Source organism: Falco peregrinus, chromosome 4, assembly GCF_023634155.1.
Source record: "Falco peregrinus isolate bFalPer1 chromosome 4, bFalPer1.pri, whole genome shotgun sequence".
Classification (NCBI taxonomy): domain Eukaryota; kingdom Metazoa; phylum Chordata; class Aves; order Falconiformes; family Falconidae; genus Falco; species Falco peregrinus.
This window is the reverse complement of record NC_073724.1, coordinates 13,423,283-14,576,715: the sequence shown is the minus strand read 5'-3', so window position 1 is coordinate 14,576,715 and position 1,153,433 is coordinate 13,423,283. Positions and strand designations below refer to the sequence as shown.

Sequence of the window (1,153,433 nt, the reverse complement as noted above, 5' to 3'; positions counted from 1 at the left end):
AGTAGCTTACATAGTGGATTAAAGAACCGGGGAAACAGTATTTGTTATTTTCCCTGCTCAGTCTGGAAATCTGCAGGTATTTCCACAAGGTTTCCGTACAGGTTCCTCCAGCTTTAATATTTCATAAGTATAAACTCACAAGAAGGAAGGGTAAAGTCTAAAGACCCTATGGTTCTTTTTGCTTGTCCAGAACCTTCTCTTCATGAAAAGTTAATGGAATAAACTCAAACCTTTCAAAAATACTCTGCGTGGATTGTGACGTACCAAGTGTTTCAAACCCAAACAGCTGCTGGGTAGGGATGAGGATGTGAGCACCAAAGAGCAGAGGATGAACATTCATTATCTGGGTCATAATCCAGATTTTTCCCCAGTTGTGTTCTGCCCTTTCATCAGAGCAGAATGTGAACTTCCAATTCTGTTTCCTTCAAGGATAAAACAGCCAGATGCAAGAAAAAGGAGCTCAGTAAAGCAAGGGAAAATTCAGGAAGAGGAAGATACAACTATCATGCATATAAAGCATGCATACTCCACACTGGAATTTTTGAAAAAGCCACTTAAGATTTCAAAAGGTACAGGTATCACCAAGCATGTGATCCCGTGGTACTTTCTGTGGTGCATTTGTTCTAAATATTCCTTTTGGAGGCTTCCCTGTCCTGTGTGATTTAAACTGCTCAAATTACAATGTATTGTAACTGTCCCTGAAAAGCTGCTATGCCAGGCAAGGATGGCTGGAGAGCAGTTTGTTCCAGACTAAAAGTTTCTAGATCCATCACCAGTACCTAGGGAATCCCTAGTTAATTGCTTATATTTGCAGCTGTCCAGCTCATCTGTCCTTATGCAAAAGCAGAGCACAGGTGCTATGGGACAAAATTTAGCTCAGGACATCCTTGCTCAGGCAGCGTGTCCAGTAGTCCAGTCTTGTGCCACTTGTGCCAGTGGGCTAGCTCAAGGCAAGAAGAGCACGCTGCCTCTGTTAGCAACAGTGCAAGGGTCAAGACACTACAGCACAGAAATCAAAGTAATGAAAGTGATTTTTACATACATTTAAAGTCCTTTGATGTGCAGCAGAAGGAAAATTTCAGAAAAAGCGTTGCTATATATGTGCTTGTCTGCTTTTAAGATGAACTCACAAGAATATATGAAAGAGGATTTTAAGAAAACAAAACAAAACAAGAACACTGTTTTGTTAAATCCCCTCAGATGAATCTGTTCCCTGGAACTTGTATCTATTTAAAACTTTATTACCAACACACAGAGTCTTCTTTTCCATACTAGCTGTATGTTCTATAAAACACAAATGTAAGCAAGAACAGGAACAAATTGATAGGAAAACTCTTCATAAAATAGTGATAACTTGTTCTTATGGATATTTCTTCTGAGCTGTGGAATGCAAGGTACTTTGCTTGGTCAAATCTAAGAAGAACAGATGAACTGGTGTCCTCCTTATTCTAAGCTTCCTAACCAGTATATTCATGCTTGGTAGTAGAAATTCCCTTTGGAATTTGAAGTTACAGTCATAGAACTTTCTGGGAAGTTATATAAAGGAATGATGTTGAATCATTCTTTCTAAACCGGAAAGTCTGATTTGGTAGCTTTCTGACCAGTTATGTCTCAACAAGTTGTTTTCAACGATGGACTTCTATTGGTAAAAAGGCAGTTAAAAAATATGAAAATTATAGTATTTATCACTGTCTTGCTTTGATTCAGAAGGAGGTATGCTTTTAAGCTATGAGAAGTTTGCAGGTAAAAAGCTATATTTAATGTAGAGGATCAAGAAATGCTTTCAAAGTTGCACAAATTCTTACCTAATTAAGATGTAACTTCTCTGCAGTCAGATTCTTCCTATCAAGGTCATTACAAAGTATTATGGGATGTGATATTATTTTCCATTTCATGATGACTGGTTCCATTGGTTTTGTTTGCCGTACACAAAACATTAATCTTTTTTGAGTATATATTAATCTATTCCTATGGTACCTTCTTCAAAGCTTTCTATTGATTTATGCTTTCCATCTGTCATTTACAAGTAACTGTTGCAGCTCCTGTGATTTTTTTTAAATCTATTCCCTAGATCCCTGTTGCTATTGATTTTTTTCCCACTTTTGTGTGCTGTTTTCCAGAATTAATCCTTTAATATGTATAATAAGAAAACCTGGAGCAATCACTTGTCTTTCTAATAAAAGACATAACCAATAGCTGTGGTGCTATATTTCCAACTCCCCATCTTTCAGAAACATATTAATGATTTTTTACTACACCTATTACAGAACAGAAGCAAAAGGAATTGAGGTTTCTTTGAATATACTAGCTCATTCTCTTTGTTACCTAGACAAAAATGGTTTATAAAAATAATCAAAAATCTAGTTTCCCTTTGGGGGCGGGGGGGATGTTCCACCCCCACCCCCTCCTCCAATTATATTCCCTTCCTCCTCTTAATTGTTTTTTAAAATGCCGTTTTCTACTTCTTTTTAATTCTGCAAGCAGGCTGGTGCCCTGCAGTATCTGTAATGGAATATCACACATAAAATCTGTGAATAATGGGCCAGCAAAGAATTGCAGGTCTGTAAGGGTTCAAGTGAGTTGCAGGTGTTTCGATGGTTTAAAAGCCAACAGAAGTACCTCAGAAATGCTTCATAAATTAGTTCTTTATTAAGTTAGGTAGGCTGGGAACAATAGTTACAATTTTTATTTTCCAATAAAGCTTAAACAATGTGGAGGTACAGAGCACTCTACTCATTTGTGCTTTAAAATGCAATTGGAAGCTTGTTCCTTTCATACATAGTAAACAGAAAGATTATTGTTAATTTTTTTTGGCAATCTGTTGGGCATACAAACATTAATCTCTCCTGTGCTTGTAAGGAGGTAGCTAGCATACGGGTACATGACTTACCCTGCACCAGAGGAAGAAAGTCAACTTCCCCAGCCTAACACTAAAACCAAACAACCCTCCATCTCCTAGAAATGTGGTTTCATGCGTCTGGAAGTTAAGCAGTGCATCTAATAATAGTCTGAAATAAAATAAAATAAGTCTCCTTCCTGAGTCTTTTAATTGTCCTTACATTATTGTGTGTGTGAATCTAGTCCTGACAACATTGCTGAGGTTTCAAAAGACACCTTTGAAGATAGAGAGGAGTGGAATACATATTTTTGTTGTTGTTTGTAATAAACATTTTGTTCCAGAATCCCTATCGCTATTTTGGGGGTAATTTGTTTTTCCTAATCCATTTTGAATTGGTTTTACCACATATCCAGTGATCACTGAGAGCTGCTTACTGGAAAGCATCAGAAATGGCCTGGCTTCCTTCCTTTCTCCTCGTATAGCCTCATATTTTTGGTTCGGTTGTGATGGCTAAACTCACCCCCCTCCCACTACTGTAAAGGTGTAATTATTTGCATAAACAACCCCCTTTATTAGGAGCAATTGCCAGTCTTTTCAGTTATGATTTTCCCCACCTGTCCATCTGTTCCCTGCAACATGTTTTCCCAGCACAACGTAACCTCCATGGCTGGGGGCAGCCCTGAGGTTCTCTCCCCTTGCAGCGCAGCGGCCACTGGCATTTGCCTCAGCACTGTGCCCTGTCACTCAGCCTGCTGCAGCCGCTGGTGACAGTCCTGCCCTGAAGCAGGCATGGCAGGGGTGTTCGTTTAAAAGGAACCAAAGGCTTGCTTTCTTCTCTGGTGCTCAGGTTTTTTGCCTCTGAGGCAGAAGAGGAAGTGTTTGAGGTTTGAGGGTTTTTTGTTTATTTGCTCATGTTAAAGAAAAAGTACCCAATAATTCATCTGGTCACTGTGTAGTTTTAGGGTCAGATTACTGGCTGATACAAAACCAGCACTGACCTTTGATTATATATTTTTAAAGGAATTTTGCTACCAAAGAGCTGAGAAGATGAGCAAAGGCTTTCAGTTCAGTTGGTAGAATGCCTGTTGTTTTCTGGGAATGGGAAGTGAGAAATCGAGCTTTTTTGTGAATGCCACTTACTGGTCAAAAGAGACAAAACTAAACCTTTGTTATTAGTGAATTTTTAAAGAAATCTTATGTGCTGACTCATTAGTTGAAGTCATGAACAAAGTGTTCAGAAGCAACAAAAGACAGGTAGATGCTGTGATATCCCCCCTGGAAATAGAGTCCCTCAAGCATCAAAATGCTTTTAATGCTCAGCAGCGGGGGGTTGATGTGGAGAGTGCTTTTTTTTTGGGGGGGGGGGGGAGGGGTAAGGGGTGGGGGGGTGGGGGGAAAGCCCACAGTTTCAACTTCACATTTAACAGCCTTGCTTTTGGTATGAAAGGCATACTTGACAAGTGAACCCATTACGATAATCAGGAGTGCTGCTGTAACAAGTGCTGTCAGGGGGAGAGCTCCTGTTCTTACCCCCCCCCTCCCACCCCCTCCTTTACTTAAAAGCTAAATTCAGTGAGCAGACTCAAGCTGTAAATAAATAACGTAAACTGGAACTTTGGGGCCTGGCTTTCAACTTCTACCCTTTCCTGTCCCTTCTGAAATAAAAGAAAAAAAAAATTCCTTTTAGATTTTGATTTTGCCTTACAAGAAGTAGCTCCATGAATCAAAGAGGTGTTACTGCTAAACATCAGCTTACTGTTTTAAATGCCAGGATACAGGAGGATGGGAAATGCCCATCCAATGTGACCACAGCTGTATCACCACAGATTAATCTTACATAGTAACAGAGTAGCCTGTGTGTTGCATGTGTTAGGCGTATATAAGACAAGCCATATACTGGTATAACTATTTTGGCAAGAAAACCACGCTCTTACCAAAATAGTTGTGCTGCTCTATTAAGTATGTCCAGATTCACTTACGTATTTGAACTCTGTCCATTTACAGATTGTGTGATTACTCAACATGTGGGTTTTGGTTAAGCATGGATTCCAAAATTGGTAGCTGTGAGAGTAATTAAGATCATTATCTTACCATTGAACATTTTCAAAACAATGTAATTGAGACCAAAATTTAATTTCTTTATTCCCTGCAGTTTTATTTGTGGTTTTGCCTTCCATTTGGAAGCGGAGCCAAGGTCACCGGATATTTCAATAACCTAGAGTCAATGGCTGCTAAATGTCATTCCCTTGAATACAATTACAACTTTAAAAAAAAAGTGCATTGTCCATTTGCTCTAAATGCATCTTTGATGGATGCTTCTGTATCTTTGTGATAGATTTTTTCCCTCTCCTCTATAACTCGATTGGATGAAGTCTTACACTGTTGTAATAATCAATGGTGATATAAAATCAATTAGAAGTTGGTCTGGCATTATGAAATTGAGATTCTGGGTCAGATTCTAGATACAAGGTAATCAAAGTGCATAACCTTCTACACTATAAGGATTTTAGGGGTTAATTTGCACTGAAAAACATTATTATATTTGTAATTAGGCAGTACTGTTAGTAGTGTAACTGCTTTTGACACTACTTAAATCAAATTATCATTCAAAGTCTTAATTGTTAAACTGAGTAATTGGAAAAAGGTAAATGACCTTAGTTCATCCAGGTTATGCAACACTACTTTGTGCTGATATGACTGATATCACAATGATGGGTTTGCTCTTATTTGTCCCATCAGTTTTCTGTTGGACGTGTCAGACACCCTTCAAAATGGGCACCGCCTTTCAGCAAGGAGAACGTTAATCCGGCTTTTAAGTCAAGACTAACTGGGGAGAAAGAAAGGGGTTAGTAAACACACTTTTAAAAAGATAATGCGACTCACAGCAATGATGGTAGTGATTTGCACATACTTCAGGTTTAATTAGAGGTGTTTGACATATATGGTTTATTCTCCATCCTCCTCTCATTCTGTTGACACATTCCTACCTCATGCCTACTAAAAATTGTTTAAAAATCTTCTGATTCTGCTGAAATCATTGTCAAAATACCAATTCATTTCAATGTGCCAAATGTTCATACATGAAGTTCAGGCTTCATGAAATCTATACAGATATATATCAGCTTACTGAGAGGAAAGACAGTGTCTCTAGCTGCTCTTCCTGTTTTGACTACAAGAGGTGATTTCCTGGTTTGTTTGGTTTGGTTTGGTTTTGTTGGTGTTTTGTTTTGTTTTGTTTTTTGTTATTTGTTTTTTTTCCTCTACCTATTGGTAATACTAGTATCTTACAAAAAACGAAAAAACAAAAACCAAACTGACCAACCAACCAAAAAAACCCAAACCAACCCCAAGCCCAAACCAAAAAACCAAACAACAAACAACTTTGCAACCTCTCCAGGAAGATACAGTTTACAGCAGAACTAGGATGATTCTTACAAGAACATTCTTGAGTAGACTATATGTGTTTAAAAAACCTATATGGAACACAATTGGTACATAAAGGTGAGCATTTCCTCTTTGCACAGTCAGTTGATACCTATCACATTTAGACCCTTATCCTGGGGGAAGACTTGAGCAATAAATGTGGCTGACCCTGAATGGCTGGGCCACCACGATAGTAACTTTCTAGATTTTATTTCCCTTTCTCTCTGTTTCGTGTATCTCTGGCTCTATTTTCTTTCAGCACAAATGGATGAAAACAAAAAAAAAAAACCCCAAAAAAAGAAAAAAAAAGAAAAAAAAAAAGATGCAAGACATCCCCTTAACACTGTTTAGGTGACATGATTAGAAATGTAGATCTTCTGTATACTTGGAGAGTTTTTCCTAGGTAGTAATTCAGATAACACTGGTTAGAAGGCATGAATACCCGCTTGGATGGTTATAATTTAATTAGATAGTTTGTACTCCTTTACTAAAAAGCCTAGAAAAGGAAATTCATTCTGCCCTACAGTCGCTAATCTTTTTGAGCCTGGATTGCTACTGGGAACATACAATAAAGTTAGTATTGCTTGGTGGCGTGTTTTTAGGAGGGAAGCTGATAAGTTTGTATGTGTGGACAAGTAGCTGCATTACTTTGGTCTCTTTCTCCCTCAGGCTTTTTCTTTTCTTGTTTTATTCACATTCAAATCTTTCACATCTGCTTATATCATTGCAAAACCAGTTCAAAGCCAAGATTTGATTTTGAGTTTTATTCTTGACTCTCACACCAATCTGTTTAACCATTTATTAAGTGTCTGTCACAGCAGTCTCTTTCTTACCCTGTACACATATTGGGAATCATTAGCTTTGTCACTAGAGGATAAGCATCCACATGGAAAAGCTCTGTAGCTCACACAAGGTGCAGTCTATTGACATTACATCATATGCCTTGTTATATTACCAAAACAATTAAGTTATCTGAGTATCAACACTGCATGTACACATCACATCATTTTTAAATCAAAGCACTTAGAAGCAAAGAAATGAATAATTAAGAACACATAAAACTTTTTCTGCCCACACACTAAGTACATTATTCTTATCAAGACTTTTACCGTACTGGACTATAAGCTCTTCATTGAAGGAAGATTTTTGTGGCTGCTATTCCACACTTGTCTGCTGTCTGACATAAGAGGATGCTGTCTATCTATAGCAAAAGCAGAGGAAACCAAGGAAGATCCCTTGTCTTAAAAATAATACACAATTCATCTATTTCATTTTAATTCTGATCTAAGCTGATCGTTAGCCAGTCCCTAATAATTTCTGAGTATAACTGCTTGGCCATTGTTTAACTTGGATTTTTTGCTACTTGAGCAAAAATTGTATCCTGTGGAAACTGCACTGACACCACAGATGCCAAGAACACATGCCATATTAGAGCAATCTTACCTGCACTGCCAAATATTAACCATAAGGATGTTTTTGATTGTCCTGTAAAATGAGCATACCAAACCGGTCACTACTCTCAATGAGCCTCCTGACTGGGAATTAGTGGTTAGCACAGGGAAGCAAAGAAACTCTTCTCTGCCACAGCAGGATATGTCATACATTGCTTCGTGCAGTTGGACACATTCAGTTCATGACTTCTGCCACTAGCATTTTAGCTTTCTTCTTCCATGCTTCATCTCTCAGACCATCTGTGTAGCAAGGTGACTTGTGAGTCTGAAGCCATAGCAGCCTGGATTTTGACACAATCACATCCATAGTCATGTACCAGTACTGGATGTGCTCCAAGACACTTTCACTAAAGAGGCCTGTGTCTTCACTGCACAATCTGTGATGAAACTAATTGGCACACCTGCTTTCAGGCTGTTGTTGGGAAAACTTGCATGACGTGATTTTAAGTGTGTTACTACTTTGAAAACCTTTTTTGAAGCTTATGTTCCTGTCTACCTCTCAGATCCTGAGATTTCAAAGTCTATATTTCCTCTGGTTTTGCTCCATTTTGCAAAATGTTGTAAATGCCTGGCATTACATTTTGTCATATGTGTATAAATGTGTGTGTATATATCTGTATAATTTTTTTTTTTCGCTAACAAGAAGTTCAGTAGGAAAAGAAGACATTTTACAATATACTTTAAACAGTAAAAATCTTGGGAAGACTGTGAGGAATTGCATATATAACAAAAAAAATGAAATTGCATATATAATAAAAATAAAAATGAAAAAAATCAACTCAGCATTTCAGTTCTCATAGTCCTTTTAAGGTTAGGCAGAGAATGCATGAGCTATCACAGTTTAGTAGATATTTAGAAAGTTGAGGGGTTTATTTCAGAGGATTTCCATCCATTCAGCCTTCCATACTCCCTTCCATTTCTACAGCTGTTCTCATGTTGTACATGTATTTAGAAAATGCATGCACGTAAATAGATCATATAAGTGTTGATGAACTGAAGAGTCATGCAGTATTGTTTTTAAGATTCACTTTACCTAGCTCTTGTCTGTCTTGATCATTGGTGAACTTTCCCCAAGCCTGCCTTTATTTTGAACCGATTCCTTTATCTCTGAACTATTTCCAACAATCAGCAAGAGGTGAGGTCTGTTTACTCTTTATATGAATTATTAGTAATGAAAATTTTCTTTCTCTCCATAATATATTAATATTTGTTTCCAAAGTAACTTAGCTGCACTCCTGTAGCAACGCTTATTCTGCAATGCTGAAGCAAAGTTTGTTTGTTGTCCTGGAATGCTTATTTAATATTTCATGAACTCTGAAGATAGCAAGTATTTAATTTCTTGTTTGCTGAGATTCACAGAAGGTGAATTCTCACCCTTCTGATTGAGAGACCCTAAAATGTGAATTCTTATTCTGCTTGCTTAACACTCATCTCTGTGTAGTTAAAAGGTCCACTTCAATTCTCATGCTCCTTATTGACTGTTCCACACAAAACCATGCTTTGTTTTGGAGTATTACATTCACAATAGTGACTTTTTGAATTTGGAGGACCTTGAATCATATTTCAGTGCTTGCATGAGGTCTAGAAAAGATCCAGTGTCAATGGCCAAGGTATTGCTTGCAGTGTCATTGAGGCACTAACACGCAAGGACCAAGGAAGAGGGAAAGAAATGACCTTGGGAGGAAGAGGATCGCACAGGTAGGTACACTCAGATCTGGAGTCACGCAGGGATCTGGCTCGATGTGTGTAATCTCGACCATCTCTTCATCTCTATCCCCATGTCCTTGGCTGCAGAATAGGATGGACAGTATTTACCAGCCAGCAATAGCGGATCACTAATCAGTCAGAATACGTGCAGTAAAATGTAATTTATCTGTATTGGTAGCATATTAGTGATTATCCAAGCAATCATGACCTGATTCTTATTTTCAGCGGGTGACGGCTGGCAGAAGCGCCTTGGCGGCTTGCCAGGCGGGTTAACCCCCACCCTTCAAAGGGTGATAACAATTTGCTGTTGGAATAGCTCGCCTGGAAGCACAGTCGATTTTCCATCGTTCGAGGTATTTAGCTGCAGAACGGGCGAGCTTGGGGACGCGGTGGACCAGGGCGCACCCGGCAGCCAGGGCCGCCCCCCGCCCCGCGCCCCCGCCCCCGCCCCGGGCCGGCCCGCCCGCCGCTGTCCGCGGTGCTGAGCGCTCCCGCCGCCGCCGCGCCGCAACTTTCCCGCCCCGCCGCGCCGCGCCGCGCGGCCGCTCGGGCGCATTTCCCGGGAGCGCGGCCCGTAATTACACGAACTCCTCCCTCCAGCGGCGGTAATTGCACCGCCAGAAGCCCGTCGGAACGGGTGCCCTCCTCTCGCTCTCCTTCCTCGCCCACCCACGTTTTTTCCCCCCTTTAGCAGAGCGAGTCAGCTTGCTCCGCCCGGGCTGGGCAGTGCCCCCCGGGGGCTCCCGTTCCGGCGGGTTCTGCCCGTCGCTCTGCCCCGACAAACTTCGGGCACGCCGCCCCACCTCCCGGGACCGCGCGTCGGGGCCCCCGCTGCCCCCCTCCCGCCGCCCAGGTAAGAACCGGGGGACTGGGGCGGAGGGGGAAAAAGGAGGGGGGGGGACGGGGACGGGGACAGGCGGAATCCTGCGGGTTAGTCCCCCCGAGGCGGGCCGGGGTGCCCCCCGGGGGGCGGGGCGGCCGCCTCCTTCCGGGCCGCTCCCCGCGTCCCTTCCCGGGCGCGGCGGTGCCCACTGCCCCGCACCGCACCGCCCCGCTCCGCACCGCGCTGCCCCGCACCGCACCGCCCCGCCCCGCTCCGCACCGCGCTGCCCCGCCCCGCCCCGCACCGCACCGCTCCGCCCCGCACCGCTCCGCACCGCGCTACCCCGCACCGCTCCGCACCGCGCCCCCGCGGCAGCGCCTCCCGCCAGGTAACTTCCCCAAGTTTGGCCGGGGCTGGAGCGGCGGCCGGGGGGCATCCGCCCGGGCGGGGGTCTGAGGGTGGGCGCGGAGCCCCGCGGCAGAGCACGTCCCGGGGCAGCACGGGGGCAGGAGCGCCCTTCGCCGCCAGCCGGGCTCGCTCCGGGCGCCGCTGGAAATCTCGGCGCCAGAGCTCAGGGAGGAATCGGTAAAGTGCTGGCACGGTGAAAGGGCACCGGAGTTTCGCTTGCTTGTCCTCTTTTACTTACAGTTGAATGCATAAAAATGCCAGAGCCTTTTATTTCAAATTATGGCTGACGCTGTACAAAGCAGTTGAGCTCGTAAAAGGTATTAGAGTGTAGTATGTAAATTGGAAATTGCAGGCTGCCTTTATTAATTTGAAACTGGCATAATATATTCAATTTTGTTGATGTTAATGGTAAGAAAAAGGCAATAAAAATAGTTGTAATTACCTTGGGGGAAGTAATAGAAATGCAAATGAGTCTGATGGCACTTCAGTATAGGTACGTTGCACCAAAGAAAATCCAACTGTATAAATTTAAGCTCTCTGCAACCAACACAACAGGAGGCCTTTCTTTTGCACTTTTCATAACTTTGAATAAGAGGAAATCTGTCCATTGCATACATATGTGTACAGATAAAGAATTTATGCTCAAGAAGGAACATTAATACGTGAGGTGGGTCCTTACGTAGGCCTTCGGGGTTGCAAAAATAGTTTCTAATTTTATTGTTTAAAAACTTGGGTCAAGAATAGCCAGCGTACCAGCTGTAAATCTGGGGAAATAACTATCCTGCTAGCCAAAGACAGAGCTTATTATTTAAAGTTGTTGATACTGGCTCACGTATTTCAGTTTTAACCTACTATATGTACTTAATGAATTAAAATACTTGTGCAAAACCAACCCTATTTTATTCCTAATGTTATTAATTTTGGAGTCACATGGTGCATATTAGGTTTCAGGTACTTCTTTGCAGCTGGTACACATTTCACTGTTTCTCTGGCATTTTTATAAAGCTGGAGATAGCAAGTGCAAAGGTGGTTGCTTTTGGCCGTTACCCAAAGTGTAAGCCAGAAGTACAGAGACAAAATTTATCAAAGGATTCACTCATCGCTGGGCAGCAAGAAGTAAGTGTACTCTACTGCAGTTCAAATTGGATGCAAGTAGGAGGTGTTTACCTGCGTTTGCCTGTCCAAGACTCCATCAGCAATGTGAGCTGGAGAAATGAGAATGATTAATATAGACACAGTGTTTTCATAAGGATATTGGTAGAACTAACAGTTACAATGTACATTCGCTTGTCAGTCTTGGTAATGTTAATAACCCATGTGCAGTTGAAGAAAACTCAAAACAGATGTATAGGTTTCTTTTTAGTTAATAAGTAGAAACTGGGTGTAAATGTGTGTTGTTCCTTTCTTAAATGGCCTTTACCTGTATGCAGAGGACTGCCACCTGATCTACGTGTTGCTTGAACCCCTGATACATTACTTATAGTGTGCTGTTTCTCTGAGTAGTTGTCAGTGTCAGTGGCACATTTTTCCTTGACTTAAGAATGAATGAGAAAATCTGTGCTGACGTCAGTAGAGCTCTCAAATTCAACAGAGAATGTTTGTACGGAGGATTCCTTTATTCCAAAATTCCTAAATTAAGCAGGCTGTAAATGAAGATCAGAATACATATGAAAAAAATCCCACCAATCCTATATCCAGTTATATAGAAATGATAAGGGAAAATAAATAACCTTATGGATGAAATCCATTTCTTAGTATGTTTTTACTAAAACTGAGTAGAGTTGATGTTTCTGATTTAAATTTTTGTGCAGGTTCAAGTGCTAGGTGGGCGCTATTACCTTGCTTTATCCCTATCCCTCACTGACTGCTTGTTTGTGCTAAAATTAAGTTTCCCAACTGCAAGAGGTCATCAGGCTTTTTCACAAGTTGCAAATGACTACAAAATTGGAAGCTGAGTCATCTGTTTAAAGAATGTTTTGAACTTATGTTTTTCTTTTTCAGCTATCTGAGCAGTGGAGAAACTGTTTATCTGACATCAGTTCCTTTGGAATGTGTGCATTTTTCTGTGGAATAACTGATCTTAATGAACATGGGGAATTGGCATCAGATTAAATCTTTATCTATGGTTCAGTTCACTGAAAAAACTTAGGATTGCCTTCACCTCAAGGGCTTTGTCTTTAAGTGTTGAAGGTGGAGAACCTGTTACAGGGTCAGCTAGAAACTATAAGGAACAAAACATTACTATTTATGAAGTCTCTGCTGGTGAAATATTTTGTGAGGAGGAGAAAGTTGTCTGCACCTTTTGGGAGGAGGGAGGGGGAAACCGACCAAAACCCTGGAGCCTAAATACCTGTTTATCTGAGTATCACAGCCATGATATTTAATTAATCTCTGATATCCTACTAATGCACATGTAGCTTGCTATGAGCGGAAGAAGGCTCTTTGGAGTAAATAGAATAGCAGTAGCCTGAGAGAAACAACTGGACCCGAGGCAGAAGTCACCCATACTGGACGACATGGAAAAGCATAACTTGACGTCAGGGGTTAAACAGGTGAAAGTAGAGACGTAATGGTAGTCTTTGCCCAAAAAAGCCCTCAGTTAAAGTGTCAAAATGAGATATTGCTTTTATTACTCTGTACTGACGCTCAGGCATTGATTTTTCTTTTATCTGCTGGTCTGCTTCTCAGTTAGCAGAATTTCTTCATCAGCTGTACCTGGCATCTCACAACTTCATGGGGTCTGACTGGGAATTGTGGCTGGGCCTCTGGAAGGTATCATGGGGCTGTGGGGAGAATAATGTTAAATACTATGTTGATTTTCACAGTATAATATTTTCTCCTTTTCTTACCTGTTTTAAACCATGATGTGGAAAGCAGCTTTGCTTTCTTCATTAGGACATTCTTACAAAACCCAAGGCCTCCAAGAATGCTAGATTTTCTTTTAAATATGACAAGTGCCCCACAGCAGTAAGTCCAAACAAACAGCTCTAGAAGAATTTCCTTCCCTGTTCAACCTGTAAACAAGAAATTTTTGTCACAGAAATATGCTAGCTAGAGCCTGGAATCACTGATATAAAATATTGGATGAACGATGGATTTAAGGTGACATTCTCAAGAAGCTTGTTCAGAATAAAGGCCTCTGCAGCTCACAGACGGCAAGTGCCTTCCCTCAAAGTTAGATGTATCTAACCCTGGTGGATGAGGTCTTTTAAATCACTAGATGCAATATTGTTATGCATAAGAAAGTTACGCCAAGACTTTCCTGAGGATGTTAAAATTTACTAGCTGTAGTCCTTTTTATCCTATAGAAGCCCAGGCAGCTAAACTCTGGAGAGATTCTTTAAAAAGAGATGTAAATATAATTCCAATAAATATTAAAACCTGCTAGAATACTCTCAAAACACTTCTTGGTAAATTATGCTCTCTCTGAATATATGAAGGTGTGGTTACTGATATGGGTAGAACATTAATGATCTCATTCCCCTGGGGTTTATGGCCACTTGGATTTTACATACCTAATGTAGCAGGAAAGAAAAACCTAACAAACTGTTCCAATCTCTCAATCTCTGTTGGCACTCACACTCAAAAAAATCAGATGAATTTTTGACCTTTCTCATTCTTCAGAGTTATTCTGCCCTGTATTTTTTCTTTTTCCAAGTCCACCAAGATTATATTAGGTTAGGCAGGGGGGATTTACAAGAATAACTGTACCAGTATTCCTTAGTACTGGTAGTACTGTAAAAATATGTAGTATATCAACAACACTATAGTAAGTTATTAAATTGTTATCAGATCTCTTAACTATAGTATATTATATATATATACACATATACTATATGCCTTTCTGACATGTATTAAATAGATCAACTTCCAGCTAATTCAGTTTTTCTAAACAGTCTGTAAAATATTATTACATACATTTGTAACTGTATAAAAAAAAGAAAAGCAAAAGCCAGCAGGGACTAAACTTGCTCTCAGGCACATTTGGAAATCCTGTGCATATCAGATAGCACAACTGGGACTTATTTATTCATACATTGGCAGTTAGGGAAGGTGGCAGTCTTTGATGAACCTACTCAGGCTTTACCATGCTGTTTGTGTGCACCTGAGCTTATCCGCAAATCAGGCTGCCATCTCCCATCCCTTAGCTGCTCTCCATTAAGACTTGCGAATCTATTGACTGCTGCAAGAGACTCAATAATTGATTTCTGTGACTGTGCTGCCATGTTGGGGAAGCTGTAGCATGGTTCTGCTTCTAAGCTCCCAGGAGTGCATGGGGCTGCACGGGTTCCCAAGCAAGTTCTAGCAGTGATTTAGCATTCCCGTATGTGTATGACACATCCAGCTCTTTCAAAGTGCTTTCCAGTCATTAAATATACATTACGACACTCCTGCAGATAGTTATTATGCCTGCTCTTCTGACAGGAGTCGGGATTTTTTCCCCTTAATTTTTCTTGTTGAGTCAGAGCACTCTGAAAATTCCCCTGCTAAATTCCACCTCTGAAGAGATGAAGTTATGGTTAGAGCTTGTTAGCTGAGCCATAGTAACTGCCTTCATCCTTCTAGGCAGCAGGCTAAAATGCTTGCAATGAAGCACCTTTACATTGTTTAGGTCACCTTAGGTGGCTTGGAAACCCTGCTTCCAGTCTCACCAGACCAAAAGGCACCAGTGGAGTGTCTCTGTGCTAACTAAAAGAAGTGAAGAGATGCTTTAGCCAAAATGTTTAAGGATCCAGAAGGAAACAAACATGTTACATCAGCCTCTGTGCACTTCTGATTTGTATCAGAGACAGAACAGACCACTGTAGCACGTCCAGGACGCGAGAGGTGGGCAGGTGATACACATCACCTTTTATTCCATCCTTTTACAGAAATGCAATTATCTTATCTAGTTTTTCTCTTTCTCCTTCAAAGTGTAACAAAAGGAAACACATCTTAAACCTCACCACTTTCTAATGTACATGTAGAGTGGGGAAAAGAAATCAGAGTAATGGATGCTTCAGAAAGGCACTTGTGTTTCAAGCTGTGCATTTTGTCCCTGCCCTTTTTTCTCTTGTTTGTTGTGGACCATCGTCTCAGAAATGAGTATTTTTCACAGGTTTTTTTGGTCCTAACCTTTTAGTATTTTCTCCATGTGTGCCTGAGATCAAAATTATTATCATCTGAATGTAATTTAGTACACCTTTCTCTGTGTGATGGGCTGCTATTTCAGAGGGTACAATGCCACTATTAATCATCATAAAGAAAACGCATGAAAACAGTCCAAAATATGTGTCAAGCACTTCAGTGTGATGGATGCACAATAGATGGCACCATTATTATCACTCAGCAACTTGAAAACTTTTGGTCTTCATATTTTCTCCCCTTCAAACATCATTAACTTGTTCATGGGATCCAATACTTTGTGAAAAATATGTGACTCTTCTACCCACTTTTCCTCATCCTTCATGCTGTATTGACGGAACCAGTTACCTGAAATTTCTTAATGCATTGTAAGTTTACTTCTTAGTGTATGAGATAGCAAAGAAAACCAAAACAAATGATTTTATGGAACAAAAGTCAATTATATTGATTTTGATCTGTTAATGCAAAAGCAGTTTGTATGAATGAGTGTAATTAGGAAACTTATGTTTATTGGTCACAGTTTTATTTACTCTTTGGTTTTGTTCTCTTTTATGAATCAGAAAGACTTAAAGGCTAAAATATCATAGTGTCAACTGAATGTGGATTATATTCTGCTTCATTTAAGATTGTTACAAAACAGGTTTTAACAGTTGACTTGATGATCTTAAAGGTTTTTTCCAGCCTAAATGATTCGATGTGTCTAAAAAGGATGTGCTGTCTGGGTTCAGCAAAGTTCACAATGCTTGGAATAAACTGGGGTGGGGGCATGTTACAACTGGTGAGAAATGTTTGTATAGCCGCACAAACTAGATATGCTCAGGTGTAATCTTACAGCAGTTCAAGTACCTGCTGGCAAGGGCTGTTACCTGATTATGGATGCTGTTGCCTGGTAATAGGTGATGATGGCTGTATTTCAGTTGTAGTAGAGGGGGAGCAGGGCTGGATGCAGTCCAGTGTGGAATGGGGAGGGCTGTATGGCTTTGGAGTCTTTCTCTCATGTGCCAGGCAATACAAACTGTACCAGGTGCTGCTGCTGGTGGTGGGAAGACCTGCTTGATTTGTAAACAGTTTGGTACATTTAGCCCAAGGGAAAGTTGCACCAAGTGGTATATATGTGGACAGTGTGCTAAGAAGACAGCTTACCTTATACACCAGCAGCACAGAGGCACTTGCTTTCTGCCCCTCTGGAAATCCAGGCATGAGAGTCTTGCTGGAAGACCTATGAGCTGCCCATTGCCTGTGCCTGGAGCCTTTGTAAGACTCAGTGTTTCACTGCTACAACCACGATATCACAGCTCCTTCCCGTTTGTACAACCCAATCTGTGTGTGAGCGGTGAGAGTATCCCTGGTACGCAAATCTAGTGAGATGGGCCACTGCAGACTGTGGGTTTTCCCTGGGTGAGATCATTTGTGGGATGTGTTCTAACCATAACCTGCAGGAGACTATGTAGGGATGTGTTTTGAATGTGGAAATCGAGCATTATAAATAAGGTTGCAAGCAAGACTTCTGCAAGTTTGGTGTAGCTGGCTATTTCAAACTTACCCAAAGCCTGTTGATGTTGTGTAACATGCTATATACATATGTTGGAAAGGTGGCTTTTTTTTTTTTTTTTTTTTTGGTGTGTGTGTGTGTGGGAAATCAAGGCAACCAAGTCAGATGTCTACTTTTCACCATGCTGCATTTCATTTTCCTGCAAGAAAGAACATACCTGATTTAAGAGGTTTCTTTTTGTTTCTTTATGAGCTCTTTGATACTTTGTATTTTTTTTCTAAAGCATCAGTTTAAGGCTAAGTGCCTTGCTTAGGAATCTTGGCTTTCAGCACTGAATTTTCCTGCTGTTTTGTGAAAGGATTGAAACTGTAAATCCTAAAGGCAGCAACATCAGAATACAAACAAAAAAAATGACTTTTATTTGGTCATTTGTGAAGTAAACCAATATTTTTTCAGTGGTGGGTGGCAACAGAACTGCTTTTAACCACTTGTTATAGTTTCCACAACTATTTTCTACTCTTTGTAGTGAAACAGCCAATTCCTGTATCAGATACTATCATCTGAACAACTGTAAGAAAAATCTTAAAAGCTAAAGTAATCCAATAATTAAACTTTCTATTGCAAAGGAGATTCCTACGTTTTTGGGAAAAAAAACCCCTATTCAGTCTTAATGAAATTGCCATGAACGTCTGCAGTGTTTTATAAAAGTGAAATTGGTAAGTTTCAATACACAGAAGAATGGGAAAAAGTTCTCTCTAAATGCTAAATACCTACGTTAAAACATATGCCTTTCATTCAGGTACCATTAATTCAAAGTTACAGTATGCCTGCAGGTAACTTTTATTTCTCTTAGCACTACACGTTGTTTTCTTTACAGCGTTAATCTGATGTTAAAAAAATTCAATTAAAAAAATATTACAACTCTTACATTTTTCACTTTAAATTTTAATCAGAGAGTATGGAAGAATCAATAGTTACTTAAATTTTGAAAGGTTCTGAAAGCAAACCTGATTATAAGTTAGTGAATTAATGATTTAGTATGTTACTGAATAATCAATAATTGCTAGCTGATGCTCTGAATCACTCTTACTAAATATGTTTTGGAAAGTTTGTAATTACACCATGTAAGTTTCTGGCAGGCATGCCTAACTGAAGAAGCCATCACAACACAGGGCATATGTTCTGATATCACGAGAAACTGTGTTCCAGCAATGGATGAAGGAACGCGCTCCAGTGGAGAGCTGGAGAGGAAGAGGTGTCCGTGTGAGCACCACTGTGCGCCTCAGCCTATTTTATGCTTCACTGGGGACAAGCTCACTGACCTCCTCCTGTAGCCAGGGGAAGACACAGCGTCTACACTGCAGCGAATCTCAGCTGGAGTCTAATTTTGGTGCTCTCCAGTGCCCTCCCAGGGGGTCCTCTTTTCGCTGGCTATGGAGGAGACTTAGGAAGACGCCTCCTAAATTAGGAGCCTAGTGTTGGTGGGAATGTTTTCTCCAGCCTTCCCAGCCCCTTCACAACTAAATATTCCCTCATCTTCATGAATCTGTTGTGGTTTTAGGAAGGTGGAAAAAATTCTGGCATGCCCTGCTGCCTCACGTACTCCAAGCCCACTTTCACAGAAAAGGATGAACGTGACTTTCCCCCTTGTGCTGTAGCACAGCGCAGAAGGTGTGCCTGCAAGGTAGGTGGTCTCTGAACCCTGTTGGTATCTCACTTGTTGATATCTAACAGCTGTCTGCAAACTGACAGGTGTATCAGGTTACCTGTTCTGTTTTCTCTGTACGGGGCTCTTGCAGATGTGAGGGGGAATTTCATGACTTCTCACTTTCTATTCACAAAGGCGATGGCTACCAGCTAGAAGTGAGGACCAGGAGTGCTCTGGCCCACTGATAGCAGCCCTGACAATGTCCCATGTGGTATGGATACTGTTATGCTGTTCCTGTATTGCTTCTGAGTTTAAATAGGAAAAATCTAACCATCACTGTGCATTACACTGCATAAACAATCCTGACGCTGCAGGGAGGTCCTCATCGGGTAGTATCTGGTCCCACAGATGGCCCTTTGAGGGATCTTGTATTTATAATGTCAAGGTTGGTGGCTAACAGAAATGAGGTTAAAAAATGCCATCTTTGTAACAGGCTAAGGCATCAGTGATATATTCAATTATTTTAAATGCATTAGACCAGGTTCTGATTTCAGTTACCTGGATATAAACAGGCCTACTGGTACCACAGGTTTCTGTGCATGTAGGGAATATCAGGATCTGGCTTCGGGGACATAGATTTTGTTCAGTAAAATGCATTCAGTGTAGACTTTGCAACTGTATTAGCAAAAGTTTAGTCTTTCCATGGCATTTCCTTAGACATCAGTGATTCTGAATGATTATAACATTCAAAATACTTTAAAGGATGTTTTTGTGGTTTTGGTGTGTTGTTGGGTTTTCTTTTTCCTTTTATTTCTGCCTGGCTATATAATTCCAAGCTTTTCACATACTTGCTGAAACTCTTGTATCAGATTTCCCTTTCAGAGAGATCCAGCTGGTGAGACACATGACCTATCAACCCTTTAATGACCACCACTGATAAAATAGTTAACTGTGGGGTGGGGTTTAGTTTTTTGTTTGTTTTTCATCCCCATCTATTTCAAGTCTATTTTATGAAAGCAGTTTAATGTGATAAATTCAAAAACATGCTGACTACCGCATAAGTTTTTTTTTTTTTTTTTCCTTTAGGTGTGTATTTGCTATTACTGGCCTCCTTTTATTAGGGACAATTACAAATTTCAAATGTACAGGAATTCTTGAAGGAGAGGGAAGAGTGGGATTACTTTCTAAACCAAAGCACAGGAAGCTCCAGTAGGGCAAAATAATGCTTTCAACACCAAGCATCTATGATGCTCTTCAATTTTCAGACTGCGGTGTGAGCTAGGAATTACTGTCCTACACAGTGTAGCAATCTGCCTCACTTTATCCTACATACGTTCTTTGAACAGTTGTCTTCAGAAAAATGTTATTTATAGCTGTATAAGCCATAGGCTGTAGCGGTAGCTGTGGAGTGTTAGCGAGAAGATGCAATGATTATTTCAATGTTTTCTTATAAATAAATGGATATCTTTTTAATGCATGAGTGAAAGCTATGTACAGGGAAGATGTCTGTATTAACAGTGGCCTGAGAAGCTATTTATCTGTTTCTGCTATCTATACCAGATATTTCGTTGGTGCTTTATGGAGAAAAAAACCCTATACTTTAAATATAGTGAAGTGACTAAATTGTACTTCATCTGCAACAGCAACTTTCGCTTTTATGAGGCAGCAGTGACATTCCCATGATTTAACAGAAAGCTGGCATGCTTTTTCTTGTCATTTACTAAACATTTACCAAGTCTATGCCTGCATAGACTAAATATTGTTTTAACTTAAGTTTCTTTACACAGTTTTAATTATACTAAAAAGGGTACTTAAGTCTACACAGTTGGTATTCTCAGTAAGTCGGCAAGACAAAAGCATATGAAATAAACCAAGAAGCAACAGAAGGAAAGCAAAAAAACCATAAGTTACTGCCACCCCCAAATCAAATTCAGCAAAGCCTGTGGATTGTAATGGATCATGCCACAGAGATAGCAACAAATCTCTGGTAATGCAACTGATAGCCTCCTAGCTTTTCATGCCAACACTGCTTCAGGAAAAGTCTCATCTAAAACAAACTTCAGTCCTTTATATGACAGATTTATCCAGGTTAGCTGATTCCCTGCCAACTGACTGCACCTGGTTCACTCTAAATCAGTTACAGTTAATGGTCAACAAATGGGAAAGAGGTCCTCTTGCCATTATCTCTGGGCTGTGAAGCTGGCAGGTGTAGATCTTGTAGCTATTTTTCAGGTAGAGTATTGTTATGTGGAAAGTTGGGGGTGGGGTGGGGGCCAGAGTGAAAAAGTGGTGATAATGGGTGGTTTGTTTTTTGGGTTTCCCCTCCCCCCCCCCCTCTACTTTCTGGTGCAGGAGATGTTGTGTGAACACAGCTGCATTAAGTTATGTTGAGGTCTTTGCTAATTCAGCTGAACCCTGGTTGGAGAGACTATAAAGAAGGGTGTGGGGGTTGTCTGGTTTATTTTTCCAGTAGTGAAGACAGAATAGTGATCTAGAAAAAGAAGTAGAGAGAAGGGAAACTCTATAGGTAAGTTTTTATCCCTGGTGTATTTTCTTTTGTGATACTTTTCCTCTTCTAGTAAGTTTGCGTGTGTGCATGCTGGTAGAATAAAATATAGATTTCCCCTGGAGAATTAGATAGAATGATTAGTGAGACTTTTGTTCCTTGGAGGATGTGATTTATATCTCTCTTAGCTTTCCTTCAATAAGTCTTGCAACAACAAAAATGTAAGTATGCTTTTAAAGTCTGCTTGTCTTTTTTTTTTTTTAGATTTAGTTTCTTGTTGTCTCTTTCACAAGATAACGAAAGAAAAAGAGGGGGCAAAAAGAAAACTTCATCTTCCCTTTTATGTCTTCTGACCTGTTGCACCTGCTGTTCCTGTTAATTCAGCATACTTATGACATGATTCTGTTTTTGGTTATTTTACTCCTGTTTTAGAAGGGCTGAAGCAACACTGGTGTAAGCCCAAAGGATACAAAGGTTGTTACTGACTTGGTAGTTAAGCTTTTCTACAGCAATGTAGCCTCTCAGAACGATTATGCTTTAATTAAGAAATGTGTTTGCTTGAGATAAACCTGTTTCCCGGCACCTACTGTGTGGAAAGCAAGCTTCAGGATTCAGAAGAGATTTGCATTTTCTGATCTGAGTCAGTTTTTTGCTTCTCTAACGATAGCATCCTGTTGAATTTTCCTCAAAAAATAGAAGCTCTAGTTTGAACTTTGTTACATATGTGGCAGTGGCTTTTCTTTGCTTCTTTTCCGTTACAAATTGTCTTGTAGAAGATAAGAAATGTGATAGGAATGGTATCTGGCAGGCTTAGATTCCCTCCCTATCTTTGAAGTCCTGGGTTGTTGTGAAGTGTACAGCTTCATCCCATGCCCTGCAGCCCCTTCTGCCTTGCTCTTTGTCCATCTTCTATGGATGGTTGCTGCAGTGTGAAGAAAACCTCTTGGATTAAAAATTCAAAGTTCAGTTTTTGCTTCTTTTGGTCTCGTTTTGAATTCTATGGATGTTGACCTCTAGGCTTCTTCCTAGTAAGATGGCTGTTGTCTTCCTCTCTTCACTGGTTATGAGCATCCAAAGAAGAACACCTTCTCAGAAGTCAGATGTTTCCTTGTGGGGTTCAGATAAGGCATCTTAATGCTTTCTTAGTTGTGGTATTTATATTACAACTAGTAGGGCTGTAGATACAAATGCCAGATTTTTAGGGAGGTCTAGCTTTCTGTAGACACAGCACAAACAAAAATTATCTTGGAGATTTTAATTAATAGTAGTGAAGTAGGTATATAACTAATTGAATACCATCTGTTTGCTTACGCTGAGAATCAGAAATGTATCTGTTAGTTTGGGGAAAGAATATTCATGAAACAGACTCTCTCTTTTTCAAGATACTGTTTTTACAAAACTGTTTCTTCGATCTTGCAGTGATAAAATATATGTAATTCAGGGCGTTTATTCATAGTCATTGTTTACACTTTTCCTTTGGGAATGCTGTTTTCAGTCCTTTGCTTCTCTTTTCCTCTTGGGGTTAAACAGCCTGAAAAAGGCAAGGCAAAACAAACAAACAAAGAGTAGCATCCCTTCTTCTCTTCCCTCCATATGCCTGCCTGAGAGGGGATGGGGAGGAACTGCTGAGTGCTGGCTGGGGAGGCCGCTGTTTTGCTGAAGTAACAGCTGTTCTGTTGGAGCCCAAAACAAACTCCTAATGAGGAAGACAAGGTGGTTCTAACACAAGGTGTTGCAACTTTTCTGTGCAAAAGGGCTTCCATGGCCAGTTTTGAAGCAAAAGCCAATTTTTATTCTGGACTGCTACATAGGAAGGTACTTAGTGGTCTGGGTCAGTGGTTGGAGCACTGATCAAGTTAATAAATGAAAGTCTGAGTGTCACAGCAAACAGAAAAAAATACCCCTCCCACCAAGCAAGAATCGGGTAGACAAAAATACCACAACCAAGCAAGAAAACTCTTGTAATTTCCATATCCTTACTTCTCGCCATATGTGGCGGTATGTGGGAAGGGGAGAAACTAAACAGTAGTATTCTTCTACATGACAGCCTGTGTAGTTTTGCTTACATTTTTACTGCACAATTTTTTTTTAAATACAGAAAGCAGAGATTGGTTTTTTATCAGTGATTATAGATTGAAATTGTGGACTGACGATTACTAGGTATAATTTCAGTTGAACCTTTTGCTATGGATGGCTTCTGCATCTGTGGGTTTCTAAAACTTTTTTAAATGAAACTTACTATAATAGCAATCTTTAAAGTATGCTTGATCAGCCAATATGTAAGATTCCCTTCTGTTAGTATTTTTCCTGCCATGATTTTTTTAAGTTAATTTAAAAAGATGCCTACAGTACTGCTCTCAAAAATTTCATAGATGTTTATAATGGTAAAAGCCTCCTGTGTTTTTTCAATACCATCTTTTTAAAAACTACTTAAGGCATTGTTGCAAGATTTTCCACAAGCTGGGTAAATTACCTAACTGTTCATGTAGCAATTTCTGTGATATTTGCCCGTGCTTTAGGCTAGGAATTACATCCTAATTTTTTTTCAGCCAGGGTCCAGCCAGGCCTGTGTAATTAGTACATTTCTGACAAGTTTGCATTTAATTAAACAGATCTTCTGTAGAAGCAGGTCTGAGTCAGAGTGCTAAAAAGGGGTGTGTGGAGGGGAATAATAAATAGGTAAATGTTGCATATGTCAGTGATGTGGAAACTGTAACCACTGGAAGATGCAGTTGGTCCAGGAAAGCTCATGATGAAATGCAGCTTTTACCACGACTCAGTGTAGTAAAACCCTACATTTTTTAAAATTCAAGTTAAATGCTGATGAAGGGACTTCTCCTCAGAAGAGTTTTTGTACTATACAGCAAAACTTGTAGTGATGGAGTGAAGTACTGCTTGTTCAGGACTCCTAAACCTGACTGGATTGAAACCTGTTTGTGTGTTCTTCTTTTTTGGTGAAGTTCAGGACCTATGTATGAAAAGTAAATTTGAGATTTTTTTGTTTTGTAGTAGCCTATGAGGTAGCAGTCTTGAGCAAATGTAGTCAGGGAGGTTCTGAACGAAAAAAAAACATTTTTACCAGTGAATATTTATTAAAATAGAGAAATAGGTGTGTACTAAGGAAACCTGTAAGAATTTAGTTTGGTTTTCCTCCACCCAGAGGTATATTTCCCAAGAGTTATAACTAAAACATTCAATAATATCTCTTTGTGTAGTATCCAATAATGCAATGGCTGGAAGACAAGGAAGTGGCAGAGTAACTGGGCAGAGGCACTGGATATTAGCAATAATTCTGATGCTGTGGAGTCACCAGAGCAGTGGACAAGGACAAGGTAAGTGAAGATCTTTTACTACAAATTTGTTTGTGAAATATTGTGTAGCGTTGGTTGGAGAAGCAACGGTGAGGGGTGAAGTGCTGAACTTGTGTGAACTGCTGACAAAATAAGAATATAAAAATCTGAAGTACTTCAGTTAAAAAATCAAATGCTGTCTCAATGCCTATGGGATTATCCAGATGCTTGAATCTGTTTTCTTGTGCTCTGTGATTGGCATGTGTCTTGAAATAAACCTCCTGTTGTTATCCATTGTTGGCTTTCTAGGCGTGGAGAAGTTGTTTAAGAGGTTGTAGATGTGGATGCTTTGCATTACTTGGCTGTGATATCTGCAATGAACATGCAATATTCAGAAAGGCTTTTGTTGCAGCACTATAAATACTTCCAATATTGTGTTCCTGTCTCGCTGATGGTGGTGCATAATAACAGCTGCAAGAATGCAGACAGACAAAAAAGGAAAAGTCTACCTTCTTGGGTGTTTAATTCTGAAAAATCAAGCATTCTTGCCTGTTTCTGATCAGAAGACTGTATCTGAGGCTTGATAACTAGAGGTGATAACAGGCTTTTTGGTTTTTTTTATATATTTAGTATAAAAGATGCTCCTATGTTGTGTCAAACGGGGGGAGCGGGAAATCTGTAAGTGATAATTTTGAGGCATTGGAATTAAAAGGAAGTGGATAGGTATTCCTCTTTAAGATGTGTCAGGTGGCTTTGGGAGATACATGTTACGTGTGAGCTGAGATTTCAATGTCCTTGATTTACTCTCTCAAGTGGGGAAAATGCTGTACTGTTTCCAGCTACAGGCTATCTACTCTATATTACTTTAGTCAATGGCTACCAGCATGATGCTGGCTACTGTTTGTAGCCTGTGCTATGTCCATTCCACCCCGCAGTTTGGGCAGAAATAGTGTTCTTGGCTGTTGTAAACGCCATTATCATTCCTCTTGCTTGGTGCAATTGTAGGTGTAGAAATTGGATATAAACTGTGTGCTACAGTTCTGCAGCAAACTTCTTCACAACTTAACATTGCCTCTGAAGATGCTAAAAGCCAGCCTCACAGCCCATGGAGCACTTTTGTGCGGTAAGGGTCATGTTTTGCAGTTCACCAGACATGCAGAGGAGCTTTTCTGTGATATAAGCCATATTTTTGTACAAAAAAGATGGCTTATTTTTTAAAAGCTTCCATTTTGACATTTTAGTTTCTGACTTGGAAGAATAGATATATCTGAAGACTGACTTTTTGTAGTATTGTGCAAAAATGTAACAGGTATGGGAGATTTTTGTGTTTTATGAAATACTGCTGAATGGTATTGGAGAGAAACACAGAAGTAGTAACTTGGAAACAAACTCTAAGTGTTTAACATGAGGACACTTGTCCTGTGAAACAGGCTTTCCATGATTCTAAACCTACTTTAAGTTTCTGGCTGATGAGTGGTATTGAAGATTGCAGTCCTCATCTGTGAGCTGATCTTTGGGTCATTTAGTTCTATGTATTTCTGTTTTCTAATAATTACCAGACTAAACTTAGAAAAACGAAACTATAAAACATGACAAAATATTATGTTCTCACTGAACATAAACTGTCTTCCTAAAATTATCAATAACTCTTACTGGAAAAGGGATATGAACTTCCATCATGCTATTTTGCTCTAATTTTAAATAATTTTGCTAGGTTATGAATAATGTGCAGCTTGTGAATATTCAAGTAATACATTTAAGCAGGCCCAGTGACATAAAGCTGGCTGTGTTTCAGTCTTGGTAGACTTTGTATTCTGCTGTGGTGGAAGTTTAGTGTAGACTTTTGAGCATAAATACTGCAACTGCTGATGATTGCTTAAACTGTTACTTGAGAAATGTGAATTTTTAATTGTCTGGCAATGAAGTAGTACATTAAAAGCAAGGAACAAATATTTTCTTGGTATAATTACACACATGGTATTCGGAATATGCAAGATCTCTTTAAGTTGCCAGATATATACCGAATTTTGCGGTTGATTTCTATTAACACTTTATTTTAAAGTAAGAAGCAAAGCCCTTTGGGCTTGACTTGCAGGAACCTGGAAAACATTAAGGAGAACTTAAGTAATTTGAGAAAATTATAAAGTTTGAGTGTTCGGAGTCTATCAGGACAATAAAATGGGGAAATAATTATTCTGTGTCTGGGCATCAAACCAAAAGGTTTTAAAAGCCATATGGCTGCATTTAAAGAAAACAGCTTCTGAGTCACATAACTTCAGTGTGAGTGGGTTGCTATGGAAGTTAGAAAGAATCTAACATTTGTTCCACTTCCATTTCCAATTTGAATAGTAAACTCATATTGAAAACCCTTTGTTTTTCAACAGCTATTCCTATCTACCTCTTCTTACACATTAACCGAAACCATTCTCTGTCTTTTGAGGTCTGTGGAGCTGCATCTTGCTCTATTTAAGTGTTGCTTACCATTACTTCAGTCTACCCAGTGTGTCAAGTGGAGACTGGAATATGGAAGAAACTGTGTCTTTGTTTTATTCTGAGCTTTTTCACATCGGTCAAATGTGTAATTTTTAGTTTTGTATCCATTCTGCTTTTCTTGCTTACCTGAATATTACAGGTTCACTCCTCTGTCTCCAACACAACCCTGGCCTATATTTTATAATCATAAGTAACTTTAGAAAAATATTTTGTCTAACATTAAGCCATGAGTAATCTGAAGAATGTTTTGAAACAGTTACACTAGTTTATTTTTCTTGGTGAAATTGTGTAGGTGAGAATATCACAGAACAGTAGTCAACTCACTGTTCAAGTAACTTAAGACTTCCAAACAGTGTTAATACTGGTATTTAATTTTAAGACAAGATGAATAAAGAGTCTTGGGATCTAATAATTTTCAGGGTTATAAAATGAATGCTTCATAATATGTGGAATTTCGTTTCTGTATAGAGGCGGCAGGTGCTCTCTTTGAAGCTCTGGAGATGCTGGGTACAAGAGTGTTCTCTGAAGAACACAGCAGTAATGCTGGTGTTCTTGGATGCATGCTTCCTGCAGAAGAAAATCCTTTCAAATCTATTTTTCCAGAGCTGTCAGTGTACAGCGTTGACAGGTTGCTTTCTTTAATGATCAGGCATAAAGGCTGTGCAATGTGCTAAAGCCAAGAGGCTTCAGAGCTCAAACCGAACATGCTAGGAAGCAGTGGGTGTTGCTGGCTGGCTGAGCTCTAACCCCTTGCCAGCAGGAACTTCTTTCTCTCCCAGCACAAGCCTATTTGGAGAAAATAATCTTGACTTTTGAACTGAAACAACATTGTAGGGGATGTTGTTGTTTTCTTTTTGAATTTGTTAACTTTAACCAATGATAAAGCAGGTTAAGCCAGCATTACAGCGAACTTGGAATATACAGGAGTATATATCGATGATCCTTCAGAAGCATTAAAAGGGAGCCTTTGCTGGACTTCAGAAAGTCACAAGTTTGATGTTTGTAGCTGAAAACAAGCATTCAGATTACCTCACTTCAAGCCTTTTTTTTTTTTGTCTGTTGCTGAGGAAAACCAGATGTGCTCCAAAAATGATGAATAGCAATATCTTTTTCTCACTCCTGAAATCCTGAGATTACTGTGGCTTGTTGGTGGGAAGGAAGGCAGATCAGGGATATGTGGAATTTCTTCACAAACCTAACCTTAGTAACTTGCTTTCACTTGTGGATAGCATGCTGAAATATTGTGACAATTTTTAGTTTTGCAATTTGTTAGCTTTGGTATTTATTTCTAACTACTACACGTTGCTGTGGGCCAAAGCAGCTGTGTGTAAGTAGCTTCCTTTTGTTTAGCTGTCTGGCAAGGTAAGGAAGGAAATATTCTGTATATATGGAGTGTGTATGTGTATACCTATACACTTCTATAACATTAAATTTATGAGTAACTAGTGACTCTGGTGTTTTATGTTTTTTTTAAACCAGAGAAGTAAAATTTCTATGTAGAAAGAGTCTGAGAACTGGTGCCAGTTTCAGACCTCTGCTAATCCTGATGCCATCCACTGGCATTGCATTGCTGTGGCTTGCCTCCAGCACGGCCAAATCTGCCAAGTGCACGTGTGTAACCTGGCTCCTGTCTCTCCGTATGAAGATAAGGAGCTCCATGGTGACACAGAGTAGGACCCAGGTGGCATCACTGCCCCAGGGTTAGGGAGGAGGAATACTGCCCAGACCAGCCTCCTCTTGTGCAGGGAGCTCAGATGGCTAACAAGTCACCCAGCCCCTCCAAAGCTGGTGACACAACCTACCAGTGCATGACAGTTTTGCACCCTCAGAGGAAGAAACTTGATATCTGTTCTAGGTGCCTGATGTGAGATTTGCAGGCTTTTGTTTTAATTTGAACTTCCACCTTTTGGAAATCAGTCCTCTTGCATCAGTCTTTCAAACTAGTTGTTTAAAAAAAAGTGCAAAACCACAGGTGATCTATAAATGCTTTTAGAATTGTATAATGTACATATAACACAACTCTTCAGAAAAGGTCGTGGATATCTTGGTGGGCAGAGCATCAAATATGAGTAATCTATGCAGCATGCCCTGGAGGTGATGAAAACAAACCACGTACTGTGTGGCATTAGCAGGAGTATGGCAGGCACGCTGAGGGTGATGGATGTTCTCCTGTGTTTGGGACTCATGGGACTGTATCTGGGATGCTGCATTGAGTTTTGGGCCCCTCGGTATAAGAGACTTGTTGGTAAACTGCGATGAGTGCAGCTGGGGGCTGGAGAACAGATGCGCAAGAAGGTGGAGTAAGACTTTCCTCAAAAATGCACAAGAGCAATGGTCATGAGGTGCAGCAAGGAAAATCACAATTGGAGATGAGGAGGGGGGTTATTCAGTCTGTGTGGTCAAGGACTGACCTGGTTTACCCAGAGGTTCAGGAATCGCCATCCTTGGAGAGATAATCAGGACCTGACAGGAGAAGGCCCTCTGCAGCCTGATCTGAGTTGGAAGCTAGCCCAGCTCTGAGCAGGAGGTTGGATCTGTGTGCCTTCAGAGGTCCCTTCCAACCTGATCTTCTTCCATGATTATGTGAAAATGTTTATCTAAAATATAAATCCTCTTTTATAAATTATATGCTTCCTAACAAACCAGCAATATAACGCAACTATAGAGTTGCTGATTTCAGTGAAATCTTAGCCCAGTAACTGTCTGGAAGAAGTTACTTTTTCATCTCTGTTTAAGAAGCAATGTATCAAAGAAATGTTTTGCTGTTTACAGGAAGGTCATCAGATTAGTGAATCAGAACATCAGCTGCTGGGCAAGTTTCCACTTAGCATGGCTCACCACCTTCCCTCCAAAGGGCTGTCACACCACAATTGTTTCTAGCAGACCTTTGTTCTGCATTTCCTCAGACTACACCTGTGTGTTTCATGTGAAATCCCACTTGGAATTTTCTGAGATGAATAGTTTGTTGCAGTTTCTGCTGTCAGCAGGACTGGAGTAGCAGTAGATTGTGCCTGGCACACACAAGAGCAGCAGCTTTCCCTGGAGCTGGTCTGCTGATCCCTCTGTGGTAGCACAGTAAGAAGGCAATGACCTACTGTGGGGGGCAAGGGAGGTGGGGGGGGGGGGGGGGGGAGAAATCTCTGTTGCAATTCCCCTGGAATCTCTGGATAGCCTTGCTTCCCCTCATTAGAAGTGGCAAATACAACATAAACACCTTCATATATGGAATAAACAAGGAGGAGGGGGAAAAAAAAGGATGATCAGACTTGCAGGCTTCCTGGGCTGGGTCAAGCTGAATTGCTGCTCCTAGTTTGAGTGTCTCTGTGTGCTGGTGCTCTGAAACATAAAACATCTCCTTTTGGCTGGTGATGTGAGTGGGGAAAGCTGTGGTAGCTCCTTAAAAAATTATACGTGTACTTTCAGACATATTAGAGCATGTCTTGTATGCATATGTAATGTGTATTTTGGAAATTTATTGCATTATGGAGAATACATGTGCTAGGGTGGGTTTCACGTGATTAATATGGTATTAATGGGAGTATCACAAGAAGGGAAAGTTTGTGGGGCAAGTCAGTACCCACAAAAGCCACAACAAAATGGGAGTCCTACAACAATGTTATATATTACTTCCAGAAGAGAAATTTCTCCAGCAGAAGGCAATATTTGGGATGGGAAACAGGGCAGAGCAGTATTGCCTGCTGGAACTCCTGTTTCTGAATCATGCTGCGGTCCTGGCTTGCACCCCCAACTCTACTTAAATATACTGTAAAAGGTTCATTTAAAGGGAATAATCACCTATGATTCATATGTCCTTTTAGGTAAGTAGGTACTAATTAAATATATGTACTTTTAATGTCTCTCTAAAGATTATCAGAATGTGTTGTAGAATGTATTAAATTGTTTTAAGGTAATTGGTTCCTATCCCTTAAATGAAACTGAAGCTCATTCTGGCAAAATAAAACTAATCTGTACTGCTCTGCTCTGAAGCACCCTATTGCAGAGAGTGCTTATTTGGGATTCTGCATCAAGTCTCTGATAGACCCCTCTGTGATCCAATTTAGATTAAACCCAGATGACAAGCTTTAGCAATCTTTGCTTGTTACCTGTTATATTCAGGTGGTGTAGTAAGAATGTCATATCCCTGAATGTTGTTTCTTCTCTCTTACTGCTCCCTCACTGTGGGCTTCCAGTAGATCTTTAAGTTACACAGTGATGATCGGGCTAGATCCATCTTCTGTATCCTTATCATAGGTGTGTAAAGGCATCTAGAGACATTTAAGTGATTTCTGTAGAAACAAGCCCAAAGCCTTTGTTCTTGAGACCAAGATGTGCTGTGCTGGAAAGGAGGCATGTGTGAATGGTACACCTAAAACATGTTCTTCTGCATATGCAAATTGAATGTTACTTTTTTTAAAAGCAGAAGGGAAAGGTGGTTTGTATATATCTACGTATAAAAGAAAAAATTCCTGAACTGCAAAGAAAAATCTGACTTTTGGTTCAGCAGTCTGTATTGGAGGAGTGGAGGGAACCTAACTTTAACCAGAGAAGCTTCAGACTTAATACAAAGTGTCTGCTGCATGCCTTATGGTAAAGTTCTCAAAATACACTTGAAAACACACTATACACACTATCAGCATGTACTTTTATCAAAGTATCAGTGTTGTTTTTAAAGCAATTGAACATGATTTAGTATTTTAGTACTCTCTTGTACATTATGCAGCTTTGCTAATGGATGACAACACTGTATTTTGAAGGGAGGATTTGTTTTGCTTGTTTTTAATGGAATGGTTAATCTTAGCCATTTTAAAATTGGCAAGTAGCCTTTTTTAAAAAAAAGACTGTTAATCAGTAATATGTTACACTTTTGGCAAGAGGTCTAGTTGTCTTCAGTTGTCTAGGCAACACCCTTTGCAGAAACTCTTGATGGAAGAAGAAACCAACAGTGTGTTTTGTTAAGGTACTTTCTCCTTATGTGTTCCTGCCACAGGTATTGGCTAATGGAAAAGCAAAATGTTTGCTGCCTGCTTCAATTTAGCCACAGTATTAAAAAATACAAACTCAAAAAACAAATGACCAAACATGCACAGAACATTTTGGAATGCAGCTGAAGTCCTACATAAGCTGTGGAATTTAAATTTCATCAGAAAGCATGCTTTGCTTTCAATCAATTATATTTCCATTTGTCATAAAATTTCTTGCAGGCAAAGACACTGTGCAAAGTTAATGCAATCTATAAATATTGTATTTTTCTTTAGAATTAATCTTCATTGACTTCCACAAGAAGTATAAGCATGCAGACATTCCACTTTGTGGCCAATAATCAGAAAATATTTCATGTCAAGCCTATTTCAGAGAGATTCAAGATAGATCAAACAATACACAATTAAACATAATGCATATCTTGTGGCTTTGAGCAATCAAGTCTAGTGGAAGGTGTCCCTGCCCACATCGGGAGGGTTGGAAAGAGAAGATCTTTAAGGTCCCTTCCAACCCAAACAATTCTATTTCCTCATTAAAGATTACATTCTCTTGTATTTCCAAAAATTACATTGTATGGAAGATACTTGTAGCATTAAGTACAGAAGGAGGTAACAAGCAGACTATTATTAATGAGGAAGTAGAAAAATCAGTGGTAATAGCTTATGAAACTAACAGGTGCTAAGTAGCTGGGGGCAAAAGGGTTTTTTTATTACTGAAGTGACAAAAACATGACATTCTTGATATGAGGTAATAAGGGCTTGAAAATTCTAATGAAAACTGTGTGAACTATCTAAGCCTAAGTGTACGTTTTCCTTGTGAGAAATTTGCATAAATTTGCCTAAGGTTATTTGCATGATTGTGTTTTATGACCTAAAAAGTATCTGCCTCTTCTGTGGACTGTGTTTTCTGTAGCTGTTTTCACCAGGATTGCTGGTCTACATCTTTCGGGGTGAAAAACCTCCTTTCCCTGAAAGGGTCTTATGGGGAACAAGAAATGAATTGTTCCATATTGGGCAACAATATATAGGAATCTAGACCTGATGTAGGAGAATGACACCTTTATTCTTCAGGTATTGTGTTCGTGTTCCTTACACAAAGAGTGCAGGTATTCTTTTGGTCTTCAGTTCTCCTAGCTTAGCAAAGCAAAGGTTGGTAAGAGAGACCAGAGAGGTAAAGGAATGCAGGTACAGGTGCAGTTTTACCATCTTGGTAGTATTTGTGATGCAAAAGTAAAGGTTATATTTTTACTATATGAAAAATTAAGAGAAACTGAGACAATCATGCTGCCAAACTCTTGAATTAGTGGTGTAATACAATTCACGATCTAGGAAACTTTTTTTGTTGTGAAGGATACTGAAAGCTTAGCTATGGGTCTGAAGTAGCTATGTAGGAAAAATGCTTCTGAGAGCAGGTGTGTGGTGTGTGGGGGGTGGTTGGTTGGTTTGTTCTATGCAGAAGGTTAAGTGTTTACAAGCTCTGGTAGGTTAAATCCTCGAGAATTGATTTCCAGGAAGTTTTAGTTTTGAGTAATGAGAACTTTCTAATGAATGTATGCATAATTGAGAACCTCAGGTGTCATCTCCCAGAAACAAGCTTTGATGATGCAGATAACTTGGTACTGCTGTGGCACCTGCTGCTCTAGGTGGGCCACAACTCACCCCCCATCACATACAAGAATTAAAAATGATCCTATAATCCTAGCACCAAACTCAAACCCAATAATTTGTATTCCTTTACAAAAGGCAAATTTACTTATTAGCAAACAGGATATGAATAAAACCACCACTTGATACAATAAAAGTTTCACTTGATACCATTTAAAGTAAATCTTTCATTTTGAAAATATGGTGTTCTTGATGTTTTAACAGAATGTATGAGGTTTCAAAAATGTTCTTGGCAGTCGCTATGGTAGTAAGCTTAATAAAAAATAATAAAAATTGGCAGTAAAGAGAATGATACAATGCATGTAGTATAAAACACTTAATCCTGGAACCTGTACAAGTACTAAGTGTCCTAATGTATATTTATTGAGGTATGGCTTGGAGTTTTATTTATGTTGCATTTTAATCTAATGTATTTCAGGATTCAGTTGTCTGTCTTTTGTTCTTTTTTGTATATACTTTATTTTAAAAAGTTACCATACCCATTAAACTCTCAGGTCTTGCTGAGCTGAAAAGAACATCTAAAAGGATATTCTGGCAAGAAGCTCACAGTTCAAATAATCTTGTTTAATATGTTGGGTAGCTGTAATAGATTTATTTTTAAGCAAGGCTTATTTTGTTTTTCAGCAGCTGTCTGGTGTTCACTACTTCTGCCATTTAAAAAATAAACCCAACAGCAAAGTAATTTTGGCCACTTCTAAAAAGAAAACTCCCCATAAACAAGTGCTGTGCAAGCTTTACTAGAGTGACAACACTAACCTGGGTTCCAGCACTAATAGCTGCTTCACTACAAGCTCGGTGTTTGCCCATCTTGATGCTGTCAGCTCCTGTGCTGACTGGGTGATGCTTGGGAAACAGATATATTTTTTTTAATTTTTTTTCTTCTGTGCTTGGATCTTCACTTCTCCAGGAGGAATACAGTCCCATGAAGGCTTTGGAATGGCAAAATATGACTGAAAAAAAACTAGCAAAAGTATTTCAAGAGTTGTCTTGACTATTGGTACCTGGAACACCAAAAAATATGGGGGAAATTTTCAGAATGTATCTGCCTAACTAATGGTAAATAACCAATGGCTTCTGTGAAGATACAGAAGGGGTAGGGAGAGGGAGAAGAGCTGGGAAGTCGCATCCTTGGGGTGAAGAGCGGAACGCGGTTGAAAGGTCATCAGTAGCTCTTATATCTCTGCTTTGGATAAAATTGAGAGGAACCAAAGATATTTTTTTTTTAACTGTAGGCATGTAGTAATATCAAGGCAAGGTGTCCTGTGCAGTATCTTGCATGTAAATCAGTCAATTGAAATTTGCACTGAATCCCGCTTAGGCCATTTCAGTCTCACTCTGGAGGTGAATTAGTTCTTGAAGGTCTTGAATCTTTCTGTATCTTGTCACCATTTATGGAAGCCATCCAGTGATGGCCATCTAAGATTCTTTTTTTATAAAGAAACTTATGTTATTTGGTTTTACTTAATAGGTGACATTTTATTAAAGTGGGAAGCTTCTCATTAACACTCTGTTCAGGAAAAGTGGTCTTCAAAGGATTATCTCACATGTATTAGATGAAAGTGTTCGATGATTTGCAATGTCACTACAGTCTTTCGTTCACAGTTTAAAAATTGCCAACAAATGCACAATTAATTACATAACAATTTAACTTTGACAGCTCATTTCTGGACCAGATAAAATAAGTCACAGCTTTCTCATCCTGTTAAATGATGTTTCAGTGCTTTGTGACTGTACTTCATAGTTGTAGGGTCATAGTATTAAAAATACATGGGTAAGAATGTTGTTTCCATTATTCTAATATGCAGTAGAAAATGCAGATTATTCCTTGTCTGTTATCTATTACTGTGAAAGTGAATGCTTTTAGTTTTCTCAGCCTGTGTTAAAGGTAGAGCATAAATAGCAGCTACTAGATTTTTTGTATTGCTAAAGTTCAGGCAAATAATATCAGATATGTATTTCAACTTACATAAGTTAAAAAGAAAAGCTTATCAATAAGAATTGAAGTTTTGTTTTGCTGTTAAGAAATACTGTACTGTATAGTTAGTCCAAAACATGCTATACTCTTCACATTCTGTCTGCATCCTGTTTCTTTCAAAAACTCAGGGATTGATTGCTACCAGTAATAAATCCTGTAAATTTTCTTTAGTATGGAAAAGTAGCCTAGGGGAATTCTTATCATGTATATTGTAATACTGCAGATACATATGTATGTGTATGTGCCAAGTGCTTTCTCCTTACTGCTGCTGGTTTGATTTGCTACAACCTTTTATTATTTATTAATTTGAAATGAATGAATAATCCCATTTACATGAGATGTCTGTTCCTGAAGTGCAGGTTGGAAATTTGTCTTCAGTAGTAACAGACTCTTAAATCACCAGGTATAAAATCTGCAGCTTTTTTGCATTAGAGTAGCGTAAAGCTCCCAAAGGAACTTTATGTGAAATGTGAGTTTTCAAATTTCACAATGTTTATACTTAGCACTGTCCATCTGAATTTAAAGGTTCAAGAGTATCGTGTGAAGGATATTTTGCATTTTTTTTCCTTAACATCTTGGTCAAAGCAGCAAAATGTATAAGAGCTTTAGATGTATGTAGGAAATGGTCAGGTGTTTTTAGAATGGCCAAGGTCAGAAGGGATCTCAAGGTCATGTGTGTCAATCTCCCCATTCAACGCAGGTTCAGCTAGCACAGGTTGCCCAGGACCATGTGCGAACACCTGTGCTATACAAATATTTTGCAGATGCAGAATTATTATTGGTCTCTAGACTGTCTTAAAAACATGAGGGGGAGGGCATTTGCAGTTCTAGATGTAATTTTGCATATTAATTTATGTGTGTGACAGGCAAACTCGGTCTGTGTTGATTATTTCACTGGGCTGTCCGTCAACTGGAGAATGACTTTAACAAATATGTTCGCTCTTACACAAATCGGAAAGCAGATGCTATGTTTGAAGTGCCACTGTACACAGCATGAGCTTATACATGTCTGTTAAGAAAAATAAACACAAGTATGACAGGTTTTCATGTCAAACTGCTAACTTCATCTGGCAGGTCACATTGTCATTATCTCGGACTTGAAACGCAGTGGCAGCATTGTTATCCCCCAGCTCCTCCAAATGTTCCTCTCTTATGGACCCTGCATGATGGAGTAAGATGCCTGTTGTGAGGAATCCTTTATTTTAGCTTCCAATGTACTTAATTATACTGAATTCATACCTCACAGAGCCCGCCCCTTTTCAGCAAAGCGGGGGAGTCAGGTACTTTAGTCAAATGTATGATGGCTAAGACTTTTGCAATGTATAGAAGTATAAGAATAGTTTGCTGAATTGGCACCTTATCTGATAAAGGCTTAGCTCAGTCAACAAAAGTTCTACAACCACAAGGCAAAAAATTTAAATTGTATGCAAAAGTTCTCTTGTCTTCTCTATTTATTGCATGTGGCTCTGTGCTAAGGTTTACTATTTTTCATGGCATGACCATTAAATCCAGCTTCAATAGTCACTCATGTTTATGTGCAGTTGATGCACCTATTTCTTCTATGGAAAATAATTCTATCATCTCAGCTACTTGGTTTGTCTTGTTATCTTTTTACATGAGAAATTCTGCTTTCCTTCATCCAAACCCTTTTAAAGAGAGAATTTAATGGTTCTGTGTTTTCAAGTTGAGAATTGATGACATGGGGTAAATGTGACAAGGGGCATCATGCACACAGGCCTTGTGGAACTGAGCACCTGTAAGCTTTAGCTTTGTGAGCTCTCAAATAAAATGGCCAGCTTCACATTTATTAACAAGGCAAGCAAATAAGTTAAATCTTAAAATTTAAGATTGGCTACATGTCTGATAAGAATATAATCCAATAGCAAAACACTGGACCACTTTTGGGCCCTCTGTTATTACACATGGTCTTTCTTCACATCAGAGTGAGAGTAGTGTTGTGATTTATGTTCTCCACTACAGCCATCTCATAAATCTTGCCATTCTTGAATCCTGTCTAATAGATTCTTCGATCATTTACAAGGCCAGCCACTGAGAAGGCCTGTGACCTTTCTGATGACAGATTACATATGTTTGAAATATTATTTTTTTTTTTGTCCAAAAAGGAAGAAACTCTGCATGTTCCTCAGTATTTCCTAGATCTGATATATAGAACACTTACAGTATCAACATAAAAGTAGTGGTATATAGCATGTTTCTTCAGGAATGTATATCTTCAAGTGTGTGTAACTTGGAGTGTGGGGGTTTTTTTTGCCTAACCTGGATACAAATCATCTAGATACATTAATATTGTGAAAATGTCACTAAGCAGTTGTTAGAAGAGGCAGTTCTTGCTGAAGTGGTGCTGGGAAGTAATGTGTTCTAATTAAATTCCACAGAAAAACCCAGAAAGCATTTCTGTAAGGAGGCTTTATAAGCTTGCTGAAGGCAGCAGTCTCCTTTCACTGTAAAAGCATGAAAACAAATGGTTCTAATTCTTCTTGTTTTCACAGTAATAACTGTCATAGGTTAAAATAGATATTTCCATTAGAGCACTTGTATTAGGTTAGCTTAGCTTATTGAGAGGTAATAATGACTTTCCTCCAAGGATGAGGAGGCAAAAAAAAATCAAATTAATATCAAAGGAAGCTGCAAGTACTTTGTAAGTAAACAAGGTCAGAAGTTAGTAAAGTTCATCGTGGAAATATGTCTGTTAAGGATGGTGACATTTTTTAACCTCTTTCAACTTACCAACATCTAGAAGCTTTTTTGTGGAAGTACACAAGTATTGCACCCATAAATGCCTGTGTAGCTGAGATTGTACAGTTCATATAGATCATATAAAATGTATTAAACTTCAAACCCTTTCCACTAATCCCTTGGAATTAATCTACACTTCTTTCTAGTCTGCAGTGGGTCCTTGCACTCGGAATTGAAAAACACTGACCTAGATCATCTGACAGCATCTTTATGACTTCCAGAGCTGATGATGCTTTAATTAATGTCCTGTGTTTTCCTCTTTCAAGACAGCAGTGAGAAGGTCTTGAAGAGGTCTTCGGGCTGGGGGGGGGGGGGGGAGGGAGTGGCGTGGGGCATGATATGGGTTTATAAACCTTCTGTCAATAAAAATATAACTCCAGCTTTCCTCACTGGCTTGACACCAACATATGCTAGTTTTTTTTGCTCTGGACTCTTACATTGACTTTTTATTAAATCTACTATGATATGTACTAACCTATTTATGCATATATGTGAGCAGATGGACACCATCAGCAAGTTGTATGAAAAGGCTACCATCGTTCCTATATGCTATGTAAGGAACTGCTTGGGTATTTATTTTCCTTAGAGGGCAAAAGGAGTTCTGTAGCCACGGTAACATGAAGTGTAACTCTGTTTTTTGCCTTAGGAGTAATGTTTGGATGATAAACAGAAATCAGTAGTGGCATGTGGGGTGTGGAGACTGGCTGCAGGCCCCCTCTTCGGAGCAGCTTTTCGTTGTATCATGCTGAGAAATCCCACCTATAATAAAACAGTATTTATTTTATTGCACTGCACACATCCTGTAAATGGTATTGATAGCTCCAGGCAACAGGAAGAATTTTATTATTTAAATAATCTTTATGTAAATTCTTAGCTTATGTATCTGTCTTCCTCCATCTGTGCAATGTGTAAGAATACAATGGGGGAGAGTTTACTTACCCTTCTACTGAAATAATATGCCAGTATGTGTTACTTTTACTCAGTAAAGTTAGGGTAAAAAGAGTTACTGTTCCTATTCCTGGGAAGATACTGAACTCTGTGTCGTGTCTTCCAAAGGTGCAGTGTTAGAGGCTTTAGAAATGCCATTGCCTAAGCGAGGTGGCAGGACCTGTTGCAACAACTTGCCCAAGCTGTGAACAAGGCACAGCGTTTGTATTTTCCAGGCTTTCAAACCAAATCAGTCTGAAAGTAGTGGCCTTGGGTGCCTGGGACAGTCTCCTTAAGCAGGAACACCTTCTTGTTGCCTTGTCGTGGTATCCAAGACTGGGATGTCACCGTTGCTCCCTGCACCTGGCATCTCTAGCCATTACATGTGGCTCCCCTCCTTTCTTGGCTATGTGGGCTCCTTGCTTCATTTTAGGGGAACAGAGAGATGCAAAATTCTCAAAGATTTTGTTTTTGTGGGTGGTTGGTTTTTTGTTTGTTGTTGTGTGTTGTGTGTTTGTTTTTTTTTTTTTTTAGTTTTGGGTGTTTTTGCTCAACTGTAGGAGCATCCCTCTGACAGCCTCCTCTCTCTAAGGAGACCAAAGCTGCATGGCAGCAGCTTAGATCCTGCTGCAGCTGCCAGTGCATCCACCTTCCCAACAGGACATCTGCATGCGTGTGGGTTTTTGCCTGGGACAGCACAGGGCTGCTGGCACTGTGGGGTTGATGGGTTGCCATGCTCTCCCCTGCCCCAAGCTTCCGAACCTCTTTCTCACTCACATGCACATCTTGAAAATGTGTCTTGATGTTTAATTCATAACATGAAGCTTGTGATTAGGGGGGAAGTAGCTGCCTCAGATTTGGAGCTGGAGGATCTACTATATCAATTTATATACTTAAGTTAGGCAGGGACTCACCATCAAGTGTTTTGGCAGGGGACCAGCTAAGCATTACTGTCACATCTGATTCTTTATTAGGCACTGTAAATGGATATTGGAGTTCAGAGAAAATAAGATCTAGCATAAATACTGGCTTGATTTGTGTATGTTGAATGGGTTTACACCAAGCTTTGGCTTGTTTGCTTTCAATTAGATATAGCATGGGAAAAGATTTATGTGATAATCCATACCAAAGGGCCAGTTACTAATGAAGACATTGGTAATTCTATGAGTAATTAAATTTCATCTGAGCTAATTACTGAGGTATTCTAATTCAGAAGCCTCTAGCCACAAATATTGAAAATCCATTTATTTAACTCAGCTTTTACTTAGTTTGTTGCACTAGTTGATAATACACGTTCAATTCTAAAACGTTTCCCTGGGGTCTCCTCTTCTCCTTTTCTTGCTGTGGGTGTGTGCCCACAGATACTTCCTTTCTGTTTGAAATACAGTAGGACATGGTCTTCTACACATCCAAGTCCACAGTAAAGCAAGCCAGAATCCAGTGTGGGTTTTTATCTTTGACTGGAACAAAAGCTGTTTCTGAGAATTGAATCCATGAATACATCCACACCTTGTATTATTTTATCAGTCTTTCCCTTACACACATTATCTCCTGATGTATCATGACACGTAAAGCTTGTCCTAGGAGCTATAATGTGGTCTAATGTGGCTATAGCTGACAGCAGAACCTAATGGGAAAGGAAACTAGACTAGTTTATAATAAATTCAGAATTTGGTTGGAGTGAACTTAATGAAAAAACTTAAATAGTAAAGGACCTGATTCTACTTGTATTTGAGCAAAACTTAATGAGATTTTGTTATAGTTCTTAATGACATAATTAACAGGATCATCCTCCACCCCTTCTATATTTTGCAAAATAAGGTTTTACATAGTCTTGGGAGCAAAATGAAGTTTGTGTGCTAACTTTCATTCCCAGATAAAGAGCCTTACTCAACTCTTTCATAATCTCTTTATAAAGGGTTTTATTTACACAGTAGTACCTGCAACTTTGTTTCTGATCATTCACGTTATTAGAATAGTGGTTAAACTTTGTTCTGAATATTTGACTAAAAATTGTTTGCTATGTGTTCTATAAATGGTAGCATCTTTTTACATAAAGTTCTAATTATATTTTATCAATATCACCAACAATACTCTTCAGAGAACAGCTGTTCCCAAACCAAAATGTTTGCAGTGATTTCTCCATTGCCAGATACAATGTTTAAAAAGTAATGTTTTTTTAAAAAATTTGCAAAGTTGTTGGTTTAATATTCGCTATTATTATTCCTGCTACTTCGTGAATGTTTTCTCTGATGAAATCCTGCCTTGAAATTCTCCAGTTGACTCTTGACAGAAATGAAACAGACTTTTATGATTCATCTGCAAATGTTGACCTAAGTGCATCCACTTCTAATTATGCTCTCCCTTTGTCTGGCAATTTACCTACTCTTTTTGTCTCACTACGATTTTATTTCTGTGTTCTCTGTAACAGTGTACGTATATTAGTGCTGTATATATGATCAGCATCTATCCTATCATGTTTCTGTCATTCCCGTAGCATTTTGCAGTCTCCAACAGTATTTCAGGCTTCACAATTTCATTACCTAAATATAAACAAATTTTAGTGAATCCTACTTCTGATAGATCATTACTTATTTCCTAATTAATTTAGGTTCTATCTCTGCCATCACCAGATGACAGTTTTACTTACTCTGGAATGCTTATCTTCTATCTTTTTGCCTACTTTCCCATTCAGTGGAGTATTTTTAGGGGGAGATTACCTGCTCTGTTCCTGCACCTGTCTTATCAAGGAGGTAATTTTTAAGATTGTCCTCCTTACATCCTTGACAAGTTTTCCAAGAACCTGACCATTAAGTTGAAGGAAATGTCATTTTCCCTCTTATGAATTATGACTAAATAAATTTGTATTTTTCCCTGTGCTAAACAAACTCAACAAGAAACACTTGTTTAAAACAAAATTAAGAATATCTTAAAATTTTAAACTGATAGGCTTTATTTAAGTTTTGTAGGTTTTGTTTTCATTCATTGGTTTTGCTACCACATTAGGAAACTGGATATTTGGTCAGCCTGGCAGGGTGGGGACAGACCTTTTATCATCATGACTATGGGATGAATTGCTGCTGAGGAAGTAGGATACATGTGAAGACATTTGACTATGTTTTGCTGGTACTGGGTAATCTTTTATTTTGAAGAACTATAAAAGGCTGCCAGGTATTTCAGAAGTATGTCAAGGCTCAGACACTGCAGCTGAAACATTGTTAAACCAAGTAAACAAAATGAGTACTAAACTAGTATTGGAACAATTTTATTTTTTTTTTTAAATAAATATGAAGTGCAGTGGTACACAGGACCATTACATTTTAAGCAAAGCTTGCATTTTCTTCAAACTACTAGTGGTATCTTTAGGTAATACATTGCTTGAAAATGTTTTCTGGTAAAGGTGATCTATAAGAAATAGTTACATGTGTCTGGTCTCAGTTGGAAGGAAACCAGTGTTTTCAGAAACTAGAAAACACTGCGATTTTGAAACAGGTTGAAATCATTCCTAGCATTACTGATCTACAGTTACTATCACCAGGGGAACTGGAAGCCCTGAAAACTCTGCTAGAACCTACTACACCCGACTGTAAACCCCCAAGCATCTCCAGGGCATCCATCTTCCCCAGTGCCCCTATACCCCTGGGGCCCGGCTCCTCTTGTGGCCGTGCAGTGAGGCGTCCTCTTGGACTTGGCTGTAACATGGGGATCCTCTGTCCCTGTCAAGGAACTGTACCCAGCCCTAATGCTAAATGAAAGGATATTGGTTTATGTGTGATATTTTGTTTGGCATTAGAGCTGTGAGAAGTTGCTTTGATGGGAAGGTAGGCTTAAACTTGAATTGTGGGGGGGGAAAAAAAAGTCAATTTGGCAAGTTAAAAAGAAATGCTACTCAACTTATTTGCTATCCTACTTTTCATAAATAATACAGAAATCAGAATTTCAATTTTCAGACTTCTCTGTGACATGTTTACCCATTTATTCACCTTTCATCCCCTTTTAAAAATCCAATCGGGTTAAGAGCATTTTAATGCACTCCTAATATGTGCATTATCTGGAATTTTAGATTAAAGTAGAAAATGGGTCCTTGTGACCGTTGTAAGTGATGTTCAAGGGTTACTTTAGGAATGATAAAATTTGTTCCACTTAGTGTGTGTTCTGATTGAAATACTTTCCAATTTAAAAACACATTCTCCAAAGACTGCCTTCAGTGCTGGGAAGTTTATATACCATATGCTTTGACCTGCTCTGGAGACAGTTAAGTCAAACCAAATTGTTTTACTAATAGTAATGATGACTACAGCGCGGTGCCTTTGAACAGAAGGCTGGTTCACAATAGTTCTGCAGTGAATGTGGCTGCATGATCCCTGCAGTGCTCAGTTGTTGTTGATTTATACGTGGCAGGTGCTTAGACACAAAAGTGATGGGCAGCCATTTAAAAGTCTTAAGAGAAATAGCTACATAAATCCAGCTGTACAGACTAATCTGTTGTAAAATGGCTTCTGCTAGTTTGAATTGGTCCTCCTGCTTCAAACTAATTCTACCTTTCTTCCTGACACTTTGTACTGAGGGATGAAAACAAAACTTGATTAACTGTAGCAGCAAAGTGCTCAATGGTATGGTGCACTGAAAGTTCAAAGAAGGCGGAGTTTCATGCTTCCTTTGCAGAAAGAGGGAAAGTGGCGAGGTTCAGCACTGACTGGCCAGCTAGTGGTCCGGATAATTTGGGAAATGAAACGTGATTGCAGACAGGAAAAGGTGTTGTGTTTAGTGTGTTTGGATACTAAGTTAGATATGAACTTCAAATGCTAAGTGAAAGCAGAGTTGTGATGAGGAGGGAAAAAAATTCCTCTAACTGGCAAGTGACATGTAATATTGTGGATTAATAGTTAACTATACTTCTCTTGTAGGTAGCTCTTCGTGTATCCTCTAGTTGCTAGAAGAGGCAATACTAGAACACAGCTTTGTTTCATCTTATTTTTTTGTCATAAGAATTCTACGTGTGCAAGTGCTTGGGAAGTACAAAAGATGTTATGAAAAAGGTCTATATAAAAGTAGGAAAGAACTGAAGGTAAACTTCACAAAAGCATGTTTTAATGCTAAAATCATCTGAGTTTATTATTTCAATTTTAATTTGATCATTTTTATTTGGACTATAGTTGTAAAACAAACTGAAAGTTACTTGGGTCATCTTCATTTTGAAGGCCTGTTTGCTAAGAGGAGAAATAAGAGACAACTGCTTCAATGGTAAGATCCTAATGATTCTGTCAGGCATGGAAACTGCCCATGAAATTAAGAAAAAGCCATGAAATCGCTGTAAGTCTTTTCATTGACTTCACTGGGACTCTCTTGATTAATATTAACTTAGACACTGTAAAAATTATTATACTGAAAATAAAAATGGGGTTAGCTTTGTGGCCTTGCTTTGAAAGGCTTTTGATAGATCGTCATGATGGTTTCCCTTGCATTTTATGTACGCGATTTAACATATTAAGACTTAGGATTTATCAGCATAAGGTGAATTCAAGTCACAGGTTTATAAATGAAATACACAAAGTACAGCCACCTGATCAAACCAAGTCAGTGGTCCTAAAGCCCATGCCTCATAGTAGTGTCAGCATTCCTTAGGTGTATTTTTTTAGAGGGATATTATTTTATGTATTTTGTGGAATTCAAAACCACTTAGTGGATATATTTTTCATACAGGAAAATATTATGTGAAGTATTTATACCTGGTGTTTGTACTTTTTGACCTGAGACACTGCTTTATGAATAAGGATATAATGGAGCACCTATTTTTATGCAGATGTGGGGCTCTATTGCAGTACACACTCTAGTTTAAGGTAGAAAACAGTTGTTCACTAGCTGCAGAGAAAAGACAGTTCTTCCGTGCTTCTGAGCTTGTCTCCTACATGTTTTTAATGTCTTCTTAGCAGCTAGTGACTGCAGATGTATTATTTTTTCCCCCCCTTTCCTAATGCAGAGCTCTTCTAAAGAAATTTCAGCTTTTACTTGGGTAAGTTACAATTGGGTTTGATAGAGCTCTGTAGCGACAGGTTGCATTTGGGTAATTTTTCTCATGCTACTGCTTATTTTCCTAAAATGTTTGCAGCATTTCATGAAAGCTGGAGGGTGAGGGAAGGCTTTTTTTCCTACTTCATTGGTGAGTGTCTTGGTCCACTGGATGAGCAAGGCTGGCACTTGGATTAGGTTGAGGGAAATTATCTTCCCCCTCTGCTCTGCCCTGGTGAGGCCACATCTGGATGCTGTGTCCAGTTCTGGGCTCCCTGGTTCAAGAGACAGGGGAATACTGGAGAGGGTCCAGCAGAGACTACAAAGATGATGAGGGGACCGGAGCATCTCCCTGGTGAGCAAAGGCTGAGAGAGCTGGGACTGTTCAGCCTGGAGAAAAGATGGAAAGGGGATCTTAGCAATGTCTATAGATATCTTAAGGGCGAGTGTCAAGAGGATGGGGCCAGGCTCTTCTTAGTGCCCAAGGGACAATGGGTGCAAACTGCAACACGGGCAGCTCCACCTTAATATGAGGAAGAATTTCTTTACCCTGAGGGTGACAGAGCCCTGGCACAGGCTGCCCAGAGAGACTGTGGAGTCTCCTTCTCTGGAGACATTTAAAACTCTCCTGGATGTGACTCTGTGCAACCTGCTGTAGGTGCCCCTGCTTCAGCAGGGGGTTGGACTAGATGATCTCCAGAGGTCCTTTCCAACCCTGAATGTTCTGTGATTAGAACAGGCTCAATCATGAGCAATAGTAGTACAGTTATTGCTGCAACTGAAATACAAACATAGCAAAATCACATTGCTGAATAGTAACTTTAGTTATGTTGTTTAATATAGTTAGTGTTGTTGCTAAGATAAGTTTGTGCCTTTCAGGTACATAATACAAGTATGTAAATAATTGTGTTGTGTGTGAATAAGGTAATACCTATTTGAATAACTGACGATTTTCATACTTGTGGGTGACAAATGGTGGGCAGTAGTAATACGATTACTTGAATAGAACTGTCTTCTTATCAGCATTGGCAAAATACTCCAGAAATTCCCATTTTAGGGTCCAATTTTATTTGAAAATTTAGTTATTTCTATTTTGGTTCTTTGAAATGTACAGAAAATGGAAAATTTCTTTGAAAGCAAAGTATTTTGCTTGAATTAGTATCCATAAAAATAGCAAATAGATAAGAAGTATCACACAAGTTGTAACAAGCTCTTGAGACAAAACTGAAAACAAAAGAATGCAGTATATGAACTAATACGTAAGAATTGATTTCTTTTCCATGTTTCTCCATCTTATTCTATTGAATGTGTGGTTTGCAATTTCTAAGTTGTATTAAAATTGATTTGAAAGTTCAAAGTACATACTTTGCATATCTCGAAGTAAATTAAGTTGCTGAATAAATATTTAATGTATATTTTTATTTCTCTGAGCTAAGACTTTCAGCTTCAGCCCACATTGGTGAGCAACTGGTAAGGTGTATTTCAATAGTGTTTTCTTTGAAGACTTACTTAGATAAAATCTTTCTCCACTTCCACAAGCCAATACTCTCTGGAGACTTTGCATAATGTGGTGTTATTTACTTAATGTGAAAATAAACATACCCAGCTATTAATAACTGAAACCAGAATGTGTCTACTATCTATATATCTGGACATCGCTGCTACTAAGTAGCAAAAAAGCTACAAAATGAGTCCATTTTGAGATGATGGAAAATATGCTCCTAAAATCAATGTTTTGGTTGATCTTGGAAAAAAAAATTGGTCTCATGTTTTTTTCCACTGGGATGGCTGTGGGCAGTAAGGCCTCTCACTGCCTCCCTCAACCCTCATGGTTTAAAACTTAACACTTAAGTTGTACTGAAGCTGGTATGGTACACCTTGAATGCTTGAGGTATACGCAAATGTGAAAATGCGAGGGCTATTTCATGAGCTGTTTGTCCATTTGTTCAGCAAAGATGGGGAACAGCTGGGAGAATGCACCCCATCTCAGCCACGTTATCCTCATTGGCAAGTGAAAGCCTTTGCTTTCCTTACGTAATCAGTTTGTGTAAATGTACGAAGTCACCACACTTCACAGCTCAGAAAAGGTGAAATATTTAAGGATTCAGCTGCAATTAACCTTTGAGAGCTGTCTATGTAATTCCCATTTATGTCTTAATCAAGATGTATATTTTTTTATTTGGTTTAGTTGCTTCTATTCAACATGATAAAAATGTATTTGAATATATGCCTCCCAAACTCTGTTGGACGCTTCTATTTTGCATGTGTTTTAAAACCAGCCTACAATCTTCTATAAAAGTCATGTAAATTGAGCCTTATGAACACACAAGTCAATATGCACTAGTTAGATGGTGGGAGGGTAATAATCGTTAGATGGTGGGAGGGTAATAATCATGTTAGTTAAGGCAGTCATAGAATCTTTGCTTTTTTGTTCTGCTTCTCAAGATTTTTTTGTTTGGCTTTCATCACTAAACCCCAAAGATTAGCTGTAAAAGAGGTAAACCTGTGCAAACAAAATACTTCCTCTGATGTACTGTATTATACAAAAAGGTTCACGTACTTTGCACGTATTACTAAAGAGCAGAATTTGTCACAAATCTTCAAGGCGTTTGTTTCACAAGGTGGCAAAGTACAGTGCAACCCATTTTGTAGAGGAGTGCTGAGAAACGAACATACTTGTTTTAGAAGCATGCCTTCTGTACTGTTGTACGCTGATACTGTTGGCACTGCTAAGCCTAAAACCGAGCCCGCTTGCAAGCTCCTTTAGATACAGTCTGATTTTTCTTGTGCCATAAAACCCTTTCTGTCATTATGTTAAAGTAATCTTAGAAATGATGGGACTATTTAAGATTGATGCCTGTTAATTTACTATTTAATTGCAATACATTTTCTCCTGCTGTAGAATCTGTTGCTTTATGATACTTATTTATTCAGTCTCTAAGTGCAGAACTTTTGGTCTTTGAAAATTCTGTTTACACCTAATTTACGAACAGTTCATTTGCCTCAGTTTGATCTGAACTTACACAGAATAAAGGAAAGCTGTGTTATTGTAGAAATGTTTAGGAATATACGATGAATGCCTTCAAAGGAATTACAGTATTTTTTCTACGTAAGCAGCTGCTTAGGTTGCTTGTAAAATTTCCTTTGTATGCATAACTTTGGTTCATTTCCTGCCTTCAAATCTTCTGTAAGATCTGTTGTTTACCAATGTGGACTGAAGCTGAGGTCTAAAGGTCTCCCTTACATATGTAGTCTCAAGTCAGAAAGCATGTGGGTTTTTTTATTTTTTAACTTTTTTTTTTTAAATAGATTTGTGTGACGTAGGAAGTTTGTCAACTGAAGTCAGTGAAGTCAGGTGTTAACCTTTGGATTTCTTATGCTGCCAACTACCTGATTTTGTTTTTTTTTCCCTTCCGCTTGAATGCCATCAATAGCACAAATGTCTTAAGTGTGCAATTTTGCTTTCATGCTAGGTATGATGTTGGCAGAAATATACGGATTTTTCCACCCACAGTGCGTATAAAAAATGTGCTATAGTTATTCATGTGTATTATATTCATGCTGGGGATGAATTCAGACTTGTGTAAAGAGAAGTAGTGCAGCTTTCAATGCCAGCACTTTTCAAGAAATAGATTTCTATAAAATATTATCCTAACACCTCTCCTTGTAAAGAACAGACACAAGCAACTTGAGATAGCTATATTCCTTACACTTGTTTATAGAAAACATGCAAGGTTTATTTAAAAGAAAACTGAATAATTTAATTCCCATTAAGAAATGTTTGTTACTGATACGTTACATAACATGAAATGAACTTCAAATGGGAGAAAATATCTAAAATTCTGTAACCTGCTTTTGTCCTACGTGATTTCAAATTATTTGTACATAATTGCTACTTTTTTTTGTATAAATTTCAGTGAGTTTACAAAGCATCTACAATGAATCATTCCCTTTTGAATTTCAGATGGCATCCAAGCTTGGTAACAGAAGGTACAAGGGATTAATATTTCGCTGCAAAACAACAGTTTGAGCAGGTGGTACTTGATGCTATTACACATATAGGTCACTTGGGAGAGTACTTAATCACTGAACTGAATATTAATTAGAACGGCTTTCTTGGCCAATTTTTTTAAAAAGGAATACTCCTTAAGGAGGAGGGGGGGTGGGAGGGGGAACTTCTCCAAACCTGCTGAAGTCCGGAGTTTTGAGAATTAAGCTTGTTGTTCTAAAAACTTGTATAACAAGTTAAGTTTAAATTTTTTTAATGGATTAATTTTGTGGTAAATAGGAGCCACTGAGAACTTCAAGTATAATCCTAGTGTGAACCCAGTTGTTCTTCTTAACTCCTCTTCCTGAACTTTTCTCTGCTTATCCACCAATTTTCAGACTGTCCTGTAAATGCCTGACCAAAAATGCTTGGTGACTTGAAGCTGCAGGTTTGCATAGGTACAAAACAATGCAAATGTTTTGCCTTGAAATCCTGAAAAATGAGATTAATGTATCTGGGTTGAAAAACTAAACTGTTGATGAAAGCAGAAAAGAGAATCAGCTGGCTTCATTGTATGAGTTGCAGGAAGTAAAATCCACTTGGTTTCCTGTACCAAGTCATGCTTTAAATGGGTTCTAAAATTTTCAAGTTCTTGTTTTAAGGGATGTAAGTACTTCTGCATGACACATAATATTGATGTCTTTTGACCATGATTGATGCTACGATGGGTTAAGTCCTCTGAAATTTAGAAATCCACCAGAAGAGCTGATGGAGTTTCCTGAAGATAATGCTAGCTATTGCCTGTGCAGTGCCCACACTACGGCAGCTGGCATTGATATGCCATATCAACACGTCTCTGCTGTACCACCTGAAATTCCTTCAGGAGCTTTGGTTTTTCCCAGGCTCCATTTGGGACCTGCTGGCTGTCATAGCTGCATGACAGTGATGAACAGTTGGATTTTCCCTTTGCCCCAGGCAGAGGCGTGGGGACCACACAGTAGTCTCCTGGAGTGGGAATTTGGAGGCTCTTCCACTCGGGGGGACAAATAGTTTCATTCGGAAAACAGACTAAGACATTGAGCAAGCAAGGCTGGTCCTGGGGGAGGGCAGGAGCACCTGGTGTGGGGCTTGAACTTCCCAGGAGGTAACTGCCCTGCTTCCTTTTGCATCCCTGCGTAGGGAGGAAAAATGTCTTTCTGGGTGAGGCAACTTTACTTTCCTGCCCATTGCCTTCTGAGTTCAGAGCCCTGTTCCTGTTTTCTCCCTGCCTCCCACCAGCTCTTAGCATTGTACTGCCTATCTTTTAACAAAAGCTCCTGGCACACAGTCTTGTTGCCTGTATTTTCAGACACATTCCTGCATTCAGGCCATACATGTGTGGTTTCACCTGGGGCTGGATATTCACCTTAACTGCCTTGAAATGCCTTTCAGAAGGTCAGGCATTCATTGAAAGTGATGCATGCCTGATGAGATGCTGCATAGCATTTTCCTTCCGAGGCCTGGTTTAGCATCATGAAGTGATAAGGTACTATGAATACTACTGCTTTGACGTAATTCTAACTGCATTTGGGATAAAGTATAATGTCACTTTATGGTTACTACCATGCAAACGGGTGCTTTCCTTCCCTGTGTAGCAGGCCATTTCTCTCAGCATTTGCTCATTTTTCGATGAGCTATTGGTAAAATTCAGGTTTTACATATATTGGTAATATAGTCCTGTGAGTATGAACATATTTCTATTTTGAAAGCTTATCTTAAGTTTGTTTTGTATTATATGTTTGGGAGGGGGGAAATTTCTCTTTCTTCACGTCAAAGACTAAGTTTATTAAATATTGAAGATAAAAATTAGTTAATAGGTGACTTCAGTACTTAGCTGGAAGAGGTTTTTCTTTACTGTCTGCTGCTGTAACCTCCTAGCAATGTGTGCCATATCCCAAGCTGAATGCAGACTAGGGGAAACAGATCTAGGGGAAGGAGAAGAAAAGCTGGGGTAGAAAGGAGTTTGAAGCACACTCTGAACTGGACCCTACCTTTACATAAAGAATGGGAGTCAGATGGCGTTCCGTCAAAATACCTGGGATAAGAATGTAATGCAGTGGCATAGGACTTAAGGAAAAGGGGAAATATGTCTCCAGAGATTTCAAGGCATGTGTGGATAGATGGGAACAGTTGGGAGACTGAGGCTAGGAGTACTGATTCTCAAAGTAAACACCAAAGTTAGCTGGTGCCTAGGAAAAAAGCATAGGTATGGCTGGAGGTTAAAATGATGGACACAAGGTGGCTAGCCTGAGGAATGCAGGATAGGGAACTAAAAGAACAATTAGGTGATGTGGGTCAAAAGAGTGGGATGAGGTTATATAGTCTAGAAGAGTATCCTGACTTTTTAATAAGCAGAGAATTGGAAAATTGAGTTTTGGAAAGCCGGGGGGGGGGAGGGGGGGGAACACAACATATGACCAATGTAGATTTGAGTTATGGGGTGGAAGACGAACTTTATCGGAGGGAGTTGAACAGTTTGAGAAGTCTGCTGCCAAAAGAGTGTGTCTCCTTTGAGAGCCCATAATGACACTCCATGTTCTTGACTCTTGTTGTCAGCAAATGTGTGAATATCTCCTGGCCAATTCTATCCCTCAAAACCCACAGTGTAACTACTGCTACTGTTTCTTCCCCAGGCTCAAGGAGAAGAGGTCTGTTTATTGTACATGACTTTCAAACATTATTAAGAGACGAAGTGGTCATAAACATGGGATTTGGTTTTAATTCTGAAAAAGTAAACAAGGATGTTGCATGCAATAAAAAATTATTAAAAGAAAAATGAGCTTATAGTAAAATATGGTTAATGATTCTTGCAACAGAAGTTTGCCTCCAGTTATGTGCTACATGGTAGTCCTTAATTATGTTACCCTGTGATATTTTTTCCAAAGTATTCTTGCCTTATTTGGTTTGTGAGATGGACAGGGTTTGTTTAATGAACAGATGTTCACTATTTTGTACAACGTGTGGCCTCAGGCCTTATTTCCTGCATTTTATTCAGACCCTTACTCTGAAGTCAAAATGATTCTTTTCCTCAGGGGCTTTTCATGATGCTCATCGCTGTAATATCAGAATAGCTTCTCCCAAAATAATTAATTTACCTTCACAACACCCTTGAGCTGTGCAAGTTGTATGTATCTTTTACAAGCAAGCAATAAAGGCAGAATGAGATCAAGATCAAATATCTCCTCTATTTTCAGTGTTGAATCTGAGACACCCAAGACGTTGTCAGGATGGGCACTTTTTGTCAGTTTCTCTTTTTAGGCACAGAACATTAAACTTCCAGCCTTTGCTTCCAGATTTTAGTACTTTATAATTCATGCCATGGGATGTTAAGTTTGGGAACCTGGAAAAGAGAAAATCAAATTTCCTCATTGTCTCTTATTCACTTGGCATCCTAAACATCCTCTGGCAGGATCAGAATCTGGGTGTTAAAGTAGCGGTTATCCTGACACACCTTGCTGCTTTTTCCTTTCATACTGTTAAACGTGTGCAAGAAACTAGGCAGGGATCCTACAAATGAGCGTTCATCCTTAGTCTTTCTGAAGTGGACTGGGTCTGTATCAAAGGAAGCATCTTCTAGGGGAGGAATCATAAATAACTACAAGCCTGCTTATACAGTGTGGAGAGGCTAAGCTCAGGTTAAGGTTATAGTCTTGGATCCATTATTCTTTGGGCTTATTAGCGCTAGGTTTTGAAGTTTTAATGCTCTCCCTTGTATCACAGTTTTTTGTAACATATTTTCTTCTTTAAACAAAGATGGCAATCTAGAAAATGTGCAATTATAAGGAGAGAAAAAGAGTCTTTTTCACCCCGGTCTTTTAAGTATATTATGAAGTTGTAGATATTTTTTCTATGACAATGTATTTATAATACAGTATATTGCTAGTTTCTAATAATTTGTAGGCTGTTCACTCAGGTTTTGATATGAAACAAAAAAAATGATCAGCGGAGCATGTAATTTCTCTGAAGTATTTAATTTAACAATTAAGGAATGATTGCCAATACCTTTATGAAAAAAATTAATTTTCAGCATTATAAATAGAGCAACTGTCCAGAAGAAGCCCTGATTAGAGAGGAAGCATTTGTTACGAAAATGCTTCTCCCAGTGCTTACAGGAGGATTTTATTTTAATACAAGGAAATAGAGAAATGAAATTATGATTGTTACTGAAAGGTTAACTACTCAAAACCCTGTATTCCAAGATCATCGTGGAATACCTGCTCTGTTCTTGATAGGACGGTACCTTCCTGTACTGTCTGAAGCTCATTGCCTGATAAACCTGAACCATCTTTTTGCCTTACAGTGCCAATTCATTATTACCCTGTCAATAAAAGTCATATTTGGAGGCCTTTGAGAAATAATCCCTTTATGTGTTTATCCCAACATACCAAGTTACATTTAAAATGAAAATATCAATGTTTATATATAATGTTATAAGTGGTTAAACTTCAAGCTTGGTTGACAGAAGGCTTATTGGTTATCTCCAGTCAACTGGAGGCCAAAATTCACTTTCCTCTCTTGTATTACTTGTGTGCACCAAAAAAAGATACCTTTTACAGGGTGCTGCTCAGGGAAGGCTCTTAAATTACCTCACATGTAGAGCTCTGAAAGCTGTTCTGCTGTTATATAAAGGAATTTCAAAATATTAATTGAGCTTTGAGATTAAGGACGATAAACTCTATGGCTTGCTCTTGCTTTCTTGATAGGAAATCTCGAGTTCCAGCCTGTTTCAAGGATTGTTCGTTGTTACTGTATTTCATCTAGTGCTGCTAGTATTATGTAATGTCCTCCACTCCACCTCCCCCTGCTTATGTATTTAAAGGCTTTGCACTTTTTGTTAGGCTATTGAAGTAAGTGTTTACGTTCTTAATTTCAGAGAAAGGTCCATGGTTGTAAGTAAAGGTTCACTTCTGTGAGTCAGAGTTGCAGAAACAGGTGTGGGGCTTAATATCTGAAGAGGTCAAAACCTGCTTATTACAGGTTCCTATTAGCTGTATCTGGTAGCATCCTGCTCAGGGTAGTGGTTGCTGACGTCTTTATCTCTGTTGGTTTTTGACTCTCGTTTCAGGGCTGTGTCTAGGTTACAAGGTGCCCAAATACTAACACTTGTCAATGCTGAGCATTTCAATGAATGTGCCCTTTGTGGATGTAGCTTTAATGTCTCTGTGCCCAATACTCCACTCGGTAGAGATATTTCTGTTATATGTAGCTGATAAATGGTAAGGTGCACAGGTAATAGTCTGGGGGCATGATGCGGTGAGATAAGAAATGTACAGAGCCTGTGGGGAGCCTGTGTGGTGCCTGCCTCTTGCAGAGAGAGCAGATCCCATGTCCCAGAGCCACGGGGACCCTGGGGGACTCAGAGTGAACTTGGAAACAGAGGTTTGTGCCACAGCAGCTCCTCTAACAGGGCTGTGCAACTGGGGGATAATTTAGGTCTTGAGGAAATCCTCCTTCAATTCTGAAAATCAGAATATCACCTGCCCTAACCCCCCCACCCCCCACCCCGCCTTATTGATAGGGATTTGTTGGGATAGAGGTAGTCTGAGTTTATTCAAATCCAAGTCAGGCTGGTCACGCTGGAGAAGACAACCACTGCTAATTTTTAAATGGTTTTTGTGGTACTTGTGTGTGTGTTCGGCAGTTCAGCCTGCTCGCTCCCTGCTGCTCAAGCCTGCACTGACACGCTCCTCCCAGTGGCTGAACTTGGCGAATCTTTCTCACACCAAAAAGTTGCACTGCACTTTGTTAAGCGACCTTGAGTTTTCCCCTACTTTAAACTGTTGTACCTCCTTGTGTAAAATATAGTGGCTAACCTCTGGGACATAGCGTGCAGGTAGTGGCAGGCTGTGCTGTGCATTTGGTGGTTCTTCTGAAAAAACAATACTTGCAGACTTCTTACAAGCCAAGCAGAAGCTGTCACTGCTCAGAATTGAGCTGCTGATATAAAAGTATCAGTGCTAGCGCCGTTGCACTCGTTGGGAAACTGTGATTGCTGATCTTTGAATAGGGAAATGGCTTTTAAGGTTGGTGGCAGGTTTTATAGAGAGAATGTGAAGAAAGCTTTATTCATAGCTCGTTCCTTGTGGGGGTCTTCTGGATTTGGACTCAAAATGGCACAAGAAAAGGGGAAGAGAGGGAGAAAGGATGAATGGCACCATATGGGTTGCTGGAGTAAAGAAGACCAGTCGTGGGTGGGGAGCATTATGCATATTTAATAACAAAGACAGTACGTCTGTGCCAGTACATAGGGAACATGAAAATAGCAGTTCATGTTCTGCTTTTCCCCTAACTGAAGCTGTCTTTTGAATGACTCAATTTGACAAGGTCACGATCTGTGTGTCTTGTGAATTTGACTGATCTTAATGACCTGAAACAGGGCAAGCAAAACCCGTTGCTGTCAGAAGAAGGTTATCCAGACCACCAGAAAGAGTTAACAGAATCTAATATTTATGAATCTGGTGGCAAAAGTTGCTAACATGACAAAAAAATGTGCAGTGCGCTACCTGAGCTTGTAGACGGTGGCACAGCTGCTGTGCCTGGTTGTCCACTCCTGCTCTGCATTTCAGATTTGTGGGCAATTTAGCAAAATCCATCAGTTCTTTCTGTGACCATTATCTGTATGCATGTGAGCATATGAGAAATGTTTGTTCTTTAATTTAAGATGCCAAATAGACTCTGACATGTCTGTTGCTTTTTTTCCAAATGCTGAAGGAACAGTGGGTCAGAGTGATGATAAAAAAAGGGTATTTTTTTTCCCTAGTTGTATCTGTGCTACAGAAGTTGGTGTCAGTCATCTGTGACCAATACATCTGGAGTTGACACTTTCAGCTGAAACATTTGGGAGACATAAACAATGCTGAAAGCTCCTAGGAGAGGGTTTCTTTGTCTGTACCTTTTGTGTTTTTTAGCATGGTGAGCTCTGCATTGGATCCTCTGGATGCTCCATGTTACAAAAATAGGAAAGAGGAGACAGGATTTTGTAATCGAGTTATTTGTAATCTTGCACTATGGAAGTATTAATTCTTGTACTAATGAAAAGATTAAGTAAAACTTTTATTTTGTTATGATTTCAAAATGCTACTGATAGTTAAATGTGTTTTCAGTTACAAATAGAACGATATTTTATAATTGTGACCTGATCATGCCAATACATTATCAAGCGCTTACTATGTGAATTCAGCAAGTCACTTCTGCTCTTTTCCATGTTGTACAGTCATTTGTGCTATTATTTCTTTGTTTTACTTTCTGATCTTAGGCCTGCAATGCTGGAGATGACCACTGGATGGAGCCATTACATTTTAATTTGGTGCAAAACCTTGCTGTATGTGACTGAAATATATGCTCCTAAAACAAAAGATTTTAGTAAACATTAATGGTAACCTCATTATTTGATTTAAAAAAATGTATAAAAGCCATAAATAAAGCAGATTTTAAGTAGTGCTTCTATGAATTTGGAGTGATGAAGAGGGAGTATTTTCTCTTTTGTAATCTGCAGTTATTTTATTTAGAATTGAGCTGAAAAACAAACGTAACTTAAATTACACTTTTTGAAGTTTTGAGGGCTTATAAAACAGATACTATGTACACTATACAGCAGCATTAGCCAGCAGATTATGCAGCCAGAAGTTTTTCAAGACTTAATGTTGTTTGGCAGATAACAAAAAGCTTCCACTGTGGGAGATGTTAGGCAGGAGGCTTTTAAGAAGTCATGCTTCAATTATTCTGGTTAATTAAAAAGAAAGTAAGTCTGTAATTAAGGGAGTAGTTCGTTTTTTTTTTTTTTTTCCAAATGAAGTTCAAAGTTAATTTAGAGCCAAGATTATGGGGTTTATTCTCTCTTGCCTTTCATTTTGAGTGGATGAACATGATGGTTGCTGTCAAACACTGTGTGCTACATGTGAGACCTCCAGAGATGAACATTTAAGTTGATAAGCAATTTGAATGTAAAGAACTAGCTTCTATACTTGGAAACCCTAACAGATTCATGTCATTTCAGATCCATACCAAAATATTCTTTGCATGATGATGAATATGATGGTAGGAAAAGATTACAGTAGAACACTACTTTCCTGATTTGCGAACAAGGAATTTTACTTAAATACAAAAAATTATCTTCCGTATAGTGGTGGTAGAACACTCTTTCTTGGCCTTCTTGAAGGTGAAATACAGAAATAGGGGATGATACCATGAGTTGCTATGTAATGGACAGCAGGCAACTCTCGTGACCCAAGCTCTATATACTCACGCTAGAGTCCTTAAATCTTCATTCATCTCGTGTGGGCTGGGAGGTGTTATGGGCGAGATGGCGTTCGTGGGTGATTAACAACTGGCATGGGGCAGGTTAACAACACACAGGGACTTTTCCTCCTTTTCTGCCCTCTGTTGTGATGGGATTGGAAGAAAGGAGCGTAGCCTCTGAGTGTCTGTAGTACCTTATAAATCATGTGATATTTAGCCCTTTATTTAAGGAGAGAAACAGGCACATTAGATGCAACATACGACAGGAACGTTTTACCTTTTTTTGTGTTGTTTATACCTGTTTAATAAGGCTAAACAGCACTGGCAAAACTCACTTTGAGAATGTAAGAGTGCCCATGCCCTTTCTACCAATGCAGGAAGAGGATTTAAGGAGCACAAACAGAAGAATTTCAGATAGAGTGCAGTCCTGTTTAACCTGAGAATCATTTGCAGGTGGTGGTGGGGTTGGTTAGTACAGTGGCTCTAAGGACCTGCACATGAACTACTGAAATTCTGCTTGTATTACAAATTTGTAGCTTTTTAAAGCAATACCAAAATCAGGCTAAATATTTAAACCCATTTTTTATTTTGAAAGAGAAGAAAAGAGCACCTTAAAGGCAGCCTTCCATTTGTTAGGAATTTGGAGGAAATCCGGCCCTTATGGGGAAAATAGATGTCTAAACTGCAGCATGAAGCAAAGGAATGATTAGTTAGAGCAAACTATTTGCTTTGGAGTTTTTCAGCCTTACTTTTCAGATTGCTAAAACCCAACAGAGAACAGCTGTGTTTCCCAAGCTAGATTAACTAAGCCTGCTGCTTAGTCTCCTTTGCTATGACATGAGTGTGAAATGGTGGCAGAGCTTTTCCTGCTTATCCTAGTAGTTACCTTTAAATTCATTTTAAAAAGAGAAAGATTTCACAAACTAAAAATCACCTTGTTTGAGTATTTGACAAAGATGACTATTCAAGTGATAAGTAAAACCAAAAATTTCTTATTTTTCTGACAATTTTCGTGTTTGTCACTTCCATTCATTTAGCCTTACTCTGACTTCTGGTGCAAAAATGTGTATAGCCTTAAAAGTATTGCTTTAGATACTTGTCATTTTGTGGTATCTCCAGTTAGATAACTGTACCTCCTTCTGCTTCTGGTTGTGAAGAATTTTCTTACATGGCTGTTGGCTTAGATAGCTTATTCCTTAGATGGCTGTTCATTTATTAAATACAACAAAACACAATACAGCTGGAGGACTAACCTTGGGTGGAGCTTTCCTTTAAGGAAAACGGAAATTAATTTTGTTGTATCATTATCAGTTGAAATGTTGGCATCTGCCTGTTTTTTCACAGCACCTCCCAGGTGCTGAAGTTTCCAATTTGCCCAGCTTCATAGCTCCCTACCTGCCTTGCTCCCTGCAACCACACTACCATAGTGTAACTGAGAATTTCAGGCTGCACAAGCATCAGATGATGATGAGATATGTATTTTTTTTTTTGGTTTAAGCCTAATTAACTGTTAACTTGTTAATTGGTGAAAATTCCTACATCAGAGATCAGAAGTTTGTGCTGCTAATTATCATGATCTGGTATGTGAAACTGTGCTGACGCTGGCAGTATTGGCAGACTGGAATAATTACAAGTAGAGAGAAGCAAAAACAGAGTACTTATTATCCCATTAAATCAATTGGATTTTCAGTTTCTCATTGCTCCCCCCACCTCAACAACATTAAGAGTAGTGTATGAGCTGCTGCACATACTGGAAGCTGGATTAATATCCAAGTATATAATAGTTCTGTAACCAAATACGCAATATGAGTTGGTGTAAAAGATTCATAAGAGAGTATATATATGGGTTTACACAACATTCAAAAGTGGAGCCAGAGCTGACTGTTTTTGAACTTTTGGCTGCTGGGGAGTTGCATGTCACGGCTGGATCAGTATAGCAGCACGCTGCTGCTCACATGGTAAGTGACAGCTGTGGTGGTGCCCCAGGTTGGTGACCAGAGGGGCCAGAGCATTTTGCTGGTCAGAGGGAGGTCTCTTGGGGAGAGTCAGCAGTGTACAGGAAAAGGGCAAAACCACATGACATAGAATAATGTCTGAAGACCCAGAGCTGTCATTAGCATGAGGTGCTGCAGTAGCTTGGGTAGATGTATAGTTGGTGCTGGTATGACTGAATCTTAAAATATCTAATCCAAAATGGTTTAGAACTATTCATTTCTACAAAAAAGTTTTTGCACTTTGCTTTTTCATATGGAGTTGAGGTGGTGTGGGTTTTATTGTTTTTTGTTTTGTTTTGTGGGGGATTTTCTTTTTTGCTTTAAGGTATTCTACTTGTAGGATAATGTTGCTGAGGCTGTTCTCTACTTTTCCATTTCGTTCTTTGCATTCACCATTGCATATTTTTCTTCTCTTTGCTTTCTTATGCTTTTTTCCTTGCCAACGTGGTATCTCCTTTGCATCACAAAGGCTGGTGGGGAGAAGCCTGCTCCTGCGGCTGCCTGCCTGCATAGTCAGTGTGGTGTGGCTGGGCACTTAGTGAGCACAGTGGAAATGTGGCACCAATGCTTTGTAGGACAGGGGGATGCTGGCACTGGAATGGTAGCTGTGATCTGTTCTCATCTTCTGTTGGGGATGTAAAGAATTAGATCTGAAGTTAGAGAGAAATGTTGGCTGGATGTGTGCAGTGCTAGGTAAAATCAAAGGCAATTAAACAATATAGGGGACTGTCCTGGTTTCAGCTGAGATAGTTAATTTTCCTTGTATCTGGTGCAGTGCTGTGTTTTGGTCTGAGAACAATGTTGATGGCACACTGATATTTTAGTTGTTGCTGGGTGATGTTTATAGTAAATCAAGGACTTTTTAGTTTCTTGGGCCCTGCCAGGGGGAGAGCTGGAGGGGCTTGAAGAATTGGCAGGGGACACAGCCAGGACAGGTGACCCAAGCTAGCCAAAGAGGTATTCCGTACCATATGACATCATGCTGAGGATATAAACTGGGGTAAGAAGAAGGAAGGGTGGGACACTTGGCATTATGGTGTTTGTTTCCCCAAGTAACCGTTATGCATGATGGAGCCTGCCTCCCTGGGGATTCCCTGCTGATGGGAAGCAATGAATGAATCCCTTTGCTTTGCTTTGCTTGCGTGAGTGGCTTTGGCTTTACCTATTAAATTGTTCTTATCTCAACCCTCGAGTTTTACACTCCTTTCTGATTCTCCTCCCCATCCCTCTGGGTGAGGGGGAGCGAGTGAGCGGCTGCGTGGGGCTGGGTTGCCAACTGGGGTTGAACTGTGACAAGGAGGAATGCAGAAGTGAAATGGAGGGTGTTGGAAGATGAGTTAATGGCCACCCACAGGTGGTGTATGTCATAGAGCAACACAGTGCTAGTAGAAGCAGTGGGGAAGGCCAAGGTGGATGAACAAGTAAATACAAAATGCAATTACAGGTAAGAGAAAATTGTGAGATGTAGAGATCCAAGAAGAGACTAGGAGGAATATAGAAGGAAGTAGAGGGAGTATAAAAATTGATGAGAAAAGCAAACGTGGAGTATAAAAGATTAGCCTTATTTTTAGAAGATGAGTTTGCTTTAAAATTACTACTTTTTTTTTTTTTTTAAATCCCAGTAGAAAAGGTGCTCCCTTCACCTGAGAAGTCCTGAACTACTCAGGGGTGGGGTGGGGTGAGGGTGATGGTAGTGGATTCACTTCAGATCACTTCAGAAAGAGCTTGGGGCGGTTGCTCGCCATGGCAGCTGGGGGTGCACTGCTGTGCCAGTGGGGTGCCGGCTGGGCAGGGCCAGGCCTCAGGGGCAGTGACCCCAGCCCCATAGCTGGGCCATGATGGGGCGCGGGTGCCCAGTGAGGCCAGCCCTGCCTGCCGGGGCCCTGCGTGAGGCTGGGGGCTGAAGCGGACATGTTTGGTGGTGGTAGGAGCAGCAGGCCCCGTCTCCCAGGCTCAGCTTCACCTCTCTGCTCTTCTCAGCACTGCTCCTGGGAAAACTTGCCCCCTGTCTTCAGCTGTCTGCTCCCACCCTGTGGTTAGGAGTATCTCGGCATGCTTTGGGGTTTGTTCTTCAGTGAGCTGGAGTCACTGCTTTGTCAGGAGTGATGCCAGGCTTGCAGTATTTAGCCTCCCAGGGAAATGCTCTTCAAATGTGAGCCTCTGCTTAAAGAAGATTTTCTGCTTCCTTGGTAGAAAACAGCACAGTTTTTCTCTTTTCTTCTCTGGTGCAAGTCACCCTCCTAACTGTAAGTACAGGATTTTTCCTCTGATTTAAGAACAGCTGCTGAAGTATAGAACTGAGCTGAGTCCTCTGCCTCTCCTCAAGTCTCCACACCTCCTGTGAAGTAAAAAAAACCAAAACAACAAAACCAGACCCTCCCAGCTGCTCCTAAGCCCATCCTTGCTTTAACATTCAAATAGTTTCCCGCAAATCGGAGACCCAGTTCAAATGCACATGCACCACTATCCCCTGCCCTAACCAGCTGGGAATTTAAAAATTGATAGAAAATACAGGGGTTTAGTAAGGTAAATTCTTTTGGTATGAATAAGTATTTTTAAAAAAGACTGTCTCCTCAGCAGAGTGTGTTAGGTTTGTCACAGAAAACACTTGTTGTGGGTGCGATGTACCTTACAACAGCCAATAGTTTGGCCGTTGTAGCACGTGTTGGGGCAGTGAGTGAGTCTGATGTCCCTGCTTTGAACTGAAGCCTGCAGTCATCCAGTGTGTGAGTGTTTTCTGCTTTCATGATTTTTTTTTTTAAAAAAAAAAAACCACCCCACAAAGTTTTGGGTGACCCTAGATCAGTTGTTGTACAGCTCTTGTTATACCTCAGCTTATCGTATCAAGAATCTACTTTGTATGGATTCTTATTTTAGCTGTTCCCTTTCAAAAATCTTGAGGACTATACCTGTAAATATTTGAAGACTGCATACTGATCCAACAAATAAAAAAATGCCTAAAATATAAGGAACTTGATCTAGCTTGTCAATCATCTGTCACTTGTTCAGAGTTTTTCTCTTGGAGACTGGGGAGGAGGTTATTTTTCAGTGTTCACATTGGTAGCTTTGGCTGCATGCTTTAAATGGTGTGGATCTTAGTGCCCATGTGAAGTAATGTGACCTGTAATACTCAAGCTTTAGGTCCCCAGGTAAATGACTGCCATCAATTGATGAACAAGGACATTTCAGTAACATCTTCCAAAGTTAAACTGACAGGTTAGAGTCACTTTGTGTGTTTACTGTCACATAACACCCAGAGAGCATGAGGAGGGTCAAGAAATAGCTGAAGATGAACTAATTCGGATGAACCTTTGTACAAGCTTTACCTCAACTTTTTCAAGAAAGAGACATTTTCTTTGATTGTTACTTTCTGTGATTTTTTTGTTTTATGGCTATAGTCCTGTGCTTCCAGAATTAGTTTTACACCCCCATAGTTTGTTACATAGTGTGTGTGTAGAAAAATATTGTGCTCTCCAACCCCCATTTGATTACAGCCCTGAGTATATGTAGGTGACTATGACAGCAGTATCCCAGAAGAAACATGGATTGGATTTTTAAGAGGTCTAGGAGGAGAGAGAGAGAGAGGAACTGGTTGGGATATGTGCTACTGTATTTCTGTTAAGGAGGTGTACAGCATAAAGTGTAATACTGGGTAATTCTGGAATAGCCTGCCTTAGTTTCCTAAGATTATGGGAGAAGATGGTTAATATTCTGGAATATAAACATGCATCTATAGTTTTTATCTTGGTGAGTTTGCTGGGGAATCGCTGCTGTGGTGATGATGGCTTTGTTGCAGCTTGCTCTGTCTGTGTTTCTGCACGGGTCCACTTCCTACAGTAAAAGGTCTCTGTAGTGTAATGCCTGAGATGGCCAGAAACTAAAGCAGTAAGCAGGAGACTCAAAACAGGAACATGAATGCTGTTTTCAGCTTCTTTTAAAGCTCAATTTATTTCTACCTTTAGCTGAAGGTGAGTTCTGATGATGTCATTGTTTAATCCATCAGGTACGCTGACCATGTGACAAGTACTTGATGTTTTAGTAAAGAAATTAAATCTGAGAAGCTTCTTGAAAAATCACAGGTAGGATTTTATAGTAACAATGAAATGGCAAGGTAAAACGTGTGGAATTACCTTATGTTTTAACTCAATGCATGTATGTAATAGAATAAGTAAAGCAAATTCTCAATGTTTTCGATGTTTTAAGTACTTTATAAGAAAGGTGAGAGGCTAATGTAACAGATTTTTTGAATATTTCTATATATTTTGTCTGAAAACAGTAAAAGTATTTCTAATAAATAGAAGTAATAAACCAGTTAATGCTATAAAAGTGGAATTTATTTTACACTTAGTAATGCAGGATGCAGTAGAGTAACACTAAATAAAATCTAATGCAGTGAATTTGGCAGAGTACTAACTGTACATTTAGATGATTGCACTATTAACCTCTTCCACATACCCTCTCTAGTTTGTGGGCTACCTTTTATTACAGCAATAATTGATAAGGACTACTATTAGCATTATGAGTTTAATAGTACCCCCCAATTGAATTTTCTCATCCAAACTTTTATGACAGTGACCTATATTGTCTTTAAGATGAAATTAGTTTTGGTTCAGAGGGCCAGCATATGGGTTATGAATCCAAGTCCTACACTAAATAAAACATCAAAGTAAAGCTTAAGTATCTCGTATAATAATTAAGCCCAAGCTAGAATATAGTACTGTAGTTTTTCCTGTTTTTCTGAACTGCTGTTCTTCCCTTTGAACAAATTTGTTCAAAGAATGTTGTATAATTCAGTGGTCACAAGCCAAATGATACTGCAGCTGAAGCTGCCTATTGCATAGTCCTCAACTGTGCTCCTTTCAGATCTGGGTACCAAGATTTATTCTTGATTTTAGGGTCATGCATTCTGTAATAAAACATTCTTGCAGTCTAAATAAATTTTTATCGAATATCACACAGAACACATTTCTTTATCAGTTTCATGAATGAAGCTTTTCTCTGGACTTCAGTCTGGACGGTGGTGGAATGCTCAAAGTAAAACTACAAGATTTGTGAAATACATTTTGTAGAATCAGGTTTCTCAAGTGTAAAGCTTTAGCTTAAGCTCACTTACTAAAACCCACAGAATTGACCAAGGAGGTCTTTATGAATGTACCAAATCCCAGAAAAGCTTTCAATAGAATTATATAGCAAATTGTCCATTCCTCTGTCAAGGGTTCTCGCTGCTTTGATTTTTCATAAATAACATGGGATAAGCTTGATGCTAAAGAGCACATGGATGCTGATGATTATGGAAAAAAAAAGGTGGACATAACATGAGTAATTTTATAAATACATTGAAAACTAGGCGGTCTTCTTCAATAAGCTAATGTATGAGTCTCCTAGATGCTAATATGAACTGTGAAAGTCTTTAATTCTGTATTTATTTTCAGTAAATTTCTCCCCCTCCCTCCACCTTTGATATAGTTATGCCTTCATTTTAATGCATGAATATCCTCTTTATCTTTGTTAGGTCAATTTAGATATCTAATGCATTTCACTCTTTTTCCCCAAAGATGTTTAAAGATTGCATCTGTTTCTGTGTTATGAATGCTGTAGAGATCCAGCTTTTTTTGTATCTTTTCACGTTCAGTTCTGTGGACAGTGGAGCTAATGAAGCATACTTTTCTCTGCATTCTGTAAAGGAATTGGTACCTGTGCAAAGATAAAAATCCAAAATGCAGCCATAATTCGGTTTTAATTCTTTCAAAGAAGGCAGGAGCAACATGTTTCACTGTAACATTTCATCGCTCTTTCCAAGCATGTTGAACCTTGAAAACAGGTAAACTGAAAATTCTGCGCTTTTGAAGGCAAGGGGACTGGATAATGACACAGATCAAAATCCAAATTCCAAATGCATAACTTAGTCTTAGAAATTCATTTTAGGAAAATGTGGCACAGACGCATCCTAAATTCAGTCATAGGTCACATGAGACTGTTCTGACATTTAGAATGGTCCTCAGCACGCAAGCTTTCAAGGTGACATTTAGATGGAACTTTTTAGAAATATATTACATACTCGGGAAAGTGCTGTGGAGTAGAGCAGATTTATAGAGCGGGGAGCCTATTATGCAGAACTGTAGATCACTGCTGTCTACCAATAAGGCTAGATTTTTGCTAATATTCACTAAGTGTCCTTTGCCTTTCTTTTTTCCTTGTTGAAGTAACAATTCAATTTGATAGTGTTCTTTTCTTTTAAAAAAAAAAATTTCTGGGAACCCTGAACTACCATCTTTTGTCTAATCACCTGCTCAATCCACGAGCCACTTTTTCTTTAACCGTTTCTTCCTTTTGCTTCAAGCTGTTGGTTTACTCCAAAGTTGGTCATATCATGTACATATTATACAACAGGTTTCTGGATTAGGATATCCACAATTTTCTTGTGTACTGTACATTATACAATTATAATTATAACATAAATTAATAAAAATATTTGTGGCATGTGGTGTTACTATGTGGAGTGCACTGTTACCCTGAGACAAATGTACTGTTCAGAGTGGGAAAAGACTGCAAAAAAAAAAAAGGGGGGGGGGGGAAGGAGTGGGGGGCATAAAACGATTGCAGTTACCCGGTGTCAAATTTTGTGAAATACTATTACAGAACACTTTCAGAGTTCTGTAAATTACATGGCATTTTCTGTAACATAGATAAAATTATTTCCTAGAAAACTATAACAGTGTTTCAAGGATATCTAATTTTTTTTTTTGATAAATCTATGACTACTAAGCACTTCTCCCCAGGCTCTGTGTTATGCTGCTTAATCTACTGACAACATAACTGAATTTGGATCATCTGCGTTCACAGGCCTAAATTCCCGAAGCTTTTACTCATGCGTCTTCTTCACTGTGTATCCAATTCATCCAGTTATATGGAGCAGAGACTTGGCTAGCTGTTCATTTGAATTTAGCTCCTGGCTTAGCTGACCCTGCATGATAGGTACTTTTCATTAGTGTTTTGAATGAGGTTTTCTATTATGTATCAATGGAAAAGGCTGATGAAATAGGTAGAAATAATGAATGCTTTTTAAGGATGCTATGCACTAAATGAACTCTGAAGCCACATTTGAGTTTGAGTATCAGAATGCTGTTTACTGATATTACAGAAATGAGCAACAGAAATTTTAAAGATTTAACATTGTAACAATGAGAGGTGGATTATGTGTGGGTTTTAAGTTAATAATTAAAGTTGTTTTTACTAGTCTACTGTCACATCTCCTTTTTCTGTGTCCTCATATTGCTTCTGTACTCTACTGTTATGGCAGTATATTCTAATTAACTTTTTCATGGACTAATGTAATTGAAGTTACAGCTTGGTAAAGCTGAGGGTCAGTGCACCTTCACGATGACTGGGGGATTAGGTAGATATTTAAAAACTTAGTTGATAAAAATGCATGAGAAGAGAGCCACTTATTAACCTGATTTCAGCTAAGAAGAAATCTGCTATTGCTTTCATGATGTTAAGAGTCCTTCTGATTTATAAAAAGCTTGCTGTGTTCCTCTTTCTATGCAAATTTCCTAAAATGATGTGAACTCTTGATGTTGCAAAATGTAGGGTGCTCAACTTGTCTAGCTATGTGGATGGAATTAGATATTTTTGTGTTAATGAAGAAAGGGAAGTATCTGACACTTCATTATTTCACTTAATGATCTACAGCTTCATAAAGAGGTTTACAAATTAAATATGGATGGCTATCATTCACTTAACTGTGTAGTTACTGAAGATAGAACTAGAAGAGAATATTCATGGAGAGTTTCATTCAGGCTGTAAGAATAATTCATTCTTCAGTTCAGCAGGCAGACAGAAAACTTTAAAAATTATCAGGTTGAAATAAATGTGTACAGTATGTGACTATCGGCTGTCCTTTCCACACCCCCAAAAAGCATAGTCCTAAAATGGTGATGTGTTGTTAATGAAAGATTGCAGAGAAAACCAAAGGAAAACTAAGGCATGGATGAAAGTGGCTTTTTTTTTTTTTATTCCCTTGCCAAGAAAAATCAGAGTAAAGTGTTTACAGCACTCATACAGGGATGTGCAATGTAGGCTCAGTTGTCTCCTTGTCTGAATGTCCTCCCATCCTACAGGTGAATGCCCTAATCCTTGGTCTGAAAAGTATTTTAGGGCTGCTTCGGCTTTTGTTGGGGAAACAAAATCCTCTCATGCTTTGTAGGAGTGTACTGACTATCAGGGCAATGAATACACTTTAGGAATGCTCCAAAGCAATAAAAAAACACAAAGAAAAAAATATTGAAACTGGCTTTCTACATTAAACCTTTCATGAAGATTGAGAGGGTAGACAGAATGTTGCTGTTTTGATTTACTCCTGTACCTATATAGCTATTTGAGCGAAATTTAGATGTCAGGTTTATGTGGTGGTGTGTTTCCCCACCCCCCTTCTTTTTGTTGCAATCCAGTATCTCAATGGTAAAACATGCAAAAGCAAGATAATCTGTAATAACAGTAAATAACGTTATGGGAACTAGTTTAAGAGTAAATGTTAATTGAGTGGGGTTTATTTTGTGCCTAACAAAATAACGATTAGCTACAACTCTTAAACAAATTCTTCTCCCTCAGTAGGTTTTTGCAAAACATTGTATAATTAGATGAAGTTAGAAGATGAGAGTTGTGGTTTTATTTAATTTTTGAACTATGAAAAACAAGACTGAATGTGTCAGTTCCCCTTGCATACAGAAAGGGAAAGAAGCACAAACATAGAGAATTCATGGATTTTTTTTATTTAATTTTACAGTTGAAAGAATGGAAGAAATGATATGATCAACATAGATTTGTTTTTCTTGGGAGATGGCAAGTTAAGTAAAAAACCCCCAAATTATTGATTTATTTATACCTATAAGGAGAGTTGATGACAAAACTTACACAAGTAAGGCAATGAACTTCACTGGAGGTAGTGTTCTTGTGAACAGCTTCTTGTGCTGTAGGTTCATGATGTTGCTGCAACTAAGATTATGAAATAGGATTAAGAAATAGAAGACTTGCTTGGTTGAAGTCAATGTATAAGGTTCTTACAGGACTACAGAAAATTAAACGGCTGTTCTGAAATTGTGGGATTGCCCATGCAACTTGAGACAAAGCTTTGTCTTTCAGATTCTTAAACTATAAAGGGTTTCTCTTTAAATTCTCAATGTATTTTTGCTAATATTTTTCACGGAGAAAATCTATCTTTGCCACAAATAATTACAGGGCGGCAACATTAAAAAACAAAACACCAAAGCATGAGCCCTTGTTAAGCACATGTACAGGTAAGGTGAGGGATGGGCCTTGTAGATTTTAGGTTGTGCCATGAGAAGGCGAATACAGCTGAGTGTGTGTCTGAGGATATTGCCCAACCTTAGGTTTTCGTATCAAGTTCAATAGATTAAGAGCTCATGATTACTACAAGCTTTGCTTAGGGAGGTAGGGGGAGAAATTTGATTCAAAATGAACCATTTTCAGTCTTTACTGAAGTCCAAAACATTTTATGTGGCAGAACCTGAAGCAAAGAGTTCCTGATCTGTTGAAAGCATTGAGGACAGGTCTGTCTGGCATTTGGTGTGATGCGCAAAAATATGCTGCAGTGTTACTGTGGTAAATGACTAGGATGAAGAACCAACCTCCTGCTAATATTAATACTTATCTAAAATTTTATTTAGTAAAATAATACAAGAAGCAAATTTATTTTAGGACTGTTGCATATTAAAATGCGTATATTTTATCGTCTTTCTAGTATGATCAATCTTCAAAATACTTTTTTAAAAGCATAATTTGTCTCAATACCATTTCACAAATAGCTTATGTTTTTTTCGGAATGCTTGTTTTTAATAAAGTCCTTAAGAGTTCAAAAAGCTTTATCTTGGGGTGTGTGGTTAACACGTGTTTGAGTACTGCAATATCATTGTAAATGCATGTACTACATTTAATGCTAGAAACTGGTTCACAGAAGGTATAATAATTTTCTATTGTTGTACTCTAATGAAGTGAAGAAGTAATGAGATGAATTTAAGCCTTGTTGCTTAAGCTATTAATGGATTGATACCTGTTTTTCAAAAGGAGTGTGCTTGGCAGGGATTGGGTCTCTAATTCACATAGTTTGCTTTCTGCTCCTGTATTGGATGACTTGTTTTTTGATAAGTAGGAAGAGATTCTGAATGAATGACTGTGGAACTTCTAACTCCTCCAGGAGACAATTAGGAGAACCTTTAATGATAAAAGATTTAGTACTTGGGCTGAATAATGGTAAGACCTCCTAAATCTTCTTCTCTTCCATTTATAAAATTATTTCATTAAATCTGTGAGATGCAGTCTATCTTAGTTCTTATACAAATCAGAGGAAAAAATTACCAACTGCATGTCAGGCTTGATATCAACTTCCTGTTAAGCACAGCTGCAGCAAGTAATTTTGTGTTTACTTGTATATACATCTACAAAAAGTGTTGCTAGCCCCATAAACAATTCCTACAACTGTCATCTAATATAATACCTAGGAATATAACTTCCTTTCCAGACTTGTAAATGGAGTGTCATTCTTTTCTTCATGCTTTCTATGTTTTTTCCAGTTACATGTTTTTTTTTACTTGTATGACAATATGATAACAGCAATTTGCTTTCTCATATGCTGCGTTAGGTCTATCTGGCAGAAGAAAATTAAAACAATAGTACTACAAAAATATTTTCCTCAAAAAATGGCACCCCATAAATCTGTAAATATAGGTCTACCCTATACTGCTGAATTTTTGTATATTTCTATTTAATGCTAAATGGCATCCAGGCAGGATTGTATGTATTACTAGAGGGAAAGATGAGTGTGCAGCTAGACATATACATTTAATATTTTCTTTTGCACTCTTTCTCTCTAGTAGCTGCAAGTCAAGATTTAGACCTTTGCTTTGTGCTAGGAGAATGTGCAGACATTTCCTTTTAAGGTGGTGACAGCCGCTGCAGATGTCACAATTTATCACTTGGCTTTAACACAAATGTGACATGATCTCATTAAATTTCTGCCACAAGATTTTATTGCTTTAATAATTTGTTGCAATATTTATAGAATACTGTGATGAATTGTATTGAATTTATCATATTATTCAATAAATATCATGACAGAACAATAAATCAATCACACTTCAAGAAGTGTTAAAATTGCATCGTCTAAAATTTTACATCCAAACATAATGAGGGCTCCTCTGGAAAAAAAAAAAAAAGGCAAGTTTATTAACTTGGAATCTTTCATAATAAACTGATTAGTTTGGGTCTTGATCAAAAATGCCTTAAGCTATTTTCTGGTAGTTGGCAATGTAACTTCTTAAAACAGAGTATTTTGGCAATGAGTGGTGTATGCTCCTGGAAATGGGTACATGGACTGAGTGCAGGGTCAGAGAATAAGTGATCACTTGGGGCCTTAATCTGAAATGTTTTATGTCCAATGCTGACTTGTCTTTTGAATTTGCTTGAATAGTAGTGACACCATCACTAGAATTGAGGGAGTAGGAAGGAGTACATGAACAGAGGAATCTGGTAACAAGCCCTTCTTTGTCTTAATCACATTTTGAAGGAACCAGAGTTGCTAATTCAAGATATCTATGAAGCCCTGAGGAGAGCTGGGCTGCATGAAATGCAGGTATTCCTGGGTGCCTGTAATTATACACCAATAGCTATTAAGTAGTAAGAGATTTCATGCAATATGTAGTAAAGGAGGTGAAATAAAAAGTTTAAATGAATGACAAAAGCAGTCAGAGCCTATTATTTAATCCCCCATTTTATTAATTATTTTAAGTATGCTCTGCATGTCCAGCCTCCCCCACCCTCGTACATTATGATTCATTGTAGATTGGCACTATGGTTATTTCAAGAACTGCAGTTATTGTATGAACTGTAATCCAAAGGATCCAAAACAGGGAGCAGGACACCAGTGTGATGAGAATTACATGACTACACACAGGGATGCTTCAAAAACCAGCGATGCAGGTCCTTGACCTATATTATCTGCTGTCCAAGTATGGTGAGAATAGGGAAGGATGCAGTCAGATGAGGAAGTACAAAGAAATAATTAAACAGTAATATCTATTGACTCAGCCCACCAGCAGCCTTATCAAATTAAGGTTTCTTACAGACACAGAAGTAGATTTTTAAGGATCAGAAGAATTACATTAACATTGATTTTGTGCGTATGTACAGTATGTCACCCAAGCATAATATATAGCATTGTGCTTGTTTTCTAATACAAAAAAAAATAATGCATAGAGGTGGACCAATATTGGAGTCTTTCTTAAAGAGAAGAAATTTAAGAGACCAAAGCAATAATTGGGTTTTCTACGGTAGCCTGGGTTTAAAAATCAAAGTATTATATTGAATTCTGAAAGGAAAATACATCTTCCTAATAAGGTAAATCTTCAGTGTTTTCAGATGAATCTAACTTTGCATTATCAAAATGAACCATTTCATCATTTGTGTATGGAACTGAAGAGGGAAGCATGTTGTTATTCAGTTCTACTTTTAAATGGCTCTACTTCTTGTATAGGGGTGCTGATTTTTTTCCTTTGTACTTCTGTTCTTGCATGTGTGACATGTAATCTATTATCAGTACATGCAGGCATGTGAATTCCATAAAGTGCTGCATTACGTAGTTTGAACAGACGTCATGGGAAATATGACTAAATCTAGAAGCATAGCCTAGGCAGAAGAAAGAAGGGAGGTTTAACTGTCCCTTTCTAAAAACTAATGAAATATGCTAAGTGGAATCAAAGCAATAGGGAGTTTCCGGAAAAATTACATGACTTTTAATTTAGCATGCTAATAAGAAGCTTCAGTTTAGTTTTGTCCATCTTGAAAGGAAGCATCTTATTTTTCCTTTCCTAAGGTGAAAGTGAAATATTTTTGCTTTTTTTTAGCTGTATTATTAATCTGTCATCTTAGCAGATACTTAACCATTTCCATGAAAGTTTTGTGGGAAGCAGGTTGATAGTGCTATGTCAAATAAGAGAACTTTACATCAAAATATCCCAAGGGGTGTTACTGGAGTGACTATCTGAACAATGGGAAGGTTTAGTCCCTGATCTGAATCCAGAGAAATGACCATGAAGTTTCATACCCCACATGATGGTACAGTAAGGTTGAGTTGGTCTCTCTGGTGCAGGTTCAGAATGGTTTCTCCCGCTGTGGAGTGAGGAAGCACTTTATATAAATGTCTGACTTTTGGGACAGAAAGGCATTCTTTCTTGATCTTAATATATAAAGAAAAGAGGATTGCTTACAATTAGTATTTTCATATTGCAATTATGCAGCTTTTTCTTAACTTATCACCAGACTGAACAGCTAACTCCCCAAAAAAAAAAAAAAAAAAAAAAAAAGAAAGAAAACACCCCGAGCAAACAGAGAACACTTCATACACTGTTGATTTTAATCAGTGACTGCCCTAGCGAAGGCAAACATTACTGGAAATAATCAGTGAATCCCCTTAGTTTTTTCTATATCCTGTGACTGAACACAGTATTGGTGTATTTCTGATGACTGCTTTAAAGTTTCCACAATATTTAATTCGCAAGCCATTCTCCACCCCCAACAAATGCCCAAAAGATTTCAGATGACAGCAGCTACTCTTTTTAGCATCATTGTATCATGTGTTGCCTCAAAAAATCAAATATCGTCTTGATTTAGCTCATTACTACAGTTCTAGAAATGGCCTTACTAAATATTCTTTTTCTGTAGAACCCATAGTTCCTTACCTTTTTCTTTCTTTGTTTTTAAATACTTTTTTATTTTTTAACAGCTTGGGGAAACATCAGTTGAGAATTTTGTTTCCTATGATGCATATTCTGCTTTGGTCTGACACTTATTTTAACTGTCTAGATGGGACAAAAGTTTGGGCATTTCTAATGAAAAGAGAGAGGAAAATTAAGTGATTAAAAGGGCATAGCAAGGTGTTCCATTTTAAGCCTGATTCTGAATAACAGGACTTCAGCTGTGTGAGTTCACATGCGTGCTTTCAGCTGCTGCTTTCCCTGGGTTGGCATGGCCAGGTGCTGACCCAGAGGTACAGCTCTTGAGCTGAGCTTTCCCCTGCCATCACTCTCAGTCTTTCCCTCACCGATGCTTAGGAAGCAAGGAGGAAAAGTTGGCATGACTTGAATATGGACGGCTGCTTCAAATGGATGTGACAAAGACTCAGCAGAGAAAACCAGCCTTCACCTTTGACAGTTGAAAGAATTTGATGATCTTTCCTTAAGAGTTTAGCATTGTGTTTTGAAATTGTTTGTAATTTTTTTTTGAAAATGAAATGGGACAGACACAATATTTGTGGTACTTTGATAAAAATATCTGGCAAAATGACTGCTCAATAATTTTAGCGATAGCAGCAGAGCTAAAAGTTTGCTTGGATTTTAGTTGTTTATGCTACATAGCTGTTATTGTGAGACTGTATCATGCTTCCTCAAACTATGGATACATCTTCTTCTTTAGGACATAACTGGTTTCTTTTATCTGGGCAGAGAAGGTTAGTAGGTTTTGCCCTTTTTCTTTTTTGCTGCTGCTGCTCTTTCTGAAACCATTATACACCCAGTCTTAAAGGTAGGGCTGCTTACAGGTAGTAATAATATATTTGTGTCCCGGGTTTTTCTGAATAATTTTTTCAGGTATAACTAAATTTCAATTTTGGATTTTTTCCAAATTTCAATTTCAGAATTTTTGATATCTCAATTTAAGTGTTAAATTTACAAAGGATGAAGGCAGTGAATCCCAAATGGATCTGGTCTCCCTACGGAGTTGTTGAGGGGAATAGCTGTGCCAGCTTCTATACCATACTATTGCAGGCACTAAACCTGGATTTTGTATGTGCACATCTTGCTAATTATTTGCTTGTACCTTTCAAATAGAACTTTTTAGCAGTATCAAGAATTGTAATAAGGAAGTATGTTCTCGTACTAAATTAAGATCTAATTGAAAATGTTGGAATACTTTGCAAAACTTACTATTCTTAAAAATCAAACATTTACATTATTTAAGCAACACTGATTTTTCTGTGTGATAAGGTTTTTTGTTTTTCATAGAGTGGTCATTTTAGAGACAAATGATTCTGTAAGACCTTGAAAGGAAAAGGTCACTAAATGCAGAACGTGCATCTGTACAATTTATACTCCAATTAATATCCTGAATCATGGCAGAACAACTGAGTTAAAAATCATTATGGTTTCATGCCAAAATCCATAACAAAACGTTCATTTTGCTCTTCATAATATAATTTTATTTGGAGAACATATTTGACTAGATGAAGACATCAGTGTGTCTTGGATGAGAGTCTGGCAGTAATCCCATGTATTTGCCATCGTTATGTTATACAGTTGTCACTGTGTCTAGGATTAAACCCCCCCCCCACACACACACAAAACCAAACCACCTTCCTTTGTAAGGCTTCCTTCACCTTCCCGTGTCTTCCGTGGGGAGAATTTAATGGCTCTGGAAGGATATAAATGCAGTTAGGTTAAAAAAAAAAATTAAAAAGATTATACAAGTTGGGAACTGTTATGGCAGTTCCCTTAAAGAATCAATTCTTTCCCAGACTGAGAGAGCCTGGGGCTTCAGTCAGCAGGAGCTGGGTTACAGTGGACATAGAGTATATAGCAAAGTGATACAACTCCTGCAAACATTTTTCTTAAATTGTTGCCGTACAGCAAAGCAATAATCAAGGATTTTAATTTAACACACTGACTCTTCCCTTTCCAGATTGCAGGAACATTTTCTTATAGCCTTAAAGAAAGTAAATATATATGTAATATGAAACATGAGAAGAAAAATCAATAATAGAAAAGAATGCTTTACATTATATTAAAAAGCAGCCATTTGAATTCCTTCTTCATGTTGGTTTAAACAGGTTGTGCCCCTAAATTATCAAAGGTTTTCTGAAAATCTAATCCAAACTCCACAAGTTAACAGTATTTTATAAATATTTCAATCTCTTAAAGAAAAAAAGTGCCCAGACTGATAGTAACCTAATGCATTTACCCTTGGGAATCCTAGAGTATCACTTTAAGTGATTAAGTCATGGGAAAAGAGCTTAATCTCTTGCAGCTTGTCTACAAGTAAGGAAGATCAAAGACAGAGTGATCAGGTTTGCCAGCTTTGCTGCTCTTTTGAGACTAGGAAATTAAAACAGTTCCTCGTAAACTTAGATTTGTAGTCCTGTCCTGAACAAATACGTTCATAAATACATGGGAAGTTGAAGAGAGCAATTTGTCACATCTCGAGAGAAAACTATTACCTTCTTTAAGAACTAATACATCAATTTACAAAAGGTCTGTCGGCTCTGTGAGATCAGCTCCAGGATAGCACTGGCTGGGATTTCTCATCAGGAGTTGTTCTGCTTGAGCATTTGTATCCGCTACAGACACAGCGTGCAGGCAGACTGTGTGACATGCTTCTGTGGCTCCTCACCCACATTGTAGCTTGGGTCCTCCAACTCTGGGCAGTACATTTGGAAATATCCCTCTTAGACATGTAGTGGCCACCCAAGGACCATACTCTTGTAATGCTCCGTGGTGATGAAAGTAGATCTTGTGGGATTTCTGGTTTCCCCAGCTTGCTTTAGTGGCAGTTGATCTGACACCTGAAGCAAATTTCTTTTGTTAAATGTGTAAACCAGGTCTGTCTGGTGCTGGGTGGGATTCTCACTCAAGGAGTCACTTCGTCATTCTTACGTTTCCTAACATGTTTTACACTTTGTTTTTTCTTCTATTTGGTCTGCGAGTCCTTTGCATCCAAATTTACTGTTTGTAGTGCAGTTTTAGGCATGTTAGATACTTGGGCTTAGTTTTCTTTGTTAGCCTGGAATACCAGTTCTGCACAGAAAAACTAAAACATTAGCCATAGCTAGCTGATCAGTAGAGGAATTATTGTTTATATCCAAATTGAGCAAAAACAAAGCTTCGTGCAAGTGAAGGCAAATTTAAGCAAAGCAAGCCTTGGTCAGGAGCCCTAGGGGAGTACCTTACAAAGTCTGTGGCCTGTTACTAGCAGTGGTAACAAGTACTGGGAAACTACAGAGTTTCAGGGTTACACAGCCTAAAGTACTTTACAGTTTTCTGTAATACCTGTTACACAGATGTGAAAGCCTACTTGGACACGTGCTAAAAGGAGTTGACCCTTGCGGGAGAGCTTGCAGATACTGTGTCAAGTCTCAGTGTGATTGCCGCTGCTGTTCTGTTGATACCTGAAAATCCTGTTGTGTGTTGCAGGGGAGCTTACTAAATACACGTCTGACCCGTGCTTGTTTTGGAGAGTACAGTGCTAGCTCAGGTGTTACCGTATCGCATCTTGCTGTGCTGGGCACACTGAAAGGTAGGGAGATGTACACACTGTTGGAGAAGAGCTGCCCAGGAAAATATCCTCACTTTCTCAGGAGCAGGGGTGGTGACTGCCTGGGAGCGGAGCATCCTGGTCCTAATCCCTGGTCTCTGCTCCAGTGTGCCATGCAGAGCATCAAGAGAAAAATGGACTGTTTAGCACAGCATGGATATTCACTAATGATCTGGTCCAACCAAATCATTATGTGCTTCACTGTAGCTATCATCAGGTGGTGCTGGTGTACATAGCCGTGAACACTTTAGTGCATTTTTTCTGATTCTTGGGGAGGCTAGCTACAGTGGGATTATCTTCCTATTACATTATGTTATAAAATAAGTGCTATGTTATTTTGAGGATAATAAAAGCTGGTAGGTGTTGCTGTGTGAAATGCAGGGCAGTTTCCTTCAGAGCCTAGAGCTGGCCTCTGTTTAAAACCAAGCCTCGAGGCAGAGATGCCTCTTGAAGAGTAAGCATTGGGCAGAGGTTCTTGGAAATCTTGTGGATCTCCAGAGGGTATAACTTCCACAGGAATATATATGAAACCAAGGAAAGTTGCACTTGAAATAGAATTACATTCATATTCACTGTGTTGTCCCTGCAAAGACTTGAAATGTTTTTGCTTGGAAAAGAGGAATGGCTTCAGGAAAAAGGGCAATGTGAGTGGGTGTTGGAACTTCTAGTTGGCCCAGGGCCTCTCCCCTCTTTCTGTTCATGGACATCTGTGTGCTCATATACAAATATCATCAATAGTAGAGTGTAGTTAGTCTGTTAATGTACAGGTTTGTAAACCTGTATCTTTAATTGCATACTTCAGAAATCATTTCATATGCTGATGTTTTGTAAAACACTCCGTGCTTAGTATAATAGTTTCATAATATTACCTATTTCAGTCGCTAGCAAAAATAAATGCTTTTGAAAAAATGAGAGGATATTAAAGAATTCTTGTGGATCTAAAGATGATATTTGTTTTCCCCTTAAACAGGAAAAAGGAGTGAGTACAATTTTACAATGAGCAAGAAAGAAATAGGTGTACTTGGTGAAAAATAAAAATTTTCATATCTATGTGTAATTGAACAGCTTTAACAAAAATGTATCGGATTCGAACGGTTTAATTTAATGAAGAACTTTACGGAGAGATAGCTTGCAGATGATTAAAATGCCTGAAATAAGTTTTTCACTGTAAATCTTGCACCTGTGAAATTCCATTTGATGGATAAATTATTCTGGGCAAGGGACCAAAAGGAAGTAGCCAAATGACAGCAATTTGATAAGGGAATGAAAACATATTGTAGCCAAAAGGATGTGGGTGCAGCTTTTTAAGTTCTTTGAATGAGTAACAATCTTTTTAGACTTCTTTTATTAAATATGATATTTATAAGCAATTTTTGAAAATCTATTGGTTTTAAACAATTCAATGAGATCATCTAAGATTTATATCTTACAAATAGCTAATATCTGTGCGGGCTCCTGCTACAAAGGTTGGGTTTTTGGTGTGGGTTTTTTTTTTTATTTTATTAGTTTGTAACTTAGTAAATCAGTTAGAATTTCAAAGCCATTACCACGAAGTTGTATATCTGACTTTGATTTAATTTAAACGATTGACAGAAGCCCACTAGTGGAAGAAGAGCTCAAAAAAGTGACTCTGATGTGTAAAAAAAATAAAATAAAATAAAAAAAAAGTCTGAAACAAAGTACCTGTTCCTAATAAGATAGAACACAACTATGCATTAGGTATGTCAAAGGTAAACAAGAATATGAGAGACTGAGGAAAGTTTGCTACGTTTAGATGACAGTTGAGTAATTATTTTCTAGTTTGGAGAAGAGTATAAATAGTTAAAAATGCCTTAAAGTCAGAGGAAAAGAAAACATGGGATTAGCTGGTTAAGAAATGCAAAAAGGGAAAGAACCTTATAAACACTTATGTTTATTTTCTGCTTTTTTGGGTTATTTCTATCAGATATATTTTTCTAGAACTGGATTTTTCAGATAACTGCCGTCCATATGGGTGGGTCTTAGGGGACTCTTACTTTCCTTACCGTATGCTACTACCAGTGCCTCATGGGTGCAGAGCTGAAGTGCTAAATATTTCACTGCTTTTCAACACACATACTCGGGTACCCAAACAGTAATGTATGAAAACATGTATATGGACTGTTTCTGTACTCCCTCCTCTTTCACATCTGCACCACAGACTGACAAGGCTTTGGAGGTCAGATGCCCAGGAATCTTCACATTGGACAGGCCTCTTCTCTAACTAGTTTTCAGCTGCATAAGGTTACTGTGCTTTCTCTTGCGCTATAATATCTCTCCCCCTGTAAAATGATAATGTTTTCCTTTATGCAAATAGTGCTAGAGCTAGCAAGTTCTAATGTGTTTTAACTGTGTCTGACTTTCAAAACAAGGAATCATGTTACTGGCAATAATGCAAAGATGTTATACAGTTCCTTCAGCTGCAATGAATTCACACCTCCTGGATGCTCTAAAAGAAAAATGTGCTGCTTTTTTTTGTTTGTTTGTTTTATGGCTAAAGTAAACTTAGAAAGCATAATGAGGAATACTATAGAAGATGCTTCTATCAACGTATTGTCATAGAATATTATGCATTCATTTAGTTAATCTAACAATTTATTGAGTCTGAGGCCATAAAAGGCAAGTATTTCCAAAGCTTACTTTAATGAAAACAATTCTTTTCTATATGTAAGAAGACTTTTTTTATTTTGTTGACATAATCTATTTCAGTTAAAATGAGGAGAACATAAAATGTCAAATTTAATCTGATTCTGAAATATGGAACCACATTTAAGTTAGCAAAGGAATATTGTTTTCATAAATCAATTGATTGAATAATATACATTGAGTTGTAAGCATAAAACTAAAAATATCCTAGAAAAAGTATGCACATTGAATTAACCCATAAATCTATGGTTCAAGACCCAGGACTTATCATTATGCAGTTCAATGGCATCTGACTTAAAGGTGAATTATACTTGGTTATTGGTTCAGTTCAGGAGCTGAATTAAAAAAAAAAAAAAAAAATCCTCGTTGAAACAAAATTTGCCTGAGGGGACTACCTGGTTCTCACTCAGGTGAAAAAAAGATATCCTTTCACCTGTACACAATAATGTTATAAGGACTTTAAAAAGGGACTATGCATCATTTATCAAAGTTAAGAGGACTTGAAACAATTAACAGCCATCTAAGCCATCCAAGGCTTAGAGGACCCAGGGTTATATCTCTGCTTTTGAATGGAATGGGGAATTTATTCTTCTGTTGACTCACATTTCAGAAGAACTTTCTAACTAGTGGGATAAAGTCACCCTAATGTTGCCTTTCATGTGTGAGAAGATCTGCTTCATGCTAAGTATACAAATATTACTGAGAAAACATGAGGGTTTTTTCATAGCCAAAGGTTGCTACAGTAACCTGAGAGGTGATCTGTCTGAGCTCCAACTTCTGCTGCAGTGATGATTTGATACTTATATATAATAAAATTTGCTATTTATATGAAATAGAACAGTATGTACAAATAACTGCCCAAACATTTTCTACTTTATAATGTTGCACACCAGGGTCCTCACACAGATTGTGGAGCCTCCATCTTTAAAAATACCCCTAACCCAACTGGACGTGGCCCTGAGCAACCAGGTCCATCCTCAAACCCAGTTTTCACAGATGGCGTAGCCTGGCAGTTTTCTGTCCTCTGCCTACTTTCCCTCAGCCTTGCTCAAAAGACTTATGTAGACTTTAACAGTGATGACTACTTACTGTATTACAGTATAACATATAGAAGGCATGCCGTAAAGAACTGTAAAGGCATTTCACAGTGTATGCATTCTTTTTATAGGGGAATATGCCATTTAAACGTTCAGTTGAACAAAATTTAGGTAGTAATTAAAAGTGTTTAACCCACATAAAAAATTTTATGTGGGCTATACAATTAATTTTATTACAGAAATTGCATTTAACTTAAGAACTGATGACCTTATCTTAATGCACTAATGTATTTTTCATTAAAATGAAACATCCTGTTAGCCAGGCAATAACCAGCAAGAAAGGAAGAGATGGAAAAGGTCCACAATATACCATGTACAACATCTGTCTTAAAGGAAAAAAAAAAGCCAGTAATGCAGGAATCTTCAATTTATTACTGTGTCATATTGGAAAGTTTAAAATGTAATTAAATGGATGGGAACTACTAATACACTGTCATTTTACAACTTGGATGGCTTCTGCTGCTGAGCTGTCCTACCTCCTTCAGTAAATTACAGCTGTTGCTTGGTCTTTTATGCAGGCTTTTACACGTGGGATATATTAATCATCGAGGAAGATTGAGTGCATTTCCAGACAGAGGAACAGCCAATATTTCTTCTGTCAAATCCAGTCTCCACCTGTTTGCTACAATGCTATATGTGTTTTTAGGGGGTTATTGTATTTATGTTGTATGCAAATAAGAACATGCATCTTGCAGATGAAGTTATCTAAATGACTTAAGATGGTAACTCTGGAAGAGTGAATATGTGAACAACAATGTTTTTGCTGTCATGAGATAGTTTCTCAAGTACAGAAAATATGAGTATTATGAGCAAAGTGGGGTTTTTAGGAGCAAACAATATTTTTAGCAATATTATACTATGACTGGTAGGGAAACAAGTAACTTGTTATATCTAACAAGTGAGTAATGTTCATGGATTACTTATAGAACCTTTATCAACGCTGTGTACTAGTAGGTAGTGTACAAACACAGGCTGATGGGATTAAGACTACTTTTCCTTCTATCTCAGAGAAATCAAATTGTTAAACTGTTTTTGATGGAAGGAAAAATATTTTTTGTTTTTATCACACTTAGATGCCAGGTTCCTGTAAATAGGTTGGGTTTGGTACAGCATGTTGATAAGAAAAAAATTCCTAAAGCTTGTTCATTCTCTGTCATTGTGGAGATACAGTATTTTGGATCAGCTTGTGATTCTTGTTAGCATGTTGGTGGATGAGATTGCCCTATGCCACCCCTCCTTCCTGCCTCCCCTTCCCCCCCATTTAAAAAAACGAAACCTTACAAAAACCCCACCAAGTAAAACTGAAAATATTAAGAACAGAGATTCAAAGCATGAGTAACTCCTTTTCTGGTTTTGAGTAAAGAGAACACTTACTCCTTTTGAACAAAGAAAAATTCTGTGTTGGCCAATTTTAGGTATTGGATCTGCTAGAGGTGGCCTCAATAGGTGAAGTTCCTAAGGACAGTGATGTACAGCAAGAATAGTCTTCTCCTTAGTGTTCATTCTTTCTTTAAGTGGGAAGAGAGAAATTTTCTCTAAATGTATTTTCACTTTAAGTTGGATCAAATACTGTGATTGTAACACATCTTTTTTCAGCTTTCTGCTTCTGTTCAGTGGTAGTGAAAATGCTCTGAGGTTCCATAGCTTTTCAGAACTATGAACCACAGAAGACTTTTCTGTGTAAATGGCTGCTGGACTAATAGCCTTGGTGTGGTAGTCAAGTTCTTAGAACAAAAAAGTTCATGTATCTTTCAGACAACATTTCTTGAATCTGTGGAGTTTAGCTTCATTTTAGCTAGGTGTTTCAGGGTTTTTGTGTGATATGTGTGTGTTTGCTTTACTTTAGTTGATGAGTGTTGTTCAGGATGGTAGAAAGAGTAAACTGATTTTTTTTGAAGCAGGAAGGCACCTCTTGAGGTCTAGTCCAACCTCCTGCTCAGGGCTGTGTCCAGTTGAGTTTTGACTGTCTCCAGGGGTGGAGACTCCACAGCTTCTCTGGGCAGCCCCTGACAGTGTCTGACCATTTTCACAGTAAAGTGCTTTCTTAGGTTTAGGTGGGATTTCCTGCATTTCAGGTAGTTCCCATTGCCTCTCCTTGTCCTGTCACTGGCCAGCACCGACAAGAGCCTGGCTCCATCTTCTTTACTGCCCTCATCAGCTTTTTATTATACACAGGGCTCGGATTCCTTGAGTCTTTGCTGCAGGCTGGACCGTCCCGGCTCTTTCAGCCTCTCCTTGTAAGACATGTGCTCCAATCCTTTCTCTGGACTTGCTCCAGTATTTCTCTGTCTCCTAGTGGGGAGCCCTGTACTCCCAGGTCTCTCACCAGTGCTGAGCAGAGGGGAAGGATCACCCCCACCTCAATCTGCTTGCTACCCTCTTTCTAAATGCTGCTCAGGAGGCTGTTTGCATTCTTGGAGCAAAGAAGGACATTGCTTGAGTTGATGTCCAACTTCGTGTCCATGAGGACCCCCAGAGCCTTTTCCACCTGCCTGCTTTTCAGCTGGTCGGCCCCCAGCCTGTACAATCACGTGGGGTTTTATTTCGCCTCAGGTGTGTGACTTTGCATTTCCCCTTGCTGAAATACACATTTCCTGTCAGCCCATTTCTCCAACCTGTTGAGGCCTTGCTGAATGGCAGCACCACCAGTACATCAGCCACTCCTCCCAGTTTTGCATCGTCTGCAAAGACATCAGGCTTTGTGTGTAAAGATTAAACTTTTGTCTCTGCAACAGAGATAATGAATACAGACAACCTTGAGGCTGAGACTGTTGAGTGCTGATCACCTCTTGGTTTTTAGAATGGCCGGATGCCAGTTATAACCTTTTTTTGCTGTTTTTTCCACAAGATATTTTGCCATGAAAATGGCTAAGGTCTTGTAGTCAGAGATCCTGAGTTCTTTGTGATTGTTTGTTGATATCGTATGGATAATGATAATAAAATTAAACTGATTGTATTAGTTAAGCTATTTGGCATAGATGATGATCCATTGCCTACATTAATGCTTCTAAATTTGATTTTTTCACTTTGATACTTATTAGTGTTATTGTATGTAGGTTTTTATTTCAAAATTATTTTTTAAGGTCATTGCAACATATATACATACCAAATGAGATTTACTTCTGATTTCTGTAAGAAGTTAGGATACTGCAGTAGTTAAAATCCTGCTGCTGTTAAGGAATTGATGGATTTCCTTCAAGGAGTTTGATTTTTCTTGGGCAGGAGGGGGGAATTGGAACACAGATGAACTACAGCTTTTGTTAATTCCTGCACCATCCAATAAACTCAACCAAGCTTCAGGGAACTAGGTACTCACCCCCCCACCCCCCAGTAAATACAACATAGCTACTAAAGCTTTGAACATTGTTGTTTTTATCTCATAATGGGTGACCAAATGACAGTTTTAAATTATTTTATTTGTTTTTATGTTCAGTCCTTCATTTAACAATACTGCTGAGGATCTGAAACATTTTTTTATTACGTGCTTCTCTCCCTGTGTGTGACCTGATTTTGTTAGCGGTGTTCCTGGAGTACAGAAAGATCACTTGAGAGGGTTAATCAAGGGAAGCAAAATGTCTATTTATGAACACGTACCTCAGGCAGCACCACAAACTCAAGCAGAGCCCTAAGTTAGCTTCTTGTCTTTTATAGATACGATGCTGAAGATGCTTCAACTGCAAAAGACATAAAGTAGGAAGGAGTCTTTGCAGATACCTACTGAGACAGCGTGTGAAATGGATTTACTGGTGGAGATGGCAGGTGATGAATGACGGTAATGGGTAAAAGCCTTGGTAAAGCATGGGCTTTGCACTGCAGTGACTAGGGCTCGTGAGGCTCTGCGGTGTTGCAGGGGAACACGTTATTTCTCGATGTTACCTCAGAGGCATATTACCAGCTTGGTGGGCCATGACTTAGGGTTTAACAGCCTCAGCACCCAGCACGTGGTAGATGCCTTAGCAAGAGGCACTTGGTGCTTGGGATGGGGCTGACTTTATATTGGCAGGAAATATTTGTAGGTCTCCAACACACTGCTCCTGCTGCCAACACAGGGAGAGAGGATCTGAGGCAATCTAAGTTTCTCTTTGGTACATCTCCAGTTTAGATTTTGGCTTTCACTGAGATCTAGTAATTTGGCGTGTGAGTACTTTTAAGCCCCTCTAGGGCAAAACTAAAGAAGCTATTTTAAAGGCCTAATCTCTTTGTCTTTCCTCGGGAAGAAATAATAATAATAAAAAATCTTACTAGGGCTCTCATCAGGGTGCATGCTGTTGCTCACAGGAACCAGCTGTTTCTTGAACAACATCTTGGCTGTCCCTAACTGAGCTCACGCTTCCAGTCCATCTTGGAGCAAAGGCCAACAACTGAGCTTAAGCCTGTTGGAAGAGTTTTAACTTGGCATATGTGATTTTGCATTAAAGTGGACTTAGAAGCACTCAAGCTGTAAAGGGCAGATGAGATGTGGGTGAGGAATCATTCTTTGTTATTTCTCGCAGTCTTCTGTCCCTCTGCACGTTCCTCACTGCAAGCATAGCAGACACAAATCCATCACTTTCACTTACACTCCTGGCGTGCTAGCAAGATGAACTTGAAGTGCGGAGGTCAGGAACTTAAATGTGGACAGGAAACTCATCCCTCCAGAACAGCTAGCTTAAGGCAGGTTATTCTGCACTCCGTTAAATTTCAGACTGAGCTGCTTAGCAACACAGCCACTCTAAGCAGTCAGATAGCCTGGAAGCAGAGCAAACACCTGCTGTAGTGGCCAGATGTTGGTTTTGGGGATCCTGGCCTGAGACAGACTTGGAGACTGGTGAGGTGACAGGTATCCGCATAGAGAAGATAAAATTGTTAATGGGAGATGCAAATAGTGTGTTATCTGCATTGTGAAAACACAAATGCGAAAATAAACCAGGGGAAAGAGAACAAAAGGTATGTACTGCTTGTTAATTAAGACTGATGATATTAACAGAATATTAATGAGCATATGATGAAAGAAGAGTTCATCTGAAATGTTAATGTGAAACAAGACTTGATCAAAGTTACTAAATATAATTTCTGTATTTGATTATTCACTTTTGTATATTTTTGGATTATTTTTAGCAACATTACTACTTCTGAAAAAATAATTGTGATTGGGCATCAGAGACTGGTAATAACTGGAAGGCAGGTGGTGCAACAGAGGTTATGCAGGAATGGATGTTTTTGTTTATGTTGTTTTACCATAAAGAAACAAGATTTTAAATTAAAGCTGTCATGGTCAGATCAGACAGTATTTGTTGCTGGACTTGTAACTATAGAGGGAGCCTGTACTCCATCTAGGGAAATGTGCCCTGTTGTGCACTGAATTGAGAAGAAATGTGTACTTCTACTGGCATGACAACCTGAACCCCCTGGGTGACATCCAAACTTATGTAATTGCAAGACCTAGATGACATTAATCATTCAACCACAAATTGAGTTTCAAGTTAAAGAAGTATTTGTCTTTCTTTCAGCAAATACACCATTCTTGAATACATAATCATTTCAAATGTTTGCTGGGCTTTAGGAGAAAAGGTGAGCACAATGTAGAAGCAAGCATATACTGAAAAAAAGAAAATAAAACCCAGCCTGCCTGGTTCAATGTGCTTAGTGAATAACCATTTTTGTTTTCCTGGTTTTAAAAATAACTTTATTTTTCCTTTGAGATCACTCAACCTCTTTAATGCTCCCCATGCTTATGCACTGAGAAATCCCACAATAGATCTTTATGTAGTGAAGACAGACCCTAATTTTTAAGATTTTGCTTGTAGTTGAGCATTAAAGTCCATAGCATTAATACCCAAGAAGCTGTACCCGATACGTAAGTAGAACTTCATCTGTGTGTGGTTTGGATTACATAAAAAGATGTTTCAGATATGAGCAATGACCTTCTTGTACAACCGCCTGCCTGCCTCAGTCTGGGGTCATATAACAGGAGGAAAGAGGATGTAAAAGCTTTAAATAGATGCTTATCTAGAGGACTCAGCTCCCTGAGAGGATTTGAGAAAGGGTGCTTTGATTTTGAATGTCTCCCTAATAACGTTGTGATGGAGCAGTAACTGGCATGCAAAACTGTTCTGTAGTGGTGAAAGCTTGCCTGCTCCCCCTATGAGACAGCAAGCTCTTTCAGCTGAGACGGCTTACTTTGTTCTACAGATTGTGTGTCAACATCCATTATGTTTTCTTAACTCTGCAGATAAATCCAGAAATGTGAAGATAAAACTTCTACTAGTGTCAGAGTAATTGAGAACAATTTTGGGAAGGAAACTATTTAAATTTTAAGGTTTTAAGCAGCCTCTAAATAGTTACACCATTTCCTGAAGCATCAAGGTACTGGGTATTTTCATAATTTCTCTACAATATCTATCTCTTGGATAGAAAATATGATATTCCTGTTTGCTTCAAACATGCCAAGTTTCACGTATAACAAAGTAATGAAGTAGGGACCTAAAGGTCACTGATACCTGTAGAGTAGCAGTTCTGAGCTTGCGTAGGGTTCTCTGGACTTCATTGTGTAAATGTTCAAATTGCAGTAATGTGCAGTAACTATTCAATTGTATCTTTCCAATTGGCAACACTGACTACATTTCTTAACTTTCATTTTTCCTTTAATTGGTCTATTTCTTTACATATACCAAATTGATTTTTATGTTGTAGTTTTGGATGGACATTGACATAACTTGTCTCTGATGAGTTCCTACAACCAAAGTATCTCATTTTATTCCTTTTCCAGCCAACTACCTGTCATGATGACCATCCATTATTTTCAACTTCCTGAACTAGTGGTTACTATGAAAAGTACAACACCCTGCTTTTGTTTTGAAGCTTGTTCTGCTTAATTTTTTTGCCTTATATAGGCTGCATATATTGTAGTCCTGTTTGATTCGTACAATCTTCAGTCTGTATTTAAATTTCTTTTTTCCAATTTGAATTCCACAGTTTTGCATAAATCTCTTGTAAACAGCAGTTTAGTGAGTGTGAGGTCTGTTGGTTTTTCATGTGGATCTGGACTCCTGGTGAAGTTTCATAGAATGTTGTAGAATTCTGCCGAACTTGTGACTAAACCCTGCAAAAGAGGTTAATAGAAAGTTTATGTATCAAAGGCATTTGGAGATAGGTCTTGGAGAGAGTTGTTGGCAGATATTGAGAAAGAGCAAGCTGTTTAGCTAGGTGGCAAGTATAGTAACAAATGTAACGTTTCAGTCCCTTGATAAGACATTGTTAGCCCCTAACTAAAATCTCTTCTGGTAGGTGTAGAGATCACAGAAGGGTATAGAAAAAGCTGCATCACCATAGTAAGAAGAATGCTTGGTGGAGAGGTGTTTTGAGTATAGACATTTGGAAGACAGTAGAGGATGTACTCTGAAACGTTAATTTAAATGTACTGTTTCTGCTGAAAAGGAGAGTGGGATTGAAATCAGCATGCCTATTCAACATACAAAAATTAAATTACAGGTGGTGTTCAGGTCCATACATTAAAATAATTTGGGGGAGGAACTGACTCTCAATGTTCTTTTCTAAAGGGATCCCAACTTCTTGACACTGCTATAGCTCAAATGGTAATTAGAAGAAGCCTTGAAGCAGGAAAGAGCTAAAATGTGCGGTGCACTTTTGTTCTCTTGCTGATACACATGTAAATCTCATTCGTGTTTTTCCAAGTTACTGAGGAAAATCTCTCACTAGTAAGACATAAAACAAAATGTGCTATCTTGTGATTTCTTATCAGGCCATAGCGGTCTTCCAAAAGATTTATTAGACAAACCAGTAAAACCTACAGGTGCCATGATGTTGTGGGACTTCATTTAGTAAAATCACTTTGTGCTTAAAGAGAATCAAGCACAACAGTTTTTGCTATAAAGCAGAACAAATGGCAGTTGTGTAGGGCTGCCTCACTTCGCCACACAAGTTCTTAACAGGATTCCTGCTGGAGAGGAACAAGTTTTCCACTGCCTATTATTCCTTAAAAAATAAATCTAATATTCATAATGGATTAAATGCTAGTCAATTAGAGGGATCCACCTAAGCCCATTGGTACCTTCTTACTGTCATTCACTTTGTGGCTGTCATTCTAAGTATGAAAAGAGAAGAAAGAAACCTCCTCTTGAAGGTGGTTTTTTATATATACAGTTCACTCTACAGTGAGAGTGAGTGAGGAGTGTGACAAATTAGGATCTAAAAATGTCCCTGGAAGGTGAAATTACTAAAATATCAATGCACTAGTCAACCCTTTTGTGAGATTTCACAACAGTCTAAGCAGTAGAAAGGTCCTTCTAGAGAGAAAGAAATGAAATGTTGTTGGTTGTGTGGGGTTTTTTTTGTGTGTGTGTGCCACTTTACTGGCTCTTTGTTTAGCTGGAATAAATCTGTATGAAATAGCATCATTTAAAGGACTACATAATCTGTGGGAGTTGATGATGAATTTTTAATTTGAGAAAGACTGGCTTTTTACAAAATAAGCCTCATGATCTAAGATGTAATGACTACAAATTGCTGTTTTAAATGCCAAGGCTGTGGCTTCATTATTTTTTGCACATTAAATAATGATTTTAATAAAAGTCTAGAGTTCATATTCTCTTCTGAAAGCTATTACCTCTCAGCTACTGGCATATACCTCTTTGTCTAGAGGGCAAAGTGAGCAACATCTCATATTTTTCTTAGGCACGATATGAAAGCATTAATTTCCTTCTGATGCTTTGATGGAACTCCAGTGCTGTGGGGCAAGTTAATGCAAAATGATCACATTTTCACTCATAATCAATATAGCTGTATGACAGTGGGCATCTATTTTTCATTTCAGCATTCAGTAAAGCTGAATGACGTCTGCATTTTTTGCAAAAGGATCCTTCTGAAAAGCAGGGACAGAAAGAGCATTTTTAGCAAGAGGCTGAGCCACTTGGTTATTACTGTAGTTGCCTCCAAGCAAAGAAAGATCTGTTTCACTACACACATGCTTTTTCCTTTATCACTTACCTGTTGTACCTGAATAAATCAGATGCTCACCATTTTACTTCAGAAAAGAACTAGCTAATCGCTGCTTCTTGAGTTGTTGATGGAATTATTTTTTCCATTTCAGTTGCTCTGTCTGATCTTTAGCTTCTTACACCAAGGTGATAGAAGCAAAAGCTGCTGAAGACCCACATAGGCCTTGTTTGTTATTGAGAGAAGAATGATCGAGGGAAACAAAAATATGTTTCTAAGACAGAAATTTAAGTTAAAGCATCTGTTTGTTTTTCTAAACTTTTAAAGTCATGAGATGTAGAAGCTTGAATATTTGCATACTAATATAGAAAAGAGGGGAAACTTTTACTAGAAATGTGCAATAATTTCTGCAGTTCCACAGACAAAAAAAAATAAAATATGGTTAATACTTGCATTACCAAGTGCTATACTTCTGATGAAAATAAACTAGTTTAGTTTACTGTTAGTTTAAATACTGCTCCAAAGGTTTGCAGAAGCACCAAAACAAAAAAAAACAAACCCCAAACCGACACTTTAAACAGTATAACATTCTCACAGGAGCTATTTTGAAACACCATCTAGGCAACAGGCCATTAGGGATTCAATTTTTTTAAAACATTTTTTTACTGGGTTTGCTTGGCAAGGTTTTGGTGGTGGGGGGCTAAAGGGGTGGTTTCTGTGAGAAGCTGCTAGAAGCTTCCCCCATGTCCGACAGAGCCAATGCCAGCCAGCTCCAAGAGGGACCCACAGCTAAGCAAGGCTGAGTCAGTCAGTGACAGTGGCAGCGCCTCTGGGACAACATGTTTAAGAAGGGGGGGTGGGCCGGTGGGGTGGGGTGTTTAACTGTGGAACAGCAGCCAGAAGAGAGGAGTGAAAATATGGGCCAGGTCAGTGCAGATGAGGGGGAGGAGATGCTGCTGGTGCTGGAGCAGAGGTTCCCTTGCAGCTTGTGGTGAAGCCCATGGTGAGGCAGGCTGTGCCCCTGCAGCCCATGGAGGTTAATGGTGGAGCAGATCCCGCCCCATCCCCAGCCTGAGGAGGACCCCATGACAGAGCAGGTGGATACCTGAAGGAAGCTGTGACCCCATGAGAAGTCCATGCCGGAGCAGGCTTGAGGCAAAACCTGTGGATCTGCAGAGGGAGGAGCCCAGGCTGGAGCAGGTTTGCTGGCAGGACCTGTGACCCTTCAGGGGACCCACTCTGGAGCAGCCTGTGCCTGAGGGAGTGAACCCCATGAGAGGGACCCACGCTGGAGCAGTTTGTGAGGAACTGCAGCCTGTGGGAAGGACATACATTGGAGAAGTTTGAGGAGGACTGTCTGCTGTGGGAGGGACCCTATGCTGGAGCAGGGGCAGAGTGTAAGGACCCTCCCTCTGAGGAGGAAGGAGCAGCAGAGAGAACATGTGATAGACTGACCCCAGCCCCTTACCCCGTCCCCCTGGGCTGCTGGAGGGGAGGAAGGAGAGAAAATCAGGAGTGAAGTTGAGCCCAGGAAGAAGTGAGGGGTGGAGGGAAGGCGTTTTTAAGATTTGTTGGGGTTTTTTTATTTTCTCATTAGCTTACCCTGATTTGATTGGTAATAAATTAATTTCCTCAAGATGAGTCTGTTTTGCCATGACTATAATGAGGGAATGATCTCCCTGTCCTTATCTCAACCCATGAGCCTTTAATTATATTTTCTGTCCCCTGTCCAGTTGAGGGGGAGTGATAGAGCAGCTTTTGTGGGCACCTGGCTTCCAGCCAGGGTCAATGCACCACAGGAATTTAGCATTAGGTTTGAAAAATACAAAAAAACCTAAAACTCCTCTATTTCCTGTGTCTCAGCTCAAATTACCAGCGTTTATTGGGAATGTAGTAGATTGTTCTTATTATCAAGGGCTCAAGATTCAGAATATGTTGATATATGGTATTTTAATCCCTCAGAATAAATAGAGAAAGTATCCCTTCAAGGATAAGAAAGTATTAGATCTTTGAGGGGATTGAAATTGTTTTCAGTAATAGTAAGTTAAATGCTTAAAATTTCTTTTATAGACCTTATTAGAGGTGGTCAGCAGTAAAACTTTTGTTCCTGTGCTGCTTCAAAGATCCTCCTACCAATAACTTAATATGGACAGGAGGCTGATGTCCTGAAGGTCTGCTATCAAATATGCAATAGGAGGCAAGTGAACAGAAAATTTAAGTTTAAAAATGAAAAAGGTGTTTGATTTATAAAAACTGACAATATTTTTCCATTGCTTGCCAAGGATGTAGAACTTCAACCTTAGCCTTAATTGAATTGCTCTGATACTTGGCCACCAATATCAGTTTTTAGCCTCTTTTTGACAGCAATGATACTTACTAAAGCTGCCTTTTAGGTCTGTCTGAGTAGTCACTTTTTTTAGCACAATGATAAACTCTCAAATTATTTTAGTAGAAGATATGTTTTTTGTTTGATTATTTCAGTAAAGTAAAGTAATGGAAAGTATTGACCTAAATCTTTGAAGTCAAATAACAGCAGGTGTCAGAAATCATGTAATTAAAACCCTCTGATGAGAACATTGTGAAACACATTATGGAAGATTAGCTTTACTTTAAAAGTTCTATTTCTGGCAAGAAAGAGTGCAAAATTTTTTTCTTCACAGTGTTGGTATATAAGATAACTCTGAATTAGTGTTTTGCAAAGGTATGTGGGGACAAGGAGCTGAGTGGAAAGGAAAACTATAGCTTTTTCATAGTGAGAAAACAAACTTTGGCATTCTGGGAAAACTAGCCCACCACTAGCTCACATGAAAAAGCAGGTATTGAAAAGCTGCTTTTTGACTCACAGTATGTAATTTTGGACTTCCCCTTGCAGTTGCATGGATACCTGTTGCACGGCTGCAGCTGTCTGAGGTTGCTGTTACTTCTGCTACCTGGAGTTCTGAACAGGTTTTATGGATTGTCCCAAGTACACTGCAGCTGATTAGTCTTGAATCAAAGCGTGTGGTGGTTTTGCCTTGTAGAAGTGCCATAGGATTTCTTAGTTGCGTGAATCTGTGTTGCAAGAAGGGGACCAGATGAACTGAGATGAATCTGACAGAGACAGGAATGTACATTGCTTTACGAATGGACCAGCAGATGCTTTCATGTGAAGAAGTGGCATTTGTAATTTCTGCCTCTCCTTCAGAACACTTCCATGTGCCAAAACAGTATGACCCTCCTGTTATCTGGACCGCATGTCAACCAGCTGTCTCTTCTGGCCTCTCTGCCTGCCAGAATAAGGAAATGGCTCCTTTTGAGGCCCCCCAAAAAAGAAGTCTTATAAACCTAATTCTTGTCAGAGTATTGATGGTTTTTTAGCCGGTATTATAGCATGCTCTAATTTGTCTGCTTCATTTAACTAGCAAAGAAGTGATGTGATGAGCTTTCAGCCTCATAAGAGATAACAGATTAGGCACCCTCACATTTAAAAATAAATAGATTTTAAAAAAAACACAACAAAATCTTGACAGTAAGATGTGTAATTGCTTTTTATTCTGTGGTATCTGGAGGTCTAGCACTCTTATCAAATGTGGATGACCACTGATTTGTCATCCTGAAGACAGTTATTTCTTGGGTGCAAAGTATGGCGAAACCTTTCAACGACTGTCAGACATCTAAGTCTTGCTAACTACGGTTTGAAGAATATGACATAGTTGTTAAAGGTTGATTTCCACATTCTCAATTACATTCATGTTAGTAGTTTACTAAAGTTAAGGAGTCAAAAGCTTTTTTCAGCTGGAAAGGAAGGAGCTGAAACATGGATTTTTCTGGTAACTTGCTTTTTTTGTTTCTGAAAGTAACACACCTCCAGTCTGATGTTCTCCAGAATCCAAGATATAACAAAGGAACTTGTGTTGTTTTTTTTTTTTTTTTTCCTAGAACCTGTAGATTGGTTCACAGTAATTATCACAAGCTATTGTGAGCGTTGTGGAGGGAAATCTGGGTTGGCGAGAGGCTGATATCAAAAGCACATTTTGAACAATCATATACAGGATGGGCTGAGTTTAGACACTTAGGTACACAAAAGCAATGTTACCCATAGGATATCACTGGGGAACTGTCCTCGTTCTGTGAGCTGGGTGCTGCCTTTGGGTTTTGAAGATCTGCTCCATCACTGAAAGATGTATTTTTCTTCCTGGACAGCTTTACCTTTGTTCCCCAGAACTCTCAACCATCTAACAGCCAGTGTTACAGGGAAGCATTATCTGTCCAGGGTTGGGATAGGGAAAAAACTTTGGTCAATTATGATACTGTTACTGCTCCTTCAAACATGCTTCCTAGTGCAAGTGAACAGATGCATTAAATGCTGCCAGCATTTGGTTCGTATACCTGCTGTGAGGAAGCTGCAGTTGTACCTCTGGTCCAACTGAACTGAGCTGCTAACCTTTCTATATAGGTGGAAAATAAAATAAAATTTGAGTCTGCTGACCAAGGTTTGTGCAATAATTAGGTGTAGTGTTAGATGAATTTTGTACATCCACCCACTTCTGTGTGCAGAGTCGCTTTGTACATGCTTTTGTTCTGCATGCCCAGGTTGGGCAACACCCCCCCCCCCCCCCCCCCAAGTTGGACAGAGGGCAGAACAGTGAGCCCTGTGCCGTGGCATGCTTGCTGGTATTATTCATCAGTGGCTTCAGATACTGCTAGTCAGTACCTGCACTGACCTGAGGAGATGAGCACCACTGTGACTTTGTGTTATTGGCCCTGGTCTGTTGTGGTAAGCAATATTCCACCTTACAGATGAGTAAACGTGGCAGCTGTCTGTGGTAGCAAACTGCTGAGGATAGGGAAAAAACGCCTGGCTCGTGCCAGGGCCTGGTGTCAGCTATATCTCCTGTTCTTCATTTGATTGTTGAAGAACCAGAGCACTGAGCCCAGCCCTTGTGTGCTCTGCGAGCTTCTCTGCCAGTGGAGTTGTTCTGGTCTCCTCTCTAGGCAATGCCATGATTTAACTACTTTAGCAGTACTGATGGGTTTGGCTTGCATCACTTGCAGTGATGATGACCAACCCTGCAAGGCATGCTTTGCCGGTTGTGAAGAAGGTAAATTTAATGTTATTTAATTTCCTTCTGGAACAATGGTTGTTTTTATACAACCTCTGGGGCCACATGCCTTATTGGTGGGTACCTTCAAGCCCATGGACCTGTCTTGCTGCTCTGAGTGGACATTGGAAAAGTAATTTCATTACAACAGTGGTTTAAATCCCTTTCCCATTAAATATCAATGTGTTTTGTTAGAAAATACGTAGGAGCTAGTTAGGGACACATTCTAGTTCTGTTCTGAAACACCAAGTAACTTTGAGGCACTCTGAAATAAAGTTTCTTTGACTGTTAAATGAGGATAATATTTATTTCATTTTATAGTGTAGAATGTCAATTGGAACAGATTCAAATTTATTATTAATGTGAACGTTGTCACTGTAAGAGAACACTTGCATTGCTGAATATATGGTGGCTGACAGGACTGCACTGGTGTAATGAAGAATCCTATAAAAGCACATGAAACTGTCACATTATTGTGTAGAAAAAACTTAAGTGTCCTCTCAATTCTGATACTATCGTCCCGGGCAGCAACATTCATTAATGAACTTCACCTTTAAATCCATTGTGCTCTTCTTATTTCCTAATTTTATTTCTTGTTCACACATGTTTGCACACTGGTCATGATTTGAAACAGCTTTTTGGGATTTACGTGATCTTTTTTCTTTTGGAGAGCTTACAGAGGTCCTCCTTTGTTCTCTTTTTTTTATCAGTCCCCTCCCTCTTTCTCTATCCAGATCTCTCCTGATTTCCAGTAGTGAAGTGCCTGCCACCCTTCCCCCGCCCTTCCCTGTTCCAGTTTCTTTGGACTAGTAACATCCCCATACCTGGGGCTCATATCCTATCTGTACCCTTGACCTGTGGACGTATCCTTACAGCTGTAAATCACATTTTAGAAGTTTTATCCACCACTACCCACAGATCACTCTGTTCTGCAGTGTATTATTACTGAATCTATAAATAAGGGAATAAATCATTGGTTTCTGACTTGCAAAGAATATGCCATGGCATATGAAAATATATCAATTTTTAATTCATTTCTGAAGGTGACCCAGAAGAAAATTATCATGATGCAAGTAAAATAGAAATATGCATATAATACAGTCCCTGATGAAGAATTATATTTTAAAAGCATCTGCAGGATTTATGATTTCATATTTATAATTTGCATATGTTCCATATTTGTTTTGAATTTAATATGCTGTAATTTCAGTCATGTAAATAAATTCAGTGGGTACTGCTGCCATCTCCTGGTCTGTATCTAAATTAAACACTGATCTCAAAAATTAAATCTGATGTTCAAGTGAGATTTTCAAGGTTTTCATAGCTAAAGTTGAACTTAAAATTCCTAGACACTTCAGCTTTCAGGATAGTACCCTCACTACCAGACAGACTGATGTTTGTGGTCAGATTCATTTGAATTTAATGTGAAAGCCTGGTACTACTTAATTATTTTACTTTTTTAATATGAAAAAGTTACTTAGAAATATTTAAACATGTTACCTGTGAATATATACACTTCTAGAGTTCAAAATTAGATATTTTATTGCCCCTTGTAATTGCAGAAATGAAGGCCATCTGATGTGTAGTGGAACCTTTGCCAAGCAAGTTTACGATCAATAGTAATTTCTCTTCTTTTTCCTTCTTCCCCAACCAATGAGCTTATTCCTTTTATTTTTTTCTAGCAACGTTTGTGCTTAAAAAAAAGTCAGCAGGATAAGATCTATTTAATCACTGAGATATAGTTTGGGTATGAGCTAGTTGCGGTGCCTTGTTAATCCATGTTCATTGTTTGTAATGAAATTATTTTTGGTTTCAGAGTGAATTCCACTACTCTAAATGAACGTCACAGAAAGATATTTGTTAATGTGTACTTTCAAGTGTGCTGAAAATATATTAATCTAAAAAAACTTGTATGAAGCATGTATGCTTGTGGTGGTTTCCTTAAAGCCCATAGTAGTACAAAACTAAGACACCTCCCCATCTTTCTCCTTGTCTTTTTATTAGGTGTACTTCACTTTGAATACAGAATATGAAAACACCTCAAAGTCACAGTTCTTATGTTAATTTCATTTACACATAGCTGTGTTTTCGGTTGTGCTCTAAGCTGGTGGATGTGTGCAGGGTCTCAGAACTAACATGACTATCAATTTTTAATTTCTTGTTCCTATGAACTTGAACCACTACATTTTTAAAACTTATTGTTGCAGTGGTATTTAAGGTCTTCCTTTGCAACACAGGATGACTAATTTTTAATGTTAAGTGGTTTATTGACTCATGTATGAAATAAGAGGAAAAAACTTTTAATTTTTGCCTTTGTAATATTGCTATCAAATTAAGCAGAGCCACCATGCTACATTTTAGTGGCAAGCTTATGTACAATGGTAAACTCTGCCTGGTCACTCTGAAATGCTTAAAAGAGACTGTGCAAAGGGAGGAATGACCAAAGGAAATGCAAACTCCCTTGTAATGCTTAGTTGCTTTTCTAGGTGCTAGAGCAAAGGCTTGCAATGTAATCCCTGTTTATGATTATATCTCATACAAAAGCTGTGAACTGGTCAGATAGATTCTAAGTTCACTATTTTATCTTTTGAAGTTTAGTGATATGACTGGAAAAATAGCTGATACTATATATAATAGGGAAAAAAATGTTGTGGTTTAACCCTGGCTGGTGACTAAGTCCCATGCAGCTGATCGTTCACTCCCCCCAGAGTGGGATGGGGGAGAGGACTGGAAGAGTAAAGGTTAGAGATCTTATGGGTTGAGATCAAGAAAGTTTAATAGGTAAAGCAAAAGCTGTGTGTTCAAGGACAGCAAAACAAGGAATTCATTTGCTACTTTCCATCGACAGACAGGTGTTCAGCCTCTCCAGGAAAGCAGGGCTCAGTCACATGTGTTGGTTACTTGGGAAGACAAATGCCATTGCTGTGAATGTCTGCCCCTTCGTTCTTCTTCCCTCAGCTTATATATGCAGCATGGCATCTTATGGTATGTAATATCCCTTTGGCCAGTTCAGGTCACCTGTCCTGGCTGTGTCCCCTCCCAGTTCCCTGTGCCCCCCCAGCCCTGTCCCTGGCAGGGCCTGAGAACCTGAGAAGTCCTTGACTCAGTATGAACATCACCCAGCACCAACCAACCCCATCCGTGTGCCATCAGCATTGCTCTCACACCACATCCAAAACACAGCCCTGCACCGGCTACTGAGAAGAAAATTAACTCTGTCCCAGCTGAAACCAGGATGAAAGTGTAAACTTATCTGGAGGAGTGAAGAAAAAAAAGGAGCAAGATAGTAAAAAAATATATTAGATGTTGTGAATCTGCTTTAAATGCAGCACTGAACTTAATCTCACTGGTGATTTCTTTTTTTCAATATAAAACATTGGTCTGTGGCAACAAAGAAAACACCGTTGTTCTAAAACTTACCCAACTTTGAGTAATAGGAACAACATAAAAGGTTAAAAGGTAATTGCATAAATGTAGATGGAAAACTCATCTTTCTTTTCCAGTTAGACTGTTCTGGAGGTGCTGTGGAGATTTTGTTCAAGGTCTCCATCTCTCCCTTTTTTATAATGCCAGACATATGAAAAACAAAACAAAACAAAACCCACAGAGATTTCTTCTCCTCGGAACAATTTGCTATTAGAAGTGGTAGGCAGAATGGCAGCTATTCAGTCCTGCTCTAAGAACACCCTTCAGAGTCAGGGTTGCATTGCTACAGATTGAGAGAATATGCATGTATCTCTTCAGGCAAAAAATCCCAGTATGTCTGTGTGTAAATATTCCTTATCTGACCCTCTGAACAAGCCAGATTTTTTGTTTAGCATTCCTGTGGAAAACTTTTGGTGGACCCAATAAGCTGCTATCAACAGGTCATTTTCTATTCGTTTCCAAAGAAATGAATCAGTTTGCTACTAGGAGCTCAAGATTTAAAGATTATCTTCTTTTGGTGAGACTGTGTGGTGTTGTCTGTGATGTTTTGAATACATTTGTGGAAAAAATTCACTTTCAGGTTAAGGGAATGCAGGGTATAGCAGCTAGCCTTTGGCCATTTACAAACTATTTGCAGCATGATTCTTTCTTACTGTTATTAATTGCTCTGAAATGTGGTTTTAATAGTTATTTTGATAGCCTGGAAGTCTACCCTTTGGAGAGGAGATGCTGACAGCCCAGTTCCTTGGGTGAACCAGGAAGAAAAATAATTTGTAACGAAATGATTCATCAGACCCAATTAAAATCTTTATTGAAAATTAGCATTTGTTTGCTTATTAAAGTTCATGAAGCGTGGTCCTGAAACTACTCCTTAAATAAGAAATAGAGATGGATAGATAGTCTTTGAATGGGGGAAGACTGATTTAAGATCAGAGGTTGAATGTGATGCTCTGTAGTCAAAAGCAATACTGATGGGGGGTGTGTGATGATTTGCAGTCATACTTCCTGAAGTGGTCAGGGAGATGCAAGGAATATGAATCGGGCTGCCACAGTATGCACTTCTGCGTGAGGAGGTCCCATCTGAAAGCCACCCTTTGCCTGTGATTGCATTTCTTGAGGATAACAACATACAACATGATTTAAGAGCAAGGAGAACATTTTAAGGGAGGGTGGGAGGAGGGAATAAAAATTGAAGTCTAGAGAATGAGTTAGGACAGAGTGGCTTGTTGTGTTTTGACCTTAACCTCACTGAACAACTATGGGTGAATTCTGTGAGGACAGGAGAGGATCTGAGGAATAACTGAAGGGAGGTTGTATTTAGGAGTTCTCCACAAACACAGAGGTGTTTTTCTACAGATAGGTTAAGACATACCAGTATGCTGATTAATAGATATATAATGGCTTTTACTATAAAAGTAAGTATTGATGTAATGAGCTAAATGAAAATCAAGAAGAATGAGTGTTTAGAAGAGAACTTGTTTAATTAGTTTAAACTTTCTGAACCAGTACCAACCTGACTATCTCATCTTATTCGTGTGGGTTTACTGTGTCTGGATGCAGCGTCTTTCCCATGGAGGCGATATTTGGATCACTTAAAGTCATAGAAGATTTCACTGCATTTTTGTGAGGATGAAGAGGATGGCATCAAGGCCAAATATAACAAAAAAAGTATTAACAAATCAATCGAGTCTAAATTCTGTAGTTCCATTTAGCTTCTAATCACACTTCACGCTCTTCCAACATCTCTTTTGTAGCGCTGCTGTACTGTCAAATGCAGCTTTTTTGGTTTTGTTTTTCCACAGATGTGGATGGTATTTCCTTGCTTGTGAGGTAGTTTATTCTTGCGTATAACATGTTGCTTGAAGCTCTCTACATCCTCGCCATTCATATGCTTTTAGGAGAGTGTGTCTGCCAGACTGTCTTCATGTAGGTGGTGCCAAAGTACAGGTGTTGCCCTCTGAGAAGAGGTGCTCTAGCAGGACACTTGCAATGGGGCATCCTGCCCAGGCTAGCACATATGGAACAGGATGCAGAGATAAATAATTTGGCTGTGGCTAAATTAGCTTTAGCTTCAGAAGCAGCATATCTGTATCAGCGTGAGGCTGTGCTGGAGTGAAGGGACCTTGGTTTTCCACCCTGATATAGTATTACCAAGTCATGCTGCTACTGTCCCATGCAGCCATACCAGCCTGCTGCAAACTGGATGAGCAATCTTTGCACTGCAGTTTTTTAGATCTTACCAATGCACCCCAAAATCCCCTTCTTCCTGTATGGTTTTGACAATTTGAGTTACTGACCCTAACTGGCCGATTATATGTAGTAGAATAAAACACTGCTAGTTGGTGTAACTGTACTGCAGAAATTAAAAGTATCTTTACTTGCATACATGACAACTTTCAAATTTAATGCTGTAGTGACGAAACTCCTTTGAATTATTTCCTTTAGATAAAGATTTTAATTACATCTAAACATGAGTTCTTAGCTCTACTGGGTATCTTAAAGGATCTGGTTTCTGAGACAAAAACTACTGTTCTGCAAAGAACTGCTATTGCACAGAAATGTTCAGCAGAAGGAATAATTATTTAATCAAATGTACAGCTAAGGCTTCTGTTGCCCAAACCCCCCAAACAATCTGTAGTTGAGGAGCTAATTGTGTTTACATTCTACAAACAGATCGGATCTGTAAGAAACAAAATAATTAAAAAGCTTAGAGGTAAGTGGGTAGATTTTGATTTTATTCCACTGGAGGGGGGAATCCTATAAACTTAAAGGAATTTCATATATTCGTGATAAGCATGACTTTAACCCATGGTTTTTAATGCTCTTTTCGGTAACACTTGAAGACATCTTGTGTGATTGGAGTCTTGCATTTGCACGCCCTGTGGTGGTATGCATAATTGACTAATGATGTCTGTAATTTGCCTGTGTGATTAATTCATTTGAAGCTGTAAATATTCTATATTAAATTATGCAGAAAGTCAGCAAGTTTTTAACCAATTTATTGAAATAAAAAATAATTCCTGTATTTCTCTTTTTTTTTGTTCACTAAACAAGAATTAAAAGAAATCAAATGGTACTAGAAAAAAAACTTATAGCAATTGAAAATAATATTGATACATAGTTTTCCTGTAATATGAATGAAAGAAGTAAGCTTGCTTTTATTGCTGATTTTTTAAAACCCTTATTTTATTTATCATCCCATTAGCTTATGTTGGAGTCTGTTGTGAATCCAACAGGGAAAGTGTCTTGTGGAATTTGTTTTGGGTGTTTTCATGAGTACTGTATGATACAAGTAAGATACACTTTGTCTCTTCTTTTACTCTTACATGAAATTAACTATTGTCTCTCCTCCTTAGAATGAAAAAAATCTGAAAAAGTATTAATGAAATACTGAGAATGTTATTTCATTAAACAATTTTTTTCATTATTTTAGTGGACTGATGCATTTTATTTTTGTCTAGTTGACTTGAGCTGACCAAAGCAACTTACTACCATGTAGAGGCTAAAGTTTAGTTGGATTACTTTATGTATCTTCAGTGACTATAGGGCACCTTGATGCCTGATCTAGCAAAACATATGAACATTCCAGACAAACTGGGGAGGGGGAGAAAAAATTCAAGGTTTATAAATTTCTTTGTTCTTTAAATAAATAAACAGTTGAGAAGACAAACCCTGTTGTGACAGCTTTGAAGAGATGCAGAGATTAATGAACTAGCATCAGGAAGAAAAAAGTGGCTTAGTATTTCTCAAAAATTTTTTCCCTGTCCTTCTTCACTGTGTGTGTTCTCAGGCTCAGTCATTCAGTGTATCGTCCATGAAGTGCATCAATACAGGGTCACTGATACTTGTGCTGACTTTCCTTCAGGAAATTGGAGGCTATCTTGCTACCACAGCCAAAGGGAGCAATTCCATAGGATTTTGTATTACAAGCGTAATTTCCTTGCACGGGTATATGCAGACCATTGTCAGGACTCAAGATCACACTCTTCTGTGTTTCAGTTCCTCTTAAATAACTTTTTGAATACCTCCGTGGTATTGTATGAGTGAGTTTTCAACAGCAATGAGATTTTTAGAGTCAGTAATACGTCTATTTTTTGTTAGCTTAGAATCCTATTTTAATGTTTGGTATCTATTGGTTTAATTCTCCCGAAGGACCACAAGGTGTGAACGCAGCACTGAAGTTGAGAATACAGCTTAATGTAGCAATCTGCAGGTGACGCATATGTCTGTGTAATGAGAAACTGTCACCTTGCCCATGGCCTTGGAAATGTTGCAGTGACCAAACTGTAAAGATACTGGTGCTGACTGCCAACCGGCTGTACAGCTGGAGGACTGAGGAACCGTCTTCAGATGAGGCTGGCAACAGAATCGGGAATAAGCACATGAGATATTTCTGATCAAGAGTAACAATGTAGGCGTGAGATCCCCCTTCCATCTGCTTGTAGGTTCCAGGTTTCAAAAAAACCAAAAAGTGGTGTTGAAGACTTCTTTGGATGAACTGAAACCATTCTGGAGGGAGGCAGTAGGGAGGAGAGGAGTGTTGCTAGAATTAATACAGAGCTCTGTGGGAATTGCCTGTATTATGGCTGGATATTGAAGAATAGTTCAGCTGTGGGAGACTTCTGTCCCTACATTTAAGATGCTATATTTGAACATGAAATTTATAGAAGGATTAGATAATTGTCAAGGATATGAACTGGAAAAATTATAATTTGAACTGTTTCAAAGCTTATGATGTTTGCCATAAAGCTTTCAGGTTAAGCCCATGTCCTACCTAACACGTTAAATGAATGGCACTATTAGGAGCTGCAACAGTATGACATTAGAAGAATTACAGCACTAATTGGCACTGCTTTTACAGACCTTAATGTTGCTACTTTAAGTTCTCACTGTTCGCTTAACAGTTACGTTACAAATCTCATGATGAATAGCTTTTTGTACAGAATTGTCAGATTCAGCTTTGACAATTCATTTAATTTAATGGGTTTGTAACTCAGATAGGTTAACTCCAGAATGAAAGGTCATCCTGAGAGTGTCTGCAACAGAAAACAAAGTAATTCCTTGCATCTTTGACAAAATAAGTCAGAAGATTGTTCATATCTATGTATGCTTAATCAGGAAAAAAAAGCTGCAAACTGTAGGATCCAGATTATATGTATTGCCCATTAGATAAAGGAATAACTTATTTCAGATAGATGTAGCTATGGTTACACAGTAAATTAAAAAGTAAATTGAAAGTAAACTCTATGGAGTCTTAGGACGAGTGCATTTCCAAAGAATTGAAACTCCTAGTTTAAGTCTTCTTTTAAAAATCTATTTTTAATAAAGCAGGTGCTTGATTAACTAGCATATAATTCATGTTGTATTCCTAGTACTGTATAGCCCAATAAATGGTCATGAAACTAAATCAGTAAATTAATCTGTTGTGCATTGAATACAGTAGTGTGATCCCATCATAAACTAAAGTGAGAAAAATACTCTGAATGTCAAATCAACCTGCTGGGGAAAATCTAATTAGAATTGGATTTTAATTTATTTTTTTTTAATGACAAAGTTAGCAATTTGTAAACTAAGTACAGTAACCCTACTCTCCTTCCCAAAAAGTAACTTTAAAAAGATGTTTAACATAAAATGTGGGTAGAATATAGCAGTGTATTGGGAAATGATTGGGAAGACGTTGAGGGCCGTAAGAACTGTACCTGTCATTGAAAAATGTGATAACAGGATTCTGGATCAGCCCCCCCTAGGGTGCTCCCACGTGCTTGCTGGGGAAAGCATCCCATCTTGCCATGCTCATGATCCTCCTGAGTGCAGAAATGGGTTCAACCCCCATGATATTGTCAGTACAATATATTTGATTTGTTGTCCTCTTTTAGTTTGCAGTGATGGAGCGCAAGGCTGTCATGTGTATCCCCAGGCAGCTCTGATTACAGGGACATTTGCACGCCTTATGTTTCTTCCTATTTTTTCATTCTCCTTTTAATCACTTTTATATTTCTGTCATTGCTCCAGTCTTCTCCCAGATAACTTATCCATAATTACTTTTCCTCCACTAGTACCAGTTTTACTAAATTCATACCAACCAAATCTGATATTTCTGACACAATTACCAAGGTAATCTTGGCATTTTGGTATCACTGAAGTGGTGACCTAGGTAATATTGGCCATGCAGGATACCACCTAATGCTCTGTAATGTCCCACTCTTCAATTGTCTCTGCAGTTTGTCTTGTGAGAACCCCGTAGCCATCTATGAAGGCTAGAAACCCCTCTCATTGCTTTTTGTAACTTTTGTCAAGTTCTCCACTTTTGAGCTGTCACGACTATGAATTATCTTATGCCATGTCCAGCAATTTCTCGCACCCTGTCTGTTAGGCAGGGTGTCACCAGCAGCCTAGTCATCTGCATGCAGCCCTGACATGATGTCTTGGTCAACGTGACGATACCTGCTGTGTAGTACATTTGCTTTAATAAGATCCTGAAGGTTCTAGTTAGTTTTTATTTTGTCTAAATTCACTTGGAGTTTGGGGATACCTAGTAGGTGAGGATACGATTATTATATGTAAAATTTATACATATGTACTGGAATAGGCTAGAAAGAGTTTAAGAAAAGCCATAGCGTTTGAATGGTCAAAGCCCTACACGCGCAATGGTACCAAATCTCGCAGCTGAAGCCAGTGTGCTCTGCAGCAGCAATGCTTGTGTTTTGCAGCTATTTCCTATGCCACCTTCTCCAGTCTATGCTTCCTGGATGCAATTCAGACCTGAGCTTTGACTCCCTCCCAGCCTGGCTCCATGCACTAAAGAAGTCTGCTGAAAGGGGAGAGGACCATGTATACAAAGGGCTAGTTCTACTTAGGCCAGAAGACAGAAAAGCCTGAAATGTCAGCAGTCCAGATCGCAGATTTTATTCTTGAAAGGCAGCAAGCTTTGCAACAGTGGATCTGACTGCGGTTTGAGGCAGCTCATTATTTTTATTTCATCTCCAGTGCCGGGAGATGTAGAGCTGGGTTTGTGAGAGGTTCCAGTTTTCAGAGATGTCTTTGTCTTTGGCAACTAGATATCATCTGTCAAAATCTAGAAGCTGATATTCTTGAGAAATTCTTTGTGTGAAATCAGTGCCACAGTAAGTTCTGTTTCACTGCAAGAGCTGCAGTGGACCTGATGATACTGTTGTGGTCATCTCGGAGTAAAACCATGCAGTGATGCTGCGCTGTTTCATAGTATATCTCTACCACTGTTGTCTTCCTGAATGAGATACTGTTTCTATTTGGTATTTATTTTAGTATTGCATGTCGCTTTATTTCGAGGGGTGTCCTGGAATCCTGTTTTGGGACATTGAACACTCAATATCTGTTTCTAAAGTTTACCTCAAAGGAAAAATGAATTTATACCTAATAAAAGATAAAATCTCATGCATGTGAAGATTTTAAACTTAAACGTGTGTAGTGAATGTTTATTATTAATTTCAGAACAAAACTGGAGGAGTTAAAAGGGTCATGTATTCTGCATCTCAGAAGCAGCGAACTAAATGACAGACTGATGCTTTTGGTGTCTTTTAAGTGTGTACATGCATAAGAACAGATAATGGATTTTTAGGTTACAGGAGGTTTGGGGAACGTTTGAGTTGGATGCAATTTAGATTTAAGTCAGTGATCTGCAGTTTCAACACTGTTTTCAAAAGATCTTTTATGAAGCCTGAAAAGGAACATCATTTCTGAGAAGTGCTGTCAGTTCAGAGTTCAGTAGGATTACAAAATCAGGTCATCACTAAAACTTATCATATAACGTTAAGAACAGGTTTGGGTAATGTGCCTTCAGAGATATCAAAAATTTCAGTGATTTCATCTTGCTTTTACTGAATTTTTCATTTCAGAAGGGAAAACTTGGAAGATATTTTATTTTTTAAGTGACGGCTCTTTCTGTCATGATTGAACTTTGAAGATACGTACGTATTTGTGTGTATATAAATGTGTATATAAAATTTCAACTTTGAGAATATATACGCTGGGAATACTAATAATGAAAATTAACAGGAAAATGTGCAAGAATGTGTTAATATGTGGTCAAAGCATAGGAAACAATTTTCTAGACTAAGCAGATCAGAAAATGGTATTTCATTCTTTTAAAGTGCAGAGAAGTTTCCTCAGGCTCATGCAGAGAGGTTATGGTACTGTAATTTTTGCTGTTCCCTTCTTATGCATTTGTGTTAAGATAAATTTATTAAATAGTTCAAAAAATTTGTATATCAGCATAATTTTTAAAGAATATTTTCCTGGTCATTTGTCAATTAAAATAACAACAACAAAACCCCATTTACATTAAAAAAATACAGATGCTGCAGATAAACATTAGATGTTAGAATTACTGTCAATAAAGATAATAGAAAGAAAGGCTTTTCATTCTCTGGAGCAATTTCTATCTATGCTAAAAACTAGAAATTTCTGAGGGAACTAATTTTATAAAGACGCTTGTTGTGGTGTTGCTGTTAAAAGCATGTCATCTGTGATGACAGCTTATCAGTTAAAACATCTGTATGAAACAAAGATACTGAAACCTAAATCTGAATGTCAGGGATTTCTTTGCATAAAGTCTGATCTAACAGAACCAAACAGCTATCATGATAGTCCCTTATGTTGTGTCTTTGTTAAAGCTTTTGTAAAAAGACTCCAAAAACACAACCCTATGTAATTTAAGTGTGAAAAGATGAGTGAATCCTTTGTTCTTCTATGCAATGTATGAAGACTAAGTCCGTTTATTTATAGGAAAAATAAAAATAGCGACATATCTTAAAACTTTGTTGGAGATAAGCTCTTGTTTTGTCGATAAAGCACAGTGCAATACTATATGTACATGTATATGCTTAGTTTCTTGAGTTTCAGATTTTAGATAGTCCATATTGGGAGAATTGAATATTTTTCTATTTATGATTATATCTCTTAGAAAAAGTAAACATAGATTTAAGGAAGCAAAATAAAAAATTTAAGGAAATGCATGCAGAAGAGGGACATCTTTCTTTAATCTGAGAAAAAGGTGCCAACGGAGTTAGATGAGAGAAAGGTTAGGAGTTTAAGAAAGTAACCTTAATGGTCTAAGTCCTTCTAACGTCTCATATATTGAAGAGAGAATTGAGAATTAATCCAAAGTAAATGTGGCAAAACATGGATATATAGGAATTCAGCTTTACGCTTTAGTAATGCTGTATGGTAATTGTACAGCTTGGTGTCTCTGATCTTAGATAAGACTGATTGAGAAAAGTACAACCCACTTTTTAAAAGATATCCCTCATGATCCTTTTAATACATGTGTTTTCATACTGAAATGGGCTTTAGGCATTGCAGAACAGCAAATAATTAATAATTAGCATTAATAAAATATGAGGCATAGAAAAGTCTGTCATACAGTTAATTTTCTGCAAACTATAATTACAAGATTTTAACACTGATTGTAATTACTTGAACATATGGTAAGAAATAGGTAATAGAACTGTTTCTTAATTGTGGTATAATGAGTTTCTGGATGGTATATACTGTTTCCACTGGGATACCAAAAATGTAAAAAGTAAGAATGAGAGAAAGAAGAGGGAGACAAAAAATTTCCCTAGCTTGGAGTTAGTTGTACCATTGAAATGAAAAAAAAACCAAAAAACAAAACAACAAAAAAACAAAACACAAAACAGAATTTTAGAATACTTTTTGATTTATTTTTTTTTTTAAACAATCTGCAAGTCATCTTTAGTTAGGGTAATTCTTATTGTATAGGTTGGGTATGCTTAGCTATTTGTTTGAATTTTCCTAATATAAGAAAATTTATGTAAGATAGGAGATTTCCTTTTATGTGGACAGACGTAAATACAGATAGACTTCCTTCTGTTGTGTTTGGCTATGTTGATGAATTGTGCTACAGTTAAACCTCAGATGGACCTTCCATACTTGACTCTTGCTCCACCTTTTATGCAGTTTGTGTGCTAAGTCCATAACTATTCTAGTGATTAGTCTCAAAAACCTTGGTACAGTCTTCTGCTTCAGCTACCAAGAAGAAAATTAACTGTATCCCAGCTTAAACCAGGACACCTGTCTACTGCCATAAGTCAGTAATAATTGCCCAGCATTGGTACCGAAGGGCTATGATCGTACGGGCTCACAGTTGATTGTTCTTTACAAAGGTTCAACGTACAGGACAGGAACAGGTCTTCTGCTTCAGCATAGCTTTAAGGGAAAAAAAAAAAAAAAGGGTTATTTAAAGAATACATATGCTTGATGTATGTTTTTTCCCAAACTCTGAAACTTCCTGGTAGCACTTATCTGAACTCTGAGATAGAAATAATCTTTATTTTGCCTCTTCTGTATGAAATATGCAATGAAGGCAATGGCTTTTGTAGCCTGTGTTGCCCTTAGTGCCTTGCTCTAGCCTATATTGACCTCTGTTTCCCACCCGTGCCTGTACCCTGAAGTATGGTAGCTGAAATTCTGGTCAAGGGAATGTTTTTCATTGTAGTTACTAAACAATTTTTTACTCAACTCAAACTGTGATGCTCAAATAGTTTTTCTTTAAAATGACATTTTTGCACTTCCCTCCCTCCCCACCACGAAATCAGTATTATACTCACTAAGAAAAATCATTTAATTCTAGACACATTTTTCTATGATACTCTACAAACCTATTTCATAATTTTGTCTTTTCTCCCTTACTTTCTTAAAGATGGATTTTTTTCACCAACTTAACTAGGAATAATATTTCCTTAAAAATAAATATGTATTTTTAAAACAGAAAGGAAAATGGCTTTTTCTTGTAGTGTATGTCCATAACTAGCTCTTTACATTTCAAAATGGTTTTGTCAGCATATCACTGCCATACTTGTCACAGCCTCTCTAAAGCTGTTAGTGACTCAGAGTGATTTTTCTGCCAGAGAAGCCTGGCAGTGATTACAAGCCTAGTGATACTTCTGCTGTGCAGAAAATTATTATTGATGGTGGTAAAGATAAGCCTGATGAGGGGAAAAGATGTTGGGCTGAGCCATGATAGGGGGAGGTGGGGGGTTTGGGATTTGTTATGACTGAGCCGACCCTGGCCATGTCCAGTAAAAAATAATACCTTTTTCTAGGACACCTGGTACTGGAATCAGCAGTTTCAATCCTATTCTAATTTTCCCCCTACTATTTTCAATTATTTTTCAGAACAGCCTATTAATTCTGTTAGTGTGTTGATAAAATGGTATCAAAAGAGAAATATCGAACTTGTTGTGTAGGGACATGGAGTTTCCCAAAGACCACGAATGATAGTCTTTAACGTAGTAGGACAGAAAGTAGTTAAGATTAAAAAATTCCAAACATTTTTTTATATGCATGTAGTCTACTGATGGTTTTCTTTTGTGCTGTATGTAGTGTAGTGTTCACTTTTTAATTCCCTTTCAATAACAAAGAATTCTTTGTTTCTTTTCTACAGTTATCTGTCGTGCAGCCAGATTCTCAAATGCTAGCTGTATATTGATCTTTTTTCAGCAAAGTAGGCTCTAAAATTTCCATAGATTGGATCTGTTACACACATGGGAGTATGGGTATGTCTAGTAGGAAATCAAAGCCAATGATCATTGTGAGGCTCAAGTGTGTTGTTTCAAAGCATGTACTGCAAAGTAGCCATTGGTATGCTCTTAAATGTCGGTAACGGCATTCACTCAGTGAATCTTGGTTCCCGAAATTATTGCTGAGTGCTGTAGGAGGTTACAGTGCTCTGGTGGGACGTTAGTGTTTTTTCACTCCTGTGCAATATAAAAGCCTTGATCATGCTGCATATAAAAGTACCATAGTCAGTCCTATTGTTTTGCCTTGGTTTTGTGCCAGCCTTTCCTGAACTACTTGGAATGAATTATGTAAAATATGTAGGGAGCTTAACTGGGTGCTATTTAGTTATATTTAGTTGGGATATCTGTAGCTTTTAATGTCAGGCCTTGAAGACAGCTAAAATGTGGAAAAAAAAATCTTAGATTATTTTTTTTTTAAAAAGTGGAAGAGCAGGAGGGAAAAATAGTGTGTGGTTTTGGTTTGGTGGTTTGGGGGGGGGGGGGGGGGTTTGGTTTTTTTTTTCTTTAACATTTGCCAAAATGGAGTTTGCTGTTAGCATGCAGGCACCAAGGCTATGTCTTCATTAGCAAATGAAACAGGGTTAAAGTATAATCTAAGCAGTGTCATGTGATTTGCTCATTTTGTTAAACTGTTAGGATGATCCAAGGCATGAGTTTGGTCCAGGCTTAGTTACGCTTTTTCAGAGATCACCTGAGCATGTGTTGGGGGACAACAGAGTCTGGGGCTGTCCCAGGGGCAGGGTGCCTGATGGTCCCATGCCTAGGAGAGGATCAGGGACCTTCGTGCAGTGGATGTGACAGGTGGTGTGCTGAGCTGATTGACCTTGGGGCTGGAGAGCATGAGTGTATGTATTACACAGGTGTAACCCAAAATGCATTTAGTTTTGATCCTTCAGTGAAGTGTTGCCTTTTGGGATGCTGTGCGATAACACTGGCAGTCTGTAGACCTTCCGCTGAAGTCATGGGAGACAGAAGCAGCTCACTTTTTTTAAGTTTTTAAAACAATTTTTCATGCAGAGTAGTTATTCTTTCAGTAGGGTAGATGAAGCTTGCTTTGTATGGACACATAGTAAATGTGACATCTGAATTCATTTGTAATAGCTCTTTAGGGAGATTTTTGTGTTGAGGGCAATGTCCCTAGAGTCTGTGGGGAGATGACCTCTATGCTTTTTAATAATTTTTTGTAGGTGTTTCTTCCTCCATGTCCAGAAAAATTTCAACCAATACTTAAAGCAAACAACATTTACAGTGGCAGGAACTTGGGAGGGGAAAAATAAAATATTCACTAATAATAACCTCTTTGAACATCTGCTTATACTTACATACACACTATCTCAATATTATAGAATCATTTAGGTTAGAAAAGGCCTTCGAGATCATCAAGTCCAACTGTTTACCCAGGACTGCCAAGTCCATCACTAAACCATGTACCTAAGCACCACATCTACACATTTTTTAAAGGCCCCCCAGGATGATGATTCCACCACCTCCTTGAACAGCCTGGTCTAATGCTTGACCACCCTTTCAGTGAAGACATTTTTCCTAATATCCAAGCTAAACCTCTGGTGCAACTTGAGGTAATTTCCTCTTGTCCCATCGCTTGTTATCTGGAAGAAGAGACCTAATCCCACCTGCCTACAGCCTCCTGTCAGGTAGTTGTAGAGAGTAATAAGACCCCCCTGAGTGTCCTCTTCTCCAGGCTAAACAAGCCCAGTTCCCCTAGCTACTCCTCACAAGACTTGTGCTCCAGACCCTTCACCAGCTTTATGGTGGACATGCTCCAGGACGTAAATGTCTGTCTTGTGGTAGGGGACCCAAAACTGAACACAGGATTTGAGGCGCAGCCTCATCAGTGCTGAGTGCAGGGGGACAATCGCTTCCCTAGTCCTGTTGGCCATGCTGTTTCTGATACAAGCCAGGCTGCTGTTTGCCTTCCTGGCCACCTGGGCACAGTGCTGGCTCATGTTCAGCTGGCTGTCAACCAGCATCCTCAGGTCCTTTTCCTCCAGGCAGCTTTCCAGCCACTTTTCCCCAAGTCTGTAGTGTTGTGTGGGGTTGCTGCGACCCAAGTGCAGCAGCCGGCACTGAGCCTTGTTGAACCTTGTACAATTGACCTCATCCCACCGGTGCAGCCTGTCCAGATCCCTCTGCAGAACCTCCTGCCCTTCAGCAGATCAACACTCCCGCCCAGCTTGGTGTCATCTGCAGACTTACTGAGGGTGCACTCAATCCCCTTGTTCAGATTGTTGATAAAGTTATTAAATGGAACTGGTCCCAGTACTGAGCCCTGGGGAACACCAGTTGTGACCAGCTGCCAGCTGGATGTAACTCTGTTCCCCACCACTCTTTGGGCTCAACCATGCAGCCAGCTTTTTACCCAGCACAGAGTACACCCATACAAGGCACGAGCAGCCAGTTTCTCCAGGAGATGCTGTGGGAGACAGTGACAAAGGCTTTACTAAGTTCCAGGTAACGAACATCCACAGCCTTTCCCCCATCCACTAGATGGGTCGTCTTAACATAGAAGGAGACCAGGTTTGTCAAGCAGGACCTGCCTTTCATAAACCCATGCTGGCTGGGCCTGATCCCCCCAGTTGTCCTGCACATGCTGTGTGATGGTACTGAGGATGATCTGCTCCATAACCTTTCCCAGTACCAAGGTCAGGCTGACAGGACTGTAGTTTCCTGGATCCTCCTTCTTGCAGTTGGCATCATACTGGCTAACCTCTGGTCTGCTGGTACCTCTCTGGTTTGCCAGGAGTGTTATGATGGAGAGTGGCTTGGCGAGCTCTTCTGCCAGCTCCCTCAGCTGGATCACATCCAGCCCCATAGACTTGTGCATGTCCAAGTGGAGCAGCAGGTCACTAGCTGTGGACCTGTGTCTTTTGCATCAGATTAGGAAGTCATATCCTGATGTAAGGTTAGCTGCTCTGTTACAGCACTGTGCAAGAGGTGTTTGCACGTTCGGAGTTCCAACAGGTTCTTAATCTCTAATTCCATTAATCTTAAAAGTGCTCTTTAAAGTTAGTCAGGCTGAATTTGGTATGTGTAGTATTGTCAAAGCAGCTGAAGTTTTTGCACCTTAAAATTATTCCTTTTTTTGTTTAAAAGAAAACAACATAACAAGAAACCTCAAGCCAAAGCATAACTGAAGAACAGCGATGTTGGGGTGCGTTGTGTCACAGTCACTGTGTGATGGGCTCCTCCCATCCCATTTCACCTGCAGCTGTCTATGCTAGCTCAGGGTGTTGACCCCTTACCCCACAAATGGCAGAAGCAGGAATAAATGCTGATGTTTAATGCAGCTTGTGCTCCTTTCACTCTGTCCTGTCTTTGACCTAGAATAAACCATTTCAGTTCACGAAATGGGCAGAAAGCTAATCTGAACTGGTTTTGTGTTAGCTGTTTGGTTTAGCAAATTGGAAGAGCTCATCACAGGAGATGAGAACTACTAGGAACAGACAGAAAGACAGGACTGCAGCAGTGGCTGTGAGCCTGCGTGTGTGGCTGCCAAGGAATCACAGCCTGGAAAAAGGTAGTAATGCCTTCCTTTCCCTGGCTATTAGTAAATTTAGGTCTTCACACTGTGTGTTAAATTTATTTTTTTTAGTTATTTGTGGTACATTTAGTCCCATCTCTGATGTATGTACATCAGAAGAATCCCCCTTGCCCCTGTAAAAATGAGTATCTCAGTGACCTGGTTCCTGATCTTGCAGAGCATTTGTCAGTTGGTCTCAAACTTGCTACATGAGAACAATGCTTACTTAGTTGATACATGGGTATATATGTACTTACTAGACTGTGCTTTCTCAAAAGCATCATCTGTGGGTGAGAGACAGAGATCTTTTCAAATGAGGCTCTTATGCATCTCTCTGAGACAGCAAGTGATATAAACAACATGAGTGATGTGAAACAAATAAAGTGCTACTTAGTATTGCATCCATTGAAGATAATAGATAAATCTTTGCTCTCAGCCTCATGACATTATTTCAATTCTATAGTAAACATATTTCCAATCTCAAAATGAACTTCAGGGGAACCTCTGGTAGATATAGTCTCTTTAGCTGCCTGAAGGATCCAATCAACTAGACAGTGTCTTATAAAAAACTGATCTGCAAACTTGTTCTTCCAGGAAAAGAGGGAGCACATTTATAAAGATATGAAACCCAAATATTTATGAAAAGTTATTTTATTCCCTTTTAATACATCTATGCCATGGTTGCATTTGTGACTAGTTAAGCACCATAAATAACCAGCCATCTAGCTCAGTGGTGTAGTAATTGCTCTTCTGTTGATACAGTGTGTGTGCGTGTAGGGGAGGGGCTGGGTTCCACAGGTCCTCTAGGAGGGAAGTAATTGAAAAGACCACTTGCAAAATTTGTTAAGGTACTTAATCCATTTGTTTTTTAACAGTCACTATCAAGTATATACTACAGTGTTTCTTTAATACCACATACATATCTGACAAGATATATTTTAAGCAAGTGGTCATGGAAGAGCTTCTTTTTCTGATAAATATGATCTTAGAAGTTGTTCAACTGTATATTTCATACAGCAGTTGACCTTCCTCCAGGTTTAGCAAAATCTATTGTGCAGGAAAAGTGAAAGAGGTAATTTAATTTAGGTAGTCCTCACTTTTCCCCATTGGTGCTGAAAGGAGTTTGCATTAGAAACTCACCAAGAAAGTTCAAATATATTTACAGGCGTTTCTTTTTATCAGGTACAGAAAGCCATAGTAGAGTATGCTATGTCATAGTTGTAAGTACAACATAGTATAATATAACAGAGGAAGAATATTGGGGTTTTTTTAGGATAACAGGATCTAAAGAAACTCAGATTTGATTAGCTTTGATTACATTAGGTTTAATCTGATACTAAAGAAATGCTCCATATATATGGTAACGTGTGTTAAAAAGTAATTAGCTTTAACATTCCTCTATCTTGCCTTTTTGTCAACATGACCTGTTAGGAAAATAAATGTTTATTTGAGGAGCGTTAACAGCAAAAGAAATTTCATAATTACTGCTTCATGACAAAGGTCTGCAGGTGCCTTCCTTTGCCCTGGCAAATTTTTAGCAGGAAGGTGGTCCATAGGATGGAGAAAGCTATACCATCTATGCTGACAGATACAGCTCAGCACCTCAGCCTTGGTTACAATGCCACCCCTCATCCCCCAACCTGTTAGTGGACCTGGCTGTGCACCTGCACCTCCCCTGCTGCAGTGCAGATTTGTGAGTATTAAGTTGCTCATGAGAAGGAGTTAGCTCCAGCTCCAGGTTTTGCACTGGTGCAGGCAAGGCATGAAATGTGCTGCTCTCTTCCACTGGCTTACGGTGTGGGGGCAACAACCTCTTGCAAAAAGGGAGGTGACGGCTGGCCCAGGAAGCCAACTGAAGGCGATAATGTCTTTCAGTAGCAGTGCTGAATTTGCGAGGTGTCATTGTTCAGCACCCTCACTGCCAAAGCACACCATGCATTTCATCATGCTGCCGTGAAACAGCAGATCCCTCTTGGTACGAAAAAAGGCTCCACAAATGCAACCAGACAGCAAATATGGTCTTGGGGGACGTTTGTGCTCATAATTTCATACTTTTAATAGGACAGAATAGCATTGTTACTGCTCTGTGAAATATTACCTGCAATGTAATTCTCAGTCACTGGAAGTCAATTCTAACTTGAGTTGAAGAGTATTTTGCTTATTTTGCTATAGTTTTCACACTACAGGAGGAAAAATAAATTGTGCAGAAAATGAAATCTGATTTTGATGGCTTTTAGATTTCCTTGTTTCAGGAAGAACAATTGCTTTGCATTTAAGTGCTTGGTGGCTGAGGGTGCTGAGACACACAAACATCCAAAAAGGGGATATTCTGGGGAAACTTTAAGAGTAACTTTTAAATTGGAAATTCAGTATCTAACAGGTCCTTACAAAAAACCCCATACTAACTTACGTAATGTAAAATTATATGACAGGCCTTATTCACATCTAAGTTGAAATTAACTGAATTGAAATCTTTTCATTGGCCAAGACGATCTTCGTGTTTCAGTCTTTCTAAATATAACAATACTTCTGAAGGTAATCCTTTCAAACTTGACAGATTGAGGCAGAGTAGTGCATGCTGCTCCATCAGATAGTGTTGTTTCAGCCTCGGTGAAGGAAAAATCCGTTGTCATTTGAAGTATAAGGTGACTCTCTCCTGGCTCACACCCAGGACAGTTTGCAAGATTCCTTCCTGTTGAAAAGCTGGTCGTGAAAGAGAGATATTTTTCTTTTTTTAACTTTGAGGAATTTTAGGGATTTCATGAAGGCAAACTCAAATTTAAACTTGGGGAAATTTAAATTGTTTGCAACCCATTTAGCCTTTGGAAACAGTCCAAGTAAATAGAAAGATTATTCCTGATGTTTCTAAATGTTTTAGCTTGATTTTGACATTTTCCTTTTAGTGGTTTCCCTACATCTCAAATTATACTTCCAAATGTCATCTTATAAAATGAATAATCCTTTTAAATAACATATATTCAGTGGTTGTTTTGTCTTCAGGAATGTGCAAACCCTTTTGTTTTCTTGAATAAATGTTTTCACTTCAAAATTTCATTCCTAATACTGTGTAGACTCAAAATCTAAACTGAAAATATCATATGCTGTTCTGTTTTCTGCTGCTTAACTATGGTTATTATTTGAAAATCAAAAGGAGAATAACTCTTTACACAACTGTCACAGAAACGGGTGTTGTTGTGGTTACAAAAATGTGCATTAAGAAACAACAGAAACACCACTTTCTTTGGTGGCTTATACAGGTGGATCCACATGTATGGAAGGCAACTGTTGTGCGTTTCTGGACTTGGTGAGGCCTCAGGTGAAATATCATATTCTCTTTTGTAATATGGCCAGGTTAAAAAAACAAACAAACAAAAAAAAAACCCCAAAAACCCAGAAAAACAAGAAAAAAACCCACCCCAAAACCCCAACACACCACCACCACCAAAACCAAACACACATAAAACCAAGAAAACCAAACAGCAATAACAACAACAAAACACCTTAGTACTGCAGTTTTACATATCCAAAGTATATGGAAATGCCTTTCAAAATTTAGTCAGTGACAAGTCTCGGACTTAAAATGAAGAAAAAAATCAAAATACTGATGTAGGCAAAGGAAACAAAAATAACATTGTAGACATTCCAGTGGAGTATTGGTAGAGGCAAGTGAATGCACAGGACAGAAATGCAGTCGGTGGTGGCAGTGGCTGAGAGCAGACTGGTGTGGGGAGGCGACAGGGAGGAGGGCAGCAGCAAGTAATAGAGGGGAATGCTAATACGCAGCTTGAGGTCTGCTCAAGGTGACTTTTAGGAACACGGAGAACAGTTTTGATTTACCTCCTGCAACAGACCCCAGGGAAATGGTCTGTTGGAAAGTGTTTAGAGGAATTGCTTCTTGTATAAGAGAGGAGTTTTGCACATGTACTTCTGCAGACTATGGATTCGGGTTATGAATAGTTTGGTGTAGTGAAGGTCATATATTTAACCCTGAGCACCTCTCCATTGTAGGTCTTCAAGCTAAAAAAGGAAAAAGCTTTTCTAGACAAACACAGCACAAGTGATTCAACCCAGACAGTAGTTTGTTGAGAGAAATTTTGGGGGCATAGGCTGAAAACATTGTTTAACAAACACTTTTAACAGTAAGAATAATATAAAAACGTAAGACTACTGTAAGAAACCTTGCTGTTAAATGAAGAACATAATTTGATGATTGAAGAGGTCATAACACTCCTCAAAGAACACTTTATAGCTCTGATTAATATAATTCATTTAATTAAAAACTGTAAAAGTAAAGGCTATGGAAAAATACCTTGAAAAACAAACTGGCTCTGAAGAGTTCTCCAAAACGTTAGCAGGAAGCGTGTTAAAGAACCCAGAGGTTTATAGCCTGGCAAATGAGTGTTGCCAGGAGATCTGTTCAGACTTCAGAAAAAGCTGAAAATAACAGGATGTATCCTAGTGCCATGCCTGTTTTTCAGAAAAAGCAAGGCCAGAATACCAGCCACAGCGAGTTCTGAGATAGTTTCTTCTAAAGGTTTCTTTCATTGCTGTTGGAACTTTGTTTTAAGTGTTAAGGTGGATTCAGAACTCCAGCATCCAATTCATACGTGAGGAAAACAAACGCCAAACCCCAAGAAGCCCAAACACAAAACTAAACAAAACCACCACCGCCACAAAAAAAGAACCCACAAAAACCAACCAACCCCCCTCTACATTTGTTGTTTGGTTTTATTTTAAATTAATATTTTTAGTTAAGCAAGGTTGAATAGGAAAAAAGTGTTGTTCAAACTGTAGTAAATATAAAATGTGGTCTTAAATTACTTCTTCTTGGCACGGGAGCAGTTCCAGCCTGGCACACAAGAAGAGCAGGCTAAGTTTACAAGCCTGCTGTGTCATTGCCCTTTTATGCAACAGTCTGGAAATCAACATGGTCACTGAGAATGAGAGAAAGCAAATTCCATCACCAAGCACCTTCTCTGATTCCAATCTCCTCCTCTGCTGCTGGGATCTTGCATCCTCCTCTTTCCTAAAAAGGATGCTAAAAACATCAGACTATTTGTTATTCCCTATTTGTTATATCTTGTTATATCCCCTTAGTTATATAACTATTTGTTATATCTTGTTGTATCCCTTTGCATACTAAGTGAATATTACAACAGTGGCTGAAATCCATTTTTCTGGTGACCATCCTGAAAGTACACCCTGAATTAACTAAATATTAGGGATTAGGAAATTCGTTTTGAATGTATGATACCCAAGTTTAAATGACTTTGCCTTCATTAAAAGCAGGCCTGTGAACAGAGTTTTAAAGTACTGGTAACAGCATGCTGACATGGGATATTTTTTAACACATTAGTTTAGGCTTATCCTTGAGAAAAGGGAGTTTCATATTTAAATTTTCTACATGTTAGATATAGTCCAAGACCATACTGACATCAGCTGAAGTGGAATTACACAAACCTGAACTTTATTTTCAGACAGCCTAGCACATTATTTACTCTACTTCTCCAGCACAGAACAAAATAATTACTTAGATCAGCTCCTAGTATCACTTGCATTGGGTGTATGAAAGACATCTAACTATTATTTATCTGCAATTAATGTCCTCATTAAAATAAGCTGGCAAAATTTCCCTGGCTAATGCTGGTTGTGGTTGTTACTTTTACCAAAGACCCCAATGTTGCCAGCTCCCATAACACAGCTCCCTGTGTAACTTCATGGTGCAGCTGGATCTTTAAACATATCACATTAAAAAATCAATAAATAAACAGAACGTTATACACAGCAAGAGACTAGGCCAGAAAAATTCTTTTATCTAGACTAGAAACTGAAGATCCCTCTTTGTCATTATAAGTACAGGTACAGTCAAGCCAGATCTATAGCACTTCAGCTTCTGGGTAGAAACTGGTTTATAAGATGTATTAGCTAAAGATATGCTGAAAGTAATGAATGACTTCCTGGGTCATAGTTGTAGAATTTTTTTTCAGTAGGTACGAGAATCTGAAAAATGGAGTCCCATTCCCACCTATGTAATCTCTTGGTATAATTTAGGAGCTGGCACACATCCATGTACCGGGAGGCTTGTATTATTTTCTAGTTTAGTACATACATCATTCAGTTGTACTCTGAAGCTCTCTCTGTTCAGTCCATTTACGTTGCTAGTCTTTCCACCTTCTAGTCTTCATTTAGAAGCTTTTATATATATTTTTTTTAAAGTTCCTTTGTAATTAATACTTACAAAACTTGGTGCTTTCTATAAAGTTTTTCAATTTTTAAATCCTTGACTGTAAAGATAACAGTATTTCCAATTTTATCCATATCAAAGACCTCAACAGTGCCTTAGAACTCCATAATCTAGGTTTTTGGTGCAAAGTTGCACCTGTTTACAAAAATTATACAAGTCCAGAAAAAAACTAAAGGTGTTCCTAAGGGAATCCTCTAATTGATAAATAGCACTTTTCTTGTTACGCCTGGGTAAACAGATTTACTCATTCAGCTGGAATTAGCATCATGCATGAACCATGGGACAATGTTTTGGCAAGAAATGAGGCTTGTCATCTGATTTCCAATAAAGATTTGAGATGAAACATTGTATGATCACTTAATCTTGTTAAACGTAGCACAAAACACTAAGTGTATTAGAGCATGTATTTAAATGATAACAAATCCTGCTGTTAGACCTAATAGAAAACAGTCCTTTCTCCACTCAGCTGCTGTCCTTACAGAAGGTTTCCTTTCCACTCTGGAGCTATTTACTCTGCCTTTTCATTGTTGGCTAGTGTGGTTTTTTTATACATACTTTTAATTGTTTGCTTTAAAATGTTCGCATTTATTAGTATATTTTTTAAAAATAAAAATCTATATGAAGTGGAAATATATATATTATATGATTATACTATATAATATGAAAAAATTACATAGATATATTAAATTTACATAATATAAAATATACAGTTCATATAGTTATGTATTATGTTAGGTATTACAATGAACAATATTCATAATTATGCACACAGCTCAGTAATAATATCCTTAATATAGTGTTTAAATATCTATATAGATAGAACTATCTATTCTATAGAAATATCTATAGGAAGAATCTGCATCGCTTTTGTTGTTTTCAGGGGTTGTTTGTTTTTTGTTTTTCAAAACCAGTATTTTACAAAGTAAAATATATGTAGTCGTAAACTTCAGGGAAAAGGGGTGGTAGGCAAAGCTTAAAAAAAAAAGTGCTCTACAACAATTCAGAAAGAGCAGCTAGCTACTTTAATAGGTATTAATCTGTTTAAAAAGCAGTGCAATTTTCAGGAGTTCTTTTTGAAACCCATTGCAATAACTTAAAATGAACTACGCAAAACTTTTCTACAGGGCAAATACAACATCTGCTGTCTAATGGTTGATTTTTCAGCCTTTCTTATAATATTGAGGGTCACTGTCATACATATTCTAACCCTGCAGCTGGCACACCCTGTCATTCGCCCAGCTGGCCTCTCTTACAGGTGTTGGAGCTTTGTGAAATGTGCCAAAGCAGAACTACTGAAAGTTATCAGCACTTATACTCAGTTTTTACACTCAGTGGCTCTGTCTGGTTATTGATACCCCGTGGGAAGAGAAGTTAGTGGTTATGCAGGTTGCTGTTTGACCCAGGTCTGCACTGCTGGTAGCTTTCCATGTTGTTAGCGCCAAGGTGCTTTCCTAATACTGCTCATCTACACCATTTCCCAGTACTTCAGCATGGATACACAACAAATGTAAAATGCTTTCCTTGACACAGAGAAAGAGGTAAAATTTCTTCGAGATATACAAGAGGTGTGTGTCTCTTTCCAGGACTAGAGGATAAAGAAAGCTTGTGCGCTGAAACAGTGTATTTGTCATGGTTTCAGTAGATGGACATGGTTTCCACTCGTGGCTTAAAAATTACTATTTTGTTTTGATAGAAGAATTACTACTGAGGTATGAATGAAGGTTGGTATCTTCTAACCTGTTTTTGAGAATTAAATGCTCAAATACAGGTGTAGGGGCTTGAAATAAAATTAATCTTTTATAACTCTGAATATCAAACAAATTGAAGTTTGATACTGAATTATTAATATAAAAATTTTGTTTTGTGCTCATGTTTGAGTATTTTGGTTAAATGTTGCATACATTGGCTTTTTGTGTTTACTCTTTAATGTTAAGCTGTAACTGTAAAATATACAGATTTATATTAGAGGATGTGTCTGCTTATTCTTCTAGTGAAGGTTCATAAAATACAGAATTACAAAACTATGCACATCCCAGTTGCTGCATATTCTCTGGATACTATCGGTTGTCCTTGTTCATGTCAAGTAACTGTACGTGCACACATCATCCCTGTAATTTTCATCACATTAATGTGATTCATTAGCTGTTTAGGAGGAAGAGACATGTCAGATGTTGTAGAATAGAAGTAGATTAACTTTGAGGTTTTAGTGAAAATGGAAAATTACTGTTCTGCAAACTCTCCCTGAAGGTGTGCCTAGTGAGTGTGTACACAAAGTTAAATACAAGTGATGGTGACTAATGGCAGAACTGTTATAGCTGGGCAGAAACTTATCTTTCCCAAACTGCAAAATAAAGTGTCTGGCAAATTATTTAAGTATTTGTATCTCTATCACATTTGTTAGTGTGATTGTACCCCACGAGTCAGAGCACAGTAATGACGGATGGTATTATGCCGGGCAAATTCATGTCCTGCTGTGCCTGTGGTCTGCGGGTGCAAGCCCAGAAGTGCAGGGAATGAGCTGCTGTACGTACTGCCATGCTCTGCCTGCCTACATGCCACGCAATCTGACCAACTTCTTCTTAATGCATTTCCAAATGAAACTCGTTGGAGCAGTTAGAGTCTATAAGGATAGTCAAGTGTCAAGAATGTGATAGCTATGAATAAGGAAAAATCCCCGTAAAGGAAGCGCTTACATTGGCAACTTGATCTGTGTGGTGGTGGGAGGGGAGAAAGAAAGAAAATAGGTTACAGTGTTTAATGATGTAATTACAAAAGGTGATTTGAATTTGATTGTCTGCAAGAAATGCTGATAAGGGTAAATCTCTGTGCACTTAGAGATCTGAATGCTGAGGACAGATCAAGTCTCTGCAGACTCGCATGGAAAAGTACAGCTATTTCATGACCTCCTTCTCTCTCCCATTAGACTCATGCCTTGTAAAAGCAGGACAGATTTTGGACTGCAGTTTATAAATGCAAAGATGACCAAGTACTTTTTAGGTATGGTTGAAAAAGGTTTATTTACTTTTGTTCATTCCTTGTGAGATAAGATTAAAAAAAAAAACCCAACCAACCAACCAATACTTGTTCCTCGCTGATGTTTTGTTCTCATGTAAACAGCATCCAAGATCCCATTTTGCTTCAATAACAGAAAGAAAAAAAAGTCTTAAAAAGCAAAAGAATGAGCTGTTGCCTGTAAAAGAAATTTCTTAATTTCCTAGGCAGACCAAAAGAAGCTATAAATTCTGATCTTAATTCTTTAATGTATGCTTTATTATATTTTGTCTTTAAGAGCAGTTTGTGATTAATTTTGTGACTTTGAAGAGGCTTTTCCTGCTTTTTTTTGTGTTTGTGAGTTTTGTTCTCTTTATCTTTAGTAACATTTCTGAAATGTCAGCAACAACCTAAAGTTTTATAAAACCAAACCACTGCAAGGTCTATGCAATCATAGTGCATCGGGCCTGTCTCTCGTACTTTGTGGAATGGCACTGCTAACATGCTCTACTATTTCAGCCTATGTTTATTTCAGCTTTTTTTAGGGGTTATTGCCTGATCTCAAGTATAAGGCAAGTGCCTAGAAAGCTGACTAATGGATGCTCTCCCCTCCATCCCCCTCCTCCTTTATCTACCCTATTTGCCCTTGGCACCTGTAATTCCAGTTTGTCTTAACAATAGAAATACCTGGCCTGGTGGCTAAAACTCCTCTAAACTCACATGCTCATTTTTCTTTTATTGGAAGAGAAAGAGAACAGGTTATCTTACTTTATCTGAAAGTTTCTGTGGCTCTCCAGGCTCTAAAAGGAAAACTGAAATAAAAAGCAGGTATTTGGGTTTTTGGGTTGGTTTTTTTTTTGGTCACGGAGTACATATGTAAAATAGGTGAGGGACAGTAGTAGAAGATACTGGAGAATACATAGAATCAGTTTTGGATCAGCAGTTTATATACACTCTTGCTCAAAGGCCAGGCTGATACCTGCTCAGAGCACAAACCTATGTAGAAGGAAGATAGCCTATGCTATACACGTATTTCTGATGAAGGCACTACAAAAACTTTTTGTAGCTCTTGCAGGAAAGAGCTCTCCAGTCGCTAAGTGGAGAAATGGGATGCTAATGGCTGACTTGGAATGGTTTGTTAATTCAAGCTCCAGTTTAGTCATAGCAACGCACTGATTTCATTAAGTTGCATACTTACATCATACATACATGGAAGATACAGTGCAGCCTCACCCATTTGTAACCATGTAAGTTACTAAGCTTAACTACTGAGACCACTGATATCATCCTGCCATTGTTCCTTTGGTATTTTCTTTAAGATTGTAATATTTGATTTTAACCTTTTCAGGTTTTTTTTCCCCTTGCTTTCCCTGTTTAATAATGACTTCCAATTTGCGTTATAGCATGTCTTTGGAATATCTTTCTGATTGGCTGCATGAAATACCTGTGTTTCCCGGGAGTTTTGGATAAGCAGTTAAAAAAAAAAAAACAAACCAAAATAAAACACCAACCCCCAATTCTCCTAATTGGTGGAGTAGTTTTCATGTGCAGGCAAGCTACCCTTTTCTTTTGCAATGCTGATGTTCCCTGCTTGCTTTAGGTATTATTGCTTTCTTCTTTTTAAAGGATTAAACCAGAAAAAAAATCAATTTACTTTGCTAATTGTGTTAATCTGCTTTGTATTAACGTTTGTAAATATGGTTAGGTATATCCTGTAGTAAAACTCAACATTTACTGTAAATAACTTGAGATTACAGCTTTAACTAAAGCACACAGTGACTCAGTCTCAATATTAGAGATAACCTTCTTTCAACTGTTACATTTAAATTTTACTCAGTAGCACAGCCTCTACCATGTGGTTGTTTTTGGTTTTGGTTTTTTTTTTTTTTTTATTATTCCTGGTACAGACAACAATCATAATCAATCTTCATAAGAAAGCGATTTTCAAGTTGATTTTCTTCCAGAAAAAAATGTTTTGGGCCTTAAACCATGTAGGAAAGTTGTTACCATATAGCAAAGCATGAGCAAACTTACAGGATGGAAAAATTCAACTGACACTAAAAACAGCACTCAAGGAAACATCAGTAGATATGAGATGGAATATGCACAAAGCTAAGAAAGTGTGTGTTGATCAAATCTTTCTAGTGTACAGTATACTGGGTAAAATATACATTATAGTAAAAAATCTTTCTCACAAGTACATTCTATAATGTAGAGCAGAAGTATCTATAAAATTTTAATATTTTTGAGTGGTAATAGATTGGTACTAGTGAAATCAGAAATGTAGGGAGATGTGAAAAATGAAGCAGCAACTTTAGGAACAGGGTTTTTTTGTTGTTGAACCATTAAAATGTGTATCAGTTCCATGAGTAAGTTGAGCATCATTAAAAAAGATTTTTTTGGGGGGGAAAAAAAAGTGTACTTTTGACATACTTACCAAAAATGAAGTTAAAAAATAAAATCTCAAATAGGTGTAATTTTAATTTGATTGCTAGTTTGTGTCAAAGCAAAAATATGAAAATTGATAGATGTTCTTATTTTATGGTGCCAGCCCTATGTGACATACACATAATTTAATATTACATTTTTTGAGAGAGAAGCAGGTGATCTTGGCAGATGATTCTTGATTTTTTTACTCTTTAACTAACTACTTACTATTTTGCACTTTATATTTCTTTCTACCTTTAAACCTACTGATGCCTTGAACCATGAGCAAATACTAAATATTCAGCTGAGAGGAAAGCTTAGCTGTGTACTCCATGTGGAAATATTAACAGTACATACTACACTAGTCACTGAAGTAGTGTGGCTGGTTTAAATGGGGTTATTCAGTCAGTAAGAGGATTGATGGGACGGTTGTGTTCTTTGTTTTTGGGTTGGCTTTTTTTGTATGTAAAATCTTTCAGTTTGGTGCTTTTCTGTTGTTTTCTGTGGGACAAGGTTTCATAGCTCGGATACACCCAGCACATATGTCTTACTCTGTTTTGATTTCCAATGGTCAGGTTTTCTTTCCAGGGCTAGGCTAAAAAAAAGAAATAAAAAGAAAAAAAGTAACAATGAATGTGTTCAGAAATCAAAAGGCTTATAGTTCCTTGAAAGGAGTTAAAGTTGTAACAATGTGCAGGAGACAGGGGCATATAATTTACCATTTTATGCATTTACTATGTATAGACTAAATTGAAGTTGTAAGGCTATTGATAGTCCTGCTCATAAGCGACAACATTTAGATAAAATTTAATTAGAAATAGTTATAATGTTAGAAATCATTTGAGTTTCTTCTAAAACTTGTACTATGATTATTTGCAGAAAAGTGTGACTTAGTTTAAGACCTCTCCTTAATGCATCCCCTACATTAAGATGGGTTATTTTTCAGATTCATAGGCTAATGCAACGGGGTAACCCTACAGTGAAATGCTCTGTACTTCTTATGTTCTGCAGGTAATTAGCTATTGCACTTTAGTTCATTACTTCATAGGTGATAAATTACTTTGGGGAAAAATGCTTTTAAAGAGTTTGACAAGTTTAATTAATCTATTAAAACTTTGACTCTTGGATGGATTTACAAGAAACATCTTCCTGTTTCAAGGGCAGCTCAACTACCACCCTCTACTACTACATCAAAACAGCACTGAATAAGCAGCACAAAAAAGACTAGTGAGATAAAGGAAAAAGGTAGTCATGTAGTTGGAGACACTATATGCAATTACACGTTTCACTGAACATACAGCAGAAGAAAATGCCATCTTTGTGCTGTCCATGTAAAGTGGTGGGGTAATTAGTACTCAAAGCAAAAGAAATTCATGTAGTAAGATGCCATGTCTTTTCCACTGGGAATGCATTTATTAAATCACAAAACCAGGGGAAAAAATTAATATTGCTCTCAGAATGCAAAGTTGAATGCTCAACAAGCAAAGCAAGACTTAAGGTTTTCTTAAGTGTTTGCATTCTGATACATTTTAATTCTGATACATTTTAAAATGTGTGGGGTTTTTTTCTCTTTTACCTCATTTAAGGTACAAAATAGCATTAAGAAGCAGCTATTTGTCATTCTTGGTTTTTCTTTCTAGTTCCATATGTTCATTTTTATTTCTATTCTGCTGTTCAAATACTTCTCTGAAGGTGGAATTCCAAATTTCTTCGGGATTCACTCTTTGATACTGTGTTTGGTGTTTCTAATATATGGCCACTTCAAAAAAATTAATTATTTTTTACAGCAACTGTATGTCAAAGTAGTAGAATTGTTTGTGGTTTGGTGTCAGTTATGTGAGGCAGTAAGAGTGAAAGCATATGTATATAATTAAATGGGCACCCATTCTGAATCACTGAAAATGTGAGCACATCTCAGTGTACTTTGCATTGTGAAACACCCAATACGTCAATCAGAAATGAGCTGGCATTAACATAGCTTTCTGCTGAAAACATTCAGCAGCTGGACATCAAGGTTTTGGCCATAAAGCAACTGAAGAAATAGTGGCTGGGTTTTTTCCAGATTATTTCAGTGACTTTCCTAACTTTACATAAGGATCTTTAATTAAGACAGAATTCAGTTCTTGAAAGCATCCTTCACCTGTTTTAACCATAGTATCTTTTTCTTCCTTCTTTTCAATTTTACATTTTTTCTTTGCTTGTAACCATCATTCTTAACCGGAATAGCCATCAATTTTATTAGGAAAGAAGGTTGTTGGTATATGTCTTCATTGCTACACAGCTCTGATCTATTCCAATACATTTTATTCCCATTGGAAAATGAATTAGCAGTTAAAAAATAATAATTCTGTAGTTGTATAATTAAAGACTGTAGCTTCACAAGACATGAAGCTGTAGAAAAAAACCCCTTTTTTACATATGTGACAACTGACAGAAACTTTTGTCCCACAAAGTGCCTTACTAACAGTAGGTATGAAAATAACTGAAGCTGCAGAGTGGAATGTGTCCGTTAAAGTATATGTTTTATCAAGGAGTTTTGTCTATTTACAAGTTAAATAAAACAAAAGCTCAGCCAAGAGTTAAATTCCCACCTTCTTTCACCTCCTTCCCCCTGCATGGAGTTGGTGTCAAGGTCAGGGTGAGATGTCTCTATCCATTGAACCCTGTGCATCAACCTGCATATTAATAAGAGTGTTGAGACTACCATCGAAATGGATTAACGCATATAGGACATTTCTGGCTATTGATTGGAACTGGGTACAAAATGAATAACGAACCCCACAACTGCCAAGTGGTTCCTAATGGGTGACTGACTCTGAAAACCTTTTCTAGCAGGACACAACAATATTGACCTTGTCCTATAGTATTGTGTGTGGACACAAATGTATGCGCACATAGTGGGCCTTGGCATTTGGTTTGCTGATTTGTTAGGAAGCATTTCCATCTTATAGTACCGTACTGCCGTGGATGCAGGTCATCGGCAGTGTCAGGTCTGTGGCTAACCCATGGATACTTGCTGTTCTCGCTCATGAAAGAGCAAGTAGAACAGAAGTGTACCTGTGAGGATTTCTTCTGTTTGCAGTTCATAAAGGGTCATTTCCTCCCATTTGAGGAGTAAAGGGTGTTTAACTGCAACATTAGTACTTGTATGCGCCTCAAGGCAAAATGTTTTCTTACAGCCCTGTGTGTTCACTTTTAATTCTGACTATGAAAAATATTTAGCACTTCTTTTACAATGTGCTTCTGGATTAGCTGTGTTCTGGAAGAAAGGGTAACACAGGCAACCCAACAGTCTAGCCCTTAGGCAGCCTACAGGCAGTCAGCATTTACGTAATAATAATAATAATAGTAATAACGATAAAAGACCCCTCACAGTGCTAGCAGCACACTCAACAGCATTTTTGAAAGGTGAAAGTCTGGACCTCTAAGGTAAAGCAGCGGGGAAAATGGGCAGCATGACTAAGTGCTAGTTCTGTTAGGTTCATGACAGTGCCCTCAGAGTTTTAATAAAATAATATTTCAGAAGATTTTAGAAACTGAACATGTAAGAACGGTGTCCTGAGATGAAGGGCCAGAGCAAGTACTGCAGGAGAAAGAAAATTCTGCATGCTCTGCAGCAGCAGGGTGAGTTATTTATACCTTACTCTCTGCAGCAGCAGTAGAGGGCTTGGGACAGCAGTCCCTTTCCGCTGTATGGCTATACTTAGTGATGGGGGAGGCTGACTTGGCTGTGCAGCACTTATTTGCAGTCTTCAGCTTGTTCTCACATCCCATGGAAGAGATGACTGCCTGGAGCAGGCTGTGAACTAGACGGACAGCCCTCAATAGGCTCAGGCAGCAAATCCCTCCTCAGCAGGAAACTACAAATTTTGGCATCAAGGTTTCCCTGGAAAAATTCACGCTCACGGACTGAAAGGTTTCAGCACGGTATGATGGATGGCATCTGGTTTATGTGTTTAAGTTTCTGTTACTAGTTTAAGAAACAATTTAGCTGAATCACTGGAGTGACTCCCCAGGATGGAAGAGGACTGCTCCTTGCACCACATTGTATGGTAACCGAGCTGGCTCTAGGGGAAAAGGGACAATGGGATGTCAGAGGCCAGGGGAGCAGAAGCCTAATGTGAAGGGGCAGATAAAGTGCAGAAAGGAGTGAGTAGCAGCCCCAGGCCACGGAGGAGGTGGCAAGAGATTTGTGTGGACCAGAGTAGCCTATGTAGGGTTTGCTAAAACTCAGAAACAAGGGGCTGCCCTGGTTCTGTGATTTCTCCCTCATTAAAATGATAATTATTCTAATTAACAGTCTGCTAAACCCTTGCCTATTGCTTTGTTTTTATTTTAAAACCTTCAGAACTATTTTGGCTAATTCAGTCTAGGAGACACTCTAGAGCTTGGCTAGCTGGGGACCCAGTCTTACCAGGCATCTGCACAGTGTACAGGGCCTAGAATTGCAGAAACATGTAGCTGTTAAGAAAATAATGGTTATGTCGTCATTCTGGCTGGGTGTGCTTCTTCCAGCCTTACTGTAGCATATATTGTACACAGCAAGCTTGTACAGAATTGCAGTCAGGACCCTGTGACTGTGGGAGTACCTCTGCAGAAATGCTTTATTTTTGAGACACATGAAACTTTGTGCAATCTTGTTATGTATGATCTATTGAACTTGAGTTACCGAGTGACTTTTTGGGGAGCTTTGTAAGTTGTGTTCACAGTTTGTGATTCTCACGTTGGGGAGCATCTGTCCACTTCTTCCCTTAGGTTTTCTGATGCCATTCATTATATACAGCAGGTCAACAGAAGAATAATATAAATAATTCTTGGTTGTTGGTTTTTTTAATAATTATTTAAACTGTAATCAAGTTTTTCAGTTCTTTCCTGTGTTGTGGTAAGGTGGAAAGATGTTTGCTGGGAGATCAAGATGGATCAATGTGTGTGTTAGATACCTAAATAAAGGTCATAAATTGTAACTATCCTACATCCCAAAGAGAAGAAATTAAAAAGCTTGATAAAAATTAATTTGTTAGGTTGAAGGGGCAAATTATCTTACTGGTGATATGCTGCTATACAATAATGCAATAACTTCTTCTAGGTTATTGTTGCAATGTGGGATGTATTTTACCCCTCTGTTCGGATGGAAGCCTTATCAAGATGGACCTAAATTGATTCTCATTGTTTGGGTTTCTGTAGTTGATTTTGCTTTGTTTCCCCTTTTATGGACAAGCCTTAATCTAAATTACAATAATATGCGCATATTCTTTTTTAGAATATTAGATTTTCATATACTAGGGGAGTAGAGTGAATACAGTGAAATCAAACTGAAATTCCTGGTTCTCTCTACGTATGGACATACATTCTATTTGCTGTTTGTATTAGCCTTTAATTTTTTTCTCCCTTACATATGAAAGACGTATTCATTTGTGTGTTCGTATCATCTGCATTTTCCTGCTCTTCCTACTTCTAGGGGATTAAATTAACTTTACATAGCCTTGTCTTCAAGCTGTTGTTGAAGAATGAAGGTGTTTGAGTGTGTGTGTGGGCAAGTGTGTGAACATCATGTGCATTGTATGCATGTGCAAAGGGAAAAGATGGCAAAATCGTAAGATGTAACATTTAAGTTTGTAAGGTATATTTTGAGCGTATGTGTATTTGGGTGAGGGTAATTGTTTAAGTATGCTGTAGCACATGTGCGCAAAGGACTCTGGAAGTATTTCTTAGGGAAACTTGTAAAATGAAGAGCTCTTTGGACCCCTTAGTGGGTGCATCAACTGTCTGTCCTAATCACTGAGTCTTTTATTATAATTGAAGGATATAATAGCTCAAACAAAGTTAATGAGCTGCATCAGGCACATTGTATTTTCTTCACGGTATATGTTTTTCTCTGCAAGAGATTTTGAACTTCTGCAGCTAAATGTATATCAGGTATAAATCTATCTAGCTGTAATTTAGTAGACTAACTTAGATGATTATTCTTGTGATTTTCACTGGATAAACAAAATGGATGAAACTTCTATGAATGGTTGAAATGTATGTTCAGCAGTGACAGATTTTTCCTTTGGTCTTTATGAGCTGGTATATTATTTTTTGAGAGGCTGAGGTTTTGAAGTACTTCAGATTCATGATTCAAAGAGAAGATCAAATAGTGTTAAAATAGCTATGAAATCAGAGAGAATGGTTGAGTGACATGGATTTCATCCCACCCCCTCCCTGCTTTAAATTGATCTACATGATGAACAAATGTAAATTATTAAAAATCTCTGTGTGTGTGAAATGTGGTGTGTGTGTAAAAAAAGTAATTAACTAACAGCAACCTCAGCTGCAAATTACAGCACATCACAAAAAAAAAAAAAAAATCTGCTTAGAAAAAAGGTCTTTTCACTCAGGAAATATTGCCATTATTTATTCTTTCTGTCTAAAAAGCCTTTTGGAAAATGTGATTTATTAAATAATTATTTTAGTATGATGTGATATAGAGCTGTATTTAAGCAATAGATACAGGGCATATTGATTTTACTGGTGAAGTTGGACGAGATAGACTCTTTTGCCTCCACTAGCTTGTTACTACTCTGAGCCTCTAAATTTCTTATCTGATGATCTTTTCTGGCCATATTTTGCAATTTGTTCTAGCCAAATAAGTCCTTTATGATTACTTTTTTTCCAAAGGTGAACCTAATAGTACCGTATCAAATATACCCAGAAGTGAAGGTCTGCTAGCTCAGAGTGAAGGGGTAGCGACGTCTGTGCAATAGAAACATATAAATGCAGGTAATAACATTCAGGAACTCTATAAAGTGAGAACCATAAGATACTAACGGGACTGTGAAATGTGGTAGTCAGGCAGTGATTTTGTGGACTTCAAAATTATATGAAGCAAGAATTTTCAGTGTCATTTATCTAAAGAGTGTACTACTCTAGCAGCAGAAGAGACAGTTTAATACTAGTCTTTAATAAAAATAACCCATAATAAAAATACTTTGGATGATTTTGTCTTGTCTCTTAGTTGAACTGCTGTTCCAGATAAGCACCATATGAGGGAAATTAATCAGTCTCCTCAAGAATGACAGTAATATATCCTATACCTTCCTTAAGCGTGCCACTGAATAGTTACACTGAGTGTTCAGTAACAATACTGTTTTCAGTAAATCAATCAGAATAATTTACTAAAGAATAAAACTGAACCCTGAGTATTAAATGACCCGATTCCAAATTCTTGGCCATTGTTCTTGAGGTCCTCGCAAAACTACAAAATGTCTGAGATCATGTTTTGCTTGTCTTTTTCAAGTAACCTGAGGGACCAGAATTCAAGGCAGCTGTTCCCAGGGTCTGATGGTTACAAGGAAAGCTGAACCTTTTTCTTAGTGAATACCAGTTGGCAGTTTTGTTATATCTTCATAGACCACCATTTTATATCAAATAATATGGTAGAACATAGTAATGTACTCTTGCTATTATTTCAGGCTGCTTTCAAACTGCAAAAAACCCCAACTTTTCTGTGAGCGTGCCTTTCCTTGCCACTGTGCGTGGGGGTTTTCGTTTTTGTTTTTGATTATGTACTTACTTTAGCTGTGCAGTCACCTAAGTAGGAACCATCACAGCACAACAAGGAGGTGCACAGAATCTCTTCCCAGAGCTTATGACATATTTTAGATAACAAGCTTGTGACTAAAACCACCTTTTATTTTGGACGCTTTCTACTCTTCTGTCAAATGCTGAGTGGCAGAAGTTACTAAGTGATTATTGGATTCTTATCTGGCCTCCATGTCTCTAACAACAGATATTATTTCTTAGTTTTCTTTGTTTGAGATTAACTCTGTTTGGAATAATGACATATACAGACCTGCCATAAACTGCTATACCATAAATTACAAATAATCTCAAAATAAATTATTATTAGGAACTTATTTAAACCTGATAGTTTAGAAATCTAACATATTCTTGTAGCAAAATCAAGAAGAAATACTTTTTTATAAAATTTATTGTAGACGTATATACATATGTCTTGATACCAGTGCTATGATTTTAATCACACTGTCCCCTGCATAAAGAAATTGTGGTAGAAACCCAGCCATACAGGCAGTAACTTTGTGTGTGTGCTGGCGTGCAAGGATAGGATTCTTTCTGTCAAATGCATCAATGCTAAGAGATGCCAAAAAGGAGGCAAATAGTTTTGAGGCAAATGGTTTTGAGGAGGTGACACTTGGTTATATTGAGAAGTAACAGCTGCCTTGAGTGCACCTGATAACCCCAAATTTTCTTTTGATGCTTCTATTGATTAGGCATAACTATAAGTCTGCAGCATTGTGTCTTTTGTAGGTTGCATTGATTTTACACTCACTGAGAATTTGTCTGTTCTCTGATACAAAGAAGGCCTCTGGTGCAGAGCAAGAAAAGGGGTGGACGGGTGTGTGCGCAGATCTGAAACATCTGTATAAATAGGTGCCAAATTAGCTTCTGTGGGTCAAAAAGTGCAGAGGTGAGAGATTAATAGTATATTGTTAAATATGAAATTGCTGTCAGTGTGTTTTCAGCCGACACCTAGACAAAAGCTAGATATGTGAGCCTTCCCTCAAGATAATTAAAAGAAAAATCTGCTTGGTGTACACAAATTCTGGGATATGGACTGAAGGAAACAAATAATAATTTAACCATACAAACAGTTGAAACTTTCTTTTAGTGAGGTTGCATGAAAGACATTTGATCTTGTGGATACATCAAAAATCTTGTTTCACTAAAACTCAATATGGTGATTTGAAATGATGAAAGTTCAGGCCTGATATATAGCAATGCTCTCAGATGAGTCTGAAAAAGCAGATAGTGAAGACTTTCAGAGAAAAGTCCTAATGAATAAATTAAAGAGACAAATTACCATTAGAGTTTGGCAAGGCATTTACAATGCTTTAGAATCGAAACAACAGTACAGTAACTATATGAGCCTTAGAAAGAAGGGGGTTATTAATGGAAAAGTTCTTTAGTAGGGCTTATATATAATAGGAATGCACTGAATGAAATACCTCAGGAAATGTTGTTGGTTTATATTAGAGCTGTACTGTGGACATTTTCAGATTGCTAGACTAATTGTAACACTTTCCTTCTTCAATTCTCCCATCTTCTTGCTTCCCCCTGCCCTTAATTTTGCAATAATATAGACTAATTGCCCTAATGCGAGTTAAAAAGGTTACATAATTTAAATTGCCGCAGACAGCTCCAAGCAGTTTGTAAGCATGAGGTAGGAGTCTTGAGGTGAAATGACAGGTTTGAACTGTAGTGGGTATAGGTTTTTGCTTTCTTTAAATTGAGTGCTATTGGCCACTTTTGTCCTCCGGGGGTATAGTTAGGTCCTCTTAGTTACGTGGGAATATTTCAGATGATAGCATAAAAACATGTATGACTTTCTTGTGTGGACAAATACATATCCGGAAGTGTTTACTCTAAAACCAAATCCTATCTTAAATTACTTGTCCAAACAAGATTCCTGTGTACCTTGAGTGGGTTACTGGCTTGTCCAAACATCCATTTTAGTTGTGTTTTAACTCTCCTTTTGAGTTTCTGGACCTCTCTATGCTGTTCTCTCCCCATCTCCCTTTTGCACAAAAAGAGGTGGATAGTTAACTCCATTTGTCATCCAGCAAGAAACACTTTCGTTGCCAGCAGGGACCTTGTACCTCCAAACTGGCTGCTGCCCCTCATGGAAGGGGTCTTTGTCAGTAGATATTTAAATCAAGAAATCCTGATGAATGTGCCTGTCCATGAGGAAGGCAACGTCTGCAGTTTTCTAACCAGCCTGCAGTCATTTGTAACTCCAGCTAACAGCAAATTTACAGTGAACCCAATTTAGCCAAGAGCACAGCTTAAAACATCTGCCCCTGTTTGAAGATGAGTGTGAAGCAGCAAAAAAATAAGACTTGTTACGAATGCTCTTCAGGGCATAGATACATAATGTATTGGCTTTGCAACGAGGCTGTTTGAGAAGATGCTGCCAAGTGCTCACCATGGATTCTTGTGTTTTCCTTTCAGTTTTCTGGAAATGTTAGGTTCTGAAATTAGCAGTATGAAAAAATAACTTCTTTTGATGGAGATGATGTAAGAAAGGAGAGAAGTACTTTTAATTATGACTGTGCAGTCATCTGAGGATCAGCGGCTCCATGGGCCATCAAACTGCTACAGTCAATGGAACTTTGAACTCCAGCTTGTCCTGTGGTTTGTGCTCTTCTCTGCGGTCAGCATGGCTCCTGCGAACAATCGGCTCACGCTGGAACAGTTTGTGTGCTTTTGACAACTTGGCCTTTAAACAGATGTTATGCTTTGGGGTTTAAAGGGAGAAATGCTGATCTAGGGCAAAGATCTGCTCTTGAGGTTTCTGTAAGCAGTAAATGTGTTCTTGAAGGACTTGTAAACTTCCAGCCCAAGTTCTCATAAAAATATAACCTTATTTCTGCCTGAGAGCTGAATTATCTGGGACAGTTTGGTTGCTGCTGCATTAGGATGCCCTTTGCGCCAGGTGAGAGGCTTGCTGTTTTGCTTGACTGTGAGCAAGCCCAAGCATGCAACATTGACAAGTCAATACTAGAGGATTGTATCGCCTCCGATGTTACATACATGCAAACTTATGTTGAACAGTTCATTCTACAAACATGTTAGTGACAATAAAGGACTTGCTGCCAACCATGGAGAGAAATTGTTAGGAAAATCAGTGGCTCGACTAGGTAACATTTTTCTTATTCCAGAACTTAATTGATCAGTTCAGGAGATGAAACGTGAGAAATGTTTTGTATTCCCCCTTTCTGAAAGACACAAAATAATACAGCATGTGAATATTAACACAGAAACAGGCAGATACAAGGTTTTAGTCTGCTTTCTGTGGAAAATGTCAAAATATTCTGCCTTTTGTAGAGTATCAGATTCTGTGGTGTAAGTTATATCATCTAATTTCCATAATCTTATCTTCAAGAGAAACAGGAGTTAAAACTCATGTTCAGGACAAGGGTTTTTTTGTTTTTTTTTTTGTTTTGTTTTGCTTTTTTTCTTCCCCCAGAGCCAGAATGTTGCAAAAGTTAAAAGCAAGAGAGAATGAGAAGGAATCCTAATAAAAGATTAAAATAACCTTTGCTAACCTTATCTAAATACATCTGTCTGATCTGAAGTGATTTCTGAAAGAATTTATTGAAATCCATTCTATCTGAATGCTATCTGAAGATGGAGAGTATCTTGAAAGTAATTAACAAAACCTATAAATTTTCAAAAAAGTCTGCTATGACGTATATTTAAATATGTTTCTTCAGAGTAGTTTAGACGTTATCCTTACATGTTAAATGTGAAAATAATTCCAATATCTGGACTTAGTGACTGGTAATGCAGCGTTCTCCTTTATTTCAACAGACATTGCAACTGTGTTAGATCATTCATACAGTAAGACAACTGCCCGTTACAGGAATAATGCATCTTTCTGTATCCATGTGTACTCTTATCTTTTCATTCTTTCTTCTTTGTTCTATTCTTGTGTAACACCTAAAATATTAGTCTTAATCCCTAACTGGGAATCTGAGGCCCAGTGGGAATATGAAATAGCAGCAATCTATCTTGTTATCAATTTAGTTATGTGTTTGTGACACTCATGGAAATATTTGAAATGGTAGAAGATTCTTGACAAGCATTGTCTCACCGAAGTCTGTTCCCAGAAAAATAGATTAATATAAAACTGTTTCCAGAGAATAGTTGTCAGCATTTCAATTTTAATTTGAAGGAATTACAAGTGGGATTCAGCTTGGTTCTTTCTTGGATCTGGTATTATTGAGTAGCTTTGCTAACAGCTTGGGTAGTTGAATGGGGTATATGGTTATTAAGTTGAAAAAAATGGAATAGGTGAAAAGTGGCTGCATGTGCTATGAAAGAGAAGTCTGGGATTTAAAATGATATTGGTTAAAAAAATCTGTACAAGAATAAAGTAAGATTCAGCTAATGAGGATGCACACAGTGCACTGTACTCATGCTTCCTGTATGCTTCCTCTTAATCCCGCTGCTGTTTCAGGCATCTCCTTGCAGTTCCCTGGTCACTGCTTAACCTGGTTTATGGTCATTTATCTCCTTAGGAGTATTTGTTTGGGGCAAGCGCTATTTGGGGTGTTTGATTCCTCTTTGGTATTTTTAATCACTTACCTGTCTTAATTGCTGTCGTTAACCAGGACATTTTGCCAAGGGTGAGCTGTGGGAGCACCTCCACAAACAATGTTACACGTACAAAAATGTCAGATCACTGTATAGAGAGGAACTCTACTCATGCCTCACAAGAAATAATTTCTGTCTTCTATTCAGTACTACTAAGCTGAAACAGCCTTGGGCCAGCGTTAGATTCTATACCTATGTAGACCATAGAGAAGTCTACTAAAGAAATACTGGTTTGGAAAACTGACCATATGAAATACTATAGCAGATGGGCTTATTTGATCTGGAGGAGTGACTGATGCAGAGTTGGTAACGTTCCAAACGTTGCCCCTTCCCCCACAATGGTTACAAAAGTGGAAGAAAACAATTCTTTTTTTCTACTGAGCAAGGTTTAAGAAGTAGTAGGTTTACACTGAAGTCAAAAACATCCATAGCAAACATGAGGAAATAGCCTTTTACCACAAGGGCAGCAAAAAGTATGTTGAAGAGGTTGAAATGTCTCTAGTACAGAAGAATTTTCAGAAAAAGTTATGGTAGCATCTCTCAAGAATAGGTTAGGCAGAGTTGCTCATTTCTTAAAGCAGAGAGGTCAACCAGATAATTCAACAAGTTTTCTCCCAGTAATTCACCACCCCCTTTTGTTTATGGGCTGATTTTCTGTTTTAAATTAAAGAAATTTAAAGTAATAGCTTGTTGTAGTCCTTTATACATTGTAGTTAAAGCATATAATATCACCACTTAGTCTCCATTATGGTCAATGTGATTTTCCATTGGAAACATATTTGTATATATTTTATATGTGTGGAAAAAAAAGTTGTCTATGTTTCCACCAAGAAGGACCTCAAGGAGTAGCATAAAAGGGGTAGAAACATAATTCCCCCCTTCTGTATTCACTAATGGAGGAGAAAGTGAGGTGTTTACCTAATGCCATGCTAAAGACCTTGAACTAGCTTTATAAAAATTTCAAAGCTGAGGGTTTTTTGGTGTGAAGAAAAAAAATCCTTCAAAAAATGAAGCAGCGTAACAATGAACTCCTCAAGAAGACAAAGTTTTAATTTGAGAGTATTGAAATGTATGATTTGGCAATACTAAAAGAAAGTGTTCTAAGAATGCTAAATGGAAAACATGCACACTTGTTTTGGCTTTTGATACAAAGACTGAACTTCCTGTTCAAATTTTTAAGAGCAGCTAGTTCAAGTATGATCCAAATTTTCTGTTGCCAACAGAAGTATGTTTAACTGACAACATTTTTGGTGGGGGGTTAGCTGCTTTTGCTAGGTTCTGCCAGAAACGACACTGCTTGAACACCTAATTTGCTAGTGTGACTTAATCAAAATGAATGTTTTGTGCATACCTTATGTGCATGCTTTGACAGGATTATGCTGGAAGTATCTCAGTCCTATTTGCAAATGAAATAGTAGCTGATTCTTTAACTGGCTGTTAACATACTCCTTTATCCAGCAGGTCTCCTGAAGTCTTTAGGTGTATGGCAAAATCATTGGATAATTTATCTGTCTACTTTCATCTGGGCAAAGAATTTCTATATTCCTTAGGTCCAATGCCATACTTTTATATAGGCAGATAAATTTAATCAGTGCTAGGGTTTTTTATATCTTTGATATGCAGTGCTTGTGATAACATTTTGTTTCTTGTCATTCAGTCAGTTGTTTTTATACATTTTGTTGGTTTCTAATTTTCTGCTGTCTGTTACTACTTGTCATCAATATTATTCCCTATTCCCAAACTCTTGGGTGGCTGCGGTGTACACCAATGCATGCACCTGAGTTTGGATCCTGGAATATTTGTGCATAAGTGGGTATGCCAGTTAAGCCAGAGAAGTGCAAAGGAAAGGTGTAAGTTTGGTTAAAAAGAAATAGAATTTATTTAGATTTTTATATATCGTACCTATTTTACTTCATAAATGTCATATCATTACAATCAGAAGAAGAATTGCCAAATAAGCATTAAAACTAATGACGATAAAAGATCTGCCTCGTGGCACAGAATCAGCTCCTGACAGATGCAGGGTTGTATGACGCGTGACCTTTAGACTGGCCAGATATAGCTTGCTTTGTGATTTTGTAACTACTTTGTTCCTCGATGAGTGTCAGCAAGAGACCTCATTGCATGTCTTTTGGAAAGGGAACTAGAATACGTAATTTACTTTCCTTTGTCTGTTTGTTCATTGACTCCTTCAGAGAAATAGATTTGGAAAGTATGACTTCCCTTTACAGAAGATAGTTAGGCTCTTCCTTAATTATTATATCAATCTACATTAGTTTATTTAGGGCATTCCTCATTCCTGGGTCTTCCTTGAAGCCATGAAAAATTGCTATGTTTGCCATCAAGGCAATTTAAGTGATAGGTTACTGATAGAATTAACAGTTCAAGTATTTCATCCCTGAGTTCCTTTAGAAATTAGGTAAATAATGGTAACTATTAATTAGGTAATTATTCACTATCCAAATTGTCAGTTTTTTCTACAAGTATTTGTACTGGTGTTTTAATTTCAAACAGTTCCTCCAATACATTCTTTGTTTTAAAAAGAAACGAAGAAAATAGGCAGTCTGCTTGATGAATCCAGATATAAGAAAATTCTTTAGATTTTTTTTGTGTTCTATCTTTTCTGACCATTCTTTTTTTTTTTTCCCTTTTAAATTTCGTCATCAGTTTGCCCTCTCGAGCAAGGTTGTGTTCCTGAGAAAGATGGTTGTTTACTAATTTTCATGTCATCTTCAAGTTGCTTCTCAATCCCTTTGGGCCAGTCTAGTGTTTACATTTAAGCTGTCAACATTTATAATCCTCCCTATTACTTGATTTAGACATAACTTCATCTTCTGCAAAATAGCCTTCTTCCAAAAGCTTTCTTACCTGGCTTTTCAGAGAGTATCTTATACTGTCTTTGAAAACATTTTTGGACAGGTGAAATGCACTTCCATTGGGCCTGCAGTACAGTGTCTATAAATAAACTCTGTACTGTGTCTGAATATTTACATCTTTTAGATGGCTTTTTATATTTCAAAGAGAGCTGTAATTTTTTGCGTACTTTTTTTGATTGTGTGGTTTGCGTTTTTTTGTTTTGGTTTTTTTTTATTAAGTACTGCTTCAGTTATGGCTTGCTGCTCCTGTGAGATGTGGACTCCAGGTACGTTATCATCACAGGTGCCAAGTGGCTCTTCAGGTGTGCTTTGAGCCAGGTCCTGCATGCTGCTTCAGACCAGTGCCCAGAGGTGCTTCTCCTTTCATGGTGCCCCAGACTGCTTCCTTCACGTGGTTCTCATCAACCAGCCAGAAATTCAGTCACAGTATCGCAACTGAATGTGATAATTGCACGGCCCAGTTGGGGAGTAACTGAGGTTTCCCACTGCTGTTATGTGTTCCCAGCTTTGTTAGACCACTCAGTCTCTCACAGCATGCTACAATCACAGTCGCTTTCATGCCTGGGCTGTTGGTAAAGCTGATGCTTTCTCTGCTATGGAAGGACTTAGCTAACTAGAATACATACACTGAACATGTGCACATATAGAATGTGTGTGTATATGTATATACACAATATCAGGCATAGAAATCAATCACTCACAGAATTATTAGGGTTTGCTTCATCTGCTACAGTTTAATTTCTCAGAGCAAAACTGCTTATCAGGTTAGTGCTGAGAATTATCAGCAGGTCTAAAATTACTATTGCTATCAAATTCCTTTTCCTGGATTCCTGACCTTGTGAACAGCATTCTTGCCATAATTTTAAAGTGACCTTTTCTACTTTCAAGAAGAAAAAAGACAACACCTCAAAAAGTAACTGTATTTTATCTTCCTTGAATCTTTGGTGTTTTGCTTCACATTTATTCACTATGCAAAAGAAGTATTTATTTCTCATATCAATTTCCTGACAAATTGCCTATGGTCTGTTTCTTAAGATAGGAATCTCTTCTCAGATTTAGTAGAGAGAAATTTTGTTGGGTTTTTGTTTGTTTTGTTTACATCTGGTATTTAATACATTTTTAATTCCTTTAAAAATAGTTATGTGTCTGCCTGACTTCATATTACTTTAAATGGTTGATTCATCAGCTGATTTCCATCTATTCAGTTGTTGCTACCATCGTTCTTAAAAGTTTTGCTAGGTTTGGAAAGATCTTGCACGGCAGGGAATGATCAAAACTCAAAGTCACTCCATAAGAAATAGCACAACAAAGTAGAAATGTGCCAAATTACCCAGAAACAATTTGGACGTCTGGCAAACAGGGTAGCCTGCTGGTTTGTGAACAGTGTAGGTAATTTGCCACTCAACTCTCCTCTATTTGCTTCAATAAATTGTAGGGTACTTAGTACCCTACTATCTGTTATCTATCTATGTCCCTCTGCACTGTCAGTGTCTGACAGTAGTTCTGCTTCATTTTGGCTGTGTCTGTCTTTCACTCTCAGCTTGATGGAAAACCTTTAAAAAAGATGTGTGTGGTATTTGGGAGGCTGGGATCCAACCATTTATATATCATAGTGCATCTATGTAGTCTAAGTCTAATCTAAAAAACAGAGTTGAAAAGGAATAAAAAAAAGATTAATCTAATACAGCTAAAATATAGTTCAGCAACACTACATGATAATAAATGAACAATAAGTTCTCATAATGCAACTAGGAAGGGTGCTGAAGTCATATAATTTTCAATCAACAGTCTCATTAACAAGGTGTTATGAAATGTGAACCACATCTGTGCACCACAAACTTTGTTTAACAGTGCTGGTCACCAGAACTGCAACTCCATTTAAATAGAATGGCAATAGTGGGGTTTTTGGTGTTTGAGGAAAGGAGAATAGAAATTCATAACATGGTGGGTAAGTTGGAGGAAAAAAGGAAAGAGAAATCCATAGTGGTTTTTTGTTTTTTGTTTTTTTTAATAGATATGCTTATGTTCATGCTTGTGTCATAATTTCCTCTTGCTTTCTTTTTGTATTGATGTGGTCAGAATACAGCATGGACCCCCCAGCAAAAAAAGACTTGATACCGCTGCTTACATAGGCTCCTGAAAGGGAATGACATTTCTAGCAGAATGGATTATTGAGGCCAAGGATTTTGAAGTTAAAGCCTTTGTTGTTCTGGGAAGAGTAAAACAAATCTGTTCTTATGGTATTTTAATGTACTGATTTAAAGTCTGGGCAGCGTTTTCAGTATTGGATTCTTAGAGTGTGTGAGCTATTTGTTATTTCCTGTTGTCTGTTAGGTGGCTGATATGTACATTTATGATTTTTGTTTCTGCAATGTTTTAAATATAGTAGTATGTAACTGAGGAATATTTTGGTATGAATACATTAAAACAGTATTTTTAGTTAATAGATAATACATTGATTACCTATATAAAGTAAGCTGAGTTAACATGACTGCTTATTTTACAATACATTGAGGTTGTTTGGAACATTTCTTTGCTGAGATATTTATAGACTTTGAATGAAAGTGTGTGTTACTTCATTATTTTTATTTTTATTATTTGCTTTCTTTCCAGGAAATTAATATACAAAGTATCATTTCATTCATATAAAAATAGGTAATAAATACAGACATGTGTTGGAAATGCACCAAAAAACAGCAGTACATCAGAAAAATAACTTGTTTGATGTAAACTGTTCATTCCAAGAAAGGTAGCTTAGGCTGTGACACAATCATATGTGATAGGAGATGGAAAATAGCACATCTTAAAATGAAGAGCTCTGTAGTGAAAGGGAAAGGCTGGAGGAATCAGAAAGGGGATTTAAGTTTTACCACAGTATTACTTATAGAAACTTTCATTGTTGTCATTTGGTTGTAAAAACCGTTGTTGTGACCACCTGATGTCACGACTGTGTCTCAGACAAGCAGTCAAAGGTAGAAAAATTAAATATCCCCTATCCAGGTTTATCTTGTTAAGGCAATTGTGGTATTGGGGGCCTGTTGGGGGGTTGCAGTTGCTAGTCCAAAAATAGGGATTTTCCTTTCTAAGCACAGTGCTGAGGACTTGGGAGGTAGTGTCTGGAAGTGACCGCAGGCATGCGTGCTTTCACCAGCTATGTGCCAGCTGCTGGTGGCTGTATGGCTGAGAACAGACGGTGTTTGCTCGGCAGGGCATCAGGCTGAGGGGGAGCCACGTGGGGTACTGCCACCCAGCAGCTCAATGGGCTGCTCTGGTATTTCCTGGCATCAGGTCCATTCTGAGCTTTCGGGTTTTCTCTCTCATTTATGCCAGTATCTGAACAGGATGGGATCCATCTGAAGGGCTGCCTTTCAGAGGGCTGTACACAAACGGCAGTGCTTCCTTCTCTCACCTTCTGCCTATGTTGCGTATTTCAATAAAACCATTTCCAGGACAAGAGGTGTCTGACAGCAGGGCTCACAAATACCTGTGGTGCTCGGGAGAAGGCTGGAGCTGTGGGAGCCCTGCCTGCAGGGAGGATCAGGCCTCCTGAGGAGCTCACAGAGGGGCAGGAGGCTCTTCGTGGTTGACTGGATACCAAATGAAAACGAATTCCAAATCAAATATAGGAATAAATGCAGTTTATTATATTACACTATATTAATAATAGAAGAAAAATAACATGCAATATTATAAAAGGAAATAGTACTAGATATTATGCGCAATGTGGTTAAAGAGCAATAGAAGCAAAGCATCAAATCACTACTGCAAAGTGTTACAGAGACTAAGTACATCAGCAATTACCATCTTAACATCACCCAAGCCCACACTTCAGCTGGGAAGCCTCATTGCAGCTGGTGCCAGGAGTCTCTTGGTAACTGGGAAAATTCCTATGTGGTACGTCCACCCATAGGTGAGGCTTCTGGAGCTGGCCCACCATTATACTCAGCGACAAACAAAAATAGTCTACACACCTAGTGTATGTAAACTTTTACATTTATGCTAAGTGCAGGTGTGCACTATCTCATGGTTTGTGAGGTTCACACATGCCAGGGATGTTGGCCAGACACCCGAGCGTGGTGGAGTTACTGTCATGCCACAGCTGCACACAATACTCATTGTCTGGACAGTCCTGCTTATCTTGCCTGTTCAGGGGGCTCAGCACAAACACCACTTCTCATTAAAGTTGTCTTTGAGCTCCCTGAGCTCACTCTCCCAGTTAAGCGATCCCTAATTAAAGACAAAGACTTTTGTAAGCAGTAATCAATGTAATACATGTTCACCGCAGAGGCGCAGGCCTGCGTGTCTGTGCCCAGCCCAGGGCACAGGGGCCTGGGGGAGCCGGCGGCCCAGCGGAGGTGAGGCCCAGGGGGTACAGACCCCCCACCCAGTGCCTCAGCCACCCCGCCTGTCAGAGGCCACAGCTCAGCCAGCCCCGCTCCTGAGGGAGGCTGCAGCTCTGCAGGGATGGGACAGCTGGGGAGGACGGAGGCATGCCCTTGCCTGTGGGATGTGGGTGTGGGCAGGGGTCCGCATGCCCGGGAGGAGGGCAGCAGCCTGCGCAGCACCGGGGTGGCATGGGGGAAGAGGATGGTATCTCACTTTGAGGCCAGTTTTGGTTGTTTCTGAGAGGTTGTGGTGATTGGGAGAGGTTTCAGAGGACTGGAAGATGGACTCCAAGTTGACTATGAGTCAATAACGTGGTTTTCTGGCAAAGAAGGTCCAACAGCCTCCACAGCTGCATTAGGAGGAGTGTTGACAGTTGGTCAGGGGAGGTGTGATGCTTCTCCTCTCCTCAGCCCTGGTGAAACACACTGAGAGTGCTGGGTCCAATGCTGGGCTTCCCAGCACAAGATGGGCAGGAACACAACTGGAGAGAGTCCAGGGAAGGGCCAGAAAGATGATTAAAGGACTGGAGCATCTGTCTCACAAGGACAGGCTGAGAGAGCTGGGAGTGTCCAGCCTGGAGCAGAGAAGACTCAAGGGATCTGATCCCTGTGTACAAATACCCTGATGGGGGAAGTAAAGAAGATGGAGCCAGGCTCTTGTTAGTGCTGGCCAGTGACAGGACAACACAAGGCAGTAGGCACTACATGAAATACTGGAAATCCCACCTAAACGTAAGGAAGCATTTTTCTACTATGAAGGTGGTCAGACAGTGGTAGGGGCTGCCCAGAGCAGCTGTGGAGCCTCCATCCTTGGAGATGGTCAAAACCCAACAGCCCTGAGCAACCTGCTATGACTGACCATGCTCTGAACTGGGGGTTGGACCAGTTGATCTATTGCTGCTCACAGCGTGAATCTGAAAAATGTTTCATGTGGCTACATGAGTGCTTGTACATGTACATGAGTTGGTTGTAAGTTATGAATAATAGTGGCTGTGAGATTTTGTCCACCTAATTCATTCTAGCTGACATGGTAGACACCTAGGCAAATTTAGGAGTGGGATGTCTTGAAGCTGTTATTAGGTACATCAGTAGCTTAATAGTCTTGGTCAGGAGAAGACAAAGCAGATATGGAAAAGCTATGTTGCAGTTTCAGTCTTTCTGGGACCTGGAAAGGCTTTAGTTCTTCACAACTTGCACAAAGTCTGATTACTTTAAAATTATATAGGGAGGCCTAAATTAGCAGTGCTGACATTAAGCCGAAAATGTCGTTGCAACAACGGGCATGTGAAACTGTACATCTGCACACAGGCACTAGGATATTCTTTAATGCTTTTACAGCTGGCAGACCAAAAATACTGTGTAACTTTACACTTAGCCACATTGCTTGCAAGAGTACCTGTAGACTTTGAGTTTGTAGCTGACACTTTGTGTGCCATCAAATGTACTCGCATGGGTACCAGCAATTGCAAAATCGGTGGGGCACACTGCATATGTGCAGATTGACCCTGCATTGCATATGCTGTGGCCCAAACACATCTGTGACACAATGAGTTCAGTCTGCGGACACAGAAATGTATGTGAGCCTATAATGGCTAGATTTCTGGGCACCCAGCAGCCAGCGTTTACAAAAGACTTGCAGAACGTGATTCCACGCAGGTAGGTGGCAGAGTCCAGCCAGCGGCGATATGCTCTTTCCAGGTTGAGTGGACAGGTCTGCAGGTGTGATCTCAAAGATCTTTATGCACACAAAGAATACTGGGTGATTCTGACAGTGGGAATTGGAATTTCACCCCATCAGTTAAATGTCAGTTGCTTAAAGCTGTATAATGTTCTTTTAAACCCTGTGAACCCTGCTTAGTTGCTGCTTTGCTAAATGCACTGATGTTACTATGAAATCCATATGACACACACACACAAATTCCTCCCTTTTTGACGATATATAAAAATTGAGGAGATGCTACTGTCATATTATTAGGTGTGGGGCTTTTTCTATTTGCTTTTGGATAATGGACAGGAAGTCATTAGTGAAAAGACTGTCACAGGATAATTAGAAATCATTTTCTCTTTGAAATGCTGCTTCTGCTTCCCTTCAGTATTTCTATGAGTAAGAGACCATTGCCTCATTGCAGCATCTCCTCTCATTGCTGGGGTCTCCTAATGAAACTGGAATTTCTGCAGGAATCCAGGACATGACTAACAAGAGATTCACTATGCAATAAGGTTTCCAATTTCTGAGTTCTGGACACCTCTTCAAGGACTCTCTTGACAACTGTAAACTTCTTTAAATAAATATTGACATATCGGTGTGAAAAATAATGAAGTCTCTTTTCTTCCTGCTGTATGGAGCAGTAAAAATAACAGATCCGTAGCTTTTTTCCAGTTCTTTAATGGCTGGAATTGAAGCTAAAACAATAGGTAGTTTGCTTATATGAGAATTTTAAAATGCGTTACTTGGCTATTATTGGCAATTTGGAATCTAGCTTTGCAATTATCTAGAGCTGTAAATTATTTAAAATCAATATGTAGATACTTTGAGTGATATGTGTTTAATATGGGGCTAGACATTTATCTATGATGATATCTCCTTTTTATTGGTCTGGTAAATATAGCTATTTAGAATATATTTACAGATGATCATAGTTTTAATAGCATATGTGTATTACTGAAAATTGTAGATGGCAGTAGCCCAGCATTTCATCTATTTCTTAAATCTTCTACATGTGTATATGCTGCAAAAGTCTTGAACGGATTCTACTGTAGAATCATTTGTAGGCTCCCTTTGGTATGGAAAAGTGGTTTGTGGTTGTTTTTTGTTGGGTTTTTTTTTTCAGAACTGAAGTATAAAAATGGCATGGTGTATATATTCATTTATTTACAAAATGCTGGATTGTTCTCAAAATAAAGGAATCCTCAAAAAGTTGGGTTATTGTCCTCAAAACAGTTTTGAAATTAATTTTCTCTTTAAAAAAATGTATTTCTCATCATTTTAGGTGTATTGTCTGAAATAGAGATGTCCAGATGTTTTGAACATATTATTAGTTTAACTGAAAACTTGGGTTTGTGCTGAAAGAATGGAACCGATGAGAAATTCCAGGCAAATCTCTTTCTCACTGTTCCCTGCTACAGCTTTTTATAGCGTGTTGCTACATTTAGAGTACTGGGCTTACATTTGAGTTGACAGTTATAAGAGTTGTGCTCTTGCTTTATAAGAAGAGGAAATGCTGAATGATAATGTGATCCTTTTCAACATTTTTTTTTTTTAGTAATAGACAGTAATTGACAGTGTTAGAATTTAGGAATAGCAAGACTGCTCAACATATATGACAAATGTTTTCCTTTGCAGCAGTTGCACAATTTCTGATTTCGCATCTATTCTTTGAATTGCATGAGAACAGAGGAGAGTGCTCTCCTACCAGTCTGACAGTAGTGTGCTCTGCTTCTGACAGAGAACACCTTCCCATTATTTCTTCAGATGGTTGCTTTTGTTTTTAGTAAGGCGTCTCAAATCTGTTTTTATTTTTCTTCAAGTAGAATAAACTTCAAATAAATTAAACTTCTTATTGTATTGCCTTCCTCTGTGTGGTGTGATCTTTCTTGTCCTAGTCCAGAAATGTATTTGTCTTTAAAAGTGGTGGAGAGAGAGCTGGGAATAATTAATAAATAAACAACAGGAGTAGTTTTCATTAAGTGTTTATCCAATAAATTTGATAAACCTCTTATTGGTTAGTTCTTATTTTTGCAGGAATCTTTATATCTTAAATGAAAGGCCTTAAGCATTTTATTGTAGAGTGAGTTCAAGACCTCATCCTTAAAGGTTGAATGCTCTATTTATTGTAGAAAGAAAAGCATGGCCAGGGATGTACGGGTGGGGAAAGTAGAGATTTTTCTGTCTTTTTTAATAGTAATAGAGAAATTACTTGAATATTGTATATATGGAAATACATTTCTTTTTCTGGTTTTCATTCTTGATTATGCATATGTTAAGTTGGCAAACATATGCTAGGAGGTATGGGTGGCTTTTCTTTTTTTTAAAAGAAATTAATTTTGGAAATTAAATTCTGGTATATTTCTTGGTATAGGAATTTTATGCATATAATCAACATCCCTATGGGTTTTTTTTCTGCTTAAAAAAGGCAGATTTCCCAAACTCTGTATTTCATCAAGGGATGTGTTATTTTAGAGTTAATTCTGCTGTGATTCAGTCTGATTTCTATATAGGGACCATAAAATTGTCAGAAATTGCACAAATAGGAGCAATGTGTTCTTAAACTTCTAACTATTGCATTACTCTAAGGGTAATCATAGATATGTACCATACCTAAAGTTATTAATCTGTCTATGAAAATTGAGGTAATTTTCCTTAATAATTGGTGTTGTGACCAAGTTTACTTTAGGTTGCTACTCGTAGTTCAGTCATCTAAGAGTGCTATTCTACAGAAGCACATTAACATAAAGGAGCCAAAGCTGGCTTCTAGAGGGAATGACACAATATGCAGAGAAGAGGGCCAGGGACGAGGGTAACTGGGTTGGAAGATTTGTGTCTCAAGAGACTGTCAGTGCTTCTTTCAATTTTACAGGCATATACTGCATCTCTTCTATTCCACTGTATCAAAACTGCTTAATGGCAGAAGTGGGAAGTGCAGTGGCAGCACTAATTTCCCCTAAAGACTGTAAAGGATGAGAAGAAAGCTTCTTTCCCCCCCCAAAAAGGTGGAAAAGACAGAAACAGAACTTTAATGGAGGTTTGCTAATTCCCATCAACTAGTCAAAACTCAGAGAACAGCAGCAAATGTCCAGCTATGTAGTATTAAAAAAAATATATATTTTCTGTTCACATGGTAGCTCTACTTTTTCAGTTAGTTTTGCTGTTGAAGTACTCCTTGTAGTGGCAGAGGCCCAGTCATGGACTCCAGCAGTGGGCACTGACTCAGCTGGAGACCCCACCACCGTTCTTCCCAACAGTAAGTGGAACAACCTGCTGATGTTTACAGACTTTCAAATACTGAAAAAAGGAAGAAAAGAAACAAAACCAACCAAGATTAGGCATATTTCTAGTTCAAACTGTTCACTTCCTGAAATCTGTTCAGAGGTGAGCACACTCTAAATTCCTACAAGATCACTGAAAAGCAGATGGGCAAGTTTATTGCTAGATTGAAACTGAGCTCTTGCTCTGAACAATCACCCCAAATCTGCCTTGTAATTCTTCTGAAGTTTCAAAATAGGACCACATCAATATTCAGTTCATAACTCTCCTAAGTACATAGCTTTTTTCCATTAAACTGAATTTTTCTACTGAGGTACAGTAAAGTCCATTTCACCTTAGCTTTCCTCCAAGTAGAGCATACAGAAAATAGCATGGGATGGTTTTATGAGCAGCACATTGAGAGCAATTAACATTGGAATTGAATCTACATCAGGGTAACAACAGGCGATTATACTATTTAACAACTGTTAAATGGTGTTAATGGCTAAGTGTAGACCACAAACCCAACAGATTAGGACACAGTGAAATTCATCAGGCATGTAAATCTTCGAAAATGAAATGCATAATTTAGAAATATTTTTGCTACTGAAAAGCTGCAAATTATTTTAGAATGCACTGTTTACCTACATTTTTTGTGATTGAAAACACTGGTGAGGTAAAGAAGGTCATTTTGCTGGAGGTTTTTTAAATTGAAAAAAATCAATTTGAATAAAGTGTACTTGGGAGTGGTGTTTAGATGCTTCATGTTCTTACTCTTTTTTCTATGGTCCACTTTTCTTGCTTGATAACTGCTATTTGATGTGTTACACAGAACTTAGAGGCTTCACTGATGAAGGAACCTAGAGGACAACAGTAAGCAGTCAAGTACCCAAATGACAATTTAGTCCTGGAGTAGAAACAGTCTGCAGTATTTTAGAAAGAAATTTATTTGTTTCAGTTCAGTAAATTAGAAATATGTTTAAGTCAGCCTAGCTTAATGGAGGAAGTTGTATTTCCGTTCTCCTGATTAAAAAAAATATTAAAATATATCTAAGAATTTGAAATTTTCCCTGTAGAATCTATTTCACTGCTCTAATGACCACTGTGACCACAATTCTAGGACAGTGTTCAACTTTGCCATGATTTCTACCTATTCCGTCATCTGCTCCAATTTATTTAACCTTTATGGAGGCATTCAGAAAGGCAAATCAATATTTTCCCAAATTTCTTTCTAAAAACAACTTTTCTGAAGCTACTGTAATTCATTCTGTGGGAACAGGAAAAAATGAACTGGTTGTTTGGACTTCAGCTGTGTGAATGCGAGGACACGATCCCGGTCTCTCAACTGTCACACTAGAGGAAAAGATCCTGAGTAGGTCTGGTGGGACTGGCCAGATGCCTCTTGCCACTGACCTATAATGTGTATAGGCTACTCCTGTCATATTGGTCTTGGGCTTCTTGTGTGCCCAGCACACACAGCTCCAGTCCTGATAATTAAAACTCTTATAGCATTGAAGACTTTGTGCCATGGAAGCAGTGATAGATACAGAAGAAAACACTGAAGCCTTTTGTATGATTTCTGTTTTTATTACAGTAAAGATGTCTGCCTGTAGATTTTCTTACAATGCTGACAGATTTGAAGATGTTTCTTTCAGATATATAGTTGCAACATACTGATATTCTAGGCTATTTAACTAATTTTTTCTTTGATTTCCCCTTCTCCTAGTTTTGAGCTTCTGCTAAAATCGTTGCATAATCAGTTTTAAAACTCAGCCACAGGGAATTAGCTGGAATTGCCTACTTTAGGCAGCATTCTTGATAGTTAAGTATCCATTTTGTATGGGCCAAATCCTAGAAGATCTTCAATTGTCTTTGAATTGGCAAGCTGGGTAAAGAGCAAATGAACTCTGATGGGTTTTCAGTGCAGATAGATGGGAATAGAATAATGGAGAATGTGAATAATTCATTAAAAATATCACTTTTTATGTTAACTCAATGTATGCAGTAACCTGTTTGGTCTAGGCCTCACTTTCCATCTGTTAATTCCATGTTATTAATGCTTTGATTTCTCAAGAAAACAGGTGGCTATCAACTTAAACAGGTGTTCGCGTTGCACTTTTAAAGTGTAAATGCTGAAAAGGTATAACTTGAAGTTTGCTTTGGTACAGGGGGAATTAGTGCTTTGAATGATGTGTAAGTAGAGAATAATTTGGAGGGAGGAGGGTCAAGTAATTAACTGGAAATACACCTACATACGCATACCTATGGACCTTTAGCATTATGGAATGCAAGGAGAGATGACAGCAGAAAGATTTAAAGGAACATTATCTCTTGCTGAGAATATACACCACAAAAACGTGACCTAAATGCATGGCAGCAAGTGAAAGAGGAGGATGTAGGGAAGCATTTGCTGTTTAGTGATTTGTCCAGATTTTTTGGTGGCTGAACATGTTGCCACCTGGTTAGAATGCAAGCATGCAGGGCTAGACTTCCTCTGGCTGAAATGAAATCTCATTCAGATTTGGTAATTTGTTGCTCCAGTAGGCAACTGTAAAAATCCTATAATTCTGAATAAAGTTTGCTACAGTAAGGTGGATGATGTCTAATATAATTTGATTATAAAAGTCATAGTGTTTCCTTTGATACTGAAGGCTTGCTCTGTTTTCCAGTATAGCTTCTGTATAACCTCACTGTTCTGACAGTTTTTGCATTGACCGTAATATAAAAAAGTATCAGTAAATAATGCAGCAGGGTTAGGCTGTTCTCAGACACATAAAATTTTCTCTCTCCACTTCTCGTCCAAGGTTCAAGAAGCCCCTGCTGTAGTAAGATCTCATTGTGAAGACCCTTTTATTTTTATGATACATATTTCAGCATATATACTAGTACTCAGTGAATGGGTAAATAATTTAAATTTACACTGATTGAATGAACAATGTGGATTTCTACGAGGCAAAAATCTTTGCATGTTTGTTCATTTAGTAATTATCAGAGATCTGCATCTGTATGCAAGTTCTAAAATACAAGGCATAAGAGCACCCTGATTTACTCTCTTTTCTGAGCTCTGCCACCTTGTGGCAATCAGCAAGGGAGGAGGATCAGTAAATTACAAAATCTCGGGCAGCCTCTTTCTTTCCACAGTACTATGATTGAGAGGAGGGAGTAATTGTACAAAACCTAGACATTCCTTTTGGAAGTACTTCCAGAGTGCAGGGTGACATTGCTTTCTAACTTTTGTGACCATCTGTATTTTTCCTCAAGAGCAGTGTGAAACAGAATTGCTGACAGGGACATTATTTATCCATAAATACATGAGGCAGAGACATTCAGTGAGGTACTAAGGGTTGTTTCTTTCTGATCTAAGTTTCCAGTTTGTAACCATGGGATGCTATTGAGCTTTTTGAGATGTGTCTCAACTGTGATTGGAGTTGCAGCTCTGGCTGGTAGCCTGAACACGGTTATGTTTATCAACCTACTGTGCAAAGAATAACAGCTGGTTAACTAAGGTAACAGTAAACACGAAACAGTGAAAAGTTACTTATAATATACTTCTTGACATAAAAAATCCTTATGTTTGAATGTGTATAGCTAAGAGTAAAGAAATATTATCTTATTATTACCTAATAAGCTCTTGAATATTTGTAGAATTGATCTACTATTAAAACTTCTAGGCTTTTTAGCATCATAAAATATTAGACTTTAACCTGTTCACTGGTGCATGAAGAGTATGTCTACCTTAGCAGTTTGATTTTCTTAAAGGGTGCAGATTTCTTTGTATCTGACCTTGGACCCTTGCAGCCTTCAGCTGAGCACACTCTGAGTGCACTTGAGGTGTGTTTCCTTCAGGTGGAAAAGGGTGAAACTATGAGAATGTAGGGTCATCCAGCAGCTAGCACTCTGTGCATGCTGATGGATACCAATGGTGGTTTGCAGCTGATGCAGGGTTAATTTACAGTAAAGCTAAAAAACTGGGCCTGTGGTCTTGAACCACTGTACTGTAGATGTGCTGACACACTCACTCTGTGGTCTTGGCTTAGTTCTGAGGGGAGGGTTCCAAAATTTTGTGTAGGAAAGAAATACTATATGGCACATTTTTGTTACATTAAATCCAAAAAGCTCCTCCTCACTCAAAAGGCTCCTGTAGTCTGTTGATGAGACTATAGAGAAACATATTAGAGGTGAGGAACTGGAAAAGACTGCCAAGGAGGTCCTTAGAAAATTCTGTTTATAACTATGGATTTCACGGTTTGCATATGGATTTCATTACAGTAAATATAGTTTCTGGGGATATGCTTGCTTGTTTTCTTTTGCTTTAAGAAGTGGGGTAAATATGAATTTAATATTGTAGATATTGCTATGTAGTGGAAAGACAGAGCTAAAAGAAAACAGAATTTTGGAATTATTGTGCTCTATTTATTTTCCAATTGAATTGTTTTCTTGTGAGCTACCATAATGGCTAGATACTGGGGGACAGAAACATAAAAAATCTATTACTCCTCTAGTCAACTGAACAATAGGATTATGTACACAGGAGCAAATGCCTTTCAATTGTTGAGTGATGCAGTTGATGCTTCCTATTAAGAACAAGAAGATTTTGTCTAAGAGGCCAATGCACTTTTTTATGGGTCAAAGGAAATTTCCCATAGCAGAATCAAAGCAAAATGTATTTTAAAAGGACTTACGGAGTCATGCTAAGAAAAGCATTCATTGATCTGAAACAAAAAATACTGTCTTAGTTGACCAGTGACAGGGAGCAGGTTGGCTAATTCTGTACATGCTGAGTCAAATCTCCAGCTGGTATAAATCAGGGCATCTCTACTGACATAGTACTTCCCTACTGACCTTCAGTGCTTGAGGGATATGGTCTGCTGTGTGGAAGGGCCCTCCTCCCCTCTGACGTCAGGTGTCTGCTGCGTTAGTGTAGCTTCAAATGAACTTCAGACATGCTTTTAATCTGCCAGGATACTGAAGGATGTGAAAGAAGATGCAGTTTTCTACTCTATAATTTTTAGTGATAGAGCCAAACATGTATTTATGTAGATTGCTTAGTTTTTGATACAGTACTTTTTATTGTTGCACTAATGAGCACAACAGGGTGGGTGTTAGTCAGCTACTAACAGATGTTTCAGGGTTGATTGTTTCTTTAATATAAAATTATAATAGACAATATATAAGATTATATTTACCTCTCATGCTGTTCCACAAGCATCATGCTTATGGCAGCTGCCATTACAGGTAATGCTGGGCACGGCACAGGACTACCTAAAACATGAGTATTTGCAGTGTCTGCCACCCGCCACACTTGCTGCCCACCTTGGTGGATCAGGGGTGAGGAGGAGGAGGAGGAGGAACAGCCCAAGTGGGACATGGAGCTGGCTGAGCAGGCTGTCCTGGCAGGCAGCTGGATCCTTTGGCACCACAGGCCTGTGCAGCATGACCTCTGCGGCTGCTGGCCTCGCTGCTCTGTGCTTGCTTTCTCTCTTTTCAGGAATTAAAGTATTTATTTGCATTTTTTTAAATAATTAATATATTCTCTCTGTCACTTCAGAACTTGCTGTTAATTGCATAACAAATGAGCCAGAGATAGGTATTGATTCACTTTTTAGGTATTTGGGGGACTTATTAGGGATAGTCCTGAAGCTAACCCTAGCTAAAAATTGGAAGGAGCTAAATCCAGTCCTTGGTGTACTGTTGTCACTCTGCATGCAAACTGAAGTGCATTTGGGATGACTCAAGGCCACAGTTCTGCAATGCAGTGACAGGAAAGTGAGCAGGAGAAGAGGAGGTTAGAGGAGAGAAGAAACAGAGAGCAACCCTAAAGCCAGTTCAGTGCCCTGAACCACCCCTGTGCTTCACTCAAGCTAATAGAAATACAGTTGAATTTCACACCATTTCCTGATTTTACTCTCATCTGAAATATTTTTTACAGCTTAGCTCTGTGATTACTCTTTGATGTTAGTGAGCAAAGTGTATATATAAGAAGTATGTACAAGAAATATCTGCTCTAAAAATTAGAGATGGTCTGTAATTAACATAATTCATTTGACAGCTTCACAGTATGCCTGTCTTAAAATATATTGATGATTTTTATTTTTTTGATGTTTAATTTTCATTCTGTTCCACTTAGCTTACATGCTAAATTGACAGAAATGAAGATGCCTTTACATTAGACATTTTCATATTTGTCATATATGGGGGTAAATCCCTTGCGCTATCAATCCAAAATTGGTTCAGGCATTTTGGGGGGAGGGGGCCACTTATGTTTCCCTGTTTCCTCAGAAACAAGGATTAAAATAAGGTGGCCGACACAAAGAAAATTGCATATAGGAATGTGGAATCAAACAGTGTAAACACAAAAATGTTCTTGTTAATTTATGTGAGTTGTTTCACTGGAATAAATGAAATTCACTTGTTTTTTAACATTTGTAGCATCAGGACATTGGAATAATGCCATATATATTATCAAATGTATTGTTTCTACAGCGAAGTGGTCTTATGAGTCATTGACTAATGTTTTGCTTTTTTTTTTATTAAATAAAATAAAACAGGGATTTAGTTTAGATGGTAAAGATAATGAATTGCCTTAAATAAATTGCCTTTATGCTAGGGGAAGTAGTGGGTTGGGGCTCCAACTATAAAAATGTAATATAGGTCAATTAATATGAGATTTTTTTTTCCCCCTACTGGACTTATGTTTCATTCTTAAAGTAGAGTTTAGGAAGAAAAGAGTGTAATTTTTATTTCATATGTTCTGCTTCCAGTTAGTGTAACAAGCCAGTTCAGTTTGGGGTTTTTTTTCTCTATCTTTAGGAAACTAAAGATTTGCATTCCCACATCCTTATATTTAATTAACTTGCTACAACATTCTGTGATAACTGCATAATAAAATAGTTAGAAATATGTATTGATTTATTTTGTGTCATTTCAAGTTTTAGTACCTCTCTAGATTATGTTAAAGAGAAGGAAATGGAAATGATACCTAAGGTTCATAATAATGAGTCAAAGACTAAGGATAATAAGAAAATGATAAAAGTCTTGCTTTCAGAGATGCAGCATCTTCAGTGTATATTGGAAGATTTATAAGGATAAAAGATCTTCAATCTTAAGAAAGGTTTTTAAATATAATTACAATTTTTAAATAGTAATTTTTGTCTATAGCTTATTATACAGCATTTAAAGATTAGTAATTTAAATACATTTAAATTACTTTAATATTAAAATTACATTAAATACATTTTAAATTCATGTGTATTTCTAAACTTTTTCAGTACGCTTAGGAAAGCTAGATAAATTCAAAGATGACCTAAACCTAAATATGTAGGTAATTTTTTCCATCTCTGTATTTGAATCTGGAAGTGATTCTGATACGCAGTGCTTGACAAGAGAATCACATTTTTGGAAAAACAGTTTGAAGATAGCCCTTATAAATATTAAAGATGGGCATTCTTAAAAGGTGGATGGGGGAGGTACCCTCCAATTTTTACAAGTAATAGAAACAGCATATCTTGGATTCTCCAGGCAGATCTATATTATACGCATATGGCAGGTTACAACTTTCTTGTTAGTGACTCTGATTATCTTCGAAGCTATAGGGTGGGATAATAAAAGCTTTTGCAAAGACATGGATGGGTATTTAATTTCAGACATTGTGACTAGTCCCCAGAAAGCCACTGAGGCTGTTCTATACTTAAATGTAAGTAATGATGGAAGTATATAGATATTAAGAGGCCTAGCATTGCAAAGTAAATAACACGATAAATAATCTCCAGATGTTGTGTAGGATTCATCAATTTTTTACACTTGTGTTCTCTTTAAATAATTGATTGAGTTCTGGGTGAAATCACAGAACGGTCAGGGTTGGAGATCATCTAGTCCAACCCCCTGCTAAAGCAGGTTCACCTAGGGCAGGATGTACAGACTCATGTCCAGGTGGGTTTTGAATGTGTCCAGAGAAGGAGAGCCCACAGCCTCTCTGGGCAGCCTGTGCCAGGGCTCTGTCACCCTCAGAGTAAAGAGATTCTTCCTCATATTTAGACAGAACTTGAGAAGAGCCTGGCCCCATCCTCTTGACACTTGCCCTTAAGATATTTGTACACATTGATAAGATCCCCTCCCAGTCTTGTCTTCTCCAGGCTGAACAGTCCCAGCTCTCTCAGCTTTTGCTTACCAGGGAGATGCTCCACCCCCCTCGTCATCTTTGTAGCCCTCCACTGGACCCTTTCCAGTATTCCCCTGTCTCTCTTGAACCGGGGAGCCCAGAACTGGACACAGCATCCAGATGTGGCCTCACCAGGGCAGAGCAGAGGGGGAAGATAATTTCTCTTTATCCGCTGGCCATGCTTTCGTAATGTACACCTGGATCCCATTGGCCTTCTTGGCCACCGGGGCACATGGCTAGCTCATTTTCAACTTGCTGTCCACCAGAACTCCCAGGTCCTTTTCCATAGAGCTACCTTCCAGCAGGTCACCCCATAGTCTGTGCTGGTGCATGGAGTTGTTCCTTCCTAGGTGCAGGACCCTACACTTGTCTTTGTTGAACTTCATTAGGTTCCTTTCTGCCCAACTCCCAAGTCAGGTCTTGCTGAATGGCAACACAGTCTTCTAATGTATCAGCCACTCCTCCCATGGAGAGGGTATCATCAGCAAACTTGCTGAGGGTACACTCCATTCCTTTATCTAGGTCATTAATGAGTAATCTGAACAAGACTGGACCTAGTACTGACGCCTGGGGAACACCACAAGCTACAGCCCTCCAGCTAGACTGTGCCGCTGATCACAACCCTCTGAGCTCTGCCATTCAGCCAGTTCTTAATCTTCCTCACTGTCCACTTATCTAGTCCATGCTTTCTGACTTTACCTAGGAGGATATTATGGAGTCAAATTTTGTCTAAGTCTATCAAGATGTGGTGCAGGATGCCTGATTATTCCTTAATCTATTCTGTAGTGGAAAATAATGCAAAATGGAAAAGTGATGCATTAAATCCGGCAGTTGACAGATACTCTTATTTTGCAAGTACTGTATGTTTATAGATCTATCAATAAAAATAAAATTGTGTTTGGTAACTCATGACATGGAAGACAAGCAAGTGTTATGATGATGTAACTGTTAAAGCAAAATTTGAAACTTTCTGAAAGTACAGATCTTGGAAATACTTGCAATGAAGTTGGAAAAGGTGAGATATGTCAAATTCCATGATCTGTTAAAAAGCCCTGACTACTATGTTGGATAAATAAAACACATTCACTGTGTTAGAAATACAAGTTAATTCAATAATTAAGTTTCTCCATATCAAGTTTATGTACACAAAATCAGTCTCTTCTGTAGTAAAACTGCTTTTGGAAGAGATGTTCACAAGTTATAGACCCCAACTGTTGTCTGAGGCCCAAGGCATTAGCTAGTGACACTACAGAATTGAATTAGCATTGTCTCATCTTAAACCAATACCATACCCCAAGAAACCTGTCAGTAAAGCTTATGTGACACGTGAAACTGTTATTTGTTCACATGCCATGATGGACTCCAAAAGGTATTGGTAGGAAATTGTGACGTTTTGTGGAAAAGAGAGAAGGAAAAGAGCTTTCAAGAAAAATAGTAAAGCTATACCAGTAGTACATAACTGGGAGCTTGTAGTAGAAGTAGTAAATATTTAAAGAAATTTAGGTTATGATGTGTTTAAAAAACACCCAAACTTTCCCATCTTTTTGCATTATTTACACAAATTGTTCCTTGATTTAATCATAATCAGTTAATAAAACAACAAAAAAATAAATAGACATCTGACTAAACCCAAAAAGTCAGTCACACTTCTCACTAATTTCCTGAAAGAATGAAATAGCTTGCTTAATCCTTTCTGTTACTAAACGCATATTTTCTGAAGATAAAAATATCCAAGGATATTCCCTATCTATACTGTAGTACTTTAACAAAGTAAGTGACAAAACCATGACAACACAAGATCTGATACCTATCCTTCATAATTCTTCTTTAGCAAACCAGCAACAAATGAAGAAATGATGATGTTTGTATATTTTTCATTATTTAGACGTTATAGTGAATATAAGACAAACTTGCATTGAAATCTTTCATGTTGAGATACTTAATGTACCTGTGAGAGCATACATGAATGCCTATTTTGACCAGATGTGTAGAACCAGAATGTCACATAACTTTAATCACTGGATAATGTGGCACTGTTTTTGGTGAGATAGATTTTTATTCTTATAATTTGCTCCCTAAGGGAGTATATTAAAAAAAGTAACATACATATTCTGAAGAGCAGTGCTTAAAAAAAAGCCTACCACAAGGACAAATATGCAATCAAAGTCCCAACCAATTTGAAAGTATTAAAAATAAATAAATAATTATTATATATATATATGTATCTCCCATGAAACTTTTTGGTAAAGTAGGGGAAAAAGCCTGGTTTCATATAATGCTTACAGATGAACCTTCACTAGATTTGCCATATGAAAAAAAATCCTTTTAATTACTCATTTCATTTTATGCTTTATGCTTTTCTAGCAGTTATAATCTAAAGCATCTCTATTTCCAAAGTAGTGATTGTATGCTTAAAAAAAAAATCATTCATAATTTCCTTTTTTCTTCACCTTTATTCAAAATAAAGTGATAGTTACCTGTAGTATATTAAAGTTTAAAATTATGGTTACCTATTAAGATAAAATGTATTCGTAATTTAATTATAATAATGAACTGCTGACCATCATCATCTTTCTTTTTCTTTCCTCATAAAAATCGCAAGTAAGGAAAAATGAAAGAACTGATGTGGAAGGAACTCTGATTCATTGCCCTGGCTTCATGCAACTTTTACGCTACACTGATTAAAAAGAAGTAACGTTTGTTCTGTTACATCGTGTTTAACTCTCCAGTTTTAACAATCTACATTCAAATTTCCACTTTAATTAATCCAGATTATGAATGTCAGGAACATCATAAATTAAAAAAAAAAAATGGTTTTGCCTATTTTTTTTATTACACACAGAAAGATAGAAAATCAGAACAGAAATAGTACAGATACAGCAATGAATTACCCACCATTACAAGAGTTTACCACTTAGATGAGCAATGCTTGTAATGAAATAAATTCACTCCTCTACCTTACGTATGAAGTCATACAACAGAAACTCCTTTAAGTATATCATTCTATAAATACGAATAAAATCAATGGTTGGTTTTATAAATATAATATTGTTACTTGTGGTAGGTTAACTGGAAATTAATTAGAGAAACATTCTCAAAATCATGATAAAATTGCATGGGTTTCTGTTTTGGAACTGCCACACTGGTAATAATGGAAACTATCAAAAGTTAGTCCTTGAAGGTGAATGTGAGGTCTCATCACTGTATCAGCTAACCAACTCTATCCTTGGTGGAATCATACATTTGGAATACTCAGTTATTTGACTTAGTCTTAAGAATTATTCCTATGACGCATGTATGTGTTGATTAGCATAGCAATAATACAAAACCCAGGAAAGCTGGAGAATTTGAAGACAACTGGAATAACTGCTACAAATATTTGGTGTCTGGGAAAAAGTGTCTCAGGATGCAGCAAGAGTGTGAAACGTTTTTATCTTTCCAACATGGCCACTTTGTATTTCTCCTTTTTTAAAAGGCAGTGAAAAATATTGGCACCTACTAGCATAACCTTTGTGCAGCAACTTCCCTTGCAGTCTGCAGCCTTTCTCGCAGCCCTTATGCCAGACTTCCCTTCTGCCAGGAATGGTGTTTTATGGTGTTTCACAGCTGCCCCAAAGGCCCCTTGGAACCGTTGGCAGTGAGGTGACCTAAGTTTCCACTATCCATTGGTCAGACATAGTTTGATATACAGTGAACTCAACATATTTAATGCCTACATGCATCCTCTTCAGCTACAAAAAGAATAGGAGAGCAAAAATCATGCTAAAACTCTGAAAAACAAAATATTGGGATTTTTTGTAAGTGGAAATGCAGTCAAGAGGCCTAATGAAGTTCAGCAAGAAGGGATGCTTCACAAAAGAGATTGCCAAATATTTAGAAAATATTGTTTGTGGGTAATTGCTTGGCATTTTGTAATTTAAAGGTCAAGTCATGATTTGCTTTCAAAATAATGTACTTCTGTATGTGAAACTAAATTACAGGAACTAAAACATGTATTATATGGGAATACTTAAAAACAAAAAAAATCCCATCTCTTAATTGCTGCTAGAAAGAGTTAACTTAAATATCTTGCTGCTTTAATATCTTCTCAAATGAACTGTATTTATCCTGTTAACAACTGTGTAGCCTCATTAATATAGTTGATGAATTGATCTTACTGTTAAGATGCTCAATGCAACCTACAAATAACATTGTAAATATTTAATCAACCATTGGTCTCAGTCAGCAGATGTAAACATCAGTCGGTCATATCAGATCAATCTTCAAAGTTTCTTTGGATGCTATCCAAAAATGAATTATAGACATTTTGCCATTTCAAGAAATCATGGAGACTTCTTTTCTGTAGAGGAAGAGGTCCTAGCTCCCCTCTTTGTCACTACTTCCATCCACATCTGCCTGTTCTTGTTTTAGTTCCTTTCAATCTACTTTTCTCCTCTGAAGAGGAAGGAGCTAGGAGCTCAGTTTTATCGATTTCCATATTTCTCTGGCACAATGTTACTAGTCCAGCTGCCCCTGTAGTACAGCGTCCATTAGAGGCTTGACTTCAGAATTACTCTTTCCAGTAGTTCAACAGTTCTGCCTATGGCAAAGCAAATGAATTCTGACATTCACTCCATCAGACTACTACACATTTTTATCTTCCAGTCCAGAACACATACATTATACTCTGCAAGACATGAGCTTTTTCACAGAATACGTTATCTGCTTGCTGCCTGATAGCAATGTTAATGACCCTGCTGATTCTTTGAATTTGGAGAACTGGAAAGCCAGAATCCCTTCAGATCCAGGTATTTCAACGCAGCTGTTCTGTTCTCTCAAGGACCCATCTTATGTCCCACAATTATACCTATTTCAGAAGGGAAAAAACCTATTTCATACCATATTTTTCAAATATTTAGTAGTAAGGTAATAGAGAAAAACAGCATCTCACCGTATTCATGACCAGAGAAAGTCAGACTTTCCATTTAAATGAGATAGTCTTGCCCTGTCCTGAAAAGTAACATAATGTCACAAAATTTTTATCAGAACAACAGAAAACAAAATTCTGTACATGACAATATTCCTTGGAAGCATCTTTAAAATATTGAAAGGAGAAGTATTTGCTGAGGTGCATTCTTCAGCTCCTGGTGATTGTAACTTACATACTGGACAGAAGGAGAGAAAGACACATTTAGTCTAGTTGTTAAACTCACTGAATATGAAGTCTGATATGAAACTTTCCGATAAAATGCAACAGGAGTACTTAGGTACTTGTCATTGCACCATAGTGTTATATGACTGAACACCACAGAGAGTGGTCATTAGTACCACTGCACTTATGAGACACAAGCAATTTTGGTTTAAGCTGTTACTCTGAAATAGGCAGAAACAGAATGTGATTAGCTCCTCATATGTTTTAGTGAGCACCGAACCACAGTGTTACAGGGCCTTGGTGGCCTTTTTGTGAATAGCCCTCCAGAGCCCTTGTGCCTGTTGAGTTAACTCATCCTTGAAATTCTTGAATGTTGTTGATACTTATCCTCTGTTTCAGTTCATCTGAATCACTTAGTAAATTGAGTTGAATTGCACTTTTTCAGGAAATCAAATAATTTTAAAGGTGTGGTGAGGAATTGGTAAAAGGTGTTTTCTCACTATGAAAATATCATTGACTTCCAGCTTAGCAGCACCCTGTTAAGCTCAGAAATTTGACTCTGACGTTTAAATGAAGTTACTTTACTGTTGGGTTCACAACTACTCAAGCACTATCATCCAACAATGTCTCAAGTCATGAATATTAAAAACAAGTGAAACTTAAAAGGGTGGTATCCAAGATTTTGACAGAAATAGTTTTGCTGACTAGTGCTTAATAGTGCTATGCTGATAAACATGTAAATTCTATTGTATTTTTAGCTCCCTTTACGGCTTAACAATTTTTACAGTATAGATTTAATAGAGATACTGCTTTCTTAGACTTTATAAATTTAGAGAATACACTCTGCTCTAAAAAAAGAATGCAGAAACTTCATTTGCCTAATGAAGATATTTCTTTAATGGTAGTTGTTGGGGTTTTGTTTTGTTTTGTTTTGTTTCTTTATTTCCCTGGAATTGAATGGGATATACCCAAAAAAATGAGGAGCTTTTCCACTGAAGGTATGTATATGCTTTTGTCTCAGAAGGTCGTTAAACACCATCAAACCACTGGATTTCTGAAAGCTGATCGACTGCAAATAGATAATGAAACTATATTGGTAACAATACTCTCTGCAAGGTGACTGAGAAACTTGGCTCTAAATGATGACAGAGATTTGCTCTGTAATACTTTCAGTGTGTTCCACTGAATAAGAAGTCAAACAGAAAGACTTACACAATTGGCTTTTCAATATTGAGAAGCCAGTCTCTGTTTAGAAAGAAATATTGTCTGTCTTCTGCTTTTATTTATGGAAAAATCTGCAGCTAGAGTCTATTATTTTTTGGTGAAATGAAAATGTCTGGGTTTAGTTTAAAATTTTAAACTAAGCCTTTTAAAAATGCTTTAGCGAAACAGATATCCCTTCCTTCAAGTTCTTCACATACTAGTGTAACAAGCAAGTATCCAACTCATTTTCTTCACTAGTTGACAGTTCTGACAAAGCCATTAAAAATTTGTAAAACTCCCCCAATAAATAATCTGTTATTGGTCCTCTTCAATGACATAGAGATTGAGCATAAAATCAGCATAAATATTTTATATAGATGCAAAGACAAAAATGAAACCAAGCAATTTAATATTTAGTTTATTTTCAATAATATTGAACTAGCCCTAAAAATTAAAGTAGGAAAAGACTTAATTGTCCTTAAAGTAACTGGGCTTTTTAAAATTTTATTAATCTCAAATATGTTAATTATATGTCAAATGTCAAATATATTAACCTCAAAATATAATGGTGAAATAGACATAGTTTTGAGATTTGGGGCTATAAATTCTTTTGGACTTTGTTTTGTCGTTTACCTTGAATATAGCTTTTGTATTTTGCCTCACTTTTCAGACCAAAATCAGTGCTAAATAACCAGAATGGACATTGGATGATCATACAAGAAAATGACACTATTTTTCAAACTATTTCAACAAAATGATAGGATAAATATTTTCACAGTTGTCCTCTTGCTGTAGTTCTAAACAGTATTTTGATTTATATTTCTGAGTATTTTCTTCAGGAAGGTTGTAGAATTCTACTTTTCTTGCAAAATACAAGACTGCAATTTGTCTGACCTTCTTTCTGTTTTCCATCTGCATACATTAAATGAATGACTCTCCATTTTGCAGCTGAGGGAAGCACAACTTTGAATGAAAAATGTTGCCATTAAAAAAGAGGGAACAAATTGCATAAATTATAAATGACCCGCAGAAGCTGAAACGTGCTACCACATTACCCTGATTATACATGCATGGGTTTTTTTGTCATTAATCCAACAAAATAGCATGGCAACCTATGGAACTCATGCAGATACAGATCTTTTGGTAAAGAAACAAAACTTGAAATGGTATTAAATTTATAGCATTGCATTGTGCTTTACAAGGAGGAAAATGAAAAAGGCTGACTCGATTCCTGAGCGTGTATTGTTAATTTTACACATCCATACAGTTGTCTTTTGCTTTATACTTTCAAAAAGTTTTCATTTTATTGAAATATATAAACAAAGAAAAGTAATTGATGGTTCTGTTAATCTGCAAGCTAGCATTTCATATTGCACTAGATTATAAAGATTCCCATAGCAAAAAATCTGCTTGTGTCAGCCTCACTGTGTCAAATAATTTTTTTATATATATCATTTAGTCTTAAACTTATAAGTTTTTCAATGCTTCCTTGCGTTTTTAGGCATTTCACTATTTCAGACCACTGAATATTTATGCAACAATAAATCTTATGAATAAATTAATGCATAGTTATTATTAAGTACATTTCATTTTTAGTATTCTTAGGATTATTATAAGAACACAGAGAATACTAGCTCAGGCCACAAATTCATATGGCACATTATCCTGTATCTAGTATTCTCTGGTAAGAGCAGATATAAAAATAACTTTCCAGAATTTTCTCTCAATCTCTATCAATTTACAGCTCAGGAATTTAAACATCTATATTTTGTTGTATTCTTCTTCAAGAAAGTCTTCAGTTACTTTTTAAAATTATGTAAAAAATGCATTAATACTGGTTAGCTAGCTAGGGAACAGCTGAGTTCTCTAGAATGCTAAGAATGCTACCTTTGGGTTTCAACTTGTGTTTTGGTAGTTTCATCTAATGCCCTTGATTCTTGTATTGAAGGAAGGACTCAATGAACAGTTGCTGTCTTCCTCCTTGCCACTCATGATTTAAGATGGGTGCTATCAATTCTATAGGTCATTATCTATTTTCCAGGATAAAGATTCCCATTATTTTTTTTTCATTCTTCACACTGTTCTTGTTCAATCCATAAGGATTGGCTTTCATAATCTATATTGCCTTTTATATACATTTTCTGTATGTGCATCCTCTTAAGATGGATAGAAATGTGCCCTGTATCCAGGATGTGACTGTGGTTCTGACTGATGTACAGTGGAACAGCAGGTCTTCTTTTGATCTCAGTGCTTGCCTAATAAATCCTAACATAGGAAATTATTTCTTTCATCACACTGATTAACTAAATGAACAAACTCAGGCTCCTCCACTGCTGAATATTTTTCCCAAATGCCTAACTGAAGTTAAGCATTCATCTACAGTGATTATAAACTGCTACATTACTGCTGAGTCATCTGGAAACTTGGGAGCTTCCTATTACGATTTGCAAATATCCCTTAGCTGTACTGACACTAAATATATTTAAGTAGCTGTAGATGACTTTGGAATCTCACTTTTGTCCCCTCTTCCAGGTAATTTTTTAGTATTTTCAACAACATCTCAGCAGGCTCATATGTACAGTTCAGGGAATATTATTGAACAGTATTTTCATACAAAAGGAGATTTTTTTTTTTTTGTCTTTTCACACTATATTTTAACAGATGAGGCATCTCATATTGCAAAAGTGACAGACCCTTAGTGCTATTTCTGGTCTAATTCTCAATAATCATAGAACCATAGAATTAATTAGGTTGGGAAAGATCTTTGACACCATCAATTCCAACTGTTAACCCAGGACTGCCAAGTCCATCACTAGACCACGTCCCTAAGCACCACATCTACGTGGTTTTAAACACCTCCAGGGATGGTGATTACACCACCTCCCTGGGCAGCCTGGTCCAATGCCTGACCACCCTTTCAGCGAAGATATTTTTTTCCTAATACCCAGTCTAAACCTCCTCTGGTGCAACTTGAGGCCGTTTCCTCTTGTCTTGTTGCTTGTTATCTGGAAGAAGAGACCTAATTCCATGTGCCTACAGCCTCCTTTCAGGTAGTTATAGAAAACAATAAGATTCCCTCTGAGCCTCTTTTTCTCTAGACTAAATAACCCCAGTTTCCTCAGCTGCTCCTCATAAGACTTTTTCTCTAGACCTTTCACAAGCTTCATTGCCCTTCTCTGTACAGGTTCCAGCAACCCAATGTCCTTCTTGTAGTGAGGGGCCTAAAACTGAACCCAGTATTTCAGGTATGGCTTCACCAGTGCTGAGCACAGGGGGACGATCACTGCTCTAGTCCTGCTGGCCACACTGTTTCAGATACAAGCCAGGCTGCTGTTTGCCTTCCTGGCCACCTGGGCACAGTGCTGGCTCATGTTCAGCTGGCTGTCAACCAGCATCCTCAGGTCCTTTTCCTCCAGGCAGCTTTCCAGCCACTTTTCCCCAAGTCTGTAGTGTTGTGTGGGGTTGCTGCGACCCAAGTGCAGCAGCCGGCACTGAGCCTTGTTGGACCTTGTACAATTGACCTCATCCCACCGGTGCAGCCTGTCCAGATCCCTCTGCAGAACCTCCTGCCCTTCAGCAGATCAACACTCCCGCCCAGCTTGGTGTCATCTGCAGACTTACTGAGGGTGCACTCAATCCCCTTGTTCAGATTGTTGATAAAGTTATTAAATGGAACTGGTCCCAGTACTGAGCCCTGGGGAACACCAGTTGTGACCAGCTGCCAGCTGGATGTAACTCTGTTCCCCACCACTCTTTGGGCTCAACCATGCAGCCAGCTTTTTACCCAGCACAGAGTACACCCATACAAGGCATGAGCAGCCAGTTTCTCCAGGAGATGCTGTGGGAGACAGTGTCAAGGGCTTTACTAAGTTCCAGGTAACGAACATCCACAGCCTTTCCCCCATCCACTAGATGGGTCGTCTTAACATAGAAGGAGACCAGGTTTGTCAAGCAGGACCTGCCTTTCACAAACCCATGCTGGCTGGGCCTGATCCCCCCAATTGTCCTGTACATGCTGTGTGATGGTACTGAGGATGATCTGCTCCATAACCTTTCCCGGCACCAAGGTCAGGCCTGTAGTTTCCCAGATTCTCCTTCCTGCCCTTCCTGTGGGTGTCACATTGGCTAATAATTTATTCCATCAGGGTGCTCATAACCAGTTACATTTTTTACATACTTCTGAACATATTTCATTTTGGAATGTCTCTATGAATACTTGAAAGTTAGACAAAAAAACCCTCTTTGCTTTCTAAAATAGTATTACTGAGACTATTAAACTCAGATGTTTTTTGCACCACCCCAAGACTCTTCGTCAGACCAGGATTCAAAAGTGATTGAAAATGATGTTTGTGTATTCATGTTCTTGAAGTGTTAGCCGTCTCACTGTCCTAAAGGGTAGATTACTAGAGCTACTAGTCTAGTACACCACTAGCGCTTCTCCAGTTTTAGTCATTCCTTCACTATTTTCAAGCTTCAGTATAAAAACATTTCTCTTTCTCATTAACAGAGCAGTAGCTGTGCGGTTCAACTGTAACTGGAAGATACCAGGATTTCTCACAGTACTTAGGTGGGCAAGATTGTTGTGTTTATAGACCTGAGAAAGGCTCACAGTTTAAAGCCTTTAAGCTTCTGTTATAACTTAAACTGCTTACATTTACACAACTTCAGTAGAACCGATGCTGCGTCCTACTCCGACATGTCAGTAAATCAGCGAATGGTGATCTCATGGTAGCTGATGTAAAGCTAACTCCAGGTTTTTAACATGCCTACATAACAGGGATCCTCTTTTGCTTTTTTTTTTTTTTTTTTATTTTAGTCTCTTTGTCATGTTAGAAGAAAATAGAAGTATCTGGGAAAGGGAAAAGGCAAATTATGGAGCATGAAATCTGAATTTCTAATGAAAATTGAAGGATTTGAAATTTACTCCTGTGCTCATAAACAATTTTAATGTGTTCATTAAAAGTGAAGTCAAGTTTATTCAAGTGAACTTGCTTAATTTTTAGATGGTATATGTATGCAAATGAGTTTTAACAGCCCCCACTTTACTTCCTGCCCTTTCCTGCATATGAAAAAGAACCTTTGGAAAAAAGTTAAACAGAACATGCCCAAACTCATGACTGGTAAATAGTTCCTGCTTTTAATTAATGGTATTAATCTTGGATGCATTGAGTCCAGATATCTCTTGGGAAATGTAAGAGGAGAGCTAAAATACTGTGTTCATCACATTAAAAAAAAATCCTGAAATTACTTCTCTGTCATGTTAAACTTAATACTCTGTCATTTTTCTTCAGCTTTATTAAGGTAACATTTATAAAATAACATTATAACATTTTAAACTTCAAAGAGTTTCAAAGATAATGGTGGGTTTTAATGAATTTTCTTAATTAAAGGAATAGTTGTGCCTGTTTTCAGTAAATTAATTAAACTTTTAGTCATTAAGCAAAAAGTTAATTCATTATTGAAGGATATAGGAAGTCTAAAAAATCTGGCATTTGAGCTGGATACCATACCCTAATCTATCACTGATATTATGGAATTACATGCCTTAAAATGTTCATGATAGTATAAAATATTACAGAAACTTCCTCGTGACTCACTAGGGGTATTTAAAGCAGTTTAGTTTGAATCATCATCTCTGATACAAGTATCTTATAAATAATTTTAGAATAAATTATTTCCTATATGAAACGTTACTGGACAACATCTCAGAAGGAAAAGCTAGTGAAAATCATGTTCTTGTTTAACGTTCACTGATTCAGGATACCAACATTATTTTCCTATGAAGAAGAAAACATCAGAGTAGTAGCACTACATATATGCCTTTTTTTTGAACTGCATAAATGAGTAACTTGGTATTTTTTCTCTGCTGGACTTTCTCTGCCACAGATCCTCTTTTGTCATAAAGTTGTTCTGTTTTTCTTAGTGTAACTTAGTGTAAAATACCTTTGTCCAGACTTATAAAAATGTAGCACAGGGTGACTGCAGAAGAGTTCTCTAACCAATGTCCTACTCTATTAGATGCAAGTTAATCTCCTATACTCTGCATATTAATCTTAATAATCAGTAGAGCAGATCTTAATCAATGTTCTCATTGCACCAAAGTTATTACAGTGTCATATAAAACCCTAGAATTATTAGAGATATGTCTGTGTGATCATTGGCATGCTGTGCCTTATTTTCCTGCATTAGAGATAAATATATATAGAGGCAAGCACTGCAGTTTTATGACACATAGGGTAAAAATCTCCTTATTATGTGGAGTATTGCCATGCCTTGCCTGGTCGATACTGCATGCAGCTGGTGCCCTTTCACTTGCTCCTGGTCCTTGTTGCTGCAGGTGTTTGACTGTCTGGAGGGGGCATGAGGAAAGAGGGCTTCAGCCCTCTCTGCTGATTGCTGGCTGTGCTGCTGGAGTGCCACAGCTTGGCCATCGCAGTTTGAGAGTATGTGTCAGGAGAGGAAATCCAGTTAACAGCTTTGTGAGACTTATATTAGGAATACCATTATTTGTTTTTTTCTGATGGACAATTTGCTGTAGAAAGCTGATGGAAATCAGCTTTTACTTACTGCATAGAATTAAAATTCCTTTTTTTCCTGAAAATTTAAGTGTGTATTGTTTTCTGTATTTGCCTAGCACAAGGAGAAAAAAGTGTTTCCTTCTTAGCTGCAGGAAAGTGGAATGTGACAATGTGACAGTATAAACCCTGCCCCTGCTATCAGTGTTGTAACATCAGCAAATACTAATGTGAAAGAATGCATATGCAAGTATAACTGTGCACATGCACAGTTATCTTTGTTCATGTAACCTTTTTTCCTATTTCTTATCAATCGTGTTCATGCAACACTTCTTATGGGCTTTGATCAGGATATGAAAGTTGTTATCAAAGCCTTCTAATCCAATTTATTGCTGTATTTTGCTTAAAGTGGCTGCATTGGTCAAAATACCACTTTTAATGAGAGGAAATTAGGTTTGAAATAAAAACGGAGACTTCTGTAGCCATTGCTTTCTGTATGTTTTGGAATTAAGATAAGTACTGTGGGAACCTCATCAAAAAGAAACTGAAGAAAGTGGATTCTATCCTAAAATGCAGCACAACGAACAGACTAGATTCTAAATTACCTGTTAACATGTTTTTAGTGACACTAGATTCCCATAAGATTGGATATTTACATGATCAGCTACAATTTTAACCTCTGCATTTTTGTTAACTGTATGGTGTTACATGATGTGGCTGCTTTCTGCTCAATGTCAGATAGCTGTATGAGTTAAAAATAATGATTAAATATCTCAGAGGAAAAAAAAAATGATTGCCTGAATATCCATCTTGTAAAATTTAATGGTTTTTCCTTTTACAATATTATATTATTAGCTGTAGTAGATTAGGACAACTTTGATAGAAGAATTGCACATAATTAAATTTTCATGTGTGATTCAAAGTGCAAAAAGATTAGAAGGCTATTTAAGAGGTGTTGGAACTGTCACACCGTATCAGTAAAGTCTGTAAGATAGAGCACAAAAGTCCTGATTTAGTGCAACATGTCACATTATTATAGCAATAACTACAAGGAAGATTCCATGGCTGGGTGGGTGCCGATGCCTATGAATACTTGTAAAGATATTGTAGAATGGATAAGGAAGACAGAACCAGAAGGGGCATTCAAAAGTTGCAATTTAATCATCTGTTAATTCAAAGAGGATACTAAGGAACTTTTGCAATGCTTTTCTTTTCTCTAGGCTTATTAATACTTCTATGTCATGAACATTTATGAAATTATTAATACACTTTGGGAAATTTTACATTTTAGTGAATTCTGATGTGTAGGTTTGGGGCAATATTTGCTGATTCAGTGATGAAGAGGAGGAGTCTGTGCAGCTCCAGAAATGCAGGGTCATTCCTGTTAGTTCCAGCCTAGGATTACCTGGCAATGGTTCAGCTCACAGGAGCAAAGGCAGGCCCACATTATGGCCACTTTTTTCCTAGTATCTAGGGTTTGTATTTCCCTTGCAGAGATAAGCTGATATTTTAAGATGGAACATTGGTATGAACCTATGGAAAATTGCTTTGTATTTTATTTTCAGGAAAAAAAAAAAAAAAAGTATTGTGATTCAACTAAAGTGTGTTGACCCTTCAAAAATGATTTAATTGCACTTAGATAATCTTTTTGTGAATGTATGTAGTACTGGGAATTTGTCCATCTTGGCATCTAAGAGAATCGGTGTGGAAAAAAAATCTTTGAAAATTGTTACCATTTCCTTTTTTTGAAAGGTTGGATTAGATCCAAATGATAGGATTCAAGGAAGGCAGAACATCAAAATACATTTTAGTAATAACCCACGTATGTTGGAATAATCTGAAGCCATCATGACTGGCAGGTAGGCTCTTTCCAAAGGGCACTAGTGAGATTTGGCTGTCTCTTGTGTTCAAGATCGGAGGCACACCTCCTAACAGCTGCAAAGCAGCAAATGAAACATTGACCATGTTATTGTGTCATTTAATTTGTAATGATCTTGAATACTTTTGAAACGCTGGACAAGACGTGGCAAAATCCAATTGTGTCACTCCTTGTAATCTTAGGAAATAAGACAAATCACAATATAATGAGAATATAAAAGGTTAATGCAGTTTTCCAAAACTAATGAACAAGCACATACTGTGCCGTAAGACTCCTGTTTCACAGCCTAGTATTCTTCTTTTCTGTAGCTGGAACTGATATATATGTGTCCAGCATTAAATGATTTATGAGAACTTTATTACATTTTGCCTCTGTAGGATGGGTTAAACTTCATTTCAGAAACACATATCAAGTTATAAAAGTTATTAAAAAAATCCAAAACAACTTACTAGTTGATTTGGACCAGGGTGTTTCTCCAATATGTAAAAAAAATGTGGGTTCAAGGTCATGCTTGCAATTTCATTTCCTTGGTCAGAAATACAAGTAGAAAAAGTAATCTTGTTGCACCGTTCAGCTCCCACCAAAACCAGACAGAATTTTGCTATGCGACTTCAAGACAATGGAAACAAGACTTTGAAAAGTTTTTGAATCAGAGAAGCATAAATAACAGAGGGACTCACTGATGCACATACCGAGCTCCTTTTGAAGGAAGGTTTTACATTTTGCATGAAAGAAAGAATTTGCTTGTTTCACTTCAGAACAGAAATAATAATAATAATAATAATAATAAAATAATAATAAAAAAACAACAACAAAAAAACCCCGAACCAAAACAAAAGAGGGTGAAATACCTTTTGCTGTCTCCTCACCTAAAAGAACAGACATCCTGCTGGACTAGCCAGTTCTTTTTTTCTCTTTACTTTTTTTTCTTCTCTTCTTCTTTTTTGCGTTTATGCTAGGAAAACAACAAAAGGTAATTCTGACTCAGCAACTGTAGTACCAGCAGTAGAACCAAAATATTGAAGAGAAATATGGAAGTTAAAATTGCAGGTTTGAAATTTAAGAGATTTTTTTGAAGTTTCTTTCTTGCCTGTGTCCTAGAAATCAACTAAAAGCTTGTAATGATTTCATATATCACCTAGAAATGGCCCTGAAGTAATTCTTGAAAAGGGAAAAGCAATAGAGCTTTATAACATTAGTAATAAGTTACAGGTCTATTTAAGTATATTGTTTGGAAATGGGTTTTTGATGCAGGACTTCCTAGCAAGGAGTATAAAATTTTGAGGAAAATCTCATTAATGTAGAGCTAGATGGTAGTTTAGAATAGATGAGTACAAAAGTTTTTAAATGATACTAAAATACAAGCAGAGAGTCATAGTATTTGAGTTTGATTTCTACCTCAGCTATAGACTGCCTATTGCATAGAAACAACTGAACAACTCACACTTACTTTTTGGCCTGCATTTTTCACACAAAAGTTCTGAGAAGATGGCCACTATGGATTTGTAGCATAGCAATGTCCAGAAGCAGTCTAGTCCACTCTAATGTTGGGTCTTATCCTTTTATGTGCTGTATCAGCAGGTAAGATGATGTAAGCATTAATGAATTAGGTCAGTAACGGAGCTCGCAATCCTGAGGCATTTTGTCATGGAGTACTTATTCTGTACAGACAGTTTATGTTGTTTCACAGGGTTGCAGAGACCCTGGCAGTAGTATTCATCTCACTCAACTGCAGATGCCTACAGTGCAGATATCTGCGCTTGCATTAGGCCATGGGAAGAGGTAAGTGCATGTGCAGCAGCTGGGAGGCAGTTTTTCTAACTGGATGTTGATGTTCCTGTAGGTCTGGGCTCAGTTACATTATCTCCAACTCCTCTTCCCCTCCCATTACCCCAAATGATGGAGAGGTCATTATTTAACATGACTATTGCATATGAGGTCACCTCCACGAACACACACACATGCAGTCACTCTTGTCGCCACAGGAATCTTACCTGACCCTCTCCAAGGATCTTCAGTGAGTCTAGTTTGTCATGCTCACTTAGTGAAATCCAGAGCAATAAAAGGTTACTATTACTCTTTTATTGGTTCATAATCTGGTAATTTAGGTTACAAGGTCATAGTTCATATCATTTAGGTTCTCTTTGCTATTTGAAAATATAGCCTGTGCATTTTTGTATCAAAAATTAGGACAAAAGGCACTCCTGTCCATAATTTCAGACACACCTGTAATAAATTGCAAATCAATTAAAGCTTGGCAGCAAACCAGAAGCTGAACAAATGCTGGTTCCAGATGTCCTTTTCTTGATCACAAACCAAAAAAATAAATGTATGTATTACCAATTTGAAAACCTACAGAAGGAGTGCTCACCTTTCTTCTTGTTCATCTGTACTCCCTGAGCTAAATGGCTTCACTTGCTGCTCTTCCTTCCCCTGAAAGGAAAAGCTTTTAACAGATCTTTTCATGGGGCAGATACCTTTTTGCTGCACCCTAATCTCCCACTCTGGTTATCAAGTAGGGGACAGTATGTGGAGCCAGGACTTACCTGCTCCCTCGCTCACTACAGAGAATATTTTTGTTGGGTTTTTTTGACCTGCAACCCCACTGAAACCAGGAATCACAGTTACCTTTCTGCCACCTGAATGATGGCCTGTAGGGCAGGTGTGGCTTTCCTTCCCTCCCTTACCACTATTGTTTAATCAAAACCTTTTCATCAAGGAGACTGATGTTGGTTTGCTTGTTGTAAATGTGGTCCTTTTCTTCACTTTGAACTATGCTGTTCATCAAGGAGCATGTTGGACAAACATCCTTTTTCTCTTACAGCTACTATCAACTTTCAATACTAACAGTGAAAGTGAACAACTCAGTACTAAAAATTGCTGGAACTCAATGTAATATTTTACTCTCCTACTATCTTTTCAAATACTTCGCATTCCTTGATGCAGTAACTGCTGATGCATCCAGCCGAGCCATTGATACTGATGACTTTTGGGTAACGATACCACCTTACTCCAACCTAAGCTTTGGCCTAAGGCTAACATTTAAAGTTTTTGTGTTGTTGGTTTTGTTCTTCTTTTAAAAATAGTGAGACAGTTTCTTAATTTACCCCAGTTTGAACCTTTAATACAAGAGTAGGGTAAGACTGAAGCAGCAGGTGATTCCCTTATTCCTTGGCAATATGTCCCTGGAACACTGCATTTCCACAGGGAAAAGCTGTGAGCCTTTTTTACTGCTTTTTGCAATGGTTGGGTACTACGGTAAACAGTCTACCGAGTCTAATGATCCCTCTACATCTGTTACATTGTAGGCATGCTTCTGGATCACTTTGGGGTATTTATGTGATGTGACAAGAAATCTTTAACCTCATTCATTCACGTTCATCAAGAAATTACATTTAGCTCAGTTGCGTTGTTTGGATAATCAAGGGTATACCCGTGTTAAACAGCTCCATTGTATTGTTAGAAATCCAAAATAAGTCTGAGATTTGTATTCTTTTTCCATCCTAGAGCACTTTGGGTCACTTCTTACTGTATGTATGAATGTGTTCATTCAGTGCATTATTGCTGTTGCTACTGCTGTCATATTGGCTCCCAGGCTATTTTTGTATACCTGCAGGCTGGCAGGCAGGCAGCCTGCTACTGCTCTGGGGCTGGAGGTGTAATCTGTGTGAAAGGAAGAGCAACCGCCCAGTGAGGAGAGCACGTGGCCAGCAGCAGCCAGCCAGTAGAGAGGTCCATAATCCCTGAGTAGAGAAAAATAAGGGTAATTTGCCGAGACCACAGCTAGCATGCTCTGTGGAGGAAAGAAGCCATAAGATAACAAGGCAGTAGGCCAAAAGCAGCAGGTTGAAAGCAGGCTACAGAGGGATGATTGATTAGGAGCAAGCTGCCAAAAGGTGGTCATGCACACCTCATTGCTGATGCTGCTACAGCAGTAGCAGTAAAATGAAGCACATGTAAAGCAATGATGTGTGGTCGACACCATTACCTGTTGGGGGCAGAGCTGGGGCTCGGCTGTGGGAATGGGCACTCTGCCTTGGCTAATACCAAGTGGTAGCAAAATGACAGGGCTTTTTTTAGGAGAAGTGTGTGTGCATGAGGGTGTGTGGAGTTACAAGGACATAGCAAGGGCAGGGACCACAGAGTGCCTCTAGCATCAGCTGTGTTCCCTTCTAAACTTCTGTGACAGGGCTAAGAAATGGCAGCAAGCGTGCCATAACAGACATTACTTCTAATCTCCTCTAACCTGGTCCAGCTTCTCTTAACTCAAACAGCTGAAGTTTTGGCTTTTAGAAATTGAGTGCTGATCTTTTTCCAAAAAATTAATTTTGAAATTGGGGATGCAATATGTATGCTGCTGACCTGAACATATGTTATAACCTGATAATAACAGGATCATCACTCAGCATCACTTCGCAAATGAGTGTACTGCTTAATCTTTCTGTGCCAAATCATGACTTCTTTAGGACTGCCTTATCACTCTGAGGCATTGCCTCTTCCCCTGTTACCATTAACTGTCCTGGATGATTATGTTCAGAGAAAAACAGCTATAGATTTACCTAGGTGAGAGGCTGAAGCTTGGTGTGCGGGAGATTTGAACAGTCACATGTGTTGCCACTTTTCCACCATAAGTTTTAAGTAAATTTCTCTCTCTCTGAGAGTCCTTTCCTCTATGGCTTACCAGTAAGAAAGTAAAACAATAAAATAAAATCAACCATAATTGCTTCTCCTGTGGATGAGAGTTGAGAGACAGGGAGATTATTAGTATTATTTCAACTGCAAATGCCCATCAGGTACCTGGATATCAGTCAGTCACATAAGAGTACAAGTAAAGCATAATTCGGGTAATTTCAGCTGCATGAAAGGAGAGTCATATCATTCTGATTTTGTGGCTTTTTAAGGTTACGTTGATGACATTTATAAAAACTACATGGTAGCTGAACTTTTGAATTTGTTTCTGATGCAAAGGCATTAAATTTTAAGTTAAAATAACATTGCTCAGATACAAATTGAGGTCGGCAAAACCTGCACAGCTCTGTGCACAGGCACAGCACTTCATTAGCAGGACAGGATAATTCCCTTTGTGTTGTGGGGATAGGCCACCAGCCAGACGCACAAACCCTTCCTAGCTGCTGCCTCAGTATGTCTATTGGGATGATGACTAAAGCCTAATGTGAAGCTCATCTCATTTAGTTGGACCCTTTCCCTTGTGCAGAAACATCAAGTGCCTTGCACAGAAATACCTGGCAGCAGAGTTTAATTCATGTAGGTCTAATGGAATCTACCCTGGTTGTTTTTTTCAGCAAAGCTCCACTGCCAATAAATAGGGGGAGTGAACGTAGCTTCTTACAGAGTCTAAGTTGCAGTCATGGCTGTGATGGCAGCGTACTTTAGATATCCAAAGCTAGCTTTATATTAGCTAGCTCAGGTATAAATAGAAGTCTGTGGCAATGCGACACTCAGGGCAGAAAAATGTTCCTAGTTCTTGGGCAGAAACAAATGTATTTTTCTGGAATGGTGATTATTATCATACTGAATATGGTTTTTACCCCTAACAAAAGTGGTTCTTTTTCATTTCCTATGAACCTGCACGCAGCTTTGTACTCTGGCTATGTATCAACAATTTTCCTGGATGATTCGTAATTTATAATGTAGGACACTGTTCCAAGTTAATTTTAGATGTATATTTGAGGCTTTGATTTAAAAATATGCTAATTTACAAGTGTGGATTTTTATGAGAGAAAAATCCTGGATGTCAACTGATCTGTTGGTGACTTAAATCTCTCAAACCACTAAGCCCCACATAATCGTAACAGCAATAGCTTGGCATTCACTTTGCCACTTCTCAAGTAAGCATCTTCTCTGAGTATTTGAGGAGGAATTATTTTAATGTCAGCTAACATGGGGTTGCTGTATGTGTAATCCCAAATCAGTAAAACCCATGCATTTACACATACATGCACAGTATACATTCATTAGTGACAGATCACAGTGGATATGAAGTTCACAAGGTTTTTCAGCAGTATTCTAACAGGTTGTTGTCATCCTTGGATCATCCCATTCTCACAATATCTATTAGATTGCCTAGTGCTCACCTTGTGATGCTCTATTAGTCAAAACATCTCTTTGCCCATATATTCAAATGAACTGTAGAGGTTATTAACTTGCCCTTGGCAAAAAGATTTAGTTTTCTAGGGCAAATGCTTTTATAAATTCTGTGCATGACAGTTTTATTACATATTGTAAATAGAATACCCTGCCAGATTTTTATGACAGCCATCACTAAGTCATTCAGACCTTATTACTTTTCAACCCTTCACATACCTTGATTTTTTTTTTTTCTAATCTTTAACAGGCCTTGCTTTGGTCAGTGCCCTTTTCTTACTTCCCTAACCAATTTTATTTACTAACATGACTATTTAAAACGTTTTGCATTAAGCCAAATATTGTATCTTGCAGAAAATCAAGGCTGTATTTTAATTTGGCTCAGACACACATTAATTTGCACATTCTGCATTTATAGTGATAGACTCATTTAAGCCTGTACAGCCTCTGCTAGCAGTTAATATAATAGTTTCTGTGCTCAGCTGCATACCTATCTTGGGTCCCACTGTCTGTAACTGAATGAGTGTTCTGCTAAAGGACTGCCGTTACTGACTTAATTTTACGTTTTGTATTTCAAAACAGTATATGTGTTGGAAAGGAAAAGAAAAAGCATATTAGCCATGCTGGTGTTAAGACCTTCAGACACATCTATTTGTGCCATATTTTATCAACTCATTTCTCTCATCCAAAGGATGGTTTCAAAGAATGAAAAGGAGTTGTTGAAGAGATTTTATTTAGATATGTAGTTTATTAGCAATGGAAATCTCACATGTGTTAGGCTTTGTGAACACAGGCAATAAAAACAACAGTTCCTATTTTAGATTTGTTTCCAGTCGAGATGACAAATATAACAGGAGAAGGAATGAGACCAGCTTTGGTAGAGATACAGTAAAAGTGAAGAGTAATGATTTTCAAAAGTATAAAGGACTGATTTCCTAACATGTATAATCCTTTTGATATTCTGACACTTTTGAAATGTTGCCCTCAATAGTAATTTAAAATACAGCAAAGCTCAGTCACTGGAGAGCCCACTGGCGAGGGGGCCGAGCTGCCCGGTGAGCAATGTTTTGCTGCTGGAAGAAGCAGCTGGAGCCATCAGTGCCGAGGCTGAGGAGTGTGGGAGCCCTTTGCCTCCCTCCCTGCTCCTCTCCAGCTGTAGACCTTGGGACAGCCCTTCCCTCTTGCGTGTTGATAAACCAAGCCTTAACCCTTCCCTGAGGATGTCGTATGAGGACAGATCAGAGGTGTGGTTCATACGGTCATTAATTAGGCAAAAACGAATGTGTTGATGGAGCTTCCATTTCCTGACGGTGGTAGGAAGGTGGCGTGGTGGGCTGTGAAAGCGGGAAAGATTCAAGTCCTTCCTGGTTTGCTGCTGCTGCCAGATAGGGCATGTCTTATAACCTGAAGTTCTGATGAATCAGAAAAATATTCCTTTTAATAGAGAATTTTGAATTGGCTGTAATGAGGCCTCATTTGTAAATTCATTACATGTTGCTCCTTTCTCTTTATGTTTCTGCAAGTATCTGAACTCAGATTCTTAAAAAGGAAAGAATCAGGTGATTTGCAGTTTTGAAGTTGTATGTTTTGCTGTCTAGGCAACTTACAGTAGTTAGGTCACGTTATGGTAATTAGCCTATTTTTATAAGTTAGCTAACGGAGTTCTTTGTTTTAAGCGCTATAAAATTCTAAAATTAGTGAATAAAACTAGAAGCCCATTTCCCGATCCATTTAGATGAAAGGTGCTATATAATTTTAAAGCTATTATAGATGATTGAAAGATGTTTTCACAACTGCTGCTAGATTGCATGGGAATGTGGAATAGCATTTCAAAGGATTTCAAAATTAATGTGGCTGTGGGTGCGCTCTAGAGAACTGCTGAACCTTCGGTACAGCTTCCTTTCTGCCTGCTGCTGACTATCGCAGTGTTGCAGTAATCAGTTATTCATTTTCATGCTAACTTTAATTTCAGTCCTGAGGCTCCCAGCCCCTCTAAAAAGGCACTGCATTCTTTTTTATTTCCTAAATATATATATACTTTCCCCTCCCCCATTTGGAAATAGATTCTAAGTCATCTTTATGGTTAGGGATGGAGGTCCAGGTGGATCTTTTCCTCCATCAAGTGCAAGGTCCCCCAAATAATAGTAGTATAAAGCTGCGCTTGAAAACAAACCCAAACTTCTGTATTATTACAGGTTAGGATATGCTAGTTATATTGTCATGGTAAAGATTATGTTGTCCATTGCATTAAAAGCAGTGATTCAGGGTCCATATTTATATATGAACTATACAGCAAGTTCTTCCGATAATGGTGATATTTGATTAAAAAATAGAATTACTAAGGATGCATTTGCTGCTGAATCTCTTAATTATATTGACCTAACATTTACTTTTAAATAAGCGCTTTAAGAGATTTTGCCATCTGTCAGACTTTTTTTTTTTAGTTGTTTTGAAATGTTCTCACTAGTCCTCAGTCAAAGCAAATGGAAATCTTACATTTGTGTTTAATGCAAAGTACTGGCTTTAAGTAATTAACTCTCTTTGGACACTGTGTAGGTGATTGATATCAGTCTCTTCTACCTAGAAAGTTGCTTCAAAGCTGCTATAAAAGGAAAAGAAACTTTTGAAAGATGTTCTAAGACTAGGGAACAGATTTCAGCATGAATTCTCCCTATAACAAACAGGAGTCTTGTCTGTCAAAGAAATTTTATTTTTTAAAAAGGACTCTTTAACACAGTAATTAGCAGCGAACACTTAGATTTTCAAAAAGTATCTTGCACTTAGTCCTCATTGGCTTTTCTTTGTGGTGTGTCTTTCCTTCTCTTGGGCTTCTCTGCATCATTCTTATACTGATGAAAGAATGGGAGAATGAGATCAAAAACAAGCACCAAGAAACTAAATTAATTACGTAGCCTACACTTTGAAAGCTGGTTAACCAGAAGATGTTTTGGTTTTTTAAGTTTTATTTCATTAACTCTTCCACTGAGTATATTTTTCTTTCCTTTACATTTCTAGCTTTGTCATACCTCAGGGTTAACTCAAGAGAATTGTTACGTCATTTAATATAATAGGATGTGACATGATGCAACTTGATATAGTGCCTGAAATAATAAGGTACAATGCATTGCAGAAGGATTTGAAAATTCTGAGCACTGCAGGTAGAAAATAGCCAATTTGAAATCTGGCACATGCATATCTTCATTTTTACACTCTAATTATGCTATAAACAAATGTAATTCGCTATAACACTTTGAAGTAGTTGGCAATTATTCTTTTCAGACTAAAGCATTACCTTAGGCTGCAAGAACTTCACTTCTTCATACATCAACATGCTATTGTGTTAATGTGCCCATTATTGTACCATTTTGATTGACAATGCTAATTACAATTGTTCTTGAACTTAATGTGATTTTCTGGCTGACAGTGACCATTTAATAAATGGGAACAACTTCACAACAAGAGCTATAAGTATTTAAATGTGATCTGCACTTCTTTTTCACAAAATCAAAATGTTATTTCTCTGGAACAAAAGTCTTACCTCATTGTACCTTTAATAGCATTCTAGGGAGTGTGATTATCTTCAAATAATCACTCCAATGGGGATTTCACAGCAATCATTTAAAGAAAAAAAAACTACAAAAGAAAAAAAGAGGAAAAGTTCATAAATAACAAGTCATGGGACACAGTTAAACTCTTTCTTTGGAATCTCTTAATTTGAATGTTTAAAAAAACCCCACAGTTGTAGTTGTAGTTTACTTGGAGTAAGTGATACGTCTGGAAGTTGGGATAATTCATGCATAGCTGAATCTTTTTATTCTGCTGAATAAAACTGTTCACCATTTCAAAGAAAAGACTGAAGTTGATAATCCAACTTACCTGGGAGCAAAACTAAGGAACATCTGTGTAAAATCACTGCAGACAAGTAATATTTTGTAAAAGAAGAATTCAGCTGTGTGAACTGATTTGTTGCTGCTATTTATAAAGTTGAATTCGTGCTTAGCCCATTTTTGAGAATGTCATCATTAATGTTTATATTAATTATTTTACTATGGCAGATTAAATTATGGCATTTGACCTTTGTAAGTGTAGAAAGGGTCCTCTGGAGTTATGTTCTGCTGTTTGAAATCAGAGAGATACTGCCCTAATTAAACTCACAGGAAGTATCTTTCCAATCTCATTTAACATTATTATTTCAGTGTCCCCCTTAACCCATAGGATAATTAATTAGCATTAGGAGCCATATGCTCGTATTGTTTGTTCAGCCTTCTGAAAAACGCCTGTGCTTTTTTTGTAGGGCTCAGCAACATTGTATCATAGCCAGGTATCCACAGAAACCTTGCTGGTCTCCTGTGGAGAGCCATGGAGGGAGGTGGTGGGGATGTCTGCCAGAGGGGCGCAGCTTTCTGCTGGGGTAAATTAAAAAAATTGCAAAGAGAAATGCAGTTCTGGTCCTGTGTAGGTAAGAAAAGAAAAGGTTAGCAGTGTAGAGGAAGGAGAAAAGGGAAAAATAACAATTTAAAGCTTTTATGGGGGGGCAAGACAGACTGGTGTGGGTCTGGCATTGGAAAGACAGTGCTGAGCAAGGAGCTTTGTGTCAGAGAACAGGGCCGGAAGGGTAGCGGGAGTTCAAGGATGGAAGCGAATGGTCCAAGCGTAGAGAAGGCAAAAAGCATGCTGTCCTGCTAATAAACAGTGTAGGAGCTGCTGCCTCATGATCACGGAGACTTGCACAGAGTTCAGCCTACTGGAGTTCCGAGTAGTGCCCCAGCAGGGTCCTCCTCTCTCTGTTGATTACAAAAGGAAATTTGGGCTACCAGGGGCCTAATTGAGACCTCTCATGCACCTCTCATGCAATTATTTAAAACTGCCAGGGTTTTTGGGGTGGCGTGTTGCTGCTTCTGGTTTGCTCTTTCTGCTGCTTTGCACATTATAGCACCGGTCTGGGTTGCTAAACTGTGATTACTATTGTTGTTATTATTATCATTATTTTTATTAATAAAATTTAAAACCAATAATAATAATAACAACATTTCATGATGTTATTTAAAATACATTGCAAACAAAGGGCTCCAGATTCTTCTTGATAAGAAAAAATGTGCATTAAAGTGATTCCCTGCATAGGAATAGAAAAGCAAGCATATTTTTTTAAAATACTTTCATCTGTGTTTAAAGTGAACTATGCTGTAGCCAGCAAATTTTGGATAACTTCAGAAGCGAGATACATGGACACTTGTGGGATATTTTTTAATTTTCTTTTATTAGAAATTTTTAGTTTAATAATGGGTATCAGTGCTGAATAAATGCAGTGTCATTAGGTCTTGGTTATATTCATTATTAGCTGTATTTATCACTACTGTTCTTTTCAGATTTGATTGTGATTGGGTACCTCCTGGGACAGACAGCTTGGTATCAGCTAGTGCTGACTCTAGAGGACTTAAGGATTTCCAAAGCTAACCTGGTAAAAGCCTTTGCTTCTCTTTGGCTTGCTTAAATTCCCTGCTCATATTTTTGCCTGGGATTCTTGTCATGAGCAAGTGCTTAGATCAGCAGCCAGATCTTGCCCTCAGCACCTTCTTCCGTGGCTCCCGCGCTGTCACATTCTGTCGTTCTCTGCTGCTGCTGCCCGTGAGCACAGCCCTGGTCAGGTCAACTGGGAGCACATCCAAGCCTGGAACGGCTCATTGCCCTCGTTGCTCGGCTGGAAGGGAAGGGATGGAGCGGGACAGCTGTTAGCTTCCTGGTGTTGCAGTATTCCCCTGAACTATCAAAGCTCACAAACCCCTCTTTCTTTTCTTACCTTTTAACACAGAACATTAGCATAAAATTCAGGAGCTAAGGCCTGGTATTCTTGTGGGCTTTTAAGGAATATTCACTTATATATGCACTCATTTTCAGGTGTATAGTGAAGCTGAGTATTAGTGTGTATCACTATATGTTAGTACACTATGTTTGTCAGTCATCAAAATGCTTGCATTTTAGAATATTTGAACCACTTTTACACTAATGTAACTTAATTTTTCTCCTTCAGAAAAGGAAAAAAGGGAAAGAAAATAAAAATATATAGCCTAGGTGAAGATATGTAGGATTATTCTGTGTGTGGATTTTGCTATTATTTGTAAAAAAGTAAATTTAATCTTTGATAGGTGAGAAAAATCTTAATACCTCTAAAGTTGTAATTACCCAACAAGAAAACATGATTTTATATGTAATAAATACATGAAGTAGTATTTGATCAGTTTTAATTAAAATACAGACATCTTTTGAAATTCCTCTACTTTTAATATGAATAAGAAAAGCTCCTGACTGGTTAAAACAGTTGACGCGTGACAACAGGTTACATGATCTCTCATATCTGTCTGCTCCAATTTACATCTTATATTTTATCGGTGGACTGTTATTTCAAGGTGAAGGAGTCCATGCCCTGTGTTGTAATTTCCTTCTGTGTTTTTCTAGGGGCCCATCAACAGCCACGTTCTTTTCCTCCCTGCTATTTTGGAGAAGGTGATGGAAAATGTTGATTTACTTGGGAGGGGACATGTAGGGAAACCCACATGTGCCCACAGTAATCTATGCCACAGCTGTCTCAGGGATGAGATTACTCTGCTATCCTTGTAATTTGCTTCTGACTATAAATTGCTATCACATCTAATTTTAAACAATAAAATGCTGCTGTTCACATGGTCAGCTAGTGCCAAAGTTAACCTTGTGGCTGAAATACAGAAATAATACCTACAATATGGTTTTCTACAATCACGCTCTGCTACTCACCAGTGTATGTTGACATAGCTGTTTTAGACACAGTATGTACTGTCCTGTACGCACATCTGCATTGACTGTGTGTACTGTCATATCAAAAGGGAAAAAAAAAAAATAAAAAAAAAAATAAAAGAGAGAACCAAAAAGAGAAAGAGCCTTAATAAACTTTCACATTGCAGTTTTCCTTTTCTAGGTGCTTCGCTCCAAGATCCCAGTTTTGCCAGCCCAGTTGAGTGCTTTTTAATATAAAGAATATTTTCACAGTGCTCCTTGTTAAGAGAGATAGATCTAGACCAAGGGAAACTCAGGTCTTTGTCTGATAGCAGCTGTAAAAGTAGAACAATTCTGAAACTAATAAATGTGATTAAATATTTAAGAGTAATACTCGGCATTAGTCAAGAATGTCTATGACATTTTAAAAATTTACTTTTTAATTTACACTGGAGTATTTCCTTGCTTAGATATTGTCTCATGCTCTTTGCTAGAATAATTATTATGGAACAAAATAGGAAGTGAGATAGCACAATTTTACAAATGGAGATCTGACGTCTTAGATTACTTTGTTTTCCATAAGAAAAGTTTAATTCATGGTTGGAGGGATAGGAGGTTTGGTCCAGCGTGAAAGGAACAATGTGCTGCCACATATCATCATAATCTTCACCAGTTAAATCTTAACCCACTATTTACGTAAAGGAGGGCTCGCTGAAGTTTCTAAAAAGCAGGTCTTTTCTGCTTTCCGGGTTGTGATGAACCATAAGGTATTAAATTCAAAGGTGACCATCTAAGCAGGGCAGGGCAAGCACAGCTCTGCCATCCCTGGGAAGAAGAGCTGCCCCCTCCCAGCAGCTGCAACATGGATGGATGTGGTGGTTGCATCCCCCACCCCCCCACCCCCCCCACCCCCCCCCACCCCCCCGCCTCCTGCTGCTCCTTTTTGCAAGTTTGGAGAGTTTCTGTAGAGAAGCCCCAGTGCTGCACAGCTAACTGCAATAGCTGTCTGTGAGTGTTTGTGTGAGAGGATACAAGGGCAGAAAATAAGGCTTTACTTGCTTTGTGCTCCTGGTTTATCTGTAAGCATGGGAGATTTTTTCCTGGTAAACCTATCCTCCTGTATTGTTATTTTAAATTTTTGACTTTACACAAAATCAAACCCTCAAATGGAAAAAATTATGAATTACAACTTAAAATTAGCATTTGTATGTTAATTTATTGGAAACAGTTGAGCCAAGCACCAGTTATATCCTTTCTCGTGTGGCTGGTTTTTCAAAGAGCATCTACTCACAAATAACCGTAACTGCTATGAGGGATGATTCTTAAAGCCCTTTCTTGCCTTACAATCTATTCATTGGAATAATCGGTATCTGTAGGATTGTTGCAGCAATTCGCATATTTAAAAAATGTTGATGATGTGTACTGTAGTATGAAGATACCAAAGACATGGATTAACCATTTTAAAAGGTTTTGTATTGTTTGAACACTGCAAGCTTCTCTAAGTATTCCTGAAATTAGGGCACTCTGCTGCATAGGATAAGGTGGCAACATCATTATATCTCAGGCTCTGTGCTAAACTGAAGCAAGTATCCTAAAACAGGTCACCTCCAACAGTGAATATAAACTAACTCTTAAATTGTTCATTACAGCCCTGACAGTCTGATTTGCGTTTATCATGTACTTGTTAATCTGTGTCCTTAAATGAAAGCCGTGTATGTCTTTGAACAAAATGTGTGGCAGCTAATGAGGGGGATTGATTTCTAAAAATCCTCCTCTCTATCATGGGCTCATCTACAAATTGCCCAAGCCTTAAGCTCTGTTTGTGCCTCAGCTACTTGTTCATAAACTGCCCATTCTTCTTTCACATGTTGTGAGAATGAAGCTTTAAGGGATTAGAAATTGTATATAGATACCTTGGTGATTAAAGCCATATAAGTATGTAGATATCTTAGCATATACAGTAAAATTATTTCTTCTCTGACAGCGATAGGAGTTAAGAAACAAAATCTGCCAGGGTTTTTTTTTTGCTTATTAAAATATTTCTACCATTATCTTTATGCAAGCCTATACTAAACATCTGCTTACAGTCTATGTTTTATTCAGTCTACATAATTCTTTGTTTTCTGAAGCTGCCACGTGGTAGTGTTATTTGATTTACATATTAGTTATCCAGACTTTGCGTCTGGAAGTCTTGTAGATACAGCGTAAGAGTTTGTTCATTATTGTCTCGGACTAGTATGCAGTCTGCTCTGCAATACGATGTGTGGGTTTGTTGTTTGGTTTTTTTTTCCCCCATGGAAAGTGGAATCATCATTTTAAAAATTCAGTCATGTCATTTTACAGTGCTTTCCATACTTTGATGTATAGTAATAATGTCTTGTAAAGGATTTTTGCTAATGCTGAGAAATTAGCAGAATGCCACATTGTAACCATAAATTCTAGTCAGCACAGATATTGATCAAGGCTTCTGCTAATTTCATTTGTGCTTGCTTTGAAAAGGAGAAGCTCAGGGTCTTACCTAGAATTGCCTACTTGTCACCTCATCCTTGATCAGCGAAATTCTCTTCCTCACAGAAAACAGAAATTTTAATTGTTTTTTATGCATCATAAGAAGCACTGATACAGACATTAAAATCTCAAGTATAGTATGTAGGTCTCACAGTTCAAGTAGATACTTCGCAGGTCCCACCCATGGACATGTCTGAAACTGTGCCAAGCCATGGGTCTGACTGCTGGTGCAAGGAAACATGTTTCTTTCACCTCCTTAGTCTAAGACCAACACCTGAATTTGCCTCCCACATACAACCATGATTTAGAAGTCCTTCCCTGCTCCTCTATTCAACAAACAGGTGCCATGGCAGTAGGAGCTCTCTCACCACATCTGGACTCCAGACTCTGTGAGGACCCATTGGAGAAGTTTAAGATGATAAAAATACTGCATCAAGAAAGCCAGTGGAGCTGTGATCTGCTCATGGATAGTCTATTGACTGGATAAAGCACAGTTACCCATTGCAGTTCATTTGCTGAACTCTATTAATCATAAACTTAATTTTGGTTTATAATTTAACAATCTGATTTGCGCTAGATTATTAGGGTTTGAAGGTCAAGGCAGATGTCATTTGAAAGTAGTTTTCCCTTGATTTGCAATCAGGTTTCTAAATTGACCTGCAACCTTTCTGACATATAATGTTAATGAACTACACATGGCATGCATATAGAGCGATGCAAATATAGAGGTTTTTATAATTTTGCTAGAATCAGTATTTTATCTTTAATTCTTTTTGACATTTAACTTTGGCAAGTCTTACGTGCCTATACCTGTGGGGGAAATTAGATCTCTTAAAGTCTAAATATCTCTAATCACTGAAAATCTCTCATTTGAGAAACTGGTAAAATAACAGAGGAACAAGTAAGCACCTGAACCAATCCAGGAGTGAGAAATGCATTACCTGTATTTTCCTAGTCCCGTGCCAACTGCTTGAGGTAGACAGCATTGGGTCTCTGTCATTTGATGTCATTATAGTGACGAAAGATATTTTAGTGAAGAAACGCAGTGCAAGATTAAAAATATTTAAGTACTCTGCCTACTTATGGAAATGCATTCAGTAAATAGTTCCTTTAAAAAAACAATGAGTGTCACTTATTGATTTCACAGGATCAGTTATGAAATGATACAGTCATTCAATGAGCTGTAAAAGGAACAGAGGTTATCAAGGAATATTATTATAATTCAAACTGCTTGCAATCACAATGTATGTGTGAATTCTCCAAGTCTGTAAGTATATAAGGAATTATTAGCAAAGCTAATAATTGTTTCCTATAGTTCTTAAACTCTATTTTTCTAGTTTTTAAAATTACTTAAAGTTTCAGAAGAGGTATTTAAAAAACCCCCACCCTCTGCCAGCTGCACAAAGAGGTCAGAAATAGTATATAATTATTGCTGAGCTAATTGCTGGGTGCTAACATACATCCAGACATACAATATTCAGCTCAGACATTATCACAATAGTGGACAATTAGGGCAAATTCAGTGACAGATAAAATGCAAATAGAATTTTTGAGCATGGTACTCTACTGGCTTTTTCATTTTTTAATAATCTTAGAAAAATTGTTTCTTCTATCTTTAGCCTTGCAGATGTATTCTAAAAGGATGGCTAAGTCACAATAACAGTTGCAAATTCCTTTTGAAAGACTATGCTTAAACTCAAAACTACTTTATTATAAAATTAAAGAATGCATTTTCCTTTCAGCATTTCTGAAGTTATAAAATGAAAAATACATCCATAACAAATATACATTATATAAATAAAATATCCTATACTGTAGAGGTAATGTATTTTTCAATATCAACCTTGTTTACTCCCTACTGAATTTTATTAAAACAATCTGCTTTCATATATTTCTAAGTGTTTTTAGGACAATATTTTTTTCCTGATGTTTGGGGTTTTTTGTGAAACACAAAGATGAACTTAGAAAGCAGAAGTTTGCTTTGGAGAATGTGTTCTGCTATTTAGTTCCTGACTTCAAACTGTCCTCCTGAAATACCAATTTTGGTAAAATATGCGATCCTTTAATAAAAATGGTGTTGTTTTCTATTTTGGGGAAAGAAGATTAATTTCAGAATTATTTATTTATATGCTCAAATATTTTAAAAGATGTAGGAGGATATGTAAGAAGATAACAGATTTAGAAGAAAACTATAGCAACAGTCTGTGCATTTCATGAAGCGTAATGGTATGATGTCTCTTCTCAAACTTTAAAAAATTTCTGTAGCAACACAGCAATGGTATGAAACTCCAATAGTCTGTACTTTTTATTTATGAATGTTGTTAAAGAAATGTCAGGATGACAGAAAATCATTCTCTCTGTGCGTATTTAGATACGGGTTTCTGATGGTCTCATGTTCCAAAGGAGCAAGAACTTGGAGTCACAGCTTCAGGGTTTTGATGCAGGAGGAGCGCTGGCCAGTTATATACTTAAGTTTAAAAGACTTTTCTGCTTTACAGGTATATTCCATTTTGGGGATTGAACATGCATATTGGGTTTACTCAGTGCTTTAAAGTTAAACTGCTGACAGGCAGCTAAAATCAGTAAAACTATTTCCACAGTGTGTGTACATTAAGGAGTAAGAAATCCTTTTGATTTTCATTTGTAGAGAAGAAATAGAAGAAAAGTCAGAAAAATAAAAATTGAGGTTATATTTAAAAATGAAAGATAGATAAGGACAGACTTTGCTTCCTCAGTATGCATCTATATGTGCATTGAAGCCCAAGAACCTTACTGGGACCTATTTAAGGAGCCATTTGATGACATACGCAGAAGCAACCCCTTCCCGACATTTGATGTTCCCTTACTTCACAAATTGAAGACAATACCTCTTAAAAGTCTTTTACAAACTTCTGGTTGTTTTTCTAAGTTTATGATTTATTTTTCACTCAATACCATGGATGTGATTTATTGCCTGTTTCACAGAGGGAATGAGACTTAAATTGCTAAAGGCAGATGTGGGGAAAGCCAGGAGCAAGCATATGACGATTGATTTCAGGGATATAGGGAAGCTTTATGGGGGCTGTATCTGATAAGGCTAACTCTGCTTGGACAAGAAAAAACTCTTTTTTTCTAAATATGAGCTTAGATGGATGGACTTTGAATTGTTCAATTAATATTGAAAATGACACTGAGTTTTAAGCTGAAGGTTGTGAGATTGATCTAAATTTCATGGAAGCCAGTGAGCGTATGCCACTTGCTTTCATAAATTTCATGTGGTTTTCAAGGCTGTCAGCCAGGACAAAAATTTGGGGCTCCTGGCAGAGCCAGAGGGGAAGGATGAAGAAACAGAATAAATAGGTGAAATTTTCCCAGCCTCTCAGAGGAAGAACAGGGCCTGCCTCTGCCTAGATCTGAGATCAGATCCCCTGTACGGCTGTTCCCATTGAACGCTCACACAGTTATGACCTGATGATTTTGACTAACCGGAAACTTGAGAAGAGTTTCAGTTCAGCGTTTCTGCCTTTGTACCACTGTTCATAATACAGCGTAAAAGGGGAGAGGCATGCTGGCATGGTATTGTAAGGTCTGTACCAAATGAGAGAATCCTTTGCATCCTGTTGCACAAAGGAGAGGTCGTATGTGTGTCAGGATTCAGCTCACAGCATAAAATTGCTCCAGTTCACCTCGAAGCATGTATAGTGAAAGGTCTGCTTGTTTTAGCATCCGTGCATCTGTGTGGGTTTTGGTTGGTGGCTGTCAGACCTGGCATGTACCACAGAAGGCACAGGCTTTGGGTTATAACTTTGGCATTGTAGCTTTGAGAGTCCTCTGGTGCAAAAGCTCAGTTCTCGGGTACAAGAATGGTGCTTGCACTAGTCACTTGCACTGTATGTGTTGGGGCACTGCGTCCCTCACCTTAAGGGATTTTCTTCATGTTAGGTATATCTGTAGTGTGTTGTTTGAAGTCTGAGTGACCACCTCTGCACAGGGCAGAATTTTCCATGCTGAGGGAAAGAACAGAATTATTAGCTGTTAAACATATAGGCAATGACCTTATAAAAATCACTGTACCAGGAAAGGGAACTGAAGTGCACTGCATTATTCTCTTAATTTAGGTGACTTAACAAAGTATTTACACGCATGCGAATTCCCAGTTGTTTCCTTCAACCTCCGAGCAAGGCGCATAGAATTGACACACACTGGGCCTTAGACACCAGCTTGTTCTGCTTCCTTGGGTGGTGATCTGCTGCTGAAACAGCTTGTCTTACGAAGCTGCTATGCATTACGGTGCCGTGATAAGTTATAGCCTTTGCTGATTATCCACTGTCATCTGGCCTCTGGTCACTGGAGTGAAACCAATGAAAGATCGCATTTCTTCCTACTGTGTTGCTATAATGCAACCTTACAATGCTGTAGGCAAAAACCTTATTATAAATTGTTTTATTCAGCCATGCTTATAATGCCACCTCTACTGAGTCTGCAGCACAGGACATCCAGGTAGAGAGGAATAACCCAAATTTAATTTTGCTCCATGCCTTCGACCCTCTAATGTCAACAACAGTGTTTTGCCTCCTTGTTTGATGTTTTTTTGTTTAACGGGCGTGGGTTTTGTACAACTCATCTGAAAGTCACTTTCAGTCAAATATTTTATGTAGTTGTTTAGTAATGCTAATTGTTTAAAGGGAAAATCATTCTTCCATGCTGAACAAGAGTGGAAGGCAGTTGACGACAATGACAAAAGCTATCATAAGATAGGATTATGCTTTTGTTACAAAACCAAGCTTGAAGTGTGGCCTCGGTCCAAAGTGAGATACTCTGACAATGGTGTGGAAGGGTGGGGCTGGGCATAAGCTTATCTTGGAAGGACTTACATATAATTTTTTCTTAATTTGAGAATAATAGGTTATATTTTCTAAAATAAGACAGAACAGACTGAGGCTAGGATTATAGCCTTGCTAAGTTCTTTTGCTTTGTGAATCAACACCATTAATAAAGATTTCTGTAGGTCAGCTGGTGCCTTCATTTTTACCAATGCAACATCAGTGTGTGTACTTTCTAGCCTTGGTTATAGTCCGGTGCGCTGGGACCTGGCATTGGAATGTAATTATCAAATAGCGCCTGATGTGTGAGCTATATTTAAATGCAGTCCAGTTTGTTTCGCTAGTGTGGGCTCTGCAGTGCTAATAGGAGTAAAGAAAAACAAATAAAATCATTGAATGAATGAATTCAGAATTGCCAGTGATGCCTGTGGCAGATGAGGTGTCTTGTGGTAGCTGTGTCTACGTTTCATCTCTGAACATGGGATCCTGTTATGCTGCCTGGTGCAGAAGTTCCCTGTCTGATGAGCTGTCTCCCAACAAAAGCAAGACTGAACCCAAGATGCGTAGGTACTATGGATTGTCAGACAGTTTGTGTTTATATCCTACTGTAACACAGCTGGGCAGATGCATCCCATCATTAGTGAAGTATAAATATTTTACAAAACCAGAACACTCGAAAAAAAATGTTTTTTGACCTTATTTTAAAGAACAAATACAGAAATATTTCTCAGTATCTGTATCTGTAATAAAAAAGGAAAAGGAAAGAAAGAATGCAGAACTTGAACATATCCTTAGTCAGCAATTGGTTTGCACTGTTGAAACAAAAATAATTTGGATCATACATGGCAATTAAACCCAAATACAGAAGATACTTGCTTAGCAGGAGTCTCTGTAGTGTTTGTCCCAATATCTCAGACAAATGCTGATTATACAGTGCTTGCTGTCTCTGAAAGACACTCATTGATACTTAGAGTTAGAGAAATCCTCTGTTTTGGCTTTATGTTCAGAAAATTTAACAAAGGGTGGAAGCAGGTGTGTCACAGTTGCTATTTTCTGCCATGTAGGCATTTGTTCTGAACTTGAACGTAGTGAGCAAACAACCCAACCAAGCCAGACAAACCTTCTTCCTTCTTTTGCAAAAGGATTGCAAATCTGGGGCTCTGCAGAAAAATTACTCCAGTATGTAAAGCTGCAGGTGTGTGAGCAATGTGGCATGTTGGCACAGCTTTCGTACTGACAAATTATACCCTTGTCTGGTAATTGTTGGTACTTTTGATTTGTATCTGGAATCTCAGCTGACAAATGAGATTCTTCACTTGAGCACTTCAGAAGTCGAGGGCAGAAGTGTGGAGTCACTGCTACATCTTTTGTCTTGAATGTGTCCTCAGGGAAACTTCAATACTGCATAAAAGGAAAAACAAGCTAATATCTTTAATAACTGCAATTAGTCAGGGTTTCATTGTTTCAAGTCACCTGAAATGTGACACCTTCAGCAGCACTGGAGGCATCCCAAGCATAAAACCGACTGGATCAATATTTGTTCAGCAAAAGCAGATGTATCTCTTGTCACCAGCAGTACTTCCTGAACTATCTCTGCTACCTCTCAGTCCTCCTTTCTTTCTGATCTCAAGTTTTAGATCCTGTCTAATTCCATTTCCCAATAAAACTGGTCTTCTCTCAACATCTTTACTATATGGAGATGCCACATAGTCTTCGATTCAGCTTGTCTTCTATATGTTTAATGTCCATAAATTACATCTGGAGATACCTGAATGGCTTTAGTCTGTTCTTCCTGATGGAGCTACTGGGCATTGCAGTTCCAAAGTGCTTCAAAAAATAGTTGGAAGCAGGAGGAGAGGATGAGCTCAGTACTTCATGGCTTTGAAGTTGTGTATAGTAAAATTTAAAGTGAATGGGTCTAAAATAATCCCCAAGACAGCAGAAAACTGGGGAATATACAAAATGCTTTGAGGCTTTCAGATTTAAAGATCTTTTGTTAAAATGAAATCTTGAGCCTGCCTTATTTTTTCCTGTGAGCACTAACCAGAATTTGTTTATTGATAAATCAAAGCCTTTAAGTTGTGGTAGGCAGGTTATGATTCCCATATGAATGAACTGGTACTTTTCAGCTTTGCTATCAGGAGATAGCCATTAGAGATAGGCTCACAGGAAGAAAAAAAAAAAAGTTTATTTTGGTATGATAATTCAAGTATTTTCAAAGTTTATAACTATTGTTCTACTTACACTTTGTGAAAATATATCCTGGTATGTTTTCTGGCTGCAAGTTGCTTTGCCCTCCGTTGTTCTGTTTTCTTTTTTCCCTTCCTGTTGGATACGTGTGTGCCAATTTTTGTTCCAGATAATTTCATAGTTGTGTTTTGGATAAATGTGCTATTTCTGAATAGGAAACAGAACAAAATAGGATACAGTAAGATAACAAATATATTAAGATTTTACCATAATAGAAAAGAGGGGAATAAGACCAGAACTGATTGCTTATTTTTCTTTCCCTCTTGTCAAAGACAAAGAAATGTATTTTCACTGCGTAGTACAAACCACAGTGAAATGTCTCATTAGTGTTTTTACCTCTTCTCATGATGTATGACTTCATACAGTACTTTTCTTACCGAAGCAGCTTCTTGGGAAACAGCACATGTATTTTGTTTAACAATTCATATTATTGTTAAATACATAATATTTATTACATATTTTACATAAAATTCTATATTTTAATGCATTGTTGTTAAACTGTGTGTATAATTTATATTACATATAGACAGCAATAAAATTAGATGCAGTTTAGAAATTACATTTCAAAGTAACAGTATAGCATATTATCAGTGCTGAAAAAATTGAGCATATTTTTGTATAATGTAGTAGATAAGTTTATTCAAGTTAATTATTTTATTAGAAATGTTGAAAAAAAAGAGGTTGGTTTTCTCACATTACTTACCAAATATTTACGCATTTCATGGTTATCTATGAACTCCATCAAGCAAATGTATGTTTTGATCTGAAACAATGAATAAAGACTGGAATAAATGGTAAATTCTAAGTGAAATATTAACAATCTTAGTATACTTAATGTAATCCTCAGATAAATGCTGACTGATGAGTACAAAATAATATGAAACAACTTTTGTGCACTTCTTCATTCTACGTAATATAATCTGCAGAGTATCAGAAAGACCTTAGACCTCTAAACAAAAACAAGAAAAAACCCTCTGTGTAGAAAGTTGTCTTGGACTTATTGTGCTGATTTTATTGATGTCTTTCTTCTACTGTATTAAAACTGGTATATTGCTATACATCAAGCTTTCATGTTGTCTTATACAAAAAACAGAGCTACTAATTAGCTACGATGAAAAGAGAGACCCTTTTGTGGGTCTCTATTATCAGTGAAAGCTAACATAAACGTAGTATTTGGGGACTGGCACGCAGTGATTGTCGGAACTTCATCTTATTTGGCTATATTCCTGAAAGGGCAATATAAACTGTTTTTCAGAATACCTGAATGGATGTGCAGATTGGACACTGGACAAGCACTGATTTCTTAGTCCTTGGAAATCACATGAACTGGAATGAATTTCAAATAGATTTTTGATTTAAGAAGGCTATGTATTTATTTGGCAATATATTGTATTACAAGTATCCAAAAATGTTGTTCCCAGGAGGTTTCCACAGATATTTAGAATGCCTGAAGCTGAAAGTATTTAAAATCAAAACAATTTTCATGCCTAAAAAGAACTGAATTAATTATGGCTTACGGCAACTTGGGCCTCTGTATATGGTGAGCTAGACAGTGGAAAAATAAACTTCATGCCCACAATGTGGGATGTGATATATCCACCTTGTAGTGTTTAGTGTTGATGATATTTCTTTTGCAAAGTTCATTTAGTCATGGCCATTTTCACGCTGCCACATGCTGGCTGTATGGGATCTTTGGGCGAATTGAAAAGGAAAGAGGTAGGATAGCATAAAATGTTTGTAACTTCTTGAGGGAGCGGGTGGGCATTTCAGCTTCTGTTTCCATTCCTCCTCATCCTTGTCTTGACTCTGTAAATAGTAATTTCTATCTTTTTCTGCAATTGCTTTGCTTTTTATTTTCATTGTCCAGTGTTCTGAAATGGGAAGAGTGAAGGCTGCAATTTTTTCTGAGCTTCTCCAAATGTTAAGACAACACCACAATTAAAAAGTGCCAGCAAATACAAGCACGAAAAATGCCTGTACTACTGAGTGCTGTGTTTGTTCAAAATGTTGCTTCTTGCAGTTACAGAAGAATCTTGTGAAAGTCTGTAACCTTCACCACAGCAAAATGGGATCTGGACGGCAAATACAAACGGCCAGAGAACATGCCAACAAGCAAGCAGTCAAGGCTCCTATCCCTCTTATAGCCTGCGAGCAGCAGACCTCTCCAAGATAGCGCCTTTAAAAGAGAGTGTTGCTCAGGGGCTCTGATATTTAAGCTTCTGTGAATTATTGTTGCTATTTATTCAAGCTTGAGGCTTTTAACCAAGTATTTATACCAGTAGTCCTTTGTGTCAGATAGTGATTAGTAAAAAGAAGGAAAATATGGAAAAACAGGAGTGACCAAATAAGTGGGTACAACAACTGCAGATTAAACTAACTTGGACATATTTTTTTTCTAAGTATCTCATTGGTAGTTTGTTATTTAGGTTGCTGATGTATGCTTCCACTGAGTAAACATCTTAAAATTCTGTTAATGAAAATGAACCTCTGCATCCATTAATGTTGTAGGCATTTATAAACATAGTTCCAACTTAACGTTAGCTGCTGCCCTTTGGCTTCATGAGCAGAATCAGGGAGAGAATATGCAACTGGTAATTCATCTTGAATATTGCAGCTTTTCTTTTGACTTGATCTCATAAACACTATATTAGGGCTGGATATATTTAAGATGAAAGCAGCAGGGACAATTGTGGGTATGGAACATCTTTAGTCTGAGAAAAGACTAGGGCTGGACTTTTCTTACTGGAATAAGTTATATGAAGGGAGGGTATGTTGGAAAACCACGTTATGAGAAAAGGCAAATAGGAAATTATTTTTTTTTTCACCATGGAAAACCAAAATTATCTCAATAAAATTATCAAGTATACTATTCAATGAAATAAGAGGAAGTATGCTTTTCAGGCCGCAGGTGATTAAATCTGTGGAACTCATTGCCAAGGACTATGATGTGGGTGGAGAAAAGTATAAATGTATCAAAAAATAAACTAGACAAAGTCAAGAAGTATAGGTCTGTCACTCTTTAATCAAACTTAATATTGATAGAATCTCTAATTAAGAAGTCTCAAAGCCTTTCACAAGCAGAGGCTGGCAGACTAGGCAAATGGTAAAGGCTAGGCTTTCTTTACCATTCTTTTCTTTTTCCATAAGTATCTGAGATTGATGGCTACTGAAGGTGTGATGTTAGACAAGATAGGCCTTTGGTTTGTCTTAATAGATGAGTTCTTCTGTGCTTAGAAAATATTAAATAGTCTCATGACTGCTGTAAGCTGTCAAGAAGGACCTGGGAGGGTGTAAGAGATCCTGGCAAGAACTGGTTGGATGTCAGGGACATTTAGCTGTAATGGGATCAGTTTACCTCTTGTAGCTCTCATAGGAGTTTTTATTTTAATATTAACACACATAAATGTAGAAAAGACTGCTTACTTTTCTCTCAGTTTCCAGTATAGCATATTCATAGCATGAAATAGAATTACAAATCAGTTCTTCTACATCTCTAAAACATGATGTTGACTTAAAAATCATGGTACTTGAAGGAAAAAATAAGTGTTTGGTTTCTTTTATTTGTCTTTGTGATGTTCCAACATATAAAGTTTGTATAATCGTTCTTGAAACTGTATCTTTTCTCTGGAGGCATTTCCACTCTGGGAAACTGAAAATCTTATGAGCCTGGAAATGAGGACATTAAAATACTCACTAAATTTCATAAGAAGTGACAACAGTTTCTGTGTTTCCCTGAAGGTCTGCTCATTCACTCTTGATATATACAAAGTGGATTTAATAACTTACTTTTTGCAAAATAACCCGGAATACCATCAGCAGAGTGGAAGTCTGGGCTTTTTAGGCATTAGACTGAACCAAATATGCCCATGACCAGCAGCTGTGATCGTTTCCTTTTTGCTCTTGTATTGGGTGGTCTTTCCCCTCTGCTGCCACATTGCTTGAGCTGCTACTCGAGTGGTACCTGATCCTGCTGAGGCTGCTGGAGGTACATGTCAGAGCTGGCAGAAAACTGACAGAAACTTATAATACCTTCCAATAGCCACTGCTTTCATTAATACTGAAAAGATGAGGTGTCCAAGTTGAAGAAGTTGAATCCTTCTGCATTGTAGAAAACAAGGAGCTATTTTTAGGAATGCCTGCCACCGTTGGAAACAGGTTTCTCCACAGCAGCTGGTTTGCACGTAGGTAGAGGTAGGAACAGGGTGGCAAACTTTCAGGGACTGTAAAATTTGAAAGCAAGACAGAGACTGAAGAAAGGATGCTGGAGGCAGAAATGACATAAGACTGCAGAGATGGCCAAGAGAATGATCCCACCAGGATTTCTGAAGTATGACTGCTATTGTCACACATGTGTTGGACAATGGAGGTGTTTGCTTTCTGATTCAAAACTCTTAAGTTTTTGAATTTGCATAGTGGTATCTGAGGGTGGTGATGGTTGGTGTTGGTTTAATTTAAGGTCATTTTATTATCTGGACATAAAAAGTTGGAAACCTAGCAATGTGAACTTGTAATTTTTTTGGTGCTTCAGCATGGCAGTATGGTGCTAGTTTCAGAAGCAATCAAAATGAATACAAGTGTCTGCCTCATTTCAGTAACAGTTGGGAGAGAAATAGAAGAAATGGTGTTTTAATTATTAGCAGTGAGACTGGTGATTAAGAATGGCTTGATGGAGAAATTACACATAAGAAGCTGCAGCTTAGTGACTCTACATGATACATACTGACCTAATTTTTGGCAAACTATGAGCCATAAACATGAGCCTTGATATATCAGACCCAGCATCTGGTAAGATGTCTTATAACTTTTAAAAATTAATGCACAGAGGGATGAAAAACTACATCAGTGTACGTTTGTTTTCCGTCTAAATGCAAATGTTACATCCTGTAACCAGGTCATAAATATATTTTAGAACTTCAAAACAAAACAAAAGATCTTTCATGGTTGATGCAGTGGTGGCCGAGTCCCAGTATTTCCTTGTTTGTGATGTTACATGCCGTTTGTTTAAAAAAAATCACTGTACATATATTAGATGTTCATGATTGTCTCCACCAATCCAAATATTATTCTTTATTCAGACAAATAAGCAAGGCTTCAGATTTATTAATATCATCTTTTTAATGTTGCACTGAAAAGGGCATCATGTCCATAGTTGAAAATGTGATAACTTCAGGGAATTTGTGACCATGGTTGCTTTGTCATTCTAAACACATTGATTTTTTTATTTATATAAATCTACAGCATGAGGTTTGTGGCTCATTAGTTTGAGTACCGAATGCTTATATGGAAACAACTAAATGCTGAACCGTAGATCAATTTAAGCTACTGGGCATACTTAAGTAAGCATTGGGCATCTCAAGACTGTTGGAGCGCTCTGAATGTCATGAATCTTTCCCTGAACACCCTTTGTGAAAACCCAAAATTTTGTACAGAAAGTCTTGTGCTTACTAATCCAGCTTCGACATTCTTAAATACAGACATTGGGAGATGTAGGTAGCTATATTATTTCTGTGTCAGTAACAACTATTAACAGAAAAATTGTGACTGCAATCTATTATTTTGAAAATGTCTGTACTTCTGAACAGTGCCTTTCTCTTTCCCTCTCTCTCCACTCCCTACTCCCACCTCCTGGATTTAGGAGATCCTAAGGATAGACAGTGTGAAAATATAAAATGCATAGCTGCTCTGTGCAGTGAAAAGATTACTGCTACTGCTAAGGATTTGTTCTTCCTGTTTGCTACTTAAAAAAAAAAAAACCACACAAAACCACCAAAACGTTTCCCCATGCAATAATTGCTTCAGAAATGCTATAAGTAATTAGTGTGTTAAAGCTTGCATTTTAGTTTAAAGTATGAACTAAAGCTTTAATAAAATGCAAGCAAAAGTCCTGAGCAGTTGCACACTGTAAAGCAGGAAATCTCTTCCACACAATAGAGATTAAATGCTCCCTGTGCATACTGTATTCTGCTCAGCCCTCTGCGTTCGGAGCTGGGACCGTGGCAGTCGTTGTCTCTAGCAGGTTCCTTGGTGATTTTCGAGCCCTGCACTACCTACCCAAGTGGCAGTGACACCAGCTTTCACTGAAGCCTTATTACTCTTAAAAGAGCAATTTGGTTGGTTGCACAGCTATTAGGATCAGACAGTCAGGCTTAAAGCTGTCAGTACAACTGCTTCTCATCTTTTTTCACAATCCTGACATCTTTTCTCTTTTCTGCTGGACACAAGCATTACTGTTTTTATCATTTTCAATCAAGCTCACGCTGCAAGCTGAGGAATATATTCCCACAGAAACCAAAGTGAGGAGCAGAAATTATTTTATAGCTGCTGTAGTAGCAGCGGTGCTGGCTGCATGTTGTGTGGGAGAAACCGGATCAGTGAGAAATGTGGCTTTCCTCAGGGCTACATCATTGAGATATTACTTCAACATCTAAGGAGAGCGAAGCTGCTCCTTGCTCTGATTTTTCAGTGATTAATCATTCCTCCTTAAGCAAACAGAAAGTGGGGGAGAGGATGTAAGATTTTTTTATTTTTTTTTAAATAACTTGTGGAAATGTTGTTATCAGTGAAACGGTGGAAAATCACTATGTTTGAACTTCTTTTCATTTTGATGTTGCTCTTCTCTGGACCAACCCTGAGCAAGCTTAGCAGGACCAAAGGCAAACACTGGAAGGGGGGTAAGTGGAAAGAAAAAGTTTTGTAATGGATGTTTGGGTAAGATTCTAAAAAGCAGCATTAAAGGTGATCTCAGGGGAATATCTGTGCTGGTTTGAGTGACTCAGATTTCACATTGCCATGTGGGCTTGCAATAGGATTCTGAAAGGAGAGCATGGAGTTTAATTTGTTTTCTTGTTAGTTTGCTTGACTGACTCTGTAACGTATATATTCCTTGCAGGAATTTTACTTTGCACTGTATCATTGACAGAATGACATTTAAGGCCTTTATATAAAAAAAAGCATGCTATTTAGAAACCGGTGGGGTTTTGGACTGTGAGAATTCAGATGGTTCTTTTCATTATGGGGACTCTGGGACAGATGCTTGTGGCTTTCTTGCAAGAGATGTTACCCCCATCCTACCGGGTTGTGGTGTTGGAAAAGAAGAGGAAGGAAGAGAGAAAAGAAAGCAGCCTATTTTGAGTGCAGAATTGTTAGTGTATGTGGTAAAAAGGACTAGACAAACATTTTTTTTACTGAATATGAACGTTGTGAAATGTACTGCCAGCAGCACTAATTGGCTGATTGGCTATGTCAGTGTTGTTGCGTTAATAAAGATAAATTGCATTAACTTTATCAAAAAAGATGCTGTGCTGAGAAAACACTTATGATTTTTGAAGGCAGCAAACCATTTTCCTCTTCTCTTAAAAACTGCTAAGTAGATTTACCCTATATGTGCTGCGAACAGTTCATTAAATGTGCCTTTTCATAAAGTTCACTTTGTTTTGCTTCCTTGCATGGCATTTGTTTATGGAAAACACAGGTTATTGAGGTCTCATAATCAAATAGCTCAGAAAGCAGAAATGGTATCTCATAAATGTTTGGACTGAGGGACTGTGGATTGTAGATAGCTTGATATTTTCTCCCTGGTTGTTTCTTGATGTTACTGATTGGAGGCACCCCAGGATCTTTTTCTTTTTTTTTTTTTCTTTTTTTTTTTTCCTTACAAGTGTTGCCACAACATGGTGTGTTTATCACAGCTTTAATAGCACTTTCAGTTTTCTTCTGCTGTCAGTATTGTGATCTGAGGTTAAGGAGTAACATCAACATTAGAAAGAAGTTTTAATAATTTATCACAACATCTCAGCAGGAGACTCCTCCCTCCCCCTTCTATATTTCCTTTTGTTGCATTTAAAGATATCACGAATCTTCCACCTACTGTACCTTCAAGGGGAAAGTTGCAGCACACACTTAACCTGAACTGTTAATGCAGCACAGTATATCTGAAAATTATTTCCTGGTCCTGTAAATCACATTATCGCATGTATCTCAGTGCTGCTGCTGGGCATCCTTGTTGCAAATTGGAAGCTGTTATTTACTCTGGGCAGCATGACCTCTTCTCAGAGGCTTGTGAGTTAAGAATATGTGTCACTGCCAAATTTGTGGGATTTAAAAATACTGTAAACTTTTTTCCCTTTCTCCCAAGTACAATTAAATACGTTAAATGACTGGTGTATTGCTTTAGTCTCTTACCTGCTCTCTGACAGAGGCAAAGAGCTCTACTGAGATTTTTTTATCATGGGTAGAAAATGATTCCTGCATCTGACTGCAGAAAATAATACCTTAATATGGGATTTTGCTTTTCTTAAAGTATTCTTTGCAGCTGTAACAAAATGTAAGTAAGGTACCTGTTTCAATGAGACTAAGCAGCAGTTTGGCTTGTTTACTCACAGCTCTTGAATCAGCCAAAACCTAAGCATACCTGCTGTACAGTGTTTTTTTTCATACATAGATGTTATTATGAGAGTTGTGTGACTTGAAGATGGTACATGCTTTCCAGTGAAAGTTTGAAGTTCAGGATCTGTCATAATCTATGTGTTGTAGTGTCATGTAGTTGGAGTGTTTCTGACCTCCGAGCATATTATATGCACCTCTCTTTGCATTAAACATTAAGGATCAGCTTTTGCTTATATATGTATGATGTGACTTTGGTGGGATGGTTGGGGTTTTTTTGGGGTGTTCATATGGAATTTGTGGTGTTGCCTGGTGAAATTTCAGCATGCAAACTTCTCCACTGGAGCAGACTGTAAAGCCCATCCCAAAATGGAAACAGAGTTTTGGTTTGTTTGTTTGGTGGTGGTTTTTTTTTTTTTCCTTTTTCTTTTTTTGTTTGTTTGGCGTTTTTTTAGAGGTTCATGAGTACCAGACAGCTGCATACCAGCTTCCAGCTGCATTGTTCAGAGGGGGACAGGTGATGCTGGATGCATGAATCATAGTATAACTATACTGAAGTCAGTTCCCATGGTGAACAGCAACAGCTAATTTAGACCATCCTCAAAAGTTTTTCTGTACCACGTTTTGTTTCAAGAGTGCTGTGAATTGTAGTTGTCTTTGGAAAGCACTGGTATCCTGTGTCTGCGGAGGTCCTGATCATGAGCAGTCCAAGTACAGGCTAATAAATATGGACATTTTTCTGGTATAATTAAGGAAAAAAAAAAAAAAAAAAGCTTCATTGCTGAAGCTGAAAGCTCTGAGAAAATATTTTCTGTGGTCTTGGTGTGTAGTTCTCTATATTATTTATGAGGAAAACAACTCTATTCACCTCTACTTTTCTCCTTGGAATTTACTCTAAAAAAAATGGGCACTCATGTACAACTAAAATGAATGGAATTACGGACAGAGATCATGTGATTTAGTTGCAATGTCAGGTGTCAGGGAGTGAAACGAGTCCTTTATGCAGGCCTGGAGAAATGTAAAGATACTATTTTATTTTCTAGCTGTTTTTAAGTATGTACTCTAGAAAACCTTTCAGAATAATTCATTGGAATGCAGTCTTTAAATGTGCCTTAAACCAGGATTTGTAAACTAATGATCATGGTAAACTGGAGTCTAAAAGCAGAACCTGAAAGTACAAATCAACTGGATTTTCTTTTTCCTTTTGAGCCAAAATAACACACCATGGTTGGAGATTTTAAGAAGGATTTATAATATGGAGAACAAAAAACTGAGAAAAGAAGATTAAGTACTCTTTTGAGTTTACCTTAAATCGGAAAGCAGATTTCAAGCGTTGCTAATGCCTATCCCCTCCTGAATTTGTTTCTACGGTGTTTTTGCTCTGTCATATATCATAAGCGGGGGCGGGGGGGGAATTAAATTTTGAGTGTATCCATTCATATACACGTGGATGTGCTGTGTTTTGTGTCTGTCCAGCAGCATCTGGGAGAATTTGGAGATGGGGAAGTAAGTTGTCCTTTTGTGTCATGCTTGGGAACCTTCCCAAGATTTCACTCATAGCATAGTAATAGTAAATCCTGACCAAGGAAAATTGGGTCAGTAATCCCCATTCACAGATCTCCTGGCAACATCAGCTGTCCCCTGCACCCATGTGTAGTGGGTCACACTGCAAAAGCACCATGGGCCAGTGTGAGTGGGACCGAGGAGCGTGGTCGTCTAGGCTATTGCCAAAGGGCCTGTTGCTGGTGGCACCTCAGCCTTGTTGAGCAGCTGGAAAAGGCAAGTCAGTGCCTGCACGCAGAAACTGCCACGTGTAGTTCCTGGGGTTTACCTCAGCTAGCAAATGGCAAGAAGTGGAGGGAGAAGAAAATCACACACAATGTTGGTCTTCTGGTAGATATCAGTGTATTTTACAGCTCCATGTGAAGGCTGTAGGACAGAAAGGGTTCAGAGGAAATGAGCAAGACCATTAGGACAATCACCACTCAGTGGACATTAACTCTTTGCTCATATTGGAAACAGCTCATGTTTGGTCTGGGGGATAGCTGTGCCCTCCCGGCTTGTCAGGCACCTCTGAAGCGCCTGACCCTTTACATGGTGGCCTCTGTAACACGACCTGGTCCATCTGACGGGCCAGCACCCACCCTGGCTTTTGAAAGGCTGCAGGCTGAGCTGCTGCAGGATGGTCCTCAGGGCTGAGGTGAACCTTGATGGAGGAGCACAGAGGGAGCCTGCATGTGCCCCAGGGTGCCAGCAACACCTCCAAAGGGAAGAAAAAGCCTTTGTGGTTGGGGAGAAGAATTTAAGGTGAAACTCGGAGAGAAGGGACCAGACCTGGGGCTGGAAATGCAAATTAAGCATGCCTTTTCCCCAGAGGGTTGATCTTTCGTGTCTCCTTTGTGGTCCACGGGAAGAATTTCCATTTTCAGAACTAAAAGTGTGATTGGATTTACTTATGATCAAATTGGAGAAATAAAAATAAAATGTAGCCACAGTTCAACACCCCATCCAACTAGATAAGGGTGGTGCCTGTCCTTTCTGTCTACATTGAAGTGAAGCAATAATCTCTTTAATGAATAAATCAAAGTTTATTATGCAAGTGATCCAGCCTTATATTTCAGTTCTAATTTCAGCTCTATGGCAGTTTAATCATTTTTATAGCAAAAGGTACCAGTGTGAGAAATCTTAAGTGTTACTGGCTGGGTATTACTGGTAAAGGCGATACAGAATTGTGTGTGTGAGATGCAGTCTCTCTACAGATTGATCAGCACACATATTATTTAGGATGCATGTAATGCATCAACACCAGTTTTTTTGGTTTTTTTTTTTTAAGTGTAATTTGAAGGTTAGCTCAGAAATTTCTATAAACTTCTTTCTATACAGAAAGCAGCTACCCCTCAGACCTTGCAAATTTGGAGCTAAAGTATTAGATTATTAGAGTAATGGCTGGAGTATTAGAGTTGGAGGTATGTTACTGGACTTCTGCTAGGTGCCTGGTAACTCTGGACACTCAGACATCTCAGGTACATGGACGTTTGCATGCAGAACTGCTTTGCAATGCATATGTACTGTTGGGTGAAAATAGGGCCTTGAGATCTTCTGCACTTGTAATGAAACGTCTCTGCACGGTCACAAAGTCCACACATCAGGAGCAGCATGAATTGTTATAGATGTTTAGATGTCTTCTTGACAGCTGCTCAACAATACTATTCACTTCCCCCCGTGGGGAAACTCACAAAGCTTCTTTTTCACCAGGAAGAACTTGTTCTCATTTGCCTTACACCTGTGAGGTGGTGACGATAAAGGGGGGGAAGCTGGGACCTTTGAAGAAGGAAAAGTAGACAGGAGGCATTTACGTGGGCACCTTCAGTGTGAATCATTGTGAGGCATGAGGCGTCTGGTCAGACATGATGAGGTGGAGCTTTTGAAATGGTGGCTGAGTTGCGACACTTGGAAGGCACAGCCAGGTGTGTTGGTTATGATTCACTGTGTAGTTTGTGTGATTTTGGTGGTAACACTTTATACAGTTTGCCATTTATATAATTTAAGTAATTTATTTTATGTAAATTCAAGGGTAAACTGCATGCACTGGTTTTGAACACATTGTCAGGTATAATTAACATAATTTCTTAAATCATGAGATATTCAATATACTGCTATGGACTTGTGCATTGGAAAAGCTTATGAAATGCAGACCAAAAGTTTCAGACTCTGGGTCCTAAAATTATTTCCCTGCGTGTCATAGAAGCAACCTGATTATGAGTAGTAAAAAATTCAGAATTTTTTATAACTTCAGAGGAAGCTCAATATATTTGAGGAGGTGGGTTGTGCATAGATAAGGATCTAAAACCATAATTTTAGAAACCGAAGACTGTAAGTGTGGATCTGCAGTTTTAGCTTGACTGTAAGTATATAAAGTGTGTGACTACACACAGTATGTGACTTGATGTACTGAAGATGTTCTAATAGTTCTGCTTTGAATATACTTAAAATGGAAGAGAGTATTTATTTAGACACTGAGTGACTGTGAAGTTAACTGGTTTTTAGTCAGTCTTCTGTTTTCTTTAATGTCTAGATTTAGCCCCTATCCTATGATAACAAGCACATTTTTGCACTTTCTTTTACACCACCTTCTTCAGAATGAAATCTGAATTCAAAAGGATTTTGCTGATGTGTGAAGCTTCCCGTACGTGTTTTGTTGGAGCATATGGCCTTTGCTTGTCTATTTTTCATTGCTTTTTTAGACATCTGAAATACTGTATAGAAGTTTGGTAACCTGTATTCAAACTCATACAGGCAGAGGTGACAAAGAGAAGGGCAATGGAAAACCAAGTCTGGATGAGTTTTCCTCCCAGCTGGAAGGGGGAGAAAATGATGGAGTTATTCCAGTCATGAGGGAGCAAACGTGGGGAAGATGTAACATCTACTTAAGAGCAGACCAGTGTTGGCAACCAAACAGTGAAGAATAAATGTAGGCTTGAAGCTAGAAGAGTGTTTCCAACCATCATCGAGAAGGGGCTGCCATCCTTTGGCAGATGAAGTCAGCCTGAGCCAGGTTTCCACAGTCTCCTTCAGCCTCCACCCGTCCCAGCTGCAGGGTCTCTCCTGGTTGTGCACGTCTGCTGGCACCCCTATTCAGGGAGCTGATCCACCTAGCAATTAGCCATATAAAAGAAAGGACAGAATTCATCTAGCCGATAGAATCCCTTCAGCTGCACACTCTCAGGTCATGGGGAGAACCTAGTATGTGAGAGGGCTATGGCCACAAGGAGAGAGAAGAGTTTGCAGTCATGGCTCGATTTAGACTAGTTCAAGCTGATACATAACTTCAGCCTGCAGCTCTGGATTATCCAGAAGAAAAAGCAAAAAAAAGGGAAAAAAAATATTTAATAAGTTGACACCTACCTTTGAATCCTATGTCCACATCCTGTACTTGGAGCCTTGCTTGAAATGTTTGCTATCATATTAAAAAATATGTTGATCAAATAGTTATAAAACAGAAGGAATATTTAAATACTCTTCACCCCCCGCACACATACACATCCCTCTCCTTTGGTTATTTGCTTTTATTATTTTTATTATTTTTTTTTTTTGTAAAACAGATTTTGGAACCACCATAAAGCATCATTGACATCAGAAAACTAGGAAGCACAAGCAAGCCCTCTTACTTTGGTCCACAAATAAAATGAACTTGTGTAAATTGCCTGTTAGGTGTTGAAAGAGCACAGATCAGATGTGCTCTTTCAAAATGATGAACAGGCTTAAACACATATCAGAGCATAAGAAAAAGTTGTTTTGGCTTTCCCTTTCTAGCAATTTTCAAAGACAATGATGTTCATCAGTTAAACACTATTGATTTTTTACTTCAAAGCATGATCTAAAGAGTACTTAGAGTACATTACTTCTTTCAAGAGCCATTACTAAATACGTCCATGAAAAGTTCTTGGTTTAGTACATTCAAAATTGGAGGCAGGGGAGGCAAATATATGATGTTTTTAAAGATCATTTAGTTTTGGTGAATGATACTTGAACTGCCAGCAATGGAAAGCTTTTGGTGTTTTAGAGCTGCTGTTTAATAATGACAACACTTCCAATAGAAATGACTTTGTCAGTCATTTATATCTGAATCATAAAATCCTGTTCTCAGCTAAATTGTGTCATGTTAGCTCTCATCCTAACACAGATTTTTTTCCCACTAGTTTTGAAGCTTCATCCTCTTATGCTAGGTGAATAGTAAAACATTCGCAGTTACGTATGTGTATTGCACAGAGAAGTGAATCACAGTAACTCAGAAACATCAAAAAGTTTTTCTCTTCTCTAAGGTTTTCCCTCAAAACCAGTGTTTTTCATTACTCTCTCTCCTTGCATAAGGAAACTTCAATCAAATAATGGAAAAATCAAGAGAGGCAAAATCCAGTTTTGTTTTCAGAGATGCTGATCACTCAGCAGAAGCTGCCAGAGATAAGGATTCTCGGTCTTCGCAAAAATCAAGGTTTTGCTATGACTAAGTGTATAGCTCCTCTGAATACCAACTGTCTTCGCAGCCTCATGGTTTCTGTTCAGGCATGGGCATGCATGTGGTTTCTGTGCTCATGTAATTTGACATGAGATTTCACCAGTACAATTCCTGCTACATTTCCAAGCACGGGCATGGCTACAGTGGTGCAGAGGAGCAGCAAACTCTCATTCTTCACTCTTTCCCATGGAGGATGCTGGATAAGGACAGATGACATTAACACCACCTGTTGCTTTAGTAAACAATTAAGTTTCCTCCAGCTGGATTTTGTGTGTTCTTTAAAAGTTATTTGACCATCGTTTAAAGTTCAAAGAGAGAGAACCACAGGTTTACCACACACTCCGAGATTGCTGCCTCTGGCTTGGTAATTTAACCTAGCTATAGGTCCATTGTACTGACAGTGGAGAAACAGACAAAAGGGATCCTGAGTAAAGGAGCAAATGGCTTGTTTCCTGCATACTGCCTAATGGAGAGAAGAAATGGAAGAATGTGTAATATTTGATATAGAAAAATCGGAGAAAATGAGGAAAAAGCGCAAAATTATTCTGAAGACTAGATAAAGTGTTTTTTTGAGAGAGATTGAAGGAATTTAACCTGTTGAATTATGGAAAATTTGAGAGAGGGCTTTCAAGCAATTTAAATGTGTCACTAAATTTCTTCTGCCGTGAAGGTAAAGGGTCTTTAAAACAATTAGAGAAAGGTATTGCAGGAATGGATGAGTGAAAGCCTGTTTAAGACACATCCAAATAAAGGCAATGCACAAGTCTTAGACTGAGTATTTCAGAAGCATTCTTCAATTACATTTTAAAATCTTACTGATATGTTGGAAATTTGCATTCCATTGTCATACTTAATTAGTGCTTTGAGAAACCGCAGATACTGTTCTGAATTCCTTTTGTATCCTGAAATAATCTAAGGTTGCAGGGAGAGTCTGTTCTTCACTCATAGCATTCAGCATGCCTTCTAGAAAGCAACTGGGGTATCAAATCTGCTGTTTCTGGATTAAAAATTATCATGTTATGTAGAATATAGCCTCTGGGGAACGGCCCTGCTAAGAGTGTTCTGCAAATATGAGATTATGTGTTATTTCTTGTACTTGCTTGAGAAGAACTGCTGCATTGTGCTCTATATTGGCGTGTAGTAACTGTACATACAGTAGTAACTGGAGCATACTCAGCATCTTTCTTATACTTGTTATAGGCAAGAGTAATTCTGCTGAAGTTTATGGAATTACTCCACTTTCAGTGAGAGTCTACTTTTGAGTCTTAGCTGTAATATCATCTATTTGATAATCAATCGTGGTGGTTCTCACCAGGTAATGCTTGTTTAACAGACCTAGGCAGCTGGGGAGGACTAATCTGACTATGAAAGCATGGAAAACTCCTGAGGCTGATGAAGACAGAGGAAAAATTTTGACACTGATGCAGTTCCCACTGTTGCAGAGTATTTCCCAGTAGTTAAGTTGGTTTCATACTGCTAGTGATTCTGGTAAAGCTTGAGAATTTGTGTGCAGTCCTTATTTGTCATCCGTTACTCTGTGATGGCTCTAAATGAGCTATTGTTATCCATCCCCTTGATTATTCATGGATTTGAAATGGATTCATACGCTAGGAAAGAACATGTTTTAAAGAATTACTGTCTGTTCTGGTGTCAAGAATCACTTAATTCAATAGTTTTTAATTTATGTGTGATTCCAGAGAAATCATAAAACTTAGATTAGTAATACATGTTTAATAAAAAAAGAACGAATGCATACTTAAAATAATTGAAGGTTACAGAGCATGCTGAAGGGTAAGGAGTTCATTAAAAAATCTGGACAATGGTCAGTTTTCACATTTTCAATTTTTATTTTCTTCAATGACAGACTGTTTGGCATCTGCTTTAAAAAAGTGGCAGTCTTGAAATTTGAGTAATGTGTTTGCTGTTGGTAGACACTGTGGGAAAAAATGAAGACTGTGCTTTGCAGAAAATTTTTTTCCTTTTTTTTGATTGGAAACTTCTTCAACTTTTGAATGTTGAAAAGCAGCAGAAGGGAAATAGGAGGATAAATAAAGAAACCAACCTCACTTAATTAATTCCTTCATGCTGTTGAATTGTGTGTTTTGAACGAAAAATATCTTTGAAAGGGGAGGGTTGTGGGAGTTGAAGAATGGAGTTGAAGTAGATTTAAGGAAGCAACTTCTCTAAAGTTGCTGGTGGAGTCTCCTGGTACAGTGTGTGCAGAGAGAGACACCACAGTATATCAGAGTTTTCTTGTACTCTGAGAAAAAAGCCTTTCAAATAATATTTACATAGAACTTAATTTCAGCCTCTCTGTGTTTTAGGAGGAACATCTACCGGCTCTACTTCCAAACTTTTTAAAATTAATTTGTTAATGCAGAGGTTTTATTATTGCAAGGAGGAGAAATTCTCTACTTGACATGGGCTTTCTTTACTCTTTCTACAGCAGGCTGACACAGGTTATATTTCAAAATCCAGATTAATGGCATCTCACTCCTTGATCTGTCTTAAGAGCCTGTTCTGCATTACAGCTCCTGGGCACCAGTGACCGACATTTTTATATCTGCATGTTGGTTATGCTGTCTCTCATCTCCTTTGATCTTTGTGTTCAGTGTGCAGTTTCTTCTGTCTTCTCATTTTTGAAAGATCTTTTAGAAATGGTTGTCTACAGAGGTTATATATCAGAGAGTTCTTAATTTATTTCACTCAGCTTTAATAGCTTTTCACTGTATTTAAATAGAAATATATTACTATTAAGAAATTTTACCTTGAAATTTTCCCACAGAGATAGGCAGGTACAATACTGCAGACCATGAGGAATTTGTAGACACATTTTTGTTCCTGGCAACACGCTTTCCTTAATTTATATTCTTTGGAAAATATGGCTCAGCATCTTGACTAATTTCCTCTCTGCTGCCCTTTGATGGTATATTATTGCTTTTTAATCTGAAAGGAACACAGTAATTGGTAAGAGTTTTTGTACTCTTCAAATTACAAAAGATGCATTGTCTTTTATGTATTCTCTGGTGTTTATAGCGACTTCATAAACTTCCTTAAAACCTATTTTAAACAAAAGCTATGCTACAATAGCTTGCATGTGCTCTAAAAAAGTACAGCTCGGACAGAGAAAGTGACGTGTTGAGAACGCAGGATAATATAATGTATTATGCATGCAAATTTACTTGATCTGTATTGGTCTTTTCAATTCCCTTTCCAAACAATGAACATGGTAATATCATTTTACAGATAATGTAGTTTGAGGCCCTAAATCAGTTTAGCAATACACATTTTTGATTCATGGCAAGGGCAATTGCTAGCTCTAAATGTATCTGTTCATAATCTCTTCAGCAGAAACACAGCAGTGACTGATATGTTTCGTGGCACTTACATTGTCTTTGCGTATTGGGAAAGATCACAGGATGATCTATCTATATGATTCATCGATCACCAGAAAAGCTGTAGACAGTCACCACAGGGTGAAATCTCACTGTGCATTTAGAAAGAAAAATAATTTGAAGAATTCTTTACTGACATTCTGTGATCACCATCTTCCACAGATGTTGTAATTTGGAGTTATGTTGCTTGATTATCTTTATATTATTTTTTCTGTGGGCACGGGCACACTTATCATGTTATGTTGGATTCTAATTTTGCATTATGGAATAAACAATGGCTGGAAGCAAAAGACTTGCTATGAACATTCCTGAATTAATTCCTCTATTCAGCTCCACATGTAGGTTGTGCGTAGACTACTGACCAACCTGAAGATTGGTCTGCAGGATGAATTTGCACCAATCCACACAACTTCTAATAAGCAGCTTGTCATCCTTTAGTAAACTATCCTGTTTGTTTTCAAAAACCCTGTAGATATAGGCTTTTAAGACAGTGCTAAATGTGCAGCAAGAGCTGTCAGTTAACTTGCTCAAAATGCAAAAGAGATGCCATTTGTATTGATTGCTATAGATTTTTTTCTTGTCTAATGAGATTTATATTTTTTCTATGAACTTGTATTGAAAAAAGTGAAAACAAATAATGGCTAGACAGAGCTAAGACATTCTAAGTTCAAAAAGAACTCCAAAATTTAGATTTCTCATGCATGCCATTGCATCCCTGGCTTCTAAGGCATCCAGCCGTCTCTGTCTGTTTGCCAAGACAGCCACGCTAAAAGGAGGTGAAAACGGCATCCTTTCACTTTGCATTAAAGCACACAGACCAGCACTCAGCTTTGTGCATTTTGAACTCACTGCAATAAAAGTTTTAAGAGATAAGAAGCTTTTTCTATTTCAGGGTTGCCATTAGCCTGAATAATACATAAACATGGGAAAAGGTCTGAAGTCCTTTTGAGGATCACAGTATAGCTTCAATTAAATTATACATCATTATCACAGCTGCCATGCCTGGTGTGGGATTTTAGCCCCCTATCTCACTAAATGTTCTATGTAGCTGTCTTGTCCAATTCTTTCTTCCTTTTCTTTTTCTTTTTTTTTTTTTTTTTTTTTTTTCTAAGCAACAATAGCGCTCTTTGAAAAACCTAGTTTGAGGAATAAAGTGGAGGATGAGGTTTGGTTAATCAAGAAAGAACATTGAGATGTCAACAGTCAAGTACCAAGGGAGGAAGGAGGTCAACTCTCTAGCTTTAAAAAACACTAGGGAGAAATCAAACACTATTAAGTCATGACACACTATGTTCCTTTTGAACCAGGACTGAGTGCATTCCCTCTGTCTGTGGAGCGGTTTGCTGTGCAGCTCCGAGTTGACCACGAAACCCATTGTTAAAGCAGAATTGCTAGGGCTACCCACTGGGCGTGCTTTCAGTAAATGTCCACATAGCTGGCAATGAGCTTGAAATGCTATCTAGACAGACAGATTCTTTGCCTGTTTGTCCATCTATGGTTCTTTCAGGCCTTATAACCCCAAATTTCACGATGGCTTGTCATATTGCACAGAAGTGTTTTATTGGATCTTAATATGATACAGAATTATTCAGTCGTCATAATAGTTGTCAGCTAGTTATTACTTCTATGGTGGCTTTGGCATAAATCTAGGATATACAGAACTATTACCACATACTTAGGAAAATCATAATAGCTTGTCTTTTTTATTTATTCCTACAATAATCTCTAAAAGTGTTAGAAGTGTTTTGATTAATTGATTACACTATTCACCACCAATGCCACTGCACTTGCCATTAATTTTATCAGTTTGCTTGTCTTCTTTGTACTAGTATTATATTAATAAATATTCTGTCTTGAGTAGCCACATATGAAAGACTGAAATCAAGAAGACGTTGCAGAGTTTTGTGTGTAGAATACTTATTTAGGATTATACCCTACTATTGATTTTTACATTGAACAGGCCATCAATTTCAATGGACACTTAACATGCAGATCAATGACACATTATAGTGTTTAAATGGTAACATTTGATATTTAAAACTGAATTGGCTAGGAGTATCACTAAGTTTCAAGCAGGACTGAAAAAATCTGATAAAACCCCAAACTTCCTTAAAATTTCAGATAGTTCCAAGACTGTTCATGAGAAACAACTGGTAAGGAATGTGTGAAGAATTGTGTTTAAAGTGCAAAAGGAGAATTTGTAGGAAAACATCTGAGTAGAATGTTATTTGTAATATGTATTTGTTGCACAATAGCACTAGTACCGACTTAGCAAACTTTTGCATGTCGTTTCGTAGCCTACAGCAGCCTGTGCCAGTGCCTTACCTGAATTCAGCACAGATACCTGCCGACACCTTCTCTTACAGTTGTCTTGGCTTCGATGTGTTCTGTGTCAGTGTTCTTTCCTGGTACAGTAGCAGTCTGAAGAGTGGCAAAAGAGTATTTAGTGTATACGGGGGAGAAATCAGGCCATATAGCTCACTATCGTAGTGTCCTGAAGTTATGGAACGCAGCTGGAAATCCCCTTAAGACTCTTTACATTACACGTCATGTGAACCGTATACTTTGCAGTCCTTTTTGAGGGACAAGAAGAGATGTTTGACTAGGAAATGTATTATAGATTTTTTTCATGTCTGTTTAACAATGATACTCTAATTTCTTTATCCCTCTCTTGGCCAAAATTTGTCCTGATGCAGGTTTCTTAACTACTGGTTGAAATCCATGAACGTTCTGAACTTAGTTGTATCTGCAGCTTTCAGACATTTTTCTTATAGTTATTCTGTGATTTCTGCATCATTTGTACCTCTAGAAGGGCATTGAGCTGGAGAGTGAAGCGTTCATGCAAACCACCAAAAATCATGTTTGATTAACCCTCAGACTGGAAAAGGAACTTTTTTGGGGTATAAGCTATGCTTTAGTACAGACCTTAGAAAGAAATGCAGAAATTTTAAGCCTGTGCAGGCTGTCAGACCAAATACGTAAAGAGTTAATTTTTTGCTGTTCTGTTGCAGAACTATTTTATAAGCATTTCTGCTGATATTGAAAGAGAAGAGGTTGAAGCACCTTCCTCAATCACTTCTTCAAAATTACTTGAAAAATCTGTTCTCCAGCATGTAACATATGCCCTTTAAAACTGCTACTGTTCTGCTGCCTTCCCTTATCAGTATGGGCCATAAATTTTGAATGGGTATAGAGGGAACTGCAGCTTGAGTACTTGAAATAGTTAGCAAGATGCTGCTAAAGTATACAAAGTACATTGGAAAACGGGTCTTTGTAGATAGGCATCATTACCACGATCCATGTGTACGCCTAAGGAGCACTAAAAGAAGGCCAGCACTCACAGGAACCTAATCCTGGGTGAATAGAGTCCTTAGATTCATTGTGATATCACACACAAATGAAAATACCAAGTGTCATTGACTTGTCAGTGAAAAAGTAGCCTAGGCTTTGTAACAAATGGATCAGTGATGTATATTTGGAAGCTCCGTGACATATTAAAGTAGCTTATGAGGCACAATTTGTTTTGGTGGTCTGCTCTGATTGATGGCGTGCTATCTGCCACCGCTTCAGCTGTTGTGGTATGTTTGTAATAAATGTTCGTTGCGAGACAGTGCTAAATGTGTTCCATCTAAATCATTCATTACTTATAACAAGTTTCAGTGTATATGAATCAAAGGTTGTTTTTGCTTGCCTTCGAAAGAATTTATCATGTTGAAGCAGCTCTATCACCTCTGATGGGGCAACTGCAATGCCTATGTGCACTGACCTTTTCAGCACTGCTTACTGGAAGCAGTACAGAAACATAAGCAAGCAAGCAGTGTTACGTTAAATATTACTTTTTAAAGTATGATGTCTTTTCCAATCTAGTGCTTCTGTTTGGTTTTGTCCCTCTTTTTTTGGTTTTGCAAACAATATCAGAAATAGGCACTAATGGACAAGGAGGCAACATTTGTGTGACAACTGCAACATGTCAGTGGGTGGGAATTTTTGCTGATGTTTTATACCAGAGTATCACTAGTTCATCAGAAAACTATAAAAAATGTATGTACTACCCACAGGGGATTTTCCTTCCTGAAAGTGCAGAATGTACCACCCTTAAACAAACAGCAAACTTTGTTTCTTTTTGATTGGAAGAAGACCGGCTGCTTTTTCCCCCATGGTCTTGTCTGTGTCCTTCCTCCAAAATTCAAGTGAAAGAGGAGAAAGCATAAGGAACTAGTATTTCTGAGTGATCAGTGTAGAAGTACTACTTTTTATTGCATAAACACTGATTTTCATATCTATGTGGCAGCTGAAAGGAGGAGAGTTTATTTATTATCTTTCAAAAGCCACTAGCAAGCAAGAAGTATAGAAAGATGTAAGCAAAGTAAACCAGAGATGTTTAAAGTACTTTTGAATTCTTAACAGAACAAAAATCTGAGTACCTATTAATTTAAAATTTGTGTGCTGTTGGATTTTGACTATTCTTTAAAGGCAAATTTTTTTTTCATTTAATATAACAATGTACACTAGAATGTAGACTGAGAAAACAGGATATGATTTTTTAAATTATTTTGGCTATTAACAATTATATTTGAATCATAACAAATATGTGGAACTCTAGGTGAGATAATTTCTCCAGTGTCCTTGGTCACTGATTAACATTAAAAGAAGCAGACTTTGGTATCAAACAGTTTGTAAAATAGAGAAATAAGTTTGGCAAAGAATGGAAAGGGAAACAAAGTAAAATGACTTGCCTAGGCAGTCCAGTTTTGATGCCAGGAAAATATCATTAGCTTCTGATCGTCAATGCATTATTTATTTTTTTTTTATATATATTTTGTATGCAATACAGCAATAAACACACAAATCATATGCTGCATTTGGAAAGAAGCATGTGGATGCTTTTTCATAATTTTCAGAAAGAACAAAAAAACCACAGTCTCACAGAGTTAAAAGTTGCTGTATTGATGGGTTGAGGCTGTACAGCTGCAGCAACATCAGACAGCAGAAGGCAACTGCGTGGCATAAGGTTGTCTCATCATTCCCCCAGTGGTGCATATCCATGCGTGTCTAAAGTTCATCAAGCTTTTTTTTTATTTTATCTTTTTAACATATATCCATTTTTAGCTGTGGATCAATCCTATTTATTTGTATATATGTGCACTGTGAATGCTGTCTTTCCAGAAGTTCTTAGCATGTTAGTAACATCTTGTAAGCAGTATATTCAGAAGTGTTTATCAAAACGTGAAAAGTTTTATAACTAGTCCCTGAGGAAAAAAACAAGATCAAATATAGAAATTTGTAGCAACAGCAATTCGTAAGACTAATCAGTTCAACATTTGCTGCTTACTAAGGCTGATGAACAAATATTATGTGGCGATAGATGGAAAATAAATCTTCACTTTAAGATCTATCTTATCTACCTCTAACCTTCTGCCATTTTAATTGTAAATTTTGCCTCTGCATATTCACATTTCTTTCTCCTCTGTGGATATCTTTTCTTTATCACCTCATAAGCTACTGGTTGTTGAATTCTCTAAAGTTTCTTATATATGGTTGGTGGAAGATGCGGCCTTGCTGGCTATGTTTCTTTATAAAACTGATTAACCCATGAGTTCATAGAAACTCTACACATCCATGAGTAAAACATGGATTTTACAGATTACGTACTTGTTTCTTGCTTTGGTATATGGAAAGATAATGTATGCTTATGTCTGACATATATGTGGCATGTATGATATATATATACAAGATCTAAGGTTCTAAATGATTTTATGTGTATGTTTTGTAACTCAAGGAATGACAAGTGCTCACCTCTACGAAAAAAAAAACACCCAACAAATAAACAAACCACCAGACAGGGAGGCATTTGTATCATGTGATGAAATCATTGCTCAGAATTCAGCAATGTTAGCTGTAGCTGCTATTCCTGGCTCCAGATGCCAGCAGCTGTGAAATCTGGTGGTAAGAGGTTTCCATTCCTGTTTTCTTCCTTTCAGAAAGTAGTAATGGTCTAAAAGGAAGGCAGGATGCAGACCCCAAGTTGTCTTCATGAGTTTTGGTTTTGCTCTTTACTTTGTGCTTAGAATGAGAAGAGAGAAAGGAAAAGAAGGAAAGTGGAGGCACACGGTTTGGCTGTGAGCATTGCAGCTGTCAGATCAGGAGCAAGCATGGCAGGCTCAAGACTCCTGCCTTCACTGGTAGCTGTATGAGTAAGCGGTGCCTTAGTTATTGCACCTTGTCACCCTGCTTCTTCCTTACCTACTGTTTCCACTATTTCTCAGTTACAGTAAGTATCACAGAGTGCAGCTGCTACCCCCATTGGCAAGCCCGTCTGATTTTCAAGGTTGCTGGCAATAGCTGGTGTTGCTGCGTAACCGACAATCTTTCTTTTAGATCGTAACTTTCCACACAAGTTTTGCACTGAAGAATGTCATGAGACCGGTACAGACACGGGGGATTTATACTACCGAGACAAGGTCTTTTATTCAGGCTTTTTGACAATGATGCATAATACTCACTATGGCTGGGAGGAAGCAACACATTTGTCTTTTTATCCAGTTCAATAACCTCTGCTGCTTGTGCTTACCTACTACAGAGGAAACGCTAAACTGGGGATCAGGGCTTTAATTTTTAACTCCCACTTGCTGTTTGACCATGCCTTTTATAAATTTAGCTTTGTTGAAAGGCAACAAAAAATACTGATCTGCAAACTTTACTGCCAGCTTGGATGGAACTTACTTTTCAGACTCATATGTGGTATTTTTCACTTGTCCTACTCATGGGGCAGGGTGGGGTGGGTCTGCCCTTCCCAGCAGCTATCAATACAATCCTTCCCCCCTCCCCCCACTCCTCTACAAAAGTAAATTTAACCTCACAGCCTTCTCGCCAGGGGAGATTTTTATCTAGTAACCACATAGAGATCTGAGAAATGCAGATATTAGATGATCTGCCAAATTGTACTGCTTTCATCTCTTACAGCACAATAATAAAAAGATTTCTCCTATAATGGCTCTTCATTGCCAATTCCCTAGTTGTTCTTCACCAAAGTACAATTAATTACTAAAGGGGCTTCCCATACAGAAAACTGTTGATGGAGATATAAAAAAACAAAGCAGTAGAACGTAAACCCTTGGAAACACACTACAAGGGGGAAAACACATATTTCCCACCCCAGGCTACGCCCTTTGTTCCTCTGATTTGCATTCCGAGATTTTTGGTGTTTGGGTTGTTGGGTGCCATCCCCACCCTCCCCACTACTTAGCTTGTCTCTGTCTTCCTTGACACTTCGACTACTGTTGTTATCTGTTCTTCATTTGTGAGCAGGTTAAAAATGGTGAAGGAGATGCCTGCACGTTGTACTATGTGGGTCTGAAGTGTTACCCCATGCTCCCGCCGGCCTCTTTTAAAATGACAGGTCTCCCTTCTCAGCTTACTCCAAAGGGCTGAATTTGCTTGCTAATATAGATTTTTATTATTATTGTGCTTTAATTCAGAGATTAAGGATAAAATAAAGAGCTGAGCTTCTGAATGCTTAGGGACTGCTGAAAATAGGACTGAAAAGCTACTGTCCCCAGCGGTTTATTAGGGAAAAGACATGGTTTGCCAGTATTTTCTTTAAATGTACGCGAACTCAATCTTGCAGAAGTTGTAAAAATCAATTTCACTAGTAATTAGAATTATAGAATTTTCTGCCAGTAAATATGCTAAATATGGAGACATTGGACTCTGCAAGGTCAATACGTTTGTCTTCAAAATATATTCTAATATCTGTTAATGTAATCCACCAATTAAAAAGTCTATAAATAAGTATTTACTCAATAGATTATAATGTCTCTGAAGGGAGCAATTAGGCTTTTAAGGAGACCTCTTAAACATTCCCATGAAGGTTTTAATATTTTCCTTAATGCTTTGTCTTACACAAGTACACGTTTCAGAAAACATGTTTGAAAAACTAGTAATTGATGGTAAACTTGTACTTTGCACCCCGGTGACAAATGGTCCTAAAATGAGTGTTCATAATGTATGTATGAAAATATTTTTTTCACTATGTAAATGATAAAAATAAGGAGATCGGGTTTTTTTTTCCTGATATAGTGTTGTATACTGTGCTCCATACTGCAACCTTTGGTATAATTAGCAATCATCTAAGACCAGGTTATGTCCCACAAAGCCCCCTTTATGTATTTTATATGCTGGAGATAAAGAGATTTAAAATACTGAGGCAGACTCTTGACTTGATGTAAATATCAGTGAGCTGGGTTGATTTAAATTAGCTGAGCATCTGGCCCATTCTCTTTGAAAACAGATAATCAGCTTCAGTAATTGACTGAGATTTGTGGGTTTCATTTCTTTCATTTTATATTTAATTGTATAAAATAGTGGCATGCGAATGAAGCCAAGATTATTAAAATTATTGATCACCTATGCTATCCTATCAGCTACAAACTATGCGCAGTTATAAACCATTAGGTTTAGGTTATATTAGGAATTCATCCAATTAGAAAAAATAATAATAATTAAAAGGATCAGGGACGTGTGTCAAAATATAATTGCACATTCCAGAGCTAGAAAATTGTAATAGTAGGACTGGCAGTCATTCTTATAAAAGAGGGCAAGGGCAAATGGTGAAAAATTCAAATATGAGTGAAATGCCAGTAAATGTCATACTAATAACAGTATACATTACAACCTGCTGTGATTTTTCTCTCCCATGGGTCATATCTTTTTCCTCTTTTCTTCCAAGGTACCATGATCATGGAAGAAAGCTCTTTCTCAAATCTCTGGACCCTTTTCTCAATTTTTTTTTTTTTCCTTTTCACTTAATTGATCAAATTAGTGGCTTCTATAATTAATCTACAACCTTCTGTAATATGAGAGTTATGAATCAGAGACATGCAAAAATAAAATAAATCCACTTACTTTGAAATCACATTGTTTGTTTTACATAATTCCCTTTAGAAAATACATTTTACCCATAGCAGAACAAGATTCACCACGTTTTCTCTGCAAACTTTGAAAATAAAACCTGTTGTACAGTTATCAGTATAGCAGACTGTAAATCACGTTAAATCATATAGCAAGCCATGGAAAAGTGACAAAAAGTGGCTTGCATCAGTGATTACAAATAAAAACCCAAGCTGATTAACAAACTGATTTCCTCTCAAACCATATCTGAAAGAAAGGCAATATCACCCTTGAGATGCCACTGAAAATGGCAACTTCTAGCAGTCACGCTTGTTTTTCTATCAGGAATCTTCTCATTCCCACAACAGGATTTTTTTCTTATCCGTGGGAAATGTCAGCATTTTGGCTGTTTTTAGGAACGCCTCAGATCCTCAGCAGTGTACAAAGTCCTCTCCATGCCTACGCAGTGCGTCACCCTCACCTGCCACAAAGTCAGTCTCTGCCTAAAAAGTAGCAGTGTTGCGTGGTAGACACTGAGAAGTACCTAAATAGTTTAGTAATGGTAGAAAATAAGCTGCTACATCAGAGCTATTAAATAAATAAAAATAAAGATATTTTTGGTGGCTGTTTTAAATATACAAGTAAAAATAGGTTGGAAGATTACCTTCCTAAGGTACCCGAGCTGCAGCCTCCCTGATTCTTCTCCGGGCAAGGACTACATTCACAACCAAAACCATTAGCAGGGCATTTGGAAGAATTATAACAGTCAAAGAATGCCTTTTAATGCTGAGTACTCTCAATGACTGAAATTACTGGAAAGTGTCCATTTCCCTTAAGTTATTTAAGTGCCCAAAGTGGCAAATGGGTGCAATTTTCAAAAGTATATAGATGAATAATTCTCATTGATCTGAATCACAGAGAAATGAGCAGGTTCACCTAAGAAATCCCACTTTGCACTCATCTGCATCTTTAGGTGTCTGTATATTGCAAATATTTCCTTTGGGCACCAAATCAAGAAACCATCTTTGTTTATTTAAACTCCTGTCGAACTGTAAGCACGTGTTTAAAAATAAGCATATGCCTGTGTGCTTTTCTCAATAAACGTAACTTAAGTATGTGAGGGTCCTCCTCATGCTAAGTATGTGGCAGGGGTAGGCATCATTGCTAGCTAGCGGTTGCATTGCTTCCTCCTGACTTCCAGTTTTAAAACTTTGACATTGTGAATTGAGATGTAGCATCTTTTTGTCTTGAACCCAGAGGGAAATTGAAATATAATCTGTTAATGTGAAATGGAAAATAGATGGGGTAGAGGCTGAGGGTGCTCACTGAAAGAAGAAAATCAAGACTTAAAAATATAATCCTCATTTAAATCCCTTAGGCAGCGTTTTGAAAATCTCTGCCTCGAGTATCAACTGTGCTAGGGATTGATACCAAACAATGGGGGGAAAAAAGTACTTTGGATAGACAGAGAGTATTTAGTTCTCAAATAAATAAAAAGGGCCATAGACTGTTGCTTTAGTAACTGTGCATAGCTCTTTATTTTTGAAAAGATTTATTCATAGAATAACAAAGATAAAAGATGCCTGACCCTCAAAAGGTTTTCAGTGACAATGTATGTTACTGAAGTCTTAATGCATGTAATTAGAGAAGAATAAGAAATTTATAATTCATAGCCTTTCAAAAGAATTCAAGAAAAATGAGTGGACTGAGGATTTCCCCCAGTCTATCATTTATAACAGGGCTCTTGTGTCTCAGAAAAATTGTGATCTATAAAATATAGAAGCACATAAGAGGGTTGAATTAGTTACTAAATGAAGTGCTTGTTTGAGAGACATGTTTTTCTTCTGGAGAGGGGAATGCTATTTTCACACCATCCCATTTGGTTTGGAATTTTAAATTTCCTAGCGTGTTTTGGCCACAGGAGAAACAGAGAACTGAGTTACAGGCTGTGGGGGTTGAAGGAAGCACGAGTGGCCCCCAGGCACCATCTTGTTTCATTTCTGCTCCTCCCTCCCCAGCTGGGAAACATCAAGCTGAGTCGCAAAGGTGCTGCCTGGTGGATTAGTTGTCAGGTCGTCTTGTGTGGTCCAAATCAGGAGTATTTCACCAAAACATTTGTGAGGGTGGGAAGGTGATACAGACTGGGGTTTCAGTGTGTTTCAGGATTTTGGAGGAGGGAAGGAGCAGGAAGCTGAGGGAGATGGGTGAGGGAGCAGAGCTGCTCTTGGGCAGGTGTTGTCAGACAAACTAGAGAGGAGCTGTGATTTCTCATCATCAGTTCTACTGATGTGGTCCAATCTGCTTCTAAAGTAGCCCTGGATCCAGAGGGTTTTCTATCTTTTTTGAAGTCTTGCCCATGTGTGAGAGAAAGAAAGAAAGAGTAGAAAGAAGCTGTGGAGGGCAGGTTCTCCGCTGGTGAATAGGTGGAGGAGGACGCAGACCTGGGGTCCTTGAAGGCTGAGGTGCCCTGTGACCCTCTTCCCCATGGCAGGGAGCATCAGTCATATTCAGAAATGAGCCCTGCAGTTAGACCAAACACTATTTAATTTGAAATATTCCTTGTGAACTAGGAGGTTACTAGCCTGGGTCCAATTGGATGTCTGCTAACTGGACGAGCTAGACCCACTCTGGGTTTTAAATCCCTTTCCACGTCTTCCCTTGGCCTGTGTGTCCTGACCCCACAGCCTTTTGCTTTTTTAGTAGTAATTATCGAACAACACTTTAAACTATTTTTGGCATAGCATCAAAACTTCTAGAGTCCAGAGACTCATATTTTGGCATGGTTCCTGAAGAGATAATAGGTCTTAATATACTTTTACACTGTAAAGGAATGTTTATACATAGCAGTTACCTCTTTCAGCAAGTAAGGAAACATAATTATTGGAAATTCAAGCTGTAGGATAAGCTGAATGTATTTCTAATGAAAGAAGAAATGGGACTGTCCTTTTATTATAGAGTGGATGACCTTAAAGTGAAGTAAAATGCTTCTGTGTTCACTTACTTAAGCGAAAGATTTCCTGCCTGCAAGCCAGCTATAATATCAGTTCGGTATTTCTTTGTTACTTTAGATAAAAATTAAATGGTATAAAACCATGCTACCATTTCAGCATAATTTTTTTGCAAATATTTACCAGTGCTTACAAATTGCATGTAATTATTTTATGAAATGCCAGGTACTTCAGTCTGTGTTTACAGATATGATAGGATTTGGTAATCAAATTTTTAAATCTCTTTCTATATTAATGCTACTAGATTCATTTATATGTGAATATTTCCTATAGCTTAGTGAAGGCTTGTGTCATTTCTTAACTTTCCAAAGTGCAACTATGCTCCTGAAGTTAATGGGACAGTAAAAAATTCAGTATATTCAATGTATTATTTGGAATTGGTCCAACTTACCTAACTTCTCGTGCTAAGGCTTATTGATCTAAATTAGCTATTCATGTTGCAGTTTCTGCAAAGCATATGCTATATTTTTTGTGTATATGCCATCTATATTAAAAAGCTCGATCCTAACAGCTTTGTATTTTGAAACTTTTCTCAGGCTAGTTAAACACAGTGAGTCTACTGATGATGCTTATTTTAAACTGAGGTTTGAATAATGTAAGAATGCTCAATAAAAATAAAATAACATCATGTACATGTGTTATACTTTAAACAATAATAAAAATCTTTCTTGCCCTCCATTTAGTCCTCTAAAAACAGGTGGCAGTCTGACTTCTATTTTACTGTACGACCTATACATCACTGAACTGGAGAGGTTATGTCAACTTAAGCATGAGGTTTCAAAGCAAACCCAACCTTTAATTAATCAGTCTGAAAAACTGGAGTACAATTTGTTTTCTCCAAGTAGCATAGCTTGCATTTACATTGTTTTCCTATGGGATAACATATTCCTTCATTAAATGTCTTATGTATATATATTATATACCTTACTTGTTTCCACCATACACAATACAGTCAAGGACATTACCCAGATCTGGAACAAGCCCCAGAGGATTTTCATGCCTTAAATAACAAGATTTTGTCAGTGTGCTCCGTACATAGATCTTACTTCCTTAATTTAAGAAATATTCAACAGGAAACTTTCTAGGTTTCTACACGATTCTGGGCTTTAAAAGAGGACACATTGGTCCAAGTAAGTATGCAAATTTGAGATACCTTTTCATATTAATAGTCTAGTGTACAATTTGCAATCTGCCTGATTATTTTAGATCTATATATTTTTGTGGTTAATATAAGGTATATTTGTTTTCACAGTTGATGTTTGTGTTTCAGTAATGGAAAAGCAATCCATCTGAGCATTTTTCTTAAAAGTCCTCTCACTAAATAAATGGCAAAGCTATTATAGGTTCCATCATTTTAAACAAGGTTGTAAATTTATGGTATCTCTGGGTATCTCTGTGTAAGTTTTTCCTGCAGGGGGATTGACTTAGTCCCTAGTAGCAGGATTTTTTAGTAGTAAATCGATGCAGTTATTCTACAGCTCTGTAAATGGATGTTGCTTACTGTGTTTTGTCTTGTTGCTGCAAGAGTAGAAGGCTGGCATCAAAGACGATGATGAAGTTAAAGCTTTATTGGTTTCAGCTTCAGTTTTGCAAAACACAGTAATAATGGGAAGTGTAAGATGTTAATAAAAAACGGTGGGGCTACAAATAATACGAAACTTGATGGGAATAAAAGGCAAATATTATTCTATGAAAAAAAAACAGAATAAGAAAAGGCTACAGTTCTCTCTGTTACCAGCACTTTTCAAGTATGTATTTCTGAGGTAAGAGCATTAGATGGCAAAATTGTAAAGTCAGTGGTATTGTGTATCGGTATTGCCTCCTCTGAAGCTCCAGGACAAGGCTGGAATTAAGAGATGTTGTGTGCATGGAATGCAGCCAGCCTTTGCTCAGAAGGGCGGCTAAGTAGTGTAGGTGCTGGCACCTGCGATTCCGTCTGCCTTTCAGTATGCATGTGTATGGGGCAGAGGCAACACTTCCTCCTGCAAGAGTGCAGAAGTTGGGCAGGTTTAAAACGTATTTTTTTTCCTTTCTGCACTTTGCAATTTAAATAATATATATCTCAATTACGTTTGGTTCGAGATGGAAGCTCCTCAAGTGAAAAGTTAAAATATCAACACCCTTACAACCTTTACGATCTGTGCCTGCTACTTGTAACTTAATAATAAAGAAGCCTGTAGCATCCCTACCTCCAAAAGGTTGAGTGACAGCAAAAGCAAATATACTTTCCAAAAAGCTTACTGGGAACTGCTCTTGGGTCATTCATTCCCAATTTTAGTGTGGCATCACCCCAGAACTTTTGCTTGAGCTCGTTCTCTTATCCTAAGTTTCCCACTCATCAGAGTCCTTCAGTTCCTCCCCCCCCCCCGCCCCCACCCGAAAAAGGATGGCTTGATTATTGCATTTCACAGTTAGAAGGTATTCATGACAGTAAGAGTCTCTCCTGTGGGTTAAACTCCCAAGGAGAAGAATAGACTGTCACCTTGACAGAGCAGAAAAAGTGAGATGTTGGCACACTCACCACAGGTCATGTCTTGTGTTCTTTCAGTTGTGTGCAGTAGTAGTCTGTATAATATGGAAACCAATTTCTTCTGAATAACATGAAATAATAAAACAAACTATTGCCTGTTCGGTCTCTCTCATGTACGCAGAAAATGATTTAGTAGATCTAGCTCTGCATGATTTATGATGTGCTTTAAATTTCTGGTTCTATTATTAAGTTTGTGGCTTGTGTAAAATCTGATTAACTCCTTCAACATGCAGTATCAATAACAAGTTAAAGAACAAGGTGGATTTTTCTATCCACAGCATCTTGAAAAATTCAACTACACACAGTTTAAATCTTTAATAAATACACTTTTTTACAGGATCAACATTTTATTACTTTGTACAAATCATAACTTATATAGAAATAAAGTCTTCTAGAGACATAGATAGCAATTATTTACTACATAAAGGGAGTTTATGTTTTGGTTTATGTTGATTTACTTTTAGAAAATTGTTGTATATACAAGACTGAATAGATTTATATGCACACATGCCTTAAATTTCCCATGGAATGATTTGCATTTTAGGTAGGTTGATAGTGGGATAACTAATACTGGTAGAAAATACATATGCATTCGTAAAAAATAATTGTAACTTGTTACCTAAACAGTAGTGTTTCAGGTTTCTTGTGCTAGTGTTCATATAGGTAAAAACAAGTCCAAAAAGCTGAAAAAGTTAATCTTATAGCATCTTTCTGCAGATTTTAGAAAGCTGTTCATGTGATTTCAGTTCGGCTGTCTGTGATTGATGTATCTGAGGTGGTTTCTGTAGAGCTAGCCTGGGTTTTCAGGTGGGTAAGCGATGCACTCCTGAATTTCTGCTACTTTTTTTTTATCTCAGCTGGCTCATCTAAAGCCCAATTGCATGGTGCTGCAGAGAAAACTGCACAAATAGCACATAGCTGAAGCTATGAGCACAGAAAATCGAGAAGAGGGATTATCTGTTGTAATTACCTGTGTAAAACTCCAAGGTTTTCTACTGGCAGACTGAAAGCAGTATTGTAACTGGTGTTCAGCCTGCGCAAAACCCCACTGAACTGAGAGCAGGGAGTTGAGCATTGTCTCAGCCTTTGGCCATTTGCATCCAGAGCAACGGTCAGCCTTGCAGGTCATGCAGCTCAGCCATGTCCCATTGAATGCTCAGATATTTCTATGCTGTCTTTAAGGTCCAGGTCTCTCGATACCATGTTAGTCACTGGACCAGATTCAAATTCCCTTCTGCACCTTAAACACAGCTGTGAATCCCACTGGGATCAATAGGAGTATTTCCTTCGTGAAGGTGCTACTCAACATAAAAGGAGATAATGGAATCTCATCCTTCATGAGCTAAAGTGTTCCAGCTTGATATTGCAACAACATTTTCTGTTGGAAATGCACTGAGGTGTGCTCTGCAGTTGAATTACTGTTGAATTTACAAAGCTCTGTAGTACAATTTTGGTAATCAGTTCTATTTACTTTTAATCAAGACTGGCCAGAAGGAAAGCTTACATACTGGAAAAAGCATGGAACAACTTGAGAAGTGTGTTTCACTGTAAATAAAAAACCCCATATGTTTATGCAATTGGAAGTCTATAGAAGGTGTTTCTGTGAATAACAATGCCAGGTATTCTCATGTGAGAAACAGAACACAAAGGTAAACACTTTTTTTAAAAAAAATTATAACTTCATCTCTCCTTTCTTGCTCTTCATCTCTCCTTTCTTGCTTTTTTTTTTTTTTTTTACATTTCCTATTTTCTAAGGTGCTTTAGAGTTCATTCTTTGTAACAGCTACACTTTTTTTTTTCAAATCTATGTCCTTTTCAGCATTTTTTTTGCTCTTTTTTTTGGGGTTTTTTTTGGGTTTTTTGTATCTTTTTACATTTTCTGTCACCATAACTTTTCCCCCCTTTAATACTTTTAGGATTGCATTTATAACCATCATTTACAGTGACCTTTCCTCTTCAGTTTAATCCTCCACATAATTGTTTAGTATGGTGTTCATTCTAATACAGGTTGTTAAAATGTCTTGCAGTAGAGATGGTACAGCAGAGACTGAGAAAAGAAGTTGAAGAAAATCAGTGTTATTTAGAAAGAAATAACACACCAAGACTTGGAGAACCTTTAAACTTGCATAGCTATTTGTGGGTATTTGGGCTTGCTCCTATGTTTTGTGATACGAGTTCTGAACATGGAATTCTGATTCTTCTTATCCACCTCACATCACCTAATCCTTCCCCAAAAGAAAAAACTCATTTATTATTAAAAAAGAAAAAGAAAAGTTGCTTGGGAGAAACTGAAGTCAATATGTATCTCATAAACCATATAGTTTCAAATTTTGAAGGATTTTCATATTAATAGGGCATGCTTTTATAGAGGGTTTCAGGAAATGACTAGGCAGGTCACTGGTCTAGTTTTTTTTCAAGTTTTCACTGGAACATTTCATACTTCATACAGAAATCTAGGCTTAGGTTGTGACTGATGGATCAGTTTGCTCTGAGCAGCTGGCCTCGTTTTTCAGGTATAAAGGTATCTAGTTTGCAGGCAGTTTTATAACTTGCTATAAGTTGCAAGTAGTTTGCTTTTATGAGTGTTATCTGCAAGAGCAATTCCAGAGATGGGTACTTACAAGTTTATGGGTCAAATTAAATCTCTAATTCCAATGAGGAGACAGGTTGTTTGTTAAGGATAAACTTAAGGCAATAACTTTATGACTCATTTCTACAATGTACTTCTCCAAGAAATACAGATTTCCAAACAAGGTCATTTCAAATGACATTTCAAGATGAATATATAGAGAGTTTTTGCTAGCTTCAGAATTTGGCAAAGATTAGACTTTCCATTATTGTCTGTGGTTATCTCTTAAATTTCTGCTATTACTTTCTAGTTTGAGGACTGCTAATGTCCTTATTCTAAACCATGTGTAGACTGTGTTTGTATAAAATTCCTTAAAATTGTAATATCTGTATAAACAGTTTTCGCAATACCATTACATAGGCATATCTAATACTTGACTCGGCTAGCCACTGCAAGATGCTGCATAGCCTGAAAGATTTCTAAAAGCTTTGAGAATGGTTTCCTGCCAGGTTTAATAATTTAATAATCCTCATTCTGTCACCAAACATATTGGTTGTTTCAGTCTGCATAGATTTTTCAGCTGCATTGTTTTCTGGTGTATGTAGTATCAAATATATTAGGTGCAAGTGTTGGTGAAATAGAAGAGTGCGTTTCAGTTCATATTTACTCAGAAGATCGCAATTGCTAAATGCAATTTAGAAATGCTAATAAAAGGCATTGTCTCTTCATTGTTTCTTCTCTAAGAGAGAAAAATGCTACAGCTGTTACTAAAAGGCACATCACTTAACCTGTTTCATACTGCTATCCATCCTCTTTATTCTATTTGTAAATACAAATTCAAACACCTAACTTCAGACATGTGGCGTAGGATTTATCCTTTCTGCTTCTAGTACCTACAGCAGAGGTGCCTACAGCTGAACTCATGGCCCTGGATTCCCTTCTGAGTCAGTGGGAAGCACAGGGCATTTTTAACACATTTGACAAAACAGGTGGATTAGTTGCACCCTAGAAATGCCTGTTCCCCTCTGATGAATGTAGTTTATAGCTAAGTAAAATAAATCTCCACTGCCATTTTAAAAATCCTTAATACACTCATTAGTATGGACAAGTATTACTATTATTTGAAATCAACCTGAATATTCAGGTTGAGCATGAGACTTGGGATAAGAATTTGCAGATTTGGACATTGGACTTTAGGAAGTTCAGGAACAATGTGATGGCAATCTCATGAGGTGGAAGATAGAGAATAAATCCTTCTTCAGTTTTGTTTCCCCAGGATTTTGTAAATGTCAGTTTGTTCCTTCATGTCTTGGGTCTGGGGCCACATCACAGCGCTCAAAAACCTTTGTAATAAGAGTTGCTAACACAGAAACATAGAATCAACATTGTTTTGTTACCTTTCTAATACTATCAAGACCTTTTATTTTACGTGAAAACATTTTCCTTTATTTTCCTTGTAGTGCTGTTTACGTAAATGTTTGGAATACAGAAAATAATGGTTAGAAAGATAAACTGGCACAGTATCTTGTAATTCTTTATTGCACCTGCTCTTACTTCCTAATCCACTGTCATCTCAACCTTTTGTGCGAAGACGAGTCCAGCATTGATAATGAAGGCTTTCTCTTAAATTTGATGGAATCTTGTGTGTAAGCAGATGCTCGTAGCACAGGCCTCCCTTCAGCTGAGTGACATTTCATCTGATCTCAGAACAGGTGAACTTTACTGAGTCTGGCTGTGTTTTGCGCTCACCAGACTGATGGCCTTCTGTGGCCCTGCCAGCCGCTTTCCACAAGGTGCAGGTGACAGGAAAAAAAAGTAAAACAAGGCAGCGTGAGGGGATGTGTTTTAGGTCCTCCTGCTGCTCTGGGGAGTGGGCAGACACCGCCCCCCGCCCCCCCAAGGAAAACACCTAGCCAGTGCCCACCCATGTGCCTGACTCCCTCTCAAGTGCAGAAACCGATATATACCTTAACAAGCTATGCACGCATCTGAACCCCAGTATCAGTGCAGTACCTGCACACTACTTGGCTGATGCAGCAGATGAAGTTATTACCAGAAGGCCTTACAATTTTTCTCATCCTTGAAATGCATGTACTGTATGAAGTATCACTAAGTAGCAGGGAAATTATCTACACCCCCACCACCACCCGCACACACCCCCCCACACACACTCCCTTCTTTCTCTTTTGGTATGCAATCTTCTCCCTATGGGGGTTTGAAAAGGAAATCCTGAATCTGTTCTTTAACATATAATTTGGGTATCTAAAAACAGCACTCAGGATTAGCAGCCTTGTCAGAAAAACAAGAATTTAGATGTTCAAAAAAACCCAACAATCCACCCCCAGCTTTTCAACTGTGTCAGGCATTATTTGGCTGTACACAGCTGCTGTAAGATGAAGAGAGAGGAAATGCAATGAAAGGAAAAGGTGTTATTTTAAGGACATGATCAGAAAATAATGGAATCGCCCAAACAGCTTCATATGAAGTGGTTTGCATGCTTTGCAAAGAGATGACAATGCACACTGATCTTACATTCGGGCAAGTGTTAATTATAGACCCACTGACAACAAGATCAAATCTCAGAACTTGCTTCTTTCTTTTGGGTTTCTCCAAAAACCCCTGTGACTTGTATCCATCCTCTTCTTCCTCTCCTTTCTGCACAAAGCTACTAGTCTGCTTTGTAAATTAGGAATGAAATGAGATACAGCCAGTTGACACTAATAAATGAATTTATGGAGGCATGGAGACTGCTATCATTATTCCTGACAAGAGATAAAAAGTTCTCTTCTCCCTCATTCAATTCTTACAAAAGTATTTCTGTCTGCCCATATTTACTAGTCCTGTCAGATGTAGCTCTTCAGTCAGATAATTTTTGCTGTTCTCTTGCTCTGTTTGCTGTTCCAACCTCTTGCAACATTTTGATCATATGAAGCTACAAAAGAAAGACAAAGGTTTTACATTTTAAAATGTTTCCCCACCATGAAGTATAGATTTTCTTCAAGTGCTTTGGTTGTGAGGGTCTAATAATGTCCTTTAGTAATGCTGGCAGGTTTTTTAATACCTGCTGCACATGAAAGCTTCATTTTAAAATATCTTAAGAATAACAAGTTTAATAACAAATCACAAAATTGACCTCTAGGTTTGACAAAGTTTGAAGTATTACTTAAGTTTTCCAAAGTAAATTTGCTCTTTGCTCTGCTTCTCCTCCTAGTTCTCTACTCACTCTTTCAGCGTTACCAGTGGAAGCTTTTCCTCGTCTTCTGTTGAGATTTCATTGTGGTTTCCACAGGAGAGCATCACTGGTATTCCTCAACCACAGTCATCTTGGATACACTGTAGCTCAGCTTCCACCACCAGCTGTAGGTTATCTCCCTCGTCCAGGGCATCTCCTGGAATCTCTTCAATGTCAAATTATCTTCATGTATCTGTAGCCATCAATCCAGACTCTGGAAAGACAAATGACTCTTTTATACCTCCTAAACTCCTTTCTCACTTTGTCTGCAGGAACTTCCTTTACAACCTCCTACCCTATCTGTAATTCTGACGTACAACGCTATTATACTGTTGTTCCCTTCTCTAGATGTACAGCTAAACTTGATATGCATGCATGTAAATACACACAAACTTTAATTGGAGTCTTAGGGAGAATTATGGGAATAGAAACAAAGAGAACATTATCCTCTCTCCCCAGAGAAATAAGACTATAAACGTGGTCAGAAACGAAACTAAGCTTTCTATGATCGCTCAACTCAAAACTTTCTGACGCTTCATTTGTAAAAGCAAAATATTGTATTAGAATAGCATCAGGGTTTCAGGTATGCCTGCTTTATGCCTGCTTGCTGAGCACCTAAAGGATCTGGCACTCCCTCTTGTAAACATGCTTTGATACAACCTCCAGCTGACCCATCACTATATTCTTAACCAGAGGCCACTGCATTCAGTGAACGGTTCAGTTAGCGAATGATAGATTGCAGGAAGGGTAAAGCACTGGAATAACCAAGAAGAGGGAGATTCCTACTGCAGGCATATGCTGGGCGAGGTAATCCTAACACGAACAAATGAATTATCTATGGGCCACACTAATTATATCATCGCCATGTTTCCTCTGGAAGCCCGCTGTTTCGGTTGCTACGTGCATCAAGTGGGAATTCACAAGGACATCTCCTGGCTTTGTGAGGTACCATGCTGTGCAGTAGGGAAGCAGCAGTGCCTTTCATCTCTCTTTGTTAGCACATGCCACAAGGCTGTAGAAAAAAGGTATGGGAAAATGTGGCTTACTGAGGAGGACATTTGTAGTCATCCAAGGAAAAATGTCCTCATGAAATGTGCTCCTTGTGCTGTGGTGGAGACTGGGGAGATGCTAAGGAGGAGGCAGGAGGCTCCCAAGCCATGTACCACACACTTCAGCCTTCTAGGTAGTCCCCAACAGTGTCACTGTGGAGTACATTTTTAATCTTTATTTTGTCATGTTGAATAGTACAATCCAATCTTTAAGTGGCTGAAATGAAATGCGTCAATAATAACTTCACATCTTTTTTCTGAATGAGCCCATAGTTCTTGGCATAATATCTAAATTAGATATTTTCACAGGGTCTCCACATGTGATATAAAACCATTGTTTATATGAATGAAGCAAGAAGAGTACAAATACAGTAGCAAAATCTGATATTTGAATCTCAGCTCCCAAAATCTAAATTTGTCAATGAAACAATAGGTTAAAATTTGAAGGAAAGGCTTACATTTATCACTTAGTATTTTACATATAAATATCCTTTTCATGGCAGCAATCCTTCTCCTGGGATATTTTGCTACTTATATTTCTGTGAGTTTCACATGCTGTAACAACTCTATGGCACTGAAAGCGTTCACATACTGCAGAAGCAGTAACAGACCAGACATACCTGCTTCTACAAGAGAACTGGTGTATCAGTATTTAAAAAAACAAATAATTCACTCCAAAATAGAAAATTCCTTCCACTTCCTTTTTGAATAACACAAACAAATAGATGTTTGTAGTGTTTTGTTTATGAAAGTCAGAAATATGCAAAATATGGAAGCAACAAAATGAAATAATGTGGTTTGATGTATTTGCATTTCAGTTTTCTGTGTGAAAATGAAAAATGCCTACTACATCTGCCTTAATTGCTTATAGATTCTTTCATTTGTTGCATAAGCTGTCGGACACAAAAGAGAAATACCCAATTTTCTGATGATGTTTGCTTTCTGATTAGTTTTTGACCTTTTAGAATTCATGTATGTCTAATCTTTCTAGACTGTTGTAGTGGTGCTAAACGCTACCTCGCAACCTTACGTATTTCAGAACTACGTTTATATAGGAAGTAATAGCTGCTAAATTACAGGCCTTTCTACTGCTTGGAAACATCATGGGGTTTGCTCCCCTGAATTTTAAAGCCTTTCCTTGTATCTGCAATGTTGTTGACCTGTGTGTGCCATAAGAACACCACGTGGTAGATTGCTGAAGTGTATTTATATAAGCTGCAGCAACACAGATACACATATAAATTGCAGCAACGCAGATGCGCATACACATCTACAGAACATGGAGGAGGCAGAGAGAAATCTCATAAAATTTGTAGTTTAAAAATGTGAGTTGATATTGCAGCTTTGGAGACTATCAAATACTGTGTTCCTAAATTTCTGGAAAGGGAAAAATTGAATCCAATTACTAACTTCATATTTCAACTTCAAAGTATAGAATTAAATTTGCAGGGGGACTAAGTAAAGGCATAGACTAACATGAAAAATGCCAGACAGACCTACAAAGTAAGTCATGATAAATGAGGCTTTTAAAAAACAGAAGGACCTAGAAAATAAGTAATGATAAAGGAAATTTATATATATAAAAAAAGAAGCCTATGGACTTGGGTATTGAAAGAGTCTATATATTCTTATTTCTCTCATCAGAGAAACCGCGTGCTTTATTATGCTTTAACGTGTGAACATATGATGGGTATGTTGTAGCTGTAGTCTGACAGGTTTGTTCATCATTGTTTTTCATCATCGTTCATTTCACAGCTTGTGAGCGCCATTTGGTTTTTTTTCTATCCTTAGATGGAGTCGCTGACATACAGTGCAGGTATTATTTAAAGACAACAGCAGATGAAGCCATTCCAAGCATTATTTGTTGCAAAAAACCTAATGCTAAAGCATGTTTGTGACCTGCTTACTATTTTACATGGTTTTAGTTTATCTGAAAGCTGCCAGTTCTGGTTCAGAGAAAGCAGAAGTATCAAAGACACTTACAAAAGTGTTATGGGATGGCATCACTGCAGTGGGTTAGTGTAGGCAAGGCAGCAGTGGAGGGGGCTGCCCCGTGTTCACCCTCCGTCACGGACCAGCCTTCACCTGTGGAGTGTGTGTGCTGTAGGGAGATCTCATTTCCAGTGTATTTTATTTATTTTTTTGTATTGTAGACCTTACTGGAGCTCAGTAGTATGGAAAAGACTGTCTCTAGCCAAAGGCTTGCTCTAACTCTGGAAATGTTGGTTGCAGCTTGGAAATACAGTATCTTATGCTTGTTCTGAAAATTTTTGAAACGTAAGCTATTCCAAGTCCTATCAGATCTGAAAGCAGTAGTTATATGTGTTCCTTCTATTTTCATCCATCTCTTTTTTTTTTCTTTGCAAATTTCAGTCTGCTGTCTACGATGTGTGCAACAATAAGAAAGGTGCTTGGTTATCTCTATGAATATATAAATCCCAAATGCGGGCAAGGCTGCAAAAGAAGGGAAATGCAAGTGATAAAATTTAAACAATCTGAAGAAAAATGTGTTCATATTTGGGTGATTAGAGATAATGTGCTGCCTGGCAGAAAAAAGAAGGGAATATGTAACAGTTGTTTGTGAAATTGTTGAAATTTAATTTAAATTCAGCTGTACTTCTGCCCTCAGAACAGTTGTATTTCCTAAAAATCAGTATCTCTAATGTATAATTGTGGGTGCAGCACTGCAGATAAAGGAATCTGCTCTTGAATAAGAAGTGTTGTAGGGATATTTGGAGTGTTTACATGTGTCTATGTTTTCAAATCGGGAGTTACCGTGGAAAGTCTTTGTGAGCTCTCTAGAGCTGTTTCCAGAGGTACGTGTTTGCTGGAGCAAGTCTGGCACAGTGTTCCATTAAATGGAGAACTCAACGCAGGGGTACAGCAATTTCTAGCGGGGTTTTGGACATTAGGTAAACGATGCAGTTGTGAACACCAAATCGCTGTCTTTCCATTTCTTGCAAGACAACAGGCAAACGCTTATCGTTGTTCTAAAGCTGCTCTATAAAAGAGAAAAATCTTTAAGGCTTGTTGCTATGCATTTCTTTATTCCAGCGAATGCTCCTTGAAACAGATAAGGAACGTACGGAAGGGAATCTGTTCACAGCGATCCTCAGTAACTTCCTGTTGTTAATCAAACAGCCACACGAGTGGTTTCAAGTGCGTAAGTTTCCTTCCTTGAAGCATTTTTTTTCCTTTTACTGTTAATACTGGTGCTGTGACAACTGAGGCTTTTTTCAGACAAGTATCACTCTCAGAGCTGGAGTGCTGCAGACATAAGGAAAGTGTGAAGCATCAAATGTAGCCAATAATTATTGAATGCTACCTTGGGAAATTTGGCACAATCCAAGAGGGATAATGAACTGAAGCGATGTTAACGCATGTTATTTTTGTTCGTAATCCCCTTTCTTCTCATCTTGTTTCTTCCCTAGCATTTTTTTGAAGTTCTTTTTGTTTTATTTTTGGACTAGAGTTTGTTCTACTGGACCATAGCAGTGAACAGTTGAACAAAGTCAAAACTGTCTGTTGATTTTAGCGGGATTTGAGTCAGGATCAATGTTAATTGTTATTAAAGACTCCCACCAACCAGGATGCACAAGCATCTATCAAAGCTTAAATGATGATACTCAGCATGTCTGTAATTTACTAATATATCAGCTTTGAGGATGGTTATGCATGTGCACACATTTCTGAAGATGTCAAAATGTACTGATACACCACTGGTAATTGTTACCTGCACATGTTTCAGGATCCACCTGCTAATAGGTTTCTGGAAGTCTCCATGTCTGAATTGAGTAGATATTAATTACAAGCTGCTTTTGATTTTATTTATGTTAGAGCTAGAAAAAAGGCAGAGTTGGAACAATAAGCCTGGCACAAATGACACCAGACAAGTGACAGAGCAACCAAAGTCATTCGTGGAAGATGGAGGGAACATGCACTAGAGAGAGATACGTAAACTAAATTCTGTACATGAATAGTTTAATATATCTACTTTATTTCTTATTGACATGAATACAGAGTCTCAGCTATAAAAAATAAAATCATATTACCATGTTAAGAAATTTCCCTTCATTTTTCATACAAACTTTTATATAATCTTAATCTAAAGATAGTTGAGTCCCCATGTTTAGTGGTAGTATATAGCTGATCATGTGACCTACTCAGTCACCACTGTATGGCACTTTGTGAGCACTGGGCTGTGATGTGGCTTCTAGAGGATGGTCCATAGTGTAGTTTAGGACGTGCATCCTTTTTTTTTGTCTTTCTATGTTGCGTTTTGCAAGTGAGCTGCATATTAAAAATTAATGGACCGTTAAATGGCTTTCTAATGCAATCTTGTGAAAATTCCAAACAGAAAGTATTTATTTGATTATAAAATCAAATGGGTGAAATGTTACATGTAAGAGTACACATTAGGCACATGTAATTCACAACAGCCTTCCAAACAAAAGAAAAAACATTAGACTGATATTTATGTCTGCAGCAGAAAACTGAGGGTGTAAATGAAATTATCTTGTAATTACTATCTTCATTTTTAGAAACCTTTTTTTTTTTAATGCTTCAGGATTTTGAAAACTGTGGAGATTTTGGGTTAATAGTTCACCTCATATGTAAAGTTTGTTTTTTTTTTCAATTATGCCAATAACTCAGAAACATAGAAACGTAGATAACTCTAAAATTTAGGTATGTAATGCTAAGTAAGAGTTATGTCCTATGAAACCTGCTCTAAAATCACTCAAGTAAAAAAAGAACATCACAAAATGTTTTTAGAAAAAAATGTCATTGTGACATTTTGACATTATGAAAAATGTCGTTATATGAAGATTTTTTCTTCAATGTTGACAATTACTTTAGCTCTAACAAGTCAGAAAGTTCCAGTTTTAATGAAAATCCTTAAAGCTTTTCATGGAAAATGAAGTAGATATGATTAAGTTCCCCGCAACTGATGACTTAATGAAATCAGGATTTAGGGGAAATCTTGATTTTTCACTGAACAAATCTCATCATTACTTTTGAAAACCTGTTCTACACATCAGTGACAGACATATCTTTTCTTTCTTTACTGTGATTGTAGAAGATTTTAGGAGATGAAAATATGACTATTTATAACTCTGTAGTATATGTTGCACCACACCAAAAGTTCCCAAGCTAAATTATTCCACCTTAGTCCGTCATTGTGTTTTTTACAGTAGCACAGATTAGTGGTTACTGCTCCTTGAAAGACCAGTTGTTTCAAGCTGGGAAGAGTTCTTGAGGAGTCTTGGTCATTAGTGACTCTGAAGAGTCATGTGCAAAAGCTCTGTTTATATAAGAAGTTTACTCATGTTTGCCATTTTTCATTAAAGATGAATAACAAGTATTCTTGTATATCTTCAGTAATCCTACATTAATAGTTCCGTGGAGAGTTGAATAACATTTCTGCCCATATTTGATTCATGCTAATTCTTGAAGGCTTATCAGCGTAGCACAGCATCATATAAATTCAAATCTCAATATATTTTCTTTTTAGCTGTTAAACATAAGATATTATCTTTTACCTCAGTTCAATCTAGTGTTCCCAGAAGAAAAGTCTACTACTGATTTTAATTTTATAAACTTATCAGCTTGCCGAGTGCCTTCTGTCATTATTCAGTTGTTCTGTACACAGTAAAGTTAAAGCAAAGCATTGGCACAGAATAGTTCATAGGGTGAGGCCTTAAAATACCTGTGCTCGACCAATATTTCTGTTTGGAGCTCTGCTTTGATCAGTAAATGAGTCTTCTAGGTAAGATGTGAGTGCTTTCTTATCTACATATGTCTACATCTTTGCTTATGTTATTTTGCGTTTATTTCCTTTCAAGCTTTAAGTGAACATTTTAAATTTTGAGGTGCTTGAAGTTAGGCACTTAAATCCTTGTTCAGGCATATGTGGGTGGATTATATTTCTGAACACCTAAGCAATTGCAGCTGCTGTTGTCTGCGGTTGAAATTGATTTTTCTGTCTGAAAATCAGCTTACTTGTATTTTGATGGCTAAAAATATGTATCTAGCTACCTAACTTTAGGTAGTTGACTTTGTGTATAGAGATATTTTGACTGAGAAAAATCTCCTTATGATGTTTATAAAGCCCCAAAACTCAAGTAATTTATATATATATATCTTATGCACATAAATGATACTGATCATTTATCCTTGTGATAAAAGCCGTGCATATTGTTTCTTGCTGAACCTACCTGAGTTCCCAAGTTCTGGTCCTGCACCTTCAGAATTCAAATCTTCCCACCTTACTGCATGAGCAGATCATGCCATCACCAACCTCTCATAAGAGTGTTCTGGGCATTTGTTCTAAGAAACCACTACAGCGCCAGATGTAAGTCTAGCAGTGAGTAACAGCAATGGTGTGAAGTGTTTAGCATTGGGATTCACTGTCTTGAAGTACCTTGGCTCAACAACTTTTCATATCAAGGTCTATATAGGGGTGTGTGTGTGTGTATATATTTGTATACCTTTCTGTTTTTTTAAAAAAAACACTTATGTGTAATAAGGTTTTTCCTCTTTGTCAACCAGACAAAGATATTAGGATGGCTCTGTGGCATTACTTTACTTGGAACTGGGAATATGTTCTTGCACCCTCAGGTGCAAGATCCTTCAGCAGCTAGTGGTCAACATGTGCATACTGTGCAGCTCAGCCATCAGTGCAGACTTCACCACAGGTTGAGGCACGATGTAGATATGTATCCCTGCACCAGGCAGTAAAACTGAACCCAGGCAAATAGTATAAATTCACTTGAACTGGATACCTTTTTAATAAAACTAAACAAGAATGCATATTACGGGAGCATAGGTGATCTTCTTCTCTAGGCTTCTAGTAAACTAGAGCTACTCTGGGTAAAAAAAAAACAAATGGGTATACTGTGGACATAGAAGCCTTAACATGGATGACATTGATCTGCAGGTCAGCTCCTACTGTCTGCAATTTACCGACACAGATGTAACCTGTGCTGCTTTACAGATGAGGATCTGAGGGATGGGAGCTGAAGGTCCAATGTTGACAGCCCTCTGATCCCCTAGCAAGCAAAAAACTAGTTTTGATAATTTGCCCCTAAGTGATTTGGTCAAAGCTACATAGGAATTCTCTGTGCGGTCTCCCAGATCCGTGCTGGATGCATTTTCTTTCTCTCAATAGTGCAATAAATAAATCAGAACTACCCCTTCCTTCCCACCCACCAACCCCTGAAAGCATGGGTTCAACTCCAATTAACCACCACAAATAATTTCTTTGGGTCTACCCCTCTTTCTGTGAGTACATTCACAGCATAAATTGTCCCACAGTTTTAAAGTCCAGTACTTTTAGTAATTATTTTATTTACCTGAACAGAGATGGTTTATGTAGCCTTGGCCACTGTCTTGCAGCAGAAGCAGCTGATGCACATACTAAAGGGCTGTTCCCAGTGTCTTTATTGAACTCCATATAGCAGAAGGTGACCACCAGTAACCCCGTGGCTATGGGCGAGTCCACAGGCTCTTGTGGACCTGTTGTTGGAACCATGCAACGGGAACTGTTGTTGCTGCATCTTTCCTCCTGGGAGAGAAATACAGTCCACGTCAAGTGCAGGAGACTGTTAAATCCTGCAGCAACTTTATGTGATTTTTAACCTTTGATGGTTAAAATGTTTTTTCCAACTTCAAAACCCATCCTCATTTAAAAAAAGGTAAAATTGCATTTCCCTTAAAAACATTGAAAAGGTAAACATTTTGCTTTGGAAGTGAATTAAACTCCAATGCCTAATATAAGAGATACTGAAAACAGAATTTTGAGAACCAGTTTTCTCCAAGGCCTTTTCATCTTGGTCATTCTCGTTTCTTTTTAAACATACCAAGTAATTATGTATTGCTGACATTTTGTGCATCATTGCTTAACTTTCTGATACTCATTTTAGTAGCCCTACACCATTCCTTTCTTCGGTTTTGACAAAGAAAATCCTTTTTTAGCAATGCAAAAGTCACTCTATAAGCTCTCCTTCCTCTGTGCTGTGGTTTTCAGACCCTCACACTCTGCAACTTACCACGGCTAAGGGAGCACTTTTATGGAGACATTATACAAAGCCACTTGTAGCATATTGCTTTTCTGATTTTGTACGTCTCATAGCACCTAAAGTAGATAATATCATTGAAAATACAAATCACCACGTGTAAATTATTTTGGCACATGCACTAAGTGGGATTTAAATTGAACCATGATGTCACAAAATTAGTTTTGTAGTTTTGTTTATAGTTTTGTGTATGTCTGTGAGTCCAGGTAGCTGCTGAGTGAAAGATGTTTAGGTCATTTGCTAGTATGTTCACTCCTGAAAAGCACAGTTATTAAAATCTGGGCTGTTGGTGGAGGAAATTAAGGGTGGAACTTAACTGAGTGCCATTGTTACAACCTGAGTTAGCTGTGTTTACTGAAAGCATCCTTCAGGACAGTCATCACCAGGAAGCCAAGTTACCCAGCTTATAGAAACATTACTAAATTAAGAGAGAAACTTATGCCATAAAAGAGAATAATTTACCCCCAAACTATGCTTTGTGTACTTTCTTTGTGTACTTTGTAAACTTTTTCTGTTTACATTTTTACTGGAGAATATGAGTTCTCAGAGCATGAAGGAATTTCTTCTGGGCTATTCCCAGAAAAGACAGGGATTTAAACTCAGGCTTCGTGTTGGTATTGATCCAGCAGATCTGGCAGATCCAAAGACTTGATGAGCCAGGCCAGGCTGAAAGGCAGGTGAGCATCAGCTGTAAGACACAGAACAGTAGCAATTTGTCTGTCTTAGAACCGAATCTTTCATTAATCTAATCCGTGCACAGATTTTCTCTATTTAGTGCATGCTGCCTTGCATTCAGCTGCACTCAAGAGAAATGCATTCAAAGTAAAAAAGGCTTTCAGTTTTCCTGATCAAGGCTGTTAATACCTAGCAAAATACAGTACAGGGTTAAAAAAAATAAATAATAAAAAAAAAAGGACAAAATAAAGACCCTCCATGGTTCAGCAGATACCTCTTTATTTTGCTTTCTGGAAAGCTGCCTGATCTGTGCACAGTGCTTTGTTTGCTACTCAGAAAAATCGTATCTGCTCACTGGTTTACAGGGAGCACGTTAGACCTTGTGCAGCCCAGGGAAACTGCATGTGCAAATCCTCAGGGAGCATCACGATGGCAGAACATGCTTCCAGATGGAAAACACTGAAAAGGCAAGCAAATATGAAGTGTATGATGTATAATTGATGAAGAAGAAATCTCTAAATGTAACAGTTTCATTCAATCATAATAAAGTAGTCAAGGGTGCGCACACATCGGAATTAAAGATACATGCACTCCACTCAGCAGACCAATATTTGTTCTTCAGTCTAAGGCAGTAAGCATAAATTATTATTTTTATTTTTTTTCCCTAAAATCAAGAAATTGATTTGAATGTTAGAATTTTTTAATTATTTTTTTTTAAAAAAGAGCAGACCAGGTTTCTGGCTTGGTTATCTTTATTCCCTTTGAAAAATAAACAAGCTCCTAAAAGATTAGGAACAATTATCCCATTTTTAAATTACTTGGAAAATCTTAAAAGAAAGGAAGGTTACAAGATGCAGAACAGAGAAGGATGTTAGCTGCAGAATATGTGCAAAATTTGTAAACTTTCACAGTGCAATGCAAGATAAGTTTTTTTCCCCTTGAGGTGTTTTGGAATTTGTTGGGAGTAGCTTGTGATGAAAATTGCAATGTACCATCATCCTTCTTGAATTCAGTTTACAGAAGAGTTATGCATTTGCAGACTTTCCTGTGGGACCAGAGCTGAAAGGTCAGAGAGTGCTTTTTTAAAGAATGTGCTGCTGTAAATGAGTGTGGGATTGCACAGGTGCAACGTGCAAGATGTCCAAATGGCTCTGGATGCCTATGTTTAGCCGACTCAATCTACCCTTGGATTTTTAGCTCATATCTAGTACAAAGAAGTGTGGGATTTTTTTAAATTTTGCCTGTACATAACAACATTTGAAATGATGTGTTCAGTGGTGCTCTTGCAGGCTGGCAGCTCACCCTCCGCAGGATCCCTGGGTTTCGGTGGCTCAGCTCGGTGGGGAGGAGGAGGGAGGCATCAAGTGAGCTGGAAAAACAGAACAGTCAGGTTTTGTATTTCTTACTCTGATACAGAGTCTGCTGCAGTTTGGGAGGTGGTTGGAAGGCTGGAACATTTCTCGTAAAGTGTGATCTTTCCAGAGAGACTGCATTTATTTAGTTACTTTCTGCATAGGTTTCATTATGCACGTGGCGTGACTGCCAGTGGCATATGGCCAGCAAAACCCTCTTTTTATATCGTGTTGTGTTTATTCGTGACATTGAAGTCATTCTGCCCAAGAGGAAACTATTCCTTCATTGGGTGTCCTCACTAAATAAAAGTCTTTAGACTGATTTCTGGTGGAGAAGGTGCTTACCACTCCTTCCAACAGTAAAAGCAGCGGTATCTGAGCCTGTTTTGTAATATAAACTCCTCATGTATTTGGAGCATGTTGCTGGATGTAGATGAGTTGCATAATGGAACTCAGTAATGTGCGATTTTTGCAATGAACATGGGGATTGAGTTAACTCATGTCAATGCAGTGCTTTTCCAAAGACAATTTAGTGAAAGTGGTGGTTACTGAATTTTGGGGGGAAACAGTGGGGAATTTGAAGCCTTGACCCTGGAAAGGAAGTGTGTGATGTCTGTATCTCAGCACTGCCTGGGTCTGGGGCAGAGTTCCTTACCATTTCTTCTTTATTTTACCTTGTGATACTAGTGGCATATTGCAGGGCTAACTTGGTACCCACACCTGTCCCCGTGATCTGGCAAAAGCAGTGGTTAATTGACGTGCTAAGCATGCCTCTCTGTCAAATTGATTACCAAAACAATTATTCCTAATGAGTATTTAGCTTCAAGTTTGCTGTATTTGTTTCTCGTTGGAAGAAGGTCTATGTAAACACGAAAGCTTCTCTGTTTTTTCTCATTGTATCATGAAACCTATTATTTCATCACATATATTTTATATACTGAAACACATTATTTTTTTCTATAGACTGCTTAACTTTAATTTTTAATCATCAAAGTGAAAAGGTCTTTGCTTCTGCAAAAACAGCACTGAAGTATGTGGGGTGAAGTTAGTTAATGCAACCTGAGTATTACGATGGATAAAAAGTACACAAGTGGCCACAATGACTTTGTTCATTACTGTTGCGGGGCAATAGCACAATATCCGTGCACAGTAGCTAAGACTGGAATTTCCAAATTAAAGGATCATGATCCTTTGGGGCTTCAACTAGTCATGTCGGTGAGAAGGAAGCTTTGCTGTCTTCTGTAGAAAGTGGCAGTACTGTGACCTGATAAAGGCTTTATAATAAAGTATGTAAATGCTTACTAGCTTTAAGTTAAAGATGTTTGTTCTGGTGGAGAGGAAAAGTTTGTTTTTTCAAGCAAGGTATTTCCAGTGTGTTTTTCCAGGGTTCGTTCAGCTAGCAAACACAATGATTAACTTGGGCACGTATCAAATAGTGCTGCTTTCCAATGACATTTTCTTCCAACAGTGATAAAATGGGATATATTTTTGTGCTTAGATGTGGATATTAATATAACTGCAGAAAGATTGTATCACAGGCAATACTTACTCATTTATTAAGATTTTTTTACCATGATGTTTCTTACTATCTACGCCATATATCCAGTGTAGTTGCTTTTGCTGCTTCATTTTATGTTACTGTAGATAAAATATAAGCCAATATCACTTTGTTTTTCTTTGTATTCATCTTATTTACCAAAATAATATATTATTTTTTAAGTCAGGGGTACTTTCTGGTTTGAAGGCTCTGAAGACATGTACAAATAGACACGTTAGAGCATTCTTTCAGAGAGAAGCCTGGTCATTAATCTCTTTTTCCTTTCATCTCTGTCACTACATATTTGTATTAAAATAGATGTACTTGGACTGTATCAGGAGAGTAAGAAACTGCATGCAAGATCTACTTTCATTTCGCATAGGTTTAAAGGTTAAAGGAAAATGTCCACTATGCTTCAAAACGTACTTTGTCTAAATGATGCCTGGTGAGGCTGGAGTTTTTGTGGTGCTTCTCTTAGTTTATAGAAAAAATATTTCATTGCACAAAAGGCTGCTTCCTGCAAATGCCACCTGCTTCTTTTGGATCCTTCTGTCACAGGGAAGAGCTTGCCTCTCTGGAGGAAGGACTGGCCAGTAGCCCTCGCTATAGTGTGCCAGACCAGTATGCAAAACAATCATACTCTGTCTCTCCTTGTGGCCCAAGTTAACTTGCATATTATGCTCTATTGTGGCACAATTTTAGAAAGGGTGGACAGTGAATTTTCAGTGCTGCCCAGCACCTGGGAGGTAGAGCAGTGCCTTACCAGGCTGGAGACGATTCTCTGAGCCTGCTGAGAAGGGAGGAGAGTATGAACCCAACTCTTATCTTCTGCTCTAGCCTCTAATGATGAGCATGAAGGTACCGAAGGGCTAAGTACTGTGACTTTCTGGATGCCCACTTTGATTGCTTTGTGCTTCAGTCGAGGAAGTGGCTAAAATGGGCTGTCATATTTGGTTTGATTAACAAAAAACTGAACTACCCATCCACATCTCTGCATACACAGATACTGTGTATCTATCTATCTATCTATCTATACATCTATCTATACATCTATACATCTGGCCATGTAATTTGCCTTGTGATTTCTGTCTCAAACTCCAGAACTGGTTAAACCAGGCCTGATTTAGACAGGCAAAAAATTCTATGAATATTTCTGTCTATGTTTTTTTAAGTAGGCTTTCCAGGGCATTTATTCTATCAATTGGATACAAAAATGTGCATAAATTTTAAAATCTTGTGTATACTGAAATAGTTACTCACAACCTTGCCCTTCTTTGTTCACTTTTTTCTTACTCAGTTTTGAAGGATAGAGCATATAGGGGGTTTTGTTGAGGTGCTGCTCATTTAGGCTGCTTTCATTTAACCTTCTAGTGGGCAGCAAACCGACTGCTCCCTGCCTACGTGCCTGTGCACATCCTTTGAAAGATTTCATGAGAAGCATGAGAAATTGCTGGGGGCGGGGGCAAGGAATCTACAATTTCCAAGTGTGTAAAAGCTTTCCTTTTACCAAAAACAAGGTTAAAGTTTCTTACAGTTCAACCCCTTTCAGTACTACGGAAACAGTGGTGTTACTGGTAGATTTAAAAGCTTGTGTTTAAACTCAGCAAGCTGGTGTTTAGCTGAAGTAGCTCAAAGTGGGTAAATGCTAGACTGAGTCAAAGGTAGGTAAACTCTGCTTGCATTGTCTTGACTGAGAAGACATGAACCATTCCTAATTTGCTTATATCAGTAACATGGTGAAGTAGGTTATGTTCTAGAAGAGATTTGGGTTTTTTAATGGACTAGATTTTACTTCATTTGAAAGATACTTAGTATCAACCATAGGGTGGAAATTAATTTTCCCAGCTCTACATAACAGTCTGCAGCTGCATCCAGGAATCTGGTCAGTTTCAAAGTTCTAACAGTTAAAATTTACTGAGCTGGTCAACTCAGCATTGCTCTTATCTATAGTTTTATTAGAAAGACTTTAAAATTACAGCCTTGTCATTAAATGTTATTGTGTTTTTTTAAAAACTTGCATATAATTAAACGAAATTTGCAAGAATATTCATTGCATTAATAATGCAAATCTTAATTACTTGTTAGAAAATTGATGTTACCCCTCCAAGCTACATTAAGGCACAGGCTTTCTCCAGAGTAAGATTATTTGGATAACAGTCCCTGAGGATCTCAAGTTTTGTGTTGTGTCAAATTTTTTGCAGCCATGCGGCTTACAAACTCATTTTTTTGCACAGCAAGGGTGAATAATAATCTTGACTGGTTTATTAGTAATCCTGTTTAGACAACCTGTACAAATCTTATTGTTTGGAAGAGTGATTGGGCTTATGTGTATTAATAAGGCTGGAAATATATTTCTTAACTATTGTACTTTGACGATCATTTCAGTCTCACTCTTCTCATTAGAAGTATAAGAAACATGTCTTGTGTATGAATTAACTGAGCATAAGAATCATGAGAACCTTGCTGGTATGTTTAGGATTTTTTTTTTCTCTGAATTTTCTTATGTCATTCTCTACTCAAAATTATAAAAATATGTAAGAAGTATTAGAAATAAACTATAATCTGACATTATTAATGGCTATTTTTAAGGTGTCTAACATTGTGGTATCTTGGAGCTTCTGTTATTAGTCTAAAAATACTTTATAGTGAAAGTGGAAGGATAAAACTTTCTGAAAATAAAGCTTATACTTGGTTTTGAGTCACTGGGCCTACCAGCCTTCAATCTTTTTGTTCTTAGAAGCTGATGTATTCTCCTAATTTCATTATTCCTAAGTGAATATGACACTATAAAGTGATTTTAAATGTTTTTATTTCTATTTGGAATATCATTACAATCCATGCCCATTAGCAGGATTTCACCCAGTTTGTGGTTTAAAAAGTGGCATTTAGTGATGTTGTGAGTATACAGTTGGAAATATTACAATGCAGACTGAAAATGGACCTCTTTGGGTTGTGGATGTATGTGAGCTTTTTGAAAAATTTCTGATTGACTTGGGAAAATACTTGCTGTCAGAAAATACCCCATAGTATCCCCAAAGGCTGGAATGAAAGCAAATCTGAACTTCTTGCAGAACACACAGACCATGTTTCTACCAGCTCTATGGATTTATTCTTGCACAGTTGATTGCATAGTTCACTTCGTGTTCACTCCAGTCCTTTCTGCTTGCAGAAAACCAAGAAACAGCTTATCATTTATCTCATTCATGATTCAAAATGTCATGTCAAACCTAATTGTAAATAAAAAATGTTGTAGTGCATTTTTGCAGCCCAATTATTCATGATTTTGAGATTTACATTTCAGAATATAATTAATTTCTGATGGAATGTAGGGTATTCATTATGTCCTGATTATATGTAAATAATTCTAAGAATGTTGGTTTCTCCATGGAGACAAATTTGTTGACGTTTACAGTTCATTTTCTTTTAACATCTACAAATTCATGTAATGTTAATTTTCATGTGAATACTCTCACCATATACATTTTCTAATAATAATTACTCAGTCTTTCTTTCACAACTACCTCCAAAGGAATACATAGATGTTATCTGTTCATTATGAGAATCCAGAAGAATACAGTAATTTGCTACACTTTTCAAAGGGACGTGCAGTGTGGTGTTCAAGAATCTATTTTTCTTACTTATCTTCTCTGCACATGCTCAGAGGAACTGCAGCTAGCTTTGTCTAAATTTATTATGCCTTGTACACTCTCACTATATTTATCCTCACAACAGCTCTTCCAAGTTGTCAGTGGTTGTAATGTTTTAACATGCTGGGGCGGGGAGGCAGAATATTGGCTTGGGGTCATACTGGAAGGACACCTGCTTTAGTCTTCCCCCTCCTCAGCTTCCATCCCCACTACTGCAGCTGCTCTTGGGATTAGCACAGGAGGAACTTGCTTGGAGGAAAGCAGGAGTCTTGGTAGCAACACCTCCCTGTGCATACAAATGTTGAGGCTCAAAGACAAGGTGGTTGGCCGTACACTGCCCTGTGTCTCTAATAGCAAAACCAAGGGGAAGGTGATGAGCTTTAGGTGACAGAATAAGCTTTTGCTAACAATTTAAATGGGGCTTTTGAAAAGAGGTTTCTGTGCTGACCTTCAAAGTTCACTTTACTGGCAACAGAGTATTAATACAATACTGAGCCAGGTCAAAAACTCTGTGCAAATGTAAAAATTATGGTAATGATCTACTAGTGAAGGAAAAGAAAGTAGAAATAAACAATCTGTGTTTGAGAAATTCCTTTTTAAAGAAGCCATAAATATCTGCAGTTGACATTTGGTGTGGTGCAAACTTTTCTCCCGTTTGTCTGTCTCATCTTTTAAAGCACCAGACACATTATATCACTGCAGTGAGGTAACATGAGATAATTATGTTTTTTCTACTAGTGATTTAATGAAACTTTTGCTGGCAAAATGTCAGATCTCCATTTAACATGAACTACTGAAATATGTAAAGCTTAGAAATTTAAAACTACAAAGAATTCTTATTAGGAGAATATTGATTTAACCTAATTCAGTTTAATTCCTTTGTAATATTTTAAAACATAAAAAGTTTAGAAGAGTGCAAAGTATTGCTCAGCAGTAAAAATTCTAATTTTTTTAAGGTAGACCTACGAATGTCATTCACTATTAATGACCTTAAGCTTCTGCTTCGCTGTGCTGTGTTTATAGGGCTTTTATTTTTTCTTATAATGCTATAGATTTTCAGAGCGCAAGAGTATATTATGGCAGACTTTATTTTTGTCAAGGTAATAAAAGAAAATTATGTGGTAAAAAGCTGTTTAACGCTGTTATAGTCAGGGAACTAATAGCAAGAAGTGATGTGACTGGATGACTAAACTGCTCTAAATAAAATTATGTCCCAACTTCCTAGAAGACAATGTAGAAAGATACAGCTTTTGAAAGCTTGAATGTGGACTTACACAGGCATAGTTTGTTTCAATGTCCTTGGCTGAGTTTTTCTGAGTTTTAGTCATATCACGATCAGGCCTCAGAACTTTTTCTTTGGCTTAACATATGGGAAAGACACTAACTTAAAATGGCCAGAAGTTAATACATTAATAAATAAATGCTGACAAATATGCATAGTTCCTTCAATAGCTGATTAGAAATGGTGGGAGGAAAGTCTGATGTATGTTTAGTTTGCACATCTTAACCTGTGTTGTGTGTCTGTTATTAATGATGGAAATGCACGTTTAGACGAGTAGATGGGTACCACTGGATAGGCAGAAGTATCCTCACAAAGCAACGGGAAACGCTCTTTCCTGGAGTATCTGTTCTGTTTGCTGATCAAACCCGTATCATTCAGATTTAAAGATTTTTAAATTTTTGAATTTGCTACTTTAGAAAACAAACAGATTAGGTTAAAAGATTTGATGGTAAACTGGAAATCACTATACACTGGGGAGATCCAATAGTTTCGGAGCTTGGAAATATCTTAAACCTTCAATTTTTAATATATTAGGTATATTGTGCATAGATTGATGAGATTTTGTCATTCACTTCCCATTTATGGAAATTTGCATCCAGCTCTAGTAGATGACTTTGGAAAATGTGGACTATCAAATGAGAAAGTATGACATGAAATGTGGCTTTATGGAAGTGCGAAGTACTTTGGTGAAATTCCTTCCATTTCTGTTTGAGCCAAGCCCCATAGCTGGCTCTACCCAGGCTGCCAGCCGTGGAGCAAACCCATTTGTCCCAGCCCACTGCTTTCATCCCCCTCTGGAAATCAGCGGACTCTCCTTTTCATGCCCTGCAGGAACTGCAGAACGAGCAGCCAGCCTCTCCCAAACGTGGTACCCGAATAAGCTCAGCAACCTGCAGTGCTGAGCAAGAGTCAAAAAAGTGCTTAAGCAAATTCTATTGAGAGTTTTGGCTTTGTGGAGGGATGTCTGTAACAGATGTGTCAGGGCCTCAGCAGCTCAGAACTGCCATTTGCAGTTTGACACAGTACATTTTCAGCTGAGATTCTCTTGAGGAAGGACTTTGGTTTTAAATCCATGCCTTTAGATCATCTGGAAGAAAATGGTAATTTTCTACTTTTTTTTGTCCTCCTTCTTTTAGGAAAATAGATTTCATCCAAACACTATAATTCAACTTTTATATAGATTAATATCTCTCTCTGGAGAAGACCTGAAGGCAGACAGTTACCTACAGAAATCACTTTAAGGTCAAAGTCCTGGAACTACGGTTACCTTTTCTATAATAAGTGAAAATATATAATGTCCCAATGGGCATCCTGATAGCCTGAGGAGGTACAGATAAATTAATTGCTCAATACCAATATGCACAGAGCTTCACTCCTTGCATTATGCCTCTGGTAGTTGTATGTACCTACATTTGCAATTTGAGAGAACTGGGAAGAGCTGGTTTGAGGGTTTTTTAATGTCTTCCAGATGGCCATGCTAGCAATAGCTTTTTCGTGTTTTTTTCTCAACAGCTACCCTTGCCACCCAGCTCTGCACCAGACCTTATTCTTTTACTTAGGTATAGATAGATGAAATAGTGTGTAATAGTTCCCCTAGAGCTCCTTCTGCTTTTTAGGATAATCTCTGCTAAACCAGAATAGCTTGGCCTTGGTTTAGAGGCAATATGTAATATGAAACAATACCCGTACATCAAATCTTACACATCTCTGCCTGGCTAAAACTGCATCAGCCAGTTCATGCCACCAGTAGTCTTAAATGATCACATCATTTGTACATAAAACTTTGTCGGTGTGTGTGCAAGTTTGTAGATAAAAAGTCATTAAAAATGGACACACCCTGAAAATTATTAGTCTTACAGTTGTCTCCATAAAATGTTTTCCTACTGAAAACTGCGAAGACACCCTTCAAAAAAACCCCAAAACAAACCCAAACCCAAGCTTATTGCATCAGGCTAAACCTTAAATATTAAAACAATTGCAATGTTGTCTTCAAGTAGAATGTACTGTGGTCAATAAAAAATTCTGTATATAGCCCTCACTTGGAAGTGATAAGCTCTCTGTAATAAATTAAGAATCCTGTGGTTAATGTGTTACATTTTCTTCTCCACAGGCTTAAAATATGGATAGCCCAGTGATTTCAATTAGGTTTGTACCCGGTTCTTGCAAAGCTAAATTTGGCCAGAGTCTGGCTTGCCATTTATTTTTCTTTCATCTTACAGTAAATAACTATGTTCAAAGATTGAAAAAGTAATTCTACCACATTTTATCTTTGCTGCTGGGAAGGACTGAGGTAGCTGACAGAAATCATAGCGCTGTTGTGATAGAGGGCTTCCAGCTTCAAGGTTTCTGGACTCTGTTCTGAATGATGTGAAGTAGGGGAGATCAGAAAAAAAACTGATGTAGTGTCTTGGAGAAAATCAAACCAACCCCCTTTCTTACTCAGCTTAGCATGTCTCAGGTGATTGTCTTGAGCTGATGAGTTTTAGGTAAAGATTTTAGGTTGTAATACCTAGGGTTTAGGTAAAGGAATAACCCACCAATGCTGTGCTCCACTTGATGCTGCCTAGTATGCCTGATGTAAACATTTCCCTACGTGTTCAGCTGTGGAGTCTATTTGGGAGACACTTGAAGGGATCCTCTTCCTTATCCCCAGCGATTATCTTCCAAAATGCACCATTTTTTTTCTTCTCTGCCTCAGATAGTTTTAAGCTGGTTCCATTACAGAGGGTATCTTTCTTCCCTTAAATTCTTTTTGTAAAAGCTATTTATGCCTGAGAAAGAAGTTTAGTTTGATATAAAAAATGTTCAGTCTTCCCCAACAGTTATTTTAGCAATTCACAGCTTATCAAGGGGTGGCTGCCCAGAAGAGGGTCTGTTTTCCTTCTCCATCTTGGGGAGGCCTGCATCACACTCCTGTTGTGTTGTAAGGTAATAGAGGTAGTTTGTGTTCCTCTGTGCAGGAAAACAAAATAAAATACCGTGATGGGAAGATGGGAGGAAACATGGTAATGCAAATGTCTGTATGAAATAATAGCATCTCCTCTCCCACTTTGATTTCAAATAGAACCACCTGCTGATAGCTCAGATTGTGTTCTAAATCACTTTGCTTTAGGTACATAAAAATGGCAAGAATAAATGTATTCATTCTTGTATGTTCTTAAAAAGTTTGATTAGTGAGAATGGTGAATTTCTCAGAATTTGAAAAATATTTTCTTATAACTGTGATAATGTCTAAGGATGCCTAATCTAAGTCATCTGACTTTCAAGACTAGATGATGGTTGATACCAGCCTAAGATTAACACTGTGTTATTGCTTTTTTATATATATTTTTGAAACATGCTAGTGAGATTATTTTTTAAGATGCTTCATCACTTTCTGAGAATCCTGTACAGCTGAAAGCCTGTGAATCAGTATGCTTTTTTTTTTTTTTAAGTAAGTTGAAGAATAAAAAATATAGCTCTATGTGCTATGCATAGTTGACAATGATAGATGATAGTGCGGCACATAGGAAGAATATCTTATTGGGAGCTTTTAAGAGTCACTCTGACTGCATCTCTGGTGAGTGACTGGCACCAGGTAGATTCCCCAGGAGAGGAGAGGGCTTGGGGTACTTTCAGCATTCACCTTGTATTTGGACAGTTTGCAGCTAGTAATATAATAACATAGCCAGAGCTATTGTAAATTTGTGGGGTATATTAGATCTGCAGATCACCATTTGGATTTCTTTCATGTTATATTAAGAATTACATAAAAGTGCAACAGCACTGTTCAGTGAGGTGTATGACACGTGTCATACCCCCATATGTTATGTGATATGTGTAGATTTCCCATCTGGGTGGTGGAGGGGAAGGGTGATCTTTAAAAAAAAAAAAAAAACCTCCACTTTCACATTTGCCTGCTAAAAGTGGAAACATGGAAAACAATGCAGGTAATAATGGTGCTCAGAATGTAGTAGGAAAAATAACTTCTATACCTGGCACAAAGCCTCTTTGTAGAGAAACAAAACAACTCTTATTTAGGAAACCTGATGCAAATGTTGGGGTACTGAGACTGCAGTAGGCAAGTCTTGCATGGCACATGCTATGAAATGCATTTAACACCAAGCCCCTGTCAGCTAATAGACTTGTCTTCATTCTCTCCATCCCTCCTACCTATTAAGACCATTTTTTTCTATGGTTCACATATTTTTAGTTTTTCCTGGACTAAAGATGGGAATATGTATTGAGAAATTATTTGGGGACCATACGAGATAGTGTACAGTAGCTGTGACGGTAGGTGTTGATGACGGTAGTGTCCCTTCCTTCCTTCCTGAGAGCATTAGCTGTTGCATCAGCTGTCCCTGCATTGTCCTGGTGAAGCCTCGGAGGACTGTAGTTGAGCGAGGGTGCTCTGGAGGGTATTAATGGCTGTGGTCTTTTCTTGTGGGCATTTATTACAGGCTGCTTTCCCAACAGAAGATGCTAGGCTGCAGAGGTCTTTGTCTTGAGCCACTACAGCCTATTTTTATATTCTATTTTTATGGTAGAGTGTAGGAGCAGTTCTTGATGAGAAGGAGGTAAAAAAGGTTGAATCCTTTACTGGGATGGCATAACATTGGAAATTTATGCATTTTTGTGGTTTTAGGTAAAGGAATAACACATCACAACTCTTACTGCTTGAAGTTCCTAACTGAGGAGCAAGAATGGCAAGCTCTGGCTCAGTTCTGACATGCATGTTTGCTAAATACCTAAGGACTTCCAAAACTGTCCAACCTGTCCTGTATCTCAAGTCTCTGGGTCATGACCAGGGTACACTATGAACAGTGCTGCAGGCCTTGGAGACATTTCTATATACCAAAGGAAGAGGAGGTGAGGCAGCAGAAGGGGTCAAGATCTGTGTGGGAATTACTTCTCAGAGCAATGCTTCATTTGTTTCCTGCTCTGCGTTGCTGTCCTGCAGTGTTTTAGACAGTGACAGTTAAGGTAGAGCATCCTTTCAAAGCAGTGTAAGTTCAACAGAGGCTTCTTTCAGACTGGAACATTCCACCAAGAGCTGGACAGTTTTGTCTTCAAAAGGGAAATATTTAACAGAATTGTAAAAATTTCTGTTTTGGGTAGTGCCTTCAACTCTGGCAGTGTTGTGGGGTTTTTTTGTCTTGTGATCTCAGAACCCCCACTAAATAGTGGCTATGCTGTGGTATTGCTGAAAATAAATCCCATCCTGTTGTGTTAGCACAATTTTTTTGATGTAGAAACTTGCAAGGTCATCTATGGATAGTCATGAACAGCAAGCATTCCCCAGTGTGCATGTCTACTAGCAAATGAACTACAGAAAGAAATTATGCTTATTTCACAACATACTGAAGTAAGAATATAAAATGGATACAATGATATAATCTTACTGTTTCCTGGCAATTATAAGGGGATGATTTGTTTTCTCCTCTCACAATTAAATTTAGGATTTTTTTTGGAGGAAGGGATGCTTAATTTCTCTGAAAAGGTATATATCTGTGTTCGTGTTGTTACTGTGTATTGTGGTAGGAATTACAGCAGTATAATTGAAATGCTGCAGTGGTTTTTTGCATAATTTGGCAATGTGTAAGTTATGGGAACCCTGGGCAGCAGAGGCTTAATATGCATCATTATACATCATCATTATTCTTGGTAGAAAGGATTTTGTAGTATTTTCATAATAGGTAACATTTGCTTACTGTTACAAGAAGCAACTTTTAAATCATATATATATTGTGTTGTATGTTACATTGTTATCAACAGGGCAGATATACTGGTGGGAGTCTATTACAGACCACCCAACCAGAATGAAAAGGCAGACCGAACATTCTACAGGCAGCTGGGAGAAGTCTCATGGTTGCTAGCCCTTGTTCTCATGGGAGACTTCAACTTAGCAGATGTCCTCTGGAAAAACAACACAGTGGAGAGGAAAAAGTCTAGGAGGTTCCTGGAGTGTGTGGAAGATAGCTTCCCAACATAGCTGGTCAGTGAGCCAGTCAGGGGAGATGCCCCTCTGGACCTCTTTACAAAGAGAGAAGGACTGGTGAGTGATGTGGTGGTCAGAGGCCATCTTGGGCGTAGTGATCATGAGATGATAGGATTTGATTCTTGGAGTAGTAAGGATAGGGGTCAGCAGATACCTTGGGGCTTCCAGGGGGTAGACTTTACCTGTTTAGGAGACTGGTTGACAGAGTCCCTTGGGAGGCAGTCCTGATGGGCAAAGGGGTCAAGAAAAGATGGACATTCTTCAAAAAGGAAGTCTTAAAGGCATAGGAGCAGGCCATCCCCATGTGCTGAAAGATGAACCAGTGACGAAGACCAGCCTGGCTGAACACAGAACTTTAGCTGGAACTCAGGGGCAAAAAGGAGAGTTCATCACCTTTGGAAGAAGAGGCAGTCAACCCAGGAGAACTATAAGGGTGTTGCAAGTTTATGCAGAAGGAAAATCAGAAAAACGAAAACCCAGCTAAAACTCAAGCTGGCCACTGCCATAAAAGATAACAAAAAATGTTTTTATAAATACTTTAGAAACAAAGAAATGGCCAGGGATGATCTCCATCCTTTATTGGATGCAAGTGGGGGATACATTGCCACAAAGGATGAGATACTTAATAGTTTCTTTGCCTCAGTCTTTAATAGCAAGACCAGTTACACTGAGGGCACTCAGCCCCCTGAGCTGAAAGACAGGGATGAGGAGCAGTATGAAGTACCCACAATGGGGGAAAGTCCAGGAGGAAATGGTCCATGACATGCTGCTCTACTTAGAAATGCACAAGTCTGTGGGGCCAGATGGGATCCACCCGAGGGTACTGAGGGAGCTGGTAGAGTAGCTCACCAAAACATTCTCCATCATTTATAAACAGTCCTGGAAAAGTGGGGAGATCCCAGCAGACTGGAGGTTAGCCAATGTGATGCCCATCTACAAGAAAGGCCAAAACGGGGATCCAGGGAACTATAGGCCTGTCAGCCTGACCTTGGTACTGGGAAAGGTTATGGAGCAGATCATCCTGAGTGCCATCACACAGCATGTGCAGGACAATCGGGGGATCAGGCCCAGCCAGCATGGGTTTGTGAAAGGCAGGTCCTGCTTGACAGACCTGGTTCCTTCTATGACAAGATGACCTGCCTAGTGGATGAGGGAAAGGCTGTGGATGTTGTCTGCCTGGACCTTAGTAAAGTCTTTGTCACCGTCTCCTGGACAGACTGGCTGCTCATGGCTTGGCAGAGCACACTCTTTGCTAGGTGAAAAGCTGGGTGGATGGCTGAGCCCAAAGAGTGGTGGGGAATGGAGTTACATCCAGCTAGCACACAGTCACAAGTGGTGTTACCCAAGGCTCAATACTGGGTCCAGTCCTGTCATTCTGTTTAATATCTCTATTGATGGTCTGGATGAGGGGGTTGAGTGCACCCTCAGTAAGTCTGCAAATGACACCAAGTTGTTGGGGAGTGTTGATCTGCTGGAGGGCAGGAGGCTCTGCAGAGGGATCTGGACAGGCTGCACTGATGGGCTGAGGCCAGTTGTATGAGGTTCATCAAGGCTCAGTGCCGGGTCCTGCACTGGGGTCACAACCACCCCACGCAGCGCTACAGGCTGGGGCAGAGTGGCTGGGAAGCTGCCTGGTGGGAAAGGGCCTGGGGGTGCTGGTTGACAGCCGGCTGGGCATGAGCCAGCAGTGTGCCCAGGGGGCCAAGGAGGCCAACAGCAGCCTGGCTGGTATCCAAAACAATGTGGCCAGCAGGACTAGGGAAGTGACCGTCCCCCTGTACTCAGCTCTGGTGAGGCTGCACCTCAAATCCTGTGTTCAGTTTTGGGCCCCTCACTGCAGGAAAGACCCTGAGGTGCTGGAGCGTGTCCAGAGAAGGGCAATGAAGCTGGGGAAGGGTCTGGAGCAAAATTCTTATGAGGAGCAGCTGAGGGAACTGGGGTGGTTTAGTCTGGAGAGGAACAGACTCAGGGGAGACCTTATTGCTCTCTACAGCCACCTGAAAGGAGGCTGTAGGCAGGTGGGTGTCAGTCTCCTTCCAGATAACAAACAATGGACCAGAAGAAATGGCTTCAGATTGTATCAGGGGAGGTTTGGATTGGACATTAAGAAAAGTTTCTTCATTGAAAAGGTGGTCAAGCATTGGACCAGGCTGCCCAGGGAGGTGGTGGAATCACCATCCCTGGAAGTTTTTAAAAATCATGTAGAAGTGGTGCTTGGTGACATGGTTTAGTGATGGACTTGGCAGTCCTGGGTTAACGATTGGACTTGATCTCAAAGGTCTTTTCCAACCTAAATGATTCCCTAATTGTATGACAACATAAGAAGAGACAGAAAGTAGGTTATTGCGATAGATTTGAATATTGTGACTTGAAGCAACACAAGTTTCAATTACATCTAATCTAGGGAAGTGATGTATCTTTGCAAAGAACTCCAGCGTATGTCACGTAATACTTTTCCAGAGATGGGCTTGTATACCTAAGGTGCTTGTGGAAATAATTTGACACTGAGATCTCTGTATTTTAACAGCAGGATTTATTTTAAAATGATTTACTGCTACCAAAGGTGAACAAGCATGTACAAGAAGATTCAAAACAGGCAATGAGATTTAGCCTCCCTTACATCAAGCTGCCATTCAACCAATTTCTTTTCATCAGAGGATACAGTGCTATGAACGTACACATCATGGAAAGCATATTTGTTTTGTATTTTATTTTATAACCACAATTCTTTGATGTTTCACTGTAAGGCTAATGCCTGCTATTTTCATTAAAGCACTACACTGGTGTGTTTTGTGTCTTTGTGAGCATGTGAGAATGATGATCATCCCTTGTGGAGTCTGAGGTCCCACCGTGCGTGGAAATAGAGACAAAACTTAGGACCATCCCCTGGGAATAATCAGGGTGTGCTGATATTTTGCTTTGACAAGTCACTTAGCCTACTGCCGTTTTCCCATCTATAGCACATACTTTATATCCATATGTTCTTCTTCTTTTAATACAAGCAGCTAGTGAAAGCTTGAGGTCTGTAGTTATTTCTGTTATGAGGGAAGATGTGACAAGTCGGGTGTCTTTGATGCCAGCATGTTTATTTTTAAGAAGGTACAAATTCACGAGGAATCAGTCTTTGAATGGAGGAGGGACTGCCTTGAAGGGCAGCTTTCTGGCTCGTAGCCCTCCTGGGTTTCAGACAAAATTTCCTCAAAGTCATTTTCCCCTCCCTGATCACTTACCAGCGCTTTTCGCTCATCCTGAAGCCGGCCCAGCCACCAGGCTGTGGCGCTGGCTCTGGTGGCAGGGCTTCTGGCCAGCACAGGCACACCTCTCCCTGCAGCCTGTCAGCATTGCTCAGTAGCCTTGCAGATGCTTCTTTCTGAAATACTTTACCAATTTCATTCATGTAGTTATTTTAGTTAACTGTTTTTTGATGAAATTTGTCCCAGCCTATTTGTATAAATATTTTAACACTGTGCACTGTTTGATCTTGCCTGAGTTACTTCCAGAGGCAGAGGGATGTGTTATACCATTCATCTACAAATTACATAGGTTAATTTAAGGGTTTTGTTGTCTTGTATATCCAATGTTAAAATTTCCTATAAAAAGAAAAAAATTAAGTGCCACAAATTCATGATGCCAGCAATCCATGTTCTTTCTTCACCATTTATAATTTAATCTCTTTTTATTGTGCCTCTGCACATCAAATAGAACTCTTTTCTAAGCAAAACTATCCCGCTTTGTCATCTGTTCCTTGTAGGAGAGTTCATACATGCCCTGGACTATTTGTATTGCCTCCTCTCAGCCTTTCTCCGAGTCAGGTGTGGTGGGGGTCATGCTTTGCTCCAGTGGGACTTCACTGGCTTATAGCATCTTTGCATTATTATCTTTGGTATTCACCACAGGGACTTTTATGCAAGGTTTTCCAGCTTCATATTTAGCAGACCTTGTCCAGTTCGCTGATCCAGCGAACTTCCTTTCCCTTCCCAGCTAAGTTAAATTCTTTTAAGATGAATGAGGGTTTTAGGCTTCTACCTCCAAATAGAGACTGCTTTCCCTGTATGACTTGTTTTACATCTGAGGTTTGCCTGATTGCAATAATCTTTCATCCTGGTAAAACTGCACAGCTTTGTAGTCTCTAATATTTCCACTGTTCATCAGCAGTTCTTGATTATTAGCTTATATTTTAATGATTTACATTTGTGGCCAGATGACATAATTACCATGTCTGACATAGTAAACAGAGACTTCGGTAACCAGACTTTTCACAAAATACTGAGGAAGAAGCCTGAGTCATGAGAGTTTCCACATCACTCAAATCTCCCTTTTCAATTTGCATTAAAATGGAGAGAAATGACCATGAAGCCATAGTGAATGAAGACATTCTTTTACTCCTTGATAAAGAAATACTAAATCAGAATAGTAGTTCCTGTTTTCCAACTGATTTTTTGCTGATTATTTTATTGTGAATTATTAGTAAACATAAACTGAAAGATTAGCTGAAATTTTGTGAAATGTATTAATATGTATATCTTTATATAGTAAAAATACATCTTTATATAGTAAAAATAAAAATATCTTTAAATAGGAAAAGTTAAAAAGTTTTTGCTTTAAACAGTAAAAGTAAAATATCTTTATATAGTATAAAATAATATATTTTAAAATTTTGTTTTCATTTCCATGTCCTAAGCAGCTTTTGATAGTTTCAAATAATTTGCTCTATTCTATAGCTACTTACATTTTCAATTATTTTCTGTGTGAAGCTTTGTCAAAAGGATTTGGAAGGCCAAATACATTATACCCACTGATTTTCTTTTATCTATTTTACCCATTACCATGTGTATGCAGTATGTATGACCCACTTTGAGAAGTTTATCAGATGGGAAAGAGTTACATAAAGTGCTATAATACAGACCAAACCACTGTTTAAATGTATCTTCAAGCACCATAACTGAAAGTGGGACTTTTCAGATCACTGTAAATTAAATTGATTAATAATACATCATGTTAAAATGAATTTTTCATGGTTTGGGAGCTAATGTTCTCAATTATTCAGCAATGCAAAATGTAGGAAACTTGCATATAAACAGCATGCAAGAGTTGATCCATGAAATCTTTTTTAGGAAACAAAATATTTTTATTTTAATATGCTGGAACATTTTTTCCTAAAAATATATTTTACTTTTGGTGGCAAAAACAATGTCTGGAATTAAATTGCCATATACATATAGCATAACTATCTTGTGTATTAGGGCAACAGCACACATTTTAAATTAATCATTGTATATTCACAGTTTTCCCATATTTCACTTCTTCAATGCTATGAAAAAAACCCACTTGTTCCATAGCTAATGTCATAATTTCTGGAAGGCATTTACAGTGCTGAAATAGAAGTTCTAATGTCTTTTGAAAAGCTTAAGAATTTTTTTGGAGCATTTCATTTATAAATATTTATGTTAAACCTTGGAACTTTAGAGTGTTTTAGTTGAACAGAATTTCAAAAATTCAGAATTTTTATGTCTGTAAAAATATGTCCAAAAAGGTTACTTTGTGTTTAGGAGGGTTGTTTGGTTGGTTGTTTCTAACACCTAGCTACAATTAGGATTAAAGATTTTTCACAGATGTTCCAAATATGGTCAGTTTTATTGAAAGATAAATTGATGCTAGTCCAGGTACTAACCTCAGTAAAATCTGTATGACTTTGGAGTATCCCACCATGAAGTACTCTCAGTGTAGTCCTCTGCATTGTCCTTTTCGACATGATTTATTTTCAGTTTTTGTAGATGAATGCAGGTAAGGGCACTAGCAATGCCAACCACCCATAATATCTAAGTGCTCCAAAGCATTCAGTATTTCTCAGGATTTGGCCTGTAGAAATGAGATGGGAAGCACCTGTGAGGTTGCCTAAATGATCTTTATATTACTCCTGGCCAGTTCTGTAAGGTGTCTTTTTTAAAAACAGATGCCATGATCACCTCCTGTGTACAGAACCCTTTAAACTGGCTGGGGAATTAAAATGTAGAGTGATTGTTAAGGTTCAACCTGTACTGTGTGTGTAGATTCATGTTAAGCAACTCAAGATTAGGGCCTACACGTATGGTAGTAGTTGTTCCTAATTTTTCTAAATGATTCTCACTTTATACCTTGTATGAAGTAGGGGCCTTAATTCTCCTTTTCTACACTGCTCTATAATTGTGTAGCTGAGATTCTAGGTGTAGTAAGCTATCGCTCCATATCCTTGGAGACATCTTTGCACCAGTAGAAAATTCAGATAAGGTCTGTCAAGCTACCCACAGACAGAGGGGTGTGCTCACATGCCATACATTATAAGAGGTGAAAACAATGAAGGAATTGAAGCAAAGGTACTCTCTACTTAAGTACTTCTCAACATAAACAAAATTCCAATAATTCCCCATTTTTTTCCCTTCTCCTTTAAAACCGCTGCTCTTGACCTCATTAAGGTATTTGCTTTGCACCAGTGAGATATTTTGTCAACCAGGAGCTATGATGTTGCCAGACACACATCACTATACTTACCTAGAGTTTTGTTAGGTGGTTGATTGGTTTCCTCCCCTCTGAGAATCATAATTTTTTTTAGAGCAGCTGGAGAAAAATCTACTTGAATTCTAGGAATCATGCTTACGTTTTTCGACATACAAATGTAGAGATAGATGATACGGGTTTGAGAAAAAGGTGTTTTTCTTGGGAAGGAGTAGGAAGACAGGTAGGGAACTTATCCTGCATGATCCTTACTCAGCATCAAAGGTTGACAGAGAAATTATTACTAATGGCATCATCTCTACTTTAGTAAATTAATTAATTGCATCAAAAGAGCTGTATTGCATGTAACTAACCATCACCGTGTGTCTGAGCACATGATCATTCCAGGCTGCATTACTGGGTTTGCCATATGCTTTCTGCATGGTTGGATGGAATCATAATAACTTTCCATGTTGATGTTTTCCTCTTTACAAGAATGATCACCAAGGTCGAGGGGAAAAAGACATTTTTTCAATAATCATGAGTGACTTGTTTCCTGTAGAAACAAAGGTGCATCACGATTTTTAATGGTAGTTTCCTGTAAGCCAGTGTCTGAGGGGGAGAACTAGTACCTTCCCTTGCCCAACTTGTTGCGATCTCTCTTAGTGGATATTCTGAATTGCAAAATAATTTTAGGGTGTAATGAGATATAAACCAATATGACTTTGAGATGTGGGATTTTTGTGTTTATCAATCCACCAAATCTATTAATAGTGAAACAAAACCATTTCCCTTTTTTGATGTACCTATTTCACAGGTGCATTTCAGATGCATGGATAGATAGAGACCCGGGGGTCTGGGCTACAGTAGCCTGCCCCATTCTGCACAGGGCAATCTGTTCAGGAACAGCATTTAACCCATAGCACTTAGGATTCAAATCCAGACACAGGGTTGTTCTCAACTTTGCTATCATCAGGTCTTCTACCATGCTTCACCATCAAATCCCTCTTCCCTCAATATATTCTACTGCTGTGCTGTTACTAGAGCTGACTCTCCAGCACAGATTTAAAATTGAGATTGCATGAGTGAGAACTAGCCACAGTATCCACTGATACCTATTTATCTTGGGCAAGATCTGTTAGCTCTGTAACATTTGTCAGAGCTCTGTTGGCAATATAATCTAGAGCAATCATTTCTCTTCTGTCACTGCAAAATTCTGCCTGGGAAACTGTAAACCTAAAGCAGACTTCTTGCAGAGTGGTGCACAGTGAAAACTGAAAGACTGGGAACTGCTGAACGTCAGCAAAGGTTACACAGTCATTTTTCATGTTGCTTTGACAGGCTTGCCACTCGCGTGAGAGCCAGGAGCGAGGGAGAAGTGCAGAATGGGGCTCCAAGGGTGAGTGGGCAGAGCAGGGAAATGCAGCATGAATCAAGGGCATGCGGGCAGCATTGTAGGAAAGCTCCAGGTTTCAAAGTGGGGTGACCTTTAGGAAATACCTAGTTAAGCAACGTGAATTAATGTTCTATGCACATTGGTTAATCAGTTGCATTATTTATTGCAAAAGTGGTTGCAAATAAATAAAAGCAGAGTTAAAAGGATCAGGTTTATAAAGGCGACAGTGGAGTGGTTCTGTTCAGTTGCTAGTTCTGTTTGTTGGCTTTAGGGCAATTAATATCTGCCTCACAGATCTTCAGAGCACACTCGTGGTGCTGATAGGCCCTGTGTACACAGCAAGATTATATTAAATCACTCAAAGAGAGTGATACACACTATTGCCCTATTGATTCATGAGATGTTTTATAGTATAAACTGTAAAATCACTGAACCTCAGGTTAAATATTCAACGTGATTTGGGGTGTTTTAGTCATAGAAATCCTATTAAGAGAGAAAGTCATCATACAGCTAAACCCCTGTAAATGGCACCGAGCAGTTACCTCTAGTGTCCTGTAATGATCTTAATAATGGAGAAGTTATTTGATATTCATTGTTGAGCCACTGATCATAATGGATTCATTCATTATTAATGTGGCTATGGCACAGTGTTGAAAGACCTGTTGCAAAGCAAGCAGGAAGATTCCTTTTGCAGAGGAAATGTTGAGGTATCTTGAGATCAAATCTTACCAGCCGTGCAGGCAGTATTACTAGAGAAGAGGTTAAAGGATATCAGTGGTTAACTTTTCAATAAGCCTAAAGAGAAAAACAATTTGAAATTGCTAGGAGAAGATACTGAAGATGTATCAGGAGCCTAAATTCTCCAGGGCCAAATATTACCATCATAAATCGACACAGATTGCTCCCCATCATCATTACCAGTTTAAAGATCAAGCAAGAGCTTTGGTTACATGAAAGCCCACCAGCTGGAGGCAACTAGACTAGGAGACCTAAAAGGGCCTTTGAGGACAGAAAGTGATCCTTGCAAAGTAACTTTCTGTTTAACCCAAAAGGCCATTGCTAACTGAAAGCTCTACCTATGTATTCCAGATTATTTTCTTGTATCCCAATCACTAATTTAATCTGGTTTTCAAGTATCTTCACTCTACTTAGCTTTATGATTATTCTTGCCTTTCCGTATCACCTTCAAGATGCATGAAGAAGTATTCAACCATGTTACCTCCTGGTATAACTGTTAAAGTACTTCCAAAAGACTTGCAGAATGCAGTAAGTCAATACCTGCTTTCTAGACCTCTCCCTTTAGGCTCCCCAGGTGTATGATGGCTCCTTCCTTTGCCAGAGGGCAGAAAGGCAGATTTGGGTATTCAGGTGAGTGGCTAAAAGGTCACAGTTTTACCCCTCATGTTTTTCTCTGATGTAGCAAGAACTCTAAAAAGGGTTTAACAACAATTTCCGTGGTGTTGGTTAACTATCTAAAACTGTAATTTGCTTATTAATAGCTCACCTCCACATTTTTTTTTCTTTCTAGATGATTATTTATTTATTTATTAATTGTATTGGAAGCAACCAGAACTTGTTAAAAATACATGATTTTTTTCCTGCCCTTTAGGAGTCAAGTGAGAAGTTCCTATTTGATGTGCTTTTTTTAGCAGTCCTTTTAGACATACAGTTACTATTGCCTTCTTTAGTCATTGTGGTGGGTTGTTGGAATGTTACTTAAAGATTTTTGTGCTACATCTAGCTAGGAGCTGAGTATCTGACTTATTTTCCTCTTTCACTGAAACTGTATACACCAGGGATTGTACTGACATTTTGTGTTTGTTTCTTCCATAAATACTTTTATTTTTTTTCCTCCATGTGTGTACTTACTTCTCAAGCAGGAGAAATTAGAATTGAGTTTGGAACTGGCATGTGGGTGGCATTTTACTACGTAATCCTTAGAGGGAAAATGTTACTTTATTTCATTTTTCTATCAGAAGAAAGCAGTGTTCCTTTCTACAGTATTCTTTCTCTTGTGTTCTCCCTAAAACATTAATCAGTCAGGACTTATTAGTCACCTCCAATTATTGAGACAACTGAACTCCATTTTCTCTACACTGAAGCTCCAAAGTTCATATTTCTGCCTGTGGAGTTGTATGATCACCTTGTCTTCACATACATACTGTTCATCCTAATGTTAAGGCATATCTTCAGCTTTTGTAATTTGTGTCATTTAAGAATGTAGAATATTGTTAAAACAAGAATGTTGATCTTCATGTGCAGTGGATCTTCAGTAAGTTAAGCAAAGTTCACAAGAAAGTGTGCCTGATTAGTTGAACTCAAACACACCCCGCAGCTGAGATGCTGAAAGGGTTCTTCAAGGAAACATGCACAGGTATCTTTATAATTCTTTCTTCTCTGAATACGCTTCTGATTCTTCAGCCCTCAGATCTTGTGTTGCAGCAAGTATTCTTCCTTTTAGCGAATTCTCCTTTTCTGACCAAAGATAATGAGTAATTAAACCAGTTTTGATATGGTCAAAAATCATATTCTCAGTCCATTTCAGAGACACTTAGGTGTTTTCTTTTCTCCCTCTTTGAGCAGAAATACTTTAATATCAGAGCAATAAAGCATTCCTCTAGCAGGGTTTTAAGGCTGCAGAACAGCAAAGCAGTGGGCTGAAGAAGATTGCCAAAGGCAATTCATACCTTAAATACTAAAACAAAGTATAATTTTCTTTATACTGTGGTAAAAAGTGATCTGATGAAGTGGCTACCTTAATGCAGGTGTGCTGGGTGAGAGACAGTAAAGTCATGTCTTGGTTTGTCCCTTATGTGTTCCAGGAGTATACAGCAACATTTTTTAACCCAGCAAATATGGTGTTTTTTAAATAATTCTCATCTCTTAAATGCCATAGAAATGAGTTCAAATTAATTGATTCACATGTAAAACAGTCCTGTATACAGGTAGAAACCTAATGAATGGAGTTTAATCATAAATACCTTAAAATCATAAATAAATAATATAATAGTAATATACAAAGTACAACTTCTCTTACATTCAAATAAATAGTAGAATGTGAAATCTAAGTGGCTATCAAAATAGCTAAAAATGAAAATGTCTTTCAAGAAGTAAAATCCATACCCATTTTAAGCAAACTTGAAGCTGGGTTGGTAATGCCATAGTTCTGTAAATGCAGGAGTTGAAATAATTCTCCAAAAGCTGCTGTTTCAACATTCCTGGACAGAAAACATGCCCATGCATCAATTCATAAACTTGTTCTTTTGCATGCCTGCACTTGTGCCATCTGTTAGAGTGGCATTTTGCCCACTCTAGGAAATATTGTTTCATTTTCTGCCATGTACAAATATCAAATTGCTTTCTAAAGGAATCCTGAAAAAATACAGCTATTTTTTCTTGTTTTGTTTTGGGTTTTTTTTTTTCCTTTTTCCCTTCCCACACATTTCCTCTTCTAAAACACCATTGCTATGTGCTTTCAATGGGAGTATAATGGATAGTTCAGTCTTAGCCTTTCTCCCATTTCCCAAAATCTTTTCTGAGCATCCACTTTCCAGACACCTTTGGATAACCAAGAATTTCATGTGTTCGATGGTACTGACCATTCAGCTGGTGTTTTCAGAGTTTAAACATAAAGCTTGGCTCATCTTTTACCTGGCCACAATAGGATGAGTCCCAGGTACTGTGCCCATCAAATGTATCTGAAAAAAAAATGGTGGGTGAACTTTTTCTTGTAGAAGTTCCCACATTTCTTAATCTTGGGGATGACAATCATGAATATGCATGCTATTTTGCTGAGCCCCCAAGCATTGCTTGTAGCCTCCTAATTCAAATTCCTGATGTTGTAATGCCTGTGAAAGCTGAATGACCTGTTTTGTTCTCTATTCAAAACACGTTCCTACATTCTCCAAGTCACTGGCTCCACATTTGGTAGTAAACTGCATGATTTCACGTGAAACAATTTCCGAAGCTCTCATATCAAATTAAGAAAGGTGACAGCTGAGCAGGTAACTTGCATATGGCTCACATGAGGTCTCTTCGTCACAGTGCTGAACTTGCACTTGAATAAAGAAGTGCCGAGAGGGACAGTAATGCCCTCTACAGAAAAGTAACATATACAGGAATAATTGCGGGATGTGTGCTGTGCATGTCAAGTGTGGGCAGTAACCTGGATGTTCCACAAGTGCCTGAGTGCTCTGCAAGGACAAGGAGAGCTGAACAGCCCAAGCAGGAATGGACTGACAGGGAGATGACACTCAGCCAAAGAGCAGGTTTTCTCATGAATTCAAGTCTTAGTGGCATAATTTGCTTGTTTATTCCAGAGGATCAAATTTGACTGATGACTTATGGAGCCTTCCTTGAGATCACTAACAGATATTTTTAATTAGAGGCAAAGATGCCTTGGAAGCTGAGGGAGGAGCTGCAAATCCCTTTGTGTCAGTGGAATTCTCTTTACACTGGTTGCATGTCACAAAGGGACTGTCAGAGGAATTGGTTAGGACAAACTCCTGGCTGTGTTGCAAGTTGCAGCCTTTTCGTTTTCATGTCCACTCTCAAGTAAATGTTACCAAGAATAGTGTCAAACAACAGGGACTGAAAGGATGGACTTAACTTTAAAATATTTCATGGGAGTGGCTGCAGACCAAGGAGTGGCTGGTGCACATGCTGGACTAGTAAGGAGATGGGTCTATTTTTGGGACTGGCTAGAGTAAAAGTTTATGCATGAGATAAGAAAGCTGCTAACTGGAGAAGCTAAGAGAAGTGTCCTGGGACTGTGACTTCCTTGTAGAGTCTTCTGTCCCCTGCAGATCCTAGTGCTTTGTTCCCATGTTAAAGCTGCATGTCCATTCCACCTGCCATCAGTCTTCCCGCTACTCATGCTTGCTCTTGCTTTTTTCCAGCTCCAAACTCATTCTTTCTATCTGCCATTCCCATACCAATTTGCCAGAGGTATAGCATTTGCACACAGGGATTCTCATTTGCAGTTATTAATAACAACGCAACGATAAGTCAGTTCAATAGTATATAATGGAAAGGCCCTTTAAAGCTGGCTGGTTGCTGTAGCTATTTGCAGAAGACTGCACAAACTGTGGCAAAGCTCAATATTTAATTTATACCTGGTAAGAACCTTGGCAGACACGTGCAGATACTATATATTTATTATAGATGTAACTGATAAATGTTTACCAGCATCACAGTATTGTGTATATTTATGTTTTATATAGATTTATATATATAAAATATAATACATGTTTATATATATTTTTATGCACATATATACTCTGTATGTAAACACACACATAAAAATGGCTTTCTGTTTCCTAAAGATACATAAACAATGTACAGAGCATATAAATCAGCTGATGCTGTACTGTGGCTTTTTAAAATAGCTGTAGCTGTGCTTGGAGCAGCTTTTGGAAATATATTTCACATAAACTACAAACTATACAATTTATGTTCCTTAAATAGAAATACTTGGTATATGTATATATTTATAAGTGAATCATTAATTATGCCCACCCTTCAAAAGAGGTTTCCCAGAACAAGGTTCTGAAATCCCTGTTAGCTCCCTTTTGCCATTTTGCAGGAGCGTGTATTCATCCATGACCATTGTATATATGAAGGCAGTAAATAATGCTTATGGTAATGGCAAGAAATAATTCTCCTCGAGAGCACAGGGAGAGTTTTTCTTTTGGGAAATGAGTACTGCAGGTAAATTTTCAAAGGTCATTTTTGTGGAGGTGACTCAGGTAGACATTCCAAACTGCCAACCTCCAGATTTCACTTAATGCACAGCTGGAATGGGAACTTGCCTGAGCCATGAACAGGTCTTTTCAAATACATCTGGTGGTCCAAAGACAACTTGGTATTTTTCATATGCTTGCACAGCATGCAGTTGCAGGCATAAAGTAATGTCAGCAATTTGTTCCTCCCCTTCCAACTACATTTATAGAAAAAAAAAAATAATCCTGCAAAAGAATACTGAGATTAGAGAAAATAGCTTCTTGAGATTCACTGTTCTCTTGTTTTGGTTTATATTCTGTCCACTGGGATTGTCAGTATTTAAAATGAAAACCATATTTACTCGTCAATAGAATGTCACACTAGTGACTGTTATGCAAGTAACTGTAATCATAATAAAGTGATAAAGTTCATGGACTGAGAAGACCGTGAATTGAAAAATGACAACTTGAGATGCAACTAGATAAAAGAGAAACATGAGATGTACTGTGATCTGACGATTGGTCTGCCATTAGTGTAACTAATGAAGAAGAAGGACCAGATTTAGGAAGCAGGTAGAAAGCTGTAGATGTGGGTGAATGAGTACTTCAGATACCTGCTGTGTGAAAAAAGATGTCCTAAATGGACTGTAGTACAGCTAGAAAATAATTTTCAGTTTGTAAAACAATAACTCTCAGTCCAGTTTATTTTAATGGTTCGGGGATGGTCACAAGAGAGAATTTTTTCAAATAAGTTTTTATTATTTTGAGGTACAGAGCAAATAGAAGTTGTCTTCATCCAAATGACTGTGAGTATATATATGTTTTGCTGTCTTGGCAACAGTGAAAGTTACTAACCTACACTCCAAGTAAGAGGTATCTTTCTGTTTCTGCTGCAAGAAGTTCTCATAGAACTATGCAAGATAGAAAATAAATTAACTGTAGCAATAATAAATTGTTTTTGTAAATGTTGGCTCTTTCTGGAATAAGCAAAACAATAATTTAATGATTGCTATAGAACATAAATATGCCATGTAAGCTGTTAGAGAATAATTTCACATTAGATTTTCCTATGTTTTTAATGACATGGCCCTCCATATTCTGCTTTCACTTGCAATATTGCTATTATAGTGATATAACTCTGATAACCAAGAGAAAACTATAAGCAGCAATATTTAGCAAACTATTAACAACTTTGAGTTTTTCTGACACAATTTTAAAAAATAAATTCAAATAATGTCAAAGTGCGTGGCTTTCTCTAAGAAATAGTTTGTCAGATTGCAATGACATTTTCAATCTATGGGTAGAATATGGAGTTATGAAAATCAGTGGATTATGACATATGTTTACATAGAATTTCTTTTGTAATTCTGTATTGCTGGCACTTGCTAAAACTGGTTTTGCAAAATCAAGACAGATCATTACTGAATATCTTTCAGAATGGTCCTTTTGAAGTAAATAGTTACATAATGATTTTACATCATTTGAGTATGTGGTCTTTGTAATGTCCAAAGGAATAGTAAAAAAGAGTGTGTTACTGGTGTGCATTGTACGTTGTGCATTGATAGGCTTTAGAAAGTGAGCACAAAAGTTTCCATATTGGAATACGCAGGCACCCTGCCCAAACTGCTCATTAAAATTTCTAAATTAGACCATTTATCTAAAGTACATTGTATACTCCAGCAGAGACATTCCCTCTTTCATTAACATAACAGTAATGATTTCATGAAGTCCAGAATGTTGAAATATGTCACAGACAACTAACAGAAAAAATACATTTACTAAAGAATTATTTGGAAAGAAAATCTCAAGATCTGTCCCAAGAAGAGTTGTTAACTATTGCTAGAAAAATAATTGGTCATTTTGTATGGAATCTCATTACAGATAAAAATATTACAGTCACTATTTCAGTGACAAAAATTTAATCAATTTCATTTCATATACTGTAAATATCTTAGGGATTGTGCATCCAGGAAGGATTTGCCAAATTTATGAGTGGAGAGGGATATCTCTTAAGGTTATATAAAGTGTCTTCAGATTGATCCGAAGAAAACTCAGGGCCACTTAGAAGCTCTTTCCACTGTGGCCAGCATGTGGTTAAGCATTTTTTCATCAGCAGCCTTCCCTGTTGAAGGGCAGCTGCCTTCTCTTCCAAGACTGGGCAGAAAGATGCGATAGGAAGGGTGTACATCCTTCTCAGTTTCTTCTGAGTAGTTCAGGGTCCTCTTTAAATCAAGATTTTGTTTAGATAACATAAACTATTTTTCTAAATATATTAGATTATGAATTGATCAATATGTTTTAAACACAAGTATTTCCAGGGTTGATATTGACAATGTCCTTGCTGGAGTCAAGGGTGCTTAAGCAGTTACTTTTAAAAAACCATCTGAACCTGTATATGCTAAGCTAATATATATGTAGAATAACCATTTTAAAATATTACCACCCTATTTTGGTAAACCAGATTGAACCTCAGAGGATTTATCTGTACAATGCTGCTAAATATTTTTAGTTGAGGGAGTAGGACCATAAGAATAAAACAAAACAAAAGAAGATTGGCTGGCTTTCAGCAGCAGCAATTTCTCTTGTATGAACAGGAAATATTTTGAAAGTTCTACCATTCCATGTTTCAGTCACCAAGTAGCATAAAGAGGTTTAACTTTGACCTCGAATGTTGCAAATCTTTTGCCATTAGGATTTCATGGGCTCAAACCTAGATGTCAGTGGGTATTAAAGAGTCTGTCAAGGTTTAGATAACTATCTGAACATTTTAAAGGTTACTGTATCCATACAGAATTCCAATGCATTTTTTTTTTCCTGTACAGTATTAACGGACCATTATTACATATGAAGCTTCATATAGAATATTTTTTTAAAAAAACTCTATATGGCATATTTAACATTGCAAACATTTTTTGTGGTTTTTACTCAACCTTACTCATCACAATTGCATGGGAATTAACCTACAAGTAAAAGTGTAGATGAAGACTGCAAGCATTTTGACTTTAGTGTACTTTATCACCAATGTAATGGAATAAACCAAAGTCTCACGCTGTTGTATGGTAATTGCTAGAAAATTACTAAGCCCTTGCAACATTATAAAATAGCTTTTGTTTACATTTTTACTGTAGGGTTTTCTTTGTCATTTCGTAAGGCAATATATATGTTAAATTGACAGTATCTGCGTGGCAGTAGTTTGCATGCCTTGATATCCTTTAAGACATGAGCGTGAGTGTTCCCTGGGGCTTAGCAGGGGGCAGGATTATCCTTTTACTTGTTATTTGTTGGCCTTATCTTTAGAAGTACTGCACAATCTTTATTGTTCATTTTTCATTTTGTTTTCAATCTTATCTGAAAGGTAGTATTTCAAGATGCCAGATGTCAGTGTACCCAGTGGCAATTAACTAGAAAAACAGGCTGTTTTCCTAGTTTTTCTAGTTCCTCTGTTTAGGCCTTCACATAAATGAACTGGATGACTCAGAAAAAAGTTGGTTATAGATTGAATTATACCGACATTTATTTTAGTCAGAATTCTGAAACCACAATTTTTCCAGAAAATCAGTACTGATTAAATTGATATTAATTTAAATTTAATAATATTAAGAATTTATACCATTAAAAATCATAGTCAAACTAATAATGTGTAATCAATCTCTCAATAACAGCATGCTGAAAATTTACATGAGATAATTCAGACACTGGATAACTGTGATCTTATAAAGTTCATAAGCGTTAGATTTTAAACACTCATTGTTTACCATAACTTGAATGTTTTAATTATTTGTATGTACTGAGACAGTCACTGTAGGTTTTTTCCCCATCTTCTTTATTTCCTTAAAGACATGTTACTTCTGTTTCAGTGGAGATATTGAGGTTTAATGCCATTGTATATTACTATAAATAAATCACTACCCTTGGAAAGGAAAGGAGTACTACTTTGATGAGGAGTAATCTTTGTAGAATAAAAAGGCAGGCTGAAAGCAGTATAAAGGGAATGGCTGGTAGAAGTCAGCACACTGCAAGCACAGGCTGGAGCTCTGTAGAATGTGGATTGTGACAGCCAAGTTGGATCCAAACACTGCAAAACTCATACCCTGGATCTGACTCTCAAAGCTCTCAGTCAAGGCAATGTTTTAAGTAATTTTAATATTCACTATAAAGTACAAATGTAGGCCCTGTCCTACAAACATCCACAGAGGATGCACTTGAAATAAGCTAGCTTCTGGATGTACTTTGGTTGTAGATCTATTTGTAATGCTTAGTGATGCTACTGAAGCTTAGTAATCCAGATGCTGTAATGACACATCTTTTTTTTTTTTTTTTTTTTCCCCAAAACACTCCCCTGAGTTAGTTAAGAGACTGCCCTGCCCTGAAAGATAATAGCTTATATCCATGTGCATACTTTCATTACAGAGATCAGCTGAACTATGGCAGTGTCCAGCTGCATAGAAAACTTATCATTAAAACTTGGGAAAATTGTACACTCCAAATGAATGTTATTTAAGTACCATGAGAACTTCATATGCAGATTCTCCCACATAGACTTCACACTGAATATCAAATCAGGGCAGCATACTCAATGTGCTGGGGCCACATTAAATGTCTTCTGAAGCTCCAGGGTAAACACCAACCCACGTTTCTGTTGTGCCAGACATTGTCCATGATAAGAATAAAATAATGTGGGCACAGAGTCTGTATTCTTTAGTGTGGCAGATAAACTGAAAACATGTAAGCTGCCCGTGTCCAACAGATATGTAAACAATGAAAAAATATTTTCTTCTACGTGGAGAGGGTAAAAAAATCTACAACTATTCAAAACGGTTGTTTACAAGTGTTGCTTTAATTGCCATCATAAGGTTTTTGGGTACTATAGTAAGGAGCATAAACACATTTATCCAAAACAGTTAGTAATTCCCTGTAATTTCTGAGACACTTCAGGCAAATGAGTTGTAAGTACTGGTTTCTGTAGCACACACAAATGGAAGTGTACCTAAACCCACTAATTTTCCTAGTCATCTTAGTTACACTTTGTATTTTTAATGTGTATTGGTATTTGTGGTATTGCATTCACAATTTGAATAAAACTGTTTTATTTGCATAGTGCTTTAAGTGCTGTAAAGTGGTTTATTAGTACTGTTTTTCAAACATATTCCAGAATCCCATCATCAAACTAAAGAACATTCAAGGTTTATAGATAAACACAAAGCTTAGGTAACCTATTCTGTTTCTAATGAGGCTGCCAAAACTCTCCTGAGCTTATGTAAACTCTAAAAGGACCTTGTGACTAATCTTAAGGACGAACATACAGATTTGTTAATGCTTTCAAATCACAGATTCTACTTTTACATTATTTTGTAACTGCAATTAAATATGACAATCTTAGAGGAAACAGAGCTATCTGAATTATTAATTCCCCAGGTATTTTACTTAAGAATTTCTATCACTGAATTGTGGAAGAAAGGACCTATTCAGAGCATAAACTGTAATACATATGTTTAATAAAACTTTTTATTTGAAGGGCATACAAAGCAGCCTTTCAAACTTAGGCACTGTTGAGTGCTAAGATATCAGCTTATGTTACAATAGACTGTAAGCAAACTGAAAATTTAAAAATCTGGCTTAAAAAAGGCCTTCAGAACAAGAGGAGGTCTCAGATGTTTTTTATGAAGGAGCAAATAATTCATTTGGAGAGTTGCAGAAAACCTTAGGAACACTGGTAAAACTGTTACTATCCTTCAAATCCACTGATCAGGCATATTTTCCCAGGAGATAGAGTAAAATCCTGGAAAATGTATACGAATTGTATTTTCATTTTTCATGCACTGTCCCCCACAATTCTGTAATTTTGAAATTCCCTTTTCTGATTTGATTTCAGGCTCTTCTGTTCTTTCCTTGTCTGACTTTCCCTTCCATCCTGCCACCCTAACCTTTGCCTGCTGCCTCCTCTTTTATTCTCATCTCCTGTTCAGAGATTAAATTAGCTTCTGTTTACACACTCCTCATTTCATTTTCCAACTATTCCTCTCCAGAAGTGACCCATTCTTCACTATCTCCCCATTTACAAATCCTCAGAGTGCCAACAAAGTCAAACTTTCTTCTGAGGATGATAATCATTCATTGCATACACTGAAAGAGACCAAGCAATCCAGGTTACCACAGCTAAGATTAACCATGACTCACTGTCATTAAGAGAAGTTTCTATATATCTTGAGCTGCCCTGATCTTTACTGCAAGAGCTGCTCTTGATGCAGCTACTCTTTACTGACTGCTTGGTAACTCCAGTAGGACCCCCAAGTTTAGGGGGAACACCTGGCTGAAGGACCACCATCACTCTGACCTCCCTTCTGCATTCCCCAGTTAAATTCAATAGTCCAGCCTGGTTGAAGGGTTAAAAAGAAACCCTAAAACTGGTTAGCAAATACCTAAAACAACCCACCCCCCCCAAAAAAAAAAACCAAACCCATTTTTTTCAAATGAAGCTTCTGCAGCTTAAATCAACGGTGTGCATATATGTCTAGGAGTGACCTTTCTATAGAAGTTATTCCATGCTTCAAAGGCATTGCTTCATTGATGTGAATCTGGGGTGTGTAAGCAACTTTAATGTCTTAAAGCAAGTTCAACTAAACTGTAGTTTATATGTATGGTTTTCAGAATTTTAGAATTTGCATCTATGATTTTTCTATAGCCTTTCTGTGCTGTGGTCATTCTTTGCAATCCTACTGGGATGAACTTGAGAGACCACGGACACTTACCAAGTTGCTGTGGCAGCTTGCTTCTGGCCTGTGTGGGGTGGGTCTTCGCTGGAAGACACAGGGAACTTTCTCCTTTTACAAATTATCAGTGGATAGAGACCACTACTAGCCATAGTTCTTAGGAAACATTTCTAAAGAGCATTTTAACATGTTAATTTTATCACTGATATTTTAATGGCATGACATATAAACCAAAGCAGTGCTCAATTTCTACTATGATTAAGATTGGGGTTCCAGATAGTGTAGAATATGCACAAAATATAAAGAATCTTTCTGAATATTAACACTGGTTCATGCTGTACCATAAATAAGAATTTACAGTTATGAGGAAAAGAAATTAAACCATCACATGGATTGGAAACAGGAGTAGAAATCAAATAAAGTACCATGTCTTTCCTGCTGTTTGATAAATGAGAAGTTAACATTTCCACACATGAATGTAATCTTCCTAGTAAAATTACTTTAACTGCTGTCAGATATTTCTCTTGTCTGTAAATACTGGGGTTTTCTATATATAACCTGTTAAATCTGGATTCTTTCAAGCTATTGCATATGTTTATTTTAGGCCAGTGCTTGCAGCAGAAACACATAATCTAGCTCAACTCAAACCTTGTCAACTACTTTCTGAACAAACTGTAAAGTAAACCATAATATAGTAGCTCATGTTGATTGTAAACAACTCTAAAATGTACTTAAACCTTTTTTCTTAAGGAAGTAATTTTACCTAGAGCAAAGTTTTCCGATATTGTTTCATTTTATGGATTTTTTAAAAGTTGATTTCTTGGTAGCTCATTTGTTCTCATGGTAATAGACACTTTTCTTAATTATTTCTGCAGATCCCTAAACCCAAAGTTCCCCAGGAATGAAAAACACAGAGGAGAGTCCCATTAAGCCACCTACCTATCACTAATATGTTGGGGTTTTTAATCACCTTCCTTCAGAGGTCAGGGTGTTAGATGAGACGGCTGCCAAAGGTTTGGATAAGTGCATTTATCTTTTTCCAAACTGGCAGATTTCCTTCCTCGTTTCTGAGGATGAGAGACCAAGTGCATTGCAAGTGAAATCCTTCTTAAAGAACAAAAATACCTTGTTCAGGGAACATTTTTTTTAGAATATGCAATAGCTGAATTACTTGTAAATGAAACTTTATCTCTTGTGGAACTTCTTTCTTTGGTTTTTCAGAAGAGCACTACTTAGTTTTCCTGGTCACTGTTTCCTGGCTTACTGTTTTATATAGTCTGAGGATATATCCCAAGCTTGTGGTGCACTGGTGTAATATCCCATGTTTGAATAAGCCAAAAGAAGGATGCCTAGCTGAGCATTACTTTGAAATGCCTTTTTCAGGGCTCATTTTAAAAATATTCTGTAGTGAACATTCTGATTTTCATGCAGTGTGTGTTGGTTTGGGTGTGCATGTAAAGTCTACTTGCAGTTTCATATCAGTATCTGTGCCCATAACTGTGGGAACCTAAGCTCTAGGAACTTGCTAAACAAATAGGAAATAACATACACTATATATGCTTTTTACAAAGGTACTTTTGCCTATAGCCTCTCTTATGCACATGGATATTACTTCTTCAGATCAAAAAAATTATCACTTCAATTTATTTAGCAGCTTAGGTGTAACTCCAAATTACACATGCAGCATTTCAGTCTCTGTATTAATATTAATATGTGTATATTTGGGACCTATTTGCTTTAGATCAAACTTTAAAAAAATAAATATTTTAGATCAAATATATTAAAGTTTATTTTTTAATAAAAAACTGATATATGCCTCAGTGAAAACCTTCTGGACAGCTACAGAGTTTGACTAATCCTGAATAGTAACATACATCTCCTCTTTCATTATGAACTTTTACATTTTGATGTCATCATGTAAATGACTGTATGCAATCTCTCGTTACACATACAGTTATTATTGAATATTATTGAGTTTGGTTGGCACTCATATGAAATAACTTAACTGGCAAGGCCACAGGTTACAGCTGTGCCATTTCCCTTTTGGGCATGTCCAGTTTCCTTTCTTTTCAGATTTTCCTCCAGCAAATCATTTTTTTAGCTTCTAAAAACCTTTGGGACACAGTGTGAAACCACTTAAGGGGTGAAAGGATTTTTTAATGGACAGAAAAGCTCACGGTATGAGCATGGTGCTGGTCTACCTCTGGAATCATAAAAAGCAAGAAATTGTAAATGATGCATAACTTTTTAATCAGTAAATCCTAAGAACAAACTTCTAATATTTGACAAGGAAGGACAAATTTAACTTTAAATCATTTATTCCCTTTATTTTATAGCAGTTGTTTTCAATATAACAAATATATTTCAAAATTGCAAAATGCAATTATTTTATTAGTTGTGCACATAGACCGCTCTAATGTTGTGAAAAATAAAACACTGAACAACATCTCTCCTCAAAAAGTTTTGTGTGTGTGAAGGATGTTTATTGTAGCAGTATTTCCAATGATGTGTAACAGAACAAGCTAGCAAGGCTGAGATGAGATCACAGGCACCATTCAAGTGGTTTTCCCTACTTAATGCTATGTGTAGTGTTTTCTCTTAAGGCACCATATTAAACACAGCCAACTCCACCAAAGAAAATTGGAGACCCTTAAGTCAGATGCTATGTCTAAGAAGGATATGTTTTGAGTTTATAAAAAATATTTCTCTCATCTAAAAAGTTAGTCTGCAGTCTTCCAGACCATTTTTAATACAGAAGAGAAATAGTATAAAAAGAACTTTGATAAATCATATATCTGATAATTATACTATTGACCAGTAATAATTGTTGAAAGTGTGGTTTAATTTTTTTTTTTTCTTTTTTTTTAAGAAGCTCATATGTGGCACTTACTAGGAGTATTAATTAGCCAACATGATATGTCCACATACATTTAGGTAAAAGCATGGTACTAGGATATTTAACTTTTGTGTTTCAAATAAAGTTCAGGAAAAAAGTAAGAGTATTGAACATAAACCTGTTTTGTGTACTTGCTACACTATCTTAAAAGGATGTTATTCCATGTAACTTTTGAAATGTTGTAACAAAGATGACAAAAGTGATGTTTTTTAATGAATGGGATGTGTTTAACTCAATGTGCTTATTAATATGCTTTTGGAAAGCTGTAAAATAATGGGTTTTTCTCTGTCTTAGTGATGGGTGCACCTGGAATATTGCTAGAAAAGATAAACACAACATGAAACACAAGATAGTGAGCATGTCTTGGACTTGAGAATATGGGTTAATGGATGACTGCTATAGAGAAGGTGGGGTGGAGGTAGGGATTGCATCCATAGCAATAGCCATTCCATTTGGAAATAAAGACAGTATTTGTCACTGTTTTGGAGATTCTTTCCTTAATTTCACCATCATTTGGTATTCAAGAGACTGAAGTCCAAAGCTTCTTTTCCAGAAATGTGCTGGGAAATGTTACTTCAAGTGTGCTGTGCTTCATGCTGGGTGACTTTTGCAGCTCATGCATCATCCTTTGTAAAGGAAACACAAATATATCTGTATCAATTAACCAAGTGGACTCCTTGGCCCATCATTAATTCCTCACGTTCGGGGGAGGGCAGGGAATTGTCAAAGGCTTGCACTGAGTTTCTGAAGCCATGCATATGCCTTAGATTTTGCTGCATGGATAGAGTAGATCTACCTCTCTGGCAGGTTAAGTTGTATCCACTTTGAAATAAAATAAATTATTCTAATGAATGAACAATGATCAGTTTCCATTTAGGGAGAAAAAAGAGGTTGCTAATGATTAACAAACAATTCCTTCAGATGAAACATCTCTTACGTAATAAAACCCCAGAAAGGTAACCGGTTGGAATAAAAACATTTAAATGTATTCACAGATTCCAAAATTTTATGTCTACTTTAAGTGGGAATTTGTTAAATAATAGGGATTTTAAAATAATTATTTAGAAATAATTGATTTAAAAATAATTATTCTGACTGGTTTTTCATTAATTATCTTAAGTGGTTCTAGCAATCCAAGGAAGATTTACAATGTGTGTAGTAGATGACACCTGTTTTCTGTGTTTGTGTGCAGGGTATGGTGGTTTTGTTTCATTAAGGGTGGCTGGCTGCACAGCCAGGAGGAAAGCAGGTTGCTTCCCTGGTCCTGGCTGCTCTGTGCTACATCAGGTGAATCATATGCAGGGAAAGGGACTTTCCCCCAGTCCTTGGAGCCCCAAGGCACAGGAGAGTGTTCCAGAGCGCAGGGCAGCAAAGGCTGAGGCTGTGACAACTCACAAAGTAGTGCCCAGACCCACACCCCTCAGAGGCAACAGGGCAAAGAAATCTAGATGAGCAGTTGCAAAGTAGGCATTTGTTGACTTGCTGGACTAAGAAGTCGTCTAGCTGAAATAATCTGTCCTGCATGATTGTGATGGGTATGGAACATACGTATTTCTTAAAGAAATAAATTTCTGAATTCTCCCTATTTTAGAAAGCTCCCTGTTGCAGTTTATGTTCAAGTAAATCCTTGCATGTGCTCTTATAGCCTTTGAGTGTGTTTAGCTGAAAAACAGACACCTCTCAAAGCCCTGGTCAACTTGTGTCCCATTCTCAGTGGCCTCTCAGAGAACCTGGTCCATTCATAGCTCAAATGGGAGATGAGGTTCTTAGGAGGATGAGGGGGAAGAGGGATGCAAATTTCAAAGAGCATGTAAGAAATATCTGTCATACTACTTAAGTAATCTATATTTCTGCTATCATGTTACGCCTTTTCCAAACAGCTGTGCTTGAGTTGTGTGTCTGAGAAACAAAATATTTCCAAAATACAGTGAGCAGGTACCTACAGACCAACAGCAATTCAGAGCTTTTTGTTGTGGGAGTGAGAAGCTGATAAATTGCAGAAAACAATCACCCAAATGTACTGGGACATGCCATTCAGGCCAGATGGGCAGGTCTGCCACTGTCTGCTTTCTGATTAGCACAAGTTTAGGCAACCCCTCTCTATGCTGGCATTCAGAGCTGCTGGTTTCCAAACTAACCCTTATACCTGACCGGAAAAAAGTTACTGTGCCTTAGAATTCCCTAGCCTGGTATTGGCTTTCCAGCATCCAGAGTCTTCGTCTTCATCATTTTTCTTAAAGATTTATTACCTCTGTGGAAGAAATAAGTCACAGTGAAAAATTTTTTTCTGTTGCAAAACTGAAATCATAATTACAAATGAAAGAAAAAAATACAAAAGGGATTTCAGATGATATTACGTTGCTTCAATATGTAGATAGGTTGTTAAATTTGCCTTATTAAAATATCAAATAAATTGAAAAGAAAGTAGGAACATTCCAGCAATGCTTTTAGTGAATTTAAAAATACAAGAATATGCGACATTATAGTAACATATGCTGTTATGTCCTGCAGTTTGACTTGAGAAAGAAACCTTAGACTAGGTCCCCTTTTGGAAATAACTTCCAAATGGCTCTGAAATATTGGCTTTTTCTTATGCAAAGACTTCCTAATCCCTGAAGTGTCTTTCTTGTTCTCTTTCACCTATTGGTTAAATAAATATCCCGGCAGCCTTCCCCTCTAATGAACGATGTTAGCTGCTTGGACGGTAAGAAGCAATCCTGCTGCATCCTGCAGGCTTTTTCCTGTATCGAAAAGGTTTTGTGCAGCATCCAAGTTCAAATGTCTTATCAACTAAAGCTTGTTATCAAAAAGATATTGACAAACTGAAAGATCACAGCAGTGTGACTGATGACAGAGCCAATGGGATTCCTTTTAAAGACAAAGGTTCAAAGAGCCTAAAGACACGTTTTGGCCAAGGCTTGATAACAGTGTGCAGCCGCCTGAAGAGTGCAAACACAAGAAAAGAGAGAAATTTCATTTTATAGAGACGAGTTAATAGTAATAAAGTCATGAAATCTAGAAATTATACCTACCACCTGAATCTTGATAAATACCTTTAGATAATTAGGTTTAGTGATGTGTGGCGCTCCCTCTGAATGGGAGTGCAGATGGTGCTGCAAGCTTGGCATCTGAAATCAGGCGGTGCCAGAGTCCGGTGGCTGTAGGAACCCTTTTGCTGGCCGGGAGGTGATCAGGATGACCTACTTTCTGCCCTCCGACTCCAGCACCAGGGAGCCTGTGCTTCTGTGATGTTTCTCACAGATACACAAGGAACAACTTTAGCCTATGTAATTTCTTAAACAAATGCATTAAAAATACCATGGGTGTTGTATATGAGGAGGAAGAACAGGGAGGCAATTTCAAAGTTCAGCTGCGTGCCTTTGTAAATTGTAAATTGAGGTGTATTTGTCTTTCTGTGCTTTAATATAGCAGGCATGTGAAGTACATTGCACACCATGGCAACGGTTATATGGGCTGATGGGTGACTGATGTTATTGTTTGTTATGCACATTATGGACGAGCTTGCTAGGCAGACTTTATTCATACAACAAATTTTACAAAGCCTTGTTTGGAACGATCACTACAAGTTTTGTAGATCTGTTTATGGTACAAAGCACTAGAGTTGTAGAGTTGTAGCTAGGACTACAAAACCTCAGATTACTGGTATCTGACATTTCCCCATTAGATTTCACAGGTTTTTGTGGGAGTGTGATCCAGTATTATCTTTCTGAATTCCACAGTTGCAGAGTGTTTACCCTCACGTCTATTGGGTTTTTCTAGGTTGGTGGTGAACTTGGATTCAATAGCTCAATTAAACAGCCCTGTCCATACAGCATATATAGTTTTACTGGGAGATGTTGTACCCCAGTGGATTTATGGATGAAAGTGGCTGATGAGGAGTTACAGCAGTCTCCGGTCTGCTATTCAGTGTTAGAGTGTATTATTATTTACTTAGCTTCAAGTAAAATCAGACCCTTACATAAGTCACTTGCACAAGCTCAGAAGAGCAGTTACTCCTCCACGCTCCAGGATGTTGTCCGGGGGGAGAGCACAGACAATGGAAAGGGGACCAGAGAGGGGACAGAGGTTCATGGGCTTCAAGTTTTGCAGCCGTCAGGATTAGGGTGCATGTGGACTCACAGCATTCTGATTTCATTCAGAGGTTCAAATTTCTTATCTTTTCTGGCTTCACCAGCAGCTACTCTTGATGGTGCCCAGTTGTGGATTGAGTGGTTGGGGCTTTTTTGTGGAAGCTTTCAACTGCATTTCATTTTTTATGTCAGCAGTGAAGTGCTCACCCATGAGAAGATAACAACAGCGAACAAAATTTAATTTTGCTCTCAGATGTTAAAGGTAGTTGTTGAATTTTGCAATTAAAGGTTGGGTTTAAACTCATCTTTCTAATGAAGAGATATTGTGTATCCACATATTAAAATGCATTTTCATACACTAGAAACCTTCTCTGAGCAGAACAAAACCATGTTCTTCCGTGATCTTTGCCCACATACTGAAGAGGAAAAATCCCTCTCACTATGTACATCATGCCAATTTTAAATTATTTGGGAACAGATGCATAAACTTTGAGGTAAGCTTTTCTCAAAAATGAGTGTAAACTAGATATTTGTTTCAGTTTAAACTAGGAAAGCTGAATGTTTCTTGTTGGAAGTACAGTTTATTATAATAAATTAGTCAGTTTACAAAAAACAAAAGAAATTACTGTAGCAGAGGATGCACAATTAACCACATTTTTTGGTCAATCAAAGATCAGGTCAAAGATAAGTAATTGAAATAAAATCAATATAGAAAACTTCCAAAATACAAAATAGTGACATATAGCTTAATATTTTGGTAGACACAGTATGTAGTTTTAGATAAGTTGGAGGTCTGAAATAAGGTATGTGCTTCAGAGCTCCGAGATGTCTTGTTTCTGCAGGATCTCAAGTACAATGTTACTACCACTACAGTGTTAGTGTAAGAGCAAAATTAATCTGAATCAGTTACTTGACCTTGAGTGTGACAGTACCAGTGGGGAGCTACAGATCCCTTAGTGGGTTTAAAAAAGGCACACTAAACCACAAATGTGACTTCTTGTCAGTTCAAATGTATCCTCAGTAACTGCTAGAATTTTCTTTTGTTTTGGGTTGTTTGGTGGTTGGTTTTTTTTAATTTTATTATTTTTATTTTTTTATTCTGCTATGGTAAAGATGTGTAGGACTGCATTCCAGGCCGCAACAGTCAGAATAAACTGAGCATGCACGATAGCTGCTGCTTCTCCATGACCATTACATAGCTGATGAACAGTGTTTTAAACTTCAATAGCACAAAATGAAGTTAAATTATAACTTCTGGCAAGCCAAAATATTTCATGGGTAAACTCAAAACTGGTTAACTTGTCTCCAATATAGATACACAATCTATTGCACAGATTACATTAAACACAATTACGTAAAAGTAAGTTTCAAAATAGAAGCAATTGCTTCTATTGATGCAACTCAACCACTATCTTTCCAATGAAAATATTTAAAATTTAAGGTCTTCAGGTAGTACTAACTGAACCAAAGAGAGAGCAGAGAAGTCAGAACTGAGTCAGAACTGAAGGATTTCTGATGTTGTGCTATAACTTACATACCGCGTTTTATTTACTGTTCCAGCTCATGCAAGGTCATGTGAAACCATGTGAACGGAGAACAAAAAGAAGCCTAGTGCTGATTCCTTTCAAGCTGTACAGGAAAATGCAGGTCCCAGTTTTGTGATGCCATACGTTGGCATAAAGTTACATTACTTGGGGAAAATACAATGTTCAGAGAAGAGCTTTCAATAATCACAGAAATAGGTGTAGTGCGTTGTGATTCGAGCTTTCTTTTAATGGCAAATTTCTATATAAGGGACTGTAAGTTAGTTAACAAGTCTCTGATACTTGGCTTGCTGTAATATTATCTCCTTACAAACTGAATTGACTTTAATCTGTATTAGGACTGCTCCTAGTTGTGGGCTGTGTGTGGTTTGCTAGATGTTGGAAGGCACGATGTTCCTTTGCCTCTCTGGTCTGTCTCCTCAGATCAGAGGAAAGCTAATGTGCTTCAAGGTTTGTGTCTTTTTTACACCAGACAAGGAATACTCAGAGGTCAGCCATTTATCTAGCTAATCAGTCCAACTTTATCTAGCATTTCATTGGTAATCTCAGCTGCTGTATCCCATAAACTACCTTCCCATTTTACAAGCATTGCGTAGTAAATAAAACAAGTTTGACTCTCCTAAGGTTTTAATTTACTCTGTAACCTGTTTGCATTCAATGTGAGACTTCTCAGGGAGTATTGCAGGGCGGGGAGTTAAAAGTGCTTTTTTTCTGTGGCAGATTTGAGGGCTAGTACAACTGTTGAAACTCTGTGATGCACTAAATGAAGCATGGCAAGAAACTGGTTTAGTTTGTCACTTCACCTCATTTTGAGGGCTGAAAATGAACTGTTTAAGCAATGAGACAGGACAGACTTTGCAGCAGTGCTGATTAACGACCATTCTGGATATTTGCCTTGTTTTTCCATCACATGTGAACGGTGCATTAATTAGCACTAATGCACAAACTAATGTTTCTAATTAAGGTTTCACATTGTTCTTTCTCTTGATAAAAATAGGATTTAGGGGTTCCATCTGCTAATAGGTATTGGTGAGGGAAATGTTAACTTTCTTATTTCCAAGATGTGCAATGATAAAAGTGCATTCAAAACCAAATGTTATTTAGTGGGGGTATTTTTAGGAATTTCCTTTATTATCTTAGTAACTACAAATCTAAAGCAATTTGATGGAATTCATAGTTGCAGTTGGAATTTTCTTTTTTTTTTTTTTTTCATTGACAGATTTATACATCCTTGCATTGAGGCATAGCTAATGTTAATTTCTTCCTGGGACATCAGCTCCTGCTGCAGCACAGCAGAAACTCCTGCTAAAAGAGTTCTAGATTGCATTGATGCATGCAGCTACATTAGCATCTCTGTTTGAACCACGAGTTTGCTTTTGAATCAGTTTTTTTCTGATCTCTCACTTGACAGTTTTTGCTTTGTATTGTGTAGTTGTGTTTAGGGCAGGTAAACTAGATTCCTTTTGGATGAAAATGAACTTGACACTGCACTCCTGGAGCACCTAGGGGGCACTCAGTTTGTGTGACCTGGCTAGAGCTGGTCTTACCATGCCCAGTTGTCAGCACTGCTCTGCAAATCTGCTCCTGTTGCCTTGCGTCGCTTGCTAATGTTGACATAGCCTGTGCTGCTCTGACAAGTCTGTAAGGTTCATACACCCACACATTTTTCCTAACAGAAGCATTCCAAAAACATTAAAAGGGCTTTTGAACATTATGTTAAAATTTTACTTCAACACAAAATAAACCTGTGAATTAATTTTTCAGAGAAATCCATATCTGGGTGAAACAGGATAAATTAAAATCAGAACTTTTAGCAAACAGATCTCTTCCTGCTTGCTGTTTCCTTTCAGGGAAAATCTTTTCCTTCAGCTTTACTTTTAGTCCTGTAACTTTTAGTGCAAAAGTTGGGGGGGGGGGGGGGGGGGGATTGCAACCCAAAAAGCCTATGTGCTCTCTTCTAAATCCCTCAAAAGTCTTCCTTGTCTCTGAACATGTCTAGTTTCCATTCCCATGGACACAGATGGTCAGTAACTTCTCAGAAGGAACAATTTTCCTAGGCAGCGTGTAAAGGGAATTACATGGTCCAATATGCTAGAGCAGGAAAAGAAAAAGATGACCAGTTGCCCGTCTCTCAGTAAGACAATGCACATGCAACGAAATGTAGATATACATACTGGTAAGGTATGTGAATTGTCACAGCTTGGGGGGGGGGAAAGAGGATTTATAAAATATATTTAATTTCATACATTAGAAAAGAAATGTATAGGAAATAACTATACGTGTCAGTCTGTAGCAGCTCAGAATGGCTTTGTTTTTACTGCTTCTCATTTTACTCCCAGTGGTGGTCAGAAATGAAGAAGGGAAATGGTAATCCGAACTGGTTCAGAGCTGAGGGTACAGCACACACTTACTCTGTGTCACTCGCGTTGTGCTGTTTTGCAGTATGAAGTCTTGTTCTTTGTAAACACCCCAAGCACGTTCAGTACTTTGGGAACATCAGATCTTTTATGTAATGACCCTTGGTCTTACTTAATGCAGTGCTTTAGAAAGGCTTTCTGTTATCACCATCAGATGGGGGCTAAAGCACACTAAAAGTTAGGATTCACTCGGGGAGAGCAAGAGAAACAAATCATAATATGCATCAGCCTAGGATCACTGTCATCTGTGAGTGATCCAGCCCTCAGGTGGGCTCAAAAGATCAATTCCCTTTCTTTTCCTTCTGGTCTCTGAAAATTAGCCATGGATACTTCATGGCTCTTTCTTACACTGGAAGATGTACAATTTTAAAGTAAAAATTTGTCCTTTCTGGGTGCAAAATTACTAATGAACTAAAGCTAAGCAGTCTTATGACTGTTATTCGCTAGGAGCCTCAGCTAAGAACTAAGAAGGTTTTTTGCTTGCTTTATCACAGACTCCTGTCATTTCTCCTCTTTCGTCCACAAATACCCTTATTCTTTTATATCTCTGCTGCTAAAATCTCAGCATTTTTTACAGTAGATTTTAATTTCATCTTCACCACTTCAAATGTTGTCCCTTCCTACACATCAAAAATGTTGACATAATTTTCAACTACATTGCTCTGACCACAGTTTCCTCCTCCTTAAATTATTGAGCAAGTTTTCCTCTTTCACATACAGTTCAAGTTTCTTCTTACACTTTATACATTTTTTCTAAACTGCTGCCTGGCTAATCCTCTCTGCACTGCTCGCTTCTCTCCCCTCCTCCTTTCCCCTTAGTGCTTGAAATCTTCTTGTCTCTGTTAGCCTTGCTAAGCACATCCGTCCTCTTTGGAAGCACTTTTAACAATCTGTATGTTTGGCAAAGCCTGCAAGTATAGGCACCCCTTGGAGAACCCATTTACAACGTAAGATGGAGATTTTACTCTGGTTCCCTATAGCACCTGATGACAAAAGCACTTCTGTCATCTCTCCATGGTAGGTGCCTTCAGGGGAATGCAGCTGATGGGACTGTGAGCTCTGTGCCTTGTGTTTGTATTCCTTTGAACTTTTAATGTTACAGTCTGCTTCAATTTCAGCTGGTGGCCCAGAAGGGAAAAAAAAAAAAAAAAAAAAAAAAAAGCAAGCTGCTTCTACCTAGTTGTTAATACTGTTTTTACAACATATGGGATATCTTCCTTTGGGAAACACCATGTAAAGTTTTTACATTTGTGTTACAGCTTTGTATAGGTGATTATTTTTCTTAATTGCATTTCATTTTAAAATCTAATATTCATCTGAATGTTTCCTCAGATGATTTCTTAGTCAACATTATCACTGAACTCTCCTTTGGGCCACTTCCAGACAATTAATAATGTGAATGTCTTGGGCGACATTCAGCTAGAATTGTAGCACCCTGCCACAAATGTCTGGTTGGAACTCACTCCTGCTATTGTATTCGGCAGCAGCAATGTTTTTCTTTCCAGCTGCCCAGAAATATCGATGTTTAAAAATGTTTACCTCTGCAGTGGAATATTTTAGAGAGCTATTTTGAATAACATGGATTTCTTTTCTCCTAAGACCACCAGCTAATGCACTTCTTTGTAAATAACAATAATAGTTTGTCTTGGCATTAAGTTGATAGCCAAATCTTGATTTTCGTAGTAAAAAAATTTAAATCTTGTTTGATTTATACATTCAACTTTGGACTTTCACCTCTATTTCCATAATATGATGAGCAAGAGTCTTCAGAGCATGCATTGGAGTAAACAAAATCACAAGTAAAGTTTTCTCTCAACAACAGAACACTAAGGCTCCTTGAAGCTCCTCAAAAATACTTGGGCTTTTTTAAAAGTACAAAATATTATTCTTAGGGGAGCAAAAGATAATTCTTATAATTGCTAGTTGATCTTAAAATATTTCTGATTCCATTAAATACAGAAAGACTATGCAGAGGTTGGTATCTCAATTAAGACTATCTTGCAGCAATATTTTACCATTTAAGTATTGAAAGTTTCATTTGCTAATAGTATTTTTACTGAGAATGACAATCTTACAGGCCACCTTATTTAACATAGGCTTTCTGGTTTACAAGCTGCACCTGAATAACTGCAGCATTCTTGATGCAAGAATTCAATATTTTCTTATTATGAGTTCTTATCTAGGCAGATCCTATAAGTAAGCTATAGTCAAGTTTGCAAACAGAATAATATAAATGTAAGCGTGTGTGCAGACGTGTATAGTGGTTATCGAGACAATGTATGGATAGATGTTTCTAATTTTAATGGTGCCTTTGAGCAAGTAACATTTCCACTGTTCATCAGATTGAAGGGCCATCATTTTAATATAGTCTTCTGTATGCTATCACATTCTTTCCAATCCATTTCACAGGGAAATTGTCCATTGTTAGAAAGATATTGTTTGCATGGTTGGGCACATCACTGTCACACTATTAACCTTCAAATATTATGCACACAATTGACATACACTAAAAGAAGCAAATCAAGATGTTTGCACTTATTTTTGCTGTCTAGAGGACACACGTTAAATAATGTGCTCTTAATTTGACTGACAACAGACCACAAACATGATACTGGTATATTACAGAAACAGACTGTAAGAAGTATTTTGAAGATGTCATTGTTAGAAGTGTAGGGGTTTTTCCTCTTTAAGTACCATAATAAATGAATGCCCAGACTTGAGCACTGACCTGTATGCCAGCCAGTCTTCCAGCAGGAGGAAAAGTATGTTCAGGTCACTGCAGTACATCCATATCCAAGAAGATTGTTTGCCTTGATAAACTCTACAAGCTAGCTAGGCTTTGTTATTTCCCTCTCGTACTTTTTATAATCTAAATTAAATAAAAATTAAAGCACTAAATACATAATCAGCACTGGAAAAATTTTCAATATATTGAAAATAGCTAATGTTACCAAGCTCATCAAACTATTAAAGTATATGTAGGTATTCTTTGTCTTAAGATAGAGGTCATATAAATCCCCTTCTGTTGAAAGATTTGAGTGAATTGTTTTGTGTGAATTAAGATCTCTGCAGTTGTTAAAGAAAGTCTGCATTATTGAAAATAAAACACATGTAAGAACTAAATACTTTTTTCCTGGGTGACTTACAAGAATTTAATCTCATATCGAAGTGAAGGATTACTTTTTCTCTTAGTTCTCCAGATATTTCACACATTACCTACCTGTTAGAAGGCTAAATCTGCCACACAGTCTTTATGGTCCTATAGGAGAATTACTCCTTATTCTCCTGCACCGATATTGTGAACAAGGTATTATCTTTTAAACTAATTTTCTGTCTTTCCATCCCCAACAAAATAGCCTTCCTACAAATACTCATCTCCCGTGGATTTCTGCAAGTGCTCTGAGGTCTTCTTTCACTAAGGGAGGGGTTCTTCTGTTCTTCAAAATTTGTGTGGGGAAAACACTTCTTTTTCTCTGCCCCTTTCCTCCTGCCAGTGAACGGTGTTGCCTTCCTGCTTTAACCCAGGTTGTTTCATGCTGTGCTGCCTTTGAATGGAGCTTAGGGGGCAGGGAAGTAGGAGATGGGAAGAAGCCAGATCTGAAATGAAGCACTCTCACCAGGAGCAGGTACAGAGTATTCATTCTAACCATTTACCTCCACTCCATAAATCACCTTCTCAAGCCATTCTCAACAGAGCGATTTCTTGAGGACTACCAAACACTAGTATTTATTTTCCAAATGGTTGAAGACAAGTGGTTTTCTTTTCACAAAGTCAGTATAATTTCTAACTGGAAAGTCACATTGCATAGTATATAAAACAGTTTACTGGGCATGTCTGATACTGAATGACAATTTATTGTTTGGTAAGAAAAATACCTGAATGTGTTTTGTGCTTATATAACATTTCACAGCAAGTCCTAGAGCAATTGGTTTCTTTAAAATGTTTGCATTTTTGCATGCATTGGTGGTCAGTGGGTGAAGCGCTAAGGCTGAAAATGATCTTACAGCAAAGTAATTTTAATGATTTTCATTGTTTAAATAAAACATAAGGATATGCTTTAAATTAGGTTTCTGTTCTTCTAAAGTACCAAACTTTTACCGTAATTTAAGATCACTGCCTCTGAGCTAATGGCAGCACCTTATTCCAATTAGTCTCGTAGAGAAAATGGCTGGGTTTGCTTTCTAGATTTTGTTTTAAAGTCTAGCAGTGAGGGAGGTCTTTCTTTTCTTTCAGAAATCCCTAACAGCTGTTTGTCAATATTTTGAAATAGGAACAGAGAAAGACATGAAATATTAAAGATGTGCCAAATCTCATCCTTTCTGCAAGCATGCATCTGATTTCTGTAGTTCTGTTTAGTTTGGGTTATTTATACTTTTCCAACAAGAACTGTTTTAAACATTCATATTCCTAGATCTTGGTTAAATATTTATCTAAGTTGATAAAGCTGCTTCTGCTGATTAGTGAGCTACCTGTTATAGGAGAACAAAGAACCTGAAAAGGCAGCAAATTAAGGTCACAGGTCAGTGTTCAGGCAAAATAGAACCCAGCTACCAAATGATTTCCCGTTATTAAGCCAATAAATCAGGCAGATGTTGATAGATGCAAGCACTGGGGCAGTGTGTCAGCCTCATGAAAAAATTGTTTAACAGATTCAGGTGATCAATGCTGTCAGAATCTTGCATGTGAAAAATAAGATGACAAATTAAACTGTAAGGCTGTGACACCAGAGATTATTATGTGCCACTTCCCCCCACCCCCCACCACAGCCACCATCGTTTTACATCTAGCCTAAAAGCAAAGGCACAACAAATAAATAAATAAAATTACATATCTATCCATTTGTGTCCCTTGGAAAGCCCACAAGTGAGGCGGAAGGCTAATGGATTTTCAAAGCAAGTGCAACCTGCTGCATAAGCCCTGATTGAAGAGCTCTGAAGGGGAAGAAAATAGATAAAGGGCTTATTGAATTATTAATGGACTCTACGATAGTGGTCTAATTAGAGCTAAAGAGGTATCACTTTTTACTAATGGTGTAATGAAAACAAAAATAACCCATCAAAAGTCACCATGATAGAAATTATGTTAAAATTGAATACCTTTTAATGGCAAAAAAGCTCTATACTCTATTTACTTTTAGGAATTTCTGGGGTTTGAATATTACAAAACCTGTGGCAGAAAAATCTGCCATTCATTTTTTTTGAATGACACCAGCAGAATAATCCAGTAACTGCTGTCGAAGGCTTGAGCCTTCTTGTTTCCTCAATTTGAAGACACTTAAAAATGATGAAAATATTAGTCTCTATAAAAAGGAACATCTCTACCGTCAATGTATCTGCAATCATGAGCCACGGAAAGCCAAGCGCTGCATTTTTTTCCCAGATGTTTTTTTTGGTAAAGACAAAGGTGTTTAATAAATAATATATGCTTTTTGGAAACTTGAAAACTAGGGTCCAAGACAACCTTAATGTGATATTCCTGGGAAGGTGGCTTATGAGAGGCAGTGCCCCCCAGCTGACCACAAGCTCTGGGCTCTCCACTCCCCTGCCTGCCCTCCCCCTTCCCAATGTCCAGGCATTACTAAGTACCACAGATCAAAACTCTTGGCTGTGGTCAAAGTGTAAGGGACTATATGAGTGAGGAATTTAGCCATCTTCCTCCTGGGCAAAGCACGAGCTCTTTCCTGATTTCCCTGATGTGATGTGTGTGATAGGCCATTGCTTTTACAAGTGCTGAAAAAGCACATGTGCAACTTGAAATACAAATTCTCAAGCACTGAGCTAATTTGCAAGCTGTTAAATATCATAAGGCTCCAAGAGTGACGACTTTATGCGGAAAGTTAGCTGAAGAAGAAAACAAAGATCATTCATGCCTACCTTAGGAGATACCTGAAGGCCAGCATGAACTGTCATCAGGTCATTTAAGATCTTTTTCAATAGTTACTCTGTCAGAGATATCGCATTTCTGCTGTTACCTGTCTCACAGATGGACAGGAAAGTACTATGCATGTAATTTTTTTGCCAACCAGCTCACCGAGAGAAAAAGAAATTGTTCTTTGCATTGAACAATTTTGTTTATCTGTCTCTGATTTCTATTTTTAATGGTATGTCCTATGCCCTGGCCTCAGCACACTCCGATGGTGGCTGGAGTCTCTCTTTGGAAGCCTGGAGACAACAATCTTTTTCAAAGTGAAATGAGGTTGTTGCATGGAAAATATATATTTGCCAAAAGATATTTTTTTATAAATTCTCCCTCAGGTCTTTGGTTCATTTCATAATGATAAGGTCATAGTAGATGATAATTAGTAATGATTTGAAGGAAGGGAGTAGAAAGCTTGAAGTTCAACTCAGATATTTTAACAGAAAAAATAAACAAGCAAAGTAAACTGATAGGATTGATGGGGGTTGATGAATTTGATTGATTCTGCCCATTTGAGAGACACGCAGCTGAAGCCTTGCGTAACCATAGCTGATACTGGGTTTTGGTGTCAGGCCTTAATGGTGCAGATAGGTTCAGAAGCTGCTTTGGGAGGTGTCGCCATCTGGGTGAATAAACTCCCTGAGCTGGTGGGATCCACAGGGAGTCTGTGTTCATCGGTAGGAGGCTGTGGGTGCGTGCTGCTCTGGGCGGTACCTATGACAGATGCTGAGGCAGTCTCTTCTCCCTGCTACCAAATGCATCCTGCCATCCTGGCACAGGGGTTTAGGTGCTTGACTATTTAATCTAGTTTAATACAAAGTGAAGAGAATTATTTGCATTCAGAAGTTTTAACTATTCGTAATAGGCGAGCCAGCCAGGATCACTTTAACTGACCCGGACTAGAAGGAAACTGCACAAGTTGGCATCCTGCTGCTGTGAAGGGTCATCACCTCCGTGGTAGTGGGAAGGAGATTTTATCATTTCCAGTTGCAATTAGATCAGGACAGGCAAATGCAGCCCAGCTGTGTTAAATACACATGAAACTGTTGAACACTACTCAGTGGTCCCTTTTTTTTCTCTTCCATATTTAACCAGCCATGCTTTTGAGAAGTCTAAGCAATCATGGCTGAATTTGGCTTGGCAGTGCATACCTTACTGAATGGTGTTGGGGATGAGAAAAAAGAGATTATTGACAAACAGAAATACAAATGGTTGTCTCTGCTCATCATACATGTGCACAATCACACAGAACATTTGGCTGTCACTAAAATATCACTGCTATACGTGAGTGTCTGGATGATGCAGCTGTTTTGGGGGACATTATTTGCCACAGCTTATTAAAAATGTGCTGTCCCCAAAGACCACATTTTTATTCCTCACATAGGCCACAAATGGGATATCTGCAAACATTACTCACACAAGTACCGTTGCGGAGGTGCTGGCACTGTCAACAACACACTTCTGGCCCGATGATGTACAAGCCGCTTCATCACACAGCTGTCACAAAACTGTCTTTTATATCTCCTGGATGATGCTTTTAGGCTATTTCAGGCAGTTCTGTTTCTTCTTGTTTTGTATAGAAAAAAAGCAGTAAGAAGGGATAGAAAGAAAAAATTTATTAGTACCATACTGACTCATAAAATATTGCTTCCTTTGCGATCCTGCAATAATGTATGAGCAACATAGATCAGTTTGTGAAGTTAATTTCTTTCTAGAAATCCTGTGTGTTGCAGGAAACTGCATAAATACTCCATAACAGTGCCATTTGCTACACTGAAGCAATAACCATTTATTTTTTTGAGTTCCAGAGTTATAATATGAGGGTCTTCTATTATTAATCATAGTGTTCTCTGCATAGGTTCCTTTCATCTTTGTGGAAATGTGCAAACCTTCTTTTATCAACTTTTAATTTTCATACATCGAGGGAATTGAAATGAGCCAACTGGGTACCCTAGGGACCAAGACATTGCATGCGATGGATATTGTCATTTTAATGGAGACACGTTAACAGTTTCTGAATACACAGTGTACTTAACAGTGGGCCATTAAAAATTGCCTTGAAATTTGGGTTTAAAAAAGAAAAATGTAAGTCTTCGGTTTATCATGTGTGTAACAAACTGTCAGAAGACTACATGTGGTTATATAATTAAAGGCCGCTGTTCTTCACTCTATGACAGTGCTGTTAATGAGTTGACTCTGTCGAGGGTCTCTTCTCAGGTATAACTTAGGGTGCTATACACTATAATTTTAAAACAGCATGAGTACAATGGCAATTTATTAAAATACTGTTAACTATCTCAATACGACCATGAGGCTAATTAAATATAACAAGTTCGCTTCTGGGATTGGCTCCACAGTCTGCAGGCTGTTCTTTCACCAGATCCTTTGGGGTTTCCCGTCTGTGTGGGAGACCAAGAGCAGCCCCATGTGATATGGTTTTCTGCACCTGGAGAGATTTGTAATTCCCTGCCAGAGAGGTGAAAATTACATTTAGGTATTGATTGCCTACAAGGTTTAGGGACAAAATTTTTGATCTAACAGTCTGTCTTAATGCTGTGAAAGTTTCTCTCTCTAAAAAGTGGGGCTGTGTTTATATTGGTAAGTTAAACATGGCTGCAAACATGATGGCCCAGTTCCTGAGGTCAACTGATGAGGAACAGTCCATATCCCATATCCTTCCCTGGTTTAAGTCTCTATAGCTTCCACAGGAGACCGGCTGCATGCAGACTGTGTATTGAGCTGTACCTGACCCCTCTTAACTCCTGACTTGTACACAAGAACAGTTGGGAGACTATTCCATGGTTTAATCCCAGCTAGCAACTAAACACCACCCATCCGCTTGCTCACTCCACCCACATCGGGATGGGGTAGAGAATTGGAAAAGTGAGAAAACTCATGGGTTGAGTAAAGACAGTTTATTAGGTAAAGCAAAAGCTGCACATGCAAGAAAAGAAAAACAAGGAATTAAGTCACTAATACCCATCAGTAGGCAGGTGTTCAGCCATACCCAGGAAAGCAGGTCTCCACCACGCGTAACGGTTACTTGTGAAGGCAAATGCCATCACTCCAAATGGCACAATGTGAATTAACACTTACAGATTTCTAGGTGCCCCTTGTATAGCTAATCCCCAAAAGCTGTCATCACACCCACACCAAGTTACAGGCTCCCCTCGCTGCACACACGTGGAGCAGCTGTAAGCGTTTCAACTCCGTTCATAGTTGTGCTGCTTCTTGCAACCCAGTGATGCACAGGCTGGTGAGAAAGCACCCCTGAGGTTTGCATGTGCACACCTGAGGTGTGGATCCTGCCGGTGTCCCCTAGATGATCAGTCCCCCAGCTGCAGTGCAGTGGCTGTATTCAGGGCCCAATGAAGAGCGAATGAAGTCTGGCCAAGTCAGAGGTCCCCAAGGTCATGGAGGAGGTCAGGGGGTGACTTCCGGCAGTACCAAGCTCAGGCTTGACTCTGCTGTCTCCACTCCCAGATCTGTCCTCAGCAAATTTTCACGCCTCCTTTGTCCTTCTTTTCAAGCTGTTGGTACTACTTTTCCTCTGTTTCAAGAGACTGTTTTTAATATCCCAGTTACTGCTTATTCCAGCTGATATTGGCTTTCCTTTCAGCATTGTCTACAGACATCCTTTTAGGTGGTTCTGGGTATGCAGTTCACTCATTCTGCATACTGTGTCATGCCTTTCTTAGCAACTGTTGTCCAAGCCGTTTTGCCAAGGGTGAGCAATGGGAGTCAGCCTGACAGAGTACCTTCTGTGTTCTGTAGACAGATGAATGTGTGTTCAACTGGACAATATAGCATGAAATGAACACAGATCTAACGTTTGTTAAAAAAAAAAAAAAAAAAGTATCAGTAATAATAACTCCACTATGATGGACGTGCATTTTAAATATTTTTATAGCTAAGTAACAATAAAACTCAGCACTTTAAAAGGCTCTATAATAAACAACCCTTTAGCAAGAAGCTTGATAGCTTTTCCTTCAACTTTGTTGTGTAAAATTGAAGTACATCATCAAAAGGAGAGAATATAGGCCATACTTATAGGATTTGATTTACACAAATGAGACTATGGTCAGATAAAACCCTATTGTTTTTATTTGCATATGTATATTCTGTATACTCCACTGACTGCTTAAAATTAGCACATTGTTTTCAGCAAAGCCGTTGGAGTTTCTGCTTTTTGCTTTCCCCCCCCCCCCCAGTTCCTTATCTCATATTTTCAAAGGCCGGGGAAATAATTGTTTTTCCTACAATCTGTTTTGTTAATGTAAGAGACATTTCTTAGAGACATAATATAGGCTAATCCTTCAAGATGGGCTTGACTGATGCTCCTTTTTTTATGACTCATATTTAAGTATTCATATAGATATTCTTTTGTAGGCTAAATCTCTGTGCGCTTTCTAGTGATTCTTCTTCTGTGATCTTTCTGCTCCAGCCCTTAAACATCTGTCTTCTATCTGTAGTATCAGCTCTGGAAGCCCTGTTGAACATTTCAGGTACGTGCCACCTACGAATCCACAGCTTGATTTCCACAGTACATTCTGCTTTGTGTTCTTCTTGTGTGAGTTGAGATGGTAGACCACGTTACAAAGCACATGCATCCACGCTCTAGAGACAGTGGTGGGTGCACTTCCTAAACCTGGAAGTTTTAGAAAGCCAGCTGTGAGTCAGCAATTTTTTTCTATATACATTGTCAGGAACATTTTTACAGTAAGGGTGGCATAATTAATCTAACACTATTATAGAAAGAAAAAAAGATTAGGATCTGAGAGTTCTCTCAGATCATGTTATCTCGTGGATTATATTTCTTTATCTTTATTTCTAAGTAGTAATAAAGGTGTGCCACACTGTTATGAATATTTTTCAAGGCATATGTATAACAAATAGCCAGTAAGTAGAGGGCTCTAGAATAAATAGCATGGCTTCCTTTCAGATTATCCCATAATCTCCAGGCAGCGTTTCTCACTCTGAGTACTATTTATCCTGCAACTTAATTGAGCCACGAATTACCCATAATTATCTATTTTCCATGGTAAAACAAAACGATGTAATTATGCTCTCTTCAACACCTTAATTTTATACATGGTATGAACAGAATTTAGGCCAATATGTACTGGGCAAATGGGAAGAGTGGGCTTTATTCTTTTTAGGCCAGAACTTCTTCATAGCAATATAATTTAATTTCAGGAGAGCTAGAGATGTCACCTAGAAAAGAGATGATCTACTTTGGGGGATGTGAATAGTGAAGGTGTAATTTAAAGTGTGTCTTTAATTGTCCTGATCTCTGCTGCTTAACCTGGGATTGGGTTAAGGTGTGTGGAGATGCAGGGTCATAGTGCACTACAGTACTGCTCCCCACATACTGCGGCTTTCGGAGATGTGAAAGGCTTTTGCACTGCATTTGTTTACAGCTGGTAGATAGGGCCTTGAACAGCTCCAAGATGAAGTGACCTTTGAAGGTGCTTGAAGTTATCCATCTCTGTCTGAAGCGCAGCAATTGGGACTTAAACCCAGCTTTGCCTGAATTAAATCATTAGGTAATTAAAACAAACCTAAGAGATTATTCCCTGGAGTAGAATAGATACAAATCTTTAGCATAGATACAAATCTTTAGGATAATGCAGTCCTAAACCTTATTTCTTGAGATTTGGCATCTCGTTTTACAAAGGCCAATAGATGACATGATCTAAAACACATATAATGCAGAAAAGTCAAAAACCAGGTAAAAGGTTTTGAATCATGTCAGTCTCTGGTGTGTATCCCTGTTACGTGTCCCATGATGGAGTACCTGCACCAAGGCTTTCTAGAAATGACATATCACAAAAAGGTCAGATATCATGCAATTCCTCTGCTGAGGCATCTGTCAAGTCATGTTTGCTGTCAAAACAAGGTAATGTCCTGAAAGAAAGCAGTATGTTTTGCAACAGTCTTGTAGCATATGGCACTGAAAATGCATGTCACTAAAGTAAAAGTCGTGCCACGTACCTGCTTTTCCACTTTAACATATTGTTTGTCATAAAAACTGCAATTTTTTAATTTTTCATAAACAGTTTTCATGTTTTCACATACTGATTCACATACTGGATTAAAAGCAGAGAAGGAAGCCTCTTTGTTCAGTATAGAAGTCTAAAATACCAGAATATAATGTGTAATAAATCATCATTATACAAAATACAATGCTGATTCTCATTTACACAGAAGCCCACTTAAGCTGCTTCAGCAGCACAAAGCAGTGTTAGTTTAAATCATCCACCTGAAGTGAAATTGAGAATCAGGCCTGAATACTTGAGTTTAATTCTAATTAACTAGGAGTCTTCTTTTGGAAATCATTTGTGAAAATCTCAAATAAACAGTTACAGTTGCTTCTAAGGAGAAGGAAGTATTGTAAGTAAGGTTATATCTAGAACTAAATCATTCAGGCATTGTTTCAAAGCCATGCAATGTCCTTCAGTGTTAATATTTGCTGTGGGGAATGTACATGATGAAATGTATTTTAAAATCTGCATAGATACCACAGTGATAATAGCACTAAAAATACACATATTGGATAAAAGATGAAAGGTTCAAATTCTTCTTTATTTGCTCCACACACAAAGAAAAGTTGCTGTATTCCAGTTAAATAAAGGCTGAAGGACCTTCTTTCTTTACCAGTTTTAAATAGTTGCCATCCAGAAGGAATTGAACTTAACTTCTCTGTTATGGGTAGATAAAATAAGAAATTATTTAAATTGTTTTATAGGTCAGTGCAAGCAAAACTTGGCTTTAGGTATGACTGTTCACTGAGGGCACCTCTCTCATGCTCCCCAACCTAGCTGCTGAGAGACAAAGACTTAAGTCAAGGTCGAAGCTTATGTATGAGAAAGGTAAACCTCTAGGTACCCCTCACTGGGCTAAGAAACCCACACTTGGTTAGGTCTTAGCGTGGGTCTTAAAGGTAATATGAAGGTGCAATTTCTAGTGATCATGTCCTTTAAACACTAACTGCTTTGATTTGTACAGATATCAACTTGAAATTGCCCCATATCACGTATATTTTTCTTTAACGACTTGGGTGGCTGTTGCTTTAGAAAAGAAGTTACACTAGGTGGACCATTGGTTCCTGTCATTTCTTTAAAAAGTATTTAAAAATTTTCATGCCTATTTTCCTTTTGAGAAACTAATAATTTGATTGTTGTATAGAAATAAAGGTATAAAGTGCCAGTGTCTGCAAACTTCCCTTCTTGCCTTTTACCATTTCATTGCTATTAGGATTATATCTTATTACTGCAGTGTATTATAGCCTGTGAAGGAAGAGCTCTGTGCCTGGTAGAAATCAGAACAGCCTGGCTTCTGTGTTACGCTCATGTTTTTAATCAATATACATTTACATGCAGTATTGTGAATATATACATCAGAAAATATACAGAGAGATAAAGATTACTCAGCACTTTATGACAGCAGAAACCAGAGGTACTGTGTCCCCATCTAGGTCTAAGGCTAGTGTGACTCCTGGAAATATTTAGGGCTAAAAGTTGAACCTACAAAGTCTGTGAAATGTGCAGCCTTGTCATGTGTATCTATCAGAAATAGCATCAATTCTTTTGCAAAGAACAGCAGTATGTCAAATCTGTGAACTTGGAAAATCTTTCCTATACTTAAGACCTGCTTAAAAATTAGAAAATTTCCCAACCCCAAAGTCCTAGAGTAAATTGAGGAAAGTTGTTATGTTATAGCTAATTCAGGAAGAAAAGATAGTTTCACTTAGCAGTTTTAGAAACTATATTAAACAGCAGCTGTCTTCTTATTTGAGAGGATTTTCTTTGGCTGGTCCTTCAAAGAAGGCAAAAGCATTTAAAATGAACTGCTGAAAATGCTAAAATCCCAATGAATTATGAATGTAGTGAGAAATCCATAAACCTATTTACTTGGATAAATCTAGACAGAACATTTACTTTTGAGTCCTCAGTTCTGTAGCATTTATGCTGAAAATTGATGCACTCCAAACTTTACTTTCACTCAAGTTCCCTTTGGAGTACAGAAACAGGCTTGCTGTCGCACAACTGCCTGGCTTTCTGCTTTGGACATATAAGCACACCTCTCCTTTCAGTTGATTTCTTTAAAGTTTATGTTCTCAAGCCATGAATTCTTCATCATTTGGATTGATTTTTCTATAATTTCCCAGGTTTCATAGTCTTTTAAGCTTTTAAGACTTTTCTATCTGTAAAATGCTTGATTTGAGGCTATTTTAAACATACTTAATCATAGGAAATAGAAGGCAATGGAAAATCAGCTATGCTTTTCAAAAGATATAGTGTATTACACTGAGAGACATATTTCCAAGACTTTCCATGTGGCAGGGTGAAAAAAATGGATCAATACACAGAACAATCATGTCTGATATATTTCACTTGTATATGCTATTGGTTCAGATCCAGCACGGCAAAACTTTGGCAGCAAAGACATGTCTATCTTTGAAGAATTCACCTCAGGATCGGTTAAAGGATTTGAACAATTTTTGCTCAAACCGGTGTCTGTGTGAGAGTTGCTCTCCTGACCTCACTTCGCTCTGTGTCTGCCTGCTGCTGGCACCTGCTGTGGTCTCAGCGCCAGGTCTCTCTCCTCTTGTGTGATCAATTCCCCAGTGGCAGATGCCAGCGCTACCTAAGGCCTGTCCACCATCAATCAGTGTCTGGCATGAAGACCCATGGACTCAGGCACCGTCAGGCTGCGCAGTGCTTCAGCCAGAATGTGCTTCATCCAGGGTTTCTCATTCAGGGGAACACAGCTGGAAAAAGCAACTCCAGGTGCAGAAACACAGCCATCCTTTGTGCACGAGGGGTGCAGGTACCACGGCACACCATGGCAGAGACCTGCTTCCATCGGATGACACAATTCCTGAAGTCTTGCGTATTAAGCACCAGGTAGTAAGAGGTCTGTAAGAAACTTTCGTGTTAGCCATTAGTGTAACTACATCACAGAAAACTAGACTAGGTTGCATGTTTCTCATCAGTGTTACTTATGGAATTGGTGAAAGGCTCTAGGTTTAGTCCTTATTTGTCAACTTTAAAAAGAATTAAGCAAGCAGAAACCCTGTGTTTCTCCTAAGACTGTCTGCACTTCCACTGTGGAGGAAATGGATGGGAAATGGCCCTCCTCTGATCTCGGTGTTCTGTGTGCTGTTCCTCTCTGTCCAATGTTTTCTGCCCCCCCTCACATACATTTTCCCACAGCCATGGCGGCCATGGCGGCTGCGGGGCCCGGCCGTGCCCTGTGCTGGGGCCATTGGAGCTGGCTGGAACCGGCTGGAACTGGCTGTGCCCAGCACGGGGCAGCCCTGGCCGCTCCCCACAGGGGCTGCCCCTGGTCCATGACAGACCCTCCACCCCTGCCCTGTACAGCTGCGCAGTGATGCAGTTAGAAAATCAAGATATCTCCCGCTTCCCACTCAGTTTTCTACCAGGTAATCTGCAGCCATCCACCCCACTGCAATGCCTTGATTCTGCCACCCACGGAAATGCTGCTGTTTTTACCAAAGTCTCCTTATACTAGTTTTTCATCAGAGCTTACCGTAAATATATTTTCTTTTTTTTTCCCCTTCATAATTTCTCCATGACTGGGAGAGAGAACATATATTCTCATAATTATAGAGAAATGCAGTGATACAAAATAAACTTACCTTGTCTTTCACTGGTAACTCATATTTTGAAATACTTAATGTGAGACAGAAGATATATCCATTACATTCACAAATATTTTTTTCTCATTGAAGCTGGATCATGAGTCTAAGGGGATAAAAACTAAATTTCCTCATCAGCAAAGAACTGATAATGAGATTTTTAGAACTCCCTGAATTGTTTATAAATCTTTTCATAATTTAATACTCAAAACCTTCTGAATTACCTGGTCCATAGGGATAAAAAAAATAAATAAATAAAAATGAGCAGCTGTTTTTCTTCAGTTTGGCATCTTGAAAATGTTTATGGATGCTGAAAATAGTCCCACTGAATTGTCCAACGTTTTGAAAATCTGGTCTACGTCAGGTTAGATACAATACTAGTATGTTTTTCACTTGCATTGATTTTCTGGGGATGTTAACCTCATCTAAATGCTCAGTTACCTGAAGCTACTAGGTACATGTCAAAATCTTCATTTGACTGTGACCCTCCAGCCACAGTGAGGACGTTATGGGCAGCCCAAGGGGAATGGACTTGATGTTGGCTAGCAGGGCTCCCTGCCCTGCCCAAACAGGCAGTAGCCATCTGGCTGGCTTTTCCAGCAGCTGGAGTTTCTGACTTCTCCAGAATTACACAGCTCACTGCCAGTCTCCTAATATGGACCTAGCCTGGGAACAATACTGGAGCTGTTCATTAGCATCAGACCTCCCCCCAAAAAACACCAATTCCTCCCCCATAACATTTTTTTTTTTAAAACTTAGAAAATAAAAAACATTTTCAAAGTTAAAATCAAAGTCCTTTTTTCTGTTTTAAATTTCTGACCAAAATTTAGCATGTTCTGCTAAAGAATCTCCACAAAAGTATTTTCACCCTCATACTCATTCAAGTGTTCTGTTTGTATGACAAGGGAGTGTACTTATTTGCTTCAGTTTTTCATTACAGGCATGGTAATCTTACCTCCTCAGATTTTTTTTATTATTTTTATTTATTTATTTTTCCTGACCTATTTGTTTGCAACACAGTGGTATTGCTTCTTTCACTTTTTCAAACAGTTCTGTATGTTACTATGTCCACAGAACAGCATGATACCAGAGGATATGGATTTTGCTAGGGACAAAGTAATCTTGGCAAATTGGATAGATTGACTGTATCACCAAGAACATGCAGAACTTATTAATACTGAGGAGCTGATCACAATGACAAGGAATTTAGGACAACCTTGGAAATGGAATGGGTGGACATAGTATCTGTTCATGGGGAATCAGGAAAAGAATTCCTGAAGCTAAACATGTCAAGATACATCCTAGGTGGAACTTTAACTTTGCTATTGAGTGAATCAAATACTAAGGCCATTACTCAGTGCAATGCAAATTTGATTGAAGCTGTAGGGATCTGGGGTCTTCTGAGATATGCACAGAAAGATGAATTTAAATATACACATTTTCAAAACACAAGTGTCGTGTTTTAACCCCAGTCGGTGACTAAGTCCCACACAGCTGCTCACTCACTGCCCCCACAGAGGTATGGGGTTGACTACTGGAAGAGTAAAAGCTAGAAACTCATGGGTTGAGATTGACATCCAGACAGCTTAACAGGTGAAGCAAAAGCCATGCACACAAGCAAAGCAAACCAAGGAATTCATTTGTTACTTTCCATCAGCAGGCAGGTGTTCAGCCACCTCCTGAGAAGCAGGGCTCCATCACATGTAACGGTTATTTGGGAAGACAAACACCATCACTCTGAACATCCCCTCTTTCGTCCTTCTTTCTTCAGCTTATATACTCAGCATGATGCCATGTGATATGGAATATCCCTTTGACTGGTTCGGGTCACCTGTCCTGGCTGTGTCCCCTCCCAGTTCCCCGTGCTCCCCCCAGCCCTCTCCCTGGCAGGGCCCGAGAACCTGAGAAGTCCTTGACTCAGTATGAACATCACCCAGCACCAACCAACCCCATCCGTGTGCCATCAGCATTGCTCTCACACCACATCCAAAACACAGCCCTGCACCGGCTACTGAGAAGAAAATTAACTCTGTCCCAGCTGAAACCAGGACACAAGTTTTGAAAATATAATGTACTTTTACACTGCATTTTTTAATGTCAGTATTTTAATTAGTTTCATTCCATGTATCTGTTAAGTCTATAATTCCTTTTAACACCTTTTCATTTTTAAAGCACAGCAACATCTGAATCAGGTCATCCAGTGAAAGTAAGATCCGGCTATATGTGGGAAACCACTATTTGGTGGGATAAGCTTTGTTAACTTGTATTTTGTTATTTTCTATTATTTCTTTTCTGCATAACTACAGTAAGTTATAAGTCAAAACATTCAGCTTAACCTGTTTTAGAGTGATTGATGAAATATTTTTTTTCCTCAGCATTTCTCTAGAACTCCTTGATTTGTTCACATGGAACATAAATGTCTCTGTTAGTGAAGACCTGTAACCTAACTTGTAGTCTTCTTAGGGCATGAAGCTGATGTTAACCCATAAAATTTACTGATTTAATAAATAGTCAGTGATTCAATAATGCTAACAATTGTCTTTCAAAATTAAAAACTTCTTACAACATGTTTCAAAGGAGTCAACAGGATTTTTTGTTGAGAAAGACTAAGTTAAAAATACATCTTAAATGCGTACACACATACTATTATATTGCATTTTATTCACTGAAGGAGAAGGTGAGGATAGCATGGAAGTTCGTTGTATGTGCAGGTAGCAACCAGCTTCTCTTCTGTAGCCAATCTAAATATGATTAAACAGCCTTATATATTGTCACATATGAAAATATTAAAATGTAAACATTTTCCCAGTAAAGGGTACCTGTCCTATTATTAACTTGCTGAACCTGTACTGGACAGATACGATTTCCTGCTGTTCTCCCTAGTGTTTTACAGGTTTCTCATTAACCTGCAATGTATATGGTAGGCTAAATTCAGCCCTTAAATCTTTCCAGTGTTCACTAAACTCTCTTTTTTCTTGCTTTTTGCCAGAACAAGGGCGATTCATGTGATCTCTGGAGACTTCTCTGGTGGTCTGTGACTCTGCTTGGTGATATAATTCTCATTCTTTAATTTCCAGCTTTAAATTTGATTAAAAAGAAACTTAAAGTAGCTTAAATACCTTCCGTTATCTGTTTTCCAGATAATGAATTGCTGTGGCTGGTCCTGTAATCAGTCACTAATGAGGAGAGAGGTGATCTGTGCAGGAAAAGTACTTTGTTTCACACAGCAGTGTCTGTAAATGGCGATCCACACTCTCAAGAGTCTAATTGTTTTGGCTGGGCTAGGCAGTTGCTTTCCTGAGACCTGGGATAATAATCTTATTCTTCATTTGGCATTACTGCAGAGGCATTGAAGTGTGAACCCAGATCTGTTTAGGATTGTCTCCACAGAATATCCTGGGGCAAAGTGAAGAAGCCCAGGAAAGGTGTGTTGGTAACAGAACACTCTCAATCTCCTGGCCAGTATCCAGTGGGTGAGTTGCTCGCTGTGTAGCTGTTCTGTGTTGTTTTGCATTTCTGAGTTGCTCAGGAGCCAGTAAAACAGACTTCAATTCATGCATTTTGTAAATATTTTTCATTTGGTTGTGTAGATTATGGCATAGTCTATGATCCTTTTCTCCCGTTAAACTGGAAACCAATATTGTTTAGATCGTATATTAGGAAAAAATTCTCCGCTGAAAGCATTGTCAACCATTGGAACAGGCTGCCCAGGGAAGTGGTGGAGTCACCATCCCTGGTGGTATTTAGAAGACATGTAGCTGTGGCACTTAGGGACATGGTTTAGTGGTGGACTTGGCAGTGCTAGGTTAACAGTCGGACTCCATGGTCTTAAAGGTCTTTTCCAACCTAAATAATTCTATGATTGTGTAGTACTATTGCAGCTATTATGACACTAGACCTCATCCTCTGGATGTAATATGCAGGCATTCATCTCTAAAATGCCCACTTCACCTCTTAGTGTATTTAGAGGATCTGGGGAAAAAATTTTGTCATTATCTCTTTTTTACCTCTTTCTCCTCATTTGCTTTTGTAATCCAGCCTGCTCTGAAATACTGTTCCATGTTGGAGTGACTTTTGATGAACTTCTGGCTTATTTTCTTCATTATTGTCAAGAGCGATCAGTCTGAGAGGTATGGGCATGCCTTTCTAAGGGAGATCAAAGAACTGTGCAAAAAAATTTGAGTACGTATTCCATACAAATGCATTTTAGGGCATTATATGTTGTAGATTCTAATCCTAAGGGGCCAAGGAGATGTTATAATCATCATAAAGGCTTTTGATAGTTTAGTCAGTGGAAGAAAAATCTCTGTAAACATGCTGTGAAATTTACGGTTCATTGAAAGTGATATATATAGAGAAAAGTAGCTAGAATAATATAAGCAAATATGGAACGTTGCAAGAATGTATAGCATTTAATCTTGTATACACAAATGCATGTAACATTTCTGCACGGTTAATGGTCCAGTGCTTAAGCATGATAATGCTTCATTGCTAGGCACATCTATGAATGTAGAAGATAGTGTTGTCTAATTAGTTTTGTAGTGGCTTGATTTTTTTATGTTGATATTGGTGATGAAAATCTTTTATACCTCTTACACTTTTTTAACAATATAGTTTTCATGAAATTACATGCATCTAATTTTGTATTGCTATGGCTTTAAACATTCTGCTTATTGCTCCTTTTATCTAGTTTCATAAATATAGTGGGTATTTCTCTTCCCTTATTCCTTTTGTCTCCCTTCCCCCTAAAAAGAAAAAAAGATATGAGATGAAAGTATTGGGAAACTGACTTGAAAGTTAAAGTCTTTCACATACCTGGTCCTGTCATTGACAAGTCTTTTTCTTCCACTCTGGTGCATTTCATGGTAATTTAGAACAAGTTTCAGAAATCTTAAGATAATAAATACAGTTCCGCTAAAAGCATACATTTTACAAGCAATAATTTAAAACTCTTCATGACATCAATTATATTTTGTCATGGTGAAATATATAACACATTAGATTTTATCAGCACAATGAAAAGGTACGTTCCAGAATCATAAAGGTGGAAATCAGAATGGTTTTTCCTTTGCCTAATGGCTTTAATTGCAGGATACACTAGAACAAGGTTGCTCCTTTATTTAAAATTTCATTTTATCAACTGTCTATACCTGTCACCATATGCCCAGTGCATGACGGTTATACCATTCCATTCAGTTCCACCTCAACAGACTTATGACAATATGCCAGCTGATTGTTTTCTTCTCTTTCTTCAGAAACGTGCAGGTTCTGCATACTGCAGATTTATTAAAATGCTGTCTAAGCTTCATTACAGATGAGTATTCTCCATTATCCACTAGCTGTCCATCTATAGACTTATCATCCATCCATCCTTTACCATAACCATTTGTAATTATTTAGCAGAGTTCACAGAGTAAACAAAACTGTTGCAATGTAAGAATTACGATAGTGCTTTTTGCATGGTCTGGCAGATACAGTGTGTGTTTCTGTCTTGGTTCTGTGCCCATGTAGATAAGCTTTACAATGGTTATTTTGAAAAAAATGCCTTTGGCAAAACTTCATTCCCTGCATAGACTAAAGACAGTTTGACTGTATGAACATATGCAATTGGTGTTGTAGTTGTGTCTGATGCATATAAATAAAGTATATACAGACATCTAGCTTACTTCAATAGTGGGTAAATTTTCCAATAGCCATACTGTCCAGAGGTGACCTGCAATAGGAAGCCAAAAAAAAAAAAAAAAAAAAAAAAGTTTTTCTTCTAGCACATGCATGCAATTAACATTAAAGGGAAGTATGCATCCACTGTATGAAATGCAAGGTACCAGCGTACAAATTATAAAAAAGCTGTGGGGTTCCCATTCCCTTTACAAATGTTTCTTAATCAGTTAGAAGCAAACATCCCATTAAATTTTTAAAGTGAGTGAGCACTTGGGACCTTAAGCACTTCAACACCACTTTGGGCAACATGACCTACCTTTGGAGCTTTGGAAGGGATGTCCCAGAATGCAGACTGCTGGGGTGATCTGTACCCTCCTAGTGTTTCAGAGCCTCCACACGCTGCCCAGTGGCAATACAGCCTCCTCATTTTAACTCTCTCTGCTTTGGTGAGCCAGAGCCTGTTAAAGCTATAAAACAAGAAAAAGCCTTACTGTGTTATATAGCCTTCCTATTCCAGAAATACCTTGAATCTATTTAATTTACCAGTGTGGCTATTTCACTGTAACCTTGGAAAAAAAAACCCTTTAAAGCATTGTTTTTCATGGCAATATATTCAGATATGTTAAAACAGACAAAAAGGAGGGAAAATGTATGTTGAAATATAAAAAAGAAAAGGTACAGATGTGTTTTGATAAGGAAGAAGACATCAAAAATCCTATGCTTATTTCAGCTTTCCTAAAAGGGCTATCTGTATTTAATGGTATTTATGAACATTTAATTAGGACCAATATCATCTCTTCCAAGTGAGATAACGAAGATTCAGAGTAGCCTGGTTTTGTGATATATCCATTTCCCAACTTTAATGTTGGGGCTTTCAGTGGCTCCATCACTTTCAGCTCAGGGTATCATCAGGATTTCCAATGAGACATGCCACCATGGTACAGAATGGAAGAGAAAAAAAAGAAAAAAGCAATACCACAACAAACATATAGCAAGCAGCAAATAATTGCCTACTATGGGAAAAACAGTTCCCTTGTAAGACGTATGATGGGACTAGACAAAGGAGGAAATTAATTGGCTATATGGCTGTGAATGAGTAAACAAGATAATAGTACAAGCTTGTCATCTGTGATCTTTGTTTTAAGCTACAGGTATCAGACATTTGAGACAGTTGAAAGGGTAACTGAACAAATCTTTGGAAGCTTGTGTTGCTCTTTGGACTCAATGGTGTATCCTAACATGATGGAGAAAATGAAATGTAAACCAATGCCAACAGAGAAGAATGCAATCAGCTTAGCTGGAAAACAGATAACATATAATACAGGATGAGAGCTCTGGCAAGCATATGCATCTGTTCTTCCTCAGACACAAAGCTGTCTGCATTCCACTCCTAAAACTGAAAAAAAAAAAAAAGAAAGAAAAAAACCCCTAGTAATTTTCATTTGTATGACTAGAAGTAACAATTAATTACCAGGCCTTCTAATTGCCTTTTTGAGTGAAAAGGAGCAAGTCCAACTAGTTTGTAAAAAATAACTTTATTGCAGCTTAATTCTAGTAAACAAATTTGGTCAATCAGCCAATTCCTTGTGATCCAGAATGAAATTTCAATAGAATATCGTGTTTTCCCTGGGCATCTGGACAGGGAATAGTCTATGATCGACTTCAGTAGCACATTTGCTAGCAGAAATATATTGATTAAGCTGTGGATATTGTTTACCTGGACTTCAATAAGGCCTTTGACACTGTGTTGCATAAGATCCTCATAGACAAGCTATTGATGTATGGGATGGATGAGCAGACAGTGAGGTGGACTGAGAACTGGCTGAACAGCCTGGCCCAGAGGACAGTCATGAGTGTCACAGTGCAGCTGGAGGCCGGTAACTAGCGGTGTACCCCAGGGGCCAGTATTGGGTCCAGTCCTGTTTAACATCTTCATTAATGATCTGGATGATGGGGCAGAGTGTACCCTCAGCAGATTTGCTGATGACAAGCCTGGGAGGAGTGTCTGATATGCCGGAGGCTCGTGCTGCCATCCAGAGGGACCTCGGCAGGCTGGAGAAATGGGCAGGCAGGCACCACGTGAAGTCCAACAAAGGGAAGTGCCAATTCCTGCACCTGGGCAGGAACAACCCCGTGTGCCGGTAAATGCTGGGGGCCGACCGGCTGGAAAGCAGCTTTGCAGAAAAGGCCCTGGGGGTCCTGGCGGACACCAAGTTGAATGTGAGCCAGCCATGTGCCCTCGCCACAAAGGCGACTAATGGTGTGCCGGGCTGCATCAGGCAAAGTATGGCCAGCAAGTCAAGGGAGGTGATCCTTCCCCTCTACTCAGCACTGGTGAGGCCACACCTGGAGTGCTGTGTCCAGTTCTGGGCTCCCCGGTACAAGGGTGACATGGACATACTAGAGAGAGCCCAATGAAAGGTGGCTAAGAGGATCTGGGGACTGGAACATCTCTATGAGGAAAGGCTGAGAGAGCTGGGACTGTTCAGCCTGGAGCAGAGGAAGTTCGGGGGTGTGGGGTGTGTGTCTCTATTAATGTATATAAATACCTGAAGTGAGAGAGCAAAGAGGATGGAGCCAGGCTCTTTGCAGTGGTGCCCAATGACAGGACCAGAGGCAACGGGCACAAACTGTAACACTAACACGGGAGGTTCCCTCTGAACATCAGAAACCACTGCTTCCTTGTGAGGTTGACAGAGCAGTGGCACAGGTTGTCCAGAGAGGTTGTGGTGTCTCCATCCTTGGAGATAATCAAAAGCCATCTGGACATGGTCCTGGGCAATTTGCTGGAGGTGGCCCTGCTTGAGAATAGGGGGTTGGACAAGATGACCTCCAGAGGTCCATTCCAACATCAGCCATTCTGTGCTCCTGATTCACAGTTGCAAAAGTTGCAGTCATAAATCAATCCTCCTTTTTTCCCTCTACAACATTGAAAAGGTGGACATTTTGATTGATTTCAGATCCATGAGAACATTTCTCATTGATTTATTTTTTGGGGTGAATTTAATTTGTGGTCCCAATTCTATACTTAACAGTTTTGAAATTTTGAATGTATTATATTTCAAAGGTAAATTAATAAATCTTTTTAAAGGTTTAGTAAAAATCTGAATGTATGGTTTATAAACTATTACTCAAATATTCATGTTGTAAAGAGTTCTAGCTAATCACACTTTATTAATAATATATTGTATTAATCTGTAACACATCACTCATGTCTGTACCATTCTTATTACATGTATGAGTGATTTTTTAATGCTTTATAAATAATTTTTAAATGTGAGCATTAAGGGTTATCACATTTTGGGTCTGGGGTCCAGAATTCTGTCTTCATGTACTGTACTTACGGAGCCAAATTTAGTGACGACAAAGCAGTATCTTGATATATAGTACCTCAAAGGTGTTCAAGGTTAGGCCACAAAAGTAAGAAAATAGTGCCATTAATACTCAGAAATGCCAAAATTGCTGCACCAGTTACTTGTAAACACAAAAGATGAATCTTGTAGAGAAGCCTATTGGCTGGAAAGGTATAAAACGAAAGTCTGGACTTGACACTTTTGTCTTAGCACCATGTTCCAGAATAAGAGATTCTGAGACGTTTTTTTGATAGCTGCTAGATAAAATCTGTAATGATGAACACCAGTCTCGAATAAAAAGAAGATTTTTAAAAGATATGCTCTAGGATGACTCCTTCAGAGAAGTGTTGTTTATTAGAGAGTGAAATGGTCAGTCCAGTGGCTATTTGCCTGCCACAATTTAATTCCTTCTAGAAGTCTCATTCAATAATCATTTGAAAATCCTCAAAGTGACTTCTATAATTTTTCAGCTAGCACATACTGAACACAAGAGTGCCACTGGTGAGGAGAAGATGAGGGCTATAAGTGGTGCTCTGTCTGTTTGGGGAAGACTTTAGCCTGATGTTTGTCTGTGCAGAATTAATGCTTTAAGTTATCGTGAAATTCTTGTGTAGTGCTGGATGCCAGAAATTCCAATTGACTTGGTCAAATGAACACACTGAAAGCACATAATACCTCCCAGTTTATTATGCCCTTTTCACAGAAATTTTACCAGAGAAAAGAGGTCTAAGTCTATTATTTTTATTTTCATGAAACTATAAAGTAAATACAGTCCTTGTGAGATTGATAGCACTGACAAGTGAAGTCCTCTATTTACCCGCAGTATAGGTGGATCATATCAGCACTTCTATCCAAAGCTATAAATGTGCCAGCATTTCAACACAGAGGAATTAATGTAGAAAAGAGAGAGATGAATCTCTATGCTCTGCCTGAAATCGGCCAGAGTAATTGAACTGCTGATGTACAATTTGAAAGCCCATCTTATATATTTCAAAGGAAATGGCTTCTCCAGGAAGGGTATGTTGAAAAGATTTTAGTAGTAGGACTTTTCGTGCTACCGTGCATTGGGACCAAGTCTTACCAAGCCTGCGATGTTACAGTATAGTAAGTATATGAGCTAGGACAAAGAAAAGAGAGACGATTCCCCCCACCCCTACCCCCACACTCCCCCTACCTCAAGATGTTGACACCAAAAAACATTGCAGTGGTGTAGATCAGGTGGAGATAATTATTATATCCCTACCTGTTTCATGGAGTTCTGATTAAAAAAGCTCTTACCTGTTTATTAATTCTCAGCTGTGCTATCAAACAAAGGAAACTGAAAACAGGAGTTAAGAATATTTGGGGCACCTCTTTATTTACAAGGAATGTGCACAAATGAGACCTGTTTCTATGATCTTAGTCTAAGCAAGCAGTAGACAAAAATCTCCTTTTTCAGAAACTTCAAGTCTACCTTCTCCAGAAATTCTGGTGTTGTAAGCAGCTTTATCTCTTCTTCCTGTAAGCTGCTTCTAGCTTCTGCCTCTTACTTTCTTAGCATCCTACTATGAAGGCATTTTCTCTAGGTGGAAAGCCAACATAAACCAGCATCCTGTCTCCCTGGATGCACCTTTAGACTAGGCAGTTCACCACTCCTTTAGTTGCAGCAGTTCACAATCTGAAATGATCTATATGGAAATAATCCTCCAGAATACGTATGTGTGTACATATATATATATGTGTGTGTGTGTGTGTGTATGTGTATATATATATATGCCAGTTAAAGGATAGATATTTGTTGTTCAGTTTACTGTTCAGGAGTGCAAATGGTTAGACACAACTGAAAGGACAATGAAATATAACCCTAGACTGAGGGTAAAACAAGAAGGCTCTGAAAAACATGCACAGCAGCAGCTTCTTAAATTGGGATTGCCTTCAGAAGCAGATGGCGTACCTGTACCCTCACACATCCGCAGTGTGCCCAGTAACCTGCTGACCCTGCAGATCAGTGAGTGTACTTTAGTGTCATAGAATGGTTTGGGTTGGAAGGGATCTTCAAAGCTCATTTAGTCCAACCCCCTTCCATGGGCAGGGACATCTTCCATTAGATCAGGTTGCTCAAAGCCCGGTACAACCTGACCTTGAACACTTCCAGGGATGGGACATCCACCACTTCTCTGAGCAACCTGTTCCAGAGTCTTACAACCTTCATCATAAATAATTTCTTCCTTGTATCTAAGACTTCTGATGAAGAACCACAGTCTGGTCTGTTACCTTGATTTACCAGCATTGTTTGCATCTACCAGCACCCATATAGAAGGGGCTAAGTCCCAGAGCCCTGCAGGCAGAGTTCAGCAAGCCCAGCCTCTATCTTCTTCCCTAACCCCACTGAGGTGGTCCAGGGCTGTCAGTGGAGACTGGACCACCCCTGCTCCCTTGGTGACTTTGATTTTATCAGGATGAATTCTTTCTTCTATGAATGAAACAATTTGTATCATTTGCAATACAGATCAACTGGCACCCCAACTTGCAGGCAGCACTCTTGAGTGACATGAAAATGCAGTTACTTGGAGTGATGCCCAGGTGGGCAGGTATTATAGAAAGGTCTGTGACTCTCTGCAAATAATTTTCTGACTGGCTCATTCCTGAATCATTGTCAAATCCAAATTCTGCATCGCTACTTCTGAAATATGATGGCACAGTAATGAGTTCTAATATAAACAGAGAAGCAAAATGGCAAGAGTAGCTTTATATGCTAATTATTCTGAATTCAGTGGATTCTACAGCAGGCCCACTGAATATACTCTGCAATGAAAATTGGTGATGCTAATTCTATTTAAATATTATGGATTGTCAATGTCAATTTAGGGAATGGGCACATATTCTCCATATTTATAAGAAGAGTTACCTAACCGCGGCGAAATAAATATTGACAGTCTTGTAGAAATAGTACCAAAGGAAGTACTAGACCAGTAACAAACTATGTGTCAAAAAGGTTTTACAAAAATAGTCCTAGATGGATTACAAATTATGAGAATGATTTCTGACATCTTATCAAGGCAGTGTGGAATATCAATTTGCAATGGTCAAAACATTTGCACCTTCTTCTGTGCTGTAGCTCAAGCACAAAAAGAAAATCTGTTGCTATCTGAAGAGGAAGAAAGTATATTTGAAAAACAGATCTATAAAGATGGCAAAGGAACAACAGCAATTGCAGTTTTGCAGTTTATAAAAGACTCATTTTGAGATGATAAGGATTCTTCAAAGAACACTTGAATATGTGAATAAATCTTTCAGATGCTAAACAGATGCATTGTTACTTAGTGTTAAATCAAGGCTGATACAATACAATCTCTGCAGGATATTGGAACATTTTTTATTATTATTTAGAATAATAACATGTTTTAGCACTTTCTGTCTTCCAAAGGCTTTGTATTCAAAATGTTCTGAAAGCCTTAATTAATAATTGTAACACAACTTCTGTAAGACTTTCTGTGCTTTAGCCAAGAGACCACTATCATGATCACCAAGACGGAGAACAAAAATATGCGTCCATCTTTATTGTCTCTTTCTGCTCCTCAGAACTGCTACTTTTATGATTCTCCCCTGGTTGCATGCTGTTGCACTGTTAGGTAATGACTCTTGGGATGTGGGGGCTGCATTGGTGCCTGGCAGCCTTGAACCTGTCAGGTGTTACCTCAGCATATGACCATGGTTCTCTTAGGCTGTGATTTTCCTTACAGTGCATCATGTTGCAGACATTCACATAGCTCTGAAATGGCAAAGCGGGAGCAGTAGGATAAAAAAAAAACCCTACAAAACAGGAAACCACAACCTATTTCCACAGTAATTAGATACCATCAGTTGCAGACACATTTTGCTTTTTTTTTTTTTTTTGCCCCCATGCATGCATATCTGAAGTTTATTGCACTAGTTTTAATTTCAGCAATGATTAAATCTAAGAATTCTTCAGTAATTTACCTTCAAGAAAGTGCTGGCAGACTTGTAGATAAAACATTTAGCTGTAACCATGAAAACCTGACTGACCTAGCTTCAAGCAACATGGTTGCTTTCAGAAGATTACATTTTTCTGTCTTCCATTTTGGAACCAAAGCCTCAGTTCATCCTGACAACTGAGACGCTTGTAACTTCAGGGAACCTTCTGTAAAAGGAGGATACTAAGAGAGACTATTACCCTGAAAACAGCACTTCAAGTTTGAGAATAGACACAATAAACAAGATACAGTTGTTACCAAAAGTCTGAACAGAAATGGAGCTTACAAAAGATGTATTTGAATGATAAAGAGAGGAGTCAAGTTGGGCTTTACTAGTGATCCAGTCAGTACTTCTGCAATATGGTGGAGTCTCTTGTCATTTCCTTGCCTGGTTAATTTGCAAACTAAGAAAGTGGCTGAAGGCTCAGAGTACTTTAAGAATAGGAAATCTCTAGGTTTGTGTTCTTTCTAATGTCAACTCAGTCCTCAACAGGCTGGAAATAAGTGCCTTGAAACGGTAAGCCATCAGACTGCATCATGTAGAAGAAAAAAACCCCAATAAACTGTGCTTTCATTGAACATGTTCCTTTGCTGTGCTTTTCAATTATTTATGCTAGATGCTCATGACCTTCTGGAAGAGGATTGTTTTATAATTTTCTCCGTACAGCTATATCATTTGTTTATATATCCCTGGACGGCTATTGCAAGCAATCAGGCCAAATTAATCCCTTACCTAGTTTTAGGCATTTTATTGCGTTGCCTAAAGTGGAGTGTAGTCACTTAGGCTTCTTCCACTTTCCTGCTCAGCCTACCCTTCATCCCTCTATCCTTAAACTCTCCAGCTTGCTTTGTCAGATTAATGTCTGTGTGTTGATTCATGTTTATACAGAGCCCAGCTGGCTGTGACAGGGCACAGCTTAGCCCTGTACAGGGCTGATTACAGGGGCAGGATATACGTATACAAAGATCTGCTTCTGCACAGCAGAGCTCATGTAGTAGCTGCTTATATAAATGATGTAAATAAGGACCAAGTCCTATGCTAGAAGGTGCTTCCAGTGTTTTTCCAGCCAATTTGTCCTTCCTGACTCTGCTATTTTAAGAACTTGCTGTAAAGGAGCACTTGATTTCTCTTATCTCTTCTATACAGGCTATAATTAGGATTAGCAGAAGTGTTTTACTTAATGTTGCAGTAGTTCTTGTGTACAGCACTCATATCTCAAGTATAATTAACACTGTATAGCTCCCATTAGTGTTTTTAAGCACTTAAAATGTACCATAATGGCCAAAGCTAAAGTTGTCATTAAAGGGCCATTGCTATTTATTATGCTCATAAAGTAGACACATTGCTACAGAAAAATATATAGTTGGGTTCCATTTAGAAAGCAGTAACAGACAGCAACATTAGTGATGGCACCCTTGGGATTAAAGGACTGCTTTAAATTGATCCCATTCTTATTCCACACAGGAGTCAATAGGGAAATCTAAAAGCAGGTGACAAATCATTGCATTGCACAGCATAACTCTGATTAGCTGAGTTATGCTGGGGGGCAGGTTTGCTGGTTTCTATAAACAATCCTTTCTGTAAATGCTTGACCTCCCCCCCCCCCCCCCCCATCTGTATTTTCTTCGTAATTGCATGTATATTTCATAGTTTATTTTTATTATATTTCAGCTTACATTCTACATTGTTTTAAGCAATTACAAAAAGGAAAATGTTTTATACCATCTTCATTATATTTTGGGAAAGGGGCCAGGTCCATTATTAACGAAGATTTTGCAAAGGTTTTTTTGCCTAGCACTCTTGATCAGACACACATAGCTGTGAGGTGGTTAGGTTTCTTATTGCCACTGCTTCATTTGGTCCACTTGGTGATTGAATTACACAGATTTTTAACACACATTTTCTCATATGCAGTAATAAGACACTCCCCTACTTTCATAGTTCCTTCTTTCTGAAGAAGTTAATCTTCTTTGCCAACATTGCTCTGAGGATACATTTTAGTCACAGTCCAACTGTTGGAACAAAACATGAACCATTTATACCAGTAAACAATTATCACTGAAATGAGATAACAATTTAATGGTCCTGCATGATTAATGCCCTACATAAATTCTTTATGACATCGAATTGAAAGATGATGTTATGAATGTATAATAGAAAGTCAACAGAATGTGTCACCCTTTAGTTAGTTTCTAAGGAAACAGGCCATGCAATCAGTGTTTTCACAATAAGCAGAGGTTCATAACAAAACCACCATATATTGTCTTTACTAAATTAAATTTCCAGAGGTACAGTTGTTAGCTTTTTTTGGCCTTAATGCCAATTATGCACACAAGAGGTCAATTCAGTTAATGGCACCCCTATAGTCTTTTTCATGCTTGTAATCCAAGGCCAATATTTCCAAATGTTGGTACCTGCATTTAATTTAAATTGCCATCTATTTCTAGGCACATAAATAAGTGGTCTGTTCTTCATAAATGCTTGTTATTCCGCAGCTGATTCTGACTTTGCCTTCTGGTTCCAAGGTGAATAAATATGTTTTTAATATTTTTGAAAGTCAGGGCAACAAACTTTAGAAGTTGAAATATGATTTTGGTGCATTTTTTTCAAAATGGTAAGTCTAGTTTTATACCCTTAAGTTATATTCATGTAACTTAAAGAATACATAAAATAGGAAAAAAAGTTCAAGAATCAGTAAAAGCTGTGGGGTATCTAGCGTGTTTTAAGATAAAAACTTTTTTTTCTGTTTAATTCATTTCTGAGATTAAATTTAAATTTATATTAAAGCAAAGTCAGATATCAGTAGCATCCAAAATCATTGGCTTTACTTCACAATTTTGAATGTCTCTCTTCTTCCTCCCCTACCTATATGTATATACACACACCAAAAAAAAATAAACTGTTACTACAGTAACAAATTTACAAAAAATGTCTCTGTGTGACCATCTTGCATCTGTTGTCTACTGAGGCCATGGACAGCCCCCTGCTGACTTTACCAGAGGTTTCCCTCTGCCACACATGGGAGAAGAATGAACAGTTTGTCTTTCTTTTCACTGGAAATTCTTGCTTGGGATGCTCAGAGTTCAGAAAAATCATGTGCTTGTCCTTCTGTTGTGATGCCCTTGGAAAGAGGGAGGGAAAAGTATGATTGCCTCGCCTCATCTTTTTTGACCACGGTACCGACTAAGTATATGCAAATCCCCTCTATCAGTTTTATATATATTTATCTATAAAACATATTCCCCAACACTTGTTCCTACTGTTTAATCAGGTCTGTGGTGTCTTAAGATAGCCTAAAGATTAGTTTAACTTACTTTCTGATAATTCCTTATGCAGGTCCTTGGATAAAAGGACAAAAGGAGGCAGATCCAGAGTGGTGGTGTATTACAGAGATTCCAGGATCTGAAATGGATGTTTAAGGCCAGGGCCAGAAGGGAAACGTGGAGTTGGTACTCTGAAGTTAGGGAAGATAAAAAACATGGTATAATATTAATGAGAAAATGGTATAATCCTATTAAGGGGATAGGTAATAGACACATAGTGTTACAGAAAACAAGCAAACAAAAAAATAGAAAAATAAGGAAACAATTTGTTTCCAGACCTTGAGGGAGTCTGTCTGCTAAAATATATCCTGTAATTTTCAACTGGAGTTAGTCCAGCAAGGTATGTCCCCAGAGGTAATGTCTTTTGATAGATAAATCAAGGATCGTGTTCCCATGGCATTTACAGAGTTCAGGTCCTAAATTAACTAAACAAATCACTATGATTGGTTTGATACTTTAATACTTTTACAGTCTTAGATTTGTAATTAATATGTTACAAATCTGAAAGTAGCCATGGTACTAGTGTAGGTAGTAATTCCTTTTTGATAGTTTTGTTTAGGTATTCCCTGGTGATTTCTCAAACATAAGTTAGCAACCAGTAAACAAAAAAGCTAATTGGTCATTTCTAATCACAGCCACATGAAGTTATCCTTCCTCAAAGAAGAGGAGAAATAGGAATACCAGAAATGAGACATAATATTTTACAGTTTTATTTATTATATCATTAGTAAAGCTAATCAGAACTTCCATTTTTCTGTTGTGGATATATGATTTGGTTTTAAAATTGATACTTTGTATAGAAAATTATCCATTTTGATATTGTTTTGGTGTTTTGTGTGTGAACTGAAGTGGAAAGTTCTATCTGAGTTGGTTTCACTTGCAATTCCTACTGGTTGGAGCTGCCAGTGTCTTCAGTGAGCTGCAATTTAGGAGCCTCATGTCCATATGGATCTGCATAAGGTTTCTGGCTATGCCACATCTGTCCTCTGGCTGAGGGAAATTAATCTGCCATAAAATGAAGCAGCACAGGAGATGTCATTTGATCAAAGAACCTACCATATGAAGAAACATATGAGCACCAAACTCTTGATGTTCAGTAAGTGGTACTAAACTGATTCAGAACAAAGTATTGAGGCAAATAAGTTTTCTGAACTTTTAATTTTTTAAGAAGCTTTTCTATTGGGACTTTTTGTCCCAAATTAGGAGTGTAAGAGATAAATTCCTAACCTTGGCCAGTTCTTCTTTAAAATAAATCCATAACAGTCCCATTATTTCTGAGACAGAGCATGAAAGTGAGGCTACACAACACTGTTCAGTTAACAAATTTTTTTTGTTATTATTTTTGACATTTTGATACTGCATTACTGCATAAAAAGTTCACACAATATTGCAGTAAGCATCTATGCAACCAAACTATTTGTGCATTTAGAGTTTTCTTAAATTCATAATGGGTCATATTGTAGGTATATAACATGTAAAAAATTACTTAATCCAACTCTACCCATTTTGTTTGGGAAAGAGTATTAGGCTTCACCCAATCTGAAATGAGTTTAAGATACTAGGAGCTGCTTCTATTGATTACTTTGTACTCCAAAAAAAGTGTTCACATTTCTTATCAGTTGATTAACAGTCTGCATACTATCAAGTAATAGAGGATTTCATATACAGACTTGCCCTCATTCAGTTTCCTTCTCCTTACATCTCCATTGCAGACATGGAGTAGTAAGGGATCTACTTGATCACTACTCAGCCCTGTCTGCCAAGGAGTGAGCAGTGAGCAGAGCTGGCTTTGCTGCAGTATGAGTGCTGCCTTCCTTTGGGAACTGGTTATTTCTAGAAGATTTCATAGTTTTTTAGATCTCCCTCAAGCCCTTATAAAACGGAATTCTGCCCATTTCATAGTATGCTAGTAAAAAAACTACTATATGCAAACAATTCTCTTTTCAATCAGTGAACAGCTATTGACAGTGTGAACAAGCCCTCTGGTAAACGTGATAATCCCACCTCACACCTGTTCCTGCCCGGTGACCTCCATAGGGCTTCATTTCTGAGCTTCCTAGAGATCACCAGCCTGTGTTAGTGAAGTTGTCCATGAGTCCTGGCCTGCGGGAATCCCCCCATTCCCAGCTGCCCCGGGATACCTGCTCCTGGACAGGTGGCTCTGTCATACATGAACCTGGGTAACAGGGAAAATCAAAGGCCAACTCTCAGTGGGGCAGACCAATTTCTGTTTTCCCCCTTAAGGAGCATCTTCCCCTTGAGGAACATCTTTGAATTTTAAATGTGAGTTAGGAAGTTTTTCCCCAAGCTTGGATTTCTTTTTCCAAAAAAATTGCTTTCCAGATAGTTCCAGGTATAATCCTCCTTTTCAGCAGTGCTTCCTTCTCTGCTACTTAGCAGTTTTATCAGTCCTTTTCTGGCAGAGTGCAGCAAGAGGTTTTTTTGCAAACAGCCAGTGGTGAAATATTCCTGAAGTGGTCTTCATTATTCTTCTCATCACATCCCATGTTATGACAGTTTTATTCAGACAGCCTGAGCCTACCTGCAGTCCCTGTCTGTTGAGAGACCAGAGGTAAAACAGACTCTAAATCAGGGGTCCTCAAACTTTTTAAACAGGGGGCCGGTGCGTGGATGAAGTTGCAGGCAGTCATCTGCAGCTGCTTGGTTTCCACCCCTCCCCCTCCAGCCCCTGGAGGGGGGGTGGGGCGGGGGGGGTCTGTAAATACTGGGGGCTGGATTGAGGACCCTGGGGGGCCATATCTGCCCTGCGGGCTGTAGTCTGAGGACCCCTGCTCTAAATCAACCGTTCAAATATTTCTCCTCTTATTTTGTGTTTCTTGGGGGGGGGGGAGGGAACCAAACCCAAAAAACAACCAACAAAATATAAGTAGGAAGAAAGGTAACACTTCTGCTTTCTTAAACAATTTCAATCAGTAAAATCTCCAGTCTCCAATACTTTTTGCCCTGATATTCTCAGTCTCTTTTAAAGAAAATTATGAATAAGTAGGATGACTGGAGTTTCCTCCTATTTGTCTCATTATTTCCCTCGACGTTAAGTGGGCTATGATAGAACCCATTTTATCTCTGCTGAAGTCAGTAGCAAAGTTCCTGTAGCGTTACACAGAGCAAGGATTTCATTCCCTGTACATTGCTATGATAAAAACGGTGGTGTAAGTAGCATATTTTTCAAAGGTTTGACTTAACAATCGGCTCATAAAGTCACCTAGTTTGTTAGGCCACTGCTGAATCCTTTTGAAAGTGCTGTCCAGAGAATATATTAGTTATTTTTCATTTTTCTATTACTGTATGAAATAGAATTCTAATGAGAACTGTGTTTTCCATTATCTCAAATTTTCTTACAATGGCTGAATGTTAATATTGCTGGAAAATTAAAATCTGGTTCCTCCAATTCTAAGGCTGAATCATTTTCATTACTTCAAAGATCCTGAAGGAAAACATATTGACCCTTTGGTTTTTGCTTTTAACTCTGTATGTATATATATGTATGAATTTAGTAGGTGTTGTTTATGGGTGAGTGGAATCCATGAGGTCTTTGAGCTGTACTGTGTTTTTTCTAATAATCTCAAAAGAATGTAGGAAAGAGTTCACAGATAATTCTTCGGTTGCGCAACTCTTTAAAAAATCCACAGAGAGAACATGTGGTTATAAAAATATGTAGAAGTAAATAAATTGCCATTAAGTACTCAAAATCAAGGAAGGGATATAGGATACTGGTTTCACATGTCTTGTTTGATTATGTTTGAAAAATTATTTTCTTCTTCATTGCTAGTTTTTAATGAAAAAACTGTATTTGGTCTGGCTCAGATGGAGTTAATTTTCCCTGTAGCAGCCCTCATAGTGCTGTGCTTTTTATCTGTAGCTAGAAAGGTGTTGATAGCACACCACTGTTTTGGCTGTTGCTGAGCAGTGCTTGCACACTCAAGGGTCAAGCAATCTTTGACTTTCTCCCCCTCACCAGTAGGCTGCAGATGGGCAAGATCTTGGAAGGGGACATAGCCAGCAGAGCTGACCCAAAGTGACCAAAGGGATATTCCATAGCATATAGTGTCTGCTCAGAAATAAAAACTAAGAGAAAAGGCGGGGGGGGGGGGGGGGGGGGGGGGGGAGGAGATATGAGGGAGCATTCATTATCTATGGAAACTGCTTCTTGGGAAGTGGCTGGACATCACCTGTTCATGGTTAGTAGATAATAAAATGTTTTGGCTTCCTTTGCTTTTGCTTTATTAAACTGCCTCTGTCTTGGCCCATGAGTTTTAGGCTTTATTTCCATCTTATTTGCTCCTCCCTATCCTCCTGAGGCAGGGAGAGAGAAAGCGGCTTGGTGGGCACCTGGTGTCCAACCAGGGTCAACCTACAACAAAATCATAGAAAAGGTTTTTGACAGTTGGCTGTCAAGAAAGATAAAAAAGGATTTGACATGTAAAATAATCATTTTTTCTCAATGAATAACAGTTTAAAAGTAAAATTTTATTCTTGCCCTACAAATGGCCTGTAAATTGTTGAACCACCTCATAAGGCCTTTGTTTTGTCCACACTGGCATATCAAAGGAAAACATTCAAGCATTTTGGAGACCTAGTTATTTGTTCCTTTGATAATCTCATCATCTGCCTTCCCGATTCATTTTCTTTAAGAAAGGAAGTTAGTCTTAGAAATTGTGATTCTCTTTTGATCACCGCATCTGTAGAAAAATGAAGATAAAGAAACACATGTGTTGGGGCTCCCATTAGGGGTAAAATTAACGTTCTGGCATGTATTTAGTAACTGCTGTCATTTGTTGATAGTGGGAGAGGCTGGAGAGCATAAGGATCTTGTGCTGTGCTGTTCTTCTGACAGCTATTTTAACATCTGCAGAATGGAGTTTAATAAGAACTAGAAAAGTGGAATAAATAATAATAAAATTATACATATGGTGTGAAGGTGACACAGACAAACGTATTTCCAGCTCTAGCTGTACTATTTCTGACCCATCCTTTTGCTGACTAACTCAAGTGACAAGATACTGAGCAAGAGCATATGTGATTATCATGCATCATGTAGAGTTCAGAACAAAGCATAAATAATTGCCATGCAATATGAATTTGTTTGATCTAGGAATAAAATCTTCACCAGATTTTCTAGTGTCTGAGTGTGACTTTGAATGACTTTATTAGTACATACTAACTAAAAAAGCCTCATCTGTCCAAAAGATTAGCCTGGGGTGGTGCAAGCTGATACAGTAAAGGTTACTGCAGGAAACAGCAGCATGTAGAAGTAAGTGATTTGGCTAGTATTTGTAAAGATGGACTTAAAGTGAGATTGAGGTTATTCCTTTATATTTCATCTCTCTTACGGTAATGATCTGAAACTTCTACTCTCTCAGTATGAATTATTTCTCTTTCAGGAAAGGGTTTGTAAGATGCACTTAAATTGAAATAATTCCCTGTATATAGGAGGTTCTGCGGTTTTTCTGTTGTATGTATTTATTTAAAATTATACTAGCTGTCTTGACAAATTATCTGCTTTGGTCACTGGATACTCTTGACAGACTTTTTTACCACCCATTTCATCCGTATCAGGATCAACAATTTACCAGCCCATGTTACTTTCATGGCAGTAAGAAAAACATAAAAGGAAACCTGACTGGTTAATTTTCATCATCAGTTATATTGGTGCAAAATTGCTGTCTATGCTTTTCTGTCCTATTTTTTCACCTACATTTACTCCTGTCCTACTTTTTTACCTACATGTACTTTTCTCTCACTCTACTGCCAATAATGCATAGTGATGTTTTCTTCTAGTCACCACCTTTCGCAAAAACTAATGCTTCTTAAGTGTATGACCTGTCAGCAGTTCGCTGACAACCCAGCAAAAAACAACAGTTCCAGTATCAGACTCACTTAGAATATACACACAAGTTAGAGATAGCTTTTCCAAAATTTATTTTGCTTAATAATTTGTGCCTTGTCAGTAGCATTTTTTGGGGGGCACAGGTATGTATTCCAGGACACAGTAGTCTCAGGAAGGACTTGACAATAAAAACTCCACTGAAAGTTCTGAGTACTGCTTCATATAGCATTGACTTGAAATGCAAGAGTCTGCCTGAAGCCAAAGTAAACATACATTCACCTTCTTACAAAATTTATTTACTCTGTCAGTCATGGAAAATCTCTCATTCCTGTCAAATTAGACAGTCCCTCTGGCAGGTCACAGTAGGCATGGTGGCATTATCAATATTTTTAAAAGGTCATCTATCAAAGAATGCATGTTGTAGGTAATGAACAAGGAGGGAAAGGGCTGTTTTGTATGATCAGAGAAGTAAAAATGCTACAAAAAAAAGCTGATATACCTGAAGAACAAGAATTTGATTTATTTGCATTTTACAAAACGTATCAACATCCACACAATTCTAATCTTTCCAAATAAGATAGTTATTCTTTATCTTATTTTGATCCAGGCCCCATTCATAGTTACAGGCCATTTTGCCACTGTCTTCTGTGGGACTGGAATTTGTCCTCAAATGCAGGCAGAAGGATTTCAAATCATTGGAAGCATTTTATTAAAAAAAAAAAAACAAAAACACAAAAAAACCCCAAAAACCTTTTGGTTTTATTCAAAGGTGTATGTTTTGTCGTGAGAACATGCACTTTGTTATCTGGAAGCAATTCAGTTTCTATTACAGCTTTCATTTGTCTTAAGCTGATAGGGAAAAAAACCTAACGAAACAAAACCGTTCTTGTAAGTCCTCCAAAAGTTTCCATTGCTACTTTGGTGTTTATAGAACATGGGAAGTACGTCTGGTGCTTTAGAGATAAATGTGATCAATTCTTGGATCCAAGGAGCTTACAGTTTAAATCTTAGAGCTTGGCTTTATATATCAAATATATGATCTTTTATTTGTATGTATTAAGAATCAGAACTGAACTTCTGAAATTTTCTTTTTAAGATGATTATTCTAGTAGCTATCAAAAAAATGTTTGGGTTTTGTTTGTGGGTTTTTTTGTTTGTTTGTTTGTTTGTTTTTTTCCCTAGGAAATGGAAGATAAGGCAGATAAAGCCAAAAGTTGGGTTTTTTTTTTTTCATTTTCATTTTCATACCCAGGGAATGGAATCTAAGTTAAAGCCTGTGATTTATTATTTTTTCAGTACATGAAAACAGTGAAAACTTATCTAAATTTCAGTCCAGATATTTTAGACATTTTTAGGAAATAAACCAGGTATTGTCCTTTTAATTGAAAAATCCACATCTGCAGTTGTTATCAGCTCTATATGTGATCACTGTCAAGGCACTTGAGGTGTTCCATGCACTTGTGAAGAAAATACGGTGAAGAAAATGTGGAAGACTGGTTAATTTTTTTATGGTGGTACAAAGTCGCACCACACAACCACTTTGATGCACATAACACTCCTAGCTGAGATACATATGAATGAGAAACCCCTTATGCTTTGGTGTCACTTAGTTAATGGTGGAGAACTTGGCTTGTTGAGACTCCTTGCATGACCCAGAAAGACTGGACACAGAGAAAATGTGAAGTTTTGAATATGGCATGGCCCTGCTGTGGGGCAGCATGGGCTTCAGTTAGAAGAGTCTGTCGGCACAGCAGGAGGAAAGCACAACAGGGGCTTTGGCTGACAGTTGAAGTTTATTCAGGCAGCAGCTCCAGGCCATTGCTGCTAATTGTGTAATTTTACTACTGAAGTTTGTGGTTTAAGCTACAGAGATGGTTCGTTAACAACAAACAACTCCAACTCACAGCGTGCCCCTTGCTTTCTCAATAGCTAGACTATAACGAGACTTTGGCACTGCTTTCTTATACTGAGATTCCCTACTGACAGTCAAAATGCTGCTGTCCCCATTTTCTGTCATTGTCACTGGTGCATATTTAGGTGTTGACTAAATGTCCACTAAAGTTTATGGAGAGGCTTCACAGCGTTCGCTTGGCTTTACATCAAAGAAAAGAGAGCCAACACTGGATCTTCATGAGCTAAAAGAAAATCAATTTTAATTCCACAGGATAGAACTATTGGGGTAGAAACAGAAGTCATTAAATAACCTTGCTTGCTCCAAGGCCAGTGATATGGAAGAACTGAAAAGAAAAAAAATAACTTTGGAATGCTGTAATTGTTATACTTGCCTACCCTATATTGGATTCTGTTGTTAACCTAATAGCCAGCTGGTATTTGTAAGTATATTTTCTCATGGAAAGGAATGTAACTATTACTCTGGTAGACAAATGATGCTGCTACTTTCCTTCTCTAATTAAAACTAGTCGCTATAAAAGAAGGCAGTAGGGTACCACAGCACCATCTTTTAAAAGCTACTGTGAAATACAAGCCTGTAAACTTTATGTAGAAACAATAAATGCATATAAAATAAGCACTAAAATATAGCTAAGGCAGGGGAAAAAAACCAAAAACCAAAACACAAGGAAGGCAGCCCAGAGGCTGGGCTGGAGTTAGAGCCCAGCTCAGCCGCAGCCAGGACTTGGACCGGGCCCTAACAGCCTCCCCGAGCTGGGGTTACTCCAGCCATGGTTTTTATCAGGGATGCCTCCATGCAGGCTCCTTCCAGTGTTTTCTCCAGGAGATCTAGGGCTGGCTGAGGTCCTTCTGGTGGTCCTTTCCTCACCACCACCCTTACCAGAGAGCAGCCAGCATGCTGTGGGACCTGACAAAAAAAAAACACCCCCCCCTCAAAAACCCAAAACACTAGATCAATTTAAGGTGATTAAAGGACACATGGACAATTTGGGTTTAATTCCAGATAATCTTTTATTACCTTGTGCCTACCTGTGTACCTTGGATTTCAGTATTTGAAACCTTTCTGAATTTGGGCTCCAGGAGTCTTTCTTGTATTTTTACTATTGATACGCTTGCCATATATGCAAGCCTGCATCTTCCAGAAGACTCTTCAGATACTTCTTCCTCATGTAAAGATAGATTCACCTGTGCAAAGACTTTGCATTATACAAAAATCAGTAGAGCTCAAAAGCCTTTAACTCAAGGAGTAACAAGGCCCTTATGCAACAAAGGGTTCACACTCTGCTCTTCTAAACTGGTCACTTCTCGCCATAGAAGTTCAGCTCAAAATCTGAAGACTTCTTGTGCTGGACTGAAGTCCCACAGGGCTGTACCTTAGCACTTGCAATGCATGGATCTTACCAAAGGAAACTAGTAGACCCTTTTGGCCTTATTTTACTGTCATTTAAGAAGAGATGAACTATTAAAATATAAAGTATGTTTTTAGATATCATGTAAGCTTCCTACCTTTTAAATTGTTCAATTTGTGTACACACTTTAAATTAACCACAGTGTTATGAAAGAGCAGTAATCAATAAGACAGCTCATTATCTATGATATTTATAATTATCCTGATACTAATACTAATGTCTCGGTTTAACCAAAGCATATTAAAAAAAATGTCCTAACAGGACATCTCATTATCACCCTTATTTTTGCTGTGAAGTTTTATTAGAAAATCATGCTACTCATCTGAACTGCCACAACAACAGCATTATCCCTAGGGCATTTTTTCATATCAAGGTTAATTTAAAGTGATTAGCATAAGCGCTACAGATGTTGCTATGGGGATAGGAACCTCACATCTACTATGATGGACATCACATGATTGCTGTTACAGCTCCAGAATGATTGGATTATTTGTTTTAATGTCATGCGAAATAAGTCACATGATGAAGATCAGAATCTCCTTAATAGCATTTCATATTCTGGAAATCAATCACCTTTTCTCCATTTCTCAGTGTTAAAAATGCCCAAAGAGCACATAAAACAGATGTCTTTGGTTTACTGCTGCTGGTATCTGACTCTTGGTCTGGTAAAATTTACCACTACTGACTGAAATATACACCTATTTGAAAATGAAAAAAAGCCTTTTAATTATATTTTACCATAATTACAAGCATTTTTTTATAACTTGGAATAAAATCCTAGCATTAATAAAATTAGATCACATTTTATAATAAATCCCTATACCAAATGCGTGCAAAGTCATGTATTGATGTATGATCCCAATGCCATTAAAGTCAGTGAGAAGAACCTTACTTGCTTCAGTAGACGCCTTTGAGTTCTCCTCTTTCAATTCAGTCACAGGAGTATTTTACTATATACTATTGCAGTAGGAAGAAAGAGAAAAAGATTTTCTAGGGACTCAATAAGGACAATGATTAGCATCTACAAATGTGGCGTATTTACAATATTACTTTTTACGCATTTCTTAGTAACACCTTACTCTCGTAATTGTGGACAAAAGACTATGATTAATGGAGTCCTTAGCAATATCAATTTGGGGAAACTTGATGTCTTTGTCATCCACGGGAGGATCCTTTAGAGTCTACTGGGTGCTCTGCAATGCCTCTTGGAGGCACTTTTCTCTACTAGTGACTGCTCAGGCAACAAAAGTGCTTAAATTTGGTCTTTTAAATTACATCTAGAACATACTCCAAAGTAACTTCAGATACAGCTTATTAACCTGCTTATTAACCTTTCATCCACTTTTCTCTCTTGTGATTATTGCTGTGACTAATGTTTGGATTTTATATCTACAATTTTCTTATTTCCAATAAAGTAGAAGCAGTTAATTGGGAAACTACTCTGAATCCTGGCTTTACATTCTAGATAATTTTATGTCATTGTTATGTGATTTGGTTTTAAGCATGCTAATGGTATTCTATACAGTATGGTGTTATAATGAAAATTAATAAGAAAAAGGAACAAGAGGATTTTTGAACATAGGGAGAATAACAAAATATCTTAAGCTCATACTTCATTTGCTTGAACATTGACTTACAAAACTCTCATTTCTACTTTTAAGGTGAAATAAATTTGTGCTTTGGATAACACTTTTCATCCCCCAGAGAGCGGCAAGAAGTAATTAGAGATTGTTATTATACTCTGATGATGGGTGATAGGTAACCATGACATTGGTGGTTCTTTAAGCCCAAGTTAACAGTAGTGCTGGGTCATAGAATTGGATTTGTTTGTCATATTAGCTGAAATTCTATGGTATTACTGCTCTCTGTTCACAAGAGAGATCCTGATCTTTGATTTTCAAAGCATAGTCATCTGGGAGGGACAAGGATTTGGTTTTGTGATCACTGGAAGGGCAGAAACACCAGCAGCTCAGTACTCGGAGCCACCATCAGAAAATAGAAGGGAATAGAATATTTCAGTGGGAAGCAATGGATTTAAAAAGCTCATATCACTTCAAAAGTGTGTCTGCTGAGCGGTTCAGTTTCCTGTTGAACAAGCTACGCAATACTTGGCTACACAGAGAGTAAGTACACTATAAAAAAAAAGATAGACAAATTGATGAGTTTCTTCACAGTTCTGGCCCTTTATTCACTCACATCATGCAAGGAGACTTAACACCCAGTTCTTCACTCGTATTGACATTATTACTAGTTTTTTAAGTGTAAGTGAATACACTGTACAGTGATCTTAAGAGATAAGGAAGTTGTGACTGTAATTGTACTCAAGGAAAACAGTTGTTCTAGACTGGAATCTGAAACAACTGCTGCTCTGCTTGCGAAACAGAGGAATGATTTTGGGCCTCTATCCACTTGTCTGTATAAAATCCTGCTCCTCTGCAGACAAGTGCAAGGATGTGGATCCAGTCTTTCCAATAGTAAACATTGCTGTAGTATCTGAAGCAGCTGGAAACAATCAAGAAATGCTAGTGCATAGGAGCCATTTTATGTGGCTGAATGCTACAGTGGAGATGGAAATCCAGTTCATCTCCTTATTTCCCCTCAAAAGTTTGGCAAGTCCTTGATGTATAGCATTCTTCAGCATTGTATTCCCTACGTGGTGGTAGGTATTAGTGTGTTAGTACCACTATGTTAGAAGTAAATAAAACAGAGACGCCTTTATTTCCAAGTTGTTTATTCTAACAATAATCTTCTTATAATATAGAATATAAGGCAGTATTTTAAAGCACTATTAACAATAATCCTGATATTTATAATGGAAAACACTTTCAGAATGGTTTGCAGTGATGTTACTCTGATCATTTTCAACAGCTATGATGATCTAGTGCTGTAAAACTATGATTACTAAAATGACAGATCACACCCTAAATATTTATGATTGAAAATTCGTAATTATTTTAAAAAGATAATCTCATCCCTTTAGGCAAGGATAGACACTTAAGGTGCTGATTTTCAGTTATACCAAAGGCATTTCAGAAAATTCCTAAAGAAGAAATTTGAAGAGGTTCAAAGATGTTGTTTATTATTCAAAGGCATTAACAGTTTTATCATCAAAATGCTTAGTAAATAAAAACATGAGCCCAAATTTGTGAATTTAGAGAAATACTATTTTTTTGTCTATTTTGAATGTTTCTCTACTTCTAGCTACAGAGAGAATATATATGTTATAAAATTTAATGGTTAAGGAGACTGCTCCTGAATCATCTCACACTCTCCAGATTAAGCAGAAGAGGAAATTGCATAAGAATTCCAGCTGCTGGAGCTGGCAAAAGACGTCAGGAGATGTGTTATGATCTTTGACTAAGCTTTGAGATTTACTGTATATTCTAACTATTCAGTGAGCTGCAGTATATGTTGACAATAGCCCTTAAAATCACTCTCTCTCTTGCAGTTCAATTTGCTCCACTTTGCTGTCCTACATACATTTTGTGTCTATGAACGTGTGCTTTTTTTTTTTTTTTTTTTTTATTTTGCAGTATAGGTATGTAAGTATAGGGTTTTTTTCCCCAGACATTCTATGCAAATGCTTTGACTTTGTTTGTTTGTTTGTTTTGTGTTACAATTACATAACAACCTGCTAAACTAAGACTAGTTATACCCCCCTGTTAAAAAAATCAACGTGTTTAAAGATTAATGGTTGGTTTATAAAAAAAAAGGAACATTTTGCACTAAATATGAGGTCCCTTAAAATTGGGCGGTTTATTACTAATGATTTCTGTTGTTGTTTTTAATAGTTTAATTGCATCCTAGCTCCATTAATAAGGATCTTTGGAAAATATGATAATACTGAAATGTCATACTCTGGCACATTTTAAAGCATTTTTATAGGATTCTGAACTTGCAAATGTAAGGTCAATACTTTCCCAGAGCTCACATGTGGTCCCACTTTAATTTTAGCACTACCAGTGAGATGCAGTTGTCGTTACCAGAGATCTCCCTGTGTAACTCTTAAAACCAGAAAATGGCAGTCCCCCAGCTGTTGTGAATCAGCATAGCTCTGATGAGGTCAGAATTTTAAATATATGCCAGAAAGGACTGGGAACTGGTATTTGGCACATATTTAGCATCATTTTTCTCAAATGAGAGGGCTTACAGCTTCAGTTCATGTTAATGTAGCTAAGTTCGCGTGAGTGACATGATTGTATCCTGATAGAATACAGCTTCATGAAATTATTATGTTGAAGCATCCAGAATTAATTTGTGAATGGATTTTGTAAAAACCCTCAGTGTTGGACTGTGTTGGTATTAAAGAAATGGGAACCACAGTGTTAACGTCAGAGGGAGGAGACTTAAGGCTCTGCTCAGACTCACTCTAAACATATAATTGCCAGTCATTAAACTTAATAAAATCCAGCACCTCCTCACAGGAAGTCTGAATTTTCTTATACTTCATATGTTATTGTGATGTGCATTAACTACTCAGGAGTTTGAAGTTTAAACTGGAACAATAAAAAAATCCCAAGGGTACAAGCCTCTGATTGCTTCTACATTAAGAAGTATTGAGGGGTGGAGGTTATTGAAATTATTACGAATTTTGTCTATCACAGGATATGTAGATTTTCAAAGCTGAAGGAAGGGAAGGAAAGATTTATAGATTTTCTGCTCCAAGGATGCCTGGTCAGGCAGAATTCTTCTGTTTTACTTAGTAGCAGGTTCCTAGCTCTCTTGCTTATAGGCCTGTTTCTCAAACTAACTTCACAGTTTTCCTCTTTAAGTGTTGTCCAAGATGGTGAGAAAACAAAGAATTAATTCCTCACAGGCGCTGCAGTTTGCATGAGAAGAGATGGCAAGGTTAGGACAGGAGTTTGGACTATTCTTTTTATTCATTATCTGTAACAGCTTTTCAGCCATAATGGGAGCTTCTACATGAAAAGAGAAGTAATTTACTTCTGCAAAGGGAGGGAGAGGACAGTGGTGCAGTGGAATGGCAGAAGAGGAAAGCTGAGCACCTATACTCTACCACATGTTTCTGTGAGTGTTCAAACTTCTTCAAGACCCGTAAGAATAAGGGCGTTAGTATTTAAGGTCACAGTTCTGCTTGTTAATATTAACCTCCCAAATGAAGCTTTTAGTGGCCTATTTCATCCCACTTGTGAGAGAGATGAGAATTTATTAAGAGCGCTCTCTCTCTAAATTTCCCATTACTAAATTAAGCATGGAAGTGTGATTTTCTTTTTCCTCAGATACCATTTGTTTCCCAAAAGTAATTACAATATCAGCTTGATAAAGGCTGCTAGTAATTTTGTTAAAAAATTTTCTGAAAAAGAGCAGGAAAACTTAACAACTTAAGAGAATTGCCTGTGGAATGAGGTGGGCTCGGGAGACCCTCTCCCTACCCATTAGGAATTCTAACCACTGTAATTAGCAGCAAATTTCCCTATCTCTGTATGTTAAACAGGGAATTCATCTTCTGTGTGTTTCTGCCTGGGGCAGGGGGAGGCTGAAAGAAGGGAAATGGAGGCCAGTGCCTGCCTGGGTTAGGCAGCCTGAGCTGCTCTGGAAGGGAGTAAATCCACAGATTACACCGGCCTCTGGTTTACAACCCATGCAACCCTGACAAAGTCAAGGGGCTTACTTCTGTTATAATCCACAGAAAAAATGCAAGTGCCTAGGTAGGTAGAAAACACCCAGGTAGAGAAATTGGGGGGTTGTAGATGAGGTTGTTTAAAACCTAATGAATAAAAGATGAACATTTCTATTGTAGAATTACTGTGCTGGGAAAACCAGTAACTTTTTGTGAGCGTTTTTACTGCCTATGGAGTATCAAACTCTATGTGACTAAATATTTCCTGTAACAGAACAGTGAAAACCAGGCAAGATGATGTCACTGTGTTGCATGAAGACTATGTAATGGGTCTGACCATGTCTTATATTGTCTGTCAGCCATCCTATGGTACTCTTGATGAGCTTCTTGTTGCTGAACTGTTATTGTACAAGGAAAAGAGGGGTGAAAAAATAAAAAAACAAATACATTGGTGTAATGGATAACAAAGATAGATACTAATAAGAAATAACACGTTGTCTTGCCTTCAATTATATTTCATTGTTTGTTTATCTATCAACTTTATGAACGTTCATACAGTTGTTGGTTTAGATGCTAACTTTGAGTGTCCTCCTCAAATGGCACTTACGTAAATGGTCACTGATCTGTGCTCATAATACTCCAGAAGTGTGCACAAAAGCCAGAAGAAAGACTTCCTAATGTTCTCCTAGGGATCTCAAAGCATTTTATGTATAGTTACACAAAGGGATGACACAATACGATGTATATTTTAAACTGGGTTTGTCTCTGAATTTTATAATTTGCTTCTCTTTCTCTGGTTGTCATAAACTAATTATGAGCTCTGAGCCTTCCCTTGAACAAAAAGAACCAGTGATAAATTTTGCAGTTTAGATTCTTTTCTACTTTCCTGGTTCAACCATACTAAAGATAAAAACTGAGCTAAATTGCATTTTGAGTTATCCAAAACTATTATTCATTTCAAACTCACACTCTTTCCTCCCTATGTTAGCAGGAATGGCATAATAGAGAATGAAAAGTGACCAGTGAATTACAGAGCAAACAGTCATACGTACCACTTAGAGTACCTTTATTTTAAAACCTGGAACAAATAAGACTACTTTAGATTTGGCTTTGCACTTGTACATTAAAAAACAAGCATTTAATTACTTTTGTGTCAAAAGCTCTGCTAATACTGAACTAATTTGCATATTTTTTGTTGTTCACCTAAGGTAATTTTGTTCCATGTTAAAACACTTATCTAAAAAGACCTTGACTGTCTTTAGAGAAAAGAACAGATTAGAAAAACATAATCAGCCCTTTTTCTTGGATTCACAAAAAGAAAACTTAACTATCTGATCTTTAGTGAAGTGTTCCTTGGATGTCAGTTTCCCAGAAGACCTTTTTTTTCCTTATTATTTATGCTGCTTATATATTTTAAAACTAAACTTCAGTCCAGCCACCAAGCCACAGTTATAGCCCAGGGACAAACTGCTAATTCAGAGTGACAAAATTGCTGTTACCAAAAAAACAGCTGAAAAATACCTTGTAAAATAATGTTTTGAGAAAATAAATAATATTATACACTGAGATTATTTTTTTTTTAATCTTTCCTTACCATCTGGACATTATCATAGCTATCCTTTCAATGCAATTATCATCACAAATGCTAAATTTCTGGCTGAGGTCTATTTGTTTCATTGGTGGAAAAGGCTGAGTTCATGATGAGGCTGGATGGAGTTTTCTGCATGGGATTTTTACTTTTGCATTGCCTTGTTAGGAAGTAATGGCAATCTGACTGCTTTGGGGGAAGCTAGACCTCATCTGCAGCGCACTTTTTGTGCCATTAATAGATTGTGTTAATTACATGCCTCAGGGGCTTCTTTTGGTCACCTCTAGAAGCCAGAAAGCAATTTCTTTTACCTTATTGTATGACAGAAGGTAGAAGGGAGAATGAAATGGGGAAAAGATGAAGAGCTGAAACATGGGAGATGCACTTGGAGCTGGAGACATCAAGAATTGCTGCTAAAAATTCTCATCTGCTTTGTTTTTGTTAGACAGTTAGGGTTAAACTTAATGATGGTAAATGATATTTATCTGCTTTTAATTAAGTATTATGGTGTTTATCCTCTGCTTATGTTAACAGTTTTCAAAACTCTCTGTACATAAATACCATAGAGTTTTAAAGCCACAGCAGTCCATGCCAGATCTTCCCACAAGAGACAGGACCTCTTCCTGCTGGGAGGCAGGGCCTGCACACCACAGGAGGATCCCATTGTGGAAGTCTTCAGGGATATCCTGAGTGAATTTGACAGCAATGATGGGCCAAATACTCACCCTTGAAAAGCTAAGGAGGCTAAACACAGTGACAACACAACATACATGTTCAGGGATTTTTTTTAAACATCAGTGTAATACATTTGTCATGACATACAGGAAAGGTCAAGAAAAGTATCCATGTGACAGATGACGTAGAAAAATCTGGAGTGTACTTTTCAGCTTCATGACTTTTTGGTACTGGCAGCAGAGAAACGTCTCAGGAGATTGGTAGTGAGGAAAAGGAATCACATTCAGGAAAAAAAATATCTTCTATTTCTCCAAAAGAAACTGAAAAAACTGCTAAGTCATTATGCTCTGCTAAATCATTTGGCAAAGGGTGACTTTTTCCAATAGAATTTAAAACAAGTATGTAAGAATATGACTTTTGTATGGTTGCACACACATATCTAGAATTATTTATTTGATATAAACAAACATGTTTCTCATAAAATCATTAAATACAGAGTTTAGACTGTGCTTAGAATCATTCCATAATGTTTGCATGCCTATGTATGAATAATATTTATCACTGTCTGGTCTTGAGTATTTCATCATGATTTTGTGTTTTTAATAATTGCATCCATTACCAAGAAAAGTGACATCGACAGAAGCATGACAACTGAACTCTGGTGATGCAGTTAATTGCTGATAGACCTTGTACCTCAGACTGCATCCCAATTGATTTATAGCTTGGATTTCTAGGTAGCCATCATCCAGCTGTAAATACATTCAAGTGTCTTAGATTTGACTGTTGGAAGTGGATCCAAATACACAACAATTGATTTTGGATGCTAAGCCATGTGTGAGTAGACTTTTCCCTATTTTTTAGGAAAATTTCCATTCTAGGATTCTTCTGTCAGGCTTTTGGTTCATAGTCTCCTCTGATATTTTACATTATCTTAGATACTAAAAAAAAATCATGACAGTACTGAAGTGTTTTTCTTTCCTTCCCCCCCCCCCCCCCCCCCCTTCTTTTTCTCTGCTTGATTATAGTTCTTCATAGACTCTTGTGTTACAGATTTCAATTTTTAAATGCTGGTGGAACAGGGGTGCAGACTGCCAACATCAGTTAGCTCATCGCTAGACTATGTTGTCTGTAGATCAGCTTGAACATAAATATTATATACCTAAGCTCTCATAGTATGTTTTTCCACATGAATGGCTTTATTTTCACCACAGAAAGAACTGTAATGAGGCCATTATGTGACACAGAACATACTCCTGTTTAGTCAAAAGGAAGCATATAGTTCTCTGTGCTGACATTGTGTATTTTATTCTGGATGTACAGAAATCTGTGAACTTTAGATAAAAATATTCCAGAAGACCATACCTTTTTCTTTTTCTCTGCTTTTCTTATAATAATTTAGAAACACTTCTCTTGTGCCATCTTACAGAAGTCATTCATTTCTGTACAGAATACTTGTGGCACCATTCCTTCTCTCTCCAGGACAAACACTCACGGAAACTAATTGTTCATAGACACATGGAAGTCAAGAGGCTATGATTATTTATCCTAGATGGGTATTTGACTTCTTATATCTATTTTGTTCATAGCGCTGTTGTCATTGAAAACATTGTGTGCTCTGGGTATTTCTGAGTGGTGATTGAGCATCTGCTACATCAAGCTGGTTGACTAAAAAGCTTTAAGACCTGAATTGCTTGCTTTTCTACTCTAAGCATGTAAATTCCCATTGAAACAGGACTTAGATTTCTGTATACTTCGAGTCAGGCGTTTATTAATCTAGATGTACATAACAGTCCTATAGGTAAAAACAGCAAAACCCCTTACTAAAATAATAACGAGACATAGATATAGATATTCTGATGTGAAAAGCTTTATTTCTGAGAGAATGACTATATTCCCCAGTTGAAATTTATTTCTAAGCTCTGAACAGCTTAGAATCAAAGCAATCAAACCAACCAGGCTATACTGTTTCCTCATATTATCAAGAAATAAATCCTTAGTGTGCCAAATATGTATCTTCAGGGCAGCAATATGAGGAAAAAAATTGATTCCAGCACTTCTAAAAATACACTAAAGTACTTGGTGTCTTCCACAGCAGGTAGAAAATCATGAAACATTTAAACCCAACTATCTTAACACCAATTTATTAAAGCAGTTGTATCTTCAGACATACCAAAGGGAAAATTAAATCAACTACCTTTATAAAATGTATTAAACTAATTTATTTTACTGCACCTCAGCAGGAGGAAAAAAATAAAATGAGGACAAACCTGCCACCAGTAATGAATAAAAAACACTCCACAGCAGGAAAGAAAAGAAACAGAAGGAGAAAAAAATAAAACCTAAGACTGAAGGCAGTTCATCATAAAAAGTACCATGTGCAACATGACAGCTGTGGTCAAAATAGGTGCACTTTTGTAACTACATGCTGATGTTCATTCAGATATGGCAATCTCACCTCATTATTAGCATTGTCTTACAAAACTTTTCTTTGTGTGCATTAAAAGAAGCTAAAAAGGTGGCCTGCCAAGATAGCTTTACAGACGTTAAAAATAATTTTTAAAATCCATGCCAAATGTCTCTGTAACTTCTGTTTGGTGCAACACTGTTGATTTCCACGAAGCTGTAAGACAGGGAAAAATCAGCTATATCGGAAACACTGTTCTCCAGGACCCTGAGAGTGATATTGTTCCTTTTTGGGTGATAACCCAACTGTTTTTAGAAAGGGTTTGAGCCTCTGATGTGTCTGCTAGAGCATGCCCAAATGGTCTGGCAAGTTAGTGCCCTTCAGCAGAGGGTGGTGTACACACAGAGCAGCCCGTTAATTTCTTGTTTCTGGAAAATTTTTCTCTTTGAAAGATAAAAAAGAAAGGGAATGGCAGATATGCACCACTACTAACAGAACGTTCTTTAAAATGTTTAAAATATTTGTGAATATGTCTGTGAGCAGAGATATTTAACTGCCCTAAACAGGATATAGAAAAGTTAAATGTGAATTTCACCGATTTTTTTTTCTCTGTAAAAATACTGATTTCATCCATTTCCATTTAATTCAGATGTTCCTTTTGTGCCCAGTAGTACATACCTACTGATTTACTAACTTCATTAAAGCAATTCTTGCTAAAATGTCATCAGTTGTCAGAGGTTGATGCAAAATTAAAGGTGTAACATGGGCAAGATGCATGCACATGTACATACAGCTATGGAAGTACGTATTCCTCTTTCACAGGAAGACAACTGGCAGAGGATGCTAACAATGTTGCTGTAGGATCACTGGTGAAGAGCAAGCATCTGAATAGGCGTGGTGACATTGACTGCTGATAGCACATTTAGGCTTGTTTGGGGAAGGAGAAAACTAACATGAAAACCCAGGGGAATTGAGAGGAATAAGCCTGGACAGAAGCTTCACTGAGAAGGCCGTTTTTAATATTATTTGGGCCATATGGACTGACAGGAGGAGATGTGTGTTTGTGTGAGCACTCCCTGATGTCCAAGGAAGAGAGTTTGGGTTTTTATGTTGTGGTGCTTTAAAATGTGGAATGACCAGTCAGTTTCATGTGTGAAGATTAACTGTGGATAGTTATAAATACTCTACCTTTTCCATCTTCGATAACTTTCCCTCCTTCCTAGAATCCAGCATGGGACCTGGTCCAGCTTTCCCAGGCTCCTCTCGTCTTCAAGAGTGTTCAAATACTACTTTCACTGCTATCAGTCTAGTACACTGAAATGGATAAATCTGGGGGATACTTGTGGTCAGCAAAGAAAGTTTCAATATAAAGGTTCAGTATAAAATGTGAGAAGTCTATATCATCTTCCTTCTAAAATACTAACCTTGGAAATGTCCATTTGCCATAAGTTCAGAAAGAATGAGCTGATGGTAAAGCCTCAAGACTACCTAAGGGAGGTGCAATGATTTTTTTTTTTTTTCCTTGATATGCAATTTTGTATTAGCTATGAGCTCTGAATTGGCCATAATATATTTTTAACACACCTCTGGAAACTCTTTCATGGTACCATGTTGAAAGAGCAACATTGAACTCTCTTTTTGGAAGGTCAGCACCCATGGAGAATGGGCAAAGTTGCAGATTGTTATTAATTAATTTCCAAATAATTGTTCTCGCACACATCTGTTGTTCTTCTAAAGGAAGCCAATATAAATTGCCTCCATATGACAGAATACTTGTAGCCACATGCAGTACTGCTAACTTAAGAGGTTTTAGATACAGACATAAACATTTCAGAATTAGAGCTAAAATCTACCAGATAAATAAATAAACAAACAAACAAACAAATAAGCAAGCCCTTTTTTCTTACTGCTACAAATGCTTTCTAACATTTTTCAAGAAAGGAATTCCCTGTTAAGAGACTGAGGATGTATATAACAAACAATTAAGTAAGGATAATTTCTGGTCTTTTGGATAAGAGATGTGATGAAAAAGGAATATGTTGGCTGTTTTAATTGGGTTCAGTGTTGAAAAAAAGAAAATTATTTGCGATGGAAAAGATGTAAAAGGGGAGACTGTCAGTCTTCGCACCCAGAAAAACTATTTCTAATTTCCATCGTATTTCAGAATTTGCAGATGACAATATTTGTGTCTTTCCAAGGAATCTTCAGTGGTACTTAAGGAAGTAAAGATGCTGGTAAGCCATTTTAGGATTAAAGCAAAATAAAAGTGAAAAAGGTCCTTGGCAAAAAGGAGACAGAATGTTACAATTAATGAAACATTTTCAAATAAGAAAAAAACAGTGACTGCACCACAGGGATTAGTTTTAGGGCCACGATCATTTCTTATAAAGATAGGATAAAGAGCAGAATATAAATTTTCTTGTGTCATAAAATGAATTTAAAGATCAAACAATCCAAATGACATTGATAGAATTCAATAGGATTTGTACAGATTAGAGAGTAAGGATATAAGGCAAAGGGAGACAAAAAAATTGCTACACAATGGAAATGCAATACATGACATTGATGTATTTTATCACTTCAGGTCCAAATAGCATAGCTTATAAAGTGGTGTCATAGTCCCACACATAATCTATTTTTTTCTACTAAAATTTATATATCTTTCTAGCCCTTTAAGCTTGCAAGGCTAAACTGCATAACGGACAGTTTGTGTCCCTAATGTAGTTACTCCATAATTCAATAGTTTTAGATAATTAGAAGATGGAATTTATCAAATGCATTATGCTGGGAGAATTACAGCATCCCACCCCATGTCATTCTTAATGTGTGCAAACGGGAATCTGCTCCCCCAAAGCTGTCACCCACTAATATTTTGCTGCAGAGGGGGATAAAAGATTAAACAGCTTTCACAGGTCCAGCTTGATGCTGGCCCAATCAGCCATGGGGAGGGACATAAAAGGAATGATGGGTAGGACCAGTGGTTTTGCGTTTGAGGAGCTGGAAAGCAGGCCTGTTCCTTCTTTCCCTTTATGTAGATGTTCTTAAAATGTTCAGAAAACGTCTGCTGGCAATTGCTGAACAGATGAGGAAGAACCTAATTCTTTAAACATGATGAAAATCTTTCTTTTCTCCCTTTCCAAGGAAGCCCTTTCTGTTAGGCATGACTTTGGCAGAAGGAGCACTGCTTGGTCCCCTTGCTCTGTTTTCATGGCAGTATATTTTGCAATCATGGTGGAAGAGCTGTTCATGTTATTGTACAGAATACTTATCAACTTTGTGGTCTTCATCTTGTATTTTTTAAAAACTAGAGCAATTCTGGGTTGTACTAATTTCATGTTACATGTCAGAAAGTAACTGCAGATCATTTAAAGGCAGGACACGATAAGGACCTGATACTACAAATACTTCCAAATCAGTGCTCACTGTGTGAAGTGCATGCATAGATTTTACTAGGATAAAAACACTGAGGAGAAGTTACTAGTTAAATCTGACTTGGAAACATCCATCTTGTCTCTTCTTGCTATTGTTTAACAAATGTTGTTAGGGACTTTTATTTTTTTTTCATGTTGACCTTCTTCCTTACACTTTTAAGGGCAAGAAGGCACACATGCTTTCAAGACCTTTCTTTTACTATAAATTGCAAACTTTTTTTCTTTCTCCCACCACACCTCACTTTATTTCTCCTGTGATTTTCTCACTTGGTCTTTCCTAGGTCACTGGTATGACGGCAAGGGTGGAAGAGCTAATGATGCATAGGCAAATCTAATATGGAGCCCGTTGTATGTTTAAAATATTTGATTTATAGGCTTTCCTGAATCCATGAAAAACCACTAAAAGAGGATTATTGGATGATAGTAACCTAGCTATGGTTCTGATGGTAGGAAATTAATGTATGTGCTATTTTTCTTGATGTATGCAGATATATTTCGAAAAGATGGATTAACTCTGAGTCAATCTCTGTGGAAAACATGATTCAGCAGATAAAACCTCAGTTGTCTTTGGCTTCAAGTGCAGGAGCAGTAAGACTTCAAAGAAAGAAGTTATGTGAGATATTTGATATGAACACTTAGACTTCTGAAATTCTGCCTTTCTATCTAATACAGAGCAAGAAGCAAGCAGACAATGTGGTGCTTGCAGTTATCTCAGAGAGCTTCTCTCTATGTAAAAGGAGCTGTGAGTGTATCTTGAGACTATGTGCCAATTTATAGAGTTTATAGTACTCCCATTCCCTTTGGGCTTTCTAGGTATTTCTAGGTTGCCAAGTTTCCTACATAATCTGATATAAGGTCATCTGAGCCCTACTACTTGGATATTTTGATAGTCAGTTATTATATTCCAGTTTTGTTTCCTTGCTATTCATGTACTTTCTACTCGGTGGAGTAATTTCATGCTTGTAGCCTCTCCTGCCCCCACTTCTGTAATGATGCTCTTCATGTTAGTCTGTCTTGAGCAAAGGAGAGTCTATAGTATTCCTTTAGGGCTGCTGCAGGAGAAGAGATGAAGCCTCTAGATCTGTTGAAAATCTGTTTGCTCAGTGCCTGCAGGCTGTGTATGCAGCAGCCAAGCAGCTCACTAGCTGCAAGAAGGTGAAAAAGAAGCATGGGGCGACACTGAATGTTTTGGGCTTTTGCTGGGGGCAATGGTAAATGTCTGCACTCACAGTTTATTTAGTTCTGTAAGAACGATTCACTATTTCTAGTCTTTTTGTTTTGTTTTGTTTTGTTTTGTTTTGTTTTTTTAACTGGAGCAAAGGAGCACTTATATGAAGGAGCTGGAGCATGAGGCCAAGATAAGGACCATGGATATATACCAGATCACAGAATTGCTACTTGTCATTGTGCCTTGAGAATGAACCCAAAATGAGAACCAAATAAAACCTCTATTATCAGGAGGAATATAGATTGATCAGAGTTGTATACGAAGGGTAGGGAGATACGTGTTCATTAACTACTTTGTACTGATACTGACAACACATGATACTTGCTCTTCTCTTACAAGGCTATACAAAAAGTACAGTGATCATGTTTCACATTTAATGTACAGAAAATAGTATTTGAGTGAAAAAATAATTTATCAATGCTATACGTCTGTTAATGCAAGATAAAAGCCAAAAGATTCAAGAATGTGATCACATATAGTCCTGAAATATAATTGAAATAACAGTTTTGATCTCACTTTAGCAGTTATCTGAAGCATCTCTGCATATTGCTTCAGAAAGCATACAGTATAAATATGGGTATGTGCTGGAGTTTATTAGAATGTATTTTCATATGTAGTCGTGAAAGGAGAAGTCCAGATGAATCAGTTTTACTATGGTGCCATGTGGTGCTCTGCCATGAGTCTCATAAAATCCTGAGGCAGATTTTATGTTGTTCAGGTTTTTACTGAAGATTAGGAGAGAGGAGGTTTTATCATTAACAGCAAAGTGATGAGATGTTTCTCATTTGTGCTTGGTTTTGTTATTGAGATAGATGTTGTACAGGCTTCTCCCCTTATGAAATTCAGTTGTTGTATCTGATCTACGAAGTGAACTAGGTCCATTCTAAGTGGAAAAAAATATGTGGATTGATTTAAATCTCATAACAATACACTTATGAAATAACCAGAAGAAAGAAAAGCAATTAATACTTTTTTTTAAACTTAGAAGTAAGCCACACGATTTAGAACAACGTTCCTAATCTATTGTAGATTTATTGTGAGATTACATCTGTACTCAGTCATGAAAAGTAGCATTCGACACATTGTTTTGCCTGAGATATATGCAACTTCTATGCGTTCAAGAAAACTCTTTGTCTAGTCTGGGGCAGGGGGAGGGCAAAGAGTCCTCTCCAGACATATAGTCTCAAAATTAAGCAAGTATCACTACACCGCATGCTCTTTCTGGAGAGCAGAGCTGGCCAGGCACCAGCAGCTGAATGCTCAGCTGACAGAAGGGCCCATGGGGACAGGCCGGTAACATCTCCTTGTAATAGCCCCAACAGTGCAAACAAAAGGCTGTTTTCTAGGGTCTGGAGTGGTGCTCACTTAATTGGCTGTAAAATTCTTCAGTCTTGTCCTAAAGTGTTTGAGAACTAGCTTCTCCGTAACAGGGTCACTCTGACTGTTTTCAATGTCAGCTTTTGCTTGCAGGACTTCTATAATGAAAATTATTGATCTTCCCAGATCCACCTTTTTTTTGTTTGTTTCTCTGTAATAACACAACTATGTAAAGGGGTAAATTTGCGTTAAAACTTAACTGACAAGGGTAATGAAAAAATAATTATTTTGGAAAACCGTTTTAAATGGAGTAGGCTTAGGTAGCCAGCTCAAGTTGAAGGTTTGATAGCACCCTTTGAAACCCACTGGAAATGTGAAATCAATTCTTGATGAGGATGGAGCTCTACTCTGAGAAAAGCTACTATTCACTTGGTGTGTACAACTGAAAGTCTCCCCTTCTGATGAAAAAATTTTTAAAACCAATCTAAATCCATAATGCTTATAGTTTTGAAATGTCCCCCCATCATGTTGGGGAAAACTGGGAAACTAGTAGTGCTTTTGGAGGAGTATTATATATTATTGGAAGGTAATATTTTATTGCTGTACATTTTAGACACTGTAGTCAATAACTAGAACATTATTTTTCAGGGATCTGCACAAACACAGAATCAAAAGGTGTTTTGTATCCTTAGCAGGGTTGAAAGAAAAGGTAAGACAATAAATAAAGGAAGTAATCAAAGAGGGAACCAAGGGAAACAATTAAATAATATTAGTCAAGATGATAGGCAGTTGTATCAGTGGCCATGCTGTTTTCATGGCAAGAAGGAGTTATAAGGGGGAATTTTAATGAAGCAATCAAGAGGTTTATGGGGAGCTTCTCCCACGGACAATGAAAGAGCCCTGCAAAGTGAACTCAAAAATTATTTCCTTAATCTTTTTTTTTTGTTCCTTCCCCCCCTCCCCTCCTTTTACAGTTTCAGTTAATCTGCAGAATGTGCAATTTAACCCACTGGCTACAGCACACCATATGTTAACGCAGACACCTTGTACCTGCATTTAGCATAGTCTGTGGAGGTTTTTTTGCATCATGTTAAAAACACAAGTCAAAAAGCAATACCATCTTCCTTGTTTTTCTAGCACCACTGTGTAATACTACAATGGTCTGACCCTTATCCGTGTCTGCTCTGGAAAGCAGATGATAAATATGACTGAGGGAACAATTTTTCCTGCCAGTGCTAACACTCCCTGGAATGATAAAGTCTGGGTTGTGAGACTAAGTATGTAACTTCAGCAGAATCGCTGTTATGTTACCAGAGAGAACAATCCTGCACTGGAAAATGAGTGAGCTAAATGATCATATAAGTATTTTCCTTCTGTAATTTCATACATATTAAGCACTCTTTCCAAGCTTTTCCTTCCTTTTCCAGCTAAACTGAAAGCCTTGGTGTTCCTAAAGGAAACAGTAGCAAACCTTGTTTTCCTGAAGGTGAAAGGCTCTTTCTTGCATGGACTAAATCTAAACTCCAGTTTTTCTTGGAAGGGTTTTTTCTGAGGAGACAAAACCCCTACCTGCTGCTTGCTATGCCAGCTGGATGTATGAAAGGAAGGGAATCGGCAACATTGATTCAAGCCCTGCAGGAAAAAGTTTTCCCTTTTTCAGGATATAAACATTTATAGCAGGTTTGGTGTCATCTGGGATTACATTTCTTTTCTAAATCAAGTGAACTGTTCTACAACAGTTCAGATTAAGTCTAAAAGTATTCTCTGAGGTCAATTTTGGTCCCAATTGCAAATTTTTAACAGGTGTTTCTATTAGTCTTTCCTGTTTCTGAGGATATTTGCTTCTTAACTATCTTTTTGTGAGCTTCCCCACCCCCCACTGATCTTGAAGTGCAAACACCATTTGAGTAGTGACAGTTAAAAATCATAGGGAGAAAATGGAACTACTTTGAATTCAGTTTAAAAATAAAAAGGGCACATTTTAGTTTTTTCCCTTTCACTAGTCCATGCAAAAGATAACAGAGGGCCCAGTAAAAAGAGCTCCAAGGTGTAAATGTAAATCTGCAGAGGTCACATGAGGAATCTGTAGTAGGACCTTTCCATGGCCCTGCCACTTTCTTAAATATACTTTGCAGCTGCAATGGCAGATTCTTTTATTGCTTTTCCCAAGGCTGGAAGATAGCTGAGGTCATTGATGCTGTTATATTGCTTCTAATGTATTTTGTTTAACTGCTTTCTCGTGAGTGTGTACCAAAAACCATATTATCCTTTTATAAAGTAATTTGAGTATGCAAATATCCTAGTCAGAAGTGTTTACAAATCCCTTTGGGAACAACATTCAGAGAAATAAATAAACAAGAAAATGGTAAATCTAGCCCAGTCCATTTAGTGACAAGTGTAGTTATTCTTTCACATTTCTGTGCAGAGTAAGTAACTGTCAACAAAACAGTCTTTTGAGATAGGCTGGCTGACAAATATTATCCTGGTTGTAAAAATGAAAGAAACCAGTGCAAAAACACAACCCAGACACAGATCCATTAAGAACGTAAAACTGTCTTTCTGCTTCACACTCAAGGCTACCTCCTGCATGTGCTTGTGTATGTCTATATGTGTACCTATACATAAGCACAAGATGTGCATGATTTTTTCCCCAGAGGAAAAAGATGCATTCACTCTGCTCTTGATAAATCTGGATGTGAGACAAGATCCTGGCAATTAGATACTCTCAGCAGCTGTGGAGCCTCTGGCTATTGCAGACAGCTATAACCCCTGACTTACCTGCAGCTGCATAGGACTCATCCACTTTAAGACTGTTGAGTTGGCTTCTTGTTTTTCCCGCTAGCACGCTTTCCTTGGCGCATGAAGCATGAGTCCATGTAAAATCCTATTAAATTTTCTTCAGGGATGTGGGTCAGGTTTTATTCCATCAGGTAATTCCACAAGAAGTTGGTTTGGGTGTGTAGTTAGACAGTTTTTGTGTTTTCATATACCACTAGGGTTCCAGCCCTGTTTAGATTCCTCTTCCACTCCAGTCACTGCTTTTATTTCAAAACAGTTGTGCAAACAGATTTAACAGGGTTTGGGTTTGGGTTTGAGTTTTTTTTGTTGGTGGTTTTTTGTGTGTATCTGGGAACAAAAATGTTAAAACAGGGGCATAGTTGTTAACATACAGAAGCCTACAGCCTGTAGGAGTTATGAACAGGGGACAAAGTAAAACAAACATTGATGTGAAATCAGAGAAGAATTTATTTCAATTTGGCTATAATCTGTTGTGTCAAAATGCTAAGTAAAGTGTGGAACAGGAAAGAGCACCTTGACATCATGATGGCTGTTGTGATGATTCACTCACCTGTTCATGGCATGTTCATGCAGTGCTAGGTACTTCCATATGTTCAGGAAGATACAGATACCACCTGTTTCTCCAAGGACAAAGGAAGACTAAGTTTAGGACTCCAAGAAATGGAGCATTTTTAGAAATGTCTTTTAGATGAATGGGAAATGAGCTCAGGCAGATGGTAATACATTTGAAGTCTGTATCATAAAAGAAGGCATAGCAAGGTTGTGCAAGGAGGTAACAGGTTGATAGACCCTGTAGGGGGTAACGCTGGTAACAGAAAACAAATGTAATGGAACAAAGTGAACACAAGTTGTGAGGCAACCTGATGTGCAAGGAGTGGTGTGGCTGTTAGACTGCAACTGCTGCCTGCTGCAGAAAATTACCAATTAGCTGTGCTCTGTGTTAACCCAGGGTTAATCCTGCACTTAGGATTTGGTATAGGATAGTACCTGAATAGGTCCGGGAGGCAAGTAAAATAGAAGTAATGGAGTGGCTGTGTGTTATCAAAGAGTGGAAGATGAGAGGATTATAGAGTTGATGTCCTGCAGTAATGACTATACGTGAGCATTCGATAACTTTCTGTTTATTAAGCTAAGGCATCATTCAAGTCTTTGCTCTTAGTTTTGTAACCAGGACAGCTCGTTCAATCATTCACAGATCATTTATGACACACTATATAGGATGCTTGTTTGTGGCTGTCTGTGGAACTGGTTTGTTAGAAGCTTTCCCATGTGTTTACTGCTTCAGTTTTGATCACTCCTCTGATTTTAGATGAGATGTAATTGAACTGGATCCTAAATAAATCTCTTGGCTTAGAGCACTTCCTGTGCTGGAAGAATTCCAGTTCACATCCAGCCCTCAAAGTTAGAACAACACTTATCCAGACCCAAAGACAGCGCTTAGTCTGAAACACTTTCCAATTTATTGCAGTTCAGGTCCAATCCAAGCAGAAGTCTCAGAATGACCTCTGGTATAGACCCAGATCCAGAGCCAACCTCAAAACATGTAGGGATTCTTTCATCACTAATCTTGAATTAGTTCATGCTGTGCTAGAAAAGCATCTTGGATTTTCAGTGAGAGAAATTCCTTTTATTCCCTTCTGGGGCAATTATAATTTTAGTAGACACTTTACCAAGGCAACACATTGTATTGCTGTTTCCCTTGGGCCTAGGTTCTCTCCTTCCACTGTCCTGTGGATCCACATATAGATTGTCGATTAATTGCTAATAAGACAGGAAGCAAATCATAATTTTATTCCTCTGCCCAATTGCTCATTAGAAGACAAAATTCAAGAAACAAGGCCAAATCTAGAACTGATTTAGTTCAGAGTGGCTCTGGTGCCAGTGGGGCTCAGCTGACTTAGTTAAAAGTAGATTCTAACCCATGATTTGTAAGGAGTAGTGAAAAATTGCCACAGGAAGGAAAATACCATTTTTACTCTACTGGATTTTAATTTAGGACATAAATGAGGAAGTGATTCTCATCAATAATGTAAATTTCAATTTGCTTTCACAAATGAAGTGGAACTCGAATACCAAGTTTTCTTTAGGCCTTCATGTTCTTGAGAGCTACTAGGCAAGGGAAACCCTTTCAAGTCAAGTGAAGTATGTATGTTTTTTAATAAAGGCACCTAATCTCTATTCATTGCTTACTCAGGGTTACTGCTGACTGGCTCTCTTGGATTGGAATTGGATTCTGTCTCTTCACTTCCTATTAAATTAACCGTATTTAATACCTGCCTGAAATGACCTCCTGCAATATTTCATGTTGATTGTTAACATCACAATATCAAGTGATTTTTTATAGGTTTAAATTTGGTTTTTACTCTCTTAAAAGTTCACAGATACTTCTTTCCACATCTTTTCCCTTTCTATTTACCAAGTCATTGACTTTTTAAAGTTTCCTCTGTCTTTCTAAATGGGATTTTTCCTGCCTTTCTCTTTTTGTCCACATGCCTCCACAACTGATAACTGGGAGTAATAGTCAGGTTTGTGGTCTTTCCATACCAAATTCTTCCTGATACATACAAGAATTAAAAAGTACTCAGAAGTTAAAAACTAATTCATTTAAACATTTCTTTTCTCTGCTGGGTAGAGTTTGAGTTTAGTGGCTGTATCTGCACATACTGATTTTCATTTATTTAAAGAAATTTCATTTAGCCAAAGTTATTTGCCTTCTTTGTATACATATATATATATATATACACACGTATATGCAATAGTATTATATACATAAACATCTGGTCAAAGTGCTCTGTAAGTGTGTCAAGCACTTGACAAATAAGTGATATGCACAGGTTTCATGCTCTGTTTGAACCTCTGTGGCTGATGACACTGGAGAGGGCTTCATCCCCTGCTGCAGCGTCAGCCTGGGAACACAATGTGTGACTTTCTGCTGCCCTCCTTTGTGTCCCAATCATACCTGCCCTCCTTTGTGTCCCAGACATGCTGCTTGGGGCGCACAAGGCACAGGGGATTCATATCTCAGCTTTTGGCAATGCTAAAAGCCCATAGATAACCAATGAGTTATAAAATGGAGCAGGACTTCACCTCCCTGAAAAACTAGGAGCTCAGAGCTAGCATTATTCCCTGTCCTCCCAAACTGTTCTTTTAGGATTGTCTCTTGTGGCTTTTATCTCAAAGAGCTAAAATAGTCCAGTAGACTTCAATAGTCAATGGGGGTTTGTTCCAAAGTGCCCATTGCACAAGAGGAAGAACAAGCAACAGTGGGAATCATTGAAGACAGAAAATTTCAGAAAAACAGTCCAGAAATTTTTCATCTTGACTGGCTCCAAATGATCACAAATATTTTGGTGGGTTATTTTTGTGGAACTATTTCTAGAGTAACCTGAAAAATTGGCACTTTGTGTACGCATGCTTCAACTTTTTCTTCTAAGTTTTCAGTTTCAGAAAGGACTTTTCTAAAGAATGACAGTTACAAAACAATATAAAATAATAATCCAGAATTGCAAACCAGTGAAGAACAAACATGGAAAAAAATACTACACTGCTCTCTCTGCTTGATCTCCTGCTCTCTCTCCAAGCTGATTGTATAATACAATAAATATTTTGCAACTCTATGATGATTCTTCCTCATTTTTTTTGGCCCCAGCCTTGGCTGGCTCTGCTTTAATATAACAGTGATTATGCTTATGAGCAGGAGAATTTGCAGGCAGACACTTACACGTGGAATTATTGTACTATCTTTTCAGTAGAAAAGAGCATTTAGAAATCTTCCAGCTGTGAAGGGACAGATTGGGCAGCAAACCACAATCATGCTAGAAATCGTTCTAGGGAGGTGGGGAGCAGTCTGTCAGCTGTATGTGTTCAGCTCTTACTTCTGACTCTGTTGCTAGTGGTGAAGTTTCTGCAAAATAAATCAGGCATACAGGCAAATAGTATGATTATTATTCCTATGGAGAAGAGAAATCTTAAGGAAAGCTATGAAAACTGATAGAAAATATATTCCTGTCGTACAATCAGTGAGAAGACTGTTACTGTAATCTGATTTTACTACCAGTGACTATAGGAGTACTCAAGTAAAACCTAATTTTATACAGCTGGAAAAAAGTAGGCAAATAATAACAGTCACTGTTCTGTGGCTTTCAATAGTGGCTGGACAAGCTGCAGTCTTGACTAGTTGCTTGAATCTTTTGTGTGATTTACAGAAAGCCTGGGTGTGATTCTTCACTTCCTTGCATGTTGCCGTGGTTTGTGTCTCTCTGGTTGAGGAGCATGACCAGCCCATCAAGAACCCTTTTAGGTGGCATTTACAGCCGGTCTGTTTTCAAGTTTGGCAGTTCTAAATAATAATCTCTGTACAATAAAGCTTGTGCAGAGTTTCTGGGTTACAGCACTGCCTTTTAAAGCTTGTTAGTGGTTAATGCAGTGTTTGAAGGTATCCTCGGGCAGGATAGGGAGGGCACAGCTTTGTGAGGATGGCCGTGATGGACTGCTTCAAACTTAGTGCTTTGGCATGGGGCACAGAGAGCCTTTAGATGCAGAGGAACTTTATCTTAAATTACTTCTGTCCTTCTAAAGGAGATCTCGCAAATGGCTCTGCACGTGTAAATCATCCTGGTCAGAACACATGATGTGACACACAGGCCAAAATCCAGAAAGCAGGGCCAAATCCTGGAGCTGGTGTAATTCAGTATAGTTTTTTTGGCTGCAGGGCTTAGCTGATTTAGTTCAGCTGTGTATGGTATATGCTTGGTGCAAGGGCATGAAGGCATTTGGTCTAGTAATTATAAGTGATTGCTATCAGATGACTATTTGTGGTAACATTGGATTTGTTTTAAATCATTAACATATCCCATCTGACAGTGTAACCTAGGCAAGGAATTAATAAGGTAAAGACAAAAAAGGGAAGAGAAAACAGTGTGGGTGAGATATTGTCTGCTTAAGCAGCAGTAGAGAGGGATCAAATACAGGTAATTTGAGCAGCTCCGTGCTTTCCAGTTTCCCAATGTTCTTCCCAACTGAAGAACAATTTAGACAATTCAGCAAAGGCACTTCAGAGGACTGCTGGCAGGAAGGAAAAGGAAGTGAACTCGTTTCATCAACTACCATGCTTTCCCCTCAGGGTCATGCAAAGTACACCATTCTATCTGTTTTTCTAAAAGGGTCTTTTATAAACCAAAGGGACAAAAAGAAAGCATCCTGTGCTTCCCTGGTACTTTCCTACTGAGTGAGAGTTGCTGATAGTCTGCAAGTTATGAAAAATTTCTTCCCACTTGGTTGCTGTTTGTAACAGTGTATGTGGTGGCCACTAAGTTTTAAAACTTTACCTTCCTTTGCAGGCTATGTTTTATATTGCTTTCCATGCTGTAAAATTTCCTTCATTTTCCATGCTTAATACTTTATACTCCTTAATTTGAATTATTCTTGTTACCTACAAGTTGTCTTAAAATGGGTGAAGATGAAACTAGGGCATTTATAGCAATGGCAAAAATAAAGGCCAAAGCATGTTGATTTTGTAGTGAATAATGTAAAAAATTGTTTTGATGGAATTCTAAAGGTTATTGCAAGGCAAAATCAGAATGCTGTCTGGGTATTTCATGTAAATATGCAATTAGGATACACTGAACACTGCTCAAGCATTATGACTGCAGAGGATATATATTTTTAAACTCTGAGATTAATAACCACAATATTGCTTACATTAAATCTGTTGTGTACCATTATTTCCAGTGGTCAGGCTGATTCATTCAGAGTGAAAAATTAATCACTTAATCTCTCTGTGTTTGAGTTGTTGAGTTTCAAAATTAAAACAGTAAGTTGTTATACCTGCTGCTGCTACCACTTTTAATGCGGCCTACTGCTTTTGAAAGTAGATGTCCAGTTGTTTAGTAGCAGCATCTATCAGATATTCACCTGGAAATTCCTGACAAATGTTGAACAGCACATGCGTAGGCTGACTCTGCTTTGGTTGTACAGCATCTAAAGCCTACCAGGTAATGAGCTAACCGATGAAAAAAATGTTGGCAGATGTTTGTCCAATCCTTTGTCCAATTTAAAGTAGTTTTCCATGGCTGTCACTTACTATGTGTTTGTACATCATCTACCACACTGAGGCCTTTAGACAGCACTGAAGTAAAGCTGGTAAACAGTGATACAGTGGAGGTTTTCCTCCCTAGGTGGAAAGATCCCTTTCCAGGCATATCACTCAGAGGAGCTTTGTTAGATAAGTAGTACCTGAAATAAAGTTGCAATAAAACAGAGAACATGGCTCTCGTCTTTTTTGATGATTGTAGGATAAATGCTATGGTGCAGTATTTACTAGAAGTAATTATTTTTTCAGTTGCTACCTGCTCCTCTCTAAAAATATAGCATGGATCTGGACAGATCAGCCAACATCAAAGCTCTTCTGAATCTTCAGCATGATGTCTGGTTGCAGATTATAGATACTAGCCGTGTAGAAATGGTAGCTGGAACATCTCCAGCCACCAAACTCATGCAAAACCCTGAACCTTTTGAATCCCTGGTGGATATTATATACTGACATGCTATCCAGGTACTGAGTTTGACAGAGCTAATAATACTATTTATATGTATAATTATTGAAATTACCCATACTCTTTTGGTTTAATGGTGTTCAGTAAATTGGCATGCATAATTTATACATCGTTGCTGTCAACCATCAATCCAAATGTGAGACAGCAACATATAAACTGAATGACAGAATAAAGTGTTTATGAGTTTATTCAGGACAAGATCACCATAAGCTATGGCACTGGAAATTTTCGTATCATTTCTTCATTATTTGTGTGAAATAGGATGCTGTCTATGGGATTTCATTTGTTGCATTACTATAAAACCTCTTCAATAAACAATTCAGGAAACAACTATAATGCTCATCAAAAAGACCCTGGGGACAGGATTTATTCTGGAAGTCAATGTTCCCATTTTTGTTTCAATTTTTGCTATGGCTTAATTTCAGTCTCTTATTGAAATGTCAATCATTTAATAATGAAATGGAATCCTAAAAATTTACAAATGGATACACCTTTGAGACTCAATCAAGAGATACACTAGGCAAACCAAATTCAACTATTATCATGCTAATTCAGAATAATAATTAAGACTTTCCAACTCTATGTTTAAACAAGACATGCTTAAAATAACCCTTGTCTTCACACATCTGAATATACATCTGTGTGCATGTTTTGGAAATTACTTTAACATTCATGATATTAATCATAATGGCAGTGTACATTACAGATGTTTCAAATGCCCCAATATCATTACACAGGACTTAGTGCACAGTGATATTATTATTATGTTTTCATTTGTATTTTGAGAATGCAATAAACAACTAATAGCTCTAGATCCTCTAAGTTTCTTTTGCAAGGTGTCAAGTGCTTAAAGAAGTGCTTAACACAAAATGAGGAAAACTATGAATAGAAGTAAAAGAGAAACTGCTGAGTTATTTTTGGCACTCTCTAATGAATAAATGGATTGTTTTCAATGTTCTGTCAATGACTACAGTGAGTTAAAAGGTACTGTGAGCTGAAACATACTGCCTTAATTTCTCTTTTTGAAACAAGTCTATTAGAACAAATGACAACCACAAATCTTCTAAAGAATTAAAAAAATATAAGATTTAATACTCATATTCCCATAGATGCTAAAATTCATGCTTCTCATAGAAACCAAGGATCTAATTGTACTTACTCAGTTGTAAGTACACTGAACACTAGGTCATAGCTAGTGGTTACTTATCAAGTTAAACATTAGTAGAACTTTTTCATTACTTTAAAATAGCTCTTTGGCCGCAAGTTATGCCAGCAAAATAGCTTTCCTTTGATGACTGTTGATTTAAATCATTGAGAAATGACTCAGAATGGCTGTTAACCTGAGGAAGGACGTTCAAAAGATGTCTAAAAAGTAAAGACATGAGTCCAAATGTGAAAGCAATCATGGTACAAATGCATTTAGGAGCAATGTTCTGATAGCACATCCGGTAAAGACTGTGAGGACAATGCTTACCTACTAAGTAATCCAGATAAAGCATTGCATTTCATGTCAGTGCCAGCCTCTTGCTTTGGAGTTCGGACTACAAGATTTCCTCAAGTCCCTTCCACTCTGAGTTATCCTATGATCCTAACCTTGAAAAGCATAAATGCAGTTCACAGGTTATGAGTGACAATAGCTAATGACTAGCACATCCTGAATGTTTTTCAGATGCTTACTAAGTCTAGTTTCCTAAGTCTTGCCATTCTTACTGATAAAATTTAATTTACCGGGCCATATCAGATGTCAAAAAAAAAAAAAAAAAGAAAGAAAGGGAAGAGGATTGTACTTAAATAATGCTTAATCTTCTAGAGATGATGCTCGTCAGTACTGAAAAAAAATGCAGATATAAAATGTTAAAGAAATTAGAGAGAAGAGTATTACTCATATCTTTATACATAATCCTGAGTAAACTTTGTCATGTCCCCCAGTTATAAATTCCGGGTACAGTACTGTATATGCTTTCTGTTGAGTTTCATCCTATCTGACTTAAGAACTCAGGAATGTAGTTTTTTATACCTGAACCATCCTCTGCTGGTTTTATAGTCAGAAGAGGGGAACAGTCACTTTCATTGCATGAAGTACCTGACCACCTGCTGATGTAGTTTAACCTCTCCTGGAACAGATACTCCAGACCTGCCTGTTTCTCTCCACTGAATTAGGTTTAGATGACAATCTCAGATGTCAATGCCGTGGACCCCCCTCAGCCTGGAACACAAGGCACAAAACATCATGCACACAACCATGATGCCTCTGGGAAAAGAGACCAGTGAAGTCAAAATAACTTTTTAGCAGCAAAATCTGTGGCTTCTTGTTGTGTCTCTAAGATATTTCATATAGTTTGTATGAGTGACAGGAAAAGGGGCAGATTTGTGTGCTACTTAGCTACTAGTAAGAGAAAGGCCATGGTTTTATCTGAATCCTGTTGAAGATCATATTTAAAGTTACTCCAGTGTCCGGCTATGTCATTTATAAGTAAAACTAAAACTCTGCAACATAGGCCGTGCGATGCAGTGGCTGTCAAATCCAAAGATATCAACCAGATTCTACATGTGATGACCCTTCAGATGAACCTATTACAAAACTAGGATTGAGCGCGTGCCTGCTGTCAGCCGGAAAAAGCATAAGGAAAAAGCATCAACTTTGTGACACTTATCCATTGTATCTAAAGATACACTTAAAGTACTTCTAAGAGTAACATGAACAGGGTATAAAACTTTGTTCAAAGATACAAAAATGAGGAAGACTTTTGGTCAGAGAGTACTTCAGGTGCCAGGGTGCAGTGCACTGCCCTCCCTCCCTGAGCAGCCTTGTCCTGTAGCCCCCAGTGAGGTGAGCTGGGATGGGACACGAATGATGTCCGGGGTCGGCCACAGCCCGGCCATCCCCAGGCACTGCCACAGGCCATGGGTCTTGCTGGAAAGTCAGCCCCTGGGATGGGATGAGATGGTGATGAAGTTGGGGTCTGGGGTGGTGTCTGGTTTCTTGGGACCCAGTGCTGGGCAGAGTGTCAGTATGTCATGATCTGTCTTGTGCTGAGGGGCCCAGCGCTGGACACAGCACTCTAGGTGTAGTCTCGGTATTATAGTTCAAGCCACGCATAGCGAAGTCTCATGGTTTCACCTGAGAAAAGAAGCTACGTGGAGGCGTAAACGGAAATTTTCTTCAAAGAGGCCTGTTTTGGATAGAGTGGCTCTACTAATGGAAATTCCCTGGCATATATAAGACTGCCTGACTACATCAGCTCTTTTAAGCAAAATAATATGCAACACAAAACATGCAGAACGTGCAAGTGCAGTTCTTCACCAGCCAGGAGGAGGAGAGATCATGTTTTTAGGTTGTATTTCTAATCTTTTTGAGAGCATATTTGCTTCTCAGGACACCAGAGTATCTAATTGTCTCAGTACAGTTTTCTGCTCAGCTTTTTGGCCCTTGTTTTTGGTTGCTTTTATTTTAAATAATAAATTTGATCATGGCTGAAAAGTTATTCATAATATTTACTGCTAGTATTGGAAAGTAAAATACATAAAAGAAAAGAACACAGGTCTTCCACCAGATTAATTCCTGGCCTTTCTTCCACTTCTTATCCCACACTGTTGCCCTCCATAGCACTCTGAGCAGACTTTGGAAAATCTGTACCTCCTTACAGAAAAACAGCTGTAACTGTAGACAGTATTGATTCTCCAAGATACGCTGATACCTCTGATAGAAGCTATGCTGGCCTTGATAGGGTTTTAATGTCTGCATAAAAATGAGGCTGAACTGGAGTAGGAGTATAATACATTTCATTTTTATGACTACTTTCCTCTGCCCTTTCAGTTGTAGGTATCCTCCTCTTAGCAGCCACTGGAGTGTCAGTGTCAAAGCCATGCTGACAAGACCTCTGGTCCCTGTTGCCCTTCAAAATGTTAAGAGTTCATCCAATGTGTGGCACATGACGCATGGGTTCCCTTTCCCATGTCAGCAAAGCAAGAATTTTTCTTGTCCTTTGAAATGTCTCTTGTTACTTCTAACTTTTACCTCTTTCAGGTGATGGAAGCGTAATGTCCTTCTAGAATATCACTAAAGTAACTAAAGGGAGCACTGCCCTCTAAAGGTTGAAGGTGAGATGGAAGGCAGCTTTCATATACCTTAGCAGGGCTTCCCAGAGTTATTTTTGTAAAGGTGTTTTAGGCCATAGCCAGCACTGAGGCATGAAGTCTGAATACCTTGTATCAGCATGGTAAAGAGTACTGGTGTAGTCTGGCCAGGTTTACCATCATAATGAGTAATAATAAAAAAAAAAATAGTACACAGATTTGGTAGTGTTAGAAACCTGATATAGTTTTAAACTTCTGATCTTTAGGTACATCAAAGGTGTTTAAAACAAAAAGGAAAAGATGGGTGGTATTCTCCATAGCTGCACCCCAATGTTTTTGTTTTGGTTTGGTTTGGTTTTTTTTATGAATGCCTATATGCAGTTTTAGATCTTCAAAAATCCAACACTACGTTACAACAAGCAAATGCAGGAGGTGAAAGTCAAAATGGATTAGTAGAACAGAGGTTAGCATATGAGGTTGAAGTAAAAATATTCTGGGACCCTGAAATCTGACTGCTGCATTTTTAATGTATCAATAACGATTCACAGTGAGACAGGTAGGCCTGCAAGGCTTTCCTGCATTTCTGTAACATATTAGGCACTGCAAACTCTTATTTTATTATTTTATTTATTATAATAATATTATTATTCTCAAAGATAGATTTTTGGTATTTCAGTTTTAAAGTCAGAATAAAGTTGTTCTGAGTTCAAATCACCTGCCGGAAAGATAAACCCACATTTTCCAGGAAAATAATTTCATTCGTAAACCATGGATGTAACCTTGAATGTGAACCGAGTCATCTGAGCAGAAGAAATTGGAGACTATCTCAAATTTTTTTGGAATGCTGGGTTCTGTAAAATATAAATATAATAAAAAAAATAGTATAGCAAGACTGGAAGACAACTGGTAATACTTCCAAGTCCTGTTTACATATCTAGGATAAAATACAAAGCAGAATTCTTGTGATAAAAGTAAGAGTTATTTGGCTTGCTTGCTGGGTGAAATTCAAATTCGGTAAGACATAACCAGAGAATTTAAAAAACAAAGGTAAAAAAGATCTTGCTTGCACCGTTCTGCTGCCACTGAAATGATCTTTAGCAGTAAAGCTGCACTAATTTTCAAACTTCTCCAACACACTTCCTCCAGCATATTCCCCTGTTAGTCCTAATACAGACTAGAAAGACCTTCCAGGAGCCACCACCCTTTAGGAGATTCATATGTAAGCAAACCTCTGCTCCTGGCATCACGCTGGGAGGGAGAAGGGGCAGGGAAAGAGCAAAGCATGCCTTCTGCCATGGCCGTAACATGGCCCAAAATGTGAGGAGGGCATATTTGCTGGGGAATGAGTAGTAGGAGAGAAAGATGATTTGGTCTGTGGCTAGGCCAGGCAGAGCAGTGAACAAGACTCGTGTCACCAATGCGGGACACAATTAGCACCAGGATCCGCTGGTATTTTATCAGTTGGGATTGGTATTATTTAGAGATTTAGAAAGTAACATGATTTAGATATCATAGTATGGGCATGATGTTGGTATGCTGGACATGACTAGAAGAGTAGTTTGAAGTCGTCTGAGGATTTCTCTGAAGAGGAAGTTTTCACAGTGAGTTAAAATGGACTTAAAATAAACATGTGCTGCCAGACTATTATAAAACCACCACAATGCCAGGAAAGATCAGGTCCAAAGGGTCAGATCCTCCTCAGGTACTGCTTTGTGGAAGACTGAACAAGTGCCGCTTAGGTCAATGGATTGATAGATGAGGGAAGAATTATTTTTTTCTATGAGGAAAGTAAGCTTATAGCAGCCAAGGCCTTGTCAGAGCTAGACTTATCTGCACTGAACTTCTCTTATATCTGTCAAGCTGACCACCAGAGTAGTAGAGCTAACATTTTTCTCCCATGCTGAACGCAGTTTTTGAGGATGCCAGACGTTTTCACACCTATCTATGTACCTTCAGTATATGAAACTGTCAGGCCCCAATTTTCTGTCTGTAAAGAAAGTGTTTAAAATCATATTTGAAATGAAGCCATGTGCAGTTCATTAATGTTCTCCCAGACAGCCCTGTGCCGTACTCACTCCAAACAGCCGAGTGTCATTTTGGGCCAGTGGTTTAAAGGGCAATCTTTAGTTGCAGCTGCTATGCACGTGGAGAGGGAAAATATTATATTTGCATTTTAATTTGTTTTGAAAAAGTCTGTGTATACTGTCTGAAAGGACTCTGTAATGAGAAAAGGAGCAATTTGTAGGGAAATTACCGCAGATAAGGGATTATGTATGACTACTGTCGGGATATAAGGATATTTTTTGGGTTTCACAAATCTGCTATTAGTAAATACTTGCTGTTATTCATTATTTGCTATTTGGAAACTATTTATTATTAGTTAATATTGCTGACCCTTTTTTTTCCCTTTACTGTGGAACTATAGGCTACTTATTTCTATTACTTTTTTAACTTTAAGAAACAAATACTTATTTTGTGGTATTGTGCATAGAAAATCGATCTTCAAGTAAAATTAACTTGGGTTGAGAAAATCATCGATAAAGGTATCAAACAAAACTTCTAAATTATTAACTTTGTTCCCGGTATATTGTGGTACTAGAACTCTCCAGTATGTTTTTCAACCCCTGTGAAAAATTATCTTCCTTTTTAATAGTCTTTAAAACTTTACAGAAAAAGAAAAACAAAACAAAACAAAACAACCCAAGAACACAACATAAAATCATGCTACTATTGGTGGAAATTTTGAAATATTTTCTTTACAGAGTATTTTTTTAAAGTAATAAACCTGTGAGGTAGGATGGAAGTAATTTCTGCCCTTTTCTGTCTGCTCTTTGTGGTATATGCATTCTCATAGAGTGTACATTGTCTGCTGAACTGCCCATAGCTTTCCAAAATACGAATTCTGCTTCTATAGTAGTGTTCTGCATTGCATCAGATTTAATAAATAAGGGTAGGATGGTGGAGCACAGATTTCATGGCAGCTATATGCAAGAAAAGAGGGATTTCAGATAATCCCTGAGAAATATTTAACACAGAAATCCTGTTCTCACTTGAGGAATAGCGATAGTAAGGCAGGGCTTTCAGTCATTTTCATTTGTATAAAGAATATTCCTTTCAGTAACCTTCATCAAATTTAATTTGACTTGCATATTAATAATATATTCATAACCTCACACACTTGCTCACATGTATTCCTTGGAAAAGCAGCTCGTCATTGTGGCAAAGATGTTCAAATGGTTTAAGTTCAAATTGTTTCACTAAAATCAATAGAGATACATTGTCAATGGAGCTACCCTTTTTCAAATTTTCAAAATAGTATTTAGTTTTCCTTAGTAATCCTGGGAATACCTATTTGACTCTAGGACCTTGCTGTGCCTGAGTGATTTTCAGTGATTTTCCTATAGTATGCAATGATTTTTAGGAGCTTGCCTGCAGCTAATTTTAATGAGAACTGTGGCTAAATCAATGTGTTCTGTTTCAAATATGCATATCTATTAAGTCTTCCAATGTGTTCTGGATTTGTTTGATATGGCTTTCTATCAATATGAAATGTGTATCTTCATTAACTACTCTACGATTATGTTTAAAGCAGGATAAATGCCAGAAAATCAAAGGTTATTTCTGTTTTCAGTCTAAGAACCAATTGCTTAATCTAAAGACCAGTACAATAAACAGTCTACCAGGTAATCTTATATAGACCAGATGTTGTTCTGGAATTTGAGATACTGGACCAGAAATACTTATTATACCTCTTCTTTAGCTTGTATCCAAACAAATATACTGTCTACTACTATATCCTTTAAGCCATTTCAGAGGTTTGCAAAAATCTGCATGTGAAGAAGGGATATTTATTTGCCTTTTCAGTTAATGTGGTTGCACATAAAACAACTAAAAGCAGAAACTGAAAATACAGGTGTGCAAATACTAAAAATTTAAGCCAACACATTTTCAGTCTAGATGCAATATTGGATCACATTCTGCTAGTCAGCAGTTTGACAGCTGTCTTCAAAACAGTCACAAAATTACGGTTCCTACTGTTGAAGCTTTGTATGTTTAGCTGGCTATACTGGTGCACTACCCCGTATTGTACTTGGTCTATTACTTTGTTTTTTTAAAGAAGCATATTTATAACCCTTCTGGCAAGGGACTATTCCTTTTCCTTCTGTTGTAAAAGTCATTGCCTGTTCGTTCATACTATTATTATTTCTTTCAAACAAAAAATTGAACTTAGTGAACAAAAATCTCCCATTGCCATATAATTTTATTGAGTAAAGTAACTGTGTACTGTTTCTATAACTGATATGTCTTCAAATAAAGCAATTTTTTTCCTGGCTCAGACCCTGTAAAATTTCCCAGCATAAGTACTTTTGTTTGTTTTTAATAGTACTAGATATATTTAATAATCACAGTAACAAATGGTTTCTATGCAATAAACTCACCGTGTACATTCCTTAGCTTATGCCTGCAGTTACCCGTTTCATTTTTGTTCATTTGCTATACTTCAATTTAATATCCTTTGTAAGCTTAATGTGATATGAGAAATTCCTTCTCCTTGTCCCAGTGTGAAAATACACCCAAGATTTTGAGAACAGGTTATTAATTTTGGAGGCCCCTTTATTTTTAATGCCCATAATACCACAAAATCAGGCTTGACTTCCCTATCTGGCCACAGCTGAACCAGAAGTTCCGTTATCTTTTTCTGCAGAGTTGTCCAGCCTCAACATGAAACGTGATGGGTATCCAGACCTAGAACATCAGGTAGGCTGGTGGGTTAGGATCAAAGGCAGTAGGTGTGGAATTTAATCCCTTCAGGATGATAAAAGCAAACTGACTCGAAACTAACGTTTCCCGAGCAGCTGTGGCAGCCCCAGGGCTGTCAGACACTACAGGGTAGCACCACGCCATCAGGGAAGCAGGGGGGCTTCCATTACATTCAGTGCTCCATGCTTCGGCCTCTTCTTTTCTTTTCTTCTTTTCCCCTGCTGAATGTAAGCAGTGTTTGATCACCCTGTCTGAGATGATTAAGTCAATTTGTAGTGTTTAAAGAATTTCCATACCTAACTTTGTATTTGTAGAGTCTTCTCTGGCCACAAAAGCCAAAATAACACACATAACACAGTGCCTAGCTTGTAGGAAGATAAATTTGCTGCTATGAATATACAGTAGTTTGCCTCTCCCCTAATCCCATTTCAAAGAAGATCCTGATCTCTCTCTGAAAAGTCATGAGGTTACTGAATGTCTTCATTTCTGGCTGAATCCTGTGGGGATGAATCATTCTCAGCATTTTGCAGGTCTCTGTTCTTAATGAGCGGGCATTTACAGAGACTGAGCCTGCTCTGGCTGAAAACAGTGGCAAAATTCAAGTCAGACGGTGGTGTGGAATGAAACCAAAGAGATACTCCATTCTCCATTCACAATTTTCTGCACTCTAATTGCTGCAGAGGTCATTTTGCTTGTTACTACATTCTTCTTCCCCATTGTCAGACAGATGCCATAGTAGCTAATGTAGTCTTTGGTTTACAAGCTCCCATGAGACTTTTTTTTTTCTTTTTTTTTTTTTTTTTACATGTTACTTCTCTATCTCATTGTTTACTTGAAGAAAGGACTAGCAAGGAGGTGAGACACCGATAATTTTTCTTACATGGTTTCCCACTTTCTTTATGCAAAAGGTTTCTTAAAGATATTTATTAGCTACCTTAAATAACATTCTAATCAAGCATTTGGATCATTTCAGTAACTAATGTTTATTTTTATAAGCAATAGTTTAATTTGACAGTTTGCATAATGCACGTGCAATAAGGGTGCCATGTTTGATGGATAAATGCCTAGAAAAAATCATATTGGCTAATAAATAATGTTGGATTTAGATATCCCACTCATTTAAAGCAATGTTGTCATGCTTTATTAACTGTACTAACTAGTGGCTTGTTTGTATCTGTGCATAAATAACATGGAGAATTTTTGAAATATGCCCCTTTGAAACTACACAATATTACCCCTCTATTTTCATAGATTATTAATATCCCCTCTGTGGTGGGCAAGTTGCCAATGCTGCTTAAACATGAATTAGAACATACCTTCATACACTGAACCTTTGCCTTGTCTCTTGGGATGAAAATTACTGAGGCTGAGGTGGTTCTGTGTAGTAAGAGAATTGGTAAAGCAGCACATTTGTAAAGATGCAAATCTGAATTTATGTAGACTGTATGCTTGCTTGCAGGGTAGTAATGACTTTGAACTTGCCTGTGTCTCTGGACTGCCTCCCTCATGCCGCAGAGCACCCAGCATGGGATCACACGATCTTTTCTTCCACACAGTTTCTGGGGCTGGGTGCTAATCAGGATTGCATCAGCAAGCTTAATTTACAGTTAACACCTGCCTTACTATTCCCTCTGTGACTAGCAGTTAATACCTTGCTTTACTGCTTTACCAAAGGTTACTTGGACTCTACTACACTATTTAATTAGATGCCTTTAATAATAGGTGTTTAAGAAAGACTGTATACTTGGGATACTGGTAGTGGTGAGCCACATGTCGACTCATTTTCTTCCCATCTCTGAGAAAATGTTAATATTTAGGTGATGCAGTCTGTTCATAAAACTGTTCACCTGCTCCTATTTCAGGTAGCATAGTTGTTAAAATTCCGTTCCCCACCCCCTTCTAGTATTTCTCAGCTGCCTTCAGGCTGAACTTATCTGTAGGCTCTGCCATTACCCTTTGGTGTACAGTGGGAAACTGCTCACCTGGGTTCAGTGTGACACCTCACTGTGCTCAGTTTCAAGTGTTGCCTTTCAAATTTGGCCTTACTAGACCATTCTTAGGATGACAGATCAGTATAACCAGGCTGTGACTTATCCTCACTAATGAAAACATGTGCGTCTCAACAGAGCTCTGTTCTTAACGATGTCTTTGTTACCCAATATGTAATGGTCTCAATTTGCGTATATATGGAATCTAGCCAAAGGTTTTTAAAGTCTTCATTGTTTGGGTTTACCACTTTTGCTATGTTAAATTCAGTATGTCTCTCTTTCGGATTCTTTTGTTTCCCCTACCTACTGTTCTTCATCTGCTTCAGACATTTTGTCTCATATTTCTGTCCTGTCTTCTAATCCTCCTTTTAACTGCAAACTGACTCTCCTGTGTTTGCTCTGTAGCCTATTAACACTGCTACCTGGTTCAGGTATTCCATCCAAATGAGACCATCGTGCTACCTCCTACACCACTTCCTTCCCTGTATCTGCTTTCAACATCCACTCCTGTGCAAAGGCCAAAGGCCTTAGCATAATCATGATCACAGCAACATGGCCAGAATGGCATTTTACATAGCTCTGCTCAATGATCCACTTTAATTTGATAGCTTTTTGTTTCAGTGATTTAGTTGGAATCTGGAGGATGGGAGAAGAAGGGAACATTTATTTTAAAGAGCTCTGATTAATAGAAAGAGGGCACATCTACTCTCTATCTAGTATCTTCTAAGTGGGGAAAATATTAGTCCTTTGAGCCAAAACAGTAATTACAGATTTTGGGGACTTTGCTAGACTAGAAGACACCATGGTCTACAGCACACAGGACCACTGGGGAAAAGTTTGCTTCTCAGTCCTACCTCAGTAATTTGAACTATGGGTGCAAAAATTTAGTCATTATTGTTCACTCGCTGCCTGTAGTGGCTAGATTGCCCGCTTCCGTGCAAGCTAGCCCAAACCCACACATCCTCCTGCATTCACAGGGACAGTATATAGAAAAACAGTCAACACATGCTCCCTTTTCTTCTGGTCTAAGCCCATGGTAGGTCTCACTTGTATTGCTGCTGTTACTCTAGGTTAATTATTTTTCGTTCTGGGTAAACTCCTTCAGATTATATCTTTATGCAGCATTGTGTATTTACACCCTCGTTATGTTTTTAATAATGCATTTCATTACAGTTGGCAATTGATGGTTTTCATTACTGAACAAACTGTTAATTTACTGCTAACGCTGTTTTAATTGTTGGCTTAGTTTGATTTCCTTGGTTTAATTCTTTCCATCTGTGAGGGAAAAAGTCTTCGTCTGTGTTTGTGGAACTGCAAATTTTAGATTAAAATTTTAAATTTTTCTCAGGTGGTTTTAAAGAAAATTGTTGCTAATTTTCTTAGCAATAAGTTTCTGTCCTGCACTTTTTTAACATGTATTTGTCTGTCTAAAATCGCTTATGGCTCACCAAAGACCTCAGTCTAGGGCAGCAGTGCTGGTAACACTGTGTGACAATAAACATAGGGTTTCAAATGTTACTCCTGCTCCGTTCACAGGTGTTACCTTGAAGATACTGAATATGATGCCTATATAGTAGCTATTGCAGAGTTTATCTTTCCAAAAAGTTAAAAGTTCATAGAAATTACATTGTATTTGCCACAAAATATAGTGTCTCCATTATTATTATTATTATTATTATTATTATTATTATTATTATTATTATTATTAAATTATAGGGAACATGTGCAAATGCAGTAACTTCTCTGTAATCCTGTCTTTATTATGGTTTAGTTATCTTATTCATTATGGCTTTTATTGAGGGGAAACTGGAGGAGAGCAAGTTCATTTAGATCACCTTTCACAACTGTTCTGGCAGCCAGAGTTTTAAGATGCATGTTAGTCTTTTGTAGAGATTGCAGTAAATTGCTGTACATGTAATGTAAAGGGGCTGTAACAAAATTAATTCTAGCTCTGCCCTTCCTTAACCCTGAAAGGCTGCAATATTCGGACGTAGCTGGAAGCTGTTGATTTAGTTTGGAACCTGTTTCTAGTCTATCATATGGCAACTCTTGCCTGTTCATGGGATTTGATTTCTCAGTGCTCTATGCCAATTTTATGTTACTGTATTTGTGTTGATTTCTGGCAAGCTGCATATGTTTTATTCCTCTCTGTCAGTCACATGGTGTGAAACAAAATATCAAGAATAAAATTATAGCACATATAGCAGAGGAAAGAGGAAAAACATTTTTTTAGTCACCATGAGGCAAGGGTCAGTTCTTGTATTTGGGAGTAGGTAGTTTCTTTCCATGTTTGTGTAGTGATGTTTGATCCCAATGGAGAGTCATGTGACAGAATGTATTGTTTCCTCTCAACTTTTAATGGGATCCAATGAAACATGAGGGTAAACAAACAAAGCAAAAGCCTGTCTGGAACTAAATAATGATTTTTAGTCACTCTGAGGAGGATGGGCACTCTAAGGAGGGTGTTAATAGTGGAAGTGGGGCTGCAATACCTAACTGAGGAAGGTACATGTGGAGGTAAAAAATGCTGATGCTGCCTGAGACCTGAGAAGAAATTAACTAGGTTGGGAATATCTGTGGACCAAAACCCTGATCTGTACTATGCAAAAGTTTACCACTACTTACTTACTATCTTACCATACTGGCTAAGAGTTCTCCTAATTACAATTATTTTGTGCATTTTGAGGCTACGAATCTACAAACTGTACTAAGAACTATTGGTCCTCACTCCACACATGGCCAAAATGTTCACTAAGTGAGGGAGGAGAGAAATCAGCACAGTTCTCTTGTATCACTTTATGATTTTCCAACAAACAAAAGGTCAAGTTTCCTGTGAGGCTCATATCCATTTGCACTCTCCTCCCAGCTACAAACTCTAATGTATCGCTGTTGCAACAAAAAGTTCAGATTCCTTAACTACTTTCCTTAACTACCTTTTGAAGAACAAGCAAACATGGGGAAGAAAAGAGTTATGCTATATATATACATATGTATCATCTTCTGCAGAATATTTTCCCTATCATCTTGGAAAGCTTATGTTCTCTCACTTGAATTTTATTTTTCTGTTTGAAGGCTCTTTCTGCCTTCTGATGACTACCCGCTGACTAATGGGCTGCTAACAGAGGTCATGGACAAGAGTTGTAATGTTTTGAGTATAGCCTCCTCGGTGGGGTTGTGATATTAAAGTCATAGTCTATCTCCAAGAAGACCATTATCATTATAAAGTAACACACATCATTAAAGAGAAACTCCATGAAGACCATTATCGTTATGTGGTAACACATCATTAGACAGTATCTTTAGCTGCAGAGCCTGTTGAGGAGGGTACAGCCATAACATGACAGCTCTCTAGAGTGACATAAGTCAGTCTGACCATTTATTTCAGCAGGGGTTACGTATGTCTCAGTGTTTCCTCTTGGCATCCTTTCTTAGTTACCAGTTGTTAAATAGGAGGAGTTGCTCTAGGATAAGCCCCAGGGCTCTTTAAAAAAGAAAATTTCCACTGGAGTTGGAGTACTTCTTTCAGCAGAATCACTGCTTGGTCGCAAAGGGTTCAGACCTGTCGCCTCTGTGCCAAGGTGACCAGCTGGAAAGGGAAATACCTCAGGTGTCTGCACATAAGGACTTCACAAGGGGCATGTGCTATGATGGAAACCAGGCAGGCACTGAACATATGAATCTACAACTACAAAGCAAATTTGTTACTCAGTGCAATAGATATACTTGGCTGTCTTATTTATGTAATAATGAAAGTAGCTCAGTTATCCAGACTTACAATAGGCTGGGGAGAAAAGCGGGCCTATACTATCTGTACAAATTGTGTAGTCATGATGAAATAAGACAGTGTATAAAGGTCACACCTGTACTACAGGAATCAAATTTAGATGCTCCAAACACACTTAGTTTTCTCTTTTGACTGTATAATCCTGTCCTCCTCTCTTTAGGTATACCAAATCAAGCTAAGTTTGTTGCCCGTGTAGGTACAAGAAGCATTTCTCTTATCAATCTCTATTCATAACCATTGTCATTATGCTATATTCATGCCAATATACGTGTTAGGTATTATTTTGTGCCAATATGTTGTTCTTCTTTAAAACAATGTACTTTATATCCTTAAAATATGTTCTTGTTCTGTTTCCTTTCAAATATTCTTATAAGTAAAACATCTTTAACTACTCTTTTACAAGAAAACATATTTTTATAAGTGAAATCATTAATTTTCTGCCTTCTTTCTGGATAAGCAATTAAAAGACTTTAAGAATGAAATAAGCATATTTTCAGAGAAGAAAATTTAGAAAGGTTCCACGTTTCTGTTCTATAACATGTTTTTGAGAACCAGTAGAGGGTGCATTTTCCATAGTGTTTTCCACAGCACACTTTGATTGGAATCCTAATTAAGTATGTAAATAAAACTAGTCTGTCATAATTATATTATTTTAGAATTAGCTTTCAGGAAAGCAGAGCAAAATCTATCCATAAGATGATCAGGCCATCCCTTTTTAAACACTCCATCTTACTTCCATAATAATAAAACACCTAGCGAGATATTTTCTGATCCTCTTTTATTCTTTTTGCACTCAGTGACGTAAAATGGCTTCCACCTACAACATGGCCTGAATACTCAAGCATGACATCCATAACAGCATTACTTCAGCAACTTTGCCGTATATATAAGTAGTGAATGGCACTAAATAAATGCCTTCCCTTTTTAACAAGAATCACTTGGCAGCAGTTGGTGTGCGGATCAAAACAAATGTCTCAGTCAGTTTTACATATAAGGTGACATTTTCCCTCCCCTTTAGAGTGTCAAAATTGAGAAACAATTCACAATTGGGATGTGGTAGGTATGTTGCAACATATATTTGGATATGTAAGAGTCTCTGAAACCGTACAACCCACATGATCTTCATACCAACCTCAAATACTGCAGTGAACAGAGAACATGTGATGGCAAGCCTACTGAGAGACAAATCTCTTCACATATACAATTTATTCCTGATTACAATTTTACCTCTGGGGAGCACTGTGGTCTATGGAGCCACTGTTCATTTTTAAAATATATCAAGCAAACGTGTTTCTGCAACAAATTCCAGATATCCTTTCTATTTTTTTCCAGCATGCTTTTTACATTTTGCATAATTATAAAGAATATTTAATACTTGTCTTACTCTGTGTCTTCCAAGGCAGTAACATACTTCAAGAATTCTTACGTATTCCTCTTCCACAGCAGATTAAAATAAGGTCATATTAGCTGCACAGCATCGTGGGTCACCCTGCATTCCCTGCACAGATCCTGGGGTCTGGAAAATTAAACGTCTTTAAATGGGACATTCCTTAAACGGATTACTTTTTTCTTCCTCAAAAGATACCTAGCAGAATATATTTCTGCCATGCAGACTAGTGCTGTTGAGGAACTCCTGAGAAGGTCACTGAAAAGCTGGTGCAAGCAGTGAGGCTGTCTTTATGGAAGCCATTCCCACATCCATACAACAAATAAGAGGTCCTTGCAGCAAAGATGAGGCACATTTACTCTGCATGGGAGATCTCACGTCTGAAGCAATAAACAGGTGTGTAGTATTAGGGACTAAATATGCATCTGTCTCACTGTATGTGTAAAGTCTCTCTGTAATGGCTCCATTTTCTAGGTGACATTTACTTAACACCACTTTGAGAACCAAACGTGCTCCAGAGGTCATTCAGAAAGTACCTTTCAGAGATGGTCATTTCTAACATGTTTTCTCCTGAAGATATACTTCTAACATATTTCTGAGCTTTCTATTTCTTCTTACTCACTTGAGAGTTTTAAAAAAAACCATAGTCTTTTGGTGTAACTGTTTTTTCAGTGTAGAAATACAAAGTTTAGGACTCCCAATGTCATTTAACACAATTTGTAATATAATTAATTCTCGCTGGTAAATCCCCATGGCGCTATATCCTCTTACAAGATAGTTATCTAATCTCTGATTAAACTGATAATTTCTGATGGATGTCTAAAGATTTAGCATTACTGCCATTACTGTTGATAAGAACAGCTTTAATTTAAGGAATGAGAGGAGAAATTCAGCAGTGACTGCATAATCTCTGCATCTAGTTTAGGATGCAAGAAGAGAAAATGAGTGTAAGAGATAAAAAGAAAGTGCTAAATTCACTAGATCAGTAGCTGGATAAATAAAACAGAGAGTTGAAGCGCTCTGCCTATTTCCTCAAGAAAACTGAGTCTGAAAAACTTTCCAGAAGCGTGTTCTGATCAAAGACTGAACACCAAAAGGCCAGAACTTGAATTTAAGGTTCAGGGTTTCAGATGGGATCAGAAGGGTGAGGTCAACTTGGTGCTGAGGGACTGGTATGTCCATATTCTGAGTAACTAGCAAAAGGGACGTGCTCAGTGTGGGAGGTTGTCTTGCACATTTACCTGTGCCCTTCTGGATCCAGTACTTTTTTAGCTGGTGTCCAGTCCTCAGATAGAAGGCAGTAAGGGAAGGTGGGCAAAGTAAAAGGAAACAGTCCTTAGGTAATGGGGCTTCATGAATTCTGCTGCTCAGTGGGTGACTTTTTTATTTTGATAAAAAAAAAGGCCATGAGTTGTGGTCTAGCTGAGTTTAAGTGACCCAAGAAGAGGTTTCAGCTCTGAAGGCCAAAAGAAGTCAGATCTGCTCCAGTTGTTCTGTATGGTAGGGATATCTTTAGGGAAAAAAAAAAATGGTATACGATGTGCTGTTAAGGAAGACAGAAATAAAGAAATATCATGGAGTAAAAAAATTGCATATTACTGACTGTGGAGTAGTGGGAAGGATGAATAAAACAATTTAACGTCAAGTTTGCTTTGGGGAAGCATAGTAAGAGGAAATTTTTTGGTGTTTTTTACAGTACAGATCTGAATACAGACATGAATCGTCTGTACTGTTATTAGTAAGATAAATATTAGGAACTCTTTTATTCCAATATGTCAGAGAAATATCTTGACTTTTCTGAAATACGTTGTATCCTGCTACTACTAAATGTAATGGAAACCCAATTATTCTTGCAAGTGGCAGGAAACAGATTTCTTCACTAAATTGTCAATCAGTTCTATAGGTTTTAGTTTTTTAAATATTCTATTTTCTATGACTGTTGCCATGGTAGTATCTAATTGAGCAGTCATTAATTCATTCAGCAAAAATTACATAGAAGGATAAATATTTTCAGAGAGACAAAATTTGAAAAATTAAGGAAATTATCTTCTGCGAGCAGATGAACTGTGAAGAACCAAGACCTCAATAGGAGACACATGAAAGTAAACAGGCCTGCTGGTTGCATCTCAATATAGTTAAGGTTCTGGAACAAATACAGATTAAAAAATATGAAATACAAAACATTCAGGGGAAAAGATAATAAAAGTTATGTGAATGTATTGCATGTAATGATTTTATAAATGGAGTTCTATTGCATGCTTGCATCCTTTATTTCAATACTGAGCATTTGATATGATGTAACTAGCGAAGCATGAGAAGACAGGGATTTAGTAGAGAAGTCATAAAATAGCTAGAAACTGAATGAAAGGCAAATATTAACGGGTAAATTAGAAGAATCAAACGTTCATTATCGGAATTCTTCAGGAATTAGGATCAGCATTATTTAGTATTTTAATATTTTCAGTATTAAATGTAAGAATGTACTGCCAGAATTTTCTATTGACAAAGTTATTACATGGAAAGACCTGCATGGTCTGTGATAAGAAGGAAATAGCTGAGGAAGAGAAGTCTCTGTTCCTCTGAGCAACACCGGCATATTTGAGCTACCAACGTGATGTAGCCCTGAGAATGAGAACTGCGATCCTAGGGTGGGACTAAGTATCATATGAGTGGGGACAGGTAATTCTGCCATTGTACAGGGTACTGGTAGGCTCTCACTGGAACACGATGTACAGTCCTCTTCACCAAGTGAAAGGAAAAAGGAACCTCAGGCTAGGAGAGATGCAGAGTAAAGCTACTAGAGTTGACTAGGGATAACAAATATTATGAGAGAGTAAAATGAAGGATATTGTCTTAGGCAAAACGGAAAGAAAGTGAGGCTTTAGTATAGCGGTGTAAACTGCCACAACAGGAAAAATAAAATGGGAAAAGAGCTAAGGGAGAATAATCACTTGTTAGGTACAAAATGCCTGCAGATAAAAGTATGTTGAAAATGAAGAAGTATTTAAGTGGCAGTCATGAGATGCTGGAAGATAGAGTCTCCCACTGGGAGTCATGGGGGCAAAAAGTTAATTAGTTTTAAAATGGAGATTAATCCTATTTTTGAACAGATTCTATGATATGGCCACCTGAAATGACAGGAGATTGGGCTTTATTCCGCAAGTTTCCTTCACAAGCTAGGTTCCAGTGGTTCCGTCATGAGTCTTGCATAACCTGGTATTTTCCACAAATCTCTAAGGGCTTGCAGCAATGTGAAAATCTATTATTTCAGTAACTACCCACTTCTAATGATTCCAATGAACTTGAAGATATGAACTTCAAGGGTGCAATACCTATGAAGAAAATAAGGCCACATTTACATATATTTTAATACTTGCAAGATTTATTGCACTAATATCTAGGAGCTGGAGACAGTGAATTGCAGAATCTGAATGCTAATCCTTTATTGACTATCAAATACTGGCTATGACATCTTCTTATTGCAGTTCCTATATATACTTCAGGCTGGGTATTTCAAAGCTTGACCTTCATTAGCCCTCTCCTATTTTTAATGTGGACTCAGCTTATCCTTGATTTTTAAATCCCTGTCAAAAAGGAAATGTATCCCTCTGCACACTATCTACACCTTGATCTTCTTCCTGCAAAAAACTTACATGGGTCATGTCTAGCGTATGCCAGTGGAAAATCTGTCTATTAATAACCAAACATTTTGATAGGGTTGCTGACAGGAAAACTAGCACTTATGCATGTGTACACAGGATTATGACCCTGATTTGGGAGCTCATGTGAGCTCTAGGTGATGTGCAGTCTTGGGGAAGAAGCTTTCAGGAGGATGGAGTGATTCCAAGGAGACGGCTGTGGCTCAGATCAATGATCCTCTTTCTCCCAGCTGAAAACTGCAGTTGCATATGCAGTGAAATACTTTTCTACAGTCCGTAAGATATATTCTTGGCTTGCTAAATGGGAAATGCTGTGCTCTGGTGCATTTCAAGCCTCATAAGTGATGTGCAATGGTACCATCTTGAAATGTCTTTTAAAAATTCAATCAAAACAATTGATTTTTCATAGACAGACCTCAGTTTGTCATTGAGTTGCATTCCTCACAGACCCCTTAGAAATGGAGCATGCCAATAAAATACACAGAATGATTGAAAACCACTTTCAGTTTTGGTTATGATTTTTTTTTTTGGCATCCTCATGCTGAAATGTTTTATGTTCTTTCAAGACTGAAGTGCCAAAAAAGAATATTATTTTATTCTGTAGCTGTCCACTAAACTCCCAAAAATGCATGAGTAAATTTTCTACCTATGACTCATCTACAGTTAATAAAAAAATAGATTAAAACATCTTTCTAGGCAGGTGTATGGTTATACAAATCTTACCTTATTGTAAAATTTAATAATAGCATTTATATTTTTAAAGGCAAACAGAATTAAGGTAAAGCAATAATTGCACTTTCAGTAGTTTCACCAGGATGTCTTTGGTTTGGATTTTGTTGTGGTTTGTTTTTGTTTTAGTTTGTTTTTTTTTTAACTGTTTCAGCTTTAAAAGACAGAAATGCAGGCGAGTAACAGAGGTGTGATATGTGGTGAAATGGATACGTAGCTGATGAAAATCAGTGTATCTCCACTGAAACCAAGGGGGCTTAAACTCCAAGAATCAGACAAAACCAAAATGTGGTCTATTGTTTTTATGCCTTTTTAAAATGGGCTTTCATAGTCAGCTCAGTTTTGCCTCTCGTTTTTTCAGTAGCCCCCATCAATTCACAGATGGTTGGCAGACATGCTAGGTAATAAAAGTGTATTTTTTATTAAACAAGTGTGGCTATAATAATAGTATTCACTGTGATTTTACCACCAAATGCTGAAGTGTTACAGCCTGAACCAGCCAGCAATGAACACCCTTGCACATCACTTTGCTCAGATCCCTCCTGATTTTGGTGGTTCTGAAAACAGATACACAAGATTCTGTTGTGTTGGCCTAGTTGCAAGATTAATGCCAAATGTTAAAACAGCTTATTAAAACACTTAACTAACATTTTCTGGATCATGACCATCCACACTTGGTTGTTTACTTAATATCAAAATCTGATTTTTTAATTCATAAGAAATACACATATCTATAGAGGGTACCAGAAGTATGATCAATGTGTCTATACCCTTTGTGGTGTCAATGGACTGGCACCAATTCAACATTATAAGCATTTATAGTTCACGTAGATTTTTATACAGTTAAATAAAAAAAATGACAGCTCAGTCCCATTACAGTACATTATTTTTAGATTCAGCAGTTACTTGCCTGCCTTTTGGTACAGGACAAGTATTTTAGGAGTTTTTTTGTAATTTCTAAGTTTGAATACCTGCTTTTTGTTCTCTTTAAAAAAAACAAACAAAAAACAAACCAAAACAAACACCAACAACCAACAAAACACAAAAGAATAGTATTGAATTATTTAAGTCAATGAAACAGAGTTACTCTTAGCTGCAAAACTGATTAAAATAGATGGTGACATATATGAACTTAAGCCAGTGATCATTTTCTACCTGTTTTAAAATCATCTGAAGTTAAATAGATTACAAGCTCAGGTTTAACTCTGGATGCAGTGGGACCAACAAAGTTGCAGGCATGAGAATATGGCTATAAACAGCCAAATCTGTGAGTAAAGACAGAGTAAATATAGGGGATACAGGTCTGAATTGTTTTCCACCTTAAATGCTGGATCTGATGGGTTTTTTTATCAGAAATTGCTTTGGCACAGAGCAGAGGTTACCATTAGATTTCTAAAAGGTGATTAAAAGCCTGTGACGCTAGAGCTAAATCCCGAGTTCAGTGACGTGGTTACTCCTTGAACACTTAGGTGTGCCCTACTTTGAGCTGCGGCCCATGTGGTTACCCCACATCCTACCTTTCACCTGTTTAAGCGAGGGCGGCACTCAGCACACGGTTTGGTTTTCATTTCCTTCTGCCACAGCTGTTTTATTTTGTTCTGAAGCACTTTGAAAGCTGAGGAATTAAAGCAGGGTTTGAGTCTAAGGAGAGTACTAGGGTTTATAGGATTTTAATCAGCCATCTCACTAGCATGTGTTCCAGTAACATACAAATGGAGCTTGCTGAATAATGTCTAGGATTGGCAGCCCTTTTCCAGCAGGAATTGAGTTAAAGTGCAGAAGGACAAATTTTCAACACAAAGTTTACAATTCGACTGACAATGTCACTGGTCACTGTCATTCTACTTCATTCTTTTGTGTATCTCTATTTTTTTTCTTTTTTTTTTTTTAGTTGGTAAAAAAAAAAACAAGGAAGAGGAGGTGGAGCATTTACTGAAGAATTATAGCTACCAAAAATATAATTGAACCAAGTTACAAAAGGATTGTGTATCCCACAGTCCTCCTCCTGGTTGCCTGGTTGTATTAATTACTTTCTCCATAAGGAATGCCAAAGAATGACTATAACAACAAAACAAGTCCCTCGTTTTTGATTGGGATATAGCAATCCTAGTAGGATGTTGTCATACCTGTATTTTATTTGTAAAAGCTGCCAATCATTCCAGACATTGTCAGTATAGTACACAAACACTTGCAGGAATTACTGATAGATATTAACTGTGTGTATTGAATGCTTCATTGCATATGTTTAAGAGTCTCATGAGAAAAATCTCAGTGTATGCACAGAAATGACATGTGTTGCCACCACAGCTGCTACAGTATTTTCACACTTTAGTGTGCTGTCTCATGGCAATCAGGAAACTATTATTTTGTACAAGAAATAAAGAAAACTTGAAATGGTGGGTTCTGTTAGCCCTCTGCACTTTGTAAAAAACAAACCCCACACCCTAATCCCTGCAATCTACCTTAAAAAAAAAAATTAAAAAAACCCCACAGCCAGCTATGCATTCTCTGCCGTCTGTCTTCCAGCATATCATTTCTTCTCACTTGACAAAAACACTGCCTTTGGCTTTTCGTAAGAGTGGAGTGTAAGATGTTGTGAAATCTGGGATCCAAATGATATTGAACCAGATTTGCCAGTGCAATGCCAAGTTATCACATTTAATGTACATGCTTAGAATATGTTTTCACAAATAAACTTAAAGAAACACCCAAGCCAAAGGTGCTTTAACCGTTTCTCAATTGCAACTGGATAGCCTGATACCACAAAGGAGGACTGGCACACTGACGTTGCTAAAATTCTTTTACCTCCCTCTAAATGCATTATAGTGTATTTGCATTTTTAAATTTCGGAAGAATGGGCATCATAACTGCATATACCCAACAGTATTTTCGTAAAAAAAAAAAACAACAAACAAATCTGTGTTGCTTTAGAATCTGATAATAGGCTCATTTCAAAGCCCCAAACTCAGATCCAGTAGCCAGAATAGAAGCTAAGGCGATAACCTGGGGAACAGGATCTTCTCCATAAAGCAGCCACAATTTTTCCCCGCATTACTTCTTTTCAGTACGATGGGATCAAAGCTCTTAATCTGTACGTGGCAGCTTCCCAGGTAGGAAGCTAATTGCATCCGTGCTCCCACCCCTATTCCCAAAGCATTTCTAGGGGCTTGGTGCAGAGATCCTGGTATGTGTGTGCGGCAGCCTTCCTATCTTTCCTTTCCCTAGAGCTACTCTTGGTTGGAAGCTGATTTTCCTTCAGCCTCCAAGAGCACCCAGAAAGGGTTTGGGATTTCCCTTGCTGTTACAAGCTATGAATTCTTTTTGAGAATCTTGAAAAAGTCTGCCTAGTGTTCTGCTACACAAAGCATCAATAACCTTTGCTTAGATCACCGGAGGTCTGCAACTGCTCACATCATTAGTGATACGTGGTAGTGCACTACAGTGTGGCTACCGGTGTGGACTAGAAAAGGCCATGTAAGAGTTAAAAAGGAATGGAAAACCATCACTGCCTCTGGGTAGACAGAAGACAAGTTACAAACAACATATTTTTACCCAGAAGAAAGTAGCAGATGTTCCTGGGACAGCACAGAGTGCGTCTGGAGTGCCTGCAGTGACAGTAGTATAGGTTCTGTAGTTCTGACTTCATCTTAGGTGGTTTAGTGTAAGAAGTTAAAATCTTGGCACCACTTTCATCAATGAGAAAGACATAAAACTGCATTTTTAACAAGCCATCTTTAAACAAAAGGTTGCAAAGTTCTAGTTTTTTTTTTGTCTTGGGAGATGTTTGGAATATGCTGCTTTTCCTCTCCAAATGCTCCTATCCAAAACAACAAATGCCTCCATTACCAAAATGGAAATACCAATGCCCAGAGGGTTTATGGTTTTCAGATTTTGTGTGAAAAGATGTGTTCACAGTCAACTAATAGACTATTGGGACCATTTCTTATTTCTCTTCTTTTACTGTTTAAAGCCACAGAGCTTGATCCACCGTGGCATTGTTTCCATCCTGTGTATTGTCACTCTGCTGAAATCCAAAAGTGACACGTGGGTTTCCACCAGCATGGGTCAGCCCTGTGCACCTGACATGGGCATTACTTTGCCCTCCGATGTCAGAATTGCCTCAGCTGTGGCTGTATTTCAGTTCCCCATGACAAGTGCCAAGAGGCACAGGGAAGGATGAGTGAAAGCAGCACGAGAAGGAGGCAGCCAGTGCCCACTTCCCACCATACCAACCTCTTAACAAAGCAAGGTGCCACCGCTGGGATCCGTTGTGCCAGCAGGCGGGAACAGAAGGGTGTGCTGTGCCCAGCAGGATGCTGCTGACCTGGAGGGCAGCCCTTCAGAGACAGGTTTTCTCTACTAAATTATGGCCACTTCTTGTGAAGGGGCTCAGGCTGCCTCCTGTTCCTGCAAGGATGAGGTGCCCCATCAGCCTCAGCCAGGTGGTCTGAAGTTACGGAAGGGCAGGCACCTATGCCAGCATGCTTAATTACCCTGCAGAACCAGTAACAAAGTACGTGATTAAGAAATTTATGCTGCTCCCTGTACATATGGAAAACTCCCAACATTGTTTGTGTGGGAACAAGAGCAGTTTACTAAGAAACGAGCAAGAAGAACAGTATAGGATATTCCAGATATCCTACCAATATTGCCCAGTCCTACTCACAATTTACAGATTGGAATGATATAGTAAACAGTTTTGAGGTCTATTGTTTCAGTATTTTGACAGAATGAGGTGGTAGTCTAACTTTTTCAGTGCGATGGTTCTTACTGTAATGCAAGGAGTTAAAATTATCCAGCTATACATGCTGTGTAGACTATTAGGAAGCAGAACCACAAATGATACCATGATATTCCTCTATGTATATGAGACAAAAACACTAGAGGAGGCAAAGTCTGAATGATAGGGTGTTGTACATCTTTGTTTTGAGAGAAATTTGGATTGTCAACAGATGTTTATTCCAGGAGCTCTGAGGAAATACGGATACAAGACTTTTGCAAAGTAAATGTATACAGCTTTTGTTAACATGCACAAAACAATCCAATCCTATGATGATTTCTTGACTAATTTTCCAGCAGGTTTCTGTCTTCCATTGATCTGCTCTATCCCTGTGACAGCCTCTGTTTTTTACAATAACTTTTTACATGGATGTCTTTAATATTACAGAGAAATCACCTTCCTTCATTGAACTGGCAGTTCTTACACTAAGACAGGAAAGAAAACATAAGTCTTTTCCATCACCAGCATTCATGCATCTGGAGAGTGATCCAACAGTATTTTGTTGGTTTTCAGCCATTTCTGCTCATTCCAGGTGCTGATAAGAAGATGGAATTTTTACACAAAGTCTCAGCTATCCATGTCTGTCAAGACTCCTAGAGGATCAAACTCTTTTTCATGGCATATTCTGCAAAAGATTTGAAGGAACTTCAAGACATCACCATCAGAATTAGTGATGGTGGATGTGGGAGGCTCAGAAAAAGTGATATAGATAAGATCTGCCAGAGCTGTGTTGCAGCATCTGACTTCCCATAGCCTTATGCCAATGTCCTTTGTCTTCCTCTATCCCGTACAGCATTACTGCTGTGACGCTGTATGGTTAAACCAACAGAAACTTTAATTAAAGAATAGGCAACCCACAGATCATTTAGCCCATTACAGAGGTGCTAGATTTAGTAGGTATAAGTATCTTATTATTGTTGCTGCTGCTGCTGCCTCATAGTATTTTTCCTAAAAACTGTTATCAGAAAAAAAAAATATTTTCCACGTACATTGCACTGTGAAAGTTTTTGTTTGCTAAATTCACATCCGTAGGAGCTACCTACTGAGTACTGACAAAAAATATGTGAAATCATGTAAAATCATGGAACAATCAACAAAACTCAACCAACTGCTTTTAAGTTTTTATATTTCTACTCCACTAGCTTGTAAACATACAGTAGAATTGCTTTTGTGATTATGGCAGAGGAATCACTGATGATTTATCAAGGAGAAGCTTATTATTAGTCTTGTCAAGATGACAACTTCATTAATTATCCAGTGGTTTTGTTGATCATTTCATTTCTTCATATGAATAATTTAACACTTTGATACATACAGTAATTTTAATGAAAGGCCTTCATATTGGTCAGCTTGTCAGCTGCACATAGAAGACTTAAATCCCAAATTAAATATCTAGTGTCCTTTGCAATCTCAGTGAAGTTAATTGAAGCACTGTTGCTTTCACCATTTCTAATCCTGCCTTAACAGTCTAAAAGGAAATACAAAAATGAGATGTCTGATCATCATAAGCAAAATTTTAATTAGTTTTATATTCTATTTCACTACTACTAAATTTTTGTGACACAAATAATGTTTCCATATGCTATTTCTCATCTATTCCTTATGGCAAAGCAAGCTGAAGAATTAAGAGCAAGGCAATAAGGAATAAGTGATAGATGAGATAATAAAGCATTAACTGGTGCAAAGTAGATCTATATTCTCATTCCTTAAAAAAGAAACAGAAACAAGTTCAATACCATTTTATTACTGTGTCTATGATATGGAATTGCTGAGGACCAGTCCTAAATGAAGCATCAAACATCACCCACAGTTTTGAGTTACTACTGCCTTTGAACAGTATAAACATGTAACTGTTGTTTTTATTTTCTTGTTGGGTACTGATATGTTCGTCACTACCACAGCATCTGAGGATAGACACACCAAGACACTTAAATACAGCTCCATCTTTACAATGCTTGTCTTTAAAGCATATTCTCTCTTTTTTTTTTTTTTGACGGGGGGAGGGATAATGCACCTTAGTCCCATCTGACATACAGAACTAAGTAAAACCAACAGTTTTTGTCTTGCTAATTTTGCAGTGTATTTATGACCACAGATTGTTTTCAAAAGGTAATAAATATTAACAGAATTTTTCAAATATGCCTCTTAGCCAAACAAAGCACAATAAATATTTAACCTAGGAAATAACGAAATGCACCCAGACTGACCGTTCAGAACATAAATGTATATTCACATGCTAAGCAGACAAATTGAATGGTTTCCACAAAACTTTTTCCTGAACCAGTTATAGGTCTGATGGAGTACCTGCAATAGTTGGTCTGCAATTGATCAGCTGCTTCATGTTAAAGTTTCTGTGTAGAAGCAGGGTGCCAAGGGTTTTGGTGGTTTTAACTAGCAAAGGAAAGATTTTCAAACATCATAAATAAGAAGCAAAACATTACAATGCAAAAATCAGTTTTAAGAATGAAAATGTATATTTTATGGAAAGGAGTAAAAACTGTGGTAATGGGATTAAGTCGTCTAGAAATGCAACATCCAGAAAGAGTGGTTAAAAAGATTTGTCGTATACTACAATCACCCATGTTATCACAGGCAGAGAAAGGCATGTTCAACACTTGACAGGAATAAACTTGAGATTGGACTTGATTGCCTTCCACTGCCAGGGATACATTGACTTCTCTCGTGCTGTATACCCAGATTCTCTCTCTCAGAGAGTTGTCTCTTTTGAAAGACATCAGTGTTTTAAGGAACATCCCACAGGCACACAGGTGCTGGGGATGTTTGAAGTCAGTAGATCATTTCTGAAGTTGTTCTACATGAGGATTAGTGGTGCAGCATTCAAATACACTGGAGGGGCTTTGACATTTTATTTCTAGTTGCCATTTTAGCCAATGTGCTTTTAATACCCATCTTAATCAGACACTAATGACCTCTGGATCTGTCTGTATTTGATGTAATGCAAAATTACTTTCAGATTATTGAAATAGGAGGTAAGGGTAGGGCCTGAATCATATCCCCTATAGAGAGAGGGAAGGCAAACCTTGTTTACTTATACCCAGCTACACTGGTGGACACGTACTCAGAGAAAATCAGCAAGTCCAAGAGCCAAGCCCAGCAAAGTAAACGTTCCTGATTAGGAGCAACAGATAATCCTCATGTTACAATTCTTAAAATAGCACTTTTCTTCACAGATCATCCATCCTGTTAGGATGGGTTGTATACTACTCAAGGGAGAATTAGCCTTCACTTAACAGAGATCTGGGCACACCCTGTTGGTGAACATCACCTGTGATTTTCATAGAAATCATATTTAGACCTTTGTGCCTTAGGTCTTAATGTATGTCAGTGGGATCGGAACTTGTGCCAGTCTCAAGTCACCTCCAGAAGTAAGTACAAAGCTCCACTACCTCAGTGTGCTCAATTCAGTAAATGTTTTTGGTATTGAGAATATTGATTGACTGATGAAGCTTATGTGGTCAGATCAATTTCTTCCCTGGGAAAGAGATTTCAGAATCTGAATTTGCCTTTTCAGTTTCTGAAAGATCCATCAGTATGTTTAATGTTTCGTCCTTTTTCTTTTGTTCTTTTCCTTACAAAATCCACGCTGCCAGGGTCACTTACTAATTTATTCTCTCTGATGTGTAACGTATGTGACTAGCACTGGAGGTGCATGAAAAAACATGCCTATTGGCCTTGTCTTTTCCTTTCAGGTGATGTAGCGTTCAAAATGCTTTCACTCCCAGCCTAACAAAAAATTCTGGTGCCTTTAGTAATGCCACTCACTATTCAAACAAGTAGTTTGATGACAATCGTTATCCTCCCTCTTACTTCACCAACCACTAACACTCGGATTGCAGGAAAACCACTTCGGTCTTTCTTAAAGAATGCAGTACAGCTGTGCCGTTGTTCTAAGCTGGGTATTCATCATAGTGATCCAGATGCTAATTAATTTAGTTTTTAATGTCATAGTACATATGTGGAAGAGTGTTGGGGTGTTTGTTGCTAATTGCTTTGAGCAAGATAAGGTGCAAAAGTAAATGGCTTCTACCAATGTGAAATGTGATTAAAGCATATCCAGTTATGTACATGACATAATACACCTGTAGGGATGTTACAAATGTGTTGTGTGACTTCATACAATACTCTCCCCAAGATGAGATTCAAAATAATCCTTTCCAAAGCTACAGCAGTACAGCTAACCCATGCTTTAGTTTTTTTAAGTTTTAGACTTTCATGAACTTTAATATTTTGCTGATGTGCACAGCTTCTTACATTGTTCATAAGATTGGAGGACAAGCAGAACTATACTCATTTTGGCATACCACTCACATAGGATGATTTGCTCCTATGCCTTTTATTTTAATGGAAAAGAGATTAAAACTTTTCAATTATGGACAGCAGATAAAGTTTCAATGGCAAACTCTCGTACCGCCTTTCTCTCTGGATAATTTTTGTTTTTCTAATTAAACTATAGAGATGCAGACAGATACTAAGAACCATGCAATTTAGCTGATCAAGATTAGGTAATGAATAAACAAAGAAATAATCAAAGCAAACTGTTTACAAACAGAAGAAAAACAGTGATTATGAAAAGTCAAAAGTATACATAGTGAAGTAAATGCGTCAGTGGAGTAAATTTGCAATGATTTCTTTATGCTGTTATTTAAAACATTCTAGGTTATTAGGGAGAATTCAAGAGAAAACTGAAAACATGTATTACCCAATTAAAAATAGGCAAAAAGGCTAAACCAAAAACTGTAGTCCTGAAGATACTGAAAATATTTTAGAAAAATATATTCAGGAAATTAAAATTATATAAACCTGAAGTGTTTTGGTATTTCCAAATATAAATGTCTGAATTGAAACCACAAAAGCTGAGCAACCTAAGTATATGCAAGAAAGTGTTTACCTCTTCTATTTGTAATCACCTACAAGAAGGGAAAAAAGAACATTTTATCAGATTCTTTCATTTGAGCTTTTAAACACTGTATTGTTTTTAAAGTGACCACCACAAACTAGGGGAGAGTTATTCCATTCCATGGTATTCCACACCTCCTTTGTTGTTCCCAGCACAGGGAGGTATGGCTACAACGGGATAAAGCAGCAGTCCTGACTGGAAGCAGGCATTGCTGCAGCATTTTGGTCTGCAGTTAAACCAAACGGGCCTGCAATAAACTGCAGCCACTCAGCCAGATCAATATTCTTATCAAGGCAGCAGTAACCCCTGCTGGAATAATTCAAAATCCTCGCAGTCCTAAGTTAGCATTCCACTTGGACTACTTTTAAGGCTAATGTGATGTGCTATCCTACAAAAGGAACTTAATAATTCAAAATGCAAATATCTTTATGGATGATTTAGGATAGCAGGGAAAAGACTTATCAGGCTATACATTGGTGAGTGAGAAGAATTTTGCTTTCAAAAACAAAATTCTCTTTCCAGTTTCCAGTTTTCAGAAAAGTATTGCTAGTGACATCAAATTTGCAATTCATGCACCAAGGAATAACAAATGTTATATTTTTCTCTTCTGGTATTTAGAACTTGACTTTTTAGATATATGTGTGCATATATATATATAGATATTTATATTTATAGCATCGATAGCTTCTTAAAAAAAAAAAAAACAAAAAAAAAACCAGGGGAGGAGAGATTTGCTCCTCAGTTTGTTTTTACTTGGGCCCACACAAATTCCTGGAACTCCCATTAAAAAAACTTAACACTGAACAGCATTCTGCAATCCCAGGCAGCCAAAGCAAAGATGCAACATAATGAAAACATAATTGCATAAGTTCGCAAGGGGAGGATGAACTCCCTAGACCAAATGCCAGATAAGAAGTACATTTCCCCAGAAAAATAAAAAAGGCAACAAAATCACTGCAACAAACAGCTGTTAAAGCAATAATGCTGTCAAAATGAAACAAAAATATCAGTACATTAGCATCAAACTAGGCAGCCCTAAACTGTACGATAAATATACTTGACATAAATAGTAGACTGGACAGTTCTATGAAAATTGTAATCTTTTAAAAACGTTTGTTGAAGAAACAAATTTTCTGAAAACACCAAAGTGTGAATTGTCAGTATCCCAGTTCAAAGATGCCCTGCAAGTAGAGCTACCTAGCAGAATTGGGCCTAAATATTAAGGTCACCATTTTGCCAAATTGAATTAAGACTATTTTGCATAACCTGGAAACACTGGGGCCTTGAGTCATGGTGCATGGGCTGGAGTTGCAAAATATCAGAAATGGGATGACAAAGCAATAGATACCAATGTTAGATATATGGAAGTGTGGGCAGAATTTGAATGGCTGGGGAAGAACTCTTACACTTCACAGTCTTAATAGATTGATTATGTGAACAAAAGAAAGCAATCTCAGAAAGCTGCTAACTGCCAATCCTTCTTCACGTGCCTCATTGCTGGTTTCCTTTCACGTGCTCCCTTCACTCATTTCCACCTACTCTTCATTCCTGAATGCAGGACTTTAGACTTCACTGCACATCTACTTCTCCTATGCCGTGTGCCTGGTCTCCCATTTCTTCTCCTCCTGGCTGACTTCCTTGCTTTCTTTGGTTTTGCATGTCAAAATTTTGATATGCCACAGAGATGACTCGCCTGACAGTGCTTTTACCTTCCTCTAGGGAGGGCTGTAAATCATTACCATGGCTCTTCCCTCAAAGGGTGTTCCTTTGTCGCCTTTTATTGATTGCAATGCTGTGTCTAAACTTGAGCACTAATCCTGAAAACACTTATTTGCCTGCCTGGCTATTCGCCTCAGTGATCTCATTGACTCAAGCAGCAGTTTTGTATGATTAAGAATAGTGGAATTTGGTATTTCATCTTTGTCTGTTAAATACAAAAGATAGTCCTCCTAGTTGTACAACACTCTCAGGAAGCTATCAGAGGAAAAATATCTAGCAGCAACCATTTCTGATCTACCACTTTAAAAAAAGTAAATAAAATTTATTCCCATCGAGGCCTGATTAAACTTCAATTTGAACTTGTCCTGGCCAGAAAATAAATGGCCTGTGGAGTCTGGATTTTTGCCTACTTGAAAAAGCTTGTCTGTATGTGAATATGTGTGTAGAAATATGATTTATGAATGTATTGATTTTTTTGTTAAATAATGAATCAGATGTCCTACCACAATATTATTTATCAAACTTTTTTGTCATATAATTAAATTGTCACATAATGGATTGCAGCCATATAGATTCATTAAATATTAAAACCTACATATGACACAGTTCACTTTGGCTTAGAACACATTTCCAGTGTTCTTTTCCATTAAAGTCAACAGTAGCTGTTCTTCAACCTTATCATGGAAGTTGCAGTATGTGTTTTCTAAGGTTAGAAAATAGATGTCAAGCAAAACTATGAGGCTTGTAAATTTACTTATTTTCAGTTTGGAAGTTAATTCTTCTTGGTCATCCTAAGTCTGCTTGGTAAACTCTAATTGTAATAGCTAATGGAGCTTTTTTTTTGCCATGGAGACAGTTATTCCATCAGTTGTCTCCATGTTTGAAATGAGCAAGTCTGCTGAACTGTAATAAAGTGGTTAGAGTCAGGTCTGAGTTCTTATTTTGAAGAGAAATTTATTGAAGTCTGGGTGTGGCTAAATTCTCAGCCTGTAAGAGCAAGAAAAGAACTGAAAAGAAATCTCTCTCATAGTACAGTATTTGAATAGTACTAGGTGAAGAGGAAGACAGCAATGTTCACCATCATTCAAACAGATCTCTTAATGGAATTTAAAATATATTAAAATTGAAATGTTTTAATCCACACTGGAAGAGAAATATGTAGATAAATTGTGAAGTAACAGTAACTAGAAATTGCATTTGAGAAAGAGAAGAGGAACTTGATCAGATATCAAATGTAATTGCATCCAATGAAAAGCACTAAGACCCCTTTCAAGAATGAGTCCTTATTAAAAAAAAAAAGGCTAAAGAAGCTCTAACTGAACAGAATGTTTTGGGAATATGTTCTTTGCAGATACGAAGTATAATACATTACTGCACTTGAGTGCAGAATTATCTTCAACTAAAAGTAACCCTAGTGATCTCCCATCTGGCAGTATTGCTGACTCTCCATTAGTGCTTCTGAGTAATCATGAAAAAAAAACCCAAAACGAAGCAACACCAAAACCAGAAAAAAAAAAAGAAACCCACTCTAGACATTTTTTAATAAGAACTCCCACCCTAGATATTTTGTAATAATAAAGAAATTATCCATTGTGGGGGAGTACTGCACTGTACAGTCCAGGTGTAGTCATTATGTTGAGGCCATATTTCTGTCTGCTGCTTTTTCAGAGTAGCATGATGTAAGAATTAAAAATAGAGCTTGCTTCTCTCTTCCTCCCCAAAAAATAATCTGGGATGTTTCAATTTTTTGAACCCCTGATGCCATGCTATGGCCTGTTTTTTTTCTTTTCCATGTCATAAATTTTACAAGCAGCCTGATTATTGCATTCACAATATTGCTTAATTTTCTTCTGCCTTCAAAGTTCATTATCATTTATGAGACTGTAACGTGAACTTTAATTACTTGTAACTGGAGTCTCACTAGGGATTTAAAACAAACTAATTTTGCACTTTACCTTTAGGGAAAGGATCATGACCAAACTTTAATATATAGTGTGGAGTAGAAAATGTATATGTTAAACTCACTATATCTAAGTGTCTTGGGTGTGATTCCTCTTACCTAGTTTTACAAGTCTACAACCTGCATGTCTATGTCTGAGCTAGTTCCCTAAAATTCGCTTCTAGTCAACAGGGATAAATAGGCCATTCCAGAGGCACAAGATCAATCTACTTGCCCCATTTTAAATGGCTTCATTGATTTTAAAAGAAGTCTAGACTATTATGTACACAAAAGCATTTTGTAATAATGGATCACAGTTGCCTCTATATCATCCATATAGTCCGTTGTGGGACACAACATGCTGTGCCGACCCAGTGAGGCAGTTGTTACACCAATGTTATAGATGTACCTGTACGTTTCTTGTTAAATGCTGGACAGTGCAACATACACAAATCATTGCTTTACATACCTAGCAGAATGGTTGCATAGAGATGATCCTTCACTTGGCATACATGCAACTATGAGCATGTGCGTACTGGTACGCCCAATGAAAAATGAAATAACAGCATTGCCCTAGTGTAGGGGCCCTTTCTGAGAAAAGGCTTTGTTCACTGTCTGGGTGCCAGGTTGCAGGGTGAGTGCCTGAAAATGTAGTGAGGAAACAACTAACACTAAATCTGGCTCTCTGAGCTCACCTGCAAATCCATTCTGTGCACACCTGTCTGCAATGAGGGGCTGCCCAAAGCCTCCCACAGCTTAAGTATGGGTGGGGGAAGAAGGGACCTCCTGAGATGGGCATGGAGGGAGTAAACAGCTTGGTGGAGTGTGGACTGGCTGCAAAGGTAATTTGCTGCGCATAAACACTTTCTGGGGCAGAACTTGCATGGATAAGCAATTATATATATAGCCAGCACTTATGTATGTAATAAAGGATCTCGTTTGGGGTCTGTGCCTTCATATGCCACATCCTAGACCAAATACACATGCTCTATGGTTTCATTGTAGGTCTGCCATCTTAGCCAAAATAAACCTGATTTTAGAATAGGAGACTGAAGCAGACATGACAATGAGGGTAAGGATATAATTTGTCTCACACTACTTTGGTGAAAAATCTAACAGTTTGATAAATGACAAATATAAATTCCCAAGCTTAAAATATAAGGAATTACTAGACTATGTAAATGCTGGTGTGCGTTGTGTTTGGTGTTTGGTTGTTTTGGTTCTTTTTTTCTCTGAAAATCCAGGACAGGTTTTTCATGACTTGCATGATTCTCCCAAAAGTGTTATAAAAATAGCAATTGTCCCCAGAATAGAAATCATGTGCTTTTGTAGGGGTGTATGACTGTGGTCATGGAAAGGACAATATTTTGTCACCGAAGTTAATTTGCAAGGCTTTTCTTAGCTGTAGCAGTGAGATCTGTGTCATCTTTCTTGATCTGTTTTGCCGAGTGTGTTTTATAGTGTACTATAAGATAGTGACTGCTATATACAGGCCAGTTTCAGAGCATAACGATAATACTCATTGTACTCTTGTGATGCACAGAAACAAAACCTCAAACCCCTAAATATTCTCCTATTTATAACTGTACTTTGCTCTTACATATTCCTCAACGAAATACTTCAAGTGGCCTTATTGAGTAGCAGGACACCTGGAACAGGACATTTGTTTTCCAATTTTCTTTGTGGTTTTTTTTTTTTTTTTTTTAATGCATCAATGCTTGTATTCTACATGACCTATTCTCAGTAAGCTTCTGGAAAATCTTGAATCAAGGCTGACAGTTTTCCAGTAAATGACTATTCAGATGAGATATAGTCAGTCCTCAATATAAAGAGCTAACATTTTTCAGAAAGATTTCATAGTTCTCTTTCTTTTCAGCCAGCGATTCAGAAGATATTGCTGCTGCCCATCCTGCTGTGATTACAAAAGTCTTATGTGTATTTTGTTCATTCTCCTTTTTTTTTCTTTTTCTTCCTTTCAGTTAACATTCACAATGACACACCAAAGCAGATTCCCATATGTGAAAATGCTGGTGAATTTTTTTTAACTGCTAGAAACGAACCTTGTCACCTATATCTTTGGTGGTAGCTGGTTCTTTCCTTGGGAAACAACTGAAGAAGAATGGACAAACTGTTGGAAGAAATAAAGAAAAAAATTCTTCTCAATCATCATTCTTACTTTAAACGATCTTTTTGGATTTTTTTCCCCCATCTATTTCCATTTCTAGTCTTCAAACACTGTGATTCCTTCTCACCTCAAGTCCCTCTAGCCTCTGACCTAGTCTATGCTACTCTCAAAACACTACCGGATGTTTTTTCTAATTGTGTGGTGCCTCCCATTTTTACAAAAGGATTTCTTGCCCCTGCATCAGCTTTTCTCCTACACAATATACAGTTATGCAGAATATAAAGTGCATGCTTTATGAGATTTATATGCCAGGTGAAATTTGAATTTTCTGGGATGAGTGCCCTAGAGAATGAAGTCAGAAGAGGAGGAGGTAGAGCACAACCAGAAGCTTAATTAAGGCAGTATGGAAAAGGCTGCAGGAGGAACTTAAAAACTTACTGAGGGGTCACCTCTTCCTTGTCTCGGTGCCACAGCCTTAAGGGGAGCTGCTTGGCCTGCTGCAGACATTGGAAGGGAAGAAGGGGATGCTGAGGGCAAGGCATTGGGGCAGCCCTGCTGCCTTCAAACCCCGGTGTGGCCAGAGCACGGCTTTCCTCCAGCTGGCCCAGAATGGCAGCGTGTGCCTCAGGCTGCTCACTGAGGGGTTCCTTGCCATGCCTGTGAAAACCAGCACTCGCAGTCCCATGGCAAAGCAGCCAAGCTGTTGAACTGTGAACCATAATTAGCAAATGCTCTTCCAGAGAACCAGGATAAGAAATGGAGCTAAAGCAGCATTGTAATCTGTTGTGGGGCCTCTTAAGAGTAAATGAATTTTCCCAATTAATACACAGGGCACTGATGTATGGACAGTGTTCTCAACTTTTAATTTACTATTTGTTTCTGTTCTGTTGAAATAGCCTGCTTAAAATAAAATGCATTTTGAGTATATTTTTCATTATATTGTACTGCCAGCTGTTCCTTTGGTAAATGAATGTTAGAATTGACTTTTTGAAATATTTACTGCTACATCATTAAATATCACACCTTGACTATTAGATACCTGGCAAGCATGGTACTAGATAAATGTAAATAGACAAGATGGTTTTCCATTCCCATTAGAGTCTAAAGCCAGTCTGCATCTATTGCTGCACTGAAGTGACTGTAGTAGGTGATGGCATAGATATTTTTATCCTTTTCTTCTGTTGGATTCCTTTATCCTGTCACTTTCAGTTGATGCTAAGTAGCATGAAGTACATAACCACCAATTCTTAATACATCAGAAAGAATCCAAAGTCTACATTGCACAGGGAACAAAAAGATTAACTTTCTTGCATCTTTTGCTACAGTTCATACTTTTTTTTTAAAAAATGTTATGGTATGCTGCTAAGTATGGTTTTGGAGATTATTTTTATATGCTGCTTATTACCTAGTGATATTAAATGATGTGGAACAAACATTTGTTAGAAGATATACATGTAAGAATAACTATAGAAGGTTTCCTAGAATACAAATTTTTTGCCCTTGGCTTATTGTTTGAGAAATGATGGAAAAACATATGGACATGTATCAGTATGTGCATGGGTAATTTCAAGCGTTGCTTCACACTTGAAGTGTGAGTCAATCTATTATGCAAAAAAAAAAAAAAAATTACACTTTTGATGAGGCCAGAAATGCCAGTGGGAGAATAGCGATATTTTATTAATCATTCTTTTTTTTGTAATTATTCCTGTAATAGAGCAGTGTAAGAGAACATGAAAAAATCATCTGTGAAAGATAATATTGTCCAGAGAATCTTAGGTAAATAAGATTAGGATTAATTTATTATATGTAATTTTAAAACAGTTTCAAAAGTATCATAAGAAACCTAAATGCTTGAGTACTTAAGTACCATTTAAATAGCATCAGTGTCATGCACACATAATTTCCGCCACCCCCATCCCCATGTTAGTTCTTTCATTTAACTGAAAGTGGTAAAGCAACCTACACTGAATTCAACTAAGGATAATGAGCAAACTTCAGTTTTGGTGAGAAGAGAAAGTTTTTTGGGGGCGACACGACTACTGGATAAAGGTATTTAAACCACACTTCTGCCAGAGTTTCTGGAAGAAACTTTTGGTGCTCCAATTATTAGATGCCAAGCTTCAGTTACCACAAGCATGAATTTTAGATGTCTCAATAAGCATTAGAAACTTAAAATACAGGATTGTAGGACTATATTCTGTATACTGCAGGGTTTTTTTATTATTATTATTATTTCTCTGCTTTCCTTCCCTTTCTTATACTTTTAGTTCAATTGGAACTTTTTGGTTATATACAATTTATTAGATCCCATAATAATGTCTGACTTGATAGATAGGATAGAGAACCTGCAAAAATCCTCACACTGAGGCGGAGGTAGGTAGAAGGTACTCAGTCCATTGCTTTCTCAGTGAGGAGATTCTGATTTTGCAATGGACACATCAGGGTAGGATCTGGACTTTTGCCTTCTGAGTAGGATTTTAGTTGTTGATTTCAAAGTCTAGTGAAATAATAAATCATCAATATAATTATGGTCTGTTTTGCTTTGGGTTCTGTGTAAGAAGCAACACATTCCTGTACCACCGTCAGAGATGCAGTGTGAAAAACTGTCTTGGAGTTGGGTTTCTTCTGTTTTGTTGTTGTTGTTGGGATTTGGGTTTTTGTCCCTCATGTGCCTGGTTTGTCCCGTCTGCTGGGACGTATCCTGGCTGGCTTTTTTGAGGTGGAAGATGATGTGTCTTATCTGGTGATACTCAAAGTGGGATTTGTGTTTTTTGGGATAGATATATATTTTTTTATATAAATTAATTAACACTTATTTCATTGATATAAATTATAAATAAGACTTGTATAATCTACTTGCAGCAGCAGCAGCATTTAGACTTTGTGTTGAATTACACAACTAATTGGGGACATAAAAGAATTTAGCTTGAAAAAAAGGACAGGTTATGTGGAGTCTATTCACAAGGCATACGTTTCTTCCATCATGGGTCTTCTAATGACTGCACAGCCCATCATTATTTGAGCACAGCTACATATGCACAGGTTTCTTTGCATCACAGTAATGAGCCCCTGGATATTTTGGCAATTTTTTAATTGCTATTTTTACAGTTACTCTTATAATTTGCATTCATCTTTATTAGTTAATTTGTATAAAATTATTTTGTTTCATCTGATTTTCATCTAATTTCTCTTCCTGAACATTGTACTTGTTCACATAAACAGCGATGGTTTTTTGAATATTATAGTTTGGCTGTGTTACCAAGGTCTTGGGGGCGGGGTGGGGGGTGAGGGGAGGGGCGCAGAATGCACTGTATGGGTTTAATTAAAGCAAGTATAGTACCAATATATTGTGTATTTGGTTGGGTGGCAAGGTGTTGGTGCGGGGCTGCAGGGGCGGCCCCTGTGAGAAGCTGCCAGCAGCTGCCCCCATGTCCCACAGGGCCCGTGGCAGCGGCTCTGGGACGGACCCGCCGCTGGCCGAGGCCGAGCCCGGCAGCCGCGGGGGCAGCGCCTCGGGGGGGGGTTTAAGGGGGGGACACCCCAAAACCCAGAGCGAGAGCAGCCAGAGAGGCCTGAGAGCGTGCGAGAGCCCCAGCCCCGCAGCCCCCCAGGCCGGGGCAGGAGGAGGCCGGGGGGCTCCAGGCGCCGCAGCAGAGCCCCCCCGGCAGCCCCTGGAGAAGCCCCCGGCCAGGCGGGCTGTGCCCCCAGCCCATGGAGCCCCCGGGGGAGCAGCTCCCCCCCGCAGCCCGGGCAGGACAGGTTGCTTGCTATTTGTTCATGTCTGTTTTCAGAATAATGAGGTCAACATTGGTAACCAGAATTTTAAGAGTTCACTAACATGACTTGTTTTCTAACTTAATGAAATAAAACAGTACTACAAGTAAAAAAGTTATATTGCTGGTTTGGCGAAGTGACTAACGATATTACTCTACTGTTCCAAGGCAGCTGTAGAATGACACTTCTAATTACTAGTGGCATAGAAGAGGAAAAATACACATCTGCAACTTTCTTCCTCAGTTGTATGGATTTCCAACACGTCACACAGATGATCAGTGAAAATGCTGGTGTTCAGTGATTATATTCAGCACTTCAAGGGTTTGCACAGATATGTTAATAATCCCATTAATCTTCTTCCTTTCTATGTAAATCTGTAGCCCAGATGTTGCATCATTTGCAAATCTTGCAATTAAAACATTTTATAACTTGCAGTTATGCAAAGGGGCAGTAGACTGGAAAATGGGTAAAATTGCTTGGCTAGGACATTACCATGGCAACGCACTGACCTCCGTTCAATTAGTTACAACTGAAGATCCAGCTATTAATTATAATGGTCAGAAAAGGATATAATCTGGATCTCCTTTTACCTTTTTAATATGGACATTTCTCACTCGCCATAAATCTCTGACTTTAAGAGACAAAGCTCCAGACCTGAAGCATTAAAAGTGATAGTGCTTAAATACTGATGGAAAGTGAAGGACAGTAAAGGAATCTCATTTATCAGCTATATTCAAGGTACTACTTTAACTTTTTGTAGTCTAAGCACTCTGTCAGGCAAGCTTCAAAGTGAATATTCGTTATTGCTCATTTTAGCTATTGAAATCTACATCATGTGTGCCAGCAATTATCTCTCACTTTAGAAAGCTACTGTTAATTAGGGCCAAACTAATCACCATGGGACTTGTGGAAACAGATAGATGCCTCCCTTTGTCAGATTTTTACATTTTGCTGTAGCAAAGTTATTATTTTCTTGGCATGTTATCAAGGAGAAGTTATCTGTTAATTATAGAAGGCGCTCCACTTTCTGACACTGGAGCAGCCCCACCGCAGTCAGGCAGCAGTGCTCTGGCTGGACAGTAAATACTTTGCTGTAGGATCCTTGTTTGGGAGGTTGTACAAGGTATGCTGCCTCACCACATCCCTTCACATCTACCCCCCAAAGTGCAAATCTTCACCCTGTGACGTATGGAAATTCTCAGCATTTTGGTGTCCTCTTTAAAAACAAAAAAATAAATTCTGGTTAGCTCCACTTTATGCTTACCAGATAGTCAGCACAGTGACTTCTTCTCCCTTCCCCCCTGATATGTAATATGTTCAATATTAATGTAATCATTGCTGATATGTATTTGTATTCTGTTGCTTATTATTAGGATGTGGGGGGTTGTGGGGTTTTGGGGTGGTGGTGGTTGGTGGCATTTTGGGGGCTCGTATTTACAGAGGGTTCTGTTTTGTTTTCTTATTTTTTTTTTAAACACCTTGCCCTGATAATTACTGATGAAAGATAGGGAGTGAGCAGAATGGCCTGGGTGGAAGTAAAGCCTCAAAATCACTGGATAGGGCAAAAGTTTAGCTAAACACAAGGGCCTGGCAAAATACATGATTACTTCCGTAACTGACTTCCAGCAGTTCTGGATTAGAACCATATAGATTAAAGTGTGCATTTAAATGTGTATCTCTTATGTAATAACTGCCAAGAGATCTCACCCCAGAAGGTGTTTGTGCATTTTTTATGATAGTCATACCCTGCACAGATGGCAAGTGTATAAATTGTATTCTCATTTTTGCAGCCCTGTGCAGGACACTGATATGAAACAAGAAGCACAGGGCAGTGTGGTAGCAAATATTCATTGAAATTATTTTGAGGTGATCCCTATGCAAGATGCAATTTTACAGTACTCGGACCAAAAAAAAAAAAGTCAGTGAAATTTTCTTAGCAATCATAATTACATTACACCAAGTTATGGACAATTACGGCAAGTTCAAAACTCCTTTCAGCATATTGGTTACACAGCTGTAACTTATTGTTGTGATTCTTTCCCTCTGCCTCCAAGGCCCTTTCCTGCAAGCCTGTAAGGAATTCACCTGTGCAAGCAGTATCTTCATTGCCTCTGTCTACTTTGCAGTTATTTAAGGAAGTGTATCAAAGACGTAGCTTGAAGACAAAGCATGATAAATTACCTTGTTTATCATAGGGATTCCCCTATGTATAACACACCCTACAGTCGTTGGATAGGAGATGATTCCAAGATGCAGATCGAGCATAATTCATTTCAAAGCAGTCTTCAGATTATTTGTGGTCCAGGACTGAATACAGAAACTTTCTGCCCCACCCCTTGGGAGATTTTGCAATGTAGTTGTTGTTCTGGGGGCTTTTTTGTTTTGTTGGGTTTGGGTTTGTTGTTTTTTTGTTGTTGGGTTTTTTTTGGGGGGGCGGGGGCAGTCCTTTGTAAACCACATTTAACTCCCTCTTCTTCATCAAAAGGTGATGTATTCCTTATCAGTCAGTGTGTCTGAACAAAACTCTCTCTTTGTGCTTAGCATTACTTTGATAACATGTTCGTTCTTAATTTTTTAATGAAATTAAAGAAATAATAAATTTGAGGAAGAATTTGCAGTTACTCTGAGGGAAAGACACATACCTATTCTAAAATGTAAGTTAGCCATATATAAGAAACATTTACTTAGAAAAAGAGATTTAGACAGTCCAATGAAGTAGATGAGGCTAAAAAAAGTTGAGAACAGAGAGAACATAATTGTGAAAAACCCTTTTGAAACAAGAAAAATACCTGCTTCTCTGCCTTCCAACATATTCATCAGCTTTTCTTTGCAAAAGTTCATCTGTACAATTTTCTTTGCACTATCTAGTCGTCTTTTTGACTACACATGCAGAAGAATTTATGTTCTGAATAGGAGCACAAGATTTCAGAGGGTGGTATCTGGCAGTACGAAAATTTACTATTATTAAATTTCATAAAGTCAGCAAATTTCCCATATCATGTAAGTTATTATTACTGCCTACTTATACTTGAAATGAGTTGAATGTTTCCCACTCTTTCCAGGAGAGATATACTCTGATGAAATTTATTTTCTCTCTGTTCCCTAAAAAAGGAGTCTGGGCTATCAGAACACTTCAAAAGTATCTGGTTTACATTTAATCAATATCCTTTTGGGCATTTAAATGTCTTCATGATGTCTTTTTTAACCATCTGTTCAAAGTCAATAAACCAACTTGATTGCTTTTGTAAGCCATAAGGGTCATTTTATAAGCCTCATCTTATACAGGATAGTAGCCAAGATGTGAGGTTCAGAAACAGAGCATCAAAATGAGGTATATTTGGGATCCAGGAGCAAAATAATAGCTAGACCCTATAATTTTCTCATGTATCTGCTTCTTGTTTAGAATCATAGAATCATTTAGGTTGGAAAAGACCTTTTCAGATCATCAAGTCCAACTCATAACCCAGGACTGCCAAGTCCATCACTAAACCATGTCCCTAAGCAAAACTTCTACATGTTCTTTGAACACTTCCATGGACAATGATTTGACCACCTGACCACCCTTTCAGTGAAGACGTTCTTCCTAATATCCAAGCTAAACATCCTTGACGCAACATCAGGCTGTTTCTTCTTGTCCTGTCACTTCTTATCTGGGAGAAGAGACTGACACCCACCTGCCTACAACCTCCTTTCAGGCAGCTGTAGAGAGCAATAAGGTTCCCCTTTGAGTCTCTTCCTCTCCAGACTAAACAACCCCAGTTCCCTCAGCTGCTCCTCATAAGAATTTTGCTCCAGACCCTTCCCCAGCTTCATTGCCCTTCTCTGGACATGCTACAGCACCTCAGGGTCTTTCCTGCAGTGAGGGGCCCAAAACTGAGCACAGGATTTGAGGTGCAGCCTCACCAGAGCTGAGTACAGGGGGACGACCACTTCCCTAGTCCTGCTGGCCACGCTATTTCAGATACAGGCCAGGCTGCTGTTGGCCTCCTTGGCCCCCTGGGCACACTGCTGGCTCATGCCCAGCCGGCTGTCAACCAGCACCCCAAGGTCCTTTTCCTCCAGGCGGCTTTCCAGCCACTCCTCCCCAAGCCTGTAGCCCTGTGTGGGGTTGCTGTGACCCCAGTGTGGGACCCGGCACTGAGCCTTGTTGAACCTCATACGACTGGCCTCAGCCCTTTGATCCAGCCTGTCCAGATCCCTCTGCAGAGCCTCCTGCCCTCCAGCAGATCAACACTCCCCAACAACTTGGTGTCATCTGCAAACTTACTAAGGATGCACTCAACCCTCTCATCCAGATCATTGATAGATATCAAATGTAACTGGCCCCAGTACTGAGCCCTAAGGAACGCCAGTTGTGACCGGCTACCAACTGGATGTAATTCCATTCAGCATCACTCTTTGGGCTTGGCTGTCTAGCCAAGGTTTTACGCAGCGAAGAGTACACCCATCCAAGCCATGAGTAGCCAATTTCTCCAGGGGAATGCTATGGGAGATGGTGACAAAGGCTTTCCTAAGTTCCAGGCAGAAAACATCCACAGCCTTTCCTTCACCTGCTAGGCATCTCCTGCCTTTCATGAACGCATGCTGGTTGTGCCTGATCCCCCAGTTGTCCTGCACGTGCCACGTGATGGCACTCAGGATGATCTGCTCCATAAACTTTCCCAGCACCAAGGTCAGGCTGACAAGCCTGTAGTTTTCCAGATCCTTATTGTAGATGTAGAGCTCCGCTCTTCTGAGACCTCCCCCATTTGCCAGGTCAGTTGATAAATGAAAATTATATTGCTAAAATATGATATTGATAAAATGGTAATGATATTGACAAGTGATATTGGGAAAATGTATTTCTTTTGGTATAGTTATATAAGTATTTGCTCAACTGTTTCAAATGTTGCCTTTATAAGGAAGCAAATTGTCATAGTTCTGAATCTCCATATTCTTCATACTTTCATTGAAGTGCTTTGTCACTCGGGAAGGTAGACCTCAGAGGCTATGTCTATTACAGCAAGTAGATGGAGAAAATCCTGTCATTTCTCCCTGCAGATAAAAGGCACAGAACAGCTCTTTCTGTACAGTTAATTTCTCTCCTTTTCCTCTCTTGTCCCCATCCTCCCAGAATGGCTTAGTCTACTCTCCCTGCTGTGAGAGCAGTTCTTAACCCATGATAGTCCCCAGAATTATCCCTGAGTATTTTCTGGATGAAACTAGTTGGTACAGGCCAAACCTGTGTCAAGAGAATTGCCAGCAATGTCTGTCATTGCATTCTAGTGCTGGACTGTTTTGTTTGCTGTCATGGTTGTAGCTTTATGATGTATATCCATGTGGGGGACTGCAAGTAGACACCACCTCAGCTCTAGCCACAGATGAAGTGGCAGTACATTATAAAAGTTCTGTGGCAATCCTGGTGTAGCCAAAATTCTGAATATCCAGAAGGCTTATTATTTCAAGCTCAGAATTGCACTTATATTTTCACAGGACTTCTGGTCTGAAGTTGGCTTATGTTCTATTAGCTGAGGAGGCATAGCTCTCTTGCATCTGCCTGGAGAATACCATCTGCTGCTATCTCTTCATTAGCAGAGCTAGTAACACTAGCCATGCGTAGTTTTACACAGAGCAAAATCCTCACCCCAAAAACCTCTTTTTGGAGTGCCTGATCAATTTGATGCCAACACAGGTGAAGGAACCTCAGAGGCTGAGTTTCGTTAATCAGTGGAAATATGTCATAAAGTGATAAAATGATTTTTTTCTTTAGCTTTTATCACAAGTATATAGTAAGAAAATGCTTGCATGCAGTGTGTCTACATTTATATGCATATGCATGCACACGTGCCTACAAACACGTGTGTACAAATGTAAGATATGTCTGCTGTAGATAGTACATATTTTAGAAGTCCAGACTGTACCATTTGCAGAAAAGTCGGTTGATGAGGCGGGTGGTAAAATCAGTTTGCCCTGAAAAGAAGGTTGTGTAAGGAACAGAATTCCTTGTGGCATATGGTGGGTGGGCTTTGAAATATCTACAAGGATAATGTAGGTTGTCCCATGACTACCCATATTGCATTATTCATTGGTGTGCAGGAGTTATTCAGGGTTGACCCATTTCTCAGAAATACGCCAGAGTGATTTTTGCTTTCTCTGTCAAAGCAACTTTAGCAAGAATATGAGCTTCCATTTTAACTGGCCTTTGGTCCATCCATAAAGACGTGAGGGGATCTCCTTGCAAGCCTGTCTTATGTTGCAGTGGTGGGGTGGACTCTGTAAGTCTGGAGTTTCAAGTGGTTTCTATCCATAGTTGATCAGTACACTGAACATATTCAAACAGAATCAATGGGTGCTCTCAATGGTTTTGATTATTTTTTTTTTCCTCTCTCAAATAAATTGAACTTGTTATCTAAAACTTCTGTTATGACAAGGCTAAAATCAGATGAAAGAAGTCCAGCTTTGTTAGGAAAGGTTGACACACCATGACCCAAATGTCTGACCTGATACTGCTCTCATTGCTAACAGTCACCCTACAGGCATTATCAAAGCATTTTAAATTACTGTACATTTAATTTGCAATGACATAATTAGAACATTAGTAAACTTGGCTCTCTGGTCATTGCAAGTCATCGTTTGCATAAGTGATGAACTTATGGGAGTATGAAGGCTCTGACACTTTAAGGAGTGACAAACTAGAAGTTCTCTTTTTAGAATATTGCAACATACAAAAAACCCTTCTCTTTTTTTTTCTTAAAAAAAACCATGTGCTTCAGATATCTGTACAGTATGATCCCATGTTTGCTGAAGCTTTGACATTGAAGCATTGTAAAGTGAACCAAAAAGACAACACAGAGAAGACAGTTGTGTTTGGCATACAAAATAACCCCCTTGCCAGATGAAAGTGCTGTGCATCTTTCCCTGAACATCAGTAGACATAGCTTAGTCCCATCAATAGTTTACTGACCTGTGCTGTGATAACATTTCCATCTCTGGAGTGCACAGTATGTGTCATTTTGCAAGTACATTTAATGGGGGATGGAGGAAGGGGAGATGATGCTTGTAGGTTCATACTGGAATGGGCCGAGGTATAGATTGGGCAGAAAACTCTCCTCCACTGACTAATTGCCATCCCTCACGAGGGTGCAGTCTTTGAACTTTGTCATGTCTGGATAAATGGAACATCTTCCAGTGAGATCAGCCAGGTCTCAGCAAAACAAACATCAGCCAAACAGAACAATAAAATATAAATAATAAAAGAAGCCCTTGACATTGACTTGGTGCACTAGATAGCTGCGGACAGGCTTGATTTTGTTGCAGGCTATTTGACTGAGAATGGAGATGACGGTTTGAGACAATAAAAATTTTAAGATCTTGTCGCACACTTACTTCCAGAGCAACCCTCCTTCCTGTTAGCCTCAGGTCAGTGCTTAAAGTGGAAGGTCAGAATACCAATTAACTTATCTTCCCGACAAAAGACTGCTCAGTTCAGGGGTATTATGTAGCTCAATATTTTATTAATGTAGGATGGCTTTGATCTGCATTTACTTTATGAAGTGATACCATTTTTTAGTATTTTATTCATTATTCATATAATTTGAAATCAACCATAAGTTTGAATTAAAGATTTTTGAACTTTGTATGCATTTATTTTTGCCACATCTTCAATTTTGTGTAAAAGGTGAACAAAAATGATATGAACTGTTAGCTATTAAAGTCAGTCTGCAGCTTTTTTTGCCTTTTGATTTGGTGGCTGAAAAATGATTGTAATATTGTACACTAACATATTCTGGAAAAATGATTTTAATATTGTACGGTAACATATTCAGAGAATAACTTTCCTAAGTAATAGTAATTTACAAGTTCCTAAAAAGCTATCAGGGAGACTAAAGAGCTAGGGATGTGTAAAAACACAGTTTTGTTATGTGAAAGTAAAGAGTTTGAATTTTCTCTGTTCCTCAGCCCGATGTTTTCCAGAGGCCCCTAAAGGAACCTTGCACATAATATCAAAAATTATTCTTTTGATGGTTTTCTTACTCTGTACATTTTCCTGTATGTTCTTCTCTCCCATATGGATGCCCAAGGCCTGCTGAAGCTCCCTGCCTTAGACTATGAAATCAGTAACTTGCTTGCACTCTCAAGCCATTTACATTCTTGGACATATTCCTGATTTGGGGGACTTTTATTTTTATTGTGTGTGCTTACTGGTTAACTTCTTCAGGAATAAGAAATGCATTAACTACAATCACTTACTGTTTTACACTGAACTAGTGCTGACAGAATTTTCCTGGTTCTGCTCCTTGCACCCACCTTGCTGCAAACCCACTCCTTTGCCAGTATGGAAGTGCGATGTAGCTGGACATGCTTTACAGATGACCACCACTTCCTAATAAACATTATCCAGAACTCCATTCAGCGCGGCAGCCTTAGTTTGATTTCTGTTTTCACAAGGTTTTTTTCTGTATGGATTTTGCTGCTTTTGTGGATAAAGCAACAGCAGAGATGCAGCTGAAGCTGATGGCCCTGGGCTGCTCTACAATAACTTCTCAGACATTCAGTCATTGAGCTATGAGTAAGGCCTCAGGTACAAAACAGATCTTAACCATGGAGGAAGGAAGAAAAAGGCTAAAACTTTTGAAAGGATGTTGCTCTTTATTAATTTCATCTGGTTTTAGCCTGTCTTCTACCCTACCCCAGAAGACCCAAGTGCAAGGTGCATTCCCTGCCTTGCACAGAAGCTGTTTTGTAATGTCTCGTGGGGAGAAATGTGTAGGCAAATGCTCCACTTGGTTCCGTATGGCCACATACTCTGTGAAGCTTGTCCATGTTTTGCCATGGCAGACCTCTTTCTAGGCAGCTTGTCAACTTACAAGCTGTTTCTTGGCCCTCCAAAGACAACTTAACTGGGTGATCTTTTTTGGACCTTAAACCATTTACATGAGAACGGTAATGCTTTTGGAAAAGGGCTTTAAATAGTGTCTCAGAAATGACTCTGACACAAACAAGCTGTGTCCACATAAATGTTTGAACTAAGATACCAAGAATGAAATGGCTGAGCTGGAACTGGGAATCCAAGAATCCAGCACAAAAGAGGTAGCTCCATATCTATCATGTGAAGTAGAATTTCATTGCTCTAGTCTCTCATTTGAATGAGCTGTCCCTGATACTAAAATATTGCTACAAAGAAATGAAATTCTATTGTTCTCTACTTAGAGAACCCTCGAACTACTGAAGACATTTAACCTGATGTTTAAGAGTTTAAGATTGTGTTGGAATATCAAATCAAGTTCCACTCCATTTAGCAGAAAGATTAATGTTTAATTAAAATTCACAGATAGCTGGACACATCCAAATATTAACTGTCCACAATGGTCAAAATGTTAGGGAATTAAGGCTGGGTTTAATCCTATTTGAACCTCCGGCAGCCTTATTTCTTTGCAAAACAAGTAATGCCGTGCTTTTGTTTGTTCATTCTCTAAGAAGTATCTTTGTACATCTAGTATAAGATCATGTTTTATCAAAACTGATTTTGTAACATCATATGCCGATGTGGATAAAGTTGATTTGTGAGAGTTTGTATAATCCAAACAGGCAAGAACAAACGCATAGTATTTAGTCTTATCAGTGAAATGTAACGTCTTCTTTGCCCTTCTAGAGGAAATGGTTACTGTTGCATAACTCGCGATTTATCTCCCTTTATTTTATTTTTTAATCAGTCTGCGACATTTATTAACAAAGAATTTGGCTTCATCTCTTTGCAGCTGACTTTCCAGGGAATTCACACTATTCTTTAACCTCTGTTTTCAAGAGATATAAAATATGCATACCTTCCGTGGCAAAGCAGTGTTCAATTGCAAAAGCTATCTTAATAATCAAGTGATGGATTAGTTCTATGAAAGTACCTAATCAGATAAAAAGACAAGAACTCGTGCAATTTTTTTTAAAATAAAGGGCCTTTTTTGAAATAATAATAAAATATCTTTATCTGAAAATATAATGTGCCCTTAGGACATGATATGGGATATTGCTACATGAATTAAATTTTAGAATGACAGGATAATTAATATAATAACTTCTTCCTTATAAACAGATCCAAAGGTATGAGGAGGTGTTTCTAGGAGAAATGTATTTCTATCAGCTTTAGTCCTGTAGGGTTAAAACAGGGTTAATGTATTTAGGAAGAAAATATTTTCTTTGCTGCCACTAAATATATAGTACACTAACTATTATTGTCTTATTAATTTTAACAAGAGCTGCACCTGTTGGCACAGTCAAATAGCATTGTAAAAAAAAAATCAAAGTATGTTTTAGTGTTCTGGTTCAGTTGTGTTTAATACGTCCTAGACCTGGCGTCATCAGTGAGGACACCATACTGCTGCACTTAGTGCTCTGAAATATCTACAGCAACCTGTAGATATCTATATCAGAACCTGTTTTATGTTTGCTTGGCTAAAGCAAGCACCCTCCACCTCTGGGGTAGGGGAAGGCAATTAATTTACTAAATGGGCAATAGTTTCTGGTTTGGAAAAGTGAATGAGGCAAATATGGCTTCCAGCTCTGGCTGAATTCATTGAGTACTTTGTGTAGTCGATAGATGGTACAGGATAGAAAAAAACCCATGCAACACATTTTAATTTCACTCTTCCTTAGAAGAAACTTCTCAGGAGGGGTTGTTTATTTGCTTGTTCCAAGTCATGGTCTTGAAAATAACATACAATTTCCCTGTCTCCAAAAAGTGAGGTCAACAGAAAAGGTGCAAATTCAGACATGTTTGCCTCATTCACCTTTGAAATGAAATCTTAAGTGCTGTGCTGATAGAGGTAGCATATATTGCCAACTTCAAGCAGAAGTGAGCAGACCTGAGTTGTGGGTGTGCATTCTGGTGGGTTTTCTTTCTTTTTGAAGTTGCCTTCAGGACTTTTAAATACTTTCCCAATATAAACTTCCTAGCAAGCCCAAAACCAGCAAGGCGGAAACTTGTGTTCTCACACAGGTGTCTGCAACTGCTGCTGCTCACGTTCTGCCTGCCTGCCTGAGAGCAAACCCTGGTTTTAAGGTTTTTAAGGGCTCCTCCGCCTGCTATTGCACGATGCAGCACATGTGATGCACACCCGTGGTAGCAGAGGTGTGACTGATTCCTCCTAGGAGGGAAGGCAGAGCCTGCTGGATCGGACACTGCAGTACATCACTATTACCAGCTGCCAGCACGCTGCAGCCCAGCAGAAACTGGCAATCCAGATAGAAATTCCTCTTTCCTCTCATCAAGGCGTAGAGAAATCTACTTTTTGCTTCTAAGTGGCTGACTGCCTAGAAAACAAACTAAATCAGCGCATATGTCATGTGCTTTAGCCTGGCCTTCTCTCCGGCTGTCCCTCTAAGCTCTTGCTGGTCCAGAGTGGATATGACAGATGGTTTAGACAGTGGTACCCAACTCACTCAAGGCAAACCTTCCCTGCCAAAGGCCAGTAGGCTCCATTCTCCAGGTAGCTGCTTCCTGTCTTTGGAAACATGTAAGGAATTCATAAATTAGGAAATGGGATATAATACCTGCAGCAGGCCTGAAAAAAATTTCAGGTTTGGATTTTAATTTACAGATTATGCCAATAAGCATCAAAGAAAATACTGCAGTTCATACAAGACATTAATTCTGCTTTCTTAAGATGTTGTTTGTTCAAGAAAGATCAAATTGGATGCAGCAGCATCTGTTTTTCAGTTCTGCTTTCATCTAATTTTACAGCTGGATTGTCTGAGCCACAAGAAGGTCAAATGATTTGCCCTGACTCTGCCTATGAATTTATGGCATATGTTTGACAATCAGAGCCCATATGTTTGCCAGAAGTGTGTTACACATTTTAAATGTATGGTTTAAAATAATGCCATTTTTTACTGGGAATAAGTATTGCTACTAAAGCAAAGGGGTTTTTATTGTGCTAAATTAACAAGGATAAGCTGATAACACTAATTTGTCACTAGACTTTTACTGACAGTAAATATTTTGCTGATTTCTTTTTTTCTTTTTACTGTAATCTGAAGGAAAAAAAGTCTTTATTATACTCTATGGCAAATGGCAAATTTTACTGCACAGCACACAAAAAAAATCAATTTACTTCAAATTTAACTGTTGTATTTTGAATCTAAACTCGATATTTTTCAGCATGGAGAAAACAGCCAAGAAATATTTCCTATTTCATAGCCTTGCTTTTGGGAACCTTCTTACACACAAAAAAATGGATAATGTACCGAATGTTTAACACACTGTCTTGTTATCTCTTTTTCTTGGTTTTGGTTTTTTTTTTTTCCCCTCTTCCCTTACTGCAGAAGAAAACAAGGAAAGTGTAATAAAGTGTTTAAAGCTATCAAATTTAGTTTGATAATTGATTCATCCACAGTGGTTTTGTATTTCAGGATTACATAAACCTTATTTTTATATTATTTGTATTTTACATAAACCTTATTAACTGGGCATCTGGAGAGCCTTGCTGCTTACCCGGGGTCACTGTGATGAACAGGCAACACTGGCTCTATGGGGCCGGCAGTCGCATCCTTAGCTGGTGCTCTGAGGTGCAATGATGTGTGGACTCTCTCCAGCAGCCACTCATAGGATCACCTTGTCCACAGCAGATGATCAGGTGCAAACCATGAGTAACTTTAGACAAAAATCCTGCCATCCTGACCTTTTTTGGCTTGGGTTAGGCTAGATAACTTCTGAATAGCAACTTCTAATTGCAAAAAATTGTTGTGAGAGTTAGGACTGGTGCTAAACTTTACCTTTCCATAGATATCATTGGCTTATATTTTTATAGTTTATACTCACTTATGTGTACATAGGAATATATATATATTCTGAATTACTGGAGAATTATGCCATAGATTGCTCTTTTTTTAAGAATTCTTTTCCCCGTCTTTTTCAAAAATGTTTCTCAATTCAGTTGAACATGGTTTCATCTTTGGGACAATTTGTTTTCCAGCAAGTACAACATAACAAGTTCACCAGGATTCAGTAGATCTCTGCTCTAGTCATGTTCTCCATTTCTCTCTTTACCTGAAAGGCAGTGGATTTAGAAGGGTATTTTAAAGTTCTGACAATGTATTTGGTAACACTGAGAAGTGGTTCACTGTATCCAAACTCAGGAGACTAGCTGGGGCCAATGATGTATACTGAACCTACTTTCACTCACAAAAATACCAAAAAAAAAAAAAAGGATTATTACCATAAGAATTTGCAGGTCCTACTGCCATCGACCCTACACCTCAAACTGTACAGTGCTGTGTTGGGATTGAAGGTCTGAGGTGTCGTCACCTATGCCACTATCACGAGTGTGGTGTGTCGCAGTAATTCTTCCTCCGCTCTGTACTTTTTATCTGGCTGCAAATGGATGTGCAAGGTGGTTTGATACAAAGATCAGTTTAGCTTGTCTTATATTCATCTTTGTGGAAGTGACTGGTATTGCTGGCACATTTTGGAACTTTAGATTTATTTCAACACATAAAAGTACACGCTAAGCAACTGCCAAATACTCACTAAACTGTGACCCTAAAACTGTGAAAGATAGTGAAGCAGTGATTGCTTGGACGTATGCAGGGACTGAAGCTCTTCGTGATGGAGCTCCATAGGAAGGCCTTTGCTGTGAACAGGTTTAGCGTGCCTCAATGAAAAACCCTAAATCTGTAAAACTTCTAACTGGAAGTATTAAACCAGAATTTTATTTGTGCTGGGACCCTCATATGATTTTTTTTTTTAAATAGGATTTAAGAATTTTAATTTAAATTCAGCCCTTTTCTAGAAAAAGCAACTGTTGCTCAAAAATTAGCATATTATTTTACAGCAGATGAACATTATTCTAAAAAAAATGATAGTTCAAGTTTATATATATTTTCTTTTTTGTTTGGACAAGCAGTCACCTGGTGTATGCTTTAGAAACCCTTAAAGTTCCTTTAAGTACTGGATACTCAGTATGATATTTTGGTATTTAATGGACGTGTCATATTTCCTACTTAATAAGAACACTGTCACTCAGAATATTCAGTATTTCATCTTGTTCCATTATCATATGATTAGTTCACATTTATATGGTGATTTTTAAAATCTCACTATAGAAAATATTCTTGTTTTGCTTTCAAAGATATTAGCATGCTTGGAATTCTTAAAATTTCCTAGCAATAGCAACTCTTTTTTGTATTTTTTTTTTCACTAGAAACAATGAAGTAAAATCCTGTTATATGTTGGACTAGGCATACTCTATTGAACCCTACTAAATTTCAATCTAACTGCAAATCCTTTGAAATTAAGTGTTGTACATAGACTGGTCTTTCAAAGGAAGATGTTGAAGTTGATGAGACCATATTTTTAAAGGCTCTCCAGGAACTGCTTCTTATGGTAGTCTTACAAAAAATTCTCTTTGAAGGTGATTTGGGGTCACTTGTTGAGGCTGGAGCTATTTTCAGATATTTGCTTTTTAACCTTCTTGATGTGAAGATGTGGAGCATGGCACTGCTTTGATATAGGGTCAGAAGAATTTCTCTGTAGTACCTGCTGATCTCTCATGTTCCCCTCAGCTGTCTCTATGTATTTAGCATATAGTGTTATTCAAAGAGCAGACTTTATTTCTTAGTAAAATCTACCCTATGATTTAAAAAATACACAATAAATCTCACCGCTTTTGCTATACACCTTCATGGACTCTTGAAATTATGTACAAGACTGATTAAGTTTCAAGCAGTTCAGAAAAAAATCACTAACATGTTGTATGCTTATTTTCAGATCACATTATTACAAAAAAAAGGCTCTGTTACTATTTTTAAATTACAATTTTAAGCATTATAACTTAAGTATATTAAGCAATTTAAATGGTTTGGATTTTGAGATGAGGGGAGAGCTTATCATAGGAGCTGCAGTTCTTTAATTCCAAAAGCCAGAGCAATGGAGATACAGGCTCCATTTAATTAGAAATTATGAAATGGATAAAATGAGAAGAATGGGAGGATTTCATTTCCACTTATCCATTTCTAATAAATACATGTTTTGACAGCAATAATACTGTCTTAAATAGTTAATGTTACATGAAACTTCCATCTTATTTGTGTGGCTGTTCCCACTATGTTGAGAAGCCTCCGAAATGTTGCATAGAACAAGGATCTATGCTGGATTAAACCAAGATGGAAGTGGAAAATTTAATTTAACACTCTTGGGAGAAAATCTGTAATGGTGTTCTTCCCCATTGGCCCTCATGAGCTTTCCTTCAAACTTTTATCCTGCAAATTTGTCAAATATTTTCTCTGAAAGACCCAAAGTTCTACTCTCAAGCCAGAAATCTCTCACCTCGCTTATCTCAGCAAACCTTGCCTTTCATTTTGTTGTCTTGCAATGGGCAACACATCTGAGCAATATAAGGGAGTCCTGTAGGAAAGCTACGTACATTTCTGATGTTGGATGTTATACTTTTTTCTGGAAATGTAATTTCTGTTTTGCTCCCTAAAATATGCCCAGTGGACATAGACTGTGCCTGAGCACTGTCTAAACCTGCTGACATCTCTCCAGCAGCACTGCAGCAAATATCTCCTATAACAGCGCAATCGGCATCTGTGGGTGTGCTGTGAAAGCCTGTAATACACTTAACCCAGCAGATCATAGGCCTCCGTGATGGCATACATAACACAAAGCAAACTTGTGTGCCACAAGAAGCTCGATAAGAATCTAAGATTCACTAAAGTTCTTAGCTGCTGGTAATGTGTCTGCTAAATCATCTTTCATCTTTCATGTGTGATCCTCAAGGAAAAGCTAAAAAACTTCTTCCTTGTGAGTTTACAACACAATGCCAAAAAATCATGGATTCTGTGATACAGGGTTTGTTGTGGTGTTTTTTTTATTGTTTGGGGTTTTTTTTTGGTTTTATTTTTATTTTTTTATAATGACATATTAAAATCTTTTACTTCTTTCCTCCACAAAGGTTGTTTTACTTTTTTTTCCCCTTCCTTTGCCATGCCAGCCTCCTCCTTGCCTGTTCCTTGCCAAATCCTTTCTGTAAAGCACATTCTTTCTTCCATGGGACAACCTACCTTTTTCTTTCAAGGACGGCGTAAACAACACATATTTAGCTAAATGCTAAGCAGTTGCTGTTAGGGGACAACCCCTTCTCTTAAGGATGCTGCAACAATGAAGGCCAGAAAAATCTGGTCTTGGATGTTACTCCAGCCATGAAGTGTTTCTAGCACATGCAGGCTTGTACAGGTGGCAGAGATTTCTTTTAAAAATCCACAGATTAGCACAGACCATTTTATTTGAGAGGATGATGTGATGAACATGCATTCAGAATGATTTTACTGCAGAAATGATGAACAGTTTTATTTTTATTCATTCTGATGAGACACTGTGCAATAGTTGCATAGGTAAATGCAAGCTCCTAACAAGTAGTGTGGGAAGGGATAGCCTGGACATATGCATTGGAGGGACATCTGCCCTGCCACAGAAATCCACTGCAAAACTACTCACTTCAAGCTAAGAGAAGTTAGTTACAAATACACACACACACACAGAGACAAATATTCAAGTTGATATGACATCCCCTTTCAGCCAAATACTGAGTCACTGCCTTTGCATCACAGTGACTTGAATTTCACTGGTGCTACCACCTGACTTTTTCATATAAACTGTAATAATGTGCCTATTTTCCAAAGAAAAAGGCAGAGAAACATATTCCAGGGCTCTTTAATGAGTGTCTGTGACTTATTTTCAGAACACTTTAATACTTCTGCCTTGACAGTCTCTGAAAATGAGTGGTAATTAGCCTTCTGGGTTGGCAGGAAATTGCCATATTGATCATCTCTGGAAACATTGTATATAGAAAGGAAGAGAAATCCATAGAAATAAATGTTTATGTGCATTGTTGGGGTTTGGGTGGGATATTTTCTGTTTTTGAGCTTGAAGAATTATTGACATTGGAGCAAACACAGATGAACAAAATGTATTGCTACTGATTTAGACATTTAGAAATAGCTTTTACCACTACAAGTGCAAATTCAATAAAATTTCCTGAAAGAAGCTAAGACTACTTTTAAGTAAGACCACTTAAGGCTTGGCTGTAAAGGAAATATTGCTTTTTAAAAATGTAAAACAAATCCTCCTAACAGGACTTTTCACGTTAAGCTATCTCTAAATAAAAGATGATGAGATATTTAAAGAGTTTCTGAGTTCACATTAAATGCATAATTCAGGACTGAATGTTGAAAAGGGAGTAAAAATCTGAAAGGCTTCAGCAGTATATCTCTGCAATACTATATGGTTTGTCTGGAAGGTTTAATCAGCACAGAGGAGCTGAAATATAACCAGGGAAATAGTTTGGATTATACCGATTTTAAGGTCTTAAAAAATTGCAAACTCTTCAAAATACTTCCAGTATATAACAGCCCCTATTTCAGGATTTTCTGCCTTGTGGTGTGTAAGAAAGATTATAGTAGCATGAGCCAAAGCAGCTGATGCTTTGCAATGGCCATTCCTGGTGTTATTGCATAATTCTGGGAGCCTGACTTAAAAAATCAAATAACCCTGGAAAACATCCTGGATGTCTTCCAGGTTTATGTTGCATATATACACATACCGGTCTGTGAAATGCAAGCATATATTGAGGAATACCTTGTAAAAAACCACTGAGGCCTTGCTATGTGATTAATGGTGGGATTTATCTAGATGTTTGAGACCAGGACTGGGCCTATCAGTACTAATTTTTCAGACTGTGAGGGCATGAATGATGTACATTTTTAGCAGCTGTCAGTTGAATGCAGTACTCTTATAATGAGGAAGATGAAAACTTTCATATCTTGAGAAAGAGCAGGAAAGAGTAAAAGAAAAATTAAATTCGTATTTTTGTAATCTAAAGCTGTTTTTCTAAACACCTCTATTTTTAACAGGGTGAGCCTTCAGTCAGTATGTTCTTTTTAGGGTATGAGGTACGTAATATACAAACATCTTAAAGGAGTAAGTTTTGCTTCTACAGAACAATAAACGGTTTGCATTACACACTTTTCTTGTGGCTGTGGAAAGTCTCAGGACACTGGCCATTTGGACTGCAGTTCAGTAAATATGCTCAGATCTTACGCCTTGTTGAAGAAATACCATCTTTGTAGACAAAGTACATCGACATGGGAATCCTGCTCCATATTTCATGCTGACTAGGCTATGCTCCTACTCTTCCTCCTAAAAAGGAAGAAAAAATAAATTTGTGATTTCAGAGAATTATGCGAAGCAACCTGCTGTTAGTGGTTTTCTCTGGTGGACTGTGCTATTTTGTCTTTTCCTGGTTGCATGAAGCTATGTATGTCACTGTATCTGCTGCTGTTCTGCAGTTTTTGTGTTCTTACCAGACCTGTTGCTTCCTCAGTTGGGCCAAACTAAGCAAAACCAGAGTAAAATCTCAATAAAAGTAAACTAAAGCAATTTCCAAGTTACTGGTCATTCATGTGTTAATGTCCACTCTGTTAATGTGGACAATTGCACTGACACCAGAATATTTAGCAGATACTTTCATCTTCTATTTGAATACATATTTGAATGTATAATTTGAAAAATACTTTGATGCTTTCCAGTGTCAATAACATTTCAAATATCAATGAACAGAGGTCATTAGATAGAAATTCAGTGATTTTGGGTGTCCCTGGGGAGGACTTCCATTACAATCTAAATGGTATATAGGAGATGCTTTTTCTGGGAAATCATACTTTAATATAAATGCTCTGTTATATTGATGTATCATAAAACTCACTCTAATACAAGAGTGAGATGATAAGACTTTATCTCTTATGTATGCAGTGAAAATTGCTTGGTGATGGAAAATTAATGAGACCCCCTATAGCCAAAAAATTGGGACTTAGTATGGTTTAACCTTCCTTTCAACTTCTACAAAGATAAATTGTTCACTACATACATTGTTTGTGTAGTTCTAAATTAAGGTTACTTTTAAGCATATGCTTTATCCTTTTTCTGAGCTATTTTAAAATTTTATAATAGAACAATATAAATGCGGCGAAGCATTCAGTAATTTGTAATAAAGAGGTAATTTAGTCTGAAAAAATGGAACAAAAACTTGGGTAGGAAAGGAGAAACCATGAGATGGCATTCTTATGAGAAGAGTGAAGGATCAACTTCGCCTAAAAGGGAAAGAAATCCGACTCACTTTGGGGGGGGTGGAGGTGATGTGGGCTGTACCTTTTTAAAAAGGAGACATGAATTAATGGTTAAAGTTCTTAATGAATTCAATTGATGATAGTTTTTCTATACCTGGAACATTCCCCATCCTAGGCTTATTATAGTAAGTTTTTCCTTGGTTTTTGAGTGTGATTTGGCATTTCTTTTAGTCCTGTTGCTCTTGTCCTTGGAAGCTTTCTCTGGTCCTATGAATTTAATGTGATGAAACAGTATTTAATTGCTTGTCTAAATAAAGTATTCCTAATATCTGTTCTTATTGTTAGGCTAGACCTCACCATATATGACATTTTGCAAGACTCTCTGTTAGAAAACTGTAAACTGTCTAAGAACCCTTGTTATGTTCTGGAACAAAAATTTTGCAAAAAGCAGGAGAAGACATGTTAAACAGATTTTTTCAGAGGATGTAAAGGATTAAGAAATTGAAGTTTATGGTACATTTGTGGATGTGCATATTTTTCCATGTGTAGATTAGTGATTTTCCCCCTCTCCATCTTTGAGCTTTGCAGATAAAAACTGCCTGTATAATAGCACATTTCAAAGATTCATATGAAAGTAAGCTTCCATGGAATTCAGTGCTAAAGGCTCAGACCTAAATTTGGAAAGAATTAGCTTTTGTTGCTATGGGAACATACACTTCATTTAGTCCTGAAAGAAAAAGAATATACAAATTTATGATAAAATATAACACTATTAGTCCACTTGGTGGGGCAGGAGGCACTAGAAATAACTATGTAATCTGGGCGTATAATATCTCCCCATTGTGTACAGCATGATTACACTGAAAAAAATCTCCCTGTCAGTTTATTGCTCCATCATAATCTTTTTTTCTATAAGTTCACATTTGTTTCCATTGTAAAATCACAAACTGCACATAAATAAGTGGTTTAGTCATTATTTGCCTTTGTAAAGCATCATTGGGGACGTCTATTAATTCTCAGATGATTATCTTTATTTCTTTGCCTTTCATAAAGTTTTGTATGAAGCCTAGATCTCAGCATGTTTTCATTCAGCTATCAAAGAGTAAAGGAGAGAAATTTGATGTTGCAATTGAATTTATTCCAAGACAACATTAATATGAATACGAAAGTGAGTTCTGCTGCTGACTCCCAGATTTGCTGCTTTGCTTGAGAGACAAGTTTTGCTGACTGTGAGGGAAGTGGTGGCGAATGTCTCACAATTAGACTTTCTTTCCTTGGAGAACGATAGAACTGTGGAGAGGTTTTTCCACACTCTTTGCTGCTGTCTTTCCAAATTTTTTTGGTAAATCTCAATTATTTGATGGATAACTTCAGCTTGAAAATTTATCTGTGGAGCATTATCCAGAAAAATACTCTGTTTTAAGCCCAAAAAAGTTCTAAAATGAAATGAAATGCACTTTTTGTATCAAAGTTATGACACAATGTTTTTCCTATGATTTTGGGTGTTATGCCACCATTCTGTCCTCTGTGTGACACAGAATTCACATGAATGTACTTGTGAATACAAGTGATACAAATTCATGCTGCCTTTCATGTGCAGCTTTTGCAGTTTCATGCAGATATTTACTCTCTTGTTTCTCTAAAACTTGATTTGATTTTCAGGTTCAAATGGACATACAAATGTACAGTGAAATACAATGGAAACCACGACTATCGTGTGATCTCCCAGTGAAATCCTGCAGAGGTGCACTTTTTATAATATTTTGATATAAAAATACTATCTAACAATAACTTGGCTGCTTCAGGCGTGCTATTATTAATGCTGGGAACAGCTATGTTTTACCAAATCCCAAATAACATCTGCCGTTTCCAGGAGATGTGTATAAAAAGAGAAAGCAAGAAACAACAAAATCAATAAGAGATGCAGACCAAAACTAATATGAAAGTGGGAAAACACAGAGGCTAAATGATCTCTCACTTCATCTCTGTGATAGAGAGGAAGCATGAGCAAAATGCTTTTCATCTTCTGGGAATCCCTACCATGATCCGGCATGATCTGCACTTCCCTCACATGACTTCTGCTTTTGCTATAAGCAGTTAATGTTGCTTTTGTTGAAATGCTGCCATTTTCATTTAATCATCGACTATGTAAAGTGCTGTGCCCATTCAGCACAGAGATCATTCCTTGGCCTAGAGACAAACAGTTTAAGCCATGGTTATGTTTCATTCCTTCAAATAAAATCCCTTTCCAAGAAATGAACTAGTGAAATGTTTCAGCTAAAAACTCCCACAGTATTGTAGTTTGCTGTGGATTGTATGAAAAAATGGCCCTAAAACATCTAATGTTTTTCTAAGTGATACTAATGTGTTCTACTTCTGTTGCCTCTCCAAAAGCTCACCTACTGAACCACTGCACTCAGGTTGCACTCAACTCTTCATCAAAGGAAAAAGCGTTACTTCAGTGCTCTACGGTGTGGTAGGTGTAAATTGTATTTTGTAGGCATTATTTCAACTAAATATATGTGATTGAAATTGAAAGAATGGGGCAATGACTGTTTGAGAAACCTGTAAACTAATTCCATCATCACTGTGGAAAAGAGAAGAGCATTTGCTATTATTTCTCTTTGATGCACAACCCCCAACACAATGCTGTGCAAATGCAGGAGTGTGTTAGCTCACAGCAGAGGCTTCCATTGGAAAAAAATCTCCCCATTGCCTCGATTACTGTCTCTCAGCTTGCTTGGCAAAGCAGGCTTGGAGCACCTGGACTGGGCTCCTTTCAGGAGTCCCAAAAGGTCCACAGGACCAGACTAGAGTTCATCTTAGCAAAAATGCCCTGAAATGCCTATGGTGTCTATATTAGCAACAACTGCTGTGTGACATAAAACCTCTCTACTGGCCACCCTGCTTGCTGCTGTAGGCAAGCCTTATGTCTATCACAGTCTTCATCTCCTCAGTTGCTCCGTGTACCTTTCATACATAATTTTTAGAGGGTTTAGGTTTACCTTCTTTTTGTTAAGTTATTCTGTAGCTACTTTGTAACATCTGTGTGTACATGCATAGATGCATAAGCCCATGGACATGTGGGCAGTCTCACCAGTGGGTAAACATACATAGATGTTGTCTTTCCCAGTTCATAGGTGCAATGTACTCTTTCCGTTGGCATTTTTCAAAATCTCAATTCACATCTGCACTTCTTAAGAGGAAAGGAGGGGAAAAGACTGCAGATACCTGTCTACTTACACATTTCTAGGGAAATGGTTGCTCCGTGACAGTGCTTACCGATCTGTATCAAAGACTAAATCTCTCACCATTTTACTGCTTGTGTTTGTATTCCTTACTTTAGCTCCTGGATAGAAAAACTCTGGCGAAATATAGAGTGCAGAATATGAGAGATAGCACAGTTGGCAATGGGAGAGAATGAAGTGGTAAATACAGTTAGTTTCTGGTGCTTCTCTATGAAAGAAATTGTTATTTTAGCAAATATTAACATTGCCCTAGCAATATATAGCTGTACTTAAAGGAAACCTTTGCTCTTTTAATAAGTAAGGTGGGCTTTTTTTTGACTGAACTTAAATAGATTTTTTACTTTGAAAGTTCTTTTTTGTCTGATATGCAGTTGATTACTTTAGTAAACCAAACTATTCATCTGAACAGGAAAAAAAATCATGCTGATGTCACAATAGTGACATCAACTAACTATAGGCATTTGCAAACAGAATGCAGCCTATCATTCTGGAAAAATACTTGTATAGTTTACCTTTTATTAAAAACATATCAGGGATGGACAACTTTATAATTAAGCAGGTGAAATGGGTTTTAAGATCTGGCCTGATTCAAATGGTCAAATGACTGCTTCTTACCAAGTCAGCTTTAATAGTGTATTTTTTAATTATCTCTCATGTCCATGTATGTATAGTAAAAAAGTCCATTTATGTGGTAATGGTTTCTGTACGCTGTTCTTCACAACTTTGACATCTGAAGGCCCATGTTCATTTGCATTATTCATGGCCCACTAAGTGAACAGTGTTCCTGCCCTTGCTTCTGGGATGCTCATAAAAAGTGAAGGAAGATTCATTTTAAACTGATATAATCATTTAATGGAACCCATGCTTCATGACTTCATTCAGTTACCTGCATGGGCCAGGAAGAAATCTTTTTATCCTTAGTAAGTAACTGGCTATTTATGGAATATTTTATTTATTCATAAATATCATAAACTGTCTTTTGGTAGAAGTAGTCTTTCATCAGAATGAACAAGTAACAGCAAAAATTGTCTGTTGAAGGTACCCAAGTACCTCATACACTCCCTGATGTCCTCAGAAGCACTGCAAGTTGTGCCAAACATCCCTCCCCTCAGCAGCTGTGATTTGCCTACATCGCAAACCATTTTATAAAAGTTTTAGTCTTACTAAAGCATTTAGATACACAGCAGTATTTAGCATTTATTTGCGTCTCAGCAACTCCAAGGGATGGTGTAGGGAAGAAGGCAATGGAGAATACTGCGTTCGGTAAGTCACATTCAGGTGAAGAAACTAACTTGAAGTATGAATGTGAACCTCGTCTTCTGTATTTCAGATTGGTGGGATCTATCACCAGCAGCCTGTAGGCTACATTGTGCCTTTTCTGGTAGATGGCAAAGCGGAATAAACTTATTGACTCTAGTCCATACATATGTGATGGAGTGACATACCATGAAGAAAAAGGGAGCAGAGGAGCTTAAGCTTTGGTTTCCTATACCTGTGGCTTGTCAAGCGCATATTTTAAATTGTTTGACTTACATTATAGATCTCAGGTCTTACTGGATAATTTTGGAACTGTGGAACGGGAAGGGAAGGAGGAAGAGCAGTGGCAGTATTTTTGTTCGCTTTTATTCTAAAGGATTTCTTAGACCTGAAAATCCTACCTTCTAAACTGGAACTTCCTGAAAAAATGTTACATTCAATTAAGTGAAATAATTCTATCTAGGTGTTTCACTTAGGAGTCTCTAACTCTTTCAGAGTAACTGAAGATAAAATGTGTATCTGTATATACATATATTTATTTATACACATATCTATAATTAACTATATACAAATATAAAATATGTAACTAACTGTATAATAACTATACACGTATCTGTCTGGAAGTATCATTTCCAGCCCATTTTCCTTGTAATATAAGTGTCAACAAGTGAGTTCTAAGAAAACATTGAGTCCCATGATGCTAAAGCACTTACCCTTCACTGGCCGAGGGATGAGAGTATGTAGATAGGAATGTGTCCCCCTTTCAACCCAAACTGTGACCAAAGAATCTCAACAGAATTTTGCTTTGTGGCACATGGTTCCTCAGACTCAACAAGTTACTATGGGCATAAAGATATGGAAGTGCTGCTGTCAGGTAGCAAGGTCTTTGTTGATGTAGTCAGAACAGGGATTTTGCCAACAGTAGCTATTGCAATATTAATTTAAATCAAGACCCAGTTCAACTATCTTTATTCTTATAAAAATAATAATGTGTGGAAAAATATTTGCGTCCCTTTTCTTGTATGTATGCTACATAAAAATAAGAAGACTCACTTTTCATCTTTGTAAAATCTGTTCTTGTATCAAATGGGTAAAAGGTACCAGGATGGAACTGTATTCCTACCTCACAGAATCACAGAACAGTCAGGGTTGGAAGGGACCTTTGGAGACCATCTAGTCCAACCCCCTACTAAAGCAGGGTTACCTAAAGCAGGTTGCACAGTATCACGTCCAGGTGGGTTTTGAATGTCTCCAGAGAAGGAGACTCCACAGCCTCTCTGGGCAGCCTGTGCCAGGGCTCTGTCACCCTCAGAGTAAAGACGTTCTTCCTCATGTGCAGATGGAACTTCCTGTCTTGCAGTTAGTGCCCATTGCCCCTTGTCTTGTATCTGGGCATTGCTAAGAAGAGTCTGGCCCCATTCTCTTAACACTTACCCTTAAGGTATTTGTAGACATTGCTAAGATCCCCTCTCCATCTTTCTCCAGGCTGAACAGTCCCAGCTCTCTCAGCCTTTTCTCACCAGGGAGATGCTCCGGTCCCCTCATCATCTTTGTAGCCCTCCACTGGATCCTCTTTATTAGTTCTCTGTCTCTCCTGAACGGAGGAGCCCAGAAGTGGAAACACATGCTATTTTCCAGTACTCATTCATTTTATTCTCCTGGAAATATTTTGGGTTTGCACTTTTTGTTTTGTTTTTTTTTTTTTTAAACTTGATCTTTACCCTACAAAAAATAACGAACAACATGTACAGCTAGTCAAAGTGTTCAGAATTGTAAATGGAGTTACACCCAACTGGCAACCAGTCATAAGTGGTGTTCCTCAGGGCTCAGTACTGGGGCCAGTTACATTTAATATCTTTATCAACGATCTGGACGAGTGGATTGAGTGCACCCTTAGTAAGTTCGCAGATGACACCGAGCTGGGCAGGAGTGTTGATCTGCTGGAGGGTAGGAAGGATCTGAAGAGGGATCTGGACAGGCTGGAAAGCTGCTTGGTGGGAAAGGGCCTGGGGGTGCTGGTTGGCAGCCGGCTGAACATGAGCAGTGTGCCCAGGGGGCCAAGGAGGCCAACAGCAGCCTGGATTGTATCCAAAACAATGTGGCCAGCAGGACTAGGGAAGTGGTCGTCCCCCTGTACTCAGCTCTGGTGAGGCTGCACCTCAAATCCTGTGCTCAGTTTTGGGCCCCCTACTTCAAGAGGGACATAGAGGTGCTGTAGCGTGTCCAGAGAAGGGCAATGAAGCTGGGGAAGGGTCTGGAGCAAAATTCTTATGAGCAGCTGAGGGAACTGGGGTTGTTTAGTCTGGAGAGGAAGAGACTCAAAGGGGAACCTTATCGCTCTCTACAGCTGCCTGAAAGGAGGCTGTAGGCAGGTGGGTGTCAGTCTCTTCTCCCAGATAACAAGTGACAGGACAAGAAGAAACAGCCTGATGTTGCGTCAAGGATGTTTAGCTTGGATATTAGGAAGAACGTCTTCACTGAAAGGGTGGTCAAGCACTGGACCAGGCTGCCCAGCAAGGTGGTAGAATCACCATCCCTGGAGGTGTTTAAAAAATACATAGATGCGGTGCTCAGGGACATGGTTTCGTGATGGACTTGGCAGTCCTGGGTTAATGGTTGGACTTGATGATCTCAGACATCTCTTCCAGCCTAAACAATTCTATGATTCTACGAACCCTGTGGTGTCCTCTGCAATTGGCTACCTCCTTTTATTCTGAGCAGAGCAAATCTTTGTTTTTATTAACAATTAGAATTCCTGTTGGTTTGATTTGTTTTGATTAATTTTTTTCTTGGCTTTTCCTGTAAGTCCACTGTTACTGACTACTATTTGGAGTCCAGACAGCTGGGTAGGTTCAGAAGTCTCCAATCTATCCAAGACATTTCTAGGACTCAATGAAGATAATGATCAAGGGAATCAAAGAAATCTTAATTATGATTGCATCTGCTAATACATTAAAGAAATTGATTGAGGAAGGATTTGGCTTAGTATATAATGGAAGAGATCATGCTTGATAAGCAACAATAAGCAACAACACAAATAAAACCATGGGTGTAGAATTAAGTTATGTAAATCAATCAGCCTTTTTTCTTCAGAGGTCATAAAATCTGAGGAAATTTTTTGCCATGTCTTCAGTTTTCTTCATGTACCCAAGAACAACATTTCCAGCCAAGCCTCTAAAGATAAAATATCCTAGATTTTATGTATGCTTTGCTTGCAATAACAAATAATCTCTTCTCAGTACTGAGCCAGAATTTCAGATGGTTTAAATCAACACAGACTTCAATAAAACTGTGTTGATTTACTTTTTTTACTATTGGATGTTTATGTAAAGGAAGCCAAGAAAAATTACTGGCCTACAGAAATTTAACACATTACCAAGTTACCAATATGTCAGAGTATTTCTTTGGAGCAGATCCCTCTGATTAGCAATAGGAGCTAATTAACTTTGTGATTTAATTTTGTGGTAAATAAAGTGAGAATGTCCACTTAGTATTACACTTCTTAAAACCATTTTGCGTGACTAACACATTGAAAGGATGCAATGACAAGATTTTTATTCACATCCTGGTGTGTATACATATATGTGAGGGATATGCCAAATCCTGGTGTGTGTGTATATATGTATATATAAAGGATATGCCAATACATTCTAAGATTTTGTTTATTTATGCTGTGCATTGATAATCTCACTCTCCTAAGATCAGTCAATTTTTATTGTGCTCTACTTCTTCACATGCACGGTCTTTTGCAGTCAACATAAATGAAACTTCTTCATGGAAGTGTGGATTGTTTTTTCTGAGAAAAGGAGGAGATAATCAACATCTTAGAAGTGTATTAAACAACATCAAAATGGGTGGGACCTTAATAGTCTTAATATGTTTAACAGGAAAAGAAATAGAAGCATTTTAATTCTCTCACTGAGTTTTTAAGGTGCGTGAAATCACATGTATATGCTCTGAATGTAGCTACTAAGGGCAGTGGAACAGGTGTAGAACATTTCAAGTTGCAATAATTGTCTGACTTAATTCATGCTTTATCTGTACTTACCACTCTGCCATTTTTTAACCATTTCAATTATTATGCTTTTATTTTTGAGCTTAAAATTGTCTCTTGATTAGACATTGAAGCATTAGCAGGGCTGTTATGACTGGTACTGCTGTTTTATTCATTCTGCATGGGCGTTCAGGAGACCCGCACTATTTTCCGCCTTTGCCACAAGCATCCTGTGTAACTCTAAGGAAGTATTTTAGTCTATTTGCTTTGGTGATTAAAATGTCTGTGTTTATATCTCTGCTCCTTAGATCTTACAGTCTTACATTATATGCATGTATAACATGGCTGGAAATTAGTTTCCTAAATACTACTATAATTTGAATAAAAAATAAAAGATAAATAAATGGCAACAGCCGTTGGACATGTACCCGTGGTGATTGTGGGAAGCTAAGAAGAATGAAGAAGGTGTGCCAAAAGGGTTAAAATGGATAGGAGAAATAAAACCATACACAATGTCGACCTTATAAACCTGAAGAGCTGAATGAATTATTTCTTGTTTCATCCATTTCTTTAATGAATCAATTATTTTTGTTATATTTAATTCTGGACAGAGAAGTAATCTCTGCAAGAAAGACAGACTAAATACTAATTGGAGCTGGTATTATTTATTCATTGATATGAACATGGAGTCTTACTTTTTAAAATTTCTGCACTGTAAGTTACTTTCTCAAGTAGTTTCATAACTGGTGATGAAATCTCTGCATGTAAAATTATTTCCCAGTCTTTACACCACAAAAATGCTGTTCGGCTTCATGTAGGAATGTCCAGGTACTTAGTAAAGGAGGCTATGCTTCCCCCTGTCCCCACACCCCCCCACACCCCCCCCCACCCCCCGAAACGATTAGGTTTAGGGAAAATTAGGTACACAGAGAGACCTGTAATTACAGAAGCTGGAATCTGGCCAGGTCACTCAGATTAACATGCCTAAACAACCTCAGTGATCATATGTGGCCATTAGTTTCGTTTTTCTTCTTATCTGAAAGATAGAGCCTCCTATAGCACAGTGGCCCTCTGCTATCAGACTCCATGTTTAGTCTAAATTTTATCCTATCTCTCTTTGGTCTAAACAGAATTTTGTTTTATGAACCAGTTTTGAATTATTTATCTTAAAATGGCACTAATTACATAACTATTACTGATGTTTTCTCGTATGGAAGATGATGTTTAGTGAAGTCTATAGAAAAGAATGTTGCCAGACTTGCGGTATTTCCTGTTTAAAAAAGCTCTCTGTACAAAAGAGGTCGTTCAGTTTCCATTCTTTCTTCCCAGGATTATATTAAACAGGCAATGAACTGTTCTTTAAACTTGACTTCAAGACTAATTCAAAATAGTAATAATTGTAGATTTCACTGATCTGGATAGTGTCACCTAGATGAGATCAAATGTTTTCTGCCAAGAACTGCAAGTTGACAAATGTAGTATTTCTTTGAAATTGAGTCAGAAAGTTTTTTTCTGTTTCCTTTCATTTTCCTAATGTCTGGAATTTTGACTGAATTCATGTCACTTCATTTTTCCTATGGCTGCAACTTTGCTGTCCCAAATGGGAAACTCTACATCTTCAACTTGTATGTGGTTGTGAAGGGATTGTAAATACACTGGACTACGCTGACCTTTTCCATACACCATCCGTTGATAGGGTGACTGGCCCACCTCTCCCCCACAGGTTAATGAAGCTGTAAATAGGAAGAACTGAAATGGCAAGCCAATCAAAAAGGTCAAAATAGTATAGCACACCACTACAGCTGACAAAATATATGAGGCATTAAAATTTGGATACTTCATTCTTAGTGGCAAAGACTGTAATGAGAGCAGAAAAGAAAGCTCTGTAAATGCCTTCACATCATACAGAATGTAATGTGGATAGGGAGCAATGCAAGCCTGCCTGGTTGTAGTCCAGGATGAATGTTTTAAATCTCTTGATGTATTTCAGAGACCATATGATAGCAAAGTTAGGCTAAAACCCATGTTCATCAATGTAGGAATGCAGTATTCAGTGTTTTTGCCATTGTATCCACAAAATCTGCAAATACATTCTCCCATACTAATATCATTTTTCAAAGGAGCGTGTATAGAGTGGGAGGACTGTGAAAGAGAAAAAGGAAACAGAAAGCTGCTCAGGGTTTATTAGAAAGAATATATGAACATGAGCATGTTAAAGTAGATCAAGTCATATGAAATAGCTAAACAACCTCCTTCCTGCTCTGTTGATATGTATTATACTTCTCCAATACCATTCACGAATGCTTTAAGTGAATAAAAATCTTGTAAACCACACAAGGATACTACATGTAACTGCTGCTTAACTGAAGGGGTAGCTGAAATTAAATTTACACCATTGTTTAAAAGGTACTTTCTCAAATTTTGTCCCTGTGAGGTAACACAAAACAATGAAGTCAGCCAAGGGACTATGGTGGCTGAAAATTGTATTTCTTTTAATCACCAAACCATTTTGTGGACATTGTTCTTATTTGTTCTTATCTGATGTAGAGACACCTCATGTGGGTGCGTTACCGAGTACTGTATTCCCCATGTCTTGAAACGTTCCCCTGTAACGATGGCTCCTGGATCACTTCAGGAGCATGAGCAGTTAGGCATATCTTGCAGGTAATTTAAAGCACATCCATACAGAATTCATGCTTGGCGGTATAGAGCTAGTGTAGCTGCTGAGAGTCCTAGTTAAAAGGGTATGAGTTGCAACTCTGTCCATGGATTGTATGTAATGTAGCTTTTGGTTTGTGAAATTTCTTCTTTTCTGCAAAGAGTGATACAGTATTTGCACACAGGGGAATAACACAGTAGCTTGGCCTGGTCCTGTGACTTATTTATGTTAGATATATTGCTCTGTGCTTGCTGTATAAGCAAGTATAGTTAAACATGGCTTTGACAAATGGCCTGGTTTCTCCAGACTCAGAAGGAGCCTCCAGCCCCAGCCTGGTGGACCCCTCTCCTCCACTGGATTTCCAAGCTGGTGGGATGAGTTACAGGGACCTATGCCAAGAGGTGCCTTCTGCTGCACTTTTTCACTGACTCTAATCCAGCTGTCTGAAACAGTGCCAAGCTAATTAGCTAGTTCAGTGCCTGTTATATCAAGAGCCCAAATAAGCCCAGAGAGGTCACGTTTTGAATGGGAGAGAAGCCCTTACATTTGTCTGTCTGTTCATGCGGTCCCAAGACAACTCCCATATGGGACAAATCCCGATTAATGCCTCCTATTTAAACTTGTCCTAACATATTTTAGAATTCACCAATTAACAATAGCATTAAGTTATAAACTACTTTAGGTGAGGGTGCTAGTGCAGACAAAGAGCTCTTGGTTTTGTGAAGAACATTTATTAGCTTGACTTGGCTAATACCGGAAAACCAAAGAATAGGTCTACTGAAACTGCATCACAGCATCATTAAGCTGTCAGATTTATTATTGCCCAAACTCACTAGATATAAATACAATCTCTATCCTAAGACATCCCTAACTTTCTAATCCCAAGTGCAACCAGTGAGGCTAAGAGCAGGCAGGAAAGAAAAATGATGATAAACAAAGGAAAAAGAACATTGAAAATAAATATTATTATATGTGAATAGCTGCTTTTTCAGTTGTGAAAGCTTAACCTAAATAGCAAGGCAGCTGGCTCACACACATGAAATTGTAGGTAATGAAATTACAATGTCTGTCAAGATTTCCATAATATCTGCCTTAAATGAGTGCAAGAATGAAAACCACAGCATATTTTTAGTACTCTCATTTCATGAAGTTAGATCTTTACTTGACAATGAATGCCAAGTCCATTTCTTCAGTTGCTTCAAATTAGTTTTCTTCTGCCACTGTACTTCACGTAATTCAAATCTTTCATAAAATTACCAAGGAAGTCCAATCAGACAGATCCTAGATCTTTGTCCTATAGATGAAGCAAAGGAAACTCATAGAATAATATTTGCAGTTGTATGCATTACCAATGATCTCATTTAAAGAGTTATATTCTTTCAGGAGCATGCTACTGAAGAATGACTATAAAAGAAAGTCAGAATCATTTCAGTTTATTTTGGGTAAGGGCCTTTTAACCACACACAGCCATTGTTATCAGAAAACCATAATATTAGCTGTCTCTTAGGATGACAGTGTAAGTGGCCATTTTAACTTTTGATGTTGTCACTGTTACACCTACATAAAATCTGTGTAACAATAAACTTCAGCAATGGAGCAAAGCTTGGCGAGACATCAGACAGGTGTGGTAATCAAAGCAATTCAGAATATTGACTAAAGGAATGCGAAATGTGTATGCATTTGAGATTTTTCTTTCTTCTTGTTGAGAGTTCCATGGATCATTTAGATTAGGTAAAATTACAATTTTACCAGGGTAAGCTGGTTTTTGGTAACGTGTGCTTATTCCAGTGAAAGGAAATAGGAAATAAAATAGCAAAAACCTCTGACCCATAGATCTTTCAAAATTCTGCATTTCTGTATTTTTTTGCATAAATACTTGGATTTGTGTGAGTTTGATTATCAGCTCCCCCTTTTGAAATGCTAAAACCTTAAATGAAACCACTGTGATTTATTCCATACCAATATTCCAGTTTATGGTTATTGCAACTGCTTTTAGCATGCTCATGTTTCAGCCAAAGTGTTAGTTTGGATACGTTGCATCAATTTCTGAATACTCCTTAGGTTTTACAGCAATGCAGATGGGACAAAGCAGCCTGTTCCTGGACTCTCAGAGCACAAGTCATGACAGGAGACATTAAGAAGGCAATGTTTTCAGTTAATGAAGCTGTTTTAATGAGTGAATTACTGAATTGAGAACTAAGGTGATGAAGATGTGAATAAAGAGCATTCTCAGTTTGCCACTAGCTGTTTCCCAACAAGTCACTTGACAAGCTTGCATGACAAGCTATGCATTACTTTTCTTATATGCCATGTGGGATAATGATACCTTAAAAACTGTGTTTACCAGCTGTACATAAGAACCAAGGCAAAGGATTGGTATAATGGCTTATGCAAAATGTGTCCAAGTTAGTGGAGATATTTAAAAGGCCTGCTATAGGTTTTTTTAGAATTGTAGAATAGTTTGAATTGGAAGGGGCCTTCAAAGGTCATGTAGTGCCACCCTCCTGCAGTGAGCAGGGACATCTTCCACTAAATCAGGTTGCTCAGAGCCCCGTCCAACCTGACCTTGAATGTTTCCAAGGATGGGGCACCTCACACCTCTCTGGGCAACCTCTTCTAGTGTTTCACCACCCTCTTTGTAAGAAATTTCTTCCTTATATCTAATATAAATCTACCCTCTTTCACTTTAAAACCATTGTCCCTTTTTCAATTGCAACCAGCCCTGCTAAAAAGTTTGCTCCCATCTTTCTTATAGGCCCCCTTAAAGTACCAAAAGGCTGCAATAAGGTCTCCCCAGAGCCTTCTCTTCTCCAGGCTGAACAACCCCAACTGTCTCAGCCTTTCCACATGGAGAGATGTTCAATCCCTCTAATCAGTTTTGTGCCCCTCCTCTGGACCCACTCCAACAGGCCCATGCCTTTCCTATGCCAAGGGCTCCAGATCAGACCAAAGTAGAGGGACAGAAGCACCTCCCTTGACCTGCTGGCCACATTTCTTTTGATGCAGCCCAGGGTACAGCTGGATTTCTGGGCTGTGAGTGCGCGTTGCTGGGTCATGTACAGCTTTTCATCCACCAGTACCTTTAAGTCCTTCTTGGCAGGGCTGCTCTCAATCCCTTCATCCCCCAGCCTGTATTGATACCAGAGTTTGCCCCGACCCAGGTGCAGGACCTTGCACTTGTCCTTGAACCTCATGAGGTTCACATGGGCCCATTTCTTAGGCTTGTCCAGGTCCCTCAGGATGGCATCCCATCTCTCAGGTGTGTCAACCACACCACTGAGCTTGGTGTGGTCTGCAAACTTGCTGAGGGTGCACTCAATCTCACTGTCTATGTCATTGATGAAGATATTAAACAGTACTGGTCCCAACATGGACCCCTGAGGGACACCACTTGCCACTAATCTCTATCTGGACATTGAGCCATTGACCACTACCATCTGGATGTGACCATCCAACCATTTCCTCACACATCAAACAGTCCACCCACCAAATCAATCTCTCTCCAATTTAGAGAGAAAGATGTTGTAGGGGACTGTGTCAAAGGCCTTACAGAAGTCCAGATAGATGACTGTAGCTCTTCCCTTGTCCACTGATGTAGTCACTCCATCACAGAAGGCCACTAGATTGGTCAGACAGAACCTGCTCTTGGTGAAGCTGTGTTGGCTGTCTTGAATCACCTTCCTATACTCCATGTGCCTTAGCATAGCTTCTAGGAGGGGATCTTTTGCCTGATCTTCCCAGGCACAGAGGTGAGGCTGACAGGTCCAGAGTTCCCAGTATCCTCCTTTCTAACCTCTTTTAAACTGCATGCAATGTTTTCATTTTTCCAGTCACCAAGGACTTTGTCTGACTGTCATGACTTTTCAAATATCATGGAGAATGGCTTCACAACTACATCAGCAAATTCCCTCATGACTCTGGGATGCGTCTTGTCAGATCTCATAGACTTATGTATGCTTAAGTGCCTCAGGTGGTCACAGACCTGATCTTTTCTTACAGTAGGAAGGACTTTGCCTCTCCAGTCCCTGTTTTGTGGTCCATTCACTTGAGAGGTGTGGGAGGAGAGATTGCCAGACATTGCAAGACTGAGACAAAAAGGTTGTTGAGTACTTCAACCTTCTTCTCATCTGTTGTTACCAGTTTTCCAGTCTTGCTTATTGGGGAGGGGGTGGGGTGGGTATCTTTTTTTGACCTGCCTTTTCTGGATGACACGCTTGTAGAAGCCTTCGTTATTCTTTGCACCTGTTGCAAGTTTAGCTTCATCCATGCCTTGTCCTTCCTGACCCCATCCCTACACATCCAAGCAACATCCTTATAGTCTTCCCGGGATAGCTGTCCCTGCTTCCACTACCTGTGCATTTCCTTCTTACTCATTAGTTTAACCAGCAGGTCTTGACCTATCTATGCCGTTCTCTTGCCTCCCTTTCCCGATTTTTTACACAGGGAGATTGACAGATCTTGTGCTCTATGGAAAGCGTCTTTAAAGATCTGCCAGCTCGGTTCTGTTCCCTTGTTCCTGAGGGCAGTTCCCCAGGGGGTCCTGTTGACAAACTTCTTGAACAGCTGGGAGTTTGCTTTCCTAAAATTCAGGACCCTGACTTTATTTACTCTTCATCTGACCCATATCCCTCAGGACTGCAAACTTCATCAATTTCTTAACACACCACACACTATGGTCTGTTACTGGCATTGGATAGCTGAAACTGTTGTTCAGATGCTCTGAAAGAAAGAGGGAATTAGAAACTAGGAGTTGGTTTTGTTGTGCCCGCAGCTGCTGCCGTACTCTGCCCTTCCTACTCCTCTGTCCCTGGGCCCTCCGAGCATTAATTTCCTATCTGTGTGCACTTGACTGGCAATTAGAGTGTTTCTTCCAAGATTGGACTCACCTGCATCATTTTGCAAACCTTGAATGAGCCTAAGGTTTCTCTTTTAACTTTGGGAATAAATATTTTTCAAAAGTCTGTGTTCATAATTAATGAGTTTTATGAGGGGAGGAAAGACTTCCTGCAACTGAACACTAGCATGAGTTTGGTATCATTCCCCATGCTGGTATGCAATGATGGTTTGTTCCCAGTTCAGTAGAACTTTTGGGGGTGTCGTGGTTTCAGCTAGGCTAGACTTAATTACCTTCTTAGGAGCTAGTGCAGTGCTGTGTTTGGGCTTTGATGTGAGACCTTTCAGTTCCTCAGCCTTGCTAGCGAAAAGGCTGGAGGGGCACAAGGAATTGGGAGGGGACGCTGCCAGGGCAGCTGGCCCGAACTGGCCAAAGAGGCATTCCGTACCATGGGCCATCATGCCTGGTATGTCAGCCGGGGGGGTTGGCCAGGGCGGGCAGGTCATTGCCCGGGGACTGGCTGGGCATCGGTCGGTGGGCGGTGAGCAGCTGCATTGTGCACCGCGTGTTCCTTTCTTCCTTTCCCTCTGGATGTTCTTCTTTCCCTTCCCCTTTTCATTATAACTGATTTGTCATAATTGTTATTGTTGTTCTTTCCTTTTTATTCTGTTTCAATTATTAAATCATTCTTATCTCAACCCTTGAGTTTTACATTCCTTTGCAGCTCTCCTCCCCGTCCCTCTGGGTGAGGGGGAAGTGAGCAAGCGGCTGCGCGGTACTTTATTACCAGCCGGGGTTAAACCACAGCAGGGGGATTAAGGTAAACGTAACTGAATGGCACCAGTTTCACCTGTATGGCAAACTGGTGAAATGACTAAAAAACCTGCGAATTAACAAAATAATAAGTAGCTGCTTTAAAAGAATCAGTTGTCACACATAAGTTTGAAAATACAGCAGAAGAATTTATTAGATATCAGAACTCAGATGAAACAGTTTATTCAATCTTTGGAGAGGGTTTACTCCTTCAGTCAGGCATGGTATTACAGACGGTTATCCTCACAGCTAGTCAGACTCGGCTGAATCAGCAAGGCAGGGAAAAAATAAAAAAAAAGATAAATCAGAGTATTTTGGGCGTTGCTGAAGCCATGTAAGCACATGGTTCAAACCATGAAAAATTATGATATTGTAAAGGCTATGAGGTCAGACTGAAACTCTGCCATCAGAGAGCATGGGATGATGCAAATTACTGCAGACTTCACTGAGATCCTTTTGCAAGCTAGCTGAGGAAAATGAACATTTTCCCCAGGGCTCTAACAATGCTCCATGTAAACAATCGGAACCTGAGGTTACTTTCCCAGAGCTGCTTGTTCTGCAGGATGAGAATACAGTGAGCTCACAAAAATTTATACTATTCTATTTCTGATACATCAGCAGAACAGCCAAATACTGTTAAATTGGATGGTTCTACAACTTCTATGTTACCTGGATCTTTTGATTTTCACACTTTTACAGATTTCCCTTTTACTAAGCCCAAGCTACATCTAATGAGCTAGTTAGAGGAAATGTTTGCATTTGTCATTGCCGATATGTAAGCATTAATATGATTATCTTGCATGTGTGTTGAGATCTGTATTTTGACTATCACTGCTTCTACAGGCATCAGTATCACTCTGTTGCAGTAAACGTGCCAATCCTTAAAGGATGTACTACTTCCATACTGTCGGTGGTTAATAAAAGGCAACTGTTCACTTCTGCTGTTGCGAGAGATGCAATTTGACTCTAAAAAGGTTTGACCACAAGATTAAAATTTGACTTCATACAACAGAAATTATTCCACCCATCACTTTCACTGTGAAACACTTTAAAACTAGAGTTTAGAGAAGTACTTTATAATTACATTAGTGAAGACACTGAAGGATTTCATGGGTCTAATGCAAGTAATGACAATACTGACAAAAGTAATTTTTAACTGAAGGGAGCAGAAGAACATCGTGGCAGTTAAAACCTGTCTCCTCACATGTCTAAGTGTTTGTAGAACCTTATGGTAAAAAAAAGCTTTTGCTACTGATAATAGACACATAAATTAAAAGTGGTATTAATAAGGGACACAGTAGCCTAACAGATCTTAGTTAATGATCATGATAAATTCTTACACATTGTGCTATAGGGAGTCACACCCATTTGTTGATTTGCAAGAGCAGTGTGCATAGTTCTTCAGCAACCAGAGGTTATCCAAACAGTGCTGTTGTGTTTTAGATAGCTCACCAGGTATATTTGATATGGCCAGCAGAAAGCAGGAAGGATGTTATTTTCTCATTGTGTGAGCTTTCTAGCAGGTTTAAGGTCTGATCCATTGGGTAGATTCAATTACCAAAACTCTTTACCCAAGGTATTGTTAGGATTACGTAGGGGTTTTTTACCCATCATGGCGCAGGAAATGTTTTCCTAGCTAAGCAAGACCTGTATAACTTCTGGATTGAATGACTTCATTCATGAAGAGGCTAAAAAACCCCAGATGCTGGTAGTTTGGAAGCTGGTTGGGGGTTTCACATATACTCATGGACCCTGTGTTATCAATGATGATTATTAATAGCTCAGGCTTGAAGCCCTATCACCCCAAATCTTTGGAGAAACAATTTGCACTGTATTGTCATCAAGCACACCTACTGAAAAGAGAGAGAGAAAAAAAAAATGCTTCTGTACAAACCACAAGTGGAATGGAGAACCTTTTGGTACAGGTTTATATATGTGTCATCACTATTTGATAACACTATTATGGAAGGGCTTGGATGAGTGGGAATGCAAATGCCTAATACTATACAGAATAATATCTTTTATGTATGAAAATAAATACAAAGTGTGTCCTGGAAGCGTGGTAGTTGACAAGTCAGTATTCTCACTAGATGCCCACGTGGAAGCAGGTGGACAGGTCACAAATGCATTGCTGTACTTTAAATGCAACAAATGTGAGGCCACTTGATTCTCTCTCTTGTTTAAAACCAAATAAATAAGTAAATCACTTTGCTTCCTGACAGCCTAAAAATCCAAACACATGTTCAGTCAGCTAACAGACTTTTAGGCTAATGCCGTATATTATTAACTATACCCAGCAGTCATTACAGAGGAACCACAAATTAAAAGCAAGTGCCTGGATCACTGTAAACATCAAGGACATCATGCTGGTGGCCAAGACTGAATTTTAAAGCTGAAGGTGCTCCATATGTTTTTTATAACTTTCCAGATTTGCAGTACAGCAACGTTGTCTCATAAATTGCAATACTGTTTGTCCATTTACTGGATTCAATATGAGAAAAACTTAACATTGACAGCCTTGTCCACCTGTGATGGACTGTTATTATGCTTAGTGCTCTGATACCTTACTTCCACTATCATATGGGTAGAAAGAGTATTTAGGATTTTTTTTTTTAAATCTACAAAAGTCAGTTTCCTGATGAAGAGAAATTTTGTGTAAGTTAAGCACTATGTTCCCCACAAGCTCACATAACGAGCAGTAAAAGAAATAGCAAAAATATAAAACAAGTAAAGTTAACAAAGATCTTAGATTTGAAAGCAACTCACTTGTAAAGGAGAAAACAAAACCTGTAGTTTTTCAAAAAGGAGAATTGAAAGTCCATATTGGCTTCTGCAGTTGTACATAAAAGATCCTTTTGCTATCTTATGAACTATTTAAAAAAGCCTCCTGTTTTGAACCTGCTTACCAAGGGCAGTATGAGTTTTCTTCTAGATTAGTCAGCTGTGATAGAGTAATAATTACTTTTGGCCTCACATTCTTCAACATGTGGCTTGAGAATAGAGCATGACATTGCTGGATCCATCATACTCCTGTACTCAGCTGTTACAAAAGTGCTTTAGTATTATTTAACTGTTCTGAACCATTAGTTTACTTACTGCCTTTTTGTATAGAGTACCTACAAAACATCCTTTACTGCTGTGCCCTTGTAACACTGTGATTTGTTTGTTTGCTTGTTTCAGGGTGCGTGATAATGCTGTGTTAGTGCTGGGTGGCAGTTCTGGTGCTCCTGTTCTGAGGCAAATCGAGAAGCAGAGACCCCCTGACGAGATGCTCTGTCTTTGGTTTTGCCCTGACAGTTTCTGTGGTGCAACCACAGCTGATTTCTTATACTTAAAGAATACATTTCTTGAAGTTTATACTAGTGAAAATATAGCACTAGTCAAAGCTGGAAAGGGAAGCATGTTATTTCAGATATGCCTCTAACAGTGTCAGAGGGAAGTTTGAACTTCATTAGCCTGTAGCTGCTGAGACATTCCAATGCTCTGAGCTTCCCCACACTGATCTTCAGGAGGGTCCTGCACGTACATGATATGAAGCCAAACATCTGCTAGGAGAGGCACCAAAAAGCTACTAAAACAATACAATCAAAACAGAACTCAGGTTTCTACTGAATAATTTGTAGATTTATGAGTGTGTCTTGAGTTTTTCTTTAGGTGTGGTAGGCGACACATTGCTATATTACTTTTACTTCCCGTTGCCTCGCCTCCACAGTTTTTGGTGACATGGACAGCTGACTTGCTGTGCATGAAGGAGGTTGAGGAGAAACATGAGAGGGAGGCAGAGAGGCAAGAGTTGAGGGCAATTCAGTTTTAGGTTGGCTTAAGTTGACGATGAATCCAATCTTAACCCTTTCTGAGGAAATTTTGAGAGAAATATCTCGAAGGAAATCCCTACTATTCACTTCTGAGTTATGGATTTCAAAGAGACTCGAACATGGATACTTGCTCTGTGTGTTGTGCATGTATGTATGTGTGCCTGTTCAGTGGATTCTTTCCAGTCAGGGGAAAACAAAGATTGCTAGTCAGCATGTCTATTAAGAGATGTGAAATTGTAGCTTACATATCCTAATGCCTACACTAATGTATTAAGAGAAATACATCTCTGTAAATTACAGAACTCAAAGTGAAACATAGGTGGTTTTTGGTACCTCTGCTTTGTGTGGGTTGGGTTTCTGTTCTTTTTAGCAATATTATTTGTTTTATAGAAGCTTGACTCTGTATGGAGTCAAAAGCACACTAATTTCATTATTAGCATGTGCATCAAGCGATCTCACTCCACTCATTCAGAAAATAGGAATTAAGATGATTTGACAGCCCTCCAATTTTGCTTTCAATGTTATCGATTCCTTTCATCAAAGCTGCACTGTTCTGTGCTTGATCTTGCAAAAGGGACTGACGGCACACTTGCTCTAATCACATTTCATTGTGCATTCACTGCATGTAATAATAAATTTGGCTATCCAGATCAATTTTGGCCCAATTTCCTCTCAATTCAATGATTGCTTTTTTTTAATTTTTCTTTTAAGGACCATTGTTTGATCCATTTAGGGTTCTTTTTTTTTAATCCCAAAAACATTGACTAAAATAAGCTTCAGTAGTATTCTGTACTTTTGTTTACAATCACTTTGGGAAAAAGCCTGTGCTTGATTTTGATAGGTCTGAAGTTACTACATGGTATATAATGGGAGTGATTTTTTTAATGGCTTTCAAAGCACTTAGTATGTTCACAGAGCCTTCCTGAGTGAACTGTTTAAATACAAATACTTCCATACAGTGTACTGTTCAATATAACTTGCAAATACAAAGAGCTTATTGTATAATTTCGTAAGCTGTATTGCAATGTATCACAATATTTTCTGTAATGACCTTATAACAGGATCATTATTTGACAAAGAACATTGTAGATGAGGTTAATATACTTTTTGTATTTTTTTCCCATAGAAATTAGAGATGAGAAAGATCTCTTAGGTCAACTAGTTCATTCTCTGCTGGTGATTTTATTATGCCTATTTGTCAGTTCGAAAGGCCACATTACTGTTGCAAATATGTATTAGAGAAAAGGCAATACTGGACTTGCCTATTAGATTTTGCTGGTGAATGTGCAGCGAGCAATTAGATGTTTGCAGACTTGTGGTTAACTAAAAGGCATCTGAAGTCCCTTGGAAGTGAGGAAGGAGAATAATTAAAGGCAAAGGACGGTTAGGTCTGTAGTCAGCTCTCAGGTTGATCCTACCAGAAAGTTATGCAAATAACACCTCTGTGGAGCTGGAAGTGTTGATCTTGGATTAAAGATCTGAGGTTTACAACTAAGCTTGTTTAGTATATAATGAAATAACAGTTACATGATCCACAAATGTTTAGTAACTAAGTCCATTAATACTATTAAGTGAAATCCAATTAAGCGTATGGATTGTAAATATGTGAGTATAGGAAGGGAATCTTTTAAGGCAGCTGTTCTCAGTGTATTATATTAAAACTAAAGCTCAGTTAGCTATGATTGGAAAAACATGGTTTTAAATGTGCACAGTGGCATATGCAAAGATTCATGTGAGTAGAAGTTGTGGTCTTATTTTCCCTTGAATATAAATCATTATGATATGATCAGAGAAAAATAACACTGGAAGCAGAAAACATACTTCCTTAGTTCCAATTAGGCCTGAATAAAGTTCAGGCAAAGTAAATCTATCCAGCAGGATACAAAATCTTGCATGCAAATGTTTTGAAGCTTTGGAGGTGCTATGTTGTCTTCTGTAGAATTAGAACTGAAGGTCTTCAAGTCAGTTCTCATCACAAGTGCAATACACAGCTATGGAACTTTTCCTTTATTAATGTCAAATTTTAATAATTTGTTAAAAAGGCAAAAAAACCCCCCTGAAACCCACAATTTTAAACTGTCATGATTTCGGTTTCAATTTTTCCTCTTTCTTTGTAAGAAAGTATTTTTTAAAAAATCCTTTAAGTTTTAATATTATTTATTTCAACCAATGACTTTTTTTCTAATTATGCTATAAACTTGCATTGGTCTTCTGGCTTGACAATAGCACATACTTTAAGTAAACATATAGAAAACAAAAAATAATGCATTTTTTAAAAGTAGGTACAAAAATTTGAAATTATATTTTGAAGACAGTCTTCTGATTTTAATTTTCAGCTTTTCTTCTCAAAGAAATGTAGACACTATAATTATTTTTTCTAGGTATATAAAAATTCAAGTTGCAGAAAGACATTCCAGGTTATGTGTTCCCAGTGATGAGTATGAATTATGATTCTGTAAAGTAACATTTTCAGAACCATAGGAACTTAAAAGACCCATACTTTTCTGCCATCAAAATACATGAAAAAGATGATGCTTTATATATGACACACCTTAAGAAATAATATGGCTTTTCATGATGGTTGGACAGAAAAGGTACAACTTAAAAAAAGCCCCTAGATGTTTTAGATCAGAAAATACATTTTAAGAAGACAGACTTTTTATTATAGCACCTGTATTTTTTATGCAAAGAAACAGTAAACAAGTTCAAGTATTAGCAGTGACACCTTAGGCTTTTGCAGTGCTACTCATCTGGAAAAGTAAGTTTATTTTGACAGAATACTTAACGGCATTCACTAAGCGACAATGAAAGCTATAAGCTATAATGAAACAGGCTTGGCAAGTCTGCCTGAAGATGAGCTTCCTTCTCTGGGCTTAACTCTATTTCAGCATTCCCATTTATCTCTCTAACAACTGCAGGCACCCTTCATGGTCTGACAGATATTATGTCCTTGCCAGGTAGCTGCTGCTTTTAGGCATCAGCTGCCAAAACAATTCAGAGATTAATGGGAAAACGTTCATAAATTATTGTACAACCTCTCCACTTTCATGGAAAATGTAAGATCTTTGGTATGTTTAAATGCTGTAAGATGTCTTAATTTGTTCAGACACTTGCACAATTATTAATACAGACAGATGTGGAATATACAGACAACAAGCATCTAAATTAGCTTTGAAGGGAATTAATACAAGAAGCTAGCAAAATGTTCCCAGTGAATAAATTAGTGTGACATTTTATTATGATTTCAACACAAGATTACCAAGTGCATATCTTAAACGTTGGTCTCAAAAACCTGCAATAAGAAAGCTAATATAAAATGATACAGCAAGGGAAAGCCAAACAGAAAACTACACCTATTAGGCTCATAGACATTCCCAAGGTAAAACAACACTTGTCAGCCTGAATAAGCTATTAAAGGCATTGGTTTTTCCAAGTCTTTAATTACAGTTGGCATTCCCAAGTCAGCACTGGAGGCAGCCATCCTGTTGAAGAACAATAACCTTTGTGACACTGAAGTGGGAGAAAACAGCAGCAGAGTAGGTAACCTAGTTTCCAAAGTGCCTCTAAAACACATTAGTAGGAGAAAAAACCTTTTGAACATTACATGATTTACACATTTAGGTCCAGCCTCAGCTGAACACGATGCTCTGTGCGTTTGCAACTCCCCCAAGATCCACAGTGTCTGTGGGGCTCAGCTTGGCTCCTGTCACCATCACCTAGTAGCACAATAGAACTCTGCAAAACTGACTCTGTAGGGTTTAAATGGAAAATTCCTAATAATGTCATAACCTGTAGCTCCTTAGACAAATGGATGTTAATAACAGTTGCCCAAACAGTAACATCTGATGACTGCAGTACAGTCATACAAGCTAGTAATGCCCTGTCAGCTCCTAAGACGTGATTGCAGTCACCTGGACTTGATGTCATAGATTGCTGCTACTAAGAGGAAAAATACTGTTTTCCCCATTCTACATCTACAGCTCTTCCTTCAGCATGTGCTTGAATCTCCCTGTGTTTCTTCTGCCCCTGTACCGACAAATCCCATTACCTTTGCTACTGGCTTTTGGCGAGTACTTCAGGTACTTTATCTCCCCAAACAGAAGATGGCCAGGGTGCTGTAATACTTTTGACAGCATTGTGTGATGAAATACACTAGATCTTGTTTGAATTTTTGTGTTTAAGCCTCTTCTATGGTTAAAACTTGTCACGGTTCCCTTCAAAGACTGAATTAGTTTATGCACAAACACATTAACGCCCTAAGTGACTTGCTTACCACCTCGTCTGCACTCAGACAACAGCTGCCGTCTTTGACGCCAGCCACATGACTGTGTATCATCTGTAATTTTTATATGCTTATGTAGAAGCTTAGGGCTGTGATGTGAAAATGCCTGGTTTGGAAACGTCAGCACTGTGTCACCTCTTCAGCCGGTCCCTCAGCCTCAGAACTGGCAAGCAGGTCACAGCCTGGCCAAGCCTGGCTCAGTGTACGGTTCCTCCTTCTCTCTGGTCATCCACACTTTTCCGAAAGAGCGAGGTGAGAGAGCTCAGACCTCTTCCTGAATGTTAAAAGAGAGAGATCAGGAAACAGGGGAATAGTGGAGAGGAGAATGCAAGATTCAGACCTGAGAGGAAACCATGGGGAATCCCATGAAGGAAGGGTGCATAAAACCTGTTGTAGCAGTTTTGGTAGAAAATGTTGTCCTCTGTGAGTTCAGCTTGGGGGAAAGAGTATGCTATGAGTTTGAGTCCCAAACTATATAGGTTAAATAAGTTATATGGGCTAATGGCTGGAATATAAAGATGAAAAGGGTGACCTTCTGGGTTTTAGGCTGGAATTAAACATGGTTTTCTTTCCTTTGTCATCTCTGTCTTGATAGACACTGAAAGAGCATCATAATTGCATTGTTTCTGTGTTTTATTTTGTTTAGAAGAACGTTATAATACCTTCTTTTTGGTTTTGCCTTCAACCTAGTTGAAGTTCAGTGCAAGTGTTTTAGATTAAACAAGGTATATGGGAACTGTGACCCTTACAAAATAATTTATGGGAGCATTTGAGCAATGCCCAACATCTCAATACTTTCCTTGAGATTATCCAAAAGCAAATGGCATATTTCTATTCAGTTATATAGTCCAGTTTTAAAAGTTACAAGACAGACATGTATGTGGTACATGTGCCCCGTATCAGTAGGGTTTTTGAATTAGTACCTGCCAACATGCTTCTGGGAGTGTTGCATTCCTGCTAATAGCCTGCTGGCCCAGGCTAAGGTTACTGCATAAAGTTACAGTGTGATTTGGCATGCACTTGTAGCAGCCAGGCTCAAATCTGGTACAGCTAGCTGGTCCTTAGGGTGAAATTCTCCTTCATGCGGCCTGGAATGTGGTGTACAGACCCTTCCCCTGTACTGACAACAGCATCTCTTTTCACGGTGCTGGCTCTGAGATGCCATTTACCCATGCAGTTCTTATGAGCAAAATATTGAGAAAAATAACTGGAGCTATCAAAAAACTGGAGTGCTTCAAAACTAAAAGAGAAAAAAATCCTAGTGTATTACCTTGTTGAGTACTCCAGCATAATCTGTAGGAGAAAAAAATTTTGAGGTCACATTCATGTACAGCAGGACAAAAACCCAGTCAGTTGTGGGGGTTTTAATATTCAGACTTCCACCTCCAGTTTATTTTAAATGAGAAACGATTCACTAAAGACTGTATCTTTATTTTATCAAATAATACCTTATCAAAATTAATTGATAGAATGCATTTTAGTGTGATTCTTAAGTGCAAGAATGCCTGTTCTTGTCCCTGGCTCAATTTTGGGTTTTTTTTGTTTGGTTTTTTTTGGGGGGGTGTGTTTTTTTTATGGCATACTTAATTTTAGATCCATGACCTTTAATAGACTTTCTGACAATAATGATTACAATAGTGGATACGCAGTATCAAATTATCAATAACCTCTTTTCCTGAGATAACACTAATGAATCATCATCCAATAGGGATATTCTGCTTCAAACATTGATCATTAATTGATTCACATTTTACACAATAAAACCTGCAATTGCCTTTCTGCCATTTTTCTAGAAAATATTTTCAAATAGGTATTGTTGATTGGGGTTTTTTTGGGGTGGTGGTAGTGTGGGTGTTATTAGGGTTTTGTTTGTTTTTCTGAAAGCTACAACTGAACATCCTTTAACTTATACAGTCCTTTATTTCTTCTATACACTTTCTTGGAACCAAAATCTTCATATGAAGCAATTAAAATGTAGCTTAAATAAGCATAAATGAAACCCCTATAATGAACTCTGCCTGGAAATGCATGAGATTTGTACAATTCTCATTATATTCTGGGAACAAATGGACCTTAAGATCATATGGAAAACCTTGATTAAAAAAGTGTGACTAAGATAGGCTCCTTAAGGATTATTGACATTTAATTTGGCATTTGATATTAACTAACTAAACCCACATCAGGAGAAACCAAATAGTGCTTTACTCTAAGTAGTTTTCAGAGAAAGAGGAGATTTCCCATTTGAAACTTTTGTCATTCTGAATGTCTCAATTAGCATATTTTAACAGTCTTTTAAACCTTGAAACATAATCAAAATTGTAATAAAATATTCTGCTTTGAGTGTTGAATGAAATACTTGCAAACCTATTTTAATTTCATTGTCTTTACCACTATCACAGATTTGACAAACTCTCATTTAAAAAAAAAAATAAAATTACCAACTTTAAGCCTGCACAGGATGCATATTAGGTATACTAACTTTCTGCAAAAAAAAGACCAAGATAAGCACATTCCCTGCTGGGATTTTCTTAAACCTTTCATTTGTTGAAGCAGGATAATGTCCAGAAATTTTGTTCTTGAAGATTTAGGGAGCAAAAGCTTTGCCTGCAAGTTGTATATGAATTTACTAAACCAAATTCACTCTTCTTTGGCCAATCATTTCTTTCTGTGTGTTTTGCAGGACTCTGTGTCCACATACTTTCTTTGAAAACATCTCAATGTATCACCACTTCCTTTATGGCTATGAATTTAATGAGTACCACAAAATAATCACTGTCAGTTGCCACCCCTTTGTGCTTCCCACTGAAGTGCTGTTTCTAAAATATGTCATGTGGAAAGCCTGGAGTCAAGCAGAACAAAGGAAGAGAACGGATGCACTAGTGGCTGTTTCTGCTGCTAGTGATTCCCTGTCATTAAAACTCTTTTATAAATGCCACCAAAACTGTTGGATGGTGATTCATCAATGTTATCACAAGGAAGGAGATTGCCAATAATCTTGCTAGCCTGATGCACTTGCCCTGTCTCTCAGGAACAGAGCTGCACGGAGGGGAATTGAGCAACATGTCTTCTGGCATGAGACTGGGAGCAAATGCTGTGTAGGGTGGCTCATCTACTAAATCTTCCCCTAAAGGATGGATTTATTTCTGTTAATGGATAACTATAAAGATTCACACAGCCCTACTGGAACTCATGACCAATGCAAAACATGTGCCTTCCTTAAGGTTCAGATAAGAAACGTCTCTAGGTCTGTATCAGAAAAAGCTAACTAGATAGAAACTTAAGAAACAGATCACACCTTCTCAGGCCATGTTCAGTTTCAGTTTGATGCTATATCCTCAGCACAGCAAGGAAGGATGTTGCCCCAGAAAATGAGAGCCCTTCTATGTCAGTTTTCTTTTTAAAAACTTCTTTAGAAACTACAACTTTAAAACAAGATATTCTCAAGCAGCATATTGGGAAATTACAAGATAACAGTTTATTCTCCAAGCCATATGGAAGGGTTTTCATTCCATGTACGCAGCTGAGGATGGGAAATCATGTAGGAGACTCTGACAGGCTAAGTAAAGCAAACTAAATCCCTTGCACTTAAACACTATCAGAGAATACTTGATACTAGATCACCACTTTGAGGTGCGAAGGTGGGCTGCATGCTGACATGGGTAATAAATGGAATAAAGCATTCTGAGTGATGAAATTAATAATGTAGTAGCTGACTTCAGGATGCTCACCGGCTTTACCTGAGGGGATACTTGTCCTAGATATTGAACTAAGTCAACATTGGCAACTCCATTATTTTTATCATTATTTGTATTATTGAAAGAAGCCTTTGTTAAAACAAATCTATATTTACAGAGGAGAGATTGGTTTTAACTAGAAAGGAACTTACATTTTCTCTTAAGTTTATCCCACCATGTGAGAGGGTAAGATCTGTGGGCATGGTTGTGCACTCTGAAGGGGCAGAAGCCATCTTTAGCGTATTGGTTCTGTTTAAATAGCATTTTGCCCCATTACCCAAAACCCTAAAAGAAATAAAAATCAAAGCAGTTTTCTGCATTCCCTCTATATTGCTTACAATTAAATTGCATATGCAGTAAACCTACTCTTTCTCCATAGTTACAGTCTCAATTTTAAATAAGTAAGAAATAGCTTTCAATGTAACTAAGAAACTAAAACTGCACAGCCATTGTTAGACACATACAGTATTCCTGAGAGATGTGTATATGTGTGCACAGCTGCACAGACACAGAGACCATATGTCTGTGTATAAACAGTAGATATCTGTACATGTGTGTATGCGCATGTGAATATTTTATAACCACATTGGCAGGTATGCAGGAAAACCGGAATATAAATCAGACTTTTTCCTAGCTCTCCTTGTACTGGTTGAACAGCTCTCTGGTTTGGATTAAAAATGAAATAAGGCAGTTTGGGTCTTGTATTAGAAACAAGTGGGTTAGAGATGAGTCCTAAACTGAAGTGTGTTCAGAGTAGCTTCTTCCAAACTGCAGTCTCTGCATACAAGACAGATTGCTACTGGACATGCCAAGTTGACCTCATTCTCTACTATGCTGTTCAAAGTTAAATATTCTGACTTTATAGCAGAAGTCCTCATCTAGATGGACATCTTTCCAGGACATCAGCTTTGTATGATTCAAGCTGTTTTGATATTTTTCTCTATTAGTCTCCAAATAGTTGAAAAATCCATTCAAAATTGATGTCCTGCCCTTCTTTTTTCCCTTTGCTTTCCTTCAATTTCCTATTGCAATTCATTTCTGCTTTTTTGCTGTTTTAGAGATATGCTACTTCTTGAAAGGACATTGTTCACCAAGCAGTATTCTTTGCTATACCCATTTCTACTCCCTCAGTTTATGTTGCATAGCTAATCCATCTCATCTAAGTAAATCTTTACTAAAGCTTTTTAATTCAGTCCTCAGGGACTTCTTTCAGGAGTAAGGGAAGCTCTCACACAGGGCAGTAGCTCTTTGCTTATTTATACAGTGTGCTACAGTAGGAGATGTCTCCCAGTCTGGGGACCATGGGACATGGACAGGCAACAGGTATGTAGAGAATTTCTGGGCAAAATATTGGCTGTCTGAACCCAGGAATAAGAGCAACCATCTGAGCCACCTGAAAAGTTCAAGAAGTTGAATTATTGATTTTCGTCATTTTCATAGTGTCTGTGTTATTATTTTATCTGTATTGTAGAAGTGTAGAGAGGTCCTAGTGAAAGTCCCACTCCTACTTGGAAGAGCTCATTCAAGCAAACACATAAAAAAAGAATAATCTTTATCATTCAAAATCCTCAAATTCAAATTCTGCCCCCAGTTGTCTGTTTTCTAATGGCAATGCTCTGTTGCAAGAAAGTATGGAAAGATTTTGAACTGAACACAAAAGTTTTCCTCCCTGTGTCACCTGTGGTTCCTACTCAAGACTGTCCAGAAAGTGCCCATGCATCTTAATACCCCTCCTGGTGTAGGCAGCTGCTGCTCATGATGAGAGCATGGCTGGGAAGGAGCAAAGCAGCCTCAGCCTCTGCCTGTGCTCGGAAACTCCTGGAGAAGGCTGGAAGCACAGTGACGAGTATGGGAGGCTGGTGACATGTTAACAAGCGGTTAGTTGGCTGTGGGTTTAACAACCTGTTCAGCCAATGCAAATTGCATTTGCTGCAGCAAAGCACTCAATTAAGTTCTGAAAAGGTAGATCCAAGTATCAGATATCTTCCATTAGAAGTTCTATTTATTAGGAACTTGAAAATGTAAAATACTCCCCTCTAAATTTATATTTATCTGAATTGAACTAGAAATTTTTGTCAAACGTGTGAATGACTATCAAATTATAGTTTAATTTTATGCTTTTGAAATCTATGAATTTAACTGATTATCATACTTCAAGGAATATTTGATCATTGATTTTTAATAAGAACCTTTTATTTTATGATAATTATTTTTAAATTATTTTTTTGTTCTTCAAGTACTTATAATTTTATTGGACTGAAAAGAAAGATAACCATGTCTTTCAAAACACAACTAGGACAAATAAAGGAGAGTAGATTTCATTAAACCACCTCTAATATATGCTAAACCAAAACATCTTCGTAGGAACTCTTACAACACATGCTAGTCACTTTTAGCAAGACAAAATTAAAATTTGTTTTCCAGCTGTATCTCAAAAGATGACCTGTTTAAGTCTCTAATTTAGAGATAATTTTGGTTTCTAGGTGAGATCATGTGAATCTAAGATTATTATCTCAAATAAGTCAACCATTTGTTTTCTTCTCTCATGGATATATGAGATTTACATCTGTAATGCAACTGCATCCTGGAAATTAAACATCTGCTGATCTGTTTCTGCGCATTGGGCTAATGCGCCATTGTGGTCAAATGAGGTTCTGAGTAATTAAAAATGTTTCATCTCATGAAAATTTAGCTGTTTCCAGGTAGGATTAGTTTCTATAGCATTTATGGTAAATAGTTACTGCTCTTCTGCTTAGCTAGGAATTATCCTTATTATCTAAGCCATGGTTTTCTTGTGGTTACTAGTTTATGGATCATCCATACTAACATGCGTGTCTCAGTCTCCCTATTCATTTTGGTGATGTTTGTAAGGGGCTGTTGCCTCCTCCTTCAAACACAGCCACAGAACCTGGTTTTCTTCTTTCACTGTACCTCAAAATGCAACATCCCAGCCAGTGTAGTACCTGCTGCATGACGGGGTTGGATGCTTTCAGGAGCTTGTCACGAGGGTCACTTCATTATTCACAAAGGTGAATAGTTTAAAACAACCCCTACTCATTTGACCTGAAGCTGCAGTCATTCTTGACAACAGAAAGAATATTTTCTTTCTCTGCAATGAGGATTTTTTTATATTCCTCCAGTGCGCACCCTCTGACACCCGAATGAACCACAGGATAACTAAAATATGCAGACAAGGGCACCTGTATGCCAGATAAGCAGAACTCTGGGTGTGCAGCTGCTGGTTTGTTTCCAAAGCAAGCTGGCAGGTTGATTAAGCTAGGATGAATTAGGAGGACAATCTGTTACAGAAAGTGGACATCGCATAATTAAGAAACTTTTTTTTTTTAGTGCACACTATCTCTTCCCTTACATTTATTTCTGCATTTCAGTTTCATGCTGTATGTCTGGTTTGAATGAGAAATGTTCAGTCCACCTGGTGCTGTCAGTTGCAAGTAATGTCTGTTTACTATGTGCATTAAATTAAACAATTAACTGTTTGAATGTATTTGTACAGATAGCCAAGTAAAATTTTACTGCAATACCTGGCTGACTCTGAAAGGGCTTGATTTACTTGAATTAAGGCTGCTCTGACTCTATATAACTATCATCCTGCATCTGCTGATATGCAAGTCCCTTGGAAAAAAAAAAAAAAAAAGTGTTGTTGATTGGAGAGCTATTAGAGGAATGTTTATAGGCAATCATAAAGCAAAGCTCATAGAAACCCCCGTAAGTGCTTGCCTCTAATGCTTCTGGCTTCTGTCATTACAGATTTGAGAATCACTCAAATTAAACTACAGGCAGCTATAACAAACTGAAACCTCATGTAACTTAAGTCTGCAAGCATTTAAGAACAGGTAATAAGGCTAAAGTCAGGTTATTCTGCCTGTGTTAATAATTTCTAACTTAAAAACTGCTTGTTACACTCCGCTAGTGCCAGAGCTAGAGAGACACATGATGTGGAGGAGGGTGAAACCAAATGCAAGACTCTTCTCAAGAAACACTCTGGGCCAGATTTTCTGCTGTCACAAGTGGCAGCTTTCCCTTACTCTCAGCTCCCTTAGAAAGTGTGTGTGTGTGTGGGGGGGGGGGGGGCAGGGGGAGGCGGGGGGAGAATTCTGTTTCAAGACACTTCACAAGATTGGGTAAAACCTGCCATGACACAAGGTTCATTGACTTTATAGTGTTATAATCAAAGCTATTATATCTCCCAAATAACTTAAAATACATGCTTCTTAAAACTTTAAATTGCTTGGCAGAGCAAGATTTAAACACAGAAGCACCCTATTTCTAATTCTTCCCTGGAAGCTGGAAAAATATCTCTCTAATAAGGAAGCTGGAAAGATATCTCTCTAATAACTAAACATTTTCAGAAATTAACTAGTAATATAACTTTAATGATATGGTTAATTTTTAAATAGAGCAGATGTGTTCCGACACTTACTGGGACCATCGTACTTTTGCAGAGCATTTCGTTATTAACAGCAATTTACTTGTGATTTGTTAGTGTGCATGCCAACAACATTTTTACGTTTCTAAAGAAAGGAAATCACACCTGAATCCCAACACATGCTTCATATTTTGTTGGGTTGATTCATTTTTTTTACTTTAAGGGTTTTGATTTTTAGTTAAACATTTCCAGGAGGCTTTTAAATATTTCAGCGGTTTTAATGAATTTCCCCCAGAAAAAAATAAAAAAGAAAATCTGGAGAAGCAGGAAGGTGGTTTTGCCAGAATCAAACCCTTGTGAACAAGCCACTTCCTCATCTGAGTTCACAGCCAATTACTTAGTATTACAAGAGCTGAGTTTTGGTCAGCTTGCAGCTGTGAGCAGTAGAGTGGAATTGCTTTGCATTTGTGCTGTAACAAAGCTCAGGGCTGGACACTGAAGCAGCAGCTGCATCCTCTCCAAGCACAACGCAGCCTCAGAGGCCAGCATCCAGGTAATCTCATCATCCTTTCTACCCACTCAGCAAAAAAATTGATGAGACCAGTGGGAAAAAAAAGCAAAAACAACAACAACAAAAAAAACCCAAAAACCCCAACACCCAAACAAAAAACAAAAACCCAAACAAACAACTCCCCCCCCCCCCCCCCCAACCCATCTATCCATTACAGAATCTAAGGAAAGCAAAACTAGTTATTCAACAATCAACGATTCAGCCATCAGTTAGGCCAGTCAGTAGCAGTGCTGATGTCTCATATGTTCACATTGACACTGACTTTTGTTCCCAACCTCTTCAAAGACACCTGACACCCTTCCTTGACACACCTTTCATGGACATAATTGTCTTTTACAGCTAAGAAATTTTCTTACTTGTGCTGTAGATCAAGCCAATTGCTTCCAATACCCTGGTGAATATGGAGAAAAATCTTAGTGGATTCAAGACTGTTATATTTTCCCTCAAAATATACTGTTTCCTAGAGTAATAAAATCGAATCTTTCAGCTTCTTTGTACGTCATGTTTTTGAAACATTTTATCATTTTTATTGCTGTTCTCTGGACTACGCCCAGTTTGCCTAGGGTAACTGTGGAAACTGAACACAGTTCTCTTACTGAGGTCTCACCAATGGAATCACTACCTGTGCCTCTTCCCAAAACCATTCCTACCAATATGTCCTGACACAAGATCTGTATTTTTTTCCCCAAAAACATTACATTGTGGATTCCTAGTAGATCTGCTATTTGTCCAGACTTTTTTTCTGCAAAAATGCTCTCTGCTCCCATTCAACATCCTTTGCATTTGTGCATTTAACTTTGTCTTTCCTAAAAGTAGTATTTGGTTCATTTGCTATTACTGAATTCCACTTTATTGATTTCAGTTATCCAGAGTGCTTGTGACCTAGGGATAATCACAAATCTCTCAACAGTAAAGGAAAAGATAGAATAAAGCTGGACAGATATTTGTGGAGTCTCAGTTGAATTTCCTTTGTTTTCCAATAAAATAATGGAAAATCTTCTCAAAATATGGTTTTGGTTCTAAATTCATATATTTTTATAATTTATCCTTGAAAATGAAAAATATGGAACTTAGTAACATGATTTTTGTATATAAAATGAAGGTTTGGTGTCTCAGCTGTGTTGTTAGAATAAAATTGTGGCATTCTAAGTTAAAATTCCCTGGGTTTTTGAGTGTTGCTTCCCTGATAAGACATAATCTCTGAGCTGCTTTTAAAACTTCATATACCACTGCTGCCAGTGCCTACAGGATTTCAGGTTTAATAAAAATAGATGTGTTTAGTAATGGAGCACAAATGCAGTTTCTTGGTTTAGAAAACTTGACAGACTGTAATCTGAGCTAGTTTGATGAATATTTTCACTGCTATGTCAAACAGATTGAGCTCTTAGTCTGCAAAGCCCATGATATTAGTGTTGGGATATAGATCTTTTAACTTTTAGGTTGGACAATTCAGATCTCACCCAAACACGTAGTGACAAACACTTAACTGTGCTAAAGCTGCAAAAGAAATTTACTTCTTGGGAACTTGGACATTCTTGAACTGGTTTTAAAAGCAGCTTCCCATGCAGTCCTCCAAAATTTTAGGCATTCTTCTCCAGCAGTGTGGTGTAAATGATCTGAGCCAGCCCTGCCCTTTTTCTTTCTTTCTTGAAATTTTCATTTGATTCTGCTATGTGGCGCATAGGGGGCTGAGTGTTGAGGGATAGGTATTTGTATCTCTTTCTCAAACAAGCAAACATGGCAAATAAAAGGATTGGTTTGGTGGATGTAGTTCTGTTGGGACACTGGACCACAAACCGCTAATTTAAGTAAGAATATTGCATCACATTCCAGGCCCCTGTTGACTTTTCTCTCTTTTTTGCAGTTCCCTCTGTCAGCTCTTTTTATAGTCCTTTTTTGGTCAAAGGTACTCAGATTTCTTTTTTCTTACATAATTTGTGACCCACGAACAACCCTCACCCTCAGCAGTGAGGCTACTGACCATCAACTACACACAGAGGTATCCAGAATCCCCGAGTGCAGCACAGGACAGGAAGCCTCCACGCTTCTGGCATCTACCTGGCATTCTCCTGGTTTTCCCCATATATAGGCAGACTGTCTTCTAATCTCTCCTACTTGTGAATAACAATTTGAAATGGACAATCATAAGCTGTTTGGATCCTCATTATTTATCTTCTTTGTTCTGAACACTCTGGGGTTGGATTTGTAATTTGAAGAGGCGTCATGTATTTTCATTGAATTACTGCTGTCTGGGAACCCAGTGAAACTGACTCCATTTGATGTCAACAAACTGTGCATAATAAGATTAGTTGGTGTCCTAAGAGCAGAACTTGTGATAGAGCACCAAATAGGAAGAATGTAAAATATTATTCAAACCGCATAGGCTACAACAATATGTACTAAAATCAAAAGACTGTAAATTCAACACAGAAATTTTTCAGTGTGATTGGCGAGTTTGCTGTCTGTAACGAGGTCAGAAATTCCAGAAAACATTTAAGCAGATCATAATATTTTCCTGCATAGCTTAATCCATCAGAACGTGGCAGATATTCTCAAAACAGCTGTTTTCATTTCTCTTGTTCTCATTGAACAAAGTACTGCTTCTAAAAAATGAGTATGTTTACCCAGATTTCCACCCAGCAATACAAGAAGAAGATTTGAAGACGCTTTTTGCCAGGAGATTGACTTCCTTGGGAGTTTGTAGACTGGCAAAGAATCTGAAAGACCCATTTAGTGATACCCACCCCCAAGACTAAAATCAGTTATTGCCACTTCAATTGCTTTGTTCAGTTCACACTTTACCCATGGCTCTTTCCTTTTTACATACTCCTTTCTAAAATTTACAGACTGTCAAGCTAGGTTTGAAGTTACTGACATGTTTTTCCCCCCCATACTTGCAAGCTTTTGAAGATGACTGTGGTTTGAACAGTGCTTATTCCTTGTCTTCCTCTTTATCTCTGCTTGAATTCCACTTCGCAGTTTTGAAGTGCTGAATCTGTGGCAGTCATTTTAATGGCCAGAAACACAGGTGTTTAGCTTTTCAGCAGGATGAAACCAAATGAAATGCTTGATTGTAATGAAAAAGCCATATTATTCAAACTCACAATGACAGCAAAAGGATAAAGCAAGCTAGCTGGGATTTCTGTGTGGAGTAGTATAAGAAGATTTTTGAAAATAATGGCACTGAATTAATAGGTGACAGCAAAGACTTAATGTAACTACGTGAAAAACTCCCTTACTATTAAATACATTTCTGCTTTCTCCTCCTGTAAGGGCAAGTTGCTAGAGCAGTTAAGATGCCTTCTTACAAGAAAAATTAAGTCAGTTCAATTCAACTTACGGATGAGTCAATCAGCTGATATTTTGGCCTGCAGCACAACTACATCAGTTATTTTGGGTGTGTGGGCATGCCCCAGCTAGCAGCTAAGCACCCACACAACCAGTCCCTCCCTTCCCAGTGGGAGATGGGAAAAAATAGGAGAAATGAGAGCAAGAAAACTCATGGGTCAAAATAAAGGCTGGGAAATCATCTATGAAGTACTGCAGCAGGCAAAACTGACTTCACTTGGGGAGCTTAACTTAATTTTTTTGCCATAAGTATTTACTTACTGATTCAGGTATTGGAAAACAAAACCAACAAACACCTTTCTCCCACTTCCACAGGCTCAACTTCACTCTAAATTCCTTTCCCGTCTCCACTTCACTCCAGGCACCTCTGTCTGCTTCACCTCGTTAACACCACTGATCACTCTCAGCTGCTCCAGTGGGGTTACAAGCACTCCAGGAGATCCAGATCAGCATGCAAGGATTTCCCCTCCACCACTCCTCATTTCTCACTCTTTTCCAGTGACCTGGTATGGGCCCTTGGCAGGCTGCAGTCCCTATGGGGTATGCCTGCTCTAGCATGCTCTCATCCAAAAGTCACAGTTCCTACAGGGAACTACCTGCTTCAGTATGGCTTATTTGCCAGCCTTCAGGGATAGGGGACACCTCCTAACCCTCTACCTGGCTAGTCCCTCTGTTTCCTCCTCTACTTTTGCCACCCTTTCTTAAATAGTTTTTCCTGGAGGTGCCAGCAGCACTGCTGATGATCTCAGCTGTGTCCTGTGAGCCTGTTGCAGAGCTGGCTGGAACCATCTGTGTCTGGCACGGGGCAATCCCTCACCCCTTCCCACAGAGGTCACCCCTGCCTGCCAAAACCTCACAGCTGCACCCAACATATTTCACTTGTGAGAAGCTGCTACAGAATGTATATTCCTCATCCTTCCTAGCCTGATGCGCCTAGAGGTTCTGAACTCGTCGCTGATCTTATTCTCAACCTTCCACTGGTAACATATCGAAGTTAGTTCATACCTTTTCAGGCCAATGTTGAGAAAGGAAATTATATGATGGGATATTAACTGGTGAAAAGTCATGTATATAATTGTTTGCCTTTTGCTTTGTTTCACAGGGAACATTTCAAATACAGCACTTGTACTACTAATTTTATGTTTTGAGGTCAAAGCCCAAATGTCTGTGGTGCCGTAGCTGACACTTGAAACGCCAGATCCTAGAGACATTCCCTTACACTGCAATGCAATCATTAGTGCCTGGTGTGATATTCCTGCTGCAGTGAGCAGAAGGGACTCAAGTTGTTTGTCTTTACTTAATATGTTAAAACTGGGACTCTTTCTATTTCCAGGGCAGTTTTCTTCATCTTTCTTTTCCAGGTGTCTCATTCAATATCTTTCTTCAGCTGCCACTTTGCTGGATTCAGCAGTTTGGGGGGTGTGGAGGGTGAGTGGGTATGGAAGAATTCTGTTTCTGCATTTGAGTCAGAAACATTTTAGATTGGTACCTAATTTTTATGAAAGAGGGAGAAGGGAAACACAACATCTAAATGGGTTAGTAGAAATCTCATCCGTAGTTGCAGCCTCCTGCTTCTGGCCAAAGCAAGCTTCTCCTTCCTACATTACTTTTGTCCTCAGAAGCCATGATATGATTTTGAAGAGAAGCTTTTTCTTATATATTTGTGCTCATTTACTACTTCTGCGTAAGAGATCTCTGTGACGTGAGAGAAATGACACTAGCTCATTACCTTTTCTCTAAAGGTCTCATGACTTCCTGGGTGAGCATGTGGTAGCTTATATCTCTGTCCTTGGCCATTATCAAAGGCAACTTGTTCTCAGTCAAGTAATCCTGTGTCTCCTGCTCTCCTCTTATAAACATGGTTACATTTCAGAGTTATTAATACATGGTTTGTACGTTATTTAGGGAGACTGAGGTGTGTTCTTGAATCAGCCTGCAGCCAAATACTAAGTTTAAGAGTAGTATGACATAGTCAGAAACTACTAATAAAAGACACAGAGCTATAATAACAATTAGAAATATTATCTCCTCTCTTAAACAAGCATTTTGTTTTTCTTTGGTTTTACTTGGCATCCTATAACTTCTGAGCCTTACATTTGCTTGAGTATCCAGTGCAGCTGAGGACTTTTTTCTTTAATAAAGAAAACCATCTGGAGCTAAATTTTCTCCCAGATAACTCCTCTGACTTGCAGAACAAATCTAGTAAGGATTTGACCCTTTCAATTTTAGAACCTCTTTGTTCACTGGCAAAGACCTAGGTACTTGCCATGGCTTCACTGGCAACATCAAGAGCACTTCCTTATCTTCCATGTCTAGTCATTTTTGAGCCTAAGGAGTCTGAAAGGTAACTGGAGACTCAAGCTCAGCTTATTAAAGCATCCCACCAGGTCTTTTGAATCTTTGGCCAACTTTTCCTCATTTCTTAGAAAGGCAACCTGCCAGCCAGCTGGTACCCAGGCTTTGTTACAATTAAAGAAAAAAATAGAGAGGGGGGAGAGGAAGGGAGGAAAGCAAAGGAAGAAAGAAAAAATTTAGATCCTATTATTATCATAAAATTCAAAGGGTTGTTCACATCCAAACAGTAGGAGGTAGACAGATGAAAGTTTTAGAACTGTAACAACATTTCTCTTTATGCTGTCTAGTTCAGCAAAATGAACCTTGTAACACTTGACATCCATCACAACACTTCCTGCCGTTACCACTCTGTTACTTAGACCAAATCCCCAGTTCTGGCTTGCAGACTATAATTTGGAGACATTACATGACTATAACGTGGAAAGTATCTGATGATGTATTGTGCTTTACAATAATAAAACTACTAAAATTGCAGCTTGGAGAACTAAATCAAATATATAATTATATGTGTTTGTAGGATTTCCTCTAAGAATGTTATGTTGTTTAAGCCATGCTTTCTTTCTCTTGTGTTAATATCCCATGTTCTTAGAAAGAGAATCGTGCATTTAAAGATGTTCTTGGCACTTAGCCCTACTCCCACCTCCTTTCCTTCCTTCTTGCTGACCCATAACAAATCTTCTGGCTTTGATTTCACTTCATTTTCAAAAGCAGCAACAGAGGCCTTAATAAAAAAACTTAATCCAAGTGCTCCATTTTATTAGCTGCAGCTCTCACACTTGGAGAGCATCTTAGTGCCAACATTCTTTCCTTTTGTTTTTCCTTAGTCTTTATTTTTTGATGATTGCTATCTGGTATTGTGAATAAGCATAGTGTTTGAATGTTCAGAAGCAAGTGACTTTAGGGAGCTTGCCAATGTACAGTGTACAGGTTCTTTTGTTATTTTTTCCTTACCACCAAAAGTAGTATTTTACATGTTTGAAATCACTGTAGTTATTTTCTATTCTAAAGACATTTTATCCCTCTCTTTCATCACCCTCATCTTACTGTAATAATATATTGGAGGCTTCAGTAGCCTTCCCTAGCATTCCAAAGAGTATTTCTTCAGCATCGCAAATAATTCTCCCTTGCTCTCCCCTTACTTTTTAAGGTTGACTACCCTGCCTGTGCTCTCTCCAGGCAAGGATCCTTTGAGACCTGTGATGAAAAAATCTTGAAAGTCTGAAAGCTTGTGTATACCTAAGGTCATCAGTCAATTTCCTCAATTTACTGAATCTGTAAAATTGTCCTGGAAATCTCAGGAGGCGACATTTAGGTATGAGCATTCTGGAGCTGCTTTTCCTAGCCCCACTTAGGAAGGAAGAAGAGGAGATCCTGCATTGTATCTTCCAGACCTTGATGACTACCCTAAAATTCAAAGGAACAGTGTAGGACTAGGAGAATTTAGATTGAATCTCAACAAAAGCTATAATCATTGGCTTTCTCACATGTATAAAGTGAGAACTGATTTGAATGAGGTGAATGATCTTATTTTATCCATCCCAGCTTACATGTAGACAGGACAAAAATTGAAGCCATGTGGATAAGCTAACACAGAAAATTAATGTCTGCAGTCTGCCAAATTGGTCTAACATTAATTCATCTTTTGCCAGAAACTACTTGATGCTAAATTCTTTAAAATGTGGTTTTGTTGGTTTTTTCCTTCAGAAAAAAACCCATGTAGGTTTGTGGGTTTTGTTTTGCAATATTACATTTAGTGATCTAAAAAAAAGTATTAATTACTCAGTAAGAATGTATCTGTATCTTTATCAGTGAGTGTTAAAAAAAAAGAAAAAGCACAGCAGCTAGGTAAGGTCTATATTGCTCAACATCACAAATGAATATCTCATATTTCTGCTTACGCTGGATAGGGTCAAGGCATTACTAGCTTTTGTGTAAGTTAGTATGAGTATTCTATATCTTTTAGGTAGAGGAGAAGCAGCTAGATCAATATGCTGTGAGAGATTTTGGGAAACATCAGATAGAAACAAAATTTAGTTTGACAGGTATACCAGCAAAGCAACAAAAATCACACTGTACAGTCCAGCTTTACCAAAGAGCTAGAAGAGACTTCCTCGCACATTTTATTCACTTTTTTATCAAACATATATCTTATCATCAGATTGCTTGGACATATGTCTATTTTTATATGATACTAAATAGAAAATTTGACTTAACTCCAGAGGACTCAGCCAAACATGATCAGATTTCTGGGACATGATGAAATAACTCTGCAACCATTTGTGAAAATGTGAAAAGACAATCTACATTTGTTTATATATATTTGTTATCACAATAAGGATCAAAACACCCAGTAGTTGAAAAGGCTGACAGTCTTTATTGTCTTTTTTTATTGTTTAACGTTTTTTACATGAACTCTTACAGCAATTGTGTATGAGACAGTGATAATATTGAATTTGCCCCTTGACCATAGCCAGAATGAATTTAAGAAAAAACAAGGAAAATCTCATTCCAGGCAAAGCTTCTTATAGCCTGGGAAAGAAAAACTGAAAAGCTTAACATCATAGAGAAAACTGTGGATACCATTATGCAAATTTCACTTTTGCTCAGTGACAGGCAAATATTACAGTGATGAACAGTTGTCTGTGCTCATTTTTTTACAGTTTATGATTTTTTCCAAATACCCAGTATGAATTTTAACATAGAATCTATGACAACTATGAAAAAATGTGCATTAAAGTGCATTTAGCCATTTCCACTGCCACAAAATTATATTTTAGTGTTACATTGGTGTGTTGGAGTAGTACAGATTAAATTACCGGTGTGAGAGGAAAGTGTTGCTTTAAAATATTCCTATTGTTGCCCTTTGGCTAGTTCATCCTTTTTTCCAAGGGGGAGGAGAAGTAGTAATCATCAATTCTCTTTTGTAATTGGCATACGTTCCTGCAGCTAGAGGCAACGGTTATGCAGTTGCCTCTCAGCTTCTGAGATATGTATGCCAATACACTGTTTCAAACATTTAACAGCTTTTTTTTGTCCTACATGGAAACATATTGGTTATTGTAAGTTTGTGCCTCAAAAAACATTAAGGAGAGAAAACGGCCACTGTGATGCAATATAATTTTATTAGCCTTGTTACTCAGCTTTGCCTTTAATAATTTTTTAAAAAACAATAATTGACTTTACAGGTTTTTTTCAAGTTCAATATATTATATTTTCCTACTACTCTTCCTCATGCTGGGAGGTTTATTCTAACAAGTAGATCCTATACATTGAAGGTGCATTTCTGAAGGAGGAAAGTAACTCAGGTTCCCCAAGATTTAGCATCTGGTAGGACAGAGACCTTCTCCCTGTGGGAAAATGCCATTAAAGTATCATAGACTTTTTCTCTTTTATGTCCTTGTACAGTGGCTGATATAAAAATATCTCAGTCACACATTTCCAATTAGACTTTAATGCCAACTTGCAATGAAAAAAAAAATATATATCAATACAACAATACTATAATTTCTCTTTTATCAACTTTAAAAATAATTGTCATATTACAGTGGTTGATAATTATTCACAAGCGGTTAAGCAGGCTATTGAAGAACTGTAGAAGAACTGTAGAACATTACTGTAGAAGAAAACAACAATTTATTTATCCCCCTCTCTTCCAGCCAGTTATTATTACTTTGTGTACAGGCATTAAACCTCTCTCTTCTGTAGACCTGTGACATAAGCGCTTCAAGGTCTTGCCAATCTATGTCAGTTCAGACTGTTAGTTAGGTTCCAGGCCAAAGCCATGTATTATTTTGGATCCAAACCCATGTACCATTTTGCTGATGAGATGTAGCCTATTCAACTGAACATGTGAAGAATAGGTATTTTCAAGATTAGATGAAAACAAATGTGAAAGATCAGTTCAGCTGATGGTGTTTGATTTTGCAGCTGCTTAATGAACTACCTCTGTAACATGCTGGTAGCACAAAGAAGCTGAGGACACAGTTCTTTACTGGTAAAGGAGAGCTGGGTCCTTAACTGTTCAGGGACAGGTTATACCCCCTTGCTGGTAGTAAAATTCTTGGAAATACTTAGGTAGTAAGGGAACTCAGAGTGAATATAAAGGAATCTAGCCCTACATTTTCATCATGCATAATTGCATTCTTTCTCATTAAAATCCCACTCTGATTCTAATTAAATTCATAATTGTTCTGCATTTGATGCTATAAACTGTTGTGTAGTGTTTCTGGGTGCTTATTAACAGATGTTGTCCTCCCCCCAAGAGGCAGTGGTATTTCATTGCTGTGTGAATTGATCCTTCAATGTGAAATCTGAACAGGTCCCCAGATAGCCAAGCAGGAAGGGGGATGTCATGAACTAGCAAGAATGAATAAATGAGGTAACTGAAGAGTGTCTCTCAGAATGTACGAGATGTAATTCCTTGTACTTCAATATACTTTAAAAGAGTAATCCAATTTTGTCCTTCTATCTTCTATTCATAATAAAGTTACAAATTTAGACTCATGCCGTTCTCAAGCTCAGGCTTACAGACACAGACCAGATTTTAGATATTTGCATTAATTTTCTTTTTTTCCAGTACGGGTCTTCAGAATTAGCTGCAACCACTTTGACTCTTACACACACACGCAGAGCTGAGAAAGTTATTTGTCTTGGCTTTTTTCAGAACATCGCTTTTTCAAGTGTCCTGATCCCATTCACCACCACTTCCCCTCCATCTTTGGCAGATACACATGTGGTCCTAGCATTCTTCATCCTGTTTGTTTCCAAATAGTTGTTTGATTGTTTCTGAATTTATTCTACCAGCTTTCCCTGCCGCCATGCTCAGTGTCTACCTGGAGGCTCACCCACATTCCTCTCTGATCAGTTTCTTCCAGTACCGATTCCCAGTTTAGTAAATCCCACAGAAGCCTGCTGATCTTCAATCAGATCTGAGCAACTTATTTCCTAATTTATAAAGCTCAGACTCAGTATTACTAAGCTGAGTAGGGTCTTATATAATTTTAAGGAATAAAACACTGAAGTACACTGGATAAAGTATAATGCTACTATGAGGAAAAACAGGACTAAGAAACTGAGAGCAGGAGGATGTCCATGGGTCAACATAATTTTTTGTTCTTTTTGCATAGCAATAAGTTGAGTCTGAAGATGCTTTTAAATTGCTTTAGGATCCTCAGAGATAGATGTGTTATAAAATGCATGTTATTATTTACCATACAATCACCAGAATAATGTCTCTCTCCATTAATATGCAAATTCTGGGGAATTTGCGTATTAATGGGAGAATAAGTTGAGAATGTTCTTTTCTAAACATGGACGATGACTTAGACATGAAACATTCTCTATCCCTTGTTCACTTTAGTCAAAATCAGATATACTTAGCCACAGGCTTCTCATCATGAATGGTGAGTATTACAGGTTACTAATATTATTTAGCATTCTCACCCCATTATGAAATATAAATACTGCCCTACTGTCTATGGGCGCTGCCGTGGTTATTTTTTCAATAATATGAAATGTCTTTTTCAAAACCAAAGGAAATACACGAGGACTGAAGTCTCCTTGCCTTTGATAGTGCCTCTAACCAGCTGCTAATTTTAGTGGCTGTCTTCTGAACTTCCTATTCCTTTCTCAAATTTTGCTGAGTCAGATGGACAGGTGATTTTGAGATGCAGTGGAGATACGTGCATCTTGTTTGCTTATAGGAAACCAGACAAAAATACTTAGTAAACAATAAAAAGTTAATACTGGTTTACTTAGCCAGGTGAATACAAAAGTGTGCAGTTGCTCACTAACTCTCTTTACTGTTATTTTTCAAGTAACTAGCCATGCTCACTGCCCCATGGTCTGTTTCTGTTGGCAGCTTGGAGAGCAAGAAGTAATCACAAGGGACACTTCTGTCCCATTTCTTTACCACATGCAAAGTCAGGCTAGTGGACTCATCTGAAGTGAAGGCTTGTCCTAATGAATGGCTAGTAAAATATAAAAACATTTGCAGACTTGCGAGACAGGAATGAAGATTCCTCATGCAGCTGCCATGTCTTCCCTGTTCTTCATGGAATTGCAGAGCTCGCTGCATTTCCTCCTAACCAGGACTGGATAGATTAAATGCCACAAGTGGGTAAAATGATGAAGAGAATTCAGACACAGTAATCGTCTGTGTTGATTTGTGGCTGTATGTAGTACAGAGTTCTGCTTTTCAGGATCATTTTTAAATTTTTTGCCTTAGGGACACAGAAGTTAATATTTTATATTCAGATTTGATGACTAGGGTTCTTTGCTGTGGCATTTTAGTCAATGAGTCATTCTTGGAAATTTTCCTTAAGCGCTGAAAGAAAGTATTGTACCATTGTGAAGTTGTATGAAATAGGAGTGAGTTAGAATAAAACCAGAATATTATTTTCACAGAAATGTTTCCATGTTTTGCCTGCCCCCAGATATTTTGAGGTCCATGTAAGTGAGTAACAGAAACACATATGCCGCAATAAATTACAGAAATTGACAGTGGCACACAAGAGTGAAATAATCAATACATAAATATCCTTGCTTTGAAAAGATCTTGTAATTATACAAGACATGTATGACAGTAACATTAAAACAGCTTGTCAAAACATCAAAATACAGACAGTTCTGATTCACTGGAACAATTATCTACTTTGTGCCTGATAAACAATTTTTGAAGAGAGGCCCAGTCACACACAATGAGGAACAAAGGATAAGAGATCATGTTATCCTGTGATAAATTAGTCTAGTTAAAATTCTTTGCATGGCTGAAATGACCACCCAGGGAATCAATGTACCTTTAGGATTGTATCATCAAAAGCATTGCCATCATTACTTAAAAAAAAAAAAAAAAAAAAAAAAAAAAGAGAGAGAGATAAAAGGGTGTGTGGGTGAAAGAAAAACTAAGAAGGAAACATTAGCTAAACTAGTAGTTCATGTGGCTTTTACAGTAGTCCTCTAGAAGGAAAAAATCTGGACAGCTAGAACATTTTGACAAAAGAGTGTAATCCAAATCTTAACATGATAATCCAGAAACAGGATTATGCTTAAATGAAATATTAGAAAATAAATGTCACTTTGTTCTTGTCCACTTGTCATATTTCAGACATATGTTCTAAATTCATACTTTCTATGCTTAAAATAGATTGAGAATCACATAATAAATGAGGATGGACAGGGCCTCTGGAGGTCACCTGGTCCGAACCCTGCTTGAAGCAGGCCAAGGCCAGGTTTGCTCAAGGCCTTCTCCACTGGTTTCATAAGTAAATGTAAACGGAGACTCTGCAGCTGCTCTGGATACTGGTCCCAGCATCTTCTACTCTCATTATGAATATTTCTTATCTATAATATCTGATCAGAATGTCCTTTGATTGAACTTGAGCCCTCTGCCGCTGGCTCTGTCGCTGCGTGCAGCGGCTCCATGCGTACAGATGGCTCCCTGATGGCAGGGCACAGAGAAGACAGAGCCAGGCTCCTCCTCCTGGTGTCTGTTGGCAGGCCAAGAGGCAACAGGGGCAAACTGAAATACAGGTAATGCCATTAAAATTTAAGAAAATACTTTTTTACTGTGAGTGTTATTTAATACTGGAATATGTGGCCCACAGAGGCTGTGGAGTCTCCATTCTTGGGAACACTCGAAACCCAAGGAGACATGGCCCTGAGCAACCTGCTGTAGCTGGTCTCCAGAGGTGCCTTTAGCCTCAGCCAGGCTGTGTGAGTCTGTGATTTTAAAATCTGCCTGTTACAGTACAAAAAATGTGACAGTTACTTCAGTATGATAGTGATTCTCAGCTGGGGTACAGGGATCAATCTTTTACTTCTGTTCATCCTGTGGAATGCCACTAATGGAGACAGTCTCCCCTCATGTTTTTAATTACATTTACATAACTAAGGCTTAAATGTCCAGGCTAAGCTTTCCTAAAGTATCTGCCTTTGGCAATTTGTTTGGTAGAATTCAATCAAACATACTTCAATAATCAGAAAACTAAAATTTCACAAATGCTATGCAATGATGCAACTGTGAAACATGCTGTAACACGAGTGGCTGAAGTCTGTTACTTCAGACTAAGGGCTAGCTCTGATTGCAAATACATCACTGTTGTGTTATCCCGGCTTGTGCCATGGGGAAAATAACAGCAGCCTTTGATAAGCTAAAGCTTGAACAATGTCAATTTGATCAGCAGAGGCTCATTGAGGCTAAAGTTTAGCAGATGTGCTGAATAAAGTTACATGCAGTTAATAGATACTCTTCTGCTGAATGTCCTCTGGGCCAAAGGCTTGGGCAAGTTGTCTGGAGCACTCTTGGAAGCTGGTGCTGTAGACTGAGGTGGCACATGTGCAAATAACCTAAGGAGAATATTTCTGCTGTCCCTTCCATACCGTCATTCAGAAAATCTGGAGGAGGAGGAAGCAGCAGCCTGAGGGAGATGACCTTGATCCTTCTGCCTAGCCAAGATGACCCTTCTTGTAGTTTTCATAGTTTCTGTGTAATTTGTCATTATGTCACAATAAGGAATGTCCTCCTTGAGGTAAATATCCCTCCACATCATGTCTTCAACCCTAGCTCCTATAATTATCATATCAGTTTTGTCAATCCGGTTTTTATTTGAAATGTCATCTGAAAAACCTTTGGTTACTGTCTTTATTTCTTTGATACAAGTTTTTCTTGGTAATTTTGAAAATTGTAACTTTTCTTCTCTTCATCCTGAAGGAGTGAAACCAGAGCAGATTTCTGTCTGATCATTTTCTTTTATAAAAACTAATGCTCATACCTACTTTAGCAAAGTTATAGGTTTTCCCCTACAAACTACAAATATATCCATTTGTTTTTCATCAGAAACCTTGTGCTAGAATCCACAGTTCATATCAGAACATGACAAATACCTGGCTGTACTTCTGTGGCCTTTGGCCACTCTTCCATGTGTCTTCAAAGGAGTGCAATATTCAGAGGACTCAGGAAATGGATCTCTTTTCTGGACAAAATTTCTGATGTAAAAAATGCTCAAGCTGGCTGCTAAAAATTCTTTTATTCACCCATTCTCTTCCTTCTTCATCCATTCACTTGGACAGAGATAGAGTACTGAGGCAAGCCTGCCTTGCCAAGAGTTGCTTTCTTCTCCTTAAAATTGCGATGTTACATCCTGGTCCTCCATGCTGGGTTGCTCTGGGCATCATGGGAGGAATATAAAAAAAAAAAAGCATCACTGTCACACCAGTTTCCTTCCAAAATTTCAGCTTTATTTTTATGTAACTTTTTTTTCAAAGTATAAGGTTGCATAAATCTTACCTATTTTTTATGTTTTGAGGAAAACAAAAAAAAAGTTTACCTATGCCACTCAGATTGAGTCATCTATTTTCACAATTCCAGATGGGGAAAATTACAGGTGTTTTCCTATTCTGTACAGAAAGTTCATGTTTGTGTTTCCAACACAGACCTCATCTTCATGTATTAAGACATCTCTCAACTTTTCCAAGAGTTACTGTGTAAGACCAGCTGAGCAGTGCAACAGCTACATATTCCAAATTTATGTTCAGGGAATCCATCCTCTCCAGTGACATGAAAATATAGTACTTGATTGTAAAATAAAAGCTATGTGTATACAGACGTTGACTAAAACATTTCCTAACTTCAGAGAAGCTGTCTTTGCTTCAATGTGTATATGAATGCAGACATGAAAACATATTCTATGAAGACAAATTTAAAACTCTGAGATTGAGACCCTCAGCTCTGGAGTATGTGACTGGCTTCTTGCACCTGCATGAAGTTTTTTGATTGCATTAGGATTTTTTGTGACAACATTACTCTGCAGACTTTATGGTTTGTAAAACTCAGCGCTTATTTTCTATTTTGAAGGTTTGGCTTACTTTCCACTTCAGAATGCTGCTTATGAGACCCAGAACAAGTAGCAGACATATCTGAAACACAGCTCTAAAGTTTAATTTTCAGAATTCATTTTGTGTTTTCTCAGTACAGGATCCTGGTTCATTTCTTCATTTCTTTGTTCTTTCAGTCCCCTAATGATTAAGGTGTTTTCCTAAAAGAAAGTTTTCTTTAGATTCCGTAAGATACTTCCTCATCGTTTTCTCTTTTGACCCTTTGGCAGCGTTTTCTCATTCCTAATATTCCATAAAATACATAGACACAGAAGAAAAAAATAATCAAATATATCTCAATTTGTCTTTCATCTTGGTGCTCATTAGTAATCATAAGTGAGGCACACAGGCAAATATTGATTTCCTTGTTTTTTTATATTTCTTATATTTTACGATACATAGAGCTGTGTGTTACCAACTCAGTGGAGTTACAATAATACATTCATGTGCACTGAACTGTCTTTTAAACGTTCAACCTTTCTGCATCTGATTAAATCTCTTCTCCATTATTTATTGTTAAATACCCTTTTCATTTGATTAGCACAGTACTTGCTGTTTTGCTGACTTCTGTCTTCAGTAGTTTGAAGCAAATCTCTGAGGGTACTGTTTCATAGCGTAAGTTATAAGTTATGAATCTTGTTTTCAAAAACTTTAGTTAAAATTTAGAATGTGCAACTGTTTGGGGTTTTTTTGATTGGTTTGGGTTTTCCTTTATTCTCTGCCTGCATTTAAGAACATGATCAATGACACGAAGAGTGAAAAATGGGTGCTAATGTTCATTTCTATCTCTCAGCAACCCAGCAGGATCTGCCTTTTATCCTTCTAGGGGGATTTATTTGGAACAAGCATTTTTTGAGTATACCTTTGAAGGTGCTTTATGCAAAAAAAATGTTCGGTACTGTTTTGCCTTTTAAAAAGGCATGTGGAAGAGCTATTTCTTCAACAGACAGTCCCTAGAAACAGCAATTTTTAGTTTATGTAGAAATTTAAATTGAATACCAAAGTCATCTCCTTTGAAATTCATATTTATGCATGCAGTAAAAAGAAGATGAATTTCTTTCTGGGGCTTCTACTAGCTGAAGTAAAATGCTGCAAATTACCATTCAAGGAAGCCATGGCTTTTTTGTACTTAAGGCAAATTGAGCGGATTAAGTTTAATAATACCTACCAACAATTAAGACTTAATCAGAAATAAAATCAAAAGATTATGAAGTAAGCTAAGCAAAACCTCTCTCTTGTGAGCTTAAGGTTTATTTTTGTTACATATTTCAAGTGAGGTTGTAAGTAAGGGCTCTGGTTTATGAGCCCACTCCAGTATGGACAGCCAGTGAAGCAGCAATAAGCCAGGCAGCAGGTGCCGCACCGTTCCTGGCCACTGCTGCCCATGACCAGCCATGCTGGAGGAGATACACCCTGTCCTCACACTCCAAACAGCAACACCCCCAAAAGAGCCTGCCTGGGATCGAGAAAAGGAAATACAAGCTCCTAACAAAGATGAATGAAAGCTAGAGCAATCATAACTTCAGTAGCTCCCTTGGGAATATAAAAGCAAATACAGCTTGCTGCTTAGCCAGAGTAGTGATCACGCTGCCCTTTTCACCAGAAACTGTTTTCTCCTCCCCTCACTCATATTTGTACCCTAAAAGTCAGCTGCCTAAAAATAAAGACTATTATTAGATGTCCACATTATAGTGGCAAGTTAAGCTTTGAAGTTCCTTTTGGAAACAGTGAGCTGTCTTATGTTGGCCACAGTATTTCAATGATGGTAAAGTATTTCAGTAAAACCATTTAGCTGAGCAGGGTATCCATTGCTGCTTATCACAGCAAAATTGAAATTATAAAACATTGGGGCTCTTTGCAAAAGGATCCTTGTATTCATTATCGAGGATTCCCAATGACTTCTGAGTATCTCTGGCAGGGCTGGCACTTAATACGGAGATACATTGAACTTTATTAGAATTAAATAGTCATTGAATCAGGATATGAAGTTAAATCTGGTATTCCATAATATTTCAGGAACTCTGAGCTGCTCTGTTAACTCTATACTGCAAATAAATTCATATATATATGTATACAGTTCAATTTAGGAAGGTACAAATGCTGAACAGATATTGTCAGATAATTCATCATGCCAGACAAACCCCTAGATGCAAATTTTTATCTTATGGAACATATTCTCAGCTGATGTAAATAGATCCATTGGTTCCACAGATTATTGACCCAAATAATGTAAAATTCAGAAAGAGCAGAAACATTCAGTTTTATATCTGTCTTGAATACTCTGCAATTATTATTTGGGGTTTTTTTGTAAATTAAGAAATGTGCAGAAATATATTCAGACCATATAATCAGACCATCTAGCTGGATAATTTTCACTTTATTTATATTTTTAAATAAATTGTTTGACATATTTTCCATTATGTTCTGCTATACACACAGCTTCATTGTAGTAGTTTATTTTTCAAAAATATATTGACTGTTTGATGAGTTTCATAAATTATTTTTTACACAAGACTAGACAAATAATTTTTCTTAGTCACCCTGCTCTAATTAGCACATTAGGAAGTGATGTTGTCAGGGTTGTGAACATTGTAACACAGGAAAAATGGCTACTGACACAATGCCTAGATGCATATATTGCAAATGCTCTTGTGTTGCTGTCCTCTAATTAAATACAGTCCTCGGGTCACAATATGATTAGTTGTCAAGTGACAGTTTAAGAGGCTAGAAGTACATGTTTGTGCTGAAACTAGACCAGGAGTTCTTTAGTGTTATTTGTAGTGTATGGGCAGTGCTTTTAATGACTTCTGGACAAGACTTTTGTTGCAATTCAACAGCAGCATGGCTGCATGTAATGTTAGAAGTTTCATAATGCAGACCTACCATGTTTAAAATTTTGTTTTAGTTTATTGAAACGGAAAATCTCACATGAATGCATGCAGTGTCAAAGTCCCACAGAGAAAATGAGCAAGGATAGTAAAAGGATAAGTAAAAGTACCAGGAACGGTGGGGGTATGTAGTTTTGCCTTCCTTTTATAAGACAGAGCTTGATGAAGACAGGAAAAAAAAACAAAGCAGTTTGTTATTTGTGTTGTTGGGTTTTTTTAAACATGAAAAAGTTGTATCTTGTCTTTTCTAAAAATGTCATATCTCTTGCTTTTAGTTTGGTTTGTTTTTTCCTTAAAAAAGTGCTTTCATTAGAAAGAAGACTATGATGTTAATTTTAAAGTAAACAAGCACACCTACGTAGTCTAGTGATGTTTTCACTTAGAGGAAGCCATTGCATTACTTTTACACAATCCAGTATAACCAGGCTGAAAAATAACAGGTTATATGCTATAAATGTGTGACAGAAAAGGAGAAACTACAATTCCTTAGCACAGATCTCTGTTGATTATGTAGTGTCCAGGCATTGACAGGACTGTGAAAATGAAGTTTCACCCATAAAAAATTGTTGCTGTATTTTATTTAGTCTTGATATGGATTGTTTTACATTAAGTAAGTACATAGTATTTTTTTCTTGTGGAGTGAATATAAATATCTCACAAGGTGTTTGCATGATATTTCTTTTTCACATGATTTCCTGAGATGCTTTATGACTATTACAGAGTTAATCAGTATAAATGACTAGGTAAAGAATATGTTTCCCTCTGACCTGCAAGAATATATGCTTTATTGGTTTGTTTTCTGCACATGAGAGATTGTCCTTGCACCAAAATCTGACTCCTAAGACTTTTGAAATCCCAAGGGTTTTTTTCATTTATTGGGGAAGGGGAGGGGCAGGAGAGAACTTGATGTTTGAGAGACTTTTGTGTAACTTCATCCTGAAAGCAAAAACGTATGAGTTCCCAAATGCAAAGGAACTTGTTCCAGTATCTAGATTACAGTATTTACCAGGTAAATCTTCAATTTGCACAGACATAGCATGCAAAACCAGTAGGGCTGTTTATGTGTGTATACACAAGAATTGTCTTAGGAAGTTTATTTACATGGTCAGGACTATGAAGGCAAAAATATCTGGAGCCTTCTTAACATAATATGAAAAAGTGTATTTATTCTGGACTTTGTGGGCAAATTTGTCAGGGGTCAGTGGAGAGGCTGTGAATGGCAGTGCCTCCAGGACCTCACATCACATCTCTGCCATGCTCCTCTTGTCCAGGGTGTGAAACTTTGCCCTCAGGACAGGAGGTGTTGTGCAAAGTAGACAAGAGTTGGGGTACTCCTTCTGTCTCCCCTGCCCCTGTAGGACCCCTAAGCTCCCACAGTCATGCTCACATAGGTACAGAGAGAGAGCAGACAGGGAGGAATGGCAGGATACAGGAATGGCAGGATACAGGTCTACTTTCCAGTTCTCCTTCTGCTCGCTTTGCTCAGAGAAGCCTTACTCTTATCTGGGGCGAAGGCAAGGCATTACGTGGAGGGACATGAAGGGACTCTGCAAAGTAATGCAATAGGTTATGAAATACAGACTATACCAAAGAGGCATGAACACCCACTTCTTTTGTTGTACAGTTATAATCACGTTCATATACAGTTATAATTCTTGCTTGGTACTGGAATTCTGCTTGCTAATTAGCTACAGTAAATTTAAAATGAAACCATGAAATCTAGAATACTTCTACATTTTTCCCTTACTGTTGTATCCACAAGAAGGAAAGAAAAAAAACAAAAAAAAGCGTGGGTTTCACCAGCTTTATACTTGGACTGGTTACTCATGATAGGAGCTTTTGACAGTTCTGATAAACAGTTTAAGCTAGACATGAAAATATTTTTACACTGAGGTTGTTTTAAATTTATGCATTTTCTTAAAGTAGAAAGTCCCTGGTCTGTGAGGGAGAAAAACCAGTATGTTTGTATCCACTGATTACTGTTTAGATATGTTCATTTCTTAGTTTCAAATATGGTTAGTTTCCCCTTTTTAAAGTTGAGTTGATCTCTCTGTTATCTGTGAAATCTTTCAGACTGAATGAACTTAATGTGCTTCCATACGCCAAGAGCTGTTTAGCAGATCCAGGACTATAATAACAGCTGAATAACCTTCTCACTTTACTGGGGACAAGATGATACATGCTTGTTTTCCCCAAGGAGATTCTCTGATCTCTGGCCTGACTCCCTATCTAAAAGGTGTTTACAGCAGAAAAAAGGCACTTGGACTTTGGGCAGAGGTTGTACTGGTAATGATGCTAGTGCCTGACTGTGACTGTATTGTTACCACCACAGGGTTAGTCAGGGAGGGCAGGAGGGGGTCTTCTTCAAACTGAAGTCAAGAAGTATGGCAAGAAGGGTATTTAAGAAGCCAGTGTTGTTTTACAGGAGATAGACGTGTGTCTTATATTCATAGAATGTTAATTTGTAAAACCCAGCTGAGGTTCCAGCTTTCCCAAACCTCAGGGCTTGGGCTGTGTCTAAGAACATTTCTGACCAATCAATCATAGAAACAGTTTTCAATCTTTTTCTTTTTTTTCCTTCTTCTTCATCTTATCTGCAGAAATTAGTTGTACCAGAGGAACTATTGTGTTCATAGAACCTGAAAGTCATAGAGATATTTTTATTCATTCCATGTTATAGTGATTGCATCTTCAATTAATTTATGAATCTGAATATATTTTTATATATATATATGCAAACAGAGATGAAGTAATACCGGAAAGATTAAAGAGAGAAGGAGAGTAGAGAGATGAGATGGTGTATTATTTACCATACAGGACAAATTTGTAGAATAAGAATTCAATCCGTAGTACTTCACAGTCGCATATTATTCAACAGTGCTTCTGGACAGTAAAGGCTAATCTAAAATCTGTGAGGCAGAAACAAGCAGTAATATTTCACAGTTACAGCTCACTACATCCTTGCTTTATGTGCCTTCCTAGACCTGTATGTACCAACTTGCTGGATATGAGTGGGATTCTGAATGTTGCTGAGGAATACTAGTTCAACCATTTATCTGATAAATAGCCATATATCAAGATTTCATACAGTCCTAATTAAAACTACTATTCACATTTTATATGTGGAATATGTGTGACCAGATTTTATAAACTGAATTGGGATTATAAATACTAATGCTAAAAAATTCCATGTCAAAGGATCAGCATTTCAGTTGTTGCACAATTATTTTCTTCCTTCCTAATAACAGATATGTAGGACTGTCTCATCAGCTGAAATATAGTGTTCTAGCTTCATGGCAGGCAACTGAAGCAGTGCCATTTTTAAATCAAAGAGTATCTGGCCTAGCATACATTCTTTCTTTTCCTGTAACTTATAAAGGGAATGAAGTTCTTAATCCATCATTCAGCATGGAGAAGAGAAAAATGGAATATAACATTACCTTGACCTTTATAGCACTTTGGTAATATAATTTCCTGAGCACTCATCTTCTTTCAGGAGTTCAGCAACCTGCCTGATAGCAGAGAAGGGGGCTAGACCCTCAAGCCACAGCATGTTCAGACTACAGCATATGTAACATCGTCTACCATACTGCACTGGCACTTCTTGAATTAACGCTTGAGTTTTCATTACCCTCATAGCTGTAACAAATACAGGGTATAGCACAGTATTAATCCATTTTCATAGATCTAATAAGAATTGGAAATAGTAAAACTTAAACTCTATTGTTGGTTTTCACTGGAGCTTGACCCAAAACACAGAAAAGTTGCCCTGCTGTTTTGCAGCAGAGAAATACCTTCTTGCATACTTAGTTGAAACAGTTTACCTTTTAAGATGTAAAAATGTTAAAATGCATGCCTTCAGAGGACTTCTGTATTGTAATGTTGTTGGTGCTGTCTGCCAGATCAGGGGGGGTTGAGAAGTTTTTTAAAAGGTCACTGTAAATTATTTTCAAAATGTCACTCACATGGCAAAGTTTAGTGTGCTGGCTGTATCGGAATGGGCAAGAAGCCAGTCAAGAGTTATGATGAGCTTTGTTTGGGGCTGTACAGACACTTAAGCAAGAGTGGCTGGATAAGAAAAGCTTCAGACCTTGAACTGGGGATATTAAATGTACGCTTACAGGACACATCTGATCTTTAAACGCTTTTCCTCTTGTTTACTCCTGAACTTGGAAAGGATCCATCGCAGTATAACTGATTTGGTGACTTGAAGGTCAGAAAGACTAGGGCTTAGGTGGAACTAAGGAATAATTTTGGGATATTAATATTCTGATGTGGAAAAATAGCTGACCTGAAATATTAGCAAATAAAAGAAAGTGGGTATTGGTGTAGGGTGCTTCCTATCATCCATTCCCCACCCTGTGCATGCTGAATCTACAGACCCTATCACAGCATTTAAATGGGTTCTTACCTCTTTTACACCAGTGAAATTAAAGAAAATGTTCCACTTTTAGTACAAAACTACTTCTATAAGTTGTTTACATAAAAATAAGATACAGATTTTTTCAGTCCATTTTAGATGCTTTACAGCTTAAGAATGAAAAAAACCTAGATAGCCTTAACTAAAAATCATTAATATCTCAAAATAAAGGTCCTTGTGAAATGGCTAGTTACCATCCTTCCTGGGAGGCTGATATAAACTGCTATATATAGCTCTGGTGAAGTCAGTCAGTGCCCTGAATTTGCTACCTAACAGTGCACAGGATATGCCTTGAAGCACCTGAATGGAAGAGTGGCAAGTGACTCACACTCAAAGTTTATTTCTTTATCTCAAACATAAATTTAAAGGCTTATTTCCCCTTGGAGTTTACTGAGGAAGTATTTAATCATAGAACAACAGGGAGAGTAAAAGCCGGTTAAGATGCCTGACATCTATTTCATAAAATATTTAGACAAAGTACATTAAAGAACAGATGACTTTGAAATGAATGGGACCAGTGCACTAGTGCAGTTGACTGCCTTTAACACAGTACGTTCACTGAGAATATTCTCAGAAGAAACTGCAGTGCAATGGAGTTTGGTTGCATATAGAGCATCACACATGTTTCTGCAGATAAAGGAAGAGGATCAAATTTTAATGATAGGTCACCTAAATACTGGCAAATGGAATATATTGTATTCCATATTATATATACTGAGTTAAAACTTTCAAGTAAATAAGCAGAAAAAAACCCGAGCAGCTTTTATAAAAAGGGAGTATTGTTTAGCTTTTTAAAAAATGTATAGTGAATGGTCTGTATGGCAACATGTATACCATTTTGACAAATTAATGCACCTCAATATTTCACTTGAATTCCCAGAGCTACTAATTGAACTTGACTTTTCTGGTAGGATTAACTAAAGGAAAAGAAAATCCAGAAGCTTAGAGGAATCGCAACTAGCTAATGCTGCAGCATACATTAACAAGAATTTCAAGATTTAAAAACAAAAACAAAAGGAATTTCAGGTCCTAAGTATATCCTAGGAATGCTAAATTAATTATATGACTTTATACTTAGCTGCCTGTTGACCTCAGCTGGGGTTCTACATTGTTGTTTGCTTATCAAGATCTGAAGCGTAAGCTCAGTTTACCTTTTGGCTCTCTGGATTTATTCACTCATGTTTTAATTTTGATTTGAATCCATGACAAAAAATATTTCAATACTCAGAACCGCCTGATATTGTTACTGATGCTAATAACAAAACAGGATAGGAACAGACAAGGTTAAAAAAATCAAAAAACAAAACAAAGAAAAAACCACATGGATATGGGGAATGCCAGCATGGATATAGACAATGCCAGTAAATCTGTTTACCAAGGTGAAAAGAGAAAACCACAAAATATTTAATAAACTAAATTAGTTTGAGCCAAAACACTGTTTTTTTGACGTTTCAGCCAGACCTTGATTTGAAGAGAAATGGAAGAAAAGAAACGGTGGCACAATCCAAAAAAAGGTGTGAGAATAGGGTTAAGTACAGCATGTATTTTAAAACTCAAAGGACCTATTACTGAATAAAGCATGCAACAAAGTGGTCTTGTCCTCTTTTGGGAAACAATCTAATCTATATATCATTTTTCACTCAGTAGTATTCTATGATTCACAAGCAGAATTTAGTTCTGTTGGCTGTTTCAGGTGCAAAACTGAAGTCCTGTCCATGCTAATCTTTTTTATTTTAATTGTGATGCAGACTTGGAACATGTGATCTGCACTCTAGTTTGCCACATTTCACTATGTAGGGTTTTTTAGTTTCTTTCTTTTCTTGGTTTGAATTTGACTGCTTGTTTTCTTCAGGGATTTTTTATTCGTGTTTTTTTTCAGTGGTTTAAGTACTCAGAGGAGCTCAGTATTTCTAGCTCAAATCAGACTGCATTGAATTTCTTCTAAATGTAGGTTTTGTTTTGATTTAACCTTATTCTGATATTTTGTTACCCTAAATGAAAAGTGAGCCTTAAATATCTCAGTAAAGGGATTTCTGATACTCAGATAAAAATGGTGTATATACAACAAAGAATTATCATTTCTTTCTGACCTGTTAAAGAAAGAAAGTGCAAAATGCTAGGAATATATTTTAAGTCCAAATAACTCATGTTGAAATATTGTCAAACCTTAGATTATACTCATTTATGATTTCATCTACCATGGAGAATTCAAGGCTCTTATTTGGCTCTGGTTTGAATAGTGTTATGTCAGTGTGTTTCTAAGGGATAGAAAAGAAGCTCTAATGAAAATATGTAAGTATATTCTTTACTGACTTAAGTGTATTAAATGGAGATTTTTCACAAGCACTTCATGAACAAAACCCCTTTCTTTTTTCATGTACAAGTTTTGGTTTACCTTAAAATTTTATGCTTGACCAACTTGATAAACTTTTATGATTAAATGACTGACTGGTAGATTAGACAAGCTATTGATGGATGGGATGGATGAGCAGACAGTGAGGTGGACTGAGAACTGGCTGAACAGCCTGGCCCAGAGGACAGTCATGAGTGTCACAGTGCAGCTGGAGGCCGGTAACTAGCGGTGTACCCCAGGGGCCAGTATTGGGTCCAGTCCTGTTTAACATCTTCATTAATGATCTGGATGATGGGGCAGAGTGTACCCTCAGCAGATTTGCTGATGACAAGCCTGGGAGGAGTGTCTGATATGCCGGAGGCTCGTGCTGCCATCCAGAGGGACCTCGGCAGGCTGGAGAAATGGGCAGGCAGGCACCACGTGAAGTCCAACAAAGGGAAGTGCCAATTCCTGCACCTGGGCAGGAACAACCCCGTGTGCTGGTAAAAGCTGGGGGCCGACCAGCTGGAAAGCAGCTTTGCAGAAAAGGCCCTGGGGGTCCTGGCGGACACCAAGTTGAATGTGAGCCAGCCATGTGCCCTCGCCACAAAGGCGACTAATGGTGTGCCGGGCTGCATCAGGCAAAGTATGGCCAGCAAGTCAAGGGAGGTGATCCTTCCCCTCTACTCAGCACTGGTGAGGCCACACCTGGAGTGCTGTGTCCAGTTCTGGGCTCCCCGGTACAAGGGTGACATGGACATACTAGAGAGAGCCCAATGAAAGGTGGCTAAGAGGATCTGGGGACTGGAACATCTCTATGAGGAAAGGCTGAGAGAGCTGGGACTGTTCAGCCTGGAGCAGAGGAAGTTCGGGGGTGTGGGGTGTGTGTCTCTATTAATGTATATAAATACCTGAAGTGAGAGAGCAAAGAGGATGGAGCCAGGCTCTTTGCAGTGGTGCCCAATGACAGGACCAGAGGCAACGGGCACAAACTGTAACACTAACACGGGAGGTTCCCTCTGAACATCAGAAACCACTGCTTCCTTGTGAGGTTGACAGAGCAGTGGCACAGGTTGTCCAGAGAGGTTGTGGTGTCTCCATCCTTGGAGATAATCAAAAGCCATCTGGACATGGTCCTGGGCAACTGGCTCTGGGTGACCTTGCTTGAGCAAGGCAGTCAGACTAGATGGCAGGATACAACCCCTCTCTTTCTAGGCAGGGAATGTGCTGAAACCAAACCATTTCTCTCCTTCAGCCTTTCTCTTGTCCAAAGATGGGGAGGACACAGAACCCACATATTTTAGAGCTGTGTGTCTCCATGTAGACCTGTGTCTGCGAAGTGAAAGCCTCTTCTTATTAGTACCCAGTCTGCCTTTTTCCATGTGGAAAGAGAGTAGCTGCTTCAGCTGAGGATTGTGTCACTACTCTACCAGACAGTAACAGATGCACAGTTTTCACAAAATCTCAATGCATTTGGTTTGAGTTGCAAGAATAATGGTGTCTTACAGGATGCAAATCTGTCTGAAGAGGTAGTCAAACTCACACAAAGCTTTAATTCATAGGTAAGGTGGTTTAGGGCAACAATGCCCTAAGTGATGCTCTCTGGCTTTACGTGCAAAACAAATAAATCAGAAATGCCGAGTACCCACAGTGCTTATGACAGTCCCCATCAGACAGGGGCTTACAGCTCCTTTGAAATTCCCTGGATACCTAACAGCTAATTTGGATGTCTCCAAATGTTTTCCATAATAGACTACAAAGTTGAAAATCATGCTTGTCCTTGTTTGCTGTATATTGAGTGCAATATTTTTCCTTATGTCTTAAGTTTTTTTAAAAGCTAAACTTTTAAAGCTTGATCCCTCCTTCCCTTTCCCTCCCTTCCTTCTCTTTCCAGCCGTTCCCTCTCACCATCTTTTTATTTCCCCCCCTTTCAGCCTTAATTGACATTTATGAACTTGATGGTCAACTGACAAGGTTTTTGAAAAAGCTTAGCTACTCAGCTATCAGGAGGATCATATTTCTGCACAAATCACTGCTTAGGCATACTCCTGTCATTTTAATGAGGCACATTCTTTTGAGCTGGCAAGTCGCAATTCCACCACCCAGAGCCTCACTCTGAGGTATTTTTATAATGTCACAGTTTTTTGTTATAATCCTTGCTATTTGGCACATGCTTCCCTGCAGGCTATTTCTAATCCCATTACTGTGGAAGTGACTCAGTTTGTAGCTTTTTTAACACATTGGAGGGAACATCTGAGAGACACTTTGGTCTCCATCAGAAATGTCTGCGTTTATCTAGAGTTTCCAGCTGTGTTTAGCTGAAATCCAGTGAGAAAATGCTGTTTTAAAGGTAAAAAGTAGATAAAGCAAATTTAGCATGTTCACCTTGATAATTAGGAATGCAATGATGGATGGAAAGCTGCCAGAAGAGTTTCATAGTTTTCAAATAGAAGTATAGGTTGGAATTAATCAGTTGTTTGGCTTTTTAAGTTCCCACTTGTTCTTCAGGAAAAAAAAAAAAAAGACTGCAATTTACATCTAACATCCCCTGCTGCTACTAATTGAAGGTTTTGTTTTCTTCTTTGGAAATATATAAAGTATGCTTGTTACCGCAGATTTGTTATTATTCTTTATTGTCTTCAGTCTTCAAGCTAATTTATAATGAACTGTCTTAATGAGAACTTTGGGATGTTACAGATTTTTGAACTTTAGGGAAATGGTTCATTTCTAATTTTAAAGAATATATGAACAGCTGTACTGGCTACAGCTGAAAGTCCAGTTAGATTGGCCTTATGTTTTGCATGTGGTCATTAGGAGATGGTTAGGGAAAGAGTATAAAAAAGAGTAATATTTCCTGTGCTATAACCTTCTGACTTTTGTAGTTATAGTGTTTTTTGAAGCAGAGGTTCATATTTGAAGTGGAGGTATCCATATTTGTGCTTTGTACTATTCACAAACCTTTCTGTGAATTCCTTTAACTGCTTTTGAACACATTAGGTTTCTGACATCCCGTACATCCTGTGGTAAAAGGTTCTACAGCTTAATTATCTATCCTGTGGAAAAAGTACTGTCCTTTCTCTTTTCAAACAGCTCTGATAATTTGATGGCCCTAGTTGTTGTATTCTGAGGAGGAAAAAATTCTTCATATTCACTCACCATATACATTATATCAGTTTCTTTGAATTTATACTATTACATTCAGATATCTCTTGCTCTTTTCCCAAAAAGTCAAAAAGACTTAAATTTGTGATTCTTTTATTTAGAACTTCTTTCCATTTCTTGTACTACTTCTAAGTAATTTTGTTGGGTTTTTTTTAATTGGGTTACCAGAACAATATGCAGCATTCACAATTCATATATTAAAAAGATTTATCCATTGGTATGAACTTTTTGTTAGTTTTTTATTTGTTCTCTATTCCTTTCCTAATATTATATTCTCCTTCAGAAAACAGCTGAATATTAAACTGATAAGTATGGACAAATATCCACAAGATCTTCAAAACCTCTTTTCTGAGACAGAGACTGCGGTGGCTTTCCTGCATATTTCTATTACATTTACCATTTTATTACCTAGGCATCAGGTATCATGAGAATATTTTGTGACTTTTGATAGTCCACTTTAGTTTTGACTGACCATTAATAAGTACCAGTTTGTTCATCTTCCTATCCACTCTCCTTTCCAGATCTTTTACAGATGTTCTGAAGATTCAGATGACTTTACACATGAGCTCTGCAGGGCTCTTACAGTAGTAAACTTCTCCTCACAGTAAATACTGACTGTTTTGTTTCTTGTGTTTAAACTTCTATCAAGTCATGACCTGGGCATAGCTCATCTCTTTGGAAGCTTATTTTCTACAGAAATTTTTAGTGAGGGACTTTGTCAAAAATGATGTGGAAAGCCATGTGCTCTGTATTTCCCTCATCACACTCATCTATCCATAGTTACTTTCCCCAGAGAATTCTAGTAGATTTTCAAGATTTATTTCCTTCCATAAAAGCTGGTAGTTATTACTTCCCTAATATATTAAATTTGTCTTTTCATCTAGTAGCTCTAATCTTTTATAATGTTTTTTATTGATTTCCCTGGCATGGAAGTAGGACATGTACTTCCACAGGCATTGCTGAAGCCCTCTTCAAGATCTGCTGTCACTTCCTCATTCTTCTTGACTCAGATACAGAGGCTAAGCAGAGGTGCTGTGGAAGAAGGGCACAGGACCACAGGTGCCAGGAAGGAGATAGACTGGTTCTTAGCTCCTAAGACCACAGACAGAAGGGGAGCCTCAGTCCCCAGGTGTACCCAAGGGAGAACAGGCAGGATTTGTGCTTATGGCCTTGCAAAGTAGGGATCCCCTGACAGTGAAGGCTGGACGGCTCTGGCCTGAGAAGAATGGCTCTGGTCAGCATCAGAGCTGCAGAGGAGGTGCCAGGATCTGTGTCCAGCCAACGGCCTGAGCCACACAGCAGGGTTGGGAGAAGGGATGAAGCATCGTGGTGGGAGACTCCTTGAGGCAAAGGATGGAGGCCCCCACCTGCCAACCTAACATGGTGCCCAAGGAGGTCTGCTACTTGCTGGGAGCTCAGAGCCTGGACACCATGAAGGGAAGGCTGAGGCTTGTCCAGCTCTCGGATGGTTCCCCTGCTGCTGCTCCGTGTGGATACCAGCAATATGGCCAGAGAAGACCTGAGGTATATCAACTGTGTCTGCACGGTTTTGGGGGGGAGGGTCTGAGGCAAAGGAGCAAGTTGTTGTCTCCTCAATACTACCAGCGAGGGGGACAGGTTGAGGAGGAGTGGATGGACCCCGCAGATCAACACCTAATGGACAGCTGATCTTTACAGCAGGGACTTTGCTTTCATGACCATAGGACCCTCTTTAAGGCTTAAGGACTGGGGGCCACCAGTGTGAGTTTATGAAGGGGAAAACATGCCTCAATAATCTGATGGCTTTCTACAGTGGGGTAACTGACTTAGGGCTTTTGACAGTGTCCTGTAATATCCTTATACACAAACTGGTGAAATATGGGCTAGATAACTGGCCAGTGAGGTGGACTGAAAACTGGCTGAACTATCATGCTCAAAGGATTGTGATCAGTGGCTCAAAGTCCTTGTGGACACTGGTACCTAGTGGTGCACACCAGGGGGTTGATCTAGGCCAATACTATTTGACTTCTTCATTAATGACCTATATGATAGGATAGAGCATGGCCTCACCAAGTTTGCAGTTGATGCAACTGGGAGGAACTGTTGATAGATCAGAGGGTTGTGCTGTGATTCAAAGACACCTCAAGAGGCTGGAGAATTGGGCTGACATGGACTTCACGAAATTCAACAAGGGGAAGTACAAAATCCTGCAGCTGCGCAAAAATAACCCCAGACACCCATACAGGCCTGGAAGAGAAGGCCCTGGAAAGGGGGCAGGGTAATCCTCATGGACACCCAAGTTGAACATGAGCCAGCAAAGCTCCCTGGTAGCAAAAAATGCCAACAGCCTCCTGGGCTGCATTAGGCAGTGTTGCCAGCAGGTTGAAGGAGGTGACCTTTCCTGTCTGCTCAGCACTGATGAGACACATCTGGAGTGCTGGGAATGGTGCTGGGCTCCCCAGTACAAGGGAGAGCCTCTCAGGGAAGGGATACAAAGATGACTAAGGGACCAACCTGAGCACCTGTCATATGAGGAGAGGTTGAGAGAGTTGACAATGTTCAGCCTGGAGCAGGAACAGGTTCAGAGGGGTCTGGTTCATATGTACGAGTAACTGATGGGGGGAGTAAAGAAGATGTAACCTGGCTCTTTTTCACAGGACAAGAAGAAATGGGCACAGCTTGTAATGCAGAAAATTCCATTTAAATATAAGGAAACGCTTTCTTCCTGTGACAGTGGTTAAACACTGGAAGTGGTTGCCCAGAGCAGTTGTGTAGTCTCTATCCTGGAGATACTAAAAACCCAACTGGACATAGCCTTGAGCAACCTGCTCTGGCTGTCCCTGCTCTGAGCAAGGGGCTGGGCTAGATGATCTCCAGGGATGCCTTCCTGCCTCAGCCATTCTGTGTGAGTCTGTGATTTAAAAAGAGATGAAATACAGCACACAGTAGTTTTAAAATCATATTTTAAAGTTCCCTTAGAAATGCTTAATGAGTACTATTGAATCTATACAACTAGTTACAAGGTTTTTTTATACTTCAGCTAAAACCACTTCTATTGACACTTCCATTTAAGACCATTTCTTCATTTTTTTCCTTTATAAAGTTGCAACTTACAGGCCTTTGTATGGTTCCTGCTTCTAACACATTAGAACAGGCTTTTATAGGCATTTTTTAATAGCTTAGCAAATTATTTCTCAGAACCTTTTTGATCTGCCCATGGTTTAAAATCTAACTTGTTACATACTATATATTCTCTGTTTTCCTTACTTTTGATTTCCCTACTCTGAATTCAGAAGGATGTCTTTTTACTTTTACTAAGTATGTGTTTATTATTCTAGGTTTTCCTTAGGCTGGCTTTTGGGTTTTGATTTTTTGTGATGGGTTTTTGAGGACTGATTGTTGTGGTTAATACATGGTATACCCTGAACCTATAATGTGATGTTTCCAGGTAGACTCCATGCCCTTTACATTGGTCTCATCTAATTGTGGTTTTTTCAGTTTACTTTTAATAAGATTCCTTATTCTCATGTTCTTCCATTCTTTCAGTTTTAAAATACTATTGTGATTTTTTTGCTTGCTTGCTGGTTTGAAGACAACAGTAGCTAGGGTATTTCGGAGTATTTCTTCAATAACTTCATCTTGAACCAGAGACACTGTGCTTTGCTCAGAACTACATGAAGATTTGCTTTTTCCCTTGTGGTTTCTCTGACCAGTTACTCTTAGAAGAAATCACCTTGGACAAAATTTTAGGTTCTATATCATCACCTTATTGTGAAATTTTATGTAGGGTGATTTTCTTAATATTGCCATAAGACTGAGGCACGGTCATACACATGGTCCCACATGTGTTAGTAGAAGCAGGGTCAGAGAGTGTTATCATGTATGTCCAAACAGCTGCCCTCTTACTTAACAGCTCAGATGCTGCCTTCCTGTAAAACTAATGCAAATTTTAAAGCCTGATAAAAGATATCTTTTCACCTTAAATTTATGGAAAATGTTCTTCTTCTTAATGAGCTCTAGTTTACACCAGATTGTGGATCATCCCTTTAATTCTGCCATCACATTACTTGAGCAGAGACAAGTGCTGCTTTGAAGTGTCATTGTGCTGTGGAAAATCTGACATTCAGATCTGAATGCAAGATGTATCACTAAGAAAGTGGAAGATACAGACTCCCAGACAAGAACGTTTCTCTGAATTTTAATACACACCTGTATTTATTCCTCCAGTCCCTCTGATTCAAACATCACAGTACCTGTTTTGCATCAGAAAAATTAAGTCGTCTTTCATTTACAAGTTTCACAGGAAAAGTCAAAAGTATGTTAGAAGAGAACATAATGTGTCGGGTTTTTTCGCCAGTAAAAAGGAGTGAGAGAACCACCTTTTATGATCAATATGGTGCCACTCCCTTTTGTGCTAAAAGCTGTCTGTTGCACTCTGTCAACTCTGCAGAGAGCGTTCAGTTACTTTAAAAAAAAACAACTTTAATTACTGGATAGGGAACTTGAGAGGTTACCAAGACATGCGTTGAGACTTGTTTAAGGATGGAAGACAAAGAAATGAAAGTTGTTTTAAAGAAATTATAATGGCCCAATATGATGTGTGGGCCATGATATACTAATTCTGTATTGTATACTAATAAATAATGCAGAAATATCAAATAAATGGAGGGAGAGTGGCCTTTTATTTACACTGGCTATTAAATTACCTTAAAAGAATAATTTTAAAAAAATGCCATTGCAATGAAAAAGTTCCCACTGTGTAAGAAAATGTGTTTGTACCTAATACATACTAAAGAGGACATAGTTGAAAAACAATTAAACCTAATTGTTAAAACTCAGGAGTCTGGCAAAGTGAGGTTTATAGTGTTAGTATGATTTATAGAGCCTTTTAATTAAAGTAACTGAAGGAAGTGCACACCTTTGCAAAAGTTTTCAGGTGGAGAGAAGCAGTACAGCTTTGCAGTAGTTTTCCTGGCTTGTTCATTTGCAGCATTTTGGCATGATTCAGAATGAGAAGGTCAGAATTTTCAAACTGAGATTATTGGTCATTGCATACCTTTTTCTCATGGAGCCCTTATTAAACCCCCCTCAAGATTCAGTTTAAGCTCTAACAATCTGAAATATATTAAAGAGAAGAAAGAGGCCTTTAGAGGAAGTGTAAGATTTGTATCTTCCCTTAGAGATTATCCAATTCTGCATTTGCTGCAATTATAGCGTCTCTCTTAATTGTTCTCATGATAAATATATCATAGTTTTAAAAATATATTGTAATACAGCTATCACTTTCACTTAGAAAGACAGTAAGTATGGTAATTTAGAGCTGCAGGATCACTCCATCCTCAGTTGCCTTGCAGATTTTTTATAGACAAAATAAAAGCCATTATCATACCATACTATGTGTCAGAAATGGAGAACGTAGTATTAATTTTCATTTATTCTGAGGATTTATGTAGAGCATGGAAAGGTCTACAGACCTGGTCTTTCACTGGTATTAATTATTCCATGTATGTCATTATCATTTATGAATCTAAACTTGATATCTAATGGCACATTTCATCAGTACTTAGAGGTCTAAATTTGATATTTAATGGCAGCAAGGTCCATATTTGGGGGACTTAATTCCAGCTCCTAATTCATAAACTTGGCAGTTGTCACTATGATTTGTGGCACTTGGTGATGCCAATTATGGAGACCTAAAGCTCCCTTCTCCCTCTGGAAATCCATGCGTGACTACCCTAGCCCATATCTCTGTTGTGTTTGTAAGTAACAACTGGAACTGCTTTCACAGGAGTCCTTTATTGACTCAAGGAGCATTAGATTAATTCCTCTTTCTATTTTCTTAAATCCTTATCTGTGCTTGTGTAAATTATTTTGGGGAATATTAAATTATTGACATAAGGAGTAATGTGCATTAATGTAGTTTACCTCATGACTGGAGTTAACTGCCATTAGGTAAAAAGCCATTTACTTAATGGTACTTTATTTTTATTTTTATTTTAGTATTGTTGTCTAGAAAATAGCTTTTTTAATTATTATCCTGAAGTCTTAACATGTATAGAGACTGAAGTGCATAAGCATTCTGGCGAGAAACCTATTGGTGATTAATATACTTCATAGCTTAGAATTTTCCTTTCCAAGACACTTAGTCTAATGACTATAGGGCTCAGGAAAAAAATGTACTGTAGTTTTCCACTGTTTTCTGTTTTGTGTTTTAGGCTGTTTACCTGTGTATAGCGAGCTGTAGGTTTAGGTGACATTGTGTCCCAGGCAAATATATATGTATGGCAATGTATATTTTTTAGTGTTAACACTGTCTTTTATCAATCCCATCTGCAGGAAATAGAATAAGAGTTATCTCCAGCAAACAAAGTGTCTGGCTCCCAAATGGGAGTTTTTGTGCTAGTGATGTGGCCAAATCTCTCACCTATAAATAAAATAGAATAACCTGCTTTGTATTCTAAGGATCATGACTTCAAATACACTTCTGTCTTTCAAATACACTTGTATTCAGCAATCATGCTTTTCATATTTACTGAAGAAAAATGGAAATTTTTCCTCTTATAATTTAAAATAAAAATAACCTCTTTGAATAAGAAATCTTTTCTAAATCACACATTCACAGTTATATTTCATGCATTTGACTAGTTTAGGTTATATCAAGAATGGCAGACCTGAAACACTGCTGTACCCTGTTCATCCTCAGATAGAGCTTAAGAAACAGAAGTTAAACTGAAAAATTATCTTCAGTCCCTAAGTACGAAATGCTTCAGGAAGCCTTACTATTAGTATTGCACAGGCTTCAGTTCAGGGGTCTGTCTGTATTGGGAACAATGATGGAAATAGAAATTTTCATGCTACCTCAATTACCAAAGCTGGTTAGTGCTGGCAATTTATCTGGTCTGGTGTTATTTTTCACTACATTTATTTCAGATTTGTAAATGTAAAATCCTGTTTGCTTTAAAAATGTATTTTGTGATATTTTCAGAAAGTGAGGTGACTATGCCTGACATTAAAATTTGGGAAATATGACTGACATTTGTACATTATCAGGAAATTGTTCCTATAAGACCTTTGAAACAGAGGGTTACTGGAAAAGGTGCAAAATGAATTTCAGCTGTGAATATGCTTATGAATGTTGTTTACAGGTTTACAAGCTTATCACAAGTACATGCAGAGATAACTTGGATTTAATATGAATTGTTGAAAGCATGCATGACCTAGTGCACATTAACGTAAGCAGTAATTCAGACTTTCTGCTTGTAGGAAAATATTGCAAGAGGTGAGGACTTTACTCTTCCATTTTGGAAATAAGTATGCAAAAACTTGCCAATCAGTATTACACCCAGCTCAGACACTGATAAAACTCCTCCAAAGATTATAATTCTACTTCATAGGTTTCTACAAAATGATATTGACTTTGTTTACTCTACCCATTTAAGATTTCTAAACAAGTCCGTTTTCCTTTGCCCTCTAACTTTAGTTTCTGTGATTAATATTGCAGCAGGAAAGGATATTTAAAAAAAAAGGATATATTATTAAGGGTCACGATTTCTCTTGTTCTAGAAAAGTTCTAAAAATGAGACTGTAGAAAACAATGAGTTAAGAATCCTGAATGTGACTAATTTTTATTAAAAACATCTAGTCCCAGTGTATAAACATGTGTTATGTAGTTTACAAAAAATATAAATAAAGCTGCATGCAAACTACAGTTCACATATGTTATTCTCAAGAAAAATAATAGATGCAAAATTGGTTATTTTATACCATATGTAGGATATTAATTATTAATGTGACCTGAATATATAACATGCTAGTTTGATATAATGACAGATGATATTAGTCTTTTTGCCTAAAGTCTCATGCTATGAAAATGCAAGAAAGGTTTTCAAGATGTTTGTTGCCTAACTTTTATGCAGGGGAGCCCAAGGCTGTCATTACCACATGGTTTGTCACTGCAACAGAAAGGAAAACTCCCTGAATTAACAATCATAGCAGGTTTTTGTAACCCAGGTTCTCAGGAATTAGTAAGGAATAATTTCACCATTGCCTTAAAGAGGTATGAGGAAATATTCTGAAGCATTGCTTTGTGTAGATTATGGGAACAGATTCTGCACCACTCAGTTCATTGTCAGAGGGGAGCAAGGAAACATATTTGGAAACCTGAACTGGGGATATGACATCTGAAATGAAAATTTTGGTCCAAAAAACCTGCTCAGATGTTGAGATGAAATGTTTAGAGATGTTTAATCTTATAAGAAGTCTCTTTTAAGTTTCTTTTAAGTCCTTTTCAGTTAGGAAGTTAGTTATGTGACAAGCTTAGAACTGATCTTGTGTCTGTTTCTGCAAAACTAAGTCAGAAACAGCACAAATCCATACCTAAATACCCATCAGATACGTAAATTCTGAATATTTCTGGAAGATGTCAGGTCAAAATGGTTTCTAGGGAATGCTTATAAAATATTTATTTCAAGTACAGATTAGGTGTTTCGGTTTAAAATTATGTTTAAATGTTTTTCAAGTAAAGTCACTGTTAATAGCCCTTGAGTTCTGTATCAGTAGTTTAATGTTAGGCTGCTTTACTAGGAAGTGGAACACCAAGGTTTGCTTTTTCTTTCAGTTAAAACCCTTGTGTACAGCTTCTGAAAATAGGCTCTGTCCAGAGTAATAAGCTTTTCAAGGTAAGGTAGAAAGAAGGGTTCTCAGGAATTACATGTCCTGAAGGACACCAAGTGAAAGTGTAAGTGAATAGCTTAACAGGTATTTCATGTTCATGAGAGGTTCTGGATTTCAGTTCTAGGTCTCAAGATTACTTCTGTTTTCACCAATTTAAAATGTATAGAAGTCCAGAAAGTGAGCCTTAGAGGCAGGTCTCTTCTGTTTATTTACTGTAACCAGCAGGTAAATAATGTCTCTCCCTGTACTATGGAGCATCTTCCATCCCTGAGGCTCCAGAGGGCTAGCCTCACAAAGGCAGTTGCTTTTGTTTCCAGAAAGCCCAAATCTTTGATGTTCTGGGACAAAAAGAGGGAGGCGCTTGATAAGGTCCACACTCAGGATTACCACAGTGTTGCTCAAACTTTGGGGAATTTGTGGATTGCCAGCCTTAAACACTAGTGCTGCAGTTCTGCTGGTAGCTCTTTGTTTCTTCATCCTGAGATGACACCTCCCCACAGCATCCTTGATGGAGTACACGAAGCCAACCACAATGAAGGAGAGAAGCAAGTGCACTCAGCAGTTCAGCTATACTGTATGATAGGGGAACGTAAGCCCATGCAATGCACCAAACTTACAGCCTCCTGAGTTTTCCTGGTAAATCTGTGCCTCATATACAGTGTCTGGATCCTAACTGTAGGATTTGGCTTTACATTAAGTTGCAGGCACTTAAAATTTTGTTTGCTGCAGCTAGCTAAATCTTCATTAATTTAAAAGCAGCCATCAACATTGTGTAGAGCTAGGATTACAAGTAGTCATCTGAGACCTAGAGAGGTGTTCTGGCAAGTAGGTTACTCTACCTTATTTACTATTACTGTATTATGCTTTAGATCTGTATTTTCATTTCTGTGTGACCACATCTTGACTTTATACAGAAATTACGTGTCTTAAATTTTTCATGCAGTAGATGGAATCGTTTCCCTTTGGTTACCGTTTAAAGAACCCAGCTGTCCTAGATATGCCTTAAGTAGGAGACTGGTTCAGAGGAAATACAATGCAGCCACTGCCAATTTGAGGGCTCTTAATAGCAGGCAAGAAGGAGTTAATGTGGACTTAAATATATCTGAAAGCAAACACAGTTAATGATAATGACAAGTACTTATGCAAATTAACTGCTAATACTCATCCAGCCAGAGGTGATTAAGTCTTTTAGGCCAACTGGAGATTTCACCCAGCAGGGACTATGTGGAAGCTGGTAAAAGACAAAGGCTTAAATAACTTCAGGGGTTATTGCTCTAGTGCTGCATTTAAGCCACATTTCTCTGAATTATCCTTTCTTTCACGCCCCTTGCCTTCCCCCAAGAAGGAGGTCACAACTTCAGTTACCTTCTAAATCTTTTAACCTACACATTTTAAAGCCTGTAAAGAGCACAGTAACCTGTCCCAGAGTGATATGCTGGTATTAAATAGACTGGAATAATGAACGGACCTAAGGGATTATCTAGTCTGATACTTAATTATGTAGACTAGGATCAAGGGAGAAAATGAAGGAATTGCATCTGTCTAACTCCTATAGCATATGTTCACAGAAAACAGTTATTGATAAATTTCCATTAAAAGCCTTACTTTGATGAAAGATGGCAATATAGGAATGAGTGAAGTGTAGGTCTATGTATGGTGAAAAGAGATCTTCAAGCAAAATGAACTACCCTATCTGAAACTGAGAAAAGGAAAATTATTAGCTACTGGAATGGCATTGTAATAGATCCTTTTTAATTCCCAATACTTCACTTAGTGTATATTTTTATCATAGAATCATTTAGGTTGGAAAAGACCGTTCAGATCAAGTCCAACTGTTAACCCAGGACTGCCAAGTCCATCACTAAACCATGTTCCTAAGCAAAACTTCTACATGTTCTTTGAACACTTCCATGGACAATGACCCCATCACCTCCCTGGGCAGCCTGGTCCAATGCTTGACCACCCTTTCAGTGAAGACATTCCTCCTAATAGCCAATCTAAACCTCCTCTGGTGCAACTTGAGGCTGTTTCTTCTTGTCCTGTCACTTGTTATCTGGGAGAAGAGACAGACCCCCACCTGCCTACAGCCTCCTTTCAGGCAGCTGTAGAGAGCAATAAGGTCCCCCTTAAGCCTCCTCCTCTCCAGACTAAACCACCCCAGTTCCCTCAGCTCCTCCTCCTAAGACATTTGCTCCAGACCCTTCCCCAGCTTCATTGCCCTTCTCTGGACACACTCCAGCACCTCAATGTGCCTCCTGAAGTGAGGGGCCCAAAACTGAACATAGGATTTGAGATTCAGCCTCACCAGTGCTGAGTACAGGGGGACAATCACTTTCCCAGTCCTGCTGGCCACACTGTTTCAGATACAGGCCAGGCTGCTGTTGGCCTCCTTGGCCCCCTGGGCACACTGCTGTCTCATGCCCAGCCGGCTGTCAACCAGCACCCCCAGCTCCTTTTCCTTCAGGCAGCTTCCCAGCCACTCCTCCCCAAGACTGTAGGGTCGTGGGGGGCTTGTTGTGATCCAAGTACAGGACCCACTGTGCTGTTGTCTTATATTTGGATGCTATTGGAAGCCGGTGAGGTTTCAAATGGCTAATTTTCCTTTTGTCCTGTACATCATTGGTGAAAAAAAGCTGTCCTTCTCCTGAAAAAGAAGGCACAAAGACATCTGTAAAACAAAACAGCACATAAGTAGGTAAATAGATTAAGTTGGTCTAAGAGAAGTGGTTGTATATTTTTACAGACATGGAAAAACAGTAAGTTTGTAACAAGGATACATCCTTTTCAGATGTGTGTATATATACATATATACACACAAATATATGTATTTTAGAACAAATCATCCAAGTTCTACTCATGTTAAAGGATATTTTACTAAATGTATTTTCCAGTCAAGCAGAAATTATTTGATACATACAGCTAATTAAAAAAAAACTTTTTACTTAGAATTATTATCTGGTTGGTGCTGTTGTGTCTAGTATTTAGAAAAAAAAATAGTTGTACAGGCTTATGACTCAACAGCTTCAGGAAAAAGCCAGTAGTTAACAGGTGTTATCAATCACTCTTCAATCTGGTCTTCATAGCTGGGAGAAGGGGATCCAGCTGTCTGAAGGTTTCTGATTAAAAATTCCTTCTTAATAATCTCCCAGTCTTTTGCTTGTGCCCACACATGTTTTATACTTTTCTGTGGGCTTGGGGAAATGAATGGATTAGTAGTATCATGCCTCTGAGTCAGTAAGTTAATTAAAGGCTGCATGTATAAAATGGAACAATGAATTATTTAGTGGATAACAAACATGATCTAAAATTCCATTTACTCACTTTTCAAGTCAAGTTTTAGTTTCAGAATTCATATATCAAACCTATTATTTTTGCATATTGCTAAAGTAAATGTTTGCAAACAACATATATGCTAAAGTTTCAACTGGAACTCTCCTGGGTGCTTGGTGACTTAACATGTGGAATGTTTGCTTTCTTCCATATTCCCTGTCCTCAGTGAAATTTCAGGCAGTGATGGGAAGATAGAGAATTGTTTGTCTGGAGATCAGCACTAAATATAATGGGAAGTGTAGATCTGGACCCAAATTGCATACCTTGTCTCACTTGGAAAATCTCTGTTCAAATTTTGCTATGACTTTGTAATGAGCCATCTGAAACTTCAGAGATCAAAACCTTCCAAATCAAGATCTGAGTTTTACAACACAAAATATATATACACTCACTCACCACATCCATGTGTTTGTTTTTCATACGTCTAATTAAGGCAACCTGGAGGGTTTTTTTGTTTGCAGAACCCTGAAGCACAAATATTTCTGTTGATTTCACTGAGACTTTTGCAAGCCAATGGTAAGCTGAGACAGAATATTTTCCTACAAAACGGTGTTGTTTCTTGCCATTTAAAAAGCACTATTGACTGTCATTAATGTAACACACACTTTTCTGTACCTTCATCATCACTGTCAGTATGGAAGGCCCTGTAAACCCACAAGACTGACTGTCAGCAGTGCTTTTAACTTATGGTGTCCTAATTAGAAACAACTCCAGAATGTTTCTTTTATTTAGAGCCAAAAGAGGCCATTGATCTATTGTTCATAATGACTGACATCCATTTGGCATAGGAGGATGGATTATCTACTTTCTGAATCTGGTTTATTCAATGTAGTATTTATTTTAATAACTGAAATCAGTGGTAAATATTTATAAAGTATCTGGCTGATGTAAGCACTAAACTCCCAGATTTTCAATGAGAGCTGGGACTGAGCCCCCTTTGACTGAAAAGGGGACCACGTATTCCTGCTGCACTGCAGATGCTGTCGTTCACCCCCTGAGCCCATAGGATCCAAAACAAAGACTTTGATATCGTGTAGTCTTCTCATGAGAATCAAGACTGACCAGACCTGCTCTTTTTTTATTACTAAAAAATTAAAATTAAAAAAAAGGTAAAAGAAATTTTGGTAACATATTGAATTTTGCTGAGCTTTTGGAAAGAGGACATTGGAGGGCCTTTGTCCTCAAACGAGAGCTGTAGCTGGCAAGCACCAGTTCAGGTGCCCCCAAGCCCAGTGTTTTATACAGCCAGCATCACAGAGAGGTGTTCTGAAATCAAGTGTTTCTCTGCTCATCATGATCACATTCCCGTTCTGATCTCACTGAGGCACCAAACAATCATTTATGAAGTGTTCTCTGTAACAGTCAGACATATTCTATGTGTAATCTGGGAGTCTATCTTTACATTCTTCAGCTATTCAAAAATCTTGAATGGCCAAAGGCTGGGGAGACCACAATATTTTTTCTTATTGCCTACAAATTTTTCTAAGGATTGAGACTCAAGGTTTTGCTAGGCTTTAAGAAGCCTGTATTTCTGAATGTTTCAAGTTTCCATGTCTAAAAGCTTTACTTCAAGAAATGTTAAGTTCTGCACTCACTTCTCACTTCTGAAACTTTCCTACCCGCATTCTCACGTAAGAAGGGCAAAAGACTGAAGAGCTTTCTGGGGCCATCCCCAGGATACTTGATTTTGAGAAGAGACTGGAAAGCAGGGTTACACCTGGAAAGCAGCATTCCCCTTCCCGCCCCCCACCCCCCCGCTTTTTTTTTTTTTTTTAATTAGGAGTCCTTGAAAGATTTTGCACAACTTCTATCATCATTTTTGTTGTGATGTGAAAGGAGATCCATTAAAGTACTCCTACACTTAACAGATCTTTCATTTAATGGAAACATCTAATCCTCTTATTATTCTTAAACATTTAAATGTATGACAACTTTTTCAGTATGTGCCTTCAGACATTGCCTTCTGATCCTGATGTGCATCAACTCATGGAAAAAGCGAACAGGAAGTTAATCTCATTTTTCTGCTTGAATCTAAGAAGTTCCAGTAAATTGAGAGCATAGAAACATATGCATAAAATGCACACTCCGTAGACATTCTATCCTTTTCCTAAAGAAAACAAAGACAAAAATACTCATTTTGGAAGAGAGCAGTAAGTATTCTGTTAACCAGCAAACAATAGCATGACTATGACATTGGTACTTTCAGTGTTGCAAAATGCTTTCTTTAATGATACTTTTCAGCAGAATATAGTTGTGCACAGGTTGAGTAAAGTTCAGAATTCTTAATTAACTACCATTTTTGTGCAGAAGCAGCATTCAACTCAGAAGATACATTTGTAAGTTATTAAGGGCTTCCCCCACCACTACCCCCACCCCCGCTCCACCCCCCCTTTAGTGCTGTGAGAGTCTACGCTGTATTGGACTGGCAATAATAGCTGTATAATTTTCTATGAGTACATCTAAAATACATATGAACTGTCTTCTGTGATTAGGCATGTATATAAACCATATGTATGTGTCCAAAGCCAAAAATGAAGTTTGGTGATGACTACATCATTATTATATCTTTGCTATAAGGGAGCCAGTAAAATGTGATTCACAGTTCAATTTTTAACCCCAAATAAGAATGCCATGCAGATTAGTTTTCTGTCCTTATAATGATGTATCAATCTTGGACAGAAAATGATAGAATCCTACATCTCTCATTTTTCAATGAAACAAAAGCGAGATATGAAATACCCTTTCAAGGATAGTGGTATCTTCTTTTATTGCAATATTTCCTCTACTAAATCATTTAGAAATGGATCATTTTTCCTGAACAAATAATAACCTAGATTTTGGGTGTTTATTTTTATGATCAACACTCATTGACTCTTAATTTTCATATTATGAAAACGATTCAAACCCCTCTTAATAGTGATAGTAAGCATGAAAAGCCCTTATTCTTTTAAATTCTTTTAAATTCAGAATGTTTCTGTAAATTTATTCAAGCTCCTGTCATAACAGAGACTAGTTCATAGGTAATGAACATGTGAATATCAAGGTTTTTTTATTTGGTTTATTTTTTACAATTTATATGCCTCATCATGCAGGAAAAATGAGTGTAGGCTGAGTCAAACTTTCATAAGAAGATAGAGTTTTTGTCAGCTTTTATTCCTCCAGAGGAAGTATCTGGGGAAAATGGATAATTACAATGCCAATTTTTATTATCAAAATAATGTGCAAAATTTATGACCTGATAAATCTGTCCTTGGATGCAGATTCTCATTTTGATAATCCCCCTAAAATGAGTAATAAAGCACCTCTGATAGTAATAAACCATTTTTCTTTGACATTTCATGATAAGTGTAACAACAAATAAGGAAGGAACTTCAAAGACTGCTTACTTCAAAAGCTCTACAAAGTCCATTTGAATAAAATCCACGACTTTCATAAAAGTAGTGTTGAAAATGTCATGAATTAAATTAATGGTCTACATCTCTTTGCTTCATATTGTCTGTATTTTAATCATAATTTATTCTTCAGCACATCCTGCATGTTGTTGATTGAAGGAAATAATAAATCCAGCTGAGCTTTAAGCAATTTTAAAAGGAATGAATGAATATAATTATACATGTTAATAGTCTTGAATCTGCTTTTTTATTTGCTGCTGTCTGTCATATAACAGATCAGTAGGCTTTGCTTTTTATAACTATCATTAATCTTTCACATAGATTCAAAAAATATCCATTCTATCACTACATTGTTTTAGCTTTCTTACTACAGCTTTGTTTTAATGTTCCTACTGTGCCAGGAAAGTGAACCACTGATGATATGATCACATTCTGGAAAAAAACCAAGTAATTCAACTTTCCTATTAAAAAATCAAAGTTTTTAATGTTCCAGTTACAAAGAAAAGAAAATCTCACTTGAGAATAGGTAGAATTGACTCTGAAGTCAATGTTTTGGGAAGATATTATTGTTTATTTGATAGTTAAGAGTAATGACAATACAGACCACAGTATTCAGTTCATTAATGTTCTTTTTTGCTGAATTATTCATATATGACAGGGCTTTTTAGTAGAGTTTGCTATGCTCGGAGGAAGAATAAGGTAGCTTGAGTTACATCCTCAGTCTGACCCTAGTTACTCGTAATTCCAAAAAGACATACACCAAGATAGTTTGTATTCCTTTTATTACATTACATTTTGGCATAAAGGAGCAAATAATTCTATCACTGATGTTAAATAACAACTACAGTAACTGAAAGAGTTAATACTTCTTATGAATTGCACAACAGAAAAATACTTCTTGAATACTTCTTTAATGTTGTACAAGAAGTATGGATGTTCTCTAGAGTAATTTATATGGTTATAACGGTGTATATGGCTATAATATGGTTATATTTTCTCTGCTAAAACTGTTCTCCAATGGAATACACTCCAAAATTTTGCTGCTAACCTCCAGAAACAAGTTCATGAGCACAGCTGATCAGGTTTGCCTATTTTTTCCACTGAATAATGTGTCACATCTAAGACTATAAACAAAATAGGAAGTATCCTTTTTCTTAATATTTATCATTGCAGACATAGAATGTAGGCAACAGTCTGAAGAAGATAAGACTCTCAGATCTTCAAATCATATTTCTCTGTCCTTGATTGTTTCAAGACTGAGTAGAACTAGTCTTCTTTAAATTAAAACTGTACTTAGGAGTAAACACCTTGAGAAGCAAGAAGTTGTGTGGTATACAGAGAAGGTGTGTGTAAGCTTCCCAGCTTTTATAGCCAAGTTCTTTGTGTGTGTGTGTGTGACATTTTACTTCTTTCTGTGCTTCCCCACTGTGGAGAAATTTATTCTTTGTTAGGTTGAGCCTAGGGTGACTATAAAAGAATGGGTTGATATGAATCAGAACCATGCACCTAAGGTCCATTAGTGTAGATATCTTGATCACCAAGGGTTTGTTTCTTTGCAATCTATGAATGAGATGACTCTTACATGATGTTGCAGGAAATGCAATATTGACAATCATGGAAACAGATTTAAAGTGAGTCCCGTTGTATTATATTGCATTATGCACAGCACCAGTTGCAAAATTTGCCTTAAGAAGCAGCCTGCCATAGTGACATATTATTAACACTAGTCTGCTTACAGATGCCTAAGCTAACTTTCTAATGATAGATGATATATAAATATATAGACTTATATATGAATCAGTGGACCAGTTTCTCTCTCTTATGATTTCAGTAAAGATGAGGCTTTTTCTGTTTTCTCTACTCCATTCTGGCTGGCATTGACTTTCCACCAAGAAACCATTGCCCCTTCTGGATGCTTGTTTGTCTCAAACTCTGTGTCACCCTCCCTGTCCTTTCTATTAACACTGTCAAGCCTGTTTCCCAAGGAAAGAGTCTTACTCGACCTGTCTGTCAAATTGCACTCCCTCCTCTCTAACCCTGCCCAGGCCCTATGCATTTGGAGTTTGTCCAATTAGACAGAGAAAGAAAAATCTTTAAGATATACGTGTTTTTAAATTCATTGTGTTCTTACTTATCAGTGTGGTCAAAAATATATCTTAAAAAAATGCATTTCTGAAAGCAAGCCTCTGAGCAGAATGCAGATCCCAGCGAAGAGGGACAGTAGCGGGAGCATTAGTTCATTGGCCACCTGGGGAAAAAAGGGATCAGGAGTGCCCTGCCTGGGGGGGGGACACCCATCCTTGGAGTACTCGTTCTGTCACGCGTTTGTGAGTCTTATTACAAACCATTATTATCAGCAAATCATTCTTCTCCAGTTGTCCCACTTCAGGTTCCTCCAGTGTTTTCACCGATCATTAAATTGTTTCTACCTTTCCATGAGATCAACAGCTACAGGGCTGAAGGAGCCCAGAGGTCCCAGTGAGCTCCACTGGGACATAAGAGTGAACGATGGCAGGACAAGCAGGGAGCTGAAGTGACCACCTCAGGCTCTTGGCCAAAGTGGGTAAACCACGAGGACTGACTCACTGACTCACCAGAACTGCTGTTTTGTTGTTGCTAATGAAAAGCAGGTTTGCTAATGTTTTTGTGGCTGGTGCTACATGCCTTTCTGGAGCTATGGTGCTGCTGACTGTGTGAGCTGATAGGCAATATGAGACATGTGCATTATACTTCATTATATATCTACTGTAATAAAAAGGAAGATATTTTTTTTGTTTGTTTTGTTTGTGTAGGATAAGTAAGCCTAAGCAGAATTCAGGATCTGTTGCTGTATATATCACTATTATTGATAATCTTACTCCCTCCCAATCTGTTGTGTTGTTTTCCATTTATTTTTTTCTTGTGTGTCATTGCTGGTAGTGATGGTATTTTTTTATCCAAAATGATAAAAATTGAAAGAAAACCACAATTGCATAAGAATGCTAGTTACACTGCATCAAGACTAGTGCTGTGTTATTTTTAAATAGCAGATACATTTTCTCACCAAAACTTGCCTTGTAGTTTATCCACTGGGCAGCTAAATGCAGCACCCTTAGGTGATAATTATTGCTGAAACAATGTTGGACAGATATTTGTGAACATTTATGTTAAGTAACCTGATATTATTGACCTTTCCGAGAAGGAACTGATATTTTAAAATAGTGTTCCCAGGCTATATTTCACTTAACAATATTAAATTTACACAAATTTCTACAGAAGTTATATTCAGCAACAAAAGTTCCCTTAAGAAACCTCAACCACGTGAATATGGTAACTGAATCCTTGTGTACTTGAGCTACAGAGGAACTATACCAATGCCTAAATGTTTCTTTGAGATCACAGTGGTTTCTTCTTGGGGTAGCTGAAAAAGGTAAGCAGCATAAAGTCAGAGGGAATAACAATTGAGGAAACTGATCCCGTACGTCACTAAATAACCTGTCCTATTTATATGTGAGTCCTTTAAATTAACATGGTCAGATGTGAACATAAACATGCCCATGCTTTTCTACCAAGACTGACAACTTCTAGTAAGGTTTGTAACACTACAGTTACACTTTTTGTCTGTGAACTCAGTCAGTACTACATAGTGCTTTGTCTGCCATTGAAAAAGCCTGTCAGCCTTTTTTTGTTTAGCCTGAATTCTACTCCAGATATATTTGGGATAAGGTGCAGGGGTGGGGAATGGGGTGAAGGATGGTGATTTGCAGCATGGATACATAAACACTAAGGAAGTTTCAGGTCTTTGATGAAGTTCTTGACAAATATCTCAACCAATATCTCTCACAAAACCTTAGAAACATGATAACCTCAAGAGAACCCTTCAGTTTAGATAATATTAATGCCATACAGCTCTACATATTGTCATTTTAGGTTTGGGTTGTTTCTTTTTTTTTTAAGATAATGTCTCAGTTATGATTTCTCCTTCAATTTTTGTAATAGTTTGTCTCCATGAATTGAATTTGTTTATATTTTGCACAAAGCATGGGGGTGTAGATGTGAATCATAGACTTTTAAATAAAAAAGGGCTTGTAAAGATAATTCCTAAAATATTTTTATGTTTTTCATTTTACTTTTATATTTGTGTCATGTAGATGCAAGGAACGTTTATGTGAAAAGTGTTACGTGTTTCAAGTTAAACGTGTCACCAGTTGAAGCAACATAAGCATTTCATCCTACTTCATATTATTATGCCACCATCATTTTTTATCTTATGATCCTTTCAAAAATCACTTGAGGGAACACTGAAATCAGCTAACGAACAGTATGCTTTAAAGTGCCAAGGGTGTCTTTTTAATAGGTATCTGTGTTATATAGTGCAGAGTTTTGTACTGTACACTGAATTTTTATAAAGCGGAAAGGAATTATAGAATAGTGGATTTATTGTTGTACTTTCTTGTTTAAAATGAGTCATATTTTAAAGGACCGACATTGTTTTTCCAAGTTTGAAAATTTGGCTCTGCTACTTCTTATGGGCTCTGAATGGAGAAGAAATATGTATGCATTTACAATTTATAAAGCGATATATGCCAAGAATACAAAGATGGGGAAAAGACTGATAAGTATAAAAACAAAGAATCCAGAAAAGGAAGAATGGCACTTGAGTAAAAATTGCAAGACAAGCACATTTGTGAATCTCAGGTTATTACAGATAGGTAAATCTTGATTTTTGAAACTTCTGCTATTGTAAGGATGAGTGTTGAACTCTTAAGTGACATAGAGTTCCTTGGCATATTTAAATTAAAATAGAAAATTTTACTCTTCTCATGTAACTGAAAGGTGAAGACAAATCTCAGTCTGAATTGATGTACATTGTGTGCAAGGAAGCAAACCAAGAAGTTCTCAGATTCAAGTTTTTACAAGCTGAATAGCCTAAGCATGAGCCAGATTAATATGGTGTGTTAAGCCATTTCTGCAAAATGTACAGCAAAGCTGGAATACGTTATCATCAGACAGAACTAGTTCTATCCCCAACATGGATCTTAAAATACTATTAACCATAGTTAAATAGTATATACCATCATCTGCACAAACCTTCTGCTTATGAGTAAATGTCTATCTAAATACAGTACTTAAAAGTTCCTTAGCTTAAAGCTATGTTGTCACTATTATCTTTACTTAACTCTGAGAATTGGTATAAAAATACTGCCTTATTAGTGATGGTAAATACAATTTTGCATGCCTCTCCCAGTTTCTATATGATGACCTATCAAAATCAACAAGAATTATGAGAAAATGCTCTTTCAAGTGGTGAAAGCTTAGTTATTTTAGACAGAAATAATATTCCTATTATAACTTGTTTTGTGGTATTAACTATTCTAGACTTTTAACAATAACACTTAAAAACTAGAAAAACATCACAATAATTGAATGAAATAGTAAATCTTCTCTAGTTGGAACTGTGTTTGACAGTGGACAGAAAACAGAAATAGGTACAAAAATTAAATAGGTGGAAGGGTAGCAAGGGGAATGGTACCAAAGTGGCCTGCAGGAGCAGCAGATGTGCTCCGAAGGTCCCTGGGAAACTTCTCCATCCCTGCACTGCTGTCACCTCCCACATGTGCTTTAGAGCTCTACAGTTACGTAGCTATCTGGATCATAATTCATATCGGGAGATCTTCTCTGAAGTTTCATAGGAGATCACAGTAAATAGCTAAAGAAGAGATGCTTAACACACCTGTGATGACCAAGGATTTATAGCTTTACGTAAAAGAAAATGCTGGTTTGTGATATTCAAAGAACAGAAGAGCAGAGGGCAGGAAGGAAGCCTGGTGTGACATATTGTATACAAAGTGAGCATGATGAATGCATATGTAGCATATTCATTTAATTCTAATACAATAATATATCGTGTGTTGGAATGTTACACTTTTAAACTGAAATCATAGTGAGAAACTGAAACTTCTAAAATAAAGATCTTTGTCAGAGATTTAAGGTTTAATTTGATTTGCACAGGAGGGATAAAAATCACGCTGAATCTGTTGCTCAAGCTGATTTTTCCACCTTCTCTCTTTCCTTTTAACTGAGCTAAAATACTGCCTTTTGCTAAATACAAAATAAATTGTTTATTGCTAAAACCAAAGTAAATTGTTTATTGGTGTTTGGTTTGGTTTTGTGTGTTGTTGGTTTTTTTGGTGTTTTTTTTTAAACTAATTCCTAAATAGCAATTTATAGAAGTGAAAGCCTGGCCCCTGTGAAGTTGAGATTTTTTTTCTAAAAAAAAAAAAAAAGGACTATAGTTTTAGCTGTTATTTTTGTGTTTTAAACCTGATGCAAGGCACTGTGGCTATGTACATTGCTAAATAAGAAGACAAGGAACAAATCCGTGATCCCAGTGCTGACCATACTGGCTGGTTTGTATTCACACTGCTGAAGACTAAGTCCCTGTTAAAATGCCTTCCCCCAAAAAATATTTCATTGGGGCAGAAAAACCTTAAGTGACCCAAAAAGAGCTAAAAAGTAACTTAACAAATGTGAATATCCAGGACATCTGACCTTGACCTCACCCCCCAGACCCCTTTTATTTCACATTGTAGACAGCATGCAAAATTTCACCTGCTGTGCTCTGTGCTTTGGATGTTGTACCAACATGCACTGGAACATTTGTAATCACTTAAATGTGATGGTATTTCTGCACAATTGTTCTTTTGACTATGGGATGACTGAATTTTCCATGTGAATTTGATGCCTATTTAGGTGACTTAGATCAGGAAGAAATGTTGTAGCCTATAGTCTTGAAATAGCCTTGTATGTAGGCAAGAAGTAATATTGGTATAGGCCTAGTACATACCTTCCTTTAAAGAAAAATTATACACTTTGAGGCTTGTTTTTTTCTGGCATATGGTAACCATATCTAAAGACAAAAAAGCCATTGTGTGTTACCCAGGAGAAAAATAAGCCTGAAGATGAGTGTAAAACACAAAGTCAAAGACCATTTAAGATTTCTTTTGCTTTTAATAGTCACTGTGTTTTAAGGTTGGATTATTTTTAATATATTGTTTAACATTGGTCAGACTTTAAAGTTCCTTTTAATTTTTTTGGCAATTTCAAATCCTGGATGGACATTAGAGCTTCAGTACATTTACTCAGCTTTGCAATTTAATCTTCCACAACCCCAGGCAAACCCTCAGCATGTTAGATCAGTGACAGAGTGAGCTCTTTGTTGCCATTTAAGTAGATTTTTACCATGTAGAGTTAGGCATACAACTTAGGTCCTCGAAGTCGTGTTCTGGTGGTAGCTTTGTCTTCCCACTCTCTACATCACAATATTATATTCCTAACCGGACACTTGGAATTGCATATGTAGGAAATGTACAGCAACTAAAAATCTTTGACTATCTATACTTATGTACATTTAACTACAAGAACAGCATGTCCAGTATTCCCTCAGATATGTGTTGGTTGTTTTTTTTTTCCTCTTTACAAATGAGTTCATGTTTACTGCTGCTTACACCTAATGAGATGTGATCGTAGGTTCTCATGGGAGAAAGGAGGAAAAAGGGTTGCAGATCTCAGAAGGGACTAGCTGGCCACAAGGACTCAGTGAGGTGACCTGATATCCAGACAACCAGATTTTGTGCAAATGCAGCCCTTCAAACTGACTCTTCTTCATGATAAATGAAAAAAAAAAGTATTTATTCTCAAACCCACAGGCCTATGGCATCCCCTTTCTGTTAACAGAACAGCTATCATTTTGACTAATCCCTTTTTTCTGTGTCTTATTTGATGCAAACTTCTCCCCCAAACCCACTGTGCTCTGTTTCGCTGTTAGCAATACAATAGATCCCCTTTCTTTTACAAATGACATAACTAATCAGATTCTGAGGGGAAAAAATTGAGACAGCAACACATATTCATTACGGTGAGTGTTGTGCAGGCTGCATTTTTTTCCTCACAAGATTGATTAATTAAATATTTATGAAAGAGAAACACCTGGCATACTTCCATAAACAAATAGGTCTCCTGTGGGTTTGCAACAGCTGAGGAGAGTTCTGAGAGACCACAGGGATCTCAGGGTAAAGACTTCCTCACAGCTTGAGTTCTTACACATTGCTGTTTCTCATAAATATGCACCAACACACAAATAATTTCTATTTTGAAGACAGAAAGTGCAATATCAACAGATGAAATCCAAAAGACAGCCAAAGAGAAAGGTAAAGATTAAGCAGAACAGAAGTACTGTATGTGGGGAAAATGGCTCGGTTTTATTTATCTAAGAAAGGTCTAATGCTAAGGAGGCCCAGACAACTGGGCCCCCTTTTTCAAGGTATTTGTCTAGGGCTGCTAGTTAAATAGTGAGAGCCTTAGACTGAAGAGATCTGTTGAAATCTAAGGGCAAGGGTTAAGAAATTATGCAAGACACCTAAAAGTGGGAAAATCATTCTGTTCACTATTTCAGCTGCTCTTCCAGATGGATCTGCTTTGTAGATACTTCCCTGACTCTTCATCTTCAGTGGAATGTTTTCACTGGTATGTCACTGCTTTAAAAATAAAAATAACTGTGCCACTGACTTCAGCTACAATTTAGCTGGCATGATTGTTTTTATCGACCACTGCTTTACTATGGCCAGTTTCCTACAACTGATTGTTTTAGTCCTTGGGAGTGGAAGTAATGTAGCTGTTAGTGTCAAATTCTTGTGCAGTGTCTTTTACATGTGCTTACATGCCATGTGCTTTCTGTGTGTTGTATTATACTTCATCACACTCCAGCTATGATTTTTTTTTTTTTTTTTTTTTTGTGTTGGGAAACCTTAGAAACCGGCTGGCTGCACTGAAGCTCAAAAGTTTAAGGTTCAGTCTATATGGAAAATGATTAAGACATATTAACTGTCTTATTTTTCTGAGGTCAAACTCTAAAATTAGTTGTTCTAATGATAGTTTGGTCAATAATGATATTGGTCAAATGTTAATTTACTTTTCAAATTCAGACACAGTAAAATATATAAGTTCATAATTTTTTGAAATGCAATTTAAAAAAATATTTGGTTTTATTCTTTACTGAAGCTGAACAAATATTAGAAAAAAAACATTTTTTCATTTGGTATTTTTAAATTCTGAAACAGAAAACGTTATTTATAAAAGAAAAAGGTGTTTGTGGCAGTTCAAGTTGCTACCCATTGCATGAATATAGATCAATCTTTGTTGTTTTTTTTTTAATTATTTTGGGGTGTTTTGGTTAAGAGATTTTCTTCCAGTCAGCATATTGTGTTTGAATGGAGTATTTCTGAACTGTGAATTTCTTTAAGGATCAAAATTGAGAGGATCAATCACAAACATGTCAGTCTGTTTAGGAAAAGCAAAAGTGAAGGGGTTTCGATGGAGTTCTGCAAATGCAACTGGTTTGTAGTGATAAAGTCTGGTGTATAATAATGTGGAGATAAAGCAGCATTGTGCTTAGCATTACGAGTAGGTAGCACTTTGTCTTCTAGGTAACCACCACAAGGTGAAATGGTTTTGTTGCTAATCCTACGAAATTTGGTCATAAACTATTTTAATAAATAGAAGCTTTTTCATGAGCAGCAATATATCAGAGATGAGCTTTTACATGTTTTTAATTGTATTGTGCATACTCTTACTGCATGAGTTTTTGAGTAAGGTTTACTAATACAGAATGCAGAATAACTTTTTACATGCCACTGCTTCTTGCCATGTTAATCTCTTTTTTTTTAATTAGTTTCACATGTTTTTTCAGAAATAATAAGCATTAATATACAGTATACCTTGCTGTAATATATTTTCAAAGGGTGGTTAAAAAGACTTATTTAATCTGGAGCAGACTTCTTACATACCTGCAGTTTCCTTTGGCTTTCCCTAGGCATCTATAATAACAGTATAATACATTCCAGGTTTAACCTGTTTCTTTAATGAAGGTGTTGAGCCTATATTCTGTACAAATCTAAAATCACTATTTGAAATTAATGTGAATACCAGATGTCTGAGGATTGGAGAATTCAATCCCTAACCATCAAAAATGTATTGTAATTGTATATGGTGAAGGTCTTAAATGTCCTGACTAGAAAGAATATTAATATTGAGTAGTAGCAGATAGATCTTGATTTAATAAAATGTCTTTATTTCCTGCTAACCGAAAATGATCACAGGATTGTTTAAAAAGGATGAACCATTGAAATCACCTTGTTAGATATAAATACTTAATAGCATCCATTATAATGAGATAAAAAGTGATGGTTGTGAGGTCAAGTGTGAGAAGGAGAGAGTTCAAAGACAGTGTAGACCCTTCAACATAATATAACCTAGCTTTAAAAGGGAGAGAGGAAATGCATTCCTTGATGAGAAGAAAAGCCTCATGTAAGCTTGATAAATATTCAGGGTTTGTGTGTAATGAGAAATGGAATCTGATGAATGAAATGTCATGGTAAAATCATTTTAATCAATAATGGAATGTGACATTATTCAGACCATAGTAATATGTCTTCTCCTTTTTATTCTTTCTTTGTGGTAAGCTTTCCTTCCCTTTTTATTTTCTCTCTCTCTTTTTTTTTTTTGTTTTGTTTAAATAGTTCTGGGGTTGGGGGGTTGTTGTTTGGGTTTTTTTTTTGGGGGGGGGTGGTGGGTTGTTTTAGCTTGAGGTTGGTTTTACTAATGTAATGTTGGAACCTTTCCTCTGCAGCTTAAGTATTTAATGTTAAAAATCTAGACATAAACCTAGGAAAACATATGTACATGAGAGCACAATGTTTTCTAGGAATATTTTTGCATTCTAAAAATAATTGCCCCCCCCCCCCCAAAAAAAAAATAAAATTAGGACTGGATTAAAGTGGATGTCATATGTGTATAGGAAATGCTTGTTCAGACTCTTGGGTAATGTAATAATGACCCCAATTTAAATAATTGTGAATAAATTATGTACTATTGCATGCTAGTTGTCATTTACTTTGTTGCAATGTTTACTTTAGCATAATAAGGTGAGATCTTTACTTTTCATTATTGAGATTTTGTTTTATGACAGTAAAAATTATGATTTTGTAACACCTTGCTGAAGTTCATTTTGAATAGTAAGCAGATAGTCTGTCACTTTATAAGTTCATGGAGAAAGCAATTGAGAGACATCATTGTAACTCAAGGTTTGGTTTTGGCAAAACCAGCACAAAGTTCTCTGGACTCCTACTTTTGGTCCCAAGACCATCTTACTGTGGATCTTTGTGGGACTACCAGCTCAGATTTTGGAGTGTGCAGGAGATGCAAGGCTGCATATCACATTCCTTTCCAACCATCTGTAAGCTTTCTAAAAGTCTGGGTGATGAGTAAATGCAGCCAACCAGGAAGCACTGCAGAGTGAATAAGCCTAATGGAAAAGGTTGTTCCTTGATATTGAAAATTTACCGTATCTCTAGAACGTCTTAGACATTGGTTTTAAAGAAATAGATTGAGACAAGATCTTTCAGGAACCTTTAAATGTTGTGATATAACAGCAGTCACGTTTGTGCTGAAACTGGACTGGGAGAAGTAACGCACAAAACTTCTAAAGCAGGACAGGTGAAACCTTATCCCCCTGTTCCTATGTTGTTTTTTTTAGTTTGTTTGTGGGTTTTTTTTTTTTTCCTATTATTTTTCTTCCTACACTGTATCACCTACCTTTTTCTTAAATTTTGGGAAAAACCTCACATATTTCTTATGGTATTTCACTAAAGCAAAACAGCTGATGAAGGGCGTCATAAAAATTTCTGTCTTTTGTTTAGTTGATTGTTAGTAGCTTATTATTTGGCAATGCTTGAATTGATCTTTTTCCTTTACTATAGCAACAGCATGGACTGAATATAGTCCATATATTAATATCAAGTGTTTATTTTTGTTTGGATCAATTTGCTTTAATGTCATTCATATCATTAACATTTTGCAGAAATAATATTGATGGAAGTTATTGATCCCTTTTGCAGAAGCCATTGTATCAGTTGTGCTGAAGAATTACAAATGTTTAGTCCTACGTTAGTCACAGCAATAGTTTGCTATCATCTATGCGCTCAACACAGCCAAACCCAAATAATTGTTGATTCTGACGTCGGGCAACAAAACTCAGATCCAGGAACAAATTTTGAAGCACTGCCCTTCAGTAAGCAGGCTGCCAACCTCCTCAGGAGCTGCACCTCTTTTCTACAACAATCTTGCTGTAGAGGGCACAAAAAGGTAGTGTTAACGAGGCTCCACATTGGAAGTTGTCTTGGTAGCTAAGGTTTTTACCTTTGTACAACACCTGTCTTCCTGCGCTTTTGGAAATGGCAGCACAGGAAGCATGATTCTCCTCCCCCTTCTCTGTCCTTCCCAGCCTAAATCAATTTCCTCCACTGCAGTGTCCACTCTGCAGCATTGGCAGTGTTTCGGTGGGAGGAAGGGAGGGAGAGGTGAACAGGATCCCCCTGCCTCCCCGCTCTGAAGCAGCCCAGCCCGAGGGGTCTGGAGAAGAGGAGCACCCTTCTCCTGGCTGCCTCCCCACAGGCTGCCTGGGCTCTGGGTGCCAGACCTGAAGGATGGACATTCCACAGCTGACCTCTTTTCCAGCCTTCAGTAGTTCCTTCTGGATTGCAAAGGCTGATCCTTCCTATTCCTACCTGATAAGACAGTTCTCTTCCTGTCCTCCTTGCTGCCCGCAGGCTGGCACCGGGGAAGTTACATTTGCAAGTATGCATATATTTATATGTTTCATGAATACATAACTTTATACAAACACACAAGCTCAAAGTCAAAATCTCACTTCTAGAGGTGTGCAACACTGCACAGTGCCCCAGAGGGATACAATAATATTGTTAGGTGGGTAAACTGGAAATAGCAACATTCATGCTGTGGTAATTAGCATGTTATTCATGCCTTAAGGGTCCTGTACAGCCCACTAAATATTTGCTTTATATTTTCTGACTTTTGACAAATATCTCTGGGATCTTTATAGCTGCATATCTTTAATACTTCTATTAAAGGAATATAGTGAACGTTTTTAAGGTTACAGATTAAGAGCCATGTAGCTTTAAGATTTCTATCACAAAGCAGATAGAGCAAAAAATATTAATATAGGATTTCTGATGCAACAGGGATATTTAAAAATCTGGGAGCCTTGCTGAAGGCCTCATTTCTTCAGAAACTCAGTTATTGATAATCCTTTAGTCAAATAGAGTACATATTGTCATGATATAACAATACCTATTGCTCAATGCTGGTATTCATTTTTTACTTTCTTATAGTGGGATAGGCCAGAAAAAAATGAAATAAACTTCCATTGTTAGAAGGCAAGTGTGATTACTTCAAATTCTTTTATTTTTATTACAGGAAAGGTTGTTTGTGATGTACTAGAAGGATGAAAGCATAACTTTGAAATGTAATTTGTTAAATTTAAACATACTTTTTGTATTATGCATGAATTTCCTGTTTCATATGTGGAAGTTTTAGGAAGCATTGCAAATAAAGGAGTAATTACAGGTTAAGGCTTTTGTTTAAAGTCACTCTGTACAGAAGCTAGGAAGTATTTGAGAAGGAATGGCTGTATAGTATAAACACAGCTTCTAATCAGCTGTTTATGTAGGCATTGAGGAGTGTTGTTTTTTCAATTTATTTTTCTTAAATTTGAAGTCAAAACTCTTACAAGGGTGCCTGCATAAAAAAAAATGCATAAAGAGAAAGGAAAAGTATATTAAGTATGTGTCTGTCAGAATGCTAGGTTTATAATCTGGTACCATTAGAATTTTCTCCCCGTTACCTAACGAAAACAAATCTGTTCTTAAAACTGTGGATGAGTTTAGCTGGATAGTGTGTTCGCAACTGATAATCAGCTATTGGCTGCTAAAGTTTAAAGAACTGGTTAATTTGAAAAGTTCCTTGCCTTATTTGAAGTGTGTTAGCCCCTCAGCTTTTCTGTTGTAATTAAGCATCTTTAGTGTTACAAGAAATGCTTTAACTGGAATGATGTATTGTAATTTTTTTTTTTTTTTTTTTAAGTAAATGCAAGATAAGTTAGTGTGGCATTGGGACTTCTAATGAAAATTTATGGCAGTTTTAGCATAAGATAACAAAACTACATTGACTGAGCAATGTGAACAGAATTCTAATGTGTGTTTAACTGCTGGCTGTTAGTTTCAACGAGTATGAACTAACTCTTAATAAAGGCCATAGCTTTTACTATATGCAGAAACTGAAAACTTTCTTCAGATTCTTTATGCAACTTGCCATCTGCTATAAAAGACTGCTGGCTTCTTAGGGGATCTTACAGAATGCAATAATTGCTAACCAGGGCTATTAGAAATATTTTTGAGATAAGTAACAGCTCTAATCCCGAATCCCTGTATGAGCTGGATTAATTTTAAAATACTGATCTCCATGCAGGTACTTTCTGATGAGGTTATCAGAAGCAACAATTCGGGCTTTGAAGCTGAAAATGAACCTGAGCTTTCATGAGCTTTTTAGTATACCTTGAACAAAACTGCTATGTAAATTTCAAATACATATTTGAGTGTGGAGGAAGGTACTGTGCGTGACATCTTACTCTTAAGAGTAGGTGCTGTAAAGAAAGTCAGAGTTGAACTCTGTGACCATTAGTTTTCTTGACATTAAGGATATTCTGATAGGTATTCCCAATAGCTATAATCAGTTCCAGGAAGCTAATCTGAATTAGTCCTGGGAAGATCCTCTCGTTTTCCCAGTTGATGACAGTTACATCTTACAAATACCTCTCTGTATTTGATTCAGCCTTTAAAAAACAACATGGAGGCAGAAATGCTTGAGTTGATTTCCATTTCTTGAAGTAGATGTTCAGATAGAGAAGTGGCTCGCTTTAAGCATCTTCACATTTCTCAAGTTCTGAGGATTAACTAGAGTTGTATGATATATTTGAAGAAAGAAAGTGGTTTTTTATCAATAGCAACTTCTCTGTTAAAGTTAGGGGGTTTTATTTAAGTCTTTCAGAACACAAAAATCATGTAGAAGGTGGTGTGATAACACTGGCTGGTTGAGCTCCTGAAAGAAACCTACAGCTGCCTTCACAGGACCATGTCAGAACAGACCCTCACCTAAAGATGGCCAGCTGTTAATCAAACGTTCTTAGTGACAATGTAATAACAAAAGAGCCCATTTTGGTTTCTTTCATTTTCCAGTATGTTCACATTTAGATTAAAATATTGAAGATGGGCCAACGAGTGTCAGTGTCTAAGGTACTAAAAGCAGTGCTAAAGCATGATGGATATCTAGTAACACATTATTGCTCTCTATTATCTGCTCTTGGCTAGATGAGTGATTTGTTCTTGGCTTCAAGATAAATAATGCAGAGGATCCAAAGAGGCCATCTCACAGTGCCTGAATCTAACCTGAAACTGTGATGAACAGAGATACTACTAGCTGTTGTTGTTGTTCTTTTTTAAGTAACAAAAATAGGTCAGTAGTAGAACTCGGTGCCTCTTTTTGTTGAAAGTTGAGCAGTTTGGCAAATAAAGATTAGTTCCACCCAGTTCCTCACCATGGGTACTAAAAAAAGCAGAGCTAATCACGATATTTTTCAGATAAAATGAACCTTATGATATATTTCAAACCTCTGAATAACTCCTTTCAAAATTTGCTATGATTTTTAAAAATGAACAACAAAAACATTGCTTTGAACAGAATAGTTACTTCTCATGCGACTGCTAAAATTCAGTTATTTGAACTGTTCTACATGTTTGGGGTTTTTTCCCCCTCTTATATTCCTGAACGTTACTAGATCTTTTCTGATTTATACGCTTAGGTTACATTGGTGATATGAGACAACCAAGGTTTACTATTTTGTTTCCCAACTGACAAACTTATGAAATATGATAATGCCTGCCTCTGAGGCAGCTTTTTGATTAAGGAGCAGAATTAGCAGATAAAGTTGACTGCTAAATCAAAGACTAACCAGACTCTTTAGATAAAACCAAGTTGCTCAGTTTCTTTGTCTGGCCTGTTCTTTGATATTTTTTTACAGATGGGCCATAGGTTACGGAAAGAACATAAACCTTCCAAAATTACTATGGTACTCGCACACACCACCACCCCACGCCCTAAAAAGTTTTCCTGATGTTTTTGGCCAACTGTATTTCTGCTCAAAATATTTGTTTTTTTCTTTTCTGAAAGGGGTGTTAAAGCACAGAAAGGCAATTTGCCTTAGAAGGTAGCAAAATGCTTCGTTCACTAATTTCCATAGATGATTTCTGATGTTAAACAATTTTTAAAATTACGTCTCCCCTTTTGCTGATGAATCTGCATCTTTTAGAAGGGCCCAATATTTAGTACCTAATTGATACTCAAATTACTCTTCAGATGTTAAAAAGGAGGTCCAGCTCAGCTAAAACTACAAATTTATATATTTAACTCATATGAAATATTTACCAAGACTAAGAAGTCAATGCCTGTCAGGAGTTAAAACCAAGTGATGTAATTGTACAAAAAATGGCATCATATCTAGCACAAAGGACGCAGGCCATTCCAGTATTAGTTCATGGTAATGTGCTCTCTACAGAAGTGAACAGCCCAGTACAAGGAGACCTCTTTATATACAGGGCGTAGCATGCCAAAAGCATGCTATCTGCTTTTCTTTTTTCCTTGTAATGTGAGATTTACTCCGGTTGTTTTACATATGTAATACAGATATTGTAATTAGTACACTAAGTCTGACAAAACTAGGCTGATACGAAAGCTCCTTTGCTGTTTTTCTAAACAAAATGCTAAATTCATAAGAATTTAAGAGAATTTATAATTGAGAAAAGAGGAAAACATGGCTCAGGAGCAACCTGTATTTCAAAATAACTGTAAAAAAAAAATTGTATTGGATGCTAATCATGATTAATAGGAGAGATAAAGGGGTATCATGTCATGCAACTCTGGAATTCTTGCAACAGTCTTCAGAAAATGTTACCTCTCTTAGCAAATTTTGAGAAGTTAATGTCCTAAAACCTTTCAGCCACTTTCCATATGAACCAGACATGCTCCATTTTTCTTCACTTTGAAAAATGAATTTGAAACTGCATCCACTAAGTTTATGTGATCTTCCACACATGTGGAGCTGTTAAAATGAAACATCACTTTCTGAATGAGACTGACACATTCTAAAATAAATTAGTATTTGGAAGAGAGTCAGAAGCTGGCAATAGATTTACGGGATGTAAATAAAGGATGTAAAAATAATAATATAAAAGGCCACCAACGATTTCATTTTAGGTGATACTTGAATTCAAGTGTATAGAAGGCAGTATAGGTAAAGGTGCTTTTTTAAGCCCTCCCACCCAGCCCAACCATGGAAATTATACTTAAATGCAACCACCACCTCCCCACTGCCTTACCTGTCTTATTTATCGTAATACCTATGAGTCAAGATTCTTGATTCATGGGAAATGTCTGATCTGTTGTCAATATGTTTTTTAGACCTGATCTTTTTTCAGGAGAAACCTGAAAGCTGCTCATCTTTTAATCTCAGAAAACCATCTTACTGGTGTAATGGTTTGTAAATCCTAAATTTTCAGGGAGCATATCTATGCAAAAATCAGATAGTAAAAAGGGATTTTTATTTTTTTAAAAAAAATATTGCAAGTAGATATGCAAAATAAATAATTCCTACTACCTAATTTCTTCTCAGTGTTTCTCCCATTTGGTGGAACTTTCAAATACAGAATAATTCTTACCATGATTATTTTACAAATTCATATGGTTAACTTCAGATTTTTCAAAAAAGAAAATAGGCAGGACCATAGAACTGCTTGTCTCCCTCCGCTCTTCACGAAAGTTGGTAGATTTAATTTTCATATTTGCAATCTGTTTCCTTTCTTGACAAACTTTATAGAAGTGAATGTGAATTATGTGAATAATAGACTAAAATTATCCTGTTCAGTACAGCTCCCAAAACTCAGTATGAATTTTGCTTTAAATGGGTGGAATGCTGGATTCCCACAGATCCTTTGTCATGAGAAAGATTGAAATCCCATGAAAGGAAGAGTTGTGGGTGGCCCCGCCTTGAAACACATTGCTGCTTATATAAAGTCCTTATCCCAAAATGATGGCAGTAACAGGGATAACGTTCCCTGTGTTCAGAGGAAATAATTGTGCAATCTGTCTGTTGGCTGATTTCCTTGCTTACAGTACAACTTTCGACATGGTAATGAAAACTCTTGGGTTTGTTGTAGCAGAACTTTTAAATGGAGTATTTTACACCACAGCACTAAGTAAGAGAAAATTTGTTCCTCGTAAAACTCAGAAAAATATAAGTGACTTCACTGAATCCACTGAATTGTGGAATCATACATTTATTATTCATGTTAGAGTGAGCAATTTGATAATGTTGACAACTTCCTGCAATGCAGAGGCTATATAATTTCACAGAGGAATTTTTTTCATCAGGCCAGTAACTTCCTGTGTAGTCCAAGTATATCCATAAGAAGATAATGACTCTGGGGATTTGAGTTGCTGTCATCCCTCTAGGAAATTGTTTACTGTGATTTTAACTGTTTTAGAAACTGAGCTTATCTAATTTTTCAGCTTGCAGCCGTTGGATCTCTGCTAACTTTGTATTTCAGATTGAAAACCTTTGCGCTATCAGAAAGCCTGTAATTCTCTCTACCCACCAGTGATAACAGGGAAAGAATGAATCAGGATTTAGGGATTGAATCTGTTCCACTGGTGAGCAGCATGGGAGATCAGGAAGGACTGCTTAATAAGAATGAGTGTTTTGGTAAACTGTGGTGTGCGTTTTATTCTCTGTCAAGGCATGGATGATATGCATCTTTTTACTGGTGTGCTTATAATACTTTCATAGATTCACTGCATGGATGCTCATTGTAAAAAGTAGCATACAGAAAGGGTAGGTAGATGGTGTAAGAAGATTTGAGAGTGTGTGTTAATGACTCAAAATTCATTACCATTTTCCAATATATAGATGATGGAGAAATATCCTGCCTGAAAATTGGAATAAAACTTGTCTGGGGCTCTATTGTAGCCACTTAATACCACAGCAACCAGAGAACAGTAATGGTGCAAGAATTACTGATGTTTCTATCTTCTCTGAAGGTAAAACAAGTAGTTCCCCCAAATCAGGACACATTCATAATGAAACCGAGAACTTGCACTGCAACCACTATTCTAATAACACCCAATTTTAAAGACGTTTCTCTGTTGTTATACCATGCCTTAGCTCAGAAGTCTGCAAAAATCACTCTCTCAAAATAAGTAGTAACATTATCAGAAGATGGGAGGAGATCCCGCCATAATCCAATGCCAATGCATCTGTTAAGATGCTGTTAATTTTAGGACAACATTTATGTGAAAGCAAAGAAAATCATTTCAGCAGGTGATAGTTGTCGGGGGGTTTTTTGAGCAATTTTGTCAAAACTTTGTTACATTTTATGAGGAAGGGTTTCCTTAAAATTAGCACTCTGGTATTTTACCTCCTATATAAATATTCCTGAATAAGGAAAAATAGAATGAATGTAATTTGCAAGCAATAATCATTTCAGCAGAGGACAAAAATGCATGCATCCGTTTGTTATTTTGGAAACTTCCCTGTTTTGCACCTGTGCTCTTAGTGATATCTGTGAAGGCCAATTAACAACTTTTCAGCTGTGGACAAAGTTGATCTGCAAGGATGGCTGCAGGCAGCCACTCCTCCACTTCTCTCATGAGCTGCATTTCAGCACTGAACTGTGCAGATTTACACCAGATCTGGCTGCTTTCCCAGACTGGTGCAGTAAGTTCTTTAAAGGAAAACCTTGCCACACTATTCACAGGAGTACATATACTCAAGAGCCTGAATGTATGCATGAGCATATGGTTTTTGGAGCTTTCACAGGAAGCAAGTGCTTTGTCTCATTTTTACAGGTGAGACACTAGCGTACACCTACCTTAGAAGATGAGATGGTTAGACATTTGCCTTGCCCGTGCTACAGACTTTCATAGAAGTCTGTGTCCTTCAGTGTGGGTCTGACCCAAATACACAGAAGTTTAAACCCACTCTCAAGAGAATGCAAATAATTTGTAGCACAGCCAGGAACAGATCCAAGATCTCTTAATTTCTCTTCTGTATTATTAATGCCTTGTAGATATCTGTCATGTCAAACTTTCCAGGAAGCCCAGGAGTTGAGTTTGGTTTTTAATAGCAGCTATTACTCTGATTTCTTAGAATTAGCTTTAATCATTTTAGAAGAGCTGTACAGCAATCTGAAATGTCATCCTAATGCAATATTTTGATATAGCTCCCTCATGGTATATGTTAACTCTTAGGTGCAGGCGCAAGCAAGAACAGGTCTAAAAAAAACCAAAACAGTGAGAAAACAATAAAGAACATTTACATTCTTTCTGACGTTACTCATTTCAACTTGCTTTCTTGTGTGTTTTCAGTTAGTTTCTCTCCTATTCTCATTTTCAGGAATAAATGAGAACTCTCAGTGCATTGTTTAGTAGTGTATTTGAGTCCTGAGAACAAAGTAAATTGTCTTTTTTAGTTTCCCACAACTGTTTAACATCTCTTCAAATCATGTTTTAGAAATGGAGAATTATTAATGTAATAGGTCTAAAGGCTAAAAGCATATGCACCTTTATTTCACTGTTTTCATCTACCCTGACTCCAAACATTTAAATTGTGCATTTGAGCTTATTTCCAAATCAAAACTACCAAAAAATATTTTTAAAAATCATAATATTGAATGAACTTTCTATGTAATGTGGCAATCACACTTGTAAAGTGATAAATACAATTATTTGCCATAAGTAAACAATAAGACAATCAGATACAAATGAAAAAATAAAGTACATTCACTCTTGCATGAGGCAATACATCTAACTTAATGAGCATCTTGCATTTATTCTGAAATGCATTTGGTCACTGAATACAGTGTGTTAAAATACACTTCTCTACTAGCTTGAATGTACATTTGTATCATATTGCAAAAACTCTTATCAGAGTGACAAATATGTAAGCATGTAGAAGTAAGTGAAAGTAAAATGTATTGCAAAATGAATTTCCTTCATTTGGGAGGTATGCAGTTTGGCTAATAAAACCAGTTTTTCCAAGTAATCTAGCTCATTTCTCCAGTGAAAACTGGGAAGATATTTTTTATCTGCTATGAAAATGGATTGACTTCTACTTTTGGTTGTCTTTGCACCACAGGCTTCTGCTGGAAATTAGTTCTCACTTGTAATATTTCCAGCCCCAACTGTGGGGGGCTGAAATGTGTTTGCCCTTGAAATCAGTCTACTGTATATAAGTATTTTGGATTGAAATACACACATTTCTTCTTTCAATTTAATGAAAAAATTCAACCCTCTTGTTTATTGCTAGACCATCACGCAGGTCTCACAGCTCTGCTCATTGATAAGAACACCTACTGATAAATCTTATTAACCTCCCACTTTGAATTCTTATTAAATAATTAAAATAGATTACAAAAGGTTATAAAAAGTGTATTTTAAAGCTGTTCTCTTATTTGCTGCTGATACTGATTTTGCTGCTGCTTTTAGTGATTATTGTACGTCTACTACTTCATCTAAGTCTACTTGGACAGGCCACTGCTTGAATCCTGAACACTTAGCCTTCTGCAAATAGTCTCATACTAGCTGTTAGTTCAGTATATAATTAATTCAGGATTCAGCAATTCAGAAAAACCTAGAAAATGTTCACTACGCAATCAGCTTGACGTTGTATGAATTTCTTCTCAGCTCAGACCAAATATTTTCTCTCCGCTGCACGAGCACCAAGACAGCAGCACTGAAGTCTTGGTCACTAATAAAAATGAAACTAAGCTTGGCAAGACATTCAGTTTAGATTCTAGGTAACAACATTGGCTTATCTGGAATGTTTCTTAGTTTATATATTTCTCAGATTCGGATTACTGGTTAGGCTGCATTGCCAAGAACATTTGGCGTTTCATTGATCTCTGCTCCTCTGGAAGAGAACTGAACTCGCCCTCAGGCAGCTTTTGGGTCCAAAGGGGCTCTGAATGATAGGCCGCTGGGTCTTTACTTGGGCATATGTTGAATCTGGGCTTCAGAGTGTTCAGACATTTTACTATCAGTCAGAGAAATATGAAAAATTTACATTTATCTCCTTAGATTACAGGTGGCAAGAAATTTAAATTGCTGTTGGAAATTAATATTAAACTTTGTCATTATGGTTTGGAACAACTGCTCTACAACAGGAGAAATATGTATTAGTAACGCACCAAAAAGAGTTAATGACATTTGTTTACTACCTGATCTCTACTTACCAGATCTATAAAAATATGTACCTATTGCCAACACATATGTATTATTTGTCTTCTTTTATGTGAAATTCTAATCTCAATTGTACAATGCATGGGAGATGTTTGGCTTAATCTCAACATATTTTCTTAAAATAGATTCTTCGAAACATCCTCTGACAGTATTTCTCTGAAAGGTGAGAGAAGCAAGCTTTGAATAAATTACCACTAAAATATCATACAATATGTGAGATTAAGCTAGTGTGGAACACAAGAAGGTGGCTTCTATTATTTAGAAAACAATGACATGAATATTAAGTGCTGCATAATAACATACAAAGAACTTGGCAGTGTTGTGTATTCTCACACTTTTATTTGAAATAATCTTTTTCTTCTTTGAACAGGGTTTTGAAAGGCTTTGGTATAAAGATCTTTAATCATTAAGCTTTATATGGAGCCTGAGTGCCACAAATTTGGATAAATGGGCATGTTGGATAGAATACGTTGAGAATACTTTGTTAAAACATCTTTGATAACTCCTCTGTCTGCCTTTAGTTTATTTTTAGTTTTGAAGCTAGCTATCATAGTTTAAATTAATCTCACTTCCAGTTTGTTTTCTAAAAGCAAACCAGTCTTCTAAAGATAATAAGATGAAAAGAATCTGGGGGAAAAAAGGTCCATTTCATCTGCATATCTATATATGCATACACAAAATGGCTGGAGATGTAAAGGGGGAAATCATATTTTACTGACTTCATTTAAAATAAAATATTGCTTCTAGGCTCAGGTTTGGTTTGCTGACTTCTGACCTAGACCTCATTTTTATTTTTAGCTTATAAACCCATGAAATCAGGGACTGGGAATGAAAGTGATAAGACTACTGTAGCAGCACAACCAGACACTACTGTAATATTTTATTATGATAACCCATGAAGAGAATTCACTGTTAACTTGGGACCGTACATAATAAAATACAAACACAGATAATGGCTTTAACTCCTTTGCTTTATAGGGTGGAGATTATAGTAGCAAAGAGCGAGCAGGCTGGACTGATTGTCAGAAAAGCGTTCTTTCCAAATGACCTGGTGACCCATCAATTTAATTTTATTTTGTTTAAATTATATGTATTGAGATTCTAGCCATGAAATTGATTGCATAATGGCATTCCCCCTGAGCGTAGGGGAGTCCTACTGGAGCAGGAATGTTGGAATATGCCCAGGCTTTTGTGGGTTTGGAACCATAAATACCAGCAAAGCTCACAGCAGTCTGTGCTGCCAAGGAATTCCTGCATCTTGTTCCTACTTCTCGGGTTATTTATTGATATTTTATTTCTGGGGACATCTTAGGAAGCATGGATCTCAGTCGGAGATGAACTTTAAGGTAGAACAGGCCAGCTTCAGTGAGCCTCTATTGATTTTGTGCTTATTGGCGAGGCAATATAGCGTCCGCTGTCATCAGGTGATGAGATAGAAAGGCTGCATGCTTCTAAGTAATGAGCTGTAACAAACTCAAGCTCTTTCTAAGCCTCTTTTCATCTTCTCATGTGTGTTATAATCCAGTACTCAAGTACAGAGAGGATAAGTACATGGATTAGATTGACTGGGTCCACAGTCATTAGAGAAGTGTATATTCCCTTGGCCATTAGCAGGTGGAAGAACAATAGATAATAGGTATGCAGTATTTAGTGGTGTCCATCTTAAAAATCCTCTTAGCCCGATCTATATTTGATCACCTTTTAGGATCAAAGGGGTTCTCCACGTGTGGGTACTGCATTTCCCCATTTGCTAAGAAAGCTGAAAGATTAAAAGGAAGATGTACTGCTGGTATCTGAGCTGGGAGAGAAAAGAGAATTTCATAGATGAAGACGCTGATCTATCTCCATTGCAAGGGAGTGCTGGAGGAAGAATTTTATTTCTTGTGGTTAATTGGATTTTGTGGTTAATTTGACTTTTCTCCTCTGTGTGCTTTTGTTTCATGTGTTTTGGTTATGGAAACCTGTCAAATCTATATTACGTCTGTGGCACTCTCCAGGTGAATTAGTGAAGTCTATCTGAATAGGTAGAAAAAGGTACTTTTCCCCCATTCTTTGCATTATATCTTTTTCCACCTTATCTTTAAGAAAGTAAACATTTCTCATATGACAGGAAAGGAGACTAAGAGCAGTTTCTGGGATTTCTTCACAAAGCAAGGCTACAAAGTGTGATTCACAGCAACATTGATGTTCTTTAAATACGACTATGCAGGGCTTTTTTTATTATTTTTATTTTTTTGGAAACTTGCATATAAAGCTTGATGATTTCCATCTGTCCAGGAAGATTCTCAGACAAGACGACAAGCAGCAGCTTCTCAGTGAGACTGCTGAAACTAGGTTCCTCCAGTGTTTAGTAGGATTTATCTAGGTCTTTAGTTCAAATCTGATTCATGTTGTCCTCTGAAAGTTCTTCTTGGCTGTGTTAGATTAAATGCAGTAGTGGCCTATATGGTTCCTACTGGAAAAACAAAATATGTTTTTTTCATATGACCAAAAAACTACCTCCATTTAATTTCGTTTGCTGAGGAAAATTCAATGAGTCTTTAAACTCAGACCTCAATGTTTCCTGTCATTCCCTCTTTCTCTCAGCCTCCTCATTGCTCTTTGGGTCGTTTTTCTGGTATCCTCTCTGTCTTCCAGAACAGTACACAATAAAGCTGTTGTTTTGCAATGCTTTGTGACCATATTCTGCTTTACCTTTCAGTAACACCCAGGTAAGAATGTTAGAGAAAACTTAATAAAAAGAAAAAAAAAGATTGAAAGATTATGAAGATTCTCGGGAATTATCATACTAATTTTAAAGGTGAAATTACTGATAATCAGGGATGAAGAATATGCAGTTTGTGCTTGGTTGTTTGGGTTTGGTTTTGGGGGTGTGGGTTTGGGGTTTTTATTATTTTGGGTTTTAGAGCATATCGGTGCTATGTAATGTAGGAAACAGGCATTGCTTCCACCATCCCAAACAGTAAAGAGGCGCAGTATCTGCTTGGAATCAGTGTCACACAGCGGTTGCCTGTATCCATCAATTTCAGGGTGAGCAAAATGCTGTAGTAGAAGAATGAACTTACCTGAGATGAGTACTGAGGAAGCTATGGCCTATTGCTTTGTACCACTTTCTGTGGTGCTCAGTGACAACTCCGAGCCAGAGTCTGACAGGACCGTTTTCTTTCAGTGTCAGAGTTCGAACTGATGAGGTTTATCTGCTATGACCATTGCCCCTTCCTTTTTACTTCTGTATAATTTCCTTTGTTTTCTATTAGTCTGGTGAATCAGAACTTCTGATTCAGAGCTTCCACGCCAGTGAAGGATTTTAACAACACAGTTTTTGAGCTACTTAGTCTAGTTTTTTGGCATCCATTGAAATAAAAATAAACCTCTTCCAACCTGACACAGTACAAATGCATAGACCGCATGGCACTTGTTGAAATAACTTAATTTGGTTTAGTTTGCAAATACTGACTTGAGGATTAAATGACAGTATTTTTTCTAACACAACTGTACTTTGATGATGAGTAAAAAAAATAAATTTCACTCTGCATTATAGGTGTCCTTTTGATCCTCAATGCCCTGGAAGATTAATAAAATCTTAGCTTTGCTTAGTTTGTCCCATGATGGGGAGTATATTCTTCTAGTTTTCCCTTCCCTCTTTCCTTCAAAAGAAATTCCAGGAAATTTATGTATGTGTATATAGGGTTTTCTATTAGATTTGGACTGGCATGGATTTTAACTGATATTTTAAAAATAAGTAAGAAAAAAATCCTAAAATGATGAAATCCTGATTTTTAGGCCAGTTTGTAAGTGGTAGTTGAGTATGAAACAGTCACAGTGGGTCTTTTCATACATATGGTTGATCAGCTAATTTTTATGCAATCTTTTTTCCCCTGGTCCTGGATAACGTAAAGTATCAGATGAAGGGAGAACTGTCTTTGCCAGCCAACTACACAGTTATTGCCACAGTTATTTATGGTAATCCTGAAAAAAATAGAAAACCTACTATGTGGAGTAAATCTGTGCAGAATTATTTCAGCACCATATGACTACAAGTAATTGTACTAATTTTTCTTATCAGTAGTTCTCTTAAGGAGGTGGTGTTTCCCACTCAAAACTGTGCGGTCATAGTTTGTTGGACATTATGATACTGTTTGGTACTTAATTGATTGTAGATATTTCATCTGGCAATCCATAAAGCAAACTAGTATATTTTCTTATTATTAGCCTAGCTTTTCTTTTCTTTTGACTTTACTAATTTTTCAAAAGTATTAGCAATCACCTACATAAGAAATCTGAGGAGCCAGTTGGGATGCCCAACCTTGAAAAGCATACTGTGACCGCTGTGCTTGCATTTGCATTCAGTTAGAGTTGAAAGTTTAAAAATCCAAGATTAAATATAAATGCCAATGTAGTGTTGGTGACTGACCTCCTAACACTAGATTAGTTTGAATTTTAAAGCTCACTTTTAGGTGGCCAGGTGTTTCTATGAAAAAAATGCCAATTTTATCTTTCACATACCCATTTCAAAAGTTACTGTACTGAGCTGCTGGTGAGAATGAATAACTTCTCTTGTTCTTGATTTTTCTGTGTATCAAAATGATTATAATCTTTCAGGGCCTTTCTCAATGATAAAACTTCAAAAAGAATATCCACAGCTTCCGATTATGCATGCAAGCCCCTAAGTCCTGACCATCTTATCCCAAGTTGCCTATTTACAGTCTTGATGAAACACTGATTAGCTCTGATTAGCTAATGGATCTCTGATTAAAATGTCTAATTAAGAAAGTAAGTTATTTTATTCATGCAGTCAAATTAACTTCCTCCCACAAAACCAACATGAAATAGTTGTACATGCTGTGTCAGTACTTGATTCTGGAATGTGCACAGTCTTTCCTAAGCAGTGAGAATTTAGAGTAGCTAAGTTCATTTCATTAGATATTGCAAGTTATGCAAGCTTATACCACTTTAATGAAAAGTATTTGTGCAAATAATGTTTTCTTGAAAACACTGGTTTATGTTATAAAGCAATGAATATTTTGTTACTGCTGTTCTAATCATGAATTGATGCTGTGTATAGATTTAACCAAGTTGAATAGATGTATCGTTGGGTATTAACTGACAGAGCAGTTTTACTTCAGAAATTTTATTGCCAAAGTAGAAACTTAGTAATATTTCTCAAGTGATTATCAGTAACTTATAGAAATAATATTTTTTGAATGGTCTGCTTACCTTTGGTGACTATACAGTGTGGTGAATTGAAATGCACAAATCTCCATAATTTTTAGTAGGTTTTTATAAATTTTTTGACTGCCCAGCAATAATAGTGAATGAAATGGATTAAGCTGTCCAGTTGAAACAAATGAATCTGGTGCAAGATTTAATAAATCAGTCTGTCCACAAACTGATGTGTCTGACAACTGTTTCATAAAGCTTGCTATGCATCAGCGAGGCCAAACTAGGAGCTGCATCCAGCTATAGAAAATTTCTTTATTTGGTGCTCCATAGTAATACAGATGGAGTACAAAAGTTATAAACAATTTCCAATTCCCAGCAACTGGATATGCTTTTAAACAAGTTTCAGGAGATATATCCTCATTTCCACAAGGACGATGGGAAGTAATGGGTTCTATGGGAGATGGCAACAAATCAACTGCTTTTCTTAAGAAATGCACAGTTAATTGCACTTAAGAAATGGACTGTGCAAATTTAATGAAGGCTTTAAGGATGTGGATTTACTGTGCAAGAGTGGCAGCCAAATTATCTATCCATGGATTTAGGAGTCCCTTAATACTCATAGAGGTGATAGACCATAATGGCTCTGAGGAACTATTAAATCCATCAGGTCAAAAGCAACTTCACGTGACAACTTTTACACCTACATTAAAAACTGTCAGTCATTCCTCCAACATCCTAGCTGCTAGGAAACTTGCTTTTGTTGCTAGTCAAACTGCAACATTCATAAATTATACTCTTGCTCAATTTTTGACGTATTCTTCATTGTTTGACTTTGATTTCATTAAAAATGTTGTCTGGTAGGATGACAAAAGAATTCATCAGGAGTTCTCTAATCCACTGAAAACTTTGATTTGATATTGTGAAAGAGAAAATAAAATACAGGAGGAAAAAGTATAGGGCCGTTAGGAGTCAAGTTCCCTGAAAAGAAGTTGGAGTCTAAGGAAAAATAAACCTGATAACCATGGCACAATAAATTTCCAATGTCTAAAATTTCTTCTGGAAATGAGGAGAAAGAAATGAAAATTCCTGTTACAACACCATCCTCGCTTTTTTCTATTATGTACCTACTATATATCACTCCTTAGAGAGCCATCTACTCCTACTTCATCTGTCTTTCTAGTAACCCTTGTGCAGAGTAATGTCACAGAAAGAAATAAAGGGGCAAAGTGGAACACCACTGATAGTGCTGCCCGGGGGTAATTTAGTGGGCCATGACAATATTCTTAAAAGAAATATATGGATGCCTACTGTGGCAAGGGTATAGAGAGAAACAAATCACTTCTGCATGAGCTGTTGGTGTGGGAAGCTTCCAATTCTCCCCCATTACATATGTTATTAGAGAGCTGAGGCAGGATTATAATGATCCTGAGCCTTGTTTTGGGTGTTAGTCAAGTCATTTAACCTTGTCACCTCCCTTTAACCTTACATCTCAACGCAAGAGCATTGACAAGATCAGGGAACATAAACCACTGCATATTCTCTTGATGGTGGAAATGTGATACAACAGCAAGAGAATAGCTTTTGCTTTAACTCAGTTCTTTTGTTTCAACTGGGTACAATATAATTAGCAACTTGTAAGCTTTTTTAAAAAGTCCATAATAAATTAAGACTATGCTAAGTTTTCTGAAACAAGGAAATATGTTTATTCATGTGTGGGAATAGCTGTTATTGAAAGAATGGGAAATATCTTTGAAGCAGTGTAAAAAAAACAACAAACAACACCACCCACCCACCCCCCCAACTCTCACAATAAAAAAAAATGAACAAGCCCACAAAGGTGATAAATTGCTAAAGTACTTCTGTGAAGGAGGAGGTTACAGAGAAACAGAAGAAAATAAAGGAAAATAGCATACCAGAGTCTAAGAAAATAAAACATCAGAATAAGGAAAAGAGAATGAGAATATTTAGATTCTACCGATGATTTAAGAAGGGACCAGGTTGACAGGTATAGCCTTCCACTGGACTCAGTATGCCAAGTGCTTTATGGGCACTGTTGAGTATCCATAAGACTCTTCCAAATCACACTAGGAAAAGAAGCTGGGAATAAAAAGTCATGAAGGACATGTTCCTAGGAGTCTCTCACTGTAGTGCTGCAAATATAGCAGGTAATTGCATCAGAAAAAAAACTGCTGAGTTATCATTAACTTTGTCTGGCAGTTGGAAGTGTCTGCCTAAACAAATCACTGTGGATGATACTCATCACAAAGTAACTCTGATGTTCTTGTCTAATTTCTTATGGGAGATAAGTTTTCATCTTTTGTTTCACAAATTGATGCTAGCTGCTCGCAAAGAAAAAAAAAAGGAGAAAAGGAGGGGGATGTGAATTATGTTTCTTTGTAAGCAGAAATTCTTGCAGTGCTGAGGAATTCATGCAAATTGTACAGTATACTATTAGTACACTCTTGCAGTTCTTGCTGAGGTGTTAGAAGTAGGTCAAAATTTTTTTGTTAGGGACTGTCATTTAGAAGACAAGTTTTGATTTTTATGGGGGCTTTTTTGTTTGTTTTAATCACACTGATATTCTTCTAGGATTCATCTCCTACACAGTGTTTTGAGAAACCGAACACGTAGAACTGAAAATAAAATTAAAACACTTCAAAAAACCTAAATTGAAGTTAGCTCTTTGGCAAATGATGGGAGTTACAGTTTAGCTGATTTCTGGCACCTTTCTCCCACAGAAGTTTGGTCCCTAATACACCATAACAACTCAAAAAAGAAAAAAAAACAACCAAAAAAAAAGCAGACCATATATAAGTCAGGTTTATTAATTTTTCAGTGTTACCACTTCAACGTTTGGTTTAACACTAAAACCCCACAATTTTCTGTACAATGACACTGTTTTCTCTATATGAAAATGGATTTTCCTGAGTAGTACGCTTCACGGTGAGCCTTTATTGCAGCATGACCAGGACTGCATTCTCTCTGTTGTAGCTGCTACTGTAATGTACATGGAATACCCTCATCATGCTTCTTAGCAGCATTGTGTCTCAGAGGGCAGATACTCTGTGTCTCCACTAAAACTGGTGTTGAGAACGATGTCAGCCCCAGCAGCTGCTGTAGGAGCAGCTATTGAGGATATTTTGCTATTGAAGATAGCGTGAGGATAAGGCAACTTTCTGATCGAAAGACATGTGTGATTTTCCAGGAAGACTCGTTCACCTCCACTATCAGTTTGCCTGTTAAATAAGGAATGGAAGGAAATAATAGGTAGACTTTCTAATTATTACTATTATTATTATTATTATTACTAGTTTGAATTTCTATGTTTTCTCTCTTATATAGCTGTGTCTATTTTAGGAATGTGTATCCTTAAAAGATTAATAAAGGCTGTTTGAGTATTAGTATAGTTTGATATTGATAAGACTTCAATTAAATCAGTGAGCGTGGAAAGCAAAAGATCTACTAATATCAGCAATATCTCCTTTTTTATCTTGTCCTCCTTCATATCCAACATTATATTTTTGTCCTTTCTTGTCAAAATAACCTACTGCTCGTCTTGCAGAAGAGTTTTACAATCTGTTGAGCAAAACTAGAAGAGAAAAAATGATGCTCAATGGGTAATAAATCCTCCAGGAAAACATATTTATTAGATACTCATGTTACAGAACTGTGTCTGGGAAAGATCTGCAAGTGGTACTTTAACTGTGTTGTATTGCAAGCCAAAAAACCAATCTGCATCAGCTTTTTCCACTTTGCATTAGAGGTACAAAGAAAGTCAATATTTAAAAGCTAAATACCACCACAGGCTTCATATCTCTTTTTGTAATCACTTAACCACACAGGTAATGACCCATAAGAAAAAAAAAATCTATCATGATATTTACCAGTTCAGCTGGGTACAATTAAATTATATAAGTCAATGAGTTTTCTTAGTGACTGAGACTACAAAAATAAATATTTTTTTCTTTTGTTTTTTTTTGAAGAAGGACTATGATTACTCCCCCCTCCCACCCTCTGATGGTTCTTTGTACAATCACTGCTCTGAAAATGTCAGCTTTGATTTAAAAGGAATACAGATATAATGTCTCCTTTCCTCCATGGAAGTAGAGATATATTTCTTTTACCCCTTTGGAATCAAGGTACAGATCTCTGTTGGCTTCTGGCAGTGTTTTGTGAAGTTAATAATTCCTTCTTAAGATCCTCTACAACGGTTAGAAGATGTTCAGCCCATCTTAGAAGGGAAAAAATATGCAATGTTCACTTATGCTGAATTGAAAATAGTTCAGTCTATTGTATCTCTCACAATCTGAGGGCAATGGAAAGGCATGAAGGAGCTAGGAGCTATTAAAAATCAGCTGAGACAGCTTTAAATAAGCCCTGGTGCTGTGCTGTGTTCTGGTGTAAACTAGTCCCTTTTCTTTTTCCTTTCTGCCTGCCCCAAGCCCTTCCCTTTGACCTCACAGGGATTCCTTGGAAGCAAGATTATCCAAGGATGAACTCCAGGGCTTGGCCTGCCTGCCAACTTTACAAATTTTGAGAGACACCATCCTTTTGAAAGTGGAGTCATGCTGCAGATGGGCAATTGCCTTTTCTTTTCATGATGGTGAAATATGGACAAAGGGCTGATGTTTAATAATAAAGATATTTGGAAATAGTATTTCAGCTTTGGTATCTTTGAATCAAAATCTTCCTCAAACTGAAAGAGAAACAGGATCCTGGTACACAGCAGCTATTTAGTTAACTGAATGAATCCAGTGAGTTTGTGGGGGGAAAATTAAGTCTTTAGTAAAATCTCATCAATCTACTGTTATGTCTTGCTATCACGCGAGCAGGGAGGATGCCTTTATGCTTTGTAAGAGCTTTTCTGTGCCTGTTTTATGGGAGTCATCAGCCTGCAGGAACTCAGGGTTCTGCCTTTGCATTTCTAATTGACAAATCCTAAGTCCTGTCTATACATTCCTTCTCTTTCTCCTTTTAGGAAATGCGGAAGATAGGCTCCAATGACATGTGGTATGTTTTGCAGATATGTACTGAGGGAGCTGCTGTTTCGCTGTGTGTCACTTTTGTGTATATATGTAATCATGGAAGTTCAAAAACCTTCCGGGCAGGTAGAGAACCTCCAAAGTTTGTGGTCGTTTTTATTATTTTTGTTGTTGTTGTTGTTGTTGTTATTCTTTTTCTACCCAGTAGCTGCCTCCTCACAAAGTGAGATGGATGAGGTCAGAACAACATAAAACCTTAAGGGTGAAGGACGCTATATAACATCAGTGCAGTTTCTCAGCAAACAAAAGTAATGCACCTGGACTATATTATATTTTACCAGGTTTGTTCAGCTACATTTAAGCAGCAAGAGAAAAAAGACAAAAGTACTCTGCCTTGAAAATATATTCGGGAGAAGGCAACCTGAAGTGCCTGGAGACTGGCTTATATCAAACTGTGACTATGCCCTGGAGAGTTCCTAAGCAGTTGTTTTCTCCATAACTTTTCTCTCATGGGACTTTTGTTGAATTAAAAACTTCTTGAGGAGAGCTGCATATGAGAAATATGTCTTGTGGTCTGCTTGTTAATAGAAATGTTTCGGTAAAATACTGTAAATTATTAGCTTCAGATTTGTTGTTGGAGGTTATAAAACCACTTATAGAGGTTAATCCTGTATTCATTGTAAAGAAAAGAAGGAAGTCATAACAATGCTGTGGTATTAATGGTTAGCTTTCACAACTGGAAGGCAATGAGATCTGAGACTTTAAACTTGGCTCCGTGACTGACAAGAGCAAACCAAGTCCATCTTTCTGACACTTTCTGATGTTAAAGGATGGATAAAATAATTTCTGTGGAAATCCAGAGGTTATGGACTTGTAGCAGAAATAATTGGGTGTGTTTATAAGTTTGTAGAGACATTCAAATTTTCTATTCCACCAGCCTTCCAGTGTGTATACATGTTGCAATGCTCTCAAGGGGGTTTGTTTTGTTTCAGTATTAGTTTCAAGTGTCAGCTGAATTTTGCCTTTTGACTTTGTTTGAGGCCAGTTTCTTACCTGGTTTATTTAATTCCCTGATTTCTTCCCCAAGAAGAACCTCAGCATTACTTTTTCTTTCACTTACCTTGGACCTTCTCCAAAACTTATTAAAACCAATAGATATTTTTTTTATGACTGCTATTAAATGAATTAATTTTAGAGAGAACTCAAAGTTAAAAACTGTCAAAACATGATATCAGCATTACATATTTATGAAGGGACACTAAACTTACTATGGATGATAGCTTTTATTTAGTGGAGATCTGTATTGTAAATTAGTTCAACTATAGTTTGTTAGCACCGAACACTTACTATTGGTCTTTACTCTGTCTTTGGGAATAGCAAACCATGCTTGGTATTATTTTTCATGGTCCCCAGCTTGAGTTCTTTGCATGTAATATTATCCCTTCTGGAATGATTTAATTGGATTTTATATGATTGTGAAGCTTGAGTAGTACTGTACAAGTTAAACAAAACTAGAAGTTAGATTTCAGGACAGTAACAATTGTGTGATATCTTTTTTAACCTAGTGGGGGTTTTATTAATTAGATTTTTCTGGGCAAAATATGCTACATTTTGTAATCTTTAATGCCTTAAAACACACAACCAATTTCACAACAATAGATAATAGAAACATATGTAATAATAAGGGACTGTGAAATATGAAGCCTATTCTGGAAACTAGACACTATGAAACTAATAGGTGAAAATTATATTTGTCCATGTCTACAGAGATATTCTTCCAGTTTTTATAGGGTAGGAGCAGACTGGTAGGTGTTCATCAGCAGCCAGGAGTACTCCCTTGGGCATCCAGTATCATCTCTGGGGGGAACCAAAGAGCTTCTGCTTCAGCCTCCTCCTCTCTCTTCACCACCAACTCTCTCACATCTGTAACCCATCTTATTCAAATTACACCAACATCCAAAATATTGCACTTGACCTTGTTTGACTTCACTTGAAGTCAAGTGGGGTTACAAATCTGTGGTTTTACCTAGCAGGGATTCATGCTAATTCTTTGAGTACTTTGGGAATAAATGCATTTTTAACACCTAAATTTTCACGTGGAGTCTTGAGTCAAATGTGCACATTCAGTTCAGAACCTTCCTCTGAGCTAGAGAAATTTCTGAAGCTCAGAAACTCTCAGCAAACACTTGCTCTAAAATGTAAGGAGGCTCCCTTTGCCCATGGGCCTTCTCAGCAATAACTATTGGTTAGGTGTTTTTATTCAAAATGGAAATATCCTGAGTTTATCATGGATTTTAATGTGACTATTTATATATATCTGTTCATTCTTCTATGCTCAGACTGACTATCTACAGCACAAGATTTCAAGATAATTTAAGTAGTTAAAAAAAAATAAATCAATGTTTACTTCAAGACAGCTTTAGGCTAAAAATTTTCAGTTTTCATAATAATTGGACATGAGCAATGAGAAACAGCACATTTTTTCCCCCCATTTCTACTCCACCTTATTAATTAAATGTTTATATAATTATTTTTTCCAGGGAATTGTTACATTTGTGTCCAGAAACCCCCCATAAGATAGTGCAGTTCCTGACTTATTGCCATGCAATAAATTTAAACTTGTGTTGAAAGTCCCATCATTTAATGTTTTTTATAATCATGGCTACAGTTCTGTCTTTACTCATCTGTATTTGAATGCTTTGCATAGATCCAGGTGAGACTATATTTCTGCCCTAAGACCTTGTAAGTTTTAAAATGGTCTTAAATATGGCCTACTGCAATTACTTTTATAAGTCACTTTTGCAATTAATACAGAGATTCTGAAGTATGGATTTTGCTGGTCTATATGCTTGCTTGCTTGGCAGTGATAATTAATGACTTCACAAGATTTGCCTGCATATTTAGAATTTACATCAGTTAAAAATCTTTTAAGGGATTTAGATCATTGTTCAGGCATTTACTAACCTCAGCCGAAGGTCAGGAGGAAAATGTAGTTACATCCTCCCATGTATGCTGCTGTTCACTGTGAGACTTGCAAAGATCTGGTCCTGGCTGACACCATCTCACTGCATCTAAAATTAATTTCAACTCAATCAATCCTCTAGTTCAGAATACTTATCTGTATCTAATCCATTCTCTTCTTTTCATGCATGCACATGCATGTACAGTTTCTGTGAGCATGAGGGAGTGAAACAGATGGTTTTAACGGCAAGATTTTCCACTGACTTCTATTTAATATAATATCTTCACAGGAAAATAATCCCTTGCATTATTTATTAGGTATTTCTTGAATAGGAAACCTAGTAAGTATCCAAGTCATCTTCATTTCTTCCCCAAATACATATTATGTCATCCAAATATAACACTTAGTAATTTTCTGAGGAAATAACCTTTTTTGTAGTTCTCACCTTAATAAACATATTGCTTTTACTTTTTAATTACTTCATTGGGAGGTTACCATGGGCATGTAAAACAGAAATCGGTTTATATATTGTCACCTGAATTGCATAGAGCAGTGGTTTAGTCTAACCAGACTGTCTGCGAACAGCAGACCGTTTCAGAGGGGCAGCATTCACTGAGGATGAACCTGCTCTAATGCTAGTTTTTCTCCTTCCACCTATAGTTGTGCAGAGGTGAGGGAATGACTGAGCACACGCGATTTGTAATAGTGGTTCTATTAAGAAGCACAGAGTACGCACTGCTGACTCCTGCTAACGGCTTTATAAAGCTGCAGTTCTGGCATGTGCTTTCATTGATTTAAGACAAACTAACATCAGGGTTCTCATCTTTACTTTTATGGGTGGTGGAAGAAGCCAACATCATTAAGACCCAATCTTACACGTTAAAAGAGAGGCATCGGCCGCATGGAAACTCTTCTCCCAGAGGACTGAAGAGGCTTGGCACATGCAGTTGATGGAAGCAGGTCTAGAGATTAGCTGAAGTGTTACTCTGAAGAATCACTGTTTCTGGCATGTTTCTGTAGTCTCCCAAAGGAAATGCAGTCAAATGTTTAACCAAAGTTAATCTGTTCCTCAATTACCATTGTGCAGCTGAAGCTGCAGCGAACAGCAAATAACAGCAGAGCAGTTCCCTTCCTCCAATCTATAGAGAAAGAGGCTTGGCATCCTTTAAATGGAAGCCTCAGCAGTTCTGAAACTTCTGTATACTTTCAAAGTGCTATTATCGGTGATATGAAAACATCGTTCTCCTTTCCAACAGCAGCAGGAAGAATCACAACTTACTTGGTGGGTGTGTGATAGAGCATTTTTATGGTAAATCTAATAGAAAACACTATTTAAAGGGTGAAGTTCTGCCAGGTTAACTCACTTGACGAATCTGAGTCACACTGGTAATATTGCTGTTGAGAATAACATGCATATAAAAGTTGCACACCTAAGTTTTGGGCTGATTTTGTTAAACAGAAAAGGCATTGCTCTGGAGTTTCTGTAGGGACCGGTGATCTTTAGCATTTGTTTTGTAGTGTGGTTTTTGATGTGGGGTTTTTTTTCCCTATCTCATATGTATTGAAATAAGAACCTAGAAAAAACACTGTTTAATTTTAATGACTTAGTTAAACAAATGCATTTTATCATTTCATCAGGATTATGGATTATTTTTTTTTCTCCATCATTGAGCTGTACAACACAAATATTGGTTTTGCAGATAAGGAACTCAATTAACATTTCAAAGGGGTCAGATTCACGCCCTCTCACAGCAAGTTCTTATTAGCTTATTTGGGATGATTGGGAGCCTGGATGAAATTAGATAGCTTAACAAAATTAAGGGACACACATAAGGAAAGAGACACTAATGTTTTAATTTGATACAGTACAAAAAGCTTTCCTGAAAATCATTCCAGAAAGTTTTGAAAATTTGGGGAACAGAATATTCATTAATACATCAGTAGTGGTACCTTACTTATTGGAGGTAAGCAAATGCGTTAATATCTAGAATTTTCAGGTTTTAGGACAACTTTTAAACCTGGAAAAATATCTGCATATGCTTTAACTTTTATGCTTCTGATTGGAAATTAGAATTTCATTTCCAGTGCATTTATTTCTTGCAGGAGAGTTAAGTTTGCAAAAATGGAACTTTCTCTGTTTCAAATATGCCATGTTTAGAGATGTCTGGGAGACAAACTTTTCAGTCTTGTTTAACTGTGATTATTCCTGACCTTATTTTTTAAGACATGGGGAAAATGGCGTTGCAAGAGTTTACCTGAAGAACTGCCATGCTTTCCAGAGGTTTGGCAAGCCCTGCACAAAGGAACAGCACACTCCTGCTGTATATTCCAGCCCGAAGACCTTTGTGGCCTTTGGCCACCCTGCTAATACGGGAGTGTCAGGGTTGTAGGATGGCCAAGAGGTCAGTAAAACAGCGTGCTGCTGTAGTTAGCTGTGCCAGGAGAGAGATGCAGATGCAGTTGAATCTCACCTAGTGCATGCTGACCAGTGATGCACGACTCCCACTGCACTCATCTGCCCTCCCTCTAACTCCCAGCTGGGAATACAAGTAGTGCCAGAGCACAGTGAGGTTTGCCCTCCTCCTCCTAGCAAGACATAGGCTTGAAACCAACTGTATTGGGACTTCTACACGGCGCACTAGAACCAGCTTCCAGGTTTATGGTCTCCGTCTGAAAAATAGAGGGAATCCCAAAGTGTCATCTTAAAGTGGGCAAAGCTGCATTCCGATGACCGTGTCTGTTCTAGCAGGAAAGGCAAATTCAACTTTTTGCGATTACGATGTTCTGTTTATTTATGTTAAAGCTGCTTTTTGTAACGAGGAAAATAAGGAGGCAAGGAGAGGAGTACTGCTCTTGCAGAAGTTTCTGAAAAGCTGAATATAAATAAAAACAAGCAACAGTACTACTCAGAGTAACAGACAGTAATACAGGAGGCAGGAGGTGCAGCAGCCAGACAGCAAACTCCAGTACTTTTCACAACTTATGCCTGTCCATGTGGAGATTAGGAACCACGGCAGCGCAGGCAATTCTGCCAATGCTGCTTCCCAATTTGTCTTCTCATTTTGAAATGCATATTTTGTATGCAGTTAATAGATGCCTGACTTCTTTCCCACCCCGCTCCCAGTAGTATAAATCAACATTTTGTAAAACATGTCACACAGGTCTGATGTCCATGTCTAAGATGTCTTCCAATTGCCTCTCATTATTATCTGCTAAATGAGAACCTTCTCCTAAGGAAAAAAATAAATAACGTGTAGTGTAAAACCTTGTGATTTTTTAGTGTGGCTTTTCTGCAAATTAGTGCAAAGTAGCACAAAACACACAGAACTGCTAGCTGGCACAAAGATTTATGTAACCACTACTTATCTTAGCATGTGTGAGGTTTGGCTTTGTTTAGCTTTTGCCTTGGTAGTGACCTACCCTTCCTAGCCTTGCGTTTAGTTAGTAACAGCATGATAACCCTGTTAAAACGCAAAATATTGCAGCCTGTCTTTGATGCTGACTTCAGATTAAAATCAACTTCTGTGTGGGAAGCTACAACTCTTGCAGACTACAAAGCAAATGTAGTCCTACTGGTTCTTGACTGCTCTATAATAGGAATTGATGTCCCAAGTTTGCTTCAGAAGTTCTGCCTTGAAGACAGCAGATGTGTTGCTAAAGCCATCTGGCTCTTTTTTGAATATAATTTGTATGCCTATAAATATTCACCATGCATATGGGCTGCATTTCAACCGTGTGTTCCTCAAACTATGCAAGTTAAGATAATTTATTTCTTCTAGTCTTACAAAGAGCTTCTGCCATACATTCCTGTCCTTTTGTTAATATTCTTGCAAACCATCAGAATTAAAAAGCAACTTGTGTGTACTAAGAAGCCAGAAAAGTTGATTAGACAAGGAAAAGTAAAATACCCCTTTAGGCTTAAGCAGTCACTGACTTCTTTCAGTATTTTCCAGCATTTGAAGTAGCAATTTAGAGTCCCAGAGCTGATTCTAATCCTAAGTCTGCACATGTGTGGCGTTAAGAAGAAAAGTGGTAGAGAAGGGATGCAAACAACCTCACTCAGAGATATTATTCTTCTGAAATTATTTCTGCATAGTGTGCAAAAAAACCTGATGTGTGAACTCTTGCTCACCTTCCATTTGGGATTCTCTTACTGATCAGTTGCATAGTTATGACTCATATGCATAGAAGATTTCCTAAGCCAGCACTAAATTTGGCTTTGCTCTAAGCAGAAAAAAAAATCTCAAAAACTTATAAAATAAATACTTAAATCAATCCCCATTACTTTTCTGTCCTGTAAGAGCTAGTGTAATTTTGCTGTAGAACTTTCCAGCCTATATTCTTTAGCAAAAAATGTAATTTGAATATCATTTGCTCATACTTGGGATTACCTTTCTGAGTATCATGAATAAGGAAATAAAAATGAATGTCATTACATCTCAAGTGAAAGGAAACTCAGTTTTTGCACTTGATAGCATCAGCAGAATAAAGAATTCGTACCATCTTCTTAGAAGACAGTTTGAAAATGCCTGTTATTTACTGAAAAGCAGCAGAAGGCATTATTACATGGCTACTTCTGAATACACAAATGGTTTATAGACTGCTTAGCTACCCGTCATCCACAACTAATTGCGTTAACAAAACGAATATCTTTTTCCCCACTTTTAGGATAGTGAACGATACACCTGGCATTGCAGACCTGCTTAGGGTCTCTGTGAGGAAGGCACAGGAGGTTCTTGTTACTGTAGAGCGCAAGTGGCACTAGTGTCTTCAGTCCTGTTGTGGGGCTCCAGCTCAGCACCAATTTATGTGCAATCTTAAAATAAGTATGTAAGCAGCCTTTTCATTTCAAAACAAATGCATTTAGAAACTAAAAGCATCACTTAGAAGTAAGAATTTTGTGGTAACAGAAGTACAATACTCAGTATTTTAGAGATGGTTTAGATGTTTAGCTCAAGGACTTGAACTACATTGTTATTTTGGTTTGCTTAGGTATGGTGACTCAGAATGCCTTGTGAATCAACTTGGATTTAGAAAGTCAAATGAAATTAATATTTTTTTTTATAAGAGTGCTATGTAAATATACACTTAAAGCTCGTACATGCAATGTGAAAGAGTGTAATATTCCACTTACAATTTCAATTTCCTTATACTGGGGAAGCGTGTTTTTATCATTTAAGGCTGGTTAGGAGTCTTCAGAACAGATGCTTACAATCTGAAAAATGTTGATTTGATGGAATGAAACACTTTTGTATGTGTCTGTAAAAATTTGTTTCTCTGTGTAAGGCTTTTGAAAGGAAAAAAATCTGAAACATATGATGGCACTCCTCTTGGTAACTGTTTAAAGACTTTCCTGGTCATGAGCTTTGGTTTTCCCACAGTGGTGCTGAGACTGTTGGACTTTTGGTCACCCTAAGGTGCTTCTGATTGCAAAGGAACATTTTATTTAATGTCTTCATCTATGGTACCTTGACATTCATCACCTAAGGACTCACACATGCTGCTTTTTTTTAGTTCTCCAATCTTGCACATAATTGGGGGGGATAATAGCCTTGCTGATGTGGGACAGTCTTGTATCTTCTTAAGCTTGCACATCATTCTATTCCCAGTAGACTGAAAATCAGAAGATGCTAAATAACATTTTAATCCATTTTGAATGATAAATTGTATTTCAGTTTTTGCCAGTAACTGACAAGAATATGTATCAATTGCTGTGGAAGATATTTAAAAGAGGGTCATTTGGAGTGGAGATGAGGCAAATAAGCCAAAACCTCCAGAATTTTGAGTAAACATTAGTTTTATTGTAGCAGAAAAGTGTTATTATTCGGACATTTACTTAATCTCTGAAGTCTGATATGCAGTATGTGTTTAGCTTTGATCCAAAACAATGTGTTATCTACAGCTATGTTGTCTTTAGATCATAAGGTTCAGAAACCACTCCAAAAAATCAAACTTAATATAATTTGTAAATTTCTGGAATTCTGTCTTTAGCTTTAACTTTATGCTCAAGGGGCATTTTAAACATGTATTTTTTTAAAGTTTCTGAAATTCTATTTGTGCAGAATTAAATTCTGATAAATGATGGAGACTGTCATTTACAAGCTTGCTGTGTTACCACCTATTTCCCATGATATGTAGGTGGGCAGGGAAGCCATGGAAAACTGTCCTAGCATCCTCCACAGTTTAAATGCAGCTCTTGGAAGTCCAGTTGGGAGGTTGATCTTCTGCTCTGCAGAGATACCACTCTGCTGCGACAGTGCATGACAGAAGTGCAAATTTGCTGCAGCCAAGGCTTGGAGCATCTCAGTAAAGTGGTCTTTCCTCTTGGCCACTGTGAAGCTTTGCTCAGTCTACCTTAGGAACCGGTGCTGTAGGGAGGCAGGTCTGGGACAATGTGTATACAGGTATAGGTACATTTTTTTTAAAAGTAAAATGTTCATGAATTTTTACCTGTGATTGAAATACCAGAAAGAGTTGTGCTGTGCTGTGTGATGCAGTTAAAGGTTTCAAAGGGTGCTGAAGCTGCTTCTTTAAGGTTTTCATCTCCAGCTTGGATGTTAAATACTGTCTCTCTGTCAGGATTCATGTGTCACATATTCATTCACAATACCCATCTGGTTTTCTCTATAGCTTTTTTTTCCTGTTTTTCTTATAAATATGATGCCTGCATCCTGGGATCCATACAAAGAGTAAGGTCTCCAATGAAACTGGTATGGCTAGGCTGCTCAAAAAGATGAAGGTAAACGACATATAGCATGTGAATCTGCCCTTCTAAAAACCTGTAGCACGTGTTGATCAGTAAGTTAAAAAAAAATAGAAAAAGTAATAATGAAAGACACAAATGCATGGTAGAACCCAACATGAAATGCATGTAAACAAATCTTCACAGTAGAATCCTTCTGATCAAAGCTATGTACAGGAGCTTTTGCAACTTCTTCCTGTAATTTTTGTCATTTAATTCCAAAAAAAAAAAAAAAAAAAAAAATCAGGGTTGTCAGGAAAAAGAAAATCAAATGTAAGTGATGAAAATTATGTAAAGAAATTAAGTATAAATACTCTGTGGTGCTAAAAGCAAAGCTTCTAAAGAGGAGTGATTGGATGATGCTGTCAATGCTGCAGCTGATCATTTTGTGTATACATTTTAGCTAAGATAAAAAGAGAATAAAGTGAAACAGTTGGGGTTTTTTTTTTAGTTTTCTGTTTGAATTTTTTGTTTGTTTGTGAAGTTGGAGGGGAGGTCAGTATGAGATCCTGTAGGGTTTTTTGGAAGGTTTGACAGACCTTCAGACCTACTTTTAGGATAATATTGGAACAAATGTCAAGTAAGCATTTATTCTTGAGACCCAAAGCCTTGTGAAGCCTGATGGCCTCTGAGTGCACCACAGCCTGCTTTTGCCCAAAGGGTGGAAGGAGTGAAGGGTGGTGGTATATATATTAAACAGCACTTTCCAAATAGCCAGTGAAATTGAAAATAGCTGTTTCCTTGATACTAACCCCATGATCAAAGCTAGAATTCTCATCTCCTTCCACTTTCTTCCCATGACTATAAACTGCCTGAAAATGTTTGTTTGATTAGACTTTGTGGTTTCATTTACTAAACATCTGTACAACACTTGTGTCTAAAATCCTTTGAAACCTTCTCGCCTCCCTCTCAAATTCTTTGTGTCTTACTTGAATTGTCTCAATTTCTTTGTCTTGTTGATTTCTGTTTGGCACAAATAGAAATAAGGGTTTTGAAAACCATAAAATGGTGGATAGGTGTGTGGCCACATTTTTAACTACATCTTTCCTCCATCTCTGTCACTCAGGGTGTAAGAACAGTGCAATCAGACTGTCAATATAGTACAGTATTGCACTATAAAACATCACTAAGACAATAGCTAGTGATTCTAATTGAGAGAACGAACGTGTATCCCAGAAAACAAGGAATGACTCTTGATGAAAGCATCTGTCGAGTAGCTGCAGTATTAATTTTCTCTAGCTAGGAATGCTTTCTCCTAGTTTTCTTAGGTCCCTCTGGACTGTGACCACCAAGCTACTGCTCCAGTAAAAGGACAAAGCTGGCTTGGTGGATGATGGAAATATTCTTCAGGATGCTTATGCCTGATGTTGATACTGTTTTGTTGCCTCTTCCACTTCTGACCTCCCTATTGCTGCCTATTTGCACACATCATCTTAGGAGACTGAATTCCATTGTGTGGGCCTGTTTTTGATTAACATCACAATTGTGAGGATCTATTGTACAGTACAAAAAAAAAAAAATCTTACAGGACATACAGAATACTTGGTCCTATATTAATTAGTTTGTTAGGCATGGTTCAAGAGGTTAGTGTTTAAAACATGGCCCCAAGTTGGAGAAAGCCAGTGTATGAATGAATGGCACTTATACCGTGATGCATGGCAGTTTGACCATCTGAGTCCTGCTTTGGAGTCAGTTATCAGTAAATGTACTTAAAGAAATCAATCTTATTCCATCTTCAAGCAGCATTTCTAAGTTCTGCTCAGAAGTAACATAACTTAAGCTATGCCTTTCTGATTTTCTCTGCCCTGTTACAGTCTAAAGTATCCCAGTGCACTAATTACTAGGGAGTATGCAGCAAATTTAATAGAACCTTGTGATCCTTGTAAGGATTTAACAGCACGGAAAGTCTATATATTGGTGTTGGTGGCAACTTGAGCTACTGCAAGGTAAGTGGTAGAGACATGTCACATCACCTTGAACCTTGCGGTTGCTGCGTTAGTCCCTAGAGCTGTGCTTGTGCGCACACTTTACCTCTTATCTGTGAGATGGGATTCCTGTGATGGAGGAGTGGAGCTGTTGTTTCAGAGTGTATAAATTCACAGACCCCATTAGGACTGTGGCCAGTTTGTGTTTTACCTCCTGATGTTTTCAATCACTGGAATGGCCATGCCATAACCTCCATTTCATTCCTAGTTGAAAGTGCTCCGTTACTTTCCCATTTTTAACAGTTTTTCCATTGGTTTTGATTCAGCCCCTCTTATTCCTGTCACTTCCCGGCCCAGTGAACACTTAAAAGGCTGTTTTCCTTATTGAAGGAGACCCCACAAAGCTCTTCCCATGTGGCACAAGCTTATTTTTTCAAATTGGAATGTAGCATCTTTTGCTTGCTTAAGTTACATGACAAAGTCAAGAATAAGAAAGTTAGGGTAAAGGAATTAAAATTATGTGCCTTCATAGTGCACTGAGTTCAGTAACTGATCTTTTTGTCTTCACAATTTCAGGAACTTAGTAACACATTTTAATAATCATAAGAGATCTATAAGCCAGCTTGTGAAGTGACATTAGCACAAAGACCATATGGATGATTGTGAAATATCTTGTTGAATTTTTAGGAGTGTGAATTTGTCTAGAGTCATGTCTCCTTGAATACTAAAATAATTCCTCTTCTGTTCGCTGTGAAGTCTTAGTTTCTAACAACACAAAGCTTTGCTTTTGCTACCCTGTTTTGTAGGTTTTTAATTCTCTCAAGATCAACCTTAATTGTCACATATAGATCTTTCTGTAAAGGACCTGAATATCCGTATTAATCTACATGCTGACTTTTTATTCATGGGTGGGGAAAAAAAGCAATAAATTAATCAGAATAAAAGGTCATTGCAACAGAGCAGATATCAAAGAGCAACAGTTTCATTTGCTGTTACTAAAATAGCTTTATCTGCAGTCAACCCATCTACCTTTCAGACTTTCTTTAGAACCACACTGATTTCCACTTTTATGTACTCATGCCCTTTTCACTATGTGCCACTTTCAGCTGTTGATGAATTATTGATTTACCCTGTCACAATTCTCTTGAGTTACAGTACTCATGATGCTGAAAAAGGAACAAGATACATTGAAATATGTTCCACTCGCTTCGGATTTTCTTATTTGCCTGTAAGGTTGTATGAAAGGGGTGTTGAAATGACCACAAGGACAGGACACCGACCTGCACCCAAATGGGATGTTTCTTTGGAATTCAAATAAATGGATGAAGATAGCAACAGAGTTCGAGAGTGAATGTTTCTGTCAGAGTTTTGTTTTTGTCATGGGGGGGTGGGGTGGGGAATAAGAAACCAAATGTTTACTAAGAAGATACTTTTCCTGGTTTTACTATGGGTTTTTAGTCAGCCTTTCGAAGCATGATCATGTTTTATAAACCTGCTATGAGCTAATTAGGTGTTTACCTTTCTTTTACAGATAACATACCTTTAATTAAAGCAGAGAGAGATTAAGAAAACAAATCAACAGTTACAACTAAAAAAAATAAAATTAAGAGCCTAGTGGTTTAAACTTGCATTATTTATTATTGGTGGTTTGGTTTAGACTTCCAAGATCGAGGATTTTGGCTCGAGTAAATTTTTCCCTTTGCTCTTGTGTTTTGCTGTACTTTTATCATATACAGTCATCACCTGCTCTTGGACCAGTGGTTCCACTCAGGAACTCCGGCCAAGGGCAGAGCTGGCAGTGGCCGCATCCCTGCCAGCCGTGTGCCGGCACTGGGAGCGCTGCTCTAGGTCACTCTGCCGCCCACTCCCTCTAGCATCCTGGGTGTGTCAGAGGCCAGTAATAGACAGTTCAGAGAAACGTGTGAGATCTTCACAGCAAGCAGGTGTGAGACATGTTTGGTCTTTTTCTGTATCTGTTAGAAGCTGGCTTAAGACCTAGAGCATCTAATTTTATTTAAACTCCGCACTTGTAATGTGATACTACTATAGACTGGACACTTGGTATCCAAGCACTGTTTTTTTAAATGTTTACATCTTGCCTCAAATATTTTGCGTGATATGTCTGCAGGCTGAGAAGGAACACAAATATTCTTTTATCAGTTTTTAAATGGAGTTGAATATTCACTGGTTCCTCTGGTGAAGTTTTGGTAAAAGGGATTTAAAAAAAAAATCCATTAATTGCTTTAAGTCTATGTTGATTCATATCAATAGTAGACAAAGTAAATACACATTTCCTAACAGGAGTAACATAATGAAAAGAACTGTAATGTGTGCTGCTAAGCAAGTTGAATGATGGATACATTAAAAACCAAAGGAGTGCACTGATTATTACATGTGAATCAAATATTGATCTTCCGGCCTAGAAACCTTTTTTGTTTCCAGGTGATAGTATATGCTGTCTAATGTCTACAAGCAGAATATAATTTCTCTCTGCACTGAACTCCACAAACATCTTGTCAGCGAAGTGAATTGTTTGACAACCAAATGCAGGATGTGCAGGAGACTTTAGTCCAAGTTTATTGTTGTTTTTGCAATGTGCGGATGAAATGATTCTTGGCATAACAGAGGAAGAAACTTCAGTCAAAAACACTATTATGAGCAGATGACATATGTTTGTTAATAACCATGTATCCTCGCAGATTGTCTTCAAAAGAATGCAGTTTTCTGAGCAGAAACAGTGCAATAAAAGATAGTGGCATACTTCTTTCCCCCTTATTTGAATCAAACTACAATTTATCGTGATGTAGGAAGCATTTCCATTTCTTGTTCTTGGACCATTTCTATCACTACAATGCAAAAGCTATTTTGAAATATATATATATATTTTTTTTTAGATTGAGGATACATAGGAAATAGGACCTCAGGAGAACGGAGGTTGCTAGTACTTCCCCTGTCTGAAAACAGTCACGACTATTTGTCAAATCCATTCTTAAAAACTTATCTGGCAAATTTATTCCAGTGCTTAACTGTTCTTTCAACTAGAAAGGTTTTTTTACCTTAAATGTTTTTCTACCTTAAATTTACCCCACTTCAATTTAATTCTATTGCTTATATTGTCTGCTATAAATCTTAAAAGCAGCATAAACATCCTCCTGAATTTTAAGCCTGTTTTTTGGAAAGCTTATTAACCCCTTGCAGCCTGATGCAAATTTAAACCGGTTTTCTCTTCTATCCTCTGGTCTTCTGTGACATATCAAGCAGCACAAGTTTGGGATGGACTCCAACAAAGCCCAGCTTTCATGCAGTTTCTTTGAGTAGATCTTTGCCAGGAAGGTATTCTAGTCCCCATTTTCTGTAGGGTTTTTTACGTTATGCAACTATTTCTTAATGATTTCATCTAGACCAAGTTCTGTAGCTTGTTTATGACATGTAAGATATTGCTTTACTACAATTAAGGCATATGGCATTTACTGCTTCTTCCCCAAGGAAATCATATTATTGTGTCTTAAATGGGATTGTATTTGACAAGACTTACTCTTGACAAATACCTGTTAGCTGTTGTTCACTTGTTCTGCAAATTAAGAAATTGTTTTTTTACTAGTGCGGGCAATTTCTTTCTCTAGTTATGTGAATAGATATAAATAATATTTTATGTTATTCTTCCAAAGATGGTTTCACATTCAGCCGCGGGAACAACTTGTACAAAACAATTGCATTCCCCAAGTTTTAGGCAAACTCAGTATGCAGTTTGAAAAGGATAGTTAACGCTAACGTTGAGCCCTTTCCACTCAATGAGCCAGATGTTGTGCATTTGGACTTGCAGCTTCCATCCTGGGTATGCTGTGTTCAGGCAGGGGGTGTTTATATTGGCCATCTCCTGGAATTGTTTTAAACACCGGCTTCGTTTAATTTAAGTCCACTGGGAATCTGTCCCTCTTTAGTTATTTATTTTCTCCTCTGCACAGAGCTCTCCACAGAATCCTTGAATCTGGGCTGATTTGGGCCAATCCTCTGGTGTATTTTTCATAGCAGCTGATTCATTTTTCTTTGCTGATGTTTTCTGGAAATATTACCTACATCTGATAGGTTGCAAGCCATGAGAAGGGATGAGTGAAAAACACAAACCCATGGTTTCTGTGGGAGATAATCTTCCTTTTTTGTGGTTATTTTTGTGGATGTTTTTTGGTACTTGAATACTTATTAAATAAAAGGATATGGCCTATTTTGAGTAAGACTTTTTGATCCAAAGATCTGTTTGTCATGAATGTAACTTCTTTCCATAAATATTTCTTTTCTAGTTCTAAACAGAAGAATAGTGAGTGCCTGAGGCTCCCATCTTTCTTGGTCAACAGCTTTTATCTCTCCTTCTCATAGATTTGAAAACTGTTATGATACCAGTTAATGAATGACAGCATCATGCTGTAGAGCTTGTAACCTCCAGAAAAGTCTTTTGGTTGTTTGTGGTGGTTTTTTTGTTTGGTTTTTTTTGGTTTTGGGTTTGTTTTTGTTTTTTGTTTTTTAATCAGGAGTGTTTGGAATATTTTATTTGGATAGCCTGATTTATTGCAATACCACCTTCCATGAAGAATCTCTTTGTAATGTTTTAGATATGACTCATAAACAGGCAGGCCTCAGCCATAAGACATGGATCTGTATATAAATCAAAAAACTGTGCAAAGACAGCTGAGGTCTGAATCTATTCTGTTGTTTATGTATTGGAGAAATAGTGGCCCAGTATACTTGGGAAATTCAGCATGAGCAAGAAGAATGACACCCTAGCTCTTACATTAGTATGTGCAACTGGTGCCATCATTTCATTCTTTCACTCGCCTCCGAGAGGTAATCCATACTTCCGTGTTGTTCTGCTGATATTGTAGTTGATATTATGCAAAAAACCTTTTCGCCTTTGAGTGATCATTTTTGTTCTGGTCAAAGAAATGCTTTATTTCTGTTACTGGCATAACTGAGCATTGGGGAAATCCAGCAGCAATCTTCTCTCTCTTACGAGTAAACGGCATTACAACTGTCCACCTACTCAATTTGGTATTGACAAACCTAAACTGCTGCCTCCCCGACTTTCCCTGCAAATGTCAGTCATTTTGTTATATAAGGTCAAAATCTAGCATGCAAAAAATATTCATAAGAGTCAACAGGGACTCAAAGCTCAAACAGAACATGAAAGTGGACATGAACTTTTACTAGGCATCAGTCAGAGATAAGGAAAGCATCATTGCTGGAATCAAGTGGTGAGTCATCTTAGGCATTCACACTGGAAGTGAATTTGTGTGTGAAACTGCATGTTTTCAGATAAGATACAAACTAGCTCAAGAGTTTTATTACTGAACTGTGTAAACATATCTTAAGCCACTTGCACAAGGGAAGGAATGAAAGCAGTTAGCACTGAAAAATGAGAATGTTCCTTTTCTTTCTCCCTACTTTTCTCTTACCATACCCAATCCCAGTGCCTTCAATGTGCTACAGTGGGATATCCTCATCCACAATCATCTTAAACATTGATCTGGTTATTCTTTCTCAAATGAGAATAGCTTTTATGCTGTTCAATTGATGCTATTTTCACTTTGACTCCTCTCTGACTATGAATAATAGATGCACATAGAGTAACTGTATCAGTAACAAGCAAATTGTTCTGAGACAACACCATTTCTTCTGAACTTGCTCCCTAACCCCTCCAACTTCAACCCATGCATCCCTAAGTAGCTGTCCTTCATCCGATCTCTTGTGCCCTGAAACATCTGTCAAATCTGGAGATGAGGTTTGAGGAAACAGCTCCAACACCAGCAGGAAGGACGCAGCAGGTAGGCAGCCAGCCATGGAAACTGCTGCAGCTCCTCCTCTGCGTCCTGCTTCTCAGAGCTTCTCTGCACGACCATGTCTGATGTCCTTGCAGTCACAGCAAGTGCTAAGCGATGTGACACTCATGAGGGAATTACAGTGACAACTTTGCAAACACCATTGTAGCATGTGTTTTATTATAAACGGCGATGTAGTCTGTATTTGGTTTATTACAGGGATATTTTACCTGAGACTCACCAAGTATAAATCTGAAGCTGATACGACTGGGCTTTTCCACTCAGTTGCTTTAGGCTAAAATGCTGTACACTGAGATTTTTTACTTATATTCCTATCAGAGTTTTCTTACCACAAGATCAGTTGCAGTTACTGACTAGATCTTTTGGGCCTTTCTTTAATGTAGAAACTGCTGTGTACTATATAACAGTAGCTGTGATATATGTATTTTATTGTTGCTGTTGTTACAGGAGGAAAGAAATACACGGGGATTCACATTCTCCCCCTATTTGTTCATGTCATCGTTTATGCTCAAGAATATGTACATAGACCAGTAGCTAGTCTTCAAATTATGCCTTCAAAGCTTTTTCAAGTTTTTATCGTCTTCTAATATTTAAAGTCCACTGTTTAAGAAATAGCCTTTTGTACTGGCATAAAGTATTGCCATTTGTAAGTATTTAAAAATATATAAATTCAAATAGGCCAAAAAGAGAGGCATTTTATTGTTATTTCTAAAAGATTTTTTCCCAGAAGAATGTTAAGCTTGCTGTTAAAAATACAGCTTTTACTTACCATTTGCTTTTTAGAAAGAATGTCAAGAATTATTTATGGAAGTAACATGGGAGAGGTTTTTGTCCCTCCTTAGGCTTCTGGCCAGTCTGTGGTCATGTTCACTTGTCCCTTATGTCTGCACACCACTTTCTTTGTATTTATCTGGTGTGTCATATAAATTTTACACTGAAAACTAAAATGTTTTGTTATACAGTGAGGTTCTTTGCCTAAGAATGTCAAAGAGCCAGATTTTCTGCTGCTGAATATTACCTTAACGACAATCCCCTTCCTCCTCCTTTCTCCAGCTACGCAACTTAAATTTTCAGGCTTTGTTCACTTAATCATGAGGGAACCTTTTCCTTCCCCTTCTCTCCTTATAATTATTATTTTTGTCTGTGTTCAGGTTCCAGCCTCATTGCAACTGCATGCAGGAGTGGTGGCAGCTGTGACAGGTGCCTCTTTGAAGCCTGGGAAGCAAACACACCTAATGAAAGGGCTTGAAAGACCTCTCTAAAGGTGTTTGTGGATCGATAGTAACATCTCATATCTTTCCCATCCCTGTGCTACCCAGTATTTCTTTTAAGCTTAGTTTGACTTAGTTGCAGAACTTCCCTTCCTCAAGAGATACTGGCTCATGCAGAGGTCAAAGACATCCTTTGTAAGAGGAATGTTTCAGACCTGCAGTGCGTGATGTTTGATTTTTGACATACTCGAAATGTAACCTCTCTGGAACAACGCTCATTTTCTGGCATCAGACCTTTCCCAGATAATGGGAACAATACCAATCACAAGTTTGTTTGCCAAGCTAAATTACAATAGGTAATTTTTCTTTTTTCTTCCATCGTGATTTATGGAATTTAACTTTTAACGAGTGAGGTACCTATGTTAAGGGTCTAGAAAAAACATCAAAGGCTTGAACCCACCATTGCCTGTGACTAGTTTGCAAACAAGATTTCTTGGATATCTTTTTACACTCCCTATCATTGTATAACCAAAGTTTGTCAAAAAGCACCTTTGACCCCCCACATGTCTCGGTCTGTTTCTCTCTGTTCATTGCTCTCTGCTGCTGGGCCAGTCTGATGGCAGCTGAAGCTGCAGAAAACCTTGGACCCATTTGCAACCAGTTTTCAGTCCTTTCAAGGCCTTCATAGCTTCAATTGTCTCTTCCAGCTCACAGGGGCAGCTCAGCTCATAATTGTTTATGCATCTCATCTCTTCTTGAGGGGTGGTAATTATTATCCTCACTGGGTTAATAAGAAATTGAGGTAATATCAATTGTTTTTGTGTAAGGTAGCAAGGAAAACAGGCAAGTTGAGAGAATAGCTAAGAGAAAGTACACTTCCTAAATTATTTTTGTTTTGGACCCTGTATAGACTACTGCCACATTCTTCCTGCCATGCCTGAAGTGTGAGCTTAATCTGTGTTGTGTTTCTTTTTTTTTTTTTTTTTTCTACTATTTAGATATTCATAAGTGTAAGGAAAATAACATTTAAAATTGCATCTACTTTTCATTCTCTTGCTGTCTGTCTTGTATAATGAGGCATAAAAATCATCAAACATCTTTCTTGTTTAATAGTTAATTATCTTTATCATCACTCGTTGCAAGAATGCTATAGTTCTCCCCCTCTAGTCTCAAATTATTTATTTTGTGTGTGTTTTTACATTCTGGAGATTTCTGACATGTTTTTAAATCAGTATCCCTATCGCATCCCTGAGATTACTGCGATTATCCTCAAAATTACTGCATACTGCATTTTTTTCATGTGTAGGTTGTGTATGTGTTTGTGTGCATAATCATTAACTGAAAATATTTTCATGTTCACCTTTGCAAATTAATCGTTACCCTGAAAAGGGGGTTATATTAAGATCAGTATTGTTTGACTTTCCTTCCTGGTTTCCTAAAAAAAAAATATGATAAAAAAAAAAATCCAGCTGTGATATATATACAGCAGAGTTGTTGCAATAATTGATTTTATTGGAGTGACCACTTTCCACCTGTGGGTAGTTTCACATCATCTCCAACAGCAGCCTGCGGAGCAGCAGCTAAATCTCAGCTCAGAGTGTTTCAAGCTGAAGTGAACTTTTGTTAAGTACTTGTTACGGTTGCGTTTATCAATGTTTGTAATACACCTAGCAAATTCCAGAGCTAAATACTTTAATTTCCTTTTATCTAATTTATCATAATTGTCGGTAGCTAGACAGGGTTACTTCATTATACTCTTGTATTTATTAAGAACTTACCCACAAGTGGTAACTAGGGGTTGGGATGCAGAAGGGGAGAATAACTAAAAGTGCAGGTTGCAGTGTACCAGGAAGCACATAAAGCAATTTCCTGGGGAGTAAATGAGAGGATTTTAGAAAGTTTTAATGATGCCTAAGACTTCTTTGCCAGAATAACACACTTGACGGAACACAAGGAAATGCATTCTTACTGAAATGGATGAAGTCATCTTATGAAACTGGGAGAAACCTGCGTCAGATGAAGCAGAGACAAAGACTGTGCCTCAGCTATTCAGCTAGATAAATACAGTAAATAATTTCCTAGCAGAGTCAACTAGGCACACAACCTATGAACAAAAGATTTTCTTATTTTTCCCTGAGCTAGATTTCTTTGCTCAATGTGGTCTTCAAGCTGTAAAACCAGGTGAAAATGACTTCTGGTGAACTTGGCAAATTCTTTAATACTATGGGGATTGCTTCAGCCCTTTAAAGAACTCAGGAGGAAAATGCAACATGTCAAATTTGATCTAACATAAAGAACCCTGAAACGTCAGTGTCCTGAGCCTCAAAAACTAATGCAAACAGCAAAATAGTTTAGGATATAGTTAGTGTTCAGCTAAAACACACTTACAGTGAGCCCCTAATGATGTAGATGTACAGTCTGACGTAAAGCTGGCTTTGTGTATTTTGGCGGATTTCTATCAAAACCTTTATATGGGCTTGCAATGATTGAAGCTGAATCTGGAAGTTCAGAAAAGGATATAAATGTAATAAATCCTATTCATGCTAGTATGTGAAGACTATAATACATACGTGAAATCAAAATTGCTGAATTCATTTGTATTTAAGCAGTTTGCTGGAGCTAAGTGGAACCTGTAGGCAGCAATTAGATTACTTCTGCATAAATTGGACAAAAAACCTTTGTTCTTCTTTTGAAATGGATTTCCGTTTCATGCGTAGAACTGCAGGATAAAGAAATCATGTTCCCCAGAACACACAAATCCTTTCTATATTCTTTCTGCGGTACTTGGCATTAGCCTGGGAGGCCAGGCTACATATGCTGTGGAGAAGATAAGCTATTTTAAAAAGCTTTAAAGACTTTTAAAATATATATATTGGGCTTTTAAATATATATTTTTAGGTTCTTTTATAGTCAGATGCATGCTTGGGGCAATCAGAATACATAAGCATTAAAGTGTATGTCATGCAATAACAGATATCATGGTAGTGATATGCAAGGTGCATATCATGATAGTGTAGCCTTGGATAAAGCACACTGTAAAATGTGTTTGCGTGTTTACAGACTTAAATTCTGAAAATACACAAAAAGGGATTTTCACATCTATACCTTCTTTTCACAGATAATTGCAAATGATTATCTGGATCTGTGTAAAATGGTTGTGAAACAGGGTTAGGGTTAGTGGTAGAAAGGGAGTCCTGTCACCTCAGAATAAATGGTTTCTCAGTGGTTACACAATGCATATTGGTAATCTAGTGTTCCTTTCATCTTACTCTTATAAATGTTCTGTTCCTGTACATTAAAGACTAGCTGTATTATGAACCTTAGGAATTAGATTATTTTATTTATTAAAGACATTATCAAATACAGGTGGCATTTTTCTTCTCTGACCTGCTAATATGAAATCTATATATGTGGTAAAAAGCAGTATTGTAAGAATTACCACTCACAAAAATAGTTGGAAAAAAACATTAACTAAAGATTTTTGATCACTCCTCCCGTTGAAGGAAACTCATGCTTAAACCAGAAAAACAGCTGAGGTGTATGATTAAAACCGGTTAACACCAGTTTGATCTACTCTCTTCAGAAGAGTTGCATTTAAAATAGTATTGGTTGATTAAGGAAGTGTATAAAGCTACTACCCCTGCTCCAAAATACTGTCCAACAGGAACAAACAAGATAATGCTATCAGATCAATTCTATTTTGAGCCTAAAATATACTTTTCAGTTTCCTTTGTGATATACAAAATGTAAATCATCTGGATTTTATCCTAGAGAGAAAAATGGAAATACCGTTTAAATTGCAATAATTTGTTACATTATTTTTTTGTATGGAATACTTTTAAGGGTCTTGTACTTATAAACCATCAAACTTCAGCCACTTAATAAGATAGTATATTTCTTCTCTAGACTGAGAGTCTTGTTTCAAGACTACAAAGGAGAAAAAGGAAGTGGTGGATTATAATGATCATGTTGAAAATGCTAGCATAGTTTAAATGTAAGTGGCATCTGTTTAAATGTAAGTGGCATCTTTCAACTGTGTAAGGTTATAAAGTCCCAAGAATGTTTCTTGAATTCTCATCTATTAGTGCAAGTATTTCAGTGTTCCTAAATTCCCTCAAAAATCCTTTTTCCCTCAATTTTTTCTCTGTCAGAAGCTTTAACGATGTCTCTGAAAGATTTTTGTCCAACAGCCATTAACTGAATCTGCTGTTAAGACAATTATGCTTTTCCCATACAAGATACAGGCACCATGATTTGAGATGCTCTAATATTGGGGTTTTTTAATTTTATAAAATTATTATTTTATTGTTATGAATTGATTTAAAATTTCTATGTTTCTTTTTTATAAGATTTCAAAGTACAGTTGAGAAGTATGTACTTTACATACATGGGACACGTATCATTTGATCTGTATTGCTCCCATTCAGAAAATCGCATCTTGTCCTTCATCTGTGATATCTGGATCTCCAGGACTGTGCTTAGCTTGCTGTGCTGTGCTTAGCTTGGATTTCATAGGAACTGCCTCTAATTTTTTCATTCAACTAATCAAACTGATTACCTGCCTGAAATGAAAATGATTGCATTTGAGAATGAGATAGACAGTTCTCATGTCTTAGCATAAAACTAGAAGCATAATATAAAAACGTGAAGAAAAGTTTGTTATTACTTGAAGGTTCTATTCATGGCATAGAGACAGAATTTATGCAGATGGTATCCTATTTACACATTTCAGTCACAACAAAATATATTTGAGAAAGGGTGAATGACTGCATTGTCTATCTAAAACAAGAATTAACTATTTTTGTTTCATCCATACTCAGGTTTAAATTCCAGTGCCTAGGAGTACCTTTTCTGTTTCTAGGCAAAGCTTTTCCTTTAATCCAGATGTTATCTATTCTTATAATGTCTTGAGCTCAGAAAAAGCTGTTGCCATTGTACCAACGGAAGTACAATTTTTAAATATAACTACTATATAAGGTATGACTGACAAGTCTGTGCCCTGTATAGTTTTAAATTCAGTTCTTTCTCCCTTAAGAATAAGATCATACATGTTTTTTTAAATGTTATTAGCAATAAAGTTGTTTCTCCCATTGATAGCTACCGTTGACTTCTTGTAGGTTACATGCCATGAATTTTCACTGCATCTAACTCCTTCCCCCTTAACATTAGTGTCACTATTGTGAAGCATCTCCAGTCATTGAAAGGCAAAAAATAATGCTTAACGACTCTGATCATCTGATGATCCATGAAAGCTGAGACAAAATTTTGAAGTGGTGCTAGGTGTTTTTTTCATTCAAAACTGCACACATTTAAGACCAGCAGATAACAATGAGTTGTAGTCAATGTCCATTTCTAATAATCTTCCTTTTTGTACAAATTTAGGGTTTTTTTACTAGGTGTGAAAAGGCTTTAACAATGTAACAGTATAAAATTAATGTTCCAATCTAATCAACATATTTGTTGTGCATGTATCTTTGCATAAATGAAAAGGATGTTGGCAAAGCTGGTTCATGGAGACATCACACAGGAGGGAAAAACAAACAAAAAAAGAAAACAAAACAAAACAAAAAAAGCAATTGAGCACTTTTGACCCAGTGGTATCCTGCACAGCTCAGAGGTATACAGCTCCAACATCTGATATAAAACACAGAGGATGGGTAAGAAGATCAAAACAGGCACGACATCAAAGCACAGCCAAAGCGGAGCTGCTAATTGCTGCACGTTCCCTACACATGGCAATTAGCAGCAGCAGCAGCAATGGCAGCAGCAGTGGCTTTCCCTACCAGCCTTCAGCCTCATCACACTGAGGTGATGCGACCCATCACACAGCCAAGGTAGAGCTGGGGGAAAGAAGGCACAGAAAAAGACTCTTGTAGGAAACTGTGGTTCTCAGGGGATTGTTTGTGCTTCCTAAACAATTCTAGTTTGTTATTTTGGCACATCCACAGTAGGGTGTAAATGCTAAATGCAAATCTGTGTCCACAGCTGCTGCTTTTGTTTTGCAAGCTTCAGAGTGATATTTCCATATGATAGTTGCAGTTGAAAATGGCATTTATTCAGACGTTCCTTGCCACAGCCTTTACCTTTTGCAATGCTAAATATTGTTTTTTACCACCCAGGGAAAAGTGTGTTTTTAGAGATTGTCGTGGATATTTATTCATGCAATTTAGATTGACCCTACTGGGAGCCCTCTGGAAATGGCCAGTGTTTTCAAATTTGATTTTTCACTTTATCCACTACCAGAAGTAGGTAATGATGCCAACATTTGCCACCACAACTTGTGAAAATGGATGTCCAGAAGTATCACCTGCAGACTATTTGCGATGGTGCATCGTCACCCTGCCCAAGACCTCCTGCCAAGCTGCACCACTCAGAGGTTTGAATGGCTCATGAACAAAGTACCAGCAGCAGTGCTTAGTCTAGATGTGATGATGCAGGAGAAGTGCTGGGGCCCTGCCATGCCCAACTGGCCCGGGGGGTGAGGATTAGCCAAGAGCGAAATGTAAATTCAAGGAGCTATTTGCAGTGCAGGGAAGGTCTCATTGGGTCTGAATAGCCCTTGTCCAGCTGCGTGGAGTCCTGAGCACCATCCATTGTCCCCCTCAAGAGGCACTTTAGGTACATAAATATATTTCTTCTATAGAACACTTAAAAATATAGGGGTAGGATATAACTTTGAAAGGAACTATTCATCAGAAAAAGGCAGCCTTAGGTTTTCAAGTGGACTGCGGGTACATGCTGCCCCTATTCTCTAAGAAATTTTATTAAAAAACCCAACAGTGTTACAAGCTCCTGCCAGCTGTAGCTTCAGGTACCTCCAGCCCATGCTCTGAACAAATGAAAACAGCCCTTGCCCCTCTCCCTTACATCTTAGATTTTTATCCCTGTTGTCTGTTGTGTTTCTGCACTTACTAGTAACAGCAGTTAGGATCCAGCCTGTAGGAGGGAAATAGCCTCATGATTTTTGCTCATGTAAATTGTGCCACTAGCTCTAGGATTACTGCAGTAAATGTTAAAGACAGGATTAGACGCAAGCAAACATGATGTGTGCACGCAGGAATTTGAAGGTCTTTTCCTGATCGATACCTGCAGCCAGGTAGTTAGTCATGCTGTGGTGTCACCTGTACTACCTTAGGCATAGCTAATGCATGCCAAAAGTTGACATAACTAATATAGGCAGAACACTGTTTGACAAACCAAAATGATTTTTAGTTGAGAAATACGAAGCTGTGTATTTGGCACGCTAAGGTAACAAAGCAGCAGTTCAAATTCATCACCCTTATAGCAACATGCTCCCTTAGGCAGAAAGCTCAGTTACACTGCAAGTATTTATGTATATATTAATGTTATTCTTGGACTACAGATATCAATTCTGCTCCTGTAGGTGGATACTCTCTCGAATCCTCCAAATTAATCCTATGGCAACAGCTGAGAGAACCATAGTGCATCAAGATTGCTACCACTCCAAACAGCTTGCTTGTGTGACCCTTGACTTTTCCAAATGTGTCATCGCTATGGCTAGCCACATCCCTCTCAAACATTACAGTCTGTGCAGGATCCGTACCACTTAGAACTAGCGAGTCAAATCAGTCCCATAGCTCTTTACAGAAGCTCTCCCGTATGTCTTTGTATTAGGGTAATGGCCATTCTCTAATCTTTTGTTATTGCTATAAGAATATTATTTATCTTATTACTTCACAGTTGGAGGCAAGATATACATACATTTGAAAACGTGTAATGATTTCACATTAAAGAAAAGATGTTATTCTGAATATATGCCATTACAAAGACTTTACATGTTTTCTAAAAGTAGGCTAGTATCCTCTTTAGAAGAACTTGTTATAAAACATATTTGAGTTTATTACTTAAGAGCTGAATGGGAATGGAACAGAGATGTGTTTAAACTGTACTGTTGTGTTAAGTCATTATGACTCCATGATGATCGATTGTTGTTGGTTTTGACCTATATATTTAACAGTGAGAGAGGTCTTTAAAGTATATCTCAGTGAAATGTATTAGAATTTCAAAAGTAATGGGACTAATATTCCGCATAGATGTAAATGATGCTCTGCTAGACCTCTCCTGGATATGGGATTTCTGCAGCATTCTCCATTTCACAGAATAGAAACCATAAAATAATTAAAAAAAAAAAGTATCAAAGGCAAGAGCAGACCATGGGCCTTTTGAGTGTCAGCCAACATCCTATCCTGCTTCAATAGCAGTATGTTCATTATTCTCGTCTCTGCAAGTATTCACACCCTCTTGGTTGCTCATGATACATTATTCTTGACTGAATATACATTTTAACATTCTCCCTCGTGATCATTAATGTGTAGTGAAACATGTCTGTGTGGCACTTCTGAGTTAAAAGTCATGTGGTCATTAATTAACAGGTAAGTATTTGGACTGATTACAATCTAGAAAGAAGGTATACTGATATTGTGAAAGGGTGGCATTTGGCTACATGATTACAATTCTTTTACCTCTGACATAGAAGTTATAGGCAGTGAAGAAAGTGCGAGGGAATTAAATTTAAAAACTAATAAAAATATTTATTTTATTTCTCCCCCCTTATATAATTGAATATTCACCTGAAATAGACTAGAACTAACTATACTTTTACAATAAAAAATCCAAAACATTAATATCAGACTTATTTAGCTGCATTGTGGAGGAGACACAAGAGGACAGTTTCTTCTTGTCTTGTAGCTACCTTGGGAATTTCTAGGCATATATAGCATCATATTTGGACATTTTCACTACCCTTGGGAAGAGCATAATACTCTCCACTGTTTATATATTTATTGTTCACTGATTAGCTGCTATAGAAATAACAGTGACACTGAACATGTTCCTTTAGAACAATTTCCCTGGGGCCTTTTTCTCTATGCTTTATATTCCCCAACTTTACCTCCATCTGCAAATACTTTCCTTGATGACCAACATATCTCTGCATGCATTCTTGCCTTCACTGTAATCTTTCTTCTTTTCTGTAATGAAGTCATCATTTAGTGCAAATAATTCTTCATTTTTCCTGTCTTAATTATTTTCAAGTTGCTCTGAAATTGCAAGGAAATGTCTACTTTTCTAAACAAACTATTTAAAATGTAGATTTCTTGTGGGGAAAAGAAATCACTAGATTTTTTTTTTTTTGTATACAGTAAGGAAAAGCCTGTAAAGACAGGATGCTAAGGCACTCTTTTTGTGAATAAATGAAAATTGGGGGCAGAGGGGGGAGGAACGATAAGTTTCCTTTTGCTTTCCGAAAACATGAAGACAAATTTTCACCTACGTTTCTCATGGAAACAAAGCAAATTGGAATCAACTGCTATAGCTAGGTAGAAAGAATGTAGTCAGTCTGTTCTCATTATTCAGTGACGGTTCCACTTTACTATTTTTCTTTAACCATAATGTAGTCTGTGAGCAAGTGGTTCTTTAACATCCTTATTTTATTGAGCTAAGATACAAGCTTATTCATTTTTCATGTACTGGTGTGACATCATTTCATAATGTTAAAATCCTAAAACAGACTGGATATAAATTTGATTGTGTATGTACGGATCCATTTTATTGCTAATAAAATACATTGCAAACCTTCTGAAAGCTGTACCACCACAGGAACCTGTAAGAATTTGATGCGCTTTGACTTTTTAAAGCAAACTTGTAGAAAGTGTGGGTAGTGTTAGAGCTTTCTAGCAAGGCTTTTTCCATGAGGGCATGCCAGATATGTACTGACACATTATGTAAATTTGTCATTGTGATTTACACTCTTTAATGACCTCAAGATGCTTCAGACTTAGTTTTTGATATACATAGACAATAAATGAAGAATAGTAACATCGATGAAATTAGGCCAAAAAGTCAAGATATGTCAAAGCAATATGAGTGGCAAATATGAAATAGTCAGGCAACATCATTCTTCTGAGATGTCCAGCTATGCTGACCCAATGTAAATATTTGACGTGATAGAAAAAAAAAAACCATCCATGCCTAGCAGCAGCAATGTTTTCCTTAAGGAGGTAAAGTCCAGCTGTTTTTAAGCCCTGTCTTCCAAGCACAGTGTGCAATGGGTTGGTGCAGTCTGGATGAAAGAAAACTCAGAAGTGTCCAGAATGGAAAGGGTAAAAGGGAGAAGTTTCAGCCAACTAAAAAACCAGCTTGGTTATTTCATTTTTATACCATGTTCAGATTGACTTGTGGTTTCAGTTTTAAATAGCATACTTACTCTGTCTATAATGACTGTCACTGCAATGGTCTTAGGGTAAGAGACAACTTCTAAATCTCAGAGATATCAAATATTTGTCTGACTATTGTGCTTTTACCAATATTATGTTTCAAAATGTTTATGAATGGAGATTTGGGGATAAAAACTCTATAACAGTATTTGGGAAGGTTATCAAAAGGTTGAGAAGGGTGAGCGTCCCTAGGTTGTGTATGCAAAACAGAAAAAACACCTGGAGTACGGTATTCTTGGAATCAAGGGCTACTTTTAAGGTCAAGTCTGTTGAACTATAAGACAGTTGCCCATTAAATGGTATCTTCTTTTTGTTAAATCAGGCAGTTCAGGCAGAAATTACGGCTGTACTTTTACAGAAAGCCCTGCAACCTGGACCATCCGCATGTCCTGTTGAGGTGAACTGGAGTTGGATCATAACCTGGAGGAGGGACAGTGAGATAAAATGCCTTCGGTTCAGTTTTAATGTTCACCTGAGCAGGAATTTTCAGTTTCCAAATAGCCATTGTAAAAACAGAAGTTCAAACTAGAAGGTCAGGACTGTAAATGACTATAATAATTGATCTTTGCTTTCTCTGTAATTGTTCCTCCAGATCAGAGCTAACACATAAGCAGAGCAGCATGAGGAAGCTATCTATATAGCATCTGTTTTCTGGTTAGAAGACATCAGTTCTCACAGTCAACCATCGAGTTCCTTTTGGCAACTCTAGATTCACTTGGGATTTCTCATTAAGTCTGGCTTTAAATGCAAAGCTTCCCTCATATTCTGCGAGCCTGGGACTGTCCTTATATAAGTCAACTAAGACTCAGTTTCAAGATACGAAGCGGGAGCTGACACAGTAGCTCTGTTGTAATTTCTGTTACATGCATGTGAGCGTTAACTGAAATATAGCAACAAAAAGCTATTGCTACTTGCCTCTCCAAAGGGGCTATGGAAATACAATTACATCATTTGATTTCCCCTACAGTCCTCAAAATAAAACTTCTGAATAGTCTCAAGTTTGACCTCCCGTTTTAGAACTGATCCCCCTTGATCAGTCAAGAAAAAGATGCTTGATCTCTCCTTTGATCTCTATATCCTTATGGATATGCGTGATAGAGGAACCGATAATGCATGAGATAAAATTATTACTGTCAATAAAAGGATGAGGGCAAGTTTGTCTAGACTTTTTGTGATGGAATTGGTAAGATATTTACTTAAGAATTAATTTTTCTTTTAAGCTCCCAGTTGTCATTTGTGGTTTGAAAAAATGGCATGAAGTAAGAGAACGATAAAATATTTTTCCAACTAAATGAATAGAAAAGTGGAAAATAAATTTGTGGTTTGAAAACTTCCTAAGAGTGATATATATTTCACAGTATATATAAATAAACAGTAACTACTCAGTAGCAGGGGGTTATGGTGGCTGTAGAACCTGGTGCAGCAGCAGCTCACCTGGGTTCTGTGGGCCTCGATCCAGCAGCACTTTAAGCTCAAATCCAATACTTTTTCTGTTATCTGTGGTGAAGTTGCTACAGATTCTGTGTTCTGTTTTGTTTACAGTTTTTCCTCAGACTTAATTCAATGCAAATCATCTTGCTCATTTTCAACAGCACTTTAAACAGCTTGTGTCAATATTAATTTTCCTTTAAAAAGGCCAATTCACAATTTGATTTGTTTGCTGAAATATCTAACAAGCTTTCATCCAAACCCATTGCCTTCTCCCTGTTTGGCAATCACTTCTCCAACAATAAGTATTGAAGATTGGGTGATGTCCTTTTCATCTGTTTTCCACCGGTTTTGGTTTTGGGTTTTTGGGGGTATTTTTTTGTGTAAAGTGGCTGTATTCTTATGAAAAAAAAGAGCAGCATGCCTCCCCCTCCCTGTTTCCCCTCAGCTGCTCCAATGCAGGAACAGGGTGTAACGTACGAGTTAAGTAGGCTGAATTTTGGTGTGCACTGTGTACAGTTTATGGGTTGTGTACTCCTTACTGTGTGTTTACGTGTATGTGTGTGTAAGGCCAAAGCAGTCAGACTGACTGTTACTGGGGGCTATTTTTATCACGTATCATGACGAAAAGGAAGAGGGAACCTGAAGAAAACAATGATAGAGATCATGGCTCACTGAAGTATCAAAACAATTTCTTTTCAGAACGGCTGTAGAAAATGGTGAGAATATCATCTTTGAAATTCCTGAGTTGTTACAGTTGTCATACCAGAACAGTTCTAATAGAAATAAATATGATTTTGTTTGTTTGTAACACTGTTCATCACTAGACAGCTAACATATTTGGGAGAGGTGAGTGATTTATCATATCTTGAATCAACACCATTTCAAGCACATTAATTTACATATCCATCTATAATATAATATATCTGAAAATCATCAGGACTGTGAATGGTATGGAAAACAGACCTTTAATGAGACGCGTCAGAGCTGTTATCACATAGCTTGTTTAGAAAATGAGCACATTCAGCCTACATACAATTACACACCATATTGTTCAATAGTAATACTTTATCCACATGTCTCCGCGTGATGGTGTTTTGGCTGTGAAAAAAAGGTCCAGGAATGGTATTCTGTTTCTTTTCTGAATCTGTCAAGTGAGTGTTTGGTGTATTCTGAGTGAGGGTAGGAAAGCTTAAAGAAAAGAAGTCTTAATGAGATTTTTTTAAAATTCATTTAGCTCTATTAAACAAAAAGGCCTAAACATGCAAACTTCAACACTATGACTTAAACAGAGCGCATTTCATACTAAAAGCTATCAGCTATTTTAATAAACTCTGCTTTCTTAATAAATGTTGTACAGTGAGAGACAAATTATTCTGCAGATCATTATATGAGGTTTTTATTTAATTATTTTTATTAAAGAGCATTGTGGATAGGCTGGGATGTGTGAGAACTGAGTTTAATTTTTGACTTTTTGACAGTCTTGAATAATAATGGGAAAGATAATTAGAACAAGAACCTAAAGTCAATGAAAACATTGCCAGTGATTATAATGGGATCAGGATTAGGTCTGTTTCCCTTTCACAAAATAAAGATATAATAGTGCTTACCAGTCTCACATGGGAGTCCTAAGAATGAAAACATTACAGTAAAAATAATGTGGGTCATGTTATAGCTAAGGAAATATGTAAAAGGTACCTAGTTATGACTGAGAGATTCAGTGACCAGATTTGCTTACCAAAATTTTTTCTGTGAATGAAATGGTGGTAATCTCTGTTGTTTTCCTCAAAACATAATTTAAAAATTGTTGAAAATTCATGTGTTCATTCAGAGTCAAAACATAGTAACAAAAGAAACTCACTGACTACTGCAAAACCACAGTGTGCATGCAGTACAGACCTTTGCATTTAAATGTTGGTCATCAAAGGCAAGGAAAATTTTTTTCTTCTTTCTTCAGAGCTGATATTCCTTTAGCATCCTCAAGTAATATAAAAGATTCGTCTCTCTTTTCCATACTCACTACTTAAAATTACTGTATGTATGAAACCAAGAAAATATTAGCCCTCTACAATGTTTTCTTGAATAAAATTCCAAAGATAAAAATTGAGATCATGATCCAGATTAAATATTATCCCTCTGTCCTTCTTCAAATTAATGTGGAAGGAGATAGAAAAAATCATCATTGTTAGTCTGGAAAAACGAAATATGATCATGAATGCTTTTACCACAGCTGCTTTTTGTTGAAGTGGAAAAAAATGTCATCTGGGACAAAACGTTCTAATTTGTAGTGGATTGGAGTATACAGTCAAACTGAATTCAATAAAATGGAACACAGGTTTCACAACAGCATAAATGAGTGAAAAAGAGTAATCTCAATCTGAAAAGCATAGCATATGGCAAGGCAATAGTTAATAAACCATTTTTTTTTAAAAGTAGTCATGCAGTCTCTGAAGAATTTTTAATAATGGTATACTTCTAAGAATGTTTAGGTTTATTTTATATACCCTGAATGTTTTCTTTTCAAGTTACCATTGGGTTTCCTTACCTTTTTGGTATGAAGTAATACCTGCATTAATGTCTAACGAGAAAGAAGGCAACTGGGTTTTTATTTCTGTAACTCTTTTTAAAACCCAATGTATATGTTGCCTGCAGGAAACAAGAATGGAGAAGACGGATAAACTAGAATTCCACCACAGTGATTTGTTGTTATGCCTACAAAAAAAACCCAAACAAAGAAAAAAAACCCAAACCCCCCAAAACCAAACAAAATCCCCCCCAAAAAACCAACACCCAAAACCACAAAAAAAAAAAAAAAAAAACAAACAGAAAAAAAACACCGAACAAACACAAATAAATTTTCCTCTCCCAATTCATATCTGCTTAAGGGGATAGATTTTATGACTTGTTTGTTTTCATCTTGGTTTCCCTTTGGAATGCAAATTCAGTGACTTTCTCATAAAATTGCAGTAATAATTATTTAAATTTTTATATAAAATTAAGAAATGACAAATGAAATAAGAATTCTCATCCAGACTTCCAGTTCTTTGCCATTCTTTGACAAAGTTCGGGTATGTGTTATCCAGGTTGTTCACTATTTTCTAATTCTGAGGCTGAAAAATATAATCAGAGATATTCTTTCTGGCTTCTTTAGACTGAAAATGTAGCTTTACAAGAAAGCTTGTATTTTCTGTAGTTTACACATCTTGTAAACTACTGTATGTTACTGGACTGATGCGATGATACTAAGCCTCTCAGTGGGAAGCCACCTCAGAGTAAGGGCTCCTCCTAGCAAGCTGCTTGAAAGGGCAGTAGGGAAAAGGTACAGAATAATAAGTTGATCTTGCTCATAACATCTTGCAGCCACCTGGTTAAATTACCAAATAGCATATTCAAAAGAAAAGGACGTTCTTTTCTTACTTCTGTTACTTAAATTATGTAAATTGTTGCTGGAGGATGTTGTTGATGATGAATGCATAAAAGGAATTAGGTAAAAAACCCCTCACGGAAGATACAGCCTTAGGACGCAGCTCAAATTTCTAGTTGCCAAAAAACACAGAGTACTTTAACATCACACCGCATTTGCCTTGTGTGAACACTACTCAAGATCACACATAGTTTCCACAGTCTAGGGCAGCACATTTTGGTCCCCTTTTGGTTCCTCTGAGTACATCTTTCCAGCAAATGTCTCCTTTTTCTTTCAATGAGTAAATAGATCATTCAGGGGAAGAGGAAGTGTAGTATTTCACCATCCTTTGTCTGCTCACCATGCAGGTTAACTTGTCTGGCCTGACTGTCTTTGACGGCTTTCCCCAGCCCCTCACACCCCACCCCCTTTTTTGTCTTTTTTTTTTCTTTCTTCTTTTTTTATCTCTTTTTCTTTTTTCTTTTCTTTTTTCTTCCCGTTTCTTCTTTTTTTTTCTCCTCTTTTTTTTCTCGCAGAGCACAAAAGACAAGCAAGGTAATAAAAAAATCTTAATGAAATTAGCTTCTTCAAGATAGGTACAGTCTTTCCTTTCACCCACAGATATGGATAAATATTTGAAGCAAGAAAAAGCTTTTCTGAAATTTTTTTCAGGAAAGATAGAACCTTCCTCAGTGAATCTTGCATTCTTTTCATCCTTGCTCTGCTATTTGGTCCCTGTTTGTATGGGTCTTTTTTTTTCAAATACAATTCCTGTTAAGATACCCCTGCAAACTTCCTTCTTGCTTAAATTATTTTATTTTTTAGTATTACATTTACCTCTACTTGAGGGACAGATAAGTCTTACCACTGCAGCAAGGCTGGGTTATTCCCTGATTAGTAGCTTCCCCTTTGTTGGTTCATGAAGAACTGTTATGATCCCTTATCTCTTCTACTTTGTTTCCTTCTGATTTTATCTTTATGAAGCTATGTCAGATAGTATCACACAAATCCACTGAGGTGAATACAGTATTTATAGCTACTCTTACAAATACATGTTTAACTGCCTGCGTCAGTTTATTAAAATAATCTGAATTTTGGCATATTTCACTTATGTTTGCAACCAGCAATTGAAATGAGGGCTGTGGAGTGAAATATGCAAAATTTAGAAGAGCAATGCAAAAAATGCAGAAATAATTTTTCTGTGATACGAATGGCAAACTAAGCCCATAATTTTTTGACATACCTTTTAACAGCCTTCATATCATGATGCTTCTCCACCATAAATCATTAAAATAGTGCTTTAACTCACAGAAATTGTTTAATCCATCAATAAAATACTTAATTAGTTTATTTGCCTCTAACCTGTGTGTTATGTTTTGTTTTTAAATTGAACCAATCAGTTATCCCCTGCATTCATCAGTTTCCCCATCTATAAAGTGGGACTAATGCTTTCCTCTTAAAAATCTGGAGACTTAATACATTAAAAAGCAATTTCAGATCCTCAGGCTGAAAGCACTCTAGCAGTGCTATGCATTTTTATTATTAGAATATTTATAATCAAACCCTTTATCTGGGTGACAAAATGCTCTTCTTTTAATGGAGATTTCCTCTTTTGTTAAAACAGTTTAGGAAAGCAGCAGTCAGCATAGCAGTCAAAATCCTCAAAGAATTACCATTGCATGTGTTTCTGCCACAAGGTGGTGATTAGATAGCTGCGCACATCACTTCACATAAACTGGGAATACTGTTTGGTGAACATTGTGTGATGATAGTGAGTTAAATGCCAAGACCTTGACAATCTGCATATACAAAACAAATGTTTTCATAATATGAAAAATAAAACCATTCTTCTCGCACAAGATTGCATAATTCCAAGATCATCATCCATCTGTGTATATCCTATTTTTTTTCTTTTCACTTACTTCAATAGCTTTATTTTGCAACTTAATGTTTTTCCACCAGCAGGTGAAAGCATTCATAAATCTGTCACAAACAGTTGCCAATGAATATTCATATCTGATCTGTCTGATTGCAGTACTTTGACATTTTTATTTGATTCTAGCAGGAGAGCAAACTTAGACATGTTTCTTATTTCCTAATGTATTCTAATTGATACCTCAGCATTGTACTGTTGAGCAAGTTAATGTAATTGCTGACATCAAACTACTAATTTGGAATATAAGCATACATGAAACAGTTTAAAAATAAAATAAAATGCCTGACTACATGACAAAGGCGAGCTACAAACTTTTACTGACAAATTATTTCTAAATTTGAAAAATAGCTAGGGTCATTTGAAGCCTGAAATCTCCTACTGTTCAGTCACAATGCTTACCTAATTATTTGACTGTTTATCTGTCACATAGAAGGGGGAAGAATAGATGCAGTCAAATACTTCTGTTTCAGAGGGTTTTATTCTCTACAGAAGAAAAGTGAGGGTTTGTAGTAGCTCCTTATCAAGCACTGTTTTGGCTTTTGTGCTTCGGAAGTAGCTCTTTTGTCCTTAAAATTTATTGTGTCACTGACCTAGTATGTTGGTTTTGTTTTCTGTAGCTAATGTTCTTCTTTCTATGAGCTCAGTCACGTAAGACATGAAAAGAGTGTGCAATATTATTATTCCCTCCCTCCCCACTCCCACCCCCCCTTCGTACTTAGGACAAGGCAAGAATCAATTTTTCAGCCTTTTCTCTCTGGTTAGTTTACACATTAATGCCATTTCCACTTTTTTTCCTAATCAGACTTTAAGACAGGAGTCGAGGGAGAATCTTAGGGAAGTTGCATACACAGATCCCATGAAAATCGATCATATTTGAACACCTACCTTCTAGTAGGTGTCTTTGGAAATCTATGCTTCCATACTTTCTCTTAATTAGCAAGAAAAACAAAGTTACTGTAAAGGTAGGCAAGAAAAATATTCTAGTGCTGTTTTCCTTCAAGCAATCATGTAAAACAGACATAAAAATATGTCCTGCCATTAAGCTATGAAGAGATAAGATCAAAATGAACACTTCAACACACATCCATGAAAGATGAAGTTTGTAAGCAATTAAGTAAGTCTGTGTGTGGTTTGAGTTCCTCACAGAGAAAACATTGTGTAGTCCATCATTGATGAAAAGGAAGGGTACAAATCAGTCTTTAAATAGTCACAGTACCTTCCACAGTAGAAGTGGCTGGCCATCTAGTGAGATCTTCAGTTGTGAGTTGTTATTGCAAAACCATGAAATACGTTTGTCTCTGAAGTTGATGTAGTCCAAGTAACAATTGTATCTTTCAACGAAGTCTTCCAGCTGTGTCACAGGATGTGCTAGCCCTAGTAAAAGAGGTGTGACATGACTTACACCTTGAATATTCAAGAATCACCAGCCAAATCTCAGAATTTACCGGTCACAGGCAATTTAGATATTATGAATCGTTTGTCTTTAACTCAATATGAGTAAGATAAAAGAACATTTAGCTTTAAATAAGCTTGAAATTAATTTTTTTTTCTGGATCACTGGCAGTTCCTCATCAACTTGAAGAACGTGGCAGCTTGTGAATGAAACTAATATTATTCATTAGCTGTTTGGAAGGCTAAGTCAGTTTTAAAAACAGGATTAGAGCTGCTGGGTCACTTAGGCACCACTGAAAATTAGATTTAAAATTAGAACTGTAAAATAAAAACTATATATATGAAACAAGAAAATGGGATTTGAAATCTTCCAGTGCCAGAAAGAGGCAAATTGATTCAGTTGATGTTGCATTAACGCTTAATAGCAGTTTTGCATAACTTGACAGTGAACATGCATGTGTCTGTGTTTGCATTATATTTTGGGTTTCAATCATGAGTAACAATGTGTTTTCTAGAAACAGGTCTATGAATTAATCTAAACTATGTAGTTCTGCTCATGCATAACATGGGGAATATTTAGTTTACACAGAAACACAGGATTAGTGAAAACTATCTGACACCAGCATCTGATTTCTTTCATCTTCTTTGACCAGTCAGGTATCCAGTGCTGCTACTTACATACTAATGCCCAGAATCATAGGAAAAGTCAAGATGTTTAGGAATAGTTTATCTGAATGACATAGACTTCAGGGTTCTAAGGTACACTTACAAATAATTTTAGTTTGATCCCAACCGGGCACTGTATGCTGGTGGCAAAGTTACACTCTGCAGAATGATTTTTCTGAGGTGTGTGACTAGATTGTGGTGGAAGGTGATATTTTATGAGGGATATGATCTTTTTTTTATTTCCACAGATGAGGAACAGAATTAGAGGTATGTGTTATCTCTAGCAAAATAAGACTACTTTTTTAAAAAAAATCAGGGTTTTTTCCATCAGCAGGATGGAATTTTATTTTTAAATAGTCTTGAACAAAAGGAATGACAGTTTTGCTCAGAGAAGGGTTTGGGTCAAGGTGTGTTGGCAGTTAACTATTTTTTCAAGTAGCCTTTTAGAAACTCGGATCTGGTTCTTCACATCCTTCTCTCTAGTAGACCCAGTCAGAAGTTATCTCCTGAGACTCATGGAATACCTCCTCATTTATTAGTATTTTCTATAGAATTAATGCATGTTTTATTGACTGTCACATTAACCTTGTGAAAGCAAAACTGTACTGATAAGTCGATGAGTCATTAGCTTTTCAGGAGCAATAGACCAAATTAATACTTTCTATATCACAACATAAAAGTTATTTTGAGGCCTTTATAAAACGTTGTCCTTTATAAAATACAGTTCTTAGCATGAAAATAATATTTATGATGTTATTAAATTTCCCTGTACTATACTCATTGGTTTTTTATTTGTACTCGGGTCTAAAGGAAAGGCAGGGAATAGTCTGAGAGGAGTTAATTGCATCGCTGTAAACCTTAGAGAGGTGTCCTGACTTGTAACAACCACACGTGTTGTCCTACTGCAGAGTAGGGATGGGCTGTGCATTTAAAGAGGCACAGACCAAGAAAGACAGTGCTAACCATATTTAGTAAAGCAGGATTTCTTAGAGCTGTTCAAATTAGTTGAGTAGATCAAAAGAAAAAAGGGAAAGCAGGGGAAAATACCAGAACTTCCAGTTCAAACTTGTACAGGGTGCTAAATTCCAGTGAATTCCAAATGGAGCTCTTTTGTCGTGTTTCAAATTCTTATATGAAAAGTTGGGATGCCACTCTTGATTGGATAATTACTAGCCTTATATTAAGTCTATTTTTCTGTACGAAAATAATCAGAGCATTGCAAACACAAAGTATGAAGAGGGAGTGTTTGTATGAATAAGTTTCTAGGGATTTTCTCTTCTGTAGCTATTTGGAACTTTGCCATTGCATTGAAGAAAATGTTTGCGAATCCTAAAAGCTTATTGAGTGATTATCCATCTACAGCAGCAAAACTATAAAAAATTAGAGATGAGACAAAAATGAAATTAGAGGAGAGATATCAAAGTCATGAAAATACTTATAAGGAATACAGACACAGAAGCCAGGACTTGTTTATTAACCAAAACAAGGTATAGACTGAACATATAATTCTATTCTGAAAAACAATTTAAACAGACTTAGTCCTTTAAAAAAAAAAAAAAAACAACAACAAAAAAAAAACAAACAAACAAACAAAAATCAACCACCACCCCCCCCCAAACATTTTGAGTCAGACCCAAGGTAGTGTAATACATAATGCAAGGCTAGATCTAATCCCTAGTTTCTTAGCCAAATGTACAGATCTTCAACCTTACCAATGTTAGTAAAGAATCTATTTTTTCAGTAACAACATTTGAGTCAACGCTACAAATGTACAATAATTTCCGTTTTGTTACTTTTTTCTCTTCTATGTGGTCTGCAAAATACACAGTAACTTTTGAGCAGATCCGTTCTGTTCGACTTCACCAAGCAAATTGCACTGTAATAGCAACTATTTGATCTTTCAGTACCTAAAAACTGCCTAGAGGCTACATGTTTCACTTCATTTCATTGGATCAAAGGGAGGGAAGTCTAGGGTTTTCAAAGCACATCCAGACTCCAAGCGGTGAAAAGTGTTCTTTTGATTTCAACCATCCAGAACAAGCAGCACAGATTTAGTATGAACCCCATTAGTCACCACACTCTCTTCTGTTTTAATAGTGAATGATTTTTTCCAAAGTAGCATGGTTATAAATTTGTCACAGATAGTTCACTATTACACTTTGTAAATGTTTAACAAGGTTCATATAAATATAAGTTCAAACAGATTTGACTTTAATTACATCCTGATTTTATGCACAATTTTTTCCTAGTGAACAAAGGGACTTCAGTGTGTGGAAGATGTATTCATGATGTGCTTTCTTCCTGATGCTGTTAATTTGAGACAGTCATTTCTGATTTTCAATCCAGAAAAATCCAACTTGAACGTTTTACCATGGAACATTGTTTCCCAATAGCAGTGGAAGTAGTAGTAATTACCCTCTTTCCTCTAGTGTCTAGGCATATCTTTAGAAATCATGCTTGGGAAAGCTGTAACAACTGTGGCAACTCCAGGAACAGTCATATTTGAATTTGAATCTGAAAGAAGAGAGGCCTTTTTAACGCAATATCACTTTCTTGAATGAGAAGCACCTTAAGATAAAGAAAAATGTAAGAAAACAGAATGTAGAAAATGGGCTTCCCTCTGTTTTATTCCAACCTTCTATGAAATTTTTAACTGTAGTTGTTGAGTTTTCAGTGGTAAGGAGCTATGGTGATTTTCAAGCTATAAAAATATTTCAAACTCTAACTATCCACTGTAATGTTCAGCCCACGATATTGTTTTTAAATTCTAAAATAAAATGGATGTTCAGATACATTCCTTCATGAGTCCTTTAAATAACTGAACAAATCATGAGAAATTAAACTCCAGGAAACAACCCTGCTTTGTCAGAAAGATGACCTGGATGATCTAATATATCTCTAATTCCCCACAATTATGTCTACTGCTCTTCATCTTTCAGTACATTCAATTGGCCTTTTACAGTTACTGCATCATTCATTACTTTTTAGCTGCTTAAACTGCATAATATCCAAATTGACCAATAGCTTTTAAGAAAATAAATATTCAATATATTTTTATCAGAGAAGTCAAGGAAATATTAATACAATGTTGTAAACGTAAACAGGCTTACAATCAAATCAATTTGAAATAACTGCTGAGGTTTCTTTTCACTTTTTCTTTTTGCTTTGAATATTTGCAGAAGTGCATCTTTGATATAGTTGTTTTGAGCTGTATGCTACATTTCTGTTATAGGTTTAATGTATTTCTATTCAACAGGTATTTAGGGCATACATGCAGTATAACCCATACAAAAGTATACTTTGGAAAAAGAGTCATGCATAAGAAAAGTAACTGAATTTTGCATATGTAATTAGATTGAATTAAATAGCTGCCAGAAGAGGATAATTTCCAGAAACTGAGTAGTAGCACCTGCACATCTGAACAACTACTCTTCATTCCATGAATTTCTCAAGATCTAGTTCAGTCATTTAGCAAATGAGTTAATCACTCAGCCATTCCTACTGGTTTTACAAGAGAGGATGATTTAACTGACCTCAACTATGTAGCTAGAGCAACATCTCATTAACAGCTTGTATCTTTGTGAACTGTGTTCCCTTTGCTTCCTTTTAATTCATCACTTCAACACTCTGAATTCTCTCAAAATTAAAAACTGCTGCTGAACAACCATAAAAGAATATGTTTGAATAAAATTATGTATTTAGAAAAAGATATACCTGTGCCTCACTATCTCATACTTCATCTTAGCTGACTCTCCCTAAGGTGCAGCTATGGTGCCATGTAATGTGTAGGCACAAGGCAGTCTTTAATCCAGGCATGGAATTCAGATAAAATCTGCACTTGTTTTTCTAGTCTCATGTATGCTCAGCTCTATTCCTCTTGAGCCGGTACATATCCATTTACATACTTGAACACTGTGTTATGTATTTGTGAGACATTTATATGTGATAAGATACTCCCATAAGGTATGTAAGCAGATGTTAAAGCTCTGAGCCCAATGTTCAGGTTTAAATAGCTCATGAAGGCCCTCTTCTAAGCTTCAGACCAGGTTTGGTTTTATTATTCCTAGATGCTCGTAGTGACTTACATGTTAAAAGTCTGAGAGGTAATGAGCTTCAGTATTCATTCTTTGCAGGCTGCCTGGCTTAACCTAAAAGGCTACTGGAATCTTTTTTTGGCATAATAGACTAAGTAATTTTCTCCTCCCCCCCTACCCCTCCCAAAATACGAACACTGAAATAAATACAACATTGATTTTTTTCTGATGGTATGCAGGACACCTTTCCTGACCTCTGTTTTCCAATAGTTTCATCATCTGGATATGTGTTACAGCAGCCTGACTTTACTAAAATAACGATTTACAAAAAGATTTAAAGGTTAAAAGGAACAAAAAAAAAAAACCAAGGTAATATTGGATTTCAAAAAAATGATTGTGAAAAGCAAAAGCAATATCTATCTCTCTCTCTATCACACCTCTCATGTTAAATGAAAGCAGATATATTCTCATAGTCCAATCTAAAGATCAGTAAGGTCAGCATGGTCTTTGGTAGTTTCTGTGAACTTTTGTTCATAGATTTCCAGTAAGACTATTTCTAATAGGCTAAGTCTACAGACCTGGAAAACATTTTGGACCAGAGAATTAGCAAATATATTTTATACCACAAATTGTAAATAAACTGTGAAATCATTTAACTGTCCAGCCCTGCAGCTGTGCAGTGATTTAAGCAAGTACTCTCACCATCACCATCACTACGGGGACTCAGCCAGCAACCACTCAGGCTGTGCAGGGCTGCTGCTCCTCCCGGTCTTAGATCCCAACGTCCCATTTAAATATTCTGACCTACACTACTAATAAATTACTGCATATTCAAAAAGCTTATATTGTAATTCGAGTTAGGGTCTGCGACAGGTGGGGTGTTCCATAAGCTAATATTATAACATTATTTCATCAAACTACACAGTCTTTTATAATCATTATGCATTTGATTACCTGAAAAAATTATTTTTCAGTTTCAGCTGGTTTGTGTAACTGATTACCCAAGCCAGTGACAAGTCAGCAGCTTTTAAGTCCTCATGGTACTTTCTTTGACTACTTTGTTTTGATCTCCTGGCCAAAGGGTTCTTGTGTTCTGCAGAAACAGTGTGTGTCTATAAAGGCTTCTTTACATATTCAACTTTAAGCTTGCTACCTGTCCTCTCCTTCTCTTTTTAAGCCTATCACCCCTTTAGTCTCATAGAAGTTTCCATTAGGTATGTGTAAGAGATTATAATTTTGGATTGTTAGATCAATGCAGACAAGAACAGCAAAAAAATCTTTAGAAAACAGCAATAGAGGGATGCAGGTCCAGAGGACTGGACATAGCACATGGTCGTGAGAAACACTTGTAACTGGAGACAGGATTAGAAGAGAAGTAGTATGGGCAAAGTGTCAGCTAACAGCAAATATTTCCAGCACTGAAAACCTGAAAGAGAGACTATGTAGTAGAAGCCTGCAAGAGATTTTTTTTTTAAGGTATTGCAATGCATAATTTATAGAACAAATCTTGATAAAAGATTCACATTTTTACTAAGATCAATTTGATCTTAGTATTACCTCACAGAATACATTTAGTTTTCATTTTATTGAATTCCATTCATTATATGAGGATTATATTATTATAATTATCTATATAGACTGATCATAGTTTTCAATAAACATTTGGTTCTTAACTCTTTACTTAATTGTGTTTAGTCAGGTATATTACTTGGAATTTTGTTTGTTATACCAAGAGCGATAATCTCTTCCAGTGAAAATGTTTGTGACGTAAAGTACCTGACAGTCATTTTCCATCACAACATGTGAAAGTAGAGCTCAGCTGCATGTTTTCCACAAAACCAATTAGTAATAAAGTCTGACATGTACGTGCATTTTGACAGGAGTGCTCAATACTCCTCTGAAACACAGAGTGACTCCCAGGACTAATACATACATCATTAAAAAAAAAAAATATCTCTCTCAACAATATTTTCTTTTCATTTGACAAATAATCTGAACAAAAAGAAAACACAAGTTGATTTTACAGATGTTCCATATCTAAAGAATATAATTTGACAATAGCTTGGAGTTTGGAAACAGAGAGGAAAGAATTTTGAGACATTAAATCTTAAGTGATTAGTGTGACAAAAGGGAAGCCGGGTATTGGACTATTGGAACCTCATCCTGGGCATATTTATTAAAGAAAAATGGATACAGAGAAGACATTTGTTCTTATTACAAAGTTGGACATGAAGTTCAACTTCCTGGTGAGGTATGAGAGGTACATGGAAGGTAAATTCCAATATTACAGTATACCAGTTTTGTATTTAAGATATATTCATTGATTTTCGAAATGATCACAAGTTAAAAAGAAAATGTTTAAAATTACCTTAATTTTAAATCTAAGAACTAAATTGTTATTATCGCAATTAGAACTGTATACAAAAGATAAGCATGATGAAAATAAAAGTCCAAACCCCAGCCATATATCACACGTTTTAAAGTTAATTGTGTAATAACTGAGTTTCAATCTTTCACTCAAGATAACAGGATTGCAGCAGTAGTTTTATATTTTTATCATAGGTATTGTATCCCTATCAGCATCCCGCAAAGCAAAAAAAGCTTTATTTTTATTTTTTTTTTTCAGCAGATTGCAAGTGCAGATTAACAGGTCACTTACAAAATTAGCACCCAGGTTGTTTCATGAGTGTATAAATGACCAACGCTTCTGCTCAGAGAACCCCATGTAAATAATACTCTAGAATAACCTCATGTCATAGATCTACCCATTCATTTTATAGCTCTAATCTGGTTTTTGCTTCTATTATTCAGCATACATTTGTTGGCTACAAAAAGTTAATGACATTCAAAATTCTGAATCATGAAAGTTTCAGAAAATATTAGTTATTTTAATAGTATATTAAATTTGTCTTTCCTCATTTCTTCTGCTTACTTTCCTTTCTTGACTGTTTACCAAAGGGTACCATCTCCATACCTTACAGTAATTACATTAGATAAATGAGGTTTGGATCTTTGCAGCTTCAGGAGTGTGTTCCCTTTAATACTAATTTGAGAAGCACAATTGTGCACATCATTATGCATATTATATTAATATTATCGTGCCATTGCCATCCTTCAGTAGTATAGGCCTGATAAGCCACAGAAGCATCCCAAACATCCAGGAAATGCTTACAGGAGTACAGTATTAGACAAAGATATCCTGTGTCCACATGAAACGTTGCAAAGGCTAATTAATATCCATTGGTGATGGGTCACTTAATAAATGTTAAGCCTCTGCTGAGACTGTTTGTGTCTCCCAGGACAATGAAAAATACTTTATAAATATTTCACTTTCCTTAAAGAATTACTCCAAGCTACAACATGTTTACGTTTAAACCAAAAGGATGCAGTTGGTCTTCGAGAAATAGTTGTGTATTTACTTTACTAAACCTTCCTGTAAGAGAAAGGGTGTAATCATGTTTACTTTATAATCTGGATCCATTCTCTAGAGAACTATGATACTGGCTTATTGAGAAATTTATAGGTTATCCAACATATTTGTATAAGTTATTATTCTTGCCAATGTCAGTTCCTAGGGCTCTATAAACTTTCATTTTTAAAGCTCTAACCCCAGATACTGTTGTTAGGAATAAGTAGTCTATTCTTTCAAGTTTAAGATGTCTGGTTTATAATCCCTTTGCAGATTGCTCATTCTTGGCCAAAATAGGTTAGTGATTGATATTACTTTGTTAAATATCCAGTAATGGTAAGATCACTTTCCAAATTTGTTATTTTTGTTTGTTTGTTGAAGTTGAACTTGGTGTAGGACAGCGAAACAAAGCCATGTTAAAACACTAAGGCAGGTGTCTGTATATGCCTTGTAGAGAGTGGGAGAGCTTTGGTTTACTCTTTCTTCTATTGATGTGTATAGTACGGTAGTGAAAAATAATAGGGTAGAACCAGAGTAAAGTGGTATATGTACCATATTTAGGCAGAGATCGCATTTGCCTAGCACCTGCTGTTTAATTAAGTTTTGGCTAGTCATGTGTAGCTTTCAAAATACAGGTTTTCTCTGTTTGTGGACCACTATGTTGCCTCTTGTCTGAAAGCTCACCCAGCGTGCTTACGTCCTATTTTACCAATTGTGCAGGCAGGAGGCTTGTAAGGGAGAGGCAGATTTCTCCTAGGTTTTTATCCCCATTCACAGGGTAGGGGCTCTACACCATTTCTATTCTTTTCATTGAGAACTTTATGGTTCAGATTGAGCAACAGGTCCTGAGGACAGTGGCCTCAGAGATGTACATGTAATGCAGTGAATGCTGTTGGAAATGACAGCAAGAATTCTGGAAAAAGCAGTCATCTTTAAATTTCTCGGGTCCCATAAAATACCCCACCAGCATTCATATAATTCCCAAACTATATACTGTATGAAAAAATATTCCGTTGATAATATGAAAACAAACAAACAAAAAGAGAGAGGTCTTACGGAGCGTGAGCAATCCCCAGTCCAAGCACTTAGATGAGGAACTTCTTTGAGGTTTCCTCTGAGAAAGCATTCAGGTGCCTCTTATGTTTTTAATATTTTTGTGTTACATTTATCTCCAAATTAGAGGAAAACCTTAGCATTACATTGCTACCTTGGGGTGAGGACTAATACCCCTTTCAAATCTCACTGTGCGTGTGTGGTCCTGGACAAACCAGTTAGTCTCCACTTGTCACCTGTAACTTAACTTCTCATCAGGTTAGGATTGTAAGAGGCTTTGAAATAAAGAACAGGTACTCAAGTTTTCAGGAAAATAAACATATAAAAGCATTTGCTGGAAAACTTCACAGCTCCACCACTGCACAGAGTGATTTGTACCATGTAGCGCCTTTGTATTTTTAAACAAAGCCAAATGGTAGAGCTCAGCTCAGGGGAAAAAATCTCTGCTGAGGACCGTAATCATCCATCATCCCTGAGAGAAGTAGGAGAACAATTTGCACCCCCACGAATGTCACCACATCATTTCCTATCCCTCAATCCCTTCAGCAAGGTGGGGGGCACACGAAAGCACTTAAGCGGGCCACTGGCCTTGGTTAACTTGCCCCAACTTCACAACCCTAATACAAGTCAGATTTTTGGATTTAGGAGACCATTATTCCTACCTTCTGTGTCATATTATTCATACAGTTTTATTAGGTAGGCATAAATCTGTAGTGTTTTTTTAGTGTGACTTCCTCAGTAACATCTACATTTCAGTGAGGATTACATTTACCTGTATAAACTCTAAAAGCTTATAGACTAGGTAACAAACAAACTGTGACTTTTTCTTTTTCTTTTTTTCTTTTTTTCTTCTTTTTTTACAAAGCTATTGCTTCACTTTCTGCTAAACACCTATTAGGACGTCTTGAAGCTCTTCTGATTCTACATGATTTAGATTGTACATCATTGTAAATAAGAGTGATATTGTTTAATAATAAGCACTGTGAAGAAATTTATGGAGAAAAATTATATTGGGAAGGGGATGTTTAAGGAAGAATACAGACAGGCCTTAACTGCCATTTCTGTTACACATCTTGCATGTCTCTGTGTGAGTTCGTATGTTCTTTTTCTCTTTGTTTATAACTTAGTTTTACATGGAAAATGCTTACACTAGGGGTCATTTACATATAAATTATGCTGGTTATATTTTGGCTTTCTATAAACACAAAAATTACTCCTAGAATTGGTAGGAATACTCCTGAATAGACAATGCAGATACATTGTATACAAGAATGTTACTGATTAAATTAATTTTAAAGGCAATTATCTCTGGTATTTTTCTGAAGATTTTGGAACACAATGTAGTAAAAGCTTATCTTCTCCATTACATTCAGTGTGGTCCACTTAATCTGACAATGTAAAGAACAAAAATGAGCAAATTATATGAAAAAACCTACTTGCTTTTCTTCTCAGAGAGACCTTTCTGTCATGTCCTGAATGCATTTGAACATGTCATCATATCAGAAAGTTTTAGCTAAAATGTTCTGGAAATTTAGTTCAAGAAAGCTGGGATAGATTTGCTGTCAATTAACAGGATTAAACTGAAAGTTAGAAGCAAGTCTCCTCCCTTGTTTTCAGTATTTTAGAATGTGTTTCTAATTGGATTCATTTTAATCTTGATCAAGAAAATATACATTGAGTTGTGAGAATGCAGGCTGGTGTGGCGTATTTTGTAAAAGGCAAGAAAAACGTATATGGCTGTACATGGTGTGGCAGTTGAGGGACACATACCTGGCAGGTCTTCTTACTGCTCTGGAAAAGTGTATTCTTTGCACAGGCATCTAGTCCATGCCTTTTTTCTGACTTATTTTAGAGCTGAAGTACTACCTAGTGTGTGGGCAGGGGAGCAGGTGGGCCTGAGACTGTAGTCTTGTCACCCTAAGTCTGCACGTGGAAGGGGAAAGATGAGGTTTCCTTACCCCTTTCCATTAACAAGAGGGGGTGGAAAAAGTGCCCCAGGTGGGTAGGAGGAATCGATGACTACACTGTGTTGTGTTGTGTTTTCTTTGGGATCAGTTGTGAGGCTTCTTTTTTTTTTTTTTTAACCTTAATATGGTTCATTCATGAATTCAGACCCTCTTCAGCCCCAAATACTTTTGCACTCTGGAAAGTCTTCTGACCAGAAAATTGGAGAAGTATTAGATAACTTGGATGCCTGTTTTTAGGTGAAAATCAGCTGAGGGATGGGAATATATAAGAAGATCGAAGCAAGTTTTTTATTCATTAGAAGTAAGGAAAAGCAACAAGAATAGTTCTTAAACTGAACCATTTCAGAGCAAGTGTTGTATGTTTCCCAGGGAACCTTATGCCTATAAATAATTCATGACCTTCTATTTCTATGGTTTTTATTTCTTTCTCTGAAAATGTTTTTTTATGACCAGGTCACATGGTCAGAGTTTTCCTTTAATGTCCTTTAATGTATTTTTTCACTTTATAATTTTTCCATTTTGCTGAGGAATACATTAGCCTTTGCTACTTATCCTTGAAACATCTACTTTAACAGCAGGCTTTGGAGAGAAAATGAATAGTGAAACATTAGTTGCATCAGGCATAGATGGGGGAGGAATTTTTCCTGAGAGATTGGAAATGTCCAGGGGAAAAAAAAAGTCCCTTCTGGCTTACATGTAATTTTTTAAAATGCCAACTATGTTAACTTTATATATTAAAACTAAAGTTCAGGCTTTTTCTAAAGATTCAAATATCAGAATATGAGCTCTTCTTGGTTTGGTTTGGTTTGGTTTGGTTTGGTTTGGTTTTAAATATTAGTGTTTGTGTTCAAGCTGCAAGAAAAGGATTTACAGATTTGAGAATATACTGGGACAGCACAGCATTACAGTGGCCACCAAATAGGACCCTTCAAGCTCCTTCCTGTTCTATAAAGCTTCACCAGTGTTTAAGCTTTCCAGTAAGCAACACGTCACAGAGCCTTCATATTTCTGTGGATTCAGGCTTGTAAAACCATTCTTCAGCAGTCTCTCCCATGTCTGACTTTTGGACATATTTCTTATACTATGTAACAAGGCATAAAAATTCCTCTAAAAGTAACGTGAAGTTTCCACACAGAATCTTCAAAGTCAGGGGTCCATGATAGTACGTTCCAAAACCAAATTTCAAACCATCCCCAAATGTGATTCCAAATCAAACACTTTAACTTTTCAGACAAGTGAAGTTTTGAAAACAGATCAAAATCTTTATTCCAGCCATTTTTCTGGGACAAGACTCATATTGACATTGCAGGATGCCTCAGTGATGACTTCCCTGGTCCCTCTAGAAAGCTGGACTATTCAGAGGAATTGGAAGTATTGCCTTTTATGTATGCATACATATGCATTTTTTTTATTTATTTAAACAGTGCTGCCTTTCCAGCCTCAGGAGAATTCTCCTATATTAATTGCCTCTGTGCTTAGATGCCTCCAATTATTAACCTGCAGGTGTCTCTAATCACTGCATATTCCCATTGGGTTTAGGTTGAGGGCTATTAGCTCTGGTGGTTAAATACAACACACATTATGTGGGTTTTGCTTACTGTTCTGTCCCTGAATTTGGCTTCAAAGACTCCAGAAAACAGCCATCAGCAATCACTTCTTTTCATTAACTGCAGTGCCTTGGATCACATTTTCCTACTTCCCTTCTTTCTCAGGGAAATATTTAAAGACAGTATGTAGGCTAAAACAAGAAGACTTTTCCAAACACTGTTCCACAGAATTCAACTTGGAATGCAGTTTAGCCATCTGACGCTTCTGCTACTCAAAGCCATAAAAAATTCCACTTGGGAAACATATATACTTTTGTGAAAACTGCAGAGCTGGGATATTTGAAAATATAAGGAATCAGTGGCCTCTGTCTTTATTTGTATGGGGTTATCATGGCTTACTCAGCAGTAAAATTGTATCTAATTATGTTGGTACTAGACTGAATCTCTTTTAATTGATTAATTATAATTCACATGTAGATTAACAGCTTTTAAAGGTCAAAACCTTTCAAATTGCACTGAGTACTTGTTTATCTCTCCCTGTGCTGTGTAAACCTGGTATTCTATTGCAGTCTGAAAGCGACACCATAATTACAGATTTGGAGGACAACAGAAAATTATTAGCAACCAAGGCTGGTTAGGAACAAAGGAATGGGTCTGGTTATTCTTCTGGTTATCCTTCCTGAAAAGCAGAAGCTTTGATTGTGTTTTAGAGAATGGTATTTTGACCGCCTAAGATGTTTCAGAAGTGAGTGAGCACTGTTTAAATAAAAGCTAGCCATCATTGATAATGAAGATGGCACACTGCAATCAAATATATATTCTTTCTGTAAGTCCTGAATAGCATGAGACGCCAGTATTATTACTTTTAAACAAGAGGCATACTGATGGAAAATTGATTAAACGATGTTTAATCTAATACTTCATTACACTTTGTTCTTCCTCTTACTCAGGTGTTAACAGGGAACAAAAATTTTTGTGCATGCCACCCCAAGGGCCTCAAAGTGGTTGAATAAAACATGTTCTTTTCACCTACTGGAAATATTCCCAATGTTTTCTGTACTCTGCAAGCAGTATGTGATTATTATCACATTTTTAAAGTGCTGTAAGTGACAGGAAAAAAAAAAAACCACCAAAACTATCAAAGGTTTGAAATGAAAATACATTTTTCAAAATATGAAATTTGCCCTTACTTCTAAGAGAAGGAATACTTATTCCTTCTACCTTTGAGGTATGATATAGGAAAACAGCGGCTTGCTGTTGCTAGCTTTTTGACATGTGACAGAATTAATGTTCTGTGGTTTTGAGTGAGTGCTTTTGTGGGCCCTGATATTCTGTTGAAATAGAGAAAATTAAAAGCTGAATAATGTTAGTCTTTAAACAACATGAAAAGCCTGTTTGGAGCACTATTTCTTGTTTGCAGTTTGCCAGCAGAAACTGAGTAATATCTGTTCTTGAAATATTCTGTTTTGCATAGGGGAAGAAATTGAGGAGACAGCGGAAGTCATTTGATTTGGGGTGTGCAATTAAAAGCACGATGCAGTTTCTCAGAGAAAAGAGAAAACAGAGACCAGACTGGACGTACAGTTAAATGGAGAGGGCAGACCTGGAGAAAATAGTTGTCTTATTTCTAGGTCCGAAGCACCATTTTCTGAGTAATGTTTGAATCTGAGATGGCTGGATCCTTGCAAAGGGGACAATGCAGTGCAAATTCCCTGAGAAACCCATTCTGTCAACCCTGACTTACTCCAAAGAGTGTCCTCCTATCCTACACTAAAATAAAAACATGGTTAGTGAAAAACAGAAGTGTAAAAAAAATACAGTCAATGTTATTTATGATTACATACACATCTTGTCTGTCTGTATTCAGTCAGGTTGCTGCCGTGCTACTTTTCTTTTATAGGCTGCACACTACTGAACAGAGTTACAGAGTTTATAAGGTTGTCCTGTTCTGTTTTGAAAGTGATTATGAGTATGGCACACCTCAAATACAGATACACATAGATATGTTTTGAGAGATAGATATAGATATAGATATACACGCACACACACACACACTTGGTGAGTCAAGTAAAAAACTTAAGGAGAGGACTTGAAAGGTATGAAGATTCAACCCTGTTGAGCTGGGTTTATTAAAGACAGGTGTCCTTACCACCACTCAGATTCTAATGCTAAAAAACAGCTTTTGATGAGATCTTAGCCTCACTGATCTTGATGTCAACTTTTTTGTGAGAACTGGATTTCATCCTTTAAGAAAAAAAAAATAATCAGAAGGAGCAATATTAGTTCACAGAAAGGTAGGGCAGCAAGTGTAAATATATCTTGCAAGAGCATGGAGTAAGAGAGGCTGGGCAAGAGCACCATAGCTGTGAAGTCTACTTAGTTTTTCAGGGTAGGTTATATTGTCGAGACTCCTATCACTCAGAAATTGAGAGAAGGTAAAGTATCAAAACCAGAGGAAGTGATAAATATCTCAAAGTGAATTTTGGCATGGTTAGTAAATTTCATAGAGTCAAAAGGATGTTACTTGGAAGGTGCCTGTGAACAGTAGAAAATTATTTGTAAAAGTAAGCTGTACATGTTTGCATTCACTCCACAGCAAGAGCAAAAGATACACGTATGAACCATGATTCACTCACAAGTTTGTTCTCCATTTATTGCTGGGTGTTTAGGGTAGTCAGCAGTGCACTGTCAGCCCACATTTTGGAGGGAGAAGAGACAGCCAACTCACCAAAAATAACATCAAAAAAGCACACAAAAAAAGAGGCTGGGGTGTCTAGTGAAGGGCAAGCTCCTGCCTTTTCCATGGCCCTGCCTGCCTTGCCCATGGCTCTCCTTGCAAGCCCCATGGCTGCTCCCCAGCACTTGCATGGTGGTTTCCCAGAATCTTTCCCTCTGGGAGCAAGGCATTGAACCCACTGCTCCATAAAGACTGGATTTTTACAAACATCTCAACCCCTTCCTGTCATCCAGTGCTAAACGCTGTGTTGCTTTCTGAATGGACTGATTTAAATTCCAATCCCGGCATCAAATACCATAAACTTGAGGCATGGTACGAAGTATATACTGAGGGAGACACCCTTATTTCTGATAGTGGTGCTGATTATCTAGTAACTACATTTAATTTTCATCCATCTGACTGTTATAACAATGAAGTCAATTTAAAAGTCACGATTGTCAGCAACTTGGCAGAACAACAGTAAACATCTAAGCAAGATTGGCACGGGAACTTCGAGATATTAAGGAAATGTGCATTTAAACCACATTAATCCTCACTTGCTTCATAAGCTCTTCCCCTTCTAGGCTCCTTGGAATTTAATTTGGCTGTGGCTCAGAGGAGTTATGAATGGAAGTAATTTATAGATGGATGGATGTTAATTTAAAGATGCCGTCATTTTCTGACAGAGCCGGGTACTGAAGTGTAAGAAAATGTATAAAGAAGATAGTATGTAATGAGGAAATGCCAGTCAGGCAACAGTCTGATAAACTGACGAGAAAGAGACATGATGCTTCTAATAGCCTTTAGTCTCTACCAAATACAACACATTTGATGAGCTAATTTCTTCTATGCTACAAAAAGCAGATTTCTTAAATTGTATTACACAATTGTGTATGTTTATACCATAAATGGAGATATTTTTTTAAATAAGAGTAATATCAATATTACTTCCACTAAGCAATAATGTAAATTGTTTAATATATAAACATTAGCATGGATTGGAAAATTAATTAAAAGAACAAGTCACTATAATTATGATAAATAAAGCTTATCTTTATTGCTAGCATGCTTCTCCAAGCAATCTGTCTAAATGAGAGGAAATTACATGCCATCAACTTTCCCAAGAGCTAGTCTCATTTTAGGATCCAGGTATGCTACACTGAAATAAGAAAATATCTGCTTACTCAGTATCATGTTTTAAGGAGGATTAGAGAAAGAGGCAACTTGTTCTGCACATACAGAATGCAACTCTTGTCCCCACATCAGTTAGTGATGTTTGCCACCGAGTTTCACTCGCTGTGGTAATTTAGTCAGATTTCTATGCCAGGGAAGCTAGTCATTATACTCTAATGATAATGTACATGTAACCATTAAATATGCAACACTTTACAAATTGGGCTATTTGAATTTGTTTGCTGCTGTGGTATTTTTTAACCCTCACATTCTCAAATAAGATCTAGTATATTTTCATGTTCACCAGACTCTTGTCACCACTTTGAGAGAAAAAAAGAAGTCAACAGGATATTCTTACAACTTTGCCAAGCTATTAGAAAATACATCATCTATCTGTCTTTCTGGCTGGTCTTGTACACCTCTTCTCAATGATCTGCTCATACAGTATATTAAAAGACAATTAAATATTAAATTATTCATAATATTATTATTGAACAAAGAAACATTGTGTTGAAATACACATGCTTGTTGTGGAGTTCTTTATTGGTGCTTTAACCCAATAACTGGTAATTGCCTTTGACAACTTCCAAAACCCATTTTCTGAGTTCAGGTGTAGAGAGAAATGAAGCAGATCAGATGATGTTTGGAGGTATGTGGGATACAAAAAGAAGAAACTGAAGTGAGAAAAGCAACTCTCTGGCCTCTTTTCAGTAATGTGCAAGTCTGGTGCAGCCATGGGCAACTTCTCCTCCTCCTGAAGCTGGCAGTGGGCCAGTCCAGATATGCTTGGTCAGGATCTCAATCTGTTATGCTGTTCTGACATCATGGTACACAACTGCTGCTGCTGGGGGAATTAGGAATATATGCAAATGAGATTCAGATCATTACTTCCTATGTCATCTCAGTTGCACAATCATATAACAAATTTACATGTTAAGTTGAACGAGAACTCGTGCTTGCAGTTATTGTTGCATACCAGAACAGTTGCATTAGCTGGGATGTGGTTGACTTTTCCACATGACATCATGCTCTTTGTAGTTTATAAATTACGATCTGGACGCGCCCCCTAGAAAAATTACTTTATCTCACGTTGCTGGGAAAAAACTTGGCTCCAAGTTTTAATCAGTGCCATAAATAGAGGATGATGCTGATTTATTAGTTAATTGTCTAGTGTAGATGTTCACACATGCACATGTGTCATGTTGAAAACCTTGCCATTGCTGACTGTTGAAACCTTTCAAGCTCATTTTTTCCAATGTTCAGCTTCTGACAATGCCCCAAAAAAATCACATTAATTGGAAGATATATTCCTAACCAGCTTTAATGAGAAAAGTGTAAACTTCCTCCTAAAACCGCTTGCAGACCATACGCTATAAAATTGTGTACATTATACTTCTTGCCTTATTTCGCTATACAAATGAGATACTGAATGCATATAAAAATCTTGTAGTAGTGCCTGCAAAGATTTCTTTGACAGAGGTTGCACTACTTGTTTCAAAACAATGTCTCTTAGTCTTCTTTGCAGCAGCTCTGAAGTTGGTTAGCCAAGTTTTGCAAATTATGTGTCTAAAACGTGCTGTGCTTAAATTGATAGGGTGCCGCAGTGCTAAGGATCTCTGTATCTGAGAGAATTTGTATCACTTCCTGGTTTTATTTTGACTTATGCTAATTGAATAATTAATAACAATAATTTTAAATAATAATATATTATATTAGAACATTATATAATGTATAATATAACCATATATAATACAATAGTAATTCCCACTAAAAAATAGAAGAGAAACCACCTCTCTCTACAAAAACATTTACTATAAATAAACTCTAATTACTAAGCAAAGTTTTTATGCAGGATGCTTACTGTATTCAAAATATTTATTCACTCTCTTCCCTTTGAATTTATTTGTGATTTATTTATTTATTAAGTTCTGGAGGAGAGTTTAAAGGAGCAAAATATTTTTCATTTTCCAACAAAACTTAACCAACCTCTGTGAGATTTATATCATTTCTTTATGAATTCACATCATTGGTAAGACATGTTCAGCCTAACTGGTTCTTGCAGTGAATTCCCAGTAAAACCTTCAGGAACAAATTTTGTTTACCACCAATTTCTATTCATGAGTGTTGTGATTCACTTAAGTTAATGAAATAAAAACCAAAGGTCAAATTCCCACCTGAACTAATAAAGAAACAACCTTTTCACTGTATTTTTCCACTGGGGAACCAAATCTTTAAAGGAGAGGTGAAATCTGAGGTCGTCATAAAATTTGTGGTCGTTTAAAAATCTTGCATGTGCCAAGTTAAAGGCATTAGCCCTAGTGTCTTGGTGAAATTCCAAATTAAATATTTATGTTCTGTCTACCTGAGATCTCTTGTCTAATTTCATTTAAATATTATTTCTTTCCCTAATGGCACCCATCCAGTGTAGTTGCTGTATTTAACTGGTGCTTTCATGCTTGGTGATGGTAGTCTAAACCTTTGTAAGTATACAGAATATTTAAATACAGTTCATTTAAAGGAATTAAGAAAATTCTGTCTCCTTTGGTAGGTTCTTTGCATCCAGTTGAACTGTTACATAAAAGAACAAAAATCAGTCATAAAGAACTCTGATCGCATTTGAAGGAGTATCAGCTACCTATATGGCCTCCTGGAAGTAGTACCATCCTCATGGACAGTGGCAGCAGGACAGAACTGTTCATTAACATTTCTTCGGAAAAAAATCCTAACATTCAGGCTATGTCCCAACTAGCTGACAGGAATTAACATCATTATGAAATGTGGGATTTTTGCCACATCCCACCAGACAAGTGGGGAGGGTGCCCAGTGGCAGGGTTTGCCAGGCAGGGGTCCATACAGGTTGGGAGGTAGGGGAGAAAATGTAGTGTGCTGTGTTTCCACTGACGTGTAGGTTTTGTCATATTCCCCTGGAGAGTAACAGTCAGTTTAAGCTCCAGTGGATGAACACTTCCACCATCAGCATGTTTTTAGACTCCGAGATCAAACACGGGAAGCTGCAGCTGCACTGCAGACGTTGAGCGACAGGGCTGGGCGAGGGCGGTGTTTGGCAATGTCACTGGATGGGTTTTTTAGGTACCTACCCTTGGGTTTACCACTTTTAAAATATATGTGGTAACACTTGCCTTCGTTCATGAAAAACGCTATACAGCCTGGTACTAACTGCCCATAGCATTACTGTTATTTCTGTGTGAATTCAGTGACGCCCATTCACTGAACTAAAACTGTTTTCACCTCATTTTAAATTAGGAAATGACTCAGGTATGGAACTCTGGTATGAAACCCAGTACGTGCAAGTCTTCCTATGTCCAGGAACAATGGTTTTCAACTGTGGTTGCAGTTGGGACTTTTTGAGCCGTGACAGTAAAATACACATGCAAATATCATTTGAGAATTATTCCTTTAGGCTAAACAGGGAAAATACCAAGATGCTTTGTCTTTTCAAACCACATAGCTAGAATGCCTGGATCATTCCCTCCCAGCCTTTTGTGGAGAACCACTTCCCAAATGCTCCAGCTGGTGAACATAAATGGACTTCCAGTGCAGGGTTGAGAGATATGGGAACATGACCAGAGCAAAGATGAAGGCAATCAATATATTTTTTCTCCAAAGCTCAAAACCATTCTCAGCCTCCCCAGTTTTTCTACAGGTCCCATAGAAGCAGCCAGTAAAAAGCTGTTATAACGGGTCACCTACTCGTTTTCTTTTTGCGCTGCAGAAAATCCGCTAAACTGAAAATGAGGTCAATGTCTTAAGTTTAGACTTATGTGAGTTTATTTATGAGGAAAGTTTTAATGCTGCTCACATGATTCAGTTTTCTGAGCAGGAAGGTAAACAGTAAATATAGACATGCACTTTATAAAAATAATCTAGCTGTTTCATAATGAGGAACTCATTAGAGTGTATGTCTCCTTTCTATATAGCAACATAGTGCTGGCTTATCATGGCTCAAACCAAAACAGAGGGCAACGACACAGATAAAAACAACATTTCTTAAACTGAAAAGCCAGTTGTTAGTTATACAGTAACTGTCTGGAATATGGAGTTTTATTATTTTGAATTATGTTTAGTAATATAATTATATATGAGCCTGCCAAGATACCTGGAAATTAACCTCAATAAATTAATCACTTTGAATGGGAGGAGACTTCAAAAAAATTTTAGATGAGAATGTGCAGAAGTACAATTCATTCAGGAATTGAATTTTATCAAAATAGTACAATTTTGTATTTCTCTGTCTTTAGGTGAAATTTTTTCAAATTACCTGTCACAGAAACGGTCCCTGTAATACTCACGGGGTATTGTCTATACTGCCCTACACATATGGACACAAAAGGAGGAAAGACAAAGTCCCTAGTGTTTCCTGTCCCCTGCTCTGAATTTCTGAGCATGTTGATGTGGCTCATCTGCAATTTACAGCAATGTGGTCTCAGTGGTTTATAAGCAGCCCAAGATCAGGGATGGGAGGGAAGGAGGCATCTAGGATCTAAAAATGAAAAGCAGCTAAAATGAAAAAAAAAAATCATGGGAAAGACCCCTTTTCAGAATAAAAAAGGCTTTTGCAGTTGATTAAAAGTTTGGTTTGAAATAGTCATAATTACTTTCTTTACATGTTAGTGGTTTTTTTTCTCTGCACTGACCATTATATGCAGTGTTTGTAACGTATACAGCTGAAAGATGATGCAGGACCTATGACGCTTTAAGTAGCACAAGATTATTCGGAGACTGTTATTGCATGTAACTTGTGGATTTGTGCAAGGAACTGTGGAAACTTTAGAACAGCGCCTTTTGCTTTCATGTGTTATTTCCGCTGCCTAGAAGAACACAACTCATAGTAATTCTAAAAAGGGCAACAGGGATAATTGGGTTCCTGCTGCTACACATGTTTATCAGTGCGCTACTGCCAGATGTAGGACATATGCTACAAATGGTCTTCCTATCCCCAACAGGAAAAAATAACCCACCCAAACCAAACCCCCTTGGCTTTCTCCGCCTCCTTGCAGACATAGAAGTATAGCCCTGGGACTAAAGCTGGGACGTTTTTTTTTAGCTTTTACACCCACACCTCTTAGATTAATGCTTTTATTCAGCTGATGGTTGCAGATAAGGGATTGTTTTAATTTTGAACATGGAATAAAAACTCATAGGTTTGCATGAGAAATTTAGGCTGTGTGTGATGGTTAGATGTGTACACAACAATTTTAACAGCTCATGCTCTGCATGTGACTAGTGAAGATTGGATTGTGGCTCAAATTTCAGTATTAGATATTCTTTACATTGGGAGGTGTTACTGGATATTTTAGCTCAGCACGAAAAAAAGCAAATCTTAATTTCAACTTTGCTCAAAATGGAAACAGTTGAAAAGAGAAAAAATCATGTTTAATTCAGAATTTTATGACTAAAGAGTTCAACTGTACTCAAATGAAAAGGAAAAGGCTCTTTCATTTTTTTAAAAATGCATTTCAAGCGACTTCCAAACTACTTTGAAGTTTCAAGTTATTAAAAATGAGTTAAATGCTTTGATTCCTTTTAAAAAAATTACATTTAAGAACAATTGACTTTAAGTAAGTCACTAAGCTGGAACCCAGAATCTCTGTCTGCCAGTCCAGCTACACTTTAATATTATTGTGCAACTCTACTAAAGTCATTCAGTCTTACCGTGTGCCTTTCTTCTTCATCTGCAGAAGCAAAAATCCTGTTGTGCTGTGAGGTAGTCCAATATTATTACAAGACTTCCACAATGAATACAAAACGCATAATGGGAAATAGGAAATCGATGGCTTCATGTATGTGGAACAGCATGAGCCCTACTAGGTTTTCTCTCTGTTAACGGACTGAAGATAGCACTCAACCATTGTCTGAAAAAAACAGTGGATAATATTAATTTGTTCAGTATAGGTCTCTGAACAGCCTCGGGGTTGAAGTTAAACTTGTGTGGCAAACAAAAATTACATTCCAGGCATAGAAATACTTGCTGTCTGTGGAATAAATTGGATTGAGGAGTGATATGTAGGTAAAAGCTGAGGCAAAAGTATTCAGTGGTGATTAGCAAGTAAAGAATGAGTGTTTTGAAAAAATATGAGCAACTAAAAAGAAATATAAGTGAGAAAGCTAATGTTGTAATAAAATGGAGCAGTTCGAGGTTGGGAGATAGTGAGAGAGAGACCATGCATCGCTCCAGGGCACTGGGATAATGCAACAAGAAATGTTGCTTCATTTTTAGTTTCATTATTTCCCTCTAGATGACATTCTGGATAGATAGCCTGTGATTCAAGTGCACTGAGGTATTATTTTTGTTAACAGAAATGTTAGACAAAATAATGTTTTGAAAATGCCAAGATAGTTTAAAATGGCACATACTGTATGGAAACAATTTATCTCTCAAAACGAATGCAATTTGCAGATACGGATCTGATTCATATATACGTATCAAGAGGCCAATCAGGTTTTCTTTAAAGACCAAATGAAGCTTATTTATCCTTTTATACAATGCAGTATCTGTACAATAAGGGATTTATGTTTGCTTCACATTTAACGTTTTAGAATAACAGCTTGAAAACAATGTAAAGAATTTGTTGTCTAAGTAAAGAATAATGTGTACTTCACCACTCTGAGGTGAATGACCCTCAAGTAACAAAAATATTTCTTAGTTAAAACTGAGGAAAAAAAACGTTGAAAACACAAAAAGCATCATTTTCCCACAAAAGCCTACTTTGCTGATGATTGCATATTCGTTCTTTTTAATGTAAGAAAGAGTCTTGGGAAAGTACTTTTTAAAGCTCTGAAGTCATAGAATTAATTAGACTGCAAAGGGAAAATAATTTTAGCATCAGGAATGTTCCCCTTTAGTTTTCCTTCTGCCAAGACTCATGACCAGAGCTATACGGAGACCATGTCAACAGCTTGAAGTGTGTCCAGAAGTGACTAGGAAATGAGTGCCATTTCTGGAAAAATGTTATATCCTGCAGGTAACACCACTCACCAAGCAGAAATAGTGAGCCTGGCACAAAGTAATGGCTTCTTTTCTTTTGGGCAAATGAAGTGTTTGAATGAATATCCTTGATTTTTGTAGGGGTTTCAGCATGCGAGTTCTAGCAGTTGGTTGGCAATCAAGAGGAGCAAGGTATGCAGATACCTCCAAAACCTATTTGAGGGCCTTCTAGTTCTTCACAAACATGACATGAGGTCATATCACTGTAGTGTTACGATAAAATGTCAGAGACATGTTACAAATTTATAATTATCTCAGACAAAGTTATTGTCTGTAATTTGTCATTATTGTGCATGGGTAGTGACCTTGTGTTACGCTCAAGATTCTTCTCCTCACCCTTGGTATCTTGCTTCTGTGTTGTCAGAATTACTCACATTCAGATTATTTTGTTGTATTTGTTGGGTAGTTTCCCTGGTGCACCTCTCTGGAATATGTGTTCCTTTATAGGCAAGTCTCATTACTTCTGTAAGAAAAAAATGGAGAAAAAAATGGAGGGAAAAAAAAAAAACCAAAACCAAAAAAAGACGCTGAGCCACAGGAGCTGAGACCTGTATGTAATCTGCATCTAAACTGGAAACTACACTTCAGCCTTGGATTTCTAGTCTCTTGTTTTGAAGCCACTGAGGGCAATGAGGCTATTCTTGCTTCTCCAGAAAGATTAGGACTCCCCCAAAAGGAAAGCAAAGGAGCTCTGTGGGTCTGGTGAAGATAAGGCAAAGCAAAACGCGCCGTGTATAGGTAGCAGTTCTGTTTTGTGCTATCGAATATCATTAGTATTAAGAGAGTATATATGTTATCAGCAGTGATAAAAATTATTTGAAGAAGCAGCATATCACTTTGCACAAACACCCTGAAGTTTCAATACATAGCGGATAATTTGAGCCTTTTTATTCTGGGAAACCTGACATCAGCAAGCTTAGAAAAGAAGCTGATTAGGTAAGGAAAACAAATCCAACCATAAAGATTGGTTTGTTTTTTACCAAGTGGCGAATTGTGGATTTCACTATACACTGCTAGTTACAAGGTCTTTCTATTGGCTGGCACTAGAACTTCCAATTACTTTTTCTCATCAACATATTTAATATGACGTGAATATTTTACTATTTATTAGCTATACAAGAACTGTGACCATCTTGACACAAAGGACCAAATGGTGTTTTTGGAAGAAAAAACAATTATATTTCTTGTCATTCTGAGTAAAAGGGTTTTTTAGACATGTATAAGCAGAAAATTGTTTAAAGTTTTATTTTGAGAACAGGATGTACACTGTAAGACCAAGAAATACTGTGCAGATTTCTCATTGAAACATGTAATAATTTCCATATCCGTGCTATGAATCTTAAAAGAAATGGCTAGTAAGTACATTTGCTATTCTACCTTTGAGTTAATTCTAGAACAGGGCTTTGATTTTTGATCCCTAATACTCTATTGATGACCCCCTTTCAACCGCCCAGGAAGGACCACCCTGCCTAAAATGCAAGACAGTTGCTTGAATCCACATTAGTTACCTCCTCTTGCTCCCTCTGAGCCAGAAATTGCCAGCTGAGCAGGACTGTAATGAATTCTTATGTGTTTTGTAGTGTGAACTGTCATCAATTAGGAACTAAGCTGAGACCATCAAACTCATTTTAATTAGAACCTCTGATTGGATTTGTGCCAAGATCCCAAAGGTAAAAAACTAGTACAGAGATTTACCATCTTTTCCAAGGGAAAATTTTAATTCTAGTCAACTCTCCTTCCTCAGCATTGCATTTCCTTTCTCGGTGTGACTGTGTGCCTGTGTACGAGGTTAAACTTTATTTCCATTGCAGATAGTGGAGACATTCATACACAGACCACTGGGCTGAGAGCATCCCATTATTCCATCCCTGTCATACACCATTCCATATATACTGGCAGGTAGAAAAGCAATTTCATCTTTCATATTCTTATTCTATATATTTAATTTCTAATGAGATTCAGGGATGCTCCATTCCCAAGGCACATTATCTTCCATTATTACCACAATACAATATAATGTTTAAAATAATAATAGAGAATAATAATAATAACTAATGTGTAATCATTAAGCTCATTCTGTCTTGAATCTGTTGTTATGAAGTCTGACAATTGTATCCTACTAATAGGAATACCTAGCCTCTGGACGTTTCAGCTTGGAAAGATAATTTATTAGAGTTTATTATTATTAATATTATTATTTTAACTTTCACAATTTGTAAATTGAAATTCATGCTTAGAGTTCAGTTAGCCATAACCAGTTCTCTGAAATGCAAAATGGTTTCCCATATGGCTGGAAAAATATAGAAATATGCTTTTCCTGATGCTGAATGTGTCTGTGCATTGCATGCAATTGTATGTATAGAAAACTCCACACAATATGCTCTCCAGAAGAGCCCTCATACTGAATAGCTTTGAGATCAGTGAACCTTGCAAATAGAATGATAGCTGAGGGATAGTTTTAGAGTTCACACACAAAAAATCTATAGGGTCCTATGTAAATAGCTGGAGGCCAGAGGAATTAGACAGAGAAAAATTGTGTCTGTTCAGGGAAAAGACAATTCAGACCATGTTGTTGACCCATTAAGTCACCTATGATAGCACTGAGACAGAAGCCAGGGGACTTTAGTTCAATCCTCAATTAGGTCATCCAATCAAAACGTATTTAGGGATATATCTAGCAGACACATTGCAGGATGTCTCAACTACTGCTCTTTCTGTATCCCATGACTAAATCTCAGTCAAGTACATCATGAACAAACAAAACAGATGAGACCATTGCTACCCCAACAGATTGCAGTTGCACTAAAACCATCACTTAGGTATAAATATACATTCATATGGATGTCATGTTATAGGAGCCTTTGTTGAGATATAGATGTATTTACAACTCAATGACTATAAAGAGTAGTTGAAATAGTGCTCCATAATTCTCCATGGCTTAACTTTTTGTTGATTTTTTTTAGGCAAGGCCCCAATTTAAAAAATATTTTAGGGAAGAGCTTCCAGTGTTGGACATCATGACCTGGGCAAGCCAAATCCTGAAAAACAAGAATTAATCGTTCTCAATGACATTTCAAGGAGATTGAGAGGGGTTTGTGACATTAAAAACATTTCAGGATAACTAACTATCTTTAGGCAGTTCAGAAACACTTCTAAAATCTTAATTGAATACTGACTTGTGAAAAATCCAATATTTGAACAAGTAATTTTTTATCCATTACATGCATGAATGAGTAACCTGGCAGGTCCAGGTTTTTGGAAAAGCAAATCACTTTGCTTTTGTCAGTGCAAAAGTGAAGAAGAGAGAGCTTGGGTTTTAGGATTCTCTTTTTGTCTAGAAATAAGCTACAAAATGAGACATTTTGTTTCCTAAAGTGTTTCCAGTTACTACCATCACAATCCCTATGGATGAATTAATTTTCTAGGGAAGGGTGCCTTGTAACCTTTGTGTGTGACCACTTACCTTGAAGCACATTGTGATAGCTGCTTAGGAAAAGTAATTCACCTGCAGGTTCTATGACTTAAAATAATGCTTACAGAGGGTTTGATTTTCTTGTCTTTTCCTTTATATTTCCTTTATATTATGATCATAAATTTTGGTCAACCGGTAACAACTCGAATGGGCACTGAGTAGTCACAGATACAAAAGTTAGTAAGTTGCTTTACTAAAATAACACTGTATTCTTCCTGAATTAAATGTTCTGCACACATTCTGTTGTTTTTTAATGAGATGTGTACTTATAGCAGAGCTTTTGGTTATAGTAAAAAAGATAAAACTCTCACATGTCTGGGCATAGGCATCTGGTAGGAGGTTTAAACAAGGCAGTTGACTAGGTGGAGTGTGGTTCTCCCCCAGGATTAGCCATCCTTTATGTGCCAAATTTGCAGAGCGAAAGAACTGCTAACTGGAAGCCTCATCTTCCAACTTCTACCCATACTGATTCTTTTAGACAGAATTTTAGAACAATGCAGAGCAAAAGGCTTTCAGGCAAAGCAACACTTCTCTGAAGAGCAAATCCTCTTAATGTTGCAGCCTATATTCAGCAGAAGCATTTTTCCCCACTCCAGCTTGTGAATCTTCAGCTGAGTCAAGGAAATCATATGATGTTCAGCAGACTCCAGTCAACTAAGATTACATTCTTTGTGCCATGAGAGTAAGGGAAAAAAACACATTTGTTGAGACCCAAAGGCGCACAGAGGCAGCCCCTGAGTAATTCAAACATAAACAGGAAAGAAACTTGATAGAAAAGCCTGGCGCTGGTCCATGTCAAGGCTAATTACTGCCACTTTTTTTAAGCAATGTTCTGAATTAATAAGGTAGAAGAAATAGGGAATAGCATGCACTTCTCTTCAAGGGCACAGTTTTACCTTTAAATTCCTTTGCTTGCTCTTGAATTTAGAAGAATCTACAAGAACTGTTTCACAAAAACACGTTGGTTGGAACACACTGTCAAAAAGAAGCAAATCTGATTTTATTGACATTAGAATAAAACTGTTGTTAGGTAGGAATTCACAGTTGTTGTGGCCTTAGATTTCTTTAGTTAGAAATAGTGACAGATTTGTTTTACAGTAGGTCAATATTATTTGTGTAAGCGTTACGCAACTAAGCAGTCAATTTGTTTTCTCCTATAAATATCAGTAGTTTTGAAGTGCGTTTTATTTGTTGAGCATTAAGACACATTGAATGTAATATTAATTAAGTAAAATGACAATTGTATGGTTTAAATGGATAAGGTAAAAGGTGTTTCACTGTTGAAGATATTCATGGATATAAAACAACCTTTCTCTTCAGAAGTTTTGGCATGCCCGTAAAAATCCTGCTGCAAAGTATAAGTCCCCAACCTTGCAAACAGTCCATCTGGAGGCATTTAACTAGCTACTTAGGTGATGGATTCTAAGAGGGAAGAGAGGGAAACAGGAAAAGCTTTTTTTTAAAATACAAATTTTTAAAAAATAGTAACAAAAAAAAACCTTGCAAAAACTGTTTTAGTAAACTATAATTCCCATAGTTGAATCAGTGGAAGAATGCCACTGATTTAGCAGAAGGTGAAAGGAAGAACGACTTCCAACTGTTGCAAATTTTTCTGGTTTTTTTTTAGAAATTGAAGTCCTCCATTTCCATTTGATGTGTTAGAGGACATTGTCACTGGAGCAAAAACCAGTGAAGCTAGCTGAGCAAATGGCCAAGCTTCTTTGCCCCTGAGATTTTTCACAAAATGGAGAAATGGAGACAAAATTCATGTTCCATACCAAACGGCTTTCTCATGAGTGGAGTCCAAAATAAGCTGTTTCTAATAAGTCAGTTCCTGTAGTACTTTAGAATGGGTATGTGTGCGTCTGTGTATTTGTGCATGCACATACATTAACTCGGGGCGGGGGGGGGGTGGGGGGGTGGAATCCTGGAAACTGATAGACCATTGATAACCATTATCTGCTTAATTTTTCCTTGAACTTCATGCCAAACAAGCAAGGGTTCATGTTTTCCAAATACCGCTTTGATGTTTTATTGATTGCTTTTGTCAAAGCGAGATGTTTGAAAACCAAAAACCAGAAAGTTGTAATAACTTTATATAACATGTGTGATATCACTTTCTGCTGTTTGTAGTCAAAGACATGCATTGTTTACTAATGGTTTGAGATAGTTATAAGCTGATTTTACGTGTGCAGCCTTGTACACTCTACGTATCTGCGGTCAGTGCCACGTGTTAAGTGTTCTCAGAGTTCAAAAATATCTGTAGCTTGGATGTGTTGCTCAAGTGACATCATTCAAGAAATTTTAGCACATTTTATGGAGGCAATATGAATACCGCATTTTAAATTTGCCCAGACCTTCTTGCCATTTTTATGTCAAGAGCTGGAAAATACTTGAAATTAGATCCTTTAGTTTCAGTCCTGCTTACTCTTCTGCATGCATGGAAAAATGTGGTTACTCCACAAACTGTACTTTTTAGTGTGTGCACAAGTTTGTGTTCTCAAGGCCAAAAGCATTTGATACTTCCAGGCAGATTAAGAGCAACTCTAACAGCATAAATGCAGGACACAGTATGAAGGCAAAGACAAATCTACTGTTTCGCTGAAGGCCATTAAAAACTGTGATTTTTGGCAAACCTATCCATTACTGTGTTAAACTATAACAGAGATACGTTCAGAGGGGAAACAGTATCCCCTTTGTTGAGACAGGAAAAAAAAAAAAAACCTGTTTCCAAGCTTCCCTTATAAATTCTTACTGAACCCTTTCAAGTAGCTTGCCAAAACATTAGGCAGTTTTAGGAGAACACTGGGGTGCAGATTAATTCTTAATAAATTGATTGATATCCCTACAAGTAAGCAAGCAAGCTGTGTGCTCAAATGCCATTTAGGTCCTGTGTATCTGACAGTTTCTTCTATAAATTATGGTTTAATTCTTTAAAAGACCAGTGTGTCATCTGTATTAGAAGTCTCCAAGTGCTTACAGTTGTTTCACATTATAGCTTATTGTATTACGGTTCTGGTATATTCTTTCTATAAGTAATCTTGTGGGAGCCAAAGAAATAGGAGCTCTTCAGAGTGCAACGGCAATGACTTTTCCATGTTTCCGTTCTGTGCTGTGGTAATGCGGGAGCAATTTGAAGAAACTAATGGAAGCTTCCTAGGTATCCAGGTTTCTTAAAATTTGATTTAATTTCCAATAGGTTTTGATTTTCATTTTAAAAAGGGATCGGGGGAGGCTGGTGACTCCTCACGGGCAGTAAATATTCACTTGTGTGTTGAGTTGAAAGAGGCTGAAAAAAGTCTTTGGTAAAGTAAGTTGTCAGGGAAGAACAGTGTGTAATGTATACATTTCCTTACATAACGTGGACCAACTATAATAACTGATAATGGATATATTTTGGACAGGCACCAACAGAGCTGATTTTTTTCCACTCCCCTCCATGTTTGTTTGAACGCCAAAAAGGCCTGAGGTACTGCCCAAGCCCCTCTTCAGGTACTCAGGGACAGACAGACCAGAGAGGCTACCCGGTTTGTTCCGCACGTTGGTCATGTTCCCCGTGCATTGCTCATTACTCCCAACAGCCTGATCAGGGCTTCAGCCCTGTATTATCTCCTATGGGTGGCATTAATTTGGAGGCACAGGCAGCCTGCTGTCCCTGTCTCAATGAGAAGTTTGCTGGAGGGCCACCATTCTTCCACACTTGACACAGACCCTCCAGCGCCCTGTGCACTGTTGCTGCTACTGAACCTACCCATTTACACCCTGCACCGGTCTGGCTGGAGAGCTGCCCGTGGCAAAATGAACAGGTGTGCACTCCCAACAATTCTGGCATATAATTTCTGGAGAATGAGTTGTATACCTACCATTAAACATTAACTCCCAGAAATTTAAAACTCAGTTTCAGTTGGTCTGGTTGGGCCTGAATGGCGGTGGTGACTGTCCAGCACCCCTAATGAGACTGAAAATTATCAGACAGAGGAAAAAAAAAGGGGATAAAAAACTACTTTAGTGGTAAAATTACTGTACTGGTAAAAACATATCATCATATGTATTTCCAATGGAAAAGTGTGAGGAAACCATATGTAAATGTGAATAGCAATAATCTAATTCCTTTGAAAGTTGCCCATATATTTGTCACAGATATTTGATTAGGAACTCTAAGTAAAATGGTATGTTACTTGTTTCAACCATGCTTTTCTTAGAAATAAGCGTAGTTTTCTGCATTAAATATGACATGAGGAGTCACTGAATTTTGACTGGGGAAACAGTTGGGGTTTATAATCAATGTGATCTTTTCCTAGTTGTCAGCCTAAAATTTTTCATATACATGGAAAGATGAATGGTCAAATGAAAGCCTTGTATTTGTTTCCAAAACAGAGTCCGTGCATGTACACATTTAAAGTTATAGTTAATAAAGTTAAATGTCCTGTAGACACCTTTAGAAACCATATTAGAAACACTATTTTGTTAGAAAATTAAACTACTGTACATTAAAAATGAGATCAAAAATTACACTAAACATTTTGTGGTGGGTTGACCCTGGCTGGAGGCCTGGTGCCCACCATAGCCGCTCCGTCGCTCCCCTCCTCAGCAGGACAGCAGAGAGCAAATGTAAGGAAAGGCTCATGGGTCAAGATAAGGGCAAGGAGAGCACTTAGCAGTCACCATCACAGGCGAAACAGACTCAACTTGGGGAAAATTAATTTAATTTAGTACCAATCAGATCAGAGTAGGATAATGAGAAATAAAACCTACATCTGAAACCCCCTTCCCCCCGCCCGTCCCCCCTCCCCGGCTCAGCTCCACTCCCGGTGTCTCTACCTCCGGCCCCCCCAGCAGCGCCGGGCCGGGCCGGGGCTGGGGTCAGTCCCTCACAGCTGTCCCTGCCGCCCCTGCCCCCCATGGGGAAGCTCCTCGCCCCCTGCCCCTGCCCCAGCCCGGGGCCCTCCCACAGGTGCACTCTCCTTCAGGCACAGACTGCTCCAGCCAGTTTCCAAGGAACTGCCAATTGCTCAGGTTAACAGGTACTTCTTTAGTGAAAATGAGGTTCCTGGAAAACATTTCCCAGACATTTGGGGTATGAGAGCATATATTGTTCTACATTGGCTAAGTGTATATATCTGAGACTGTTAGACACACAGAGAATTGCTTCATTTAACTTTCTCTGCTAATTTTGCTTCTAAACCAAATCTCAAAACCTATATGCAATACAGAAATAGTAGACTGTCCAGGGAGGCCCATGATTAGCACCCACAAATATGTGACTGAATTCACACCTGAGTTTTATTTTGCCACTTATCTGGTCAATAAGGGGCTTAAATAATGGCAAAGACAAAGCAGAGGCATTACATCCCAGCTTCACCTGATTGTGCAGAAACAAGGTTCTGGAAACCTGAGACCATATCTGATATCTTAAGGTACTCTAGCGTCTCAAATAAGCTCCTTATTTCTTTGGAGAGGAGAAATGAGCTTCTGAAATGTATGATACTCAAGTCTTGTTACATGTGCGGGCAGAGCAGGACTATTACTGAACAAAAAGAGGTTAAGTGTTCCTTTTAATAAAACAAATATTTGAAAATATCTTACAAATATCAGCCTGCAGAAAAGGTATTAATGCTGATTTAATATACTAACCCTTCACTGGAGGGTTTGAATTATTTCTTATGAATCTATACTGTTAGAGTTACTAATTTTACTCTTAAATATTCTGAAATTCTCCCTTTTGCTCAGTAGATAACTCTTGCCTTGTGTATGTGTACACTTTTTGTTTCCTTTAGTTTTTTAACTTTTCTGCAGATAAAAATCTAAGAATCTACTCTGGCACCCAGATAATCATGCTTCATATATTCATATACAGTGTTCATGTACACTGTAAGAACACTGTACTAACATCTAGCCAACTCAAATCCACTAGTGTTGTAGCACCATCTTGGTATTTTCTAGTCTGTTAAAATGTACTAGCCTGTTAAAAATAGTTTATATGTGAATAATTTTTTCCCCCATTTTCTTAATAGGACCCTATAATATGGACGGGATACCACAGAGGCTATTTTATTGTCTCGTTAGAGTGCAGTACATTGAACCCAACTGCTAAATCATTTTTATGGCACATTAACAGTATCATGACATCAGGAAAAATATCTTTCAACTTGAGAGACATTTTTCCAAACCAAATGCATACCACATGAACACTGAAAACAAATCATAACAGTCTATTCTGTAGTGGACTAATACAGGCCATTTTCAATCTTTAAGTGTTTGCTCAAATCAGTCTTTGCTCAGACCTGGGATGACATTTAACGGTTTGGAAATACCTGAAGTTTCATTTGAGCTTTGTGTAGCTCCTCAGCTTAAAAATGTGTTTGGGGGTTTTGGTTTTGTTTTTTTCTGTGGTGGAATGCATTGGGTTATTTAATCAGATATTGATGAAAAGAACATCCATTCTGAAGTTAATTTGCTACCACTTGTTGCTATTTGATATCACTGTGAAGAACAGGAAGATTAAGAAAGCAATGGATGGTTTGGCTTTCCTGTATTTCAGAGCGTATCATTCTCTTAATCAGATCATATGGTGAAAAAAGTATTGCACTAGCTACATTTTGACTGTATCACAAATACTCGGTAATAAACATTTCTCAAGAATCAAAGTCGGGCATCTGATTCTGATGTCAGATTTGCCACATGCTTCACTTCATATTGGGAAAGTTTTTCTACTTAGCCTGCACACCTGTACCTGCCTTTCAAAGAATGAGCCTTGTTCTGTTTCTCTTTCTTTTCCCTTAATTCATATAATTCCTTCCACTATTTGTTAAAAGCAACAGTTTCCCTCTATTTCAGAAATCAAAACAGTAACTAATGAAACAGCAAGTATTTGCAGCCTTCATCATTGCCTCTAGCCTTCCTTTGATATGCAGTCTCCGTTTCCAAATTAGCAAGTGAACATGAAATTGGCTGAGACAGGGAAGGCTGAAGGAAATAATCTGAATGTAGTTTTAGTATGTTCTCTCATGCTGTATTAAATCAGAGGTGATACCACCTTTGTAAAAGCAAAACGAATCCTAAGAAATCTGAGCCAGGGGACCTAATCCAATTGTTTTTCTAAGGAAAAAATCAGGCATCTCCTCAGAAAGAAAACAGCAGCCACAAATACCCAAATTTATCTTGCATTGCCAACAGAGCTTGTCATCAAAAACTTACCACCTCCTTTTATCTAACAGAAATACTTGGGCACGTTCTGTAGTTGTTACTATCAAAGTTTGTACAAAACAATGCAGTTAAGTAAAGCCTCAGAATCTTGCACTTTTAACTTAAAAGGTCTCCTTAACTTTTCAAATAACTTCATTACTAGGAGGATGAATACTAATTTCTTAGCTGTTTCTTAATTTTAGGCATAACCTGGCATATGAGGAAAAGAAAGAAAGTGAAAAGGTTATGTTTCCACATGCTTTCCCAGACCCCTGGTTCTCCATAGCTCTTCTCATGTGTTTGATTGGGAAGTGTAGTGATCATCCCATTGAATTAGAGGCTCAAGGACTAACTTTTCAGTGATGATCATGATGTGATAAATGAAAACAGTCTGATCACTAGTTAATAATTCATTAAAAACAATTATTTTTGGTTTTTTCTTTCTGTTCTCTGCGGTAAAGAGAAAAGGCAGTATAAAGGTAGCACTCAAAGAAATGAAGACTATCTATGATGGCAAGTATATACAATATCTATATGACTCATTGCCTTCATATCCTACTCAGAGGTATATACAATGGCAAAACATACCTTTGCTGAGAAAAATACAAAGTATATATACTTTATATATAAAGTATATATATATAAAAGTATATACTTTTATATATATATATAAAAAGTATATACTTTATACTTTTACACAATTTGTAAAGGGATTTTGTAGTAGTGTCTGTTTTTTTTTTTTAAACTTAGTCACATTGATAGAGCATTATTAATGGCTTTCCTCAAGTATTGGTCTAGTGTGATGGTAAAACATTGAAAAAATAAAACACCTACTACTTGCCTAAAAGGGTAAGTGGTATGCTTGTCTCATCCCATGCAATACCTCCCCTCTCACATGTAAATGCATACACATACACACACATCTTTTATTTCTTTCTCTTAACAGCTTGTACATGCAAAATTAATTCTGTGCTGTCAACCTTTTGAATTTGCTGAGGTCTAGGTTTTGCTCTTTGTACCTATCTGTGGGAATGAAGTGATCAGCACTTAATCACTCCTGGAGATGTTGTCCCCAAAGAGACACTGCTCTTGTACTGGCAGGGAATGGTTTACTTTATCTTCTGTGTGCATCCTCCTCCTCGGTACCTTTGAGCATGCATAGCTCAAACAGATGGTAAGGAAAGTAAAGTTTCATTTCTCTGTTTCATGGGATAAACTTTTCATAGATAGTTCTGGTTGCTCATCTCCATATTCAGTCTGGAAGGAGGAGGGTATCTTACAAGTGAACATAAATCTGATCCGGACCAAAGGAAACTTGGGGAAAACTGTGCGTAAATTTTTCCAGAGCCCCTGAGCATAGTTTCTGAAAATAAAGGGGTTCATTTTACATTCCCATTAGACTCTGAGGCTCCCCAGAGGACTGACATTTCTGTTGTTTGTGTGTTACTTTGGCGTTGACCATCCATCTGCTGGGAAAATAACTGAGGCAGGGATTTGATTTCCTGTCAGCTACAAAATATCAATCAGATAGTGATCAAATGTTGCTGCTATCTGAGCCACCCTCTTGGTGCAGATTCACACTATGAGCCCTCTGTGCAGTGCTACTTGGTCTGCTCCAGAGCCCTCAGCCTCTTTATGGACAGTTTTTGCCAAGTACAGCCCTGAGACTTCAGATAGATCTCATGTCCTGCAAGGAATCGTTAACTTTAGAGTTTATTTCATTACCAGACCTATGTCCAGAGATGTATTGTACAGTGGGATCTTGTTGTAATAGATGCTTTCTGCGTATATAGCTACATTACTGAGTGGAATTTCCTTCCCAGGAAAAGAAGAACTGTAAGAGCCCAGCACTGGACTAATTGCAAAGAAAACTTTATGGGCAGCAATGAGCAGGAAAACTTATTATCCCCTGATTTTCAAGGTTTTTGGTTTTTTAAATGTGCATTGATATTTTTAGAATTCAGCACAAAGCCACAGTATAACTCTCATCATCCAAGGCATTACATATGGAGAAAAGTAATTGACTGCTTGTTAGTTGTGGCTGTGACTTGGATTTCGATTAGAATAATAACTTAAAAACCCTAACAGAAAGCAGCTATTCTGCACATTGCTAAAAATCACTTGTGCAAGTTTGGTGTGTTTGACTCATACATAATGTATACTCCTTAATGACCTGCATAGCCAAAGGATGGCACTTTAAATTGATGAGTGTGATATATTCATATGTAGAACAAATTAGTTTAAGGACAGATGAAGAATAGATGTGCAGTCTAGCTAGCATGAACTGTTACAATTATAGACATTATTACAACCACAGTCTAATACCTTCCAGACCAGAAATCATTAAGCGTCAGAGTTACATAGATCTACAAGCTAGTATTATCACAAAAATATTATTGTTTTACAGCAGTTCCAATTGCAGCACTATATTTGAGATTAGAATAATATTTGTACTGAAAATATTTATTTTCACAGGTTTCTAACCTAACCTTAGAAACATACTCAAGAAGCAGCATGATAGAAAATATCTCGAAGTGAAAGGGAGAGGAATACAGGGTAGTAAATTTTGGCTTGAAGCATTTTGTCTCCAATACACAATAAGAACATGTTGGTTTAAGTCAGTGGAAGTCAGGGTGAAATTGCTGATCTGAGCCTGATCCTCAGATGAGTGTAGGACTGAAAGGAGCTCATTTGCTTCAGGCCAGCTTTGAAAATAAGTAATTTGGTCATATCTGTTATAAGAATCTGTAAAATATTGTAATATCTAAAGTTACTTCAGCATGCACTTAGATTTAAAAATGAGCTTGAACCAGACCAATAAATCCTCATTTCTGCAGGTTTGCAGGTATACTTTAAGTTGAATATGGCTAACTTTCATGACTGGGACTACTCCCAAAATTTACACTGGAAAAGATAACTGGAAAGCAAAATTGATTAGATGTGAAATTTTCCTTGTTGCAAGCAAAATGAAAGGATGACATGCCTACATATTGGATTCTTCACTACTCCTAATCCTTCCATTTGCAGTTTCATTAGTGATTAAGTTCTTTACTCAAAAGGACGTTGCTTTCTACCTCCACCAGGTAAAAAAGGGCATGTGCACACGATGGTACCTGATGGTTATGGCAATGCTCAGGAAATAATTTTTTACCCAAAAAAAGGTCAATTAAGATAAGAGTCACTGGCATATTTTTTTTGTTAGTATTTTGTTGATAAAGTCATCAATTGAGCTGGTGATTGAAAATTAATATTTCGTCTTTGTAAATTGTAACTTCCTACATAACCCCAGACAAAAAAAATATATCCTTTGCTCAAATCACACTTACTCTCTTACTGGCAGGCTGAGCAAATGCTACATGCAGATTCATACAGAAGCAGCCATGGTGTGGGTTTTGATGGTTAAATTTCTGTGTTACTGTTAAGGTCTGTTATTTATATTATGAAGCCTATTGAAAAATGTAGAAATGGCATTAGCTGGATAAGGAAGTGGTAAGGCCATCCAGCTGTTAGGGCGCTCACCTACCTCGTAGAGCTGTTGTGATGATAGATACACAAAAGATGTTAAAGTCAGATGCAACAAATACTTAGCCACCTAATATTGAAGCCCTGTGCTACTCATAGGTACCTGCCCTCAGAATGCACCAAGGGTGCTGACAGAAATATGGTCTGGTTTGTCTTCAGATCTACAGAGGTGTACCTTCTGCTTACCTGATATTTAGGTACCTTAGCACTTTAAAAATAAAACTCAAAATAAACAGCTAGAAGGAGCCTTATTATCACCAAATCAGCATACTCAGAGGGAGCTGGCTTGGGGCTACATGGTGAAAGACACTGAACAAAAAGCGAGAATGCTAATGCCAGCCCATTCTGCACTCTCGCCCAAGCTGGAAGCCTCCTGCACAGGTGATGCAGAGTCTCAGACTTTCTCCCCACTACTGCATCTCTTTGCTCTTAATGTTAACCAGTGACAGACACAGAAATACTCCTGCACACAAGCAAGGAATAGAAAGGAGGTTCAGAAAATTAAACAATTTCTACCTCTCATCCTGCCCCGGTAAAATGTGAGTTATTGTCAGACTCTCATACAATAGGATACATAGCCCCCCTCCACTCTTCACCACTTACCCCCACGTGCTCTTTTATTAAGACGTGAGAACTGAAATTCTTTTCAAGAGAAAGAGATAAGTTAATGTAGGTCTTTTTCAGCAAGCCAGCGTTTCTGCATGTCACCAAGATTCTATGAATTTTCACTGTAGAAGTTTCTTGGTTATAATGAGGCTTACAGCTGATTTAGACCACGTAAGGAATGCAAGAAGTGAAACTAGAAACAAGGAGGACAGCATTTTGAGGTTAAATTGACACAAAGCAGGTATTTTTCTGGATAAATGCATTTAATTTCTATGTTTTCAAAAAACAATTGACCTAGGTGGTTAGGCAGTTAACTGCTGTTTGCAATAGACATTAGGCCTTGAAATTCCTCTGAAGATCTGACTGCTAAAATTGGGTTTTTTTTCATACTAGCCATCAAATCCTAAACAGGATGGAACCGCATAAGTATTACAAACAGAGGCATAAGAGCAAAAATGTGCTCTTGCTGACACTGATGCAATTCAAACAGATGGTAAGGTGAACAAAAGAACAAGGGAGCAGAAATCTTGTCTTTTCTAGTCCTACATACTTCCAGGCAAATCTTATACAAGGTCTGCCTATAACAGGGTACATTTTTACTCAAACCCTCACAAGTAAAACAAGGCCATGCTATTCATGAATTAATAGAGCCAAGACCAGAGGCTCTGTAATTTAGGTAAGCTGATGCCTAAAACCAAGGTGAAATCAGAGGAAAGTACGTTGTTTTCTTAAAAAAAAAAAAAAAAAAAAAAGGATTCCCACTGTAAAGAAAACATTTAGAGTGAAACCATGAGTGATCCTTAATGAATGTTGATTTTCAACTTACCTGTATAACTCCACAGTCCACTTGCATAATTGTGGGTCTATCACATAGTCTATCTTTACTTCACATGTAAATTGCTGAAATAATCATTACAAACATGAAAATTTTGGCTAAAAGAGCAAATGGCAGTTTACATCATAAAGAACCATGGTAAATTTTCAACTTTAAGAATATACGGGAATTAACTTTAATGAAATTTCTGCAGTCTATGCCACTTACTAAGGCCTTCACCTATGCCATACTTTAAAAGTATCTGTTTTTTTCTTCAGGAAGTTGTTATTTGCCTCCAGTCATATAATAATTTCAGTCCAGGGAGCAACTTGTTGATCCCAATTTTGTCATACAGCTACAAACACATAGTTTCAGGTGCAGTATATGAAAGTGTGACCCGTGCTGTACACAGGTTAAGCCCTCATGAAAAGTGTCTTTTTCCAGGTGCAAAGTAGATTCCACAGTGGTGGCTGTGGCCAGTTGTCTTGACTTCCTTGGTCCTTGATACACAAGACTTAATTTTGTGTGGCTGCTGGTCATCCATGCAGACTCTCACGATTGATTCATTGGAGTATACGAAGGAAGGAGGCCCCAGCTGTGAGTTGATGGTAGCAGGGATCTCGGCTAAGGGCCCCTTTTAGTTTATGGCCCTAGCAGAGGTCATGCTTTCCTCCCCGCTATGACTGTGCCTTACAATTACAAGAGGAGGTGGTGACTTAGTTTTGGCATATCAGGTTATGGAGCAGGACGAACATGCAGCAGTGCACCACCAAAACAGGAGCCACAGACAATATGAAAGAAGAGCATAAATTGGTTTGAAAACTAATGTGTCTTTAAGAGTGTTCAACAAAGTTCAACATACCAGCACACATGGAAGCTGAGTCACTACAAAAGTGCATGATCTTGTTCCTTGAGGGAGCTCCACAGCCCGTGCCCAATTCCATGCTGCCAAAGTTCCATTGCTTAGTTACTGCTTTAAAATAGCTATGGTTATACATACATACAACGGTGACTGAAGTCATGAAGACATGAAGATGTATCGCAGCTATGTATTGACTGGTGCACAAAAAAAAGGGTGGAAAATAGCAGTTTCTCCCATAGATTAAGTTGGTTCTGGTGCACTGATGGGATTGAAGATTTGGCAGAAACTTTTTTATTTAATTCTTCTTATTCTACAAAGACCAGAAGACAAGAGTAATAGAGTAATAAATACTTTTTCCACTGCTAGTCTACACTAAAGAGCAAATCCTGTAACCAAACTATATCCAACAGAGGTAGAAATTAACATGTAAACAGCAAGCCTGGCTTTAGGCTTTCAGGGTTGATTTTTGTTTGGGGGTTTTTATTGTTGTTTGCTTGTGGTTTGTTTGTTGGTTTTTTTGTGTTGTTTTTTTTTTTTTTAATCTGCCAATAATTTGTTCATGTGCTTCCCAGCTATCTATTAAGAAATTCCCCAGGAAGCCAGGAAGGTCTGTACTGTTAAGTGTTGTTTTGGTGCCATGGGGTCCATGTTGAGGGGATTCCTTTGCACAGTGTTGTAACCTCCTTATCTCAAGCTGACATTGCACACCACTCATCACTATCTGTGGCAGAAGCTTTATCAGCATCTCCAGCAAGAAGCACCACTTTCTAGTTGGAAAAAAACTATGTTTACAGTTAGAACCGTCAATCACTTTGTCCTGCATTCTCACTATTACTTACTGCCTTTCCTCTCAGTGAAGAGCAAGCTTCCTGGCTTTACCAAATAAATGACATACTCTGAAAAAAAGGAGCAAGGAATAATCTATAACAGTGCAGGATGTAGCTCTTTTATTTAAAAAAAAACCAAAAACTAGTTCATAAAAGGAATCTACCAAGCTGTTCATAGTTTTTTGTTAAGTCTCTTATTACTTTAGAAAATCTTAGGTAGGATACAGTTATAAACTGTGCTGGTATTTTTGAGATATTTGGCTCAACTTTTGGCTGGGGGTCGGAACACACACAGTTATAATGTACACCTTTACGAAAGTCAAATTTATTCATACCTTGCGATGCCCATCAACAGCACATGTGCATTTCTTCTGCGTGCCAAAATATCATGTAAGCCTAGTCCACTGACTAAATGCCTGGGTCATCCATATTTTCAATGTTATGTGTAGTTCTTAGTCTGTGTTTGTCTTGCACACGAATCATGGTCAAATAATTCACTCAAGGTCAAACACTGCAGGATCTGGTTTCACTGGCAGGCAAAGCCATTACAGAAAAGTTAAGGGAACCACAAAATCCTTTTGCACAGGGTGTGCTGCTCACTAACATTAGCGCAAAGCAGCCTTAACAAGGTAGAGAATCTGGTTGTGCAACTTCAGAAAACTACTTATTTTATCCTTCAGTCATTTGTAAGCTCTCAAAGAAAGCAGAAAGTCTGTACTGATATGCCTAGCTAATCCTCTATCTCTTACTCCTCTGGATTAAGGTCACCCAGTTCTGTCAGATGGGATGTAAGTTTTCGGTAAGGCATTGGCATTTGGGGGCTAGAACGTCAAATATGGGATTGCTGCTTTTTGTTGTAGTAATTTTGTTCTGTGTAAAGTATGTAATGTGACATCTTAAAGAACTCACTTGTACTGACATTTAGCCCATTTCCAAGCCTAGTTGCAAAGTTTGCCCTCACTTCCTAAGTAGTAAGGATATATATACACCATATATCACCTACCTCCTATGTACAGATGCCTTCTCTGTCAGTGATCACAGGTTCTGTTTCCCTCTTGAGCTTTTCAGCAAATAGAATGCAGTATTCCATTGGGTTGTAACTCGCTATTTTAATTTGTGTGGTGGCAGATTGTTTTCCTCCTACAGTTTTTACCAATTTTACAGGTCATTACTAGTTGACTAAAACTGGTGCAATTTGCCTCTGTCAGCTGATATTTAATAATAACTGTCATCCCTGCCAAGACCATGCATCAGTAATTTCTGACAGTACATAACACATAGCACATATGTGGATTGACAATGTTACATTCTTCTGACAAGCCATTTAATTAACTGATAAAAATCAAAGAATGAGTGGATGAACCTTGAGAGGAAGCTAATTTCTGTGTTTATTGGGAATTTGATTCTATGTTGGCCTCTTGAAATTATAAAAGTTTTGTGCTGCACACAGCTTGTTTCAAAGGTAACACTAAGAAATTTGTTAGCTTTACCCCTTGCACTAGTTCTGTAATGTCAGACCTGAAGCAGCATGCGTTGGATGTCAAGCCACAGAAAAAGTGAGATGTGGTGGGGCTTTCCTGACTGTGAAACTGAGGGCAATTGCTTTATTTGTAAACTGTTTAAATCTACTTGCACACAAACTTTAAACGAGGAACTGCCAAGATTTATGGTTCCTTATGGGACCCTAAGTGCTGCATGTAGTGAAAAAGTTGGAGGGAAAATATCTTTTACATCCCCTGGAGAAGTATTGCATGGAGGTAGGTCAGAAAGCCACGTCTGGCTCACTGCTGACTTAATATGTGACCTGGAAAAGTTATATGAGCCCATTGTTTCTGCTTTCTCCAGTGTTAAACAGGTAAACTATTTCAAGGCTACTTTTGTACTTTAATTGGCTGACTGTTTCCTATACACTGAATAAAAGGTGATTACTGCATGTTTAGGCATCACATCCCTCTTATTTTTTGTTTTAGCCATCACGACAAGGTTTTCTCATTCTTCCATTTACACACAGCTAGTTTGTATACCTGACAGTTTTTTTCTCCCCCATTTGTCTTCTCCTGGTTTTGTCTCTCTCTGCCTTTGTTCTCCCTTTCTTGCTTCTTTTATTCTACTTCTCTGTCTTTCTTCCTGCTCTGTTTCACCATATTCATGACATAAATAATTTTTATCTTAGAGTCTCACTAAATATTCAACACACTGAGGTACATTTTTGCTGCTCACTGTGTACATGCTCTGTGGAGCATCAGTCCCTGTAGGATGCGTGGGTACACACTCCTTATTCTCAAGTACTTCTGCCTCCTGTGTGCAAATGTTTCAGGATCTGTTGAAGACAAACCCACCCTGAGAAGCTCAGGGTTACAAAAAAGGACAGCTGCCACCACAGTTCTGCCTACGATTCTGGTCTGCAGTCTCCCAAGGAACTTTGTTTTACTAAAAAAAAAAAAAAAAACCAACCAAAAAAAAAAAAAAAAACCCAAAAAAAACAAACCAAAAAAAGAACAAAACAAAAAAAAAAAACTATTGCTGAGTCATAGCTACGGCTTTGAAGGGGACTGAGAAGCAAATTTGTGACCCAGCTATTGACTGGACTGTCATTTTGTCATATATAGTAAATATCTAGAGTCACTGGAAGGAAAAGAAAGGGAGTTGCCAGAGCAGAAAAGGGATGAGCAGGCTGAGGGGCTGAGTTACCTTAGAAGGGTAACTTCTTAGAAGGGTGCCAAAGGACCAAAACTTTATGGTAGTGAAGTTATTCAGTCTGAATGCTTACATCACTACTCTAGAAATTATTTTAAGGTAGTAAAGCTTTCTTGTATGATAGTGTACTTCCTCAATGCAGACAATGTAAAGTAATACATACGCATCCCAGCGTGTCTGGCTATAGCACCACAGTAGTACATTTGCATTTTCCATGATATAGCAAATAACAAAAAATTCTACAGGGAAATTAGGGTAGTCTATTTGAAAGAGTGCTTTATCCTCTGTCTTAATTGTCTAGTCTCTTTCATTTTATTCTTTGCTCTTTTAGCTGTCAGACACTCATTTCTGCTCAGAGAGCCCAAAGTGACTGCTGTCCTGGGACATCACAAAACCAAATAACGTTAACATAAAAGTTTACAAGTCCTCACTACCACTGCCCTCCACAAACCCCAGAGACTGTTTTGGGACTTTCCCCCCCTGCCCTCTGTGGGTCTATAAAAGCTATAACTGATGTATCTATGAAAGGCATACCTAATGGCCTGAATGGAATTCAAAGATGTCAATATTAAGGATTTGTCATGGAATAAAATCTGAAAATGGTGGTATGTCATTGCATTTTCACCCAAAGAACAGTACCTAAAGGAAGCATCCATTGTGTGCTGGAATATTCTAGCCATCAGGAATCACGCGTCCACTGGAAGTTTACTGGCAGGTTTTTATTCAGTTTAATTTCTTGTAATTTATCTGCTGACTTGTGTAATCTGTGAGTTTTAGTCTCTTGCTAGGCACACACATACAGGGTGTTTCACCCCTACCCTCTCAGCAGACCCAGGTGCAGAAAGAAAGGGCTGATCACTGGGTGCCGGTGCAAAGACTGTGCAAGGTATCTTCACTAGCAGCTGTTGGGGGTGAAGAGGAGAGGCATCAGAATCAGACATCTAGAGGAGCAAGGCAACTGGCTTTAAATATATATTGAGTAGGTCTGTCTTTATTCTAGTAGGGACTGCTCAAATATAAATGTTCCAGGGTGTAGCTGGGGTTTTTATAAACACTAGAATGTTTGGCCTAATATAGCCAAAACAGAATATTCTTGGGTAGTTCTTCCTCATTATAATGGAAAAAAAATAAAACTAATCTTGGCTTATATTATCAGCAGATTCTTTAGATTTCTTTAGCTTTTCCATTGAGAAAATGAAACACATTTATTAAATGACCTTTAGTTTTTGCCATCTAGTCAAGCGTTCTTTGCACTGGCACAGTAATACCATTATCTTGACCTTTGTCTCCCTCATAAAGTTTCTTTTCACGCCTGTCACTAGCACTGGCTCAGCTAGCAAGAAGGAGAAAAAAAACGATAAAAAGGAAAAACCACAATCTGATTCAAATTGTTAGGCAATGTAAGCCTCTGGAGATGTTTGTTCCAGCTATGCTTGCTTGCTTGCTGTTTATTTTTTGCCTTTTCAAATGGTGTTTTCTATTTCTTTCCTAGATTTTTTTATTCTTCCATCTAAGTCTATTTAACCAGGTGTATATCTGTGGAGAAACAAAGCTTAGGACAAGTTTGATGTGAGATTTTTCAGTCTGAGTCATAGTTGTGGTTTGCCTTGCTGTAAAACCTTCCACAATAGCATGCTGTTGCACTTCCATGTGCAAAACAGTTGTATTTCTTTGAAGTTAAACTAAAAGGGCTTCACTGTTTTGTCTGCCTTCAACATAATCAAGCAGTGAGCATCTATGTCTAAATCCTACATTTAACTTTCTATCTGACCTTGGATTAATCCCTTTACCTCACCATGCCTCTGTTTCCTTTCCTGCCGCGGATCAGCATGCAGGCAGTGCTCAGAGAGTTGGGGAGCTCAGTCTTAATTCTTTAATACAGCTGGAAAAAATCCCTCAAGACATAAGCTAACAGATTTCAAGCCGTGCTTGTTGGCTACCTTCCAGTCTGAGTGAAGTGCGAAGCTACAGGACGACTAATATGGCTTGAAAATATCACTTGAAAGCCTTTATCTCAGTAGTGTTTTAACTAATGCATAACTTGCAGAAAGACGTTCATTTCTATCTGAAAACATCAAGAGATTTACAGTGCACCAGCTCTTTCCGTAATTTCATCCTTTGTAGTGTGATTTATGTCCAAGCACATTGCACACTGTTGTAACACATAAATTTAATAAGAAACATAATCCACCCTGTTTCCTTCCTTTCCTGATATGTAGGAAAAAACTACGGAAAATATACATTTAAGGACAAGTGACAGGGCTTCGCTCTCTTTTCCAGTGGCAAGGACTCCTGGAACGGGGCTGATGTGCATACAGATAGATGATTTCCTGTTGTTTATTTCTAGTCTAATCAAGCTGATTGGGATGAATGATAATGGTGATGTCTTCAGCACATACCAGAAATTTTCTTTGCTTTCGAGCTGGAAACCCATTTGCAGTTTGCAGCAGCAGTAGTAGTTGAGTTAAGATGGGATATTTGATCATTACCCTCATAATGGGAGTCGCTGTTTTCCCACATATACGGCTGCTTACGAGCTTAGAAAATAACAGCATGCTTCATCCATCGATCTGAAAAAGCTCTTTGTAAAAAGGGTCAGCGCTGTTATTCCCATCGAACAAATGATGAAATGGATGAGCAGACAGAGAGAAAAACTAGCTCAAGGTGACGAGCAGACTGCCAGCAGAGGTGGCAGAGGACTTGGGTCCTTCTGCGGTTTGAGCCCCAAAGTCCCAGCAACTCCCCGTCTGAAAAGCCTGGGATGATTTAGCGCTGCTAGACTCGTCAGAAATCCAGAATCACGATGATCCCAAGAACAGGTTGTTCCCCAAAGAACCTGCGACTAGACTTGCATGAAGTCTATTTCTATTCTGATCCTTTAAGTTCATTAGGGCTTGATAGATCAAAACCTATAGTTAATTGTGTCTGCTTTCACAGTCAACTTCAGTCTTCAGTACCAAAACACAAAATGCAAAACGTTAACCATGCAAACACATAGGTTCTTTAAAAGGGGAATATAAATACGTGAGCAAGTCTTGGGTAGGGATGCTTTTTACATATGGGCTTTGTGGAAAAGGAAAAGCATTGTAATTTTGGACAGTACTGACACCTACCTGCCTGTAGACAGGGTGCTGCCTGTCCATAAAACTGAGGACACATTCCATGTGAAAATAAAAGGAAGCATTAATTACGGTATATCATACGGTATCCAAGATTAGTGTGTAATTTTTTGATTTACTATTACCTTTTTGTTATCTTCCCATTCATTGACTTAACGGATACAGTGCCTACCCTCTTTTGTGCCAAATACATTTGCTTTCTTTCTTCTAGGTCACAGTTTTACAATTATCACCATAGCAACATTCCAGCTATAATAAGAAGATACATCTTCTGAATGGCTGGTGATACAACATTAACTGTTAGAACATAACATTTTTCATGTTGGAAACATCTGGAGTTCACAACCAGAAAAGATCTGTAAAAATGCCTGTAGTTCTTTAATAATCACCCAAGGCTGCACTTGCAAGCTTTATTAGGATGCATTTACAAACACTCCTTAGTCACCAAGCAGGGAATGTGATAAAAATAAGCTTTATTCCAACACAAAAAACTAAAATACAAAGTTCAGTTTACAAGTCACATGGCTTAAAAGGAAAAAGAGAGAATTTGAATTGGCCTTCGTGTCAGGGCCTTTAATTTAGGGAGTTGGGCCATAGTCCATTCCTCTGCCATTCCCAGCCTATTACCTACAACACTAATATTGCTATTTACTGGCTGATTATATCCTCTGGCAAGATTCAGACTGTGTCTACTTCCCTGCTGCAAACTAATCAGTTTTCAAAATTAGTTATTGATCTCAGGCTCATTGTGGAGGACAAATTTAGTGGCTGGTTCATTGAGTATCAACAGTGCCACTCTTTGTGTGAGCTGCATAGAAGTGAAAACAAACAAGATATTCAGGGCCACATACATACATAATCATCTAATATAAGGAGATACAAGACAAGTATAAATACATTGGCAAGTGAAATAGCTTTTTTATGAGAAAGATGACCTAAAGAAATCCAAAACTATTTCTCTCTGAAGGTACAGATATAATTCTTACTATTTACTGTGGAGTGTTTGTGCAAGAGAGAACACATGTATCAGAGCTACTGCTGGAAAACGTTACTGTTACTTAACTGGAAGGGTTTTGGGTTTGTTTGATTTTGTTGTGGGGTTTTTTTTAAGTAGGAAGTGAGCTTATTTTTTAAGATAGACCATTCTTGAGGTTTTAAGTTGCAAACGTATTAGATTAAGGCAGAAAGAATTGCAAATAATAAGTACTTGATGTTGGGATTATGTTTTAGTGACTAGCTCTATCAAGCTGCATTAAATATTTTCAGTGATTACATTGTCACTCCTTTGGTTGTAATGGGAACTTATGAGATGCAAGAAATTTTATTTAGGAAAGAGTCCCTGTAAGACATCGAGAGAGAAAGATATAGTCAATAACACAACATTATCTTGGAGGTGAAAAGCCCGTGCCCAAGTTGTTTCTCTACCTGAATTAACAAGTACATTAACCCTAGGTTGCATGTTTCTACATTTCATCCCCAGGTAGACCTATAAAAGTTTGAACACCCAATTCTTTTTCTGAGAAAAGAGACGCCTACATAGGTTTAGCTGCAAGAATTCATGTCCTCATCCCTTTAGGAAAAATCTTACTCCATAGAAGCATATTTAAAATATTGAATATGTCCGAAATATTTTTAGTAAGTCTATTCCCATTCCACTGCAAAGTTTAATTATTTATGAAAGAAGTAAATGTTAGAAATGTTTTTTTCTCTTTCTCAAACATTATTCTCAGACTTTGTACTGAAAGAGTATAGAGTATACAGCATAGACTATCTGCCAAGTGTGTGTGTGTATAAGTATGTATTTGAAAATTAATTTAATATGTTCAGTAAGTCTTTTACTTTATTATGACCCCCTTGAATTTTATTTCAAGGTTAGTGTTTAAAATGTGTTCAAAGTTAGAATTTCAAAACCATCATTTGCACAGTTTTCATTAAAAACTATAATTTTCCAAAATTTTCTCAAACTTGGCTCAAATTTCCCAGAAGATTTATGAACCTGGACTCTCTTTCTGATTCATGAGAAAAACACAAACCAGGTCCTTAACTTTGCTTGAGGTTTGAGATTTTCATGGTATGGTTTATTTTTGACATACAGAAAAGCTGGAGCACTGAAGGATAGTTGGTGGTCTGTGATTATGCTCATTATTTCAATGATACACACACAAAAGTCCAAACCAAAAGTGTTTGATTTGTATTGATGCAAATTGGAAATTACTAAGACTTTTATTACAAGGTTCATTTTAAGTTGAAAGTTTGACTCTACATTCCTGTATGCTTAAAATTTCTGTAAAACTCAATAAGAGCTGGATTACACAAACAGTACGAATTCTAAGTATCATCGGGATTGAATTTTAGAAAAGAAATGATGAGACAGTAGAGTTACCTTCTTTGCTGAGTATTTCACAATTAGTTTCTGTTGCGCTGCGATGCATTTGAAATGTGCTACTTGTTTTCCACAGTTCTTGGATGAAGCCAGCGCGTTAGAACAGCCTCACCACTCCTCAGTCACCTACTTTCCTGCATTACCATATCTGAAATGTTTCAGAATTAGATCTGGATTTCGCTTTGGTCTTCTTTAGCAATAGTTAATATATTCTCTATTTTTACCTGGTATACTACTAAAGAGTAGAAACTATATATGTCAGAATGCCACTTCTTATTTCTGTAAATATAGTCCTCTTCTTTCCTCAGTTTATTAGAGTTGTAGAATTGTTTTCTCACAGAAAATAATATCTGGAGTAAGGTAGTGTATCTATTAATTTTGATGAAATTGTGCTCTGATATAATACTAAGGAATTGGACCCGTTCTTTTATTTTTTTTTAGAAATTCTGTAGAAAGAAAGGCAGTACAGAACTTGGTCTTTCATTTGATTGATATGATTTCAGTAGATCTCCTTAGTGACTGCTAATGCCATAATCAATTTTCATAAAGTTTTTCTTTAGGTCTGCTCCATGTTTTAAATCCAATTTCATCTACAAAGCAAAAAAGTATTTTAAGAGATACATATGAATTTAATATGCAATCAATTTTATTTGAAGATGGGCACCAAAGTCTAAAAAACCCAACATTTAGTTGTTTCAGTGAAATAGTCGGTGGACAAAGAACTTTGTATACAATTGATCGAAGTAAATCAATAAAATATTTCAGACCTCCATTTAATAGCCTATCCAGGTCATTGAAATGCTCTATCCTTAAGGGAATTAATGAAATTAAAAACTATATTACTTTTTTATTTGGGCATCCCCTGTCTGTCTGCAATTTCTTTGCTTTCAGAGCTAGAGTGATTGGATCCACTAGTGTCTACATTGACAGAGGTAACACAAGCATCTTTTTTCCAAAATTTTTATTAGATGAAAACTGCACTGAAGTGCAATATGCTTAAAAATGTTTTGATGCACTCAAAGATAGGACTGAACAAATAAATAAATAAATAGATAGATAGATAGATAGATAGATAGATAGATAGATAGATAGATAAATAGCAAATGTAAAGGTTTGTATGCAAGACACATTTTTCAAAGAAACAGTCATATGGAATTTAAGCTGTATTTTAAGGAGCCTTAATTAAGAAAAAGAAGATAAAGATCAAGTTCTGAAAAACTCAGAAGTCAAGGTATACTATTAGCATATTGGATGCTGGTACTGAGGTGCAATTAATGAAATTTTTGAAATGGAGATCGAAAGAGAACTACTTGTGTCACTGAGATGTTGTTACACTATACAACAGTACTCTAAAATGGAGTAAGCTTTAGATTTGTATTTACTTCGGATTCTTTTTGGAATTGATTTTCTTCCAAGATTTTTTGAGCAACTTTGTGTGGGTTTATGCTAATGGAAAATGTTTTAGTATCTTTAAAATATTTTTTTTCTTATGAAAATTATGTCAATTTTGTAGGGTTTTACGTTTTCATGGTAGAAAGTTTGTTTGCTGTTTTGGTTATCTCATATGCAAATCCTCTTGAAAAACAGTTAATATCTGTTAATGGAATAAGAGATTGCTGGTTCAGTTATTTAAGATTATTGAACCTTGAATAATGCTATGAAAATTTTTAACAGACGACTTTTTATTCCATGAATATATATGTTATCTTTGCAAAAAGTTTTATTTCAATCAAATGCCTCAAAGGCTGGAAATTATGTATCTGTGAATTATTTCTTCATATTCAGTAAGATAATTAAAAAAGAATAAGGTAGATCTTTCCTCTGTAGACGTTCATCAAAGGAATTTTAAGATGGTGTGGCTCACCTGGAATGTTATTGTTTTTCAAAGCTGTTTTCTTGATAATGTCAGCTAACCAGATACATTGAAATAGACCCGTACTTCAGCTCCCTAGATATTACCTGTGGAAGAAATAAATGGACCTTCTTTCTGTACACAAGACAAGGATCTGAGTCAGAGTTTGGAAGCATGAGGATCTTACCTTCTCAAGTCTGTTGGATATGGGGCAATTTCCAGAGCAAAAATAGAACACCACATACCAAAGTCTCCCTGGATGTCAGCCCAGCTGTGTTCCTACACTGTGTGTCCAACAGGGAGTCAGAGCAAGGGGGTGGCCAGGTCTCTGTACCTTGGCACTTTGGGCTGCAATAGATGAGGCCGAGTGTAAACCAGCAAGTTCAATACTTCATGGGGCTGCTTGTGCTCCCTCACCAGAGGAGGCAGTTGGTCAGCCATCTACATGTAGCAATTACAGATATTGCCACAGGTAAGGCCATCTCAGTAGTGCCTCCCACACATGCCAAAAACTGTGGAAGCTGCCATCGGAGGGTCAGCTTTCACGTGATGGGGCCAGGCCAGTTTTATAGGCAGCTGTAACTGAGGAGGGCAGCCAGTTGATCTGGGGACCTTTCTTCTGAGGAGGGCAGCCAGTTGATCTGGGGACCTTTCTTCTGAGGAGGGCAGCCAGTTGATCTGGGGACCTTTCTTCTGTGCCTGGGACAGGTGAGCATGCAGCTGGGGAGCGGTGGAGGGAAGTCAGGAGGGATCCCCCCTTTCGGACACCACTAACACTTAGGTAACCTTACACTAATTTGCACCAAGAACAGCATAGATATGTGTAGCCAAACACGGATCCTTTTCTAAATGAAGTAACTGCTTTCTTATTAGTTTACCCAGACAGAAAAATATTTCCCAAATTAACTAGCTATGCAGAATAGTCTAACAAAACCCACTCTGCAGCTGGATGAAGGAAAAAGAGGTCCTCCATAGTGTATGTAGCAGAAGCTGTCATACTGCTGACAGCTGATGAAAACACATTTCTGGACAGTAGAGTTCATATTATATGAGTACATAATAATAGCATTCCAGTAACGTTTGTCCTACAAAATACATACCTACCTTCTTACCAAGAGCAATGCTACTAAAAGGGATCTGCTGAGAGGCACTGAGCATTCCCAGATTAACACAATCTTAAAAGAAGCGAGCAAAGTTAGCGCATCTGCACCCCCCCTCTGAGGTGATTACTAAATAGGCCACCAGCTGTGACTACATCTCCATCTCTGGTGTTACTGGATTGGGGAGGAAAAAAAAAAAAGAAAGAGAGAGAGAGAGAAAAGCAACAGTAAATGGTTTATTATAATTTCCATCTTTCTCTCTGGTGCCACAAATTAAGATTAATTGAATATACTAATTTATATGATACCCACACCCAGAATACATTCATCATTCAATAGCAACATAAGTTACAGATATAAAATCTAAGTTAGGAGAAGAACAAGTCCCTGTGAATTTGAGTGGTTTGCATTGTTGGTGGTTTTTTTTTTCATTCTAAATCAGTAGCTGCTAATAAAGCTAAACACATTACTATAGATTCAGTATCTAATATAAATTAATTTATCACCTGTGAAATACAAGGCAACTGCATTTTGGGTCCATTTGAAGATGTTTAGCAATGCACATGCTATCCGTATGCAGGAGTGGCAATGGCATTCAGTACAAACAACAGCTTTGTATTTTAAATTTGTGATGTATCTTTTCAGTCCAGAAGGGATTTAGCCTTTCTTAAACTTGATCCAAGCATGATGGCACCAAAGCTTTTATGGCTGATCGAGGTAGAAATACTGTTACATCTTTGGCATAGTGCTGTTTTCTTTTATGTAGATTTTCTTCCAGTAGAAAGTGAAGGTCTTAAAATGTGCAACCCAGCTTAAGTCAATCTCAAGCACTACTGAAATAAAGAAATCCAAATAGTGTTAAGCAGGTTGATATCATGCAGCACGTGACTAGATTCTTCCTATTTAAAATATTCAGGTTTGCTTATACACTGCCATTGAAGTTCAAAGCACAGTATTTGGTTCATTTAACAACTGCAGACACTCCATTAGCCTTTTTCACTACCAACTTCGCATCCCATATGCCTGCCTGATCCATCTGTCACGTTTTGTCAAATGTGAGTGCTCTCAGGGAGCAGCCATGATTTTACAGTGCATTGCAAAATGGGGCTCCAACCTGAATAGCCACTGAACCACAGACTAAAATTTTAATAATAGAAGAGCAAATGGAACCTCTGTAATCAGGAGGACTATGAGCAAGGAGGAATGGTTGCATTAATGTAGATATGTGGTAAGCAATAACATATGTAAATCTTCCCTGAATGGAAAGCATAAAGACAGTAATACCAGGTTAGATTATACAGTCAGTATTCTGCCTTTTAAAGTACCCAGTGGAAGATGCTGAGAAGAAAGCTTAATAAGACATGTACCCAGAATCCTTTCCTGGTGCAAAACCAAAAAGAGCATAAGAAAAACTATGGATTTGGCTTTTTAAAGTAGAAATGGATGATACGGAATTAACTGTAATCTAAATACCTCCACAATCTGGCCACTGACATTTCCATACTTCAATTAATATGCAGTATGATTCCTGTGATGATATGATGATTAAAAAAACTACCATTCTAAACAGTAGGAGGAGGAGGAGCTGTTTTAGTACGTTATTGTCAAGACTTATGTACTTATATACCTATAAATCCCTCTTTCTGTCTCTGCACATGCACTCACACATATATGTGTAAAGAGTGTACAACTATAGCAGAAATCTGTCACACTGACTTCTTACCGTCATTCCGGCAGAAATTATAACTTATATTGAGTGTAGAAGATCTAATTTTATAGCAACAGCTGTATCTTAGTCCAAATAACTTCCTCCCTCCCTATAAGAACCATCTTCTTTTTAAATATTCTTATATGCAAATTTCAAGGTAATCTCCTTTAAAATAAGTCACAACTCTCTCCCCGTAAAATAATGAGAAAATTAATATAATTATGGTACTAAAATTTTAGCATGTAAGAGATTTTTTTTCCAGTTGAATTATTTAGACTGTATATATATCAAGCTAGTGCATAATGATAGAAAAACAGATGTACTAGTTAAGCTATATAGTCACTATCTTCCTTGGAGAGTAGTCACTAAAAGCGCTTAGGAAAAGAGTTCCATAAAGGGCTACCTACAGAACCTTTTCTTAGTATATTCTCTCATTTTCAGACAATCTGTAGCATCAAGATTTTCTCAGTCAGAGGCTGCACACACATCTTTGTGTTTAATGGCCCTTAATGGATTTTTTTTTTCCCTAATCATTTGCCTAATTATTTTCTTAACTCATTTATCCTTTTGGCCTTCACAACATCCTGTGGCCATGAGTTCCACAATTTAATTATGTGTTATGTGAATAAGTACTTCCTTTTGACCCTGGATGCATTAAGAATACTTTATCTGTATTTTTTCTTTACATCCCCCCCCCTTTTCTTTTTTTTTTTTTTTTTTTCTCTTGTCTATGCAGAGCAGGAGCTAAGAGCTTGGAAACTTTGTTCTTTAGAATTTACCTCAGAGTTCTTTGAGTCTGAAATGGCCCTTTTGATGCTGGCATAAGCAAGCATATGGACTTTAAACTGTACATAAATGCTGGCTACATCCTGACACATACAAGAAATATGTTTCTAGTTCACCTCTTTTTTCATTTACCAGAATGTTCCCTTTCCTTTAGAGTCCATGGGTCCCTGACAAACTTTTGTGGTCTTATCTTTTATGAATCCAAAACTCTAGGGGCTGTGAAGAATGCAGGAATTCGAAAAGAAAAACCCAAACCAAAACAAAAAAATCAAATCAAGTAAAAAACCATAAAAAACAAAACCCAGAAGACATTGCAAGTTTGAACTAAAAACCTGCAAAAAGACTAGATTTGGCTTAAGCCGTATTTGAGAAAAAGAACGTGAGCCTTCATGTTTCCAAAGTTAGATAAATTCTCTATGGCCACTGGCAGATCCAGCTTTATTCTGTGAACAGAGTTGTTCCTGTGTCTGTCAGTGGTGACTTTGACCCAAAGAAATGAGGCATAATTGAGTATCAAGATTTCATCATGAAAATAAGGAAGTCAACTTCTTTAATGGAAGAAGTGGAAGCAAACAGGAGTTTTGAATGGGTATAACACCATTCACAATCGAGTTATTTTTCACTAAGTAACTAAATGTAGATTTATGGCCATACCTAAGGTGTTGTGGTCTAAAAATGTCAGCTTTACAACCTTTGATTTAGTCTGACAGAGGTAGAAGAAATAAAGTGAAGAATAAATCTGATGAAATTTCCAAAGCTAAGGTTTTATTTCAGGCTACCTGAAAGAATCACTTTTGTGGAGAGTGTTCTTAAATTTAATCTGATTGCTGGCTTTTTGTGCCAGTTTTATTTTAAATTTTTGCTTCATAGGTCTCAGCCAAATGCTCTGAAGGCCTTGAGTCCAACACTGCTGACCAGAGGACAATAAATAATGATACATAATATAGATAATATCCTTCCTAGGGAGATTATCACAAATTATTTTGCACCCTGTTGAGCATGTCATGACTCCCGGTGTGATGCTTGGCAGTTCACCACCCTCCAAATGCACTGTTTGCTTGTTCCCTATACCCTGCAGTGTCTGACTTAGCTGTGCAGATTATCTCTCTTCTTATTTTGCCATCAGCATGGATACAGAACTATGTTTGTAATACTGAAGCTACTGAGTGATATTTCAGAACCTTAACTGAAAATGTACAAACAGTCTTCATGTAAGCTGTTTAATATATTTCCCTGTAAATTCTTGAATTGGCTACATCATACCTTGGCTGTTCAACTACATGTAACTTCAATATTTTTATATTACTGCAATAATAATAATGTGCTTTAATAGGAAAGATAACATGGCTTGATTATCTAATACAGATATGAGATTGTTGTGAGGCTCTTTTTCAGTTAGCTAGGCCTGGCCCTAAAACATGTTGTCTTTTTTGACTAAGGAAATACACAATAAAGCTAGGAGAGTATGTATCACATCAGATGCCTCTCGTGGTAAATGGTGATCAGTGAGATTTGTATCTTGCTGTTTCATCTCCAGCACGTTTTGAAAGGACAGATGAATCAACTGGCGAGTCTAATGACTTCAAAAGGAAAATAAATAGCATATCAATATGAAAATAGATATTGTACCTGATTTGGTATCACTAATAGGTTAACAACAATGAGGGTCTCTTTCCTGGAATGAAAGGGTCCCTGGAGTCATGCCACATAAGGCGGCAAAGGGTAGCTGGAGGCACCTGCCTTCTTGCTTCATCTTGCATGACCAGAGCTTCACAGCTCAGGCTTCTATTTTCTGGACATTTTCCTCCTTATTTTTAGCATTGTGGAGCATTGGCATGCACAAGGAATTTAGGATTAAGACCAAGGCAGCCTCAACACATATCTGACTGAAATGTTTATATGCCTCACAACATATCCTGTCGTCACAGCCAAACTTTAAGGAACAGATGATTTCTGCTTCAGAAAACTACATTATGAAAATCTGGAAGGGGCTCAGTGCTGTGAGTTGTTCAAACTTCCTAAGCTACATTATTTAGCTTAAGACACAAGGTTACTATTCATTTTATAGGAGATAACAGCTGTTTGAAACTGAAGGATGGTTCATACATGACCATACTAAAAGCAGTAACATTTTCCGTTTAAAATTCCCACTACAATGGACCTTTCAGGTTTCTGTGTGGAAAAATAAAAAGTTAAGCAATTATCGTCTTGGTTAGCTTTTAAAACTTTAGCTTGCGACTGATTTTAAATGCCTGTCAAAACCAAAATAATTATCATCTAAGTATTTTATTCAGCTAAGAAATAATTTATTTCAGGTTTCTCTTGAAGAGTTCAAAAGTTTTGTAAGGTTTGTAGAGCTGATCTCTACCTTTTCTTTGCAACCACAGTTTCTACACCTGTGCTTTGAGGGGGGCCAGGCTTTTGCCAAAGGAGACTTTTGTCTAGATGTTGCTAAAGAATGGAAATACTAATCTGTATTGTTTTGTATTACTTGAGCAAAAATGCTGATGGGGAGTATCAGAAAGATGGGGCTCTCAGGTTCCAGTGAGCTCTGCCAACACTAACTCAGTTTTAGGGAAGGCAAATTGGCAGTACCACAGTGTTTGAGTCCGAGCTTTCCCTTGGGGTAAAAACCCCATGTGTGTAAACATACACACATATACACATACATACATACATACATATACATGGGTATATATTATATATGTGTGCATACACGTACTAATCTGTGTGTGTGTGTATGGATGGGCAACTGCTACCTTGTAAGCTAAGTACAAAATAAGTCTTTCTTACCATCTGTAAATAACTTAATTTCTGGTCTCATCTTGTTCTTTCTCACAATGTCTGTTCTTCTCCCTTTTAATCTTGATGTCATAGTTCAATCTGACTGTCTCAAATCTTCATATTTTTGCCTCTGCTAATCATTTGATGTGTCTTACGCTATAAAGAGCTGACACAGAACATATGGTAGATTACTGAGCACAGAAGTATTTCTACAGAGAAGCTATCCATGCTGCCACTAAGGGTATCACTAAAACTTATATAGATCATCAATATTTAATTAAAAACAATAATAAAACCAATTGATCTCAAAAAAAACCCTCCTGAAGACTAATTCAAATATTGTTGACAGAGTTTGAATGCTTTATGGCTTCTTTTTCTTAGAAGAACTGAAAAGCAACACAATTTACTTAATCAGTACTTTCTCTTAAGAGATTTTACTGACGTTTGTTGTTTGCTATTTGAAATTAGACTCTTTAGTCTGACAAATATTTCTTGATAGATAAATAAAAGCATTTTACGCATATCTAGAAATATTCTAGCAATACTTAAGTTTCAGAAATAGTGTGGCCAGCAGGATTAGGAAAGTGATCGTCCCCTTGTACTCAGCACCTCAACTCCTGTGTTCAGCTTGGGGACCCTCAGCTGGGGGAGGGTTTAGAGAGCAAGTCCTATGAGAAGCAGCTGAGGGAACTGGGGTTGTTTACTCTGAAGAAAAGGAGGCGCAGGGGGACCTTATTGCTCTCTACAACTACCCGAAAGGAGGTTGTAGCGAGATGGGTCTCCGTCTTTTTCCCAAGTAACAAGTGATAGGATGAGAGGAAATGGCCTCAAGTTGTGCCAGGGGATGTTTACATTGGATATTAGGAAAAACATCTTCACAGAAAGGGTGGTCAAGTGTTGGAACAGGCTGCACAGGGAGGTGGTTGAGTCACCATTCCTGGAGTTATTTAAAAGACATAGATGTGGATGTGCACTTAAGGACATGGTTTAGTGGTGGATTTGGCAGTGTTAGGTTAATGCTTGGACTCAATGATCTTGAGGATCTTTTCCAACCTAAATGATTCAATGTCTCTATGATTCCATGAACTGTAAGTAAGACAGAACAAAAAAATTTCTGTGGAAATACATACTCAATCAAATCTGGGCAAATAAAGTGAATACTTTTGTTTAGTTTTTTGCATACTCTGTGCAGTGTTACCCGAGCTGCATCCTTACCTTAGAGTTAGCATTATAATTGCAGCGAATATGGGCAGTGTAAAACCACAAGTCAGGATTTGGCTCTGCCAGGTCCTAGTTCCCTGATCGCTCTGCTGGTTTCATCCAGTCCATGTATCCTGACCTTCCTGGTGTGGAAATGAGGGCCCACAGATGGGACCTCTGTATGTGCTTGCTACTTGAATGATACAGGGCTGTGATGCATAGCGCACCTTCAGACCTGGTAGCACAGAACTTTTCACTACCTTCTGAGAGCCACTAATTGTCAGACCCCCTTGTTCAAATATGCCTCCGGCACCTGGACACAATGTGCTTCCCTGGGCTGTCATCAGGTGTCTTGACCACCACAAACCCAAAAACTCCTCCTCTTCAGAAGGGTAAGAAAAGCAGGCCAGCGAGTTCTGGATATATTTGCCTATAATTGGTGCTCTTCCTACAGATTACACTTGAGTAAGCTCACAAGCATAGCTGAAGAAAACTGCGAACATATACTCAGCCATCAATCTTTAGGAAAAATTAGAATCTAGGTCTAGACTCAATCCTGTTTCACTCTGGTATGCACTTAAATAAAAATTGAATCCATCCCACACTTTTTGAACAATTCATAGTACAAACACATACTTCTTTATTTTTGAAGTGATCTCTTACTGCAGTTATGCAAAACTTTGGCCCCACCTCTCCCTTAGAACATCAGTGCCATGGGATGCCAGATCAGCTAGAATTTCAGGCACAGGAAAGGGTCAAATAGCATAACTAATTGCACTTTTATGAAAGACAACAGAACACAATTTCACCAATTTAAGCCTGAAATGTAACCACATTTAAATGTTGAATACCCATTTGAGCCACAGCCCATAATTGTCCATGCACCTTAAAAAGCCAAGCATAAAAATTCCCTAGAGATGCACAGCACAATCAGTATTTTTGCCGTTGTTTCCTCCACATTTTAAAATTAGTGCAAATAACATGTATAAGTAATTTGATGACTGTTTGGGTGTTAACATTGTGTTTCAGATTGGATTTTCTGATTTTTTAATCTGTTTATCTGTAAGTCTTCCACAAGATCATTTCTTCATTCTTCTCTGTGTTCTCAGCCAGTTCAGTGTTTATGTAACTCCTCTTTTGTAGTTCTCGCTTCTCCACAACTGGTGTTTATTGCTGGCTGGGTCTTATAATATGTAAGCAGAAAATCTGATGTTTCAGAATTGTTTAGAATAAGTATTCTACATTAAAACTTTGCCCCCTCCTTGTGCTGAAGACGATTTCACAGGGCTTCTGCTAGTCTGTATATCTGTTTAAACTGATTCAAGATGCTCTTAAAATTTCACCTTTTACATGTTAAATTTGTTCCCTTTATGACAGTCCATGGCAGCTAAGGAGATCTATGTTTTCTATCTCCATTTTTTATCACTATATTACTCTATGAAAATAGAGTTCTTAGAAAAACATCCAGATTTGACCATATCTACCCTTTGGTTTGTTAAGTAGAATTTACGTAATATAATTTCATGAGGTTATAGAAATACAAGTTTGGTTTTGGCAGTCTTGGAAATTCACCATGTTCTCTGCTATCAGTATGTGCACTAGAGTAAACAAAAAACCTTTTTGTGATTTGCATTGGTGGTATACGATGCTGGGAAAAATCGTTGCCCAGAACTCATTGCCCACCCAGAATTCCCTGATCTGACAGAAATCTTAAAAACTAGAGGAAAATCACATTAAAAGATATGGAGCTATTGATGCACTACAAATAACTGAAAGGTAGATGATAACATTTACTGAATGCAAATATGATCAGGAAAACTGCAGCCGCCACCAGCTCTTTCCTATTCTTTTACAAAATATGACAACTGTGTGGGATAGCTAAATGTTCAGTTGTCATTTTAGCTCACTTAAATCCACTTGATCAAACTAGAAGAACTAAATGCAAACTGGCAGTCACTCTTCCTCCTAGGAAGCAAGTCGATATTTCGTCCATGTGCAGCAGATGTGTAGCTAATGCAATAAATATGGTTCTTAAATTTTCTTTATATAAAAATGAAAACTGCACATATTTTTTAGCTTTTCTTTTTGCACTTTGCAAAGAAAGATTTATCCTGTACTTTTTTTTAACAAGGCAGACAATTGCTGTGATTTTGAATATTTTTGGACACCACTTTATCAGCATAAAATGTTAAAGCTTTGTGAATAAATATAAAAATTCTGCAATTCAGAAAAGCACAGCTTTCTAACTTCAGAAATCCTCTTGTGGTAGCTTCTTGAACTAATATATTTATAATCTACACATTGAAAATATTCAGCAGACTTATAATGTTTTATAAATGCCATTAAGCATATTAATCAGCAAGCTTTTGTGATTTCATTCAAATTGAGTCCACTAGGATTCCTCTCACTTTGTAAAGTCAATCTTTTTTTTTTTTTTTTTTTTTTTTCCCTAGGATGTTTTAGGGAGTGAATTTCTCCAGGGCTTTATATCACCCTCCTCCCATGCTTACAAGCAACAAAGAAAACACAAAAGAGATCAAGGAAAAACAGAATGCAAGATGGGTGCTCAAAAATACCTTAGCAGTTCCACTCAGATCTTTTGTAGCAGAATGGAGTATCTTGTTCCACATAAACTGGATTACTCAGCAGTTGTGTAAACTAACCTTATACCCTTCCTTCAAGTTAACTCAGACATTGGTCATACCTCAGTTTAATTAGGGTGAGGGTCTCTATGTAATGTGAAGCAATATAATGTGAAGTGCACACAAATATTTGGCTAGGCAAACATCTGCATTTTCACTTCTGAAATCAATCACAGTCTGAAAAATACTGGAAATGAATGAACCGATGTATATGAACAGTTTCTACAGTCATTTAAGGAACAGTGCCTGCTTTGTTAAGCAGAGACTGAACATTCACTCAGATAAATAGGAGCTTAGGGTAAAAGGATATCTAACCCTCTCACATCTTTCTGTTATTTACCACTTGGTAGGGTAACACCTTTCTCAGCAGACATTCCTTGTGAAAGAAGACAAGTTTGTCAGTTCTAGAAAATGATTAATCAGTTGAGGTCATTAGGGAAAATCTGAAGTATCAGTGAAATTTTGCCCTGTAAGTTCCAAAAGCACATGGAGAAGGCCCAGTAAGGGGGAAGCATAGTCACAACAGTTACCAAACAGCTGGGATACCTATGGCTAAATGATTTGAATTTCTCTTCCTTTCTCTCCTTTCATATGAAAAGTTTCATTTTGCAGTAGGTGTGACATGACTGCATCTATCTCAGAAGCCAGTCAGCAGCACCGATGTTCACAAGTTGCTTCCCCTATGAATGTTTTCTTGCCCGGCTGAACTGGTGCCTTTATTGGAGATGTATCGTTTAGCCAAATGCTGGCAGCTCTAATGTACTCAGGTTCTTTCATCTGTGCCCTTGTATTTGGGTTAGCTTACCACTGAATGTTCTTTATTATCCCAGGAAACTGATATTCAGAGAGGTCTTTTATCTTCTCTTGTAAGGCACCGTAGGATTTTCTCTCTCAAAAGGCTACTCTCAATTAGCTCAATGGATGTGGAATCAGACTGTTTTGCTGTTTTCTCTAAATGTTGTCACTGCAAACCCAGCTGAAGTAAAAGCACTTGTCGGCTTGGTGCATTGTATGTATTTTGAAGCTAACAGGAACAGTCTAGCTTTTTCGTCCTCTTTTGAAAATCCAAGAGACCTTCATTCTGCATATAAAAGCTCTGGCAACAAGCCCACAGATCTCTCTTCTAAGTATATGCCAAGAGACTGAGTTAAAAATTTAAACAGAAAAGATTTGGGGCAATATGGATTAAAATTCTGTCATCTCTTTTCACCAATGTTAAAACTCTTTCCCTTTATGATATCATAATCTTTAAAATATATGCAATATTCTTCAAAGCTCGCCTTTGCTTTAGCAGCTGCTCTTGGTAACAAAACAAAGATAAAAAAGCTCTTTGAAAAAGCCTTCTCTCTTAGCAAAAAATAAATGTTTCCCTGCTCCCCTTTAAAGACCATGTGTTCGATATCTAGTTCTATTTACAAGGGTCACTAATCACGACAGTTTTCTATTGTGCTCTCCAGCTCTGGCGGTAGGTCTCAAAGCAGCTGGCCACGTCAAGGAGCTGGGGTAGCCATGGCAGGGAGCTGGGGTAGCCATGGCAGGGAGCTGGGGTGCCAGCCACTAGCCACGGAAGGGAGCTGGCGTGCCAGCCGCCTGGCAGAGCTCCCCTTGGTTCCAGGAGCAGCAGCGATGTGCTTAGGCTACAGCAGCCACCCGCACCCTCCAAACCATCCCTTTGCTAACAGTTGTGACTGCCGTGCTGAGGTTTTAATTAAAGAGACAAGGGGATGGAAAATCAGCCGCAAATGCGGCCAGTGGGTAATTTGAAGGGTTACAAAGAGATGTTGCCTGTTTGAAGACGGGAGGGAAAAGGAGTTGGTATCTGGACGCCTTATAGATAAGCTTTACAGGGTGAAAGTTCAGCAAATTTTCTTCAGAAACTTCACTATGGGAAAGAAAGTCAGGTTTTCTCTGTATAATTTTCTCATTTAGAAGTCAGTTTCTTCACTCTCGCTTTTTGTTTTTACAAATGCCTTAATAATACAGGTGGGGTTATTTCTTCTCCTTGCTGTATTTGAATATATAGGCATGTTTGCAGCTGAGATCTTTTTTTCCTGGTTGTAATTACTGTATAATACTATTTCCCAGGTGGATGGTAGAGAGCTGTTCATCTACACTCAGGAAAAATAATGTGTGTAGAATCACATGAAAACACACACATTTTTTTCTGTTTTATGTAGAGGTGTGGTACTCAATATTATTAATGGGGTATTTTGGTTTAATGGACAATGCTGCTATGTTTTAACACTCCAATATGTTCAAAAGCAGATCCTGGGAAAAAAATCATTTACTTAAATAGCTTACATGGCAGGCAAGTATATGAGAGTCGATGGAAATCAATACAAAAAGAGACATTTCTACTACCAGAAATTGGTAGCTAATTGGTTGTCAATGGAATAATATTCAGCGCAGTTCATAATTATTTGGTTGTAGGTATTCTCAGTCCACCATAATTTTCCTCTAACTTACAAACTTTCCACTTTTTATAGAACATTTATAAAAGAGTAACATTAATATGCTGCTTTCTGGCAGTTCATGTTCTATAAGCTTGATTTCTCTAGTATCAAATGGTTTTGTGGTTTTAAGTGTCCTTTGAATTGCCCTAAATGTTTCCAAGAAATATGTGGCAAACAAAAGTTAAGAAATAATTGAGATTTCTATTCTTCAGCTCAAAATATTTGAATGGTCTTAATTTTTAGGCTAGTTTTCAACATGCTGACTCTGAAATTGTTGCCTGCTTCCTGTTGAAAAATCCCATGGGAATACACTCTGATATGTGCGTGTGTCTCCTTGTGCCTGTTCCTCCCCACTCAAAGTTAATTATAATTAAACACTAACTATATAAAGGAAAAGACATCTGTCCAAGGACATTGACACAATTTTCTGAAGTTTGGTCAGCATTTGCTGTACATAAAACTCACGAGCTGGATTTGGTAGTGCTTAGGCAGGGAGCTAAATTACCATGGAATATAACACACTTTGATTGTGCTACAGGGGTTATGCCTGCTTTGAACACAGTTTAAATTAAGTGGCAGAACAGTGTAGGGATGCCTAAAATATATCTGCCAACTCTAGGCATGTCAGTTCAACCTCCATTACCCTGACAACCTTGTGCATGCTATATATAACTACAGTGTGGGATAGCAAGTCCTGCAGCAGGGGAAAGATTTTCACTGGAAACAATTCTGTGAAAGCTTTTAGGAAGACAAGCTGGGAACAGCCCTAGATAGAAGCAAGGCTGAATAAAAGCCAAGTTAAAAGCCAGAAAAGATACCCAGACTTGGAAGAATGCTTCATCCCTCAAATAATGTGGTGTGAAGACCCCATAAATTTCAGATGGCAGAACAATTTTAGCCTATGAGCAATTTGGGGTACATAGACACAGGGTTTGGGTGCTACCTTGAATTACATCCAGCCCACTTACAAACACAGAAAATTCATCTTTTTAATAACAATGTACGAGGATAATAAAGTAAATAATAATTAAAATATTACTACAATATTAACTTAAAACTGTGTTTGTTCAGGTGTGGAATGTTAAAATAGGAGTGGGGCATTAGGTCCAACTAATTTTCTGAGTCAGCCTGGTGTCCTGTCTCTGGCAGTAACTGATCAGGCTACTTCCAGAAACAGTTTAAAATCAAGTCATACTTAGATCTGTTGCCAGCAAACCCCTCCAACAGTCAGCAGCATCAGAAATTCCTACTCTGGATCGTAATCTAGATGGTCATGTTTAACTGCCATCAGCATAGCAACTCTTCATTAATTTATCTAAGTGTGTTGGTGTTTTTTGCATTTCAACATCATATGGCCATCAGTTTCACATTGCTATGAAAAAAAAACAAGTTTCCTTTTATTTGCTTTTAAAACTATTATCCCGGTTCTTACCTTGGTCTCTTAATTATCATATTGTGCATAATGGGTCCTCACACCATTTATGATTTCCTTTTTCTTAATTTCAAGTACCCTTCTAGTTGCCTATTAATTGGAGACAATCTAGTCTCTTTTCTTTGTACAGCTTATTCTGTACCCCCTGCTCACACTTGTCAGCCTTCTGTTTTTATTACTTGTACTATAAAATTTTTTCACACATCATAGCCAGAACTGCATACAGTAACTACAGTTTGGGCACACCAAAGATCTACAAGCAGTTTAATAGATCTTTGTTTATACCCAGACTCCTTTCCAAATACTCCCAGTACCTCCCAACAATCCGTTTGCCATCCTGACTGCTACTGGTAGCAGCTAAATCCAATCCAGCAATTTATATGTTTTGGGGTTTTTATTAGCCTTAATTCATATTTATTGATAGTGCATTGTAATTGCTGTGTTAGCTATCACTAGCTAAATCCATTTGATCTTTTTGGATTCTTCTTCAGTTTTTCGTATATAATTTCAACTTTCACCCTGATGAATAATTTTGTGTCATCTGCATACTTTGGCATATTTCCGCTAGTTATTTTCTCATGGTACATGAATGGAATGGAATAAAGCATATGGAATGAAATGAATGAGACAGATAACCACAACAAGGAGAAGGTGATGGCTATTAAACTTGAACACTTTTTTCTGAAGCAGTCATCTTAAATTACCTCTTCCAAAGCTCATTAGCACTCTGCATTTTCTTGTCTGTGTTTAAGAAAAGTGTAATTCTGAGTTATTTATTGTGGGAATAGGGGCTTTACAGAATTAAATTTTAAGTGGGTTTTTTTCAGCTTGAAAACATGGCATGAAAGAAACCGCTACCTAGAAAACCAGAGAATCAAACCTATAATGCATGATCTTAAAACAGCAGTATATCCCACAGCTCACTGAGCAGTGCTGTTTATGATTTGCCACTCCCAAGGATTATTTCTGTTTATGATCATCCCTTTGCGACCCCATAAAGGTGTGTGATCGTACCTGAGTGTGGTCATACTTATGTGAGGCTATGGTAGAAAACATACGGTGATACATGCTTAGAGTACAGTGATAGTAACATTTGAATGTTATTTTTTACCTATATCAGAAATATTAACACCACAATTGTTTGCTAATATCTCAAGCTTAGGCTTCACCCCACTGCCTCTTTCTCACTTTTATTTGTTTACTTAAATAATTTTAAACCTATAAGAAGCAAAAATCCTTGCTGCCCAAGACTGCTGTACTTACACAGACTTCAGCAACATTCTGTTTGTTTAATTCTTGGGAAGATTCTGTGAAAAGTTTGGTATGGTGTTTCTAGATCTTTGGCTAGCAGAAATAAGAGTGTATCTTTGCTGTGCTAAGGTATAAGAAAAGAGAACCTGGAGTGGATGCATTTTATTTTCAGGTGTGCTAAATCATATTTCTTCTGTTTATCCATGCTCTTTAAAAGGAGTTTGTATTGTTCAAATAATGACCTTTACTAATGTGATCCTTATAGATCCACCCTTATAGATGGGTTTATTTACTTTTACAAATGGGGCTTCTACATCCTGTTATTATTTTAAAATCACAATATCTTTCCAGGAATTGCGTTTCTCCCCAAAATGAGTGGTTGTGTTCTTTCAGGCTGCGTGATAAGAAGCGATGACTTCACTTCTAATAGTTCTGTACGAGAGTATAGGAATAGTAATACTGGCTCAGATCCACGTTCCTTCTCTTTTGGCAATAGCCTATGTAAAATAATTTAAAGTAAGATTATAATAACCTAACAGATGGCTTGTGTAGGATAATCTGACACTGATAGCTTATACTTAAAGGTTGTTTTAAACCCAGAAGTATAATTCATTTCCATGTTTTTATTACTATTATTTACCATAAGTAAATATTATTTTCTTTATAGATGTCTCTGAATCTTGTATTACTTATGTCAGTAGCAGTAGGTCCTTCAGTCAGATAATACGTCTTTACAAAAAAAAACCACAACTATTTTCTTAATTTTTTTTATTTTATTCTCATGCTATCATGTAAGAAACTTTGTCATCTTTATTTAGTACACACTTACTGTGACAGCCATTACTCCTCTTTCTCAGCAGTAAACAATCTCACACATTTTCAGTCTTGACATGTCTTCTAGATTCACGATCAATCCGATCATTCTTTTCTATTTCATGATCTATACCTAAACTCCTAATTTCAAAAAGTTTCCAGATGTATTTTCTTTTCTATCCTCCATCTTCACATCTTTTTTGTATCCATGACAAACCTGTAAGCAATGTTAAATGAACCTGAATGAGTGTGAAAAAGAATAGCTGTTGGGAATTAGGAGGCCTGAATTTGATTACTTGTTGTTGATCAGCTCATAAACTCTTCCATATCTGTACCTGCAAAATGGGAATAATAGTTCTTCCTTGCTCAGAGGATATTGAATATATGCACAAAAAAAAACAACCAAAAAAAAAAAAAAAAAAGGCCCCCACAACCCACAAACAACACTTCGAGGTTAAAACAGGAGAAATAATTCCACTTGAGAAGAACTCGAGCATTAAGATTATGACAGGAGTATGAGCTAGAAAATAAAATACAATACTGGCCTCTTTCTTATCTCATAGGAGCTTCTTCAAAAAGGAATTAATAGATAATGAAGTTATAAACTTAAAGTTTTGTTGTGAAGAGCTTTTGGTTTAAAAAGGCAGAGATAACTTTATTCATTGTTCACATAATCCCCAGAGGATGATGTTTATTCCTCCCAAGGATTTCAAGGGTACTCCACACTTTCCCTTAAGCATATCTCTGGGCCACACAGCACTTCTGGCACTGGACTTGCAGCTGATTATTTGTTACTAGGCCATTTTTTGACCATCTCATAGTCTGTGATCTTATTATTTTTTACAAAACACAAGTTTAAGGAAAAATTAATAAAGATGAGTAGGCTACGATTTAGATGAAATAAAAATATCATGGTTTTTCTTGCAGATGTATAGCACACCTGGAAAGACAGAAGGTGGTTCCTCTGCTACAATCATAACTGATAAGTCTCACATAACTGGTTTTATATTAATCAGACAATATAGGTTTAATTATAACACCTGTTTACCACATAGAAAAAGAGTGGCTTTTGTGGTTTTTTTTGTGGTGGTGGTTTTTTTCCATGGATGGCCAGATTAGATTTTTATATTTTTTCCTTTCTTTAACATGGGATTTTAATTGTTATCCTCTGTCTTGGTCACTTTGCTTAACCTACTCTGGTTCTTTATGACTAGAACTGTCACAACTCTTCCGAGTAGTTATTGTCTTGGGCTAAAAACCAGAATCATTGTCTCAAACCTGTGTGTGGGTTTTCATTTCAGTTTCAGATGTAGTTTAAAATCACAGCAACAGTCTTCAGACTTGTGCTATCCCAATCTGAAAAGCTAATTCTCTTGGCTTGTAAGAAGCTGTGTCCATTAATAAGCAGATGTACCCGATACTATTTTTTTTTTTGAAACATCAGCAAAGTTTTCACAACACTAGTGCCTTTACCTCTCTAGTCCTTTCTCCTTGGCTGTCACCTTTATAGTAGCTGAGTTTAACTTATACTTGGTTTAAGTTGGCCAGACTGCAGCAAGAAAATGCACTTTTGACTAGATGTCGGTAGTAGGGTGACTTAGTCTGTAAACAAATGAAAGAGAAGTTTGGATGTCTTTGTGACACCCACAAATGCTGCTTAGCTTTGGGATCGGATGGGTTAGGTTTAGTATTTTACCTTTTGTTTCCCTATTAAGGTTTCACGAATGTTCCTGCAAAGAACAGCATTTTGATTAATTCTTATCTTTCTTTTCAAATTAATGGGCATAGTTATCAATAAAATTGAGTGGTATAAGGTAGTTTTTAACACTTAAACAATGCAGAGCTTCTACCAGTTATAAGTCTAAAAGACCAATGTTACAAGCAGATGGAAGAAAGGGTCTTTATATTTTAAGTACTTATGTAGGCTTAACTATAGCTTGTATTGTGTGACTCAACTATAATTCTATTAGCAGTAAGACACTGCAGGGAGTATATTTCCAAGCAATTATTATACTTGGGTGATTGAAGTAATTCTAGATATGACCTTGTCCCATATAACACCGCTAGAGGCATGTCATAATCTTACAGAAGTGTAATGCTCATCTCTTTGCTTAATTATAAAATGTACACAGTAAATATTCTGTAGGTAGAAAATGGAAGCTCATGGAACCGATACAATAAAACCCTCAAGGATTACATTATAACATAAAGTTTAAATTACAACTCTTCATTTTGCCACATCATCCTCAATTTTATAACAAAGTAAGCAAAGAAGCAATTCTAATCATAGATCTACTTATTTTTGATACAGAAGATGGAAATATCATTATAACATAAAAATACACCTTCTCTCTCTTTTTACTACTTTCTTCCTCTGTTTCTGGAAACTTTTCATATTAATGTAAAGCAGTTCAATCAATAACTTGTGGTCTTCCTCAAAGATTTTTTTTCTTCTTATAGTAAAACTTAAATCTGATTCAGACCGAGTACATTAAATTCACTTCTATTTCCTTCTAAGCTTTTTCTGACATGCACAGAACTGAAATTCAAAGTAACTTGCTTAAAGAAAAATAAAAAAGGTTTATGTACCCATAGATAGGATAGTCTTGTTTGCTGGCTTTTTTCATTCTGAGGATAAGAACATTTTGCAGCACTCTCCAAACTAGCCGGCTGCAACAAGGTCTTTTACCATCACATACCAGCGTACTCTTCATGCCAACCCCTCTGCTGCCTTCTCCTAGTCTCTCCTCATCCAGGGCACATTCTCTCTCCCTGCTTCTTCCTCCTCTCTCTTCACTGGCCGCCCAACCACCAGCCACAGCTGCACCTTGTCTACATCGACCAACCCACCACCCCTGAAGCCAGCCCACAGCTGTATGTTATCAATGATAATTAACCCAGCTTCTTTCCTCTACAAGAATATTTTCCAAATTCAGTGCTGGGGAAATAAAAGAACTGAATCCTGAAGGAAACACATGAACTGATAATCTCTTCTGCCTTTGTAGGAAATCTGTATGCAAGAAATTTCAATTTTGGCATAATAAAATGTGTAGCCATAGAAGTATTTATTGGGCCTAATCAAAAGCTGACTGGAATAATTAGAACTACCATGAGTTAGTTCAGTTCAAAATTAAAATATCATGTTTATTTAGCAATATAAAAATATAAATTGCCACTATTTTTTTTTAACATGGCACTTTATATTTTGAATCTATACTTATATTTCCTGAAAAATTGTTGAATAAGGCAAGAATTTGCCTACACAGAATTTAGACATTAATAATTGATGTACAGGGCATTTCCTAGGGATTAATAACCAGCTGGGAGAGCTGATGGCCTGAGGCAAAGCCAAGGGCCATTACCCCCTGGCTGGTTATTAAATCCCCAGGAAATTCCCAATGCCAAGGTCACAATTGCTATTACAATCCATTTTTTTCTAAGTAAAAAAATAAAAAGCTTGCTTCATTGTATTTCGTCCTTTTCAATAATTCATTTTAAAATAATGTATGTATAATTAATTCATTGCCATTGCTGTTTGGACATTTCTAAGATCTAACACAAAACCCTTCGATACCAGCAGAAAGCCTCCTATTTTTTTCTGATAGTCTGTGGATCAGGCCCTACTTGTCTGTTTACAGGCAGCAATCAAAATACTTTCTGAGTATCTAGTACATTGTCAAGGTTAATTCACACCAAAGAAACAAAATAACTTTCGTTTTACGTTAGTTAGGAAGAAAAATAGCCAACCCCAATATTGGTTGGAAAAACGGTAGATAAGTAAGAAGTGTTAAATTGTATCATTTATATTGTAAAATGATAAGCAATATGTTATAGTCAAATGTCTGTTCAGGCCATTACTGCACCTTGGGTGCAAAATGATACATTTAATTGTGACTGGATGTGATCTGCAGTATAGCAAACAGCAATGAAGTATGGCTAGAAAGAGAATGCAATCAGTACCCTATATGCAAATACTAGCATGCTATTAAGAAAATCAGCTACTTGGTAAAACAAGTCTGACATCAGAAAAGGAAGGGGGAAACGGTCATATTTTATTGTCAATAGAAGTCGTGAAAGCATGCATATTAGATTAGAACTAACCTAATTGGAGATATGGGTGGTTTGCAGTACAGTAGGGGGAACAGGCATTAATTTGTGTCATGCTACGCCATGTCACTACCACTTGAAATTCCATTGGGCAATATTAATTCAAACAGAGGTCTAGGCCGCTAATAAATGAGGTAAATTGAGTCAATTACTAATTTCATGCTTTTCTGATTTTTGGTTTGGATAGATAATATCCACAATTTAATGCACTGTCCTCTAGAGATCTTTGCCACTTATGAAGAGCATGTGTTTATAGAATTATTTATACTATTCATTTTGATAAACATTGCTCCCGTGCCCAGAGCACCAGGACAAAGGATAGGAAAGAAGCCAAGTTTTGTCTGCCTTTTCCTCTTGATTGAAATCATTCATTATTTTTGATATGGCTTTCTTGCCTTCAGGCAGATCTTTACTTTCTCCTTGCCATTCGTCTCCTTATCATTGAGTGGCACAACAAAGTCTTCATTCGTTTGACTGCATTGACACTTCCCTACCAGTATCTTATCACTGCTGAAAGGGATTGGGAAGAATATTTTGTACCAGTAAAGGCAGAGAAGAGCGGCTTTTACACCTGTCTCTTGCAGGAAGTATCCCAAAGCTGGTCCTGAATCCCATCATCAAATGTACATTTTCTTGATTGGTCCCTTTTCTTGAGACAGAGCTTTTAATAAAGTGCTGGCTGTACTACTAAGCTGTTGCTCCACTCCAACCTGTGGCTGGTAAGGTAGGAACCATACTGTCAGCTCCATCAGCTCACCTACCACACAGCTCAGGGAGCTCTCTCTGATCCACTGGCTCACTTTCAAGTATTGGATGCACTTCCAGAAAATCTATTTTTAATAGAATCTCTCCTACTATATCAGTGTAATGTAAAACCTAATAACTCTGTTCAGGAAAGACAAAACAAAAGAAACATGATGGAGGGGTTTTGATCTCTCTGGCAGAATTCTTTGCCTGCTCTGCTATATCTTCTTACTGAAATGGCATGTTATTTATTCTTGCCAACTGAACTCAGCACCTTTTAATTCAGGATGTGTACCACCTACTATAATTTCTTTCCCTTTCTCAAAAATGCATGTCACTTATGTTAAAATAAATGACAAAGACATAAATCCTCTCCACACCTCCCCCCGCCGCAGCCCCCCCCACCCTTTCCCCCACGAAAAAAAAAATATGGAAAGAGGAGACCTAACATACACTACTTTATATGGAATGGTATTGGGGAGAAATAACAGTATAGAAAATACATGCATGAAGACAATCTTGCTTCTATGGAACAAGCTCAGAATTTCTCCTTCCCTTTTACCTTTCTATTTTTTAAATTGAAATCTAGATCTAAACTTACTTAAAGAACTTTAAAAATATTATTTCACAGGTTGACCTTTACCTATGGCTACATCTTCCTCTGTGGAATATGCTTTAATGTTATTTTAGTGTGAACGGAAGTTCGTCATCTTTCAAAAACTTTGATGTCCTAAGCAGAGAATAAATTGTGAGAGATAATGAGGGTAAATTATACTGAAGAAACCTTCTATACACACAAAAATTTTGTGGTCATCAGGCTGATAGAAAAGGAAATACAGAAAAATGCAGAGGCAGCTAAATGACAGTTAAATGATCTAAAGCCACAGTCCTATCTTTCATGGTTCAGTACAGGTCATTGGGTGAATTTTATTCTTCACACTACCCTTTGTCTGGATTTGTAAAATGAGTATTCATGACTACACCCTGAGGAGAGGTTTAAGTTCCTATACCTTATGGACGTAAATATGAGTATCAAAGCTATGTATCTATTCCTTTCAACCAGAACTTAGGTCTATTTAATGTTGCCATTTCAGGACTGCAGACTTATTCTAATGGGGTTTTTCATCTTTATTTTTCAGTAAAAAAGTAATAAAGAACTGCTTCCTCAAATACTGGCTTTATTCTGAATATAATAGAGAAATGCATAGGTTATTCCATTCCTGGAGAAATGCATAGGTTATTCCATTCCTATCATTTTTTGGTATTGTGCCTCACTGTGAGTAGTGAGGCTTTTCAGTAGTAGCCTTTTCCCTCAAACTGCTTCCACAGAATTCAAACCAGCATTTCAAACCAATGCCTGTTAATTTTTTTAGAACTAGCATTTACTTTTGGACTTACTAAAACACACTGTATAAAACCTGATTTTTACATCATCGCACAGGACATTCTTTACACTATTTTATCTCAATGCATTTTTCAATGCAGCAATGTAAAGTAAGGGAATAAAAACCCAACAATTCAGTTGTGGGTGAAATATTAGTCTTCAAATCCAGATAAAAATGAACATGGCAACTTATTAATATTAATACTAAGCTATTAGTATGTATAACATGAATATCTCAACAACTACTCATTCTCTTAGTTGATAAACCAACAATGAATGTATCATTCTGTAAGCCTTTAAGTGTAGGGGAGAGACACTGGAACTGAATTATGAAGCAGCTTGGTTCTCTGCTAAATTTGTACTTTGCATGTTTGTGAGGATATTAACCTCAGGATGGGAGTTGTGTGCCCCCTAATTACACACTCAGGTTATTTTGAAAAGCTTTTAATCGGACTTTCACATAACAGTGAACATGAAAAACATACAGATAAAAAGGGGCCATGCCTTTGAATTTACATGGGCAAATAGTACTTCCAAGCCTTCAGCAGTAATTTTTTCTGTTGACATTGTAGATGTGAGGTTTATGCCATCTGGGTCAATAACCTCCTTGTTTCAAGAAAAATGGCTTCTTTTTCTGGAGTGTTTAACAGGCAGTGGAGGAGATTAAACAGAAGCTCTTACATAATCTTTTCATTTGTATGTTAAGAAGAGATGGACAGGATGTATATGGAATGGTATCTGTGGAATTTTTACTGAAGCTATCATTGCAATAGAAATCTACAAAAACATTACTTTTCCATTACCATCATTCACAATTTTTTTTTAAAGTTTAGCAGGGTAAAGTGCTGGCTTAAGCCCTTCCAATGAATTTAAAAGCAGTAAGGAGGAGATAAATACAATGAGTCCAAATCCATTTTACTGCTGAAATTATTGTCTTATTAGCTTAGTAGGAAATACTCTCCTGCCATGGCTGCAGGGCTCCTCAGAAGAAATTCTGGTTCCACTGAAATTAAGAGAAAAGCTTCCTTTAATGTCAGTGGGGACAGGACTGCATCCTGGTGTTTGCTACCATGGATGCTAATTTTAACTCTCTGGAGAAATGTATTCACCAGTGTCCTCAAAGCAGAGCTTTTCAGTATTTGTTATACGCTGTCTGCTCTCCAAGACAGCAGCACATTTTTCTGCCAATTCTGACTGCAAAGACACAAAATCTAGCTGAGAAATCCTGAAGTCTGTCATTTTTCTGTCTTCTGTACATTTAGTAGAAGACTTATTTGTTAGGTGGCCAGTTTTTTTAAGACACTGAGCATTTTTATAAGATAAGTTTCACAATAAGATATCACAACTGCTGGAATTGTAAGTAGATTTATCACCTATTCAAGAAAAAACCAAATTGGCATGACCACCAAATAACTGTCGTTTTTATTTGAGAAGTGTTACACTTATAACCAACAACACTGGTTTGAAGTACAAATGTAGCTTTAATATCACATCCTAATATGTAGGAATTTAGATGTTTAACTCTTGGCAGACTTGAATAGTGGCTGGTGCACGGCCATTTGCTGCAGCCTAAAATTAGGCTTTTCTCTCTAGAGTGAGAGATACTGAAACTCTAGCAATGGTACATTAACAACTGTTGCCATCAGGCTTCTAGTGGAGTTTTCACAAAGGAATACAGCTGCAACACTTAGTGAATAGTAACTTGAAAAGCTACCTATTTAACTGCTTTTAGTTGCAAGCCACTGTGTAAGCAAAAAATAAAAGGCTGTCATATAAATGTAACAGAAATGTGCGTAATACGTTCTGTCCATCTACAATTTTTCTTGTCTTGGAAAGTACATCTCTGCCCAGGTACTTTTAAAATATCGCAGAATCATAGAACGGTTTGGTTTGGAAGGCATCTTCAAAGATCATCTAGTCCAACCCCTCTGCCACGGACAGGGAAATCATTCACTAGATCAAGTTGCTCATGTTGGCTTGTAGTCGCTATGGAGATGTTGATGAATGTAACACATAAGTATGGGTACAGGTGCCCTTCTCTGACTAGAATAAGAATGAAAAAAAGCCTCTATAAAATAGTAGATAAATAAAATACGATTAGTGGTATTGCCTACTCCACTTGTTTTAGTCTGTACTTTGTAGTCTTAAATTTTACCAAAGCCCTTAGGGGTGAAGAGACAACTTTCCTCTTTTCTACTGATGAAAAGACAACCAGTTGTCCAGTAGATTTAGTGATATGAGTCATAACTTTAACTCAGGCAGTTTTGTGGACAGCCTGGATATGCAGATGGCCCTGGCATATGATTGTGAAAGTGATGTAAATCATTTCTCATTGAATCGTATCATTCCAAGCTGTTGGCATTTAATTGTTCAGTTTATACAAAAGTAAATGCCAGTAGAAAAATGTGAACTACTGGCAAGATTATTCTGTGAGGTGCTGCTTGTTTATCAGCTGCAGATTGTTTCAACAGTTAACTTCTGCCCCAGAAGGTCACATACTGTTTCACCACCTCATCTGACATACTTCTGTCAGCTTTGGTCATCACAGTTTTTTGGTTGGTAATATTCTCTTTTATCTCTCTGACCCAAAGCCAATAAAATGTTTAAACTTCCTGCTTCATACTGAAATAATGTTTATTTTACTTAATCTGGGCCTCTGTGGTTTCATAGAATGGCAGGTCAAAATAATTTCCAAACACTCTCTACCCAATACATTTAGGCAGGTTGTAATATTTTTATTTGTCTACAAGCTGGGAATCATACTATAAAGTAGGAGGAAAAAAGTTAGTAGTAACTTATTACTATAGCAAAGGCAATATATACAGGTTTGTTTGTCTAGACAGGTAAGACTTCATGTTTTGTACTATGAGGTATACTTTTCCAGAAAACATATGGTTGTATCTTACCTTTTATTCTTCTGGTGGTACTTTCTTAGAGTGGATTATTATTTTTAGACAGGGAAGAAGGTCATATTTTCTTGTGTGTTTGCACCATGCTTATTCTACATGTTGATATAATCATAATTCAGCTACGCTATAATCTATGTCTTTGTATTCAGTGACATAAGAGAATGCATTTGCTTGACTGTAAGTCACACAACTGGATCATAAGAAATATGCTGGCTAACATGACTTTATTGTGCAGCAAACATAAAAGTATATGATGCAACTAATTAGGAACATATTGGAAATATCTTTGTGACTGGTAGATTTAAATGGCAATGAAAAGATTAGCTCCTTGGTCAAGCATCTTAACTTAATGACAAATGTTGCAATGGGACAGTATTAAATACTCTGACAAGCATGCTTATTCAGGCTGGTAGTGCTAGAATAATCCTTGAGGTGCATTTAAAAATTACAGTGGTTGGGCTGCAGGAAATTGAGGCCTGAGAGAAACAGCACAAGGAAATACAGATAAAAACGATGTATTAGCTTTTCCATTTGACTTGTGATGCATGAAGAATAGGCGGTTCTACTGATGGTTTAGTTCAGACAGCATAGTTCAGATTTCCTTTAACTAGTTGAATTGTAAAAATGGAATTAAAGCCCATGTTACTCTGTTTATAGCAATTAAGGAAAGCATTGTAAAACAGAACACTGCAGCAGCACTGTGGTTTTGCCATTTCATAGACTCATAGAACCATTTCGTTTGGAAAAGACTTCTAAGATCATCAAGTCCAAACATTATACCCAAGACTGCCAAGTCCACCACCAAACCATGTCCCTAAGCACCACACCTATGTGTTTTTTAAACACTTCCAGAGATGGTGATTCCACCACCTCCCTGGGCAGCCTGATCCAATGCTTGACCACCCTTTCAGTGAAGAATTTTTTCCTAATATCCAATCTAAACGTACCCTGACATAACTTGAGACCATTTCCTCTTTTCATATTTCCTCATACGGTTCCGTCATCCCATGTGGTCTATTTGTAGATGTCTTTATTACCAGACTTTCATGGCCCACTAGCTGTGCTCATCACATTGATACCTAAAAGAACCATAGCTTTAACTGAGGAGATAGGAATCTGGTTATCGTGGGGTTAATGAACTTCAGGTTAAAAATGTTTATAGCTATCATGAATCTGTGAATCAAACAAGGAGAAGGGCAACATACCTTTCAGGATATATAGTCACGTTAAAAATGCTGATACAGTACAAATGAATGGGGAAAAGGACATGTCAGCAAAGGATTCAGGGTTCAGGGATGGAGACAATTGCCGAGTCAAGCTGGAAAATGTCTTGCAAATAATTTAAAAACAAACAGAAAAATTACTTCAGTCATGTAAGTAAAAGGAGAAAGTGAAAAAGTCACTGTGCACTGGTAAGTCAGTACACTTCAAAACTAAATAACCACTTTGCCTTAGTTTTTAAACAAGAAGATGACTTTTCACCATGGGATAATGGTAGGGTGGACTGTGAGGGCAAGAGAAATTTCCATAGTTGAAATGGAAAATAGTTTAGAAGTACCGATTGCTCTTTACCAAATGAGCAGGAAAGTCTTCATCTCAGAATTATGACAAACCTGAGCTGTAAGTCACATGACGAGCATCTTCAAAAAAAAAAGCATCAACTAAGATTTCACCATGTCAAATGAGAATAGCCTGGGTATTTTTTAGATTTAAAGAAAAGAATGGAAATAGTATGTAACTATAGGCCTAGCAATCTGACTGCAGCAGTATGCAAAATTTTGAACAGACATGGTAGTACAGGTAATTTAGATAAAATGTAAAGGTAAACCATGCCACACTATACAGGAAGTTTTATTTCCGGACAAATGTTCCAGACCTTAGGTAGATCATGGTAAAACATTCTAATACCACTATATGGACAAATACTACTTAAAATGGAGGTCAGACCATAGCAAAAAACATGTAGATATATGAGGAACGGGATAAACAGAAAACAGCAGTGAGAAGTATGGAGAAAGTATCAGACAAATGGGACCTTAACTATTAATTTCTGACATGATTAGTCTTGAGAATGTTAAAAATTGAACCATTTCAACAAGATTTGCCAATGATAAATGGTTTAGATTGTCTTATTAATACAGAAGAGAACTGAGATATCATATAAGAAGATCTGGATGTAACTGAAATGATATAAAATTCAGTAATGCAAAAGACAAGAGTTTATGTCTGGAACATGAAACTTGTTATCCTGAAATACCTAAAGATCAAAAGAAAAGGAGTCCAGTAACTGATCTTGGGATATAGCAGACCCTTGTCTGTCAGTGGGCTCTGTCATGAATAAAATGAAAGTGATCCAAGAATACATCCAGGAAAATATTTTTAGCAGAAATACAAAACCATTAGCACTATCATCAGGCCTCAGCAGAATAGGATGCACAGTTCTGGTTGCCCATGTCCAGGAAGGGTGCACTGGCACATGTACAGCCACGCAGGGCTTGTTCAGTCTGCCAAAGCAAAGGCTGAGAGGAACTATCATCCCTACCTATAAATACCTTTAAGGGGTAAAAGTCAAAAAGAGTAAAGAGCTGTTTAAGCTCTTTAAACATTGGCAGAACACAGGGATAAAAATGTGGAACATCTCTAAATATTAGAGCACTGAAATACTGTGGACTGTCTTGTAGTCCAACGACATCTAAAATAGAGCTTGAAAAGTTTATTAAAGGGATTATGTGATATTAAATCAGTGATGCTGAAGATACCTATATTCTGATAACTTCCTACCTTGAAAATAGTGAGAAATGTACTTTGTGATTCTCATTCAATTGCATATTTCTTTAGACACAAGACCCTAGTGTGAAGAAAAGTAAGGAATGAGAGTTAAAATTTGGAATATAACTTCTTTCTTCATAAGAAATCTACATTGGAATGTTGGACAATGCCAGTAGTAACAGAGTTCTGGCTGCAAAACAGTCAATTTATTGACTCATTAACAGTTCATAAAATTTAGCTCATTCCTCTGTTTCTTGTCACTGGTAAACATATGTTCTGAATTTACAGTGGGATCTGCAGTACCATTCCATACATATTAAAAATAGTTTTTTTGATCATTACAATGAATGTGTTTCAAACCACAGTGGAATTCTGATCTTAAAAGAATTGCAAATTTTATCAGACAAGTTCACATGATTCATGACCTATTGAACTCACTGAAAGAATTCAGCATGCAACTGACTGAAAGCCTTCAAGAACATTTTTTTCCAGAATCTAAAGGCAATTTTTGATAATAAACATAATTCAAGAGTTGTAAATTAAACATATTGTTGCTCACTATAGTGTATCAGAAATGGAACCAGTGAAAGGGTATTCCCAGAATTCAGATAAACCAACGTGATGATTATAGATCTTTTCAGTACAAAATTAAGACATAAACACCACTTTATCTAGTATTAAATAGCATCTGGTATATCTGTTCCTGCCAGATTCTTGTAATTTTACTCATCTTGAAAAGTGGTATTTACTTTAAGTAAGGGAATTAGGATTTGATGCACAAGTTTTAAAAGTCTGTCATAAGTACATATTGACAAAGGAGTTAATGGACAACTAATTTTTGTGTTATTTCTGTTCTTTATATCCATATGTAAAAATTCCAGTGCAATATATGAAAACAGCTCAACAAGTAACACAAGAAGCAGATATACTTCATAACAAGAACTTTTACCTTGCCTTTTCATAAGAAATGTGGTATGGAAATTGTTGGCCACGGAAAAAGAGAATCTCCTTTTTTTGCCCATTTCTTGTGAACATGTTTTGCTTCAACTGTGTAAGTCCCTTTTGCAGCCCTGTTTGGCTGGTAGGGTCTTCAACAATTTTAAAATAGCATCAAATGTAGCTAAAAGTAGACTCTTACATATAAAAATATGTGTTGTTTCCTCAGTTGGAAGTATTTATTTTGGCTGTCCGGTTTAAGTCTGATCTGACCTGATCAGGTTAAAAAGGCAGAAGTCATACCTTTTCTGTGCAGACATGGTACTAAATTATCAAACCAGTTGTCCTGCGGTAGTAATAAACATCTACTTTCATAGAAACTAAGCAGATTTTTCCCCCTGCAAGTCATAAAATCATTATTTTTCTGTGTAAACTTGTATTGTTCATTGGCCAATTAACTACAAATACCTGCATTTGTAGAACACAGTGCATGTGATAGGGAGAAAGAGATCCTACCTTGTTGACTGCATGTGATAAAAGGTACTACAATTTTTGCTGCCATTCAGTAAATAACTTTATACAAAATAACATATTTTTTTCTACTTTTAGAAGTCCACCTAAGACATACAAGTAGCAAAACTATCACCAAAAAGGCCACAGAAAAATAATATTTTTTTTCCAGCCTGGACTAAAGCAGGAGTTGGCTATGTAAATATGCATCTTCCATCTTGTCCTTATGCATCTCCATTCAGCTAGCTATTCTGCAGGCTTTGAGGAACTGAAAGCATATGCAAGCAATGAAAGGAGCAAGATCACGTTTACTGAGATTTGTTCCACAGCACACTTGTCACTTTTGCTCAAGAGTTTTCATGGGATACAGCATACTAAATACAAGATTACACATATTTGCAATCAAGATAAATATATTCTAAGCAGCTGATACATCTAATTAACACTTAGTGTGTAAGATGGAACAACACAGTCCAAATTCCCTTTCAACTAATAGGAAACTTTCATAAACTCAAAGAATTGAAGCCCAGATATTGTTGCCTATTCTGACCTTTCGTAATGAACAAGGTATTATGTGTCTTCCAGCAATCCCTGCAGTCAGTTTCTATGATTTTTTTCTGATCTGATGAGACATCCCATAGAAGGACATTCAATTTCAGTTCTAAATAATGGGGAATAACCTACATTGTTGGGTAATAACTGAATGTTTGATACTGACTTTTGACCAAATGTAGTAGAAGCGTACCACAACTTTTCTTCAGCTCCTCTGTTCAAAAATGTATAAATGCTTATGTTTACATTTTTGTTAAAATCTTTATATTGAAGTTTTCTAAATTATTCCCCAAAGACCTGTTACCTTAGCTTCAAAATGTCTGGCAAGTCTCCTCTGAATCCCTTCTAGTTAGGAGTGCAGTAAAACTTGACGCAGTACGATACTGTCTGACACCAGATGAAACAGTGCCCTCATCCTTGATTCTGTATCTTTACAGGCATCTGTGATCTTTATGAGTGATCTTGTGATTCTTAGACAACATATTAAAAAAAACCCCAAACCCTCTGTAATTTCCTGCCTCGACCTTTAAGGCATATATGTGAGGTATTAAGATATTAGGTGGTATATAATTAAGCTTTATATAACTAGATAATTAAAATGAGAATGGTCTAACACATAATTGGATGCGTAGGTTTTTTTTTATTTTTTTTAATTATTTAGTTCACAGTGTTTAGATCTGTTTGATTACAGTATAGTAGTACTGAGAATATGGCTTTTACTAAGACCTGAAATGATCAAAGCTACTAGCGTATCTGACGGCATCTTGATGGTGAAATAAATCTTATTAAAATCTAATAATTGGCATTGATCCCAGCAAGTTCAATTAAAGGGAGTGTTTGAAAACACAGATGCAGAGTAAGCCTTGTCAGTGCTACTGGTACTGGTCAACAATAGGCAGTCTTACACACTAGGTATGTAACAGAGCCTAACAAATTAAATCAAGGGTATTTACAACATCCTTCAAATTTATTGCCACAAATCAGTGATAGCTCCTCTTCTGAAAATGTTTTACATAGGACAGATTGTAATAATAAACAATTGCATGAATCCTTGCCTTGGCATCATACAACAAATAATAACTCAGTATACTGTTATGTTCATTCAAACATACTGCCTGAAAAGCTACTGAGCATGTAGCTGACATCTCATTCGTTTTCCTCCCACTTTACTTTCACATCTCAGCTTGCAGCTTCCAGCCTTACATAGGCACTGTCTGGTGTCAACCATATGTAGTGCTATTACTCAAAACCTACAGCTCTTTTATTTCAAAAAGCTGTACTCAGTTTTGTGATAAAACAAAAACTCTTCTAGAAACCAGAAAAAGCAATCTTATGTCTTTGCTTTGACTTTTCTTTTTTAGTACTGTAAAAAATGGAAAGGTATCCTTTATTTGTTTTAGATTATTTTAATACCATATTAATACCATTCATGGTACAACCAGGAGTATCTGAACAGTCTATACCTAGTACTGGTTTCTAAATAAATAAGTAAATATTTATTTTGCATCAGATGCAAAGAGTTTGCTCTAACTTGCCATACTACATTTACCAACTTTTTACTATAAACTACTGTAATTCATAGCAGCAATACTAAAAAGACAACCTTTAGTGAAATATATCTATAAACACATAGCTGAAAAAATAACAATAGAAAAAGTTGATGAGATCATATATTTAAAAACAAAGTACAATTGTAGTTTCTATTCTCTTGGCAGACATCTAGAACTAACTTCTTTAAAGTTCTCTTTTTCACTTCTAGTTCGATAGTTGTGCTGAGCCAATTCTGGGAATTTATTAATTCCCATTAAAGAAGCATGACTGACCCACAGATATTCTCTGTGGGGGGCAAGAGACTGTTCGGCAGCCAGCAATTGCCAGCATCCAGGGACACAGTGTCTGCTCCCATTACAGTGGGTAAACCTGGAATAGGAGGTTCTATGGCACTTCTGAAAATATGCCTGTGAAGTAATCCAAACAAATGCAAGACACAGACCATTACTATTTGCTGTTTGTACCCCACATAATTTTTCAAATGGTCAACAAATCTCTTATCTCATGTAATAGGGTACATGCATAGCCAAGAAAGACTTGCCTGTTATCTACATCTAACAAGCTTATTTTTAATTTATAGGCAGTAAAGGATTGATATTCTTGTTTAAGCAGTATAAACCCAGCCTTTATACAGGAATATGATCTCAAATTTCCTTAGTTTCTTTGGTTTTGTGTGATTTGTGCAGTGAAAAGGACTGCCTGTTCTTTCAGCTTGCAAGACTTGTAAGGAAATATATTCTATCAGTCAAGAGCTGGGAAAATGACTTGTGGGAGAGGGTCAGTTTGTTCAAAGGAAAGGGGGATAAGAAAGGGGAGACAACTAACCCGGACATATTTTATAAGTACACCTTTCGATTGGTGTCTTGTTTCTTGCAGTTCCCACCCTTAAAATAAATAAGACTAGTATTTGAAAATTTTGCTAATTCACTCACTGGTATATTTAAAGTAGTTTCTCATGTAAATACTACCTTTCAGAAATTAGTCCTTTAGGGAGGTTTAACATAAAAGTTAGATTTGTTCAGTGAAGGGGAAGAAGCAAGGCTGCGTAGCTAGAAGGAGGAAAGGGAGAAATGATGAGTTACGTAGTGGGACGGAGAAAGAAGGTTGCTAGACTTCTTTTTGTAGTAACAAGATGTTTTATCAGCTCTGTATCCTGTGGATGGTAGGTTCAAGGTGGACAAGGTGATGTGACATGAGCTAATGTAAGAGTTTCTTATCATGGAAAGGAGATAAACTCTCCCTGCTCACATAATCCCCCGCTCTCCCTTCTGTTTTGTTGTTGGCACTTACTGGACTTGTACAGAATTGGTTCCTGTCACTAAATTGGCAAAACAATAATCCAGACTAAAAATAGTGCCTTGGAGCTAGGTAAGGAAAGCCAGGAACTGCATGGTCAGGATCATGCTGACAAAAGACAAAGGAGTGGGAAAGAAGAGGGGGATCCTTCACTTGCAGTAGTGATAAGGTTGCAGATCAGCTCAATCATAACATGTAACATCACCCTCAAAGTGACAAATGAATTCCAAATAAATAGTGGCGACAGATTCTTAGTTGAATAACCCTAAGCATGTGACCATTGCATTGTGCTTTAATATATATATTCTCATATATATTTTTTGTAAAACCGGCTATTCCTATAGCATGAAAAGTTAGCTGTTCTTCAGTTTTAAAATGCAAACTGGGACACTTCAATGGAAAACCTTTTTAGACATATAACAGACATACACAAGGATTTAAAAAATAATTTATATATATATTGATGCTACTCAGCAGTTTGTAACTGAGCAAGTAAAGGACATTTTATGCATATTTCCTAAAATGCTGGATTTTTTCCCCCCAGCACTTTAGTCTTTTAAATGAGTTTATCATGAAGCACAGGATAAATGTCATTAGCATTCACTTTCAACAAAGAAGTGACTTAGTTGTTGTCTCCATTCATTTATCACTCCAAGCAGAGACTGCACCACACTGATTCCTAGTAGACACAAAGCAATTTCTACATACTAAGGAAGTGTTTTGCCCTGAAGAAATTATGTATGGCTATTTAGAAAAGGAAAAAAAAAAAAAAAAAAGTTATGGTGATCTTTAGAGCAGCCATCTTCATACAGAAGGAAAACTCATTCTAGGGTGACAGAATAACTACTTGCTGTGAAGAACATTCCTTTACAGTCTCCTAACTCCACTTAGAGAATGGGGAAAGTTGTGTGGCGTAGGCTCTGAGAACCATCCTGGAACAGGAATTAATTATCCCGCAGATATAAAATAAAATAAAATAATTTTAAAACAGTATCTGGGATGAAGACACTATTCTACTACATGATGTTACAGCAATAATCCTTTGGAACAACATCTATGAGTTTTTATGTATTTGTTATACATTACAGCTTATTTTTTAGATCATGCATGATGTTTTCTTGCAGGGTTCTCCGAAAACACTAAGAACAAGCAGTAGAAAAAATTATTAGTTGCACCTCTAATGAAATCTATCAATATCACCATAGCTTTATAAAAAACATCATTTTCACTGATAATTTCTTCACTCTGTATAAGCTAGATGTCAGACATTCTGGGGCAGCTAAAGACAGAGCGAGGACTGTTGGTAGTTCAAAATATGCCAGTAAAAAATTACTTTTGCTTTCAATGGGAATTAAGTATTTTAATTCTACTGCATTTTAAGCAGGCTATATATTTTAAAAATTGTTCATAAGAGTATACAAGCGAAAAGAATGAGTTTTTTAGGTACACCACAGAAAAAATTAGCCAAGGCATATGCTTGCTTGTTTGGTTTTTTTTTCGTTTGGGGTTTTTTTTTTCCAGTTCAGCTGAACATGAAGATTCTGAGGAAATAATTTTCAAAATAAATTAATCTGGAAATACAAAATCAATTTAAAAGGTGTGGCTATTATTTTACCGTAGCCATGTGGTGGTGTTTTTTTTTTTTTAGTTTAGCCATGGTTAATTCTATTTAGATGAGGTTTTTAAGTGTATACATACATATATACACAAAGAGTGAGGGATAGCACCACCAGTAATAGAGTGTAACTAATTTGTAATGTAGGGACTTTTGTATGTCTCAAATTTATGAGATGCACACACAGAAGACTACAGTGTATTAGAGACTATATCTCCCCATTGTCTGTGAGTGATATATTAACAGTACACTCCATTTTCATTCACAGTCTCCTTGGAACGTCTCAAAGGTTACTGTAGGATCATGCAATATTAAAGTTTTCCTTCTCTCTGTGACTCAAAGCCAGACTATGCAAATTTTGGGTTTTAGGTCTGTGTTTTTTCCCACAGTCACATGGCAATATATTTATGAAATATAAGACCTATTTTTAGCTGGATATTCCGTGTCTAGGCATTAGAGAACAAAGCACACTTACGTTAGAGGACAGTGCTCAAACCTTTGAATCCCAAGTCACAATTTCCTCATAACTTTTCCTTCTTACTAAATAGACTAAATCACAGGCTTGTCTCACATGCCAGACAAAGTTACAAATTTTCAACTAGGTTTTAATTTTTCTTCAAAAGTATGACTTGGTATCATTTCAATTCAACTTGTAGTGGGAAAAATAAAAGGATTTATATTAAAATCTTACTGCCATGATGACTGTATTTTAATTCATATTACAGGCAATGTTTGGACTTTACTACTGTTTTCAGTGAGATATATCTCAAGGCCTAATTAGCAACAGTATATCATCCTTTTATATTAAATGGGGGTTACCACAGTTTTGAGATACGCTTCAGGGCAAGTTTTCCAAGTAATGTCATGTGGCTTCTAAGGCTATGTGTGAACTATTAAATGTTTCATATTTTAAAGTATTTTTTTAATAGTCATTGAGTGCTTTGCTTTATACAGACAATCCTAGCCAAGACTTATTTTACTTCATTGTCTTGAGGCAGTTGCTTCTTGTTAGAGAACGTGAGTCATATCTGGCTGTGCTAGAGTTTATATTTGTTAAAACTAAATGGTTTACTTCTTTCAGTCACCTTATCTAATTACATAGACCTTTTCCTAAGTCAGCAATGCTCACCTTCAGCAGATCAGGGATGAAAATTAGAATGTGATCTATCAGTTAGCTGCCCCTCTTCAACAGCAAATTTGGAAATGTATCTCCTAGTATGTAAATGCCCTCCTTGGATTCTTGCTTTCTGTGGATTGTTCTTTCAAAAGATGTATAATTTTTGGAAACCAAAAAGCAAAGAGTTAAGTGAAAGCTCAGAAGACCTTGTATGAAAACAAGAGATGACTCTACTGTAGTGGAATTAATCAAACATGGTGATAAGTTAGACATATCTCATTTCAGAAGCTACAGAAAGAATATCTTATCACAGTTGTTTCAGTGACCTCACTCTTTAACTTTCAGAGGAAATGCCTTCAGTATGCAACCTTACACTGAGGGAAAAAAGCCAAAATAAGTAGACAGAACAATATTATTGAGATTTGTCAATGAATTTTTTAACATAACTTTTTTTTTTACAGTCTCTCCCTCTTTTAAAAAACAAATCTAGATCACCAGATAGAGGAATTCTATATTATTTTTATTGCAAAAAAGTTGTATGGACCCACATAAATCATGAGTCTCAGTTCAGAAACCTGTTCAAAAAGAAATGGCAGCACCATGTCCAAACCCCTATATCATTCACAAGAATGCAAACATACAATTGTGCAAGCTTGTATAAATAAAAATGGCATCGTAACCCTTTATATATGCAATATTCAAGGAAACGAGGTTTGACAAGAATAGAACAACAGTAGGATGTTTTATCTTGAAGTCCCATAGTAGTCTCAAGTAACCATATGGTCAGCCTCCAAAGCAATCAGTGATTCAGCTAAACTCTACTTAGCTGCATCTCAACAGAGACAGAAAGGGAGAAAGAGGTGGAAAAAAACCCCCAAAACAGCCCAACTGTTGGAAAAACAGCATGTTGTTGTGGCAGTGGAATTTAATATGGCAGAGAGATCTAATTACTATTTATATTACAATTTCAACTTCTGTAAAAAGTTTAGGAAAAAATAAAGGTGAAGGTGGTGATCTACAAATAGACTCTTTGAACAGACTTTAGAATGATACTTTCTCAGGAAAAAAAGGAAAACCAGGATGGTTTTAGCTGCTACTCTAACTTAAAACTAGATTTTACTGTAGAGATCCGATATTCTGATAAAATATTTACTAAAATCCCTATTCTTTTCTTGCGTTATTACAAATACAGAAGAATAACATGTGGCCAATAGTTGTAATTCATGACTTACATTTTGTGGCCTTTTTCTTTAGGGGGTGACACTGAAACAGGTTCAAGCCTTCCTGACTTCTTCGAAGATTATATGCAATTCCTTTTCTGTGAAAACAACAAAAATAACATTAGGAGTAGTTTCTTTCCTCAGATGTCTGCTAACTTTGTGTTCCTACTTTTCCCCTGGAAATGCCTTTCTGCTCCTATTTATGGCCGTTCCTATTCAGTACAATTCACTGTCTTCTGGCCTTTGTCTTGGCTTTCTCCATCAGCAATTACTTCAGCGCACATGACATAGCTTCTGACCAAGCCTAGTCATGCTGCTTGATGAATCCTGGGGTAATTCCTATTAATACCAGTTATCTTACTACTGAAAGAGTTGTAATTGCGCTTTTATTTGGTCTGAAAGGAGAGCACTTAGCAGTTTAAACTCCCTTTAAACGGTCTGTAATTTATTTTCTAAATCTCCAGGTCAAAGACTGCATGTTTGAAGTTTTCATACACTGCCAGAATAAAAATATTTAGACAGGTACCTTTTAAGAACCTTCAAAAGAAACTAATTGCTAGAAACTTAACTCGCACTGACTTGCAACACTGGTGTGGCTTCCACACAGATACTATCAGCACTGTGAAGCATCTCTCATTGTGATAAACCTGGCCTTGGAGAAACATTTTTATGCAAATTTTTTTTGCTTTTAAATTGAACAAAAAGTTGGTAGGTATTTATTGATGTATTAAAATAATATAGACCAAATGGGAGTTAGTATACAGTACCATCAGTCCAAACACCTACAGCTACAGTAGATGATTCTTTAATATTGATGCCATAAATTAAAAGAGATCATGTACTGATTAAAAAATGGGTAACCACTATACCAAGCTGTTGCACACAACATTCTACTCTTTTGCTTAGTTTAGAATGTAAGAGACAACCAAAATATCATCAGAGTTGAGATGTCAAACATATAGTAATGCCTCTCAAAGGAAAGAAATGTAGTTACAATTTTAACGATAAAGATTTCTCATTAAACATTTGGAATTTAAATTTCTACTGTAAGTGCCTGAAGTGCATATTACAGCAAGCCTACTGTTCAGCTTAATGAGCCTGTCAGTCCAGAATATTAAGCAGTTTGATTTAAGTATCTCAAATATGATGTAGATCTAAAATGTTAATGGTAAGCAAGAGTTTGGAAAATGTAATAAAGGACAATTTTCCTATATAAAAATCTTCTATCTATCATCTGCTGTTTGCCTAGATTATTTAATGTGGGTATTAATTACCATAGTATTGATTTCTGGAGACTAAAAGAATTGAAATCCAAAATTTCCACTGTATTTTAAGATGCTTCAAGATGTCCTTATAAGAATCCAGAGGTTCTTCACATTTACCTGCTGTCACTCAGCCCTCACTTCTTTCTTTTACTCATCTTGGCACTCTTTTGAGGAATACTTTCCTGAGTTGTGTGACCCACCATTGTGATATGACCCAGCATTCTTCTGATTAAGTCACTGCTTAAAATTCCAGGATTTAGCAGTTCAGATGCCCTAACCTTCCTGTGCCACCCTTGCATCCATACTCTTATTTCTGGCAGAAGAGACATCTCTGTGTCTATTAGACATTCAGCTCCAGAGTCACTGTTTCCTTCTTTTTGTCGTGTTGGTGTCAGAGAAGGCTGTATCGGTTTTTCTACATATTGCTTGTCAAAGACGTGACTCAAGCAACTGTAAGCTTATGTGCAGGGTCCAAAAAAGCACTTTTCTGAAAATGTGCTGATCACTGATACATTCAGGCATCCACAAGATTTTAGAAATATAATCCTTGGTGGTTTTATGTTAAGAAGTTTAAGTGTAGACACTGTGAATTGTTGATGTCTAAAAAACAAACTCCTTCTTGACTCAGATGTTGTTGTACATTTCATTCGAGAAATGTAGGTTTATGGCCATTTGAAAATTAACAGATTCAAATTTTTTCTATCTGAGCATATGTTGAATAACTAACAACTTCCAGGTCATGTGACAGGGAAAATTAAATGGGTTTACAGGGGAAAAAAAAATATAAAGAAGGAAAAAAAAAAGATTTGTACTCGGAATTCGGTATCAGGACTGCTATGATTAAATGATCAGCATTAACCTATGTCCCTGCAAAACCACTAAGGAACAGTGGTGGATGACAATAAAGTCCATCAGAATTTAAGCCAACTTTCTTCAAAACATAGATCATTTGAAAGGATTTCTATGACTCCCAGCCGAAAGATTTCCCAGGTGGCCTGCTGTATTATTCTTCCAAAGGATACTGGAAGAGACTTCTAGTGTCTTTTTGTTAGGTGACAATTCAAGTCCTGTAAGCACTTGTGGAAATTTCTCAAGTAAATTCCATGCAAATTGAGATAAGAATACCTCTTTTCTTCTATTCTTCAGAATGGACTGTTGTTTCTTTTTAAATATCAACAAAATCATAAATGCAGCACACAACTTCACTATTTCATGCCACTTACACATCTATAAGCATTACTACAGTATTTTGAATTTCATGCATAGGGGTATTTACCCTTTTTTATTTTAAAATTATCCTGTGGCTTTGCTCCATATATTAGCTCATGTACTTTAAATCTGACATTTTAATAGACATGCCACTTACCGATTAAAGAAGCTAGTATATATTTTTTTATTCCTAGGGAAGTGATAAAAAAAGTTATTTTTTTACATAACTTTTTGCCAGACTCATGGATGACACATTTTCTTCAGAAAATCTTTCAGCAGGTAATGTGGCAGTGGGATTTAATTATTTATATTACTGAAGTCCATAGATACACAGCCCTGGGTACAGGATCTCGTTGTGGTAGATGCTGTTGAAACCCAATTCTTTCTTCATTCTCAAGTACCTTCTGGACCATGGCAGTGCAAAACACGCTATTCTACTCAAGGCTGTCCTAGAAGGCTGAACTATTGCTGACTGGGTAAGAAAAGCCTACAATGTGTTTCTTTTGTCTGCAAAAAGCTGACTAAAATAATTTAAGCGGGGAATCAAGTGATAACTTTTGGCCACGATCAGCATGAGCAAGATTTGAACTGATGACTTAGATTGAAACATGTTAAATTTCACCATCAGCCACAGTATTGCAAGCTGTACGATGAAAAGCAAAAAACAGAGAATTTCTGTTATGTGGGTAGTGTGCTTTAAATGTGAAAGAGTCTTCCTAGCTGTGGCAGTAAGCAGCTTTGAGGTAATTGCTATTTTGTATTTCAGTTCAGAGACAGACGTTAAATTAGTCATTGGCTTCTGTTTCTGTGTTCTGAGCTGCCCCCTTTGCACATACAGTTTCATTGGTTTTAAAGGGACCGTGTACTGGCACAGCTGCTCCCTACGTAAGAGGATATGCAGCATAGAGGAAAAATGTTCTCACGTATTTTCCCGCTAAAAGTTTGGTGATTTTGTATACAATTTAAGCAATTAAATTCTATAGTAACTTTAAATGCAAACCATAAAAAAATTAATAGTTCCTCTAGTGATTATGCAAGATACTTACTGTTTACATTTGTACTTATTGGCTTTTGATTAAATGCATACTTTTTTAGGGGAAGTCCTGCGATGAGGTTTCAGTTTTCTCCTCCTTTATGTTTCTTTTCAATTTACTTTTGAAATTTATGTCAGTCTTGAACACTCTTTTAGTCTGCCGTGCATGGGAGAGGTATTAGCCCAAATTCTGCTGTGAGAATTCTCTGTGCTTCAGCTGCCTTTACTAGGATCACACTTTTAAAAAAATAAGTCATACAGTCATATAAAAATTTAGATAGAAAACTAAATTACATCAGCAGTGAAAAATCATATGACTGAAACATCAATTCTAATTTAAAAGCATTTATTGAGACAATGCAAAATGTAATTCTATTGCTGAAGTGAGGCAAGGCTGTTCTGGGACAAAACTAATATAGAAGTCTGACAAATATTGTTAATAATCCACTGATATGTATAACTGATGAGAACAGTGTTGACAGCACCATATTGCAAAAAAGAATCATAGCCTGATGGGAACATTACAGCCCACTGGTAGAAACATGCAAGAGCCTCTAATGCTGTTAGGGTTGCCACCATAGTGATGGACCAGATTCTTAGGAGCTGACATATTCATAAATCAGCAGCTCTCTGGTACCACAACAAGTTCTTCTTCTGACTAATATGTAACTACAACTGAGGACTGCGGTACAGCAGAAATCATGCTAAGAAATAACCTATCCATGCCATTGACGCTTTGGAGGCCAGAGATAACAAAGGAAGCTCAGTACATCTGTCTCTTCTACAAAACAGTAACTATAAAATCCAGTTGATAAACAATACTGTATGTGTTTATAAGAATTTTCAAGCGAATTGGCTTGTTAATGACATAATAAATCTGTTTCCTACATTATTAAATTAAACACTCCCTATTGTAAAGAATATTTGTCCACCTAAAAATGGGTTTCCATGTAATGGACATTTACATATGGATCTCTTTGTAAGAATTTCTGCCCCATTAACAACTTATGTACATTTATAGTTACATATTTCCATTTTAAAAGCTGTAATTAAAGTGTAAATATTGTTGGCTAATGTAGTTGGCTGTCAATATGCACTTGTTATGGAAAATGTGACATATGTCATTTAATAAGAGAGCATAACATGTTATTTATAATATAATTATGTAGGAATATGGTGCTCGGCTTAAGACTTATTTGTGTATCATGTACAGTTATAAATGTTCTGTTGCTGTATAGCTTGATTTTCTGATCCCTGGAATTCAGGGTGCAGTAGCCAGTTATTTTGATATGAATCAGTCTGATTGCACTATGATGAAATACACTTTTCTGGTGAGGCTTTCACCTTTGCACCCCTCATGTAAGCAAGGTAAGATTTTATCCTCTTCCAGTTCCTCATTTTGAATGCTTGTTCTTTTTTGATTGATACAATGACTATCTTATGCCCTCTGGAAACCTAAACTGCCTTTTGAAATTAAGCTTGTCACTTAAGGGATGGTTTTAATTTTTGTATGTAAATTAAGACAGAGTGCATTTTTGTTATTTTTTTAATAAAAATGAATGTTTGGACAGAGGCCTACATTACCAAAGGAATAAGCTTAATTACTCTTGGACTCTTACTTTATCTGTAGTTGACAGAGTATGTCTCCGATGTCCTTATTTATGTAGATTAGCACTTTGTCCCATGATTTGTGCCTTCATTTTATAAAGCAAATTGGTTTTTCCTTCATTAGACAAAGAAATGCATAACTTACACAGAGTCCTGGATATAAGAGATGGAATAGAAGTTCCTGATGTAGCAGACAGGAATACTCTTACAACCAGGAGATGTATGGACATAATGATATGATGAAAATGTGCGTAAGAGGAAGTTCCTGACATGGAGAAGGCTAGCCAGACTCAGTCTGTGGAAAGACTGAAAGGGATGCAGTGTGTCCTGTTGCAGATAATGAACTCATGTTACAGTGTACAATGTGGAGACAGCCATAAACTAGATGTGCTACTTACTGCACTTGGAAGAAAGGCTATTAATTTTAAATATTGCAGTTGCAAAGGAAAGCATTTCCAATCACAAGAGAGCAAGGAATGCTCTTCTATTCCTGTAACGTTCACTGCTCCCTCCACATAGGACTCACTGAACAAAGGCTCCTGATATTGTAATAGGAATGGCTTAAATTTGAGGAAAATCAAGCAGTTCTTTTATTTATAGCTTGTGTGTACAGTTTTATGCAATTTTATAACAAAGTGAGTAGTACTGAATGCTTTAGTACATCATTCTCTACTAAGAAACAGTGTCAAACAAGGCAAACGTAGGCTCAGAACTTTGCCGGTATTGCAGCCATAGAATCATGGAACTTCAGAAAAATGATGGTCAGAAGAGACCTCTGGAGATCATCTCGTCCAGCTCAAAGCAGGTTCACCTTCAATGTCTAGGATATTGTCCATCCATGTGCACCTCTGCAAAGAGTCCTGTTCTACCTGCTCTGTGCAAGCCTATACAAGTCTACACAAAGCCCAGAGATTCCGGAACAACTTTAGTGCTTACGGTTGTGACAGGCACTGTACTTTTGACGCTGCGGATTTAGAGTTACAGCCACTACTACAGTAAGTCACAGATGTATTTCTAGTATGTGCTATTCTTATCCTTTTAGTATAAAGATGCTGTTGCTTTTTACAATGCCAGCTTCAGGTAACTCAAAAGATGGTGTGCTGCCGTCTTTTATTTAGTATGAAAACACAGACCTGTGTTTCACAGAGCAGTAAACTTACCAATTCTTTTGTGAATGCTACAACTAGAAGCTTCCTTTCACCTCCCCCTTCTGCCCCAGAAATGCGAAATCTGACCCAGGTTTCATGTATAATCTATTTTCAAACTAATTTTTAATTAAGAATAATTTCTTTCTTGAATTTTTGACTAGGCTGCAAGGTGTGAAAGACACTGTATCTTTTTTTTTTTTTTATGAGGGGTAGAAGTACATCCATAGAATAAATGGAAAGTAGGTTCTACAAAATCTTTACATGGTAACATATCTATCATATAAACATTTGTGCTTATTGCCTATTTTGAACCTCACTTAAAAATAAAACCAGTGAAATTTATTTTAGGTGAGGCTGTTTTAAAAATTGTCAAGAAATTCTTCTTTCTGTTACCAGTTTTAGCACATTTAATGAGCTGTGGATGCAAAACCTAAATTGAGCATATGATGTATATCAAAAAACTTGCAATAGTTCAGTTTACCAAATATTTATCTTACCAAAAGTATAGTTAATTCTTGTATAACAGTAGCAAGCACTGTAGCTGTACTAGTAATTAAAAATAGTGCAGACATAGTAACACAATCTAGCAATGTAAGGACATTTCAAACTAGGGTTCTTTGTGTTGCTTGGCTGGTATTTTCATAGGAATACTCTGAAGTCAGATGCCAGAACTCAGAAATCTTTAATGATAAAATAGAAGGTCACTCTGTGATGCAAGTAAGAGACACCTGTGAAACAAAGAAACACATGCTTCTGGCACTCGACTTTTTTTTTTTTTTTTTTTTTAAATCCACAAGAGTGTTCTAGGAAAGAAGCTTCGTCAAAATTGATTTGCAGACAGCAGAAAAACTTATTTTCAGTGGCCTTCATGACAGATCCAGCCACGGTGCTTACCCTCTTACACTGTTTCTAGCAACGTCTTCTTTTCCTGGGCTGAGTTCCTCAGTTACCTCTCAGTGTGCAATCTTCCCTATTGATTGCAGCAGGAATAGTAATCATGCTTCAGCATTTATAAGGATTAAAACCTATAAATTGTGTTCTCTCATCATGTATTCAATAGTCAGATGACATCAGAACCCAATGACCTGGAACTGAATAGCGCAGAGGAAGACAAGAGTATGCTCCATGGGGATGTCCATGCTCACTGGAGCTTTTATTTCCATTTTCTTTTTGTGTTTCTGAAGCTGCCTGACATTACGTGCCCTGAACTATCCTCTGGATCTGCCTTTTGCTCTACTCCAGAGCCTAGAAAGACCAGCCTCCTAACTTAAATACTTAAACTAGCTGCCTACATTAAATTGTATCGCCATCACATCACGTATATATTTTTTGATATTGAAGATCTTTAGTTGCTGTCAGCAATTCCCTGGATGATTAGCTCTCGTATCCAGAATAAATTCTATATGATCCACCTCAATTCAACCTCTCCTCTTCAAGAAGACAACAGGTTTTTATGGCAATCAGGAAATATACTCTATTATATATGTTTGTAACACCATAAACGGTAATGCTGGTTTAGAAGAAAAACTTTGTGAATGGTAGAGCTCATCTGAAAAGAAGGCTACTCTTAGGACACTTGTACCTTAAACACTGGATCTGACCTGCTAGATACTAAATAGGTATTGTAAGGCAGATATAGAAGTCTAGGAATCAAAGACATGAAACGCCACACTGGGGAAGCAATGAAACCTTTACTTGTACCGCTGACATACATCTGATCTCACTGCTGTTTTACCAGATTAGTCCTGCCTCATTTGATGACTGACCTTAGTATGAGTCAGGGCAATCTTACTGTGCCGTTTCCCTGTTCTAAGTCCTGTCTCAGCAGTACCCTTTGAACTGAAGCTTTATGTGTACTGATACCGACATGTCTTTTCCTCATCCTGCTCACACACGTTATTTCCTCAGGTGGCATATTGCTCATACCCAAAGAGTTGGCACATTTGGTTCCTCTGCATAGACTTTACTGTTCAGGCAGATAACATCTGCCTTGTTGGCCATGTTCATACGATGTTACTGAAAGACTGGAGAGGCAAGCATTAATTCTTTAATTCAAGTACCTGGACTGCATCTTGTAATGGAAGCAAACACTGTTCCAGGCAAACTGTGCTCGTAGTTCAGTGACTCTGCTCTGTGACATGTCCTGCGCTTGTGAGCCGTAACACATGTGAACATCTAACTGTCATGCCCCAGCAGATCTCTAGATGACCTTCTATTATTTTTTGGGGGGTTGACCTTTTTTTTTTGCTTCTTTGTATGTTTATATACTAGCCAAACTTAGCCGACTTTTCCGAATTCGGGCAAACAGCACCAATACACAAGCCAGTTTCCCAACACTCCCAACTCTGCTAGCCATCTTGGAGGCCTGTTCAACTCTTCTCAAAGAAAAAAAAAAAAAAAATCACTGAAATACATATGGGAAAAAGTTGCACTTGAAAATGCTTGATTAAATTTGGCTGAAACTTTTCAAAGTCTTGCAAAGTGTTTATTAGTTCAAAAGCAGTATTTTGTGGAAGTGAATGAATAAAACAGTAGCAGCTATAATGAATAACCCACTGATTTCACTAAGAATGTTCATATGAGTCGTTATACCCAATTAAAGGTACCTCTATACTTAAGGGTTTTGAAGACTGTATATATCTTAAAAAGTTACGGGTCTACATCAGCAATTATTACATTTATCTTAAATTTAGTTGAGAAGTAGAAAAAGAACCGTACAGTGTATAGCTATTTCCAATTTAAAACTTTGTAATAAACAAGTCAGCATTTTCACCAGCACGGTGTCCTTGAAATGTCCACAACACAGGGAAATATTCTTTAATATTTCATGTATGTTACAAATACTGCTGTCAGTTACGTGATTTATGTTTTTCTTGTTTTGCCAATTCACAGGTACACTGACAAAGAATACCATTTTGATCACCTTACCCTAATTAGCCTTAATTATAGCCTTCTTCACAAGGTAGTCTTTAGATGTATTAATATATATTTATCTGCAGGGCATATTGTGAGTATAGCAAGACATTGTTCTCTGATTTGCATAAAGAGGCTTTGCAGTTGTCATCTGGCTTTGTATGCAACAGCAATAATCTCAGACACTTAAAAAACCTACAAACACCTCACACTGTTACGTTTGGTGATGGTAAAGCATGTGTCACTAATTACACACGAGAATCAGGCAAGAAATAACTTGCAGAACATATATGTGAGTGCCTGTGGGGAGTGTACATTGTGCAGAAATAAGGTTCAGATCCTTTATGTGAAGAACTTATTAAAGGAATAAAACTCTAGTGTATGAAAAATAAAATTTAATAATAATAATTATAATGATGACAGTAATAATAATAGTAATAATAATAATAATACAGAAACTTGATGAGAGAAAAATACTTGGGACTAGGTGGTTAACACACGGGAAGGTAAGTCCTTTCTGTTTAAATGGCCCTGCACATCCCAGTCCATCAAAACGTTTTTATACACCAGTTAATTTTTATCTCGCAGTGCTGTGTTAAAACGACCCTCGCCCTCCACGTCCCTCTAACCACCGGCAACAGGAGCTAGCTGAAATGTGCGACCAACGCGTGCAAACAGGTTTCCCCGGAAAAGTTCTGTACCACACTGCTCGTTTCGGGTTCTCTGGGGGGGAAAAGACCCGTCGTGCACGGAAACAGCCCCGGGCCCTTCGGCAGCTCCTTCACTTGGGCCGTTCCTGTCACAGCCCCGCGCGCCCGGGCCGGGCGGCCCTGCGGGAGGCTTCCCGCCACCGCGCGCCCCTCCCGCCCTCCGCCGCAACAAAAGGCAGCGCCGGGCACCAGGTGGCGGCCGCTTCCCGCCGCCGGCCAGTAGGGGGCGCTCGGGCTTCACCGTGCGGCGCTGCCGCGGGCCCGGCTGCAGCGGGCGGCCTGACTGGCACCTCGGGGCGGCCGCCGCCCGCCCCGCGCTCCGTGCGCCGCTGCCTGGGCACCCCCTGCCCTGTTCCGACACCGGGCGCTTCTACGTTCCGGCTTCGCCCGCGCGGCTCCTTCATCCGGTTTCCCGGCTCTTTTTCTCTGCGGTGTGTGGGGTTTATGCCGCCGCTTGACAGCCCCTGTCGCGCGTTCAGGGGAGAGGGGCTGCTCTCCCTCATTCCCTGCGGGCGAGGCGGCCCCTTCTCTCGTCTCCCTTCCCCGCCGCCAGCCTCCGGGGGCCGCGGCCGGTTCCGCAAAACTTTGCCGCTGAGGGGAGCGGGGCTGCGGGCGCGGAAGGGCGCGGGGCGGTGGGCTACTCGCTCCCGGGCCTCGGCCGGGCGAGCCCGCCTGGCGGACCCGGCAGGTCACGTGTGATCGATCCGTTTCATTTTATTGTATTTGCCACCTTTCCTTCCTTTGGCACGGCGCGGGTCAGCCGGGGAGATCCCTGGGGAAGCGCCTTGCGGGGGTCTGTGTATGGGCGAGAGGGGGAACGCACAGTTCCACGAAATCACTTACCGAAAAATTAGCCGCCCGTGAAACGGGAAGCGGTGTGGAGCAGTCACGCACATCCTACCTATAGCCAACTGTAGCGGGGAGGCGGGGGCCCCGCCCGCAACAAGCCCCGTTCGCAGCCCCGCGGCGGCCTTATATCGCCGTCCCCATCTCCCTACCCCGGGCGGAGAGGGACGCGTGGGTGTGGAGCGCAGTGGTTTAGTCCACACCCCGCAGCCTCCCTTCCCCAGGCAGCCGCGGGAGCCGCGCTCATTCTCCTCCCTCTCCTTCTCCCTGCCAGCCGGTGTGTCCGCGGCGGCGGGAGGCGGAGGCGGCGGGAGGGGAGAGGAGGCGAGCGGAGCGGAGCGGCGCGGCGCGGGGCGGCGGACGCCGGGGCCGCCCGGGAGAGGGGCGGCGGCGGGAGGTCCCCGCACCCCCTGTCGCACGCAGCCCGCCGCTCCCGCCCGCCGCGGCTCCGCGCCGGAGTTACTGCCCGCCGGCAGCGCCGCCCGGGTTTCCGTCGGGAGGGCGGTGCAGGGGACAGGGTTTTATTCCGAGGGGATGCCGAGAGAGCTGCTGCCCTCCTGTAGCACGTTGCCTGGGCGTTCCTATTATGGAAGTTAAGTGAGAAACTCTGCAGCTTGAACTGATTTGGTAGAGAACGAAGGGGGTAGGGGGAGGGCGAGAGGAAAGCCAGATAGCCAAACCAACCCAATGATTTGCCTGCAAAGTGCCGGGAAGTTTGTGGAGCACTTTCTAGGACTCGCGTCCTTTCTCAGAGTCTCTCCTTGTCTTCCGAAGAAAGAGTTTGGGTTGGATTGCCATGGATCCTAAAGAGAGTCTTAGGCACACTTGAATAATTCCTCTGCTTGGGCTGGATTGGTGGGAATTTAGAAAGGAGCGTGTGTGCAACACAGAAGCCTCCGGAGCTCGCTCGCTGCTCTAATCTGTATGGATCTAAAAGTGTCACATTCAAGACCTTTCCATCTGCAGCTTTTGATTTCAAGATTTCCTCTTCCACTTTAAGTAGCTGTTAGGAAACTGAAAACTTTTGGACCTACCTCTTACTGGCTTTGGATACTTTTTTTTTTTTTTTTTTTGGATCTCTGTGGAATTGGGCTCGCAAGTGATCGGGATTGCATTTAATATGTCAAAATGGGTCTGCTGACGCCACTCCTGCTCTTTGGATTTTCATTTTTTCAAGTCTATGGTAAGTTCGCTTATTTTAGATATGCCATTTCTGTGCAGAAATCCCCTTCATCTGAATCTGGTTTGGGACAGCACATGGACGGCATTATAAGCTTTAACGTTACAGAGCCTTAAGTTTTTCTGGTATATAAATGGTATTTGGGGGGCGGGGGTTGGGGGGAAGTATATATGTTTCCAATAAGCAGTCCTTCCCGTCTGCTAATTTAAGGAAAAGCAGCTTATGAATGGAAGAACGCTAGCGAGGAAAGAGTAAAAATTACCGTGCTAAATTTTTTATTGGGGGGGGGGGGGGGGGAAGGAGGAAGGCAAGGCAGAAAGCTGTTGTAGCTGATAGTACTTTGCCTCCTTCTATTGTTAAAACTTTCCACCGGGAGAGGCAGCTGATGAAATAAATCGGTTCGCTCTGCTGGGCTCCAGGTGAGGCGAGCTGGCGAATTTCCAGAGTCCCCGGACGCCTCCCTTGGCGCTGGCGGGCGGGGGGTGCGCGGCTCCAGCCCCCCCTCACCTCCGCCCCCGCCGCGGGGCCAGGCAGGTGCTGGCGGCGGGGGCTTGCTGGCACCCCCACCCCCTCATTACGGGCTTTTCGAGGGAGTGTTGTCACGAAGCTAAGCAACGTTTGGGGGAAAGGGCGGATTTCCCCCCGCGCCCCGCGTCTCCCCCGGGTCTGCTTCCCCCTCTGGGTCTGCTCCACAGCACTTCTTGCTGTTTTCAAGTTTAAGTAATGTTAAGTAATGGATGGGGAACTATAAATTAGCATCTCGGGGAAGTACGCTTTAGCAGGGCGAGAACTTCAGTGCAAGGGTAAATTGTCTTTCAAAGTAGGGGCTGGCGCTGTGCTGCAGTACAGACGCTAGATGCCTTACAGTACTTCAAGCATACAGCTAGGAAGCGGGCATCCGTGAAGCACACAGTCCTGCACAAGTGTGTGCTGGGACCAGATGCGCGGCAGTCCTCCTAGTACTGGGTATTTGGATCTCTAAACAGTCTTTTAGACTTGAGGTGAATTTAATATCTGGGACCCTGGCTGGTTTTGCTTGTCTGTTACAGCAAACTTTGCTCCAGGAAGATGCTTACTGCATTTACTGTTAGTTCTGAAGCAAGGACTCCAGGTTTATTGTTTGCAGTCACAGGCTGCTTTGAGCATTTCTTCCCCCTCCTCTCATCAGCCCCCACCCCCTAGCAAGAAAGGAAGCGAAAAAGATGAGAAGAGGGAGACATTCAAGCACAGTTTTGCATCGGTTGCATAATATCCTATGCAGTTTAATATTCTGTCTGATCTACCGATAAGAAAATTTCTGCATGATACATGTACATGATGAACAGTAAGAAGCTGAAATTGTGAAAAGATTTAATAGAACATTGGTGTCTATTGTCAGCGTGGTCATAGTTTTGCAGGGATTTTGTTTTCTGTTTGCTTTATTTTTTCCTACAGTAACACATTCTGATCCTTAACTTTCAGACCACCAGTACTGGAGATACCTTTGTATACAAACTGAAAACATCAGGCTGTAGAAATGTAATTATTAGTAAGTGTTTAAAATCGTATGTAGCTAGAAGGAATACAATTAAAGTGCTCAGTGGAAGTGACAGAGTGAATCAGAGGAGCTTGGTGTTACAGAATGTAATTAACGTACCAGGCTGTTTGAGATATATGAAACAAATGCAATTAACCAGCTTGCTGGTACGACAGAGGCAAGACATAATTTATTCTAGTTTTGTCACGAGGAGCACAAGTAGAACCTTTGTTCTGGTTTAGCTTTATAAGATGGGGGTAGGGGGTGCAGGTGAAGCATGTAGCTAATTTAGAGCTGGACCATTAGAAAAAAAATCCAAGAAACTGCCCAGAATAGATGTGATCCTCCCCTTTTGTGGGAAGATATTGCAGACTGTCAAGCTTGCCTACATTAACAACTCTCTTAAATAAATAAATAAAAGGCCTTGTGGATAGCACATCATGACGAAGTAGAGATAAGCTGTTATTGTCAAAATGACTAACAAGTAGCTTTGAAGAAATATTGGCATGCAAGCTTGGCACGGGGTACTTAAGTCTCTTTAGAAGCACAGCAATTATGATTACACCTTGAGGTGACACATACCACCAGTTGCTTTGAAAATATATATATCAACATTTGCACTATTTGTAATGCTTTAAGAAAAAAGGCAAAACTCAATAGACTACTTGTTTAATAGGTCCTTGATTTGTTTTCTTTATGAGTTACCTCTTAGTGTGTTTCTGTTCTTGAGGGGGGTTTTTTTGTTGGGTTTGGGGTGGGATTTTTTTGTTCTCGTGGCATCAGGTCCAGAGAGAGGCATTGCAACATTTGAGACATATTAGCTGTCCTTTTCCTTGTGACATTATTTTTGTTTAGTGATTTGAAAGTGGTATTACACAGTGCATAATGGTGTAGATCAAAATGATAAATTTTTCATCTAAAGTTATTTTCTCTAGTCATACTTTTATGACACCTGAGAATTGCAAAACAATTAAAATGGCAGGAAGCATGTGATACATACATATGAATATTTTATTTTTATTTTTTTATTATTGTGCTTATGATTTTCCTGTAGCTCTGTCCATATTCTTACAGTCTGTTCAGGGAACAACTGCAATACTCTTTTTCTTTAGCTATCAGTTTTGGTTACTGTTCTTGAAAAAATGAACAATCAAAAAAAAAATCAAACACCTTCCCCCTATACTCTGACAACAAAACACTACACTAGGCAGAGTCTGTACCATTAAATAAAACAGTAGCTATTGGAATTAAAACAGCTGATTATGTGTGTTGGGTTTTTTTATAGTGTTCAATTGATTTTTCTTTCATTGTTATGTGCTTTTTGTTATCTTTTTTCCAATCATTACTAAAGCTTGAAAGAACAGATACTAACAGAAAAGTTCACAGATGGTGTGGACACAGGTATGTGGATATTACCACAGATGCTAATTTTAGTGGGCCAACTCTGCCCTGGTAGAACTTGTGCTTTCAATGATAATGACAACCTTTTATGTCAGGGCTGGCTTTTAGCCATTGTCCCTTGAAAACTGCAGGTTTGATGCTCTTGAGGGTGTGATGGCATTAAAGATATATGAGAACAATTCTGTAAAAGCAGCATTTTATCTCCATATATTTCAAAGGCACTTATTTTCTTAATGAAATGCATGTATCTGAAATAGTGGGTGGCTCAAGTGTTCTTTGTTTCTTTTCCTTATTTTTTTTTAATTCATTTTATTTCTTCACACCAGTGAGCTACACGTCTGTGGCCTTGTGCAGGTCTCTGTTGCCTATCGGAGAACATGGCTTACATATAAAGCTAGAGTATATTCTTCCAGTGCGTATTTAAGCTGACAGGGTCTTGATCTCTCATGTGAGTTTTGCTGTTGATGGATAACCTTTGCTTCTGTGGAATGTGTGCATTTTAATGCATTAAGAGTAAGATCCTGAAGTGGAGAGTTTGCAGTTTTGTTTCCTTTAGCTTGTTCTTCCACAGGACCCAATTCTGCAGAGCATTTAAGTGCATGCTTCCATCTCTTATCCAGAATCTCACTGAAGTTAAGAATTTAAACATGTGTTCCAAGTTAATCGTATGCTTTAAAACTTTGCTGAGTAGGGATGAATTTATGCCCACAATGAGATGTTTTGCTGAACGAGTCTTAATATTTTGCTTTATTTCCTGTTTGGTAAGTTGTTTTGCACATAAATATATGTTGTTGCGATATGATAGGCAATGAGGAAATTCTGTTGTTCCACTTCCAGGGATGGATATGTTTGAAAAGAATACTTTGTTTTGTGCCTTTGCTTATTTGTTATGCTGCAAAAGGTCTGATACCCCACAATTTGTTCAGGAAAGTTAGGATAGGCTTTTTTAATCTTTTCTGTGAGTTACGCTTACTGTAACAGTCCTTCCATTAGGAACTTTCTGAAATTATGAGATTGATGTTGCTCAAGGAAAATAAATATAAGCAATGCGGGCTAAAGATACGTAGCCTTAAAGGTAGACAAAAGGATTTAAGTGCATCATCAAGGAGATGCGCCAAAAAATTCAGTGAGAGGAAATGGAGGCTTTGGCTAGTCTGTCCAGTCAGCTCAGTTTCCAGGATTTGCTTTTGTATAGCAATGTAGGCTCATAGCACTAAATTCAATACATGCTCTGTCCGCTGCTGAACCATTTAGTGGAAATTACTGAAGAGTATGCAATGGCTTTTTAGCCATTTGCTACCCTTGAATCGCTATTCAAATATTGATCCCGGCTAAATAGATTGCTAACAGGTTCTGTACATTCTGTTTCAGCCACCGAAGAGGAACACTGCTGTCAGGTTTTATCTGTTATCTCAGCTGGCATGGCAGAGGTTGCTCTTCCTGTGGCTGCCATCTGGCTCACAACCTCTCATACCAACCTTGTGGAGGATACTTAGTAATCAGATTGCTGCTGTTTCTTGCCAAGAGGCTAGGTTACGGGTGCTCTTTTCTACATTTCTATAGAAATCTCTTTGTGTGCAGAAGAAAGCAAGTATCCACTCTTGCCAAATAAATGTGATGGGTTTTTTTGGTTCTGACTGAACAGACAATTTTTACATGTAACTACTGAATTGTTACAGAAAACTTATGGTTATCCAAGCTTTCTCACACTGATATTTTTATAGTACGCATGCCCTGTAAATTCTAAAAAATACCTTTAAAATTTGGTATATGTAAGGGTACAGAATCTGTTCTTAAATCACTATTTCAGAGAGAAACTTGAGGATACCTTTTATGCAGAAGTAGTCATGTGGACAGGTAGTTATGAGATCTTTGAATGAAAAATAATTGAACCAAAATAAAGATTTCTGGATGTAGATTATACTTTCACTATCTTTAATGTCACACCTAGCTTGTACTATACAATGCAAACTGTGGACTCTCTGCCCTTGAAGTGGTGTGTCCAGAAATAAGATTGTCAGTGTTGTTCACACCTCAAACCCTCTCCTTAACAAAGTAACTGTTAATCACCTGTGTTTAATAGTGTATTTTTTTGCTATTTTGGATAATTAAACAAGGCCCCATTAATTTAGGAACTGCATCTGCGCCACTGAAATCTGTAACAATTTTACTACTGAGTCCTTTGTGCAAAAGACCTTGAAACCAGGTGATGGCATCTTGACTTACTGTAAGGCTTGCATCTTAATTCATGTAATGTAATCCTCTTACAAAATGAAGTTGGCTTGTTGCTACATTTTTCCATAGAGAGAGCTTCCAAGTACTAGAGGGTACAAGTGCATGCTGATGCTTCATTTCTGCTCACTCCTTACTCATCCCTACTGTGCTCTCTTTACTAGTGCAGAGTATCCTTTTGTAATCAGAAAACTACTTGTGCTGCATTGTGGATGCAATGATATACATTCTTACTACTTTTTTTTCAAGCCAAAAGTTCATGAAGTAAGAAATAGCTTTTTAATTCCATCTCTGCAGCTTCTCTTGGCATTGCTGCCATGGAAGAGATCCAAGATGTGCTCTTAATTTTATTAAAATAATAACCTTCATCAATAAATACATGAGCAACAGTAGACAGACTAACCAGTAGTAGCCATGTAATAACCTGCTGATACCTATATTGAGCCGCTGTGCTCTAGTGGCCAAGCCTAATTGAGATTCATCTTCATATTACAGACAAATGCGATGTGAAGATATTAATTTCAACAACGTTCTGGCAGAAGTAGCATGCATTGAACTTGCAGTATTTACCACTGTCCCCCAGCTACTATTTTTTTTGGCTAAGCGAATTGTTAGTAAACTCACTAAATAATGATTATTATCTGCAGATCTCTGAGGTAACACATCCATTTAACTGAGCTTTGAGCTTTCTGGATATGTTCTAGACAGATTTGCAAACATCCTTTCCTGTGTGTAATTTCTCTTTGAGCTTAGCTGCACTGTAAAACCATGTCAGTAGAAACCACACAACTTCACTTGGCTTAATTATAAAATTCCTTATTTGTCTTGATACTAGGAAACAATGCATCTTTGGCTTGCTGATAACTGAAGGCTACTGATCTTCTAGTGATTCCAGTGTGTATTTTGGAACCCATTGAGACTGTGCGTGCCCAGGTTCTATTGTGAACTTTTTACGCTGTTTGTCCTGCTTGTGGAGATACTTATTCAGCTCTACCTACCTATGTGAATAATAACTGGAAGAACATAAAGCGTTTTCAAATGCATTCCTCGTAATTTTCAGGTGCTCATATCATAAGACACCATTCTAAGTTTGATTTGGAGCAACTTTAACTTTATGTGGTATCTGCTTGCAGAACTACCCTTTCTTGTCAGCGAGTCTTCATTGTACTCCTTCAGTTCCAGCAGAATTCATCAGTCTGACTACAGTGTTGGACAGTGGCCTGCCATTGTATGATTTCATGCTTTGTTGTAATTTACTTTTATTTTCTCTCATCACGTTTTCTTAGATTAATTGGGAGAACAGTTTATTTGGTCTGATATATGGAAATGAATTGGTAGGATGAATAGGGATGCCAGGAGTTAAAGTGTGATCTTACTCATTACCATTTACCTAGATAATTATGCCACAATGTCCGTTGCAGCATATGGTCTTTTAGGTTGTATTTATGCATTGCCTACATAGTGTTGTATGCCAAAGAGAGAAGAGTGTATCTTTAATATGTTTGTCATAAATGCAGATTGGACAAAAATGTAAAGAAGAAATGGCCAGTAGCAAGCTGTAAAACACAGTAAACCGTAGTTCACTTCTATTAATCACTTGCCATTGATTGCAAGGAAACTGAGTGGAAAAAATTTAACCTTTTAAAACCAAAATGTCAGGTAACTAAAACCAGTCAGCTTGGTTTTTATCCATAGTGAATGATGGAGGAACTGTTCATGCCAGGGTACCAGGGGTACTTTTTTACTGCTGTGAAAATGTCAAGGGTTAAGAATCTGTTATGAGAAGTATTTTAATACTGCATGAGCCCTATAATTGTGGGTTCTGAAGCTGTCATTCTGTGCAGTTTTCAAAGTCCACATGTCCTGCAGCTGAGATGACTTCATCCTGACAAAAGGAGTGGTCAATTTTAACAGTTTGTTTTGTAGCCTAAAGAGAACTCTGTAACTAAAGGATGGATGATATTTCTTTTGTGTCAATATTATAAAAAATTCAAATGGCATAGCAATGCTGTTGGACTAAGAGCTAGTTGGGAAAAGCCTGGTTTTTTTCACCTGGATTTCTTTTCCCTAGTAAACTTGATGTTCTCTTTGGGATTGTCACACCATATTGAAAGCTGCAGATAAATGGGCTGTGGGCTCATCCTTCTCACTTTTCAGAGATGAAAACTTTTGCTCAATGCATTATGTGACCTTCGAGACCTGGAAATGCTTATTGGTCCTGCATGTATAGTACCACTATCCTGCTCTGACAGTTTTCTGGAGAGAGAAATGACATTGTAAGCTGGGACGAGGAGTGGGATAGTAGCCTGATTCCAGGTCTATGGCTTGATGGATTAAAGGACCTACCCCATTTTGAAGCAGAAAATGAGGGGAGAGAGACTAGCAGAGGAGCTGGGCTACAGAGCATGTGGCTGGGTTAGGCAGCACAGGGAGTGAAAAGGGGAGCAAAACACTACTGTCAAGCTTGACATGACAGTGCTGATGCCTAATAACTTCGGGGTTGTTTTATACACCATATATTTAAGCTTTTTATCATTGCTATGTCATTTGTGCATCACTTATCTATGAAGTGAATAAGCCTTTCTGTTAAATTGTTTGAGTTCAGATTTGTTTGGAGTGGCTGCAAGAAAATGCTGTTGTAATTTGATGCAGTGAACTAAGGTCTTTGCTGACTTTAACTTGATGCACTGCAGAAGTGCTGTGATAGATTGGCTGAGGTGGTTTTGTTTTTGTGTGTATATATTTTTATGATCTGTAAGGGAAATTCAGTGGCCTAACTAAAATAGTTGGTTTACGTCAAGGCAACAGCTATTAAACAAAGGACTTCCAGTGGAAAAAATTAACTATCAGAAATACCGCAGGCTGCATTTTACCCTTGATCTATTACATCTGTTCTGTTACCAAACTGGATTTTAAAATATGCTTTGATTTTAAGCCAATCAATGTGATGTATCTATTCAGATGTATGTCTGAATTATAAACTTCTGGGGTTTGTGGGGTTTTTTTGCTTTTGCATGCATTTGATTTGTTGTCTTAAACTGTGCAATGTGGTGTCTACCTAATGAGACCAGACAGTTTGTTCTGTAAGATTAAGTCCTGTGGGGTAAAATCCCAGCATTTGGGATAGAGGGATCCTGTGATAAAATTGTTTCTTAGTACTGTTGTCTTTAAACCTCTAAAAATAGTTCTCTGTGTGTCTAAATCTAGATAAAAAAAAAAAAAAAAGGTTTTATCTATGTGGATATCTAATTATATCTATACGCACTTCAAAGAAAATAACTTCAGAAAAAGTGAGGAATAGAATTTCTGTCCCTGAAGGCAAAACTGTAAACAGTAGTAGGAACTGTTAGAACACAGAAATAAAAGAAAATTAAATGTTTGACAAGTAGACAAACAGATATTTAATTAAATATGAATCAATGTAAAACAAAACTGTTTATTATTATTTACTGAATCCTTTTTGAGAACTGCTCAATTTAGGATGAAATGCAAAAGAACATATGTCTGGCTTTGTATGACCCCAAATTTCTCTGTTCTGCCTTTCAGCAGACAACATGCCTTTTTTCCCTAAGTGATTTTTGGTTGCTAGGAGAAGTGCAGTAGTCTGCCCTGCTCTCAACCAGCCGTGAAACCAAGAGCGTATTGAGGTAAAGAGAGGGGCAAAGCACGGTATAGGCCATGATTCACAAGTTGTCTCTAATACGTCCACTTTGTTCCCCTTTTTTCTTTGAAAACTTTTGTTTTTACTAATGGTGTTTCTTCTCAGCTGGTCTCTCAAAGCCATTCAGAGTGGAAAAAAAATAATTGTGCTGTTAAGAGTCTACTCAGAGGAACAAAAAAAGGAGAGGGAGACTTTAAGGCATTCGTGGGGCCACAGTGGTAGCAATGTGCAACTCGATGAATAGTTCTAGTCAGCTGCTGTTAAACTGGGTGATTGATACCTTCTGTTTTCTGCTAGGCTAGAAAGTACATGGAAAGTCTTCATAGTGGTCCTGCCAGTTTTAATGGAAGATATTGAAGTTGTTTACAAACTATCTTCAGACTTCAGTATATGCAGAATTCAAATAGTTATGTGCACACATTTGTTAAAACTGGAAAGAGTTGTTAATAATCATGGTACTTTTGCACTAGTTTGTGAAACACTTCATTCACTACCTAAATCATGCTTTTTGAATTAACTGTATACTGTGGCAGGGATGACTTGACCGTCACCTCCTATAAAGATCTAAAAGTGTGCTTGAACAAATGTAATTGGCTACTTTTAAACCTTCGCAGTTAAAACGGTTTTATGTAGTTAGGTATTATACATGTTTAAGTGATTAGACAGTATTGTCTATATTAGTAGACTATCAAAATCGTAAGAGTTATGGCAGATTTCACTTGAAATTGATTGCAGGATGAATGTATAGACAATATATTTTTTTCCTTATGTGCTTAATGAAACCTGGGCTTAAGAGCAGTCTTAAAATATGGTTACATCTCCCAAGAAAAATTGCTGAAGGGATCATGTGTATGAGTCCTATGAATGAGGACATAGCACATGTGACTGAAGAGAACTGCGATCTTTGCTGCAGAAGCAGATGACTGCCTGCGAACAGAACAGGGCTCTGTATCATTCCTTAACAGGAATAAGTGGTGAATGGTTAAGGGTCTCATTACCCATTTAGAATATCTTGTTGACTCAATTTAGCGACATGCAGATAATGGAGAAATTCAATGATGATGTACTTGGAGAAACAGTGCAACAACTTGTACCAATTTGTTATTCCCATTTGAACTAAATAGGTTTCACCCATATTTCTGAGGGTATTGGGTGACCTGGCGGTACTGGATTCAGTCCCAGTGTAATTTAATGGAATTTGTATCTGTTTAGGTCAGAGCTGAATTTGCCCCCGGGGAAAGATCAAGATGGAATTGCTGTAAGCTAAATTATAGGGAGCTGGCTCTATCTTACAGCCTGCTGATGGGGGTGGGAGTGTGTGTGTGGGTCTTTTGTGTGTGGCGCTTTTTTTTTTTTTTCTTCCCGATCCACACAGAATTCTTGAGTAATTTAAATACTATCTGAAGCACAAGCAAGTTTTCAGTTACTTCCACAGAAGTTGCAACTGCTGAGACCAAGGATTTTCCCTCATATATTACAGCAGATGTTTCCTCATTCGTTCTCCAGAGTTAGCCTAGAAGTGCTGTTGTCCTTCTTAAGGCTGAGAACTGCATGGGAAAACAGACAAGTTTTTGTCACTGCATGTGGATATTGGTTAGCAAAATCAGAAAAACAATATCTTAATATGAAAGATGTGCCCAGTACTACTCAGGAACTCCGTGGTAGAAGGGAGGATGAGATCTGGTCTCTAAGACCACAGCAGATGGTAGGAGAGGTGTGCTAGTGTTAATGGTGAAGGAAGGGCTACCTTGAACTGATTTTGCTGCTGCATCTCTTTACCTGGCATTTAAAGCAAAGTGACTTTTGATATCCAGGAGTGAGATAGGTAGAATTGTGGATTGTGAATCTGGAAAAACAGTTTTCCTTCCTGTTACTTGATAGACCCACCACACAGCATTATGAAAGAGAAAAGAGGTAGAGGGTGATTCAGCACTGCCAGATTTGGGACAGGAGCTAGCGGGGAGCAGATACTGATGCAGTGAAACACTGAGCTATGCCTGTCCGTCCTCATCTTTTCCCTCTGTCCTCAGCTATGTGTTTTTGGGAGTCTAAATAGGCTAAGGAAGGAGTCGGGAAAGAAGTGGTAGCTCTGGACCTGAACCTGTGTGAAATTGGAGGAAACATATTGTTGCATGGTGACATTCAGCTGTCCTTCCTGTTCTTGCATTTCCCCCTTCATTCAACTACACATGCAAAATGAAGCATCATGTCTTCAGAAAACTCATCTGTCCCTCGGAACCTGATTCATTTGTAGAATAGACTTCTTTAGGATTAAGTAGTATGTTAAGTAAGGACAATAAGTAATAAGTACAATATTGAGGTGGAGCGGTAAGGAATGAAGGCAGGTATATGTACACTTTTCCGGTCATGTGATACAGAACAAATCTATCACCGTTTCTTATTCTTTTTTTCTCCCCTCCTGTTAAATCTGTTTCCTGGATTTTTGCTAGAATGAAAGATATGTGTAGCTTGCTTGGCAAGTTTCAAATACGAAATCTCACTGTTGATGCTTTGCATTTGTAATTCTAGAATGTTTTCCTCTGCATAGGCCAGAAAATGAGAAATGCCTTGGCTTACCACACAGAAATCACTGGAGTTGAAGCTTCTATATTTATTCTAGGACATGGAGAAAAATATGCTCTGGTGTTTACAGGTTTTCATTCCCTGTGCTGTTTGTCTGATACTTCTGTCCATGTTTCATTCGTGTAGTTTGCCTCCTTATATTTCATAGTTGAAGACTTTCGTCTTGTTTTCTTGTCAATTGATTTAGTTTCCTTTCCAGCTTTTTCCTGTTATTCTCATTCTTCTCTGTTTGGTTTAGCTTGCTCTTTTCTAACCATGTTGCTTGAATGTGAAGAATGAAAGGACTGAAATAATAGGAAAAGTTGGTGGGGAAGGCAGTGTTGGTGATGGAGGAATGATCATATGAAATTTGGTTCCTTGGCAGGATTACTTGGTGAATTCTGTGTGCATAGTTAATGTTCTGTGGGGGCAGAAGATTCTGTCCGCCATAACAAATTTGAGTAAATTAAAAAAAAAAAAGTTTACAGGTATAAGCCAAATTTTGTGTGAAGTTGGAAAGAGGTACCTTTCTGAACACTTAACTGTGTCTCAAGACTACCTTTCAGTTTTAAAAGCACATAAGTCTTCAGTCTGTTATGGAGAATCTTCTCCTTCAGTCTAGAAAGAGCATAACTGTTTATAACTGATTTGTTAGGTTTCCTATTCTAAAAAAATCATTGAACTTTATCAGTTTATAAACTATAGGTGGGCAATTGACTTTTAATATCTAAGCTGATTTTTTTTTTTTAGTGTTCTACAAAGTTGTAAACAGTTAACATTAAAAGGCAAAAGATACTATATAGGCATAAACTGAAAGTAACATTATTCAAGGAAATTCTTGTGCTGATATTACTGTTTAAATAATTGATATTACTTAAGGACTTAATTTGTTATGTGTATTTAATTTATACATGTTATATGTATACAATATTATACATAATATGGTATACCCTATACAATATATTTTGTAAGAGAACTCTTTCTAGCTAAGCTGGCTGAAAAACTTTCTGGTGGAAGTTTAAGTTATTTTTGGTTTGGTTTTTTTCTAATTCACAGTTGATCTTTGTAGTATTGAAAAAGAAATGTTATATTTTTGTAGTGGGTATGACTTGTAATTTATATTATAAATGCTGATTCAGCAGAAGATGCTGGGAATTTTTTCATCAGTATCAATGGGGCCACAGTTGTGGTTTTGGAGTATTTGCAAAATGGGAGGCTAATGCAGAGATTTGGGATTTTAGGTAGGTAGGAAAGGTAAAGTAAAAAAAAAAAATTAAAGGTAGGAGGAAAAAATGTGGTTTTTTTCCCTCCCAATTACACAAAACTTAGAGATTGACTTAAAGCTGTAATCAAGAGGTTAACAGATGCAAGAAGCTTCACCTGTTCTCAGTTTGACAACTAGTGGGAAGCCATGATAATGAGGCACAACACATCCAGTAGTAAGCAGTATCGTCAGCAGCTTGAGAAAGAAGTCTGTAACACCATGAGAACTACGTTATTTCATCTTTAATTGAATGCTGACTGTTGACTTAGGGGTGCACCTTTGGCTGTATCAGCCCTGAGAACTAGAACTTTCACTATTAGGGAAGCCACAAATCTATTTTAAACCAATTTGTAATAAATTTGCAAAGTAGAAAAGCAGATACATTATTTGGCAACAAATTTCTTCCATACCTCTTAGCATTTGTGCCCAGGTGTCTAACTGAGCTGGTTGATATTTCCAGAGCAGTGATGAGGATGAAATAAATTCTGGCACTCTTTGGATGAAGAATGATACAAGAGTTTTGAGTCATTTGAAGGGGATGGAGAATAACTGTATGCAAGGCTTGGTCGCTGCTATCTGCAGTGGTACTTTTGGCATCTTTTGAGATGGTGTCAGCATGTACTTTAAAGGCCTAAATCTGCATTTTGCCATATATGTTATCATCAAAGTCTAGGCCAGGTTTTGTTAAAGGCTACATCATGTTAATCCCATGGTATTCCTGTTGATGCAGTATGCAGATATGTTTGTCCTATGGGAAATCACCAAGTAAGCTTCCTGAAAATGGGGCAGTGCCTCTTGGGCTTGTCTTCTATTTGTAGTGAAGGAATAATTTCTGGCCATCCGAGATGTTTTGCTATCATGCCCGGGTAAGCATATAGAGGGAAAAGGGTGGAGTATTGAGAAGCAAAGTTGGAGCCATGGCTTAGTATGCTTCTTGTGTATTAGTTGCACTGTGAAACATTTGCTACTGCAGAAACTGTAGATGGGGAATATTTTGGCAACAACTAGAATAAAGCATGTTGGTTTTTCCAGGTGTCCAGAATACTCTTATGCCAATTCAGGATTTGGGGTGTTGCGGGGAAGAATGCTAAGGTCATTTTTAGGGGAAGATGGATTCCTGAGAGTTTGAAACTTCTGAAGACAGATATCCATGCAGTCATAGATGCAAAAGATATATATTTCCCCCAGTGCCTCTGGAAATTAATTTCCTAGTGCTCCAGAATTTTGTTTAACACTTTGAGGAGACAGGCAGCATTCTCACATCTAGTAAGTGTGATATATTAAGCTGGGGAGAGAAAATGTAGAGTAGGTTAGTTTTAATATGGACTTGGCTGGAGGCATGCTACCTAATGAATCACTAATACCACATCCTGCAGTGTTATGAATGCTAGTGGTCTCCTGTCCAAATATGATTCTTGTCCAGCTTCCTTCACTTATGAGCCTCACTGGGTCATAATTCTTACACCTACTTTAGAAAGAAGATTGGTTTCGAGTTGGACTAGCCAAGATGGAGCATTTTGAACAAGTTTCTTTGGAATAGAGACTTCAGTGGAGAAATTGAAATATAGAATAGTACTATGCAAGGGTGAAAATGTTCAGCCTGTACACTGAGTGCCTGGTGAAGAAATAGACGCCTTAATATTCTGTGCTGAATGTTCAGAAGGCTTTTCAGATTGTAGTTTGCTTGCATATATTAAAGCTTTTTTATAACTTGGTATGAATTGGTTGCATATGCATGTGATACAAATAAAACCGAACTGGATGTTGTAAGCCAAAGAAATCTATCAGCCAATGATTCTATTGCATATGTTCTTGGTACAACTGTCTTGGAGAGCTATAAATAGATATTACTTTTTGCTTGCATTTACTTTTGCTTTAAATGGCAAATAAAACTATTGTTAACAGACCTTAAAATCACTTGGAGGATATTTACTTAGATTATTCTGAGGAAAAGAACGAACGTCCTTGTTAAAATAATTGTTAATAGTGTCTGAATGTTGGAACAAATAGATAACATTTAGTCATTTGTACTGACAATTTTTTCTGTCATGTCTTTAAGAAAGAAATTATGTAGGGGGTTTATAAGCACTTCTCCTTTACTGTGAGTAACCTTTTTATGGAAAAAAGATGGATCCAAGAGGGGGAAAGAGGAAAAAGAGCAAAAACAAACCCCAAACCCCAGAATAGCAGTTTTGGTAAGTATTGATTGAACTAAACCAACCTGAAGAAGTAAAAGAAACAAAGTAGAAAAATAAATCCCCGTCACACAGATATATCATTACCTTCTGTTGCTCCTTTCTAAATATGTCAAAATCAGCAAAAATATTGCTGTAGTTTCAGTAACATCTTCTTTAAAAGTAGGTCTTGCTGGCTTTGTTTTTCTTTTCCAGTAATGGAAGAGCTTTTGCTTTGTAAGGATTTTTGCAGGCTTTGCTCACTGCCAGTAAATATGGCAAAAATAGGATACGAGATCAGTTCATGGAATATATACCTAACGTAATGTAAATATCACTGGCTCCTGTTCCCCTTCCTCCTCATGGGGGAAAATCAATACATATGCTTCAGAATACTTCCTTTGACAAAATGAGATAGACAATGATGATAGATCTGGCTAACTGTCTGGCAGCATGCCTGTTTCTTTGATAAACTAAATATTTGGAACTTTTAGAGAAATATTGTTAAAACATAATATTCCTGCCATCTGGCACTTCTTGCTCACTTCAGTGGGATGCTTTGGAGGTAAGTGAGAAGAGCTTCTTAAGAAGTTCAGTATGACAGAATTCAGAATATTGAGGCTTGGTGAGATTTCTTTATTATTTAGTTAATGAAAGCAGTAAGGGGAGGGCAGAAGAGTTGCTGATTTCTTGTGCTATAGTTTTAACTTTTGGTTGCATAAGCGAAGAGACTCATAGTGTACCTTAAAATCAATATTTATTTTTAGTCTTTCAAGTGTTTGGAGCAGTTGGACTAGCCTTGCAATAGTAGCTGCAGAATACTAGCAAACTAGATAGTAGGAAGGATTAATGAAAAAATCATTCTGCTAAGTTTCATTTCAGCCTGGGTACAACTTGGTATATCAAGCTTCTACTTTCAAGCAAAGAAGCTATTTATTTCCAACACAGATTTTACAGTTTAAGGTGCAACTTCATACTTAAAATCCAAATAAGGATACAAGCAAAACAAATAAACCTCCTTAGACAGAGAAGAGATTTCAAAATCCCTTTAAAAAGATATTGTGAGCATTTGATATTTACAAGTAATGGATCTCTGATTTTGTTAAAAAACTTAGTGAATGGAATGGATTTTATGTATAATAAATCTTAACTGCAATTGAGAGCTATTACATAGCCACAAGACAAAGATTTTCGGGGGCCAAAATCAACTAGGCACTTGAACAACACAAAAATGAAAATTCCCAACCTTTTTCTTTTTTTTTAAGAGAATACTAGAGGGTGCAAGACTTGACATTTTGTAGCAAAAGTAGGCTGATGTGCCTAGGCACATGAATGTAGCCTGTTCACTTGCCGGGTGCCAATATACAATAATGTTAAAACCAAAAAAGAATCAGTGTTATATCTCAAAACCAGCACTGAAAATAATCAAATAAAAGAAGATAAACCTTGACTCTGCTTGCACTCAATTCATTGAAAGGCCTTTGAGGATAAAGGTATAGGTGACTACTAGATGACATTAATCTGTATTCTCCATAAAGTGTTAGGTTTCCAGTTGTGATGAAATACTGGTAAGTCTACTTAAGTTGGTTTGTTATGGTCCATACATTGATGACATAGCTTGAGATTTAATAGGCCAGTACTGCTCTAGACGTAACCTGTCACATTAATTTGCTTTGTACAAAGATTGATAGACAGTGAATTACACCAGCTCTTGTATCTTGAGAGGATGCCATACATGAAGGTGGCAATTGTCCACTTTGCATCAAAATAAGTTTAACTGCTGCATGACACATGATGTGTCAGACTTTGGCCCCTCTTGCATTCTTGTTAATTAGTAGCGCATGGTCAAAGTCATGAGGAATGCTCTGGGCTCTAAACAGGCATACTGGGCATGGTGTTTGCCTGAAGGCAGAATGAGGCGTTGGTGGGGTTGCGACAGCACAAATGCTGGTTTCATAAATGTAGGGAGATTTTTGAACCTTTAAGTTACAGATAAGTCTGTTGGAATATTCTTTTGAGGAATTATTGTAATTCCTTCGTTCACCGGCCTGCGTTCCTTTGTTTATTATTTTACTCTAATGTGTATGTTTCAAAATGCCTTTCAATTCAAGCAGCACTTGAGCAATTGGAAATCTGGTGTCGTTTATTAGTGTTATTTGTAAGTTAGAAGTGATCTCCTAATTTGAGGGTTTTCAGTCAATTATCATCATGCCTTCTATTGATTAGGTTTTGTTATTTTAGGACAATTGGCCATCTTTTGAAACTGTAAATAGGACTGTTGAAACATAGCCACTGATAAAATGGCACTAACCTTTTCTTATTTTTTTTTAATACACGACATGGAAGGCATACAGTTCTGGAGGTAGAAATGTACTCCAAAAGATATAATTGAACCATGAGAGGGAGGTTTATATTTATTGTAAATAAGAGGTGTGGGTGGATTGTTGGATGAAGTGGTGACCTTTCACCTCCAAGGCAACAGTTTAAATTAATCCCTAGATCCTTAGTTAATTGAGATAAATGGTTTTAGCTTTGTCCCTGGTGTAAACTAGTCTGTATTACAAAATCACCATACATCTGTTTTTGCAAACTTGGCATAATTGGCATTCTCTTAGGACTGAATTGGCATTGAAAGTGAGCTATTTCTTATTGCTTAGGAAGGTGTTCCCTCTAGGTCAGGGTAAATGTCATTGTTGGGTCTGTGAAGGAAATCTGCTCCTGCCTCTGCTAATAATCCATAGCTAAAAGATTTGCCAAAAATGTTTTAAGTGCCATAGCTGTTCTTCTAAGTAAATAAAAACAAACCCCCAAAATACCCCCCCAAAACCCCACAAACTCCAATTTCAGAGTAAAGAATGTAAATCAGTATGAGACAGGGTCCTTATTTTCTTACATCTGGTAGGAATTCAAATGCTCAGGTGTTCAAACTGCCTAACTTGTCATTTACTCATGACAGCCTAACACTTCAGTGATGGTCTTTTGAACTTTATGAAGGATGAACAAGTGGAAAGAAATTTAAGTTATTGTAGAATACGTTATTATTTACTAAGGTTGAACTTGAGTGAAGGAAAGGATGTGGCTTTCCTTCTTCACCTTCCCTGGAGGATCTCCAGGAACTGCAATTCCTTCTCTTTTATTGTGAAGGTGATGACACACAGGAACAGGTTGCCCAGAGAAGCTGTGGCTGCCCCATCCCTGAAAGTGATCAAGGCCGGGTTAGACAAGATTCTGAGCAACTTGATCTTGTGGAAACCATCTGGCCATGTTGGGGGTGGGGGGTCGGGTGGAACTAGATGATCTTTAAATTCCCTTCCAAGTCAAACTGCTCTGTAATCCTGTGACACATAGATGTCACGCTTAGGGATGTGGCTTAGTGGTAGACCGGCGTTCTTAGGTTTACAGTTAGACTCAATGATCTTAAAGGTCTTTTCCTACCTAAATGATTCTGTGATTCTACCCTTCCTTCAAGGGAACAGCAATATGTATCGTACTGCTGTTGGCTGGAGAGTTTTTGTTTGTTTGTTTGTCTTCCTGCTCTTAATGTTAGGTGTTAGGACTGAAGTTTTGGAGCTTTTTTTAGCTAGCAGAAGCTCTGGAGGAGTGAAGGACTGAATACACAGCTTTTAACCAGTGCCTCGGCTTTAGCCCCTAACATGAACTGAAGAGCTGGGGGGCCATGAAGGAAGCTCTGTCTGTATTTTGACCAACATATTCTGTTTGGTATTATTCAACGCAGTGTTCTGGGTGAGGGCTTAGTCTGCAAATGCTGTCTTAGCACAGGTGGAGGACACGCTTTCCCAAAATCTTTAGGTTTAGACAAGTATTTATGTAGAACAGAAATTGGGGAAAAATGTCCAGGAAGACAGTGCATCATAATGATTGAGTTCTGTTTGTTCTCTTCTGGTATCAGGAAGAGAAGCAACTTCAAAATGGAATACTGTCAAATAGCATATATTTATGCACATCTTTTAGCTAATTAGGGAACAATTTTCTTAAAATCAGAGGAATTACAGCATTTTTTTCATGCTGATTTGCTTATGTTCCTGTTTGAAAGCAGAACACAAATCTTACTTGTTTTGTTTATAAAAAATAATAGGTTTTGGAAAACAATCTCTAAAAAAAATCTCTAGTTTATCAGATATAGTGTTATATGAAGACATTGAACAGTACTTTACATAGCAGTGTTTAGCTCATTTTTCTAAAGTGTACAGACATGCATTTATAAAGGAATCGGATAAACTGCCTCATACCTGTCCACAGCAGAATTTTATGACATCTATGTATTAAATCTGAGTAATGACTGGGCTATATATTAGGTCAAATGTAATTATATGTTTGAAAGTGTGTACCTTTTGTTTCAATAACACATCTGGGTGAATGGGAGGGGAGGAGAGAGGAGCTGGAAGAAAAACCCCTTTTCTTCAATTATCATACTCTCCAAAACACCATGGAACAAACTATGTTATACGATTCATGCTAGCTAGTTACTGTGATGTCTAGTGATAGTAGATGGGTATGATTTTTTTGGTAAACTTTTAGATGAGTAGTTTTAATAAAATACACATCTCATGTAGTCTTTTGCTGTATTGTGAGCAGAATTTACTGGCAGGAATGTGAGATGTGAGCTGTTCTAAACCTTAAGTAGCTAAAAGGGATTAACTTTACACAGAAGATTTAGTAATGAAGACATTGCACTTAGACACACACAAGGAAAGTGAATTGTTGATCAAGAAATCATTCTATCTAGTTATCCTAAAAGTTTTCCTTTTTTTTTTATGCAACTTATAAATGTAGCATGTTTTTTAAATGTAATTAGATAGTATTCTCATATTTTATCTTCATGCTTTTATAGTAATTTCACAGTAACTGGCAGTCAGAGTAAGATACAATCTATTGACAGATAGACGTGACAGTCAAAACTGTAGGCTGTGATGGCAACCTGTGTAGTCTGATACTTCATTTTCATTTGCTTAAGGGTAGATCCTGCTACTTGAGCCAATAAGTAACTGTTTGTTGGAGGGATGATGCATATTCTCTGGGATTTGTTTAAAAAAACAAAACATAAACAAGCAAAAACAATTCTTTTCTTTTTCATTGAATACTCACCTCCTTTGGCTTCTGTTCTGTAAGCAACCAGTTAGCTTCATAGCTGAAGGCCAGGTGAGCAACAACAGGGTTTAAAAAGTGAAGAAAAACCAAAACCCAAGTAAGAAAAAGAAGTTTCTCCACTGAAACATAGGAAGACATGGTGACAGCTGGCTTCATGGTCAGTCTGTGAATGCTGACATGTAATTATTAGCTGGGAAGAGCAGGAGGAGGTGCACATGGCTGGGTAACCCGCTTTAAAATGGGGTTTCTCTCTGAAAATTTGTGATCTTGTCAGAACACATTAACTTTCTAGGCAGAGATCATACAGGTATCAAAAAGTTAAGAAACAGCCCTCTTGCCTCAGATTCCTTCCCTTGCCTTCTTATCACATCAACTGCAGGTTCCGTAGTGAGGCAGACCACCTTGATCTGTATTTCACGTGCATCTTTGCCACAAAGGGTTGAAGCAGATTTAAAGGTATTTTAGACATGCCATCCCAAGTGGAGCAGTCCAGGTTTTGGCTAACAGAGTAAGAGGTAACTTTTTGTGCTCTTTAAAATATAGAGCTGTTGATACTTGTTTTAATACATGTTTATACGTATGCACATCTACATGTATAATTGTAACTATTAAATGAGGCGTTTTAATATAGGCGTTCTATTTTACTCATATGGAACTATAAAGGTGTTTGCAACAAAGAATGCTGTTTTAACTGGATCCAACAGAAAAGTGAAGTGTCATTTAAGAAATAGTTTTCAAATAAGGAACAGTAAAGCTATTGCTCTGGCAAGAGTATGACCTTTGATACTGTGTAAGCTACTAGGAACTAGTAAGAGTGTATGTCACGAAAAAGAAAGCTTATTCTAGCTTTCCAGTATATGCACTGTATTATGTTCTTATACAACATATATAGAAAAGTATGTCACATGCATTTCTTTTATAGATTATTACTATAAAATATTTTTCTTCTATATTATTGCTATTACTTCAAATTAATGAAAGTTCTTATCCATTACTATATATAATTATTTTTTTAAAAAACTTCAAGGTGTGGCTGGGTCACACCAAGCTATCACCTTGTCTTTTGTCTCATGGTAGATAAACAATACATTTTTGGAAATGAAAAAATGGGGCAAGCACTTTGTGAATCACTCTCGGCTTCGAAGCGTTTGAGGCTTATTGACTTCTGGGGTCCTGACTTTGTGGTAAACTTCTGTGAATTTAGCCAGCTGGCTGTTTCTGTGGTGTGATTGTTTATTTTTTTAATCCAACACTTATTTTCTCTTTTTCTTTTTGAGGTCTTTCTGAGTAGACATAACAAAATCATTCCAGCAAACCATTTCCTCTAGTATTAGCTGATATCTATCCATAGATGAGTTCTCTTAGTCAGTATTGATAGAACTGAAAGAATTGTTATAGGTGGTTTTTTTTCTTGGTACAGTCAAATGATAGAATATTAAATAACAAATATAAGCTTGGCACCTGTTGAGCAGAGAACCAAAATAAGCTTTAAAATGCAGGCAATTCTGAAGTTTTCTGCACCACCGTAGTGATTTTGCCTGCAAGGTTAGTGATATAATAATTTGAAGTTGTCGCATCTGATATTGATGTTAACCTTTAGGACAGCTGATAAACTGACTTTCTTCTGGCAGGCATCATTAATACGGGGCTCTGTGCTGTCCTGAATAATTTTCCTCACAATTAGCAGCATTGATCTTGTAGGTGCAGCAGCAGCTGAAGTTCCTTGAGGCAATCAGTGAATGAAACTGGTTGAAACTCACACTTAACTGCAAGCTAATTGTTCCCACCTGACCATTATTACAACAATCGCTTTTTTCTAGTCCTTGTTTGTTGATTCTCAAAAGCAGTTTATTCCTCATGCTTAGATATATTTCTCACTTAACACTTCTGAGGCAAGAAGCCAAACCCTGGATTTACCAGGCTGTTCTCTGTAGGATCACTTCTACTTGGTAAGTCATTCTGGCTGTGAAGATAATTTGCAGATTACTTTTGTATAGAGACACTGTGTCCTGATATCTCAAATATAATGAAAGCTGTTGTGTTTTGGGATTTTTTTGTGGTTGGTGTTTGGGTTTGTGGTGGGTTTTTTTTTTGGGGGGGGGGGGGGGGAGGGGGCGGTGAGTGGGAAGGGGTTGAAATAATTTCTAGTTGAAAAGCCACCTTTATCCAATTATAAATTAATATTGATTAATACTAATGGAGTGGGGTTCAGGACAGGCTTTACATACTACTTCTGCCTACTAATGAGGTCGCATCTCAGATGCACAAAAGCTATTAAGGCAGTAGGTAATTTGTATGGAAGTTAGAAAAATCACCCTATGCTTTTGTAGTCAAGACATCTTGCCTGTTGAGCAGGCGTCAAAGAAAAGCTTGATGCTGATGTGGGGGAACAGACTGGGAGCTGTAGAACTGCTGAGGAGCACAGAAGGTCTGTGATGGGGGGGAGGGAGGGAGTGCGGGATGAGACACTAGTTTGTAATGTGTTAAATGCAGAGCTTGATATGACTGTGAGTGTGAGCCTTCTTCCATCATTGACTTTATTATCTAGTCTTAGAGTTGGTGACAGTTCATTTTTTTTCAAAAATCTAATCCTGAGTTTTGGTGAAAAATAGGTCTTACTTCCAATGCGTTTGAGCTACTATCCCAGCTTTCTGTTGTCTATAACATTCTGCCAAATGGTTATCTTCACTGTGTTATTAAGAAGGGCTTCATCAAGTAAGCAGTGCTTTCCTTAAACTTCTGTGGGGTGTAGTAGAATAATACAGAAGTTATAAGAGAAGGGCTAAAACCAGAAAAAAAGTACAGAGATGGGGAAAAATTAGTTAGTTATACTCTTGAGGGTTAGAGTTACCAAGTGCCTGGGAGACTTTGTACTAGGACTTGCACTCTGTTAGGAAGAGTGTTGGAAAAACACTGGTTGGGAAAGCAGTCTTTCAGTGCATGGTATTTGCTAGGCTTTATTTGCCTTTAAAGGGTCATTTCTGATGACAGCAGGTTCTATTTGTCTTTTTTTAATCAACTTGTTTAATGTCAAGGGGGCTTGAAATTTAGTTAGAAGACTTATATATATATATATATATATATATGAGAAATAGCATGCAGGCAGTAAAGGAACATTCAGCTTTTCATAAAAAGATGATAGGAACACAATGTGTAGTCTTCAAAGTAAATATAAATTACAGTTTCCATAAATACATCAATTATCAGTAGTGCTGTTGATCGTTCTTAGTACTTCCTACAGTCTGAAATAATGTGGTGTGGGACACTACAAGTGTGTTTACAACACACAGCGGAGGTCTTGTCTGAAGTTAAGCCTTCTCTGACAAAGTGTGGAAAGCATCTTAGATTGTGTTGTAGCTTGGTAAAAAATTACCAAAGTGAAGTAACATTGTATAGTAATGCTGTCCTACTGAAATGGGTTGTAAAACCTATAAATTGATTCAAGAACAGGGCAAGTCTGTCCAGAGTAACTGTATCGGTAAATAAAATAACTAGTGATGCTGTCAGTGTCTTGGTTATTCTAAGTAACAAAGATTGTTGGGTTATCCCTATAGACTGGGGGGGGTATGGATGTATGTTCCTGATGGAACACTAAATTGATTTGGAGTATAAACTCTGCTTTGAACATCAGGGATCTTAATTTCTGATTATCAGCCTACATGTCTTTGTTAATATTGATGCAGAAGACAATATTCTTCCAGACTTATTATGCAATAATGAATTCTTTTAAAGAAAATAAACTGTTTTTCTTTTGGCATTTTAGAAAACAGAAAATCCTGCTAATCCAGTAAGAAAATTTGTGTGGGTTTATATGTGTATATATAATACAGAAAATAAAAATAATGAATAGATATAGTTCTTATATGGACTTTTTGCATCTCCAGAGGTATAAATTGGTTAAGGTATTGTAGCAATAAAAACTACTACTCTGGGAATTTTCATGTAATGCATGGAAAATTAGTTTGAAATTATGAAAGTTTCATTTTGTGACTAACGTAACATTAGAAATGTAAAGCCTGGCAAAGCAAAATTGCCTCTTAATGACTCTAGAAACCTGGAGTTTTTAGGTGTTCCAAAAGGACAGAGGGTAAAGCTCAAACACAGCAGATCAAGAACTCGCAGGTAAGTTTTACTTATGACTCCACAGTGACATAGCAGGAGAAAAGTGGTGTCGGCCACATGTTATTGTAAGCCATCTGTGCATGCAGGCTGTATGTCAGGAAGACACCTTAGTAAGCTGACAATACTATTTGTTACATGGGTTTTTCATCAGTCAATCTCAAAACGTTTCACAAAGAAGTTGTGCCAGCATCTACGCTTTAAAAATAGAAAATTGAGGTAAAGGATGAGTGAAATAATTGCCATGTAACATACTGATAATAGAGTTTGGAGTTGAACTCGTGTGTTCAGGAGCACACATGACTGTACGTGGGTGCTGGAGTGGCATATGTACCCTGACAAAATTAATTTTGCTTGGAAAGTATTTGACTAGCATAGAATCCAAGCAAATAAACGTCATGCCATCCGCAGGGAGGACAAAGGGGTGACAGAAATGGAGAACGCTCTTTTGTAGATCCCACTGTATTTAGCTGTCCTTATATATGATACTCTGTCTCCAAGTGACAGAATTTCTTGTTTCTTTGAGCCAATGGATCACAAATCTGCATATATGGTGCTATGTAACAAACATCAACATTTGGTGCTATTCCATTTCAACGCTTTTTGTGAGGAAAGGTCAAGCTTACTTGAACAAAAATAAAATCAATGAAAACGTTATCCAATGCCACTTTAAGTCTGAAAATACTTCTGGGGAGAGCTTGAAAGCAAAATAATGTATATATGATGTTCAAGGAAGTAATACTTTCTATAACAGCTGAAAAATGAAGATCCAGTTTGTTCCTCAAACTGCTGCTGGTTGTTGTTGTTGTTGCTTTTGGGTGGTTGGTGTTTTTTTTTTTTGTTAGGGAAAGAATCACATGTGCATTTTTAGGCCATGATTTTACCTGTTCTGTTACATTTTAATGGTGCCTTTGAAAATCAGAGTTATCAGTTTTGCTTTGAAAGAGCACATTCTGCAGGCTGTGATAATACCACTTTCTTTAGATAGCAGCAGCAGGAAGAAGTAAAGACTAATGTTAGGTTTGTGTGAATTTAGTCCAGATGAAAATGTTCTTGTTAAAGATAATCTTAAATGGAGAATTTTATACTAAAATAGAGAAGAAAATAATGATTTAAGCTTTCATATCTGAAGTGAATGAAGTTGCACAGTTGTTACTACAAAGTGACCTCAAGAAGTTTTTAATATGGTTAAGAAAGAAAATGGGTTGTAATCCAGAAAAATTCAATAATGGAATCATATGCATCAAGGAATAGGATGGTTGCCAGACAGCTCTGAAAGGCATTTTCATACTCACCTTTAATACAGTGCACCCTACATCATTTTAGGATACGTATGTTAAGTAAGCCACTGCGAGACAGAATACTCACAACATGAGAGATTGGTGGTGTGGCTTCACAGAGCATTTGCAGGAATAACAAGCTATTACATCAGCTTTGCAAGGAACAGTGAAGCTGAAACTTCAGTTGAATATTAACTTCATACCAGCCTTCTGCGGATGGGGGAATTTAGCTTTCTAAAATGTGGTTCTAAGTCTCTCAATTTAAAAACATGTTGGCAACTAGAGAAAACTCAAAGGTGATGACAAGAGATTAGTGAGGACTTGGAAGAAGTTTTATGAGCAAGTGAAAGGGAATATGCCGAAGGATATAAAATATGAATTAGGTGGACTGTTACTGTTGTGAAATTGTATATGGTTCTTTCCTCATCTTTTACATGTTTCATCTTCTCAGACAAAATACTTAAGGTGAGAGTTAAAATTTAAACTATGTGTCATACAAAGAGATGATATAGTGTTGCAACTAATATAACTCAACCCTGAAATTTAAAACTGGAGTCAACATAGGCATGGAAATGCATAGTTAAATGTTAAAATGGGGAGCTATAAAGATTAGAAGTCTCAAAAGCATAACAGAATGGGGCTCAACTGGGTATAACGCACTGGTGTTATGCACATGACATTTTATTCTTGTATTTGGTGTGGAACCCTCTTTCTGGTAAGATAATGGAAAAGTACCTGCCATTTAAGTAATTTTAAAGTGGACGAAAAATCTGTAGATCACTCTATAGCTGTTGAATGAAAATGCTTAATAGATAGTAAAAGAAAACATGCTGGGGTTTGTAATCATCCTCAAATGGTTATATACAGACAAATCCACAGTATCTTAAAATATTTTATTCATGATGTTTTAGGCATTTAAATGCAGAGAACAACATCGTGGTGTACTGTAATAATTATTAGGCTGATAGACTAAGCAAGATGCAGATCATGAAAAGGGCTGCTCAAGGCATGAGAAAGAGGTTTGCAAAGCATCAGTTAGGTTGGCTCTGATTATTTTGAGAGAGAAGAGGGAAGGGAGTGGGGTTATTTTGTTTGGTTTTTTCCTCCCTTCTCTCCCCCGCAATAAGACTGGGTGATTTTCTAACCATAAAGACCAGCTGTAGCTACACAAAGAAAATGTGGAATGCTTAAAGTGTGTACTTCAAGGTGTAACCTGATCACCTGCAGCTGTTTTTGAGGGAACTTTTTTGCTCACCTTCAGCTTTGTACAACTGCAGCAGGTTTGGTTTGTTCCACTCTCTTCAAGCATGATCATAAAGTAGGTGATGTATTTAGGGTCTGATGTGGCGAGGCAAGTTTTACAGGGCTAAAAATTTGAAATTATCTGACTCCGTTAAGTGGTTCTATATGTTGTACTATTTAATGTGTCACTCATTATGGTGGAAAACAGCTTTTTTTATATTATTTGTTTTATATCTGTAATTTAAAAGGCAATGCTAGTACTTCATAATGTATGGAAGAAGAAGTTTGGAGGAGGGCACAGAAAGGGAAGAGTCAGGGTAAAATAAGGGCTTTTATAAAAAATCTGCAAATGATTCTGAAAGTGCATCAAGGCGGTAATATATTACTAGTACACAATGATTTGTATTTTTACTTTATGATAGTAATTATAAAATCTGCATATTGTAATTGTTTCTATTTTTACACCCTTTTTCTCTGTGCTTGGAAACTGGAGTGGTGATTTTTTTTTTTAACTATTAATTTGTGTAACATAAGAGCTGGATTGAAATTAACATACATGTGGCACAATTTAAGGCACTGCAACACTGTAGCTGAGGTGAAAATACTAGGTAATGCCCTTTCAATAGAGACCATTTTCCCCCAGTAGAATTGAAATCTAATTAAACAGATTTCTTTATCCCGTGTGAGTTTAAAAAAAAAAAAAAAAAAAAGAAAAGAAAAGGTTCAGAACACACATTCAGACATGGAAAGACCAAGGGAGCTGCATGATTAATCTGAGGTAAAAGTAAAGAAGTCTTTCATTATTCATCAGTTAATGACAGTTAGGAGCAAGCTGCAATGTTTCGATAAATGAGAGATATAAAATGCTAGTGTGAGGCAGCCATCTTTCTCTCAAAGTAGAACACAAGACTCAGCCAAGCTCCTCAATGAAAATGCTAATTCCACATGATTAATCCTCTCTTCTTTTCTGTCAACATGAATATTCAGTAACTTCCTTCCCAGGGTCACTGGGAACTTGTAACTGTTTTACTTCAGGCTCTCCTCTCCTGAAACATACAGTGTGACCTTAGCACTTAAAATGACCCTTATTGTTCGTTTCTGCCCCTTTGAACTATAGTTCTTACTCTTATCATTCTGGAGGAGGGAGGCAAATGGTGGAACAAGCAGTTAGTGGCAAGTGCTGATATACCAGGAACAGATTTTTGTCAACTGCTTTGCAAGTGGCAAAGAGGCTGGACTTGGGAACAGTTGCCTATGGGCAGTGTGATCCTGATCTCGCCTTCAAGTAAGACATTAGCCTCAGTGAAGTTAAGGGTGTTAATTCAGCCTTGGCTGTTTTTCTCAGTATGTTTACAAGAGTGCCTATCAATATTTCATTTCTCCTGCTTCTGTGACTTACAATAAATACTCTTGAAAACTGTCTTTAGATGCCCAATACTCTATTGTACTGCCCAGTGTGATGTAATCATGCTTTAACATGGATATTCTCTCTCCATTCCATTTCAGCTTTACGTATATGCTAATCTAGGCTTAAAGGTAGAAGACCTAGTATGTTAGTTGTCATGTATGCAGAGGCATATTACTCACTTTGATTTAAGTTGAGTTTCATTTTTATGATGTCCATGTTATTTTACCCAAAGACTTGTAACTGAAGGACTTGATGTTTGGGAGGCAGATGTTTGCCTTTTCATATGAAACAAGACTAATAAAGCACTTAATGTTCTATCTTGAAAGCCTTCAGTCTTTCCTTACCTTGTGTAAGGAAAAGACACAAGGCCTGGTTTCACAACTGTCTTTGATGTAGTTCTTGGTGTGCTGAGTAAATCTGTAACGTAAAGGTATTATTAAATCAATACAGGCATGGCTATTATAAAAACTGATTTAAAAGATGGCTGTGCCCTGTGGATGCATTCCAGATAATAATTTGACCCTCTCTTTCCTTTATGATATCCTGCAGTGACCTCTGCCACCTGCATGTACTTTTGTTGCATTCCTCTCAGCTCTTAATCGTGCATTAACACCAACTGTTTCTTTCATGTAGAGGAGCTAGCAGATGCGGCATTGGTGCTTTGTGGGTTCTTAGACTCCTGCTAATGGTTAGATATACCACCCCTCTTCTTTTTGTGAATATTTGCAATATCTCCAGATTGATCTGGGTTAGCTACTGTGTAGAGATGCCTGTTCTGGAGAGTAGAAGTCTCTTAGTGTGGCAGAGTCACTGGCATCTGGCTGTTGGTTTTTTCCCATGTTTATTGTAAAACACAAACTGCTAAAAAATATGCTAAGTTTCACTTGGTGGAAGTTATATATGCTTGTTTCAGTTTTCAAATAGATCATGTGCACTTGAGTTCTGAAAATAAGTGACAGTTTTGCATTGTTTGAGGAATCTGAAAGAATTAAAATTTCTGCTTGAACCTTACTGATTGTAGAGTGGATTCAATCCCCCTGAGACAGGCCATGTAAAATTAGGTGTCTAATCTAAGGTTGTCAGTTGGGTTCCTTCTGTAGTCATCGAAGAGGCTTTTGCTAACGATTCATCCTATTCCTGCTACCTTAAAAACTATGTTAGGATGGTATGAATCTCTGGAGCTGAATTCTTTCTCCATTTGCTATCAAACAAGCCTGTATGTGTACGGTAAAGAGCTGAACTGAGACCTTTGTTTAAGACCTCATTTCAGGAGTAAAGGGTTTTTGACAAAAAGCTGTTCAGGAGAAGAATAAAATACATATATTTTTTTTTTTTCTACCAAATCTTGAGTCAGGCAGGATACTATTAAACTCATTCTTCACTTATTGCTGATAATGCAGGTCTTGAGTGTAAATATGTGGTCTTGTGCTTTCTAAGTGGGTAAAGGAAAAAAATACTGTTTTGTTCAGCCAAGAGTTTACAGGTGCCTTTTATTATGAAATTGAACTTTGCTTTATAAAATCTAAATGGAAGTTTTACAATTATATAGAGAAGCAATGGTATTTAGTGTAGATCTATCCGTAAACAAATGGATTTGAGAATTATATTTGCATGGAGGAACTACTTTTTCCATTATTTTCCTAAGCGTTGTCAGTGCTATTTACTTTCACCTCTCCTAGGTATCTGTTTACTACTATATCACTTGAAAATGTCTTTCAAGTAAATGATGTTCCTGTTCATCTGTCTGTAAAAGCATATAGTATGATAGCATGGTATGGAGTGTTATGTTTAAGAGCTGTGAAGAAGTGGGGGGAGAGTGCCACTGGGCAGGAAGAGGTGGTTGCATACTTCTGCTTAAGAGCTGAGTTTCAGTTTTACTTCAGTGTAAATTTATAGACTTACGTTTACTTTAGTCTATGCCCTGCTTAGGCTTTTTTCACTCTGTCAGAATATGCCTTTGATTACGGGGAGAAATCTGTTGTGCTGCTTTTATGATTTCCTTCACTCGTATTGTGGCATTACCTGGGAAGATCAGGATGTCTTGCCGCGTACTACAGTGAGGTCAGAATGGGAGGTCCAGAGCTGTCCTGTTTGTTGTTTGAAACAGCCATAGGGAGGCTCTGAAGTGTTCATTAAGTTCACTGGATCTGTTTTGAGATAATTTTTTGCAACTACTCAGCAGTTTTCTAAAGAAAGGACTAGAAGAAAAATAAACACTCCATAGATAAGCTCAGAGAAAGCTTTTGCTAATGTGATATGTGTCACCACCTGTTTTAGACAGGATTTGCATTTGGCTTTGGACGTTCAAATGTTCATGTGTTTCTTATATTACGGTACTTTTGCAAAGGGAACGGGACTCAGCTTTACATTTTGAGCTACAAGTTGTATTTAGTTTATGAATAAAGAGGTGTGGGCATATATGTCTGTATTATATATAAATATATACATTTATATCTGTGTGAAAATATTGTGATAAGTTCACTAACATTTGCTCAGATTGTAAGTCTTCTCTGTATAGAGGGTTCTCTTATAGCATTCTTGTTTGTCTTTTCCCCAAACATGATATGCTTTATTGATGAAACTGCATTAATCAATTATTAATTTTAATTTATTGAATTTAATATTTTTTTAAATTTAAAGTTTAGTAAAAATAAATATTAATATAAAAATAATTTTATTTCAAAACCTAAAGATCAATACACAGGCACTGCATTGTAATTTTGCTTATTTGATGATTAAAACTACAATGCCCTTACTGAAGTTACTAATTCAGAGCATTAGTGCTCTCATTACTTTTAATGAATAAAAATTAAATGTTTTTTCCCTCCTACATATTCCTTGCCTAGTTCCCACTGCTACTAATCCCTCATTTCAAACCCAATTTATAAAACTGTTAAATACATTAAATCTATCTCAGTCTTGCTTTTTCTAATGACCTTGTTTCCCTCTGCCATATTTTTATGGACTGGTTTTAGGTTATGACGGTAGAAAGATTCACAAATGGTGTGTGTGGGGTTTTTTTTGTTTTGTTTTGTTTTTTTTTCCTGACCAGCATATAACAATGATTCTGTGTATGTTACTGATGAGAAGCAGGTGAAACAGGAGAAACAAGAGGCTAGGTATTCTAATGTGATGAAACAACACGTGCAATAGATGAGACCTAGGACTTTGGAGATGGGGACAGTCTAGTGTAATTCTACTGTATATGGTATATCACAGCCTTCTAGCTGGGGGTGGGGGGCGGGAAGCAAATTTGCTTGCATATCCATGCTGTCATGTAGATGAACCATTTGTTGACATCTGCAAAGAAAGGGTTACAACAGATAGCAATAAACTGATTTAAAGAAAGGCATCAATTGGTTTGCCACAGGGATCTTTTTTTTTTTTTATTTGGGTTGTGTCTTGTTTAACATCTTCGTTAATAATCTGAACGAGTGGGTAAACTGCTTGCTAATTAAATTCACAGATGATACTAAGCGGGGAGGTGTTGCAAACATAGGGTGGCCAGATTTTCTAAGTGAAAATCTGGACCACCTGTCATGGCAGGCACAGAGAAGAAGGTTTTTAGCAGGGATGAGGGAGGGGGTGTGCACAGAAGGCCTTGACAGCTTGTGGGAGGGGAAGAAAGAGTGCCCACTCCACCCCCTCCTTAACCAAGCACACCCTCCCTGTATTTCTCCAACATCCTCTGGCTTGGATCCATTGTATTTATACTGTTTGCGATCCTCAGGTCATGAAAAATTTACTAGGTACCTATTAGCTGAAAAGCGAAACCTCTTAATCAGGGGTAGATGTGAAAGACTGAGAGGAGGGGAGGAAGCGGTAGCAAACTCAAGGCAAATCATCCTGGTAAGCTCATCTTCCAGCTACTGAAAATTTGGATGACACGAGTATTTTTTTATTTTTATTTTTAAGTTAAGATTGGAGGCTGACCTTTCCATGTTAGTCTCATTTGTATTCTTTTGGCAAAGATGGAGCTGTGTATTTTATATAGAAGCTGTAATAGCAAAAGGTCACTATGCTTCCTTCTCATCTTAGACCGTTGTTTAATAGCTGATCTTCCGTAAGTGGTTGTGAGCCAACAAGAACGTAGCTCACGGTGCAAGGCACTGAGGGTCAAGTAGAAATTTTCTTTCCTCTTTCCTGCTTATGATAGAGAGGCTGCTCTTCTGCCTCCTCCGCTGGGCCAGCCTGTTTTTGCTTGTGCTTTCTTTAGTATTTCCTAAGTACTTGGGTTTATCATTTCTTTTCAGGTAACATTGCTTGGGAAACATAAGCGGCACATTTAATACTTCTATAGTCCTGGGAGGACAGAAATAAATAACAGGTTTGAAAAAACTTTGTCTACACCTTTGGCAGTCCATGATATGTAAACACTTGAATAATGATACATACTTTATGCTGAGCCTGCCTTCAGCTTTCTGGAGATAGTGTAGCATTGATCAGTGGGAAAGATCATCATTGTATTCTTAATGAGGCAACCAGTTTCAAAGGAGTGGCCCAACTCCTTCTGTCTTTACTTTAGGTTCAGAATTTTTAAGTGTTCTTGGCTGTGAAGGTCAGTTTCATTATTTTTTTCTTTCTTTTTCCTCATCCTGCTAATGATGTATTGGATAGCCTGTGGAGCTTACTGTCTAGGGTACCGTTTGGGGGAAACCTGGGGGATTCTAGCTTTTGGTAGTCACAGCCTGGCTCTATCTGCAGTTGTAGCTGTGTAAAAGTTAATTTACTTGAGAGAGGGTTTGTAGGTTTGGGGTCTGGCTAAACAATGTCTCAGTATTATGTACTTTTCTCGGAATTTTGTTTGGGTGGCCCCCTTGCTCTCTGCAAGCTCAGTGGCAGCAATGCGGTAACGTACATAGATGCTTGTTATGCATTTAGCTGTAATCCAGTTCTGTATTTGGTACCTCAAACAATAGATAGTTCAAAGTGTAATGGCCATGTGACAAATGATGAGCACATCGTGCTGCCTTCTTGAAGCTTTCTGCTCTTGGCTTTTGTTTCCTAGGTATCTTTCCCTGGCAGTGTTATGCAAATCAACCAATTAATGACAGACAAAATGGCCTTCCTGCATCGCCATGTTTGTAATAAGAAGGGCAATGCTGTAAGTCACGTACCCATTCAGCGTGCTCGGTAGGCCACCGCGAGGGCATGATTAGCCTGACTGTGGAAGACAATTGCAGAGGCATCTGCTTGGTTAATTTTGAGAGAAAATTTACCAGATGGAGGCTGAAGATTTAAGTGATTAGAAGGTAGTAGATTGGAATACAAATTGGATTAAAAGAAATTAGATTGATATAAATCGAATTGAGTCACAACAGTTTGTGTTGTTTGTACCAAGGGGCAATGGATTATGGGAGAAGCAGATGCTCCAATGAGATAGGAATTAATGTGGCTTTGACGTCCATCTGGGAAGGCCTGAATATCGAGTACATCCCTAATCTCTCTCTCCATTTATCAATGCCATAATGTTAATTAGTACTTCATTCATTAAGTTACTTACAGAGGAAAAAATCTCACCCCTAGCCCCTCTCTGCTTGAGGATTTGTTGCGGTGCCAAGAAATGGAAATCTCCCTTTAGCTGAGCTAGTTACAGTTGACTGTTACACAAGACCTGTGTCATTTTCCTCAAGCTTGCTGCTGCTTTTGGTGTAAATTAAATTTATTGGGCTTTGTTTTGCAATAAACTTATCTTCATAAATCCAGCAGCAGTTTTTTGAAGTCCTGTCTTGATCCCTACAGCACACCAATCCCAAGCTACCAGTAATAAGCCTCCTTCTCACAGTTTTAATAAGGTACTATATATTCCGTTTTATGTAGCTGCATAGCATTTCTTTTTATGACCAAGATATAGCTGTGATGTTAATAGTGAGAGGCAGGTCGTCTTTGGGAGAAAACAAAGAAAGTTTGCAATGTATGTGCATGTGTAAGACCTCTGCTAGAAAAAGTGTGGAAGAAAAGTGCTGTACCTGAAACACTTGATGTGGGGCTTGTCCTCAGGTCTGCAAAACTGGCTGATGACAGAACTGTTGGCTTCTAAGTGTGTTTCTTACATATGCTGTACACTAGAAGATAAATTTTTGGGGGGGTTTAAACTCTGTAAGTGACATGACATCATAATTGGAGTTTTCTCATTAGATGGGGAAAATCACAAAAGGAAAAAAAAAGTTACCATATAAACCAGACTGTGAAGGCACTGAGTTTAATTCTTTTTCTAGCCACAGTCTTCTGGAAACGAAAGTGAGATGATAAATCAGAAGCATGCTTAGTAAAAATAAAAAAAGGTAGAACTGACTTTTCTCTTTCCTCCCCCAAGTACACACATAGGCATGGTGCAGTAAGAATGTATTAAGATATTCACATGGAGTGGAAACATTGGCAAATGTCAGTCTTCATGCGAGCATTGTTGTGTTGTCAATCTTAAACTTTTCTTTATATTTTTCTATAAATATTTGTTTTGTTTTCCTAGATGGCAAGGAAGCTTTGATTCCACTTCACATCAAAAGCTAATACAGCTGCAGTCCTATAGTTATTAATCAGAAAAGTATTAGGTATAAAAGTATGTTGCTGCTTTAATGATGGAACCTAAAATGTCATAGATATCTACAAGAGTGTCTCACGTTATACCCATCTGTTCTGGAGGAAGCAGGTTCATTGCAAAATAGCTGTGCAGAAGAAAAGATTCTTTTGAAGGATTTTGAGGGATTTTTTTTATCTGTTGAAAAACAGTCATAAAAAAAACCTGCCTCCTGAAAAGAATATGATTTTTAGCTCTAAACAAAGAATGGAGTGGGCATGGGCATGCAAGAGGTTGGGAGGGAACATAGCTGGGACAGCTGACTCAGATTGATCAAAGGATATTTTGTGCCATATAACATCATGGTCAGCAATGAAAACTCATAGAAAGAAGAGAAAGGGGGGGACATTCATGGTTATGGCACTTGTGTTCTCAAGCAACAGTTAAGCATGCTGTGGTCTGCTGCTTGCCAGGAAGTGGCTGGACATTGCTTGCTTATGGGAAGTAGTGAACGAATTTTTCTTGTTTGCTTTATTTCCTCCACTTGCTCATACGTGCAGCTTTTTCTTTCCCTCTTAGCTGCATTATCTCAATCCATGAGTGTCTTGCCTTCCTTCTACTTTCTCCCCATCCCATGGGAGGGGGTGATGAATGAGCAGCTGGGTGGGTGTTTGGCTATTGACGGGGTCAACACACAACTGTTAAAAGATGGAATTTTGTTAGTTTGTCTAGATGGCATTCATTATATTTACTTAAGATAGTGATTTAAAAATTAAAGTTTACAACATGAGATGGTGTAATCTACTTCCTCTATATTATCTATTAACTTCCCCTGCTGCTATTTTCACGGATTTACTTGCTTACAGTAAACACTTTGAGAACTGCCTACAAGTTTCTTTTGTGTTTCATCTCTTGTGGTATCAGAGAGTCTTAGTTCTGTGCCTTTGCACAGTGCTGTTTGCTCTAGAACAACATGGACTAAACGAATTGTACATTAGAAAGCAGCTTTTAGAAGGTTTCGTCACAGCAGTAAGCTTGCCTTTCCACATCTCTTAGAAGTGCTTCGTTAGAGATTCATTCATCAACAGAGATCCCTATAAAGATAGGGTGGACAACAAAGATTTCTGAGTCGGTGTCTTCATCTTTTACTGTTTCAGAAAATCTCCCTCTCTTTAATATATAAAGGGTAGAATAATGCTGCAGAAAGATACTGTGAAATATGTATCCCTTGGAAAGCAAGCTTCTTCCTAGCTGGGATTGCTACTAGCAACAGCAGAATTGTCTGTGTATGGCTTGGTTAGAAATTGGTCCAAGAAAGCTTCTCACTGGACTGATGTCTTCATCTGAAGTACGAAGAGAGACTTCTTTTGCTGTGTGCCAGTTTTGGGTGTAAATACATGAGACAGAAGTGGTGAGACAAAAATCGGTGAGGGCTGCTTAAAAAAGTATCCAAGAGTTGGCAGGGTTACTGTGAACATTTGTGCTCTGTCACTGGGCCCAAGAACATCAAGTCCAGTTTTGGCTGTGGAAGTTGCAGAACTGTATTTTATAAGCTAATGGGACAGATAACTAGATGACTTATGAATTGCTTTTCCTTCTCTTATTCAGTTTATAAATAGTTGATGGACTGTTTTGAATAAAGAAAAATAATTTTATTAGCTGTAGGTATAATAGTAGCAAAGTAGAAAGGTGACCAATTAAAATGTGCACAATGAGGTATAGAAGGCATTTGTGAAACATGCACAGAGAACAAAAAGGAAAGGTCACAAGGAAATAAATGGTGGCTTGTTTCTTTGGGGGGCAGAGAACAGACATGGAAGAGGATGTTGTGGGCAGAGGAACTAATATTCTTTTAACAAAAGATACTGATAGATTGTGCTAAAATGCATCAAGAGAAACTAGAGTTAAGACAATAGATATTTGCATACAAAGATAAATGATATGTCAAGTTTCTAATTATTAGTGGTGAAAAGTTCCTTACAGCTATGAAGAACGTCGATATTACGACCTTGGATATCAGTGTACTAACCATTGAGACACTTGTACCATTTTGGTGATCAAACCATGTAATAAACAAAAAAGATGCATTATTTGCAGTAAAATATTTATTTTTAAAACTTGAAGAAAAAAAAAACCCAAAACCAAACAAAACACCCCCAAACACAAACCCTTTAAATACATATAGGGACAAATGTATGCCACAAAGCACCAGTATAAAAATTGTTGTGATCTTTTGTATTTGGAATATAAGGTGTTTTATAAACATGACTTACACTTACATAGGCAGAAATAGCATGTGGCTGAATTTTCTTTGAAAGTTGTTTGTTTTCAAAATTGGGTGCCTGAATGAGGTTTTTAAAATGCAAGCTAGCAAAAGGTGAAATGAAAGGGCATTTGCAAATGTCCCCGTAAATCTTGTATTGCTTGCACTTACTCACCTGATTGTTGTATGTATGTACTGATGCATGTAGCGGAGATACAGTTGTGAGAGTTTATACTGCTTCCAAGTCTTCTACTTTTGAGCATATGAAGGTGTATTTACTCAATATGGCATTAGAAAAAGTAGGATTAAAAGCTTTCTTCATAGAGTTTGAGCTGTGTTTTCCTTCTTGGATTTTTTTGGAAAATTTTTCTATAACTACTTGAAACATCCAAAGAGAAACTATTTGACAAATGGCCAAGGTGTAATCTACAGATTTCTAAACCAAGAGATTACAATGAGCTTTTGATTTTAGCCATATTACTTTCAACTTTATTTTGGGCTTTGCTGCTGAATTGATTGGCTAATAGTTACTTAGAACTTCAGAGGAGTTTATTTTGGGATGTTTGGGTCAAATTTTATATAAAGCATTAATATGTCTGCTTGGGATTCCCTAGACATTCACAAGTGGGGTGGTTCAGAGGAGCGGGGTGGGAGTCTGTTACCAGTGTCAGCAGTGAACACAGTGGCTGCAGGGTGTAATTTAGAACACCAAAGTTAAAAGCCTGCTGTGCTTACAGTAGGAATCCCCCACCTCCCTCAAAATATTATTTCAAGTCTGCTTCAAATGGGTGAAATTTTATTAGTTTCTGTCACTGCCTAATGTTCTTTTTGTAGTGCCAAGAATCATAGACCTGATTCCCATGGCATACAAAACGTGTAATTGCTCACACCTACTAATGACTAGAATTTTTCTAGGTTGCACTAGTCATACACTAGGGTAGTGTATGATGACATTTCAACAACACTATCCTAGTGTTGTTGAAATCTGAGCAGACCAAATTGTATTGCTTCTGATTTGCAAAACTTGTTATTACCTAAACTGCCTTGAGGTATGTCTGTATATTTGCCATGTCAATGTTTTTGTCTGCTGTGAGATATCAGACTTTGTGTTTTCAGGTTTTAGGATATTGGATTGTTAGTGACACCGGAGAGATTTTCCTGAGTGTGAAGACAAAGGAAGAGATAAGAAACTTTCCTTGGCTGAGGTAGCTGTATGTATGGTCTTCTGTAAAAGTTAGGGTGTCAGAACTGCCAAGCTTACCTCAAAATATTGTCAAGATTTATACTACAGTTATGTTGTGGTGTAAAAATTAAATTATTAATCAGAACTAAAATGTAGACAAGATTCATAATTGTTTCTAATGGCACAACACTGAATATTTTTATATCAAAACATTTATATGGAAGTTAAAGGCCAGATAATTTTAAGATTATTTGAAAAGGCTTTTTGAGTACAGGTTGAAAGTTCTTAATTGGAGAATCAGCTTCTTTGATTTTGTGGAGTTTATATAATACTTCATTTACAAAATTAGTCTGATCTCACAGATTGTGACAATTTTATGCTAATCTGATAGCTATTCGATGTGTGGTTCTTGAAGGGATCTAGACCAGATTGTCATTTGAAAGCTTTTTTTATAGCTGTTGTATCGGTTTAATACCGTTAAAATCAACGTATTTTCATGTGTAGTCATTTTTAAAGCTTTTAAATAATTTATTTTTTAACAAGGTCTTGGATGGTCATTATCATCTATCAATAGGAAGTTTTAGACTGAAGAGTCTGTGGTTTTCAACCCTTCCATGTAAAAGTATAAAATTTACTTCTAATTAGCTACTGGTTTTTACAGTGTGGTATGTGGGAAGGTGAAAAGCTACCCTTTACTGGCTGAAAAGCTGTCATTAGTTCCCCAGTGCTATGATGATAATATGCTGGTTGTATAATAAGTTATTGTCCTGCCTCTAAACAAGGTCTGTTTTTCCTTCCATCCTTGACCTGAAAAAAGGGCTGAAAGACGTTTGGTAGAGCCAGGCATACATTTACGCTTCTCTTTGCTAAATTCCAGAGTGCTTTTGAAAGGCTCCCAAGAGAAGACCTGTTGTGCTTGAGCTCTATTGGATGAAAAGAGAGAAAAAAACCTTCCTGCTCTCTCTTTGATGCTTTTGTTACATGCTGTGTATGTATCATAGAACAATTTTGATTAGAAAGGACCTCTGGAGGTCATCTGGCACATGTGTATGTGTATACATTGTATGTGTGTATGTTTTATATAAAGGATAGATGTGGTATGTGTCTACACACAGCATATAAATACAAAGGCGTATACATACATAAACCTTTTAATTTGTTCTGCTTTTCATAGCTGAAAGTGATCCTCTTCTCTCCCTATTATTTTTGTTTCTTAGGTGATTTTTATCATCTTGTTGTTTAAAGTCAATGAACATTAATGAATCCCACACTTGAATTAGAACAGCATTTTTAATGTCAAAAGCCAGAGCTTTTTTGATAAAGAAAAGCTCTGAGTAAGGGTGGCTTGCATTTTTTGGGTTTTGGTGTTTTGTGTGGGGGTGGGGTGGTGGTGTATTATTAAGTGTTGGTGTGTTATTAAGTAAATAGTTGTCTGCTACCTGCTTCCAGGGAGCATACCTATGGTAGATATTTTACTACTTGACTGAACTCTAAACCATACTGCTCTGCAACAAACAAATCAATGTAACTTTCTCACTGAAGTGACTTGTATAATACAACATCACTTTTCACCTGAGAAAAAATAATTTGCTTGTGAATCTATATACCAGTTTTCAGGGTTATCGTGCTGCTACTCACTCCTCTCAAATACATCCCTAATATGTTCTGTTCCGCCCAAAGCAGTATGCTGGAATGCAACAATTTTTGAGGAGTGGTAAGACTGCAAAAAAAAAAAAAAAAAGTGACAAAGCAAAGAGAGCACAAGCATTGAGATGTGAGGTGAAAGAATGCAGCTAACCTATTTGCAATATGGATGGTCCTAATGAACTTCTAAGAAGTGTGTTACAAAAAGGAAGGGAAGTAGATTTTGTTGTTTCATGTTATGTGAGAAATGATCCATTAGCAAACTTCTTAATCAAGATGCAATTTACACTATTAAAACCAGCACAGAACAGTGCTGCTCTGTGCTGAATAGTCTGATCTTTGGTCTGTAATGCAGTTTGGTTTTGTTTTTTTTTTTTTTTATTCTGCTCCCCACCCCTATGCCCAAACTGAAGTGTGACACTTGTATGTTGGTGTATGAGGAAAAGAGAAAATAATGAAGTGAATTACAATAAATCCCCATTAAGTCTTTATGGCAATTTTGAAATGCTTCCCCTGAAATAATGTCATACAAGGGATATGGTGTTTATGCTGTGGCACTGGATTATTGTCCACATACTAAAAGAAAAAATCAGAACTTTGCAGCGTTTATGATGAAAGTTGATTACACCTTGCTTAGCAAAGTCACAGTTTTATACAAGTGAAACTTAATAGAATCAACTTTCCAATAAGATTTGGTCAAATGTTTTTAACGACAGTTATTGATCTTTCTTGTCAGTGTTGCCCGCTATCCCTTCTTGGCAGACGTGCACTATGGGAAAGGTGGCTTATCTGCAGATACACGTCCTGGGGAAGTTAGGATGTGTTGCTTAATGGATTAATTTTGCTCAAGGAAAAGCTTTCAGAGGACCTTGTCATAGCTGATGTAGCTTTGAATAAAAACCTTACCTTGGCAACAGTTATATTACTGGAGTCTGTTCCCATCTGCCGAATCTCATGGGAGGAGGAGACAATGTAAAGTATAAATTTTTGAAATGTAATCTTTGCCATGTCACTTTGCCTAGAGGAATGCGTCTAGGATAATCAGCCTGATGCCAGTACATCAGCCTGTACTCCAGTTGAGTTTTCTCATTATCTTGAATTTTTTGTACATTATCTTTTGTTCAAACTAGGATGTGACTGACTGGATCTCTATTTGAGATCTCTGCTTGCTTTCAGTCAATTCCTTGGTTAAAAGGATAGTGAAAGCAACACACTTATTCATTATATCTAACAGATATGTGTAATAAGTGTTTCTGATAAGTACTTCCTAAGTGGAACAAGGCATATGAAGAAGCAGGAAAATGAACAGTAGCTGTGACTGTCTTTCAGTAGATTTAACTAAGTAGCTAGAGTGCCTTTTTTTTCAAGCTTAATGTTATCTCATTCAGAAGTGTTAGCGTCTACATAAGGGGGAAAAAGAACCCAAGCCTGGCCATGTGACAGATCCTACATAGCAGAAAAGATTCTGCGGAGCCTTGTGTAGCTAACCATCCTGTCCTTAAAGCACATTGTTCTTTTAGTTGTGATTTTAAAGCCTTAATTTCAGAATTGTTTTTCTTATTTTGTGCAGTGAAAATAGGCAGGATTGTAGTGTGAAAGAAGATTCTTTGGCCTTAAAATATATCTTTGGAGATGTCTTCTAAGTAAAATCAAATACATTCAGGCCTTTTCTTTCCAGCATCTATTATTTTCTGTTGGAGGATATATTTTTTTTTCCTATTACAGTTTTGCTATTTCTTTTCCTGATAAACAGGCCTTTTGAAAGAGAACATGTGTTGTTGGGAAAACTCTTACAAGGAATGCATTCAAAACCCTACCAAATGAACAGAACAAGCTAGTCTCTCAGACATGATATTGATTGCTTTCACTTGTAGCATGCATAAGCTTTGAAATGTCAGTATAAGTTTTTTAAGGTTGATGTTTCTTTATTCTACTGTTTTATAGTAAAGCTTATATTGTGAACTTTTCTTTCAAGTTTGGTTATCTTTCAGGCATTACTTTTTTCTGAACTAAATATATAACACACCTGTTAAGCATGACCTGTCAGAACTATTGAACTGAAAATGTTTCACATGTATGACACAGTGGAATACATTGCATTGTATTTTAAACTTCCCTGTTATAGCAATAAAATGAGAATAGTAGGATAGAATAGCAAGTGGCAGCTCTGTAGTAGGATTGATGTCTGGTATGCATAGTGTTAAATGGCTGTTAGCTCTTTTACTGAAAATCAAGTCCCAGTTGTGTGGGGTTTTTTTAATCCAAGTATATTAAAGCTATGTCTTTGAAATGATGAAGAAATCAAAATGTGAGCCTTTAGAAAGGATGTAGAAGGAGTTGATAGTCTCAGAGATCAATTCAGGAAGAACTTTTCTGCGTGTGGAAAAAATCTGGAGAAGAGGTAAAGAGATGCAAATAAATGGGATGTCAGACAGCTGAATCACTGGTAGCAAGTGGTGACAGGTGGATATAAGGTCAGAAGAGAGTGTTGAGGAGGTTCCTTGAAGGCAATTCCAAGGTCTGTATTATGAAATAACATATCACAGTATTGACATTTAAACTGATACAATATTGTGTTTTTTTCTTTTAAATTGCTCAGTACTTATAATAAAATCACTAATCTTTTATTAACTACCACTAGCCCCATAGCCATGAACATTTTGGTGCCTTCAGAAAAGAGTGAAATGGCTATGAATTTAGTCTGAACAGTTGCTTTTCTTGTATGAATGACCATTGACTTTGTAGCTGCTTTTATAAAGAGTAGACTTAATTGATGAAATCAACTTTTGTTCTTGATATGAAGCTAATAAAGTAAAATTAGAGGAGCATGAAGGAGGAGGAAGTCTGTTCCTTGAAATTTGGAAGATGGTGGCCTAGCAGGAGTAGAAGTGAATTGCCACATGGCTTTGTCTGTGAAGATATGTGTATATATTACACACATGTACAGAACGCATTACTGGTAGGGTAGGGATTGCGTAGTGGCTTTGTGGAAATTTAGTGAATAAGGATAGAATATTGACTCTTTGTTTTACTTCCCATTTCTTCTTGCTGCTATGTCTCTATAGCAAATCTGGTTTTTTGATCAATAAAAAAATCTTGTATCCAATTAATATTTTTAAGGGTTATTTGGCTATAGGATCAACCAGGCTAAATTGAAAATAATAGCTATTGCGTTTATGTGCTATCAGTGTAACTGTAACTATGTGGTACCTTGGATCCCTGAGGAAACTTATGAGGAAGTCTGAGCATATTACAGCAAATCCATGAGGCTTGTTGGTAATCATGAGAACAGTCTGACTTAGAACACTGATGGTCCTGGGCTGGTCCAAATGAATCATTGACGGTCATCTTTCACACTTTCCATCTTGAAGGTGATTCTCGGGGAATATCTTGTCCAACGCCTCTGATTTGAATTGTAACAGGGGAAGTGGAAGAGCAAGTGTCTTCGGACACCTGGAGTACAATATGCAGTCAAGAAGTTTTTTCTACTTCTGTCAATTTTGCTGACTTTTTACTTTCTTTCACTACTTTGATGAGGAAGTATGTAAGTACACAAATTCATGAGACAGGGCAGTATAGGAACAGGTGGCAAGTATATTTCAATGCATGTACTGCATCTGGACATCTAAATAACTGGAGCTTCCTCTTGCCTTTTTGTGGCAAAGTGTTTCCTCCAGCAGCTTCCACTTGCTTGGGTCTGGTATGAGGCTGGTCTCCACATGTTCAGTGTCCTGACATCTACAGCCACTAACAATGACTGATGCAGAAATGATTCACATAAAGGTAGATAAGAATGCAAAAGTGTTAGTTACCTGTGAAGTGACAGTTTATCACAAATCTGTGAAGTCACCTATTATTGTTACAAGAACTACAGCATTTCCCATTAGTCAACGTTTATCAAGTCGGCAATTATCAGTAGTTACCATGCTTTGGTATCTGAAAATGAAAGCTTTGTGTCTTAGAGTGACAGGGCATTGTCTTACAGTATCTTAGACAATGAAAGCTGATAATTTGATATACACTTTAAAATGATGACTTTATTCACAAGTAAACATGCAACAGAATAGCATTAACACTTAATGAACAACTTAATACAGGATTTCATGACCCACGTTTTAGTTTTCATTAACTGTAGACTGTAACTTATATTTTACCATAGGAATTTCGGATATATTCTTGATGAAATATGGAACAACTCTACATTTCAGTAGAAGTACTAGTATCTACCAGTAGAAGCAAAAATGAAATAATGTAAAAGCTAGACTTAGCTGATTCAGTGTTCTACTGTTTATTTACTCCATACAGTGACTGGAAAATTTCATGGAGCTTTTCACTGAATTAAATGTTGCTATTAGCTAAGTAGCTTTTGAATATGACTTTTTAATATTTAGTTTTCAAATCTTTTTCTCTTAACTCAGTGCTGGCTTGTGAATTTGAACAATAGAAAACAGGATGAAGGTGAACAATGGCAAACAATTAGCAGTATAGTCTTACTTTGCTGTTTACCTGGGGGAAAAAAAGTAGTGAAAACAGTTTAATCTGTTAAAATGAAAAATTAAGATGTGGGATTAAGTGGTGCATTAATACAATTCCATCAGCTGTCTCCTGCTACTTGGCAGTAGTTCTGGTTTACCCACTGAGGACTATGAAACATAGTAACTTACGTTACTAACGAAATACTGTCTGAGCACCTCACCCATGTTAGGTGTTCTAGCTCTGTTACCATCCGCTGTACTGTGACATTTACATCAGTTCACATCTGTTCCAAAGCCATATTTTCTGGAAGAGTCTGAATTATTTCTAATAGTTTTAAGTTTACTATTTCTATTACTTACTATTATTTTAATAGTCTAAGACTATTTCTAAAAGTTTTCTAATCAGTAGATATCAGATGCTGCCTTGCAGATGCTGCGTTGTTCCTTCTTTGCCTTATCCCCATTAAAAAACAAGACAAAACAAAAACAAACAACAACCTGTTTGAAGGAGAGAACACTGAGCTGTGTAGTAGGCAGATGTGGTGGTTTTGGCTATAGCATGGTCTTAGGAAAACTTTATTTGGAAATTTAACAGCATTAAGGCAGAATTACTTTTTAAGTTTTGATGTATTTGGACCTGTCCCCCCGCGCCACCCCACCCCCCATATTGAAACCCAAAGAATATAAATTTTTTTTTATATACCTCCCCCACATCGTGAAAACCATCCCCATCCATCTTTTTCTAGCTTAGATTCTCACACACAAAACTAACAATCACACGCATATGGCTGTGATCTGTGATGAGCTGTGTTCTGGGTGACACTGAGGTTATGTTGAATGCTGTACTTATTTTCTGTGCTTTTTATGCTCTGCCTGATAGCATCAAGATAGAATGTCATCATACCTAATCCTTTTATAATTTCACCTGTTTTTTTCTCCCTTGTTTTTGTATTAGTACTAATGTAGGAGTATATCATGTTGTGGCAGATATTAGAAGTGTGATAGAATCACTGCTCTCTTTTTTGATTTTGTATGACATAATCTTTTTTACTGCTGAATTATGTTCAGTAATGAATTGAAATTGTGAATTACACTGTGGCAGGAATATTTGTGAAACACAAGACAAGGTTTTAAAGATACACAAAGATAAAAATATAGAGAGGTAAGCTGATCAGTGATGGCTTATGTCTTGAATTTCGTTGGAGTAACCTAAGTAACTTTTTGTTTAATGCTGCAGTATGAACAAGGAAACATTAGTATCAAGGGTAGCATGCTATAATGGACTTGGACATTACCTCTTTTTATGTATGTTTTGGGGTATTTTTTAGTTTTGAACAGTGATTTTAATTATTCTGTGAAGTAATAAGCAAAAAGATGAGCCTAAAACTCTGTGACTTAGTTGGTGTGGTATATATGAAACTGATCTTCTAGATATAGCTATTGCAGATGACTGGTTATTACATGTGAACTTTAATGTACAGTAAGTATTAGAGTACTCCAAGTATGCATTCAGGTAAGGGTTAATGCTCTCCTTTTCATAGATGCAGCTTCATGGCAGCTTTCAGTTACTCATGATACTGCAGGGTATTTTTTCCAAAGGCGCGCTTTTGCTCGACACCATCTAACAGCTCATTTCAAGTCATTGCTGTCCATCATAGTAACGACTACTTAGGGGCTCTTAAACTCAGGGGTTACTCACATGCTCTATACATGCATGAGGTATTCCTGTAACTGGAAATCCTTGAGGGAAGAACAAAGAAGGAAGCTGCACGGGTAGTTCAGAATACAACATCAGCTGCCTGTTCCAGTGCAACTGCCTATCATCTCGAGTACATCATGGTTCCATCTCATCCTCCACTAAAAGGAAAAGTATAATCTTCTGCCCAGTTAGCTCAGGGGGTTACTAATTCTTCTGTTCTTTCTAAAGCAAGTTACATTTGCAAGGGTACTGGGAGGTCTGTGTGTTAGGGGGAAGCCACAGCGGAAGAATCAAAACTCAACTAGGAAAACACCATTTAGGGGTGTCACTTTCTGGCACATGGGCGGCGTCTGTGTCCGCAAGAGAGGCAATGGAATCAAATTTTTGGTTTTCCTCCTTTCTAAATCAGGGCATTCTTTTGGTATAGCTGTTTGTGCTCAGTTTGGTTTTGAAGGAGGGAGTCTGCTGTGCGCTCTGATTTCTTGTGTGTGTTTCTTCCCTCCTCTATAGGTGCATGTTGCAGGAAATAACTTGCAGCACTAGATAGCTGAAGGCACGACCCAGCCACCACAAGAATGCATGGTGTGACACCACCCCACCCCCCCCTCAGAGCATCACCTAAGCCTTTCTCCTGTCTGATTGGCATGGTCTCTGCTGACCAGTATCAACCCTCCCTTGTGTACAAATTGCTTAATTAGGATAGAGTGAGGTAGACATCAGTTTTGTGATTAACATCAGTACTGAAGGAAGAAGAATCAGTCCTGTTATGACCTGAGGAGGGGTTTTGCATTGAGCTGTGCGAGGTGGAAGGTTTAACTCTTTAAGGAGCAAGCGCTTTTCAAAGGATTCAGTGTGGACTGTAATTCTCTGTAGTATGCACTACTCTGAGCTTTGAACATTGTCAAGAAGCCTTTGTGTGTAAGAGAACTGATATTTTGGGTTTGCATTTAAATTGTTTGCTACTGACGTTGTTAGACCCTGCTAACTACTTATCAAAATTTAGTTGCGTCTGTTTTCTTCTCTGACGTAAGTCCCTCTAAAGTTTCAGAAACATCTCAGCTTTTTTTTTTTTTGTTCTTCCTGATACTATTAGTACAAATTACTCTACGCAACTAGTGAGCTTTTGTTTGTTTCTTTTGAGAATAAGCAACAAAGTTGGTAAACTCGTGTGGGGCATATATTTATATGTCTCTAGCTAATGTATGAAGTTTGCTTTTTAGTCCCAAGTACTGTGAAATTTTTAATCTTTTACTTTAATGGTGATTTCAGTCTTTTTCGATGTTGTGTATGGGGTCATGGTCTAGAGATACTTAACTACAAATTCTCCTGTTACCTTTTAAAAGTCTTTAGTCAACAGAAGGGAGAATAAAACACATCTTTCTTTTATAAATGTTCTCTAAGTTTATCTGTGCTTAAGTGTAAATTGTGGGGTGTTTTTTGTGTGCTGGCAGTACAGATTATGGATACCTTTGCTGTACTGGTAATAGAATCTGATAGCCACTGGAAAAGTCCATTTGTGCAGTAATGTAACACTTCATTGCTATGGAATTGTGTACAAATAACCTGAGTGTTAGTATAACAGAAGTCCGAAGGTGGATTCACTCTGTAGAATGGATCCTTATTCCTTTCCTCATACCTTTTGGAGTGAATGAAGCACTGATGGTATTTTGAAATATGTAGTGCCTGATACTGATGTTAAATCACTTTTCTATGACTCAGCAAAACTGCTGATCAGAAAATTGAGACAAATGTTTCACTAACCTACAGAAGCTGATACACCTTGTATTTAAGAAGTGCAGTGCAATTGTGCTAGCATGGCAACTCCACTCAAAGGATTTTTAGGATCCATGCTAGAGAAGATGATTTCTCTAGCAATTAGGAGAGCTGACTTTATTTTTATGAGAAGCACTGTAGAGACACGAGCTACTGTGACATTGCAGAAAAACTGTCAGGGTAATATAAATTAATTAAATATTCAGTAATGAAGAATACCTGAATGATTGATGCTGAAATTAGGAGTTCTGGGCTTTGATTTTTCTGTTGGGTGACACTGTTCTTGCATTTCATTTTGGTTCAACAAGAAGTGCTGAGTCCTGCACTTGGGTCACAACTCCCCCCACAACGCTACAGGCTGGGGCAGAGTGGCTGGGAAGCTGCCCGGAGTAAAAGGAGCTGGGGGTGCTGGTTGACAGCCGGCTGGGCATGAGCCAGCAGTGTGCCCAGGGGGCCAAGGAGGCCAACAGCAGCCTGGCTGGTATCCAAAACAGCGTGGCCAGCAGGACTGGGGAAGGGATTGTCCCCCTGTACTCAGCTCTGGTGAGGCTGCACCTCAACTACTGTGTTGAGTTTTGGGCCCCTGACTACAAGAGGGACAGTGAGGTGCTGGAGCGTGTCCAGAGAAGGGCAACGAAGCTGGGGAAGGGTCTGGAGCAAAAGTCTTATGAAGAGCAGCTGAGGGAACTGGGGTTGTACAGCCTGGAGAGGAGGAGGCTCAAGGGGGGGACCTTATTGCTCTCTACAGCTGCCTGAAAGGGGCTGTAGGCAGGTGGGGTTGGTCTCTTCTCCCGGATAACAAGTGACAGGACAAGAGGAAACAGCCTGAAGTTGTGCCAAAGGAGTTTTAGATTGGATATTAGGAAGAACATCTTCTGAAAGGGTAGTCGAGCATTGAACCAGGCTGCCCAGGGAGGTGGTAGAATCACTATCCCTGGAATTTTTTAAGAATCATATAGATGTGGTGGACATGGTTTAGTGATGGACTTGGCAGTTAACCTGGGTTAAAGGTTGAACTTGATGATCTCAAAGGTCTTTTCCAGCCTAAACGATTCTATGATTTACTCATCTCTGCAATTTGTTAATAGCAATAATGAGGAGCATAAGAATTGTGAAAGTATTATTATTTTTTTCAGAAGAAGGGTCTTGCAAAATTTGGCTAGTGTTGTGATACCATTGAATTATTTTTGACAAGAGTTCAGTGGAGATTTGGGGTGCTGTGACTTTTCTTAGTGAAATTGCACTACATGGTGAAGGCTGTAATGGAAGAGTGGCACTGGAACTTTCTCCAGGGCAGTGAACGCAGCACAAATCTCTTCTACATACCTTACTTCTATAGGGTTTCCCCTCTGCCAGCACCTCTCTTCCTTATTCCAGGCTTGAGTGACAGGGTAAGGCTCTGTTGGAGAAGGTGGAGCAAAACTTTCAAGCTCTGCTGCTACCCTGCCCCAGGCAGTGGGAAGGCAACTGAATGTAAAGGAAAAAAAGAAATACATAAAGGCAGAAGAGCAGAGGGTTGAAGTGGCTGCACAGAGAAGTACAGGGCAAGGCAGAAAGTTGATGTGGTAGAGGGCACAAAATTAGTACTGTAGTACCTTGGTAGTATCAATACCTAGTAGTCCTAATAGCTGAGAAGGCTTAATGATGGCATATTCATCATCAGTATTATAAAGGGAAAAATAGTATTCCGGTGGCCAGTTGAAAGAAGAAAGTGTTTGGGGTTGTATTACTTTCCAGTGATATAGAGATTAATTTCTTTACATAATCCTTAGTACTGAGGGAGAGGGGGGGCGGGGAAGTGGAAAAAGTATAACCATGCTTTCCAAGGTATGCTGCACTCAGACTGAGCCCCTGGAGCACACTCCAGGATAATCCAGGGTTCCAGATTCAGAAATGCTGGACGTGTTCAACTCTCAGTAACCATGTAACCAGGGTTGTGATGCAGTGTTGGTAGTAATTTAGGGATACTGCAAATGTGTTAGTACATTTGCAGATAAAAGATGATGAACACTGAAAAGCAAAGTGAAGGAAAGAATGAATGTGTAGAGAAGAAAAAGGGTAACGGACCCTTATAATCAGTATAAATTATTTCCAAGACACTGGTGTTTTCAATGCACTTAGAGGCACATGTATGTCTGTGTTACGTTTGTATGTATATGCATGCAATCCATTGAAAATTTCTAAAGTGCAGTTCACATCTGGGATTTCCAAATTATAGTAAAGCTCATGAATGTTTTGGACACTTTGCATAGATAAAGTTGCCAGTTGTTATACTAGAAGTTTATGAAGAAAGGAATTTCACTTGCGTGTTTTTGTTTGTTTGGGGAGCGTTTGTAGATTTTTCTTCTGCTTCCATACTTGGGCTGTTTGTGGAAAAGGGATACAAAACTACAAAGAACTGTTAACCAATGGGTGGTAAAACAGTGGTTTTAGTGTTTTTGGATGTCCATCTATTGACTCTGGAAGATAAGAGTGGGAGAGCAGTAGCCATCAGTGGGATCCAAAAGCACATAAGGATCTGGCAGCAAATGTAAACAGAAAAACTATCGGAACAAGAAGATCATCATGCATGTCTCTGTTAGATATTTTCCTTTAAGCCTGCATGTGGTAGGAATTTGATAATACCTTAGAGGTGTGTATCTGTAGTCCAACTCAGGTTTTTAGCTTAGAAAATGTCTGATACTGTCTCTTGATACCTGACAAAATACCAGATGTGTGCAGGCTTTTGCATTTTCTTTCTTTTTTTTTTTTTTTTTAATTTTTGTGGCATTAAAAGAGTATTTTGTGTGAAGCCTGAAGTAAAAAAAAAAATCCTTTTTTCATCTTCTCCTTTTTCTTTAGGATCCCGTCTCCGCCAGGAGGACTTTCCACCACGGATTGTTGAGCATCCTTCAGATGTGATAGTCTCTAAAGGAGAGCCAACCACTCTGAACTGTAAAGCTGAAGGACGGCCAACTCCCACTATTGAGTGGTACAAGGATGGAGAGCGAGTGGAAACGGACAAGGATGATCCGCGTTCTCACCGCATGCTGCTGCCCAGCGGATCTTTATTTTTCTTACGTATTGTGCATGGACGCAGGAGTAAACCTGATGAAGGAAGTTATGTTTGCGTAGCAAGGAACTATCTTGGAGAAGCTGTGAGTCGCAATGCATCTCTGGAAGTGGCATGTGAGTAGTTTTGTATGATTAGCACTGTGTAAAACTTTGTAGTAGTTTCTGTGCTGTCATCCAGCACTTGCACACGCTTAGCAGTCTGGGAGATAACAAATGTAGGTAAGTATGGGGCTTTGTCATTAGCTATAGCTCGTATTCAAGGCATTTTTACATGCGTTTATACAGTAGCAGTGACCGTACAGAATACATGATTTATACGGTAGCAAGGTTCTAGCCAGTGTATAATCATGATTGGCATAAACATGGACAAGGGCTAACCTTCCTCTGAAGAATAATCTGATTTTTAAATTATGACTAAAGTTGGTTCTCCTGAACTAATGTGGAAAATTACCCCTCATTTAATGTAACGCATACTGTCTGTTTCTCTCTATCTAGTCATCTGTTACCTCAACAGAAGCAGACAGCTTCTCGGTGACTCATGTTCCATAGTGCTGGAAACTTCAATATATGCTCCCTCTATCATAAGTTTGATGCAGGCCTCATTCATTATGTGAATGGCAAGTGAAATTGTTGGCCATTTCTCATATCATCCTGAGCAGTCTTATTCTTTATCGATTCTCTTTGTCTTAACAGAGCAGTCGTCATTGCTCTTTCAGAGACCACCTGGCATGCATGATCTGCTTCCAGTAGAGTAAGCAGAGACATTCATTATTCACATAGCAAACAAGCTCATCATACATAAAATACAATGCATTGCATATTACCTTTTGCTGTTTGGTTATATGGGTTGAACAAACACTAATCCTTTTATTCAGAATATCAGCCAAGGATAGCTGTGTGTCTTTACACACAGGTGCGCTCTAGCAGATTTATGAACAATCTCTCCTTGCTAGACTTCAATTTTTCCATCCCAGTGCTTCATCTGGTGGTAGTTGCACTAAAATGTGTTTGACTGAAGTAGAATTTTAGCACAAACTTGTATTGCTTAGTTGATAAAGAATGGATTTAAGTACACTTTAGAAGGTATGTTCGTTTGAAAGAGAGGGGAAAAGAGAATTTTTTGTTTCTGATGCAGTCTGCAGACTTCTGTAGCTAATGTAGGGTGATCTTGAGGCTCCAGCCTTTTCAGAAACTGCAGAAAATGCCATGTTTTAAATACGTAGGTGATGGTGTAAGCCAAGTAGCACAGGCTTGTTCACTACCTTTCACTTGTCATAACTAGATTCAGAACTGTTTTAAAAAAAAAAAAAAAAAAAAAAGAAAGAGAACAGTTTTGATAGACACTTATCCCTGCCTTGAATGTTTATTTGCCAATAAAGGCATTGCAGAATGTTATTCAGTTTTGGTAGGTATTTAGGAATTAAGAAGACCATCAGTTTAAGGAAGGCTGAAATCTGGGTGAGTATGACTAGACAAATTTACTGGATTATTTCTGTATATGTGGTTTTCATACTGTCTGTTGAGAAATCCTAAAAGAGAGGCATAAACACTTTGAAGTCTTTATTTCAATCCTGTTGAGATTCAGACATCTGCTGTGGAAGTTCAGAAGAGTGTTCAAGTTATACCTTGAGTCATCAAATTAAAGTGACTGATTATTTTGAAGTTTAAAAGGGCTCTAGATTTTGTCGGTTTTCACTGATCTCTACTTCATTGACTGTTGAGAGACTCTTGCTACAGTATCCCCATCTCTGGAGTTAACCACTGTAGCTGGTGGCAGGTCACGCATGAACCGTATGTGAGATAGTACAAGACTTTAAAAATAATAAACCTGCGTTTCATAGTCAGAGGTATTTTAGAGCATGATCATAGAATGCTAAATGGACATCTGAAACCGTAGCCATAGTTTTTGGAATAGCAACGTGCACCTGACACCAGATTATTTAACTGTTTTCATGGCTTTGAAATTTGACTGACTGAATTCCCCAGTTAAATGGTTTAGCAGCCTAAAGCAGGCACTCTTGTTCCACTTCAGCAGTGTGTTGTCTTTCTTTAAGCCATACCATGGCTGTGATTACAGGATGATCTTCATCAAAGAAAAAAAAAAAATGTATGTTGCTTGTTTATTTAATTTTGGAGATTCTACTGGGTTTATGTTTACTGGCTTTAAAAGCACATGGCAGTGCTTGGCATGTATCAAAAGGCATCCTTTGGAGGATGAGAGCAAAACTACCTGGTTTCCCTTGGCTTTGATACCTTTTAAAATAGGACTTTTGCTTCTAAATCAAGTTTTCAAGTGACTTTCAGAGAATTATTTAAAGACTTTTAACTGTTTTTCGAATGTCAGCATTTCTGGGCTGAAGGAGACTGGCAGGTCTGTAGCAGCCCACTTGCACACTGGGGAAATGAGTTGCTGCTGACAGGCTGTTGTCAGCACCACATCCTCATTCACCTGTTCTCAACTGCTGTTGAAAACGGTTGTTGCCTGATACTGCAGCCCTGTCCAGGGGCTACAAGGACCAGCTGCATGCCATCGCGTCTTACTTGTGCTCGCTGTAATGGTGTTGAAAACTGCTCTTTCCACACTAAACCAAGCTGTTTTCATCACCAGAAAGAGGACGGTTGTCCTTTGCTGACAACAGGGGTCTGGATTGTGATCTGACTGTAGGTGGCCTCAAATTGTGCCATTAGGCAGACTGCTGCTTTTTACAGGCTTAAAATGCTTGAGTCTGCTGTTTTAGTGGAAGAATCAGAAATTGTTTTGCTTTGCTTATTAAATTGTCAGTCACCAATAATATGTACTTGCAACTCTTGAATGATTTATGAAGAAATATTTATTAGTTTTATGTAGTTAAGAGTGTTCATGCTTATGCATTTGGATGATAAGCAGTGTTAATTGTGGTTCGTCCTCTTCCATTTCCTTTTTTTTTAATTTCCACTCCTCCATGGCACCTGCCACAAAAGCAGTGGGATTGAAAATCTTCTGATGTATCCACATTTATGTGTAAAAATAGAAGAAACACTCTTAAGTGAGATTCAGTTGGGGCATACAGTGACTCAGAGCATAGTGTGGCCCATCTTGAATACTATTGTTTTACCCCTTGTTTTTTTGGAGTGATTTTTTGCAAGTTGCTGAGGGCCCTAAGCTCTTTTTGATGGAGTAGCACTTGACACCTTTCCCAAACATGCTGAATTTAGGCGCCAGCCCATCCAAAGCATTTAAATACCCTTTTAAATCCATGCCTATTCAGACATGCATACAATCAAGGGCAGTTACTTCTGTGCTGATGTCTTCAGAAAAACTCTGTGCCAGTGAAACTGCAAAGAACCGTGATATGGCAAGTTACTTTAAAAACATCATTAACATAAAGAATGAGCTTTTAGAATTTTTTTTTGCCTTTAATTTAGAAAATCTTTATTCCGTAAGACTTTTAGGAAGAAATAGGAGTTTGTATTTGAAGGCACAGTTTAGGATTGATATGACCTATTCTGTTCCATCCTTTTTTAATGCATTAATCCGTGGTGTGCTTTGTCTGGCTTATTTTTTCCAGCAAGAGTTTCCTCAGAAGGAAAAAACAATGGTAATTCTAGCAGCAAAAACATTCTTCCACTGCATATGTGGCAAATTCTGATGGAGTTTTTATACATTATAAGGTTAAATCATTACAAGCAAATGTTCTAGTCATAACACAACTACAAAGAATTGTATTCAAAAGAGTGAAATGTCTTTCTTTTGATCTTGTGCATTAGAATTCTTTTATTGAAACTGAACAAGGGTTGGCATTATTAGAAATATGTTGATGCTCAGGTTTTCTTCGGAGGATTTTAGAAAGGGAAGTAGGCTCAAAATAGTTTGGTCTTTCATGAAACTCCTTTCATATTTGAAAGCCAGAAGTTTTAGAATAAAACCACGGGTTTTTTTCACAACGTATGAAATGACACGATTGAACCTATGTGGCGGAGTTTTCCCTTGGGAATATCAGGAGACACATTTGCAGTAGCGACTGTAGCTCGGATTTCAGTGGCAAGCACTGGGGTGCCACATGTAAGCAAGAGAGCGAGCATGATGGTCCCTGCACGGACTCGGGCTGCCTCTGATCTAGCTGGAGTCAGCGGCAGCCCCTGGAGATAGCAGCTGTAGCCCCAGGTGTTAAATATGTGACAGCAGCTTGATCTATCGACCACTGTAAGAGGGGGCTTTGGCCTAAATGAAAATTCATGAAAAATTGATGAAGTCTCCAGATTATTTTTTTCCCTTTTCCTTTTCCAGTGCTGTGCCAGTGCAGCGAGGAGAGATTAAATGAGGTGTTGAATGCTTTAGTGGCAAGAAGATTGTGGTTCAAAGGTCAGAGGTCAAGGGAGGGGAAAAAAAGACCAATTTTCTACCTTACTTTCCTTTAAAAGAAAACCTGAGGCTTTTTAGATTAGCTGGCATTTGCTGCCATTTTAGTATAAGAATAAAGCAGAGGAATATTCACAAATAAGATTCTTTTCTGCATGGATTGGCAAAGGGTAGGAGTATGTGGGTTGGTGCTAATAGAAAACAGTGGAAGACTGAGTCATAATTCAATTGGAGAACCAAAAATAGATTGAATTTTGTAATGGCAGTATAAATTTGGGCTTCCATCTTTCTGAGTCTGTGCTTGAACTGAAGTCATTTGGAGAAAGAAGAGGTCTTGCATTATTTATATGTCACAGATTGCTTGAATAGCAGGCTTTGGAACACTCTCCAAACATAATGATTCTGTTTATGTTAGATCCAAAACTGAATTATGTTTTTATCTGTAACAAGAGAGGTTATAGTAGTACACAGAGTTTAATGTGAAGAGTCATAGGTGTATTCCGAAGCAAGCGTAAGCCAGACTTTAAACATGGGAAACAGTAATTTGAGGAATAAAACGCGTATGTTTTAATATCCAGTGAATAAAGGCTGAGAGATATAAACTATATGCTATGCATTCATCTCTGTATCATAATACTAATGACTACTTGCTGGAGCATGTGCAAAAGGCTGCAATGTGTTCATAATAATGGAATTAACAATATCACTTGAGATATTTGGGGTTTAAGACCTCCTGTAAAATAGGATTAAAAAACCACAAAGTATGTGACTGTAAAATGGGTGGATGATTTTTTTCATCTAGTTTCAGTTCAACATATGACTTAAATATAAAAATTGTTATAAATTCTGTTTCTGGTAATTTGAAAGTCTGATTTGCTTTGGGGTTTCTTTCACATGTAGAGAGTACATCCTGTTCATTTACTTCCACCCCTCTCACCCTCATCCTTCTAAACAGAGTGTGAAAAGCTTCCTGTCTGAGCTGGCAGTCTTTTGCTTTCATCAAGACAGATGTAATTACTGTAGAAATTGAAATGCGGGAGACTGTAGTCATGTGGATGAGCCATATCAGGACATTTAAAAGCATCATACTTTTTCTTACTCTGTTTCTCTATGAAGAAATATAATGAACTGCAGCTATTATCACAACACACAATGAAAATAAAGTTCCCCTTGTAGAAGAAAATAAATAAAAATATATCTGATTATATAATTAAGGGAAAGGGAGATTTCCTAAGGTAAGGGCGAACGCTTCAAACTTTGTACTTCTGAAGCTTGCAATAAGCTATTTGTGTGGATTGGAATGAAGCCATTGGGAATACTATTGTTAAAAACAATTACCTAATATACCACGTTTCTGTATAGGACATAATTTAATTCTTACAGTCACTATTAGAAATTAGAGGCTAATAAATACCAATGAGTGAACCCGTATCAGATGAATCAAGACCTGACTGATGTCTCATTGCAAAATTTATTTTTGAGCCAAAAAAGTAGTTCTGATTATTTACTTTATTGGTTTAGCTTTTAGAGCTTTTAGCTGAGTATGTGTTTCTACTGCTTCTGGAATCACTTGGAATTTTGATATTTGAGAGGGTGTGATTTTTGTACCACTAGCCAGAATGAACTAGAATTTTTATGATTGAGATGCTCTTTATCAGGATAAACTAAACTGTATCTCCTGTCATTAATACATTTCTCACAAACTCTTTAAGACTGTGCTTCAGCATTGATGCCTTCAACATGGATAGAACCATTACTTCCCATCGTCACCCACTAGGATTTAGACAGGTGACTGCATTATCACATCTTCATTTCAATCCTTTGATCTCCACCTGGACATGCATATTTAAACATTCAGTTCAAGGCTAAAAATGCTAATGACTCCTCACATTTAAGAACTATCATACTGAGGGTAGATCCAAAGGTATTTTACATGATTTCAGTCATAATATCAAGCTGTACAGTTCCTGTAGGTTTCTCCAGACCTTGTTCTTACTCGATTTTCTTTTTCTCACTCTTTTTCATACTGTGGTAATCTTACAAGATTTCTTTTGTTTGGTTTTTGGTTTGGTAGGTGTTCACAGCGCCTCTAAACCTCTCTAAAGAGAGATAGGCAGGTTTGCACAAAACAAGCAGACTTGGGTGCCAGAAGAGCGTTGGTTGTGAGCGCTTAAGCTCAGCTGGTTATGTATGCTGAGAAGGGTACACCAGCCCAGCGAAAATTTCCTTAACAGCTGAAAGTTGGTTCTCTATGTGAATTAATGTGAATTAATTCCTTCAGAACAAGTTAGTATGTCTTTGCAATGTGCTGCATTGCAGTCTAGGATCATCAGTGTTCTGGTAGGAGAAATAGTTTCTCACATCCAGAAATGGTTTGAGAAGCTTTTTGTAGGATCTCTGATTTATTCCCTGAATTCTTCCTGCTTCTTCACCCACCTAAAAAAGAAGTTTTATTATTACATTTTTAGAAGCTATTTGCAGTGTGCTCGATCTGATTCTGCTTCTAAAAAATACTTGCATGTTTTCTCATTTGATTTTTATCAGCTTCCTTTTTTCCCCTTGCCTTTGATTTTTATTTTATATTTTTAAATTAAATCCTGCTGTTTATGTATCTTTGAATGCTTGACCTGATAAAATGTTGACAGCTAAGGAACTACTGATGACTTCACAGGAACCTTGAAAGAGATCAGCTATCGGCTGATCTGTTAGCGTGTGCATCATCGTGTACCGATTTATTTTTTTTTTTTCTGGTTGAAACTTCTCTGATTTTTAGTCCTTCTGGGAAATGAAGGAGAACAAGATAACACTACATTTTTACAACTCTGTTCCCTTTGCTCAGGAGCCTATAAGCATTATTTGAATGTTAATTGAAATATTAGCTATTGTTGGCATATGTTTCAGACATGTACTATTCAGTGATGTCAGGCTTAAAAAAAAATGTGCTCATTTGAAGTGGTACTTCAGACCATTCTTTGCAAATGTTGCATGATCTCAATTCTAATGAAGTTCATTACTGTGGTAATTAACAGTAATTATTGGGGTGATTGGTGGGTGCTTTATATATACAAACAGACAAAATCATAATAAAAAACCTATAGACATACATATATGTGTGTAAGAACCTTATCCTTCTTTTTTGGTGGGTTTTGTTGGGGTTTTTTGTGTGTTTTGTTTTTTTTTTTTAAATTCATTGTCCTTGTTCAGAGAGGTTATTCCCCCTGTTCCTGTTTTTAGAGGACTAAAATTTAATCATGGCTTTGGTGGTACTTTCATTTCAGTGCTCCCACTGTTGTTAGATTTTGAGTAAGTTTCTCCTATTTGGAAATTATGTAGGAAATTAAGTGGTGGTATGGTTCCACTCCTCTTGAATGAATTTTTTCAAGTGGCAATGATGTGAATGTATATTGATACTTTGGAAATTATTATGTTAGAAGAGGGAGGCATACACAGTCACTTTTTGCTGTCTTGTAGAACTCTCTGCCACTGTACAAAGGGGATATAGAGATGTAGAGAACTGGGAGCCCTAGCTCACAGTGTCCCCTGCATTCTGCACAGCTATATTTTGTAATTCTGTTCAGAAACACTTCAAACTGCGCTTTCAAAAGCAGTTTGATTGCTTTCCCCTTCATGCCTGAGCTCACTCCACTCCCTATTTCTGTTGAAAGCCTGTCTTGGAACGTAGGTCTTCGAATGGTAAGAAAAATAGTTCTGATGTTTCCAATGAAAACATAAACATGCTTTATTTATGATTGTTCTTGTGATCTGATTTTCCTTCAGTTCAGTTGTGTGGGTTTTTTTTTTCTTTTGTATTTATGTACCACAGTGGTATCACTCCTCCTTTCTGCTGTTGCTAAATTAAACAAGAAAAGCTCGTGTTGTCTTGGAAAATATTTGCTTGATCCTAGTAGTCATTCTTCACCTGTTCTAGTCATGGGTGGGTAGATTGCGTGTAGTATTTCAAGAGTTGCATGCTGTGCGTGATGAACTAATGTTAATAACCACCTTCACTGTTCTCTTATCTATCAGTCCTTTGATCTGTTTCGCTGTTTTTTAAGCATTTGGTAGCTCAGTCATTCTATAGTCATCTGATACAGATCTTTCTCTTCCTCTCTAATTCGTAACAGACAAGCTTCTACTTTACAGTAAAGTTCCCTGTGATCAGTTTGTAAACATATGACCTTGCACTTTCTGTTATTCCACTTCATCTAGTATCACCTACACTATTTTTCAATGTCATCCAGTTCTTCCTGTTTAATGTGATCCTCCTGTTGGGCCCTGCTGGGCTTGTTGCCTAATCTGGTATACAGAAGTAGAAGGTGGCCTTGGCTTTCAAAATTGGCAGTTTCTTAATCCACCTGCATCTTGCTGGAGGACTTTGCTTCTACTAATTGGACTTCAGCCTGCCTCTTGCCCACCCCTTATGCAATATCATTTGATGAAATGAATGGGACAGAAACAGGTTTCTGTCAGCCTATGAGCAGCATACCAGCCCAGCAAGGCTGAGCCTTGTGAAGGTTGCCTGTGGGAAGGAAACAGTTTCACTGGCTCTCACTCTGCTTCGGTTACAATCTAAACCCACCGACCCCTACAAGGGAATCTGAGGAAAAATATCCCCTATTTAGGCAGTTAAGATCAGCAGCAATCTTGCAGAAAAATTTACATTGGCTAATCCTTTGAATTATTTTTTAGATCATAATGTATGCTAAAAGTTCCCCATCTGCTGTGTATGGGCACACACTCTAGTATAATTTAGGAGAACGTAGGTGTGGAAAAACAACAAAAGAATTCATTGCAACTCTCTGACTTCAACCTTTTAAATTAATTATTCAGTGCTATATGTACTGCACTTGGTGACTGACAGTATTGTAAACTCCTAAACCTTGCAGACAATAGCATGATCACTTTGTATATTAGCAGACAGATATTAAATGGAACTTTAGGTGTGGTTAGAATGTAAGAATTCCTATGTTTTGTCCAGAAGAGCACTTTTGAGTTTATATAAACTTTTGAGATAGTTTATATAAAATTTCTTAGTTTTTATTTTATAAGGAAGAAAGAAATTGATGATGACGAAAGAAATTACTGTCCTGAAGAGAAATTCTTCATAGGTTTTACATGCACATATAGCCCTTGGAATATGCAGATTATCAGCTGTTAGTATGAGGAGACATTTTTGTTGGAATATGGTTACACAGTGATTTTGAGTGAAACACTTTTATTATTTCTTGGGTTTGAAAGCTGGGACTGTGACCTCAGTTTCCAGGATAACTTTCCTTTTTTACATGGGAGGTAGTGGCATAACGCCCTGCTAGGTTACACCAGTCGGTTCGTCAGGCACAGCGGTCTGTCTTGGCTAGTGAGAGAGACAGACAATGTTTAGGAGAACACGTCAGCTTGAACACTTTAAGTGGCTCATTTTCCTCATGGATTCTGGGGAAGTACAATTGTTTTCCTTGGTTAGAATCTGAAAAAGGCACAGGCAGTGGAAAGCCCGTAGTATTTGAAAGTTTCTGGTATGGGTGAAACACTGTCACCTTAGTCACCGAGGTATTTCTTATCTTTTGTACGGACAATCTTGCAGTAAAGATGTGTACATAAGAGGAGTTTTCTTTCTTTCTCTGCACCTTGCTTTTTTCTTGATGTATAATGGTTTTAAATTGATAACAAAGCCCGTATGAGAGCACGGTTTGGGTAAAAATTAGAAGCTACTGATGCAAACTGGAAGGTTAAATGAACTTTTCTAGAAAAGCATCTTCATTACTAAAGAGGAAATGGCAATAAAATTTAACTTTTTTTTTTTTTAATGAATTCGATTTTGTGTTCCATCTATGTTGTTTCTAACTGTCTTCTCATTTTTATGCATTTCTTTTATATTTCAAGTTTAGGACCTGCAAGTAGAAATCCTGTCTTCCTCAAGCAGTCTGATTCATGGGTTGATTAAATTATGTTCGCTCTTTGGATTGTTGGAGGGGAGATAAGTAGCCTGCAGTTTGGACATTCATCTGGGAAACATGATTTAAGCCATTCTAAGTGCTAAAGACACATATGTTGGAGCCCCTGTTCATTTAATTAGCATATATACAATTCTTATTGTACTGTAGAAGCAATTAAATTACCTGACGCAACCCTGTAAAGTCCACTCTTGGATATCATGGCTAAAAGTCAGCGGTGGCAATAGTGTACATCAGTCATGTTTTCTGTAGATTCAGAGCCATCTGTTCAAAGTCATGTGTCATGTTGATTGCAGAACCAAGAGCAGAAGCCAAAGATTTTGATTGGTAGTATATCTTAAGAATATGAAGGCTATTCTTTATTTTGTTTGCCTCTCTGTGCCTACTATAGAAACCAGGTGACTTTCTTCATGCTTTTGTTCAGATTACGTTCCCATTTGAGCAACATCTGATTCTGAAAGTATTAGTTCCTGTAAATTTGGGACTTAATAGATCTTATATGCATTATGTAAACCTTGATTCTATCTGTCTATTGAAAGATGTGGAAACACCCCAAGTCCTGGCAGCACTTAATATAAAGAAACTTTTCAGAAGGTGGGCCATAAGGAGAGAAATTGCAGAAATTAAAACAAAAAGCTTTCCTTTGTCTCTAAGAAATTGATATTTTGAAAAAAAAAAAAAAAAACAAACAAAAAAACAAAAACCAAAACCAAAACCAAACAAAAAACCCAAAGAAAATTGACCAAACAAAAGAAACCCAAACCACCACCACCACCCCCAACCCCACCTCCCCCTAGCAAAAAGCAAACCCCCCAAAAAAGCAGAAGGTGGTGGTACAATTTGATTTGCAAATTGTTTAGAATTGCTTCTTTCCCTACCAGTGTCGATAGTCTAAACAGTATCTCCGCTGAAACCTATGATTTTAAATTTGTTGTGAAATTGGAAATGGGGAGTTTGGGACAGAGCCCAGGATTTTTTAAATCTGGATTTTCTTATCAAATAACTTGGTCAGATTGTAAGGACTTGTTTTCATTTACTAGAATAAAAAGCTTGTCTTTTACTATTCTTTATGTAATTTGCTTGCTAATTTTGTCATTCATCAAAATATTTTGACTGGTTATCATAAATACACTGTGCATGTGTGCAGATCTAGATTTATATGTCACTTTTCTCATTATACACCTGCACACTGAACAAATGAGAACTTGTTTTCTGTTGTACCAAGCCCCTCTCACAGTTGTTTTATTCCAGTGCTACAGATGTGCTTAAAGATAGTTTAACAATGCTAATTTTCAGCTCTCTTGGAAATAATTTAACTTTTGCAGAATGGTTTATTATGAGGAATGGATGTAAAATGTAGAAGTTAAAAGTTATGAGAAAGGAACCATATTGTATCAGCATGTCATCAAGGTTCCTATCAGTGACATGCAGAACTGGTGAACAAACAGGATACAGTGTGCAATGTATCAATAAATATGAACTCTTAAATTATAATGAAATATTGGCAATATTCTTTAGGAACTGTACAGATACAGCTATTTAACTACCATATAATTTTATATATATTATCTATATGTGTTTGTGTGAAATACATATATATGGTAAATACTTATCTTTTAAGAAGTAGGCTCTATCATTGATGCATATTAAAATTCCTAAGTAATGGATCGTGTAGGAGTTTGTTGCTGTCTGTGCTTCAAAGAAACTTCTTTGTTAGGCGCATAGTGTGCACAATACAGCTGTGGTAGGAAACGTGTGTATTTCCGTCCACTCTCACTGTATAATAGAGCCAGTCTATGACATTGTGTACTTTTTGCTCCCTTTCCATTAGTCCAATACATATTCAAATTATTACAGAAGAAATAATTTTTTTCTGACTTTTAGCGGTCCTCTCTTTAGCCTCTGTGCTTCAGCCATGATGCCAATCAGATATTTGTAAAGAAACCCCTTCCCCCCCCCTCCTAATTAGACTGAAAACAACCCTAGGAACTCAAGGGGCAGTGTACATAAGGATCTGTTCTTGTTTCCATATGTAGCGTCAGCTGCTGGGAATATGTGTACTCTTGTGCCAGCCGTTTTTCCTTTGCCTATCTCAAACTCATCAGTTGAGGTGACCTCTGAAGTGCCTGCTACAGTGAGTGATGGAGTTATTGAGATCCAGTGACACCATGACCCTGACCCCCTCGTGGCCTTGGTTGCACTCATCCATCTTCCTAGCCCCACAGGCTGTGATGTGCTGTGTGGAGACAGGATTAAACAAGTGTGAATAAAGAAGTTCAAAGCTTTCTGTCATGGCTGCCAACACAGAACATCAGGAAAATGAGACATTAATAACCCAGTGCTGGGGAGGCATGTTGTTTTGCCATAGGAACACCTGGGGAAAGTACCACTTTCTATGTCATCAGCTTTTTACATGCCAGGAAAAGTTTGAGTTCTGTGAAGGGTGCAAGATTTGGCCTGCCATTCTTCTTAGTCATGAATCTGGCAGCAGTCAGACCAGAGCTAGAACGTATCATTGAGAAAGTGCTGAAAAACCTGCTATAAACGCAGCAACCTTTGCTTGTCTCGTGTTATTTGGGCTATGTTTCATCAGAAGTGATTGGAGGAGGGGGTTTTTGTGGTTTTAACCTAATCTGTTTACAAGGAAAAACAGTCTGAGCTGTATTACCAAAATTATTCTCTTAAAGAAAATCTTACAAGAGGAGTTTTGTACTTTGTCATAAACTCTTTTTGCTGTATAATATGGTTTCAGGTTGAATCTGTCTCTGTGGGTGAGATGCTGAGATAAGATACACTTTTCTGTTTGTGACAGTGGTTTAGGTAGTGGCTGTCTCCTCTTTGTCACTCTTTACCCTGTGGCATTTTCTGATCTGTTGACTAGTCGGTGATTAAATACATTCATTTAGTTCAATGGGTCAGAGCTGTTATGGTAGGTAGAAAATTACTGATGGATTATCAGTTTCATCACCTCTGACACCTGGCTTTAGCATAGTTCATCATCTGAGCATTCATAACGCATTTGCCTGAGCAATAACATGCACAGCTACCTGTGTGATTGTGGATCTAGGTACTGGGAATGTTGGTTTCAGAATTGGTAGGACAGATGCCACAGGAATTGGAAGGGCATAGTCTTTTCTGGTGATAAAACCACTCATTAGTACCAACTGCTTAAGTGTGTGCTAGGGTCAGTAGCAAGCTTAGTAAGTTACAAAGCTGTAATTCACCAGTATTTGTCTTTTCCTGGAGTGTTTCAGGAAATAAAGCTACTTTAAATAATTGAAGGGGCTTTGGCTTTGAGTAACTGGATGCTTATGTAATGTTTTTTGAAGTCTAAAACTAGCAAATTCACACTGAAACAAGTATCTTTTTAGAGACTTCTTCATTTTGTTCCTGTTACACAGTGAATCTTATTATTGCTGACTGGCAGCCTATCTAAGGTTAGGATTTTTTTCTAGAGTCCAATCATGAAATTATAGTCAGTAAGCCCAGTTGGAGATGGCACAGTACTGTACTTCTAGGTTATAAAAATCAGAGACGACTTACATTTAAACTTGTGACAAAACAGAAGGATGCTCAAGAGATCTAGTGAATGAGAGGAAGGACCATTTTAGACACCTGAGCATTGTCAAAGTTACCAAAGGAACAGTGGCTGTCATGGTGGGGAAGTTATTCCTCAAGAAATTCCTCTAATATTAGAGATCATCTCCTCAGTTGTTTCTGTTGTTGTTCTTGTAATTTTTATTTATCACTAAAATATAGAGATTTCCACTCCTCCTTTTATGGGACTATTACTCTGCTGGTTTGTCTACTGGATCACTGAGCAGAAGATTGCTCAAACACCATTGTCTTCAAAGAGGTTCAGGGAGCACTCATTCCTTCTGCATTCTGATCTTCAGAATATGAATTGCTATTTCTTCTACTTATTTAGCCACGCTTTCTTGTAGCATTGTCTATCCCCATAGCATCTTCCCACCATATTTCTACAAATCCTTTTCAAGCGTGGAGCATAGGGTGTTAAACATAAACATAGTTTGAGATTGCATGTATATTCAATTACCAGATAGCCAACAGTTCTTTTATCTGTTAATTCTTCCACAGCAAAATTTTGCTACAATGTGGGAATGGATAGTAAAACAGCTCCCTGCACTTCAGCCTGTGATGTTACTGAGTAATTCTTGTGTTTCTCATTTGAGTTACACACCTCACAAAGGGAGTGATTTTTCTACTAGATATGCAAATGTTGTATAAAAGTAATAAGCGAGGAGGAAGATGAGGGGAGAGAGAATGGTAAATGACTGGAATGAAAAAGAAAGGGAAAAGATTTTTCAAGAAAAATGTTTTGTCCTTCAGCAGTCAAGGCCCTATGGTAAGATTCTTCTTTTTCTAGCTTTATTGGAACATCTTATGATTGGTTGGGGTTTTTTTTTTTATATACTTTTAGAGATAAACACAACTTTAGTTATTTTCTCCTGATGGCATATCCTTGTTTTCAGTAAACACTGAAGATACAGAACAAGCTTAGAGGCCCTGCATGAAGGGGAGATACCCTCCCATTATTTTAATGGCTTAATGTGTGGAGCTATATTGGAAGATAGCATTTATAGAACATATGCTATGTTCTTCTTATTTGTTATGTATCATAGTTCACTGGAGAGGCACTTGCAATGTAGTTGCGTTTATTTACCTTAATTTAAGAATGCTGCTATCCTTTAACTCCGAGTTTACTAGCTTACCCTGATACTATATACTTCATGAACATTAAGAGATGCTTAAATGTCACTTACAGGGTTTGAATAGTTATCCCTTCCTTAAGGCACATTTTGTAATCTTGATAATGAAAGGATAAGAAATACAGCTTTTCAGAATATGTTGAGATGTGCAGTGATCTCCACGGTGGAACTGGACATAAGCTTGGGCTAAAGTTACTGCTCCTGAAGTGGAAAACAGTGACACAGCAGGTATCTAACAGCTGAACAAAGGGGTGTAATATGAGTGTGCTATCCTACTGTTGCAATCTCAAATACAGCATTTGGGGGAGATATACTTCCAAATGGCATATTTGACATGCCATAGGTGACTTGCAGAGAAACATCATTAAAACATCTGAAAAGTTCGTATTGCACCTTAAGTCCACTTATTTATAGGTTGATGAGTTGTTAGTGCTCCTAAGGCTTTTATTTTCATAAAGCTGTGTGTACCTACGAAGAATAATCTTGGTGTCAGAAAGTGACAGACAAAGCCCACTCCATCAGGCAGATGTAAAGCAGGTGAAAATGTGCAAGTGACTTCAGTCTAATTTCAGTAAAAACTTTATTAAAGGAAATAAAATAATATTTATAAATAATAGAAATAACACCTGCTTCTTAGCTCAAATATCACATGCACATCATGTACTCTAAACAAGTATAAAGGGAATAATGGACATAATTGCTTCAGAAAAAAGTCAGACAAATGTTAGTTCTAGATGGCTGGATCTTCAGGAAAACTGTGAAAATTAACAGGGGAAAAAAATAAATGACCAAAGAACAAGTGTCAAATAGTGGGGGCTTTCAGTGTGTTTGGTTTTTTTTAGGGTGTTTTCCCCCATGGCACTCCTGTTTCCTGTGTTGTAAGTAACTTCTGAAGCAAATAAACTTATCTAATACTTTTTTGACGTATTGACCTCAAAGATGGAATTGAGTGTAATGATGTGTGTAGCAGTGAAGTGAAATCTAGCATTGGTGGAGAAATTTCAAGTTTGTTTCTTGTCATTATTCTTCATCTTGCAAAGGGCTCCAGACAACACAAGCAGAATGGGGTTTCATCGTATGTGCCTTTGAGTAAATATGAGTTTTAATCTGTAACCCACTGGACTTCATAAAAGACGAGGAGGGAGTTTTTAGAGAACGATTACTTGCATCATTTAAAGTGCAATAAAGCTTCTATGTGGGCATTATACCAGCTGGTAACAAATATCTTTATAGAAGCAAAATTGTTTTACTTACTGTAGTGGGCTAATAGTCATGTTTAATGTTAGAGTTGTAATGCTTAGTTCTTCGAGCCCTTAATCTAGAGGGGTTTATTTCTGGGAGGCTTAAGAGCCTATTTATTTTCCACTTTTTCAGGTCTTTCAAGTACCTAATTCATATCTTTCTTTTAAATCAGGAGCAACTTTAGTATCCATTTAATATAGCAGTTCCACAGAGACATCTTTTAATTCCAGTTAGTTTACAAGTACGACATTTGAAACCTTTATTGTCATGTGCAGCCAAAGGGGAAAAATGCTTTGAGAGGAGGTAAAATGATTGAGTTTTCTTCTTTTCTTCACCCCCCCACCCCCACCCCCCAGAAGATTAAAGTACAGTTTTTATTACTAGTACTAAAATAAGTCGGAAGCAAACCTTACAGTCAGTGCTTGCATCAGTCAGCGAATGAATGGATCTTGTTCAAGCTCTTAAGCTCTTTCATGGGTTCAAAACGATTTTCATGGGTTCACTATGAAAGTAATGGTGGGTTAAATTTTTGTAGAAACAGATTGAAGAAAGAAAATGTCTTCCTTTTTATTCAGTTTATAATGTCCATTGTATACAGTGTTTGCTAGTATAGATTTTGATTTCCTCCTAGCTAATATTCCCTATTCCTTCTAGATTTTGATTAGAACGGATAAGAAAGCACTACGGTTTCACTTTCTTCTGCTACAGACTTTTAGGTATTACCACCTCTATTTTAAAAAATATTAATCAATACTACTTTATCTCAAGAGTGTTTGAGGCTAAGTATATTGCTGATGTGAAATGCTAAAATAATGCTTGTATGGCAGGTAGCTGTGAGACATTCTGTTCCTGTTGATACAAGAGCACTGTTTACTCAGTGGATATGATCAGGGTTTAACCACATGGGCAGCTTTGTACACAAGTTGTTCTTTTAGCCCAGAGAGACTTCACATGCATATAGGTGTTTATTATGTGTCTGCAAAGGTGCCTTTTCAGCTGCCTACTTGATTTTTCTTTTGATAAGTGTTTTGAATATATCGAGATGGGAAAAATAAGAAGGCATGAATCTGGAGGGGCTTGTCCCAAAGTGTGGAAGAATAATGCAGTACTTGAAGTGACTTTTAACCTAAGTTTGACATTTGACTTGCTTTAGAGTTGATAATATCCTTTTGAGGTCTCTGACTTATAATCAACCTCATTAATTCTTGCGACTTCTCTTGTTTCTTTTTATTGACACATAAGATGTATTATTTTAGAAAATGAATTCCGGTTCTTTGTCACAATTCCCTGTTACAAAAATGAAGTAAGGTTAAACTGCACATATGCTTATAATATGACAATAGTTCTGCTCTTTCACTGGGGGAAGCATGCAGGAATTATCAGGTTAGACCCTAGAATTTGCATCAATTGTTGTAATGTCAAAGCTGCCATATTAATATTCTTAGTTTTCCATTTCAGTGGTTAAGTATAATACAGATCAATCTAATGAGGTTTTAAGTACACTAAGTACTTCTTGCTTTTACAGCTGTATGGTCTTGAGTTAAAAATAAGCTTCTTAAAACGTATAGTCATAACTGATAAAAACTTGTAGTTTTAAATTAAAGGGGAATTTAATCAGGAAGGAAATTAAGTACAGAAGTTTTGTCTGATTTTGTTAAAACTGAACATGCTATCTTTGTATTGAGAAATAGTGTTTACATCTTTATAAATTTATAGAGTTTGTTATGACCAAGTTTTTAGGTGGCCTTAGATAGGCTTAAGAATGAAAACTGTTGTTACAAAAGAGAACCATTTTTAGCAGATGTTGGGGTAGATGATGCTTTTTGCTCTAATATCTAGATATATTAATGTATTTTGTCACCTAAATGCTGAGAGAAAAAATAAGAAAGCTTCCTAAAAATGAGTGCAGTGCTTAGATTATTAGATTCAGAGCTGCAAAAACAAAGCCTTCTCAAATTTATGCCAGGACTGTGAATTTTTTTTATATTATAGTCTAACACAAGGCTTTTTTCAGTATAGTGTGTTTTACTAATATTACAAGCATTAATGTGTATATATATATATATATATAATCTTGTGATCTCTCATCCTGACAGCACAACAATCTGGTGAATAATGTGACCAACATGTCTGATGGATTTAAAGTTTGATATGGATGGCTTGTATTTCCTTTTTTGTATTTCTTCACCATCTTACTGGTCCTCAGGCTGGTATAAGCTTGCATTGCTTGTGTTCTGTATGAGCACCACAGACAAATGTGGACCTTGTGGTCGTTGCCAGTCAGGAGCCACAGGAAACTGTACTCAAAAATAGTGTGATTTTTGTAATATAATTAAATTTGAAGGGGAATCAGCAACAGAGATTCAAACCCTGTCTCCTAAACATAAACTATGAACAGTGAATAAACTGGCCTATCTTTGCAACGTAACCGTTCTACTTCCTTATGAGTCTCTGTGAAGATGCTTTTGCACAGAAGAAATTGTAGGTTTTAGACGATACATGAGTATTAATTATATTTTCCTAATATTTCTTTCCTGTTTTCTTTAGAGCTTTAATAGGGTTCTAGTATAGAAGATAATCATATTGCTGCTTAAATTATTGCATTTTTATTTATTATGGAATAATACACTGTTGGTTTATTGTAAGCTATTTAACATTTTTAAGGACTCTTTCCTAAAACTTCATTACAGTAAGAGGCAGGTGTGTAAAGATAAACCAGAAGTTATTTTGCCTCATTTGGGGAATGTATGTTTAAAAACTAATACAGTGTGATTTCTAACAGCTGACGCTTCTTCCCATAGCATCTTCGAAATGAACTAGCCTAGGAATCTTGGACTATCTAACAAATTTACTTTCAAGTAAAAGTTCAGTTAAAGAAAACTTTAGAAGTGCATGAAAGCAGGAAGGAGGGTGATTTGTGCTTCTGATTTTCTGTTTCTGGGTGTTTCTGACTCTTAGTTAGCATGTGTGCTTGAGAGGCACTCATGGTTCCTGTCGTGCCAGACCTAGGCTGTGCATAGAAATATCAAGTCCTGACTTGTTTGCTGGGGTGCTTAAGTATGCTTGGGTGCCGAATATTAGGTTGCAAGCCACTATTCAAATGGCCTAGGTTAGCACAATTAGAAGCAGGGCAGATTTGTTATGTAACAACGTAGACCTGTTCTTTTCTGAATTCAGGTATGGCAGCGGCACGTTTGCCTGTGTAATGCATTTATTTTGGACAATACAAAGTAAAGCACAGTTATGTCGGGGTGGTGGCATGTGTTTTATATTTAACTTTACATATAAAATGAGAATTAGATGTAGATAAAAGGTGTCCTGTCAAACATTAATTCTGCTTTATTGGAGTGGTGTGTAATTACCTGACCACATACACCATTTTCTGGTGGACCGCAGTCTGAGTCAGTGCCCCAAATGGATGATGCTTAGTTATTTTTTGTACCTTTCTTGTTCAAAGTTTTGCTCATACTTCAGTTGCTGTGTATTGCTGAAGTTTTGAATGAAGCGGGGTGGTATTTTTTCCTTTTTAAAGTTTGTAGTGCTTGAGTACTAGAAGTAGCGCTAGAAATATTTTGCACACAGAGAACAAAGACAGATCTAGTTTGTGACTTCAACAGTCCTGGCCAAATAGGCCACGGCAAACGTAGAGCTTGGGTCTTTCAGACTACAGAAGTATTCGTCCTTCCCTGACTCTCATGTGACTTGTGGCTTGTCCAGGAAACAGAGGAAGTGTGGCGTGATGTTGTGATCATTTAATGTATCGATCTAAGACTGAAGAAGGGGAATAGTAGTATTTGAAGAGCTAACGAGTTCTGTCACAGCTCTGACTGTCAAATTCTCTGAGTAGTGGCCTGGACCAGAGGGACAGGTCATTAAATTTCATTCATTTGAAAGGGCCTTTGCAACAGATTCTAGAAGGCTGAAGGCCCTGTAGGAAATAAGTAGATGGTCACCACTGGGTGAGGTTGTGTTGTGGTAAAATTATATGAAGAAATAATACAAGCAGTAAAAAACCAGTTGCTTTCTATAATTTACTTAGCAAGGTTTCTTTCTCTTTTTGAGCAAAATCTTAGGTGTTTTTAAGGAAGAAACAAAAATCAAAACTAGTGACTCCATAGCTTTTTAGCAAGAAGGTTAATTTTTTTTTTTTTCTATAGCATGTAAGTATGAGGCTCAAGTACTTTGTTAGACCATGGTCTCCTTGTACATGTACTTTTCACCTGTTATGCACCTTTCACCTACCTCTTTAAGTGCAAACAGTAGTAAATTGTTATTTGTATCTCAGTTTACATTCACACACACGCCCCCAGTGATGCTGGTAAGTTATCCGTAGACCTCACCAGAGATTCTAATGTCTGTTAACAGCCTTGCAGAACTTTGGGAACTCCCATTTAATAATAAGCGAAACACAAAATGAATGCATAGATATTCCTGAGCCTTCATCTTCTGAAGGTTCCTGTTTTCACTTGAACTAAACTTTTCCAGTCTTCAGATAAGAAAGTGGCTTTAGTTTCAGCTTCTTTAAAATAGCTGCTGTTGTTGAATTTTATCTTTAACCTTTTTCCCCCATTTCACATTTTATGTTATGTTTAAAATGTTGGAAAATTTAGTTCCTTAAAACAAAAACTCCCTTGATTCTGGGGGTGTAAGTGTGTGCGCGCCAGTGTATTTAACATGAATGCATTTATGTTTGTATTCCAGTGTATTTAATTTAAAATGCTGAAGTATATTCATCTAAATCAGCTGCTCGGGTTATTTCCTTTTCTTAACCATAATGTGTGTGTTTTGAATTGTTACAATTCAGTAAAGAAAATGCACAGTACTTGTGTAATAACGAAACAAATACTTCATAGTTTTTAGGAAAATAAAGCTTTTTCCTGCCTGATGGATCAAGATACAGATGTATGAAGCCACATTTGTTAAGATCACTGAATATCACTTGATACTCATCCCCTGTGTAGAGATTTGATCCTTGGCATGCATTTCAGCTGCCCTAAAGCAAAACCAAAAAAGGACATAAAACCCTTTGAAAAACTTGCCTAATGACAAATTACTCTTTTATGAAGCTTTATCAGGGCCATAAAAGTGGCAGTATGACCCTTGTGTGTCATGAAGAAACTTGGTCACATTTAGCCAAGTGGCATACCATTATTTCAACCTCAACACAGCAAGCAATGTATTCCTTTAAAAATTTGGCTACAGTCTCTGAAGAAGAGAAATTCTGGAGACCACCATGAAGTTGGTGTAAGGCTTCCTATTGTATGTGCAGCTTCCAGCCATTGTACACATTTGACCCCCAAATGACAAAATAAATGAAAGCTGCTCTTCAAAGTAATGCAATCAGTTCAAAAAATATTGTGCTAATAAAGTTATAAATTCTAATTGAAAGATTTATGGCAATCCATTTAGTTGTTACTAGGTTATTTGTGATGGACAGATGCAGAGTAACCTGATTAGAGTCAGCATTGTGATGACTTGTAACTGCAGAGGGGAATAAAGCTTTAAACCAGTCTCATAGCCCATTCTCTGAGATGCATTTGGAAGCTGGTTTAAAAGAAAATATATGACCTTTAAATGTAGGTTTGCAGCTGCCTCAGATAGGTTGGCCCAAAGAAAGTGCTAAAATGACTGGCGGGTCTTTCTTTACCGAAGTTTTAATTTGTAGCTCAACTTTGCAGATGGATTTAGAATACATTCTATTAAAAAAAAAATTAATATAAAGTAATTTTTTCCATTCATTTTATATTTAATATCTCATGATAGGAAAAATAGTCTTAAAAGTCATTTAATAACAGAAATGCCATTAAAGAGTTTATTCCTTTGGGTTTGATGAATAAACTTTATGAAAATATCCTACCTATATGGACATACCCTTAAAAAAATTAAAAGCAGTGCTGTTATTCACATATAGCTGTATAACTGTGGTTGGAGGAGCTTAGTTTTATTGGAACCAAATAAGTTTCATGCATGCTGTAAAAAGGAAGCTAGCTGTTCTCTGGTACATGTTCCTAGTTTTAATACCTAAAAAATTGTCGTCATTCTCGTATTTTTTTAAAGCTATATATATTCTTGTAGCAACACCTTTCAAATAATTCGAAAAGTGAGAATTAATTGTTTTGTATTTGATTTGTTTGACCTGTTTATCATAAACAGGATTAATTGGTGAAATGATACAGTTTTGTACAATCGGGAAAAGAATATATCAAGTTTTAGAATAATGCTGTAGTAATATGTATTGCAAAGCAGTTCCTAGTCCTAACTTCAGTGCACTTGAATGTTTTGGCACAATAAAGCAATACAGTGATCCAAGTTCAGGTTATTGGCAAGTGCTGGTATTGGGCTTTCTGATTAATACAGGTCCTTTCCTGTAATGTGTCCATTTTTATTATATTCAAAATCATAATAAAAATAGATGTTGTAGTTAAAGCTGTCAAAGGGGACTATTTTGGTAGAGCTGCTTTTGTATTGAGAATTAAATGATGCTTATAGGTCTAACCATATAGAATAGTATATACTTGCTGGCATTTCTTTAGTAAACTCTTTCTCTAATGCTTATAGGAGGAAATACTAATTTACCAGAACATCCGAAAACAGTGTGAACTGTAAATCTGATCAATGAATGGATTATTAAATTCAGTGTTTATGTAGAGTAGGGAGATTTACTTGGCAACTTGCAGTACTGATTAATTTCCTGTTAGTATTGACTAGTAAGTGTATTAAAATAGTAGGAAATACCGAACAAGAATTGTAAAATGCTTGTCTGTATTAATATATTTCTGTAAAAATGTGTAGCTTTGTGTGGGTACATACTTATTATATTCCAGATTATTAGTGTCATCTTAAGGTTGTCTGCTGTTTTTCCCAAGGCTACTTTCTTTTGCTTATCACCTTACCGCGTTGTGGTCATTTCATTTGAAGAGGCCATATTTGACTCTGCCTTCAGGATGACCTCTTGAGAGTGCTGTGATGGGGAAAGCAAAGGAAAGGAATAGGACCCTTCCTAAACTTCAGGGTTTTATGAACCAAGATCCTCTGAATGCTTCCTGCCAATATCCTTCCTCAACTCTGGAAGGATTTTGGAACAGGTTATGGAATCCAGATACTTAAGACCAGGGACCTATATATCAGAAACTTCCCTTTCACTTTGCCATCAATATCCACTCAGGAAATCACTGTTTACAGGTGTGAATTAACAGATTCTGAGATCCTAAGCAGTTAGATTTCCTAATCCTGAAGATTTCATCAGCATTATGTGTGTTCAAACCCAGGTGAACAAGATATACCCAGCAGCTGTAATTTCTGTAACTTCTAACGGTGTGCAATTGAAGCTCAAGGGCCTGGAATGGTTGAATAATTCCCAAAGTGATGAATTAGCATGCAAAGAGCAGTTGAGGTGGTCAAAGGCGCATGATAAATGTAATTCATCACATGGATATTACTGCTGTGTCTCTGGGGTTTCTAGGGGACTAGCATAAGCATATTTTAGAAACTGACAGAATTTCTATTTTAATCTGTGAGTCCTTGTTTTTAAATACTACTTTAATTGTAAGTAGCAAAATCATCGTGATTAAAACTATGAGTACAGCTTTGTGTAAAATATTAGAACTGATTTTCTACTACCTAGCAATACCAGTGTTAACCACAAAATATTGTGGTATGGGAACAAAAGAAGACCCAGTTAACTTTTATTCAGCTTGAATATGATCCTTGCACAAAACTTAGAACTCCACATAGACTGTATTAAGAACTGTAATAATTAAATTTGATATTTTCCAAGGCTGCTTCACTTTGGAATTTGTAGTGAAGAACAGAATTATGATAATATGGAATAAATACCTAGTCTTTAAAATTCTTTGGTCTTGGTGTGTTGAGAAGGCTGTTGAAATAGTTTTAAGATTAGTGAACAAGGTCATTTAGCTGATGTGTGTGAACTCTAACATTTACTTCACTTAAATTTTGCCTGTATGCCTCCATCTCGGACGGCCCAGCCTACTGTTGCCAATAAAAGCTATGGCACAGCTTTATTGCATCTGTAGAAGTCAAGGTGGTCCTGGAACGTGCTGGTACTGAACTTCCATTAATTCCAGTGATTCTTGCTTTGAAAGGTCAAACCAAACATCTATTCTATGCATGTTTTTCTCCAGTGTGAACACACAAAAACCCCCATCTCAGGTTCCCTATTAGGGTTGGTTAAATCTTATTCTGAATCTAATGCTTAAAAGCCAGTGGTACACTCTAAATGCACGATTGCTATGTGCTGTTTTAACTGAAGAGAGAAACTCTGTTTTGCCAGTTCTCATCTTAAATGTTTTTTCCATCTCTATCTTTATTCTGCTCCCTTGCTTTCTAATCTCTTGAGTAGTGTTTGTGAAGGTTCATGTTGGAATCACTGACCCTGATTCTAAACTCTAGAAAACATTTCTTAAGTGAAGACGGGTTGTAGTCGCAGGCTGGATGTTGGGTCAGTTTTCAATTGTAGTTGCATTATGTCCCAATCCAAGCCATTCCTTGTCACCCTGCCCAGTGGCTGTGGTGCTGCTGAGCTGAAGGTGGCTGTTCTGGAAAGTCTCAGGTGTTTGTCTTGGGTACGTGCCATGGCTGTGCTGCTTCAATCAAGAATCAGAAATGCTGTGATGCACATATTGTGTGTGTTCACATCCCTGCCTGTTAACACTTCAGGAACCTTTTTGATACCCTTTTTCCTACTGGTCTCACTGATCAAAGAATGACTTGCTTACTCAGATTTTCATAAGATAGTCATTTCACAGCAACTCTGAGCCAGAAGACAAAAGGAAAAACAGTTCAAGAGCTCTTTGCTAATTTCTCTCCCTGCATAATCAAATCAGTACAGCTCTCCAGGCAGGACTTATAACCCTTAATAAGTCACTCTATTCGATTAAGAGGAATTGATTTTCTTCTTCAGTGGATCATAGTGATTATGACAAATTCGGAGCTGCTGCTCGCTTCCCTATCTTCCCTGCTAGCGTCCATTTGTTTGCGGGGTCGGCAGGTAAACGAGGCAGAGAGATGATGCGGTGTCATTAACTGCAGTTGGTGTCAGCACTCTGACAGCTGTGGAATTGAGTGGTTCCATAGATCAGAGCAGAAGCCAGTTGTGAGGGTCTCGTACAGCAATTACGTACTTGTGACACCTCTACTGACAGCCTTAAATGCAGCAAAATGATGGGACAGTAATTTGTAATTGCAACTAGGAGAGCAACTTGCAGTCGGTGGTGGTGTGGTGGCAGTACAAGGGCTACAGTTTAGAGGTTAGACAACATTAAAGCAGATGGGAGAAGGGGAAAGAAGAGCTGTCAAGCTGCCATGTTTCAAAAGTAAAGCAATGTTGACCTCTTGAATTATTTGGAAACGTTTCTTGAACAAGGTTACCTATTTGTTTGCTTTTTCTAAGCTTATTGGCACTAAAAAAAATAATTTACTTGAATTAATGTAACTTTTGGGGAGGGAGATGTAAGGGGTAGAGAGGAGAATTAGGTAAATGTCAGTGCTGTTCAAGATAGTTTTGGGAATGGTCACATAAAGGTACATAAATGTCCATTTATACATGCTTGACTGTCTGGGCTATCATGAGCACAGTCAAAGAGCAAAAAAAAAAATCTGTCTGGAAAGTTTTCTTTCTCCATCATGGGAAGATCAGCATATACCCAGACAGCTTTTCTTCTGATGCTCTGAAACTGTAGATGACATAGCAGGTACAGGTGAATTTTGGGAAGAAGTGAGACAGTTGCATGGTTCAGCTCTTCCCTGTTTATTTTTATCTGTTAATATAGCAGTAAAAATTAAGTAAAAACATGGCAGACTTTTTTCTGTTGTTTTTGGTGTTTGGTGTGTTGTGGGGTTTTTTTTGTTTTGGTTTTTTTTGTTTGTTTTGGGGTTTTTTCCCCAGAAGTATTGCTTAACCTATATCTGGGCATCTACCTAAGAAGCTTTATTTTCAAAACTACTTAATTACCTTGTTGTTGAGCAAGGATAACTAAGTGATCATTTCAGTGTTGAATTATATAATCTGAGCAAATTAGACAAAGTTTTCAAAATCGGTATGATCATGTAGTTTGACATCGGCGCATAACCCAAGCCACAACTTCTGTAGCAGGATCAATAATTTGTGGCTGGAAAGACAGATGCTCTTGTTTTAGGGGCTGAAGTTGTTCCATGTTATTCTGAATAAAAATCAAATCCCTGTGAAGAGTTAAAAGGATTTCAAGTGAGTGAAATTGTATCCCCTCTAAGCTGTTTTAATATTGACATGACTCAAAGGTAAAAGTACTACTTCATGAATTTTATTTGTTCTGTTCTGGTTAGGTTTCAGTTCATGTTTCTTTTTAAATTTATACAAAGAGAGTATTCTGCAAAGGAAAAAAGTTTGATGCCTGCACCATGCAGTATTTCAGAGACATATGTCTTTTAAATATTGCAGCTGTTTCATACAGTTGGCATTTTACTTTCCCTGTGTAGCTATGTGGAATGGTGGGAAAATGGGATTCAAATCACCAGGTGCTATCTCATCCTGCGTAAGCACAGCTTTCAAGCACTGTTAGATTGCAGTTTGATGGTTTTGGAGTGCCTGAAATCTACCGCCTGAAATCCAGAGACAGTTTTGAGGGAAGCAAGATAGATTAAATTTTTTCAGGTTTCAGAATATTTTGAGAAACTTACTTCCTTAACGTACATGGAAAAAAATAAAAGTGCCAGTTACTTCCATTTCAGTAGTTTATTCCTTGCATTAGCTTTATTTGCAATTTGAATTTTCCTAGATACAACTTCTAGCCATGAAGTACTGAAATCCTATAGTGGGAACATCACCCTAAGAAAAAGTCCTTGACAACTTGCAATTTGCTTAACTACTTACTACCTATGCCTTGTCTTATCACCTTGAAGTTTTTAAGTTTTTATCACCACATTCTAAATTGTGATCTTCAAATTATTCTTGCGTCCCTTTTGTGAAAACTGTCAGATTTCTTAGTGCACGTCAGAAGTGGACAGCAATATTGGGCAGAATATCACAGGAATAGCCTAATCATTGGCAGTTACACACTGGATGAACATCTTTGCTGCTATTTCCTTCCATCCAGAGATCATCTTAGTAAGTTTTAGCTGTGTTGTTAAATCAGCAACTTATGTTTCCTTGGTTATTTCCCTTTTCCTCTAGAATATAATCTTCCATTCTGTCGTTGTGGGGTTTTTTGTTTGATTTGAAATATGATCTTACCATAAATCTCGAACTGTGCCTGGTTTACCAAGCAATGTTTATTTGTATAGATTGCTTACCACTTCATTATCCAGTAATGTGTGCTGTCTGAAAATTGGATTAGTAGTGACCTTATATTTTCTTCTCGATTACTGACAGATATTGAATTGTTTTGAGGGTGTGAACCAATGTCAGCATGACTCCACTAGGAACTTGCTTTTTCATCAGTGATTCCCCAGTGATATCTCTTTTTCTGGATTTATCAATTACCAGTTTCAAATCCACTTAGTATGTGCCAGGTTTAATTTGTATGGTGCTAATTTCTTATGCAAATATGGTGTGGTCAGATGTTTCACTGCCTATGTAACCTCTTTTTTATGAAAGCATGTTGATCATAAAATAGTGAGATGTGATATAGTCATCAGCCTCCTGAACAGCAGGTTCAAAGTTTTTATTCTGGATTATTGGACGATTTGGTTTCTTTTTTGTAGAAGCAGTCTTGGCTGTGTAGTGCAACTTTGGCTTGAAAGGTGCTCCCTGTTGGTGTTGCTTTGGGGTGTGCGGTGCTGCTTATGCTGTGAGAGAAGCAAGGCGGTTTGCTGAAGTTTACCCATGCCGTTTGTGTTATAAGGCTGGCTTAACTGCATGGAAAACCTGGTTATTGTGGACTAGAAAGTGGGATAATCACCTATGAGGCTAAGAGATTTCCCAATTTAAAAAAAAATGAAATTATTCAGAAACTTCCTTTCTTGTGGCTTTATCAGATTGATTTGTTGTGTTACTTTAGTTGCAATAGTAGCTGGAAATAAAGATTTTATATTTCAATTACTATTTTGACCCTAAAATTACCTACTTAAACAAAACCTTCTTATGGATGGCTCCTTTCTCTGTAAGACCTATAAAATGATCTTGTTCAGGTTCTCTGTACGTTGTTTTGGCTCAGGCAATTTGGAGGTGTTAGAATGTGGTTAGGGCCCTTGGGAACCTACTCATAGAGTAACATAGAGAGGGCTCTTGTTCTGTCCTAGGTTGACTGTCTCTCTGAAGACTACTTAGAGGAAACGGAATGTCCCTGGGCCAAACTATTTTCCATCTGGGAAATCTGCCTATAACAGTGTATGACCTCAATTGTCACCTACTTTTTATATATTACAGTCTTCATGCAGTATATTTCTCGTCTTATCATCACTGGAATCTTAATGTTTTCTGATATAAAGAGAATTAGCATATGGTTTACTTGCTAGAATTTCTGAAATAATGAATGGCTAAAAGCACTTGATGGTATAGAGATGATTGCATTACCTTCCTTAAATAACACTTTTTTTTCTGAAAATGTTACCTAAAAATGTAAGCCTCATCTCAAAGTGAAAATTATAATGTGTTTTGGTAGTATTGGTCTTCAGTTTCTGTCTTAATACTTGGTTCTGGTTTTATATTGTAGGTCTTATAGTGTCTAATGGTTCACTGGTAATTCCCCCCATCCTTAGTTCAGAAATCCAGTAGCCAACTGGAATGAGCATCAACAGTTAATATTCCTCCCCCTCCTCTTGGAATTTTCACTAGGAGGACAACAGTGTCTGTAAGCATCACAGGAGACATAGCTGGGAGGCACTGATTTTGCTTTTAGCAAGAGAATGCCCTAACCCCCTAGAGCTCTAGGGTATGCTGAAGAATAGTGAATGCCTCCATTTATCGTACACATGCAAAAATTCCTTTGTTGAAAGCTGTATTTATTTTGGAAAACAATTTCACACATATGAATGCTAAAAATTATAATCAGTATAGATTACAATAAGCAGTAGCTCTAGCATATCCTTGACTCTTTGGGTTTTTCTGTGTCTGGGATTTTTTCCTGTTTTGTTATCTTCTTTTTTTCCTTGAGTCTACTGTGTATCAAGGTTGAGAATTTCTTTGCCACTTGATAGTCCTAAGCAAAACACTGTGGCTCAGTTACAAACCCTTGAACAATGAGTTCAGAGTGGTAATGTACTCTCCAGTCTACTGTAAAAAATATTACTGTTAACGTAAGTCACATGCTTAACAGAATAAAAAAGGATTTGAAGGAATGGTTGAAGAACATAACTAGATGGTGGAAATCAACAAAGATCTTTTTGGACTGCTATGTTTGCTGGCTGCTTTCTATGAGCTCATCTGATATTGTAAGTCAAGCTTAGAAGTCTCAGTGGATGTTTGATGATTGTTTTGGATACTACTACATCATTAGAATTTTGACTAGAAACAGTTGAGGACATAATTAATTAGTTTATGTCAGTAAAGTGCTCTGTAAATACTAGCTATTATAAAATAAACTGACAGTATATTCTGGAAAAATGGTTCAAGCATCCTCATTACTGTAAACCGTTATGTTTGCTAACAGAGATCTGCTTATTATTAAGGAGAATTTGTAACTGATGAAGGGTTCAAAAAGTGACCTGGAGCCTTGAGTCCTTAATTTATCACAGGAGCAGGACATTGCTGACAGAAAAAAATAAATGCTGCAGTGGTTCCAGTGCACCCTAACCTTGACCCGGAGGAGACATCTCTGGGTATGATTGGGTAATTCTTGCTCCATACCCTGTAATTCCTGACCTTTCTGTATGATTACCGATGAGGATGTCCATTACTCTCTGCTGAAAGTTTGATTTTATTAACTATAATTTAGATGATACTAAGGCCTAGAGAAATGGCTTCCCAATGTTGTAAACAATGCAAAGGCACAGCAAAAAGACCACCTCTGCCTCAGAACTTACATTTGAACTCTTGTGCTGTGGACACTGGCACTTTACAGGTGACTGTCAATCAGACTTCCTCGTTAGGCACTCAGGTTATCGTGGGTTGAATGGTTTGCTAATAACACTTGGATGCCATGGTTAGGTTTTATGATCCCCCCTCCCCCCCCTTTTTAAAGTAGGTTTTAATCGCATTTCAGTTTAAATTATTACTGCACGTCAAGTCACTAATATAATGTAAATACAAAAATCTGTAGCTGAATAGTCTCCATGTGCAACCACAGGGCAAAGCATTCTTAGGCATTCTTCTTGCTCTTGTGAGTTTAAAAAATTTTTGCGGTTTTCTTACTTCATCATGAAGTTTGATAGCAGCAGCCTTTCTCAAGTCACTTTTCTTCCCCTGCTTTTTTAGAACTATGAACATAGTTTGATTACTTTCCAGTCAAGACAGATTTGATAGCTTCTTATGTCAATGAATAAAGCTACAGTTGATATGCTTGTCAACACTGAAAAAACAAAAATAAAAATCCAGAGTACATCTTTACTTGTGACCACATGGAAGTCCAAACCAAACAGAAACAATTGGGAAGGCAGGATTGGTTCCAATACATTGCCTTTGTCAGCAACATATGTATTATGTTGTGAAATATTTCTCAGGTTAAGTTCCAGGAATGAACAGTGATATCCAGGCTATTAAACATGCACTTTCAGTACATTTTGTGTTCTAGAAGTGTGCAAGTGCCCCGGTTAAAACAAGTCCTTGTAGAGGTCTTTGCTTGAATGTTGTTAAATAAAATGTATACCTAATTCAGAAGCTAGTTTTGATTTAAAAAAAACAAAAACAAAATAAAAACCCCAAAAACCCCAAACAACAACAACAACAAAAAAAACCCTAAAACACAAACAAACCCAAACAAAAAACCCCAAACCCAACATATAAAACAATATGGAAGACATAGGGAAAAATCACTAATGGTAGTTATCTGCTTCATAGTTTTCATTGTAAGTGAGGAATAAGTACTGTTGTGTTGTTGCTGTATAAATATAATATCAGACCTCAAAACATGCAGTATTTATTTTTAAAAAAGCTAAGAGGCTACAGTTTTATTTAAGTCTGCTGTTTTGCTGTTAAATACCATGTCTATTTTTCTTTATGAGCTACTGATACACATCTTGAGCCAGCAATAAATCCACGTTGAAGAATATTGAGGTCTTTATGTGATGCACTATTGTGCAAAAATATCCATGCTATCTACTGAATGGGCTTGCTCAATAACTCTAGGCAATATATGTTCTGTAGTGAAAAAATGGGATTAATTAGGATTGCTGTGAAAAGACAGTTATGGCTGTTACTAATTTTGAAATACTGTGGTGGATGTCATATTGGAAAAGCAGCTTGTCTGGACTAAGTCTGTCAGTGTATCTCTAACCTTGCTTTGGTGGCTTTTCTCCAGATTCACTAGATTAAAACTTTGCTTTCATTGATACATTGATTTGATCATCTGGAATCCTGAATAGTTGCATAATAACTTAGAGAAAAAAACCTCAACCAAATGAAGGAGAGAAAGAATAAATTGATGAGTGGGAAAAAGAGGAAAAAGCCTAGAGTGATTGTAAGTTTAAGTTTTCACTTCTGGTTAAATGTTGAAGCTGTAATATAGATATTCTGGAAGGCAGCAAAACAGTAAGACTTTGCACTGCTTTGTGGAGACTTGAGACTTAGCTCCGTAGTCCTCTTCTTCTGCTTGGATCCCTCTCAGATGTTGACCAACGAAGCTGGCAGTGTGGTGGGAGGAGTGGTGGAGGGTTTGTACAGGAATTCTTAAACATACTCAGTCCTCTCCTCTGCTTATCCTCTCGAGAGCACTGCTTTGGTCCTGTATGTAAATCAGTGTGGTCCCTGTGCAAAACTCTCAAGGGACTTGGAATGCTTGGTGTTTCTAGGTGATTATTTAATAAGTAGAGGCTTTAGTAACAAAGATGTGCTGCTTTCCGAATCTGGAGCGGGCAATGCTGAAAATGGACTCTGTCAAAATAGGGAACTGAATGAAATCTTAGAAGCACAAACAATGTAAAGATGTGGTCTGTATTGAATGCCTTTCAGTCTTAATGTTCCTAGGCTGTATTTACTAAATCAGTTGCCTTTCAGCTGGATCATACACTATGGTATTTTTCAAGTTATCAGTGACATATGGAAAAAAAAACTTCTTTTACAGAGTTTAGTATTAGAAATGTATGGATGTGTGTATGGGTTGTACCTATGGGTTGATGCACCTGAATCAGAAGGCTGAAAACAAATTCCTCTTTCTTTCAAGTTCTGAGAATTGATAAAAGACAACATGTGTAATTCTCAGTAAGTTTCAAAGACACTGAAATAGAAGATCAGGCAGTAGATGTCGGTATATTAATGATAGCAATCCTCACAGATCATTTTGGAGATACACGTTTGGAGACTTAAGGGGAAAAAAAGCAGGGAAGCCTCTGTTTGTAGAAATGTGTATGATATCAGGTTTTGTATAAATTACAAGGTGTTATTGGATTAGATGGTCTTAGATTTCCATCATTCTTGTAATTATAAATAACCCTTTCAGTCATTCACCTGCTGTAATATATGGAGAAATACAGTTGAGCACTTGCCTGGCAATACACAGGTATTTTTTGACACTTTTTTCCTTGTGAGTTATTCATTATGGTAATGGTACTTTGTGATGTGCAGTTTCTGGATTTATGACCCATTCTCGATAAGCGTGAATCCAGCCTGCATGTGCATCTTTGATAAGGTTCTAATTGGATAGCAGTGACCTTTCTGAATGCAATTCTAGGAGGAAGATTAAAAAGCAGTCCAGAAAGTGACAGGTTTGGGACAATAACATATGAATTCAGCTCTGCTGGCAGGCATGAGATGTAAGCCGTGATAAATTAGAGGTGGCCAAGCAGGCTTGCTGAATGATTGCTCATTTCTGCTGCATCCTTGGGTAAAATCCCATGAGTAGCGCCAATGGCACCATGTTTTCCCTGTGTTCCAAATTCAGTGTTTACTGATTATGCATGCTACAAAATCATACAGCTAGGAAAGTTTCAGAAGACACTCAGGAATTCCTGCTGAGCGTTACACATCTGAATGATACCGTCCCTTCATGTGCCAGGAGAGTCACGTATTTGTTGTCTTCATTCAGCTACTTGGTAATAGCCTGCTTCTGCTTGCTCCTTCTGATGGCTTTCTGCTCTAATTGAACTACTTCTTGAAAAGTGATCAGCTTCATCCAGTGTCTGATAAAATATCTTACAAACTGAAACTAAAATTGATCAGCTTGACTCTGCATACATCCTTTTTTTTTTTTTTTTGTTTTTCCCTTTGAAAATAAGACAACTATGAAGTTGAGTTACAGACTGTTCTGTGTGCATGCTTAGAAGCCTAAGGTAATGTAGGAATGCACTAGAAATGAAAACTTCTAAAAAAAGTCGCAAATTTATATCAAAGGTTCAATAAAATATAATAAAATAAAATAAAAATTTGATAGTTTGGTTAACTTGACAATTATCCAGAAGAGTCACCAGATGCTTCCTGTATTGTAAGACACCTTTTGTTTCTGGATTAAATTTGTGGTATATTTTAGTTGTCTTTTTATATCTGTGTTATTATATATACATAATATTTGTGGACAAATTTTGACAATATAGGGCAGTGGCAGAAAGCAATGGAAACCTTTGTTTCTCAAGTTCCATGGATTTTTCAGGTTTTATACATACAGCGCTTAAGGGCTGTTTTTAATATTGTTCTTAGTAACAGTTTTTGCACTGTGATAAAAACATTTAAGAGTTTGAAGTCACTTTTTGCCTTATAAGAAATGCTTGCTTTTCTGTATGACATCTGAGATCATCAAACTGAAGGGAGAAATATTTGTCACTGTCAGTAAAGCTGACAATGAATAACCTGGTTTTTAAAACTTTGTAAGCCAAGCGCTCTGAAGCCTCCAGACTGCATGGTGGAGAATTGAAATGGTCATCACATTTATCTTTTGGAGTAAAATGGAGGTGAAGGGGGAAAGAAGTTATGGGTGTAAATAGGGTTCCAGGTAACTATGTGAGTATCATAGAGGTTACTGGAGTTGTAACAAGGATGTGTAGTTTTATTTGTTTATAAATTTAACCATATAGGATAAAAAACCTGGTTTGAAGTTTGATGCTTAATCTTGTGACAGACATGTTTAAATCAGATCCCTTAGTACTAGCAATATTTCTGAGAGGGGGATGTAATTATTTATTAATGCCTTGGTTTATTGGAGCATGCTGATAGAAATGAGCTGTCATTACCTCTGATAGTTTTTTTTTTTTGTTTTACCTTAATCTGTCTTGAAACATGTAGAAAATGGGTCATGGTAAGAAACTGTCAGAGGTTATAGTGCATAGTTGTCATTTAAATCTTAATAGTCTGCCTAATGAAGATACTTAAAAGCAGATAGAAAATGAAATATTCTTTGCTTTAATAATTTGACAAATTAAATTTGGCAGGTAAGTTTTCAAAGTGAAATGCCACATTTGGTTAATCTAGTAGAAGTGTTTTAGAGAAAGGTTCAAAAGGGAGGAGTTTTCTACTGTTTGTGTAACTTGTCAGCACAAATGTCCTTGAATCGATCAGCATTTGACTCTTTGCACTTAGGAATTCAACAGAGAGGCAAACTGCATGTGAGAGACAGGGCTAAAAATGTTCCTAGAATCAACATCAACCCCACTGGATGCACTTTTTAATCATGTTTCCTTGCTGTTTCAGGCCATACAGCAGGTAATTTAAGGTTCACGTTACAGGTGTGGTGAGAACTCTTCAACATGTGAAGAAGTGTTCTGCCTTCTAAAGGCAGAATTGTCAAATACAGTCACTTAAATAAGGTTCAGCATTTAAACATCAAGGTCTGATCTACTTGATTTTCAGAAATTCTTTGCTGCTAAAATCACTAATTCTGAGCCTTGAGCAATCTGAGTGCTTTTGCATCGTGATATGTACCAAACATTCAGGCTTTTTGTCATGTGAGGTACACATGTTTATTTTGTGTTTTAAATATTTGAATGAAGTGGTCCTGGTTTTTACAGTTTCTGAGACTGGACAGTTTGAACTCATTGAGTGTAGTGGTCACGGAATGTCCTTCTCTGCCTAGTTAGGTCAACACTGCATCTCTGCTGTTCTTTTTTAAACTGATGTTTCCAAATATAACTGGAATATGTGATATGATACCATTTAAACTTTGGTAAATATTTCAAAGTAATTCAGAACAATGAGTTAACAGTGGTGGTTACCTCCTGAACATGTGGATAAAAAAACCTCACCAACCAAACCCCAAAACCCAAACAAAACAGATTAGGTGAAAAACAAACAGATGTGCAAAATGAAACGAAACAAAGTAAAACTCCTCTCTGTTGTAAACTGATACTGTTGCACCGAAACTGGTGAGCTTGGTGCAGTTTCTGTAGAGACTTTAATTCAGGCGTTTTAGCTATTTTTCCTTGTTACCACACCAATTGTTTTGGTGGTTTTGGTTTTGGTGGTTTTTCTGAAGTCTGAAGGAAATTGCCATCTTACTACATCCCAAATCTGAAAGTGGGCGTGTGCTTTGAGATGGAGATAATGCTGGCTCACTGACCAGCAGCATCTACATGTAATCGGGGCCTCTGAGAGAGCAGAACCCCAAATGTTTGTTGACGTGTTTTGAAATGTCTTAACTACAAGTCTAGTAGGATGCGGAAAAGCAAAAATTAAAAAAATAAGCTTTTGAAAAGGAGTAACAGCATGTGGTGATAAGGGAAGATTGTAGTTAGAATCTCTTTATAAACCAGCTCTTCTCCATCAGATATTTTGTTCCTGGAGGATCTCATTTTATGTGGAAAACTAATAATACACACAGATCTATTTTTTTTTTATTACAAAGTTTTCACAGTTAATCATCTTTTTGTAAGCAACAACAAGGCTTGTGGGTGAATACGTCCTGATTTGCATTAGCAATTTTCCTGATAAGAAACAGAGTCCAGAGTCGGTGTTCCAGATGCTGGTTGGTTTTCTAGCCCCAGTGCTTTCATGTTCTGCGTGGCAAGGCAGCGCTTGTCCCCCATAGGCAAACTCCCATGCTGCTGTTCTGTAGAGAGCCAGGAAAATCAAAGAGCCACCTACTGACCCTACCTATTGTCTGGCCTTGTCGCCTTCTATCAGTAGCATGCCACAATCAGCAAGCTACATGTGTACCTCGTGCTTGCTTGGGGTTTGGCAGACCCCGGTCCCTTGCACCTGTTTGCTTATGCATGAGCTGTGCATGTTTGAATCCAAATAGCTGACGGAGAGGGAAAGCAAAGGGGGGGAGGGAGGGAGGGAAGTCTCAGTCAGGCACTTTTCATTACGCTGCTTGGAGGAGCCAAGGCACAATGATGCTGTGCAGGCAAAAGCAGCGTTGGCAGAGTCCACCAGTGTACTATAAAACTGGGAGTTTTAATAGATGTAGACAGATGATCGTGGCACGTCAGTAACTAAAATATCTGAGGCAAGGCATCTGATTTTTCTACTTGCTTTAATTCTCAGCTTTGATCTCTGACAAGAAAAGATTGTGTATTTTGTGGATGGTGGGACAATCTGTACTTTTCTCAAACAGAACCTTATAAGTTGATAAAAGTGCTATTCAGCATGAATAAGGATGACAGAATCCAGCCTGTTATCTGCTAACAGATCTAATCTATCCAGTCTGCTGGGTCTTGCTGGCATATGTTTGCAATTGTTACAGAGGAAGGTCCTCTTGTTTTTTCCCTGTTATGAGTAGGAGTCACATTTAACCTTGTTCACCACATGCTTTTTAATTTTTTTGTTACGTGTTTCTGATACAGAATCTCTTATATGAATGTGTGGGAGCAGAAGCACAAGAAAACAGATTCCACATGCTACTGTATATTTCTTGTTTCAGTGTCCTGAGAAAAGTACAGGAAAAGCTTATTCCAGTTCAGCTCAGTAAGAGTAGGTGCAGGGCTATGTTCTTGCTTTCTCATTTGTAGCTGCTCTGAGAGAACAGACTGTGCTCCCCTAAGCACAGACGTCAAATACCTTCTGTCACGTGCAACATTTTTGGTGCTTCTTCCACACATTTCTTTCCTCCTTGCTTCCAGCTGTGTTTTAAAAATCATGCTTTGTCTCAAAGCACTGTGTGTAGGTGATGTGTAATTTGGCTACTGTTGCTCATGATACAGCTTTAGTGAGGTGGGGGTGATTCTCTGCAAGTGATAGGAACGTAATCCCCATTCTAGAGTTAAATCAGTGCTGTGGAATAAGGCTCTTTAACAACTACTTATTAGCTATATTAGCTAATACATGGCCTTGTACAGTGGATATGTCAAGTAATCTTTGCTGTAATTCAGAAAATGCCTGAACAATTTTGGTTCCCAGGTGATGCATTTCCTATGCATATATAGACTTTGTTAATGCCAACTAGAATTCCTAAAGCTTGGGTCTTTCACGTGCAGTCCCTCAGAGACAGATAGACATCTAAATAGCTTTGAGAACATAGGCCCTACATGATTGTTTCCTTTGAAAGTGAGTTTTGGGATCCAGGGATACTCTTGCAATATTGCTCAAAGGACTCTTAGATACACAGAACTAGAAGAATATAGGTGAAATTGAAAGTTGCCAAATTCCTTGAACTTAAAGCTGCTATAAATCTTATTTGCCTTGTCAGTGGAATTTTCTACTAAATATGTATCTAATTTCAAGCACTACACTGATCACTCCATTCTCCCCCCCCTTCTTTTTTTAGTGCTATCTTTGTATCTTGATGAGAATGAACACAAATTTAAGATGATGGGAAGTTTTATGTTCCTATGAAATAGGAATGTTTGCTTCTTTTATATGGAGAAGGGTCCTTAAATGTGACTTCCAAAATGAACTCCTGTTAATAAACTCATATCGTTACTGCAAGTATTCCTGTAAAACCTTTTCATAAGGTAAGATTTTCATGCTATAAAATGTGATTTCAGCAAGTACTTCAGCATATTAAAGTGGATTTATCTTATGTAATTCATTATTGCACCAGAGAAGTTCCTGTGCTTTTTTCTAGTTAGAATGAGCTGGTTTTTCTAATAAACTTCTTCCAGTGTGTTTCACCTCTAGTCCTTTGCCTCGTAGCTGTATCTGACAAAAGCAGAAATAAAAAGAAAGAACAGGACACATTCCTGTGGTCTATTTTGCACATTCACATATGGTAGAAAAAAATGTGGTCAGTCCTGTAGTAAGTAGAATAGCATTTGCAATTGAATATATATATAATGAATTCCAGGAAGACTCCACCTCTTTTGTTGCCCAACAAAGTCTTAGAGCTGTTGTCTTTCTGTACCCTCCCCAGTCTGAACAAATGAACACAGTCAAATTTTGCATACAGAGTTGCAGTGCCTGGGCAGAAGGTAGTACATCTGCAGGCCCTTGCATGACTAATTTCATGTCAGCAGTGGATTTTACTGCCATTTAAATAAGAATTTATAATAATATCTGTAAAGTTGCCAGATGGTTAGGTCTGTAAGTTTTAAGGCCTTTAAGCTTAAAAATACATAGATTTTCTTATTTGCCTGTCTTCCTTCGCATGAACACATTTAGATATTTTTTTCCAATCAGTATTTACCACAGTTTTTTTTTTTTTTCGTTTCCTCATACTAACCCATTTACTGTAATAGTTGTCTTTTAGTAGGATAGTGATTTTTTGTTGAGTTTTCGTTGGGGTTTTTTTTTGGTTTTGTTGTGGTATTTTTTTTTTAACAGGTATTTTGATCAGATTGACTGTATACTTGAGGAGCAGCAATACAACAACTCAACGCAAAGGCATGGATGTAGAACTCTCTTAGAATTCAGCGGGGATATATCCCTATTATGACCCTTTCCCAGTGGAACCGCTATATACAAAACCAGTTACTTCCCTGTGGGATTTCATGAAGCATTTAAATCCTGGCAGCCTTTAAAATTTCCAGAGCTAACTTTTGCCATCTTTACAACTTTTTCAAATGTAGGCAATATGCCTCAGAGGGCCATGTGTTTGTCCTCTGTGGCACCCCTACCCTATTACAGTGCTGCACGGACTGGGGGACCTTTTGCAGACAGTTCATCTATGAAGGTATCAATGAGGCTCCACTAGTCTGAACAGAGATCAGTAAGCTTCACGTTTGGGGAAGAGTCATTATATCCCTGTCCTATCTGCTCATTTTTGTGTAGATAGTAGTATTTGTTGTAGGGTTGCTGTAGCGTCTTTGTGGATTGCCTTTCCTGTGAGCTTTTGTAGTGTCTATTAACATGTTTAGAATACACACAGATGCACTGATGATCCCCAGTGTAAGACAATGCATTTATCAAGAGTCCAGTACTGGTCACAGGGCATATACTCTCACAGGTCGCTCTTGTTTTATACACCTTTCAATGGATTTAGGTCCTCTAGTACCATTGCTCAGCCTCCAGCATCCCTCCCACTCAATTAAGTTGGAACTTCCTCATCTACCAATACATGTGCTTGCTGCCTAAACAGCAAACTGTTGGAGTGCTTTAAAAATAAATTATTGGCTTGGTTACATTCAGCTTTGTCACAGACATGAACTGTATAAGATATTTTGGTGACAGAATCATTCATTTCTAGTTTATCTCTTCCTTTTTCTTGTTTGGCCAGCCAATTAGTGTTCTCTTTTATAATTTTTTTCTTTACATTCTGCATATTTTCTTTTTGGCTTAATCACATCTAACTATGGTTATAGATAATTTGTAAAATAACAGGGTACCACATAAAAAGCAGGAAAGCAAGGGGAAAATGCTTTCCCAGGAAAATGTCAAAATTGGATAATTTCTTTTCTCTCACTCTTGTCTGCTCCCCCCCCCCCTTCACTGGGTGTATAATTACCTCATTGTTTCAGTAATGTGAAACAAAAATTAGATGCAAGAGAAAAATCTAAATAGAAGGACTCTAAATGCTTTTTCAAAATGAAGAATTTAACTAAACCACTCTAAAGTCCCCTGCTGGGCTCATGCAAGCTGAAATTAATTCAAGAAGGCAGATAAAAATTTTAACCAGCCTGAGTGGAGATGACGGATGTGACAGCTCTCAGTTAAAATGTCTTTTAGTGGCAAATGCATGCATATTAGTCAAGTGATGTGACATAACTGTCCTGGGTAAGAGAAGATGAACCAATGACCATTTGCATTGAGAACAAAAGAAAATTTAGAAATTACAATATAGAAAAGAAAAAAATAAATTAACAACCTCTATGTGTAAACCTGTATATATATATATACACATGTATGTATGAAAAAGGTAGCTTAAAAGACCTTGTGGGTGATGGGGAGTAATTTGATGAAGTTTTTTTGAGTTTTCTTTTTAAAGAAGAATTCAAAAACAACTGTAGACTTGTTTGAATTGTATCCATGAAACCTAGTGTTTCCTTTTTTTCTGTGCATAATTGACAATAAAAGCAGAGGTGTGTGTTATAAATGTACAAACACTGCATTTTAGAAGTCTTTGTCTTTTGAAAGACATTTTTGGCTTCTTTGGTGTGTTGTCAGACTGAGCAGATGTACAGATCTAATGTGAGTGGAATTTATTCGAGGATCATCCAAGGATGCAGTCCATTGTGAAACACTGCAATAGAAATAAATAGCAACAGGAATGGACCTTTAAGAAAAGAAATTACCTGCAAAGAAAATGCTTCAAGAAATCTTGGTCAGTTTACCACAGTCGGTTGTTGTTTTTTTAAAATTTATTATTTAGGAGCATACGCTACCCAGTTATAGTAGCTCCCAGTTAGAGCTGCCCAGGTAATTGTACTTCAGTATTATTCTTATTTTTCCTCACTATAATCAAATTGTATCATCATAATTTTGTTATTCGGATGCACATCTTACTGTGTATCTCAATAACGTTCAAGGCCGCATCTGGAACTTACTGTTCTTAATGCTGTGGGAGGGTAGGAGTATGGGCACTGGAATATCTTTCTGGTAACACTTGGTTGCAAAATAAGACATACTCCCAACCGCTGTTACAGAGGGAATTCTACCAAAAGGTTAATGGCTGAAATTTCATAACTAATTGGGCATCTGGGCTGGCTACTTTTGGTATCTTTCTACGTGAGAATGTGTGTAAATTAATCCTCAACATCATAATTTCAATACCCAGTCTAAAAAAAATGGGTTTTTTGTTTCCAGTTGTGACACTTTAAAATACGTCCTTGTGCAGCATGCTTCAATATAGTATTTCACTTAAAAGAAGCAGTATTCATTAAAAGAGTTTCAACTATTGAACAAAGTACTCTAAAACAGGGTCAGAGGAGTAGGGACTGCAAAATGCTGACCTGTTCAGAAATAAAACTGCAATTCAGCAAGCCTATGGCAAGCTACTCATTAACATTTTAACAAGGGTAGCTAATAGCACAAAAACCTTATTACAGTGATGTGTCTGTATATGTTTGCTCGGCAGGTTTTTTTATACCTCTTCTTAGTGTTTTCTTTGAAATTAATGTTTATAATGTTTAAAAAGTTGATCTGAGCAAGTAGAAGCTGTTTTCTAGAGAGACTTAGTAAAAAGATGATTTGCTTCATTTATTTTAATTTAAAACAAGCAAACATTTTATAGGCTATTGGGTTTTTCTTTATTGTGATATCCAGTGCAGGCATGTATCAAAGTGTACATCAACTCCTTTTCTAAAGCTAAACATTTTCACGTTTTCTCAGTGTCTTCATGAAAGTCTGTCGTGTCCCAATTTGGGTAGATACTAGTTTGCAAATGGATGTAATGTCAGTTCTGTGCTGTCAGCTGTCTCCCTGACCTTCAGCAAGGCTTCTGTAGCCTTTTTGTTCTTCAGTAACCAATCTGTAAGATGAAGACATTAACTTTTCCCAGCATCGCATAGACACTAAATATTAACTGCTTTTTTGAGTTATAATATGAATACAGTTAATGTACAGCTTTATGGACAGTACACAGCCTTTCTGGAGAAAAAAACAAAGGTGATTTCTATAGGTTTGTGTCTGAGAGCTCAGAGTTTTCTGTTTTATATCTTGAGATAACTGAGGTCTGGAATCCAGGAAAGGTATCTACAATTATCTCACAGCTTCATGTTCCTGTCTCAGTAATCGAAATAGTGAAGAAAGAGTATGAAATAAAATATATGGAGTAAATTACACCAGAATAAGTCTTGTATGCATAAAATATCTCTACTTAAAAGAGTTTGATTGCTTCGTTATGTAAAGTCATTCTTACTTACTGTGTTTATCATGTTACCTTGCTAGGGAATATATTCATATTTAAGGAGAATGGGTATTGCCCACAGAGGAGATATCTGTTTGTGTGGCTTTCCAAACTGTGTCTGGTTAAGGAGTAACTAGTATATTTCTCTCTCCCCAGGATAAGGTTATTTAAAACACTAACAATAATTTTGTATGATTATTTGATATATTTAAAATCCAAATGATGATACTTTCAAGTGAGTTAGTCTTTATCAAGATCAAAATTACCATTTAAAGACCTTTAAGACTGTCAAGGTCCACTCAGTGGACTCATGATGGTTCGTTTACTATGATCTCGAAGCACAAAAATCAAGGCGACCACGCCAAGGGGTTATGCTTCAATCAAGCAGCACAATTTTATTGTTTGCCCATAAAGCGGTGTGTGATAGGTAGAAAGACAGAAAGTGAAGAAAAGATAAAGTAAAAAGAAAAGGAAAGAGGATTATAGCTACTGCCACAGGTCCAAGGTGTCCCTATGGTCCCAGGTCCAGGCAGCATCCCGCCGGTCCTTCCGATCGTCGTGATCCTTGGTGGGGAAGATCTCCAAAGTCTGGTTGTTAAGGACCCATCTTTTATGCCAAGCAACACACCTTGCTCCTTCTCTGGTCCATGGATTGTTGCCAGTCACCGCCTTCTCAAGCCAGGTTATCACATGTGTCCAAAGAGGAGTCCCCAAGGCGTGCTTTGCCTTAGAGGCCGGTAGCTTCAGACCAGGAGGTGTGTTTTTATATTATAATGACATTATAATCAAGAAAGTTCATCTGAAGTTTATGTTTTCTGGTTCGTTGTTATGACCACAGTTGTGATCCATCTTCTGGACAGCTGTTATGCGGCCTTATCGTAGTTGTTCCTTCCAGCGCCGGGTATCAGGAGCAGCATAGTGCTTCTCGTGTCTTGCAGTTCTCCTTCCCAGGGTCTCTGCGTCTCGGTGTCCATGAGGACCACATTCCATCTCCAGGTCTCTGTTAGCAATGTTGAGACAATATCGTTCTCTTTAGACAGACTCTTACAAAGACACATATACCTGTTGAAGACAACAATGCTGCTTCAGCTGTTACATGCACTTGTACTTGGATTCCACCTCCAAAAAAAATGCAACAGGTCCTGCCATGGTATCTTCTGTAAACAAATTAAAACAAAAAATTAGACAAAAAAAAAGAGAGGCAACACAACTATTCTAAAAAGGAATACAGGGTGCTTGTCACGGCTCTGGTGGCTTCAGGAAGGCTGAGGCGTTTGCTGGAATGTAGTGAATTTGCTGGTTAGCAACAGGTGACTTCCTTTGGGATGCTGAATCTTTTCCACTTGTTCTTGTGGGACTCCTAGTTCAGGCTGACCAGCCTGTATTGTGCTTGTCTGATACGATGGAGCCTGGAAGGTATACTAACATACAGAATTAACTTCTATATAGAAGTATATAGAGGTAATAATTTCTTTGCCTGGTTCTAACAAAGTCATCATTTAAAAACCTCTAAGCTAGGATGACTTGAGGCGGGGTGGGGGAAGAGAAGTTGTTCTTAACCATTCATATGGTTTTATTCCCTGTAGACAGATCTCCTTTTATTTGTGACTGAGTACTAAAATACAACATGATTCTGAAATACAGAATTCATGTCAATCGTTTAAACTTTTATTTGGTCTAAGTAAAACCTCACCCTCCCCCAGCCGCATTCTAGGGTTTTGTAGCAAGCTCTACCTTATTACATACTTTCTGTTACTTCATTATGTATAGGTCTAACAGATTTGTAAGGTTAGGGTATTGAAAAGAAATTAAAATGCAGTGCTTTTAAGATCTCTGTAGCACGTTTGAACACATATAGGTCACCGGGCCTGCATGAAGATGACTATTTTCAGAGACAACTGCCTACATGAAAAAGAAGTCATGGCTAGTAGAAGATGAAGGTGAGCCAGCTCCTCAGGAGGTGAGTGTGGACAGTGTCAATGCTGTATCAGGCTGAATTAGGAATTTTCACAATTCTGTTTCCCCTTAGTGATTGGCTGGAGTCTAAACCAACTAAAACAATACAGGCCTTTAATCTATTTTATTTTAACTCATAGCTTAATTACCAAAGTCACTTACCTTTAGGGGCTGGATTTGGGGTGTTGTGGAGATCCTTTTACTTTCACACGTGGCTTCAAATGTACTTGTAAAATACATATCAAGATAATGTAGAAAAAATAATGTGGTTAAACTCAGTACAAGTTGTTATGTAAGGGGAGGGTGATTATTTATTTACCAAATCTCTAAGCAAGCTGTTTGTATGTACTCACACTTCAAAGCTACATACTCAAATGAACCAAGACGTGACTATTGTAGTCTGATGGTGATCACTTGTGTGTGACACATGAGACAAAGGATGCCAGTTCCTTCTGACTGACAACAACAAACTACTCTGTGGACAGATCTTTGATCTTAACATAAACATCACATTCTCCAACCTTATTCCTGGGAGCAGTGTCCTGGGAATAACGTCCTTCACTATCAATATAGGATTCTTTAAAATATTTTTTCTGCTTTTATTTTGGTGCTAACACACAAAGAATTTCATTTAACATTTCATTCATACCAGTCTTGATTTCCTCACGCACACACGCATGCACACACCCCACACCCCCCCCCAATACAAATCTGCACAATAACCTATCAGGAAGCATATATACTATTTTCTCCACAGTAACTCTATTTTTAACTTACTGGAGACCATGGGAAACATTATGATCTGTAACGTTGGCCTACATGCACATCTCAGCTAGAAATGTGTTGAAATTATGATAAGTAGAAGACAGTAAAGTGAAATGATGAAGTGCCTATAATTCAGTGTTCCTTTATCAAAGTCATTTCAGGTATGAAGAATTTCTTGGAATTTTTAACATTTAACATGAGAGTGAATTTGCTATTTGGCTTGGTGATAACAAGGAAAATATGAAACATCCTTCTGCACGTAATGCTTTTAGATCTATTTTTTGTTTGTTTCTCAGGTGACAGATTATTTTGTTACAAGTGTCATGCTGCTGCTATTTCCCTTTTCACTGGATTAATCTTGTAAAAAATCAGAAAGTTAAGGAAGAGATGGATGTTCTAGATCACTCACCTAGTCTATTTACTCTGGTTTGGAAGTTAATAAGTCTTTCTTTTCATCTCAATGACAGCAGGCTAATCTTTAATTATTTAGCAACTTTGTTTTGCAGCCCAAGGTATTTCTAAGTTACATTTTATATTACTATGGACTTACAAGGTTTTTTTAACCCAGACACTGATCCTTATCCATTCCATGTGAAGGTGTGAAATGTGAATTGAGGGTGGTGTCAAAAGATCCCATGGAAAGAAATGGATTCAGTGATGGCTGCCCTGCAAGAAAGACTTGTGCTTATCAGAAGAATGTTTATTTTGGCAAACAAAACTACCAAACAAACAACATATCAAAAGATAACTGTTCAAGATATATACTTTTTTTTTTTTAAACAAAAAAAAATCTTCACTAAATCTTCTGGTTTAAAGACACCTATAAATTTGATTCTTCTGTTTGTGGGGTACAACACCTCTGATTTCAATTTTGGTAACTGAAATGATTGTCATGTCACAGTGAGAAACCGTGGAAGCCTGGATGTAATTTTGGAAAAATCTAGAGTGACTTTTCCATTTATTTTCTTTGGCATTACATTTGCCAAAAGCATTAGTTGTGAAGGTATTTGTGAGAGACTGCAAACAAAATTCTGTGTATTATTGAATATTTATCAAGTGAGTAATCCCATGAATGAAATACTTGCAAAGTTTATTCAAGCTTTTAGTTCTGGGCAATAAAATACTTTAATTGTAGTACAGAGGCACAGATGGCTTTATAGTCATTGAATGAGTTGTCAGGTATTCATCCTTCATTATAGAAGGTTTAAAATTTTGATTATGTTTTTTGTTATATTCCAATATTTCACTTGTCCCATAAGGTGAAAAATTTGACAAAGTAAATTTTGGTCTTATGTTTCTTGGTTTTGGGGGGGTTCAAAGTAATAGATTTCAGTTGCAAAGTGTAGTGAGCCTTCAACTGCTAGCCTTATACTTCTTTACTAAAAATGGAAATAAAATATAAGGGCAAAAAGTTCTGAAGTTACATGTGACATAAACCTATAATTTTATCAAGCACCATTCACAGAACATTAATATTATGATCATAGGAGTGAATACATTATATTCACTCTCATTATTTCCTTTTTATGTGTCCTGTTGAGTTGGGACATTTGCATAAACTTATTTTATAACATTTGTTAAGTTTTCAGTTATCTGAGGGTAACTTGCAGTTGTGCTTTTTAGTTGTGCTCGATTTTATTAATAGAGAACTGAAGTACAGGGACTTAATCATCATCCAGCTGCTTACAAAACAAGAATAGAGGCAATATTAATGTGTGGCGCAGCATGAAAGGCAGAGCAGATGCTTTTAGAAATCATATTTGTTATGGCTTTTGGATTCTGACATTCAGCTCTTCAATTAACTTGGAGCAGTTCCTGGCTTGTTCCTACTGTAAACTTTGTCATGCCGTAAGCCTCACTGACAGTCTTGAACTGAATCTCAACTTCACAATTTGGGAGATAGGCAGGTTCTTCTCTGGTATTTAACTGTTACCCTCTTAACTGGGATGCAACCCACCAGTAAGCCATGTAAGCAGATGCCATTAATCTTTGCAGTTGACTGTTGGATTATTATAGATACAAATAAGAACTTCTTCTATTAGAATGTTCTGGATGTTGAAATATTGGCACTCATTAGGGAAAGTGGAGCTTGTGTTTAGTGCTGAGAGTTTTTGTGCTCTGTGACAATTTCTGCTTTTTGTTATGGAGTTCTGAATGTATTTGTTGATACCATCTCCTGACAGCTTTAAGATACTGGCTGCTTGTTTGTCAGTGTAAGGAGAATTTCATTTAAAGACAATTAAAGAAATTGAAAAGAATGAAATTTGTGTTTCCAAGGTTGTTTGACATTGATACAATGTGTGTGTTTTAATGAACTCCCGTTACCTGTAAACACCACCAAACAGTGCTTTAACACTTTACTAAAATCTTACTTGGCACAAATGTGTCTGGTGGCTACTTTTCCTTTCAAAAGGAATAGCCTTTGTGATAATTCTGGTTTATGGAGATTAAACTTCAATTGTTTAAGTGTTAAGAAGTTAAAAAAAATAAGTTATTGTTATAAAAAAAAATATTTGGGGATAAATAGCACTTGTACTAACTGTCCAGATTGTTGTTAGTACTGGCATATGCTGGAAAAGCGTTAGTGGAAGATCAATTTGATGACATAGAAGTACCAGTGTTAAACAAATATTTGACTGACCTGTCTGGCTGCGAGGGAGGATATACACAATAGCATGCTATACTTACTAATACACTGCTGGGAGAAGGCAAATTAGCAGAAACTTGATGTGTGACAGCTGTACTTTTGTAGCCTTAAATCAGTTCATTGTATTTATTCAGTTCCAAAACAGATTCTGAGCCCCTAACATCAGTATTCCAATAATCTAAATAAATTTATTCCTGTTTCTGTTAGTTTTAAGAAAAACATCATTGATAGCAGTGAGTGGGTTTTGTGTTTAATTTTTTTATGGCTTCATATTAAGTTATTGAGTAGTGTGCAGAGAGATGAGCCCAAAGTGGCTTCATGAAATGGTAAATTCTCTCCCATACTCCTCTTCATTTTCTCCTTATGATGATGGCCCATTACCACTCCGAAAAAAAGACAATATGCTTATTTATACACTCTTATATAAAAGCTGAATCTTATTCCTATAGATGTTTGCAGCAAATTTCTTCTGTTTTTCCAGAGAGTCAAATGTTTTGTCAGTCTTGAAGCAAACTGAGAAGAAAAAAACCAACAAACCTGGATTATATCACAGTGACTTTAAGGACATACAAAAATATGTATTATTAATTCAAAATCACTTAATAACATTTTTAGTTGTGGATTATTGATCAAACAGATTGTGTTCCCTTTGCAGTCATTCTGTTAGGTTCAAAAAATCTCTCCTACTGAAGCTAGCGGCCTGTGATAGTTCCTCTTGCTTCCGTAAGTTCTTTCTTTGTAATGTATAGCTGTAGAGGTAGTGGCTTAATTCATCCTATAGAAGTTCATCATCTGTGTCTTACTGCCACAGAAGGTGTATAGCAGTTATGTCATACGTTGTCATTGGTTATTTAGATCTCTGTAAAAGACCCACTGTGGTGGGTTAACCTTAGCTAAAGGGCCAGATGCCCACCCAGCCCCTCTCTCAATCTCCCTCCTCAATCCCCTCCAGGACAGGGAGAGACAAATAGTATGGAAAAACTCAAGGATCAAGACAAAGACTAGAAGACTGCTTACCAATTGATATCATGGGCAGACCAGACTCAGCCTGAGGAAAATTTAATTTATGCCAATTAAAACTGATTTAGGTACTGAGAAAAAGAGGCAAAACATTAAAATATCACCTTCCCCAACCTCCCTTTCCACGTTCAACCTTGTTCCATTCCCAGCTCCTCTACCTTCCCCCTTCTGCAGTGCAGGGGATATGGGGGATGGGGAGCTGTGGTCAGTCCACAAGCACTCCTCTCTGCTGCTGCTTCCCCCTCTGCTCCAGCGTGGGTCCTTCCCATGGGCTGCGGTCCTTCGGGATCAACCTGCTCCTGCGTGGGCTCTCCACCAGCTGCAGGTAGCTCAGGGCATAGCCACCTGCTTTACCATGAACCCCTCCATGGGCTGCAGGGGAGTCTTTGCTCCAGCTCCTGAAGCACCTTCTCCCCCTCCTCTTCCTCTTACCTCTGTGCTGGCAGGGCTGTTCCACACACTTTACTCCTCACTGCTAGGCAGCATTTTTTGCCCTTTCTTACACACACATCCCTCTCCTGCTTTGTAACCATCCTCTGTCAGGTCTATATGCAAATTAACTATATACAGTTGGTGGAACAACATGATTTTTCAAACTGGTGAAGATGTACTCTGTTACAAATACTAATAGTAATTTGCTCTTATTTTTATTAATTTTTTCAGCAGTTACTGCTTTGTCAGAAAATAAATGCTAATGCCTTGATTCTGAGTTCCATGTTTTAAAGGTCTTGGAGGAGCTGGGCATGGAGCATGTACCCCACAGATCACAGTGGAGTCCCTAATAATGTTACACTGTAGTTTGTGGAACTTGTAGCTGCTTTCATTGAACCCATCCAGGAACCTGAAATAACTCTTCCATGCATTTTTTTAATTCCACAGTCTGTTTTCCCCTCTCCTGCTGTAATTTTGGCACAACGCTATACTAGGAGGTTCCACACTGCAGAATGAGTTAAGGGAGGCCGGTTTTCCACCTCATGGGGAAAATTCTCCCAGGCCTTTGAGGTATTTTCCAGAAGGATGATGCACTTAGTGTATTATTCCTGAGCGTTTGTAGATGAGATGCCTTGAGGCCATGGGTTTGCATTTATTATTACTGGATCTGTATTCAGAGTATAAGATGAGAGCTCTGTGCTGTTTTGGGGGAGGCAGATGGTATCAATTTAATAAGTTGTTACTGGTTCAGCACTAATGTTGGGTAACTGTTATCTATGTCTTGCTTCATGATTTTGTGCCCAAATGTACTCCTATTATGGAGCTGCTACTGGAACTTGCTGTAAAAATCTCAACATACTGATTAAGATTATAATAACAAGCCAGACTGGTTCCCAAAGGGAGGATTTGTGGAAATTATGAGGAAGGTGGAAACTGAAATCTTGTAGTCACTGGGATGGGCCTCACTGGTATAACTGTGCTAATTTTGAAACTCTTATTGGTACGTAACACTTGATACCTTCCAAACTATTTTGGTGTAGAGATTTAAGCCTTATTTTTTCCAAAAAACATAAACAGCCAGAGGTGTCCCATTGTCTCCACCTCATTCCCTGTCATATCACCCGAGACCTACACTGATCCCCTCTAATGTCACAACAACTGCAGAGCAAGAGAGTTACTCCAGACTGGGGAACTCATCTAGGTTAAAGAAACCTCTTTAGCTGGTGAGTGCATATGTGTTTTTAGCCGAATTTAGAAGTTTGGCCAGATCACTTTTAAACTGGATTACTTTCCAGGTTGGTTCTGAACAGATCACAGAAGCGCTTGTGTTGGTCCAAGAGAGGGAATTATGTGGGGCAGAGAAACTCGGCTAGAACTGAGGTGAACAAGACTTGCATTTGGCCGTAAATTCAACTCGGATGTTGATAAAAACCTGCCTGTAGGCAGATATGTGCAAAGGAACTCAGAAAGGCATTTCTTAGCATAAAAAGGTGTCCAGTTTTTCCTAAGAGATGAACACACAAAGGATGTTGTAATGCTAAATACAATATTCAATATAATAAAAGAAGATAAAGTAATTAGTTTGTTATGGATGAACTGTATGTTTGGGAGGGGGAAGAATGACCTTCTGAAATACATTACAAATTATTTATATACCTTATCAAAGGTTTAGTGCTGGTTCATCACTGTTTTCCACCTGCTGCTTATTCACAGCTTACCTTTTGTCGGGTTCTATAAATGTCAAGAATTCATCAACTTCCCTGTTAAGCCTTTTAAATGCCAGAGAATGGCAGTAGGTATTACACGGGGCTTTGGTTAGGAAAGCCCTTTCTTCTTTCCTTCCCACTCATCTTTATGTTTTCTTTCATCTGTTTGAATTTCCTTCTGCTTCCTGATACTTTTGCTATTAATTGCTCTTAGTAGTCACTATTGCTATAATGACTGTATTGTGGAAGTGCTGGTCAGCCCTGTCATCACCCGGGCTGTTGGCAGATGGGGGGGGGGGCATTCTTCCAACTGCTGACACTGAAGTCTTAGCCTGTCCGTTGGTGATGAAGTCACGTATTGGTAAGCAGGAATTTATAGATGTAGTTGCTTAGATACCAAAATAAGGTATCCTGATGTCAAGTGAGATCGTACAGAATAATTATGCCAGTTTTTCTTGAGACTGCTGTTCTTAGCACTTGCAGGAATATGTTCTGCAATAATGTTTGTGTTGATATGTAATAAATCTACCTTTTAATGTTATTCTTCATCTTTGTTTTATGTTGTAGTAACAGCTATGGGTCTACAATACCTCCAAGAACATAACCTCCTGTGTACTGTTCCAACAGAGAGCACTACACAAATGTGCACTCGAGTCCCTAATATTACAGTATTCCTCATTTCTTTTGAATCTTATAATAATTATTCCCTTCAAAACATCCACACATTGGCTGTATTACAGGTGCTGTTAAAAATCGATAGCATTATAAATATAAATAATGCTGAACAAAACATAAAAAGGCTCATATGATATTTTGCAGTAAATTATTGTATTATGCAATATATAATACAATATAATTTACGATATTTATATAATTTAAAAAGTTCATTACAGAAAAGGACTGTTTTAGATATCACTGGAGAGGGCCTAATGTAGAACTAATGAAAGCAGATGATTTTAAGGGAGGATTTGAATAAGAAAAAGCAAGTGGTTGGGCAGAAATGAACTGGGGAATATAACAAGCTCCTTTTCTTTTAAGCTCTCAGAAGCAGCATTCTAAAGGATATATTGCAGGTAGTCAGCTCTGAAAATGGAAGTTCCATTTCTGTGAAAAATCATTTAGAACCCATCTGTTTATATTTCACAGAAGCGGTGAGCGAAAGACGTATAAATGATTGAAAGTTGTGTGACTTGCAAAGGGCAAAAGTGTGAATGAGACTGTCTGTTTTACTTCTCTTGGAAAGAGAGCTGCATTTTATAACCCTATGCCTAGAACTGTTTCATCTGCTGCCAAAAAATTAATTGGAATTAACACACGCGCGCACACACACACATTCCAGAAGTGGGATTTTTAGAGCAGCTTAGGGGAAATAGGGGGGATCTTCATTGCAAAATGGAAGTTGGGTGCTAAGGCTTTTGAGGTCTTAGAAATATCTAGTTTTAAACACAGAGGGCTGAAGAGTCTTGTTTTCCTCATATGGAAAGAAGGGGGATGCAGAAAGAAAAGGCGCTCTGTAATCCACCGTATTGGGACTGCATAAGGTCCACCAAAGGAGCTAGGGAAGGAACAAGAATATATCAAAACCTGCCATTTCATAATTGTTCATCAGCAGAAGAGGCCTGTATGTGACCCATTTCTTAGCCACACTAGGTTGCATTGAGAATGCTCTTGTAGGTACTAAGTGCTTGCTGTGTCTTTGCAGCAAGTGGCTACAGAAACTCAGCTACTTAAAGAACCGAATAAATGATAGGGTCAGACTGATGGTTTTTGTAAATCTGGGCAGGGACATTAACTTTATTCTGATTTATGCTTGGTCTATGATGTTCTATGATGCTTTGCACCTTGTGGTTACATACAGCGCAACATGGTACTCTGTCAAAAAAGCAAAGGATTTGCTCTGACAAATCGCGTGATGTGTGCAGCAGGTCTGACTGAGTATCGCTGTGTAAACAAGTACTTATGGAAGGTTTTGCACGTAATTTAGCAGTACTCTTACTCAATATGTCTAAGGGTCTTCCTCATGTAACAGAAACGTACCTGAAAAAGAGGCAAAAAATGCATGCAGCATTTTCTTCCTTCTAAGCTCTTGTTTTTCAATGTTGGTTTAAAACAAGTTTTGCAGTGAGCTGATTTTTACTTGGTGCAATCCAGTAAGGAGTGGATACTGACTTGTCTTTCCTACTGCGTGGGAGCCAAGGTGTGAGTGGCAGCAGGGGAGGGGGGAGATGCGAATCTGGAGACTTGGGTACCTTCTAGAGTTGATTAGTTGGGAAGTATATGTGTTTTCTGGTTCTTCTGAGTGACAAGCATCAACCTCTTGAAGTAGAGAGCCCTACTTTACCTATTCTTTTTTTTTTTTTTTTTTTTTGAGTCACATACTTATGTGTGCATGTTTCTGACAAAACCAAATGAAGTTACTTTTTCTGTATCTGAAGAATCATTTTACTACAAAAATAAACCCCAGAAGCTCCACACATACTACTAACACTAAAGTTTATCCAACTCTATTGCATCAGCTTATATTCTGATGGTTTTATAGACTTCTTTTATCTGTTTTGGTGGGAGAATAAGTTTTTTACATTCTCTTAGAAAAAACTTCACAGAACAAACCAATAAAATCATCTTTGAATTACATATAGTTAGATAAAAATGTCTATGATTTCCCATAAAACTGTCTGCTGTATTATTGTTATTAATAACAATATTCTATTTATTTATTCAGTGTCAGTGTTTAAATGCCGTGGCAGAAATATGCTTTAAAAATGACCCTTCTCATAAGGATTGATAAAGTAGGATGGTATTGCTGTAACTTATCTACACTTAGAATGTTCCACTTCATTGCCTGCAATGAAAGGGAGATTCTGGCCATGATATCAGTGTTGCCTATCTTGGCTAAGAACTAATTAAGGATCAGGAATGTTTCCTGCGTGAAAATTTAACTTTTGAAAAAGTTGATCATCGTTTAAAGGTCATGTGACTTTTTTAATGGTACGGTTTTAGAAGAGTTTATGCATAAGCCAAGAGTATTGTTAAGAGAACAGATGATGGAGACAGATGCCATACCTTTGTCTGTTTAGCAACACCTCTTCCTGAGCCGTGGTTCTCTACAGCACTGTACCATAGATAATGTGTTAGCTTGCTCTTAATCCTTTTGCTGTTTCACTGCAAGCCGTATTAGAGTCCAGTAAAATGCATCATCATACCCAAGGGCTGAGCTGGTTAAAGCGGAGAAACTTGCATATCCACTCAGAATTTCTAAAATTCTGTCATTTCATGGTACAGCTGCAAGTTTACTTCTGAAAGATTGGAGTTGGAGGGAGGAGGTGGATTATTTTTTTATTATTATTTTTATTCCTGGGTTGTCTTTACCTCAATCTATTCAAAGGGAATGTTACAGTGGTTTAATACGCAAAGTAACTTTCTTGATTGGATTTTAGCACAGCTGACTGGGTGGAAACCTGGGTGAAGTTTTTTAGGAAATCTGTGGGAGTTCCAATAGGGTAGGGATATGATTTTCAGCTTTTTATTTGTTTAATAAACAAATCTAAAGAAAAGCAGATTTTTTTGTAAAAAAAAATCTCAGTTAATTCAACTAGACAATGAGCATAAACCTTTTCAAGGATTAACTAACACTTGTAGAATATTAAACTCAAAGTGCCAGAGAAGTTGACTTTCTTAATGTTGACTCTTTTCTATTATGTCTTACCCTTTACCTCTTTTTCCTATTACAGATATTGATTTATATGCACTCATATAGGTCTTGCATATGTAGCTAAGTTTTATTGATTCAACTTAAAGCAGTTTTAAAAGTAATTTAAGCTAAAGAGATATTCCTGTTTAGATTTAAGAATTATTTTTTTTTTAATCTTGATGTCTAGTAGACTAAAAAAACCCACACTAAGCCCCTTTAACTGAAATGACAAATGTGTTCTTTCATGTGTTGAAGTAATACAAAAAGGGCACCATGTTATTTCAGGGAAAAAAGGAGTGCCACCACTTCAAATACATAAATCTTAACATTTATGCTATTCTTGATTTTGCCAAAGAGGGTTAAGTATTACACAGGAAACCGGCTTTAAACTAGGTGCTCACATGCACATACATGCAAACACATAAATACATAAGCTGAAATACAAATCCAGTTTGCAAATGATGATGTGCAGGTTTCCTTTATAAGGTGGAATTCGGTATTTATATTTGTGCTGTTATGTACATAGGTTTTTATATGAATTCAAAGTGGAAAGCTGAGTCTATAATTAGAACAGCATGCTATGGTCTTACAATTGGAGAGACTTTGGTTATGGAGTCTCTAGGCTGGAAGCACCTGCATTTGTATATGTTTTTATTTGCATCCCTGGTATATTTTACTGATGAAATGGTATTTCATATAGTGTGTGTCATGGTTTAACCCCAGCTGGTAACTAAATACCACGCAGCTGCTCACTCACATGCTTATTCCCACCCCCCTAGAGGGATGGGGAGGAGAACTGGAGAAAAGGTAACACTTGTGGGTTGAGATATTGAAAGAAAATATTACCATAATAACAATTGTAATGAAAAGGGAAGAGAGAGAAGAATAAAACCTAAGGGAAAAAAAAAAACAAACCCAACATAGTGATGCACAATAGACTTGCTCACTACCCACTGACCGATGCCCAGCCAGTCCCCGAACAGCATCGGTGGTTCCTGGCCAGCTCTCCCCTGTTTACATACTAAGCATGATGTTCTATGCTATGGAATATCCCTGTGGCTAGCTGGGGTCAACTGTCCTGGCTGTGTCCCCTCCCAGCTTCTTGTGCACCTGCTCACTGGCCAGAGCACGGGAAACTGAAAAGTTTCCTTGATTTAGGGTAAGCACTATGCAGCAATAACTAAAGCATCAGTGTGTTATCAACAGTATTCTCATACCAAATCTGAAACACAGCACTTTACCAGCTACTGAGAAGAAAATTAACTCTATCTCAGCTGAAACCAGGACACGTTATAGTTTTGATATCCCTTTACAAGATGGATGATAAATGTTATAAAAGAAGGGTTCTGGGAGATGATTAGTAAAGCTATATCTGGGTTGCTCTGAGGTAAAGGATGCTGAATTTCCTATCTTAATTGTACTTTTTACATGAATTTGTAATAATTCCCTCAAATTATGACCAAACTTACTACTCTATATTTGCTTGCTGTGTAATGGTGGTTCTCAGAGTGGAAAATAATGGGTTTTGATAACATTTTTTTTTCTTACTGCTAAGTATTACCACTCGTCAAGCTGCAATCAAGTGAAGGTCTCTCTAACCAATGCTTGAATAAACACTCCAGACCCTGGGTTTTGCTATGATCACATAGTTATTTTAATTCCCCTGGAACATGAAATTCAGGATATTTTATACTCCATCCATCTTCTACCTAAACAGTAGGTTATGGTAGCTACTCTGTAAGGCCAGCCATGGTTTGACCCTCGGTATCTGAATGCGTGTAATGTCAGTAAACCTGTTAAGTGTGCTGAATTTATTTACTATTATTAATGGGCCTTCAACACATGTTCTGACTGCTATAGATGTATAGAAAAAAAAAAATCCCTGTTTTGATATTATGGTTCCATAATGCTAAATACTAACAATTCCATAGGGAAAAGAATTGTTCTCTATAAATCTAAATACTCTGAGTTTGGGATTGAGTTTTTAAGCCAGTAGTTTTTGAAGAGTGCCTAGCATAAGGGACTCGCCTGCAGTAGAAAAGAATAAAGATTTGTCCATTAGAAGATTGGAAATTCTGCATAATGGAAGAGGGAAGCCAAGGCATACAGTAAAGTCCATAGCTGATAAGCTTTACTGATAGTTTGTATAAGAATAATCAACAGATTGTGTAGGTGTTACCTCCCAAAATGAAAGTAGAAAAGCCAATCAGGAGATAGGTAAAGATAGTGTGCAGTGCTTTCATCTTTGTGTTGCCCTATTTGCATGGAAATACTGTTAACAGCAGACATCACGTGGTCCTAATGAGAGCAGGTGTGTTCCCTCACAGATCCAAGCCAGTTGAGGGTGGTAATGAAACCAATCTGTAAATGAGATTTTAAAGGGTGTAATACTTCATCACTGGCACTGTTGTCAACATGCAGAAGGCCTTTCCCTCTATTTAGAGTGGAATGTGATTAGTTGCAGATTAAGAGTGATGACAGAATAGAGTTCAAAGCACAACCTCCATAGTGTCAACAGGCCTTAATGATAACATAGTGCCACTTCCCTTAAAGAGTTTCATGTCTTATTCAATGTAAATGGTAAAAATGTGGCATTTTAGAACCAATGATGTGTTTTTCTATTGATGCTGTCATAGTACACAGCTGCTGAAAGAGGAGCTGCTTGTCAGATCCCATTTTCCTCAGTGATTCATCAAACAGTGGCAGTTCATGCATGCAGTATCAGAATGGGAATAAATAACTTGCAGCAACGCACTGAACAGTTTTCTTAATCTCCAACCTACTCTGAAGCTACTCAAGGTGTCAGAGATTTTGGGGTATGTTCATCCAAGTATGTGTTCAGTATTTTGCAAGTCGCGTGACTGCTTTGCAGGTGCAGGACTTACAAAATAGAAATATTAATGAGTTAATGATTCAGAAAAGAGAACTATGCATTCACATTCTTCCTGCTATGGGAGTTTTCCACCACCACCCCACCCAACCCTGAAGTGCCATCGATGCAGCCTTTTCTCTTAGTTTTAAATTCTGCATTTTTAACAAATTGCATTCATTCTAAGGGGGGTGGGATGTGGTGAAGATCAGTTTAGTAAGTCTTTGATAACTCAAAGTTCAAAAGTAATTCAAATCTAATTCGCTCACATAGCACCTATCACCTATAGCATGTAAATGATATGGTAATAAAATAAATGTTTCTTGTTCCAAAGGGTATTGGCACTAACAAAACATGAGTACTCAAGAAGTTCTGTGCATTTCCAGCTGTCGTAATATGACCTGGGTGGAAATCCAGATCTTGTATGTGTTTTAGCTCCCACCTTGGGACAGTGGTCTTTGGCTGTTTTAAAATATCTGTGAAGGATTAGCTTTAAGTATTGTGTGTCTTTGACAGTTTAGGATTTGAGGTGAAATGAGTAGAAAAGGGAGGGGGGAGAGGGAAGGCAGGTATAAGAAAAGCCAAGTAAAAAGCCTGGCCCATCATAGACTTCTCTCTTGAAAAGTAGATGTTGACCAGGGTTATGGGAGTTGGGCCGATTTTCTAATGGGAAATATTGTGAAGGGTTCACACTGTCTGACTTTGGGGGCCTGAATGAATAGGCTAACACCAGGAGACTATATAATCAGTTTTAGGTTCCCCTAAAATCTGCCTAAAGAGGAAAGGGTAATATTGTAGTTTACATGCAAATTTTAAACCCTGGCTTTGTGTGTGAGTTTTTGAACAATAGAAAATATAAATTCGTAGCTCACTATTTGGGGTGAAGTTTAATTTTCCATTTAAAATTCTGTTTCGCACTGTGAGTTCAAGAGATTCTGGCAAGTTCTTCAGCATGAAATGTATTTCTCAGGGTCCAGGAAGGATAGGCAAAAAAGGAATTCCTTTTGGATCCCTTGTAGTCCACAGTAGCTAGCCCTCTCTGATGTTGTTCTAGGGAGCAGTCCTTACATGGCCTTCAAGGATAAAAAGCCTGTAAAGTACTGTTTAATAGAATTTAATTGGCATAATGATGACTGTTTTGTTCTTCATATTCCAGTCCTTCAGTCCACCTGACTAAAGATTATTTGGATGACAGTTTTCCACAACGTCCTGCTACTTTCTTCAGCCAAATCACAGGAGAAACATCAAAAAAAACCTGCTCAGTGATTGAAATCTTGTGTGACAAAGATGATAGTATTCATCAGGACTCTCTCTAGAGCTGTATAAATTAGTATGAGTATAACCAACACAAGACCATTATTAATTAGTTTTTAAAACAATTATACACACATACATGTGTGTAATCGTGATTTACATGCATATGTTACGTTTGTATGTACCAACACGTGTAGACATGCACCCCCACCCCACCCCCTGAGTATACATTACTCATACATTGTCACAGCAGGGTAATTTTTCATGTGTCTGGTTAAGTGTGGTCAGGAGTTTTTCCATTCTTTTCCACCTAAGAGCTCATTTACATATCAGTTGGAGAAATGCCGGGAATTCTGATATGCTTTTCAATGTGGCTTTAGTAACTGCTTTCATGAAAAACTTCCTGATAGTTTTCTGTTATATTTTGTCATGGTTTTATCATAATCCCCAGCAGTGTTCTGCTCTGGAGCGTCCTTCTAATAAGAGTAGTGGGCCAGAAAATGTCACTACATTTAAGATAACGATTTATCAGTTCATGAACAGAATTAATGGATGTGTCTGTGAGCATGAGAAACTAAACTCCAGTATATTTAAAGAGGGTTTACTCTTGCATTGCTGATCTCATCAGGCATCTTTATCATTGTTTTTAGTAGAAAAAGGGTCAAAGTCAATGCTTTAGTAATATTCCCAATACTGAGAGAAACAGGTAATACAGAGGAAGGTTGGGGCTGCTAGGTGGGCAATCACAGGATGCAGAGAAAGTGGCTTTCTGGTTAGAGACTAGCAGGTGTATATTGAAAATTAAACGTGGGATTCTTTGTCTTTCAAACTACAACTCTGGGTTGTAGATAGTTGCATGTTGTGCGTACTCAACATAAATTCATGAGAATTTCCATGTGAGACTTTGAAAAAACCCCATGATTTCCAGTATTCCCATTCAAGGGGAATCAAGGACAGAAATTCTAAGAAATGAATGCATAGAGAATAACACACTTTCAGAAATGTGAAATGAATACCCTTCACAGATATTTATCATGTGGTGGCACAGCAGTAACATGTTAGCAATGGCTAACTAAAATGTGCAAGTTAGACATAACCCTGGGCTGAAATCACTACAGTGCATACTTTGTTTTCTCGGAAGATGATGAAATGTATGGGTTTCTCAGTTTCTTAAAAAATGATAGCTATGAAAAATATTATTAAAAAATAGTATTAAAGCATGATTACATGAGTAAAAGAGTACTCTGGACTGGGGGAGTCTGGTAATTACAAGTCTACTTCAGGTAGCATTGTAACGTGGTCTTTGAAAGAGGTTGGCTTCAGAAGGCCAGTGAAGTATGACTGTCCAGGGCATGCAAGTCCCAGAGGCTTTGAGCTGTTTATTTAGGATCTGAGGGAGGGGAAAAAAAAAAAAAAAAAAAAAAAAAAAAAAAAAAGGCACCAAACCACAATATATGATGGTCATAATAATTATGTATTTTGAATGGGATTTTTGTACCTGTGTCACAGAGTTGTTCCTTGCATGAAAGTGGAAAGCCAGTATAATTTTGTGTTTCATTTGCTAATGGAGCAATGTAAAACTACTTAAATATAGACACACAATTGACAGGGAATGCTATTATAGTTAATTTATCAAATAAGTTAAGCTTATGAATGCAGTCTTACATAGAAAATTCATAGTTTATCTCCTCCGATCTCAACGGATATAACACAAATATCTGATCATTTTGGGATGTTTTAAGACCAGTATTTTCCTCTTTTCTCCAGAGGAAGTTGAGTGCAAGAAGATATCTGGGATCATGTCCAGTCCTGGCCCTGAACTATGTTTTAAAGCATCAAGGGGGCCAAAAAAAAAAAAAAGCCTATGTGTTTTGCCATGTAACTCCAATTGCTACTGCACACCTCAGTATATCGGGCAGTAAAATGAGGATCACACACCTTTGTTGGAACCACTTGTTGAATAGGTTACATGCTAACATGATTTTTTTTCCTTCATAATGTTTCTAACTTAACTGATAATTACTAAAGAGATTTATTGCTGAAGGCTTTGGCCTTTTCAAAAGGAACTGGGAGCAACAGTGTAAAAAGTTTATGTGTATTTCACAAAAAAGTCACAAGCAATTCAAAAGTATTGTTTCTGGTGTGGGGTAGTGTTGTGTAAAGAAAAAAATACAATACCTTCAAAACAGGGAAGTACTCCCTTATTTCTGAAATTTATCCTGAATGCATCTTCATACAATATTTTGCTCATGTTGGTTTTGTTGTAGATTATTTTTCTGATGGATTCTAGATAGAGAACACAACAAAACCCCTAGGTCAGTTCCTATAGTTTTTCTCTTGAGACTTAAATCTTTTCTGAACGTGTTGGGGGAAAAAAAAAATAAAAGAGAAAGAAAGTTTGATGCATGTTCTTTATCATGAAGGACTTTCAGTGATTTATTTTGGTCAAACAAATCCTTCATATGATGCTGTAGCTGTAAACATTTCCATTAGTAATTGTATTAATTTAGACTTTGTTTAGTGAAGGTGATAATTTTTAGTGCATCTAATGGAAAGGAGGAGGAAGCTTTGCAAAGGCAAAGTGGAAATACTACTTCCACATCTTGCTAATTATAATTTTGATGCGAGTGTGTCTCTGGTATTTTGTATTCTTCCATTTGAAAAGAAAGCCGCTCCCCTAACCAGTCCTGCTTAAATGCATATGCGTAGCTATGTATGATTAAGAGATCATTAGGTAATGTTATAGGTAAGTAACTACTCAAGCTTACAGTGAATATCCTTTTAATTCTTCACCTCCCCATTCCCTTTGTGTTATATATGTTAGCTTTACCTTAGTTGTTTTAAAGGTATCGAGCCATTTTCTCTGTCTTCAAACCTATTCTCTGGGAATGTACCTGCACAAAAGCCTGCAAATGTAACTCCCCATTAAAAATCAAGCACCCATGAATATTATATGCGTGAGAATTGACCATTCTCACTAGTCAGAAAACATAATAAAATCATCCGGGGTCTGGGGCAGAGGATTATTAGTCCACCAACTTAAAATAGACAGAAAGTATAACAGTGGAGTGGAGGGCAACATCATGCTCTATGCTCTGCATTTTATAATGCCATATATTTAAAAAAAATCTATAATCAATTAACAGAGGTCATTTAATCTTACTGAAATTCTGATTTTGAACAGTATGCAGTCCCATGCACATTAATTTCCACTGACATTTGTCTCTTCCCCTATGCCTCCATGCATCTGTGTTAAGGGAGCCAAAGTTTATTAGTCACAGTAGGAGATGATCTTAAATACCTCTTGCTTTGAATTTAAATGGGCCAGTCTAACTACTTTGAAGTTAAAATTAAATTCAAAATTAGTACCCTTGATTTTGAAAAAGAGTGTGAGAGACCAGCCAAGTGTGATTTTTCTGAACAAATTAACCTTCTTTGAAACTGCTATATGCAGTGTTTGGTAGTTACTCACACCAGACTAGGTTGTGACAGATTTTTGATGCACGTGGACATATGTGAAAAGGATCCGTTTCCTGTCAGCCCTCCGCACAGGCTGACTGAAGGTCCCAGTGTTAAACCTCAGGAGAAGACACTAGCAGATTCTCCATCGGTGTTTGGGAAAGGGGTTTTACGTAGGCTCTTTGGATGTACGAGGCACCAAGAGCAAGCGATGAGTTCAATTGTAAGAGGGTCCCTCTTACTAGTTAAAAAACTCTGGTGCCACATGACAGAACAGTGTAGCTCAAGTATAAGGTTATGCTGCTAATTTAGATTGATCCAAACATTTTTTATAGGTAAACGTGACAGCAGCAGGCATTATGCCATATTGTCAGCCTTCCCACCGCTGGCATGAAAGCTCATGGCAGGCACAGACTTCAGTTTATGGGCTGTAGTGGAGTTAGTAATCTGTCTGTGTCCGTGTTGGTCTGGAGCAAATGCGTACTGTGAGCAGAAACGTGCACCTGCTAGTAGCGGTTACAGAATTGTAGTCTCAGTGGCAGTACTGAAGGAGCTAGCAAATTACTGAGGTATTTGGGGAGGTATTGTTGCAGCTGCCATGAGTTTAACATAACTGAATGTCATCTCGTTATGGCATGGCCTTGAAGAAGTGTATGCTTACAGAAATGAGAAATGAACGCTGGAATTTAACAGCATTTTGGATTTACTGCTTCTGAAGGAAAACACAAAACGTAAGAGTTACCTCCAAGTCAAGTGGCCGGATATCACTTCTGTCATTACTTCTATTTCACTGACAAACTGAGTAAGATTTTTGTACCTGTTCTTCTTTTAGTAACTCCTAAATTCATAAAAAAGCATGGAGTTTGCCCAGTTTAATTTCTCGAATAAGTGAATTCAAGGTGAAAGATACCCAGGTTGGTTCTTAACTAAAATTTGTTAATATTTCTTAACTGAAAAATGTTAATACATTCTCAAAAGACTGTTTTAAACTTTCTTGGAAGAGGTGTACTGTGCCTTAGTGTATAACCCTATGCTTTATCTGAACTGATGAAGTTAGAAGGACCTTTTGGTAAGACACAATTCTCTTCCAAAGCTTTATTAAACTTTCCTAAGTACAATAACATAAAATTAGAGAAGTGTTTCGCTTAAACTTTAAACCTTTCTAAAAGGTTTTAATTAGCAATTTAATGATCAATGTGAAGGAGAATGGGGTTGTGTTTGCTCATTAAATGAAATTAAATAATACATTTTGGTTTTGTAGAGTGTGCTCTTGTTGTGACAAGCGTGAATATGTTTCTAAGAGGGTTGATTAGCCTTTTGGCCTCTCTGCTTAATATTTTTGTCATTCTTCTGTGGAAGTTCCTGTGTGCATCCCATCAGGATTATTGGAATTTGGAACCTTATCTATAATTGTCTACCAATGGGGGTGACATGATGTCTCTCCGCTGCATTAACTTTATCGTTCCCTGTAAAACATTAACACAGCAAAAAACTGAGCTTGTAAATGAGAGCCATGTCTTCATCTTGATCAGAGAAATGAAATTTGTAATTCAAATGAGAAAAGTTAATGAACTTAATGCACAGGCTGGAAAAAGTGTTGTAATGTGCCAATTTGGTTTGCCTATAGATGCTTCCAAACATTCCCATTAAGGTATTGATTGTGTCCATTTAGCAAAGTGAAGGGGACAGTGAACTCCCTAATGGTTTACACATTACACCAGTAGTGTCTAGACCCCCAAACAAATGAAACCTATTATGATAAGCCTTAAATTTCCTTAAGAAAAATGAATTTAAGAATGTAGCTATTAGTGCTAATCTGCTTCTTTAGAAAGCCAAAAGCTCTTGCAGACAGAATAAGCAGCCTTTTGTGTTTATCTATATTTATGCAGAATGTAACATTCCCAAGTTCAAATAATGGTGGATGGTCTCAGCAATACAAATAATAACGAAGGTCTCCCATCAGATAAATGATTGCTGTAGTTTCATAGTAACAGGTTTATCTGGAGACATAATGTTGTGATCATGATGATAATTTGGAAATTCAAATTCTGTTTCTTGTACTTTCAGAAAATGTTATTTCTGCATTGGTTAGCAACAATTGTTGTTTTATCTGCTGTCAGTAGCTAGTGATGGTGCACAAAGGATGTTCAGGAATGCTTATATGCACAAAGCTTTATTAGTGAGGTCTGTAGCTGATGACATTCATCAACTTCAAAGTTATCTTAAGGGGAAAACAAAAAAATACACACAACAAAACAAAACAAAACACAAAACCAAACCCCCCCCCCCCCAAAAAAAAAAAAAAAACAAAACCAAACCAAGGAGTAAAAAAGAGGGACAGATAGGGAGAAGGGGAGACCTGTTCCTAGTGGCTGCCTGAGAAGAGAAGTGTGTCCTTGGACAAGTGTCCTCTGCCATGCACCAGGTGGTTTCCGCAAGCACTTTTCTCACAGAAAATATGTGGGCACCTGCTCAAATTCCCCAGTGGGTATTCCCACTTCTGATACTGGTAGTGGTGGTAAGAGCATATATATCAGGGGCAGGCCTTGCACGTTGGTTGGTGGCTAAGCTTTGCATGCACTAATGTGATGGGAACCTGTGCACTGGATCTGTGACTCATCTCTGGTATGCTGTCTGTGGTGGTGTGCTAAAACTCTAAGGTAAAAGACTTGAGGGGAGTGGGGAAGGTGCCTTCTGCTGGACTTGCAGGCTAAAAACCAAGAGGCAGAGAGTGACTGAAGCATCCCTGTCAGCCACAAGAAATTATGATAGCGGTCAGAATCTGCCAGCGCAAGGCTGCGAGGAGAAAGAGTATACTTGGGATGGTAGGAAAAGCACTACCGCAGTGTCCTCGGGGTGTGTGCTGATGAAAAGACACGAGGTTACAAGTGAGAGCCGAGCTACAAAATTAGAAACGGAGGGCCTCTGGCTTTAGTGGGCAGCATAGTCACACCTCCTGCAGTCTGTGTAAGAGTTTTAGTACTGTAATAGCCCTAACTTATTTCTAGATTACTTGTGTATATACGAGATGTTTATGAATGTGACAGTAACAGCTGCTGACTTAGCACCTCATGCCAAGTAATAGAGTGAAGTACTAACCTGCAACTGCAGTTGCAGATTTGCAATTTTTTTGCAGCTTGTGAAGTGAGCCTCCTGACCAGTACTTTCTTTCTCCTGTGTTGAAGAATTTTGTCTCAGAAGATTCATGTCCCATGAGTTGTGAATAACAAGTTTTCTTATCTTGAAAAATTCTAAGTGCCAGCTTGCAAGCATTTTACTGTTTTACCAAGCTAATTGTCTACAATTTTAGGTTACTGGCTGATGTATAAATGGTTGTGGACTTTGTGTTTAACAAACTGTTCTGATCACTGGACAGCATTTTAAGTATGTAAACACATTGTAGTTTGTTTTAAATAAGGCCCATTTTAAAACAATATGCATAAATTTCCTCTAAAGCACGGTTATGTGTAAATGCAAGTCTACAAGGGATACGGAGTAAGAAAAGTAGTGATATTTTTTACATACTATGACTTAATTTCACTGTTAAAGAAAGTAACGTTTAATCAAGAAAATAAATCTGCTGAACCTCCTGTGAACCAAAATAAATATGTCAAATTGATGGAGGTAAGATATTTTTATATGAAAATAGAGGCGTTTACAGAGATCCCAAAAGCTGCTTCCTACATTTAAGTCTGAAAGACCTGGAAAGTGTTTGAAAGGTAGCGTGTGCTAAACGCAGGCCTTGAGCAGCAGGAGGCTTGAACGCAGAACAAGTCAGCGTCCTATTGATTGGAGTACAGTGGGATAAATGTGTGGCTCCTACCCTTAATGGAAGCTGATTGTTCAGGGACGTACTAGCAAGGCTGGTCGATTCTTTAGCTGTTGTTTACTGGGTAGGACGATATCAATTTTCCAGAGGGATGATTGGTGGGATGTCAAGGCTGTCACCCTTTTCTTCTCATCACTGACAGACAGCTGAGTGACAATTACAGTGATGGGACATTGTCTGCATTGGCATATACACCAGAGGATAACTGGCAAACAAAAAAAGGCAGCAACGCTTTAAAAAAGATATAATCAGCAGTTGTCAGGACTAGTTACATATATGATGTCTGAATAACAAGGCCAGGGTGTCCTGTCTCAGACACTGACATATACTGTACTGTGTATTCCTTCAACCCACATAAAAATTAACCCTGGGAAAGTCATTGACTGTTGCTAGAAGTCACTGGTAATCTAACTGGGAATTAAGCTTCAAGGGACTGTGTTTTCATGTGGCTTTCCCTTAAAATGAGAGCTTTTCTGCAGAACTTCAGAACAGTGGAGTTACATGCCAAATTTATAAGCTAAAAAGTCAGTTGAAGTGTGTGCCTATCTTCTTCAGGAGTCCTCTGTTAGAATTTCTTTTGAATGCTACCCCAACAGTTAATCAGACGGCAAACTGTGGGTGTGTACATTGTGTTTGTGTTAGGTATTTAACCTGCCAGTCCAGGCTAAACTCTACGTCTTGAAAGCCTTATTTTCCACTGCATAAATATATACTAGGTGTACATATGTATTTCTCATGAATTAGTATCTTGTAATAATTACAGGTTGTTATGCAAAAGACTTTGTCCTGCTTCTGTGAAATCACAGGTAAAACTTCTTTGATTTCAGTGGTGCTTAATGAGGACCAATGAATCCAGATGTGCATTACACTAACAGCTGTCACTTCCTCTTGCTTGTGGAAGCTGAGATGACAATGAAGATATAAGAAAAAAAAAAAAAAAAAGAGACCCAAAGAATGACTTAGACACAGACATAAGTGTTAGATTTATGGTGCAAAATACCTCTGGCTTATCTCCAATCAACTGTATTCTCCTTTTTGCTGCTTTTCTTGCCGCTCATCCCAGAAGCTCTAGATTGAGCAGAAATTTTCAAAGGGTATTTCAGATATGCCTCTCTTAAAACGTCAATTACTGTTTTGACAGTCCACTTACATTTATTTCAAACTTTTATCTGAAATATACATCCTGCTGAGACTTCTCTTGGGTTTGCTTCTCAAGATCTCCTGCAGCAAGCACAGGAGAGGGCAGAGCACTCTGCTTTCTGCATGCCGCTTACTCTGAAGCATGGAGAGATAACGGAGGCAGTGGTTTTAGGAATGATCATGTTCTTTACCACAGGCCTGTATCTTTGATCCTGCTTATAATGGATTGAGAAAAAAATGAAGTAGTGGTCAGTGGTTCAACAAAACTGTGCCTCTCCAAAGACAAATATATAAATACACTAACGGAATGTGAATGTTGCATTTCAGACCTATCATCAGTGGAAAAATGGTAGAGCGTTTGCAATGAGGAATTGATAGTCTGAATGCTTTTCAGGCTAAGTGGGACAGCTGCATGAAATCCATTGCAGTAGCATTTGGATAGCTTCCACATCTACTGAGATGCTAAGTGCTGGTTATTGTCTCTATCTTGCACAACATACTTTTATGTTGTGAGTAGTCTATGGTATGAAGGCCACACATGTTCATTTTCCTTAGTTTAGTTCCCTTTTCTCCTTGTTTTACCTTTTCGTGTAATCTCTTTTTGTGTGTTAACAAACTTGCTTTAGTATGTTAGTTCCTTTCTCTTTTCTGTTCTTCCACATCTGCATTTTCACTTTCTTCCTACATATTTTATATACCTGCATGTTCTTCCTAGTTTTCACTGTACAGTGAAAATTAGAGATTTTATGTATGCTTAAGAATCCCTTATGCAATTAAATCTCTCAAACAACAGAGTGCAAACTTTAGCAAAATGATTTTGCTTGTCCTGTCAGGCATGTTTCATCCCTTACGTTCTAGGCCCCTAATGTAAGCAGGCCAAACAGCGGTTAGGAGATGCTGGTACGGAGCATGACTGTTTCTGGTGTGCATTCTGGATCTCAGTGGAACAATTCCCAACAGAGGATTTTGTTTCTGCTGCTGACAGCTCGTGATTGAGACTGTTGAGCCATGGGGACTGTTACAGTAAGATTTTAAAGCTGCCCTCCACTGACAGCCCACAGGTATAGTGGCAACATTGTGAGGTCAAATAATCAATCCAGCACGGCTGCTCTCTGGCATATTAAAGGAGATGTAGTTTTCACCTTTCTGATACAATGAGTTTATATTAAACTTAATTTGCTTGCTACCTGAACTTTTCTTGCCTGCTGTTGTTACTTTAGTGTATCTAATGACACTCCTGTTTGTGGAAGTTCAGGTTTCTCATATTTTCTTGGTTCTTGAATATCTAGTGTTCCTCCCACCAAGATAAGGTTGTACTGGTTGGCTTAGGAGAATATTCATTAGACCTATTAGTTTGCAGGTACAAGGAAAATTTCATAACAAATTGCACTTTGGAAAGAATTGCCTGCTGCAGTAAAGAGATAATAACATTGATACTGAAAAATTGGAGACAAAACTCTAATACTTGATTTGGGAGTTTCAGAAAGCAAACATTCTTTATTTTCAGTGCCGGACGCAGGGGGCGTCGGTTCGGTCCAATGTGCCTACCGACTTTGTTCACTGTTTATTTTTATATGGCCCATCTATACATATTGATGACATTTCTGAGAAACTATTAGCATATTCATTACAGTGGCATAACTTATTCTATCTACGCTCCTACTACACGTGTGGCCTGATGGGTCGGGGTCCTCTGGTGGTCATTCGGGACATCTTCATCCTTTCTTCGTCCTCTTCTTCATCATCCTCCTCCTCTTCTCGCCCTTTTCATGACCTTTTCTTCTGGCCCTCTTTCAGCATTCTTGGCTCATGTCTTGGTTTCCGACCCGTTCTTATCTACTTAGTAGCTAAACTATACAATGCAGCATTATACTAGTAGCTAAACTACTTAATACACTGCTGTGCAACTCCACCATGTCATGGTTACACAGTTGCAACACTTACAGTTAATCATACTGGTAAAATTCCTCCAGTATCAATATGACATATGAAGTTGGCTGTCTCCCAGCTGAATGGCATTAGAGAATTACATCAGACACTTATCTTGTCTTTTTCTGTTCTTTCTGAAATTGTATTTTCCTTGAGTGCTTTTTTTTTTGGCTACGTTATAGTATTTTTCAGATTGGTGATATGAAAGACTATGATATCGCAATATAGGGATTTTTTTCTACTTTTATTTCAAAAAAAAAAAAGTGGTTCTTCAGACTGCAGAAAAATACCAATGCATGTGATTAATATGGAAGGTTATTTTTTATGTGTCTCATGAAAATGCCAAATAAATGTGATTATTAATTTCTTTTTCTAAGCCACCAGCTAATTGATTTTGCAATGTGCTCATTAAAAATATATACCTTGTTTTTCAGAGGGCTGTCTGGGAAACCTAAGGCAGGGCACAACTCCTCTGGGACACCATCAACTGACCATTCCATCAGGCAGGGGGAGAGTGGTCATGGTGCTTGTCAGAGCTGAAGTATATTTACCTCATCTCCCAGCAGATAAACATTTGCAAGGCAAATAATAAATTAGCCATTAATCAGGAGAGTAGCTGTGTTTGATGAACCCTGAATAGAGTGAAGATGTCAGGTAGAGAGACAGAGTAAACTGACATTGTGGACTGAGCCATGTGGAAATGGCTGTTAGCAGTTTTCAAAGCTTTTGTGCTGCGTTTTCAGGAGACTTTCAAGGTTAAAGTAAAACAAGACTGAAGATATGAGGCAACCAGCAGTTACTAGTTTCCAAAATTGTAGTATTATGCAGTCTTTCACCTCCGTTAGATCTGTGGCACTATTCCAGTGCATGGCAACATGTGATACAGAAAAAAGATAATTTAGAAGAAACAGTATGGAATGACCTATTATTACCAAATTATTCAAGGCATACGTTTGTTCAGATTTAATGATCTCAATACATCTTCAGGTGAAAGTTCAGATTTCTGATTGACAGTGTTTCTTAAATATTAATTTCTGTTACATTAAGTAGACTTTTTTTACAGCATTTACAGTGTAAATAAATATTTTTCCCAAAATATATTGGGAAAACAGTGGGGAAACTCCACTCTGTTTTTTTCCAGGCAATTTTATTAAACATTGGGCAGGCTTTAATGACCATACTTAAAAACAGAACTGAAAATAATGGCAGAGTTTTGTAATTGCCATTTGTGGGTGCTTAATTTGAGCATCATTCTACAATTACTAAATAGTCTAGGGAACTTCAGATGGTCAAACTACAGACAATTGGCCAACGGGTGTCTCAGACTGATTTAGTCCAAATTAGGTTTTCTTCATATGGTGTAAGCAAAGCTTATAAATAAATTTGAAAAGTAAAATATGTAGGCGTTCTGTAAGATTTCCCAAACTGAAATGAGGCTTGTAATATTTTTGTTCTTAACTGACAGGCAGAATTTCTATCCTTACAAATTGTACATCACATGTTTAGTCACATGGTATGATCTCCACATTGGACATGCTTTTAGCCTTCAGTTGTCACAAAACACAGTTCGTTTGAAACACTGATCTGCACCTTTTTTTCTTGAATGCATTTTTTTCTGAGATAGATTAAAAGTACAGTTGCAAGTTTTTAAAGTAATCAGAACATTCAAGATCTTTCATTTTCATCTCCACTCATTCAAGAACAGTATCGCTCCTAGAAACAAATTTCCAGGCTCTCAAAGGAACATCTTTGGTTTCTAAGATCAGCTGTGAATTTTTCATCTCAATGCTCGCCTTGGCTCTTGAAATTCTTAAATCATTAATTTTGAATTAACACTTGTTCAGTTAGCAGGACTCAGGTACTTTAAGAGAAATGGTAAAGCTACTGTACAAGAGTAGTTGCTTTCTCATAAAAACAATAATTTGAAAGTAAATGATTACATGATTGCTTGTTTGTTGCTTATTCATTGCCCATGCAGGTTACCTGAGGAGGCTTTGGTTAAGAAGTGTACCTTGTTTTCATTATTCCTGTTTGAGACAGCATTTCCTCTTCTTCTTTTTTTTTCCTGGCAGTCATGTAGCAGACTGCAAAAAAAATCTGCATGATTTTATTTGGTTTGAAAAGTAATGAGATACTTTAAAAAAAACAACAAAAAAACAACACAAACCTCCAACCCTGTAGAAAGGTATCTTCCTCAATTGCGTTAACAGCCCAAGATCATCTTTGTCTCTCAAAGGCTTATTTTGTAACCTGTCTAGTGTATTAGGGAGCGTCATTTTACTGCTGCTGGAAATTGTGCTGCAGGTGAATGTCTCAGCAGGAGAAAGATTTTTATTCCTACAGTTCCAATTCTCTTGAAAATTGGAAATAGAGACTTTATGAGAAAGAACTCTCTGAGCAAGAAAGGTTGCTAACCTGTGCATATACAGTAAAAGTAAATTTGAGGGGTTTAGATAGAAGAAAACCAAGGGAACAAAAATTCAATAAAAAAGTTTTTCCACCCATATCATCCGGGATAGTTATAGAAGGTGCTTTTTTATGTTATTTTTAGTTAACTGTTTTTTTAATAATGTACATGCCTTGAGTTCTCTTGTTGGTTTTTGTAGGTCACAGAAGATCTTTCTCTTTGTTTTTTGGTTGGTTTGTTTGTTTGGTGTTTTTTTCTTTTTTATCTGCCTCTATATAGAAAAAAAATCCACAGAGAAAGGGAGAGGAATTGTTCTCAAATGTAGATGTTTTCTCTTATCTCTTGTGATCACAGCAAATCTCAACAGTAATTTATAATATAATAACACCCTGTTAATTCTTTGTCAGCTGTATGATTCCAAAATCAATGGTGACCCTTCAGATTTCAATTTTCTATGGGCTGGCCATATTCATAACAAAGCTTCAGAATGTGAAGCTGAATTTTGAAATCCTTCTTAAATTAACTGCAGCAGCCTTGTGCTTAGCTTTCTGCAAACCCATATACTCAACAGAACAGTGAAGTGTATTCATACACAGATAACTTGCCATGTATTTGTGACTGACTTGGGTAGGTTTCTAAAAATGTCCTTTAGCTTTTCCATTGTTCAGTTGATAAGCAAAGTTTAATAGAGGTTTATGTCAGAGAAGTCTTGATTGCACTTAGTCTTGTCCTTTATAGAAAGATCTTTTAAGGCTTTGCAGATCACAGATTTTGTCACTAAATGGAAAAGCAAGATTTTTGGTACTATAACCGTATGACAAAAACAGTATGTACATAATGCAGTAAAATAGGTTTAGCCTTAGTTTGTGTATTTTCAATAAAAGTCTTGGAGGAAATGTTTTTCTTAGGTTCTCAAGGATACATGAGTCTTTCTTGCTTTCAAGATAACTTGCACCGGTCTTAGTGTGTCAGGATCACTAGCTTATGCATTTCAGATAATTTGAATTTCAGTTCTTTATAATTTCTTTCAGACCATTTGGTAATTCTTGGGCTTTGACTTTGCCAGGCTTATATTCTGAGTCCATAATGGTAAACAATTATAATTAAAAAAATAAATGATTATAATCTTCCCCTATCTAATGAGTAGAGGAAAGGGACTATGTTAGTATGCATGGTGCTCTGAAATAAGGTGAGAAAGAAGAAAACATCTCTCTCATTTTGTATTCTGTCAACAATTTTGCTGGTAAATAGGGGAGAAATATAATAATGAAGAATATACTTTTATTAAGTCTTGGTTATCCAAGCAGCAGGGGAACTGGGCTGACACTGATCTGATGTGATGTACTAGCTGTTAAAGTAGAAAACAATAGTATAAATGTAGGCAGGTAAATTATAGTTACTTTGCTATCAGTATCACAAAATTTTTAATACCATGGTGTAAACGGGTACTATCTTCTTTCCCATATTGATCTCTGTGTGAGACTGACAGTACCTTGTAAAGTCTGTTCAGCCTACCTGTGGATGTATTGCATTTCTGGAAGCTTAGAATCTGTACCTTCTTTTGCCATCTGTGATTTACCTTTGATTTTGTCTCTGCTCTAAACTTTTTTCTTTTTTTTTTTTTTTTTTTTCCTAAATAAATATCCTGGTGAGTTGAACGTCTGCTAAGTTTATCTTCCTTTTTTCTTATTCAAGTTGCTAGTATAGTGGCACAGAACACATCTTTTGGGGTTATTACATTTACCTAGAAAGCTGACCTGACAGCACAGTAACATTGGAGAAAGGCAGAAGTTGAGGCTACTGTGCTTTCTGTATTAATTGATCAATGTCGGTGGTGTTCTGCCTTTTTTTATTTCCGGTCAGCTTTAAGAGAAGAAAGGTCAAAGTTATGGTAGCCTGAATTTGTTGACATCATAATTCAGAAAATGAACTTCACTTCCCAGGTTTACTTATTTTATTAGGAAATCTCCACAGCCAATACTGCTTTCTTTTTTTAGTTTGTTAAAACACTGGCTTATAATATTTAGGCAGTCATTTCTACTTTGCCTTTTGATCACCTAATCTGTAAGTTTTAGTAGTGTTTAAAAATGTAGACAAAAGATAGTATAGAACTTTCCACACTAACTCAGATGGCTTTTTTAAATTTTTTTTTTTTTTTGGCTTGCTTTTTTCTTGATGAGCCAGTAACATGGTATAATGGTACGTGTTGCTAACAAGGGCTCTGTACAACTCAGTGGCATTTAAGATTCTCTGATGATTCACCGCAAATTCACTTTCCCAGCAGTGAGTTTTCATAAACCCCAGTAAGATTAGTAGAAAACATATGTATCGATTGGAAGAGATTCCTCTTTTTCTGCTTTTGTTTTATCTCTCTTGTGTCTGCTTTTTCACTCGGGTGATCCAGTATGAGCATTTTCCTTTGTACTTGTCACTATTGCATGTAGGAAAAGCTCAGTAAAGCTTGTTAGTTGCTGAATTACGTTTTAATTCTCAGTGTTGTTTGATTACACATTTCAATTAAAACTCTCCAGACATCTTTAACGCTTTTGAAATTTTTAGCCTTTTAACCACCCTTGGATTTGCTATGGAAAAATTCTTTAGCTTTATCGCTATTTTTTGGTCTTTCCCCTTTACATTAAGGACTCATCCAAAGACTGTGATGTGTTGAAGGGAAAAATAAGGAACTGGAGTGGTACTGGGTTTGGGTGGCAAGGTGCTGGTGCGGGGCTGCAGGGGCGGCCCCTGTGAGAAGCTGCCAGCAGCTGCCCCCATGTCCCACAGGGCCCGTGGCAGCGGCTCTGGGACGGACCCGCCGCTGGCCGAGGCCGAGCCCGGCAGCCGCGGGGGCAGCGCCTCGGGGGGGGTTTAAGGGGGGGGGACCCCAAAACCCAGAGCGAGAGCAGCCAGAGAGGCCTGAGAGCGTGCGAGAGCCCCAGCCCCGCAGCCCCCCAGGCCGGGGCAGGAGGAGGCCGGGGGGCTCCAGGCGCCGCAGCAGAGCCCCCCCGGCAGCCCCTGGAGAAGCCCCCGGCCAGGCGGGCTGTGCCCCCAGCCCATGGAGCCCCCGGGGGAGCAGCTCCCCCCCGCAGCCCGGGCAGGACCCCCCCGGGGCAGGGGGTGCCCGCAGGGGGCTGTGACCCGCGGGCAGCGGCGCTGGGGCAGCTCCTGGCAGGGCCCGTGGCCCCGCGGGGAGAGGAGCCCGGGCTGGGGACCCCGCGGGGACCCCCCTGGGGCCGGCTGGGCCTGGGGGGCTGCGCCCTGGCAGGGCCCCGGGCTGGGGCAGGGGCAGGGGGCGAGGAGCCTCCCCATGGGGGGCAGGGGCGGCAGGGACAGCTGTGAGGGACTGACCCCAGCCCCGGCCCGGCCCGGCGCTGCTGGGGGGGCCGGAGGTAGAGACACCGGGAGTGGAGCTGAGCCGGGGAGGGGGGACGGGCGGGGGGAAGGGGGTTTCAGATGTAGGTTTTATTTCTCATTATCCTACTCTGATCTGATAAATCTAATTAGTTTTCCCCAAGTCGAGGCTCTCTTGCCTGTGATCTCCCCCTGCCCTTATCTTGACCCAGGAGCCTTTTGTTATATCTTCTCTCCCCTGCCCAGCTGAGGAGGAGAGTAACAGAGCAGCTTTGGTGGGTACTTGGCATCCAGACAAGGTCAACCACCACAAGAATGAAGATCTATCCCCTGTGCTAGGTGAGGGTCTGACCTAGCTGGTGAGCAGTGAGGCGAGTTCTTACATTCCCACTGCAGCTCTGCTGTAGGTTTGAAATGTCTCATCAGGGGCACTGCAAACAGATTGAGTCTTGTCTCCCCTGTGAAAACTCCAGACCCAGAGCTTGCTTGGCTTAAGCTGGGTTGAGTTACTCATCTCACTTTTGTAAACATGTTTGTTTCTCTTGCTGGTTGTGTCTTGAAAGGAATTTGCAACTCCTGTTTATTTGTTGAAAGACAAGACTTGAAGTGCCTGCCTTTGTGAAGGGAGTTCAGTGTGTTGTCTCCTGAGTGGAGGGAAATAGATCCCAATAGTGGTAAAACAAAAAGAACAACAACCAAAAAAAGTTACGTGGAGAGTGGACAAAAGGTTGTTTTAAACAGCTTTGGGCTTATAGAGGCTTTCTCCCATCCATTCTGATTCTTGTTTGTCTTCACTTAGTCTGAAGGCAGACTTTCCCCTAAGCAGGGCAATAGCTTCTACCTGGAGAGGGGGATCAGTTTTTCAAACCTTAGTCAAAGGAGCGCTCAGTGCTGTGATACATCTTTCCGTCTTCTAATTTCAGCCTTATTTGAAATTGGATTTAGGCTATAGAATTTGAGACATGCTTCCTTGACTGGGAGGCAGCTAAAAATACGTCATTTTATATAAGGTAATTCTGCCTGCTGGCTTTATCCATACCGTAGAGTATTTGTAAAGTAGACCAAAATATATACCTCTCTAGTTTGCCCTATTTCAACTTCTGTAAACCAGAATGGTATCTCCTTTCCTTATAATTTGTATGGACTGCCCATATGTGGGGTGTTTCCAGAGGTTCTGAAACCATTTTTTTTCCCTTGCTGTTACTGAAGTTGTGGGCTTGAATTACTGTATATTTTGCACATAATCAGAGATTGCCAAAAGTCTAGTAGAAGGGAATTTTTAGAAGGAGCAGGCCCTGAAAGCTGCATAACAGCAGTATGTGTGGGTCACTGTGGTAAAAGTTGCAGCTGAGGCTGACCATGCTAAGGAGATGGACTTGCTCTAGCTGCAGTCCATTTGTAATTAGATAAGGAATACTGACAGGAACAGTGAGTTAGTGGCTCCCCTCCAAGGAGAGCTATTGACCGAACATTAGGTTTTGCATGAGATGGTGATGCAGTCGATAAAAGCATCAGGCCTTGTTTGGAGTAACACTGCAGATTACTCTCTAATTTGCCACCTGGAAATGAGCCACAGACATTTCAGCCTTGTGTTTAGTGTTGATGAGATCTAGAGCGAACATTTAATCTTATGTTTACTAGCAAACCACTTGTAAGGAGGATGCAGCACCACAAAAGCATAACTCTTTGATGGTTTTCCAGCAGTAAAGCTTTGTTTTAGCTGTAACCCAGTTCAAAGCTACAACTTGATAAAGATTATTCATTGTGTAAGCTGTAGTTCAAGGCAATCTCTTAAACCTTTGATGGGTCACCTTCTTTTTTGTTTTTAAAGGTATATATAACGTTTACCTTGTGACTAAAAAATGATATTACTTTTCCAAATTACAGCAACATCTCAGTTCTTCAAAGTGCTCTAGATGAACAGGGACACCTATTTGCTTGTATAGTCTCACTGCTGGAAGTCCACATGGCTACAGTTGTGTGCCGATGGCAAGTAGTTTGCAGGACCAGAGCTCTTCTGCCAGCATTCTTCTCTTTGTTTTGACAGATTTCTTATCGACGGTGCTTTATCAATGCTGTTTGGTTTTTAGATTCATTCATGCAGTGATTTAATTTGAAGAAATACTTTTTTTTTTTTTTCTCCTAGAAACTTATTGGGCGCATTCGTGTTGCTATATGATTTGCCTTATATCAGGACTACAGGCTAACAACGTTTAGCTCAAATACAGCTTCAAGTGTAAACCAGCAAATATGAAAGAAAGTTCAAGTGCCTAAAAAAGAAATCCCATCCTATTCTATGGCCAGTGGAACTAAATACATAGAAGAGATTTGTTACAAACATTAGGTTAGCTTAGAAGGTAGGGGATATAAAGTTTTATATTTATTGGCCTTTCATGCGTTCATGTAAATACTATTTTTTTTTTTTTATGTCCAGTGGTGATTTGGATCTTCTGTGCAAGGAAATATTCAAACTGTAAGTAATTACAGTAGGAAAGAGCAATACCACAGACAAAGCAAACATTTGTCCCCCAAATCATCACTAACCCTAATGTGGTTTAAATGCTTCAGAAGAGGTCATTTTCATTACAGTTCACCTGCCTCCCTTAAGTTATTTAGGTTTAGGCATATAAGGAAGTGCTTTTTCCCATACTGTAATTTCTGTTGCATACAAATGAATCATTTCTACTCTTGTTCCATGGGAAAGTTGAGGAATCTGTACAACCTGTGAATTCTGATTAACCGCACAGATTCATTAGCGCTATGTGATTTGGTCAGGCTGCTTTGTGGTTGCATATCTTGCACTGCTGACAATGGCGGGAGAGCTAGCACGCTTATCAGTTGTTTCAGTTCAAGACTGGTGTATTAGAGTGAAACCAGCTTGGGGCAGTCAATTAGATGAAGTTCGGGAGAACAATATGTGTAGGAAGAGAATTTGGTGCAATAAAAAGTTTTGAAAGACAAAGCTGTTAGAAAAGAGATTATTGGAGTTTTGTCGGGAGTCCTTGAAGTTCAAACATTCTCCGTAGGCTTGATGCATGCCAAAAGAACTGACACAAGTGATAATAAAAATAGCTCTTGCTTGCACCTTCTCCATAAATTTTACTGGAAGTCTTGGGTACACTTGAATGCAGGATTCAAATTCTGGGAACAGTCTCGAGCCTTATGGACACCTTTGTTGTGTGTTATCACTGACCTCTCCAAAAAAAGGAAAAGGAATTATTTTGTATAATCCAAATATTACTGACACTTACTGACACATGACTGGGTTTAGAGATGAGAATAATTAATATATAGTTTAGATGACTTTTGTGACAGAGATTTCTGTCACCCTTGGCAGCAAGGTGTCAGAAGGTTGGCCAAGTTTTGCGTTTGGGCTTCACCCTTAAGGAAAACCTTGTGTTTGATACTGCTTTAGCTTAAGGCAATCTGGATTTCCAAATATTTGTAACATTATATAGCCACTTTAGGGTTTCTGTTTAGGCTTAAACTACCCTATCCACTAATTGACGTTGTTCATGAGGAGATCGGTTTTCTTAGACCTCCTATAAGTCTACTGATAGCCTCTGCCTGCCTTTAAAAATGTGGCAAGCCCTTTCAGCATAGGAAAAGTTATCCTCTGTCTAGTTCACCAGGATAACTTCTTAATGACAGTTCCTGTATTTATCTAAAACTTGAAAAAAGAGAAAGCTTGTGTAATGTGAGCCTTTAGTTTGTAATTTGTGTGTATGCTGAAACCAGTCAAACACAGTGATAGTCATGTTTCGTGAAGCGTGATGTTTATGTTTTGGGTGAATTGTTACTAACATGGGCTTTCCAGAATTGCTCTGGAAGACGTGTAAACCAGGAGAGGCTCCCAGAAGCTCTGAGTGGAGCAGAATATCAAGATCAAAATGACATGATGTCAAAGGCCTGTTTAGGTTGTAAACCTAGGAACACTAATCAGAGGTGGAGAACTGGAAAGGACAGATTTTAAATCCAGAAACTTGAGAACAAAGATGTTGGATTATTCTGGAGACACTGATGTAGGAAAAAGAATGTTTCATGGGAACAAGAAAGGAAGTTAATTTAAGGAAATATATACAAGTCTTATTTTGTCGTCTTCTGGGCATATTTCCTTATGTAAAGGCAAGAACTATAGGGGGGTTTACATTATCTGTATCTCTGAGTCTGCTGTAAGGTACAACCTGGCCCTTACAAAGCCCATCCAGAGATGACTTCTGAGAAAAAGTGTGTTTAATTTCACCATTTAATGTAGAAGCTCATCTAAATTTGGATATCATCGCTACTGTTCTGGTAACTTGGTGGGTGGTTTGAATGAGATTATTTCTGTTGATGGCTAACTCTAATTAAGAGAGGGCCTATGCACAGCGATACGCCAGAGAAACCATGGACTAAAACAGCACTGCTATGCTGCTGGTGAGGTTAACAGTGATACTGTTCTCCATTTTGCTGGAGGGTAATGTTTTGCTCAAAACAGAATATCCCCAAGCTAGTGTGGGGAATATTAAAGTCATGCAGATGTATTCAAGATTTTATAGATGCTCAGTGTAATGATTTAATTAAATGAATTAAGCCAGAACAGTACTTGAGCACTGAATAATTTATCAAAGTAGGTTTAAAGGAAGAATCAAAACAGTATGTCTCCCCAGATTTTGTCTTGCATGCGGGAAATTTTGTCCTGCTGTGATCATCCTCCGTGCAAATCTGGGCACTGTACAAAAGTCCTGAAGTGGCTGAGGTGGAGTTCACTGAATTGGCTGCTGGGTGCATGTAATAGGGTACTGAATTTAGAGGCAGGCTTCTAGGCCAAGATTGCTGTAATGAATGATAATATCGGAGTGTACATGAAGACATGTGGCACCACACGGGGGGGTGGATAGCCTGCCCAGGCTGAGTTTTCTTGTGAGAAAATGATACATAAAGTTTTATCCAGAAGCCTCTGTCTGCGGTCTGAGGAAAAGTAAGGGAACATTTGCTGTAGTACACTCAGAGCTAAGGATGGCAATGTCACCTGATAAAGTGCCACTGAGGCTGGGCAGGGATGACTGGTCTTTGTTAACCTTTTCAGGCCACTGCCAGCATGAGTGATGTATGACGGACCATTGTATTTTCTTGAGACTCCAAAGTCACAGACTGAAACATCAGTTTAGATGAAGATATTTCTTCTGGCTTGCTTTACTTTGCTGGTATAAGATTTTTCATGTTATCAAATGGGTCGTTTTTGTGTACTTCACAGCAGTTGATGCTTCTAATAAGACTTCATTGAATGGCTAATCATAAATTACATGCACAGTTGATCAACTCTGTCTTGTTAGGGCCTATAGGCAAGAAAAGAGTTCAAGTACTGAAGAAAACCTTATTTTTCTCGTAATGGATTGCAGTTCAGGGTTTGCCACAAACATTTTGAACTCAGTGTCCTTATGCTGCTTCTGACACATTCTACTTTTGCTGTTTTGTGTTTCTTGATTTTTAATGATTTTCCTGGGAAGTTGGAAGAAATCGTGCATGCTTTTTGATTAAAAGTAGGTACCCTCACCATATTGCCATAGTGTGCTCTGGTTAGTATCCTGCTTTTTTCTGGAAGAAACTTCAACTGTGTTTTACATTTAAGTTGTATGCCTGCTTGTGTTTCAACGAATACTTACTTATCAAGGGATGTGCACACTAAATAAAACCTGCTAGTTCATCTGAAGGTGTGGTCGGTAAATAACGTGTATACCAGGCAAGAAATGTATAACTAGACAGCTTTGTTATTAGATCATATGCCTTTTTTTTTTTTACATTTTCCACAACATTTACTTTATGAAATACTCTTACTAGTCACTAAAATTCACTTGGCACTGACATACAGCTGTCTTCAAGGTGAAAGACAACTCTGTAATTGCACCTGTACAGGAAGTAAATATGTATACTTAATAAAATGAAGCTATAGGAGATTTTTTAGGTGGGCAGAATGTAATTAGGTAAATTGGAATTTGGTCTGGATCCTGAGAATAAATGCTACAAGGTATTAAATAACAAGAGGACTTAAAAAAAAAAAAAAATTACGTCTCCTAGAAATGCAGCGCTGCCTCAGCTTCAGCCCTGAGGTGTAGATTGAATACCACATTGTCTCCAATTCAGTCTCTATTGAAGTTCATGGGGGAAAGAAATCCCCTTGTTTAACGAGCTTTGGATCTGTCCCTGGGAGGGAATTGTCAGCTTTGAATCATCAAACCACTTCCTGGTGCACCTGTGTTTTCCTTGGAGGACTCCCATCCAAACCAAGGAGGCACGTTCTTGCTCAAACCTGTGAGATCTGAGAAGATCAAAGCCCAGGGCAGAACGGCTCCAGCAGCAGGAGCTGAACAGAACTGGCCACAATGCAATGGCTGTGCAGTGGGATTTCCTGTGGGAAAATTCATCAGTCCTCCAGAGTTGATGGCTGTGAAGAAAACCACAGACGAGGAAAGAACTTGAGCGATACTGAGTTGGGTGCAGCTGCGCTGTGGTTAGGGGAAAGGATGCACAACTGTGTTCATGCCCCTTGGGTTGCAAAACTAGAAGCTTGCAGACTGGACGCGATTGACAGTGGTACCAGAAAGTGCAACCTTTGTACTTCCCTCCCTTTACCTTCCCCTGTAAATTGATACCTGTGAAGCACTGGAGATTTTTTTTGTGCTATCTCGCGTAAATAAACATTAGTAGGATTAGTTAACTTCTACAAGTAATTGCAGGGTAAGAAACCTTGATAAATTTTCTGATTCATATAAGCCAAACTTTGAAATCTAATTACCATAAAGGTGGCTGCTGAATATCAATCTGTAGTGAAGGTGCTGTCAGTTTTCTTTTAATCTCTTATGGCTGTGGCTTTACTCATGATACAAAGATAACTGCAGTTCTACAGGGCTACTTTTTCTGACCTTTTAATCGTGATCTGTATTAAATCTTTGTAAACAACCCTGTGCCCAGAATGCCTATAGGTAATTAGGATCCTGTTTGTTAAGACTGGTGTAAAGAATAATTACTCTAGAGGCAACAATGTTGCTGGACAACACACTTGCATCTCAAGAGACAATGGCATTAATTGTAAAGTGTGTATTTCTTTCACCCTGCACAGCTTACATCGCCCTACTTTGCAAAATCTAAAATAAGCAAGCAATTTAGCTTTCTTTCAGTGGTTTGTAGGCTGGAAACTGTGAAGATTTTATTTTTACTTTCCTTAAAGATCTAACCCCTCTCCCCCTGCTCCCCCCTAAAAACAAACAAACAAACAAAAAAACCCCAAACCCAAACCCAAAAAACAAAACCACATCCCTCAGTGTGCACTCTAATGCTGCTTAAGTGTAGAATTTTGCTGGAGATACTAGTTTGTTCTTGTCCTGGATCCACCCTATAGTATTTTTTTGGTGATGACTTTGCATAGTTCATACCAGATGGCAGATTTTTTTCAATATCCATTGGAGTTTACACTGTATTAATTTGAAATGTCTTGTCAATAAATGCTGAAATGTTGTATTTTCTTCACCAGTGAAGCCTTTTGGTACAGATAGGGGTAAAGTGACTTGTGTCATTGCCATCTCCAGTATGAATATATTGTGGGAATTCTAATGTGGAAGAGGACAAAAATATCATATATACATAAATATATACATACAAATATATAAGCATCAGAAATGCTTATAATATTGGTTACAGTACTAAATCATAGTTATACAATATTTCTAAGAGTTCTCTTTTTCTTAATGCTGCCAGGGACCTGTTTTAATAAAGAAGTTTATATAATGATTTGGGGTTTTTTTGGTGCAGAAAAGTAGTATCACATATTATTATGAATACAAAATTAGGAGCACATTAACTCCTTAAAATCCATTTGAGAATACGATCTATAAATTAAGAGTTCTATAATTTTTTGCAATGTGTGTTTAGTACTGAGCTAGATGGTTCACCTGGAAAAAAGTGCACCCGAAAGTCCCTGTACAGCAGTCTCTTATTATTATGAAGTGAGCCTGCAGATGGAGTGACTTTGTATTTACAATTTTAATAGTGTTTTCTTTAATTAACAAATAAATATGTACTTCAAATAAGAAAGCCTCTGGCATGGCATTTGTTTCTAGCTGTAATGACTACACAAAGGACTAAAATTGAAATTGTATTATTTTACAGTTTACTGGGAAGACCAAAAGCCAACTGAAGATTGTCAAAATTGTACCCAATTTTCATTCCCCCCTCGAGCTCAGCTATGAGGTTACTCTTCTCATAGGTGACAAGAAGACACTGTAGATATTTTAAAGAATTTTCAGTATAAGAAGATATCAGGTTATCTGAAGTTAAAAGAATGTAAATTACTTCACTGTTGCAAAAGTTTAAAATCATAATTAATGGCTTAAGAACGCTTGCTAAAGTAATATAACATATAAATTTATCAAATTCTTTTGTGTCCGAGCCATATAACCTTGTCTGCTCACAACATTTTTCAGTGATTTTAATTCAAACTGGTGCATCTCAAATGTGGATCCTTTGGAGGCACAGTTCTCATGTGAAGATTTAGATTAATTTATGTGTAATCACTTCTGTCAAGTCCAAATAAACTTTGTTCAGAGTAATTTAAGTGTCTCCACACGAGCTTTTAACTGAGCCTAATTATCATACCTGTGGATACTTCAGTTGAAAAAGGAAAGAAAATTAAGAAGAAAAAAGAAAAGATAAAGTTTAACAGTCTGGATTTTAAACATCTCCAATTGGGTGGCAGTAATGAACGTCTCTTGCTCTGCAGTATTTGAACACTGCTGGTTGTTTTTATCTTTGACCATGAAAAATTTATTGTTAACATCTATTATTATCATCATCATCATCATTGGTTTTACTATTACTAATTTTTGTCTCTAGGCAAAATCTTGGCTCAACTGAGGTATGTAGGATTTGTTGCCAGTGATTTCAGCAGAGTTTGGGTTTCACGTTCTGTTGTTGGGCCCTTGCACCTGATGTGACAAGGTTTCTTCCTTTGGTGAAAAAGATCTTTCACCTTTCCTATTCAGGACACTTAGTCTTCTGAAAAGACAATTTAGCCACAAGTGCCCTTACTTTTGTTTTCCCCAGGCTAAAGCTGTGCAGATAGAGACAACTGACTGAAAATGATACAGCTGGCAGCACCTGCATCACCAACATTGACCTGCCAGGACACCTCTCTTGCCAGCACTGCCACCCTCGTGGGCACTGAAGCATCTGGTTGGGAGCTGCTGTCCTCACAGAGTGTGACCTTGTGCTCAAACTCCATGTGCAGTCCCTCCATGGGGGATCTTGATTGGGGTGATCAGTGTCATAATGTACTTTGGCCAGTGTCCCCATGAAAATCTAAAGCCTTCTGAACAAAGCTGTAGCAGATACGATGAGTTTTAATAGTTGGTGAGTGAGTGGTGTGGAGGAAGCTTCTTCATTTGCTTTGTCCTGGCTGTTATGCCTTTGCCTGTGTGGCAGCTTCCTAGATAAAGGGGTTATTGCTCCTTTTGCTGCAGGAGGTCTGAGGGCAGACGGGGAGAAGGATGCCGAGTGCCTGGTTGGCACTGAATGAAAGGGCAGGAGCTCACTCTGGGAGCTGGCCTAAGGCCAGAGCTCAGGAGTCACGAACAGCTAAAGGCTATCTAAAAAGGGTTTGCCCTACTGCTAGGTGTAGGCTTTGCTGGAACTGAGGCAGTCATTGAGCTGTGGATCACGCAGGGCAATGCTAAACAAAAATGACATTTTTGATAGGGGACACTGTTTGAAGCCTCATTTTATGTCTAGCCTGCTTACTTTATCATCAAGTTTCTGTTTGTTTTTTAAAATTACCTGTTGTGGTAGCAAATCCAATGAAACTTGGATTTTGGTTTTACAAGCCCACTTGGCGTTTTCATGGAATTTTCTGTCAGAAAAAAATATAAATACAGGCAGGTCTTCAGAGTCCTGGCAGGCACAGTGCCCCGTTGCAAGAGAGCTTTTCACATAATTGATCTTATTAAGAGTATATTAAAGAAATAATAAAATAATCGTGCACACACAATTCATGTTACTTTTTTTTTTTGAGGAGCTGTGAAAAGGGAGGTGTGGCTGTATTGCAAGCCTTAGGCTTTGGGTTTTGTACTTTCCATGTCTTTAGAAATCCATCTTAGCTATAGGCATTTTCCTCTCTTCCTTGTAACAAAATATTATTTTAGATCCTGTAGACCAGCAGCAAAAAGAGGTACCAATATTACTGTTGCTGCAAGTAATTCTGTGGTCTTTGCTATTAGATCAGCAAGTGACCTTATACACAGAAAAAGGTTGCTCACAGGCTGCTTCCTTCTCTTACTGCAAGGCTTCAGGGCTGCTTGTCACTATTATTTCTTCCTGGATGTGCAAATTGTTTCAGAACGCCAATAACTGTCATAAGCAAGTGCAGAATTCATCTGTGCAGTGTGAATTTTTCAGGCTTTTGCTTCTCCATTTCTTGATTGATTTACTACTTTGTAGTAAAATAGCTGAAAATAATAGTTCAAATATGTTTTCCATGTTAGCATGACATGTTTTCAAGGACCGGTGACTCCTAGTATTTTGAATGTAATAACGCAGGTTTGAAGTTATAATTGACTTGTCCAGTTTGCTGACTGTTCCTCACAATCTTTCCACAATGGTTCTGAAACAAAATCAGACCGTGTAATACAAAGCTTGCTTAAAGGAGCTCCAAGCTGTTATCTTTCATTTATATTACAGAAAACACTTTACACATTTCTAGAGAAGTAGTATAAATGCAAAAGTTTAGTAACTTAACACGGATGCACGGATAAACTTTAAATGAGATGAAGTATCCTAGAAACTGGAGAAGTATGTCGTTGTACAGCTCTGAAAGCTACTTTTATGTTTCATTTGCAGCAGGTGAAGTTCCATACTAAGGAGCGTGACTATCCAGCCATACAATGCTTCCCTTAAAGAGCTGTGATTTGTAGCTTATTCAACCAGAAATTTCTTAAGACAAGGATAATCATTCTGAAAGCAAAGTACACAAAACCTGACCTACTAGCCTCTTTTTTTCTTTAAGCTTTTATCTCACAATTCATGTGGGAGTGGACGGGGGGCGGGGGGGGGGGGGGTGGGGGGTGGTGGGGAATTCTATCTGCTTCTCAGACTGTCATATTTTCTACTCAGAGTGCAGCAGGTATACACGGCTATGCTTGCTATAGCACACAAGGCCATCCACAAAGGGCACAAATCTGAATAGAAAGAAAGAGCATTATTGTCAAACCTGCTTTGGTCTTTGACCTGCCTGAAACCTATTGGAAGGAGTCATGGAAAAGAGAGACAGGAATGGTGATGTCTGGTTTCAGCCATTATGTAGGCACTGTGCTGCAGGGGTAAGTTGAGGAGGGGTAAGACAGAACTGACAAGAAGCAAATGATTTTATTTTGCCACCGTTCCTGGAATACCTGTCCTTCTGCAAAGGATTTGAAAGCTGTAAGGTGGTCCTGCCTAGAGGGGTATGGTATTTATTATTAAAAAAAAAAAAAAAAAAAAAAAAAAAGTAACGCTTTGTTCCTCAGATATATTGATATCCTGGAAAAGATAGCTGTCCTTTTTGCCTGCTCCAGGGTAAAGTTAATTATAGAAACATTTCAGTCCCTTTTTGAAGGGCAGTAAGAGAAGAAAGAAAAAGAAAAAAAGGAATTCTGAATAAAGATTCTGTTTAAAGTTGGAATCTAAGGATATATTCTTTATAGAGGTAACTGCAGTGCTTGTCCCTTACCTCATTGGCAGGTGTGGGTGAGATGAGGAATATATTTCATTTTTGTGTTTGGAACAAGTATAGGTTAGGTGCGGAGTTACAAGCATTAGTTAACCTTCAGCGTTCCTTTCTAGGAAGCATGGTGTTCTTTTTTGTGCATGTCAGCTTGACACTGTTCATAACGTTGTAACCTTAATAATTTGAATATTTATGAAGAAAAAACAAAGGAAAAGAAAGAATTAGAACAAAAGCAATAGTGTGGGACATATCTGGATTCACGATCCCATGTACTAAACCAGATAAGATTTTTTTTTTCTTTCTAGTATCAGAGGAAACAATATCCTTCATCCTTGAAAGAGCATAGGCTTTCCTTTATTGCTCCTTTGCTCTCTCAGCATCTCCTCTTTATTTCTGTGGCCACAACTCATTTTCAAGTCCCTTGACGGAACTGACTTGTACACTCAGGTTCTGCCCCATCTGGCCATCATGCATCTTCTAGTTCGTTGAGTCCAGTCTTGTTGCAGGCTGAGGCTCTGCTGGAGTGTGCCCTGGTTTCAGCTGGGATAGAGTTAATTTTCTTCTTAGTAGTTAGTCAGTGCTGGATTGGCTCTGATGTGAGAACAATGTTGATACCCAGCAACAACTAAAACCAGTGCGTTGATATTTACACTAAATCAAGGACTTTTCGGTTTCTTGGGCCCTGCCAGCGAGAGGGCTGGGTGGTCACAGGGAATTGGGAGGGGACACAGCCAGGACAGCTGACCCCAACTGGCCAAAGGGATACTCCATACCGTGGGATGTCATGCTGAGTATATAAATTGAGGGAAGAAGAAGTGGGGGGGGGGGACATTTGGCATTATGGCGTTTGTCTTCCTGAGTGACCGTTACATGTGACAAAGCCCAGCATTCCTGGGGATGGCTGGGCACCTGCCTGCCCATGGGAAGGGGTGAATGAATCCCTTGTTCTGCTTTGTTTGCATGCACAGCTTTTGCTTTACCTATTAAATTGTTCTTATCTCAACCCTCGAGTTTTACATCCCTTTCCGATTCTCCTCCCCATCCCTCTGGGTGAGGGGGAGTGAGCCAGCTGCTGGTGGGGCTGGGTTGCCGACCGGGGTTAAACCACGACAGAGAGCTAAGAGGTCCGTTTGTGAAGAAAAACTACATAACCAAGTTGGTGCTTTCCCAGGACTCTTGCTACGTTCTTTCACCAGAGCTGGTAAATCCAAAGCCATGATACGTTTCGTTTTAGATTCAAGACTTCGCTTAACACTCTTTCTGGAGTCATAATGTTAAATAAGGGTGTCCTTTACATAGTGCTACTAATACATAGTGCTACTAACCCCTAATATACATGGAGTTTTACTGGAGAAAAAAAAGGTAATACCCGGATATATTGCCATTTGACAGAGGATGAGAATGCTGACAAAAGCATTTTTTTGCTGGGAAGAGGTAAGCAAGTTTACAGTGGAATAAACTTAATCACTGTGAATTGTAACAGCTAAGATTGAAAAACAGTTTTTTGATCAGAACCATTGTACTTTGTCATAAAGCTAAATTGTGCTTTTCAGGTGAAAATGCCCCATCTTCAGCATTGTGCATGCCACTTCATATTTTGCTATTAAAAAAAAATAATAATAAATTCTTTTTTCTTTTACTGTAAAGTGTATGCTGAATGAAGATGTAACGTTTACTAATTTCAGTAGTGCCAGAATTTTAACCAACAGTGCTTGGGAAAGAAAAAAAAAAAAAAAAAAGGCGTTCCAGAAAATGAGAGCCTTTGTAATGCAACTTTACCATGTTGATTTCTAGATAAGAAATAGAGGTGTAATACAGTTTCACACCTTTGGAAGAGGTTTTTGTTAAGGAAGCACATCGTTTACTTCTTTCCTTTACACATGCATGCAACAAGCCTAAAAAATTTACATGATGGAAGAGCACTAAACTACTGAAAAATGCCTCAGCTCATGCACCTTAACGCTGACTTGTAAACTACCACATTTCAGTCCTTCCTCTCAACTTTGGTGGAAATTGCTAATTGTGTAGTTGGTTCATGATGTGGCTAAATGTCCACTAGGGATTAAGGCAAGATCACAAATCTCTTAACTCATGACCTCAGACAGACATGAACATTGGCCTCCAGAGATGAAAGGCTAATACGCAGCCTTACTACGACCATCTCCCCGTCATGATCTTGTCCTCAGTAAAATCCAGGATTATCAGAGCTTTGTGTCTTTTAATATTAGATGTGTCTAAATACAGAGTAACAAGAAAATGTGGACCAAAAAAGCTAAAACAGGGAATAAAGAGAATTTATAAAGCTTTGTTGCAGAAACACGTGACTTTTGCATGTTTCTGACAATTCCATGTATTCAGATGAATCTCAGGAGATCCAGACAATGACCAGTTACTTTAACATTTAACAAACAAAAAGAAAACACCTGATAAAACCCCAAAAATTCCATCTATGAGGGTTTAATACTAAGTTTTGAAACAAAAAGAAAACATGGTTTTAAAGAATCCTTGTTCCTGATAATAGGAATTATAATGGATTTTGAAATGTCTTGCAGCGTGGTATCAATAAAAGTGACTGGTAAAATGTGCTAAGCAGAGACAGTAGAAGTTTCAAATGAGATTTCACTTTTTGAAAGATGATGACCTGATGATTCAAGGCAAAGGCATGGAAGCGACAGAGATCTGTGCTTAAATGGAGGTGATGCTAATGAACTTAGCAGTGAATTGAAAAAAAAAAAAAAAAAAGATAAAAAGAGGAATTTTCACAGATGACAAGATGGTTTAGCAAAGTTAGCAAACTGAATTATGTAACATTTATTTGAGACCAAATAGTACAAAATGAACACTAAACTCAATCAGAAATGGTCAGAGGAGAGAAAATTGTAAATGATCCGTTTTATTTTCCAGCAATTTTTTTTCTTTTTCCCTCTTTTAGGAAGTAATTTAAAAATATTTTAGCTTATAGGTTCCATGTGGAATTGATGGCTGCACTAATTTTGAAGATGATTATTCTTCATTTTAAAATGTGCAGTGAGCAAAACAAAAAAGGATGATTTACTAGGACCACTGGATTGGAGATGATGTAACAGTTTGTAAAGGATTATACTCTAATACATCGAATCTTACCGAAGTGTTTTCACACAGCATGTGTTTTCTGTACCACACGACCCTTCCTGTATTTGCATGTCAATGTGTGGCTGCCCGGGAAGGGGAGGCCAACAGAGAGCGATTGTTGAAAGAGCCTGATCTGATCCCAGGTCTGATCCCATTGCAGAGTGGGGGGATTTGCTCCTTGTTTGGCATGAGGTAAGGCTGCAATTTAAACCCAAACAATGGGCATGCCTCTCATTTTTGCATTTAGAATGGCTGTCATGAGAAAGACTGCTGTGAATAGTAGAGGAGGTGTAAGGTAGCTATTAAAGATTTTTATGTTGTTAGGTTGAATGAGCTCTTTTGTAATGTGATAATGTTACTAATCTTGCAGGTCACTTTTTTTTAAATAAGCACAGTTAGCGATTTGATCCTTAATTTATGATTTAGGAATTTACTGTATCTCTCATAGTAGCAGAGAAAATAATTAAATATGAAGAGATCTTCTTGAAATGTTCAAAATATAATGACTATGTATCTAGGGTCTTTAGGACATTTGCCAAACCAAAGCACTTCATCAGATCTGATTGCTATGGAAAGCAAGATTACAGACATTTCATATTTAATGTGCAGGCTTTTGTATCATTTTTAAATATACCTTTTTTATTAAAAAGTCAATTGAGATAATAATTTGTTTTCCTGTCAAGCACTGAAAACTGAATGGATGGTAAATTCCTTACAATGAAAACTTGCTTTGTTTTCCCGAGGCTGTGTGCTCCCTTAAAGTTATGAATTTTCGAAGAAACTCCTTATGGTTGTACTTAAATTTTCGTAATGGAGGATGGAGCCATTACTTCCTTCTAAAAATGAGATGAGCCCTGAGCAAGCCTGTTAGTTGTGCTAACAAGTCCATTTTGTTAAGTCTTTTCTTTTTTCTTTTTTTTTTTGTTGACAGAGTATTCTCTGAAGATTGTGAAAATATATCAATGCAGAATAGATAGAGAGGTATCAGGCCTCGACTGTAAAGCTTTTAACCATATGATTAAGTCTGTTTTTACATGCTAGAACATATCTCATCCACCTCCTGCTTTATTTCAGGTCTATGATTTAATCTTTTAAAGTTCAGCATATGGTTATTCTTCCTAATTGGGTCTCTAGCTGAAGCTTCTGATGTATATATTTTGGCAGTGTTTCATTTCCCTGTGATGCTATGTTTCTGAAAATGCACGTGTTTTGCCAGCACCTCTATGGTTTCTGCCTACTGTGCTCATAAATCTCGCCACCCTTTGTATGACAACTGAAAGGATAACTTTTGGGGCAGCATTCACCTGGTGACTGGAGCTTCAGCGCACATTTCTATTTTAATCTGAGTTAAACAGCCCTTCATAACATCAGAAATTTAGAGAAGGATATTTATAAGCTGTGATGCAGATTCTGTTGTTTTAGTGAGGCGTTACTCCTCTGGTATATAAAATTTACGTGAATATTTATGAACCAGACACAAAAATCTACTTGCCCACCTTTCATTATGTTGATGAAATTGCAACAAGTTTTCACTCACGTGTCAAAAAGTTGCTTCCTTTGGATGAATTAGCAAAGAGAAAATTTGCAGCAGTTTTGAACACAGTTTATTATCTGGGGTTTCTATCTGAATAAGAAATTTTCCACTTTCCAACTGAGACTTTATGTAGGAATACTTTGTTGTTGGGAAGATTCACCGTAGTTGCTGTACACTGTCTGCAAGATAGATGGCAAGAAGGAAAGACATTTCAGACTGCACTTAACTGCCTGATGGAAAGGTGCTCCAGCTTCATCTCTCACCCAAGGCTCACTAAGCCAGGACTGCAGCGCTAGTGCCCACTCTTTAAGGCAGGGTGGGTGTTGTCCTGATGAGTCAGGGGCAGCCCACCGCTTGGCAGACCCAGTGGGTGATAAATGTCCAAAGCCCTCCAGGCTGACTACACATTTTTCATCATTAATCCGGCCTATTGTGAGCTGGTCACTCACATTGATTCCAACTAGAGGGCATCATCTGCCGTTAAGAGGGTGATGACTCGCTAAAAATGAAGGCCTGAAACTAATCAAATACAGTTAGAGCCTTTGCTGGCAGCTTGCTTGGATTGCTCTAGGGCACTAATAGGAAAGCAGCAGACACGTGGGCAGATCCCTTCAGGCACTGCGTGGCTTTGTATAGGAATGCGATGGTTTCCTTTGACAGCATGGCATGTTATTACAGCTATTATTGAGTCAAACGCTGTTATGAGAAATTCTTGTCTCTTTTTGCAATTTTTCCCCCTGGTTGTTTTGCAATAAAAAAAGGCAAAAAGAGGGGTGAATTTGGAGCCATAATGTAACACCCATCCTGTAAAGTCAAGATCAGGCTAAATGATTGTGCTACAAGGAGAAAATAATTCCCTCTGCGGAGATCTTTGTCTGCCTATTGAAATCATCTGCCTGCCTTTCTTTTTATTTAGCTACTTATTTATCTATTTAGCGGAAGGCTTCGTTTCTTTTGTTTAAAATTAAGACATAGGCCCAGCTTGATGCCTTATTCAATCTTTGTCTTTGAATAGTTATAGTTTGTATGTACGGAATAAGTCCAGCTGAGAAGTAAAGGGTGATGATCTGTGTAAATCATAGCCTTAAGTGAAATTATAGATTTTACAGACATTATAGAAATTACAGAGTTAGTGTGTTTGTAAGCAACTTGTCCCTACTGCAAAGCACTGAGGTTTTTCCCCCCCACGGTTTTTCTTCTTCACCTCACTGAGCATATCCCTGTTCTAAAAGATCACATCACTGTAGGTTCTTGGAGGAATTTAACACTGCTGGAAAAGAGCCCTTTTCAAGACTGTATCCATTGTTGGCAGGAAGCTTTCCAAATGTCTGCACACTGCTGGGGGGGGGGGGGCGTGTGTGTGTGCCCATCCCTCCTGGGATTGTTTTCTGGGGTTCTTCTACTCAAGAGTTTGTGTTGGAGCAAGTCAGTATGTTTAATTGGCAGCTCATAAAGTGCTCTCATTGTTAAATGCCTTGCCCCCAATAAAAGGTTCGTAAATACATCAGGCAGTGTTCTACTTTGTTTTTATTACAAGATGTGCAAATGAAGCCTAGTGGCAACTTTTCAGAACATGAAGCTATTGCTCTTTTTGAGCGTTGATTTAGTCCTGTTGTAAGCAAGTTCAACTTCCAGGTCATGTTTTCTTAGAAAGCTGTTTACGCTACAGGGGTAACCACTTTCTATTGGGAAGAAGTGCTGAGAGTGCCAGTCTTGGCCATTCATTTAGGCATAATGCAATGAAGTGGTTCACTAGAAAGCACCCAAACAAAAAAAGAGCCCCCCAAAAAACCACCAACACAAAACAAAACAAAACAAAACACAAGGCTGGTTTCCTCAAAAGCTGGGACAGCTGTTGATTGGAATTGAGGGGTGAGAAGCAATTCCCTGCTGCACTTTCTTAGCCGAAAACAAGCTAACTGAGGAGCACCAAACCACCTCTGTGACCAGCATTAGTGCATGCTGGAGAGGAATCTTCAGGGAATTTGCTTCACAAGTGCCCTACTGCTCTAAGGGAAAACATGAATATAGATGCAACCTAACGGTCAGATTTTTGTAAGGATAAGATGGACTTGGATAATCAGCTTCTGCTGAACTCATTCAGGCTGCAAACTTCTTCTGCTAACCCGTAAGTTTCAGTGTGTTTACCTGTGTTGCCACTGTGGCAACTGTCTCCACAGATCTGAAGCTGTATAGGATGAAAAGCCCTCCATGAAGGCTTTACTACAATTGTGGATTTTGCCCAGGAGAACCATAATTCAGTTACATATGGGACTATTCACATTTCTAAAAGTGAAAGTACATTCTTCTGTACTTTGGATTGTTTAGCTTTGTGTCATGACCATTCAGGGAACCCTGCATTAGTATAAAGAAGGTAAGAATACTTGGCTGTTAGGTATCAACGTAAGCAACGCATTTCTGTCCTCGTTTGGGCTGGAATGGAGTTTAATTTTATTTTTAGCAGCTGGTACAATGACAATAATGTTGACAACACAGTGACATTTTTAGTCGTTGCCAAGTAATGTTTATATACTAAGCCAAGGACTTTTCAGTATCTCAGGCCCTGCCAGCGAGACGGCTGGAGGGGCAAAAGAAACAGGGAGGGGACACAGCCAGGACGGCTGACCGAACTGGCCGGAAGGATATTCCATACCATATGACATCATGCTGAGTATATAAACTGGGGGGGGGGGGGGGGGGGGGGCAGGGGGCGAGGTGCGTTGGCTGGGGCCTGCCGATCACTGCTCGGGGACTAGCAGGGCTTCGAAGGGTCAGCAGGTGGTGAGCAATTGTGTTGTGCATCGCTTGTTTGGGGTTTTTTCCTTTTGGAATTTATTCCTCTTTTCCTCTCCTTTTCATCGCAATTGTTGTTGTTACTATTATTATATTCTATTTCAATTATTACATTATTCTTATCTCAGCCTACTAGTTTTACTTTTTTACCGATGCTGCTCCCCAGTCTGGGGAGGCGGGGTGGGGAGTGAGTGGGCAGCTGCGTGGTACTTAGTTGCTGGCTGGGGTTAAACCACTACAATTTTTTTTCAGAATCCCAGAAATACCTTTTATGGAAATTATTGTTGTTTGCATAACAGGTATCCTGATAAACTATATATAGAATTTCTCATATATATAAACTATATAGAGAGTTTTTTTCCAGGATTTTATTTCATTTTCCTCTGTCAAATCCAGATATTGCTAGCTCAGATAAAAGACTATTCATGTTCTACACTGTTGGGTTTATTAAACCACTCTTTTAGGGGTTACTCCTTGTTTATATTGTTCTGGCATTGTAGATGGGTGAATACTTTTTAACATACTTTATGACATTTTGGTAATTCACTTCAGAGAATATTATGTATATTTCTTGTCTATTCAGCATCTTCAATAAAGTGAGCTGTTTTAATTTCTCCTACCCACAAGTAAATGAATGAAATACTACTTTGCTCACACATCCAGAGGCTAAGAAAAGATTTTACAAATAATATCAAAAAGGAAAGAAGTCAGCCAGCTGTGAAATTACTGATCATCTGGATTTTCCCTCTAGTTTTGACTGCATATAGTGAACTGGAATAAATGCATTTTCTGCAGTATACAGCACTTCTACCTCATAGTAGTTTACACCAATTTGCTTCTGTTGATTATGTGTCCATCTTACTAGAGCAGAAGTAGTGTACTGGTCAGTTTATAACACATTTCTTGTGAACCTTCAGAAGAGGTTGTATGGGGCAGGTAAGGGGAAAAGCCTTGTTAATGTGCATTTGTCCTGAAGAGAAGTACTCTGAGGAAAGATTTCCCTTCTAAAAGTGGAAATAGCCTTTCTTCATAGTGTTTTAATACAGATAGGGACTACAAAATAACTGATGTGTAATAATTCTTTTGCACTTACGGTACTGTGTAATGAAATGAAATGATCTTTTGTTGAGTGTTCAGAAGCAAACTGCATGTGTTAAACCTTGACTTCAGTTGCTGGTTGGGAAGGAATGAGCTCAGTCATCTAACAAATTCTGCACTCCTGCTAGTTGATCAGATAAGCAGAGCTAAGCCTATCTTAAAGGAGTTGGGCTTTAGGAAGTTATAAATAAGGGAGCCTGAAGACTGATCTGTCATCATGCTTGTGGCAGTTTTTGGCTGCCCTATATTACATATGCGAAGGGTGAATGACTATGTATATGATGAAAGGAAAGTTTATCAAAATATCTGTGACCCTGTGACAACAAATACTTCAAGGTTAATTTTAGAGTGAGAGTGGCATGTTTATAATAAAATGGGTGAGATCTTGTGCTGTGGTCTCAGTCTAGCATGGCCCTTAAGAAAAAAACCCACAATGCTTCCGTCAAGAGGAGGTTAACATTTCGTAGGCTGGAAGCTGCATTGATTGCATATAGAGACTGCACTGTTTCTTTAGTGGTAAAGCTGCTTTAAAAAGACCCTGTTGCTGATGGCTAAGAGTGTAACATGGGTCTTGGTTGATTGGCTGGTTATTACTTTTCTGCTGGATTATTTTGGCAGTTCAGAGCACTGCTTCATCGTGTCCCCAAACAGTTCCACTGGTAAAACTGGGGAAGCCAGGAAACTGCAGCGTGGGTGACAGGAGGGCATTGCTGGCAGAAGGTGAAACTGGGAACTTTGGGGTCTGGCACTGCGAGCAGAGAAAATACAAGGTCAAATTGTACTGCGATACATTTTAAATTAAGTATGTGCTGAAATATTTTGCTGGTATGGAGCCTGTATTGAGTTGCTTTGTATGTGTTGCTGCTTGAAACAGTAAAGAACTGATGACTACAGTGTTTGTTTTGGAGCATGTTAAGATCAAATTTATAAGTTAAGTTGGGTTAAATGATATTTGATTTGATGTATTATAACCTCTTTAAGCAAGCCTTAGCTTTCTGTGCCTCCTTTCCAGTTCTACAACAGACAGCGGGTTCTCCCTAGGCCCTCTGTAGTGTTCTGCACTCGTTTGTTTGGGGTTGTTTTTTTTTTTTTTTTTTTTTTTGCATGGTTAAAGAGAGGTTGTGCAAACACCTTGATACTCTTGTGTGCTTGTATAAAGCAGTTTTGTCTGGTTCTGTGACGCTGGTTGACCGTTCTTTTCTTGAGGAGTGAGGTGTGATTTTCCAGTCCCCCAGTGATGCTTAGAGGCTGAGGCAGGTTCTGGGGCTTCACCTGCACACTCCTTGCTGCTGGGGGGCGGGGGGGGGGGGGCACCACAGATTGCCCCAAGTGCTCCACGGTACCTCCTCCATTAGCTTGGATCTCCTGGTGGAACTGATTCTGTGACCATGTGCGAACCTGTTGGAGGCAAAATGAGCTGCCTTATCTTGAACAGTTTAGTCTTTGCTAGGCTGACTTGACTGAAATCTCGTATGGAACCATGACACAGTCTGTACTGCTATAATCAGAATATCGGAGCTGTATCGTGAGGTGCTAGCTCATCACAACTGTGTGTTTTGGCCGACAGAGCCGTTGTCAGGAAAGAATGCCACACAACCCCTGAAGTCATCCGTAAATGCTGTTCAGCACATTGGAAGTGCTGGACACAGAGAGAACTTTTTTTTGCATTCTTTTCTTCTAAAACAGCTATTTTGTGGTGAAAAGAATAACCTTTTTCCTATAGTATAGCAAGGATGTAGCTCTTGTTATGTGTGGGATTTTTTTTTGCCTGCTGGATCCATAACTTTCTTTCCTTTGCATAAGCAGCACTTCAGCCTAATCGTGAGTGTTGCAAAGTGCTGAGGACATCATCAGCCACAGCATTCAGTTGAAACCACCTTCCCAGAAGAGAAAATGTAACATCTAGGTAGCCTAATTACTCAGAGCAATGGGCATGAAGGTGGGGATGTGCCAGGACCTCATGCCAGCAGTTGTTGCCTCATGTGGTCTTAAACCAGCTTCATAATCTGCATGATTAGAGGAAGCACTTCTCGTGTCTGTGGGGTGTAGACAGAGAGATGCTCTGTGGCTGTATTAGAGACAGTGACACTAGAGGAATTGTCAGATTTCTTTCTGGCTGTACACATACATCATAATATATGATATTTGGAACAGATAGATTTCCTCAAAAAGTTGCCTTTCAGTGACTTAGGCAGTTTAATACCAAAGAAACAGAAGAAAATAATTATCTTTTGTCCCCTGTATCATCAACATGCTGATGTCTGGATTTTGTGGAGTCCCATTTGTGCATAACACGTTAATATGTCATGCAAATTTGTTTTTTAATCTATTCTGGTGTGTTTGCAGTAGAACAACAGAAGCTGGTAATGGAATGCAGCGATTTCTAGCACAGTGAGTGATAGGGTATAGTAATTTTCCATTGTGTCAGCAAACATTGTGTCATAACAGATGTTTTAATTATGTTTTTAGATGTTCAGTAGGTAGATATCGGTTGTGTTAAAGCCGCTATCTTTCAAGCTGTGCCTTTACATGACCATAGCACTCAGTAGCTGGATGTAGGCCCAAGGCCATGCATCTTGTAAAGTTTACGTGTGTCTTGACATGGCTGTGAAGAATGAAAGGTCAATACACACAGCTTTTCAGTACGCATACAGTGTGGCTGCTGGAACCAAATTGTCAGTGCTACAGAAGAAAATTTTTTTAAGATGGTCATGCTGAGAAAGAAAATGCGTGGGGCAGTGGTACGTTCAGGCTGTGTGACAAACAGTGCATTTTGCAGGTGTAGAACTGCGGAGTCCTGCTGCCCGCAGCATGCAAACCTGTGAGGTGGAAGGGTGGTACAGCTTCCCACCAGCTTGCTAGAAGACTTCCCTGTGCTGTCTGTTCAGTTTTGGTATTGAGCAGGAACACACCAGGACTGCAGAAAGTTGTGCGCCACACAAGCTGCCCTTTTTGAGTGATTGTTCTTACACTGTGGTTTTGATTTATGACCATGCTTACTTGGAAGGCCTAAGGAAATATAGTGCCTCAGTGTCTTGCAAGATCTACATCTTTAGTCTTTGTGTTGCCTTGCCCCTCACCTCTGGGTAGAGATTAGATTTTTCGATTTTTCTGCCTCTGCATTGTTCAGCTGGCTTAAATGTACCGTGTTCCAGGGATGAACTCGTTTCATGCACGTGAGCCTGAGGACCAACACCTGCACCTTCACCTGCACATCCTTTCTGGTCTTGACCTGTGCCAAGCGTTGATAGGTAGCTTGAAGGCAGGCAAGCCATGGTGCAGGGTGGAAGGTAGAATTTAGCTAGTTCTGTGTAGACAATAAGAAAATGTTTCCTTCACCAGCTCTGTACATACTTTAAATAAAAGGGGTTTTCCCCTCTTTTCTGTGTTACTAGCATAATGACTGTTCTGTCTCAGACCAGACAATTTGTTTTTATTTTCTTTCTTTTTTTTTTTTTTTTTTTTTTTTTTTTAAAGAGGAAGTATCCTTATTTTGCAGCTACCTTTACATTAAGTCTCCAGGCTGAATTAACACATTATGAGAGAAAAAAAAACCAACCAAAAAACCACAAACAGCTTGAAGTAAAACCATGCAGGCAAAGTTTTAAGAATTGTCTGATCTTTTAGAGGAACCTAAATTTTTGCATCTCTGGATTGAGGCATCTCTTAAGTATTTGGTTTGCAACAGGGAGATGAACAGTACTTCTGGAAAATTATCCCCCTAGAGAAAAAGGGGAGAATAGCAGGTTGGGAATCCTGAAGTAAAACCAATCAAAATCACAGGTAAATTAAAAATAAAAAAAGATTCCCAATATGAACAATACTCTTACAGATGAAATCCTGTTATTCTTGCTAACAGTTGAAGTTGATCCCTCTGTAAAAAGCCCACCCTTGGCCTTTGTTGTACTTTCCTTCCACTTGAATGCTATTTTGAGATTTCAAGTGGAACTTAAGTGGCAGGGATGCATTGAGCAGTTCTTCTCTGCAGTTTTGAGTTGAATAGTAGCAACAGGAAGAGTTTCATGACATAGCACAATAATAGATATTTAGTCCATGGAAGGAGCCTGTGTTGTCTTTTGTGAGCAATGCAAATAAGAAAAGAAATATGAATGCAGAGTGCTCTTCCAAATACTGTCATGTTCAGACATGTGCAAATGCCCAGTGATGAAAGTGATTAAATGGGAGGTTTAAATTCTCTCCACTTATGAGAATAAAGCAAAGCAGTAATAACATGATTTTTAATGCACACCAACATTATTGCAATCTTGTGTCAAGATATTTGCTTACAAATGAACTCCACACTCTTTGTATGACTGCTCTTTAAATTTACAGCAAAAAAAATACCTGTTTTCTCTTGATCAGAATGTGTCATTAAATTAGAAAAAAAAATGAACTTGATCTTTGTGCAATAACTGTTGTCCTTAATTGGAAACATGTCCACCTTCCAAGCTGTACTGCCCTAGGAACATCTAGCGTGGTAACAGACGACAGGCCAAGCAATGAATGAATCCATGGGAAGAGTGAGCTGTGAGTGTCCTTCCCCTGAGGAGGCACTAAAGCAGGGCAAGCTGGAGCGTTCTGCCTGAACGGGCTGCAGGGACCTGCAAGGTCACACCTACACTCCCCAGCTTCTCCTGCCCCAATGCACCCAGCCTGACCTTCTCACAGGCACTGAAACTCCTCTCTGGACAGCATTTGAAGCTTTTTAATTAAAACTATTTTATTTAAATAGTTATTTTGGTTTCTCACATATTATCTGAATAATATAGTCTGATCACTTTTTAGCAATCTGACTTTGAGTGAGGTGCATGGTTACTAGTGGTAGAGACATGCGCCATGTGCCTGCAAACTTCAATATACGGTGAATTGTTTACCACCTTTTCATTGCCTCTGACCTGCTAAACAGTCCACTCATGAGAGCCTATTAGTCTTGACCTAATTAATATTAATGGACTGAAGCTACTTATAATTCAGGTTTAAATGGGCAATCAATCTTACATTTGCTTGTGAATGGTGAAGGCCTCACTGCTTTGTTCCCTGCCCTATGTCAGTATCTTCAGTCATCTGGAGTTATTGTTATACTTAAAAATAATAAACACCTGCCATGTTTGCCTGCACATAATTTTAGCACTATGTAGAAGTTCATAACAGCATTGAAAAGAAATACCAGCTATACTTGTACAGCAGGGTCAAAAAGCAAATCAATTTTTCCAAATCTCACACTTCTAAAGTTTGACAACAAAGTTGTCAAGATGCAATACCTTGAGGTGGTGGGGCCATCTTGTAGCGGTTGTCTTCATCTTTTCATTTGAGAGAGTCACTTGAGACCCTCTTCAGACCTGAAGTCTTGTGGTTAGTGCCTGATACAGTGGCTTAATAATAAAATATTTAGTTTTGAATGAGAACAGGAGAACTGAGAAGCCATGCAGCAGTGAGTGAAGAAAATAAATAAATTATGCTATTTTGTCATTCTGGTCAATGTCATGACCAGAATGTCACAACCAATTCCTAACTGATAACAATTGTGTAAGCAATATCTGGTGTGCACACCATTGAGTTCTAATCATTATTTTTACATTTCATATGAAGAAGAGAAATTAGATTTCCTCAGCTTATAAATGCCAATGGAAGTGGACTCTCCACTGCCTGAAATTCCCATCATGCAGCGCTTTCGCAATCCAAGCACTAGAGAACATAAACTGTTTTTCAATCCCATGCAGTCTAATAGAAGGAAAGAATGAGGATTTTTTAGTGGCCATGAAATCCCAGATTTGTCTTAATGTAGAAGAATTCTTTTATTCTGTATTCTTTTATTACATACAAAAATAGAATTTATTGTAATAATTGTAATTCGTTGTGCTTAGGGTGTTTGATAATTTGAGTACATCTTCAAACTTCTTAAAATTCTGCAGGTTTTTTTCAGGAGGTGTTTATAATTCTGACAAAGGACTAAAATTTTCATTTCTGTTCCCTTCAGACATCACAGTAAAAGCTGAATAAGTAGAAAAAAACCATTTGAATTAGTAAACAATAATAAAATGATAGTTTAGAGATCTTTTTAACATAACCATTCTCTAAATGGGATAGTATTTTAACTTGCTATAGAGAATATTCTAATCCTATGGGGGGTTTTCTTTAAATATATTGTTTTTTAAAAGCATCTCACTCCATCATCTTGTCTTTTACATATATAATTCAGTTATTGTATAATGCATTGTATCATCAGATATTCTGCATAGTATTCTGGAGTGTATGCTATTTATATACTGCAACCACTTATTCATGTACGGGGTGCATTAGAATAATTTTTCCTGGATACGATACATGATTAAAGGATGATGTCAAAGTAATTTTTCAAATTGTTTTCCCCTTTCCCTGTTGTTTATAATAGGTTTTTGGAAGAGTTATACTTCAGGCATATTCATGTGAAATCAACTAATGTCTCAGAACATTTTTGAACTTGCCTTGGCTAATTTTGGTGAGCTAATGAAGAGAGATTAATATCTGTTTGACTATTAAGATATTAATGAATTTTAAGTCCTGGGCACCCAACTTAGCCATTCATCTTTCCGAAGAGACAAATTATTGCATAACTTTCAATAATGCTCCAGAATTTTATTATATCTATAATGAGAATACTTGTTTAAACACCAGCATTTTTATTTTAAATGGCTAAAAGGTATAATCTGGTTGAAGTATAAATAACTCTGCAGCTTGAGTGATAAGGAGGTTCTTAACATATTTCGAATGATGAGGAAGTTCTTAACATATTTTGATTAATGAATGTCTCGAGTCACATTCAGAGCAACAGACTACCTCTGCTTCTGGCTCGCCGGAAAGGGAGCAAGGACAAATACTTTTAAGTTATCCTTTGACGAGTTTCACTCACTTCTCCTGGTTTTTATCTGGTTTTGTATCTGCTGCTGCCCTGTCATAAAATGCTGAACTGCTATACCCAAAATGAAATGTGTTTGTCAAAGGCCTCTTCACTTTGGACCTTTTCCTATCTCTGGCTTCTAAATAGCACACTTTCTACCGTCATTTTGCTACCAGGGATGCTGTTAAGGGATTACACTCTTCAGAGATATTCATGTATCTTCAAGATGTCATAGCTGAGTAAATGTAAAGAGATTGGAGCCAGAGTGAGCTTTATGTTTTATGCATGTGTGTAGTCACTTGCATGAGGGATCTTGATCCTTGATGGATGCCTCCAAGCTGTTGCCACAGTAGTAGTAAGTTCTTCCTGCAGATTCTGTAGAAACATTCATTGAATTTCTCTGTGAGCTGGGGAAAGCTAGCAGGGCCTGCCTGGATCGGCTTTTCTCTTCTAATATTCTTGGTGACAAGGGATCTGGGGGGTTACACAGGGTATTGGATTAGGTGTGAAGGGATTCACATGATTTGGATTATGTAGTTGGTTGTCTGTATTTTGCCCCTTTTGCTGAGGTCCTTGGTCTCAGACTGTTCTCTTTCTGCACACCAATTTTATGTGGCTCAGGGTTTGTTCGTGTGGTTTGGAAAAGTTTTGTTAAAGAAAAAGGTAATATGGATTTTTCATCTATTTCTGTAACATAGTTCATCAGTATTATCTTTTTATTGTCAAGATTTTCTTTTTTTTTTTTTTTTTTTCCTTTTCATTCTTTATGTAGTTGGGTATTGCAGAACTCAATGTAGTACAATCAAAACTTAATCTGTTGTAGAATTGGCACTGATCTCATCGATAAGTCGTTTGGGTCCCAATTTATTTTCTTTTTCTGAATAGGAAGGTCCGTTGCACGGCAGACACCTGGCATTTTGGCCACTTGAAGCTACAGATCCCAGACAATTCTGTTATTTCTGTTTAAATATGCATGAACTGTTGTTTAGGTAATCCACCCTATCATAATAACATCAAGTGTAATATATTGCTGACCTTTTTTGCATATTGCAGATTATCAGAGAAGTCTACTTATACTTGCAACTACATTGATTGTGTTGCACTTTTTATATATTCAAGTCTTTGGAAGTGTGAAGATTATAAGGCTGTAATATTTGTATTAGGTAGCTTCATTTATTCATACATTTTATTTATTTGGCCCTAAGCAGGATATGACATTAATCTTGTATGGCACAATCTTGGGCTTAGGGATAAGAGAATGTAATGAGGTAACTTGGCAAGCCACAAGCCTTACGGTGCAGCTTGTGCAAGGCACACCATGAGGGAAGGGCCTGCACCCCTTCCTGAACCTCAGCCTGGAGGGCTGCAAGAACCTGAAGTCTCTGTAGATGTAGTTTGGCATCCATTGTTGGAGGAAGCAGGCTTAGCATCACCATGCCTTCAGAGGCACCTTGAGATCATTTTGACAGCGGTAGTCAGAGCAGCACTTCACTCACATACTTTCTCAGCCAAGAGGGCCTGCAAGTACGTGGCAAGGGGCTAGCGCTGCCAGCTGTGCCATGCTCTGAGATAATCCTCTGTCAGCCAGCTAAAGTACTTCAGTGATTGAGTTGCTGCTGGACTCTCTGGGAACAGAATAGCATTGCACACAATTTGTATTTCATGCAAAAAAGGCTCTGGGTTTCAGTCAAGCTGTGGCAGTTTACCTGCCATGTTAACATATCGCTTTCAGTGGAAATTACAGCCTGTGTCAAATAAAATTAATAATGTCTTTTGATTTGATCCATTTTGTTTCTTGCGGACAAACTAAAGTGGAAAGTGGTTTCTAAAGGGTCTTCTGAAATCAATCATTTGCCATCTCTGCAGGTATTTTGTGTTAGTAGAATTGGCCTTACCTGGTCTTGGTATGTTTATGGATTTCTCTGCCATAATTATGGGAGGGAGACCCCTTGCAGAATCCGTAAAACTAGAATTTTGTATAAGCTCTGCAGTTTGGTTTTCTAAGGCTGAAATAAGATTGACTATACTCATTGTGGTGTTTTTTTGTTTGTTCTTAACTTTACAGTGGGAAGAGTTGCTATAATGACAGGTGTGATTTAAAAGGTACAGGCTTGTCTTCCTGCTGATGAATGTATTTTTTTAATAGGCACTTAATCCTTGTGAAAGGTGCTGGATTCTGACAGCAGTTGAAGATGAATTCTTTTATTTTTCTGCAGCAGGAGACAGTGGCAGGGCATGCTTCTCTTACAAATACGTCTGAACCCTGACCTAGAGAGATCACCTTTAGAGATTCGTCTCCGTGCCCATTCAATCCTTGACCTCGCTGCCAAGACTCTTATCAGTGTTGCCAATTTATGATGCGGACCTTGGGCTGAGAGTACCAGCTCATTTCAAGTTGACTACCAAACCAGTTGTGAGTGATGGCAACTCAATAATGACCTGAGGTGGTTTCAAGCCAGTGGTCACTGGGGAAGGGCTCCCATCCTATTACAGATCTTTTGAGCTGCCTAGCTTGCAGAGCAGGTGCTCTTCATTGTTAGGAGGTACTTTCTTTCGTCCATATTCTGTGTTCATTTTCATAAGGTCTTCAAAGCAATGATTTTACATATCATTAAAAAAAAAAAAAAAGAGAGACTAAAACCTGTAGGGGTTGTGTTTACATCAGGAGTCTGCACATTTAGCATGCCTGTACAAAAATCACAGGAAGAGAACTGTATTTAGCTGTGGCAGTTGCACCAGCCTGTTTGTTTTCTTGCTGAACTGCATGCAAACAGTGAGCGTCTGTGGGTGCACTTTCCCCTGTCCTTGTGCGTGTGGCAATGGTCAGTAGCAGGTTGTGTACAAACTGAATGACACCCAAGCAGATACTCTCCATCTCCTCCAAGGAAAAGATGGCAGATCTTTATAATTTTTCCTTTTTAAACTGGGGAAAATAATATATGTATGTTGATATGCATCTGTATGTATGTGTGCGTGTATGTGTGTTCTAAATAGATACACATATTTAGACATCTTGAGTTAAAATATTCTGCAAACAGTTTATGAAATGCTCACTGTAGATTGGTAGTCCCTATTCTGAGTTTTTGCTAGGCTTTATCCTACAACTATTAGATGACAGAGAAAGTCTCATAGCATTGTTTCAGTCCCTCGTCCTTGTTAATATTTTCAGTGAGTTTCATAGGCACACAGAAAAAGAGAACTTTGGAGTGATTATTCAGCCTCTCTTGTAGTATTTTAGTAGTATTATTATCCTCCTTTACGTTAGTAGGAATAAGAGCCAACTAATGCATTTTGTGAGAGTTTTCTGTGCCTTATCTTTTCTTTAGTAATTGACTCAAACTTGGCCTTTTTTTCTTTTTCTTTTTTTTTTTTTTTTTTTTTTTTTTTAACAAACTGTAATGGTGTCAGAGGCCGTTTCCTCTTTCCCATTCTGAAACACTTGAATAACATTGCTCATTTGGAACCTGTCTTAACCTTAGCAATATACTTAGGCTATTTGAATTCTTGTTCTCTTTTTCCTCGTTGTTATTCACCGTACAATTTGTTTAATGCTGCTGTAGCCATGCATTACTAGTCAACCTTACATATAAATTCCGTAATAAATTAAATAAAGCTCTGTATGGGTCATCTTAGACTAGCCCGATTAAAAAATGATTTACTAAAGAGATAGAGGTAGCAGGATGGTAGAACGTGCTTCTAAATCAATTATGAGTCCATTCACTGTCAGCCTATTGTGTGTAACAGTGTATTAAAATGCATTCTATATTGTTAAAAAAAATTGACTCCTTCATTGAAACTGAATTAACATTTGCAAGCGCATAATAGTGTTTGGAAAGCTATAAACATTTAAATTCAATCCCTCGTTGCAGGCTAAGTGTGTACACCTAGAATTGTAATATCCAGATAAGTCTTTATGTTGTGCTCGTTTCATTATCATAGCAGGATGTTCACCATACTAAAGGTAAGATTGGGTCAGCACTTATATTTATAAGCTCATAATTACAAGAAGAAAGTAGTACCATTGGACTGTAAAAGTGAAGTTCACTTTAAACTGAAAATTAGTTTCTGTATGTACATGTATTTGTGCATGTATACACACATGCATATACAAAACATATAATATTTATTGCTAATTTTTTACAAAACCCGCTTAGAGAAAGTGTTTCAGTCTGAGTGCATTGGTTGGTCCTGTAAAACATCTGCTAGCCCTTGTGGCAGAATATCCACAGTCCTTATCCTCAGGGTCAAAACCTTCCTGCCTCCCAGCTGTACGCTGAGATTGTACTGGGGCACATCTTAAGTTCCTCCCCCACGCAAAGCCTCTTACCCCCCTTTTCCTTGAGGAGGAGGAGAGGCAGGGTGCAATTAAACCTGCTGTCTGGTTTTGCTGAGCTGGAAAGAAAGGCTGCACCCATTTTTGCAGCTTGGCACAGACCTTGTTGTCTGAGAGTGGCTTTCTTCCTTTCCCCCAGGTATTGCACAAGCTCTCAGTTCTTGCTAGGGGCTGCCTGCAAAGAATTGCCATGGTGTTAGGTGAGCTGGATGCATCAATGTACTGAATTCACAAGCAGCAGACTTGCATTCTGGTACTGCCATGGTAGCACTGAGACAAGGGATGCAGTGGAGTTCTGTTCCTCTAGAGCATTGCTCTGCTGGGACTAATACTGTCTTTAGTGGAATTTGCTTACTTCAAACTCAGCTAATTAATTTTTATGGGATAGATTGAAAAGGAACTGAAACTATAGCTTTTGTTTCAGTTTTACTTACACTTGCACTTGCTTCTGTGTTTCCAATATACCAAGATGAAATGAGAAGTTCTACAGGAAACATACCAAACAATGTAATCTGCAGAGTTTGAGAGTTTTTAAAAAGTTATATTCTGTTTTCTTTCATGGAGTATAGATATTGGGGGCTGGTGTTGAGTCCTTTTGTCATCTTTATGAACTGTATTTGCTTCCTTTGTGTATTAACTTGGTTCTTTAAATGAACACCTCTCTGCACATGTGCACGCGCACACACGTGTACTTAAGTGTATAAACCTATAACAGGCAGCTGTTTGTATCTGAAGCAGATTGGTTTAAAACAGTGCAGCTTTTCTTGTCGACACTGGTCTGTGGTCACTGCCAGTGCAAGAACTGAGCTTGTACATTTATAAAATATTAGGCGAAGATGCACAAGCAATAGATGATAATCTTTTGTGACTTGGAAAGCAGGTAGGGAGCATCTTGCGTAAAGTTTTATGGTGTCTAGTGTTCACACTAGGGTATCCAGATGTACATGAACAATTCTTTCAGCCTTTAGAGTCTGCCTGAATTTATTGTTTTGAAAGTGTGTGTGTAATTCGGGTTATGTAAGATGTTTGGAAAAACCTGTGAGAATTACCTAAGCACTTTTGTTACACCCGTGAGGGACATAGGCATGAGCTGTCATGAAGACTGATTTATTTCTCATCTCTGAAGAAACTTAGCCCTTCAGTTCTCTGAAACAGTCAGTTGAAGCATAAATTCATTAGTGTTAATTTCTAAACCAAAGAGAAACATATATGGCTTTAGATGTTCTGCTTTTAAAGAAAAATTCCGTTCTACAAGTACCATTACGGCTGATGCTCCATTTGAAATATAGATTGACACTGGATGTGCATCTAGAGGTAAATGGGTTTTGCTATATTTTCTTAGGATTGGAAGAAATTTATGTAAAGAGGAATATAAGTCTAGCAAAAGCTTCGTACTGTGGAAAAGTATGTTAATGTTTCAGGTTGGTTTTCTGCCATTTTATGATAAGTGTGACATGGTTTAATCTTTTTATAAATTTACAGGACCTTTTTAAAAAATCATTTAAGTTTTGTATGTTAGTCATTTATACATTGGGTTTTTTTCCCTATAAGAAAAGTTATGACAGATTTCAGTAGGTTTGTTACTACCCAACTACCAACTACCCAACTAAAAAAAAATGTGTGAATGTTTAACCTCGCTGCAGCCTGTAGCTTTATAGTGCAACACAGAGGCTATCCAAATGAAATAATTGCTTTGTCTGGCAAAGAGATTGTCTCATAAGAGGACTGAACTGTATTAAGTGATTTTTCCCCTGGTGATTGGAAGTATCTCTCTCCACTGATTCAGGTAATTCTAAGGTTGTGCCTTCATTCTTTCATGCTAGACTGCTTTTCCAATAAAATAAAAAATGTAGAACCTGCTACACAAATGTAATGTTAACCTAGATTTCTCTGAGGACAAAGGTGAATGCTATAGGGCTTGCCAAAGGCAGAGAGGGAAATGATATTAAAAGGATATTAGAGATAGAATTGGGTGCATGGGACTGTACAAAGCTGAAAGGTGCAGATCGGGGTGTATGAATTTTATATTAGTTTACGTTTCTCTGAGACTCCTTGAGGCAAATCCTAACAGACTTTTAAATACTTGAATACTACTTCTTTTCCCTACCTGATAGAAATTTGAGCTAATGGGTTTTTGGGTTAGAACAATAGAGTTATAGTCAGAAGAGGAAGAACTGATCATGGAAAAAGAAAAGCGTAAATGTCAACATAGAGCAGGCTTATACATTTTTATGTATTGTTTTAGGTTAATACATGAGCAGGACTGTGGCTGGCCAACTATGCATGTCCAGTGAACAAAATGGAAAGAAGCAGGAGTTTTGGTGCAATGAGAAACTCACTTTCCTGAAGTGACCTGTAGTTTTTAACATGGACCAACCAGGAATGCCCAAAGGCACAGCTGGATTTTTCTTTATTATTGTACATACATCAAAATTATGTATGTAAACGTTGAAATGCACTTCATGCCTAGAAAACCATTGTATTCAGCAGGGAAGCTGCTGCTTTCATTACAGCTAAATGGGGTGCAATCTGGATGTATATTTGCGGCTGCAGTGGAATAAATGTACACATCTGGAGGGACGTTAGGATAGAGTACTGGTGGGAAGCAGTGAGCACATCAGTATCTATTTTATGAACATCTCATTCATGTGCAATGATGCAACTTGAGCTCAGTTGCATTGCATCTTGCATCCGATCTATTAGTGGAGAATATTTGGTGCTTCATTTTACTACAGGAGCTTTGAGTGCTATAGAACTGTGGGGTTCCTGTTACATAAAGGTGCCCAAAAATCTATACCTCGTTACACTGTGCGTGAGTACCATTAAAAAAAAAAAAAGTTTCATTAAAATAATTCTGAATAGAAAATATCAATAAAAACATTTACTTTGAAACTATAATGGAAAATGTTTTGATAGCAAGAGGAACAGTTGTTTCTGCAGTATACCATATAAAATTGATACTTTCTGTAAATTTGGTATTATATTTGAGCTCAAAGATAACAGCTAGAGAATTTAATAATGAAAAATATTTAGTACTTCTGGAACCCCTGTTCATTCTCAATTTTTGGAAGAGAAGACTAATTTCATACTGCTCTAAGTAAGAAAAAAATCATGCACTGATGTGACTGCATGGGAGCCAGTGTAGCTTCTTTAGGGCTAATGATTGTAAGTCAGAGGTGAGTGAAGACAAAAGAGCCATTCAGATGATACCACTGCTTTACAGACAATAAAACCAGGCCTAGAAATGGCAGTTGAGATTAAACATTTGGGAAATAATTAGGCTTTGGGGAAATAATTTTTGCATTGATGGTTTCTGCCTCTGTGTCAGAAGAGCTGACCTGGCTCCTCTGCTGATCGGCTGGTGATGCATAAGACAAGTCCAATTTAGAGAAAAGCTGTGTCTCTCCCTATCTCCCACTACTATACGTGCATCTACCCACTGAGTGAAAGGGAGCCCAACTACTCAGAGCTCCCTCTCTCTGGTGCATTGATCCAGGCACATGGAAGAAGGCACGGCCACTTAGCACTCACGTGACACCCAACGCAGAGGTCTGTTTGCCCGAGTTACTGTTGATGTGAAGAAAATCTTGAAGTCTGTTGTGCAGGTCGAGGTAAACATCCAGAAATAATAACTTCCCAAATCTCAGTATGGACAACATTTTAAATCTTTTGGCAAGGTAAACGTTGAGGAAATTCTGGATCAATTCCCACAATGTAACAGAGTTCAGAATTTTCAGTTGTTAGCTGGTGCCACAGCCCTTGCCGCACACAGAGGAACTGAGCAGTGTTTGGTGGGAGCAGCCTGCAGCACGAAGAATAAGTAGTGAAAACGCTTTTCTTTTAATGCCATTCTCCTTTGTATTTGACTGAAGACCTTAGTGGTAGCTACTGTGTCTGGCAGAGTGGGCATCAGTATAAGAGTGTGCTAGTTACATTGTGTTTTGCCAGTTATCTGGCAAACCAGTTACTTTCAGAAACTGGATCATCCTATTAGCAACGCCGTCAATTGCTACTCTACTAGGCAGCTGTTGTCCGAGGATGATTTAAAGCAAAGCCTGTAGCTCTCAGTGGTTCCCATCATGTGGCATGTCCCCTCAGTTCCAGTGGCCAGGCGAGCAGGGTGAGCACAGCGGTTGTTGGTGCCTGGGGTTCCTGGAGAAGGTGGGGGTCTCATCTCATACAATGTTGGGTCTTCAGTCCTGCTAAGGAGGAGAATTAGTGAGCTTTGGAGAAATACTTTTCTGGGCTCTGACAGTAAGGGCTGTGATCACAGGACGGAGCGTGTAAGGAAGAAATGGAGAGGAAGATGGAAAAGGCCTGGAAAAGCGCTCTTGTTAAGGCTTATGCAAAAATGCAAACAGACTTCCTCTCTCAGCAGCTGTGTGTCCTTTTTGTGTGTGTATGAAAAGGTCATCTTAATATTTATGCTTCAGTATTTCTTCTGATGCAAATGGTGATCAGGCATTAATGTTGCAGGCCAGCTGTAACATCGTCTTTATTGCTACAAGAATGCGCAGAAGTGCTGTTTTAGCTGTGATGGTGTAGGATAGAAGAAAGTTTTGTAAAGTGACTACCTAATATGACTGGGACAAACATACAAGCTTTATAGGCATAAAATAAACATGTAATATCAGCTCTGTGAACCAGGAACAAGAGCATTCTCACTCTCTCAACAAATTTCAGTATTCTAGCGCACAGGGACTTGTTTATTGAAAGCTTCTATTTATCCACCTGCTATGGGAAGGAAGACTTCATGGCTTATAGGCTGCTGTTCAGCATCACAGATGATATTGTTGCTTAGCAGCCATTAATATAGCTTTAACTATAATTAGCGAAGGTCTTACACCTTTCTGGCCATATGGAAAATGATAAGTTAGCTCCTGTCATAACAGGAAAATAATTATTGGATAAAGTATAAATATCAAAACATGATAGATAATGGTTACCTCAGCAATCCTCAGCTGGATAAAAGTAGCATCTGCCTTCGCTTTCTGAATATCACACATGATTAATCTGGAGACAGCGCGGCACTTTCTCAGCTGTGCTGTCTCCACTGGGCAAGCCTGGCCAGGCAGCCAGTCCCATGAAGCAGTGGAGGCAAGAAGAGCCTGAAGCCGTCTCTTATCCATGAGCTCTGTCTCTGAATCAGAGCTTTCATGCAGATGTTATTTAAGTAAAAGTGGGAAATAGGGATAGGGGTGAGGTGAAAATGTAGCATTGGTTGAAAGTATTCAGCTTGCTCTTACAGTTTTGTTTGTAGAAAGTGCATCTAAACAAACTTGTTTTATTCTTCTCAGAATTTCTACTGTACATCTTAAGGCAGAGTTTCTGCTAGCCCTCTTGAATTGCAGAGCTTGCTTCCCGTTCACCGTTGGGTCACCCATACAGATACTCTGAACCTCCGGTTTCATTCAGAGATGTGACCTGACCAAACTGCCCAAATCTGACTCAAAACTCCTAAGCTGTTGGTGGGTGTTAGTCACTGTGCAATGCACGTTACGTGTTTCTGTTGAACTGAATCCCTGACAGATGATGGTGCCACCACTACCCCAGCAATACCCCAAAATATTAATCCTTATGGCTATTCATTTGTTAACAAAAAGGAGAAAATTAAGATCTGTGTGTGTTAAACGGGAGAAAAACAGGTGAACTGCCACCAAACCTGAGGGAAATTCACTGATAAAGATAGGATAAAGAACTTCAGTTCTTCTTTTACTTTTCCTGCGGATGGTTTTGAATAAAGCTATCAGGCTATCTCTGGTTTTCTTAAAACTGTGAAATAAATGTAAAATCTTTGCTCCTATTTGAAATGAATGGAAATAGCATAATACTCCAGAGTGTACTGAAATTACTCCTGTAAGCTTAGTGCTAACTGTTAATCCACCCTGATTTGAGAGACTAAAGGACTGTGTCAGTGGAGAATTAGGACTGATTTTCATATTTCTTAATTTCATATAATCTTGAATATCTGTACATGGATAGAATTGCATGGCAAAGTATCTTCCCCACACCCCCCAATAAAACCTTTGAGTTTGCTGTAGATTCTGCGTGGGTATTTGCTACTTAAAATCAGCTTATCTAGTTTGAGGTCCATTAGCTTCCCTGGAGCTCTGGGACTTCACCCTCTGCCTCTGGAAATTAAATATTTAATATTGCTTTGTCTGTGCTTACTTTGAGGAGCATTCATCCTTCATTTGGGTACCATGTCAGGATTCATTGGGAAGCAACATCTAATGTCGCCAGCTGAAATCAAACCTGACCCTCTCATTCCCTTTCTGCCCTCAGGGGCTCTGTTAGTGTTACCATCTCAGGACCCCCTGGGGTTGGTCATGATAAAATGAGGTGAAATTAGCACCCTGGTAGAAAGCAGTCTGATATCCTAAGTAGTAATGTAGAAAAGCATGCCTTATATTCGTTTGCTGGTGGTGAGATCCTTCTTGCGCAAATTACTGCAGCATAACATAATGTGTATAAGATTAAAACGCATATAGTAGGCGAGTCGGTTGGACTAAATATATAGGAAGCATTTTTCTTAAAAGCTTTGCTTGAAATGAACAATGCAAATACATAGTGTTTATCTTGCCAATTAACATTGTGTTTCTTCCTGGAAGAATATGAGGTGTTGTGACATGGGAACAGACAGGATGTGTGTGGTTTTAATATTATGTTTTAAATTAGATTTTTTGCTATCTTTTTATCTTTCTCTAACTTTTATGGTGACCTACCTGACTATTTTGCCCATAAAGTATCCTTCCTGGGATTAAATATAGTGAATTTATTTCAAAAGATGCATAGCCGGTGGACAACTTGCACATAACCTGGTTAAGATTCAATCCATGTCAACACTGAGCATACCTTGTAAACTGTAGGGCTTTAAATTGAGAACAGTTTGAACAGGCTATCCAAATGTTTAGTTGTGTAATATCAGCATTGATATAAACACCACAGTCATCCCAGTTTTTAGCTGTTTTGTCTTGTTAAAGTCTTGTTCAGTGATTTTAACGGTACAGGTTACATATCTTTGGAGACAGATGCATACATTTTATGAGATCTTGTTGTAAGTGGTTAAATAAAATACCTGGGTTTTTTACTTTTTCTTGGTTTGGTAGTTGAAAAATGCCATTGTATTCATTCAATAAGTATGTGAACATTTGTTTTGGAATTAAAGGACAAAAAAACCCAACCACCAGCAACAAAGCAAAACGCTTCTTACAGTTTTGTTCTATAAGAATGATGTTATTGATTGAACTTAATTGGTGAAACTAAGATAGGTGAAGGCATCAGCTTCTGCATTGCATAAAGCAAATATGAAAGAACACTTTTCCTGTAGCACTAAAGGAGTACGCATGGATACAATGATAGCATTTTCTCAAAGCTCATAATGAGGTTGTAACAAGTACTTTATATGATATAAGGCACTCGTAGGAAACAAGGAGATAACGTTGTGTGATTGCATGTGGACGCTGTGCGTGTCTGTGGTTTCAGATAAGTTCAGGTACCCCTGAGTTACTGTGTGATGAGTGATAATGTTGTTTAAGAGGGTGGGAATATTTTAAAGCTGTTAGGTTGTTTGGGTTTCCTGTTATATTCATGTATTATACACATCTACATTGTTAGAAACCTTCTTTTTCTGTGTTTGTTTCACTAGTTTACTGGGACGTGTTTCCTGTAAAATTATGTCAGTGTTTAATAGTGGAAGGATAATATTTCTTTTGAAGGGTTTGCCTTATTCTTTACTGGAAATAAGAGAGGAAGGGCTGTAGTGTGTCCTTATCCAGGGCTGGAAACAGTAGCTGAAAGTTGCAAGAAGATTTTCTTCCCTTTAATATTTTCAGTACAATGGAAGACTGTGGTGGTAGAGGTACCACAAGGGCCGAGTGTGGAAGTTGTGCCACAAGACTGAGTTGTGCCCTTTGGGAGTAACCAGAGTGCAGCCAAGGGCCCTGCTGGCTTCTGTGCTCACCAGCAAAAACTGGAGACTAGAAGCATAGGCTACAGCTTCTCTTAGTCTCACAGGTTCTTCAGCTTGTGTCCCCAGAGGTTTTTGACCATTTCAGGAACAAGGCTCTGTGGGCATTCACTTGTGCATCGTCCATCTACTCTTATTGCCCTACCCTTTTCGTTTCAGGACAGGTGTAATGACCTGTTTGAAGATTTAAACTTCTTAGACATCACATATTTTTCCCATGGTTGAAAATTTTATCTGTTTTGTATGATGCATCTTTAACAGCAACAAGAAAAAAGTTAATTAATTCAGAAACACCCACAGCAATTGCTCTAGAAGGTGAAATCTTTGTTTTGTCCTTCAGTGAAAATCATTTTATGGTGTACTAAAACTCAGTATTGCTAGTGCAAGCTGCTTAGGTACCTAAATCCTGCTGGTTTCAGATAACCTTTTGTAATGTCTTCAGTAACTGGTGATTAGCACTGACAGTTGACATGGAGTGATACATTCAGTGGAAACAGGCCCAAGGTCCAAAATCACCTGGCTGAAGAGCCTTTTGTAAGGGCACAACCTTTTCACAGAGACTCAGAAATCTGGGTAGATGCTAGTGGAGGGTTGGAAGGGATGTTCCCAGTGGTGTGCTGAATCTACTGCAGCAGTTTTTCTGGAGGTCAGGGCAGCTCTCACCTTCAATGCTAGAAACTCTGTGGTCACAGGACTTGGTCTTACTAGCTGTTGGACTTCTACTAAGCTATCAAACATCAGGTTGTTCAATTCAAATGCCTGGTTTTCTGGTGGTGGCTCCCCAATATACCCCTCTGCTTAATTTCTCATTACTTATTCATATTTAGTTTTGATGTGCAATTGAAATGTTGGCCTCCTTACCTTAAACAAGCTTGTGGTTAATTGCATGTAACCCTTGTCAGTTCTGAAACGGAACTGCGGTATTAACCCGTGGTGGCATTTGAGATTACAAACTGAAATAAGAGATAGGAATGCAAACTGTTGTGTTTTTTGTCTGGTGACTTACTGCAGTAAATTCCACTCAAATAGGAAATAACCAAGTATCAAAATCAGTAAGTGGACAAGAATACCTTATTTTCTTCTCAAAAAGTGTTTCAAGACAAACTTGGGGAGAATGAGATCATGACTTTAAACAGCATAATGTTTCTATTTTACTAATATGCCAAGTAACATGTCAAAACAAGAAATCAAATGCAATTTGCTACAAAAAACAAAATACAATGCTCCACACAATGTAGTAGGAATTTTAATTTGATCCTTGTCCCTCTAGACTGAAGTCAGCCATCAAGTTTCCAGGTGATTTTAATACCTTATAAATGTGATTGATTGCTGATGTGGTAATCCAGTTAGCTGCTGGAATGTTTAGTAGCCTGAGAATTTATTTAGAGAAGAAAAAGAATCTTGAAGTTAAGATACTGGGGTATTTTCAAGAGGTCTAATTTTAATTCTTAGTTTTGACATGAATTAGGGGTAAGTCCCCTTCTCTGCACCTCTGTTTATGAATAGGGGATTTCTGCCTTCTCTACCTGGTGGGCATGAACATTGGTATAAACCATATGGTCCCCATCCACGTAGACTTCAGGTTCTACAATAGGATTTTCCTTATGTTCTAGAAAGATGAAGCAAGCAAAGATTACATGCAGCTTGTCTGCTATTTTAAACTAGTTTAGCCAATTGAAGAGAGAAAGGAAATAAGAAACTTCCCAGCTTCATCTCTCAGCTCACGTATCTGTCTGTTCAGGATGGTGGTAATTGTAGTTTTGAGTCCAGTCAGAGGTTTAACAGCTTTTGGGTACTGATAGTTTCACACTTAAGTTACAGCATCTCATTAGTATTTCACTCCCTGAGTAGCAGCATATCTTTACATTTAAAATGTTCTTTGCTTGTACCCGCACATACAGGAGACTAATGATATTAGGTTTTATCGTTTTCCTCTGAAAAGGGTGAATGGCAAATGATTTCTGTGACAATTTATGTCAGATTTGTGCCTTTCTTTTTTCCCCATTAGGCAAATCCATCCTACTTATCATTATCTACATTATATAGGATTTATTTTTTTTTTTATTGTGATGTGGGTGCATAAAAGGATGCAAAGACAATGCTGGTGTGACAGCTAATTAAAAACAGGTACTTTAATACTGAGAAACAAACAAAAATCTTTAAAGTTACTGAAAACCAAAGTGTAGTGAAGGCAAAACAGAATTGCTGAAGGCTTGTTCAATGGACAGCTCAAAAGATTTATGGAATACAAAGGAATATGAATGATTTCCTGGAGGAAAGCTGTATTATTATGGTTCCCAGATGACAAGCCATTGTTGCCTTGGCGCTGGGAGATCTGCTATAGTCACAAAGCGACTATAGGTGACTTTTCAGCTTACAGTACTAGATACCAACAGAAGGGAGTATTTTAAATCAGTCAGATCCCCAAATTCCTTTGCAGATGATCTTTCAACCTAAGCAGCTGGCTATGTCCTTCAAACTACTGTTTAGCCTCATTGCATGACTGTAGTATCATTCATGTTTGCATATGGATGGCGATATCTAATTTATATTTAAAGGTTCCTTTGGCCCTAATACATATGTTGATATGATAGTCAAGCAAAAGTACTATTGGGAAGATACCGTACATTTAGATTGCTTATTTGCTTTGATGTGAATGCAGATTGTAACAATATGTTTTTAAGTATGGTTCTATTAATCTAAAGCCTTCACATACTGCTAAGCTACCTTCTTTTACTACCAGGAGATCTTATGATAAACATAGATATTTTACAAAACCCTGTCATATACTGTGGAGTAATTTGTAGAGTTGTTTTACTTAATGTTTTAAACATAAGCCTTTTCATTTAAGTTTTTTATTGATCCTTTCAACACTTTTGCTTTATGAGTGTGTGTGTGTACACATGCTGGGCTCCTTAAGTTTCAGTGAAGCTTAAGCACATGCTAGGCTTCAGAGCAAGAGTATAGTGAAAAAGCTGAGGGAGACGATTATTACCCAATCCTGATCATCCTTGAGAGCAGAAGACTAAGGGGGAATCTAATTATTGTCTTTGACTGGCTGGTGGATGGCTGCAGAGAATACAGTCCAGCTCTCCTTTGAGGTGTGCAGCAAAAGGGCTGGAGGTAATGGCCACAGGTTGCAGCAAAGAACGTTTCAACTAGATAAGGTAAAAAATCGTTCACAGTGAGAATGGTGATTTGTGGCATGGGCACTGATGCCCAGAGGGGTGGTGGAATCTCCATTCCCGGGGTAGTCAAAACCCATCTGGAAAAGGTCATGAGCAAAACGCCTCCTGCTTTGAAGTTACCCCTGCTTTGAGAAGAGGGTCTCACCAGCTCATCTCCAGAAATGTGTCTGTGATTCTAGGAGATGTATATATATGTGTGTGTATATATATTTTAGTGATGGAGCATGTATAGCATTATGGTTTGCTTTTGGCACAGCCTCTCAGGATGTTAAACATACACAGGTTAAGTAGAATTTGGAAGAAGTGGCGTTTGCTTCAGGAAAAAATAAACATCAGACAAGGGACTAAAGAAATGCTTTGAAGTGGCAGCAAGATGTCATGTATTTGGCAGTCAGAGATAACAACATTTAGGCCTTGTGGGAATAGATTCCCTTTACCCCTCCTCCTGCTCTGTTTTGCTTCTAGAGCATGCTTTTGGCAATAGAAAATGTCATTCTATGCATCATGTAACACTTCGGTTACAGTTCCTGAAATAGGATTCAGATGAGGGTACACTCAGCATTTGAAACCAACCGCTGTACATGGAAGGCAGGCATAAAAGACTTGTGCTGAAAAAGATGAACCCAATGCCGTTTCATTTGCAGAGTGTGTTGGCAAGAGTTGTGATCACTGACATTTTGAGGGCAGTTCCTGAAAAGTGCAGAACTCAGTTGTCTTGCTCTGTTATTGCCACATCAACATTGACACAGTTTGTTTGTGCAAATGTGTTGTCAAAATGAAAGCATTTGTTTTAAATCAGTCCCGTTTTATTTCAAAAGTGAAAGAAGATTTTGGCATGTATTTTGCAAAGCCATAGGAGTTAATGTCTAGGAGGCAAAGCAGCAGAGAAAGGGGGGTAAATTGTGTTGCAGACATGAGGAAGCTGTTTGTACAGTACATGCAAAGGCCTGAGAATGAATAGAGTCTTTTGTCACTAAGTTCATGACCATCTAAACCTCACTTGACTTTAAAAATCAAGTGTGGCACAAACTAGGACTGTTCACTACAGGTATCTTATTTGTACACAGTTTTGAAGAAGGAGGCAAGATGTGACATTGGTGTGAATATCGAGCCTTTTTTTGAATTTGAAGGATGTGGGATATTGAGATACAGAAAATGATGGTACGGGACGTTTAGTTAGGCATGTATGAGCTTTCTCTGGATATTTGCAGAGGAATGTGGTAACCTTTAATGAGCCCTGGGAAGGAAACAAAATCTCCCAGGTGAGGATGGCCCAGCTATATACAGCTTCAGCCTGAATCCTACCAGCATTTAAAAAATGCATGGCTTGAGCTACTTGAAAGTGTGGTAAATTTCTAGTGGAATTGTCCCACTGCTCGTGTGTTTATGATGAGCATTCAGGCAGTATACATTGTACCTGAGATGGTAGGAGCGGTCCTTATACTCTCATGTTATTTAAGAAGCATATGTAAGACTATAAGGCAAATGCTGGTTTTGTTGACCTTGGGGGCAAAATCTGATTGATTTTATGGCAACTCTGGATTCCGACTTATGTTAGGGAATTTCAGAACAACCTCTGTGATTTACAGGTCTGAATTTTAGTATGGTTCAGTGGCAGCTGCCCTAATACGCCTTGATAATCCTAACCCGTATCGGAATGTGTGTTATTATGAGTGGCAGTTAAATTTGAAAGTATTATGTTAAGTGTAGTCTTTACTGGTGAGTTCTTTAACTGTGTTTTCTCAACAGTCTTTCCATTCAATTAGGAAGATTTTTAAATGAGATTAGCTTCCTGTCCGTGTCCCCGTGTCCGTGTCCCCGCACCCACCCACCCACCCCCCTTTTGTATAGTAGGAGAACTTTGTAGGTATGGACCAGTTCCCACACTTGAACAAAAATCTTCCTGACTTAGTGATGCTCCTGTGTAACAGGATAGTTAGCTTCCGTGACTTCTGTGCAGATTGAGATCAATAATGATGCAACACAGGCACTGAACATAGAACAGTTAATAGAAACCCCAGCTTTTATTTTCATAAAAATAACAAAAAATATCTGTGCAACCCCTATAAAGACTTTTAACAACTTTGAAATATAAAGCATGACACATTGTTTTAATTTATATACAACAAACACCACATTTCTGAAGTTGCTATTTGGGTTTTTTAAAAGATGAAACTGATGATAGCTAAAATGAAATGAAGTAAGTTTTATGCATGTTGCATTTTAACAAGTCTGCTGTCTCATTGGAATGCACTGCCTTCTTGTGCTACATTTTATTTTTGGAATTTAATAAGGCGCCTGTCATATCTGCCTCAAGGCTAAAGAATATCATGAGGGAGAAATCCAAAGTACTGTCATGTTTGACTGACAGGGGGCCAATTTTAATTTTTTTATGGGAGGTGGTTGATATTAACAGGCTGTAGTGCTGAAGATGCATTGCTCTACCATCTGCTTTAAACACCCTGTGTTGATGAGCCAGTAATGACGTTGCTCAGTGACATTTATCAGGTGAATTTGGCTCTGACACTCAGTAGAGGGTTTTCATTAAAAAATTAATTCTGTGCATTTTATAGTGAAGCCCATTGTGATGATAGATTCTGGTACAGTGCCATGTATCTCCAGAAGCTGCTCTAATTACCTGAGAAACTTGGGAAAGCAATAAACTACTACTTTCCATTTCTTGTGTGTTCTCCCTTAGCATACAATTAACACACTGACTCACTTAGCTTAAATCTCTGAAGATCTATGTCTATGCGATGATTAGTAGCTCTTCCAAGTAATAAGCAAACTCATCTCAGTGGCTCGGTGGTTGGACGGCCGTGGGATCAGCAGCATTTGTGTAGTGCAGTCTGATGGTGGCATTCCCTGGATTTTCACCAGAACAGTGAGTAATATACAGTAGTAGTGGAACTGCTACAGCTTAGGCAAACATTAAAAAAAACCCCAAACCTCCCAAAGGGAGATCTAGTCAAATATTCCGTCAACCTCTTCAGTCCGATGGTAGAAAAAAGATTTCTATTCAGCAAGGCGGGATTTTGAGGTCTGGGCATTGCCTGAACTGGGGACTCTGTGGATGCCTGATATTGATATAAATTAAAAGTCTTCTTTTGCAGTATTTGTTGTAACATTCATTCATCTTGGTTAACTTTATTTCTCATTAGCTTACCATCAGGGAAAAAAAAATAATCTTGTCTAAGAAATGAATGCAAATTCCTTAAGAAGCAGCATCCCTTAATTAAGTCTGGCATTTAATCTAGTATCTTTTCATGTTCTTCAACATGTTAGATCTGCGTGTATCCTTCTCCACTCCATAACGGCTTTCAGGTGACCTGGAAGGAACAAGCAGTCTTACCGAAGCTTTTCACGCCTCTACAAGAGCACCCTGGAAGGTGGTGGCAGTTCCACTGACAGTCTTGGTAGAAAGAGTAAAGGCTTAATAAAACATAGTCAGTGGGGTTATGGTTCAGTGTTCATTGATACTCCTCTCTGTAAGCGAAATTATTTTGTGGTGCCTATTTGGTTTGAATCAAGGCTGAGTATAAATTTGACTGAATTTATTTTAGCACATGATAAGGGGTTTGTGCCAAGTTTATGCAGCTAACTAGAAAAGATGATGCTTCCTCCAGCATGAAACCTACTAAGGCCAGGTTTACTGTATCATGGAATATGACAATATCACCTCAAACAATTTGGAATATAATATCTAAACAAGGCAGCTGAAGGAACAACTGCATTTTTTTGTGGATTGAGAAAATACATTGGGCAGATTGCATAGTGCTAGCTGCTGATCATCAAAACACTTAAGAACAGCTTAACATAAACCAGGTGAATTACCCGTTAATGTCTCTGGAGATGATTTGATTAGCCACCTAGTCAGATAATTTTGGATGACAAACATTCTGTTTAAAGTATTATGACTTTTTTTTTTTTTTTTAACTCGTCTCTTGGGTTTTGTCATTGTCAGAGAGGATTATTATTTAAAAACAAACTATAAATATTCTTAGCATTTTTACAAAAAAATTAAAAGTAGTTTTCAGACAGGTTTGTTGACCTTTTGAGGGGAAAGTGGATTAATTCTCTGACATTCTGCAGTGTTTCTCCTTCCTTCTGTGACACAGGAATATTTCTTCATTGTCTGGTTTAGTAACATGAATACTTACAAGTATATTTGACTCAGCAAATGATTTGCTGTAGAACTGGTGATAGGCTACACCTGGCTTGGGAGTAATACACTAGTAAGAGATGGAAAAATGATACTCACTTAATGGGAATCATGGAAAAAGAAAGGTTGTGACCTTTTGAGAAAGGTCTGTTTAGGGAGCATTGTCATAGCAGGCAAGTACCATGAGCGTCCATCACCTTAATGTGTACCTGCCTGCTGACCTACCCTACAGAGGTCATCTGGGTCAGGTCTTCAAGCAGCTTTTCTAACTGGGGACCCCTGGTAAGCATCCGCTTGATATGCCCCTGGCTGCTGTACGATCTCCCTCTCCCGTCTGTGGCATGAGCCCCTCCCTCTAAAGTGAGTGCCAGCCTAAGGGAAAACGCAGAAAGGCGGAAGGGGCTCGCTCAGTTTCCTCCTCCAGAGGGATCTGATTTCTAAACCCTCCTTTTTCTGCCCTTCTCAAGTGGAAGTGTTTCCAGCTGACTGCCTTGTCCAGGTGTTAGTCCTCTTGTCACCTCTGACCCTCTGTAGTGTGCTGGACCTCCTGCTGGTGGTCAAGACAAAGTTAAATAACCGTATGGCTGCCTGCTGCTGAGCTCAGTTAGCTCATCACTCACAACCTGAGCAGATGGTTGTGCTGCTCAGCCTTGGGAGACAGTCTCTTTCTCTTCTAAGCACAAATTACCCTGTGGCTGGAGAGTCGTGGAAATGTTTTTGTTGCTTGCTTTTTGTTTCTTGCTTGTTTTCCCACGTAAGGAGAGATCTGTGGGGCCTAAACATGAGTCTGCCAGAAGCAGCATGAAAAACAGCAAAACAATAGATGACCATCACAGCAGGGACCTTAATTTAAATATTAGTATAAAGTCTAAGAAAACCTGAGATTTCTTTTTTTTCCCCAAACGTTTATTTTCAGCTATTGCACATCCATTTACTCGCCCACCTCTCAAGGTTCTGTCTGATTGTTTCGGGTTTGCAGCACATTGCGGTGAATGTCATCATGCTTTACAGAGAAGCAGGTTTAAAGCCATAAGGTTTTTTTAATCACCAGCTGCTGGTCATGAGTGACAAACCATGACACAGAATATGTCTTGTTTGCCTGGGTCTTTCATTTAAAGGGAAGGAAAAAAACCCCACCTCTGCTGATGGAATTATTTCTGTCCTTTTATTCTCCTTCCTTGTGAAAGAAGTAGTTGGTTCTGGACATCCTAAGCCTTTTTGACAAAATGGTAATTCATTGCTGTTCATTTCAGCCACACTTCTGTAATCATTTCGTACTTGTAGCAACAGAAAGGTAGATTAGGTGCATCCCTAGTGGTCTGCAATTGGAATCAGGGGCAAGAGGAAAATTACTTTCCTGAAGGGAAAAAGTGTAAAGGGGATGCCTTCCACTTCCTCTCCCCCCATTCCCTCTTTTTTCCTCTCCTTATTTTCTCTGTGAGTATACAGCACCAGCAGCTGGCTGAGGTCAGATGTTCAAAAGAACAGGGATTCTGAGGAGAAGAAAGGGCCAGAGAAATAAAAGTGGAAATACATTTCCCTTTGATCAGAAGAGAGCATACCTGAGGTTGCAGAAAGTCTGCTATGGACATCAGCAAGCTAATGCAAGAATTAAGGATTTTACGATTTTAATTGTTGAAGCAGTGGTGTTACAGTCATAGAATAAGCATATGAAATAAAATAAGAGGTTTTAGAGTTATTTTCATCAGGTCAGGACTATGTGTTTGTGCGTGTCTATGTTTCCAGCATTTTCAGCTGTTGAAGTGAAGAATGCTTCTTTCCCCTTCCAACCATCTTTCTCTTATGATCTTGAACTTCTAAAGAAATCTTGTGAGAACCTTAAAACTAGTGCAACACAAAATCAACAAACCATTAGCTCTGCTGCTCAGGTTTTGTATCCTCTACTTGTTAGGCCATTCTAACGATAACGTAGGGTGCAAAGCAGAAAAATGTCCTGCTTCCCTCCAAAGCTAAGTATGTCATTGTAAAGGGATTACAGGAGAAGGGGAAGAGTGCCCTGAAATGCTTGTGGAGCAGGACGTTCCAGAAGAATTGAAGCTGTCTGCTTCATAGTGGAAACAACTTGCCTGAAGTAGAGGAATTGCACAAGAATAAAGATTTTATTAGCATGGCAAGGACATGATGCAGGCTTTAAAGCTTGCCATGGTTGCTCCTACAATTTGTGGGACAAAGCATCCAGAATATATGGAGTTGGAAGCATCTATATAAATAGTTCGTGCATGGACACTGTGGAAAGAACTGTCTTGTGTGTATTACTCAAAAAGCAACAGTGTTTGACTTCAATGACTAAGTACTTTCTGATTCCCTCCTTCTTTCTCGTAGGATGCAAAAGAATAGTTGTTTACTAGCAGAAATTACTAAGCCACATAGTAAATCTATAGTAGTACTGGAAACAGTGCACTGAATAAATAAAGACTGGGTTAGATGCTAAGAAAGCTGTATAAAAAATTGTAATTTCCCTGCTGAAATGAGGCTTCTCTCTAGGTGAAGCAGGCGGACTAACCAGCTGCGCTTATCAGATGCTGCTGGCCAATAATTTGCTTGTTTTCTTTTCTCTGGGTGCTGAAAGTTCTAATTCTTGAGGGATAGCGATTCTAGTGACATGTATCCTTTTCTCCTTCCCCCCCAGTTTCATTTACTGCTGTTGCTTCTTAATTCTGGTTGTGTAACTTTATTGATCCACAAATCGAACCACATCCTTTCCCTTTCAATAAAGGGATAGGAAATAAAGGGAAAGGGTCTGAACAGGCAAATATTTGAGAAGATAACCCAATTGCGTTTTAGTATGAAAGAAGTTGTTAGGTCACAGCTGTCTCCTAACAGCATGAACAGAGAACATGTTGACATAAGTAGCATCTTCTTGGCATTGGCAGCAAAGGAGCCGAAGTTACACTGGCCCCTCAACATTCCCTTCTCTACACAGGAAATCTTCCCAGTTAGACTCTGTGGACTGAGAGACCTGAATGATATAAGGGACAGCACCTCTGATGAGTTCATGACCTTTTTTGCCATGAATGTGTGTCAATGTAACAACTTTCGGGAGTGTTTTCTACATTAGAACTAAAGTTAGGGGATAAAAAAAATCAAAGGTTTTCATAACACCTCAAATGTTAATGTCTTTTGCTGCCTTTCCAATTAAATTGGAAGAAGGAACCACCTTAGTTATGCCGGGTTTACGTTATACTCTTATAAATGCATCAGGATGAGCAACTATAAGGCACAAATGTATACAATCTTGTAAATGTTTTATTGTCTCTTTTGTACTATATGCCATATGAAAACACTGTCCTGTATAGAATTCCTGCCCCATGATTATTGATTGTTACAATCCTGAGTAGAATTAAAAAAATATTCTGCCCTTTTTAAAGTACGATTTTCTGCAACTCCTAATAAGGAGCTGTTTCCAATTGTTAAGCCAGTTTTCAACTGGCAATTTTCTGGCATGACAATGATTTACCTACATCAATTAAAAAAATTCACAAAGTTTAATATATTTAATGTGAGGGCACTTATGTAATAGCATCCTGATCTTACTAAAATTCATAAGCAACTAATAAATATACCAATCAACTAGGGAGTCTTGACTCCCATAGGAAATAAGCTTCCTAAGCTGAGTTTTTATTAAACTTAGAATTTCAGACTAAAAGGCATAATAAATTACCTAAAGTAATAAGTAAGAGGTCTTTTATTCTGTACGAGAAGGATTGCTTGCCTTTCTCATTTGCCCAGTTTCAGGATGCATACCTGCCTTGAGTGTCTTATTCTTCTTCTCCTTAAAGGTCACACTGGATTGTCAACAGATTAAATTTATCCCATAATTTCTCAGAGCAGGAGAGTAATAATGCATATATCGCCAGAAGGCGTAAATGTAGTTGACTGAGAAGATAAGATCCACTAAAGCATTCCTCCAATTTCCTGAGCATTGTATATGTGACTGTACTGGAATGGGAGGATCTGCTGGAAGCCGCAGATATTTCAGTCTGCACAACATGATTCCAGCCTTTTGAAGTCTATCAGTTGACTCCAGTTGACATGGTCTTCAAATTTTCTTTTAGTTTGATTTTTAAATGGGATGCAGTTTCAGTAGACATAGCTTCAATCACAAACAAATGTAGTATTGTAGTGAGAGTAGACTGAAATCTCCAGGAGCCTGAACTTCCCCAGAGGCAGCTGTGGCCCCTACTGAACTTTCTGTTCTGTGATTTTTTTGGGGTTTTGGGGTTTTTTTGTTTTATTTTTTGAGGCAGAATTACTCTGGAGGAACACTATAATAAAGCAAAGTGTCAAATTGAAGTTAAATTCAATTTACAGTCATTTAATCTTGCAGTACTAGTGTAATTTCAAATACTGAACATGATCTAATGAATGAATTAGCATTTTTTCTATTTTTCTGTAAACGATTTTGAAATAGCTATTTGTTATATCTATCAAATTATAAACATCTATGTATTTTCCTTCTGTTTTCTGTTACCTTTCCACTTTTCATACACAAGGACAGGTGCCAGTAAATTCTGGACTGTAACTGAGAGGAAAAGTGGAGATGTTGAGGTAAAACTGGAAATATTCTGAACTTAGAGAAAGTTGGAGATGTCCCAGTATTTCCCTTCTTTAAAAAGAAGGAACCTGATTTACAGCTTCTAAGTTTTGCAACTCTTTTGTCTGATAAACTCGCTGCTGTCCTTTATGCATAGCAAATAGAAATGTACACCTAGATATATGGATTGTGCGTGTGGTTTTACATATCAAAAACCATGAAGTTTCATGCCAAAAAGACTAAATCTTTGGTTTCCTCCTCTTTGGCTTTGCCTACCGCAGTTGTGCTGTTGAACAGCACTCTGGTGTGGCTTGTCACCTGTTCAGTCGTGTCGTGTGTGATCTTTCCCTCTTTCTGTACATTTTCCTCTGTGACTTAGATGAAAGCCACAAGACTTGGGGTAAGGTGTATTTTTCAGATCAAGAAGGAATCACTGGCCCACTTGCTCGTACATGCATGGATATTGACAGGCCAAAGCAGTAAAATACTGTAATTTCTTTAAGAAGCTAGGGGATGGGACTTTCTGCTTTGAATGCACATGCAAAACATTAAGTGTAATTTGGTTGTTGGTTTTTTGGGTTTTTTTTTTTTCTTTTTTTTTTTTTTTTTGTTGTTTTTTTTTGTAATGGTACTTACTTTGCAAAAATATGATCTTGGGTGTGTGAGCAGGTGAATTTATATATCCAATGTTAATAAATTGGACAGCACTGTCTTCAGGAAATCTGTTACTCTGCGCTTAACTTTCGCATCACTCTTTTGAGTGGCAAAGGGACTCCTGTTTGACCTCTGCCTCTGACCATTCCAGAGCCAGCACTTACAGCCACATGGGGGGTGGCAGCTGGTGGCTGCAAAATCCAGGTGCTGGTGTTGGGAATGTGTTTGTACAGCTGTGCCATCTGGGTCTTTGTACATTTTCATTTATTGTGTCTTAGCTATCTTCACTTCCGGCTTTGCTGGACAGTGAAACAGCCCGTGGGATGTTTGCTGGGTCAAACCATTTATGATAGTCCCTTGTCATCCTTGATGCCATTTGCATTGAATCGCTTTCAATTAAGAGTGATTCAAACTCCATTTATGCATCATTGGAAAGAAACAGAACAGTTGGTCTTGAAATTCGGGAAGGCCACTGGGTGTGTTAAATATTACATAAACATGATCAGCTGTAGGTTTTTTGCTCTGAAGAACATTTATAGGTCAGAAATAAAATCACTGTCCTCTTTTCTCAAAGCACTTCACATAATTGTATTATTTTATCTCTTTATGATTTGATAGTATCTCTGAAGCTTTTCCCAGAGCAGGTGGTAGTGTTTGATCAAAAAAATAAAGGTATATTGGATTGTTAATGAAAAGTAGCGTTTAAAAATGGTCTTCTAACATAATAAAAAGAAATACTCATCAGTTTGCTCATTGATATGGTTTAAAAAAAAACCCAAACAACAAAACCAAAACAAACCAAAAAAACCCCCACCAAAACCAACAGAGGTAAATAAGGTTTTTCTGTGGGTTTAATTGCTTTCTGTTTTCCCCCACTATGTTGGCGAATGTAGTTGCAATGCAAATAGATCACTTCAAAATTAAATAGGCTTCTATGACATGGAATTGTAAAATATCCAAAACCTCAGTGTTACAGTGCAAGTGTTCTCTGTCAAGACAAGACGTAATTGGGAGTGTTGGACCAAATTGACAATTAAAAGTGATTGAGAACTTTTCTCAGAGGAGAGCTCTGTTTTAAAGTACTGGAAAACTGCCTGTATAATGTAAGGTAACACAAAGTTATGTATCGGTGAGCTACCCAGATCAAGGCCCTCGTATAAACTTAATACTGCACTATAAAAAAATGCCAAAGCTGAAGTGAGTAGCAACACGGGTCTTGCTCGGACCCTGCACTGAATCCCAGGGATAGAAAGGCAGAAGCCACATTTTGCAGGGGTGGGGATGAAGGCAACTGTGCTTTGTACTGACAGAGAGAGCAGCTGAGCAAGCCTCTCCACACCCTGCTTCCACTCTGACCCGCAGGACACTTCCTTGGGGTGAAAAAGAGGTCAGTTCATTTTGCAAACTCAACAAGCCATTCAGTCCACAACTCGTGTGCTGTGACTGCTGAGGGTGCCAATTAGTGGCAGCTGTATTGGTAGGGTTTGGGATGTGAACAGCTGGCTGCTAGGAGCTGAACCCAGACAACCCTCTCCTTCCACATGGAAACAAAAAATTAAAAAGGAGGGCAGCGACTTTTTTTCTTTCTGGGTGATTAGTTTTATTTTTTTTTCCATTTTCCCTGTCACATGTTGGTACTTATTTTTCTTTACATTTCTCTGCTTATTAGCATTATATCTATGTGATGTACATCAGCATAGTGCTCAAGGTCTGCTCTAGCCAGGGCATGGTCATTATCTGATGATGTGACAATGGGCTAGATTAGGGAAGAAACTGGGAATCCTGTAAGAGCCCCAGTAAAGCATGAGGAAACACTTTAGTTAAAAACTTTTGAACATATTTTTTGAAGTGCGAGCTGAGCCTGTTAATTCAGTTCAGATCCTACTGACGGATCGAAAGTACAATTAAAATATCTGAAACTATCTTCACACTCAGAAGAGAGGGCAAAGGCTGTAAGATGAACCACTCTCCTGCCCTTAGACAAAGCCTGTCTGGCTTATGTTTAGGAGGCTGCTGTGGAGGGGCTTCTTTACTGTCTCCCTTCTCAAAGCTGGAATTACTTTATCATTTCCTGTCCGAAGAAATGGAAAGTCTGATGTATAAAAAGGTGCCCGAGTCCTGATGAGAAAGATTTTTTTTCCTGAAATCTTTGCATTTCAGATTTCAAAACATTTTGTGAAATCTTTGAAACATTCTGAAGGTGTTCTTTTTTCAAAAGGATCCTTGACAGAAGAAAGAAGTACGTCATCACAAAGCTGCCTATTTTCTCAAATAATGAGTAAAAGGAACTGGATCATCAGACTTCTTTTAGCCTCTACAGCAACGTAGATTAAGTAGAAACAGTGAAAACACAGTTTTTCTTGGAACTTGGCAACCACACAGAAAAAAAGTAATAAGTACATATTACCTCATCTATGGGAAACCCCATAAACCGTAGCAGCTCCTTTAAGTTGTTCTGATGCCAAAGAACACATTTCAGACTTCATCTTGTATATGAGTAAGATTTGCAAAGAGTTTACTGTTATTCGGTAAAATACCATTTCTCTGACTGGCTTCATCTCGGCCCCTCTGAAATGTAATGCCTTGAGGCTGCCGGTGCAGTACTTTGCACTGCTTCAGTTTCGTACGGTCTGCCTGTAGCTGGAAAAGTATGGATCTTGAAAAAGTGTTACGGTTATGTTCACTAACTTTTGTAAAGCATCCAGGACCTCTGTCATGCGAAGAAATCTTTCACTGATAAGAGTCACAGCAAACAGATTACCTTTTCATGACTGCTCCAGCCTTTCATAGTACCTGTGTTGAGGACTCAAAGGGAACATCCTGTGGAGGATGTACTAACATCCAGAAAGCATTCTCTGTTTATGTGCATGTATATGTTTCCATCTATAGATAGAGGCATTAAGATATTGGAATTTACATCCTTAATCCTAATAAAAAGAGAGTCACAAATCCAGATGCTTCAAATGGTCGGCGTGTGACTGGCTGCCGCATAATTTGCTTCCCTCTTGTATTCACTGGGATACACAAGTGTTCCCTGCACTGTGCTTCCACAAAATGCTCTTCTTCATGTCCAGGCCTGTACCATATAACTGCTCATCACCTCTCTTCTCTTGTCTTCTTCATCCTGGTGGTATTTTGAAGTCATTGGCCCCAGTTCTGTATGGGTTTATGACTGGACCTTGCAAGATGCTAGCAACTTGTATAACGTGGTGAGTCTTCCACCAAGAAAAATGAACCTGTCACCTGGAGGGGTGAAGGTAGTAATAGCTCAAAGGTCTACTTCCCAGCTCCTTGTTGTCACTTCACTGGTGGAGCTGAAGTTCATCTCTGTTTTAGAAATATTGCCTATCCCAGCAGACAAATATTTGGCAGGAAAAAAATAATACTTGAATTGATGATAGCACTTGATTGTCTTTTTTTTTTTTTCTTCACATCTGTCAGTTTTCACTCACATCTTTCAATTCACATACACATATTTGCTGTCTTAACTACAGAAGAGTAAGTGACTTCCCATTTTTTTATTATGTGGTGCACTGTCACACCTCTGCAGTTAAGATGCAAATTATAATGCTTGTTCTTTGAAGACTGTATATAGCATAGCAGCAATGTTTAAACAGTGTTCACGTGACTGTTTTAAGGAAACTAAGAAGGTGCAGTCTGTCGTCGATAGGTGTATATTTGCTAAGGAGCAGTCTGCAATGGGTCTTCCTGTTTCGGAGGGAAAAGTTAGATGACAATAAATGAATGCTGGAAACCACTGTGTTAGGATAGCACACCTACTTTTCCACTGTCTTCTGCGTTTGGGGCAGGAACTGGAGCAAAGGAAAGACAGAAAAAATGCTTGCAGCGAGAGGACCTAAAAGTGCAGCCTTTGAGTAGGCCTATTGTAAAGTATTTTAATTTCTACTTTATTTAGTAAACAGTTGAAGTAATTTCATTTTCTTTCTGATTAAGGTTTTACTATAGGGAAGTTAAGTATTTTGCTAATTCTTGGTGTTGGTTTAGTATAGTCTCAAACTGCCCCCAAGGTTATTTTGTGGGTTCGTTCATTCTTTAGTATTCTTCTTGGTATAGTGTGTAATTAATACTAGGTATCTTGGGGATACTTTTGTCCTGTAGAAAGCTGCTTACTGAGAATCTGACTTAAAATAGTGACTTACATCATATGGTTCACCAAGCAGGAGTTATTAAAAGCTTTGCTTATATAATGCAGTTAGATACAAAGATGTAAAAGTTAATACCTCTATGTTCAGTGCTGCAACCCATCTCTCTTTGTGCTAATATGAAATCAAATTATCTAAAAATATGAAATCACAAATACGTGCTACATTTTGATCCAATATGGCTCAAAAAAGCTGAAGCAAATTAGTAAATCTGAAGAGGCACAACATTTATTTTAAGCATTATCTATAGTCTGGCTTAAGAGTAACGGTTACACTATGCCTGTTAGGTACTTTTAACTGTCTTTGACCTATAGGTAGTTGAGAAAGTGGCGTAACAGCAGAAAAGGGATAATTGTGATGATTCAACATAAGATCTTCTGGACAGCTGGTGACACCGAAAAGTCTACTGATGTCAGAGTCTACAGGTGTTGTCATCTAGCATAAACAAAGTTGGGCTGTGATGTAAGTGGAAGTGTGAAAGTTAAAATTGTCAAAGTCTGCTCTTCAGCAAAACATACCTTCTGCAGACAGTAGTTGCAACATTGCTAGCTGATAATACAGGATTATGCACTGGGCATGTGTAAAAATGCAGAAATGAAAAATAAGAGTATTAAAGCCCAGTTCTGAAACTCACATGTTTTCAACTTCTGTCTTGATACATCTCATCCTTTGTACCTGGTAGGAGATTGTATTTGCTTAGGAAGGAAATAGGGCAGGCAGAACAAGCTGAGGTGTGCTTGTTAGTACGTTTGTCTGCAACAAAATCTCATTGTGGGAAGGACTGGGTCAGTGTGCGTGGAAGAAAATAATAATAATAATAATAATAATAATAATAATAATAATAATAATAATAATACAGCTGTTTCTTTGTAAGTGGGGTGGTCCCTTCAGCTCATGCATTAGGGCTTGCGCTACAGAAGACTAGTAATTTATTGATGCAGATGGCTATGTAAAGTGCATGCAATTTGTGAGGGGGCTTGACCCTTGACTGATGGGCCATATGTTGCAAAGCCCCAGAGGCATCATTTGACTGAGTTCTCTTCCTCTCTCTGTCTCTGCACCTATGGTCCTTGTTCAATCACCACATATTGAACTATAGACTTACTAACTCCCCCAATAAATCTCCAACTAATAGCTCACAAAGGCTATAACTTAACTCTTTACATACAAAAGAGCACATAATTTTGAATTGAATTTTTCACACAAATTGGAATAAATATTACATGACCTAGCAAGTTATCAAGGGCCAAGATGTCGTAAAATATGACCACCTGCAGGCTTGTCATTGTCTGCATAAACCAAATTCACTTGGAGCATTCTCAAACTTTAACGTGTATGTGGTGGTGTTGAGATCTGTGTCCTACATGCACACTTGGTTCTACGTTACTGTTCAGTTGCATTTTTGAAATAACACTAGTGAAATATAGCGGAGTACATAATGTTTGTGATTTACCGTCTTATTTTGTCTGCTACTCGTTTTATATTCTAATAGGGTTAATATTAAGTTCTTCATGACCTAGGCATACATCTTCAGTTACATAGAGATTTGACAGACAGCTATCCCAGTAGACAGTCTTCCTATAATCTATTAAACGTATCAATGTTTTTATCTCATACAGTTTCCTTAAGAATAGTTACTGTATTCATGTGCAGTAACATCACAGCTGCAATTTATTTCATGTACTGTCCTTAAACTGTACCATGCTGCAAGTTGCTCCTCAGCAAGATAGGTAAGTGGGGTTCTGCATTGCTGTCTGCAGCAGGAGCTGTAGGCTGCTATATGGCAACGCCTTCCTGTAAGAAAGTTGTTTGTTGCTGTTAAGCGATTTTTATGTAAGAAGCCGAACAAGCTACAAAAAGCAAGACACGGTAGCAGTCTATATGAGGTTAGTACTGATATAGCTCTTTTAAATATTAAGGAGTAACCCCATACACCTAGCTAACGTTGTTACAGGGATTCAACATTTAAGACGTTGACTTGAAACTAGAGAGGCTGAAATTTTTCAGGTAGTTCAAAACATGGAGGAAAAAAAATATCCAGGTAGATAATGACTATTCCTCTTCCTCCACAAAGTAGTGCGAGGTGACAGTTTAGCTGGGTGGAAGTCAGTGGGAGTTTTAGCACTGACTGCAAGGTCATGACTTTACCTAGAGAGAGCCGAGGCATTTGTAGGTAAAGGGACACTTTTTTTTACACTGGTGAAGCCTTGTGCAGTAGTTTCATGTGAGAAGCTTTTTCTAATTCTCCCAAGTTTATTCTGGGAAAACAGCAATTAATAATGGGATTTTGTATGAATAAGCACTATGGCAGTGCTCAATTAAGTTTTTATATATTTTTATGCTAAGAAAAGGTATGAAAACTTTAATTCACTTAGGTAGTCATCGTTCTGTAGTGTAAAGTCTGTGTACAGGTGATGCTTTTCTTTTGTGCATGATTCTTTGGAGGTAGAAAATAAATAAAAAAAACCCCAGCAATCTGGAGTTCTTCAGTGAATCTGAACCAGTTATTATGGTATGAAAAAAAGTGAGCTCATGGTGAGCTTGAAGCAAATTAATAAATTCATAACTTCCTCTCTTAAAACTGCTTCTTTAGCAGTTTGTGATGTAGTCAGAAAGCGAGGTTATTCCAGCACAAATCATTGGCATTAATCATGTACGTTTTATTTTCAGTCATCTGTATTAAGTCCTGTAGGTTTGGTGGTTTTATTCATATGGATCCTTCTTCTGCACACTCTGCGCCATTATTTTATCACAAGTCTTCAGGCTTGAAGTATTCCATGTAACCAGAAGCCACTGGTAAGTGTTCCCTTCTGAGGCTATTATTCCACAATTAAAGTGATGATATTGAAAACATCGATGGCAGTGGGATTTACAAGGGCAGAGGTCTTTAATGTTGTCTAGAACACCAGAAGCAGCTGAAAACATCAGTTTTCAGATTTCCTACATGCATTAGTTCCTATAGAAGCTCTGTATATGGGTTTCACTATGTGTTCTGAATGACTTGGGCTGGTTTATAATTTAATGTGCATGTTGTATATCTTTGGTCAGAATTTGACCTGCATTTCAGCTCAAGTATCCCAGGTGCAATTGCACACTGCATCTAGTTATGTTTCTGCAGTGACCACCTTTGTTCAGACCGAATAGGGTTTATTTCCTTAGCATTAGCCACTGAAATCATTGAGTACCCTTCAAAACACGCGAGCAGGGTGGAACAATATAAGGACCTTATTAAGTGTTTCCCAGCTAAAACAAACTGGAAAAAAACCAGAGGGAAGTTTTCCAGTATCATGCAGATAGATCCTCTATCGCATCACAGTGGCATTTCTGAAAAATGCCAGTGTCAACAATAAGTCTGGAACAGGCTGATGTGAAATATCAGAAGGCAGAGCTGGACATTTGTTCCCACTGATCGTAAAAGAAGTTGTAGAAATCTGCCTGGAAGAAACTGTGTGAGTGAGTGGGCACAGTGCTGAAAGTTATTACCCTCTTGGGTTCCAGGTGTCAGTATATTATCACTGCCAGGCTACATGTAGCGAAATACACTGTCCTTGATGAGTTTGGGGTTTTGAGAGGCAACTGCAGATTATCTTTTGTGTCAGCCACATTTCTATCAACTGCTGTTTGGTTTTCTGAGGTTTCTCGGGTTAGGCATTAGAAATACTGGCTGAAAATTACTGTGGGTTTACTAATTATTTTTTTCTTTTTAATTTAGAAGTTTGATTTAAGATAGCTGGTTTTATTGCATGCTTTTCCCAGGTGAGTGGAAATTAAGAGAATGAAGAAGCTGAAATGAATTCTAGTTCAAGGCAGTGCAGCTTGCGATGGCTACTGCACAGCTTTTCCAGATGAGGTGTTGTATGCAGCGTTTGATTTGATACACACCAATGGTTTGAGCCACAGTCTGAAATTGTGCCACTCACTGATCTCAGGGAGATAAATCAGGTGCTGGGAATTCTGAATTCTCTTCCTACTTGTGCCACAGTATGCTATATAATTGCGAGAATTAGCTGCTCTTGGGTATGTCTGAAATTTTTAATATCATAGTTTATTGGAGTCTGTTACCTGCCTCCCATCTCTTAACCAGATATAGAAGTGAACAGAAAGTCACCATGTAATTTCAAAACAGTAAAGTGTAAGTCTAGAAATTGAGTTTATTGCTGGGAATATCTTGAAACATCATAAATCTGATGCAGGTAATTTTTTTTTTGTTACCTGATAAAGTTTAACTTAAAAGTTTTGAGAGGTTTTGAGTTTTTTTGTCTTTGGGAAAGGTAAGGAGATTAGCTCAAACGGTTCTGTCCCACAGCCTGAACCGCTTTTACAGTCAGATCAGCTGAACAATAAAAAAAAAGAAATTAAAAAAAAAAAACCCACAAAAAAACTTTCTGCCAAATTAGAGAGGTTTCAGTTATGCCATTTTACTTTTAATTTCATTGATGCCCTTGGAGTTGTGCCTTCTAAAAGCTGAAGTAGCTATCATCAAATTTTATGAGTTTTAAGGGAAAAGGACCTTGTGAACAGACTTTGGAGCTCTAGAAAACATCATAAAATCAAAGGCTGCACCAGGCCCTTTTGTTTAATGGACTTTTTCAGTCTGAGCAGAAAATTTTTGTATGAAAATGTTTTTTAGTAAAAGTGGTACAGCCAGAATAGCAGAAAGATCTGTCTTACAGAACTATGATTTATTTTTGTTCTTCTTCATCTCCCATTATAGTTTATTCACAGCAAGCTTTTCTTCTGAAGAAACAGTAATTGAATTAGTGTTGAGGAGAAAGTTGACACACATAAATAATAAAAAGGACAGCTTATGTCTCAATATATTTCAGATGCATTTTCACTGTGACCAAAGGCTCCAAAGACACAAATAGTAAATTTCATCTACTTCCTTCCAGATTAATTTATTACACCATAATCTTTGTTTATGATACAGGCAGAATAGCTAAGTAATACCAAATAAATCAGAGTCTTTTACCATTATAACCTGAAGCACTTTATCGTATTGTATTTTCTCTTGCTCCAGGAAATTTTGGACACGCAATTTAGTTCACTGGAGATACACGTAATGAGAATAAGACTTGTGTATTGCTAATGAGAGCTAAGAAAACCAAGTACTTCATTTACTAAAGAGATGATAAGGATTGTTTGAGGTTATTCTAACTCCAGCAATGATAGTACGTGATTTCTTTCTGAAAAAGCCATCTTCACATATATAGACAAATTACCAGTGCCATCACCTGTGTGTTGTATTTGCTGACTCATGAGCTATTAAGTGCACTTAATGGGGTGGATGTCAGGGAGACGGCAACATGACCACGGTGAGGGCATTAGCTGGGGTGGGGGCAGGGCAGTTGTTAGTCCTTTTGTGTACAGGCTTTATTTTAATTCAGTACACACAGCCTGATCCTGCTTGCCGTTATTTCGAGAGGAATATGACTGAGACCCATCATCATCTCTTTCTCTGATTTCAGAGTTCCTTTTTTGTTGATTAGAGCAGAGATTTTAATCTGCAATTTTATTCACAACAGTCAGAGCAGTCTCAGTGGAATCAGGGAAGCTCAGGGGGACTGAGCAGATTCTGCAAAGTTGTTATAGCTGCATATACTTTAACCTGTGATACAGCTAGCTTTTTGGTTTAAATACTGAAAGCACATAAACCACCTACTGCTATACTCATCAGTACTGCAATGCTTGTCAGTATAAATAAGGAGAAAATTGTTTTCCTTCCTGATTAAGTCAGCTCCCAGTATATTTTTCTTGGGTGAAATATAAAAGAAGGGTCCTACGTATGTTTGTTTGTGTGCTGGTTTCAAAACAGAGCCTTATCCCTTGATAGAAATTAATGTGTCAGGCATTACCCAGAAAAGTATTTATAAGAAGCAGCTGAAGAATTAAGGGAACAGCAGAGCTGTGTAAAGCAAACAAAGGTATGCTGTATGATTAAAGCTGCTTGATGTGCTATTCTTAGACAGGTTTTTTGCCACAGAAATCTACCCATTATCTTTGTAATTTTTGTGTTAGTCTGATTTTAGTGTTCATGTGAAAATCGGACGACTTTAATAAATAGTGGAAACCAACACAACTGAAAAGCAGAATCGAGAATTCATTATCTATATGTCAAAAGCTGTTTCATGGACTTGGGCAGTTTCTATGTCAAGTAGTGGAAGCTCAGGAATACAGGATAATGTCATAGCAAAAATGTTGTTTCTCCATTACTTTCCCAGTACAATTTCTCATTGTTTCTTCATAGAATGAATATATTCATGCAATCTTCTACCCAGGTTTGGGGGGACCTTTTTTGCCTTCTGAATGCCTTTATGAGGTAACATAATGCAACATTGCAGTGTTATTTTCTATGACCTTCCTTAGTCTGTAGTTTTGTGTTTTAGTTCGGTTTGTTGGATTTTTTTTTTCTCATTTAGTAAACTCATACTTTTCCCTGCAGATAGCTCAAGGGAGTATTTAACTTTTAGCATTTATGTGGTTAATAATAACACCGATATAGGAGAAGGAAGAGGTGACTATGATTTCACTTTGAGTGAAAAATGTTCCATTTCTGCAAACTCTTCCTGCACTATCAAGTTACGCTATCATCTAAACACTTTTAAATAACTCTTTAGGCTGGGGGCAGGAAAGGAAGGACAACTGTTGATGAAAGATTATTTCTCTTTTTTTCCCCTCCTCTGCAATATTGAGAAATTTTCTTCAGAGGAATAAAGTGTTAGGATAAAGAACAGGGTGCATTGTCTCTTCTAATGTGTAGAAATGATGAAAGGAAAAGTAGGAAAACTGCTTAATGTTTCTCTTGGGTTGGTATCCAGATAATCTGTGCTTTGAGAAAAGATGTGAAGGTTTCAGTTGTGATTCTGCAATTATTTTTATTTTGCTGTGTTTTCAACACCTCAAAAGAGTGACCTGTAAAACCATTTGAAAGTCGTAGCTAGAGGCAACATACGACCTCACGATAAAATGAAAAAGAACATTCCCTTGCCAGTGCTGTTGTTTGCCTGATGGCTTGGCTGATAGAGGATGGGTCCATTCTGGATATCATGCTTTAAGTGACCTTGAGGAAGCTATGAAAGTTATGCTCTAAGGTGCTGAAGTGATGCTGAGTTTGTGTGTCTTCTCTCTCTTGAAATAACAAAGGAACACATTTCCAGATTTTAATAAATTCCCTTTCTACATATGGGTAAACCGATGCACAAAGAAATTCACCTGCTTGTTTTTCAAGGCAGGGGGTAACCCTTAAAAAATAATTAGGAATGGGGAATCTTCATCCTCTGCCTTTTCTGTGTAAGCCATTGGATAGGCCACATTGAATGAAAAATTAAAGCTTTTTCAATCTGAATATTAAGACTGACCATGCAGATTGTGTATAGTAAAGTGATTCAGAGAAGTTGTTTCATTGGTGACTGTTCACTTGCTGTACTTAAAGCAACCGTTTTTAGTTTACCAAAATGAAAAAAGTTCCAAAGTACTCATTCATCAGTTTCCAAGTCTGTTTGCTTACCTAAGCACATATGCAAAACTGTTTAGTTTTGAGATTAAGTTGGAAATCTCAGAATAATAAACTTCTCTGTGGGTATTTCTGATTTCATTTACATTCAAAATGAGCTGACTATCGTGCTGCGTAGAATCACTCTTTTCTCCCTGTCTCAACCGGATTTTATGTGGGAGTTGTTGAGACGTTAAAACAGAATTTTATAATTGCCATGTTAGTATAGCCTTAAAGCTTCTATTTTAGCTGAAGACATTTATTTCTAAATGGGCACTAAAACCAGAATTCTTTCATCTTCTGTGGAGCTGCAAAAAAATATTGTTTATATTTAGGATAAGCCATAGGGAACAGTACGTTATTTTTGTGTTGATATTAATGGAGTACAAATGGTCTTACTAACCAACAGGATTAATAGTGAAAGCAAAAAATTGGCCTTCCTCACAAAGAAAAAAAAAAAAAAGTATTTTCCAGAGTACTTGGCCAGAAAACAACCCCTGCTAAGTTGTCCCTCATAATTTCAAAACTGAGCAGCTCAGCCTCCTGTCTCCGTTGTAGCCCAGGAGGTGCTCCCTCAATTCTGTCTATGTGCCATTGATGTTGTAAGCACCTCACTGCCACTTGATGTTTAAGACTTTATACTTCATAATTAACCAAAAGTGTAAATTATCTGAATGGTTCATTCTTGCAAGTCTGTTAATTCTTGTACCTCAGCCATCTAACTAGTCTTTGGTGAACAAAGAAAAGAGTGAGACTGTGTCTGAGATTGTACTGAACCAGTGGAAATGAGCTACACTTTAGCATCTCATAAGGAAGCTAAAACAGCAACAGAGGAAAAAGATGGTGACAAACAGCTGCTTCAGATGGCAGTTCAGCTGAGAAAGCAGAATCAGAAAAGGGCGATTGATTCACTAACCATCCCAGAATCAGTCCATTCAAGAGGCTCATGAAGATTCCATTGCAGGCCTGGATCAAAGGAGCTAAATTAAAGCAGGCTTCCTGGAAAGGAGTGAGAGACGAAAGTACCATTAGGGAAAGCAGGAGGGCATCTGAGTCCAAGAAGAGCATTGATTCTGAATTTTTCATCAGTCACATGAATTGAAAATCAAATTACATGCCTATTGTGGCATTGCAATTCTGCATATTCCTTTATGACTCTTTCCAGATTACAACACTCTATTGCTGAATGTGCTGTTTAATAACAGGTTCCCAATGCTATGGACCCAATTTGTCATGTCTTCTCTGAAAATGGCAAGTAGTTCCTTACTCTAAGTAAAGCAGTTTACAGTGGTTGCTCTTCAGTAACGATACTGCCCAATTATATCAAATATATATCAAATATTTCATCCAGTATCCTAAAAAAAGAGAAATACCATGGTATCATGAATATCAATTATGTCATAACACTTTGTAAATGGCAAATTTTTAATGGAAGCCACATTATGCCTTAATGTGAGCCAATTTTACAGTGCATATAACTGTAAAATCTCTTCCCTCTTTCCAAATAAATTGTGTCTTCTATTTCATGAGTATGAGTGTGATAACAGCTCCTGCAGTGAAGATGGCAAAAGTGCAATTTCATACAGAATGAATGTATGCCTTAGGATTCTTTGAGAAGCTACATTTTAGTTATTTAGCCTGAAAATACTTTACTTTTGCCAGTAGGCTATTTTATTTTGGAGACAGTAATTAATTTCAAAGCATCTGTCTGTATTTTCCAGACTTTAGCATATGCATACTATAAAGTGTTTATAATGAAGAGATAAAAACATTTTTATGCTAAGCTAGGCAAACTATGCAAGCTATTGAACTTTAGCTACACAGCCATTTTATGAATAATGTAAACTTAGTAAGGCTACATAATTGTTTTGCTTACCTTGTTGATTTAACTGATTGAATTTTGTGTTTTAAAAGATGTTGTCAAGCCCATAGAGTAAGAATATATTTTAAACTTCCTAAAATGTAGTAAGGAATAACTGGCAAAACTTACCTGGTTAAGTTGCGAGATTTCAGGGGAGAGCGAATCAGTGAAGCTTTCATTTTGTGAATAATAACCATCAGTCAAAAGCCATGTAATAGCAGTCCACTTATTCCCTTTTCTAGACACACAGGAATATGCAACCCTCTGAATAAAAGGTAATGTGTTTTATCGCTGCCAAGTGCTCTTCACCAAGATTTTTGGGCTTAACAGATCTGGTGGTAAGTGTGACAGTTCCTGATAGGAAGCCAGGGCAATGGAGAGATCATGGGTACGGTGTGTTGAGGGTGAATCAGGCAGTGTGATTCATGGCCCCTGAAAAGATGAACTGTTAGGGTGAGCGACCTGGTGAATAAAGTCCAGTCCTGGAAGTAAATAGACCTCTTTGGGAAAGAAGATCACACAGAGTGCAGTGCCTACTTTCTGTTGCTCCTGAAAATGTTTCTGCACGTTCATGATGGAGCATGCTCTTTTATTGACTTCTAGGAAGAAATACACCTTGTTTTGCGGTCTATTTGGATTATTTTATGGGGGTGTATGTGGACTACTTAGTGCAAAGCCATCACAACTGTGGCACTTTTCATGGTTGCAGAGTTGTGTTGACCTGTAGCCTGTGAAAGTCTGACAATTCCTGCTGCAGACATATAATCAATTCCTAATCCTGAGCATACCAGCACGTAAGGGAAACAGTCGGATTACAGGACAAATGGCTAAAATGTGGAACACATTTTGTTGCATCATTTTGCAAAAAACCAAAGTCATATACATCTCATACAACCTCCTAACAGCAGTTAGCTGCAGAGTTGGTTCTTCTGACTTCCAGTGCAGGCTTCTGTTAATGAAGGTGCAGAAACACGGACAAATCAGCCAAAGCAGAAAGATGCGTCAGCTGTCTTACTATAACTATTAGAAATGTGTGTCGTGACTGATGGCTGAGATTCTTGCTTTCTTTCACTTAAGATGTTGAGCAGAGTTAATGGTAGGTAGAGCACCTAAATGAAATAGAGTTGATGTGTTCGGTGTGAAAGCGATTGTGACTGCCTTAGGAAGTCTATTGTTTGATACATAAAAACTTGAGATCTTTTTCCATTTCTAATATAACTGATCAGGTGCAAACTGCTATCAAGTTCATTTGCAAAATATTTCTTTGGAGTTAAGGCCTTGCATACGTAGTGCAAAGAGCTTAGAGTATACCAAAATATAGATAACACCGAATGAAAAAAGTTAAGTTTAGCTTTCATCCACTTTTGGCATCTTGTCAAGTATTTTGTTCTCTTAAGATAAAAGATGTAACAACATTTTTTTATTATTATTATTTTAACTTCTAGCTGGGTGGTGCCAAACAAAGTGGCCAGTTCTGCCCACGTTTAGTAAATTCTATCCTCATGTTGGACGGTTTAAAGAGTATGTATCAAACCACAGATTTTACCTGTATGTGGACGAACTTCTGAGGTATGGAATTTCAAAAGTAAAAAAAAATAAAAATAAATAAATATCTTGGAAATATTTTTCATCTTATTTTTTGAAGAAATGGAAGTTTGCTTCTCTTCTTCTTTTGAGTTTTAACATACAGATCAAATATTGTTCTAAGATTTCATAGTAATTACATGTTTTAATTTAAATTGTTTGAAAACCAAATAAATAGTACTCTGCAATGTTGGTTAAAATGTTGCAAAAAATAATTTAATTGCTTTTCCAGATATTTTGTGATTTTTTTATTTGTTTAGAGCAGCCATTTTAATGTGTACTTGTTTCTCATAGTGTGTCTTAGAATATCTTTTGCAATTGCTTAGTGAAGAAAAACATGGGTAGCTGAACAAGCTAAAACACACAATAAAGCCCTGCAATTGCAAAAAAGGAGATAAAATTGAATAGAAAAAAGGAGACCCATCCACACAGCTATATAGGCTGATAAAAATGAAGTTAGATCCTTTGAGACTGCTTGGAGAGCTACCAAGAGGCTTTAGAGAAACACTGATTTTGGTTTGGGCTCTGAGGGAAATATACAGAAATGGTATCTGTTGAGTTGTGTGGTGGGTTAACAGAAGTGGTTTCTGTGTCCGGATGTGTTATGGTGTAATTTTTTGCAGTAGTACCGATCAGCAATGTCACTCTGTATGTTATACACTGTTCCTGATTTGAAAACTCGCTTTATAGTTCTGAGCCTGCCTGAAATCAGAGGGGTAAGGATTTTGCTGTGAGAGTAACCTCAAGGATAGCTGAAGGAAATGAAAGGGAAAAAACCTGTTTTGGTAGAGTGGGATTTTATTCTGGAACTGTAAAACAAAAAGAACGAACTAGGAAGTTTAATATACAATAATACTGGGTTGGGAAAGGAGACAATGCTCAACCAGGAAGAATGACATCCACCAACTGGTCCATACTAAACATACTTAAGCTTTCCATTTTCTGAGTACACAAAAGACAGTATCTTCTTCTGTTTAAAAAACAAACAAACAAACAAAAACTTATTTGAAAGTTAATACGCAGTCCACTGCAAGACAAAACCACAAAATATTTTTGGGAAAAAAAAAAAAAAAACCTGGAAAAAAAATATTGGGTAAGTCAAATAAAGAGTGTACAAAATATTCATTGCCTGTGAAAAGAAAATATTTTATTATTGTTGGCAGTGTACAGTGCTTCTTTTCTGGTGTTTTTTGGTTTTTTTTTTCTTGTTTCCTGACCCCCCACCCCACCCCCCTTCTTGCTCTCCCTGGGATTATCATACTGGTGGCTTCCTGGGGCTTGTTTGCTTTGCTTTGCTTTCAATTTTTTCTGCATTACCATTTTTAATGACCTTTTTAAGAAAACTGGAGTCCAAACAGGATATGCATGATTAAGTGTAAGTTTATAAAACAGATAATTCATACATACAATCACTACATGTAACCAGATTTAATATTCAATACACCATATTCTTACAAGCCATATATGTATAGGAAAGGTAACACTTGGCTCTGTTCTCTGGTTGAACCACACCATGTATGCCAACAATTCTTGTAAATCAAGATGCACTATGATTAAATTACTTTACTCATTCTTAATCCAATAATTCAAACACTCTGATGCTGACAAAACTGGTATTTGGTTCTTGCGTAAGTTGTAAATCAGATTCCACAAGCATGAGGAAGAGATTGTTATGACTGTGGAAGAGATTAATACAAGGATTCAATTCTGTAAATTAAAATTTCTATTTGGATAAAAATACAGTTTTCCGAGCTGCAAAATTCTATTGTCTTTGCCTGCCACTTTCTCACTGGTTGCAGACTTTGAATCTGGTAAAAGGTGAGTGTTGTGTTATGGGAAAAGACTGTAGAATGTAAAAAGTATGTATTCAACCCAACTGCCTAAAACCTCCTTAAATGCCTGTAAATTTAACTAATCAGTATCAGTACATGGTTTAGAAGTATTGCCATGTAAACCCTGGTTTCCAGTCTTCATTGTATTCCTCATTCCCATCTTCTCCTGGCATTGATGTCCTACTTTGAACCTTTGATGATGTGGGTGGAATTTACTTACCTTCCACCCTTGAGCAAAGGGGTTGATTTTACAAAGAGATGTCCATGATCACCTTTGGCAAATGGCTTTAACCCCATGTGATATGCTATGATCCAGTGAGACTTTCCTGAGTTCCCTCTGTTTGGAAATAGTTATGTATCTTCTGGCCATATAATTCCCGATGTAAGAATAATAGGGAATCTTTGAGGGCTTTGTTATCTTATTTCCTATGGAGTCTGACTGCATCTGAGCACATTACAGAGGAGCTGTATTAATGGAGGAAAGGTTCAGTTTTTGACTGCTGTCTTCCACAAAAGAACCCCAAATTTGGTGAGGGCAGTCAGTGCCCTGGCTAGTTTCTTCACTAGGGAGTGCATGAACCAAGGAGCCTTGAGAATCCAGGAAGAGTCGAGGGTATGGATTGTGGTCGATTGCATGGTCTCCACGAGGGCAGGAGTCCTGAAGCTTGCCAGAGCTGGTGGGAATGCAGTAGCTCCAGTCTCCATCTAGACAGGAGAGTTTCCTGGCAAGGGCTTAAAGGTAGTGAGGAGCCTGCATTTGCTGAGTAAACTGCAGATATTAAGTTTGCCTGGGTTCTGGTTTAATCCAGCGTATGAAGGCAGTGAAGCAGCAGACATTGCTGGAGAACTGATCGTCTTTCAGTGTCTTACCACAGACTGGCCTGAAGGTATAGCAGTTGTATTCCCGCAGTTAACTGGGGGGGGCAAAAAACCCAGAACCACAAAATAAGCTTCCAGCGTACCTGGGCAAGTGTAAGCAGAGTAACAGGTTCTGTTGAGGGAATCTTGCACACAAGGTAGAGTGATGTGGGTGTTGAGGCATGACTGCTAGTCATCCTCTCCTGATGTAGGGAAGTTAAATCTGGGACGGGAGGAGCACGGCCACTTTCAGGTTAGCTTTAATTTCCTAGCACTTAGCAAAATGAGTAGCTGTTTCACAGTTTCATCCGTGAATGTGTAACAGAGGATGGCGGAATATTCAAAGCCCTCTCACAGAACAAATAATAACACATTTAAGAATATCTTTATTCATTTTAGTGTCCTGTATTGGTCATTTATATTATACTGGTTTGGATTAAGGGTGTGTTTAGACAGTGTACTTTTGCGCATTGAAGTTGTCTTCTATATCCAGTCATAGCTGAAAAATAGTAGAGGTTAAGGAAGACACAAGAACCAAGAGACTAAAGCAGTGAAATCATATTTTAAAACTTAAAATGTACCAGCATTACAAGGCAACTATGAACAGCAGGTTTATTCTTTGTAAATTAGAGACTTAAAGTCCATCTGTCTAGAATTTGGTTTGCACAACTGTCACACTAAAGAGCATGTTCCCATTTGCTTGCTTTCCACTAGACCACCCTGGGATTTCCAGTTATTTTTAAAGAGGAGTTGCTATGGAATTGGCAGTGAGAAGAATTCAGAGATGCTATTCTTCTCAGCCTCTTCACCCTTCCCCTCCCCACCACCAAATCAAAGACAATAGTTTCACTGTGGACTACTGATTCAGTTGTCTTAAATCTGCACAGAGCACAAATGCAGGCATTCAGAACTTTCTAAAACTTTGTCACTTATTCTTGGCCTCTCCTTTGAGTTATAAAATTTAATTTTGATTGTGGTAAGATGCCCCAGCACATATTTTACAAAAATCCTAACCTGCTGATCAAATACTGTCAGGATGAAGGTATAGAGTTACTCATGCAACGTATGTACAGTCACAAATGTTTCACACTTTTGGGGATGCCGTGTTCTAGGACCATCGCTGCATCAGACAGAGCTCTGAACCTGCTCTTCAAAAAATAACTGTTATCTGAGATGTTGGAAAATCTTGATTAGTTGCGTAAAACCTGTGAGAAAGAGTCAGGCAGGTCTAATTCCAGCTGGGAGAGGAGTCAAACACATATCCAATAGCCAGCTTATTATAGAACAGTGTGAAACATAAGGCTTATTTCAGGAACTTACTGAGTTTTGTGGTTTATCTGTTATATAGTTAGGGTCATGGGTTTTTTCTTATTTGTTTAGTCATTTTTTTTATTTCTGGAGCACAGCAGCATCTACATTTTGATCTTATATTTCTTTTGAATCGTCACCCCGATCATTCCAAGATATAGTTGGATTGCATTCAGTAGCTTTATATTAAAATCCGTAATGCATGTATTTATTGAAAGAAATATGAAAATGTATGAAAATATCTAATTGTGTATACTGTTTGGATGGAAAATTAAAGATGATAACCCCTTTTCACCATTCAGCAGAGAATGAAAGAGCAAGAGAGATTCAAAAACTTCATTAATTGCTGTAACATGACGTTACAAGCCACCTGCATTTCAAAGAATTTACAGTGAAGCAGATGGATTGATGAATATGCCATCAAAGGTTTTGAGAATGTTTGTTTTAAAAATAAACTGCTTTCTAAGTCATTGACAATCAAAGCATACAATTTACAAAAATGTCACTGCTCTTTTTTTCTTGTATCCTGCATACTTTTAAAAACATATCCTTGTCTTTGGGAGCAGGATTCAGAGATGACGTTTTCATAAGCAGTGACTGCAGTACATTTGAAACAATCTTCATGTCATCAGAAGATTTACAATGCCTTATGTTTCATGCATGTCTAATAACCGAGGGCAGGAGTGGAGTGTTAGTGTTTTTTTAATTTCACTCTGTGGGCCTGGAGCTCATGGAGGTGCTGAATTAGTCCTCTTGACTAGACTGAGTAGCGTGGCAAGATGCTGTATGAGCATAGCTAATGTAATAATAATCTACACTGACAATTTTACAAAAATCTTAATTTTATTCACTATTCAACAGAAAGGATGAAAATCTATGCTGCATTAAGTGGCTTTATGGTTAGTATGGTCTTGTTCATCGGAGGGCCCAGGAAACTGAAGTCTTGAACTAAAGTAACCTTATTGCAGAGTTATGATTGACATCCAAAGTCCAGTCATTCCAATAAAAAGTATTATTATTTTTATGGGGTGGGGGAGATGTTTTTGTTCAGAACTAAGTATCAGATATTGGGGAGGTAGCAGAGGAGAAATAGTAGCCCTCTTTTTGTCTCTGATGAATCTGATGAGTTGAACAAACAGAAATAGTTTCCCCTCTTTAGAGTGTTGACATTGCTACATGTTCTTCTAGAGCAGATTGACTCATCAAAACTTCCTTCCATGGTTGAACAGGGGTTATAGCAGAAACTTGCTATTAAGTTACTTCTGGACTGACTTTCAGTGTAAATTTCACTTTCATCATCTTCATTTCCTAAAACCATTATAAACAGAAAAACTGCTAATTTTTTAATCTATTTTAGTACCATGTTATGGTGCCTGCTAGATGAGTTCTAAGAGAAGAACTGAGATGCACATTCTTACTTTCAAAAAATAATTTCTAATTCTGCAGCTTGATTAGATGTTGATTGCTTCACAAAGTCCTTTCCTTATAGAGGGAGAGTGAATGAATATCTCAACTTCAGTTAAAAGAAAGTAGAGGTACGCTTATTTCTTCATTGTGAAATATATCAGAATGTAAAAAAACAGTGAAGATTATCTGTATCTACTAGAAAGAACAAAAAATTGAAAAGGAAATTAGGCAAGACCCTAATTCTCATCATTTTTATTTAAAACATTTTCTGTGCAAATGCTTGGAACATTTGAAAGTGGAAATCAAAAGAAAACAGTGGAGAAGGGGCATGAAAAACCCAGCTCTGAAATTTAAATCTTTTTTAATATTTAGTGTGAGATGCATTAAGAACATCAATCGGTCTTTCTTTTTTGCAATCAGGTAGTGGTATGCTCATCTAGATCTCCACTTTGGTAAAGAACATTAAGATGTGAAAGGATTGACATGTCTGTGGACAGCAGAGCAATTTAGTCTACAGACTGAGTCACTTTCTTGCTTTAGGAAAAAAGAGAAAAATGAAAGACAAAGATTCAAAGAAGATGAGGAAAATGGAAATACAGCTGTGCTGTGTCAGATTTGAGTGCTCCAAAGTTTAAAATGTATGATTTCACTGTGTCCTTCCAAGTGGTTTCATTTGACCTTCGTACGTGGAACTCTCAGTATAATAGACTAAATATTTACTGAAGTCTTCAATGATGAGTATTTGAACAATGCTGCTTTTTTTTTTCTTGCAATACCAAAGAATAGGAATACCAAAAAAGAAGAAATAGTGCACTAAATACTGACAGTGTATATGAAATACTTAACAGTGTAGGAAGTGTTACATAACATGTTCTTTGTTTTTAATTGTTTGGGGTTTTTTTTTGTTGTACATTTTATCACTGTATTTGAAAGGGGAGAGGGGGAAAATTAAATAAGGAAGAAAACTTTAATAGCTTAAAGAGATCTTTAAACACAGAAAAAAGCACACTAGTTTCATTAGGGTAACATTACCTACGCAGGGATTTCTACCTTCACTGGAAAAGAAAATGAAGGCATATACAAATCAGAAAGATCAAAACCCATTCCCTTCATTAAACACAGCGCTGTTTGTAAGACATCACTGTTCAGAGGCATCCTTGTCCTTGAGAGACTGGTGGGACGGTTACACTATGGATTTACAACACAGTGCTTGTACCTGGTGTTTAGGCACACCCTGGCTACAGCAGCCTGTGACATAACTGTACCCTCAGAAGTGATGCCTTTTTGCTTGTATGAACTACTCGTACCTTCTAGGATACTAGGTGGAGTGCTAACTGTAGTAAAAGTTTGTGTTTCTATTTTAATGGGAAATATTTGCCATTTTACAATTTAGAGCTTTCTATAAGCTACAATCTCCCATTCTGTTTTTCCTCCTTCGCCTAAGGACAAGATAAAATAATCTTTAGTGAAGTATTACTGCCTTTCCATCTTCCTTTATATGAAAAGTGATTGAGATGTAATTACTGGGTAGCTGATTGTTTTTATAATGGGTAAAATTTGTCATTTGCATTTGGCTAGGTTTCATTAGTGTTATCCAGTGTATGTCAAAGTAGATGCTAAGAGGGTGTGTGTCTTTTAAATGCCGGGCATACACAGAATTTGGTGAAATACCCATCTCTAAATAGGGTTACACTTCTGTTTTCCCCTGATTCTTAGCGTCTGAAGTAACAATACAAATTAAAAAATGCCTCTATGCAACTGGAGGAAATTTAAGATTCTAAACAACAACACAGTCCCTTTGTGAACGTAGATATGATTGGAGAGGTCAGAAGGGAAAAAATACAGGGGAAGTGTGTTATTTTCCTCTTGAGAAAGAGGGATTTGCAGTCGTTCAAATAGCAACTTGCCCAGATTTCACTATCCTGTCAGTACTTTGGAGTGTCATTCTAAAAGACAACTGCAGTTCAGATGTGGTAACTAAGTGCTTTGATGTCTCTGTTCATCCCTTGCAGATCATAATCCATTTTCCTCCTCAGATCACCTCAGACTGTGATGTTAATCAGCATAATTTATATTCACTGTTTAGAAGAGTCTGGGTGATATCATAAATGTAATGGAATCTGTTTAAGTAACGTGTGATCTTTTTATTTTGCATTTATTTCAAAGTCTTTCTTGCAAGAATGTTAGGGTTTTGGGGAAGGTATTGTCATTTCAACAGTTTATCAGAATGAGATTAAAAGTACTATTAATATTTTGGGGGTTGGTGGCTACATTTTGTGACAAACCATTACATTCTGTTGAATTCATTTATGTTTTAATGCATAAAACCCCTTTTAGTTTGTTTCTCGTGCTGATTTTTTTTCCCTTTATAATATTGAGATCAAATATGTGACTAAAAAACTGGCCAAGCACGAAATTGTTTCTCAGCATTGCAGGAGATGGTTCAAATGGCAGCAAAATTAGGAGAACTGTCAAGATTTTTTTTTTAAGTGATGCTCAGAAATGTAAGAGCATTAAACCACAAAGATAACACATCCAAATTTAGGCTATGCTTGCTTGATAAACTGATAATATTAATAAACACTGTCTAATCGGTGCCCATATTTAGCTTTGGCAATACCTGTAGCCACAGCCACAGGTGCAAGGACTGGTGTAGATCTTGCACCTTATGGCAACTGCCACTGACAAGCAATTAGAGTTCATTATGACGGTGCTTATCCTATACTAATTAACGTTTCTGTTGCGTTGTTTTCCATGTTTGACCGTGTGACAGCCACAGGCCTGATGGCCTCTGTGAATAATCAGCGGAGGAATTGCTAGCTGCGGTAGAATTTCTACAAAATGCATTCAAACAGATGTGATCCTATCTTCTTGCAGACAGTGTAAGCAAGACTGAACTTCCATAGAAGTTCCTGTGAAAGAAAAATAGTAAATACGTAGGAGGACTAGAAGAGAATGATCTTGAACTTGTTCATGCCCATAAAATTTGCTGCATTTCTGCCTACAAAGGCAAGTTATAGCGATCAGGCTGTAAACCAGAGTTGTTTATGGCTTGGTGCGCTAAGCAAGCTTGCAGAGTCACAGACTCTCCAGTTTCCTCTTCAGACCAGAAGAAAAGTGCTGTTAAATTAAATGCTTGGCCTCAAATAAACCAAAAAGCAGCTGCCCCTCCTGTTTTGGGATTTGTTGCTTCCAGTTAAGAATGGGGACCTTGAAAGTCGTAAGTGTCCCACAAGCACTGTGACTATGCTCAGACTGTGCCTCAGCTCTTCTCTAACAAACCCCTGGCAACATAACGCTTTGGCATCTTGTAAAGGTCTGGAAGAAGACAGTGTACGAGGCTTCAGAGACAAAACCGAGATGAACGAACAGAGCAGGTAGATGGACAAAGTTTGAATAGTTTATTCTCAGGTGTTACGTTTTTATACATTTAATGAAATAGGGCTGGGTTTTGGTAAAAAAAAAAAAAAAAAAAATTCAAGTTGAATTTGGGTTTTTTCCTCCAGGAGTTTGGTGGAATGCAGTGTTTACTGCGGCCAGAGACCAAGGAAGGGACAGGTGGCATGGCTCAGTCAGGATACAGTCAGATGGTGGACAATTACCTCATTGTGCTGATGGCCAGGGGCAGAAGCTCTCGGATATGTGAGGCATTTCCCAGGCAGGGTAACGCACAGCCTGTTGGTCATGACAGATCGTTTGGCAGTTTTATAGCCAGTATCAAATTGAATACATTAGGTCTTGAAAACACATTTTCATTTGTGTTCCTGCAAAGGCAAAAGGTATTGAATGGTTCTGACAGAGAACAAAAGACCCATTATATTAGGATCTTATTTGCCTCATATATTGCCTTTCTTCATTATTCATGTTTGCATTAGAGACAAATATGTTGAGGTGGAAGTTACCTATCTTTATTTTACATTTTGTTCAGTTGCTAAGTGCCAGATCTCTGCCAAAGGACGGTATTATGAATAGCGTATGAGAAACAACCTGAGTATGAGGATGTTATCCTTTGAAACAGCTTTAGTGGGAAGAGTCATGGATCATCCAGAGTGCAGTATCTTTGGCATGTGAAATCTGAAGTAGTTTATTGGGTGTGTAATTAGGGAGGAGAAGGAATTCTTTAATGCATTTGCTATCCTGGCAAAGTAATGCAGAAAGCAGGGACTATGTAAAATGTGACGACACTTTTTTCCTCTGCCACCTTCCCTCTGACTTCTTAAATTGGAAGTAGAGTTAGTTGGGAATATTCTGGCAGAAGTTTTTCTTTGATTTCAAGAAACTCTTACTTCAGTGAGAGTCTGTCCTAGTTCTGTGCCTCTTTGCCTGGGGGCTGCTGGGGTACCAAAATCACCGTGTCCGTGGCCCCGAGGTATCTGTTGCACTGCTTGCTTGCATATCAACAAGTCAGCATCTTCTATGGCTGTCACAAGGCCTGGAAGCCTTGAGGGCCTTGTGACAGGCACTATGGAGGCTCACATTTTGCAGCAGAGAGCTCACACTTTTCAAAATCCAGGCTTGAACTGGGTGCAGTCTGTGTTTCTGGAGTCTTGACCTGGTGGGCTGACGTTTGGAGGTGGAGAGAGCAATGGGAATGCGTTCCCCGAGTCTCTGGGAGCAGAAACATCACCAGCTTCCTTTTGGAAAAACAAAATATTTTGATTTAATACCAATAGTACATTAAAATGTTAAAACTTCTAGAGAAAGAAGATGACCTCTGCCTTGCATTTTATGTTTGTGCTGTGCTAGCTGTGTTACTGGATTTTGTGGTCTTCTTGTGACCCTTGAGGCACTTTGAGAAATATCCTTCATGCTTTTGGATGATCTTTCCAGATTCTTCACAATTTCTGGGGGAAATGAACGTGAGCAATGGCTGCTAACTGTTAGTTGTTTCCCTACCCTGGAAGTGGCCTTGGCATCACTGTCCAACCCCTTTTTTCTGGGACACTGGTATTAGGTGCTTTGTATGAAAAATTATCAATATTAGATAATTTGGGAATTGCATAGGGCTATCTGCAGAGGAAACGAAATATAAGAAAGTGAAAAATACCAAGTGTTTGAGAGGAAAACAACACAAGTGACAGCAGAGAGAAGATTTAAAAGAATGACATGGATGAGAAACTACAATGGTGCAGAGAATTCTGGAATAGCCTATGCTGTTCTGGCACGGGAGACAGCAGAGGAAGGAGAGAGTAAGCATAAAGGAGACTGCAAGGTAGAAGATAGAGGTTAAGGAAAGGATAAGCAGAGGAAACTCAGAGAGCAAGAAAAAAAAACCAAAGAGCAGTAGAGAGCTAAATGTAGTGTAGGAGAGAATATAAAGAAGGAGGAAATGAAACAAAAAAGCAAGGGGGGGAATATTAAGGGAAATTACAAGTGTACTAAGAAGCCTATTCCTTCTGTCTTTAATGAGTAATTAAAGCCTCTTTTTTTTTTTACTTTTTTTTTTTCTTTTGGTCTGTGACTGCAAAGAGGGGAGATTTCCACAGGCTTTGGTGAAGCAGGATGCGGAGGCAGGAAGCCTGTGACCTCTGGGAGGAGAGGGCTCACCGGGGGCCTTGGGAGGCTGCGGAGGACTTTGCTGCTGCAAGAACTGTAGGAACTGATTTGCAGTATGATTTTTATATCTTTAGAGAGCAATCCAGTGTAATCCATCTGCTGATTTCACAGGGCTTAGGATCCGGCTGGATTCCCCTCAGGTCTTTGTGCAGAGGGCATTGCTGCTTAGTAGTGGAGAAAATGCTTAAATAATAGTTTGCAATTTAGAATAATAATTTTATGATATTCATTGGCTAAAAGTGACGATGAATGTAACAGACATCATAGGAGGGATATAGGGGAGGTGTCATGGAAGGACAGAAGCTATGCAATTAGTATTACTGTAATGAGAAATATTCTTGAAGTTGAAACTTCATCAGTTTATTAGAACTGCAAGGCAGTCTCCTTTCCAGGTTTTTTGGAGACCTGGTGTGCCCAGCTCCTCCTTGCCACATGCACCTGACATAGTAGACTGGAGCAAGATCCTAGCATTGGGTAGCTGCAAACACTTTTTTAAAAACTGAAATATCCTTCTGTGTTATGAGGTAAACAATAATTTGCACTTGCTGGACATTAGGGTGTGTGGTGTTTTGAAACCGTGTGCTTTGATAACTGAATTTTATACCAGTTAAAAAGGAGGAGCTTCAGAAACATAATTTTAGCTCTTCAAATATATTAAATTTTGGGGGAAATAGTGTGGATAGTCAAAAATATTCAGGTGTGCTTTAACTCAAGCATCTGTGAAGCATAAGACTAAGCATACAGGGAATGGTCAACCAGTTCTGATAACAATTTTATATAGAAAATTGACTTTATCATTTCAGTTAGATACGTAGTAGTACATTAAAAAAAAATAATATTGATGATCAGAAAGAAATTTCTTTTAGGTATCAAAGACCAAATCTGAAAGATGTCACACAGTATCTGCAAAATATGAGACAACTGGGAGCACATGTATTTAACTCCTACCTGATAGGCTTTTGCCCCAAATGAAGGAAACCTTATTTGAATTGAATTTAAATGCTATCTCTTGATATGTAGTAATATAAACATCTAACCTTAAGTACACGACAAAGTTTACAGTAGTGTATCTTACAGCCTTCTTGTGATGTTATTCAATGTGGGAAATAGTTTGTATCTTTAGACCTCAAGCTTAAAATAGTTTGTATCTTTAGACCTCAAGCTTAAAGTTAAAAAAAAAAAAAAAAAAGCCTCCATAGTTCACTGCACAGAACAATTAATAAATGTATGAAATGGTCAGCTAGTTAAGGCAGATAGTTGGGTCACTGCCAAGAAAACATTTTGATAAATCTGCTTTAATCTCCTTATCTAAGTCAGGTATAGATGTATGTATAATACAGTTTGGTCTTCCTTACGATACAGTATTTGTCCAGCTGAGTGATTGCTGAAAGAGGGGGAAAAATATACAGTGCCTGCATTATGCACTCATACTCCTTCCTTATCCAAGTTTAAATAATGTTTCCCTAGTTAGACCTATGAATTGTGTACCTCATTAAGCATAGGAACCAACAATGCACATATGCCACTAGTGTCCACTTTCCTTCAGAGATTTAGGGTGATGAGAAGATAAAAGGTCTGCCTACCAGATGGAGCTTGTCAGATTAGCAATCGGAGCAGCGTAAAGAGCACTGTCATATTGGGTTGTTTTTCTTTTCCTTTCCCTTTTTTTTTCCTTGAGACACAAAGCAATCCCTTTATAACACATGTGCATATTTTATGGTGATTTTTTTTTTTTTTTTTTTTTAGGAAGAACGGGAGGAAAAAAGGCCTCAGCAGAAGGTTGCTGGTGGTTGTACCACTAGCAGAGTAGTCATTGCCTTCGGGCACTTTCCTGCTTTCCTGGTAATAAGGAACCTTAGCAACCAGTGGCTCAGGAAAGGCAGAGTCAAATAAGTCTCTTGGGGACAAGTAGGCCACATGAAGTGAGAGCCATTAGACAAAGCAATGAGATTACTGCTCCAGAAAGGGTTTACTACATATATTACCACATAGATTTTACAGGGCTGCCAGCTCACTCAACTTACAAATGTCAAACATGATTTAAAAGGTTATTATACTATCAACAAAGAAAGAGGATGATTTTCTATCACTGAAATTTCTATTTCATTCTGTTGCATATACTGCATCTTGCAAAGTCCAATATAGCCAAATACCTGTTTTTATTTTTAGTAAGTGTTTTAAGGTCCTCAAGATGGAAAAAAAACCAACCTTTTTCACTTTATTTATATTAGAAAATTTATCTCCTCTCATCACATAACAGTATGATAAATATTGCATGTAAGTCAGGTATTGAGAATTTGAAGACTTGTCTTTGAGATTGGTTGTATTTCTGTAATATGTCAAAAAGGGCCCATATCGATAATTACTGTGAAACCAGAGTTTCAAGTCTTGAAAGTTTTAAAAGCAACATTTGCTTTCGCAATATACTGTAAAGCAGTATGGCTCTTTAAATACAGAAACTTTAATACCTTTGTCTTTAGTTTAGTAAATTACATGAAGAATTTATTGTAACTGATCTTTAAAACAAACCTGAGAGGAAGAAATAGATTTTTTTCATTTTATACCCCTGGGTTATTTTTTTCTAGCTTAACAGAGACCTCTGTTGGGGTGTGTGTTTAATTGTATTTTATAGCAAGACATCAATTTTAAGCAGCTGCTTTTACTAGGTACCCTAGTATCATACTTTGCTACCCAATCAGAATTAAAATTGAAACTTATTAAGTACTGGCTGTTTTGTACCTAGTTATTCTATGGCTTCCAGCAGAGTTGCTAAATTACACAATGCAATGCATCCTTACTTCAATTTTTTACCCACCTAGAATCCATTGCAATATGGATCAAAAGCTGATTTGTGTCATGTAGATATCTAAAAGGAAACCGTTTTCTCCTTTCTCCTTATGAGGCATCTTATTTCAGCTTCTCTAAAATTGTAATGATTTTTCCAGACTTGCTTTCCACATGTACAAATCACCCCCATTCCATAGTGAATGGGAGTTTGTATTTATCTGTATAAATCTGTAAAATCTAATATTGCTAACTTCTAATCTTTGGCTGATTCTAAGTACAGCAGTATATTGGAGCTTGTAAAGAATGATGGCATTTGCTGGAGTTTGGGGTAGTAGGTTTTACTCTTTAATATTCAGAAAATATAGGTCGTCTTTTCCTTTTGTCGTAGTCCTAAAGCATTAAATTTAATATTCTGAATTCACAGAGGTAAGTATCTGTCAAGTTAAAATTAAAACTGTTGGAAAAAGCTTACTGTTGAATCTCAGAATTAAAAGCAGCACTAAATTGTTCCAAAATCAGTATGTCTGTTATCTTCATCTGTCACTGGAAGTTTGAGAATCTTCATGTTTCAGCAGGCAAAATGCCTAAGTTACAAAGGAAGCAATCTTGAAAGAAATAAGAAAAATCACCAAATTACCCATAGAAGTAGCTTAAGAAAAAGTAACAATTGATCTTTCCTATCACCATTTTCCTACAACAGTTATAAAAACTCTGTTTGAAATTTTTAAATTATTATTTCAGACCTCTGGAGATAAGTATGTTTTCTCTATCAACAAAATGTTTTACATTATAGTGTCAATCAGCTGGAAAAATGCATGTACTTCATTCTTGTTAGAACTTGATAAGAAAACAAAAAAAAAAACCCAACCAGCTAGATGAAAATAAATTAGGACCACAGGAATGAGCTAAGTGCTCTATTTTATCCTGCTCCATTGATATTGAATTCAAGTAGCATAAACATGGAAACCTATTTAAAAGATTGCTTGCAATATATAAATTGCCTGCTTCATTTTGCTCAGGTGTGGAGGACATAAGTAGTTGAATAATAATGATAGGTTTGCACTTGTATATCACTTTTTGTGTAAGTATTTCAAAGCACATTGTAAACATAGTCACATGAACTTTATCAGCTTGTAAGATCTCAGCTTTAGGAGCTGCGATGGCAAGACAAAGGAGGAAAGTGCCAATTGTGTTTTGTGGCAGAAACTAAGAAAGAACCCGGGAATCCTGATCCTCAGCATCCTGCTGAAACATTAGAAATTATTTAGGTTATAACTGTCTTTTAACAACATAGGGCCCCTACGTGACTCCAAGGTAGGCATTACGTCTAAGCATAAAGGAAAGCATTTTTCAGAAAAATTGACTTCTAGTATTGTTTAGGTTTGCCAACTTATAAGTGGATGTATTTCTCACACTGTTGTTAATCATCTTGTTGTTTCAAGCAAAAACACTAAATTAAACAATTTAAATATTCTCAGATGGCCAAAAGATCTCTTGCGAATTTTTCTCTGGGAAAAGAACACAGAAAAAACCACCTGGCTTATAAAATTAGTTCATACTGGTTTGAAGTGAGGAAAAATTTTAATTTTTTAACAGGGCAACTATGTTTAATGAGAACTTGCTTGTTGATAGAAAAAAATGAAATAATTTATTCAACCTGAGTCAAAAAAAAAATATATATTATATGTTAATTTGTACTTCCTTCGTATTCCCAGAGAAGCTTGGGAGAAATACCAAATCATTCTCCCAGACTAAGGGAGTGAGCACTAGGGTTGTCTTAGTGGTAGTGATGCAGACTGTGCAGCGGCTCCCCGAGCCCTCTCGGGATAACCTTTGTGTGCGATTCCTCTGAAAGGAGAAATAACAAAATTAAGAACAAGCATATGGCATGATGGAACTTGTCGCATTTCAGATGGTTTCACTGAATTGGCGGCTATCTGATAGGTTTCTACTATGTATTTGGTGTTTGGGAGGAAGAAGGAACCTTGTGAATTTTTCTATGAAGTGGTGATAATGCAAAGGAGAGTAGAGCAGTAGTGAGACAACAGTCTGGTACAAGCTCTGCGATATGGAAAAGGATCCAACAGACAGAATTAATTTGCTACATTTTTTGAAAAATGTTTGGTTTCTGTTTTCTGCAGCCTGTCCTTTTATATGAATGCTTAATGTGACTGGATTGTAGCAGTTTGTTGCATGATGCTGGAGTCTGATCCCTGTTGAAACCCTTGGGTACTGCTGTAACAGAAATGGTAACGAGGAATTTGTTTGTCAGGTTTCCCTTTGTTTTTAATTGGATCTGTCAACCCCTTTTAGCTGGAATAGACTTCAGAAATGGTGTAGTTAGGGGATTCTGTATGGTCAATAGCTTCAAGGGATAGATTCTTCAAGGAAGACTAGTAACATTCATTACTTGGCATTTTTGCTTTAGCATACACTTCGGCAAATAAAACCAAACTTTACTGTTTGTGTGTTCTGGTTCTAGCAATTTGTTTGTATAAAGTCAAAGAACAAAAATATTATGGTATCTGTATATTCTGTTTACTGCTTCCCATACATTTACAAGTCTGTTTCTCCAAATTAGTTTGTCATCAGGAATTTTCTTATGTTAGGGGGAAGGAGACTGTGAAGTCAGTGGAAGCAACTGGGAAGGTGGTAAGTTATAGCTGGGGAATGTCCTTCCTTGCAGGGCTGCTTTGAACTATTACTTATAAGACAGCAGTTACTTGCGATCAGTTAATATTCTTTTATAAATCCAGTTTCATGCTTGCTTATATTTATTGATCTGTGCTGACTCACTGGGGTTTTTGTTTATTTATTTTTACATCAGTAATGTGTCCTGTTATGAGTATTTTTAAGAAAAACCTGTGAACAGACCTTGATTCCACTGAAATAAATCACAGAACTCCCACCAGCTCCAGCTGAGCTTCGTGTTTTACTCCTCATCATGAATCTCCACCATGCCAGCTTCTGTGGTGAGGATGGTTACGGAGACTTTTTGCCCCATGAACCCAGGTCCCTGGTTTCTGTAGTACCACAGCATTTGTTTAATGGTCAGTGCAGTAAACCAGTTCATTAAAATGTTTATAAGTTGCCTTTAAAACAAAAAAGCAATAGTTGTATTTCAAGAATCCTTGTAAGCAGCAGGACAGATGAGGAGAGGTTAGACTTTTGAGAGTTTTAGATGCCTAACGTCTCTGTTATTTAAATAGGATTAGGCATCTATGTAGGAGATGACCGTGTAATGAGTTTTGTGGGTATTTCCCTAGCTTCCTACTATAGGGCTACATTATACCTTAGTGCATTTCTTCATCTCTAAAAAGACACATAGAGTGGGGTTCAGTTACCTAAATGGAGGCAACTAGACATCCCAAGATGATATTTTCCAGTTGCTGATGTAGCAGCACCGGTGTCTGTTGCAAATCCTCTTCTTTTCAGCCAGCCCTGTCATCTAGAAATGCCTCAGATAACCAGGAAACTGAGTCCCACCATTGGTTTAGGGCGAAACTCGAGGTTTTGGACCCATATGTTTTGGTGCCTGACTGCAGGTGGCAATGGGTAGCTAGGTGTCTGAGTGCCCATGTTAAACAATGAAGACCTGGTCAGCGTGGTTAATGGACTTGGAAATTACTACACCTGTCCTGTCATTCTCCTGATGAATTTTTATCAGGATTTAAAATTAATATAATTATAAATTAAATTAATTAATTTAACAGATTTTATTATCCATTTCTTCAGTGCCTTGTAATTAGAGCTTAGGCACCTATCTCACATGTTGCTGCCTGCATTTAAGCACCACGCCTATCTTTAGGTGTCCATAATGGGAAGCTGAACGCCATTAATTACTTTATTGCCATCCCTTTGGGCAGAAAGGAAATCACACAGCTGTACCAGGGAATCTCAACAGTTTTAGGACACCTTGAATGTTTGTTGTATGAGTGGTGATATAAGAAAATGAAAACTACAAGGATGACTTTCAGACCTCGACAGGAATTTGAAGAAATATTCATTAGGAGTCAATGCACTGTCTTCTGAACTGAGACTGTCAGGCAGAGAGGTAAATACTAATATGGAATTTGTGCTGGCATGTTTGTATGCAGCCTTTAGTTCAGCTTAGGTTTTAGAGTTTGTTTGGAATTGTAAACATGCTAAAAGGATTACAGAGTGTGCATATTGATGTTATAGTGGAAGCCTGATGGTTTGTACAGTTAGATATGTACAGGAAATATTTCACAATGGTCCAGAGAAAATATTTTGGCTTTGCAGCGACTATTGATGGAAAACTCCATTTAATTCCATAACATTGCCAACGTATTAGAGAGAGTTCAGCTAAGAATAGCACAGATGAGAGGGCTAAAGGGTCTAATTTGCTAAGAATGTGTTAAATATACAGAGCTTGATGAAGTGATAACTAAGAGGGATCTCATAGTTGTCTTTATTAACAGTGTATGATGCCAAAAAGGAGAGAGTAATTAGCCTGGAGGAACGGGAAGTAAAATACCTACAAGAATAGAGAATAAATGGACAAGTTAAATCATACGCTTCTTATGTCCTGATTTCTTTAATGTTCTCCTCCCCTACTTAAAGCTCATCTTTTCACATCCAGGCTGCCAGAAAAGATGACTGTCATTTTCCCATGTTCGCTTTCTTTTATAGTACATTCACTGACTTTCTGTCACCCCTAATATGAAACACTTCAATCTTCCCAGTTTTACATTCAGTACTTGTGCATCTCTAGCCTAGATCCTGACCTTGAACATCTGACCGCTTGGACTTTAGTTCGTAAAGACCTTTTAATAGGAAGGAATGGGTGCCAAAGTTACTTAGAAAATGATACCTTTAGCTTTTATACCCCTTCTTATTTATCTGTTCCTCCACTTCTATAAACTTCAATGCCTCACTTGTTGCTTTTTCCTTTTCCTGCCTCTGTACCTCTTTCCATGATGTTTTTTATGTATCAGTATCAAATTAGAGCTCACAAAAAATGCCTGAAAGGTTGGAAGAGGTCAGAGGGTAGCATGTTTTCTGTTGTGCATGTGGCGGAATGACAGGGGACACAGTTTAAAACTGTCAGCAGATCAACAGTAATTTGTTAACTTGCTGTGATTCACCTGTTACCTGCACTAAACATTTTTCCCTAAATGCTGAACTCCAGCACGCAGGGCTTTACGAAGACAATAAATTCAGAGGAATGCAGGAGTGGTAGTGCTGCATTAGGAGGCAGAGAGTGTGAAATACGCCAAAATTACCAAAATTATCAAAAATTACCAAAATCAGAATGACAAACACGGTCTGTTTGGTTCATTTAGTAATTTTTTACACCACTCAGAGTAGTATAAGATCCTAAGAATGGTTAAGTTTTTTCTGCATAGCAGTAAACTCATCTCTGGAACCAAGCAAATAACAGTAGAATCTGAGTTGCACAGCTGCTAAACCCATAAGATTTCAGTCGCCTTACATAGCTCCCCATGTGGTCTCTTTTTCTGCCCTAGATTTGCTGAACACATGCACGGGGCTTCAAATCTTTTGGCAATCTTGGCTGAGTTACGTTTGGAAAGTTCCAGCAAGCTCTCGTAATTACCTCATTTTCTGTTTGTAGTCAGTGCATTGATGTTATCACCTCATGTTTTCCAGCTAAAGAAATCAGGCCCCATGATGCAACCTAATGGCATTCATACCTATCTTAAACATATTTTAATACATCAGTACCTAAACCAGTAAATATATAAATATGCTCTAATTACAGATTATTTGTGTGTGTATTTGAAAGTTTTCAAACTGTTATGAAATATTTTGTTTTAACTCTTTTCTCAAGTCATGAGTAGGGCAAGATAGCAAAATACCAAATTTGTCCATAATGGGCCCAAGGAAACACTTTTATAAAGTACAGTACGTGCTTGAATTGACAAAGAAAATGGAAGAAAAAAAATCCAGCTTTTGGCACAGCCTAACAACAGGTTCTGTTCCTTCTGTTATTTGCAACAAGGGGGTTTTTAAATAGGCCTTACTGGCAAAGAGAAACAGCAGGGTGAAGGAAAGCTATAAAAAACCTATGGTTTCCTTTAGCTCAAAGAAGATAAAATTCATAGAGAGCTGAGCTATAATACTTGACCACCTAAACTGTGTGGAAAATGGTCATGGTTTCTCACTGTATGTGCAGGTGGTGTGTATTGTAAGGGCAGAATTAGGCAGTCTTACTGCATAAACTCTTTTAGATGAAATTTCAGCTTTGGACAAAAATTAAACAAGTGCCTTTTTATATTTTACAAGCTTCTTTTAGATGCTGAACTTTCAAAATATGCCTTTAAACTATATCCAGTGAAAGATAAAGTCAACCAAGCTTTAGCTTGTGAAACTTCATCAACCAGTTGTAAATAGTGTCAGCTGAAGGGTAAAGAGAACAGTTAGCAAGATTCTAGGTCTGCACCGCACTGCAGGCTCCTCTCTGTGTCCCCCTCCTAGCTTTTCTGCCCGCTGGATAGGAAAGCAGTAGTGAAATACTTCACTGTTTATAATGATGGAGTGCTTGCCCGTGTCTCAGCAGGTTGCCAGAAAAAAAGCAGCGGCACAGGCCGGCTTGATAGGAGAGCTCATCCAAGCCAGAATTTCGGAAGTCATAATATATGTGACATCTCTGAGGTGGTGTTGACAGATGAGTTGTAAAGGAAGAAGTGCAATTGGTCATTAAGGTGCTAAGTGGTGGGTCTAAGGCAGCTGGAGCAGGAATAGAAAGTGGAGCATTGTTTGTTAATAAATCATCATGGAGAAAGTAGAAAGACCTGCAAATTTTAATTCCACACTAGGAATCAAAGAATAATACCCAGATCTCAGTTGTACATAAAATAATTATTTCCCTTGTTAGAAAGTGTTGCACTGGCTTCCTCTTTTGAACATAACTATTCTAGCCTAGCAAGACTTATTACAAATATAGAATAAGTCATGTTTTATGTGTGGTTTTCATAGATGTTGACAAAGGAGAGCAGAGAGACAGGATTAACTGATGCCCTGATCTGTGTGTCACGGTTTGTTGTGGACAGTTGAGAACTAAGGGGACTATTGAACTAAGGAAGAATTGTAAAGATCAACATCTATGCTTGGTTTATGCATGAGCATGTCTGTGTTGGAACAGACTGATCGGGAGGGAGTCAGACTGTATGGAAATGCTTTTCCTTGATCAGAAGGTACGCAAAATACTGCCCTAAGACGGTGTTTGTTTGTGACTGGTGGTTTGACACTACCTCAGATTTGCTGTAATATTTTTTTTTTTTCACAAGCAGCACATCCTACCCTTTACTCATCAAACCAAAAGGAAAGAAAGAACATTTCTTCTGTTTAGATGATAATCCTATTTACTGAAGCAGAAGAGTGAGGTGGAAAATTTTTTAACTTGAAAAAGTGACTATTGTAGGATCATAATACCTGAAGTCCGTAACTACTTATTACTGGACAAAAGCAGATCTTTTACTCAGTCCACTGGGAAGTACTTTTTCATTTAAATAACCATCTGCAATTTCTATGTATAGAGCTTCAGTGGAAGGATATGAGGTTTCCTTAAATGGTACTGTGAATTTTATGTGTGTTAGCTGGCCAAAATGCTTGCTGAACTTCAAAAGAGAAGAATGTAGTGTTAAGGAAGCAACCACTATGTATGTTAAGCCACTTCTAAAGATAACAACAAAGTGATTTTTCCAAGTCAGGGAAGGACAGCACAATTGCCACGTGTATTATGTCTCTTGGGGACAAAGAATTTTACTTGTAAGCAATATCAGTGTTCAAATTCTTGTTATTATTAATATATTTAAACAGATCTTTATTACTGAAATAGTAGTATCAGATAATTATTATTAATAATAATAATAATCATATAATGAAATTCTAAGAAGGAGTATATTTAACAAATAAGTGATTTTAAATTTTTGGACATATGCAAGTGTATGGTAGGTGTCGTTTCTGCTGAAATACTTTTGGAACGTGGCATCGTGGTAGCGGTCTGAGATGGCCAGTTTTATTTGGGTACCAAAACGTATCGACATACCAATTGGTCTCTTTCTAAGCAAATTGCAGAGGCCAAGCATCATGAGCTGAGTCATTACAGAAATGCAAAAACAAGTGTTCATGTAAAGAAATTGCACATTTTTACAGTAGAATGGTCACATGATAGGTTAGACTGTTTGTTGAGTGTATTCCCTAGGGTGCATTCATGTTGCCAAGGAATTTTTTTGAGTGAGTTTAATGAACTTTTATTGGACAACACACAGGTCTGAATCTACTTTTATGCTTATTTTATATATCATATTTGGAACCCAACACTCTTTGAAGATATATTAGAAGGGATATAGGCACTTATGTTTATGTCTTTTATCAGGAGTTAAGGCATGAGTTTGTCTCCCACTGCCTGTATTCATTTGTAACCATGTCAGAACTTAATTCTGATTTAAACTCTACATGTTTATCTGAGGCCTCTTCAGACATACAAATCTGACAGAGGATACAGAGCATTTCATCTCACAATAGTCATTAGGGTTATGACATTGAAGCAGTTACCTTTTTTGGGGATAGAAAACTGGGACAGATAGAAGGGAGAAGCTGCTCTGTGGCTGTCCATGACCTACCCTATGTTTGTTAGGGTAAAATCTCAGTTTCTCCTTCAGGCATTAAAATTAAGTTGAAAAATGTAAAGAATAGAAATAGAGTGGTGCTTTAAGCTGACATGTTTTATGAAATGCCTATGCTCATCTAACCAAAGGAGATAGTGCAGATTACTTAGAGTAAAAGGTGATTTTTTAAAAAAAATAGTAAAATACTCTTAATCAATATATTGTGCATGGAGCCATTTTTCAGATTACAAAATTTTTCAGGTCCTTAAAGTTGTTTCAGTATCTATTATTATTCTAAATATAATAATAATAATATCAATAATAACAATAATGATGATAATAATGTGTGTGTTTAGAGGTGGTTTTATGTGTACATATACACATATATGTAAGCATGTACATATGCATACACATATATGTGATATATAGGGTATTTATAAATCTAGTTGTTTGCTGTGTGCGGTATTCACTGTTCTGCTGGTTTCCAACTAAAATTGTTGTGGGAAGCAGTGCATTACCGAAGTTACAACTTCAGTTTGCCAAGCCAACCTTTCATACATATATTCGCTCGGGGTTTTACAGACCCTGGGAAGCATGGGACGGGGGAGAGGTGGTGGCCATTGCTGTACAGCCAGCCTCCCGTCTCCTCCTGTCCCTGTCCCTGGGGCTCATACACACTGTTCCTGTGGAGTTTCTCACTTGTTCAGCTGTCAGAAGCTTGCTGACTTGTGGCATTTCTGCACGCTTTCCCCAAGACCCATGAAGCATGCGTCTTTTTTGACCCTGAGCTTATGTTTATGCTGGTCAGAACAGCATTGCTGAGCGTGAGTTGCTGGCTTGGAATAAGATAGGAGCCACTTGAGGAGGAGGAGGATTCAGGGGACGAATTCTTTACGGGAGAGACACTGCCATATACTCTAATTAGACGTTATACAGCCATATGGAACTATAAGCAAGAAAGATACAGCTCTGAAATGAAGTTGGCTTGAGCCTTCTGTCAGCATTTAAAATGTAAGCTTTCCTTTCTCCTTGCCATTTCTTTCGAATCTTTAATTTTCTGCTGACCGTCTGTTGATTTCAAACTGCGGTCCACCACGATAGTATCTTAATGACTTTTCATGTGCAGTTGATACCAGCAGAGAAGTCCTAAGCCATCTGCTTGTATCCAAAGACTTGCTCTTATTGGAATTCAGAGCTTTTCTTGGATGACACTTTGTTTTCAGGCAGCTGCAGCTTCCTTCTTAGGGCTTTGTTGGCTGCGAGTTGTGGCAGATTTTTGAGAGCCTCTCTTTGGTAGGAAGGTCTGCGTGAGGTTAATGAGTTTTCTCAGGAGTTCGCTGGACTAATTTAATCTCAATGTCATGGACAAGTACACTAGGAAAATGAGCCTGAGTTATAGTGCTTGAGATTAAAAATATCATGTTCGCTTGAAGTTCCTTTCAACCTAGGAATCCAGGATAAGGTCCATGGATGAGACAAAGTCAGTCTGGGTCTTTCTCTCACATTTAGTGAACTTTAGATCAGGTTTTCATAGTTACAGATATTCGTGATTGCAGAAAGTCATTCAGTTCTTGAAAGATAAGAGAGAGCTCTCTGGCAAGATTCCTCTTCAAGATTTACAGCTGAACTAAATCTCCCTATATTAAGATTCAAGCATCATGTTCTATTTTGATTATAATGCTAATTTTCATAACCTTTTGGTACTGGTCCTAAAATAGCATTTCATTTTTGCTCAAACAGAGCAAACCAACTGCCTCATATTTGCTGATTTTCCTCTTACAAGCAGGGACAAAAGAAATCCATAAGTTTATGTTCCGAACTTGGGAATGCTGAAATTTCTATTAAAAAAAAAAAGTAATCTTAAAATACTGATATTTTAAGTAACTAAATAAATAAGTAACTAAATAAGTATAAATAAGTAACTAAAACTAAATAAATTGATGTTGCAGGACTAAAAGTATTATATTTCTGTTGCTATGCTGTGGCTTATTTTTTTCAGTGCTACAGGGTATAACATACTTTACTCAGCAAAACCCAAAAGAAAGTGTAAAAAAAAAAAATTAAGATTAATCAAACCCCAGTATGATGGCCTTTCTTCTTAACTATATGTGCATCTCTTAAGGATTTAGTATGAGCTCCAACAAGCTACCACTGGGACCAATAGTTTTGGACCTTTGTCCTGCTGTATTGAGGGTTTATTAAGAGCTTTGCCCATTTTATTTGGCTTTTTGATGTTTATATGTAGCTTGATTCAGGATTCTACCTTTCTCCAGTGCTCATTAGTTGTAGTGGCCTTTCTAAACTAGGTCTTTTGGGAATGGCAGTGATTGTGACAGATGGTAGAGGAACAGAATTGCTCTGGGATGCTGCTTCTCGCTCTGTCTCTGTCTCTCGCTTGCCTTCTTTCCTCTTATTTCAGTGCTGATGTTGGATTCCCATGCATTTGCCCCAGGAGAGACACAAATTGCAGTAGTTACTTATGCAGCACTTCACAGAGTACTTGTAAGAATAAACTCTCATGCTTCTCTTTGTCAAATAGAAATCAATTATGTTTTTTTTTTTTTTTTTTTTACAATTGAATTTCTCTTTTTCTTCTTGTAAGGGGTAATGCATGGAGAGTTTTGGAGTCTAAAGACCAATCTTTGTACAAAAGCACATTACAGTTGAGCCCAGGCATTCTTCAGCTGCTTTTCTGGAGTTATTTGTAATTAGACGCTCTCTGATGGAGAAAAGTGGTTCTAATTCTGGCCTCTAAAGAGCCAAGATTACTTACAGCAATATTCTCCCAATTTGTATGATCAATATATTCTCCATATTGGGAGAAAGGCATGGCACTATCATCTAAGCTGCAGAAAAATAGTGTTTTGCCTTGAAGAAGAAAAGCAAAACTCAGAGAAATGTTCAGCTGGGAAAAAAGGAAGAAAGAGGAAAAAAAATGTTAAGATGGTGGCAAGCAAGTAAGAAATAGAAGAAATGTTCAGGTTTATTATTTATGTCCCTTTTCTTTCTCCTGATGGGTAAGGTAAAACTTGAGCTTTTCAGCCAGTCATGATGTGTGAGATTCTCTCAAAACATTGTAAAGAGAACAGAATCCCAAGACTTAGCATGGGAATGGCACCCGCTAATATTTATGTAAATTCAAATACATGTTGGAAAAACCACTTGGACATATCAGGAATATAGTGCAGAAAACCTTACAGTACAATGTCACAAGTGTTTGTGCCATTTATAATTTTAAACCTAAACACATGTCTGTCTTTCTAGCCTACCTAGTACGAAAGGCCAGATTTCCTTTTCTGTTTTAAAAATAAAAATGTAATGCAGAGAGTACTGTATTGTCTCCAGTCTTGTCGAGGTGACAGGCATCTTGCTCCTCTTCTCTGTGTCTTTGCAAAGATTAATTGCCTCTTCAAACCCATGTGCATTTTGCCTTCAAAGAATTCTGCCTTTGATCCTTCTCCTTAGCTGTCTGTCATCGCTGCAGTCATGCAAGGGAGAGCCTAAACTAGATTTCCCTGTGTATTTGTGAAATTCACTGTGTGAAAGGGTACAGCTTGCACATTCTCCATTGCTCACGGAATATTATTGGATTAACTGTAATCGTGAGCTGCCTGTATTCTGGAGGAGATCTTGGAAAAATGGGAATCTTTCTGTGGTTTCAGGGTCAGCACTCTGCCTGTTTTGGTGTTCTCTTTTTTTAAGTTGGGAAATAAAGCCTGCTTTTGCGGTCTCCTTCATTTTTAGGAGGCAATATCCTGAACCAAAACTATTTTGATCAGTATACACTACTATGGTGGATAATCACAAATTCATTATAGTGATTATTTCATGTAAAAAACCTATATGATAGAAGGTAAATTAATTACAAATACTAAATTGTAGGTATCTACCAGAAAATACAGTGCTCTCTGTCATCTTCTTGCTTTGTATAACCTTGGAATTTAAAGTGTTACTGAGTGTATGCAAAATAAGATTGTGATATCTATTTTCATATACTTAAATATAAAGAAAATCCTGCCTTCTGCTGCGGATATACCCCTTTATTCAAACTAAATAAAAAGAAACATCCATTGTAATTCTTAGGGTCTTAAAGTCTTGTTTTGTGTACTAGAAAGACTGGAAAACGAAATTTTGCTGTGGCATGACCAAACTCAAGTCTGTCTCCTTTTTTCTGTGATAGATTTTCTGATTTGTTTTGTGTTGCAAGATGTTTCAAAAGTTATTCAAGTGGAAGCAGGCATGTGCTGCATACACCACAGCATACAATTTTAATTTCATGGGGGGCAATGGTTTTTTTGTTCTTTGCCAGGCCTTTTATGAACATGCTGCTAGATCCCCTGCCTAATTGCACCTGCTGTGCTAGTGATGGGGATACGTATAATGGTATGTCTACCTTGGGAGACCATGGGTATGGTGAGAGCAGGGGACCAACAGGGAGGCCAATGTGTGTGTATACTTTCCAAATTCCTAACTACGCCCCTGGCTAGATTGCACTGTTAAAAGTAGCATGCTGTTAACACAGGAATACAGAAAATTTAGGATTAAAAAATAACATATCTCTGCATATTAATAGCTGTGTATTCTCTGTGCTTCCTAGCAAAAACAGCAGAAGAATCATAACCTTGCTAAGGCAGAGCTATAGAGCCTGGTTTCTCAGACTGGCAACCATTCCTTGAACTTGGAAAGCAATGTTATCCGTTCTAGCCTCTGTCACCTTAGGTTTCAGGCAATAGGATGGTAGCTTTATGAATTTCACCTTACAGGGGACTAGTTATTAGGACAGATGCAACCAGGGAGTTGACAACCTCCTACACACATTGACTGGACTGACATTTCCTTAACGGTAACAAGCTGCCATAGTATGGCGCCATGGGGGCCCTTGGGCTTGATTTAAGAGTGCTGACACCAACTGCTTGTTATTTCATATTTTCGAGCTGTCAGGGAGGCAACTGATGTCAGCATAAAATTATTTGATAGCTCTAAATCATGAGTAAAGTATGAATCTATTGACAGCAATAAGCTAGAAATCAAGTTGTTGAACCCCTCAATTGGGAGAAAATTGACAACTGAACGGTGTGCGTGCACATGCCTGTCATGGGTAGAACATGTAACCGTAGCCCACCCTGTGTTTTCGCTCTGAAACCCATGTGTATGATTCTATCTTTTAATATCCTACTATAAGTGCTGCTGTTACTGCTTAGCAGGTTTTCTAGGTGAATACTCCATTGCAATTTCCATAGTGTTCCCACTGAACTTTTATTTGGAAAATTTGGTAATGGTAACATTCTCCTCTTACATTGTACATAGAATTGCATTTACATCTGTCTTCACTAACACTCTTCTTGAAAATTTTGTCTTGAGGAAAGGATCTTGAAGGAGGAAGATAATAGTGGGCTGTTAGGCTTACTGAATATTTATGAAGCATACTGCATTCCGGCCCCAAAAGCTGTATCATTTGCTTTACCCATGTCCCCGTTCATTTTTTTCAGATTTATTCTGGTGTAACTCCATTACCATACAGTGAATCAAACTTGTAAGCTTCACTTGTGGACTATGAAGAGATTTTTTTGTTGTTGTTACTTCTGCAGTGTTTCTTTTTTTGTTTTCTATCCTGCCACCCTAAGCCCATCACATGGATTTAGGGAGCTTCTGATTCTCTAATTCTGTCCCAGTATATACCAATTGAAAGTATTTAGTTGTGATTAAAGCAGATTGAATGAGATAATCCCTCTGAGTGAGCAGCTTCAAAAAGCTCAAACACAGCTCTTTGGGGACATGAACTAACTCAACACAAGCTAATTCCTGCAGCATCTCCCATGTGATGCATTAGGCACACCGCATACATTGTTTACCAGATCTCATTAGAATTTTTTTTGTTTAAGAACTGAATTTTAAGTAAGTTTTAGCAGTCTTAAAGCATAGAATTGTACAGTGTAGAATTCTTTAAACTCTGCAATAAATTGAATATTTCTGTGTTAGAAATCAGAGCAAAGATGCTTCTGATGGAAGCAGTGATGCATCGAGTTATGACCTGCGGAGGAAGGTTGATGATATGCAAAGCACGGGCAATCCTATGCTTCACTTTCAGCAACGGAATGGTTTGGTTAGACAGTGCATGCTCTCCAAGCCCCACTGCCTGGCCTCATGTTTCATACTTCGCACTTTTTCCAAGTGACATTAGAATGGTAGCCAAGATTTTGAATCTGAGGCCTTGTAAGTGCAGCTGGAGTTAAGAATGTCGTAATGTTGACAGCTTTTTCCAGTAAAGTATTTTCAGTTGAGATTGTAGAAGTCGTTATTTATTTATATGGAAATTCCTTTCCTCAAATGTGTTTTAACCATTATATAAGGGGGCCTAAACCTTAAATTCTATAACCTCTGTGGATATTAAGCTATCTGAAATTTTTCATTTCATCTTTCGATTATTGGAAGGGTTTTGGTTGGTTGAGGTTTTTTTGCCACATCTCTCCAGGATCCACAACTGATTATGCCGGTCACGTGTTAGCCATGAGGCTGCAGTAGAAAGTGATGCCATTGCTGTCCTCTGCTGTTCGCTGTGGAGGACAGGCTCAGGGTTAAAACGTTTGGGAATATGAGATACGATGTACGTGAACCAAATTCAGTCTTTGCTGAATGCTGTGGTCAGTGGAGCACAGTCCTAAAAAGCAATGAAGTAGTTGCTTCCTTCTGGTCTTCTCAAAATTTCTTATAAGATCATGATTAATTTTTATTTTTGATTATTTGATTTCACACCTTTTTTTTTTTTTTTTTTTTTAAGACCCATGTGCACTGATTTCTCTGCTTTTACTTTCATTTGATTGCAGTCTTGCCATGTAAACACTGGTAGAAACAAGGACGCTGGTCTTTGGATATCTTACCTGGCAGGTTTTTATTCTGAGGCAGGTGCAGAAAGTCAGTCTGTCATTGGAGGTGAAAACTGAGGAGGAATGAAAGGATCCCTCTACTTCAGCGTGTCAGTGTAGATCAGGAGTGTGCTGCTCTTCAAAAGTGGATCTGGTGATTATCCCCGTTGCTGTTGTTTGGCTCCTGTTACAGAGGGATGTTGGGGCATGGGAGCTATGCTCCGTTCAGAAGGAATTAAATCAAAATGTGTGTTTTAGGAAAAACTCTAATGTGTTTCGGCAGCCTGTGGACACTTAAAGTATGGTAGCGGACTAGGTCTAGTTTAAAATGGCTCTACCAAAATCATTTACGGTGTGGATATTGCATTCTTGGTGCCAAGCCTTTTACTCTACAGATTTACTCCTGATAATACTACAGTTCTTACTAACAGGGGCATGACTTAGACTAGGGGGGCATGTAACTGTGAAAGGGGAAACAAGGTGACAATATTAACGTTTTTTCAACATACCCAGGTTTTTGACTAAAAAACAACCGTTGTGATAAATACTTTTATATATTTTACAATAATTTGCTATGGCAAAAATACTTGCAATGGATCTTGATCTCTGCATCGTGTGTAACAGGAACTACTTTGCCATGCTAAATTTGGATTGGAGAGAAATTGCAAGCTGAAGTTTGAAGAGATGCTTGGCACATGCCCAGTTGGCGCGTGTTCATACGTTGTGTTAGTTCAGCCCAGTCCCCAGCCTTACAGCAGAGAGCTGGTTGCCGACTCTGGGACAACTTGCACATGTGGGAGATTGTAAATAGCTTGGCCGAGTGCCACCCACCTCAGTCTTTATACAGAAGAAAAACTAACGCATTAGTGAAAAGGCGAATTCTGCTACAGTTTGCTGTTGCTCACCAACAGTGGAAAAATAAGGGATTAGCTTTAAAAATTGCACTAACTGAAAGTGAACAGACTTTGATGTGCCTGAGTAAAAGCAATCTGCTATACTAATTGAAGGGGTTCCAGTCATGTGTTAAGTGCACTGTTCATCTGAAGCATAACTTGCCAATTCATACCACCTGCAGTTGTAACTAAATATATCAGTGACACTCGATTTTGAACTGGGGCTGATCTACTGGATCTATTTTCCTGGAGAGTATACCCTAGAACAAAGATGGCTCCAATCTGCTGTCACTTATGGAAAATGAAATTTTGCCAAGCAGGAAGGAGATGTTGAGATGTAACCGATACCAATCTCCTTTTGCAATAGGAAACGGAAGAATCAGATCTGAGACCAAATTTTTTTTTTTTTTCTTCCAGTGACATGGGAAGCTAGAAGCAGCAGAGCAGTTGTAGCCACTTTAGCCAACTTGGCTCTTCAAGATTCAGACATAGGAAACATTTGTTATTCCTGCCAATTTTTTCTGAACTTGAAGTCAGCTCTGACTCAGTACAAATTTCTGTACTTCTTGGTTTTGCAAAAAAAAAAGTGAGAGGAAAAACTAATAAAGGAAGGAAAATGATCCTTTGAAAGGCAGAAGTACCTTTGCTGTAGCACTTATCATGTAACCACATTCCCATTAAATGGCTGAACTAGCTGTGAGAAAGGAATGAGGGGATGGCTGCTTTAAACCATTTCCATCTTTTTCACTTAAAAAGCAGTACCAATTCCCTGTCTTTGTCTTTGGTGTATTGTAGGGCCATTACAGAATGGAATTACTTTTCAGTTGGAATTAACCAGGACTTTCCAAGTTTGACTGATGATGGTCACTGTTTCAAAGGGACAGTAAATTAACACACATTGGAATTTGACAGCGAGATTATCACAGGCCAGGTGAATAGGTGCATGGAGCAGGAGAGGAGATACTGGTGGGACTGAAGGGAATGGACAGACAAAAGAGAAGGACAGCACTTGTCTCGGCATGAAACAGTAACACATGTAACTCCGTGTATGACAGTTTCATTTCTATCCTTGGGCTTTGAAAAGTGTCATACTTGTTTTAATACCAAAATACTAATGTACTTGTGCTTTTTTTTTTTTTTTTTTTTTTTGTAATCAGTCTGCCAGGCTGCCTAAAAATTTTCTATTCTTGGCCTAACCATGCTGATTTCAGAGCCTGTTTGAATGGGCAAGGAATTACTTCCATACACATGGACCATTCATCTTCAACAACCAAGAACACTTCCAAAGTCTAAGGGAAAATAAGGTTACCTTACAAAAGTTTCTTTTTCTTGCCAATATGTTCTCTCTTCATGCAAATCCAGATTGTCTAAAAAGTTAGAAAACCAAGAATACTGATTGTGGGTTTTTCTTGAGAGATGGAATCCTTCTCATTTGTCTCAGCTTGGGGACTGAAGTAATAAATTTCCTGTCCAGTTGTTTTTATCATTTTAAGACTACAGGAAGATGAGAGAGAGATGAGAAGTCACTAATTTTCACATGATGCACCTAGGAAATTTACACTGCTATCTCCAAGCTAAGAGCCCTTGACTTTGGAGGAGGAATCTGGTACTGTTCTTAGTCCCATGGGATACCTGAACAAAGTCAGTTTGATTGAGGGAGGCAGGCAGAGTGGTTGGGTTTCTTTTGTTTTTAAGAGTTCACACATCTGCTCTGTGATGAAGTACCGTAGGTTGAAATTAGCCAACTTTAGGCTTTCAACATATTTTCCCAGAATATTTTAGAACACAGGTGATGGGGAGCTGCTCTGAATCAGCCTCTCCCAGCGCCTCTCTTTTTAGACTGATTGAAATAGGGCTTCTGGAAGACAATAATTTTGTTTAGATGTCTGTACTGAGATGTGGTTATATCATCTCCTTAGTTTTCTTAGTTGGCATTTTGTTTTGATGGGCGTATTTATGAAACAGAAAGGAAGGGACCCCTCTCTTCCATCACCACAGTTTTTTTAATGTGATACATGAAAAGAGAATTACAGCTGTGAGAGTTTAATTAGTTGAATGTATTGAATACCATTAGGCAACTGCTCATTGAATTTTTGCTAATAAGTGGACTGTAATATTACATGCATTCACCTGTAATATCTACCCTTGTAAACCTGAACTTTTTGATTATAATTTTTATTGTGTCAAGTTTCTTGTCTGACAGATCTTGATAAAGGCTTTACGTGCATTGTTTAGGGAAAGGTTCTGTTCTGAGTTCCATTAATAATGGATATCATCCATCTGTCTCTCAAAAAATGAATTTTCATGATCTTATTGTTTTGTTTTGAATGTTATGGCTAAAGCTCACAGTTGTCATATGTAGGAAGAAGAATTTGCCTTAGTAGATTAGACCATTGGTCCATGAAATCAGGAATCTTGCCTTTACTGGCAGCCAGTTCATTGCTCTACATATTAAGGATAATATTCTGATCACTCAGTATACAGAAGTTTCTCTAATTTAAATGAAAAAGCAGCATGATAGGGCTCTTTCATTTCCCTCCAGGATATTAGGGTACATTCATGGAAACGTGTTGGGGACAATACCACATGCTGTGCATATCCTAAAGGGGGAAGGAGAAATCTGTAGAAGAGGAGCAGTGAACAGTACAGACTGTCATACAGTGCTGATGTTTTTCTTCACTTTTCTTTGAAATCTTTTAATAACTGCATAAGTAGCTGAAGCCCTTGGGCAGCTGTAACTTTCGTGGCAGCAGTTCAGCAACAGAACAGCCTGTGCATTAGTGACCTTGGCAGGATTACATAAACCATATTTTCACCTGCATAAAATGTTCTTCAATAATTTTTCTTTTGCTTTAGGCATAAATAGTGTTTTCTGCAATGTCACATTGGCATGCTGGATTTCAATTTCTGTAATGATGATCATGAGGAGACTTCACTGTTCTGCTCCCTGTTCGTGCTGGGCGTGCCATGCTTTGGCTTTTGTATTATTGAAGAGCTGATGTGGGATGCCTTGCACTGTTACCTCCCTTCTCTCATTTTAGATGAAATGACTTGAAAGTCGCTTGCAGGAGTCACTTCATATTCTCAAACCTCGAGTCCACTGAAGTCAACAAAATCTTTATCGTTTGCTTTTGCGGCTGGTAGGAAACGGGGAATTTTATCCCCTAAAGCAGGTTATCTCTGATGGTTTCACTTAATAATCATCCTCCAACAAAACAGGACCTGACAGATCTCTCCAGAATTTCTAAACCTAAACTTTCTCTGGAAGCTGCAGATACCTTACTGTTTCTGGCTGGTAGCCGGGATAAGAGGTGGCTCTGTGGGTGGTTTGCGAGGTGAAAGTCTTGAAAGACACTTTGCCCTTCTTCTTTTAACTTCCATGTAATGATGAAAAAAGAATAGTCACAAAATATCAATGGAAAGAAAAAAATGTTGGAAACACACATGCATGTGTATATTTGCATAGCTGTTCAAAATGGAAACATTCATATAGGAAGCCTTATGGATTTGAAACTTCTTCAAGTAGAGACCCTAAAATATACTGTGTGACTTGTATATATAAATACATACCACAAGCAGTGAATTAAAAAGGTTGAAAAAAACTGCCAGAGATATAGTCAATTTGAAAAATCTGTGGAACTTACACACATTCACACAGGCATGATCTAAACATTAATTTCAAAGAAAGGAATGTTGAGAAAGGATGATCCATCGTTAAGCTGTGAGTGTTGTGTTTCTTTTATATCTTGCCGTCCTTGTAAAATGGCAATAATCATGTTTTTTTAGATCAGAGAACTGTTTTCTAAACAAGGATTAGGCAGTTGCCCAGCCCTAGGGTTACGGTGCCTACCTACGTTCTTTGATTAATAGATAACTCACACAAATGAAATGGGACTGAATTAATTGGAAATGCTCTTCTTACTGAATATTTTACTTTGTGCTGTTGTTGTCTATCCCATTCCATTTATCTGTTTGACTTGAAGAACATTTTTAAACAAAACCAGAACTCTGTGACAATTTCTCTGGTTTTGATGGATTTATAGGTTGGTAACATTATCCCAAACCTGTGCTTGGGAACTTCTTAGAAAAAGATGTTAGAGAGAAAGAAAGGAGAAAGATACTGCTTTTGTAAAGAATCAGTTAAAGACAGTCTTCCTTTTTCTCCCCTCATTGGACTCAAGATGTAGTGTTTCTTGGATTAGGACATCAACTGATGTACATCATCAGGTTTACTTGTATTGACTGCAGGAAAGAGAATTTACAGTGGCTGATGATTTTGCTATTGAAATCTTTGCAAAGATCACCTTCCAAATGTTGATCTTGTGTCTTGTGATCTACATTTAATCTACCTTTCTGGATTTTTGGCCAAGCTATAGTGGACTAGTTAAACATATACATGAAATGGACTAGTTAAGCATGTGCATTAACAAAGAACAGCAATGAAATAAAGGTAGTATACACTAAGATGTGCTCCCTTTGGAAGCATAGAAATAATTTTCAACATTGCAGTTCACAACATGTGATAACTTGGTGATGGTGTCCAAAGGCTTCACAAAAATAAATATAGTCATATAAATGTAATATAAATATATATGTAATATATAAATCTATTATATGAATATATAAATATATAGGTAATAGATCTGTTATATATATACAATTATAAAACAACCAGTGCTTCATCAAGTAACATCAGATCTCAGATTGATGGCATTTCCAGTGGCAAGTACATCCTCCCGTGGAACATTCACGTGTGCGTTTGAAGTGTCAAAATCAGAGATATTACTTGCTTTGGATCAGAGGCTGTGGTAAGGCCTGGGACGGCACTGGCTTTTATTTATAGGGTTGTATTAGGAGGTAACAGTGCAATATGATATTCCCATACCTAGAAGGCTACCTTGTTGACTTGGTGCAGCGAATTGGCTTAACATTGACAGCTAAATCTACTCCATGATCACTTCTCAATTCACTAGGTAACCTGAAGTTTCTATTTACAGTTGCTTCTGTTTATTTTTGAGATATAAACATATTCTAAAAAAAACCCTAAAACCAATGGAACTATTAGACACTTCTAAAATGAGAATTTTTATTCAAAAAAAAACTAAAAAAGACTTGTGATGCCATTGTTTCCTTTCAAAAATTGTAATTTTTTTTTCCTTCTCAACATCTTTTTGGCAGCTTGCTGTAGCTCTGTTATTTCTGATGGCTCTTATTCTCATTTACCCCAGAGAAAGCAGGAGCAGATTTTAGGTTATTGTTTAGAAGCTGTCCTTTGTTTGCCTAGTGGTTTGTAGTTAGGTAACGATTTTGCTTTCTTAACTGTTTTGCGCAGCCTAGAGGTTCCAGTAGATAGCACGCCATCTCTTTGAAAGAAAGGAGCAATGACCATGTCAGGTATGCTCTGAGACTGGGTCACTGTCGCTCATTGTCAAACGTGAGTGGCGTGGGCCATCACAGCAGCCCTTGCTGGCAGAAGTGACAGGTGAAGGGCCCTGGGGGCTTCAGCAGGAGCAGCCCGCCAATCAGTGTGCCAAGGGTGCTCGCTCAGCACTGAGAAAACTAACTCAATGATTAAATAAACATCATTTCCCCCCGTTGTTCTCGACTGGCTAGTAATTAAATACACTTGTATGGAAATATATCTTTAATAAAGAGACTGTGAAGCTACCATACCTAGGTGGGCCAAATGTGTAAATAAGATAGTAGGCAATTTCAGTTTGTGGTCTTTTGCCTTAGGGAGTGTCTTTTAATGACTTGGTGTGATGCCTTTTACAGTTTATCGCAGATGACATTTTGAGGACACACACTGTTCGTAGAACAAAGAACAATAAAACTAGGGTATTTTTCTGGATGTGGTTTATGTGCCCTCCAAGTTGTAAGCCTGTTTCAGCAGGCTACTGTACATTATTCTCCCTGAAGGTAAGAAAACCCCTCGCTTTTCTTAAGGACAATAGCGTTAGTTATGTGACAGCAAACTGGTAGTAACCTAATGGAAGAAGTTCATTTTAATAAATAAAATAATATTTTATTATTGATAATATTGATATTAATTTTTATTTTATGATTTTATTTTATCCCTATTTATATCCCTTACTTAATTTCTTCTGATCTTTAAGACATATGAATGTTCCTAAATTACCTTTATATTATTTGTATATACACATATATATGTACTTTTACTTATGTATTAGAAAATCATAGTGTCACGTGTGCAGTGGTCCTAACGTGGAGCTCCAAGTAATCCTAAATGCACTCAACCCTCAGGTCAGTGAATGCCTGGAGAGTACAGGCAAAGCTCTTGAACTTGGCTTGTTTGCTTATTTAAGGAACAAGAATCCCAGCTGCTTTGGAGGGGTGCTCTGGTATTCTCAGCTAGTCTGGGTTTCCTCAGGACTTGGTTCTCAGTAATGTCATTTGTGTGTCTCGGTCTTTGAAAAGGAATGCTTTATCTCTGTAAAGAAGAACCAGGAATACAGCTGAAATACCTGTGCAAGTATGTGTGTGTACGCAAATCGACATAATTTTCTATACGTGAATCTTCACAGCGTAATATATTTATACTAAATTATCTGTAGATACAGTTTTAACTGAAGTACAGCAAACATTCTGACAGATAGTGCATAAATGAGCTCTGTAATCTCATTTGAGTCATATCACACCTGCTACATTGTGTGATATGTTCAAAGACTATTTGGACAGTCCTGATCATTTAAGACTTTTTTGTATTGTGTTACTTTACATACAACTTCAGAGCTGCCTCCCACTTGCGCTTCTATTACAGCAGGCTTACCAGTATCTATTCCAAAGAATATTTTTTTCTTTGTGATGGGTAGAAAAGGAGAATGAAACCTAAATTGTCCTTCTGGTCTTGGTGTGATCAAGAATTGATGGTGGCAATAGGCAACTAGTGAAGGACACTTTCCAGCTTTGTCTGACACGGTCACAGCAGTGACGCTTAATCACCAGAAATGAGATTAATGTAGAAACCATTCAATACAGTCATTGAATACTTGGCCAAAATCTATTTCCGTTGATAAAGGTTACAAATAGATATCAAAATGTACCTCTGTTAACTTTCACAGTTCCTAGGTATGTGTTGTTATTGATCAGACAGGTGTAAATATTCTGCTGCCCAAACCACGAATGTCTGGTCTGAAAAAAATAAAATAAAATAAAAATAAAATCCCCCATTAAATTATAAAGTGATTTAAAGAAAAAAAAGTGTACTCATACTAGTAACAATGGTTTCTTTCAGAAATTTGCTAATGTACCTTAGCCAAAGCCCGTGGCTGACTGAGTCAATCGCTGTACACAGGAAGCTGACTGCTGGAATGATGTTCTCTGTAACGGTTTCACAAATCCTGGTACACTTCCACCCTTGTTTTTCCAACTTAACAGATGATGAATTAGTTAGGATTGACAGGACAAACTGAGTGTTGCATTGCAAATTTTGTTTAATTAGCCCTACAGTATTTGTTAATATTTTGTCTTGTGTATTCTGCACATGTGCCTGCAACCCCCCGGTAATGTTCCGTGTCACAACAGGGTTTCAGTAGCTGGCAGCTGCCACGGGGTTTGTGCTCTTCTTCAGGAGCTGCTCTTTGCAAGACAGTGCCCTGGTGCCACTGGAAGAAAAATAGCAGCACCCAGTGCAGAGGAGGCATTACTTTCTTCTTTCAGCTTAGTGCAGTCATTAAACCAGAAAATCTTGCCAAAGTTATAGAGACTATTGGCGGATATACTGGCCCCATTTCCATTCTGAGAGTTTCTCTCTTTCATTAAGTCTGATATTTTGGAAACAGCTGTGTTGCAGATCAGCAGCCTATGGTGGTGAGGTGGGGAGCTGGGGTTTCAGTTAGATACAGAATGTAAAAGTACATCATAAATATATGATATCAGAACTGCATTAATGAGGAGCTGTTATGAGGAGGTTTAGTATAGCCTTCATATCATAACTGAATGTAGAGTAATAGGTTTAAAAGAAAGAGGTACATACTGTAATTTGCCTATGGATTCCATAAATATATAAGAAAGAAAGGAAGGAAAGAATCAAAATGTTTATATTTCTCTTTATGTTGCACTGGGATGCGATATCATTTATCTGATACTAACATATTTTGAAGGGAACCTGCCAATGAATTTTGCCAGCACCTTCACACAAATGAAGCAGCTAATAAAAACAGCAGCACTCATAAACGCCATGTATTGCATCAGCTGCATTTCCAGATCTCCGAGCTCTGTAAAAGTATGAATTTTCTGATTGGAAGATGGGGTACTTCATCAAACCCCTTTTCAGTAAGTGTTAATCAGAAGTGGTAATTTGGTGTGTTTTTTTATAGATTATTGCTCCGATTTTGTTTAAGATTGCAGGACCTCAAAATAATAATTGCAGTACGTTTTGCTGGTTCCCTCCACAAGCAGATTTGCCAGTCCCTCTGGTCTCATAGCCTCACATTCTAGAGGATCCTGCAATTTCCACACTTTTCTACCTTTTCTCCCTGCACGATAATTTTTGGTTTAGTTTTAGTTTACTTTCATTTCCTTTTCACCCAGGACCCAACTTGTTCTCTTTCTGTAATTCCTTTTGTTCCTAATAATCTTTTTAATCCCAAACCTTACTGAGTCTGGTGAGGTCAGACAGAAGCAGATAACCTTTCCTGGTGGAAATCTCAAGTGCTGATGCTGCCCTATCAATGGAATAACTTTAATCAGTATGGTACTGCATGGTAAATATATAGGTAGATATTGACCTACCTGGGAATTACAGTTGAGTGGAATAGAAATGCTGGCCAGAACTAAAAGCTTAAATTAATAAGGCACAAAAAGCGAAGCAATGGCTTTGAGATGAATCTAGTGAATTAGCTCCTTCCTTCCATATACTCCTGTACCTGGCATAGCACTTGGGGCACCACAGCTATCAGTTCCCAGTGCAGCTGTATCACTGTCATGCTCGATAATTTTGGCCCCAGTAGCAGCTCAGTTCCTGTGTGTAATACATCAGTGACAGTGTGATGCACTGATTGATAAGCTGTCATTCTCTCTAAAGATTTTAAATTTGTTTAACAAATAATATTCCTTCCACTGCAAAGTTAAGGGCAAGGGTGGAAAGAGGTAAAAGGTTTAATTTATAGCTGCCCATAACCAAAACAAGGATTTCTCCCTCTCTTGTAGCACAAATCAAGTTAAATTAGTCAAGTGGCTGTTTCCCTGCCAGCAAAGGCTGGCTGAGCCCTAGCCTTGGAGCGTACATCCCAACAAATCAAATGATTTGCATTATGCAATAAATCTGTAGGTATTTGCTGAAGTCTAATACCACTGTCCTTGGAATGCTCCACTGAACTTTTAAGATTTTGATAACTTCTCATTATTAGGAATATTGTCTCAGCTTAGATGGTGGACTGTGGAGGGTTAATTTCTACCCAGGTCAAAGATCAAGGGTTCAGTCAACTGTCATGAGAACAGCAGAGACCTCTGAATGACCCCCTTTAAAGCAGATAAACTTGCAAAGATATTAAAGACAGTAATTGTCTGTCCAAAAATTAAAAAAAGATAAGGTAATTTCTGCCTGCAAAAAAAAATGACAGCACCATTGGTTTCTCTGCGCATCTCTCCGTGCTACCTAATCCTCACTGAGTTATAATACAGGTTATCAGAGAAATGGATGTACAAATACAGTGTTCTTTGGCAGTGAATGCCCTTTATGTACTTTAAATGCGCACACAATAGCCAGCAAGCTGGCAGTTTCATATATCTTCCAGTCCTCGGTAAAGCACCCACAGTTTTATGAATATCTGGGCTGTGATAGGAAGAATAACTTCCATAAAAAACAGTTCCAGTATCAGGTACATGACTCGAGGGAGGCTGAAGCCTCACCGCTGACTTCAGCTGAGGTGTATCTTTTTACACAAATCGAGGAACTGGCCTGTGACTGCCAAGAAAATCAAAAGTGCACAAAATATGGTGGGTTTTAAGCTACTTGTGAACATTGTGGGAAGAGAGAGGAAAAAATACTGCCAAAGGATTTTAGGGAAAAGGTACATTTATTTACTTATTTAGAGTGGCACAGGACTTCATAGAAAGAATAACCAGAAATATCACTTAAACCATGGGAGATAGGGAACAATAAGTGTTAATACTTTTTGTGGGAGGTAAGGGTTTTCTTATTCTTTTTTAATATTTTTTTTTGGGGGGGGGAGGGGGGGGGGAGATTGTTATGTAATGACAGTGCTTTCCTGTTTATGTCATTGTAAATAGAGGTGGTGTTAGTAAAGGTTTTTTCTATTTTTTGGAGAAGTAGAAGGTTATGAAAGCATGTTTTGTTGGCCTGTTTATTTTCTTTTTTTAAAAAGGGAGTTTATTAAAGCTATTTTTCGAGCATCAGCATGTTAGAGTAGCAGTTCTTCACTTTTTGTAAAGGACCTGAGTATATGCATTGATGAATCATGGCATGCATAGATTAGAACGGGACAGTAAAACCCACAATTGATAAAACAAATAGAATATAGCATTTCCCCATCTCTGCTTTAGTACCATCCCTGAATTATGAGATTAGCAAAGGAAATTCTCTTTCCCTGGCCCTTCCAGATAATGTTGACCCCTCAGCTTCAAGATTGTGTGCTCATATTTAGCACATTAATAGGCATGGAAGTGCAAACCACGTTTCACTTAGTAACGCCTTCTGTTTGTATTGGCCATGTTAGTAAAGACTGAGCTGAACACAAACAGTGCAACGATATCAATACAAGTGCTCTCCCTTGATTTTCCCAATTAAAAGAATTGAAGTGGCCTATATCTGTGTGACACATCTTAAAAGATTGCCACACGTCTAGGCTTTCAAGGCCTCTGGGTAGGCCAAGTGTCTGAAATACATAAGCTGCAAAGGAGTTAAAATGCTGTCATGCAAAAAGCACCTTTGAGAAGTGAAGTAAGTTCTTATCACAGGTGCTGTTTTAAGGACCGTATTTACATGCAGAATAAACTCAGATAGTGTGTTCATCTCACTTTCCAGTATTTGAGGATTTATATATTCCCTCAGTTTTATGAATAAATTTTGACTTGTGCAAATGAATAATAAAAGTTTATTTAATGGTGATTTTGCCGTCTTTTAAAAATCACTTACTATAGGCAGAAAGACAACAAAGCAGGTGCTTTCTCTTTCGTATATAGGCTTGACATGATTCTGGCAAAGTCAGCTATTTGATAAATGCCAAAGCTGATTCAAGATTTGGGTTCTTTTTTAACAGCTCTACCACATAAAATGGCTTTTTAGCATGTTTGTTTAGGACAGAAAATCTAATTTGACAAATCTACAGAGCAGGCCACATCTTGGAACAGATCAGAATCCAGGTACGGGAACTGGTGTAGTCACTATAGCTTTCTAGCAGCCCAGCAAATGACTTGAGAAAATCTTCTGAAGAGATGCTCATTCCAAACTTGTATAATTTCCAAATTCGATGTGGAACTAAAATATTTATGTAGGCATAGAAAAGGATGATTTAGAGATGAAGTTTGTTGCTTAGGATCATTATGCCATATCTAAGAGATGGTGTTAAAGGAAAAGGTGTGCCAGTATAGGTTCTTGTTGTTTTGATTTCATCTGAGTATACATGACCTAGTGTGAGTATACATGATCACAGAGTGATCTTTTGATGTCAGTGTCACCCTTTACTTCTTCCATTAAGAAACAATTTCTTTTAGCTCATACTACTGTGGTTACACTTTATAGCAGAGAACAGCTTACCTTTTTGTAGCTGCACATCATGAATAACAGCTTTATTTGGTGCCAAATGAGATGCCCTGATTTGTGAGCTTTCCATAAACATATCTGAATTGTTCAGTTTCCTTCTCATTGCATAATTTCCATCTTGGCTTTCTGCCTGCTGATATTCAGATAAAGAGTGCATTCAAGTCATTTACAAAAATGCTGTGAAACTGTTTGAATGTAGCCCGCTATCAAACATAACAGGATTATTCGATTTTTATTTATGTGTAATGTAAACACTATTCACCATTTTCTTTTAACAGCTGCTTTAACAACCATCTCACTATAATGAATGGTAACAGGAAAAAAAGAAAAAGAGCATTAGAAGTTACCTGCTGAAACAAATATATGCCATGTTCATGGCAGAACACAACATTGATTGTTATTTATAGGTTTGTTTTAATGCTTTCTTTTTATTTGAGGAAGCAAGCAAGATGGCTTACTGTTTTCTTTTTTCTTTCTTTTCTTTCATGTCCTTTCAACGTGGTGATGGATTCCTAATGTGGGTATCTGAACTGCTGTGCAAATGTCTTGGCTTTGATATAACTTCAATAGGTAAGTGAATAATACCAAATTACTGCAGCACTTTTGCTGCAACGTATTTATTTGAAATTTAGAATGTAAAAGAAGTTTAATTAATTTGAAAAACAGCAGTGACATGTTTCATATTGTCCAGCAAACAGCAGACTGGGTTGGTGGATGTGGAATCAGCCTAATTCTTCCTTTTCCTAGGGAAAATGTATCTTGCCATATTTTTGCCTCAGTGTCAGGATAAATTTAACACCTCCTCACCTATTGCATTGTAGCATTTATTTAATCTTCATGGTTAAAGCTTAAGAAAGAGTTACAATGGAAAAGGAATTCTTTGTCTTTGAGAGTATATTCCATACTCAAGGAATGGGAAGAAAAAGGGTAAGAAAAGAAACTCTCTTCAGCCACTAAACTGATGGGGTTTTGTGCTATCAATGGTGTTTACATATATTGAGCCAGGAAGCTCTTAATACTGAAAATAATTGAGGAAGGGCAGAAAAGCAATGCTAATAACATTAGCATGAATGTTAAAAACTCTTTTCTGAAATCACTCTATCTGGTGGGTAAGCGTCTGTTGGATACCATAGGTACAATGTCTACAGAGCACTACCTTATAGTAGTAAATACACAATATAGGTAATAGAAAAATGATCTTCCTGAGGATGTAGACACTTGCTAAGATTACTCCATGTTCAGACAATTCCTGAAGTAGTCTTTCCTGCATGTATAACAGAATTATGAGAATATATATATTTAAAAAAAAAAAAATAATGCTGTACTTCATACCACAACCAACCAATGAAAGATTTTAAACTATGGTTATTTAGTGTTATATCTCCTATCAATCTGGAAAAGTTGTTTGGGGTTTTTTTGTTTGTTTTGGTTTTGTAAATACGGACTCTCTGTGTATTTGTGTAGTTTTATTTTGCCTCTTAGAGATGAAGGGAAAGAGTGCTGGGGCTATTTGTAGATTTAAGTTGGCATTTGAACCTGAATTCGCACTGACATCCTCACCCTCAGGCCCAGGCTACGTCCGAGCCTTGCCATGTAGAACCTGAGTGACCTGGCAGGAAGGATCAGGAGAGGATCCTGGCAGGCACTGGAAGGGTGACCTGCAAGAAGAGCATGTGCATGTTTAGTTACAACTGAGTTAAATGAATAGTTAAAATTGTGTTTCTTTAACACTTCTTTGCTGTTACTGCCACTTCATAGGTGAGATGAGGGATTGGAATTCAAATACAGGAGCGATAGCTCTGCAGGTTCCCTCATTTTATATTCTCCAGACATGGAGCATAGATGTGTCCCCCTGATGGCAGAGCAACACGTCTGCAGTTGCACACAATCAGCTGCAATGTAATGCTGTGTGATAAAGATATTTTAACAATCTTTTGAAATTTTTAGACTACAGCAAGGACAAAGATGGGAAAACTGAGCAATGATCTGTCTTGTTGAGACTGTGGTCTCAACAATATCAGTGTTGTTGTTACCAAGAGCAAACTCTGGCCTGCGATATTGCCAGGGTCTCTCAATTAGCACACTTAATGCGTATTTGCTTCGCCTGTTTTCACTAGGCAGCCAGTATTTGGTAGAACAGATATGTTATTATTACAGTAGACTTGTATGAGAAATGTGGGAAAGGAAAGGATATGCTTTAGAATACTGTGACAGGGAAAACCAAGAAACTGTGTAAAACCTGTTAGCTGTTAAGCAGATAGATTATTTTGCTGGTTTGTACCAGTCAGATGTGCAACTTCTTTTTTGTTTATTTGATATATGTACTCAGTAAGAAAGAAGAGTTGAGTGTATTGTACTTCCCCAGTTACAGTACAATTACTCCATGTTTTTTACTCGGAAAACTTGACACTACTCTACCTCATACTGGAGTTGCAGGGTTCACCAGGGAAAGAACATCTGGCTTCTTTATTAGATTTTATGTCGTACATAAGGAGGCCATGTTTCCCATTGTCAGAGTGTAAAAGAAAATGAAAGCTCTGGGCATCATTAAAATCTTGGAAGTGTAGTATGTGTCAGTTCCATTCCCACAATACCTGTATCAAAAACTAAGTGTGAGGCTACTTAGCAAACAAAAACAGACTGTTTTCTGCACTTCAGATTTTTTGCATGAAGTTTCTAGTATCTTTCTATTTAAACTATGTTCAGTACTATTGTCTTGGGTATTGTACTTCTGGAGGGCACTGAAAAAGGAAAGTAGGCAATTGTGGAAAAAGTCTTTTGTATGTACATCTGAATATCTTCTCTTCTATGCACTGAATTAATAGTAACAAAAAAATTGAATCAGAAAAAATATGTGCTTTGAACTAAGGAGCTAAAAGAGAGATGTGCCTGGGTTTGTTGGTTTGCATTTTTGCATTTTCACATCTTCTAGATTGCAATGCACATTACAGGTCTCAAGTTGCACAGTTCCACCATCACCACGAGGTTTGCTGGGGTAGGTGCGTTAATAAAAAGAGAGAGAGAATTGATGCGATCCTCTTTTGAGTCTAGTAGTTCTGAAAGACTACACATTACAAAGTAGAAAGCAGTCAGACTAACTGTGGGTTTTGTGCAAGATACACATATTGCTATGTCAAGATTGAAAACAGGTACATGGTAATGTGAGTATTTCAGGAGAAATCAGTGACTTCCATCAGTGTTCAAAATGTTCAGTGAGAGTATGTTAAATAAGGTAGCTTCCAAATTGTATACAGTTCCTATCAACAGAACAAATTAGGCACGCAACTACAGAAACTGTTGGCAAGAATAGGAAAGTGTTATCTATTTTAGAATCATATTTAAGATCTGGGATGCTTTTTGCAGAAAATGTGGGATTGTGAAGACTGGTTAGGCAAAGAAAATTGAGGGTTAACTTTAGAAGACTGCATAAAAAGGTGTTGAAAGAAGTAATTTGCTCAAAAGGGAATTTGCAGTGGAACAGTTACTTGCAAAAAGAACTATTATTGGTTCATTGTGGAGATCAGAGCCATCATTCTGAGAAAGTAAGAATAGGAGAGAACAGGAAAATTGGGGAAAAAATGTAGAATTCATAAATTAGTCAAGGTCTTCATAGGTTATTTATCTTTCGAATGTCACAAAAGGACCGTTTGTTTTGGAAAATTGGTTGAACAGTCAGACAGCAAGTCAGAAGTGATGTTAAGATTGATCTCATGTAGAGTTTGTGGAGGCAGTTGAAGCTTTTACTGAAGTAAGCTGGGGAAGTGTTCAAAATATTGATGTTTATTGACACAAATCTTTTCAAGCAAACATTTCTAACTTCTGTATTCTTCCTGTTTCCTTCCATTTAGTATACAACACAAATTAAACAATTTATTGTTATTATTACTACTACTAATACAAGTAAGAGCAGTCCAAGAATGTATTTCTCCTCATAGTGCATTCTAGCTAGTGTCAAGGCCCAGTAATTCAATTGCATAACAACTTTGTAGCTGGAGCAGAACTTGGTAGTCATGTGCTGCTTTTTGATTCCTGGGTCATTAAACATCAGATGAGATACCATTTCTTTCTGGTTATTCCTCAGCTTTCCTGTGGCTTGAAGTTCTACGGGATGCGGTTTTACACATTGGAATTTCTGTAATTCATTACTTGTATTTATATATGTGTATAGATGTGTGTGTGCACATATATATGTTTGCTTTAGTTGCAAAATATATTATACTTTATGTCAGAGATGTGTTGGAGAGAGACACTGAAACATTAAGAATCATGTAACATTGAATACCGAGCAATCACCTGTCGTTCTTACCCCCTCTTTCTTTTTCTTCCTGCACACATCATTTTACTTTGTCTTCCAAATAGTGTTTTAGGTAGGTTACTACCTAGCAGACTCGCTGCCTGCTGCTTGGTAGTGTAGTTTTAATAAATAATATATGAGATAAATTATAAAATAGTTAAAAGTAAGAGCATTGAAACCCATTGGCTTCCTGCAGTGGTCTCAAATACCATTTCTTTCCAGAGCCACACATGATTAACACCATGAACATTTAGTGGGGAACATGTCATAATCCACTTGAATGATAAACGTCAGGTCTGAAAAAGTTTGGGCAATGTTGTATCTTGTGAAGACTGTAAAGAACATTTCCTGCCCTCAGAGAAGTCACGATACTGACACTGTGTTCAATATGAGGGGTTTCACTTAGATCAGCAATTTATATACATCAGTTTTATCTGGAAAGTTAGAGGAACAGGAGAAATGGTAAATAATGGATTAGTCTTCAGGTTTTGATATATGTGTGCATTCTACATAAAGATACTTTCCAACCATTTCCCTCCTATCATGTCTGTAGGCACATTTCTATTGATCATAGGAAAAGCTACCACAAGTGCTGTAAAGACTTCAATTTCTAATTAAGGAGATATTGGTTTTCAATTAGCTGAACTAGCATTTCTAGCATTCCACCTAATCCACAGAAATATCTACCCGTGACCCTCAACACATGACACAAGGCCTGAGGAAGCTTACTTGTTTTCACCGGCCTGAGTGTAGCATGTGCAGCAAATGGAATCAGTGTGGAGTCGCTACTGTGTTGTAAATTCACAGACAAGCCTTCTGGGCTGTAGAGCCTTCATTTACAAATGACCTTTATCAGAAATGGAGGGCCTTTATGAATTATTTTGATCAATGTCTCCTATCAGGGTTTTCTCTGGTCTGTTTCTCATTAATGGTCTATTACAACCTATATCAGCATAGTAGATCTCTGCGAACTCTCACTATCTGCCATTATTTGTTGTGCATTTTATTGACATCTATATTTAAACACTTAATGCTCTTCATTATGCCTTCAGGATCAGTAACAGCAGGCCATCAATGTAAAGCAGCTCAGTGCCATTAAAACTAAGCTACTAACTTATGTTGGTCTAAAATAGAATTGAAGATGCAGATGATGTTGCTGTTGTTTTACCCTCTTTGTATTGCACTTAATTCTGTTTCTTTTGAACAGTGTGTATTTTTAAAAGCAAATTAATTAGAGCTCAGGGAGTTTATCAAACATAAGCTTTTACACTGGACTTAAATGTCTGGTTAAAATTGTCATATGCAAAACTGACTTTTCTGAAATACTTCCTTTAAAATTAAATGAAATTATTTTCTTAGTATTAGGTGAGGTGAAATTTAGGAAAATATTGAAGCATCTACACAGTAAAATAATAAGAAATGACAAGCAAAACTAGGGTGTCTCAAAAGTTCTTGACACAGCTGGTCGGTGAGCCAGCCAAGGAATAAGCCCTGCTGGACCTGCTGTGTACAAACAGGGAAGGACTGGTGGGTGATGTGGTGGTCGGAGGACGTATTGGGCAGAGTGATCACAAGATGATAGAGTTCTCACTTCCTGGAGGAGCAAGGAGGGGGGGAGGGGGGGGGGGTGTCAGCAGAACTGCTACCTTGGACTTCTGGAGGGCTGACTTTGACCTGTTCAAGAGCTGGCTGAGAGGGTCCCTTGGGAGGCAGTCCTGAAGGGCCAAGGGGTCCAAGCAAAGCTGGGCATTCATCAAGAAGGAAGTCTTAAAGGTGCAGGAGCAGGCCGTCCCCATGTGCTCAAAGGCAAGTCAGTGGGGGAGAAGGCTGGCCTGGCTGAACAGAGAGATTTGGCTGGAACTCAGGGAAAAAAGGAGAATTTACTGCCTTTGGAAGAAGGGGCAGGCAGCTCTGGAGGACTGTAAGGATGTTGTGAGGTTACGCAGGGTGAAGATTAGAGAGAAAAAAGCCCAGCTAGAGCTCATGCTGGCCACTGCTGTAAAAGATAACAAAAAAATGTTTTCACAAATACATAAGGAACATAAGTAGGGCCAAGGGTAATCTCCATCCCTTATTGGGGGGACAGACATTGCCACAAACGATGAGGAAAGGCTGAGGTGTACCTAATGCTTTTTTTTAACACAGTCTTTAGTAGTAAGGCCAGTTACCTTCACAGTAGTCCACCACCTGAGCTGGAAGACAGGGATGAGGAGCAGAATGAAGTCCGCACAGTCCAGGAGGAAACAGTCAGTGACCTGCTGCTCCACTTGGACACACACAAGTCTACGGGGCCAGATGGGATCCACACGAGGGTACTGAGGGAGCTGGTAGAGGAGCTCACCAAGCCACTCCCCATCATTTATCAACAGTCCTGGTTAACTGGGGAAGTCTCAGAAGATTGGACGTTAGCCAATGTGATGCCCATCTACAAGAAGGGCAGGAAGGAGGATCCAGGGAACCACAGGCCTGTCAGCCTGACCTCGGTGCTGGGAAAGGTTATGGAGCAGATCATCCTCAGTACCATCACACAGCATGTGCAGGACAATCGGGGGATCAGGCCCAGCCAGCATGGGTTTATGAAAGGCAGGTCCTGCTTGACAAACCTGGTCTCCTTCTATGACAAGATAACCCCCCTAGTGGATGAGGGAAAGGCTGTGGATGTTGTCTGCCTGGACCTTAGCAAAGCCTTTGACACAGTTTCCCACAGCATTCTCCTGGAGAAACTGGCTGCTGATGGCTTGGATGGGTGTACTCTGTGCTGGGTAAAAAGCTGGCTGGATGGTTGAGCCCAAAGAGTGGTGGGGAATGGAGTGATATCCAGCTGGTGGCTGGTCACAAGTGGTGTTCCCCAGGGCTCAGTGCTAGGGCCAGTTCTGCTAAATATCTTTTATTGACAATCTGGACAAGGGGATCAAGTGCACCCTCAGTCAGTTTGCAGATGACACCAAGTTGTTGGGGAGTGTTGATCTGCCGGAGGGCAGGAGGCTCTGCAGAGGGATCTGGACAGGCTGCACTGATGGGCTGAGGCCAGTTGTATGAGGTTCATCAAGGCTCAGTGCCGGGTCCTGCACTGGGGTCACAACCACCCCACGCAGCGCTACAGGCTGGGGGCAGAGTGGCTGGGAAGCTGCCTGGTGGGAAAGGGCCTGGGGGTGCTGGTTGACAGCCGGCTGGGCATGAGCCAGCAGTGTGCCCAGGGGGCCAAGGAGGCCAACAGCAGCCTGGCTGGTATCCAAAACAGTGTGGCCAGCAGGACTGGGGAAGGGATTGTCCCCCTGTACTTGGCACTTTTGAGGCTGCACCTGGAATCCTGTGTTCAGTCTCCTGACTACAGGAAGGATGCTGAGGTGCTGCAGCGTGTCCAGAGAAGGACAACGTAACTGGGGAAGGGTCTGGAGCAAAAGTCTTATGGGGAACTGGGGTGGTTTAGTTTGTAGAAAAGGAGGTTAAAGGGGGACCTTATTGCTCTCTACAGCTACCTGAAAGGAGGCTGTAGGCACGTGGGGTCTCTTCTCCCAGATAACAAGAGACAGCACAAGAGGAAACGGACTCAAGTTATGCCAGGGGAGGTTTAGACTGGATATTAAGAAAAAATTCACTGAAAGGGTGGTCAAGCATTGGACCAGGCTGCCCAGGGAGGTGGTAGATTCACCGTTCCTGGAGGTGTTTCAAAAGCATGTAGATGCGGTGCTTAGAGACATGGTTTAGTGATGGACTTGGCAATCCTGGGTTAAGGGTTGGACTTGATAATCTCAAAGGTCTTTTCTGACCTAAATAATTCTGTGATTCTTTTTTATGAAAATATATAAACAGAATTAATTTTAGTCATTTCTTTGTTTGAAATTTCCATTCTGTTCAAAGAAAATAATAGAGAACAACAACAACGACAACAAAATCTGGAAAGTTTTGACTGACTCAAAATGTGAATTTGAAGGAGAAATGCATCTGCATGTCACTTTTTTGAGAACTATTTTATTGTGGTCAAAGAAGGGCATAGAGAACTTTAGAGGACAAAGACTTTCATAAAGCCAAAAAACAGAAATAGCAGGAAATGAGTTTGTACTTGCATCCTAATAAAAAATGTATACTTTTCAAAGACACCATTGGAAGTGCTCTGGAAATGTACAGTATGAGACCATTGCAGCATGGACTGCATACACATTGTACTGGTGGTAAGTGCTTTAGAAGATGATCTTTGCGTTGAATTTTTTTTTTCTGTGTAGAAAATGTGCATGTACTGTTTTTATAGACACTTTGTAGACAGCTGAAGAATAAGCCATTTGATTTCTTTGGTGAAAGGGAGGTTGGTAAGGAGAGGAACCACTGGTTTCATACAGCATGCGTAAGCATACCAAGATAATACTTCTAGGCATAACAGTGCTCATCAATAGATGCTGTAGCATGGCAGAACAACAGTTCTGCCTTACTTGTGTCTGCTACGTATCATCTTGCAGCTAAATTACTTATTTTTCTTGACCTGCCCTGAACCATTTAAAATGTGGGGAAGTCTGGGCTTCTGAACTTCTTGATGTGGATACAGGGATCTGGTAGCCCTAGCACTCCGGGGGATTCTATGGAATACATTATTCCATAAAATAATATATTTTATAGTTGTTATTTTTCTGTAAGTAAAATGATTAGCTTTTAGGGGTTTTTCTCACTCTGTGGGAATTGAACACTCATATTAACATCTTCCTTCCATTTTCCCTCAATATTTTTCCTATTAATAATTTCTTTTAATATTAATAATATCTTTTGCCATCTATGGGAGTTACTAAGAATGTAATTAGTCTTTTAAGTGCATGTTTTCATCTTACTGTTTTTTTAGAAGGGGGACTTGACATTTGCATTCCATTCAATCACACCAAATTAGGTACATATATAGGCTCTCGGATTGATGGTATCCTGTGGCACAAGCCTCTTTCAGCTCCTTCTCTGAACCTTTTTTGAAAGAAAAGAGTGATGGGCTGATATATATAGCAGTGTGTAAAGCAAATAGTTGGAGAATTGAAGTGCCATATGTTAAAAGAAGTAATAAACTGGTATGGACTAATAAGTAATAACTGAGACTTTGGCACCTGTCTTAGATGAGCAATAAAAAGAACATTCAACATGAAAAATTAAAGGTGTTATGGAGATGTTGAAAGTGATTTTCTGTTTCTTACTGAGGGATTATGAGAGAGATGAAGGATTCCAGTCTTTGAGAACCAGAGATAGTAATTTCTCTAGCTCTATGGGACATACTATGCTTAGGAACGAAACTGTGTCTAATAAAATCTGAGGCTGAAATATTACCTCTGGCTTCCAGAACTTTATTCCTTTTATCCTCTCAAAGGAATGCTATGTTCCAGTTAACCATCGGAGTACCAGAGTTCACCAGTGCTTGACAGTTATTTGTGATGTATCATCTGTGTATTTCTGTGTATATATGTATCTCTGCAGGATTTTTCTGAGAGCAGGTATGGAGAGGGAGAAATGCTTCATATCTGTAAAGTTGAATGGTAAAGTAATGAAGAACTTGCAACGCAGAAAAGCCTTCTTGTATGTGTTAATCGTTCTCCTCCCCAACATTTTGTTAAAGAGACTATTAAATCATTAATGAGTAGTATACTACTTGTGTGTACACATGTTAAAGGTTCATATGAATTTCATATAATAATACTCCAGCTGTGATTCTTCTTTCTCTACCCAAACTATTTCTAATAGTAACACACAAATTTTAACCTCCCATGTTGAAAGAAAAGCAGGAACCCTGCAGGGGTGACATCAAGAACATAGAAAGGGCATTAAGGCGGTGATCTATTTACTAGGCATATCTTCTTAGTGGCTTTGCCTGCTTTGTGTGATACGTCTTGCAAAGGACATATTCCAGTAGTGACTTATCTAAAATATGAAAAAATTGTTTAATTTTGAGACAAATGTATTACATATGTCCTCAACTCATGCTACTTTGTGTCCTGCACTCTTTCCCTATTGCTTCTGTATGTTTCCTTTCCAATTCTCTTTCTTTACTGAAATGTGGTTAGAAAGAACTTGCAGTTTTTAGCATCACGCATTTTTAAGGTGAAGTTACTAGGACAATATTTTATGATTGGAGCACTTTCCTCTGTAAACATTTTAGAAGGTGTATTGGCTGTGAAATTACAGAAATGTATTATTGCCAGCTCTCAAGGATTACAAATACATCTGAATTACACTCCTTATTTTTAGAGCCTCATCCAAATCTCATTAAACTCAACTAAAATGTATGCTTGTAGGTCAGTTTCCCTGAGGCTGGTTGCTTGAGGCAATCTTACCTAAGGACACACTTGTGAGAATTGCAAAATCATGGTCTCCTCAGTTAAGTGATTCTGATTTTGTTGTTCCTTTAGTGAAGGCTTTTTACTTAAATTGGTTATGAGTAAGTTAAGAACAGAAACTGCAGCAGACATAGGGAGATAGAAAGAAAAGTAGCAGTGGAGTCTTTAAAGCAAAGACTTTAACCAGTTCCTGGTCTGGTTTACTCATTATTGTAAGGACAGTAGCAATAATTTTCCTTCCTTTGGGGTATTTGATTCCATTGTTGGAAGTACTGCTCTAAATTAATTAAATTCTTTGTTTGTGTTTGGATTCTCTTCTGCTTCAGATTCTCCTCCATGAAATGCATAAGAAAAAGACAATGTCACCCTATAACAATTTCACAGTCACTTTTCACAGTTGAAAATGCTTGTTAACATCACAATGGCAATAAAGAATTATGCCCTCCTTAACTACTGATTTTTCAACCCCAGATAGGGTATGTGACCAGCCTTTGTTACTGATCCTGCCTGCCTTGGGGTTTAGAGATGAGAAAGACAAGGCACAACATTTAGTCAATAATCCTAAATGCAGAAGAGTATTTTTTGTAGATTAATTTAAAATTTCCAAATGTAAAAGCAGTTTGTAATTTTGCTGCTTCCTTCTGTCCTGGAGTTGAGGACTTTGCTTTAAGGAGTCTTCAGCTACATTTTTCTTTTCCTGTAGCCAGCTAAGTGAATATTTTTTGTACTTTTTGTCCCATGAAGGAAAGATCCCTTCAAAAAAAAAAAAACAACAACAAAAAAACAACCCAAATAACAGAGCCCCAACCTCTTGTAGGAGTTTCTAATTTGTGGTAGTATTCTGAGAAAAGAAGGGGAAGAAATGATGGCGAGGAAGGCCTGGGTGTATTTTTCTTCAAAGATTAAAAGTAAGGCAAGGTGTCTCACTAGATTTTCCATAGTTCAACTGACAAAGAAATTTATTTCAAAAGGGGTGAAAGCTCTGTAAGTTCACTTTAGTGTCTTTAATAAATACCACATATATTTAGAAACTGACTGAATTAAGAAAGACTTTGTTACACCTCCATGATCTTTAGCTTTGATGGAGATTTTTCTGCAGTAATTCTATATATTTATTGTACATTTTCTTAACTGTAAGTCAGATGTGGCATTTCACTGCAGTAAGTGCATAATTAAATTGCAATGTGTAATAAGCCTAGAACTTTTTCAGTGGAAAAAAAAATAATCCACAGTTCTTCTTAATTATAAGAAGAAAGAACTGAACACAAACTCTTAATTAGACCTTTCCAATGGTCTTTTACCAGTTTGGGGTTTGTTTTTGTTTTTTTTTAAATTCACAAACTACTGACTTATTTTTTTAACCCTTCATTTTACACTTTTCCATTCTAGAAATTGCTTCTCTTGCAACAGAAATAATAATAGTGTGGGACATCATCATTATGGAACTTTATAATTCAGTTACAGAATTCTTGATTAGACCTATAGTTTAATAGATATTAAGCAGCAACAGTTAATTTATTGACAGCTTTAAGAGCAAAATTGCAGGGAATTACAAAGGGTATTTAGCAAATGGATTATATCTTTCCTGTTCAGCTGCACCTGGAGGAAGGGAGTAGCTGAGGGATGTGTATTTTGATGCTGTAAGCTGTGGAAATTCTAGCTTTGAGCAGTGTCACTGCAGGTAAAAACTGGCAGCCAGGGAGGAAGCCCAGGTGACCTGATTCTCCTATAGCCAGGGGAACTCATTCTTCAGGGCACCAGCGAGGCCAGTCTCCAGAAGGGGCCAGTGCGTACCAGATGGAGCCTCAGCAGCCAGGGCAGGGAGCAGCTCTAGAACAGCCACGGGTATTGCCATTGCCATTACCTTCTGCCTGTGTAATGAGAATGTCCTTATGGGTTTTACAGCGAGGAGGGAAAGTGTACATTTAATCAAGTCAAAGGCTTGGTTATGCTTTCTCATGCACTTGCATGGTCTCTGTGCAGAGAGGCAGTTGGGGGAAGCTCTGACTAAGGTGAGCCACGTATCTAAATTTCCTTTACAGTCAATAAAGCCAATGGAGCCAAGAAAACATCTTAAAGCAGACATCTTCAGGCTGGCTTACTGAATCTTTCTGGTCTGCTTTAACTATATGGACTAGATCTCAGTTAATTGTCATGGGAGCTTAGACGCTGAGCTCAGCCTTCAGCTGTCTTACATTTTGCGCTGAATCCCATCAGATGACTTTTAACAGCAGAATTCAGTTGCCTTAGCATAGGCTATTATTTATTAGTAGTTCTATTTTAGAACCTATTGCATATTCACCTCTTCCACAACTTCCACCTACCCAGGAGTGGGTTTCCATCAAATTATATCTGCCGGCCTTATGCAGATGTCTTAGATACCCACAGGCGTTTAAAATGGTGCTAGGCACCCATATTGTAGGGAATCGTACACCAGCCTTATTCTTTTACCAGTAGTTGCAAAGAAGTAGTAGCAGAGTAAAAGCTAACGTCCATACATATAAGACAGATAAGTTAAGTTGTAGTTACATGCATTTGAAGGAACACTAATGTATTGTTACTAAAGTAGTCCAGATTAATAAAGAAAATATATCGTAGGAAATATTAACTCTTTTATCTCGAGGTGCTCCAAGGCACGTTTCTTAATCTGCATGGTTAGAGAACAAGTGGCTGAGAAACCAGCGCAGCATTGGCTACCTGGATTGTCCTCCAACATTCTTAAATCAGCAATGAGAAGGTTGTAATCATATTTTCTCAAACAAAGACATCTCAAACAAAGACACCTAATCCTAGGTTAAATCATAAAATGTTACAATCAGGACAACAGGAAAAATTATAGTAGATTTCCCTCTCCAAGTGGTGGCTGTCTCAAACGGTATGCTACTCCTGCTTTTGTCTTCATGTGGATGGTTCCATATTTCAAAGTAGAGGCAATGCTGGTTCTGCCTCAAAACGGGCAATAGTCAGTATGTCACTATTACATGCAGCCCTGGCCAGTACATACGTGCAGTTCATAGCTATAAAGAAATACAAGTCATAGAATCACAGAAGCATCTAATGGTTTGGGCTGGAAGGGACCTTAAAGCTCATCTAGTTCCAACCCCCTGGCATGGGCAGGGACATCTTCCACTAGACCAGGTTGCTTAAAGCCCCATCCAGCCTGGCCTTGAACACTGCCAGGAATGAGGCATCTACAACTCATCTAGGCAACCTCTTCCAGTGTCTCACCACCCTCCCAGTAAAGAATCAGGCAAATGTTTGCACATGTATGGAAACAGTGAATTGCCCTATATGTGCAGGGACTTAATTCTGCGGGGAGGATGAAGCTTTAATCTCACACTATGTTCAAATGAGGCTACAGATGTATTTATGCACAGTGAATAGACAGGTAAAAAGGGGTCTTAAAGTCATTTCCGTCAGCTCTGTTGGAGCTAAACAAGAACAAGGAAGTATATGAGCGCTGAATGAGTGACATGAAGGCTTGTTTTCCCCCTCCTCAATGGGTAATACGAATTTGGAAATCAGATTCTGGTAGCACTCAGAAAGAAACTGCTGCCAACTCTCTGGACTCCTGTAACAACTTGACAGAGACAGGGTTAGATGTCTAGACGTTCTTCATATATTTTGCTTTCATCGAGCTAGGTTGATTAAAAAGTACAAGACAAACAAGACAAACCTTTTGTTTATTTTTCTTTTAAAACTTACTTGTAGCGCCTCTGACTTTTCACCTTTTTCTGGAGCACCACGTGAAGATTGATTTTGTGTTGATGCAACTATTAGACAAATTATCTGAACTTGCATGGGTTCTGGTATTTCTTTATACCTTCATGGTGTTTTTTAATGCAGTACAATGCATAAAGAACCTTCTGTTCTCCTGAAGATCTTTTCAAAAGCCTTCATTCAGCTTTAGTATGACTGTTTCAGAGATGGAGAGAGATTTAAATAGTCATTCTGATGCTGAATACTCATTTAACATGTTACAGCTGATCCTGGTGGAGTGCTGTGTACAATTTAAGTATCAACAGTGGGGTTTCAACAGAGCTCAGAGTTGCTGCGAATTTCAGTTCTTGGCAAGAATGTCAATTTTGTACGTGCCAAGTGTCTGTTATTTAACCAAGCAGAGGATATTGAGTTACTGTAGCAGAAGCAAGATGTATGATTCATGTTTGCATATCCTTCTTCAAAACAGAAACAAAGAGATTTCACTTTTAACACGTCATGCTTCTCTCACTAGCCTTTTCCCATTCACATTGCCATAATTTGGCAACAAAAATACAAGCATCAAGTATTTATTCAATTATTTAGTCAGACGGGTAGCAGAGCATGCTGTCAGGAACTAAACCAAACTAGGTAGGACCTAAAACTGCAGCAACATTTTTGAAGTTGTAGAGTGATACTCTCTGTTGTTCAAATTCTGCCACTATCAAATAAAAAATTATTTTGAATAAAAGATAATAAAATTGTGTTTACAAAGCAATAATGATTTTAAATAATTTTTTTTTTTATTTTAGGCAGTTATGCTTGTTTTGGTGCTGATGAATTTAGATGCGTGTAGAGTTGAGGGGTGTTTTTGGAGAATTCCTCCTATTGCTTTTGCAAAGATTTTGCCTTTTCAAAAGATGTATTTGGGACCAATTTGGATTTGAGGCTGTCCCTTTAACGCTTTATCTTAAGGCTGCAGTCACTGTCAGAACAGATCAGATCAGTGCCCTGTTTAACCCAGTTTTGTCAGTGTGCCACTGACCACCACTGACTGCAGCCGTAAACAGGGCAGCATGTGCTCCCATCTGTGTCAGCTCCCTGCGAGCTAATACTTCACCTGGCTGCTGCCACCCGCCAGCTCTGCTTGCTGCAACTGTTCGTTGCATGGTGTTAACAAGCTCCTTAGGACCTGATGAAGTTTTCTACAGAAATGCTAACCAGATATTCCCGATTCAGCCATCCTAGCTGAGAATGCTTGTTAAGGCCATTCAGATATAGTGAAGTGGGTGTATGGGTAATTAACTTTAGGATGGAGATTATTTTTTTCTCGAAGAAAACTCAGGTGAAAAGAAACTTTAGTGTATGCTTCATTTTCAGTTCCAGATTAATTTTCAGGAGTGGCAGCTGACATGAATTCAACATAAGTATCTCTGGATAAAAGGACAGACTGTAATAGCATGACATGTTCTGTCTGCTCTGTGGCCTTTCCCCGCTCACGGGGTACACGTGCAGAAATAACTGTGACCCTTGCCTTGAATCCCTTTGTGTGATCAGAGAATCATGCAGGTAGGTGCCAGTACGTCTCGTACATGAATAGGTCCTGGACGGGGATAGATAGTGACATGGCCATGGACCACAGGAGCATATTAAATTGTAACGTGTACAGTCTCTTCAGTTCATTTGTAGCTATGCTACGTTCAGTTTTACTACTTTGAATTGTGTGGTCATCTTAGGTTTGTGTGATACCATTTCCAGTACTTTGTCTAGAACACCTCCCCATCCAACCCGACCCATCCACCCCTCACAAAAAAAAAAAAAAAAAAAAAAAAGAAATCTGAATAATTTGAAACTCCTGGATAACTGTAAAGTTGACTTGACTTAATATAACAGTTCTGATGAAATAACAGCATATTTTGCATTTCGTCAAAACTTCGCAGCATTTAATGTAGGATTTTATAGTTCACCTTAGCTTCCTGGTTAGCAGGAGGCTTTGGTTCCAAAAAAATGTTGTTGCTGACCTTTGAGTCTAGAAAATATGACAGAAAGCATAACGAAAACCAGTTTGACACAGTTTTCACGTTTTATTTCAGGTGGGATTGCATGGTGACAAACTAGGGGAGGGGAATTGATGTGGAGAAGTTAGGTTGTCAGCCATACTGCACTACTCATGGGAGTCAGGTGTCCAGTTTGAGTAAAATGGGTACCATTTTGCTTTCTGTATACAAAAAAAAAAAAAAAAAAAAAAATTCAAAATAAGGATGTCATGAGTTTGCACAAGAGCCTCTTACTAATTTTTCCATACCCAAAGATTTAGGCAAAAATAATCTCTTCATTTATGTTACTCTTATAGGCTGAAGCAATGAAAGTGGTTAAATGTTTTCTGAAGCAATTGAGAGGCAGTATTTTGTATTTCAAAACTGGAAAAGCCATGTTAATAGATAGAACAACTGTGAGGTTTCATTTTTCATGAAGCTTCTCAATGATTTTTTTTGCCAATTTACTTGTAAAGTTTTGCTGAACTTTTGTGTTACTAATATGCAAAAATCAACTTTTATGTTGAACTTCTTGATATTGTTTGAAATAATAATGATATCTGTGCTTATCTTCTGGGATTGTGGACAGAAATTAAATGGATAAAAAAAAAAAAAAAGAGTTCTGGTTTATTATATACATGGATGTAAATTGAGTGGGTCACGGTAGGACAGAAGTGTATGGGAAAGTTTGCATTTTGGTAATGCCAAAGTAAATGATAGTAGGCCTTGTTGTCTAAGACAAAATACATATATTCTTTTCTTTGCATTTCCGTTATGAAAAGTTTTCTTAACAAGCTTGGACTTTTTTTCCCTTTTTTTAGGAGTCTTTTCCAGGTCTGTTATCATTTTATCATGATATTCATGCCCCTAAAAAAATTTCTGAGGTTAGTTTTCCAGTGGGCATGAACTGCCAAAGTCCTGATTTGAATCTGTGTCCTTGAAGTTTTCTTGACTGTTTCATTCTAGCAGGAAAAAAGTTAATTATGTATGTCATTGCACTGAGATGTTTGGATTTGGATTCTTTTAGAGGAGGAAGAAGTATCGTTTTGGTGATCAGAGCTGCAGAAGTAAAGAGAAAAGCAAAGGAAAATGGTTTCAGTAATGCATAAAATTGAGGAACTGAAAAATAAAGGAACACAAAGGAGACAAGAGTTGAAAGAAAAAAAATGATAAAGAAAACCAGCAGATGGGGATTTTGGGGGAACCAAAGAAGTAACAGAAATAACCGTGCTTTGTTTTCTTGTACTGCTTGGCCTTAAAGCTGTGTTAGGCTAAAGTGTCCTTTTTATCAGAGCAGTGGGTGTTGCAGAGATTATTTCAGTGGCGAGTCTGTGCAAAGATGAATGTGCTTCTGTTTCCCTCTGCTGATTAGCACAGTCCCAAATGGCAAGTGTGATAAACCCTGGTCTTTTGATGCCCCTTTTTTCTATTCGACTCAAAGAGCACAGGGTAATTTTTTTCCCTAACAAGACACCCGTGTTTTCTCCTGAATTCTTCATAAATCAGACTCTTAAAATACTTAAGACCGTGTCCTTACATTTCCTGTTTCCGTGGAATCTATAGGAGGTTTAAAGTATCCCAGGGTGCCCTGCTAGCCCTTCAAGCCATTATCAGATTTTCAGTCTCTTGTGTCTCGCTTAGATCTTCTGAGGTATATTGCATAGCTGTTTTAGGTTGAGCAACTCTGCATGAGGAGCTCTTAAATGATGCCTTCTAAACTTCCCGTATTCCTTTGATTTCACACTGGGTCTATTTATGGATCTTACTGACATTTGTCATTCCCTTGAGGCAAGTACTACAGCCTATACAACACCCACAGCTAGATAATCACAAGCTTGGACCTGTCACTACTTAAAGCAAAGTCTTTTTAAAGAAAAAAACCTGAAGAAAGTGTTCTTGTAGTTAGTGTGCTGAGATAGCATCAGAGGGAAGGCAGCTGTATAACCACTTTACATAAAGACTGTCTTTCTGAAAGTCCCATTTCCCCATTTTTGTTTTACACAGCTTCTTTTAAGCCCACCTGTCTTAACATTTTTCTCAACTGGCTGATGGGACTGCTGATGGGTGCACCTGACAGCTCTGCTCTCTTGCCATGCATGAAGGCAGAACATGGTCATTTTTAAGGCAGCACTTGGGCTATTTTCTTTGGTGGAACCAGGCTTCAGACCTGAGGGCAGACAAGTCAGAAACCATGGCTGACTAGTTTGGCGTAACAAAGCAGCACAGCTTAATAGGATAAACCTCCTGGGCCAAGAGAATATAGCGAACTTCAGACCTTTACTGTAATGCTGATGCCTTTTTTTTTTTTTTTTTTTTTTTTTTACTTGCCACCTTTGAATGTAATCACTGAAAGGTTTTAAGAATCCTTTTCTGTAGCATATATATTTCAGGCATTCCCTCATGAGCTGTAAGTTGAGCAACCAGTAAGTTGCTTGATTGTTATGCAGTGCTGAAGCATGATATAGTTTCTGTGCGCTAATGTAATTGTTCTGTTTATTTCATTTAAAATGTTTGTTTAAAATTTAAAAGAAGGATAAAACATAGCAAATAAAATAACGCAGGAAACTGCAGTGTAGTAAAGAGACGATTAGATTCTCTGGCTGTAGAACTAGAGAATGGAGATTTGACTTCTGAAAGAGGAGGCAAATTACGGTTGGGGTCAGTGGTACTAGAGAAAGAGCTATGACAAAGGCGGTTTGTCATGAAATATGGAAAAGCTATGCTAGACAGCCTGTAATTATAAGCAAGTTTCCATGTTTGGCAGCAGTACCCTCTGAAAATATTGCTGCAGCCATCGTTTCTTGCCAGGCTATGGCACACCAGCTCCCTCAGGTGTGCTGGCAGACGTGTTCATGGCCCCACACTGTGAACCATGGTTCGGTTCCAGTGAGCAGTCACTCAGCACATTTTTTAGGAAGGACACAAGAGGAGATTTGGCAGATTAGGTTGCCTGTGCTGCGTCGTGGTGTGGTCCCACAAACTGCTGCGCTGGCACAACTGTGGTAGCAAGATGAGAGCGGGAATGAGAGGGAAGCAGCAGTTGTTGCACAGGCTCTGTTGCTGTTAGACTGAAATGAGGATGTTTGGTACTTTGGTGTCAGGATGGCCTTCAGCAGTTAGAATTGCGTATTCTACAGTATGTCCAAAATCCTTGTAAGCTTCAGGTGCAGCAGATTGCCAGGCTCACTGTTCACTGCCTTTTGGCGTGAGATCTGGTTGTATGTGCAAGCACAGACCTGCAAAGAGAAAACTTCAGATTCCCACTTCTTCCATCTTCTGCTCCCACCCGCTTGCCTCTTTCCTTCTGCTGTGCCAGGGCCCGCGCCCGGGGCTGGTCCTGGTGGGCAGCAGGGTCAGGGCTGCTGCAGCTCGCAGGGGCTGGCACCTGCAGCCCTGGCCGCTGGGGTGGGGGCCGGCTGTGCCGTCAGCCCCTGACAGCTTCTTCTTGATGTGTTTTGGACACTTCTCTTGCTGCCTGTGTAGCATGCTGCGTCCATATGGTATGGAAGTGATCTGAAATCTGATCGTATCTATATATGAAGTTTTTAACTTTTTTTTTTCCCCTGCTCAGCTCCCTTTCTGAAAGTTTTTGGGACAGAAAACAGCTGTGTTGTTAAGTTCTCCCTATATTCCCTGAATTGATTCCCATTGTTTCTAAGAACTGTTAGTTAACTTCTTCATCTGAGCCTTGCTGCTAACACTTCACCGAGATAACACTGTACTTGCTGTTAAAAACAAGGCATCACGGCACTGAGTAGGACCCAATATTTGGCAGGAAACCTCTGAAGTTCATGCAACAGTTTGCTGGTGTGCTTCGGGAAATGTGCTGAGTAGCAGTCACGGATTTTGTCAGGTGAGAGGTTTTGCTGCTAAGTGATGTCCTTTTGCACTAAATACTGTTCAAGCAGTAACTGTTTTTCACATGCCTACCATTTATGAAAAAGAGTTATCCTGTTCTTCGCTAGAATCAATCCTGATTTGCACTGTAGCAAATGAAATCAAAGCCGAAGCAAAATTAAGGCCAGGGCTGGCTGTTCAGGTAAAACCATAACTTGAAAAACAGTAAGGAAGACACAGAACAGGAATAGTATAATCATAATTAAATAGTGTCAAAACACTGTTAAATATTTATGTCTTTCTGTTTAATTGTCTTACGCTACAATAGGCTTCACAGGTAGGTAGAGCCCTTTTAAACATGGAAGGTTAAAGGAATAAGAAATACTGTTCACTTAAGGTGGATTAAATCCAACTCTGCTGGAGTCAGTGGAAGTTCAGGTATGTAATTCAGTAGAGTCAGGTTTCTACTGTTTCTAATGACCTACGGTATGTTTAGACTCCCTTTCGGTACAAAAATAAGCTTCCACTACTTAAATATTTTAATACTTGTGAAGATCAAGTGTAATCATTCTGCAGCTCTTTGTATGTACTGAAGATTCATTTTATTTCCTAAATTATATTATTTTCTGGTAGCCAGCCAGTGAAGACAGCAATAGGATAAACCAATTCAAAGCAACAAGGTAACTGTCTCCCGCACAGGTTTTCCCTATGCTTTATATTTTATAAGGAAAAATTAGGGCAGTTTTGCAAAACCGCAGGAGGAAAGCTGGTTTTCTTTCAGTTTTGTGGAAGATACATGTCTAGGGATAACATTTTTCTTACTGTGCTGAGGATAAATGCTAAATACCAGTTTGAGCTGGGATGTTATCACAACTCTTCAGTTTCTGTCTTTTTACAGCCAGCCTTTTACATTATAGTGACTGTAAAACAGAAAATACCTCTCCCAGTATACCAAATGGAAACTAAAAATCTTCATGAAAAGTAATTCTTAAATGGAAGGGGGGTTTAGCAGTTTTAGGTCAGCATTAAAATGACAGAATTGCATGTTGTTGGGTACTGCCATATTTCAAAAGCTGCCGAAGTTTTGGCTATTGGCAGAATTATGCCTTGCGCTATTTAGTCCACTACCCGATGATCTTGTCTGCGTTTGTCATTAACTTGGGCTTTCTCACTGTCAAATCCCTCAGTGACTCATTTCATTTCTTTCATACTGATTTTCCAGTTTTCCTTCTTTTTGTCAAGTGAGCAGTTTTGAAGCATCTCAGATGTAATTTCTACATGTATACTGTAAATTGCCGACTTTGATTTCACTTGGCTGTCTGATAGAATTTTCCCTACAACACAATTGTTTTTATACTTCCAGATGAGTAATTATGGGCTAGATGGTAATACTTTGGGGGAGGCAGGAGAAACAGGTAATATGCATAGTGAGAAAGGATTTGGAAAATGCTGTTGGGATTGGCAGGGAAATGGAGAGAGGAAATGTGAGAGGAAGCTGCTATGCCTTTAATTTCGCTTTAATTCAAATACGTGAATCCTTATGTGTTGTTTTTTTAACGTGATATAGTACAGCTAAAAATACACCAGTGATGTGTATGAGAGGAAGAAAATAAGGAGGTCTAGCTTTTCCTGAGGGATATGAAGACTCTTAAGTCTTCCCATTTTCTTAGATTCTTGTCAGCTGTGCACTCCAAATTAAATTGGAATAATAAATAAAAAATCCACTGTATAGCAGGGCAAAGGTTTCTTCTGTAGATCTGTCTTGTTAGCAAGTGTTATACTTCTCTGTGGAGATGCTTACTGATTCCTGCTGATTCATTATGGCAGGAGTGGCTCGTTAACTCTTGCCAGAAAGACGACTGACAAGTGTGGCTTTCTGGTGAAAAAGAGCAGAAGGGCTAAGCCTGACCTCAATGTAGTGAGTATAGATTCCGTTCAGAGCAATGTGGGACGCTGACAGGGGAAGTAGATTTGGATTTTATCAAGCCAAAACCATGTTTCTAAAAACTTTTCAAGCAGCTGCTCAAACATCCTCATCTAATGAGATACAGGCAGACAAACTGCCGGTTCAGTTAGCACAGGCAGAGGGCTTGAGTGCAAAACTTGGAACAGCGCTTCCTGCTCCATGAAACGTTTGTCCTCCTTTTGGCAGCTTGCTTGATAGGATCGTTTGACTTCATATATCATGGTGAATTATATGGGCTAGATCTATGGCACAAAGCTTGACCGAATGGAAACTTTGTGAGCGAGCATCATTTGATCTTGCAGAGCAAGCGTACAATTTGTACGGTAAATTGTGTTAACACTTCCAGCTTTTGTAGTTCATAGATTTACTTACATAAATGTGTGTGTTTGTATATATATATTTGTAGTGTATATATAGATATATATATATGAAGCCCATACTTCTCACTTTCAGTCTGCTGTTCCTTCCACATGTTTTATTACAGTTGTGTGCATGATGCACAATGAAAATTTATACTGAAAGGGTACAATGAAACCTCTCAGTGCTGACTTTCTGTCTTGTTCTCATGCTTGGAGTTTGAAAGGAATTTTTCCTACAACAAAAGGCAAGTTTCTGTTTCCCCTGACAGTGTGAACATCAGCTTGCTTTCATGGGCTCGTCAAGGTACATTTCAACTAGTAAGTTTACTGGCTTTTCAAGTACCCATATACTCTATCCTTCTGCTGTCTGTCTGTAATACACACTTCAAATGCTTCAATGGCTGAAATATTTTAGGTAACATTTTTAAGTCTCTGCATATAGGAGTTTTTTTCCTTGTCCTGCAATATAAAGAAGGCCAAACTAAATGGCATAGCAGAAGTCCTTTTCATAGTCACATAAAGATGATACTGGCAAAGTATAAATGAAATAAAAATTAAATCAAACCAGGATATTTGAACTTTCAAAGTTGTAGTTCCATAGCTTTCTTATTGAGACCGCAAGTAGGGCAGCTATTTATTTCAGTGAAAAAACTGAATGGCTTTCTCAAAGTTTCGACATAGTTTTCAGATGTCATAGTGCATCCTGCTATGTTCTAATAGTGTCTGAATAGGCAAGATTCTTACCGTGCAAAAGCTTTGGCTATTGCTGCTCCTGTGCGTAGGGGGAGAAGAAGGAATACAGTAGTTACCTTAAGACTTATCCAATGGCTAACTACAATTAAAAGATTTTCGTTAGTCCAGCAAATTGTAATTTTCCTCTCCTATGCTTTCTTTGGTCTGTTTAATGATAGAAGAGGCTATTAATAGATAGGCTGTTGAGAGAATGTGATTCAACTTTCAATTACCCTGCATGTTGTAACATCACCTAGGAATTAGTTAAGGTTTCCATTAAAGTTCATGTAAAGTATTTGTTTAGCTACATGTAAATACCTAATTAGCACTATGCTAAATGGTTTATTTCTCTTCTAACTACTGCAGTATACCCTGAAAATTATTCTTTTCCTTTAGTATGTTGCTTGTTTCAGAGCACCTTTGGCACATGTGCATTTCCAGTTACAATAATTCATACATTTTGTACACAGTTTTAATCACTTGAAAGTCAGAATTAGTCTTTTAATTATTAATAAGATGCAATCCATTGATTTTCTCCAGTTGTTCAAACATGAGTCTGGCCTAATCCTGCCTCAGGCTTGAGGGGCACTGAGATGAACAGCAAATCCTTGAGCTAAACATTCATTTCATGGGATTTAAAGTGTGTGTGTGTGGAGGAGGAGGAGGCATCTCTCTTTTTTTTTTTTTTCCTGTGACCTTTTCTTTCAGATTTTTCTATTTTCTTATATGCAAACATATATTTGAATGCTACGATTTTGTGATGACAAAAATAAACGAAAACAGAGTAATTTGAAAAAAATTGTTCAAAAGTAAGGCTATTGCTTACTTAAGTCTACCTTATTTATGTGACTGTCTGCACCACTGATGAAAGTCGACCTGTGGTGCAGAAAGCTTTACTACTGAGCCTAAGTCGTATAGCTAATAAGTGAACCTGTGAGTGTTGTAGCGAATAAAAGTGCATAAGCTAATGCAGGACTTGTGTGCTGTGTTAACGCACATGTGTGTGTGAAGTTTATCCCATGATTAGTGTCAGATTTTCCCTTTTGTGTGAAGGGCTCTTTTCACTGAAGCCTCTGGCTCAGCTGTGGATCGGTGGTTTGATGCAATTTTGTCACAGTTTATTTCTTTAATTGATCTGATCCTCCTTGTTCTTTACATATGTGCTATTTTTCTCAGGGATAAAGTTAGTTTTCTTCATAGTAGCTAGTATGGTGCTGTGTTTTGGATGTGTGCTGAAAACGCTGTTGATAACACGGGGACGTTTCAGCTGTTGCGGAGCGGGGCTCGCACAGCCCCAGGGGCTCCTGCCCCTCACCCGGCCCCGCCAGCGCGGGCTGGGGGTGCACAGGAAAGGGAGGGGGACACAGCCGGGACAGCTGCCCCCAGCTGACCAAAGGGATGTCCCACACTGTATAGTGTCATGCTCAGCATACAAAGCTGGGAGGAAGGAGGAAGCAGGGACATTCAGATTCAGGGCATTTTGTCTTCCCAAGTGAGCGTTAGGCGTGCTGGAGGCCTGCTTTCCTGGCGGTGACTGAACAGCAGCCTGCCGATGGGAAGTACTGCCATGAATCCCTTGTTTTGCTTTGCTTTGCGTGGCTTTTGCTTTACTTATTAAACTGTCTTTATCTCAACCCACGAGGTTTCTCACTGGTCCAATTCGCTCCCCCATCCCACCTGGGGGGTGGGGTGGGGGTGGGTGGGTTGTGCTTATTTGCTGGCTGGGGTTAAACCATGAAAACATGTGACCCTAATTACTAAAACCTGTCATCCATCCACCCTACAGGAGTCAAATAATTTGTTTCACTCCTTTATCTTTTATCAGTTTAGTTTTGCTTCACCTCAGACTCCCTCATGTTTTATTACTATAAAAAGTCTCTTCTGACATCTGAATCCAAACTAAAGTAGCTTTAAAAGAAGGGGATGGGGGTGGATATAAAATCCAGCAAACACAGAATGTGGTTAAAAACCTGCATGATTTATTAATTTTAATATGTGTAATTTGAAGCTGTCCTTGATGCTTTTCTGGAAATCAGTGCCAAACTTCTGAGCTTCACTCCATTGTTTTCAGAATTTTTAGTTTCTGAAGAGATCCTTTTCAACTGCTCGGAGTCCCCGGTGTCCGTGACTTAATTCCCCAAATGCTATAAGCATTTCAGAAAGCATCTATGAATATAACAAGTTCAAAGTGGCAAGTATCAGTACCTCAGTTGTGCGCAGGAAGATGGTATCCATCTTCTCTGAAAAGAAATAGTGTTTTTCCCTGCTGCCACTAAAGGGAAGCCTCCTTTGGGACCTTGTTAGATGCTTTCATGTGAGGACCATTTGACCCACTTCTGAGTAGTGAGCAGGCTTAGAAGGCAGTAGTTGTTGGGGGTATGCCTTTGGCTGATTTCCTCCCCCTCTTTGCAGCGAGAGAAAACCCTCAGTGGAATATATTAGGGATAATAACAGGGTAAAAATGTCAGTTAAAGAAGGGTGACGGATGGAGGTCCTAGCCAAAAATAATAATAATAATGATAAACAAAAATCTTCAAAAGGCGTGTCTATTTATGACAAAGACAGCATCAGGATAACATCAGAATGATGTTAATGAAAAAAACAATACTTGTAGAAATAATACTTGCTTTTAATAACAAAAAGTATTAGTTACTGAATGTCACTCCTCATAGACTTTTAAATTAAGCCCAAATTTTCTTTTAACACAAGGAAATCAATTTAATGAAAATAAAATATACATTGTTTGGAAAAAAATTGACTGGTTTTCCACTGCCTGTTACCAACAAAGGAGGGAGGAGGAGGAGGAGTGCTTATGAAGAGCGTATGCTTAAGCTATCAGAGAACAAGGTGGTATAAAAAGCAGTTTTATGGTAGGGAAACCATCAGCAAAATAATTCAGAATACATACCTCTAACAGATCCTTTTTATCTGATATCTAAGACAAAAGAAAAAAACCCGAACTTTCAGCCATAATGCTGTTCCTTATCCAAAACAAAATACCTGTTATTTTTCCATCTTGATGAGTGGATTCCTGTGCCAAATACAGTACTTTCGGTGTTTTGCAATAGGGTAACTCCATTGTAAGGCAGCCAGTTTCAGTCGGGTAGTATCTGTTTTCTTTTAAGATATTAAAGATCTAGAAAGCCTTTTTTGTTGTTGGTTTTTTGTTTGTTTGTTTGTTTGTTTTTTCAATAGTACAGCAGGCCTTCATGCAGGTACCAGCATTTTCTGGATTATGAAATTACTTATATTCATGTTCCTGAGAAAGCTAGTTTTGATGTATGATTTCCTCCCCAATCACCTCTAAATATGCAAGACTGGATCTACAGCAGTGCACGTGGAAGAGATCAGAAATAAGTAACTTTTGAAAAAGTGATTTATGTTAAGCCATTTATAACTACATGAAATATGAATATTCTCCTTTCCTGCCACTGGGGTTCCTCATAAATAATCTGTCTGAGTCTGTGCAGAACAAAGTAATAACTGTATCAAGAAAGAAGCCCGAGAAACCAATTAGATTGTTGTGGCAAGTAGAAAACAAACAAGAGAGCACTCTCTAAAACAGAAAAACTCTGCTATTGCTTTGTGCTTAGAAATCCACTTAAACATTGGATCTTTAGGTCATTTTTCAAGGTTTTATTTGTAGTGTTGAAACAAAACTGGAAACCAACAGATGAGTGTCCGTAAGAAAAATTCTTCCCCAGCATCCTTTGAATGCTTGTCAGTACCTTTCAGATAAGGGTATGACTGAAAAACCAACCCAAAGGGGTAAAACCACAATGCAGAGGCAACGTTAGGCCTGAGGAATCCAACAGGACCTAAGATGAAGACATCTGTATCTGAATAAAGACGCCGCCTTTAGGAGATTATCCTGAAAATGATTGCAGCTGCCACCAGAGAGCAGAAGTGCCAGATGCTGCCGTAGCCCCGGGGGAACCGGCTGTGTGTGACGAGTTGTCAGAGACAGGAGGGTTGGGGGAACAGGCATCCTTCTCCAGATCTTACAATAAGAAATCAGGCTGTGACAGCCCTACCCTTAGCCTTTGTCGCCAGTAAGGGAAAATTCACTATAGGCCTCTTGCCATCAATTATCTTCTTTTGGCATTTGAGATGTGACTTGTGGGAAATAACTACAATGGTACTTTGGATGGATGGTAAAAACTTCCTTGCGAAGCCTTTGAACTGAAAATGTGTGTTGCTCCGTGCAGTATTAGGATTAAAAATTTGTTCATTATATATTTCATACCTTTGCAAGCAAAGGAGCAGCATTTTTATAGTAGAGTTGGTGTTAACATGGCAGGAAAATTAAATATTTTTGTTTCATTAGTTAAATATAGAGCTGTTCACTTTATATACAGGAAGCAAGTATGAACCTCTGCCTGCTCTGTGAAACGTTAGAAGTAAGATCAGGGAAAGGTGAAGAAGCTGTTCAGCAGCTGGAAAAAATGAGAAGCTAAAGATAGCTTCTACATTCAGGAGCAGTCTGCTGAGAGCAAAGTTACTGCAATTCCAGGTTTGTTCCAGCAAATTTTGTCCAAGTTTTCAAATTATATTTTTCTGCATCTGCAGATATCTCACACTCATTTTGAATGCCACAAATAGCATGGTGGCAAGTTAGCCCAGTATCTATAATCTATTTATTAACAGCATTCCAGAAACACGCTGAAATGTATTGCTATTATGAAGAGATTATTTTTTCTGATTACTTCCTCAGATCTTTGAAGAAAGGGTATTTATGATAACCTTTGCCTTTATTTGAATACCTTTTTCGTCTCTCTACTAGCTAGCTAGAAACCGTATTTTTCTGTTTGTCTATTAGGACAGCTCCTGGAGTAATGAATTTAACGCCTTTAAAGCAGTATGACCTCCTTTTATTGTTTAATGCTGAGTCTTAAAAAAAAAAAAAGAAACAAGCAAAATTCCAAACACCCATAACTGGGAAGAAAAGCTTGAAAATGTGAACTCAGAAGCTTAATAAATACAATGCTTTATTAATTCTTATCTGTTTCATGTATGCCACTTTTATATATAGCGTCTAATTTCACAGTTTACAAGCAAATTCTGTGATTTTTGGCATGAGTTTCATGATTTCGGAATGCTGACGTTGGCGGTGAAGTGCTGGTTACTAGAGAGGGCTTGCTTGCCTAGCTCAAATAACCAGAATGTTCAAAATTATTTTAGTAATAGTTCTTCAACTGAATTTTCACTGCAATAGCTGTAAATCATTCTTGGCTATGCACAATGATTTGATTAATATAAGGAATCTTTCACACAAAGTGACAAAACATATTCTGTTCCTATACATACATTTGTTTTTCCTCTCTGTGTGTTTGTAGATAATTACATGTATTTCCTCATTGCTGTGTAGTTATGCTCCCATGTTGAATGGTTCCTGAAATGATTCAACCTTCCTTAAACATTTTTAACATCACTGTACCTTTTCTCAGCGGTACATAACTGAGGAGCTTAGAAGCAACAAGTGTGAATTACTGCTTTTAGATTTATACCAGCAATTCTTTAAGTGTAGTGCAATTTAAAGGATGTTTAAGACAATGTAATTTAGAAATTCCAAAGGATGCCAAAATGTCTGTGTGTCTGTAGTGTGATTTTAATGGACTTTTTATTAAAAGGGAAGTTCACATAGACATTAAAAGTTCTGATATTTTTTTTTCCTTTTTTTATCTGTTGCCTGCTATCTATATATACTTTGATATCAAACCTTGATTCTGGTGTTACTAATTCCCTCTCTATTACTATGTTCACATCAATTATTTTACTACACAGGCATTTAATTACGCTGTAAGTAACTTTGCTCGCTTGTTCAACCCACTCAGCATGTTGAGTTCTGGATTTTAATATCTGTCTCAGAGCTCACCACATGTCATATGTCTTATAGACAGAGTGTATAGAAGATAACCCATATGTCAGATAATAACATCACTATCCCATCCTGTTGACCTCACCCTTTGACCCCACAATGGATAGATTGCTGTCTTGCACAGTCACAGTTGCTAAAGTGTTCTGTCCGCCGCCAATTAGGATGGATGTCCTGCGTTTTCCAACATATACAAAATACTTTAGCCAATCAGCAGTAAGCTATTGTGCCATTTGTCTTCATCTTGCCAACTTAATTTTATGTTGTGAGGCAACCAAGGCAAATGGAAGCACTTCTCTGGTCAAAGCCATGTTAGAATGCTGTGGGAGCTAAAGGATGTAGATTTTCTTCTCTGGTCTATGAGTGATAATTAGTTCAGCATAATGATGGCAGATCTCAGTCATCAAGCTTTAAAGTGACAAAAACAAGAAACAAGTTTGTAGGTCAATCGTTTTCACCTAAATGCATTCTAGAAATGGTAAACAGGAAAAATCATAACTCGGTGTTATTTGCATAGTTTGAGAAAGGCTCCCTGGGGTTTGTGTGTTCTACTTTTTTCATAACATTGGTGTTAATCACATAGATTGTATTTTGTTCACTGGTACGTGGATTATATCCTGTTCAGCAACATAGAGATTTGAACTTGGTCATTTCTGGGTTGGTATACTTAGCCATAGGTAGCTAAGAAAGCATTTGTGTATACTTTCTGCAGGCTGATTTTTTTAGATGTTTTGGAAAAAATATCGTGTTTAACTCTTCAGACAAAAGAGTTGTCTAGTTCCCCAGTGAAAATATCTATGGAAAAAATCTATAAATTATGCTGGCCTTAAATTGTTTTATAATTATTTTGGCATCCATCCCAGAAGCAAATGAGATGCTTGTTTGAAGACAGATTCAAAAAAAAAAGCAGCTCACCTGTGGATGCAATAGGCCCTCACCAGTTTTTAGCAGTTTTTGTCCACAGTCTTGTTCATGATCTGAAGCTTCCGAATGAAATTTAAGAGCGATTTTGAAAAGACTGCACTGCAGCAAAGAGTATTTGAGGTGACAGAAATTTGAATTTGCGTTGATTAAACTATCACGGAAGGAAAGCTAAAGTTTCTTTGCAAAGAGCAGATGAAGATAGCATTTTAAACTACAGCAAGCCTAAGTTTCCTGCTACCATTATCAAACAACATCTGTTCTCTGTTTTCTGGGCTTCAAATTTGTTCCATTCACATGTGTTTCTTAGCTAATTACTGGTAAAGTCTGCCAATACCCTCTTGAGGCAATTCTGGACTCTGGAGTTACATTTCTATGTAGCGTGAAGTCTTTGATTTGCCACTTACTATGGATTTAGAGGACTCTCTATATATCGGAGCTGCCAAAAAGGAAGGTGGACTTGTTATCTGTAAGTTTAATGTGTTGTTAATCTGCACTCTTCTCACCCTTAGCTGTCTCCTTTAAACCTGGATGGGTCTGTTGGGATGCTGTATCAAGAGGCCCTGTGAGAGGGACTAGAGTAGAGCAGAGTAGAGAGCGGAGAAGCTATTTCACGGCTGAACCTGCCCCTTCTCTCCCACGTGAGTCAGCAATAGCTCATGAGTATCTGCATCAGAAACTGATCGCTCTCATAAACTCACAGGCATCTGACCTGTATTGATCTTTAGAAAGAGATCATTGACCAAAGATAAAAATGTTGTCTCTGTGGAGAGATGTGCAAGTAAAATCTTGCCACAGATGCAAACCCCATCTAATCCCTGTGCAGGTAAGCACTTCTACATAACTGTAATCTTTCTGATATCTCCCCCTACCCTCTCCAGCATTCCTAACTAAGCAGTGATTTAGATCAATTTCTGGGGACAACACTAAGTGGTATGGAATCAATGATAGGAAGTAAGGGCAGAAGAAAAAAACCTCCGTTGGTTTGCTCCCCATCTCATTACCTGTGAAGGATTGTTCCCTATTGTATATTTTCTAGTGGTTTGTCTGTTCTGCTCTTAAAAGTTGCAGGGCCTGAGTTTCTACCAGATCCCTGGAGAGACTGGTCTAATGTATCTTCCTGTCAGGAATTTTGATCGGTCTTCTTTCTTCTTAAGACTTTTTTTTTTTTTTCCTTCCTTTTTGTTTCCCTGTTACATTTGGTTATGTTATAATAAAGGTAATTACTATTTGAACACGTTTTATAATGAACAGATGAGCTTTTCTATTTATAGCGTATCTTTAGAGTTTCATTTGTATTTGCAGCTTCTAAATCAGGATTTAAGAAATATTTTTAAAACGTTTACAGGCCCCAACCAATCTTTGTCTTAGTTACCAAGTTTATCAGTATGGTTTTTTGCTACAAATTGCTCAGAAAATAAGGTAGATTTTTTAGTGTTGCCCCAGCACGCAGCAGTATGGAGAGGATTTGTAACAATCTAGTTTTGTCATTTGGCAGGTCTTAGTGTAACATACACTGTATTAGACTTTCTGTGGACATTTCTTCAAATGTACAGCTATTTTTTCTGTATTCATGTAGTTTTGATGATTTTTCATCCCCTTATGCCTACTTATTTTAGATTATTTCCACTGCAGTATGTTGTTCAATATTAAAACCGAGTGGGTTTTTTTCTTGCATTTCTAGGAAATATTTATTGGTGGTACTATTTCTTCTATCCTAAGTGACGAAGCCAAACTTCCAAAGAGTTTATTATTTCTGTGCTTCCCTTTCTTTGCTGTTAAAGGAATTGGGAAAAATTAAGAATCTTATTGTTGAATTAAGTATTTTTTTTAATGGAAGGGCATTTAAAATCACTTATGTAATAATGCAGGCACTAGAAAGAGTGTGTTTTATAAAGCATTTCCAGCAATTGAAGTAACAGCAAAGTGGTTGTATTAATTCTTAACCCAGTCACCAAACTGAGGTTATCAGTAAGCAAGCCCTTTTATTTATCAATATGAGAGAAATCCTATTTACTCTTTTTTTGGTCCTTAAGAAAGTCACAGTGTGAGTTTAGCTGTTACTTCAAGTTTTGTGTACTGTGATTTGAAATTGAGCAACAGAACTTGATTTCCGTGATTTCTCTTGCTTCATCCATTTGAATATGTATAGTGGTAGTAATATTACCCTGTTGGTAATATTAGGGGATTTCTACTCCAGAAACTGAAGTCATACATCTTCTTTTTGCTTATCTGATGCACATAACAACAAGATTTGAATATTGGCTGGATATTGCGTGCTGCAAATCCTGTCCTATTTCCAAATATCCACTGCTGCATACACATTCAAGTTGCTGACAATCTCAGCACTGCAGGTTTTGCATCAGTTAATAGCCAGGAAAGCAAAATTTCAATAAGCATGAAGTTGTTTGTGGAGATGAGACATACTTAAATATTACATCTCCTAGCCACGCAAGCGGAAATCCAAGATTTTACTTTCCTGAGCCTAATTTCATGTCAAGAAGGAAGAACTGGCAAAAATAATTGAGGCTGGTTATATTCCTCTATGGTTAGTATTTTCCCACCATCTAAATATTTCCTTGAACCTATTTACACTTCTTCTTTAGCTAGCTATTGCTGTAGGAGAGGAGAGCCCTGTGGGCACGCGTATGGCCAATGAGGTGATGAAAACTCCGTGCTTGGATGCCTTAGACAGGAGGAAAATGTATTTTCAGTGGTGCACCATGTAAACTTAATCTGATGGAGGAACAAGCCTAATTGTGCATAGAGGACTAATTTGTGTTTTGAACTGAGATACAAATTCTGCTTTCCTTACAAGCCAAGTTACTAGCAAAGAAAAACACTTGCAAAGATTGAACAGAAAGTAACAAAATACCCAGTATCTGTCCCATCTTGCCAGTGTTTTCATGCGGGTCCTCCAGAAAACATTATTTGTACAAAACCAGCTCATTTTAGGAAAAATCTCCAATATAGCATCTGGAAGGAAACCTATGTCTTACTGCTATTTCATCCCTCTTGTTTATTTTCCCCTAGTTTTCTGTCAGTAACAGCAAAGTGGCATCACTCAAAGTGAGACCAGAATACCAAAAGCTGAAAGGCACAATAAAGGTTCCTTGTAGGGTTTTGCCGTTGACTTTAGTAGGAGTAAAAAAGACCATAAAACCTTAATTTGAATTCACTAGAGGATTATAAAAGCCTTAGATTTTAAATAGCTTGATTCAATTTTGGTAGTGCTATTTGGTTGTTTTTTGTTTTTTTTTTTTGGTTCTGACCATTTCTTCACAAGTGTACTGGTAAAAGTCAGGTGTTATTTTCTGGGGTCTACTAATGTACACATCTGTGTCACTAACTGTACAGTGTAGAGAATATAATTCATTGTGTGAAAGGCATTCTTAGTTTCACACTTAAAGGTGAATTTCTATCCTTTGGTTAATGAAAATAACTTTTTTCCTTTGTGAATTTCCTTATTTTGTTTTTTAACTCTGAGCTGATCCTTTCCAAATGTCATTGTGCTATGTGAAGATCCTGGATTCATTAAAAATGTTCCATTGAGAACTGCTAGATATTTTATAAATGTTGCACTTGTTTCCAGGTGACTGAGAAACCTAGGCAGGCTGCTTATCAGTCAGCTTTAGGTAGAACAGTCAGCAGGCACCTTTTAGTAAAGCAGCATTTTAAATATATGTGGATTGTTTTGTTTTGTTGGGGTCCTTTTCTTCCCCTTTGTTAAAATATTTTCACTTAAATAGCAAATTGGTGTGTTGGGGAAAAGAACGAAAAATAATGATACACGAACTCTGTGGTCTATCAGAAAACACAATTCTGTTTCTAAGGTGTGTCCTTTGACTTGGTATACGCATATGCTGAATTATCAAGTGTTTTATTTTATTACACATATCACCTTTTGCAAATAGTAGTTGACCCACAAAATATACAGCTCTGCTTGTCTCAGAAAAGATTAGAACTGCAGAGATTTCTGACAAAGCGGTTACCTCAAATCTCTGCAAGAACACAAAAAATGAAAGGACATTCAATGTAGGAAATACTTAATTTCTCCAAATCCACATAGTGAGATCATTAGTTTATCTTTCATTTGTACAGATGACCCTCCAGTGGCATATGGGCATCATTGTGGGGCACTGGGTCGGTATCACTGCCAAAGGAAAATATTCAGCAGCTAAAACACCGCTTTCCATAGCTGTGGTGCCCTGAGGGTGCTTTGAGAGATTTCACATTGAAGTATTTTCTTAGCCCCTCCCTGCTGAGTGTGTGAGAGCTGATGAGATCACAGCTTGATATCAGATAACTGCAGGCCAAATATTCTGTAAGAAGATAAATAACCCAGCTATATAGGTCGCTGGAAGAAAGCCTGACTTCTCTAAATCCAATGAAGGCAAGGTTTCACCTTATAGGTATGTAAGCAATCAGTTCACTGTCAAGATGTATTTACAAAAGAAGGTTGTTTTATTTGAAAACACACTTACTTTTCCCTACTAGCTGATGAAACTTTGCTTTAACATTTTCAAACAGGATTTTAATGTGTTAAAAGCATGCAGAGTTATAATTAAGCTCAATAATTAGTCTAGTAATAAATATTCAAAGAGCAGTCCATCATAAAGGCCTGATTAGGCTGTGCATAAATATATATAATAAAACTACCGCCTTTCTGCCCTTTTATACAAAATATGATACCTGCATTCAGATAAACAGAATACTTCGCATTTTTTAACATGTGAACAAACAAACCAAATAACGTAGGAAAAATGCAGTATTTTATAGAGATACGCATGAAATTTTAACATATAGATTGAAAACTCCTTGAGGTTGTCATTTGAGGAAAGCAAAATCTTCCACAGTGTTCATTTACAGTAAAAAAGTATGACTTGTTTTCCTTTCACTGCATGCCTTGCAATACTATTTTTTTGAGACTCAGACTTCATGGTTTGATTATAAAATCGATTACAGGAGCACACCCTATGTGAATAGATGCAACTTCTTTTTTTTTCTTCCACTGCTGTCTCTGACCAGCAATCACAAATATGTCCAGAGTCCTGAAAGTCCCTCAGAGCAATTACAGCTTAAATATATTTTTAAAACAACGACAGAAAAACAACCATTTGCAACCTTTATCTCAACATTAGCCTTCTGCAAATAGGAGGGGTTTGTCAAACAGCCTTTGACCAACTTCCATTATTTATTCACTTTTTTTATGTAAATGCTTTCCAAAACCTTATCAATCAACTAAGCAGTTACAAATGTTTGCTTAGAGCATAAGATGACACTACAGATGAAATAAAGCAGTGATCTGGAATAGGCACCAGTCACCAGTGAAGCTGCACTGCCCTGCCCTGAATGGCAGCTTTTTCATCCGTGCAAAAAGTGAGATTGCAGGGAAAGTTCTCACTTCTTCAGCCACCTCCGATGAGCAGCAAGTGGTCTGTGAGCCTTTTCAAAACGCAGTGTGCACTTCCTTGCCATTGTTAACCTTAAATGAAGCAGCAAATAAATAAATAAATAAATAAGTTTAAAAAAAGCGTTAAGAATTACGAAAACTCTCTGGGATGTCTCTCAAGAAGGTAGGGCAACCCTGGATGTTACTTAGGGATGCAAGTATTGTAAAATGCTGTGTAGAAAAAAGTCCATGACAAAAGCAGTTCCACAGAAACTTTATTTTTTACTATATACCCTTCCGTCCTTAAGGTTACAATAAAACTCTTACACTAACAACTTTATTTCATACATTTAATTGACACTTGCAGTACAAATAAAATCTCAGGTCTTGAACTTTAAAGCTGGGTTAAGACCTCAGTGGATGCATTTGATTTAAGATTCCAGGGTTTTGCCATAAATATTTGCTAATCCTTTGTGCTGCACTATAATTTGTTGCTAAGTTTTGTTTTCACCAGTTTATGCATTACATTAAATCAAGGTTACCTACCTAAGGAAATATATTCGTAATTTTTCAAATGTGTTTCAGGTCAGAGGAGCTTTGAAAGATCATATTTTGTTTTGCTTTTAGTAATAAAGCACAGAACAACTGAAAAGGTGTATATTTAATTGGTTTCTCTGCTAGCAGAGCAGTAGCACATGGCAAAGAACTTTTTTCATTGGTTTGACTATTATATTTTCTACAGATTCTGTAATCAGCTTGGGCTTACATTTGTACAATATCTGATGATCCGGTAATCTTCAAGGCCTGCCAAAAGCAGATGAGAACTGATAAAAGAAAAAGAAAACAGAGTCTGAATAATGAAGAGTGTATGGGCCAAGAAATAAGACAACCTTGTGATCTATTTTTAAAATATATATTATATTCTGTCTGCTTTATTGCTGCTCCCAATTTGCCTGTGGTCTGATCAGGGACACATGCAGGAGGGGATTACCTCTCACAATGGAGGAGCACAATGGTGTCTGCTAGAATAGAGTGAAGATCCTTTTTTGTATTTATCCCCCTCCATTCATGTTACCAAAGGCTGGCATTTTGGGTTGGTTGTGTTTGGGTTTTTTTTTTTTTCTTCTTCATGATTGAAGTTGCCATAACCAAAGTTAAATGTTGATCCTTTGACAACTGGCTAATGAAAAATGTGCCTCTAAAACTGTTAGACTGCATGTGTGGAGCACACATGAAAATTATATAGTATCTAGTTAGCATTGCTAATCAATATGTAATGCATATCCTTCAGCTAATCTTTTTGAGCAATTAAAGCAAATTCGAAAGAGAGATTATCGTGTGTAAACAATGATGGCTTAGATATCTTGCCTACTGGCCTAAGGTCTCGCCACAGATCCTGCAGAGTTTACCTTCTGTATCAGTAGTTAATTAAGGTGAAACATGAGGTAATTAGGGCTAATCCCAGTGCTATCCTGCTGGCCTATTGCCTCTCAGGCCATGCCCTAAACCAAAGCATTTTCACAGCTTGTGAAATGTTGCCATTTTCAGAGCAGATTTTAAAAATTGATGCCTATGTTTATTACAGACAGTGTTCCTAATCCTTTAAGGGAGCTACAGTGAATACATTCCAAGTGGAAAGAGGGAAACGATGGCTTCATTTATTTTTCTATGGGTTTGAAAACTGCACTGTTGATACAACTTTACGCTAGAACATTGCTTGTAATTGACAAGGGATTAGGGGGATTAAATTTGTACTCTGCACTTGTTTCCAACTGCTTATGTGAAGCTTTTTTTTTTTTTTTTTTAATGCTTTACATTTGTCAACATCGGAAAGGGATGTGCACTCCTAGAAGATGAGTTTGTGCACAGATGTGGCAGTGTGTTATAAAATAAAAGATGTATGATAGTACCTGGAAAAGCTGCCTCAGAACAACATAGGGGTGTTTTTTCTTAAGAACAGTTTGGCCTTCATGAAGCAGTGGAGAGGCCCTGCAGAGTTATGTCTGATCCCTGACCTTCAGGATACATATTCCATTTGCATGAGGAATATTTCAAATGCTAGAGACTATTTTATTATTGAAAGAATGGGTTTAACTCCTCATTAGGTATGTCTAACTACACAGAAAGGCTCACTCTTTTAATAGAACATACAACAGATTTATTTTAAACCAATAATAAAGTATTCATCCCAGAAGGCATTTTATTAGGCTTTTAAATTTTTAGCTTAGCTGTATGATCTTGAGTCACACATCAGACAAAATGGCGCTTTTCTAATTAGCTGCAAGTTATTATGGATATACTGTCAGTCGATGACCCTTGTTTCTTTTGAACGCCCTAAGTGCAGTAAGCTGACCCAGTGTTCCTGAGTTCCCTGGGAACAGGGAGGAGTTGAGGTCCCTGTACTCCTGTACTGGAGTCATGTTCAATAAGCTTGGTTCCATGCAAACCTCCCCCCAAACCACTCCCCCCCCCCAAAAAAAAAAACCAAACTAAACCCCCCAAAAAGGGAAGAATAGGAAAAAATTGGGGGACTTATTCAAAACATAACATTCAAAAGTTATGGACGGGTATTTTTGCTCTCAGTTGACATGTATTTGTCTACCCATTTCTAAAGCTGACATAGGCGATGATTACACTTTGGTCATTCATCCCAGTTTTGCCAAGAGTAGTATATTGCTCAGCTCTGCCATACAGTTTCAAGTGTCTGATAGTCCCTTTAATGAGTTGGAGAGCTGCCCTCTTTGACACTGTATTAACAACTTGGTTAGTTGGCTCTTTAATACTGCCTGCCTCACTTTTCAGAAGCAGTGGAAACTGAGACTGTCAGTCTTCAGTTCGGTGTCACTTCCCTGACCACTGTTTTCTCACAAGTGCCAGAGAGTGGATGGATAAGTGTCTTCAATTCCTTGTCATCCATTTTGTTTTTCTAGTTGGAATCTTTATTTTTCTGACTGTCATAATCCTTACAGTATAGAACAATAGATATTAAAATCACAGGCCTAAGAATAAAAGGTTCTTTCTTAGATTTATTGTGTTTTAGATATTTAATATGCTTTTTACTTGTTTTCAGCTTCTAAAACTGGAGGAGGGTCTTTTCCTTCTGCATAAATGCAAAGAGGATTTGCAGCATGACATTTAGAAGTATATTGTATGAGGTTTGCTATTGATCCCTCTGGTGGGGATGAGTGCTCCAAGGGAATAAATGGGCTGCTTTTATGAGGCTCCCTGTCATCATGGATTTAGCTGTTTCATTTGCAGATTCCTGTAAATGTTTGCCTGATTTATGGCCTGTAATTTTCGTTGGAGAAGGAATCGACGTATCGTCAGTAAATGACTGTGCATTGTTAATACTTTCAAGTGGCATCTGAAAATGTTCATGCACTTGCATTGATCCAGGCTGTTTCCCACTTTACAGCTCCAAATGTTTTAGTGTTTTGTTAATATTACATAAGTGAGGCTTGGGATGCATTTCATTAGTGGGGTGTGGGAAAGTGTTAGAAGAATAAATCATAATTCAGATTAATTGCATCAAGTTAAGTTTAAGCAGAAAAAGACTCAACTTCAGTACGTAGCACTTCCACCTGGTAGCCTGAAAATAATTTTGTAGTATTTCACTGACACAGTGACACACTGATGCAGCTGAAGGTACTTTCCTGGTTAAATATAAAACAGTGACCCAAGCCATAAAGACCCAGTAAAACTTTTCTAGGTTTAAACATTTTTAACTTGTGTTCTTGGTCATCTTCAAAGCCAATTGATTATATTCTAATTCTTTAAGTTGTTCTTACAACATTTTATTCTTTACATCCTGTTATTATAGTCAGTTAATCAGCTGAAGCATCCCATAAGTAAGGCTCATGCTTTGGTGCAGGAATTCACCACTACGGTAGTTGTGTTTTTAATAATAATCCATGAAAAAAAATGCTGAGTTTTAATGCTCAGGTTAAGAAAATGTGAAGCCTAAAAGTGTCTCTGTTTTTACTTTGAGTCCTCTGTGCATGTGATGTATGTGTGAATATACTGGCTTTGAGTCTTTACACTTACAGCGAGATTTGTTCATCAGGGAGGCATTCATATTAGCCTGATGGCATTAATTTTTTATTTTATTTTTTTTAACCTAAGGGTGATATCTGTTATTTTTGTTTGCTGGTAATGCCACAGTATTTTGGGACAGTTATTTATTTATTCTGTATGCCTGACACTAGTAAGCTACTGTTTGTGCTAGGCCTCTAGGTACACAAAGAACAGTGTACATTATTTTATTTTGTACAGCCTAGGCTATGTCTGCTTGGAGTAGCTATTCATTCCCGAAAAATAGGAACTCCAGAGCAAATGTACTTTACACAATGTGTTTAGAGGTGCCAACTACTTAGCTTGCTGGCATAGAGCTGTAATACTGTTTCCTATTTTGTATAATCTCTAGGTTCTCTGATACTAGAGCAAAACTCTGGGGTACTTTAATATTAAAAATTGAGATATTGAGTACAAAAAGGCTTTATAGAAGCCTGTGTAAAAGTGTGAATGGATACTCTGTAACATAACTAATAACAAAACAAAAAGGGCATCTATTTCTGTGGGAAATCCTATATTGGCCTCACCATGAGCATACATATTTAAATAGGAGGTACCTGCAGTGCTTCCAGAATAAAAGAATGAATCTAAATTCACATTCCTTTTCGTCATTATCACTGAATATGCATGGAGTAAGACAGAAATTAGTAGCCATGAGAACAAATGCTAGAGAGGGATACATAAGGTGAATCACAGTTTTTTTCTTAAGTAGAGTTGCTCCCAAGCTTGGCTGTACTATTTATAATAAAAATTATTTGGAATATCAAAAGCAAAGTAAGGAGAAAACAGGTTACTCTAGTAGTCTTTAACTTCTGTCTAAGGTTATCTGCTTAAATTCAGTTCAGCATCAAGGTCATTAGAAAACGAAGCCTTCAACAAGTAGGATCTATCTTGTTACTGGAATACAAGTACGCCCAAACTTTTTTCTGAAGACACTGATGCAGTCACCACCTTTGTGATGATCCCAGGAGGTGCTGTAGTATAAATAAGAAAAGACAGGGAGATAGACTCTTTTCTAGAATTGATTATCCAAGTCAGAGCCCCCATGTGATCCTTGGAGAGGTCACGTTATCTGAGTGACTTGTAGGTGTTAGTATTACTACTGTGGATGGTTTTTCATGAACAGGTAACGTGCTTCCTTATTGCAGGCAAACCAGCTTTTCTTTCTGCTTTTTATGGCCACTTTAGGTTGCCCTTTAGTCTCAGAAATAACAGTTTCACAAAGAACATGGGTAAAATGAAATTATGTCTGGCAACGAAGTGATAGTAAAGAGATATTTTTATTATTGTGAATTTGAAGGCAAATGTATCTTGTTCGTTCTTCTGTTAAAGTATTCCTCTTGTATAGCGAATGCTCCTGTGGAGATATCACTTAATTAGTCAGAAATTTGCAGCGTGTTGCCTTTATTATTCCACGCCGTGACTGCTCCACCTCTTTCTCACCACCAGCCTTCAGCAAAACAAACCCCCTAGTAAGATGAGCTGCGGGAAGCAGAGGAGAGGATTATTCATTATTAGCAATTGTTATACAGAGAAAATGTGATCTGTTTCGAGCCAGCCAGCTGCCTTGTACATTAGGAACTCTGTTTGAGAGTATTTTAATCTGTCTTTAAACAAGAATGTTAAATTTTCAAAATAAAAGTAACAGCTGGTTACTATGCAGATTAAATTGTGACCAAAGTCTGTGTATTTCTTTAACAAGGTATTCCTTCCATTTGTATTATGAAAGTGCTGTATGAGAATGTAATTGTTTCCAAACAGTGACACTCCAGTTTTCAAGAAGTTAGTCTCTTTTTTCTATTATAGTAATAGGAAATCTGAAGCACCGGTAAATAAATATCTCCAGTGCCCAGTATGCAGGTGAGAAACAAGCTAACGTCCACAGCTCCTCATTCACAGCCTACCCATTTCCTCCTGCTATGTACAAAAAGGTAAAATATATTAAGAATATTTTATACTTCACCAGGTATTGGAGGATCTCAAAGTTCTTTGGCATCGTTAATGCACAAATGTCTCACAGTGCTCCTGAAAAAATGCCCGTGCCAGTATGTGAGTCTGGGTGGACTCTGAAGCTGTTTTTCCAGATGCAGCCTGTTGTAGTATTTCCTTCGTGTCTATTAGTAAACTAAATGAGACAACGGTAACATCTGCTGCAGCTTATCTTCTTGTTTCTTTTTCAGTCTTTTACAATCTTGATTATCTGAAGCTTTAATTTGTAGGGCCATATATGTATCTGCACTATGACAGAGCTTTTATTAATACCTGATGAAAAAAAATGTATATAAAAAAGGAGCATAATGAAGCTGTGCTGAGTTGTGGCTAATAACAGAATCTTATGTTTATATTATCTCTAATTAAGATTTTGACTTTGCTGTCACTCATAATTTCTGGTAATGTATGGAATAAATCACCTGTTCCTTAACTTTAAAAATAGAAGAAAAAAAGAAAGTAGTTTTATTATATTTATTTTTGCTTTTTAATCCTTCGGTGAGGATGGGAATGTTAATTTGGTGAAGTGGATGTATCAGTGGTGCTTTAAAAAATAATCGGCATGATTGACTTTGAATACACCAGAGTCAAAAATTTGAGAAGTGAATGAATGCATGAATTTAGAGATTTTTAAACAGTAGTTTTCTCAGAAAACTTTAGATTTGAGCAAGCCTGTTCCATTTTATTCAAATAAAACCAAGATGCCTTAAAGAATTAGAAGTCTGAGTTGAGCTACTGTGAAAACTAGAAGGCAGAAGTTTGTGAACCGTTCAAAAAACGTAGCAGTATAGACTGTTGGTTGCCAGTGCTTAGCAATATTCCTTGGGCCTGGTTAAATTAGTAACACAGGCAGAAGCTGTCAGTGTCACTGTGCTGGAGGAAGGTTGCTTTGGGGATTATGTAGCTGAAACAAGCCCAGAGTGTTCTTGAATGCTGGAACAAAGTTCTGCTCTGACTTCAGTGCACAAACCCAAGCAAAATGTGGTAGAAGTGAAATGATTAAGCTATACTGCTAACATACGTACATGGAGGTAACTCGGCCTTTTCAAATCCTGCCTATCCTGCACGGTAACAGTCATCATGGAGTAGTACTAAAACAGGTTAATATTTCAACCAGTATGTCTCAACCATACTGCAGAACACTTAACATTTTTGCAATACCTGTAGGTACATCCTTTTTAGTAACTAAGCAGTTAAGCCTTTTGGCAGTAATTCATATTTATTAATTTCATAATAATACTTTTGGAGTATTTCTTTGGGATTGCCTCTGGTTCCAAATAGCCTTTTCCGAACATCCAGAATTCATTTTAGGGGAGAAAGCATTTTTGGAAGCACGGCACAGGTCAGCAATGTTGTCATAAAGTTCTTTTGAAGTCTAAGCCTGGAAATAACACCAAGGTATTTCAGCTTTAGCTGATACGTTAACCCAAAACTACTGAGATTACTTTCTGGTGAGAGACCCTTGGATTACTCTAAATGTTCAACTCGGGCTTCTGCTATTCTCCTTTCTGCCTGTTTGTGCCTATCTCAGCACCTCCTACAGGCTGATTAATGAAACCCCAGTGCTGACAGTCATGAAATATGTTGCATGTAGCATCCTCCCAGCTGGAGGAAATGTTGCTTGTTGACGGTTGGCTGCACGTGAGGGAAAGGAGCTACCCAAGGCTGAGACTGTGGACATTTCCTGCAGATAAAAGCTGGATGGCAAGTACTGGCAAAAAGAAGAATACACAAAAAAGCACAGCAGGTTTTTGGATCCATAAAACATTTGCTTCCCAACTGTCACACTTGTAGTCTCTGCATCTGGTGTTCTCTTGACTCATTTCACCTGAATCAACCAGCCAGCTTGTGTCTGTTTTAAGTTTTCAGTTTTAACACATAATGTGAAATCCTTTTCCCGAGTCCATGTTCTGCACCAAATCCATAGTTTTAATAGGCAAAAGAAATTACTTTGCTTTCTCTATTTAACAAACGTAAAGATGTTAAATCCAGATTTTATCTATTTGTTGGTCATCAGCGGTTTTGTCAGACGGCAGAAGGTCTTAGCACCTTTAACTCCTTTAGGTAGTTTTTTTAAATATTAAAAAAGAAAAAAAAAAGAAGTTGCTTAAGCTATTCTCTTTGCTGTTTATGCTTTATATGTCTCAAGGATGATTATTATCCATAGCTGCACTGAATAGTCTCATAACATCAGAAGATCCATATCCGTATTGTCTTCTTGTGTAACAGAGACTAAAACATAAAGGAGGAAAATAATGCAAAAGGTTTAAGAAGGAAACGTTTATCGGCTTTTTCTTTTGATATTTTTTTTTTAAATTTGTTTTTACATTTGCTTTTAATGGGCAAAGGCTTGAATCTTTTCAGAATCTGGTAATATTAGAGGTCACTCCAGGGGGAATAAACGTAATAAGAGGAGGACTAGTGAAGACAAAATTGCATGCATACATGTACTCCGTTACCCATTGCTTTTACCGAACCAAAGACAATGCCTATATGCTCATCCCTGTTGAGGACGGAGAAGGTACAGAATCTGCCCTCAAATACACCATATGGCAAACTGGACTATTGTGCTGTGCCATTTTACTGACTGTGGTTGGCCAAAATCACCTTGTGATTATTTAGGCAGCTCTGTGCCACAACTGCACCCAACTATTCAGGACTAAATGGCATTAAATACAGGGGAGGAAATGCAAAGAGAGGAGAGGGAGAGTGGAAAGAGCATGTTAGTTGCTCAGATGTGTACTGCTGTGCACACTAGCCACCGAACACTGACGTGAGGGAGGGTGTTGGTTGGAGCTGCCCTTGCCTCAGACCATGGTCCCTCCCAAGTGAGCAGGGTGACTGCTGAAGGTAGAGAAGGATGCGATCAGTATCAGGGAACAGCAGGCACTGATGGAGGCTTGTTTTTTTTATTTCCCTAAAAATACGTGATGCATTTGACTAGATTAGGGTTAAGAATGCTTCACAGGAGAACTGTGCTGTAGATGTGCATATATGTAACGTGAAGTAGCATATGCAGTTCAGATTTTCTTTCTCTGTAGCTAGAAGCTTTGGAGCTGATGTTACAGTCCTGGATGTTGATGAGTGAAGCTGAATGTTGATTAGACACAGAGAGAGGATGAGAAAAGATGGGATTATACAGGAAATAAATATTCTTACATTCGCAGAGTCATACTTTTTGAATTTAGAATGAAATGAAAGAATTGCTGTAGTGTGCTGCCTGCCTTTTGTTAAATATAGGACCTCACACATACGTGTGGGTACATGCTCCTACAGACTATCATTTTCTCAGGGGAGAATTAAAAATGAACCACTTCCAAAGGTGTCTAGTTTGGTGTCTTTCAAGTTCTCTGGCAGCATGAAAAGTAGCACCCAAGTAGGTTTAAAAGAAACCAAGAGTATTTCACATGTGGCATGTTTAAGGATCATATTTCATGTCTATTATTTCCAAATCTACATTGAAGTAAAACTGAAAATATAAAATCATCCTTTGCAGTTTCTGATAGGAAGTTATTAGTAGAAAAACAAAATATGTTTCAGATTATTGTACAAGGCGATAAGAGTGCTTCTGGACAGAGATACAAAATAAAAAATTCAGTTTATCTTTCAAGGTCCAGGTACATTTTTTTGATCCACAATTGCATACAGTTTTAGAGTCTTATCTTTTTGGGGGTTTGGTGGGTTTTTTTCCCCTCCCCCCAAAAAAACATTAGAGCTAAAATCAATGGGGTCATTTCTACTGATGCATGGAACTTTCAAAGCATAACACTGAATGATAAAAGGCAGGTTGTCTGTATTTGATCTATTGTTGCAGTGCACGGACTGTCTGTAACCAAAGGGAGAGGGAAGAATAATACTGAGAAATCTGTCATTTTGGGCTAATGCTGTGAAAACTAAGGATTTGTAAAATCCATATCATGCTGTAGAGGAGATTTTTTTAATTAATAATTTTAAAGCCGTGGAAATACATTGAAACTATAAAGGTAAACTCATTTTTATAAGTTTCCAGAGTGGAAAAGGCTTGGTAGGATACTTACATTTTTTAGATTGTTTATTACTCAACTAAAATGTGCTTTCGTTTGTTCTGCTGATCTCTCTTTTACTCTCCCTAAGTATCCTCTTGCTTTCACTGTCTCCCCCTGGAGCTTGCACAGACAAGATTACTTGAAATTACAGTAGGTGTGCATGCTCTTGTCCCCCACAAACTCTCACAGAAAAGAACAGCCTCAAACCAAAATCTTACAGAGTAATGGAGCCTGGACGTTTTCCCACCCCAATGAATGAAGTCTCCAAGGGCCTCGATGAAAGAGCATTGGGAGGTCTGGGCAAGAACCGATCTTGATAAAGAAGCATAGGTAGACTTGAACAAGCTGCTTGAAATTTCAAAACTGGCATAGCTGTGGTGGTAAGGAGTGATGTTCTGACTCCTTGGGCTGATCAGCTGCCTCCAAGGGCCAATGCAGTTGGACTGTTTCTGGTACGGGAGCTAACTTCTGCAAACGTCCAGGTGTGGACCCCGTCGTAGGCCCCGAGGCCCCATGGAGGGACGGTGATTTGCAGCTCGGCTGCTCCCGAGGCTACTGGCCCTCGCCATCTGCATGAGAGCAGCATATGCTATCCAGAGCAGCATGCAGCACAGCGGGACCTGCAGCCGTGCCGCTGCTGACTGCTCACCTCCAGACATCTGTTACTTCCTACCCAGGAGCTGGATATCCTTGTTCCACCACAGACAGCCTTGCCACACGGCTGGTTTCTCTCAAAGCTAGTAGGAATACTCATGAAGTAAGATGCCGTTCACTCGGAGTTTGTGAGATTGAATCTAGATGAAAAATCAGTGTGCAACTACCTCTCTTACACATACCCTTTAACTGATGGAAAGAGGCACTTTTCTTTTTTTAAGTCTTCCCTTCAACTTGTAATGTTTTATTAAAAGGGAAGAAAAGAAAAAAAAAAGTGGAATCACTGTTCTATCTGTGGGTGGGGTTTTTTTTCCTTTTCTCCAGGACTTTTATCTCCTCTTTATTCAGGTTGTCTTCAGACTCAAGCAGGCACTTCTTTTTAATAACATGAAGCTTATGTTTTAGTTCCTTCCTCAACAGTTATTAAAGAGTTATGCCTTTCAATGTGAGTGGAGAGTCTGATGTAATTACATGACTCACGGATTAGCATTTTAGTATATTCCCTATGCCTCTTATGCAGCCTTTCTCAGACTTGAGTAAACATTGTGGGCTTGGGACCTGAATTAATGCGATACTAAAAAAGATGAGTTCATAATGATGGGTGGTAGGAAAGGACAAAGACAATCCATTTAAGACATCTCTTGGGTCAGCTGTGCACTCATACTGAACTAGAAAATAAGTTTGCTTGTGAATTTCAATAGTGAACGGTGATGGGGTGCATTTCTTCTGGAGACCCAATGTGTGTTCGAGCTGCTGAGCCTGGCCTCTCTCCATAAACTGTCTCAAGCTGGGCTCCTCAAACCAAGAGTTTCTGGAGAGCCAGGCCACGGGCTTATGAAAAGGAACCTGGGAAAGAACAGCGTGAAGGAACGACATAGTAATGGGTAAGGAAATCAGAGGTTTCAGGTGATATTTAAGGTTTGCTCCTGGGTACATATAGGAGCAGGACACCAGGGAAGCAGTCAGCAGAACAGCTTCAACCAAGTGAGAGGGGGAAATACAAAACGAAGCAAAGCCAGGGTAGGGGGGAGGAAGAACCGGAGAATAATGCCATGCCCAAACAGAAGTCTGTCTCATTGAACTCAGAGCAGGTTTTGCCTGAATAAAAGTTTTGTAACAATAACCTGCATTAACCCACAACAGGCCTAAAGATTTTGGACATGATGCTCGTAACAGAGAGCTGTTGTGCACGATGAGTGGCGAAGGGCTTACGGTTGTGCTGATTCTCTGCTGTTTCAATGAGGAACTTGATCTGAAAAAGTAATACTCCAGAAAGAAAACATAGGTTTTGTTGCTTTTCTGCTGTTCTTTTTTAAAAATGCAAAAATACTGCTTCTCAGCAACTTCTCTGTCCATGACATAGTGATGCTGATAGGTATTAGCAGATCTACTTTGCTATAAATTACTGTATTGGTAGGTCATCTTAATTTCATTTTGACCAAGTTATAATTACCTTATTGCAATTAAAATTTTGCACTGGATGGTATTAAACATATCTGATTAAAAATAGCTAAGTGGTGATGCCTTCAGAAACTTAAGTTATTGTATGGTCTTAACCATATATGAAATCTTAGCAAGAAATAAAGTATTTCTCAAAATCATGATCTTAACCTATGTTGAAGGAGAGGAGGGGTTTAGCTGTATTCCTTGGTGACATTCAGGATTGATGATTTAATTTTATGTTTCATTTTAATCACTGTGTCTTTTCATTACCAAGACAAAGTGAAAACTTTCTACATAACCATTGGGGGCGTGAGAGTGTGTTGTCCCCTGAATTTATATAAAATAGCCACCTACTCACAGCTGAAGAAAGTTTGAAATCTTCTGTTTAACAAAAAAGTCTGCATAGTATTTTAGCAGCTTGCTAACAGGCCTGCAGACAGGTACTAATTACACCCCAATTTACAATACATCAGTTTAGTGCTATTGATCTGTTAAAAAAATGAAAGTAAACTAAGCAAAATCCAGCCTTGTTGCTGAAGGAATGATGTATTGATTCCATCTGACAGTGCTTTGTCCAGAGATCAATGTAGATGTGCGGTATAGACCAGAAGAATGAGACAGGGTCACCAAAGGTCAGTAAAAGAACAGGGTGTCCCAGATTATTAGAGACAATGAAATGAACATATCATAAAGTAGACCTGATTGGTATTTGTGAAGGAATCCACCAGTAACAGGTTTTATCATGTAAGATTGGAAGAATATATTCTATTTTACAATTAGCTTTAGCTGCTATTTGTTTAAGAGAGTTAAGGAGGATTCAATATCTGCTCAGTAACTTGCTGGCTCTGAGGAGTCTTACAAGACTGAAATAATAAACTGCTTATTTATTATTAAAAACTATGTATCTGTAAAAAGCAACACTTCTGAGAGATGTTAGTCCTTGTTCAACATAATAGAACATTTTAAAATTCAAATACTCAGAAATTCTTAATCCCTTAAAAACTTCAGCCCCTTATGTTGATGGTTATAATTGCTGGTTTTGCAGTGCACAGAGGTTCTAGTTCTATTACGTTTCAACTTTTCACATTGAAAAAGTAGATATGCGCTGGTTTAATTCAACAACAGCACTGAAGTGCACTTGTACAACAGTGTGTTATTCATTCCTGTATTTCTTGTGTCCTTGTTGTCCTCTGAGAGCAAGAGCTTTATATTTTAAATAAGGAGGAACACTACTATAATATGATTAATCCCTTACAGCTTTCATGCCTTCTAAATCCTTCCTCATTCTGGTTTACAAATTTAACTTTTATGATGAGGGGGATGTCTGCTCCACACAAGTATTATAATTTAGGTCTTAATCCCCAAAATTAATGTTTAATCTGCACTGCTGCCTTGTTTTAAGAGCGGCTGAATAGGTGTCGTTCAAAAAAATTGCTTCCAGAGCTTTCTAATCCACATTTTTACATCAATGCTATGATTTCCTTAGGTTTTACCATATTTTGTAGTTAAGTGTCTAACACTGGGTGATGAAGGGTTGGGGGTACATGTTCTTCTAACATAATCACAGAGGAACAATTCATCACACTGCCACTTTAGCCTCTCTAAGGAATCAGATTTAGCACAGTTTAGAGTTATAGATGCATAGTCACTGTATCTCTTTAAAGCATATGAGCTGGCTTGGTTCAGAGTGGCTTTGCAGCAAGCAGTCTGCATCTTTTATCTCAATCCCCCTTTTTTGTCTTCTGGGACAAGATACTTTTTTATGGAAGATGTGCTACATCAGCATTTAGTACAACTGTTTTTAAGAATAAAATCAGTTATAATATGAATTATTCACAATAGAATACCTTAGGGACTTCAGGTCTTTAAGATGGTCAGATGTGATCTGTCAAGACAATGTAAAGGGAAAATTTAAGTTTTAATGAAAAATATTTTCTGGGACAGTGCTAGATACCAACAGTGACGATATAGCTGAATTAAAAATTACTTAATAAAATACAGGCATTTATGGAAAAAATTCCAGTTCCTAAAATGTATCCTACCTCTGTCTTAAAGAAATAATACGGGAACAATAGGTGAGTTCTCCAAAAGAGCTGTTAGTTCTGTTTTGCAGTTTTCCACCTAGTCATAATGGGAAAATCAATTTGCATTCTTTCAAAATCCTGCAGATGTTTTCAAAAAAGGAGATAAAGATGCTAAAGTCCCTGCTTTGACTCTTGGTCAATTTTGAAGTTCACTGCCTACGCAAAGTCAGACATAGTGTCTATTCTTTGTTTTACTGATGTCATCTATTTGCCTTTGGAATAAACAGTGAATTTCAGTTTTTTTGTATGATTAATCCTTTGTCATTTGTATGCATGGTGTTCATCACAATTTGTCAAAGCATATAAGGTAGGCCAGAAATATCCATTCATTTGTCTCTTTTATGAATGTTACCTTATTAACCATGTTGGAAATATCCCAAATAATGCATTCATTAGAGGTACACACTGTCTGAAATGATCATTTCAAAATCTGTCTCCCCAGGGGTTTGGATTTATACATACTGAGTTAAATGATTAATGAAACTATGGCACATTAAGTGTTCAGTGTGTGAAGTTACTGGGAAGTTTTCATCACCATTAAGAAGATTTTGATTTAAAACATCACAGTCAAAATTTCTGTGTTTTCATTTGCAATTTCCTCTTTCATTTTGTTGCAGTCATAAATGACAATATTAACTAAATTCCATTTTACAAGGTGCTGACCCTCCAAAAAATCACTGCCTTTCTTAGGAGTCAGTGGTTTTACTCATTTCACAGGAAGACTTGGTAACTTCCACGTTTTAATCCACTGAAATCAAGAGCAAGTTGACTAAATAGCACAAAAATAGGATTGCATTTTTTTATATGCTTTCTGATGGAGGACTCAAGAAATCTGATCTGTGCAAAATAACAGAAATCTATTTAAAATAATATTTCTGTCTCTTCCTGTGAGGTGAAAGCAATTATTCTGCAGTTTCTCACAGCAATTTTCCAAGACTGTCAGAGTAAGGAAACAGGGGCTTGGCTTCACTGTGAATGCACAGTGGAGGTACTAACAGGTCTGCATTGTGAACATGGTCTGGTAGCTATGTTGGATGAACATAGTCTGGTGGCATAAATGTTCCTATACAGCTTTGAGCTTCATGCTGCACTGATGTTTGTGTAGGTCTCAGACTTCTGTGCCACAGAAAAGGTTTCTGAGATTTTTTTGAGGATCCAAATTCAAAATACCAAATTTCCCTAAGCATTTACTTACATATATAAAGTACAAGTGGGTTAAAGCCAACTCTTCCTGGCTTCAGGAAACAAAGCGACTTTGCAAATAATTCCATAGTCTTTACTGGAAGGGTTTTCTTATTAATAAATATTAACAATACAGATGTATTCATCTTGATACTCTTCAGGATTACTAAATGTGTCCCTTTATACCTAAAATGAGGTAATGTTCTTAATGAAGCTGGTCTCTTTTGCGTATTCAGTACCTTTTCATGACAGGCCACTGTATTCAAAAAAATAAGAAAAAATATTAGGTGAGTGTTTTGATCTTGGTTTCTGATGGAAATGAGGCTTGTGTGATCAATGTTAGTCACTCTGTGTGTCTGCCTACTGACCTTTTTGCTTTCTGATCCTCATCATTTCAGTTAAATTTGACAGAGGTAGAAAAAAATTCATAGTATTAATTTTCCTTTTTGAGTCGATGTCCAGATTGAGAAGCTACACTCCTCTAAAGACGGAGAGAAGGAGCCCAGTCTCTGCAAAGAAATCTGCAGAAGCAGACAGCGCAGGAACAGTTAATCCTAAACAGTGCCTTGCTGAAACTGGGGAAGATACTGATGAGCAAATTCCCAAGCCCTCATATTATCTTGATGAAATTTATCAGAGCATATGATACTTTTTACCAAAAAAGACCAATATTCTCAAGGCATTACTTTGGGTGTTGTCATTACTCCCTCTGAGAATGTTCTCAAGTGGTTTGGGTAGAAAAAGACATTTAGGAACATCATCCCATACAGCCATTATGTGCAAATGAAGAAGAATACCTTACACTGTTTACAGCTGGCTGTGAACCATTTACTTTAATAATGACAAATTAGGCAAATATTGCAAATCATTAACAAGCAATTAACTTTCTTTCTAGAGTTTCAGCAGACAGGACTGTTTTTGCCACTGTAACTGCCAAGGACCTTTATCTGCCTCCCAAAGCAGCTGACTCCTTTAGATGGCAACATGTGATAAAGGGCTTTCATATGTCCCAGGTGTCTTGGGAAAGGAGATGGATACACAAATTGGCTTTTTCACTTGCTACTGAGGTCCTCTAGAACTGTTGCTGCCTTCTCTCTCAAATGCAAGTCTGTTGGTACAAATAAATTTGTGCAGCTTCAGCATGAGCAATACAATCAATACGTGTTTGGCCAGTACAGTGTCCTCCCAGACAGGGTATAAAAAGCATCTGCAGCAGACAGGCTGCAAACGTAGTATGACACCTTTGCATACAGACCTGGACTATATTATATCTTGCGTAAGAGAAAACAGCATTATTCATAAAAGGTTTTCACAGCTTGTTACCTAAAAGTAAGCTCGAACATCTCCTTTAGTTGTGGTGAGTTTAAAAACTGCTAGTCAGCAATACAAGTGTCAAACATTTATTGTGTTGTGAGTGTGGATTTGCTCAGTTATGTTTAGAGTCCTGTTCTCTAAACTCCTGGCTTATGTAATTTTATGGATCAAAAATCTAAGCCTCCTTTTGCAGAAAGTTATCTTGTAAAAAAGCTACTGTTGTAAGTTAATATCTGAGTTGTGAGTGAAATGAATCCATGTGATGTAAAATTTAGATGTATATATATATGCTTATATTTAGTTATTTAAAGAAAAGATCTTTAAAAACAGCAGTAGAGGAATCTTTTCCAAATTATGGTTTCCAAGATAAATGTGAAGTCTGTTTTCTGGAAACCACGTGGCAGCTAAACTTATTTGTGCATGGAGAACTACTATATGCTGTGACTTGTATTAAAATGTTTGTTTTGTTATAACTTCTTTAATTAGGTTGCCCTTCCTGTGAGAGACTCCCACTACAGTATTAAGAAAATGTTATCAGTCTTGGCATAATTTCTAACTTCTGCCACAGTCTTGGGATTCAAAATCCCTACAATGCAAATTAAATTAGGAATGCCTCTCCCAGAGAAGAGACATAATCTTCCTGAGTGTGACTAAGACAAACATGCCACATTGTTCCCTGCTTTATCTTATTGGGGCGGTCTAATCCAGCCCAGGTCTAAGGAGTCAAGCCTCCACTGTGCCTAACAACCACCTCAGAACAATTTCTCTGAAGAAAATAAATGGGTTTCTTGTCAAGTCCATTGTAACAGAAGAGCTGGGGGCATTGATACTGAAGGGGTGATTTTTTTCCTGTTGTACACTAATTTGAGGGTGACATGTTGCAAATGTTGCAGTTTCATGAGTTGCATGAGACATCACTTTGTCTTTTCACTTGCAGATATTTTCTAAATGTGTCATCATCAGTCATGTATAAAGCATATAATTTTTTATCATCACTATGCACATTCTGACACTGCGGTGATTTAGTCTTAATACCATCCCTATTACTCTGTAAATGAAAATCCCATATTGTATTAGACACACAGTATCTTGTTTTCCTGCCTAATAATTTTCACTGTTTCTCTTCTCCATCATCTAGTATCACTTGCTTCTGTGTAGTAAGGCTTGTTGGTAAACTGTTTCAAGGAGTGATTCTGGGTGCTAATTTAACTGAAACGAGTGTTACATCAGTGAAAGTATTACAGGCAAAAAAGAGGGGTAGGCCAGTGGGTGACCCCCAGAGCAGAGCTGTGACTGGTAACTATTGTCTAAAGAAGCCATTGAGAACCAGTGGAAGAACTGGGCAGCCTTTACAAAGCCAGATGCTCAGGGTATTACTCAAGCAAAGTAACTGTTGAAAAATCAGCCCCTGAAGCTGAAGTCTTATGTATGTATGTGGCTTTATGCACTGTGAGTATTCCTATTGACTCCAGTGGGAGTACTGACAGTAAGTATAGTTAAATGTGCGTAAATCTTTGGGGCATACAGGTCTTTAGAGTTTTCCATGTTTATGACAGAATACTTCAAGGTTTATTGTGTAGAAGTTCAGGAGAAGCTCATTTATCCTCATTATCTGAGGCTTCTGGACAAATTTGTGTGTGATTGCACAGTGATTTGTGTGTCCAACTTCAACAGTTTTTTGAAAGTAGTTAAGGGAATATTTATTTTGCAAATGTAGCTGTAACAATTAACATGTGGTTTTAGCCTTCATGTGGAATATAGGCATTTCTGATGGGTTAACTGTCATATTAAGAGAAAAAAAATAATGCCATGTAATTCCTGAATTTGGGTTTAAAAATGTACAGATGCACCCAGGTATATATTCACACACAGGCATGCATGCACACACGTACAATGTTTATATAATTTCCTTGGGGAGGTGGGAGGTTTTTTTAACGTATTGATTTTTACCTTTTCCCACATTTACTAAATGGATTAAGTAAATACAAGTAAAATGTCACTTACTAATTCTTCTGTGTTCTTTTAAAACTTTGGATGAAACAAGGTCACTGTACAGCCATTTTAGGCAGAACAATTTTTTGAGAATGCAAGTGTGAATTACCATGAAAGTGGTTTTGCCTAAATACTAAAGGTGACTTTTAACTGAAAAACTATAAAGCACTTTGCTTCAATACTAAAGATAGCTTTTAATTGAAAAGTATAAGTGAACCTACAAAGCAAGGTTAACGCTTAGTGGTATAATTTTATACATGCACTTTGGCAGTCACAATGGCTTTGATTCAACCTTGACTTCCTACAAGATCATAAAAAGGCTCAGAATAATTTGTTATAAAAGAAATGAGAAGTAGACTACAAATATGAGTTGCATAACAAATTCTGAAGATGAAATGGTAGCATTCAAAGGAAATGTAGCATTTTATGCCAGTGCCATAATTTTCAGACAACGTTACAAAGAAAGAAGTATGGCCTGCAGTTTGACCTTCCTCCTCCTCCCCACCGCAGCTCCATAATGATGTTTAGAACTTTATAACTAGGTTAAAAAAGGTTTTAAGGAAACACAGCGTCCTGTACCCTTCTACAGGATACTGAATTCCTAATCACCTTAAATAACTGAATGATCATGCTTCTTGCCAAGGGATGTTGGCAAGCAATTGGTACTTTCATCCTCACATAACTTGCTTTTTGGGTAATCTTATGTGCCAAGCAGTTTAAGATGATTGCCCACACCCAGTCTTGCCCCTTTTAGTTTCTGCATGCAGCCACTGAAATCTCAGAAAGATTTGGTGAGTGCAAATAAGACCTAGTGAATACAGCAGAAGATGCTGCTCCAATTAATGGTTTGCTGAAGGCCACAGGCTGAGCTTCTCCCTCTCATTTGTGAGCTGAAGTAACTGGGCACTACTCTTTTATTCTTGCTTGATATTACACTGCCAATAAACAGATAAAATCTGCACAATCAGGACATTTTTGGAATAACAAAGAAGAGAGGATGCCATCCAAAAAGTATAACGTCTACATAGGTTATAGAATTACTGAGTACGACTTTGAGTAATCAGGTCTGTAACTCAGTTACCCCAAGGCACAATCTTTGCAGGTGTGTCTTGAGTAGTCAAGTTGGTGAGCAAAGTTTTTATTAAAGTGGTTCTAAAGGCTCTTTGCTTGAATTGAAAGATATCATAGCCTTTCTTTCTGAAGACCAAAAAATATCACTGAATTATTTGCTAATTGTGAGAAAAAAATTATATTGATTTTTTTGCTTCTGTGTGTGTCTGGCAGTAGACCACTAGCTATTTCTCAGTAGCATTTAGCGCTGAGGAATCTCTTGGGAAGACAAGAAAAAAGTGGCGGCTAAAGCCCAAAAAAGAAAGAAACATTATGTGGTGACATACAACTTGCAGACGGCATGTTTTGATGGCTTATGCTTTCTCTGGTGAAGGCTTGTCAGGGAGGAAGTATAATATATACTAGCTCACAGTAATAGCCTAAGCTGAAAACAAATTCATCTCTTCCATGCAGTCTTATGTGCTTATGTCATTTAATGTGGTATTTATTCTTATATTTAAAGAAAATTTTAGCTTATGGCCTAGAAATTTAACCAATTTTACACTTTTTTGGAAAAAATGCAAGTGACAGCCTATCAAGAATATGTGATGTCCACAAAGTATAATGTGTTTCTGTAACAGTGGGGTATGTTATTTACTAATGCAATTAATAATTTGTCCCTAAAATGCCCTATTAGTTTCAACTTTTAAAATGTCTTAACTTTTTGGTCAATTATAGTAATGACCTCCATTTGTAGCTGAGCGTTTCTTAACATCATTTCACATGGAAAGTCATACATATGTTTATACGTTTTAGTTTGGGGGTTTTGTCTGTTTTACTTCAGAAGCAGAAGTGGTTGCTGCTGACAAATGGCACGCTCTGTCCAGAGTTGTGGGGGTTGTAAGGTTGTGGCAGATTCTCTCTTGTCATCTGACTGGTATTGCAACAATTGAAGTGCTTTCAGAAAATAATACATGAGCAGCAGTGCATTAGTAAACACAGTGACTCAATAATTTTGAGGAAATTTAGGACAGAAATATAGGAAAGAATGGAGGCAGAACCTGCTGGATGACTGCTGTGGACTTTTTACACAGGGAAAAAACTATTCCCATATGTCCCCAAATACGCATTAAACTCAATGTACCTCTTCTTTGACATCTGCTAGAACAGAATGAGTCCATTTGAAATCCCCCAAACACTCACATAGTGACAAAGTGTAGTAAATGAAGCAAAATGGTTTGGGGAAATGAGGATGTGTAAACAAGCCAGTCAGATGTCATTTGCTTTCTTGGATCACTTTGGTATTTTTTTCAGGTCTGGCTGTATTAAGTCTTTGTGCACAAATCTACATTTACTGCACTGAACGTAGATTTTCCATCTTAAAGGACAAGGCTGTTTAAATCCTGTCTGTTTTGGAGCTGGTTCTCTCAGTTGTGTTTGATTAGCAATAAGCAGTGCACCCATTTAACCAACATGTATGTGAAGTTCTTCTCTGTTGTCACTAGTGACCAGGCTATTAGTGTGGGCCCCTTTATGGATGCTTTAAAAATATTTGTTGTTCTGTGTTATCATATGCCAGTTCACTGCATGGATGTCAGGAGCTCATCACTTTTTTTTTTTTTTTCTCCCCACTCCTTTAGATGCTTAGTAATGACATTTTTGTAGGTTTTATTCATATGCCATTCGACTTCTGCATAGCTGAAAGTGCCAGAAAAATTCTGAATAGGAACACACATAATATTTTTGGTAAATTCTAGCTATTTGCCTCAATTGAGGACCTACCTTTCTCTTTAGAGTATTGATTCCTTATGTGGTAGCACGCTTTTTTTTGAAGGAGATGTGAGGGAAACAGCTTTAGTCAATGGTAGATCTATTTTTCTCTCCTTACGGTACATTTGTGCCCATATTGTAGTTTTTTCGTTGGTTGTTTGTTGTTGTTTGTTGTTTTGTTGTTTTTGTTGTGTTTGTTTGTTTGTTTGGGGGGGGGGGGGGGGGAGGGGCAAGGCATTGGCCAGGAAATGAGTCAGGTATTGTGACAGTTACAAACTGCTTTGCTCCTAAAATGAATTAAACTGTCACTCAGCAGAACGTGTGACTAGCCTGTTGTTGAGTACCCCTAGCTCAGAGTGGAGTTTGGTTTGAGGGTCAATCAGTATAACGTGATTTACCTCTGACTTAAGTGAAGAAAAGAGTTGCACCGACTTTTGTGAATGTGTTTCTTTTCTAATCCCTTCACACTCACACATTTGCACATGATTTAGTGCATTAAGGGAGGAAACAGCCAGTACTTATTCACATAACTCATCCCCGAGGTTATATCTAATACTTTATGTTTTTAAGGAAAGTGTCTTCATATCAGTGATTTCACATACTCACATGTAGTTGTCATCAATGTTTTCATCATGCTTTGAACTTTGCTGAGAGCACACCATTTTTTAAATGCATAGATGCTTCTGAGAAGCTCTAGATGGGCTTTTTCATTTCTTCTGGAGAGCTTTTTTTTAACAACAGAGGATGCAAGTAACAGCATCCAAATCCAATTCTGTCTGATACCATTTTCCTCTACATTATGCACTTCAAGTAACTGCAGCTTTTGTTTCCTTATAGAGTCATTAATAATGAACTGTATGTGTGCATCCAAACTTAAAATCTTTAAAAAAAAAAAGAAAAAACCCACAAAACCACAGGCACAGAAACAGTCAGTCTTATGCTTAAAATTTATGTTATATTTCCGCTCAGCTAAATCATCTCCCATCATTCACATTTTAATTATTTTTTTTTAATCTAAACTGTGACCCAGAAGAGTTAAAAGCATAGAAGCAAAGGTTGTAACAATAAAAGGATAAAATTATCGTATGGTTGCCTCTAGTAAGGAATGTTCAAGTATATAGTTTCTTTAGCATTCTAAACTTTGATTTTAACTTAGGGCTTGATATGTTATGGTATGTTACTCATTATTTTCATTGAAATCAATGTACTGCTTGCAAGGAAAGTATTTCTGAAGATGAAAAGCAAGAATTCTGACTGCTTGGTGTATTTGAAGCATACTAGAGGAAAACATTAGAGTTGGTAGAATGAGAAGGTGGGGTTCAGGGTCTGAGGATGGATCTGCCACTCCTGTGCTGTGCAACCATCAACAAGTGAGTTAATCTTTCAGTGAGCCTACTTTTGTTACATAGAAAAGTAGTCTTAAGAGTGAACTCAGAGATGTGAAAAGGTTGAAATAGTGGGGCTTCACTGTGAAAACAATACTCATAATGATATCAACATTAATGTAACTTACTAATTTTATTAGCCAACAGCAATAGTAACCATTTTACCAATCTCTGTCCAAAAATGGACTGCATTTTGATTTAATCAGTTTACTTTGCAATATTGCTTCAGGGCAAATCTAGCAATCTAATATAAGAAGTCTCATCATCTGAGTGATTTGCACAAGCCTATACTCATTTCCATAGGAGCTGTGCGAACAGACTACTGCTAAAACAGTCTTTTAAAGTTTCAGGATGAAATATAACACTTTAATGTCCTGTTCATATTAAATGTCGTAAAAGTTGGTGACTGTGGGGTTTAAAATATTCCAAAACATAATTATTGGGTTTTAATGATTCTTTAAAAGCACAAAAACTTTGCCAAAAGGACATTTGATTCTGAAGCATGGGGCACTGGGAAACTGAGAGATCCTTATAAAATCCAACCCTTAGGAGTGTTGTAATCAATGAGAACTGAAGACAGTAACAAATTATGTCTGTAGGCTCTTACTAATATGTGTTTTAGAGACACAAGTGTGATAAGGAACATGCATATGTTATAATGGCTAAAATACGTATAATAACAAAAAGAATGTATTGACTAGGGAGTTTGACTATGTAGGCTCAGTGTATGGTCTGCAAATGGATTTATAAAAGGTATTTTTACTCCCAGCTGGGAACTGACCTTGCTACAATTCAGGTTTGGAGTGGAGAATTGGGTATTTTAGCCATCTGGCAAAGATACATTGAAAGTCATAAAATATGTATGTATTTTTTTTTAATTTCTCTTTAACGGTAGGCCTGCGTCTTTTATTAAAATTGTGGTTTAATCACGTCTATCACATGAAGTGAGAAGCCTCATAAAACCACCTTGCTAGTACCATTTAACACTAGCAGCTTTGCAAATTTTTTGTGGTTTTAAATTTCAAATGCTTATACCTTATGATTACAGTTGTTTAATTCAGCATCCATGTGCTTAGCTTGCAACGTTTCAATTTATTTATATAAAGTTATTGCTGTGAAAAAAGTGGAGAATATTTGTATACCACTGACTAGCTAGACTAAGAGCAGAAAAGTAAGATTTCTGGTAACTTAGCCATCTCTTTTAGTATTAAAAAGATGCAGTTAGGTTCTTTGTGGCAACAGTAAGTTGAACTAAAGATGTGTTATTTTGCTTTCTCTGATGGCTTCACTCTTGTATTGAAAATGATTTTAGGAAAATAGGATTGAGACCCACATTCTGGATCAATAAATCTATTCTCCAGCTGTTCTGGACATGACATTATATCATCTCTTTCACAAAGTTATTGAGCGAGACCCATCTGAAAATCTGTTTTATTCCTCCACTATGCTTGTTAGAAAGTAATTTCAGGATCTGATAGGTCTAATAGTTAGGGGCTTTCTAATCTCCAACATAAACTTATTTATGGCCAACTTAATGACTTTTTTTTTTTCCCCTCCCTAATATAGGTCCAAGTTTAAATAGCTTTTTCTACCCTATTTTTTTTTACAGTCACACATATAGATTTAGTAGTATAACAAACACATCATTCCAAATTATATCTTAAAGACCACCTCATACAATAAAGCAAGAGCTGTAGTTAATTTAAATCCCAGAGAAAGCTGTCCACAAACTTCACATCCTCATTACATTTATGAACGATTTTTAACAGCAATGTAGACTATTCCAGTTCCATTTCACTGGAAGGAAGTCCTACTGCAGAACACAGCACTGCTGCAAGGGGTTGAGCAAAACTCAGCTTGAATCTGATTCTGCTTCTGGAAAACTTCCATTAGCTTCAGTGTGGCAGTATGAAGCCTCATGTTATTAGATAAGCCCATAATGATACGAGAAGCCAATATTTTGGCTAGGTACTGTGGCTCATGCGGTGATAGGAGCAGAGGAGGCAACAAATACATGCCTCGTATGGTGACCCTGCATTTAGCACAGAAGGGACAAACTCATAGAAACAGGTGGTGATGTATACATTTTCTACATTTATAGCTGTTACAGAGGGTCAGAAAGCTGTTAGAGGAGAAAATGGAGAGAAGTACCATGAGATTGAGACATACAAAAGACTTAAGTGCCACTCAATTGCCTTAAGGCATCCCCATTAAACATAATTACCCTACTTACTAAGCACCAATCATAGCTATTAAGTATCATCGGGTTTAAATTAGTTCCCTGGGAGACATCCCGTTTAAGCGGATTTCCCAGTTAAGCACAGGAAACTTCTTTTTTTAATCAGTCCTTCCTCTCCTCCTCCTCCTCATTTTACCTGCTGTAGAGTTGGCTGTGTCAAAACTTTTCAAACGAAAGAATTCCTGATGTGTTTATGAGGTGCACTAAGGCAAGTGAAATACAGTGCTTGGCTTAGACTTCCAAAATAAAGAGAAGGATGGATTCCTTCCACGTTCAGTGAGGGCACTACTGTGTTAATGAATGAAAGTGTTTAGGCTGGCCTTGCTCTTCTACAACCATCTTTCCTACATTTGTTCTCTTCTTAAACACTCTGTGGGATGACGATGCATAATATAAGCACTCTGGGTGCTTATTCCTTTGAAGTATCTGTTGATTACTATCACATATGTTCTCCTAGAAGTCCATCATACATGGTTATTCTGATTTGTTGGTCTTCATACAAGTATTTCTTCCAACGGAGAAGCACAGCATACCTGAAGCTAGAGGGGACCTTCACAGCTCTCTAGTCCAGCCCCCTGCACAACAGGTCAGGTTGCTCAGGGACATGTGTAGCTGAACCTTGAAGTCCTCCAAGGATGGAGATCACACACACTCTGAGCAACTTCTGCTTGACCATCCTCACTGGCAGAATTTTTTCCTTAGAGCTTATATTTTCTCACGTTCTACCTTGCAACTGTTGCCTCTCGTTCTATTGCCCGTATACCTCCTAGAAGAGTCTGGCTCTGTCTTCTCTGCATCCCCTGGTTATAGACAGCAGTGAGGTCTCCCCTGAGCCTTCTCTTCTCCAGGCTGAAGAAGCCCAGCTCCCTCAGCCTCTCCTGTCTCCTGGGCTCTGTCCTCTCACTGGGTCGGTGGCCTTTGCTGGACTCATTGCAGTACATCCCTGCCTGTGCGAGCAGTGGGGGGCCCAGAACTGGACACGGTGCTCCAGTTGCAGCCTCACCAGTGCCAGAGGGGAAGGATCGGTGCCTTCCACCGGCTGGCTGCGCTCCTGCTGACACAGCGCGGGATGTGGTGGGGCAAGGAGCACTTCTGCCTCGCCTTGCCTGTGTGGGGCTGCGCTCTTTTGGCTGCCAGCCCTGAATGTGTGCATGTGTATTAACTTCATAGTTTAAATATGAAATTAATAACATGTTGTTGAATATGATGCTGATTAAATGTTTCATCTATGCCTATATATTGTGAATTTCTTCACACTTTAGAACGAAGGAGGCACATCATCACCCACTAACAATTGGCATTAACTATTACAGTAGCTGCATCTTTGCCTTCAGTGGTCAAGTTAAGGATGGCTTAGATTGTAAACTTCTAATTCTAAAAAAGCAAGGCATTTAGTACCTGCTGAAGTTAGGGGCAGCATTTCTAATAACTTAAACAGCCATATATGAAATAAATTATTGTAGTTGGAAGACTAGGAAGAGTTTTCCTTCTTGTACTTCCACTGCATATATTTTAACAAAGAAAACTGCAATTTACTTTGAAATTGCAAGTAACAGAACAACAACAACAAAAAATCTACATGCTTCCCATCCCTTATTTTCTTATATATGCAGTGATTTTCATAAAATCAGTCTTTCCCCCCCCTACTTCTTACATAAAGACTGCTATAACTGCTGTCTTCTTGTTTCCCTTCTGATCAGTGTTTTTTGAAGCCGTTAAATGTAATTTTCTTGGATGTTTTTGCTACTAGAGTTGGTGTTGTTTTTTTTTTTATTTCCAATTGAAAAAAATCACTCCTTTTTTCATTATTTTCAATACTTTGTTAAGCTTTCTGCTGCTCCTTTGGGTATATTCTTCTTTAACATCATGCTTTCCAATGATAGCTACTACAGTGTTTGCTAAATCTGTTCACGTCTTAGAGCAACACAAAATCTGGAGGGGCTTCTCTGCCGAAGTGCTATTGCCTAGCTAGCAGTTTGCTGTAATTCTCGTTTCCCCTTTGCAACTCTTCCTTGTGGGTGTGCGATAGATAGCTTAACAGCAAGTCTCAGTGGAGTTCTTATTTTAAAGAGATTATCTTCAGTGGAAAATATTTTATACGCAGATTTTTTTCCCCCTTGTAGTCATGAAAGTGAAGCAAACCCGGTTATTTTATGCTTGCCATGTTGGATATGTTACTGATTCAGATATGGATTAAACCCTTATCTGTTTCTTACCTATATTACTTAAATATTAGGTGGAAGTTGACTAGTATGACTTTCATTAAAGTTATTAGAAGATAACTTCTTTCTAATTATTATGTATTTATAATTTCTGAATGATTCACCATATGTATGTGCCAGCACATCTAGTTTACATCCAGGAATGGATTTCAGGTGCAAGCTACAAGAGGGATATTAAGATGAGAGATGAGTTAAAAAAAAGGGCTGAGCTTCAGAACTTGGAAAGCAGACCTCTCTGAAGTGCTGCCATACCCTGGGATATCTGGGGTACATTCTGTGAGGCCTCTGCAGCATTTTAGGACAACCGGTATTGTATTTATAACAAAATGGGACATGCTGTGACTGTCAGTAATACTGTTATTGGAACAATCTTGGAGATGAATGGTCCTTTATTCAGTACTAAGAAAGTAAATTAAATAGTAACTGAAAGATAATATAATGTCCAAACAAGCATGTGTAAATGACAGATAATCATGACTTCTCTTGAGGAGGGTACTGCCTCTTTAATCTACTGTTGAGTTTCAGGGCGAAATTTTTTATTTGAGTTTTGTGGTAGGTTTTTAAAATATGCATATAGTCTTGGGGTGAAAGACAAAATAATGTCCTGGAGCACAAGCTAGGAAAAAGAACCAAATCTAAGATTAGAAATAAGGAATTATTTTTCATCACAATGACAGGATTAAAAATTAATTACCTTGACTTGCATACTAGTTTCAGTGATTTTTTTTAATATATATATATTATAAAAACCAGGAAGGAGGAAGAGGCATGGAGGAAAATAATCTTGCAAAAGATTTAAGTGCCTGAAAAGTGAAAAAGACTGATGAGCTTTAGAAAAACATAACTGGATGAAAGGCAGTTCTTTACTATTGAAAGGATCTTAAAATATTTTTTTCCAGTGTTATTGGGTTTTGTGGTTTTTTTTTAGTTTCAAGTCTTTATGAATTTTCCAGAGTAGATAAAGATCTATACATGGATCTATACATGGTAAATTTAGGTCTACTGATGTATGCTAGCGAGTACACTCAAAAAGCACAAACTTAAGATTCTGTGAATAAACTGAAATCACTGTAATAGTAGGAAATGTACTACTTAGAGGAAGAAAAGAATGATGGTATAGCTTTCTTCTTAGCAAGATAGTGCCTTTAGTTACAGGTATTATAATTTTTGTGGATAAGAAGGCTGGTGTCTGGCCTAGCAGTAGTAGAGGTTCTGAGGTACATTTGATATGCTTTTTATCCCACATCAAGTAATTCACATGTAGTTTGCCCCTTCTACAAACACAGCTTTGCTATTTAAAAAGTCAAACATATAGGCCATGCACTTGCTTAGCTACTGGACTTACCTACTCTTCTTTCAGCTTTCACCTTCCTCACTCCCACTTTTGATCATTTTCTGTTCCTGCATTGTCTTGATCTTCTATTGTCTAAATCACAAGGGATTGAAATAGTTTTCAAAGTGCAGAGTGTTTCTTACCCCGATTATGTGTCCCCAGATACAACCAAATTCCAAGTTAGAAGGTGAAGTGATGAATTGAAGGGAGCACAGTAGCAGTTTGCACAATGCTTCCACCCTACCTAGGATCTGTAGGAAGAACTGAACACTGAGAAAAAGGGAGAAAGAAGTAAAGAAAATAAATGGAAAATCTATATTTATAATTTTCTCAAGTTCCTTTCAAGAGGCAGGCAGGTGTGAATACAAAATGCACATACACACACACTGCAGGCTCAGTGTATCAGGATGTGGGAGCAGGGGAGCATCTTTTATACAGATGGAGAAAACTCAAGCATCTCAAATCCCTCAGTGGGGTGGCATTTGGCAAAGAATAAATTTTTAATTTTTCTCTGGATGTGTTCGGTCAACCAGTAATGGGTTGTTTTTTTTTTCCTTTGTATTTGTTTTGTGTCTCTAATGTTCTCTTTTTGGGTGCACCGATGACTAGAGAAGACAGGTTTTCAGGTTCTCTTACACAGTGGAGATTACACATTATTTCCATGAACAACAGAACTTCATATCACATGTGGCCTAATACGCAGAATATTCCTCTCAGAATCGTATTGTAGTACAACATAACAGAACAAAGCACACATGCAAAGCTCCTGCGGCCCATTCTCCTTTGCACCTGCATCCATTTTACAAATAGTTGCTCCTCTGATTTCAGTACAATACTACTGTATTTCATTTTAGCAAGAGGAAAATTATGTCCCTTTTCCAGTAAATAAAATGTTGTCAGTCTATTTTACATCATCTTTAATAATAGGAGAGGGCTGGAGCACCTCTCCTATGAAGACAGGAGAGGTGGGGTTGTTCAGTCTGGAGAAGAAAAGGCTCCCAGGGGAGACCTTAGAGCAGCCTTCTAGTACCTAAAGGGGGCCTACAAGAAAGCTGGAGAGGGACTTTAGTATGTAAGTGCATGTAGTGATAGGACAAGGGGTAATGGCTTTAAACTGAAAGGGAGTGGATTTAGATTAGATATTAGAATGAAATTCTTTACTGGGAGGGTGGTGAGATGCTGGAACAGGATGCCCAGAGAAACTGAGAAGTTGTAGCTGCCCCACCCCTGGAAGTGTTCAAGGCCAGGTCAGATGGGGCTTTGAGCAATCTGGTCTAGTGAAAAGTGTCCCTACCCATTGGTGGGGGGGTTGGAACCATGTAATCTTTAAGGTCTCTTCCAACCCAAACCATTCTATGATTCTGTGACTCGTTAGCTGGATGGCTCCTTCCAATGATAGGCATCAACACTTTGGTTTATGTTTGGTTGGGTGAACACAGCTAGGTTTTAGCTCAACGCTTGTGTACTTTACTACAAAATGAGCACAAGAGTGAATAAATCCAATTACATTCTCATATCTGTACGTGCCAAAAAACTTTGCTATACTTACAGCAACTATTTAACAATTTTATAATTATCAGGAACAAAATAGTAATTACACCACTGTTTCCTTGGCCATGGGGAAACACCCCCAGTTAAAAAGAGTGCTTTGGAGTATAACAGATGTTTTATCTCTTGGCCTCTGACTTCAAAGGAAAACAGTTATCTAGGAAGCAGGGGGAAAAAAAGGCAGTAATCAATTGTACTGTCATATTTTGTGAACATGGCAACTGCTGACTCGGCTGCTTAATACAAAGCATCTGAGACTACCTGTTTGGGCAGGCTTAAGATCATTCAAGTAATGACAAGATGCTTAAGATGAAATGCTAAAATTAATCAGTTCGTAGTTTTATTTTATTTTTTTTTTCAACAAACTCCTTTCTACTGTTTGTGACTTCTCAAAAGTACAGACTGAATGCCTCTCACAGTGAATTTCACAATACTGGCTTATCTAAATATTGATGTAAAGAAAAGATGCGGATTTGTGCTTTTTGTTTCAAGTTTTGGTAAGTGTCAAAATACCTCTTTCCAACCCCAAAAATCTATGACAGCTTTTTATCCTTTCATTTATTTCCAAGGAGATTTCTTCAAGGGCAACATGGATACTATGATATTTAAATGTTTATACTAAATATGGATAAATTCTAAGTCTCACTTAGTACAAGAGATAGTCTGTAATCTATGGTCAAATGCCCTTGTGAAATAAGAATAAGACACAAAATGGTAAGGGTTTACTCTTGAATACTCATCATTTTTCCATGACAGATACAGGTTATTGGTCTCTAAATACTGAGTTAAAGTGTGTTACTCTTTCATAATTTTCTACTGAAAGAAAACAAACAATTCAATTCTGTGGTTCCTGAAAGTGACCAGGAATAATAAAGAATTAACAAATAATATCCACAGAGCCATTCTTTTGATTGAAGGAGTTAAATAGTAGAAAGAAAAAATATTAATTTCAAGCTCCATTGGTAACCAGAAAAACAGCATTTGCTAAATCATACAGGAAAAAATGGTATTAAAATATTTCATTACAATACTTTTAAAAACATTTATACTAAGAAGGTGATGTGTTTAGCTAAATAAAAATATTCTGTAAAAGCACACATGCTGATCCTTCATTCCTGTGTAATGGGATCACCCCAGTGCTGCAAATTCTATTCACTATATTTAGACACGAACCTAGACAAAACCAGGATTGGTTTTCTCTACTTTCACATAATGACTTGCTCATTGAGTCAGTCTTTTCAAAAAAGGTTGAACATATCCTTTTGAGGAGTCTACCTTTGTCTGCTTTGTTTCTCCTCTCACCCTTGTCTCTTTCTGTTTTCCTTTCCCTTTCTTACCTACTTCTTTGTGGTGCCTACATGAACAGTATAGCATCCACTCTGAGCCCCTGGGGATGCAGTACAAGAATCAAAGCCCAAACATGAATCTCTACCCAGTGGCTGCCTCTTCTTCGGCATGTCCACACCCCTGCATAGGCAACATGGCAGAGCAAGAGCACAGCCGGTTTAACCTCCTGCGGAAAGCCGATGAGTTTGCTACAGGCCAGCAGCTACTGGCCTAGGATGCAAGTTGATGGTAGGGTGAGACTGGGGCCCACTCGTCTGGGTTTTGGGGTGCACAGATTTTATAGATGGAAGAAGAGTTGTAGGGTTAGACTGCAGTTCAAGTTGGACTGTGGATTTATGTCATCAGGCATACTTGCAAACTGGGCAGCGGGAAGGCAGAGCATGTGTAAGCACTGTGCTACTAGAGGAACAGCAGAGGAATTCAGGGTGACGTAAATGGATAGAAAAGTGCAGAATTTTTCTTTTCATTGAAACATGTACAACTGGGTGTTTAATTTCTGGATGGGAATTTGGGAATGAATTAAAAAGAAATCATTTTTTGCATATAGCTTAAACAGAGTCTTTTTTAATAGCACTCTGTGTGAAGGAGGCAGCTGGAAGGCATTGGCAGTCTTGCTTTAGGAAGAACTCTGCTTTTTTTAGATAACATCTTTAGGCCCTTTAGGCAAGCAGTTTTCTTTCCATCTTGCATTACCATATCTGATCAGTGCACCCAACCTAGCTCTACACCCTTCTCAGTTTTCTCAAATGCTTATTTTAAGATTACTGAATGGGTAGATGTATTGTCAAGATCACTTATATGACTGTAAAGAGGTGTAGTTAAGAAATTATTCATATATTATAGTTTAAAGAATAGCAGTACCTTTTTTTTTTATTACTTGCTATTTAATTTGGAGACAATAACGTATTTTGGGAGAAGGGTAGATAAAAATCTGATCAGTTTAAGCATTGGTCATCACTCCAAGTAGCCATACAATTGAAATGTTAATCAAACAAGTTATTAACATTGCTAGCTGGATGTGTTGTGTGCGTTAGGTACTGTAACTACATTAACTGTCTACACTAATTTTTAAACAATCAGCCTCAGTCCAGATACCCTCTTTGGGTATGGAGAAACTGGCTGCTCATGGCTTGGATGGATGTACTCTATGCTGGGGTAAAAGCTGGCTGGCTGGCTGAGCCCAACAACTGGCAGTAAATGGAGTTACACCTAGCTGGTGACCGGTCACAAGTGGTGCTCCCTGGGCTTGGTATTGGGGCCAGTTCTGTTTAATACCTTTACCAAAATCTGGACAAGGGGATTGAGGGCACCCTCAGTCTGTTTGCAGACAACACCAGGTTGGGTGGGAGTGTTGATCTGCCGGAGGGCAGGAGGCTCTGCAGAGGGATCTGGACAGGCTGCACTGATGGGCTGAGGCCAGTTGTATGAGGTTCATCAAGGCTCAGTGCCGGGTCCCACACTGGGGTCACAACCACCCCACGCAGCGCTACAGGCTGGGGGCAGAGTGGCTGGGAAGCTGCCTGGTGGGAAAGGGCCTGGGGGTGCTGGTTGACAGCCGGCTGGGCATGAGCCAGCAGTGTGCCCAGGGGGCCAAGGAGGCCAACAGCAGCCTGGCTGGTATCTGAAATAGCGTGGCCAGCAGGACTGGGAAAGTGACCGTCCCCCTGTACTCAGCTCTGGTGAGGCTGCCTCTCGAATCCTGTGTTCAGTTTTGGGTCCCTCACTGCAGGAAAGACCCTGAGGTGCTGGAGCGTGTCCAGAGAAGGGCAATGAAGCTGGGGAAGGGTCCAGAGCACGAGTCTTACAAGGAGCAGCTGAGGGAACTGGGGTGGCTTAGTGTGGAAGAGACTCAGAGGGACCATCTTATCGCTCTCTACACCTACCTGACAGGGGGCTGTAGGCAGGTGGGTGTTGGTCTCTTCTCCCAGATATGTAAAGTGACAGGAAAAAAGGAAATGGCCTCAAGCTGTTACACCAGGGGAGGTTTAGACTGGATATTAGGAAAAAAAATATTCACTGAAAAGGTGGTCAAACATTGGAACTGCCCAGGGAAGTGGTGGAATCACCATCCCTGGAGGTATTTAAAAAACATGTATGTATGGTGCTTGGTGACATGGTTTAGTGATGGACTTGGCAGTCCTGGGTTAACAGTTGGACTTGATGATCTTAAATGTCTTTTCCAACCAGAATGATTCTATGATTCTATGACAAAAGCTTTAGTCTATGGTAGCAGCATGATGTAAACTCTCCCAGGATTCCTGGCAAATACTCCAGAGTTGCTACAGAGCACTAAAATGTATGCCATTCATCTTGACTGCCTAGTTGACTGGGCCAGCTAGGTTAGGCTAGGTGAGGTTAGGTAAATACATCAGGATGTGTTACCCTTAGTTCTTAATGCAACTCTGTAGCTGTGCCTTGTAATTGCAGCTGGTATATGATAGATTCTTTTTGCTGTGCTTTATTCTTTTTATATTTTAATTCAGGGCAGAAGGCAGAAGTAGATGTTTTTGGAATCAAATTTGAAAAGTACTTGTAATGGATGTTGATAATTGTATCGTACTTTTGGCATTGCTAGGGGAAGGGGTGAACACAGCTCTGGTTGAACTGTATTTAATGAAAAAAATTCTTTAAAAAGTTCTGCTTATGCACGAGTATTTGAATAGAAAAAAAAACAAATGAAAGTTTGGGTGTCAATTTTAAAATACTATTTTGGAGTTCAGAAACAACCTAAATTGACTGCAAGTCATATAGCCATATTTCTGGAACCTCATTACATTTAGCTTTCCTGACTTTTTCACCCCTTTCTCACCAGTTAGATTGTTATTCCAGAACTATTTGGAGGACAGAGATGACCTTTAATAATCCTCCCAAATGTATATACCTTCATCCTTATATGAATTTAAATGTTGTCTACTGTTTCAGTATCAGTATCCCAGTTTGAATGGATCCTTGTGGCATATCTCAGCCATATTTTTTCTTTGGAAAGCAGTTTTGTGTCGTTCACTGATTTTCCTTTACTTTCAGTGTATTTCAGCTTTGAACTCATTAATATATGTATTGAACATCTGTCCTGTTTCAGATCCCTGAGGTACGCAACTCTTAACTTCTCTCTACTTGGAGAAGCAGCCATTAATTACTACTCTTTGTTTCCTATCACTTAGCTAATTTTTAATCCACAACAAGAATTTACCTCTTACCCTATGGTTATTTATTTTCCTTAATAGTTTCTTGTCAAGGATCTTATCACAGGCTTTTGTCAAACCAAGTAAGTTATATCTACCAACTCTCCCCCCATCCTTCCCGTTTCATTAACAATGTCCAACTATTCAAATAAAGCAGAGGAAGTATTTTCCATGCTGGGAGGTCCAGCTTTATCAATGCGTATTATATAAATGCTTCATTGTTCTGATCTTAATTGTATGCTATAAGCTACTCTACAGCTAAATGGAGACATCATGCCCACAATGTCTTTAGTTTCTTTTTCTTAAAAGTTAACACAGTTTTGCTTTTTTTCTTTTGCTTTTTTTTCCCCCCTAAATGTATAGATAAATATATAGGTAACTGTGACAGCACCTGTCCTGTCTTTTTATTTTGATGCTGTCTTTAACACTCATGAATTACTACCTTCATAGTGGGGCAATCAAGTTGAAATCACAGCTGACTTTCTGTTTTTCCTAATCTTTTTTGAAAATAGTTTTCAAGTGTTTTAAAAAATACTTTCATTATTAAACATATTTTAGAAATACCTATGGGATGAAAATATGCCTGTCACTTTCCTTAGTGAAAATTAATGTAAAGACAGTTCTTTTCTCTGCTGATCCCTCTGATCAGCACTCCTGCATTGTGTGTAGACCACAAGCACTCGTCCTGCACCACTTATGCATTGTTGCTATAGGTACAGTATGGTAGGGAGGGTGGAATTTACCAGAGCAGGAAAGGAGAAGGGACATGTCGCCCAGCTGCTTTGTAGCACTAGCACTCCTCAGGGCTACTGGCAGGTTTTGTGTTGCATAACGCTGCAGCACCTTTGGGCTGCATCACTCCCACATGGCAACTGCATGGGTCTCTGCCAACTTGATCTTTATTTCCCTATGAGGCTTCAAATTATGCAGTTTTTAACACTAACCATCAAATTTCCCATTGCAACATATATTAGCATTATTGCATTTCTTATTCTAGACTATCAAGTGCTATTTCTGAGTGCCTTAAACAGAATTTGAACCATTTTGTGTTAGGGAGGGGTGAAGGAACTCTTACATATTTCCTTTTTCTTCCTGGGAATCAGTGAGGCTTGTTCAGAGTTTGTGAAGTGTTTCAGAGTCTTAAATATGAAAATATTTTAGATTTCCAAAGTTCATTTTACCATCGCTAATAAGTTGGTCAAAAATATGATGATATTCAGGTATCATACTGAAGTTACTGGATAAATGCTGAGAGTTATATATATATATATATATATGAAAAACTGCCTCTCTATATATCTCCCCTTATATAGCTATCTGTGAAGTATTCAGAGACAGATAAAAATTAGAAGCCCACATTTCTAGGTGAAAGACTTATTCCTTTCCACTCTTTGAAATATCACTCTGTTGTGCTAGAAGTCCCATAACAGCAAAGTTTGGAGACTCCATGGTTGAGTACTAGCATTATCTTCATTTTATCTTCACCTCCCTTCTATCTGGGGAAGAATACTTTCTAATTACTTGTCGTTTTCCAGATCACTCGTGGTCTTTGCTCCCATGCTGAGTGGAGATTACACTCTCCTATTAGCCTTTTAAGGTCCAAGGAATGCCAGCCATGCCATGTGTGAGCAATCTGCAGGCACCATTAGCACTGCTTGAGTAGCTCTTGATAACACTCCCTATGAAGTCAATTAAAGACGTCAGGGGGTGGGCTGGACTGCTTCTTTTTACTAACAACTCTCATTAGGGGGTGGAGGATGGGGAGCATGAACAGGTGATTTTTTAGTATTTTAAATAAGTAACGGCAAAATTACCCAGACTAGCTTTCTCCTTTGTTTGGCATTCATTCCTTTCTCTTTCCTTCCTTTCCCTGTTTTTGGAACAAATCTCCAACAGATATGCCGTTTTACTAAGTCTGAAAAAGGCAATAACTATAAATCTCAACAAAAGAAATCGGAACAGATGGTAAAGACAACAGAAATCAGATTAGTGTTTTCTAAGTGGAAGGAAGTCGTGGGCAGTAATTGCTCAGCACATACTCTGATCGTGGACAGTCCCTCTTGCCATAATTTGGGCTGAGCTGAGGACACTCTCCCTTTTATAGAAATTTTTAGTCCTGTGCAGCTTGGGAAACTTGAGAGTTTATGAATATTCAGGAATATAAAGATATTTAAAGAATTAAGTCGAATGTGATGTAATTGTCCCTGTGTTCATGTATAAGCTTCTGGCAGCTGTGAAAGAGTATATTGCTGGGGAGTGCACCAGTGAAGCTGGTGTGTGGCCTTGAGCGTGTGATTTCAGTGGTGATGCTAAATACCACCGGCAGTTAACTCCTAAGGTGTAAGTATAAGTGTTTCATAAAAGAAATGTAAAATATAGAATAAGGTTCATATAAGGTGTGATTTGAAACACAGCTCGTATTTTTGCATGTGTTTTGAAATAAAATCTGAGGGCGAGTATTGTCGCTCACCAGTGAACCCTATATTACAGCTATTGAACAGAAATATTAGGAAAACAGAAATGTAAAAATAATTCAGTTTTTCGTAGCAAGAGATCCAGTTTGTGATTCTTTCTGCTGTTTTGGTTTTTGTTTTGATCTGGGTTTGTTTTTTTCTTTCTGCTGTATGTGATTTTTTTTTTTTTTTTCATTATTATTTTACAGATTTTCCAGTGGGCTATAGGAGCATACAGTTCAGCTTGCCTCTTCCAGGGTTTTGCTTTGAGTAAAGACTGAAAGCCTGTGTCTTAAACTGAGTCAGGATATATATTTCCACTCTAGGAACTATTGTTATGGTTAAGATTAATTCCAAGCAGGCAGTGGAAGGACTTCCAATATTTTTGGACAAATGTTCTTCCCTGTCGTGGAGGTTCTAGCACTCAAGTGTCTTTAGTTTTGACATGAAATAGGAATGAAAACAAAACCTTAAAACCTCTATTCAGGTCTTCCTTTTTCCTTACATGACCCACAAGGTATTCAGGTGTCCTTTTGAGAAATAAATTCATTAAGCTAAAAGCCATCATCCGTTTGGAAACAGCAACATGTAATATAACCTCAGCAGGGAGGCACTATGTGAGAATGCATTATACAGTATTTTAACGGGAAAAGATTTGATGCATTTTGAAATGACCATCGTATCATGCTACAAGAGAGTACAAAACACCACTTGTATCTGGCAGTTATTTTCCTACAAGTTAAAAAATAATCTGAAATGGTTAGTTTAAATTCTTCAGGCATTTTCAGATCACAGCAGCACATCACTTGCATTAAAGCTCCAGTCCTATCCTGCTGGTGAGCGTATCTCGTCTCACTGTGGCTTCTCTCTCCTCATATCAGCAGGGGGATGCAGTGAACAGAATGACTTGGGCAGCGAGAAAGCACTGTTTCTCCATGTTTCTCTTTTTAAAGTTATTATATCAGTTCTGAATTAAAACGGTATCAATTTTGTTTGCTTATGTGGTCATAAAATTAACACAATAGAAGAGCTTCCTCTTTTGAGGTTTAGATATGCATAGCCATGACTTCACAAATCTGGCAATAATATTAGTCACACTTACATATTTCTGCTAAACTTTTGTTTTAATACACTGGCCATCCCTCCCATATACAGCAATTGAAAACTGAGACTTTAGTATATTGTTAAACTTTTTTTACAGACTTTGTTGCTGATTGTTCAATTTACACAGTGTTTATGTACGGCAGAACTAGTAAATATAAAAGGTAATCTTTTATAAGAAGATAGTTTATCTTTTATACATCTTTTATATATATAATTTTATATATAATCTTTTATAAGAAGATAGTGTACCATCTATCTTCTATTTCATATTTATGCTATCTCATTTAATTTTACTTAGTCAATAAATGGAAGTACAATGGAGAGGGTTTTCAACATTAATACTTATTATGGCGGTTACTTATTTTCAGAATTATTTATTTCCAGCCATCTTGCTGAGTGTTTGAGAGAAATTACTTATCTGCTAGTGTGTGCAATAAAGATAAAATGAGAGATTGTTTACTTTGCTAAAAAGGCACATTGCTTTCTTTTGAAACAGCTGAAAACATAGCATGTAAATTAGAGTTGAAACAGTAATGTGCATCTCCATCAGAAGGGTTTGGTTTATTAAAGGAATATCAAAAGAAAATTCAACAATATGACCTGACTTATTGTATTAAACAACAATTTTCAGCCTACACACTGATGTCTCACTAAGTAAGTGTCTTGGATTTATTTTTATAAATTTTGTTAAGATACGTGTTATAGAATTGTCATTTGAACTACTGTCTGAGTAACTACACAAAGTACATAGAAGAGATTGTAAAAATCTGTGAGACTAATTTATATAAATAATAAAAAAAGTGAGTAAAAAAAGTCTGATCATCCGTTTACATATGGGAACCGAGATCAGTTAATCATCCAGACTCACCCAGGAAAACAATGGTAAACCAGATAACTTGATTTTATTTGGTACCAGCCTGGTACCACAAGAATGCTATCCTATTACATATAAGTGATTTTTTTTTCCGCTTGTTTGGGAAGGCAAAGCTGCTGAAAATGCTGAATCTGTTAGTACATTTTGTTCTAGTCTGTTACTCTCTACTAATAGTACAGAAGTTGAAAGAGTGCTGACCACTTTTCTCTGTTCCCTTTACATTGACATGTCTAACCTGCTGCATCCATATTTTAAGTTGGTCTCTTCAGCAGGCTAGTCAACTTTCGCAAGCTGGAAGAATCCATACTGGGTGCATTCTGATGCATGTATGTCAAAAAAAGAGTATATTTTATAGAAGTAGAAATAATATTTGAAAGCAATAGAAAAGAGCAGTGATTGGTATTAAATTAATACTTCAAGGGCTCTTAAATGGTATTAAATTAGACAGTTCCTTGAATGACTCAAGGCTTCATAGATGTGTTTCTCCCATCTAAGATTTTAGGCTCCACACCCTGGCAAGGTATGATAGTTTTTCCAGTAACCATTCTTGGGCTCTTAAAATGAAAGTTAGCAAAATAACTTCCGCACTAATGGCATATGGCAAATACTGGACACTACACACTCTTAGTGCTGAGGTTACTGGGAAGATGTAACTTTCATCTCTAGCTTTTGACTGTTTGGTAATACATTTTCACTTTCTACTCAGAGGAGAGAGATATTGAAAACAAGCCTGGACCTTTTAACTTTTGCATTGAATTTCTCTAAACCAGCACAGCAATTTATTCCAATAGAAGTTGTTAAAGTAAATGTGATCAGGCTTGGATGTTAAGTATAATTCTATTAATCACATACCTAACCATAATAATATCCACCTTTATGGTGCAGACAAATCCTACTCCTGATGCACATATTTGGCCAGAATTTTATTATTGGTACTGTCAACCTTGTGCTGCCGGTGGAACGCAAGAAGATGGCACGCGGCTAGCAGGGCTGTGCAAGGGGAGTCCTTTTGCCCTAGAGCTAGGGCAGCCCCTGGCAAGAGGAAAAGCTGAAAGGCAGGAATAAAACTACAACACTGCTGTACAGTCAGTACCCCAGCTTGAGGGTTTCTGCCGTGCGACATGAGTTAGGGCAGATTCACAGTTACTCTGATGTCCTCTAAAGCCATGTCTAGGTCCCAGCTGACCTCTGCTCAGGTATTCTATCATGTGCTAGTGTATAGTAACAATAAATGATGAAAATTATAGTAAGGCTTTGCACTTGAAAGGCCCTTGCATAACTCCTGGTTGTCCCTGGTGTTAAAAAAGTGATTGGAGGGATATTTATGACTTTGGTAGAAAGTCTGACCTGTAAAATATGTTGGTAGCAATTTGAACTTATTATTTTGAAACAGAAATTTGCCAAGGGCTTAGACTGCTATATCTTTCATGTCAATGCAGGTATCACTGTTGCTTGACTCTGTAAACTGTATCAACATGAACACTTCTCCCAATTGAAAAAAACAACAGGGAGTAAGCAAGAACATAAAATTATTTTTAGAAAATGCATTTTTAATTACTGAACTGCTTAATTATTGAGTACTACTGAAAATATCCTGTGAACCTCATCACTATGCAAATGTATTCAGTTTTGGAAACAAATGATAATAAAGCATTCTTTTTTCTTTTACAACATATTACTGTAATGAAGCTGTTACCTCTCAGTGTGCATTTTAATGAGTTTTAAGTAACATTTTAATGAGCTGAACATTACCATAAACCCAAGGATTAGATAAAATTGAATTTACTGGGAGAAGGGAAGGGTTCATTAAGAGTTAATTATATAGTTTAAGAAGAAATATAATTCATTTTATGAATGTGCCATCAACCAAGAATCCAGCAGTAGATCTATACTTAGTAATAAGTGTAGAAATGCCGTTATTATATTGACATAAAAACATGGGTTTGCACACTACTGCTCGTGTTTCCAATGAAAGTTTCTGTACTGAAATCCCTGGGTCAACTTTGTTCTTATCCAGCTCGTTATTACATCTGAGGCGAAAAAATACCAAGCTTTGTATTACTGGTTGTAATTCCACCTACAATTTTTATAAACATCATATGAACAGTGAAAGCAAAGTTTAATGGATTTACCATCGCCAGTAGGACCTGAAGGTGAGTTATGAATAAATATATTGGATTTATTATTTTAAAAAGGACTGGTAGAGATTTGAATCCAAACTGCCAGCTCTACTTACGTCCACTGAGAGTGATCTGTTGAATGTCTGCAGCCCAGGCTCCTGGATGCCCAGAAATCCCAGGTAAATTCCCAGACAACAGCTCTGTGCTGGCTGCACTGTACATTGGGATGGATGCTGATGTTCAGGCCCTGCACAATGCAGGATTAAACTGCTCATGCTCAGCAAATTCAGTTACACACTGGATTTACTGCTTGGCATCTGCCAGTGCTGACATTTCTGTTTAATTTTTTGAAAAAGTATTGAAAAATCTTAGCTCAGTGGCCTAAGATATCTGCTTAGAAAAGAACAAGAAGAAAATTTTGAAATCTTAACAAAATATTAGTTGTGCTAAACTAGTATAGTGCTGTCTTGTTTATAGTATAGCCCTGTGACCTGCTATTAAAAAAAAAACAACCAAATAAAACACAAAAAACAAAGAACCACCAATACGTATCACAGCCTTTCAGTGGGGTGAGGGAAGCCTCAGGGGGGTTGAAAGCTTTCATGAGTTTCAGTAAAATGGAGTTGATCTCCTGTACCCTGCTGTTGTGGAGGAAAGCATTCTAGCAAACATCTGAGAAAGGAAAATCATGAGCTGTGGTCAGCAGTAAGACCTGCTGGAGGTCCATCACTCCTGCATATGCCAGACCCAAAGGTGTGCCCCAAGAGTGGCTATTCTGATTGCTGAGCCTCAAAATGCTAAGGTGAACCTGCAGAACTACACTGGAAGGATGATGCCTACATTCCTTACTGATTCCTACAACAGAAGTCAAGGGGCACTGGTGGCATTTAAAAAGGAGTTCCAGTTAGCACCTTGGATTGAATAGGTGTTCAAAGGAAGTGCAAAGAGCAGCTATTAAGCAGGTAATAAATTCTGGATATGACAGGGAGAAAGCAAAGTGCTACCGAATGTGTGATTATGAGCCACATTGTACTAAACTTCCATTTGTTCAGCAGCAGAAGTTTTTCCATCTCTTCTGAGTTGTTTCTAGCAGGTCCATCTGTTGCTAAGTAAGAAAGAAAGCCCCAATGAACAGAATAAAATTGTAAAAATCAAACATGAACCAACTGTTGGCTGAGCATTGTTTAGTGCCCCATGCTTTCTCCCCCAGAAGCTCACCTCTTTGTATGAATGTGGCAGCACAGCCAGGCATGTGGAAGTCTTCAGAGAGAAACTGAACATGTTCCTCACCTACATCTGGAATTGTTCAGAAAAGGAGGAGCAGAGCTACAGAGGTCCTCCTCAAGGGAGAGTTTAATTCAATTTGCCTTAATTGAAGCTGCACAAGCAAACTACAGAATGTTTCCAGTTCTCCTGGTCTCAGAGAAATCCCACAGCATGCACTGGTTATATGAGCTATTGTATTTTATATATTCCTTATTCTAAATATAGGGAAGTATAATGCATAGTTTAACAATACATTTTCCTTGGTGGAAAATCTGGTTTAAGTAGTACTATTCTCTCCTGGCCACTTACTTCCTCCACTTGTAATAGCTTGTCATTCTCTCAGTTGCTTGTGGATCCACGCTGTGAACTGGGTCAGTAGAGTGATATGGGTTAAAAATCCTCCAAGCAGGATAATTTTTTTTCTTTTCTTTCTTCCCCCACCCCCCTTAATTGGAATGGAAGAAAATGTTTGTACTACTTGGCCTAAAATCTATCCCAGGTGAATACTGTGGCAGGCTAAAAATTCCCTCCATCCAATCCTGTCTAGTCTAATAATCTAATCTGCCTGTTTCAATATTATACTTTGTCTATCATATGGTGCTTGAATACTTTATCTTGTCAGTACATCCCCTTGTTTTCTAATGCAATTGAAGAATGACAGTAACTATATAAATGTACAGGAATTAGATCTTTTGTGGGAGCTAGAGATACAGGTACTATGTGGTTAGTTAAACTCTGTGCTAAGGAGTGAAACAAATTACTTACGTGTGCCAGGAGGTTCCTGTTTAAAATAAAATCTATTTCAATATTTAGTTATTAAATATGCCTGAGCTGGAATGGACTCTTTTTTTTACACTAGTAGTTTATATACAAAAAACAAAAGGAAGATGAAAGATTGTAAAAATTATTTCATATTCTAACTGTGGGAATAACAAAGGTCTTTCAGACACTTAAAAGGAACGTGACCCCTTCATCCAAAAGGCTGCTCCAGCTATTAAGTAACACACTGTTAAAGGCTGTTTTACAGGCATGTCTCAGATTGTTTCTTCTCTATAGTCTGGAATAAGCAATTATTTGAGTTGTTCTGTTTGACAGTTTTCTCTTATTTTAAAGCCATCAGCAGATCCGTAGTTCACCCTGGTTTTCTCTTGTACTGAACTGCCAGAGGAATATTCAGCACCGAGGGTTTAGAAGGATGTGTGACGTGGGGGATTTATTTTATTCTAGTTTTATGGTACAGTTCATTTTTCTATTACGCAAAATTTGTTGTACATGAAATAGCACTTTGGGAAAGTGGTATTAGAAAAAATAGTTTGTTTCATCTTTACCACAATTCAAAATGTTATGCTAGTGTATTTTCAACAGTATGTCTGGGAGCTGGTGTAACCACTCAGCTGAAGGTCATTTTGAGTCTCAGGCACAGCATAGTGTGACTGGAGGGTGGAGCTGGACTTCCAGGTTCGAGTCTCCCTCTGGGTGCTGAAGCTCCTCTTTCAAAATTGTTGCTTCAGGCTGTTACGGTTGGTCTTTGCTCCTGCTTCTTTAATTTTTTTCTTTCCTCTTGCACAATGTAGTGAATAATAATGAGAGCAATGTGAATTCTTATATTATTCTTCTCTTTTGAAAATGAGTGTGAGAGTTATATTTCGTATTGTATGGAAGTAATTCCTTATGCTATTTGAGCAGATCAAAACTACAAAAGAATTCCTGCAAATTACACTAGTTTCATCTTTGTTTTGCATAAAGTCACAAATCTGTGGCTTTCTTCTCATATTTAGACTATAGAAAACTACTCTTTTATTCAGTTGTTTGTGGATTTTTTCCTAGCTGGTAGCATGTTGACGGAACACAAATGACTCTGTCCTGAAGATTTAATACAAGGTCTACATATCATGTTGTTCCTTTAGTTCTTTAAAGCTCTGGAAACTTAAATTAATTATGCACAATAATGTGATGATAAGTGACAGATAAATTATTTGTAGTGTTCAAGATAATCCAGAAAAAAATGTCATCTAGCACTTGTTAGATTGTTAATAGCTGTTAAATCTGAATGGAGCTTTTTATGTAGGAAATGTCCGATGATGAAACTTCATAAGAACCCAACACTTGAACACTGCAAGAAAAAAAAATTTCTTACTGTCCTCAGAGATGGTAAAATTGGAGTTTTAAACAGCAATGTCTTTGGACTGTCTTTGCTTTTTTGATTTATTGTAGAGTATTAACATAATATTGAATTAAGATGATATGAAATCGTAAGTGGTGGAGGAGTTGTAGAGTTGTAGGGGGTGGGGTTTTGATTTAAATTCTTGGAGAGGGGTTCCAAATATAGCTGGAATGGTGAGTACACATACCTGGTGACTTGTAGCCTTCTGCCATCCCACTACCTAGATACACAGTTCTTCTTTCACGTGGCATTTATTTTTCACTAGCTTCAAATGACTGGGCATGTCTCAGTGACAGTCACGCAAACATGTTTTATGCATTTCCAATCTCAAATTATTGGGACAAATTCTAAAAATGGAAACAGTTAAGCCCTTCAGAAGGTTAACGATTAAAGAAGGCACACTGAGGTCAGGGTCCAGGAGGATATGATGCTGCCGAGCCTGGGTGCAATGATGTGCCAGTTCATGGGACAGAGGACATGAGACCAGCCAAGCTGGTAGAGCAGGCCTGTTTAAATGGCATCTGGCAAGCACCCCAAAACGGCCTATTGACACGAGGACAGTTTGCAGGATGGGAAGTGAGGTATTCAAGAAGCAGCAGGCGGCTCCCACTGGTTCTGCATACCAGCTGTGGATGCATCTCAGGCTTCATGTCTGATGAAGTGTGGCTGCGCAGTCCCCTTGCAATAGAGTTATGAAAGCTTATCAAGAAATATGTGCCTTGCTATGCCTGCTGAAATATCTTGTTTTCAATCCTGACTTCTGAAGGCAGAAATACAAAAGCCCTGACAAAAAAAATGATCCTGCTCACAAAAACCTGAATAGATGAGTTTTATCTTATAATTAACAGATAAAGCTTGATAGAGACCAGGGTTAGGAACAGAGGGCGGGGGGGGGGGGGGGGGTGGAAGGAAGAGAATTCCTATGTTGGGCAACAGCCTATTTTGTTTGATGCTTTGCCTAATGTGGCTAAAGTATAGCAGTAATGTGGCAGTAACCCCCTGCCAAGATGGGAAAGCATCCCAGCTGTTGTGTATGTGTTGTGCATGTGTACACAAGAAGTTTATTAGAGGCTATTCACACTTCAGTGGAGCTCAGAGATTGCAGTCTGTATTATATTGATTAAATGAAGCATATAACATTCTATATTTCTCGTACAAGAAATATTCATTCATTTGTATTCGTTTTCATGATTCTCATCTGTTCTTTCTCCTTTGTTTTACTGAGGGCACATGTACATTTTAGGTGTTTTGGCTGGGCTTGACCTGGAAGCCCAGGGGACTGAAGCAGCTAAAGTGGTGGCTGGAGAACCAGCTTTAGTTTGAAAACAGAAAAAATACAATTGCTCAACACTGTGTCAGACTCTAGGTAGCATTCGTTAGGTTGAGCACAGTGCTGCAAGTACCTAGTAGCACTACTTCTGTACTCACAACAGTAAACCTGCATGCTATTATACTGTGGTTTCTGCACTTAGTAATTAAATCTGTACTTTCTGGGGAATCTCTGCTGTACTCTGCATGTGCATTGGAGTTTCTGTGTGCTCTTCCAAAGCACTCAAAAAGCTCCCACCTGAATTTCATTCATATATCTCTGACGGTAACATCTGAGTTTTTTTGGATGCCATTGCTTTTGAAAATTGGTTATATATTTCTAATTCCTTTAAGTTTGGGGTGGTTTGGTGGGGGGTTTTTTTGGCTTTTGTTTGTTTGGTTTGGGTGTTTGTTGTGGGGGGGGGGTGTGTGTGTGTGTGTGTGTGTAATTTTGCTTATTAAAACCTAAGAGTGTCTGTACTGCAGGAGAGCAAAGGTCTATCCAGCCTGGTCTATCCTTTTTCTGATAGCAGCCTTCAAGGGATTCTGTATTATTGCCTTTTTAACCAAACACAGTCCTCCGTACTGCATTGTTGGGAGAGAAACATAGTCAGTGTGATTTGAAGACTTCTCTAGTGCTTTTGGTGAAACTAGTCCCATATTCTTGCTGCAAAGAAGACACGCTGACATACAAGCAACAGTGGAAGTGCAGTAGTTCAGTTGTGATATGGTGATTTTTGAAGTCATCCTTGGTTCCATATCTGATATTCACATTAGTTGGGAAAAAAAAATAAATTACTTGCCCATGATTTTCTGAATATGTAGTCCATTAAATGTGAAGACCACGTAAAAGCTAACGTCAGACTTGAATTTAAAGGGTCATTAAATAACTGCCCTTGTAAACCGCTAAATGTCTGATCCTTGTTAAATCGTATGACTTACAACAGATCATGCATATTTTTCAAAGTTTGTTGTATGCAATTGTGGCACCAGTTCTTCTAGAAAGTCTCTGAACTTTTAAGCAAGCAATAGGGCTTTTAGTTTCAATGAAATAAAACTCTTGGTAATGTGTCTCTTGTTAGCATTAGCAATCTGTGCAGTGCATTCATCAAGAGTGATTATGTTTTAAAGTATGAGAAAAAAGAAATCTGCTCTATATCCTAGAGAAAATTTTTCAACATATTACGTTGTATAGCTTTAGATTTCTGAAATTACTTAAATGTGGTCCTAAGGATATTTGCAGTCATAAAGAATACTTGGTTATGCTTATTGCTTCCCTTTGCCTTTCTCAACTGTCAAAACACAGTGATGCTTTTGAAGATTTACAGCAGATGGGTAATGAGATTGCTGACTGTTAGCTGCAACATTCAGAATTTGTTGGTGGAAGGAGGCGGGAGTTTAAAAAAGAGAGAAGGCTATTGAGGCTTCATTGCAATGAAGACAGGTGATAGAACTTTATTTTCAATCAGGAAGCTTAAACATAAATATGTTATGTTCCAAATTAGAAAAATCTCTAATCTTCATGCTATCTAGTAGTGAAATAAAATCTTTCATAAAAAATTACAGAGATGTCAGATTGCATTCAAGTGATCACAATAAATCACAAGAAAGGAAGGACATTATAAAATTTTTCAGTAAGTGTATTCAGGCTGTAGTGTGTATGTTTAATTCAGCACAAATAGCAGCCTTTAAAAAATCAGAAACAAATCATAAGCTCATGTGTGCACTAACTTTCACTTTTGTACCTGTGTAATTGTGTAAAAGGGAAAATAGGTCAACAGTGCCCTTAATTGGGTTAACTGTCGAAGAAAGTTTTCAAGGTCTGATCTTGCAGTGTGCGCTGTAAATAAGGAAGGAGAAAGCCTATCTTCTCTCCTGACCTTAGTGGAGCCAGCTAGCTGGGGTACACCTCAGACTGAAATTTAGAGGTGTGAAAAAAATCCATCTGTCTCCAACTGACTCTTTTTGGAATCTACTTACTTGTCAGTGTCAATTCATGCACCTGATTTCTAAGACTGAAATTGTTTGTTCACCTGGTTTAATAGATTCTGTTGTTTAGAAGCAAGGGTCTCCACTTTCATGTTTAGACATTAATGCTCATCACAAAGTCCAAATTCTGTAAATGTCTATATCCTTACACATGAGCTGTTAGAAGTTTTAGAAAGTGTGTCAGAATGGAGTGGTTTTTCACATTTTGGTCTTTGCCGAGGCCTGATAATAAAGAGCAAGCTACCTTTAACTGTAAGTACTGAGTAGCTTACTGAGTTCAGAAACACATGAAATACTGAGTGAGAAAAAGGGATGAATCCAAAGAAAGTTGCTGAATCTGCAAGAAGAAGATACTCTTTCTTTTGTTTCTTGATGCAGTTATCTCCCTGCTGCTCACTTCCTCACTTTGATTTCTAGGGACCCTACTAATCAAACATTGTTGCAGCTGCTGGACTCTTTGAAAATATCCTAACGCCTCTGAAAATGCATCTTGTGGGTTTGGGGCCTTATTTTAAGGTAAAATCAGAACATTTTGAGTCATGGTAACTCAGCTAGCATTCATCTCTCCTAGGCAATATCTGTATCAGGAGATAGGTGAAGGATGGGAAAAAGAATGGGAGTAAAAAAAGTTGTAGTTCCTTATCATCTTCTTTTTAAACAAGATGGCAACTTTTCCCAGGCAATAAACATGCCAAAGGAGCTCAGAAACTGCCTGGGAGCCTTGCCTAGAACTATTGCCTAGGTTGTGGTTTAATAAAAAATTTCCTTACAGAATGTGAAAGAGGCAGTTGCTGAAACAAAGGGGTAGGGTGGCATCCTCCTCAGATAAAGTGTATTGTCATTATTATTCATGAGGAAGTTTGTCTGTGACCCCTTGTTATTTTTCAGTGACCCCGTTTCAGCAGGTAGTGCTGGCTTGCTCAGGGACCATTTCAGCAGATCATACACATTAGCCAAGTTCTAAAACACCCCCCTGCACCATACGCTGTCTAAAGTATAATAATCCTTTAATCTGCCCACTGCATGACATCTGGGCAGTTATTTGACATAATAATTCATGTTTATTGAGTGTATCAGTATGTATCAGAGGAGAGAAGCACCAAAGCAGTAGTGGAGAGATGAGGATTTAGGAAAATGCCTGTGGGGCAGTGCTTTGGACCAGGGGAGACCTACCTGCACGTGGCAGGTCACCAACCTACCACCGATGTGGCTGCATAAAATCTTTATATAATAATATTATCCTGAGATAAACACAATACAAAATAGGAGGGGGAACATAAACTACCAGGACCCAAGTTACAGAAGCACATTAATATTTACTCAATATCCCTTTATACCCTCTAGTCAGCACAACAGATGTAGCTGTGTTTTAAGACATTATCATGCATTGAAAAAGGCAAAAAAGATAGTCTTTCCCTCCCTTCCGTTCCCAGTAATCTCAGATGTTCACCGTGTGTGCTGGGGGGAGGAGGTGGAGAGCTGAGCGCTGGTGGGAGAAGAATGCAATTATCCCAAAGCCTCCTGACGGGCATCCACTTCTTCCTTCCAGCTTAGCTGCTCTGACCATAGGCTGTGGGCTCATGGGACATGGACCAGATTGAAAAAGTGGAAGCAGACAGATGGTTATTTGTAATCATCATGTAAATGTAAATCCTATAAAAATGTTTTCTTTCTAAGGGCTTGAAAGCTGTTGTAGTGGAAAGAAGGATTAAGGCATGGATATCTAGCCTAGAATAATTTTAACCCCACCACCTTCCCTCCTACCCCGTAAACATCGTGGCTTTATCTCTGCTTCCTTTAAACAAATTGCTGGAGCCTCAGTTGAGGAAATTAATTCGGTTTCCATGTAATTCCCTGAGTTTATGAGCACCAGTCTGACTGAGGCCTGGATTTGGGCCTAAGCTGGCAGGTGCTGGGAAGCGGTTGCCTTGGTAGCAGGGCTCCTTTCTTCTGCTTCCTCCCCTGCTCCAGCAGGTGCGAGGCCTGCCGGCGGTTATCTCGGCGCTGCCGGGGCTGGATGTGCTTGCTTTCCGTGATTACGCTCGCGGGTACCTGTAAATGGCCGTACAGGACTTTGCATGCCTTAAAGACCGATGTGGCAGCTCGCAGACATCTATCTTGTTTGAGCAGCATCAGCTTGTTCGAGCGACAAAGAGACCAATCAAACTTTAATTGTCCGCAGCACTGTTGTAGGCTGTGTGCAGGATTTAGCCGTCCTTTTCAGATCCTTGGTCCCCCGGTACCTACATCGACAGCAAGGTTAACCATCTGGAAGATTTTGCCCTTCCAAGGCTTTGCCTCTCGAAACATGAGGATGTTTGCTCTGCTGTTGGGCTGGCAGAGCGGAGCAGCTAAGGCAAAGTAAGAACATGGGATGAGGAAGAGGAGCCTGATGTTTCACCACTTGCGATGAATATTTTAAATTTTGCTAGTATTTGTGCCATGCCAAGAGGGGCCCTGAGGAGGGCTGGCTTCTCAAGTGGACAAAAGCCTCTTGCCAGTGTGTGGACAGAGCTATCTGCTCAGGCACACCGTTAGTTATTTGGAAATACCCAGCAATTGTGGATAATTGGCTGAGGAATATTCTGCAGCTCTCGACCATTTTTCTCTTTTCACAGATGATTGTGCCATTAGATATGGTGAATGCACTAAGCTGTGCTGCGACTTTTCCATTTACTGTGCTAATAAGTGTGAACTCAACTTCCAGTTGACATTCCTTTCTTCTGTGGCTTTCTGTGCCACTGGAGTGGGACAGACGAGCTTGCCAGCTCCTGCCCTGGTCTCCTCCACACGCGCCCTACCTCTTCCCGGCTTCTCTCTGGGGGTGATGTTTGGATGTGCTGGGGTGGCTGTACCTATCAGATTAATATCTCTGCTTTGTCATTGTTGTTATATTGCATTAAAAGTGCTGAATCACAGGAATGACATTCTCTGCTCTTAACCTTGTTTTTCTCTTTGCTTTTATTCTTACTAATTTTCTTTCCTGTACTTGGTTTTTGTTTTCTCTCTCCGTAAATTTACAGTGCTACTTCTCCCCTTCTCTGGGTTGTTTTCTGTCTTTAATTTATATTCCACACATTTTTCTCTTATCTTTGTTTTTTTGTCCACGCTTTATTTTTTCCCTATTTCATTTTTCTCCAACCATGGTTTGGTTTTTTTTTTTTCTCCAAAACAGAATGCTTTAGATGGAAATGGTTAGATATATCTATTCAAGATTCACATATGTGCTGAGGTATACAGCAAGATTAAGTAAACCCTGTAGCATCAATTTTGTCTTCCATTCAAGCCAGATTTGCAGTAAGACTTGGGTAAAGGAATGTGATAAAATCAAATCACCTCTTAGCCTCATATTCTGAGGCTGATTTGAACCTTACACAGTTGCTGGGATGATTCAAAGAAAGTTAATGTAATTTACTGCGTATCACCCCAAGAAACTGTATTTGTCAGCTTCATATAGCCTTGTGAAACGTTCAAGGAAAATGCTTTCCTTAATATTGCTGTCAGGAGTTAGGAGTCAGGAGTATAAAGTCATTATGTTGTAGAATCTGCTGATTTTCTGGGGATTTTCCACTAATGCATTTGCACTGAAGATCTGTAATTGTACAAAGGATCAAGACAATAAAAAATAATATTTATTTTATGTGTAATAATAATGGAAAAAGTTGACATTTATCCATTTGCCAGTTATATGAAAGACGGTATAACATTGCCTGAAAGTATTTTTTCTTCCTATGTATCATAGCTATCACAGAGACACATAAAGATGCTTCCCAAAATATGTAATATTGTAAGACTTTTTTTTCTGGTCTTTCCCTGAAATTGCTGTGGTATTAGCTTTCTTGGCTTTGCAAAATGTTGTAATGCCAAATAGTCAGCAGTCCATGATCTTCAGCTTACTGTTTCTATGTTGTGCTTTGCATAATTTATTTCTTCCATTTGATCTTGAAGATCTAAAAATTCCATTTCTGTCAATTTGATTATTGTGAATCAAAAGCGTATGAGAGATTTGTATTAATGAGAAATACTTCGGGGCTGAGATTTTTGTTAAGTTATTTTTTAGAAAAGAGTTGTCAATTGGGTGTGTCACTTAAGAAGACTATGGGTTCTTGCCAGGGCTGCTTTTGTTGCCAACTGTGTCCTGTCACTTTTATTTTATTCTTCAAGAGCAAGACCTAAATAATCAGTCTTTTTTTTTTCTTTTTTTTTTTTTTTTTTTTTTTTTTTTTTTTTTGTTAGAAAAGGAATTAACTTCCAATTAACTCCCTCCTTCCTCTGGGATCTACCTGTATATCCCAAACTGGGGAACACCAAAAGTTCCCTCATATGTCATTCTGAGTGCCACATATATACAGCCCACTCACCTCAGCCCATTCAGAAACCAATTCTTGTATGTATTAATCATATTTTCTTCTGGCTTATTACAGAAGAGAAAAATATTCAGTTCCAAATGTTAAAACGGGGCACATTTTATTAACATTGAAAGCAGTAAATTATCTCTGCTTATGAAATGAGACTGAGCAATTTCTGCTGAACTCTTCCTGACTTGCCCCTTCATGAGGATACAGTGTTTTCTAATTTCTCAGAGGGCCTTGGTTCCATTAAGGGCGAGAACTGTTTTAAAGCTGTAATGAAAGCCATACGTAGCTGAAATTCAAGGAGGGGAAATGCCCTAAATTCTATTTCAGTAGCTCGTCTAGAGCTATTTTCAATTTTATGTTTATAAGAATGTCAATTAACCTAGAGACTAGGACACACATAGAAGAATAATGATGAAGTGGATGTCATTTTAACACACTGAAGCCAGCTAGTTGGACTTAATCCTTCTTTACAGAAGCTTGATTTACATATGAAGCTGGCCTGTGTTGCCTAATTTAGTTCTCAGTTTGGTGATTTAAATGCTCTTTCAATGTCATGGGACAGCACTGGTCAAAGTTGCAGAAATATTAAAACTAAAAAAATAAAAGGAAGAAATAAACATGCTGGAACCACACTACAATCAGTTTGATTTCTCTGACACCTTTCATAACTGGTGATCACTTTGGCATATACTTGGTAATAACAATAATAACAGTAATAATAACAATACCCTTAATCAAGTTGCAACTGCAATTTGGTATCAGTTGTGTCACTTTACCTAGCTTATGCTGAAGTTGAAGATCCAGGCAAGCCAGATGTTCAGCATGTTGATTTTTGTTATGAACACAACATCAGACCTGCAGTGTTACTTTTGCAAGGATGGGAAGCAACCTTGTCAAGGTTAAAAAGTGTAATGGGTGCTACAGGTCTTTCTAACTTAAATGCAGAGCCATGTTCTTATTGAGAAAAAACAAGGGGAAAAAAAACATGTATGTGAAATCTGCCTCCACTGAACAAAAGGTCACGCCTTAGGCAACTTCTTTTATGAGTTCTTTCATAGTAAATATAAGAGGCAAAGTCATCACCTAATAATGGTTGAGACATTTTTGTTTGATTGTTTAATACTGTATGTATCTGCATGTAATTTTTCCCCCCGCACCTACAATGTGATCACTTCTAGTAATTTATTTCTTCTTTCCCTCATTTTTTTGCAATAGTGCTACGGGATGACTTCCGCCAAAACCCTACAGATGTTGTGGTGGCAGCTGGAGAGCCTGCCATATTGGAGTGCCAGCCACCTCGTGGACACCCTGAGCCTACCATCTACTGGAAGAAAGATAAAGTCCGTATTGATGACAAGGAAGAGCGGATCAGTGTGAGTGCAACCGAGATGGCTGCCTATAGACATAGGGCCTGCATCGAAGCTCCACAGCTGCGTGCAGCAGAACTTTACAGCTTTATAGCCTTTCCCACAGAGACTCATCATTACTCTTGGCAGTTTGCCCTTCTGACCTTTCCCAAATGAGGGGGGAAGGTTGATTATTCCTTCTGGTTTGGGTCTCCAACTTGAACTTCCTGAGGCTTGGTTTGTATAACCAGTGTAACAGAGGTCCCATTAGAGCTGTAGATTTGGTTGTGTAAGGTGGTCTGTTAGATGGGGGACTCAGTGGATGTCTTTGACCGGTTTGGCCTTACCTTTTCTAGATCTCAGTTCACAGAAATGAGATCTCAGTTCAGTGAAGGGAGAATATCAGACCTTTTATCAAAGAGGTGTTTTAAGATACAGTCATATCTATGAGGTACACAAATACTCCATGTGAAAAAAACCCAACAGCTTAGGATGATACTGTAGTGTTGTATTTAGTGTAGTAATTGGGATGTGTGTTCTACATGAAGACTGAAGTTATGTTCTAAAGAGTGGTTGTTCCTGAGTAGGAATACATTTTGAGTAAATGAGTAATGCTGGTTGAATTCTGTGACAGTTCGTTCCTTGTACTGAAGGAAAAAGGGTTCAGCAGAAATACCTAAGTTATTAGAACTATGTCATAGTATTTGCAAGTAAATGGGATAAATATGGGTGCAGACACGTATTTAATTCCTAATTTTTAAATGCCTAGCTTTTCACTATTAATATTCCTTCAATGAAGTTTTATGTTGTATGTAACGATATGTGACTCATTCAGTGCTGACATTCAGTATGGAAGTACTATCAGGAAGCTTGTTTGTGGCTTCGGATGCCTAAGGAAGTATTTCAAGCTAAACTATAAGTAGTTGCTATTTGTGGGCCAGGCTGTCTCTGCTAGGTTCTGCTTGAGTAGAAGGAAAAATGCCAGGGAACTGGTTATCATTCCCTGACTCTCAATTTTCTTTGGCTATATTCCTAGCTTAGTCTGAAGCACGCTATTGTCTAACTTTTGACACTGTCTGTAACTTCATGAGTTGCAAATTTGTTACTTTATTTCTCTCAACTGCCCTGCTCTTACACACTAATAAGCACCCTTTGTAGCCAAGAAAATGTTAAGTCTTAAGGGAGTCAGGTGAATTCTCAGTTTGGGCTAGATTCAGCCTGTTTGCATCAAGGAAAAGAGAAAATCTGTCTTAATCAGTAAACAAGGAAACTGTTCAGACACCAGTAAAATAAAATAAACTAAATAAAACTAAGTTAAATTGCCTTTTTCTTGAGAGAGATGTTAAGAGTGCTTTATATGTCATCATGCAAGAAATAGAAGCGCTCTGTGTTGCCAAAGAGGCAGAAAGAAATGTCAACTCTGAAATGTAAAGCGTTTAATGAAAACCAAAGAAAAAACTTAAATACAGTTAAAATCGGTAAGTATGATAAAATGTGTTTCTACAACAGCTTAAAGATATTTAAATATATAGGATTATAATTTTAAAGCTATACATATATTTACAAAGTTTTAAATGCCTTAGTTGTGGAACTTGCTGCCGAAGAGGGTAGCTTTTTCTGATATCGTTTTTTATCTGAAGTTAAAAATTTATTCCTTGTTTTGAAACAGATACGTGGTGGGAAGCTGATGATCTCCAACACAAGAAAAAGTGATGCGGGCATGTACACTTGTGTTGGAACAAACATGGTGGGGGAGCGAGACAGCGATCCAGCAGAGCTGACTGTTTTTGGTAAAGCAACTCAACCTTTTTTTGCTTTTCACTACAGATGTAATAGACTGAATTGACCTGGGTGACTCGTCAAAATATGAGACAAAACAAGGTTAACAAAACACCGTAGTACTGCTTAAGATGCAGTTCACAGTTTCTGAAGACGACCAGGTTTCAAAGGCTGCAATTTATAATTATGGAGCTGTGATGGCTCAACATTTTCCTTCTAAGTGCATAGTTTCAGTCTAATTGGAGGTCCTTAGTGGTATGCATACAATCATAGACAGTAATGCAAGATATAATGCTCTCCCTCACGTAAATTGCCAAACGTAATTAAGCTACTTCTAATACAGTTGACAATGACTGCCTAACAGAGATTTGGACCAGCTTTGCCTATTTAGATAATTCCTTATTCCTGTGGGGTTGTGAAATCAAACCTTTGTAGGAGAGCACGAAAGAGCTCAATTCATCAGTTAAAAGTCATTGGAAAAAATCCCAAGATCAACTTCTTAAATATATAGAGATACTTTTTTCACTTCTTTTTTAAAGGGCATGAAACAGTCTTTCATCCTGTAAGCCAGGGCATCATTTAAGTTCTTGATGCTGCTGAATGGGTCAAAAATGAATGTTTCCTGTGTGAAACAGCTTCCAGACCTGATAGGCAAGACAAGAAGTTGTTAGGAACATTTCCCCTATGGTTAGGGTCTAGAGCAAGAGTAGAGTAATACTGAACCTAGAGCTGGATCCATCCTACTAACAACTGAATAAGAAGCAAAACTGCAAAATCCTGCTGTGCTACATCCTGCAGCCATGACATTTGTATTTACCATTTAGCTATGGTTTAGTAGGGATTAGTTGAGACATCTTGAGCAAACAAAAGAAAATCAATAAGGAAAAAAACCCTCACTGCTAAAGAAAAAACATATATGCATATAAAAAGAGAGTGTTAAATGTTCCCTCCTGCTACACCTCTTTGATGTCCTTGATACAGTACCAAAATTCCGAACAAAACTGCTTGTAGTTCCAGTAAGACTTTTCATAGAAATCCTCACACCCTTTCTGAAGCAAATGCTCCTAATTTTTTCACTTTCTGTCTAATATGATGCACTGGAAAACCCAGTCACACATATTACTATCTGTATTTGCATGTATGTCCACTTGACAAAAAGCATATTATGGGATTTACAAAAGGCATAGAAAAGTTTCTGCTAGACAAGATCCATGAGTGACTAAGGATTTGCTGCTTTCCAGCATTACGAGACTGTGAAGACTTCCACTCCACTTAGTTTGTTGCAGATTCATGGAAGCATATGACCTTTAAAGACAGAACAAGTACACCTTGCAAAAAAATGGCAGAAAGGATCTCTATTAAATTATGTCCTTTGCAGCCAGTCTGTTGAAGTTGTGCCTTTATACAGATGTAAAAGAGACATGACATATCTTCTTCATCAGTTTAAGTACTGATAATCCCTGGTAATACTCCCTGTGGATAGCAAGCAGATTGCAGTTCTAAACTACAAAGCCTTGAGAAATCCTTAAGAAAATAATTTGTTAAAAAGCATTGAACTGTAGGAATAAAAACTGAAATATGCATGTAATTTCATATCCTGCAGAGCTATGAAACGTATTAGGTTTGTCTTGATATGTAAAATAATACATAGCCAATTACAATATTCTGGTTTTTTTTCCAGGATTTAATCATAACAATCAACTCATAAAATATAATCTAAGTCAATGTTGTGAATACTGAACAAAATCAGCAATAGACGAAATCAGATATTTTAATTCTTCGTAATTGTGTTAGACTAACTAAAGAAAAATGTATTTAAAATTATTTTCCTATCTGGGTATTTTGCTGTCTAAAATTCCCCTTCTATCTACATGTTCCCTTCCTATTGTCCTTTTCATGGTACAAGAATAACACGCCAGAAGCAGGTGCTCAGGTTATGGTCTGCTGTTTGACAATACGATTCAACTATCCTGTGCCCACTTCCTGGCTGCCCCCTGGCCCTGAAGCTCTGTGTTTGGTGTACTGGGCTCACTGTACAGATGTGTCCAGGTCTCTGCTCCATACAAAAGGAGATGGCTTGGCTTACCCTTTCACCGGCAGAATAGTTAGTTGTGTTCCATCCCTGAACTCCAAGCAGGAGCTCATGTGCAGGAGGGCGCAAACACACAATGCACTGGAGAGCATTATCCATGATGTTTCCAGGAAGCAATGGATCTCCTGGACAGTCCAATCAGTCTAAGCATACACAGTAAATCAAATAAGTCCAGAAACTCTGGGAAATATCACATTGGTTGTGCATGTTCAGGTTGACTTTACTGAACACAGGCAAAACCATATAAGTCCACAGCTTTCCTCTAATATGACTCACAGGTTTGAGGAACATGGGAGTACTGCAAATGTTGAGGAAAATATGCTAAATATATCAAAATATGTGTATGTTATTAATATGCCCAACTTGAACTGTTTTGAACATATTTGAAAATGGACTTTATAATTAAAATGAAGATATCTTAGCTAAGAGACTTAGAGAATTTAATAAAGTGGCTGGCAAGCCTACAGCTGATGCTGACTCTGGAGAAGACTGTGTATTAATTATCTGATTATTAATGTCTCTATTCCTTTTCCAAATAACAAACTCCCAAACCTTTTCCATAGCATGAAGGGGGCCTTAGTAAACATGCTACTCCATAGAAAAAGGAACTGTTTCATACTAGTTCTCAAACCTTTCCAGGAATCAGCCACTTGTTACTTTTGGCTTTGCAATTCTTTTTTGTAATACCTGAAGTTAATTTCAGTGTGTGACTGACTCATGACAGACCTCTGGCTCCCTGTACAGTAAATTTGGCTTGAGGCATTGCCTCTGGAAAAACTGAGTCAATGTGGTGGTAACTTGTGGCCCTAGAGGAATAGCATGGAAATCTAGCCTAAAAGATTACACCTTTCCTGAGTTCAAAAACAATAAAATAAAATAAGCAATAAGAACCTTGGGAAGAAGAGGAGAAAATTAACATTTTCCATGTGCAGAATGTATCCACTTGGCTGGGCACCTATTCAATAACCTTTGCTGAGAGATAGTTATGGATAATACATGTAGAACTTTCACAAAACAAGTAATTATTTTTTTTCAACTCTGCATCAGAAACCTAGTTTTCAACATTTAAGCACTGCTAACAGTGTACTGTTAGTGTCGGTGCAGATTGCATTTCTTTTGTTCCCAAGTCATGATTCTTCTACTAGCAGAAAATTGCCAAACTTTCACAGTAAGATATTGTAAAGCAAATAGGTCGTATAAGCAGTGCTTCCCAACATTATTCTCGTGTTTTGAGTAGTGGCAATGATGCATTACAGTTTTTTAGCCTTCTCTTCCAAGCACTACTGCTAGTTTTTGCCTTTATGAAACTCCAAGGTGTAATCTTGGAGTAAAGCAAGAAGACAAGGTCTGTTCACAGAGTCTTAAATTGGCTTTTAAAGGAAATTGATAACTAATCCATCAATCCTAACATTCTTAAAAAAAGGCAGCACGGTACTTTATTATTATGGACAGACTATTCTAAAGGCCAAAATCAGAAGTGTAAGTGGTATAAATTAGGCTTTGCTTGTGTTTGGGTTCATAGCCTTTGGATGAACAGAATTAAAGAAAGATGCAAACCAGAAAAAGTTTCATTCCAATTTGTAAGAAATCTTGGTTTGTAAATATATAATACAGAAGCAGTAATTAAATAAAGTAAGAATTAGTTTTGAAATTAACCTTTTACTATTTTGCCATACAACTGCACTGTTCTCTGATAAGTTTTCAAGTTGTTTTAACTATTTCAGACTCCTTTTATTTTTTCCTTTGGACTTAAAATGGTATGTTTGAAGAGAATGTACAAAGGTATATCTTGTATATTGATTCTGAAGCTCAGTGAAATCAATGAAAGCCTTAGTATATCAACTTCAAGAGGCTGGCATCAAGCAGTGGAAAAAGTTATATTTAGAAAAGCCTCAAAAGAGTATAAAGCATAACTAAGAAGAGTACAAAAATGTCTTAAAGGATATGTCAATTCAGACATATTAAAGATTGTTTTGGATTAATCTTTGATTTTAGCTTTGGTACCTGAACCTTTTTTCAGCTAATAAGGTCCTGTGGGAAGAAGAGGTATTTTTGTCTGATGCTTGAAGAAGTATTTGTGTTTGATGTTCTCTAGACATTGTCAGGCTGAAAGAGATACCATAGTTCCAGAAAAAGTATGCTATGATGACATGATGTTAGAGGGAAAAAATCTGAAGATCCCATAATGAAGGTGTTGTGCCTCATTTTACTTTGCTGAGCTCTGACTATGTGGAAGGCTTTGGCAGAGAGTCCTGTCCCATTGTGTCCTGGGAATTAGCCCCAGAATCTTTCCCAGCCACATGGAAGATCTACCAAAGCCAGGTATACATTCACAGTTCAAGACAGTGGGTATACATTCATAGTTCAAGGCAGAGAAGTTGTCAGGGTGTATCATAAACTTCAGAGCAAAGCTGTTCTTGTTTTTCTTCAAATCCTTGTATTCGGTGCTTGCGGTGTACTTGTTGCGGTTGTCAAACAGCCAGTTTGGCTTTGCAGTATTTGTTATCCACACATACTGACAAGTTGTGTTAGGATAATGATAATGCTGTGAAAAAGGGTCTGATGTGGTCTCCCAAGTCTTTACGTAATGCTCGGTAAAAACTGAAATTAACATGATTGTAGGTGTATATAAAAGGAAAAAAAAGCCACTAGCAACTGATAAAAATCATTCTACTTTATTTGCCTGTGCCTCTTAACAGTGCTCTGTGCCTTGACTGTGCAAGCTTATTGCATCTGGGGTACTGCTTGGGGTGTAAAAGTTTGCAATATCTACACAAGTGCTTATTTCTCAAATGAAAAATGGAAAAATGCCTAAAAAGAGGCAGTAGAAGAATGTCTTTAAAAATCAAACTATTTGCTTTCGCAGTAGTATTTTCATTTATGTGGCCCGCATAGGTAAATTTAGTGTGATCCTAATATCCTGTCTTCTTCCACATCTTCATTTTTGGCAGAGAGCTTTACTTTATCCAGATCATGTTGCAGTTAATGAAATATCTGTGTTATTGACAGCATTCTGAAGTGAAAATTCCAACCACCTAATGTTTCTTTTTTTTTTTCTTTACATCAGAATGCTAACATGAAAAAAGCTTTTAAACTTTTTGCTATTAAACCCCTCCCCAAAGCCTTTTAATTCGTGCTTTAATACTTCTTTCTAGAACATGAAAACATTAAAAAAAAATATGCCTTCTCTCCAGCAAAGACAGAGAAAACAGTTTTAAATCAGATTGAGCCTCTGCATTATGGGGACCATCAAATCCTTCACTCTAGCGGTTGCCTCAGCAGAGAAAATATATTAAGGTAGTTAGGATCATTTTAATTAGATTGAGGTCCCATGTATGGCTGTCTCAACTTTTTGAGGAACAGAGAAAGGGCAATAATACATCTCAAGGTCATCTGAGTCTCTCTAATAGACTGTGATACTCTAGACCAATTGTTAAATAGTGGAATAATTGAGTTCTGGGGTTAACTTGTGTCAGCACCCAAAGCAAGAAAAGGATTTTCCTATGTTTCTGGTTAGGATCAATCCTGCAGGTTTTCTTGCAGCACATACCTCAAGCACTGCAACAGATTGTAGGTGTGTGTTCAGACTGCATTAACAATCTCCTTTTATAACTGCAAGCAAAGTTTGTTCTGAAGTTATAAAGGTCACCCTACTAATAGCACGACTGGTTGACATGACATATAACCATGACCTATTTTATAGTTCTCTTCAAAGATTTTTAATATTCATCAGAGAAAGCCTGGGAAGTGGGTACTTTATTTACTCAGTGAAAGCTTATAAAAAAGCTATATTAAAAATTTTATATATGTCTATGATTTTAATTTATTACCCTTTCTTGTTGTTTCTCAAATATATTGTGTTCTGAATGCTGTTGACAGAGTAACAATGTTTAATTATACCACAAGGCTTTATTTATGAGCAAACCATTTCAAAAGGAAAAAAATGAAAAGATTCTTTCTCAAATTTAGCTCTGAAACTAAATTTGACCTGGCTGCCTGACGAAACCTTCTTTATTTAGCATGCTTGGGCAGGCAGCTCTCTGTCTCCTGAGAGATTAACATTGTAAGCAAGTTATGCAGGTGACTCAAATCCAGTTAATCTCACATAAAGAATGTTAATTGCATTGGCAATGGCATTCACTCTGATCACTTTATAGCTGCATAATTAGCTATTGGACATATTCAAGGGGTTGTCTGAGTGATACAAGTATAGGAAACAACATGAGACAGAACTTGTTCTTTCCTGATTCACACCGAGCAAAATGCAGGGATGATGGAAAAATGGAGATAGCAGTTACTGCTATTTGCACATCCTTGCTATGTGGAATCTGTATTTACATAGCTATTTATTTTCTAGCAACTTCTTAACTGTTTTGGAAAATACACAGTTTGAGAAGCTGATCTTAAACAAACATGTATGTGTACTCCTAAATTGACTTGATGTGGAATAAAGTGATTTACCTAATGACCTTTGGGCCATTTACTGTCTGGTCAGCTGGGTTCTCCTCAAAATGTGATAGAAATTTATTTTCTTATCTCCTGTATAGAAGTATTTAAAGCCACAAGTAGCAATTTAATAAATATGCATAAGTTCATTTCTTAACTATTTACAGGCAGCTTTTATAAACATGGTCTAAACCAATTTCTATATGCAGACCAAGCCAACATACAGGCACATGCAGAGTTATTTAAATTCAGTGTGGATGAACCAGTGTCTCTAAACCGCCTATGCAGGTGCTGACCTGGATCTACATTTCTTGGTTTAGGATCATCTGTTGAAAACCAAATACCAAAATGTAGAGCGTATTGTGCATGAGCTCAGAGCAGGGTCAGTCTGAGCTCTTCTTAGGAGAGGAGTTTTGAATAAGATAATATTGCAAACTTACAGAAAGTTTCATTAAGTTATTTCCTTCTAGATCCACGTAAGTACAGACAAACCAAGTGCATTGCTTAGCAGTAAACATAACAAGTTATGTTTTTGTTACTTTGTCCAGTTTTAATTGTTTTGTCAAACTAAAAGGCTTTATCCAAATTTTTCCATAACTGATTGGAAAACTGTTTGGTTGTTTGGTTTTTTTTTTTAAATTGCCAAAATAATTCATTCATCTCTAAGAATGTTGAATTTTGATCAGTTGCGATGTGAAAGGGGTAAGTGGAGGGAAACGGGAAAGGTTTTGAAGGAGAGGAATGGAGGAAACTTTTTGTCCTAAGAAGTGCAGGTCCCTCATACCGAATAACAGGGACTTAAAATTTGATGTGAAATAGCTGCACCATGCTGGAGATGTAATTTTTTGCTTGTCCAAAGAATTTTCATTAAATTTAGCTAATTATACACCTGTCTAAAAAAAATGAAATAAATATATGAATTCGTACACTAGAGACACCAGGTAGAATGCAGGTCTGAACAGCATTTTCCTGCTACTTCAATGCACTCCTGCTGCTGTCACTCTCCTGGAATGATGATTGGTTACTTCAACCAATTTTTCTTGTGTTAATAGCGTGGATGGGCTGTGTCTGGGTGCCTCAGAGAAAAGAAGCTCCAATTCAAGAGTAGTTCAAACACACAGCGGAGAAGGGTCAGTTTGCTGTGAGGTATGAAGAAGTGAGAGGCATGGATAGTTGGAAGGAAGATCGGACTTGTGAACTTGCTGGGTTCCAGCTGTGTAAAGCAATATCCTGGGCTAGGAGGAGACAAATTGGCTAAGGAAGCAGTCGGCGGCTGGAAAGAGCTGGCACAGTCAGGGGCTGGAACACAGAGGGAGTTGAGGCAGTGTCACAAGCTGACAAAGACACACAGGTGAGGGTAGGATCAAACCTAGCTGGGGATTGGGAAGGGTCAGGAGGCTACATGCACAGGGAAGGAAAAATCTGATTAAGCACACTCAGGACAAAGAGCTGTAGTGAATGTTATATATGGCTTGTACACAGATTTGAAATGGGGAGTAAAGACTGAGATTTCAAGCTGTGGAGAGAGACTAGAACTGAATTTACTTGCCACAACACTGCTGCAACCTGCAGGTCCTGGGTAAGACCAGGAATCGGACAAAAGCAATGGCCTGGGAAAAATGGGGAGAAGAATGTCTGCCCCTTAGACATTTTTATCTCTAGCATCTGGAAAAATGGTATAGATTCTTGAGCATGTCTATTCTTCCGCTGACAAAATAGGTTTTCCCCTGCCAATAGGTCCCCCTGCTAGTATCATGGAATTCCTATGTGATGCTATCACTCATTTACATAATTATTAACAGGTGGTTTTGTGTTCCTTATTTTCGGACTTAATATTCTGATTTGTAGAAGTGGTGAACATTTTATCAGCTACAACAATTCAATGGAAGCTGAGCTTTGAACACACAAAATTGATGCTAGTTCTCAAAAAAAAAAAATAATTGGCAGTTTTGTATCTCAGGTTGAGCATCAAAAAATGTAGCAGATTTTTTTTTTACTTTACTTTCTTAATCTCCATTACATCTCAGAGAGGAGCTATGAAAATAAGTCAATTGTTTATGAAGCATTAGTAAAGGTGTAATTGAGGTCATGGGGAAATTAATAATTCTGTCTTTGAAGAGAAGTTTGAGTAGTATATCAGGAGGCCACCCACTAAATGGTACAACTAAAGCAAAATATTAAACACCTGCTCATTAAATGAATACCAACAATCTGGAGATGTTTGGGGAAGTAAAAAAGTATGTGATCATATAATTGCAACCAGTCTCATAAGCCATAAACAGATAGGGAGTGATTAAAGGGCACACAGACAGCCTTAGTTCTGGTACTGAGGTGCTGCATGCTTGATTTTGCAACTTTATTAATGTTCTTTCAGTGGTTTTTTTATTATTATTATTATTTGTATATAATAAACATGGATAGCCAATCCATAAACTCAACTCTATAGTTATGAAGACAAACTGCCTGAGGCAGAATCTGTTATTGCTTACATCTGTGTGAATTTTGAATAATTTTTTAATGACATCATACCCTTCAACTTGCTGAGAATGAAACGTGAAACGTAGTATGTAACCAGTTTTAAATGTCTTTATATTAAATTCCTGTCTCAAGTGGAAATACTGCTTCATATAAACCCAGTCTTATAAATGGTTTGACTCTAGAATAAATAATTTATGACAATAAAAGTGTGTTATGACTAGGAGAGGACAACAAAATTTATGCAGTCCAAAGGCAACTTGGAAACTAACCCCAATGACATCCTTTCAAATGAAATTACCGGTACTTTGAGTTTGTACCAGTATAACTGAGATCAGATTGTGGCTCTGCATCTGGAGTTTAAGCAGGCCTGTACAACATTAAGATGATTAATAATATTTGTAGCTGTGCAGGCTAACATAACAAGGGTAAACAGGACTTATTATTCAGACCTTAATTTAGTTTTCTGTGGTGAAGTTAGAAATGAGGATCAGGGAAGCTCTGACCTTTGTACAATAGTCCGCAACGGCCGAGATGCAGAACAGAGTTTACATTTTCTTCTGAAGCATCAAGGTATTGATTATGGCCAGAGGCAGGCTACTTCCACTGGCAGCTCAATATAGAGCAGGCGGCATCTTTTAGATCACACTCTGTGTATGCAGCGGTGCTGAGCCAAAACGTTTGCACAGCCTTGGAGACCTCTCTCTCCGCTCGCGTGGCAGCTGGGCAGCCAGTGCTGGCACAGGCATCCTTCTGGTGGCACTCAGCTCTGGCATGAGGGCTGGATGCAACTGCCCCTGCCTCTCCAGCCTGGCAGTCGTCTTCCGGGCTTTTTATGTACACCATCAGTTCCACTTGTCTGAATTTGTGGAGCTCAGCCTCCTTTCATCATTCCATGAATCGGTAAACAAAAAGATGCTGAAAAGTCAAAAGTGTTCATTTCAACCCTATGACTCACTAAGGAATTTTAATGTCTCTTTCAAGAACGGCCCACGTTTCTCAGGCGACCGATCAACCAAGTGGTGCTGGAGGAGGAGGCGGTGGATTTCCGATGCCAGGTGCAGGGGGATCCCACACCCACAGTCCGGTGGAAGAAAGATGATGCAGACTTACCGAGAGGGAGGTGAGAGCAACATTCATGTTCCCCACACTTTCAAATTTCAATCGTTGAGTTATGCTGGAATCCCTCCCTACTACTTATAGTTTGTTATTTGACATTGTGGCCAGGGTTTATTTCCCATATTGCTGGTCTTTGGCACCACAACACCCATTCCAGGGCCAGCTGTGGGTTGAATTGTCCAGGTCATGGATTCCCATGGAAAGACGAAGAATGATGCGTAGGTGCTGTGAGCACATGAGTATTCACTGAATTTGCTGAAGAAAGTAAAGATGTATGAGTGATAGTAGCCTTGATAATAATGTGCTGATACCAGAAAGGAGAAAGCATGGCTGGAGAGTTGCCAAGCTGCTCCGTTGCAGTAGCAGGATGAATTAGAAGCAGAGCGCTGTGGTGGGTTTTGCTGGCTCCTTGGCTCATGCCTGTTAAAACCCGGAGAGAAACCTTTCTCCTGAGGAAACAAAAAAATCAAACTAGCAGAACTGGAAAACAAGGTTGAAATCTGGAACAGGCCCCTTGTGTTCAAGAGAGATTTGTTTAGACCAGATCAAACGTAGAAGATTCCAGAGTGAGCAGGGGATGAGAGCCTGTCCTATACAAGGGCATTAAATTAGCTTGGTTCCTTTCAGCTAACAAACAGAACAGAGTTTGGTCCCCACTTTCTGGAACTTTTTCTAGTTTCGATGCTGAATCATAATTAGATTAAAAGATCTTAACACAGAAATAAGTCTAGGAACAGGACTTAGAACCTAGGTCTCCACAACCCAACGAATCCTTCTGGCCCTGTGAGTCCTGATTCGTTTTTGCACAGTGCTTTTAAATTCAGCAGGAGACATGAACTTTTTTTCCATTTTTCCCCCACCACCACAGTTGATTGTTCTTTTCTATCAGTGCTGGTTATTCCTGGGATGTTGCCAATGGAATTTGTTGAAAGGGGAAAAAAATAATATATATATCTAAATGTTCTGTTCTTTAAACAAATGCTTTAAACACTGGACTTAACGTAGGCTGGCCACCAATGTTATTTCTGCTCTTCCAGTCATGATCTTAAAAAAAGAAGAGCTGCAATGATGTTTTGTGGCTAGTTTGTGTCAGCGTGCATTAAGTGCACCGTGAGCACACTACTAAACTCGGCCTAACTGAAACGAGTTAGACGTCGCTGCCGGCTTTCTTTATCACAGCCTGGTTTACATCTTCAATCCAACAAGGTGAAGAATGTGGTAAGACTGTTATCTGGCGGTCTTCATCCACTTGCTAAATATAGTGTTTAATGTCCCATACAATTTCATGGAAACCAGTGGCAAAATTCCTCAGTCATATAGCACTTAGTCATGTTTGTGTCTTAGGCTATTATCTTTTGTTTCTCAATTTCTAAATCTTTAAAGAAATCCCAAAACTCAAATTGGAGAATACCTGTTTTAGTTCCCACATCCACAACACTGTAAGATGTCTTACAATTTCTCAGTGACATATACTAATGTAATGATACATAATCTAGAAAAATATTTCTAGATAATAAGTACAGATACATATGTGTGTATATATATATAGAAATACTTATATTTTAAAATTAATTTCCTTGCAATTTAAAGCAAATTTTAAAATTACATAGCTGTTTTGCTAATTATATTGATAGATATTGTATGCATGTAATACATAAAATAGTATTTTGAAGAGCAGACTTTTGGATGGTGAGATGAATTTTTCTCTTTGCTTGCTATTTTGCATTGTAGAGTAGTCCACAGTAAATACATTGTGCTTCTGTGATTTATTCCTATTGTTGTGCTACTTCTGTTGTTTTAAATCACATCTACATTCTGTAAGCAGAAGTAATAGAAGATGAACCAACAGTCCCTTTGATTAGGTTGCACTTTTATTAGGTGTTTTTTTTAAAGAATATGTTCCTTTCATATTTTACTGTGAGAAACACAGTACTATGTGCTTGATAATTTTTTCTGTAAATTCATGATTTATTTCTAAGGAAGAAGAAATGTAACACAAAGCATAGGAAAAGTTTTCACTGGGCTTTTAAGGAAAAGAAGAGAAGGTTCATCAGATACATTCTGATCATAATCAACTTCAGGCTCAGAAACTACTCACAATGTTTTGCAGTGTTTTTACACTGCTGTTTAACATTTCATTAACTGTGTTTTAACATCTTTAAACAGAAAATGGGGGTATGTCTTCATTTATGTCTGCTTCCAAGAATGTCAGAGGGGTGGGTAAAGAAGGGGCAAGGTTGCAGAATCTCATGCTGGAGTCCACCTCAGGTAATAGAGGACTTCCGCTGCCCATGTAACGGGTTACCACCACCTGATCTAATCAAGTCCAACATCTGCACTTCAAAAGCAAACACTTCTGATGATTGGGACTCTATGTTTTCTTTTCTAAAATGTATCATTTGTATAGCAAGATATGTAAACAGTGTCTTTACTGTCCTAAAGAGGAAAATTTCAAACCATGATGCTTAATCAAGGAATATAAATATCTAACACCTAAACATCTAAAAAAAAAGCTGTTGGTTTTTTTCTGGATTTTTTTAATGCAAGGAAAGAAATTTGTCCAGGTGTAGTCTTAATGAATGGATGGATAAGAAAACAATAATATAACAATCTTATACATTAAGAAGAGAATTTCCAAGTTTTTCCTCCTTGATGAAGTGGGAGATATTTTTTTTTTCTTTCCTTTTTGAGGTAAAACCAAAATTACATTTCAGGTTCTGAGCTCCTGTATTTTAAGCATTTTAACATCTACAATGAAATATGAAACCCTCAAGGAATTCCCTTTGTTATTCTTCCTACCTGTGTAAATCCTTGTTCTGAGCAGATCTCTGCAGCTATTTGTCTTATAGCTTTCAATATCAATTTCCTGTTTCTACAGCTAACCATGTTCTTTGCACATCTGCCTGTTTTTGTTCTTTCAATAATTTCTTTTTTGGCTTCATCCCTAGATTACAAGACAATTATAATAGGTACCTGTTTCACCAATTACTGCAAATTTTTAAATGTGTCTATTGTTAATTCAGCCTTCAAAAGTGTCTAGTTCAGTGATAGCAAAGTGGGATAAACTGGATTTTTGTATCCATTGTGTTTCTGTTATTTGCTCCTGGTGAATCCCAGGATCAGTGATACTGGATCCATAGTCTTTCAGAAATCTGTTTTTCCATCTTACTTCCTTTTAGTTTTTTTAGCGACACATGTGAGAGGAAAGAGAAAAGTAATCCCAGTAATTTCTGGTGACAAATATAAACAGCATTGCTGCACCGATTAGTGTGTTCAGTAATAATTGGAAAATAATTTCAGGCTGTTACAGTTTTAATTATAAAGGTCCCTGGTGAACTGTAAGCATCTCCAGTTGCATTTGCATTGAATGAGAACAAAAAGGCAACTTCTGAAGAAATCATTATGTTTGAAAATATGAGTAAAAGAAATTTAATTTGGCCATTTTCTTGAATTGTCTATGTAATTACCCAGAACTTCATGAATAACCATGCTTCAAAACTGAGAACAGAGGGACATAAGTTTATTCTGAAGGTGTAAAGCTTTATTCCAAATTTTAGCTGTTTTGAATTGATCATCTAAACCAGCTATAATAGTCTATATTTTTATTTTAAAACTTTAAAGTGGTTCTTATAGCGGAAGTTTTCAAAATACCTAGGAAAAATAGCTCTCACTAGCAGTCAAAGGAAGTTACTTGTCCAGTGTCCTGTAGACCTGACTTGAGATAACAAGATGGTGGTATGCATCGTGGAGCTCTCCTGGGTACGGCTGGGCAGGAATTAAGAAAGCTATAAGGACCAGGCAGAAAGAATGTTGTGACTTACGTATGCTAACTGTTTTCATAGTTCTGTTACGTTGCTATAAGGATGAACTAATTAAATTCTTTAGACTTGAAAGTTCTTTTTAAAGCTGAAACCAATCCCAGCAAATTAATAACTTGCTATTAAAAAGGTTGATATTGCACCAGCAGGGAGAAACAAAGTTCAATGTGAACTCTGGCGTATGTAAAGGCGTTTTCCAGAAGTTGTCATTTTTGAATCGGTGACCCAAGACCGAAATGAATTGTGAATCAAGGGTGGAGGTGCATGGTGTACACTTTATCTTAATTGCTCTAAAAATTTAGCATCACGGTATAGCTTCCACAGTATAAAAAGGCTAGGGAATAGTTAATCAGGTGTGACTCATATCAGACTACTGCAGGTGAACAGGATATTGTGGGGTCACCAGTCCTGTGCCTTTGACTGAAATCCTAGTTTCACTATTTCAGTGGTTGAGTTTCATTTCACTATAAGTGACACAAGGAAATGGCACAAAAGTTTTACTAAAGCAACTCAGACAATTGTGACCATACATAATGATCAGGACCTATTGAAAATTGAATAAAAATTGTATTTATACATCGAAGTCTTTTTCCAGCCACATGTTCAGGTAGCCTTCCCTTTGATGTCTGCTTGGCAGAAATTAGAGATTATAATTTCCTGCTAAGGAGCTGATTATCTCCTGTGTGGTGAGAAACTCAATATGGCCTGTATCAACTTTTAATTCGTCTGCTTTTTAGACCTGGTAACAGCAAGAAAGTTATATTATTTGGGAGCCTCCAGCATAAGAGTGGCATATCCATGAGTAGCAATTTAATAAAATTTGAATAAGGTTTGTACAGTGTTTCATGTCTTCAAATTTTCAAGTGAAGCCGAAGAAAGCAGCTGCATAGCCTGTAATTACATAGCAAGTAATACAGGAGGGGGGTGTATTTTTTTTTTAGGCAGTGAAGAGATTTTCAATTACAAGTTAAAATTTATGACACACTATAATAACTGTTTAAACCTTTTACATAGAAGAAGCTACCAGTGCCAGCTCTTTGGGAGAGTGAGGTTAGCTCAGCAAATGTATTTTTCAGTTGCCTTAAAAATGACTGAGTAGCAATCACATGGGCCTTCTTTTGCATTCCAGCCCAGAACAGCTGGTTTAGCTCAGTAAATACATCTTTAATGAAATTACAACCTGCTCTTGTAAGTTGCATTTACAGGCACTGTCTGATTAGATGAATATTGTACTAGAGATGAAAAGTGGCAACTGCACCAGCAGGAAGAGGTATTTGTTTTATGCACCACCCACGCAATGGGAGTGCAGGCAGAAAAACCAAGAGTGTTGCTTCAGAACGAAAATGGTGTGTAGTTTACACAAAGAATATTGCTAAGTGTTAAGAGATTGTAGGTTATTAAATGAAGCAAAGCAGTGACACACAGCAGTGACAATCATAAACAGCAGAGTAAGCTTTCTTATTTACTAAAGGTTAGGAATATTTGTTAAAAATTATTTGGGAAAATGCATTCTTAAGTCATAGATTTAACTTATTTTAAGATATGTGTTAGCTCTAACAACAAAAGTCTGTGTAGAAGTTAGACTTGTTATGTTTTTAAAACAGGCATCTTTGTGCCTGAAAAGTGGTTGCATATGCATAGCCTGGGCAGAAACACTGTCATGTTTCTGATAGGTGTACATTCTCAGTAAGTACTATAATTTCTGTGCTTTCCTCCATGGCTTCTTGTGAGCTCAGTGCTAAGGGTAAATGATAACATTTAAAAAATGTCTTGCTTTCTGCCAGATGCAAATCTTTGAAATGGATTTAAATGCAACTGACAGCAAACCTTACCCCCATAAACTCAGAAAAGTTAGATTTTTTAAGAAGAGATCCAGAAATGAAGGGCCTGATAGAGGCAATGTTCTGCATTTGTATTTCACCACAATCTGTATTGTGGTGGGTTGACCCTGGCTGGATGCTACGTGCCCACCAAAGCCACTCTACCACTCCCCCTACTCAGATAAAATATAACGAAAAGCTCATGGGTCAAGATAAGGACAGGGAGATCACTCAGCAATTACCATCACAGGCAAAACAGACTCAGCTTGGGGGAAAAATAATTTAATTTAGTACCAATCAGATCAGAGTAGGATAATGAGAAATAAAACCTACATCTGAAACCCGCTTCCCCCCGCCCGTCCCCCCTCCCCGGCTCAGCTCCACTCCCGGTGTCTCTACCTCCGGCCTCCCCAGCAGCGCCGGGCCGGGCCGGGGCTGGGGTCAGTCCCTCACAGCTGTCCCTGCCGCCCCTGCCCGCCATGGGGAGGCTCCTCACACTCTGCCCCTACTCCAGTGTGGGGTTCCCACAGGAGACAGTCCTCTGCAAACTTCAACCCTTCCCACAGGCTGCAGTCCTTCTCACACTTCTTCAGTGAGGGCTTCCCACAGGGTCACAGCCTCCTTCAGGCATCCATCCTGGGGATGGATGGACCCTTCCCATCTGCCCCGAGGTCCTCCACAGGCTGCAGGTGAATATCTGCTCCACTGTGCGCCTCCATGGGCTGAAGGGGACAGTTTTCCTCACCATGGTATTCACCATGGGCTGCAGGGCAATCTCTGCTTGCTCAGTGCCTGAAGTACCTCCTCCCCCTCCTTATTCACTGACTTTGGTGTCTGCAGAGTTGTTTCTTTCACCTGACATCTAGCCAGGGTCAACACAACCATGAACACAGGGTAAGGCCCTGTAAGCCAGAGAGACGGTAATTTTTAAGAATAGACATGGTGCTAGATAATTCTATTTATATTCTGTGGATGGGATAGTGAGGTATTTAACTACAGCCTCCTCTGGATACAACCAAGGGGAGAATGACCTTTCAATGAAATACGAGTTAATAACACTACGGCGCTGTGTGCTTTGGTTGAGTTAATCTCTGTGCAGATTGTAACAAAATGCAGTCTAATGTGTATTGAAAATTAATTAGAGTAAAGAGTGTGTTTTAGTAGTGTAATGGATATAATCTTTGGTTACATCAGCAAATTTCTGTTGCAATTAATAACAATTAATGGTTTTAAATAAAGGGTCAGGGAAAAGGATGTTTTTCATATTAGCTGTATTGCATGTACTATTCATCACTTCTAGTTAGATCCAGTATGATTTGCATGACCATCTTTTGTTTCCTAAGCTAAAGCATCAAGGATAGATTAAGTCCCTTTATGAGGAGCATAGGGGAGAAGATTGGACGTTCTTAATAGCTTGTCAAAAGGAGACAGTGAAAGAAAGAGGTTTAATACGCTATTTGTATTCTTATGTACATCTGGACGGAGTGGAGGCAGTTTGCTGGGGACATTATCTTGGGTTTAATGCAGCACATGACTGGCACAGGGCAAACTGCAGTGTGACTTGCAGAGAGTCCGTATAACCTAACACCACAGGCAGATTTCAGCAATGTAAGTATCTTTTCAGCAGTTATGGTGAATCATTTGAGGAAACTTCTCCTGTATAAAGCCAGAGATACCACTTAGAGAGAGAGAGATGATGGGGGGTAAAAGGGAGGTAGGGAGTGCTTAATTTTCATGTGTATGTAGCGTCAGGATGGTGTACCCCAGTGCTGGTGGAGTACCCACTCCTATTGTTCTTTAGCTTGAGTATCCTTCTTCTATGGTTGATATTTTGCCTGTCAGTAATCCCTTCCTGTTTTGTAAGTGGAAAAATATTCCTTACAGTTTTATGAGGAATACATGGCCAAGCGAAAGCGTAAATTAGAGTATTTTTTGACATTTTAAATCCATCAAGGCATGGCATTGAATAAAGTCCTGTAAATGCATCATCCCATGGTTACCCCAGAGGTCTATAGTCTAACCCAGTAGTTATCTGCCATTCAGTTTGTATGAAATATTAAATGCTGTGAGCAGAAGTGTTAGTTGTGTGGCTCTTCTAGACTGATCAGCAGAGAAACAGTTAATAACATTGACATTTAAATTGGCTTCATGTTAAGTGTCAGTTCTCACCACAGAGCTGAAGAAGAGCTATTGTTTCAGGCAGTCTGTTTGCAGATGCATGAAAACAGCTTCCAGTTGCTTACATAAGGGTCAAGGTTGGGAAAATAGCTTTACAACTCCACAGACAGAAACCATAAAGGAATTGTGTCAAGTAGCAGTCCTGCCTGCATGTTTTCTCTTTATGCTATGTGAACCATTGGTGATCTATGAAGCGATCACTGGCAGTGCACTTGAGATAGGACTGTCACAAGATAATGTGTGATTTTTTATTCTCTCTTATTTAACATCCTAAAATTGTTACATTTCAGAGAATTAATGAAGTCACTAGCAGAGTTCTGAAACAAAATTTAATGCCAGTAGTAGCAGCCTCAAACATGGATATCTCTGAATTTCCCACTCACAGAAGACTACAGTAATGAAATTGTCTTGCATGAAGACGACCCAAGAAAACTTATTGTAGAATTTCACTCAAAATACTCATTCTGGTGCTTGAATCTTTCTTTAGTATCAGAAAAGCAGAGTATGCTACGTAGAAGCTTAGTAATCGCATAGTTTATGCATTGTATTTATAAGTTTCAGAATATTGAGGTAGCTTGCTTTCTTGAAAAGAGTGAGGCTATAAAACAGTTTAAGCTCACTATTATCAGTTTATTGCCTATTAAAATTATAGAGTGAAAAAGTAAAGATAGCTAACTATGCAGTTTTTCTGTAAACGCCTCAGGAGAATAGGGAGAGGGAAGCTGGTAGTTATGTTCAAATGGGAGTAAGATTCAAGATCTCTGGTCACAGCATCATTGATGCTGCTGGAATAGCTGGCCTGCAGGGATTTCTTTTGCTTTAACACATTCCATCCCTGCATGGAATTCAAAAGTTGTCATCTGAGGTAAAAACAAACAAACAAAAACTGTCAGTGAAAACACTGCAAGGTTAAAGTTTTAACCCTAAGAACTACTTTCCAGTTCCTATTGGTAAGTCCTGTGTTGAAAATTACTTAACAGTAACAAAATGTACTTTTTAATAATATGAATTCTGGCTCATCTGTAATGTTGAAGGCACTTTCATTAAAACATTAACGTGATTTCATCTGTATTTACCACTTCAAGGTTGGTGACTGATTTGAAATATAGATCAGAAGATATTTCAGTTAGTTTTCTGACAAGTTTACCATAATCATTCATCATGCTTAAGGCAAATAATAATAGACAGGCTGACACAAATTCTGTTTATTTCAAACTGCTCATAATCTGTTTGCTCATGTTAAAGAAAATGCATCAAGCCATATTTAGTGAGTGCAAGATGCCATTCTGGGCTCAGGTCTTCTTATCGTGTTCCAGTCCTTGCAGTATCATTTCAATTTTTAAATCAGAAATGGACAAAACCAGTGTTTTGCCTTTCCTTAAAATTAATTTCAGTGGCATGTGCTGAGTAGATAACCTTGAGAATCAAGAGTGCTTTTCTGGTGGATAAATTTATGACATAGGCATTAATAATACAAATCTCCCCAAGTGCCTGACAAACGTGTCTCATCTGTGAGGGAAAGGACTACTTCTGGTGATAGGAGGATAGGTCTTCATGCCAAGTCATTACATGGTCTCTTAGCTCATACTTCCACTGACATTCCAGTTTTTGAAATGTGGAGCTTTGTCTGGAACTAAAATCAAATCAGAACCCATTTTGGGTAATTATCATGTGGTAATTCCCTGTGCGTACTTCTCTGTGCAGAGATGTGGAAGTAAAAGATGAAGCCTGCATCAGTTTAGATAGAGTTTACCAAGTCACTTATTCCCAAGCATATGTTTTGTTCTTAACTTCTGTTTGTTTCCAAATTATTTCAAAGAGAATAAGAAAGCAGTCTCTTTCCTGGTTCTCTTCTGAGTGCGTGGGTACTGTTTTTGTGAGGCACTAGTTACTTGCAGTCACATATGCATGTTTGCAAGTAAGAGTAGTACAGCGTAGTGTAATACTTCCCGAGAAGTTGGAACACACGATTTCCTTGGACATAGGTAGGGTTTCACAGTGTTGGCCCAATGACTGTAACTGTTGTATACATCTTTTATGACATATAGGCCGTTTTATTGAACACCTTGGTTTAAAGGCACAGTGCCGTGTGGCTTTGTGGTTTATATTATTGCAATTGAGAGTGTCTGCTATAAGAAATTACCAACAATCTGCTGATCACAACCCATAAGAGATTTTGGACTAAAGCAGAACCTGCTGCCAGCATATTTTAAGAAAACCAGAATAGTGAATAGTAACCTGTATCACTTAGCTCTTTTCCTGATTTGTCAGAATAAGGTTAGTGAACCATTTTATATGACCACTACATATATGCCTCACAAAGAAATTCGGGGTAATGTCACATTGCCTTATACCTTTCTCTGGTGTGAGTGGTGTAGCCAAAGAATAAGGGGGAATTTGGACATGTAGATGTGCACAGCAGCCGTCCTGTCAGCACTCTGGGGATAGCTCCATGGCAGCTCAATTCATTATAGCTGTGAGCAGTGTCAGAGCCACCCAGCAACAGGCAGCCTTGATTTCAGGGGTACAACGGAGTGATTTGAGACCAGTGCACACAAATATACACATTCATGCTCTCTCTGTTGCTGATTCAGGTTTTGCTAGGAACAGTAAACCAGAGACCGTTTTATCTTGTGTTCCTTTCTTCTTCCACTTATCAATGTATGGGATGAAAGTGGGGAAAAAAGGCAACGTTTCTTGTCAGGGAGCTGGCGATAGGGGTGGCTGCATTGCCGATGTGCATGTGAGCTCTCCATTCTGCTTCTGGATCGCACTAGGCTGAGGCAGGTAATGAGCTCATGCTCGTGTCTCGCTGCAGCTTCTCTGTGTCTCCCTCCATCTGGCACAGAGAGTCTGGGAGCCAGTGAAAAGCTGTGGCACTGTGCTGGGAGCTGAAGTGCCAGCACCACAAAAGAGAAGTGGAGACAGAAGCTTAAGCCTCCTTAACTACCTCCTGTTTACTACGGTTTTGGCTAGTAGCATCTCTCTATTTGGCCTCCCTAATCATTGATGTTGTGAGTAATCTTGAAGCTTTGTGCATGTTTTGCAAAATAGCCTGGCAAAGGGGCAAAAGAAAATAGAGCAAAGTAATTTTTGTGCCATCTCCGAAAGAAGAGAAAGCCTACAAATTCTACGTACAAGATTCTATTATATTATTTCTTTTCTATTTGCGGTAATGTTTTAGAAGAAAATAGGTGCCTGGTATAAATTGATGTAAATGTTTTGAGGCCAGTGACATCAGTTTGCAACAGTTAAGATGTGACTATTTGGTTTGCAAATTCCCTCTAGCAAGAAATATGACTTTTTGATTTGAATTCAGTAATGCATTCTCACAACTTTAAAATACATTGCTGAAGCATCTGCATCCTTGTATTACCATATAGGCCTACTTGGATATCTAGGAATATAATGACTCCAGCTGCAGATACAGTTTTGCTACCTGTACATGTGAAAGACAAAGAAGTGCATATATTTTTACGCATAGCTGCATGCACATTTTTGAGTATCTGGACATACAGGGATTCTTTGAAGCACTCAGTAAAATGTATATAAAACACAAAAAAAGCATATTGCTAACTCTCTCTACATTCAGTACATTTGGTTTCTCTTTTTTATTTTAAATTTGATAACCATGAAAATGGGTGGCTGAGTATGGACAGATACATATTTGAATGTGGGGGTGAAAAAATGATAACTGTGACAAAACCAGTTCAGTTCAAGATTGCTCTTAGATGCTTAAGCCGATGCATGAATCCAACCTCAGTATATTAATTTGTGATACTTAAAAACAGTTAAAGTGTTTTGTTTCATTTCTTATTTGGTTGAGCAGATGGTAATGGTTTTGACACAATTCAGTTTTTTATTTTTCTTCTTTTCTTGGAAAAGACAAGGCTCTTTTTCCCACTTTGTCACAGCTGGTTACCAATCAATCTCAATTCACGGTACAGTGATGATAGCACATGTTGTTCAGGGGCCAAATCTGATTGGGTTGCATTTTCAGCAGTGTTTCATATTAAAAAAAAAAAAAAAAAACAACCAAAAAAAAACCCAACCCAACTGTGTCTGTATGGCAGTGACTGTCAGCACACTATTGTACAACTGTCATTAATCAAAACTAGCAACAATGAATGCATTCATATGTGCCAGAGACTGCCAGATTTCACTCAAAATCACCCAATTTCTATTAGAATTTCCTCACCAGCAGTGTTTTCTCATCTGCTTGTTGTTTCTCGGTTTCTTTCTTCCTTTCCAGTCCGCTGCCCACCCCTTGCTTCTCAGTTAATTAAAGACAGACCTGCTCTATTACTTCTAGAACAGAAATTATGTAATGTGGTGCCCAAAGTGGCTGACTAGCTGTTTAGAAGACCTCTCCCAGCTCAGTCTGATGGCTGAAGCCTAAGCTGAACCGAAAGGTTAAGCTTCTCCAAATGTTTAACAGAGAGAAGTACTTAAAATCAATTAGATGCCCATAAACATGTGAAACTGATGTCTGACGCCCTGTGTTTTTAGCTGAGTGTTGGCATTAATTGGCTAGGAGTCAGCAATATTTGGGCAATATGTCAGGAGGTGTTTCTTGACACTGCACATACATGGAAGGCATTGCCTCGGTGCACTGGCAATGTTACGGGCCAGCTTAACCAATATGCTTTGGTTTTCCACCATTCCATCATCAATCCAGGAGTCTGGTAACCTCTCTCTGTAATTGGTATTAGCAGCTGGAGAGGGCCTGATCCTAATTCCCAAGTGTTTGGTAGCACTAACCCAGATGAGAGTGAACTCCAGAAACTCAGGTGGTAACATCTTGCTATAGGAACATGATGCTTTGGGATGGAGAGGAGACAAGACGCTGTTCAAGACTGCTCAAGTAGATCCTTGACAAACGGAAAGAATATTCAGGCTTCCCTCCTTGATACTTCATGGTCCCTTTCTGACACAAGTTCCTTGTGCTGCTGTGGATCAGGCTAAAAGCCAGGGTTTTTTCCTTTCTCCTTCCTGCCCGCTTCATTTGTAAAAGCTCTTCACTGAACCATGGTGACTTCTGGGGACAATGTGGGTGGAACAGATGACTGCGGGGCAGCGTATCAATACTTCAGGACAGCAGGTGGTTACGATGTCCCATGGGTCCATCTGTTTATGAAACTAATTGCTAGATGGCACGTACTGTCAGGGTGGTCCAAAAAACCAGTATGGCCTTGTTGGAGAAGCACACTGGGAGAGCTGGACCTCTCTGTGAAGTAATTGATAACTGGACCGTGATAGTGACATGTTTACGCCACCCTCCGTTTCATGACCCAAGTGGGGGAGATGATGGCTGTACCCTACCCTGCGCCCTGGCATGCCATGCAGCTGGCTCCTTCACCCTGCAGCCTTTGCACAATTTGCATGATTGGCAGGTGCAAACATAAAGCCTCCAAGGCAGCTGGTTGGCATGCCGGCACGGGCGCATCGGTGAGATGAAGAAGAGCGACTCAGCTGCAGCCCACGGTGGACTGAAGGGCCCTGTCCCAGGCTGCCTGCATGCCAGTTCAGGCAAACACTCAATCACATGCAGTCCTGCTGCCTGTCTGGTTTTGTCTCGGCAGTGGTAAGTAAACCACAGGGACGTTTTTTGTCCTAAAAAAAAAATATGAAAAAGCAATGAAATAAATGGCTAATTGTTGTCCAGCTTTATAACTGTGATTCCGATATCCAACTCATATATATATTACAACTGATCTTAGTTTTCTCATCTTACAGGAGCTGAATACAGCTTTATATTTTTAGTTCCCTAGAGCTGGCCTCATGTCAAGAAAATAGGCATTTTCTCTCGTCTGCAACTCTGTGGTGACCAAAGACAAATAACTGCTCCATCGTTGTGGGATACTGTTGTCATATTCTTGAGTTTTTAAGGGAGACGTTTTGCCTTTTCTCTCTTATGAAAGCAGTGATTTCTATTTGCCATTGACCAGTGCAGCACAGCATGTAAAATGACATAATTTGTGAGCAGTTGAGAAGAAATGTTCCTCAGCTGCATAGGGCTCTTGAATATAGTTACAATAGGTCTGTACTGCTCCAGGACCTGCATGTTAAATTCTCTAGAATCAGTATTTTTCCTCCCTCCTCACGGTACTATGCTAGCAAAAAAAATGTCCCAAAAAGTTTCTGAAGTTTTCCATGGCATCTTATTCTTCCCCTTGGCATATCTCTCATTTGTTAGTTAAACTTGGGGTACTGTATATATATCCCATTAAGTGTAAGTCCTAACAAAAAGGGTATTATATGCTTTTATGTTTATCTCTGACAGAATAGTTAACCTCAGTTTGGTCAGAATGAAGCTGTACTTTGTTGTGCTGACTGTGAAAAGACGTCTTTACTTCTCTTTATTCTTGGAATTGCCAGTAATGCTCTAATTAATGTTGTAAGCTTTAATTAGACACAGCAGAACTTTAAATGTTTCAACATGGAGGATCCTTTGAGTTAAGATGCTTTAAAGTCTGTTAGTACAGTGTGCTCTTTACAGAAAGAAACCACTAGCAATACATATTATGTACACAGAAATGAATGTTTCAGATTCCCAAAGCATTTTAAAATGCTTATAGAGCCTCACAACATTCCTTTAATTAATTGCATTACAGTCTTATTCATCAAAACATTTAAGGGTGCTCTTCCATATGATTTCCATCTGTTTGCTGAACAAGTCTACAAAGTCTTTACTGTATAAAAAAGAGAAGGTAAATTAGTTCTTCTGAAGTTACACCATGAGTGTGTATACAGTGACAAAGAGTATTGACATCTCCTGAAGTCTCGATCTTTCTTTAATTTCATGTTCCTGTTTCACTATTTGATACATGAGAATCTGAAGCTAACTTTAGATTCAAGGTGACTTAAGGTATCATGAGCTTATTATATCTAGAAGAGATGGTACTGAAAATAATTTTTAAAAAGTGTAAAATATCCACACTGAAAACTGGGGTTTTCCTGATTTGGGAGCCAAAGAAATTACATATAAAATAAAGCCTCCTGTTGACTTTAATGAGCTTTGGATCAGAGCCTAAAGTAGTTTGTTAAGCATGACTTCTGCAGGATAATAACAATTAAACTGAAAATATTTTTCTAAGTGTGAGCACTCTAAATGCCTTGAGAATGCATGTTCACTGCATGCTGAAGTACTTTGTATTATTTCAAGTTTTATACATCCCCATAGTTTTAGAATTATCACAACTGTAGAATCAAAGAAACAAACAAAGCGTAATCAAAGTTTCTAATTTATTTTAAGAAGAGGCAATGTTATTGTCCACTGTTAATGAATCATTTTGTAGTATTTCTGTGAAATTGATAAATCTCCTTTAACGTGTCTCTTCAATAAATGTCACCTTTCAGAGCTGAAATATATTTTTTATTGTTTGTAATTGTGTCATGTCAGATCCTACCAACATGCTCACAGCTTCCCTAAAGGGTTGCTGCTGTAGAGAAAAGCTATATATAAAGGGAAATTTCCAAATCAACAAAAGGTAAAATGTGTAGCTCCCATAGTTAAGGCATGATAAACCTGAGCTGTCATGTATTCATAACTGATGTCTGATAGCTTAATTTTCTCTTATTGCTCTAGATCAAGGACAAAGTGAATGATATTATTAATAAAGCCCTAATACTGAGTGAACATAGCAATACTAATTTTATGTAAAGTTTTTAACTAATGCAGAGTGCAATAAAAATGTCATGAAGATTAATGCTTGGTGGAATTATCTAATGCTAGATAATAATTTATCTTCCAGAGTTGGCTCCAAGATAGATTCAGACTGGCACATTCCAAGTGAGAGTTTTCATTCACTTCTATTCTCCACAGAAAGAGTTCTCATTCTTCTTCTGTAATGCAGGTATGACATCAAAGATGACTACACTTTGCGCATTAAGAAAGCCATGAGCACAGATGAAGGAACCTACACATGCATTGCTGAGAATCGAGTTGGAAAAGTGGAAGCTTCTGCTACCCTCACTGTGCGAGGTGAGTGTTCCCATGGAGGGGAGGGCCTGTGTCCTATATGGATAAATTGCTTTCTGACAAAATGGGCCACATCCTTACCTGGCATTGTTTGGGTTTCACACACCCTTTGCACTTGCGGGTGCTACACTGGTTTACCACAGAAGTGAAATCCCTGTCCTGCTGATATCTCAGGCAAAATTTTAATTGACATCAATAGGATAGGATCTCCCTGCAGTTAAAGAGCTGTTCCAATGTTTTGGTATTCTTTTTTTTTTTTTTTATTGAAGAACTAATGCATATGTATACATAAGCAAGCACTACTTAGCCATGGGCACAGACTTTAATATGTGAGCCATCAGTTTAAGCTGTTTATTCACCTTCCTTTCTTTAATAAGTATGAGTATAGTAAGTGACTATGTTTGTTAATGCTAAACATAATGCAGGTAGTATTATTATGTGATTAGCTCTGCCATAATTAAACTCTCTACCATTACTCTTTATCTGAAAGATAAACCCTAGCCAAAGGAAAAAGAAAATCCTAATTAGATTTTGTAAGTATTACGAGGCAAAGACTAACATATTCTCTCCTAAAATACTCCTGGTCTCTAGCATCCACTCTGTTTATGGGCTGCTGTTTGATGTGGTAAGGAGGTTTTAAGAGCGGTAGAATAATGAGTTGCCAAAATGTCTTTTGTGACAGTAGATATAGACATACTAAAGATTATGGGGAGAGAAAAAGTTTGCAGGCTAATATTTCCATATGAGTAAATAGAATATAATAGTTATTACTTCATTCCAAAAGATAAGCAGCAATTTGGCTCAATGGATATCATGCAGACACTATTTCACAGTTTAGTGGTGCATGCTGACGGTTTTCAGTAGAGCTGTGAAAGGTTAATAAAAACATTTTTAGCTTTATCTGTTCTCCTCTTTTCATACACATTAAATCAAATGTTCAAAGTCTCAATGGATTGCTTTATTAGAACTGGGGTCAACTGACCCAAGAGGCCAGCTTCCATTTCCATCCATTTAATGCATGGACACAGTTCAGTTTAATTTGCTGAATTCAAAGGGAAAAAAAGCACCAAGTGGCTTTGTAGTGTGTGGGGGGGAGATGTTAGTATATAACAAAGAAAAGAGAGTATTGTGATAATACATCCGTTAAAATATTACCTCAGTGTTCACTTTAGACAAAAAGTGATAATGCAGGTCTTCCCATTTTAAGCTGAAGAAATAGGTTTACCTGGTACATGCTTGTGGAAGAGATTTCTCTTCTATTTTTTAACATGAGAATAGTCACTACAGTGAAGTCCCAGAAATGCGCTCACTCTGTTCCTTTGTTACAGGCAGAATCACATTATCAAATAACTGGGAGCCAATTTGATAGCCTTTAAACATTCCTAGAACTGTGTCCACTGTATACATTACGGGAGCAAGTCTTTCGGATTTGCTACCCAGACTTCTGATATAAGCAATAGCTAGAACCAAGCAAAAAATCTTTTGAAATCACTGAAGCTTGAACCTGATGAAATTAAGGTGAAAAAAACCAGAGGAAATATATAATTTAATTGATTTTTCTACAGTAAAAGCAGGTTTTCATTATCTTGGGTATTTTTTCCCCTGGGTTTGTCACTTATAGTCAAATACATAGTGTTTATTCAACACAAAGGAAGCCATGATATTATGAGCATATTAAATTTTCAAGACATGAGAGAAATTGAGAAAAGGCAAGAAATTCAATGGAGAAGGTTTTTACTCTGAATTTTCTGAATCCAAAGGAGCTGACAAACCCCCATTGACATTTAAGGGGACCATGAGCAACAATCTTTCTAATTAAAGGAAGCCTTAATGTGGAATTCTTAAACTTTTGCCAGTTTTGTCTGAAACTGGTTTTACTATTACCACTTGTCATGTAGAGAACCAAAACAAAACAGCATTTCAAAATTTACTTTGAGGATGCCTTGGTCTTTGCAGGTGTCATGTAGTTACAGCTGCAAACCTGGCAACAGCAGCACAGTCCTTAGCCCCCTCATTCATGGCTCCAGCTTCTCAAAGAAGGGGAGGAGGATGTACTGAGGAAGTTTGCATTACACTGTCAGAAGCAACAGAATTTGAATTCTGTGGCTCAGCTTTCATCCTTTTTCTTGGAAAGATGCATTTCAATCTTATTTGGCATCTGTCTGCAGATGGAATATGTCCATAACACTGCAAGTCAGAAAGTTTTCAAATAGATGGTGGGTGAGAAAGGGCAGCAGGCTTGAAATAGTTAAATGAAGTGGGTATGCCAAACTAAGATTAAAGCCATAGAAGAAGGTCCTTGCACGCTGTGTTACCTCTGAATCTGCATATCTTACGTGTGACCGTAGCCTGCACATGAACATATAGAGCTGGTTAACTTCGTAAAAAGAAAAAAAGAAAGGAAAAAAAAAAAAAAGTGCTGTTGCTCAGAAATGTGTAACTACTTCTGCTGATAAAATAAAGGAAGTTTCGCCTACACAGATGCAACCTGAAGTCAATCTTATGTCCAACTTTTCAGCTCTTCTGAAAGGAGATGTCTATATTTTATTAACAGAAGGACTGTCAGCCCTCTTTGCCAGCACAAGCATAATGAAGGACTGTTGCGATAATCAAGAAATCAGTTGCTGCAGCAGTCTTTTGGTCTTGATATCAACCTGAAACAGTGTTAACCTGTCAATCATTTACTAGCAATTTTTTTGTAGGATGTAGAAGTTATCTAAGCAGTGATTTGGGAGGTTCTGGATTGAAATCCCTGTGGCCATTTCAGCCTATTTGTTATATTTTCATCAGCACTGTCAGTGAGGAAAAAACCAGTGTGCTGTAAGCTTTCATGCCTGTTATTGAATGAGAAAAACTGTCCTGGGCTTTCTGTAGCCCATACTGCTGTATTGACTGGTCATGCTTAAAATTCAATTGGTATTTGACTCAGAAAGCAAACACCTTGCATCTACTGGCATGACATTTGGTGGTCTGTGGCTTAAATTGATGTGTTCTTTGGGATCTAAAAGTTTGTGCTAATACAATGCAATTTTTCTTTTGTCAGGCATTAACAATGATACTTGATGATGGCTTGTGAAGATAATAAAAATGTTTTTCAGAGAATGGTACCAGTCAGCTTGTCCAGATGCTATGCTCAAGTAAATGTGATAATAGTGGCACATGACTAAACAATAACCGTAAACATTTGACTTAGGCTGTCATTCGAGGGGTTAGCAATCATGGTAGTATCCATAGTGGAAGGTAACATTACACGTCATGCATTCTGACAGATATTCTTTTCTTTTTTTAATTTCTTTTTATGTTCTCACTACACCATTGTAATGTCAACAGCTCGCCCTGTTGGTAAGTAACCATCCTTCTATCCATTTTAGCATGGCTTCATGCAATGCTTCATCTTTCATTTGCAACAGTATTAACTGGCTGAAATTAGCAGCCAGTGCTTAATAGTTTTAACTGTTTAACACCAGGCAAGTGATTTTGACTGACAATGTGCTATTTCTGAACTTTGTATTTTCTGCTGTGTCATGTATAAATGCATTTGCCAAATCACCAACAAACACCAATCAGCAAAACAGGGTGGGTGTGATGATACTGAGCCAAAATCACTCATTCAGATGTTTTTAACAGTCTATTTAAGGGCCCGGTATAAAAGCCATTGAAATCAACAGAAAGGATTGCATTGACTTCGGTGAGCTTCTACCAGGCCCTAAATGATCAGCTCGTTATGCTTTTGTTGCATAGCAGTAAAAGCACAGGCTTTGCATGTCCCGTCTTTCTTGTACCTTTCAAAGAGTTTTGAAATGAAGTAGTCCTGAAATTGAAGAGGGGATGGAGTAGATTTCCGTGCTTCTTAAGAAAGTTTTCATCATGGATTTTTGCCCTTGGGTCATCATGGAGTGCGTTTTGGAATGCACTGTATAGGATGCAGACTGTTTTGAGTAACAAGTCCAGATGAACGTGACCTCTGGATTTTTAATTCCCACACTGAAAATTTGATTTTTTTTCCTATGCCTTTGAAATTACTTCTAAAAATTTATAAACAAACATATAAAAATGCATATAAAAAAAGCATAATGAAAAATTTGCAACTGTCAGCAGCTGAAATTCACTTTTGGTGTTCAGAAGTATCCTGAACATATTATTTCATTTTCTTTCACGGATGTTTACTCTGTGCCTGTATGGTTTTTCTAAATAATTTAACCAGTTGCATTGCTCCTCTGATTTTGGTAGTTTCTGTTTAGATGTATCTTTTAGAATAATAATATAGTTACTCTGATTTTTTTTTGGATTAGTGTGAAAAAGTACTGGTGTTTATGAAGATTGGTGAGGGGTTTGGTCTTTATTTAGTCAAAACTTTTCTTAGGTATGTGTTTGACTAAAGTCTGTGAGTTTAAACGTCTCAGCTCTTCACTGTTATGAGTTTGGAGGAAGAAAGGTTGGAATAATTTAAAGATAAAATCCAGGTTAGACATCTGTTTCCAGAACTAAGGTGATCCCATGCCTATTAGCTTGCTTAAACTAGCATGTGTAGAGCCAAGCCAAGTACCTCCACAGTCATGGCATGGCTTATCCTGGAGAATTCCCTGTGCAGAATGAAATTCACTGTTCTCCATTTGGGATTTTGATAGCAAGCTTTCAACCTCAGCCACTACTGTAATACTTTAGCATTAAGCTAGTACTCACAAAATTAATTCCCAGGAGTTGTAACAGTGTAAACTGGAGTAAACTTGTAAGAAATTTTTTCCTTTGCTTAGAAAATACATGATGAATTTAGTATGCTTCTAATGTAAATCTCATGTTAGAAAGAGTGGAGGTTTATGGTTACTTCTTCATTCACTAAGAAAATGCTACAAGATTAAAAGAATTTTGCTTCTAGATGTTTTTCTCACTTTGCTCACTCTTATAAGAAAAGCAAGGGAAAAAAATCACAAAGTAGAGACTGTTTGACGTTCTGTGAAAGCCACATAAAATACATGACTGGAGAATCACAGGAAAATTATAGGTTTCAGCAGTGCTGATGGTGTCTCATTTCAGAACACTTGATTCTGTTTTAAGACTTTTCAGGCCATTCAGTCATCCATAATTCTATGTCCAAGCTTCTACAGAAGCTGTTGGTCTCAAGTTACTTTTAATCCAGGTATATGATCCCCTTGTGTGACCACACTGTGGTCGAATTGGTGTATTCCTTGCCTACTGTATTTTATTTTGTTGCAAGTGAACATTTGGTGCAAAGAAAATTCTTCCTTTACATGATTTATTCAGGAAACATAAATTAGAATGGTTGACCTTAAAATAATTATTATATGGGCATAATCAAATTATTTATTTTAGTGATTATCTTTGTGAATTGTGAAAAGATTGTTAAGTAAATCTGCCCAACCCCAAAGATATTTAACATACGGAAGTCCCATACAAGTGTATATGTAGTGATTGCTGTGTAAAGCAGATTAGTTTCTTTAGATCACTTTTATCTGATCCTGTACCCGTAGAAAAGGCAATGCTGTCCTTATGGTAGTGTATACATTTATTGTTTTTTGCTTAAGGACCTGAAATGAAAGGGATTTCTACAGCTCATATCTGTTTCATTCAAGAGTAGGCAAAGCAGGCAGCTACCTCTCCTGTTCTTTGAAAATTTAAAGCCTGGTAAGGCAAAACAAAGTAACTTCATTCCCTACAATCAGTTCCTCTCCAAGAAGTCCAAGTGATCTTCTGTTAAAATTGTTATTTGACAAGAATAGTGAGTCAAATCTTGTAGCATTTATTTGTTCAGGAATTTAGCTGGAATGCAGAACAAAAATACCTCTCCTTACAGAAAGGAAGCTAAAGCAAATGCTACTTAATATTATTAAGCTCACAGCTCTCTAGGAGGGTGGCATTTTAACAGAAGAATATTTATATATTTATGTATATGTTAAACTTCAGGAAAACACTTTAAAAATTTATATTCTTTTGTGACATCTGAGAATTATCTAAATACCTCTACCTTTCGTCACTCCAATTCAAAGCAGGCGTGTTTTGTCTTTACTGTGTTTTAAACAAGACCAAACCATTTTCTTTCAATGGCTTCTCACTGAAGAATAGAGGAATGCATTTTTAATGTTCAAGGATTTCAGTTATTTTTGCAAATGGACGCATTTTCATTCCCTATTCAGTTTTTGCCTGTTTCAAATATTTATATTCTGCTAGTTGTGAAAATTTTCTTTAAATTTCAGCTTGAGTGGAAAATTCCAAAGTGGGATTACCAATGACCATGTATGGTTCAAGCAGTTATTAACGTATGTTATATACTACATAGACAAAATGAGGTATCATTCCGCCTGAGGAGGATGGCAGCTGGTGAATTTAACAGCTCTTTGCCAGATTACTCATCGTGTTTGGATTTGCTGCTAGGAATAAATGTGTTGCCCATTTCTAAATAGATGTTCTCTTATTTATAACCTTTTGAAAAGATTTCAGACAGGATTTACAATAGATGGGTTTAGGAAACAAGATGTTTATACCTATTTAGACCATTTCTATCGTTATTTCACTCATTAGATTTTCCAGATGAGCAAGTTAGTATTTTCTCTCTTTTGCATTCTGCTGTATTTCTTATGGCAGTTGGGCAGGCGAATAGCTTCTAAAATAAGCATTAAAACTGGGAGAAGCCCAAAAGTTTCATATAGTCCCACTGAAAGTAACACTGCCCCTCTTCAAAAGCAGTTGCTGTACTGCTTTGAGATGGAGGACGTAAAGTTGAAATAGAAGATCCATGAAGATTTGTCTGATGTTTCAGTTACTTTTTTACTAATAATCCAAAAAGTCATTCAGATGACAGAGTACTCAGTTTCAATTTAAGTGAAAATACAGTTCTTTGCACATCAGTTGCCTTGCAGTAAGTCAAGTTTACTTAATTTATTGTCATATGCTATGACTCATCTTCCCAGAAAGAAGTGACATGCAGCAAATAACAGATACTTTTGCCACCTGTATAGAAATTAAGTATTTGAAATTAACTAAGGAAGTAAAGGGACAACAACCAAGTTACAAAAACTTCACTTCCCTACCATGTTAGAGAAGAGAGAAACAGATAAGACATCTGCCACGAATTTTCAAAATTTCATCTTAACTAAATATTATCTATTCACATTTAAATGCAATGTGACTGTATGATGCATTTCACTCTGCTCTGGGAAGTTTTCATGACATAAATCAGCCTGGCATGACTTAATGGTCTATTAACAGTGGTGCAGCATGAAACATAAAATAGAAAGGGCTGTATTTTAAACAAAGTTGTATTAGGTGTTATGACTAGAAATTATACTGTTCAGATGGTTCAGATTGGTAAGTGAGAAAGAGCTCTTTATTTTTCTCCACTCTGACTCTTGCAAGGAAAATCTATATAGAGTGAATGCTTTTATTTTTAGTGTATTCATGACTATATCACCTTCACTTGAGACACTGAGGATTTATAAAATATCAGTAATGGCAATTGGTGTTTGACAGAAGAGATGAGGTCATGCTTGGCTCTATGGTGCCATCTTTCAGTGGCAGAAATCTCAAATCTATATCAAAATATGGTGTGTCGTCTGTGCTTGCTGCTACCACCTACAGAACTTTTCAGACGAGTGTAAGGACACTAGTGGACGTTAGGGTTTTTGGATTTGTTTCTTCCTTTGAGTGAACAAGTAATGCAAATTCTTTTTTTAAAAATAGGTAATTTCTTCAGATTAAAGAGAAAAACTTGCCATTGAATGAAGTTCAGATTTCTTTCTACACCACTAAGAGATTAAAAAATTTAGCAGACTTGCTCTGACATTTCTTAGTATTTTAAAGACCAGTCTAAAAATCCTCAGGTCCTTACCATTTCTACTTTGGCGAAAGTCCACTAGCTGAACTTAAGCTTGAATCCTACTATGACTTCAGATATCATAGGAATATAACATTTCCAACAAGAATGGCTCTGCAAGTGGCCGCAGAGCACATTAACCACCAAGCATTTAAGTGCTGGTCCACAAAACTGGGCTTCCTTTCCAGCTGCTTCAAATCTTCTTGGGTATGCCAGATAGTGATCAGAACAGAAACACAGAAGACCTGATAGGGGATTCTTTTTCAATGATAAGTGTGAAAGATGGCAGTATATGTACTTGAAGTTTTAGTATGTCATCCTGTGACATCCTGGTTCATTCCACTATGGCACCCAGTACGTGCCAGTACTCACACTGCTTCTCTTAGAGAAAACCCAGCTATAGCAAGTGCAGGAAGTGATCAAGCCTCTTTTTTTTTTAATATTTTTTTTTATTATTGCTGAACTCTAGCTTGGGAAAGTTTTAAGAAATGCAATGTATAAAACTTTTTTAATTTTGCTGAAGCATGCTCAAATCAGTGGGAACTTTTTCTTACTTGAGTGGATTCTGAGTCTCTCCATAAGTCTTTGAAAACTGCAGTATGAGAAAGGCCTTTTCTAAAAGGAGAAATCACATTTCCTTCAAGAGGAACGTGGAAATAAGTACATTATTCCATTTACTTTTCCCTTCACCTTCTTTGCACAGTTACTGCTACCCCCATTACAGTTTGGATATGATCTCAGTATTATTTAACAGCGAAACTATTGTCTGCCCCATTCCTTAAATGCTGGCATTGTCAGTCAGCATTTTTTTTTTTCTCACTCCTTTTCCTCTCTTCACTTAACAGTGGCTCAAACTGAGCACATTATCTTCTCTCAGCCTTTTTTATTCTCAAGGGTAAACAAACCAAGAACTTGTCATCTTTCTCACTGTAGATGTAGCCTATTACCCTGTCCAGGCTCTTTCCTCATCATCTCCTTAGCTCTTTTCTTCAGCATGTGAATTCATGGTTTTTTGAAGGAGATAGCCAGATTACACTTATTATTTTGATGAAATCTTACTGTATCAGCCAGGGGTATGCTTCTCTCTTTTAAACACATTACCAGCAAACCCTCCTGCTATCTCCCATGACAAAAGGAATCATGGCAAGTTACATGTCTTTTTGTTGGCATGATTTGTTTTGTTTGCTAAACTTAAAGATGGCATAGTAGCATAAGCCGTCCCCTAATGATACAGTTTATATTAGCAAGTGAGCTAAAGTGTTAAGAATTCAGGAAAGCACATCTTTTCTATCTGGCCTGAGCAAAACTTAGACCCTAAATCTCGGACACTTGAGGAAAAAGAAAAGAAAAAAACCCAACAACCTTTGTCTAGGTTAGAGAAAGTCCTGAGTAATATAAGTTATTGGGCAGACAAAATCAGTGCTACCTATTCTTAGATGCACCAAAACTACGTGAAGGACTTTCTGGAAGGGATTTTCCAAGAACATCAGTAAGGTGCAGGAGCCGCTTAAAACAGGTGAATGAACAAGATACAATAACATAGAGATGTATGATTAAACAAGAGCAGGCTACAGTCTAGTGCTGAGATGAAATTCAGACCAGATATTTAAAATTAATATTTAAATGCATTGTAAACCAAACAGGAGGAGGGGGGCAGGAAGAGTGCTGCTGCTGAACTCAGAGCACTGGAAATGGGGATGGGGGAGAGATGCCATTCTTTTCTGCTGTGTAGGATTCTTTTATAATTATTCTCACGATTTTGTTTATTGACGTTAGTCCTAGGGAAGAAGGAAGATCAAATCATTGGTAGTATTTTTTTTCTTCTGTTTGTGCTTCAACTTTTATTATAAAAATGATAAGTGCAGATTTGGCAGTTATGCTAATTGAAATTGCAAACTTTTAACATAAGTCAAACCTGCTTTTTCATTAACCTCACATCTCTTTTTTCCACATGCAGATTTATACCACATCTTTCTTTTAGGTCATCCAGGGATAAAAGAGAGATTTTTATGTGTCAAAATATAAAGGACAGTTAGTGTTTTTTATTTATTGATTCTTTAGATTTCTTTCACCTCTTGCAAGGAAAGAAAAAAAATGCTTATGCTTCCATGCTTTCAGAGATTATCTGCTTCAGTGTTTCAGAACAACTGAAGGAACAAAATGTTGTTATATGTGACATTCAGAACCTGAATTTAAATTGAAGATTAGAACAATTAGTCTAGGTACGAAGGAAGACTTAGCATTCTCAAATGGTTGCAGTGTGATCTTTACACACTGTTGTGTTTTTACATGGCTCATCTGAAAACAGCAAACAAAACAAAACAAAACAAAAGGAATGTCTCACTTTCCATGATATGGGAGCAGCGTGAAGGACATTTACAGCAGAACTGGTCTTGCTAATAAACCTGCTGAGACCTCACCTCCCCCTGCTCTCTATCTCAGCCCCATTGTAGCCTGGCTTCTCTCCCCCAGTGCTTCCTTTCATTCACCCTGCTAAAAGTTCTCCCTGCTTGCCTCCTGTGCTTCTGATTTTGTGTATTCGATTTATTGGTGCAGGACGTATAAGAATTTTGAAGCAGTGTCAATGTTAAAGATGGTATCCAAACTATGGATTACTGATATTCCCCTAGGCTATGGGAAGCTGCTTTTCAGAAGAATCCAAACCAAGTACCTACTTTGCCACCTCCACCTGTGTCATTTTCATATAACATCATGGGTCTAGTGAAGGGCTTCATAAATCACTGATCCCCACAACCTACCCTCATTTTTATTGGCGGAACCCTCCATGTAAAGAAGAAATCATGGAAGGAAGAGAACACTCTAAATGAACGAAGAAGAGAACATTGTTAAAGGAAAAACAAAATGTCCACAAAATAAGATCTATGCACTTGCTTCAAAGTCCAACTGCATTCGTACATATTAGGGAATAGTTACAGGATCCTGTGCTAACCTGATATTCATGGCAGAGTCAAAAAGGAGACTCATTTCCCAGGCAACTCTGTTGTAGCTCATGTGCTAAAAGGTTACTCCCTTCCCTGTCTGTGAATACACCTAATCACTGGACCATACCGTAAGACTGAGAAGTCTTCACTTTAAAGAAAATGACCATCTGTAACTTCCATTAGTTTATTCCTGATAAGAATTATCTGAATTAATAATAGGCCTAAGCTGTCATCCTCTCAGACGTCTCTAATGGCTCCTGTGTCAGAGGCTACACCCTTGATTTATCATTAGTCATAGTTAATAGTGCACTAATAACTTTGTGTCCTAAGAACCACACATCACTTTCACTCCCCATTAAGAAGATCTGAACTTCTGAGGAAAGAACTGTTGACTCAGCCCAGGTTTCCAGTGTATGAGCTGGACATATTTTCTGTTTTCCTCTATCTGCTCCATCAGCAATAGTAGCCTTGTAAAACATCTTTCAAAATGCCTAGACTTTTATGTCTGCACTTTTTGGCAGCTCATGCCATGCAAAGGGCAAATGTTGCTACAGCAAGGTATGTAAGTAGGGCCTTACAGGTTTTTTCTACATTTGTATCACAAAAGCATCCAAAAGTCCAGTATCTACCAGGACTTCTAGGCTGATTTAACCAGTGGCACACAAAGGTGGGGCTGAAATGGCCACATAAATATTGTCACTGCAGTAAGGGTTTGAGAGGAGCATAGAGATACCCAGTTTCAAGTCTTTGAAGTCACCCTGACTCTTGCTTCCAGGCAAAGCTACTGAGTATTGTACCAGGTGTAACTTTGATTGTTCAAAGGATTATTATGAAATTAATTTATTACTGCTAATGCACAATGCTGAAAAAGACTGTAGGAGGGAATATTAGCTTGGTTTGCTGTTTCTTCTGTGCTAGAAGCAGAACAGAGTCTTACAGAATCTTGGTGCTTTACCAGCCAGTGTGTTTCTACTTGTTCCTCAAAGCTTTTTCCCCTGTCAGTGAACATTATCGGAGTTTTCTAAGAACATTTACAAATCAGCATCTTTCCCCTTGCCCTCTTTGAACAAGTCACAAAAATATGTTCATGGATAATAAACAATTCCAGTTTAAAATGAAGCACTAATCTTTATCACTTTAGCTTGCCTAAGTAATCTACGCAATGAATTTCATTTGCAGTTCACTATCATCTGAAATTAGGTGTAATTAAAGGTTGTCAAATCTGTAATTTAAGCCCTTTAAAATTTGTTGCTGTCACTCTTTCCCTGTAATATATTATTTTGATCCAAAGACCACATAAGCCAATAGCAGAATTTCTACCAGCTTCAGTGAGCTTTAAATAAAGTCTCATATGCTATGGTATAGGAGGACATTTTATCTAAGTGCATGTAATTAAAAGATTAGTAAAATTTTCATTATCTGAAAATTGTTTTAATTATGTAAAATGAGTTTGGTCTCATAGTTGCTGCCTTAGGTAATTGAAGATGTTTAGAAAAACCTCAAGTAACACCAATAAAAATCCCACTGATATTAGTTGCTGTGCTTACAGTTCCATTTCTGCTTGTGGTAGCAATACTGAACTAAAACTTGCTACAATACCTACTTTTAATTAAAATCACAACAATATAATGTATGAACCCCAGGGCCCCTGGGCTGGGGGAGGTGCTGTGAACAAGATAATAAAATTCCCTTAGGATCATGGAATTCAATGTGAACCACAACTCACAAGATCAGCTTAGAGAACTGAGTCACTGGAAGAAAATGTTGCTAGTATTTGATACGGGATCAGTTTACTTTTTGCTATAAATCCACATTTTTCTGTGGTAATTTTCCCCTACTGAGTCTTCTGCCACATTTCTTATCAGGTGACAGAGTTCACCTAGAGGGGATGAACTCACTTTCTCAGTCAAGCTTCTCCACATCAGCATCTTTATCAGCTCCTGGTGACTCAGCGTAACCTTTAATGTTCAGTGACACTACAGGGAAAGAACTGAATGCAATCCAGCCAGATTAGAGAGTCTGTTAATTATTAAGATTGGAGAAGATTTGAGAAATCCCTTTGAAATAATTTGCGGTATCTGCTGCTGCTTTTTTTTTTTTAATAAAAAAACCAAAAGCTCTTTAGCACTTGAGCAGAGGCTACCTTCATATACATTTATTAATCGAATAGAGGATCCATTCAGTCATGCATAAAACAACATCTAGAAAGAGTGCAACAGAATGCGTTCTGTTTTTGAACAACATAACTAATGCTCACTGCTGCTTATGCTTTTCTATCTCCATTTTAATTCTTGCAGTAGAATACTGTTCTGTGCTGTAAAACCAGTTCTGAACATGATGTGATTAACCTTAGGGTCCCCCCATCCCCTCATCTTAAAGCCCCCTTGTACATGGCCTATGCTTTCTATTCATGTTCAACCATCTGATTTCCATATCATCCCGCTCAGCCTCACAAGCGGCTATTAGCATAACAGAGCTTTAGCGTGACATTGATTGAAGCCAGCGCTTGCTGAATGCAGTATCAAAGCATAATTTGCCAGAAATCAAATCTAATTTACTGTGTACTATTTAAATTTCTTAAAAAAAAAAAAAAAAAGAAAAAGAAAAAAGAAAATAAGTTTCTATAGAAGTATACTAGGCCTATGGCCTTAATTGTTCTTTTTTCATATTTTTGCCTAGTTCCCTGGAATCCAAGCAATATATTTCCTTTTAGAGCCATTGTCTTTGACTTTCAAATGTCAATTAAGCAAGAGTTTTTCCACTCTGTTTATTCCAATCCAGTTAATGTTACATCTGAAACAGTAAAGGGTAATAGTCTGATAGGCACAACACTCGGTTTGCTGCATCATAACAGCTTTTTTCAATGGATTCTTCTAATGACCTTAATGTTTAGTTTGAATTAAGCATTAAAGAACTACATAACTTTAACAGCGAAGCATATTAAGCCTTCTGTTATTCCTTTAACTGTACCTTTTCAGAATGTTTAAAAAAATTCACCTGCTTGGAGAGAAGCAATATTGGCTTATATTAGCTTTTGTCCAACATTCCACTGAAGCTGGGCTTTGAGCAAGTCATGATCTCATTTAACCTTTCTGCAAAATGGGAGTGATAATATTTATCTATCTTTATACACAGCATCTATAAATGAAGATAATGAGCTCTCTTTTTAGGAAATTTGAAAAGCCCAAGTGCTTATTTTGTCAAAGAAGCTTTGCTGTCCCTGAGCAGGGTCAGTTGCATTCTCTGGGGATAATGGCAGCCTTACTGCTCTGCTCTGGTGCTTACACTTGACCAAGAGTTACCCCTGCAATTATTAACTGTTACTTTCAGTTTTCAATTTCCATTATTCAACAAGAAGTTGACAGATAAAATGATATGGTGAAAGCATTGTTTGAATGCTGTAAACAATGTCATTTTTATCAGAGGTTGTCCATAAGCAAAGCTATAGCTGAATCTGATAACAAACTGGGAAAAAATGGGGGTTTCCTTCATTACAGAACCCTGTCTTTGAATAAATTTAAAAAAACACATGCAAGGTTTTATTTTTCAAAAGTGATTTTTTTCATGTTCTTTAAAATTATGATATTAAATAGGCTGGCTGAAGGACTTGGGTTTGTGCTTTGATTAACATAGTGACCAATAAAACCAGCTGGTTGTGAGATCAAAAGATTATATTTAAATAAAAGCTCCAATTAATTTATTTCTTTTTATAGTGAATTTCTAGTAATTATGGCTGTGGAGAAAAGCTAGAAAAGGTATCCTTGCATAACCATACATCATTTTTAACCGGAGTCTTTTGAAAGTCGAAACTAGCAACTATAAGGCCACAGATCTTCTGTTCACCTAGCGTGACAAATGCTGGAGAGGACTTGGTGTGGGGCACGGAGAGAGCAGAGCAGCAGGGTCAGTTCATGCCATTTAGATTATCCAGACTGAGCTACAGCCTTACTTCTTGCCTCTTTTCCTTGTCTCTTTTTGCAAAAGAAAGACATTAAAAAAAAAAAAAAACCAACAAACAGATCTGCATACATTTCTGTACAGTTAGCAGATTTGCGTCTCTGCTGTCAGCAGGTGTAATCGGAAGTTGGGTCTTGATTGCTCTTCATGCCTAATTAAATAGTTTGTAATTATAATGGTGAAAATGTGGTTTTCTAAAACACTTAAATTCTGTTTACCTAAAAGCTTAGTGCTCCTAAACCATCCCTCTCCACAACCACCAAACCGATAGTGGAATAGAAAAAAATGAATGTCAGGGTATATTTTTACTATTTCCCCCTTCTTCAGCCTGCCCCAAAAGTTAGCTAGTCTTTTGATGACAATATTTGGAGATACTGCTTACATTTGTAAGATATGCCAAATAGTATAAATCCAGTTCCAGTGAATTTCAATATTGAACCAAGACTGGAGGGTTTGCATGTCATGCATAGAAAAGTCATTTGCTTTATAACATCATGCTCAACATAGTTGCTGTTGTCGAGTTTTTTCTCTGAAATCTTCCAGCACTGCTTCTTCCCCACTTTCCTTCTGCACATCGACACCTTTAATCTCCCTTCTTGTTCCCACCAAGCATTGTCCATCAATACCCCCAGACAAGTCAAACTACACCTCTCTTTTAGAATTTTTTCCCATCTGACTGTGCATCCTGATCCCCTATGTCTGAACACTGTTAATGCCATCTACTTGAAAACATAGCCAGTCCTGGTTCTTTCTTGTTTAACTCAGCTTTCTTCTTTTTTCTTTTCCTTGTCTCTTCCTGATCTCCTGGAATACCTATTTCTTCTTACTCACCACTCACCGCTGCCCACTACCTCTTCAACTCTTGCTTCTTTCTTGTCTTTATACAAGCTGAAATCTGGATCTCCCAAGTTTGTGTTGTTTTACCAACCATTCTTTTTACAGCAAATTCTCCTTCCCACTCCATTCTTGACCACACTACCCCAAAGAGAAGTGCGGGAGCTCTTGAAATTCTGTCCTTCTGCCATCCAGACCTTCCTCTCCTTTCTCAATCATTTGTAAAAGTCTAGAGGGGTAGACTGAAAAAGGCAGTCTGTATACCCTAATTCACACCTTGCAATGCACGATAGCTCCAGCACAACACACAGAGCACAACAAGCTCTGTGAAGCATAAAGGGTGAGAGAGTGCTGTTATCTGCCCAGAAAGGTAGGATACATCCAGAGCCGGCATCATAAACACCTGACTGCTTCTCCTTAGCATTTATTGTCATCAGAATTTACTCTAGCATGTATAATTGTAATGTTTCTTTCCTTTGTTGTTTTTTATTATTTTTACAACTGGGGATATCACATACCGATATTGCGGCTCTTTTTGTTGCTGTTGTTGTTTTTGTTTATCTATTAGTTCTGTCTCTACTAATTAATGTTTCTGGTGTTATGTCCTCTGGCATAAAACAAACCTCCATAATGTTGTCTTTTTCCTTCAATATTCCTCATCTCCCCCTTGAAAAATATCCTAAATTTACACCATGATTTTTCTTACATTGTAGCTCCCCCACAGTTTGTGGTGAGACCACGAGACCAGATTGTAGCCCAGGGTCGAACAGTGACTTTTCCTTGTGAAACTAAAGGAAATCCCCAGCCAGCTGTTTTCTGGCAAAAAGAAGGAAGCCAGGTAAGTTGTAAGCATCCTGTAAGCCTTTCAAGCCTTTCTAAATAGTTATATTGTTAATTTTTAAAGAGAATTATTTATATTACCTTTCACAAATTCTTTTAATCTTTCACAGGAATTTGTCTTTTAAACTGTCACTATTCTCTATTGACATTTTTGTTGCTGGTTTGTGTTTTTTTTTAATATAAAATGGTGAAAAACTCAGAGGCCATTTAAGCTGGTGAAACTTGTGCTAGGTACTGTATAAATGTATAGAAAACAACAGTATATATCTTAAAGACTTTTCATTCTGAAGCCCCCAACAAACAGGTGGATGAGACAAACATAGTAGATAAAAAAGGTATGACTCAATTTTTAACTAATCAGAGTCAGTAATTACAGTTCACAACCTGTCTAGACATGATCAAGCAGATATATATCTAGCAAGCTGATTTGCATCGGCATATTCTCATAGTGCATACAGATACAGGTTTTGAACATGCAGATGCTTTCTTCAGTAAAATTGTCTCAGGAAGTTTCCAAATCTCATTTTGCAAATATTTCCCTGATCCTTACTGACATTTTTTGAAAGCAAAACTTCTGATGTAGCATCAATGTTGCCATCAGCCAATACTAAATTCTATAGGTTAATATCTGAATGTCATGCTGTAACATTTTTTTGCTGCTGTTGCTGTACTGGCATGACGTTACAGCAGAAGTCAGGCCTTCTCACTTTCCACATGCAGTTCACGTTAGCATTTTAAATTTGAACACTGTAAACTGTGTGCCATATTCTCTTTTGCACCTGAGAAAAGATTAAAAGGGGTGAATGGATGCCCAAGGACAGTGCCTTCTGCAGCTCCCTGATGAAACCTGTCATGTCTACGTCTGTTTATGTATCTGCACTGTCTACTCTTCTCCATTGGCTAAATTAGTCTTTTCAGAGACCTGTGCTACTTTCTCCCATACAGTGATCTGTCAGTTAAATCAAATATCCACACTGTGCTGTGCAGCACAGATGTGCCTTTTGTCTAATCTGGACGCATTGTATGTACCAGCTCAGTTAAAACGTGAGATAAGAAGTGAACCGCTGATCTCTCGCTCTGCCCCACCTGCTTCTGCTTCACTTTCTCATGAGGTCAGATAACTGGTCCAGAATAACAGGACCAAGGCTGACAGCATTTTCTGCTCTGCTGCATTCGTGGTTTACAAAGGCACAGCACTATTACTTTATGAGTGTAAGCTTAATCTTTGGTCTGTTTCTTCCAGTGAATTATTTGGAGAACTTTAGATCTAGCCTCCATGGATCACATCCTAGAAAAGCACAGTATTGTGAGTCTCACTAAGGTGAAAATTGTTCCACGGGGAAAGTAGAATAGCATATTGAAATTAAAGTAGGAAGTACTCATGTGCTAGCAAACATTTCAAAACCCTTCCTTGTAGAGCATTTTAATAACATGGTAATGTTTATGTAAAGTGAGCTTATAGTGTCACACTTGAATCTAATAAAGTGGACATCCATCATGCTGTAATAAAGAGAAGAGCTTCTAATTAAAGTAGGACATCATTTGCAGGATTAAAGTCATTTAGCGTAATTGAAAAGTGTTAATACTCTATTTTATCCTCTTCCATTGGTATCACTTCAAGGGTAAAAACATTTTAAGGTGAAAATGCATCTTGTGTCTTTAATTGAATGTTATTACCTACTGATTGTACCATGTTGAAGCTGTTTAATTACAAACCTGGAAAATTAATTGCCATATTGAGAACCAGATCCCTGAGGGTTAGAATGGTCTTTTTTGGCAAATAAATGCAACATAAAAATTGATACCTACATGGTTTATAATCAAACCTGGAAACATAGCTCAACATGATTCACTACACCCTCATGTTAATCTTAACTGAGCATCAGTGAAGTAGCACAGGTTAGTGTTGCTGTCTTGGTATACAACTTGCCAGGTTTTGCCATGAGATGCCATGGAATAGGTGAATTTCCACATACATACTGCATGGTATTTTGGCCAAATTACATGACTTTGCACCTTTACATGCCTGGCTATGAGTTGTTGCTTGGCTTTATAAGGCTTGCTTCTGCTTTTGCTCAAGAAACGGTTTGCAGCACCACTGTTAGTGTTCAGAGTAAGGTTATGTAGTCACGTTAGCCCACTCCAGTAATTGTAGGGCATTTTTCATTGTGAACCCATTTCTCAATCCTGTGTTTCTGAGCACAACCAGCTGGAAGGGAGAGGACCTGTTCCCTCCTGAGTCATCTTTTGTGCTAGCTTGTGCATAAACAGCTGGTCCTTTGTACTCGGTAGCCTTTTCCCCAGAGCCTAACAGCCGCCCACCAATGAAATGCACCAGGGTAGGGTGTGTGTAACCTTTAGACTCTGGATTGAATTCTTCCTTGAGAGAAATTAAGTGGTATGATATCAGGGATGACTCTGGTCCCCCTGTTTGCAACCCAGCATGCCACCACTGTACCCAGATGAGCAACCTGACAGCTAATTTAAACCAGTGAAATTGTAAAAACATTTAAAAAGGGGTTGTACGGTAATTTAGGATAAGTTATAATTCATACTTATCTGGTCTTTGAAGGGAGGAGTAATGAGACTGATGAACTCCTCCTGATGTGTGGAATATTCACTGGGATGTGGTACCTCTCCAGAACAAACAAGCCCATGCTGAAGATCAGAAGGGTAGCCTCCCCTTTCCAATGCAGTGATAAAGAGAATTCTGGATCTTTTCCCTCTTAAGAATTAGGAGCTTTATCCTTGCACTGTATTGTATGTTGTGTTTCTTTTTACACTTTGTATAATTACTGATAAATGGAGTCAAGCTCAGACATATCAGCATTCTCTTTCTCATAAAATTTAGTGGAGTCTTTGTAATACCCTGAATCAGTAGGTATCTGTGCCAGGCAGAGGTCATTCTGCAAGTTTTCAAGCAATTCAGAAAACAGGATAATTTCTTGAGACCCACTTAGCCCTGTAGCCTGAAATTGCTTCATAATTTTCACACTCCTTTTCTTACTGGATCTGACATGTTTACTGGGTGCATATTGATTTTTGAGGAAAAATATGTTGTGAAAAGTTTCTTGAACATTGACATCGAAAGGGGGTAAGGGAAAAGACTCACCCTAGGGTGACAAGTAGCCTAGTAGGTTAATACAATTATAAGGATATTTGGAGTGTCAGATCTCATTTAAAGCATATCTCTCCTTGCGTTGCCAAAACCAGAGAAAGGTGAGAGCTTCACTTCAAAGCAGAATTTTTTAAAATCCAAGTTTGTTGCTTGTCAGTTCCAAATAATTTTTTTGTAAACCATTCAGGACTACTGCTAAAGAAACAGATCTACAAAAAAATCATTTAATACCTTACTCTACTTTTAGATTTTATTTTCAGCCCATATAGACAAGCCTAAAAGTTAGTAGGGAGTTCTCATTAGAAAGAACACCAGAGTTATACAGAGCTGCAGTAATGACTGAAAGCTTATCACAGCGTGGTAACAGTGTTTTGGGATATTCCTGATGCAAACAACTGTTTTTTTTTTGTAGAGGACAGTTGAGTTGACATAAAAGCCAGATCCTATTTCCCTGGAATTACTGTTGTTTAATTATTGTTTAATCTGTTCCCCTTTCTGTCTCATTGGGCAATGCTCCTGACCTTTCTGTTCACATTGCCTCCCTTTTCCTGCTCCTTTTTTATTCAGATCAAGAGCTGTGTAAGATGGTATAAGTTTTTCCTTGAAAACACAGCCCTCACCACTAAAACCTTTTTGGTCCTTTTCTGTGTTATTGATTGATTCAGTTCTCCATCATATGCAATGACTACTACATCCATTCCAGTTATTCTTATTGACATCTCTATTTTCTCCAATCCAGCCTGAAGGCAAAAGCTAATCTCCTTGTTTTGTGCTAACTGATGTCTTATCCTACATGAAATTATTTTTTCTCTCTGATGATTTCCACATCAGATTTATACCCTTTCTTTTCACCCTCAAGGCTCCGTGCTGCTTTCCTCATTTCGTATATCTGTTTTCATTTCCTTTTCCCTCTCCTTTAAGCTCTCATGCTATGCCAGCTTCTCCTACTTTATGACCTGTTTGTATCTTCCTCCCAGCTTTCCTTCAGTGCTGCACTCTTACTTTTGCTTTTGCCCAGAACATATTCCCAGCCAAACAATAGTGCTGTGCTCCCTCAAGTCTCCAGGTTTCAATTCTTTCTGCTAGTTTCCTAATGTTTACTGTAGTAATGTGTCCTCCTGATTTAATAGGCAACTAAGTACATTATTACAATTGCATTCAGAATGAAGATGAATGTGTCACAAATATAAATTACTCAAGTGTGATTGTTGGAAAAATTTTCATCGCCTCTACCCCCAGCCAGAACACACCACTGTGTGCTGTCGAAGGGCTGTTTCTAATTTAAACTGCAAGTTGCCCAAGGCACGGAAAGCTAGCTCGATGCGTTCATAAAGTCATAACCATACTTACTTTTTCTTCTAGTTTGTAGTGCTTTTTAGGAAAAATCGTTGTGTCTCTAGCTGAGGGAAAAGCGGTGCTTTTGTGGTTTGAATTGATGTGAGATTAATTGTCTTTGCAGAATCTACTCTTCCCAAACCAGCCTCTCCAACCCAACAGCAGATATTCAGTGTCACCAACCGGAGACCTCACTATTACCAACATTCAGCGGTCCGATGCAGGCTACTACATTTGTCAAGCACTGACGGTTGCTGGAAGCATTTTAGCAAAGGCTCAGCTGGAGGTTACTGATGGTGAGCTATAGAAATTCCTATTGTCTTTTCCTGTCAAAAGTATTTTAAAAGCAGTGTAAATAAAGGCATAGGAGGTCACATAATTCATACAAGTAAGTGGACAAGTTTCTACAGAAAACACAATGAATAAGGGTCTCTGTGCAATTCTTTATAGTACCAAAAAGGCATCGAAGTCTAGTTTGCCTTTTGCTTGCTCTCTGGAGATCCTTAACAATGCAAGCAAGGGACAAGCCAGCTTAGAATAGGCTTGGTGGGAAAGGATGCTGCTTGGTTCACTAGAGCTAAGACAGGACTGCAAAAAAAAACATTGTGAAGAAAGTGTAGGTTTGTGATTAAAGCAGTGAACTGGGGTGCAGAAAAATGCGTCTTAGTTCCCACCAGTCCTCAGTATTGCCATAGGCAGCTAATTAGGAGATGTGTCCTTAGCTTAATTGAATCAAACCAGTTGCCTTGAACTTACTGGAGTACTGTTAGTTTAGAACAGCTACAACATGTAGCCTTTTACTCACTCTTGTGAATAAGGCACCTACCTCTCGCAGCTATGTTCCAAGAATTTCTCAGTATGGTTTGGTGTTAAAAGAGCCATGGAAATATGTAGGTAGAGAAGAGTTTTCAGGAAAGGAAGAGCACTACATGATCTATCTTTATGTTTTCCATTTCAAGATTTTGGGGTTGAAATTTACCCTGTCTTGAAGTTTACCTTACTCTACCTACAAACATGAATCTTTTTCATATGTCAGGAATCCTGTTGATATCCTTCTTCATCCCATTGTGGATAGAAGGCAGTTTACATCCTTTAATGTCAGTGAAGAAAACAACAGAATTCCTCTTATACTAGGAGATTGTGGCATTCCCGAGCATCATTATTCCTTATCTTAACTGACACACTAAATATCTCCTGACAGACTTTGATGAATTTTTGCCATTAAAACTGTTGTTATATGCAAAGGTCTACTTTTACTGTTCCCTTAGAGACCTGCCTGCACCATGAAAGTTTGAAAAGATGTCTAATTCTGAATAATCCAGTTTTTCACAAGAGCATATTCATCACAAGTGACAGGTAGAGAGGTTCAGGCTCATGTTATAGAGGTTTGAGCATTAATTTGATGCCTTTTCTTTGTTTTCCAAAAGCTGTCTATATTTTTATGACAAGGGGAGATAATTTCTACCTTATCCTTGCATCTTTACAAGCACATTGCTTTTCTGTAAAGTAGTTTCTGGAGACTAAAGGCTAACCTTCGCTCTGCAATATTTTTAAGTCCTTTCTCTCATGGTCTATGACAAAATGATGCATTTTCATTCAGTTCAAATTTAAATGTAGATTAAAAGGTCATTTAAAATTAATGGAAAGGCAGTATTTTTTAATATCTGTCTATAGTGCTGCCTGATTCAGTGCCATGACTGTGACTGGAATAAATAGCCCACACAAACATTGGCTAAGAGGACATTGAGCTGTTAATGGTTGCACCGGCTGATGCTGTACAGATTTACTGCAACAGGGGCTGAGTGGATCAAATCAGTTTCAAGGATAGCAGTGATGAGAATTTCTTCCTTTTGACAGACAAGGCCTGTGGTCCATCTTTAACTCTTTCTTGTGTGGGTAAAAAAAATAAAAAATCCTAGTCGACCTCTTTGGAATTTTTGTTAGTTTATTTAACAAGTCAAGTGTCCCTGCTAAAACCCAAACTCGTCTACAATTAATTCTGATTAAAGGTGGTGCGCATTCCATGTTGCTAGAGGTAGCGTTATCTGATGGCTCGGCTGCTCAAGGGATGCCAGGCCTGTGTTCTTCAAATGCTTTCCAGAACCCACTGTCAGCATGATCATTATGAAATAATACAAGGTTGCTTTATAGAAATAACATTACATCCTTAAGTCAAAGGGCAGGTGAGGTCAGAAGAAAAGTGCCAAAACAACATCGTGGAACTGAGATTATAAAAATAAATGTCTCATTAGATCACAGATATTTTTTTAATTGCTTTCAGTTAGGAAGTTAACCATAAATGTCTGAATAAGCTGTTTTGGTTGATGCTGAGCAGAAGTTACGGAAGCTAATGTTTTTTATCAGTAGGGGAATGTAATCTAATGGTTTTAAAAATATAATAAAAGATAAACACTGTGCATGCTAGCTATAGACTTAAGCATTAGTGTTCTAGTTTTTGGCTGGTGATTTCAGTTTTACTTCCTAGCCCAGAATTTTTCTGTTTGGTTAATGATTTAATAATAGTGGCGAGCCATCTTTTTCATTTTGAACACATTTTTGTTTGATCCAGAGTAATTTAGATCCAATTGAAGTTCCAATACAGAATGAAAACATATGTCATGTACAGAAAAACAAGTGCTTAATTATACCATATATAGCAGTGTTTCAGTTGTTACATTTTTGCACTTACAAGTCTTTACTGGAAATATTTTTAACTCAAGTGTTCACATGAGAAGAGATTACTAGCTGTGATGAAATGTGCTGAGTTGAGTGATAATTTTGCTGATTATGGACTGTGCTGAGAGCCTTCAGTATATTTGAAATTCAAATCTTGTATTTTCTTGAAAGGCTATCATATAATCCACTCTAATGCACATCTGGAAAAGCAAAATAATTTTTTAAATTGAGACAATCCTAGTGATCCTTTCAAACTCAAAAGTGAATATGCAGCTCACAGTCTTAAAATGACAGATAATGCAAATAAACCAAGTGCTTCCATCTAACTGTGTCTGTGCTCAAGATAAAAATAATAGTTTACAATTAGTAATTTGTTCCATAAATATATCCATCATGCACAGAATGTTATGGAGAAGATCTCAATTTCTCCTTATCTAGTCATTATTAATATTTATGAACAAAAATTTTGACCACTGCATGTTCAATGGTAGGATCAGTTTACTTTGCCCAGTTTATCCACCGGTTGCTGTTTAGGGTGAGTATTGGGATGGAGGAACAAGCTTAAACTCCTGCCATGGATTTTTCTGGCAACATAAGAATGAACTGGTTTAGGATATTAAATTAATTTAAAATACCGTGTTTCTGAGCTTTTGAATGAAAACAAAAGGCTGGACCTATAAGAATAATTTAGAAGAGATTATATTAAAAAAGAAAAAAAAGACAAGAGAGATAACAAATTGGCAGCATACCTCAGCATCTCCCTCTCCACTGATTTGGAATAGGCACTTGAGGTATTTTTCCCAAACTCCTCTGTAGCTTTGTTGCTATAGGTTTATTGAATATTCTGGGGTATGTCTCTCTCAAATCCTCCTGAAAGAAGTTAGTATCACAGTTTACTCACCTGCAAATCTGGCCACCATGATTCTTATCCCTTACCAAATATGTATTACAAGTTTTATAGCCGGTGTGGCAGTTTCAAACAGGGGATGTTCAGAACAACGTCACAGCCTCCTGTGAAGCTTTCACAAAGAAGGCAGGGGAAGGATTGGTCTCTGCTTTTCCAGCTCTCAGAAGAGTACCCTGCCCTCTCGTACTAGTGTTCATCACAAGATTTTCGTGACTTCTGTCAGATTTTCCCCATTAATTCATCAGAAATCTTCTGAAACGTTGATTTTGGAAGTGCCAAAGTAAAGGCTTCATGTTATCTTTCTCTTATTTTAATTTCCTGTTGTAAGTTGACCAAATTCCACCCAAAATTTAAACACCGTTTCAGTTGATCTAAATTGCATTTGTAGTGAATAAACTGCTCATTAACAAAAGTAATTTGTTCTTTTCTGGTACTCAGCTCAAAATTTAAGCTGCATTTTATCACAAAAGGGATCTGATAATTTTTCAGTTACCAGAATATGTGAATGTATGGTCCCTGGTAAATAGTTTAAAACCCATTTTTTTTAAGTTAAATTAATTTTTAAATCAATTTATCTTTTACTATGCAAATATATTTTAGCCACACAAAATATTTCTGTGGAATGTTTCCTTCTAGGAGAAAAGAATGTAAAATTTAAATTAAAAAATAAAAAGTTGTAAGATAAAATAACAAAACCCCCAACCTTTTTATGGATATTTTTCATTATCTCTCTGTCCTCCAAGAATGCTTATGATATCTCTTTTTAAACTTCTAGCCGAATTTTGGATCCTTAGTAATGAGGAAACCCTGTAGTAGGTATACACGTTTTAGAGAAGATTTACAAGTCATAGTTGTGAAGACAATACAGTCGTTCACAGATCAGTGGAAACCCTAAGTGTTCATTTAACCTTTAGCCTCAGTGTCATGGAAACCTGTAGTGGTCTTTCACCCATAACACCCTTGAAAATGAAGATTCCTTCTGGCCAGGAGACTTTCAATTACACTATTGATCAGAGCTATTTAAAGGATTATGAGCCTCTCATTTGGGCTGTAAAAAAACTAATTACATGCCAAAGAACAATATCTGTAATGCAGTAGGTTTTGAAAATACCTACATTGCTACACATATGAAAGGCAATTAGATGCAGCAAATAACTGCAGTGGGTCACCAACTTAAGTAATGATTTCTCCTTAGTTTTTAGCTACCTAGAAAACTGAGATTTGCTGTTTTACATTGACTCCAAAGGAAAACTTGCACAGCTAAGTTTTCATTTGACTATACTTGTGCTGCAGGTATGCAGATAGTATGTATGAGCTGAGATCAATTTTTATTTCACCAAATGGCTGAACTGTGTAGTCACAAAGAACCTTAATAAGATAAAAAATTTCATAGCAAGGTGAAAATGCATTCAATTTTCTCTTTTCATGTAATATAGTGGTTTCTGTCCAATCTCTGAGTTCAGTGGGTGATATTTCAGAATTTCCAAAACAGCTTTCACATTCTGATGTTAATAAATAATCTGTATTTGCTTTCTATTTTCAGTTTCAATTTCAATAAATGTGATGAACTCACACTCCAAGGTGCTACTAATACTAACGAGTCTATCCTTTGTGTATCTTGTTAACAAAAGAAGGTCGTTAGTATATTTGCAACATTAAAATTTCAGAAACAATTATTTTATTATTTACACCTCCCTAGTATTTTTATTTATTAGATAGCATAATGAAAGCATGTTGGATCTGTTGAAGGGTCCAGAAGTTTGCATCTTAAACAGCTCAAATATAACAGAGACCATATTGCTTTGCAATAATTTATTTTCCCTGCATTGTTAGTCAGGTGTTGTGTATGGACTATAATGAAACAGATTCTCAGCTAGAATAAATGATTCAAATTCAATTGACATCAGTGGAGGCAGGCTAATTTACACTGGTTTAGGAGCTGATCCTGCCTGTTACACTATTTAATACCAGTCATGTAATTCTTCCATTGTTCAAAGATTTAAAACAGCGGCAGCGTGGCAGGTAAGCATATAAAAAAGAACTCTCAGTTCTGTTATACTGATTTTATGCAGGAGTCATAGCTGTGTTTATATGCAAGTATTTCACATTCACTTGTATAAATGCATTCTTTAGAAACAAAGAGTTATATTTTGCTGCTTAACAGATGGCTCACAGAATAGGTTCAACAGCAGAATTATTTATAAAAAGTTGGTATTTCAAGAAAAGCAAACATGAGCATTTTACCAAATCTTTAAGATATCCCATTGGTCATGGAATGAGGTTTATATGCAGCCATGTACTTGCTCACTGGTTACTGGGTCCTTTAAGAAGTATTTCAAGCATGGAAATGTAAGTTATTAGGGGAGAATAATTAAGACAGATCATGGCTTTAAAAGACGGTGAAATTATTTGATAAGTATGCTGTTAAATAGCTTGATTGCATTTGAACTTTTCTCCACTGGAAGAAGTGGTACAGTTATTTAGATCACTCAGATTCTGAAAAAAAACCATTGTTAGATGCTTTTACTGATGAAAACTTTTAAGTTGAGCATGAATGGGGACTGTGGTTGGTACCCGCGCTAGAATAGCTACAGTGCTTCACTTTGAACTTTAAAAGATTTTCTCTTTTAGGCCCCAAATCAGGTAAGTAATTAAGCACATCTTGATTAAATGTGACATTAAACGTGCTTTCCTAAATAAGAAAAAATAAGAGATGTACCTCAATTCTATTCTGGATCAAGGTCGTAATTTCATCCTATCTTAATCATATGTGTCTGATGATCTTTGCTAAAAGAAGTTTCTATATCTAAGTGTTATATCACAGTGGTGAAATGAAATTCCTACAAAAATGCTTTTCAAATATACCAATTAATCGTTAACCTGTATCTATGGGTCTTCCAAAAATAACGTTTTTAGCCTTTTAAAGGCTAACTTAAACCAGACTTTTAAAATTGGTACTATGACAAAGAAAGGGTTAGCTGCAGCAGAGGATGGTGAGAAGTGTGGATGCCAATGTCTGTGTTGCTGTTTAGTCTTGACAGATAGGCCTCCACCCATCATCCTCCAGGGGCCCGTCAATCAGACTCTGGCAGTGGATGGGACAGCTTTGCTGAAGTGCAAGGCAACCGGTGACCCCCTTCCTGTCATCAGCTGGTTAAAAGAAGGATTCACCTTCCTGGGCAGAGACCCTCGAACATCCATACAGGATCAGGGGACACTTCAGATTAAAACTCTGCGGGTGAGTAGCAGTTAACAATACAAGTGCTACAAGTGGTACACGGCTAATCTTGGAGCTGTTGGTGTGCACCTCAGGCAGCTTTGCTGTCTTGGTGTCTGTTGTCTTCAAAATTAACTTGTCTCTTTTACTGTGAAATTCTCACCAGGTCACCTCCTATTTCATTCTTTGAGAAGAGATTGTGCAGAGAAGGGGGAAGGGGGGGGGGAATGGGTAGAGAAGAGCCAAATTAGCATCAGATATTTTTATTTGACTTTCCTAAAAAGGGAATTGATATTTAAACTCTTACGTATGTTGCAATAAAACATAAGTTGGGGATGGATAGACCTGTCAAAGGACAGGCCTTCCTTATCTCTTCAGTCAGTCTTACCATGAAGCCATTGGCCTGTTGTCTCTGTTAGAATTCAGAGCAGTTCATTTTCAACACCTGATCGTAATTTTCCAAGGAGCTATTGTGCTAGCAATTGATTCTGGAGTTCAACAGGGTTTGGCTGTGTGCTTTCTTCATCAATGAGTCTTGGCCGTCTTAAGCTGTCTGATTTATTCCACTGTTACGCTTGCCATAGATGTTCCATCAGGCTGCAGGCAGAAGACAACTAATACTGTAACATACATGCAGTTATATGCAGAGGGATTGCTATTCAAAACGAAATGCCTCTCATAATATTTACATTTTGACATGTGAGATCTGAAAAGTACAATGAACTCATAATATTCCAAACAGCATAATGTCAGATTTTGTTGATAAACATTGCATCACCAATCTTTGTTTGGCCTTTTAATTTTTCCCTGTCAAAGATAAAAATGCATAATTTTTTGTGTGTATGTGGAGTGGACAAGCATGTATAAGGAAAAATAGTAAGGCAAATGTAATTATTTGTCAAGATCTTAAAGACTACTTCAGAAACCTTCTAATTTCATTAGCAGAATTTTGTGCACTGAGCTTTGCCTTCCAAAAGAAGTCAATAAACATAGCTACCGAGGACAATACATAAAGAGCAGCTTTGTTTCCTGATACCATCTCATCAGTGATCGTAGATGAATAGTTAACTTCCTTAGAACAAAATGGAATTTATTAAAAAATTTATGCTAGCTTTCCTTGAGTAAACAATTTATCCTTCCTCCCTGGGCTGAAGGCAGGTTTAGGCCATGAAGGTTAATGCATTTTTCCTGTAGAGCTGGATTAAAGAGTGCGCTTGAATAGTCAAGATTCCCCAGTAGTTTTAGAAAGCAGCAATTAAAGGTGGAAGCTTAGTGATTTCAAACAAACTTTCAGGCATTGATGATGGGCTTCTGTGGAGTGTCCATGAGGCAGAAGCTCCTGGGATACCTGTCTGCATGCAGCTATGCAAACAATGAAATTGGTTCTGAATCGTGTCAGCGCATTAATCTCGCTGTTAGAGGCACAAGGTCTGTAAACGGAAGAAAAAAAATTGCTTGCAAGGGGAGAAGAATACAGTATTAGTAGTGAGTGTGGTTTTGAAAGACATGAAGCTTTTATTGATCCTTAAGTGGCTTATTCACTAGTAACCAATTTTCCTTAAAGGCTTAGAAAGACATTTTTTATAAACCCCTTGATTACAGTAATGTGCACTGTTTGACTCAGACTTAAGAATAAAAACCACAACCATAAAACCCAGATTTCTCCTGTACCTTGCAATTTTTATCAATCAAATAAGGATTTAAATCTGGAATGTTTAACTTTTCTCTCAAGTCTACCTGAGCAAAGACTAGCAACTGCCTAAGTAAAAAATGGCCGTGAAATATGTCCAAGTACACTTACAAACCAAAGTTCAAAGTAAAATAATATTTACCACCCACATGTCCTCATCCTTTTCTTCCCTTCACAAATAATAATCACTGTTACAATCGTTAAAGATCTCAAGATGCAGCGAAAGAGAAGCCATTACTCTTTAAACCTTTGAGACCACCCTCTTCTGCTCTGTAATTCTCTTTGTGTGTGTAAATCACATTATTCAGGAGTCTGCAGCAGTCACAGTGAACGGCAGGCCACAGTCGTAAACATGAACCTAGAGATTTTTCTGAGGAGCCAATCTTCCCAGTTGCTCTGAGGAAGGCAACTGAAAACTCGCATACATCACTTAGTACCCTTTCAGACAGGTCGACACTGACAGAAAACTGCCTTCTGCTCCATAGAATTGTACCCCACCAGATTTAGACACCTGCATTAACTAAGGAAGAAAACTGTTTCCTTTACTGAATAGCAAAGATTTTCCATTCACCTCCCCTATTGCTTTTTTCATACCACAAAAAATGTATAAATAATTGAATTATCAATACGCTATGTCTGTATCTAATCCCTCCACAGTCTGGAAGTTAGATAATTCACCATAACTTGCAAGAGGCAGCATATCTCCAGCTTGCTTTGTATGTTGAGTTTGCCTTCTGCAAGTTACTCTGTTGTGTATACCACATACTTCATTGAGTAAGCCATACACCATCTGTCACAGTAGTACGCAAATGAAGTTGAAACCATAGCCTTGAGAAATATTCTCCATTATCACATAATGAAGAATTGTATATTTTATAAAAGCTCAGAAGAAGAAAAAATAAAACACTATTTCAGAATGCTATAAAGCTCTGTCCTCTGGAAAATCTGTCTCCTTTCAGGAGTCTTTCTCATTTCATTAGCAGTACCTTGATATTTTGAGTCTCTGAGCCACTGTCAGAGAGGTTTAATTATTGCTTGTGTTTCATGGAAAAAAACATCCCCTGAAATGCAAATTATGGTCATTCAGACAATTGAAGGGGTTTTAATCAGTTGCTTCCAGCCCCTAAGAATGGTACACTGCAGTCCCAGTGTATCAGAAGAAAACACCAACAAAATTCAAACATGACAAAGTTGAAAATCAATTAAATAATATATCAACAAGTAATCTAAAGAGCATCTCACTTATTTGCCTTCATGTTCTTCTTGAAGAGTGAGGTACAAGCACATATGCTATAGTGCCGATCTGCATTTAGCAGAAAACCCATTACAATTCCTTAAAGTCCAATAAAGCTTCTTGGATGCAGTTCTATTTCCATCAAGTCATCTGATGGTGAATATAATTCTTCTCCTCTATCACTCGAGTCAGCACTCTCCCTCTTCTCCTTCCATTTCCAGATTACCTTGCTTTATACATAGTGGTAGAAGGGCTCCTCAATATACTTTGTGCTTTGTAAAGTTACCCTCTGTAGTCCTCACTAGTTCCTGTCTCAGAAATCTGTACTTTAAATTTAAGGAAGGAATACCAAAACCCTTGGCAAATTTTCCAGTAGAACAGTTTATACAGCAGTGAGATTAATATTGACAATATAATTCAAAATGGTTTCCCCAAATAAATTTGAAATATATGAACTGACAAGTGAATCACAGTAGTTTTATACCAATGCGTAATTTTTTTTGCTACCAAAGTGCCTTGCAAGCCTGAAATAAAATCCCATGTGAAACAGAAGAAAGGTAAGCATGGTGTAGGATCCAATTTAATTTTGTCCTTTGCAAATTGCTTGGAGGAATTTATGTGTGGAGAGAACCACCGTTAAAGTCTCAGCAACAATATTTGTATGTGTAGTGGCCTGTAATGAAATTAATTCATCTGCCATAAGGGTCTAAGATGTAACAGCCTTCGTGGCACTAGGACTGTATCTCTAGATCATCATGAGATAATGAATCGTGAGCTTTTATCCTCTGAGAAGTTAATGATTTCACCTGCATTTGTTGTAACCAATACAAAGATTGGCACTGTCTAAAACATCCATTCTGTAGCACTTATATGCTGTACTGGTACCAATAACAATATGAAAATTAGAATTAGAATAGTATTAGAAGCAGGTAATCTTATTATACTTCTCTAAAAGTAAGCCACCATTAAATGATTGATTGAAAACATCTGGTGCCCTCTAGTCTGGCATAAAATGTAGGCTAAGTCCTTTTTACCAAGAAACATTTAGAAAAATAAAATTAGGGTAAACTCAGTCAGTTGATTCTAAAAGGTTGTTAAAATGGCTCTTAACTGGTCTTTGGGTTTGTTTTTGTTTTGTTTTGTTTTTTTGTTTTTTTGTGTTTTTTGGTTTTGGTTTTTTTTTTATGTCTAGCTGTCTGATACTGGGACTTACACGTGCGTTGCTACAAGTTCCAGTGGGGAGACATCTTGGAGTGCTGTGCTAGAGGTGACAGGTAAGAAATGTCCAGGGACTCTGTTTCAGTTGGCACAAAATGAAAACGTAGACTATATTAGAGGAGTCTGAGTCAAATAATCTGTTCTAGGAATTCTGGGATTGAGATGGAGAAATTTTAGGTGGGAGGGTCCTTCACACACCTTGTATTTCATTGCTACTATCTTCAAATGCCCATTGATGTTGCAACAGTCTGTATTTGTCTCCAGTGACAGCGGTATGCCGTAACTCTGCTAAACAGGAATAGTAATAAACTGCAGATTCATCCAGTAACTGGTTTAGGCAAGAAAACTGTGATGCCTACACAGAGACCTATCAAAGCCCAGCGTGCTCTCTGAGTACTGCAGTTGATCTGGATATAGGAATTTTCTCAACCTTCTAGTAACTGAATTTTTAGTATTTTATGTACATTCCAGCAAAGCTGGGGTTTTCTGATGCTCTTTCTTTTCTTTTTTATTTTTTAAAATGTATTTCTATATAATCTTTTGAGTTTTTCAGTTTTTTTCTTTCAGTATGTACCTAAAGAATGACAGCTCTTCATCCCAAAATATGTGGTAATCCAATTTATTCTTTACAGATTAAGAACTTTGGTTATGCTGATTTTGCAGATTTTTGGCACTTTTATCCTTTTAATCTACTTTGCTCAAATTTATACAATCAAAAAATTACAAAAAGTAATTGTTTTGTATTTGCCTCTCGCAGAATCTGGTGGAGCAACAGTCAGTAAAAATTACGATATAAATGACCTTCCTGGGCCACCATCCAAACCTCAGGTCACTGATGTTACCAAGAACAGTGTCACCCTGTCCTGGCAACCAGGGACCCCTGGAAGCCTACCAGCTAGTGCATATATCATTGAGGCTTTTAGGTATGTGAATTATTCCAGTTCAATCTCCTTCTTTTCTAGTTTTGCTTAAACCTTGGTACCAGCTGTTCTCCTGGTGTTGCAGTGTTCTTTTGGACTCTACATGTATCATTAGAAGTTCATTAAAAGACTCAGCTGCTGTGGCAGGCATTGCTTCTTATTTTTAATATTGATTATTTTTTTTTTAATTTATCACTTTTTTCTAAGTGATTAATTAGAGAAGCATCTAACTATTTCTTCAGGTCAACAGGAATATAACAGGACAATGCAGTCATTATTTGTTACTTTTCCCTTAGCATTGGTGATCAGTGAGAGTCTCCTGTGGGAATGTTGCAGATTAAATCCTTTGGGCCAGTATTAGTTTGACTATCATAGTACAAATAATCTGAAAATAAATGGGTAATCCTGAAGCCTCTCTGCAGTTCATTTCCTGGTTTTTGTTAAAGCAGCACCTATTAAGAAGTCAAAGCACTTAGAATTTCTATTTTTTACTGGTTTAGATAGATTAGAACTTTTAACTGAAAAGGCTAGTGTTGATAATTTCAGATTTCACCTGCAACCTGAGGCTGAAGAGAAATCCAACTGCTACCTTTCGCACAGCAGCATTTAATACATGGTACAAAAGAACTCCTGGGCTCCAAATCAGCAAGGGCCATACCATTTCCGTGTATCAGTTTGGCTTAAAAATGAACAAATACTTAAATATCTTTCTTATCAAGATGCTCAACAAATGACAAATAATTTAATTAATCTTTTAATTAAAATTCGTGCAAGAATTTGTCAAAATCATATGCATGCAAATTTAAGAAGTTATAATGATAATGATTCATTCTGCTATGTTAATATGCAAAGAACATTACTGTATGTGCAGATTGTTGGTTTTGGTCTGAAACTTACGCTTTAGGCATTACATGAATTAAACAATTGAAACAACACGAAACTCATAGCTTTCCATTTTCTTTTTTCTTTTAATATTTTTAAAGATTTTTTAAATCAATGCTATACAACAAAGCACAATAAAATTTTCTCTTTAAACTTTTATGATAGTTCACCCTAGATAAGCTTTAATGGCGTACCATCAATATCTGTAACAAAAGCCAGGTATTTTCATTAAAAGCTGTTTTAACAATCACTCAATATCTCTTCATATGGTGGATTGTAATGTAATTATAATGATGTCCAGTGCAAAATTTAGTGACAGAAAAACTATTCGTATGCCTTCTGTCATTTACATGTTTTCAGAGGGATTTTTGGTAACTTTGAGTAGGAATTTAGTTCAAGGACAATACTTCCTTCCAATGACAATTTATTGACATAATTTACTTAGCAGTTTAGAAAATTATTTTTTTAACAGGATTTTCTTTTCTGAGGTTTATGTTCAGGATTGGCCTATATATAATTCAATTTTACAGCTTCCCACACTTTCCTTTTGCAGGTACTTATTTTATATAGATAACAAAAGCTTACTTCTGTTGAAAGGAGAAATACTTTTGACAGCTGTGTTGGGTTTTTTATCCTGTCTTGATGAGTTAACTGAAACAAATACTTTTATTTTTACCTTGCTTTTACTACTTTTTCCTATACTTAGACTTGACGTAAGGTTACAAGAAGAGGGTTTTTAACTTCTTTTTCTCTTGCATTGGTCTATAATCTTTAATCTTCTTCTCACTGCAGTCAATCTGTGAGCAATAGCTGGCAAACGGTGGCTAACCATGTGAAGACCACTCTCTACACTGTGAGGGGACTGCGCCCCAATACAATCTACCTGTTTATGGTGAGAGCTATCAATTCACAAGGTCTGAGTGATCCCAGCCCTATGTCAGATCCTGTCCGAACACAAGGTAATAGTAATTATTAAAGCTTACATGCTTGAGCTAAAATAGAAAGAAGAAACTGAGAGTTGACCAGTAGGTCAGTCTGGCCATTTGGCTTTAACACTCTGACTGAAGGAATCATGAATTGAGCTTAACCTATAAAGATAAAAAATAGTCCAATGTTTGCTGTATTAGTCTGGAGCTTAGGAAAGATACGTTAGCTCTGTAGTCCTTTGTATGTTGTAGAACTTTAGGTTTGCAGTTCACTTACACTTGGTGCGCTCCTTGATGCCTGGGTTCTATTGTATGTAAATGTGAGTTACCCATTTCTGCATAATTTTCTTTTTAGAAAGATCCTAAAGATTTCTAAATTTAGAAATATTTAGAAAGTTTCTGAAAAGTGCTCTGAATACCATGCTCTCATCGGTATCTTTTCTGTGTCCTTACTTCTACTCCATTGTTATAATAGTGATATACTATAATGACAAGTGCTTATGACAGACAGACAGTGTTCAGCATTAGTTTTAATCAAAAGAATTGCACAAAATATCTGTAGTGTATTGATTAATCTGGTCCAACATTTAGACCGAAAATTAATGTAAATTAAGGCATCTGCATGCTAAGACTATTTTAAAGTTATTCTGAGAAAACTATGGGTCTTCTATTTATATACCTAGATTTCTGAATTCTTTTTATTAATGCAGTACATAAACCAAGAGGGAAGGCTGAAGTGAAATCCCTCATTTGCAGTGTGGTGATATAATTGATAACTGTGATCCTCCATTGCTCTTGAATTCACTATTGGATTCTGTTGACATTACATCAAGCTCAAACCACATATAACTGCCACAAACAAATTTCTCTTCACAGCATGGATTTTTTTTGCCTTTGACAATCCATTGCTTGAATATTTCATTCAGGATTGTAGTTCTGTGTTAAACAGGTTGGAATACAGGAATTAATAATTTTTTTTAAAAAAAATAATATATTTTTCGAAGTAATAGTTCCTCTCACAGTTAATTTAGAATGAGATCCTCTGTCTATGGCAGTTATAAAAATGTGCATGGAGAGTGCATACTGTGTCAGCCTTTAACATGTGTCATTGGTTTGGGTCCTTTGCTGGTCCTAGATGGAAAGAGAGAAACAAGAGTAAGGTGATATTTCCTTATCACATAACCATCACATCCAGCCTCTCTCTCTTCCCAATCTATTCCTGAATAAATGTGTCCCTAATAATGATCCCCTCAAAATCATAATCATTGCTGTAAAAGGAGAAACAGAGCTGCTTTTTGAAAAACTGGAGTGAGTTGGGCAGGGATTTCATGGCTTGACTATCCAGAGTATCACAAGTTTTCTTCTCTTTCTTACTCTCCCATTATTATAGGGTGACTCAAGCTGTTCGTTGCACCAGCCTGTTAGTCTGCATAACTTATGACCTAGTTAAAAAAAACAACTTTGTTTGGCATTTGAGTGTCAAGTATAGACTTTGTATCTGACATACTGACAAGCAATTTGATTGCAGTAAAAACATGTCTTTTAATTAGCTGCAGCATGTGTTGCAGCTTCCATTTCCAGAAGCTGTTTAGCAGTCAAGCACACTGAGACATGTACAGGATTTATAGCTTCTTTGCAAGCCTGCAGTTTAATAGAATTAAATCATAAAATCAATTGAAAATTAACATAATGTCTTGATGTGATTTCTAATTATGCCTGAATTCAATTCAGGCTTACAGAAGCTGACACACAGTAGAAAGCCTATTCACAGTGGCCATGGAGGAAGGAAAAAGCGGCTAAACACTGGTATATAATACTAATTTGCAACAGGTGTCTGTGGTGGCTTTAATAGCCAAACATTTAATTTCCTGGTATTAAGTATAGCAAATACAAGTAGTAGGATTTTATGCATATTTTCACAAGTGGACTATAAGTAGACAACCAGGTACTTTCAAAAGATTTACCTTATGTGCCTTACATCAAATAAGGACAGAGAAATCTGTAATTACTTTAAGAAAGGAGTTGATTTCTTGTTTGGATTATTAACAGAACAAACCATATATTATAAAACACTTTAAAGAAACTGTATGTAATCCTATCCCTGGGATGTAAATTACTAGCGACTAACACTAAGTTCACTGGAAGCTTTAAAAGAGAGGTTAGAGAAAATATATAAGCAATTTAATTTTGAGACCTCTTAATTGTGATCAGAATATAGCTTCTTGAGCCAGTTTTTCTTGAGTAGTGATTTTATTATTCCAGTACTTGACAATATCCTTATACATAGATCAGCTACTTTTCCACCATGTCTCCCAGTAATGTGAAAATGACATTACAAGACACTATACTGTGAGCATCGCATATGCATATGTTTCCAACTGTACATACCAGAAAATACCATTCCACATGGACTTTGTGATACTCATTTCTTGCCATTTATTAGCCTATATTATTCCCTTACTTCTGGATATATGTCCCATTAAAACGATGACATGCAGTTCGTACAAACACACTATGAAGAAATGTCTTTTCTACTGAGTGAACACAGGTACTCTGTTGGTTGTATACCATAGGATAACTTGACTTAAAATGTCACCATTGGTAGCTGTAGGTATTGTGTACCAAGGTTCATAACTTTTTGTGGATAGCAGCATAAATTATCATCCTGTAAACCAGTCTGAGTTCCTTTTGTACAATTTCTTTTATTTTGAGTCTCTGTTTCTTGGTCACTTTGAATAGGCATAATTTTCTAGACAAGGTATTACACAATCCACATAGACAACTGACATAGTCAGGGCATCTGTAACTGTTGACCAATAATGGCTGGCGTTCTTAGATCTTTTTGAAGGATCCATTGAAGTGACCCAAACTTTACTGGCCCCTGGAAAGTAACTGCATTTCCAAGTTGGAGGGAAGGGATGTGCTATAGTGATATATTAGCTAGGTGACAGCTGTAGTCCAGCATTCTCCTTTTGGCACAATGGAACAGAAGATTATCATTTCCAGGAACTACCATGAAAAAGACACATTGCACATCTCCTTCTCCTTTTTCTGACATCTGTTTTGTATTTGCAGTTCTTGTTTAGCAAAGGTAATAGAGCTTCATTCAGTTTCACGCAATGGCATAACCCAAACGTGGTCCCTAAGGGCTGGTTACTAGATCCACATGGGCTGCTGGAGATGGAGTCATAGTTTTCCATAGATGCATATTAAATGATCAGATTCCTTCAGGTTTGACTGCAAGGAGTAATCTCCCAACACAATTTGAAGGAATCTTCAGCATAATCTTGAAGAGAAAATGTTTATGGTAGAGTGGTTTGTTGGTCTTTTATTAGATCAGAATCAGTTTGGCTTCATAAATTAACTCTTTTTTTCATATTTGCACTAGACTTTAACACCTATATTTGTAAAGGTAAAATCTGCTTTTCAGAAGAAAATGCTATTTTTAGTGTTTGGTTTCATGTGTGAATGGTATGTGGGGAGGGGAAGCTTAGTGAAAGTTTGGAAACGTATAATGACTTAATGTCATGGATGCTGTAAGAAAAAGAAAAAAAGAAAAAAAAGCAACCCACCTGTTCATTTTCTTCAATTACACTAACAATTTGGTTTCAGACATTTGGGCAACATTATTATTATCTGAGTATTTTTGAACTAGTGAATATTGCATATGTCTCATCACTTACCAGATCTGAGAAAACTTTGCTATCGAGTCTGACTACTCATTTTTACATTTTTATATTTCATTATTTCCTAAGCAGCTAAAGGTGAATGGTTTGTTTGCATTACTTGATATGCTTTGGAGCTCATATTTAAACTTTAATACTGTATTCTTTTAGAAACAGTACTATAAAGGGTATTAAACAAGGTTGTTAAGCTATTCAGTAATTCTTATTGATGCCTTATATTACTCTTCTCATTAAAATAATGCTTTTATGTGTGTGCCCGGTCTGGCAGATATCAGCCCACCAGCACAAGGTGTGGATCACAGGCAAGTCCAGAAAGAACTGGGAGATGTCATTGTACGACTACATAACCCTGTTGTGCTGACACCCACGACAGTTCAAGTCACCTGGACAGTAAGGCTTCTGTTATTATGACTTTAACAGTACTTTATTTTTGCCTATTTATCACTGCAGTTTTTTACTACCCTGAAAAGCTCCGGCCTTGACCCCCATGTGAGTGCTCTGATAAACATTATACAGACATATAAATGTGGTAATGAAATGGTCTGGTTTATTTTCTTTTTCAAGTCAGACAGGTTCAAAGTCTTCAGTGTTCAGCTCAAAGCAAGCTAGCTGTCTGACTAGAAAAATATCGTAAAAATGAATATGGTTAATACCATAATCTAAAGGATAATTTATCTATGGACTAATTATGGTGCGTGTAAAAAAAAAAAAAATCAAAGTTAAATATCAACATGACATTTCTGTATGGAAAAAGAACTTCCCACTCCAAAGCGTAGGGACCTCTGACAGTACCCTATTATTTGGTGACTCTAAAATGCAAAAATAGCTTTCCTACAGGGCACTTGTAGTGAAGTCAGAAGCATGTGGTCCTGATGCCTGATCCACTCTGTAGCATCTGGTTTTCTAGCATAAGCCTTACCCACAATCAGTGGATATCCTTTCATTATAGAAGACCAGAATCTTTTTGGCAGTACTTAACAACATTTCTATTTCAGGGCTCAAACTACTGGGTGGAATTTCTGATATAGTGTTTGGCTTACAAAATGCTATGTTGCCCTTCCTGAGGCTTGAAGGAAAGGATTTGTAACAGTAGGAGGAGAGAGTTTGGAGCATCTGCCCCAGAGGAAGGAAAGCCATGGGTGGAAGAGTGAGAGAAACAGTACTGCATTGCATATCACTGAAAGAGTTGTATTATATAGGATGAATTCTGCTAAAGGGGTAGTCACAATATTCAGGGGGGGTTCTTCTACATGTAATATTGCTAAGAGGTTAATGTGTACAGGGGATTATACAACAGGAGATAAGTGTGGTGATAAATTGTGTATTATAAGGATTACTGTTGGGTTTGCACAACTCAGCCATATTTACGGGGGCTTATGCACCATCCTTGTTCTGACAGATTTCAATGGGTGGGGGGCAGATTAGAATAAATAGGGGAACCCATAAATTTCTCTTTCGTAGAAGATTATTTAGGAAATGTGTCATTGCATTTTGCCATAGATGACTGTCTTTCTAAAATTGCCGTCTGTTTCAGCTACGTAACTCCAGGAGAGGCTGACAAACTTTTGCAGCAAACCCTTTTGCCCAAGCAGATGGGTCAGTTAGTTTAGAAACTTCAGATGTTAGCAGCCAGTAATTATAAACCTGGATCACACCTGTGTGATGCTCCTTCAAGTCCTTTCTTGGGTGTGACAGCTCTCAAAAATACAGTTTCATAGGCTTGCCCTTGCTTTAGCATATACTGCAAAAGGAAGCCCCAGTATAAAGAGAATCAGTTTTATGCAATGTAATCCATGTCATTATATCGGAAGGAAATATATATATTTGTTTATGTTTCTGTGTTTATATATACCTATCTATGGGTGTGCGCATATCTTATCTATCTGAAGGAGTCTCTTGGTGCCCCTACAGAGCAGATGAGTGAACAGAGCATGGTAAGGTAAAGGTAAATTGTTAGGGATGCTATGCACATCAGTTTATTTGGAAGATCCCTCAAAGCAGTGACCCCATGCCACCTGACAAGTATACAGGCCTCTGTAGGGACATTACAGAATTGCCCGAGGGAAGAAAGACACACAAAAAAAGACTTTTGAAACAGCTAATTAGAAACTTTCCAGCAACCAGAACAAAACCAATTAATTAACCATAGTCTCTAGGAAAAAAGCCATTCTATCCAGAGAATAAAGTCCACACTATTAATATAAAATGGTTAGATAGTATAACTATCATACAAAAGGACAGAAGTGCCATGAGAGTTCTAAGACTCTGTTGACTTTCTGCAATTCAAAGAGTGAATGCCAATGAATGTCCTTGATTACCAAGTTTCTGGCATCCTAATTCCCTGAAAATTAACACCAGTCTGCCTTCTTTCTTAGATTGTTTTAGTTTCAAATTTGAGTTTAAAATTTCAGAAATAGTTCTCCACTACTGTGTGGTGATTTTAAAATACGTGTACAATCACACACATATTTTGTCTGTTTTAAAGGAAGGTCAGGCTTACGAAGTCAGTGTTAAAAAAAAAAGAAGAGGAATGTCAAAAGTTCAGTTTCCACTGTCACCTAAACCTACTCTTCTTTTGCACAGGTGTTAAAGTGTAGCTGTAATTATCTGGTCACATATAAGATCTCTTCTTCTTAGAGATTTCTTTTAATCTTCTGTATTCACTGTGTGCTGCCAGGTCTTATTATACCATTGAAAACTTGCATTGAATAAAAAATTATTAGTTTGTCTTGTGCTTGCTTATCTGTCATGGTCTCAACCATAACATTTGGATGCTTCACAAATAATACTGAATTAAACATCACAATAATAAAAAATCTGTCATTACCCTAACTTTACAAACAAAAAGCTGAGTGCAGAGATTTTATTGCTGATGAGACTTATGGAATCAGATATACCCACTGTTATCAAATAGTTCATTTTAAACCCTGGGCCTGATTCATTTTTACTTTTATCAAAATATTTTGTATTGCAACATCATATGGTATATTCCAAGCACTTTTTTAGCTGACCTGAACTATATTTCAGCACTTCTAGCCTCACTGGGCATTAAACTGAGAGTTTCATTAGTGGTCAAACATAAAAAGTTTCCCAGCATTATAAAGGAGCCCCATGGCACAAGCAGGAATAAAAATCAGTTCTTCAATACGGCAAAACGATTGTTGCTTTGAAATCCTGGCCACTTTCTAGGAGGATACCAGGTGGAAGGATAATTTATTTACCTCTGTCTTTTAATTTGACATTGATTTCAAGTACTTCACTGGAAGTTTCAATAGCCAAGTCCTTTAGACATTCTTTCACTGTATTGTCACCCTTTGTCTTGTTCCTGTATGATAGATAAATGCTAGTGCTGTTAGAATTTCCAGAGATTACTGTTAGTCTGTACTAGTGGGATCAGCAGAGTGTGCAAGGTATTCTGCCCAGATGGAGAATTGCAGTGGGTATTGATGTGGGAGTAGAGTATTGCTGATGATATTTTGGGCTAGAAAACTACATACTACAAAAGCATATTGCAAAATGTCTTTAGGGCGCAGATTAGCCTGAAAGAAGTTTATATTTGCAACATAAGCTGCATGATGAGTTTCTTGACGACTTTTTAACAACCTAATAGCCTAACTGAATGATCTAATAGCCATTGAACCTGTCTTATGTTCAACTGTGGTATATGCAGATTTGAACATGCAGGGAAAATGAGTTTCCTGCTCTGCAGAAATGGAGAGCTGTCATCAGTGTTGCAGATACCTCCCGCATGATGTATTCATCATAAGAGAGGGTGAGAAGGAGCATGCAGGACCAATTATGCTCACAGGTAGCCTTAAAACATTAGGTCAGTGCTGAGCACAACCTACCCAGTAATTGCTCTCTTCTGTCTTTTAAAGGAACATCTGCATATTCTGCCCTCTGTCTTTTGAGAGAGAAAGAGTATCTTTAGATCAACAACTGTTGCAGCTCTGTTGAGCGGGTGTCACTGCTGCTTGTGCAAAATCAAGAGTAGTTAAGTGTCACAGGAAGACTATGAATAATCTCTGATCCCAGTGTTCAGCACAGAGAGTTCCTGCGATCTCTGTAATAATGCTAAGTACGTTGTATGAGGAAGTGGCAACCATTTAAAAAAAAAAAAAAAAAAAAAAGAGAGAGAGAGGAGAATACCTAGAAATTATTACATTCTTTAATCAATTCACAGTGCATGTTTCTGCCTGTGTGTGAACGTGTACTAGACCTACGGAGCTGTTTGATACTTAGCACAGATGAATTCAGTTCTTTAGTGCCGAGCATATTTTTAGGGGCCTGCTGTTGGCATGACACGTAATTACCACATAACAAATGGCGGAAACAGTTTCCATACCGTTTTGTAGCAACACAGTGTTACTGTTCAGCGTAGTCAGTTCTGAATTTTGAGATGTTCTCCACTAGGCAGTAGTCAGGAGAGCTTAAAAGTTACAGCAAAGACAGAATGGAAAGTTCTACCAAAGTTATGACATCTTTCAGCATAGCTTCTAACTTGGAAGTTAGACAGGAATCAAACTCAGTGATTATTAAACATCATAGCCTTATATTGTAATTTAGGTTGGGAATCTGTATTACAAAGTGCACAAAAGCATTATTCTTGCTGAATTTTGTAGTAAACATGAGGTTCATAAAGTCTTTATGTCCGTTAAACATTTAGTTAATCAAAGTCAAACATGGATAAAAACAATTTACTCTGATTTACAGACTCCCTTCATCTGGAAACAGCTGGTTAATGTTCTTCTTAAAAACACAGCTTGATTCTTTCGGTATTAACAAGCTATTATTGTGAGTTATATCCCTCTTTCAGTGCATAAATTCACTTAAAGTGAATGTAGAGAAGTTTATAAAATGCAAGCTTAATGTTGTTGTAACATATGTTGCAAGGTTTTTAACAGTGACAGTTTTGATGAAAGACATTTCTGCTTTGCTCTCATAAATAAAGCTTTCTTCTTGCTTGCCCTGCTTTTAATGTCTAAGAATCTGTGTCCCCTCTGAATGCCTCAATAAACTGTAATAAGTTTATAGGAAAAGCGTAATAGACCCTGGTTTCTGTTTTCAACCTTAAATTCATTTATTTTTAAGAGAAATCAAACAAATGTATCTCTAATTCTGAAATATCTTTGAGCTAGCAAATTATCAAGAACAGATAAGAAGTTCTACTTGTTGAATCCTAGTTTTAACACTGAGATTTACCAAACAGCTAGTTGAGTAATCTTGTTATTTGTGCTGCTCTTTCCTTGGCTCTTTATTTGATGGCTACGGAAGCAGCTGGGTTTGGTTTGGTTTTATCCATCAAATTGTTTTGATTGTTTTTCAGGCAAAATTTGTGCAAACATCATAATAGCTTGAATCATTGTTTTGTGCCTTTTTTCCCCCAAAGAGACAAAATGTATGCAAACTCTCCAAGATAAAACACATTTTAAGTTTTTCCTTCAAATAAAAATCCTATTTATAGCTATGATAAGTTAGAATCATTAAGCTTCTATGTATGGTCCAATCTTGAATTGTGCTTGCCTAGCAACATATAAACCAAAAACAACATTCCATCTCCATCTGATGGCCTGAGAGCATCATGACCCAGGATGCAATGAGACCGCTTAAACTGTGAATGCAAGAAACAGCACATCTCCTTGGAAGTTGTTTCCTCTGCATCTGTCCTATGTTTATTTTACTTTTCTGAGCATCTTATGAAAAGATGAGCTGTGAGCCAAGTAATGGACTAACTGAAAGCATGTAGGGTATCTTCAAAGACTCCTGGAAAAAAGTTGTTTTTCTTTCCTTCTTGCATTTCAGCACATCAGTAGCCAAGACGTGCTTAATAAGTTTACATGCAGTAAGCATTATGCCAAAGTTCTCTTTTCATGATCTGTTGCAGGGTGGGGCCTTGTTTTATGATTTAAGGTGGTATTTGTCATGCTAAAAAAGTAAAATAGCCTGAAATGTTCTATAACAAGTAATGTGAGAAAAATGTTACCTGTAGACAGTTAATCAACCGTGACTTACAAGAAGGTAGTTTGATTTTTACATTCATTTTAAACAGCTGTTATTTTTCTCTTTTTCATGAGGACAAAAGTATTCCAGGGAAATGTTTTGTTTTCTTTTTATACAGTTTCATTACTTTAATATGTTTATTGACATGTTATTTACTGTCATTTCTAGGTTGACCGCCAATCCCAGTTTATTCAGGGCTACCGAGTAATGTATCGCCAAACATCTGGCCTACCTTCTCCAGCTGTGTGGCAGAATTTGGAAGTCAAAGTCCCAACTGAGCGCAGTGCTGTCCTTGTCAGCTTGAAAAAGGGGGTCACTTATGAAATTAAGGTTCGCCCTTATTTCAATGAATTCCAAGGAATGGACAGTGAATCAAAGTCTGCTCGTACCACAGAGGAAGGTTAGTGAAATGGTCAGAAAAGCAACAGGCTTCCATACCAAGCACTGGAGGTGAAATCAAGAGTGACCATTTTGGTTATTATGTGTCTGTTCAGCTCTATTTCTTCTACATGATTTCTGTTTGGTAGATATAAGGTTGGCATTAGAATTCAATATCATATTCAGTTTTGTGCTGTAAGTATTCCATGAGAAAGCACTGGGCTAGTCCTATATTCTTCTGGCTGTTATGTTTTTCTAATGTACGGGTGGCTTTGGCTGTTCCAAAAAGTATGCACTCAGCGGTTCTTTTATAAGCAGTGATGCTGCAATAAAAGACTTCGGTCTGCGCTTTGAAAATAAAACCAATAAATGAAACCTTTTAAAGGTGAATGTTTGGTATTAAGCACATCTTTCTGAATGGGTACCGATGTAGATGAACGGTTTGGTTGGGAAATGGGGACTAGCGAAGAGCAGATATTTAAGTAGTGTGAAGGAATTCCAGTCTCAAGGGCATGCCGCTTTATTGCTTCTGTTAGCACACTGCTCATGAAACTGCCCTGTTTAGTCCTTGGCAGGATTCCTTAAGTAACTTTCAAGCCTCTGTGAAACTTGCACAGACAAAGTAAAAAGTTCACACCACTGAAATGCACAAGCATTTTTATCTATAGCATGTAATGCAGTATATAGTTTTGCTAAAACATATGCATTCCAGGACTGCTTTTTTATTGAAAAGTAAAGGGAGTGAGGTGAGATGTAAGTAATTTTTAATCTTCTCTTAGAAATGTACAAGAAACGTGTCTTTCTACCTATCTAATGCAACCTTTGTCTGGAGAATCTCTCCTGTAAAAGTAGAAGGATGATCATAACAATAAGGGTTTATCTTTGTTTCATTGATTTCTTTCAAAGCAGAGGAGAGAAATACTGGTGAAGTTTCAAAATGCTCGTATGATTTCCATGGGTATTGAGTGCACTCTTTCCTTCCTATTGAAGAGGCATCTTAATCATTTATCAGTGGTCTCCTGAGGTTTAATTTAGTGCTGATTGCCAAGTACTTATTAATTCTAGAACAGACTCACTTATTACTCACTTTTCTCTTTGATTTGTTATGACTATTGCCCAACAAGTAAGTAAGAAAACTTGCTTGCCATTTGTACATTATAGATGAGGAAATGTGGTGTCCTGCAGCACGCAGAGGAGCATGTAGGAAGGCATTGTTCAAATCTGATTTAGAATTCGGGACTTTATGGTACCCATTTCTTTGTTCAGACTGTAAAGCTTAAATGAGTCAGTGAAAAATATCTTTGCATCAGTCTGAAAAAAAGCTTTAAAGAAAAAAAATTGAAAAAAATCTTTCTACAGGTGAAGTTGTATTTCTAGAGTTAAAACGTAGTATTTTATCCCCTCACTAGCAGATTTCCTTCTCCAATTTTTATTGATTTTTGTTGTTTATTTAGTTCATCTAACTATCTCTTGCTAAAGGTAAATTAAGTACCACTGAAAAAGAGAAGGTTTTGTACCTCCTGTCTATTTCTATAAAATACTTGAGGAATGACATTTTCTTTTATAAACCTCATCTCCCAGAAGAGCCTGTCAGGTAATTTCCTGCTTTAAAGGCCACTTTATTCATGTGGAATAACTTTCCATATAGTGAAGATTTAAAAAAACCCTTATTTTTCCTACAGATATGTATAACTCTCAGCCTAGGATCTGCTTTGTAGGTTAATATAACCTTCAGAGAGTCTGTTTACAAGTATTTCTCAAAAAACCATCAGCCTATAACATGTAGTAGTATCAGCAGGCAAACATCAGCCCCTGTAAATAATTCTTCCTACTGCTTGGCTGATAGTTAAGTACTTCCATGAGAAAATTAAGACACTCAGTAGATGCAGTTCTAGAAATATTCCCTTGAATTCCTCACGTTATCTTTGTACTTATATTGGTGTTCATATATTTCAAAAGTAACATCAACTAAACGTCTAATGACAGTGGTTTGCTTTTCACCCAGTGAGGAAAGATGGCAGTCTGTTTAAAGGTATCCCACTTGCCTTGTCACTCGTGATTCCAATTTGAAAATTATCTTTTTTAGACTTGACTTTTAGAAAATGTCAGCTATACTATTTCTAGAAGATAATTCAGAAGAGTGATATGCACGTTGAGAGTTTTTCGTGACTTCAAAACAAATAACCCTGATAAAGGCAAACTACAACCAAAAGGCAGTGGCAGCTTTCTGCTGGATCGAATTTTACATGCAGTGTTACTGCTGAGGTCTACCTCCAAAAATCAATTTCGCTGCAGTTAGACTTTTCCTCTAGATCAGACATTTGTCACAGTTCAGTATCCATCCATCTCCTGCCTCTTTGGCCTTGTGAAGGTAACAAATGGAATTCTGTTTGGCTGTGTCTGGAAAAGATGAGCAGCGATTTGGGTTCTTTCATATCTGTAAGAAGCTGAGCATTGGAATAATTGACCTGTCAAGAAGCAGGCAAGGTGTTCTCCATAAGCCAGCAGCAAGGGAAATGAGAAAATGGTTTAAAAAATGTTATTTTTCAGTGTAGTCTATTTAATAACTGCAGCAGTGTCAGACTAGTGGCTTAATTTATATCATGGTGCCAGGTTACAGTGTGATTCTATCAGAAAGAGGAGGCAGAACTGTTATACACATGTGTGTGTATACACATACAAAAAGGAGCCAAATAAAATAGTTTATTTTATAATTTTCACTATTTCTTTCACACTTGCTCAAAAGATAGATGATCTTTTTTTCAATTACATCCACTGTTTTAAATCTTTTGTGGAGTAATATTTGTTCCTTACATTGTTTGTCACCAAAAAATACGGGTCGGTAATGGAAGTCTCGTAAGTTTTTATCAGCCCTGATCTGTCAATTGCTTCTTGCCTTAGTGCAGCTCTTAAAATGATACTTTCAGCTGCGTTCATCAGCTGCAATTTTAATTTTACTTCAGACTTACCATATATCCTCTAAACCCCTGCCCCAACACACACTGGTAGAATATTAACTAGAATATTTATGCAGTTTAAATGCAAAGACAAATGAACACAGTATGCCTTTTATTAAAATATTAGAGAATGGTATTAATTTTATGTTTCTTTAGCGTTTACTCTCCTTTCTCTCTCTCTCTTTCCCTGTTTTCAGGTATGTGTATGTAAGAAATTGTATTTCTGAATGCTCTTTGTGTTTGAGGATGAAAGTAAATAAATTTTAGCAAGTTGTTCCATTCTACGTAAAACCAAAAATTAGTTATACAGTGTTAAGCTTTGCCATTTTATGATTATTATTTTCATGTAAAATATTTTTCTAATTATTATCACACACATACTTTTATTCATGGTTTTGTTGTTATTGAATAACTTGAAGACTCTTAAAATGCATTGGTTTTTTGTTGGTTTGTTGGTTTTGGGGTTTTTTTTTGCTGTGTGGCAAATTGTTTCACTGCGATAAAATACACAATGTAGCTATTAACTTCCCCAATTTTATGCTTTGCACAATTGCAAGGAGTAGCCCAAGGCCACCTTTCCGTGCTTGACTTGAGCTGGCTAAGAGTCAAATTGTCCACAATACAGCTGCATTTCTCCCTGCCCGTGTGCTGTTTCTCTGCATCTTGCAAGGTCACAAGGACTCTACCAAGTACTGTTTGCTTTGCAGCTGAACTGAAAATGTAGTTGCAAACTGTGCAGCCTCACAGGACAGTAATACATGTGTCATTTTTCCTCTAAAATATTTTTTTCTGATGCAACCTTGTATAGTCCCTTGTTCCCACCTCTGATACCCTAGTTTTAAGTAGTTTTAAGTTGTGTGAATCCTGCAACAGGCCACTCCCACTCCTCAGGGTTATTGGGGTAAGGATTTGAGCTCAGGTCCTTGAGCCTGTGCCAGGTCAAGTGCTGAGGAGCATCTGAAGTGGGAACATAGCCAGTCTCAAAGAGGCCACGGGGAACAATAAGGGAAATCTGAATTGACTCAGGAGTTGACTACTCCTGATAGCTGTGGCTGTTTAGTTGTCTTAAACCTGCCAGATTTTAATACAAAGATGCCAGTGACTCTTCGCTTTGCAGAGAAACATCGTCCAAGGATGTTTATGCAGTCAGGAATATCTGTTAGAGATAAGTCCTTTGGCCATAGAGCTTAGCAGTGGAGTCCTTTCTGGACCAGAATGCTCCAGACCAGGGGACAGGAGTCAGAGAGCCATGACACAGGACGTGAGATGCCCAAAACCAGAGGGCTGTATAGATTTGAAGCTGGGGCAGACGTGAGTGATAAATATTTGGGTTCTGGTACAAGGTGTACTCTATGTCTTCAAAATCATCTTCCATGTTTCACATTAAATGTTTTAAGATTGCATCAAAGGTGATGACAACAGGTGGAAGAAAAATTCCATTATGAGTTATTGAACACAAAGATATCACCCTGGAACAGAAAGTGTCTAAGCAACAGGCTGATTTGGAAAATTGTCACAGAGAGGTATCACTATGTGCTCACTTTATTAGTTCACACTTTCCGAGCCTCTTTCTCTTAGCTTTGAAGACTGGATAGATGGACTGGGATAAATGAACTAGATGGATCCTAGGACCAGTTCAGTGCAGCTTGTTATCAATATTTTTTTCTTTTTTTCCCACAGGGACTGCACTTTAATATAATACACTCTACTTTGGTGACTTAGCTAGCCACTGCGGTAGAGTTTCAACACTTGCCTAGGAGTAAGGGAGCGGAGAGGGGGCTGCTGCAAGAAATTTTAAGTGACTGAGGCAGCCCTAGGCCACAGTGCTGTGCCCTGGCAGCGATAGCTATGGTGGGAGGGCCCCCGCGTGGGGATGCAGCAGATGCTCACAGAGGGGACTTCCCTGTAGTGGAGCTGCTGTGCCAGTTCCCAAACATGTCCTGAGCCAAGGAAAGCACCCTGCTGCTGGCGTAGCTGCAAGAGGGGCTTTGCCAGCATAGCTCCGATCACTAGCAGCTACAATTTTATTTTATTTTTTTCCTTCCCCACACTTCTAGCCTGCGTAGCAGGGCTGGCAAGGAGTTGGCTTAAAGATCTGGCCTTGATACGCAGTGGCCAGCCAAACAGCTGTGAATGGTTGAACTGCACAGCACTCTTCTGAAGAGAAAGCAATTTACCTCAGGAAAAAGAGGACATTAAGTATATCTCAGACCTTAACTTAGCACCTCCCCTGTTCACTGGCATTTGATGTAAAGCCCTGAACACTTTAACCCTTTTCTACCTAGGAGTTGCAAGGTTTTACATTTAAGCTTGTAAAGTTAATGTCTTCCTGGAGAACAAATAGGAAAAAACCAAAATGCTTAAATGCCTGCTTCTCACATTATTATTAGACCATGTGGGGAAAGAAGAATCAAAACACTTTTCAGGCCAGGTGAAACAGCCTGACATTATGACTTAGTCAATATATCCATGGGTATCCAAACATATTATGGAAAAGAAAAGCAAACGTGAGAATAATTCCAATACAAACTTAAGAAATGCTAAATATGAACATATGAGGAGTGATTTGTATTGATTCTCCATTGCCACAAACTCCACATTGTCATTCAGTGCTGTGCTTCTCTTGAGAAAAGCTTTCTCAAAATTGTCAGTGCCTAACCAAATGTGCACACCTGGGCCTGCAGGGAATGTGAACTTTGTACACTGTCTGCCTGCCCTCACACTGCTCCAGCAAAATCTGTGCTCTAGCAAATGGACTAACATCTTGCTTCTGCTTGTTCCCTCTCATTGGTGTAGCTCCAAGTGCTCCTCCTCAGTCCGTTACTGTCCTGACAGTTGGAAACCACAACAGCACAAGCATCAGCATCTCCTGGGATCCTCCCCCTCCAGATCACCAAAACGGAGTCATCCAGGAGTATAAGGTAGAAAGGATGTCTAATAGGAGGGTTGTGTGTTTGAGGGAAAAGTCTGCCTGAATTACAGAACAATAACACTGTTTATGCATTTAGATTCTGACCGCATTTATAGCTGCCCATATAATTATATGGAAAAAGAGCACTGACTGCTTATGGGGGGGGGGGGGGAGGGGGGCTGTGTTTGGGGTTTTTTTAAAGCAGTACTACTCATATTAAAAGCAAAAATAACATGAGCAAGATCTGGAAGAGTGCTGTAATTGCCAGCTACTTTACAGTGCTTCTCTTTCTTGCCTTTCCCTGCTGTGGAATGAGAAAAAGGGTGTGGTTTTTTTTGTTGAGGGCTTCTGCACTCTCAAGACAGGCAGTGAAGCCCCTGTCTTAGAGTGCCTTCAATTTGGCAGAAAAGATACCTCTTCTTTCCCCCGCAAAAATGCTAATCCTAGCACTTCAAGGTCAAAGTCAAGGACCGTGGCTGTGGGAGAATACAAGACTTCTTCTGAGTACTATCTCTGTCAAGATTCACGACTTAAAGTGCTAGGTTGTTTGCTGTAAGGAACAGGGTGAACACCACTGCTGTATCCAGAGTTGCATGACAGTCGCCTGCATCGATTGTATTTTCTCCTTTTTTGTTGCTATGGTGACTCAAAGTAACCACGCTTTATATATCATCTTAAATTTTGTTGTTGTCTATAATTGCCCTCTAAGCTCACTTTTGCACAAGTTATTTTCACAACATGGAAAAAGTGCAGTACGGAGGAAATGATCAGGCCAGGTTCCCCGTTGCCACGGGCTTGTGACCATGGAACACCCTGTTTGTTAAATAACTGTGCAGTGGCTGGCTTGCATACCTACCGTGAAATGTTTAATTGAAGTAGAGCACGGCAGCTTGCTTGACAGTCTCACCAAAGGTGGAAGTGGTGGATGTAGCCTATTTCACACACAAAGACGTAGTTTCTTTTCTTTTCCTTGCTGTATCTTGAGAGAACACCAAATCAAGAAGGGAGAAGGTGCCTGACTCTTAAATCAACTAATGGTTCAACCTCTTCCAGCTTATCGCTTGGTCAGAGGCATGCATAAATGCTCAAAATATTTATGCTTAGCATTGCACTTCTTGTGTTTTGCTTTTAGTCAGTATCAAGATTTATTAATCCCATATTTTATTAATCTCATTTTCATATCAATTAATAATTATCTCTTGGCTTAATTAATCTTGCTACTGACTCCAGTGTAAGTCAATATTAACCATCAAGGGCTTACAGGCAAATAAGTAAAGCACACTCCTAAACCACAAAATATGTAGATAAGAAATAAAGTGGGCTGATGGCTGATAAAAGCCATGTTCCAGGTGAGTGATCAGACCTCTAGGCTGTTTATAAAAACAGCTGGAGTCACTACCTATTTATACCCCTTCTGTGTTAGATTAGGTGGCTGGCTGAGTAGTGAGCTGGCTACAGTGAATGCAGCGTGAAGTCTAATACTTCCTTGAGTATAAAATATCTGCTGAGGTTTCACAGTACATTTTCTAACAAATTGAATGTAGATCCGTTGATTCTACTTCAAGCATCAGAGTGCCTGTAAATTCGTTTGTGAATTAAATTACTTTAATTAGGGGCATCTCATAGCTGTTGTAACATAAGACCAGGACAGACAAGGAGTGAAAGAATGAATGCAATAGTTTCTTACCCTAATGGATTCTGGCCTGCAAAGAAGATCTACTAAAGCTTAGGAGAAAAAGGGTTTCTCTTGTCTTCCCAGTCTTTCTCATTGTTTTACAGAAAAAAAGATAAGGTGTGGTAAAATATTGAGCAGGGTCAAAAATAAGAGTAAAGAGAACATTGCTGTTGCTTAGACATGTCAGTTGGCTGCTGATAGTGGTTTCACCAACAGTGCTTTCTTCTACTATTATGATTATGTAGTGTACATGTGATATCTTTACGTATTGATTTTCCTGAATGGTAGTAAATGCTTTCTTTAATAATACAGAAGCAGTATATGTAGATAACACTAACTGAAGGTCTTAAGTTTTGAAACTTCTTGGGAAAAGCCTGTGGGAGAGTACAAGCAAGAGATATAACACTCTGAAATTATAGACCATTCTCATCACAAAATGCCAACTGATATTATAGAGTGTTTTTTCTGTTTAATTAGAAAGTAAATGAGTCAGGAACTAGTATCTGGATTCCTGAACAATGTAAGTAATCATAAAAGCAGCAGTAAAGAGTGAGTTTGTACTTGTTCCATTTCAGAAATTTCACATATCCCTGTTGTGCAGTAAAAGGAAGTTGAAAATAATTTTGAAGATTGTTTCTTTTTGGCACTTTAAAGAGGTGCTTATATTATTTGGTGTCCTTTTGCTCTTCTGTGAGAAATTAAGAATGGAAAAAAGTGTCGGTTTTTTTAGGAAAGGTTTTGTGATAATCATATTACTGAACAAGATTTCAATTAATGTGTAACACCTCTTTAGCACTTGGATGATTCTGTTCTGTGCTTCTAAGAAGTGTAACCAGAGAGTTTGCACTTTGTGGAGAGGTAGGGTCCAGAGAGGTATTTGCAAGCAGTTTTTGCAGCTGCCTTGGTCCTGTGCTGATCTGGGATAGCTTGCTGAGCTAAATCATCCCAATTCCAGCTACTCCTGGAAAGTAACCTTGTTAGGAGGTCCAGAATAAGTGATTGTCATGCAATACCTTGATATGTCGTATCTATGTGCAATTGTTTATGTGTATGAAGAATTTCATATTTTTTAACACATCAACTTTTGTCCCAGATCTGGTGCCTAGGTAATGAGACTCGATTTCATATCAACAAAACAGTAGATGCAGCCATTCGGTCTGTAGTAATAGGTGGCCTATATCCAGGTATTCAGTACCGCGTGGAAGTTGCTGCAAGCACCAGTGCAGGTGTGGGAGTAAAAAGTGAGCCACAACCCATAATAATTGGTAAGTGATTGTCTGTTTTGTTGTTTTGTTTTGCCTGTTTTGACTTGCAGAAATGCTTTCATAAATCACTTCTGGAAGCATAAAAATCCATGGAGCAAAAGACAGGGTTTGAATAGAGCTCGTTAGTCAGCCTTTAACATATCACTGCCTGCTGACGACTGGTCTTCTCTTTGTGCAGACTTCTCACAGCCAATGGAGGGAAATCTGTTCCACAGACATTTGTGAAAATGCAGATTAGCTAGTGAAACTAATTTAAAAAAAAAAAATAATTTACCACTTGTGGAGGTTGATGGATTTATGGAACTAACAGCTCAAGTTCCCTTTTCCTTCTGTTCAGATTCCTGTAATATTGCCTAACTCAGACCGTTGGTGCCTAAGGCACTATTTACAGTTGGTTTTCTGAACATTAGAAGTCAGTGTTTCTCAGGTATCCCAAGCAAACGAGCTTCATCTGTCAAAGACTTAAGTCCAAATAGAGGGCAAAGGCAGTACTATCATCTCTGTCTCTGAAATGACTGTTTCTTAGTAGTGGTTTCCATGCTGAATTAATTTCCTGACCTGAGGGAAACACAGAATATGTTTCTTCTGAAATTCTTCTCAAGTATAAACTATAAAGCCTGGAACAATATGGAAAGGGTAAGAGTAGGAGAAGTAACTATATTTAGCAAAACTTAAATGAGCTGTGCAGAGCAGCAGCTCTTTTGAGTATGTAATACAGGAATTTTGTTGATTCATCTGTGTGACCTAATTTAGTTATGGCTTAAATGGGCTTTTGTTTTTTTGTGGGTCTTCTGATGTTATTAAATGTTTTCTTTCTAGAAAATGTTGTCAACACAATGACCCAAACACAGACCATTCTATTACGTGTAGACCTTTAGAAAAGGCCATCTCCTAAACATTGGTTAAATATTTAATTATATTGAGGTTCCCTATTCATCAAAACAAATTGGGGCATGTCAGCTTTGACTATATTGTCACTGGAGAAAGAAATATAAGAGTGGAGGTGAAAGTAGCACTGGTTTTTGAAAAAGGCAGCAACAGAAACCAAGGAGGGGGAAAAAAAGTTTTCTAGAACTAAAAGCAAAAAATTGATTTTTGAAGATGCAAGAAAGCTGTCATCTAATAGGCCTGAATTTTGGTCCTCTGTATAAATAACTGGTGTTGTAAGACTAGTCTGTCATTGTATTTGCTTTGAGCAGGACTTCTTTTTCTTGTTTTGCTAGGAAGTCCATCTAGCTAGGCAGTGTACCCACTGGGCTTGTTCCAGCAAAACACTTAAGTGTGTTGCATTTTAAGCACGTGAGTAGCCTTGTGTCACTTAACATGCTGTGGGTTAAACTTGCGCCAAAGTGCTTTTCTGGATGATTCCCAGACAGCTCAGCTCTGCATCTAGGTACAGCCCTTCATCCTGACTTTTGTCTTACAAAAGTGACTGGTATAATCAAGAGTTAAATGTGGCAAGATCTGTATTGTTGCAGGAAGGAGGAGAAGGATGTTAGGATGCAAATAAAGTAGGAAAGAAAGAAAAACGTTATTTGGCATTTGGAGACTTAGCTTTACATTGTTAGACTTACAGTGATATTTATTTGTTCCTTTAAATGACCCCAGGATGTCTGCTTCAACAAGTTTGTCTGGTGGCATCCTTGCACATTTAAGTCCTTTGCATGAAAAGTGAAGGAGTCTTTTCTGTTTGGATTACGTTTCTGTTCTCATTTCTGTTTTCATTTTTGGAAGCCCAAAGCTGGATGTGGTTATTACTTGTATGGTCTGAATCTCCCTTTTCTTTAGGTCCCATTTTCCTATTGCTTATGAATTGCTGGCAGTTATTTATCAGACTATAAATTTTCTTCATAAAGGCAACAGTGTTCAATTAATACCATTTCAGGAAAATTTGAGTTGGTACCACTCGATGTTTGACTGAGAATCAAGACCATAAGAAAACCAATTTTTAGGTAAATTTAAAAAAAGTACTTACATGGATTAAAATGAACTGATGAATAAACCTCAAAACATTGTCATGAATGGGAAAAAAATATTGAGTGATGTTATTATAATGGAGTCCTATATGGCCTGGTGCTTAGCTATACTATTTAACACCTTGCAAACAGAATGAACAACTGCAGAAATTGTGGATTGTGGAGAGAGCACATCAGTGATGCAGAAGAGTTAAGCCATGTTGCTAACCAGTATGACTTTCATTGTCATGAAATACAGAGTCCAGAGTATAAAAGTTGTTATTCCTAAATATAGGATGTGTTCTTCTGTTAAGAAGGGTGGGTTTTTTTCCTGAAAATAACTGATTTTCATGGTGGATAATCAACTGCTGACTTCCCACACCAATTCTAGATAGCAGACCCATGGCAATCCAGAAAGTGAACCCAGGAGAATGTAGAGCAGGAGGAAGTATATTATTTCTTCAGTTAGAAATTGTATCACTGTTACAGGAATCCTGTGCCCATACTTCAGGCAGGACACTGAAAAAAATTATGGAAGACTCAAAGAGAATTGTGAATGAAATTTTTATGATCATTATTGATATGCTAAAAAATTTCACCTGGAAAACCAGAAATAAAATTGGAGATAACAGCAATGTTGGTTAATGGTATAGCTATTATTTCTCTTCATCAGTTGGCCTGTTCACTCTTACATTCCATCATTGGCATAATAATATGAGGAACAGCTGCAAACTTTCACAGTAATAGGTACAATCGAATCTGATGTGTCTAATTAATTTTTGGTCCAACAAATTAGTTTTGTTCTTCATTACTCTCCAATGGGAGGAAGACATTATATTTCATTATGTTTTTGTCTTCAGGAACAATGGACCGTTACAGGTCGCACGCTTCCCTTGTCTATGTTCTAATTAGTTGAACTGACAGCATTGTTACAGAAACACCTGCAGTATATGAAATAGTACACTGGTACCTTGGATGACATATTTATTACTTCTGCTTAAATATTATATAAAGAAATACAAAACTAATGCTGTTTGTTTCCCCAGACCCCAATGATTATATTAATTTTATTAAATGTCAGTAGTTAACATTCATCTGTATCCAGTTTTTTTTCAATCATCGAATTCAAAAGCATATGCTATTTTGACATTTAAAGAAATTATTACTTTTGCAGTTGTAATTGTTGGGCAGTGATGAGTAAGGGCAAACATCCAGGCTGCAAACTTTAAAAGGTAATTTGGAAACAGATTGCACCTTCCCCTAGAACAGAGGGAGAGCATAAAATCCACTGAAAGCTCTCCCCAGGTGCTCTGCAATTTGCTCTCACGTCCTCCATTCTCTGGAGACTGGTTTCTGACCTCAGAGAAGAAAATACAATCTTCAGACTTTTTGGATGCTTAGCAGGAAGCAGTTGATCTTTTCTTGAGCCCAGGAGTGTCCGCTCCCGAAGCTGGTGTCTCTGAAGCACTTCCATGCCCACTTTTCTCCATGGCAGCAGTGATGTTACCTGTTTGCTCACCACACCGCTGCTTTTACCTCTCCTCCAAAGGGCACAGAAATTAACTGAAAGTTAATGGCAATTAGAGCAACATCAACTCCCATGCTGATTTCTACTGGAAAATCAATTGTGTTCCTGGAAAAGCATGCCATAGAGTGCCTTTTTCTATTAATTTTACTCTCAGCACTTCCTCTTTCAGCACTGGGATTGGTTCCGTGGGCAGAAAAAAAGGGGAAAATCCAATGAAAGAGCCACCGCTGCCTCCCTTCTTTTTCTTGTCACAGGTGCTCACTGAGTTTTATTCTCACTTACTGCATCAGGGCTGGAAACCATTGGGCTTTGGCAGTGGCAACACAAAATAGAAAAGTACAGGAAAGGATGGCTGCAGCTGCCAGGCTCCGACGTTAGTAAAGCTTACCAGCATGGCCAGTGTAGACTGGTACATGATACCGGTACTGGTGTACTGCCTTTTTATATATTAGCAGTTGTAGTCTGTCAGCTTCCTTCTGTGGGACCTATTTTGTTTGTGGGAGGCCTGTTTTGTTTCTTGCACAGAACGAATGAAAGCAAGCCAAGCTCCAGCACAGCCTCAACAAGTCTGTTTGCAAAAGCAGACAGTCATCATTACTAAATATTGACATGGTGCTGAAAGAGAGAAAGCTTAATAAAATCACCAAGATCATTAACAGTGCGATAACAATGTGATGCAGTGCATCGCATTTCTTCCTGAGTAGCTCGGTGCAGGTCGGAGCCCAGCTGAGGGCCTGAAGCTGCGTCTCGGCTGGGGCAGCACTGGGCAGCACTGGGGCAGAACTGGGGCAGAACTGGTCCCCACGCTGGTGGGGCAGGCTGGGGCAGGCAGGGCACGCTCAGCCCAGTGGGCCCTCTGGGAGGGATCCTCGCTCGCAACTCGCAACTCAACTGGTGTCAACTCTCGGTCTCCTGCAAAGAGGTGTCCGTGCAAATAGAACCGGAGGTGTCAGGCTTCTCACATCTGCTTTGGCCAACGACCTTGTTTGTTTGCTTTAGGCTGAAGCCAGTGTGCTGACACCGGGGCTGCTCTGTTGAAGGAAGCCAGTGGTAAATTTAGCTGTTGCTGAATTCTAGAAGAAGAATGTGTGCGTTTTCACAGCAAGGCATAATGCTACAATATTTTTAATAATTTCCTCTGAATGACCATTTCAGTGTTTTATTGCCATATTCTACTACCTTTATATGTGTGCGATAGACTCTCCTAATTGAGAATCAGAGTGTTTGCATCTTTTTTTGTCTCAGTAGAGTCTCACTACTCTTGCAGCTCTTCAGCATGCATACAGGCATCTGATAACACTGCATAAACATTTCCAGGATTGAGCTACATAAATGCTTTCACCAGAAATGATGGATAATTCCTTCACCAACTTCAAAACTGCAGATGTGGGCAGTTTATATCAAAAGTACATATAATCACTATTCATATTTTTTTGCAGAAAAAAAGTTTGCTAATTTTAAAACTAACCATTTTTGACAAGGGAAGGTTTGAAGTAGAAAAGTGCTGGCCCTAGAGCTATATGCTTTAGCATTTCCTGAATTTCCATTCACATTTTTTTGAATGTTCATTTTCAAGCCAGCCATCAAGCTTTCCTTTTAGAAAAGTTCCTTTTTAGAGAAAGAGTGGGAAAATCCAATGGGAGCATCTACTGAAATTTACAATTTTCTAGTGCAATATATACAATTTAAGATCCTATATAGTAATTTTTGATTCATGTCACTTTAATTGGTATTCCTCTTCATAATTATTGCTTACAGGTTGATGTTAAGAATTTTTCATGCATAGTCTAGGTGAAAAAAGCAGTATCTGTTGCTGTGATTGTTTAGAACTTACAGTTAATTACATGATTTTCTGCTTTGTGTCAAAGCTGTTGCAATGAGGATTGTTTTCCCCTTGAAATAATAGCTGGAAAATGCATCTTTGCCACATCTGAAAAGATACATATTTTAATTTTTATTTTTTACTTTAAGTTTGGAAATTCTAGCATGCTCCAAAGACAAATGAGTTAAGTAAGAATTTTTGGCATGCTGACAACAATGAGAGAAAGAACTGTCTTTTGATTTGTGGTATATTTTGTATGTGGAATTCTCATTTGGAAAAAGCTATTTATTGATTGCTTGACTTATTTATTTCTTAATTGGTTTCCTGGGATCCATTTTCTCATCACTGTGTTCTGTCTATACTTATATAAAAACAAACCAACAAACGTGTATTGTTTAAAAAAAAAGCTCTGGACTATCATCAGTTAGATTACTTGGGAGAGTGCTAAAGAGATATCTTTTCAAATATATGTTTGCAAAATCACAATGGATTATGGATTTACTTTCTAGAAGCATTTGTTTTCAGGTGTGCATTGGTACTCATTACAGCTTTCCTACTGTAGATAATTCTTTTGAGGTGTATTACCATTTGTGTTTTTTTGGGTTTTTTTTTATTTTCATTTGCAGTACTTGGTTCCTGTTTGTATTACAGAATCTGTAATAACATTCACTCAAATTTCTTTTCTGCAGGAGGTCGTAACGAAGTTGTCATCACTGAAAATAATAACAGCATAACTGAGCAAATCACTGATGTGGTCAAACAGCCTGCCTTTATAGCTGGCATTGGTGGTGCGTGTTGGGTAATTCTGATGGGTTTCAGCATCTGGCTGTACTGGCGCAGAAAGAAGAGGAAGGGACTCAGCAATTACGCTGGTAAGAGCAGGAACTATTTGTTACTATCTCATCAGTTTCTATCATGAAGAGAACAGGTCCTGTTAAACCTACTTAAAACCCATGTTGAACTTAACAGCAAAGGTGGCCTGGGTGAATTTTGTATGCTTGTTTTAAATGTATGCTGTGAAAATGCTGGTGTATGAGAAGCTTTAAATGCATTGCTCAGTACCACATTTCATCATTATCATAAGACAGTCTTTGTTTTCACATCTCCAGCACATCTAGCATTAAAAAGTGCAAAGAGGATTAACCATAACCTCTTGCTCCTTGCTCAGAAGGCACTCTGTTAGTGGTCCAGTTCCATTTATGTGCTCAAATGTGAATTAAGTCTAGACCCTTACAAGGAAGGTTAGAAAGAGTATTTGGTCATTTTCTTCATTCCCATGCATTTCCATGTCTTCAAAGCCATGTGCATGGGAAATGAACAGAGGTGCTTAATTAGTGAATCTGTATCTACAGCTGGAGAAGCCTGTGATGTATTAGAGAAGCGTGGTCAAATTTTACCTGTGGCAGAAGCCATAAAATATTCCATCTTGGAGGTAGAACACCTTGGAATTCCCTCACAGTGTGATCCCTCTTTCACTAAATGTGTTGCTCCAGTTACAAATTAGGTTTTTAAAACTACATTTGCAAAAATAAATACAGTTGCCAAATGAAAATATTTTCTTCCTCCCTCAACCTGTTTGTTCTGTGTATTATTCTGTGCTTCAAGATTCTGATGGATTTTTAGGAAGTCAGATGAATTACCATAAAATGGGGCACTCTGAAACCTAATTTTACATAGAAAAGCTTTTCTTCAAATATTGGGGCAGGTTGTCTTGTAGAGCTTATTAACATTTAAAAAGAGAAAACATTTCTTTTTTGAGTGAGATTTGCACAGTTGTGGACGCAGCATATTGAACGTAAACATTATATCACCCTAAACTTACACTTAGCACTCTTCTATTTACAAGTTATCACGTGTGAACCCAAGGACACAGGTTCCCTAGGTGGCTGAGCATCTCTAATAACTTGCCAAAACCAAATTCGTTCAACGTTCATTCCCTGCTCATAGCCAAAGAGTCCTGTGCCCCCTTCTCTTGGCATTAGCCATCATCAGACTCCTCAGTGTCCTGACTGGGCTCACCAAACCAGAAGGAAACTATTCTATGCTGTTTTTCAATCCTTCCTGGATTAGTTTTTCATTGGCTTAGTGAAACTGAGCAGCCCAAGAAGAAATCAGATGAGCAGTGGAAGCAGAGGGAGGAGAGACCCTTTCAGTGGCTCTTGGACTGACAGGTTTCTGTGGAACCTCACCTTGCATCACCACGTGGCCTGTATCATTCATAGGTTAAGCTTTTTGTAGAAGTGTTTTTTCTTTCCCTTAACAGCAATGGCTTTCTACTCTTTGAGGGGTGGGGTGGTGTTAATTGAGAAACTCATATATATCACACACACCTACACATGTGTTTATATGAAATATCAGTCTAGATCCCAAGATTTGTCATATCAAGAGACAGCTGTTTTCCTGTTATTCCTCTTAGGAAACAGTCTTATACATAAAATTTTGGACACAAGCTAAGTTTACTCTTTTTTTAAGAAGCAGAATTATTAGTCCTGTATGTGAGTTTGCATGTTGGGGGTGGGGCAGGGAGAGATTAAGAGCAAAGTCTTTTATACTTTAAAATGCGTAGCTGTAAATAATTATAATAGTCATTATAAACAGTGTGTCTCCTGCAACTCATTCCTTCTCGTGATGTTTGCTGCATCTAAGTGTGATGTGAACATTGCATCATGACACACACTTGCCATCATCAGAATTATGAAATAGTGTATGCTTTCAGCAAGGAAAGTTGATAGCAGATCATGCTTCAGATTTCATCCTGTTTACAAATCAGAGAACAGCATGTCCACACAGAAAAACTTCAAATGTGACTGTCAAAATTCACTGCTCACCTTTCCAACCATCATTTCTCATTGGCTGCTGGCTGGTTAGTGCTTTAAGCTCAACTGTTAATGTCCTGTTTATGATATTCAACCACAACTGAGTAAATTCCAGAGGAAACTCGTGCCCTGCAATCAGTGCTTATTATCAGGGTGTGTAACTCACAATGTGTTTGCTTTCTTGTTTTGCAGTTCAGTCCTTCACCTTCACCCCTGCAGGTACTGTCCATTAGTCTGTCTCTTACCTCACCAACACATCATTGCAAACATTAGCTATATAAGTGTTTGTGAACATGTGAGATATGCAGAATTAAAATATAAGGAGAAATACCTCTGTTGCCTATCTACGATAAAAATGTAGCATTCATTCTCCTAGTGATTCCATGGGAACAGAAAATGTATCTCCATTAATGTCTCTGTCATTATAATTCTGCATACTTCTTACTCATCTAACTCCTCAAAATAATGCAGTTACGAAACTAATTTGCAGGGCAAGATGCTTGAACTAACTTAACATAAACAAGCATTAGTCCCTATGTAACTGAATTCTGATTTTAAAGCTCAAAAAAAGTATCTCAAACATTTTTTAAGATATAACTGGAGAAATGCAACTTTCTTCCACTTTAGCTGTTAGTTGTATATACATTGGCCTTACCATGAGGTGTTCAGATCTTCAAGCAATTCAGTGATTAACCTATGCATGCATTGCCTTTATAGTGTTTTTGAAGTTCAAAAATTTGCTTTTTTTCTGCCTACACAATTCAAAGCTGGTATCCTAGTTTTTGTATCTTTAATAAACATAGCATACGGTAGACCATTATCGTAAGGATGATTAAAAATATGTAAAGAATAAATGAACTGTGGCTGAAACAGCAGGTTGCAAACAGCTTAGTTAACATATGGATAGCCAGAAAAAAATAGAGTATACAATTAATAGTAATAATTAATACAAATAATTAGCTTCTGCTCTCATAACTAAGCTCGAAATTCAAACCCTCAAAATTAATTATACCTCAGTGTTACAGTGTAAAAGGCTGATAAATCTCAGCATTTTCCAGCAGAGAAGTTTTCTGTGTGTAGCTTGGCCCCTCAGTTGCACTAACCAAAGCTCGCTCTTCTCGTGTCCCCTTGGCCACCCATGTGATAGAGCCAGTCTTCCTACTGCTGAACTGGTCCTCAGGCTCCGCTTGGTGCTTTCTCACTCTTGCTTGTCTTCAGCCACAGCTTGAGTGTTCAGTTTAGCCGGAAAGAGCAGATGAGCGAAGGTGGTGTCTGCCCCAGGGCCCTGTGACATTGTGAGGGAGAAGTCACCTCATGAAGAAGCTCTGGGGGCTCAGAAATTGCTCTTCTGGCTTCTGGGCAGGTTTGTTCAGTTTGTCTCAGTTGTGGCACAATACATCCTACCCTAAATGCTTTACTTGCTTTTCTTTGAGGCAAAACAGGTCTTTTTTTTTTTTTTTTTTTTTTTTTTCTAAAATGAAGTAGTGCGTCTTTGCATTTGGTTCCTATGCCTATGCCACGGTCAGCTGTCTGTAACTGTAGTGAATTTTTCCATTGCCTTTGTAGCGTACATTGGCACGACACAGGGCTGTGCTGGAGCCACGGTGACTGTGCATGATTCAGTGCAGTTGATCCACATGTGCTGGGCGACTAGGCTATGTCAGAGGCACTGCCAAAAATTTACTTTTTTAAAAATAGTTTTGACACCTCACGGACTTTATAGAACTATAACTGCTGTTTCCTGGCCTATAATAATTTCTGGAGGCACTGAGAACCTAAGGCATACAGTAGTCAAATCCAAAAAATACATAATTAGTTTTGTTTTTTTTAAAATTTGGTTCTTAAGTTCTTTTTTGTCTTTATACCCAGAGTTCCCTAAGAAATATTGTTAGTTTTCTAATATTTGAGTTTGCCATTGGTAACATCTCTTCGACAAACATACCTACGCTTTTGGAGGTTTGGTGACACTCACAACCGCATGTTCACAGAATCACAGAACATTCAGGGTTGGAAGGGACCTCTGGAGATCATCTAGTCCACCCCCTGCTGAAGCAGGGGCACCTACAGCAGGTTGCACAGAGTCACGTCCAGGCAGGTTCTGAATGTCTCCAGAGGACCCTCCACAGCCTCCCTGGGCAGCCTGTACCAGGGATTTGTCACCCTCAGAGTAAAAACATTTTTCCTCATATTCAGATGGAATTTCTTGTGTTGCAGCTTGTACCCATTGCCCCATGTACTTTCACTGGGCGCCACTGACAAGAGCGTGGCCCCATGCTCCTGACACTTGCCCTTAAGTCTGTAGAAGGCTTGTCCCTGATCAGGTGGCCTGTAGCAGACACCCACAACAGTGTCCCCCATGTTGGCCTGCCCCTTAATCTTTACCCATAAGCTCTCAACTCATTCTGCATCCACCCCCAGGGAGAGCTCAATCCGTTCCAGTTGCTCCCTTGCATAAAGAACAACTCCACCACCTCTTCTTGGTGGCCTGTCTTTCCTAAAAAGCATACAGCCATCCACGGCAGCATTCCAGTTATGTGAGTTTGTTCCCTTTAAAGTTGTGATTCATAAACAGTTTCGTTTCAGATCTAAATGTTTAGACAGTGGTATGTAGCTTTCAGAATCCCATCAGATACAGCTGTCAATAAAGTTTTACTAAAGATGAATTTTTCCTAGTATACTCAGATTTTAGAAGGTGCATACTTTTTGTTTAGATACCTGCTTTAAATTCTTCCTTCAGAAAGTTTCGGAATGTGCAGATTTGACTGTGTAGAAAGAGAATTGAATGTATTAGTGGAACATTCATATACTTAGTCTATTTCAGACACAAAACAAAACCCTATTTTTTTCAGTTATTTCTGATTAAATTTGTTTTGTTTTGGTTTTCTTCAGTTGTACTTGTATACGTGTAGAACTTAAAAAACTAAAAATAATCTAAAAGTCTGGATTCTGCAGTTATATAATTACTTGCTAAAAATGTTCTTTTTGGGTAATTTTCAGCTTATGGGTCATTCACTGGAACTATTTGTTATTTGTATTTTTTTATTAGGCACCTAAGAGGTATAATTTCTGCTGTGTGACTAAACTACTGTAGCACTCTGTGCACAAGAGCAAACAGCAAATGACACGCAATTGGTAAAGATTTGTACCAGAGAAGAATAATTGATCGAGTTAAATTCGTTAAGCTTTCTGTCTTTGTGAACATTTTCATAAGCACTGATCAATTGCTCAGATGGTCACAAATAAAGTGACGTTGAAAATCATAGCTAAATCTTTTTACTTGCTATCAGTTGAACTGATTTCAGAAGTTACTGAGCCACAATTCTGTACACCCCTGTTCCTCCATTTCCCTTTCCCCCATCATGACTCCCCAGGCACTGATTCGCAGTAATACCAGTACTACGAAATATATGATTTTCAACTATGTTAGTTAGATTACTACTGGTAAGTGGTAGTGTCATCATCTGCAGCTCTACAAGAAGTATACTTTTTCAAGACCATGACATACTATCAGCAAACGCAAATCTGGCACAGAGGCACTAAATACAAATGTTGCCCCTTTTCGGTCATCTGTTCTATGAAATAAAGGATGGACTGGTCTTACTTCTGTGAGTTTCTGTGAAAGCTAAAGTACTGCTGCATTGTTTTGGTATTTTTTTTTTATGCTTACCCTCTACTCAGATTGCCTGGATATAAACACACACTGTAAGTTTCTACATGGTATAAGAAAAGATAGATCACACAGAAGAAATATCTGACCACTTCTCATATAACAGATAAATTATTTCATTCCCATATTACAGTGACAGAACGGAATTTGTTTATTTTGGACTGGAAGTTACAATTCTCTTTTCATATATTGATATAAGGACTTATACAGCAAAGGCATGGAACCCATTTGTAGAAATAAGAGAAATTTCATTTATCTGCTTATCTTTCCTGTGCCCTCAAACTCATTGTTGTGCCAGTACCCACTCACCTGAATACTCAGGTGTTTTCAAGTGTCTAGACCATCAGTCATGCAATCAAAATAAATATGTATTTTCACTTATGAGTAGGTAAGCTTATTTAGTGATTAGTGCTCCTTGGGATTAAAGATTTCATGAAACTGAGTAAACAAAACCAAATGAAAAATAGATAGAGAATTATGGAATGCCACACATTTTATGTGCAACTCCTGAAACTGTTAAATGAGGATAAATTATTTGACAGAATCATCCAAAGGTAGACAGAAGATTTGATGGAATTTTTATATTCTGATTATCTGTTCTGTGTTAATGCTTATTAAAAGAGAATTAATCTGCATTCATATTTGAGGAACAGCTTATCAGAAAAGGAATGAGTCTTGACTGGCAACATTAAAGTTTTCATTTGCAGTAGGAAAATGTGGCCTACTAGAGATAGTCATAAAGAAAGCTTTCTAAAGCTTTCTTGCCTCAGAATGTCAACTTACTGTACATTCGTATTTTTCCAGTTCTAGCAGGCATGAAGATTAAGTTTAACCTTGTCAGACAATATTAGTAAATGGTTTGGGTACCTCCTTATATATTTAACAAAAAGCATGTGAAAAGCTCCTTAACATATGCTGTTTTTCATACAAATATATACAATGTAATTTACTTAAATATTTATGCATTTAAAATGCATTTTGGATTATATTTCTGCATTTTTATAGTCCTTGAAGTATAAGCTGGTGGGGATTCCTTCAAAGGCTTTTTATGCAGAGAATATTTTTTTCATCTCCTTTTGAAAACCAATCTCATCCCTGCAGGTCTTCAGCCTTTTTAAGAACATATATCAGATGCAAAGAGTGCTGAAAGAGCTTTTTTGCTTCCTCAGTGATAAAAAGCAAGGGAGATGGGTGGGTCAGTGGTAGGGACATCCTTCCCTTCCTCCTCTTATGTTACCCCTTGAAATTGCTCTGCTTCTTTTTGAAGTGGAGACAGGATGAATAAAGCCAGCTGTCTGTGTGTTTTATTTTTACAGTGACATCTACAAGCCTGCATTGCATTAAGTATGCTCCTATTCAGGCGTTTAGACTTGTTTTGTAATTGCAGAAATCAAACTGCTGGCAAAAATGCTGACAAAACGTACGGCAGGAATGATAAACATAGTGCTTGTGTTGGCAGCCTGACCATATCTTCTGTTGTTAGCTGTCTTTCCTTTCACAATATTGATGCTAAAAGAAAGGCACCTTCTCTATCCAGCCTCAGGTAGCCCATTTATGGGTGCCATCAGGAATATGATTTTTTTTTCTGTAACATCCTGATGACATGTCCACATTTCAAGAGTAATTTTAGCAAGCTTAGTTGTTAGACCAGAGCCTTTTCCACCAAGAACAGTAACTAAGATACTTCCTTGTTTGTTTTCTCATGAAGATGATAACCATCTGTGCACTGGTATATAGGGTGGAGGGTGAATGAAAGAACCTGTATTCCTTCCCTGTTGCGTACACATCACATAAGCCAGGCATAGTCTTCCCCAGGAAAAACAACATCACTGCAAGACAAGTTCTGAACCTTTCTTCTAAAATCGATGTTTGTATTGGGAGGGTGTAAGATTATTTAACATGGGGAAAAAAAATCAGGAAACAGTTGCTACCACCAGGATACACAGATAGAAAAGTAAATGCTGTGATACCTGTCTCTTCTCAACAAGCGTATATGCTACAGCCAATCTGCAGCAATTATGGCTCTAGTGAAGAGGGTTTGATGTCGTGTCTTGATATGTTTCTCGCAGCATGCCTGGGAGTTTCTTCCATACCTCACTGCACAGCAAGTAAAATGTGCCTGGCAAACCTTGCTGCAGTCTCATACTAGCTCCCCCATTTTAGCTTTGTTTTATAAAGGTACACAAGGGATATAAATATTTTTAAGACCACAGGTATAGATTTTTTCCCCATATGACATGCATAGTTAAAATCTCACATACCTGTATGTGCTGTACAAGTGATGACAACACTACTTTACAATAGTCTAAACAAGAGCATTAATCCCAAGAAGTTTTCAGAAAATATGTTTTACTGGAATTCCCTTAAATCTGTAAACTTTATTTATAAGGGTTGTTACTGAATGTGCCTTTGTTTCCCATTTTCCTTACTTCTTGTCACTTTGACACATGTGGAAAGTTGGAGAAATGGAGTATTAAATTTGAAGGGGGGGAGGGGAAAGGAAATAGCATCTAATGTACTTTTGACCAACAAGCTTTGAAACACAGCCAGGCAGTACCCACCTCTTTGCATATTCACACGTGATATCCACAGCACTTCAGATTATTCACTCTTAAGTAACGAGTGATACAGTCAGTTGACAGCCTGTTAGAAGCAATGTGAATGAAAGTAGCTTCAGCTCTGAAATTAATTAGCTGCAATGTTTTGCAATGTCTTGTTTCTCAAAACAGACTTTTATTTAATACTTCCCATACTTGCATTTTTATTTTCTTTTCATTAATTGTTTTGATCACATGCTTTCAAAATTCAGCTATTAACCATTTTGATTTGACATATGACTGCAGTGATTTTCTGATATTGATATTAGTCTGTTCTGCAGTGAAGGATAATTAATCACCCTACCCAAGCACTCTTCCAGCAGGGCTTCCAGAGGGGCCAGTTTTTCCCCTTTGCTGAATGCAGACTGTGAAATTACCTAGGAGTTAATAAAGTGACAAGGATACTATAAGTTGTCAGAAGTATTTTCCCAGTGAGTTTACGTCATTGCTTTTTTTTTTTTTTTTTTTTTTTTTAATGATCACAGCATTTCTATTGCTTGTAGTAATTTTGTCTCATTAGAATGGTGTATAATAGGAAGCCTAATCTTGAATTAGTGTAGTTTGGACCAATATTTGGAAAATCATGCAGATACTCTGGGAGCTATAATTTAACGATGGGAATATCTGTCTTACAAAGGTAAATACTATTTCCAAAACAAGGACTATTTTAAATTAAACTGGCCACAGACTCTTCCATTTCTCCCTGAAATCCAAACCTTCATCTTGTCAGGGACCTGTGAGGATGCAGGTGTCCAGGACATTGATACAATTTAATAGTCTGCCTTATCTATGCCTGGCAATAAATAATGAGATATTGCCACTGAGAACCAGAGTAGTCTGTTGGCCTTGATTCAAAATATTTGCCAGTGCTTAAAAAAGGAGCATCAAATGTTGTCAATTAGCATCTCACCAGTAATGTGGGTTTACCTATATTGCCCTGAAATGTAATCCTGTTATTAAGATAGATAAGAAACAGGCTGGTTTTTGTCAAACACCCATGAACAGAGCCATAAAAACAATTGTCTGCCTCTGAATATGTCCTTGGCATCCCCCATGGCAAGACTGGAAACGCTTTTTCTTCCCAGTGATACTGGCGTGTATGCATTTATGTGTGGGTGCTCGTTCTTATACTGTACTTCTAATGGAAATGGTACAGCTGTATGCTTTTTTTTTCACCCCTTCAGCTTTAATAGAGCTGCCACCTCTTTGTATTTGTCCTGGGAAATGACATATTTGTGTGGTGACATTATATTACTGCATTACGACATGATGTTATTAACTCACTGGTGCAATGTCATTATGTGCTGAAGCAAAAGCATGCCAAGAAAACAATTTCATCACATGGCTCAGGCTTGCAACGCAAAGTCATATGAAGAAGGCTGTGCTAAATTCAGGCCTTTTGCCCAGGCGGCCGGCCGGTTTGCCTTGCAAGCTACAGAGCAAATTGATGTTAATCAGTAACATGCAGTGAAATCCTCAACAAATTGTAACCCTAATGTGTTTTATCCTTTTCTTATAATTTCTGTACTTTATTATGTGATGATGCCAAGGGGCCTCCAATGTCAGACACTGAGCAGTTTGAATTTTACTTTTAATTATTACTAATGGATTTTTCCCTGTCTTATATGTGTGTGCATATATGTGTGTGTGTGTATGTTTGTTTGTTTTGTTTTTCCAACCAAAACACAGTCACTTTCCAAAGAGGAGATGGAGGACTAATGAGCAATGGAAGGTATGTTTCTTTGCATAAAGGTCTTTCCATCATATTTATTTCTAAAATTAGGGATCTGAAAAATGCACTTGGGTGATAACTGATCATTGGGAAGACTGACAACACTAGGAGGAGTTAAGTAGCTTACCACAAGGTTTAATGACCTATCTGTTGTGCACTTTGGAGGAATCAAGCCCAGATGTTTCATATCTCCCAGATGCCCTGGAAGAAATGAGTAGTAAATATCACAAGGAATGTGTTCATTTGTTACCAGGATGTTTATTGCATTAATTAGACATTAGCAAATGAAGTTGCTGTTGTTTAAGACTCCTTATTGGCTCCCCCTAAATTGCTGTGAGTGAACAATTACACTTAATCGATCACAAAATAAATGATTCATGGATGATGAATAGGCTGTAGATTGATAGGACTGGATTCCACAACTTTGGCTACTCAATTGAAATTGATAAAAGCTGATAACGGGCCCATATATCCTCATCTATTTTCTCTTTGCCAATATGGAGATTGTAATTAGGCCCTGGTAATAACTTCCAATCTCCCATTTAATCAATATTTTAGCAAAAAGAGATTAAGCCTAATGAGAGCGAGTAGATGTGGCAAGAAAGCGGCTGGGTCTTCTTATTGTCGTTTCCATAGAAACCGATGTTTCTCTTAGGGATTGTACCAGGCGGGGGTCTATAACATACAATGATTGGAGATGTTGCTCCAACTTCATGAGTACATTAATAACCTAGAAAAGCCGCAGAACGGTGGATAGGTTTTAGTTTTCGTTTGGGGGAAAAGGGTGTCTTTAGGAAATGATTTGTTTTTCCTGTTAAATACAAACACAAACAACCCACCTGCCTTGCTAAATTTCTGGCTGTGTATGCTGGGGTGAGAGAGACGCGGTGCCTTCTGGCCTGAGTGTACCTTCTTTCAACATACTCGCTGTTTAATACCGCACTCAAAGCTGGGAGTTACAGGGACGTAAAAGCCACGCAGCAGTGGCAGATAAAGATAGCTGTGGACTTTCCATTAATCCTACTCAGACCTGTTTGCCTCTAAACCATCCAAGAGCGCTCAGAGAAAGAGTTACCAGCCTGTAGATGACAGGCGTGCATTTAGGATGCAAGGCAAGGAAGAAATAGTAGCCCAAAGTCCTGGAAATGGCTGATATGGAGCAATCAGTTTGAGTGATGGCTCCCTTGAGGTGGTAATTTATCATGCAGCCCTGGTGTAGGATCCCATGATGGTGCTGCCTAACCCCTGTTTCACACAGACAACGGAGTTCATTTGGATTCTGGCAGAATCACGACGGATGCCTAGTCCCAGTTCTACTGACAAAGTTGATTTGTATATAACCTTAATTAACTGCTCAAGGTCTTTAAATCATCAAAGGCTACACAATTTTAATTTGAAATAAATTAAAGTCTCCTAAATATTTGTTACCTATGGTGTTAGGAGAACAGCGATACAGGGTCAATCACTAGTTCTCTAAGATATTTTAATTTTGTAAATATATATGTATTTGTGTGCATATCTTTTTTTCTTATTCTGCTTCAGCCGACCAGGTCTGTTGAATGCAAGTGACCCCAGTTATCCTTGGCTTGCAGACTCTTGGCCTGCCACAAGTCTGCCAGTAAACAACAGCACTAGTGGACCCAATGATCTTGGCAATTTTGGTCGTGGAGGTAGGTTTCGTTTTATTCAGTCAGTGTATAAAATATAATAGGCTTCTGTTAGTTAACATCTATGATAAACACTGTAATATTTTTATCATTATAGTTCTTTATATGTTTGACTTAAGTTTTGGTTTAAAATTGACTTTAAAATGTTCATTTTGCTTTGTCTCTTTTTACTTCTTCAAAACGTAGGTCTAGTTTGTAACGTACCCCACAGTGGTGAGACAGGATCTGCTTATCATCTCGAGAGAAATGTATTTGTTGCTCAGGCTTATTCCCTTTTGTATGACGATGAGCAATCTGCTGTGCAGGGCAATGTAGCCAGGGATAGAGGATGTCATAAGAGCAGAGGACTCCTCGGGGCATGCAGGAAGGATGTTCCTTCAGCAGGAGAAGGACGGAAGAATACTGTTGCTGTCATCTTGCCCATCCCCTTCCTGCTGAGGGACTGCTCTTGGTCTCAGCCACAATCCACGAAGAAGGCCTCGCAACTTTCATGCTTATTGGCAGAATGAATACATAAAAGGAAACTATTTAGGTTTTTTAGGGTTTTATTTCCATTTTGAGTTGAGGGGGCCCCTTTGGGGATATGAGGTAATGATTTATAATTATGGTGATGAATCTCTAGAGGGGTTATTTTCTTTCAAACATTCTACTCAAATGGGACTTTCAAGATACATGGTTGGGATTTTTAGAAGTCGTAGTAATACTGACATCTGTCTGTTACTTCTTGGTTTCTATGATTTTATAACAGTTCTGCATAGTGGTGTTCAGAACAAAACTTCCTAATATAAATGTGTATAAAAATATTTTTAAAACATAAATAAGTCAATAAAAATCAAGACAACTGTATATATTAAAAATATATGAAAATGCAAAACATCTAGAAACCCATCAAACTGATAAATGTGGAAAGAATTCAGTTGTGAACTATAGCAGAATCTGCTTCTGAAGACCATCCCCGTACACTGGTTATATGTTCCCATGCAGAACTTCTTGCCTGTAGTTTTACTACTGTGACTTAAAATTATAACAAAACGCTCTAGATTTATTTTCCATATAAAAATATTCTAAAGGTCTTTTTTTACAAAAATATTATAAAATAAGCAAAACTTTTGGTAATATTTAGAAGGCAACTGGATATATACCAGCTGCTTTGTCATTAATATCTTGAAAACAAAACCCTTCAGTACTTTTCCATCTTTTCAGAAGCTCACATGATACAGAAAAATTACCATTTGCTTTTAGCATTTGGCTCTATATGACTGAAACTGGAAGCATGTTTTAAAGCTTTTGGCTTCAATGTGGATGAGGCACAGGTTCAAATTTGTCCAAGAGATGCAACAGTTATATTTTGAAATTCAACAGCTTGGTTCCACCCATGATCTTTACAGTTGTGCTGACCGTTTTTTTCTGGCTGTTTTGGGACCACTTATCCCTTTCTGTTTCAGCAGTTGAGTTTGGATGCTTCTACATTAAAGATGGATTACAAGTCAGATGTCTTTTAACATGAATTAACTGTATAGATAGAGCTTGAGCCTCTTTTACTGGTTAAAAGGTCTGTGATAAGACCTTTGTAAAAGTTTTGAAAACAGTAAGGTGGCAATCAATCACTCTGGAAATTCAGAAGCTGAGGCAGGCAGGTCTAACATTGTCTTTAAGAGTGAAATCCACATTGTGTCCTAGATGGGCATTTGGGAGCAAGGCTATGAGTGGGAAGCACCGGTGAGGTTGTGAGTCCTGTAAGGCCACAAAGTGGTACTGCATCTCCCAAGGCAGCAAGGCAGAGCTTCCATAAGAAAGTATTTCAGCACCATTTCATTTATCTCAAGAGTTACAGAGCAATGTAGATCTTGGAGAGTTTTTGGGAAAGCATCCAGTAGGAAATGTGTGTTCATCTTTGGTCTGAAATGTACAATGTGGGTTTTTTGCTAGAACAACTTGGTGGGAAAATCGCACTTGATTTTTACTAGGTGATTATGGCACTTTGTCAAATAGCACTTTAATAGCTCTTTGAGGTAAAAAAAGTAGTCTGTGGTTGTACTGAGAATTCCCAGAATGTTTGGAGAACCACAGCTTATTAGTAAGAATGACTGAAAATTCTTGGCTAGTGGGAAGCTATGCAACTTCCCTTTCAGGCCAGTGCAAATGTGGGTTTGTATTTTAAAATGACTGTATAGCGATGATACCTCTTCAGTTACCAGAAGCGTACTCTAATAGATGCATGTCTGAGTACTTGAGAGATGAACATTTTGCTAGCTTTTACTTCTATGAGTCTGCAAATCCAATGCAGACAGGTTGAGCTGGACTTACTTCATTTTATATATTAACAACAGAATTTATTTACTAAACTCCAATCCATTATACTTTGATGAAACCAACTGTTGAAAGGAAAAATCTGCATATTGTGGATGAAACACAGGAAAGATAGGACTGCACTTGGCTCTCAAATCTCATCCTGTATTTGCACATAGATGCTTTTGTGATTGCGTATTTCCCCTAGAAAGCGCATTGGATGTGTGCAGAAAGATAGTAATAACCTGATTTTGAAATATGACCTGTAGTTTGCATTAATTGTAATTTTTTTGCACTTACCATTTATCTGCAGATATAAGTTAATACAATTAAGGCATTTTAAATACTTGATTGTGTCCATTTCCCTGTTGTTGTTGTCTGCAAAAACAGATCATGCTCTGATAGACCCAAATTTAATCAGTTTCTGCAGTCTGTCTACTGAGCACTTGTTATTGCCATACTTATTGTTAGTATTACGTTGTTACCCTGAGACTGCAGATGTTATTAGGGTCCATATTAAAATGTTCACTTTTACACACATGAATGCAGTAGAATATAGTTCTCTGGTCTTAATGTTCATCCCAGGGGGAAAAAAGCCAAACCGATCAAACAAACAAATGAGCAAACAAACAGTGGGAGGAGGCTATGGTATCATATCTCCTTGCTGGGAAAGTCTTGAGACAGTGAGAGAACAACTGTATTCCCCGAGGTTCCACAAAACCCACATCTGACATCTGAGCCTGGAACTGAGCTTAAACCATTGTCTAGGTGCACAAATCATCTTTTCTCTCTGTGGTTTAATGTACATAAAAATGTCTGATACCTAGAACGGGATCTGAACATCCTCACCATAGGAATATGTATTATCTCACGTACATCTAACATCATCTAACAGTTGGAATCCATATCTGCCATCTGGCTATATAAAGCAAATGGTATATAAATGATGCATTTTTCTAACAAGTAAATTCCAAATGGATTCAACTTTTCAGATTCTAAATAAATTGTAAAAATAGTACCATTTGATATATTGACCTTTGAGACAGCAGGAAGAGGGTTATCTGCTGAGCTGTAGTTCTCCTTGGGACATCATGCCAGTCATCATTAGATTCTTTACACTTCAGTAGTCTCAGCTTCTAAATCTAGTATTCCACCAGCAAAGGTCACTACAATGTTTAGTAAGGAGAGAGATTGCCAATCTAACTGATTAAAGGTACAAATTGTAGTATGTGATAGGATTCAAAAGATGTAGAAAAGTCAACAGATATTTAGTTAAATATGCTGTACTGTTTTTCAGGCAAATGTACTGGAGTATATGAACAAGTTGTTCTCCATTATCGACACTGTTTTGCCATCTTAAGAGACTGATCACTTTAATCCCTTCAGAATAACAGATTTTCTTTTACATATCAGGAACAACTTGGTTTTGTCAGGTTTTTCTTTTGTATAGAAGGAGAAATGTACTAGCTAATGTCAAAAAGAAATTAGGTAAGGTAATGCATAAAACTTCAAGGAAGTCAAGGTGATGCCCTTGAAAAAAATTACTTTGAGAGCTTTGGCATCCATTTATGAGTTTTGCTACATATTTGCTAGGAAAGTTTCCTCTGCAATTTGTAGATTCACTCCTTTCATCATTTCCCTGAAGCCCAGACAGTTTCATTGGTTCTGACATAGAGTGAACAATTGAAAACATTCTTCAGTAGAGAAATATTCCAAACTTCACTTTCACAGTTGAAGGTATACAAAAAAAAAAAAAAAAAAAAAAGATAGTTTTAGGCAGTGAGACGTGAAGGACAAGTGGTAGGCCTGTCACAGATGCTGATAGCTTGGCCATGGTTGTACATCATCTTCCCTTCATTGGCTCATGGACCTCTCAGCTGAAATGCAAACGTGCAAAATGACACATTTATTTTTCATCTTAAATCTTGATACTTTCAGGCTTCCTGTGCATCAATGATTTGTTTCATTCCCCTATGTTCACCACAGATGTGCTGCCACCAGTGCCAGGGCAAGGAGATAAAACTGCTACTATGCTTTCTGATGGAGCCATTTACAGCAGCATTGACTTCACCACAAAAACTAGTTACAACAGTTCCAGCCAAATAACGCAAGCTACACCATATGCCACCACCCAGATACTGCATTCCAATAGCATCCATGAGTTGGCCGTCGACCTACCTGATCCTCAGTGGAAAAGCTCAATTCAGCAAAAGAATGACCTGATGGGATTTGGTTACTCTCTCCCAGACCAAGGCAAAGGCAACAATGGTAATGACGGCTCTTATTTTCCAGAGCCCTTGGCTTCGTACTATATCATCTATGCATGAATTAGAAAAATCCTTTTAGTACATGAGACACTGTTCATATTTACGGTAACTAATGCTTACATACCTTGCATGTGTGCTGAACCTCACACAATCTCAAAACATACTGTTCCGTGCTTTTAATCCTCCTTGTCCTGTGCTACTCACCAAGCCCGCTGCCTTCCCTTAGGCTAGGCTAGGCATACATTAAAAAATAAATTAATAAATTAAAACTTGCTGCCCCACCACATCTGCCGCTGACTTGCTAACTGCATGTGTTGCATGTGCTTGTGCTGTCAACTAATCACACGATGCCACTGTGACCTTTGCCCTTTAACCCTTAGCCTTGCTTTACATCCCTGACTACCGCGTGGCTGAGGGACTGGCTAATAGATTGCCACACAACCAGTCACAGGATTTCAGCACCACCAGCTCCCACAACAGCTCTGAAAGGAGTGGCAGCCTCTCAGGTTGGTTCCACCGCTGTGGGTGGGTGAGGGACGGAGGGGTGTTGGTCAGCAGCTGGCTGAGGAGGTGGAAAAACTCCCAGGTCCATTTTGCGGGTCGGTGTATAGGTGCCTGCCCACTGGGATGTTAGTGAACAGCGTCACCTTGGCCTCTGCTAAACAAAAAACAAAAAAAAAGAGAGAGAAAAAAAAGAAATAAATAAAAAAAAAACCTTGTGCAAAACCTTCGGAGGTAATTAGAGAATCCTCCTAATCAGTGCTTGTCAGTGCAACTGCAAACCTTGCCTTGTCGCAACCTCTGCCTGACAGCACAATTCACCGAGCAAATGTATTTCCGCGTCAATCCTCGGTTTATAGGTCTCCCTGCAGTGAACTTCATGAGGAGATTAATATTTTTGTTGAGTCGTTAACAGATTCCCCACTCCCACGAGCTCTTTCTAAATGCTGTTTTTCGTGAAGCAGCTCAGAAACAAACGTAGGGCCCTGCAGGATGACTGGGGTTTCAACATTGGTGCCAAGTCTACGTACAAACAGAATGTAAAGTTTATGTGTGCGCTGCATGTTCTGTTGGAAACATGACACATTTTCACTGGATGAAAATGACTGTAATACATGTGGTTGTGTATTATATTTAAATACACCTTTTTCTTGATTTCTTTAATTTTGCTTACTTGTTGCTTATGTATAACATTTTTTTTTAAACAAAAATTAAAAAGCTGGCAATTAAAATGGAAGTCTGCTAGTTCACTTAACTAAAATATGAGAGAGCTGAAAGGATTTAAATGTCAAATTCATACTTTATCTGTAGCCTTTTGAATTTCCACTGTAAGTTGGAACAATTGTAACAGAAACAGATCAACCCAAGAAATGGCTTCTTTCTGTCATTTTAAACACCTATTCAAATTGAATTTTGAGATTAGAAGCCTATAATCATTGGCCCATAACTCAAATAACCAACTGTGTTTGCAAGCCTTGTGTTCTCCTGGGGAGTATTAGCTGGTTTGAGTGAGATTGAAAAATAGGCTTATGGCATTGACAGAGAGGTGTCTGGGAGCTAAGTTCATGCGATACTTCAAGAAGGGTTCTTGTTCCTTGTATGTGAAATGTTTTGGCAAGTAGCTTGGGAAATCGGCTTGATCCTCTGGCTGCATGAAAATGCAGAAATTGATATGCTGCGGTTCGTGTGTGCCAGTTATCAGAGGGCAGTATCACACTTCAGATGTGTTGACAGATACAACTGCCTAAGAATTTTCTCAGAAAATACAAAGTCTCGTTGGAAAATGCCAGTTGATCAAAAGCTGGACTTTGAACAAATATTTCAAGTGAAACCTATTTTGTGTAGTGTTTCTCTGAAGTAAATTTTCTTATGATGTACGGAAACTTCAGGTTGACGGTCTTTCTATGGCCAGGACACTCCTGTTATGATCAAAGCAGCTCACACCTGGATGCCCCAATGATCAGATGAGTGTCAGACTTTTGGACTGCAGAGTCAGTATTTTGCTCTGCCTTGGCCACTAATTATGTCTTTAATACATGCTAATTATGTCTGTAATACATGAGAAACTGGGGGAGACCTTCAAGTAGTCTGATAATTAGAGCATCACTGGAGTCAGAGACCAGCTTTGATTACGTCCTCCCCATCAGGGTGAGCAGGGACCTGTTCTCACACTTCCTTGGTTAGTATTTTAAGTACTACTTATTATTCAGACTAACTTTCTGTCTCTCTCAAATGAATATCATGAGAAAACCTATCCCACTGTGGAATGGAAAATAGCTAAAAAACTCAACTGCTTTGTGAGGCAAGGAAACTCTGTGGCTATACTTTGCACAGATCCCAGCTTATGTCAGTGCTATGATCATCAGACCAACAAGCAAATTCTTTTTCCAGGACCTGATTCATCTAGAGATTTAAACAATATAATTGAATTTCAGTTTGAGGAGACACTGAAACATCAAGTATCATTGCTATGGGGAAAGAAGGCTTCAGTGCAACAGTTTTCAAACACACGTCAGACATTATGTATTAGCTATCTGTTCCACTAGTCTGACAGTGGAGTAACCATGCCCATGGGGACAGAAGAGAAATTTCTTGCCCAGCGATACAGTGTAGGATGCTTTCTCTACCAGTAATGACCTTGGAGTTCCTTTCTTTTATTTCTTCATTTAAACAGTTCCTCAGCTCTCTGCTTTACTCTTTCTAATAGCTCCATTATCTTTGCCCTTTTGCTCCAAAACCTCCCAGATCCAAGTGACTCCATACTAGCACCCCACACATCCAACTCCATTTTACAAGTCTCCTAAGATTACCAAGATGCTACACTTCTAAAATCTTCCTCTCCACCTCAACTAATTTCTAAGCTGACAAAGTTCTCTGCTTTTCTCTTCTCTGAGTATTCCTTGTGTAAATCCCCCTGCAACATACACACACACACACACACACTCACTTCTGTGCATGTGCTTTCTTCCCAAAGCAGATCCTCCTGCCTTAGCTTTTGTTGGTTCCTACTCCTGCTGACTTTCAAAAAATTCCCCCATGTTCCACAAATCAAAATTAATGTATGTACTTTTTACTGTTCTGTGGTCCTATTTCTAGCTCCACTTTCCACGATACCTGTGCTTTGAAACCTTTTTTTTGCCTCCAAAAGGTTAATGTATTTATTCCTCCATTGTCACCATCACTGGGGCTTCTTTTCTGTTGATCAAAATGTTCTTTCCCTTTTCAAGAAAGCTTCCCTCTCTGCCAGGCTACAAAAGGAGGGAAGAGCCTGTCTTGCATCCTAATAGATGCAGTATCAGCTCAGTTCGCACATAGTGAATGGCAGGATCTTGACTGGACTTACTATAAATACTCCAAGACAAGGAAGGAATAACTCTGGTCTGGAATTGAGTAGCAGAAACAAAGTCTCGTTTGCCATGTGCTGCCAGCCAGGCTAATTAGAAACCTTGCCAGACTTGTTGCTTGTCTCTAGCAGCCACAACAAAGAGGTGAAAAGAGGTCTTGGCTACTTCCGAAACACAGAATCACCTTTTTTTTTTTTTTTTTCCCCTTTCTATTCTTTCCTGGTTTGCCCCAGCTGACATTTGGAGCTAACAGAAGAAAGTCACTGTCTCTCAGATGAAAAGTCCCATGACGCTTGTCTCTGTTGCTACAATTGCACCTCCTTCTGCATGTCTCTGTGCCTAAAGCTACAGCCATGGCAAGAGCATGGTGCCTGCCTGTGCACACTGTGCTGCCCTGCCTGACAAGTCAGTTGTGGCTTTTTTGATTCATTGCTGTTGAGAGCTTTTTACATAGATTTTTTTGGCTGATTCTTATAAATCAGCAAGAGATGTCACCGGGTAAAATGGATTAGACTGTGCTTCCTGCAACAGGCAAGGGATGAGTGACTGCCAGCTGGGTGCCCACGGAAAAAGCATAAGACAAACCATTCTTCCACCCAACCATCTAGAGTTTGAAAGCCACAACAATATGGTAATAAATGGATGGGTCTCCAAGCACTCAAGGGATTCAACATCTTGTGTCATTCTTTCTCTTAATGAATTTCTGACAAGAAAAAGTAGTCGGGGCAAAATAAAAGGAGTGAAACAAGTGGGATGAGAGCTTTCTCTGTAAGATCACTTTCCCACAAATGGAAGGGTCTCACCTGCAGAAGTGGGTATGACCATGATAAGAGAAGGCGGCATAAGGAAAATGCATTGCTCGCTTCAATTCTACTAGCTGCCTCCATTAGAGTTGTACATCAGAAATAGAAACTTTTCTCCGTAGTGGCACAAGATACTTGAATCCTGTGAAACAGGCAGTCCTAAAACCTTGCAGATGGCTTCCTGATGTTTTTTTTTAAATGGAAATTAGTAGATTCCTATCAGAAAAACCCTGTTTCTTTTTGTTTTGACAACTTACACCTGTCATTCTGGCTGAAAGATATTTAGTCAAATGACAATTTTTTTAGATTGTGTCCTTAACCTCTGTGTTTTCCACAGGAAGAGATTATGCAAAACAGTGTTATAAGCACATTGGATTCTGACAGTTAAAATAATTTGCTATGGTCTATTATATTTTTATCTAACAGTGAATTCAAGAAGGAGACATGAATAAATCAGTACATATATTTCTGATACAACAAAACATGTCTTTCCTTGGTTGTGTACTACTGTGGTGCAAATGTATGGAGTTTTGAAAAGAAGTAATTTTCAGATATTATTCAGAATATTTTTCCATTCCATTCTACTATTATTTATAACCTTGTAACAACATTATCACATTGATGCTGATTCTGCTGAGATATAAATACATCTCCTTTTTTTGGGCATGCCATCTGGAATCAGAATTCTTTCAAAGAAATGTAAATAGCTAGCTTTTATTCCCGTATTGTATCTCTAATGTTTTATTTTTCTTCTTGGATTTGCAGGTGGAAAAGGAGGGAAAAAGAAGAAAACCAAAAATACTGCCAAGCCCCAGAAAAATAATGGTTCTAACTGGGCCAGTGTTCCCCTCCCACCCCCTCCTGTGCAGCCGCTTCCAGGCACAGAGCTGGAGCACTATGGAGTGGATCAGCAAGAAGCAGGGTAATCTGTTTTTCTTTTTCTTTATAAGGAAAATCTGTAGTTTGCAGAGATGAGGCTTTTTTTTAATATATATATGTATGTATGTGTGTATATATATTGCTAAGTGGCAATATTCTGTTTTGTTTTAATAACAAACAAAAAGAGGAGTGCCTTATCCAATAGACTTATTCAAGGTTGTGAACGAGGAACGTTTAAATAGCTTCTCTTGATAGTGACTGAAGATGGAAATAAAAGTGACCTTGCTTCATGATCATGTAGGGCTTCTCTGCTTACTCATGCTGAGAAGAATCTTGCTTCACATGTAGCTTAATTGAATTCTGTTGGGACTGCTTGCAGATGATGGGACTCAGAGTGTGTAAGGATGACATAATCTGGCTGCTTGTATTTTTTCACTGCTTTGATATTTAAAAATATTAGAGCCAGCAGAACAAAAAACCCCACACACAATTGGATTAATTTTACAAGATCAACCAGTAAATTATAATCTTCTCATCATCTTTTAGAAAAAAAAATCACAACTGAGGCAGGCATGCTATTTTTAGGCCTTTTTAAAATGAATTAAACAACTCTTGAGTTTCTGGAAACTTGCACTTATTTTTTGATAGCTTTAACTTTTATCTCAAGGACACAAAATCACACATAAAGCACTAAATGAGAGGAAAGAGACATTTCCTGCACAGAGAACAATTATGGAATGCTTTTTATGAAGTTAAATTATATGAAATACCAGGTTATCAAACTCTAGAGGAAAATCAGAGTATATGGAAAAACAGTTTACTGTGATCAGCTCTGTTAGAGCCTTTGAGAACTATTGTTCTGTCAGGAGCAAATTTCTGCCTGTTTAAATACGTGGATTAATCAATATTTCCTAAGGATTTAACATACGTTTTAAAAATAATTGTAATAGCTTTACTGAATAAAAAATACTTCAAGTGTTTTCTCTTTTGCAAGCATGAATTGACCATCACTAATTTTTGAATGACAATTACAATAATTAAATATTAATATTTGAGTTTATACCAAGTCCTTCAACTCTTAAAATGAGTAATAACTAACAGTAAGTCAGCAGAGTTCATCTTACAATGAAGGTCCATTCAGGCTGTATTAGAGTTAGAATTTCAAAGAAAGTATAAGGGAAAATTAGTAACCTTACTGATTGTAAGTGTTTAAATCTCAAGGCAAAAAGTCCATATAATCATTTTGTTCTGTATTTTGTTATAAAAAGCTAAAATAAATTTAAGATTGTTTCACCATATAATATTTGTCTTTATCATTTTATATCCTTACAACATATGTGCAGCCATTTCACTAAAATAATTACGCTATAGAAGACAAACAACTGGGATTTTCTTTCAGGACAATGACATAGCATAAAAGGTAGATGAAAACACCTTCTAGAAAATCCCTTGTGACATGGACCTTGACTCCTTAGTTTCATAAAGTATCTGTTATTTAACTGGAAGGAATGATGTTGATCACCGAGACGACACTGTAACGTTATTTAAGGATAAGGTAATCACCGGCCTTCCAGGTCCCAACAATTCAGACTTCAGTTTTTCCTCTGATTATCTTTTGAATTATCCTTCTCTGTATTTTGTAATATCTTATTAATAGTGGTTATAACAAGACCTTCTCATGTGCATTTTACCAAGCACACAAAAAATTTGAAGATTAGACTTAAATATCAGTCTTGAGCTACAGTAATTTGCAACCAACTTTGCTGAAGCCAGTGAATCTGCAATGCCCATACTTCCTGAGGACATATCTGATGCTAATGCGTGTTCTGTACTCAGGGGCTGATCTTGTTTCTGTGGTTTTCAACATGCTAAAATGGATTGATTTCATAGGCTGCATTCCTTATGTTGCCTTTAATATTGATATATTGGGTAAAAAAAAAAAAAAAAAAAAGAGCAAACTTTTTTTTAAACTGGTTTAGTTTTCTTTAATTTGCTTTGATGTGTACTATGTGTAACAAGTTTAAGGTGCTTTAATTTTAGAATTAATTACATGCAGATGTAATTATATTATTAATTACAATTGAAAAATGAACTTCCAGTAAGAAAATCTGAAGATTTTATTAAAGTTCTCACAATGTGTTATAGGTGAACATCTAAAGCAATAAAACAGGAAGCTGGCATCCAAAGAGAAACTTATTTTTCTGTGCATGTCTTCCTATAAATCTTGAATTCAAGTGTGAGTTTCATTGGCATGAGTGTCCCAAAAATTTTGACACCTTATTTTGCTTACTGGAAATGAACACTAGTATCCTATTGGCTTATAAAATGTAAAAGAGAATCCACAATAGCAGCAAGTGGAAAAAAAAAAGTCGCCTAACTCAGTCATAGGTAAGGAAGGAAAAAAAATACACTCTTAGTTCTCTCTACCATTTTCTACCCAGAAGAACTGAGGTTTTCATTCACCTTCATTTTTCCACGAACTGCAACACATATAAGGAGAGGTGAACATGCTAATCCAAGCAGCCATTTTATATCATGTGCTAGCTTTTAGGATGTCTTAAATTCCTATATATCCTGTGCAGAAAGTCTGTTTATACTGGTTTTTTTCTGGCAAAGTATTACCTGTGAAACTTTCCCCTTTTTTGTGGTCTTCTACAAATTCTGTGCTTGTTCCTTGTTGTCTTCCTTAATTTTCTCTTGTACATACTGCAGACTCTTTGAAGTTTCTCTTTTCCTGTAGTAGCTCCCAATTAAGTGTGTTCCCTTTCCCACCCCTTTTAGAGAAGCTGCTTTGGCTTGGTTTTATCTAGTAAATTTGACAGTAAGGAAACGCTTATTACTTATTCATTACCGTTTACTTATGCTCTTTTCACAGATAATATGCATGATCTTGAGGTAAACCTGGTAAAGGCAGTCTCCATATTGTCATGGATTTTCTTTATTTCATACTAGTGAATATACCTTAAAATGGAATATTAGCTGCTGGATGTCAATATATTTGATAGTAATTTTCTGTCTTCAGTAAAAGTAAAGAAGATAATACCTTTTACATCAAAAAATCCTTTCTGGCAAGGCCTAGAGAGGGAAGCTTTCTTAGTTGCAACAATGTGTGTAATGAAACACAATTGCAGAATGTGCCCCTTTTTTTATTTTGAAGAAAAATAATCTACCAATGTAATGAATCAAGCTCTTTCATAGCAAAAGATACTTTAGAATAGAAGTGCTGAGAATAGAATAAAAGTTATTAGAAACATAGAGAGTCATGCTTGTTAGCCAGAGCTTATTAGGGACTTAATTATCATGAAATTATAAGCAGATGTCCCTAGTGAAGTTAAGGTGCTTAGAAGTTAATAAGAAGTACTTGAGGAAGGTTGCATTTTCACCAAGTTGTATTTACTTGGAAAACTAAAAAAGAACATGGATGCGACCAATATTCACTATGCTCCTTCCAGAAGTTTTAATAACTGTGTCTTTTATATGAAGTGTAGTTACTATGTAGCCTGTTAGATTTGCTAGCTTTTTCTTGCAGGGTTTTTGTTTTTGTGGGTTTTTTTGTTTGGTTGTTGGTTTTTTTTTTTTTCTTTTTTTAATGCAGTTTAGAACAGGTGGCTATTTTGGACATCTTACATTATGAAGACAATGGTTCTTGTATCTTGTACCTGAAATCTTGAATCTCAATGGCCTGAACTTCAGGCTTAGGGTCCTTTCCATTTCAAACAAAATCTGGGTAAAGATATGGTACTTGTGCAGGATCTTTCTACTAAGAAATCTTTTTACTATCAAGCTGAACATTTGGGGATTTGAAGCAAGTAGGGTCAAAAGGCGAGTACATCCAAAGCACATTTATGCATTATTGAAAAGTCACTAGGGAGTATCTTTCTGCCTTGTCCCTTTTAAAGAAGCAGCCATTAGACCAAAGCATGAGTTTGAAAGAGTACAAGTGACAGAGCTGTTGCACTGTACGTTTTTAGCTGCATGAGTTAGGATGGTCTCTTCAACCTTGGGTGGCAATGTCATGTGTGAGTATTGCAAGGAAAGACAAATTAGAGCTAGACATAGCTTAATCTGTCTCCTAAGGAATTAAATATATATCATATAACATTTTCTTCGTTCTCTGTGTTATGAAAATGGTAATGATAAATCATTCAAAAGCTCCTAAATGCCAAGTGTTAAGATGCTGCGTTTATTTGCACCTCTGTACATGTACGTACGATTGTGTATCTATATATGGTTATACCTAGATATGGATTTAAAGTGATATCAGTCTTAATTACAAGGTATGTCTTCCACAGACTTTTGGATGATTAAGTCAGGTTGTTTTAGTCATCCTGAATCTGTAGTTGCAAGTACAGACTACAGACTTTTGAATAAGAAAAAAGTAGCTTAGTTAATTTTAGAAAATTTTGGATTTTGCTTAATGTAAATGTTCTGTTCATAATACAGGTTTTGTGATTGCTCTGTTTCAGTGTTCCCAGCCTTTTTGTAACCCAGCTTCACACTTCAGAAAATTGGCAGTGATTCATTTTTCGCTGGGAAATTGGTAATTCCTTCCTTCCAAATCAGAAGCTTTAAAGGAATATTTTTAAACTGGTTTGAGAAATTAACTGTATAATGCAATGCATTGCCTGCCTGCATTGCAGAAAAAAAGATTTTACCTTGTCAGCAGTTCTTGAAGGTGGAAAGAAGATACAGTGACTTAGATGATGCTTGGGGAATGGCTTTTAAAGTGTGAGATGGTTTGACAGTGAAGGAGCTGTGAGAGCTTTTGGTTGTCTGGTTGACTTTTGAAGAGAGCTATCTATCCTCAGGTATTTTGGAATACAGTGGGAGTTAAGAAATATGTGCAGATACTCAAGGGACTGCAGACTGACTGGATGTTTTGAAGAAGGGAAGAGTAGACAGTATTGAGATTTGAGTGGTGTGATCATCAGCAAAGTTGGCACAATTGACGTTGTGTTCATATTAGGGAGTTACTCTGGGGAGATAATGCAAAGGGATGACTACATAAACTATGGCCTATGTGTCTTGAGTGATGCTGGTGTCTCTAAAGGACAGGGTCCTGGGATGATACTGTAATACAACACAATTGAAGGGTCCTGTGATGAAGACATAGACAGAAAAGGACTGAATTGCTGGCAAAACTTGCTTAAGAAGTAGTAATAGAATATAAAGCTTCTGTTTCTAGCTGCAATTAGATGTAGCATCACCTCTTACACCTTTGGTATGAAACTAAAAATTGGACCACAGAAAGCTATCAGAACACCTCTTATATGTGAAGATTGATGAACTTGCTATTGAAGAATATTGGTAGTTGTTAATATTTTAATTTACTTTGGGCAGGTGTTTTTCAAAGTGCTTAGAAATTTAGCAGTCTAAGTAAGTCCCAGTAAAGACTAGTTAGGAGGTGGGGTGCTGGCAGAGCTGTCAGCGTGTGTGCTAATGTATCTTATCAGCTGGTGCTGTGACATAGCATATGCTTAGGGTCAGTGCTGCTGCGACAGGAATGTATTACACATCATAGCAGATACCTATGTGCAGTATGAAAAGACCAGAATTTATATGGGAAGTGTAGCTTTTTGTTTAAGCTGCAAAATAAAATAGTAGATTTATGGACAAATAAAGGGGAGGATGGGAGTCAGGAAGTGCATAAGTGCAACTATGTAAAGCTCGCTCTGCCTTTTAAAAATGCTGCTATTTTCATCTCTAGGTCAATCTTCATGCATTTTCCAAGGTTAATGATCCAGGAAGTAAGTTTTTGTTGATGGTTGTGGGGTAACATTATCTAATCACCATTAACAAATGTGATAATGGATCAGTATTTTTTGTTGTGGCACATCTTATTCAAGTTGCTTAGCTGTTGTGAGAGAAATTAAACAGGCTCAGTAAGGAGAATTTAAGCAATTATGACCCTATTTTCAATAAATTTTAAAGCTCAAGCTGTGTGTAAGCATTCAAACTGTAGCAAAAATCCTGTACACACACCCTCTACTGCACAGCAGAGATGAGATTTGATATATGCTAAGTTTACTTGATTTTTATTTTAGATATGACAGTGATGGTTGGTGTCCGCCTTTGCCAGTTCAGACCTACCTACATCAGGGCATGGAGGATGAGCTTGAAGAAGACGATGATCGCGTTCCCACGCCTCCTGTCCGAGGAGTAGCTTCGTCACCTGCGATCTCCTTTGGGCAACAGTCAACTGCAACCCTCACGCCTTCTCCACGAGAGGAGATGCAGCCAATGCTTCAAGCCCACCTTGATGAATTAACTAGGGCTTACCAGTTTGATATAGCAAAGCAGACATGGTAAATGTTTGGAAGGGGCACCTGCAGTCTGGGAAATGAAAGCATAATGATAATAATTTATTCCTTTATGGCATAGATATCAACTGTGTTCAATAATGTTTCAGTAATATTTCCAAAGCAGTGAAATAGAAGACGAAATAGCGAAACTGTACCTATAGTGTGGAGGCCTTAAATATTACTAGGTGCTTTTTAAACAATAATGCTTGGTAATACATTAAAATTTGGATAAAAACATGTAAAAATAATATTCCTCTGGAGGTTTTCTATATATTCAACTAAGTAGTTGACACCCACCTACTGACAACTTCTAAACAGTTCAGAGTACTCTCTTTTCAGTATAGTGGAATATGTGAATTTGTAAGGATTTTCAAAAATATTGAGGTGCTAAATTCTCATTTAAAAATAATGCCAGTCACTTGAAATAGCAGTGTAGCAGATTATACTCTGTGTCACATGAGAATGAAGCATTTGCATCTCTGGCTGTAGTTTGAAATACCATGAAAATTTCTGATTCATATGGAAACACCCAGAAATAGCAGGAAGGAAGTTGTTAGTATTTACAAAATGAATCTAGTGCTTTAGAGTGCTTTATGCCTGTTTAAAGGAAGAGCAAGCAAATACCACAGTAACATTTCCCCTGCAAAACAAACAGAAGTAAACTCTTCAGGGACTGAAAAAGAACTTGTCAACTGTACCAGGCTGGGGATACGGTGAAGGTCAGTTGCTTTCTGGATGTTCCCTAAGCGGCAGTTGTCCTTTTACAACTTTTCTATCCAGACAAAGCCCGTGAATCTCGGAGGAGAGGAGCAGAGCTAGTTACCGAATGGCACGCTGCCAGCAGAGGAGCAGCCTTTCTTCGCTTTTAAATAAAGCCACAAAGTTATTCAGCTTGAGCTACCATAAATAAATCAGGCAGGTAGGCAGGCGGTGCCAAATCAAAGCCAGCTGTTTTCCCTGGACACCGTCAAAGCCTGGAGGCTTGTCTGCAATCTGCACTCAATCAACAGGGTACTTGCGTCCCACTGCAGTGCCCCACGCTGCCAAGCGCAGGCCCCGGCCTGCCTGTGGGACAGACCCAAATCCCAGGCAGCAGCTAGACCTGGATGGTAGAAGGCAGCTGAATTTTGAGCCAGCACACAGATGCATACCCTGTCTGTGCAGTCAATCGCTGCTGCATTTTGCAGCTGTTTCCCTTTCTATGCCCTGCAAACCATGGGTGCCAGTCTGGGAGTGGGAGTCTACAGCAGAGCCTCTTGAAGCTGACAGGAAAGGTCTGGCTCTGTTTTCAGAGTAATGAAAAATGGGAACTGTCTTAATGTGTTTAAGCCTGTACAGATTTTAATGTCGCTCTTATGCAAGGTCACAGTAATTGAGCCTGAAACTCTGAAAAAAATATTGAGGGGAGAACATTTTTTTTTTTCATAATAGGATCTTATGACAGATATTGGGGTAAAACCTGACGGCTGCAAATACAAGTGATTTTTGTAGTAGTTGTGACATGGAGTTATTTAACACTTTGATATTGTTTGGCTGGACATGTATCGTGCTGTTCAGTCAGTCCTCCATTGTCTTAAGTGGGAAGGAAGACTTAGTTTTCTTTTCACAATGTTTACCTGTCCAGTGTGGAGGGGGGAAACAAAACCAGATGACACCTGTCAGATAGGTTACTGTAGGAGTAACAGAAGTGAGATACAGAGACCAGCCAACTAGAAATTTAAGAAAGAGCACATTAGATATTACTGGAAAAGAACATAATCATTATGGCCTTGATCCAGCAAATCGCTTAAATATATGCTTAACTACAAGTACATGAAAAATTGACTTCAATTCTTCTACCACATGCTTAACATTAAGCGTATACTTAAGTATTTTGCTTGATTGGGAGCTAATCACACTGGTTATTGAGGGTTATTGAGGGTAGTGCCCTTTAGCGCAGTATTTTGAACACTGCATAGCTGAGAACCTGGTGTCCAGACAGAAAAGTATTCAAGAACTGCTTATCAGGAGGAGGTTGTGTATCAGAAAGGAAGCATTTGCTCTGCAAATAAGCGTCAGAATAAGGAAGAAGTTAAAACCTACACCAACGTGGAGAGAGATTCCAGTGGTACATAACATTTACCTTGACATTCTCAAATCCAATTATTCTCAGATCCAATAGATTGATATTGGGGGGGGGGGGGGGGGGGGGCGAAGAAAAGAAAGAAAGCTCTTCGAATAAAAATAATTACTGCACTTACCAAGTTCAGGCAATAATACAGCACCAAGTTGTCATCGAAAATATGTTAGAGCTAGGAAACCAAACAAAAACAGCTGACAGTTATAATTTTTTCTATTATGCTGATGTCCAACCAAGAGACCAGCAGAATCCTGGCTCCTGTCCAGAGTGCTGCCGATCTGAATCAGGTCACAGCACCTCCTGTACAGCCACCCAAGGATTCCCACGTGCTGAAGTTAGCAATTTCAAGCATGGTACATGCTCTTATGCCAAGGCTAGTCATGCCTGGGTCTCCTGGCACAGCTTGCTGTGTACCTGTAGTGGTGTAGAGAATGCTGCATCAAAAGGTGATGGTTGTTCCTTTTGTCTCTATCCTCTCAGAGACTACACAAATTAAACTCCAAGTTCCGTGCTTGCCTTTGGCCATTTAGCTATCCTGTGGGTGTTTTTTTTTTTTTTATCTTTGTTTTTCTTCTTTTAATTGTGATCGCTGCATACAGTAATTTCACACATGCATGGCCTAATACTGCTGCAATTAAATCAATTAAACTACTTGGAATAAAGCAAAATAAAAAGGCTTCACTGATGGGTTCATTGGACTTGAAGATTTCTTCTGTCCTATTGGCCATTTCCTCATCTTTAGGGTGACTTCTGCTTAAGGGCACTGAGTCTGTTTAAGCAGAAATGAAATTTTATTTTGGCTCAACTTGTGATTTGCAAGGTGGAACATTGGGTGAGACACCTATATACTAGGTTGGGATTCAGAATTGTGGTTTTCCATGGACTTCCTACCTGATTTATGTAGCCTCTGTGTACATCATTCCTAATCTGTACAAGGACAATTTTGACCTTCCTTATCTTACAGAAGGAGAAGTATATTTAAAATTGAAAAGTGTGCAGGTACTCTGGTATTTGAAGCTATGGTGAATAACTAAACTGGCTTTTCTGGAGTTTAACCTAACAAACACGTTTTGTAAATCTACTTCAGGACTTATTGAAAGGCCTATCTTCTGTTGACCATGGGGTACCATGTCTCAACAATTCTGATGATGTTTTCCTGTTTGTTTGTGTAGGCACATCCAAACCAATACACAACCTCCTCAGGCTCCAGTTCCGCCCCTAGGATATGTATCTGGAAACCTTATTTCAGATTTGGAAACAGATGTTCCAGATGATGACGATGATGAGGATGATATTGAAGAAGAAACTGTAGAAATCAGTAGGCCACTAAGAGGTCTAGAGCATACTCCAGGCTCCAGTATGGACAATCTAGACAGCTCTGTGACAGGTAACCAAACACAGTTAACAGTAACGCTGACTTGTTCCTAACAGTAAAATACATCATCAGTCAAACACTTTCTAAGTGAAAATTTATTCCACTCTATTTCTGTAACATTTAAAATGTGTTAATATTAAACGCTAAAGTTAAAGAAGGATTTGAAAATACTTTGCTTTGGTGCAAAATGATAAGAAAATTCATGAATTTTAAAAAGCTTTAAAGACTTGAAAGAAAACTCAATTATATCCTAGCTTTCATGAGAAGTTCACTCTACTGGAGAAGCAAGCCAGTTACATGAAAAGGAGGTGGAAGACCTTGGCTTAGAAATATATATTTCATAAATCAGGAGCAGCATAAAAATGTTATCTTAAAGCACTTTTAGATATTTTACTGGGTAAATGCTTTCACATATGACCACAGGGAAGTTAAAAGACTTCAGAATAAGTGTAGTTATATCAGTACAGCATTTATTTGTAGAGTAAATACAACATTTATGTAGGAAAATGTGTATTTTGAATCTACTTTGTATTGCTTAATTTAGTAATTGTTCCCTTTCAGTGAAGATACTTAATTATTCTGACATTCTTTCCTTCACTGCTCCTCACACTTTGCATGCCTTGGAAAGGTACAACAAGGGATCATCGAAGGGGACCTAGAAAGGCACGCTAAACTAATGCACAGAATCAGAATGAAAAAAATTGCTGTTGATAAAACATAGGCAGTGAAATACATTTTTCTGAAAAATACAGATTTTATATGGACATAATGTATTTTTTGTAAGCATCAGTATATGTCCCTTTAGGTTGAAGTTGAGCCTCTGTATAACGTATTGTATCCATAACATACAACTGTACTGGAGACCCAAATGTACATAGTGTCTGTAGCTCATAAAAGCTAGTAGGTGCTTCTTCAGTGTTTGACCTCAGTTGAAGAACGCTGATTGTTGGTTGTACCTTAAGGGAGACTTGCTCAGTACAACTTACTACCATAGTGCCTCTGAATTTCATCTCATTGTTCTGGACCTTTGAAATTCCAAGGATTTTCCACCCTTATTTAAACATTGCTATTCTGAAACCACTGCAGGAATATGACAGTGGTAGAACATCAATACCTATAATTTTCTTCCTTTTCCCTTGTTGAATTAAATAGTGTGTAGCTTAATCCCACTTTCCAGGTTTTCCTTCACCCCAGGGCCAGACTGCTTGCCAATCTAATTAAGATTTAAGAATTGTATCTCTGCTGCTGTGATTTGAAATCCAGATTCAACTGAAGACCGTAGAGTTAAAGTTTAAATCCCTGAATTGAGAAGGTTAACTTATTAGTGCATGAGTATGTTAAGTCACTTCGCTTGAATTTCTAGTGTAATCTCCTTCAGGCTATAATTCTGCATATTTTTACATATCTCACTAATGGCTCAGAAGCCTTTCCATTAGGAATGCAGTAAGGGTTTTGCACTGGTAATACAGCAATAAATTAAGAAAGAATCAGGTTGCTATATATTTTCCATTTGGTATGTATTAATATGCCAATGTTGATATATCTGTAAATCAGAAAATGAATATTATTCACATTTGCATCTTCACCTAATATTTTGGACTGCCGTACCTAGCGCAAAGTAAGGAATAGCTGAATTTCCGTTCCAAATTGCAGACTTCTGTGCTTACTACAATTTGTCCTTTTATGCATAACATTCAAGTTTGTTATAATAGTTCTAAATCTTGTTTAAGTATTGGAGCATTAAATGTTCAGTTATTTTAGTGTTAAAATTTTCTTGGAAGTAGTTAGGCAGAACCTGGTAGACTGGGAGTGTACTTAAGGTGATCCAAATGCACTCCCACTCATCACCACCACTGTCTTGATGTGTCCTCATCCAGCTGGAAATTTAGGGTTTTCTTTTGCTTTTTCTTTGTCTTGTTTAATTACTAGTTGGATCTGTTCCTTGTTCTGGTCCACCTCATGGCAAGGTGTTTGCTGGCACTGCAGGAAGGGAATGTGCAGCTGGAAGGGAAGCAAAGTGATAGACTGACCCTATACTGTGTATAGCCAACACTTAGATTAACTTAAAACAATTACAGCAGTGGAGCCTTACAAAAATACATCCAGAATGTTAGTCTAACTGGTCTGTGAAATGACAAACTATCTGAATAACAAAACTACTGTTTTCCTCAGTTACTATGTGGGTAAAACCTCGATTTTCTGAGGACTTCTTTTGTGTTTGTTTTTTTCAAGAGGTGAAAGGAAATTTCTTATTATGCTTGTGCAAATTGTTTCAAAAGAGAATTTTAATTTTTGTGTATCTGTTTCTGTTAACTCTTCCAAGCTGCATTTACTGGTGTTAAGGAGGGCGTATAACAAATTGCATTCATTGTTTCTAAGATGTTTCTCATTCTCTAATTCGAGTGTCTTTAGAATACTGTAGAACAATTAAATTGTCCTTTCTTGCACTTTGAATATACAGGCTACTTCTTTTCATAGGGCTTTTGGTGACTTAAACCAGCATTTCCCTAGGAATTTGTATACCATGCTTTCACTTCTTTAAACATTTCATTAAAAAATGGAGACAAATGAGAACAGCTAACCCAGATAAAGCAATATTTCTGTTCATTTTGAAGTGCATCCTGTGAATTCAGTGTTTGTGAGAAATCTAAATTGTGAGGAATCTGGGTTCAGACTTCCTTCAGAGTTGCTGTACGGTGAGCATGGCGAGTTTCCTCACCCTGTGCTGTTAGCGTGCCTCAGTGATGGCTTGAAGATACCCACTCTCGGAGTGAAATGGTACTTTGTCCTTTCTGGCTGAGCTGAGACCAAGGTTTTCATCTGATGCCAAATACGGGATTCTCTGAGGGGAAACACTGGTGCTGTGCAAACCGAGCTTAGACCGTTAAATTCCTGTGAAACTACAGTGTTTCTCCTTTAAAAGTCAGGTTGTCTTCCAGGCCCTCGACTTTTAGTTACAGCTAACTGAAGATTCAGACAAGGATTTTATCTGTGCTATTAAGCTTTTCTCTTTGCAGGTGGAAGAGACATAATGTTGACATGTATAATAAAGTGAAAAGAAAGGAGGAATGCACAGTAACTATTTCTTAACATTTTCCAGATATTGCAAAGAAAACTCAAGGAGGGAGCTTTATATTTGAATGATTGTGGGATAGAATATGAAATTAAACCCAAAGTTTTGATTTGTTCGCAGCATGGTTTGTTACTGAGTCTGATTGGGGGGGGGGGGGGTGTAAGAACTGAAAAGCAACTGTAAAAATTCTTCTCACGTGACTTTTATTTCACATTTAGGGTTATTTTTGCTTTCAGACACACATTTAAATATGGTGGGATTTTTTTTTTGCTTATGTTCAATATTTGCCTGTATAATGAATTGCTGTGCAGTTATGGCATGAATGGTCACAAAGAATCTGTTATGTTATTCTACTTTAATAGACTTAATTAATTGCATATGATGACTATATAAGAAATTAATTTGCTTCTCACTGAAATCACTAGCAACAACACTAGGCTTTGTCAGATCAAAGTATTATGGTCTGGGGTTTTTTTTTTGCTCTCTCCTTACCTTCCCCTCCCCCAGCACCACCAGTGAAGCTAGCAGTGAGAGTTGGTACATCTTCCATCCTGGTGCATTTTGACTGAGGGAAGAGATACACCCATTAACTAGGATGTAAATTGGAACAAGCCCTTTTCTACCTAACTGATACAAACTGATATAAGCAAAGAGATATTCTTGTAAACAGTACTACTGCAAATGGATAACAGGGTTTTTTTCCCCAGTAGAATTATATAGATCTGAAATTATAAACATCTCCCTAGGCTGTATAGCCCAGCGAGGAAGAAAATTCCTTATTTGGCATGTTTTGGTCTTGATTAAAAGAATCACTGATCACTGTCTGTATGGTAAAAGTTGTTCATTCATTGTGTCTGAGAACAAACGGAATAATTCTTGGAAATTACACAAAATCATTTTCACAAGCCGTAATTTACTGTGGCAGAGTTCAGTATTTATATTGATTTGCTTAGGGATACCTATTGCAAAAAATTCTATTTTATAAGCAGTTAGACAGATTGCATTTAATAGGAAGAATGTGTTTCATGGATTAAATGTGTGCTCAGAAAATAGGAAACTGCTACTTTTTGTATCTCATAAAAATGGTAATGCAACAATTAGCAGGGTCATATTATAAAGCACAGACTTTACTCTAGCTTAATGGATCTAGGGATATGCATTCATCAGCAACGATAGATTTAGCATAAAACGACATGTAAATGAATTGATGACTGATCATAAATTAATTTTAGTGCTGAAGAAGTAATAGAGACACAGCAAGATGCCACTTTATCATAGTATTTTACTGCTCAGCAACATTTGAGCAACTACTTAGTGTTCTGTGTGCATTTCTTTTCTAACAGCTTGAATAAATTTGAGAATTTTTTGTGCCTTTCAGCAATATGGAAACCAAAAAATCTAGAAAGATTGAAAATGCAAACAAATAAATTTGGCTAAGTGACATAGATTCATTTTTCATTAAATTTTTCTGAAGGACATTAATTATGGTTGGACCTGAGAAGCGCCATATATGTATGTATATGACTTTTACCTCCTTTTGTTTAGTGTTTCCTGCCCCATAATACAAATTTTAAAACTGAAGGGGTTATTTCAGGTGTATACATTTAAATATTTGGGCTTTTATGGCAAAGCATAACATAAAGTAGAAGACCAGATCTAATTTTTGAAGTGTGAGCATATTTATATTCTGCATTCAGCCCCTTCTATTACTCTTTCTTATTTTAATGGTGCAATGACTATTTCCCCTTTTGTTCCATCACTTCCACCAAATTCAGTGGACATTCTTTCCTTGTAATTATGACAGTAGTCAAACATATCCAAAAGAGGATAATGTCTTTCTCCTGCACAAAGGCTAAAGGAATTCTGTAACTGATTCCAGCTCTGGAGCCCTCACCACAGGAAAGACAGGGGCCTGTTGGAGTGGGTCCAGAGGAGGGCCACAAAATTGATCAGAGAGGTGGAGCACCTCTGCTATGTGGAAAGGCTGAGAGAGTTGGGGTTGTTCAGCCTGGAGAAGAGAAGGCTCTGGGGAGACCTTATTGCAGCCTTTCAGTACTTTCAGGGGGCCTACAAGAAAGATGGGGACAAACTTTTTAGCATGGCCTATTGTGATAGAACAAGGGGTAATGGTTTTAAAGTAAAGGGAGGTGGATTTAGACTAGATATAAGGAAGACATTTTTTACAATGAGGGTGGTGAAACACTGGAACAGGTTGCCCAGAGAGGTGGAAGGTGCCCCATTCCTGGAGCAATTCAAGGTCAGGTTGGATGGGGCTCTAGGCAGCTTGATCTAATTGAAGATGGCCCTGCTCATTGCAGGGGGGTTAGACAGGATGATCTTTAAGATCCCGTCCCAACCAAACTGCTATATGATTCTATGTTTTCAGCTGAAGTAGCATCAGTCCCCAAGGACTTAATCCATACTTCACAAACCTAAGCAGCCTAGCCCTTTTCCACCAAAAAACCTGCAGAGGAACAGGGGTTTAATATTAGCATGTACTTAATGGCCTTGTGAAGGAAAGCACATAAGCACACACATACAAGTCTCAGAGACATAATTTGTTAACTTTAGGCAAGCACATAGAGTTTGGTATGTACAGGAAAGTATCTAATGGAATTTTTCAAAAGCGTTAGGTTTGTTGTGAGCAGCTTTTACTTCACAAATGCATTAGATTTTTTTTAAAGTAAATCAAGAGTACACTTCACAAAGAAAAATATTATTTTTATTGCCTGCAAAATGCCACTAAAAGCAGTAGAATGCTGTCTGCAAGAAGCTAGCACCTCTATTCCCCTCACCTTTCCCTGAGAGCAAAAAAGCTTTCTGTTTGCATTAACACCAAGAGATATTTTATGGAGCAAGAAAACAGAGTTCAACTTTTCACAGAGTTGATTTTGTTCTGCATAAAGCATTTACTGCTGCTGTCAGCAAGAGTAAAATTTACAGTTGCCAGAAAGCGTGAAAACTCAAATGTGCTTTTGGAAAACACATAGTGAGCTGCATGTAAAGGAGACACTAAAAGCCTGTTTCATTCCATTTCAAAATACTCAGCTGATCTGAAAGGGATGTCAGTATCTCTTATTCTGCTTTTATTCAGAGAAAAACAAATGTGCATCTGATTTGGAAAGCAAGAGGCCAGTGGATGCCTTTAAACAAGCAGACACCATGTGTGCTGCATTAACGCAGCTGTGTGGTGGCCTGAGGTGCCTGGGCTGGGCTCCAGCACTCTCATGCCTTCTGGGCGGTGTCCGCACCTCTGGGCAGCAAATCTAGCCAGGGTTTTACTGCTGCAAGTTTTTCTGGGGAAAAATTGTTTAGACAGGAAAACTGAATACCTCAGGAACCAGGAGAGATAATGTAGAGATTTCACCTTTAGTTATCTGGTCACATACGCTGGTGGGTGCTTTATGTGTCTCATGGTCACTTGCTGACTTCAACAGTAAGAAAAAAGTTTTGCCTCTGCTTCAAGCAACCAGAAGTATCATAGAATCCTTGAATCATAGAATGGTTTGAGTTGGAAAGGACCTTTAAAGGTCATCTAATCCAACACCCCTGCAGTGGGCAGGGACATTTTTCATGAGACCAGGTTGCTCAAAGTCCTGTCCAATCTCACTTTGAACATTTCCAATGATGGAGCATGCACAATTTCTCTGGGCAACCTGTTCCAGTGCCTCACCACCATCACCCTCAAATTTCTTCCTTGTATCCAATCTAAACCTATCCTCTTTCGGTTTAAAACCATTGCCCCTTGTCCTGTCTCTACAGGCCTTGATAAAAAGTCTTTCTCCCTCTTTCTTAGAAGCCCCTTTATATATTGAAAGGCCGCAAAGTTAGGTCTCCCTGGAGCCTTCTCCAGCCTCAACAACCTCAAGTGTCCCAACCCTTCTTCACAGAAGTGTTCCATCCCTCTGACCATTTTCATGGCCCTCCTCTGCGCCCACTCTAACAGGCCCATGTCTGCCCTGTGCTGAGCACCCCAGAACTGGATGCGGTACTGCAGGTGGGGTCATCACTTGCTTTAGTTGTCAACTGTGTGGATGTCCCCGTAAAGCTCACGTCCCTGCGAGAACTGAGCTACGCCTTAGGCCTGACAGGCGGTGCCTCCTCGCCGCTGCTGGAGGAGAGGGGAAAGGGAAGCAATCCAGGGGCAGAGTGCACGGTTCCTAGCCTTGCTAGTGCTTGCTGTTCATGGGAATGCAGAGGTGTTCAGAGACAGGCAGGGCTCTCCTATAGGGTTAGCCTGAAAAATTGGCATTCTGATAACAGCAGTCTACCGATAATTAAAATTTAGCTATTTTTAGGAAAGCCTGGCATGTCTATGGGTGTGTAGAGTGATACATGTGCACACACATCCTGGAGAGTGCATTACAGGCTTTTGTAGGTTATATTTCATGCTTAAAACATGGTGGGGTTTTTTGGACTGGATGAACTTCAGTCCAGCCCACCAAAGAATAGGTGAAAAATTGCAGCTGTTCCTAGACAAACCCTAAAAGTGTCCCGTTAAAATAATCACGTGTATTGTATGTTGTGTAACAGCTGAGTGACTGGGTAGCAAATGGACAGAGCAATATGAACAAATGGAAATTCAAACCTAAGTTCCTTTAAAACATCCATAGTCTTGTGCGTATGGTACTGGAAGCCATACCTGTTCTGGACAGGATATGTTTCTATTTCTCTATGTAGACAGTAGAATGTATCATACAAAACCCTCTGCCCCTGAAACTAACGAGATACATAGTTAAGTTTTTAGCACCTGAGTATCGTCCTTTGATATCCGTGGGTCTAGCTGTATTTTTATGTTTCAGCTTGTGCTTACATATTTTGCAGAATATGTCGATAAGTGATTGTTTGAAAATGTCCTCAGCTATATCATTTCACTGTCTTACATCTTTATGAAGTGTTTTATCTGTAGTATCTCTTCTCATACATCATCAATAACTGTTGCTAAGCCTTTTTACTCTCCATTCTCTATGATGTCCTATCGCACTTTGATTGTTAGTTCAGAAACTGTCTTCTCAGAGGAAATTCAGTTTTAGCCTTTCCTTGCTGTTATCTAGGCTTCCTTACATCTGTCTGCATCAGGTCGAGAGTCTGTTTGGAAAATAACAATTTTATGTGTCCTCTTGGCAAGCAGAATCAAACTCTGTTACTCTCTGTTGCACTTAACACACTTTCTGCCTGTCAGACCTCCATAGACCACTTCATTTTCTTTTCTTGTATCTTAGGAGTGCTTGGACTTTTGTTATTATAGTCTGCCAGTTTGCTGACATTGAAAGGTTTTGTCACTGCAGCATCACAAAATAATCCATTGTTCTTGGGCTTTGTGGTGCAGTGTGCTACTGACTAAATTCCAGTATACATTTATAGTACACATGACTTATTTTTTGCAGCATATATTTAACATTTGACACCATTGTTAGTAATTAGTCTATCAGTATGGACTTATATGCAGGCCATTATCGATTTACTAGTTAACAATTTTTAACACAATAATACTTTCTTGGACATGGATTATAAAAAGGCTTTGAAGAAGTTGACTTACACTGCTACACATTGTATGTACATTTACATAAATTCAGCTGTGCTAACTGAATAGTTATGTCAGGGCCATGATGTATTTCTCCACGTCTTCATGTCTTTGAAAACCAGTTCTCTGCAGATTCTCATGCATTTGCTGGACTTTTTTTTCAACATATGCATGCCACTGTTTTTTAAAAGAAGATTTCAAGTATTTCAAGATAGGTGCCTGTGCTATTTCAGAACAATACACTATGTCTACACAACACTACTCAAACACATGCAGCAGGGTAGCTCCCAAAAGCAGTCTGGTAGTTCTCCACCTCAGCTGGACTTGATAACTAATTAGCATGGCTACTAAGTTCCTGGAGCAAAACTAGGTGCTTGGTGCCAGCTAAGTTTCCTTTGCTTCTGGCTCCACTGCAGAGTTTAGAATTACCCTGTGACATTTACCCATGATTTTTAGGAGTACAGAACACCTTCAATTCCATTTGAAGCCACAAAAGAAACAGAACTTCAGTACTTTGAAAAAAATCTGAACTGAGCTATAGCTTTTGAAAATATATTGTACTTGCCAGGCTGGGTAGCTGGTTGATGCTTCATGCATTGGAAAAAAATAAAATATAAATGAAAAGCAAATAAAATGAACCCTTCCATCACTAATTTGCTCTTTACATTTCAGTTATGTCAAGATTTCTATATTTCTTTCATGTGCTCTTTCTGGCATCTGGTTTTCTGACTGCATTTTTATGATGTTATTATCACTTTCCTCTGCTGTAGTGGTGGTAATCTATAGCTAGAAGGTACCATGAGGCCAGCATTGGCTTAGTGACTGACTCAGTATTGAATTTCAGTATGTATTTGCTCAGCTCTTGAATGTTAATTATTTCTAACCTTTAAGAAAGTAACTTTAATCCACTAGAATGAACTACTTTAGGTCACCTTTCTTCCAGCTGTTTAAATTGCTCATGTGTTTTAAGGTTTTGATTGAGAAAATTACATAATGCCAATCTTGTTCAGGATAGCTCTTGAAGCCCATGTCTGATTTCAGCCATATCTACTGAGACTTACACTTGTGCTGTGCTAAATTAAGACTTCATTATGCAAATACCATACTAGATACTGATTTAGAAGTCAAATAAAAAAAAAAAATACCACGTCCACTTCAACCCCAAGGAAAATCTATTAACTTTCAAAAGAACCTATTATGGAACCTTCACATTTGTAGCAAATATGTATAATTTTGTTTACAGGATCAAAGCAACATGGAGTAAGCTATGAATGAGATCCCACTTAGCTGTGATAGTGCTCTTTTCTACCAAGGCTTGTCAGATAAACTTTGGGTTTCCTGTTGTGAAAGGACATGTTAAATTGGTCTTTAAGCTTTAGATTAACACTGCTCATTTGTACCAAGCTCTGTCAAATGAATTTTGGGGTTCCTGTTGAGAAAGGACGTATTAAGTGGGTCTTTAAGCTTTAGATGATCAAAAAATATCAAATGTGCACAACTCACTAGACCCCTACATTTGTTTTTAGGTTCAATGGTAAATGGATGGGGTTCTGCGTCTGATGAGGACCGTAACTTTTCTAGTCATAGATCTAGTGTAGGTAGCTCCTCAGATGACTCGATCTTTACCAGCGGCAGTTTTGCACAAGCACTGGTTGCAGCAGCAGATAAAGCTGGTTTTAGGCTGGATGGAACCAGCCTGACAAGAACAGGTTTGTAGACTCAAAGTTGATGCTTTCTGCATGAAGGGTGTCTCTGCCTGTTCTCTTCTTTTCAGTGAACCTGCGTCTCACACTTGTCTAACATGCATGGAATAAGGTGGATGGAGATATTTTTATCAATATATTTTAATGAAACCTTGATTACATTCCATTTTTAGTGATTTGAAGTAGTGAATAGCACAAGCTTTTAATCTGCACCTTCAATCTGCTGCAGTTTCCTTCTGTGCTGGCTCTGCTATAGATTTATTTATATATGCTATGTTTAATATTTCGGTGAAGAGATCACTAATTCTGCCATGCAGTCTTTGATGATTTCATTTTTTGCAAAATCTCCTCACAATCTTTCACATTTGCAGTGATGAACATCATGTTTGAACTATTATCTCCATCCCTGCTCTTCTGTTGCATCTCTTCTTGCAAAAGTGTATTTTTCTGTGAAGGTTTTCTAAGCATGGGGTGAATCGGTGTGCTTTTATTGTTAATAATACAAACTGTTTAAAGTCCTTATTAATAGCTGATTTACAAAAATGTTTAATCCAATAAGTTAATATATTTTGGTAAAATTTAATTTTAATTATGCCAGCTGAATGTGCCAAGTTAAATCTAACAAAGGTAAAATGACTATTTGCTTTTGAAAACAGCCAATCTACTAAAATGAATTAATGAAAAGTAAACATAATTAAATAACAGAAAAGTAAATACAAGTTAGTAAACATACTTTTTAAAGCTCCGTATGTTTTATTTCTAGCAAAAATACAAGCAAAAATTATTTTTAAATATTCTGGGGGGAAACTAAAAGTATTTGCATTTGCTTAGTCTTATTAAAATAGCAAAAATAATTAATTATTTAAATCCACAAATCTAATAGCAAAGTATGACCTTGGGTCATATTTTTGTTATAGTTTTTCAGCTGATTCCTGCCCACAGGTCCCATAATGTTCCTATAATTTCAGTTTTTTTACTGTTAGTCTGGTATGAAGTCTATCCTTCAGTAAAATGTGTGCATTTATGAGAGATGTCTCCACATGTTAGGGCTGAAAACCTCAGGCTTTCTGCATGCAATGACTTCATGGCAAACACTGCATTTTAGGAATGTTAGGAATGAAGAAAAGAATCAATGGCAAAGTCCTGTGTTGCCAAAAAACTACAGGGTGAACTGATACAGCTTTTTTCATATCACTGGGACTTTTGCCATTGATTTTGGTCAGACATAATCATCCTTAAAAGACAGTTATTTCACCATTAAAAGTAGTTATAACCCTCACTTTCTTCTTACACTAGTGGAAAGTTGGCTAAGTAAATCTGTCTCATCATTTGAAAAAAACAAAGCAAAACAAACCAAAACCTGATGTCGACCTTCACTGCTATGGGTGCATTTGGTCAAAATGTAATTTAAAATCTGCTGTTTTGCTTGAAGAATCTTCTAAGCAGTCTTGAATGAAGAGTGCAAATCCTTCCCAACTTTTTTTTGGTGTCGTTCTTGACCTCAGTACAAGCTAATGCGAAGATTCACCCAGACTTAATGTCAGCAGATCAGCCGTTGAGAAGTACAGTTTCCCACAAACACACACAATACAAAAGTAAATGGACACACAAACACATCAACACTTTTAATCTCAGTGTAGCTACGTAAACTGAAAGTAGAAGGAAAGAATGAGAGCCTTCTCGTCAGTTACATTTTCCTAGCTTAATTAGGTCACGAATGCTTTTAAACTGAGTACTTGCATGTAATTCCTCAGACTATTAGAGTTTGGGGTACAACAAAGTATCCAACAGTTGTGGTAGACATTTTTTTTATTATTACCTTCTTACTCTCTTATTTGATCCAGCAGGCAAAATGGAAAGAAAATAAACCCAACATGTCAGCAAACAGCCCTCCCCTCTTTTCCCCACAAAAACCTCAGTTAATGTAAATAACTCCCCATTGCTTACTGCAGTTTCATTACGCTATGGTACCTCCCAGGGTAGCGTGGATCAGTCACACATGCCTATCATGGACCTGCTACACCGCAGCAAACCTCGCATCCTGCAAAATGGTGTCTTGTAGTGGAGAAACAGCAGTATTTCTGTTCATTCCTCTGGAGGGAGTTTGAAGGTCCTGACTCTTTACTCCTTTGCAGTCTGGACAGTTATTTTCACCCGTTCAATATTCTCATCGATATAAAGTCCAACTTGATAGCCTCATGTGGGTATGTTTGATTACCAGGCATAAGAGGTGCTGGTAAAGCCAGATGCAAGGAATCTCCCCTGCCAGACACTTTGATTCTAGTTTTGAGAAACCATCGTGTGATTTGCCATGAAGTTCAGACAGTTTTCCTTTTTAACACCCTTGGGAAATTAAATCAAGAATTAGTGGATTCATCCTTGTCTCCGTTTACTCACACTACATCTACTACAGAGTCTGACACTGCTCAGCAGCTCTTACTGGAAGGGCTGCATACAAATACAAGATGCTGTAATCGGTTATTAGGTGCATAGAAAAATGTGTTTTCGGAGCCTGCACATCTTTTGTGCTTGCCCCATGTCTGATTTAGGTCAGTGCTATTTATTTTCCCTCATTTTCATGGAGGGCTAAAAGAGAATGTTTGGCGTCTATTTCTTTTTCAAACCAACATTCTGAATGAATAATCACATTTCTTTAGTCAAGAGAATTAAGTGTGAAGAATCTTCATCCAGCACCCGCTGTTTGCACTTGCATGTTCTGTGTTTGTTTTTGCAAAACATCCGTGCAATGTGCTGTGAGCTAGGATGGAATTTCAGGCTCATATCTGAATTTCTTTGCATTATTGGTCTTCTTTCTGATTTCTAAATGAAATTTTAATTAATTTTTTTTTTGGTGTTCATCTCCTGTCTCATCCTTATCTATGAAAAAAGAGCTTGATCACTTGTCCTTGGCTGCAGCTGTGCCAGCTATAGAGGTTAATGTTTCCAGCCTTCCCCCAAATGCTTATTACTGCTTTCTCCCAGCTCCAGAATTAACTGCTTGGGTGCGCGTTCTGTAACCCATTTCAGTTAAAATGAGCCAGGCTAGCAAAGGCATACTTTTCATACTGTTTAAGTTCAATTAGGTTTATACTGATAGAGGAGAGTTAGGGAATGTCCCCATGAGAGGCTCAAATGCAGTAACCTCCAATAGCTGGCAGTGACATGCAGCTGGGAGACAAGCCTGCCTTACAGTGGTGTCCTCCTCAGGGTGCACATCAGTCATAGAATCAGAGTCATTTGAGTTGGAAAAGACCCTTAAGGTCACCCTGTTCAACTGTTAACCTAACTCTACCAAGTCTACCACTAAATGATGTCCCTAAGCGTCATGTCAGAAGGTAGATCAGGCCTGAGACAGTCAGCAAATCTCTGAAGTCAAATACCGAGACATTATTCTAAAATGTATATATTAATGTGAAACACCCTGTTAGAGAGATTATGGCTACTTTTTTCACTTTGCCTTCTTTGAACCGAGACTATTTCAAATAATACAGTGGGTAGCATATTACTCATGTTTAGGTTTATCTAGATCAGGCCGTATGTGACAGCATCCTGGAATTAAGCACATCTTTTGAAAAGTTTTACTTGAAAACATAACTCACAGCAGGGCAGACCCTGGTCTAAGTTAACCAGATGATGAAAAACTTCTTACCAGCTTGGTGTCAGTTGAGAAAAATAAAAAGCAGCCATTTTGCCACTCTCCATCCACTTATGCCACCTGGGCCAACAGCAGCACTGAAAGAGCAGGAGTTTTGACTGGCTAATGCATTTTCTACTGCAGATAGGATTAAAACATGTAAGAATTTTAAGTACCAGTTCTAAATGAATTAAAATGTTAACATCCCCGAGATACTTGGCAAGAATGACATACAGGTGAAAAAAAAGAACGTAAAACATGATCTTTAATTTTCATCCATTTTTATTAAACACTAAGCCTAGTTAAGCTAACTGAATAAAAATATCAAAATAAGAGGAAGTGAATGTAGTAAATGGACTGTGCTCCTGCAGTTCCTGCATGATGCTCTTAATGATTTGTTCCACAGAACAGCATCAAAGACATTTTTTTAAGAGTAATTGTGTAGCTTGATTAGTGTGTGTGTGTGTGTATATAATCTGAGGAATAAATTCAGTCAGAATACATCTTTTTTAACATATAAAAATACTGAAAATTAACAGGAAAACTTTAGCATTCAAATATACCCCCATTTTTATTTCTTGAGAACAGAGCCCTTAAGTATACAAAACTATACTGCTGCATAGCTTGCAAAATCAGTTATGTTTATCTCACTGGAGTTATTCCAGGTATAAAGTGCATATGGGAGCCCCTAAAATGAGAATCTGGCTTGGCAAACATGAAGGTGGAAGGCAGGAGGAGATAAATTTGATATGGTTGCAGAACTGTTTTCCTTCCCTGCTCAAGGCTGAGGAGTTGTTATGACACATCTGTTCAGCACATAGAGCAGGTAGGAGTTACATGGCATACAGTAGTTTTATCACAACAGATGGAATGTTTTTAACTATAAAAGTTAAAGGCAAAAGAATGCCAAGTTTCCCACTTCGCTTGTTGTGGCGTGTCTTAAAGCAGTTGTCATCAGTGGGTACCTCAAGGGGACACTTGCTTGCCTCAGAGAATTAGTCCAGATTTAATGTTTTGGAACAGACATTGATAGAACAGCCCATTTCAAGGCAATAACATTTTTTCATCTGGTTTCTCTTTCTTTTTTTTAGGCAAAGCGTATCCTTCCTCTCAGAGACCTCGGCCGAGCAGTCCTTTTTCTACTGACAGCAACACCAGTGCCGCTGTCAATCAGAGTCAGAGGCCGAGGCCCACTAAAAAACACAAGGGAGGACGGTTGGACCAACCCTCCTTGCCTCATCGTAGGGAGGGAATAACAGATGGTAAGTGTTGTGGTGAATTCCCTGGTGGTAACCTGCAACCAGCAGGTGTGCAGAGTGGGAGAACACACGTTATGGTGAATCCTTTGTTTGGTGAAGTGAGGTCCCCAGGTCCCCACGTGAGCAGTATTGCAATGCTAGCAGTGGAGCTTAGCTAAGTGAACCTGCAAGGACCCTTTCTTTGTTTCAGCTCCAAACGTATTAGTATCTCTCAGGTTTCCTCAGACCTCAGTGTAAATCTTACCCAAAAATGACTGCATTGCACATGAGCTGACATTAAAAAAAAATGGCCTCTGGGTAATTTTACGTTTAATGAAAGTGGCTGCTGCCAGCGGTAGCAGTGTGGCATGGATTCCTAAGGAGAAGCGTAGAGCCAGTCTCACAATGCTCTGTTTGGTTTGTGCTGGTTTTGACAGCCACCCAACAGCTACAGCAACACATGCCACGCTTTTCTCATGATTCTGCCTCACGTCTTGTCCGTGCTGCTTCATTCCTGACATCCACTGACCTCAGTGACTTTGTTTCCTCTTTGACATCTCTGCTTCTCTCTGGCCGCTGCTTCCCATCTGGAAATTTGAAGCATGTCTGTTCTGCTCTTCTGACGCCTAAGATCAGCTCAGTCTTCCATTATCTTTGTCTGCCTCCTCTTGAGTTTGGCAAAACACACAATTGCTACCTGTTACTTTTTGAGGAGGACTGGGTAGGAAGGTGACTGGCTGGCTACCTCCCTCTCATTTCTTCTGATCTCCTCCCTGGCACCTGTAGGTGTTGAAATAATCAGAGGGGAGAAGCAGGCAAATGGAAAAACAGTATTATAGTGGAAATTACATGGAAAAACACCACTAAGGATATCCATAATAAAATGCAGATGGAGATGTGATCACTTTCCCCATGCTGAACTCTCTTTCAGTGTTCAATGCGGGTCAATTCTGAGATCTAGACTGTCCCACCTCTCTCAGTGGCTCTTCTAACACTATCTGGGCCATGGGACTGGGTGTGATGCTAGCGAGTCATCTCCTCATCTTAAGTACACCTTGACAAATCTTCCAGCATATGGGGAAAGTGTAAAAATGAAAAAAAAAAAAAACCCAAACAACCTTAAGATTTTAGTATAAATATCCTCCTTATTCCAGTAAAAATTACTTGAGAATTGTAGGATATCCTGAGTTGGAATGGACCCATAAGGATCATCAAGTCCAACTCCCTTCATTATCTTCTTTGGACAGGTAACATAATAGATTTGCTAGTATATTTAGTTTGATTTATTTATAATGTGCTATTTATTACTCTTTGTACGTATGTAAGATATATTTAGAGCTTGCAAGGTGGTCAGTGGCCACTAAAACCACCAGAGCCTCCTCTCAGTCATGTTATCATGTGTACAGATACAATTTTGCAGTATGCTCTGACACGTTTGTCACACCACAAAGGTTGAGAACAGATTCCAGAAGTGAAAGTCTTCACCAAAGGGGTTGTTGTTACATCTCACGCTCTATGGCTCATCCTCACTACCCTATTTGGGGAAACAGCTAAAATTAGCTTAGACTCCACTCGTTAGACTCTACTCGTACAGATCTGAGTAGGTTTAAACATTAATGCCCTCCTCTTCTGGAGGCCTCCCTGCTACACAGATCCATTAAATAGATGTGTCTTTGCAAATAGTAACTGGAAATTGTGGGTATCACTTGCGGTGCTGGCAATACTCTTTCTGTGCATACGTTAATTTAACCCTTTTGCATGACATATACTGTCACCCTGAACTATGAGCCTCGTGGGCCACAAATTCTGTGTACATGGGAGTTTATAGTGCACTAGTATGGTGGGACCTTAATCCTTCTGCTTTTGAGTACTATTGCTATATAAATGTTTAACAATAATATGGGTACCAGAAAATTAATATCAATCTAGTTCAGGTCATGAGACAGAGGGAATTGTGACTCCTTGGGGAGTGACTCCACTGTAAAAATCTGGTGATGTTTCAAATTAGTGAAAGAGATCGGATTTTAAGATTTATTTAAAAAGAGGAATATCCTATTGTCTTTTATTTATTCTTTATAAAATACCAGCCTTATTGGGGTTTCATATATTTGAGTCAGAATACCAGTGATATACAATTTCCTTCAACAGTCCACCTCTCAGACACAGGCAGTAACTGCAACAGCTTTCGGACACTGTTAGCTTAACATTTGTCTCTTATAAACCTAATTTAAGGGCTTACTATATGTTCCAAAAATCTACAGTGTCCTGGAGTAATAGAGGATCCTTTCCCATCCTGTCTTACCACGGGGACAAACAAACACAAATTGTACAGTTCTTCCACTTCAACGCTTACTGAATGTGAGTCATTAAAGTGTAACAGCAAGTCTGAGCCATAGCTAAATTTGCAAAACAACATTTGTCAATAAAGGAAGGTAAAGATTGCTGCTGTCACCTGTGTGTATGTAAACTAACTGAATTTAGGAATCTCTGGTATACAGAAATTAAAAATGGTAGCTGGATGTTTGGTGTGAAATATTGCAATGAACTTTATGAAGAGAGGCAATACCATTATGCTTACGCTGTGGTTAGAAAAAGCAAGTAGGAGAACCTGGGATTGATCAAGCAATTCTGAGCCCTAATCCATTTCAGCTCATCCACAGGTCTAAAACACCCAAAGAACTTTACAAACATGGTTTTTCATTTCACTACTATGCATAAGGCAATCATTATACCCATTTTGCAGATGGATAAGAGCAAGAATCAGGTTAATAGCAGATCAGTAGCATAAGTCTACAGTGGTTCCAGGAGTTGCAGCTAATCTAGAACATACAGTATGATTTAAGTACAGACTTTGTTTCCTTCTCAGTATCTTATTAATAACAACTACTAGATGGCAATTGCTGAAGAAGGGTACTGTATGTTAAGAAGTTTAATACTGCAATAATTTAAACTTTTTTTTTCTACACGACTACTTAAATTTTTTGTTTATATTGAATGGTAAATATTTTATCTTGCAAAATTGTGTTGTCAGATGTCATGTTATGACTGTTTATTAGATTCAGTGCACCTCCAGCAAGTGCTTATAAATCACAGCTTCAGTAATCTCTATTTCAGATTGCATAAGCAGATGCCAGTGTTGTGGTTCTGTACATTAACTGGTTACGATCGCAATAAAATCAATTATAAGAAATGCCATTTTGGAAGCCAACACTATAAAGCAATTTTAACACTGGCAAGCTCTATACCCTCCCGCTTCCACCTACAGTAACTCAAGTATAGTCATTGTCATGAAAGGTCACATCTATATTCATAACTAAAAATTTCTCAAATAAATTAGTGCTGAACATAAAGCATGCACCAGGCTCACTGACAGATTATTATAAGGCTGTTCTAGCCAGAAGGTAGATATCTTAATCTGGGGTATGGCACTTCAGCTGTGAACAAAGGTACAACAGCAACATCAGATGTAACTTCTTTCCCTTGTAGACACAAATTACCCACACATCCTCATTTATATGTAAGAGGTAATGTTGACTGGAATGACATCGCAGCAACTTTGGAAGCATTTCTGCCCTATATATGAGGTGTAAGTATCACCTCCAACAGCAAGGACACAAAAAAAGTCTGTGTAGCAATATATAAAGCCAAATTACAGACTTCAAAATAAATTCCCTCCAAAGGCCTCCTCACTGATTTATAAAATGAATTTCAGTTTCACTAGAGTTATAAACATCACACTTCCCTGCAGGCAAAGCAGAGGTTTTCCATGCCTGTTACTGAGCCAAGTTCAGTTCCTTGATAAACCTTCACAACACTGTAAGATACAAAACACAGGCAGGACAGACCCATACTTAGTGTAAACTAGCATAGGTTTAGTGAAGTTGGTTGGGCTGCACAGGTTTATTTGGGCTATGCATTGCCCAAAACCAGAGATACTAGCAGGTGTTCTACCTATAAAGTGCATATACAATGTGGGGAAGTTTTCATTAAAATAGTAAAGATTTTTCCCTTTCCTGAAGTTTGGTCGTTGTTTTTTTTTAATAATCTGAGTTTTTTTTCTGAACTATTGTAAGTCCATCATATAGTTTACATTAAAATCTTAAATTTAGAATTATAGCTATCCAGATTTTCTAAATACCTTGGGTCAAGGGCTAATAAACAAAATGTACTTTTGTCTCCACAAATGTGACTAGAAGCTTGATCTTGACTTCTACAAACATCTTAGTAATCGACATGATAAGCTTGTTAAGGACGGAGTTGTTAGAGACCAGGCAAGCATCTTTCAGTATTCAGCTGAAATTGTATTTTGGTTGGTTGTATTTGCAAGACTGCTAAACTTAAGAGTGGCCATCCTCTTGTCTGCGAAGACTCTAGCTCTTGGCTGAGCTTTCAAATAGTATTTGAATAAAATGCTCACCCATAGTTTGGCGGTTCCATTTACACATGCATTTTTCGCAGATGTGTTGATGCTTTTTCGATGACAGTAGGTTTTCTGAACAATTTTTCCCAAACTTTTTTGTGGTATTTTATTCATTTTGATAAGTTGAATATTTAGAATTTGAATTTAAACCTCAAGCTAAAAGTGAAGCCAAAAAAATGGGGAGGATGAAGCAAGGCCCAATATGACGGGGTGAAACTGTCAACTAGCACAGATCAGTTTTTCATTGCCTTTCTTAATTGCTTGCCCTTACTGAACAAGCCAGCTGTAGTATACCCCACAGAAAATAAATCCCATGCTTTGAAATGTAAGTCAGGGCTCAGAGTCTATTGATTTTTATGGCAGCTGGAAAGAGCTAGCAACACGATAACCTGAATAAAAAACTAGCCGAAGGTAGAAACACATTTCTGATTAACATCAAATTTCCTCCTTTTGAAATCAGCAAATGAAGTGATTCATGCCATGTGCAAGGGACTTTTCTTTTCAGCATCAAATAGACCTTCTGTTTCAATTAAAAAATTAGTTCATCTAAATCTTATTCACGTTTTTTAGATCTTCCACCACCACCCGACCCGCCCCCTGGTCAGGGTTTAAGGCAGCAAATAGTCCCCGGCCAGCGCGGAGGCTCAGCAGAGAGGAAAGGAAGCTCTCTTGAGAGGCAGCATGCACCGAACGTAGATGAAACAAAGAGTTCCCTGGACCGGCAAGCTAGGACATCACTAGAGTGGCAGCGGCAAACCCAGGAGTGGATAAGCTCTACAGATCGCCAAGAGGATTTCAGGAAAGCCCAACACAAACAAGCCTTCGGATCAGGTGTGTGTGCGCTGCACCAGCCGAGGCAATGCAGACGGCTTCTTGACGCTTCTCAGCTAGGGGTTTCTGTACCTGGCAAGAGTCTAGGATCACCTCACGCCCCTCTGTGCCGGCACTGGTGAGGCTCAGGCTGGAAAATAAGAAAAGGCAAAGTGAAATGAGAGCTTGTGATCGAACTGTTTTCCCTCCTGCAACAATGAAATCTCATTAGCACCTGACTCGGTGCATTCATTACAGTGTTTTGGCAATTAATATTGTTGTCAAGCATAGCGGTGGAAAAAAAACGAACAGTTTCAGGCAGACAGGGGAGGAGAAACAGGATTTTAGAGTATTTTCAGTTTGATTTAATTATTTATACATATAGGGACATATTTTCTAGTTCTTTCAACTTGCTTCTAAATTGGCAGTGGTTGTTTTTGCATGCCTGCAACAGGGCTGATCCTTCTGAGTTACTGATGTTCCTTCCAGCGTATTTAAAAACACTGTCTTCTTCTTATTCAAGGCTATGACAAAGTAACATTCAGCTCTGAGGCCCAGCAACATGACAGCACAGGTTTTCACCTCTGTATAGGACCTGTTCACTGCTGAGTGCTGACTTTATCTCCTAAATGAATTTCAAGTCTGTAAAAATGTGTGCAGGAGGCGATGCAGAGCTGGAGCTGTAGTTCTACAATATTCAGAGATTCCTTCTCTCAGCCTGACCTGAAGTAAAAGCTACTGCTTCAGCTTTTACCCTCATACTAGGGTATTTTCTTTAACCCACTAATCACGTTATCCCAGTGCTGATTAGAGTGATACAGGAAGACAATTAAGAAGATTTAAAAAAAAAAATATATTACTTGGTACGTGGAGCTTTTTGTAGGGCTACACTGTTTCTTCAAGTATGTATGTAGCTCCCACAGTAACACTTAGATATTCATATTATCCATCTCTTTCTTGATTCTGTTCTACTATTAATGCTCCTTGTTAATCTAGCACTAATACCAATGGCACTCTAAAAAAAGAAAGTAGTAGTATGCAGGCAAGCCTATCATGGGGGCAGGATTTACTGAATAAAGTCCTCCTAGGAAATATTGGTACCCATATTTAACATGTAAGTATTTTAAATACAATCCATATTTTGAAATATAACAATAACAGTACTGTTACCCCCCACAAATCTTTCAGCTGTATAAACAAGTGAGTGGTTGTTCATGTTGTGAAATGATGATGTCAAGTTGCAGTTTAAAAATAGTGTGTGAAATTCATGCCACTTGGTGAAATGGCAATTTTAATTACAATGTGCAAGATGTACAAACGCACAGAAAGTAGCCTGAATATATTTTATACATCTCATTTCTTTCAAGATTATTATTATTATTAAGGATGCTTCTCTGACCTGGTTAGCAAGAATTCCCTTCCTTTTCCTCTGCTTCGTAAGTGTACAAATAGAAGTTGTCAGTCACCCAGTGATAGAGAGGGTATGCAGTAGTAAAACTCCTGTCCTGCAGGACTTGCATTTATCTGCCCTTAAATAAAAAGAACTCGTTCTTCACACTTCCAGTGCCCTACGTAAGCATTGAGTTTAGGGCTGAAGTGACTGCAGCTATCTCTTTCTTGTCAAATTCAGGATGACCAGAGCAATTGCATATCCTTTATGCATGACAAAAGGTTCTTCTAGGAGATATTATGGTTTTACCCTGGTGGGTAATCTGGGAGGGATTCATAAAGTTTGTGCACAGGGTGGGCCACATCTTCGTATCTGTCTGTTTTCTTGCACTACAGCTTCTTGCATTACAGCTTTCTTGCTTTTCTTGCTATTCTTTTCTCTGGCATATTGAAAAAAAGCTACTCTTGCGTGCGATGCTTTTTTGTGTTACTAAATTTTGGGGGGTTAATAATATTAATTGAACTTCTTCCCTTTTCCTTTATTAATGACAAAGATATCTGTAAATCTATCCTGTCCCAGTTTTCAATTGATTTCTAAAAGGAGTTATTAGCTATCAGCTTCCAGAAAATAGCTATTTTGCAGTTTACATGGCTTCATTCAGACATTAGCAAGCTGTGAGTGAAATTTTGAAAGCAAGACCTTTGGTTTGAAGTTGAATACAATAAAAATACCTAATTCTTGGAACTCTGTTTCCACTGGTGGCTTTCAGTATAAACACGATCACCAAGTTTCTGCCAATGGCTTAATTGTGGAACAACAATTGCAGAGCATCAAAGATGACATTCTCAGCTACCTCTTTAAAAAGCATGATTTCTAGATCAAGTTACAATAGTTTTGAAAATATGAAAAGCCGTTCGGTTATCTTATGGGGTATAGAAACATCATTACACACACTTATCCTGATTTCAGAGGGGCTAGAATTATATCTTCAAATTAAAGGCTCAGCATTTCAAAGAGAAAGGTGTCAGCAAAGCCTCCTCATATTCTTTGCAGGCCTGGGCCATGGGGTGCTTTTTTGAGTATTTAATATATGTGAGCCCATTATAAGGACTTGAGAAAACTGCCTTTCATGTGCTAGAATGTTGTGAAAAACTTAGCCTTTATTTTATGTCACAATTGCTTATTTTATGTATTGTATTTATTTCTGAGGGCACAACAGATAATTTAATACACCATATGCTCTATAATGATAATGCACTTTATATTTATTCATGGTCTTTTTTTCTCAATATTTCATGGAACCCGAAGGAGGCCTTATCCTGAGCCCACAAACAAGAAAAACAAATCAATTGACCATATATGTCATCTTCAAACTCTTTTGCAATGCTAGTGACTTTTCTTTCCATCCTTGAAAAATGTATCCAGCTTTCTGCTAAACTGATTTATGCTGCTTGCTTTATTGCTGCCTTAATGCAAGCTGTTCCATATTTTAGCCAGCCTTTGGAAATCAGGTTTGCATCTGATTCTGTTGTTAGGGCTTGATATATAAAGAACACGTAACATAATTTAGGAGGCTATGGCTGTTAAATGCTGTTTCACCATGTCTTTTAAGCATTTCTTTATATTTCAGCAAGGACAACACACGGTCATAGCACAAAACACTGATAATGCCCTTATGTCCTGCAGCGCAAATATTCTGGTCCCTTGGGCAGGGCCAGAGGGAGATACTTTGGCAGAGAAAGAAGTCAGCTGCCTACCGCCTTCTGCAACAGATTTACCTTACAAACGGGTTCTGTTCCATAACAGATCACATGAGGAATTCCCGTCCTACTCACTTGTGGCAGCAGGCACAAAGAATGAAATCCTGGGTTTCTTCCACAAAGTTGTTCTCATTTAGCATCTTCCTAAGTTAATTGTGCCTCTGCAGCAGCCTTTGCAAAGGCTTCAATATTGAGAATTAAAGCATTTTTATCTCTTCCTTCTTTCCAACCGTCCCCACCTACTTTTCCTTCTGTGTTCCTGCCCTCTGTCAAAGTCTGCTTCTCCATATCAGGTTATTTAAGAGTGAAGACAATGAGAAAAGCGAAATAAAGAAACACCTTTCAGCCCAGATTCACTTAAAAAAAGAAAAAAAAAATGTAAGATTCAAGCAGGAGATATCCCACCGATTCCAGAAGGGGCAATTCCTCTGTTTGAGGTTGAGCATATATACTCATATTCTTTCTTCACTCAAAATATATTTAGCAAGGTCTCTTTCTTCAGCTTCTGAGACAACAAAAAATGGATCATACACAGCAAAGAAATAAAATAGTGCGTCTATTTCAGTGTTAAATCAGTGGTGCTGTTTTGCTTCTTAGGTCAGGATTATTACAACAGTATCTCCTGGCAACTCTAATCAGATGTGATATCTTGTTTTACTTCATGCTATATGAAGACATACGGTCCTATGCTTTATTGGTATTAATCCTGCTCTCGCAAGCAGTTCATTAATACAGATCTTCACAGAGGAAGAAGCCAAGTGAGAAAAAAGCAAGCCTTTTGCTCATAATGGAATATGAAATAAGCTGCAGGAAGATTTACTCACCCCAAATATTACAACTACTAATACTATGTATAATATATTTTCCAATGTAATTCACAAGTTAAAAGAATCTTCAGAGTACTTTGCATTGTTAGAAATTACTGAGCAGCTGGAAGCTAATTAAATTAGCTGATATTGTAGTTCTTTATCTAAATTGATTGAGGTAACGTTACCATAATTTAAGTTACAGAAAGGGAAAAAGCACATTCATGTAGGCTTGAAGCAAAAATCTAATCATAGCTGCATTGTTTTGCAAATTGTGTGTGCATCTATTCTTATTAAAGTATCTATGATTCATGATCTATTCATAATGAATCTAGACTTTTTATAATTAATACAAACTAATTTATGAGTTTACATGAAAGCAAGATTAAACTCAAAATACACTGACTTGTATATTTTCTTAGTAAAATTGCCTTGCTATAAAGCAAGACAAAAGACAGATATCTGAGGGCAGGAATGAATATGATGTCCGTATAAGTTTAGCTTGTTTATTTGTATTTATAGGAATATATTTGGTCTTTATTTTGTTTTGTTTTGCTTTTCTAGAAGAGGCACTCGTACCATATAGTAAACCCAACTTCCCATCCCCTGGCGGCCACAGCTCTTCAGGAACAGCTTCTTCTAAAGGATCGACCGGACCTAGAAAAGGTGAAGTCTTGAGAGTAGGTCACCAACGCAATGCCAGTGACCTTCTTGATGTAGGCTATGTGGGATCAAACAGTCAAGGACAGTTTACTGGTGAATTATGTAAGTTTATCTCTAGCTACAGTTCAAACTCTCAAGTAGACAAAAAGAGATAAATTATAAATCTGTTGTGAAGAGAGGAGAAAGTTGAGTGTGATAGTCAGAATAAATTTTACCCAGATCTTTTTTGCCTTCTGAGGTATTTTGCCTGTGGCGACAAACAAATGTAGTTCTTCTGTTCTTTGATTTGGACCAGTTCAAATCTGCGTAAGCCATACCAACATTATCTGCATAGTACATCTTCCAGTCTGTAATGCTAGTGAAACACTGGGAAAATTGAAAAGAAATTCTAGTGATTTAGAATTTTCTTGGCAAAGTGTAGTGTGCTTGTCTTGGAAATGCCAGTGGCAGTTTTCTCAGAGGAGTGAATAAAAAAGGTGCTGAATTTGTTGGGCATGGTGGCAAGGTTGTGATGCCTTCTCCTTAAGTTTCTGTTGCTGATAAGTAGTATTCTGTTCTTTTTGACCTTAGTTGAAGCTCCTGTTTTTGACTGTGTAGCCCAGTTTTTCAGTTGTATACCCCAACTCTTTCCTCAGCTTTCCAGGCCAGGGGAATTGGTTTCCAAACTGTTTTCTACTATCACTCAATATCTGTTAAACCTTGTATAAAACCATCTCAATGCTGTGTACGTGATGGTGGTACCAGATGCCAAAGGTTTGACTATTGTTTGATGTAGTACACCAACATCCCAACCAACTTAGGCATGCTGCTATGTTTACTAGTAAAAGCGACGTAGCTGTTGGCATGTCTGCCTCCTGTTTGCTGCAGTCAAAGCCTCAGTACCTCCTGACACTTATTGCCCAGTAGCTTGTAAGAGAGCTAATGGTGATCCCCTAACCCGGAAATGTGCTGTCTTAGATATGGTGTTGGTAAGTGCTGAATTTTAGCATCCGTTGCTTTTCATCTTAGAAGCAATTAACTCTTTTCTCCCGACCTATTGAATATTCATCCTGTGATGCAGTGATATTGCCATAGGCTTTGTTTTGTGGGTTTTTTTCTCCTTATTACAACCTCTTTCTCTCTGTTTCTCTCTATAGAGTAGTTGAGAAGACACATTGCAAGCTGCTCTGATGGACCATCAGGTCTGAACTCATGGAAGTGATGACACTAAACAGTGCAATGAACATTTTCTTTATTTATGTACTATTAAAAGAACTGTAAATGCAATGTAAAGACACACAGCCACACATATCCCACAGATACTTTACTTGTGTTCTTCTCTTTAATACACCATCCACCTTAAACTATTCCTTGTCAGGAGTATATAAAAAAGAAAGAAAAAAAAATAATCACCCTCCAGGATGAAAAGGATTTCCTTCTGTATATAATTTCTTTTGTTGCATTGCTATGCAAGCTCACCTTCTTTTTAGCTATGTTCATATTCATGTCTGTTTTTACTGGTCTGTTGTACTATATGTGAATTAATAGGCTGTGGTGCCATATATTAACTTTTAATTGTGTAACTTTTATGTTTAAAGTTTGCACTGCAATTTTATTTGGTGATAAGCACAAAACTCTACTCCTCATGACATGAAGAAAAAAGAGACCGAATGTGTGAAGAAGGTTTACATACTGTAAGCTACTTTGGATAATGCTGGATGTAAAGGAGTATGTTAGGTGGTTTTCCATTGGGGTGTAGAAATGAGAAAGTGACAGGCAAAACTGATGTCAGTAAAGACATTAGAGACAGAGTTAAATCTTTTAAAAGCAAGCAACAGAGTTGCTCTTCCTATTTAAGAAGGGGTCAGAAGTTGGAAGTGTGAGATTAAAGAGTGAATATGAAAATTAAAGGTAGCATGAGATGGCCTAGACCCTTTCACTAGAATGATGCCCTTAGTATCTGTTTTTAGCCATCCCATGCCATTAAGTAAAGAGGAAGAAAAACAAACCTTGCTACAAACAAAAGAACTTAAGGTGTTTCACTAAAGCTGTTTTTGTATTGCGGTTTTAAAAGATTTATTACCATTAATTTCTCCAACCCAAAATATAAGACAGAGATTTCCCAGGAGAAACAAACAATATAAACTCAAGGAATATCTAGTAACTAGTTAAGGATGCAATTTATTATTAAGAACTATTCAGGCTGCTTCCAAAAAATTGAAATGTCAGAGTATTTTATTTCATCTTTCCAATACATGTACAGTACAATAGAGGATAAAGCTGCACCACTGAAATTCATGACATTAATTGTTTTGATGCAGTCTAAACAAACCTTTGTGTTCTGTTACCTGAAGTCTACGAGAGCTGAAGTTGGAACCACTAAATTTGTAGTGAAATGTTTAGTGTTTGGAAGGAAAGCAATGGTCAAATTATTTTCGGCTTGCATTCAGTACATTTCTCGCAATAGAATACATCCGAGAAGTTGGATATAAGCAAAGAAAATCTTTGACCTGTGTTTTAGTGAGTGGCTTCAAACCCTATATGATGAGGAAATAACGCATGTTTATACACTTTTTGAATAAACCAGACTCTGTAAGTGGACATTAATGACAGCATCCTGTCTCTTCATTAATTTTCATGACTTTGTCCAAATCTTCTGTACCTCTCAAATCTCAGTGAGTAAATTGTCAAACTTTTCCTAGAATATTGTATGTGGATAGCCCACTCATTTGATGCTTAATTTAAATATTGCATCCTACAGCTTATTTCTGTTAGCTGTCTGACCATGAACACAAATTTCCATTTGAATACCCTTTTCATATAACCAGTCTATGTTGTTTTATATATTGCCTTGGAGCTCACCAGTTTTAAGAACACTTTTAGTAACGGCAGAATTTCAGAAGAGTAAATTACAATGCTAAATATGTGTTGCTTTTCATTTCATTAACCTGTTCCATGATAAGATAAAACACTACACCCATCAACTATAACTCAGCACTATTGAATATTAAAAACATGCTAGTTAACTTCCTTAAGGTCAAGACTGTTATTTAGCAGGTTGCAAACCAAAAAAGTTGAGGAAAAAAATGTGTGCATTTATTTCTATATGTGACCAATAAATATATGTAGTTTTCCTGCTTGTTAAACTATTATAGTTAAATCCATTACTTAAAAATGTGCAAAAATGTTCAAGCAAGATAAAGAAGACATCATATTTACATACATATGTTTCTGATTTTGGTATTATCATATGAAGAGAAGACTATTCAGTGTACAATTCAAATTTAATTCTCTGGAAAGTGTTTAACTCAGTCACTGGTAGATTTTTTTTTTTCCCTTTTGAATTTGAAAGCTTGTGCTGAGCTTTGGTGGAACACCTTACTCACTATATTCTATTCAAAATTCAGTATCATTAGACATTGATAAAGCCATCTCAATTACTTTCAAATATGTGTTTTATCTCTTCCACTGGAAAGTAAATGTGTGTCAGTATTAAAGCTGTGCAGTACCATGATAGCCACTAACTTGTCCATCTGCTTCTGTACATTTTTGTTCATTAATAATTTGCTTACAATATTACATAAGGTGTTGTTGTGTATCGCAAAGTGTCTCCATTATCTTACAGGTGATGTCTCTTCTTTTTTTTTTTCTCTCTCTCTTTTCTATACAGTGTACTTCCAATGAACCACAGTACATATTTTTTAAAATGCCATTTAATTTACTATTTTAAGAGAAGTATTCTTCTTTTTTTTAAAAAAAAATGGAAACATTTATTGTGAATAATGTGTTTAAAGAAAAGGGATGTTGTGGCAGCACTTAGAATTGTTTTTTAATTTGTTTTTTTAAAAAAAAACCTGTTTATTGGCTACAGTTTGTTCACGAAAAAGTATGACCTCTTAATGTGTTTCATTGGTATTGTTAGTGCAGCAAAGTTTAATTGGCATAAAAAGTTGGTTAATAGTACTGTTGAAGTGTGTATTGTATATTTACTGGGGAAAAAATAAAACATATTCACATTTCAAATCTATGTTAAAAGACCTTGAGTAAGGAGTCAATATGTGAAAACCCAGACTGGGAAAATCAGGCAATAATAACATAGACTGCGCTATAATCATCACTGTCCACTTACAGGTAACAAGAAACATTTTGTACGCTGTTTTTTTAAGTAAGCTAAGAGTTCTCTTATACATAGGCCAGTGGTAAACATTGCCTGTCCATAGGGATTTCAGTTTAAGGTCCTGCCTCTACTGGGAATAGTTGTACCAATGCAATTACACTGCTACAGCTATTCTAGTGATGCATCCTCCATTGGTAGACATGCTATCTCAAGGTGCAGTAACAACTGCAAGTGCACAGCTGACTTTTGCTTCAAGCCCATAAAGTACTGGACATGTAAAACCTGTGTTCACTGGGTCTGAACCCTTGGACTTGGGGTTTTGTACTGGTGGAGCTACTGCCGACCCAGTACAGAATATCCTGAAAATGGATAGGTAGATGCTAGGTCAGTTTTCCTCAATCTTAGCCTTGAATATCAGCTCAATCTTAAATATGGGAGGGCTGAAGGACCGAATAATAAATCGTTACATGTGCTTCAGTGGTGTATTGCTGTATGGGCAGCCATTTCAGTGATGCAAACAAAAGCCATTTCTTTTTTGTTAATTATTATTTCTCAAGTCCTTATTCAAGTCAGTAAACCTTTTGAATAACTTTCGATTGTCACCTGAAATACAACAGAAACACCATTCCTTGGGAAAAGTACAAAAGAAAAGGAACAAGGAGCGTTTTAAGTATAGTGATGTAACTATGCACCAGTGTGAAAGGAAGACATGACTGTTTGAAATAATGATATACTGGTTTCTGCTTGCCTCAGCCCGTACGTTGCCAGCCAGGAGAAGAGGTGTGTACTAAGGCTGAGAAAGAGTCCTCACAACTGGCAGAGGAAAGGTAATTGGGTTTGAGGAGATTCTGGCAGGAACTTAAAAAAACCAATAAAAATAGAGGCAGCTCCTTTGGCTTTTCTACGATTTATGCAGTTTGGGGTTTTTATGATTAATGGCCATGTGGAAATTTAGCAGGGGCACTAGAAGGAAAAATCTGGCCTTCTTTTGTAAGGACTGGGGGGGACATTTTTTTTCTGAGGGGAGGCTTTTTTAATTTTGTTTTTATTTTTTTAACACATTTTGTGTTCCACCTGTCTGGAACACATTAGCTAACAATAAATTATTTTTGAAAGTCATGTGGGCAACGGACAATTCATTTAGGAGGTACATTCAGATAGCAGGAAAGATGGCAAAGAGTAATACTAAAACAAGGAACACATCCACTGCTTAGAATCAGCCAAGTCCACTACAGTTTCACATGTAATTCTGAACGGTTGATAATGCATGTAAGCTTCATTGCTTTGGTTTCCAGACCAAAACAAATTATCCAAAGCCCATAGAAGGCTTAGATCCTCAGGATGCTAAATCTGGTAGTTTATTTTAAATGTGTGGTTAATCCAAGTTGGTGAGAGTAGAGTGTGCTCAGGGTGCACAAGCCCCCAGCCCTGGCTGCTCGCACCCTGGCAGTCTCCAGCTGGGAAGCTCACGCGGTGTCAGGCTTAGCAGGTTTCAGTGGATCCCTCTGCTAGGCACCTTGTCGGGCATCGCATGTGTAGAAGCAGGGTGCTTCACTGAGGATGGAGTTTTTCATGGCAGGAAAGGTCTCTGATGAGTTAGGCATTGTGGTGGTTCACGTTGGGACCACTTAGGCAGGCAGAGGTCACATTTTGGGACCACCCTCCCCAGTCCTTGTCTCGGTGCTGTCCTGCTGTGGTCTGTGCACTCAGTGCTGCTACTGTCCCCTGGATTTGGGGTGCCTGGCATGGCAGGGTGCGAGAAAAGAAGAGGTGCAGTGGTGTTGGGGGGCACGTAATGGTCTGCATGCATTGGGTGGCTGAATACATACCCTATCAGTTAAGAGGAGACCAGGGGACACAGCAGAGCAGTGGTCCCTAACATCTGCTCTGCTGTTTCTAGTCCATTCCCTGCTCCTGTTTCAGACTGACTTGTTGCCCTGCCAGCTGCTCCTCTACCCAAAATAACAGGTATGACTTCAAGACATCTCATGGGACCAAGAGGAGATGTAGGGCCATGCCTACGTGCTGTGAATGTGGACTTGGGGATCTGGGGAGAGCTAGCTCTGAGCTCTAGCATTGGCGTGAGGACTAGGTTGCTCTCTAGCCTGCCTTTATTTGTGTAGCTACATCCAGGAAGACCCCAGCAGAAAACAAGTTCCTAGAGCGCATCTCAGCACTGCATCTGTTCTGGTATGTGATCCTCATTCAGTCTCTCATAGACCATCCTGAATTCGATGACAGCTTTTCACCACATCCTGAGGACTGAAATGGCTTGTGCTGACATTTAGGCAAGTGAGGTTGTTCCTCTCTGCAGCAGAATGGAAAAAAAAAAAACCCAAAACAAACAAAAAAAAAACCACCAAAAAAGCAAACTTGTCACTTAAACACAAACCTTTTTATAACAATCCGCCACAATCATAGAAAACAAAACATTTCAGATGCACGTTTGAGGATTTTTTTTTCTTTTTCTTGGTATTTTGTGTTAGCTACCATTGAAATTATCAATTTATTTTTTCAGAGCTGCTACACTGTCCCTCCATGCTCCCCCCGCACTGTTCTCCAGCACTTATCTTTCAGCTGTAAAGAAGTTATGGTAAAGAATAATTACATGTGTACTTCCCATGTTATAACTTTAAACAACAAGGTGCACAGTTGCATTCAGTTCAATTGATCAAAGCCAGGTGGGGATGAAATGTTTCTGTTTCTTTTCTACAAAGGCCTGCTACTATTGGTGCTGATATTTGTTCCCCATTTATGCTGATCAGTGCATCTTTTGCCTTCAAGGATGCCATTAGTAATTCTCCTTTGTGTTCAAAAGCAGGAATCCATTGTGCAGCACTTGGAGAGCCACTCGGATGCAGGTAAAGAATATAACAGCTTGAGCAAGTGCTAATTAGAACCAATTAAACTTAATTGACCTCCTTTGGCAGTAAAATGCATAATAGAACTTGCTCTGTCCTTGCAGAATGGAGATGTCGCCTCTAAGCATAAGAGTGAAGCATGCTTTCGGTACCAGCCTGTAGTAATTATGTGGGTATAACAACCAGGAAGCGGCTTGCTCCAATTTGTTCTAATAACTGAGCTCTGCTGTATCAGGGCAGTGCAATAAAACTGAGATTTCTGGTTGAGTCTATTTAAAAACCTAATTTTTACAGAGCAAATGGGCATCCCAAGATACCAATACTAATCTCTAGGAATGAGTTGGCAGAAAAATACAGAGTCCCTTTTGTAGGTAAGTAATGGTGTGAGCATAAAAAAAAAAAAAAAAAAGAAAGAAAAAGAAAAAGGCAGTTACATGCCTGCAAGTTGGAAATGGCTCTGATGCTCAGAGGCTGTGTCTATCCTGAGTAGTGGGTGTAAGCCCTGGTGTGCCTGGGTTGATGCCTTGTCTGGGTGAGTGATCCGCCTACAGTTTAGCATGGCTCCCCACTGCACCTCGTAATGAGGTTGCCTCTTGCAGACTTCTGTTTCAAAAAGGGGGACTGGCATCCAGCCATCTGAGGTTTGCAGTCTCGTGGGACTACAGCACTACCTTGGGTACCAGTTTGGACAGAGGTATCCAGATAAAAGGAGAAAGAGCAGGGGAGAGAATGAAAGTTGTGAAATGTAAAATTGCACAAATTCGAAAGCAACAGTGGTGGGTGCTAAACTACACATCCCTGTGAAAAGCTGAAAAGCCATTCTTACTGGTAAAACAGAATTGATCCAGTTTCAATGACCATGTTTGCTGACTTTTTCCTTGCAGGAACTGAATGCGACTGATTTTGCTGCTAACTTGGCCTTACTATGAACAGCAATAAAGGTGTTAGTCAGGTGGGGACTTTGATGTGACCAATAACATCACTCTCCCTTCAGGGAATGTTCATGTGCTGGCTTGTTAATGAATTTCTTTCCTAATGAGTGTCATTAAAACCCCTTTGATTAGCTATTTGTGTGAATGCCCTTCCTTTTTCCTCTAAGCTGCTACTTGCACTAGTGGCAGCAGCATTTTGCCCTAGGCAGGAAGTATGCAGCTGTATTCCTTGCCTCAGGAATGCAAGTCTGAGGCAAACTGCAATAGGGAAAGGGGGGGAGGGGGAGGAAAAAAAAAAAAAAAGAAGACCTCACGGATGAGTTGAAGTTGTTTTCTACACATGTACAACCTGAGCAGGCAACCAGCATTCAGATGAGAATGTCATTAGAGGAAATGAAGAGCAATAGGTGGTGATGGTGAAGCATATAACAATAATTTACATACACCTCAAGTGCCAACGGGCAAAGAAACAAATAAAGCTATAACCTGGGGAAAGGGAATGCCAGAGAATAAATGGAGCGCAACAAGCAAACAAAAAATGCCATGTCATAAAATGTAGCAAAAAGCCTGGAAAACAAAATTAAAAACAAAACAAGTCATTTCACATCCCAGGCCCCTTAATGAGGTATTGATGGCACAGAAATTGCCTACTCCAATGCCAGACAAAAGGAAGACTCTGAAACACAGAAACAATTAGGAAACAGATTTGGCTATCTAAGGTTTAATAGAAAGAGATGTGGCATAGCAGAGCACAATTAATCACCACTTGCCTGAAACACTTTCTTCTTCTGAGCTACTGCAGACCTGTGTCCCTCCCTCCCAATCTTAAAATGACAGGCACCCAATCCGGTTTGTGCTTAAAATAAATCTCACCCTGCTGTTTCCTCCCCAGTCCCCCAAATCTCCCAGTGAACGGCAGATTCTGATAAACAAACCTTTTCCATTTACTCGTGTCGCAGGATTCAACCAGCTTTAGCCTACCCACCCCCTTCTGCCTTCTCTTCTTTTTTCCCCATCAGGCATAAACTTCATCTACATATTTTCTACCTTGTTGTTAGGCATATAATGAGGCTTTTCTATTTTTGTCCTTCTTTGCCCAGAAAGCTGTCTTAGACATGTCACACTTAGAGATTTATACAAGTTCACTTTTATGTTTGATCTATGTGGACTATGAGGTTTAAGTTTAAACTAGGTCATTGGGTGCCTTTAGAGCATTTGTAAATTAAGGGAGAGCCATGGATGAGCCTTGATTTCAGTGTTTCAGCCCTGTATGCAGAGCCTGAGAAACCCAGGGTGAAGGATCACAGTTGCAGAAGGATTTGGGTTGTGGGTCACAACCCATGTCTGCTGTGCCATAAGTGATTCTCTGCGTCAATGTGCACAATAGCAGCACAGGATTGTATCTTAAAACGTCTGAAATAGTAACTCTGAAGAGTGACAACCAGTGAGTAAATCTTGGGTCTGGTGAAATCTGCAGTAAAATTTTAGCTTTTTCTTTAATCAAGATGAACTATTAGTTTCCAGGGTAATGTCTGTAGCGTAGGAGCAGATTTTTGCCCATCAAAGGGACTGCCTTTCTGTTCTGTGTACCTTACAGCCCTAGGACATCCAGCATACTCTGATTTTCTGTACGTGAAGGTTTGTGTGTGTAAAAAACTGTTTCCAAACATGGGGTTTTGAGTCCCCTTCTATCATAGTCCATATGAGCTTTGGGATCTTTTGGGAGTTACCCAGATCCCAAGTGTTTTCACAAGCACTTGTTGCTGACTAAGAATATTCAGAAAACAACCCTTCCCGTATTTTCATATTCTTGACGCTTTCATGCGGGCCCATGAAAGAGAACAGGTACCCATTTCAGCTTTGGGTTGCTCACATGTTACACTTCTGATGTTATTGAGGGATTTAGGAGGCCTAATTTTCATAGAAACTGATGTCAATTACTTCATTGGAAACCAACGATAGAAGTACTAGACCTCTGAGATCCAGTGAGTACCCTTGTACTTTAGGTGAAGGCAAAAGCTTTCAGTACCTCTGCAGCTACTTTAATTAATTGGATTGTAGAATTACAGCATTTTGTAATACTCCTGGTAAAGCTGTCTGAGCGAAGAAACTTCTCTTTGAAACTCAATTGCTCTGATCAGAAACTCCTGCTTGGACCAATATGTGGACTTTTGTAGGACAAGTAAATCTTACATGCCTTTCTAGCAGTAGCAGCAGTGTTGGAAAAAGAAAAAAGTTAGTAAAAGCTAAGTAAACTCAGTGAGTACTTGAGGCTTCCTCTGCTTTGGTCTCTGTTTGGCATAAGCCAGGAGATGTTTGGTGGAGGGATGTCTGGGCCCGCTGACGTCCTCGGCTCATCTCGCCTCACTGGTCACGCTCAGAGGTGGAGCAGCCACAGGAATGGAGGGCAAGGAGAAGAAAAGGAAACGGAGGGGAGAATAAGAAGACATACAGTGTTTCAACAACAGTTTTCAGGACAAAAAAGAATACTTTTTTTCCCACCCAGTTCTGTAGCACATTGTGGATCTGGCATACGGAAATACTCCTTGTGCCCACGGTCCATCTTTTTAGATTTGGATAAATGTAAGTACCTGCCTCAGAAAATAAAATTTCAGGAAAAAACTGATGTTAACTGGCAGAATGATGTGGGACTGTCCTCAGTGCAAGCCTTTGACCATCAATACTAGGATGTGTCAGTCAATTGATTATCAATTGTATACTGTTCCTAGTGCTCTCAATAATAATGAGAGAATACTTTTAATTGGTCCCAGGGAACAAAAATGAGACACAAAATTCGCCATCTTTTTTTTTTTTTTTGGGGCGGGGTGGTGGTTTTTTTTCAGTGAACAGTTGCTTTTTTTTCTGAAACACTCAATATTATCATGGTAGTCTTAAGGGTGTTCTGAAGCATCTTATGCTGTTCACTTTCTTAAATCCATTTATTAAATTGAATGTTGTTGAGCATGAGGCTGACATTTGGTGATTCTCACGCAGTTTCTAATAGCTGCAGGGTGCTCATTTTTGGAAGCAGTTTTATGATGCTACAAAATGTCTTCTCTGCTTTTGCTGGCACATATCATACCATATAGCTGAAGCAGAGCTGTCAGGACAGCATGTCTCTATTTAGCAGACCATTGTTTGTCATTGAACTGATATTCTTGGAGTTTTTTCAACTGTAGCATTGTTGCCAATGGTTAAAATTTCAAAGCTTCATAAATGACTGTGCACAGGAAGATTAATCCAGCTGGCAAACCTTCTACTTTTAAGATTTTTGTAAAAGTCATCAACAGGGGAGCCAATAATTTTCACTCTCTGATGAAGTCTTCATTATGGAACATATGAAACCTTGTTATAATGTGGATGGCTTTGACATTATATGTGCAGTTATGTGCTTGCACTTCTAATAGCACTCATACAATGGGAACTGAGCACCACAAAGAGCCTGAAAGTAAGGTAACTTAATTTTCTCTGTATTCATACAGTGTGCAGGTTTAGTAAGGGTCTCTCATGTTATTTACAATGTCTTTGTTTGTCAGATACTTCTTATTTTTATTCCCTGGTATATAAAACCTGGCAAATGTCAGCACTTGTAACTATCAGCTTTCAATAAACACAATCTACAGGGATGTGAGTCGTGTAGGACACGGAAAGAGTAGGTCGCTTTATAATGAGCAGCTGCAAAGGGAGGACAAGTTAGCTTAAAACACTTTCTGTGTTTGTCAGGTTTAATTTGAGGTTTTGACTGTGCACAGATTCAGAAATACTTGTCACAGGTGGTCAAGACATGCTAGGAAAGAACTACAGTGAATAATAAGGCTATTGTGCTATAATGGTATCATAACACCTGAAGCAGCCGTGGTAGCTGTTGTTTCATCATTCTTCAGCATTGATTTTATTATTTTGAAATGCAATTATTACAACTTTGACCTGTTAGTGGATTCTGTGATATTGAAGAAATGCTAATAACATATTTTTTGTCCCCGTCCCTCTTCTTTTTTTTTTTTTTTTTTTTTTTTTTTGCTTTCTAGCCCACATTGCAATAGACTTAGGTTCATCTAACTTGAGGTGTAGCCAATTATCAGCATAACCCTGCTGATAAAGCACTCCTGGAGGGCTGCACTGGGGGCGGGGGGAAGCAAAACAAAACAACAAAAACAATTGGCCAATGCTGCTAAAAGAAGCTATATTTCCTTTTTCTTTTTATAGAACTTTTGCCAATCTTCACAGCTCTCCAAAAAGAAATTTTGTATTCAGAAAAACAAATTAAGCTTTCCTTCAGAGAAACAGATTGATACAGGCATTAAGTCACTGCCAGACAGGACCTGATCCTTATCCTTTCATATACATTAAGCACGATCTTACCTACAGCAGTCCCAAACAAGTGGTATTACTCAGAGCACATCTATCCGTGCTGCTCACACAAACTACTTGGACCTTCCTTTTAACATTTGCAATGTATCCCTATTTTAGTACTAGATTCATTATTCCTAACATTTTCAGCCTCAGGTGGGGTTTTTTTTTTCCTTCTTTTTTTTCTTAAAGGTATGATTTTATGCTCTCAGCCCCTCCTACAGCTTGCACATGACTTCTTTGCTTTTTGGATAAAGGAAATCAGAGCCTGAATGTTCACCCTGCATGAGCAACGAGCAGAATCACTTATAAGTTGCCCACTTTTATGTACACGTTAAGATGGCTGTTGCCTCTTTTACAGGTGTATCTTGTCCTGTTCAGATGTTCTTTCCTTTGGTACCTTGTGTGACATGAAAAATCCTGACCAAATAAATTTTAATTTTGAGAAGCTTTTTCACTTCTCCTAGGCAAGCCTAGCTCCCTCTTTGATGTGTTATATACACCGAAGTGTGATGCAGCTTTGAAAAATTTCATATTTTCTCTTCCAAAATTGTCCTTTAACTACAAAGTCATTGATGTTGGTTATACCTGGGAATTCCATAAACAACTTCAGCCCTCTCTGAACGTGCATCTGCGTAGCCAGCTAGTGATTTGGAATGGCTTCGGTTCAACACAGCTAGTTAGGGAGAGACAGAACAGAGCCGGCATCCTCACGCGGCTGTAGTCGTAAATCATCATACTACCTGGCATTGACAAATTGGTCTTGGCCTAGAGCATCTGGGAGTTCTGTGAGAATCCTGGCCAGGGTAGGGCTAAACCATTAACAGCAGGCATCCTGGGATATGCTTTCAAACTTCTGGATAGAGGTGGATATGTAAACAATATGCTTTGTGGGCAAATTTCCAGGAAAATCTATTGAAATTTTTAATCTGTCTTCAATTACTTTTCCCTGGAATTTTCTTTCAGTTCAGTTGCTATCTTTGTTGTCCAAATGAGCATGAGCAAGGTGGATCTGGGATGATAATCGGGCTCATCTGTCAGCAGTGATATGAGAAAAATAGCAGGCCAATTGCAATTTAGTGCACAAAACATCACTGTTAAAGGGTAACCAGTTCATCAAACTTTGCTGAAAATGATGAGGCTTTCTAGTAGTAATGTAGACTAGTAGCGGGAAAACGGTTCTAATCGGACTCCAAGGCTGAGTAGCTGTCACATATGGTAAATCTCCACAGAGACTGAAAATAAGCTGAAAATTAATGAGCTTCTAATTTTGAGACTGATGTCTCTTGAATATGTCTCCTTTTTTCTCAGAGATTTCCCCCGTATCCCTCCTCTCCCCCTCCTCAGTCTTACTCTTTCCTTTACAAAATTTCCTTATCTCATAGGCAGTCACTGAAGCACTTTGCTGTGCATGTGCCTGTGTGGGTATAATAGAGCTTAAACTGATTGGTATGAGCAGGCATTTAGGTATCTTAATCTACCAGCAAGTGACTGGCACAGCTGGAGAAGTGGGGGGACAATGGCCCCAGTAAGTTATTCTGTGAAAAAACGGCATCAACTTTGTACATAATAACACATTCCTTATGAATCAGCGTCAATGAAATGCTGCTATCTGAACATTTTAATGTTTCTATTAGCTGCTAATCTTAGTCTTTTCACTTTAGCTTTTCCTTAGATTCTTTACTCCATCTTCCAGTCTTTTCTGTCACAGTTTTTCCTTCTTTTTCTAACTTATGTCTTTCTGCTTTCCCCATTCTGCCTCCTCTCTAATACCCTTTTTCTTTGCTTTGTCTAGGATTCCCAACTCTCCTGCTACTCTCCAATACCAGCCTTTCCACTGTCTAATTTTCCAAGATCATTTGTTCCTCCATCTGCATTGCTAATGCCAACTTCACTACTTTAAATATGTCATTCTAATACGTGAATAGCTAAATCTCTGAGCATGCACATGGCAAACTAGATGTCTACAGGAAAATGAAGAGAATCAAATTCACTTGACTGCTAAAGTGATTGATAGCCCTGTTTTATCATCTACCTGATTTCTGCTTGTTACAAAATGTTAAAGGATTTTCTACACCTGTATGTAGGTGTATAACCATCAGAGAGGAATTAGCAATTTGCTACTAACGTGCTAGCTCCTTAAGAAGTTCTTGCAGGAAAGCATCAACCCTTTGGAGAGGTGGGGGGCAGAGGAAGCTGGCAATGCCTCTTTCTTTTTTGTAATCTCCATGGTGCTGTTACAGAAAGATTTTGAACTGCTTACAGTGTTATTGGCTGGGTAGTGTAAGAAGTGAGTACAGTAAAATAGTGTTCTTTTTCCACATTAAAGTATTATGAGTCCACTTTGACATAAAATCCATAAAGCTTATGGATTTGGGGAACTCGGAATCATTAATAACAGAGTGGCTTGTTTGTGTAATAAATATAAGGGAAGGATGAAGTGGAAATTAAATGTAATTGAAAGGAAGTGAATTTTTGCAAAGACAATATACCTTACCAGTATGGTTTAGTCTACTGGTTTAACTGTAAAGGAGAGAAGATTAGGATCATTTTTTAATCCAGGTGATTTCAAGTGCAGCTGCAAGTGTTGTTCTCATCTCCTGACGGAATCAGCAGGCCAATTATCCCCATTTTGGGGCACTGCTTTTATTTCGGCTGGTGACCACATGACAGTTGGGTCTCTGAGAGTACCATGACTATGAGCAGGGCCATGCAGGGAGTGGAGGTGTTACGGGGACAACCTACAGGGTGTTGGGTGTGCTCCTATACATTGACTGCTTGATTGCCCCTCTTGGGGAGGGGGGAAGTGAATGCAAACTTCCCTGTGTTCTGTGTGACACTGAGACAGTAAATGCTAGGGTTTGGGTTTGTTTTGTTTAAATTCTACACCCTGCTGTGGTTTGCCTGGAAAAAAGCAGCTTCTGCAGGTCCCCATCAATGTCTCTGGTGTGTTTTGCCTGTATCTGTAAAGCTGGATATGGTGGAAATACCTCAAAGCAACTTCTCCCTTCCTTCATGTTGCTTGCAGAGAGGCAGCCAAGGTAAGCCTGTGGAACAAGGAGGGGAAGAAGATACTGGCTTTTGGGGGTCCGAGAGGCTGTCAGGGGCTTGGAAAAAAGGAAACTTTGGATCTTCTTCTCTTTGTCCCATATGCCAGATTATTTTTTTTTACCCCCAGTGACACCTTTTCTTAATTCCATGGGTTTTTTTGTCTCAATTTCTGTGAGTTATGGAAAAGTTTCACCTTTTGATTTTCATTGCTTGTGATGCTGAAAAGTAAGCCTACTTCCTGGTGCAAAGATAACAAAATACGTTTTGGTATAGACTTGCCATGTTCTCATTTTCCATCTTCAAGCATAAGCTTATGGTTTCTGTATAGACTGGAACCACAAAATTGCACTGTCAGTTTCTGGGGTGCTCTTGTTCTCTGACACCGCTAGCTAGGAATTTAGAGATTTCACAAGGAAATCTCTGTTTCTATGAAGTGTTTAAATAATCTGCCAAAATATTATATGTAAGTAGGTAGAGGGATTTTTGTTCCTGTTTGTTTTCTAGGGAGTTGCACTAGCTGAAGTTGAAGAATAGATTAATTTGTTGCTGGTATTAGTTGTTACACCAATTCTCTCATTCTAACCCTTCTGAGAAGTCCAAACAACTCTTCATGCGTGTATATTCCAAATTGCTTGGCAAGTGTTTTCTATTGACACCAAACTAGTGAAATGGCTTGTAACTTGTCTCATAGCCTAGATTACAGACTGGCAGCTTTGTATGCAAGGCTAGCAAAGTTACACAAGTAGGCAGCTGATATTCATAGCATCACTTACTGATAATAGAACATTAATCATCAAAATGGAGGGATCAGGAGTTTTTATAATGTGTAAAATGACATCTGGCATCCATACTTGTTTGGTTTTGAGCATTTTGTGACCAAGCACAGACAATTAGACCAATGACATTGGTGTTGAGAACAAGGATTATACTGGGTCTCAAGCTGGAAAATGTGGCATTACTCTACATTATTAAAATGGTTGTATTACTTATTAAAAAATATTCATTCTAATACATACCAAGTCTGAATAATATATGAATACACCAGCATTTTACAAAGATCCACAGACAGATGGGTAAAGTATGCAATAAACACTCTTCCTCTCTTGTTACTGTGTTCTCAAGACTATAACTAACAAAAGCATGTTGAAAAGAGTCCTCACAACCTGACTAAGACTTAAAATTTATCAAAGGAATGTTCATAGAAGCAGGTTTCGTTAACCAATAAAGCAATTCATGGATGTGTGAATTATAGAATTACCTATTAAATGAAAAAATAAATGCCAGAGCTTTGGGGGACATTGTGTTTGGTGTCATTGTCTGATAAATTTGTTTTAAAATGTAAAAGGATTAAAAATTATCATTACTTAGGCTAGGATTAGTAATAAATAAGCAAAAGCTTTTTTGCTAAAGCCCTAGGTGAACAATGGCACTTGAAAATGAAACACTGGCAAAATGCCCATCTCCTCTGGGAAAAGCCCGAAGAGCCAGCAGTTTCTCTTTGTAAGCAAACAGCCTACAGAACACAAGTGTCTTCCTGATGCATTAAGAGCGTCTCAACATAGCATGCTTTTTGTGTATTTTTTGTGATTACTTGTTTAATTGTAAGTAATGGTTAAATTTACAGAGGCGAATGCAAGGATAGTATGTTTTTTTCCATCTGCTCTTTGAGGGTCATATGTTTACATCTAAACTAATTTTTCCCTCATCTGTGTGTATGTGGCTTTGCTTTTTTAATTTCCTTTCCAAATGTGTCTCGCAAGAATGAAAAGACCAAAATGTGACCACAGACTTAAAGAACTGATTTTTTTTTCTCACACATGTTTTTAATTTTTTTAATATATGTCTTACTGGAAGCAGACACATTCCAGCACGCACGCACACGCAGCAGAATTTTCCTACTGCAGTAGTGCTGGCACAAGATACTTGCATGTTCCTCATAATGATCTGCTGGTGTGGATGAGGTGGGGAAGGTTGACACATCAAAATAAATACAATGCCAAATTCAGTATTTTACGTACAAAATAGGTAAATGTTGATCATCCTGTGTTGTTCAACAAAATTCAACTTGGGATTGTGATTTGCATCCAGTTCTAAGTTAGTTTTTTGTGCAGAGGTGGGTTTTGTAAAATCATGTCTTTAATTAGTTATGAAAATGCCTAAAAGGCCATTTTATCCCCACTTCTAAAAGACCAGTGACACCATAGCATGTGTGAACATGGCAACGAGTTTCTGGAGTGCTCCCATATGGCAGCCCAGTTTCACCAGTACGTGTCACTGGCATTTAAAACCTGTGTGATTAAAGACATTGGTTGCACCCATCCTCTGCTATTTATACCTGGTGTTGTTTAAAAGAAACACACATTTAAGAGTTTAAAGACCAAGTCCAGACTCCCTCCAGGAGCTGGAGACCGGAGGAAGGAGCCACCTGGCCCTGTAGCTCCCATTGCCCACCCCAGGCCACAAGCCCCAAGGGAGCCCACTGCACACACACTGTTGGTGGCCATGGGCAACGTGCCGTGCTAGACCATTGGGCCAGACCGAGCTAGGAGCAGCAGCAGGAGGAGATTGCTTTATCGTCTCTGAGGGCTGGAAGGCAGGAGAAGCTGGCTTAGCATTGCATGGCTAAACCATCACCCTGGGGGCAGGAACTGCTGGGTTGCTGTGCTCAGGCCAGCAGTGAGTCCTTGGGGGAAGGACCCCCCCAACCACAGCAGCACATGATGGGCTGCCACACAGGGCACATTGGTGGAAATCTGTCATTCTGCTCAGAGCAGGAGCTGGGATACAGAAGTGGCGTGTCTGGTTTCTTATGTGGAAATGCGAGTCAAAGTTTTCAAAACTGTTTGGTTTTTCCAAAAAAAAAAAAAAAAAAGTGGTTTTGTTTCCACCTCCCGCAGGATGCTGAGCACCTGCTAGCGCTGAAGAATCACCCACAAGAGTAACCAAAGAGGTCTGGCTTTAATGGTTAGGATCTGGTTTGGGGAAAGGCTGCATTTATTTCTACAAGGAAAAAGAGGCTCTTGGGAGGCTTCTGCTTGTGACTTGCATACAGAAGCGGGGATATGCTGCCTTGGTGTACAAAGTGGCTTGTGCTAGGGATCTGGATTAGGTCCATTGGCACTGGTAACTGCATCGCAGACCAGTGATTCCCTGTCCTTGGGATCAAGTGATGCAGAGCAGTTATGTCTGTGCCACTCTGCACCAGCCTCCTGTAGAGCTGCTTGGCTTCCCATGGCATCCCCACAGTGCTGAAACCTTAATATTTTCTGCAAGTTTCTTCTTGAGTTTAAAATGTCTGAAATAAAATGAGAACGGTGAGATACCATGAATGTCTTTCTAGCGTGAAACTGAGGTACGTCATGGGAGCCATGGGATGTAGGAGGGAACAGAAGTGCTTGGAACAGTGATGAGGGTATGTTTCAGAGGGAGTTTTGTTTGTATTGCTTAACCTTGAAATGGAACATAGTAGCAATATATTTAGATTATCCCTACAGCAAAAATAACAATTTAAAACCTCCCTGAAGTCAAAATATGTCTTTTTCTAAACCTGTGTTGACAGACAGAAAGCTGCATTAACCTCCTGGCTGTGAGCAGCCCTCCAAGGGGTGTCCAGCAGCTCTGCCGTAATAGCCTGAATGCAACAGTGCTTCAGCCACTGGTGCTCCCGCTTCCTGAAATTGCTCCTATTTTAAGCCATCAATTTACAGATTTAAAACTCGCTGACTTTGTAATGGATACACGTACTCCCCAAAGATAGCGTTTTCAGATAGGAGAGCTCATCAAGTGTCTGGGCCCTACAGACCTGGTAGCATCAATGAGCCAATGCATAATGACAGATTATGGATTAGCTCTTAATCTGGGTTTTACCCAGGAGCAGCTTCCTTGGTGCTTAAACTACCCCAAACCAAGGAACAAGCAAAATTCTTTTTGCATTCCAGGAAAATGGGTAGATCTCTTCTCTGTGGCACATTTGTAGTTTCTAAGGAACAACTCTGTGGGATGCTGCCATTACACTCAAGGAAGCGAATTTGGATTTTCCTCAGATCCTATGGATTCAGATAAGATTTTAACACAGTGCTTATTGGTTTTGTTCAGTTCAAACAGTTGGGTTTTGGTGGTGGTTGGGATTTTTTAATGGAACAGAATAATTTCTGTGTTTATAGTCTGTATTTTATATCTAATGCTTTTGGTGCTAAGTATGCATTCTGTGTGTTTTACAGTGCCTGCCCCCAACACACACACTCCACATATGTTTCCTCTCCTGATTTGAATAGAAACCTAACACCGCAAATGAAGAATGCTGAACTACTGTTTCACAAGCTGTCATTTAAGTGATAGATGGTAAATTGGAATTTTGCCATGCAAATTAGTTAATGCTCAGATGAAGACAGTGTTTAACTATTCAAATAAGATCTCATTTTTGATCAGCTGTTTCAGCTTATATCTCCAGTGAAGCAGACAACTAGCTTTCAACCGGAGCAGACAAGTAGAACTCCACAAAACCATCAACTGTGTTCACTTAGTACCATTTCAGTAGATCAAGTGATGTTCGAACAGCAGTGATCTGTAGCTATCAGCTGGAAACAGCCATGGATGCTGATCCTTCAGGCAAAAAAAAAAAAAAAAAAAGTGATAGTTGGCAGTATTTTGAAAGAAGAATTTACATCTCTGGAATCCACTACATCCAGAAATGTAAAAATTCAGCAAACTCACAGTGTGACCTTTCTTTTAACTAAAACGTATGTAAAATTCACACACAAAGAATAGTATATTTAGAATCTTAGTGGCAGCCAGGAATGACTCCTATAGCAAAGTTTCCTAAGCTTACATTTTACATGTGTATAACCTTTCTTTAAGCAGCTTGCTACTGCTTTTGTTCACAGGAGACCTTTGAAATCTGGGAGGAAGAAAGCCCCTTGGCTATACAAAATGGCCTGTCTTTACCTGATAAAACTCTATGCCATTATACATTTATAGTACTTCATTGCAACTTATTTTGCTTGGATTCCTTAGGGTAATTTTGGCAACCTGTCAAATAACTGAGAAGAAGCCATCTACAGAGCCAGTCCCACTCCCTCACCAGGAGACCTGCAGCAGCCTTACTTACCCCTGGGAGGTACCAAAGTCACCGTAAGGGCAGTGGGAAAAGAGAGCATCTTTCCCACTGCAGAGCTTCCCCACAGCCCTTTGCCACAGCCTCCTCAAAAGAAGTGCCACAGTCTTTTGGAGGTGAGGAATAATTACAGGTGAATTTAACTGTATCTGGGTCCTCACAGTTACTCTTAACCATTTATGTATGCCTTTGTTATGGGCCAGAACAACAGCTGCTTTGCCAGCTAAGGCATTGATCCTGTAGTGCAGGTGATATTAATATGTGCTGTGAGTTCATAGTACAATGCAAGTGATATAGACGATGGGGAGTATCGCAAAATTGTTATGCTATTTCAAAAAGAAGAGGGCGTAGAAAAAAGGGTTGCTCTCCACTACAAAAAATGAAATCTGGCCACCTATGCCTGCAACAGTGTGAGGGCCCTCATCCATTTGACACTGAGGGTGACATTTTTGTCATCAATGCTTCTTTTTTCAGCCTGCTCAAAAAACATCCAGATTTCCCCTTGAGAGGTTTGTCTGCATATGTCTTATAAAAAATTTGAAAATACTGCCCACAGTAGACACACCTGATCTTCTCTTAGGCCCCTCAAGAGAACATCACAAAGGCTGTACCTAGTTAGATACTGCCTGTCACAGTGGCTGGCAGGGGCAGAAGGACCAGCCTGACCCACTTGCTCTTCCTTGGACGATGAGGTGTGCTGGCTGCCTCAGCTACTGCCAGGGTGAACAAGCTAAACAGATTTCTGAAGGGGTAGAGTGCTGTACTTTCCAAAAGAACCAGTGGAGAACTGGGGCAGAAGAAAGAAACCTGGGGCTGAGATGTCCATGAGTTGTCAGAGCGGTGGGAGGAGGAAGGCGGAGAGCAGGGCAAGCACCAGAAGAAAAGACTTACAGAAGCTGTGGTGGGTAGTGAATGCTGGAATCAGCTCTAGGTTTTGGAAGCCACAGTGGAGAGGGGGGAGGCAAAGCAGATAGACCAGACAAAACTAGAGACGTTCAAAGGGAACACCGAACTCCATTTAAAGAGGAGAGCTGTCAGTTTAGTGATACGGTTAGCAATCCTAGTAATGCCCATTGAACAATTCTTTTAATGTAGTTTTGTATGTATATGTATGGAACGGGCCATTTTCCTGTTCCCGAAGGTGTATTCTAACCATGTTCCATTCTTTATATACATCTTACCAGCACCTACACTCTTAGGACATCTGCTGGAAGTGATGTAGGTAACCAACTTGGTTTGGGCTAGCCTGGCATTTCTCCCAGTGTTCTGACTCAAAGCTGAAATGTGTTGCTATCTTTTGCAAGATGTTCACGAAGCAAGAGGAGACGGTACAGTGTGCCACCATTTGAAATCTCTTTACAATGTTTTTCCATTAAAACAACAAACCTTGGCAGCGACCATCTACTGTGTTCTGATTTGCAGCCAGCCAATTGTATCACATAGAATGCATTTGATTAGCAAGGACGCAAGTTCAAGGCACTGCTGTCTGCCTTTGTGTAGTGCTAATTGTGCCTTAGGAGGCACGTACTTTTGTCTTCCCTTCTGTGTGTTTATCTCCTTCGCTGGTTTTGTTACTCCCTGCTACATGCAGCTCCCTTGCAAACATTATTTTAGCAGTGATCAAGCAGTGTTCTGAGTGCTTTCTAAAACACCAGATATTAAGACTCCTGTTGCCTCAGTCTTTCAGTGTGACCTTAAGTCATGAGAGTAGATCTGACGGCTTCAGCGGGAAGACCTGCAAGAGTGCAAATTGCTCCAGTGAGAAAGGGCTTGGTAAACCGTATTCTATTTTCGTGGCTTACCAGATGGAAGAGTTACTGTAAGGTCTGTAATCAGAAGGGCAGGCATGCCAGCTATAATGGAGATGAAAACAACAGGATGGCCTTCAGCATGGGCTAACCATCCAAGCATGACCAAATGACCCTGCTGAATGTTTACACTGCATGCTGAGGCCCACAGGAGCAGCCTGGCTTCTTTTGCTCTAAAAGCATAATCGCCCTGCCCGGTGTGGTACGTCACCCTGCAGAGTGACGCACACACCACGGCTCAGTAAAGAGGAGGCTTGCCGTGATTCAGCAAATACACACAACTGCACAGAACTACACACAAATACTACACACAAAACCACACAACGTACATACCGCACACACACACGAAGAGTGGTCCGTGGTTGCCACTATTGCATCTCATGAACTGTTTCCAGATCATAACATGTTAGAAATGATGTCTGATCTAGTGAGTCATAATAGGTACAGAAATTAGGTTTCAGTTTGAAATTGTAATACAAACTTCACAGTTTCAGGGCAGCTCTAGATGAAAGACTTTCCCACTATAATGCTTTCGCTCGTGATGAAATCATAATGAAGATACATTTCTTATAGTACAGACATTTTTATACTTAACAGAGTGAGTGCCACAAAGCACAAGATTGTATTTTCATTTTCCTGTAATCTCAGTAAAAGAGAGATTATAGATTATGAAGAACAAAACACGTATATGTAGTGAATGTAAACAAAATTCAGGAAAACACTGAAAGATTTTCAATTTATAGATATGATTTACTGAATCAAGGGGTCTAAGATTCCGCATTGAGAGTCCTATAAATAAAACAAATCATTACAGGTCTTCAGGTTCGCTCTTTATACAATCTATTCCATGAAAAGACATGTATTTTCCCAAAATTATTTTAAATGTCTGTTTTCCTGCTCTGCTGTCTCATGGTGTGACATGTCACATGAGATTTTGGTTTTGCAGTGGGAACTCTGTTTTTAACTTCACTTGAGCATGTGCAAGACTTTCTGGTTTAGACTCAATTCTCCTGCCTCTAAATAAGTTTTAAGTATTAAATAGTCTTAATCAAAACTGTATTTTCAACAGAAGGCCCCTGGCCAACTTTTCCTTTACGTCTATTCATATTATACTACAGTGGCCCCAAAGCCTGACTGGTGACTGCCATACGAAAATATGATAACAATAATAATTGTCATTTATGCATTTGATCCCCTGTGAAACCTTTTGTTAGTCTTTATCCCTGCTGTAGCACTGCAATGGGAATGCAAAAGCTAGAGCTGCTAGGAGGAGTAGAAACTAATTTTTGCAATAGCCAGAGAAGTGCAGTGACAGTGGGATGTAGCTGGGAGAAGTGGTACAAGTGGTTGGCAGTGGTGCTCTCTCCGTGGGGTGTGGTTGCTGCTGAGTTACTCCTCCTTGCAGTTACTCCTGACCGGAGACCTATTTCTGAGACACTGTCTGACCCACAGGGTTTTGTCTTCTTCCTCCTGTCCTGCAACACCAAGTACAATATTCATTGATTTCCACAAAATAGTCAGGGTGGGATTTAGCTATAGATGAGAGGGTTTTTTAAATATCTGCCCATTGCTTTGTCTACTTACTTTTGTATCCTGTCCTGTCCTATCCTATCCTTAAAGTGATGTAAACATTAAATAATGTTCTCTACATGTGATGTAGGTTACATGACATGGACTTGAAGGGTGGACCGGAACAATCTGTTTACATTCACTATGTGCACTTACTCTATTACCATGATCAAATCTGTTCCTGCTTGCTTTGGTGCTCTGACATCCAGCCAGTACAGCGGAGTCAGATGCAAACTTGATCCAACCATAAGCAACCTCATTCAGCAAGGGAGAGGGTAGCTTGTTTGACATCAAACAGGCATTATGTCTCTACATTCGTTTCTCTTCAGTAGCAGGAATTAGTGGAAACCCAAAGCAGTTCAGTTTTGCTTCCTTTTGTGCTGCTCTTCTTCCTCAGTTGCTGCACTTCAGGAAAGAGCAGTGAGAGTCTGAAAATCTTATTTAAAAGAATGAAGTTAGCACCACTATTAAAGACACCATAGAGCTTTCAGGTGAAAGCATACGCTGCCTGAAAATTATATGCAGCAAATAATTCAGCTGCTGATTACTTTCTTTATCCATGGCACCTTTCTTTTGTCTTCAGCAGTGAGAATGCTGCAGAGTATGAAGTTTTTCTTTTGTTTGTGGCTGCCTTCTACACCATTTTTCTTTCATGTTGGCATATCCAAGCAGAACAAGTCTGCAAACAAAGGAGAGGAATAGATTGGATGTTTTGGGTTTTAAGCTAAAAGTTTTCAGAAGCCCCAAGTATCATAAATAACCTAATTCTAGGATCAAATCTGACCTCGGTTTATACCATTGAAAGGTTAAGTCAATTTATTTAGGCTATCTTCTGCTATATTTGATTTCAGAGGTATTTTCTCTACTGATGGACGTGACACACTTCTCCATTTTATCTAGTGTTTCTTATAAAGACTGTAGTAGAATGATCAATTGTCACTAGAAATAACTTTGAATTTTCTCATTACTGCAAGACATTAAGTTGCCAGGGTATGATTTACTTTAGCAAGTTGCTTTTATGTCATCTATATTTCAGAAAATCTGTGACTTGTTTGAATTTCCATTTCCCTGGCAATGTATCTGTGGTTATAGTGAAAAAAGAAAGAATTGACTAACGCACTGGAAGCATTAGGCATTTGAAGCTGCCCTGTTAGACAAATACAACAGCAGCACACTGCACCACATGAAACCAAAGCAACCACCTGGAAGAGAAGGAAAGAAGAGCTTAGGCTATTAGCACAGACTTTGAAATCATTTAGTCAACAAAATACTCTTCTCTACTTTGACTGCAGAAATAAGGAATGACACAAAAGTGAAAAAAAATAGAATATGCAACTATCCTAAAAGTCTGAAAATATGCGATTTATTTCTTCTGGCCTTTTAATCTGATCTAACTTTTGTTGACTTACTGGCAACTAGAGTTTCCCCTTATGCAGCTTGATTAATATGTGCAGTGAATAGCTATGCAAGAGTCCAGCCACACTCACGGTGTAGCATACATCATATGTTCCTTCATAGTAGCTGCACTGTGGAGTTCTTGTGCTTCTATATGCGAGAGGAGGGACTGAAACATGAAGCTGGTAGCAACTGGTGTGCCTACCGCGTCAGGGACATGATATTTAGCTCCGTTCACACAAGTGTAAAATGCAGTAGTGTAGCAGAAGGGAGATGGGATTGGTGTTATTCACATCAACAAACAACTCTAGGAAAACAGAAGTTTGAGTGAGTTATTTCTGGTATTAAACTTGGACCTCAGTATCTGCCGAAAGGATATTCCTCCTGAGAAAACCTATTGCTGATTGTCAGACCAAGTACACGCTGTTGCTAGACGGTCTGGTACGTTTCCTTGGGCACCTTCTTCAGCATCACAGCAGCAAAGCAGGCCTGCCTGGCTGCCTGGAGGAGGTGTCCCTCCAGGCTAGGCACGTGTGAAGCTTCTGCGGTGCTTGCTGTCCCTTCTGGAAGGGGTGCAGTGATTTCAGTCACTGGGCAAGAGAGATTTGGCTGCAGAAGTAGTTTAAAAGGGCAGTGTCCTTCCTGGGACCCAAAGATATTTTCATGGGAGGTTCATATTTAAGAAATAGGCAGGAGTTGCCTAGTGGCAGCTGGGGCAGAACACCCATAGAATGTCTCATGCCTGTGAGGGCATGAACCCCTCCAGGCTTGCTGGAAAGTCCTGGCCAGGAGCAGTGCAGAGAGGTGGGCAGAGCCAGCCCTTCTGCTGATGCATGGTGGGATGCAGCACCTGTCTGAAACAGTGATAAATGGATTAAAAGACTTTCTTTTCAGAGTCACTTTCAGAAAGAGGAGCTCAAATACTGTCAGGTTTCTGTGACTACTTAGCAATTAACTCAGTAATGAATTTTCCTATCTATTTCTGTGATACTTGCCTATCTTCTTTATTTTACCAGCCAAAGAGTTTAAGTCCAAACCCAAAAGCAGCATCCTTTACCATGTGAGCAAGGCCCAGTTTAAAACCACCTAACAGTTCCTTTCCAAGTATTTTAAGAATAGTCATAGCATTTAGGATTCATAGGCAAGCAAACTTTGTCATCAACATATAGAGCAATTGTAATAAAGTAGAAACCTCCTGGAACACTTTCTTAACTACCTGTTCCCATTGTACCCTTAATTGCGTTTTAGGTACCCTGAAGACAAATGGACTACTCTGGATGCTGCTTGCATAGCAACACTTTCAGCCCTATAGCTACAGGAGAAAATGTCTTTCTGTAACTAGTCTCCGTTTTGGTGAGACTGCACAGCTACATGTCCAAATAGATATGTAATCTCGATGAAATTAGTAACTGAATGATGAAAGGATACTCAGTGGTGCTGTATGTCCAGAAGAACAGATCTGATCTGTGCCTTTATCCTGGCACTCTGATAAATGGGCAATGTAGCTATTGGAACAAACAAATCTTTCATTCTGAAACAAATCCAGACATGAAGGGGGAAGCTGCACTTTCAGGTTTCTTTCTGACATGCAACCAGGATCTGGTGATCCTTACCCAAGAACGAGGACTGCAGGGTTTAAGATGGAGCAACACCTACTGCACAGTGTGGACAGAGAATATTTGTGCCTATCCTGGAGCTGTACAAATAGACCTGCCAAAAGAGTGCCTGGGACAGTGCAATATCTTAATATGTTTCACTTTTTGAGTCTATATGCTTTTTACTTTCTCTCTGCCACTTAAATTT

At 37.9% G+C, this 1,153,433-nt stretch overlaps 1 protein-coding gene across 11 annotated transcripts; it reads left to right on the top strand.

Moving 5' to 3' along the window:
• Positions 1-658,699: 658,699 nt before the first annotated feature.
• On the top strand, positions 658,700-1,134,477 carry ROBO2 (roundabout guidance receptor 2). Of its 11 annotated transcripts, none has more exons than XM_055802474.1 (30): positions 658,704-659,536; positions 709,897-710,223; positions 983,038-983,195; positions 984,838-984,958; positions 994,945-995,083; positions 1,010,752-1,010,879; positions 1,014,207-1,014,218; positions 1,027,151-1,027,275; positions 1,031,855-1,032,026; positions 1,038,346-1,038,551; positions 1,042,647-1,042,728; positions 1,043,430-1,043,595; positions 1,045,267-1,045,433; positions 1,049,355-1,049,476; positions 1,055,255-1,055,486; positions 1,061,218-1,061,342; positions 1,064,101-1,064,272; positions 1,070,267-1,070,449; positions 1,080,347-1,080,389; positions 1,081,932-1,082,059; positions 1,086,332-1,086,613; positions 1,086,993-1,087,118; positions 1,091,525-1,091,681; positions 1,097,683-1,097,943; positions 1,101,232-1,101,446; positions 1,111,558-1,111,740; positions 1,116,460-1,116,630; positions 1,121,597-1,121,857; positions 1,126,357-1,126,557; positions 1,127,592-1,134,477. In XM_055802474.1, coding segments are annotated over exons 1-30 (4,722 nt in total). In that variant the 5' UTR covers positions 658,704-659,481; the 3' UTR covers positions 1,127,594-1,134,477. The 11 variants fall into 11 exon arrangements, with proteins under 11 accessions (XP_055658454.1, XP_055658457.1, XP_055658458.1 ...); XM_055802476.1 differs by having other exon boundaries at positions 658,707-659,536; positions 1,126,357-1,126,458; XM_055802479.1 differs by lacking the exon at positions 1,121,597-1,121,857 and having other exon boundaries at positions 658,700-659,536.
• The last annotated feature ends 18,956 nt before the right edge of the window (positions 1,134,478-1,153,433 follow it).

Bases quoted from the DNA above. Each gene is read 5' to 3' on its own strand.
- ROBO2 (XM_055802474.1), top strand. From the start codon at position 659,482: ATGGGTCTGCTGACGCCACTCCTGCTCTTTGGATTTTCATTTTTTCAA. The intron at 1,043,596-1,045,266 runs GTATGTGAATTA...TTCTCACTGCAG, and splicing joins TATATCATTGAGGCTTTTAG to TCAATCTGTGAGCAATAGCT. The intron at 1,070,450-1,080,346 runs GTAAGAGCAGGA...ACCAAAACACAG, and splicing joins GGGACTCAGCAATTACGCTG to TCACTTTCCAAAGAGGAGAT.